Genomic DNA, 1,153,433 nt, shown 5'->3' with positions numbered 1-1,153,433 from the left:
TTGTACCGTGAAAAGTTCTGCAAAGTACCTTTTAAACTAGTGAATTTTCAAGCTGAGTGCCTTAATATATTTTTTATAGAGACGAACACGACCCATTTATCGTGAAAAATCTGTAAGAAAATATTTAGTTGCATCGAAGAGGCCACAAGTCTGATTTGAAAATCTTCGAGACGTCTCCACCTCTGTAGCGAATATATTATTTTATTACAACATAGCGTCTTCTATCCCTTCAGAGTTATAGCCTGACTCAATTGCGTGAAACTGTATAATTGCGTTTCACCATATCAATAATCGGATATCGTGTTACTTGTTTTTCAGCGAGAGATTCGACGCGTGTAATGAAATTACCCGACAGTTAGGAGAAAGTTTACGGGCATCGAGTTATAGGAATCGCAACATAAAGTAGCTGAAACCGCGAAATTAAATTATCAGTCGCAGGCAAATAACACGCGTTTAATTCCGATACAAAATACCCATTGATTTCGATAAGGTCTGGTGGCGATGAGGCCAGGCGAATGGGGGATGGTCACTGATTTATACGTCCGATTGAAAATTATGTTAACGAGCAGGTTTTTGCGTATCCTGTTTTGTCGCTCGTCGCTCAGCCACGAAATTGTAATCTACCGATTATTTGAGATACGAGCGGGAAAAACGCGATACGAGTCACCTGTATAATTCTCGGAACGTTAACAGCCGAAGTGATCTCGTTATGAAAGAGCCGTAATTGCAGCATGCATTAAAGCAAAACGTGTCTGTTCTTCCATTTAGGAAATTATAATGCGTTTCTTTTAGAAACGGGCAAATATAATTATCTACTCGTGTTTTTGCAAAAAAGAAGAAGAATATAGAAACTCGTATCATATAGTATCTCTGGAGGGATGAAAAGATATGGATATTAAACAGTATCAGTGTATTGACAATGTATCGACAAATTTCGATTATAGATTTTACACTTTTTGTTACAGTTATATGTTAAATATTATGTCGTCCGGGAAGTTTCTTTCGTTTTATAAAGAAATAATGAATGCACGATATTTTCCGTTTTATATTATTTTATCGAATTACGTATGATCCATTTTCTTCTATCAAGATAAAGATCACAACATTAGAGAGATTTTATGTTTGTATAAAGATGCATCGTTGTAAAAGACGTGTCTGTAAAAGAAGGACACTTTTCCGACAATCTAACGATATAATCGGATGGTTTGTCATTTGCAAACATTTCATTTCTTCTATTATCGAATTTATTTCAATCCTATGAGAAAATCAATAATTAATTTATAATTTGTAAATTGTAATATTTCGTTAATATCAGTTTCATAGGAGCTGAATAAAAGACTGCTTAAGAATCTACCGTACATATGGTTCAAATGCAAATCAGAAAAATTCTATATAGTTGCGAACGTTTCTGAATCGGAGCACACGGAAGGATAGAGAAACGACGATCGGGACTTAATTCACGGCGGCCTTTTCATTTCTCCGCGCAGCTGCAAACGTCCGGCGTTCTCATCCATCGTGGCTCGTTATTAAGTAATATCGGGAGATTTCGTCTGCTGGTTCGATGCGCCGATAAAATTTTCATTTCGCGGTTCGCTGGCGTCGTTGGGGCGAAAGGTCGAATGCCTTGCCGCTTAGATACGGAGGTCGCCACCTGGTCGCCTTTTGCCCCCAGAGCCGGCCAACTTTCTGTGCCACTGAACCCCCTCTGTCGATTCGGTGAACCTGAATGTGCTCGCTTTTACCCGTGAATGCGCCAATTAATTGGTAAATCTTTCGAATACTCTGTCGTTTCAAACTTGAAATGCAAACTGTGAGACTTTTCTTTAGGAGAGACTAGAACGAAGGGTTAGAGAGAAATTATCGATCCTTAGAAAATTTGTGTAATCTATTATTTCGTAAATAGAAGCATAAGGAAGGATATTAATAATGTATTATGCGATTATTCATTAATATGTTACTTAATACAAATTTAATCAGACATTTTTGCATATAACCGAAAAATTAATTAATGCATGGAAAAGTATAATAATAATATACGATAAGATTTTACATAAATTGTAGAAAATTATTAGCAAAAAGCTTTAACATGCTGTTAATTTTATTTATACTTATTGAAACCTGTTTTGCATTTTTATAGAAATGATTTCAATAGCTCGCTTCGAGTACCTTTGGACAGGTTAATTAAACGCATTTGAAAATCAATTACCAGCGCTCGAAGTTATTTCAGCTGTCCATTGTGCTGCCTTTGCCACATTTAATTTATAATTCTAAGAATACAATTACGATATGTCTACCATTTAAACAGAAAACGTCGAACGTTTAAACGATAACGTTGAGTGTTTTCTCACTAGTCAAAGTAATAAATCCGAAGTAAATTAAATGTTCAATCCCTCAACAAAAAAAAAAAAAAAAAAAAGAAGAAAAAGAAAAAAAGAAGAAAGAAAACGAGACGCTCTAAAGTTTGAAGAGTCGTAAGAGTAGTTAGAGCAAAATTGTTATCAAGTTTAAAAGTAATCACTGATCAGAGAATAACTGTAGAGATTAGATATTCTAATAATTTGAACTAGAAATGTAGGAAAGTTGGAAGTAATAGTTGTTAGATATTTGTATTTTAATTTCATAGTTGATAGGAAGTCTCATATTGGTACTTTAAACATTTTAATCTAAAGATGATTGGATCAAAGATAACTCGAACTTCTCCACTATTGGTAATCAAAGTTCGCGAAGTTCAAGAGAATCTTTGACCTCGATAAAGGCGTCTTGCCTCTTATACAAAGGTAGCGGATGCAAGATAACACTCTCAAAGCGTTCGATCAGTGTTGGCCAAACATTCAACTGCAACTTTCAGCCGCGAGTCATGTTTATCGGATAGCAAAGTCGAAGTTCTCGCTCGATTTTTAACGATTTGTATACTCTGCACGAAGAACGCATTAGTTGCTGCGTTTTCCACGATATTGCTGTCTACCAAGCACTACGCGCGAATTACTGGTGGGGCGAACTCAATTAGGATCGTTAACGAGGGTATTACTCCGGAAACGAAGCGAATGAACTCGCGAATGCGTCACCAAATTCGTCGTTATAACGATCGTACACAATTTACTACGACCTGTAACGTCGATTCGATTCTTACGTTCCTGGAATAATTCTACATTTATATTGCGTTCTATTAATTTGCTGATTGGATCGTCCCTTATCCTTATAGTCATGATTTTTCTAGATACATGTAGTAAAACGCTTTGAAATTGTAAATCTATACGTGACAAAATCTTAGGAAAATGATTTGAGATGTATCTCGCGTTTTTGTATCTCATTTAGTCGAGTAAAAGAAGCTATAACATTCGTAGAATGTACTGAAACTAAATGTATATTCGTTACATATTTTACACTACAATTTCTAAAGTAGTTTAATGTAATAGTAAATACTACAAATATAAAAGAACATAACACAGGACAATAATATATGGAGAAAATAAATTGAAAATGTTCACGTTATAAAGTAATAGAATAGTAATCGTAGCGCGTCGACCAATAACGCTCGTGGCTGACCCAGTATAGGATGTCTGACTCGTAAAGGAGCGATTCTACTCGTTACTCTACTGGCGTTCCTTAATACTTTACAGACCGATAGCCGATTAATCGGTTTTTTATCACCGACGCTTACCGACTGAAAGCCTATTAATCGGCTTTTTGTTGCCGACGATCTTTCTCATTATTCGAGCAGTAATTTGTTATTTAGCACTAAGGTACCTTGCTCAGTTGCGTTGCTTTGTAAGCTCCCACAGTTTTATACAAATTTGAAAAACTTACCGTTCGCGATGAACGAAAAGAATGGTATTGGAGAGTCTAAACCGAAAGAGAGCCGACGCCAGGGAGAATCTGCGTCTGAGCTGCCGATCGGACGTGCGTATGCTGTTGAACCGCTAGCGGTCGGTAAAGTGTTAACTCTCCCTGAGCGTATTTGTTTCACCATACTTTTCAGTCTGTATATCATCGGTTGTTTCCTGAAATTATAGCAGGTGTACAGAAGTAGAAAATGTTGATAAACATTTGATAAATAAATAACCGCCTTTGTATATTTGTATATATGATTATCGTTATATATATGTTTGATCGAGTAAACAAGTCACTAAAAAAAGGGAGAGCGTCTCAACCAAAAATTCTATGTGAGGTCATGAAATATCAGGAATCATTTTGGTACATTACGCGTTTATTTATTCCAGTTATTCACATTAAAGATTCCACTTTCGCTCGCTTAAAGCATACATATTATTATACAAATTAATAAATATTAATAATACCTATTCTCATCAAACAAATATTATTAATTATTATTAATTATTATTAAGAAATAAATACGTAAATCATACCATATAAATCAATCAGCTTGTTTACCAATCAATGTTTTAAAAAATTTGCTAATTTTATTCCAGATTATGAATTTCATTACATATAAAACGGACTTAAAATCCAAATGAAATCCCTCGTGTTCGATGGCATTTAATTTAGTAGGAGATAATATTAAATTGATCCTACCATAGACTTATTCGAATCATTTTCTACTCCTTTGTCATACTTTTTCTTCTTGGTATGCGATTTGATTGTTCCAAATAACAAGAAACTTGACAATTCTGTGCGCAATCCAAGATTGAAATTTTAAACTGCTGAATCTTAGGTGACTCAAATAATTCTACTGTAAAAAACTATAAACCATTTCATTTATCTTTCTTCATTTATGTCTATCAAAGACGATTAGCATCGATGAATTAAAGTTAGGTTGGACTATATAAAAATACGCCCATCTATCTATTATGTCAGAATGAAGTATAACAGAAACTGAATTTAATCGAAATTCTTTGCGAATATTACGAAAACAAATTTCCTATAAATCTCTGTATAGGAAAAAGTTGTTCAGAATGTTGACTTCGACAACATATTTCAAAATTATCAAAGTCGATGAGGTGTGCACTTTTCTATATAATTATCGAAAAAACGATAAGGTCTGTGGAAACGAGTGTAATCAGGTTAAGTCTGTTCCTGATTCGTTGGTTGCGCGAGTAGAAATTCGAAGAGGAGTAATCCTTATCAATCAAATTGGCGCAGGGAAAACGCGGACGAGTGCCGATGGGATTTGGTCGGAAAAGCGTGTTGGCTCGCTGGGAATAGATCGTGGCTTAGCGGGAAAGTTGTCGGGGGAGAGGCGAGCTTTATAAGCTTTCGATGCGCCGGGAGTGGCGCGTAACGCGGAAAGTTGCCGCGCGTCTACGCGATCGCGAAATTCTCGGCTGTAACTTTCTCTGCATCCTTATTTCGCCGAAACCGGCGTAATGGGCTTTCGTTAACGACCAAAGAATGCTTCAACTACGCGCCCTCTCCGGAAAGGAACTTTATCAGCGAGAAACCGTGAGATTCTCGTACCATTCGCGAAAAGGAAAATTGGAATTTCTTCGATCTTCTGACACGTTCTCTTTGGTATCGAGCTACATATACCTGAGATATTTGCTTTTTACGTCTGTATGAATTTTTGTTACGTCGTGTGTACATCCAAAAAGCATCATTTCGATTCGTGAAGCATTGCTTTGTAACAGAAACTCGTCCTGTCTTTATATTTGTTACAGTATATGTAATGTCTGTACAGAAGCAGCATGAATTTAGGCGACAATCTAATCAAATTTACGTGGCACTTTTAGTATTTTTCGTAGGACATTAATATTTGTATTACAATTCTACTTCCTCGTTGTTTGCAGAAAATGGGAACAAAAATTGACTGCTTTCTTCGAGTTTCTGTATCTTTTAAGAGAATTGGAATACTGCTGCGAAATAGGCTGGCTTTCGCTATTGTTTGTTGTATAATTTATGTTTTACGGTTACATATTTCTTATTTGAAACACATATCTCTGAGAAAAATCATTTAATTAATAATTTATTCTATTCAATTCTCGCGCGCTGTTGAACAGAAGTAATCAATCTGTAAAGAAACATTACGCTCTTTGTATATTGAATGCTTTTTTCTTTATGAGATAAGCAAACACATATTTTCTGATCCATTTTTTGTAGTTGATATTTTTATTACGTTATGTTGCTCGAAATCCGCCAAGAGTTTTCATAGAGACGAAATTATCGATGCGAATGATGCAATTTACTTTTCGTTATGCATTGTATACCGTTATTAAAATTTATATTTAAATGTCCAATATTTCCACTAGAAAGTAACCTACATATTTTGTCGCGAAACAATCGCTTTAACTTCCGATTGCCACAATTTTCATCAAATATTTCATACAGCCACAATAATTTATGAATAACAATTATTAAATACGTTGCCATTGAAATTTCTGCTCTTTTATACAAGAGTCGAGTCGCTATTAATGTCTGCACATCGCAGTATGAATATTTCCCATAGGAAATAATACGTCGATAGGCGTGCACCGTCGATAAAGTGTTATTACCATGGTACATGATTATCAGAGTGCTGATATTTATGTTAATTCATGTTTCTATGAACACTAACGACTGTTCGACCAAAGAAACAGAACCTAAGCAGAGATTTATTCTACCAGTTAAATATCATAATGCATCCTACACTTTGAATATTTTATATATTTTTGCATATTACGTGCATTATGTATATTTTCGTATCTTGCAATTTTCCATAAATGCATAAACATCCGCAGTCTAATGATTGTTGCTCGACTCTCTAGAAACTAAACGATTTATCTTGACAGAGTTATTCGGTTCAGCCCTATTTTTATTAAGTTGCTGGATATGAAATATCGTTTCTTCGAAGTTTAATAATTCAAAGGTAAATTGGATTGTTGAAAACTCAAGCAATATTTTAGTCCTGAATTTCTCTGCTCGTAATTTTTATCGTTATTAAGCAAAATTTCCAACGTGTTTTATTTAACAAAAGGGTGTATGATGTAACGTAGACACAGATGAATATCCTCGGATTTCTTTCAGATTCTCTTAAACTCTAATACGATAGAAAAGTTAGGTTCGAACGTAAATTACCCAGTTTGCGTATCGATTGTTCAAAAAATACGTTTCCTTCGAGAGGTTAAATTTAACAGTTTGTCCAATATTAGAGAAATTAAGATTTTATCGTTGCTCATTATCTTTTGATACACAAATTGATTTAAAAGAAACTGTGACAGCTTCGTTTCAAGAATTTTTGTATTTTAAAACCGATAATTTTTATCATCTTAGAATAGCGAAACTGGGATTAGTCGTAGAAGAAATTGATGCATTGAATCTTATACATAGGAATTACTTTGATTAAATATATGACTTTCCGAAACAACCATATAGGATTGAGGTTTTATATCGACATTTCCTATGTCGTATGAACCTAATGCGTGACACAATTTCGGAAAGATCCATTAAGAAGATAAAAGAAAGAGAAGGAAAAAGCCGATTAATACGTGGTCCGATTATGTCGAAGAAGTCAGGCTGAACGACAAACAGCTGACCAAACAAGTCCGTTGTCGGTGACACGGGTGTTATGGTAATTTTATAGAAAATCGATATAGCCGACGTGGTATATCCAACGTGCGAATCAAATATTCGAAAACATTCGTGGTTGTTCTGTCGGAAAACAGTGTGACCAGCGTTCCTCTGGCCAACCAAAAAATATTCTGGCTCTGTTGTTTTCGTTCCCTGAACAAACCACACGGTGGATACGCTTGGCGAAAAATCTGTTTTCTAAATCATTCGTTGCTGTGCTGCATGTCACACCGACTCGAATTTTCAATGCAGATCATCTTGAATTTCGGTTTTACGTATCCTTTTTTTATTTTCTATGCGTAAACATTCGAATATCAGATATCACGTCAAAAGGAGATTATTCGAATCTTTCGCGAGATCGAATGGCTCTTTCCTTGTTAACTTCTCACGAAATTCCCACTTTCTTCTCCGTAGCATGATGCGCGTGTTACTATGTTATCGTTAAACCGAACTGATTCTCGAAAGCAAGTTAAAAGTATCGAAAGTTACGGTCGTGGGATTAAAGAAAGCCTGGTTCGAGCTTGAAGTTAGATTAAAACTTAAGAGTAAAGTTAAAGTACACTTCGAAGTTACTTGCACTAGACAGATACTGTACGTAACATTCTTCTTCTCATATGCTCCTTAATGGAGGATGCATTAACTCCTCTCAACTAACGTCAAGCTAAAACGTAGCCAGAGGATCGTTGTAATCGAAATTGTGATTGAAATGTTTAAATGATGAACGACGAAACAGCAAGAAACCGAAAGAAAGCGTTCTTTTAGCTGCAACAACGTGAAGCATAAGCTTCTTAAATTTCCATAATTATCCAATGTTTCCAGGCGTTTTCATAATTATCAGGGAACGCATTTTCGTTCCATCAAATATCTTCGCGATGTAATAACGTAAATATTAATCGGCCAAGTTAACACGATTACCGAGAAACAGGCGCGCAGAACGAAATTCCAAGTTGAGTGATTATTAATCGTTTAGATTTGGAAGCTGAAACGACGCGACGGTTCGATCGCGATTTCCCTATCAGCGACTTAATTGCGTCTGACTGGATGTTTTGAAGCGGACGTTCGCACACGGCTGATCGATGCCAGTGGCAACGCGTGTCCGATCTAATGGGAGCCTAATAACCCAATTAAATGGGGATTGGCTGCGTCCGTGGAAGCCGTTGGAAAGCCAGCGAGAAACGGGCTGTAACCTAGCATCCTGCGATCTAGCTAGATCGTTCGTGTTCGCGCGAACCGTCAACGTAATAACATTGCATGGTTCAGCTATCGACTCGATTTTCTTTTCGAATCTCGTCCGATTTTTCGTAATTCTCTCGGCATGACGTTTATCCGTTCGTTTTCGAGAAACGCGACGTTTCTATTTGCGAAGGAGAGCACGAAAACGGAAATAAATGGGAACCAGGCGCCCAGGACGAGGAAATAAAATTTTCAGCCCCGATATCGCCGATAACATGCGACGTCGGCGCGTATTAAATTATGAGCCTAGTAAATATTAGTTCTATCGCGAACTTGGCGCGAAAACCTTTTCCTGTTCGACCCTCTCCCTGTTCGCCGTTTTTTCTCTTCTTTTTCTTCTTTTTTTTTTTCGTTTGCACGAAACGCACGATGGTAACGATAGTTTTTCATCGAAATAAAATCAAGCAACGCGTAACGGTTCGGTTAACGGCACGTGGTCGCGTGCCTACATTTTGCTCCCTTTTGTTTCCACGCTGGTGAAAACCCGTGCAGTTTCCTCGTGTTCGCCGGGGAAATTACTCGAAAACGGAAATAGTCGCGAGAGGGGAAAACGGTTGGAAGTCGGACGCGAAAACATTCCACGGGCCGTTCACGGCAGACCAATTACACCGCGGAAACTGCCATCCATTAAAGTCCCCTCATACTGACCCTATTAGTTTTCCCCGTTTTTTCCCTGTACTTTCTTCCGCTACCCCTTCCCGCGCGAAATCGTGCACGTTGTCCTACCCCGACCATCGTTTCACTCAATCGAACGGATTAATTGTCGATCGATAGCTGCCGAACGATATGGGGCAAACCTACGAAGGTGGACGCGTAAATGACATGAGCATTTTGCGTGACAGGCTTACTTCTAAATACTTAAAGTCGTTATCGCAACTTTTTCTTGATTATCTTCCCTTAATTGCTGAACGATATAAATTATATTAGTCTCTTATCGAGAATGTCATCGAGAATAAGGTAGGACAGATCGGGAAAATAATCGACTCGTAAATTCATAAAATAATAATTGTGACGCGTCGATAGATATCGTTCGTGGCTGATCAAGTACGGAACATCTGGGTGGTTACGGGATGATTCTACTTGTTACGAGTAAACGAAGTACGCGATTTCATGTTTAATTTGAAGATCGATTTTAAGGTCGATTTTAAGGTCCATTTTAAAGACCATTTTAAGGTTCATTTTAAGATCGATTCGAGGGCGATTCGTAAAGTTTCACGTCGAAAAATACTCATAAGAAAAAAAAAGAAGCAGATGCAGGTTGACCGAATTGAAAGTATTCGAAACAAACCGATTTCGAGTGAGCTGTTCGGAACTCGAGTGGAAACTCGATCAGCCAGTTGAAGAAGAATCGTAACTCGTAAAGGATTGTACGTAATTACGATATCCCCGGGGGTTAGAAAGGGGGTGGGGTTAAATCGCGTCAAATCGGTTACAGCTAAAAGTTTTTCGAAATAACCACCCCTTTCCCTCATATTCCAAAATTGACTTTCACGTTCTGCCGAAAAATTCCATTTGCAAAATATCTTCCATAATTTTCTATTCTCGAACTGTATACTATACATGTTATAGGAAACAGAACAAAAATAACAAGCGTCAAACAGCATTTTTTTAAGCAACTCAGCTTTCAAACCAAAACTTTTGCTTCCACCTATCGCCATTATGAGCGAAAATACAAAATATTCGAATCGAGAATATTCTTATACTGTGACCTACGAAGGTTTGCTGTCTTCGTTGCACTTTTCCATTCACAAAAAGGGAAACCAAAATTTGTCGGTGAACGAGAAGGTTGAATCGTCCGATGAGGGGAAATTCACGCGGTTTTCCGGTTGCGGTTGGCATCGCGTGTCGCACTCGAGAACTCCTCGATTCGAGTGGAAATCCAATGAACGAGTGGCAGGCATCGGTAAATGAACGAGGTCTAGCGAAATGACCGCGACTTTTTACACCGACTGCTCGCTTCGTAGCCGTTCTACATTAATTAACCTGCGGTGTATCATTGTGCTTGAATTACGGAATTCCGCTATCGTGGTAGGATAATGCGTGTAAATTAGTGTCAAAACGTAATCATATCGCATGGCAATGTTTCAGCATCTTATTTCATCGTAACACGTGAAATGTTCGATTTTTAATCACTCGTACTTGACTAGTTCCTAAAAGAAAAGCACTTTTATATATAAAAATAACAAATCAAAGATCATGTACTAATATGGAAGAGAAAATTCCCAGTTCTCAAATGACATATGTAAAATAATCGACAGGAGTAAAAGTATTTGTGGAAAAATAAAATGAAAGCCTAATTATAAAACCCTGAAAAACTACATCTTTTTGTTACAACTACCATTTACAATTAGGTGTACTTATATATATATATCTTCTGTACTTTATTTTCTTTTCATAATTCTATTACAGAAAGAAGAAAGGAAGAAATAAAACAATACAAACTTCCATGTACAGATTCGTTTCTTTGCTAATGCGCGGTAGGATGGTTAAATAAAGTTAACGCGCAGTTTTCCTTCCTACGTTAATTAAAGTGAACAGAATCGGTTTTACGGCACCGTTTCAGCGCAACGTTACCAATTGTCCATTGCCATAATTCTTCGGCCTGCCTTGCGCGCGCCGCGACAAACGCTGTGACGGCACGGGCACCGTGTAAACCGTTTACGACGGTAAGAGGTTTACGAAGCAGTATGTCGCTACACGAAACTACGCTTTACAGCAGTAAAACGGGATCCGATTTCTATATTCATGACTAGTATGGGGCGTATACCTTGGAACCGTAATGTTGCTTCTGCGGTATGCTTCGCGGTATCTTTGTCATTTAATCGAACGTCGCTCGTTTTAACTACTATCCTTGTAATTGTTATAATTATATGGCAAATGCTTGTCATCCGTTATATTAGTTGCAGAGAAGGCTAGTTAAAGGTAATAAAATTATTAGAGCGAGTAAGATTGCCGAGTTTTCTCCTCTTTTACGAGGTTCGTGCATATGAAATGTAATTTCTTCGATGTGCAAACATCTATAGGAAAACTAGATGCTGTAAAATCCAAGCGAAACGATCTTGAATTTCTTTACTCGTAATTCCTATTTTTATTAAAAAGAATGTTCAACATCTCGGTTGTTATTTATACGATGTAATAGTTACATATATATACATATACATACAAATAATTTAATATCATATTAAAGTAATTTCTACAATGTATTTTTGAATTTTATCAAGATCTTTCAGAGGCTAAAATAATAGGAAAGAATGTAAATACCTATTCTAGAGAAAATGAAAAACATTCCTTCTTTCATTTACACAACTTCGTGATGTGCAAACTACGTAGAAAAAAAGCAACGAACAAAGGAATGTATATGTAAAACTGTAACGTTATGGCAAGTATTTGTAATAGGAACAATAAAAGTACGACAAGTAATGAAATTACTGAGTTATTAAGAAAGCGCATTAAAATCATGTAAAAGTTACATATCATTTTTCAAGCAAACTACATACGGTTGACGATTCCTTTGAGGAAACACTTCACATGCATCGACCTAGTAGAAATCAGAGTGTTTCTCTACAATTTCTACGTCCGCAACATTTTAATCAAATTATCCAGGCCATTTTCTTTCAAAAAATTACAACAAAATAGCTTGAACGCAAAGACACCAAAATATCAATATCCCAAATATTAGTCCAACAACTAAACGCAAATCCAAGAATTTGTGAAATTCGATACGCCTTCCCCGTTTTTCCATGAAAATATCGAGGCTCTAGCGCAGGTGCTCTTTATCGTAAATATTCTCGGAGCGTAGAAAGACGTCGAAATCTGCAAGCATAATTCGCGAGGTAGCAAACAGCGAGGTTCATGCACCACCGCTACCCATGCGGATGGGACGATGGTGTTTATCTAAGCTGAGTTTAAGCTGCTGGTCGGTCTCCACCTGCTCGTAATTGTCCTGATATTTGGCCTAGTTGCTGCTGTTCCTTCCTCCATCTGGAGCTTATTTATTAATTGACCCTAAACTACGGCGCAACCGGCTTGGTCGTTTTTGGCCCAGCGAGCACGGATGCTCATCGGTACGTGAACAACCCTGCCGCGGGTGTTAGAACTTGAATGGGGAGATAATGAGCGTGATAAAAGGGAGTACTCTCTAGGCATTAAAGTGTTAGAACGCTCTGATTCCACGATGGAACACAGATTTACGCCTTCGAATCCTTCTCCTTGTGATTTTTATTAGGTTAGCTGGCATTCGGAGATTTTTCTTCGCTGTCATAAATCATTGCTTTTCCGACAAGCCGAACATTAACGGCTTTACAATTCTATTTGGAATTTACTACTGTTACGTTATTTTCTATGATAAATAAACTGATAGATACCCAACACTGACAACCTATGTGGATAATAACATAGACAAATTATGAAACAAATGGAGTCGATCAGGCCCTTGATTTATTGCTCAACAATTTCTGTGTATAAGATATATGCCCTATAGCTCTCAATTTATTTAAATAACAGAGGTGAAAAAATGAGTGTGATCCCAAGTTGGTAGTCAGCATCTCTGTATCCATTCGTAATTGGGGTGTTTTTGCAGAGAACAGAGGATTCTCGACGGATTTTTGACTTTTCAATAATCGGGACCCGTGTGGCTATGCAAATTCGCCAATTACGCCGAAACGGCAAGATGAAGCACGCTGTGTAAAGGTAAATCACGTGGGTCAGCTTCGATTGGATTTCTCTTGGTAAATTCCGTTGCCCGCGAACGTTGGCAATGAACATTGGAAAAAGGATCGACAACTTGTATCCCTCTGAAACGCGATTCGTCTCAAATGATTAGAAAAAAAAAGAAAAATTAGCCTTTCAATCTTACACATCTTCTGTATTGCATTAATAATATGATATACATGAAGATGTTACTAATTAAATTTTTCATTTAACCGATTAATTAAATTTTCCATCGAACCACGGAAATTTAATTTATACAACATCAATTTAGAATTCAAAGAACATGGTAGATTCGGCGGAATTTTCCACACTTTACATAGCCGCGAGTACGTGACAGCGAGTCTCAGAATAAAAATGTCCTGTAAGTTTCGATTTTATGAGTTTCCTTTCCTTTTCCCGTGAAAGATGTTAACACCGACTCGGTAAAGAGGACAACGGAAACAGTTACCGGGCTCGTGAAATACGCCAACCGCGGTCTCTACAATTATTCACCGGTTGTCTCGCTATCGATTTTTGTCCCTTATTTGTATATTTTCAAGCAGTCTGTTATTCGTGAAATTTCTGCCACATTGCGCGTGATCGATGTTAATTAAATTCATTATTTCGCGGATCGTCCAAAAGTTCGACTGTTCGAAAACCTTGGACGTTGGAATACTCTTGGAAAAACGATCTTTCTTTCTTCGATGTGAATTTTTAAAGATTTCGAAGATTTGTATTACTCCGAGAAACTCGTTTCTTTCGTTTATAGCGTGTGACACGCAATTCCGTAACCGACGTAAGCAAATGCGGTAAACGAAACTGCAGTTGGCACTCTCGCCAGAAATTCAACGTCCGATCCATGTGTGCCAATAGCGAAATCCCCGGAGAAGCTTTGTGACATATGTAAACAGGCCACACAGCCAATGTGCTTTCCTCCTCTTAGTGGAATTCATTTACCTTTTAAAGTAAATTTCGTCACCTTCTTCGCAGATCCTCTCGACGTACACAGCTGCAATCGAATATCCTGCGCATCTTTGACGGATTAAAGACTTTATGCGATATTGCTTGATTCGTGTTCATGATGCGTTGAGCGTATTCACTGCTACTAAAATATACACTGACTCACGAAAGTATTTAAACACATACTTTAGAAAACTTTTATGTATAGTATAATTCTGTGTCGTATGTGAAACATTTAGAAATCGTGTTCTTACTATTGGGTTGGCAACTAAGTGATTTATCACCTAACGACAAAATTCGCAATCACTTAGGTACCAACCCAATAGCACTATAATTAGATATGAGTGTTATGATCATGTTGATAAGATTTGGGATCGATCGAAAAATCTATATAAAAGTTATAAAATATTTCCTGCGAGTATCTATTTAATCAAAATGTAATATACAGCGTAAATAATCATCTTGAAAATATAATCAATTTTAAAGATGGTTCCATTGAATATCGAGGTTTATTAATCTAATAGGTAACTGAATATTTAAATGCTTTTGCGATTTCTGTGAGTTATATATCCGCGCTAATTATTGCACTCTACAAATACATATATATATATTCTTTTATTGGATATTTGAATGGATTCACATCTACTATCAAAGATAAAAGATATCTACGTGAAGGAACAAATCTGAACACCAGTCGTAGTTTCTATCTCTCGTATCTTAAATCTAAAGTATTACTCTGTAATATTATTATCTTTAGAAGTTGTACCGTACGATTTACAATTCATTGTTGTAAAGAAACATTGTATACAGAAAGTAGAATAAAGAGATCGTTTTATTCATATAATTACGCATGCAGTAGAACATAAAAATGTAACTATTAAATTAAAATGAAAAGTCCACTTAAGAGTAAAAGTACGAAATGTACTTTGGGATAAAAATGAAAATTCCATTTAACGCATGGAATGGAAAATCCTCTTAAAAACAAAAATACAAAATCCACTTGAGGGTTAAGATTGAAAATCCACTTACGAGCGAAAAAATAGAACGTTCACCTAAGGGTTAAACACCCTTTACATTATTCCCCTGTCTCTTTGTATTTACTATATAAATCGTCCCGTTTTAAAACCAACAGAAAACCTCTGCGTTGAAATTATCACAATAAACCGCTCTCCTACGTTATCGTTTCCACTATACCCACGCTTAGCGATATTTATAACCAGCCGTTCCTTTATCTTATCACGAGTATTTTATCCTATGCGAGCCAAAAATTACTTGACCCTATTAGATTTTCATGCAGGTACAGTTTGATGAGTGGATCGATGTATCGAGACGGTCTCCACGTCGATAGGTCAACCTTTTCCGTGAACCATTCATTGTCTCGCGGTTTAGAGTAGTGGTTCAAAGGATTCCTCTAATGGAATTTGTCTTACGTTGAAATCGGCTGCGCGTCACACGTCACCGTGATCGTCGCGCGTTATCCTACACGCATAGTCGATATCGATAATCGTATCGTCAGGCCAGACACGTACGTGCTGGACGAACAGAGAAACAGAATGAAAGAGAGTTAGCGGGGATGGGATTCCCTGTTTAATCGATTTTCGAGGGGGAGGGGCGCCGATTTCGGGGCGGAATCGTCCAACCGAAAGACGAACCGAGCGTCGGCCAATTTCCACCAAGCGGATGCTACGTGTCGACGTATCGAGCCCGTACGCTGTGAAATTTCCCAGCTAACTGTAAGTGGGCTTAACGTTCCGCGAGGATTGCGCGGATCGTGAATCAACACCTCGTGAAAATTGCGTTTGCGAACGAGAAAAAAAAAAGAACAGGAAAAACAAAAGAGAGAATGACGAAACAACGATGATATAACACCGTCGGCGCAGGCAGGTTCGATCACTTAACGAGTTCCGAGGAGCTATGAATTTTATTTGAAAATTTCGTATGTATCTTATAGGCGGAGTAATTGGTATTAAATATTAACCTTTGGACAGTTATGCGGTCCTTTTGCACCGAATATCGTTGTAACGATTAACTGGGTATCTTAAATTTCGGTTTTATTAATTTGTATCCTTTGACTAAGGTTTTATAATTTTTGTTCCACTTCTAAGTTACGATCGAAGGATTTGTAGTAACAGAAAACAGCTGCAATATTTAAATTGTATTTATTGGGAAAACACAAGTTTCATATTCCAAGGAGCAAAGGTTTATTATTACGAGTAATTTGTGGTACTTTGTTAGTTGGTTTGTGTTGAGTTACTCAAATTGCACTAGAAGATAGACTGTACCGAAAATGGAATAAATGTACATGGCAGATATTTTCTATTTGAATGCAAACAACCCTAAATGTCCGGAATGCTAATCTATGTTTTTTAATCGTTGAAAAATATAAAATACAAGGTTTAAAGAAAATGACTTTGGATTTAAAAGGATTAGCGCAAACAATCGCACTACGCAGACTGGCGCTTAAAAATATTTTCCGAAAAAATAATGAAATAAATATAGAACAATATTTACCTATATGTACTATATTTGAGATCCTTTTAATCCGCCTTCCACGCCGTTGAATGTTCCTTATGGGATGATCGATCTTGAAGGGTTAAGGATCGTTTTTAGGAACAAAGTTGAGTCAGATAAAAAGCACATAAAAAATGATAGGAATATCTTTTGGCACGATCGAGAGAGTATATGGATGAAATAGCGCTGGTAGGAGGGTGTGACATGATTCATTCTCGGTATCAATCAAGGCTGACGCGCATACAAACACGCATAACTCCTCCGACTATGTCGTTTCTTCTCAGACCTCATTGCAAAAGAGTGCAATCCTTCAAGAATGCACGACACGTTGGTCCCTTAGGATTACTATTACCGTCCTGAAAACAAGAATTTTCTCAAGAACCTTTTCGATAATATTTCCACCTACACGTATCAATAATATATTCGTATCGTTGAACATAGAATGTTCATTCTTTTTTTCTTTTTCACCGAGTAGGTAGTTCCTCAAATAGATATTACTTTTTATTGAAATTTCCTTCGACTGCAATTCTTGTTTTCCTCCTTTCTTACAAGGGGCTATTCCACAAATTTCCATGAATCGATGTTCCCATAATTGATCGTTCCGTCAATCAACGACAATCGAATTTCTATTGCGTCTTGTCAAGTATTATATTTTATAGGAATTCCTTGCAATCCCTGTTCTTATTGTACAATATTTCCTATAAGAGACTACCCTCGAAATTTCCATTAATCGATACTTCGATAATTGATCGTTCCAGCAGTTAATAGTCTAGAAATCGAGATTCTACTGTATTTTCTCAAGTATGTATTAAGCGTAATTAACAAGAGGACAGGTTAGAGGATCGTGTTGGTGGAATTTTTCGATAGTGGCGCGCGGTGAGCGAAGTAATGAGCCGAAGTGCAGAAAAATATTTATCCTGCATACGTAGCGATAACAAAGAGTAACAGGCTACGATGAATAATGCATATTCGATGGAACATCGCGCGTCATAACCGTTGCCGGGACTAGCTAGCTCGTTTCGTCTTTTAACGCTGCATTATCCAGCGTACGCGAGCCCTTTTGTGTTGCGGTCCGAACGGTTGCTCGGTACCAAGAGCGTATTTTATGAGGCTACGTTTGTGGATGGCCTCGTAAAATATCTACTCGTCTTTAAACCGATCGAATATCTCGGTTCGATTAGATTGCATCGAACGCAACGTCGTACACCCCCGCCTTCTGCAGATATTAACATTTTACTATCGTTTCGCCCCTCTAGCGCTGACGACGGTTTTGCGAAACGTTCACCTACGTCCGATACATTTCTACCGATGACATACTCGTTTATCGATTGTTTCTCGTTTCGAAGTTTTCGATCGTGCGACACAACACATGGAATCGGAAGGAAATCACGTTGTTGCGACAGGGGAGAGGGGAGAGGATAAGTGTGGAAAATTCGCTTCTCTGACGCAACGATAAATCGTTTATTGGTCGAAGAACAGGAGATCGACGAGATTGGCATGGACGAATCGATATCGAGGCACGTGTCGATCGTGTGTGATAAAACTCGAAACTCAGACTCGTTCGATGGCTGATTAACCCCTTCGGATCTTGTGACCTCGTTTCGCTTCACACGTTTACGACGTACAATGTTTGAGAGCAGCTGTCTGGCTGAGTAAAGACCGTAATTTTTAGTATTTTCTATTCGATTACTTGATTCTCAATCCCCATAAGTTTCTATATTTTGACGAATCTTTAATTTATAATATTACTATATATACCTAGAATACTACATTATATAATACTATTTATCTATGAAAATTATACAAACACAGAAATGGACACACAGAAGTACAGAAGACACTCTCTACTGTCTTAAAGAATATACTGTTTAACGATCAATGTATCTTCTTCTAGTAAAAGGCGATACTTGCAGTGAATTTTGTTGTATGTACCACGGATCTTGTAGAGGAAGAAACGCATTTAAGTTTCCCAGACGATATCGGTCTGCATAATGTACGACGATTGTTTCGTAATTAAACGGTCGTTTTACGATACCGCGAAACGTTTAGAACGAGAAACGTAGCAGAGATGAGAGCGATGTTGCGAGTAATTAATATATTTCAGACGCTAACTGGTCTACGTGCCGACAAATTCCTTTACGCGTGTAAAACTATACGCGCTAAAGCTAATCTGATTATAGACGCTAGCGATGTCACTATCGATAATGCGATAACACTTGACAAAAGTTAATTCAAGATGCATAAAATTTTCTTTTCTAATGCTTTTAATCGATCCAAGAATGCACTTACTCGAATGCAATCGATCGTGTCCACGTGTATGTCGTTTGAAACGTTCTCACACGAGGACCATCCGGTCCGTTATCGATAGTTCGCCGATCATAAATTCCGGACGACGAGAATGCAGTGGGAACAGGCACTCGAAGCTGTCCACAGCTTTCCCTTTCCCTCTGCCGTTATAGCAAAAACGGATCGTATAGGCGGAAAAAATGTGTCCAAAGGCACTCGATGGCGGATATGGATGGTTCGGGCTTCTTTCGTCCCTGTTTCTTCGACGTTCTTTGACAGTTTCCGCAAAAATGATAGGGAAAATAATATGAGATCCTTTCTTCCAACAGGCGTTTGATTTCACGTGGCAAAGATCGTGGAAACTTGAAGATTATATCATCTTACACATTGTACGCGCTCTGACGAAAATTAGTAACTTTGAAGCTAGAAATTTTTAATACAGACGTATTATATTATATCGTTCCTTTTATGTAATATACATTATACTTAAGAGTATACCCACAAGGTGATACGATTAAAATAAATGGATAAGCATAGCTACGTTTCAATCTTGGTAAAAGTCAAGATTGATTTTGTTAAAAGCATCCGCACGTTTTCAGTCACTGTGAAAGTACTATATCTGAAACCTGTCATTTTGACAGATTTGCTAGTTTTGCTGTTCACTGAATAACGAGCTGTTCTTGCAATGGCAATGTTATTTACGACAGGAATAATCTATCTAGGAATAATCTGTTTAATAAATAATTTAGCTAAATATGTACGCTCGAGTCCGATACCAGAAACGTTCGTCATTCAGCATTGAAACATCTCCTCTGAACATCCGAATTCGTAATCTGATCGTGTTCCTTGAAACACGGTACATACCTATTACATCGAGGACATTCTAAGCAATTTTAACTACACTTAATAATTTTCACCAACCAGGTCCTTCCAAGTTCAATATTGGAAACGTTCACTATCGATCGATAATAATTCGTCGAAGACAACTGGCCACCGCGAAACGGCCAACTTCCGAAAAGAAGCCAGAAGTTTCCCTCGGATGTTGGACGTTTCATTATTTCATATGACACAAGGACGACACAGGATGAACTCTAGCGCGCAGTTTGCCATGCCGGAAGTAAGGGGAGGGTTGAAATTGCGCTGCACTTCGGACCGTTCTTCTTAATGCCTCGATAGAGAGAAAGTTTAGCGTCTCTCGGGCTCTTTTTCTCGCAGGCTTAGTACCAGGCTGATGACGGAAGAAATCAGATGGAAGAAAGACGACCAGGAAACATCGGTGGCACTGGTAACAAAGAGTAATAATTATAAAAGGGAACAGCAGAAGCAGTCAAGTAAACGTGAATACGAGAAACAAGGACCAAGCTGCTTCAACTGTGGAAAAGATGGCTATCTAAAGAAGGATTGCTTTAGATGCTTTATATGCAAAAGGAAAGGCCACACCAGTAAAAATTGTTTTAAAAATAATAAAAGAAGCAACAGTAGAGACAACCAGGAACCCAGAAATCAAAATCGAGATCACAGCGGAATTGGTCTATTAGGAAGTACCTCAGCGATACAAGCGACAAACCCTGATGTTTGGATAATCGACTCAGGAGCTACGGATTACATGACAGGACGACGGGAATGGTTCAGCGTTTTCGAAGAATTCGACAACACGGTGAAGATAAAGATAGGCGATGGTACTTTCATGGATGCGTGCGGCAAAGGAAAAATCAAAGTAGAGACTTTTGTGGACGGCAAATGGGTAACATGTACGCCCGTATTATGCGAACGGGCATAGCCCGTATTAGGTGAACGGGCATAGCCCGTATTATGTGAACGGGCATAGCCCGTATTAGGTGAACGGGCATAGCCCGTATTAGATGAACGGGCATAGCCCGTATTAGGTTAGCTACTTGGAAATAATAGAAGAGACAAGAAAGGGAGTGAGAGAGAGAGGATCTTGAAGTTTCCCGATATCGTTCCCGAGGACAGAAAGCCGCTGGGCGTTACCCATTGCCTGTAACTTTTCCTTGTCTTTATCGGTAAACAATGTTTACCGATAACTCAACTCTTTTGCTCTCCTATTCCATCGGATTTCTTTTCCGGTTTCTTGCGTCCCTCTTTCCTCTTTCTCCTCGTTTTTTTCGTTTTTCGTTCGGTTTTCACAGCGCTTGTCTTTACGCTACGCTTTAATCACCAGGATTCGATTAAACGTTGTGTTAGTTCGATGAAACGTTCCACGGACTTTTTAATTAATAGTTTTGCAATTTATGTGATATCCGATACCTGTCTCTCTAACCTGTATCCCTTTTTTACAAGTCACTGAATGGCTTTGGTAATATCTAAGTATAGATGGGATTAACGACGTGTGTTTGTTCTGCGAGCTGCGCTCTTTATACCGTACTGGCGTCGCTTTCCAACCAGGTTGTTCTCTCGCTTTTGTTCGCCGTTTGCATTCGATGCAGATACGAGCTATTGATTTTAAACATTAACGTGCAGGATTATCTTGGCGTTTCGTTTGATGCTTAATACATTTTCGACGTATAATTATTTTTCAATACTGTGAAAGAGGTCTCTTGCTATACGGAACATTTTATTTAATTTTATCATTTGAAATATCATCGATATAATTAAAATTTTATAACAATATTCTGTACGAAAGTTAAGAGAAAATTTTGTTTATACAATTTTTGGAGATTTCGAAGAATTTACTTGTTATTGTATATCATCGACGTGACTATTGTGTTAAATAAAATACGATGTTCATTCTATTTAAGAAAGCAAAGCTGATCTTTCTATCTGGTTGACATTTTCTAACAAAATATTATTACCCTACACTATTCCCCACAACACTATATGGTTCGTTATATGAAAACATAGATAACTTTCAAACGAAAACATGATTCTTGTTAATTTGCTTTTTTATTTAAATATAAAGATCAGTTTCACCTTTGCTCTGTGTAATCTTTAAGGGGACATTTTTAGAAAATTTGAATTATAACGAAAGACATTCTCAGGCGATAAAGTTAAGTAAAACACCCTGTATGAACGGGTAGAAATATAATTTGAAAGACCGTGTAGTTTAATGTTCTTTTCTTCTGGAACAAGTGAATCGATTTAAAAGAATATTGGTTACGGTGCATTCGATGAAACTCCCAGGAAGCAGTTAAGAGGCCAAAAGAAAGTCTTGGTTCGTTCGAGCAGCAATTTTACAAACTTCGTATTTCCTCTTCTTCTGTGGATGATTACGATCGCGGCCGTTAAGGAAACAATAACGAAATAGCTGAATCGAAGAAAGAAGAATTGGTTGAAAAGATGTCACGATGTCGGTGCTAATTATTAGCTTAATCGACTATTTCCAGCGGTCCAATTTACGTAGCGTTGTATCCATCGCATCGATGCAATCACTACATCACTATCAAATCCGGTATCGCGGGAAAAACGAAATTGGCAGAGGCGAATTTTCGCGGTAATTGGCTATGACCGAACTCACCCCTTTCATCCTTTCCTATCCTGGCCATTCCGCTCACTTTGTTCTCTCTCTCTCTCTCTTTCTCTCTGTTCTATATTATTTAAACGTAATTTATAGAGTGCGTCGCTGCAAACGTTTTCACGAAACGCCGACTAATTATGGGTTTCAAGCAATTCAAGTTTCAAGTAAACAATTTCCTGCTTCGAACTTTGTGTATAGCAATTCCTTTTTAGTATTATACAGATAGAATCTATGAATAAATCAAGAGGTGTATCAATCTACGAATAAATTTGAAAAAATTCGTGTGGAAAGAAAATTGCGCCACTGAACGATCTTGAAACGGTTAACAGAGTTGTTTAAGAAAACAACTTTAAAGGATATGTTAATTGTACATTGATAAATTGTTAAATAATAAAACGATAAATGTATTTGTCTGCGGTAAATAAAAAAAATATCTTCTTATTATTAATAATTAGTAAGAAACAATTACTCATTCTTACAAATTAAAAGAAGCCTAAGCTGATTATTGCCAAACTGATTAAAAAATTCCAAAGGAAATAACCTACCCTGTTGTTCAAACAAAAGACAACGTCCTAATCTCCAACTAAACTATTTCTCTATTTTTCGTGTTAAAGTAACAACAACAGCAGCTGCATTGTACGCGATCTAATCGCTTTCAATTGTTGACTCACACGTCAGTGGAGCGCAGTGATACGATTGAAGAAGAAGAAAGCGGACAGAGACGTTGAATTTTCATGATAGTAGTCCGTTATGCAGTAAGCGGAAGAAAAAGAACAGTTTTCTCTTTTGCTGGGAAAGTTTCTCCGTGGCAAGTGACAGAGAAGATTCGCGAGATTCCACATGGGACCGTGTGGAATTCGCATTTTAATCGAACGGCGAGGTTTGAAACCCGAAAAGCCGATGCTCCCGTTGGTCGGTTAATCGCAACCGTTTTAAACTTTGCCAGTCTTCTTCCGCAGATTAATCTGACCACGAGGGATGGTGGATGAGAAATGCGAAAAGCTCGAGCCGGTAGTTTGATCAGTTGAGGAGAAAAATCCTCGGAAATTAAAGAGCTATGGTATTAGAGATTCTATTGATATTTCTCGAGATCTACAACGACATTCGTAGTTTCCTTTTGCTACTTGGATATGAGTGAACTGGTTAATCGAAACCATAATACTTGGCAAGTTGATTGGTGTTTTTGATCGTTTGAGAATAAACACGAGCTAATCATTATTTAATCGGTTGGGAAGAAAAATAGTCTAAAGCGAAGGGATTTATTGTATGATATTTTTGTTTACAGATGTGTGCTATTTAGAATTCTCTAAACACAACGAATCTTCGTTCTTTTGACAAATTTTCATAAATCTATTTGTGAGAAAGATTTTTGTAATTTTTGATGATTATACGAAACGCTAAATTGATGATCAACGAAAGTCTTAACTGTCAACTTTGTTCGTTACTTAATTTGTTAATCAAAGCGGAAGCACTTGTGTTTTAGAATGTTCGATAATAAACGAGAGAGATTAATTGTTATTGCGATTTAACCACCGTCACATGGTTACAATCGAAGCCCTGAAGGGTTTTATTTGTTCTGCATATAATAGCCGAAATGGAAAATACAATTTCGATGGACGATCGCGTATACTATCTGCACGTAGCGTTTGTAAATTATCATATGTGATAATTTATTTTAAGAGCTGTCTGTATATGTATATATACGTATAGTCGCTTTCCAATATGAATCTGTTGTTGCTCTTTTAATTCCTATGAAAAATTTGAAAATCACGATCGAAAGAAAAACTTGCAACAAAATTCCATTTATCCGAATTTCATCTATTGGCGCGAAATTCGAATTAGTGTTCTATCGGTTTTTGTCGATTAGTGGCTCTTAGAATACCTGTGCTTGTTTATGGCATAAAATAGTGTAAAAATGGCATATAATTGGTACATTAGGAATACTTGAAATAAATCGATTTACACGAATTTTGTGACAGATTTAAAGTGACAGAAATTAAATTAGAAAACGTATTTGATGTTTTCCTCTTCTCCGAAGGGGAGATGTAACACAAATAGCGAACGAAGTGCGTACTACGTACGAGGAAAGTGGTTTTCATGAAAGAACCAAAGAATTCCCTTACAAAATCCTCTAACTGGAAAAAATTTCATTCTTTCGACAACTTTTAAAGATATCTCGAAAACTTTTCAAGATATCTCGACAACTGTATCCGTGAGGAAGCAAAAAAGGTTTCGAAAGAATGTTCTTTGTAGAACGATAAGAAAGTAATAGAACAAAACGACAAATATTGTATTAAAATGTACTTTTCATAATACAAGATTGAAAACTATTTAAAAATTGATACAAACTTATCAAACAATCCGATAAATCAAAAAAAATCTAATCAAAAATTCTAAACCATTATCTATCGTTGAAACTTGAAGTTTCAACACTTCGCGAACCATCGTACCATAAAGTTTCGCAACCAATTAAAAATCTACGCGATCCTGGTGATGCGAATTCGCGCGGCATCACCATCGGCGAATGTACGCAACTAATTACAAACAGAGACGGTACGAGAAATAGAGGACGAGATGGATCGCGGATAAAACTGAAAAGTAACTGAAGGAGGGTGACGCGAGTGGGAAACTGGAGCGCGAGGTCCTCGAAAACACAGTTGATACGGGGTAGAGTCTCGGTTGGTCGCATAGGAGGGAGACAGCATCGTGGTTGGCGTTTCGTGGTTGACTCGATGCAAATGCCGATCGGGTTTACATACGTGTAAACTTGCCAGCAACGTGCGTAGATCTCCGGCCAACACGGTCCCGGCCCTCGGTAATTTTGATTACAAGTTGCAACGTGAACGAGGTCGTGGCACGGCACGAGCGGAATTTGTAAAGGGCACTGGCGTGTAATAGCCACTCGAAATCCACGCCGGTGTTAACGTTTGCGCCGTAGCTGAACACGAAACGCTCGAAGGACACAGCAACGGACAATAATCCATTTGATATCGCGATTCCGTTATTCGCGACACGATCTTGCGGCCCAAGTTCTCGTCATCTATCTGACCTGCGAATCTTTAGTTTCGTAGTTGTTGCATCATCTTTTGTTAGTTTGATTGGATGGAGCGTACGTGGTGGTTCGTGTAATTGTTCTTAGGAAATTTTAGGATGGCGATACCGTTGTTTGCGGCACGATCTTCCGGACCTCGTTCTCGTCATCTATCGGACCTGCGAATCTTTAGTTTCACAGTCGTTGATCTTTCGGAATTATATTTAAGACCGCGGTATATGATGCGAATGATTTTGTTGCAAGCGCTTTGGGAGATTTCGGTGGTTAAATTAATCTTTTTATAAATGGAATATTATTTTTTTATTTAAAATATGTTAGTATCTGTTAAGATAAATTGCAGGAGATGTTACACTATATTGTGTCGTTTCACAGTTAACAATATACGTTTCGCAGTTAAGATGGTTAAGGCTCGTATCTGGACCAAACATCTGAGACCATTCGTTGTAGCTGCATCTCTCTTAACTCTAGACGAGTACAAAAGCAAAACCTTTACCGAGAGGCTCTTCTTCCATTTCCATGTTCCTTACGCCCATTTCCTTGACGCATACACATGCAATATGTAAACTATATTTGCACTATGTAAACTATATTGTAAAGAATATTCAATATTCAAGCAAGAATATATTGTTCCAAACGAAGTCTTAATTAAATACATTAGGAAATGTAAATGAACGTCATTATTTTATAGTTTCCGAAAATCTTGCTGGTCTCTTAGTAACTTCCATTTCAAGGTAACTTCTTCACGAAAGTGGAATTGTTCCAGTAGGGACATACTTACGTAGCGATGTCTCACTGTATTAAATTAGACCAAACTTATGAGTCGGCCGTTAATGTCGGAGCATTGTTCGCGAACGTTTAGTTGTTTTCGTGCAGACGCTAGTATTCTGTATTAATCTCTTTCCCCTTCATCCATAATTCTCCATTATCCATGGAATTTTCTTCCTTATCATATTATCAAAGTGAGTTTCTTCAAAATTGTTCATCCTCGATCAAGCCAAATCGTACATATACATAAACATAATTAGTGCTAACAGAGACTCGTAGTTCGTGAGGCTATGCATCGATGCTTCGGTTTCGTTGCACAGACGATGGTAATTGTACATTCGGTTGAAGCGTTGTTGAGACGTTTGCGGGCAAGCGATGAGCGTTGTACAATACAGCGAGACGGTTTACAACGTCGCGAAACGTCGTCAGAGCGGCCAAAATTTGCTCCAAGAAATTCAGAATGGTCGGACTAGGTTTGCGCTGGGTTCAACATTGTCGCAAGGACAGAGTTTCTCTATAAATCTTGAACGAGGATCGCGGTTATCTTGCAACGCTGTTGCAAAGCTCGTAATTGGTCCATGAGGTAATATTCCTAAGATCGTCGTATACTTCTCTATCGCGATTTTCATCGCCGCCGGTTCGTTGTTAATCTTAGCCGAAAATTCGCAGCTCGTATTGGCCGATAGCGATTGCTCGTTCACGGTTATTAAAACGATCGTCCGAGCGATAGAAGCGTTTAAATGATCGCAGCGTATAACGTCTACGGTGTTTGAGCATAAAGCGACCTCGTTTATCGACGTTTATTCACTCGTCACATGGGTGGCTTCAGATTGCAGATAGAAACGCTCGCTACTCCGCGTGATCGTTGCTTTGAACCAAAAGCATTTACAGTCTGACGGAGAAGGCGAGAAGTTGAGAGAAAAGAAAGAGAAATATTTTTTGGTTCTTGCTTTCACTGTGCTAGTTGACGTATACTCGAGATTCGGAATGAATCCTATTGATCGATCAAATATCTCGGATATTCAAGTCGATAAGAAGATACAACAACGACTTTTTCTTTTATACTCTTGTGCCTTGGTAGCTCTTAATTCTCATTAGCAGAATGCAGTGAAACGGACCAAGCATTATTCAAACAGCATAAGAGTAAAGTTGGATTTAATCGATGACGCGAGTTCTTAATTGAGAAGCTATATTGACCCATTTCAAAATTGTAAAGCAGAGGAAAGCGATGAGGTTATAAACATTGGGATCTGTACCAACTTTTTGAAAGAAAGGAGCTGATGGAAGTAAATCATTCGTTTCTTTAGAACTGAACGTTGATCTTGAACTTGAATAACGAAGTTGCGAAACTTATGAGAAGAATAAGTTCCGTATTCTAATAGAAAATATATTATTTAGATAATATTGCAAAACGTTCAGAACGTTCGAGTTCTACTGTATTGAGGTGGTAGGACATGTTGGCTGTTATTAAAGTACTAATTTCAACAATGTTTATTTTGATGTCGTTTTATATCGTAACGTAACGTACGTCGAGCTCAAGCGATGACCACACAGAATTAATACAAACTCGATGCGGATTTGACACAGACTTGATACAGAATCGATGCAGACTCGATACGAACTAACAGTGACTATCTGTTCGACTGACTAACCATGCGACTACCAGCGACTACCGTGAACCACTATCATCGACTATCAAACGACTATAAACGACTATGAACGACTATGAACGACTATGAACGACTATGAACGACTATGAACGACTATGAACGACTATGAACGACTATGAACGACTATGAACGACTATGAACGACTATGAACGATTATAAACGACTATGAATGACTATGAACGACTATGAACGATTATAAACGACTATGAATGACTATGAATGACTATGAACGACTATGAACGACTATGAACGACTATGAACGACTATGAACGACTATAAAACGATTATAAAACAACATAAAACAACATAAAACGACTATAAAGACTATAAAAACAACTATGAACGACTTTCAAACGATTATCAAATGACTATCAAACGACTATGAACGACTATGAACGACTATAAAACGATTATGAACGATTATGAACGACTATGAACGACTTTAAACGACTATCTCGAGGTTCTCCTCGTTTTCCCTTTTTATAGGGTGTCGAGGTCCTCGGAAGTGACAGTTGTCTTCCGAGGCGGGGATGGAAAAACCCGTAGGCAATAAAACAATAAATTTTCTCCTCGAAAGCTCATGAGTTTTTTAGTAAGTCACAGGATTTATTCTTTTACGACGTCCTGTGCTCGGACGTCGTTTAGCGGGCCATGTGGCCAACACATGTGCTTCAAACCTGAAACTTTCTCTGCCGCCATGGGCTGCTATAGTATTATAACGACGATCACATCGGACAAATGTTCAATTTCGCGAATCTCTGTGCCTACAAACGATGCTTTTCTCAGTTCGATTGCCAATTTCCTGCATCCTCGTTCTTTGTTCGTTTCGAAGCTCAAGTGTTTTCCGAATTGCGATTCGCACGTCGGATGTGATTCGAAGTAGCGTTTCCCTATAAATTCCGACACGAACTCGGCGCGAATTTACAAGCGTTTGTAATTATCAAGCGCAACGTTCCGATTTCCAATATCAGCTCGCCGTGTAGCCATTCATTGCGAGGTGAATTAGTGGCTCGAATAAGAGTCGAGTTGGCGATTACGCAGGCAAAGTTGGGACGAGTTTGCAGATCGCGTTATCGATGAGAACGTTTCGATTCCCCGTGCTAATTAATTTCGAAGCGGAATTAACGGACAAGAAATTCATCCATTGTTATTGGATTCCACAAAACCACCATCTTTTCTTCTTATTCTTCTTTTAATTAACGAGGAAGTCGTGCGATTCTGGGGAAAGAAACTACAACCGGATGCTAATTAATTATACGTGAAAACAATCGTGAATCTTCATCATTTTGCCATAAAAATTGTTATACTCTATTCCATATTACCAGGAAACAATTTTCCTAATGCTAAAACATCAGAATTCCAAATCTTCGAATGCTATTTACCAAATCAGAAGTTGTTTAATATATTATACTTATAGACAGTTTGGTAATAGAATCCAAACAATCGCTGATATCCGGCGAGTCTACAACAAACATTGGACGGTCGATGATTTATTAAAGATTCATCGCAAGGAACTGGTGGACGAAGATCCACCAGGGGCAAGGTTGCTGATGCATTAATTAGAAGCAATTTAACCATTACACCAGCGATTAAGCAAACTATCGAGCGGCGTCAAAAGCAGCTGTTATGGTGACCGACATCACTCGAGGCTAGGTGGGCCGGATGCAAATTCCTTAATCGTTTTCGGTAAGTTTGCAGACACGAAGGGACGCTCAAACCTCTCTCGACACGCTTCTACAACCGTGAAATCGCGTTCCTACTACTTTTCCTATTCTCTTCCTCAATTTATCCAGCGAGCCGATTTCGTGGGGCGGCCTCGTTACATCGAGCCTGTCGGCGTTGAGTGATTAATTCTCGGCCAGTTAACAAACTTCGTTCGAAGTTGATGACGCAATTACCGGAAGTTAGGTATTCTCTTAGATAAACCGTCGGATGTGCAACAATTCATTTTCACTCTTCGTTTCTCATGTACGTAGTGTCGCAGACGAAACGACGAAGAAAGTCCGTTTTACTTTGACACAGGGTATCGATAAGATTTCGCCTTTGTATCAGAGTGAGAAGTATGAAATGTCGAGTGAGATACAGAGAAAGGTTGGTCGTCTGACTGATGCCAGTACGTCTCTAGCGTAAAATGAAATTATTTGTAACTTGAAAAATACGCCTCGAACGATATCTTCGTGTTTGTCTCGTCGTTTCGATGTCTACAAACAACCTTCTAAATTAATATTCTCTGATATAATCCGTATATTTTGTGGTATACTATCGAGAAATAAAATCACCAAGCGTTTGAAAATCCGCGAAAAAGATCGACGTTGCTTTCTCTGTTCTTCAGATGAGAGGAAGAAACTTTTTTTTATCAAAAAAACATCGTCCCGACATAGAGGTCTTCAAGTTGGAGATGCCATCTAGATGAATTCGACAGCTGGAAGACACAAGTTGTGCAAGTTCTTCAAGCAATCTGGAAACTCGATCTTTAATTCAACGTTCTTTCTCGAAGAAGCAAACAACGCGTAAATAATTGATACGCCGTCCGGTTAGTCCCGTTCTTCAGGAACGACGATGGAGTTTGCACGAGACCACGTTGGGACGACGAGTTATACGACGCGACGCGCGCGCAATGATTAATGCAAATGGCCAGAAGTACTCAGTGTCGTCGTTCGAGAACGACACGTCCTTGGAATCGATTCTTGCGTTCAACGAGCCTCGGATAACGACCCCCGTCAAGTTTCTCGGTGTCTTCAACGCGAACCTTCCTCTTAGAAATCGCTAGTGGCGTGAAACTTGCGTGATTAAATCGCCTTTAACGCGCAGGCAACTCGGTCATCTTCGAGGATATGACACGGTTTGAATTTCGAGTACGTTGACCAAGAGCAAGTTAGAGCAAGTTACAAGTCCACGAGCGACGACAACCGCCTGGTCAAGAGCGTTCAATAGCTTTTTGCATTGAACGGGAAAATTCGAATATCGCGATGCATCGGTTGGCACTTGGTTCAAAGCAGAGCTTAAACTTGGTCTCTACCAGGCTGTAACAGGTCTTTCACCGGGGATTTTGTGGCACGACGAGCATACAATGGGAACCTTTTGAATCACGTATTCGACGCGATCATCGCGAAACGGTAATTTTCGATGGTTTGATCTCTCCTTCTCTTCGCGATATCTCCACACGCGTTGATTGAGATCGTTCTCTCTTTCCCTTTCTTTTCTCTCTTTTCCATCGTTCTTTTGAATAGCAAACGTTTTCGATTCCACGTTGCTATCAAAGATCGTATGTCGCTCGAACACGACCCCGTCCCTCCTCTCTTCCCTTTTTTCTCTTCTTTTTTTTTTTCTTTTCATCGAACTTCAAAGCGAGTCCCCCCGTTCACGCGTCGTTGTAACTTTGTTTCCTGCCAGCGAGATTTTTGCGACGCTTGCTCCGCGCCACTGGAAATCTGGATAACCCAATACGCGTGAAATGGAGCCGGTAGAACCGGTGTTCAACCGTGTTCACGATATCCGAATCGGTGTGAGCGTCGCGACAAATCCATCAATGCTGAAATAGTGCGGTTACGCTGAAAAAAAGATGCTTCCTTTGGACAAGGCATATGCATGACTTTTTATTCTGTTTTGGATGATATGAAAACATGGGTTCGCTTCTAGTCGATAGTAAGGCTTGATTAATAAACGATGTATCGTTTTCCAAACAATTTATCGTGTGATATGCGAATTCACAACGTGGAAAACCGTTAAAACATTGTGAAGCATCCTACAATTTCGTTTCTCGTTTATTTTCGCTTTGTAGAATGAATATTCCAGTCCGTTATTGGCTTCTCTGTGGATTTCAAAAACGTATTTTCTGTCGCCCGTTATGCTTGGAAATACAGAATGATTTATTATTGAGTAAAGAATTCCAGCTTTTTATAATTTGTTCAACCACTTTTCATCAACGAAAAGTAATAGAACTCGTTAAATCAGAGCTTCATATTTATTTAATAACACCAACGTACGAATTTATATGATGCAATTAATGGGCCGCGACAGATGGGGAAGAAGTTACTCGTTAAGTGAAAACAGACACCGGCGCAGTAGTAAGACATCGCGCGAAAGCAAAAACAGACGCCAGAAATTATATCGAGATTCTGCTTAAGTCCCACTTCCTTAGCTGAGTTTATAAAATAATAATATAATTATAAATAATTATATTCGCGTTAATGGTTATTCGTGTATTCGTTACATTTTTCAGCTGGAGATTTTATCTCGATCGAAACGTGTAACGCTGAGAGAGAAGGTTAAATTTCGCTAGAAAAGTCAAAATTAAAATGCAAACTATATTCGAGAATTCAGTTGCGAAGGGATCGTAATTGTACTTCTTACGCGAATGCATGAAAATAACGATACAAGCGGAAGCTTTTACTCGCCGAGCTTTGTTCTTCGTTCCTTCAATTATCGCCCTTCTTAGTTCTCCTTTGTTCCTTGTACATTCGAGTAGGGCCACTCAGACTCGAGATATTTAATTTCCGTTTCTCACAGATGGAAACATTGACGGATAATAATCTCGCGAAAATGGATATAACCTGTACAAGCCGGTATTTACCTCTCAAACGTGAAATCGGTAACAAGCGGAAAGAAACGAAAGCTCGCCGGAGCTTAGCCACGGATTACGAACATCTGCTACGCGTTTACTCAACCTTTTCCACGCGACAGACACCCATTTTTCTAGCTACCGTATTTTCCCTTCTCCCTGAACACTTTGCCCTAATTAATTAATTCGAGGAAGGCAACGCTGCTTATTTACGCGTTGTAATTAACGCAAGCGTCGTAACAACCTAAAACCCACAGCCGTCCTCGTAAAAAGCTCGACGCACAGTCTCGCTTATTTAATTAATATCTTTTCATTAAACGCGTCACGTTGAAACGGAATTTGTTACACGAGGGTTAAAGCAAAATTGAAAGACTCCCTTCTCCAAGTACATTGTTCCGCAATAACGCACGATAATGTCGACTTAAAATTCTTAATTCCTTCAAAAAGAAGCCGGTTAATTTTACGGAATTAGAGCCGCGAAGAAATAACGCTTGATTGTTGGATAATTGTTTATTGAAACTTGATTGTAACTCAAATTTATTCCCTTGAAACTCTGAGAATTTTCATTCGGGAAAATGTTTAATGTACTATTCAAATATTGCAAATTATTTAATTCAACGTTTAATTAGAAATTCCGTTTTCTTCCTTTGCGTGTCGCAAGAAAAAATTGCGAAGATATTTCTTTGACGCACTGTATAGTACGTTATTTAGTACCGAGACACGAAAATGCGAAAATTAGGAAAGCATAGTGTTTAAATCCGTTAGAATTTCTGTGAGTCGCGTATCATCTGAACGTTGACGCCTAAGATGGTAAAAGAAGAAAGATTTACTCCTCAAACATAGCAATCTTTTCTGACCGTATCGTAAATTTGCGCGACCTAACGTCCAACACTAACAAACCCCTTTCCATGCTTCGTGTTAGTTGATTTATCGTCTTCCACCCGTAATTCCTAAAGAGCTCGGCGCCTTTTAGTAAAACAGACTCTTGGCAGCGTGGTTCCGCCTCGTTACTTCACTCGTGTTGGTAACGTCGAAGATTAGGTTTCCCTCGTAGGATTTTGTTTCAGCTGTCTGGTTTCATTAGCCGTTGAAAGCGACCACCGAAGAGTCGCTCGAGGGCTAAACGCGCTCACGCGTTTCGGAACGGGATTACTATCGTGTTGTGTTTTAATAGAAGTCAGTTTACGTCGAAGCTGGTCGGGCATTTCGGCTTCGTTCGCAGAATTTCAGACACTTTAAACTCTAATGGAAGGATCATGCACGGTCGCGATACGGAAACACACATTGCAACGGTGGTAAAATTGATTTAGTTACACGCGTCGCCCTGAGACGTTCGATGTTTAATAAAATCCGAGTCTCGAAGCAATTTTCGACACCGGGTCTCGTAGATTGCTCTTGACGTCTTCTATATTACAAGCCTTAAAGATAAACGAAACTGGGAATAATCGTCTCTACGGTATAACATTAAAATTGAATCTGTATATTAGCCATTTTCATATTAATCAATCGTTGCGTTCCATCGTAAACAAAATTTTATCTTTCTAGAATAAAAAGATTATTATTGAATATTCATAATTTTTTATCCATTCATAAAAATAATTAATAATTTGTGACTTGTAAATAAATAATTCATAATTTATAATTATATTAATTAATTACTAACATTATAATAAATGTTTAAAAATTCGTCATATCGATTATCCATTTCGTTTATTAAAATCCATCGGCCGCTATTAAATTAGAAGCTCTGTCTATAATACGAAAAGCACCGAGATCTGAACTTGAAGGAGAGAACTACGTTACCTTCTAATTTATAAATCAAAAGGAGCTTTCTATTTTAAGTCGTTCTAATCGTCGTGGGAAGTAAATGGAAGCAACAGCCTCCCGAAGTTCTAGCAGAAAAATTTTCAAATACATCGAACAGCTCCGCCGTTTTGTAATATTTTACTTTTAAGATGATTAGATCGTAAAGCTAAAAGCTACATTAATGTAATCTGGAAAAGTTTCAACTTGAGATTTCGCGATTATTCATTTAAAAAGTGTCTAAACTTTAGCTGTTTCAACACGCCCGAGAATGACGAGCTTCTCTTTAAAATTTCACCTGAAACTTCGAGAAGCTGAACTTCACACGATATCGATCTTAAAAATGTTGCCATTAAAACAGGATTAAAACTCGAGTTTTAAATCTTCGACCGTCAAAGGCTCAAGCGCTATACACCACTTCGTACCTTCGTCTATGTAACTCGCAACGATTACGCGTCGAAATTCAATTTCATTTACGTTTTACGTATAAAATCGGAGATTTCAACAAAATGGAGTCGCAAGCAGAGCACAAGCAGGCGTCTGTCCGTGATTATTTTCAAAGCACGAACGAACGAACGAAAACTCTGAAACAGTTCCGATTCTATCGGTCGTTCTATCGTGCTCCGTCTTTCTCTACACGAGCATCTTCTTCGGTGATGTTCCCTGTTCCCGATGTTAGCAACGCAGCCAGGTTCGTCCAAGCTCGTTCTTGTTTCATCAGCTATGGCCCGACACGAGTTTCCGCCCACACCGACACGGTGCCATATATCTCGCGGAACAGAGGTACGAACGCGGCACAAGCAAACCGGCTGTCCGGGGAATCGATTTCTCGTTACCTTTGATTTTCCACTTAGCTAACACTGGTTTGCGGCGCGCCATCGACCGGAGATTGCTGTTTCTTCGCCATCACGAGCTCGAATTAAAGGCGAATCGACGAAACCAAGGGGTTACAGTTCATTTTCTTTGTACAATGCTCCGGGAGAAAGTTGGGGGCGATGGAATGAAGAGGGCTCAAGGAAGGACAAGGTAATCGGGTTTCAATGGTGGAGAAGAAATTCGTGACTATTAGAGCAGCAATTTTGAAGCGAGTAATTATAGAATTGCCCTGGAAATAAAAGAGATTGTAGGGTTCATAGGTTGTAGGATTCGAACGAAAGGTTCGTGGGGTTGATACATTCGAGTAATTGAAATATACGTAAACAGAGAAATAATCGTATGTTATAAAGCTTTGTACTAATCCTATCCACGCTATAAAGTTATGGTAACGCTGCTACGATTCACGTGTGGAAAGTAGAAAATCATAACGCGAGCCAATTCATGGTTGTTAATTTTCGTCGAATAGTGTTGTTATCATAGAAAGATTCATTATGTCTTTTCAGTCGTTGAAACGTAGTATTGGGTTGGCAACTAAGTGATTGCGGATTTTATTATTAGGCGGTATTGACAAAATCCCGCAATCGCGGATTGCCAAACCAGCAAGAAACTAAAAGATGATACTGTGGTATCGTGAAGACAAAAAGGCCAGAATATCAGGTAAACCATAAGCAATGTCGTGAAAAAAGAAACCGAAAGTGCCAGGCAGGCCATCAATGACAATCGTCGGTCGCTTCAATTAAATAGTTTTCGTAGAAAGACCTACGTGACCCTGACCACGAAATTGATTTGCCGGAATTTTACGTGCGTGTTGAGTCTAAAGAAACACAAAAGGGATGCTAAGAACAGTCAATGTCAGTGGAAAGCCAGAAGTGTGAATCGAGAAGTCAGAAAGTGTGAATCGAGAGAAGTCAAGAAGTGAATCGAGAGAAGTCAGAAAGTTACGGAAGATACGTTGTCGTGAGGGTAATGAGTCCGCGCGTGAAAAGAGAGAAATGCCGTTGGATCCGTTGTGACGAAAGGGTTACAAGAATTAACAGGTTAATCAGTCTCAGTACGTTATTGTTATTAGTTCACGTTAAACAACCATCGTTCTTCCGTTTAATCAACATTTGTACAATCCATTTATTGTAAATAAATCATAATATTATATTTACGATACTACAATACTACTAAGTTGTAAGTTAACTGAAAACTACACTTTCTTCAAAACACGAATCTGTTAATAGAAAAATATAAAATGCAGGAAATTTTAAGGAACGAAACGCTATTTTTCGATTGTTTGTATAGTACTACGAAAACAAAATTGGAACATTTTCAGAAAGAGTTATGGGGTTGGGATCTGGCTGCTGAAAGGTAATTGGCATTGTTCTGTTGTTTCGTTCCCTCCATACAGTTTGCTTTTTCAGAAATCGTAAAACCGGTGTTCCTCGATTCGATAACTATAGCGAATATCATTCCTCCTCTTACGTGACTTTTATTGTTTGATTTTGCTAGTTTGCAAACGGCTCGCAAAGCGGTAAGTGGTTGGATCTGCTGTCGGATCAAGTCCGGTTACAAGTAGCAACGGACATGCTTGATCAGACACGGACTACTAAAAGCGTACGATCTACTGGATTTGTAATTCGAGAGTTACAGTTAGCAAAGAAGTTTGCAACAAGTTTACTAGACTAGACTTGAGTTTAGAATGGAGGTTGTAACTTACTCCAACAAGTTTACACGATGTATCAATAAATGATCTCACGAATACGTTTAGTGAAACTATTCGAAAATCTTCAGATTCGTTCCTCCATCTCTATTCTTACGAAATTTTGGAAATCTTCAACCAATCCAATTTTCGATCATCGCCCCTGCTACAAAACAGTGATGATGAAAATTTCAACGATCAGAAAATCTGGATACAGCGAGAGATGTTTCGCATCGATTTCAGGAAACAATGGAACTTCAATCGGAAAACAATGTATTAACGTAAACTATATAACAGAGCCCTGTCGTACGAGTAATTTTGTTAATTCGGATGCACGAACTCGTTTCTCTCGATATAGCCTTGAAAAAAAATCCTATTTTCTTACAACTGATTTTTACTTGGTTCGTTAACCGTTTTCTTTTTTTTCGCGTTTCTTATGCAAATAGCAACCGCGCTAGCTAGCCGAAGGACGATCCGCTGCGATTGTTTTATTGTTGTTCTCTTTATTAAATTTTTAGCTGCGCACGGTTCCTTCGAAGTACGTGAGGTTCAAACTTCATTCGTTCGTGCTGCGAATAAAAGGATACAGTCTGATAGTACCTAGGGTAGAATCCGTGCAAGTTAAATATTTAATTCGGCCGTTATTTTACCAAAGGAACGGCGTTCCTTTCCTTTAAATTCTTCTCTGATTCCTTTCAACGTGTTTGATACGTTCTTGGGAAACGTACTACCTGAAATTTTTTTTTTTTTTAAGACATAAAAATTTCAATGCACCCTGGATATTACAAGATGGTTTCCCTCTGAATTTCTCTTGGAAAATTCGTAGGGTCATTCAAGCGTAAACGGAGTTAGATTTCCGTGGAAATGATTAACACAGTGAACGGTTTCTGACGGTTAAATTGCGAATATTTACGTAAATTCATATTTTTATGAATACAATTAAAGAAATGGAACGTACAGATATAGAGTGAATTTTTAAACGCTATATGAATGAATTATAGTCATCGTTTTTTAACAGACTCAAAGTGACGTGTCCTCTCCGCTCATTTGCAGCTCGTTATTAAGCTCGATGGAAGAAAGGAGCGTCTCGCGAGACGCGAAGCATTCGCGCGATTCTATTTTACAGCTCGTAGTCGCGTTTTCGCCGCGAACAATCGCCTCGCGAGTATTTCAGTAACGAACAGAGCGCATAATAAAAGCCTCTGTTTCACCATCAACGAAATGTAAGAGGAAGACAGAGCGAAGCGAAAAAGCATCCAGCCGTTTCACGGTACGTTGGAACGCGCGTTACACACAGATTCATGGTGTTTTACATTGACTCGCTGCAAGAAGGATTCCTTCTGGAAGCAACCTCGCTCGTGAATTTACACAGCACAGGATCAAACTTAACCATTAAGAGCTATCGTGGATGAAATTTCACTTCGTACGAGTGTTGTCTTAATATCGTCGCTCTGTTATACGTAATTATACAATGTTATTATTTAAAGACCATACCGGAGCAATATGATTAATCGTTCATTTTTCTGGTTCTTTTTACTTTTATATCACTCGGTGGCTGAAAGGAAATTTTTATGTCACACGAAGTTGTTGCGGAATGGAGTAAACTCGACGAAGATGTAAGCTTTTTAATAATAAATGATAAATTCACGATTGTGTTGCAACGACGAATATTAATAAAAATAATCCAAAATCAAACGTAAACGTAGTTTTAATGCAGGATCGGTTGACAGTATATTGAGTTTTGAAATTGTTCTCCTATAAAGCATGGGAAGTGTGAGTTATCTGGTTTCTTGCTTTCGGCTTTGAAAAATTATTCAAACGTTTAAGAGCTCCAGATTGGACAAGAAATTCTGTTTCGCCTAAGATCTGGCCAAGTTCGATGTACTTTCGCATAACGGGCATTGCATAGGAAAAATAAAGTGAAACATGAAAGAGACTGGTGAAAGGGAATAGAGGAAGGTAGAGGAAGAACATACCCGTGGAACGCTAGGTTCAATTTAGCCCCGGTGTATGATAGCACGGTAATATGGCGTAATATGGGGTAACACGGGCAGGCATGTGAAGCGCAACGAATGGAATTGCTACGCGGGATGCGCAACCTCGAAGACGATGCGGCTGGTGCATGGCGGCTGAAACGGAAACGCTCGAAGAAGCTCGACCGGATAAAGTGTTCCCATTGTCGGATATATTCGGCTGGTAAACACCGTGCACGCATTGTTCAGGTATTAAGGGAAGGAGGGATTCTCTCCCTCCCGAATTGCCAGCGGTCCTTTCTTCTGTGTGTATACCACGTCGAGGGATACTTGAATACTCGATCGTCCTTCCTTTTCGTCGTTCCGTGGCTTCCTTGTTGCTATTTGACTATAGAGAGCTCGTAGAACTTTATAGCCGCGCAATCTTCCGGATATGACGCGTCCTTCTTTCCACGGACACGGTAATTCTTCGTACTCGAAGAATTTGAACCTTTTTTTAGCGCGAAGAGCAGGTCGAAATGAATTTTCTTCTCTGAAGATTTTTCCCGAGAAGAAAGAAGGGAAGCTTCGTTCGGACTAATCGAGCAACTTGAAACATGTTTACCAAGATCGCTCGCTTTGAAATGTCCTTGCTTCTTGTTCTTAGCCTCGTTAATCGAATCGCTTAATTTCCATATTTAATTCCAGGCACTCGACTAACGCTGACGCGTTGTTTTACTTAACTCGAGATGCTGGGAAATTTCGAGGAAAGTTAAAGCGTTTTGAACTATCCGACTCGAATAGGAACAAGTTGATCTCTTCAGAACTTTGCACTCGTGGACGTACATGGTATTTTTATTATGCGGTGTTTTATGGAGCGAAATGATCGTCTGTTTTTGAACGGTTCCGTTACGCGGTCAAATAGAAAATTTTGGTGAAAATTGGAACGCAATATTTTTGCAAAGTAAATGTCGATGGCGATGATGGGAACACGTCCGATACAGTTTCGAGTAGAAGGAACGATGGGTGAAGCGCAGGCCCAATGATGAGGACAGAACTAGGATATTTCCGACGTTCCGTTGGGACGCGAGGCGTCACTCGTCGCCAGATTTCCCGTGGCGGCCGTACTTCATCCAAAATTACCGGTGAAGCACGTCCAGCTGATTCATCGCGAGCTCTGTCCGTTGCTCTGTTGACAGGGCTAACACGGTAACATTTGGAATTAGACGGGGACATACGGCAAATATCTCAACGAGAGTCGAACGCGCCAGTGCCTACAAACTGTTACTGACTTCTGTGACTGATTGAAAAATCTTGGGATCTTTTCAACAACCACTTGCCGTGATCTAATTGCGACTTTTTATGTAATTCACACGGATGGAACGATATTAAAACAATTCGAAGTTATAACGAAGTTGATGTTCTTTCAATTATTCTTCGACTCGAAAGGACCGATAGTTGCAACGCAAAGTAATGCTCTTCTTAATCTGTTGGTTAACGATACTCGTCCTCTGAATGAAATTTCTCCGAGCTTTATCGGATTTCTTCCTTTTCATTTATTGCGATGAACTTACTCAGTCGTACTGTATATCTATTCAGTCATTCATTGGATGGTTATGCCCTCTTCCTTCGCACCCTATTCTCAAACACTTGCTTCATCGACGCTTCTCTGTCGCACGGAGACACGCTTACAATAAAAAATCGCTCAAAATTCCTAATACGAGGCAATAAGGAACAATAAATTCGAAACTTGGACAAAATAATACACTTAAGAAGGAATTTCAGCGAAAAGAAGATAAAGAATAAAAAACCTTCCAGCCAGACAGCGGTGTCACCACCAATAGCTACAGTCTATATCGTTCAAGAAAATACTAATTCGTAAGGTTTTATCGGTTGGCGGAGTCGTTGGAAGAGGGAAGGAATTGCTACGCAGACTTGTTTCGTGGTTTTCCGCGGGGAAAATAGAATGAACGGACGAAAAGAAAGAGCGCTCGTAAAAAGATTTCGCAAACGGGGGCGTCGTCGTTTTGCCGACGAGCGCAAGAAACATGGGCGAGAGACGTTGGCAAAATCGTGACGCGGTTCGGTTCGTCATTTTATCGGACGTTCCGCGAGGAAGGAATAGAACAGAACGACAAGGACGACACCGATGGCAAAAAGAGCCGAGAAAGGTGAGTGGGCGAGTATTTTCGACGTTTCATTCCTTCAAATGTCGCCTGAGACATTTTGGGACACGGAGATGGAAAAAAGACTGCTCTTTCGAAGAATCGTCGCGGAAATTGTAAAGGATGGAGAGTGGATAGAAAGGGCGTGATTGTAAAAAACGCGCGCAAACTTCTGCTACAATGAAAATGAATGCACCGAACAGTGAGAGCGTTTCGTCTCTATTCGAAGGCCCGTTCTCCTTGATCCTGCCGCTTTTGCTTCTCTCCAATAGCAGCAGCAGCTTCCAAGCAAAATATTAATCCCGGCACGAAACAACAACACACTGGATCCCTCTTGTCTCTTCTTCTACGCCAATCGATCGGTGAAAACTGTCAAACTCTAACGAAAGGCTCGCAGCGGAGGGAGGAAAGATATAAGCAAATGAGATTTTGTCTCTCAGACTACAAAATCGGGCGCCATCAGCGGATTACAAATTCTATATCTCTTTTTGGCGAATTTTTCCCGCGGAAATATTAATTCCTACGTCCCAATTCGAGATCCATCGTCTTGCCAGCGAAATCGTAATTCACGAGCGCCAGTTTGATTCAGTTAGCATGTAATCCAATCGCGATCCAGGCGCCTATAGAAGGCGACTACGGAGAGTAGAGGGAAGCAAAGATTTCTTCCGGGACGTTTATGCGTCCTCGTTTCCCTCCGGGAGCGACAAAGAGATGGAATAGGAGGAAAAGTTTGCGGAAGAGGGCCAGAAGTGGAAGCTTGCCTTCCGACGAAATGAAGAGGAAAAAGAGGACGCGACCGAGGACTAGAACACCGTTGAATCAATGAATCATTTTGTCGATCCCATCCACCCATCCTCCCTTTCTTCTTCCATCAGAAACTGTAGAGTTTTGCATTAGGCGAAAACGAAAGAGATGGGAATTTGTGAAATGCTCGATGACTTTGACGCGGCTTAACTAGGATCGAAGAAGTAGTCGCCGCTCGGTACGGCGCCGAATAGTTTCAGGAATTACGAATTATTCGTGATCGAAGAAAATTTGATGTAATCGCAAAATGTTTACAATTTTTCCTTGGAAATAAAATTTCATGAAAATGCCTTTTCTTTATACGTATTTATCGATAGAATTCATAATAAGTAATTTTTTCGTACTGTTGCTGTTGGCATCATCTTTTATAACCTTAAAGGATAGAAAATTGTTAGCAACTCTACCATCTGTCTCTTTGTTCGCAAGTATATTTCACGAAAATAAAATAAGCAAGTGTTAGATAGAAAAACAGGACTTGATCAATAGACTCGGTGTAATCGAAAAATGTTTTCAGCGAATGTTGAAACAAAGGAGGAACGATGTTGGTTTGGCTGATTCATGATGGAGATATTTCCTTATAAACAACGAGATCTTTTCTCCAGTTTTTTGTTCAGTAGTAGAATGTTTTCTTTATATTTTCACGCTTGAATTTGCAATCGATAATTCTTTCACATTGCTACGCTTGATATCATTTTTTACAATATTAAACGAAAACAAACTATGCCTAATCCTACCATCGTTTGTTTATTCTACAAGCACATTTTCCACACAAGCAAAATCAGCAACTGCGAAATAGGGGAAGAAATGGTGGTCATAAACATGGAATATTTACGAGTTCTTTTCTCACGAGGATATACTAGAATTGTTGAGTGGCGACATAAAACTTCACCTCGGAGAATTACAAGTTGAAGAAAAGATTAGGAAAAGGAAATGTCGTCAAGATGGCTTCATTAAGCAGAAACAGTAGCATCTCTCCTTCTTTCTGTATTTTCTGGTTGCATCTCCCTTCGCAAAGTTCTTTTCTAGAATTACGAAATAATGAATGATTAGAGGTGAGGTCCTGATGAAAGGCTGCGGTTCAGAACGAAAGAAAGAGCGGGTTAAAGGCTTCAGGTCCGAGATCCAGAGGCGTTGAATTAATGTAACGAAGACGAACGACGTCGCCGGAAATCCTGTCTGTCCATCCATGATCCCTTTTCGCCTTCGAAGAGTTTTTGAAATGAAACTTCATTTACTTAATTCTCTTAACTATAAACAGTCATATTTGGTTACGTGGTTTACATTCTTCTTAACATTAAACTGTTTCAATAATACGATAATTATTATTTATTCGTCTACGAAAATGAAAAATTTGTGAAGTTATTTTAAATTGATCATAAAACACAATAGATGAAATTCTATTTTTTCTCTTAAATTACGCACTTTTACACAGACATTTAGCGCCTTGAAAAATTAATAAGAATAAATAGATGTATATTAGACGATTTTCTTCGTGTGTACGATTAAACTATTTTAAATGGAGATTTTTTTTCCTAAGGAATTTGATTTCCTTTTTACCCGAAACAACTTGACAGTGCCCCATGGTGGCGGAAAATGTCACAAATTGAAGACCACGATAAGTTTTTATTGCCGCGAGGGAAAAAACCAAGAGGCGCAAAGAGGATAATTCTTCACCTAAACCCTCACGGCTTTTTTTTTCTCTTCTGGCTCGCCGATCAGAGAAGAGGGAGGGGGTAAAAGGGGAATATCAGAGTCTCTCTGCCGCACCAGTGTCGCCGCAGCTGTCATAAATACGGACGAACAAGTTTTCCGAGGCGCTGAGTTTCTCTAGAAGGAAAGTTCGGGAGTAACTGCCCGTAATGTCGAATCTCTCTGCCAGAGCTCGATTGAATGGTAAAGATTAAAGTACTCGGGGCCATCTACGTGCCTTCCTCTTCGATCAGGTCTAAGATAATATCGAACGTCATCGTTCGTCGTTTCTATTAGGGATCCGCATGAAACCGCGAATGAATTCGCTGGTATTTTCGCTCTGGTCGAGATTCTCGTAATAATATCGCGTGATATCACAACGCGTAGTTCTTCGAAACTACATATTTAACTTTCTACTTTACTGATTATTTCTATCCGTTTCATTGGTCGTTCCAACTTTGAAATAATCAAGAAGTTTGCTTTCTCGTTCATATCTGTAACTATATCTTCTGTTATTAGGAATCTCTCAGAAGCTACCAATATTCGTAATTGCTATTATACGAACATATAACAGGGAAGAAAGGAAATTTCGAGAAGAACGCTACAATTTTATGGAACGGAATTACAGTAGACAAGAGTAACGAATGAATATAACAGTTATTTCCTCGACTGTAATAAAATATTTTCAGTACAACGGTTATTAATATTCGTATAATTGGTACTCAAATACCAAGCAAACTTCTTTCCCTTGTTTACCTGTATTTGCGCAAGCTATCGTGATACCTCGCGTTTAATAGAATTGCAATGTAATCGACGATTGATCGAATCACTTTATTTAATTTTCCAATACTTAATAAATTCATAAACGTGTGTTGTTTTTTTCACATTAATAAATATGGAAATATAAGTTGTTCGGTATAAATAAAAAGAGAGTTGTACGTGGTATAAAACAAGACATAAATGTGGCAAAAATATTCATTCCGCTGTTATCAGAGCGTGACTAAATACAGTATTAATCAAGTGTATTATTATGTAACACATACAGTGGCTCGAAAATCAACCGGAAGTTACTTGTTTATTCCTGATTCGGCAAATAACTATCAAACAGATGAATCGTGTTTGTCAATCACTAAAATTTCACTGCAAACGTGATTGTTTCTTGTGCTCGATCAGGTAGGTGGGTATTTGTGCCATCGACTCTTGAACTTTGCGGAGAATTTTTCTTTAAGGGAAAACAAGCACGAGACGAAACGTTTTTGAATGAAGGGCGTGGATGTTTGCGGAGAAAAGTCAGACAGCATATCCGGGTGTATTCGGGACTAATGACGCGGCTACGGACATTTGTACGTGTCACGTGCAGCTTCCGCGGCAGAGAACTATCGGGCCCGCGCATTAATAATGCACCGCTGGCTTCCGGTCGACGGACATAAATGGGGCGACGATCGTCCCAGGTAGCCGCGGCAAGCGATCCGCCTGCATATTTCATTTCGACTCGAACTGGAATCGAGAGGTCCATAAGCCGACTGTTCGGCGATTCGTCAGCTCTCGAGGATCCAAGATCGACCACCTAGCCGCTGAAACGAAACTTTTTCTTTCCAGAAGGAGGACGAGAAAAGGATCATCTTGAGATTCAAACTTAAAGATACTCCGAGGGAAGGTTTCGTTGGATTTTAATTGTAAATCGTCGATATCGATTTTCAAAAGAAATCGGCTCCTTGACCTTCGAACCTGACGTTCTTTCCTTATTTCGGTTTTATTCCATTCGCTTGTAGAAATCGATCATACTCGACTGAACTCATATCACGACTTGTGCGAAGGTGCATACAGATTACGGTTTGTTGTTATTTTTTCGTGTAGGGACTTGAGGAAGGAAGAATTGAATTAGGGATATACGTACTAACAGCGACAAGTAGAAAAGGATAATTATATTCGATATTAAAAATCGTATCTTTGTGTCTAACGACGTTAAATCTCTTCTGGTTCGCATCAACCATGTTCCTCCAACGTTGCGTTAACCAATTCTGGCACTCGTGTTATTAATATTGTAGTATCGTGGACGAAAGGCCTAAGAGATATCGGGTGAACCATAAACAATGTCGCGAGAAAGCCGAAGTGCCGACAGGCCCATCAATGTGTCGTCGGTCCTTCAATCGAATAGCTTCGTGCAAAAGTCCTACGTGATCCTGGCCACGAGCGGTTGCGGGACACGTGCGTGGTGGGGCTAAGACAAAAGACAAAGGGATGCTAAGGGAGAAAGACGAATTAACAGTCAGTGTCAGTGGAGAAGCCGGAGAGTGCAAACTGCGTCGTTGAGAGAGTGTGGTTCGTGTGAGAGAGAGCGTTGGATCAGTGGTGACGAGAGTTGCAAATTAACTATCTAGTCGTTTTAATTATAGCACGTTATTGTGATTAGTTCACGTTAAACAACCATCGTTTCCTGTTTAATCAACATCTGTTTAATCCATTTATTCTAAATAAATTAATTGTAGTATAAGATCCTACAATATGTTTCTATATAATTTCAAACTTCAATTTCGATTTTAGATTAGCTTCTCTAAGTTGTGCATTTAATTTATACAGTACATGTGTTCTTCGGCTTCTACAAATAGTTTGAACAAACTCGTACATCGTTATCTTGCGCGAATATAAAAATCACGGTCGGTTAATCAATCGAACCAATCGTCATACGCCACGTGAAAGTGAGAAGTATCCTTACGAGCACAAATATACGCATACAATTAAATGCAAGAAGCTGAATATAGTTGACAGAGAGTTCCACGGAATTGTTGTCAAAACAGCGGAACAGTCAGCGATAACGTAGTACCTAGCGCGTAGTACGTAGTACGTAGTACATAGGCGCGTACGTAGACGATTCACGAGAGTTCGATAACTCAACAACAATAATCAGTCTACAGCCATCGTGACCAGACTTCATTGTGCGTCTCAGAGCTTCAGCCTGCCGGATAAATTTCTAAATGGATGCGTAGGATCGGTTTGTCGACTGGTGGGAGTAACGTGACTTATTCCCAAAGGTCGTACCAGTCATCGACATTGTTTAGGTTGGGAGGAGGGAAGCATGTGTAGGTAAATATTTAACCTTCAGCCAGTAAACTGGTAGTCCTACTGCTCGTATGTACGTACGTACGATTCGTTCCCCGGGGATATCAGGAATCGAAAGCGCCACGGGGACGGGATTTCCCGAGATTCGAGAGACCAAGCTGGATCCATAGACAATGCCAAGGACCCGAACAAAAGGATGAATGCAGGATCTCGGCTTGGAACAGCCTGGGAACGTCGGTGCTGCTGGATGCGTCACGAAGCATCCTCGACTTGAAGGGTGGCAGTGGTTCGGTGAATACCACGTAGACGCACGGTTCCTATAGAAGCTGTGGAATCCTCTAGTCCACCGCTAGAAACGATATTACGCGTGTAATTTGTCGGAAAGGAAAACAGAAATGCCAGGTAATTCCATGAATGCGGGTGATGTTGTTCGACGACTAACAGAAATTAATTCGTTATAATGTAATTACTAGGTATCTCTAATTCGAGCTGCCGCTGCTTGGCCACCGTCTACCCCCGTGAACGTGAGTATAATCGGAATTGCGTACAGCCTCGTATAACGCGATATCGGTTTAACGTTAATTGATAGGAACGTAGATTGCACGAATGTTGAACGTTAATGAATCCTAGCGAGTTTTGCTAATACCCCGAAACGAGCACGTTTAATTGATTCCCTGGTCCGAACACCAGCAGAATTATCTCTCTACCCTCACCTGATACTTAGAATTTCATTTTGTTTCGATCAATCTGTCTGTCTGTATGGATCCGATCGTTATTTCACTCGCTAATGGGGAATATGGGACAGATGTAACGATGGAAAACAGAGCTCGCTAATGGAACGGTTAAATTTTACAATACGTTGCACAGAGCACGTTTACTTAATGTTAATTAATCACTGAATCACCGCTACGTACTCGGACGAGGATGCAATGAAGTTTTCAAAGCGTCGAATTATCGTATTGTTCATTGTAGATTTCCTTTGATTATAAGGCACCGTGGCAGAGTCTATATTTTTATTTTACACTCTGTTCATGTAAGACAGACTTTAAGAGTTTATTTTGGAATATTTGTTTTCGTTACGAATTACAAATATTTTTACCATCTTTCGTTTTACCGAATAACAAGCCTAGTTCTACGATGGAAAAATGGACAAGGCAATACAAATAACGATAGGTATGCTAAATTACAATATCAATATCGTATCAGTATTGCATCAGTGTGCCTAAAGGTATCTCTGCCGGTGCCACTGCATTTCAAATATCAAATATGGAGATTCCATACGGATCTGTTATCTGTGTATTTCTCGTAAATGTAACAGTAAAATCAATTTATTCGTGTATAGAATAAATAATAGCACCTGTAAATGCCAATGGGAGTTGAAGAGTTAAAAGCCGATTACCTTTGTAAATTTAGCCGGCCACGTTTAAACAAAATCGCGGTTAATTATTTCTGTATCGTAGAAGAAATAAAATATTTTACAGATCCTGCGTGCTTTGATGTTCGCTAGCAGCTGTTCTGCAAATATATGCGTTTTCCTTCCTTTCCAGTATTACGACAATATTTGCTCGTACGCTTATATTTTTCCATTTTCCCGTAGCAGGAATGCTATATTACTTGTGAATTAAAGTAACCTCTGTTCGCCGCGCTTTGTCACATCAATTCCAGCCATCGCCACTCGCGTAAATGTGCTTGATTAATTTTCATGCCCAACGCTTCAAAGGTTCTAGCAACGTTTCTCTTTCCTCGTTTAACCAACGAGTCTAACGAACACCGGTCGAACGAAGTGCTAAACAATTTTAACAATTCTCATATTCCAGCGTTCCGCACAATAGATCATCGTCGACCATAATTTCAACGCGTAATGTAAATAATCTTTTTCTCACCTCGTTCGATTTTTAACAAATTCTTAATCGTTCTAATTATTAACGTTTCTTAAGTTTTACATATAATTTTACATAAATTATTAACGTTTCTTCGAACGTGAAGAAAACACGAAAGCAACGTCGTCGACACGCGTGAATTACTGTGTACTGTCAATCTTGCGCCAGAGTTTATCGTCAAATGTGTCGAGTTTATCATCGATAATCGCGCTATAAAAATTCAAGAACCGCGATAGGATGAACCTTGCTGAAAATTAAAGCTTCCACGTAGAAATAAAAATTGCCGTAATACCAATCGACCGTTATAACGTCCCTGACAGTAACAACCCCGCTCACACACCCTTGTCCGTCGTAACCGCCACGATAGTATCTTGTCGATCAAAGGGTTAGATTAATTGCGTTGCAGGAACGGAAAATAAAAATTCGCGGGTTAACTGTCCTCGAAAGATGCGTAAAATACGAAGAGGCCGCAGTAAATCCGGCAAACGACCGGCAATAACAATGTCTCTAGGAAATTTCCCTATCCCTTAACCTTTTCCTTTTGTCGCACGATTTAATGGCCGGTCGTCAGTGGACGAGATTCAGAAGCTGACGAAATTGTTGTAGCTCGTAAACTCGCGACTGTCAGAATTTTACGAGCCGCGACGTCGAGTCGACAACGCCAGAAACAAACATCGATCGACGACTGAATCTTTTTTAAGGGATAAAAGTTCACGGAGGATGGAAGCGGAATCGATCCGTGGAATCCGGTGGAATTATGCTCGGGCTGCGATAAAGCGCGAGTAAACGCGAGAGGGGCGTGCGCGAGATTGCATGCTGCGCTGCTTTCAACGCTGCAATCAGCCTCTTGCTCGACTTGTAAAGCGCGCGCGGGTCTATCGGTTGCTTGCCGATCTTAACGCGGCGTACACGGTCTTCCGAGTATTGGAGGAATCGTCTTGAGGGACGTTCCGTGAACGATGTACTGTATACTATGTGTATACATACTCGCGTATACGTAGATCGTAACACGAGGTATGGGTGGCGTATGGTATAAAATCCGAGAGGAGTTACGTCGACGTGGATTATCTGGGATTTATATTTTTTGGTTACGAGAAGCGAAATGTGTTTGTTAAAGGGTCTCAATTTAATCCGCTGTTCGCATGTTGTACGTACTCTCATGTCTGTGAATTGTGAGATACGCTGTATACAGGTACATAGATCTAACCCTTTGGTGACGCGTATTGGTGTGAGCGAAATTAAACTTGTGGTTGATTATTGGGACGAAAAGTTGTTGCTAGAACTTTTTTTTTATTTATAACAAATTATCCACGAATGTTATAGCACGATTTGTTATGGTCAATTCGTTCGAGTTTAACCCCTCGGCGACTTGTGTCGCGAGAAATGAAATTCGATGGATGTATTTTTGATCGATTTGATGAAACGCGAATCCTTAATCAATACCGTTACACATTCGTATAGCGATGATATATTGTATAATGTATACCGTGTAAGACACGCGTAATGTCCGCGATTGAATTAAAAATTCACATACATTATTCATGTACATCGATTAATCATAATAAAAGTGATCGTTAAAATTAAAACGTCCATTTATATGAATAATACGATAACGTAAAATTCTTGTTACGCTATCTAAGAATTAAGCGACGCGTTTACATTATAAATAACTTTGTTATTGAATCTTTGAAAGGTTTTCCTTTATTCTGAATGGACAAGGTTCAGAGGATTTAAGGAAAGACGCATGTGCAAAACTAGTTTCTTTTTTCTGACAAAGATATACGATTTCAGCGTTACACATGTTACTTTCCCCTCGAAACAAACAGTGAGAACATACGAATCGAACGGCTCGTAAATTCCTGCTAATCGTAAGTTAGATATCGTACGAACAAGGGGGGCGCGAAAAAAAGGCAAAAAAATGTAGAAAGAAAGAGTGGAAGGAATCAGTTGGACCCAGCTTTGTCCGTAGTTATTTATCGCCCGTAGGACTCTTGAAAGCCACAATAAGCCCTACTGGACTTGTCGGGTGTCCTTATAAGGTTCTCGAAAGCAGCTTCTCCAGGGAATCCGAAAACAGAAATCCTCTCCGGTGTAGTGCATTTTATTTTCGCTAGCTGTCGTATAGACGGTTCGTTAGTTCTCTCACGTTTGATATTCTCGTCTTTGTACGTTATTTTCACCACATTTGAATGGACCAGACTTTGTATTCTTGAAAAGATTACCCAGGAAACTTGATAATTTTCTGTTTTGCTTCGTGTATCTGGTTTACTCGACGTATCAAAAGAGCGAGAGAGAAACGAACCGTTGAAACAGCGAGGAAATTGTAGAAGTTGTACAAAAAGTTAGAGATGCTGAGAAACGCAGAAGGGAGAAGCGCAAACAGAGAGAACGATGAAAGAAGAAGTGGAGGAAGAGTAGATAACCAGCGAGAAGATAAAAACAGAGAAAGCGAAGGAAAGTGAATCGTCAAAAGTGAGAAATGGAAGAGAATATGAACGAAGCAGAAAAAGGAGAAAAAAAGAAGAAAAAGAAAAATACACGTTGTGCAGGATTTCTACCATAAAATACTCGATAAAATTGGTTAATTAAATCGACGAGGTATGCTCTTTTCTGTACAAAGTAAGCAGATTAGAAAAGATGAAGAAAAAAGTGGTACGAAGAAGATAACATGAGTTACGAACGAAGATGACGAAGAAACCAAAAGAGAAATCGAAGAGAAGGAAATAGCAACAGACAGTGTAGAGACATGATTATAATGAAGACATCTTTTTTCATGTACGTTGGGGTGAATCAGCAAAGGGAGAGACGACATGCGTGCTCGTAGGCGTGCGAGGTTTTTGTGGGATTGACCTTTCAATGTAAAAGGAAGGAATGACTAGAGGGAGATCGATTGAATGAAAGAAGAAACACAGAGGGAGGGATTGTTGATCGTGTCAGAACGACGACTAATTTCATTTGCTGCTTTCCAGAAACAGCTGGAGAAACGAGATGGAGAAATTCTGAATGGATCAGATGCCCTGGAACGTTTTGCTCGGGACACTTGCAAATACCTTTCGTAACCGCGATGTAAATAATTTAGCGAGTTCGATGCAATTGGAATAGTTTTGAATTCGATCAGCGAGTGCCAGTCATTTGGTTTAGACGAAGTTGGGGAAAATTGGGGGAATATTTTCGAAACATTTTGTTCGATGACGTTATAAATTCAATTAGCGATATTTAAGACCCTGAAGAGGACAAAATATTGTTAGATAATGTTGCAATAGATAGCTATGAATTGGAAATAAATTACGATAGCTTCAACCCTTGATTCTGCGATTTATGATGTTTTGAATGGACCAAGTAACAGGAGAAAATTCACAAGATGCAAAAAGTACTGAGGTATACTCTTGTGTTACAATGAATTGATCTTTTTTATCAGGTTTTATACTTTTCAAGAGTTATTTGTGTTTTTGAACGTTTAAACTACAAACAATCATGAAGGTTTACTCCCAATATTTCCTTTGAAGTCACTTTTCCACGAAAATTATGTACTACAAAGCAGTACTGCACAGTAAGTTAAATGAAAGGTCTCTTGTTCAATATGAAAACAAACAAATTAATTACCTAGTAAATTAATTATAAATCGTCAATGAATTTAGTATCTTTTACGTTAAATATTATATATATTGAAATTTTTTTGACAAAAGCAAGCAGTATTATTTATGTTTATTCAAATAATTATTAATATTACTTCAAATTTATTAATAAATGCGATCGTTCTTTCTCCCAGAATTGGAACAGATTTAAAGCTGTCGTGTCATATAAATTTTAATACGGGGAAGAACGTAGAACTGCAAACTAAAAATATTTTTAGCGACGTTATTCCTTCCATAATTCCATCCATACTCTGCTATCAGTGAAAGAATTACTGAATTATCAATGTGACTTTTATAATTCAGTATTCTATAATTCCTAATTCTATAATTCATTACCGACATTAACAACGCTAGATAGTATTATTATTAATCTTTCTTTTCCAAGTAAATTTTATTTGAGCTAGACTTAAGCATAAATTGCTTTCGTTTCATTCTAACTACATAACAGTAAATATTTGTTGAACTAAAGGAGTATGATATAACAGGGGGATATTGAAGATTAGCAACATCATGCATTTAGTAGAAAAGTAATTGGAGCTTTTCACGTTTGAATCTCCATTATTCAAATACCTTAATACCCGAATGTCTGTTATCCGAAGAGAATGTTTGCTGATAACAAAAATTTTTATTCCTGTACAAAAACTGTTTTTCAAATTTACCTATGTTAACAAATTTAGATAATTCAGTAACCAAAAATATAATAAGTATACAGTATATGCGATAAAGATACAGTATAAATATAGAGGACTAAGTACGCTTCTTAAATATCGAAACAAACTGCAAAATTTCTTCATCTCTGTTTAAATAAATTTATTTACTCTATTAGCGAAAAATTCTATTATTCGGATATTTTTGTCAAAAGTTCTACCATGTTATACTTAATCGTTTCTTATCGGATTAAAATTCTGCGCTTTTCCTCAACATTCAAGCAACCAAATTTTTATGCGCAGTAACCTCTCCATCTCACCCGAGAACTTCTGAATTATTTACCTTTTGCAGCTAGGATCTCTAAAAAATACAACAGCCAGAAGTAACCGGTAAATGTTTTACCTCTTCGACTCCGGTATAGCAGCCAGCGTGGTATCAACATCCAACTTCTCAATCATCCATCATCGTTTTTCCTGCCTTTTCCCGACATCTTCTTCTCGTGTTCGTGGCGTTTCTTGCGGTCAGAATTCCGTGGACGTGGTGGAAGTGGTCGTCGACGAAGGGTGTACCAATTTTCGTAAAACTCTCGAAATCGACGATGGAAGAGAATCTCGTAGTTTCCTTGTCGATACTGTCGCTAATTCTACTTTGAGGAACGTTCGTTGAAGATGCAAAAAGAAGTATACAGCTATGGTGCATACACTTGCGTATACTTCCATAGTGTATATCCATATGGTGTATATACTTCCAAAGTACACGGTGCGTCTACAAAGTTTTAAGACTTCATAAAACATGAAACTCCGAAGGAAGCAACTTTATTTCTCTTTCCAGCATAATCTCCTTATAAATCTACGCACCCGAGGGTTAGGCAAAATTTTATTCGTATAATAAATAATAATCTGATTATTAGCCATTAATCGATAATATTCTGTGAAGAAAGTTATTCCTAAACTTCGTAAATGCACCGCGTTAAATGATTAACTGGTTGATGGTGTCTCGTTTGCCAAGTAGATTTTTAGTCAGAGAACTTTGAACTTCTGGCAAGTAACCAGCCCACTGAACGAATCGTTTAGGTCGCTTAAGTCATTAACATATATCTCACCGTTTTGTTTCTCTCTCTCCTTTTTGCATTCCTTCTGTCGAAACACTGCTCGAACCGCGAGACATTTCGGTGGAGCATTAAGCGGACGGTGGTGTCGTTTGAAATTCAAACGCGAGTCAATTCAGAAAGCGCGCAGATCTTCGAAATAAAAATCCCGATGAAAACAACGCGAACAACCTTCGTGAGTATTAGGTTGCACGGTAGGAAAACGACTCCGTGGAAGATATTCTGTGGACTTGAACCTTTAATGTAGAGGTAGTCGGTCCTTTAGAGAAAGCTACTGTAGCGAACTATCGAAAATTTATCTAGCTGCTGGCCAACATGAATTTCGTCGCTGCGAGAGTTTCCCCGTTTTGTCGCCGTTAGCATGGTGCAGAAATGCTGACTGATACTGCTGCCTATGTCAAGGGAAATATGCATTAGCATGCACGGGTTTTCTTATAACGAAGATGTGCTGAATCTTGTGTTTCTAACGATAGCCTCTGTTCTTAACGATGAAGCGTGGAATAATATGTTTGATAGAGTTATCGATTTAATTCTCGATCAAACCGGTCTTAATCGTGAGAATGTAGGGATGTCGTTTGTTCGGTTATGGTAAAACCATGAATTTCATAAAAAAAATTTTTCCATTGGTATTCATATCGATTTCTATAAATTCTCTCGTAAAGTAATATGAACATAAAACTATGGCTATGAAAGAGAATTCTAAAAATTCGTTTAATATTTGTCTCTTCGCTACTTTTTCCATAAATACTGATACTCTAGTCGATATTCGCCTCGCGTATACTTCGAATTACGATATCGACTGGTACATTCTTTTTTCGACGATGCGCACGAAAATATATCCGATAACAATCGATATCAGCCGTAGCTTGCTGTCATTATCGTCGTTGTTATTCTGTTCATTATTCAAGCGATCAAATAATCATTTTAAAACAATGTTCATTAAAGACCGTAGTTATCGTACATTGAAACAAATAAACAGCCCCGTAACGAGGAACAGTTTCACGCGTTTATTTCCAACGAACGTTCCCACCACCGTTTGCACAGGTGGAACGTTTGTCGTTGAATATTTCAAAGATCGTTTTAAGCTCGGTAAAATAATTCGACCGGCTGGGAAAGATTCCAAGGACGATTTCCACGCCCATGTCCCACCTGGGCTACGGAATTGTTTCCGCAGAATTCTTCCTTCGAACGAATTGATGCTAATCGAATAATAGAAACGACTTGGGAAAGTTTAGATCCGTCCCTAAACGGAAATCGTTTTCGTTAACAAGACTTCGTTATTTCCAGGAAAAAAAAAACCGTACGAAAAGTGCGGATGATTACTGGAAACTCGGGAAATTCCCTGCTCCTGTTGTCGCGATTTATACGTGTCCAATATTTTTGGCAGCGACGTTTTGTTTCATCGTCGATGATTAAAGCGGTTCGACGAACCGTGAATTACATTTTTGTCAAACGCATCTGGAATAACTCACGGGTACGTAATTGTCGGATAAAATTTGACGAAAATTCTAATTGACGTTCTTTTAACTGTGGAAAACTGTTGCTCGTCCGGTATCGCTCGCACATCCAGATGATTATACGTTTATTAAAATATTTCCAGATATTATTTTCTGATAATCGGTAAAGGGATGGAAATTGAAACTGTTGTTCAAATAATTAGGAATAATTAGTTGAATATGTAAAATAGGAGGAGAAAAAATAATCTTGTAGCGGATAACGTTCGAATCGGCACATTCGACGAGGAAATTGTCGGAACAAGAATCGAGAAAAAGAATTTCAAGACGTTCGTCGCGTTCTTGTAAACGTTTCTTGTAAATCGTTTCACGAGTGCGGCGCGAAGCCCATTAGCAGCGTCGACATTTTATTTCGCGTTTCTCGTTTTTCTCTCAGACTCTTCTCTCGGATATTCTCCCTCCTTCTCTTCGTCAATAGGATAGAGTTTCTTAGGCGAGGTATTAAATTCTCTGGCTGCCCGGATGCAGAATCGAACGGTCGATTTACATGTCGGTTAACGACCAGATATTCTTCTCGAACACTATTCTCCTTTGTACAGAATTTCGTTGGAAATATGATCAACTTTCATGGTGAAATATTCCAACGTAATATCTGTAATAATAATGTATATTAATAACTGTATCGTCTTTGTTTGAAGGAAAGGAATCAATCAAATTCCTTGTTTTAAATAAATGATCTATTGTCGAATAGGTAGGATCGGTGGAAAATTATTTATCATGAATCTTTATCGAATATTGAAATATTAATCAAATGCTAATAAAATCTGAACAAACATTGCTCCTGATTGGAAAGAGAAAAATTCGCCTCTCAACAAGAAGATATTGAATCTATTCGTTGAATATAACACAGTATCAAAATGACTTATTTCTATGTTTGTAAAATTTTTTCAGTCAAAGTTGCTTCAAATGTTTCTTAATTTCGTTACAAACTTCCCAAACAACACAGTATGATACAATTCGTCACAGTTAATCCTCTGTAGCCGGAACGTTAGTTAACATTTCATCTCGACTGATTTATACTTAATAAGCTGTTTTGAATTTTCATAATACGATGATACAACGATACATCAATGTTTGTATGTTTCTATTAAACTCACGAAACATGCAATATATTTTATATATTAAAGCTTGGAAGAATCGAGAATGAAATAGAATGTCAAGACCGGTTCGATATATCGCCGGAAAAGAGTTAAATGAAACACAAAACTCACCAACAATGATCATTCGATCTGAACGAATGATTTCGCGTAACACAATCGCTTCGACCAAACGAATGATTTCGCGTAACACAATCGATTCGACCAAACGCTCGTTTCCTCTCTCTTTGTGTCTATCCCTTGTTTACGCGACAAAGAAACGACGGGTAGCCAGATTAAATTTCGGATTAATCGAAATAATAGCGTAGAAAAGTTGCTCGACAGTACAGGCTGACCAACGAGAACGTGTGTGCGTTCTGAGAGATTACATTAGCGAGCCGTACCCTCCACGTATGATATATTTTCCGCTCGCGTGACGAATACGTTCGTGTATCCTCTACCCCCAACCTACTGTCTCAACTCTTTCTCTTCGTGCACTTTTTTTTATTCCCCTTTTTCGCATTTTCTAACAGCGTCTCCGGTCGGCACGGCCGCGCCATTACGCTCCCATCACATCACGTTCAATCTCGAAACATTCTTTCGATAATGGCAGTATTCAATAACCAAATACGAGAGAATGGAAATTTTTGTACGAGAAATTGTTTGTCGAGCACGTTTGCCTGTGTTTGATGTCGCATCGACCGTTTCTACTGCGGGCTCAAGCGGTTCTTTTTATTGCATTTGCAACTAATTTGGCACTCCACAATGCTTATACGCAGACATAAGCTGTCGCTCATAAACACGCGGACATTTTGATCAATATATAACAAGAGTATTTGAGTTTAACGAAAATGTACAAATTAATGATGAATTACTAATTAGAAGCAGTATTTACTACCTTATTATGGAATCAACACGCTATAAATTTAAATTACCCACTGAAATACGTATCAATGATGTATGTTGATCTACAATATGTACAATAGTGCTAGTATATACGTGTACACTTACTGTTTAAATACGAACCTTTGCGTTCACATCTTCTTAATCTGATTTACACGCTTAAACGCTTAATCTGATTTACAATTCAACGATTAAAGGTTCTAGAGATAAAGAAATCGTCGAGTAGGAAGATTTTTACGAAGCTGGACAATCATAAACGTCAATTATATCGTTACACGTTACTTTAAAAAATCTACTTAACAGTTTCATAATTTTTAGTTTTTGTATGTTATAAACATTTCTACGCCCTTAAATTTCGCGTATTTTGCGTAAATGTAAATGCATAAGAACTCACAGTCGAATACCAGCTGACTAATCGGTCGCTGCGCGATCCTTCGTACACTTATTTTTGTACACTCGTTTTTTATCCTCTCTTTCGCGTCTTCCGACAGCGTCTCCGCTCGGCACGGCCAACCTATTATGCTCTCGGCTATAGATTCACGAATATCGTGCTATTTACAATCGACCCAGAGAAACGAAGGCGGAAGGGACGGAGAAGAAAACTCGTACGGAATATCCAAGCAGCATCGACCGATCCTACCCGCGATTTAGAAGGTTCGGGGATAAACGCGCGGCGATCCGTATCGCCGTTGCATCGTTTTCAGTCACGAAACGCGATACGATCGTACGAACGTTCAGTTGTTCGTTTTCGTTGGGACGCTATACGGTAGAAAGACAGAGGAAGACGCGCGATATTTCATGCGACAACGGTTCCCGCTGGTACATTAAAGTCCGCCGCATGGTAACTTGGTTTTTCTTGGGCCGGCCTTTCGTTGTTTCTTCCACTGCCACGACTTACCGCGTTAAACGAACGTCAAAGCCCGCGGCGTACCAATAAGCAGGCGAATCAATAAGTCACACGATCTCGTTGGAAAAGAATGGATAAAGTGAATTATGTTTCTTAGAAAATTTGATCGCGAAGCATTTCTTAGGTTACAACGATGTTGCGATTTTGCGTTGTGATAGCGCGACTCTGTTATGGAGATGGTGTCAATCAAGCTGTAGATAGAACGTCGAGTGTTCAAGCGAATACGATTGTTATTCACTGAATTTTGTTACGATAATGTTTTGAAGTACGGATATTCAACATGATCTAAGACACGATAGTTTATTGTTGACGATAGAAGAGGAGGATTTATCGTAAGCCAAATATTACAACACTGTGCATTTTTGAAGCTTTATATTATTTATATGTATGTATGTGAATCAACTTGGACAGGCTTATATAAACGGAGTTCTACCGAGCATAAATATCGATATTTATCTTCTATGTTTCTCTCTTACAGGGAGTTATTTGCAAATTTAATGTATCCCTACGAATAACAAAAATATTTGTGTTAAACATCACCAAACTACCACCCTAGATATACTACACGTTTGAACAAGACACTAGCTAAACCCAAGAGGATCTCGTTCTTGTTATCCCTTGACAGAACTACACTCCGTTATTTCAGCCATATATTTTTCACGCCACAAAAAGGTAAATATTTCCTCTGTTTACGCTGATTCACTAGTCTGTGTGAACGTCTTGCAAACCAGAGAGTAGCGTGTAGCTGCAGCTACGTAACAATGAACATCGGAGAATGGGTGGTGCGCTCATTATCGACATTTTCATCGTGGTATCTCGAAGGTAGCTGGACGAATTCCTTCGTGTCAGATCTTCATCGCCACATGGAAGTCGTGACGACGAACTGTACGTGAATGCGGTGGCCAGCCAGGTGAAAATACGGTTCTGTGACTGAGATATAAGAGGAACGGAAACCGTAATTGAACAGAGTAAGTTTTCGTGGACAGAGAACTGTTACGAGAGTCGAAACTGCCATACATCAAAGCTGGCTTTTACCGAGCTTGGTTTAATTAGTTGCTTTCTTTGGCGAACCACGACGAACAACGTTCGTTGGTTTTTATCGCGAGTAAAATCGCTGATTAGCGAACAACGCCGGTGGATGTTTCGACGAGGAATAAGAAACGAAACGAGTCCTCGTGGAGTTGTGGAAGTTTCGCGAATGTAGTATCGTGATTCGTGTATCTGTTCTTACGTATACGTTCGTTTATGGTTGTAGCAGGAGTGTTACTAGCACGGATGTTCAATAGATTTGTAATTTGAAATCCACATGGGGGAAAACATAATAAGTATATGTTGGTTTTTTTATTTACGTATCGCTCGATAGCTAATCGATTTATTTGAAGAGAAAATACACTGTTATAAGAGATTATTTTAAGTGACCTTTTAAATTTAATGATACCATCATAAAGTTCTATATAAACTTAAGAAAATGATCAAATATATATTTTTTGAATATTCGGGAGGCAAAAGTATCAAGTAAAAATCAATCAAAATTAAATGAAATCAAGTAAAAAACAATTTAGGTAATACAGAATTAATTGGAAACGTATGGAATTTTAAAATGGCTTTCCGATAAAAGAGAAAATATGATTTATCATGTTTCTCCCGTGTAATCATCGTTCCTAACAGTTTAATTATTCATGGTACGCGTATATTTCGTTACAGAGACTCTGTTGTGATTTTATTTCAGTTGTTTTCATGTTTAATCCTGGAAAATTCTTCTCATAATAACACTAGTAAAAAACCAAATATGAGAACCGTACGTTTGCATCAGAAGAATACACCGCGTTTCGAATCGATCGCGTTTGACCGTGTCTGACAGCGCGTCGACCGTTTCTACTGTAAGGCCGCCGCGCCATTCTACATAATAAATATATCCTTTTACTATGCAGGTACTTTCCATTGTACTATATAGACGTACACTATCTACACGGACATTTCGATCGATATATAATAATAGTATTGTAATATCGCGTGTACAAATTAACGATGAATTAGCAATTAAAAAGCATTTATATTACCTTGTTATGGAATCAGTACACTATAAATTTAAATTACCAATTAAAACACGTATCAATAATATAATTTACTATTTACGGTATATACTATTATATCCATTTGCTATTTAGATATCACCGCCTGCATTTACATCGAGAATCTTTCTACCAGTTTAGAAGAATCCTTTTAATCCGATTCATAATTTAAAATTTAAAAAATCTGGAAATGGAGTGTTTGTCAAGTAACAAACAAATTTTTCAATACGAGTGTCGATTTTACTATTGCACATTGATTCCTAAAAGTCAACTCACTATTCTATTATACCCTGTGTATAATTATAATTCATAATTTTAGGATAAAAATATTTCTCGTTGCAAATAAGCAACTATCCAAATACTTTTGACCAATAACGTGGGTACAGTGTTACAGCAGTCCATTAACAATCTCCAATTATTTGTAACAAAGGGAACATGTATCCTTCGATTTCCATTCAGTATCATAGATTGCCAAGTAACTAATGTTCGGAAACAATTGCCAATACCTCACCGCACAACCAATTTACCGCGAACGTCTTAGATTTATGCTTGAAGCTAGCCAGCCACGTTAGAGGAAACGCGCGTGCCTCGAAACTGTAGTAAGTCAATTACGCCGACGATAATTATAACCTGACAGTTACAATCATCGTTACCGTGAAATTGCCAGACTAATGTAGTCGGTCAACGGGAGTCTCATGGCGTAGCGCCTTCGGTTGTGCCGTCACTAATTAGCAACGAGATAGCTGCCTCTAACGAGTGACCCAAGGCAGAGACCGCTAATGCGCCAACCTGCAAATGAAACCGTTCATTTCTGTCGCCACTTACACCCGCTTATTGCATTCTGTACCGTGCAAAAGATGCGCTTCCATTGCGATAGACCGAAGAAACTCGAGTTTTCTCGTCTGGAGAATACGCTGACGCAGTTGAGGTTCTTTTTATGAGAAATCAGAAGAATATTTAGAAATATTGTACTCTTCTTCACTATGTATGTTTATTCACTATGTATCTCGATCATTATAAAAACGTACGTTTACATGAAAACTAAATTCGTCATTAACGTAAGAACGTTAAATCTGTTTTAAGATTGACCTACGTAGGTCATTGACACGATCTGTGATCTGCAAATTCAATGGAAATGTGTCAATTGAATTATGCCCATCGTGTTTACTCGTACGATGTATTTCATTTATTTTTATATTCTTCTCGCTTGTGCACAAAGGTGCTTTAATTTTTGATCGTTTACAATAGGGGTGTTTCATATTACGTATTAAGTATTTTTACGCATATTTCCTTCAATTACCTCGCCTTTACCGTGACGAAATACAATTGTCAATGGACAGGTAAATTCAACAGGTGGTACACTTTGAATAAAATAAACAATTTTCGCAATCATGATCGCTATTTCAACGAATATAATAACAATCCCTTTACCGTTCAGACAGACTATATTTTCTCTGTTTCCAGTGAAAAGTTCTTTAGTAATGGCGTCACATTCTCTCTTCCTTCCCGTTTTTCCTCTTTTTTTCAACCGACAGAAAGACGAGTATAGAGCAATCGCTCTGTCGTTCCGAGCCATTGCGTCGTTGCAATAACAAATCATCGATGCTTCTCGTAGATACGTTTTTCCCGCAGAAATGTCAGAGATGGATCGCGATGACGGTTATTAGACAGGATGTTGTTAATCGCGGTCACGCTCGAGCGGTTTATAATTTTGTAAGACCAGCGACCGAGTTTTTGCTCGATCTGGGTCACTCGAATTTTAATTAAAGCAGCAGCTACGTTGACTGCTTCGTTTTTCACTCGGATTTTCTGCGACTCGGAAATAAATTGTTGCAGACCGTCTACGAGATCGAATCTCGGCCAGACGGCTCCTTCCATGGATTTCATCGTTCCTCGTAAGCTTTTTACCCGCGTCTCTCTTTGAAATGCTTCGAGTCGAGGTGATTGCTGAATCGTTGCTACTCTGGGGACTGCTCTTGGACAAGTTTTTTGTTTCCTTTCGATCGGCGCTGTTGATGTTTCCGGAGCCGATGAAACGCTTCGCCGTTTCGGTGAACGCTCCGACGCTTCCGTGACGTTCCTCGCGGGACACGCCGAATACTTCGATTTGGCCGAATTGGTCGCTGAACAATTCCCTGCTTCCGCCTCGCGAAATTGCGAATCGGATAGTTTGTCAGGTTTAACTACGATTTTAATCCTTTTACGGTACGATATTTCCAGGATAAATTTTTTATTTGAACGTTTAATTTCATTGATCAAACTTTAATATTACAAGATTATTGTGTGTTTTTAAGGCCAGTAAAGAAATGACGAGAATTCGCGATCTGGTTAAAAATCGAGTTGGCCATGTGTATGGTATTTATATCTTTGCTGCTTGTAAAATGTAAACATTTGTAAGAAATATTTACATAATGAATGATAACGCAACGTAGAAGACAGCAACGCAAGGAAAAAGAAACGCCGAAAGGGCGAGTGAAACGAGACGGAACTCGATGGAACAACAGAGGAAAACACGATCGATGGAGGATCGCTGGAGAAAAATTACGACGACGTAAACAGCGAGTGAAGACAATCCATTGTTAGCTATAAATCAGACGACAACCGATCTCTTACGTAACCTCCGTTTACACCCTCGAATCCTTTCCATTCCTTCTGCCTTTTCGCTACTTCCAAACAAGTTGCCTCAATCTGCATTGATCTCCATCTGTGCCTATTTCTGATCTACAATAATTCCATTTCTTTTAAGAAAAAGATTGTCTGGTAGAGAGAACCGACAATAAAATTCACGAGTTATGGTTTTTCCTTTTCTGTATCTTTTATGGGTTAGATAATATACCGTGTGTCACAACTATACAACTACGCGAGTACTTTCAATTTTAATAAATACATTGTTATATATTCTTATAAATATAATTTAAAAAATCGAACCTACGTGGAAAATTGTTCGATCTAATAGACATTATGTATTGTGTATTTTACGTGCACATTTCTGCGTCTTTAAATTTTCCAAAAATACAGAGAAAACGGCGGTCTAGTGACAAGGAACAATATACCATATATGAAATGTACCGTATACCATATATGAAATCGTATTGAAAAGCAATTTATTCTATTCTTCAGAAAAGATAGATTATATTCACTGGAAAAAATGGAAGACGATAGAAAACAAATTTATTCATGCTTTATAGCTATAAAATCATCTGAACCGGATATTTTAATGTTGAAGTAATTACTTCAAGAAAAACTCTACATCTTTATTTATGTATATTCGTAACCTGGAGATTACTATTACGCAGAAATATTCTAAATAAGGAGCGGTGCATATTATTGTATCCTTGAGTACACATTATGTTTTGAGCTGCAAGGTCTAGGAACAAAGAAACTAATAAACAAATTTCTATTTATGTTCCCTGTAGCCTCTAGCCAAAGCTACAAGCTCAACTTTTTTGGTAATATCCTTTTGCTATAAATATATAAACGTGCTCCCTATTATTCCATTGTTTAGTAACACTAAGAAAGTAAAGATCTGAATCAACATAAACTTATACTTGTACATTATACTTATACTTATATCTTTAATTATTTCAATATACTTTTCTATTACAAATTCATTCACTCGTTCTTCAATCAATCAACCTGATCCTCAACATTTAATATACAAAAATTCATCAGATTTTGTTGTATTAAATTCTGTGTATACGTCGTGTATAAAAATAGAAAATCCTTAGGATGGTTTCTAGTTACGAAACGTAGTCATCCCAGTTTGATAGAAATAGCAACCCTAAACTCGAACACCTTAGCAAAATGCCAATTTACCTCTAACTTTCTCGACTTTGGTTAATCAACAGGCAACTGTCGCTCTTTATCCTATTTCGGCCTTAATCCCTTACTCTGGTCGAGTTAACCTTGAGCCGACCGCCCCGTTGACTGGAATTAATACCAGGAACGCAAGTTTCGTAACTGTCGCCACCACTCAGAACACCATTTCCAAAGATCTCAACTTGCCTTCAACTCGATCTATGTAGTAACGAACGTTAGAGACATGGTCAGTAGAGCAAACGGAGTGACAATGTTATGGATCAGCTGAACGAAGGTAAACTACGATAAAACGATGGAAACTCGTAGCCTATAACAAAAAGTTGATATACATAATCTACAACATGATTTCAATAATTTAGAAGCATTTGTCGCAAGTCAAGTATTTACAACTTTTTCTTACGATCTATGCTTTATCCATTAACAAAGACTGTAGAAAGTTACTTCCATAGCACAGTGTTTTCTCCGAATTATACAGGGTGGTTGGTAACTGGTGGTACAAGCGAAAGAAGAAGTCGAAAATATAGAATAAAAATTTAAAAATTTAAAAATTAAAAAATTTGAAAATTTGAAAATTTGAAAATTTGAAAATTTGAAAATTTGAAAATTTGAAAATTTGAAAATTTGAAAATTTGAAAATTTGAAAATTTGAAAATTTGAAACTTTGAAAATTTGAAAATTTGAAAATTTGAAACTTTGAAAATTTGAAAATTTGAAAATTTGAAAATTTGAAAATTTGAAAATTTGAAAATTTGAAAATTTGAAAATTTGAAAATTTGAAAATTTGAAAATTTGAAAATTTGAAAATTTGAAAATTTGAAAATTTGAAAATTTGAAAATTTGAAAATTTGAAAATTTGAAAATTTGAAAATTTGAAAATTTGAAAATTTTAAAAATAACGTCAATCGAGACAACGATCTACAGTGAGATCCGTTATAACGAAACGTGATAAAGTGCACGCCTACCGAGCGAAAATTCAAAGTCTAGTGTAGTGGCACATGAGTCAGAGAACGATGCGAATCGAGAGCGACTCATGTTGTTATTTTGCCTCGGGACATTGACACCGCCTTGACGCACGAAACGTAAAAACGATAAATAAACTCCGGGCAAAACAACCGGGCCGAACAAAGGCGAATTTGAATTTTCCGACTCTCCCCAGACCGGTATAAATAAGCGGACGAGATCGTAAGGAAAACAGTTACAGTTACAGTCAGTTGTCGATCAGTTATTAACAGTTATTAGCGGAGTTATACGAGTTATACGGATTATCGAGTTATCTGCGAGCGATCGCACTGTCTCTCGACAGTATTTATATTCATTAATTTATTTAATTTATTTCAAATATATTTGACGGGTTGCAACAGCAATCTCTCGTTCCCGTTTTATTAATCCTCTACACAATCCACCACATAATAAAGCTAAATTAATCAATAAAAGCAAGCTACTTAATAAAAAAAAAAAATTAGATCTTCGAGGGACGAAAGTTCCCTTCGAGAAACGTGTTTCTTCGATTCTGTGCGAAAGAACAGGTTCTACGATAATAAAGAGCGTTCGATTATGGCTGCAGGAGAGATGGCTACCTACGGAAGAATCGAGTGAGCAAGGTCGATCGGAAAAATGTTAGCATCGAGAAGTTGGATCGGAAACGTCGCGGAAAGTTTGCCGCGTCTGGAACGCGGGAAGAACGACTGGTCCGCGCGAGTGGATAGCAAAGAGGGAAAACGATCCGCGGAAGAGAATCGAGATATTCAGAGAAGACGGAAACTTTTCGAACGGTTTGCGGTTCCCGGCTTCACGAACGACCGTTTCCTGTCGTCCGGCTAAATGAAATCGCGCGGAAAACTACGTTTTAAATTGGCTGCGGTGGACTACGGGAGAGAAAAAGGGTCGGTGGAACGTATCGAGCGACTGTTGCTCTGTTTCCATCGCTAACGGCGCTCCTTCTGATCGGGACGGAAGTAATTAAGTCGTCGCTCGGAAGTTCCAAATGTATCGGGCGAACTTTTGTCAATGGGAATCTTCGACCGCTTGAAATATCGAGCCCAGACCCAGTTTCGTTAGCGACTCTCCGTGGAACACGCGAATTTTCCAGAAATTTGTCACCGTTGTACTCGTTAGAATTGTATCGATCGTTGGAGAATGAAAACTCGTATGGAAGACGAGTCACTGAGAATTGAGTGAATAGTTTTATTAGAGTACTTGGTAGTAATTACTGGAGTACTTGCTTGGAGTACAGTTGGAATATGGGAGCAGAGAACGATAACGCCGATACATTGTATCAATAATTATGAATTATAGTTTAAATATAATATTAATGTAATGTAATTATAACGTGATGTATTATGTCAACGTAATTTAGTATAACACAGGCTTGCACAGATTTTCGCTGCTGGAAGGTTCCGTGGCACATGCCGTCACACAGACATCTACACAGGCATTTGAACAGGGCACTTACACAGGTCATACTCATTACTGTATAGAGAGTGGGGTTCAAAATTTTTTCAGGGGTCATGGGTCACCAAGTCAGTCAATCTGAGAATAACTAGCCAACTGTCAACATTCCACAACACTCACTTGTATTTTCTGCAATTTTGTTTAATAAATATCACATAATATTATTTCAGCATAAACATTGTGTCTTCCACAGATCATTAATCTTAATTTCGAGATTAAATTCAAACAAGAAATATACGACGACCAAAGAAAAAAGGATGGAATTTCGAGAATTATCGTATGTATTGTCATTGCCAAATATAATTTTCACTTTATAATTCGCTTTAAATATAATTTAAAGTTCTGCCTACAAACAAACATTCCTAGATTAGGAATTATACTGTGCTGAACGATTCCATTTTCTTGGTAAAGTAACAAAGGATTGAGATTTACGGGAAGCCGCGAGGGATCGAAGAAATCAACCAGAGTGTATATTCCCGTTTCCTAAATCCGTGCGCATCGCTCAGGCGACCTTACTCTTGTTTCTGTTCACCGATAAATACTTTATCGTACGACGTAACCTTGGAAAATATATGCTTGCAAGGACGAAACTGTGTTAGTCGAAGAGTAACGGAAGTTTGATTTTTCCACGACAAACGTAAAAAAGCACGTTGATCCGAAGAGAAGGAAAAGGTACTTGGTGACTATCGATCTGACGTACCGCAACTACGTTCACGGTTTAGTTGCCTTTAATTTCGACGTTCAATGCGAACCACTATAATCTAGCGAGCTTTATCGCGTAATTAATTCATTACGGTGATTTAGGAGGCAATTGTCGTAACGCTCAAAGGTTGCACGAACATTTATTTGCCCTCCGTTTACTTCCGTTCCATAAACCCGAATAGTTTTAAACACGCCCCTATCCGATTTCAAACTGCTTCTCGTAAAACATCGTAATTTCCCCTATCTGGAAATCAATCCTGAAACCAGCTCTTTTCTTCCGCCTTTGTGGTAATTATCACGATCGTTCGTGATAAGTAACGACAACGACAAATTTCTTTAATACTTTTAGATTGTTAGTGTTTTTTAATTCGATGAATGTGCGATGAAAAAAACGTAATTTTATGCGCGTAACTTGCGTCGATAAAAGCATGGAATTGTCTAAATATCAAGCAGTTTATTTATTACAAATTTTTCCAGGGACCTCTTAACTTGATAATTCCATAATATTTCATCAAATAGAATAATCGAGTTACTTGTACGTTTTTTAATTTTCTTGTGACTTGTGACTTGGTCAAATTTCACTGAGGTAATCTCAGAAGAGATGGCCAACTAAATTATTTTGTATGTAAAATCGATTGATGGTATCGGTGATCGGCCAGATCGCGATTCACGTTGGAACACGCTAGTATTCATGGAAAACAAAGGAGAAGATAATGAATTAGCTTGCTCTTATATCAGCAGTATCGGAATTAATTTGACTTCTTTAACTGTGTGTATGACAAACACGTTATTTTAAAACTGCAACAAGTTTTTCCAGCATTCACGATGAATTTGATAATTTCTTCCCTGTTCTAATCGAAAAATCGACAATCACCGTTAATTTTCACAAAAATAACTAATGTGTTCATCTGTCTGGAACAATTGCGAGAAACGACCATATTTTCGAGGAATAGATGGCCGTACTTCTTTTCGTTTGTTGATATTAACGGGTTTTTTTTATTATTATTTAATTTGTACTTTACAATATGTCCAGCTGGACATTTGGTAAATTTTTCTAACTTAATTGCTAAGTAACACGTGGATGGCTACGCCCAGCGGGATACCATCTTCGAGTTTGACTATTTTATTTCTTTAGTGATGTCAGTGGGGTGTTTTCTTTTTAGTCTTCTGGTGTTAGCAGCGGCGCAAATATTTTTCAAGACGAAAATGCGATCCACAGTACATTCAAAGGTAGGCAAACTCATTCTCCAAAAGACGAAGGGGCGCCATTAAAAGTTTGAAGTTCGATATCTGCGTGTCCTGAAAGGAAAGTTGAAGCCTCTAAACGCACGAAGCAAGTTGGTATTTCTCTTACATCAGAAGAATATATATACAAGATCGAAGAAAAAGAAAAAGACCATCTCTCCCGAAATTATCCTAATAACGTTAGATCTGTTGTGCGAGAAGATCCAGCAATTCTGTAAACTCCGAAGCTCTCTTGTTTTCCCTTGGAAATTCGAAAAAGAACGAAAGCCATCTCACGAAGATTCGAAGATCAGCGTTGTTGAAAAACACGTGCCCCTCTTAACGCCAGCAGATGCGCTTTCAAGACCGTGGGGGCCATTGGAAAAGGTGACTCTCGAACGATCGATCGTAAAGGAGTGCGGGAAGCAGTGGAGTGCTCCGATCCCCGAGAACTCATTGAAAAAATATCCGCGCTTTTGCGCGTCAAGTGGGCGCGCATCGCGGTCAACGAGGATAATTAGGTCTCGATGGAAATGCTCGATCGCGATAGAAACAGGCGAACATTTTAATTGAATCCACCCACCCTTCGACGTTGTAGCGCGTGACCTTTCGCGTATTTCAATTCGCATTATACAGCGAACGAGAGGGGTTACGATCAAAGAGCCCGACGTCTAAAGTTACAGTCGAAGTTGCGTTAACTCTCCGCTGAGTACGAAGCATGAACGAAGCGTACCAGTGGGAATTTGCCGACGCCGAGCCGAGAAGGTCGAGTACGCGGCGTATGCGTTTGAAGGGCTGGTCGAATTTCTGTGAATGAACGAACGCCTGGAAATTTCCAACGCCGTGGTAACTTTCCACCGAGTTAACCGATAACTGATACGATGATCGTTTCATCACGGAACAGAAATTTTCTGAAGTTTATGAAAGGTGATATCACAGATTATACTTGCACTGACGGACGTTAAATTATACGTTATCCAATGAAACAACACCTCATGACGCGTACTTCCCAAATTACTATGAAACTACAAATTTCTGGAGTTTCATATATCTCGTCTTACCAGAGCTGTGAATTTTAATAAATATCGACTTTGTTCTACGATCATAGTTACTTTTGTTCATCCGGAATATACTAATTGTAAGACTGGTGATTTCTGAAGGATAGTAAAAGCGACGTTTCGCGTATGTAACTCGTGAACTTTGATCACAGATTGGAGTTCAGTCATTGTGATGGAATTCTTGGAACCTCTTAAAATTCGTCAACGAATGGCCGATCAGGGAAAAGGCGAAGAACGTGAAAGATAAGGCAAGTTTAAATTTGACAAACGAATTGTGAATATCGCGAGGGGATTTTTGGAACCGTGACGACTTTAGTCCCTGGACGCAGTTTCCAATCTGTCGACCGAGATAGCGTTGTTGCTGTTTCCATTCTTCTACGAGAATTTTGATTCGATGGATTGGAGGGCAGGTTCCTCGGAACGTATCAATCGTATCAAGTTTGGGAATTTTCGTCGGAGATATCGCTGAGGACAGGCACTCGAATCAGTCAGCAAGAATAAAACGTACTCGCAGATCGTGATAAGATTTCTCTCTGCCGGGCGATTCTAGAAACCAGGAAATATTCGTTCGAATAAATTTGATCGAATATTTATGTGGTGGCGAAGCAACGAGTCGCCTGACAGCCGTATAACCGATACGACAGGTCGATATCAAGATTCCTTTTCGACTGGATTGGAAATTTTCCATGCTACCGATCGATGACTCGATACGGATTCGATTTGACTTTTGGATCTTTCGGTGACTCTAAAAGAAGAGCAGCCATGCTTCTTGCTATCGTGGCAAATATATGTTTCGGTTTGAGTACGAAGAACGAGCAGTTGAACACGTTTGACGTCGCAAAAACAATCCGAGGAAATAACGAACAACGAGTATCTGAATGGATCGCCTTGAAGTCGTGCCAGATAGCCACTGTCAGCGATCAAATTTCCTCCGCTAAAACTAAAAGCAACCGCGGAAGAAAAGAAAGCAGAGAAGGAGCTGTAATCTCTTTTCTACCCGGGGACGTCACGCTTAAATGTTGAATGATCTCTTGCAATATTTTTGAAATTCACGTACGACTTTTACGCTACTTAAATTGTGATCGTGAAATTCAATTGCATATTCGAGTTTGCAAATTGGAATTTTTACATTGAAATTCAAATTAAAATTAATATCGAAATGAAAATTTTCATCTTCGAACACAAATGTCCAACATCGACCAACACATTCGACGAATTTAAACGGGAAATTTAAATTCGCAGTTAGAATGTTCAAAGTTTCCTATTCGGATCTACATTATCAAACTCAGATTCGGATGTTGGAATTCAAATTCAAATGGTCGAGTTGAAACTTGAATTTAAACTGAGAATAAACTATCGTCTGATTCGAATTCGAGTAACAAACTTACCACTACTTAGCGTTAGATAGTGGTCTTCGAACTCTCTGATCGACGGTGAAACGGCAGAGGAAACAGTCCTGAGGAATCCGTGGCACAAGTTTGATCCTTCTGCGAGCTTCGACGATGCGGCTGCGTTCTATTTCCTAACAATACCCTACTCTCGACCGTTTCTCCATCATCAGAGCCGCTTAGCTCGAGTGGCGCGTGCATTTACGTGAACATGAAATTCCACGAGCCACTTCCTCCCTGATTGTTTGCGTTAAAAGCGGAAACTCCACGGCACTCGCCTACCTTCGGCCCCCTTTCTGTTCCTAATACCGTAGTGCCCTCTTTATCGTTGATTATCCCCTATCTTCCCTTCGACAGTTTGCGCATCTTACGTTCCTCCTACTCGTCGAACGATTGTTTGCCTTAAAACAGCTCGCTAACAGGATCAATTTCATGGCACGCGCTAGTTGTTTGCTGATTTAGATTTTCTTATGAACCATGATCGACGAAAAGACAACTATAATTTTATAGTTATATCTTGCTGGGAGGGTGAAGACTGACGAACGACGGAGGCTGAAACAAGTCTGATACGTGCAGAAATTTTACGTTCATTATTTCATAAATTCTGTTTTATCTGGAATATAGTGAAACTATATAACGATGTTATCTTACGAATGAAATAAAACTGAATAAAATAAATTTATCGTTTTAATAATATATTTTTGTAACATATTAGGTTGTCCGAAAAGTTTCTTTCGTTTCATAAGGTGATAATAGATGAACAACAACACTTAGAATTCATATTAAAATAGTTTTAGATTTATTTAATAAATGATTTCCAGGATCTTCGTCGATATACATTTGCACGCGTCTCAGCACTCTCTTTGTCTCACCATCTTCCATATCACACTGCCAACGAAACAGTTACATTCATCTGTTTTTCGAGACACCGCGCACAGACATACTTCCACACACTCATATCCACATACGTGTGTCACTACTACGCGGCTAGTCTAGTGTAGTACACAAAATTATACATATCTCAATATTGTTTTACATTATTTTATTGAATAGGTACACTATGCGTCTATTATTTCCTTATAAAACGAAAGAAACTTTTCGAACAACCCGATATAATGAAACTATCAACTGTTAATTTACTTATTTTATAGAATACGTGAGAGGTGATTGGGCAGGAAAATTAAAAATTCTTCATGGCGGTGCACAAATTTCTGGAAATGTGTAGAGGAACGAGAACGATAATCGTACGAAAGGATATAGGTCAAGAAACGCAGGTAGGTCCGTTACGATCTTGCAAGGGACGTTAAAAAGAAATTGTTTACGTCTTAAGCCAGTTAGCGAGAAACTACTTTGCGAAAATGCTGCTCGCACAGCGATTCCGGGAAATTAGAAAGCCACTTTCAATTTGCTCGATGCGCTTCGGACAATCGACCTCCTGTGGACCTTAACGTTTCACGACTTTGTTTACCCCATATCGTCGGCAAACTCTACGTAAGATCGCAGAAATGGATCACGGAGCAACGTGATATCACGCCTATATATGTCTGATAATATATCATCTGAATAACATTAAATAAATCGTGTTAAAGATAGAAAACGGAAGCTCTCCAATGTATAGGTATGTGGAAATGTTCGTATCAGCTTGTTGATTAATTTAAAAAATACAATCTGAAGAAAGAATACTATCCTTAGTAAAAGAGTCCTGTGAACAAAGTATTAAAACATCGTAAAACCAGATCCCCGTTCTTTGCATATTTTTACGATTGAATGTATTTATTACGACAAAAGCTTCAAACTAACTTATCCACTCATAAAATAATCGTAGCATTTTGTTTGCCCACATAAAAGTTAAACGAGCGATGAGTGACGAGACGAGACTGAAATTCACCGAGCCATCGCAATTTTCCTCCTTTTAGAGCCTAACAATGATAAAGATGATGAAAATAGGGCCAGAGAGAAAGAGAGAGAGAGAGAGAGAGGCGGTGAAAGAGTATGAAAAATTATCCAACGCTTTTACGATGATTCACGAGCGTCGAACAGAAAGCAGGTTGGAACCAAAAGACTGGCTACGGCACGCATGACTAACGCCTAGCGCGCCTGTTCAACTGAGAGAGCAACTTCATTCGAAGGTGTTGGCAGGTAGATCGCCACCTTTAAAAGCCCTCACGAAGCTTTTAAAAGCGTTATTATTACGTTAGCCTGTGTTATTTTTATCTAAGCGCATATGGCGGAGAAAAAGCGACGGCCATGAATTCCTTTCCCCTTTGCGTTTCCGGGAGAACGCTATCGTCTGTGATCTCGATACGGTTCGTACCGTGCAGTCCAATTACCGGTACCGGAAGATAGCGCGCGAACAAATGGCGGTTTAAAATACGCTGCTGCTTTAGCAAATCAGAACGAGCCAGAGGAAAAATCAATCGCGTTATAGAGATAAAATTGAGCGAGGCGCTTAATGACTTTCAAATGACTGTTGCGTTTAAACGTTTTGTTATCGCATAGTTAAAAGCGAGTGTTACGGGCTTCACGGTTTATGATACGGTTTGAACAATTGCTATTTTTCTACCTTGCCGTTCCTAAGTATCTGCACGCTTTGGTCGATTTCTATTAGCGATAGTAATTTTAGCGAATCGTTTATGTTAACGATGAACTGGTAATTGGAAGCAACACGCCCTACCTTTTCATGGAATTGCGTTTTTATTATTTAGAATTACAGACAAGGTCTGGCCGGAAAACGTAATCAGAACGAAGTAACTACGCTCCCTTGGGCGTAACTGTTAGGATAGCCGCTCAAGGTCACCTATTTGGGATCTCAAACATACGAAAGAACCTTTGTTAGTTGTGTTCTGTTCTTCGTCGAATCCATACGAGTGTTTTTGCGTGCAAAAAGCTCGAGAATGCACCGAGTCATTCATCCATAGCTGTGAGAGTTGTAGGTCAAAAAATGTATCGCAGTTCTTCTCACCTAACCCCAATCTAACGTCCACCCCATACAGTCCAGATCTTGGTAGATTAGGGCTACTTTTTTGTTGCTCAAATTAAAAACTAAATTAAAGGGTCAGCATCTCGGCACCGTGAGAAACGTTTCAAAAGCTGTGACGAAAGGTCTGAACACGGATATAACACGTAAAGGCTACAAGCATAGTACGAGGAATGGCAGGGGCATTGAGAGCATTGTGTGCGTTCTAAAGAAACACGCTTTAAAGAGGATAACATAGCTTCGTGAAATTTTTCAATAAAAATGTTTCATAAAATAATAATTCTCGTTACTTTGCCGGCAAACCTCCGTACATTTACTACGCTCCAAGCTTTTACCGTGACGTATATTCAACCTAAATCTAATCCTTCTCTTTTGTTTATAGTTTACAGCTTATATAGATAGTAAATTAGTTTATACGTTATTTTCTATTTTCGGTTAGGTAATATACGTTTACCGAGTTTTTTTTTTTATTTTTGTACAGCAAGAATACTTTAAAAAACTTTCAGCGATTAAGGACAAAGTAGGTGTCGATAATCGTGGTGAAAGGAAGTTAAGGATGGAAGGAAGTTACGACCATAACAATTTGCAGGATCATTTTTTACCTTCGAAATCAGAGACTTTATGAACTGTGGAGTTACCGCAGACACTGTGTATTTTCCAAGTATCATGAAATATGGGTGAAACGTCACGAGTTATTGAGCATAGTTCTCCGGTGATTTATTATCCTTCTCGACGAACCAATTAATCCGTACGATCGAAATTATTCCTTCTCTGCAATAGGTAAAAAGTGCACATGTCGAAGGACTATCGGAAACGGTTAAAAACGAGAAGCGAGGGAGCTTCGTGAAATAATTTGCACGGCAGCTGCGATGATGTTGTCTGATATTTTCGCGCTCGGGCTCAGAATACGTTCGGCCGCATAATTAACAAGTTCATCATGCAGATGGACACGCGGAACTCGATTCGATTAAAATGTTTTCATCGAATATATTTAATGCCCTGGTCGAATAATAATCAACGTCGAACAGGATCTATTATATCGCAATTATCGACATCATTAACGCATCGACTCACCTATCGGGTTAACTATCGATGGACTGTGGAAGAGCATCTACAGTCATTAACGAAATTTACTCCAGTAACCCGTTGTTTTTTCGCCATTGTTACCAAGCAGCAATTTCATCTTTGGCTCTGCACGCAGGTTTATTAGGATTCTAAACGTTACGGTACCACGTGCATCGCCAACAAACTCTCGTGTTCGTCGTAGGCTAAGCGAAAATAAAATCGTTGCTCCGTGTGACGCGAGAATAAATTCTATCAAAGACTTTGATCCATCGTGTTTCTCTTTTCCTGGACTAAGTAGAAACCAGTCCCATCGTTAGTTGTCAACGAGAACTTCGCTGTTACAAACATTCGTTGCAATAAAGAGGAATGGTAGAAAATAGTAAAATTTTGAACAGTTAGGTTTCGTTAAAGAAAGTGACGCTTATCTAATCTATCTCCTTCGGAATCTAATTCCTTCGTGTGTAAAGATCTCGGTTGGTTTTCGATTGTTAATTTCCAGCCGAGTCTCTCGAGAATCCGACGTGCAACTTTAACCATGCCTCGTTCTCTAAACCCCAAAATCTTGCCTTGCTGTAAGCGGTACACGTACGTGTACGATTAAAATTTCATTCGAAACCTCTCCTGGTCAGTATTATTTTACGAAGTCGTACATTTAGGGATCACAGCGAGATCTACAGGAACTGCTTCGATTGTGTTACTACCTACCGTAACTTTGGTTCATTTTTAATGACATCGGTATCATGGCAAGAAGCAAAATCGCAACGAAATCAACTATGAAACTAAAGGGACGATACCTTTACGAATTAAAATACAAGATTAAATTGAAGGACCTTGACTTACACCACTATGACTGTCAGTTCGACAAATAGCTATCTACCATAGACCTTAGGTCCATTCTTCAGGATGTTGCTGGATTATTTCTCAAGCTATTCGTTCCGAGCTTTTCATCCTGTATTTACATCGTAAGAAAGGTCATCTCCTTTGTAAACGACCGAACGATGAAAAACAAGAATATTTGATTAATAACTGCTTCTATAAAAGCTGTATATAAAGTTCTTTTGAAAATGAAACTCTATCCTGTCGATAACCTGCAAAATGAAATTTCTCGAAACTTTTCCTTCCAACCTTCATCGATCAACACGAGCGTTCAAAGGGACAGTAAAAGGGGTGCAAGAACTAACTCTCCATCTTTCTCGAAATAGCGGAGGTTCGTGCAACGAGCGAAACCACTCTCGGAGTAAGGGCTTGTGGAAAATAGCAACGGCGCTAAGGTAGACGTCCAGCGAACGGAAGCCGCAGTGTGCTTTCGCGGTCGTGGGCTGGCTGCATCGCGGCCAGAGTATGCAATTGCAGCTGTAAGGGACCACTCTCTCTCTGGAATTTACATCGTTCGCATATTCGTAGGCGAGCTAACGTAGTCGCGACCTCGTGTCGTTGCCAGAACGACTGACTCGCTGGCCCTCGCCCGTATTCGCTATTCGATGTACAACATCCGGGGAGGATCGTGTACAGCCGAGTTGGATAGCCGCAGTTGTCACGACAGGACTGTCCAACGCAAAAGCTTGAATTATTCTCGAATGATAATTGTTTTTGTCGCGAACAAAGGAACATCGTGCGACTTTTAACGGTTGAAGGTTACACGTGAAATAGGAGATGAAATGACGAAGAATGGTCACCGATCGTTGAAAAAGACCATCGAGAGTAAAGATGGATCGATTTCAAGCGACTGGAAAATTTCATGATTTCAGGAATTGAAGATAGTTTGCGAAATAAGGGGCGAAATAAGGATCGTTGTGAGAAGACTGGTGAGCATAGGGAATGCATTTGGTTCTTGAATAATTACTTTCCTACCTAACCAAGGAAACTCGTGTGATTTTAATAATTGAAAACGATTTGCGAAACAAACGACGAAGAGATAGACGGTGGTTGTCATTGTCGTTGCAAGAGTACAATCTATAGAACATGCAGGTTGTTCTCGAACGATAACTTCTATGTCAGAAGGAAGTTTGTACGATTTTAGCAATTGAAAGAGATTTAGGACATTCCGAAGAGATAAGGGACGATACGATAAAGGAATTAAATGGTAACAGATACGGCAAACTGATTGTAAATGCGACTAAATTGTTTCCGTTCTTGATTCCGTTCCTACTATCTGAAGTAGCAACAACGAAATCCTCTGGTAATAGGTAAAAGCCAAAGGAAGAAGTGGTCCACTTTTAAAAGCCGCGATATAACAGGAACTGAGAGAACAAGTATAAATCTAGCAAACAGTTGCACGAGCGCGCGATCGTTCGAGGGAACCAAGTAAGCCTTGATACTTCCAGTATCGACTGCAATTGCTCAGCTCCTGTGTACCGTTTTAGAGAGTGCTACTTTTGCTCCTGACACCTGCACTATTTATGTTCACCATTCTTACCGCAGAGTAACCACACAGCTCTGTGGAAAATCAGTTCGGCCAATCTTCTACGTTCTCTCAAATACCGCTACTCTCGACGTTTGTCTAAGACTCCAATGTCGCTGGCCACCGCGACGATCCTCTCTCTTAGCGGATCTGCTATCGCGATACAGTCGAACTCGTCGAAATGGCACTTTAACGGCGACGTCGTTCCCTAAGACGAACAAGCTACTCGAGACGTCTCGCGCGTACCATTCGCGTCGATTCCACCGTGTTCCCGCGTCTCGCGACCGGAAACCTATTAGATACGACACCTATTTCCGGTACCCGCGTTTGGCGTTGGTCACGCAGAGACTTTCCAGGTCGGCGGAGAGAAACCATTTTCGCAGCACTGTCATAATTTACGTAAATGCATAATTCTTCTTCTTTCCACTTATGCAATAGGAACAACGGGCTGCGCTTGGCTGGCTCGTAAAGATAAAAAATTGTCACCAGCCAGCCTGAGATTGCTCGCTGGTCGTGCTAGTATTTCACTTTTACGGAGTCTCGCCGCTCGACTAACCGGCTCACTTCCGTTACTTTTACGCTCCCTCTCCCCTTCCCAGTCCTCTATCCCTCTTGTTTCCTTTTCCTCTTTCACCAGTGCTCTTCACCGAACTGCTTCCTGTTTTCCGGTTAACCACCGATCGCGCTTCGAACATCTTATCCTCGACCTCTTCTTCTCGTAAATACTTTTTATACCTTTCTCTCGAAGTATGTTTTTTTTATGGACTCTTCAATCCCTAGACCCCGTTTCTCAGAATATTTATGGTTATCCGACTGACGTATAAATTCGGAGCTTGGATATTTAAGACTCGTTTTGACGATGTTGTTAACCGGGATGCAAAACCGAATGGAAATATACGGAACATCAGGTTGATAATGACGATACAACAAAAAAGGGAGTATCTCTGCAAGACGAAATAAATCATATTTAAAATAGATAGAAGAGATAAAATAGATTTTGTTTATACCTGACATTCTTCTTCTTGACAATCGCCTTCAACTCCTTATTTCATTCATCTATATATCACCATGTATCGATTCAACAAATCTTGCTGTCAATACATGTTCCTACTCATAGTTTCGCATGAATTTTATATTCAGTGCAGAATGAGAAATAACTTCAACGATTTATAAAGTAACAAAATTTTAACTAGTATAAATTTAATTTCCTGTTCCGTTATATGCTGCCCCAATGCGATAAACATCTCTTCATTCGAGACATAGTTAAGCGCACGCTAATGAAGCGAATATTTAAACCAATTCCTTAAAAAAATGTGAGCAAATTTTGCTCTATATTTTTGACTTATTTTCTCGTATGGAATCGATGTTTTCCCAGTTGTGCCACCAGTTACAAAAAAAAAACTCTGCAGAACTACCCACACATTACCCATACGAGGGCTAAATTTTAACCAAAAATTTTCAGCCAGTGAATAAATTAGCAAAGGATGAAAAAAAAGTCGCGTGCAAAATCGACGCGACAACGACGACAACGGGAACTGTATTGGACTGCGTCGATTTCGAGATTAAGCCCGGCACGGTGAGCTTCATCGACGTGGATAAGTGGGGGCTCGACATTGTTTCGGGTGACGCGAATTGATTGCTTTGAGTGTTGGGCCGAGTGAGGCTCTGTTCCACGGCGTGGAGTCCTGCTTGATACAACCGAGTTTCCCGGTTAACGGCCGAACCCTGTTTCCGCTACACGAAACTTTCACTCGAACGGTAAATAACGTCGATTCGATAAAGCTTTGTAAACCGACGCCGATCCCGTCGTAGGCGCAACCGGGTTAATTCAAGCGTTCGCTCACGGAAAGGATATTCGTCGTTTCTTATTCGTCTCGGTGCGAGAGAAATCGGCGGTAGCTCGAACAGACCCTGTGACGCGTTGCGATTGGCAGTTCCTCAAGCTCGAACATCGTCTCCAACGGAATCAGAAATTCTATCCGAGCGATTGATCGACGTTTCGGCAAGCAAATATGATGTGTACATATAGAGAGAGTGTTGCAACTATTTTTGGTTCGTGTAACAAGATTTTACAAGCGACGAAGCTATCGACGATTAAAATATGATTAAAAAATCGAAAGGTCGTGTATTAAGTTCGTTTACGTATTAACTTGAAGAACGTCAAAGATCCGTTAGTTTTACAATTGCTCGCGAAAGTATTCGAACACTTACAGATACCATTTATGAATATACGGGACGTTTAAAATTTAGTTAACTCTGTAAAAAAACCTACTATCTTGTTTACATTGGTAAAGTTTGAAATAAATCTGAAAATGTGCATAGAAGCTACGAGATACTTGGTGCGAGTTTAATCCATTAATTTTAATGCATTGGATTAGTAAGAAGCCTCGATGTTCAATGGAACCATTTTCACGATTTATCGTACATAGAAGATTATACAGAATCATGGAATTATAAGCAATATTTGTTCATTATATTTGTCACCAGTTCGATCACTGTAACTAACATAATAAGAAGTGGCGTTTTTCTAATATTCTTCAAAATGTAACATCGAAGGAACTGAATGCTTTACAAAAGTTCATGCTTACAAATGTTTAAAAATACAGAGCAATAAATTTAGAAAAATTTCCATCATGTAGAAATTTATATAACTTTGAGGAACATAGAAAAATTGCTAATAGACGAGCGATATTCCAGAAAATAGTTAAGAGAGAGTATTGTGAGATACAAAAATTCCCGACATTTGACGAACCACCGTCGTTTTACGGGTATACAAATGAGAAAAAAATTAGTGCATTGTGCCCCATATATTTAACTACCTCGGGTTGCGTAAATTTTGCAGCTTACGCAACATTTTTTAAATCAACTTGTTTCTGGTTTTTCGGTGAAAATACATCATTGTGCGTCGTATTTTTTCTTCTCTTAATAATAATAGCGTCAGCTTGCTGGAACAGAGGCGTATTTTGAAAAATTGTCAATTTTGAGATATTTCCAAAAATTACAATTAAAAGCGAACTATTTTCTCTATAAAAGTGTTACTATCTTATATAATTCAGTCACGTTATTTAACAAGAAAAATATCACAGTTCAAGAACTGTTTTACTCCTGCTTTTCAGTCGTAAACAATATATTATGAGAACTTCAGATTCAAAGTTTTAACGAGTACAATGAAAATATCATTATACGTGTAGAATAAAATTCTAGTTTGAACCTTAAATACAGTATATAGTACAAATTGTTCCAAAAGTTACGTATACTAAATCGCGAAACGAACGAAACTTTTCACCAGTAAACGATCGAGTTATTGATAATTTCTTAAAAAATACACTTCTCCCGTTATAGCACTTTCCTACGAAGCCCAACGACGGTATCATCGTAATTAAATAGTTTCAGTGTCCAAGTTCGGAGAATTCGAAACAGAGAACCAAATCCCCAACCAGGGTATTTCCTCCATAGAGTTCAATTGTATTCGCGTTTGATTTATCGCACCGCAGAAAGCAGTAATACTGATCCCACATGCGATCTCAATTCCCTCGAGACCCGAAGGAGAAAAAAAGGAAGCGACAACTTCGCGGGGCCATTAAAGTTCCTCCTTGATCATCGTCGTGGATGGTTGCCGCGTATACGAAAACCACTTCTACCACCATCCTTCACCCTCATAATACCATCACGAGCAATTCCGATCGACTAACCAGGCTGCAGCGAAATTGCGACTTCAAAAATAACGGAACTCCCCGGCTATCGTCGTTATCGAATTCCAGTTTACCAGCACGTAAATCGGGTTACTTTATTTCCTGTTTCTTGCACCAGCCAACCCCTCAACCCGTCATGTCGAAGCGGCATTCTAAGGTCTTGAGCGTATCGCGTCGCGTCGATGCAATTAAACTTGATGCCAGGAAATAGTGTTTCCCGAACGTTTCCTCGTTCGCGCCCCATGTTTCAGATTTATCCGCCGTCGACTTACTTATTCTCGCGATAATGGAAATCTTTCCATTCGGCGAAAAAAAAAAAATATTTACGCAAAAATGATTCTCATAAGTAGGTTTGTTTCTAACGAGATAATAGTTGCAATAGTTGAGTTGTAACGAGGTTTGAGCGTATTTGTTAACGATGACGTATGTTTGAAAGACGCATTGGGTTGTCCGAAAAGTTTCTTTCGTTCCATTAAGTGATATAACAGATGAACAACAATTTCTGTTTTATTTTATTTTATTGAATTAGATATGATGTATTTCGTTCTATTTTTATTATTATATTCGTGTATAATTCAATAAACTAATATAAAACAAAAAACATTGTGCGTCTATTATTTCCTTATAAAACGAAAGAAACTTTTCGGACAACTTGATACTTTAACGACATAGTTAAGTTAGCCTAGCGCTAATCATTTGATAGTTTACGGCAAATATTTGAGCTGTGTACGGTTAGTGGCAAAGCGAATGAGGATAAGGCTCGGAGGATGGAACATTAAGTAGCTTTCGAAAGGGTGACTGTTCAAAATGAACGTGTTTAGCGATGACAAGCGTAACAGCCAGGAAAATTCTATTTCTACTTTGACTCGTCACCACCAATATTTCACCAGATTGTTTGATGGAACATTCTCTTGTTTAATAGAAATTCCTGACGTGCTCCAGTCTGTAGTTAAGGATAGCGACTCGTAGAAAACTAGCGACGAGCTAGCGGACGGTTTCAACGAAGAATCGGAAAGAAAAGACAGCCTAAGGCAACGCGACGACGAGACAGTCTGAGGGCGGACGATGACGATGACGCTGTGAAACGAGACGCCAAGAACACGACGAACTGCGAGAATTACAGCAATCGCGACGCTTTTATGATTCTTGTGCATGCAAACGACGCTGATTGGGGTGTTACCTAGCACGCAAACTACTCGAATTTCTTTAAAGGGGACATTAGCATTCCGAACTTTGTTGATTGAAACGAACGAAAGTCAAGAAGACAATCAACCCGCGACAGAATTAATAAGGCGTTCTGATTTTATCTTCGCAGACGATAGGAAAAGTTTCGCCGAAACTTTTTTGAATCTCGACCGGATTTTCGAGGAGAAATTTCTAATAGAAAAATTTGCTTGTAACTTTCAATGTTGCAAAATTAACTTGCCAGTGTAGAAAGTTTTATTGGAATTCATTGAACCTTCCCACATTGACATTTAAAAAGAGAACTAGCTCGTTCTCACGAAAGAGGGTTAAAATTGCAGAATTCGAATCTTTATGCTTTTCAAACAAATCCGAAACCAATGAAATGTCGACTTAAACTATGGTGATTCGCATGCACTACATCGTATTTCACTTCGAGAAACATTCCCGACGTCGGTATCAAAAAATGATCGATTAAAATATTTCCTTTTAGCCATCGAGTAACTTCAAGGTCGAAAAATCAGTAAAAAACGAGCTTGTCCTATCTTTTCCGAATCTTAACGATCTTCAGCTACAAATAACCGTAATAATTCCTTTAAAAAATTATTGAGATACGTATAATTTTATGTGCTAGACTAGGTTAGCTGCGTAGTAGTAATACTTGTATGTGAATATCAGTGTGTGGAAGTATGTGTGTGCGCGGCGTCTCGAAAACAAATGAATGTGAACTGTTCGGTCGGTTAACGCGGTCAGACGCGTGCAAGTGAGTATCGATGAATATCTTTGAAATCGCTTATCAAATAAATATATAACTATTCTAATATGAATTCTAAGTGTAAATTTAGCGTTCCTATACTATTATTTCGGCTATTAAGATCCAAAATTCTCAACAAAAATACTACGTAAACCTTTGGACAATGACGATTCGCAGATTAGCAATCCAGTCTCTATATCGTAGCACCACTTCCAAGAAATCCCAAGATACAGGAAAATTGTAGCATGTATATACAACAGATACGGCGGATACCTTGCGGATCAAGGTCCTTTTCCAAAATCGTGCTTTCGCTAGAAACGCAACGGGGGCTCGCTGCTTATTGTGTGTAGCCTGAAAGTGCTCACGCTGACGCGGCGCATTCTGTCGTTTTCTTTATCACACCGCGTACGTGCCGGGCACCGCGATTACCGTATTACAGAATACCAGCTTCGCGTTCCCTTTTACTCGGCAAATAGCCGCGAGTCGCTCCCAGCGCGATGAAACATTGATGAGGCACCGGGACCTGTCCCTTCTGTCGCGAGATTCCACAATCCCTTAGTGGCAAGACACATTGCATTCGACAGAGAATTCAAGATTTGGATTTAAATATCAACTAGAATTGCAAAACTTATCAAAACGATGAGATGCAGAGGTACTTTTTCCTTTTGTGATCATTAAAAATAGAGTAAAGGCAGGGTTTATGTGGATTGGAAAGGATGTTCGAATCGAGGTCAGTAATTTTCCTAAAAATTTGTCAACGTTGATTATGAACGATTTTTGAACGATCTACAATTGAAAATAGATTTTAGATAGTACAGCCTGTACTTATAGTGACAATTCAAAGGCTATAATTTTCTGTATAGAAAGTCTTATGTAGAGGATATAACTTTTGTACTTGTGGAAGCTTGTTCGATGTTAATATTTTCAGTTGTAATTATCATAATTCAATAGCGCGTATATTATTTTATTTGTCGGAGACATTTTGTCGTTTATTTTATCAACTCTCTGATATCGACTCGCTGACCCAAATAATCCTATAATCGGTTTGTTCGGAGCATTTTTATTGCTGGGCCAAAAGTACAAGATATTTTATCATTCTTCCGTTAGTACGTTAAAAACTAATGGTGTCTCGTAATATAGAAAAAGTTGGAAGAAGTTTCTCATTGCATGGAAGACGAAGAACAGAAGTAGTAAATTCGTATATTAATTCTGGTCGTCCGAACTTCAGTCTGCTGGCTTAAAACTTCTATGGAATAAGCTATTGTATAAAGTTTTCACGTTACACGAATCTCTGCTTGCATATTCGTATTCCTCCCTATTTAGTTGGATCTCTATTCTTCTGTTATCGATCGTTAACAAGTCAGTCCCGATATCGAACTTCAGATTCGCACGATAATTGGCGAAGTTTGACATCTGTCTTTTCCCTAGAAGAAATATCCGAAATTTATTTTACCCGAAGAAAAATTATCTCGATTATAACGGAAATTTGTGTACCTTAAACACGACCAGAAATCTTCGGCCATCTTTCGATTGGACGTTAATAAGGGCGATTATCTGCGGATCAGAGGCGGCGAAACGCGTTCAATTAACGAAAACGACATCCGGAATAGAGTGACGGTGGCACAAAATCGCCGACGAGATAATCGCGTTTCCATCGAGATCTCGTTGGTTGACCGACGGCTTTAGCGACAAAAATAACATCGTTATCGACGCGAGAATTAATCGTGCTCGAAGTGGATCGCTGATGAGCTCGAGCTCGCCCCGACAGGATATTAAACGTTCCCGGAGCTATGCCCTCAGCGTTTCATTATCCTCCATCCACTGTAAAATCATACGCAGAATCGTCGCCGAAAACCCATTGATATCCGCGTTTCCACCGGCGAATCTTGCTTCTTGCCGTTGGCCAATAATTGAAAACGGAGCCAGATTCGGACGAGACCGGCTCTAAAATTGTTGTTTTCGTTCGTTGCGTAGAAACCCTGTCCCGTTACTATCGCTCGATCTCAGCAATTCAGCATGGAATTACTAGATCGAAAGTTTGCCAGTTTCCTGAACGTTGTATACGTGGATGGGAAGAAATTTGGACACGAATTTGGATCTTGCATTTCTTACGTAAAACCTGCAGATTTTCTACGAATCTTCACGACTCAACTTCAAGACTCAACTGCTATCGTCTTCGGAGAACGTTCGTAAACTGATACGCGTAAAGCGTAAAGGATAGTCAGAATTGTCCAACTATTTCTCGTTGCATCCCTTTTTTAAGGAGTCAGAGCGAATGAGAAAGATAATACTTAATTTTGAGATTTATACTTGGCGTAGCGTACCAATCGGTGTCTTAGATAAAACTTACGTTGATAACGTAAAGCGAATCGATTCGATCGAGTTGCCAACGTACGGTCCACTGATCGGAGAGGCTAGTGATTTAGTAACTGGTCCAGGTACTCCTAGCGAGCTACCTTTAAGCCACGCGATAACCAGCCGTGGGATCAGCGAGGATTTCTCGGAGGCAAACGGTTCGTCAACACCGTTGTAGTTTCACGGTGACCTGATCTTGCCCACGCCGTAAATTTTTCGTTGTTCCCGCTAGCTGGCTTTATTCGACGTGATAACAAGGAACAAGTAGAAAAAAAGAACGAACTGTCTCGTTAGCGATCTCAGTATCTCTAGACCGTGTGATTAACCTTGTCATTCTTCCACGTATATATAAGAAAATTATATTTAGATTGATATTAGTTATTTAAACATTTGATACTTTAATATTCAATCTATATGTACTGTTGGCTATTTCATATTTTTATCAGGAACAAATTATTTCAAAAAATTTGAAAAAGCTCAGCATGCACAATGACATACCATAAAACGTATATTTTAACATCGGAGTTTTCAACATTATTTTATTCAGAGCTAAAAATTTTTTAATGTAAACAAACGTTTTGCTATTGGTGCCATTACAAAGAGAATTTCTGCCTTACTGCTATCCCATCGATTTTTCGCTTCATTTGTACTGACATTTTAAGGGTTCACTAGCTTTTTTAATTATATTTTTACAGTTTCGTGTCAAACAAATAACACGTACCGGTTTCTTGTTGTTCTACTCGTATAAGTGACATGTATAACTAAAATATATTCGTACTGCAACTTGAAGAAATACGAATATGGAGAATAAGAGAAGACAACAATAGAGGTACATGGTATCGTAGTACGCGAGCATCGTAAGACTTGCTCGATGTATATTTCTTGCAGTCACCTGAGTTAACGCCCAATTACGATAACTCCCAATTACCCTAGTATTGGTAGCTCAAACAATACATAAGTAGCATGCATTTACCAGGAGTCGGAGATTTACCAGGAGAACTGAAAAGCCGACAAGTGCACATGGGTATTGCGAAAGTCTGCATTTGGATAAACTGCTCTGTCTACAGTGTCTGCGAAAACGAATACAAAGCTGCTTTCCTCCAATTTCAAAACTACACGTTTAGTCGTGCTATTTCGTAATTAAAGAAGCTTTACTTATTTACTTCATCGTTCTATCAAAATTGTTTCGAAGTAAATATCCTATAAACGAGACACCAAAATATTCCAACATTTAGCATAGACAATATTTACGAACGTATTGTGCGTATCGTACGAAGCTTTTCAAGATTCCATCGACGCTGTGATGAAAGACGATCGTCGTGTTTACATACTGAGAATATTTGAAAGGAATCTAAAAAATACAGAGGATAAGAGATATTTACTGGATCGAAATATTTGGATAGTCAATTATCTACGCGAGTGAAATTTCAGAGTATATTGTATACGCACGATACATGTTGCGAATTATCAACTAAAGAGCAACCGGCCAGGTCAAACCGATAGGTCGATATCCCGTACCTCGAATGACTTAACGCTCAAGGTGGAGGGGGTTTAATAGATCGAGTGTTAGTGTAATTTAACACTTTATTCGCACTTGTTGTATAAAATTAACGTTTGATGTTATGAATACGGCTGTGGTAAGATCTTGTTGAGAGTGAAGTGTTCACGGTAAGATGTTCCGATGACGACTTAAGTATTTCACCCGCACAGTACGATGTCTGTTGATGAACTGACCTCCTATGTTACTGATTCTCTCCAACAGCCGTCGTGTCTTCCCGGCCGAGGTTTTTCCCTGACCTTTGAGTCATTACCGCTCGGGGAGGACAGGTAATTCGGAATTTCGTAAAGAAGGGAATGGGCCGAACAAGGTATTTATAAACAATTACTGTTAACATTCGAGTACTTACGAGTACTTAAGTAAATGTTTTGTCTTTCCAACATGTTTTTCCCAGTATTCGAAATAAGTCTACGAGCATAGAATCTCATTAGAATATGACGACGAGTTATTGCTCCTAATAAAGTTCCTTGATAATCAAGTGTTTTCAAAGTTGCCACCAGACACCGGGGTCGTCGAATTCGCGATAAACCTCGTTGGATCGTGTATCATTTCCACGAAGCAAGAGCTCCACTGTGACTGGAGAATTCTGCTGCAAGGAATGCTTCGTATCATTAATTGTTCCATTTCTGAACTCCAACGCCTGTCAGAGAATGGAATAGGATACCAGATACTGGAATATGGAACCGAACAATTCAAGAAATCTAAGTTTGAGGAATATATTATGTATCATATGCATAGTAGCAGAGCGAAAACTGTTAATGAACGTCAAATTAGAACCACAAGTAAGGAGCTCACTTTCCTAATTATAATACCACGTTATAATTAACACAAGGTAGCTACTGTTAATGAAATGAGTAGTCTACGCTCTAACTGTCGAATCAGAGTTACATTTGAAAATGTAATTTTTGTAATTGTAAATACTACGTTATAAATAGCGAATGTTACTTGATGGTCAAAGTTAGACTGTTCAAAATAATTGGAGAACCGCCAACAGGAACACCGATATTACACCAACTGAACAAATAACAATGGTTCGATAGGGCAGATGTTAGACTGACGTGTTATTTACATGATATCGTGATAAAAATTGGTTTATGATACGATGATGAAAAAGACGTGTATAAAAATCAAGACAACACAGAAAACAATTACATAGTTGTTTTAGTTTTTTACATTAAACACGTAGACGATCGCGTGTCCAGAGAAACTATTTTATCAAAACAAGACTATCGACTATATCAAAACAAGGTCCTATCGACCTATCGATCAGGTAATTTACTCACCTTGAATGCCTCTGAAAATGTCCAGAGCCTGTTCAAATTACTTAGATACTCATCTCTCGTATCCATATTTGTAGACAAAAATTCGAAATCTATGACATGGGACACGTAAGATAACATTGTACATTTTTTATTAGCTTTCTGATAATTTCAAGTTATTTATCTTATCTTGCATGAAAGCAAAAGCTATCTTAACACTTACGAACTGCGCGATGGAAGTGTAATTGCTAATTTGTCGAAGGTGTTTCGCACGACGCATAATGCAATAGGAGAAAAATAACAAGAGCAACGACGCGATCTTTTGCGCCGATCTTTCGTTCTTGGCTGACGCGTTTAATTTTAGCGGTAAAACACGCAAAAAGGGACGACCGAGATGAGCAGAAGAGTTTACGCCCGCGCGGAACGCATTAGTGCAAATTGCCTTCGCTCGCCGGCATATTTAATATCAGTCGCCGCCTCTGGTCGTCTAAATGAAACGTGCGATAACATCTTTGTCGGAATTACGCGACGATCGCACAAGGTATGCACGCCTCTCTTTCTCTCAACGAAAATTACATTTCATTCGTATTCTATTCGTCTAGTTTACATCTCTACATCAGTTTAAAAAGAATGCCACAGACGAACGCGCGTCGACCATACAGTTCTACCATGCAGTTTATACGGTGGCCATTTGCCTTTGTGATGAGAGGAAACATACCCTTTGAGGCAGCACGATCGAATCTAAAATCGAGTTAATCCGAGCAAACTCGACCCGGTCCAGTCCGTCCGCGTGTGTTCGCATTCTTCGTGACACGGCCCGCCCGAAAATTGAATAAACATTCGAACTGGCTGCCGCGACAAATTTCACAGCCTGGCCCACCGAGAATTTCGGATTACGTGACCGGGATACCTGTGTTCGTCTCTGGATTCTCCTTCGAAGACGATCAGACGAAGTGCCGCGAGCGTTTCCGCGCAGTCGATCGAAAATTCGCCTCTACAAGTTCGTGAAAAAGCTTCGTGTCTTCGATGATAAAGGTGTACCGTTCGAGATCGTGAAAAAAACGGCACGCCTTGTATCAGTTTCTCGAAATCAATTTCCATCACCGTTGGAAGTTGAACGTAAGTGAAAATTGAAGCTTATAGAATATTTTGCTCGTATTTTTGGAAGAATATGAGGCAGCAGTCGTAACTTATTTCCAACTAAGCTTAACTTTTTCCAAGCTGAAAGTAAGTCATAACTGCTCCCTTCCACAAGAGAACAATTTTTTTTCAGATTTAGAATTGACGTTTTATCCTGCTGAACGAGGCTCTAAACATCATCGAAAGTTGTAAATTTCATCGATTTTATTATTGTCTCGCCATGTCACTTTCATCTGGTATGAATATGTACTAGAAAAAATTAAATTTATAAAAATAACTTCTAAAAATAAGGATGGTTTCGACAGTGTCGCAAAATTTTTACAGACCTGTTTACCTGAGATTTGTTCGAAAATCGAGCGCGAGGATTTTGCGAACGAGCATCGTTTGGACGTGGATGCGACCACGAGAGAATACCAACCGCCGGAATATTCATACATTCGCCGGAAATTGCGGATAACTCGGCTTCGTTTAAGCGACGGAAAACTGCATAGCTCCGGATGGTATGTTCGCGTGTAGCGTGTTGAAATTAATATTCCAAGTACAGGATCCTGGTAAGCCTGGTTCAATGGAGGGGGAGGGGGCGGCAAGAAGATCGACGGTGGCTCAGTTTCGCTAAGAGACCGCGTGAACACGGAGCATCGTGGATCCAGAGCTTTAGAAGAACGCCGGGGTTGCGATGGCGTTTACCTCGGGTAAACAGCCCCGTTGCTGTTTAATCATTCCAGGCCTCGCAGCCCTGACAATTGCCGCGCACAATGCAACAGCGACCCGTTAACGTTTAAACGAAAGGCGACCGGACTATTCCTTCGGCACTTTGTTCAAGGAAAATATATGTTCGTTGTCTTGTCTGGAAGCGAATTGCAAGAGAGTTTAAGGAGGAGGTTGAAAAACGATTTTCTGAGAAAACTGGTTCCTGGATTTCGTTGATAGAACTCTGCAACAGTTAGAAATCTCGGGAAAACGTTTGTCCTAAGTCGACTCTACACGTTGCGAGGTTAACAGTGGAAATTTTTCTTTCTTGTTTCAAAGTTGGTACACAGCAAAGTAGAAAATTGTTTGCAGAAGATTTTCGTAAATCGATAGAAGGATATCCAGTTAACGCAAATACCAATATCTAAGTAGGTAGACGTATAAATAGTGGTAAACATAGTAGCGTACGTACTAAATAGTAATTTATGTCATTGGTATATGTATTTTATCGATTAATTAAAATTTATACCGCTTTCGTAATAAACTAGTTAATGTTGGTTTTAATTACTAATTCGTCATAAATTTGAACACTTCACAGTCAAATTCAAATACCGTTATTACATGTTAACCAAAATGACCGCGTATTTATGAGTGATTACGTCTACGTATACGTAACGCGCAGGACCAAGTTAATTTCACGTATAATAGAAAGAAGGACGGTTTGAGCGCACGGTAGAAACGGTCAACACGCTGTCAGACACAGGACAGACGCGGTGGACTCGGAACGCGTTATATTCTTCCGTTACGAAATTTCAATTGTAATACTCGGCCAATGTATGTATGCAAGTAAGTAACGACAGGAGCAACGTATTACAACAAAGCACGAGTACTATACCAGGAGTAGAGTACACGAGCAGAAATGCTAATGTAAGCATCGCTTGTAACAGAATCTATAATATATACTTAGCTGAATGAGCATGAAGGATATGAAATATGTAGAGCGACGAGTGATACCCAACAACACGAAAGCAGGAAGCTTTTGTAAACGCTATTTTTCGATGTAGGTAATATGTACTACACCGAAAGAAAACTACACAAACAAGTAAATTCTCGACCAGAGTGTTCAGATACTTATACAAACAGTAGTGTATATCGTGCGAAGAGAAAATGTAGAAAGATCACAAAGAGAAAGTGGCTAAACATTGGAAAAAAAATGAGGAAGTTCAAGTGAGAGAAAAAAGAAACAGTGGAAAAAACAAAATGGGAATCGATGGAAGTCTGTAGGCCGGAGAAGAATCTGGATTATGCAAATCAACGTCCGCGATAAGCTGGGAAGAGACGAGTTAGCGTCGAAAGTAATTTTGTCGAAAGGGAAAGGAAATATGGGTCGCTTAGGGGATTTAATGAGATCCCGACGAGTCCACTTGATCTGTGCTATTAACACAGCTGTGTTAAAAATGCCAACACGGTAACGCGAGATCCCGCTCGAGTTATAATACAACTGGGAGAGATAAACGTTCTCCGCTGCCAGAGGAATCGCGAATCCCTGTTTATCTCTTTGCTAGCAAAACTGAAACTTGAAATGCAACTACTACCAAAAGGTGTTTAATTGTATATCCGAATATATTATATATTTACTTGGTGGATTAATTTTTGGATTAAGTATCTCGTTTCTCGTTATTATACCGAAAAGAATCTTGAACGATCAATAACGATCAAATTACCAAACTAAGTGCCACCATCCGTCCAAAAGTGCATGATAAATAATTTCCTCGCGTTTTCCTTTCCAGCCTTCCATTATCGCCGTATCTCCCGCTTCCGCAACTTCTTCTCTCTCGGCGAACTTAATAACCCTCTGTTCTTTAATAAGAGGCTGAGAAATAAATTATGTTCCCGAGACCGGTCTGGGTGTTCCCGTTCTTCCACAAACTTTTCAAAGTTGCGGATGCACGTCTGTCATTATCCAAACGTTGGCGAACAAACTCGAGGATGATTAAACTCGTACTATCAAAAGAAACTCGCCGTTCCTTCTTATCTGCTACAATGACGTTATTGGGAGCTATAAATCGCAAAGCGATGAATCGAACAGAACCTTCGTTACAAAATATAAAACATAGTTAAGTACATATGTACAATAGGTACTCGTATTTCATGTGGTTCTCATAGTTACACCTTTGTAAACTCGTCGATACATCGATTAGTCAAAGACTACTCAACCAAACACATTTACCTGTGAAACGATCGGATTTTTGACAGATCTCAAATTTCTATAGCACCTCAGATTCATCAACAAATCGTCAAAATTGTCGAACAGGGTTTTGCAAGAGACAAGCTTAACTTCAAAACTCACATTGTACAAACGTGTAAGTAAAGGAAAGCGCTAAGCAACGCGAAACATCTACTGTTGAGTGAAAGTGTGACAGTAGTAAAGCATCGATAGAGCACGATACGACGCGATTTTCAGTGATATAAAATCAGTTTCGTGATCCTGCGTGCATCAGACGTGATTCTCGGAATTGACATTGATTAGAAGAGTCAACGATGATTACTATCATAATGTAGCTCGCGGAATACAGCAACATAAACAGTCAGTTCCAGTAGCAGTCGCTGGTTAAACAAGACGGCAGACGAAGAGAGGTTACGACAGGAAACGAAGAATCGGGAGAACGGAAAGTGCATGGAGAAGCAAGGACGACAGGATGGAATACGTAATCATTCCCTTCAGAACGTACTTGTCTACCGTCGAGCGATTTTCTTCCTTCGCAAATCCGTGACCGGTTTCTGCGCGTGATCAACGACGTGAGGAGGATATCAAACACGAAGCGTCTTATTCTCCTTCGAAACCACGTAAACAATGTCGAAAGTGTCGATAGATTGCATCCGACGTTACAAACGCCTGCAAAGGTTTAAACGAGCAAGATCTTTAAGAAGCAAACTACCCTTGTCTTCTCTATATTCATGGTTTTCCAAGTAAAATGTTACGAGGTTGTCTGAGATGGTTGAAGGTTGAGAGAAGGGAACGATCAGAGCGAACTAGCGCGTATTCATCGTCATGTGCTTTATTTGTCGACGATGTTCCGCGAATTCTGCGGGCCAACGAGCCGAATGTTCCATGATTACGCTCGCGAGACAGTCGCGAAGACGTTACGATTGCAGCCGAGGTAAATTCGGCCTAGGCAGGAATCCGACGAAACGAATGTCGCTAAATTGAATACTACGAGGCTGCGACCTCGTTCCCACTTAACTATGATCTTGCATGATATTGCAACATCCGAGCGTAGAAAGACAAATAACGCCGGATGTACCGAGCGACGTTATTTCACGAAAGCCAGAGCGGATTGCAGACAGGCGAGCGTTTTCTTGAGACGACCGAGCTTGAAACACGAAACGTTATTGACCGAGCATGGAAAAAAGAAAGCTAACAGAAGTAAGATCGTACCGTCGACGAGGATGACACAGTCGGCGAAGAAATGGGGATTCCATGATCTAGATATAGTTTCAAATCTCGATAAATTTCCTTCCACTATTCCGAGGTATTGGAATTTTCTTTTTCATACTATTGATCATTGTAACGGTTTTAGTTCAAAGAAACGAATCCTTTATTCCGGCAAGCGACTGGTCGAAATCATTCTTGAAATTTAGACCTCACCTTCGATTCATTTCTCTTACGAAAAACGTCACATTCTTTTCGTCTATAAATATATCATAAATTAATGAGCGTCGAGTATCGATTCACCGTGGCGAAGTTGGAGATCGAAAATCTTTTAATCCAACCGCGCCGTTCCATTAATCGTACTCGCTCCGTTCTACCTCATAAAGGATCCTTCCATTCTGCGGATGTATATTTCATTCGAAAATTACGAACTTAATATTGCTAAAATGACGAGGTTTCAATCGGGTTCTCACGGTGTGCATTCACGCGACGTATCAATCCACGCGACATCCAATCGACGTATGTATGAAGACGCGGTATGAATGAACGAAACATTGGTAAGGCTCGTCTCATATATAATAAGCGGCTGAGCGACGCTTAGTTTTCAAAGCTCTCTTGGGATCTCTGTGGCTAAACTAGTTTCACCTGTAGTTTTACTTGGCCAACTCCCGCCTCGGATTAATCTAAATTAATGTTCGAGCTGGGCCGATCCACCAATCGCCGGACCGCGAGATATTAGGTCCACGTCCCGCAAATGGAAAGTTCCTCCGAAAGTTCGTTAATTTTTTAACCGACTGAAACTGTGTGCTTTCCAATCATCCGCGTGTGGCCACAGACGCAGTTATACGGTAGAAAATTGGAATGTTTTGTAAAAAATAGTTTGGTCAAAAATTCGGGTGTATGGTAGAACAGTGAAATTCAAACTGCGCTGATATTATGATATTAAAATATTGTTTGTCCTAACGGTTATACCCTTAGCTTCTACAAAATTTCGCGAAATATATTTTTATACATTTTATTCCACTTTTACCTATTTTATACTAATATTCCTTCTTCGTTGTAAAGTTAAAATCGAAAATTCAGCGAAAAACGCGCTTATTATTCCTCTTATGGTTTTCCATTCGATAACAAGAATTTGTCTGTTTCCATTAATTTCGATCTCCGTCTATAAATTATCGCAATAGCCAAGACTTACAAGCGTTTAAAAAATTCGATAGTCACAATAGCAATAGACATACACAACTATTGAAAATTCAGAAGCGAGCCGCAATTGAGAAGCGGAACAAGGGACCTTCCTTTGAAATTAGCCCCTACAGATTATCTCTGTGATCTGTCATTCAAGATCAGAGACATTCCACTCGGAAGGATCCGCACTCGATTCGCGAAGCAATTCCCGCGAAATTCCAGTCGCCTAATCGGATCCATTCACCGATACGGTGCCAGGATCCAATTAATTGTTTAGAGATATCGAATCGTACGCGTCGAAAGGGGAAGTCGAGCAACGCCGTTTCGATTAAGATTGCAACGCGGTATTATCGCGCCGTCTAAACTGCTTGTCGGATAGCTTCCTCCGCTAATCTGTCCGGGATTAAGCAAATTAATCGCCATCGACGAATCGAATCGGTTCAATATCGGGACACGTGTAATCCGTCCGTTTCTCGATTCTAATTTTAACAGGGCAGACTGCTCGTAGAGATGGCGCGGGACGGTAATTAGAGCCGATCGAGTTTCCAGCGCAAACGCTTTGATGGAAATCCATATTTGTGCTTGGCAAATAAATGTTTCGATATTCATAGACCTGACCGATGAAATCTCCAGCCTCTGAAACGTCCATCCTTGTCCATTCGACGATCGGAATAATTATCGCCTTTAACGAACGTCATCGAACCACGAAAAACAATTTGAACCGAACGAATTGCATTTCGTAAGAACCATTTTCACTTTTATTATAGCAGATCAACAAAATTTGTAATTTATATTTCTGTCAATATTAATCCATGCACGTGTTATACTTTTTATCTCCTTTAAACTCATCTTCTTCAAACTTCGATATGCTTAGTCGGGATTACCAATTTTCCTTGGTCCCGTCTGGTGGAATTTGTAGTAGAAATAAAAGCGTTTCGGGCTTCTTCTCGACACCCAACGAGAAAGAACCGTGAGGGTCATTGTTGAGCGGGCCACAATGCTCTTATTCCGTCCTTACCCTGCTTCATTAGCAGCGGTACGCGAGGGCGACGCGCGAGGGAAGCAAAAAACCAGGAGGTTCATTAATATTCAATGTTATTAGCTCTCAGTTAGAAAGTTTCCCGCAGAGTCTCTGCCTACTTCTCTTCTTTATCCTTATCTCTTTTAAATAAAAACAAGTCCCTAATGGTGATTGTGGCTGGTGCCACGAGAATACGTAGAAGTGGAAAATCGAAAATCTTTAGCGAATAGAATTACAATGTAGGTTCGATTAACCTATTATCCCGTTATTCGAAAATTAGCGACGAATTATAAATTTCAGTCGATGTTTCGCGATACGTGTCTCAGTGCCGGAAAACTTGCTTAATCGAAGCCCTACCGTACTTGGTTGCACGTGGTATAGTAGAAACATGGCACGTTGTGTTCCAAGCAACTGCCACCACGCCTTCCATATTCGTCTGAGAACGTAATTACCGATTTAATTAATTGGACTTACCGGGTGCTGGCTGCGTGCACTACCTCCGGAGTCACGTTAATTCGGCGTTGCCCCAGTCGGTGGACATGGTTCATCGACGATAACAATAGGCGCGCAATTACGTGACGTCTTCGCGAGACTAACGCCATTGTCTGGCCGATCAACGATGGCTTCCAATCCAGCTAGGTTTGATCGTCGCCTGGAACAGAGATTCCATTGATTTCCTCTCTTTATTCGTCGATTCGCGCCCAGTCGACGTCGCTCTGCACGGAAATATCGATTGAGGTATCGATAAATTGTCTGGTTCCGCGTGCGGATGTCCCGCCTAACGCGGTTAAACGCGTAACACGCAGCTAATTCGCAGTATGGAAAACATGCACGGCAAATGGGATTAGAACGACTCGACGATAACGACTACGCTGGATTTTCTGATTAATTATTACGCACGTTACCGTATCGGTCTGGTACTCTATGAACTGTCGATATTTCTGTCGATATTATTTCATAGACGATAATAATTTTGCAACGGACCAAGCTTAGGGAAGCGGAATGCAGTTAGCGGCTCTCGTATATTTCAACTTTAACTTATGGGGTATGTTGCTTCTTTTTGCCTTTGCGTGGTATTAACTTATCGCTTATTACACGAGTTATTTCTTATTACTACCGTTGAGTTACGCGAGATCCACTGTTTATATAAATACTATTTTACAGAAAGAAACAATAGAGATGGGCTTAAATTGAGAAGATTTGTTTCACTCTCCATAAAATAACAACGATTACTTTACTTTGGATATTTTTTAGTAGTTGGTTCAATCTTGACTTAGTTTTGTGTATTTTTTCTCGTAAATGCATAAACATTGCAGTCCATTACATTGAAAAGTTCACTCTCAAAATCCATCATAGTGTCACGAAGAAATTGTGTCACCATGATGCACAGAGTTCACAAATAGCTCCATTGTGCAGAGTCTGCCTCACCTTGTTGTACAGCCATTGATTGTTTAAAAAATGCTGTATAGTCTGCGGAAATCGCGTTTCGACAAATTCTTTCAGAAACTTGATCCCAGACGATAGGATCAAACGTGACAACGTACCTAAGCAACCATTTCTTTTAACTTTTAAACGAGGATTGTCTTGGTAGATTCCATTTCATTTAGTTAGAATCTTACGCTATATTATATCTCTCATGAAAGACAGATAAAAAATGTTGAACTTTCGCTGGAATAATCGATACCATTCTTCGCTGGATATAACACAGTCACATTAACATTTCCTCTGGCTCTTCTAACATTCCCCACAGACTCGAATGACTACGGGCAAAATTCATTCAGAAATTCATTCAAGGAATTCGTTTAAAAATTCACTGGAAACGAGCGAAGAAAGAAGAAACGTTCGAGAGAAAAATTTCGCGAAGCTATTCAGGTAATTAACAAAAGGTCCCTAAAAGATGCTAAACTGTTACCTTTTCCTTAAATTGCCCTACGAATTTTACGAGCAACCTGACTTCTATAATTTTATCGATCATCGCTGACAACCAAGTTTGATTAATACGTCGATGAAGGGCGAGATTTTATTGCGCGAATGCCCGGTTGCCAGTGAAATTTTCGCCAACCCCTGGGATTATTTTCAACGGCAACTGCAACTCTTTCAGCCCGGCGTCAACATCAATATTAATTCATATCGTTGACAGGGCGCCGATACGACGATCTAGGCCCGATGTAAATACGCCAGCGCGGAATAAACGCGCGAAACGTATTTGCCGCCCCTCTATGCCACTCTTGCGTCAATATTGCGTGAAAGCCTCGACCGCCGCCGCCAGCTATCCCCGGTTTTCGTGCGGAACACCCACCAGAAAATGAACTCTTATTTACCCAACCGTTTCTTTTCACCCCGCGAATACTTTTGACGGCCGACAATGTTTGCAGTTGGCCAGAAATTGAAAAATTCTATTGTCAGACGGAATGTCTTTGAAAGATCGTGGCAGCTCATTAAGAAGATGCATAATCGTGCGGATTAAATGTGATTAAATCGATATTTATTTGGTATGTTCATTCGGTAACCAGATTCATGAACATTTACGCTAGGAAATTGTTAATACGTACTATCCAGATATGTATAATTTTGTGTATTAGATTAAATTGGCCGCGTAGTAGTGACACACGTATGTGAATATGAGTGTGTGGAAGTATGTATGTGCGCGTTTCTAAAAACAGATGAATGTAACTGTTTCGTTGGTAATGTGGTATGGAAGATGGTGAGACAAAGATAGTGCTGAGACGCGTGCAAATGTATATCGACGAAGATCCTGGAAATCGTTTATTAAATAAATCTAAAACTATTTCGATATGAATTCTAAGTGTAACTTTAGTGTTCCTTTACTTTTATTTCGGCAATTAAGATCCACAATTCTCAACACGTACGAAGAATTGAAATAACGTCCTGAATTTTATGTATGCGAGCATACCAAACCTTCTGATAACTTGTTGTTGTTAATTCAAATTTAACGTGTCAATAGCAATTTCCTTTAATTGAATAGATTTTTAAGAAAACTGTTTCCTATGATAACATAGAATTTATAATCAAATTTCTTCTAAATTCTTGAAGTTTATGTGGCAAGTAATGATTCGCGGTTTTTACTCGATTTCTTAGTCCATTCGTTCAACCTGAATCCGGTTCTTGTTCCAGCAATTGTAGCTTAAACCAGCTCGACTGTCGTTGTATTTAATTATGCGCCATGTTGTCATCGCAGCCTCCATATCTATTGTTCCAGTTCATAGATCGCGATTCGGGGTGTACGTTTGTCACGACAAATTAACGGTTCTCATTCCTACCGAGGTAGTAGGCGATATGACACTGTTACGGGCATAATTGCGGACGCGTTGCATGGTGACTTTAATATGACAAGCAAGGAGTAATGAACGTGCCGCTCATAAAACGGCCGACTGTTTCCGGTAATCGCTTCCAATGGCCGAGAGATCGGCGTGAACGTAACAGTTTCAAAACTGACGCTGGTCGAACAAACTACTCGATCGGCTTCATCAATTTTTTAAAATTCTCAGTGGAAATCGTTGTTGCTCTTACAAATACAATTTGACAAGACAATAAACGGTATTTCTTCTCCAAATTAACCGCATAAGCAATATAAGATTTACTTGTTACACGTTATGGGAACTATATAACTATATAACCATATAACTAATATCATAAATGTCTTACAATTCTATCGCGAAGCTAAGGTATCATAATCGTAATAGCAGCGTATCGTGTTGCAACCAGACAGTATCTAACTCTTCGATTAACAACGATACCAAAATACGTATCCGTTCCGCGAGAAACGCTAATGGAGTATAAGCGGAAACTCACGAAAGGATACAAGGAAGGGTCAGTTTCTCCTGGTTTCATCCATCCTTCCGTACGAAACTGTCCCTAAGGACGTCTCGCCGTCTTCGCACGATGACAGACGCGTCTGGCCATCGATAAAAATCGAGAACACATTTCTCTCTGTTATTATCGAGAAGGGAACGTAATCCGGTGGAACGAGGATCGAGAACGAGAAGCGGAGGTTATTTTTCGTAGCGTTCCCATGAGGAATACATCCGAGACGGTTTTAAAACAATATTGACACTGGCCTGGCCGAGACGACGGAAGAGTGGCAAGCATATAATTCACGAGAGGGGTTGCTGTTTACGGCACGGGCCGGTCGTCGACGCTAACGATGTTCACACCGGCTCTAGCAAGCTGACGAATAATTCAGTGCTTTAATTACGACGTAGACTCGGAGGGTAGCTCAATATTGCATCCGGCTCAGCGTATCTGTCAGTAATGCTTCTTCCTTGTTGGCTAGACGCGCTTTTGTATTTGTTATGATCCCGTCAAGAAAATGGAGAAACATCACGCCTAGAAACCCTCGTGCTGCCCTATCCCTTAGTTCGCAATATTACGACCACGATTTGTTTCATGAGAGACGTTTCTCATATCGGTGGGAATTAACGTCGTCCCTTCGATTTCGAGTGCTCGCGAAATCCCATTGTGAAATTGTATGGCAGCTACCGATCGAATCGAGACGTTGCAATTATACGATCTCGAGAGGCGCTATGCTCCATTGGAAACATAATTATATTACCCGGAACGAGTGACAGGATTATTATCGGAATCGATAACAGAATTTTCCTAGTAAAATTGTATATGAGACGTGTTTTCTTTAGGAAAGCTACACGGAGCGCAATAGAAAGTTTCTGGCGAAGTTTCTCGGCAGAAAACCGGGTCGAAGTGGCAACAAGCTCGCTAAGATCTTTGAATAATTCGCGGTCTCCTCGCGCTCACACAGCCGCCCATAAAACTTCCTAATTTTTCAGGCATCGTCACTGGCTGCGTGCTACCGCCGCCATTCGTTCATGCATAATCAACACGAGGCTTACCTCGCGTGTGTCGCTGTGGGAGCATTAAAAAATAATCCACAGAACGTTCGCCTGGTAGCTTGAATAAGTAGGTGCGAACGAATAACATATTGCCGCCCGGGTGTCGGTAAAGGGACTGAGAAACGAGCCTGGCGAAATTAAAAGTGCCATACAAACGTTCTAGAGTTCTCGTTATAACGAAGAAACTTCGAGAAGCTGGACGGAAGACGAACGACCGGGTCGAAACGAAAAGGGGTAAACGGGACAAACTGATGAAGAAGGATGGGGTAGAAATGAATTTAAAAGACGCGGAAAATTGTTTCTGCCGATGACATTTTGAAAGAGAATTCGCAGCAAAGTGAAACACACCGTCACGCCATAATTCTGGAGGCCGATAAAGCAAAATTCCTACGACACGCCGTAATTCTACCGGCTCCCCGGAAACCCTTCTAAATTCGGCGTTTCGCTGGCCAACCTACTCCCGACGTAGCCGTTATTTACAAACCGAGCCTTAATAAGCACACAGGGCCTGGCAACCGGTGCAATCACGGAGAACCGTTATTCAAAGTCTACGGTGCATCCGGTACAGATTTAACATCGATCTGACTGCTCGCAAGGTGTGTTTCTTCCGGATCGTAATAAAAAAATTGCATTTTTTTCATTTCAAACGTAGGTTTTTAATTCCTGTTAAATAATTCCAGTTGGATCGTCGTCCGAACGTTTACAGCGGAAAATTTAACGTCATCAAGTATGATCAAACGATTTGTAATTCGTAACTTTTTCATTTGTTTCGTTACTAATCTTGTTGCAATTCATTAATATTTACTAAGAACTTGTAACGCGTATCTTGTGAAATCTCGCCAACAATATTACTCCAGTCGTGCAAAACAAACCTGACAGATCGAGGAAACCGGAGTATCAATAACATCGGAAACTCTAGACGAACGTTTGAAAATTGGGGAGAAGTTCGTGCCATACGCGCAGAGTTCGAAGCCGATCTCTTTGATCTTCCAGTTACACGCTGTATAATTGTCACCGGCAACGTACACACCGTTGTTCCATAGTTACCCTTCTTTCTGTGTCCAGTGTGTCTAGTTACAGCACAGTACGGTGGAACCAACGTAAATACAGTATGCAGAGAAAAGAAAAAATCAGTGACACTGGCGGCGTTGATCCTCGATCAACGTTACACTAGGTGATCGAATAATATATAAGACGAGACCACGAAGAACGCCTGATTTGAATCTACACGGGCTGTAAAGTTCATTAGATTTAAATATTTATGAGATCGGGGTAGAGAGGCAGGTCCCAGGTCAATTTGAAGCTGGAGGAAAACGACTTTGGTTCTTTATTCCCGCGGGATCGGCGCACGAAGACGGCAGAGCGGGCTCTGCTCTTCTCTCTGAGGCTCCTAAGCATTCGGGAGTCTGAGAACGATGCAAAAGTTTCCCGACCACGGATTACCAAAGAAGACAACTCCCAAAGACAAATGCTCGATTTAATTGACCGAAGCATCGCTTCGATTCGAACGAGCGCCCATTCTCCAACGTTTCGTAAACGCGAATCCGTAAACGTTTAACGTCTTCGACCGTCGCATTCCGCATTGCGGATCGCCTGACTGCGATCAAACCGAACCTCGGCAATTTCCTAAGCTCTACGATTGACTTAATTAACTAGGGCGGAGAAAAAAGGTCGATATTGTCGCGACTGATCCTACAGGATTTCTGTAAGCGCGATCGGTCTCTTCGAAAATCGTACTAAGAATTTTCTAACCAGCCCTCCCTGATAACAATTAAAATTTACTACGAATATGAGGTAAATTTAAGCTAATGATAAATGCGCCACCACATCCAACTCCGCGCGCAAATTTATGGTCGTCCCTTTATACGGACTAACGCCGGATGAGGACTTCGTATGATTTAGAATACGAACTCACTTGGGTTTCTCACTCGAAAATCGTATTGTTCGGTAACCAGCTGTTTAGTATCTATAAGCTACTTTAATGTGTACTATTTACTCGCATCATTAACAAAAATCTTCTAATTTACGTTCTCCCTCAGTTAACTAACCATCAAGCATTAACTGTAAGTTTATCTTTTGTCTTAACAATTTTGTTTCTGCATATACATACACATTGCTAATTATAATCATAAAAATATATTAAGACACCTGTTGGCATCTAGCGTTTAAATCATAGCTCGTGGCTTTTTCCTCGCTTTTGCCGATACGTATTCGTGCGCTTGAATTATGAATATTTTCATTCAACCGTCTACCTGATCGTAAGTCTGATAGTGCTCGCCTCTTGATAACATCGTTCGCATTCTTTCAAGGAAGAACAAGATGGTCACAAGGAGACCATAAATACACTACAATAGATTCAGACGGGGCACACTTCATGCCAAACGCCTCCACACCTCTTGTCTCGGCGTCACGATTTATAGCCAATTTGAAAATGAAGCCACGAGTGGATCACGGTAGACAAAGGTCCAGCGTTAGGACCTTTCTACCCTTATACACACATTCACGTGCTCATATGTACGTGTATACACGTATCTAGTGATCGAATCGAACATAAATTTGTTTCGGTGACAGGATTAAGCCTGACCCGGTTTCTCGAAGGCGTGGCCTTCTCGCGGATTCGTAGGAAATCAGGGATGCTGGACGGTCGATTCCTGGGGGATTCCAAGGTCGGTTTGATAGACGGGCCGATAAAACTTTAGCAACCGCGTAAATCAACGGGTAGGGCGGCCAGAGAATTCCGGCGCGAAGGGTAACGATAGCCTGACACGGGCCGCGGGTGAATTAAGACGACGCCTCGACCGGATGTCCTGGCCTCTCGTTCAATCCGCAATCGGGACTATAGATCTCTTAGGCCGGTCACCCGTGGGATTTCGGCTGTTTTACGAGCTCGCCGCGATGCTATCGCGAACGACAACGTTCCTTTCTTTCTTTCCTTCTTTCTTAAATAAAACGACTCTCGCGGTGCTATTGGTCAATGAACATTGGTTCGTTGATATTAGCGTACGAGTGAGATAGTTGGCTAGCGAAACAGTACAAAGTCAAACGAATGAACCATGTAACTAGCGGGTTTGTGTATGCTACGCGTGTTGGCATATGCGATGATTCTGAGAGAAGTTAAGATAGAAAAAAGGGAAATACTGAGATTCGTAAAGAGACCTATACACATTGAAACGACCCATGTTGGGACGTACCAACTCTGAGGTTTTGTGAAATGGTATCAGTCAGTATCGAGCTTTGTTCATCAACTAGAACGCTGTACTGAATGGTATACTGCATCCGTACAAACCGCAACCGACACCGATATGCTGATACTAGTCGATGCACTAGTAACTGCATCGTGAAACCTCGAAGTCGATCACTCAATGAAGGGAAGTAAAGCAGAGTGTTCTAACCGATAATTCTACATGGAATTATGGAATAATACGTATATCAGAGATTTTATTTTTACACTCCGATCTATGTACGTAGGTGGTCGGTTTGTAAATGATCGGTAAACCATATCGACTAATAATGCAAAAACGCGTGCCCTGTTTCTAAAATTATGTCAGAGAATGTGACGCTACTAGAGCCTTTATTTTACTTTCATAAACCAACTTTTTAACGACCAACAAAATACATCGAACGTCTTTCAAGTGCTTCGGCGCAGGTATTCAAACAGAAAGATCAGCGTCAAAAGAAGAAAAGAAGGCTGTTGAAGGCTGAGATTTTACGGCTAGTCGTTCCACGAACACAATCACGGAGCTCGATTTTCCATTTAGTCAAACGAAGGTAATTGCTTTAACGTAAGAGCGATTCTGTTGTGGTCGAGCTGTTTTTTAATCGTCTACGACGGTTTGGGTGCCGGAGGCACAGAGAAAAAGGCACTGGCTTCGTCCCATGGAGGACAAAAAGATCGTGAACGGGACGGCAAACGAACAAGCAAGTCAGAGAGGACAAAGAATGTGAACGACTTGGAGAGGGGGCGTCGCCAGAATTAGCCGTAATTTCCGGAAGGGTTCACCGCGTTATTCGAGTCAATGAAAACAGCAGGAGGACTTCTGTCAGCCTCTCGGGAAGAAAGGAGAGCAACCAGTACCGAGATAACGATCACGTGCCTTTGCGGACGTGTACCGACTATCCCCTTTTGTCAATAAGCTTGCAAGGATTCGAGTGCTCAACTGGAATCCACCACTTCGTAGAAAACGTTTGAAATCTTGGGCTTCCGAAGTTTCCTTTCTCGGTTTATCGCTCGACCTCGAATACAGACCTCGCACGCATGGCTGATTTTCTAGGAAGAAAGCCTAACGAAGAGATTCCTTTCTTCGCGAGTGGCTAATGGCTTCAAGAGGATCGTACTTGGTACAATGTCATTGAACGTCGGTTACTATCACCTCCTTACAGTCTGCCTGATGCGAATAACTGCACTGTTCATAGGGAAGGAAGACGCAAGAAATGGGTCGAGGGAGAACATTCCGAAATGAAGTTTCGGCCAACACGAAGACGAGACGCGTTGGTCAAGAGAGGAAATGTGGTTTCTCATTGACAAGGGTTGGAAACGTCTGGAAATTTCTTACATACTTTATCCGATGGTTTCTCGAAGCTCCGCGGACTGACCAGCCACGCAACCTCGATTCCGAAATACTTGGCGAGTTCGTAAGAACTCGGTAGAACGACGAGCATTACGGAAATTCGAAACGCCGTGAACGTACGAAGCAAGGAGCGCAAGGCGAGAGCATTCCACGGGAGCAGGGCAATTTCCGAAACTCCCGACAAATTTCCCGACCTGCTCCCGCTTTACATAGCTGAAGCCACCTCTCTCTGTCTCTCTGTCTCTCTCCTTCTCTCCTTATTCGAGCCCAACCAGAGATCGTGATACCCTTCAAAGAGTGGCGAACGAATTGTTCGCAGTTTAACCGTCAGTCTTCCCCTTTGGAATGCAAATCTCTCTCCCGCAGTTCGAACTTGATGTAAAAGACTCGCACGATGTTCGACTTGGCCACTTAATTCGCGCCAAGACATCGAACACTGCGGACTTTTATCTTCCGACCGGAAAGCAAAGCATAGTTTCTCTCTCCCTCTTCCTTTCCCTTTGCTCTTTGACAAGTTAATTCTAAGGAGCTCAATCTCTGCGACGACTTGGTAATGTTCATGGAAGACTAAGCGATTACGTTCTTTTGCATATCACAGCCAAGGAATGAGAACACCGTCGTTTACAAACAGAGATATCAAGGAATGTTATACGTTGTCGTAGTTCGATGCTTTCTGGAAAAAGATAAACTCGTAATGCAACGTTGGTGTGCGGAAATCGTATTTATCGATGTAATCAACGCGAAACCATTCGAGAGCAGCTAATAGCAAGGTTCTCGTCGCTTTCTTATCTCAACGATGCTTTCAGACAGCCGACTGCAAAAAGGAACAACCGAAACAAAGCGGTTTGCCGTGTCTTAATGTCATTATTCCGTGATGGAAAAATTACGAACCAAACGATCTTCGATAAACACCGAACATCCTTTACGATCAGACGCGTTTCATCCCTTCGACGAGACGAACGTTGAGACAAACCTATGACCGGAGGAACGTTGCATCCGTGCCGGTTATTTTACCGAGAAGTATCTGGAAGTCGTCCATTTATCGCGTCCCCTCTTCGTCAGTTATCCTTTTACGTTCTTATCGCGAACACGAAACAAACGATGCACCGCGCAAAACGCTACGCTGAGGACATCATTTTTCATACGGTACGTTTACTTTGGCGTAAATTTCCAGCGCACCTCACTTTCGTAATTGCGCAAGACTTCTGTGATGGCTCGTACAAGAATTGTAGTGACTGAGATGATTGTAGAAACAGAAGGAACATCGTAGAACATGGCCAACGTCTATTTCTTCTTATTACGAACACACTGATCGTGTCATCCATCTACTGCACCTACGACGAATCGCGAAGATATTTGAACGTTTAATGTGGAAACTTATTAATATATTGCTTATGTTATATAAAATATTTTCAAATTTCATTAACAGTATAATAAGACGCGAGTATTACGATTATACGAGGAAGATTTAACCCTGTGAGCGCTGCGTTGTCCGACGTTAAGCGTGCGCCATGGGCTGCGTACTTTTTACGAAAGGCATTGTAGTCTGCTACACACTTTGAGTTTCGCTTTGCTTTGCCAGTTTGATAATTAATTTTCTTTGTTTCTACGAAATCGTCAGAATATGAGGTGGATAACATCCATACTAAATCGAATGGTTGTGTGAGAACGCATATATACGTTCATAGCGTAAACGAGTCGGAAGATGTACAAGTTGCAAGGATCTTATGGCAAACAGTATTTGAACGATCGGTTATTCGCTGTATTAATAAACTTGAATATATTGGGACGTTTAAACGAGACCATCTTTAATACTGGGTATATATGTTTAAGAAGTTGTATCCGATACTTCTGTGAGTTCCCTGAAACGTATATCTGCACTAAATGTCTCGTAATTCCTACATACAGTTTCAGATTTACTTGAAACTTTACTCAGACGATGATAATAGCGTTTCATCGCAGTGTTAATAGAATTGCAAGAGGTTTTGTATAGCGCATATAATATATGTATGAAAATTTTCTGCAACAGCAGTTCAAATATTTTCATGAGTTTTGTACGCGTACACCGGTTGTAATAAGAACAACTGCTAATCCAAGTCAGCAAAAGTCAGAATTAGAAGCGTGAAGTTAATAAGTGCGCGCATGGATATGGAGGAAAATAACCGTTTTGTTTCTACAAGATATTATTATGCTAAGTTCATTCGCTAACACCGAATTCTGAGAATTATTCTTTACGAAACAGCACGCGACGAACTCGTCTGCGAAAAGTACTCGCGTGTCTTCCTCGCGAGCAGTTAGTCAGCTCCGGTGTAGATAGTAATGCTACTTTTGCTCGCGGACAAACCACGAACGACTCGCAAATTGCTCGTGAAAAGTTCGCGAACAGCTCTGACCAGCGTAGTTCCGGCGCTGGAGATTACGCGAAAATAGAATTGATTTATCCAAGCGAAAAAATTACAGGTAGAATTAAAATCTACTACTTCTCGTAGAATCGATGTAAATTATTCGCTATGAACTATTGGTATTCTCTGATCTGGCGATTGCGAATCGACGAGCAGTAACATAAAAATTCACTAAACGCGCTCACGTCGGCTCTCGCCAACGGCAATAATTATTATCACACCTGCATTTGCTTTTATTATCCGGATCTAGCTGACTAATGACCTCTTTTTTCCCTACCGTGATCGTCGAAGGAACCCCATCTAACTCCGGTTCGGATAAATCGTCGGCGAAAGGGATGACGAATTATAGGGAATTAATTCACCGGGGTCAGTGATGCGTCACGAGGCTGGAACGCGCGCGCGCGCGCGAGCGCTTTAACCGAACTCGACACAGGTTCGGACATCGAGAGAGGAAAAATATGGCGAAAGCCGGTTTAATGGTTCGCGTACCACAGCCATGATCTAGATAACTCGTGTACACATAAACGGTCGCAATGAAAAAATGGTAATTCATAGGGGCCGAAAAAGAATTCCCAGCTGGAAAGAAAAATAGCGCGCTATTTATCTTTTCTTCGAATAATTTTATAGAGATGTGAACGTGGATAAATATTTACTTTGGAAAAGGAATGATATCTATGGTAATTTATGATACACGGTCTGTTCATTGAATTAGGATCATACGCGCAGATTTCATTCTTTTATCTCTTACGCCATATCTATCATAACTGACAGATTCTTTTTACCAAGTAAATTTTAAATACGTAGATTTATTTCCTATGTACAGAAATTCATCTTTTACTAGACAATATCTCCGCATAGCTTACTCGAATCATTTACATATTACTCATCGTTCGGCTGTTATATTCGATGTAATATAAATTGCAAAATTCTAAAGGCTGCTTTTACAGGAGTTTGTAATCTATAAACTGTCGCTTTTCGGTGCTTTGTTATGCTACAAAGTTAATAAGTTAATAAATTATGGCGCAAGGAAGCCCATGATAAAATATACGAATGAAATTTGTCGACTTGCATTTGATCGAAGGCCTGGAGATCGAAGGCTATAAAACCAGCGCCAACATCCCCTCGTTACCATTTCTCTTCGGGCAGATGGCCGATAAAGATCCCTATAAATGATTCGTCAATAAAATTTATTTTACTGGATATCTATGTAAGAATCTGTCATCCTTCGTAAGCTACTGCTTGATAGTGAGCGCTTCTTTATCATCTCCTGCCCCTTTATTATTTCTAATTACGTCCGCGAGGCGCGTTCAAATAAAAGCAAGCGTCGTTCGCTGCGAAGAGCCGAAGCCCTTAAGGTGAACATAAATTACCATTCTCCGTAAAGAACAATTCCCAGAAAATTAATTTAACCGCAATATATTTGCGGCTTAAATTCACCCCGCGGAGTAACAGGAACGAAGAGGAAGGCGGAAACAAGGTTACGTAATATCTTCCGTGGTTTGTTTAACTTCGCCTCGATCGATTCGGGCTTTCTTATTGTCCACGCGGAATTACACGAAGAAAATCGCGCGGAAATAATTACCGACTCCGACCGCCATTAATGCGAAAGCCTGGAAGGCGGAACGAGCAGTCGAGAGTGCCAGCCGAGAGAAAGCAGGAAAACAGTGTAGGCTTTCTCTCCTCGCCTGTACCATCCTGCTTCTTCCCTTCGCTCACACCCCTGTTATCCCAACCCCCGTTGTCTATGTTCGTCTCATCCCCCTCCGCATCGAACCCGCTATCTGGCTACACATTGAACAAATATTACGACCACTAATCGCGAGGCTTCGCTACTAAAAGTTCCGCTAAGTTTCTCGTAACTTGCAGCGGGTAAGTGGTTGGAGATACGTGTACGCGAAGGACACGCGACGCAATTCAAGCATTAACGAACATAACGATATTGAAAATTTAGTTAGTGCGTTAATGCGTTACATGCGATGCGTTAATTCGGATCGTGTGGAAGTTAGTTTTGGGAATTGAATTGAACCATAGAAATTAGAAGTGGGAAGTTAAACAATATACAAGTGATATATGTACGTTGTGATGTACACGGTACAATAACATCGAAAACTTCGTTAACTCGATGACGCGTTATTTCGAATCGCGTGGGATTAACTTGCGGAAATTTCCATTCCGAATAATCGACAGGTATACGATAAAATTTGTTTTCACAAATAAGTAGGTTCGCTGTGTGTTTTTAAAAAAATCAACCGATACACGAAGGACTCGCGTCATATGGAGAACTTCGTTAACGCATTGATGCGTTGATTTAAATTATGTACGTGAAATTCAGTTTTACAAATTACTATGCCGTGTTCGCAAGTTTATTTTAAAGATAAGTAGATTCGCCTGATCTCTTTACGAAATCCAAATGTTACGCAAAGAGCATACGTTGCGGTATTACTCGTTAATACGTCGACTGAAATTTTAGTTAATGCATCCAGCGTATTTAATTCTGCAACTGCATGGAATTCAATTTCGCGAATTTTCATTTCACGCAATCGATACACAACGAAGCTGGTTTTAGAGATGAGCAAATTCGATCTTTTCCTTTGAACGTTCAATACGGACAAATATAGCGATCGATGATTGATTCAAATATTCATTAAGCCATAGAGCGATACCAGGGACCGTCCTCTGGATGTCGGCAATAGTGAAACGGCACGTGTCGCGCGCGCGTTAGCGACAGCAGGATTTTATCGTCGCCGCGTGTACGTACACAATACGATTATTCTGTCACTTCATTGAGCGTGCTTTATCGGACATGACGTAGAGATGGAAAGGCTATTTCATCCTCGGCCGGCGATTTCATAAATCATCGTTCATTTTTCTCCTCTATCACGAGTCGATGTTTTCCGCGCTAAACTTTCCCAGTTTGACTAAATTCTTTCCATCTCTTTTCATTATTTCACCTTCGGCCGGCAATTTTTTCGAATAAAAAACGATCGGAAAATCTACACGTGGGTAACACGCGATTTAAAATAATGACGATCGTCGTTCGTTATTCACGCGAGCGTACACATAGGAGGAACGAAATTCTGTTGCGATTCATAAACATCCACCCTTAATCCGGATGAACTGTTCTCAACTAACACGCTTGGAATATCCGAGAGAGGACTTTGCCTTGACATTTTCGCAAACTCGTTCGCACCACGTGGTCTCGTAACCGCGTAATGTCCCAGCCAGAAATATATACATATATATACCTATTAACCAAGATACGTGAGAACATAAATTCGTTGAGAAATCGCGTAAACGTACGATAAAGGGCGAAGTTCGAACGGCTGGAGTGTCGCCTTTAATCGCAGGAGAATCGAGGAACATCGTGATTCGCGGATAAATTGAGGGAAGATAACGAAATCGACTGACTTCCCTACATTTCACGTTATCAGCGAAAATGAAAAAATTATCAAAATAATCGCCACTCGAGCTTCGTTTTAGAGATACGCGTAAAAGTATTCTCAGTGTTACGCTTTTAGAATTGTAACTTTAAGATTTGCTGTATAAGCTACCACTCGTATTTGTTGGAATAACGTCGATATACGAAATACATTGTTCGAATAATTGGAATCTAAGATACATTCAGCTTCTAACTAACTAAAGATCATTTACTTATCAAAAAGGAAATCTTCGATCCGAAGCTTGAAACAAAGGCAGAATAATATATCGATAAAATTACTCGGAAATTCGAGCTTATTGAAGTCAGTGAGATGTACCCTATTCTACGTAGTTAGCAAAAATTCTCTTGCCAACAACGACATTTACGATTCGCTTCAACAACGTCACCTTTGAAACGAACTGCAGATTTTTCTTCCATATACTCGACACGTTACTCTTCGCACAGAGACCTTTTATGAAATCGAATTATCCTAAACGGAAAGATTTCCACGTTCGAATATCGATGAGTTTACTCTCTTTCGCATCTTGGATGCGATTCTCGACAATTCGTCGATTATCTTTTCAGCTCGTCTTTCGTCATGTTCCCGAGGTTTTTTTTTCGCAACTAACAGGCGATTTCAGGGATTTCCCGAGAAAATGTCGCGCAACAACCAAGAAATAAGGGTCCCAGCGAAACGAGAGGTAACCTGGGGTAATGGCCTCGAGATAACTAGATTTCAGGCAATTGAGTGACGAAATTACAGCAAGGACAGAAAAGCACGAACACGTAAGACGTTGTTACGGCGATTGGGATAAGTATTTTACTAGCGAGCGTAGTATCGCAACGAGCCACTAAAAGCGGCGACATCGACGCCGTTTATCTTTAACCGCGTTTCATCAATACGACTTACCAACCATGTTCCGCAATCGTAGCAACGTAGAAAGCACAAATTTCGGCAGAGCACCGCGATAATATTAAATACGATATTAAAGTTTACAACGTTTAATTAGTCCATAACTTGGCTCACGAGCCGTATCTTTTACACGGATCTACAAATATTTGCAAAGGCACACGGAAATTAATCGCGTAATTTCGTCTATCTACGAACAAGCAACGGTTCGATCGACAGGCCGACGAACGAAAAGGAATTGAGCAAGCGAAACGGCCCGTTAAATATTCATGGAACGGGGGAAGCAACAAGGAAGAGAAATCAGCCCATTTATCCTATTAAATAATGAGATATATAAATTAAATTCGGTACACGCGTCGTTTGCTTCGTTTCTGGTCGAATGCACGGCCACGCATTAAACGCTGGTGAACGCCTGTGTTTACGAGGTAGCAGCGATGGCGGACAGGAAAATAGGTGTGAAAGCGAAAATTCGGCTCTTTCTCTCTCTCTCTCTCTCTCTCTCGATCGTTTTTTTTTTCAAGCACGCGTTGAGCTTTTACTTTTGAAACCACGATTTTTTTACGCGTATTGGCATAAACGCGTACAACGATGCTCGATTAAACCGAGCATGAAAAGAAATCAATCGAACGAATCGTAACTCCCATCGCGCGATTATTTGAAAACCGATAAATCTGAATTTAAAAGAGGAAATTACGATGATACGCATAGCAGCGTTACGATCGAGTTCCCTACGCAATTTCGATTGCTCGTAAAATGGTCGACGATTATACAGCGGCGCGGAATATCGATCGATATTTCTATCCATCAATTTTGATTCATCGGGACGGCCGGCATCGCCGCTTCCTCGATTTTTACTGTACCGGAAACGGCGTCTATAAGGAACGTCGAACGGTTATGAATGAAATTCGATGATTGCCAATAGTCCGCCGCGAGTGATCGGACCCGGTCGCGGTTCGGCGCGTATTATGACGACAATTAAAATATTAGATTCCGTCGTAAACGACACTGGTGCTTAGCACGGAAGAAAGTATCGATTGCCAATTGCTCTGTATAAAAGTACAGCGTCACAGAACTTCGGTATCCAGTTGTTCTCTGGCTGTACAGCCAAAATAACGGAGACATGGCAACGTTGGTAAGTTCATCCCTTATCATTATCATGTTAATCTCTTACTAGACTTAACATAAGTATTTTCCGTGATTTATTAGCTCCTATGCCAGAAATTTTGTTTATCAACTGCGCTATCGAGGTACCTTAAATATCTTCGTAGATTTCACACAGCGGTCATTTCATTCGGATAATTCTTGAAATTCCGAGTTTTACATATTTAGAACTCGTCAAATATTACTTTAGATACGCTTTTACAGTAATAACCGCGTAATTTCACTTTTGAAATCCAAATGAATTTAAAAATGTCCAAAGCATATCGAAATATCTGAATTCTTTAACATTTCATGTATATTAACATTGACATTATTAAAGCAAGTTTCCAACACTAAAATCAACACGACATACAACATGAGCTATTCAAGCTAAGGATGCGCCATTTCTTATTCATTCCCTACGAGGAGATCCACTAATCCTATCGTTTATATGCTGTTGTCGCTGATTAAATTCCGAGTTAATCAGCAAGCAGGCGTTTGCATTTCAAGAAGAATATACCAAGATGTCGCGAACATCGTGTTACACTGCTCCGTGTCTGCGAGCATAACGAGAGATTAAAACAGACGGAACACGCTGATATCTAAGTCGCGTCGCTGCAACGACGGCAGCATCTCTGAATAAGACTTATTGCTGTCGCTGATAAGCCGACTCTCAACGAGATGTTCAAAACTTTAGTCATCGTTCACGCGTACTTTAAAAATATCGTATCTTTTTGAAACATTAACTCTGTAGGTTGACTTGGACTAGTTTTCAAATCGCGCCAGAACATATATAGATGAATCTTTTAACGAATGTATCGTTCGTGTTTGGAATTTGTTGGCAGGCCGGAAATAAAATTCCTGATTGTACTCGCGTCGTTTCGCTGTATTCATTCTCATCGCGTCCAGGTCACGCATCGCGAAATAAAGCTGAACGTAGGACGGAACGCTAATTTAAAATTCCTGTCCGCGTAACGTGAGGTGGCTTCAATTTTTTCGCGGACGTACCACGGATCGCATAAATCATCGCTAAAGAGAGAGCGAGAGAGAAATAGGGAGACAGACAGAATGAGCGACGCTGAAGATCCATTCGTTTCGCGCTAAAAACCTACCATTTCCTGATCGTTCGAAGATAGCTGACCTCGCTAATTCGGTGGCGCAAAACCGAGATTCGATTTCCTGCCCGTGTACCATCTTGGTCACCGAGTTCAACCGTGCTTTCTTCGGCGTTTACCCGTCTCTATCTTCACCGTTTAGCTCCTCTGCTACCTTTCGGACCGTGCGAAAGGAAGAAATTTACACGACAAGAAATAGCAAAGCGCGATAAAACGAGCCAGCGACGATTTACTGGATATTATCTCCGGTTTTTCCACTCGGACGTGTCCGTTTCGCATGTGCGCGGCGAGCCAGCATGTAGCAGACCAAAATGGCCCGCGCCAGACCCGACGATGTTTTATTGTTTCGGTTAGCCAGGGTAATGTCAGCTGCGCGAAAATATCGTAGCCTGCGCATCATAATGAACTCGCTTGTGGCTAGACGATTTTCAAAAAATTAGCAATCAACCCATTCATCATCATTATCCATACCAGTATTTAATAATAATTTGGACATCCGAGGACAATTTATAAAGTTTGTTGGTTATAATATAATACTGTAGGATCTTTATTTATTAGTTTATTTAAAATGTATTAGACAGGTATTGGTTAAACAGGAAACGATGGTTATTTAACGTGAACTAAATACAATAACGTACTATAATTAAGACAACTAAATATTTAATTTGCAACTCTCGTCACCACTCTCTCACGTGGTCCACACTCTCTCGACAATGCTAGCAACACTCTGTCGACAACGCAATTCGCACTCTCTGGCTTCTCAATTCACACTGACTGTTAATTCGCCTCTCTCCCTTAGCATCACTTTGTCTTTTCTCATGGTCCCATCACGCACGTGTACTGCAATCGTTCAAGGCCACGTAGGCCTTTTTCCCCCGGAACTATTCGATTGAAGGACCGACGATACATTGATGGGCCTGTCGGCACTTAGGCTTTCTCACGACATTGTTTATGGTCCACCCGATATCTCTTAGACCTTTCGTCCACGATACCACAATACAATACGTGCATACGTATATACGACACACTCTACTTAGAGAAATGAAATTTCCGCGTGTGATTCTACTTTCATAACTACAGACAAAAGTCAGGTCGCATATTTGACTTCGATCTCGCTAAAATTTTTCTATAATTGTCATTTAAACCAAGTTCTGTAATGGTTTTCTTTCTCAATTTGTATTCTATCCTTAGGCGTGGCTTCTAGCCATCGCTCTGTCACTGACAGCGGCGACTGGCCAAAATTTGAAAGCATCGCAAAGAGATCAACTATCAACAGTCAGAGCAGAATTGCCCAATTCTGTCAGGCTCCCGCGGCAAGTACAGCCATCTCGTCCGTTACTGCTGTACAACGCTCTAACAACCCCACAGTCACCTGCCGTTGAGAGACATCCACGAAAACGGCAATTAGGCGATCTGGGAGCCAATTTCCAACCGCTAACGTTGCCCCTAAGCGGCCAGCCTCATTCGCCGCTACATCGAGCCACTTTCGACCCCAACACCAAGACCAGCATCGTTTCCCGGATCAACGAACCAGCAAAACATGTGATCGAACCACGAATTTCGGCTGAAGCGTCGCATATCACTTTTCTGACGCCACAGGTCGTTTCTACGCGTCGAGCTCACGGATTCGATGGTCATTCTTTTTACCATAGTCACAACCATCACGGTGGACATCATCATTCTCATCATCATGGACACCACGCACATCACGATCATCATGCCAAACATAAGCACGAACATGGTCACAAGCATCATAGTGAACACGAACACAAACACGGACATGAACATCACGTTGAGCATAAACATCAGGAAGACCACAAACATCACCATGGTCACCATCATCATCATGGACACGATCACCATCATGGTCACAAGCATCATTCTGATCATAAACATCATCATGGACACGAACATAAACACGAACATGGTCATAAGCATGAACACAAGCATGGTCACGATCATAAACATCATGGAGAACACCATCATCACCATGGGCACCAACATCATTCGAAACATGAACATCACGAGGAACACAAACATCATGCCGAGCACCACCATCATCATAAGCATCATCATCATAACGAACATCATCACCACCACGATCATCATCACGTTAATGAGCATCACCATCATCATACTCACAAGGAGACCGAGAACCATCATCATCACCATGGGCACGACCATCACGAACACCATAAACACGGCCACAAGGAGGAACACAAGCATCATCATGGACACGAGCATAAACATGGACATCACGAAGATCATCATCATGGCCACCATGAGGATCATCATCATAAACACGGACACGAACATAAACATGGTCATCATTCGGACCATCATCACAAACACGGACACGAACACAAGCAGAGCCATCACGAGGAACATCATCATGGGCATCACGAGGATCACAAGCATAGTCATCATGAGGACCATCACCATAAACACGGCCATGAGCATAAACATGGTCACAAGGAAGAACATCACCATGGACATCACGAAGATCATCATCATTCCCACCATCAGGACCACAAGCATAATCATCACGAAGAACACAAACACGGTCACGAACACAAAGAAGAACATAAACATGGACACGAGCATAAGCATCACCATGATCATCACGAAGGACATCACCATCACGAACATCACAAACACCATGCATCCCATGAACACAAGCATGGACATTCACACGAGGAACATCACAAGCATTTCGACGATCATCATCATAAACATCTTCACGATAGCCATCACAAACATCACGAAGGCCATCATCACTCTGCTTTCGAGCAACATGGACACTACAAAGGATTGGGACATTACGCTTTTGATGCTTCTCAGAATCACGAAGAATATATATTTCCGGAAGAGAGTGAGACGGTCGTAGTAACACCGCAAGTGGAGGATATTCTGAAGATTAAAAAGGAAGCGGAAATAGAGAAAACTACCGAGCAAACGACAACCGAGGATCAAACATAAAAGAATGGCGGTACAGTGGAACTTCGTTTGTTCGAATGAAATTTTTGCTAGTGATTGATCAGCCTTTAAATTAACGATTTATGTGTGTGTGTGTGTGATTTTTTTTAAATCACACGTGTTAAATCGAGAGAGAACAACTTCGATAAACATTTGTTAACATTAATCCGCATTGCCGCTCTTGTGCGTCGTTTCTATTTATGAACAGTTTCTCTCTTAATGGGTTCAAACGTAATCGAAGTTCTACTGTACTCGATATTTAAATAGTATTCCCGAAAGATTACGCATGATTCGTACACGATATCGTTAGTTAAGAATCTTTCATAGATACTTTTTCTTCTTCTGTGTTTGAGCGTTAAAAGCGACTTTGCTACGTTCGCTATGTTTCTTGTTAGCCTCAGTTATATCTTTGTTGACACCTTTGAAATACAAAGTTTCCACGAGTTTACGATTGCCTTGTCCCTTTTATTAAGCTCTTTTCCGGTTTAAAGGCGAAAGTTCGATAGGAACAACAGTCCGTTTCTCGTTCTCGAACTGCAATAACGTTTAAACTTCGGTCTCAAGATGCTCGAACGTTCGCCTACAAGCAGATATCTTTCTCGCCGAGAAATCACGGGGGAAATAAAGCGAGAAATCGACGTAGAAGCTTCGACTTAATGAAATGTCCGAAATTCTAGCGACCGACTAGAGCGCAGTTAACTTCCTACTATAGAATAAATAATTACAAAAACGAGATATCGCCCAAGAAACTTGGCTATGGGAACAACGAACGCTTTTCAACGAGTTCGAAACAAATTCGTAATCCGATGTAATACGCTGAAACAATCCGCCGTCGTCTTTTCAATGATTCACCGATTTAAACAACTTACGCAGCCAGTATAATCCCGACACCTAAGTTTGGAACATCGATAAAACTCTTCGCTGGCGAGCGAAAACAGATAGAAGACCGTCAAGAATAGAAACAGGATTTTGATGAAGATGAACTTAAATTATTAGACAACGTAGATTTTATTTTTATTTTACTTTTACAAACTTTCTATGAGGCTTCATCCGGACTGCTTTATAATCGATAAGTTATTTTCGAGATCTGTACGTAACTCGGATGAATTTTTATATTTTTAAAATTACCGGAAGAAATCTATAATCAATTCTTGAAGAAAAGAAAATTATTTTCTATCGTCCAAGGAATTCTCGATCCTGAAATAATGAACTGATATTCCACGAACACCGGTGGGGTCCCTTTAGACGATCGGGAGAATCTTCCTATATGTAGAATATAGAAACTATTCCTTTGTGAGTTTTCTGAAACCCTCACTCTCGAACACATGTCACATACTCATATCGTCAGTCACGAAAGTCCCTCGTGCATCTTATAACAAAACTATTTTTATTAAAATAAAACTTTGGAAAACTTCATCGTAAAGCTAGCGTCTTCTTTGAGAAGAAAATCTAATTAAGAGCCAAATTAAACGTAAACTAAAGTTCTTAGAAAATATTAACACAGTTGGTACAAACCAATTTTTCTTTCTCTTATCTGTTCGCGTATTTTTGTAGGATCATGTGTTTTACTACAAAACAGCTATTATCGTTTAATCCATCGCGTATTAAATATATATCCAAGCGAAGAATAAAAATAAATCTTTTACAAGTGTACGAAAACTTTTACGATTACGCATTCCTACATACTTGTGATAATTCTACTTATGGATTTTCATTCATTCTCGCGTTCCGCGATGATTCTGAAGCATCATATCTGATTTATTCTGGCGTATTTGCAAGCTTTTCTCTCGCACGTTTCATATAGTTCGTCGTTATAGAATGAATGGCAGTCTGGAACACAAATAACTTCGAGAAGCGAAGAAAAATACAGAGGAGATCATTGGAAGCAATCTCCGACAAATTATCCAACTGAAGTTATATAAAAAAGGGATAAATGAAACGTAAGGATTTACTAACGAGACGATAAGAACGAAGACGTCGAGATCGTTTCCTAAGAAAACCTTGCCATGCTTCACTCGACTTTCATTCGCAAACCTCTACTTTGTGACGACATGATTAATCTGCGGGGATAACAAGTAATATTATGCTCCGTTAAACTTTCAGATCCGTTAAACACACATAAGATGACAGGAGAAAGTCGTACTCGGTTGATTATCATAGTAATTCTTTCAAGCATAATATTATCAATTAATTTCCATTGATTAAAGCAAAATATTACGGGTCAGTGGAGAAGAAAACTATTTAAATTTAAAATAGATTATATAACTTTAACACTATCTGCAAGTTACTAAAAGAATACAAAAATTCTCACGCTATAATAGAACATTAATTACTATCACACATATTGTTCGACCAACGGCATTTCTCGACATTTGCTTTCATGTGAAAGATCATTTATCCTGATCTATTTTATAAATATCAATATCAGTTAGAAGTAGAAAATTTTCAAATAAATATGCGAATATTTTTCTTTCAACTTTTTATTCCTATTTCCCAAACTTTCTTACGAACCACGTTTCGATGATAATCGATCGTTCTCGTACTCGAGATTCTGATAATTCAAGAGCTACAGAATAACAAAGATGACTCTTGTTGTGTGAATACTATTTACATTACATAAAAAGACTGAAATATTTGACAAGAGTAACTATTGTTACGAACCAGTTAATTGAAGTTCTACCATGTTCCGAGTATATTAGATCTTGATCAACTATTCGCTAACGAGGCTCTAAAGTTTCGTTCAAATAATAACAAAAAGTAATTCGGCGATTGGTCGTCCCTCTCGGTTCTTGTTTTATCTTCCGCCGGTTAAATAATTCCACAACTTTGTTGTAGACCGTATTATTATTTCAACTAAATGGTTGATGTAGGCAAAGGGCACGATAAACGCAAACACGCCAGTTGGAAACGCGGAAAACTTTTCCACGGAACTAGTGGCGGTATCGGGAACGAGTTCGCCGCGCAAAACGCTAATATTTCGAGGCCGAGTTTGATCTTGTTTCGCGACCTCCATCGAGACAAAAGGGAACTTTCCGTATAGAATCAAAAAGCCTGGCTCCAAGTAATTTCGACGCGTAGATTATTTTCCATATCCATGCTCTTTCTTTCCGCGATCGCACGGCGCTCCGTCACGTCGTCTCATTGCGACACCGCGTAATTTTCCAGCCAATATTCGATATCCTTCACGAATCAATTTCTACCATCGAAACGTCCATTTTCATTGGGAAAATTTCAATGCGTTTTGTCGCAGTGCGTGTTCGTTTCTCTTGGCATCGCTACTGTGTACCTTATTTGATATTACGTCGACCAAAAAGTTTCTTTCGTTTTATAAGAAAACAATGGATGCACAATATTTTCAATTTTATATTATTTTATCGAATTACGTATGATCCATTTTGTTTCATCAAAATAAAGATCACAAAATACGACAGATTAGGTTTCATGTTTGTCTAAAGATGCGTTGTTGTAAAAGACGTGTCTGTAAAAGAAAGACACTTTTCGGACAACCTAATACAACGTAATTTCGTAAGAGTGAATTTATGAAAGAATAATAATCATGGCGATGTATTTATGCAGAAATACTTTACAAGCATAATTAAAGAAATGGAATTTCGTGCACTATATATTACGATATATATAACATGATATATTTTCGCGTATCATGCGCATTTCTTTGTTTTTAAATTTCCCACACGAATGATAGAAATATCGGGTAAAAAGTACAAATATTTGCAGTCTAATAGTTAATTATACATCGGAATTGTAAATAAAAGACCATGAGGAAAAATGAACGTCAAATTCGCCACGTTGATGTCAGAAGTGGAATTCAGATTCGGAACTACGTGTGTAATTTGAATAACGTTAAACAAATAGTGTAGAAAAATAAGCAAAGCCTCTGTAGTAAATTCGGAAATATTCTTATATAACTATTATTAATCTCAAAGAACCATTTTCAATAATATTATCGCTGGAAATAAATGCGCAGCATAGATAGAGTTAATCTATCGCCCTAAAGAACACCTAACGATCCGTCGGCAAACTATGAAATTCGCGAAGAGAGAGAAGCACTCTTTTGAAATTAGAAATTCAAATATCTGACATTTCGCACTTATTTGCACGAGCGGCGAAGAGAAATTCAACGAACACGTACGAATTCGTGTCTGCTCGATCTTTGAGAAAATTATAAGAACGTTCCTTTCGGCATCCAAGAGAGCAAGCGAGGGGGAGGGGGGGGGGGGCGGAGGAAGCTATGTGGAGGATCGAAGCGAAGCAGAGGAGGGCATCGATTTTCCAAGGAAATTCGCAAAACTAGAGATGTCTGCCGGCGAAATGGGTTAATAAATCGTTCGTCGCGATAGATCCCTGGGAACCAGGCGGAAAGAAACGAGGAAAAGAGAGGAGGTTAACAAAAAGGAAGAATAGAAAGAAAAGAAAAAGGCTGATGGCCGCAGACGCCATCTTGGGATTTAAATTGGTCCGGCAGGTTTATCAGCATGCATTGGCCGGCGCTAGAAAAGCATTCTAGCAAGCAACGTTCCTTCTCTGGTTTGAGCTTCCTTACAGTATAGAAACACGGAAGATAAGCCGGATCCGTCCGATTTTGTGGCACCGAGAGAGAGTTGAGTAAATCGTGGCTCGAATGAAGACTCGAGAATCGTTCGAGTGTCGCGTTATGTTCGACCAATTTACCAAGTCGAATCCCTTTCCTGAATTTTTATCCTTTCTTCTTCTCTTCTCACCGTTAGTCGCAGATTATACCGTCCCTTTCTATACGAATCTTCGTTCGAAACGACTCTTACCTGACGATACCTCGATTACTTTTGGTCGAATGTTTATCGAGTATTTGCTCATCACCGTCGCAATTTCTGTTCCCGCAGGGCGCCTCGTTAAAATCTGATGGACGATTTGCACGCGATGCGATCCCCGTTGCGCCTGCAGCCGCATAACCGAAACATTTAACAACCCGTGTCGTCGTAAAACGATGAAAAATGCGTCGCTGTGCGTGCGCCGGATACACACGCCTTTATCCAGGAATCGCTAGCACGCTCCAACGATCGTTGCGAAACAAGCGACAAGACGCGAATCCATTTTAGTTTATGTCGATCCGATTCTCTACAAAAATTGTTTACCCTACGAATAGAAATATTGGACACTTTGGACACGAGAAAGATTTACAGAACGAATTAATCTGAATCGTTGTTACGAGTTTTCTGTAAGTCAGCCAAGATATCGTACAAACGGTCGTTCACGAAAATACATTACATCTATAATTCAACAAGCTATCAACGGTTTAAGAGCTTCTACCTGAAAGGAGCATTCTTCTTCCCATAGGGCCCATGTTTTAGGATGGTTAACAAAGAGACAAGACGGAGGTGAAAAAGAAAACAGGACATGGGGCGGCAACGAAGAGAAATGAAGGCACGAAACTAACGAACGTCTGCAAGTACCGTTCCATGCAAATGTTCGACAACTGTTAATCGCGAGGAACCCTGTTAATCACCCTGGAATACACTATGAGTCTTGGTCCTTTGCGAAATACATATACATATACGTGTATAGCTTCAAAGCTTACCGAGTATCTTGTAGTCCATTCCATGCTAGTACACTGCCTCACGAATGTATTTCGACTTATCATAGAAACGTTCTATGGTCCTCATTGAAACTACAAGATATTTGATTACAGTCATATGCTTAGTAGAAAGTTAGTTCACGTTAGCTGTTTCTATCAGGTTGGCAACTAAGGTGGTCATTAGTCATTAGGTGGTATTGACAAAATCCACAATCATTTAGTTGTCAACCCAATATATCGCTGTTTCTTCTTCGACGTACAGAGATTATAGGAGAAGTATACGATAGGTCAGATCTTTCACTTTTCAGCTTCAATACATTGTCGATTGATCTTACGTTATCAAAATCCGTCTTTTATTCGAGATCGGAACCAAACACGTGCTTCTTCATTTTTTTGAGACGTCACTGCTAGCGTTCCTGCTAACCGCACGTCTGATGAAATCACAAGAGAAAATGTGGAAGCGAGCGAAGACGCGTGAAATTGAAGAAAGAGGAGAAAAGAGGAAAAAAAAAAGTGGCGAAAGGAAGGGTGGAAGATAGGGGTGACTGGTGATACCATCCGATCTAATTCCAAAGGGTTACGTTCGACGTGGCAGCCTGCTCCGCTGTAGAATTTTTACCCGCGACCAACGGAGACGAGGAAGAAAGAAAAAAGAAAAGGAAAGGGATGTGGAAAAAGTGCAGTCAGGAAATCGGATCTGTGCCACGAAAAGGAACTTACCGGAAGTTCCTCTCGCGCTGTCTTCTCTCTGTTCCCTTTTATCCCTTCTCCGCCGGCCGCCGCTATCTTTCTACGAGCAGTGTTTCCGCGAGAGTAAATTCATTTTCAGGCACGAAGCGGCCCGGTTTGAAAAAATCTGTCGCGAGGTGATTTGAATTTAAGAGTTCGCTCGTGAAATCGTATTACGTCGTGGCATCGCGGCGCTGGCCACTCGAGGAAATCGGAAATAAACGCCGGTGCACATTTCTCTGTAAGAAAGAGAGATAAAGGGGATCGGTGAAAGAAGCGAGATAGGCTCTAGCCGGCAAGAGAATCGGAAATGAAAAGAAACGACGCTTGCCACAAGAGCTCGCGTGATAAAGTGCACTACCATTTACGAGTATTACTGGTCACATCCAAAACACGATACGTGTCTGAAATTATTACGGAAGTGATTAATCGATTAGAACAATGTAGAATATGAACGAAATGAGAATCTGGGATACGCGACAAAAATTACGGAGAGTATTATATGTTCGTCAATATGTATAATACACGATCCTTTGTTTCATCAAAACCTCGTTATGGATTCATTTATGAGTTGCGTAAGACCAAAGAACGACAAATACAATGGGAAATGTAGCAATATCGTACGAATATATAAAACTCATCGGTGATGGAAAAGAATATATATATAGTTATACAATGGTTTAATTGCGTTATTGATAATTGATACGAGATAAAAGTGAAAAAAGATAAATACTTCACATGCGCTTTAAAGCTGTCGAGACTCGTAGTATCGCAACGAGACGGACATAAATTAATGAAATTTCCCTTATTGCATCGCAATCTAATCTATTAGAATTAAAATTTCAAACGACACGGAATGAACAAGGTGTATCTCGTGTTCGCTTCTCGCTATTCTATTACAGTTCCTGATGATACTTTAGCGAATACGAAAGGGCTTCTTGTTACACGACACAGGCCGTGCGATAGCTGGAGCACTCGACGGAAATGGTCGATGGATGACGCCGATCGAGTCGAGAGAGCGCGTACTATCCGAGAGTCGGCAGAAGTTAGAGTTGCAAAATTAATTTGAGGCGAAGTTTGCTAGAAAGTGAAGGAAAGCCGGAAGAAAGTTGAACCGAAGGGATGAGACCGCTGAAGAAGGCGCGCTTGGTTCCTATAGTTGCATAAGGAGAGTGCAAACCAGCGGTGATGGTCAAGTTTCAAGCACTCCCGCTCGCTTTTTTCTCATCTTGGCGAGTTGACAAGCGATTCAGTCGGCAAATACTTTAATTGCATAAACCACGGTGAAACGATCTCGCCAGGTAATGGCAAACTATGGCACGCTTAAGTCGTCGGTCTTCTTCCGGTGCTCTTCGCGGCGCGCATATATTTGCAATTTCCCACCCGCCACACCGTTTTATTATTCTCTTTTCTCTCCCTTTATCCAACTTTTTCTACGACAGAGCGTCCTTGAACGAACGACAGACAGCCAGTTTCCAACTTGAACCCGATGTCAAGGGTGGCTTTTCAGAGAAAAACTGGAAATTAGAGAGATGCAGTGCCAGCGGCGGTCATTCGCTCGTAGCGGAATTACACAAGTTTTTCGGCGGATTATAGCCGTGTCTAACGGGACTTTCTCCCGTACTTTGCTCACGACGAATTTCACTGCGCGTTTTTCCACGACACGGGGAAAAAACAGCTTTGTTACTAACGTCTAAGCCGGATTCTCAACCTCTGTCCCAACCCCCCCCCCCCCTCCCCGCTCGCTTCTCGCGATCATATCTACGGTGGCTCGGCTTATTCTTGATACGATACGGTACTCGATAAATCACGTCAATCTGCATGCATTTGCAAATACCGTGAGCAAGGCTCTTTTTTATCGTCGACATTATTGAACTAACGACCGGCGCAACCATTAAAGGAGAGGAGAGCCACCAAGACGCCATTTGAGCCTGTCGTTGACCTAGCCAGCAGCGAGCCACTTATAATAATGATGTTCATGAAAAAACCACAGAACGAGAAGCACTCGGGCACTTTTAATAGCCGTACGATTTAATATATTCCGTGTGTTTTAAATTCCAAGCTTAAAAACTTCCCGCCGGGTCCTGTGCGCCGTGCCGGCACGAACCAGAAAAAACAGGCCAAGCTAAACCTGTACTCCTCGATGAATGAGAAACAAAAACCGAAATGCGGCCATAATATCTAACAATTAAGAACCCTTTTATCGTGCCTGAGGGACTGTTATTCAGTCGTCGAGCGGTCGCTAGAGCGGACGAACAAAAAGAAACGTCGCCGCGAGAAAGGCAAAAGCGTTGATAGAAAGAAAGACCTAGACGAGGAGAAAGGTTACTTTCTTTCGGACCGCAGTTTGATAAATACCTCGCCGGCAAACGATCTCTACCGGTTACACAAATCTTTTTTCCATCGTTCTTTCGGGGAATGCAGTTCCGGCAAAAGGAAAATTACCCTCTTGGTGCAATCGTAAACAAATTACTCTCGGTATCTAGCGGATTCTTTACGCGTTACGAAGGGGCAGAAATATAACTCGATGGTAACTACGAGTCCCTTGGTACTCGTGCTTCCTTGTATGCGTTTTGTTCGTGCGCGTCTGTGCCTCCTCTTTCTTTTCGATAAATCACGCTTCCTTTCTAAGCACGTTAATCCCGTGCCAAGAAATTCGGCCAATAGGCGCGTTCAGCTCGCGCGTTCGACTGACGCACGCGTGCACGAGCCGACCCTGAAAATCTTCCCCTGGCTTTTTTACGCTTGTAACAACGGACCATCGGCAGGAATCCAGCAAGTATTTATCGATAATCGATCGCCGGCAGTTTCATTCTCTTCCGGCTCGTCTCGCTCCTGATATATATGTCTACTTTCTCTTTCTTACGCTTTCTACGCCAATTCTCCGTCTTTGTCGATGTCGCCAGGTCGCTCGGCCAGTCTGGCTCCCCTTTTGAAGGCTAAAGGTCCACTCGCAAGCGTAGCCAACCACTTCAAGGAAAATACCAAGGATCCTGTTTCAAGGTTTGCATAGCTTGCACGAGGCTCGTAGCGCAGCTATTCCACGTCTTGTACACAAGGTTACGTGTATAGGAGCTTAGACAGGTACTTGAGGAACAGGCTGCGTGCTTTGGGGTAATTTCTCACAGGTGCGGCGCGTCGACCCTGCCACAGACGCAATCTGGCACCTGCAACGACACACACGCGTGTGCATTGTACTGTCGCGTGTTTGTAGACGCGCCACGCCTCCTGTCTTCTCGTTTCGCGATCCGAGACCGGATAAATAATCGTATCACCACGCGTCCTGCCCTACGATCTCCCTTCATGTCCCGACCAGCCTACAGAGAACGTAAGATAGAGTCAAAGATACAGACGAACGTAGAGAGAAAGAGAGAGAGAGAGATCTGCGTTCGATTTTCCATCCAGCGGATTTGCCTCTAGAGATTCGAATAACGTCAGTCAACGGCTCGTTCACTTGCCTGTTAAAGGTTCGCGTGTCAAGAAAAACATACACATTGTTATCGGTGAGCCGTTTCGATATCACGCATTGTTGGTAAGAAGAAAATTCAGCGACAACAGCAAGCTACTGGCTAACGAAAGAATAATTATTGCACGAGCGTACGGCGTTCGCCAGAAGCGGACGAATAATTTAACGAAAGAGAAAGGGCACGGAGAACGAGCCGTCGGAAGGCTGAAAAATCGTTCAAGCCAAGAATTTTCGATTACGATCATGCTATCGTTCAGAAGCATCGCCCGAAGGGAATCCGCCAAATATTCTCTAACTGCCACGGATAGGTCGATAAAATCGATATTGAATCGATGAAGCTAATGGTTGGTATCGCGTAACGTCGCTGATATCGTTATTACGCTGAGATCGCCACTTTGGGCGTGGACGCAGTTTAAACGATACGTCGCGTCGTTCAATCGCCCCCGCCGAATTCGCCAACTCCCGGAACACCTCTGCAGCACGATGCTGGTAACAGTTTCCCACCTGGATATTCGCGCCACTACTTTGTTTCGGATACAATGGCGTCGGTGCTGCTGCTCCCGACGTTGTCACACTTTTCGAAACGTGCTCGAAAAATTGATCGAAAAATAAGAATGCTCCGGCAGCGGTGGATTCTTCTGACGGAAATATTTGATCCGACCGAACGTAACCCAAATCCAGACGCAGACCCAAGCTTAAACCAGCGGATATGAATTTCAATTTATCCAGCGAAGATTAGAGAGTAGCGTCACGCGAACCAGCGTTTCCTCAAAACTGTAAACCATCGTCTACCTGGTAATTTCCGCCGGATAAAATTGCATGCCTAAAGCGAGCAATCCGCACCGGCGCGGCGAGTTTTTTTATCACGTTAACGTGGCCTGATGTTGTCGTTATTACGCTGCCCTCGCTATTCTCCCTCGTGGACGCAATCTTGAAGGTGGAACGCCGTTACGTCCGTTCTGAGAACATCTAAATCTCGTCGCGACGCCACGCTCTGCAACACCAAAGGGCGTGTCAGTCACGCGACGACCGATCATCGTTACCACCGGATAAATTAACTTCACTCTGCACCCTATAATTTTATTGCCAAGTCGTACGTATTTTTATCGGACGTTTGCGGATATCGTAATCAGCTATGTTAATCGATAAACACGATCGAGAACGTCAATTGTACATCTCTTGCCTCTTTTTAAACGGGAATTTCAGAAGAAAAGTTTAAAAGCAAAAATAATTTACGAGATCGCTATATGTATACATATAACGGAGAAAATTTAGAGCCAGATCATTTCAGGGAAAAATCGGTTTGGTGAGAGATACGCATCGACGACTTACTCCGATTTCGTAAATTCTAATTACGCTCACGTACGCTCTGACACGTGACAGTAGATTTATCTCGAGTAGAATCGGTCATGAGATGGTTCTATGGATTTGCGAATGCTGGGCTTTGTTCCTCTTCCTAGCGTTTTTCTTCTTGATAACTGCACGTTGTTTAATATAACACGATGCAATATCGTTTAGGACGAATTTGCTGGCGCAGATGTTTCAATCTCCCGTTCAGGCGAATGTTTCGCGTAGAAAAATATCAATTCAGCATTTACGTTTCGCTGATGTTTCCTACAAACTTGACCAGGATAACTAGCTTCAACTTTCGGCTAACAGCGGTCCGATGACTAGAAACGTTCTCAGAACGATCTCACCAGGCTAATGTAATTATTATTAGAAGAGTACCGTGTACATAGTCGCACATAGTTTGCAACTGTTTCTACTTCGAACGACCTGTAATTCGCTGTACGCGAATATAACTACGATCGGGACGTGCAGTCGAACAGGATCGGTATTTGCATGGAACTTTTTTTATATCGTTTTTACATCCCTGATCCGTCGCGCGAAACGAAGTCCGAATCGATACTACGATAACATTCCCAACACACACACCAAAAAAATGCCGAAATTCCCTGCAACGAATCCGGTAACTACGTTTCGATCATTTAGCCAGCAACATTGTGTCAAAATCGAAGATACGAAAATACGCGCCATTCGGGTCGTATCGGAATTGCGTGAACGATACCAGCTGCTCGATTATTCTATCGTTCGTCCTTTTTTACTCGATGAATTCTGGTTATTCCATACGATATCTCATGAAAGTATTCGAACAATATATTTTACGTGCCTTCGAATAGACGAAATCTTACGAATATATTCTACGTGCTGTACGAAGTTTTTTGAAACACCAGTACTGTAAGAAGGCGGAACTCTTACGATTAGACTGTGAAATTTTATGAAAATTCATATTTTTGGGGACATGAGTGAGAAAGTAGGAACATCGGTAGAAAATTAATTTTACCTACCAAGTATTGTAGAAAACGCTATACTTATTTTTGTATATCGTGTGCATCTTGTGCAATTCCCTTTCAAATTCCCTGTAAATGCACAAAAACCTGCACTCTAGTTATTATTATGTCGACGCTTTCTTTCCTTCCAGATATTTTACATCAATCTCACGATATTTATCAAGATTATCAATGAATTTCGAGATATTTTATATAATAAAATTAAACAACAAAATTTTATTACAATCATATATAATAAAAGTACAAATTTTCTACGATGAAACGTTAAAATACCTTCGCCAACTACTGTACGCTACCAACTCAGGATCGAAAATTACGATACACCGTGTATCAGGCTAACCTATTCGTGTTACAATGTTGCGTTTCCTATTCAGACGCGCGCCATTTATACTTCTCACGCCACGTCCAGCGATAATCGAGTGTCGTCGCGTCAGGGTGAGTCGTTTCGTTGGATCATCGCCAGTCTCGACGAGACTGTGCTGCGCAAATTGCATCTGCTCGAGCACGCCAAATTGACCATGAGCCGAGGAAAAAACCGACGATTCGGGAAACGTAAAGTACCAGCCGTTTCCGGTGCGCGTGATCTCGTATGCAGCCTCGTTTCATCATCGAGTCACCGTCGTCGTTGGGACAAACAGACGATCATCGCGGCGGACGCGATTTTACACGTGCATTTATACGACGAGTATTTCCGACTAGACCAGCGTTTTCCACGCGCGGACTAGCGCCGTTTCTCCTCGTTAACACCACGCGATAATAATTATTCCACGTCGTACCGGTAATTACACTCGGAATCGCGACCAAGCAGCCAGATAGCCGGACAACGGGAAAAAAAGGGAAAATCTGCAGCGTGAATTTTTCTGTTCGGCCCCTCGACACGGCGTTCTACTTTCGGCTTTTTAATGATTTTCGATAAATTCGTGGGGCCGGCTTCGAAATAACGATCGAATCCCGGTAACCAGGCCTCTATAACCCATTTGAAATTCATATTCCCCGGGGACGATGGTATTTCACAGCTAGTGGAACCGACCTTGTGACATTGATGGGATTAATTATGAATTTTCGAAAGGAGCTTCCGATCGGCGAGGAATTGACCCACGAAACCGGAACGAACATGTACAAGGGGTGATTGATCGACGCGTATTATTGCGCGTGTTACGCGATAATCGAAGCTCTTAGCCGAAACATCGTAATTTTGTTAATTAAGTCGTGATCGTGAAGCGAATCGAGTTTTCCAGTTTCCTGAGTGTCGTGTAATAGCGGAAGGCAGACGACGACAACGCGGAATACACGAGCCTTCACAGCCAGGCAAATGCGGATACATACACGTTAAACTGATTTATGGTCGCGACACCTTTTCAAAATTTGCATTGGACCGGCCGTGAGACGAATGAACGTCCTGCTGACTGGCAGCGTGTGAAAGGAGCAGAGAGGAGGAAACAGAGAGGAATAGACCAGGGAACGGTTAAACCAGGCTAACGGAATAAGCAGTAACTTGATAGAAGCGACGCGATGACTGAAAAAGTGTATTCGCCAGGTGGATCCGTACACTTCTGAAGAAATTAGATTCATCCCGTGTAACCACCATGGCTATTGATTTTCAGGGTTTCCTATATGTCAACAATGTCTCTAATCTCAGATTAAAAGAGAGACAAGAATAATCAGAAAGCGAGATTATCCCTTAGCTTCAAAGGTTAATTCTTGAACATCTAATCTTGACTTGGTTTTTCACAGTTAATTTAAATCTGATATCTGGTATTTATTTCCCATTATTCCAAATATAAATAATTGTATCGTGTAGAAATAAGAAATAATTTCAGTATATTCGCAGTGCGTCAAATACTTGTGTAACTTTTACAAAATGCATATTTTGCAGTAAATATTCTGCAACCCTTATGTAGTTCGTTATACCTTTGCCAGTTTGTTTCAAACTATACCGAGATAACCGAAACAGTCCTGTCGCGTTACAATGCTAACGAAGTTACACAAACTTTTATGTAGCACCCATCCATAAAAGTTTTCCACGTTAAGTGATCAAATACTTTCGTGTCTCGTTCTATATACATATATTCTACGTCATTATAACCCACCTACAATACTAATAAAGCATCCTGTGTTCAAGTTCAATCGATAAAAGGGGGTGACAAAAATGAAGTTTTTTATTACACCAACAAAAGTCTAGCATTAATGAATATTCTCTCCAACAGAATCATCGACAAGCATCAACTTCCATGGATCAGCCTGCCATAAAACCAAAAATAAAGCAGCGGAGAAGATCGACCACGAAACCCTTCGCCTGTGAAACAATTCGTCGAAAAGTCGGTCGCATATCGTGGGCTAAGCCGTAAAAAAGGAATCAAGGCGACACGATCCTCTTTACGGGGCTGTAAAGCAGCGACTGGCTGTTGGTTGGTGGCGAGATCGCACAAAGAATATCTAAATCGGCGTAACCGTGACGCCGTCTGCTTTCCTCCCGAATTCTTGTTGCCAAAATACACACACGTGCATTTGCAGTATTAGGATTAGGACACTTGTGAAAACTTGAATACATAATTCGCATAATCTCGTGTTGTACTCGCTTCGTCACGAAACAAACTTCTTTAGTAATCACACAGTCCACTCTTTCCTTTCTGCTACATCAAAAGCTGCGAATAACGAGCTGCTCGTGCGAGGATTTGTACAACAAGTCGCGTTCCGTATGAAATCAGCAGCTGTCCTAACGCTCGTAAGCGAAAGCGTACGTAAAAGGACGAACGAAGGCTGAAATCTACTCAAAAAAGCATGCCAGATCGCGCGTTATAATTACACAACAAAGTTCTTTAGCAATCGTACAGTTCGCTCTTACTTTTCTGCTATATCAAAAGCTGCGAATAACGAGCTGCTCGTGCGAGGATTCACGACGCAACAGTCGCGTTTCGTACGAGATCGGCAGGTGTCTTAATACTTACGAACGAGAGTATACTTAAAAGAATGCTCCGATTAGAAACGATTCGAAAAAGCTTGGCAGATCGCGCGTTCGTCGACCGATGTGCCTATATGCAGACGGCCGGCAAACAGAGGAATACGTGGGATCGGAATACGAAGTGTCGAAGGGGATAGCGGGTTCCGGAAGAGAAGGCAGAGAGATAGGGGAGCGGATCTCAATGGAAGAGAGGACGATCGTAGAGAGGTACGGGAGCGCCTGCGCCCTCGGCTATACCGAGTTTCTGCGTACGTTTCCATCAGTCGGGTCTTCAACTCCGGACCGCGAACAACCAGTGATCGGGGCCGCGTGACTTGGACGCCGTGCTAACACCCTCTCACAGACCCCTTGCAAGAGGATCAACGACGCGACGCGCACCGGAAACAAAAGGTTCTCCAGTGAAAGTTTCGATCTTATACCGGTACTGTCCGTGCTTCCGTTTTCCCAACGATTTACGCGGCGAAACTTCCGTTCCCGATTGCGGTCCAAAGTTTCGCGAACAAGTTTTCCGCAGAACTTTCACACGCGCTTTCGCCGCAACCAGAATTTTTGTACTTCTCTTTATCTCTCTTTCTCTCTCTCTCTCTTTCTCTGCTACTAGTAATTTTACACGGTACGCAATAGCGAGCATTGTTTTTTACGAGCCACGCTTGTTCTCCGCTCGAACAACGATGCTCCATTGCAAGTGGTTCACGCGCGACGAAGAACTAATCGGAAATTAACGAGAAAATGCTTCCGATTAGCAATTGAAGTAGAACGATTGTTAATTGAAATTGTGATCGGGGAAGCTTCGTAGTTTCATCGGCTGGATTTCGGTCGTTTGTAAATCGTAAAGCAGAGTGATCTCGCGTTATTTAAAAATTATTTAAAAATTCACGGCGAAGGATGAATGTTGGGAAGCTAGACGAGCCACGAGATCATTGGTCACCTTGTGAAGGAGGATCAAAGGGCGTGATCGTTAACGCCGTTAGCGCTAATTAATCACCTGTCATACAGATAAATATCGTGTATCACGCTGATAACCGGTTACGAAACTATACGACCATGTATGCCGATAATTATGAACAGGCTAACTCATTAGTCGCAGTCGACGTTAACGGCCTCGTTGCAAACGGCGTCGCCTGTTTCCATCGCGTTCCTCTAAGCCGTTCAATTGTTAATCGGATTCGTACTCTGTGATACCGTACGAAAAAACGCGGCTACGCGGTAATTGCCTTTGAGAACGATTAGATTCCTTCAGAATCAACGAATCGAAATAGAGCGAGCGACAGAGAGAGGGTGAAAGAGAGAGAGAGAGAGAGAGAGAAAGAGAGAGAGAGTGACAAAATTTCAAAAGCGTCAAACGATAAAATCCTCGCGTGTTTCGACCCTCAACTCTTTTTTTCCATCCTCGGATTGCAGTAATGCATCGTTCGACTGGAAGCCTCTGCGGAACGATCGTTCGTTCGGTCGCGTGGAAAACCTCATGAGAGAGAAGATCGTGCACGCGGACGCAATCAAAGAGACTGGAAAAAAGGTATCCGCGTCGGATTGGACGATCCATCATTCGCTACTGGTGTTGGCTGAACCAGAAAGATAGGCGGCCTGATCGAGATAGAGGGAGAAGGAGAGACAGAGAGAGAGGGAGAGAAAGAGAGAGAGAGAGAGAGATAGTGCAACACGCAAACAGGAGGAAACCATCCTCCCCTAACTCGGAGATTGCGTAATTAATCGCGAGACTTAATCGAGTACCGAATTAATTGGGACAGATTTACGATCGAGGTCTGTGACAGTGGACCGCGATACCGTCGACGATCATGAAGTATCACCAGTGCGTGCAGATGACCGCGCGGCGGTCGCAAATGAAAAAGACCGCACGGGAGCGTGGTTCGATCCGACAACGTTAAAGGGACACGGATCGTACATCACCGTACCGTCCGGGAACACCGGTTCCACCCAATTCCCAAAAAGAAGACGATCGAGCAAAACGAGTTTTTCACGCTCGACCTGTTCGACCAGCCGGCTGTACGTTTCGCCTCTGCCTTGCCTGCCCATCTTTTCACGCTGCTAATTAATTTTCATCCTTTAGCGCACTCGTGGTAATCACGCGGTGTTCGACGACAACGGCCAATGACTGGCAGTGTTTTAAAAAATAAAATCACGAAGATCATCGCGAGTCGCGTGGTTCGTGGTAACGAGCTGGAGATACTCATCGTGAATTCGCGAGACCAAATAATTTGGACAGAGTCAAGACCCTCGAGTCCCCAACGTGCTTCAACGTAATTAGCAAACAGTCGCCGCCAAGTGTTTCCGCGGGAACAGTTCAATTTCCTCGCAACATTCTCGCCCTAGGCCGAGATTCTGACCAAAAGCCGAGATCTGGTCGTCGAAGCAGGCACTGTGCAAATTGTAGCCTCCGAAAGGGCGGTTACCTGATTCCATCAAGCTCTTTATAACCTCTCGAGGACCATGAAGAACTGAGCCGATCGATGGGGACGAGCTTCGAAAGGTGATTCGGTGTGGCGATTATAGGAAGGAAAATTGGTGGTTGAATGTCTGTGAAAGGAAGGAATTGGCTACGATTTTCGAGATCTTTATATAAAGATTCGAGATGCCGATGGAACGAGGTGGCCAGTTAAGTAAGAAAAATTCGATAAACGCGCATCATCGTTGAACCACGGGTTGAAACTTTTCGTTAAAAAGTGCATTCCTATCGGGGCCGCGCCACTGCGGGGAAATTAAAAGCAGTCGACGCGCATCCTGTGGCGAGCGGACGTAAAGATAAGAAGAGGACAGTACGCTGGTGGTTGTATAAAAAAAAAGACAATGCTAAAACGCCGCCAGAAATGCGAGCAGAGAAAGAAGCAGAATAAACGATTCGTGGAACTTTTTTAACTGAAGTATCGAGTACCGAGAACAAAGTTAAATAACGGTGACATAAAAAGTTTATCAACAACGACCGCGTAGTTGAACCAACAAAAGACTCGCTAAGAAAGTTTGTTAACCGAACGATAACCCACAAGAATCTACAAAGATGTACGAACGTAAATGCCCAGAGGACAAACAGAAATTTAAGAAGAAAAAGACCTTATGATCTGCAACTGTCAAGAACGCTGTAGTAAAAGGTTAGTGCGACGATAATAGAACGGAATTCAGACGACGTTCTCGGATCTGTAACTGGACGATTGGAAATTTCGTGTTCGCTGAGAGTTACGTTCTACTGCCGACGAGTTCCGCGAGAATGAATCGTGACGAGTAAGAAGGGTGAGAAAACGGTAACGTCCGAGTGAAAAGGGGCCGAACACGACAAACGGGAAATTGTAGAATCGTTGTTAGGAGGGATATCCTGCGGGTGAGCCGGTCAGCCGACGGTGATGGCATGAGGACATTAGTAAGGAAGAGCTGCGGGTCCAGCGAGGAGGAGGATGAGGATGGTGGTGGGCGTGATGGTCCTTGGTCAGCTACTGACGAGGATTTTGCTCGCTGCCCACGCAGGAGATCGTCTCGCGGCAGCTCGCAGAATTCTCAGAGACGTGCCATTGATAGACGGGTGAGTAAAAGGAAATTGCTCTAAGATTACAATTTTATGATCTATAAATTTTTTACTATAAAAAAGAGAGAGAGAAACACGCAATTTAAAATCGACAGCTCTGTACCATACGCAGGTAGCTTTTCTTGCGAAACAATGCTAGTTTCTGTAAATAAAGATTGGAGGATTTTGAGGTTCGATCTTGGGATTTGCCAATTTAACGGAGAAAGGCAGAACGACGAAGCTTGGGATCTGTAGGTTTTTAGGAGTTTACACAAAGTTTCGCTAGAAAGTAGTACTAAATAGAAAGACGAGAAGAAAATCACATAAATGTAGGTCAGTATAGATTTTATAGATAGAAATACGACATATGGAATTAAGCTGACTTTCTTTTTAATATAGCGAATAGTGAACGTTATGTAGTACGTGATCATTAATTATTTTATCATTATTTTATATGTGAACGAAGACCGAGTATGCTAGTAATGTATGTCTAAATGGTGGATTATTTTAAATAGAACGATTGTTTAATCATTCGGAAGAAAATTTATTACGAGGCAAAAATTGGTACGCGTCAAGGATTAATGTAATGAATTTGTAATGCATTCGGTGAAATTAAAGGAAATCGATAAGAAGTTCGTGATGTAATAAATTAAATTTGTCACAGACGTCAACCATTTATAAGAATGGGCGACAATTTAAAACGGGAATAACTTGAACATCGCCAATCTGTTTTTATGCTTTATCGAATAAAATGTCAGTTCGTTCTCATTTCATATTTTTGTTACAATTAAATTGCGAATATTTATGGCTTTATAGAAAATATAAAAATTCGAGAAATATATAGAATGCATAGAACATGGAAAAATACCTAAAAAAAATATCTAAAGTATAGCGAAACAAACATCTACCTACATTTCATTTCCTTAATTAAATTAATAAGTAGAAATGTGAATCTACACAAGCATCTGCGTTCTAATTATGAGTTTTTAACAAAGGACTTACGAGTCTACGATTTATGTAACATCCTCTAACTATTATTTGTATAATATTCTAACACCGTTCTGTGTGAACACCTGAGTTATCCTGTATGTCATGAAACAGCGTGATTCGATCGTAGTGAAACGATTGCAAGTGGAATTTAAAACGAGGTATACATAAGCGAGTTCGCGTTTAGGGATGCTAACGTTGCCTGTAGAATCTACAGAGACCCGTTCCACCTCTCCAGCCCTTGGTACTTGAATTTTTGGCGTGCGTCTCATAAAATTGTTGAAATTTTAATGAATAACTGAAAACTCTAGTGTAATCGTTAACTCGAGTGCTCTATTGAAGCATCGCAAGGTACGAATTTATAGCCAGCGGAGAACAATGTCGTCGTAACGACGCGCATGGACGACATTCTATAGCCGAAGCATGCCTCTAATTACACCGGAATTAAGCTTGAAAGGAACGTCGTCCGTGTGTCCTGTCCAATTTGCGATCGAGCGTCGAATCGTCCGAAAACGCTTGCTTTTCCATCTCTCTACGGAGGGCCAAACTTTCCTTGGATTCCACAAACGAATCGTTTCTCAATTTCGTAGCCATACATCGTTGCCATCCACGAAATCGAATCAGTCGACGAAAGTTTATTTTCCACGTCACATATTTCTATCGTTCGGTTTTTTTGATCAACTCGTCTCTACTTTTTCTTGTTTCTCCAAATTGATGAATTTTGCCGAACAATGAAAAGGAAAAACGCGCGAGCAACCGCAGTAACTTCCTCGCGGGAAAATAGAGGAGCAAATTGTTTTTCGTTGGCGCGATGTAAAATTCGTTACGCTAAAATTTCAGCAACAAACGTGCGCCAGAGTTTCGCAGAAACTCGCCGATGACAAAAGAAACGATGACACGACGCGGTTTTTGATACGATCGACCGCGAAAACATAACACGCTGCAACAACTCGCGCTCAATGCGCAACGTCCGTTCACCGCGTACGAACAAACACGCGGACAAGAACGTACAAGCGATGAAAGGATGGAATATGAAAATAGTATTGGCGAAGAGATTTGATGGCGATGCGACTTAAAATCGTTCCTTTATCTCCTCTGAAGGGAAGAAGAGCCGCGATTCGATTCGAAGAAACTCGAGAGTCGCGTGTTTTCTCAGAGGTAATGAGAAAGTTTTACGAGTGCGAAAGAAAATACGTTAATGAAGGAAGAAAGAGAAAAGGGAAGTGGCGAAGCGATTGAAGAGAGGCGGTGAAGAAGGAGAACGCAAGGTGTGAAAGGAATAAAAGCAGGATGAAATTTATCTCGAGGATGGCCAGTGGCTATTGGTCTTCCACTTTCTCAAGTTACTTCGAAGTAGATACGAATTTCCACTTCTCGTGGCTGTGAAACAATGCCTCGCGTCTCCTTTCGCTACTTCCATCCGTACACGTCCCAACGCCTGCCTTTGCGTATTTCGTTGGCACGCGACTCTATCGATGTCTCTCACCACTCGATAGCCTCTCGAATCGAAAAGCAACAACGATCCCTCGTCGTCGTAAAATTTCACTCGTACGATCCATCGAAACCAGGCAAAGATCCCCTCTGCTTCGAACAACCAACGGGAGTTTTCGTTCTTTCCACGGTGTGGTGCATTTGTAAACGTAGAAACAATTACAAAGCAATAAAAATTCTTTCGAGTTGCTTTGCACTTAGAGTCGAGACATAGTCGGGCCGACTATCGAACCCTCTATCGATGTATGCTTTTTTTCCTCAAAGTATAGATCTGTCACTATCGTGCAACGACGTTTCTAGCGACCTGTCAAAAATAAGCCAACGAATCGTGGTAAAGACGAGAGAAAGAATGATTCTTTTGTTGGTGCAAATTACGGTCTTCTCTCCGTCAGCCCTGTCGACCATGGGCAAGGAGAGAGTCTTTCATCCCCTGGGTCGCGATAGAAATTCGAGAAGTCCTCGGACGTATCGTCTCTATAAAAGGATACCACCACGGGAGGAAATGGAACACGAACGATTTCGCCGATTGTCGACGACCCGAAGGCGATTCGTTACCGATAACGAGTGAAAGCCTCGTCGAGCCTATTGTGCCCTGTATAATAGTTTGCATTTTTCCTCGGCAAAGGCCACGAAAAGAGTTCACAAGGGCTTACGTAACAATCGCGCGATGAGCATCGCCCTGTTGTTCGCGAAACCGTAAAAATGGATGAAACCGTTCGTCGGAATTTTCGCGACTGGCCAATTCGTGTATCGTGGCCGAGCTTTTTCGTTCGTATGCGAGAAACGTACGCGGAAACAAAGAGTCGACGGTTGTGTTTCGCTTCATTAAAAAAAAAAAATATATATGCGGCAAATCTCCGGTGACTGTTCTCTACGTTTTCATCTCGCTCTTCGATAAAAAGGACAAAATATTTTTTTTCATCAGGGTTATTATTACCGTGTTTCCGCATCAGATATTCAATTAAAACGTACACAAACGAGCGTTCGAGTGGCGACAATTCGCGTACGAGCCAAGGAGCCAGAACAGGCCGGACAAAAATTCACGAACGTTGCTTTCTTCTGCGAGATGTTTAAGCTCCGTAATTATCGCTGGTTGCTTGTACGCCTATTAAACCTTGGTCCGACAACTGTTTGGTGAACGAAAGCGGGCTCGTTTTTTCACCGGAAACGCGGAAAATATTCCTCTGCGAACCTGATAACTCGCTTGGACAGCAGCTTGTAATTACGTCGTTCAACGACTCTGTTTATAACGTTCATTGCCGTGCGGAAATATTTAATTACCTAGGCCATTCCGTGCCGCTAGACCGCAAAAGGTGGGCCACTGGTCTTCCACTGGGAAAGGAAAGGGTGCAAAGCGGTTTCCACGTCACAACCCTTTTCAAATGTTCTTTTCGAGAGAAAGAACGTATGCACTAAGAGACTACGGACCATAGACGTTTCGGTCGTTTCAGATATTCGACTTGAGCGAAAGGCTCGCGAGGTTCTCACAAAAATTCCAATAATTTTCCAAATTTGCACCGACGCTATTAACCAAAATTGAACTCTTTCGCTGCGCTGTTAACATTTGTAACCGTTGTATCGAATTACTTGTTTCAAAATCTACGGCACGATGGATCAAGAGATAAATATTAATAATTTATAGGTCGGTGTGTTTTATCACTTGTTTTGTGATGTTACTGGATAGTTGACATTGAAATATTCAACACTTTAGACACTTTCCTAGCCAACAGAACTTTTTTTAATCCAACAGATCCTGTCTTCATCTATTAAAAAGGAAATACGAGACGTAGCTGATTTCTCAGATCAAAATTTCCTTCCCAAGTATATTTCAAAAACCTGAAATTTATGCATAATTGACGTAAATGTTGTTCGTAGCAACTGTTTCTATATTTCCTTTATAAAACGAAACATGATACTTATAATATAGAAAATCTGCGTGTAAGGCAACTTCTTCTCAAGTTTCGTCGTTTTAATGAACAGTGAGCAGATTAAGATCTTTCTGAAGAGTTTTAACAGAAGACAAAGTGACAGAGATCTTTTATACCGCGGAGCAACAAGTCTTTACCTTTAGTCATGAAGTAAGTTCGACCTAATCGGTGACTTTGATCGTGAAGATTGAAATCGTAGAGGTTCGCGCACGAAGAATCCCACGACAAAGAGTAATATAGTCCGAACGAGTGAAAGCTAGTCGTTGAACATTATCATTCTTCTAGAGCACGTGATACTAACAGAGTTCAAAGTTGCGAGTTTATCGCGTCGACGTACGGTCGTATCCGCTCAACGGCGCATAAATATATAAGCACACGGATAACGTACATGCAGAACAGGGTGCAAGTAGCGTCCAGGATGATGCTTGAAGCTTAAAAGCAGAAAAGGAGATTTAGGTCGTCGCGGAGTTGGCCAAGTTCGCGCAGAATCGACGAAAGTGGATGGAGGAACGCCTATATGCCTGTCGAAGCCCGGATATAGGTCCGAGTTTACCTTGTTTATCTTTTTTTTTTTTTTTTTTTTTTAATGGAAGAGAATATAAATTAATCCCTTAAATATGTATACGTGGATTGATCTAGCCGTAAGTAGTACGAGCTTAAAAATGCAAATTGGATTTCAAGTTGTAAATATAGTTTATCAAGTTACATATAAGCGAAGTCGATCAACTCTACTTCTCACAGATTTTTCAATTTTGGTATCCGATATATAATTAATGCTCGATTACTTAAAGACGAATTATTTGCTTCTATATAAATTAAGAAAATATTTAAACAAAGGAAATATTTAAAAGTAATATTGCGACGTTATTGAAGCTGATCGATACGGCTTCTGACGTTTGCTTTCAATTTTTCACTAAAATTACGCGGTAAAATCCCCTGTCTTCTTTTCTGCTTCGTAGTAATCACTATATGACAAGTATTACGGCTGAAATATTAATCTTAATTAACCAAACTACAGAGGAAAAATTAATTCTGATAATAACGAATTAACAACGTTCGCTCCTGACAAGTACTCGAACACCTTATTATCTCCTATTGCGTGTGTATGTCTAATCAAATTCCTGTTTCCACGTTCGAACTGCGCTTTTACTTTACGAGCCGTGTACTTTCCAACTGGATAAATTTTATGACCTCGTTATTTCTCTTATACCGCTAATGCGCGAATGATTTAAACTTCTACAACCTGAGGTTCATCGATTCCTACTAAAATTTGCGTTCAGAAGATAAATCAACGATAGAGCGCGGCAATGTCTCGAAAGAGATACAGACCTCATTATGCAGTCTTTGCCCGGTAAGGATCGGAAGAGGGCACATACGCGATTTGATATTCTCGACTGCACTCGGCGTGATCGTAACCGTATTCGGAAAGAATGCGGTCCGCGACGCAATGATAACGATCGCAATAGCCATAGAGAAAGATTATCGAGACCGCGACACGTGAGACTACTCGACGTACGATAATATCGGCTCGCTATGGAAGAGAAATTTTCCCGGTTTCCGGAAGCTACGTGGAAAGTGCCATCGTAATGCAATCGAAGGTTTCTTCTAGCATGTGGCTCGCGCGTGCCAACGTTCCACTCGAAGAAGAAGAAAGAGAAAAAGAAGAAAGAAAGACGAAGAATATGCATACGCTATAAATCCTCTCATTCGGTTGGTGCATCGTAGCGAGGCTTTGCAAAGCGCTGTATTTCAAGTGTGGTTACCTATCGTGTACGTGGAGATCAGAGTGCAAGCCGAATATTCGCAGACTCACGCGAGCTTTTTTTCCCCGAAGTAGAAATTTATTCGTTAAAAGCGGTCGTTCTAGTTTAAGGAGCCGATACTCATACGTGACCCGTGCAGAAACCTCTTTTCCCTTTTCCTTTCTCTCCTTCCTGTCTCTTTCTTTCTACCATCCTCTCGTCCTTACCGGAGAAACGTTCGAAGCTCGATTTACTTTCGGTGCACTTTCAATCCACTTCAAATCATTCGTGTGTCGATTTGAAACGATTTTCTGCCAGTGTATTCGCGATGCTTCGCCGCTCCAGTTTCCAGACGAAAGGAAATTAGGAAATTGACGAGGAGCTCTCGCTCCCTCTTTCTTTATTCCTCTCTTTTTCATTTCTCTCGTTCGAGTAACAAAACAAAAAAAGAAATTCAAATGGATACTACCATCGGTGGTACCTATAGAAGAGCAACACCTTTCGTTACCTTCAGGCGGTAAGGAGCGCTACCTTGAGAACAATAAGACAGTTTTCGAATTGTTTTTCCGACTGAAGGAAGTCTGCCAAGTCTATCGACGAAGGTATCTCGCTTTCGATTCGAAACAATGGCTTCTTTTTCACGCGAGATCTCCTCGTTTTGTCCATAGAAGACACCTCGAGAAGAATTTACGACCGACTCTTATACCCTTAAGATTTTGATTGACTAATCGCAGAGTGGTAAAAACAATGATTCGTCCATTGTATACCTGTCACAACGACAAATCCTCGAACACGAAGTTAGGACTTACAGTCAGAAATTTCACGAAGTGTCACACATCGACATCGATATAATCAATGCAGTAAAAAGTGCATGTCTAGATGTCGACTTACACGTGTCCATAGGTAGCAAGTTTTTCTTTTATTCTGCACACATCGGCAGATATTAGGTCGTCCGAAAAGTGTCTTTCTTTCGCAAACGTGTTTTTTACAACAGTGCACCTTCATACAAAGGTGAAACCAAGTCTGTGAAATGTCACGGTGTTTATCTCGACAGAACAAAATGGATCGTACGTAATTCGACAAAATAATATAAGACAAAAAACGTTGTGCGTCTATTATTTCCTCATAAAACGAAAGAAACTTTCCGGACGTTCTAATAGAAAGAAAAACTCCAATACGATATTAAACGTTCTAAGCAAACGATTAATAAGATCAGCGACAGCGATTGTAAGAATCTGAGCGATCTTACGTGTGCAAAGAAGTTGCTCCATCAACTGCAAGAGTTGCGAACAGCAAATAGTTAAATTAGTCAACGCAAACAGCAAAGGTAGAACTATGTATTGTCTTGGTTTGTATTGGCTTGCACAACATTGTATCATATTAATCGATTAAGTCTAAGCATGTACGAATATTCGCACAAACGTTAGACACCATCAAAATGAAATATAAAATCTGATGTAAGTAGAAAACAATTGAAATATAGAAAAAGATGCAAAGAAACGTTTCATTGAAAAATACGAACAATACTTTTGCAATCGCTGTATGTATCATGTATCTTGTAGATATTGCGAATATTATTTTCATGATATTCTATATCTTTCATAGAGAAATTGAATAATTGAATAGTATTTGCGTGAAATTAAACAAAACTATCCCGGTGTAGGTGCAATGAATTTTTTACGAGTTTAATTTAAAAAATCTGCTCACTCTGTGATAAACCCGATTCCTCCAGAAGGAAACAACCGCCGCGCTGCACCGGTTGTTCCGTATCGACACACGAGTTCTCTCCGTTCAATTTCATTCGGATAGCTGGCGGGCGTGTCCACTGGTTCGCCAAGGCGTCTGCTTCGGTTCCATTTAAAGATCGTGTGCAAACGCCAGTCGTTTCCACGATAACGACCAATGTGAAATATAAGCGTGCGCCTTTTGCCACTAGCCCTTTCCACCCGTCCGTTAATTCAGCCGACGTAATAATGTCGAGGGAAGTTTAAATTTTCACACGTGACTTCGTTCCACGTCGTATCGACCTAAAAATTTCGTGTAAAATCTACGTGTAAAATCTGGCGATAATCGTTCCATTCTCATTACCGAATTATCAACAAAAGGATACCAAAATATATTAAACTATTTAAGGTTCTTCCAGTCAAAATGTATCGATTCGTTTCATGGATATAAATAAGAAAAGAACGTAACACGATTCATTCGAAGATTTATTGAAGAGATATAATAGAAATTCGAAGTAGGGAACAATAAAGGATTTGCGGTTACTATGCTATAATGCAAGAACGGGTTTACGATCGATGCAATTACGATAGCCGGTTTAAAAACGTTCGCCGTTTCTATCGATAAAATACCGACGAAGAGTGATAAAAAATTCAGTGTATTATCCTAGGAAGTTCATTTTGATTTTATTTCATCTCATAAATCAATTGACTCGTCATATCAGTTCAACGCGCGTATTCAAATTTGTGTAATATACCTCTTTTCCAGGATTATCACATATAAAAGTTTAACGATATAAAAGGTTTATATTCTTTTTCGCGTTATAACTTTTTCATTTGATTTGTTCCACGCCATTTACATATTTTTATATAGCATCCTTTTTTATTTATACCTATAAAACATTCTAATATAAAATCTGTTTAGAAAAGCCTGAAACGCTTTGCAACATTAGCTCAGAGCTGCTTTTGCGTTAGAAAATACGTCCTCTGATCAATCTTTCGTTATCACGACGTCTAAGGCCAATTGCAAAACCCCCGACCCTTCCTTTTCTTTTTTTTTTTTCTCCCCCTTTTGTCCCTTCCTCTTCCTTCGCTGCGTCATCATCACGAAAAGAAAATAAATCTCTCGTTAGTTATAATTTTCAACGTGAAAAAAGAAACAAGATTATCGCGTGAAGCCGCTATGCCTAACGCAAGTTCGGCGCGGCAGCTCTTTCGACGAGCGCAAAGTCGCTACAAAAGTTGCTGTCACGCGGCTTTGTTACTCGTTCCACGTCGTTCTAATTAATTTTATTAACGAGCGGTGCAAAACCATCGACTACGTGGAACTTTAACCGAGAATCAACGAACGTTCGTTAACGGTTCCGCGGGGCGAGCGAATGGAAAAGAAGAGCCGCGGTAACGATCGAAGTTCCCTGCAGAAAGAATCTATGGCTTTAAGCTTGGGCATTGTACGCCAGCGGCGATGAATAGCAGGCAAAGAACAGGGACAGAGAGGCGAATTATTAGCACCGTCCAGCGAATCCAATTTGTAAGAAAAGCGAAGATTCTAAGGAATCGGTTACCGTAAGATCGCGTTATATCCGCTGCTCTTCGTTATTATCGAATCTACTGGAACGACGTCGCGTCGTGACGCCTCGGTTGGCGCGGTCTGCCCGCGAAACTTCACCGAGGCGATATTATCTTCCGATGCGACTGTCTCGTCGAATGAATACCCGTTGTGGATGGAGTTTCCGTGGCGTTCATTTTTTTTATGAATAATGCAGATTCTCAACGCGAGTAGCACGTTTCACGTCGAGACGTTACGGAAATCGTTCACGGTGGTCCTCCGACTCGTTCCTTTACGACTTACGACGCGATAACGCGATTGAAACGCAACCAGACAGAAATCGTTTCGCGAGAATTGTCGTTAAATCACGAGCCAGAGGATTAACCGCCTAATCTATCGAAGTTGAAGAGTAAAGTGGGATGGTTACTAGATGAACAACAGGAAACAGAGTTACTTTGGCAACCTGACGACGAGGTCGCTAGAGGCAAATAGCAAGCTACGTACAGAGGTTAATTTTCGGTATAACCGGCCCACGATACGCGGCCACGAACCCTGCACGTCTGTTTACCACCAATATATATGTAATACGTACACCGGTAAAACCGACCACATGAACAGACACCAACTTCTGACAGAGTTAATGTAGCTGTAACGTGTAACTCGATTTCGCGGAGTTAGTCGAAGGCGTCGATGCTGTCTTACCGAGTCCACGCTACCGAGGCTTCGTACTCGTAAATCGGATCATGGATCTCGGATTCCGAAACGTGACTTAAAACTTCACGTCGTGTCACGATCCTACTGTCTCCCTAGGTACGCGTGTCTACTATGAGACAGATAAACAAGGATAGACAAAATAAAGTTAGGAACGTGTTCAGAAATGTTACGATAGTTGAGCATCGTATAGATCTAAAATAGCATTCTCAAAAATAGCATTCATGGTCCGTGTCGTCGTTAGCGCGTGTCGTAAATCTTAAGTGTTGAACCAGGATCTATATAACTATTGAGATACGTACATGTGTGATAGACTAGATTGGCTGCGTAGTAGTGACACGCGTATGTGAATATGAATGTGTGGAAGTATATGTGTGCGTGGTAATGTTTCGTTGGTAATGTGGTATGGAAGATGGTGAGACAAAGATAGTGCTGAGACGCGTGCAAATGTATATCGACGAAGATCCTGGAAATCGTTCATTAAATAAATCCAAAACTATTTTAATATGAATTCTAAGTGTAACCTTAGTGTTCCTTTACTTTTATTTCCGCAATTAAGATCCACAATTCTCAACAATAACAAATGTCGTTCTTCCGACTGAACGTTCCGAGGAGACCGAAAGTTTTACGAATTGCGGAAAAAAATGACGCGAAGAGAAGTCATCCCATTTAACGTGCCGCTAAACAAAACGATGTAATTACCGAATATTTATGTTACACGCGTGACATCACCACCATTAAAACCGTGTGTAATTCATTTAGCGAGCTTTGCCAGGTATGATAACCACTATAATGTCACGCAGATGTAACGGTAACGACGGCGATACACGATTCCGGCACTCGCGCGAACTGTAATAGCTTCGTTAAATCGCTATACGTAGATGCACTACCGTCCTTTAGTATTTGCTCACCTCGTGCACGAACGATCGACAGGTTAATATTTTTATTACAATTTCAAAGTTACGATACGTTTAGCCTATCGTTAACTCTTTACCTCTTCCTGCAACTAAAATCAAACACGTGTACTCTGCTTGATCGTACAAGGAATGTACCTGCATCGTTCTATTTTCACGTCTATCTTCGATGAATGGCCAACAGTTCGTATAGTTTAATCTTATAGAATACGATCGCAAACATACATTTCAATTATTCAAAGATCTCAACGTTAAAAGGACACGTTTAAGGATCGTACAAGTTCGGAGACCAAAATTGGATTTAAAAGCTTCGTTTGAGGTATCATTTACGTATGTGCGATGATTTGGAAGCGTCCAATTACTTATGGTCGATAACGCAGCTGTTAGGAGGTGTGTAAGAGGAAGTGAACGACGAGAAAAAGGATTACAAAAATACATTTTTACGATGTTACGGGTATTACCCGTGGAGGAAGATGCGGAAAAACGCCAGTTGTCTGCTGAGGATCCGAGAGGAGGCAACTTTAAAAAGGCAGTAACTAACTTTACCGTATAGCCGGTGGATTTTACGCTGGATTAAATTTTATGATTCCGGGCGTGCCGCACGGCGACGACCACCGAAATAGTACGGGTCTGCGGCTAATCGCCGAACAAATTAAAGCATAGAAGAAAACCAGCGGCTAATGCGCTGCCAGCTAGACGCTGGTTTACGCGAAATCGGGAGCCTGGAAAAAATCGCCGACTGATTCCCTTCCCACCTGGTACTATGAAATTTTCTCCCTCGTAACTTGTCTGTTATTGAACGATTTAATTTCTTTGCAAGAATGAAGTTGGAGCAGGCAATGTCGAATGTTTCATATTGCAATACATTTGACGTGGTAACGAATAAGATCAAAATAAAATTAATTCGTTAGTTCTCGAAATATACAAAAAGGAGTTAAGTGTAGCAGAACGTCGGACTAAGTAGATTCGGTATTAATTCGATGCTTTTACCCCTCGGATGTATTCGTACAATTGTACGGCTAGATATATACAGAACACATGGAATATAAATAGCTGTACTTGAGCAGAAAATAACATTTGACAAAAATGTATCTATCGCGTATCTGTGTACTGAATACCATACGAATCGAAGAATATTATAGGGAACGTGGATTATGAACCGATACCTGCTAATCAGTTAATTTTTGTGAAACGTCGAACAGCAGAAACAGCTAATTAAATTCTGGGAATAATCAAAGCGACGAAGGAGGTCGTGTGCGTTTCGAACAGGCGATAGGCTCGAGCCGGTCTACCAGACCCGGAAGTCGTATTTGCATGCCTAGTGACTGCCACTGCCACCAGCAAACGGAATATTCGCCATTCGTATGCATATCGAGCCCAGCAACCTTATCGCGCTTTGCCAATTAACTCTCTCCGATGAAAACGTATCCTCCCCCACCTCTTTGCGTTCACATGTGTACGTACCCACACATAAAGCTTCGCACCACCCTTTCGCCTTCTCTCCGACGAAAACGACGAAAACTCGGCAGCGCTTTCGTGAAATCAGCTTCGTGGATATCATTCTCCTCTTAGACACGTGTTGTATTCGTTGAATATGTATGAAGGGCTAATGTGAAAATGCTTCAAAAGTACAAGCAGGTGACGTTGACTAGAAAATCACGACTGATCTCCGGTCGGAAGTCTTTGGTCTCCGTTGGGAAAGAGAAAATACTAAAGGGAATGGAAGATGCCGCGGCGGTGTTATGTCTTTAGGTGAATTTTCTTCGTGGACGGCGTAATTAGGGCAATTATGTTGGAAAAGACGTTCGTCGAAATCGTCGGCCGTCGTATCCAATTTTCGTTCGGGCGACATTGACGAAGATCGACGAAAGAATTCGGCTCGGGTGTAATTTTGGCCACTCTTTGTACAGGCGGGACGTAATTAGGGCAATCATGCTGGGAAAGCAGCTTTAATGGAGAACGATAAAACGAAGAAGCAAGATATCGGCCCGAATTTTTTTCCACCCTTCTCTCGCCGTGCGCCGGGCGATCGATGAAATTTACCGCGGTAGGGAAAAAGAAGGAAGAGAAAGGATGGGAAAAAGGAAAAGGGAAAAAGAATAATTCGGTCGGCTATGACCAATAAGCGGCGGAATTTTTACGACACCCTGTTATCGATGAGCGCAAACACGAGCCTGGCTGTCAGCCAACCTACCCCAAACACTTGCCTGGATCATCCATCCTCGGCTACCGATGCTTATCGCTCATTTTAAAAGACAATTTTTACAGACAGGATCGTCCGAATATCGTCCCGATTCGAGATTCGCTTAGACACGATGGAAAAAAGGATCGAACCAGTCAGAGCCGATTTTACTTTCCGTCTCTTCGGTTTTCGTCGCCGATAAGAATGTGGCGGCACTCGACAGCTCAAGTACCACCACTCGACACTGACTAACACCGGACAACGGTAGCGCAGTGGTTAGCGCCTTAGGTTACGAACGTTCGGGACCCGGGTTCAAAATCCTGGCGATCGTAGTCCGATTTTTCTTCCACGATTCTTAAATAGGAAGAAAATACAGCAAGTACCCCAGCAGCGCGACATCTACATCCGCAACAGAATCTATCTCGGCCTCTCCAGTCTCTACAAGCCAGCAGTTGCGCACTATCACCACAAACAAATATACGTATACACCTCAGGAAGATCATATGACTCGAGCAAAACCCGCTCGATTAAAAATTCAAGTACGTCCATCGTTCATCGACCGGTGAATATATCGCGCCAATAACAAATGACAACCGCGGGAATGGCCAAAGCTGTCCGACCAGAAATTTTCAACATTGTGTCTGCTGGTGGAAATGGTTACGCAAACAATCTCGACGCGTCGTTTCGCTGTTTAATTAATTGACATTGCGTAAAAATGCAGAACAAATTTGAAACGCGCTGGCAAACTTTGCTATTTACCGATCGATTTGCCGGCTGATTCGCTCGTACGATTTTTCGCCGCCAATAGCGACCTATCCAATTTACCTTCACGTACACTTTAATTTCCAGTATAACTATTTTAATCGTCTTTCGAAACATCCATTAGATCAGTTTCCGTCAGCTTGTAGTTCCGTTCAGTCGAACACTTTTTAGTCCACAGTCGCATTCAAATGGAAACTCCGCACCGTTTAGCGCTTTTGATTACGTATTTATAGGCGTATCCTGCGTAATAAGCGTACGTACTTCGTCTCATCCAATTCACTTCACTGTACGTATGCGGTCGCACGTAGCGACAGTATCAAACGATCCGGCTCTAATGCTTATTGGTTTTCCTAATTATTACCAAGCCGCGTTCCGGCTATTGGTCGGATCGTTCGTATGTCGCTTCATGCACAGACCCGAGGCTAACCGCATCCGGCGAATATAGTCGCGGAGACCTAAAGGTTCAAAAACAGAATACGAAGACGCTGTTTGAAATAAGATACTCTGAACTTTATAAACTTAATGATAAGACGTCGAAAACTTATTTGCTGTTTGAATTGTTTTCTCTATAGCGATAAAGGGCGCATAATTTTATCTTTAGAATTAACTGGCCGTGACTAGGACGACGCAATGAACGTCTTCTGACACGTGGAGTATCTATAATAATATAATAAACCAAAGTATCTATGCGCGTATTTGTGTGCAACGTGGACGAGTATGCGTGCATTGAGGGAATAAAAGAGACAGTTCTGACTGTGAGAGTCAGTCTTGAGCAGTCCCGAAACCGAGCGCGTTATTTAATTCACCTAGAACTTCCAAGACACCCTCTACGTACGTTGGACTAACGAACCCTTAATTACACGTGCACGTGACACACACGACCACGTAGTGACACTCAGGCGTGAATAGAGATAGAATGAGACGACATATTTTCCTGAATCCTCTCTTCTCATTTTCGAAGAACTTGATAAAAATAAGACATTTGATCAGACTATTATATCGTTCGAGGAAAGTTTATTTCAGGAGGCATACAATTTTTGAAGGGAATACAATGTTTGCAAGGAATAGAAACGCAAGGACTTTGAACAACTCTCGAACTTCCACTGAATACCTACATGAACTTTAGACTTTGTACCCTTGGACCGTCGGACTTTTGAACTCTGACAACTTTGCATGTTAGAACTCTACAACTTCGTACTTACGCTTAAGTTATGTTCATTAAATATTTAGTGTTAGCAAATAAGTTTTTATTTATTTGTTATATAACCTGTTTTACCGATTGTACGGGGGTCTTAACAGACGCTATAGCGTAGAATCCATTCGATACGACGCAATCCAACCTGAAAATCCAATCACCATTCGGAATAGCTGAGGGTTGGAAAGGAAGCTGCTAGGGATAGAGCGGTAAACAGTCCAAAGGAGCAACGAAAGTATTTCGAGCAAACAATCCGTGTCGATTACGGGTCCGACCGCGCAGAATACAAAGAACGCGTCGCGACAAATAGAGAATACGAAAACGAATACGAGCTGGTAGCTAGCGTTCTAACGAATTAGAGGGAACGATTTTGTACGTTTTTAGGATCTGCTGGTGTCACGAGCCAAATGCTTGTAATTGTTAATATTAACATTTGAAAGCCTGCTCGATGGTGACCTGTTATTATTGTTATAGTTAGACATAGAAATATTAAATAAAACGATGAAAATTAAAGAACTGCTGAGAAAATCCAGTTAGAGTCTGTAAACGATTCTAATCAGGCGGATAAGTCATTCGGTTGATTGTCTTCGTTATCGGTGGCTGGTTCAGTGTTGCGAGCGGGCTAACGCTAGAACCATTGGAAGCTTCAAAATGAGCGGTTCGTACGTTTTCGTAGAAATTTTATGGGTTTAAGTGGGTTTTCGAGAATGTTAATCGTTCGACGAAGTGTGTACGTGTAATTCGATGGCTAAGGGCCGTAGTGTCGACTTTTCAAACATTCTGCTAATCTTCTTTTCTAGAATAGCAAACGAGAAAAACAGATGGCTCAGGGATTAGAAAGTTAACGTATACAATAGCTTAGTAAACGTTAATTGATAGGAATGTTTAGAGAGCGAGTTCCCTAGCGAGTCCTTATAAACTTTTAGAATTATCGGACGACAAGTGGCAAAAGAGAAAGAGAGAGAAGAGAGAGAAACAGAGTAAGCAGGAGTTTGAGGAGATGGGTACACAGGCTGCTCGTTTGGTTACCTAATTCGTTCGAAGTTAAATTCCCCTCGCACCATGTTCAAAGTGCATTCAGCCACCATGCGATGCGGTTGATGGCAAACGGTTAGAGAGATCCATCTCTGATTTAGGTCAGATTTGTTGAGGTAACAATACGCACGTTCCTTCTCCGTCCGCTGCGTGTACACGGTTCTATCCTCTCATTTAGTCATGTAACAAAATTCCTTTATGTCACGACCCTTCTGTTTCCCAGCATCTCATTGAGAATTTGTGGAGTATTTTCATACCAAAATTGACTATTAGGTACAGTGAAACAAGAGAGCGCGATGATCGAGGGAAGAATTGGAAGAGACGAAATGTCGACATGTACATCACACGCAGACAACCCTGTAAAACAATTTCAAACAGCCGCATTTTCACGAAACTCATTGCACAAAAGTTGGCAAATATTTAAATACACTTGACAAACACGTAGTCGATGAAGAATCAACACGGCAAAACACAACGTAAATATTGCACAATCTGTCCTTTCGTTCTTTTAATTCCATTGCATCTGATGGAATAATTTTTCAAGTTCCGTGTTAATCAAGTTTACCTTCAAACCACGGAACGTTCGGTTTCACCACGCAACGTCACCGCCCCTTTCGCACAATGAACGCCATTAAAGCTCCAACAAGACGATAAAACCGCGTCGCCTTGCCAATTAAACCATCGCGGAATCGATTATTCGCGCGTCTACGTATTACGCGTAACTATGGAGGAACATGGGTTAGGAAAAGGTGGTAGAAACTGGAAACAAAGTTGGAAGGTGCATCGCGGAAGGCACACATCGAGCCGTTTAAAGTTAGCGGCATTGTCATACGCTGCGAAACTTTTGCAGCAAGCCGGTGAAACGCAGTTACGAGTTTCCGCGAGTAATTACACTAGGCGTGTAATCGCGATGCTATCAAGAAATACAACTTGGCGCCATCGCGTCCTGCTCAATTAGCTGTTCGCCAACGACAGCCAACAAGACGCGGATTCTCTCTGCCGTTATCCGCGCTTCATCCTACATCCGCGCGATTATTCAAATTGTTTCGCCACGTAGATGAGGCGACGTAGGCTGCGTCTTCTGCGTCGCGTCGATTATGCCGGGTTAATTGGCGTGTCAGCCGAATGAAACAGGCTAGGAATGCGACGCGTGCTTAGAATTATCCCGGTTCGTAATACAGTTTTAATGGGTATATGGCTTTCGAACAAGAACTCGTGCGCCTCGAGTCGCTGTCTCGGCCTCGTAATTACACTCGTTTCATGGATTAACCTTGTATGTTAGCAGAAGGAGAGCTTCTCCGGTCTTCTTCGTTTTTACCTCCTTTCTTTTTTCCTTTCGTCGTTCGAAAAGTTTCCAGTTTACCCCGACGTAATTAGTTTAATTAAAGCTTCACGCGCTCGAGTACCGTGCCTGTCAGAGTCTAAATGAACACGTCCCCTGAATACGTTTGCCTCGGTGTTAAATTGCCAGATATAACGTACGGAATATACCTTAAGCAGGATCTTAAGGCGACAGGAAGCTAGTGTAACATTGATTGTAACTCGAGATCGGATATCCAGGTTACACACCGTACATATATCCAACAGGAATTAACACGGAACAAGAATACCATGAGAGAAACAGGGGAACTAGGGGCAAGTTAGACGTTGGCTAATGCTATTCCAAGATGCGAAGTTCCCTAGCTTGCCTAGTTCCTCTCTCATTCGCTTGTATTTCGTCGCTCTGTATTGCCTCGGTAACGTGGCTCACAATCTCGAATACTCCTTTCACGCTGACTCTATATCGCCTGTGCGTATCTTTCGTCGATAGAAACTCGATCGTGTGTATATTCAAATGAATTCCATTAGTTTCGATATGGTGCAAATATACCAACATATTGTAGATGATATTTATATAGTGAAAATTTTCGATGGAATTTTGCGTACACAGCAAACATCGGGATTTACACACGGTCTGGACAGACCGTTTTCTTTCGCGAATTTCTACTAGTGCTTCGCTAACAATGTTGACGACCCGAGTCTCCAGTATGCCAATATTTGACCAACAACCGTCTATAAAAATCTTCGCAAAAGGAATCAAGGATTTTGTATGAAATAAGTTAGACGAAGCGCGGGCATAGTAACCGAACCTGCGGAGAAACTTGTACGTCGCCTAATGCTATTGTAAGAGGCAAAGTTTACTCGCTTTACCGTCCCTTCTCGTCGTATATCTCCTGTTCCATTCTACTTCCCCCCAGAGTACGGCTTCCCCTGTCCGCAGGACACATGCGGTGTGTTGCTACTTGAAACAGGGGCCATTTCACGGTATCGCGTCACACTCGATAAAACGGATCGCCGCCTGTGTATAAAATACACGGTGAAATGATACGAGCAGATATAAAGCGTCGAAACAAGTTAACTTTGAATCGCTGTGGTGTGGTTGAAATTGCTGATAAACGAGCCACAGGTCAAACTGCTCGACTCTACTTTCTGTCAGTTTCTCAATTTCATTACATAAGTACACGATTAACGTTCGAAATCATGAAAGAAAGAAGCAAATTACTTAGTTCCACGTGTTCATTTATTACAGCAGGACGACGTTAAATAACGGCGAGTTGCAAAATAAATTTAGAAAATAGCGTTTACAGCATCATCACTTTCCCCTGCTTTTCAATTTATGAAGTTGATCAAGCAAGTGGGAACTGAAAATGGCTAGATGATAAATGAGGCGAAATACGGGGATGGTCGCGAGACCGATAACTAAATTTAATTAAAAGATAGTTTCAACAATAAATCACATAAAAAAATTACACCTCGTGTATTTCCTCTGTGGTCTTCGTTTATGATCTTTCGAGTATGTTGAACAAAATAAAATCGCACGATCATTTCACGAGAAAGAAAGAAGTACAGGCCATGACGGATACAAAGGTAACCCAGAAGTATATATAGCCAACCATATTTCTTTAACTCTTCTAATTCGCAAACAGATGCAAGAAAAACCGCGGGAGATTTCAGAACCAAGTAATATATTACGTTGAACGATAAATTCTAGAAAGACATTAATTTTCTCCTTTTGTTCGTTTGCTGCAGGCACAACGATCTACCATGGAACATACGCAAGTTCCTGAAGAATCAGTTGAGGGAATTCAGGTTTGATGACCTGAGGGATACCCACCCTTGGTCGCGGAGCGCCTGGAGCCACACGGATCTCAGAAGATTGAAGGAGGGTATGGTTGCAGCGCAGGTGAGCACAATAATAACCGCAATAACGTGAGCTCCCGTGAAAAGGCATTAATCCAGAGGTACGTGGCAGAGATGTTTCACGAATCGTGAAAGCGGACGATATATATTTCGACGGTGTCCGTAGACAATGTCCAATTACTCGCAGTACACCATATCGCTACATCTGTCTGGTTCTGGCGCGCGAGACACGTTTAGCTGGAAATATTCTCGAGAAAAGGGCACCCTCGTGAGAGATTCGATGCGCCAGCCATTTGAAACATTTTTCCTAAAAGTGACCTTCCCCTCTTTCTGCCGCCAGGCTACGATTTATAGTTCGATAAAAATTATGGCCAACCTTTTCGTTTTTTCTCAGATCGGTAGAATCGTACGGGTGTGAATTAATCGAGCAACAACGTACATTCGAATTGACAGGCGATAAAATCTCTCGTACCGTTTTAAAGGCTGATAATTGAAAATGTTTCACAACTTCGACACCAGAGACTGTCGCGTGTTATTAAGACTTTGTTGCTTGTATCGACCAGTGCTACGTATATTTTTACATTTAAACGTAACTTTTCAAATACCCTGTATAAACCGACTTCGTAATTAGCCGAATCGAGCACGCGATTTGTCAGTTGAGAAAATTAGAGTGGCGCGTGAACGACGAAAGGGGAAGGATATCGCGTGTCGTCTTGACTCGTTCGTCTCCACGGATCGCAGTTCGAAAAATCGCATTCCCTTCGATGTTTAAAATCCCTGCAATTACGATGGAACGAAACGAACCGCAAACGCGCGAATCGCGTGTCTTGGTCGGAAGCTCTTTGCTTTACAGTGTTTCAATTACAGCACCTTCTTTCCGTTCCACGTAGCCCGATACAGACCGACCAGGATTAATTAAGAGAGACGTAAAACCCTTATCTGTACTGATGGCGCCATTACTCGACGCTATCGCGATTATCCCGCGCAACGAGACACAGGATCGCGGGAAAAATTTCGTTCGCGGAATTCGTTCTATTAGTGCGACGAACCGGCATGTAACGAGCCGACCAGACCGCCAACAACTTTGATAATTAATTTCTCGCAATTCCGCGAGATTACGCGCTGTCGAAAATTTAGCGTAGTCTATGAAGTCGAGCTGTGCTCGTTCGTCCCGATATCCTTTCGATTAATCTCCAACCACCGTTCCGTGTTACCACCTTACCGTGGTATCCTGTCTCTTTCTTATGGCTTACTCGCGTCCAGGGAGTAAGAATGGTCGAATGGATCGACCAACTTGTGCAACAATTGCACACAGGATCTCTCGATGTTTCTAATCGATCGACATTCACAGCTCGTTAAATAGAACGGTCGCGTGGATAAGAAACTACGTCGTAAGCATAATCGATCGGATAAATGAAAAAAGCCGCGTAAAAGCTCTGAGTGTTTCTCAACAAGATTCGTGACTAGTGTAAAAGAACTTGTCGATGATTAAAAATCCAGAGTATAAGAACGATGAATGGAATGGATTCAGTTCTGAAAAAATTACTTAGGAACTAAATCGATGTGTTTGATCGGCCAACATTGACGGCTAACATGACGGAATCGGTGATTCAATAAAAAAAGCTTGAGCCAAAAAGTTCACGTAGAAAGTAAACGAGAGAAAGGTATATTCTGAAACTAACAAAGAAAAACCTCCAACACGGCTTAGCAATCGAATAAATCTATTCTTGTTGGGTCAGCTCTTGGTCCATTTCGAGATGGACGATCGAAACTCTTGGTGTTTCAGGAAAATGTGAGAATAACGGAGGGATCGAACGAGGAAACTCGGGCTGAGACTCGACCCGGGATACGAAGGGATAAGATTATTTCGTGAAAATAGAAAATCGCCTTCGCTGAAACTCTTTTGTGCCTTTTACTCTCGATGATGACATTACGTTAAACGATGGTGGAAGAAGATTGCGGTGGTAACAGAAAATTGTGATTGTTACAGCTTTCTCGCGAGACGAAAGAGGATCGAAACGAACAACGTTCCAACTATAAGATCGCGTAAATCCAGCGATAAGCGATTCCTTATTCGGCCAGGAGCCATCTAAAGTATAGAGAACTTTAATCCGACAATTTTGCACCGAAACTCGACCAAACTCATTATCTGGATTAACATTTCCCGTGATCACAATTTATCTTATCCTGTTCCTTCTCGAACACAGAGAACACCTACTTTAAGCCCACTTTGGACTTGATATCGATTTTCGATTTCGAATCTTCGGCTACAACCGCGAGAAAGAAAAGTTAGTTAATAGCAACGAATCGTTTAAACTATTTATAACTTATTTTATAAATGTATGGCGCACGTCTCTACATTGAGTCGAGACACCGTAACGATTATTGGTTGTTACAATTTCTGGATTCGCTGTAGTTAGAATTAGCGACTGCAGGAGAGGATTTCTCAAATGAAATTTTTATTATCTGTGTCGTCGATAGCTCGATTCGTCGCTCCGTCTAACGATTATTGAGAGTTATATATAAAGTTTCGAAGAACCAGACATTTAAAAGAAATTCAGCTACCCGAAGAAGGGATATCAAATGAAGGAATAAACGAAGAACCTAAATAATATTAATTTCCACGTAGCAAATATTTCAATGAAAGAATAAATGAGACGTCTAAAAATTTGTGAATATTCTTACGCGCTGAACGAGTATAATCAAGAACGAGACAGCTCTTAACGAGAGAATTTTAGTCATGTCGTTTTCCAACAACATGAAAGGCGCGTTCGCCGCGAAAGGACTTTACGCGTAAGGCACAGAAATAATTTTTACTTCATAAACCTTCGGAAAACAACTGTGACGGTTTAAAGAGCTGTACCAACATCTTTCCTTCGGCTATGCACGGCGTTTCTGTCCATTCAAAGGAACAGACTCGAAATAAGCACGCGCCTAAGTAACATTACGCGAACAAAAGTAGATTATAATTTCCAGTTGACGTGCATAAAAGCAGACGACGAGCAGTTGCCTCCGCGACACGCCCTTTCTTCACCAACGAATCGCACGGACGTTGCGTAATGAAACCTGCTACCTGTGAAATTACTTTCGCGATGAAACTCGCGGACTATCGCCTGGGTACGTGTAGCCTTTCGTCGTGTATTCTCGTTCTCTCTCATTCATAAATATTAGGATATCTACGCAACGAAACATAACAGTTTAAATTATCGATCGATCGAAATTTTGTATTCGTTGTATATAATACAAATTATAATATATTATGAACGTTATACGAAACATTTTGAGATTTCATTAGCGCTGTTATAAAATTCGATGATTATACACACCGGAAAAGCTTGAAACCAATCTGAAAATCTATGTGGAAATTATAGGATATTTAATACGCGTATATATTTCGCAGAAATCACAAACATTTTTAAACAGACAATTGTCCATTACATTGCTAATATAGTTTAAGATTTAATATCGCTAATATTGCTTAAGATGGTCAAAATTGATTAATTACCATATAGATGAGAAAATGTTGAATTCTATTATAAAATTAATAAAGTTATTACTAGAATATTGAACGTATGAATTTTTTCTAGGCAGTCTGAAAAAGGGGATAATAATTCTTAAACGTTTTATAATGTTAAAATAATAATTTCACAATGATTTTACTTAAGCTTTCGTAGGTATCTTAGTACTTATGAATGGAAGTGTACGTATCAGCCGCAACACGATCCGATCTCTACCAGTCTAGACGGAAATATATACATATATATTTTTAACACGGTCTCGACGCCTCCGGGCCGAGGCTGTTTCACGGGTGGCGCATGAATGCCGAATTTGATGGTGCTCGCCCTATACAGAGCCGCTGTTTCATTCAGACGTAAGTCCTGGTTCGCCGTTGAATAACCGATATGACCCGACGAAACCGCTGTTGGCCGCGCCAACTATAAATGTGCCTGAAAATACGAATCTGTCCTGAATAGAAAATATTTCAAGTTGCGAATATTTTAACCCATTGGCTGTATGCAACGCGTAAAAGCGCGCAACGTGAGATGCCTATTCATTTCCCCGCGTGATTGACACGTTTCGTTACTGATCGTTCTTTCGTCAAAGGATTAAACTTTCGTTGCGAACGAAACCATTTCGATTACAATGACGAGCGATGAAGGGCTGGTGACTGTTTCGAATATTGAAAAGAAAATGGAAACCGGCATTGAATAAATGTTACGAAACGCGAAGTATTATTTACAAAGCATGGACGTCTGTGTGAATTTTTTTACGTGCTTTCTATTATGTCCCTCGATCTGTTCTACCTGCCGAATATCGTTATCGCGAATACGCTGCAGCGAATACAGTGTCGTGAGAATATTTTCTTAAACAACTGTGCACCTTGCCTGCAAACCGAAATTACCAAGCATAAATATCCGCGGCCTACCGATATGCATACGATATAGAAGTTGGATAGAAGCGTTCTTGGGAAAAGTTGGGTCATAAAGGTGAGAAACATAGGTTTGGTGGCAGCGCTTTCCTTGCATCGCCAGCGAACTCGGTAGTTCCGCTTTATCCAACGGGGTTTAACTTTAAGACGTCAGAAATGGAATTCCATTCGAGGGAACATCTGTGCTTTCCGTCTGCGCGCAAGTGGTAGCGAATACGTATAGGTGTAGCTCGCGGTCCAAGCGGCGGGAAAAGAAACGAGAGAACTAGCGACTGTCCCTAAGAATATTCGCCCGTAGGATACCTTTGAAAATACCTTGGCTCTGGTTACTCGTTAGTAAAATACCGTCTGCCGTTGATCCCATCTGTTAGAAGCTCATCTAGACGCGATTACGGTAAGCGTGGCGTAAGAGTCACGGCCTGTGATAAAGAGGAACAGCAGGGGTGGCGGAGTCCGAAAAGTCGTGCTTGTGAAAGCGGATGTTGAACTAAGCCTACGCCCGAATAGACCACTTCGTTACTTTCCCCTATACCTAATGCCAACGTGTTGCATAACACGGTAAGGGGGAAAATTTAAATAAGCTTCTTAGGCACATGCGCGAACACACGTAGCAACGTGGCGTGCGCGGTTCAATTTAATTAATACCGTAATTAAAAGGGCATATTAATTGCGCGAATAGCATGGAAACGAGTTAGTTATGAATTGCTACAGCACGAACACCGACGGCGAGCGAGTTGAGACAGTAATGTTCAAAGGGACAAGAAACGTAAAGACTTTGCAACAATTATTCATCGCGAAAGAGAGAGAGAGAGAGATAACTTGAACGATAAACAGGTTAACATCGATAAATTACGAGAAAACGCATTATCGAATTCGTAGTATACTGTTAAGATAGGAATACGCGACAAAACGGTCGCCTAATTTTATGCGTCGTTTCTCAATGTCAACATGTTCCTCAAGGTATTCAGTTTGCTTACGTCGAGACGAAAGGGGTGACTAGCCGGTTATGCTCAGTGAAACGAACGCGTGTGTATGCACGTATGCATAATATACATAGTAGTGGTATATATATATATATATAGAGGATCTGGCAGGCCAGTCGCGACTCAATCCATCACTGTCTTGGTTAATTCAGACGAAGAGAGAAGGCATCCGCCACGGTAAGGTTACGAACCATTGATCGCCTTACCGTCCCTTAGTGGACTCCGAACATCGTACTTCCTCTTCCATGACAACTCACGTTTAACTGGAAATACCGTAACGATGTGTTATTTATAAACGAAACGAGATCGTTGTGTTCTCATTACGGTTGCTGCTTCATTATGAGAAGTATTCGACGAGTTTGTCAAATTTTATACGCGATGATTAAAACTATCCTCGAAGCAGGATGCAAGTTACAGGACTCGGAACTATAAACGAATGGTCAAATGCAAGCGGTTGTTACGCGTTGTATTCAATCGTCTAGGAATTTTAATAGCGCGAGTCGATTCGCTGCCGTTTTTCATAAAATGTAAACTTCTACGTTCGTAAGAAATTCATTGTACTTTTCCAAGCGATGAAACTGTATTACGGCACAGAGTAAAGTTAAGACCTAATTAACCATGAAATTTAATAATACGCGTAACAACTGAAAATCTGCGTTTACAACGCTATGATTGTGGACAAGCTATAAAATTATTTGTTAGACTGAACATTATTTGAAGATTAAACATTGAAGGCGAATAACCGTGTTAATAATAATAGGCGAATATCGAATTAAGCGTGTTGGGGATTTTTAATACTTCGCGTTCTTCTTTCTATTACACACACACACACTCTCTCTTTCGAGTCGAGAGAGAGAGAGAAAGAGACAGAAGTTCTCTGTTATAGGGGTGGACAGGAGTTTGGTCGATCCTATGGAAAATTCCACAGAATTCAAACTGAATATGAAAACCGTTAGCTGCACGGCTATTGTCACAAAACCCCTGAGAAACTTGATGATTTATAACACGTATTTGCTATTACGCGTGAAAAAATGCAAAAAGCTAAAGTACATTTGCAAATCGCACGAATAACAGTTGAAACGCGCAACGCCTGACTGCCGATACCGAAAAGAAGGAAAAACCTAAAATGTCTCTCTGGAAAATGGCAATTTTCCAAACAGTGTCCTAAACCAGTGTAGTCAAAGTGTTCACCTCTGAAAGCCAATTTACATACGAAATTCGCAAAAGTCCGAACACAGTGTGTCCCGTGTAACGAGCCCCGGAAGCTTTCTGACAAAAAACCATACGAGGCCAAGGGAAGTCAATGAAAATGCAGCCGCTTAATGCATCGAATATCTAGAACACGGTACAAGCATTTTCGATTGCACCCGAGAGACAGCTATCCCCGAGCAATCGCGATTCCTAACGGCTGCATTCCAAAAGTGAATTTCGGTCGATTCGAAATAACTCGAGTGTGTTCCATTCAAAACGTTCTACCTTCGGGGAATTGAATAACCCGACCGATAGGAACGGTAGCAAGAAGAATGCGTGTATCGAACGGAAAAATCGAGATACCGACGTCTACCGCTGCGTTCTATTCCGGTATAATTCGTTCGCGATAGAGCGAACAAAAATGTGAATCACGCGAGAACATTGGAAAAGAAAGAACACATAGCCGACGCACGAGAGAGAGTCGCGTGGGCCGTTTGAAGGCCGCTGTTAACCCTCGCGAGGGAGTGCCTCGTCGACGAGGTACACCAACACCGCATCAAATTTCATAAAACGGCCACGTCAACGGTCGTGTGTAAGCACGTCTTTAAAGTAGGACAACACGGCGCGATTACATCGTCGACGGGGGTGAATATTTTTACAAACGTCTGACCTAAAACCCGACCGTGACTACTGCTCGATTTTGCGCGAAGGGGTAACAGCTGGAAGAAAGAAAGAGATGGAGAATAGAGAGGACAGGAGAAAAAAGATGAAAACATCTTACCCGTACACGGACACGGTTTTATAAAACGTCTGACCTAAAATTCGAGGCGAACTGGATGCTAACGAGACGCGCCAACTCTAGAAAAATGTTTCTGCAAACAGTTGGTGCGTTTAATCGTCGCTCGATCGAGTAAAAAAATTTAATTTATCATCGCACAATGCGATCAACAGACGACGATCGTCGAAAACGTTGTTATGAAAGTGTCGCGTTGCAAGATGCAATTTCATGGTTTCTATCTTTCTCTCTCTCTCTCTCTCTCTCTGTCTCTTTCTCTTTAAGATTTTCTCGAACACGCCTAGATAACGAACGACCGTTAATTAAGAATAAATTCTTGCCACGGGTGAAGTTGTCGGGTAACAGGTCTGGTCAGGAAAATAGTAGAAGGAAATGATTGCATTAACTGGAAATCAAAAGTTCCGGAGGCACGGTCGTTTACGGGGCGACTTTCGAGCACGATCCACGACTGAAGGTACTTCGCCAGAGATTAAATCATTGCCGTGTCGCAATTAGCTCCCGCGAGTAAATGCATTCAGGCGGTTTAAGTCGTGGCGACGCGACGCAAAGCAAACGGTAACCGTAAAAATCCTGGAAAGGTAATGAAGTCGCAGAAACGAAAGAGGGGAAAAGACGTGTCGGGAGTCACACGTTGATACCGCCGCTGCTTGATGAGGAAGAGAAAGAGACGGTAGTGTTGAATAAAAGGAGGAGGAAAAACAAGGGGTGAAGCCATTTCGCGCCACCCGCTGATTTATGACAGCTCCACGACAACGTCACGCTCGGAACGTACATTTCATCTGGTGCTGTTAAAAACAAAACTTTTCTACCATCCACTGTACGGAATATTTTAAATACGAATACAACAATGCCATGGAATCGGATACGCAAAGAATTCTATCGTGTTGTTTGATATGTTCGTGCTGATTTTTGTGGTACGCTAGGTTCCACTAACCAACCTATGATCTATAGCGAAATATACTGCATGGGAATAACTATATTTAAAATGGAATAACCAAAATAAAATAAGTTTGCATAACGATACTCGGATCTCAACGAAAGTCTAGATTGGTCCAGAGTCAGATCAAGAGTCTAGATTGATTTTACCAAAACCATCTACGTGTTTTGAATATATTAGGATATTTTAAATAAATTGATCTGTGCGAATTTCGTAGCCAAGATATTCGAGATAACAGATACATACAAGATTACTCGACTTTGTACCATTTCGAGATTTCGAGATTTTAAACTTATTGAGATACGTGTAATTTTGTGTGCTACACTAGATTAGCCGCGTAGTAGTGACACACATATATGAGTATGAGTGTGTGGGAGTATGTGCGTGCACAGCGTCTCGTAAAAGAGAGAAGAATGCAACTGTTCCGTTGGTAGTATGGAAAGAAAGATGGTGAGACAAAGAGAGTACAAATGCGTATCGACGAATATCTTGTAAATCACACATCAAATAAGTCTGAAACTATTTTGATATCAATTCTAAGTGTAATTTAAGTGTTCCTATACATTTATTTCGGCGATAAAGATCCACAATTCTCAACAAAACTAGCACGTGAATCCTTGTAAGAGAGTCTTAAATTTGGAATATCTCGAGGAATTGAAAGACCTTATTCCAAAAAATCGTCGTTCTCACGACGGTAATGATATGGAACAGTATGATTCCGTTTGACGCATAGCAACCTCGGAACGATGTATAAAAGGAGTTTTTATGCGAGCTCACGTTCACCCCCATAACCCCTTATCAGACCGAATGAAATATCACGGGTCGTGTTTAATCCTCGGGATCTGATACATCGGTTTAATTTACTCCAAGTAGAATATATTCTTAACCGGTGTATACATTGCGAGCAAGGAGGATAAATACTCTCTTTATTTATGGCCCCCGATATCCCAGTATTTAAAATTCAAAGCGGCATCCTGCCGGGGTCATGGTTTCGTAATACCCTTTTAATTATTTCCAAAGTTCTATCTGATAGCGAATTGAAATGAGAAATTACCATTCACGCCGATTTATTATCACTACACGCACCGAATCGTGCTATCGTCGAGATTCCGTGTTAGAAGTGCTATATAGCGTTTGAAACTATCGTTAATTGAATATTTATGGCCAGATGAACGATATAAGTATCTTTTGGGCCAGAATTTATTTAAAATTCCAATTTATTACAATCAAAAACTTTGACTTTTATTTTACCTGGCTTATAGCAAGATAGAGTTGTTTGGGTCATCTAAGCTCCAACATCTTAAAATTCAGTCTTAACCAATGGCACGAACAAGAAAATGATTTTTTCAAGAAAAACGTGTACGGTTTCCATTTATTTTCAAACAAATACTCACGGAGATACTCTGTTGTTCTTGTTACAGTTTTGGTCAGCTTACGTGCCATGTTCCTCTCAGCACCTCGACTCGGTCCAACTGGCACTCGAGCAGATCGACCTGATTCGTCGGCTGGTCAACAAGCATCCTGAAAGCATGGTCCTCGTTACCACGGCGGAAGGTGAGGCATTTCGCTTGCAATTCTATGCCTTTGTAACTCCAACCATGGTCATGCATCAACGTAGAATGTCGATTCGACCGGCATGTTTACGCGGCAATCGTTTTAATGCGAGGAAAAAGGGAGAGGTAGATCAAGAGAGAAGTTGATCGACGAACTAAAATCGTGGCCGTGTCGTGTTTCGACGTGGCTGATGACGATCGCGTAGTCAAAGGATCGCTGACAAAATGAGAAACGCGCAAAGTATCGAGTTAAACATTACGCGATCCGCGAAGATAAATTTTCAATCGCGCTGCCGTTCGTTTGGCGACAAGCCAAACCTATTCGACTTTTTTCCCCCCGGACGAATCGTTATCGATTCGCGTATCGTTCGTCAAAGAATTTTCACGACGAACACGCGACCTATTTTCTATTTCTTCTTTTTGTTCGACTTGCTGCAACAAAAGAAACGAGCCACCACCGTGACGATTATCGCTACATCGCGGGTAAACCAACATCGACAAACGACCGTGTATCGATCGCACAACGTATTTGTTTGTTCCTAAACAAGTTTTGTATGCGTACAACCACTCATTAAGCTCTCTTCAGGCTATTAGATAACTGGTTCAAGCTACCATTAAAGCGTCAACCAAAGTAGATGGTGCAGCTGTGGGTCGAACAATACGCGAAACGTTCCGCTGCTGTTACTGCGAGAATTCGCGGTATCACTCTTTAATACAATCGCCGAACTACTTCGTAAGTTAAACACGAAATTATTAATTGCCAATCAGCTCTAATATAATGTAAACACGGGGCACCGCGTACTTACATCTTTCAACGTATCTCTAGCTCCTACTCAAGCAAGCTTAAGTCTTCCGTGAACTTCTCGCGAAACTGGTCGAATTATACGATATACATAATATATTATGTAGTTAGTCAGCCATGAAGTCAACGTTCTCGAGAAGGAAAGCCCATCGTATTCGAAAATCGTCGATCTCTAGAACCCTGCTGGAAAGACCTCTAAAGCTTCACGAGCGAGGAATATGAAATCGAGCTTCGAGGTCGACGAACGTCGAGAATTACCATCCTCTATTTGTTCCGAGAATGGGCCGCTCGACGTTACACACCGCTAGAATTTCTGGCGTGCCGCCAATGTCAGAGGGTGGCTGGCAGAAAAGAATTTACCCGACTTCTCCCTTAAGAAAATCGTCGCGGAATGAATCTTCCGTGGCAGTCGTGTCTCCTCTCCCATTTTAATTAATTCCTCGTCGCGTCCTACGATCAAGCAGTTCGCGAAATGCCGTCCGTGTAACAAATGGACTCGCTTCAAAGAGGAGTTACTTCTCTCGTTCGAACGTGCCCCGGAAAACAATCTATTCGTACCTCTGTCGGTCGTTGGCGAGAATTTACGCACGTACGATATGAAATGTTCGATCGAGGTCGACGAACGTCCGAAGTCGGCCGTCTTATGTTTGCTTCCGGTTGGCCATTCAACGTCGCGCGCTCTCAGATTCCCTGGAAGAGAGCCAACCGTCCAAGAGGAAACACGGAAGAATCCCTGCTCGTCTACCGACGTAGTGGAAAAGTCGGGCCAGCACTCCCCATTATTATCGTCACCGTGAATACACTTTCGAGAATTTAGGATGCATCTTAAGTTGCGAAAGATGAGGCGTTCCTTCAAGAACGGACCATCGTTGCTCTCGGTGTAACGATCAACTTCCGAGCTACGAGCCACGAGTAACCTATTTCGCGGTGATTTGTCCGTGACGGCGAGGTACAGCGAAATTCCATTGATCTTCTTCCATGGAGAAATTGTTGAGACGAACGAGGAGAAGTTCGGTGGGCGTCAATCGGGATTCAAGCTGCGCGCCTTTGATACGAGCCTCAATTTCAAGCTCGTTCTCTGCCTCGAACGACGCAAGTAGCTGGTAAATCGAACAGAAACGAGAAAAATGGAACAAGCACGACTGCTAGGCGACACGACGAGGCAGTGACATTGACGAAAGTGAGAAGAAGAGAGTAAATAGTGACACACGAAAGGGGACACATTGTGTGCTCAACGTTTGATCATCTAAACTCGATACTTGCTTTATTCGCGGAGGGTAGAACAAGGTCGGAAAAGGGAGCGCGAAGAAGGGAGAGGAAACTCGTTACGCAACGGATGCGGGGAATAATTTTCAAAGAGAAGGAAAGAGGATTTTGATCGATCGATGCATATCAATATCTTTGACGATACGATCTCCGCTCTATAAGATTACGATTACCCTATAACACGCAGGATTATCTTCGTCCTCGATTTTACGCGTTCCCATATAATAATTTGCTCCTGCGTGGTGATACGCGCGTGAGAACATAACGCGGATTTGATGAAAACGTCGGACAGCGGAAGAAGATTCAGCCAGTAGTAAATTTCAGTTGGAATGGAAAAATGTCAAGCCACACCGACCGTTCTACCACGTTCGATAAGCCGAACCACGGCGACTGCATGTCGGCATGCACATGCATATGTAAATAGACATGCGATACGTAGCTGTCTATATATACATAAATATATATACTTCACTCGGACGTATAAAGGAACGATTGTTCAAAATTTGCAAGCTGCTTTTTGTTTCTGCAAAAACACGTCCCGTGTTTCCTGACTGATTTATACGACGTACAACATCGACAGAATTTCAACTACCGTCAATACCGATCGTTAAACATGAAACACGAGATAGACCTTTCTCTTTAAATTACGATAAATAAAAGGTCGAAATTGCATAATAATATATTTGCGGTATGCTTATATGAATAAAAATACACATAATGTATTTATAAAAGACGCCCACTGTTTAATCGACCAGTCGCGGAGAGACGCGATCGCGAGGTTCACGTCAACGAGAGTCGTAAATTCCCGTTACGATTAGAATAATCGATCGAACAGATCGATCCCCTATTTCGGTTAGGATAATAGAGGTGGTTGAATGAGTATAACACTGAGTGTAACAGGTTATAATATTATATATTTCCAACAACTTTATATAAAAGCTAGTTACACTGGTGCGTATGTGTAAGTTAAGTAGGTGACTGATCTAAAGGTGGAAACCAGGTGAAGAAACGTTAACTGTTCAAAAGATGGAGAATCAGTGAAGCTCAGTGAGGATGCTGTGGCAGAAGAAAGCTAGGGATGGGTGTGTCTAGCGCACGGGACCATCGGATTTGTTGATGACAATTTTGGCTAGAAGAGTAAGGGCAACAGACATTGCTTTTTATTAGATAATAAGAAGGTTGGTGGGCTAGGAAGACTCTTAGCCGCCCCCGAGAGAAAGAGCTAGCGGGATATACCGAACGTGAGAAAACCCAACTTTCCCGTATCTTCCCTTAGTAGACAATAAATATAAGGAACACTTGAAATAAAAGATACTTGTTTGGTCTGAAGGACCTTAACTATGAAAATGCCAAGATTTGTGGTGAGTCCTGAAGGCCATTGAGGGTACGCAGCAAGGATGTGTAGACATCTGACTGCCACCTTGCACGTGGCGTGAGGCCTGGTTTTTGCACAGAGTCACCGGACGTAACACTCGCGTCTGAATGCTTTTTTCAACTTCTCTGTATGCAGACTTCAACGTGAAATCGACGCGACTGCAAAAAACGATTGTACGCAGCGAATCTTAAACAAGACAATGTGTCGCTGTATCTACGACTTATTGGATACGATTGGATGGAACGATATCTGGAAGATCGTATAATTCTAAGAAACAATGGACGACGAGGCAAGTGTGTGTTTATCTGAACCGGTCATTGCCACGGAAACTTTCGACGTAAAGCGTACTATCACGCTCGGGACAATAGTTCAAAATGTGCCGGCAGTTCGACGTGGAGAATTTACGAGCGACGAAGACGAACTTGCCGTTCCCGTTTATAATTCTCGCGCGATCGAATCGAATAACCCGTTTCGAAGCCCTTTAAGAGATCGTAAAGCTCTCGAACGCGGAAACGTTTACACCTACGAAGGCGAACTAAGGAATTTATAAACCGATTAGTTGAACGAGATATAAAGTAAAACCACTTTGGCGGCGTGATATACCGCGAGGAGGGAAAATACGTCAAAAATGCGGGAAATGCGAGAATTCGAAGAAAATTGAAAGAATTTCTGACTTCTACGTATACGTTAGACCAAGACGAAGTGTAAACTGGAACGCGTGGTAGTCGGAACGCGAGTTATAAATCAGCGGACGCAGTAAATCGAAGTTCATCGACAGCTTGCAGCTCGCTGCTGGCCATGCCTTTCCTTTCCAGTTATTTTTCCATTAAAAGCTTAATATAGCGTAAGCGCCAGCCACACACCACGAAGGAATTAAAGTTACTCGAGACAAATGGTACGAAACGCTATTAATTTGCCACTAACATTTCCGGGCCAACGGCTGCGGAGAACCGTTCAAAAATAAAATACGACACACGTGCGAACAACATGTTACAAGGTTTGAATAGATTACGCGAAATAGCGAGAAGGGGTTGCTTTATTCCAACAACGAAGATTATGGATTATCGAGTAAATTCGTTTAACCACAGGATCGATCTTCCATTAGCGGGAACCAAGAGCTCTATCGCGTGCGGTCGAAAGCGGAAAAGTTCGAATTCCCCGCGATAAATGACGCTTCGGGGGTGAACATCGCCGGGGGTTGATCCGCCAGCGCCACGAAACGACACACGCTGTACGCGTATATATCGGTATCCCGGAACCGACGACCTAACGCAATTTGTTCGCGGTGTTTTAATCGAATCCGAACGACACCGAGCCCGCGAATCCGATTTCACGGAGCTCGATAGCCCCACCTTTACACGACCGTACTCGATTAAAACGATTAAACCGGCCGGGAATCGAATTCGCGGCGCGCTGACTAAATACTGACAAAATACCGGCCGCAAGGAGGATTTCCCGAGTTGTCCGGCCGTTCTTTGAAAACCGAACGTTCCATTATTCTCCGGTTGGGATTAATCAAGCCCCGTTTACGGCTCGTAATTAATGATCCGACCGATAACGCTCGCCATCCATGATTTAAATGATTCTATTAAGCCAGGATCGAAGGCGACTCGTGACATTAATTAACTTTTAAATGCATCGCTTTCTTCGAATGAAACAGTTTGGTCATACGTATGTGTGGCATGCAAATATAGAAAAATATTTTGAACAATTCGTCCAGTATAATTAAAAACGAATTACTAATTAACACCAAATGTGTAAAAAAAATGACATTTACATATATGCTACTCCGGTATAAAATACAATGTAGCGCTTAGTATGTAATGTAGCTCATTGAATTACAATACTTTCATCCGTGTCTCACTTTCCTAACTGAAACACTGTATCATAATGGAAAATTGCTCTTGGCTAGACAAATTATTGCTAAATATATAAACCATATGATAATAATAATAATGAACGATAAATGATCGTGTATCCGTAACAACTGCGAATAATAACACCGTGCAAATTCAGGATTTGGTCGAACTGGTCAAAATTCTCAGTCCTTTCAATCGATCTAATTTATCGAAAATTTGCTCAATGGAATTTAAACCAGATGCTTGTCAAAAGCAATACAAATTCCTGTTATGTATTTTCAATCGTTCGCTTATATATATACAGAACACAAATTCAATACTTGATAAATTCCTTTTTTAGATATTACGCATTCTGCTCGCGTTTCCTAATTTTTCCGAAGATATCAATAATCTTCAAAAATTGTAATCCTCCAAATTCAAATACATAACGCGATAAGTGTAACGTATCGTCTACGTCGGAAGATACAGATATCTCGCTAAATGGCAACGCTATCCACTTAAAGGTTAATCGTACAAATGCATCTGCCACGACTTTATCATCATCAGACTAACATTTATATACATACATTACCGTGAGAGATCCTAAACGTATCTAAGGGGAGACGCGAAAACGAGTTCGTAATAATTAGCGAAATGATGGTAGTTGGGAAGATTGGCGATAAAGGTGGAAGTTGGAGAATGCCTGGTATCTACATAAGGATAATTGCAACAATAATAATAATGACAATCGAGGACATTCAAGGGAGATTTAACGTGTGCTTTCAGGTATAGAGAGAGCGCACAAGGAGGGTAGATTAGCAAGCCTGATAGGGGTCGAAGGGGGTCACGCGGTTGGAGCGAGCCTGGCAGTTCTCAGGATGTTGTACGAGTTGGGCGCCAGATACCTCACACTCACTCATACTTGTAACACGCCTTGGTGAGTTTACCAATTGAGACAATGTACGATTATATTAGATATAATATTTCGTTGAATTCTAATACAGGAGCTTCGAACGAAAATAGCTTAAAATTAGATAATCATTCATGGTCGGGCTAACCGATGTTCGTGATTGTCGCGTGCCGTTCAATGCGTAATCGTATATAAAGAGCTTTGCCGAGGATAATTCATCATAATGCATTATCGTTCGCACATCAATCATCGTGTTTCTCCGTAACAATTTATCGAGGGAGATATTGGTAGATCGTGACGCGTTTCGCATATGAGAACTTATGGGAAAACAAGTAACGCGTTACCAAAATGAAAATAGAGACACCACCAAATAGATATTAGATGGTAACGTATGAAATGTAGCTTATCTTTGATTAAAATAAATATGCTTCTGTTTTTCGTTAAGCTCAATTTATCGATTAAAGCTCGGTTAAAGCAAAACTGTTACTATTTTATACGACGTGAAATAAAATTTTCGAAATTAGTATCGCTGCAAGAATATTTAGAAAATCGACGACGAGTAGTATTTAGTTAGCTGGTAGCTGTTTTCTAAAAAAAATATATTAACATCACGTACGAACTTTCCGGTAGAATATCCGAGTTTAAATTCATAACGAGAAATGATTCAGATTTTGTGCGTATTCATTGTACCATTGGAAAGAGAATACGGAAAAACTACCAACAGTGTTTTATGTAAAAATTAGAATACGAAAGCAAAGAACATGGATAAACGCTCAATTTTATATAATCTACACTACAGACAAACAATATGCTACTTATTAAGATTCTAATTAAAGCGTTCAGCACATTTCATATGTTACAATCAATGTGTATAATAATACGTTCGCTTCTAAAATATAGACTCACAGTCGTATAGCTACGTGTTACAAACGTTCAATAAATAACAGAATAAAAGCGAGACACAAAATACAAGCGCGAGACATTTGCAACGAACGTTTCCCACGCGCTATAAATTTTAAATTTCTAAATTTCAAACGACTATCAAATCGTTCCACAAACAATCTCCTATTTTGCACCTTGAATTTGTATACTTATTATATATTTTTCTCCCATAATCGTCATATATTACACGACGTTACCTATGGAGCGGTCTAATACGTTTAAATTTCAAAAAATTCAAACTTCAAAAAATATATCGAACAACATACAGCTACTGTGGAGAATTGCAGAATCTTGGAAATCTTCAATGGATCGGAAGTTGCATTTGGGGCATGTCTCGAGCACAATACGTTCTACGTTCGGAAGCGTATCGATATTTTCCGCGGGTGGAACTGTTTCGACGACACCGTCGAACATCGAGGCAACTGTTTTAGTTTCAAGTTCGCGATGCGGCGAGGAGATTCGGAATTACGTAAGGTTTGCGAATAGCGCGACCCAGCTGCCGGCATTGTCGGGCGTGTATAGAAATATTATTCTAGAACAAACAATGGACGAATTCCCTTTTACGAGGCGACACCCATCGCACCGACTATGTCGTCCGCCGAGAAAAACGAACGACAACGCGGAAAACTGGGCGGGAAACAATAAAAAGTCTCGAACGAACCGACGGCTTTTGCGAGAGACACGTCGCCCTGGTTACCCCGGAATAAAGTACGAATTTTATGTTATACCTGAGTATACGGGGTGTAAAATTAAAATTGCTATCTGATAGCATGAAAAATGCAGCGGAGAACATAATTGAACCAATAGCTACACTGGATCGTAAAAATATTCCTACGCTTATAAATATCTACGAATATATTATGTGAAATTTTACGTGAAATTGAATTGAAATTTTATTGCCACTGTTATGGGACTCGACTGTTACGATTATATTGGTGAAACTCGGAACAAATCTACAAATATTTATATACGTGTAGAAATTACAAGATGTACTCGTGTTTGTTATAATTCAAAAATTTATTTCTTTGGTATAGTTCCTATAAAGCTTAACATTGGTGGCAAGAAAAGATGACTTACGAAAAATCTATTTTATTATGTTCTTCACCGTAAAGTTTACAACATATAAATCGTCCATTTTCTACGGTTCAAATAATTGTACTTTTGCTTTATCGTTACAATCGACACATATTGGCTTTCCAGATACGATATTTTGAATATCGTATTCATCAGTATCCTGGATTTTACAAAATTTTCTCACATTCGTATCGTTCTATATTAATATCGTGTATATTAATATGTGCAATTTCGGTGAGAGAATAACTACACGAACTTACACTCATAGGCGAAAATGACTCGAGTTTTGTGTGCGTTGATTGTGGCATTGCAGACAGAATACCGACGGATTTCCACCACTATTTCAAACAAAAGATACACGAGGAAAACGAACATAAATCAACATTCAATCGTGTAAAAACAATACCACAGACCAGCGACACATTTCTTGATGAAATCTACCAGGAAAATCCAACATTTCAAACGGACATTTCATATGTTGAAACATCATATTTTATTTTAAAAAATTCCAGTAGTTGAATTTAACACGTTCATTCCTATCGTCTATTAATAATTTTGACAATTCTGCTAACACAATGCTTGCGTTTCTTCTGTAATAACAGTTGTTCTTTCTTCCTCCTGCTTAAGAAAAAAATACTACTCTTCGGTGATACGATAAATTCTGACGATTTGACTTTTCACAACCGTTTGACCAAATAGCGTAATTAATAGACAAACCAAATGCAAAAGGGTTCCTACTAAAAGATACATGTACATCGATCCTGAGAAAAGAAACAAAACTGCAATTGCAGCAAAAGTGTTAGTACGGAATATCAAATTATTACATTTAATCCTCTCTTAGTACATTTATTATACGTTCTTTATTCTCAAATACGACATCGTAGAACAAACGACGGTTAATACGAAACTTTCAGACGTCTATTATGTCGGTTAATAAACAGCGCGGGGTATGGCAAGTATACAGAACTTTTACCGCTTTTAATAGGGAACGGGTTTAATAGTGGAACAAACTTTGCAACAAACTCGTGACACATAACAGGACATTGTAATTCGACGGGCTTAAAAGGGAAACACCAGAACGCAATACAACAACACACAATCACGCCACAGTTAAAAATCTGAGGAACGCGGGCTTGATGATCGACGATCCTCTCTTTCGACCGTGAAATTTATAACATTGGCAAAGCCGATCCAATCTTTATTTATACGCTGCATTACGTAACTGGCGGGACGATGAATCATGCGCGGATTAATGGAACCGTAACAATATTATCTGCGTTTCGGAATTTCCGGTATCGACCGGGCGCGTTTTACAACTCCAATAGATTCCACCGACACCAGATAAATATCTATACGAGGAGACGTTTCGGCTAATGGCGAGCTGAAGTAGGAATGACCAGTATATTGGTACGTGAACTTACCATCTCTCTATTTGACGGCTCTAATGGTGGAAATTGGTTCATAGCCTCAGCTTCTCTCGTACAATCACGAGGATAGGGTACACGAATTTTCGTTATTAGTTGGAGCTATTAAATCTACGTAATGTAGCATTTTATTATAACGCAACGAAGAAATTAAACGCGGAATATCGAAACCACTTGTACGATCCTAGCAGACACTCTCCACTCTAAAAGTCAGATCTATACAATGCCTCTTTTGTTATATACGTAAATAACTCAAAGACATTGACATTGATCATACACTCTCGTTTTCACATTACTATTTCGCTTCGTATTGCTATTTCGCTGTAATTATATAGATATAGGTATCATCAGACACAAGGTCAATACTGTGTTAATAATAGATCACGTATAGGTATCAGTTACAGCTGCGTGATTAGCAGCAATGCTTTTGAATTAATTACAGAGAGGGTCATGCTCTACCAAAGGGTAATTGGTTCATTTAGTCCGAATACACACCGGTTGTCCGTAAAATATAAACGGTCTTCATTCGCGTGATCACATGGAAAATTTTTATTTCGAGCTTCGCTCTTATTCTTGCCTTTCGTTTCGCTCAAATTCTGTACTCGGTGCTATACTGTATAATATGCTACATAGAAGGAGAACATTGAGTACGTATCAGATTTTAATCTATCTGGAACAAGTAGAAAATTCCGTTCTGTCCAGCCATATGTCGATGTCGAGCGACCGAGACCATATATCCCCACTTATGCATATATTTGGTCACAGCAAGTAGAAGATCCCATCCTAGTCAGCCGCGCCTCGAGGCCAAGTGCCCACCACTCGCGCATCTATCCGAAGCAAGTAGAAAATCCCATCATAGCTAGCTACGCATCGAGACCAATTCCCTGTCACTCGCATATCTATGTATTCGAAGCAAGTAGAAAATCCCATTTTAGTTAACAAACATCGAGACCAAATTAGTGGACCACAAGTAGTGGACAACTATCCGTTGCTCGTATCTGTCTGAAACAAATAGAAAATACCATCCTAATCAGTTACATGGAGAGCAAATGATTGAAATTTCAACCACTCACGTATCAATTCTGGTTATTCCGAACATGCATACCCCAGTTAAATGACCAAGTACCGGCCATCGTCTTTCCATTAACTAATTATCAAAGGAAAATGCAAAGTATCCGACCTCGGATTCAGAACTCTATGCGTTCGAAATCGATCGCATTCGTCGTTTACTCGTCGTTTACTCGTCGTTCCTCCGGCGATCGATTATCGTGTCAGTTAGCATCGCGAATATCGTATCATCGTTCCGTTTGCCAGCTTAGAGAACATGGCGCTAATACAGACGATTATCGTCCCGAAATTACTCAGACTCCTCGAAACCCGTTCCTGGTAGTCCGCGCCTACCACGACTCCCTGTAATCCTATCAACGTGAGAGATGTTTACGAATCCGTCCACAGACGTTATCGTTCCCCGCTAAATTCGTCTAGATAATAGTAATTAATCCTCTGTGGACAGAGATTTATCGTTCGTACGGTATTTCACGGCTTCGAATTATTTTCCGGCTTAAGGCACGTTTCAATCACAGGGTAGCCGGACATTCGCGAGGTATTCGTGCTTCAAATCAAGACGTTTGTATACGGGACTGGCACAATCTCCGTAGTCATTAGTTCGACGAACAATTCTAGTCGCGTTGCTTGGTATTACGAACGTGAAACTCTATGATTAGAGGGCATTGTACGACAATAATGCTGAGGATTGTTGCCATTGAGTTACTGACCTATTGGTTCGTTAGGGCAGAATGCAGCACAGCGGATGAACCCGGTCAAGTGGCACGCATCGGTGGTCTCTCCAATTTTGGCAAGGTGAGTAGAAAGAAACTTTTGTTCCTTCTGTGATCGAAAACCATTGCTCCGATGTCCCTTTGATAGCCGTATAACGAGCATCCACAAACGCGTTGAACGTGTATCGTAACGTGTGTACGCGTGTAGTACGTCAATCGTGGAACGTCAAGACCGACGTGTTGTACGGCAGAAAATTCAAAAGACGATCGATCTTATCCGATATCTGGAATATCGATTAAACAAAAAGAACAGTCAGTCGTTTTAGGAACTTTGAATCGAACGGTGGATCTGTCCGAAACGAATATCCCAACTCCATTTATTTGAATGAAATTTTCATCACTGTGTGATTAAATGATAAAGCGTGCAACTAAACTCACGTGTGATTCTGAGCAAGATAAGTGGCTGAGTTTTTGCTGGAGGCACAGCGTTCGTCCTAACTGGCAGGATTTTCTACCGTGACGAGGGAACTCGCGCTGTTTTGCTCACCGGATTAAAACATCCGGCAAATGTCTATCTCTCTAGCTACGCGTTACTTCGCCAAATGACACTTTCTTCAGCAGCAAAATAGTTGTGCGGCAAGTTCGATCGTAAATCCATGTCAATCGGATCGATGAACCATAAACATGGAGAAATTCAATGGAAATTTAACCGATAAATCGATTCACGAAGAAAACCTTCGAAATATTGGAAGTCCTTAAAAATGATGAAAAAGAGGTAGAGTTACGTAAGATAGCTGATCTTTGAAATTCGCAAGGAAGTTTGAAACGCGAGTTATTTATGAAAATTACCCGTTGGCATTCGTGGTATTCGCGTCGAAGTATTCATGAATTCCCGAGTGAACGTTACCCTTATACGAAAGAAAATTATGGGCAGCATCGATCAGGCGTAGGGAACAATCGGTCGCGTTTTAAGCGCGCATACTTCGAATCGTAAAGCTCTATTTTCATAGTTCACACATTCCATGCAAAGATTATAGAAGAAAAACATGATAAGTATATTTTTGCCGATTTCTGCTGATTTTCTGATTTTAACGTCGTTTTATGATTAAACAAGAAGATTTTCGCCATGCTCAAAGATGCGAATTCCTTCAAAATAGCTGATACGCTGACAAAATTTTATGGAAATCGAATAACTATCAAACCAAACAACATCCTGAAAATTTTGAATGGATGAAAAAACGCATACTTTATTCCACGGTCAAATAAAAGGACGATGTGACATTGATTGACAATGTACTAAATTTGAAAACTGCTTCTCTGTAAAAAAAAAAAAAAAAAGAAAAAATAGGAAATACGATTTACCCTCCAAGTTCGTAAAATTTCCCTCGATTCTTCGACCAAACAAAAAAAATATAATGAAAATAGACGTCGAGTCCTTTCGTGCGACAAGAAGATAGAAAGCAAATTTCTTTCGGCACAAGATAAAAGTCACGCGAATTTTCTAAAAGTGCGTGCGTTTGAAACTTTAAGACAGATAACCGTGTACTTTCGTAGGCGTCCTGCGTATTTAAGGCGCATGAAAGATAATTTCGAGTGGTATCGCTTCGTGACATCGTTCTTTAGAGTCAGACCTGCGAGAAGGACTACTTTAGCGTTCGAGAGGTGTAATTCCGCTGTCGTGAAGCGTCGTCTAAGCTTCGCGCAGCCGTCGTTCCGTTTGACAACATTAATTTCGAAACGATTAAAGCGATACACTCAAGTTTAACTCGACTGTGTTTTTTCTTTGGCAAAGTCAGGTATACCCCGGCCACGTTACGAGAGCTCGCCACCGTGTTCTATTTGGCGAATGTTAGAAAAACGGCAGACAGCCTCGAGAGATGTTTTCCAACGGCAAGGGAGATATATGAGAAACGACTTTAGGATTCTGACCGCGATATAAACCAGAAGCATGAGCCGCGGGCAAGAACCGAAAGATCGGGATAAAATATTATCCCCGTGTTAAGCGGCGTATTCGTGGTGCTTAGTCGATTGTCATTCTGATCTAATTATTTTCGCCGGACTTTACGTTTTTCACCGAGCGAGACGCCATTCCGCGAGATGAAACCACGCGAATTGCGTTCGTGTTATATGGGGAAAATTCGGTGTGTCAAGCTGTTATTGCAATTTCTTTCTGCGTAACCACTGAGACAAAAACTAACGTTCCTCCGGAGCATTTCTTGAAAGAAAAGGATAAAAAACAGAGAGTAAAATAGCGAAAGAGGATGGTGTACAGAGGGAAAAAGAGAAATGTATGACAAACGACTTGGAAACTGTGGTCGTGACTTAAGTCAACGAAAAGTTCTATGGTCGAGATGAACAGAAAGAAGAAGATAAAAGAGGAAAAATGGTCGTTTAAATATTCAATGAAGACCGCTTACGTTTTCCCGCGATCGTTTTAGCCTCGTTAAGCTTCAGTATCCAGTCGAAATGTTTGTTTCGGTCGCGTAACAGCTATTCGTTTGACTCGATCATCCTTTCATGCTGGTCGCCCTTTCTTCTCCTTTCGAAAATTTCTCGCGATCCAGCCAGACTTCGTTCTACGCTCTTATTCAGAGGGAAGAAAAACGAGTCAACACACGAATATCCGACAAACACTGTTCAGAGATTTGTTCCGCGCTTCTCTCGTTTCTCCCATCCACGGAAAATCGTGGTACAGAGTCCATTTTAAGTTTCCACCGCGAAATTTTGGGTACTCCGCCCCGTGATTGTCCTCGGCTGTTTTTGTTCTTTTCTTCTCCGCCATCTCGTTCGGTAAGTTTTGCCGCACTATCCATGAAACTTCCTGTCTATTTGCGCGGAGAAAAGAACAAGTCAGCCGACTAACATCGAGTTCTCGTTTTAGCCCGAGACACAGGAGTTTAGCCTATACTTTTTAGAATACGAACGTTTCCCTTCTTTGCTTTTTCAAATTACTCGGCAGATTGAAGATGGACAAATATTCTGAAAAAGTATCCTAAGAAAGTATCGTAATTTTAGACAAACGTGGAAGGATGAATAATTCCCTTGAGAGACTCGCGTTGCATGTAATGGCGAGCTATATAGATTTTTACTACGGTGTATTTTTCGAAACATTTTATTATTCGATAGCTCGTATTAAAAGCATTACGAATTTCTCGAATAATCCAATAGTTGATCGCGTTGAATCGTTCGTATAATGGAATAGCCGAAATTTGTAAAAACTTGTATTACAAAAATCTTTCATTGATCATATAACCATATCCAATCAATAAATTACCTGTTATTTGCCCCATTTAATTATTTTTCTATATAAAAGAATAACACGTTTAAAGAACTTAGTTTCATCAAAATGTACGAAGTAACACTTGGGAGCGCTATACCTGTTATCTCGCGAAATAAATGAAATCCTTACGAACGTATTAAACACGGTTTGCATGAATTCTCTAGAATATGCGTATGCATATCACGTATATATAAATATATAAATAAATATATATATATACCATATGTATATGTTTAACCCTTAAAAGAATCAGCTTTTTTTCCACTCAGCCTCATCTGTGCACCGAGACGTTTTATATACGATCCTCCACTTTTCTTTTATACCTCATTCAGCGGCTACACCATTTCTCACCCACACCTGCGTAATAAACAGCTCCCTCAAGCACTCAATAAAAATTCCACACGGTCACGCCAGAAAAAGAAGAGATATAGTCTGACGGGTACTTTTTTCCAGTTACTTCTTTCCCGTTCGCCGTTTTCATTCCACGATACGTGCTCTGTCTCTTTAATATCGAGCCCCCTTCTGGAATTGTAGCACCGCTTCCCACCAACCCTCTGTCAATATCGCAATTTTGAAACTGTACCTTTCTACGATCACTTGGCAGAAGACACCACTCGGCTCTCACGGGAGGAATCCGAAAACTCGACGCGTGTTTCTACCATTTTATCCCCCTCTATTTTCATTCGCCGTGTCTGCCGCGAACGAGACCACGAAATACCTGGAATACTCGGGCAAAAACGATACGGTTGAAAGATGGGGGCAAGGAGATTGAAATAAAGGAGAACGTACGACGCCGGAAAGTGAAGAAATATAGCCCTGTTGAAAGGGTGCTCGACGTGCCCAGCGAAACCCATTCCATCCGTGAAAGCAGCTCCTCGATAATTCTGAAAAATTTCTGCTTTTGTTCATCGCCCCTTCGCGCTTATCGCGTTATCGCCCCTATAAACGGTGCCGCTATATTCGATCCTAATATCCGTACATTTCGATCAACGTGAATAATTACTAATCGAATAATAAAAATCATTATTCGAATACATAGAAATATGGTAATCGGCTTCAACTGCACGGAAATAGTTCACAGAAATTTTTAAACATAGGCTACTGTACGTTTATTAAATTGCGATAGAGTAATAATAAAGTCAGAAGATAGATTCAGACACAGCGATACGTTTATGTCATTTGATCAGTTAGCTGCGTTCGACGTGTATACGCGTCAATCGAAAAATCTACTTCGCTGCGGTTGACGTGTACGCTCCTCGTGTGAAATAAAAGATTATCGTTTACTATAAAAATTCAAAATTTTAGTAAAATGTAATAATTAAAAATAACGAATGACATTTACTATTATGCTTCCTTTATACTTTCAGTAAACCTACTACGTATTTTATAAAAAAAACAGTTTGGTATTTAGTATTATAGATGTATAGTATTTGATTATTCTCTTTGGTATATCGGTTATGCTCCATATAACGTATGGCTTTTTATAAATTAAGTTGATTATTTTCCCCAGTGCAACCCCGTTTGTGTACTTTACTGCGTATATCGGCCGAATTGTTTTGTGCACTTTACTTTATTATTTTTTGGAACTTTTTAGGTTTCCAATAACAATACCCTTTTCAACGATGAATTTTTAATTTTTCATCGAGTAAAAATGTAATACCTTCCCGTTTTGCTTTACTTTGTTCGTAAAATGTATAATACGCTTCTCCGCAGTTAACAGGTTAATCGCATCAAAATTTGTTCTAATGTAATAACTAACAGCAGTTGTCTTCTTTTTGGGTTCGTTGTAGTTTTATTTCTACGAACTTTTCTTCTATTAGCTTTGTTTAAGACGCCATTAAAGTACTTGAAACAAACGAAGGCACGTATTTCAAATAAAAGCACGTAAAACATTGTTGTTTATTAGTATGCATAGAATACGTTACGGAATTTTGTTCCTATATATATAGGCAAAGTCACATGAGACAGGAGAACTGCATAGACAGTTCATCGTCTCTGTGTCATAGTAACGAAGATACGATAAAGGCCGCAGAGTTTGAGGCTAACCCCGCATTAACTGAATTTTGGTTCGCGTTAATCCTTCCACTGTTGTTTAAAGTGACGATACGCAACGATAACTGTGTTGCGAAACTTAAAAAATTTGATTAATAATAAATTCTGTTACAATAAATTCTAAAATATGGAATGTATAGTTTGTACAGTTGCCCATGTACCTTTGCAACAGTTACAAATTTTAACAGGAAAACACGAACTGATCCCTTTTCAGTAATTAAACTAATAATAATTCTACAAATTACAAGCTACCAATGGTAATGAATACCTTGTCGCATAACGGTAACAAATAAAAGCAAATAACGTGCTGCGAATTAATTTTATAAATTACGATATAAAATTTATTATTAATATTAATTATTCCGATAATTTCGACGTAAAACTGTACAATAGAAATCTATAACTTATAACTTGTTTCTTGTCAATTCATTAATAATAATTCCGTGAATTATTATACCAGAGATATCGTTATTATAATAATGGTACGTATACACATTATACATATATTACAAATTATTACGCTGCGGTATCTTCGTACAATACGCATCAATTTGCATATCAAACTACTCGAACGTCCATTAATCCAAACCTACACTATCAGATCTCAACAATTTAAAGAAAATGCCAGCTCGCAAGGAAATCGTTACTGATATCTATAGCATTAATTTCGATTTAATACAACAAGTAGCAGCAACAAGGAGATTTATCATAGACACAGCCAATAAAATTCCAAAATTTTATCCGAATGTATCTGTACCTGTTACAAGAGGCTATCACGTTGTTACAAATTGAACGGAGAACTTCGCTTTGTACTTGGTTACTGTACGTAGAACAAACACACAGATAGGAGCACACGAAACGCCCAAACGACCAACCGAGAACAGTCTGATCGACCATCCGTGGTCGCAAACTCGAACTCAAGTACAAGCATGAATTTCCCCGAAGAGGACATTTGGTGTATCCTGCCTGACCCCGATGAAGCTGGAAACAATTCTGGCGAGGCGTCAGTGTCCAAACAATGGGGATGCCTCGTAACCGGAAGTGGTGGCAAATTCAAGAAAACATAACTCGAGCGGAGCAATTAGCGCGGGACCGCTTTGCAGGAAATATCTGCTGGTCTCGCGGCCTGCAAGACGATCTCGCCAAGTTTCTGCCTCTGCCTCTGTTAAAACGAGCGAGCGCCACTTTCTCGCCGTGAATTTCAGGCAACTACATTTCTCAACCCGATACGTGACCGTGCGTATCGACACGTGCGACCGGAGAAAACGATACGAGAGTGCGGCGAATGGAAAAAATGCCTGAACATCTACGGATCGCTGATCCAGCCAGCGCTAAAAGCACACTCAGTCACAGTTCGATGCTTTCGGCTAATTGCCACGTCGGCTCTCGGTAACCGGGCAATCGAAACAAAGGGAAAAAGAAAAGGATATGGTTGGCCGCATTTTAAGAAGAACGAAACACTAGGCTCGTTCAATTTCTACTTAACACATTCGCTGTTATTTGGTAAAATATGGCCACTAGAGTACAATAGAATCTTGATTATCCGAACTAATCGCTACACACGCTGTTTGGATAATCGGATAACTTTATTTCTATATGGTAGAACTGTTTTACGAATATTAGTATTAAACAGAAGCAACAATCTTCGTATAAAAATGACAATTTCTTTTGGCCTCTAATTTTGTTCTTTTGCCAATCTTTCTTATACTAGAAATATTTTACTAATCCTCGATGTTCCGGCGATCGATCGTTCTATTAATTATTCTAATAATCGAGATTTTAGCGGCAATGATTGCAGTATCAATATAATAATATTACGAGGTTACAATAATGATCGTACTATAAATAACTGTATCGGTAATGGTTATTGAAAATCTGGCAAATAAGTTGCAGATAATTAAGGCTATGATACAATCGACAACAACGAACGTGTCAACATCGTTCCTATAACTAGCCAGTTTTTACGTTCGTAACACGAACGTGGATAGCAAATTGGATGATGTGTTTGATTTGAAGGATAGATACGATCGCATTCGGTATATTTGGAAATGGATTGATTGATTATTTACTTTGGTAATTAATTATCCGTTAGATGTCCAACTGAATTGAGCGACGCTATCATAAGCGGGACAAAAGAGAGGCAGAACAGAAGAAGCATGATTTATTATGCTCTATGGTATAAACTTTGTAGGACAATAGAGCAATAGCATTGTAGTAAGAAGGGAAAAGCGAAATGGAGTACACGTGTAAAGAATGTTTGATAGTTTTTTAATGAGAACTTCTTCCCAAAGAGTTGTACGACGAAACATTAATTGCGATGACGCCGTGCTTATCCGGTATAGAAGTCAGGAATGTACATCGAGAATATCTTACCGACGGCTACGCTCGTTATTAATATCTCAACTTTCCGGCGTTAAAGATTTGCCGGTTACTTCACCACGTGAAGAGTCTTTAAAACTGCATTATCATTTCTCCTCGGCCTCGATCTTAATTTCAAGAATCTATAGACCATCTCATCAACGCCCGCTAAACTTTCAAACACCGGCCCTTTATTAACTTCTTCGCTGTTCGCCTGCCTTTCGCTCGTGGTCCCTTGTGCTCGACAAACATAACTCGCAAATCGATTTTCATTTCGACGCGCACGATGCACCGAAGAGGACTCCGGCTTTCGCCTGATCCTTCATCGAGCTAGAGCCACTTAAGCTTCTGCTTCCCTCAACTAGGAACACACTTGGAAACTACAGCGTGTCGTAACGCGATTAAAAAGTTGCCGGATATCGAGATCCAACGAAACGAAATTGCTCCGCGACGGATAAAGCGACATCGTCTGTCGCGAGACATTTGCATGCTAAGCAGATTTTCTTTAATCCAGGTGAACGAAAGAAAAATCCGGTTAAAACTCCCGGTAGACCAGCGAAAATATAAACTTAGCTACGTTCTGGAACAAATGGCAAAAATTTTGAAAGACAGCTACCAAGACTGGATCGAATGGTTGGCGGTTGAACGTTCGAAATAACCACGTCTGCTCGACGTCGTGAACGCTTATCGATTCCGTCGTCGGACCACGACGCCGAAAATTCGAAGGGTGATCGCGTTCGTCGTGAAGCGACGTACACTTGCAAGTTCGCGACACTCGGTTGTATCTGACCGATAAGTTTTGGGAAAGCGTTCCTTCCGTAGAATGACCAGCCGCCCTTTTGAGGCCAGCTGCCAGCTTGTTTCTGAAAGTTCTCGTCTAAATAGGCGGCCGAAGCATCGACAGTTTCGTAACTGAAGTTGCTGGCCGACGATAACGGCGGCAGCCGGTAACAAACAGAAGTATCAAGAGGCGAAGTTTGACCGGCTGGAAAGAACGGGATGACCGAGCAACTGGCCGTGTCCTGGTGACTCTGCCACGATCAAAAGTACGAATCTTCGCAGTTTCGTGCTGTCCGGATAAAAACCGAGCGCCAACTAACTTTTTCCACATTCCTCTCCTCGACATTGTTTTATATATCGTTCGATCATCTGTTAGCGAAGCGGTGGATAACTTTTAACCAAAGAAACCCATTCTTGAAACGAACGACCCTCGATCGATTCAAACAAATGAGATTTTTTCTCATTTCCTTTTTATCTCTTTCTTTTATTCTTCTTTACAGCAAAACTAGGTTGCTAGAAGACTCAACATGGACGCTATCGCGCACATTCGAATATCTTTGAACGTATATTCGATGGAAATGATACCGTGTCAATTTTATAGAATAAAATCGAAGAAGAATCACCCATTGACTCGATACGAATAGTGGTACCCAGAAATCAGTTCTGTAAATCAGATTTAGATCTTCCTTATGAATTACTATTCTGCTCACGATCCTTTTACGATCCATCGTCACGACCCTACTCTGTCGTTTTCACCTACGGTACGAAACAACAGCTCGGAAAAGTGGGAGAGTATCTAAGACAGCGACAGTGAGTAGCTTGGAAAAAAAGAGTAACGAAGAAATGAAGCCGATTCGTCATCCTGTCAGACTACACGGTGTTACGCCACCTTAACCTCGAGATTCACGAGGGTGGATTCTTTCAATGGTCAGGAAAAAAATATAACTGCCATCTGACTTATGCTCCGTAAGAAATGAATCGCCGGCGAGTGTATCACGAAAGGAGAAATCAGCGAGACCTTCGCCTAACTTTCCCCACGAGGGAAGCTCCACCATTTTTCATCCAGTTAAATATCTTTTTATGCAATGCCACCCCTCCATTTGACAATGGTAGGAACTTCCCCCGTGAAAAATTAACAGGAGAATCCGTGCTCAGTCGTAACAGAGGTTTAAGGTCAGCGGAAGCTAAATTTTAAAACAATACAGAGAAATGAATGGCAATGACGAGCAAATTTGAATTAAAACGAAGAAAAGCGCGAGCTGATAAATCGTTCTAACAATCGAAGAAAACCAAGCGAACAGCGCTTAAGGCTTTTATGAAGCAGTCGCTTTCGAAGGCGAATATCATCCTGTCGAGCGTCACTTGCACGTGTTCCCTTTTACGTTTCTGCGCCGCGAAACGTTTAACATTCTTCCAGCTCCTCTCGTTCAATCCTCCACAGGAACAACGGATCTCTCGAATTTTTAATGGAATATTTTCATCTAGAAATTTGATGTTCCATGTTAAAACATCTTCTTCTTATCGCGATCAAACGGAACATACGATTCAGGAGTTCGTACATTAGAAATTCGCGTTCCTCGGCTTTCAATACGAAGCCGTTCCCTATTTCGTTGGTTTTGTGTTCTTTGTGGATTTCGATACACGAGTCCCGTTTCATCTTCCATGATGGAACGCCTTTTCGTTGCTTTTAGCAAGCGGATGCAACGTTGCTGCAGGATGTTTCCGTCGAAGGCTGACGCTAAAATCTCCACGACGAGAAAACCGGAAGAAAGTCGCAAAGCGAGATTTCGCGTCGCGTCCCGGCTAAGAAAACAAAACGATCCGAAGAGAGGGAATGTGTGTGCCAAGTCAGTGAAATCATGCTTAAGGAAAAGAGTGGAGGTGGAAGACGAGGGGTGGCGAAGCAATCCCGAAGAGTGAAGTTTATCGCGTTGTTACTTTAATGAAGCATCCTCGTTTAACGGGTGCAGGCATTCCGCCCCGAAGATGGTGCGCAGAAATCCTCCGGATTCATGAGATAACTGTGCGAGTCTAACGACGACTACTTCGTCCCGAAAGATACTGCAACTTCGCTAATTTCGTGATAATGGCCGCTGCAGTTAACGATAAATTCGTCTCCCGGCTAATTTCCCTCGAATACGTTGAAAACGATGACGTTACGCCGAACAAAAGATACAGAGACGCAAATGAAGGGGAACCAGCAATATGAGAACCAGTCTTCGTTATGAAAACGGCGTATTCCACATCGAGACGAGAAAGCAACGGAAACGAGAGACGAGCTATGTAGTTTCAGACGAAAAACGAGATAAACAGGGATCTTGAGAGATTCAACCCATGACGGCGCTGATTTAACAAAGCATCTACGTTTAATGGATGAGACGTTGCCCGGAACGGCGCAAGAGTTCTTAGAACGCGAACGATAACTCTATTTCTGGCAGACCTTCGTATACCCACGGACGAGAATGAATTGTTCTCCCAATTGTAGTCGGACGATTGTCAATAAGAACAAACCACGAGACTTTCGTAACCCTTCGGTATTTATCGATCGTGCGCCAATTTCGTTGTATTTTATTTGTACGTGCAAACACGAAATGCCCCGTCTTCGAATGAAAAGAACAATTGTTCGCGGCAACGAACGCCAAGTATACGTACGAGAAAGAAGTCACACAGTGCCCGTTTCCTTTTGTTCCGCCGGAACTGACAAGTGTCAACTGGTGAAATCGAATTTTCTATTAGTAACCGTATCTCGGAAGTCTGACGTCAGATATCAAGAACGATATCTCCCCCGCCGTGACAGCAGATTTCTTGATAGAACATATTGGAAATCTCTTATCTGCGAGAAAAATACGGTTTTCTAAACCCGACTTCCTACAAACTTTTTGCAAAACCAGCTTGTTACCGTGTGTAAACGGTTATTAGAACGAATCCCTAACGATGATTGGCGAAGCAACTGGAACAAATAACGTAACCGAGACGCGGTTAAAATACCAATACAGAATAAAGTAACATATCTGAAACCCGGCAAGTATGAAACTATGAATTTCGTGTTCCACGTTTCCAGATTGGAATTCCTCGGAAACAAAGTGTCCAAGGAACTGTCGTTCAATCTGACTGATCGACCGTTGCAATAAGTGTCACGGATCACACGTGAACATGCTACAAAGGAGTAGCGAGCATTCGCATCTGAAGGCAACTTTTCATTTGTCAGGCGATCGATGTTTAACTTTCCAAGTTTAATCTTTTTGTATCGAACGCTGAAAGGATATAACTGTCGGAAAAAGAGAAGATCTTCCCAGTGAGGAAGGATGCAAATTTTATGTGGAATTCTTTTCGACGAGATAGTTACGTATACCAGAATTATTTATTTTAGCTTATACGGCTGTAGAATCATCAGATCGGCACCAGGTAGGCTATAGTTGAAGATATAGGGATATAAGTATAGCGTACAAATATTTCATCTTCCACCACTTACTCTCCCAGTAAATCTATAAACATGACAAGTACTAAAAATTCCTAGCGTTCGTCAGATGAACGATATACAGTCATCTACGAGAGTCGCCTTACGAAAGAGACATATTTATTTAAATAAAACTTATAAACGCGTAAGTTCGTACAATAAAGTATTCATTTCTTAACATAGAAAACGATAGCGATATTTTAATCTCCTAACTAACTAACTCTCTACTGAAATTCTTTTATCATCCTACTTTAATAAAGATGTCCTGTATATTGCGTGTAGAAAAACTTAGGTGCCTATGATCGTCAAAATTAGCGGAAATGCATTGTCTGTTTCAACTGAAAATCTTCGCTTCTGGCGCTGATATCGTTTACCATTTCAACTCCGTCAATTATTCCGCAGGACTCTGTGCGCGTTCTTCCATTCACCTGACCATTTCCTTTCGAATAATCGACTCGTTTCGACCAGTTAAGCGGCGTTAATCCGGACTTTTCGATTCTGAAAGCAGTCGGTAAATCCGAGAAACGAACTGATCGATTTTAATACGGCATCCTCGGGATATCTTTGAAACTACTTAAGAGCGAAACTACGCTTCGCGAACTCGAGTACCATTATCGCGGTAAAAGAAGGAAAAAGAAAAAAAAAAACGGAGAGAAAAATCTCCGTCCTCGCGATACTCGAAACTTATCCCAATTATATCCCACCGACCGAACGTTTCCAGAGTATCGTCCTCGAGATGAATCGACTCGGAATGATGGTGGATCTGTCGCACGTTTCCGTGCCCACGATGCTGGTCGCCATGAAGACGTCGAAGGCGCCTGTTATTTTCAGCCATAGCAGCGCTCACGCCCTTTGCAATTCCTCGCGAAATGTGCCTGACCATGCGCTGAAACGTTTGGTAAGTTACAACTATTCTCTGCATCGTTCTCGCGATATTAAACCTGTTAATCGAAGAAGAAAAGCTAATTCCTCGTTTACAATTAAATTACCAGTCTCTTGGATACGTGGAGTCGTTCGGAAAATTCGTAGAGAAAATCGAGAAAGACAAGAAAAGGTCAAAGGCAACCTACTTCCATGGAATTAAAATATTGATCAACGTGTGCAAACATAATATGTGGAGTAGAGTTCGTTCTTTGAAAATCCTTCCGCTTTTTTTTCAATTTCATCAAATATGCGATAAAAATTCATATGAATTATTAAAAATTCTACGAATTAATAATGTGTATATTATTAGAAATCTCTTTCTTTTTTATATATTTTATTTCCGTTAAAAATCAATTACAACAATATATATATATATCGTAAAGAGATATACATTTGCAAGAATTCACCTCGCTGAAATTAATTTGTCTTTATTAAGCTTCAATTCCGTAATTATGAAATGTTACGAAAAGTAACGAACGAACTTCTCCATTCTTCTCTGTTTCAGGCGCAGACTGACGGTATAGTTATGGTATCCTTCTATCCCCATTTTATCAGCTGTGGCGAGAAATCGACTCTGCAAGACGTAGCCGGTAAGAGAAACGCGAATTCTTTAACTCCCGCCAAATATAATATCCACGTAGTACATATTTAGACATACGTACGCAAGTTCTAGCCATGTTCCAAGCATATTTGCTTCGTAACAATATTTCAATGTGAACGATATTACAAAGTAACGTCAGGTCGTAAAGAGTTAAATAGCAGGTTGACGCTAGATATCGTCCACCACACACCATCATCAGTCTCTCATATTACAACCTCTGACCAAGCTAACTGCAATGCTGACGAAACGTAGAAACGTATCTGTCATAAGGACCCAGCTTACAGCACCGGAGATATCAATTTTGAAAATGGCGTAATTCCTTTGCCAAGTATTCACACGTTAACACGTTAACAGTACACGCGATTTCAGTCGCTACCAGATAACTTATCGATGCTTAGGTACCGAATAGCATACTTGAACGTTGTGCCTTTTTTTTATCATATCGAGTATCACTTTTGCAAACGATTACAGACGCTGTTGAATAATTGTTAGGCAGCCACTAGCTCGTTTGAACGTTATGTTTCTACGTTCACATCCAGTATAATATCGCCTTTGTTTGAACTGATAACGTTACTCGACTAATTCTTTCCCTTTTTCCGCTCCAATCAAGATTACCTTCGGCCTTTATTCCGCGTAACTGCGAACCAGCAGCACGATCACCGTTCCATATTCTAGGATAAAAGCTAATTGAAAGGGACGCTGGAATCGCGTTGAAATTGTTCTTTTTCTCTTTCCCTCGCGCGTTAATATGGTTTCCTCCAGCTAATCCGCGCCTTTCGTCGTTCTACCATCTTCGAATCTTACAAATGCCACATAGAGAATCGTTTTGTAAAAGCTTGATGATGAACGAAATGGCGAAAGTTATTGAAGTCTCTTACTGTTAGTGGAAGATATATTAGGTTGTCCGAAAAGTGTCCTTCTTTCGTAAACGTGTTTTTTACAACAGTGCACCTTCGTACAAACGTGAAACCAAGTTTGTGAAATATCGCGGTGTTTATCTCAACAGAATAAAGTGGATCGTACGTAATTCGACGAAATAGTATAAAATAAAAAACGTTATACGTCTGTTATTTCCTCATAAAACTAAAGAAACTTTTCGGTCAACCTGATATGACGAAGTCGTAAAATCGAACGGGTATTAAAGTTTGCGCATGTTTGGAGAAAGGAAACAGTAACTCAGAACATGTACGAGGATCAAGAAACTCATGATATCCTTCGGAATCATATAGCGTTAATTCAGAGTCCTTTTTTCCTTATACTCTACATGTACGCATAAAAAAGTAATCGATTTGACGTCTAATTGATCGTAATTAAATTCCTAAATGACTTTTAAAATTCAGATTGCTTCTATAAGACATATAAGTTTCTAGGCGTGTCTATATCAATTGATGTCACACCGATCGATATTTTAATTTACAACTTTAGTACACCTCTCCTACCAAGTATATGCCAATAAAAATACAAGTATGAAATACTTCAAAATTACATATTCTTAATCCACGACATTTCCTCCATATAGAAGAGTTGATTTCACAAGTACACGTACGTACTCAAACGATACTCAATTTCATAATATTCTATGGTAGTAGGTGCGAGAGAAACTGTGAAAAATGTGAAAATATGTAAACAGATTGAATTGTTTCGCGCGAGCCGTCAATTACTTTTCCGAGAAATATCTCCGAAACCTCTTCGATGGAGACCGGTCAATTTTCAAATATGTCGCCTATCACAAAGGGATATAGACGATCGAATTTGTACAGGTTGATACTATCGAACACGGTCGCAGTCGAGGAGAACAACGTCGAAGCATATTGCCGTACGAGTTTCGGGTAGCTGGCGCAAACGGCCGACGCTTTGAATAAACTTCGCCTTTATACGTAGAAATGAAATATACCGGGGCGAGAGCGAATTTATGCAGCAGCCTGTTCCACCTCGACATAGTTACGAGCGCTCTACGAAAAAAAAAATCTTCATCGAACGCCACCGTGCCGAGTAAGCAACGGGCAATTGCACTTTCATATCTGCGAACCCTTTGTGATTCATGGGACACGCGAACGTGGGAAACTTTAGAATTTCAACGCGAACAGCATGGAACTTGGCATTTCCTTGGCTCCCCACCACCTTGGCTTCTGTTCCCCGTGTGGCCCAAACGATACAGTTTTCCGCGCTCATCGCATTTCCATTGCTAACGCTAAGACGTACGCACGGGACAGAATGGAACGCGTTCCATTCCTTTAAACGATGTTGCAATTCCGCGGCCTTCCTGGCCAATTATCGCCACGCTCTCCAGCTCGTTATTATGTTAAACGAATCCACGATGCTCGACCTCAGCCCACACCTCGACGTTTCGTCCGCTGCATAATTTCGTGTACTGTGCCACGCTCGATGAAAATTTGGAGACCGTCGCGCGATTCGAAATACGCGCACCGCGATGTCCCTTTCTTGCTTTTGAGCTGCTTTGCTTTTATACGCGATTTCCCGCACGCCACAAAATGCCGACTATTGCCAGTTTTACGCAGAGACTTGTTAACCTTCGCACTTCGGCATTGAGAATACCAAATGCATTCAGCAGGAGGCGAATATCGGCGAACCAACCCGATGCTGGTAAAAAGAGCTTAAAACGGAATAGCATCACGATTGCGGCGAGCTTTCCCTTCAGGAGTTACGAATTTCATTCGCTCGTTCTCGTCACAGATTTCTTTTTGTTCGTTCCACCGCCTGTGATTCGTCGAGGACATGGACAAAGGCATCGACGAGGATCGGACGATAAAAGGAATTCGTGACTTCGATGAGTTTCGATAAAATTTAACGGAATGAGAAATGACGGTAACGAACAGGGAAACGGAACCGTTCAATTAAATTGCAACGATTTAAATAAAAATTGTTGTGTAATGTCGCGAATTTTAAAAGTAAAACTCAAAGTACAGATTTATGGAATAATCGTGTAGAAATGTTAATACTTGATTCTTCAAAACACTCATAAAGAAAAGTGTATAGATACAAAATGATGCTCTAGTTATTTTAAGCAGTATGTTAATGTAACATTACCCTAAAACTTAGTCTCTTTTCTTTTACAATCGTTAACAACTGGACTACAGACGTGCGCAATTACGGAAAATTATAATACGTAAAAATGTAAATATGCGCATAGTATGCAAAAACATACAAAATATCCAGAATGAAGCACTCGTTAAATTATTTAGACGGTGAAACAAATCCCTATTTAGCTTCCATTTCTCTAGTTGTACTCATAAAAAGAAAATGAATTTACAGGTGTATATACTAAGAAAACGTGGGTATCCTTGGCGAAATTAACGTCGACTTTTACTGATGAAAAATTATTACGCGCGTGTACTTATTCCATTTTTCTACTTTCGTTTTTGATTAAAGTTAGAAAAAAAATGCTACAGAAAAAAGATAAATGGCAGGAAAATTCAATTCGTTTACGTTCTAAAAGACGCAAATTCCTTTTTCCTAAATAACGTCATATAGTTATTTTCCAAATAATTTTTCTAAATGAATATTCTGAACGAGTACCAGAACGCTAAAAACAATTAGCCTGAACGATACATAAATTTTACGAAGTTCGATGCACGATAATTTATACTTTCCCATCTCCATGTAGCTTTTATTTCGTCGACGATCTACCCTGTCGCGTGAAAATTCATACGTGTTCAAATAACAGGTTCACGGAAGCGAATCGATAACAATATCTATAAGGATCATGCAGTCGAACAACGATTCATTTCCGTACGATGTATCGGTTCACGTAGAAACAGCGAGAAAATTATGCTTCGAAACGGGAAGCACCGCGTTGAACAGACTCGCAGCAATAATTTGGCTAGTTGGCGCGGTTGCACGCCGGATCGTGCTGGCCCATTGACAACATTACTCTCATGATTGATTTCTCGTTGCGCGCTGCTCGCAGCACGCTAGACTACAGCGCAACAATTACGGCCACTTAATAATAACACGCCGGTGATCGCCCACGCGTTCCTCGAATAATGCGTTGCCCGTCAAGTACAACCCGAAGCTACGTTTAACTCCAAGTGTAACTGACGTTTGCACTTAGAACGCGAGCAAGACAGCTCGCGCGATGTTTGCTCAACCAATCTTCTCAGGATTGCGAATGGATTCGGAGTATGTGAGCATCGAGGTTAAGTTCGCTGAAGATAGAAATACGAGAAGCTATTTTGGGGTACAATACGCGTTGGTTTACTATCAGAGGCGTATAACACGATTGATAATATTTTAGAGTTTATGGTCGTAACATATGTTGTCCCACGTCGATGCAGGAGAAGCCCTAGGGCAACGGAGATTCGCGGTATTAGACTGAAAAGAAGAAATCAAATCTTATTGTTCTTCCTTCCTTGTATAATTAAATCCAATATCAATCCAATATCAAGCCACGATGTACTATCACTCTGTTTATACAAGCGAAATTTTAATTAATGCCCGATTAAATGTATTGCTATCGGTTCGATTCGCTCAATTAAACGTAAGCTTCTGTTACATGCACGAACGAAACATCGTAGATAGCGGAGAGGATCAGTGGATTTCTACTATACGAAATGCAATTATTAATAAATTATCGGTATTTTATTAATCCTTATCGATATATGTTCCCCGACAAATTCGTATAAACAAAATCGTGCTTCATTTGAGGCGTAAATCGGTCGTATCGATTAAATTTCTAATTAGCGTTAGCCGATTTTCGGGAAAACGACCGTGCTCTTCCAAGAGAATATCTTGTACAACGAATAAACACAGATAATGAAATAACGCAGATTGCCGTTTTCCTCCTTGGATATCTGAATTAAATCAAACGTATTATACGTATGAACGAAACTATATACCATTGATTCAATAATATTACTCGTTATTTTCATCTGTTGCAGCTCACATTGATCACGTGCGAAAGGTGGCTGGTGTGGATCACGTAGGAATAGGCGCCGGCTACGATGGTATCAATCTGTAAGTCTCTCGTGTAATTTTTATTTACAGTTCAATTGCCATTACATTTTTGTTACCCATAAAAATACACTTGGACTGTAGTCGAGACTGTAGAGTCTGTCGTTTGCGATAAATCGTGATAAGGTCACATGGAAAAATACGTACAAGGAACGTGCGAGCTTTAACGAACACATAGCAAATTAGGGTCAGAAAAAAGAAACGAAAGGTGGTAATTTTTTGCCACGTTGTGCCGTTCCCCTTATACCGGTTGCGATTTACGAGATCCAACATGTAGCTACCACAAAGCACGTGCTGTTCTTTTTTTTTTATGTCCGCCCGGGGTGTTGACCACTGCCTCATAAAAGCGTAATACCAAGAGGGTAAGCCGTACAAGTCGCTTTCCGTATGCCAGTTCTTAACCGTGCGCAACGTCTTAGGGAGATTCTGTGTGTTTTGTTGGAAATAGTTTTAACACGTGCAATGCTCCATGCATCGTATATGATAAACAACGTTTGGTTCAGCATTTGGTGCATCACGTGTGATGCGGAAGATATTCTTTTGCGTTACATCCGTGTATTGCTATTTTATGCATGGGTACAGTCGATGTTGAATGAAAACTACATAAAACACGCGTCGAATAAAACTGATACGATAGAACAAAACCGTGTTCATTTGTTGCGAAAAGAATGCATTAAAATTAAGACAAATTATATTTAATACGTCCTTTCCCAAACCATTCTAAGCCACGTATGATTTCTTAGAAAGTTTCTTTACTCGAATCTCCTAGAAAATTGTTGAACTACTTTCTCTTGAACGAAACTATAACACTACGTATGCGCTATACGCTAACGTTATATTGAGAATGGTGGGGAATAATAGAAAAAATATGACGCGATCGATTATACCATAAAACGTATGAATGAAGACTAAAACGATTTAAACAGTGAACGTGTTAATACCATTCTGCGAGAAATTGTTTCACGCAACCCCTGTTTCATTAAAACGAGCGCGCGCCAACGTGCGAGGGGATGGAAGAAGCGATGATATCGAGCGATATGGATATTCGATATTCCATTGATCGAGCGGTACATTGACGCGTCAGTCAATTGTCGTCGCAGCTAATTTCTGCTTACCCGGTTTTAACTCGTGGCGACGTTAATTGTAACAGAAACAGCCGAGCGGCTAGGAATATTCCAGACGGACTAAAAGTAGATTCGCCGGGGATACGGCGCGGCGCTCTATTATCGCGTCGTCTCGTTTTGTTTGCGTTATAACTCGCCGGTAGAAGGTATTTAACAGAGTTTCATCGTCGCTGGAGAAACAAAGGCGCGAAAGGATCGGATGAAACGCGCGACTATCGGCCGACCCTGTTTGCGAGACTGTGACGCATTATACCTGCCCGAGGCTGGAATCAGAGAGCTTGCCATTAAGCTGCGCGAAAAAAAAACCAGAGAGGAAGAGAGAGAGAGAGAGAAAGGGAAAGGGAAAGACGTAACAAACGAAAAAGAGAAAGAAGCACGAAGCAGGGAAATGGGGCAGAAAGAAAGAGCAAGGATGGCAGATGCTAAAAAGTTGTCAGGTTTCGCAAATCCGTTGCGAAAAACACGCGTGGGTGTGGAGTCGCGCAGCTGGAGGGGACTGAAAAACAACGCGAAGCAAGCGGAGCGTGATTTGCACGTCGAACTATAAAAAAAAGATAGAGGGAAGAACAAAAAAATAACAAACGGGAAGAAAAAGGTATCGATCGAACCCGTTTAACCACAACGTTTTCGTACTTTTGTCAGGGAGAACCGAACGCTTCTGGCATACGGATAACACGCTCGAGTTGTCTGCGAACGATCGAACGATTATTAATTGGACAACGAAATTCTTTTGTTCGTGTGTTTGAATTTAAGTTGGGCAATAAAAGGTTAATACGAAATACCTTGGTGTACCTACAGTATGCATAAATATAAATAAAATAACATAATTATAATTAACAAATGTTTGTCGAGTGAGCAATTAAGTTTTAATTATATAACTTCAAAGTAGCGTTTATCCGGTGAAAAATCTTTGGTAGCTGAACCATAAAATTGAACTCGCGTATGCGCTCCATTTGTCTAGGAAAGAGATAGAGGATAACGCTTCTCGCGGATTTCTGTTGGCGAGAGGAATCTCAAGAAGAACTTTGCGTTGAAATGAACGAAAATAATGTACGATTTCTCCTTTTCACGGCGGCGCAAAAAATTCTTAATATTACGCGGGCCAGCGACAATATTAAATTAAAAATTTCATCGGGCTACGTAACAAGAATTCGAGCAACCCGTAGCTACGATTATTCCCCGGATGAAGAACGTAGGTTGAGAATAAAATTTGTTTCATTCGCGCAGCCGTAAGACAGCTAAATGTAATGAATTAATAATTGGAACGTATGTTTAATAGTGTGGAAAATACGAAATCGATTAAAACAATTAGTCCCTCGCGTCTCTATACTCCTTCATCGATTACAACGTTTAAGAGGAAAAAGGGTACTATTAACTGGACCAGAAAATTGGACTATTGAATAATAATGAACTGTAGAAATTTAACGAAGTATCGAAAGTATTATATTTTGTTGAAAAGTTCGGATTCGTTAGTCTGTGGAATTGGAATAAACAACAAAAGAAGCCGTTCCCTTGGTACATTCGATAACCTTATCAAACATTCTTAACTAAGCTAACGAAATAACGATCGATAGCCAGTTAAATAAACTCAAATAAGTGCGACCAATTAATCGCGAGACTTTTATCGATTGTCAGAAAAATAATACCAATGAAAAAATGATCGAGTATATTTTTGAAAAGTTTACCACGGAATAAAGCCAGTATGTAATTCAGGTTTTAGTCGAATAATCGATACGTTAAAAGACATCGCCGTGTAGATCAAAACGCGCGTATTTATTTATTCATTTGAACGAGGAAGAGCAGCTGAATCTGTAATAGATGGACGTGAAACGGAAATACGAAATTGACAGAATTCAATACTTCTCTGTTAATTACGCTAACAGGCAGGCTTTTAAAGAATGTTAAAATTCATATCGCCGTAACGTTCAAACAGAGTTCCCACATACCCTTGTTATTAATTGCGATATCTACGCAAATATAGATATATATACTCAATCATCCAGCGTATAACGGTCTATAAGAGATATTTATTAACACTGTAACAACACGATTAAAAAGTAATTACATGGCTGATGTTCAAACATATAATCTCGTTCGCCTCTTTTGAAGATTATCGTGCTCTGTAGAGAAACGTAAACAAAAAATAGATGTTCTATTTGGATTTCCCACGAACTTTCAACAAAAAGGGAACATTCAAACAGTTCCCTTTTTCCCTTTTATTACCATTCATAAATAACCGGACGCTTTGGTCGATTTGCAACAACAAAATATAAATTGTACCAAATTACCCTTTAACGAACCCAATATAAATTTCAAACGCCTATTAAATAGCGTAGCGCTAATATATTTAACTGTTAATTATAATTTACCGCTTATATAAAGTATTGCTTGCGTTAATACAAGTATCAAAGACAGTCACTTTCTATCAGTTTATCGCCTCGAAGAAACTCTTATACTTCAACGATATAATTCGCTACAATTGCGGACGGTTCGTGGTTTCTAAGAATAGCTGAATGGAAGATAATTAAAAAAAAAAAAATGGAAAACGTCGAAATTACGTCGGTTTCCGTGATTTTACGAACATTCATGTCGTGAATTTTTCGATACGAACCTCTTTGAAGATGATTTGTCATTCGCGTATAAAACGTTTTATTTCTGACGCCGGACTTTAATTTATCGACAATAAAAAAGAGCTTCGGTAATATTGATGGACGATCCCGTACAGTTCGGTGATAACAAATAACAGACTAGTTAGCGAATAATGAATGGTATAAAAGGGATTTGGTAATATTGATCGACGATTTGGTAGTTTGATGACAACAAACAACGGACGAGTTACAGAATAACGTCAAACTTCCATTTTGAAAACACGTTTTATAGCGTGCATCGAGATAACCGCGAATTTTTATTCGCTGACGAATTGATACCGATGAGAGATAAACAGCAAGCGAGCAAATGGAATCCAGCATAATTGTGCTAAATCTGATAATTACCATCAATTATACTGTCCAATAATCCTGCAATCGGCGTAATTAGCATCGATATCGGGAAAGGAAAACGGAAAACAGGGGGGAGAAACGGATCGGTGCCGAATGTATTTTTCTTCTTTCGCGACCGCTCGTTTTGGCGGAGTATCGATCGATCTCTTCGACGTTTCTTCCATTGCAGCCGCTGCTTTTTCCTCTTTCCGCCTTTCATTCTCTCCTATAAATCACTGTCAGATCGGCTGGACGAAATGTATCTTCTGGGTCGAATAGGATTTTTGGTTTCGACGTCAGTCGTCGTCCATAGAACACGGAAGAATGAAAAAAGATGGCCGTGATACAGTTCTGGCGTCCACCGTGAACGCTGGCTTTGTCGAATTTCCTTCTTTTCGTAACGTTCTGCTTGCCTGTATTTTGCGTCATGATATCGGCTCGTCCCGTATCCCGGAAATCGTGCGAATCAGTTCCAATCTCGCTTATAGCCGCCGTTTCCTCTTCTCCAACACGATCACAATCCTTTGTGGCGGAAAGGCGCGCAGAATTGGAAATTTCGCGAATCGTAGCGATACTCGCGTTCACGGTTAGTCGTCGGTAGTGCGACGAAGTGGACGCAACGCGTCCCATACGACTCCGATAAATCTCTGTGACTCAATTTTCTACGGGTAATATTTCATCACCCGTAGTACTTCCCTTTCTTTATCGGCGTGGTCGATTGCCAATCACCAGCGGCGTGCGTAATTGTTATTCGTTGCTTGATTAGAAAAATGAAAAAAGAAACGGTAGAACAAGAAAGGAATGTATGAGGAGAATGAGAAGTAGGAACTGGTAAAATGATTATGGTCTATCGTGGATCGAGCCGATGAAAAATTTCATATCGTAATCGAGCACCGGTACCTGTTCTACTGACGGCTAATATCGATAATACTCGTGCGCCAGAGGCATTGATAACGGTGGCTGATACCGGGCAACGAGGGAAACGTATTTCCCTGGGAAACGATCGCGCCACGTCCACGACGTCGGCCCCGCGTGCTCGTTCACGGTCGTCTCGTAATGACGGACGCACTCGATTTGGAAATTTCCGAGATTGAAACAACGCTCGTGACCGCAGACAGTCGATGTCTGTACACAGTATACAGCTACATAACTGCCAGTTTCAGCCGCGATATGACGCGCTATGAATAAGTCTCTAACCGCTCTTGTTGTACCGACATTGTCAGCAGGTAGCTTTCAACGGTTCTGCAACGCTCGTTGTCGGCCGGTCCTTCTCTGCCGCTCGTTATGACGCGCGTAATGAGAACGTCGAAATTCAGACTGATCCCTTTTAACGCTCTACTCGCTCGTCATTCCTCTAATTCGCCGTGAATATCTGCTGCGTGCGTCACGTCGCGTCGACGCTGTGCCATCGACCATATCGAAATTAGTTAGCCAGCCTTCTGTCACGTCTCTGCCATTTCGAACCACGCGCATCAATTTATTTATTTTCGGCTACCAACATAGCCGAAGGGACAGTCAACAAAGGCAATCGTCGATATGCGTTCGATCGTAACGAGGATATCGACAGGGAAATGTAAAAGAAGCAGTGGAAGACGTAACGCTGTTCCAATTCCGCTTCACGACGACCCAGATAACGCGGTTTAATTGCTAAGTTACCGTAGCGCTGTAATATTGCGAACGAAAAACGAGCCAACCGTCGCGTTTTAACGATTTCGTCGTTAAACATACATTTAATTAAAACGTAAAAAAAAAGAAGGCCACCGTCACAAAACGTTTTTACGCCGAATTGAAAAGATAAAACGTATGAATAGCTCGGGCATGAAACCTGCAAAAAATTGTGTGCACGTGGTAGAGGGTATTAAAATAGGGGAATCGATCGATTTCGGGAGATTCAGGAACTTACTTTTACCGACCTTAATTACGTAGTAATAATCGGAAACGAAAATACGTGTAATCGTTAATTTTTATTATCTGCCCGGCGGCTCATCTGCGCTCATCATCCCAAGTCGTTATAAAAAGAAACGAGTTAGGAGAGCTCGACCTCGTAGCACATTTTCACGTTCGGATCGCTAGGCGGACGAGACTCCTAAAGAGCGAAATCGCCCCCTGACGTTTCTCGCTCTGCGCCAGCCAACGAGCCGCGCTATCATCCGGCCCTGGCTCTATAGTAATTAAAGTAATGAGGAATAAACCGCCCGAGGAGAATTGTAATTTGGAGGAGGGCAGCTCCTTCTCCCGACAAGCTCGTTACCGTTCTTCGGATTTCCGTCGTAACAGCTTTGTTTCGAATGAAAAACTAGCACCGGTGACGTTCGGAATTTCTTCGCTTTTATCTTAACGTTATTAATGTTGCCGCGCCGCGTGTAATTGAATACGAGCGAAAAGTGTGTACAAGCGGAGCCAGAAATCGAATAACCTTACTGAAAGAAAGTATTTGTGTGCGTGTGCAAGTGTGTGTATATATATATGTGTTTATATATATGTGTGTACACATACTTATTGCGGAAAATCGTAGAAAGAAGTTGCTAATTCTTTCGCAAGTGAATTTTTATACGCGTTAAGGGACCTGCCCCGTACTCATGCATTATGAACAAAGGTTATCGCGAGTTTTCTCGGCGTGTACGCTCGCTCGCGCATTAAACGTGAAAAGGATTATTCGTCCAGGACCGGCGTAATAGATTAAACTTCCTCCTAAGAATTACGCGGCGGTAAAATTACTGTAGTAATATGGAGAACGTGAAGTATGCCGGCCTCTTATAAAAGTTTCAAGCAGTTTTCTAATTTAAACTCTCGCCGCGCTTCCCTCGGTTCATTAAAACCCTATTTTATCGCGTGGAAATATTTATGTAAATAGTGATCTCCGGGCTTGTACGAACTTTCCGTCTACCGCCGATGAGGAAAAGCCTTTTATCGAATGTTGATTTAACGCGAGCCGTAAAAAGGAAAAGCCGATATTGAATTCCGTCACAAGAATGCAGTGTATTAATCGAGAGACGATTGAACGTCGACGAAGATATTAACATTAAAATTATCGACCGGTTTATATTGTACATGTAAGCATGATTATGATTCAAATATATAGTGTACGGTACAATATATCGTCGTTTATTTACACTTTGTGTACGAACAAGCGAATGCATAGTTTTGAATATACAAATTCACAATTCAATTTCTGCGGTCTCAACTAACGATGGGAAATAAATTCTTGTAACGTATGCAGTCGTTTCCTTTGTATATTCAGAATAAATTTCACGAGCCAAAGAAGGAACAATTGAATGCAATATAGAAATAACATAGACAAAACGCACACGCGTGTCCGATTTTAATTCTTCAGCCATCAATTTCTATTATTTAAAACCGATAGAAACAGTTAAAGGGGATAACTAAGGTACTTGCATTAATTATCAGAACTACTCGATTATCCGAATTATCTTCTTCCATAATCTACTCGAATAAACGAGATCCTATTGCATAAAGTAAAATAATACCTACATATGTATAATGATAATTTTATCGCAATAGAAGTTAATATTAATTTTGCCATAACCTTTTACATATTTTTAATGTGAATTATAGAAACAAGCGAACCTAAGTTTGGTAATCCTAGTGTTATCAATCGATGAAGATTTTCACGAAACTGCGTTATGATCTATCCTTTTCAGGACACCGGCAGGCTTGGAAGACGTTAGCAAGTATCCGGAGTTATTCGCAGAACTATTGGCGCGTGGATGGTTGGAAAAGGACATTCAGAAGTTAGCAGGCCTGAATCTCATTCGTGTGTTCAAAGCGGTAGAGAAGGTAAACGTCCTACGATAAAATCATCTTATATATATCCATAAGTATGAGCACGATACAACGACAATTGATCTAAATTTCGAAGAACTATACGCATATATGCGATTCTTCGATCTGAACCTCATTGGAACCCTTTGACATGAAGCACCTATTGAGTTGGCAACCAAGTGATTGCGGATTTTGTCGTTAGGTGGTATTGACAAAATCCGCAATCATTTAGTTGCCAACCCAATAGATAAGCTAAAATCTAATTCCGGAATCATTTTTAGTATGCGACCGAATAAAGACACGAAACATTCCAAACTAGCTGACAATTTCTAAAGATTTTAATAATGCTCCAACGATCTGTCACATTTATCTCGATTCTCTGTCAGTGTCCTAATACTTACGAACGAAGACTTACTCCTATCGCATGACTCGTACCGCCAAATACGAAGGAATCAGAAGTGAAAAATCAGTAGGACGATAGCCGACTGGTAGCCTGGTCTCTGGCGCGAAATAACCGTTGGTCCTGAACCAGGTTAGCCGAGTCGACCAATATCGGATTTAATAAAGCACACAAATCATGCATTCGCCGGTGCATCGTCGAGAGAGACGGCTGGACCGCGCGTACACTCACCGACGATTTTTGTTCTCTTGGAGTCCTGCCAATCCCAGAACCAGCTGGCTCGATTCTCCACCTACCAAAACCACCATCCCTCTTCCATGATTTGTACCGATTTACCGTGTGCACGCACACGTGTACGTATCGCGTATACCGGAGATCATATGTTCTTTACCTGCGTTTTCTAACACGCTACCCTGCCACGCGATAACGTTTATCCGAGTTTCAGAGATAAAGAAACGACCGACGGAGGAAAGTAAGGCAGAAAACCGACAAATTTGCGATCAGGGATATTTGCAGAGAAATTGAGACCGAGAGAAAATGACGACTTCTCCGAAGCTTATTTAGGAACTTCGATCGTGTCGTTCGTGAAAGCTGTCAAATTTGTCACATGTAGCTACGAGATTTATTTCTGTTCCATAATTCAGTGATATTCTCGGTGTTTGTACATTTCCAGTTGAAACTTGTACGCAGGTACACCACTTCCTTAATTGCATTTATAAAAATATGAATCTACATAAACATCGAGACACTATCTATCGTTTGTAATTTATAATATCGAGTAACGAGTCACATACAGTTTTCTATGTGCGACAAGCAAACGAGTAGAAGATAAATAATTCGTATAACGTCCCGACGTGACAGGTAAAATCGCTTTTCCATGGCGTATCTCTCCCGTTCTTTTGACGTCGTATCGCGTTCTCTACGTTTCGCTACTGCATCGTAGAGTCCTCGCATAACGGAAAAGCCCAAAGTAAACTAATTCGCTGTATGAACAACGTGTACCGGAGTATGTTTTAACAGAACATTAGTGGAATTACACAAAAGCGTGTAATGCGGGAAATTACGCGTACAAATAGTGTCGGTTATTTGACAACCCTCGACGTGGCCGTCACTGAAATTATAACGATAATTTAATCGCGATCCTCTCACCGTCCACACAACGAAACACTGGCCAAAGCGGATTTCGTTAATACGCAAAAGTAACGTGGAACACGGTGGTAGAGTCAGGGCGATACGTTGAAAACTGACAAACGATTTTACCTCGGCGAACGAAGCGAAACGAATCGCTTGCTTTTCGACGAGATTCATGAAGGGGAAAGATGAGAGTTTCCATCGATCCAATTAAACGTTTCGCTCGCGGAAATTTGTACTAGACTCCGGGAAAAGCAAATTATCCGCACAATGAAGCACGGTTTCCAGCAGAACGATCACTCGTGTTTCGTTAGAACACGGTTACCTACGAATGCAACTCCTTGGACCTGACAGGTGACGTTAATTCATACATCGACGTACAAAACGAAACAAGCTTCATCTGTAAGTACGTGTTCCTTTAAGCACGTACCTATATCTATCTCTCGCTGTGTTACCAAACATGTCACAAACGACAATGGCTTGAACGATTTTAATTCTCTGCTCCTTGTTGCGAATAGATGTTTCTCCACGTAGAATCCACCGGATTTCGGACTGTTCGTTACCGAAAGCGAGAATTGTCGTAATTGTTAAAACAATAGACGGGTCTACCGTACATCTGGGGACTCGACCGACGCACGAAACACCGTTGGTTGGAATTGAATCTCAACGTTGTTCCTCTGGGGCGAGCACAAAATTCGGGATTACGTCGATCTTCTGTATCTGTTGTACCTTAGAATTCTTAGAAAGACGAAGAAACGCAGCTGCAGACGTATCGTCTACGATATGAACACCGCGCGAAGAAGGTGGTCGGGAAATTGAGACTGGTCCTGAGACGCGATTGCTTTACGAGCGGCATTGTCTCTCGTTAATTGCATCCCGAGAATCGAGGTGTGAAACACAGTTGTTTCCCGAAACAAGAAGCTTCGAGACATCGGCGAGATAAAGTCTGAAGGAGAATTAAGAGCAAACTAGCTGGCAGCGACGCGACGTAACGAATTCTGACAGAGGACGATCAAATAAGAAGAAGTTAAGTGCGGTTGGATAATTACGAGAAAGCCTTCGCGCCGCTTAATACATTTTCATGTAACCACCGGGCAACGTTTCTCCTTCTAAATCGATAAAATCGTCCAACACGTTAAAAATATACGACGTTTGGTGCGTTATCTCGCGCACGGCTTATGATCTCGAAGGTCGTAAGTCAGCGGACGACCGACGATACGTTTCAGCCTGTTCAGAAATATAATAAGAGAGCCTATTATCATCGGTCGAAGGTAAAGAAATACGGGAACGAGGCGCGTTTGATTAAAAACATTGTGAATTTATGAACGATAACTTCGACGAAACGGGTCTTGGCCCCTACCTACGAATCATCTCGTCGTCCATTAACATTTTAATTTCCCCGACAATTCTACGGAGTGGTCTACGACGGCGAACGTTTCGTGGTCGTGCACCGACGAGGGAGAGAATTCAATTTAAAGATAAAACGTACGCGGACCATGAAAAAACGACCGTGTATTACGACCGAAGCGCGTTCGTAACGTGGACGAACGATGCTTTATGACGGTGCAGCGCAAGATACGAACCACGAGACCGACGACAAAACTAGATTTGATTAGGGCAGTTGAAATGGTCGAGTGTACGCTGGAAAGTCATTTTCTTTCCGACTTTTTGAATTCTCCGCGAGCAACAGATATCGCTTCATTTTTTGTCCCGTTTATTCGAAATTTATTCGACCAAAATATTCGAGGACAAATACAAAAGACACAGAACGGTGGTTGGCACGAAATAAATGAGAATCTCGGTATTTTACAGCCTCGGTGACGTTGCCGCTTCTAGTATCTTTATTTTTATCCTTCACGTTCTCGTAGATTCCGTTCACGGGCAGATCGGTTAAAGGATAGTATCACGTTGACCTACAAAATGAAACAGCGATCGCGATGTTGGAAAGGGCCTCCTCCCGATGGAAACGCGCAGACCTCGTTCGAACGAACGATTGCCGTTAAACGATTAAAAGGCAAAAACACGAGCACGCTGAATGGAGAAAATAAATTTTTAAAAAAGACAGGGAAAGGGACAGGGGGTGTAGGTGAAAAAAAAGTTGTGAACATCGGTAACGCGTTCGCCGAACGTTACCACGGCCGAAAGCTTCGGCTGGACTGTAATGGCCGTGGAAGGTTAATGGGCTTACCGAAAATTGATGGTGGCTGTACAGAGTCGCACGGAATACGTGCACCGCGAACTTTTTCCCTCGGCATCCTCGGCTTTCACTATACACCTTCTTCCGCATTCCCTTTTTCTTCTCGACCGACGATCGTGCCCCGACCGTGATTTTTCCTCAGAATATTTGCAACGCCATGCGCACCCTACGACCACGATTACATTTTCCTTCCCTGCCTTCCTTCTTTAACGTTCGCCTCCTTTCGGCTGCTCCGCCTTTCACCGACTCGAAGCACCGTGAAAATTGATTGACTGTTTCTCCGGGATCGACGATATCGAGTTTACGCGAGCAGCAAAAAACTTCCATTTACTCGAGAAAATTTGCTTTCACGTTGCTTAAAACCGTGTAATATTTAATTTCTTACGTTATGCCGCTACATGGACAACAACGTAACAATCAATCATTTCATCCTTCGTTCCTTTTCCTTTCTTTTTTCTTTTTCTATGTTCTTTCAGTTCTCGCTGACGAAATCGAAATCGAAATGGAAACAGAGTGTCTGTGTTTGCAGGTTCGAGACGACATGGCTGCGGATGGCATCGAACCCTTGGAAGAGGAAATTCCGTACGAGGATATAATCGGTCGAGATTACTGCCGTTACAACATGAAACGACTGATGGGTCCTTAGCCACTGCGAATCAGCTCCGAGGATGGTCGATGGTTGGAAAAAGGAAGAAAGGGGGCAATAGCGTAAGCAGCGAAACAATCGTCGCAGCAGCAAAGAGGGAAACACTCTGTCGAAGTGTTCCAGCTCGTGAAACCTCGCGCCAGCTTACGACGACTCGAGCTCCTCGACTCTTCGCTCTTTTGATCTTTTTCCCCGTGCCATCCGCGACTCTCGGACGCGAACGTAAGTAAATAGGCAAACTCGATTTCCTTGGAAGATTCCCGAGTCGCGAGACACGAGTATTCGCAGACAATGTCGAGTGAAGCGACTGGTGAAAGGGTAGAAGAGCTCGATCGCGCGATTGTATTTCGTCACGGTGGAACGACGTTTCTTCCTTTATAGCAGAACGAATGGCTTGTTGCGAGATAACGATGTACGCGTCTGTATAAAAGGACGAGCGTCTCTACGACTTTTGAAGACCAAGACACGTATTCTCGTGTGTCGAACGTTTAAAGATTTAAGATCAGCCATAATCGATGTGTTTAATTTGCACTCAACGATATTTTCGTCGATGCTGGAACCAAAACCGCGCGTTCTAGTCAATATAATAATTATATTATGTATAAATATGTACACATAACGATCGATCTCGCGAACGACTGACACCGATCGTCACACGACGGTGACTATTACTAATCGAGTGAATGACTGCTTCAATGTGTTCTATTGTGCGTGCGTGTACGTATGCGTGTACGAGAGAAAGAGAACTAACGATGTTTGTACATATGGTACCTGAAGTCGATGAACATATTGACCCTCCTATAGAGCAAACCGACCAGACGTAATTTCATCGAGAAAAGATTGAATCGTGACGAGATCAAAAAATCAAAGAGAACGAATTAGATAAAATTTCGGTTAAGAAAGAATGGAGAACTTACGTTTCATCGAGTAGCGTTCGCCTCGATTTGAAAGATTTTAATGGCCGGTTTGATCAGACTGTCACAGAGGGAACTAGATACGAAGTTATGCTCGAGGGAGCCTAAAAAAAAAAAAAAAAGAAAAACGTTGACAAAGTCAACGAGTGCGCTTCGTGGCGCACGCCACGAGAGAGAGAACTTTCCTACGATTTTGCACGATCGAAGTTGACGTCGACGTGCGCGTCGATGCGTTATCATCACAATTGACTTTTTTCGAACGCGTCTCAATTCATTGTAATCGACACATTAAGGCTCGTATATTCTAACTAACGCACCGAGTAAATATCCTTTCTTAACGATGTTTTTACACTAAACTTTTAATATAGCCAGATTTTAAAAAACGAACGAGCATGGAGCAAAAAAGATAGAAAGAAACGCGAAGAGCGATAAAAACAAGTCGAAGACGTACTATCAACTTCCCTCGTGCCACCGCAATCCATCTGATCGTTAATTTTATGTAAATCTGCGCGTCGTTTCAAACTTATGCCATTTATGTTCTGATCTAAAAAGAAACGCAAGAAAAAGAAGAAAAAACAATCGTAAGACTTGTTTCGTATCGATCGATTTAACGATCATTCGTGTGCAAGTAGTCAAGATCAACGAAGCGCCAGCCTCGTGAGTATATCCTAACATTTCAAACGTTACCGATACCAGAAATAAATCGACGGCAAATCGAAATACGGTCGTTGTTTAACTGATCAAGCTCACCTGTTTTTCTTCACTCAGCAATACCATCCTTTTTTTCCCCTCCTATGAAAATAAAACATTTTACTGCTACGATCGTTCTAATTCCGCCCGATCTTTATTCACGCATTCTGAAAAAAATTGCAAGTATCGGGCAATATTGAAAATATTAAATTCAATATAAAAGACTGCGATATATTGAAAATATTAAAGAGACGATTGTTTTCACAACGCGTTAGGAAGGATTCGCACGAATTTTTGTCAGCACAAAGAGCGGTATTCCATTCCACGGAATATTATTTTCAACAATTTCAACAATCAAATTTATCGTACGTGAATATTCTGTTTCACCGTGTGTTTCATTTTATTCAACGCGATAAATATAAACATAAACGGAGATATGAACCCATAGGGAGATTCTGTAAGCCGAGAAACAGGTTCGATGCATACGTACGAGGTGAATACGTTTAAGTATTTCAATCATAGAATCAATTTTCTCGAGAACAAATCTTCGTATGTAAAAGTTGTATTCCATATTTTCAACTTATACGTTCGTATAGGATTATCCTTTTCTGCAGTTGTACCAGCAGTTACGAGACTGTGTACGTATTAACAATTACGAGGCTCGTGGTAACAAGGGTAGCGGCGATAGAGCGAGACCGTGGCTGAAAGTCAATGCGATACAAGCAGATCGTTCAAGTAAACGTGCTGCTGTAAATCGAGTGCATCGATTCGCCAATTTACAAGTAACAAAGGGCAGCGCTCGTTGGTGATTCACACAGCGCGTAGAAGGCAATCAAGTGCAAAGCACACGTTGAAATCGTAAACGCGACTTGGTTTATTGGCATTTCAGGGTGGTACGTGCAGTAAATTCCGGCCGGAGCTTGATTAGATTGTCGTTCCGCAGATTTGATAATGGCTGATTACCTATCAATCGAATAAATCAATCGTTCTCCTCCGGGATACAAAATTTGACGCAGCGCGGTATCGTTGCGAAAGTCGTTGGATCGTAGTTTATTTTCCACCGTTTGTTTGCGAGATCCTGTGTGTTTCCTTGTCTGCCTTGTATGCGTTATTATCTCATAACCGAAACGTCGGCATTCCCATATCTTTATACGGTTATTTCCCGTTGTATCCTGTTTTACGTCGTGCAGTAAAAAACGTGGCCTTAATTCGTCAACGTTTTAAGATAAAGGTGGAAAATACAGGAATAAAAAATGTCAGTCCGGGCCCGGTGTTCCACGAAGATAACGAGTTTTCGTCGTCCGATCGTCTAGAAGTATCCGATGGAAACTGTCGCGCGAAAGTTCGCGGAGAAAGAGAAGAACGAGAGTCCGCGAAGAACGAGAAAGGTGCGAGGCTGAAAGAACATCGTCCTTTCAGTGATAATTAATTTTTCGCCATTGGTAGGTCCCTAACGAGCTCGTTAAAAAGTTTTGACACGCTTAAACCTGGATTCGGCCATGCAAAAACCACTTAAGCTTCCTATCTCGACGGGGCGGCAGTGAATGAACAATCGATTTCTTCGTCCAACCTTCCGTTGCAAACGAAACATCTCCCTCTGTGCTCTATTGTTTCCTTCCTTCTTTCATACCTCTCTTACTGTCATTTTCCCGTGGATTTTCTCTATTCTCCGACTCCGATCTCTGCCCGGCAGTGTCGATTCTTTACAACGACTTTTGTAAGAAACAGGCGGAAGGAGAACCATAGAAGCTTGAAACAACAGGAAGGAAAATATCTTGAATACGAAAGGAGATACAAAAAGACGAGGAGAAATATCGAGGAACGACAAGAACGTGGAAAGGCAAAGCCAAAGCCACTCTGCCGTTGTATCGCTCTTGATTAAATATCCAAGTTTATGGAAGAAAGTCGAATTATAAATTTGATCCTTTAATACTACTCGCTGCGTATTATATGGAAACTAGGATTATATTTCTTGCACGGTTTAACATATCCCGCGAACGATACTTTTTCAGCTACGCTGTTCTATTCTCTGTTCGAGGATTTTTACTGCGATCGCGTACGAAACTCCGAACAAACGTAGAACCGTGTATCGCTAAATCATAAAGAACGGGGGGGGGGGAATCACCCTGGAACGTTACGATCGCCCTACGAGTAACCAAGAAACGTTAAAAAGTTCCCCATCGAGGAAAGCTTGGTCGAAGAAAGAGGATTAACCAGGTCGGTCAGGTGTATCGAACAGAACGAAATGAAATATCGGTGGCCTGAATTTTGGCCCTCGAGCCAGCAGGAAGATGAGGTATCAAGTGGAAGACGGTGTAATGACCACAGCTAGGAGGAAATGACGCTGAAGGGGTTACGCAGGCAAACGGGCAGAGAATTAACGGCACATTTGCTCAGAATTTGCTGCACCGGCGACCTTGCTCTCGGCTTATACGATCAAGAATCAAATATCGGTTGGTAGGTTGATCGTATCCCGCTTCAGGAAGGACGGCTTTACGATTCGGTCAATCGTAAAGCCTGATAGCTAACCCTATCTAGGTCCGGACAGTGGATCGACCGACCTCCATAGAAAACCATTTCCAGGTGCTACACCGCAAGACCCAGAGACATTTGACGGAATCTGCCCGTTCGTGAATATTATATCGCGGCCGTGATTGAATCGATACAGAAAACGGAGAAATTCGATTTGATGTGTCCGGTCAAATGGAAGTCGATTTACTTTGTTCCCCGGCTTTACTTTTGACCAACCTTCGTTCTAGCACCGTACAGTCGTTTGAAAAATTTCCACGACTTTTTCTTTTATGTATACTTTTATATGCGATTCGCTTTACCCTACAATCTGCCACTCGGCGCTACAGCCCTCGAATTTCTTCGATCTTCAAATCGCCACGTGGCTTGAATTGTCGAACGCGTGCGTTCATTTCGCGTGATCTTTGCATGTCTGCTGTGTTCCCTGAGACATTCGAACGGGACATTGTTCAAAAATTTATTTGTACCCTTGACAGATCGGAACTTTTCGGTGATCACGCGGCGAAATACGAAACGAGCAACCATATAAAATATGTATCGAGCTGGGACCTTCGAGATTAAGATCCTCAACCTGCTGCTACCTCAAATTTACTTTGGATTTTGTTTGATCTACACCTTGGAGAAGCGCAGACTGAGCTTCCTTTTTGTAATTAAAGTTATGTTTTGAATTTGATGGAAACTTATATACAGTGGCACGCGAAAGTATTTGAAATTGAAATTTCATTAGCACTGCAGTGAAATACGAATGTCACGAGCATAATCACGTAGATTTTAAGGTAAATTTGAATAAATGATATTTCTGACGTTATTACTCGTCTTCTCTTTTAATATATGGAATTGATCCATTTGACTTGTAAAACTATAACGAGTATTAGGACGGTTCCATAAAATATCGAGGCTCGTTGCTACAACGAATAACTGATTTTAATTCAATAGTTTGAACACTTTTGTGATTTCTGCGAGATATACGTTCGTATTAAATCTTTTGCAATTTTTACGTACATTTTCAGGTTTGTTTCAAACTTTACAAATACACCCGTAGTGGTCAAGTGAAATTTCGAAATGTATCATATAACACACATATATTCACAAAAGGTTTCTCCAAATGTTCGAATACTTTCAGAAGCTACTGCAGACCGGAACAACGGAATAACAAATTTTGAGCTGCTGCGAAAAAATATCTTTCGTTTTGCAAACGTCGACCGTAAAACGTGATAAGAGCAAAAATTGTATTTCAAAATAGAAGACTGGCGCGACGGTTCGGAATTAACACGCCAAGTTTCAAGCAGCGTGTTCTCGCGTTGCTGTTGCGCGACGTTGAAGCGAACTAGCTCGCGCAGATTCGAGAAACAAAAGTGTCGGTCATTGAATAAATTACGAAGTAAATGAAACGCAAATCCGGTCACGCCGCTCGTAACGGTAACGGCATTAGCACACAGATTAAACGGAAGAACCTATCTGACCCCGTAATATAGCCCGCAATATCTGTCAAGATTGCAACGTAAACAGCCGTTGCGGCGTAAAGAATGGTTTTTATGAATTTCGAATCAGAAACGATACTCACCGGACTTCAATCTTCCGACACTCGGACAGGTGATACGTTTGCACATCGTTCTTGTGTGTTGCCGCGTTTTCCATATTTCCTTGCACACAGGTGGAATATGTGCGCGTGCGATATAATCGACGCTACCGCCCGTCGCAATCCCTGAAAATAGAATGTAAACTTTATGGGGAAACACGAGTGAAACGAAACGCGTTAGCCGTGAATAAGAGAGGATAAAAGAGGAAATAATGAAACGGCGCTTTACTCGCGACTCTTTAGCAGCGTTTCCAGGGCCACGGTTGCCACCGCTTAACGATATTAAACCGTCTTAATTCACTGAAAATAGGTAGAAATTTTTCCATCCAACCTAATGCGGCTGAAATTCAGAACGCGGACGGAGTATACACTCGCATGAGCGTGGTAAATCAGGCCGGAGACTCGTGACCATTGTCTAGCATTATCGAATTACCATATTACTTTTTCTTCCCGCTTCCACATTCTCTCGACGACAACCCTTTATTTCCATCGTTTCTCTTTTTACCGTTTCTTTTTTTCTTCCCTCGCCCCGTGTCGCGCCTTTTGAACTGGCTGCGTCGTCCAGCGCGCGCGTCAGGTGGAAACGCGTTTTTTCGTGGAAACGAAATTGAATGGGCCATAGTTTACGACTGCGAGGAACTGTGCGTCGTTATACGATGCAGAAGACAGCGTGCACATGCGCCCCTGCTTTTACGATCATCGCAAGTGCGACTGATAGGCAGCTGCGGTAAAACTAGATTCATGAGAAACTCTGGAAACCTATTAAGAAACGTTCCGTCTTTTTTCAAAAGCGTGTCATTTTACACGTTCGTATAATTACACACGTTTGTACACGCATTCGGACGTATGTCCGCGTTTTTACGACTGAATTTTGTTTATACTTGAAATACCGCGTTCCATACGGCGGAATGGATGTAAGCTGTTTAAATTAAACTGCTTTGCGGAAGGATAATTAGATTTAGGGAAAATTACGTGTGGGACGTTGTCCATTAAAGTTTCAGCGATTAAACGACGAAAAAAGAATTACAGCGTAAGAGCAGCAGAAAGTTACGAAGCGTAGTATTCGTTTTTCCTGGCTTTTTTTCGCGCCGTGATATTAAATACTTTGGCCGATACCAGGATCTCCTTCCAAGGTGGCGTTTAAATAACAAACGGCACACTGTTCAAAGACTGAAATAATATCTTATTCTTAGTATATAGGTCAGCTGGTTTCTTTCAATTATTATTATCGGCACTATTACCGTTTGACCTGACAGTCTGATTCGTCCGAAAGGACTTCGATACTTACATTTTCCATATGCTCGTAAATATTTTACGTGGCCGGGCACACCGACACGTATCGTTCTTTTCGCTCTCTCTTTCTCTCTCTCTCTCTCCCTCTCTCTTCTTTTTTTTAAATCTCTTCTTTTATCGAACAGCAGTAACGTCGTTTCGACGCGTTGGATAATATGGATGGGAGATTGCGTTGCAATCTACGCAAATCGAAACAGAGATTTCGTTGTCGAACGTATTTCACAACGAAATATGCAAATTCGTGTACAGCTGTGCGGAGTCATGGCGTGAGAAATATTATTCCAAAATGACGTCGATAAAACTGCGTTCTCCGTGGTCCGACCATAAGAACTGTAAATGAATAATAAAATATGATTTCGTGATGGAAAAATCTTGACGAAAGAATGAAAAAGGCAAAGAAACAAATAACGAGGCGGATTTGTTTAAAAATATTCGATTTATTCAATCCTTAGACTTCTTTTCCCAGATATATGTATATGAACAAGTTTCTCGCAATATCAATAATCTGCACAAAATAATAGCGTTTTATACGACAGTACAAAAATACCATTTCCATACAGATAATCTTTGTCGGTCGTGTACACACGGCTGTGTTATCAGAATAGAAGAAAACGCACCTGGAGATAATTTGAAAGAAACGAGATCTAGATTGCTCAACAAGTACACCTACTATAATATAATATATGACAGAGTCTCGGAACAAGCAAATATGTACTTCATCACTTTCTTTTCGTTATGATACAGAACGGCCGTTCTTCATCGACGCGTAACAAAGATATATAATTTTCATCTCTTTCTCTCTTCTTAACAATCGTTAGAGAAGGTACTTCTTTTAGGTACTTTTCGGTACAACGAGTACCTGGTCACCGTTGACCGGGTCTGTTTTTATATCGTCGAGTCGCAACGATAATAAAACAAGGACAATAAGTTTGTTAACTTAATCGATCACAAGTAACAAAAGGCACGAATGAATTTTCTGTGTAAAGTATCAAAAACAAAACGCAATAATAATAACTAGAGAAACAACGACGCCGAATCGATTTCTCCTCCAAAGAAGAGCATGATAAGAGGAGAACGTACAAAGACTAGGTAAAAGTGGGACAGAATCGTAAGTCTGGACGAGATAGAATTTCTTCTCTCTCTTTTCTTTCTTTTTTCTTTTTCTTCTTTTTTTTTTCAACGACTTCTTCCGTACAAAAACGCAAGACAGAACTCGAACGAGTCGTTGAAAAGAATCTGAATTCTTCCGTGCGGACTTTTTCGGTCGAAAGAATAACCGGGAATACGGGAGGAAGTTCGACTATCGCGATAAAATGAATAAAAGCAAAAAAAGATGGCAGAGCTCGATGTTTCTGACTCGTGTTTCTCTTTCTGTCTTTCTTGTTCGGTTAGTTGACCGCTTTCTCCCGCTTCAGAGAGCCGAGCTCCTCTAGCATCGCTTGTAGCCCTTCGGGAACTCGTCCGGCGTCCAATTCCTGTCCCCACTGCCGATACTGAAAGGAAAATAACGGGATAGCGGTTACACGTGCTTCCAGCTGACATGCGATCGAACGTCGTTTCTTATACTCAAACAGTTCTCGGGAACTTTAAGGAAGCTGGAAAAGTTGGAGGGTGGTGATGTGGATAGACAATGCGGGAAAGGCTCTTTCCTCTTCTATTCGCTCGACAAGTCGTTCTTCTGCGGTAGATTTGAACGTGCAGGATAAACGTGTGGAAAGATTCTTTTCGATACAACTGCAAGAAAAAGCTTAAAACGTGAAAAGCTCGTGGGGTTCGCATCGTTCTACTTAATCCATGATCATACAATTTAAATGTACGTACCTTTAAAACTCTTATCGGATTTGATTCTTTTACGACAATGAAAATCTAAAGCAAACAGACGCGAGATTTAGCAACCGTCCGATAGTCACGGTTCTAAATGCGTTATTCTCGATTTACTAGTAATAATATATATATATATATATATATCGAACAGCATTAGATAATCACACAGGGTAATTAACTAAGATACGCTCGGCCCGTGAACAACCAGGAAACATCGCTGGGGATGAATGTTAGGAGATTTTGCAATGCCTGCATCGCGCGCTCTATCGTTGTCTAGGTAGCAGAACTAATTCTGGAAACTTCAGGACGCCCATTAATCCGTTCAAAAGAGGAAAAAGACAAAAAAGGAGGTAGGAACCTCGACATGTTTATGGTTCTTCGGAAAAACTTTGTGTCCTCCGGTATTCTCGTTCCTCTTGCCTTGCCCCGGGAATTTACGATATTAACGCACGCAGAAAATACAAACGCAACGCTCCGCAACGATTCTAGGACAGCTGTAACTCTTTGCCGAACGAGCTGGATAAAATGGCCCGCGATTGCATAATCGAGAACACGTACGACTTTAAAAACATCCACCGTGAAGGGGCGCACCGGAATAATAGGTGTATAACTCACTTTGCAAGCCGCGAGAACTTCTTCCGAGCGAAAGGATTTATTATCGTCTCGTTGCATAGGAAACGGCCAGGGGGATATTACAGGATATACGAGCAAAATATGATGGAGAAACGAATCGTCGGAAATAAGATGATAAAGGATAAGAAGCAGACATTCCCATGAAGAAGGACTTACCATCTCCAGCTCTCTTCGAAGTGCGAGCACAGCCTTTTCGCGGTCGGCTACCAGCTCTTCAAGATACTGATATCTTAGCTTCTTCCGAGCACGACACTCCCTCGCGCTCTGTCGACTTCGTTCTGGAAAAATAAACCCAAAAGAGTGTAAACCTGAGAAACTCACGACGATGTAACTAGGGAAGGTCTTGTAAAGTGTCGTATACGTTCAGTAACGTTTTACTGCTTAACACGTTCGCTGCCGTATGTCACATACGGGATACATCGAGCAGTGAATTTTTCTTACAGATAAAACTACTTTTTACCATTTCTATCTAATATTTCCAAATGGAAGAAAAGCTATCGGTTTATTGCGGCGATTTTATATTTCTCTACGTTCAATTAACGCTAGAACTACCGATAGTTAACACGGAGCTATTTCTACCAAAACCAGTCAAAATAACTGATCTTAAAAAAGTACGAAATAATAGAATATTTTTATATTTATTGATTACAGATGGAATTCCATGTTATGTAGTACATTTTTCGTATTATTAATCCATCTGAGGCCATGACTCCTAAACGAGGGTTGACACATTTATAAAATTGTAGAACCAGTCGTTTTGACTGATGTGGTATTTCTAGTGTTAGTGTTAGCTTTCCTGATAACTGATATCATCATGTTGAATGAAACGCAGTAAAAAGTATTAAAACGTGTGAGAAGTTGTACAAAACGAGGAAACTGGTCAATCGAGGTTCGATAAACAGATTACAGGAGCTTTTTACGCTTTGACAAGTACCAGTCATTTTGACTGCTATTGGTATAAGTAGCAATTATCATTGCGAAAGTCATTGCATCATTGCGGAAAAAATATATAACATGAAGTAGGAATTTTAAAATACAATTGTAAAACCAGTCAATTTAGCTGGTGTGATAGTTCTAGTGTTAAAAATATGTATTAGTTATTTCCTCATAACCAGTACAATACAATTTCGCTTAGAATATATCTTGAAACATGGAAACACACTAAATAGAATATCTTGGCTTAGAAAGGAGAAGACGAGAGTATGATATAAACAAGTATTATAGCTTTGTCCTCACGTCCAGCCCACTCAATTTTCTGAACAATTTTATACCCAACTCGTTTCGTACCTTTGCATCTCGAAATTCAAACTCCGACAAGTACGAAGCGTTCTTAAGAAGTAATGGAAAAGGAGATCACGAGAAGGAAAGCGAAACAAACGACCCGGTGTAACGCCACCGATGTTCCTTTGGTAAATTTTTCACGCGAAATCGAATCCAACGACGAATGGAATACGATGTTAATAATTCAAAATAGATCTGTCGTTCGAGGTCTGCCACTCGCGAGATAAGTAAAACAGAATTCTAACCACGGTTGACAGAATATTTTTGAAATGCTGCTTTCTTACGCGACTTTGCGACAAGTTTTGGATGGAAAATATCGCATCGTACTCCGAACCTCGTCTCGCGTAAAACACGAGCAACATAATGAGACGTGTAAAAGGAAAAAAAAATTGCAGCTTAATGAGACCCAGAAACGTGTTAAGCTTAGTACGAGCATTAGTGTCTGCTCGATACCACGGTAACTGGTAACGCGATACTATTTTTCCGGCTATGTCGTCTATGACGATGTGACAGGAATCGCGCACGTGCGAAAAAATTATGGCATCGAACAAAAATACGAAACAAGTAAGATTTCGAATCACGTTGAACTCTTCAACACTCGCAACACCTGCAAGTACATCTGTTTATTATATAACATTCCCAAATTGAAATTTTATTAGCTTCTAAAACACTTTAGCAACTTCTTTTCGTACGTACTTCGATACGCTAATTGGTAAGTTTGTAATTTTGAATAAGAATAAGAAAAGAAATATATTCTAAAACAAAGTTTCGTGACTCGTTGGTTTACATCAATGAAGGCAGGAATTAACTGAATTTCCCATATTGCGTCGCGATCTGAGCTCTATAAAATTGGAATGTTAAAATCCAGCTCGGGTATGGAAATCGTTTAAGAAGGAAAAGATCTTTCGTTCTGAAGATAAGAAACGAAAGGAAGAAAGGACGAACCCAAGAATACCGCGAAACGTCAGCTGTTTGAATCGAAAACAGGAAAGTTTTCCACTCGTATCTGACTTCGCATACAAATACCGTTACGCCCTATATGTATGTGCAGCGCTGGATTCAAATAGCTTTCTTGCTTAACCTGCCAGCAACTGCACGAAATGGCACTACCACGTAACAACTGCCATAAAATCGAAACTAAATAGACCTAGTGCTACGTAAAACAAATACGAAACTTAGACAAGGTATACAAACGGACTGTTGTACGCGGCGAGGAACGAGCATCGATAAATGTTGCCTGCTCCATCCGCTGGATTTGCCATAAATTGTCGTGGTAAAAATTACAAACGAAGGTGAAGGACGTGGGCATCCGCAGTGTACGCAACCATTGCGCGATAAATTCGCGTAACTCAAATGTGACGCGCTATTTTTCACGTGTACTGGCGTACCCGCGATACGTACTACACAGACACAGGGTACTGATGAAACTCTGATACGATATATAGACCCCGGTATATAAGTATTAGGGCACCTACTTCGCTTGTATAGAGCATCATAGTTGGTTCAGATTGTTACGGAAACGATTAATCGGCCAGAAGTTTACGTTCGTGCGAAATAACGAACTATACTTTTTAAAAATTATTTACAAGAGTTAAGGAAAAATAAGGAATTAACGACACGATTCGCCGATGTAAATCTTATTGCGAGAATTTAAAATGATTTAAACAGCTTTAATATTTAAGTAACTTTGCTATTTTAATTAATGGCCTCGATCTCTGTATTAATTAACAATATTGCATTGTCTACTGAAAAAGGATAAAGGAAACGAACCGTGAACGACGTCACTGGTTTGATAGCGCGGCGCGTAACATTTCCGCTACGCCACGAACACTCGCGAAGAAGACGAAGCGCCGGATAAAATCGATCTTAATAGCCCGTTGCAGGATATTGCAAATTTCTCCGGTGGTCTGGGACCGCGGTGTGATAAAGCTCTTTACGATCAAGGGTCGCGGCTATTATCGCGTCTACGGCTCACTAAGCCCGCCTTTTACGCGGCAATAAACGTCTCTTGCCCGGCACTCGTGTCGCAGCCTTTCTTTTTTAAAAGGAAGCTGTCCGGGGAACAGGCGGGAAGAGACTCTCGACGACGGTGAGACGTTCGAAGCAGTCGGATCAAGGAGAATTTTATCGAAAATGAATTCGCGCGGTAGACGCGTCGGTGACGCAACTAGCCACCGCGATCGATTCGATCTCGACACGGAAATTAAACGTTCTCGCGCAGTCAATTTGCGGCTCCATTTACGATGTAGCTCGGAGCTGACATCTGGACGAAATCGAACGAGTCTGTCGAATAAGATCTGACCGGGAAATCCGTGTGAAAACAACCGATCGGAAGCCCGGAGAGATCGCGCGCGTGAATGAAATTAGGGAAAATTGGATTTACGGCGCTGACCGAGCGAAACCGGAAGCGGTCGTGGCAACGTCACGAATTACGGCTGTCGAAAGACTCGACGAAACCAGCGTATTCGTCGTGCGGCGTCGATTCGAAGCAAAGATCAGGGAAGCTGGATGGATAGGAAATCACAAAAGAAAGAGAAATACGGGCAAGAGGAAAAGCGCGGTTCAACCACGGAGCTGCGAGGATTGCAAACGCGAAAGTTGGTCGTAAAACGAGCTTAGATCCTGTCCGTGTTGCTTCCGCCCAACCTTTAGAAACTAGTTCGAATGCACGTAGAAGCAAAAGCTGCGGGAATGAAGGCATAGAAAGAAGGGAGACGTTGGATCCATGGGGAAAATTGTTTCTCTCGCGTGATTACCCCGCGAGTTTATACGTGAACGCGTATGTACAAAGATAGAAGCTGCGCGAAAAAGCAAAGCGGAACGATGGAAAGCTCGGAAAATTAAAAAAGGAAGACGCGAGAAAAGAAAACGAAAAGGAGCAACGTGGCTGCGGCGGATATTCCGCAACATCGCTTCGAGCTTTTCTCGCCAATGTCTTCGCTCGTCTTGACTGCCAAGACGACGGAATTGCAAAGCACACCTTGCCATCGCGTCGTGGCACAGAATCATCGGGAACATCGGTTCCAGCCACCGAGTTGACCCAGCATAAATATTCATTCGTTCGGGAAGGATAAATATTCCTACGGTGTCATGGGTCTGAGACTCGAGAACGGTTATTCGACGCCTCGTAATCAAGCAGCGTGCATTTCTCACGTGGCTTGTGCAACGCATGCGGTTACATCTTGTTTTCCTACTTAATACACCATCGGTGAAGATGCAAATCGGGGCTAACTCGGCTTCTTAAGGCTGACGCGCAAATATCGTTAGCCATCGGCAACGAAAAAAGAACGATTCACGATGAGACGAGCTTTTGGGAATACGCGGAGAAGGGGTGACAGCCGGAATTACCATCCTTGATTTACATGATCGTCGTATCGGCGGAAAATTTCGCGTTGGATAGCCGAAGGCGTAAAGGAAGCAATCTTCTTATCTTATACAATCTTCCGAGCGTTTTTTTAACCTATCCGGCAATTTTTGCCTGATACATTTTTTCTTGGTAACGCGAAGGTATACATCGATATACAGCGACTCACGAAAGTACATATTTGTATTATAGAATACTATAATAATTTTTTACCGAGTGAATAAATGTCTCGTAACTTCTAGCCCTGCAAATTCGCACTGGCCGTAAATTTGACCAATATAGTCGCGATAGACGTGTTTCGTTTCAATGCTAATGAAGGTTCGATAAATTTCCCATAACGCGTATAATATATTCATAATAATTTTCCATAATAAGCGTTCGATTCTTTCGCGATCTACCGTAAATACTAAGAGTTTCTAATGTCCACGCTTGAATAATATAGAGAGTAGTAAAATTGAAGCAGACGTGACAAATACATAGAGAAGCTTCTTACCGAGCTTGGCTTTCATGTCCGTCTTGTCGGACGCCTTCCTTCCAGGCTTGCGTCCCCTCTTACCCCCCTCTTTCCGATCACCGCGAGATCCCTCCTGAAATTAAAAAAGAAAACAGACTTAGTAAACTGGAGAAATACAATGGAGAAACGTAAACTGGAGAATTTATCTTTTGCAGTTAGAAATACAGCGGCGAACAGAAAGCGAACAACAAACTCTGAGATTCTGCGAATATTCAAAAACTTTGAAATTGTATAGTAAAAAAAAAAAATGGTCAAAACGCGTCCTAACTTGCTACGAAGGACATTTACAATCGGATTCGTTCTACCGGTCACAAAAAATGACAAAATTCAGCGAGAACTAAAATAAACAGACAAGAATCGCGACGCGTTCGGGATATAACGCGATGGTAAAAAAACACTTTTGTGCACCGTTGCCGGTTATCGAGAAAAATCGGGAATCGTAACGTCAGAACATCACAGCGACGAAACGGCTAGTGGGAAGATCTGAAAGCGAATGATACGAGTCTCTACGGCGACGTAATACCCGCTTGATCCGTTGTTTCTTCCTTCCACTGATTAATATCTCAAACGAGTTGGTTCGAGCTCGCGGAGAACAACGTCCACCGATTTCAATGGGAACAAAAGCTTATCCAGGAGCGAGAGAGGAAGTGAGAGAGAGAGAGAGAGAGAGAAAGAGAACAGCTTGACTAGAATTGTTAGAAGCTCGACAGAAAGTCCCCATCGACGCTAACCTAAGCGCATCACGGCTATTTACAGAAGACCATATTGACGAGTTCTCGCGTTAGGATAACCGCGGCAAATAACGTAATTTGTCGTTGCGGAAAGGCCAGACGGCGCCTCTTTCTTCCCGGTCGTTATCCGCTTAACTTTCCAACGCGCCATTGACGCGTATGGAACGTTTCGTAAATGCAAAGGAACGCGGTCGCCGCCCATTTTACCGCCACTCGATAGTCAAAGTTGCTTAAAAAGAACCATCGTTCGTTGCTTGGGTTGTTTAACGCGCCAAGCAAAAAGAATACGATCGTAGTACCGGAGGGGTGAATCGAAAAGACGATCTTCTGCCCCCTCGAGAGATAAAGAAGGCAAACAAGCGAATATAACGCACGCGGAGATACAGGCGTGTCCGAACGACAGCAACCCCATACGACCCGTTAAAATTTAGACGTCCCCTGGGCACGGTTGTTGCGACGAGTAGAGGAGGCCGCAGGCTTAGCTATGCATGTGCTCACGGGTGACAAAATACAAATTCAGCCCTCTTTTAAGGAAGATGTTTACCTTCGGCCCTATCCTTGCCTCTCAATCCTATCTGGTATTAAATCTCCTCGAATCCTCTTTCTTTCCCTCGACCGCTTCCGACTTCTTTCGCCCGCCTCCCACCCTCCTAGTTCGTCTCTTCTCTGTCTACCTCACGCTGTGAGGCTCTCCCCGATTCCCTGTCCTTCTTTCATCCTCCCTCGGTCTCGTGACTCTTCTCACGCGCCAGTCTTTGTAGATAGAAAATGGAATTGATGTTGCACGATGAGTAGCGAGATACAGGAAACGTGCAAAAAGAGAGGGAAAGAGTGTGTGTGTGTGTGTAAGAGAGAGAGACAAGCAGCAGCACGCTCGAATAAGGATTCCGACTTGCGTCTGTTCACGAAGACCCTGTCGTGTGCCTTATGCCATTCTGACCAGTTTCAGAATCAAGATTATAATTAAGTCACGCGCTGCATGTTGTCAGCGAGCAGACAGACGCAAGAACAACGTGGCTGAATCGAGAGAAATTAGATTTCCATCGTTTTGCCGCTATATTACGCTATTTGAGACACACGTCGGTCGACGGCGTGAGTACACCCTATAGGGGAAGGGCAGGAAAACTCGTTAAATCCCTACACTGTCACTGACACTTCCGTCGATTCCTGCACGCCCCTATCGCCGATGCCGTGCTACCTGCACCATCATTCCTGCGCTTGACAATCCCACTCGCATTTCTGACGTGTATCCGATCGCAGAGGGGAACGATTCGCTCGTTTCCGCGCTTCGACCATCAACCTCTCGAATCTGCCGTCGATTTCAACTGTCTCCGCGTACATATTTGACGCTTTTACCGTCCGATCTCCAGCGGAATAAAAGCTAGACACTTCTCCCAAGGATCAATAGTAAAAACAACGGTAAAGTTGCGTTCGGCTTTCTGTCCGACGACGTGGACGACAAATTTCGAAACGTGACCATCTCGGCCAATAACGAAGATACACGCGAGTACGTACCTTGTTACTAAAAATGATCTCAAAGGAAAGTGGTGCAATATCGTTAGAAACCGATCGAACCTACGTCGCTTAGGCTCATCTCCATTCTCACTAACAGCGCACGTATCGAGAGGAAAATATTGAAATTCGTAAGTAACGACAGGTAGCTCTCTATTCTCTATACTTTGAGGATTACGCTTCGGAGATTCGCGCAGGTTATAGACAAGAGAGATTGCGTGGACGGAATAGCCGGATGCTCGATGGTAAACTGCTGCACGCCAGAGACCGGAAGCTAGTAGACCACACTGTACACAATCGAGCACAGGGGCTTTGTAGTTTCGCAGTTCGTCGGCCGATTCCCTCTTACGCGTGTTTCTCGAGCGCAAAGGCCGGGTTACGCGGCTCGCTTCGTGCCGCAGCTCTTCGTTCCGCGTAAAGCGTGATTTAATCTAGCGATACGAACGCACGATTCGTTGCGGCATGGCATATACGGTTTAGTTTATAGGTATAGTATACACGGACGACCGATGCGTGGTCACTGATCGTGTCAAAGGCGATGTTGCACGTGCTATTAGGGCGTGTTGCAGAAGCGACGCAACACCTGTCGACTGATACTTTCGTTTTTGATCGCTACGTTTATTTATAAATTATTTATTCCCGATAAAAATCAACTGGATATAGTTGATCATCGTATCAGGTTGTCCGAAGAGCTTCTTTCGTTTTATAATAGTTTTTTGTTTTATATTAGTTTATTGAATTATGCACGAACGTAATAATAGAAATAGAACGAAATACGTATATCAATAAATACGTAATTCAATAAAATGATATAAAACAGAAATTCTTGTTCATCTGTTATCACCTTATGAAACGAAAGAAACTTTCACGACAATCTAATATTTTATTCAAAATCCTATTTATAATAAGACAGAATCGCGCAAACGACGATATAACCGGCAGCCGTTCAAAGTAGAAAAGCATGGATAAAGTAAATATAAACGAAATAAAATAGAATCGACGTGACGTGTTAGTTTTCTGTTCGGCTTTGTACATAAATTTACACGTTCTACGCGTTTATTATACGGTGCAGTCTTGATTATCCGAATTGATCGTGACACAGGCTGGATAATCGAGCAACTTTCTTTGAATTATAAATATTAATATTAAATATTATAATCTGCTGTGTTTATTTCTAATCTATTATATTTCCCAATCTTACTCGCGATCATCGAATTTTTCGTTAATCGTTGTTCCGATAATTGATCGTTCTATTAATAGTTCGCGTAATCGGTATTCTATTATGCTTTAATAAGACCGCCTAACTGGTATACCAGAAATTTTATTCATCTTCCTGCTTCCGTGAATAGATTTCATCAAGGGAGAATAAAAACCAGAGACGAGCAACTGCGTCTCCTCTCGAATAGGAGGTTCACGAACGAAAGCTGGACTAGCGCGAGGATAAAGTTGAAATATAAATAACTCTCACTTGAAGCCGATCGACGAACATTGTCCTGTCGTTTAAAATATACGATAAAAATCCCTTCGGGTTATTCGGTGAATTTTTATGCGCGCTAATGAAGTATTTGTACATCGCGTCCGACACTCTCGTTCCATTCGATTCGTTTTACACGAACCTTCCCCTCTTCTGCTCAAATTTCTTCTCGTTACCGTACAGATTTTTCCAGGTGATTGGAATAGAAGAAAATAAACGATAGATGGAGATAGAAACGAGACCGATAAGGTCTCTTTGTTTCTGGTGCATCTGCGATTAATTCGAGACCACGAACGTGGTAAATATCGTTCGTTAACGTACGCTCTGTTTCTTCTACTTGATGGCACAACTTCCGGGACGATTACCTCTCGAGTCGAAAGTCTTTAATTACAAAGGATTCGGGAAACGTCCTTAGCTCGTCCTACCCTTTTAACTCGGCCACGAACTCCGTTCCTTTCGTACGAGTCAGACCACTCGCGGAATTCCACGGAAAGAACTCGTCGTTCAATTAATTTTCGTTATTAATGGAATTACTTCCAGGCTCCCTTAGCGAGACTCTCTTAAACGCGTTAGCCATCTTTCCAACCCTTGATACCTCCTATTAACCCCAAAAATCTCTCTACCGTCTCTGTCGCTCCGTTTCTTACTCTGACGTTCTTTCTCCCTCTTCGAGATGGTTCTCGTCTCGTTCTCGTCAATTTTTACTTCGATACGAACCCCTTCCTCCTCGTCCATTTTCCACGAAGCACATCGACCTCGATGACGCGGTGCCGCTAACGCGTCCAACTTTATACCGTATCGAAATTTGCCAAAGCGTCTCTACCATTCGTCGCCAAGCGATGGTCCTCGTGGTCGGAAGAGAGCGAGTCACGCGGGCGAAGAGTAAATAGTCGGTGGGGTTTTTGTACGATTACAAAACCATTGGAAACCGTACAATTGCGATCGTGAAAATGGCCATGCAAATTCGTGCCTCGCGGCCAGCCAAGCAATTTGCCTAGCTTCGGCCGTAATATCGAGCCGAAGCGAAGGTTTGTCGGTCTCATTCTTGGCGGAACAGGGCGGCAGAGATTGCCGCGAGGTTCAATTATTCAGTAGACGGACGGAGTTAGGCGAAATCCTCTTACGCCGGTCCGTGATTCCTCTGGAAATTCATAACAACGTTTACACGGCACGAAATAAAGACGAGACTGAAAATCACCGCGGAAGACGTCCCTTTTTGTCTTCGGCAAGCTACACGCGTTAAACCCGCCGCTTCTTTTACCTCTTCGTTTCTCAATCTACGCTTTACTGCAGGCTCGAGCAAGCGAATCGGAGAAATCCGGCCGAGCATGAATTCAATCAATGCTTCTGCATGAAGACGTTCCTGCCGTTCGAGGAAACGATGATCAACGTTGTCCCAGCATAGAATAGAACCAACTAAACACGATCGTCGTCGGTATTCGCTACCGTTAATAAAATCAGTGTCGACCTACGATTGGATTACTGCGATTGTCCGTTCTTATCGTATTTCCGTAATGTCACAGAAAAACGCTACTTACGCTTCATGTAACTGCGATTCACGCTTATAAAACGCTAGGCATCGAGTGAACGTGAAACACAGTTGCCGGATACACAAGCTGCGCAACCTTATGATTACCTTTGTTCGTCGAAGGTTGCACGATTCTCCACGCGCTCTTTCATCCGTGGCCTACAAAGTGAATCTCGCAAGAGGAAGCGACGACTTGGTGCAGAGCTTAACGAACGAGACAAAGTCTATTTACGCTAGTCGACCTAAGACGTAGAATGATAAAACTCTGAAAGTGACAAACCACTTTCCCAGCAACGTGTACTCTCTTTGTTATAATTTTTCTCTTTTCTAATCGAACGTCACATGGAAAAAAATACGATAGGTCAATTCTTGTTCATTTTCTGTCTGATTTTATTCCACTCGATGGCTGAGAAGAAGTACTCCGATAGATAATACAGTCGAGAAAGATAGTAATCTGATAGGAAATACGTGATAAATGCACGATTTGTAAGAAACGAATAAGACTCGTTCGGTTATCATGTTAATTCAACTTCATCGATATTAGTTTAAACGCGTAATTTAATTCCAAGATTTATCTTCGAAGTTAAACGCACTGAATTAAAAATTTCACCTATCGAATTAAAAAATTACTATATCCAGGTTCTTTCTCAAAGGATCCCTCAATGCGCCTCTCCGCTGAGTTCTCAACTACTGGCCAATTAATGACTCGCTGAAACCCTTAAATACTCGTGTTCGATACAACGCAATCGTTTGTATTTCCATTTATGTCAGAATTTATCGTAATTGACGATTAATGACAATTACACCGTAATTAATATTTACAACTATGTATTCAAGCGCCAATTTTTTCATATTGAAAACGTTGCCAGTTCCAAGGGTAAAGCAGCAAAAGGGTTAACAAAGCGAATCTACGTATCGTTATGACGAAAGATACAATCGCGTTACCGGACGTCACGGACAGGTGCAAATAGGAAGGAAAAAACGTAGGTAAAAACGAGGCGACAACAAGGACGCGCGTGAAAGCCTTCTTCGGCTTTTCCACGTCATTGTACACAGGAGAAATAACGCGACCGGACGAGAGACGAAGAAAGAGGAAGTGGAGGAGGGAGCCTCGTAATTTTCCAACCGCGCCACCAACGCCGCTATGTAACAATGAACGAGAGAAATTCCGCGAATACAATGGCAAAGCGCCACGGTGAAATCGCGCCCGCCGACGAAAATCCCGTAAATTCAGGGACGCTCCACGCCCGTCCACGTTTCGCGCCCTAAATTCGCAACCGCCGAACAAACTTTTTTGTTCTCGCTACCGAGTATCTCTAACGTCTGCCACGCTGGATTTTTCCTACCCTGATTACTCCTATTTTTCTATTCGATCAATTTCTCAGGGGTTTAAACGATTATTTTAACCTGTTAAACGAGTAGTTGATTCGTGGATTACCAATCTTTCGAACATAAGAATCGAACGTTCAAGTGGCTCAGATATCGTATCGATCGATCGCATAAATTGAAAAATACAAGAATGCGACCGATGAAATGCTATTTTAAAAATATTCCGTCGAATTTATTGTTATTTGTATCATCTTCTTTTAAATTATAATTTCATATCATTCGTTTCATCGCTAACGATGTATACGTTCGTTACCACGTTTTAATTATTCGAGTAATGCGGCTGGCACGACTACTGCGTTTTTTCAGTTTATACGCATTTCGACAATATGGCTTAAAAAAATAGAGAAAGCGTTAGACATAATACGTTGCAATGAAGATGAAGACATTTATAACGAAAGAAATGTGCAATTTCAACGCAGCTACGCTTTCTAACAACGAATACGTTAACCTATGTTGCTTTCAAATTTAAATAATACCAGTTAGCCACTATACGTGTATTGTTCTGTTTTTAACAGAAAAAATTTACCTCGCAGGAATTAAATTCGTTGCTTATAATTTCGCAGATTAAAAAATGCAAAAGAGCAGAAATGAATTCGTAGTAGTGAAGTCAACGCGCTTAAAATGATTCAATTAGGCAATGGCTGTATCGACTGCGTTTCTCTACACGACCATTTACAAGTTAGTATAAAGGTGGGATTTCTTATAAATCGATAACCGAATGCGACAGCTGAAAATCGTGCAGAAGCGTGCATCTTCGATGCATTAGTACACAAACGTCTGACATTGATGGGAAATATCTACTAACGCTACGTCTGCCTGGTCGGAACCACATCCAGCGTCAGACGTCTGACGATTACGGTTAGTTTCTCCTTAATCCTCCAATTTCAAGATAAATAAACTTCTCGATAGTTGCTCTTGGGTATTGCGCGAACCTTCGGTACGCTAATAAAATATTGATATTCTGATTCCGATGTTATTACCTAATCCAACTTTTTCTTACCAGAAACGTAAGCTTTTCTCTCCTTCGCTGAAACAATGTAATACGATAGAAAAAATTGTGTAATTTCTAATAAAAATAAGAAAGAAGATGCTCGTACGTTTACCTCGAAAAGGACGCTTGAAACGTTCCATAAAAATTAGAAAAATGTGCCGTACGGCTATGGAAATTGAAGGATGGAACATCCATCGAATCATCGCCGCCGAAAGATAGAATTCGTGAAATCGACAAGGAGGTCCTATCGAGTGAACGCGACCTCGTATCGATAAGGAACCGTCGTAAGAGATTTACGAACCGCGGAGCATCCGTCGTGACGATGTCGCCGTTCACCACGCTTCGATTGCATCGCAAACGTATCGAGATCACGATGGAAGGGCGACTGCCTGATGGGAGTTGCGAGATTGCCTACAAAATACCTTCCACCTTCTGCGATTCATCTTCTAACGATCGTGTTAGATGCGTCCAAGGATATTTTCCTCAAATCCTATCGACATCGACCTATTTTAAACGAACGTATGTTAGAGCGTAGTAGATACTTTACTTTTTTTAGCAGTCGAAGGCTTTCTAACACATTCACCGTATCGTGTATGTCCCACTGGGTTGCTGTTGCTTATTTCAACACGATATATTACAGCTGTGACTGATTTCTGTAACGATAGATTAGAATGATAACTCGAACAGCAGTATAATTTCATTTACCTAAACTCATACAAACGGTTCATGCAATAAAGGTACAACATTTTTCTTCGCTATCTATTCATTTTCGTTTACATAATAAAAGCTCGCCTTAAGATAAGTAAGTTCGATCAAATAAGTATTAACTAACATTTCAATGAATGAAGTTTGAATAAACAGAGTCCTAACACGTACAGACAACGTTCGAAAAATCTCGTTATTCGTTGTGTGCCTTTAACGCGTCTTAGAAATACGAAAACGTGTTGACAAATATTTCGTTTCCAGAGTACCCCAATAACGCTGCGAAATGTTTTTGCTACGAATTCGCGATACTCGTTGATTTCGTAAACGCGATTCATCGAATGGTTATCAGAGGCACGAGTAAACACAAAGGCTCCTCCTATCGGGTTTCTCGCAGCCAAATGAGCACGTTCGAACACGAAAAGTGTTTATAAACATGCTGGGTATCGATACGTAAGTTTCGAGAATGACTACATGTAACGAAGTAACGCCATGCCGATGCAAAACGTGAGCTACTTTCTACTTGTTCGTAATCGCGAGAAACGTAAGCATTGAGATTTCCCAGTGCGTAACAGACGATGGTAACCGAAAGAAATTTCAGAAAAGAATCGAAACGGAATTCTTTCGATCAAAGTAAATTATTTTGGAATAACATTCCATTTCGACTAAACGCGAATGTGAAACGATAAATTACGATGCGTCGAAATTTTATTTCGATCGAAGCATATCGTAAGAAAGTAAAAAAAAAAACTGATAATTACAAATTGCGTCTTAAAATGTAAAAATAACATTCTACCCTAATTGGACGCATGAATTAAACAACGCGAATAAATTATACGCGTTAAATTGCATTCGACACATCGGTTGGGTTTGATTAAATTTTACGCGATTTATGGAGAAGGAACATACGCGGGTAAGACCGCGCAAAACCGTTAAAACGCGAACACATTTATCGTAGGTACGATATATGTACATCGCAAAGAAGAAACGGGTCTTCCCTTAAATTCCTACATGTATACCAAAGTTTCTCCAATTAATAGGACAGTTTTTTCTCTCGCGATAGATATGCACCGCTAAATTGCGCAGTAGCGTCGCGTGTGGGCGACCAGGTCTAACGGTAGAGCCAGAGAACGATCGACCGGCATTTTAAACTACGTAACAATGTCGAAATGGATCTCGCGAGACTCATAGAGTTTAAAACATTCCGCGCGACTGTGCATCACCGACTTAAACGTATGCCGGCGGAAAAGCGTGCGTACGTACTATCGACTGAACGAAGACAGAATCAACAGGGTATGGTTCGGAAATGGTATGTATGTATATCAGGCGTTCGAGAAGCGTAGCTAAATTCACGGCTAATTCAAAAGAAACAAACATCGAGCTACAATGGTAGCGAGAACACTCTTAAAGACTAGGAAATTACGGGAACGCGTATTAAATTTGTATGTAAAAAAACTCACCGGTGCTACGCGACTTGCGAGCTGTGTCAACTGCGCAGTTGATGAGCTAAAACGCTGTGGTCAGGGACGTGGTGCTCGGTACCGGTGCCCGAACAACCGGTAATATTAAACAACTGACGCGACGCGTATCGGCGATTTAGTGAAACACACGGCACTGACTTTAAAATTACGCTTGCACGTAACCAAGTTACGCGGTCCATTTTCCGAACGCATCGATTGGTTCGTTACGATCGGAATGGACGACTTCCGATTCCAGAGTTGTCTATGGATAGAGTGTGAGAACTTTTCATGTCATAAATACTTGACATTTGTAACGTATTCAATTATGCGTAGTATTTTGTAAATTTCTATTGGTTAATGAAACGTTCTTATTACACGAGAATTGAATACTCAGTAGCAACTGAGTACTGCTTGCATCTATTGTAGTAAATACGATTGATTAATCAAATACATATAACTATTCTTCGATTACTTTCATCTTCTTCCTTCTTGTTTTAATATACGATATACGTAGATAGTAACCGTAACCTATGATGACATGTCAAATACGTTATAATATGACGCTCGAATGAAAGCCAATAATAAGTTCCTTCGATATGATATGTCACTATCTCTTGAGTAGATAAATCATGCTAAACTTGACACAACAAATGTTTATCAAAGTACCGCGAATTTCATAATAGTAATTGCATGATAAATCTAGACACGAACGTTGACGATCGAACGATTTCTAGTCGCAACATGAACTCCAGTATATTCCGCGCCTGAAAATCATGTGACCATCTAAAGACGGCAGAGACATCTCTTAACAAACGAAAGAACGAAAACCAGCGACACGTGGCGCGATCAGTCGACAAGAATGCGAAAAACGAAACAGCGACATCGAACGTCAACTTTGTTATACGAACACTAAGAATCGCACACAAGCAAACAGCCACCCTTCGGAACTGCTTGCCCCCTACCCCACGACCCCTTGACAAACCCTCAATCTCAGAGATCCTGACGTCAAGCGAAAGAAACAACGCCCTTTGTCTTTGGTTCGAAAATAACAACTACTACAAAAAAGCTGACATTTTGTACGTGCGCCCTCTTTGCATAACATGGTGTAATCTTTGTAACGCGCGTAATGTTGTTGCCTGCTTTTCATGGCAGTTTGCATCACACGAGCACGTTGTCAATTTATCGTTTCCACAAATTGTCGACTCACCGTCTCATTTTCTACGATACACATAGGCTCCACTTCCATGATCCCCGTGGATTTGCTCCTTCTCGTTGTTTCTCAAGCAAATTTTTCGTGACACGCTTTGTTAAATCTTGATTCTATCGTATTCTCAACACTTTGCAATAGCAACGTGTATCTGTTTACAAACACTGCAAGGTCATACAGCAGACCCCCAGACCTCTGACTGTCGGGTATTTCATATTACGTCACGATCACGGATGATAGCGCCACTTGCGGCGAAACCATGAAATGTTATGAAGGGATCCTATTCAAAGCTAACTGTCGGTAAGTAATCAAACTGCGAACAAATTTCAACACTTTTCAGCGTAGAAAGCATATATACATACCTACAATAAAATCATTCATTTATAATGTTTCTTATTTCCTTTAAAACTTATTTCCTATTAAACTATATGATACAGAAATGCATTGTATATTAAATCTATCTATTGTATCTCATCTATGACGAAACGCACTTCAATTTTTTGAAAATTCAGACATTTGATGTTTTTAATCAATTTCAAATCCGAGATAATTCCATGAATATAACCACGAAAATAATGTGATTAACATCACTTTTAATGCAAAACATTTTTTTGTATAATCCGTTATTTAGTTCCGAAATTTTTAATGAAAATCAACGCTATCGTCACAGAAGATTTAGAAACATGTAATATGAGTGAGAATTCTCAATTGGACTCTGAATATAACTGGATCGTTCGAACTTGTACGAATGCTTTTAATGTATATTTAACTATGCTGCATTTTACTCTCTACGATAACACCGTAAATATGCAACCAAACATCACACGTAAGTAGCAGACGACTTCACAGAAAGGACATGTTCATACAAAAATTAAAATGACTATAAAATTATCAAAGTCAAAGTACCGTTTTTATAATGAATTTAATAAAGTTGCAGAAGCCTTGTCGTATCCTTTATTCATGATGGTGGTAGACCTTCTGGTGTACTCTATATTGCAATGAATATTAAAAATTAAATCAGTTCAAAATAAGTATGGACATATAAAAGATAGTTTTATTACTAAAAGTACAAACTTGCATCTTTACAACTTTACATCTAGTATTGCAAACTTTACATCTATACTTTACGTTGCAAAATCAAGTTCTAAATTCCGTGATATGCATTATTAAAATCATTCCTATATTTCTTTAAGTATCCGTTATCATCAAAATCGCCTCGATTGTTTTTAGTGTAAACACTTGTATAAGGGTGATATATTTCTTGTTCGTAATCTCTTTGTCGATGTGGAAAATATCTAAGAATAAACAAATTATTAATAACTAATAGCCTGTTTCATATCAATGAATATCTTAGAAATTATATGAAATTACTTATAATCTTTTGAATAAGGTATAATGTACGGATCTTCTCTGTAATATCCTCCAGGTAATGTATCCACGTAATGATGCGAATATCCGAGCGAGGGCACACGATCGTTATTACGATAAGTAATTGGACAATACCTTTCTTTATGATTGTATATATCTTCCTTATTTTTATCAAAATAATGTCGTGCTTCGTTTCTCAGATAATTCCTTCTATCATCTATATATCGATCGTTGTTATATCCTCGGATATGACCATGATAATCGTTAATACTAACGTGAAACAAAATCATATTCATACTTTAGTTTTATGTAGATAAATAACAAATATATAAAGTATTATTTTATATACTCGATTTACATGCATATTATCTTTGCTAAAAATTGTTAATGAAATAAAAATAACTTGCTAGTACACTTACTTTTTCCTATTGTCATATATTCCCTGTTGTGCCCTATCTTTTTCAAGGTAAGATACATCGCGCGAACCGTCCCTAAACGAGTTCTGCGATTTTTGCCCATAATATCCACCGGTATTCCCGGACGACCTATGCCCCCCTTCGTCATCGCTGTCCTCGTAAAAGCTTGAATTATTTCCTGACTCGTCCTTATGGTAGTTGTTGCTGAAACCGGTCCTGTGATGCCCTTTTTTGTAATATCCACTACCATGCCGTTCAAAAGAATTCTTCTCGTGATCGACGACTTCGAATTCTCCTAAACTATGCCTTCCTTTGTCATGCCCTTTCCGTGCTGTATCTTGGTTGCCGTATCTCTTTTCATCTCGCTTACGTTCATTAAATCCTAGTTGCCCTCTATTATAAATGGAACTACTTCCCTTACTTGTCTTCTCCTCGTCGAAAATTGCATACTCTTCATCGATCTTTTTTTGCACAGAGTCTGACAAAGAAGATCTTGATTGTTCGTTATTCTGCGGAGCAATCAAGTCAGATGCACAAAGCCTGCGTTGAATAAAGAAAAAGAGCACGATATAAGAAATGAAAGACATGTTAAAAAGCAAGCGTCAGTAGACTGTTTGTTCCAGTCAGTTTAATCAATTATATAGAGGCAAATGTCCTTGTTTAAGAGTGACAGAACTAAACGCATCCTGTATGCACGGATTAAAAGATCCGTAGGTCCGATAAATCGGTATGACCTTCGAGTTTTTTGTTCGGTTCTACGCATTAGGAAGTTAACCCATTGATCAATGAAGCGGAACAAATATTTTACGAAATCACTGTATAACAAATAATTAATGCTTTTTATTGAAAATTTGTAAGAATAGAAACAATATGTTTTATCTTCTTATATATTTTTTTTTGTTTTCTATTTATTCTGTTTGAAACACTCATTACTTTAAAATCTTTTACTGTTTTAATATATTAAAACTTACAAATAATACAAAAAAAGCTTGAAATAAATTACTGATACGTTTATCATATAATATTTACAACTTTCAAACGTTGTTGGAGGCACATCTACAATATACTTGTCGGACAAAGGTAAAGGTAAGAAATATATCGGTATTGTAAAAAATATTCAAAACTTATATTTTAAGTCGTCTTCGTGAAAATTCTCGATGAAGAATTGTACAAGACGCTTAATCATACTCTAAGTATCGCAAAGGTAAGATGCGAGGGGAAAGAAGGTGTGGTATATAATACAATCACTAATCATCTTCGTGTTTCAAAAATATCGTAGCTCTTTCTAAACAGTACTTTCACGCACATTCGCTCTTACACTCTGATTATTAAAATCAACAAGATTAATTAAATCTCATACCAATTATACAGGTTTATAATTTTGAACACAATTTAATAATTGTTCTAGCTAAAGCTTCTAAAAGTGTTCAGTATTAAATACATTAAACACATTTGATTCCATTTCTTCTTCTTGCGTTTATAAATTGCGCATCGATGTTAATGTAGTTTGTCGTTCTACCATAACATCTTTTATTTTATATTTAACAAGCAAATTATATGATCTGCTTGTACGTCCAAATTAAATTGGAAGTCAATGATTTTAATTTCGAACATGTATATATCGAAAAATATACATACACATCTCCATCATCCTTTTCATTAACTCACAAAATGATAACCGTTCGTGCGCAAAAGGAACACCGTTTTCAAATATATTTTTATCGCTTTGTGATTTAGGGTGGTTATGTATTTATTATATATTTATTAGGTATTATGAAAAAATAAATTTATTATCCCACATTTTTTATATTCTGGCAATAAGCAAAATTAATCGAAACGCTTCGTAATTCGGTTTTTAGATAAAACAACGTTGTAATGGTTTATCGCTTAATCGGTTAATTATTGGCAAGTAATTAAAATTGTTAAGCAATTACGCCGTCAAATAAAAAATGTATCTATATAGACCACCCCATCCACGGCGATGAATGGACGTCAACTTATATACAAAGGTTTATAGGATTAATATACTTCCATAATTTATGCTTACTCTGTACACGCGCTTTTTCAAATTCCTACGAATGAATATATTTACAGAATTTGGCGGTTTGTTAAAATATTTAAAAATTGGTGCGATCAATGCGATCGCGGCACGCTATTTATCTGTTGAATATGATTTTGGTCGTCGATAATAACGCGACTTGTAATAATGGAAGAAGTTCTGATTAGTTTCACACTAATTTGTTTTTCATCAAAAATAATACAGATCTACTCAAAAATCCGCCTATAGATCGTTATGAAATTATTATCTGTTCACTGGCATTTTCATTCTGTTCAACATAATTTATGTCTATAGTGCACATGTGTGTTAGATAATATTACCATTGTGTGTCTTCTTTAGACTTTAGTTTAATGTCCTTTTTTAAATATAAGCGTGAATATTCATCTTGGTAATTAGCACATTGCGTGTTCGACTTGTTAGATTTTTGTATATTACTACTAATTGGTGAATTACTTGGTGAATACTTCATTTCTTGTAATTCTTGCAGTTCTTTTAACGACCTCATCACCATTTGAACATCTTTTTCTTGCTCCGTTGGTTGCACCGCGCTGCCTATTGGATCATCCAAAATAAGTCCAATATCTTTTCGTTTATCTGATATTCCTCTTGATGATACATCATCATTAAAAATTTGACTTAAATAATTAGTAGCAGCAATTGTTTCTTCATTTTGTCTCTGTTCCTGTTCTTCTTTCGTAAGTGGTGGCTGTTGCTGCTGTTGTTGTATAGGCACTACATCCGAATTAACATATCCTACCTGTTTATCTAATACCTTTTGATCCTTTTTCCTTTTTTTAACATCATGTGATTTATGTTTACTTTCTGCACATCGCTCCCGCCTTTTGTCCTTCCTCTCAGTCTTATTGACCAAATCAATATCTTTATCTTCTAATCTTTTATTATTTTTTACGTCAGTGTTCTCATGTAGCAGTCTGTGTTTTAAAGATACCGCTTTCGAAAGTGAAGATGCTTGATTCGATGCGGAATAATTAGAATGCTGTGACTGTGCACATGAATATGAAGCTTCCTGTCTGTGTACGGAATGATGTCCACTTTGAGGCACTTCATTTGTATTTGGAAGAACATTCGAAGTTTCAGGATAAGCAGTAATAGAAACTACATCCTTCTTATTTTCACTTATCTTCGTAGATGGCTTGTGAAAATCATTAACCGGCGTAATAGAAAGAGAACTATTAACTAGGTCCATCAAATTAATCTTTTCTACGTGACTTTTAACCGGCTTTTGAGCCATTAGCTGAGCTGTAGGCACAACAGAAATTTTACCTACACTGGAATTATTAGCTGCCGCCGTTGAGTTCTCGTGATACTGCCCCGAACTACCAGTATCTTTATTCTTATCTTTATTTTTTATACTATGTTGTTTTTTTTCTATACTATCACTTGATTTTGTAGTTAACTGTTTTACATAACTAGTAGAATTTTCTGTTACGTTTTGAATTTTAGATGCATTCGCTGAGACCTTTTCTTGTGAAGAAGCAGCACTTATACTTGATGATTCAACTCTTGTAGAGCTGTACATCACATTTTCTGAAGAATTAGTGGCATTACCATTGCCAACTTCTTTCAGTTTTTTTGTTTTCTTTTTCGTGCTAGAAACAAATCATTTTGTTATAGCATGTAGATTTTCTAAAAGAAACACATTTCAACTTTTTATAATGCTACTCACGTAGGTTCAGCTTCATCGACAAACTTCAGCAATGCCTGTGCTGTCATGTATCCAGGTGGCCATAATGGTAACACTTGGCGAACCATGAAAGATCCAACATAAGTATACATACTTAATTTTCTTGGTCTTAAAACATTGTAACAATGACTTTTTATACTTGCAATCTCAGATACAAGTTTTCTATAAAAAGAAAAAAAGCAGGAATTTGGTATATAACTTTTTATAATATTAGGCTATGCGCGCACTAGTGACAATCTGTCATGCGACAGTTTTATCGTTTACGAAAAGGTTATTCGTTTATATGGACGTGCACGCATTTGACGACGCAACTGCATGACGACATTTTTGTTATAAGAGGAAGAAGAAATTGAACTTTTAATCGATGCGAGTGAGGACGACAATTAGTCGATAGTGCGCGCGAAGCTTAACGCAAATAAAATTCTCTGAAAATTTACTTTGCTTCTTCAGTCCAAGGAAATTGTTTCTTAGGAATTTTCGGTTTATCTATATCCTCACAAATATCCTCATCGTCGGAACTTTCAACATCTTCAGGTGACCCTTCTACTTCCCTGAAATAGAAATATCAGTTATCGATAAATAAAAATGGAAGAATTGTAAAGAAATTGATAATACGGCAATGATGAAAGAATGATGATCAGCATTTATTGTGATAAAATACCGTGATCTGAAAATTTTCTGTGTAAGAACATATTATGTGAAATCCTAGATAAAAAAATGTACAAGGCAGTGTACATGTGACCACTAAATCAAATTTCAGTAAACTTAAAATTTGATTGCGTTATAAAAAGAATAATGCTTATGATAAATTAAACACTGATACTGATGATAAGCCCCGCCTTTTCGCTATCTCAATAAGAACAATAAACAAATTTTTTCAATTTTTGTAATATAGAGATTATTTTCAAAAATATGAGATATTGAGATAGCATATATAAATATATATATATATATATACATATGTAAGCATGAGTAAAGTATAGGGGCAACTAGAAAGATCAAAGAAAAAGAAGATAATTGGAAGGTGAAAATAGAAAAGGTTTCCTCTTACGAGGGACACCTTACCAACAGTACCGATATATATCCCAGTATAAATGAGGACTAAGAAATAAAAAATTATTGTAAGTTCCCATCCAAAATTACGTTGGCGCTTAATTTATACTTTAAAATTACAAATATGGTATAATTTCTAATTTTTTCTTTATGGATTTATTTCTTTATTAATTATAAAAAATGTTTAAAAGGAATACTTACTTTCCTTCAGCAACTTTTTTACACTCATCTACATATTTGCATCCCACAGATGGCATTATTTCGTCGATTACTGTTTTTAACCTATACCAATATTAATGAAAATCATTATTAAATAAAATACAATAACTGTTAAACAAATTATAAAAACTACATAAGTTATGCTTCTAATAATGTATAATGCTACCTTTGTATAAGATCTCTAGCTTTGTAATCGAGATCCTGCACAAATAATTTCTTTGCTCTATTTTGAAGTGCTGCTTTACTACATGGTAAAAATCGTGCAAGATGCCCATACGTTTGTGGCCTCAAGCTTGGAGGCGAAAGCGCCCTCAATCTTTTCTCTAAACTGAAATAAAAATTCTGAGGTTTACTTTTCCAAAATATAAAATATTATATTGCAATTACCTACCTTAACAATAATGTATTCACTGTTGTATTGAAAAATTTAGTTTTTCCTTCTTTACTGTTTTCGGCACATGCCTTCAACTTATTAACTATTTCTACAACATTTTCTGGAAGAGAATCAGGCAATGGTGCTTCTTCTTTATCAATATCATCACATTCAGATTCAGTACCTATACAACGAGATTTGCCAGAATCTGTTGTGTCTCTACTTGATTCATCTTCCACTCTTGCAGCATTCACTACACTCTCTATTGCGTCATCAATGTTACTATCCTTACCACCTAATTTTTTTAATTCTACCTTTTTGCCATCGAAACCATTAGTATTTGAGGTCTTTTTTTCACATTTTTTTATATCAAACTTTTTATCCGAAGTATTTTTAGTTTTTTGTGTATCTACTTTATCAGATTTCTTTTTGTCTTCTTGATCTTCTGAAACTAAAATTTTTGTTACTGTAATTTTTATATTACAATAATATTGTAATTATTTTACAAATATCGTATAAGTACATTACCTTCAGCATCTGTAGTTTCTCCTTTCTCTTTCCGTCTGTTTAAGGTGTCTCCATCTTGTTGAAAATTTTGCTGATCTTGAGAATTCTGTTGCTTTTTCCTTTTTTTAATAATGTTTTCATGAATTTGTTTTTTCTCCCCATTTTCGTCTATCTTCTGTTTCTAAAAGAATAACAAAAATACTTTAATATAGAATAATAGTGAAATAAATAATATTATATCATAACTCCAATTACTTTTCTTGGTTGATCACCAGTAATATCTTCAGTATCATCCTCATCCGATGAACTAATATTTCGTTTATCTGATCTTTTAGGGCTATCCACATCTTCTGTATCTTCTTCGCTACTTTCACTGCTTTCTTCATCATTGCTCTGATTATTGTTATTATTATTATGAACTAATACATGTCTATCAGCTGATTTAAATTCAAGAGGTCCACAATTGATGTAAAAGCCTCCATGTGCTGTAGTCATCTCTTCTGGTACAATTTCATCATACTAAAATGATTAAATGATGTACAAATACTATAAAATATACATTAAACAACATGATAATATTTAATATATTACATACTGCATCAGTATTGTCAATGAAAGAATCATTTTCATCATATCCAGCTCCCAAATCCACATAATCCTCATATTTATGTCTTTTTTTGCCCATGGTGGAAGTTCCCTGTAAGGATCAAAGGATATTCATTATTCTTTCAATAATGAATAAATTCTCATACATTCTATGTCATAAATTTTTTAAAAATTACGTTTCACATACATATTTCGCTTCAAATCGTCTTGCCATATCTCGTAATTTATCATCATCATCGTCGTCATCAAAAGACAGTCCATTGGTTGCATTTTCATCTCCTCGTTTTAATTCCTTCCTACGTTTTTTCTGTAAAATAACATTATTTATTTATTTATTTAATGCGAATAAGATGAACTATTCGTGGATGTTATTCGTGCGCTAACTCTTAACGCATGGATAAATCGCGGCTCATTTCAATTTCGTCGCGCGCTTTCACTATTTTAATAAACATTAAAGAATGGTTTACTTTACACACGCGTTGTTCATCAATGACATTCATAACAAGCAGATTTCGATGCATAAAATTCAAATATTGAAATAGATCATGTAGATAAATTAACATGTTCTGCAATTTATTTATTAATAAATAGTTAAACAAAGAACCGTCGATAAAATATTAATAAAATATAGTAGATTTAGAATGAACATTAAGAAACGTAAGTACGAAAAAGAAGGATAAATTATTTCAAAAGAGGGCATAAACTGTCCATTCATACTAGGAGCACATACTACGTGTAGAATGTCACTGCTGCTCTTTCTTTTGAAACGCGCAACTCCCTGTTATCTTCTGCTCTCCTAGTACTAGAGACGCTACAACCAGTGATTGCTCCCAACAAAAAAATACATTTATCGGTAAATTCTAACTAAATGCATTAAATTATAAACAATATTTCAAATAAATTGTATCGAACAAATATAATTATGTAAGTTTCAAAAAAATTTAGCATTAAAAGATTTGAAACATAGCACATAAATATATGTTAATAACGCAATATAAATTTGTGTAATTTTATTATTAATATTTATGTATTATTTCATTTCTATACAATAATGGTTCTATCTTATATGTAATATTACGTTACATTGTTAAATAAATAACAATGATCTTCTGAAAAAATCTTTTTTCAATGCATACAAGATTTAATTAATTTTTATAATATTTGTACCAACAAAAATGAAAATTTTAAAACAATTTTTTTATCATTTTGAGTTTAAAGCTATATAAAAATGAGTCACTAATTTTCGGCTTCAGCACAAATCTGATCAAATAGGTTATAACTATAAATCGTTGAAAGTTAACACAAAGTAATAGATATTTTAAAATAACGTACATTTTGTGAATTTAAAACAGGATAGTGTTTTACTTCTCTCGAATAATGCAAGTGCTTTATACTCTATTGAATATAAGAAGAATAAAATATTAAAATATGTAAGATATATAATATAAATAACATTATAATTGATATAATATAAAATAAAATAACGAAAGAAACGAAAAGACGATCGAATAACACTATTGCACAATATTCATATAATGCGAATCAATGTGTTCTAACTGTTTTAAGCCGACAGTCACGAGTTGTCTACGGTACATCGATCATAAAACTAATAATGATATACTCTACGTACATGCATAAGATCACTGAGATAAGATACAGACTAAACTATTACGTACACACATAAGAAAAAAGCTATTAATGAAAGTATCATGCTTAGTAAAACAAAATAAACACGTCCTGAAGTAATGTGAACGACTGTTTCAATGAACTCACGATACTGGATAGTATTCGATTGTACCCTAATATTTCTTTAATTTCTTACATATACATATGAAAAAATGATTACCATGAAAACAAGTATTAAACGATTATTCATAACATTAAAATGAAACATTGAACAGACATTGTTTCCATGTTAGCATACGTTAACGCGGACATCCACCGGCAATACGTTCTGACGTTTCTATTCGATGGCTTCGAATTGATCACATCTTTTTCTATCAGTTTAGACATAATATTCGTATATCCTCTCTAGCAGAAGATGTATGCGAATAAGAATAGCGCACATATTGTGGGACTGTCGGAGCTCACGCGGTAGCCGCGACATGACAATTCACTTGAGTAACGGATACAAGTACTCTGCGTTTCATGCAGCCTGAAAATGGGCGATTCCATTGGCATTTTTGCAGTTTCTTGACAAACTAAGTACGTGAAACAAAATCATAACCGGTGTCTGAGGTAAAGCTAAATGTGTTGGTAAACTTGACCGTATGGATAGGCATAATGGGCTTTATTTTCCCTTGGACAGGTAAACGGAGTGAAAGGAAGAACTGACCTCGGCTGCTTTGAGGAGTTGTGCATAGTTGAACTCAGGACATGCCTTCTCGTTCGACTCTGGCAGGGTAAGTGTAAAGCGGAAGGAGGGCGCGAGCTGTTTGCCCTTTTCCCCTTTTTTCTCCTTTTTCGCGACGTAGCCCAAGGACTCCGGTAACTCCAAGGTCTGCAAAGGTACCCTTTTAGCTTCTGACATTCCTACATTTGCACCGAACTTAACGCGGATTACGGAAACACTGCGAACACTGCGGCAACAACATGGTCCTTTCTCTCAAACACCGCATCGACACCGCCACTCGCACGTCGCCATCTTCGGCTCGACTGTTTTTAGAGTGCGCTGTTGATGCCGCCGCCACACCGTAAATTTCACGCATGCGCCTCACAATGCAAATAATCTTAAACAGCGTTTCCATTCAACAATCGTGATACTTTACATGGAAACAAGTCCGATTATTTCGATAAATTATTGGAGATTATCAAATTAATTAATTGCTTTAACATCACATTATACATTAATATTGTATATGTATGTGACTTTTATTGAAATAAAAGATATTTCAATTCATTCCCTGATTATAAATAATATCCTACTAATTGAAATAAAGTTACAGCGATTTAATTTGTATACGTCATTTATTAAGAACTTTCGCTAACAGCTTTTACAAGTTGTCACCACGTCTATACAATTCATCGATCTACAGATCATGTTTACTATAATATAATAACCCTATCTTGTGTATAATAAACATTTCGTTCTACTATTTATACTCCAATGCCTGCAATGGTAAAACATGTCAGTTGTGCCAATCATAAAATGTCCACATAAAATAAGAATGATTAAGTTCTATAAAATACGCAGTCTGTATAAAATATAAGAAGCATTTTACGTAAATGCTAAATATGTTTTCGGTCACTTATTTAACTAGAAATATTTGGATTATTTCCAAAATTTTCTTGTTTCTTTGCAATCTTAATTTCCGAAAATTGCTGACCTAAAATTTTCATCACTTCAGCATGTTTTATGTTACGTTCTTTTTTTACAGAACTATAGTTTTCTTTAACATAAAGCGCAAACGCCGAAAGTTCTCTTTTCGGAGTTTGCATTTGTACAGTCCCAGATTTTGTTGTTTTGTTTAATAATAATTCGAATTTTCCATAGCAATGACCACATCGTTTTTTTTCGATATCCAAAGATTTGGAATGTCTACCAATACTGTAATAAAATTCAAAATAATTCAAACATATATATATATATATATCTTCGAAACTTATAATTAGATAAGTTATGTATGTATATGTTATTAATCTTATACAATGCATTTTACCTGTATCCACAGCCTACACATTTATATGTAAATTTTGTTTTAATTTCGTAATCATGACACCTTCTTATCGGAGGTAGTTCAGGAAATACTTTCATAGCTTTATTGGCCCTATAAAGTAATTAATTAAATTAATATTTTAGTGAATGTGTGAATAATTAATTATTATAATATACCATTTTGTCCAAAATGGACCATGTCCATCAGAAACCCCATTTATCAACCATGCAGCTGCATGACACATTTCATGAATTAAGGTATCTCTAAGTCTGTCTGGAGTATCTAAAATCTATGTATGAAAATTTATTTAATTAATACATATCTCAGAAATTTCTTAAAAACCATATAATCATACCTTTGTTGCCAAAACTATTCGTGAAGATCTTACAATACCACCAAGTGTTCTCACTGATTTTTTGTTATAACAAAAACCAGCAGTTCCTCTCATACGAACATTCCACTCCATTGACATGTCCTTTGGTAACTCATTATCAAATACTTTTTCATTATATAATTTATACAAATAATTGCACAAATCTTCTTTGTTATTTTTATAATCTAATCTGTATTTCTTAGCATCTGGATGTACATTAGCAAGAGAAACACTTTGAGCCAAAGATGCCAGGAAGCTGGTACATCTTTCATACTTTGAATTATCAGAAGTTAATTTACTTTGAATGTTTAATTTAAATAATTGCTGTCTAGCTTTAGTAGAAGCTATAAAAGTATTTTCCATATTAGATACATCAGACATAACATATTATGTAAATAACGTGAATATACGTTACTTTTCTTAATTGTAGATTTTGGTGGTACATCGTCACCAGGATCAAATTCACTAGTGCTCGAGCCTTCACTTTCATCATTACTAAATGACAATTTTCTTCTTCTTATGTTAAATATTTGATTATCATTGTGTATATTACCTTCATCTTCAGTATCTGAATCACATATTGCAAGAACTCTAAAAATAAAATGTTACAGTTATAAAAATTTCATTTTTTATAGATATTTACTCTAAAAATATAATTGTTTATTACCGCCGTGCAATTGCTGGAGCTGTCAGTTTTGATTGTGTACTATTTTTTGATACCCTTGGATTCGTCAATGCAGTATAGTACAAACTTTCACATCCACTTTCTGATGATGTTTCATCTTTAATAAAGTTATCTCTCCTCTTCGTATTTTTTCGCACATCCTTTTTTGTTGATGAATTTCGTAATTTCAAATCGTTTAGAGCTATTGAATTAAAATTAATTAGAACTGCCTTTTTATCCATCTTTTTAAAATAAACATAAAATTTAGTTTCATAAAAAGTATAGTATAATTACTTACATGCGTTAAAATCGTCATCTGAATCTGGTATGTAAAATCTTTCCCTCTTTGTAATCTTTCTGTAACAGTTGATATTTATAAATATTAATTAGTAGATTATTATTAATTAATTATATATTATGATACTATATTTTTTACTATAACACTTGCAAAGTACCTATCAGTTTGAACTGCTCTATTTTTTGTTTTAATTATTTGTTTACGTGGTTCAGAGTTCGGAAACAATACATCAGCTTTATTGCGCCAAGATTTACCATATAATTTATCTAATATATCTGCACAATCCATGATATCTATGTTTTGTGGTACATTCATTGTAGAATTCGTTGGAGTTGACACATTATTATCAATATGACTTTTTTTTAATGTAGGTAGCTCAAGATCATTATGTTTTGTTCTTTGGACAAATTCATTTATTGTATTCTGATGTGGTACTGTATGGTAAGATGCTTTATTATAATCTGGATTTGTAGTTTTACTTTCTCTTACAGGAATCTGATGTATCCTTCCTCTATTATTTGGAGTTTCATAATTCATCTCTAATCTTTCCAGACTACTATTACCAGAACTTATATCATTTGTATTAGTAAGAGGCACAATACCAGGTGAACTATCACTTTGGGAATCACTTTGTGAATTAGCCATGAGCCATTGTGAAATCTGTTTTTTTTTCCTCTCTGATAGTTCAGTATATGTTGGCCCTTGATTTTCTTTTGCACATGTTTTACTCAAAAATTTACTAACATGGGTTTTATAAGGATTTGTTAAATTCACCTGGGAGCCTTGAATAACATCAGTCTCAGAATCTATTGTATCTTCATCGATAACTATATTGTTTGCTTTTAACTTATTTTTTGGTGAAATAGCTGGATGTATGACATTGTCATCTATCTCCTCATCCAGCGAAACATTTTTCTCTTTTCTAATTTTTGGTGATTCATATATTAATCGTGAAGATTTTATATTTTTTAGAATATTTTTAGCATCTTCTCGTGAAAGTTTCTTCTTAAAATCAATGCAGTTCTTATTCGTAACAGATGTAGTTTTAAATGATCGATCAATACTACCAATATTCTTAGAATTATTAACATCATTATTAATAGTATCCCTATGAGATTTGACATTTGTATCTGCCATGCTTTTAACAATGTTTTCTGTAGTAGAACTAACATAAGTGCTACTAGTTTTATTAGAAGATATAGAAGGTATATCTTCTTTGATATACTCAATACTGGAAGATTCATCAGATGTATATAATATCTCATTGTCTTTTGCAATATCTTTTCTTTCTTTGTAATTACTAACAAACTGCAATTTTTCATTTATCTTACATGTTTTGAAATACTTTTTATCTGTAGTCTCTGAAGACTCAGAATCTGAAGAATCTAGAATATAAATCTTATTGTCTGTTGGAATATGTTTATTTGATGCAACTTTTGATGTAGAAGCATACTTAGAAACAGAACAAGTTGAATTAGAGCTAGAATCACTTATTACTATTATATCTTCATCATCATTTACTTCTTGAGAATGAGATATAGTAGAATCTTGTGACAACTTCAAATAAAAGTTTTGTGAGCTACAAAGAGATTCTTCCATTTCTTTATCAGATTGTAGTTTCATATTATCATATCTAATATATTTTTTATTCTGTTTTTTTCAAATTTTACGTCATAAGATATTCCATCCCCTATTAAAATTAATACATGGGCTTATAAGAAGTATCACATTAAGAAATATATTTAACGTTTAAATATTACAAAATATGTTTACTCACCATAATTAGTTATGCTTTGTTAACAAATAATCTTAAAATAATATTCCAGACTCCAGTAGATATTTTACTATCGTTTCATATTTCATTTAAAATACACCCATATATAAATGAAGGGCACGTGTGTAAACAAAAACAAGTACAATACAAAACAATAAAATCATCACACGCACATGACGAAAGTAAGAAAATGTTACATTAAAACAGTTACATTAAAACTTGTATTACACCATAATGTAAGGAATCACGTTGCATTTTTGTATAAATTATGTTATAATAACTTTGAAAATCAAACTTAGAAGTCCAGTGACCAGTACTATTCGAACAAGACCGTTAAAATTTGGAATCAGTATATGCAGCTAGTTACATTAAAAAAGAACTAGAAAGTTACTGGGATCTATATTGATAACATTACACTGTCGATAAATTATTATGTGAGATAATTTGTATATAATATAATCACTTTTTACTCTATATTATGATTTATTTACTTGTCTATTTTTCTAAAGAAAATGTTATATTTTTATAATGTCACTTTCTTCCAAATTTAACAGATCGAAAATTGCAAAAATTTTTACATGATTATTACAATTATCAATCAATAGAAAATCTATCTTCCGTGATATATGAAATTACTTTTTCGAACGTTCCAACAAAAATAAAGAAATACACGTTTTTCTCCTTAATGATTCATGAACCTTACACGAAGAAAAGCGACGTTTCTCAAACCGTTAACCAAAACGAAAGAAAAATACAATGTTACGACCGTTCGCGGAGAGACGCGGTCGCGAGGAAAACGCGTCAGCGAGAGGCGTAAATTCTCGCTACGATTCGGTTAATCGACGCCGCGAAGTAGTCGTTCCCCTGTTTCGGTTAAGATAACAGAGGTGGTTAAATGAATATGACACAGTCTAGTAAGTTATATTTCACCGTTTATTCCAACAACTTATAACGAAGACAGTTACGCTGGTGCGTATGTACGAGATGAATGAGTGGCTGATCTACGGGTGTGTATACCCGGTCAAAGGATGTTGACTGTTCGAAGAATGTAAAATCAGTACTGTTCGGAGACGATGCTGTGGCAAAGGAAAGCTAAGGATGGGTGTGTCTAGCGCACGGGACCATCGGATTTGTTGGTGCCGATTTTAGTTAAGAGAGTGAGGGAAATAGGCTTCGTTGTTAATTGGTTAAACGAAGGGTCTTAACCGTCCTCGAGAGAAAGTGGTTAGTGGGAGGAAAGTTGCATCATACGTGAGAAAAACTAACTTTCCCTTGTCAAGCTGTAGTAGACAATAGTTTTTAGAAATGCAGACATCTGGTTGCCATCCTGCCCGCGGTGTGTGGCCTGGGCTAGGTAAAGTGTTACGCGACGTAACACAATACCAAGGAAAATCTTTGGAATAGAAATGGAAATGTATTAAGCACCTATAACAAACAACTAATACGAACATAAAATAATGAAAATTAAACTTTTCCTATTGAGCACGGAGCACCCGCACCCTAGCCGATGTCACCTGGCAGCCAGCGGCCGACCTACCTTCTTCCCGACCCTCAATAAACTCAAGGACCCATCATAAAAGCTCAACTTCTAGCTTAATTGCTTCCACATGTTGCCAAGCAATCTAAATGTCTAGAAGTATTTCCGGTTTATGTCCGGATTTAGGAAAAGTCTTTGATTTTATTAAGTTCTTAGAAATCATGGAAAAAACTGGTAGACTGGGAAAATCCAACACATGTCCATCGAAAACGACTGGGTTTCCCAGGAATGAAATCACCCCGACCCACGTTGGTGAGAGACCTCCTCATCTCCTTCTGCATTCGCATGAGTCATACCCAATCGGCATCGCGGACGTTTACCCTCACTTCATTGACGAAAGGTGTGAATAACGAATCCGCGTTCTTCGTTCAAGGGACACACTCATCCTTAGCTTTCATCGTGACACAGCATCGTCACCGAACAGCACTGAGTTCCCATCCTTCGTACAGTCAAGTCAACTACTTCTCCTGCGACAACGTTCAAGTCAACTACTTCTACTACGACATCAGGAGAGCCAGTCTGGATCCAAGATCAGTTCAAGTCAGTCTTCACAAAACATCAGCTTAAGTCAGTCGTCACCAAGGATCCACTCAAGTCAGTCGAATACAGTCAGTCGACACAACACATTATACGCGACAACACGAACAGAGTCTCAGATCGTACTCATTCGTAGTCAGTTTATATCAACCATTCACTTGTATTACACCGAAGTTGTTGGATTGTGCAAATATATAATACCTGTTAACAGCAGCGTTATATTCAAGTTAACTATCCTTATTATCCCACAAGAAATAAGGGATCGAACGATCCGTGGCGTCGATTAGTCAATCGTAACGGGAATTTACGACTCCCGTTGGCGCGCTTCCTCGAGATCGCGTCTCCCCACGAACGTGCGAATTTACAGTTAGTAAGTAGACTTATTTACAAAATTGTAGCTAAATAGCGATTGATTTCTATACAGTGTATGACGTTTATCGATTCAAAAACCATACTAATGGTGTACTTGTTACAATCAGAGGTACAATCAAATAGTATAGAGGTCTTGTTGAAAATGGAGTGATCCATAATCATAATTTATCATAGCCGTTTGAAATTCCTCTTTGAGTACTTTAACAATTTTACGTTTGTTTCTCCTCATTATGGCGTGTTATATTCGAAACTTATTGACAATCGTTCATTATATCAAAGATAGGAATCGAATACAGTGACTAAAATTAAACTTGATTAGATTTTAATCGAAGTTGGAAAGTGTTGCTTCTAACTTTTGTAAATGGATATCGCGAAATTCACTACAAGTTTTAAGTTTCAACAATTTCAAAAGAAATAATTAATTTGACTGCCCGGTATCGAAGAAAATTTGTTAAAGGAAAGGGGATCAATACCTTCGATAAGTATTAATAACTACTAAGGAAAGTTGATTGAATTGACTCTCATTAACATGTAATAATATGGTTGCATTAATTGAAGGTGAACAGTGAAAACAATCTTTTGTAGGAACAAAAGATTAAAATTCATCAATAAATACAGTCATATATACATGTTTTGTACTTCAGATTTTACACAAATTCGTTTCTTTATTTTTGGTATTCGATTATACAAAATTTCAATGTCGCCAAACGTATCGTTAAATATTTTTCCAAGATTTTCATCAAGATAAAATTTCTTCTTGATGTTCGACTGTAAACCTCTCTGATCCTGGAAATGTTAACAATGAAGTTGCGAAAACTTTTAAGCTTGGCGATCCGTTCAACCGTATATTTTCCATCCTTGTGACGAAAAGATACCGATGAAGATCTTTTTCGTTAGTTCGCTCGAAAAGACTTTCCATGTTTTGCATGGTAAAAAGCTCTTGGGATTTTTGAAGTAAGGATAAGGGAAGCAAGTTCCAGTTTAGACGATAGATAAGTGAATACAATCGATTTTTTTTCTAAGTGCCGGCTACAATCTAATGGGATGTTTACACGTGTAACAGATTCACAGTGAATGCATTGATAATGTTGCGTTCCATGGTTTGGAAAAAAGCTGCTATCGATCTTGTATATTTGTATGTACGTGACAGCACAAAAGTCTAACAAAATATCGAGGGTCACCAAAAGCCATATCAATATCATGTTAGAAATGGAATACAATCCGCAGCATTTTTCGACATAGTATTTTTAGATAACGTAATTGTATTCTACGTGTGTACAATTTAATAACTTGTCTATAGTTTTGTCCTCTTGAAGCCCTCTTTTTATCGTTTGGAAATTATCTCCCGCCTATAAATTTCAGCTGTTCGTATCAACGATTCTTAAGCTGGAATATCAATTTTTATTCCAGTCTCGCTATGGTAAATATTTGAAAGCTACATTTGGTCGACCACACTTACCTTACACTCGATCAATCTTCCTTAAACGTTCCCACACGAATTTCAAAGTACTTTTCAATATCTTCAATCGATCCTAGCAAATACGTAAATTCCGATTTTCCGTTACTTGCTAATGTACAAAGACGCGGGAAATTCGTAACACGTGAGCCATTTTCCTTGACAAGATAAGCCAGGGATTAATACTTTGGAAGGATGATCTTAAAGGGTTACAACGAACGAAGCTTGCGCGATAATATCACAAAGTTCTTAACTTTTTTTGTTTGAAATTATCATTGACTTTTTTGTGCGCTATTCCTTAAATATATACCGTTCTGCCAAAATACGATGATCAGATGTGCGTTTCATTCGAGGGAGTCTCATCTTCGTCAGACACTTGATATTTGAGACGTCTATTTTTCGCGTGTATTAGGATCGATGATCTTTTTGTCTGTTGCAAATATCGCGAAGCACCGATTTCGTTAGTGTTTTTGTCTGCTGTCAAAAAATAGTTCGCAGGTACGTTATTCGTTCGCTTTTCATCCTCTCCATCGTCTGCCTGTAATTGAGCTGCCTCGTGCGACTTGTTTTTCACAGGATCCGAAGCGCTGTACCTACACATATGCCGGGAACAACAATTTCTGGGAGCGTGAATTGGTTTACGAAGTTTTACGGTGTAAAGCGTAATCGTAGTTCGTACGACAAACAATTCACCAAGCACAAAAATGGGTGCAAAATTAACGACGAGCAAGGGAGATGCTTTTAACAAACATTAATCAAATTTGACTTACATCCCATGTCGTTGGCTATTTACGCTTCTTTCTCGAAACACCTGAGATGCTTGACTAGGCCTGACACCACAAATTGTACTGGAATCTCTCATGCTACTCAGGCCAACTCTGCTAATGGATGGATTGCTAGGGGAGCATCGACATGTTTCCTTAAAAGCATTCCGATATTTCGCGCTCATCACATTATACAGGATGGGATTGATGGTGGTGCTGAAGTAGTAAAGGCAACCAGTGAGCGGGTACACCCACTGGTTTATGTCATCATACGTCGAATCTTCGTACACGTATAATAATCGTTGAATGTGAAATGGCGCCCAACAGATGAAAAATGTGATCACTACGGCACCTGTAGAACCAAGTCGAAGCACGATTTCTATCCACCTTGATGTTTACTGATACTACCTGATACCTCTTTCTCCTTCTCTTTTCCTCTTCCCAATATAATAACTATAAATAAATATTAATACCTTACAACGAACCGTGAAAGATGCAGCAATGTTTATAAATGAAGATCACCGGCCAAAAATCTAAGTGCATTCTTGTTGGTTTCCTAATTTTAATGTCGCTTTATGAACGAGCGAAAGGATTGTAATATAATGGAATCGAGAGTGAAAACAACCTGTTAGGTTTAAAGATTAAAACTATTAAAATCTATTAAACAAAGATTAAACTCTATTAAAACTAGCTCATAAGTTAACGAAAGCTCGTGGAAGTTAAAGGCATATATTTTAGTATCTTCAACGTTTTAATATGATGACGAGAAATATTTTGAAAGTTTTTAAGTGAATAGAAAAACACACGTTTAACTGTAAAGCCAATTAAAAAGCAATTTTGATAACATGGGATTCATCGAAAGTCTATAAAACTGTTCCTCTATAAAAAAAGAAAAAAGAAATGAGAAATATGTTTTATCGTGTTCTTCTCCGTGTATTCTTCAAATGAATTAAATAGAAAGATCAGGAAGGGAGTAAATAAACGAGGTAATGAAATTTTCAACTACGTTACAACTCGCAAGAATGTTAGTACTTTCAACCTTTGTAACGTGTTATCGACAAGGTGAAAATTGTCTCGTGGTATGATGATCTCGCGTTGTCGAGAAACTTTGACATCCACGTCGGCTTCCTCATCAATCTCTGAACACGTTCCTTGATAGGATATCATCTATACGGAATAATGGCTGTCTTCATAGGTAAATCAGTTCGTTCTATATATTTACACGTGCGACAAAGGTATACGAAGTTGATTAACGTATTTACGAGGGGCGTATTAACATTTCGTAGGAACAAAGGACGGGATGATGTTTATTTAAAATAGAACATTTACTCAGCATCCGTGTGATGGTTTTCCGTGACTGGGCTTGTTTGGTTTCACCATGAACGTATCCCTCGACGTTTTGCGCGAGGGTATCACTTTGTATTCGCAACCCTATCCTCACATAAAGCACCGCGATAAACACCATGGGTATGAGAAAGAAGAAGATACAACTAAGCTGGTAAAGAGGGAAATTTGGCATGTTTTCCTTCAGCATCGCGCAAATCGCGGATTCTTCCGAGTTTCGTTTCGAGTCTGGAAATCAAAACCAAGCGATATTTTCAACGAGAGAAAGTGACCATTTAAAAGAAGAATAAAAAGAAAGAACAACATTTCGCTTATTTAATTACTCGTATCAGCAAATTCGTATGGAAAATGAACGATACGAAAATTAATGAAACGCGCACAAAATACATATATACGTCGAAAAGTGCTTTTGACTCGAATTTCTTGCTCTCATTTGCTCGATTGACATTTCCGATTTTCCAAACCGTTCATCAGTTTATTGATTACATTTTCGGTTCATGAACGCATGAATACAGTTTACAGAGTGTACGTTGAGCAAATATCTATCCTGACATCGTATCTATAATATATGGTAAAATTGCGTTAATACGATTTGTAATTCAAATGTAAAATCGATACCTTTTCAAATATCTACTTGTTTAAATCTTTAAAGCACTCCTAGAAAATGCTGAAACTTCTGCTAGCAACTTTACGAGCGGTATAGTAAAGCTTGCGAAAGCCACAAAGAATACAGAATAACAAATAGCTTTGCAAGAACTCACTTTGTGGGTACTCAACGTAATCTATATCAATGTAAGCAGCGAATGGTATAGCAAAAATCAAAGCTATCAACCATGCACCAAATATAGATCGTATAGAACGCTTCAGACCACTTCCATAATGACGAAGAGGATGATAAATTGCCAAATATCTTTCTACTGAGAATGCCATTATAGTTAGTACCGACACGTAAGAGGACCTTTAAAAAGAAAATTCTTGTAGTTGCTTTAAAACAAGATTTTTTTGCGTCATCTCGTATAACGTTCAAAGTATGCTATTCTTTGACTGGTGCTACGTCGACTCACGTTTCGGAGACGTACGCTCTCAGTTTACATATGCCTAGTCCCCATTGCCATGGATATTGTTGCCAAAATACGCTCAATTCGAAGGGTAAACCTGAAAATCAATTGGAAAATTCGTGTTTACCCTCGTACTGTAATTGTTTTCATAGGGATTCGTGCTTTTCTTTGATTACACGCTCCGTTTCCGAAATTGCCATGTTGCAAAACGAAGATAAAATCGTGCTCGTGAAGTAAATATCCTTTATATCGAGTTTATTCGTTCAATTTCCTTTCATGATCGACCTATTTACGAATAATTGAATGTTTCACAACTTAAGAACACGGGATGCTACGAACTGCTGATTCAATAATGCAAGAGTAAAAGCAAGAGAGAATGCGATAATTTAAATGAAAAACATTTTCCAATAAAGTCTATTCCTTTTTCCTTCACGATTTCATCCATGAAATTCCTTTCCGAAATACGTTAGTTTGTACAATTGCAATGATTCGAATTCAATTACCGCTTTAGTTCGGTGAATAAAAAAAAAGAGAGAGAAGAAAATACAAAATTATAAAACAATGACATCGGACGAAAATCAAAGATCAGTGAACATAAATTAATTGTAAGGTTACTTGCGATGCAAACTAATTTATTCAGGGGAATCGCGATTCAGCACCAGATACAAATGAAATCGTAACGAATAACGAATGGAATCGTAAGTGGAACCTTTAATCACAGCAAGGAACATCGAACAACCCATTAACCGACAATTAACGTCTAATACGTGACCATTTTGCAAATATCGTCTCGCAACCGGCAATACTACATAAAACTCTTGTTAAATAGACTTTCTAATTTATACTGTGCACTGGCAAAGACATTGTAGATCAGAGATTCCGACGAATAAAGAATTTTTAACTACATAATTTTCTCGAAGTACTAATTATTTCTATTTTCTTATTTTTAATACAATTCTAGTAAATAACAAATGTGATGAAATGTCAATAAAATGTAACTGCAAGTATAGGGATTGAATAGTATGTCAAGTATAAATGTATATTACATAGATACATATACTTCTTATCTTACGTTAGATATATCAGTTTCCATTTCCACCGGAAATATAATTCTTCATCAATGAATCACATATGTCTCGACTAGTTATGAATTAATCACAACTAATGGATTCGATAAGTTATCTACACGTGGGTCGAACTGCAACGGCACGACTATCGTAAAACAATTAAAAGCAGACAATTTCTAATCTTTTTAATACCATGTTAAAATACTTCTCAATCGTAAAATTATACGCAATTTGTATGTCCAATTAAGTTTCTAATTAAAGTATCATTTCGTCCGAATATTTCTTTAAACTAATTCGCTTTGATTCGATTTGCAGTTATCGCAAATTATATTCGATTATATTTACAAATCAGCATTAACTGCGACGAATAAAGTATACAAAAAATATAGAAAAAACAACGAGTAACGAACATTTCTTAAACTTACCCAATATCAAAAACAGCAGATCGGATACCGCCAAATTGAACAAGTAATAATTCGTCGGTGTCTGCATGGTCGGATTCCTCCATATAACGATGCAAGTGATCACATTGCCAACAAATCCGGTTACGAAGATGATAACGTACGTAAGGGTAACAGGCACGACCAACGTTAAAGATAAATACTTGGGACCGCGTATTTTTTCCAAGTATTCCAATTCGTCGCTAATGTTCTCGTAAAACGAATATTTATCCGACACATCCATCGTTCACGAATCTTAATCACCGTTTGCGACAGAAATAAATCACTTTGCCCTCTGTTCCCTTTTAAGTCACGCAACAATAATCGTTCTCCCTCACTTCGAAAACAATTAATAGTCTTCCCATAAATGTCAGATATTTGCTTCATAGAAATCCCTTCGGTATTCGTCGGCAAAGAACAAATTCATCTGTTGCTCGAATCTCGACAGTTCCAGCCGAAATCAATGACGTGTGGAAAACAGTAATAACGCTGGCGCCTCCCTCCCCCCATGCGAGGGATGATCTTAAAAGCGCACCGTTCGCCAGATCGTGAACAAGTGACGTCTCTCGAGTTGCTCACCTTTGCACCACGCGCCCATCTACTACGCACCCAACCCTCCACTTTAACCCCCGCAAACCAGTCCGCATCGTAACTCGACCAATAAAATCACGCGCATCTCGCCAAATCAACGATTCAAAATATTTAACGACAATTTTATCGTTCTGATTACCGAGAGAAATTTCTGCTCGCGCATACGCATATTTCACGAGTTGTAACACCTGCGAAAACTTACTTCTCCCATAGACGCGTCTTGATATTTTCGCAAATAGGACCAGGAGGGTATAGCATAAAACGAGATTTAATGCCGTGATAAATTGAACTACGCGACAACACGATAAACGGTTGCGCGATTTAACGCGAGAAATGAAGTTCTTCCGAATGTTTCGCTCTATCCGCTTCGTCTGTTCGGTATAATTCGATATACTCTCAACATTTAGCCGCTCAATCGTTCCACGTCAGAAGTTAGAGCAAATAAAAACGATATAACGCTGTCGTTCAAAGACATTGTATAGTTCCGATGTTGTTTGATATTATTAGAGGAAAATTCCCAGTTGTACGTAACCTCGTTAGGGGCTTTAATGTCATCGTTATTAAAATCCTGTACTTGGATAGTTAGGGATGATATTAAATCGCGTTAAAACGTATAATTACTGTCGACTTGTACGAGTACGAAAACAATACGAGTACCGGAGGATGCGTATTTTTGGCATCCGCTAAAATTATTGCTTATCTAGTTCAACGGTGGGAAACACTACTACTCTACGGCATCAAAGAGTGGCTATATTTATTTCGATTCTTATTGTATGAAGTACAAATATTTTTCATACAATTTAATTTCGACAAATTATTGATGTTCCCGCGTGTGTGAGTGACAATTTTTGTTTCCAAGAATTTGCTTTCTCATTCTACTAATCTTGCTTCGCGCCTTTAGAATTTTCATTTTACCTCGCAATCGTTCACGAATCTTTTCCCGTCTTATTGTCCTCAAGTATTCGTCTCTGACTGTGATTTACATACATTTGCACATTCTTCCGGGAAGTATGACGGAATGCCGCAATTAGTGTTTTTTTATATCTTCTGGGTTCGATAGCTGGATTTATCGGTATCGCGAAACAAAAAATGAATCACGTATTTCTTTGATTTATAAGTTAAGGATTCTCGAAATAAATATCGCTTGTTGTTATCGCTATCAAGACGAGCAATCTCAATTGCTTGTTTCGGAAGATGTATCTGACGGAAATGGCAGAGTAAGAAAGCTTCTTCATATCCGAAACGTACTTCTTGTATTTGCGGAGTGCACGAGTCGAGGATTAATATCAACGTGCCAAGAATAAAAATGTAGAAGGAGAACTGAAAAATATACGATATCAGTATGATATATAGATGGATTGCTAGATGATTACACGATCTGAAAAAAATTTTTTTAATGCGCCAATTTCACTTTTAATAAAAATATAAGAAATCAAAAATATAGTATCGTTAAATACAGTGGATGAACGTGGACAAAAACGGAAACTTAGTACACGTAGCGAGTTCCTATTTTCTTTACATCACGTACATATATTTCACATTTTACCTTTAACGTCTTCTTACCGTGTACCGAGATAATAGCGTTACGTTTCCACGTTTTTGTCCTTATTCAGTTTTTAGATGATAAACAGTGGATTAGAAAACGTTGCGTCTGAAAAGAAAAGAGGAAAATCAATAAAATCGCGTGCACTGCAGAATATGAATGAAATCTAACGGTATTACCATCGCTTAAGAAAACAATGTTACCCATTGCAATGATTTCTGGCCCATTAGTTGTGTGAAAACTGTCCAAAACACGCACTGATACACCGAATACAAGCATTCAACTATCACGAAACTGATCAATTCTGTCACACAATACAAATATTCTAACAAGACGCGCGTTGCCATTTTTACGTTTTTAAAATATTCTTTCTAACATTATCTGGCAATAGTGGAATATAATAAACAAATACGGAAGCTTTTATTCAGGTTACACCATTCATATTGACAACTTGAACAGAGAAATTGCTGACGCATTCTTTTGTTCAGCTACAAAATTCTATACTTGAGAAATATCTTAACTCAAACCGTAATGTTTTTTTAGCTTTCTTTCTATCATGTATCTAACTATTATTCCTTTATTTTATCAGAATAATAGGGATCTCCTTACGCTATATCATAAACGAGACAGACTTAATGATGTAAACTATTTTAATTAGAATGTCACCTTAAAATCAGATACACCTGAATTTTTCTGTCCTCCAACAATTTTGTTTTAAACAAGCTGTTTTATATTTCAAATGTCTTCTGAATAGAAGTTTAAAAAGATAGTTTCAAGAAATTGCTTTTGTAAAATTTATTTGGTGAGGAGACTTTTCTATTCTACTTTCCAGTTCTCCAATTCTTCCTTCTCTTTTCCTTCATAACAGAAGAATGGAATGTATATTACATAACGCAGCAAACTGACAGCAGTCCACTATAACAATAACTTTTCGTTACTTCAGCACGCTACAATTTTTTATACAACAAAAATTAATATATTTTTTACACGAAAAATATGTTATTTTCCTGCTTTGTTGAGAATTGGACTGATTTGGCTATCAGGTACAGAATTATTTTCCAGATCAATTTAATCGAGAATATTATTGGATATATTACTTTTCGAATCACCTCGTGGATATAGAATTTTATTACCAGAGTCAATAACAAGCTCGAATCAAGTTAATTCAATTACGTAACGAGATGACCAAAAGTTTTGTTACTACAACAACTATTTTCTGTTCCTGCAAATACGGAATTTTATTTAATAAAACACGAACGCTAGTTTTTTGTGATCATAAGTAAACTCGAAGAGCAGATATCTTACAATTACGAAACTTTGATTTTCGACTACCGACAAACTTTACACAGTTACAGATGTAAGCTTATCACATTTCCTTCGTCCATGTTCATTAAAAGTTCGAACTTGGTGTCAATCAATTCGAAACTTTAGGAAGTAATTACAACTCGTTCCTTGATGAAACAATTCTTGGACAAGTTTTATCAGAAACTTATTATTTTTAAATATTTATATACTGTGATATACTAATACATTATTTCATAATATATTTTCCATATATTTTATTTATTCAATTATTCTCCACATTCAGCTTCTTCTCTATTTTTAATTCCGTGTTGAATAATTTTGTGGCGCATCAAAATATTTGTTGGATGTATAAATACGATCTCCAGAAATCATATTTAATTGTATTTATTTTATTCATTTCCTTTTGACGCGCGAATTCTGATTTGCATTAAATTATAAATAGTAATGAGATAAAAGGAAATAAACTGAAATAAGATAAAGTAAATTGTCCTGCATTGTTAGTGCGAGATTTTAAGAGGAATTTTCCTTCGTTGTTAAGAAAAAGATTTTCAAGATGCAAAATGTATCTAATAAAAAAATTGGATACCCAATGAAGTAATAAAGTACCCAATAGAAAGGTTTAAAAGATTCTAAACAGTTTCTTATATCAACCGTATTTAAAATAGTTTCATTAAAAGGATTCGAACCTTTGATAAAGAGAATTAATAGCGTCCTGACATTCCTTGTCACAAGATACCGTTCTTTGCCGGAGTTTTCTAGACTGACAAAAGTATGTACTCGCCTTTCTCGCATGATTTTTACTCTTTTGTACGTGCTATTATAAAATAAATGTCACTCGGTAAACAGTGCTTATTTATATTTGACTTACGTACATTACAATTTTCGCAATTAACCGCTAGAACTTTTAAGTACATAATCCTTAAGTACAATTGAGTAAAAATGAATTTAAAAACGCAACTACACAATACAGTCAGAAAATAAATAAGATAAGCAATAACGATACAACAAGCTTAAAACTATTATGTACAATAATTTTAACGGCTAACAATGTACAACTTAAATTACAAAACGCTACTGGTTGTAGACCCAGACTTATTCTCTTCTGTGTTACGAGCAGGATCTCTTTCATTTCTTTCTTCCTGCTGTCCGGAGTGCATTCGATTGAGAAGGGGCTTCGACGTGAAATCTTCCTTTGTGAGCATGTGTGATTTACGAGCGATATTATCGTTTATATTTCCATCTCTATTCACGCCTTCTCGACTTGTAGTAAATCGAAACATCTCCTTCGCTTGACTAATAGTATATCTAAACAAAAATTACAATGATATCGGACGTGGCGTTAAAGTAAAAAAGCATTGCCACTTTGAAATTCCCACTTTTTATAAAACTATGTTAAACATGCTACCTCACTGAACACTTGAAACTTGAGCTTCGCGCTTTTCCGCTCGAATTACTATTGCATATTTGAGACTCTCTGGTAGTCCAACTTCTCCTGCCTGTCATTCTCGTTTTGCAGCAGATGGTTTCTTTGAACGCTTTCCTATACCTCATACTCATCAAATTGTATAAAATTGGATTCACGGTTGTGCTGAAGTAATAGAGGCATCCGCTTAAGATATACAGACACTCGTTCAAGTCTGGATAGTAGTCAGATTCTTGCGCGTAGATATAAAGCAATCGTTGAGCATGAAACGGTGCCCAACAAATGAAAAATAAAATAACCACCGCAGCTAAAACAGCGATTACAGGTTACAAATCTGACGAAAATAAAAGTATTATGTAAAAAATTGAAGATAAAAGACGTCTTACTTAACATTCTGATCACGGATTTTCGAGACTGAGTTTGCCTCGAGTCTCCATGAATAGCGCCCTGCATCACAGAGTTTAAAGTATGATTTGTACTGTTTCTGATTTTTAAACCCATTCTGGTATACACCACCAAAATAACTAGCATTGGTATCAAGAAAAATATAATACTGCTCAACTCATAGAGAGGGAAATTAGGCATATATGGCAGCAACATTCCGCAAACCGCGGAATTAGCCGAGTAATTCCCGGAATCTAAATAATTATACATTTTCGTTACTTCCTTTATATACATGTATATATAGCGGTTCGGAGAAACGCGATGAAATCTTTTAATTAACCTCGTGGATATTCGACTAAGTTGACTTTCGTGTAGATTGCAAACGGTATAGCAGAAACCAACGCAATCGACCACGCGGCTAAAATGAAACGTATTGGTCTTTTGAGGCCACTTATTGTATAAACGCGGAGCGGGTGACAAATCGCCAAATATCTTTCCATGGAAAAGGCTACTATCGTAAGAACCGATACGTAGGAAGATCTATTAAGCAGAAAATAAATTTTAGAGAGAAATTTATATAATATAATTGTTTGTAATTGACTAAAAAATAGATTGCTTACACTTCCGATACGTATGCCCTGATTTTGCAAAGACTAACTCCTAGAACCCATGGATATTGTTGCCAAAAGAGGCTCAGCTCATTAGGTAATCCTGAAAATGATCGAACACAGCACGATAACGATCGAAGAACAAGTAAATAATAATCGATCGATCGAGATATTTTATTTCACCGTAACAATTGAAAGACACAAGAGCCTCTGTGATGCATAAACTCATTTTCTCGAAAGTAGATTTACGACTGCCTTAAACCCAGATGGCAATGTTTCATGACGATGTTAATGAGATGCGAAATTGTATCTCTCGTGTTAAACCAACTTCAATATTTATTACACCGTCTGAGAAACTATTTCTATTTGCTTCAACCTTTTAGACGTCGAATTGCGTATTAATGCAGAGATACAATTATCTAGTGACGACTTATTTCCTAATAAACGCTCACAATGGAGAACAAAGAGGACCGAAACGTTGAAAATGAATCATTTAATAAAATATGATTACTCTGAGTTCAAACGAACGTCATCTAGAAAACGCTAATTAGAAGCAATATCTATGCAGTCACACTTGGTATTTCACAAAATCAATATCAGATACCGATCATGCTGAATGTGCGTAAGCATTGAACGTCTTATCATAATTTTTTTAATCACTGATTTTCATCGCTATTGCGAACAGCATACCTATCGATAAGAATTCGACATTTTTCTATCTTTCCAACGATACATACAGAAAACAGTTCTTTTTCGCAGCGTAGGAGATACAACAAAAGTATGGTTGTATATTTTGACGTCATTATCAAGTTTAGCAGAATACACGGAACTTAAAAAGGTAAGATTTTTATCAGAAGTTAATCGGTATATTGACGTCTACGATTTCCAGCGTAGAGACCTCTTCATTTCTGCCATTGTATCCTTATTTCGGAAAAAAAAGGATTCTTACGGAAAGTTTCTCATACGATGAGATTGAAAACTCAACGTGTCTACAGTCAACAGCTACACCTCGACAGTCAAATTTCATTCTAATTATGTATATGATATTGTTATCGTCGTCTCGTTATCTTGATCTTAAATTTCAGTTATTCGAGTGACGAACATCCAGGTTAATTTCGTAAACGCGATGCAAAATATAAATGATCGTATAAAGCGTTATGATTGTTCCTATCATCTTAAATCTGTTAATTCTACGATGACTTTGACACCGGTGCACGCACGTCCACAACTTTTATCCTGAAAAATTCGCGCTATGACGCAAATATAAACGACGTTACGATCAACAAACAACCAACCGAGCAGATAACAATCTCTCGTGTACACATTAGAGGAAGATTAATTTAAAACCTTTATCATCGACTTAAGAAACAATGGTAAAACAGTCTGAATTTAAACGCGTCGTTCGTAGATAAATTTCTCGATACAGTCCTTTTTGCCTTCCTTTTTTCCGTTAATCGCTCATATATCGGCAATACGCTCGAACATAAATTCGCTAAATCAAACAATCATATATTATATCTATATAACTATCATACATATAAACTAAATTAAATATCGTTTCTGTCCACACGTTTCTCTGTATATTGACATCGACCTATTTTTATCAAGCATCGATATATAAAAATATTAGCAATTCCAATAGAAATGCTATTTCCACTTAATAACTTAATCGAGTATACGTTATTTCAGAGATCAGACATAAATCTAATACGGTTATAGATTCTCTTCGTGTCGATTAAAAGCAAATCGATATACCTATACAGGGGGTTGCGTGTATTCGTCCACGCTTATCTTTATTAAACGTCTATCGAACTTCATTATCTTCATGTTCCTTCATAAATTGTTTTTACGAACGGGGAGAATGAGAATTGACGTGACCCGGACGAAGCAACAAAACGTATCGATACGGGCAAACGTAAACGCCACTCACCCAACACAAGTAGAATAAGGTCAGATATGGCCAGACTGAATAAGTAGTAGTTGGTGGCCGTATGCATCGAAGGATTTCTTATAATTACGATACACGTCGTGACGTTCCCAAAAATACCAGTCACAAAAATTGTCACGTACGCTATCGTTAATGGTATCACCATCTTCAGAGGCAGATACTTAGGTCCAAGTACCGTGGCCAAATATTCGTCTTCCGTTAAGTTCTTCAAATCCAAATCCTTCCAAAAGTCGTGAATATCGTTTGTATCGTTCTTCGACGTTTCCATGATGATTTTTAAGGTGGGCAAGTAAATTTTCTTCCTCTGTTCCCGAAGAATATCTTTCGCGAAAGAAGTCGTACTTCGATCGCTGAATATTTCAAACGAAACCTGCGTGTTCTTGAAGAAACACGTTTAGAATTTGACACGTTTCATTTAGTTTGATTTAGTTTAAAAATGTATTACGCGTGATCGTAGAAATGATCACCGGTAAACAAAACATTCTGCTACGAGGCTCGATAATTCGATGTCGAGTCAACAAACCACTATCATTATCAGGTCATTAGTAGGTCATCAGCTTAAGACAAGTTGAAGACAGTTCAATAATTTTATCGAAATTGTTGTCCCACGAAATTGTTTCACTTCGAATAATAAAATATCGTAGACTTGTTTCAAATATTCACTCCGTCTAAACTTAATCGTAGACATTCAACTTGTCATTTCAATGAAAATTTGATTCGGTGTAAGTTTGGTCGACCGTTTCTCGTTAATGAACCACCACATATTTCCATTCTTTTTCATCCACATACAAATCTTCTCACAAACAAACATACACGATTCACGTACCGAACAACGAAGAAACACGTTATTATTTATCGTTACTAATTATCATCGCTAGAATAATTCCACAAAATATTATAATTTCTCCTGATAATACAGGTTATATTTATATTTTGTTTATATTTATGTCTATAATTTGTCGGTAATGCTCGTAAAATATATAGCTACAAAAAAGATGAAGAAAGAAATGCAAGAAAGAAATTGGAAACCATGTGCACGGTGAGGAGCAAGAAAGAGATATGTGTTTTGAGCGCGTAACTTGCTATCATTAACACAAATGATCAAAATAAATGGTCGAAATGAAGCGGAGGACGGTAAATCAACCAATCGTCGCTGTCGACAGCAGACTACTGTACAGCGTGACTGAACTCAACATTCTTAACGATACCGTTGAACACCTTTCGTCCCAACAATCTCATCTCTCCTGATTTTGCGATAAGAGAGTCGTTCTAACGTTCCATTCTATTCTATTAAGATTTTCAGTGCATTCAATCGCGCTTGTAGCTGTACCTTATTGATATATTTTGTGTCTAATCACACAGTGTAAATGTAACTTTTATTAAATCGAAAAAAATTTCTTTTTCCTTTTATTTGGCAAAATGATCTAACAATTGTTTGCAAATGTTTTACTGAGATTGATGACAGATTCGAATAACGTATAATAGATCCGATTTTTTAACAGATAAGTTTACTCTTAACATTGTAGCGTGTCATATGAAACAAAGAATAAGGAGGATTAAGCTTGAAAGATGTTGATGTATAAGCATGTTCCTGTATGTACAAAAATTCATAAGAAATGCATATTTATTGTATCATATGCATATATGTATCGTATTATCTCGAATATGTATGATCATGAGTCATTAGTAGGAAAAGAATCTCCAATTTACGGAGAAGTAGTCAGATACGACGCATTTTGCGATCTATAAAATTTACAAGAGCAGTAAAAAAAGATAATCATTTTCGTGGTATGTATTTGCGTTTAAAACTTCCTTTATTTGAGATTCCAGGAGCAATAAAACATTCGTTCCGGTAGCAAACATGTTTTTTGGAGAGCTTCCCTAAATTAATTAGAGGTAAGAACACTAAATATAAATAGGACTCTTCATTTTGTGACAGGAGGTAGAACACGCATCAAATTGCAAAAATCACACTACTCGATAAGATTAATCAGACAATGCAACGATAATTTTTGCGATAACACTCGTCTCCGTCAAACGGAGACATATTTTTTTTATTATGGTGAAACAAAATTCGTTTAGCAACAAATATCACAATAACATGTCAAATATCTTTAGAAAATATTTATTAGCCCTTCAATAAACAAATTCTCATTTTCTTACATATAAATAATTTTATTATTTACAATGACATAATAAAAATATTAACAAGAGTCAGATTCGTCGGAACTCGTATCACTAATCTTATCTATCCTATTACTATTATGCAATAATCTATTTGTATTTACAAAAAGATCGTCTTCTTCGTTATCATTCTCTCCATCGGTTATTTCTTGATTCGAATTGGAGACTTCATCGAATTCTTTGGGCCAGCAGTTTAGTTGTCGATACCATTTTTTATGTTCCTAGTAAATAAATTTGTTTCTCAAAAAGTTACGTAATTAATGTACAAATGCATTTACAGTTAACCATACTCGTGTTAATATCTTAACGATCTCAGCCTTCACTTTATTCCCTTCTGATATTGGTTCTACCAAGACAAAATCTCCCCGTTTTATCCAGATGTTTCTCCTAAACTTCACCGGCATCGATACAAGATATTGAGATCCAGCTGGATCAGCAACTTCGTGAAGATTATTACCGCGCGACTGTATTATTCGAACAATTGACTGCGTCTTGGTAGGGACGGTCAAATCCTGAATTTCATTGGTAACGTGTTTACGTTTAGTTGCTTTCGACATTTTAACCTGTAAAATCAAACCCAATAGGAATTTTATATCTATATTCATTCATTCATTTTAAAATGAAAAATATAATCGTTTTAATTCTGAGTTTTATCATTTATCGTTACAATTGGTAATGTTTTACTTCATTCGATTATTAATTTTATACTTCATTAGTCTTTGGTTTAATTTCTTTTGATTTATATTTTTTATTCGGTGTAATTATTCACTGTTTTACATTGTGCCACGATCCTAAAGAACCTTTAGATTTGTCTATAGCAGACCATACGTCCAAGCTCTCTCCCGAAGGAACCTCGTAACCATTTTTTAAGCCATAAGGATTCGATGGCGTAATACAATCATTCTCAGGTTCTTTACGCAGAACAGTATCTACTTCTACGGAAGAAAAGAATGCTACTGACATCGGCAGATCGTTCATTCCAAGTCTTGAAGCGCAAAAAGATCGAGTTAAGAGATTCGTAATGTGCATAGCAAGTGCTGCATTGTACTTATACCGAGAGGGTACCAAGTACCGCACTTCATCATGAAATGACAAACAGAATCTTATATTGTCTTTCATGAGCCATTTCATCGAGACTAACATTAAATGTAAAAAATCGACTGCTCCACTCTGAACTACCCAATTTACTTTAGTGGGTAAATATTTTTCGTCGTTTGTTGAACTTTCTAAAGCTGTAGTTAGCCTAGAGTTCAAGAAAGGTGTAGCAGGATGAGGATTCTGAGCAATTTCTTCCAAACTATTAAACATTGCAGATTCCGAACCACCGACCCATCTACTTTTCTCAAATACCTCCAACAATGATTTACCGTATAATTTTGATATTCTGTATGCCTCGTACAACGAATAATCTTTGTCTTCATGTTCGGCAATATATTTAGGCTTTAATCTATAAATCTTTTTGCCTTTGGTCATGGTAAACATTTTTCGTGACTTTGAAGTAGCTTCGCTATCCGTCATACAAGGATTGAATTGTTTCAAGAGTGTTTCAGCAAACTTTTGACCCGCACCATAAATTCTAGCATAATTAATGATTTTGGCTTGGTTCCTGGAAATTCCAACTGCTTTAGCAGTAACGCTATGCATGTCAGTTTCGTTAGATTTGGTACCAATTAACGTCATCCAACCAAACGGCGTGGCTCCATGAATTTTTTTATAATAAGCATCTCCTATTATTGATGAAATCCACAGTTCCTGACTGTCAACATCGGCGCCAACAATATAATATCCTGGGGGCGCTTGAACCATTGCTCGTAATTCAGAACCGATACGTTCAGGATGGGCATTAGATGCAGTCATCCAGGTAGGTTCTACTGCACGCCTAGTCAATGTCCCGCACACAACTACTATGGGTAAAATTGCCCCATAATGCATGGACTTTCTGGAATTTCTAACACTACTTGGTAAATATGAATTTTCAAACCATACTGCAAACTGTGACATAATTCTATCCCTATTATTTCTCCAATATGAAATCATCCTCGCAATTTTCAAAATTTCTGCAGCACTGGCATCTGAACTAGCCAATACATTCTCTGAAAATTTATTTAGGAAATCTTTGCTCAAAGGATTACCAACATTATTACTTTCTCCATTTTTGTGAGGCAATTTAAGAAAATAACAGCAGTTATCTATTTCCACATTGCACCAAAATGCACTGCCTTTATAAATGTTATGTAACTCAGCTACAGGTTTCTTCTTTTTGTTATGCCAAAATTCAGTTTTATGTAGATCGTTTTGCACCTCTTTGTTAATGGTTGACATCGTATAAATTGTTTCATCAACTAAATCCTTCATTTTAGAAAAGGAACAGTGTGCCAAGAGCTGTCTTAATGGTATTTTAGTTTTGATATCTAAATTATTAGTATGAGGTACTAATATACCCCAACCTTTATCTTTTACATAATGCAAAGGATAACATTCCCATGTTAAATTTAAGAGCTTTGGAACAATATGTTTAGAAGTGCTTATGTTTTGAGGGCCTGGAGACCAGTTTTCATCATTTACCTTAGGACAAAGTTTCCTATACCAAGCAGGATATCCTGGCATATGTCGTAACTTTGAAGGTAAAAACTTTCTTGTTTCCATCAAATAACCAAATTCTTTCTCTAAAGGGTCTTCTTCTTCATCTTCGTCATCTGTTAAATAGCTCTGAGTTTCTGTCTTTTTCTTCTCTTCTGTCTTTCGTGCTTTACATATTTGCTTAATCTTTGTTTTTGAATACTGTGCTTTTACTTTAAGTGTTTGCGTACTCCAATCTTCATCCCACATCCATAAGTCTTCTTTATATTTTTCATTATGCATAAGTTCACAAACAGCATTAGCTCTTTTAGCAAGAATAACTTTAGTTTCATAATTTAGATCTTCAAATGTAGTCTCTGATTCATTTAAATATTTTTGCCAATTAGAATTTATTGGCAGATATGCTGTACCAATCTCTAACATCCCTGCCAAAGTAACAGGATGAGGAAATCTTTCCTTAAAGATAGGAAATAATTGGCGTAAAACATTATGAGTTGCAACTACATCATTTGCACAGTAACTCATCAAAGAATTGAAGTCTTCTTTGACATTTATCAAAGTCCCATTTACAAATGTATCTCTAAATTCTTTTTTTATTTCAGAACCACAGTAAAATTTATGAATTTCTGCTAAACTATTCAATGAGGTTTGTATTTGTAAATTCTGCTTCTCATCTATATCCTTCTTAGAATTTAAAATTGTCCTTTGATAACTATTAATTCCACCAACACATATATGAAGAGACATTGTATCAATAAATCTTAATCCTGTATGTTTTAACCAGTATTGTTCTTTAATTTTACTTCTGTCATATGATACATTATGACCAACTATAAGTTTTGGCTTTTTATGGAAAGAAGTTAATTTTTCACCATTTTCGATAGATGTACTTTCCATTGGTATTAGTTCATCTATAATAAACCGTTTACCTTCAAAATTTCTACTTGAACCATCTATTAAAGATTTTGATACCCAGCCATACCATGCTTCATTAGTTACTGCAGTTGCAAGTGTTGGTAGAGGTCCTTCTTTCATACAAACTTCCACATCAAAAATAATAGCATCTTCTAGTGGATGATCTACTTTTTGTACTCCATCGACGCTATATCTTGTCCAACCTTCATTTAATAACCATTGATTTGGCATTGGAGGAATATCTTTCATAATATTTTTTATAAGTTTTATGTAAGGTTTAATCTGTTTATTTGCAATATTATAAAAATGTTCTTCAATATTATCTCCTTCTAAAGGAGGTATTTTAATATTAACATCAGGAAGTCTACTTGCATCTTCAGTGTTTATCCCATACGAACGCAAATTGTTTTTTATAGCTTCTATTTCTTCCTCTGGTATTTTTTCTTGTTTAGAACAATTTTTAAATATTTGTTCATATAATGATTTTGGAAGCATTTGCATATTGATTTCGTTAGTTCTTACATCATTGTCATTAGTCCTTTTGTTATAAGTTTGTTTCTGATTATTTTCATTTTCTAATGTTTGTATATCTTTATGTTTTATTAAAGAATTGTTATAATTACTTTTTGCATTACCTATTAATGGATACAAACTCTGTTCAAAATTTTTAGGTATAACGGATAAATCTTCGTATTCCACACGTACTTGAGATTTATTTGGTAAAGCAACTGAATTTTTAGCTATATAATCTTTATTCACATCATTTTCATGTTTTTGATTACACGTAGAAATATTCTCTGGTAAGGTTAGAAGCTGCCCACATTTCTTGATACTAATAATTCTTTTTTTAAATTGCTTGCTTTCACTAACACTAATGTTATGACTTATCATATTAGATTTGTGTCTACTACAAATATTAATTATGCAACGTTTCATTATTAATTTACTTCGTACAATCTTTTGTAATTTCATAGCAATGTTAACACGTGACTTCATTATTATGCCATAAAAAAGCTTAATTAATTAATTGTATTAAATAAAACCTTACCTATTGTTAACAATTATGTTTTAGAAGATAATTCAAATTTTAAGCAAGTTAGTGTTAAACGATAAATTTAACAACATTAACGAAGTAACTTCAGAAGTATTCTGAACTCTTAGATCGCCATATTTGATTCTCGTACGCGCAATTTCAAAATAGTTCGTATAAGCATCGTGATTGAAAAATCTATAATTTATAAACGTAATATTATTAAATGTTAACTACAATGTCTTCTTTTAATCAAGTAAGAATTGATTCTACAATATTAATATTAAATCTGTGTTATACGAAAATATTATTAATGGAAATAAATACGATTAGAAAAAATATTAGTGTGGTATTATTTCCTCCGTTATCTGTATAAAATTATATATACAAACTAAAATTAATATTGCTATGCTTTATAAATATCTGTTCTTATTAAATACTATAGTGATTACGACGACATCTTCATAGCGTCTACCAGTTTTTTGTGTTCATCATGGCTTCGACGGGTTAGTGCAAATTTAATACTTGTATTATACAATTTTTATACAAACTATTTTCTTACAAATATCCTAAACATTCTTAACACGTATCGATTTTTTACAAGTTTTGTAAATTTAATTGGTATATGCGTAAAAACAGTACAATTTCATTGTGGTCTTGCACTTTTGCACAGTTTTGACATTTTATGTTATTTAAAATTTAAATATTTATTTAATTAAATTAACAACAATGAAATTTATTTAGAATCCTTAGTATGCGATACACTCGATCTAAGCGGTCAAGGTTTGAAGAAACTTCCTCGTTGTCCGTCAGATGCAGATATCAGCACATTGATCATTGACGATAATGAGCTCCAGCGTCTCGATAATCTTGATTCTTATCACAGAATTACTAAGGTAATATGTTTATGATAATATGTTATGTAAAATTAAATTTATGTATTTGTATTATATATATATATATATATATCCTTATACTTTTCTTCTTTCATTCTACCCTATACATTTTAATCATATTTCTTAAGGTAGTAAACAAACGATTATTTAAAAAATTTATAATTAATTTATTTCAGCTATCAATAGTAAGGAATCAATTACTTCGTATGTATGGGGTATCAAAGTTACATAATCTTGTAACTCTTAATTTAGCAAATAATGGTATCTTGACCATAGAAGGCATAAAGGATATGATAAATTTACAAACACTTTGCTTAGCTGGCAATAATATAAAGGTATGATAAATATAAGTGTGGTATATATATCTTCTAATAGCTGAATTGGTGGATCTTTATAATATTCTATTAATCTGCAGTCTATTGAACACTTGCACACAAATACTAAGCTGGAACATTTAGATTTATCTGAAAATAGCATCAGTCACATTTCAGACATATCTTATCTACGAAATTTAAAGGTAATATTGATAAGAAACTATGTAATCTTTAACTCTAATATTATTAAAACTAACGGTATTTTAGGAACTGTTTTTACATAACAATCGCATAATAACATTAAGGCAATGTGAACGCTATTTACCTACTTCTCTAGAAACATTTACATTGTCAAACAATAACATTACAGATTTGAATGAAATGTCACATTTAGCTAATTTGAAAAATGTAGTCAATTTTTCAATTGCTAATAATCCATGTGTCAGTATGACAGGTAACAGTATGTATCCTTTTTATAATTGTATAATTCAAGTTAATATTTTCACTTAGATCTTAGAAGTCAATTAGTGATCTATAGCAAAAACTTCTTTACGAAATATTTTCTTATTATTCTGAATGTCATCACATAGAATTGTTCTTTATCAATAAAATATTATGCTTGTAGAATGCTAGGTACACATAAAACAAAATCATTCGTACTAACTGTAGACCTACAGCTATAGCTTCTTAACAAATAGCTTATAGTGGTTTTGACTATCGACCTTTTGTTATCAATTGGTGTATGAGCTTGAAATCAATTGATGGCTATCATGTTGATCCTATTGAAAGGTGGGTGTCTTTCTAGACATATTGGTCATTTCATCTATAATTTTATATAGAGACATGTATAATTTTATTCAGTTTTTGAAGAATTAAAATTTACTTGAAATGATGGCCACTCAGTTTAAAAGCAGAGTGGCTATATTCTCAGGGACGCGGTAGACAATTCCGTGTTGGCGAACATGCATTACTTGCACAGTATTTAGCATCTGTTTGCCCACTTTCTGGTGAATCCCTAGAAAATGAAACTGACAGGAAGCTAAGGCTAATTTTGAGTAAAGCACAACATCATCAACAGCAATTAAATCAACAAAGTGATACTGGAAGCGTGCACAGCTTAAGTAGCGTCGGAATGAGTCCTTCTCCAGCTACTAGGCGTAGACTTAGTCATAACAGGACAGGTTCTCCTAGACGTACCAGTGAGTTAATTAATCTTCCATTTCGTTCATTATTATTGCAAGTATAATATAAACTTTTGTACAGTTTTTCTTGTTACATTGATAAAACGTGGACTAGTAGTGATGTACACTTTCCAGTCGTCATGCACCTATATGTTCTAGTTATAATGTATTTTCTCTAGTTGCGCCAATGTTGACATACTATGAAGATAAATGCTTACAGTCACCAAAATTTTATGAAGCAAAGTACTGTGTGTGCCATTCGCCTTGTAAAGGTATCCAAAGTCAAAATCGAAATTAATCATACATGGCTATAACTGCATTATAGACATGTGTAAAAATCTGAGACAAATATCATCTGTACTTTAGAAAGCTAATCAAAAATAAAAGTTAAATAATAATGTAATACATTATGTACAAATGTACATTATGGACAAATTTTGTCTTGGATTAATGCACATGTTTATGTCTTCTGTGCCTAGTATATAGTACGTTATTAAGTGATTACGTTTTTAAGCTTATAGCGCAAATGACTTTGGAGAATGAAAAAAGAGCAATGTTGTGATAACGATGCTAATTAGAAAATTTGTTTAGCAAATTAATATTTGACGATTTGGAAATATATTTCACATAGTTCACACTTTTTATATTGTTTGTCCTTAGTCAGATATTATTTGCATGCTTCTGCTATTGAAGTTAGTCATAAAGAACCCAAATACAATAAAATATGTAACAATACATGAAATTAATTGTAAATACAAATGAATGGTATGGTATTAGGTTCATCAAGAAATTCATTGAGAATGAGGTCACCTGATAGAATGGTATCTAGTTGTCACACCGATGCTATAGTTTCTTCATGCCATACTTTATTAAGTGAAGATCAGGAATCATTGATGACTCAGAGTTTAGATCCAAATATGCTTTGTGGTACTTTAGCTAACAAGACTCCAAATATGGTTGTTTTGCAAGATACAGAAGGTAAATAATGAATATTACTGAGTTTTCATTTCTTAAATAAAAACGTATTAACTAAAAATTTGCTTTTCAGAAACATCTAGTCCTCTGCAAGCTGCAACAAAATTAGTGCCAGTTCCTGAGTCTTTAATGAGTCCAGATTTTCGTCCACCATCTGGTCTTTCTCGAGTGTTAGCAAAAACTCCACCAAGCAAATTAACATCACCTTGTCAAATTACAATGCCAAGCAAGCTCATTTCTGATGGAGATGGCAAGGCTATTCCTATAATAAATACAGTAAATCCAATGGCTAAAACAAATCTTACTTCTATAAAAGCGAATGCACTTGTAAAAAGTAGTTCAGCAACAAATTGTGCTGTTGGAAAACCAAATATTGCTAAGCCTATTATTACAAATACTAGTACTAAATGTCCCCATAGTGTGAAAATCAATAATTACGTTCAAAGCAAAACATTGCCTGCAAAACGAAATACAAAAAATTCACCAAACTTAGGCAGAAATATACCAAGGCCAAAGAGTGCTAATGATAAAATTAAAACTGGTGTCATTAAAAGCAATGGAGATGGCGATGCAGATAATGCTACTCAAAGTAGTGATGAAGATAGTGAAGTATGTCAAGCGAAATTAGATAGCATTCGACATAGAGCTATTCAAAGAAGACAGGAAGATAATAAAGGTGATCCTCCTTTTCTTTATAAATATAAAAATAGGTCTTCCTAATAAATTAAGAAGCTTAATAATTTTTTACTTTTAAAATAGACCAAGATGAAGCTGAGAAAGCAGCAATATGTATTCAAAGGATGTGGAGAGGATATCATACTAGGAATCTTAATAAAAAAGCAACCACTATATTGAAGACTATTGAAATGATAAGGACGAATAAATATATCCAGTATGGTTTTCATTTTCTCGTTAAATAAATGTAATACCGTTTTCAAAATATTGTATAATTTATGAATCTTCTCTTTTTAAGGAAACTCTCTACTGATATGGAAGCTACTCGAACTGCGTTAGAAAGTGAACATAAATTACAGTTATTACAAATGCAAGCAATTAATGCATTGTGGAAGAAAGTTGTTAGTCTTCAACCTACTGCTAATCGAGATTCTACGAACACTGATAACGAAAATATTGCACAAAATGTAGACGTTGTAACTAATCTAGCACAAACATGTAATTTGTTGCATACTCAGGTAACACCAATTATATCTTTGTAATCCGTTTTAGAATATTAGTAACATTCCTGTTATTTAAAAATCTCATATATGATTAGGTTCAACAATTACAAGATTCTATGTCAGAAATAAAACGATGCATGTCGAATATGCAAACAAAAGCCAATCTTATTGATAACGGTGTTGCAACACAAACGGAAATATCGGCAGTTCATACCCCAGCGGGTGAAGAAAATATGTTTCCTTATGCACGACCACATAGACCACAAACTTTGCCAATTCATCAAACGATTCATGAAGGGAATGAGAATAAAAGTTTTGCATCTAATTTAATTGATAATGTGTTAAAAAAAGTATCTCAGTCTACTGATACGACAGATGATGAAGTTAATACTGACATCTTAAACTCTAATGAAAATCCCGAATTATTAAATTCAACTGAACATCCTGACATGTTTAAAAGTTGTGAGGAGATTATAGAACCTGATTTCAAGGACGTAGTGGAACATGATGTAAAACATGAATATGACGTAATTGATAATGCTGTTATAAACGGTGAAGTTTGTGAAGAAACACTATGTAAAGAGTTACACAATTTTATTGAAACAGAAATTACAACAGGAAATTGTGCAAATTTGGAAACGGAAAACAATTCAGAAGAAATTGAAAAGGAATAACTTTAATCTGAGGAGACATAGAATAAGCAAAAATAAAATGAAGGTGCAAAGTTGAAAGACTTGAACAAAAATAGGAAGAAACAAATGTGAATTCCAATAGATAGTCTAACTCATGAATGGAATTAATACATTTTTAACTAAAAATACTCACTGTACATAGGTTCAGAGACTAGTCTTAATTATATTCAGGTAACAAAATTGAATACTTTTAATTTCATTATGTCTCTAACATTTTAAAATTAAATCCATCACAATTCAAAGAATTATCACGAAATACATTTAAAAAAAAGAAAGTATCAAAAACAATTTTAAATAATCATGTCATTAAGTTGATTCATTATATGATGTGCATCGTGATCATTGAAGCAATTTTGAAATTTTTCCGTCCACATATCTGGCTTTTAAAAAGTTCACCGATGTACAAAGTGTGTATTAAGAATGTTAAATGTCTCACAAAAAGCTTTGCTCCTTCTTTAAAAGATCATCATAGAAATATTACTGTACAGGAAAAACAATGCATTCAATGTCACGAAGTCCAAAGTTATTTGTCAATTCTCAGATTGAAGTATTTATAAGAATACAAGAGAGAATTTTGATATATAAGTGCATTCCTTATTAACTGCAGAACATTTTTTAAGTTTTGTTAAAAAATTTCTTGGATAATGTTACCTAGATAGCTATTATTTTTATGCATTTATTTTTTTATTTATTTATCTATTTATTAAAAATTATGAACCCTAGAAAAAATTAATATTACTGCAAAATGTAGGTAATAATAAAAACATTTTTAATCTAGTCATTGCAAAAGCTCCTGCATATAATTACTGTAGATATTAACTAAAACTTGTTACATAGGTATACAGTGTTATTAAAACAAATAAGATCTTTCAACGAAAACAAGTACTTGTTAAAAGGCGTGAGTTTTTGTTTATGACAAAGAGCGCTGTAATAATTCTTTTAAATGTGTGTATATTGCTTGAGTTTTATTATTAAAAACATTTAAATACAATAAATCGCTGCTACTATAAGAATATTATTACAATGAAAGAAACTATATGTGAGCTCCTATTAAAACTATATCTTATATTTATTTTGTGTGACATACGTCCGCTAGGTGTCACGTACATAAGACACTTTAATGCTCAGAATTGTTAAGAACTTAATATCAATGTTAAATAAATAAGTCATATACATTGAATACATGTTTATAACAATATTTACTTTTATATCATTAACTTCTGTATATAATCTATACATGCATTATTTCTTTTTTATAATGTCATAAAAGTTTGCATCTGATACATTATTTTAAGTTATGAAAAAAATAATTAAATGTGATCGAATTTATGTAAAGAAAGTTTGCTATACAAAATGGATATTTGATGTGATATAAGTATGCTTCATATGTTCCTTTCATACTTAGTAACGTTCAACAAGGCATATAGAAAATAATATATTTTTAACAGAACAATGTTCACAATAATATTCCCAACATATGTGATTACAGTATACTATGGTTTTGTTTCTTTTGTACACATTACACAAAGATTGTTATTGGATAATAAAAATGCTTAAATCAGAAAGCTAAAAATAAATACAAGTATTTATTTAAACAATTATGTTCAAATTTAGTACTATTTTTATGTAAAAAATATTTAAATAATTTTAGCTAACACGCATACAATTACTTTACAACGTTTCTTAGACAACATTAGTATTGTATATAAAAATGTGTGTATGTATGATTTTAAATATATAAAAAATTTTATATTTACATTTCTTTATAAAATACTTTTTTTCATTTAAACATTTTTTGACAAGAAGCTCTCTCAATAACTAAATAGGAATTCATAACTCTTTTAACTTTATCAATTTCTAACAAAATATCTTTATTATTAGGAGATTCTAATAATGCTTGCTGTAAATCTGCTAAACCTAAATCATATTCATTTAATCCCATGTATGCTTGACTTCTACGAAATAATGCTTTACTGTTATTCTGATTTATTTGTAAAACCTAAATTTAAAATTGTTATTAAACAATAGTTTAAAGTACTTATACTGAATTCAATTAAATCTTACCTCTGAACAAAGCTTTAAAGCTTCGCGATGACTCTTTTGCTTTAATTTAACAGCTGCAAGATTAAGTAATAGAGTTACTTTAGTATTCACTATTGATTCATTGGAAGAATCTGGTACATCTACTGTCTTCATCATCCATTTGTAATAGCGTAATGCTTTCTTATACTTCCTGCCTGCATCTACATAATTTTTTCGTAAAAAATAATAATTTCCCGAATCTTTTATCTTCTGAACAACATCCATTATATACTTGTACTATAAATATGCATGAATGTTCATTAGAAAAGCAATTCTTTTCTAAACATATATGCCTATAATAAGATCCTTACATCTTGTCTTTTAATATTTTTAGAATAATCCCAATCTTCTGGCCATGGGGTAAATACATCTTCTGTACCATCATTCTCCTCTAATTCCCAATTTTGATTATGTTTCAACTCTCCGCAGTCAAATATATGTATTTTCTATAACAAAAAATATTCATATAATTGTTAATAATTTAAACCAGGTACAAAAAATGTCTACATAAAACATATATGCTAACCTGAACTGGTACATCTTGAATTGTTTTAGCTCTGGATACTTCTAATACAACACCCATTCCTTTCAAAACTTTACCAAATACGACATTAGTATTATCTAGATGTGTCGTAGCTGAAACAGTAATTATAAACTGAGAACTGTTGCTATTTGGATAACCTTCATTAACCATGCTCAATAATCCTCCTGATGAATGAGAGAGCACAAAGTTTTCATCCTCAAATTGCGTTCCATATATACTTTCTCCACTTGTACCATTAAAATTTATTATATCTCCACCTTGGACCATAAACTGTGATAACACTGAACGATACAAAACTTTTTTGATTAAATATATTATTTTATATTACCTTTAGAAAACGTTAATCCTTTTTGTTATACCTTTATGAAATATTGATCCTTTATAATGTAACTTTTTGCCATTGATTCCAATACCTTTTTCTCCAGTACATAGTGCACGAAAATTTTCAGCTGTTCGAGGTACAACATCTTTAAAAAGCTCTATCACAATTCTTCCAGCTGTATCATAGTATCATATAAATTATTTTTAAAATTCTAATGAAATGAAATGTAAAACAGAACAATAATACAAACACTGAAAGTTAGAAATTGACTAATATCCTCTTATAATTCTAATCTTCATACATTACCTTTTTCAGATTCAATTGCTATATCTAAAAACACGATTGGATTTCTTTTACAGTTATTGTTCTGATTCCTTAGCGAATCTCCCATATTTTAATTAATATATATCCATATATAAAATAGGTTTTCAAAATTTTGTTTGCTAGCTAATTCTAATTCTACAAATGAATTATAGCATAGAGTTAACATCGTATGAAATTTTATGTTATACGAACTGAAATACCGACCTTAGTAAAATCATTAATTTCGTTTGCGCTCCCTACAACTCAAGACGGTGAATTTAGAAATTATATTCTGCATTATCAACAAAATTGACGAATCCAATAAATCTGAAACGAAATATTAAAGTGAAGATTAAGAGAATATATAGATTTTTATTCATATTACACAAAGATACAGAATAAGCGTGACATTTTTTTGTGCCCCACGATTTAGGGGAGTCACTTGAGCTCCTTATCATTTTCATGTCACATGCATCTTTATCAACACATATTAAAACTTTAACTGTGGTATTGCATCTACATCAGATCTTATATATGACTATTTTATATTCTGTCGATAACAATTCTTGTACCACTTATCGTTATCTCATTTGTAGACTTCTAATATTCACTTTTTTATTTTAGATAACAGAATTTAGAAAAATATTATGAAGAATTATTGTAACATTTTACAAGATTTCATAAAAAATCTATCGGATTCTTTTCCCATTATAATAGCAAAAACAAACTTAGGTCCCACCGAGATTTGAACTCGGATCGCTGGATTCAGAGTCCAGAGTGCTAACCATTACACCATGGGACCTCTGAAGCAATTGTTTCACTTATATAATATAATAGGTAAATATTTTTATTCGAAAAAATTAGTTATATCTCGACACTGATTGCTTTGTATATTTTATCATTGTAACATATTTTATAATAATTTAAAGCTGAGTTAAAATTAATATAGAAAAATATATTTATATAACAATGGATAAAAAAGTATAAGACATATTAGCTTTTTATATTGTTGTAATAAGTATATAACAATGAAGTTTCTGACAATATAACATATAATGTATATAGATTCGCAGCAATTCTTTTATACATTTATGTGTGTACATATACACACATATATACATAACCACACATATGTATATTTTATGAGTAACTTATATTTTTAAATTCAATAAGGATCCTCTCTATAAATTATAGTAATATACAAACAAGCAATGCAGATTATCAATATATAGATCATATTCAAAATTCTAGAAGCTTACCTAGTACTAGAAGGTATTACACAATATCACTATTAGAACTTTTATACTTCAATACCTGTCTACGGACAATGGTTATATGTTTCTTCTTACAAAATAAATTCTTTTACTCATAATTCCAATTTTATATGTAATAAACTTACATATATCTCAGATGTCACGAAATAATTCTTATGTGTATCTATTCGTACAAATGAACAACATGTAAATAATGTTTCACATTAAAGCATTGTCCATACTATTTGAGCAATAAAAATTTACAGTTTATTTTATCTATGTGGTACTAATACATAAAATAGTGTGCAGAAGTTATCTTATTTCTGTTTTTACCTTGCTCTGTTTATCTCATACATAAGCAAATTTGGCAAATAGTCTTAATAACTTTAATTTTTCTTTTTTCTAATAATAGAATAGTACATAGCCAATATTAAGTAATATATATTTTTAGAGGGTGTAGATTATATATTATATAAATACAACCCCAGATAGAAATGCTGTTTGTTCTAAAGCCAAGTTAGATAAAAGTGCAAGTTTAATGGCTTAATAAAAAAAGAGTAAGCGTTCCTGAGCACTTCCAGGTAGTAGTCTCCAACCACGTTTGATGTTCAAATATTGAATAATAGCACGTGCACAAATCAAAACTCCTAAAAATTAAATGTAGCACATATATTAATGTAAATATTTAGAAGTAGTGTCAATAACAAAATACTAACCAAATCCCATTATCAACCACCATAGCCATGAATTTTCACGTGATGCAAGATCAGTGGAATGTTTAACAATAAATGTCCATTTTGACAAAGATAAACCAAAACCAGACAGTGCTCCATATCGAGATGCAATTGTATGACAGAAGCACATCATGAGTAAAAATCCGATCCAATTAAAGCAAAATGCAACTGTCATTGGAATATATATTATTTAGATATAAGTGTAATAGAAATATGTATAATATGCAGGTATATATTATTCAATTTACCCAAAAATGCTGTAAAGAACATAAAATCAGTGCCAAGTAAAGTACTCTCTGGATCTCCTTCTACAACTTCAGTATCTATAGCCAATATTGTTAAAGGCCTTGCTGGTGTTCTAATATTTTCAGGCTATAAGAATGTTATTCAATTGATTAATATATATTTGGTTTTAAAAGGATATTGTAATTAATTAGTAACAGTACTATGTGATTAAATCAATTACCATGTGGATTTGAGGGTAAGGTTCCCCTTGTAATGTTTTCTCACGTTGTACTTCCTCATAACTAGGTAATTTTGTGGCAACTTCATAAGGTGGTGGAGCTGAAAAATCTGCTTTTGGAGGTGGAATGTCTTCTCCTCCAGTCTATAATCATAATCTCCTTAATAATAATAATTTTCCATAATGTAACAAAACATTTGTATCTTACCATACGGTCTTCAATTGAAGTTTGTGCTGCAGCAATGTTTCCCGAATTAATTGTATCATTTTGTATAACTGATACAGACACAGCTAGTGTAGGTATTTCATTTTGAGATGATGGTTCCTCATTTAAGTTACTATTTGTTTGTGGAGGCTAAAATTAAATTACTCATCTTTAATATTCTTTATCAATAAAAGATTTCAAATAATTAAAGATATGAAATATTGTTTATATTTTGGTTAAAAATGTTATTTTTTATATATCTCCAGTGTTGAGGTAATTAAAACAATATAACAAAGTATAAGGTTTTTTTTATTTTATTGTTTTTATTTTATTTAATCTCTTATTCTAAATCACTCTCAAGAAACAAACGAGGATCATTGTGGACAATGTTTTTATCGACATTTTCATGTCAGTATTTGTGCATAACGTGTATTATAATACATAGAAATATTATTTTACGCATGTGAAATATGTTTACCAAATAAAAGGTATTCTGGCAATCAGAGATAAATTGTAAATTGTTCATTAGAGCCTTTGAAATATTTATTACGATCAGCATCATTTATGAAACATACCATATTGTAATGAATATTACTATCCATTCCTGGTGAAATTTATTCGAAGCGCGGTATATTATTTTGATTACGTAGAAGAAATAAAAGATACTGTTTTCGTACGTACTGCTGCTTTCTAAGACAGCAAAAGTTCTTACAATCGATGGCTGACAGCTGGCAAGGCTGTATCGCCGTGAACTTAGATTTCCTTACACTTTCACGCCTATCATTTTCATATCTTTATCAGATACTGAATATTTTCCTGTTACTTGTTAATAAATATTTCTTTTATTGATAGAATTTTTATTTTTAATTTGAGGTATCATTTTATTCATTTATTTCAAATTTTGTATAAAATAATTATAAGTTTGAAGTCAATTTCTGATTGGTTATTCATAAGACGATGTTGAGAATTAGGTTGTAGGACGGGAATCTAACAAATCTGAATTTTTCCTGTTAGCGGAAGTAAGCAATTACAAGTTAATACTATTTAAATGTTATTATTTTGAAAAAGCTATTAAATTTGGTGAAAATAATAGATAAATATATATTGGTATAGTTTATTTGGTTAACTAAAACCAAAAATGGTAATAAGATATTCATTTGAGTCATGTATGTTGGTGGGGGTATTTGGATCACGTCGTCATGCACAAACGACGCTCTACTCCTCAGTCAGTCGCTTGCCGATTGTGAGAGCAATAGGGAAGCTTTATTATGTCGGAGGTATTCAAGCTGGGTGATCTTGTATGGTGTGTACTTATTATGTGTTAATCAATGGATGTTTACAATAAAAATAGTGCAATCCAAATGGCGGTGATTAATAATTGATATCTTTATGGATTTCAGGGCCAAGATGAAAGGATTTTCGCCTTGGCCTGGTCGGGTAAGTTGGAGTTAACTACTAACGGTTCTATATTAACTATACTTTGCTTGGTTGTACGCGCCACGAAGTCAAACGCGGCCATCATTTTGGCGGGAACATTTCGTGCTCCGCTTAACTGTATACCATACTATTATAAATTGATATATTTTATGCTCCTGTTACTTCTTATTACATATCTCCCACTATATCCGTCCTTTAAATTCAAATTGGCGCGCAGACTATGAAAATATAACCTAAATTATGTTATTTACCCATGATGTTCTTAGATAAGCTAAATTTCATGTTTACATTATGTATATCCAAGCAGTTATTGTTTAAATTATTTCTTTTCTCATTAGAAACAGATAATTTGGTTTTATTGCAAGATCAGTCCCTCTAAAATATTCGCGCGCTAATTATGATTTTCTTCAGTTGCAAATTGAGCAAATCATATAATTGATTATAAATTATACGTCTATTCGTAATAATCTATTTATTATTTGCTTCTATTTTATACGTAGTTTATGAATAAAATTTGATATGATTGAATAATTTTATTCTTTATTTGTATATATCATCGTTTAAATTATATTCAACATATAGTATTTATCCAGTATTTATATTTAAATTATTTAAATGAAAAATACTGACATATTTAAAATTTACGTATTTGCAAATATTTAATTTGATTAAATAAGTACATTATTATGATGAATAAAACAATATATATTTTATTTACATTTGCATTTTTACGTTTATAACATTTAATTGTTTATTATAAAACATGAAATATAATGCACATGAGATACAGATTTATGAGTATTATTAATATTGTTATTTACAAATATGATGTTATACTTTTATTTTGTTATGGAGAATATGGAGAATACGTTTATTGTCATTTCTATTTTAAATACTAATTTCTCCATGACATCTTAAGGTGTCTAATCCTTCAAAGGATTTGAAGAAACCGACAAATACTAAGAAGGGGCCGGTTCAATGCATTTTCTTCTTCGGAACAAATAATTAGTAAGTTTGGATGAAGTTATTTATTTTTCATGTTTTGTAATATATTAACTTTTGAAACTTACATAAATATTTATTGTAGCGCATGGATAGAGGAATCTAATATAAAACCATATCTAGAATACAAAGATACTTTGGTAAAGTCTAGTAAATCTGGTGCATTTAAAGATGCAGTAGAAGCAATAGAGGAATTTATTGCTAATGGAGAGGTAAGCTATATGAATAAAATGAAAACTGTTTAATGTACATGTTTCTGTGATATATATGATATAGTGAAATTTATAAAAATATGATATGTTTTATAAATATCTTATAACTATTATTGCTTACTACAGTATACTAAAAAAAATTTTTATAAAAAATTATTAGTTATATACCATTTATTATAGTATTATTTGCTCTAGGTGTTTGAAGATGGCTTAGACCCAGATTCTTTGTTCGACAGACTTAAAGAAGAAAGCATATCTGAGAAGAAAAATATAGTAAAAACATCTAAACCTCGTAAGGTTAGATTTATATTACATATTATAACAAACAATCGAATTAAAATTTATGCATTTTGATACATTGAAATTACAAAACAAATTTAACAAATCATGCTACTAATATGAATATAAAGCGTCATATCCTAGAATTAATATGCAGTACAAAATATGACACGATACCATTGGTTTAGGAAACGCCAAAAACTAAAAGATTAGACTCTGGTGCAAGTGATGCCCGTCGTCCAGCCAAAAAGCAACGGAGAGAATCAAGTACAAGTAATAGTAATAGAGTTGGCAGCATTAGTCCTGCGTTAAACCATTCTACTCCTCTCAGAAAATCAGGATCAACTCTCCTTAACAGGCCAGCGAATATTGCTAGACCTGTAAGTATACTTTATTTTATTATTCCACGATTGACATATACAAAAGTATATTTTTTTCAAGAAGTTTTCTCTTATGATATTGTTTAACTATTCTTAATTCGAAAAAGATTAAATTATAATAGTAAATATTTTAATTGAATATTCACTAGGAACAGGAACTTGCGTCTTTTAGAGCACTAAATTCCAACAACTTTTACCCATTCATGTAAATAAATAAACAACAACAATATTACGCCTTCTTTAATTCCTTTCCATCGATATAAAACTAGTATCATTTAACACAAATTCCAAATTTTCAATCAACAAAAATCTTATTTTTATGAAGTAATGTAATTTTTTAATCATACATGAATCATTTTCATCATTATCTTTGTATTTGTAAAGCTATATTATATTATGAAAACTGTAAAAAATGTATTACAGTCAAGTTCTAAGTTGTATTTCAAAGTAATTTGTTTTGCGTTTAAATTTTGTTAATGTCTTAAAGGAGTTTTAATGTTCTTTCAATTTAAAGAAGATGTCTATGTTTACTTATTCTTATTTTTTAACCTCGAAATGTAGTTTACTGTTACATAGGTACTTGAAATTATATTAATTGTTAATATGTTATTACTTAATACAATAGGTGACACCTCCTTTGGACGTGGAAACATTGTCGCAAACACTTAAAGAAAAAAACATCCTTCCTTCAAACTTGAAATTTGGGTTCCTTGGTTTGGGAATCATGGGAAGTGGTATTGTAAAAAACCTAATCAACAGTGGACACAGCGTGATTGTATGGAATCGGACGCAGGAAAAGGTATGTGCAATTCATTTACTTATGTTGTAATGCAATTACAATTGCAATATGGTTGTTTTATTGTCGTAAGTGATATCTTCATAATTATAAAAAAAGAGGTCACATTTCATATAAATTATTAACGCTAATTTATAAGAATAATTTTATTTTAACACGATAAATTGAATACGAACAATAGGCAATAAAAATAATAAAAAATATTAATTAATTTTTACCAATTGAAAAATAGATATATTTGATATATTTTTTTTTATTTTGAAATACATTAAATTTCAAACAGTCATATAATTACATAAAATTTGAATTTGCATTAAGAAAAAATTGAAATTTCATTTTTCGGCAGGATATATGTATTATCTGAATGTATCTAATTTTATACAAATTCTGAACACGGTCTTCGCTATCAATTTTATTGTTGCATTGTCAGCAAAAATGACATGGCCGTGTTTCGTTTTTCCTACTTCGTATCCTACCTTCAATTAACAAGATGTTATTGCTCTGACAATTTGAATTCTGCCATGAAAAATTTCGCGAATGATGTTTATTCCTTCAATAATATGTTTAAATGATTTTGTGGAAGTTAGGGAAAAAAGAAAAAGAAGATATTTTGATAAACAATCTCGTTTATTGATCATGCTGCATGTTCAGCTTATGGTTAAAACTACTTAAGTTGTTATTGAAAACAAACATTAAGATGGTAACGAAAAACTAAATTATTTATCAGGCGAAAAATGAAAAATTCTGCAGGGGCACAGGTACCTACTTATTTGAATTGTAAAGTACTTCAATAACTCTGACTATCGCGTGATATACGATGGAAGAAGTGGGATATGTATCAGTTGAAATATTTTTGGGACTTCTTCCTTTCCATTTTATCGTTACGAAATCTATAATATTGAAAAAATATATATATTCCCGGTGATTTGTAATTTCTTTGATTTAAGTGTAAAAAAGGAAGGAATATATATAAATATACAGGAACAAGAAAGTGGAAATATTTTTTTTTTTTTTTTTCAAGAAAATGTTCTAATTTTTTTCTACAAGTATTATTTTTCCAAAAATAAATATTTCACAAATTCATATTGGTATTCGTAACGCGTGTTTTTAGTAGCAGGCATAAAAAATGCAAAAGAATACAAACTACCAAAAGCACTCAAAAGACCGCGAAATCGTATTTTCATAGCAGGAACTTTTGTTCATTGAAAAACTACGCGCAATTTGAATATTTAATATAACAAAATATAGTGCACACGCGCGATTTACATTATCTTTCATTTTGCTACACATAATACGTATCGTGGAACGAATCATCTCGTGGTATTCCACAGCCTATTTTTGACGAGTGATTGTTCTGATGAAGTACATCTGTAGCCACCTAATTTGTATATCTAAGAACGTTAATGAGTGTTTAACGATTAATGGATAGTCCTATAATCAGTTCCTTGGATCGATAGATATGACGTATAAATTCCGATTCCATCATCGAAAATAAACGTTTAAGGAACAACTTTTAGCGATACCTAACGTAATTTCGTTTAGGCAAATCTTAAAAGCACGTAATTAAGTCTTTTCTTTATTTCGTATTACGACATTTTGCTTGAAAGAGAAACATCTAGACTTTGATCGCATAGAAGTAACTTTTCCGTCGATTTCCCGATCTTACAGATATATATTGGACGTACGTTCGTACAGGTTTTGATCGCGTGCCCTTCGAAGATAACAAGTGAAATTTTAACATATATATACAATATCTAAGTTCGATGAAATTTTCTATGGGAAAAGCCTTTTGAAAAATTAACATTATACGTCAATGTGTAATGTAAACTATATTTCGCTGAAACCGGTTTTTTGATAACGAAAATGTCTAGATAACGAAGGTGACAAACTGTCGAAACGTTACGATGACAAGTTTATTACAACGTTGCCACTAGATTCGAGTGACGCGATACTTTTCGTATGAAACGTAATGTAATTATAATATGACGGCGCACGCGCGCATCGGCATACGGAAAGGGCAATTAAAAACCGACTCGCGTGTGGCACGCTACTATACCACCGCTAAGATTCACGTCGGCCACACCAATCACCTAATCGGTTTGCTTTCCTTCGTTCTGTCATGAGACGCGACTCGAATCTGTTTTCCCGCAGCGTCATTCACGGTAGCAGCAGTTTCTTGCTTGAGCACGATGCCTTGTATTCCGTGATGTATACTTTCTGCCGCGTTCTGTCGCGTCCCCGTTTTCGAGGGATGATAAAATTTTATCTCCTTCAAGTCGCTGAAGCGTTCCAAAAATAACGGCGGAGCACCGTTACATGCGTTAGCTAGTTGTCTTATTCGTTTCGCCGGCATGCAACGTGTGTGGTGGGGGCCGCGAGGGGCGATTCAACGCACAGAAGAGAGGGAAAAGATTTGAAAAGAAAGAAAATCCGGATCTCTTGCGTTTCAACGTACATATATTACCACGAACTGCAAGTTCTACTGCTTAAGAAACGGGATTGCATGCGCGCAGCATTTTCTACGCATTAAACTTACAATATATACATCAAGTTTGATTACGTATACGCGTCCGATCATCTTTTCAGTTATCGAACGTGATTCGTTACAGGAAAGTCGTTTTGTCTTGAAAGGAGTAACCTGGATTATTTTGCACAATTGAACTGGTATTATCAGTGAAATTTGACAAGTTACGAGTTACTAATATTAATAAATACCTTCGTACGACAGTGACATATGTTTATAGTAACGAAATGAAATGAAATTTTACAAGTGAACTTGAAAAACCTATCTGATAGATTATCCGATTATCGTTTGTAAACAAAAATTTATAATCCACAATTTGTAACTTGTCGATATACTAATGTTATTAGTTGATAAATCATTGTACAAGAAAACTCTGATAATAGAATGAAATTCTTTTTTGCGGCATCGTATAGTTTTATCGTCACAGTTTTGTTAGAAATTCTAAAGTGAAATTCAGTAAATTGAATAGCACGCGTGATACTAATTTCTTCGGTTGAATTAACGGTACAGCGTCAAACTGTAACGTTTGAGAACCACTTCTCGGCGCGGAAAACGGTGGCAAATTTATGACTACCGTGCCTTTGGAAGGGTTGATTTGCGATCATATACAGTCAATTGAATCCACTTTAGAATACAACGCAAGATAAATTTAGTGTGAATTTAAAAAATAATTGGGGTGACCTTTAGACACTTTTTGTATCTAATGGCAGGGAAAAAATTCAATTCTACTTTCCCGTTTCAAACTAAGCGTATTTTATTCTAAAAAAAAAAAAATTTGCATATTTCTAACGTCTCAAGAAGTAATAATTCGATGTACATATACGTTCGAACCACTTTGTGGCATGCGTACGAAAAAGGAGATAATCGTTTATACGATTGAGAAAATAATTTTTTATAACTTTCAAATACATCGATAGATTTTATAATTGTATTATTCTTTTCTTTGTTTCTTTAATCACACAGATAAAGTAGAGACTCGGAATAGATAATATAATGTCAACGAACGGTTCTCTGGATATACAAAAGGTTACAGATCTATCTCTCCAAGTTTCTCCAATTAGAGTAAAACATTGTCAGGGAAATACAACAGCTCATAGAACATGCATTATCTAATAAGCTTATTTAAAACATCGTACCAATGATGAGAATCTAACTATGCTCGGTTCTTTTTTTCCGCGATCGATATCGTTTGGATTGTGCACATAGAAAAGCAGACGAAGAAAAAGGAGTGGTCTGATGTTCGAAGCCTATAATAGGGCCGTTCTCGAGCTGATTATTATTATCATGATTAGAATAGATCTCTCTCGTCGTAACTACTTCAGTTAGTGTACCCGAATAATCAAATATCTCAAATGTGGATCCTCAAATTTTTGATAGTCTTTTTATAATTAAAATCGGGATAAAATTGTTAACTCGGTATAGTTTAATCGGATATTTAAAATTCAGTTCACGTTTCATATTAAAGAGGAAAGACGCGGATAATATAAAAATATAGAGTATGATATTTAAGAAAAGGCTATTTTCGTTATAGATCTACTAGAATTTTTTGTACGTGTTTGTATCAGTTGGATTGTGGTAACAAAAGCTTGATTGGATAAAAGAATTTAGAAATATCACTTATTATCTTCTTTGATACTTCTCGAAAGTTTTTCTTTTCGGAACGATTGGTATAACTGTGTTATTGATGATATTTAATTAAGTACATGTATTTGTGTTGTTCTTGACAAAGATAGTTCTTTTTCTGTTAAATAATTATATATTTCTATATTTCGAATAATTTGTATTTTAACGAACAAAGGATAGGTTTAAAGAGCGAAAACATTCGCGGACATTGGAAAAGTAAGAAAAAGATAACATGCGTTCCAATGTCTGGACACTCGAATTTTTCGAAATAGAAAGCGAAAAGAAAAAAGGAAAGAAGAGTAGTATGTAATCTAGACGGAATAACAAACAGTGTATCGGTTTCATCGGACTTCGATCAGTGAATAATCTTCAGCGATCGTGTATACCGGTACTGAGTTCAATCTTTCATAAAAATTGAAGTCACACGTCTCCGCAAACTGATAAAGTCACACGCACATTTATTTACAGAAGAATAAAAGCGAATCGATCGATTTCTTCAAAATCGTTGACCTTCGGGTGAAATTGACAATTAGGCGAAAATTAGTACGGACCCGTTTATACACGCGTCAGTTTTGTCTCTTCCTTCTTTTATCTTCTTTTTTGCTTTCTCAATTTGTTTTGTGAGCTTTAGCTTTTTATTTTGAAATTGGCTTACGGCAGGGTTGGCAGTAACACTATGACATCTTGCGTTTCTTTCCAGCGTTTTCTTTGTCTAACGGTCGTCGATTGTTATCGTTTGTGCTGAGCGATGATAACAACAATGATAAAAAGCACAAAGTGTAAGGGCGGACAGAGTACAAGGTCATCGATCGAATCACAGAAAAATCCTTGGCAACTGTCCGCGATTTTTTTTTTTTGTTTCTTGTCTTTTCTTTAGTTCTCCTTAAACAACACTCACGCACACACAATCATTGGCTTGATCGATGTTGGCAAAAGGACACTCGCAGCCTTTGATACTCGTAGGCGTTCTTCTCTTATCGTTCATCGAGGTATATCTTTGTTTTGAAGCATTTTTAAGGGAGCAAAAAAGACATTTTAAAAGACGAATAAAGAACAATCGGATTTCAAGAAATCCCACGATAGAGAAAGATACCACCGTTCGTTCTTGCGAATACAGTCTCACTTACCGATGTAGAGGCACTTCTTTATATTTTTCTCACATAATGATCCAGTGGCAGTACATTCTCGTCTTAATTGTAATCTTGCTATATAAAGAAAGGTTAGTACCCTTTTGTATTAACACTTGTCATCAAATTCGTCTAAAGTTTGGTTTCACGCGGTAGGTCAGGCAAACTGGAGCTAGGTGCAAGAAGACCAAAACTTTCTGGCGTTTCTTTAGGCTCTTTGGCTAAGACTTCGCTGCTCAAGCCTTTGAAAACTGACTTGACATTGTCTGCATCTTTGTACACCGACAGTGAGCTTCCGTCCTCGTCGATACTGTGCAGAATTATCGAATGCGGTGATACGTTGTACAACGGATCAAATCGAATCGGTGGGCCCATCTCCTCGATGTAGTTTATATGGATCCCCTCCATTATATTTCCATGAGGACTGGTCGACGAAAGTTCCGTTGGCGTGTAATATTCGCTGTTGACATCCTCCAAACTAGCGCCGTTCGCCAGATCGTCGATCTTTGCCTTGAAGTAAGTATCCATACGGATCGGTCCATCGTCTTTTGTATCAAATACCATCGAATCGCTCTTTCCGCAAGAGCCGCTCCGGCAATTATCGAAATACAAGTTCGGTAGATTCTCTAGTACCTTGTTCAGTGTTTGCTGTTGATACTTGTAACTCTCGCGTAGTCTTAGCACCTGATGGGCGCTGAACTTTCTTATCTTGTTACGCTGGAAGACATAGTTTTCTCGCACCCAATTGAGCTGACTCGTCGAGTAATCCCGTACTTTCCTCACCTGTTTCGAGATCAGAAAAACAACATTGTGAAACGTTCGCACGCCATGACGTCTGATCTTTCCTTTGACATATTTCTCGTTCTTTGTGGAAATTATTTAAAATTTGACGAACTCGTACAACTTTGTTTCAAAGTAATCTCTAATGGTGTTACGCGAATGCGAGCAGGACGATATTTAATAATTCTACGTTGAATAACGAACTTTCCGGTAAATGTTTCATTACCTGATCGTAATACTGGTCTCTGAGAGCCGTAAGGTGGCTCGTTCCGTAGTCCCGTATGTCTCTGATGTGTCTCATTTGACCTTCGTAGCTGTCTCGAATCCATTCTACTTGTTGAGCACAGTTCTCTTTTATTCTGTGCACTTGTTGAGTGTAATTCTCGCGTAGTCTCTCGAGTTGCTGACTCTTGTATTGCTCGATATTATCCAACATTTGGTAAATTTGCTTTGCTCTAGGTGTGGAACCCACCCGTCCACAGCACATACACCAGTTTAGACAGCCGCATCTGAAACGAGAGGAAACGAACGATTTTATATACAGCGATAGAAATTGCATAATTCGCGAACGATATCAGTTTCACACGAATTCACAGTTACAATTGAATATATCGAATACAATGCATTTATGTATTTTCCAAGGCAGAAGAGAAAAAAAGTATTGACTTGGTACGCGAGGTAACGAAGGTAGCACAGGTGATGCACACCTGCGCATTATCATTTTCGAACGCAGTGGCACTTATGCATCAAGCGATAATAATAATCGGTGTTGAATTGCATTGAAACGGGAGAAAATACTTACTTCAGCAAAAGATAACGAAGCAGTTGCAAGAGAAGCGTTAGGAGAAGAAAGGCCGTCGCACTGGCAGCGCCTACCAATATGCTCATGATCCTGATTCTGTTTAATGTTATTGGATTCATCTGCAAACTAATATAGGTGGTGGCATTGGCAATCGGATTCACCGCGTAACACTTGTATTGTCCAACATCCTGCCTGAGCAACGTCGCTATGTACAAAGATCCATTCTCGAGGATGCGTATGCGACCATCATCAACAAACGGTACACTTTGTTCCCATCCGTGTACGGAAGGATGTTCGACAAAAGCGTCGGGAAATGCTGGATCAGGATTCCAATGCAGTACCTGAAGCCTCGGCGTAACCCATGTTAATGACGGTGTGGGATTGCCATTGAATTCACATTCGAGTAGCACGGGGTTTAATAAAAGATGTTGCTGCGTGGGCGTAGCATATATCAAATTTGGCGGTGCGCATTTCAAGTAACGAAGGGTTTGAAGGATATCGGCAGTACCGTCGATTTCGTCGCCGCAGCGAAATCCACTCTGAAAAACGGTTCGCAGGTGCTCCTTGCTTTCGGCCCACTTTACGAACCAGAACATACGGCAATCGCAGGCCCATGGATTCCCTTGCAGCTGCAGCTCACTCAGAAACGATAGCTGCGCCACGTTTGCCGGTAGGAAGGTCAAATTGCTATCGCGTAGATCGATTTTACGTAGTGCCGGTGTACGATCCAGGGTACATCGAGAGATCTCGCGTAACGGGCTGTTATTCACTTCCAATGTCTCTAATTTATCTAATCCTTTCAAGTCCTCGTTACGAAGGGCCTCTAGTCTTGTTCCGGAAAGCAATAGAGTGCGTAGTTTCCTCACTGGTCGCCATACATCGTATGGAAGCACCGTGACCGGTAGATTCTTCAAGCTGAGCCATCTTAAATTCGACAGGCTGTGGAACGTGATGCTTGTCAAACGCGTGATAGGATTCCCAGAAAGATCGAGGTGCTGCAACGATACGAGATCGGCGAACAGGCCGCGCGGAACTGTATCGATCTCGTTATCGGCCAGCTCCAAGATCTTCAATTGATTCAAGCCGGAAAATAAACGGGGTGGAAGTTTGGTGAGTCTGTTGGCGGACAGGACGAGTTCCTGGAGATTTTTGTTGGGCCTGAAACTGTGATCCGGCAAGGATACCAACAAATTACCGGAAAGATCCAACCGTGCCAAAGACTTGCATAAAGCGAACACTTGATAGGGAAGTACTGAGAGACGATTGCGTGACAAGTCGATTTCTTCGAGCCAATCCAAACCCTGGAATGATGCTCGTGGGAGTGTGGTCAACCGGTTTCCGGTGAGATTCAGGTACTGTAGTTGTTGCAGCGGATGGAAGACGTCTGACGGTAATTCCGTCAGCCTATTGTCACCTAAGTTGAGATGTGCGAGGAACGTTGTCGCGAGGAATGCGCCAGGTTCTATCCTCTCGATTCCACTCGAAGTCCAGGCGAGACTCTTGAGACGAATCGCTGGCTCGAGGGCGGAAACGGGTATGGTAGCGGCTCCGACGTTTCTCAACACAACATTGGTGACTTGCCTGGACAGACCGAGTCCAAGGAAGTTTCGTTCCCGGCACAGTATGCTTTTTCCATTGTCCAAGCACTCGCAACCCGTGGCACATTCTACACGCGAGGACGGCGACGTTTTTTCCGTAATGAACGTTGCGTCCTGCGTATCCGTAACGTGCACCGCAATGAGAAGGACTATTAACCACCACCACGAGTCCCACGTGAAAACTCGCTCCCTCATTCCTATGACCTGTAATATGACGATTTCCACGCATACAACCAAGAATTCCCATGTCCTGATGTATGTTCGCGAAATCCAAAATTTACCAATCGATCGACTTTAATGCTCTTCTGTTAAATTCGTTTAAAATTCTGCGTTATTTTCGAATCAGCAAGTAATAGCGGATATACACGTTCAATGATTATTATTTATAGTTTCTCAAGAAGAGGAGGAGGTCTGCTAACGTAAAAGCGTACATTGTCATTTCTTTACGAGATTTCCGTACGCATTACACATGCTTTTGCAAAAATATATGAAACGTGTTTATTACATACATGATATTAGTTTTTCTTTTCTTTTTAGATTGTTTTCTCTGCTCTCTTCTCTTTTCTTTTCTTATTTGTATTTTCTCTATTGTGTTACGTACCTAAGCGAGGATCATGGACAAGCCACGAAGCACCGATTGTCTCGGCTCTGAGATAGCGACGAGATAACTGGTAGTATATCCTTAACCGTTCGCAAAAAATCCGGCCCAGTGTCTTATGGAGGTACTGAAATTACTGGATTTGTTGATGGTGACGGCAGTGGTGTTGCTGCTATTGCCGTGTCGAGCCGGTAACATAATTGTGCGCGCTCTAATGGAACGACTTGCAGAGTTCCGAAATTGGACGGGAAGGTAATCCGCCAGCATACAATAACCGTTGCACACAGCTAACTATACAGCTATGGAAACACTCGCGCGCGCCCAGCTACGCATATAAATGGATAACACATTCAAACGAGCCACACATACACGCACTCACGCACACACACGCACACACACATATAACACGCTGTTTTCCGTTGCGTTTTCTTTTTTTTTTTTTTTCTTTCTCTCTATTTCTTCGTGTGTAGTTACTCTATCTGTTTCTACGTGCCGGCCCTGTCAAACTTTGTAGCAGCAACGCAAAGGTTCTACTGTTGTTTCGTATGTCACATGACACACTCGTGCATCGCGACACGTTTAGCGTCGTCCGCCGCCTATCAAAGGCAAAAACTGACTGTGAAAGATTCGTTCGACTCTGGCTGCTCCTCGTGGTAACCATCGTCTCGGAAAACCGGCAACGTTGCGAGCTCCAAGAACCGCGCCGACGCGAAACCTACCTCGCCGCTCTGCACCGCGCTCAACGAACCGCCCCATCAGGGGAGCCCGATCACAACCAGACACAGCCCTTTAGCCCGATTCCTGCCCATTGTCCCCACATCCTCGCTAGCCTTACCAGGATTATTTCTTTCTATCTATTCTCAACTACGTACTCAGATACGTGCTTTTATAGTCTTATTATTTATCACGTGTTTTCTATTACATATGTTCTTCTATGGTTTCGTTAAGTATTCTTCTTACGCTCATTAATTAGCACATTTTTATCTGCCATCTTTCCACTCTGATGAACAGCGTCACTACTACTTTTGCTCGAACGAAAAAATTTCAAATTCTTTATCAAGAAATTTTTATTTCGTAACGTATGATACGATTCCCTTCGTCTCTTCGCGTATTGTCTGTAGTTTAGTTTGGTATTCAGTTTCAGTATTCAGAAAATATTTGATATTCTAATTGGAAATTTCAATGAAATCACAATGAAGTATGATTCTCACGTTCGTTTCCGGGTAACATAGAAATTAACGTATACAAGTAGACCGTGGAACGAAACGCTTCTGTTTCTTGATTAAAGACCATCGTTTTTATATAGTATTATAAGATTCGTGGTATTAGTTTCACCTGCAATCTTACAAGCATCGTTTCGGTTATCGTGTGACACCGATCTAGTATACATCTGTAGTCCCAGTTTTTACTCGATGCAAAAACATCGTTATGTATTTGCAGTATAATTGTTATTTTCACGATTACAAAGATCATTCGAAAGCGTGTCTGTTTGTGTACCAATTGCGTTCAGTTAAAATGATACGCAAATATGAAACGAAAGTGCTCCAACTGAGAGAATGCTTGAAGAAAAATATTTGACTGAACGTTTATTGAAAGCTGCCTACTCTATACCATAGGAAAAATATAGCACTTTATTTATAAAACAGAGGTGACTTTCAGATTTCTACAACACCGATATTTTTGTTAAAAATCGGACTTTTTCTTCTAGGAACTACTCATCATTTACGTAACCTGAAATTACATATTGTAGAAATCTGTTCTTTCCTTTTCTAAGCATATACTTATTATTTTTAATTACCTTGACAAAACGATTTGTCATTACTTTAACTATTTGCTGCAAATTGTCGTACGTACTGACAATGCAAATTTCAATTGATATCGAGCAAAGTATCATTAAGTTTGTGGTTCCATTTTATCGAGAAAACTAATCACTTTAGAGCAAGGAGCAAAAGTATGCTAAAATCGTTATCGTAATAAAACCACCGCACACCTGTAAATCACTTGTTTAAACTGTTCATGTGTACAATTGCCAGATTGACCTTGGTATGATAGCTCGGCCAGCGGTAGCTAACGTTCAATTTTGAATAGGGCTCAATAAGAGCGAGTTTTCTACGTCATGTAAAGAAGAAAAGCATAGCGTAGAGAGAGAGGAGTATGATGTAATTTAGCCATTAGAGAACGGTCTTCGGGTAGATTGAACAATCGCATGCTAATCCTATATCTGTAACAAATTCTTTTTCGCGTTTATGAATATCAAAGGTATTCAAATTAACCATAGTGTAGTACGCAAGAAATGTCACTAATAACAACATCACAACTTAGATGCACAGTGTTCTAAAATTAGCAGAAAATATAAATTTAAATGTACATATGTAATACGCTATTGATGCGCATGAAAAAAAAAAACTTTGAACAAACAAACTCGCTCGCATAAACGATATTAATGACGCATTTAGAAGTTGAGTGTCATATATGCTTATGTATGTATTCGACACGATAATAAATGCTTGAAACTACAGTTCTATCATATTCTCCAATTACAGATATGTTAGATAAGCCTCAATTTATGTATATTATATTTGATTACCTTGGCTTCCCTCTCCTTCTCTTTCTTCGTTTTTTATTTTTTTGCTTCAACTTCAAATTTCACCTCGTTGTGTCTCGTAAGCAGAATTCAGCAAGGTCACGAATCACGGAATGCTTTATCACAATGAAATATAGCAAAGCGAGTGAGTTTGGCAAATGTTTGATTGAATTATGTCCTAAGCTTGAATCAGAATTAATAGGGATTGCGTAATTCGTGCGACACCTTGTAGATCGTTTTCGTAATTTGTTTCGAAACTTGATTTGTGTGCATAGTCGTAACGAGATTGAATTTGACCTTGATTGCTAAACTTCTATAGCTTGCGCGAAGACTTCTCTCTCTCTCACACACACACACACACACACACTCTATCTCTCTCTCTCCCTCTGTCTCGTCGGTCATGGCCAAGGGAGGCAAATGTAGGGGTAGGGCCATTTGGTTTCTTATCCTACTCTCTTAAGTCTCTGGTTAGTTTCCATTATATAATTTCTTCAGCTGGAAGAAACGTAAAATTCTTTTATTATTTCCAAGTGCTATTATCAGAAAACGATTCATGCGATATTGCGATAGTAAATTAATTAGAAAAAATATGAGAGAAGATTTCCCATCAGCGAAACGTGACACTTGATCTTTGTATTGCACAATATTAATAATTCTTCAATATTATTGGAAGATAACATAAATGGAAAATAAATATGGATTTATCGACTAAAAATATGTTACGTAATGACACCGATAAATAGAATGGAGGAAGGAATCCTTCCAAAGGAAATGCCTTAAGTCGATTGATGGCATTTACAGAGCTTTTATAAATCGTGTTTATCACGAAACGAGAAACACGAATATCGCACGAGATAAACAGAGTTGCTTTATATCAAGCGGAACATTATTTTATTCGTAAAAACATCGAATTCAAAACATTTCATCGATTCCAACATATTTACGAATTTATGTGAATCGGTTTCTCAATCCCTAAATAACTAAAGATTACATTAGTATCAAATTGGGTACTGTTGTTACGTAACACTGTTGGCACATGGTGTTTAGGAGGGTCGAAAGGTATCGGACGGATAGTAACGATGAAGAAAAGAGAAGTAGCTATTTTAAAGGACAGCACGTTATTTCGACTTCGATGGTAGCGACTCAGGTATAAAATTGGCATAAAATCGTCTGCTGCGATGAAAGCAGAATGGAGTAGAGGAGAATCGAAGATATACGTTAGAGGTTCTCCTATGTTTTATTCTTGCGAACAAACACGACGTGTACTTGTCCGTTTGGCGCGTAACGCTTTTCTTTATTGCATAATATCGCTCGCAACTGTGTATAGTTAACAAGTGGAAGGAAGTATTCGCTTCATATTCGAGTTAAAGTGGAATGGTTGAGTGCAGCGATGTAAGAAAGGAAAGGCTTGTGATTTGAGGCAAGGCGATAAGTGGCCGGTTGCTAGTTATGAGAGAAAGAGGGAGGGCTCGTGCGGAAGCGAGAGAACTCCAAGGAACGGAGAGACACGGTCGACCGTCGAGCAGACGTGAGTAGAGCTCGATCAGCTGGGAACAGGCCGATGTTGCCACGTGTCTCTGTATGACCCCCGGCTGACGGCTGTGTCGGGTTCGTGGATCAATATTACTGAGATCTGGCAACCTCGCAGGTATCCAACTCTTTATTTATACGTGTCGGTTAGACGGCGCAGGCTCGCTTCGAAGCTTCCTTTAGTCGCTTCTGTCCTTCGTTGCTTTCCTTCCCTTGGCCTTTACCAGTCTACCGCGATTTTGATATTTTTAAAAGGTGAATTATTTATCTGACTGCAAGTATATGCATAATTGGAAAGCCAAATAAATGTACTAAAATGGACAGTCGTTCGGCACTCGATAACAGTACCTTATTGCTCGTATTATATTTTACCGTTTATAAATATTTTTAGGATCGGTAGATATAGATCGGAACGATCAGGGACGTACGAATACCAAGTACAATGTATCCCAAGATACATATAGTCTGAACGAACGGCTGTGTCGTTAAGTTCTTCTCATTCGCCCGTTTTGTCCGTACTATGGCTCACGAGCTATCGGGATGCGTATCGTTTCTATCTGAAAAAGATACTATTGTTTGTGATATGATCGCGACATTTTGAATGTTATCTTATCTTCATAATGTTTATCTTAATAATATAGAATTTTGTAAAAGCTAAGTAACTTTCTCCTCAAAATTGTCTCTTAATCTATAACAACTGGGATCCTTGAATGATAACCAGGAGAATTTTTAAAAGTTTCTAAATTAACAATAATAGATCATATCATGTTTCTACAAGTTTTTTGTTACTCTTAAAATATTCACAAAAATATCTTGGACCCTGTCTACTACATCATTTAACAAGCCGTAGAATTTCCACACTAAGTTGCACGTGAACCTACCTAGAGAGTCGCTAATTACTCCCTTACTAAACGTACTCTTCTTTCACTTCGCTTTTCTGGTCCTCTAGTCTCGACATGCTCGTTCTTGCTAGTGTCGTATCAGCAGTTCGGTGAAATTAATTGCTAGTCGAGTTTCCGGTTTGATTGTGCTGATAATAATAATCGGTGTAGGAGACATCTGAGATTCTAAAAATAATTCTAAAATAATTAAAAAAATAATAAAATAACAAATAGACCTATAAAACACTCGTCATTCTTTGTTATTAAGCAAACATGCATGCAACTATGCAACTTATCCGAGATATGTAATTGCTGAAACGTTGTGGGAGTTCTTTCCACCTACAAATCGTTTCTCTCTACGTGAGTTCTCACGCTCCTCCTGTTGCCATTTTATTTCCTGATCGTGCGTCGCGTACCGACTAACAATAGCGCGAACTTTGCGATTAGAAATTTTATACAAATGATTTCCGCACGTTCACTGTGAGCCGCAAAGGTCGTTATACCTCTCTACCACTGCTTGTATGCGTCTACATCCGCCACCTTTGCAACTTATATTCTAGCACGTTGCTTTCGTGCTTGTTCACTCGTCCGATTCTCTTCGTCGATGGACACGTGTATACGCACACTTCGCTGCCATCGTGTGACCCAGTTTATTTCTTGAAAAAAAAAAAAAGCGCGCCACTTGGATACACGAGGGAAAAAACTAGATTGCTAAATTGGAATCATCCCAAGCACATCTGGAATCGAGTGATAGAAGTTTTAGCGAAATATGAATGGAGCAGGAATAATACTTAAACGAATTCTAGGAATGTACCGTAGTTAGCGTACCATCGTATTTCGTTAGACACCGTCGTTTAAATAAACCGGCAATCTGTTTAGCGTATATAACCATCCACCCACGAATTTCCGTAGATTTGAAATGATCGCTCATGGCGCAGAGCAGTGAATGTTTTCCTATCTATATACGGTTACGCGTCATATACATCGTTATTACCTAAAATACACGATCCATATGTATTCATGGTGCGAGCTTTGAATATTATCTAAATTATGGTATCACGTTGTCAAAGCTTGAGGATTTTTAATCGATGGTATTCGTTTTTGAAAATCATTGAATTTCTTGCTTTGTAGAAGTAAGCAAGTTGATTGAAGCTCCAAGGTTATTCATTGGCATATATGTATAGCTGCATAAACTTGAGCCTGTTATATGATTCCTCGCTACGTTTAAGCGTAAACAGTGATATCTCTACCTGTAACAACTCTTCAGGTTTAAAATAAAAATTATAAAATAGAATCATTTACATTTTTTCCAACTTACTCAACTATACTAATAGCATATTTTAATTCACATAGATTAAATGCATTTAAAATAGTAAAATTGATAACAACAAATATTTTAGATACATATCTAGTTTTTAGTTTTGCAATTTAGGCTCATATTGTAATGTGGACGTGGCAACGATGCAAGCAATTGAGAACGCGTGGACATATCCTTCGCTTCACAATACATATGTCACAGAAATGAAAGAAAAAGTAAAAGTTCTTTGACCAGCAATATTTTTTACACCTATTCTTTTCTATTTCTTCTTCAACACTTATTCAGTGTCTGTTCTCTATCGTTTACGGTTTAAGTACATCGCCTATAGGCCGAGACGTACTGAATCATATGTACGATATAACGTCCATAAGTATAGAAAAGAAATAATACTTTCATGATATTTTAACTGTATGAATATATATATATATATATATATATATATATATATATATATATATATATTCATCAATTGAATGATAAGTTATCTTCTTATTATATATGTTTTTACATAACAACTACATGAATAATTTCATGTAGTTGCCGAAATAAATTGGATTTGTAAGATAATACAGGTCAAGAATACGATCGATGTACACTTCCTACTCGATTACTCTTGCGCACGTGCAACAAAACAATAGAGGACGCAAATCAGTTTTCATATTCGTTTCACATAGTCGATGCTACTTCTGTGCCGTCTGACAAATTTGTTCGGAATTATTTGTTTCATTGGTATAAGAGTAAACGAACCTTCATTGCGGCCACTCTCGAAAATTTTAACTTCCACAAATCAAAGATTGTTTATTGACCGAAACGGAAGAATAAACTACTTGTGCTCCTTGTTTCTTTGTTGACAACACAACTGACTCATGACTGGTCACATCTAGAAACGCCGAGATACATAATCGTTAATGCCAGGAATATTCTTTCAGCAACTGGACTTTATGTTCATTAATGATTATACGAAGTTCGATAAGAAACATTAATTAAGACAAAAATTACATATACTCCGCTAATGTAATATTAATACGATTAAATATGATTTTATAGTCAATATAAATATATTTGATAGAAAAATACGGATCGCGTGTAAAGAGTAATGACGCCATTACATATTGTAAAAGCATGGCGTCGACTTATGCTTGAAAATCTAAAAGAGAATTTTATTTCGTATATAAAATGTAGTATTATATATGACAGTTTTTGGTCAAATTTAACAAAATAAAGGTACAGATATTACCACATTTGTCATCAGTAAACAGTAATGTATATACATCTACATGTGATGAATGTTTTCATGGTTGCTACGATAATATGGTGTTAACGGTTTCTATTGATTTATCACACATTCTCGACATATTGGAATGTTTCGAAACTTCTAGAAATTCATCAGAGCATAATTCCTTCTAGGTTACGAGAATAACTAAACGAATTTATAATCCTTTAAATCTCAATAAATATGTAGATACACCTTTTGGCCGTATGCGGGAAATATCTTTAGATGATGCAATGGCGTCGTTTGCTGATGTGGCAAGCAAGCTTGGAAACGTTTAGCTTCGAAGCCGTTCAGACAACCTACGTGACCAGAATAACGGCGCAAATGGCGAGTGGCTCGTTGTGGCGACATCTACCGGAGCCGCTATCGTTAGACTTTGTTCGTAGTACCATGTCGCACCGAGCGATGTCGCTAAGATGCTAAATCAAAATTTATCAAGGTCGTAACAATAGGGCCTCAATTTTTGAATAAAAAAAAAAAGTACAAGAACGTTTTTCGCTCAAATACATCACTTTATTTCGTTATACAAAAAAATGTTCTACATAAAATTATGTTTACATGCTTTGACATCGATCGGTTGGTCCCATCAGTTTTCAAAATTTCAAGTTCAAGTTAAAAAATTTGAAAATTTACATTAAACGATCTTTTTTCTGTTAGTGTGCAGATTTTGTAAAAGCTGGAGCAGAACAAGGTTTAACACCATCCGATGTGGTGCTCGCTGCAGATATTACATTTTCCTGTGTGGCTGATCCTCAAGCTGCCAAAGACGTAAGTAAAAAACGTGGCTTATCTTTCAGATCCTGTTATATATAAGATTTCTTAACGTTATTACAAATATAAAAAATGTGGATAATCTTTTTTAGATGGTGTTTGGGAATTGTGGAGTCCTCACAGAAATATCTCCAGAAAAAGGATATGTGGAGATGACTGGTATAGATGCAGAAACATCTCAAGATATCGCCGAGGCAATAACAGCAAAGGGTGGCCGTTACTTAGAGGCCCAAGTACAGGGTAGCAAAACACAAGCGCAAGAGGGTACTTTAGTGATCCTTGCGGCTGGCGATCGACCTCTATTCGACGAATGTCAATCTTGTTTCGAAGCAATGGGGAAAAACAGTTTTTACCTTGGAGAGGTGGGAAATGCTTCTAAAATGAATCTCGTGCTACAGCTGATGGCTGGTGTAACTCTTGCTGGTTTAGCCGAGAGTATGGCTCTAGCAGACCGTGCCGGTCTACAGCAAAAGGATGTCCTCGAAGTATTGGAATTAACATCATTGGCATGTCCTGCCATTCTTGACAAAGGGAAAGGTATTACGGTCTTTCTTTTCTTTATTGATCGAGCGTAATTGAAATTTAGATCTGGTTGAACGATATCTACAATGTGGTTTAATTTTTCAGCTATCATCGAGGGTGGTTTCCCAACGCAGTTACCACTTCAGCACATGCAAAAAGACTTAAGACTCTCTTTAGGTATGAGCGATCAATTAGAACAGCCATTGCCTCTAGCTGCAGCAGCGAATGAAGTCTACAAACACGCTAAACGCCTTGGTTACGGAGAACACGATGCCTCCGCTGTTTACATCAGAGCTAGGTTCTAACGGAGCGTGCATCGTCAAAATACCATATTTATTGCAATATCTAACGTTGTTTCCTGTCGCTACCCGAGAAGAGTAGTGCGCTATTTGTCGAGGATGTACTAAAAAGTCACTATGGGTCGTGATATTTCTTAGAATGTTGAAGCAGAATAAGTTTCTGTTGTTTCTTAACTGAATGCAATCGAATCCAATGGATTTGAACATATACTAATAACAGTAAAGTTGATGTATGCAAGTTTCGTCGTACATTTAATGCTACAAACATGTAAAATAAATATACATGTACTTTTTTTACACGTTTTTTCAAGGATACTTTTTGAGTACACATAGGCGAATGACTTTATCTTTTGTTTCGTTTTATTTTAATGCATGGCGACTACTTTTCTCGATAACAGCGTGGGTCTTTAATAGTCAATCTATCGAGTCGCTTCCCGGCTTCGTCCCCGTAAATTGCATCCCTCGCTTGAAAACTTGAGAGACTTGGGACGTGTCGAAAATGTGCCTTACGATACTATTGGAAGCAAGGCTTTTAATTTTTTTGTCTCTTGATTAGGCTGCACGATAAATTTAAACTCTTTTTAAGTAATACAGTATAATTGAATTAAGTTTTTTATGCTGCTAATTAACGGGATGTATTGTTAAAAATAAAAAGGATGATTAAGGTAGATCATATGCTTTATTGGTGCAATTTAATCAAAATAAGGTCTTCGCTTTTGTAGAGAAATTTTGGCAGTATTTTAGAAGCGTCCGTCGAATGAAGCGAGCAGATGGCAGAAAAGAATGGCCAGCATTTTTTATCTTTCTGATTTCAAATTTTTATTTTACTTTTGCGTTGAAGGACAAATTGTACATTTTAATTGTACGTGTTTATAAAACGACATATTGTAGAAATTATTATATATATATATATATATATAAATATCTATATATTATTTTTATATATATATATATATAAATATCTATATATTATTTATATATATATATTATATATTTACTCTTACGAAATATAATTTCGTTGGAAAATGAAGAGAAACTTGTTGGCCAATTTCTGTCATTGAATTATTCGTCCTGGGAAACTTCTGATATATCGCCATGGAAATTTCAGTCTCGTCTAGAAATTACAGATGTTTCGACGCTTAACAGGACCGTAGCTTTTGGTTCTTTATCGACGTGGCTCTTCAGAGATTAAGCCGAAGACAACGCAAGACAATTTTATCTTAGCATCATTGCAAATATAAAAACAAAAAAAAATGATATCATGTTGAATAATATATATATTATGATATATAGAAGAGGCTTTTCGGACATAACGAGTGTCCCTTTAATCATTAACTTTTAAGACTAAATCAATTACTTATGCGACGTAGATTTGCATTAAATGCTAGCAATGGTATAGAGCATGATGTATGTGTTTACAATTCGATCGAAGTATAATTATGCGCTATATTTTTTATTTACTACTACTTCGAAAAATTATATTAATCAATCACGAATATATATTTTATATTGTTGCAACTTTCACGGTATGTTTTTGTTTCACGCGATAGAAAAAGAAATTAACCGCTTCTAATACGTAAATCTTTCTACTATTCATTATTTTTTACTGACTTTCATAGTTTATGGTTATTATACGTGTTTAACGAAGTTGGATGTGTCGGAATGATTTTTGGAACAATTTCCACAACAACGTAGTCTGGTTCTCTCTCATCTGCACATACTTTGCACATACTTAAGATCCTTTTACGAGAAAGAAATAAATCGTTTGGATGAGGAAGGAAGTGAGTGGCGCTTCCGTTTCCCAGGACGGTCGTGCGAGTCTCACAAGTGACACGCGACGAAGTCGAGGGCGATCGAAAGGTTGCCAATTTGTTTTGGAGCCAATCATACGAGTTTGACTTTGCTAGCAATGAGAAATCGATAAGTTTCTCCTTCTCTTCGTAAGAACTAAGAAAATAGTTCTACTTACAAACTTTCTCTCGTTAAAGATCGGTAAATATTTTTATAAAAATAGTACAAAGAAACGTTAAAACAATTATACAACAGATTGTTAATTTTAATTCAATAAATCGATACGAGTGATTTTTTGTGCGATTTCTTTTACGAATTAAAAAGGAAAACTCGTATTATTAGCTCGTTTATAAAAACAAACATTTGGGTGCGTGGGAAATTACGTACCGCATAGCTGAAACAGTGGCTAAGCACCCATATCACGTACTGTATATGTAATTAGACTATCGATAATTCTAACATTACAATGATATATTGTACGCATAGCGTCATTGCATTCATTCTTGTTGATACAAATGCGTATAATCATGCTACGCGCGATGTGCAAGAAACGTATAAGTCGTTCAATTATATAATTATTACCAATAATTACATGTACTGTTTAAAATATGTATGGGTACATACAATTTTACACCAAGGAATGGTAATACGTGTAGATAAAACCCCATTGTGTTTATTTTGGTACGTCAACTGTAAATTACCGATATTAGATAAATGTTACTATTTTGGTACTAAGATCGCTTGGTGTCGGATGACTAGTCTCAAATTGATTTCATGCATATGTTTATGTATGTAATACAGTTCTTCAAGTTGTGTTAGGGATAAATACAGTGATACTATGCGTACAGATACGAATTGAAACAGAAATGATGAATAAATAGAGAGAAAAATATTAAATATTCTATAAGCAAACATAAAGAAAAATATATATACATATAAGTAGTAAAGAGTATAAATCACAGAGAGGGAGGAATTCGTATGAGTGCGACTGGATGAGTGAGAATACGTCATGAGCATTGCGTCAATAACTGACGTTATACATTTTGCCACGAAATACACTGGTTTTTGAATAAATATCTATTTGAATTACGAACATTTATATTCAGTAATACTTAACATCCTTCATTTTCCTGTCTAAATTCTTCATCTACTTTTGTCATAATTTTGTGTGTATTTTCGAGGTAATTCAAGTATCCACCTTTTCTGAAGTGTACGGTACAGTGTACGATAAGTAATGCTCGATCCACAATAACTTGGTTATCTGCTGATTTTCACCTTATGTAATATTTCAAGCTACTGACGAATTACCGATGCTTAAACAGATTTCTAAACGCATGGTGAATAATTAACGGTAAGTTCTTAATGGTTCCTATCAATTCTAATAGCGATGTAGATCAATTTGAAAAACTTGTCCATATCATTTGTAAGATAGAATGCAAAGCACGTGCCGCGGTTCGGTCAGTTCATAGGCGCCATGGGTAGAGCAAATGATATTGCATGATTATAGAGGATAGAGGAAGCCGGTTGATGTGCGCACGCGTCTCCTCCGGCACGAGTAGACGTGTGCGTGAAAGTAACGACGAGAGTGGGGATTGAAGGCGGGTGAGGAAGCCGGGTGGGGGCAGAGGGGTGGAGCAGCCGCCGTCTGATGACACCTGTGGCTCGACCCCCACGATCAGTCCAGACGCGACCGTCCACGCGCCGTGTTGTTGCAGTGTTTTTGCACACCTACCGCTCTACGTACACATATACGTTTACATATATTCAACAACGTGATACATTCACACGTCTATGAATGTACACTTGCACGCGCGATTCACGTGTATAAGCATGCATACAAACGTTAGTAGGCGCACACGTGCAAACGGGTAATTTTTACCCTTTACCACGTGACAGGCTGTCGTGCGCATCTGCCATTATCGTGAGTGAACTGTCATTGTGCTTCTTTTTCGTTCAAGATAGAAAAGAAGAGGAACACAAGGAGTAATCGTTCTTCCCGGTACGTACCATGAATATTGTGTTACTCGGTAATCGTCACTTTCAGTATTCTTTTTTCCCCATATCGACCAGCCTTCTGTTCACGTACGCCGTTGACAACTGCAGCCAGCTCCCTCTATCCATTTTAAGCAAAGCTTTTGCGTTTGATTCTGGTGTTGATAGATGCTTGTTACGATTGACGCCTATGTAGATCCTAGGAACAAGGTCGTCGATGTAGAACGTTACTTTCTAGACGATCAAGTACTTTGATCATTGAAATCATGTACATACGAGTTGCTGTATGTATCTTTAAGAAATCGCAAACTGTCGCGTGCGGTGCGTTTACGAATAATTGATGGCGCGTTTATGTTTTCACCGTATGTGATATTCGTATTCGTATTTTTCGTAACATCTGAACAATTATCAACGCTGGTAATATCGATACGTTACAAACGAACGTGAACAAAGTATCGGTTTAAGCATGATCGAAGTGAATGTTCACAAATAACGATCGGTTTCTTGGTAGTGTTTCTTGGCACGATCTTGTGAACGACTTTATTCCTAGGGAATGATCCGTGGTGTTGCGACTGTGCACAAGAAAACAGAACGTGGCCTGTATGCTCGACAATGCGAAACGGTGGTGGAGGGGTATGTTTCTCGCGCGTGTATTCACAACGTATGTCGCACTGTTCACGGAAGCAAAAGATTTCAGAATTTCTGTTTGTGATCGCGCTTAATCTCGTGTACTGTAATAGTGAAGTGAAGCACAGAGGCAATCTCTAATGAAATTCATCTTTCTTTTATATAGTTTCGACGTCAAAATTCACTCGTTTTCACTTGAGAAATCGAGGGGATAAACTGATACGTTTGTAAGTACTCGGTATCGTTGGATTCGTGTTTTTATTTTTAGCGATTGAAATTAATTGTCGCTGATGTTTTGGGATTTTTACCGTTTGCTTCGAAAAAAGAGAAGAAAGCAGAATAGCGATAGCTTTAAAAGAATTCGTGATAGATTATATCCAACTTTTTTCGATCTCTTCATAGATACATTTTTTTCCACCAAATGCTCGTTTCGTCGCTAAAACGGATCATCGTGTAGATGTGCATTGAGTTGAAAAATAGCTCGTGTCGCGGCGCTATCTCTTTTTCTCTGGATCGGTTTTTCTCTCTTTATCGCTCGGTAAATAAGACGCATGCTGTATCTACACATATCAAGTGCACATGTGTAGGGTAAATAAGCAAAATCGTGTTGTATGTACTTACAATAGCCGGTAAAGTATTAGTATCCACACACCTTAGACGGGGATCCGGCAAATATAGATACAGGCGTCGTTGGTGTACGAGCACTTATACCAGGTAGAAGAACGTAGAAAAGGAGGTGAAGGGGAAACGGATAGGAGAGATGATAGAGGAAATAGCGTGGACAGATTCCATTTGTGCTCGGCAGAACCTTCGTATTTTAAGTAGGAACTTTACATCGTTTCTTGTCAAAATGTTGCCTACATTCGGTGTCCTCGATCGATCCTAAGTTTTTTTAACATTTATCATGCTTTGAAAACGAAAATTCTTATTCAGAGTCCCGTATATGAATTCAAAAAAAAAAAGAGAAAAAAATTGTTGAAATAAATGCAATTAAAAATATTTTGTATTATTCCATGGAAAAACAACATATGAATATCGTTTTCTTGTGTATAGATAATCAGCGAAATAATTTCTACTCCTGGTAAATTCATACGCGTCGTATATATACGTAAATGAACAAGAACCCGAGACGCGCTGGCAAACGACGCATCTATTCGGTCATACGAAGTAGCAAATAAATGGCATATTCATTGGTGTGAGTGCAATCATGTTTGCATCGCTCAGACTTTGGGGTGGGGATGGGCATGTCGAGCTAGGAGGATCAGCAGGTCCGCAGTGGGGGAAATAGCGTGGACAGGTTGCGTTCGTGCTAAGAAGCCAAGTCTCGTCGCCTCGCATTCCAAGACGCGGATTCCGGAGCGGTTTTCTTTTAAGAAGGAGTAAGAGGAAGAGAGAACGAGCGAGCGAGAGAAGAAAGGAGACAAAAGGAGAAAGAGAATGAAAGAGAAGTGGAACGCTTACGGTACCGATTTTCCAGTAAGCATTCGAGTCTGTCGTTCTTTTTTCGTGAGTAGACCAGGATAGTTGGTGAGGGCGCTTTTTCTACTTCGATCAGCGCCGCGTACAAGTACACGAACTGTAAGGGTACAACGTTCGTTGCACCTACAGCTGCTTATCGACTGGATCACGATCCCACTTAGCGTACGTCCTTGAATCATGTAACGCTTTTACTCCTCGACTTTTCGCCTCGTTACCCATCCTTCAAAAACGTCTTTTAGTTTACAGTTGAAAAAATCGTGCAACCATATTTTTTCAATTCATCCGGTTAACATGGACTCTGATTTACTAGACTACGAAAAAGGTTTTTATACTTTTTTGTTTTAAAGTTTTTAAAAAGTTAGTGTAAATGATGTGAATAATTTGTTTAAAAATGACAATGAACTGACGAGTAGATAACTTGCTTTTGTTGTATCAAATACTTTTCATTTGAGTTGTTGGCGAAAACAGTACATCGGTTCGCAAAAGGATTGTGGTTTGTGCGTTCCTACTAGAACCATTGTTATATATCTATATACAATTCAATATAGTACAATATACTAGAACTTTTGATAAAAATTTAATAATCGGAAATGTTCTATATAGTCTTTCTATTGATACTTTGAATGTATGAATTATTTCTTAAGAGATAATCCTCAGAAAGAATAATGATTCAGAGATAAGAAAAAATATGTCTTATTTGCTATTGTGCCGACAATTTTAACGCGCATTTGATTCGAGAGTCGTAGAAGATACAGTGAAAGTGCATAGACGAGTCAGAACCTGTGAGAGAAAGGAATAATTATAGCTTATGACATACTGTTGCAATGGATGATCCTTCATGTACTGAATAACGTATTTTACATATACGTATCTGTTCATTTTTATTCTATACTAATAATTACATATTAAATACTCACGCAAATACGATATATTTACAAAATATTGTGTATATTTAACTTCTAATATTATCTTAACGTTTCATATTTTCTCGTCCGTTGTAGTAAAATGAGAAAAAAGAACGGTTCAACTAATTTTACTTGTTATTAACGAATAATGAAAATTTTTGGGAGCGATGTTATTTAAAATTTCCAAAAAAAGAAATGCATACAGGATCATGAATTTGCATTGACAGGTCAACAGTCGCGCCATCTTGAAATCGCACGGCCAATCGAAAGATCGGATAAGTAACACGTGGTCCTCGAAGTACGCGCCGACTGTAGTTTACGAACGGTAAACGAAACGCGAGGGACACTCCGTTGGTCTCCCTCGCTCCTGCGTTCTCTCTCGGGTTCCCTTAGTTTATAAATAAACGACGTGCTCGATGGACTCACCTGGCACGTTCCGCTTTCAACCGTGACACTTATCTTAACGTTTCTTCGCTGGAAGACACGTGTGGATCGTTATTCTTCGACCATTTACGGAGCATCATCGCGAAACGTATCCCTAACGATATACTCTACTGGATCGGTGAAGTAAGAACGATGAATCGTTTGGTCTAGTTTGTTAAGTTTGGTGTATTCGTCGAGAAGCGTGAAAATTCACAGCGACCTACTACAATGTTTCCTCGAATACCTGCTGCAAGGACTTTCACCCGAGCGGATTGAACGTAGCAGGATTTTGGCGCCAACTGTTTGTAATAATGGTGACCTCGACTGTCCGAATGGAAAATAACCGTCGAATGCGACAAACAGACGATCCAAAAATAATAACCTGACGACTATTTGTTTTGAACCATTAACGTTTTCGACACAGTTTCGTGAAAATTTTAGCGATAATTTGGAATAGAAGTGAATCATACATTGTGAAAGGGATGGGGGTTACTTCGTAGGTAGCCATGTTTCCGCTACAATGTTCGCATTTTGTACGTGTGTATATAAAACTAAGAACATGCGTAGTTTGAAAGTAGCATAGAAAGAGCCTGAAAATAGCAACTGGTTAAACGAAAATTTCTGTGTTTAGGTAATCGCAAGTTGAGGGAAGTCCGCCGGAAAGTGTCATCTGACGATCGATGTCGAACATCGAATCGACCTACCGAGGAAAAATAAGAAAGCAATCTAGATAATTGGTGAGATTCAGATCGCAAGAAGTACTAGCAACTTGTTGACAGTATCGGGTGGTTGTTATCTCACCGGATAGTTGTGAAGTATGTCGTTATACGTAACACACAAAACATGGTTACCCAACCCGCTATATAACGCGTTTCCGTGATATGCGTTTACGCGAGTGTCAATTATTTTCTAGTTATTGGTGAATTTTACTTCTTTCTTTCTTCTTTTTTCTCTTTTTTTTTTTTTTTTTTTTGAAAATGATGCGTCGTACACCTAGTTAATCGAGTATAATGTCGATAAGGTGAATGGAAAGTTAACAGATCACGCGACAGTGATGCAGTGCCGTAGTGTCAGTGCAAAGTGCCACGTGCCCATTGCTTGGATTACTTGAAGATGCCGACGTCCGGTGGATACTATGACGACAGGAATCCTCTGCTCAAGGGCACCTTATCGAGGTGAGTCTATGTGTTTCTCTTTCGAACCTTATCCTACTTTTATCTGATTTTCGTAATTTACGTAGTCGCGTTAAAGATCAGTTTACCCAACTATATACGTATTTGGATCGCGTTGTTTCGTAGAACAAGTACACAACGACTATAAACAATTCGTGTCTCGCTTGAACGTTGATAATGACCGGAGAAAAGTGTGACATGAAAGATTCATTTTATTCGATTACTCGACCAGAGGCTGATCTCCTTGGTGTCTAACCGGTCTGCTGGTTCGCTTCTGTTTTTAAATACGTTGGCCTCTGTTCGACCGACTGTCTCCGATCGTGTAGCCTGCGTTGCTACAGTTGAATCATATACATATAATTCGTTCCTCTAAAATCAAAAATATCAGCAATTTAACAATATTTTTAATCTTTCAACTATTAAACATTTCACATATTTTTCAAAATTCATAAATAACGATCAAACGATAATATTATTGACTGAAAAAGCAGTCTATGTTCTATATGATACAAAGTTCGTTGAACACGAAACTAGAAAGGGTACTATGTCGACCGAGGCGTATTGCTTACGAACTCATCGCGCGAAATGCAGTGTCAGCGTTTAGCTTACTCTTACCAACATCAATTTAACATTCAACAGCAATTTGCTCGATTAATTCATCGTAATTCGTAATGTCTCCTCGGATACAATCGACGGTACAGTGTGAGAAATATCGTGTGAGGACGATCGTCAGAATCGACTTCCCTTTGTTTCTCTCGCGAATTCACTTTTACGTTAAAGACCGATCGAACGATTTTCCCAAGGCGTGTGCGTGCAAGTGTACCGTTTAACACATTCAATGCATGTTGATCGCGCTAATTTGTTTTTTGTTGTGGCATGCATGCGGTTAGACGGTCGCGATACTGGCAGCGTCGCGAAGTGTCGCGTTTGTGGACGCAAATTACACTTGGTTAATTGCGAGGTTTGTGCTATCACCGTACGAAATATATACGTTGTTCGGCCACGTTCGTTTTCCGCTTTGAATAATTTTACTTTCATATCAGAGAACATTATTTATTTTTAACTATTTTATAAATATTAATATTTTTATAATTATTAACATTAGAACTATCCAACCAATCAAAATGACTGGTATCAGATGTTTCGTTTGTTGAAAGAAAGATGCAACCGTTTTTGGTAACATTAATGTTTATCTTTGCCGAGACAGAAATCTGATTATATCGTGTCTTTATTTATTTATTTGATATTTTATTAATTAACTGAGATCTTACTGTATATATACATCCATTGTTGACTTAAGGCTCCAGTGGGCACTGGGTTAATTCATTTGCATCAAGGATCTACTTCAGAGGACTGGTCCCTATTACCGTATGCGGTCGGTCGTAGGTGTAGTAAATGACATCCGAATTCTTCATGGAGTTTATCGAAAATTTATTGTTCAAAACGATTGGTAGACAATGTTACTTCGCAAACATCGCATCTTACATTCTTTATAACAGAGGAAAAAAGAAAAAATTATTTATTTAAAAAAAAAATAAGAAATAAGAAATCAAATCATATTATTTCTCGTGGAATTCTTTAAAATGGCCAATACAATAAACTGATATAGACGAGATGCCGACAAACGGGTCAAACGTGAACTCTCGCATTTGAAAAATACTTAGCAACTGAAATACGACTGTGATAGGAGACCGTCACGACTAATCCGCTCTTGAATGCAAATAGGTTTAGAGACCCATTACCAGGTATGAAGTCTTCTTTTTCCGGTAATCGTTAAAAATGGAAACAGATGTCCTCTACAATAAACGAGACAATGAAATTCTTAGAAATTTCAGGGTACTTTCCTCAAAGTTAGGTTGCCATAAACGCAATGTGGGAAAGCAATAGCAATAAAGATTTGACGATTCCTAAATGTATAGGCTTCGACTACGGATTATCCTGCATTAGGGAACCCGACGGTTCTAAGCATAACAATGAGAGAGAGAGAGAGAGAGAGAGAAGCGGAATCGAATAAACGCGCAACAAGTACGGCGTGATTAGAATAGCGTTCTTGACCCCACTTGCAACAACGAATTTCGACGGAATTGCGAATCGATTAAAGAGCACAAAATTTTGATCGGAATATATTTCGTAATTGGGACTGCGCGAATGTAGGGCAAGGTCATCCATGCAAAAATGATCGTGCTTCTCTGTGCCGCCGTGTTTCCGCCTTTTCGAGCACCAGACGAGGTTGCACGAAATGGACGAACAAATCGTATACTTTCTTGTTCGTATATTCTCGATGCTTATTGTACGTTACAGAGTATGAAACGATCACGACAATTTCGTGGCATTTACATAGATTCGAGAATAGGAAATCTCGTGACACCCGACAGAAAGTCGGTGAAGGTGACTGACGTCATCGATAGCATCGAATGACACTGATCGTATCGTAACGATCGTCGAATTCATCTTAGGAGACTGATCGAAAAAAGCAAAACAACAGAAGAGTTGAAAAAATACGTCGTTGACGAATTTACTGAAATTTCTGGTGAACTTGCGACACACGGTGATAACGAGCGCGTTAACGCGACAATTTCCTCGGGACAAAAATATCCGGCGGCCTCGTTAAATCGTGTCGATTCATTAGAGAAGTTCCTTTCCGCGTCTTCCTCTCGTAGACGTGTGTTCTACGGCTCGTAAGTAAATTTCAATGCGCGGAGAATGCTGCCACTGCCTAGGTATACACGCTGCTACGGTTAGTTGGATACTCGTGCCTCGTGCTATCGTATTATCGATGATACTAGGTTGGCCCGGGGCGCGTAACTCGGTAATGGTCCTCGGTGGTGAAATTAAAGCCGGCTCGAGTATACTCTCTCCAACACAACTAACGAGCTTTCGCGGCCGCGTTTGTTTCGATGATTTGGCGCGCGCGTGGCACGCGAAGGGTTGCGCGGACGCGCGTCTATATGCGTGACTAACGGAGCGAGAGAGAAGGCTTCCGGTCGAAAAGGACAGCGTAGAGCGAGAGACAGGGTAGCGAAAGAGGGACGCGTGACACTGCGCTCCTGGATGGCACCGCCCTTTTGTGTTCTCGCTATCTCGCTCACAGCAGCCATAGAGTTCCGGGAAGAAGGATACGGCTTTTCGCGACGCTCGTTCGACGTCGTTTAATTTTTCTGGCCGATGAAAATAAATTGGTTTAGCGTGATCGAATTAATTGCCACGACGCGTTTAGTCACGTGCCTCTCGGCAACTACTCACCGCGTATGACGCTGCGAACGGTTTCAACCGCGATGGCCGTTGTGTTGACGGTGTCGGTGTTGATGTCAAACGCGTGGAACGACCGGGTCGAGTACAAATAATATAAGAAGAGAGCACAGGGGAGGGGTAAAGAGGAAAGGTGGTATTAGGGAAGGAAAGGACGGAACTCAACGGAGCCTTTTTATTTTTGTTATTGGGGTTAGAGGACGTTAGAGGACGTCGGAAAGTCGCGCAAACGGCCCTCCCGGGCTTTCGTTCCCGCGAATGCCGATAGAGTCGAAGTAATCGCGTTGATAGGTGTAATTAATTAGCACGCTGATAACCCGATACTTTAATCCAGAGAAAAGAAGATCGCACGATACCATGCGTATTCTAACAATTTTCGTTCGACCATTCATATTTTGATGACTCTCCGTTGCTATTTTGAAGCGCAGGCTGAATCATTTCTCTCTAAAAATAGTCGAACGCTTCGAGCGGTACAAAAATGTCTGTCACTCGAACATCGAGCCTTGTTACCCTGAAACGTAAAACAAAAGCTACTATTCTATATGTGGAATCTATGATACTACGCGGAGGCTCGAACAATTACTCGTCCTTTAGCAAAAGTTATTACGTTACCAATTTGTGTCGCGTTGCAAACACGTGTCGTATATTAGACGCGTGATGTTCGCGAAGTACATAACAAGGTGAAAGGGAAGGGAGAGACCGATGGGGTAGGAAGACGACCTATGGCGCCGTATTTCTTTTCTCATTATCTTAACCACAGGGTACCTATGGTATGCAACGTTCTTGATACAGTAACCTGTTTTTCCCCTTACCTCTTATTCTTCGTTTAATAAATTCCATTTACAAAAAACTGCGGCGATATGATTCGTTCTGACGTACTTGTGTCTCGAAAATTATCGTAAAAATTATCGTTGATTTCGAAAATTGCAAACCTTTTAAAAATATCAATCGCTTCGCTAAATCTAAAAAGTACCACTCGATGAGAAACGTCCCGCGCATAATCTTATCTCGAAAATCACACTCTCGAGGTAATACTTTACTCGGTCGAATATCTATTAATTCCGATTGTTGTAAATATTTAATATGTACAAAGTCGATAGAACTGTACATACGTAAACTGTACGTGCGAAAAAAAAGAAATTTTTGTAGTTCTCGTAGACAGGCACGACGACGACCGGAGGAAACGAGAGCTTGGCCATCCTTGATAATTCGTCGAAGAGAAAGGCCGTAGAAGCGCTTTCGCCAACTGTTTAGTCGAAGTTGGCTCCACGTTGTAATGGGCCAAAGAACACGGCGATACTCTCTTTTAAAAATAGAGAGTCTCGTCTCCGGATAGAACTCGTCTCGATCCTTCGACTTTGGTCGCACGATAACGGTTGATAATGAAAGCACGATAACAACATTGTTGATAATCCAGCGAGTAAAAGTCGGTAGGGAAAATCTATAACGATTTGCCGGCCTGTTTTCCTTTTGCTCGTTTCCAAGCGATTCACGAATGTAACGAATGCGCGACACGCGTTACATTTGCTTCGAATATACGATCCAATCAATGCTAATATCTTTGTATAATTAATGGAAATGGTTATGTGTATCATCGTTATGAGTAGTTAATGTGCCAGTTCGTGTCGTATAATTGAATTTTAAATACGCGACGCGCGCAGTTCCGTCACGAGAAACGCACGCAATACGAGAACAAATGTTTCAACGTTTAAATCGCCGGAGAGCAGTCGCGTTATAAAAAGAAAGAAAAAAGAAAAGAAAAAAACGGAAGCAACTCTATCTTCGTGAACTTTCGGTAAATTCAGAGAAGATCGCGGCGCGTTTATTTTCACTTTTGCTGACGCAACGAGCGCCGCTGGCTTAATCGTATTTATACCAACTTTAGTTACAATGTAAGGCTCGAAAAGATAGAAGTATAGATATCCGTACAAACGATTTTGTTCGTACGAAATTTGTTCATCCTTTCGACGAAAAGAAGAATTGCTCGGTACGCCAACGTCCACGCAACTATCGCGATTGTCAGGGAATTTCCTCACCGATCTGTTCTTGTCCTTTTTGCTTCGCGTGTATACGAGGGCAGCCTTGGTGTTTACCCACGGTACCGTGAACAGCGCCGCTTTCGAGGCAAAATCATTCGTACGCCAGAAAGCAACCGTTGCTGGATACAAGCGATATTCCTATCAACATTTTCGACAAAATTAACGGAACGTTTATTAAGCAACCGAACCAACGACGTGTATACGCGTTACTCTGTAATCGTCGGCAGAACAAATTTTGCGACTATGTTCGAGCAATTGAACAAGTCCGTTGACTATGCTCGATTCTTCTGCGGCGTCTGTCTTTATCCCTATTCCATCTAGCGGGCCAGAAGCGAGACACGGTCGTGAAAAGTCAGGCAACTTCAAAAGTTGTTTATATTACCTCTCTCTGCTCGTTAACCATCGGCCGACCGCTCGACCGATTTACTACGCAGAAAGCATTGCTGCTTATTCTCGGACATTCTAACGGCCGCTGGCTTTCAGGTAGAAGAAGCTATGCACTCTAACACTTTCACCGACAGATTTCTAACGCGACGGTTGAGCCTTAGCCACGTTCATATCGGCCACCATATGTGCAAAATAACGCTGAAAATTCGCTTAACGAGAAAAAGGAAAGAGAACCGCCTCCATACGATAAAGAATATCGTCGTTCTAGATGTTAAATCATCCTGCGCGTTACGCCGGATATTAGATCATAAATTTCAATAAAAGATCAGGCATCAGTTCCAATATGTCCAATATGTCCACTTCGATAGAATCGATGCCGCTGTTGTAATTCTTTCGCGAGCTTCGGTATCGTTTAACCGTTCGATAAAACGGAGGGTTGACAAAGAAATTATTCTCGCGTTTGGTGAGCATCGAACGAGCGCCAGTTGGCTCGGTTTCGTTCGCGGTGAAAGTTTGAGTGTCGAGGTGCATGGCCTCGTTCTCTGGTCTGTTATCGACGCGATGTGAACGCCCCCTAATACAAGACAGTAGCATTGCGCTTCGCCACGACCGCACTGGAGCACCGCTCTATGTCTGGCAGATACAACGAAGGCGAAGGAAGGGAACACAGGAAGGGGGAAAATACGAGCTAGTCTTACCTCGATAGACACGCGCAGATATACCTCCTAGCCTGTCAGGATTTGCGGTAACAATTCCCTGGTGTTTTAATACTCCGCCAACTATCGTTCAACATCTTTATCATCGAAGAAAATTTTTCTCCCCTTTTCCCTGGCCATTTTTTCTCTTCACTGGCAAACAGATTTCGAAGTTTGAATATCGTTTCAATCAGAACGATACCATAGAATGGTTGAAAAGGCGAAACGTCGATTATTTTGCGTTTAACATCTCCTTTCACGGTATATATACGGGGAGACAAAGTTATTATGCCTGAATGAATTCTTAAGGGAAGTTTGAAAAATAAACGATATACCCTGAATGGACCGTTGACGAGAAGGCTGGCGTCTGAGGAGGGGGGGAGTTGAAAAAGCTCTCGAGTTAGATCTCATCAGTATGTTTCTTCTGCCGTGAGAAAATCCTCCAAGAGTTGTTCTATAATGGCGTTCTCGCCAGTGAAAATATCAGGCCCTATCAGCTGTACGTCGTGTATGATTGATCCACCGACGAACGACGCGAAAGGACGTTCGTAAAGGTTACCCGGGATTGACGGCCGTTCAACGGTGTATTCACAATTTTCTGCTATTCGCGAGCCGAATATGTTACGATTCGCTGCTTTTATAGATATCAGCCTGTGCGAAACGAGACGCGTGTTACTACAAACGAATTTTTAAACGCTAGCTTCGCTGAAGCGTGTCAATTCCCGTGGACCTTTTTTCATTTTTCTTCGAGCTTTGCCTTTAGGGCCACTTTTAAGGTGTAACTGTTTCTTCCCTCTTTGCAAGTTTAAGCAGTGCAAGTACTTTCCGCGCGCCGTTAGAACGAGCCATCTGTTCTTACAGCTTTTAAGTTGATAATAAATGCAGCGTTATGTCGGTCGTTGTACATACAGAGGTTCATGTACGAGATAACGACGCATACAAATTTTAAATCTAGTTGCATGCATGGATAGTCATTGTTTACGAAAGAACGAAGAAAACGCGATGATTTTTAACGGAGAACGCTTTAGAATCTTACTGTTACCTTTAGTCGACGTGAATGGGTCTCTCGCATGTCGAGAGGTAATCGAGGATGGCGGAATGAAATCTTTACAGCTTTTCGGCTGAGAAAAAGAATCGATTATCCATCGATCGGCGGAACGATCGACTCGCTGTAATCGAATGGAGAACGGACGAATGAAACCGGGCATTAGTGATAAGTTGGTAAAAAAAGTGGACGGTTATTAGAGCACGTTATCTGGATCTGGTCTTCGTAATATTATTATTTCTCCCTTCTGCGTAATTCTTTGTGCACTCAGCCGGCCGCATTATAGTTTCTTACCCAATGGCTTCGTCGTGATTACGCCATTATAATCGTGCCTCTCCGACAACTACTTCTTCACCGTGCAATTAGCGGCCGAATCTCTAAATGTAATCGCGTAGCTGCATGAAATCCGCGCAATTTCACGATTCACCGATAGACGACACGTTTAGATTGCTACCCAACGATTCTACCTGCCGGTAATTTGTTTCTCTTAAATAACGGTAGGACGCAATTACCGAGGTTTGGTTGAACGCCCTTCGAGAACGTCGTTTGGGGAAGCGAAGAATAGAAAAGATAGAAATCAAGGAGGAAGAATGACTAGGAAAATGTAAGGGGACGGAAATATGGAAGAATCGAGAATTCTTCTCGGGAGAAAGAGCGCGTTAGAGAAGTTTTGGTTCTAGTTTGTTATTAATTTTGAAATTGATGATTAAAGAAATTTTTGGTTACGGGACGACCTGGTTCAAAGTCGAAGAACGTCTTTTCTTTTATACAGATTTTCCTATATTTCTAAAATAAAGAGAAATTTCAGCTAGAACGTCCTATCGAGCTGTTTCAGATCGAAGAGAGCTAAAGTTTATAATTATTTTCCTTTGCGTCATCCTTATTTATTTTCGAATAGCTTCTCAATTCTATCGGAAATGTCCGGTGCACAGAAGCATGTGAAACAGAGTCACCGCGTTAGGCGTTACAGTTTCGCGCGGTAAAAATGTCGAGGCTCTCGTGTTCTTCGCGTTTCAGTGACGTCAGGATCGCGTAGAAAAGTTCCGTTAGGTCTCTCCCGCCTCTGAAGAGTTGCGGGAATCATCCGGTTTGAGCAACGTGGCTCTGACTTCTCGTCCACGGTTTCCAGTCTCTCCTGCGCTAGTCGGTTCACCTGCTTTTCAACAACCTACCAACACCCGTCTTTCGTTTATTTGTCTCTCGTTATCGGTCTCGTTACCCAAGATACGTTTCACATAGACACGTATACAGGCGGTCACGAGCAAAAAGTCCTTGGATTGGCGGTCGAAGATCCGGGTCAAGTACGGGAAACGTTACTTTTGTTGCTCCTGTCGGCACGTTTCGCGCATTCCATTGCATAATGTCGTTGGAATTCATTGCCGATCAAAACGAAGAATAAAATTATCTCTGACGCGTTGTGATTTAGGAATCACGATGGAATCGTACGCTCCACATCGACCCGATAGCGACAAATTTTTGTTTACCAGTTCGATGTTATCGCGTCGATTGACCAGCTTTTTATCGGCGCGACGTTATTTTCAACTAGAGATCGACGATTTTCATCGACTCGTTTTTAACAATCCTCTCATGCTACTTGCTCACGGATCGATATAACAAACTAGACTCGACCGTCTCACGACTCGTGAATATTTTCATTTCCTGTCCGTTCACCGACCGTCTAAACGCGTTGTAGTTATTACACCTTGGTCGCAAAGAGGCGCGGCATTACCCTCATTTACATCTGTCGAGCGGTACCTACCTTTGGGGGACCCTGGCCGAATTTCGTTTGCATACAGGACGGGTTCCTTGTCAAAGAAAATACGACTGTTAACTCGCGACATATTCCACTCTATTTCGGGTTCTTTCAACGAGTTTGCCGAAGACGCTTATTTCGAGAAGTTTACAACAGGGACGAGGAAATACAAAAACGTGGTAGCATAAATCAGCTTCGTGTAGACGTTCGGTTGGGAAAGGCCGAGGCGAGGGCGAACGAGGGGACGAACAAGAGGGGGAAGGATGAGTAGGAGATGAAACAATCGAGAACGAGAGAAAGAAGGGTGGCGAGCAAAGGAGACGGAAAGCGAAGGACGTGATTTGATAACACGGCATCGATCCAAGTTCTCAGGATGCTTCCACCCTTCTCTTTATTCTCTCCGTCTCGATTCTCCTCGCACCCTTTCCGTTTCACGCCTTCTCCCTTTGCCTTTGGTCCCCTCGGTCCGTTTCGTCGTTTCTGCGAGTCTCGCACTGCAACCAGCTGAAGTGCGAATACCGTCGACGTTGTCCGTTCCGCTCGATCTACAGGATCATCGGTAGGCTGTTCTTACCTTGGAACGAGAATGCCCAATAAATTCCTGGTCGTTGGGCTATTTCAGACGCGTCGCCTGCACGAAAATATTTGAAGCCTGTAATGGGCTACCATAGTCGTTTCGTACCCGTTACGACTTTTACCGTCCCTCTCCGGGTCGAGAACTTCTTTGTCCGGAAGTAACGCAAAATCCCTTTAACTCCGAGTATAGAACGCTTTATGGTATACCATACCATTGAAGAGACTTTTCGCTGCAAGTTTATTGTTTCTTTCTTTCCGCGTCTCCCGTCTGTCGTGACATGGAAACGTTAATCCTATAAGTATCCAATTTTCATTAAATATTACTTAAGCCTACGTCGTACTTTACGTATTTTTCGGAATTTTAGTTGTTTTTTGTTGTCCGAATTATTGTTCGGACAGGCCCGCTTCCTTCGTTAGGTAATTCCGAATTACCGGTCCTCCCAGGGCAGTAAACGTAATGACTCGAGGCCAGGAAAAATCCAGGCAAGGACCAGCCGGAAAGGCACGGAATTCGGGCATCGGACAGTACACACAGGACGACAAAGTCCCAACTTCGTTCAACTACAAGCAACGAAGACTACATACACAAGACGACAGAGTCCCAACTTAGTTCAACTACAGGCAACGAAGACTACATACACAAGACGACAGAGTCCCAACTTAGTTCAACTACAGGCAACGAAGACTACAGACAGATAAAGTTCCGTCTAAATCTAACACTCGAGTTATTCCATCTCCTCCACCTTAAACGTTAAGTCATTCGAGGTACGCGATATCGACCGATCGGTTTGACCTGACCGGTTGCTCTTTAGTCGATAATACGCAACACGTATTTAATAATATTCTGTTCCTCTTTCGCGATTCGGTTTTCGATTACAAATCTAATCTCGATTCCTCGTACGCGCTTTCCTCGGTATTAAACTATCAGACTTTTGATAATTTTAGCGACCAGTCGACAGATTGAAGTAATGGAACGAAGACTATTCGGACGAAGCAATTGCAGGTATCTAATCTGCGCGGTCATTTGCGAGCGTGCTTTGTTTACGTTGCTTAGGCGAGTGAAAGTTTCCGTCAGGTAACGGGTAAGGCGGTTTTGCGCGTGCAAGTACGCTCTAACGTGTACGTTTCGAAGCAGTCTCTGCGCTCTAAAACTCCTCGCGGATGTTCTTCTCTCTCTCCTTTCCGAGGTTTCCTACTTTGGGTCGGCTGAGAGTCTCTCTCCGCTCCAAAAGACCGAGCGAGCGATCGCAGACGGTGACGCAGTAACGCGAATGATAAAGCAATTAAGAGAAAATCGGTTTATCGTAAATTACGGCCGTGTTATTAAATTATCAGCATTCGGGGCAAGTCGCGTTACGAGCGGAATACGAATGTAACACCAGGCGAGACTGCCTTCAAGGCGACAAGTGGTCTGGCCAATGAACCAACCGCTCAACCAACTCCTCTGCGTTAAACTATCCGACGATTGTTTCGATTCACCTGGACTCCACGATCAAACATACCGTCGATTCGACCAACGATGTCCCACGAGATAAAATAAGGTTATTCGTTTTTCAAAAGAATATTTCATTTGAGTTGAGTAATATGCCGTTGTTTATGAACAATTTTTAAGTAATTTACGCTAGAAGATAAACTAACTCATCATCGTTAATTGTGATAGACAGTAATATACAGGGTGGTTGGTAACTGGTGGTACAAGCGGAAAGGGGGTGATTCTACGCGAAAAAAGAAGTCGAAAATATAGAATACAAATTTTTCGTTTGAGGCTTTGTTTTCGTGAAAATCGACTTTGAATTTTGGCTCGGTACGCGTGCACTTTATCACGTCTCGTTATAACGGATTTCACCGTAGATCGTTGTCTCGATGGAAAAATTAAAAAAAAAATTTTTTTTATTCTATATTTTCGACTTCTTTTTTCGCGTAGAATCACCCCCTTTCCGCTTGCACCACCAGTTACCAACCACCCTGTATATGCTATACACTGACAGCTTGACGGCTATAATTTTCTAAAAGCATGTAACTTTTGCTTATCAAAACGGTAAGAAGTTTGTTTGTTATTAGTTAATGTTAATATTCTCAATTGTAATTATCGTAAGTACGTGTGTATAGCGTATGTAGATATTATTTGTTCTTATACGTGCAATACCTTCTCGTTGACTGAAGTAATCGTAAAGTTATTCGAATCGTTTGCCCGATTTTCATATCTTTTCTCCCTAAAGTATACAAGTTATATAAAAATTAACGATGTTACATAACATACAATGCTCTGTGCACAGTTCAAGATTGAATTTTAAGATGTTGAAACACAGGTGATTCAAATAACGCTACCTTGCTACGTCTGATCGTGTCGAACTCGTGTTTGACCTTTGATACCATTCTTCTATCCCGAGTAGTATACCAGCACTGTTTGTTGAGAATATTTCAAATTGCAATTGGGAGGGAAGGGAATGTTTTGTTGTTTTCGATTTCGATGACTGCTGTATCGTAAATGTTTTTATTGAAGTATTTCTTGTAAGTTTCCAAGCCTCGTAACTGTAACAATTTTATCGTTGAAAACGTTTGATAAAAAACAAGAACAAAACGATTACGATACCATGTTATATTTACTGGATAAAACGAATTGAATGGATGAAACCTTATCAATTAATCCGGTTTCTTAATAACTCCGGTTTCTTTTTCGAATCAGAAACGATATTTGTCCTAAACTTGGTATTCGAGTATTTGACAAAGTATTTGGCTAATAGTAGATCTCGCAGAATATATTCATCGTCCGTCTAATTGAGATTTCTGTTCGTATTTGCCAGACTTTTGCGATCGATAGAATTCGATATCAGAGATTCGATAAAAAAAAAGCACCAATTTATATTTGAACAAGGATTTTGCAAGTGTGCGTTTTCGCGCGTGAAAGCACTATAATTTGTTTTCCCAGTAATACCGACCTTCGGCTGTTTATAATTCCGCCGTAAACCTTCACCCTCGTTGCAGGCTATCGCAGAGGAGAGCTACTTGTATTTCGTCTCTCTTAACTCTTCTTTTTCGAATCTGCTTATAGCCGTCCATTTTCCCGAGAACCGAGCCTGCGTTCGCCAAACGATCCGTGGCACGAACGTTCCTGTCTATCGTCGTTCGCTTAATTTATCGTTTCAATTTCCAATGCAGATGCGACGAAAAGAAAGAAAAGTAGTAAAAATCGAAGCCGATGTTTCCAGTCGGATAGAACGTAAATTTTTTTCCTACAGAGTTTCCACGTCTCGCTGTTGTAGTCCGCTGTTTGCTCGAGATTGCATCATCAGTATCAATTTTGCGTGGTTTCCTCGTGCGGAACAACGTGATTCGTGTTTTGCACGAGGTCAGTTACCAGCTGTCGGTAAATTCTCGGGTAAACAAACGAGAAAGGACCGTCGAACGTTAAAAGTAGCTGCGCGAGTTTTCGTTTCGTTCGGTCGGTCGTTCGAGGCATCGTTTCGCGCTCAACCTTGGCTCCCTCATTTAGGTTCAGAGCCAACGATCGCTGCTCGCTTCTATACTGTTTTCTTTGCTCGTTCTGCTTGATTATGACCTTCTCGTCCTATTCCACGCTTCTCTTTCTTCTCTTTCTCCTCTTTTCCTCCATTAACTTGCTAATTAACTGTCGGGGGTTGTATAATTAAACGTTGACGCCGCACGCACTACATAATCGCGCTATCTATCTCGAAAAGGACCACCGTGCTAGACAGAGTGCAACGCGAAAGAGAAAAGCAGAGAAAGAGAAACCGTAAAGAAGCTCGTGCGATGCTCTTATTATTAAAAGCTCGTAACCATGGTTGGAGGGCGAATACATTTCGTTCGGTACGTTTTCGTTCGAACGAGCGTTTCGTTTCGAACTCCTCGATTGCTTCGTGGAAGCGGTGCACGTGGTGGCTGGAAAATGACTGGAACGAGATTTTCGGAAGGCACGTAAATAACATGCATACCGGCACCGGATGCAAAGGTCCCGGCCATGACAGATTGACGAATCGATTTCTCCGCGGCAGAGTCGCTTTACCCAGCGTTCGGTCGTCTCCTCCTTCGACTCCTTTCTCTTTCGCGCGAACGCCAAGAAAGAGGAAAAAATCTGACATAGAGCACGATCTTGTTTTTTCTCTTCTCATCGCGTGCTCGAAAGAAAGAAAGAAACGATCCTTTCTTGTTGCCTCTGATGACCCTCTTTCTTCTGACTTCTTGGACGCCTTGATACGCAAAAGTTGCGTGCGTGTATGCGCCCGATATATATTTAGCGCGTACGGCATTTCTCGACCCACATACTCGTCGCAAGGCAGAATGTCTCGTATACGTGGGGTCATCCCACTGTCTTTTCCCACGACAAAGACATTGCTTCTTTTTTTCTCTTCGTCCTCGTCATTCTCTATCTGTCATCTTCGACGTATCGATGTCTCGGTGCACGATCACGTCGCAACTTCTCGTTACTTGATTTTTAACAGCCTATCCTCGATCTCTTCTTTTCCCTTTTTCTCTTGGAATTTCTTTATTTAACGTCTAAACGTTGCGGCTACCTTCGTTGCTTCAATGGCTACGCTACGCGAGGGAAAGCATACGCGCTATATAGGTTTTTTCTTTTTCAAATCGAGAACGATTCGAATGAAAGCGAACTCGTCAGATGTCAAAGATAGCGCTCTTATCAGAATCAACGTTGAATGTTTTCGAGCGTCGACCGATTGGTTCGCGCAGTTGCTCGAATAACGGGGCAGCGAATAAAAGCAGCGCGTAGACGCGCAGAATGGCTATCGTTTAAATTTCTAAGAGCATCTCTTCGCGTGGATGCATTCGCGGCCGAAGAATCGTGTTTAACGACACAGACGAGCAACTATGAGTCATTGTCGGTGTGCTAGGGGAGCTCGGATAACCACTACTAAATCAATGGTGCAGTATCGTGGACGACGGTGCATTATCGTTTCGTCCCTTTCTTCTTGATTCATTTTGCGCATCTGTGCGTGACCGTGTTCCCACTGGAAATCGATAAGATCGTTCGAAAGTTCAGCCCTTGCGGTAGATACTCGCCGTTCGTTTCCTTAGCTGCCCTTATCGAAATTCTTGTTGCATCTTTGACGCATCGTGCTGTCGCTATTGTTCATTGCTAAACGAGAAACGTGAGAGAAAAGAGAAAATAATAATAAGGTAAAAATAGAAGCGTCAGAGAATGCGGATGACGTGAAACGAGCGTGCAAACCGTAAGTGCAACATGCTTCGTAAATTCATGGCCGCGGTTCCGGCCTACGTCCCTCGATGTATGGTAGTTGCTTTAATTGGTTTCCTTCGCGTCTAAAGGGTTATGACGCTGGCGATAAACCAATGTCCACGATCTATCGGCGAATCAAAACGCGCGATGTCAAAGCGATGTAGCGATGAAACTACTGCCAGATCGGACTAGTAGAATTGTAGCCAAGGCAAAGTTTCTCGTTTGGTGAATTCGTGTTTGAGTTCGCTGCGCGTCTACTACGGAGCAACGCCCTACGCTCTATAGAAATCGCGGATTCTTACGTATTTCTACCGAGTACTCTTGTTTCTTGAACGTATTGGCAGACCAGTATAAGAGACGTTAGATATACGAATTGAAATAGCGAATCTAATCCTCGTATTAATTTCTTGAACGTGCGATAAAACGATAGAGAATTCAGAATGAACGTACTAGAAAATAATTGTCCGCGTGTTCTCAAGATTTCCTATAGTTTTGCTATCGCATTACAAAAATGCGAACAAAAATATTTTGAACTTTCTGTGAGAAATTAACATTTATAACTGCGTTACGTGCGATGACTTTTTGGACGCACTATATTTAGTCGTTTATCGGACCAAAATGTTAAAGAGTTATATATATATATAGGTAAATTGAAATTTGGTGCCATTTTCATGGCTCGCGGGAAACGGGCAAGCCTCGCCAATTTCATTATGACGATCTCACAGTTTTGAGCGGAAGGCTACCTATAGCAATTTTATTTTTCGTATTCGATCGAGTCAGAGATCACGGGTCAATGATAACGGCGACTCTCGCTCCAATTTCAACCGTGAAACTAATTTCAAGAGTCGGAGGGAATAATTTTACGTTAAACGAGGTGAGAATATACCCATTAAACACAGATGAATTGTAGAGTGTTTTAATCGTTCGTTTAATTTACTAAAAGAATTCGTCCTTCGTCGCGTATTGGCTGAATAATTCGAGGTATCGTCGATAAATCGTATTAAATGGAGCGACGGAATCGCGTTAGATCCTGTGGCATTGTTCGGCCGCGTGTTATTGAATCGATAACGTCTGGTTGGCACGCGTGACTGTGGGGTGTGCGCGCGCCAGCCACGCAAATAAATACACCCTATTAATTGTAAATGAAATGTAATATTCGTTGAAACGTCATCGTAATCCCACGTGCCAACGTTTACGCCGCGATCTGTTCGCGTTCCTCGCCATTGTGGTCGGAACTTGATCGACGCTGATCCGATAAAACAGTTCCCGTTAATTGACTCTTCGTGTAGCGTAAGTTACGTCAACGATATATACCGGGTGCTGGGAAAAATACAGTTCGATGCATCTAGATTCGAAGGTATTTCGATACCTTCACGATCCGGACGATCGTCCCTGTCAAATTACAAACTCGATAGCGCCAGATTTTTATTAGAGACGCCTGTGCGTTAGCGACTAATTCGCTGTACACGGGAATGACGATAGCAGCGGATAGGAATATCGAGGTAACCACGGTGCAAACTAATCGCTGTAATCTCTGATACCTTGTAACTCAGCGTCAACTGGTTTGCCACGGTCGGTCCATTAATATCGGCGATATCTAGGTTGGCGGAAGGCGGTAGGTGATAGAACGGAAAGTAGACGACGGTGAATTATGGTTTAAATCACTTTGCCGCCTATGAAATTCATTGCAAGCTGTCGCGAGATATATCTAACGATCTTTCGCGAAACCCGATCGCCGATACCGATCGTGAAAGGATGGATGGAAGGGAGAGGGGAAGGGAAAGGGAGAAAGGGATAAAATTACGCGGATTCGAGAATTAATATCCGTGACGTAATGTACCGACTGATTTAATCGACCGAAATGATCTGGATAATCTTTGCGGAGTGGCTGGCGTGTGATCCGAACGTGTAAATACGGAAGAGATAGTCGCGAGGCAGATCCTGTAAATCCCGAAGAAATCACGGTTTAGCAGGCGCCACGCGCCCGCCCCTTTGACGAGCTTGCTCCATTAATTTGTCTACGTTACGCGTAGTGGAGTAATATCGATAGTATCTGGATGCACGAGGGAGGTTAGCGGTTAGGGTGGCCCAGAGTAGTGGGAGGGAGTGGACGAGGTGCGGATTCATGGGTTACGCTGCTCGGGTTCTGACGTCACGTCGCTTGTACGCAAGTTTACTACCACCAGCACCTATCCCGTTGGTGTTACTACTCCTACTATGGTACTCGCTACACTACTACTACTACTACTACTACTACTACTACTATTACTACTACTACTAATACTACTATTACTACTACTGCTACTACTATTACTACTACTACTACTACTACTACTACTACTCTACTACTACTACTACTTTCGCTGCCGCTACTATCGAACGTAGACAGCGTCAGGCGGGGGCTGTACTTGTGACACCAATACTTATATCCTTCGGCGCACCATCTATCTGCGTATGTACTCTGTGTATGTCTATGTGTATTCGATGTCGCTGTCTCTCAACGTACCTACCGCAGTCGCTATCGTTATGACTGTCAGTGTGTTTGCCTTACTCTCACCATTCTATTGCGAGCACGCTGACTGCACTCTCCACCATCGGATAGTCGCCACTGCCAGCGCTACGGGAACCCACCGCGTTCGCGCTCCAGCGTGTACCATGTTGCATTACGGCGGCTGTGTTTACCACCACAAAGTCGTCGACATTCGGTACACGCGTGTACAACGTGGAAAGGACAGAGAAAAACGAATGGACATGGTGGCATCGAAGAGAGAAGGGACGAGGGTGTAAGAAGGAGTGGGAGGGAAAATGAGGGGGGGAGAGAGAGAGAGAGAGAGAGAGGGAGAAGGTGGAAGTCGTAGCCAAGAGGAATACGCACAGTTGTTCCTTTTTCCGTCTCGTTCTTTCGTTTCTTTCCTCTTCCTCCTTTCGGCTTGATCGTTGCTCTTTCTTCTCGTGCCTCTTTGTCCGTCTCGGGCAAGTGCTGGTCGAATTGCTGCAGAGCCGGCAAAGGAGCGAAAAAGGGGAAAGGGGAGAACGAGAGACAGAGAGGGAAAAGCAGCAACGAGAGAGCCGATACTTAATCCTCCCTTCGTTGGCCCACCCTCGGCAGGAAATCAATAGAGAGGGACTCGCTCCATCCCTCCTCCTTCCCCTTGTTCTCTTTCTCTCCTTCTTTCTAGCTCTGTTTCCACCTCGCTGTCCTTTCTTCTTTGCGCTCCCCTTTCTTTTTTTCTAGCGTAGCCGCGGCACCGTTCGAAGTTTAGAAACAGCTCCTTGTTTGTCCCTGTCGCGTCTCTTTCTCCCTTTCTTTTTCCTCTCTTTGTCTCCCTTTCTTCTTATCACGATCGGCACTAATCGTGAAACGTTCAAACGATTCTTCTGTTCGATCGCTGTTTGTCTTTCTCTCCTGTCAGGAACGACATAGATCAATGTCTCGAACAGCCTCCATCTACTCGTTCGTTCGACAGAGATAATCGTTAGCCGGCTCGAACGTTTGTGTTCTTCGCGCGAGAGTCAAGGTAATTCGATCAAAGGTTATCGATATCGCCGGATTAAACAAGATACTGGAAGGGTTCTTGTCGAAACCGATTTTCCTCTTTGCCGAAAAAAAACCTGGCCAGGCTGGTTCGTGGCAGTCTTTTAAAACGATTCAGGTAGCTTTCTTCAATGAGGTCGAGTTACACTGGCTCGCCTCTTTTCTGTAGCCCTTTAAACGGAAACGACGCCGTATACCGGCCAACAATGGATCGATGTCTGACCGGTGAACGAGCCGCCGCTCTTGTTTATCGGTTTTGAACGTGTCTCGATAAAAAGACGATCGGTAACTTTCGCGTTCGTCAAAATACGGTCTGCTCGAGTCGCTCGGTGAACCGAAAGCAAAACAAAAGTATCGCCGCGTAAACGGCCGATCGTTGCAAGAAGCAACTGCACGAGAATGTCGCTCGGCTCTCGAGGATGAAAGAAGTAGAAGGAGCGACGCCTAGGAATCTCTCTTCGTGGGCGGTGAAAATCGGAATTTCGTTTTTATCTGGTCGGCGTGTGTGCCGAGGTGAACACGGGGACTGAAAGGAGAGATAGTACACGGTGATGGGCGGCGCGTACGCGTGACGTAGCGGAAGTCGTGCGTCACCAGTGACGTAGGCAACATCGAAAGAGGAGGAACGTCCGAAAGAGGCCATTGACGGGAGGACTTGTTGCATGTCCTTTTCTACATGATCTCTGACGTCTCTCGATCCTGTTCCAGGAACAACCATAGCATAGTAAACGTAATTCCGAGTTCGATTAGGAAAACCAAGCTGTTTTCACCTTTTCGTCTTTCCTCCAGAAATTATTCTCTATCGTAGAACCGTGTTGTCGACGTTCCATGACCAAAGTTCGAACGATCTTGGCTCGTTAGATTCCCTCGCGTAAAGACGGAACTAAGTAGCGTAGACTTGTTGCGCGTACCTTTTTTTTCCCGCCTGGCTCACGATATTTTTTCCATTCTACCGTCAGTCCTTGGATAAACGTAACGAGCGTAATTCTAAATTTGGTTTGACTTAGGTTTGCGCGTGGCGAAGGTTTTACGCGAAAGAGCCTTTCTTCGTCGACGTTTCTCGAGCAGTCGAGAGTAGAGAGCACGTAAGATGTAACAAAGTAGCGTAGACTTGTTGCATACCCATTCGCGCATGTGTGTCTCGGATCTTCGTGTCGCGATAGGCCGGGGAAATGGGGAAAGTTGGTCGTCGTGTTTTACGACAACCGAGGGCGTAAATCCTACTTGATCGATTTGATGGCTGGTCGGATGGCGCGTCCCTCAAACGCGATTTGCCTACGAGCTGACACGAATTTCAAGCTGTACTCGTTGTTCCATGCGACTCGGCGAAGCGTCTGCTTTCGAATCGACAAAATCGAAGACTTGGCGCCACGGCGTTTCCCTGGCAACTCCACCGTTCCGCGTCTACGAAATTTAAAAGTAGCTTTTAATTCCGCTTTAATCAAGCGCCTGTATCTTTTAAATCGAACCACCTCTCTATAGCCTGGTTTCGTGTCGCGTAAGACGAACGAGATATCGCGATTAACCTGATTCCATCGGCCTCTAAATGAGTAATTTGTCGCCTGATGGGAACGTATATTGTGATCTTGGTTCATTTCGTTTGCATAATCCTCCCTGTTTCTCCCTTTTTTATTTCTCAGATAAGAACTAGGGGAGAAAAGACGATCTATTGCCGCGTGAAATCTTCCTAAGCGGCTTCGAACGTAGTTTTCCTCGATACCGTTGCAAAGCGATTCCGCGACACGATTTGAATATTTGTACACAAACGAAAGCACGAAAATAAACGCAGAGACATATCAGATAACGGGAATTTTATACGTACGAATAATCTTACGAGTTATCGATTCGGCAGATAGTACACTACCGCACAAAAGTATCCGGACTCTCGTTTGTCTTTGACGAGATACGTTTTAAGTACAGAATTATGGATAAATCGAACTGTAATGATCTCATCTCTTGTAATCGTCTTAACTACGTATAGCAGAATATAATTCTAATCCCAGTAATAGATTAAGTTTTTAAATTCTCTTAATCTTAAGACAGATTAAGGAGGAGGGTCTTCTAAATAGAAACATTTCCGATATTAATATTATCAATGATACTTAAATACCAATATATGTACTAAACGGTAAAATATATTATTGTCGTTTCGTTTAATAGATAATTTAGATTTATAGTCTGATAATCGTACAAGGAGGTAGTATATTTTATCTACTTTTGTTATTTTGTTATTAATTCGTACATTTTAGTGAAATTTATACATTGTTGCTACACATCGACCAAACTATCCGGATATTTATAAACACGTACATAGCGCGTGTAAAGTGTGAAATATCTTTGTCGTTAGGTACATCGGAGTTACGAATATCCGGGAAGATATCTTAAATTTGCTAAAATTTGGCTGCGGTTTTTCCACTTCATTTGCATAATATCCACTTGCTATCGAAAGCATGATCATTTTTCAAACGACGCTCGATACGATGTACGTTCGCTTCTCGTCGTGAAACAGGATTCAACCGCAATGCCGATGTTTCCTGGTGTTCTGCTTCTGTACGGTTTTAACGCGTTTCCTGTATAACAAGGAAAATAAAAATTTCGTTGCTCCGAACAGAACGTACGTTACGTAGCACGTACATTATTAGTCGATAGACCGGCTTTTTGCACACGTATTTACTAGAAATTAATGAACGTAATCTTATCATTAAGTGTCATTTCCAACAACGATAAAGTTCATTCTGCCTCGTATAGATTATATAAACGATGGCACGACACGAGGCCTCGTAAGCTAAACTGTTATATCAATGCAAATTGTGAAATTTATGACGAACCGCGAATATTTAGCGTTCTTTAATAAATAATAGTTTGATTTTGTTTGTTGAGAACGTTCAACGTGATTAATTGGTTTAAACGAAAAATAACATGCATCGGCTGTCGCGACTCTGTTACCGTACGATACGATACAAAGTATACAAAGTATATTCGATTATTTGCATAATCGAGTAACGGTTCGAAGTGAATACGATTAATATTTATCATCACGCGTGTAATGCATTTATGCTCGATTCGTGTCGTTGGGTAAGGTCGTGTACGAGTGGGAATTTAAATCGTATTGCTAGCAGTCAAACAAAACGTGTCGATAGAAGCTTTCGATCCTAAAATCACGCGATGTATTAAGTTTAATATACACGATTGAAGATACGTATATGCATAGGAAAATCAAGTTCGATATTTGTCAAAATGTTTCTTTATCGTCTATATTGAAAACAATTATTAATTACAAAAATCACCTAATGCCTTATCATTGTTCATCTACTACTCGAATAATACCTTGTTTGATAAAACAAGATGTCTAATGAAATTACGATATCTACTTTAAGTAGTTGATGCACTTTGTTTGATTCGTAAGAACCGATATGTTTATCATGTTAGTCTGTGTCTCTATGTAAATTCGTAAAATTAATCACAGTAAATGCGTCGGTGAAATTCGTCTGATATCCAATCCGTCGATAAGTAAGGTGCACGGTTCGGTGTCGAGAAATGCCGGCAGATGGCGACTACGGAACAGGTGCACTCGACCAATCGGCGTGCGCGCAGTCCCCCTTGTCCATCTACCGATTGGCGCTCTGGCGGTGTCACGAACAGCGATCTCAATATGGCTTCCGCCACCGCCAGCAAGCGACAGTACCTCCAAAGGTGACATCGAAACATGGTGGAATATTTAAGGGTGCGCGAATCGTCGCGCGTGTGAAAATCGCTGGTGTGTCCTTGTCGTAACTCGCATCATCGGAGTTAATTCGTGTGTTGAGGAAATATCGTGTATGCTCGAAAAACAAAACATTACTGGAGGAGTGAGAGAGAAGGAGAGACACTGTGTTCTGTCTCGATGGAGTGAGACAAACTGCACGCACGGGCCTCTGGTTGGAGAAAGATAGAGTGACAGTGTGATACATCGGTTCGTTACGGTGGAGGTTTCTGACACGAATGTGTATCGGTTGAAAAAGCACGGAATTCCGTGAGCTCGGTCGTGCTCGAGACGCGGTTTGACGCGGTGACGCGAATGTTGTAATCGGGGAAAAAAAGGGAGTATCAAATCTTTCAGAGCGCGGTGCGCTCGACACATACGTCGAAAGCGTGGCTCTGCCGGTGTATGTTACGTCCCGTACACGCCGTATCGTCCCGACTCCGTGTGTACGTGCGATCTTTCGGTGTTGGACGTTGAAAGAAGATAGACAGACGGGTGGACGAGCGTGGAAGAATGAGAAAAAGAGTGGAGAGGCACAGGGTGTACATCGACGGGCAGCACGACGACGTAACAGAGAGAAGAAGAGGCAAAAGAGCGAGCGAGTGAGCCAGGCGACGTTGCCAGAGTTTTCCTTCTCGCGTTCCCTACCGTACAGCACGTCCCTTCGTGTGCTACGAGGAAGACCGAAACGGCGAATAATGTGACAAGGAGCGAGAGAAAAGTAGTGCGAGGAGCCAGCGCAGAGACACGAGTGCGACAGAGACAGGGGGGAGGGTATTACACCGAGTAGCGTGAGTCGCGCGAAAACGATCTAGGGAATTTTTACGTTCGATCGTCGGATTTGTCGATTTCGCACCCAAGTTTCGTTCGTCGCCTCTGGACGCGATTCGTGAATACCACGAGACGACTCCCAATGACGTACACACGAAACACGTGACACGCCGAGTTAGGCCGATCGACAAGCCATGAAGAAGCCACGGTAAGTTTATATAGTACAATCTTAGTTCGCTACTTTGTATTTTGCGTTTTACTGCTCTTATTGCTCGCGATTTCGATCTCAAAATGAAAGAAGTATTTCATTTCGACGACGATACGTATATACATTTTCCAAACGAAGCAACGGTCGAAGGAAAACACGAAAAAGATTGGCTCGATAATATCCTATTATCCCAATAAGATATTCTATACGTTACGGAAAGTGGCGCGTTTAACGTAGCAGCTCGCTGTAAATAGGGGTTAGCTTGGCGCTGTGCTGGGTGTCAGCGAATTTTCCGGCTGTCGGGGGATTTAGATTCGTGACTACGTCATTGTATGCAGGAGCAGGTATATTCACATCGTGGTGGTAAAATGACGCGATTATGGGGGATGAGTCAGAAGATTGACGTCTTGTTTATCGATCTTGACACGGTTAGATGCTCGTTGATCGCATCAATATTACTACGGTAACGCGTTTGGAAACGAACGCCGATCTTTTTGTCGAAATGTGTGCCCCACATAATTATATTTCTCTGTGCGCATCTTTGTCTTCGTGCTTCTCGCTGTGAAACGAGAGGGCCTGTTCGTTGCCGATTAATTCATGGACGATTTCATCTTCCGACGACGGCCTCTATTTTTAGCGGAGCATCTACGAGTCCTACTTAATTATCTCTCGGCTATTGCTGAGAGTCGCGTGGGGGTCGCTAGATACGCATTTCCCTGCAATCCATGTTCTTTCACCGATCTCTTCCTCCATTTTGTTTACGCAAACCTTCCCAAATACTTTTTTCCGATCTTTACCGATCTTTACCGATCTTTGACGATTGATCGACGTTTGACAAAAACCGAATCGATGATTAAACGATTAAACGACAGTATCGAAGTAAAGTTTTACGAACGTTATTTTATTAGTAATTAACAGACACACTACAGATGTTCATGCATTTGTAGAAAATATAGCAGCTCGACAAAGTGCAACAGAATACACAAAGATATATGAATTATTCAAAGTATATGGTACTCGTTACGATATTTAGCGAACGAAGCGAATCTCTACTTAGATCGTATTTATAAATCTACATAAATTTCCACGAACATTCGCAATCTAACGATTGATTCTAGTTGATTCGGTTCAGACGACGATCACAATTACGCTATAAACATCTCGAGTAGTATCGGGAATTGTATCGACGCGGCAAGTAACGAAAGAAGGAAGACGAGAGGAAAGACATGCGTGCTTCTCTCTGAGTGTATGTGTGGTGCTTTGTGGCGCGAAGCATCGACCATCGGAGAGGAGTATCGCGTGTGGAATTCGAGCGACGAAGTGGAGAAACGACGAGAACGTTCCAAGTCTCGCCGCATCTTCGTCGCCGACAATCCGACTGATTGTGAGTTGCGCATGTGGATAGATTATGTAGGATACGAGGGAATATTTAATCGAAAAGGAAAAATCGTTGCATCGTTTTGGCGACTCTCCGATTTGGAAACGATTCTTGTGATTTTGAACCTAGACCCTTGTGTTGTGATTTTACAACCGTCGTTATTGTAATCAACAATGTAGTTAGTCACCTCTGTTTGTTCGTGGTAGGCACAACTGCTTAGCATGTAGGAAATTATTTTTTTGTGTTATAGACGTATCTTAGCTTGGGAAAATTTCTAACGCGGGTCAAGAAAGGCTTTGCCCTTCGTAATTTTAGGCGTGTCTTCCCGAAAAACTTTTCTTCTTGTAAAACGATTTGAGGGACCGAGCATAAACCTTAGTCACATAACTATACACATGATGCAGTCCGGGGACTCTGAAAAACAGCGATAATCCCCTGTTTTATAGTTTGTAATAAACTGGTGAGTTTATCGACGATAATCGGCGATTTGTTCTTGTTTACATACGATAGGATTCTTACCTGTTGAGCCGAGAAAAACAATTCGCAATGTTACTATCTACGGTGCGCGCAATTAGGTGATTCAAGCCACAATTTCCGTATAATCTGACAATTTAAACAATGACGTTTACCAGACGATCGTTGGTTACTTGACTGATATTGGATATCTATACAAAATCATATCTTTGTGAACATACAAAAAGAAATAGAGCTTAACATGTGTAAATATGTCTGGGATTAATTTGAATTGAAAGTCGAAAATCGCATGTGCTCCCGAGGTATTTTGCAATTTTACATTCTACAAATTTGATCAAAAGAATTTATACTTATTTAATTGAGAGTATTTGAGAGTTACATAAATTTTAGCTTTTAGATTTAAATATTGTTGTTATTTCTGTACTCAGAGGCAGGATCATATTAGCTATTATTTTATTCTTTCGATAAATCTATCACACCGTTCTGAACCGAAAAACTTTTATTGCGCTTTCTTACATGGACTTGGGATAAAAACAAAAGAACTCTATCGATTGTATCTAGAACTATCTTATTGCAACTAGCGCATTCGCATATGGGTGGCGAGCACGAACTCACGTTGTCATTTTCAATAAATATCGCAATGATAGCGAACGTGTCGATGGAAAATTTCTTTTATTAACGGAATACTATAACGAGTGTTTCGAATATTTTCTACCTGTCTACGTACCGTGTACATTTTGTACATTTTTACATTCATTACATTACATTTTTACAATTTCTCATAACTACATAAATATCCGCAAGTAATCAATGTACATTAATTAGAATCGTTAAACGTCAAAACCGTATGTCGCGTCAATCTCGTTGGATTTCGCGTTTTCACCGATCGCACGACGATTCGAAATCAATTATTGCTTATTAGCTTCGACTAGGTGGTACGCGAGTCGCTTTGCCAGTGGCAGGTTTTTGCAGCACAGCAACAGATTCTGACGCGTTCCCGTTTTCCCAGCTGACACTTGTCTCGACACCGGATCCCAGTGCAAGTTACTTTGTTTGGACGCGAGTTTGTGCGATGAGAAATTTCAATCGCCATGCACCACCGAGTGTGTGTTCGTTTCTTTTGATATTGGATCTCGTAACCTGTCCAATCTGTTTCGTTCATTTTTATTCCTCCCCTATAACCAAATTTATATCTAGTCGATCCAATGGCTGCGCGACAAAAACTAGAAATATGAGAATTACTTGACGTCGACGCTTTTAATTTCAATGGAGAGAAACGCTTTCGTGTCCTTTTAAAACTCGAGCAAATTTTCTAACGATACGTCGAACGATATGACGAATCGTGTGTTAACAAAGAAATGTGATTAACGCGACACTAGCTCCATGGGAATGTTAATTGTTAGCACGTAGTATACATGTTTACTCTTCAAATATTCCAAGCTATCGTGACTTTCCCTACGAACGTAACAAAACTCGTAATTTAAGAGCTTGCAGTAATGAGGAGGCAGCTCGAATATTTAAATCGTGTTTAACGGAGGAGAGAAAAGGATACGAGTTTCGTGTACAAAAGTGTTAAAGTTTATTATTAGCTGACTATAAATTTATAACACGTTTCAAAAACTGATCGGAGTTTGGTCGATTCTCTGTTGATTTTTGGATGATTTATCTAAATTATTGAAAAACGTAGCTACTTCTTCGTTACAGTATATCCTTCGTACGAAAGTCACGCTCGATATCGGCCAGTTTGTCGGAACGTGGAACAAAAAGTTGATCACGAATCGGAACGATACGACGCGCGAGTAATTTCAAAAAGCGCGCGTCACGGTTTCGCGCGCACGCGCGTTCGCTAGCTCGTACCTACAGCAGAGCGTGTTCAGGATCCGATCTAAAACTTGCACATACCTTTAGAACACTTGAAGTATGCCAGCGAATGCCTAGCGAGCCGACGTAGGGGACATAAAGTATGCAGAAAACGAGCACCGTTCTACGCTTGATTTTATTGCTTATTCACCCCGTATAGCCACGATGCCTGCCCTCTCGTACGTGTTTGGAGTCGATCTTCTCCTATTGGTCTACAGAAGTACGAGGGTGAGAGAGGAAAAACGCTCGATGGCCATAAAGTGCCGCGAACCATTATCGCAAATTTAGCCGCTATCGACTCGCGGAGATCTAATTCAATCTCGCGGAATCATCTCGTACTTCTTCCAGTTTCTGTTTCGCGTCTAATTTCACGGCTCGTCGTCTTCGTGGTCGCGCCTGCTCGTACCGCGCGATTAAATCGCGATCGCTCGATCCACGGTATCGTTAACGTCACAAAGATCCGCAGGGTGTAAACTATTACCGCGAGGGATGGCGTCCGACGTGTGATTTCGCGCGTATGGCATCCATTTTCATGGGTTGCCAACTCGATAATGTCACCAGTTTCCGATTAATCCCTTCACGCATACATTTTTCCACGATGTATTAATCCCTTTTTAAAAATAATTTCCTTTATACTTCACTCTTTTATAATGAAAAATAGCTACCAGTGTAAATGGATGTGCAATATCAGATTGTTCAAGAAATTTGTAACGAAAGTTAAGAAAGATTTATCTGCAGTTAGACCTTGTACCATCTACGATCTCACGAGTTCCTTCTTGAAAAGTTAATCCTCATTTTCGCCAATGAATTCCCTTCGAGTGGTAAACGAGATGCTGTGTCAGCGCAACGATACTCCTTAATGGATTGATCTCCTTATTGATCGTATTCTACCTATCTCATCGTCTCTAATCCACCCTAAATAACGGTAAATACCGTGTCTATTTTCCTTTTCATTGCGCGTTTCGTAGTTTTTCGAGTCCGTGAAACCGTTCGTGGCCTCGAACGTTCATAAAAATCACGATCCCCGTTACCAGCAATAACAGCGCGCTGGCGAACAACAATTATCGGGATATACTTGTTTCGCTCGTTTGTCGTTACGTTCGCGGAAGCTCTGGGCGATGGGGACAAACGTGGTCCCGAGAGAATCGTTCTTTATGCGATCCTGCGGTGTCGCGTACGGGTTTATATAGTTAGAAAAGAAGCCAGGTGATGCATGGGAGGTAAAGGAAAGCGTGCAATCAAAGAGAGAGGGAGAGAGAGAGGGGGAGAGAGAGAGAGTAAGAGGAAGAATCAGTTCGGAGGGCACGCATTCGCAGCGTTGCCAACCGATCGCGTTCGTATGCGTGCGTGTACACGCGCGTGCAAGCGCAGCCGTGTTTCCGCGCGATTTGTAATGCAGTGTAACGTGTTCAGTCGCTCAGCACGGCCGCATTACCTGCCTTTGTATTTGCAAACACGGTGTCGGACATAAACGTCGTTGGTCGATGTGCATAGGGATCGAAACGCACGATGATCGCGTAAAATCGATCGAGAATACGTTCATCGACCTGCGTTACACGCGATTTTATTTCTTACCTTTTCTCCGTTTTCGTCGAGGAGCGAAAGAATGGATGGGGCACCGGTTGAGCAGATCAACCAGCTGATATCGTCCATATATCTCAACTAATAATTATTACAGTCGGCAGACTGTCGTGACGTTTTATAGAATTCCGGAGGAACAAGCGATACCAGCGACTTTATCGCGTTGCCCGAGGATCGTAAACAGGAGCGTAAACGGCGGCGAAATTGTCAGAGCGTGATTATACGTAGCTCGGCCACGATCGAATAGAAAGTTATATCTATAGCGCGAGGGTAATGTTGGGAATCGGCAGGTCGCGATGAAATCGACGTTTATCGCGTTTATTAAATTAGCTGTTTAACAGGGTTAATCGAGCTGGGTAATTAACATACAACAATATCGATAATAAACCTGTTAGAAGAGAAGCTGGGGATTCTGAGTCGATGGCCGCGACACAGGCAACGCATATACCGTATTTTCCTTGTAGAACAAATTTACGGTGTAAAAGCCTGGTCTGGCGCGCTCGCGTCGCCTGTACCTTCCAACGAAAAGACTCGCGGGGAATTCGTAAACGCTTCGATCGAATGAATGCCACTCGATTTCGAAGGGAATTGCAGATTCTTGGAACAGGCGTTTGCAAGTTTCTGATCTGTGTAATATCCACGTAATTAGGGCTACTCGAACATTGTGGATGTCAGCGTTATTATCAGCGAGTATAATGGGAGGAAACGCTTAGAGTACCGTTAATAATTGATCATTTTCAAGTAGAACGGAGCCTTTTGTTTGTCGATCCGAAGCATTCTACCCGAGACACTGATTCACTGGGATAAAATCCGTCTTATTCGACGCGGTTGTACGCACGTTGCTCGCTGCACTCGTTCCTCTGTCCGCTTCGGTATATCTTCACGCGTGACACACGCGCACAATGCTCGTGTAACAACGATAGAGCTCTCTCGTACGGTCGTCAGACGATCTCCTTCCACCTCGATTTCCTATGTTCTACGACCTTCTCGATCTCCTCCTCCCCATAGTCGACGATAAAGGCTGTGGCTGACAAGACATTCTGATAAACGGAACCTCGTTCATCCGCCTCGTCGTTGCCCTCGTCGTTGCCCTCGTCGTTTGCAATTTCGGAAACTGAAAGCTACCGGTTGCCTATTCTGCTTAGATACACCTCGAGGGGTATTACCATCACTCGAATGACAATCGGATTACGCATCGACGAGAACGAATCGATCCGACGAACCTTGCTTCGTTGTCCTTTGCTCGACGATTTGTCCATTGTAGTTTTTCGGTCGATCAACCTTTGATTAGTTTTACACGACTATTGTCTGCTCGGACCAAACTAGGAACACAAAGCAACGATATGTACGCGTTTTCAGAATAAAATTTCCCATTTAGTATTGCTACGGTACGAAAAGAAAAATACGGTAATTTCCATTGCAGAGTTACTGTGCAACTATAGAAAACTAGCTGTACAAGTTTGCCAATGCATTCGAACGCTTGTAGACACCTTTTATGGGTGTATCGCGTGTATTATACGAAACATATCGAAATTTCATTAGCGCCGTTACGAGACTCGACAATTACGATTATACCGGTAAACTTTGAAATTGGAAAATGTACGTAGAAATTGTTACTAGAATTAATATATTAGATTAATAGATTTCGATTTCATTTAGATTGCACGGATACGCGATATTCCTATCGGTGAATTACGTTGACTATTATGTTTCATACGAAATCAACGGATGTCTTCATACTTACGAATATGATCGTACGTATCTAAAAACTAACCAAATAGTACACCTGCTTGTACACTGTTAAAAAACAAAACAAAACAAAGTAAAAGAAACAAGACCAGTTTGAGAGTCAGAGAGTAGAGCATTGGTGTTTCTCTTAGTTTCCACGTTTAAGGATGAAATGCTGCAGGAATCGCGTGAAAAATTGCTAAAAATCTTCGAGAACGTGATCGAGTAATCCACGATGTGATTCGCGAGGAAGATACTAGGTATGGTGGTGGGTAAGATACGAGGTGGCTGGTATTATTCATGGATATTTCCCGAGGAAACGGAGCAATTCCGTTACCATTCCAGTAAACAAAGACCGTGAAAGGTTTACGATGCTTGTACGCGTGCACGATGAATCTATAATGGAACGGCGGCCAAAGTGGACGATTTTTCCCTCTTTCGCGCGTGGGAGAGAGTAAACGTAAGGGGAAGAGCAGCGATGGAAAGAGCAACGGGAGGAAGATAGACGTTGAAGATGAAAGGTTGAAGACGCGCCGGTTGTACCCTATATCGATTTCACCGAGTATTACACACCATACCGATTATATTTTATTTAGTCGAACCAGTCGCCGAACGACTATAGTCTCTCCATACCGTCCAAGGGAATACTTTTTATTTTCTCTCGTGTTTTTACTTCTCGAGTGTCCCTTTGTTCCTCGGACTACTCGATACTGCAAGACACTTTCCACTTTATTATTATTGTACATCGATGCGTAGGATCGTTCCTCGGATGTTCGACGAGAACCCTGTTAAACGCGTTTCTCCATCTCTGTAATGAATGTATCAACGAGCTCCCCATTGAGAAGGATCCAAGAGTCCGCAGAAGGTGTCGTGATTTCAGCTTTTCCTTTACGATCGCGAGAACGGTGTTACACGTAGGTCGTGTTTCGCGTGGGTAGAAATGGGGTGAAAAACGCCTCTTAAATCTGACCGTGATAAACGGAAACATAGGGTTTCGCGGCGTAAGCTGGTCGTTTTGCACGGTGAAGTTGCGAACATCGTGGCCCGTACCCTTTTCCCCGTCTTCTTATTTCCATTCTTCTCGATCCAGACGAACATACTGAGAAACAGGTAGCCGCTATCAAGCGTAGGTGGCTCGTTACACGTGGGTAGATCTTGGATCAGAGTCGATTCCAGTAGTCGCCGATACATTTGATCCTAGTAGAACGAAGCGTTGTGAATGAGGAGAAGAACAAGCGTAACCTTTAAGTCAAACGTAGTTGAAACGGTTCCAAGGCTGATAGAATAGGTTGCAGCAGGGTGGTCTATCGTTGGTTGGACGTTTTCGAGAGCGCCACCGAAATCATCCTGCTCTCTATGGCCACGGCTTGCGTGAAATCGATATTACTCCATTTCATCGGCGAAACCCCTTGTTCTCTGATAGAGCCTGCTTCTCTCTCTCTCTCTCTCTCTCCCTCTCCCTCTCTACTGGCTTTTTGCGAGCTACACTTCAGCGCCTGATCGTAATTATCGTCCCTTGTCATTATCGATCGAGCTACTAATTAATGTGGTTTAAATTTGTCGACGCCTATCGCGAGAAATAACGATGCTCCGCCCGATTGACGGCTTCGAAACGCGTTTGTCACTGGGATTTTGATCCGACCGATACGGATACCGGTAATTATTTCGTCGAATGGATTGGTTGGTCGGTAGTGTCGTAAGCGATAGAAATGGGACGTTTATCCATTGAAAATACAAAGTGGACGACGCGTGCGTCTGAACTACTCCAAACGACGTACGTGTGACTTAGCCGATAACGACAGTGGATCGTCGTTCGTTTCGCGATATCGTCGAGGATCATATCCTTGTCGGTCGATCGTTAGCCAAGTTTAAGCTGGCGGGGTGTTTCGCGATTTCTAAGATCTCTCTTCGGAGACATCTTATCCCAGTTCATTTACCTTCTGACCAGAAGTACCGTTGGCCGAGGCTGGGGAGCGGCTGGAGGAAGGGTATAATCGAGAATCGCGAAGGACGCCTCGGGAAGCGGGATTAGAATCTCGCCACCCTATTCCAGAGCGACGAAGTTGGATAGGAAAGGGGAAAGCCAGTAGAGAAACTCGACGTCCGTTCGAGAACGTCGTCGACGAGGGAGACCGACCGTGCCCGCTGCACGCCTGAAATATTTTCATAGCAATCTTCTCCGTCGATTAACCTCCGTCTGTGGCGTTGCTAGCCCGGAATCGTTTATTTATTAAACCTAACTGCCGGTTTACCATATTTCCAAGTAGTTACCATCTAACATGGTTTCGGTTTTTACGTTTTCTTGTCTCTCCCCTCTTTTTTTAAATTATTCGTAATTAAAAATGTACGAAGAAGAAGTAGTTACCGCAAGATAGGGTTATTTAAGTCGATAAGATGTTCGAGACAAGCTAAGTAATTTGCCTTGTAATTCGATTATTATCGATTTTTAAGCGACTACGTTTGAAGACAGAAGGCCGACTCGTTGCTGGCGCAGTGATAAGCAACGAGATACACGGTGTACAGTTCGATGGCCATAGTTTTATCCGGGGATATAACTTCTACGTACTTATCAAAAGCAAAGAAATTCAAGTAAGAAAGAAGTTCTCTGTCGTAGTTGTCATAAGTAATTCAGTTAGCGTATCTATATCGTTTCATGCCTGAACGACGTTTGTTCTTCGTTTTATCAACACTTACGTACATAATACGTGCTCGTTGTCTCAAATCGTACACAGGGTTGATCGAATCGCTGTCTCGTTAATGCGTTTTCTTCCAAAGTACACGATACCTTCTCGTTCTTTCGTTGCTATAATAAGTATAAAGGACCAACGACTGATCGTAATACACGGCAAGTTTGATTATTCCGTGCAAAGTTCAAGATCGAATTTTAAAATGTTCGAACGATTTAAATAACTGCATCTTAGTTCGCCGAATAGGTTTAAACTTACAAATAAAAGTTAGATCAATGTTCAATCGAGCGCCTTTGAAACTAAAAACTCGGATAATTGTTTGACATGATCGCCTGTCGATTCCTTTGACCGGCTCGACGAGGTTCTAGGGACTATGGTTCGTGATAAAGCTAGGAGAGACGCTCTTCAACGAGATTTTCCTTTTTCCCTATCCCGTTGGATTTTTCTCTCCGACTTTGGAAAGAGGCCTGCGATGTGACAAGTCTCGTTATCCTTTTGTACCGTAGCCGTTTCGTGCGACGCGATGCATAATGTTTTAATTGGATCGGCTGTTTAATTCGAACTACGATTGATACTTAGGGGATGGTTCAGCTGACGCGACGTGTTCGCCGCGTTCTATCAGCGTGTGTCTCGTTCGAAGGATACGAAAAAGAGGCGATGGAAAAAGAGAAATGATAAAAAAAGAAGGGAAAACGTGCTCGTATCGCTTTTCCATTCGCGGATGCTTATTTTTCGCGTGTCACGCGCGTGTCCCTGTGCCAGGACAGATGGACGCGAAAAAGGGAGACGAGGAAATGTTTATCGAATCATGTTTTCCCTTTGTCTCGATAACAGCGTCGTTCATGCGACGATCAAGCGTATTTGCTTTGCCGCGAACGATCGTTCCAGCGTACTAAAAAAGAGTATAGATTTCCGTGAAAGTTGAATTTTCATTGTTGAAAATTTGCTCGTCCGACGTCTTGTTTTGTAATTGTAAATTGGTTTGCTTCGTTTCCTTCGACGATATCGTTATGTTAACGGAGATCGCGAGAAAATTCCGATCGAAAACGATGTATCGTATCACGACTGAATCTGTTTTCCCGATTGTCGCTGACTGGATTTACACGAGAAACAGCTCGGAGAATCCTGACAGTGTCGATCGTTCGCACACCGTTAGTACGACTCCTCCGATACATCGTATTAACCCTACTGGGTCTTTTCAGTCATCTCCGATTCGATTGTATTTTTTTAACGTTGAAAAACATCAGAGTGTGGAAAGAAATACGAAGAAATTCCGATCGTTACGAGTGATCTCCCTCTTTAATGTTACGATAAACATCTCCTTTAAACGTTACAAACTCTTCTTATTTGCTAAAATAAGAGCATCGTCGAGATATTAAATAGAATTGAAATACAAAGCATGAAACGCAGAGACTCGTATTTTATCTTTTGTAGCTTTCTTTTTTATTCGCGTATCGTGTTGTACCTACGTACCTATTATTTATTACGTTTATCAAAATCGAACTACAATTACTCTCATTAAACCGTTCGACGTATCAATGGATGAAATTGTTGAATGGTCGCTGGAACTGCCGTTCGTATTTACGATACGTTTATTCTATTTAATCACCCCATTCAGATATCGAAGCGAATACCATCAATTGTCCAACGGATGCGCTCGATGGGAGTGAGAAAATTTTTGCTGCTTCCGCGATCGAGCAAAATCCTCGATGATCTCGTTCGACTCTTCTTGCTTTTGCCTTGTTAATCGGCATCGATTATCGTGATCGTCGGGTAAAGGCTTACGATTTTCATTTTTATACTTACACCGCGTTTTTGTGCTCGTCGGGCATCTTCTACGAGGTAAACGTCGACCGTGCTTCAACAAGGACTGATTTCCGATTATCCGTGGAACATTGTTGCTCTCCGTGGCGAGCAAAGTCATCGACTTAATCGCTCGTTTCGATCCTGCAATCTTTGCGCGGTAGCTGCAGAACAGCAGCGGTACTTTTCCCAGGAAATTGATCGCGAGTCGTTCCGCAGCTGCCGTCGATGCTCGTAAACGAGCGGTTTGCTTTGCTCGCCGGGCTAATTCGATCGTTGGCAATTTACATGGTGTTGGAGGTTGGAGACGCGCTGGCATCTTCCACGGAGATGGCGCCGCTCGATTCCCTCGTAAGTGAAAATTAACCGCAAGAGCGTCGAATTTTAAGCATCCCGAGGTTGTAATTCCCTCTGTCACGCGATCCGTGCAGACCTATGTGTATCATAGTGGTAGAAGTTGAAGGTCACCGTGTTTCGGTTCCGCGTGTCTTACGTTTTCGTATACGTCGAACGATCGTAATTATCCTTTACCTGTACTTACCGGCTGTACGTAATTGCCGTTCGCCCGCGTACAGAACAATTATTTTATGATGTCGTAATTAAATTCTTATCCGTGCAACAGAATCCGGTCGCGTGTGCGCGTTCGATGGATGGGATAAGTCGTGGCCTGCTGCAGGCGCCCGTCGACTCTCGTACACTAGCGTTCGAACGTGTTCGAGCACTTGTTTATCCTTCGCCAGAACGTTAATGGAAGATCGTACGAGAAAAATACAAGTTCATTTTCCACCATTCTACGTCTCTTCTGTCACTCGGTGGCTAAAATGCAGCGTATTAACGCGTAATAACTGATAAACGTTATAGTCTTATAGCCTTGGTTTAATTTAATTAACAAGAGCCTACGTAACTAACATTTTGTTATCGACATTTTGTAAACGCGCAAGAGGATGATAAACGTACATGGTCAATGGCAAATACATCTCGGCAGATATCTTAGATTTACGATAATTGTATAGAAAATGTAGCAAGTCATGCGTATAATTACTAATTTGTCATTTATTTCTACGCTTTGCTAAACTTCTCATATGTGTTGCTGTCTGTACGTTACTGATCAAAGTGTTCTCTCTTACTTGCGAACGGTAGTGTACGTAGAAACGTAGAACGTAACGACATGTCGGAGAATATAATTAGTAGATTAACGGGTATAATTACGGTTGTGCCACGGCTCGCTTGAAACCAAGATCCGACTTTTTCCCTCCTCGATGTAAGACAGAAGAGACGCGCGTTCGCTGGAAACTTGGCAGCTCGTACGCGCTACGAGATAGTCGAAAACGTGTAACTGGCAGTATAGTATAATAGTTACATGTCGGAGTAGCGTCGGGATAGGGTTGTGGGCGTTTGATAAATCTTCATTGGACTTAGCCATCGTTATGGTATAACCAAGGTATGGTTTATTAACACGAGTATGGATACTACAGACTTGACAATCAACCGCGGCGATTAGGCACTCGCGACACTAGTGATAATGGTCTTAGGTTCGATAACGAATCCGCGGTCAACGGGATGATAGATGTACATGCTCACAAAATCTAAGTCAGACTCTGTGTTAAAACGTGGAATATCCACCGAGCGTACAGACACTAAGTGCTAATACGCTAATACGACCTCACGAGAGAATGACTTTCCGTCTCGATGATACCACAGAGGAACACTATGATGGGGTGTGTCTAAGGACACGAGATCATCGTAAGGGAAATTGACGTTGCTGTTAATGAGACAAAAACTGCTTATCCGTTTAAAGAACCTTAATTAACAAAATCGTACGATTTACAGCGGGTCCTCAGGCTAGCTGAACTTGTGCTGTGTAGGTGCATCCACATCTGGTAATCATTTTGTCCGCAGGAACCGTTGAAACCTTTACTGTCGAGTATCTCTACGGGTATTTCTTTTAACGAGGGCCATACTACCATTCCACGCCTTTGTTAGACGAAGCGCCCGTCCCGTTGACCGCGGCTACGTTCGGCGACTGATGGTCGCCTCGAGCCCAAGCTCATTGTCACAAATCTCAAATAAATACAAATTGGGTAGAATGACGGCAAATTGTTTAATTACAGCTGCAAACTTTAATTACAATTTTATTTTCCCGAAGTTCCAGAGGGAAGGTCTCCGGTGTCCTTTCATCTCCGATATACATATAGGAGACAGAGAGTGAGTATGAGAGAGAAAGAGGGAGAACGAGAGGAAAAAAGCGCGGCAAAGATCGGCGCAAAATCACGGTGTACGCATGCGTCTCTACATAATTTCGCATCGGCGGGGAAGAACGCCAAAAGGCAATTGTATGAACTCGTTCTGCTTGCACTTGGCGATATTACGCTACAAGACAGGCGGACAGGAGGCCAAAAGGACGGGATAGAGAGCGAGGAGGTGGGACGAATGGACGTGGAAAGTAAGGAGCAACCCAAAATGAAGGGGAGGTTAACGTCCGGCCGTTGCGTTGGTCCATTGAAAGCAGCGAGATCGTATCGTGGCGAAATTTTTCGGAAGGGGGCCGGTACACTGGCCCCCGATGCTGTTCGTTTTAGCTTTCGCGATGATTCACGGAGACTGACCGGCTTGTTGGTTGTTGGCCGGCCGCATCGGGACCAGGTAGAAAAGCTGTCGTCTAGTTGAACGATGTCTTTCATAGCCGGCTCAGTTGGTCGAAATTGGGTGGTCCCTTTTCAAGATCGTAACTCTCGATCCTCTACGTTTCGTCGTCGCGCATGGCGTACTCGAGATCCGTTAATTGGTTCGCGCGCCCTCGTGTCGAAAAGAATTTTCCAGCTCCAGCGACGGCCCGCTTAAACGCCTCGTTATTCAGAGATTGTTTTTGCCGAGATTTATCTCTTTCGATCTTTTCACTTAGCGCTCAGGTAACGCTCGTGGCCATTGAACGTCCAGAAAGGGTAGCGACTCGAGCGACCTTCGTTTTTTATAATGTTAGCAAACACCTGGTATAATCGTCGGTAGCACGCGGTCGAATATTTGCCCGGGAATCGATACACTACGCTCGACCTTTCCGTTCGTTTCCACACGAGCGTAGCCGAGAGGTTGTGGCTAAAACGAGGGAAGAAAAAAGCCAGGCCTACGCTGTGGGACCTCGAGTTCGATCGCGATAGAATCGTCGTTTCTGTTCCACGAATTTTTCCTTCCATCTTTTCGTTCTGGTCGCGTTGTTCGCCACCGTTTATTCGATATTTCCCGCCGTTAGGGAATTTTGCCAACGATCCCCGTTCCACGTCCGTAACTATTCGATTCGTGGTCGTCAACGGCGAACGATATAGCCTCGTAGAGGCAGTCTAATGGGAATATGGAAACGCCTAGGATGGCGGAATAGCAATAGAAAGGGAAACAGAAGGGAAGACGTAGGCGGAAATGGAGCGTTTCACAGGCGCAACAGTTTGGCCGTACGAAACTTATCGCGGCTACTTGAGTTCTCTCGATCGGCTCGAAGTAGGAGAAGATACGGGTTGAGTAAAAACGAGTAGTAAAACGGTTTAGGACCTATCCTAGCGTTGGTTGACCGTATAGGGAACGCACGCCGCGAAAAATACACGAGATGCTCGCGCCGACCGATCGCCCACATGGAAACCTGTTTCCTCCTCGGTATTAACGATACTTTCAACGAGACACTCAATCCGAACGGTTAATAGCGGTTGCCTTAATTGCCTTCGACCGAGCAATTAGATAATTCTTTATCTCTGTTTAATAGGAGTCGCGATCTCCTCGTTCCAAACATCGTAAAATTTTCTCTTTTCCTCTTTCCTTCCTCGTGTTGCTAAATTTTAGCAGTTTACGGACGCCTAAATTTTCACCATCGTTTTCGTCCAACGCTTGTTATACGCGTTCCTGTCGAACCCTCAAGCCGAAGTTACACGAACGTTCTCGATCGACGTTGCGTTGCGTGGCTTGCGTTGTAGAAATACACTCACACACGGGTGCATTTAGGCGTTGTGTAGGTGTGTTTCTACAATGCGGACCACGCAACGTAGCGTCGGTCCAACGCTGGTATTACCCGGCCCTGACTCAACTTTGGACTTGTAAACCCCCTTAACACCCTGTTGTTCTCTTTAACTGCGAAGTACTAGGGTCGTTTGTCGACGATCAGAAAGGGACTGCCTCGGCCGGTCAGGCTATATTTCTTTGTTGAAAACGTTCGTTCCGTCTCGTAAATTAAGTTTTCGAGAAGCTAATCGCGGCGAATGGTCATGGTTATCCGGATTTTTCTACCGAGATTAGTCATGACTTGGACGGATTATCTTTGTGAGCAGAGCGATGTCAGGCATTGTAACCGCACGTACTCCACTTGGCAAACCGTCGACTCGACAAACAGATCGCAATACGATCACCCAGCCGTTAAGCCAGCTCCACGACGCTTTCTTCCACTAATTTCATCCTCGGCTCGCGTCTCACTGTCTAGGCATACAGTTCGGTTGCACTTCTCGTCACGCGGTTCTATAGTGGTCGTTGCCGAATTCCTGACGTCGAACGTGCTTAAATCGTCTCGAACCGATGGCACACTGGCTGAAAATTGGCCCGGTGCCCGGCTGCTTGGACGATAATCCGCGTGAAAAATCACCAAGAGGTAACAGCGTCGATTTCTCGAGTGCCGATCGCTCGTTAAGTAGCCAGAGTACAGGGGCAACTGCGTGGAACGGTGTTCGCGTGGCACGTGTAAGCGCAACGAGTACACTTAAGTATAAAACGAAGCTCCTTGCAACAACTCGTGCCTCGGAAATGATATCCAGTCGATAGCACGTTACGCGCCGTTATAAATATGCGAGCGAAGCGTCGTTACGCGCGTGCGTGTGCCGATAACGCGCGCGATAATACCGAGTGTTCGTAAATAACCAAACAGAGAAATCTCTAATGCTAACGATATACCTAACTATGTAAGTACGTAATGTTTGAAAGTTGCGGCTACTGCGGAGTGACTCGTACGTCGAGGGTGCGTATAATTGCTAATGTTTTCGTGGCGTTTGTTAGAAACGGACGAGTGTTTGGCTCGCGTGTTCTCGCGCGGTAATTCTTAGCTTCGTTTGTAGAACTAATAACTTTGCTCTGTATGGTGTAGTCGAGCCTCGGTAATTCCGATCTCGAGGGACCAGCTTCTTCGAATTACGGAGATTTTTTCTCGACTCTCTCGAGTTATTCGAGTAGCGAAGGTTTAACATACGAGAATGACCGAAACAGACGTTTTACGAAGACTAATGCTTTTATAATTGTAACAGCTCGGGGAAAATTAAATTTCGTTTTTACAGATCGATCATTTATTTGTAATAATGAATGAGAGTTTACGTATAACTCTGGTGTGAAGGACACGCGTGTAGTGTAAAGGTTAGAAACATATAGTGGGTGTAGGTTGAGATACGACCTTTCGTTATAAAGTATAGATACGCATACATACACATTACTTGTTGAAGCAACGGTAATCAAACTACGACTTATAGAGGTTAGGCTTCTTTGGATTCGAGTTATCGAGGTAACGTAATACACGTAGACACGTGGCAAATAATTCAAGATAAAGTAAGTTTATGCCCCGATTTATAGAGATTTTCACTGCGAAACGGAAGTGAATGAATAAAATCGCGCTCTTATAGATATTTTCGAGTTATACAGGTTCGAGTCGTCGAGGTTCGACCGTATCGTGTTTTCGCTGGACGACGAATTTGTCACGTAAACTTAAGGATAGCTTGATGAAATAAAATAGCTGAGTCGTAACACAAGTACTGTCTTTATTTTCTGGCACAGCACAGGTTTACACTGATCGGAGAGATGTTCACTGTTCCAGGGTTTTGTCTATTTCTCTCTAGGTGTTCTCGTCTCATCCGGCCTCTAATATGAATCGACGTTACAAATTCAACGTGACGTTTCTTCGTGAATTATCATCGATCCTCGACTAGTCGAGAACACGAAGACGGTCGCGCGTGGACGAACACACGGAATGTTCGCGCGTGTTGCGTAATCGCGATGTAAAAACGACGAGTCAGATGATCCCGTTGTCTGGGACGCTGTGACACTAGCTGCAACGCTAATTCGCTTGAAAGAAAGTTCAAGGAAACGAGTCTCGATTGTCTCTTTGTTCCGTGCTGGAGAATGTCAAGAATTTGTTAATGAATGCTCGACGTCTAAAATAGCTCGCGTCCCGCGGAAAGATGGTGATCGGTGCGCACGATGCACCTGTGCAAATACGGCTGAACATTGTCTAGATGTAATCGAGGAAACAGAGAGTCTCTCTTCGCGCATGGAATCGTCGATTCATCGCCACCGATAAACCATCTCATCTCTGTACAGGATGTTCCGCGTAACGCGATACAGTCGTCTAGATGCCAAACGTGCGAGAATACGTCGAAGATTTTTTCATGCGACGTTACGTTTTCGAATAAGACGAAAATATAGAAGAAATCTTTTTCGTACAACGTTTTGTTTTCGAGGAAATTAAAAAAGGTTTATCAAAAGTACGCGTATATCGATGCACAATCCTCGATTAAAGGACATTTAAACTTTGTTTTTTCGACCAATCGCGGGGAGACGCAATCGCGAAGAGAGACGTCAACGGGAGTCGTAAATTTCCGTTACGATTATAATAATCGACACCACGAGTTGATCGATCCCCTGATTTCCGTTAAAATAATAGGGGTGATTCAGTTAGTATAACACTGTGATTCACAGGGTGAATGTAAGGTTTTTATTTCCAACACTTACGAGGTACACTGTTGAGTAAGTATAAATCGTAGATGACAATTTGTCGCACGAAGATAAGATAGATATGCACAATAGAGCAAGGCTCTTATAGTTGAATTTAGTATGTTAGTGGACTAGAGGATACTTAATAGAGGAAGTGAATGTTCGGTAATCCCGAGAACCGACTTAGATAGATGATGTGAGTTAGACTTTTCGTGCGTTGCAGAATAAGTAAAGTTGACTTTTCTAGCGGTGTAAGAGAAGTAAAGTACAGTGACGATGCTGTGTCGAAGGAAAGTTAGCGATGGGTGTGTCTAGCGCGCGGGACCATCGGATTTGTTCATGATATTTTTGGTTAGAAAAGTGAGGGTAGTATACATTGCTTCTGATTGGATGAACGAAGGTTGGTGGACCAGGAAGGGTCTTAGCCGCCCTCGATAGAAAGTTGCTAGTGGGAAGCATCGTACGTGAGAAAAACTGACTTTCCCGTGTCAAGCCCTAATAGACGATAATCTTTAGAAAATGATTTAGAAACAAAGATAGTTGTTCGATCTGAAGGACCTTAGCTAGCAAATTAATGAGATTAAGATGGGTCCTTAAGACGATTGAAGAGGTACGCAGTAAGGATGAGCGGACATCTGGTTCCCGTCTGGCCCTCGGTGTATGGCGTGGTCTAGGTACAGGGTCGCCCGACGTAACAAACTTTATCTTCTCGAAATCGAGGTATTAAATGGAGAAATTCTACTACGAGGTATTCTACGAGGTATTAAATGGAAAATTTTCCACTTTATCTTCGTACGTAGGAGCAATCTCTAGTGGTACTGCTGGTGGTAGGTGGTATTGCGTTTAACGCGCACCTTGTATAATTTTGTGATTCGTGTTCGTCACCAGACAGACGATTCTTCCTTTTTTCGTCGCCGATACGAGTTTACCGTTAACAGAGTGAAAGTTGTTTACTGTTCAACATCGACTCGGTAAGTCAGATGTGGATAATATAGTACGTTGTTATTCGTTCCGCTATTATCGGGGGAAAATCGAAGAGAGTTTCACGGGAGTGACACGATCGACGATTTCTTGGTCTTGGAAAAAAAGAATCAGAGCGGTGAACGGTAGTCAGTCGCCTTTCGGTTTCGACCGGTCGAGTACATCGTGAGTCAGCGTGGAGTAATCGGTGACCGTTCATTCGATAACGCACGTTTCGTTCCGTTGCACGGGATTTCATGCCCCTTCCTCGCTGAATATCGACTTCGCACGCGAACACCGAGATCTCTTCCGTTCGCGTTACCTTCGGCCATCCTTTTCTGCTTCTCGGCTGAAAAAGGTAGAAGAAGGACGGACAAGCGCGCCCGCTATGGAGTAGTAGGTCATCGAGAGATTCTATATCCTCGCCGAAAATGATGGCGGCGGACAGGAAATGGGCTGACGTGAAAAAGGAAAAGAAGAGAGGAGAACCTGCTGGTGGTTCCCTTTGCCGTGTGCCACCTCCGCCCCCGGTTCTCACGGGCTACCTTGGTTCGCGTTAGTTATTACCTGACATTACCCTACGGTTTTCCTTTGAACCGTGAACGCTGTTCCCTGAATTTCATCAAAGCGGTGTCTCCCTCCTTTGAGAGTTGCCAATGCGGTATCGTCGAAAGCCACTCATCGTCTGCAGTCCTCCCGTCTCCGGGGTCGATAGCGCGCGTATTTCGCGTGCCGCGAAATCTTCCGTCCGTATCGCTCGCTGATGTACTTAAGCATAATCGCAGATTATACCGCCCCTCTTTCTTTTTCTCTTCTTTGCTTTCGGTTTAACGCCATTGACGCAAGAGTTCGTTGGAGCGAGCAGAGCGACCAGAAGTGATTTTCAGCTAGATTCTAGCCGTTAGAGAGGAAGACGCGCGCGAAGTCTCATCGCGGGTCCGTAGAAATGAGAACTGGCGGAGTTTTATGAAGCAAGAGGCCGAGAAGAGGAGACTCGCGGTGTTATCTGGGCCAATGGAACGCAACCTCGTGCGGTTCTCCTGTTCCCTCGTCGACATCGGATCGGTAAAATGCTGCTGTGCATTTGAGCTGCGCGAAAATCTCCTCGGTTATCTCGTGTAAAATAATTGGACAAGTTTAAGGCAATTACACCGCTGCTGCCTTCTATTTCTCGTCTTATTATCGGCGTTCTTTCGCGCGAATCGCGCTCCTCTGAGTCTCTCGTTCGACCCTTTCGTGGTATTGGGCCGGCTTACGAGGTAACGTCGAGCGAACTACACCCTCGAGGTCTAATTATAAAACGCGGGCGGAGAGGCGCCAGCCTCAAAGTATCAACGTTCGTGTCATCTATGCCGGATTAAAATATCCTCCAGTTGTTTTCGAAAAGTTTTCGAGAGTGTTTGTTTCTCGCGTGGCTGTTCGTAAAGGCTGGAAGAGGTGAACGGAACGTGGATAAATGGCGTATCGAACAGATTGGCGCGACGAATGGTTCTTCCAGCGCATCGAACACGCTTCGTCGAATTAACTGGCTGAATTCAAGGTCGGTCGGTGCGCCGCGATCGTCCAAGAAACATCGAGGCTCGCAAGCCGGAGAAAGAAAACGCGAATCGTCCCGTCAGCGAGCCGACGATAAAAATAATTCACTGACTAACATCTAGGCTTCGACGACTATTATTATCACGTATCTCTTAGCCGAACGTAGAACGCCGAAAAGAAATACTACGACGACAGGAGAAATGTCGAACGACACCGGTTAGATCGTAGCGAAAGCGAGGAGAAAAAGAGAAGCGATTTCTTAAAAAGCGCGACGACCGCCTGTCGGTATTTCTATTTTCGACACGGTCCAACCTCTTCTCTATCGAACGTCGCGTTCTCGGTATTCCATTTATTCCATCTATTCCAATGAAACGTCCTCGCTCAGTCAAAACGATTGAGACGCGTGTATACGCTATATACGCACGGTAAATCGCACGTATACATGCATAGAGACATTATCTTTCGTTTTCCACGCAGTTGCTACGTTTATTCCGGGAGCTTGATTTCCGCGAAATCGTCAACGACGAGCACGATCGTCTCGCGTGGTTGCGTATTCTGGAGAACCATGATTTCGCTGACATCCGCGACGACCGCCCGCCGCGTTGCATTCGCTCGAATTTCACGGACTTCCGAGACGCGGCGGCCTCGTGCAATCCGAAGAGACGCGTTCCACGATCGCGCCAAGTCTCTCCGTTTTCGGATACTCTGTCCGCTGACTGACCGAATTTTTTTTTTTTTTATCTACTGCTCTCTCTTTCTTTCCCTCTCTGTCTCTTGATTACCAGTTGTTTCATCGTCTTCGAAATTGTAACGTCGTCTTATTCGCCCGGTGATGGAGCAGACGTGTATAAAAAAAGAAAGGTCGAAAGTATAAACCGAGTAGATCCGTCGAGTAGTCGGAAGACGAAAGAAAGAAGAGAAAGGGGGTAGTATATAGAGAGTCGATGAGTCGGGGAAAAACAAACACGTCTGCTCGTATTCTTTTTCTTTTTCGTCTTTTTCTGGTTGAAGCGTGGTGGTGTAGTATCCCCGTCCGTTTGAAAAACAACGTGGTCGGTCGTGTCGTAGGTCAGTGTAGCCAACCAGTCGATCGAGTGGAGCGTTCGATTGTCAGCGACGCTTGTCGAAGCTGAGTCGCGGAACCATTGGGATTACGCCCCGATACGGCAATTTAGCGGCGTGATTGACAGACGCCAGTTTCTGATGGCTATAGTCTGACCTGGTAGTCGGAACTTGAGGAACGCCGACAACGAGTTAATTCGGCCGATGCGTTTCCACGATAACCCAGATTCCTCGACTGTCCCAACTGGCTCGCAGACTTCTCTCGTTAATTACTCCGTACGGAGGCGACCGCGGTTATTGCACTATTTACACGCAATCGAGGGTGTCGCGGGGGCGGAGGCGGTCATCGAGGCTGATTAAATTAAATTTAAAATCCCACCGATTCGCGATATTATTTTAAACGACGGAAGCCAGATGGGCGTGTGCTGTGGGGAACGTGTGTGGCATACGGGCGTGTAAAAGGGATTTCGAAACGAGCCGATAAAAATTCTCATAAAGGTTCCGTTCGCTGCTTTCCATACGCGTGGCTTTTGTGCCGTAAAACCTATCGGAAATTAATATGCCAATTTCCTCCGAAAACCGGCTTGGCACGAGTTCACCCCCGTAGCCGGGGTCGCCCGTTGTAACGCCCTTTGTTCGAAAATTAGTCAAATGTGTGGGAACGCCTGTTTCGAATGTCAAAGAGATTTAAACGCGATACGTACATACCTTGACCAGTCTCGTGAATCGTTGCTCGGTCGCAGGTAAACTTTAAATTATGATCGCATCCGCACGAGTTAATACCACTGAAAAGATTTGCAGGCCCGGGCGTAGGATTTTTTTTTTTTTTTGAGAATGTCAAACGTGACGCGTGTACGATGTACTAGTCGCGCTTGTAACGTATCAACTCCGCGTAACGATCTCTCGTTTTAGAGGTAGAACTTTTTGACGTACGACGACTCGACGCGTAATCGTCGCGGCAGTGAATCAGAAACGATAGAAGACGGTACAAACGACGGGTATCGCGATCTCGTTTCCATTCGGTGGGCTTTAAAAAAAAAAAAAGAGAAACGAAGAAATAAATCGTTGCACGCGTTCGTCGCCAAGTTCCCGCCAGCGCTTTGTGCGTATTGTCAACGACGTTCGCAAACAGTAAGAAGCTTCAGTAGCGTTGCGAGTGTCACGGTAATCCATTGCTATTATATCGTGCGGTGGAGCGCCTGGCGGTTTCCGCGCGAGGCGGCGCGGCGTGTCGGTCGACCGAAGAGGAGGAATAGAAGCGTAGGAATAGGCGGCGGTGGCGGAGGAGTAGAGGAGGTGGAGTAAGTTGCGCGCGCGGCCATTTTGATAATCTCCCACTCCAGTGTTTCGCTCTGCGCTCCTTGCTTCTCTGTTTCCCTCTCTGTCTCGCACACGCGCGTCAACCCTTCCTCGTCTCTGTTCGGCTCGTTCTCTTTCCGTCTCTCGCGTGTACACGCACACCGAGTATTAAACACGTAACGGGTATAGACGTGCATATACGTGCATATACGTGCAACGTACACACATAGATGATCACACGGACACACACGCGTACATAGATCGCGCAGGAGAGGAAGAGCGAGGAAGAACGGGTCGAAAAAAAGAGAAAGAATCGTTGGAGCGAGAAGATGACGACGGCTTGCCGTGGGTGCAGAGGAGGCAGACGGGAGGGGAGGTTCGTACACAGTAGATCTGTGCGTACTTTTTTTTTTTCTCTCGTGCTCGTAGTGCGCGAGCTTTTGCGGCAAAAGAGCGTGTGCAGGAGAATCGCCCCCATGGTCGCTAGTGTCGCGATTTCCCTTCTTCCTCTCTCGCTCTTCCTCGTTCTCTCTCGTTCCCGCTCTCTCGGTACAACCGCGCGCGCACACACGCACACGTACGTCACGGTGTACGTGTGTATCTCTGGCTATCTCTCTCCTTCTGCTTTCCCTCTCCTCGTCTCGACCGGAAGGTGCCAGTTTCTCGTCGACGATCGTCTCGTGCACACTCGCGCTACGTCGTCGCCGTTTCGTGTATTGTCGTGTACCTCTCGGACGTAGTCGTCGCCGTCGTCGTCGTCGTCTCGTCGTAGTCGTCTTCGTAATCGTCTTCGTCATCGCCGTCATCGTCGTCACGTTGCCGTCTAACCTCTAATCGCGTCATGTAAACAAATTACGAGTGTCGCGACCCTTGTTCGAATTTCGAAGAAATCGAACCGCGTGTGTCCGGCCGACGAGTGCAAGTAAATAAAGAATGTTAACGCGCGAAGGGGACTCGTCTTCGTAATCAGTGCACTGCGTTCTCGCGTTGTTCTCCGTCTCTTCGATTCGTTCTCGCGATTGACATCGTTCGCGATTCGGTTTCTCTTCACGTCGGTCGAATGGAAAAAGGTGTTGACCTAGGAGAGTGTTGGTGCGTTTATCTTGGTGGGTTGTTGCACAGTGTGTTGTACGAGCGGGAGCGCGCGCTTCTGGATTAGCCGCTCCTCTCTCGTGCTTCTGGAAATGCCGATCGACGCTCTGCTCGAGGAATCGTTTGAGCGTTCGGCGAAAGAATGAGAGTGTTTTTTCGCGCAAGCATCTCGTCGTCACTGGCGGGCTATCGAGCCGTTTCCTCGCGCACGATTCTCGGTATTTCTAGTGATTCCGGTGATCGCAGTTCTAGCGACGAGTCAATTTTGTTAGGATTATTTTTGGATACCGCGATTAGCCGGCAGTTGGTCCTTTCTTGAACTCACGGTGAGTAAATAAAACATCCCCCGGTAAATGCGACGCGATCGTGTTTCGTTCCGTTTGCCCTCGTGCGAACGATAAATTAAATTGTACCTACTGTGGCCGCGGTGCTGCGATAGATTGCGCGTGGGACGGACGTTTTTCACGGTGAAGCGGAAAAGAAAAAGAAAACGAATGATTAACCCGTCACGATATCCGCGCTATGGAACGCGACGTTCGATCGCGTGTTATCCCAAGTTTTTTCTCCTCACCGTACATCCTAGTTTTCCGATAGCACTTTTGGAGAAAGTATGACACGACTTTCGTGACCAGCTGCTGTATTTCGTGACAGAAGCGCGCGCGGCACACGTGGGGAAAATTTAGACGGGTTAGACGCGTGTATCGATTGAATAGCGGGCAAACTGTTATCAACAGGACTCGAAACGTCTCTCCGGATTAACAGGAAATTTGGTTGAGAACGTTGGAGGTGGTGGTCTGTTTACTTTCGACCGGCGACACCGGACGAAACTAGATTCCGCGCGATATAAATACCAGAGGCACGAGCACGTCGTTAACGTACCATGCACGGTCATCGAGGCAGTCGATCCTTCGTGCCAGTATTCGTGTAGATTCCAGAAAATTATCGACGGACGGTCGCGCGTGAAAACGTTTGTTGGCAGCCATGTTTCAAGAGCGCTCGGACGCGGAGATATCGCGATTTCATCATACCACGTGCCGCCATATTTTTGTTCTTTCGCATTCAAACGGCACGTTACCTTCTTAGTTCTTCGTTACTGACATCGCGTGCTGGTCGGGTCGCCTCGTTGTTTACGTTGATACGCAACGGTCTTCGGTATTTATTCGACGTATTTACCCTGGGTCCACGCAGGATAACAACGGTAACGCGTCATTTCAGTTTTAGAACGTGCCCGTGCCAAGGTATGATTCATGTTCTCTCTTACTTATAAGACCTACTTACCAAGCTACCGGAATAACGCCAAGTATCGCACCGTACGAAACCTCCGTTTCGTTGAATCCTACCTTCGATTCCAAAGTTGTGCGCGATTGATCGTTCGTAGCCTCGAGGACGCGTCGTCGGGTTCGCATACTTCGAACGATCGAACTGGCTGATCGCGTTACCAAGCTCGATTCATTTACGTTTAATTTAATCAGAGAAGAAGACGAAGAGAAGGAAGAATAAGAAGAGAAAATTGCCACGTTTTCTGTACAGAACGCGTGTATAAAGTGCGGAAATAATATAAATCCTCGGCTCTGTGACGATGAATCGGCGTTATCGTTTTTTATTTCACTAGCGGTTATATGCGTCATGGATTTCCCTATCGTGACTTCCTTATCTGTATCGGACTACACGGTAGATTCCTCTATTCCTGCATTTTTGCCGTTGATCGGTGACGTCGCCAACTAAGCCAGGTTATAGGGAATGACTAGAAGTAGCGGGGAGTAGAGTGGCAAAATTTTACGGTTCATCGTTGAGAAACTTTGTCACGATTCGACGTCCTTCTTCAACGGGATGGTCTCTCGTTCTATTCCACCGTTCCACTCTCGTGCTTCTCTTCCCTCGCTCTTTCGACTCGGCGCGCGCTAACTTGGTATTACGTAAGTGACAGAGAACGCTGCTACCAAAGAGCCTTGGTTTCCTTTTAAAAATGGCCGTCCACTGGTCCGAGAAACATCATCTCGTGTCGAAAACATCGGTCGTTCTGCGTCGCAGTGGTGGAGTACACGCGTGCTCTGTTTGCGGATCAAGCGTCTCGACCGCGATCTCGATTTCCGCGAAATTATCGCCGGTCCACTGGACCGGGGATCGTCCATGCGATTGCTGATAAACGTTTGGTACGTTAAAGATTTCGGTCGGTGTTGGATTTCAATCGTTTACAAATTGATAATCACGCGACGGAGTAAAGAGCGCGCTAACGAACCGAAAGAGAACGCAATGCGTAGAAAATGGTGTACGAGACGCTTAAAATTTTGCGAGGCGTATATACACGAAAGTAACTTTAAAGATCGAATAAACTTTTTGGTACGAATTGACGGAAATGTACTTGAAAACTTACAATATTTGGGGAAAGATGTCATTGGAAATCGGTTTATCGTACTATCTATAGCAGAGCTTATCTTGCGCGACAACTACATGTCGAGAAATCACGATCGAATATATTTTTTGACATATTGTATATTCGTTTAAAAATATTCGAATAGACAAAGTCGTAAAATTTCCTATTCGTATTCGATGGCAATTTTTCGCAGAGATAAAACTGTATTTTTCTAAAATATTTTTCTTTCTTGTCGTATATTCTTTTAATTCGTGCAAGAAAAATCTATTTGATTCTCTCATCGATCGAATAGTATTTCTTATCAGCGATTAGCACTACTTTCCGTAGATAAATGGCTCTATCTACCATTCCGAGATTGAAGTTTATCATTTTGTTTAGTTTTTTTGTTTCATTCAAAAACCTCCATTCGTAGTATAAAATATCGGCACGTAATTTAAAAGGTGAAAGATCTCGGGAAGTCAGAAACGTGTATTGAACAACGAACAAATGCTACATTTCAGCCAGCGATAAAGAGAAAATGTATCTGTTGCTCTTTCGTCACGCCACTTTCATCAGTTTGGTTAAAAAAGTATTTCTCCTCGTAATGCTTCGCGCTTTCATTCTTACCGCGTATCTTCGTATTTCGACGATCAGCGACGATGATTTGTACGGTGATTAATCAGCCGTTAATAATCGTCTATCGTTGCATAAATACCGAATATATTGCGAAGGTTTCCCCATTATATTCTTTATCAACGCCCATTGCGTACACAATGCGACGATAGAGGTATTATCGGTAGATATGTATATTGGATTCGTACATTCAGGACAACTCGGCGTAGTTGTCAGACGAATGAATAGATAATATTTCGTGTCCCGAAATCACACACACAGAAAGAGAAACTTTGATACGACGCTACGGTAGAACGTCGTTATCGAATAGCAATGTTCTAGAATTTCATAGAAACTGGGTTTTCAAGACCGCAGCGTTTGTTGCCCGATTCCTCCTCGGCTGTTCAAAATGATCGCGAAGCGAAAAAACACATGAAGGAAATCGGAATGTAGCGACATATTTCGCGACGAGATTAGAGGCGCGATAATTTCTGATAGCAGACTTAATCAACGATAACGACGATAAAATATTGGAATATCGACGTTTCGAGATGGTAATTTCTTATTCCGGGAAATACGAATGGTGAGCGCGTAATATCAAATATTTTCGTTGTTCCGTTACCTCTCCGACACCTAATTTTTTGTATTAATCGATTAAGCTACACCGTAAAGTATAGTATACAAATTATCAGGTTCACACGTGTTAACCAACGCGGCTATATCCGATCGGCACTCTAGAACCATAATCTACATTTCGAATGCTTATATATGTATCGTTCGTTTTGAAGGTCGACCCAAGATTGGTAATCTTTTATCGTACCTACTTAACCGTTTAGAATTGCGTTAATTATTAAGCTATTTACATCGACGTTTAACGTAAGTACTGTACACGTGTAACGAGCTTGTTTCTTTTTGTCATCGAAGTTGGTAAAAATTCCATGAAACTGCGAAACAACGAAGAAGAAAAGAGCACGCTAAACATTCTTTTGAGAGATCGATACAGGCGTTCCACGAAATAACTATATTTAAAATATTTCCAATTGCAATGGACATTCTTTGCTGTCAATTATTATTTTATTATCGCTCGAGAATGACAATTTCTATCTCAACGATACAGAGTGGATATTTTCTCGTATCTTTGTTTAACGGACGATGCTATTGAGCGACCATTATGTAATGGTTATCGACAATGGTTAAGACGTAGCTTCTCTGTCCGGCGACTTCAGCTTTCCGAGCGCCTGGACTTGACATTACCGTCAGCTCTGTTCAATGCCAGGAACGAAAGAAAATTCGAGGCGAAGATGAGCCCCGACCGTTCTTGAACTTTGACCGAGTTACGTGCTATTAATCGGCCGACTGTCCGCTCGTCGGGACTAATTTTCAAACTTTTTTTTACTCGTCGACCACCGTTTTGCCAGAATTTTCGCAATACCAGACTTGTCTCGCGATTGAATAACGAAGGGTAAAACAATGGATGACTCTTTCAGAAAGCAGCGTAAGTACTGCGTCTGTATTTAAATTTATTCATGGCTGAGTCGATATACTGTATTCTGTAATCATTGTCGGTTTGCTGGAATAACGACACGTTTAGAAGGTCTTCAATTTTATACAATGTCTAAAAATTGGGTCTAAAAGCGAATTCGAACAACGCGCCTCTTGTGATTTATTTCGTTTCAACGATGAAAGCTAAGCAAGCGTTTCTTGTTATTGTTAACGCACGTGATAGCTACTTTATTGGAACAATGGACAGTGTTTTGAAACTACACGCGGCTTAAATTTCAATTATTCATGCAATATCCATCGACTTTTCAAGTCGTTCGAATAGTTATGAGCGGTAGTGCATTTACTAGGATATATACGTACTAGGAGCATCGTAATTTTCCCATAAAAGTGTTCAGTCACAAAGTCATGGGAATTTAATAGCAAAGGGTACGAATATACGCGAACATTTTATTAGAGGCGCTAAAAATCCGTAAAACATTAGCCAAATCGTGCAAGAAAATAATTTACGCGACGTTAAATGCTCGAGTATTTTAAACTTCCTATCCGAGACCGATTTCCTGGAAAATATATTTTTCTCTATCTGTTCCATCGGTTTTCCAGCAAACCGACGATGTTGGAACGCGCGAACGCGTGGATATCTAAATTTGAATGCGCAGACTGTCTTATCGCGCCTCGTTATTAACATACAACTGCCATTCCATAAATCGAAAGGTTGTTGTTTAGTCGATATCCTCGAGATTCCAGGTAATATAATTCGCGAGCGTTTCGACGTTAATGTTCGATCGGGCGCCATGTGACATTCGCAAGATGCATGTTTTCTAGAAGATTGACGTAACCGCGATCGATCGATCTTATCTATCGCGCAATTAATAATTCAAGCCAGGCGATTCGCGGAACTGGTGTTTCCTCCGAGTGTTTGCATATGCGAACGTTTGGCGGAACAATAGTCGAAAGTATTATATTCGTTTGCGTGTGAGCTTGCAGCGGGTAAACGAGAAACGAGAAATAACGCGTTCGAGATGTTTGAAAATTGATCGGAATAGCGGCCGAGAGTACATGGCGTTGAGAAGGCGTGTTGCGGTTCAAGAGGCGCCGTTCAATTCGTTCAAGGAGATTAGCGCACGAGCGTAGAACGAAACGCGGCTTTCGAAGGTTGTCGTACCGTGAAACGATGTCAGTGTGTCAGTGTCAATGGAACCGAGTCATTGGGTTTGCCGATTGCAATTCAACGGGAAGAAATGATTTTGCGACGGCGTGACAGTCGAGGAAAGACGAAAAACGTCTCTTCACGACGTCCCCTCATTTTATTGTCAGACGTGTTTTCAATTCGGCGACAAATATACACAGGTTCGCGAAAATATTCGAACAACATTTACCAATATATCGTGCGCTAAACATTTTGAAATTTCATTAGCACCGTTACGAGACTGGACCATTGCGACTGTAAAGTCTGGAAATGTACATAAAAATTGCGAGATATTCAGTAGAAGTACATATTTCGCAGAGATTATAAATGTATTTAAACAGTCGTTCGTTCGTTATGTTAACAAGCCCTGCTATTTTGGAATCGGCTTCGACGCCTGTTCAATATGCTCAAGACGCTACGTTGTACATTAATTTTCTATTAATTTACCTATTGCGATAAATAACTTCGTAAACAACCAACACCTATGATATATACGTAGCTGAAAGATTCCTACGACGAACACACGTCGTTCGTTACATGCATATTCAAATACTTTTGCCAGCCGGTACAACAAGTTTTCATCATTTGTCTCGAACGATTCAATCTTTCCAGACGAAATCGTAAACACGACGGAGTTGATCGCGGATTGATTTCTGCCGCTGATTCGAGGTATATTTCCTTGTACGGAAGTGGAATTTTCCCGGTCGATGTTTGCGAATCGATTTCTGTCGCGTATTCGGCTATGGTTAAGCTGGCAAAATTAGTAATTAACGTCGCGTGGCTTCGTGCGAAGAAAAAATGAAGGTAGCGAGGGTGATTACGAGATACACGGAAAAAAGAGAAGACGGAGGACAAGAGAGAGGGAGAAAGAGAGTGAGAGAGAGAGAGAGAGAGAAAAAGCAGTCGAATCGTTGGGAATTTGCGGCCGCGCAATCCGGCATTTAGCCTTCGTCGGCTCAAAATAAACGCGACAACTCAGGGATTCCCCTTGCCACTCCTCTGCGGTTCGCGCTTTCGATTCGTCTCGCTCTTATACGCGTTCATCGGTCTTTATCTCTTGTCGATCCTCTCGGTACTCTCGTGCATCTATTTCCCTCGCGAGCGTACGCTCTTCGTCGCTGGTTGTTCGTCGTTCCCATCCTATCCCCGGTGCGGATACTTTCGCTGTCTCGGTCGTTTATCGCCGGTGTAGCTAACTAAGCTCGAATCTAATTCGCCACACGTACGGCCACGTGCGTGCAACGGCGGTAGCCGACTCGGTGTGTGCGTGCACGCGCAACCGGACGAACGCGAACGCGAGCGCGAGCGCGTGTGCGTTACTCTTTCGCGTGCTAGTTTGCACTTCGCGTTGCGGGCGCGCGCGTACACCGACGGACTTCTAAAGAGCACGACGTGCGTTCACCACCCAACAGAGTAGCGGTGGGCAGCGTTACGTTTCGCGCCAAAAAAGAAGGTGGAACCAAGCGATGAAATCTCGCCGCCCGTATCCACCAGAAAGTTCTACATCGTCACGTGCAGATGCTTTCTGTTCTTAGGAAGTTGCCACGGATGAGATTTCACCTCGCGCGAATGTTGTTTTAACGGTAACCTTTTCGTTGGGATGTCGTCGCAAGTACATGTTAACCCTTTCGCTATCACGGTCTAAGGAAGACGTCGCCGTTGTCAGGCCGAGTTTCAAATTCTCAACGCGTTACGTAATACGATACCATATATTTTTGCACATATAGTAATAGAAAAGTTAAAGTAGACGATCCGAGTAGGTTTTAGAATGCGTCACGTATGTGTGACGCTCGGGCTGTAGAAAGCAACCGAAGTGCGTCACGTAGGTGTAACCGACGTTACCGAGAGGGCTAATTAAACACTGCGTCAAAGACCAACTTTTTTACTCTCCGTTCAATATCGGATAATAATGAAACGTTTAATCGCGTTTGTTCGACTCTTCATTAATTTCAAAAACGAGGACAAGCGTATCGACGCGATGTTCCATTCGCGATAGCGATAATTTCTCTCCACGGTCTTTGCGAGTCAACCCTTTCTGTCTTGAATGATTTCTCGGTTATCGACAAGTGAGAAAATCCTTGTTGAATTGAAACTGTAACATATAGTAGCAGAAATGTGACTCGATATTACGGGCGAAAGGTTAACGAGTTTCTTATGAGAGATAGCTTTTTAAGAATTTTAAATCATCGAAACTTAGGAAGCTTCGAACGTGTTTCCTAGAGTATCATTTAGGCTACGAAACCTTTAGCAAACCGATAGAACGATCGCTGCAGCAACGCGGTCAGGTAATCGAAAACCAGTTCATTCAGCCAATTTTGGTGAATCAATAGGGAAGATATCGTACGCTTAATACAATTTATAAGACGTTGATATCCGAAATAACGCGGAACGTAGACGCGCAGGTACGAATTTAAACATCGACGTGCTCGGTTTCCGAGATATTTGCGCGAGAATAGAGCACTATGTACGATGGTGCATGTTAGCACGTCACCGGTTGCTCGAGTACCGCTGCGCTGACGTAGATCGATCGCTACCTGACGCGACGGTCTCCGTGTTCGTGCCTTGCGGAACGCGGGAAATCGGATGACGCCTCGTTATCGTGCAGACTCGCAAATATACGCCACGAAATGTTTATTCCGGGACTGGCCGTTGGAATTTCCAGTTGATTAACGAGAGAGGAAGTGAGAGATGGGAGAGAGAGAGAGAGAGAGAGAGAGAAAGAGAGACATCCCAGCCGCGCTCTCTCGCGAAACGAACTGGGAAACGTTTTCCATTTACAGTTCATATTCGTCATCGTTACCGACGTGAATGTACGATTTTTTAATTAAAAATACACACTTGCGCGGCCATTCGATATCCGATTGCGTTCTCTGTGGGTCGATTTCTGACCCTGTGCTTTTCGATAAATATTCTCGACCGATTTCCCATTTTCGTGATTGCGTTTTGCAAATCCATCGATAAAGAGTTAATGGTTTGAAGAATTTTTAAAAGATTCGTTAGAAATTTATTTACATCTTTATGAGACAACTAAGCCATTCAGAAACCGACGTCGCTCAACTTGGCAAATTGAAACGTACGGACAAATGACGATGTTCTACGATCGTTGTCTTCTAAGTTTATCTTAGTATTTACCGTTATTTACCGTCATCTTCTCGCGATAAACGAACTTACGGTCGAACTTATCATTTTATTCCCTGAGAATCGAACATCAAGCGAATACTTGCGAAATCAACGAGAAAAGTAATGAAACTAGGAAATTAATAAAAAGTGAAGTTGATCGATTTGGCTTCTGCGAGGCTCCACTATCGATTTTTGCTTAACAGGAACCAACAATCGAGATCCAATGAATATTTCTAACAATATTTCCTGTTAGATATCAGACATCTGTTACGTGTTTGAAGTAAGGCTATTTTTACTTGGAGAATATAATTATCGTCGATGAAATGTATCAACAACGAATCGATTAATTGCTTCGATCGGTCCACGAGTAATTACGATACGCGACGGAGATAGCGGAACGATCGAGAAAAAAAAAGATTGGATTTATTGACTTTACTCTCTGTCGATTAACCGACTTCCTTCTTCCCGTTTGTTCATCGCGAATCGCAGAAAATGCGAGAGCTCTCTTAAATCGTCTCTTCTTCGTTACCATTTCTAGCGGACCGCGATTAACGCGAGTTAATTATCTCCGGAGGTGATATTCCGCCCCGGGACGGATCGATCCGCCGCTAAGTGATTCGTTTGGAAAACTCGTTGGCAGATATTTGATCGTGCCGTTGGAAAAAGGATGTTGCTGCTCCATTTTTAAAAAATTCACGATCGTATCGTATCGACCTCGCATCTTTCGATTTCTTCTTTTCTGAATTTTTTATCCGTCTAAAGCGGTTCGTTTGGAAAAAGGAAAAATTCACGTAGAATTACGGTAATATAATTGTATTACAGGTGGCAGTTCATTTACACAGCATTGAATTTTTATAGTCGTGCGAAGATACTATACCATCTAATGATACGAGATTTAATATAATTGGATCTGATTAATTATTCATGTAAACGTTATAACAAATACGCTGCGATATGTAAATACATTTTGCAGTCATTACATATGAATAAAGATGCGGACAGAGTGTATGCACTTAACCCAGTACGATTCGATATTGATCAGAGTCGTTTTCTTTCAGTCGTTAACTCATTAGGTCGTTATTTTCTTTCCTGCACGCAACGTTATTTAATTCGTAAAACGGTCGGACACCATCGAGTCGGCGATCAATCTGGCGGGACCGAAATGATTTGTCGTGACACTCGATGACGTCGATGGACGTCCCCGGTCGACGAGAACGATCGTGCCGAATTGCCGATGGAAAATTTGGAAAATTGTCCGACCGGCGGAAATTTAGCCGAGCGAACATGAATCCTGGAGGGCGGCGTATCCCATTTCCATTTACCCAGGCGTTAATCATGAAAGCGCGCAGGCTTCGTTTGCACGATGAACATTGTCGGCTTTGTGACCTGTCGAACACTCGATAAAATGGCTGGCTTCCCGTGCTTCTCGTTGCAATCGTCTTCAAAAATCTCTTAACGATAGAGTCGTGTAAATGGTTGCCGGATGCGTGGGCGTGAAAAAGAAGAGATCGTCGAGGGTTTGAACACTTGCAGCCTGGCGGAACTGCCCCAATTTTACTTGAACGCAAACTATAGCGCGCAAGATGAGCGAATGCTCGTCGAAACTGTACTAACGGTTCTCGACACTTGAAAATCGCTACACCTTTGAACGTTTCATACAGATACGAAACCTTTCGGCCAAAGCTATATTGGCAAAGGAGAAGATAGAAACGCGAGATAAGGTAGAATCGTTAGAAAGATTACAACTACGATTAGGAAATTTATTATTATTATTATTATTATTTCCTTACACCGTTAGGTTACAGTTTCCAAGAAACGAATAAGTAAAATTATACGCGTACTGATACAGAAGGTTCGTAGAACAGGGTACTAAATTACGACGGAAAAGAGAAACTCAGTTTTCATTAATTAACCTGGATCTCTGTCCTGACTTATTTTTTCGACTTTGATTTATACTGATATCTTGAATGGTCGGAAATTGAGTATCATGAAGATTATAATATCCTTTCGCAGCAGCTGTTATCGTTTATCGCTGCTCGATCGTTTAATCGAAATTTTTTATTTCAGCAACGATTGGAAGATTTTGCACGTGTAAATCGAAGTGAAATTTACCTTGAATGATTTCGTGATTTTGCAACAAATCAGATGCCGATACGTTGTTCCATAATAATCGTCCTGTTCAAATACACAGTTCCCGATAGTAGCAACAAGACTCTTGATTGCTAACAATATATGTCTTCTTGCTGAACACGAAGCACAGAATATTTTCGCATTCCTTCTCATATCGAAGATTAATGATGCCTCGTATACGTACAGCATACATTAATATACAATAAGCCTGATTACTCTGTGCAAAGTTCAACATTGAATTTGAAGATGTTGACTTTCAACCGATTCCGATGACTCTACTTCGTCGCTATGTCTCACATTTCTATCGTCTTCTGTATATGTTAAACGCTACAGCAATACGCGTGCGATACGCGCACGGATATTCGTATCGGATTTTGGTGGTCGGTTATAGCGGCGTGTATGGTCGTTTTATCAGAGAATTTTAGCAATCGCGAGAGCAACGCGTCCTCAGCCTGGCAAAGATATCGGCAGAGGGGAAAAGGAAGGGAATGAATTTTAGTAACCAGGGAATCAGTCGTATCTGGACTCGTAATGGGAGAGAGATACAGGCGCGTGGAGGAACGAGGCGAGATGCTACGCCGCCGGTAATATCTGTCCCGTCGCCGACTCGTCGGCCAATGGCCCCAGACTCCATTGACTGAATCCTGAACCGTGAATTCGACGTCGCGACTCGTCCCAGGTCCTGCGAATTTTGCACCGATCTCGCGCTATCGACCCGAAGCGATCTTCCTGCAACGTTTTGTCCCGTCCCCTCGATATTTCCGGTGGCCGCAAAAAATCGACAACAATCACCGCACCGACGAGCCGCACCGTGTTCGTTAATGAACGCGGCGACGAGGATTAGCGGCGCGGATCGATATCCGCTGGACGGAAATTAGTAATTCTTTGCGAGCGTGCCGGTTTCCATCGTATGGAAATACGTTAGTTGGTTGGCCGGTGGATCGAATCGGGATTGAAAAGCGATTCGTTGACCCAGTTTTCATTGTTAGATCGTCGATTCTCAACGATGGGTTTCTTTAATGTAACGCGTAATTCGATTTCGCGGTGGAAGATAAGAAGCAACAGGAAAGAGCTTTCCATCGGTTGGCAGTTGGTGGCGATCCTGACAGAATCGATAATTCGCGAGCCATGTTGAAGCCTGGTTCGTTCGTACGCAATTGCCGACGTCGTCGTCGCCGGAAACGCGACTAAACAGGTGTTTGCGCCAGCTGCAGCTGCTCCCTCTATGGCTCGTCACGAATCTCTCCTGTCTCTGTTTGCCTAGTTTCTTTCATCGTTGTCGGTATTCTTTTAAAACGTGGGAGTTACTCTCGACAGCGTGTCACACGTGCGATGAAACACCGGCTCTCTGCCGATTTCCGGTCGAAGGTCGGACGATTCTCGCCGCGATGATCACTCGCGCGACGAATCGATCGATCGCTCCGCCGATAATATTCTGCGGTCGACAGTGGCAAGAAGCGCGATAGAATTTTCTTTAAAAAGACGCACTTAAAATAGAACGTTTGCTCAGCCAATGTCACGGATATCGAACATCGACACGCAACGCGACCCACGCCAGTTCTAGCGCGTCTTGTATCTGCATTAGTTCGCTGAAGAAGTCCATTTGTGTCTCCTGTATCGATCTTCTCATTTTCTAGTTAAATACACTCGATCTGTCTTTTCGTTGGTATAAAAACAACCTGTGAATACGCACGCGCCCGGTCGTAAATCATCTTCAAACGCGAGCTTTAAAATCAGTTTGTTATACAGTTTTCGGAACAGCATAATTTTTCACTTTTCTTATAACATATGCAATTATCAAATAAATATGTGTCAATATCATTTACATTATGTATAATTACAACACATATTCGTGTCTGTTTTGGATGAGTTAAATATCCCGTAAACCCGTGGTACTGTACATTGACGCGGATATACATTGTTAACCATAGGTATAATTTATTAGTCGTTACATTTAATGGAGAATTCTAACTAATCTGAGCTTTACTCTGTGTAATATTTTACGTTATATTTGACAAGTAACGTTTATAGTAAAAAAATTGGAAAATAAAAATACTCGGAAGCGTTCGATTTATATCGAATATCGTTAGATATTCCAATGAATACATTAAAGTACCTCAACATTGTGCAAATAACCCTACAATCAGCGCACGTATCAATTGGAAATAACATATCAGCGATGTCGATGGATGATTCGTAAGCGACAGTAAAGTCGAATCGAAAACGATAATCCGTCGATTATCCTGAAAAGTCAACGGAGAACTAATCGAAAGGAATATTTTACTTGCAGCGTGGACCGGGACCGGCTTCGGGAGCGGGAACGACAAGCCCGCGCGGCGATGTCGGTCCAGGCCGAACAAGCGGCTGCAGGAGGTGGTCCTGACACCAGACACCATCACCATGGCCACCACAACCACGCTCACCATCATTCTAATCCACACGCTGTCACCGCCCCGCTCTTCCGTGCTCCTGTCAGGGTAAGTCTTCAGTCTTATTTTTCTTCTTTGCCTTCCTTGTGTCATCGACTATGATACCTACTTATTTGCGCCAAGAGAAAGTCCCCGCGAAAGCGTTTCTGGTCGCAGGATCTAAGGATAGACTAGTTGATTTCGCTACTTTTATTTCGCAGTACGAAAACAAAGATAAAGATTTCTATCGTTTAGACTTTAGACGTAGATTTTTATGGTAATGTGTTTTATACAAGGAATGGGAACAAAGATCGACGATCGTAATGTAAATATACTGATCAAAACAGATGGAAGATCGTTCCTTGTGTTACTCTCGCTCTGTAAATATTATCGGCTACTAGGATTTCCATTTCCATATTTGTTTTTAACTTTGGTTTTATGAACTCTAATTAACTTACTTTTACACTTGGATTTTGATCGCTTACGTAAAAAATTATAGCTTTCGTTATAGCGTCATACACATAACATGTTTATTTATCAAGCCTATAAAATGACGCTTTTGTTTGTTTGGTGGATGCGATAAAATTCTTCGTAACGATCGTTTCCAGCGGTGTATTACCGCAAAATGTTATCACATCCAATACATTTCCATAGCCTTTGTCCATCGTGTATGATTTATAGAAATAAATATAATTGGAAAGATAGAAACGAACAGGTATACATATTTCAGACAATTTATACAGCGTGTCACGCGTCGCGTGACAGATTACACGTTAGTTTATCGAATGATTCGATCTGACTCCCTTTCGTTTGTCGAACAATTTAATATAATCTGATAAATTTTACATCTACGAAATGTACGTACGACATAGTAGCTTGTAAAATCCATTTCAAGTTTCTAATTACAACGCCTGGTATCGATAGCATCTCTTTGAAACCGATACGATATTTACCCAGTCACGATTCAGTCAGCTCGTGCCGAGGATTATATCGTCACTCACTTACCTCCAGTCTTCCAGATTTAGCATTATGGTTCGTTAGAGTATTAGCGCTTCGATACCACATTTAGGCGCCATATGGCGTCGCCCTCCTTTTTCTTGCTGGCCCACGCAAGTCAAGAGGAAACATTTGGCCGCTTCTTGAACGGATCCTCAGGGTGTTCCGATTTCATCCCCGAAAGATGAATACCGAAGCGGTAGCAGCTGCCTAAAGGGTCTACAGAGAAATCCCATACGATCGTTACGATGCCAAAAAGCTCGTCCAGCTTCTCCCATGGCTCGTAAACATCGGCAGCCGCTTCTTCCATTTCGCTCGAGCCCCACCTGAATTTCTATTCACGTCTTTTCTCCGCTTTTATTTCCAACCCTTTGGTACATCAAAGATCGGACAAATCGAGTCGATGCAGGAAAAACGATAGAAAGGTTCTACGAACGTGCCGTTCGATAGCCAAATTCGTCCCAATTCCATAAATCGAAGAAAATGGGAAGTTGCGATGGTGTCTTAGAAACGAGAGTATCGTTTGAAGTGTTTTCTGTGATATCGATCGGCAATCATCGATGCGATTTCTTGCACAGCATGTGGATGACCTTTCGTACGTCTCTCGTCTCTGAACCTCTCTTCGCTGCTCAACAGGTGTTCCGCGACTTTTAAACTTCTCTAATAACCGCTTTACGAGCCTTATGCGACGCACCTTGCTCTCCCGACCAAATTTTCTAACTCCCTTTACATTCATTTTAAGGAGTCGAGTCTTCGTACTACGTCAAGAATAAACTCCTTGGTTCTTTCTGTTAATCCTGTTAAGTTGCGATTACTACAGTGGTTATACGTTTAAGTCGAAATGCATGCAACGCGACCACTCTCATAAGAATCTATATAGTAGTAGTAGTAGTAGTAGTAGTAGTAGTAGTAGTAGTAGTATGTATTTGTAACTTGTTTACGTTCGGTACAATCTTGGTGTATATACGTGTAAGTGTGCACATGCGCGAAGATATGAATCTTGTTCTAAATTTCTGCAATGAATTAACTGTTTCGTTAAAGTCGTGGTCTCTTGCTGTTAGCTAGTTCGACAGATTAGTTTACCTCGGTTTGTTCCTATTATAGTGCCCGACTCGTTTCCCTATTTATTCTCCTAAGTAGAAGGATTTTAATCTCATGCGTGATTTATATGTCGGGTTCACATTATGGTTAGGGTTAGGGGCGTGAAACGAATCCTCGTTTAGACTACACATTGTTGCTATGCAATGGAGAAGACATTGACTAGTGCAAATACGACTATTACAGAATTTGACAAGTAACCGCGGTAATCAGACACTCGAGAAGCTAATGACGATGATCCTAGGTCCAACAACGAATCCGCGGTCAACGGGGTAACAGAATGCGCTTTTCTTCCAAAGCCCAAATCGTAACCGACTTGCTTGGCTACGGTGAAAGTATTACTAAACTAACTCTTTGTTAAAACGTGGAATATCCACCGAGCGTAAAGACGACAAGTCACTCGCTAATACAACCTCACGAGAGAGGATGACTTTCCGTCGCGATGATGCTCCAGAGGAAAACTATGATGGGTTTGTCTAAGGACACGAGATCATCGGATTAGTCGGGGATAGCCTTCGTTCAGAAAGTGAGGAAAATTGACGTTGCTGTTAATTGGTCAATTTCCATGTTGGTGGCTAGAAAAGGATGCTAGCCGCCCTTGAGGGAAAGCTGCTAGCGGAAGCGTTGTTCGTGAGAAAAATAGATTCCTCCGATCTTCCCGTAGTTGAGACTGCTTGTCCGTTTGAAGAAGCTTAATTAACAAAATCCTAAGATTTACAGCGGATCCTCAGGCTAGCTGAACTTGTGCTGTGTAGGTGCATCGACATCTGGCAATCGTTTTGCCCGAAGGAACCGTTGGAACGTATACTGTAGAGTATCTCTACAAATATTTTTTTTAATGAGGGTTATATTATTACTCCATACCTTCGGTAGACAAAGCGTTCGTCCCGTGACCACGGCTACGTTCGGCGACTGATTGTCGCCTTGAGCCCAAGCTCATTGTCACAAATCTCAAATAAATACAATTGAGTAGAATGGCGGCAATTGTTTAATTATGAAAGTTCCAAAAGGAAGGCTCCGGTGTCCTTTTATCTCCGACATATATATGTAGTAACTGATGGATTCTTAGAGTAAGGACAAGTAATGATGGTAGGTTCAAAGTTTAATGTATTTTAAGAAGTGATATTCAAATACAAGAGGAATATAAATAGAGTTTAGTGTAGTTTAAATCAGCGATATTCAAGAACAAAAGGACCGATTATAATATCGTCGCACGTCGATGCACACTCTGTGTCCGCTCAACGCGCACTCTGCTTTTCAACTGACTCTCTGGCCGTTGTAGCATTCTTTTGTCTTTTGCTAGGCCCACCGCACACGTGTTCCGCGGACGCTCGTAGCCAGGGTCACGCAGGCCTTTTCGGCGAAGCTATTTATTTGAAAGACCCGATAACGCATTGATGAAGCCGACAGCGCCTCGGCTCTCGCGACATTGTCTATAGTTGACTCGACGTTTCTTAGGCCCTTCTCCCCGATACTACATATATATATCTTTTAATAGCTTTTCTTCTCGAAGAGAAAGCCTACTTATAATATTCATACTTTTTAAGGATGCTGATCTACGTTGCCTGTATCGAGGACACTCGACTACGATACGTTCCAGTGTATCCATTTCGCTCCTATTGCACAGTTTGCAATTTAGGTTCTTGCTAAGAAGATATAGAATACCTTACACGTTTACCATCCATTCAATTTTGCTGATAGTCCTAATCGGACCAGGATTCTTTCGTAGATAAGAGTTATATTTAAACCTGTACATTTTGCTTTTTCTTTTTAGTCTAATTCTTCGAGGTGTTGTACAAGACGTTTATACAAGACACCGCACGTGGAGGCATTTGTTCTCGCTGTATCTTGGCTGAAGGAGTTTTCGTTAATCCTGTTTAGGATCCTGTTTCACAAGGATCCGTGTACTTGATCATCGCGACGCGTTAGGCCGTCAGAAGCACGCGTCCTCCGTGTAATCATAACCTTAATCGTCGTTTGCACGACGCCAAGTACACGGATAATTCATAGATTAATCGAAGAAGAAACTCCAAGTAAACTTTCAGCCCGCGTACGTCGCTGCGACCTTGTTTTCGCGCGATATAAAACGGGATCGTTAAAAGGTGCGCGCAAGAACTCTAGAAAGGCAACGTTAGAAGGCGAGAGAGGGAAAAAACGGGAAGATACACGGTAAGGAGAAGTTTCTAGCTTTCTATCGGTTCGATCGGCCTTCGTGTTCCTCCTCGCGAATCTGAAAGTCTAGCGTCACGTAACTCGTCAGCCAGATCGCGCACTCGCGACCACGAACGTGACTGCGCCTCTTATTTCGCTACCGGAACCGATTCACGAAAGCTTGCATTTGTCTCGACAGTGAAACAAAGCCTCGAAGAACGTGGTAAAACGACCCGTATAATCAAACATACAACGCACATATAACGTTTAAGTCCCTGAAAATTTCATTCTAACGATCTAACGCCGATTGACAGTCTTACTTTTATTTCATTATTATTGTCGTATTTCTATAATTATATCATTTTAGATGCACTCATAGCGTGCAACAACGAAACGCAGAAAGGTCGTGCATGCGTAACGCGATTCGCAATACGAACTGCTGGCGGAAAAACATAGTTTTTCCGACATTCCGCCAGCGAATTTTGTAGTAGCTGTTGCAGCGAGGGTGACATCCTACTCTGTATCCTTTTCGAGACATTAATACGATTTGGGATAAGTACGCAGCCGATTCAAAATTTGTCAAGATTGGAGTGGTCGAAGGGTGAACTGTATATTTCGATTACATTGATTCGTCCAATATAAAAATACAAGTCTGATATTAGCTGGTCTTAAATCGTAATCTGCTGATGTAATTTTTAACAATCGAAACTTAAACTTCCTGTTTGTATCCTTTCACTGAAATTACAGTGAACCAATCCTACTGCATCGTTTCCTATTCCACATGTTGCAATTACTATATCGGTAGAAACGAATCTGCAGTTACGTGTAAAACAAGCGACATTTTACGCTGCCGAGGAAACTCGATCTCCTTGTCTTTCATTAAAAATCTAAAATTTTCGTTCCGTCGTTCACAACTCGTATATTTTCAAGCCTGCCTTTTACTTTGTGATTTTTCTACATTCTCTTCGCCAAAGTCACATTCGCTACCCTAGTTGCGGCTAGATCGGTCGATGTCACTACTTCGCGCCTTATTTTACAGTCTACCTATATCACTCGCACCGACCTTACATCAAAGCGCCTGTGCCCGACGAGCCTGTTTATCTTCTGCTTGTAAGCTGCTTGTGAGCTTCAACGTACATAGACACGATGCTACTTTTGACAATCAGTGTGCAACGTCGGAGTGCTCGACGCAACGAGTACGACGAAGTTTAGTTCGATAGTAGAATTCAGGACGATCTCGGCGAAAAAGAAAAGGGGACGAGCGTCGAGGGAACGTACTGACTTGGATATCGTAAATCGAAGTTCGAGAAAAGATCGTAAAGTCGCGAACGCTCTTTATCGGTTTATCGTGTGCGGTTTCGGCGACGCACGATCTCTCGGAATAGTTACGCGATCGGGGAAAAGTCGTAATTTTGACCATCTTTTATTACATAATTTTGTGTCTCTCTTTAAGTTTTCAAATCCTCGGAGATCTTTCGTTACGATGTTTATTGATATTTAATAGAATTCGATAAATCCAATAAATATAAATCACTCAGAATGTTAGAAATAAAACGTCGCGTTAACGGGATATCAGTATTTGCTGACTTTTTCACTGCCAGTCAGCCGTTTCAACGTACTCTGCGTTATATCGGAAGTGGGAAGAGCGTTTCGCGATCGGAAATAAAGACACGATGTAAGCCGGACAGTGGAAGCGAAAGAATAAAAAAAAAAAAAAGGGAAAAGGACGCAATGGCGAGGACGAAGAGGCAGAGCAAAAGGAGACGCGTGCACGCCTGTGGCGAGACTATGTCGCGACATCGTACGCGAACTTAAGCAGCAGGCGCGTATTTATTGCCGAGATTAACGGCGTGCATTTGCATTTCCATGTAGCCTGGCTCGCACGGCGAAAAGTTGTGATTTAGAGCGAGCAATGGTCGCAACGCGCCGCGAGGGAACGAGATGGTTTCGAGCGGAGGGACGAAGAGAACGAAAGGGTAAATGGTAAAGAGGGAATGGAGTCTCGCTTTTTCACCGATATGTCCCGCAGTAATGCACTCGGCTGTGCACGAACGCGAAACGACGACAACCGGACGAAGGGCGCACGAGCTGTTCCAGCTAGATGGAGACCTTGCTCGGAGCCGCCACACCGCCGATTATACGCCACTCGTTCTCCGTTAAATCGCTCGTAGTCCGACCGACTCGCGATAGAGGAAGGAACTGCGCGCACCTTCGTGTCGCTTCACCGGCTTGGCAAATTAATGGAACGCTCCTTGCGACCGAAGGTCGTGGGTTTCTAGATTTCGTGCCGCGCCTTTTACGATTTTCTCTGGCGTCGCTTAACGTTACGACGATCCACCAGTTTCCAACGTAACACGAATAAAATCCTTCCAAAGGAACTCGAATAAAACGTAAGAATTTGAGCTAGAATAATGTAAGAAAGTGGAAGAAGTCATTGAATTCGAGTAACATTCGGCAACTTTGAATATTTCCAAAGGAAGAGAATAGGTAAATAAGTAAATTACGCTTTAATAGTCGATGCTGAACACGGCGCCAGTGTCGCGACTTCGTCGTAAGATAAAAGAATAGCGATAGGTTGACGCGTCAAAGGACAGTGTATCGTAGGAGCGGATGCATTGCTAATTATGCAGAATGTATTTTCAACCAATCGCGGGCAGACGCAATCGCGAGGAAACACATCAACGGGAGTCGTAAATTCCCGTTACGATTATAATAATCGACACCACGAGTTGATCGATCCCCTGATTTCCGTTAAGATAATAGGGGTGGTTAAGATAGTATAACCCTGCGATTAACAGGGTTATAAAGTTTATTTCCAACTCTTATGTGGTACACTGTTGAGTATTCATACGTTAAGTAAATGATTGATTTAAGGAGAGTAACCCGTTAATGACTTGTTGACTATTCTAACGTTGTAGAATAAGTAAGGTACTTGGAGGATGTTGCGTCCAACGAAGGTTGATGGGCCAGGAAGGGTCTTAGCCGCCCTCGATAGAAAGTTGCTAGTGAGAAGCATCGTACGCGAGAAAAACTGACTTTCCCGTGTCAAGCCGCAATAGACAATAATCTTTAGAAAATGATTTAGAAACAAAGATATTTGTTCGATCTGAAGGATCTTAGCTAGCAAATTACTGGTATTTATGATGGGTCCTTAAGACGATTGAGGGTACGCAGTAAGGATGAGCGGATATCTAGTTCCCGTCTGGTCCTCTGTGTATGGCCTGGTCTAGATAGAGTGTCGCCCGACGTAACACAGAATGTATTGGTAATTCGTAATTTAAGACTTGCAGAGGATTGTTCCAGTTCTATCAATCTGGTCGAAGTCGGTTGATGAAATCAGTTTCAAAAACCGATGGGTCCGGTGATGGCAAATTACCGTGCTTACCAGATTACGAACAAGAACTTCGGTCGTGTTTTTCTATTCTTCGCTGGCTGAAATTTAATCAAGTAAAAAATGGTCCGCCCTTTCCGCAACTAGACGTTTGAACTCGATTGTAGGATGTCGGAAAAGCTTGGTTGCGTCACGGTCCTAGGGCGAACAGCATTCTTTCTGACAACTGTCTGGGTGCATTTTATTTCCGCGCAGCAGATAAGAGGTTGCTCGTTGCTTTTCTTCTTTTTCCTGGCATACACGGACGTGTTTACAGAAGCGAGCAGGTGGAAATGTCTCCTTCGCCGCCTTGAAAGCTGCCGCAATAACCCAGAGAATACTACCGCCTTGTACAGGTGTCGAGTTGCGAGAAGTTGCCAGTCCTTATCTCTGTCTCGTTTCATTCTTTTTCCTTTTTTCATCCTCTCATTTTTTCGCGATCCGTAACGCGCGTATTTTCGAACACTGAAACGAACCGCGACGCTAATGAGCCAACTTTGCCATCAAACGGTCGTCGCCTGGGTACTGCGAATTCAATTTGGTGGTAATTCGATTCGTTTGGCATTTGCGAATACGACGATCACGTTAAACGTGTCACGTTAGAAGCTTCGACGTACGCGAAATACGAAATCGACATCTTAAGGAAATCGTAAGGAAATGGTTCGTTAACGCAAAAGATACCGTAAGAAGTCGTGGAGATGTTAAGACCGCAAAAAATTATCGAAGACTGAAATACGGAAACTTTGTTCAAGTTAATTCGTATAGACATGTATAGACATATTTTAGAAGATCTATAAAGTTTATCGTTCGTGATATACCACGATATTGCTGCTATTTCAAGTAGAGCTTTATTCCGTTGTATAATATCTTCGGCTTAAATCTTTTACTTTTATGTTAATGAATGGAAAAAAATGTAAAAGTCTCTGATAAAAGATGCAGCAAATCCGTGGTATCAAAGCGGGGTACTGTTTCGAAGTAAACAAACTTTGTCCCAGTTCGAAAGAAGCGATTAGTCGCAACGTGAATCTTTTAGCCGCAGTAGGTCAACGTTATCGAGTCGGTTACGACGACCGTTCGTTGGATATATTTCCGATATGTCGTAAACAAGGGTTGTAACGAACAAGTTTTCGAGATCGTAGAAATCTCGTTCCAGCAACTTTCCTTGGTGCGACACGCGGAAGAGGAGGCGGCGTTCGCTAGATGTAACCGCAAGTCGTTTCTATTGCAAATCTGGACATACTTCTGCCCTTTTCGTTCGGAAAACTTGGCTCCGTAGGCGTTTGACGCGGCTAGAAAGCTTTCGATTCCGATGTTTCCGCCGCTTATCTCCGTTGGATTAAACGCCGTTTACGTAACGCCGCGTCTACCGCGTTTCGACTGTTTAAATATTCCGACGAATCCGTTTTGAACATCGTGGATTGCCAGCGGAACGTTCCTTCGCCTACGAAAGCTGTCTGAAACATGCCTGTGGCTGTTTTCTCGAGCTAAAGGGCAAAGAAGCATCGAATCGCCGAGAATGTGTCGAAAGATATATCGAAAATATTCAGCACTTTCTGAAACTGGTATGAGAAGGCTGAAGTTAAAACGGTCAAAGTTGAGTGCTATGTAGTTGTTTACGGTAGGATCCCCTGATTTACTTCAAATCTAATCATTTGCTATTATTTCGTTATTACTTCCTTGTTTTCTCACATATGTAGGATAATATTTCATCTTCTTTTTTAATGTATACAGGGTGATTGATAACTGGTGGTACAAGCGGAAAGGGGGTGATTCTACGCGAAAAAAGAAGTCGAAAATATAGAATAAAAATTTTTTTTTAATTTTTTTTTTAATTTTTCCATCGAGACAACGATCTACAATGAGATCCTTTATAACGTACCGCACGCGTACCCAGCGAAAATTCAAAGTCGATTTTCTCGAAAACAAAGACTCAAACGACAAATTTTTATTCTATATTTTCGACTTCTTTTTTCGCGTAGAATCACCCCCTTTCCGCTTGTACCACCGGTTACCAACCACCCTGTATATACGTGTATATAAATTATTTTGGCTACCTGTAACGGTACGGTAGATCGGTTTCAGAATTATCGATGCTAATGGTGAAAATTAGCTCGTTCTACTTTTTCGAATGACGTAACGTAATTAGATAAATAGGACACACGAATTTCTCATGAATCCTCTTTAACGAACACGAAGAACGAATAGAAGACTCGCTGTTAATTTGAACACATCGATAGAAATTCGTATACTCTTACCGCAAGTTGAACAAAATATCCAGGATTGTATAAATGGTATGTGAAATGGATCGAAACTTGGATAACGATGCTGTTTCTTCTCGACTAGGAGAGTATTTTCTCGTCAATGAAGGGATTTTGATTCGACAGATCTTGTCGAACAATCGCGTGGTCGTCGAAGTTCGAAACGGAACTTTATTCGCCTCGTTGACCTTGCGTTCCGATAAAGTTCGTCGTAGCATTGCGGATTACATGGAAGAAAAGCCATAGGAAGGCAAGGAATGGTATTTTCAGTGACGGGGAAGAAATCTGACAGGCTCGCGTGTAGGAACGTGAAACGACGATTTTGAATTACACGCGAGATGGATGTTTCGCGGAATACACCCCATCGCGTGCCCGGGACTCGCGCATTTTCACGTTATACCACTTTTTATCGGGAAATATTTGGATCGTGTTGGACCGTTTTCTTCAGCGATCGATAGTCGAACGATAAATAGCGGCAACGTAATGGGGTTGCTAAACGATCTAAATTTCAAAAATAGTAACACGTTGTAATAATATATATATTTGCGAAGATCGTAGATCGTGAAAGGTAATGATTGGAAAATATATGCGAGGAACTAGCGAGAAGGAAAATAATCTGAAAAAACAGCGGGCTGCTTTGATATTAAAATCAAAAAACAGACACTCGATCGACGTCATTTGTTTTAGTATTTAACGATGCTTTATATAGTAGCCGTGGATTCTATAGAAACTAGAATACCTAGAGCTTAGAAATCGTGTTAAGTGCCATTCACTGATTTTGACAAACTTTGTCTTTCACTCCATACATAGATAGCAGCAAGTAGTCTTCTAAAAGATTGACGCCACACGGTCTACGTGTAACATGTGCTTACAGTGTTAACTTGGCGCTACTATAAGTCACCTAATGAATTCGATGGAATTCTTCTTTTCCCGCCCAGCCTATATATTCTTTGTGAATACGAAGTAAGTACGATTCAACGATAAATCGTAGTTACAATTTTTTTAATTCTTCTCGTTAATATCCCAATTACGCTTGTTTGCTAACGTGAGCTATCGGGCCTGGTATGAATCTAATATTTGAAACGCTTACGTATCCAGATATGATACACAAATGTAGATCAAGTTGCGTTTCGTGCGGCACTGGACGAGGCCGGTCCCTTGATTAAACAAATAATTAAAGGATTGTAGAGATCAGAATCGGCGAGAAGCAGGTCGGAGAGCGTTCCATGATCGTTTACGAGGAAGATACGAGAGACAACGTCGACAGTATGTCGGTGCCTCACGCCTTCAATTAACCTAATTAGCTACCGTCACGTACTCATTAGGGACCGAGCACTGGTTGCCCGCCCACCGGCAATTCGTCGATTTTACCGGAAATTGTTGCACGGAATTTGCCCTGGTCCTTCTTTAATATCTCCGCAAAAATAATCACCGTGTATATCGAACGACCGTACGATATTCTCTCTCTTTATTTTCTTTCTTTTCCTTCTTTTTCCTGCCCTGTTAACGTATACTGCTGCTACAATATCTACCGATACTTGGCTCAAATTGAACGCTTTTCGTCCTTTTTATCGTTTCGTCGATTTATTATGAATCTTTTAGTTTACTCGCATCATGTTTTATTCGCTTTATAATCATAATCATAATTGGACCGTGCGGATCTCTGTACAAATTCACATTCTTATATTCAGATTTATTACTCGGACTTTCTAAATATCCTAACGAATTCTTTATCGTAGATATTCTTCCACTCGCGTATGTTACGTGCGTTCTGTACATATTTGCACATTTAAATTTCCCATAAATGTACAACCATTCGTACGATATAAGATACTAAATAAAATAAAATTTGCTAGTTTCTCGCGTTATATGTAAAGGGTAGATGTCCTGATACTTACGGCCGATAGAGTACAGATCGTATTAAGAATCTAGCACTTATCCGAGCAGAATCTGGCGATACGTAATTGGCAAAGAATGAAGCGACTCGTATGGGTTCGTTGCTTATCGTGAATGGTTCGTTTTTTGTCGGACGACCGATGGCAATGAACAACGCCTGGCGTATAATAATAGCAAGGTAACAAGACAGAAGACACGGACGAGAGCAACATGCTGCACGCGGCTCTCGTCGTTCAACTCCTCCTCGTTACGTAACGAACAAAAGAGTAAATCGCGAACGTGCCGGACAATTAAAAAATTACGATCTGCTTTTTATACGAGTCATATAACCGACGGCTCTTTCTTTGTTTGCCAACAGGAACGAGCGCAATCCATTTTTCTCCGGTGCCGGTGCACCGCGAACAATTTGTCCTCCGACGTTCGTAACTCGAATGGACGGTAGAATCTTCGCGAAAGCGGTAACTCGATTATTTAATCGCTAATGGTCAGAGGATGCTCCGTTTCTCTATCTTTTAACGCGATAACTTTCGCCTCCCGTATCTCGACTTCTTCGAAGAAACGTTCCAATTATTCCGTTTTGATATAAGCGTCGACATTCGTAACAGAATGCTCGCTTATCTTGGCTTTCTTATTTCGCTGAGGAATCTTTTAGTCTTCCCGTTGTTTGAAACAGATCAATTAGTTGAACGTTAACGTTTGTGCCTAAATCTGTTACGTTGTTCGGATCGCTTCTGACGTAATTGTATTATTCTACTGTTAAAACGGACCTCAACTTTGAGAAACTTGAAGAGAAACTGTTATCGATACGTGTGCTTTATCGTTTCGCTCTCGAGTATAAATATCTTCTTAAAATATTAAAAGTCTTGTTGTTTATTCAAATGGAAATTAAAGTTTGAGGGCTCTGGCAAGATCAACGACGGAATATTGTTTTTATTAGATTGGTGTATAGAAAATGGCACGGCTACAAATAAATTTCACTTATGTGCAATTAGTTTGGAACGTCGGGCATTTAATCAAAATAATTTTGTGAGTAATTTAATACGTTTCTGCAGTCGCCAAGTACTTACTTTCAATTAGTTCCATTATTCCAAATTGCCAGGAGGCCAATAACGAGGATTTTATATTTTCTGTATAAATCTTAATGCTAAATATATGTATATAACAAATTGTTTCTTCCTTAATGTGATCGATAAGAGACAATAGGAACAAACGTAATAATTCCAATTTTGAAGAAACGAAATTTCATACGCATCGACGTAACAGCTGGATACATTTTCGCGATGGAAACTCGCGTCGCGTGCAATATATCGATTCGCCGGAATAAATCGGAATATATCGGAAAAACGTGGAATATATCGGGTTACGTAATTCGCCACGAGGTTTTAATGATTGCGCGTGGCCGCGTGTCGATGACGACGAGGATCGTGATACGATACTCACGACGACGAGGCGCCGTTCGAACGACGACAAATAGCGATCATTTGCCCGTGGTTCGTGTCGTGTTTTGGCAGCTGGGAATTCATTACGCCGCTCTGTCCGTGTTCAATCATCGAAAACCGATCGATGGTATACCGAAGAAACTAGTTACATGAATTTGTTGCGACGATAAACATCAATGAAATCTCAGGTATCGTAATTTGTCGTTAATATATATCTGTTGCGAAAGATGGGAAAATCAGACAGCTATATCAACTTGAACGCGTATCTCAGTTTTCTATTTCGACGTCTAACTAGAAGTATCTGTTAGCCAAATCGATCTCTTTACAATTAACTTCTCAATCCATTTTTTACATCAAAATCGATGGTATTCCGAAGAAACGAGTTACATGAATTTCTTGCGACGATAAACTTCAATGAAATCTCAGATATCGTAATTTGTCAATATTTGTCTGTTGAAAAAGATGGAAAAATCAGACAGCTATATCAACTTGAACGCGTATCTCAGTTTTATATTTCGACGTCTAATTACAAGCATCTGTTAGCCGAATCGATCTCTTTGCAACTAACTTCTCAATCCACTTTTTAAATAAAAATCCATCGATTCTTCGATTTACCACCTAATCGTCACTCGCAATACATATTTCATCGATCTGGCAAATTGGTAATTCTGCAGCTATTTCGTCTGCAATCCGACAGATTTAGATAGAAGCTACTGGACACGTCAGTTCAAAGACGACGATGGTATGGTCTAACACAGAGAGACAGAAGGGCGATCACGAATCGATCGTAAATACGCGATAGGTGCTATCAATGGGCAGGAAAGATTGTCAAACACATCAAAGACAAGTTAACTTGTCGTCAGATTTGAGTAAAGGATAATTCACCTTTCGCGATCATCCGATCGTCTACCAATCGTCTATAGGATTAAGTCGTGCTCTCGCGTTAAGCGGAAAGCGAAGCCCGTGATTTGTAGGTCGTTTGATCGCATTATGCCTGCCTCGTGGTTTACGTAATCCCAATGTTCGTTCGTGTGTAGTTGCATTGGTGCATGCCATGTCTCTCTCTGTCCTGTCTCCTCTCTCTCTTCTCTATCTGTTTTGCGTACGTATATTGTAATGCACGTTTCACATATGTACGTAGGTATATGTATGTATCGTAGTGGCGCGCCAATGTTAGGTATACGTGAGATTATAGATTAGGCTAGATTCACAACGATCGCGCTTTCCTCGTGTCTCTCTCACTTTTCAATCTCCCTCAGACTTCCTTCGGCTTTTCGTCTGACTGACTCGCGCTCTTCGATTCGGTATTGTACTTCAAGGTTCTCGCAAGATTCACTAGAATTCTCCTCTTCTCTTCTATTCACGAATTTCTTTACTAATTTTTTATTATTGTGGAAAATAGATATGTTTGGATGATAAATATCCGGAGAAAAATGCAATAGTTAATTCTTAATGCAGAAATTTTTCATTGATCGCGTTACATCGTAGTTGAAGGACGAACTTGTAGAAGGAACTCTATGAAAGGGTAATTTTTATTTTTGCGATGATTTGGAAAATACGCGTTGCAAAGCGTTATCGCGTTAACAAATATAGGCTAATAGTGTGACCTTTGGTCGCACTTGACATTCGCGACATTTATATGGCACGGACACTCTGCAGAGAAGCTTGTGTATCTAGAGCAACGTTTCACCTTGTGTGGTCTAATAAATTCGAGTATTTTAATCGTCGCATTTGCCCGAAGAAATGTTAATAGGCGTTTAATTCATTTCTTTCCCGATTAACATAATTTCCCAATAGTCTAATAACTTTGAAATCTGGAAAACGCTACGAACTTCCCACTCAGCGCTTTAACGTTTCATAAAGCGTGCTTTTGCATAATCGAGGTAACATCATTAACAAAACTTGCAAAGTCGAAAATTACCAGCGTTAATAAATACCTTTGGCCGATATTAACGAGTTTGGCAACGAGACGAATGAAATTTTACTAGTAAATCGTGTAAATTGTAAATTATCTGATTATAACGTTCGACGAAAACTTAACGTAAACAAAATCGTAAAGGAGAGGTCTGCAGCTTGCAATTTGTAATTTGTCGATTCACTGATGTTATTAGTTGGTAAATTTTCGTGCAACAGAACACTGATAACACGTACAGAAACGGTCAATATTTACAAGCTTACGGGAACAAACAAACGCCGTTTCGTTTAAACAAGAAACAACAAGGAAACTGCACCAAAATCGCGCAGAAAAGCCGACGCGAGCGGACGTAACCGCGAGGAATTTAACTTGCTGAGTTCCGACGTCTGCCATCCGATTAGTCGAGCCGACAGCTACGGTGAAAACGAGGTCAGAGACGAGAACGAGCGGCAAAGACGGCCACTGCGGTATGCATGCATGCACGCACGTATGCACGCACGCACGTACGCACGCACGCACGCACGTAAGCCAGGCAAGCAAGCACCTACTACACGCACCGACACGCGCGCGCTTCGACGGAAATGCGGCTCAACCGTGGCGACTTTCCGCCCAGAGACCGCCGCAATCGCTTGTTTTTCGTAACAAAGATATCGCCGTACGAACCACCGTGGCTGTAACGAATAACGTGAAAATTACGCCACCACCACTGCCTTCGATATCACGTTGATTATTCGCCAATGAGGGTCTAGTCGATTCTCGTCGGAAAGCGGAGCACCCGAGTTAGATTGTCCTTGTTCTTATTCGTAGCATTATGCTCGTACGATGAGGCGGACGAAACAGTACGATACGATACTGCGCGTTAGAGGAGAAATTAATTAAATGCCTATTGGCAACGAAGGAATATGAGGAAGGATTACGATAAGAGTCACATTTCCTCTTGCTACGGGAAAACAATAGAAAAATTGTCTTATATCGTTGATCAGTTCTCGAATTGTCTCTTTATTTGCCTGTTTCAGGATTAAGTACGAAGTTTTCGTTAAATTCTTGAATACTTCAAAGATATCGAATGTCGTAAAATTAGACTTACGATGGTAAACCCAACGTTATGGGATTTTTACGTGAACTCGTGCAAGATGGGTGTAATTATCCCCGTCTTGACTGTTTCCTATTAAAGTATTATACCGTGCAGAGATGGAAAAAGGTCTGCAAGGAATCATGATGGATGTTGTTTTTTAGAAACTCAACGCAATCGTTGCAGTTAAGCACGCGTATTGCTGGAAAGTGTCACATATTCGAACAAAACAATGTAGCATCGCGTGACGGTGAGCATCACCTAGCTTGCCCCTGTGTCGTTCCACGACACTTCTCTCCATCTCCGTGTTATAGATATATCTCTTTGATCGCAAGTGACATCGATATCGAAAAACCGATACGAGCAAACCTATCGTATTTTCTCCTTATGATCCTCGCACGGGAAGGATGTTCTCGTTCCATAAAAATACATTATCTTTTTCGCAATCTCGTCAGATTTTGTTACAAACTTTTCGAACAACTCGATCGAATGTCACGAACGAAAGCTCGAATCGGATATCCATTAGATCGGTTAGCAACAGGGGCCGGTTATTTGCCGATGGTGTAAATTAATTAGCCGACAAAATCGCTGGCGATGTTTTCGTGGCACGCGTTAGAACGAAAGTACGAGTTAACAGCTTCGTCGGTAGCGGTCTAATCGGGGAAAAACGTCCGGGCTTTTCCTGGGAATTAATTAGTCCTCCCGAAGGCTTGTTATCAGCCGGCTCCGAGGCAAAAACGATAACGGGCTGTCACATGGCGGGGAAATGCTCGGCGAAGCCAGTTTGTGGAATTCGTCGAGTCGTATCGGGCACACAGAAACGCGTGTTATCCTTTCCGCATGGCGAATTAAAAAATAGAAAAACAAAAACAACGAGGGAAGGGGGATATTGACCGTGTTGTGTAGAAAGACGGAGTTGCGTAGAATGGCCGCTGAAGCAAAATAATCTCGCGCGCTTTTCGCTCTTACCAGAGGAGATATTCCCACGAAAGGCAGGAAAACTACGTCTGGAGCTCGCGCTGTCTCTCACGATATTATCGACGGTATACAACTAGCGTTCGCACCTTCCCATACTGGTCGTTTGTCATTTTCCGTAAAATCGGTTGGAATCTCGTAGCCGGGCAGACACCGGAATCAATGCTGTTAACCCAAGGTAATTCTCTCGATTTACGTGTCAAGGTATCGCGCGTGAATAACGTTAACAGGTCCGTCATTCTGCGGGAAATCGATTCAGGCTGTAACGAATACGCGTTCCGACGAATCGATGTTTTGACAAACGAATCATCTGGGTTTCCTCGCACGATTCAATTGCTATTGATGAAGTTTCACAAGTTTCAGTCCATACGAGTTACCCTCGTCGATAAATGTTCGCGAACGACGGTAACCGGTTTGAAAAAGAAAATATTTTTTTTACAAATATCAAACTATCATTAGCTTGGTTATATTGTTCGACAATAAATTATGAAAAATGAAAATTTGAAAATGTTTCATCCGGCGCTCGTAAGATATTCGTAACAGATTTCTGCGAGTGAGCTACCGTATCGCCATAAGAATCTTACGATCGTTTAGACGCGTCCATCGCAATGACAGTTTATCGTAACCATAGCCTTATTTGCGTTTACGAAACGACCAAGGTTTGCTACTAGGCCAGACGTTGTTGTTCGCTTCTCTAAAATTAGAAGATCGCAGAAGAAACGGCAGTCGAGTCGAAGCGAGGGGTCTGCTCTGAATCTTTTTACGTCTTCCCTCTGGGTACGGGAGAGAGAGAGAGAGAGAGAAAAAAAAAGAAAAGACTGGTGGGCGTTAAAACGTTATTAAACACTGCTCGCGTTCCACACGCGTAATCGTAGCAGTAAATCGCGGCTCCGAGTTAAATCGAGTATCCTCGAGATAACGGGGAGTCGATGGACCGAGAACAGCTTCGTAAGACCGGTGTTGGGCTTTCCAGATCGCTCTTAATGACTTTAATGTCCCGTGGGGGAACGACCAGGAATCCCGGAAACGCGTTTCCGCTCTCTTACCCTCTTCCACCACTTCTAGTCGCTTTCTCTCACGCGGCTTCCAACTTTTGGATTTCCAAGACTCTCTAGACGAGAGGGAGGCAAAGAGTTGGTAGCATGATTCTTTCCTCACCCCTTTCCCTTCGCCTACTACATTATTCAAATCTGTCGCGAGAAGAATGCCTGGGTGAATTTTAAGGGGGCGAAGCAAGTCGAAGACCGGCCAACATTCCCCGTTTCGTTTTCTCGTCTTTTCTGATTTCGCAAGGATTGCCCGTCGTCGACTCGTTCGTTTCGCGATCTTCCACCCGATCCTCGTCGATCGTAAATTTGTTTTCGCGTGGCCGCACCATTTGCCGACAGCCACATCCTGTAATCCATAACCGATACCTTTGTCACGTTCCTATCAACGCAGCTGCAAGGTATTCGCAGTACGCGAGTTATCGCCACGCTATCTGTGGCGCCGTATCGCTAATTAAATTACTAATTAAGCGTCTCTACGAGCAATTAAGCCGTGGCGATCGTTGCTTCCGAATGGGCGGCGCGGCGTCTAGTTTCGCTCGCTCTTTCTAGACTCTTACGCCTTATCCTTTCTCATCTGCGAACCTTGCTTGCATAATTTCGTTTATAAACCGAGCAGCTGTTTGAACGAATTTTCTAGTCCGTTGAACTATTACGAAACTCTTATTTTCGAGCGCCGTTTACAATTATCTGTTCGAACGTTGCCAATACTACACAGGCTACAACTTCTAACGTAGTTTACTCGATTTACCATGTTGTCACGAGAGAATTTACGTTCATCTATCAGCGTAATTCAAAGATATCCTGGATGAAAGAACGATAAGGCAATAAAGTGTTTCAATGTGACGATTGGCACACGATCGATTTTCCGCTGGTTACTGTAATAGCTTAAGATGGATAGCTATATACACGTAACAACGTTATCTGCCGGTCGATCGGCCCGCACGCAACTTCCCGGCAGACGCTCGAAATTAAAATTTATTTCACGCTGTTCGCGATAATTCAACGGGAAGCCCTGGTTAACTGGTCGCTGGAAGTTACCGCGTAGAGTACGTCAGGCGGAACCCTCGTGCATTTTTTCCTTAGGATACGCTGGCGCCCATGAGAGCGCCATCGACGTCGTTAATTACTCGATCGCTTAGAGTATTCGACTAGTTGCGGCCTGTTCCACAGTCATCGACTAGGAAACTACTTTGTCGGGGTAGAGGGGGTGGTAACAAGGGCTGCGTGCGTGACCGCGATACACGCGCGCGGTCACACGCGGGTATCGTCGCGTAACCCGCTGGTATTTAGCGTAATTTATGAAACCGCCTCCGACGGGTTCTCCGGTTCGTTCCGACCGGTGGCGGGACGGCGGGGCTGGTGGGCCGTTTGCGAGGGTGGAGCGACGCTGGCTAAAATACACACGAACACAACGGTAGACTACGGGTCACACACGGCCACACACAAAGAGAGCAACTCTGGCTTTCACGGCAGGGGTGGTATGACGGAATCAATACCGCCGGTGTGTGAGAGGGTGGGATAATGCGGTGGCTTGACGAGAGTTGTAGCTACTAAGGGAGAAAGGAAAGAGACAGAGGGGATGGAAAGGCGAGAGGGACGCAGAGGTGGAAGTAGAGGAGGTGGAGGAGCAGGCGGAGAAGCCGATGAGAAGGACGGGTGGCGGGGGTGGGCCAGAAGGAAGAAACGGCGGAACGAAGGAGGCAAAGGGTGGCAAAGAGGGCGAGCTAGAAAGAGAGGAGCGAAGTCGAGAACTAGCCGAGGATATAAACAATGGGCTGGTAACCCACGTTCGGTGGTACACGTTGCTGGAAAATTACCTACGATACCGGATAATGCAGAGAAAGAAGAGTGGTAGAGCTGCCGCGCGGTGGTAACCACCTTCTGCGATCGGTGCAGCCATTCTTCTCGGCTTTTACCTCTCTTTTCCTTGCTATTTCTCTCTTCCTCGCTCTTTTATCTTTATTGGCAAGTAATAATCACGAGCATTATGGCGGCGCACGGTCCATTTTTGCGCGACCTCTCCGGCTCGTTGGCTATCGCTCGCGACCGCGGAGGGAATACGCGACAACCAATGGTGGAACATCGGAAAGGGACGAACGAACGTTGTTCGTAATTCGAGCGTTAAACGGCAGGCTATTCGAGGCATTAATTTCGGCGGCGGGGAAAGAAATTACGCGGAAGACCGCGAGATTACAGCGAGCGAATAGATTTTCGCCATCGGCTCTCGTCGATCGATCTTTTTATAATTTCCTCGTTCCTTCCCCTTCTTCCCTCTATACGCGACGCGCGAGATTTCTCCCTTGGTTGGTGTCCAGCTATTTTTCTTCCTTGTGGGAGGCAACGATAATAATCGCATTACGCCGGTCGTACTCCGTTTTATGTACAGCCCTCGTGGCCGCATATTAAAGGGGAGTCCGTCCTAAATACGTTAATTTCGCGGCGAAATTATTTGGCTCGTGGTATACACATCCCGTTTCTCTTTTCTCGTCGAGAGTAAAAAAAAGAAAAAAAAAAAATAGAAAAAAGAGCGACCGGCGGGACTATAATTGCAACGGCAATACCATTGTACTAATGCATGCTTGCACACCGTATACAAATAATTCCCCGTTCCCGAGGGGGAAAACTCTTTCCGCGCTTTTCCATCTCTTTATTTCCTGCGGCGGTTCATCGGCGTGCAATCTCGTTTCTTTTTCCTCCGGTTCGTTATAAAGCTTGGTAATCCAACGATATCTTAGTTTCTTCGTTCTCTCGTTCCTTTTTTTTTTCACCCCTTCTTTTCTCTATCCGCCAAGTTACAGGGGATGGTTACAGAGGCTGCGCTTAGTAATAGCTCGTCCTTTCTCTCCTTCTTTCGTCCTCTTTTTCGTTCCCTCTCTATTCATCGGTTTGTTCTTCCGGATCGGTGGATCGATTCGCGCTGCATTCGCCTCGTCTTCGACCCAAATAGTTTGGTACATCGGTGGTGGCCGTTGCTCGAACCCCTTTCCTCGGTATGCGCGTCCCGTTCGATGGGAACCCGATGGGAGGTCGAGGGCTAGAATGCTAGGGGGTTAATTAATTGCACCCTTGGCACGAGACCACCGTTCGAATTTAGTCGTAGTACCCGCTTAACCTCCCTAATGTCCACCGTGAATTTCGGTAATTTCCCGGATACACGCACCCCTTTCGTTTAACTACCCTGTTTCTTCTCGCGCTTCGTCCCACGCGTTCTTCTTTTCCGTCCCTTTTTTGTCTATCCTCTCGATTATTTCCCCTCGTTTTATCGTATTACGCCGATTAATCTATGGCCAGAGAGACTCGTTGGTGTAAAAAGATTCTCAGAGATCCGAAGTATTACACATACACGAGGTATAAAAACAACGTATAAAGTAAGAGAGTGAGGCGGGTACAAAGATCAAGGCGAGGCACAAGCCTGTAAACGTGCAAGCGTGACAACTGATAAGAAAAGATTAGAAGATGCACGAGCATAACGACGATTTTTCGTATTGGATGTTTGCCGTTGATTCGATCGCGCTTCCACTGTTTCAACATCGACGAACTCGGCACCATCGTTTCCTTCGTGGTTTTAGCTTCCCGACGTTTCAACGATGTTCCCTCTGTCCGAGAGCCAATCGATTCCACGCCAATCTCGCCGTCCAATACCATTGCCCCGGTGTTGGTGGTCGAGGAAGGTTAGCTACTAGTCGCTAGAATCGGTGCAGCTCGCTTACTCGTTGGTAAAGGCGTGCAAGACGTCGCGAGTCAATGCACTCGTACCGCGCGCGCGGAGGGACAAAGATCGAACGAGAAAGCGACTCTCGCGATAGACCGTTCGCGTGAATGTACGACGATTTCAGACAGTTACACGAAGAGCAGGTAAACGGGAGGGGTTGAAGAAGCTGCTGTCAATGTTGCTTTAACAACCCGATGCCCGACACAAAAGCCACGAGAGGTCCGTTAACGAAGCAAGAGACCGCGACCTACGGCGATGCCGTGACTTACTCGCAAAGGCAAACGCGATGTATGTTCAAATTCAAACACGACGGCAGAATCTCTCTTTCTCTCTCTCTCTCTCTCTCTCTCTCTCTCCCTCTCTGTTATGGCCCTCTACATATATAAACTGCCTCGATCGAAATTGTAATTTCACCGAGCTGGCGCCGGCGCCGCCGCCATCAGTCAATACCGAGTACCAAATCGATCACTGCCGTTGGTCAATTCCGATGACTACGTTCCACAACAGGGTGTATTCCGTGTTTGGTATCCATCAAACGCGATACATAATGATTTCGATTGTTGGTTCGTCCACGTGACCGACGAAATGGCTAAGTGTGTCAAGTTTGCTCGCGTCCTACGGTATCGATCGACCTACTGACACGCGATCATCGCGAGAAGAAAAGAATATGTTTCGCGGCCATCTCTACAAGGAGACGCCAGGACCTCGAATGGGACTTGTGGTCGAAAGGGGAAACAGGAGGCGCGAAAGAGAAACGCAGAAAAAAGAAAAGAATAGAGGAGAAAGAACAGAACGCCGTATGAAACCGCGTTACAAATAATTAGCAAGCGAGCGTAGCGCGTCGCGGAAGTGCACGTTAGCCCATTAGTTCCGGAGACTGATTCCTATTACTTAACGTTCTCGTTAGGGCAGGGCTTCCTTGGTTACCATCGGGGCCCGATGTTAGGTAACTAGATTCGTTCGTACGTCCATCATCCTAGCGGGTTGGTCGTTTATCAGCGACAGATAGACAGGAAATTGTCCGTGCAATCGTCGAAATGTCGATCCAGAGACGAAAGGGGAGAGACGTGCGAGGTATCGTATCGTATCGTATCGTATAGTTGTCGCTGGAGCGTAAAAATAAACGTGGTCGCGCGTCGAGCGAACGAAGGAGAACGCCTGTGTTCGAGCGCGGCTGTTTGCGGGCCGCAGAGAGTCGATTCGCTTTATTGGCCGGGTATCGGGGCGAATTATAAAGTATGTCATTGTACGTTGCTATGGTGGAAGCCGGTGCAAAGGATGTGAATGACTCTATTTCGGTCGTACACGAGACCCGAAGAGAGCGTTGCGCCGCTATAAATACGAAGGCAAGTGTGCGCGTGATCGGTCCCGGTGTAATTTCGCCATCCCTCGTCCTCTTCGGGTTTAGTTATGGATGTCTGGCGTCTAGGGGTTACGCAAGGATACCGGGGCAGAAAGATTTCGAGAGGACCGAAGGAGGGCGGCGCGCGAGGTTAACGGAGAATAGAAACGAACTCCGGCGAGGGTCGGGACGAAAGAGGAGACGTAACAGGAGAGACGAGAATGGTGAAGGAGAGAGGAAGGATAAGAAGTGCGATAGACTGGATGAAAAACGAGGAGAAAAGCGAGAAGAGGAAGGGAAAGAGCGAGGAATCGTGTCTGTGCGCGGTTGGAAAAGGGGGGACGGTTGGAAGTGGCGAAGAGGTCTGGCGACGCTCGCAGCGGGAGAGGATGGAACGAGTTAACAGGGATGGGGGAAAAAAAGGACGAAGGACGTCGTGAGAGAGGAGAGAACGTCGGCCGGTCATGGACCGACGCGAGGGGCGGATGGAAGCGCGCACCAACGAAGCTGCCGCTGCTGTAGGTGGAGGAGCGAGCGAGCGAGTGAGCGAGCGAGCGAGCGAGCTGGTGTCGTTGACGAGACCGGCGTAGGAAAGAGGGATGAAAAATAATCGTGGATGAGCGGAGCGTCGCCGATGGATGGAGACGCTTACTTTTCATCCTGGCATTACCGTGATTAGTAAACTCCGCTACTCGGTTGCGTTCTGTCGTTCGTAATTTTTTTTCGGGAATTAAGCTGGCTACAGCTGCGATGAAAACGAGATGTCGGCTGGCAAATATTTAATCTTTTAATGCTAGCGCGAACGTGCGAACCGAACCGAAGCAAAGAAACGGCTCGTTTCGAACTTTCCGTTCGTCTGTGCGTTAACCGAGAAGCGTGGATCAACGAAGAATCAGCGAGAACGGCGTTACAAGTTGGTAAACTTAACTAGAGGCTAATTAATTTCAAGATTCGATCGAACACGATCCCGTTGATTTCAAGCCCGTTGGTCGACCGTTCGCTTCTCCCTGGCTCGTTGGATTCCCGAGACTCGTCGTTATCGTCCCGATCGGCGATAAGAGTGCGTGATTTGCGATTACTCGGCTACGATCGTACCACGCGAGCGCCTTGCGCCTCTGGTTCGAACGCTGACGATGAAAGGCCGCAGTTAAAGTCACGGACGCTGCCGGTGGCAAGAGTTTGCACCACTTTAGCAGCAACCGTACGGTGGCATAATGATGAGTGGCCCGTTTGTTTCTCTTGGTCCATGATTACCGACCTTGTAGGATCCCTCGTATGTTTTACGTTCGACGCAACCGAGTGATTTATCTGTCCGCCTATAGGCGGTTTCGTAGTTGGGATCGCGAGCACCGATCCCATGTCCTATTCATAATCTTTTCGTAGTTTTCATCGACCGGCTTGTACCAGTGCTGCTCGTGTCTCTACGATTGGACTTCGAACAGGTCCGACTACGAAAAAATCCGATATCCTCGACAATAGCGTCGCGTCACGTTTCCTGCCTCGTTCGTTTAATTAGTCGTTACGATGTTTCCCCCGGGAGGATAGCGAGACAGACCTTTCGAAAGTTAGAGAGGGAGCGCGAAAAAGTTAATCAAAACGTACGTCGTCGTCGTCGTTGTCGTCGTGACTTTTCTTCTGGTCGATGACACTTGGGGCAGGAAAAAATATAGTTCGTCTCGTTTGAAAGATTGAATCGTATTACGTAACTTATCTATCATCGGTTCATGGTGTTTATGAACAGGAATTAAATCGATCCTGTGATCGAAACCCTATCGACTTTTTCCGACGGCGCCTCTCCCGAGAGCGTAGGAGTCGCTCGTACGTAGGTGTGCATAGTAACAGGTGGTACTAGTAGCCCTACACGAACGTAATGCAGTTTGATGACGTGCATCGAGCTCTCGCTCTCTATGGAAGTGTTTGAGAAGCTTGTCCCGCGTATCGAGATGTCTCCGAGTGCTATCACGACGGAGGGTCATTGCGAGAAGATCCTCTCCCAAGGTGATCCCGTCCAAACACCGGATTTCAGACGGGTCCTTATTGGATCCTGCTGGTGCCGGCGTCGTGAAACAGACGTAAATTGCTCGCGGAATATCCTCGCCACTCGATAACGAACTTACTATCGTAACGCGCATCTGTGTTTATCGACGGCTCTATTTATTCGTTCAACGATGAAATATTTGTTCAGCGAGGGGAGAAAAGAGCTGGAACGATACGAGCATAGCTAAAATTCCATCAGAGGAAAAAATCATGTTCGTTTAAACTGGACGCATCGGCAGTGATATCGGGAGAAACGAAGGTTTTAAAGCGTGGAAATTTATTCGCCGCAGAACACTGTGGCCGATGGTCGGCGGTGAGCAGGATTTCAACGGAACGCGTTCATTTCATTTCGGGGAAACAAATGGAAACGTCTGGACGATGTTGGCCAGACGTTCCGCTATCGGGAATAGCGTGTCGGGCGTCAGCAAATAGCCCCAAAGCGTTCGTCGCGCTTTCTCCTCTCCGATCGCGTTTTTACATTTCGTCCTTCTCCTCTCGCCACCGGTCGAATTTGATTACTTCTGGACGCGTGACAGGTAATACCTTCATGGCCCGTTCCCATGAAATCCCAGCCAGGTCTAAATATCTGTCGGTTATTTTTCTAAGCGTTTTTCAATGTTACAACAACCGAGAACGGATAAAAAGAATGCGAAAAGCTTTCGAACAAGGCAGTGCCGCGTTCCGCTCGTTCAAACCGCGCGTTACATATTTCGCATCGTCGTCGATTTAAACATTTTTCCGCCAACGTTACGTGTACGTGCAGTCGTGTTTGTACGATTTTCAGCAGTTTGCAATCGTGGCACGGACCTTTCGATACGTCTACGCGTTTTCCGTTTTCGTTTCCGCCAGCGAATTGCGAAACCGAGGTGAAGAGCGCGCGCCACTTGCAATTGAATTTGCACCTCGTTACGAGAGAGAAAGATATTTGTGGTGGATGCGCGATTAACTCGACGAGCTTCGAAGGATGGATGTATGGATGGAGGTTGATCGAAGTGAGAGAAATGGAGAGGAAAAGCGAGTGGAAAGAGAAAAGGTGGACGAATAGTGGTTGCTTACGTTCGCGAGTCGGTCCTCGACGAGCTTAGAGAGACACAGTCGTCGGTCGCTTAATGCGAATTTCACATGCATAGAAGAAAAGGGTGACCCGTAAAGGTTGGGGAAAGGGGGTGAGCGAAGCGGACGGGAACCGCAGGAAGCGATGCCAGGCACGTAGCATTTTAAAATGGAAAAGAGGCGAGGAGAGCCGTATTGCGCGGACGACGGTGTTTCGTCCTTGGCGCGCGTAAAAGCTCTATTCGTGTACCCTTTTTTCCATAGCCTCTCTTGTTCTCTTTTCTTCCCGCCGTTTTTCTTTCCCTCGTTCTCCACCCTTGCCCGGTTGGCTCGTAGTCGTCGCTCGTTCTCTCCACCCACTCTTTCGATTGTACCGCGTTTTCGTTCTTTCGGGATGCGCGAAAGAGAAGAGCAAACAACGCGTACAAACCGTAGCGTTTTTAATATCGCGCAGCAACGGGACCGATCGAGCGTCATAAGCTTGCAGATAAATTTGCGCTCGCGGAATATCGAGTCGAATCCGGCGAGCGATCGTCGTCGCGAGCCTCTTCGATCTTCTCGTCGCTGGGCTGATCGTGTCGCGTGTGGAACGCGATCCTCGTTTCGAGGGAAGGTGGGAACGAGACTCGACAAGGAGAAGAAGAGAGGGTCCGCCGAGGCAGTAAATTTCTTCGCCAAAGTATATCGCCCGCGACGCCTATCCCCCGCCGTATAAATTTCCCCGTCTAATCCCGCAAAAACCAAGGCGAAATGGCGTCGACCGCGAAACAAGCAGCCAACTTCTAAAGGGTTAAAAGGGAGAGAATCGAAGCTCGACCGGTCGTGTTTTCCTGCCACTTCTTACCTACGTTCTCGCGCACACATACACCTGCGCCTTCTTCGTGTTCCTCACCCGGTGTATACGAAGCCGAGCGTTGCTTCGCGACTTCGATCCGAAACTCGCCGCTAATAAAACGCTAATTAACGCTTCGCTTCGACGAACGCGCGCCACCGCCACCGGATCGAACGGTTTGCGAGCTTCGCCTCGGGACCTTGGACTCTCAAGGGCCGCTGATTAATTACCGGTATATAACTCGGTTCGGCCTTCTACCGCGAGTTTCAAAGATGATCGCGATCGATCGGCTGCGTTCAACGACGTAAAAATCCAACTGGTTTTTATCTACAACAACCGTTAGCAACGTGATACGACGTACGGTTTCTCTCTCGCGATCGTACGTTGATTCAAATTCATATAGCGAACGTTTGTCGACGAAATTTTTACGCTCTCGACTGTTACTCGTAATTGGAACGCGAACTTTCCACGAACGAGGTCGTCGAATCGTTCGACGCTTCCTTTCGAGCTAATTTCGATGCGACTTTCTCGAAACGATCCGCTCTATTGGTTCTTCATTCCGTTGCTCTCTGTTCCCTCGTTCCCCGATATTAGCGACGATGATCGAGCACTGAAATTTATCCGCGCGTGATTGTCAATGCGCGCTGAATACACAGATACGACGTTCAAGCTTCGACGAGATCCCTCTATTCGAGACGTCGAGCTCGACGATTCACGCGGAGACGAGCAGATCGAACGACGCGTCGGAATACGCGGAAGCGTCAGAGCGGAAATCCGAAAGAAGGGTGGTTCGACGATGAAACGAAACGTGGCTCGTCGATGGAAACGGGACGAGACGATTTGCGTTCGAACCTCTGTGCTCGAGCCGATCGTAACGATTCCTATACATACACCGTGGTCTTAAATTCGCGATACGAGCGAAACGAGAAAGATTCTGTGTTTGGAAATAAAAGAAAAATCGGTCCATGATGATCCTACGAGCAACGTACGTACGATACGTGAAAATCGTTTCGCGGTTACGTTGAAACGAAACGGGTACCACGGACGATGTAGGAAAAGTGACGTAATCTTTGCTTCGGATTAGATCCGACGAAACGAAGATTCCGCCGCCTACAATCTACGTACTACTATCATGGCGTGTATATTATTTCGCGCTGGAACGGAGTTTTCGACCGAGGAGAGCAGCTGTCAGATGGAAGCAGCCGACTGGAAAGAGAATTTCTGAGAGAGGCGAACGGAGCCAGTAGTCGGTTTGAACCGTCGGCAAACTGCATCTATGCGAGCCCCGGGAGTATCTTTGTTGCTCGTTGAAAGCGGCCGTGCTCGAGTAGCACACCGGCAGGAAGAAGGGGCGTACGTGGCTCGCGTAACCTCAAACGAGACATCCACCTGCCTCGTTGAAATCTTTGCGGTTTTTTCCTTGCCCCTCGGTGTGCTTGGGACAGGGAGCCGTCCCAGGCTCTTTCAAACCCTTGGAAGTTGGTAACTTTTCCAGTTTATATCGGCTCTCCGGTTGGTTAATTACAAATGGAAGAGATTAATTAGATAGCCAGGTACTTTCTGTTATTTTGTTTGTTGATTATGCTGCCGCTTCAGGGTTACACGATATAGCTGTCAGCCACAGAGAGATTGTACGATATTAAAGGGGTATTTTGCTTGGTTCGCAATTTCGTTACCACTTCACTGGTTGGTTACGTTCACCCAACTTCCATTTCGACCGCGAAACTATTCTCGCGTTACGACGCTTCTAGAGATACTTAACGGTACTCGACTAATCCGACGTTTCTATTTAAACTCACCGGCAATCGACTCGATTGCCGTTTTCGATTGGAGTTTATTCGATCCTCCGGTTGAAAACAGAAACCAGCGTCCCGTTTCGAATATAAACCCGATGAAGAGACTCGCGACTCGATTTACCGTATATCATTTCCCTCGTCATTTTATTACTTGCGTCGATCCCATCGCGAGCATTGTCCGCCCGGTAATGACACGCGATTCTCATCGCTATTTATTTCCCGTGGCGTGGCCACCGATCGGCGGATCCATTAGCCGGTTCTCGCTCCTCCGCCGCGATTCCAGACAGAAATTTCCATCGTTTGACCGCAACGGTGGCGTTTGTTCCATCGTAAACGTCCTTCGACGCGTGTTTCTCCTGCGGTTTCAGCGAGCACCGCGAAGGATGACATTTTACTCGTTACGTACGCTTTTCTTCCTTCCCCTCGTCCGGTTTCGTCGACTCGGCCGTGTCCGCTTACGCTTGCATGTATGCGTACGCAGCGGCTGGCACGAAGGGAAAGGATACAGAAGCAGGTCGTTTAAAATCCCTCTTCATCCGTCGTGGTATCGCAACTCCGACGATATTTCATCCCTAGCGGTATCGAGGCAGCCGTTGCAAGCATAATATCAAAGGGAAGCTCGAAAGCTCGAAAGAACGAAACGACTCCGGTCGAAAATCTTCCCGAGCAAGAAACTCCACTTCTCGCGCATCGGTCGTCTGGATTTTCCGGCCAACTATCTATCCGCTCTTTGACCTTTCGTATCCCTGCCTGCTATTTCCGATGCGGCATTTCGTCGGTTGCTGCTCGATGATCTTCTTCGGGACTACAAGCAACAGCTTGCTTTTCTTTGTACGTACACCGGGTGTTTTTCCGTAATTATGATAGAAATTATAGCGTTGTAGGAAGAAGAAGGTGCTTGCACGAAGGAAAACGACCCGATAACGTGGAATAAATTCTCTTACGCGAGATTTCGTATTCGAGAAAATTGCTTTCGAATATCATCATTCGAGCGCTCCTGTGTGGTAAAGGACTTGATAATATGGGATAAATATTCTTCTGCGAGGTTTCGTTTGCGAGGAAATTCGTTTTGGATATTATTCGATTAATTAATTATGTCAATTACAAACGCGCATTTAATTATGTCAATTACGAACAACGTTAACATTATGGATAATTATTCTCGTTACGTAATCGGTCTTATTCAATTTTTAGGATTCGTGTTAGTGACAACAGAAATTATTTGAAATGTTATTCGTAACGTCGAATGCAAAACTGTAAATTTAATTGCTGCGCATATTTGAGTATTCACGACCAGTTTCCTCGAAAACAGAGCGTTATCCGAACAAATTCTTTTCCGATTCTATCGCACTATAATTACCAGGACGTTACATGTAATTGATTTTCGACGTGGAAAGTCACGCGCAAAACGATCAACCGTCTTAACGTTTTCATCGTTCGTTCGTCGTTCCCTTTGGAAAGTAGACGTTCGCGATGTAGATTCTGTTGGCACAGACAAATACGTCAGTGAATAGACCGACAAGCAGTAATTAAGAATCGACTTTACGGTATCAACACTGTAAATTCCTTCATGGACAATCGCGCGACGACGACGAAGCGGATTGGACAGTTTCGTCTGAATTTCCTGCGACGTAAGGAGCTTAACTCGGACGACCCGGTTTTTCCGGCCTTCGATGAAGGAACACCTACTCCGTCGTTCCTTTGTGCCACTCGGAAATTCTTTGTCGCTGTAATAGAGGTAGTTGGTTCAAGAAGAGACCACGACGTCGAAAAGCTATTTGCAAACGTCCAGCAACGACGTTTCATCGTCTTCGTGCCTCTGTCGTGCTTCTACAATCTCTCGTAAATAAGCTCGACGAAGTTCGATGAAAATTTGTGGAGAGAAAGTCGACTCTGTTCGGAGTTCCCGCGCGTAATTTATAGAGACATCGTGGCGCGCGATACGGTTGCCAGTCGCGAAGGCAATATAGATGCCTCCGGGGTAATTTCTGTCGCGTTGAACTCCGGCCATGCCGAGCCACCGGCAAGATTGATAACTCTCCGGTAGATTCGCTGGCCTGGTCGGAACCATAGCCGACAAGAAACCGTACTTGGACGACGTTGTGGCGTGCTTTCTTTTCTTGGCGCGTCGGTAGATTCTTTCGTTTCTTACCGAATCTTAAAACAGTGGTGTAAATATCGCGACAAAAGATGCAGTCGAATATTTTTCCTATCTTTTCCTGCTTCCTCGTTTCCTCTTCTTTTCCAAGTAGGTAAGGACAATATCGCTGAAATATGGACGGAGATAGCAAGCCGTTGCAGGAAAGTTCCATTTGCCAGTAGTTTGAGCGAGGCAACAAAAACCAGCTGAAAATAAATCAAACAAATAAGTTTTTCAAACCTGTTAAATTTCATTGTCAACTGGCATCTCTAACAATAAATTCCTGCACTTTTGAACTGCGTCTATCTTTCTCTTGCCTAATGAACACGGTTTCGATATTGCAGCTACCTTCGAGCGACAGCCTATTGCCGATACTGCAATTTCTTTAAACGTCAGGCTATCATAAAATATAGATGGGCAAAAGATAATGACGGATATTCTTGGAACTCCCTTCTCAAGTGGCAGCGTTAAAAAATCTCGATTCGATAATATAAATTGATTGGAAAGAAATCGCAGATAAAATATTTCAACGCAACGTTGTTCCTTAATGAAGTAAGAGAGAGTACCGTTGTACTCTATAGTTTAGCAGATTAGTCGAATATGACAATACGATTCGATTATCGTAGCTATTATCTTGTAGGGCGCTCGTACATAATCGATGGAAAGCTAAAGCCACGCTAATAGTACACGGGGACCGGTTGCTAATTTCGTAGCGTAGGCAAGAAAGCAAATTTTCTCGTCAGAACGCGAGGTAAGCGATCTTTGGCTATGCTTTACACACGTAGGAGCGCGTTATTCGTCGCACGCCGCTTGCCAACTGCCGAGGCTCCATTCTCTCCTCTTTTCTCTGTCCCTCTTTCGATGTTGCTCGCTTTGCTCCTATTTTGCTGCCGCATAAGGCGGCCGTTAAATAAAGTTTCACCCTTGCAGAGGCAGCCCTCGTCTTTCCTCCTCACCGAGCTACGTCTTTCTCTCTTGAACAAGAGATAAAACTACCATATTTTTTATCCTCTTTTGCTCCCAGAAGAAATCTATGCCGTGGCCTTGATTAAAACTCATCGGATATTTTCTTCTTAATCTTCTTGCATCGCTACACATAACTTTTTACGCGTCGATAACGAGTTTCAGGTAACGTTAACTCTTATCCCGGAGGCAAGAATTGCCGGCATCGTCACCGATGTATCGTGAAAATTTAAGTACGATTTATCGAGAGTACAGATATTATTTCGTGGTATAGACGATATGGCAAAAGAGACTGTCGATCATCGAGAGTCATCGTTGAAGTTATTTTTACACGTTCGCTTTGTAAAGTCAAATTTCACTATGTAAGCGCGAGCCTTTCGGATTCCGGTTAGTTATCGAACACGATATTATACACGGCGCGTTGTATTTCATACTATTTATTATTTAACGTACTTGGAAAAGTTTATGATAGAAGATTATGAATAATTAATGAATTAGAAGATTATGATCTGCATTTGAGATGTTTGAACACGTGTGAATCTTTTATTTCTCTATACGCTATGTCCTATTGAAAAACGTATCGGATCCACGCGTTATTTTTGCTTCACTAGTTTGGTTGCGAAATTGTTAATTTACGGTCAATTAAAAGCCAACGAGAAGAATTTGCCGTAAAGCGAGAATTTTCGTTGAATTCGGAGATGGCGAACAGTTTTCGAATACCCAACGACAGATGTCCTTGCTTATTCGCAGTTCACGCTCGTTCACTCGCCGAACAAATCTCGAAAATGGATCAGCCAAGGGATATACACGGTGGCATGGCCGTAAGTGGATCAAAGCGGTATAGTTCGTCCCGTGAATCGCTTTTATCCATTCACAGGAGGAATTTGCACGAACCGAGAACGCGTGCGTGCGCCCGTGTGCGTCCTCGTACGTGTTCGTTGGATTTGTTCTCATGCGAGATCGTGCCTCTGCTTGCTCTGTCGCAAGGTATTTAAACGGTTCCATGCGTGCAAAAGGAAGCCGTCGCCTGCGCGTTAAATCACCTCAAAGCTCATCGTCCATCCCAGAACTTGTTCCCTGGAAATCAAGTCGTTTCAAGATCTTGAAACATGCCTCGGATATTCTTGCCAATTGCATTGGCGCCTCATCGAGATTAGATTTGCGTGTACATAGTAGCAAGGAACGATAAAAGTATCGATTCTTATGTGTTCTGATTAATATATTTGTATAAAACGTAAAAGTTGTTTTGCAAAAGACGATACTACGACGTCGATATCGTGCGCTGACATCATAGTCAGAAAAATACGGATATTAATTTTCAAAAGTTCCTTTTCTTTTTTGTCGACAGCGATTGTCTGTCGTTAGATGGTAGCACGATAGCGATAAAAAACTAAACTAACGATCTTTTAATAGAAACGAGCCAATATTTTTTTGTCATAATTAACAAAGAACCTAGTAATTTAGCCTACAACGAAGTAATAACATCAAAGTCTTCTTTCAAACCGTTCGACTTTGACTTGCAACATTTTTCATTAGAAATAATAATATAAATCAAGACTACGATATTAAGTGCCTGATGCTGTATATAGAGATCGGTATTTTCCGAAATCATAAATTGCCGAGAGGATTTCATATTTCAAGTTCACCATCTCACCCCGTGATACTTTACCAAGCTTCTTCTCGATTGATCACCGGTTCGCGAAAGAACAGATTTCAAGTCACGTTGCTGATTAATAGATTTCTCTCTCCCACGGTCCGATCGAATATGAAAAATACTGAAGTAAAAGTGGCAAAGTAGATCGTGTAGGGTCTGGTTAGGTAGGGGCTGGTTAGCCAGAAGCAGTGGTTGCGGGAATATTTGCGTCATGGCGCGTCGTTTCTTGTTAACGACACGGGGCCCGGTCGCGTTACGACCGCGTATATTTCACCGTTTTACGACGTTTTCGGCGATGGTTTTACGGCGCTTCGCGTGTACGATGATCGCGTCGCGATGAACACGAGAACGAGCACGATTAGAGAGAGCTCCTTGCTAAGAGACGAGTTCTTGAGCGAGCTGACAGAGAGAGGATTGAAAAAGGGAGAGAAAGAGAGAGAGAGATAGGGAGAGAGCAGAGGAAAGACAAAGAGACTAGCGAGGGAAAGAGGTGGCGCGATTGAGCGAGGTCTGGGTGGAAGGGAAGTCCCTGACCTGGTCACCTAAGCGTTCCTCTCTTTCATTCCTCGGCGAGTTTACCTCGCAGTTTCTTGTGGTATTACGTTTATGTCATCTCTGCGCTTGGATCCCTTTTCTGACGCGTAATTAGCCAGACATTAAGACTACCCTAACCTCAGAGATCCTTTTGAAATATCATCTGAAAAAAATTCCAGCCTGTCATTTAACAGTCCTATCTATTCGAGATATTGCCTCGAAAGCTGGTAATTTCTTGGTATTCGTATTTAGGAATTGTAGAGATCTCAACACTTATGTTACGTATGTACGTGATAACTTCGTTTTTGTTGATTTTCTAATTTTTATGCCACTCGAAGGTTAGAAGAAGTACTTCGATGTAATACAATTTGAAATGGAAACGATTTGTCAGGTTCAATGGTACGAAGAAACATAAGATTGTAAGAGTACCGTGATACACAAAGCGTTGTACAAAGCCAGTGACACGGTTAACGTGTGTGATTGTCGATGTTTTTGAAGTATTCAGATAACAGAAACCTACGTCTAATCTCTGATTAATAATTAATAATTAATTAACGGTGCAGTGAATTTTAACATTGTCACCCTATAAAGCTCAGAAAATATAATTTGTCGTGTCTCTTTTCTATGATATTCGATCGCGATCTAATTACACAAATATACTGTAATCGAAGTCTGTCGTTTATGTAATATTTTTGCACGTAACAGATTTCGATCCGTAAATGAATAAAAATTAAAACTTACCAAATTCGACTACCGCGTCGTGTCCAATTGGACCTTAAAAGACTTTGAAAATATAAATAAATAAATAGGTCGCGTAGACGCTTCCTTCTCGTAAGTTGTCTCAGTTTGCAATTATTTTCTTGGTTGCCTTGTCTGTTCATCGGTCGCTTCTTATCGATCCATTCTTCTTCGTTGGTCGCCTGTACGAGATTCGTTGTCGGTTAAAATCCGGTTGGTGGAAAGGGGGAAGGAAGTAGTGGTAGACTCGCGGCGCGCGTTAGCTCGAATTAATGATTTTCTTCGAAAATTGCACTCTCCGCGAGGTGCACGATGCATCGGAAGCTCGTTAAAGAACCGGCTGGTAGCACACTCGATGCTCGCGCGGCGCTCGGTCAGAAAAAGGGTCCCGGTGTGAACAAGTGTACGTGATTTATAGCGCGCTCATTAATCACGTTAGGTTTCCTCGGCCCACTCCGCCTCCTTATTAAACCACGATTTCATCTCATTGTCCGTAAAGACAAAGGCAGAGACGCGGCGGATCATAAACGCGTACAGAAGCTGCCTGTCTGTTATATTGTATACGTCTATGCAGTACAATGTAACCGGTGCGCGCACCGGTCGAACACGAATTTCTCCTCTCTCCGGTACCGTCGTAAACTTGCCAGCCACTGTTACGCCGCATTAATTATTATTGCTTGTATATAGCATATACATGCCGAGTTTCCGTATACACGCGGTTCGCACAGTTTTGCCGGGAGACACGGAGGATCGTTCAAACGGATTAATCTTGTGGATGTCGTACGATCATCTGGTCCTTTCTCGCTCGATACTTTTTCCTTTCTATTCGCAACGACCGCGTGACGAGAAGATATAATTACGACCCGTATGATCGAACGCGGTAGCATCGTCGATCAACTTTCGTAATTTAACGTACAGACAAAACATTTGAACAAACAGAAACTTTATGGTGATATCATGTACTATTCTTATTCCTTTCTTCCGAAGCAGAGTTTTACTCTGCATACAATCAAATGTAAATTAGTTTCGTAGCACTTAACTTCTTAACCCCTTCCAGGGATTAACAGGCAATTGACATTTCTTCCTAACTGATTCATACTCGATGAACTACTTTCGGAATCCTCGCGTATTCGCATAGAAGTCATATGATAATAGTAATAATAACAATAATAATAATAATAATAATAAGATGGTATTAAGCGCCTCGTATATGTATACGTGCCATTTTTCTTTTTGTTCGTCGGCGCGTCTCGTTTCGTCCCCGATCGTTTAACCTTTTAAACAATTATTACCAGAAAATATTCGATGCTAATAATTGGAATGTTTGTGATTTCAGGTGAGTCCAGACGCCCGAGACAGCACGACGCAGCAAATTCAATCGAAACTAGGCAACTATTCTCTGGTGAAGCATCTTCTGGACGAGCCGAAACGGCTGATCGGCATCGAGGGTGTACCGCCGAGCCCTGCTCCGCCCCCGGCTGGGTGCATTCGACTGAGTTCCAATTCGGTTGGCGCAAATTCCAGGAGTTCGCCCTCCTCCCAGGAATTCAAGAAACCCGGAGGACCGAGGACCGATGTTGGCGGCTCGTCCTCGTCGACTTCGTTGTCGTCCTCGTCGTCGAGTCATCAACGCGGCGGTTTCGTGAAACCGGCCGATGGAAAGCCGCCGTATGGAGGCCGGGGTAGTTACCCCGGTCAGCCGGTGAAGCACGGGGGCAACAGCAACGATCATCGGAGCCACGGTTTATTACCCGCCAAAGGGCCGCCCACGAATTCACCCGGGAACGGTACGCTCTTTGGCAATTCGAATATCGGGAATTCCAGCGGCAGCAGGCTTCACTCTGTCGGCAGCAGACTGTCCAGGTTACCTCTCGATAACGTGAGTATCGATTTCCATTGTTTCGTGGCCATCGCCGCCTCCTCCGCTTCTTCCTCCGCTTCCATAGCTTCCCTGTTCACTTTCTCTCTCTCTCTCTCTCTCTCTTTCCTCTGTACCACGCTCTCGTCCTTCCGCTCGGTCTTGTTTACACGAGTGAAACGTCGCCGTTGCACAAGGATACGTCTACCTATTGCGTTATGCGTGTTTTCTTCGGCGTTTTCTTCTCTAATCGCTTTATCAACGCTCGTTGATCAGCTATTTTATCTCTCGCTTCCCTTTCCATTTATCACTGAACGAATCCGGAATGCGAATCGGCGGGTAGGTAACTGAATCGGGGTGGTTGCGGTTGCACTTGTTGCGCGATTAGTATTCATCGAATACCGGAGCTGCTCGTTAAAACGTTTATGATCGCGGATAACAGCAGGGATTTATTCGTGGTAGTATAGCAGCGGCCGTTTAGTCTACAAGATTTTTCTCTCCTCTGTCGCGAGTCTGTGTTTCCGGTAACTGTAGTTTTGAGTTCACGTTCCAGTTGCATATTCATTGACGACAGTTCATATCATTTTACGTGTTGGAAGAGCGAGTCGAGAATCTTCGCGTGCAATCATAGTGCAACAAAGTTGTTTCCATTATCGATCTTTGAACGAGAGATCAAACATTCTGGGACGTTAATCGGCGCGAAGCAATAATAAAGAGGTTATTATCGATTCTTGCTTTCCACCCGCCTTCCTGTCGAAACGTTCTCAATCTCGGTATTCGATGAAAGCTTCGCGGCGACAGGTTCGTTGACGGGAAACGAATTGCTTTTCAATAGAAATCTCGCTGGAGGAATACACGCGATAGGGAGAAGGGTACAACCCGGAGAAATGGGAAGAAGGGGGCGAGTTTGGTCGAGCCCTATTACGCGTGACTCCTCGAGGTGCAAATTTCATTCAGATTGACTATCGATCGAGTCTTCTCCGATCCGGTCTGCACCGTGTTTCTATCGTTTTCTCTGTTCGAGCACGCCGGAAGTACCACTCCTCCCTTCCCTGCTCTACTTATACAATTAGAGTTAGCCGGAGAAGCACCGGCGTTCTCTCTTCGCTCTGCCATAGTCGAGATAATTGATTCCCCTATTGGTCCTTCGTTTTTCCCCCATTCTTTCCTTTTATCCGGTCGTTCTCGTTTTCATCCGCGAAATTAGCTTGGAATTACACGTGACATTCGAGAGAAGTGGGAAGCGAAGACAGAAATAAACTACCGGTCATTAGTAATTAAGACACTAGTTACATCTCTTGGAAAATCACCAAGAAATTTACTTTATTTAACGTTTTGTATTATAAGACGTACGAGCGTCTTAAAAGTCAAGCTAACCAACTTCGATTATTCTCAATTTCTTAGTTTCGTTACATAAGTATACCTACTATTAATGTTCGATTCTTATGCAACGAATGACTTGCTTCCGTAAACTCATTTATCGCGAGAAGATCAATTTGTACTGGATATCAGCGAGTGTCACACAATAATTTGTCGTCGATCGTTGATATCAATGAACTTGACAATTTACAGGCTAAAAATTTCTCTGTTACAATTTCATAGGTTTTACGTCAGACACCTCGCAATTTGCAAGATTTTCTGGTAAAACCTCGTTTGTTTTAGCGCCGATCGTCTTGTTACGCAGGACAATTTGTCGATAATACCATCGGTGACTTATCATTCGTAACTTGTAAAATTTCGCTAACGATATTAATCCAAGTACGCAACAGGAACATTTATGGCCGGCAATCTATGTATCTTACCACTGTTGCCAAGGTAAACGATATCCAATCGTGTTACGAATTTTTCTTCGTTTTTTTTTTTCGATTCGTCAGCACCCTTTTCCGCAATTTTTCGCATTTCATCCCCTATTTGCGACTATCCCGTTTCCTTGGATTCACCGTCGCCGTGTCCTCCGGCTAACAGTCAGCAGGCTCTATCCCTTCTCGCTCCGTTTCCCCGCCATCATTTTTAGCCTTCCAGGTCCACGGATTTTCCCCATTGTCTCCGCGTTTTCCTCTCAGCAATGACTACTCGACGGCTCGTTCTCCGCTCGTAATGGGTCCTGGCCGCTCTTCCCAACGTCTTTTTTCCGCGAGTGTTGATTAATGATCGCTCGAGAGCTCGTGATAAATCGCGGGAAGAACTCCATGAGAGTTTCACGGTGCGGCAACGGGAGAGCGGCCACCGTGTCGTCGAATTGGAATCGTTTTAATTAACAGTCGCGCGGAATGTGCCGCGTCCGACTTGCTTATCGTCGTTTAATTCCATAGACATCGCCCCAGAAAGGCAAACGTAGCAAGCTTGCAGGAAGAATGGAAAATACATTTACTCGATCTTCCGATTGATTCCATTTTAATTCTACCGTTAGTTTAACTTTGTTATTTCAGAGTTTAAAGGTACAAGAACGTATTAAAGACATTAAACGATATACAAGACGCGGAAATCGTAATACTTGCTATAATATTTAACTATCAAGATAAATATTTGTCTGGTTCTGCTTGTTTAATCTTAAAAGGAATTGAATCTTAATTAAAAAATGAATTCATCAAGAATATGAATTTGCATAAACGCTTGGTGACCGGTTAACGAGACGAAAGTTAATCGAACCTTTCTTTTCTGTTTCAGGGAACAAGTTCGAGGCCTGGTCCAGCCGAGAGTTCCGCGGATGTAGAGAATATTTTAAAGGTAAGAGGTCGATAAATTAACCTTATCCCACTGGTGATATCTGTAATAGTTTCTGAACATCGAAACGACAGCACGGTTTTACGAAACAACGCGACTGCCGGTGTACGCGTTCCTCGCGAAAAACGTGGAACTTTGCCTTTAGCCTGACCATCGTTGCAAGTTCGGCTTGGTCGATAAGCCAATTTTCTCGCCGATACAACGCTATCTCATTCGCGGTCATATCGTGGCTGTCGTTCAACCGAATCGACCCACCGGTTTGGTTCGGCCGTATCGGCTTTCGTCACCGCTGCCCGGGCATACACTTTCGCACCCTACAGGCAACGGGAACTTTGTCGCCGGTCGTTAATAGAATCGGCCAACCTTCCAGTCTTTTTCTTTTCCACCGCGAGAACCCACGATCGATCGATCGAGGCTATGAGGTATGCGTTTCTGAGGAAAAGAAAAAGAAGCCGAACCGCGCCGCTTCGTACAACGTCGAAACGACGTGTCTATTTATAGGAACGTGTCCTTGAGGCATAAGTTCGATTCGAGCTATTTCTGGCTCGTAAATCCGCGAACATGGCCGTGAAAACGATCGAAAATTTAGCCAAGTGTTGGTTGATTGGTCGAGACGGTAACTAGACGTCGTTCGTTTTCATCGCTCGACGCTTAAGCTCGAAAACGACGCATCGTGATTTCAGGGAACGAGAGAGAGTCAAAGGATTCCTCGGTGAGTCGCTCGAGGCACTTTTACTAGCTGGCGAACGACGTTTCAGCGACATGGAATGTACGAGGTTCTCGGGAATAGCAAAGCCCTGAATTCTGTTCGTCCTTTCGAGAGGTCCTCGAGTCACGTGCCGCCGTGATTACCGGCAGTCTCCATCGGCGCGCAATCGCGTTCCCGTTTAAATCAACACCGCAAAGCGAGACTAGGTTTCCGGTGATCCTCTGGATCGAGTTTTCCGCAATCGACGATGCTTCGTTGCGCGTGTACGAGGTCTGGTTCCGTTCTCCGGTGACTTTCGATCGACGACACGGATGTGATATTCGAGATTTCAATTTTTCGTCGAAACGATATATACGCGACAGTATCGAGAGAAAGACAGAAGCCCCGGAGTATTGGCCCGAAACGATTTGGCCCGCGTGTTTCGCGAACCCGATTCCATCGGTGCAGACAGCTGGACTCGATACACGGTTGCAATCGGGCTGATAAACTGCCGGCTGACCCAGTTCTATTCGTGAATAGAGAATAATGATGGCGCGGGAATAGCTGGCTCGCTCGTGGGAGTCTAGGAATTCGATCTTCCCGACTGCCTTCGACGAGACACGGACAAAATATCTGGTCCGGTTCGGAACGCCCATCGTTTTAACTCGTCCATCGTCCCTATAACGAGATTTTCGGTTATAATGTTCTGGTTTCGGGACCGATAAAAGCTCGCCCCAACTCCAATGTTAATTTATGGACACGGCTTAACAGCGATTATCAGCGAATTGATATCATTATGGAGCTACAATACTGTGACACGCTTGATCGAGTATCGAAATATGGTAGCAGCGATGGGATGTCCTTGTCCGTGTGCCATCCATGGGGATCGATTAATACCTGGTCGCTGTGGGCGGTAACCGTTTTCCCTTTCGATCAAGATGTCGTTTAATTTCCTCTTCGTACGCCTCTCTCGTGTATCTTGCATGTGTTTCTTGAATGTACAGAGTGGTTACAAGAGGTATGCGCACACCGTTGCATTTATTACAGTATTTACATACCAATTAACTAGGTTCAAGCAAGTTACGTTTCTTATCACGTAGTGCAACTTTCGTACGATTACGAAGATTTGTAATGAAATGTAATCTGATGTAAAAACACGTCGTGGGAAAATATGGGTGTATGCAAATACCTTTTGTAACCACTGTACATTACGGTATGTTTCTTGATCGAAATCGTTGTAGGATATGATTGGGGAAATGTTGGTTCGCGTAGATCGTTAGGCAAGCGTTTATCAGGCCGTCATACAATAGATCGTTTTCCGATTGCAGAAACATTCGTGACTACGTTCTCTTAATTCGCTCTTGAACGTCGTGTCGTCGGCAATGAGACTCTTACCGTGTTTCCTGTTAATAACTAAGTAAATTAACCAAGTCGCTAAGTAAATGCACGCTCGTATTGTAATTTTCTGCGATGTGTCGCTTTAAACATTCATCAGAAACAGTAACGTCAAAGAGAATCTCGATCCGTACGAGTGTCGTTATCCATTCCGATAGAGAAAAGCAAAAAGAATAAAAAAAAGAAAGAAGTGTATTTCGACAAAATGTCGTTTTTACAACCGCGAAGTGCAGAATAAATCTGTAAAAAAAAAAAGAGCGATATATCTGTAGTACGGAGGAAGAAAGGTCATGTATTTTACATGTGTGTCAAATTCGGAAAACATTATTCATTCGACATGGAGCAATCGTGACAACCACTCTGTACATTTCCAACAATACATCTTCGAGTATTGCGTCGTTTCCTTGAAACCGCAATGAAACGAGACGAACTTTTTAATCTCTTCGAACAAGAATATCCTCTCGAATGTAGAACGTTTAAGGCTTTCCGTTTCAGCCTTCTCTTGACCAGCGTTTCTTTCATTCATCATCGAATCGATATACGTCTGCATAATTCAACAGCGTCAGAGGAGCAGGGACTCGAAAGTCTCGCAGATTCGTCGACGAAACGGGACATCCGCTCGCGCCGTGTTTCCAACGAGTGCGCGAGAGAGGGGGAGAGAGAGAGAGAGAGAGAGAGAGAAAATCGAGTCGACGTTACCGTTCTCCGAGCTTTTCCACTTTCAGCGCGAATTTATGACGATACTACCGGGCAGTCGTCGACGTTGTAGCTCCGCTGGGTTCAACTGTGCCCCCTTTTCCCGCCGTATCCTCCTTCCTGCAGACCGGCCTAGCCGTTTGGTATAGAAGCACCGTCGAGGCCCATGAATTATTCTCACGGCTCTGCCCGTGGGAAAATACGAGAGTTGCGCCAGTAGGCATCGTAAATGCGGCTGCTAATTGCGCTGGCCGACGACGACCGTTAGCGTGGATCCTGAATATCGCGTTCTTTCGCCACCGTTATCGTCCCTTTCCCTCGCCCAACCCTCAACCCCTATATCGGACATTGTCCGCCTCCGTCTCCGACTCCACGAGCCGCCTCCATCCTGCGGTGTTCCTCTTTCTACTCTGTTCGTCGATTAATCGAGAGATTTTCAGCTTCCATTACGGTTGACTAGACGGCCTCGTGCCCACGGCGATATTTAGGGAGCAAACTCTTGCCGGACGATCGCCATTGCCGCAGGATCTCGCGTTCGAGCTTTTTCCAGCTTAAATTCGATTCCCGTGTAGCCCCTATAAATCGCGGCTAATCCAGTTTTCGGCCCACGCGCACGGTTCGTCGGGCTCTCTCCGCGCATTCGATCGCCGATTCCCAGCTTCCAGTCTCGATGCGTTTTTTTCCCTTTTGCGTTAGTTGGTGAACCGTTAGCTTCTCTCCGGTTTCGCTTTTCCATCCCCCTCCGGAACACGATCGGTTGGTTAACCGTACACGCAGGGAGAAGACAATTAGACCGAGTTAATAAGGTCAATTCGAGGTTGATCGAGTTAACTCGCAGCCAAATGCTTTGCAGTCGAGACTCGATACTCAACGGCCCGACCCTCCAGATCATCTCGCGACGAAGTACCGTTTAGTTTCATTTTGGTTTCACGATGGAAATGTTACCCTTCTAACGACGCCATACACTCGTTCGGATTAGTCAAGTTAGTTGAATTCAAGCAACTCGAAGTACTCGTATTACCAACATTGTCCGTTTTCGAATTTAAATGTACTTAGTCCCTCCCTTCACACTTTTTCGTAATATCGTCCGTTATAACAATATCAAAAGTATTAAAATATCGCTTGTCCGAATAATTTTTCACTTCTATACGAGTTCGTCGATTTATCAGTTATTTTTAAAATACACGTCTTCTTTCGATATCGTGGGACTATAGAATTTTCATAAAACACGAAACTGTTAAATTCGACGATCGTAAGCTAAAATCGTAAACAGAAAGAAGACTAGAAACCCGAAAGGATATTTCAAGTAGACGACAGGTTCGCACCGATGAATTGGTTTCGGTGGATGGCTGAATTCCAGTCGCTCGACTAATCTGAACGAGGTTTCCATCTGACCTGTGCATGAAACTGATCGTCGCATCGGTCGTCAGGGTGCACCTTCGAGGGGAAACAGCAAGTGTTCACCTACGATCTCACGGGACCTTTCGAAGAGACGTTTCACGGAACGCCGTTACGACTGCGTCGCGTGACGAGATAAAAATACGCGGCCGTATTCCTCTTTTCCCTGGAAAAATCCGTCGCGTTCGTCGAATGGAATATTCGACAAGGATAATATTTATCCGAGAAACAGAGCCGGGCTGTCCGACGTTTGGAAAAACCATGGCTGAAATAAAGGATTGCATCGAGAATGGTGATGGCGCGCCGTAAATTCACAGGGGGGTTGATCGCGGGGGATAAATAAAAGTTGCAGCGCGATATATCCTCTGTGTGAAAATGGAATACGCGTTGAACGTGACGATCGATCTGCAACGGCGAATCGGCATTTTCGATTCCATGGTCTTCCCGTTGGTCCATTAGGCGAGCACAGGGAAACTGCTCGTAGCTCAAGGTCCCGCAAATGCGATCTTGCGAGTTTCCTTCGACAGCCACTGCATCGAGCGTCGACCACTCGGTAACGGGTTTTCAATCCTCCTCGCGTGTCCAGCATAATTATCGAACTGCATTACGGTGCTCGTGCGACGCACCAATGATACACCCTCGTTCATTAGGATCAGGGGCCGAAAACAACAGTTATTTTTACCATTTGCACGCAAGTAGTTTTAGCAAATGTTTGCCTGCCATTTGCGTAACGATGAATGCAAAAGTCTAATCTTTTAATCCTTCCCCGCTTATCTGGATCAAGTATTACGTTCTATAGATGTGTCCTGGTACTTATGAACAGGAACGTGTACGTATCCCTATTCTACGATCATGATTTCGAAAAGACTGGATGGTCAATAATAAAACAAACGATATTCGTTATCGTTTGACAAATTACTGGCGGAGGGTCGCCTTCGTCCTCTTCGTTCAAGTTCCTTCACCCCTTGTCGAGGCGCAGCTTTTGTAAATAGCCCTAGCTGTGACGATACATGCGATTTTGTTGGCCGGCTCGTAGTCACGCTACGGATCATCGAACCCCTTTGTTCTCTCGCCTGTTAGGAATAAATAATTCAGCGACTGTCGCGTAGGGCGGATTATCTTATCGTAGCCGTAACTGTTCTCGAAGTTTTCGGAGGTTTCTTCGGCTCAACCGGCTTTATTCGTTCGATCATTCGGCGATCCTAATCTAAACGTCATCAGTAAACCGGCAATATCGTTTTGAACTGTATAAGTTGGAATATCTGTATAAGGACGGCGTGTAGATGTTTCACGCGAGGGTAAAAGGAAAGGAAATTCAATTTGGAACGGTCGATTTTCTTCTGGGAAGTAACGCGTTCGACTTGGGTTCAACGTTTCGATCCCATCGATCGTGGTCCCACGGATCCATTAGATGGCTCGTGGAATCCCCATAACTCGCGGTGGCGTTTCGTGTTCACGAGGAATAAAGCGGCTGGCCGCGAATGTAACTGGTTCGCACGAAATGGTACGTCGCGCGGAGAGGGTGACTCAGCCCCCGGAGAATTCTCTCCTCTTGGCAAACGTGTCGAGTCCTTTTTCGTTCGGCCCTGTGTGTCGTTCGTCGGCGTCGTGCCCGTGGTCGTCGAGCGGCGGGATGCAAATGGACGATTTCGTACGCGAGTCACGCGTGTCTCGGAGCTGCACACGGCCAAGCGAGAATAATAAGTCGCGATTAACGACACCAGTTCGTTCGCTTCGTTTCGTCTCTTTTATATTTTTTCTTCTTTTCTCTCCATTCTTCCTTTTTTCTTTTCTTTCTTCGTTTGTTCGCATCCCTGAATCGACAGCCGCGAACGATTCTGCATGCGAATCGCATCTTCGGCTCGACCGCGTTTTTCTCTCTGTTAACTCACCAAGTTTTCTCTGCTGTTTTCTCTTCTGTAGATCGTGAGCATTCGCGTACCGGCCTTTCATTGTACAAATCGATTAATTAACGCTTTCCGGTACACTATGATAATATCGGTAGCTACTTAGTTACACGTATCCTGTTATTATTATTTTTAATGGCGATACAAAATGATACGAGAATCGTATAGCGTGTGAATACTAAATCTATTCGTTGCAAATGTTCAATTATCGTTAAAAATCGTAATTGTTTCTTTGTTTTACACGGAATAAAGAAAACGATCCTGTGGCGATGGCTGCTTTCTTTCTTCACTCGATAGATCGTTGACGATCGTAATACATCTCGTCTACCATATTATCAAAGGTTTAATGGCACCTGTTCTCTCTAAAAATTCGATACAATCAGAAACGTGCAAATATACGCATATCAGAGAGAATACAGTCGTCTTATAGATTTGGTCTTCCATTGTCCTTCCCGCGAATGTCGGTCGATGATACGCATGATCGAAATGCAACAGCGCCAATTAACGCAACACTCGTGTGGACGGTCGATGACGCGATTTTCGTTGGTGGGAAAATGTGGAGCGGAAAAATATCGGAACGTTAACTGGTAACGATGTTCTGCCGTGCGTTTCCGCTCGAAGGATAACGCTGCCATTGCCGTTCACCGTTATATTCACGACGCGCCGCGATACATTATGCATGATCGTGGAGCGATCCCGCCGCGGTTGCATTATTCTTTTTCGCAGGACAATCTATATATCTCTGTGTATATGCGATATACAATATTTCGCGTATCGTTGCGCCGTGTTTTTCCGCGGACGCTGCATATTTCCCAACTCGATTGCTAAACGATGAAAACCCTATTCAACGTTACTGGAATACGCTGATACATATGTACACGCATTACCATTCATATTCGGACAATGTAGCCGATTTGTAACAACAATGCATGAACGTTAACAAAATGCGTAAACGAATGAAAGATCGATGATCAGAAGCAACATTTATCCGAACAATCAACAGATATTAAACGTATTTAATTGGAATTTCAAATGAGAACAAGATCCAAGTATAAAGATTCAAGGATCGCAGTAGGGATGAGCGTCCGATAATCTGTAATTTAGCATTCTGCGTAATAATAATAATAATTCGTTGTAACTGTCGATAAAATTGATCGATAAAATAACATTGTCGATAAAACTGTCGATAAAAACAAACCGGAGATCATCGTTCGATCGAAAGCAACTTGGAACGATAAGAAACTAACCGTTGGTTTTTACAATGAATTTCTTCGATCGAATCGCTTTGCCGCCTTGGAAGGGGAAACCTCGTTTATGGAAGCGCGTGGATCATCAGGTCGAAGATCTGTTTCGATTCATACGCGTGGGTGCCAAGCAGCTGGGCCAGATCCCCAATTTATCGCGCGTCAAATCGGTAGAGATGTTCAAGAACCTGTGACGACACACACGACCCTCTGGAACATCCACTTCAAACCGGAGATCTTTCGTCGAAACGAACGCCCTCGGCTAATGCGACTCTTTAAAAAACCTCACGTTACTTTACACAGTTTCTCCGTCTCTGCACTCAGAGTTCTCGTCACATCGCACGCGTCGCGCATTTGGTTGGTTGCGACGAACGTCGCACGAGGACGCACATTCGTGTCGACATCGTCGACGATGCAGCCCGTTTTCCCACGTTGAATAAAACGAGGAAGACATCCACGTCCACGTTTCTCGACGCACGTGCGTTACATAGCGCGTGATTCTCACGTGGGCAGTGTTTAAAAGCGACGTTGATTGCGACGTCGACTAAGCCGTGTCACGGTTACAACGTGCACGTGCACGTAGACGCCGACGAACCGTGGATAGCTCGATATTCACGTTTCTGTCATCGAAGCAGGAACAAACAGGCGCGAACTTTCGCGAGCTTGTCTTCCAAAGTTGTATCGAGCACAGTAGAACTTTGTCCTATCGTATATTGGTTATACGAACAAGTTAATGCTCGGCTTCGAGTATGGAGATTCATAGCCGAGCCTCTATTAACGGAATTATTATCGGACGTAATTACAATTGCAGCAATAGGCGTTCTTATAATGGATCAATGCGTCATAATCGATATATGCGATCGTTTATTTGTATCATGAATAAATTCCACGTTTAAGGAAGGAGTAGTTGAACGCGATACAGGAATAGCTTAAACAAAGCGACAAACGAGCATACTCGATTTCAATTTTCCTGAGAATTAACTTCTATTAGTCGGACTAATAATACGAGATGAAGAGATTCACTCGGTTATTCGGGAATCTTATAATAATGTTGTTACGCCACGAGGCTTACCACAGGCTGTATTTTCTAACCGTCGCTCGCGGTCCTACAATGTCGCAGGCAGACCGTCTTATCTGCCCGCCGGATCATATACAATGTATCGACGAGAGCATAGTTGTCGCCAAGTAGCGAGCTCTAGAAACGTCGATTTTTGACCGTTACGTTTTTCACACAAGAAGAGGCATACGTGATCATAGGCACGAGCGATGGCGTGACCCGAGCATAGTGGGGGTCGTCTTCCAAATGAGACAAAGGAATAATCGAAGGGCGTTCAGTTCCTTCTGACGAGTCAAACGTGACACTTCGACAAATCTGACGAGCAAACGAATTTATCTAGAGATATCGCAAAGTCGAGTCAAATTTCTGTAACATCTTCATCATATTATTGTAAAATATATTGTTCTATGTTAACCTGTTAATACAATGTTACATTCATTAAACCACCTCTGTTATCCTAACCGAAACAGGGGAACGACTATTTCGCAGCGTCGATTAACATAATCGTAGAGAGAATTTACGCCTCTCGCTGACGCGTTCTCCTAGCGACCGCGTCTCTCCGCGAACGTTCGTAATAAATGTTATTTACCATGTAAATGCGAAGATAGATATCTACACGTACATCTCGTAAGAACACTTACAGAAGTAACGCAGAAACAATAGTTTTGTATTTCCCAATTTTACAATGTTTAGTTGTCTTCAATATCCTTCTGACGCAAAACTGATGCAATTGTAAATATGCCGCTTTACGCGACAAAAATAGAAACACAACGTAGACTTTCCGTTCGATAGGAGGAAATTTGCAATTTTTTCGATTGTTCCACTATCGATGTCAAACAGCGATATCTGTCCAAGATTCAGATATCGAGATTCGAAGCAAGTTGTAAGCGTAAGATTTGCTGATATAGAAATCGTCAGAATTGATGATATACGTTATCATGTCCAAGTTCGAGTCGTAGAGAAGATGGACATTCTTCTTCGGCTATTTTTCATTAGCATATTATGAGAATAACACGGAAATCCGACTTCCGGGTACCGCGTTGAAATCGTCTCGCGATCCGATCGAACCTCGTACGAAGAAACAGCACTCGAACCGGTCGAATTTTCACGGCTGCATAATTCGCCGTGTAACGCCGGTAAACAAGCTCTGTCGTTGATCGTAGGAAGAATATAAGCACACCGACGAGAGGCTTTTGTCTCGTCGGTCTTTGTTCGCGTCGACGGATGTCTCGACGGGTCAATGAATCGGTCCCGACGATTCGCCGGTGGAAATGCGTTTCGTTCAGGCCGCGCCATGCCGATGTACCAGACTGCATTGTTCGCGTGTTTGCGACTTCCACTTCATCCTCGTGATGCACGGCGTGCGTATGGACGTTCGTTCGTTCGCTCGCGCGCGCGCACGTGTTCACGAACTCGAAACCACGGCCCACTACGTTAATAGACACGAGTTCCGAGTACCTGGTCGCCGCGGCTGATCATACGCGGAATTCGTGGACCTCGGTCCGGTGCCCATTGACGTAATCGTGGCCCAGATGCGCTCGGTCTTACGCAAAAGTACTCGTTTTCGAGACGTACCACTTGCACAAGCCCACGACCACTGACGCGATGCCGCGATGAAAGGAAAAGGGTCACCTTTTTCGCGGCTCCGACAATGGACGAAAGAAAAGGTGACGTGTATTCTCTGCATTCGAGTCGGTTTACGTATCTCCCCTCTGCTCTTTCCTCTTTCGTTTCTTCCGAGTATGTACGTGTCGATGTTGAGAATTGTGTTTTGCGGACGAGAGTGGAGGATGAATTACACTCGTGTGTCGGCTTAAATGTTAATCGACGTTCGATCGCTTCTGTTTCAGGAAATGTCCATGCCGCCCACGCCTCTGTCGGCTATCGCCCAGACACCGAGAAAGGAGCCGGAGTCGAAGTTCATGTTCAATCCTGTGCTAGCAAAGGTGAGCATTAGATTCTGTCTGTTCGTGTAACAAATTTTGGTACGGTATAGATAAACGTTATTTTTTCCGTTGTTGCGCATCATTAAAGACTATATATACGCGTGCGTAGGTATTGTCGAGACACGTGCTAGTTTCGTACGAAGCATGATAATGAGCGTAAAATATCAAGCAAACGACTAATCGATCAGAGCTTTATATTCATACAGAGTCGCGATCCAATGTGCACACGCGAAAGGCATACGTTTCTGACAACTATTTCGAAGAATCGCAACGATATAATAAATCATTTTTCAATTTAAATCCTAAGATTAAAGAACGAATGAAATGAGAAGCTCCAAGAAGCGTACACGAAATTACTAAATTCAAGATAAACTCGTCTACAGTATGTACAGAGCCAAATAACAAAAAACAGCTCGGTAATGTTATGAATATCAAAATTATATAGACAGATATACATAAACAAGAAGAGAATTAATTCTATTATATGAAATTGCGAACATTCTTATTACAGTATTGAATAACGTGCATCTTTAAACTATAATCTAACGTTTCAAGCGTAATAATAATTCTCAAGGATTTCGATAATTTCCCAATGATTTTTCGAGTTTACTTAGATTCTTATGACTTAGGAGCCATGCTGTGTGTACATAGCATGGTATAAAGAGTCGCGTGAAATTGAGCGATCGTGTTCCCGTTGATTACAGAGAAGCCGTGGCAAATCTTAGGACGCGTATCGATCGTGGAAACGTTTCGAATTGTATCGAGCGACCGAGAAGTGTTTCGTGCCACTTGGCACTGTGTCAAGAAGCTCGCGTTCGACCGAGACGGACGCCTTTCGTTGCGGATAAATCGGCTTTCGCGCAACGCCCGTGTGTCCGTTCTAGAAAACGACCGGTGCGGCCTGTTAAACGCGGAATTTCGGATTCCTCGTCGTCCACAGGCCACGCTCGCGGTCGCTGAAAACGCTCGGCGAAGAACGCGCGTCCGATCGATCGATGCCGGCGTTTTCGAGTCGAACAAGCTGTAGCTTTCGTGCCACTTGGCTTCGTGTCAAGAGTTTCGTGCGCTGCCGAATGTCGTTTCGTTTCGTTTCGTCGTTGTCGGCGAGAAGAGAAAAAGAAGAAACGGAGAAAGGAAGGGCGAAAGAGAAGCGCGCGAGAGTCAGCGTGGATAAAGGGGAAAACGAGCCGCGAGATATCAGTAGCTTCTCTGGTGAAAACCGGATTAATTTCTCGAGGCTCGTGTTTTCCTTTTTCCGATGCCGAATAGCGTGGGCGCTCGCGGTTTTCCACGCTGCTGACATTCGTCCGACAGCTATGAGGCGACACGATTAATTGAAATTCGCAAGACCGAAACGGTCAGCCAGCTTTTGCGCGACGAAATTTCCTGACGTATGCCGCGACCAGTTTGCTTCTTGAATTTTATCTCCCACGGAATAGTCGTAAAACATGGCGACGTGCTAAAACCACGTTTACGTTAGGCAACTACAGTTGAGATGACCAGGTCGTTCAACCAAAAATAGAAGAATGGGCTATTTCTGGTTGAACGGCTACAAGCCGTTTCAATTTGGTTGACACTGTGTTTACGCGGTCTGTTACGAACAAGTTAAGATAGATCGAATCGATCGATCGATCAACAGTAGCCCAGTATAAACGAAGTCTTGGCGAAAACATTAAAGCGGTACGTTTTCACGTGGAATATCTTTCACGACGCAAAAATGGAGCGACACGTTAGTCTGTGGTTATACCGGTCAGATTTATCAGCGTTCCGACGAATTCTTCAGATAAAACGAATATACAAATTGTTAGGAGTACAGTAGCAGTTTATGAAAGCAATAATAACGAAACACCCGTAATTTTTTTCTCCAATTATAGTAATAATCTCAACAATCTCGACATTAATATTGTTATCGTATTTTGTTATTTCCATGCTATGATTCGATATATACTTGCTGCAGTTTCCTATCAAGTTCACAAAATCTTGGACGAGTTAGTCTCATTTCGATCTTCGAATCCTTCAAATAGTTTCATTCGTCCGAAAATGTATGCCATAAATATATAATCATCTAATCACGATGTATCCACTGTTGTAACCAAATTCGTTCTAATAGAGTAGAAAATAGTTAAATTCGAATTGTTATTTGACGTGGCAAGTTCGATCGTGAAGTTACGTTTGTAGGTCGCCTTTGCTGTTTGATATTATCAATTTTGAATAATCGTTGTTTTTCGTTGCAGTTGACCGAGGTGACGCCGCAGGAAGCCACGAAGCCTCGTAAGTAAAGTTTCCAGTGTGTGTTGCATGCCTCGTGTTTCGAGCTAATCCCCCGTCGAGTGGAAATGCTCGATGGCGCGATCGAAGACGGCAATCCTGTTACCTGTTCCATTCGAACGCGACTCTAGTTTATCCGATGCGCCGAAAAGCTATCCCATTATGAGACTGACGATAACAAGCCTCTCGGTATTACCAGCTATCCCCTCGTTTGAAATGCTTGAACGGACTACGACGTTTTCTACGCGATTTCGCGTTAGTCAAACACTCTCGATCGTTCCATACGAGATTTTACGTAAAGTAGATTCCGTTTTAAAAGAGCAGCGGTCTGTAAACGAGTTGGTTGGTCGAGTCTTGCAGAAAAAGTGGCCTTATTTCGGCAACGGCTGTTTAACATTTATGGCCTATTACGTAATTAACTTTGGCGAAACAAGAGATTTTTATTACCGTACGAAACGAGTCTGATTATCCGCGGTGCAGTGCGTGACAACGATGAATGCTCGGAAACGGATATTTCGGAACAGTTTAACTTCGTTTCCCCTGTTCTTCTTTTCCGCTCTTCTTTTCCTTCTTTCTCCTCTTTTTTCTTCTTTGTTAAGTTTATTTACTGTTTTTGCTTTTATACTTTACACGCGATAATGGTCATGACGAAACAGCCGCGGGCTAATTTAATCGTTGCGCGCGGCGTTGTTCGCGAGTCGGTCCTTTTCAACCGGCGAATCTCGTATTATTCTTTGCAACGTGAAATATTTTCATAAAACCGCAGGAATTATTTGCGTGACGGCCCCCGTTGGAAACAAAGTAGCGCGGCCTATGAAAAACCTGTGGATTCATTGCGATCCGCAAAAAGCCCGAACGTCAATTTGCAGCCGCGTTTCGCAGTCACTGACCTTTTCCATTAACTCACCGTCCGGGGAAATTTATATTTGACTCCGACGGTTTCGTGTACACGGTTATACGCGTTTATATGCGCACGGACGGACAGACGGTGGGAAAATATATATTTTAGCGACGCGCGGAAAATTTACGTTACACCAGCTGATTCGATAAGTGTTTACCTTAAACACCTAGAACTTTTTTAGAGGAACGTAACACAGGTGCTGTGGCTGACTGTCGTGTGATTTATGCTTCATCGTGTATCAGATATAAAATGAAACTGCGTAACATTTTTTTAAATTGGTTCAGTTTTTTCTTCGTTCGTCCATAAATTTTCCCTCGTGGTTGTCGATAGCTGATCGAGTATGAGGCGGAACGAAATTAAATACCGATTGAACCTCATTTAATTTTAAAATATTAAGCTTGATATAATAATTACTATGCGCATAGATGTATACATTACAGACTAAAAATTTTAAACCACGTTTCCGACTACGTTTATTCCAAATCTTTTGTTAACCTTCAATTAATCTGTAATGTTAATCGAAAATCGATATTACGGGTATGGCAAACGCACAATTGGGTTTTGACAATTACTTTCAGTTCGACACATCGTTTACATACAACGATTTCAAAATTTTCTCTCGCGGTATATACGCCATTCGGTCATAACAAACGCATTTTCATGAATGAATAAATCCACCGATAGGCGACGATGACAGTGTGATGGAATATTTCCATGACTCATTGTGTGTTCGGCTATAGCGTTTCGACGAGCGAACAAATTTAGATTTTATTTCAACAATTACAAAATAAAAATCAACTGAAAAAGAGTCGATAGATAGTTGACACACCGCGACAGAAGATCAGCCGAGATGCAAAAAAATATTTGTGAATGGTCACGTTTTACAAATTTACGTTTTACAAATTTCCGGTTTACGTAACCGTCGGTCCGTGAAATGCGAGGCGCGCGCCACAAAATTTTTACCAGATCCCATGTTTGTTCACGAAAATCCAAATATTTAGTTAGCTTTCGGCCTGACTACTCGCACGCTGGCCGACGTCACGGCTTGCCACGCGTATAACGGGGACCATTGTCAAAAATGGAGAATCACGTCGCGCCAGATTGTCCGAGGTCCAGGGCAAAAACCTGTGGATTCATTGATATTCGAATGTTTCTAAACGATGCGCACGCGGACTGGTGGGGGCGTTCAAACTCGAGAGAGGGCGAGGGAGCAGCAAGGGATACTGTTTCATGAATTAACCATTCGATGTGGCGGCTCTCCCTTCCGTTTGACGTCGATGCTCGAATATACACTGGCCACTTTGCGACGCCTATTATCGTCGCCGTTACGAACGTGTACGCGCGTGTGTAACACCCCATGTCCCTCGCGGGCCGCGGGCTGAGAATTTGCTTTTCGCTTCGTATATTTGAGTTTGCCTCATCGCGCGCGGCAAACCGATCTCGCGACTTTCACGCATCCCGCGTGTCAAATCTTCGAAAATCAACGCCTCTCGATTCTTCCGCTTTATTCCGCGCGGCTTTGAACTAATTAGCGGCTCGATTCTTTCATTGCTAAATTTCGCATTCGTGAAAAATCGCAAATTATTAATATTAATATCTCTCTCTCTCTCTCTCTCTCTCTCTCTCGTATAACACCAATGAACTTTTCTTGCATCATTAAGCTAACTAAATTTACCGACTTATTAGTAAATTTTACAAGTCGTTAATTAGAAGTTAATGGTATTAATAAATTCTCTTTCATTAGAGTAACGAGTACGATAAGGAAACAAATGATATTTTACAAGCACATTCTACAAATCACGAGTCTCTTAATAATCTTATATCATGTAATACTATGAAATAGTAAACGAGAAACGTAACCAACGACTCGTAAATCGTTTCTTTAATACCACTATTTGGCGAATTAATGTGCAAAAGGATTCTGCAAGCCACCTGCTCGGATATCTGCATTTCTGCAGAAATATCATTCCAAATCCGCCACTGCTAAGCGACCGCACCGCTGTACCTCGAATGGACGAGAATCGTTTGGATTATCCGGCGGAACGTTAGACTTTTACGGGACGACTGGCAGAATCTAATCTCGGAATCTGCCGCTTCCGGTTTCCCTTTAGCTTCCTAATTTACCTTGGTGGCCGGTATATTTCTCCGCGGCCACTTCCTGCCCTGTCGGCGCAAGCGGCGAAACGCCCACCGACACGGCAGAGAGGTCGGGCCACGTTTAACCTCTTGCCCCGAACGTGCCAGTGGCTTCCTCTTTATCAGGGAGAACGGACTCGAGGACGTCTCGAGCTGATTAAGAGGAGGGAACGCGTTAACCGCGTCGGAATTGTAATGCGCGTGCCTCCAACCGCCTACCAGCGGCACGCTTCCGCGCCGAATTCATCCACCTGTACTCTTCCCCCGCCTATGCCTCTCTCTTCTCTGTATAGGTGTTAACGAGCGAGGGTGTGATCGCGTGACCGACGACCTTTTAGGCAGCGCGCCGCTACGGCTAAAAGGCCCCGGGTTCCTACGTTCATTTTCCACCGTAACGTTTGGCTTTCGATGCAACCCCATGATTCGAGCAAACGCTCGAATTACTCTCGACCACCATCCTCGACCTTTTCGTTTGAATCTCCGTTTTTAAATGTATAGAGATTTGGAGATACGACGGTGTTTTGCTAACTGGCCAGATGTTAGGTCGAGTAACATAGGGAATCAAATAATGAAACGAAGAGATTAACGGAAAGTGCGAGTCGATCAATTTGGATTTTGAGAGCAGCGAATTAATGTTGGAAATTATCAATGTGGTGGATCGCGAATTCGTAATTTCTAATAGAAATTGTATAAGATTGGAAGGCTGTATTTTTTAAAGATTTGGTCGGTTGTAAAGAATACGGACAAACATTTTTTCTCGTGTATTAGGTTGTTCGAAAAGTTTCTTTCGTTTTACGAGGAAATAATAGACGCACAACGTTTTTTGTTTTATTTCATTTTTTTCAAATTACGTACGATCCATTTTGTTCCGTTGAGATAAACATCGCGACATTTCACAGACTTGGTTTCACGTTTGTACGAAGATGCACTGTTGTAAAAAACACGTTTGCAAAAGAAAAACACTTTTCGAACAACCCAATATTATGTATTTTCTTTTCTATATACAGTTCATTTTGATTTCTTTGCTACGAGATTTATATCTTGATCGTCGGTAGGTCTGGTGCTAAATAGACGCAACCATCGTATTTTCTGTATGTTGCGTCACGAACTCTTCACCATTTAGACGCGAAAGTACGCGAGTGACAGCTCGTAGAACGAAGGTGAACGTACAACGACAGCTTCTCCTAACAAATAGCCACGCAGCAGCGCCTCGGCTTTTCCTTCTTCAACTACACCTTCAGTCGTGGTCTGGTTGTGCCACGGTGGTTGCTGTCTTCTTCCCTCTTTGTGTAAACCCTCTTTTTCACCCCCTCCCCCGCCTTCCGACGATATTTTTCCTTTTTCGCGCGTCTCCCTCGTTTCCTGGTCCTTCTGCAGGCGTTCTCTCTGGCGTTCCTCTTTTCGTCTGCCGCGATACGTCGAGAAGAATAAGCGAGAGAACGACGAGACGAAGTGGTTTCCATGGGAACGAACCGTTCCATGGTTCTATCGTCGGATCGAGACAGGACACTCGCCGATCGACGCCTTTCTTCTGTCTATCGACGTGTCCTAGGTCAAGTAATATCTCGCTGCACTATTGTCAACGCTCGAGAAACGTCGGAACGCTTGGTCCTTCTGTTGCCGTTTCTTCTGCTCGAATAGACCGGTGAATTGTAATCGATGGTATCGATGTCTTGGAAATTTCGTTCAGTCGCGCTCAAACGACGATGTGTATGGTGTGTTATTAAAAGAAGAGAAGGTTGCAGACTTTAAAAGTTTGTTATATTCACAGAAACGAGGAAAAAACGATTAACCGATGATAGGTGGTACAAGTAATCCTTCTGACGTAAAATACAGTTGATTTCGTATGGAAACGAGTGCTTCTTCGGAGAGAATCCTTTAAAGTCAACGCGGCTATTTTTTATCGCCGTGTATATAAATCAAGGAAAAAAGCAAAGAGGTTTGGCGCGAAAACTGCCAATTGCTGGAAAGAAATTTATTAGCGGGGCGGAGCGGTTGAAAGGCGGCGTGCGCGGGACTCTCGAGTACTTCGCGAAGTTTTCATTAGTAAGAGCCGATAAACTCGCGAAGACTTTGCCGGCTTGTCCGTGGGATAATCGCAGTAATTATCCATGGACCGATCTGCCTCGAATACCGCGACAGGGAATTTCAAGTTTGCGGTAGTAACTCCGCCACTACTATCGCCGGTGTACGGCAATTCCCGTGACATTAATTATTGAAATCGCCCCCGGCACTCTTCTCCATTCCGTATTTCTCCGTCTTTCTTTCTCTTCCTCCATTCCTCGTATATATTCTGTCCCTCGATCTCGTCGTCTCTTTCTGCCTGCTTTTCCCTTCTCTGCTCTGTCTCATCTTCGTTGCTCGTTTCGTCCTCGTTTCATCCTCGTTTCATCCTCGTTCTACCCTGGCGACTAGTCTGGTACCCGGTGCGCACCTCTCGCGGCTGTCGTAGCTCTCGGTCTCGTTTTCTAGTTCGAAGGAAGTCCCTTGGGCGAAGTTCGCCGAGAAGCAGACAGAAGCTCCGTCACTTAATATTCAATCGCTCAGCCGTCTTGTCGCCGGTGGATCGCGACGAGAACAAACGAGACCAATAAATTAATATCGCTGATCGAGGTTTTCTTCTCTCTTTCGTTTATCCGTCTCGTTGCTTTCGTCACTCGCGATACGCTGTCCTCGAATGTACGTAACATCTATTATACATCACCGTGCCAACGTAGAATTTCATTCTTCCGTCGATGAAACTTTAAATCGAAACTCCGGTGCGACGTAAACGGAGGCGAGCTGGGATTCGTCGAATTGGAAAAAATATCGCGTATCTGGCGATTCGATCTCGATCGAGGATAAAGTCGACTTACTCCATTCTGTGTTTTATTACGGTGTTATTTCGAGTTGAGAGTGCGCGCCCTTAGTTGCGCCAAGTGCATGCGATTATTTTATTTCGCGTGCGGTCGCGTGCTCCTGGACTATCTGCCCGTTGCCAGAACGATCGCAATCTAGCCATGTGAAGGCTGCTTAATATTGTGCGTGGAAACTTGCTTTAACGGCATTAAAGCTGTACGATAATGGCCAGCCGCCAGAATCGGCCAGCTCCAACAAATTGAAACGCGTCACGCCAACTGGCCACGTCTTTGGAATCCGATAAACCCTTCGCCGTTTCTTTTCTCCTAATTAAACGCACGATCTCTCTCTGTCTCCTCAGTCTTCTATTCGACCATTCCTATGCTCGTCGTTTCTCTATCGATGCTCGAGCTGTAAATAGCTCAAATTGCAAATTACGATGCTCGTAAGGGAGCGGAAGTAGCGAGAAAATTGTGAAGCAAGTGGACGAAATACCAAGCTCACCGAACGACTTTATCTCGACTCGAGCACGCGATTACGCGGATCGCGTTGATGACAGCTTCTTCGAGTTTGTCTACCGTGGTATCGCGATAATTCTCATCTTGATATAATATATCTTGCACGATCCGACATAATTCTTAACCATTACATCAACGAAGACGCGCCCCTAACAATACCAAGCCGACGACGAAACTCTAACAAGCAACGTAATCCGTTCCGCCGATTCTACGTCCCTCGAAGGAAGTATCGTTGACAGTCACGAGCACGCATCGACGTAATTACGACGGGAGCAAAACAGCTTTCGAGGAAGTTGCACACGCAATCGAGAACTATGAACGGAACTTCGCTCGGTTCTTAATAAAGTCAGGGGTAGAGGAGACATCTCGAGAATCTTGGACGATCGCTAGGGAATCATTAACCGATGACGTTGTTGCTTTGTAGCAGAGAATAGCCGTTAGATGTCCAGCTGCATCGTCCATGTTCCCTGCTTTTTACACGCTCCTTTTTATCGTCATAGCTCGTCACGACACCGGTCTATCCGTTCTTCATGATCGTAAACGCGTAGTTGCTCGCGACAAGATGGCCTCGTAAAGTAAGTATTTATCGATACGCGAGTTTCTGGTAGTTGTGGAAAAAGGTCAGCGTTCTTTTTCTTCCTTTCAGCAGCCTGCTAAGTGCACACGTGCTTCTAAACATTACCTTCGAGTTATATTTTAGAAAAATATCGAAAGAATCGTAAATCCTAGATATTTAAGCAGGATTTTAGAGGATTTATGCCAATAATTTTCATCGTTATTGTCTATAATATTTATGCAGGATTATGAAACAGTTGGCAATGAACCTTGTTATATCGCTACGTGAACATTGCTCCCTGTTAGATGGCACTGTGTGTCCTGTCGAGAAATAATCGCGCGTGTATTCTTGCAATTAGTACGAACTTGTCGGAATGAAAAAGATGGGAATCTCTTTCTATTACTTTCTTAGCGTTTTTATCAGTCTCATCTTATAGCGTATCGCGATGAAAAATACGAGATTTTGCGCGTATGCTTCGATAAAAACGATCATAACGTGTCGCGTTGTGTTCGATCAGTGAAAGTAGATTAGATCCTGCGTTCTTTAGTGTCTTATTACCTTCGATACGAATTCATCGCGATAAAAAAATTCCAACTTGGCTCGATTATTCGTTAATAACTAAGTAGAATACCTTGGTGGATCGATGAAAAGGGAACAGATCGGTATAAAGCCACGCGGATACCATGCATCGCGTGTAAACGACGCGATTCGTTGGCGGTTAAATTCGAAAAGTCTATAGAACGAAGGATGACCAGTTGGCGGGCTAATTTATTGGGAAAATGCAGTTTCAGCCAGTGGCACACCTTTGACATTTGCCTGAATCGATACCTGTTGAGCCATTCGTCGGGCGTCGTACGGCCCGCTGGTGCAGCTGGTATTATTACAAGCGGTGTACACGTGTCCACGGGCCCGGTGCGTGTATCATTATGTCAGTTCATGAATATATGCACGCTGTATCTATCTCATGGTCCCGCGAGCGATCGATACCGCGCGTTTTTGCCCCGATTGTCGCTCGATTACTCGTCTCGCCGACGGCTAATCGGGATCGCAATTACGTTTGCCTGCTGCTACCGATAAAGTATCCCCGTGAAATACGGGAGCATAATCGAGCGAATTATTAACCAGCGATTGTAACGAGGAACAATGCGCCAGGTTCGTTTCGCTTTCCATTAATCGAGAGTCGGTTTTATTCGGCTGACCTCGAATAAGAAATGGCAAACGTTCGTAATGTCAATATTCGATTGATGCGGTCAGATCGCTGATTAACGGGTAGTAAATAGATCGCGGACATTTATGCACATTCATATTTCTATGGATACAATCGAAGAACGTCGAGGAAAGATAGCGGATAAATAACGTTTTCTGTCTTTTACCAGGTAGCAATTTGGGGATATAAAATACGTAGTAGAAGCTATGGCGAGAAAAGTAAAAAACAGGAAACAACGACAATTTGACATACACAGCATCGATCGAACAGAGGTATTCGGTCTCTGGTTTATTCAGAACATTCGTCGAATAGTTTTACGAGACGTTGATTGCTGCGAGGTTTATAAAAGACCCGTAATTACAGCAATCAACCATGAGTTTGTTTACTCGTAATTTCCAAATCGGTCTAATTTTTGTCTCGATAATATACATGGTCTACGACGTCGATTCGTCCAAGAATTTAACGACGTGTGTTACTTACACGGTGGAAGCAGGCGCCACTCCGACTAGGCTGGATCGAAAATTGATACACCGTGTGCGCGCTCGTCGAGTCGATTACGAGCGTGTAACAGCCATTACGGTTTAATGCGGGATATTCGATCGACCCGATAAATCTGGCCAGGTGCCACGCAGCTAACACGCGCGTCCACGATAAAAGTGTCGTCGTCGAGGTAATCAGAGACAGATCCTAGAGTGTTATATGAGATTTCTATTTCTAGCAGCGAGAAGAAGTACTCTCCAGTGTCGACGATTTCGTTTACCTCTGCTCCTTGGAGGATCGTCGATCCTACGAGCGATGGAAGGAAATTCTTTGGGAAACGGCCGCGTGTACTGCAGTTAAGACAGGAGTGAAAGTTGCGATTACGCGTCGATAAACGCGTCCATTCTCGAGAATTCTCCGGTTGGGTCGATTCACGAGGGAACGAGCCGCGAATAAAGTTCGTGACTCGGTCTTGGAATTACTTTCCAAGTCCTCGCTCGCTTCCGAGCGTAAGCGGCGTTAACCAGCGTCGGGACAAACCCTCGTGAAGGGTAGCTTTACGTCGGAGGGGTTGTACACGTGCTGAGCCAAATTAAATATTGAATATCGAGCCCTCTTCCCCACGGCGCTGTCAGTTACCTCTGTATACTATCGAGCGGCTTGACCTACTTGTCCAATTATGCTATACAGTGCGACATGAAGTCGTTAAATCACGAGTTTCGGGCCAGCCGAAAGATACGTCCTCTTGTTATCTCCACTATCGATCGACTTCCGGATTAAGACTAATTCAATGCATCCTTTTCCACGTTTATTCTGTTTTACATTTTTTTCATTTCGTTTGACTTCATCTTCGAGTGAAAAATATGTCGCTTTTCGTTTCGCTTATCTTCTCGTTTGATTTCAGGATTACATATGTACGTGGTTTTGCCGTCTTTTCGAACATTTAAGAGATATCACGAATATTAATTACGTTAAGTTGACGTAACGATTAAGCTAAGTCTATTCGTTTCTTAGACGAAGAGAAACGAATGGGATGTGCATTTCAAAAGGATTATTATCTGCAAATATATCAAATTATTTTCTTCTTTGATTATTTCATATTAAAGGACTTCCTGTTATTCCAATTAACGAATGACGTAAAACTCAGGAAACGAACAGAAATGGGCTTATCGTATCTTTTTCGTGTCTCAATTTATTTTATGGACGGGAAGAAAGCTGTTGAAATAAAAATTAGCGAGAATTTGAATACGCGGTATTTTGAATTCGTAATACTCGAGTCTAAAATGTAACGGAACTCTAGTTTGAAAATTATTGTTCCGCAATCTCGACACGATTCTCCTTAGGATCGTTAAACGACTAAAAGTCGTGGTGAAATCTAGACATATAACCTATCCCGTTTTATACATATTTCATCTATTTTTTTTTAATAAAAATCACAACGAACGAATCGCGTGTTTTGTTTTCATTCCTCGATTCTCGTGCTTTCTGCGTTCCTTTTTCGGTCCCGTTAGTTAGTCGTTTCTCGTGAAACTATTCGAACGGAATATTGGATTCGCGAGATTAATTCGTCGACGCGAACAAAGGTGGTAGATCGCGTTACGACCGTCGTCGCAGCCTGCAGCGATGGTTATGTCATTGGAACGTTGGCGTATCTCGATCACGGTTAGATCGTGTTTCTGTCACGCTGATGACGTTTGCTAGCGATGCCTGCTAATTTGTAGTGTTTGATCGCGTAACTGCGGGATGACGCGCCTCCAGCGTTACTTCTGCTCATCCGTGTGGACGGATTCTCGGCAAATGATGTCGTCATCTCCTTTGACATTCGCGTATGCCAGTATCACCGTGCTTCTCTTATTAACCGGCGGCTTTTCCGCTTAACCATATTCGACTAACACGGCCGTACGATCTACGTATACGGTGTTGCGGATTACTTCGATCGAGTGGAAAAGTTGTTCCTTTGCCTGATTTCTTCGACGAGAGCAAATTGCCAGCGGCGAGCCGAGCCAGACGTTAAAAACTCGAACGTAGACACGCTAGCAAGGAAAAGAGAGTTTATTGTCGACTGGGTTTAAGGGATAAAGAGAGAGAGAGAGAGAGAGAATGAAAGAAGGAGAGAAGGTCCATTTTCCTAATAACGTCGGATTCGGCCTCGACCAAAAGGTTAGGTTCGTCGACTCTCGTTTTCTCCTTTTCTCCGGCGTTCCCGTCTCTTGTTAAGCGCGCCCTTTCGCTAGCCCCGTGACACGAACGCCGCCTTTTCAGCCCCTTCGACCCGTTTCCCGCTGTTCCATCGTCATCCTCTTCAAATTTTCTAAGGTCTTGCGAGAAAAGACTGCGGAGATTCTCGCGACCGCTTTGCTCCCGATAAATTATAAGACTGCGAGCGGTGCGCATAATGCGACCGCGAAAGACGAGACAGAAGCGTTTATACGATATCGATCACGCGGGCTTCGTAGGGTGGCACGCGACGCCTCTCTGAAAGGGGGCCGTTCATTCAGAATGGTAGAAGAAAGGATCGTTAACGATCGCGTGGAGAGGAATACGGAGTCGAAACGAGAAAGAGTTTCGAGGATTTCTTTCTCCTTTTCACAGACCGGTCGGAGAGTGTTGACGATGGCGATGATGGTAAGAGTGCGGGTGGAGGCGAGTGGGAGAGTGGGTGGTGGAATTTATACGCGAAATCCGCGCGGAATTTCATTTCGTCTTTTATCGAGCGCGAGCCACAAGCGGCATCGGCGGCAAAGGAAAAAAGGGAGAACGATTTTGTGCGCGGCAACAGAGAAGAAAGGGTGCGAACAGTGGCGGCAGAAGAGCGTGGAAAAAAGGGTGGCCATAGTCGAAGGGACACGAGAAGAAGAGAGGCGAAGCGAAAGGGGTCGATAACACATATCCATCCTCTACCCTAGCGGCTCTCCTCTGCCTCCTATCTATTCTGCCCGCCAACACCCTCGAATCAGTCTCCGCGCAAGCAAGCAACCAGGCAAGCAAGAGCAGCTCCGAGTTACTTAACGTGATTAAATCCACCTCCACGGCCCTCTATCTCCCCGCACCCTCTATGGCCGAACCACGTCGATTCGTCTCCTCCGGTCTTTTCTTCGCCCTATTTATCCTCGTGCTGATCTATTCCTGCGGATTCGATCACGAGCCGTTTACTTGTTCGCGTTTTATTGCTTAAAACGGCCTTCGCGCTCACCTCGAACGTCCCTTTTTCGCTTCTGAATGCACGCGCTCGATCGTTGGCTACTCTTAACCCTGCTAACCTATTCACTGATATTCGAGTGTTCGCCAGGGAGAGAGAGAGAGTCGTCGCATCCATCGCTATTTCAAAAGGATGCACTCGTTCTCTCGCGGCCACCGCCAAAGGAATACCGGCGTCACGGTTCTCCACCGATCGACCGCCACGCTTTTCCTTCTTTCACCGTAATACATCGATTCCTGCATCCTTTTTTATTCTACCTGAATCGATCGTTCTCTGAAAAGAGTCCTTCAGACAAAAGTCGAGGTATTGTACGATCGTTTCAATTGAAAAGTTCAACGACACTTTTCGCGCCCGAATCGTATCCTTCTAAAACTTAATCGCTGTCTCGATGATTCGAGCACCTATTCGAACGACGTAAGAAATGGCGTGAAAGGGAGCCACTTCCGTCAAGAAAAGACTTCTTCTCGAGATCTATATATAGTTTGGTGAGCCAACGAAAATGGTGAATCACGTTTTTCGTATGAAACACAGTCGCGTTCGGGTCGCACCTTCGACGCATAATCATCGGCGGTACGTCACGATTCAATAATAGCTTTGGAAACGAATAATGCAGCGGTGTTTTCCATTCGATCGAGTATATATATTCTTCTGACCAGTTGGTTTATTTACAATTGTGATTTAGTGGGCTCCGTAGGATTTTAATTCGCTGTGCAATGTATCTGGAGCGTTCGCGCGCTCCTTTTCTCCGTGGAGAAACGAACGTGCGAACACGGGAGGGGCCACTTCCGGAAGGAAGAGGTTACCAGGCCGATACGCTTGGCCGAAGCGTCTCGACGCATGGTGTATGTTGCGTCACGTCGACGAAGTCGATGACCCACCTCCGTCTCTTCCTCTTCTACCTTCTCTTTCTCCCTTCTCCTTTCCTTTCCTGTACGAATCCATCGGAGAAGACTGCACACGAGACCAGAACACATGCATCGCGCCACGGAAACGGACGTCTGCGACTTTCTCGTGCGTAATCGTGGGTCATACGGATCTGCCCTCTCGCCGCTAATTCGATATTTGTCGCGCGATACTCTCGAAAGCCAAGCCGATTAATCCCGTGCCTCTTAAATTTTTCGATCTTCTTATCTGAATATGTGATTGGTGTTTAACTGAAAAGAATAAATCAAAGAACAGAGGAAAAAGATGAATCATTTTCTTGTACAATTCCATAAACAATCGTAAATACCAAAGTAAATGATACAAAATATATAAAGCAACGTCGTTCTTTTCGACTTTTCAACGATTGATGAGTATAATTCCTGGATTCGTATATTCGAATATTTCGTCTACCAATTTCTAGCATTCGAAGCACAGTGGCAAAAATTGTCGGTGACAGAAATCGTCTCCTACATCCGATAAAGTTTCGACAACGAATGGCACGCTTGGAACGAAGGTAGCTAACTAACTGTCTGTGGATCGTCTTCTTTGTCGCTTTGGGCCGGCTCGATTCAAGCGTCTTCAGTTTATCGAATGAATTTTTTTTTGCTCAGGAAGAATTGTCATGCGTCGAGAAGTTAATTAAGAGCGAGCGAGACTGAGAGAAGGAAACGAGAGAGGGCGAGCGCTCCTCTCCTTTTCTTTCGTCTTAATTGGAGGGCTCTTTTAGCAATTAGAACGAAGGGAATTCTTTTCTCTTAATAATTCGCCGTTACGAAGATATAAACGAACCTTTCAAGAACATCCCGCGGAACCCTTCCTCACCCGTGGCTGTTGGCCTCTTGCTTTCTGTATTTTCGCCGCGGTTCTTGGCATTCAGGCAAGGTTTGCCGGCAACCGGCTGCCTAAGCCCACAAAATTTATTTTATATCCCCAGTTTTAGGTGAATAGGGACGAGCCATTGAGATCCTTTCTGCTTCTTCGAGCCGTTGCGCTCGTTTCTCGTTCGCCGCGGTATGCTGTCTACGGGAAGGATTTTCCTTGGGAAATCTTATATGAAAAGATGCGCGCGGAGAGTTTGGGAAGGGGGAAAGGGAGGGCAGGACGAGCAAGAGATGTTCACCCTTTGCCGGCGATCTGACCCGAGCCGGGCTGGTTATTCATAAGGCAGATATCGAGCCAGCTCTCGAATGCAAATCGAGCGGAAGTCAACGATGAGTCGAAACGACGAGCATCTTCGTTTTTCTCATCGTCGACCGTCGTCGATGGAGATTTATAGAAAAAAAGAAAAGGGGAAGGAAAAAAAACGAGGGAGAAAGAGAAAAAGAAAAATAGGAAAGGGGAACGAAACGAAGTAGAGAATAGGAAGGAAATGCAAAACGGCTCGATTAAAACTCTTCAGGCTCGTTTAATCTTTCCCCCTTCGCTTAGCTTATGATTCCTCCTGATGGTCGTTCGGTTTGCCTTTCAGCCAATCGGCCAATTCTATGGTGAGACGCGAATATATGCGCAAAAGTTACGATGGAATTTCAATGGCGAGTTACGGATCATTGGTACGCGTTTCCCATGACGAAGGCTCCAGGACTTGGAAATAACTTCATTCAGACCTCAAGTTCACATTCGCTTTTATTGGAATATATCGGGTTCATTGAAAAGTTTATAGCAAAATCGAAAAAGAATTTACAGTTTATCTTTGCAGAAATAGTATTTCGTCGAATAGAACGAGTTTCGATAAATTTGTTGTCCCGTTTGGTCAATTCCTTCGTGCAGCTTTTACAGTTTTCTAGAATATTTGATATCTTGCCATTAAACAAATTTTATAACAGTTGCGATAGATTCCATCAGAACTAGGAGAATTTAAATGTAACGTTCGGTAATTAATTAAAAAAAACTTTCTCGTCCTTGCTATCAAATCGATGATCTACGGGCGCTTAATTCGAACACGGGTCACGGATCGGCTTTTGACGCCAATCTCGTATCGCGATATCAAAGAAGCGGACACGCGACGGGTTCGCGTGTGCCCGTTGAATCGCGGCACGAGGATAGAACACAGGAGAGAAAAAGGTAGAAAGCGGAGACGCCACGGAAGCGTACGACCTTCGGCGTGGTATCGATTAAGCGCGGGTTAAGCTCAATGCCAAACCAAAAGCAATCCGGCGATCCGGCCGCAACTTGGCGTGCCATCAATCCGTGTGCGAACACTCGCGTCGACGTGCTTCTTTAATTTATTCGACTTGGAGCTCTACGGCTCTCGAACCAGGGGACTCCGAGCAAACTTCTACAAACTCTTTGTACAGAACTTTTCACTCCGTCGAGGCTCTTCTTCCCCGTCTTTTCTCAGATTTCGAACGAGGGAAATCCCGCTCTCTGATTTACACGAGGTGTCTTAATTTACGTAAGTGCAGTCCTTCGAATATCTGTTCGTCCGAAATTTAATTAAATCCGTCGAGATCCTTAGATTTGCAACTACATTTCCAAGAACAATTTACACTACATTCTGAATGGTTACGTTAACCCCATTATGTGGATTATAATCTAATATCGCCGGCTGTATTACCCCTTCGATTGGATTTGCTCGGATGATTAGCAATTGCTGGTCAATCGAGCGCGCACGCGGTCGAAATCAATATATTATTAGGTCAACGATCCATTCAGTCCCAAGCAAATAAATAAACGAACTCGAAGGTGGACGCGAGCGTTAAGATCGATCGAATTGGTTCCGTAGGCGTGTATGTATATGATTGAGGAAGAGGGGGGATGCATTATTTTTTTACCTGGCTGCCCCGTGGAACGCACGGCTTGATGGAACGGCGTATTCGATAATACATCATTCGGTTGACCCAGTTCCGTGATATCGAGTCTCGAAGTGGCGGAGCGTGGCGGTCACCGAGACCCGTTGGTTAGTGGTTGGCGCGGTAAACGGGGGTAAAATAGTGGCCGAACAGCCGGCAAACGGAGGCATTGACGTGTGTCGAATACGAGTTTATTAACCGAACAGGACGCCGAGTCAACTTTCGTGGAGTCCTTTGGCATGAGTCGACTTTTCTCCTAGTATCCTGTAATGGATATATGTAAGTATGCGTGATCTTGGTAATAGTATGGCGCGTAGTCACGGTTGTATCTAGGTGCACGTGTTCGTGTAAATTTGTATTTTTATGAAGACAATCGCAGAAATAAAATCTGAATAGAGATTCGTTTTATGCTCTGAATATCACGAGTATATCCACGTTGCATATTTTATAGCAGAAGTCCATTTATACGAACCTGTCGAAAAAACAAGCTGTTCCATATCTGTGCCAGTGAAGCATTTCTTTGTTTTTATCAGATTCCATACATTTCATTTTCGTATCGAACTTTTGCCATTATATAAAGACACGAGTAAATTAGATGAAAAATGTACTCCTACCTAATTAGTTAGTGGATACTGTAATAAAACAATAGTGCGCAAATACTTTCTGTAGCCAACGTATGTCCCATTAAAATCACTAATACATCAGCATAAATCCCATCTTTCATTTTCCCATATTTTCTAATTTTGGAACAGATGTAATAATTGTTTCGAGACATTTGAACAGCAATGCACATACGTCAGTTATTAAACTCGATAAGTTGCACGTTAGCGAGTTATTTTTCCAGCGTGTTGTAATTAACGTTAAATTAATTTTAGAATTGTAAAGAAAAGATATACCGGAACGAATCCTAGAGGAAGTCTTATTAAACGGCGTGATTTCTTTCACGATATCAGAGGATTTCGCGGTTGCAAGCGCCAGTTAAATGTTTGCTCTTCATTCGCGATGCGCAGCCAGGGACTCGTCTCGGAACTCCCTTTGGTTGAGAAACTGGAAAGTTAGCCGCAAGTGCGAGCGGTTCTCCTTCGCGGCAAGTTCCTCTCGGAGTTCGAGCAACTTCCGGTTTTGACTGAAAGGAGCTTCCGTCCTTCGAGATCCTCCGACGCCCGGGGGTCGACCTCCTTAATAAATACGTCGATGCGTGCTTTCGAAGGAAGTCGCGTTTATATACTGTGACTGACATTTTGTAGAAGCGTACGGAACGATGAATCTAACGATCCTGTCGTTTTTCGTTGCTCATTGTCCAACAATTTGTTTCGTTATGCGGGACTTTCGGACGTAACCGTATCGCAATAATGCTCCATTATTCACGGTTCTCTTTTGAACTGCATTTTTCCCCGAATTTTAACCTGCGGTTTAGCTGTTACGATTTTTCGTTCTACTAGAAATTCTAATGGACATACGTCCTATTTGCGCGTGCTGTTTTCGTCGTTTTTCTTATTTTTATTTTAATGACAACCTTGTTGAACGAGTTTGTCATAGATAAAGAGGTTATCGGGTCTACTAATTATGTAAACGTCGAGTAAATAGAGGAACATAGCGACACACAGTCGTAGATGGTTTCGAATAGACTTCGATCAGATACTTTGTCGTAGTGTTCATTTAAGACAATTTCGCATTAGGACAATCCTACAGAGACCCTAAACTGGGTCGAGGTTGTCTCTGGCACCTGTCGGTTTCGTTTCTCCTGCGATTTTCTTCTTTCCTCCAGAGAGAATTTCGAAACCTTATGTGTCCTTTCCTCCCCTTCTTTTTTCCTTTCTCTCGTAAATTTTCGATAACATCGCTATTTATTCGATATCGTGCCGTCACAACATGTTTATTTAAAGTTTCTTTCTGCGTTTGCTTACGAAGTGTTCTCGAGGGATCGATCGAGACTCGCCTTCGATTTTTCGATTCCCTTTGTCTTCCCAACATCCTTCGACGGATGCAAATTAACCGTCATAACCGAGCGAAGCCCGGCTGTCATCGATCGGTTGTGCAACCGAACGATTGCCTCACGCTGACTTTTCAACGAGGCGGTGTTTCCAGGTAACGTGGCAAGCGAGCCAGAACATTGTTGCGTTTCAGGGAATCTGGGTCGCCTTAACGATCAATCTCATCGTTTCCCTATTCGGCGTCTTTTGTCCTATCGGACACATCACGTTCATGCCCACGAGAATTTCTATTCGCGGCCGACTCGTTCGTCTACGTTCGTTAAAACACATCATTTTACTTCGATAATCTCGTTATCGTCCGAACCAAAGACACGTAGCTGCCGGAAGTGTCATCACCGATTCATTCTTCCCAACGAAACCTTTTCAATTCCTTGCGTTCTAAATCGGAGGTTCATTGACGCCAGTAACAACTTTATCTCCATTGTCGCCGAAATAGATTTGTGGAAAATGATCGAATAGCTTGCGATGGTTGTATTACCCTATTTAGTTCAAAATGTCATGTCTACCAGTTTGCAAGCGAAGGAAACTGAAGCTTCGTATTTATCACTTCCTACGTGCTATCTTTGTTTCTCGTCAGTTGATTTAAGACGTTAAATCGCTTTTCCCTAATAGCCTGTATGATGTAATTTAATTAAAACACAGAAAACATGGTAGTTTCGAATACTTCAACGTATTGTGAAAGATGAGAAAATATTAGATAGAAGATTTTGTAGCAAGGGGTGCAAGCGTAGTCGAAAGTAGCGATGGTTGTTCGAATCTTAGTTCTGGCGCGATTCGAAGTTTACGATAGTGTGAAACGTCGAATCATTTCGAACATAATTCGATATTTATACTTCTTGGAAGTTTAAATAAGCCTTGAATCTCGAGTCTTTGGAGTTTCGATAAGACTTGAGAATCTTGGAACTCTTGAATGCCATTAAACTTTCAAAACTTAGACCAATCAAGACTTTCCAGACTAGCTGTAACTTTAAAAACTCAAAATTTTAGATTTATCAAATTTTTCGAAGGTTTTGCGTATAATCATCCTTTCGAGTCATGTTCAAAGATCATGATCGGTAGTGATAGGTAGCCATTGGTATAATCATTTATTGGTATAATATTTTTTTCCAGTAGAATATCTGTTTCCCAACGCGCGAGGTAACGTTAACTAGTTTATAGCAAAAGCTATTATTTTTCAGAAACATTTGCACAAATAGGAAGAAGACGAATTATGTTTGTGCAATCTCGTGTGTAATCTCACTTTTCCAAATTATACCCACATTATGTTAATGTTTCGTGGGAACCTAGATTTACTTATAAGACGGCCATTAATTGGCCTTCTTAGCATATAACAAATTAATTTTGCTGTGAAATTCGATGAAATTTGACTAACAATAATCTGACAGAATTACACAAAGACTTGCACGAGCGATCGCGCATGTTCGAAGCGACTCAAAGCGTTCGAGAGCACATCGCTAATTGTAAGTCGCTTCGATCACGCTGTTCCTCGATCCCGACGCTTAATCAATTGAACGAAAGTCGAAGGATTAGAGCAGCGGAGAATTATATCCGTCCGCGGTGCAGAACAATCGTCCATTGTTGCACAAGCGTTTGCAAATACAATCGGACTCTCATTAGAAGCTACGAAGGAATATAATCGCCGCAGTTAGCTGGTGCCGTGGATTCTTCTTCGGCGACGCGATATTCGAATCACGACAGAAACTCATTATAAAACCCTATGATATATTTCTCTCATGTGTAAAGTCATCCTTTTATATATTCTACAAGGACGTACACCGTCCGAATAATACATATACTGTAGCAAGATCGAACGAATACGAAGGCACTCGTTACACATTCTTCGCGAGCGACTAAATCACGATGGATCGAGAAACGGATGCTTGGAGCAACTCGATTCGAATCACGAAACGAACGATACGTTGGAGACAGCGCGGGGAACACGACCGTTGCGTTGTCGTGTTGAGAATCGACTTTTTGCTGGAAAAAAATGACCCGGCTCGTCTATCCAGAACCCAAGACGGTGCACAGAGAAACCTAATTTCTCGATTAAGCGCTCTCTGGCCTCGGCCAATACGATCGACCGTGATCGTCTCATTGAATTTTGATCGAGATAGATCGGAGGAGCAGCGGACGAAACAACGGGGTAGAAAGCGTTCTCTGGTGAATGAGAGAGAGAGAGAGAGAGAGAGAGAGAATCGAAGGGTAAGGTGGTCCAACCAGATCCTTTTGCTGAAACAGGTGCACCAGCCTACCATACGTCGAGGCGTGTGCCGGCTAACTGAACACCTTAATAACACACGCTCCGATCCTTTACGGATGGTGCGCACGCACACATTTCCATAAACACAGACCGTACGCTATATCCTGATCGATAGTTGCTTTTATGGCAATCTGATGGAACGTCGAACTCACGGTGCTTGGTAAAAGCACATAAAATGAAAAAATGATTTCGTTACGATGTACGAGATTAGAAGCCGAGAAAGCTGCCGATCGTTCTCCATTCAAAGTTTCAATCGATTTCGTATCATGCGATCGTTTAAACATATTGGACATTAGCGTCTTGTTCAGAAGCCGCATAGATCATCTCCATGGATTAAAAAGTGCAGAGAATTGATGATTATGGTTGTGAACTGTTTGTCTCTGGAGAATCGAACAACATCGTCTATTTGTGTAATGAAATTGAAAAATTAAGAAGAAATGTGATTGATCGCTTTGACTGAACCAATATATAAGCGAACGAGTGTGTTAAATCAGCGATAAAGGACATAAAGGTAGCTGTGGTAGGCAAGTAGAATCATCCTCGATCATTCGAACTTTCGATCGATTTCTTATCGTAGGATCGTTTTAACTCTTCGAGTATATAGTAAGAAAATATAATAGAAGCGCAGTAAGAAACAAGAAGGAGACACGTGAAACGAGGGTAGTGGACGAAAACGACTGGTAGTTAAGAAAGAACGCGAAAGATCGCGAGCAAAGAGGGGCGTTCGAAAGGGAGAGGGATGAGTTGAACAAAAGGCGTCGCTACGCAGGTGAAGCGACCGTCTGCTCAGCAAGCTGCGGGGCTGAGAGGTCCTGGGCTGGCGCGTGTACGACTACCAGCAGGCAGAAAAGCAAGCAGCAGTTAATTCAACTGGCAGCGATGGGCCCAGGCCCTAGCGGGCCCCGAGCCGAGCCTCAGTCAACCGATGCGCGTCACTGCGAGTGTACGCGGTCGACCAAACGCTTCCGCTATCACGATATTCGTAGTGCAACATCCCCTCGAGTTATACCGATTCGCGTTACATACTTTTGTGCGAAAACACGGTCGAATACAAGTCTAAAACAAACGATAATAAATAAATCCTGAAAAAGATCGATTTCATTTTGGATATCACTTTATCGTTAGAAATAAAAATACAACAGAGGTTAAAGGTTAAAAAAAAAAAAAAGGAAATAAGAGAAGATTCAACGTGTAGTATCAACGCGATTACAAAGCTATATTATTAAGATCGATGTCGAATAGCGATGTATGGATCGAATAAGCGTTTATAGACGCGACGACCTTGGAACAGTGCGGTAGAGTCGAAAGTGACGTGATTTGCATACGCGCCAATCAATGAACGCGGTCGGTTCGATTTCACGCAGCGCTGCCATCATTTCCGATCGGGCGGCGGACAAAAGCAGGGGGAAAAGCGAGCGAAGGGAAGATTGATCGCGAGCTGTGGAAAAGCGGTGCGTGAAACGCGCGTGCACGCACGATCGCGAGCAATATGAACCATCATCAACGTTATCAACGTTAGCAACCTGGGCGATAAGTCATGCTCGTTGGATTCCAGCTGCAGCTACTTCAAGACGCTGTCAACTATCTTCTGTTATCAGGTGTGAATCGCATCATTGACTTGCGTTTTCGAGCACTTTGTCGTACCATGAGAAACGCTTGTCTTTTCAACGTGTATGATACGAAGGAAATAATTGATGTAATTTACGTGATACGCTATGACGTCAATTTCTGCATTCTTCTATGCATAGTTTTCCAACAGAAACATTTTTTGAATATATTATATCTCTATTACTACTGCTATCGCCATAGTCAGTATCGGTTTAGAAGAATTTTCTTAGTACATAGTTCGTATTTCAAGTATTCAAGAATCCGAATGCAAAGAGTTTGCCGAGTAACAAAATAGTTGCATGAAATTTGACAATGGCCATGACTTTCAAAAACGCTCGATCAAGTCACGATACGTTACTATTATACGCAGCTATGGCGATCGTAAAGAATAAGATCATCGCAATTCGATCTCTCCCTAATCGCATAATTAAAATACATTATATCAAAAGTAAGCAAGTCTTTGAGCACTTTTGATTAATAGCGTATATCATCGAAGGTAAAGTAGAAATTGCATCGTCGATAAACGTTAAATTAAAGTTTGTATAACGACTAAAGATAGGAAGATCGTCGAGTAGGTAATTGATGCATAACACGTACAAGAAGAACGACTTTTCATCGCACGTGACGCTATCGCTGGAATTATGCAACATCCTCGCGATACTTGGACGTTAATTATTCGCGAGCGAGTATCGAGCACGATATGCGCGTGTCATTGATTAATCGTGGCGATCCGTTCGAATAGTTCACGGGGGGTTCGCGACCACGGCGAACAGTGATAATTAGCCGGTGGAACATTGCCAGGGAATTTCCTAGCTTTTGTTCGAAACGAGAGAGAGTTATGACGATCGGCGGTGTTGTAAGGCTCGCGCGAGCGCGTCCCTCGTTCGACCAGTGATCGTGTGATAAATCATACCTCTAATTGGACATCGCGATGCGTCTAACTTGGTAATCGTATATTAATCGCGTTACATATGGAATTCATTAACGCAACATACATGCGCGCGTCTATGAAACGTCATACGGTCGAAGGATTTGGTCCGTCAAGAATATTTCTACGTGCGGATAAGGCGACGTTTATTTTCCTCGTTAATCTGCCAGCCGAATTTTCTTTTAACTAGAATCTTCTATAATTAGAAATAAATTATTAGGTTGTAGCGTTTGGGATGGCAGATCGAACGTTTCAGAGTCTTTGTCTGGATTCTATCAGTACTGGTGCATTTATAAATTGCTTCTGCAGCAATTTAACTGAAATTATTTTTTTCTTCGTATCTCACGTATGCTCGGACGTATCTTAGATCTATTTTTGCAGACGATGCAATGTAGTCTTTGAATATCGATTACGATTTAGCAAATATTTTATGCCACCACGCAGTGGTATTAATTTAGAAAGGAATAGTACAATGCATATTGCGTACGAGTTATGTAAACGAAGTGTTCTTCTTTATACGTATATTATGTTCGTCACTATAAATGTCAATCGCGCATAAAATTACATCCCAATTTCTATGAAATACTTCTTTTCGTACAATTACTCGAATGAAAAGTAAAACTAATTTTTATTTATCTGAAATGAAGAAAACGGCTATTTTATATGTTGCAACCTAATTTTCAAAGTTTTGCAAACATATTCTTAACAAAAATTATTACGTCGAATAGATTGGTAATCCAAATGGAAGCGATGAAATGAATAATTAAACGGGTTAAATTCTTCACTTTCTCGATTACATCTTGAAATAAAATTTTATTCGATAGAAGTAGAAAGCAGCTTGTTACGATCGAATTTGGTGGCAATACTGTTGTTAAGACGCGCAACCCTCTCTGTCGAGGTCGAGCTTCCCCTTTTCCTGGTGGCACCCTCCCTCTCTTTGACCCAGTCCCAGCAGCCTGTCCTCTGCTCGTAGCCCCTTTCCCATGCTGTGCTTGCTTGCCTTCGTGCGTGCGTGCATGCGTGCGTGCGTGCGTGCATGCCGCTTTCCATTGTTTACGCAATGCCTCCTCGACCGGGTTTGCGTTTGCCTCTCTATTTCTCTCTTCGCTCGTCACAGCTCCTTTCTTCTTTTCTTTCTCCATTGGCTCGTTGCGTTTCTAAGAGGGGAAAGAGAGCTAGCTGGTCGTGCAACGACATCAAGTAAGGTTACGTCGAACGAATTGATCCTCGCTCGGGGATCTCTCGAAAAATTTTACGTTCCCTCGCGCGCACCATTGCTTTCACAGTTCCACAATTCATGTTCGCTAGTTCCAGCCAGATGAAAGAAGCCGTCTATCACGAGCGTCGTCAAGGACGATCGTCGTATGAAAATAATTTTCCCCTCGGCAGATGTGAAAATGATGCCGAGGTATAGTTAGAAACGATCGTTGCAGTTATAATTCAACGATTCGAGCGCGATTATGCATGCTGTTCGCGCGCGTTTGCGTAATAAGTAATTGATTTAAGATGCATCGCTGGCAAAGAGCAAGGTAGCACCGGATTCCAGTAAACTTGTGCACCTATAATGTATATATGCATACTTATTTTCGATTCAACGTCAGAAAATTCGCGTCAGAGCCGCGCTTATCGGAAATCAAGGACAAGGTAAACGATTGACCGATCGCGTAAGCGATCGCATTTTTTTCTATTTTCCCGCATCCGTTATCGACAAATGGAGCCGTTATCGCTTCCTTGTCAGCTGTACTGTGAACGTATTTTCACATAACGATATCATTATGTTAGACAAAACGATAGGATCGGGTTTGGTTGCCTCCGTCTCGTTGCTTGTCCTTGGTCGTCGATAATCAGACGTTAATTAACTTAGCCGATGCTAATTACCATCCCTTTTTCTTTCTGTTTCAGAGCGCGAGAGACACACCGCCAACAGGCTATCGGCGTAAGTATTCCACTGATTTCTCGAACGTTTATACTTGAATACTTGATCGATCATCCGTTCGGCAGTCGGAATGTCGTGGCATTAAAATCGCCGCGTTGCATTTTATTATTCTCTATGGAATCTATCGATTCCTGCCAGCTAATCATCTACGAGAAAATCACGAATGCCGCCCGTAGAACGTTGATGGATGGTGCAGATTTTTCGCGAATCTCGTTCCACTCGAGGACGTGTTTAACGAGACCAGCAACGAACGAATCCACTCGACGCGCTACGCCGCTATATCGCGCAGCATAGATGGCGCCAGATATTAGAGACGCTCACTCTGGAACCGGTTTAACGAGAATTAATCCGTCAAAGACGAGATTAATTATGCGCGCGCCCGTACTGTGCCATCTTATCGGCGCGTTTCAATTAAATCCATCCTTCGATCGCGTCGTTTTTCCATTCAAATATTTATACCTTCTCGTTGCTTTTGCATTGCGTTGATTAGCATCCAACTTCAGTTTCCGCTATTTTCCTACGGTTCCCGGGGGATCTCGCGTGCAAAGGCAAACACGGCCGGACTATTTACGTCGAGGTAAACGATAACAGTGTTGCAACGCGAAACTCTGGGAAAAAGAAGAACATAGACGCGTCGTAATCGTGTACGTTGGAGTTAACTGGGCGACGAAGATGCTCGAAAGTTTCCCACGTGTCGACAGGAAGCTGTGTCGCCGTTTTCTCGTCCCACCTGGAAACTTCCGCTCCGCAGTCTCGCGTATCTTTCACCATCAACACGATTTTCGACCGGGAATTTCCATAAGCGTTTCTTTAGTATAGTTTACAGTGCACCATCGATGTTTGACGACGATTGCATAGCTAACGCTGTCTAATGCATTTTCTTCGTGCAATCGGCTGTTCTTTCCTTTCTGTTCTCTCCTTCGTGAACTATGTTATTTCGAATGATACGCACGATCAGCTATTTATGACATATTCTATCGTAAACAGTAAATATTGTTAGCAAACTCGTGACAAAGACCGTAGAAGATAGAGTCGGTTCTTAACTACAATCCGAGATGAAATCGCCGACTACGTAATATTTACTGGCAGCATGCAGTCGCGGTAATCTCGTGAATGATTAATCAGAATTGTGTATTGCTGTATATATTTGTTGTATTTGCATACCAAAGTGCACCATATTTTGTAGCTTCCTACGTCGGCGCCTGACTGAGACTTTAACTTTCAATTTTTTCGATAGTTTTTTGCGATCCTTCGTCTTATTCGCAAGAATAGAATATTTGAAAATACATTTCACAACGTAGCCGAAGCTAGGAACAAGTTTTGTAGAACATTACTTTGGCAAATGTGAATTGGAATCGGAGGAAAACGCGCGATGACACCCACACGCGTTTATGCTCGATGCAGATGTTTTCATAGTGCGCACACAACATTATTGAATAACGAGCATAATGCATATGTAGCGGCAAAATTGTGCTCGTCGCCAGATTTGTGACAATCGTGTACAATTATACACATGCTGCCTAAGTATACATATACAGAATAACGAATAGAAGATTAGATTTGTCAAGGTTTTGCTTACATTTATAAAATTCACAATTTTTCGTTCAATTCTTTCGCAAAATATAACTTTCGGTGAAGTACAATGATACGATAATTTGATGTCACTGAACACCCACACAATATACTATATATATTGTATGTAGTTTATGCAAATACAATTCGATATACCGTTGAGTACACGCGTGAAACGCTGAAAACTCTCGCTGCATTAGGCATTGGCGTACTCGGGGCAATATCGCGGAAGATTAGTAGGATGGTATCTTTATAGATCAGGCGGGACAATTTCCTGAAATCGGCGCATTCATCCTCCTATCGGGGTAGAAAGAAAATTAACGAGCCTCGGAACGGTAGGCAGGACACGTTCCCACTTTCATCCCTCTTTCTCCGCTCCGTCACAGTTCGTCGTGAGTTTTCGACCACCGTAACTGCCCTTAATAGCACTACCAGGCTTCCTCGATGGAGAACTGGGTCGTATCGTTGTCGATAGACGTGACTTTCTCCCACAATGGAAACTCGATGATGTATAAACAAAATTCGATTCGTTATTTACGCGATTCTCTATTTTTCGCGAACTCGTCAGCTGGTCCTAATATAATTTAATTATAAATCAAAGCGTATCTAAAGCCTTTTAGATACGTGTAACACATGCCAGGTGTGCAATTTGATACTGTGCGGTAGTATATCCATGTATTTATATTCCTACATATGTGGAGAGATTTACATACGCTGCATCTTTTTAACGGTTAAACTTTGCGCCATGCAAAGTTCATCGTTTACAACGTTAAAACGTATGTAAATGTGATGCCAACGTCGTTAAAATAATAGATTCGTTTTCCCCCTAATCGACGAAGGAAATAATTTTCTCCTTGGTGGAAATCGTCGAAGAACTTGGTGTAACGAAAGGAGTTATTAATTGCAATCGTTTCAAGCAATGGTACGATTAATTTCATCGTAGTGTTTTCTACCGTCGTTAATCCTTGTGTATGATTCATTAAACGATTTGATATTCGGCACGAAAATAATTGAAAAATTAAACTCGATATTTCCTTCGCCACTCGGTATATGATAGAGAGTAGAAGGTATAGAAACACAAATAATATTTTTTTTTTCGTTCTGCATGTATCAACGCCTTTACGATACGTCCACGTATCGACTCTTCAATTATGAATGAATGCTTGTAGCTTTTGTAATATGCAAAACTAATCGAAAACCACAACTAACTGCAAAAATAATGTGTACTGCCCGTTTTCAACGGATCCTAGGACCTGTGAACCTCCGTTCTTTGTCATTTTATAAATGTGTTTCGTTTTAGTGTCTCGTGATTTAAATATCAGACGGAACATAAATTCGTGGTAGAAAACTAAACTTCGTTAGTGAATTTTGCGACGATCGGTGCGCTAAAGTTCGTCAAAGAGTGTCAGAATCGTAAAGAGTAATGAAGATTGGCGGGTTGAATTCGATGAAGCGTTTCGCAAAGGTTCGATGGCAATCAGGAAGAGGTGAATCGTCGAACGCGTCGGCTCGTTCGAATTAACACGCCGCTTCGACGCCTCGTTTTAAGAGGGCTCCGATCGGTTGTGTGCACGCGATATAGTAGTCGGACGTGTATCATCGGCCCTAATTGTTTCCTGGGCCATAATCGCCATCGTGTCTCTACGAAGAGCCTCTAAGACCGAATTATTATATAAACAGGTGCTTCGCCGTCTTTTTTTTTTACTTTGTTTCTTTGTCAATTATTCAGCGAGTGTACGGTGAATTTTAAACGTTAGATTGCAAGTTTATTCAATGCATATAACGATATATTTAATCGTCTGTGAATATAAATATTAATAATACGGTCGAATGTAATGGCATTTAAGACGTGAAATGTACATTTGATAGCTACGCTGGTCAAGTAATTAAAAATTCGCTAGAAATAGAAAGTTACTTCCAACGCGAACCGAGTCTCCGAACTATCGACGATTCACTGACATTTTCAATCGTACCACACTTCTAAAGATTTCACGCGTACAACGTGTATTCTTGCCACGTGCAGTTAAATCTCCACGTGACACAGTGTATTATAAATCTTGACGTGTATTTTCAATCTAGTTCCTCGACGTGTTTGTTTAATTAAATTTCAAAGTTGCGAAACCACGATAAAAGTTGTTTTTATGGAATAACTTTACAGAGCCAAACAACATTGCGTAACATTTATTCAATCACTTTGCGAGTTCCCGATTAGCGAAGTTCGTCTCTGTCCAAATAGTCGTGAAGCTCGACGAGAACTTTTTCTGTTACGAATCTCACGATAAAATTTTGTTACCCGATAGAAATTCGGTAACGTCTCAGATTCCCGTTACGCGGTGAGACGAAACAAGGAATGAGAAGATATTTGTAGAACGACGATATGCAATATGGTTCGTGCATTATCAGCCAACCGGCCCACGGCCTTGTCCAATTCCGATAACGTTGGGCTCCTGACTCTGTGCAAAACGATAAGGGATTTCGTTGCCTGCCTCGAATCGTGATAAAACGACAATTTTTTATTCCCCATCTTTGTCTTTTCCTCCGTTGATCTCTCTTAATTTTCTAGTCAGACGGTTATCGCATTTACGTGCGGATGATTTATTGGTTTAGCTACTCGTATACTAACTTAGACTTCGCCTTGATAAACATGTTTCGCATACTTATGGTTCTAGAAAATGATAATTTGCGGCTATCCGCTCGATCTTTCGGAGAATCACAGCTGATGTCATAGAACTTCAATACTTATCGATATCATCGTTTTATTTTTTAAACTCGATCACTACCGCGATTCGAGTGGGTATACGTTGTAAGATTACTTGTTAACACTTTTAGCGATATGGTCGTACAAATAGAGATACATAGTTATTTGCTGCTGATATTTCCGTTTTCTCGAAACAGTGAATTTTAGAAGTATTCGTCAGTTTTAGAAACTAAATGACATTTTGATATATAGAAAGTGTCGAAGTCCATTCGTCGGAGTTTACGTTCTACCTATAAGTGGCATATTATATCGTAATAATTACGCTTATTCGTGTTTTGTAGTACGTATATCGACGTAGAAAGAAAATTAAAAATGAAATTTTGCATCTTACTGGCGGTAAATTTAAAATGTAAATTCTGTCTTAACCTAGCACCTTATATTCTACTACTGTCATTAACATATAATCTCAACAATTTTCAAATTCCATTTCCGTCCATAGTTTGACAAATGTTACACTACATTCAACGTTATACAGGGTGGTTGGTAACTGGTGGTACAAGCGGAAAGGGGGCGATTTTACGCGAAAAAAGAAGTCGAAAATATAGAATAAAAATTTCTTTTTAATTCTTTTTTTTTTTAATTTTTCCATCAAGACAACGATCTACAGCGAGATCCGTTATAACGTACCGCACGCGTACCGGGCGAAAATTCAAAGTCGATTTTCTCGAAAACAAAGCCTCAAACGAAAAATTTTTATTCTATATTTTCGACTTCTTTTTTCGCGTAGAATCACCCGCTCTCCGCTTGTACTACCAGTTACCAACCACCTTGTATTATATTCTAGACTATACCATCTAATCGAGAAGTTCTTACCTTGCGAAACAAACTTCATTTTTCACACACCTACATTTTCAATACTTACCGCTTAAAATGTTAATAAATTACCAAAGTCAAGGAAGAAGATCTACGACGTTCAATCGTGACGACTAGTTTGGAGCCGGTTAATTAGAAGTATCGTTTACAGGAAGGGCTAATGGGATTCATGGAAACTCTGTCGTTCGATGGAAACGACGCCGCGTAATTCCTTAAATTCAATTTTCATGTCGGGGAAACGCGAGCAAAGGCGTTGAGTGGGGATAGACGATCATTACCCTGGGGATAAGCTTCTTCTCGTAAAATTAATCGAAATTATCAAATTAACTTCTGACCTTTCGGGCCGGGATCTTGGCTCGATTAAAGTATACTTGTGTCGCGCGAGTTTCCAAAGAATCTCCGTTGCTCGTCGATCTTAGTTATCAGGCAAAATAATAAACTCCGTGATACTTACTTAACCATGGGATAAAGCTCTAGACACCCTCTATTAATTGTCTTTGTTACCTCTCGTAAGAATGACTTTTAGCCAAACTAATATTCGTTTCGTTTCGTATTTGTCCCTCGCAAAGATTTGTTCCGAGGATAGAGTCAATTAATCTTTTTACTTTAACCTACGCTTTTCGATTTAAATTCCAATTGTAGTTCTTCTCTACGAACGTCACTCGTACCTCTACCGGAAAGGAAACTTATTGATCGTAAGTATCCGGATACTGTTAGATCTTGTAGTAACTTGAATTTAATCCAAGTATAAGTACTTATTTACCCATCGATATAGAATAATACGAGTACACGTAGTTTACAACTGCGAATAGTTACCGTAGAGTAAGAAGCAACAGAGAATCAATACGGTGAAATTTAAGTCAGTAGAAGCTTTAAATATCGATTCACAAATGACATTTCTAATCGGAAATTCAATACGTTTGCTCTTCGGAGCACTGATTCACACCTGATAAACATATCTCTATAGTATCTACCTACGCGCATACACGTGTACAAACGTCTAACTATCGTTATACCAATCGATATCTGTGTCTCCTTAACGCTTCAATTCGTAACCTCTCTATATTCTTCCCACCACTTGTACTCTTGAGAAAAGTCGTACGAAATCCCTAGGGGTTGTAATGTATGCGTGGAAGGTTGTGACTTGAAGCGGGCAGTCGGAGAAAGAGCGCAAATGGAACGTGGGAGAAGAAGCTTTAACCGTCTGTCTCTAAGGACGTGCCACGGCTTTTCCATGGTGTTAACTAAGACGCGGATTAAACCGGATTAGCCTGATCGTTGATAGAGTAGCAGCGGCTCCCAGCGGCCCGTAACTCCGTTTGTTCGCTCTTAACTGGTTTTCCGGCTCCGTTTAAAACAGTCGAGCCGTCATCGATGGTCGGAGGAATCTCGTTATCCCTTTCTGTCACGCTATTCTTCGCGACCGAGAGAACATCCCGAAATTCTTACTCTTTTCGTTGTCTCTTTTCACCGTGAAGGGGTAGAGAGGGCGATGGAAAAGGAAAAGTTCTCGGTCGTCGGGCATCGAGGACAAAGGAAGGACAAAGTGGAACGACGATGGGTCGCGTTGCTGGATATCGTTTTATTGGCGTTAAATCGAGCCGTGCGGAACGCTGCGCCTAAGCAATTTCACTGGAACAAGCGTGTCGTTATTCAATTTATCTCGAACCTCGTTCTCACGGAATCCAGCCGTTTAAGCAGACGATACACAGACGATGCGCATCGTTGATTATGCGATTCGCGTGGAAACGCGAAATACGCTCGCGTTTCATGCACGCCATTTTCCCGACCCTCCGTACGTCGATTCGTTTGCTCTTAGTGTTTACGTTGTAACTTTTCGCGATTCGAATTCCGATAAACGTGGAATCGATCTACCCGATCCCCTAAGAACCAAGTGACGATAAAGATATTAATTGGATCGATCTTTGGAATTCCCTTTCACACTGCTGGAAAAACTGAATCCGATAATGTAAATTGATGAATTGAAACATATTGCAATTGAACTGTTGCATTGACGCAACGATGGTCCTTAACGGGTTAACCATTTTGCACTGGATACTTCAAATCACTGTACTTTATGTATTTTACTTGGTAATACATTTAAATAAATTGTCGTTAAAAAATTTTACGACAATCTTATCTAATTATCTAGAACGTTTGACGATTTCACATACCGACGTTTATAACTGACGTTTTCAGACTATTCTAAGGCTCGTATTAACACTTTTCCCGTAAATACGCTTGACAACGTCAATAATTAACAAGAGCTAATTTTTGTTAAATTATAGTTGCTTTCCTAAAACGTTTGACTCGTACTTTTGATAATAGGAAATTATTCACAGAGAAAGAATTCTCACAAATTACTTGCAAATAATAGCAATTAATCATCTTTGTCAGAAACGAGTTTCCCTTACTAGAACGAATTACCATGAAACTTTCATTTATTTTCACGCTAGATCTATCTGGCGATCGAGAATGTCATCGTTTTTAACAGATTTCGCTAAAAATTCCTTGGAAAGGGGATGAAAGAGGGATAAGTTAGAATTGCACGATGCAACGATCCCCGTTGAAATAAACGAGTCGCGGTTTCCCGTAAAACCGACCGAGTTTTATTAATAGAAGGGCGGAGGGACAGGTGGGCGGTCGGTTTCGCGCTGATATTGCGAGGACGCAACTTTTTCACCGTCGCGACGTCGCGTCGATCGACGGCGCAGCGTTTGGGGCGTTGGGTACCGTTTGATTTGCAGCGCGCGCGTCTATTTTCGCGGCCGGCACGAAATTAACTCGGTCGTCGACGGACCAGCGACACGCGTGTCACAAACAACGAGAGAATTAAATCCTATCGACTGCTAATTGCAAAAGCAAAGAAGCTCCGCTGCAATTCTCGCTACCGGATTACTTTTAACCGCCGTTTGCCTCGTTGAAACTTCCCAGTAATATAAATTTAGTTTGCTTTCTTGACCATCGATAATTTTAAATTTGATTTTTTCCTCCAACGAATGACGTATTTCCTCCAATTTTTCGCTTTTAACGCGTTAGGTAAATTTCGTGTCTTGTCTCCTATTTCGGCACAGTACGTTGTCATATGCAACTAATAAGTGAATGAAATTGTTCAGGTGCTTTATGAAACATTTAGTATCTAATTTATAGCGCTTTTCTGACGTTGAAAGTATACTGCAAATTTGATGAACGTGACTGTTCTTTTATCTAAATACTTCAGCTATCGTCTATCTCTCGCGTTCGATAGATCCTCCGATTCAACGTAATAAAATTTAAATTTGCGAATATTCTTTGTAATCCTCCTTAGATTAAATAAAAGACGAGTACCGGAAGTACGGTTTCGATTGATAGCGTATAGACTTTTAAGATTACTTTAATATAGAACACAAAAGTTTATCATGTTTTTTCCTGTGCTCTTCGAATGTACATACGATATGATTTATTTTGAAAAGAATCGAAAAAGCATGTAGAAAGATAGGAGATCTCTAAAGAAAAGATTATTACATCCAAAAGATCTGTAATTGTATTCACTTAATTCTTGAACATTTATCTTTTTTTTATCAAATAAACAACGTGAACATTTGGACTTGACTTAGATACTGGTATCTTTCTTGACAATTGATTCAGCAGTTGCTGTAATTCAACAACAGTCTCTGAAAATATCGACGATAAATAAGTATTAAAAGTATTGGTGAAACTAAGAAATGTCATATCGTCGTTTAGATAGCACAGCAGCTACGATATGTAGCTTCCACGGCTTCATATCCACTGATATTAGCGAAACGTTTGGGATAAAATTCCTTGCAAACACATCTTACACCTCGAAAACTTTGAACAGTCACGACATTCAAGAATTTCATAACAAAAAGCGGTGGGTGTTTTGTGGCCTGCGTTTGACGCTGATGGTGAATTCTGAGAAGGTTATCCTACGCGAAAAATTCAATTTCCCCCGGTGTATTGTACGCGGTCGGTCCCGCGATTCTTTTTCATAGGACATAGTCGACGAGATTCGTAGCTTCCTCTGACAATTCTATGGTTCGACGATTAAAGGCTAATCGTTTAATCCTATGTACCTTGGATTCGTCGCGTTCATTGACTCTCTCTATCGCATCGCCTCGAATCTGTCGACTGCATTGATACTCATCCCTTTTCGTGTTGCTTCTAACGATTTAGGCTCGATTTAAACGATTTCTTCTCGCGCGATATCGAGTACAGGATATTAACTTACAAACTAGATCGTCTTGCACAATAATTTCCCAATTAATAATATTGGTAAATGTTTATCGTTATTGAAATCGTATTTATTGGGAGAGAAAGAATAGGTTTTGTGTTCAAAAGTTCAAAAGTTTATTATTGGAAATATTAACTATGAATTTATAACATGTTTGAGAAGCAGCGTCTATGTACTTGATTTTTAATTGATTTTTGTTGATTCACTTAAATTGTTGGAAAGGCCTGTGGAAGCTGTTTCCTATTGCAACGGACCCTTTGATTGACAATATGACTATCGTGCATGGATACATACTGTATATTTAATATATCCAATTTAACTGGAAAAATGTACAAGATATAAAAATGTTTGAGATGGTAGTTGAGAAAGGGCACAGATCATGCTGACATTTATTCGACCCAGCGCAGGCTCTGAAAAAACCCTGTGAAGGTCACGTTCTAGAGATCTGACCGTGCGTCAATTTTTATCGTTCGTCAGCCTGTTCGTGTGTATTTCCCCATGTAATCCATCGTCCTCTTATGACACGAGTAAAATAATTTCCCCGCAAAAATCGCTACTCTTTACCAACACATAACTACTTCTCAAAGCACCTATCGTGAAATCAATTGCTTAAACAACTGCTCGCACCAAAATTATCGTCGACGCGGCTCCTCGTTCGACGTGGTCGGTGTACGCGTGCTTTCCCCCATCGAAAAACGGTCGACAGATGCGTGGTGGCTTCTCGCAGACGGCGTGCTCGCACATGCGGCGTATCCGGAAACTACGTGGTAGGAGGGAATGAAATCGAAGGGTTGGTAGCAAGGACAGAGACGCAGGACGAAGACGCTGAGATAGACGTTCGTGACGCGCAAAGTGAGAAAGGGCGGTCCTGGTTGAGGTGGGAGTAAGGTAGCGTGTGTAGCGACTGCAGCTCGTGGAGGTAACTCGGATGCAGATAGCGTGTAACCAGAAAAGGTAAAGCGGACGAGGGAAAAAGCGAGCAAGGGGTTGAAGGCGAGCCGAAACGAGACACCGATAACCGGTGAAACCGTGTGGAGGATGCGGTGAAGAAGGGGGCTGTGTGGGGGAGGGAGCGGAGAAAAGAGAGACGGAATCGAATCGCGGGTGGAGCAAGGGGAAGTAATAAGGGGTTAAAAAGGGAGCCCAGAGGGGGTTGAGACGCGAGGGGAGGTTTTGGTGACGGAGACGCAACGAGTATATATCTGTGGCGAGGCTTGGATAACGCGTACAGAGGGGGTTAAAAACGAACGAGGAGAGATACGAGAGGAGGAACTGAGCTAGTGGTGCGGGCAGAGAGGCAGGCAGGGAGGTAGTATGCAACGAAAGAGAGACAGAATGAGGCGTCGAAGGACGAAAAGAGACGGGTCGAGTTAAGAGGAGACAGAAGGCTTCGCCGCGACAAGAACGAGAGAGGAAATAGCAGACCGAGAGAGAAATACGTTGGTATACATGCTGGAACTTCCGAAGTTATTCGCAACAGGCAGCTTGCTAGTCTGCCTGGTGAAATTCTACGTGCCACTACCGCTGACTTCGTTCCTTTCTCTCTTCTATCCACTCTGGTCTCTCCCCTCTGTACTTCATCGCCACCTCCAACGATTCCACCTCTCTCACCCTCCATCGTCCTCCATCGGCCTTCTACATCACCGACGACCTCCTTCCATATTTCCTGCGTCTCATCGTCCCTGTTTTAATAGCTAGCAGAACTTACTGTCGCAGTCTGCGACCGCCACCGTCTATAAATGCGCATGGAACGAGGAATGCGATTCCCGTTTTACGAATTGCCTACCAGGCGCATCGCGATCCACGGCTTCGTCCGAGGCGCACTCCTAGTTTTAATTATTACGCAACACGGAAAAGCGCCGCGTGAGCCTCATCGTTTACCTGAAAATCGCTTTCATTGCGATAGTCTACTGTTTCTACGAACTGTTTGTAGTTCTCTCTTGAATTCGCTAAGTCGTCGATTTCGATGATCTCTCTCCCTTGTAACGTAATCTTGAGATTACGGATGATCATTATCGAATCTCTTCCGTAAGACGTATGCAGCTTGAAATCTTGTTTAACGTTATTAGAAATCAAAATGATACTTTGTACGCATACTTCATTAAATGTCATTCGTATCAAAGTATAATGTACAAATCTAAATAGACCCGCAGTCCAAAGTATCGTTCAATAATCTAATTGATAATCTTGCTATATCGTGGCTCAAGTTATATTAGCCTCGGTGATTAAATTTATCCTTAGGTGCCAATAATAATTTTCGTCGAATTTATGTGTCGGAGATGAAAGGACATCGGGGCGTCTTCCTTTTGGAATATTGGGAAAACCCCCAATACCCTAATCCACACCTTTACTTAAGTACACTTAGCTACATTTAAGTAATAAAACTAAAAAATAGTTGTGCTCAAGGTTTAGGACAATATGTTTGGGCTCGAAGTGGCATAACGAGCCACTGAATGTAGCGCGGGTTAAGGGAGGGACGTGTACCCAACAGAAGTATGGAACAATTGTATAGCTCTCCATAGGAACAACGATTGACCCGAGAATCAGAGAGAGGGCTATATAAGGGCAGTTCCACTTGGACATAGATAGTCTATTCCGAGCAGTCCTACTTGCACTTTGAGTGACATCAGGATCGTGTATCATATCGTATTCGTCGTCCCGTTGGCCGTGGTTTCGTTATCGAATCTGAGGCCACCGTGATTCGTGTCTAATCGCCGCGATTACTCGATAACGTTGTAATACTTACGATTGTGATAGTAAACATTACTCCTATTGTGACAACCATGGCTAACCCTAGCGAAAGTTCGTTAAACGCCCCTAACCCTATTGACGTCAACCTGACACATATCAGGTAGGTAAATATAAAACTAGAATTTTTGTATAGAAAATACACATTTATGATTAAACGAAAAATGTATGAAAATGATTAAAAATATTTTATTCGAAGTATTGCCCATCGCTAGCTATACATTTTTCCTACCTGTCTGGCAATTGGTGGATGCCACGCCTAAAAAAACTGTCGGTCTTTTGAGGCAGACCAGTCATCGAGCCATTTTCGTACATTTTCGTAAGAAGTGAAGTGCCTATCAGAAAGTGCGTGTCCTATCGATGCAAATAAATAGTAATCGGACGGAGCCAAGCCGCGTGTGAAAGTATTTTCCAACTGAACGCTTCAATCGTTTCCTTGACCGGGATTGCTGTATGTGATGGTGCATTATCATGAAGCAAAATTACTTTGTGTTGCCTTTTTTGATATTCTGGTCGTTTTTCACGCAAAGCTTGATTCAAATCGATCATTTGTTGTCGGTGGCGCTCAGTATTAACGGTTTCGTCAGGTTTTAACAGCTCATAATAGATCACACCCTTCTGGTCCCACCAAACACAGAGCATTGTCTTCCGTCCATAGCGATTTGGTCTTGTAGTCGATGTCGGTGGTTCGCCTGGAGCTACCCATGTTCTTTTACGTTTAGGATTCTCAAAATATATCCACTTTTCGTCGCCAGTCACAATTCGGTAGAGAAATGACTTTCTTTTGTATCTGGCGAGCAGCATTTCGCAAGCGGTTTTTCGGTTTTCCTGCTGTCTTTCATTCGGTTCATGTGGAACCGATTTTCCCACTTTCTGGATCTTTCCCATGGCTTTCAAACGTATGGAGACGGCTTGTCGTGTCACGTTTAATTGATCAGCGAGTTGTTGTTGCGTTTGAGCGTCATCCTCATCCAACGATGCTTGCAATTCGCTGTCTTGAAACGTTTTCGGTGGTCTTCAACGTTCTTCGTTCCTCGCGTCAAAATTGCCACTTCTGAATTTTTTAAACCACTCAAAACACTGTGATTTACCAAGAGCATGCTCACCGTAAGCTTCGACAAGCATTCGATGCGATTCTACAGCAGTTTTCTTCAAATGGTAACAGAAAATCAATGCTGTCCGCAAATTAGTAGTTTTCCAGGCACAAAATTTGACATGTTCAACGCTATTACAAACTATGCTGTTGTGTGAAACTTGTATTGTTCCGAGTCGAAAATATTTGTGAGAGGTCAACAAAGATTTTTGGCATCAATGACGCAGTTTAGTGATAACTACATTATCAGCTAGGGCCATCTATAGGCAAATTCCTTACTTCTTACTTACAGACGTGATATATCCACCCTGAACACTCTAAAGATTAAACGGCTCGAACTAATCATTCTTAAAAACTACAATAAAAAGTTTCTGTAAATCCGCGAAATCACCGTTTTCCTGAGTCGGTGACACGATGCTAGTCCGCTCTCCAACCTGTTTCCGACTCGGTTCCCAACCGTTCGGATTCAGTAATTAGGTAAACTGCGCTCTAAGCGGTTCGTTTGCTTACGTGCTCCTCGCCGTTTACCCGGCTTAATTAATTCTCGCAATGGTGGCACTCTTTGCGGCCGAGATTCATCGAGCGTGTTCCAGGCAGGCAGGAGCACGTGCCGTCGCCAGAGCGGACTGATAGAGACTGGCAGATGAGCTAATGGATAATAGGCGAACACCGGCGAACGATTGTTCGCTGGAGCGATCCGAATGGGCGCCTCGTGCCTCTCTTCACGTATACTCGTGCACTTGAATCGCGTTCTACCTCTTTTTAAAATCCTCTCGTCTCGTTCCCGGTAAATGTCTAGCGACGCTTCAATTATCGAGACAATGGACACGCGTGACTCTCTCTTTCTCTCTCTATCTGCCTATCTTCGGAGCTTCGTCCTCCGAACAATGTGGCGTGTCCATTCTGCGTGAATTCCGAGAGAGAATCGATCGGAGGCCCGAGACGAATCTGGTTCGAACGGCCCTGCGATAGAAAATAGATCGTATCCCAGCGATTCGTCGAGAAGACCAAACGTTTAAATCCCAACGAAACCGGATAACCGGATTTCCCGTACGAATAAAATATTCCATTGAACGGCAGCCAGCAAGAGAGAAGGGATCCGAAGAGATTCGCGAGAAATTCCGGTCTCTTTTTCGTTGCCAATTACACGGGGCCGTCGTCAAAGCGTTTAATTCGATGAAAGGACGACCTCGTAATAATGTCATGGACTTTTCTTTTTCATTTTCCCCCGGAAATGATTCGCGCCGGTTCCCAAAGGAGCCGGATATGTCGCTCCCTTTTCGTAACGCGACTACGTCGCCACTGTGTTGTTGGTTCGCTGTTCTCGCGCGTACACGCGGCTGGCCTGTTCCTCGTTGCAAACTCGCGGCGGATCACGCGAGGTTAAAGAAGGTCTGCCTCCCCGGGTTCAGGCAAACAGGTTCTGCTCCTTTTCCGCAATGACGGGGCCGCGTTAACGCGCTGACAAATGGAAATGGATTCCAACCGCGAGTACCGTTTTCCTTCTCGCCTTGCCATCAGCTTCCGACACAATGACTGCTGTTCAAGAACTAGCTCGGCAATGTATCTATGTCCTTGTATTCTCTGTTTTACAATCTCTTTCACTCACTTCAAACGAACTACGTAGACATTCTTAGCACGCATTCTGTCACGTTCGCTCTAAACCTTGAATGGTCATGAACTCTTCTTCCCGATCCATAAACTCGGTCCAACCATGTATCTCTTACTCGAAGTTCAGTTTCTCGTAATAAATAGCCGTCAAAAATTCCTCTTTGTACAATATCGTACAGCAATTTTAGATGAATTTTAAACGAACTCCCGCAGGTTGAATAGAATTGTCTAAACGCGAACGTATCTATATGATATTACATTGTCCAAGATAAATTTTGATTTGCGATATCTAGAAAACTCGATTACGTTTCTTGCACCGATGTATTCAGGAAACTCTCCTCTGTCTGCTAGAATTAAATTGGACTTTGTAGCGTGTTTGATTTTCATCGAAACATCTCGTTTTTGATCGAAGCTAGAAACTAGCTATACGAATAGCTTGTACCCACCAAAGTTCCTATAAACAAAGTTTTAAATTTATATTGTCACAAAATGTTCAATTTAATTTCTACAGGCATATATAGTACATGTATATATGCCTTGGCTCGCTACCTGGAGCAATTTAAAGCAGCTCGTCCCGATCCTCAGACTATCATATCGTCCCGACACGCGGAACGTTCCCAAGAAGAAGTAAAAGAAGGAGAAGAAGAAGAAGAAGAGAAGAAATCTGCGGAGAATAAGATCGTTGAACTTTGCTAAACGCCAGTTTGTACCTCCCTGGTTCTTTCGCGCTCCGATAGAAGATAAAGCGGCTGTCGTTTCCCGAGGGGGGAGGCGAAGAATCCGTCGAAGGTAACGAACGGCATGGCGTCGAAATTGAAAGGGTTCCCACGAGGTCGCAATCCACGATCGTTAAACCGTGTGTTCGTTCGCCGATTTTGCCACTTTATTCTCCTTTGCTATTCCACCATTTCCAACCCGTAGCTTTCGAAGCTCGTTGTAGTTTCAAAGTCAATCAAAACTTCTAACTGAATCTCGTTTAATAAATCAATAAAATCCAAGGGTGAATGGAATTCCGGTTTGATCTCTCGATTCGACAATTTTCTACTATTCCGTGTGTTGCCTGTTGAGCGAAGGAAGAGAGAATGTGGCACGATAAAACGAAAAGGGTTTTTTTCCCCTTTTTTTTTCCTTTTTGCTTTTTTTTTCGCTAGACGAAAAATTCACGAGAGCAGAGAGAAGACTAAACCCGAGGTTAGGCACGGCTAGTCGGCCATATCCATAGGCATCGACGAGGACGCGCAGGACAGCGTGTTTAGGGTCGATGAACCTTCGTACATCCGCGTTCGGTGCTTCGCGTATACTTTCCCTCTTTATCTCGCAGACCGTGTCTTCTCTCTTTTCTCGTTGCCTCCCCATAGCTACTCTTCTCGCTGCTTTCCATTCCCCCCCTGTTCGCTGCACTTTACCCGTTCTTAGAGTGGCGTCGCCGCCTCTCGCGTGCCTCGCCGATCGAGGGTGAAAGGACCCTCTTCTTTATTTTTCTCCTTCTTTACGCTCGCTGATGCGCGTTTACGATGCTTGACGACGCACTGCTATTGTCGTTCACCGATTCACCGGTTAAATTAGAATGTTGCTACCTTTGGTTACGTACATTGGTATGCAAGTGTCAAACTTCTCGTTCCACGTACATCATGTACGCTGCAATCTACAAGTACGATTCTAAAGTTACTACAGTAATTTTGGGATTTTGCTGCGCATTGTATAAAGCGAGGTATTGTGATCTCACGTCTTTTGTTGTTTCAATACTTTCAATGCATCTGTAGAAATGCATCAAACTTTTATCCATTCTATTTTTTAATGTATAGCATTTCATGTTTTTTACTTTCTCAATTATATTTATAGTTATATTATATTAATTATCTTATACGGGTAACAGTATTTCCATCGCTATGAAACGAAATATTCGTCGTTTATAACAAGAATAATCCAGCGTGCACTAAAACGAAAGTTATAGAAAGTACACGGATATCGGGCTATAAAAATCTACGAATTTTACCTCGTCTTTCGAATATTGCTGCAATTTGTAACATCGTGTAATAGAATATTCTCCGCTTCATACAATGATATGATGTCGTACATTGCATTAGATCGTATAATGGTATGTGTACCACATAATCGAATACTGTACCGATCGGATGTTAATGGAAGTCAAAAGCGAAAGTGTGAGCAGGGAAAGCAAGAAACACGCGGGCTGCTGAGTGACAAAGAAGCCAACGGTGGAGAGGCGAAGTGAAACAGCGGTTTCAGAGATCAATGAACGATTGTTTCCTACCTAAGCCTCTCGCGTCGTTCGTGTTCTACAGGTTGCACCGCGCGTCGGTGAACTCGGCACGCGTTTCTTCTCCGCGTCCGCGTTCTTTTTCTTGTCGATTCTAATCGAAAGTGCTTCGTTCGAAGAGAACCGGCTCGATTCGTTTTTTTTTCGCCTCTGTTTCCACTCTCGACGATTTCGTATAATACGCTGTCGCGATTAACGAGCCTTACTCGGCGAATGAACGATTAACAATCGATTCTATTTAACGTCAGAAATACTAAAATTTCTTTTTCCTTAATTAAAACAGTGGTTAAAATGATTAAACAGTCCGTCAATCTACGTACACAATATTTTATAGATCTGCAACGGTGTATTTCTGGGGATTTGAATAATTTCTTTGGGAAATGCGTGTGAAAGCTTGTTCTTCTTTTAAACAGCGATAACTGCAGTATAATCTGCCGCTATTCTAAATAAAACACTGAGATATATTTATTTTCTTTAAAAGTCAAAAACTTGGATAATTATATATGTTTATAAAAATAATGATCTTTGCACATTCGCTAATGGATGAAAATGACCCTATTGGATTTCTTTTCTGTATGATGCTTTTGATAAAGTCGTTAATTTCTTTGTTCTTTTATTTTGTGGAATTTTACTGAAAATCTTTGTTCATTCTTGTTACAGTGATTTGGAGCGGGACTTGAGTTTATCCGAGGACAGCGATGATGAGACAAGCAAGGTAATAATATCGTTAAATTATTGAATATCATAATATTCTATTTTGCGGGGTTATTATTGAATTTGTAGTATTTATATTAATTAATTCGTACTTGTAACAATTATTGGATTAAAGATTCGGTTAGAGAGAAACATGGGTGAAGATCGCGATTACAGCGATGTTATACAATTAATTGGTAATCGTTCCGTTTTTCTTCCACAGGAAACGTCATCGCGAACGACAAGGGGAAACAGAAGCCCAGACCTCACGGTCGAGTAAGTATCCCGTTTATCAATACGATCGCTAATTAATACTCCTGTTATACGGTCCCATTATCTCCATCCAAAATTAATGCGCCCACCTATTTATAGCTAATTATCAACTTATTTTATCATCCTACCATGGCGATATACAGGGGCTATATTATTTCTCATCTTGAATTTATTGCTCTCGCTATTTTTACCATATTATTATGTTCAACAACTCAGTCTATTAACGAACAGAACTTCGAATCTAAGTTATATTAAAGATAGAAAAAAAGCAATTTGAAACAACAAGTAATTTCAACTACTTTATTATTTTTTAGTCTAGAAATAACAATAATAAGTTTTAAGTTTAGAACTGACAGTAAATTTTATTTAGTCAGACACAAAGTTGAACGTTTCACGAATTTGTATTTATTAGAAAATTATTACTAATGTTCACAGTTTATCAACACCCCTAATACCAGCGATGACACCAGCCCCGCCACCCCTGGCACCCATGTCACCCATGGGTCCGTCACCGGTGGGTCCTCTCTCACCCACGAGGCAACTGAGTCCAATCAGACCTCCGTCACCGCCGAAGCAGTTGACTCCTGAGCAAGTGCTCTCACCTCCACCGGTGAGCCCGTTGCAATCGAAAGGTACTCCAAGCCCAACGACTCATCAAAGGCCACCCAGTCCTTCCGTTCAGGCTCCACAGAGTTCCGGTAGCGCCAGTTCAAGCTCTGATTCCGGCTCTGATTCCGGATCTGACAGCAGCGACGATTCTGAGGATGAAGCCAGCACGCAACCCACCAAAGGCCCTTCCACTCCTCCATCGGTATCACCAAAGAATGAAAATTTGATCGAAGAACCGCCGCCTGCGATCGAGGAATCGAAACCGAGATGGAACCTCAGTTCGTTCTTCAATAAGACCAACATGTCTCACGGGGAACAGAATTCGGAAAACAAGCAAGCTCAGGTATAGTTTTCATCTGTAGTTGACATTTATGTTGGTGTTCTTTGGCCTCTTAACACACATGATGGTTTCGTATTGTGAAAGTGAGAATTCGTTGGAATGACGAACGAACGAGGATCGAGCGGATGACGAATGTTCAACTTAGAGCAGAATTTCTCAATCTTTGTTCAATTCGATCTTTTTTTTCTTAATGAAATATTTTTGTCTTATTAACCGGGTATAATCACAGAGTTAAGAGTCAACAAAGATAAGTCAATCTCAATTAGGTTGGTCTTAGTCCTTGCGCTTGTATCTGCAACGATATCTTTAGCAGACTTTATCTTTGGTAGACACCAGACACTTACAAAACAGGGGATTTTTCAATAAAGAAAGTATATTTCTAGTTGATTAGCTACCAAGTGATGAGATAACTCGTTTTTGCATGTTGATATAAAGGCAATACATTTATTTGTGGTTGTTCGGCCGTTCGCGGAGAGACGCGACCGCGAGGAAGCGCGTCAACGAGAGTCGTAAATTTCCGATTATGCAATCGACGCTACGAAATGATCGATCCCCTATTTCGGTTAGGATAATAGAGGTGGTTGAATTGAGTATACACTAAGTTAACAGGTTACAATTTGCAATTTATTCCAACAATTTGTAGACACAGATAGTTACGCTCGATGCGTATAGATATAAGTTAACTGGCGATTGAACTAAGGATAGAATCCGATCAAGAGATATGACTGAACTAAAGATAGAAAATCAGTCTGGAGGTGTTGACTGATCTAAAGATGTAAAACCAGTGGAGTTCGGCGGAGGAAAGCTAGTGACGGGTGTATCCAGCGCCATCAGATTTGTTCATGACAATTTTGGCTAGGAAAGTGAGGGAAATGGTCATTACTTCTGATTGGATAAGAAGAAGGTTGATGGACAAGGAAGGGTCTTAGCCACCCCCGAGATAAAGTTGCTACCGAACGTGAGGAAACCCAACTTTCTCGTATCTTCCCCAAATAGACAATAAATTTAAGGAACACTTGAAATAAAAGATACTTGTTTGGTTTGAACTATGACAATGCCAAGATTTATGGCGAGTTTTTAAGATTATTGAGGGTAACGATCCTCCAAAAGTACTTCACAACCTCCAGAGTAAGAAACCCAAAATCTGTAGACTGTAGAGTTTAGAGCATCGATTGAGAGGAGCGTGTTAGGTGGAAATTTGGCTGCACGTGGCAGAAATGTGTGTTGTATATGTTATTTTCCTAAAAGTTCGGTATTATTGAGAACTCGAAGAGTTCTGTAAAAATTGTTGAAGAGGTGAGAGAGTTGTACGAGTTCAGTGAGAGTTCTTGGAAATTGGAGAGTTATCCTGAGAGTTATAGGTATTGCTGCTTGATTTTTATTTCATTGTGAAATCTAGTCTCATCCGTTACAATATTTTTACTATAGTTGGGCTATTTTTAACTTAGTTGATTTCTTTAATTAATGATCTTTACATCGATTCGAGCTACGACATCCTATACCAAAATATGGAAATATGTAAAATATGCATCTAACGACAGCTATGTATCCTCATTTTCATCCTCATTTCCATTATAAAAACGTTTAATCATTTCCACTAGTAAAGCGAAAAAGATGTGCCTGTTAAGAGGTTAAGTGTTTCATGTTTAATTGATATAATTCACAGTGGTTGGTGTTTGGGTGTGTGCGTTAAAACATAATCATAAACTTATATGATACTTGCAAGTTCATAATACATGGAAATACGAAGCATAATCATCTTCTGAAACTTTAACCGAGTTCAGCGTAGTACCTCATCAAACTTTGTCCAACTTCGAGTCCCGCTGTGGTCTTCAATGGACATTCGTAACAGACTGGCTCGTTTTTTGAGTCAGGGCATTCCATCTAAATATATTTTTGCCCACTGGTATCAGGACAGTTACATTAGAGAATTACATTTTACAGGATTGCAATAGGCGAGAAGGTTCTCCGGCGGCAACGACGGACGCTAGAACGCACAGGGAAAAGGCAGCTCATGATTGGCAGCTCGACGAGGCCCTGAAAAGCACTCGTAACGCCACAATGATCAGTGTGCTGGACAGTGACAGTGATCGTCCCTCGGATCAAGAGAAAAGTCAGCCAGCGGAGGAAAATCAGCCAGAAAAACCAAAAGTGGCGGACACCAGGAAACCAGGTCGACCTCCGGGTCGTCCCAGAAAGCTTACCAACAAGAATACGAAAGGTGGTCATCGGACGCCAGAAGAAAATCTGAAAAATGGTAAACCTCGTAACAGAACGAGAGGAGTGGGTAGCCCCAAGAAGAAGGCGCCTCTTTCGAAACCCACCATAACGACCAGCGATGATGGAAGCGATGACAGGTCACAGGGAGCTTCTAGCGACTCGGATAGCGATCGACCGACCAGGGTGTCACCCGTAGTAGTCCCAATAAACGAAAAGAGATCCAAGTTGAGTGCATCTTCCAGCGAAGATGAACGCCCGCCAAATAGAAAAAACAACAGTGCCTCCGATGATGATAATACACGCTGGAGAAGAATGCCTATCAAAAGGAGTAAACTGGCAGATTCGCCGAAGAAGCAAGAGAAGAGAAAGAGTCCCGCGAAGGCGAAACCTAGAAGGTCCAACTCACGGGTGACCAATGTTGGCGGGTCTGATTCTGATAGCGAGTCTGAGTTGTCCGTGAGAAATCGTATTCAGGTTGCCAGGTAAGTGTCTTATATATTAAGGAACAGGATCTTCTTGCACAATTGAAGGGGTGGTAAATTATTGTGCAAGAGGGCTTGTACGATAAAATTGAATTAAGTAAAAAGATTTAATGAATTTGATTTATTGTGAATATAGAGTACCTCCAAGGCCAAGGGCACCACCGACTAGAGCTACTTCTCCAGAAAATTCAGACAGCGATAACAGCCCAGGTCCGAAGTTACAGGAAGAGGACGCGGGTAACGTACAGGACAAGAAGAAGAGCGACACTCTTCGGAAAGTATTTTCATCTTCTATGGGAGGAGGAAAGGTCGGAGGTAAAGGAGGGAAAGGCGGTAAAGGCGGAGGAAAATGTGGCATCTATGTGGAGGAATACACCTCTGCGAATACACCGACAGGAGGAGACAGTCCGTACAAGAGACCGTCGTCACGGGCATCCAGTTTGATTCAGTCTTTCCCACCGCTCACCTACGTGAATGGTGTGCCAAGTTTGCCCTGCAGGATCGACCTGAGCAAACTTCCGCATATATCCCAGTTGTCGAGGGGTCAAGAGTTGAGACAACGCACGGAACTTCCGGACACGAGGCCGTCGTCGAGACAAGCCTCGACGCTGACTTTACAAGCCCCTCGACCGCCTACGCCGGAGGAAGGGGAGATTGTCGATACGCCACCGCCTCAACAACTAGCCTCCGATACGAGGATTCACGGTGACGTATTGTTGGTCGACGGTGACCTTAAGAATCGCGCTGTGATCAAGGGCGAACTCATATCGGACACGAAGAGTAATTGCGGCATCGGTTTCGGGGCTGGTGTCGTCTGTGCAGGTGCTAGTGGATGTGGTAGTGGTGCAGGTAGCCTGCCCAAGAGGAAACGTAGCCCGAGTTGTAGTTCAGTGTCCAGTTTCGGTACTGTGTGTTCCGCGGAGACTAAAACGAAAGAGTCGGGAGAACACAAAGAGCGGAGGAAGAGAAAGAGGAAACATTCTGATGCCGGATCAGTTACACCTAGGCCATCTTCAAGTCAGGTACTAAATAAATGACATTTTTCATTTCCCATTTCGTTTAATAACGTTCAAGTTTGTTGAACGATGACATTTTTGTTGAACAGCAAAGTGAAATACAACCAACCAACCACGAACGGGAAGAAAAACTTGACACCAGTTTATTACCGCCACCACCTCCGCCTCAACGAGTGTATTATTCCTACTTTAATCCTCAGAATGAAGTTTTGGAGGATCAGGATAGGTGGTAAGTGAATGTTACATTGCCTCGGTTGAAACCACGTGCGCTGAACTTGTGCCGATAGTATGGAACCTGGACATGGTATAGTATGGGATAGTATGGACACCTGAATTGACTTCGTATGTTCACATGCTAGTAGGGACCAGAATCAGTACCTGATGGAAGCAAAGCGGCTAAAGCATAGCGCTGACAAGGAATGCGAACTCACGGCGCAGGGTATGCTTTATCTAGAAGCCGTTCTCTGTTTCCTGCTCACTGGAAATGCCATGGAGGCGGATTCTCTCACGGAGAGGGCATCGTTCACCATGTACAAGGATACACTTAGTCTCATCAAGTGAGTACATCCCAAAATTACCCTTGAACTAGAACGAAGAGTATCACCTAATTAAAGTTATTTCCGATTTCCACTTGCTCTACTTAGATACATCTCGTCTAAGTTCAAGAGCCAGCAGAGCAACTCGACAGAGAGTAATATACATAACAAGTTGGTCATTCTAAGGTGAGCACGCACTTTGAGCTTTTTCCGTCTATCGTGATTGTACGAGCGTGTTTCAAAACATTGTTGTGTCTCGTTTGTTTTAGTCTCTTTTGTCAATCCCTCATATATTTGAAGCTATACAGGATGCGCAAATACGAAATCAAAGAGACCCAAAGAATTCTCAATGAGTACCATCAAAAGGTATGTGTGCCGGACTCGAACGCTTCATCATAAAATAACAAGTTATTCGACTATGTAATAAAACTTATATTTACTATCTTATCTTTAGGCTGCTCAGGCAACACCGGTACAAGCAGAAGGACAAGGAACGCCATCTTTATCCCCAACACCATCACCAGCTGGTTCTGTGGGCTCTGTTGGTAGTCAGAGTTCCGGATATAGCAGCGGTGAACTAGCAAATCGGGGAGCTGCTTCGGGTCAACCGCAGGCAGCTCCGTCGTACGTTAGTGTTCCATATATTATTTATAACGCTATGAATAAGCAAAATTACCAATTTAACCTGCTACTGAACTGTCTCGAACTGTGGGACCAGGCAAACGCTTTGGTGACAGATATGAATAGAGGTGAGTTTCGAGCATTCGATCATGCATATACATATTTCCGTATTTGAGGGATATATAGCTAAAGTGTCTGTATTGTCGTTTTGTACTTGCAGATTTCTTCATCGAGCTGGATGAAAGATTGGGACCCCTCACATTGAAAAGTTCATTGCGTGATCTGGTGCGCTACGTTCAAGCCGGTATAAAGAAGCTTCGAGATCTCTGACCACAGTGGCATAGCCCCAGACCGCCCACCCCTAATTATATTACTTCTCTCCCACAAAACATGGCCACGTACCCAACGATGTACACGTAAAGATATATAAAACGATCTTTGTGGACTTGGAAGACGTACGGAAGATCGACAATCTTGTGATTATAGTAACGTAACGCGCGTTGAGAAAATTGTCGAGCAAGAAAAAAAGCAAAACAGCGGGAGACGTCGAGTATATTCTCAATGATTAAGGACTATTCTGGTGGGGAGCAAGAATTGAAGGTGGTCTGGGGAGCAACGAAGAGACCGTTGTATTCGATATAATTATATTCGAAAGCTCTAATCACTATGTTTCTTCGTTCGGGGGTTCGTGAATGGGCGCCCTGGCATTTTTTAAAACTCCTAGCACCAATTTTATAGTCAATTCAGAGTTATTCGTCTAACAGTGAAAGAAGTTAAAAGAAGAAGGATCAATATGGATCCGTGATCGGTCATAGAGGGAGCCCTTGTATCCTGTGTATAGCACGCGTTACTTATTTTCGAGATGAGAATGGACTGGCAATGTAAACTCGGAGGAGAAAGCGATCGAAACGAAGCAATAGAGGAAACATACGTTCGAAAAAAACGAAGAAAGAAACGAGGGCGAAATACTGGTCCTTATTTTTTTCGGAATAAATCATTTTTGTAAGTTAACAAATGGGGGCGACAAACACAAGGAAAAGAAGCAAATGAACTGCGAAGGAAGGAAATGACGGAGAAGGAATAAGAAGTGCCACAGAAGCGCCCGTGTGTTCTCGCTTTACGGTGCGCCGCAGCCGACGTTACCTGAAGCATGAGTTTCGTCCTGGCGATTCGAATGCGACGAATACACAAGTATATATATATATATATATAAGTATATACATATATATATATATATATATGTATATACTTATATATATATATATATATAAGTATATATATATATATATATATATATATATATATATATATATATATATATAATATATATGCATATAGTTTATTACCTATATAAATATATAAATAATTATAAATATATAGATACGAATATATTTAATGAAAAGAGAACCAGTGCGTTATGCACGCCGTCGCTCCCTTTTTAGTAAATAAAAAGGAAACAAAAACAAAAGAATATGGCGGTCGTGAGATTCGTGACGGTTAGGTGAGATAGAAGAAAAGAAAAGAAAATGGAGGAGAGACAGAGACAGGACAATTTAGTGTAATGATGCATTTCTCTTCGGTGGAAATGCACCGCGAGCAACAAGATCAACAGATTGATCCAAAACCGATACAACACTACTACTATTATGATGTCTAACGTCTTTGAACGAGAGACATGACTCTTTTTTGTAGATAGGTTACGAAGGAGAAAAAGTAATCTAGATTAGATAATTAATACGCAACAAGGAAAAACAAAGTTAAACGGTAACAGAAAAAAAACAAAACAACCAATACATATTATTTACATTACTTAGAATTAACCGGGGAATAAGTAGAGGTTCTAGTGATGAGATGAAAAAAAAAAAAGAATATTCAGATAATGATATATAGTGCATACACTACATTATAAATAGTGTGATTATAAAGGAAGAAAAAAATGAAATGACAGAAACAAAGAAAGCGAGAACAGACACCAAACGAAAAAATAGCGCGTAACTCTCATTACACGAGTCGTAAGAAGAAGAAAACAACAAAAGATAAAAAATATACCAAGCGTAATGGATAAGTAAGTTGCTCATGTGTATATTTTTGTAAATAGGTATTTGCGAGTGCCGCCGCCTTGAGGGTGACCTGTCGACGTTTAAAACGGACGCGACAGGCCGGCCCGCCCCAATTTTTGCTACCACAAATGTTATCGAAAATCAAGAAATTTCTGGTAAAAAGAAAAGATAAAAATATTAAAATACACATACACAAGATATTACATGTCCACCGAATTTGTCCTAGAAGTTTTTTCCGAAGTCCAATTCTTCAGAAATGATTGTATTATGTTAAATTTTTTTTTGTACATATATACATTTTATTATCGCTCGTATTATTATTACTATTCTTTTATTGTTGTATCTTTTACGTTCGATTCAATTGACCACCCTTCATCCGCCTCTCGCGAATCGGTTATCGTATTTGTTCGATACGCTTCCTTTTCTTTTCGTTGTTCCGTCACCGACAAAATTAAACAAAAGAACGAAAAAAAAAAAAAAAAGAAAAACCGTTATGTCGCAAGATACGCACGCAATTTAGTGTTTTTCCTATGTTTTCGCAGCTATGAGAATGTAGGCTTAAAAGTATACGAGGATCGAGTGTAAAAGGAAGAGAGAAGTGAAGAGATAAACGTTTTACCTTTCTCGATAAAACGGCGAATTCGATTTGATCAGACTATTGTAACGAGACGAGAGCAGGAAGAAAATAGCAAGTGGAAACGTGTTAGCAGTGAATTGCCTAGCGAGCGAGCATTCAACTGGGAGTTAATAAATCGTTCTTCGGACCAGGATCGTAACGAGCAATTTATCTCGACAATTAGTTAAAACATATCGAAATTGAATCGAATTAAATTCCAAAACTCCCGGGAGCCTTTCCGTTAGAGTTTCTAATAATAATACGGAACGTGAGAGATGTTGGACCAATCTATAATCCGTAGAGACGTTTGATCATAATGCGCTGTCGGTCAATTAATTGCTAACGCTTTCCTACGAAAATAAAAAGTGCAAGTAAAAAGGAAAAATAAATGAACGGACGAATGAAAAGAAAGAAAAGAGGAACGAAAGAAGCAAACACGGCGGAAAAAATGCTGGAACCGTGACAAAGGGATCGAACACGAGTTGACGAGACTTAGGGGGGCCCATATAGAGTTACTAAGCGCGGTCCAATGGTTCACGGGATACAATTTTATACCTCGTGTGCGCGTGCACACGGACTGAAGGATAAAAGAAACTAAAAAAAGAGGTCTATTAAAAAAAAAAAGTTTTGATATTTTCGAGACACATATTTATAGTGGATACGTATAATATCAGGCCTTTCGCTCTCGTCAGCTCGTGCTGTGAAAACGTAAAGACGAATACGCGATACAATGCACACGTATATTAATATATACAGATGTGTAGGTCGAGAATTTTGAACGAAATTTGCAACACGTATAATTCGGCTGTTGTAATGAAATCGAACGTGTCCGCGCTTTTATCGAGAAATTAGTCGTATGCGAGGATGGATGTTCTGCAGGGTGCAACGTCTGTCGATCGGCGTAACGCGTCATTATTAATTAAAAATTCTGTTTTTTTTTTTTAATTCCTTTTTAAGCGATTTTCTTTTAAAACTTTCTTGAAACACTAAGTTTTATTTCGTCGATCTGTTTTCGTGGTTTTCTCTTCTCTTATCGCAATATCGCGTTTTTTACGATTAGTTTTCTTCTGTATAAATCTTTCATATTCTTTGATTTGAAATATCTTTCTTTTTTTTATTATTTTATATTAAGATATGTTTAACGGTCGTCGCGCAGAGAAATGTTCGTTTTGGACAAGTTCTACGTTCCTACCGACCTCCAAAGATAAAAAGAAACCTAGCGAATGGTGCTGCTGTTTCGATATCGCCACGCTTAGGTATTCCTTTGACGGGTGGCTGAGATTATGCATCCGGAGTCTACGCGCGCTTCCGTGGTTCCGCTTTTTCTCCATCCATTCTCTTGTTTTGTTTCTTTTTTCTTCTTTTAGTTTCTTCTTTTTGAAACGATCAGTAACGATCGATTTATATATGGGGCTACGTGAACTTTGTCGCTACGGTTTATCGTCGGGTTATCGTCGCCTATATATATTATATTATATTATATTATATTATAGTATATTATATTATATTATATATTATATTATATATTATTATATATTATCATTATTATCTATATCTTTATTATTATATTATATTATATTATATTATATTATATTATTATTGATTTATATTGGTACTATTACCGTTATTAATTTTCGAGGTATTTATAGGAATGAATGGGGTATGAGAGTACGAGAGAAGGAGAGAAAGAGGTGCGTGTCTTTGTGTGCGTGCGTGCGTGCGCGTACGAGAGAAGGTGGTTTTTGGGGGAGAAGAATGGAGAAAGAAAAAGAAAAGAGGAAACCGATTGAAACAACGTATGTCGCAATGACAACTGTATATTATACATACTACAGCAGCAGAAACGATTATTCGATAATTGAAAGATGATATGTCGAGCGTATAATAATATACATATGTATGATATACACATAATAATGTCGAAAATATTTCAGTTAATTAAAACTGTTTGATTCCTGTCTTCTTTACCCGCTACGCCGTAAAACTGTAATATATTTATATACATGTATACATACGAAACATACACACGGACATGGAAACGCGCGCGCGCACACACAGAACATACACGCACGCACGCACACAAATATACAACATTTACATACTCGTACAGGAGAAAATCCACTTACCACCATATATGTAAACATAGAGACATGCAATCATAATTATATTATTATATTAATAGTAATATACGATCATTATTTTACTATACTCTCGTATACGGTCGTATCGCGTGTAGTACCTAATTCCGATTCCGTAAACGCGTTGCTCCAATTTCACAGGAGAACTCTCTGGTCCTCCAGAAACGTTCGTGTTTGAGAAAATTCGCCCTCGTCCTCGAAATACCAGAGCGTAGAGGAAGATGCGGCTGTACAAGAGAAAACGAGAGAACATTTCAAATGTCGTTCGGATCCTCGTCTTTCGCGAGCCGTATTCCTATATTTGTACGATATACATTGACACGACACGGAGGATAGAGAGACGCGATGAGGGCGGGAGAGTTCGCGTTCACGGTGACGAGCAGCCGAACACTACTAAGTAGCAACGAGCAATGCACAAGCAATTTATTAATTAGTTAACATACCGCGTAGTACGATCGACGCGTGACAGGATGGACTCTTTACACGATTCGAAGGGTAGTCTTTCAAAGTGAGCCAACGTTGCAATAATTCTTTCGAAAAAATAAAGAAAGAAAGGAAGTAACCTCCACTAACGTTCGCCTCTACTTTTCGAACGACGCTCTAGTGACTCTAGCGAACTCTAGTCTGTCTCGTTCTCCGAAGTAGACTCTACCCTTCACTCGTGAGGGTCCCGCTCGGCTGCCAGAGAAATTGAAATCGCGCGTCGATCGGTCACGTTTGATAGAGATCATCTCAAAGAGACGGCCAGACAGACGAGCAAACGAAACGAGCAAACAAGCAAGCAAGCGAATAGACAGAGAGAGATAGAGAGAGAGAGAGAGAAAGAGAGAGAGACTCGTAGGATCGAAAGGGAGAAGTGACGAACGAGAGCGTGAATGGGCACAGAAAAGAGAGGCCGTGAGAAAGAGAGAGTGTGTCTATGAGAGTGTATTATGCGAGAAAGGGATACAGAAAAGTGGAGAACGAAGCAATAAAGAGAGAAAGAGTGAGTGAGAGAGAGAGAGAGACATAGAATGGCAACCGCACCAAGGAGAGACCAAATTCGCTTAACGAAAGCTAATTACTTACTTGCTTTTTATTTATTTTAATTATTAAATATTGATTGATTGATCGATTAATTAATTATTGTATTTATTGGCGCGGAAGGCTGAGAGACGGTGGGATTCGCGGAGAGAGAGAGAGAAAGAGAGAGAAAGAGAGAGAGAGAGAGAGAAAGTTGATCGATCTAGCATAAGTACTCGATCCAAAACCACCCTGCCCAACCACGAAATACAAGAATGGACTGATCGACAGGCTTAATACGAGCAATGAAAGAAAAAAAAGAGCATTAACCATTGAAGAATCCTTTAGTTGTTACTTAAGCTAACTTAACCACTTAACCTTTACCGCTTTGATAGGAATGGAAATGAATTTGAAGAACAGGATCGGGGAGCAGTGAGACCGTGTTACGTGGGTGTGCGAATGCGTCGATCCGATCGTTCGATCTTTTGACCCGTACGGTTCGTGAACGTACGCAACATCGTTTTTCCGGTCTCGACGAACGACGTTCACGATTGTCAGGCGATCTGTGGGAAACTGCCACGCACAATTCCGCGATCGACCAGATTGGATTCTAACTTTCTCGTTTCCCGATCGTAACATCTTTGTTAACATTTTGCACATAGCGAAAATTATAAGGTAGCGACGCAGTTGCAACGAAGCTCTCCAATTGCTTCGACCGCAAAGGTTCAATCGACAGAATCTTTCCGGGAACGAGAGAAAACGGCGGAGAAAATGCGACGTTGAGAAAGCATCGGAGGACAAGAAACAGAGAACAAGTTTGCTAGTAAATTTTGACAGAAAAATTGTACAGGTCGTCGTGTTCGCAGCATTCGGTCGGAGTTCGGGGAACGAATGCCGAGATCCTATGGTCGATCGCGCGACTCGAGGGCAGAGGTCTTCTCTTTCTTTCCGCTTTGTTGGATCTTGTTCGAACGAAAACGCGAAGATCGCGATTGCGAAGCGAAATAATATCGGTTTATGTCGGACAGATTCGCCTCGAGACCGATCTGATACGCGCTAACGAGCTACGGTTAGGGACGGGGGAGAAAGGAAAGGAATGAAAGGAAACGAGAATGAAACAGAACGGGGAAGAAGAAAGACCGTGACAATATATACATATATACATATATATACATATATATATCGATATATTTGCGAGATATTTTGCGAGCAGGGCTTTTTTATCTATTTTATAGTAATCTCAGCTTAAGCGGATTGAGAGGGAGGGAGAGAGTGAGATTGTTTTGCTAAACGAGAGAAACAAAAGAAAACGCAAACACGGCGATTCAAACGAGAGAATAAAGAATGGAGAGAAAAATAGGAGTGCAGAGACAATGAGAGGAGGAAAAATATAATTGCAACAAAATGGATAGGAGAGGAGGGGAGAGAGATATAATGCGCAGCTGACAAACGGTTTGTAAATTGCGTACATAAAAGATAGATAAATAACCGTTGACTAAAAGAAAGGTGATGACGGTTTTACTATGTCGTATACTCTACGTTTTGTTTGTTTTGCGCCTTTGGCTTGCATTACAATTAATTTGATTATTATAATAATAATGATAATTATTATTATTATGATTGACTATTGATTATTATTATTAGTTAATATCATCATCGCCGTCATTATCATTATATTCTTATTATCATTATTATTAATTTTATTACTAATTTTATTATAATTATAATTATTATTATTATTATTATTATTATTGCTATCATTGTGTATATGATATAAATTGTAAAAAGAAACATATAACATATTCATTTTACGAGGGATTTACGAGGTCCTTCGAATGAACAAATTGTTTAAAATAAACTGAAGAAATAAATACAATATTGACCAATTAATATCCATTCTTTGATATCCCTTCAAAGCCCTGAGTTATTATTATCGTTTGTTGTCGAAAACGAATTCGAGATTCTGCCATTCGAATATCTTGTTCGTCTTTGAAATTTTATGATAAACAGCGATCATTTTCGTTCTCACGAAAAAGAGTACCTGTTTGTTATCCTGAAAGTGCCGTCGCGTGAGTAAGATTATACTCAGAGGAGCTTTAAAAGTTGGCCTCGAATAATCCGCAACAGAGAAGGACGTTACAAACTACATTTAGCCATAAAAAATAGCTTTTCCATTGCGATTGAAAGCGCCGAAGATATTCAAGGTGATCAACACCCAGTCAAAGCACTCGTTTAACTTATTTAAGAATACCTCAAGCAGTGAATGGAGAAATGGGAATTTCTTTTCTCCTTTTCTTCTTCTATGTCATTGTCAGCCGCCACGTTGTAAGGAGATCTTCGTGAAAAATGCCGGTGTCGAAGCACACCGTCCGAAAGCCACGATATAAAACGCAGAGTTTCCACTTGCTTCAGTTTCATCGTATCCTAACTTTTCTTCTCATCCTCTTTAGTCTTCTTGCACTCGCGCAAGTATCTGGTCATCACCTTGTCCCCCACCGACGATCCTATTAATCCACTCCGCGACAAGTGCATCAGCACCGAGTTGAACGCGTCTCTCGATCAGATCGCACCGCGTACCTCGAGTACGAAGCATTTGTCCCGTGTTTCGAAAGGTGAAACTTCCAAGCCGAAAGCTATCCTCGATAACCTCGAAGACCTATCCGCAGCAGAAGTCACGTTCCTTTGCTTTTTCACATGATACGAATCCCAATGATCAATGATGAGAGTACACACAGTACATTGTGAAAAATGGCGTTTTCATATTCACACATATGCGTAGATGTTGACTGCGGCTGCCCTTAAAGTGTCCACGAATCTACAGAATCTACGGATATAACGCAAGAATCGGCGAAATCAACAAAGAAGATAAATTACTTTGAAACGTAATCGAAGATAACGTAAATAAAAGGAACGCCGCGATCGGACGAACCTTCCACGGAATGTGACATAAAATTATTTAACGCCGCTCGTACGACTTTTAAACGGGCGCGTGCTTTTCCTCGATTTGTAAAACATTTAAAAATAAACACGGTAATTATAATAAATAACTCGCAGTACGACATAGAATTCATAAAGTTCAAGATCCTCGCGTAGACTGTCTCGTTATCTGGATACCTGGTCAGAATACTGATTGTTGGGTTGACGTGTAGATAGGTGGTGGTCATGTTCGGTTTGTTGGAGGCGTACTGAATATTCAGTAACACGTCGTATTCACCGTTCGCCACCAGGGGCAGCAACTTGTAGCAATGAGTGTTGTTCGCGTAGCCGGTTAACTTCGGGCTGGCGTACAATTTGGGCAAGTGTAATTCGGTCACTATGCCGTTTAGGTCGCTTAACACGCTTGTGTCTTCTTTGTTCAAGATCGATTGTCAGAAGGGTTGTGCACATTTACTGCCTTCGATTGTAATCCCTCGGTGTTCTGGTTTTTGCCAAGTCGAAATCGTCGTAGGTTGTTCAACTTAGAAATTCGCTAGAACTGCGCTAGTTTCAAGTTACCAGGAATAGGATCATTTTGAAAGTTTCAATATTTTTGCGTTTCATGGTAAAATTAGGGAACACGAGAGAACTTTAAAAGCAAAGTTTATCAATTAATATTTTGTTTTATTATCCTTGATAAATTGACGAAAAGTTACCCATATTTCTTAGTAGTTCGAAAGATCTTGTTCTCTTGCGAAGAAATTCCTTTGTGTTCTTTCCAATTTGTTAAATTATTTACTGGTTATTCGCGAAAGAAAGTTTCGTAGGTATTGCAATAATTAATAATATCAATATTAGTAGTACAGTAAATATTCAAATAATATCAATCTTCTCTTTTGTTGCGAAAGGAATTTACAATCGCATGTGTAATAGTGAAATTAATAAATAATTCTTTTATTAAGCAGTGCTATTACATGATACAATTATAAAATTAGTATTTATATAAGTTATCGTCTACATATTTAGTAATAACTTATACCAATAAAGATAATTCGCCATTTATGTGATAGAACATGTCAGGGCACTGCAAGCAATGAGAAGCAACTAACAGCAGCCAACAGCTGGTTAGCAACGACGATCTTCTTGGAAATGAGTATACAATGAAAAATGAGATTATTTACTGTAAATAAAATTATACAAAATGTATTTAGAAAGAGTTTCGATAGATCAGAGTAGTTTAACAACATTTCACAGTCTCGTTACTTATCCGCTTTACTATCAAATCTCACAAAAACTCATCAAAAAACAAAAATATAAAAATGAGAAATATGTGACGTCATTTCTAAGAATCGATGAAATTGTACCACTCTCTGTGAGATCATGTTCTCCCGATACAAAATTGCAAAATCGGACCAAATTTTCACGATTTCGGCTCCGAGAAATTCCTGGAAAATATCGTCATTTCCAGGAATCGCCTCGATTGTTCCTGAAAAGTGACGTCATTTCCAAGAATTGCCAGAATTGTGCCACTTCGCAAAATCGGCCCAAAATTTTGAACCAAATCTAAAAAATTCTGGTTTCGAAAAATTTCTGAAATATGACGTCATTCCCAAGAATCGTCGAAACTGTGCCACCTCCTGTGATATCATGTTCTCCGGATACAAAATCGTTTCAAAACCACTGCGTCCAACAATTTTAACATCGAAAATCTACTTTTCGTTCAATGCTTCCGATTTCTTAAGGATTTGTCAATTCGTCGCCTTCCCATAAAGATCTCCACAAGAAAAGCCACAGTCCCTAAAACGTATCCACCCGCCAGTATATAGAAGCTGAACAAGACATGACGCATCTTCAAAGTCTTGAAGCTTTTATTTTTGTCCAGTTGCCTTTTCTTCCACGCCCAGCGCGTTTTTCTTGTACTCTCCTCCTTCCATTTTTCTATAATTCCACCTTCGACCGTTCTTCGAATCATTTGCGTTACAGAAGCAAGCAGTGGCCAATCCTCTCTGGTCTTGAACACTAGCGAGTTTTGCTGTATTTTCCTAGATCGATAAAGGCGCATTTCATTGCGGATCCTCATGTAATGATGAAGACAGTCACCTAAGCAGGCGGCGCATCGCGATCGAAGTACGTGCTCCTTGCAAGCATAGTAGGTGTCCTTGTGGAAACGCGATTGTAGTTCGGGATCCTGAAGCTCTTGACCGTGAAACATCGATCCGTAGATTTGGCAGCCAGACTTCTGTGAACGATGAAACTTCGTTAATATTAAAATTAGAAAACCGGCTCTTCACAGGCTAAAGTACTTCACTCCTTAATGCAATGCAAAAACCACTTTGCCAGATTTTTTCAAGTTTAATGCCAAAGCACCGGTTATATGATTTCATCGATATCGTTTATATTCTGTCTCGTGCGGTCAGCCGTTGTTGCAAATAAGCGGCTCAATTATAAATACAGTGACTCGCATTAACATTCGCATTAATAATACTACTTTTAGTCATTTAGTAAAGTACGTGATTGATTCTCTAACCGCGAGGTTTTTCCTATTGCATTAAGAGTCTCTCTGTGATAAACTTATACAAAATATAAATTTCGTGTGCTATTTCTTTTTCTTTTTTTTTTTTTTTTGCAGGAAAATATATGAATCATCCGTGGCTGTGGTGTTACATGAATAAAGTATGTGTTTCGGTCAGCTACGATATTTCTTTTAAAATGCTGGGAAACTGTGGTGTTCAAGTATCGATACAAGGTACACCGTAAGTATTCGTAATTTGCTTAAGATCGTACAACTACCTTAAGATCCTCCGATGTTCTAATATTTGGTAGAGAAACAGGAATAGTAAGAAACGAAGCCCAATGACTTTGGTGCAGCGCGTTCATTATCAAGTACAATATGAACGTACTACTGAAGAAGATCCTGGTGGAATTGGTTCCCGGTAATCTATGTACGGCGCCAAAAGTCATCAAACGTATTATATTCACGCTAGCTTTTACGAACCCCTGGTATTTTGTAAGAACCAGAAGGGCGATCACGAACACGACAGCATTGGCCGCGTGTATAACTGGCGATAGGAAGGACATGATCTTGGTAAACTCTGATATTTCTCCTGCTCGTTGCGTGAACACGCAAAGGCCGTCGTCTCCGTGAGGATACGTGTGTCTGCAATAAAACACATGGCAATCTTGTTATCGATATAAAAGAGAATTCCTTGCGTTTCGTTTTCAAGTAGATTCTTCCGACATGGTCAGACATTCGATGCATCTCTTTCATTCGAACGTCCCTCTCGGTACAACGTTCACGTGTTTTAGATCATAAATAGAATTTCGCTAATTTATAGAAGAGAAGAATCATGATCGTTCACGGTTCTTTGAGTTAATTTAACATTTAATGTACGACGAGGAAATTAAAAACGAAGTGAAAAAGGATCTCGAAGAATATTTTTTAAGTAAGCCAAGAGAATTTTGGACAAATGGTATTATGAGGCTCCCGAAGAGATGGCAAAAGGTGGTAGAAGAGAAAGGATCATGCATTATTTAAGAAAGGAAATATATTTTATACTTACCTTCTATTTTAAAAACGAAAAATACTTTCCAGACAACCTAATATAAGTTTTGTTATTTAAAGTTCATTTAGAGTTGGCGATTTCAGGAGTCTTCGTCGTCTTTGGTTTGCTCGATTGTTACGCCATAAATATGATATACATATAGAATAACGCAATATATTTGCGTTATCAATAACAGATAAAAAACTAATTTTTTCTCACAGACTAAAAGGAGACACGACCCTGAAAGGGCTAATACAAATTCATCGAAGCTTCTACGTACTTATGAGCAGCAGCGTATGCGTGCCTATCATTCCAAGTCACATAGCATTATGGAGGGTTAAAACTGGAGGAACACGTACTCGACCTTCCATGTATTATACAGGCTCCTCGCGTTCATTCCTATATCCACCTCACCAGTAGCCAAGTCAGCCATCATTCCCACCATGGTTCCGTGACTGCCAATTCCTCCTAAAGTATACGGAGATCCAGTGTACACACGCACGCGAAGGCTCGCGTTCAACTTCTTGAACACTATTTTCAGGATTTCGCTATTGTCACCGGAGAACTGTTCCAAGCCTCGTTTAGTTGGGTCTATTTGAAGATGCGGCTCGAAGGATATGGCGTTCGTTCGGACCTCGTACCCGGTTAGATCTTTCGTCTTGTCGAACATCAAGTCCTCGCATGTTCTCCAATCTTTCACATTCAATTTATCATCATTTTAGAATATACTCGCACTATTTTCTAAACGTTGTTACTTTCTTAATGAATTTTATTATCGCGCAGTGATAAAAATTTTCGTTTGGCTAGTTTATCGCCAAGTCATTCGCTAGTTTGTTGCTTTATCGCCATAAGGGGAATGCACACAGTATGTATTAGGTTTTCCGAAAGTGTCTTTCTTCTATAGACACGTCTTTTACAACGATGCATCTTTATACAAACACGAGACTTAATCTGTAAAATGTTGTGATATTTATTTTGATAGAACAAAATGAATCATAGGTAACTCGATAAAATAATATAAAATGGAAAATGTTGTGCATCCATTATTTCCTTCTAAAACGAAAGAAACTTTTCGGACGACCTAATAAATATGTGTGAAAATATTCAAAATGGAGAACGAGGCAAATGTCTAATTAACAACAAATGCTACTTCTTCGGTAGCGTCGATAGCGTCGAATTTATACACGGAGTTCGCGGTCTAGCTACAAGTTAAGCGACTCACCATTATACTTCTTTTTCAATAATATCCAAGGATGTTCACTGCGCCCATGGAAATGTCCAACGTTCCTCCAAACTTCAGGCGCGATGCTCGAATAAGGATTAAAAGTATAAAGGACGATTCCTTCGATCGGATCGATGCATAGAAATATGGTGGAAAGTCTGTCGTATTCCCAAGCTGTCCACAGGAAATTGTAAGCGTTCACACAGCCGCGTTGCTCGGTTTTCCTGTCTATCAGAATATGGAAACCCTGGAAGTTCGACCAACCAGAGTCCTTTGTCCTTTGCAGAAGCAATTGAAGCATTGGCTGCGAGGATGCAACCACGATGAATTGGTTCAATTTCCAAAGCAAATATATCACAGAGAACTGTGTGTATATCGTGTACGAATATTTGCCCAGAGTGAACATCTCGAACGCCGTTGATTTCGATTCGGAGATTAGTGCAACCGGTAGATCGTTGAGTAGAGATCGTTGAAAGAATTCATGGTACTCCCCAGCTAATAGAAGAGCGTCGTCTGCATGGAACATCGTACATGATCGAACGATTGTCATCTGAAAGTGCGTTTTTCGTATGATCGTGTATTTTTGATAGATAAAAAAAAGTACACGTAATATACGATAATACGTATATTAATTTACTATACATATATATACATTGACTATACATCGGTAGTATACTAATTTCGTTATGCATAATCGTCTTTGAAGAGAAATTCCTTTTACCTTTCGAGCCTGTGTATCATATAATGACATTGAAAAATATAAACTATCAAGTAATTATTATCACTTGTAATTATTATCATGATATACAGGGTGTTACAAAATTTATCACGTATAGGACAAAGAAAATATAAATATAGGAGTTCTGTATAATATTCTACAAAATTAAAGTTGTGACTGTATTTTAAATCGATCAGTTTTCAACTATGTCACTTTAATACTTTTTTTACGCAGAACGATGAGAAGATTCGATTCTTACGATGCGAAGAGAAGGAAGGTTTCCATTTAAAAAAATAATGCAACTATAAAATGAAAAAAAATATCGCAAATACGTAGTTCATTTTCAACCGTTCGTCGCTCTCCTCGCGCTTTTTACGAGACAAACGTTGGCTAATAAATCCGTGAACGCTCGGTATAGGCAATTAGTTCATATTTCTTTTCAAGTTCTGCTGAGCAATTATTGCGGCATTTTAGTCGCCAACATTGTCATTTTAATCGATATTGAAACATACAAAATGTCCATTTTTTCAATTAACGGCAAAGCCATCGATCTATAATAACATGAACATTTCATAAGCTTCAATTTATTTTTTTATTGCAGTTATAACTTGAGTACCGTTTTATCAATCAGCTCGTTGTAAGTGACTTTATTTCCAATGGTCGCATTGGCAGTCACCGTAGAGATTGATAAGACAATGTTCCAAGACTTCCAAGTAAGCAAAGCCATAGTTCGCGAGACGCGGTTAATAACACACAGTTGGTCGTTGCGGAAGCTTCTTTACTTTTTCTGCAAAATCATGCGCGAACTGCACGAGGCAAACAAAGTCGGAGTTGCACTTTGCAACGTTAGGTCAAGTGACGTTAATCGGACTTAATTGTTGCCGCTAAGAATGAAACTGCACTGTTCATTCAATAACTTTGTATAATTCCCATCGGACGAAATCACGAGTCAACTTAATAGATTCGGTTTTACAACATCGTGTTACGTGCTTATTTAATACGTCCCAATGTCCCACGGGATTAATCGTTACGGTATAACGACAAACAATGTACTGATTCACGTCACCGAATAGCATTCCCTTTCCTGTTAGGCACCTACCATTTTCCTAACAATTGTTCCATCTGATAGTCATCTAAATTGACCTGTGTCCATTTTCACAAATAATAATGGATCGATAACGATCACTCGCAATTTTCGACCGTGGCATTTTTACTTTTCATCCGTGTTTCCATTATTTACCAAAAATGCTCGTGTCACGTTGTAATTACACAATACTTCCATTGATAGTAAAATGTAACGTTTTCTTCTTAGAGACATTTTCTATTCCTGCTTTTCATTATTTCTTTTCTCTTTTATTTACCAAAAAAAAAAAACAAAAAAATCGCATAATACTTTGTCTATTAGCAAAATTGTATTTATTCTCCTCCCGTATGATTTTCTAACTGTTCAAACATTGCATTTCCCGTTCCAGGAACTTTCTTGTCAGAAATATCTTGACACTTAGTCATGTCGAGAAACGAGAATGGTTTCCACGATATTTCCGTTCTCCAAGCTTCGCATATAATTACAACGCAACACGACCGTTCTTCACAAATAAAGAAAACTCTGCTAAAGGGTAGAAACCCAACGCAATGGCAAGTTATGACCGAGCTCTGCTTAGAAACTTCTATGTAGTTTCAACCTGAGCGTGTCAATGACCTAACCCACGAAATCGTCGTGCAACCGCGGACGTTTTAAAGACGAAGAACACGGTTCTCCAAAGTGGGAGGCCAACCCCACCATCGCCGCTAAGAAGAGGACGAGCCGAGGACAGTTTTGCATCGGTCGTCGGCCCGAGTGCTCGCTTCTTCAGCTGATTTCCGGATAAAGAGGAGAGGGAGTCGTTTGTTTTTCATTTACGCGCGCGAGTTTATCATTCTGTTATCACAGGCTCGCCACGGCTGTCGTTTATCATCGTCTTCGCGCTTTCTTTCTCCGTCATACACTCGTAGCTGGCGCCGTGTCGTGCGAAGCTTTGAAACTCTCCGTACGTGTAGACAGCAGTCGTTGGACACGAGGATTAAACTTCCGAGTCAATTATTGCAAGACAGATACATCGATCGCGAGGCAATTCTTTAGCGAACTGGATCGTCGAGAACGAAAATAGTATCTTCAAGGAAACCGGTTTACAGTTCCACGAAAGACTGAGAGTGGACGACCGGCATCGTGACAGGATGATAGCGATTCGAGGAACAGCGTCGTGGTTCTACCTGACAGTTTTCGTTGTTTGTCACGTGGCTGCTGCAGTGCAGCCCCACATCGTTTTCATTTTGGCCGACGACCTGGTGAGCTGTCAGTCATTTCGTTCATTTGCTATTATAAGCTTCGTGTACAGAGTGGTTCAGGTTTCTATCAACGAGACTTTCTCACGTTGTTCTATGGGTATAAAATGGGAAAAGAATGAAATAAAGAAGCCACATCGACGGATCGCATAACTTGAAAAGTAGAGAAAAGTGGCAACGATTCGCCTAAAGACTATTTCTTCAAATCACCTTAACGATTATTATCCCGTCATCTTGCAATAAATGAACTTGCAGAAATAAGTTATTAATCTCTTGATAATTGAATATTAATCGTGTTTTTACGTAATGAAACAATCATCTAGATATCGAAGGTCGATGTAGTTCCAATGCTAATAAGTATACTCGTTTACTCGTTTATTTATTTATACCTATAAATTATCCCGAGGAGATGTAGCTAGAAAAACTTGCGTCACTTTGTACATTTTTTGTATTATCGAAATTTATAGAAGTCAACATACAAGTTACAAACACTTCGATATATCAAGGATATCGATTGCCGTTGAAAGAGTTCGATGAATATTTTAATTGTTGCGCCTAATTAAATCCGCCGAACAGGGATGGAACGACGTCGGATTTCACGGATCGGGACAAATCCCAACGCCAAATATCGACGCTCTGGCATACTCAGGCTTGCTGTTGGACCGCTATTACGTCACTCCAATTTGCACACCGTCCAGGAGCGCTTTGATGACCGGCAAGCATCCCATTCACACAGGAATGCAACATGGGGTACGCGGCTCCGTCATTAACTATTCAAGCGCGTAATCGGCTTGTAAATAAAACGATGTTGCGCTAAGGAGGATTTAACAACCGCAAGCATTAATTCCATTGTGGTTCGTTGCACTCCGACAATACTAGTTTCGTTCTATGGAGAGAGGAAAACACCGTGTCGCTGTGTTTCGTAACAATCTTTGAACCGGAATTATTTTTTAATAACGAAATTGAGTCAGTTGTTGTATTGCCTGATTTACGTTAAAAATCGAATATTTGACAGACGAGTGAAACGAAAGATAATATAATTAACTTTATCGACAGCAATTGTTTGACTTTAGACAAATTAGATATTAATTACCGGATTGTAGAATTTTTATGAAAATTACGCTGCTATATTTTCGCCATTATATTTACAAATTATTTACACCAACTATTCGATCTCGCTTACTTCTCACTTTGTTTCCATTGACTTCATACATACGGCGAAAGTATAGCTGACCTTTAACTGTTGGTATTACGGGACCTTACAAAATTGGTATTTCGGTGAGACAAGGTTCGCGTTTTTAATTATGAAAGTCCGAGAAATCGGAGTTTAATTAACGTTACATGGCGTGGAATTAGGTTCTGAAATGCGCCGAGCCGAGAGGACTCCCTCTTCACGAGAAGCTTTTACCGCAATATCTTCGAGAACTTGGCTATAGCACGCACATCGTTGGTAAATGGCATTTGGGATTTTACACGAAAGAATACACGCCTATGTATAGAGGATTCGATTCGCACATTGGCTTTTGGAGCGGTCATCATGATTACTTTGATCATAGTGCCGTGGAAAGTGTAAGTAATTTAATTTGCATCTTTTAACAGCGAACCGTCAAATATACTATACACACGTTAATGTATTACGTATACAGAAAAATGGCAGTAAAAGTATCTTTACATATCCTAACTCTCTAAGGAAGGATTTTTTAGGACATTTTTTTTTTGACATTAGGTTCTACGTTTCTTTCGTACAAAATTCTTGCAATCGTACGAAATCATTATTTTATTAAACGATACGAAATTTATTACTGTTGGATCTAATTAACTATCATACGAATGCGATAATAAATAAATTCAGTGGCTTCCAAATACTTTCCGTAGTAACTGTGTATTTTAAACGTCATTAAAAGTAACGCATTTGTTTCTTGTAAAAGATCGAGCTACGTACTTTGTATCTGACAGTAGAAACGCGGAAAATCTTGAGGAGAAAGAGATTTAAATTGTTTTCTAAACCGTCCATTCTAAATTTTTCGTTTAATTTAATTACGCCGCCAAAGGGTTAAATTAAATCGTTGAAGGAGGAGAATACTGTACAATTTAATTTAAATGCAGCCATATTGGGGATTAGACATGAGGAGGGGATTAAATTCAGCCTGGGATCTCCACGGCCAATATTCCACGGATATTTTCACGAAGGAGGCAGTGAAACTAATCAATGATCATAACGCCAGTCGTCCAATGTTCCTCTATTTACCTCACGCGGCTGTACATTCCGGAAATTCTTACAATCCTCTGCCAGTACCCGACCAAGATGTCGCCAAGTTCACCAATATCTTCAATTACGAGCGTAGGCGCTTTGCTGGTAACTAGAGTACGCTTGTTTACCAATCTACGTATAATTTTAACACTACGATTATCGATGACTAAGGCATGAAACTTGTACTAATAAAAATTATCGTCCTAAAGTGTGTTGACACTTACTTATTTCTGATAGAAATAAAATTTACTTATTTATTTCTGTAATTAGAAAATTACTAGAAAGAAAACTCGGAATCGTTTTATTCTTCGCTAGAGCTTTCGTATAACATCGTGATATGGAAAGTAAAAAAAGAAAAAAAGAAAAAAAAAGAGTAGGAATCTAAATTTTCTCTGTAACTAGTCTCCCAGTTGAGACGAATGCGTTGAAGCTTGGTGTAAGATGTTTTATTTTGCTATACAAATCGACGAAAGCGTTCACGAATGCTTGCACTTATGCTTAGTTTTGAAAATACATTGTTTCAAATTATAAGTCGTTGTCTCGATTACTCTGACAATTGCAGCGTTAATAGCGTCAACGTTGTTTTTCAGAAAACGATACGATGACTTTATTGCAGGTATGCTGAGCAAGCTAGACGAGTCGGTTGGCCAGGTGGTCGAAGCTCTTCGCAAGAAGGGGATGCTAAAAAACAGCGTGATCGTGTTCTCCACGGATAATGGCGGGCCACCGGCCGGTTTCAATTTAAACGCCGCTTCGAATTGGCCTCTGAGAGGCACAAAAAACACTCTCTGGGAAGGTATTACTGAAAGAACACTCACCTGTATATGATTTTCCAATGCGAGAAAATAAAGCAAATATAGAATTGAACGACCAATTTATCCTTATTAGGAGGCGTTAGGGGAGCCGGTTTATTATGGTCACCAAGATTAGTTCGTCCTGGGAGAGTTAGTAGACAATTGTTTCACATCAGTGACTGGTTGCCAACGCTTATAACAGCTGCTGGAGGAAATCCATCTAATTTGAGCATCGACGGGATGGACTTATGGTATGCGCTGAGTGAAGACACAGAATCGCCACGAAAAATGGTTCTTCATAATATAGACGATATCTTTGGAGTGGCAGGAATCACGTATGGAGACTGGAAGTACATTCAGGGTAAAAAGTAATTGTAGCTTTATCATCAGGAAATTAGGAGCTGCAATGGCGTGGTAAAGTTTCCGGTCGATTAATCCTTTCTCTTTATATCCCAGAACGATACCTGAAGAAATTTCGAAATAATATAATATGAGCGTTACAAGTTAAAAAAAAAGAAACAGTTCAATAAATAAGCACTGTTATATGGTTTTATAATATCAGTTAAAATTCTTTATTAGAATAGAAAATATTGGAATATAAATATTATACATATATTTATAGTATTGGAGTAGATTATATCACAATACCTCGATTTAGAAAATATTGGAAGATTATATTTTGGAATACAAAAAATTCATGTGGCCGGAAAATTTGGTAAACTACCGTGTATTATGGTTTCTACTTCTCAATTTCATTCGAATTCGTTTTATTTAATTATTATATTTTCTGGGTTCTAAGGGTCTACCTATAATGGTCAATGGGACGGTTGGTATGGCCCATCCGGAAGGGAATGGGTTTATGATATCGGAGGCGTGATCGGAAGTACAGCTGGTCGAGCAGTGGCCAGCGTCGGCTTGACTTTGTCTGCAGACGCTATTCGCAGGCTTCGGGAGGATGCTATGATTAAGTGTCCTCCGAAAAATGATAGTTTGCCACTATGCAAACCGCTGGAGGCGCCTTGTCTGTTCAATGTCCAACAGGACCCTTGCGAGGATAATAATCTTATAAACAAGTGAGTGAGACAATTTCTATAATATCAACGTTTTCAACGTCTTTCTTTTACCGATGACACGAGCTTGATGATGCGATTTGCTTATTTTTTTGGGGGTTCAAGGTATCCTTCCCTCGTGACCGAGCTGCGAGACAGGCTACGTAAATTAAACGCCACTGCGATATTACCTGGCAACCTGCCATGGGATAACAGAGCGAATCCAGATTATTGGGATCACACGTGGACTAATTTCGGTGACTATCTGAACGTATTCGCGAATAATGTCAGCTGAAGCTACAGGAGAAAGAAAACGGATAAAGGAATAAAGTTTAGCAAAGTACGTTGGTATCTTCTTATATCTTTAGACACGCAGGACTATGAGGTAAATGCATCTCGAAGGGAATCTTTATTAAACGTGTTGATTTTTCCTCGGTCGCCTTTGTCAGCCCTAGACCATCATCCTGTCCATATGGAGATAATAAAATAATAGGCGCGGGATTATAAATAGTATCTCGTTTATTCCTTAATCTATACACTTCGATCTTGTCGGGCCACAGTTCTATCCAAGTGTGTATAAAGTGGGGAGCGAAATGGGAAAAGGAAATTTGTTCGAAATGAAAATGGGACGTCCTTGTGTTGGCTAGAACGTCAGAATAGGTCCTTCTCGATGATCAAGAATATCTGTAAATACACGATAACACGCGTTATTTATTGCGCGGCACTGAAAGCATGTTCCCTGTGAAGGAATGTACTTACTTCCCTCTCTAGTTCACTGATACGCATTGCTAATACTATCTTATTTACATGTGTGAATTATTTGGCCAATGCTATTTTTATGACTGTCTTGGATTTATCAGAAACAAACAATCAAATCCATATTCCTTCCAGGGAATTTCTTTCCTTTATGAGTCTGTCGTATCTTTAATGGCGTACCTTTGGCAATGCTCCACCATGGCAGGGTAATATAAGTAAGAAACGCGTTCAAGGGAACGGATTGGGCCCGTCTGGTCTCTTTCCAGAAATGGAAGGTCTGTGTGAATCCTCGCATCGTCCACAGAGGGTTGTAAGCGCCGTCGTCCAACTCTGTTAACACACAGAGAACGAACCGATTATTGCTAATAACTCTGAATATCGAACTAAGTCAGAGGCTTGACCAACGATTAAGATCCTGGAATGATTCGTGTCGATAAATTATATGAAAGCAATCGCAGGAAATAAATCTGGTTAGACGATCGACAAAAGTGAATTAAGATTAAAGGATCGGATGTGGGTTCGAGGATCGGCTAGCTAATTCAAATTCGTGACGTTGAATGGCTAAAATAATTGTTCGCAAAGGTGAACAGGTGTAGCACGAAAATATGTAGAGGTGTTACAATGATGCACATTAGCTACAGGTGCGCAGAATAAGTAAACACGAAACAGGGATGCACTAGCTTCTTCTTTCTGCGCACAACGTTCGATATTTCATTTTTTTTCTCTTTTCGCATTAATTGCTAATTTGTTAATTTTATTTCTTTGTATTATTCGTTCTTTTCATTTTTGTTTATTTATTTGGTAGATCCTTTTTTGATATTTTGTTCGCGCATTGTTGAAGATGATCGGACGCTGTGAAGCAGAAAGAAAGGGTGAATCGTTGTTGCTACCACACGGACAGTTCGCATTCTACGATTTCTATCTCGACTCTATCGGTGTCAGTGAATGCTTGTCCCTCATCGTGGATGACTATGTTTATACCGGTGGTGAAACTCGCGTAACGAAAACGGCCGCTATTTTTTCACGTTGGTTCGTATTCGTTACCACCCCGATATCTTTAGAGCCGCGAGGTATAAAATTAATCACCCTATAAATTACTGTTAGAAACCACCACCAGCACTAGTGAACACCGTCACGACTGTTCCAACAATAATGGCCGACAATAATAGTCGATTGATCGCACCCCCGTTGCCATTGTTATTTCACCATCCTCATAAACACAGTCATTTGTTGAGCATGGCTGTACAAGTTTACCTTCCTAACTAGGAATGTATGAATGTACAAGAATACGAGTTGAGTACAATGGACAACATGACTGCTTTTTGGTGTCGCACGAGCTGCTCGATGAACGACCGTTATCCTCTGCATATAAAAATTAAATTTCTCTCCAGTGTAAATTGTTAATTCTAGCTTTACAGTTTTCGTCGCGTATCGCTAATCTTCCTGTATAATTGTTTCTAATAACGAGGCTACTCGTATTATTAATTTTTACTGTTAAATCTTTCTCTCCGAGCTTCTTAGTTAACTTCTTAGTTTGCCAATCTTCAACCCAAATCTAATTTCCTACTTAGAAGTAAGAATTTCTGAACAAAGCTACTCCTATTAACTTCTATGCAACTCTCCAGTTCCCCTTCAATCAGTCTTTCAATTCTCAACACAAATCTAATTTTCTTGTCTAGGAATAACTATTTCTAAACAAACAAACTGTTATACTAACTTTCTTGTTTTATTACATTTATTAAACGTTATGCAACGTTTTCTTCTAAGGCTTGAAACAGACCTTTGCGTTAGACAAACTTATCAAACGGAACTTAGAGACCTCCAGGGAAACCAAAAAATCATTCCCGCCTATCTATGATATCCACGTATTTCCATAATAATTCGGCTTAATTCGTAAATTGCGCAAAAGAAAGCGGTCGTTCACAGAGCAGACCCGTGTCCTGTACGCGTGGGCGCGTGATCGGGTGTAGAGATGTGTCAGGCAGGGGGAAGAAGAATTTACCCTGTGAGCCGGGGCGGCGCGGGAGCTCGCACCAATAGTAGATAGCTGTGCCGTCTGGTGTGACTCGATGCGGCGGAAGAGGGTTGCCTGCGAAGCTGCCGGACAATGCTCGTCTTCGCCTCCTTCTAGGCAGAGTGGCGCTCTGTCTGTGCGTGGTCAGGTTGCCTCTTGTAATACGGGCGTTCGCGTTTTTATCTCTCATCTGCTCGTCGTTTTTGTTCTTGTTCCGGCCGGTGTAGTATTCTTCGTGATCCGAGCCAGCCGAACGAAGACGCCGGCGACCATCGGTCCGACGTACCCTGACCACTTCGTCGTCGCTGAGTCGTCGATGCTCCTCGTCGTTCTCCAAGTTGTTGATCCGCTCGTGATTAATCTGACCGGTGCTGTATGGCCTTCGTTTGCGGTTATTGTCCTCCTCGTACGGTAGTTCCTCCTTGCCATGCACCAGAATCGCGCCCGCGTCCAGCTTCTGTCTCACGTTGTCGTCAGTCAAACAAGCTGCCGCTGGCACGAGTATCTCGCTACCCACTTCGATATGGTTGTGTTGGTGGTTGCGGAGGCCTGCCACCAGATAATTCGTTTCGACATTGTGTGCGCGCTCGTGTCGCGTTTTCACGATTCTTTCGTCCCTTCGTCTCTATCGTTTTGATTGGTTCTTATATAATGCAGTACACGATATCGAGATTGCTCTGGGATTCGTTGGCTCTATTCGATCGGTTATTGTACGATAAATTGGACGACGTCCAGATTGCTTTGAGATTTGCCGGCTTTATCGTTTTAATTGGTTTTCGTAGATTGGTTGACATCGAGATTGTTTTCAGGTTTATTGGCGTTCGAGTTAGTTCTTTTGGAAGACGAGAAACGCGAGAGACGAAGAACAATCGTTTTGAACACGCAGGAGCACGCTCACCGTGTGTTTCGTGATAGGCCTCCTTGTGATTCGACGAGTTCTCATTTTCGGTACGTTCCCACGAGTTACGTTGCTTTTGCTTGGGACGTTGTTGCCTGCCAGAAAGGAAAGGGGATCTTCGTCGCCTGACTTGAGGACTCTTGTGATTTCCTGGTGAGCCCCGGCCGCCCCAGCTGCTATCCTGTAGGTCGGCTACAAAGGAAAGAGCCGGAAAGGCACGTGACACAGATTAGAGACAATGTATTTCTATATCTTTTCAGTTTGGCTTCTTTTTCGATTCGTTTTTGTTTTCTTTTTTTATCTTTGAATTTTCATTGGCTCTATTTTGTCTGATTTTTTAGCTCAATCGTCCATTTCGCGACAAGCGTACGAAATTCGCGTGTGGTGGTGTTGGTGGTGGTGCTCTACAGCCGTTTCTTCTCGACGAACTCTCACGTATTTTATCTCTGTTCGTTTCTCGGAGATTTTCGAACGATCTTATCTGCGAAATGTACCGAACCACTGCGTCTCGTGGCACTTGGTGGTCTGAAGGAATACAAGAGCATGGATCAACTAGGTTCTTTCGAACCGATCTCGAGCTTCACGTTCTCGACAGCAAGAAAAAGTAATCACGAAGATGAAAGTGCCTCTGATCATCACGTACGCGATCTTAAACGAACACCTTTCGTATTAATAATCCAAGAATATTCAGAAAAGCGTTCTTGCGTCTCGATCGTAATCATCTAAACTAAAAAAACTAAAAAAAAAAAAAAAGAAAAAATCTAAAAAAGGAAAAAAGATCAAATAAAAATTCTTCGAATAATAATCATAGATCGGTGTATCATCGAGACCGACTCCTAAGAGGATCAACTAACTATCGAAAGAAAAATATGTGCAGAATACACAGATACGTAACACAACAGCATGCACAGTCGACTCTGAAAGGTGCAGGCACTAGAAAGAACAGGGAGAAGGTAAATATATAAGATTATTATCTTCATCCGCGACTTTCGTCCCGTCTTCGTCGAACTTGGACTAAACACCATGAAAGGATAACAGTTTGTAGTTACCGTCTCGAACGTCTCCAGCTTCGATTTCGTTCAGTCCATTGGCCATCGAGTCCAGACCCTCGTTCTCTGACCTGGCTTTCGTTGCAGCTGTGTCTGGTTTCGTTCTCCAACCACCCCGGACGAAATTATTCAAATTGGCGCTTGGGTCGGATAGCCTTCGTTGATGTCGATACATAAATAATTCCTCGGCGTCGTCCCAATCAGCGTCCCAGAGGGAATCTGTGGCACAGTAGCCAGGTTCCGAAGTTGGTGTTTCCGCTCCTGAACCCTTTGGCTTCGTCACAGCCATTTCCGCGTGCCCCTTGCCTGAAAACAAGCAACGAAGGTTTTCAGGTTTCCATAGAAAACTAGAAGCGATCGATCGATTTGTTGAAGGGTTTCCTATTGATAATCGTACCACGAGGTCCCTTCATTCGAACGAATTCTATTCGTTGGGAAGCCGCGCCAGAAAACAAGCCAAAGGTCATACGCTGCGCCATTTTGGTACTGAGACTGGACTGAAAGTTAAAATACGATGTTTGTTAAAAATAGCTGATGTAACGAGTTGGTTAACATGACTTTGTTAATGAAACGTACTCTTGCGTCATATACTTTCTTCAAAGCGTCGTATCTGATAGACCCGAGAAAAATGACACCTTGAATGGCGCCCTCCCTGTCGGACGCAACCAATTCCACGCACACCATCTCCCCATCCCTGACTAGAATATCACAGAAAACTTCGTCGAAATTGTCCACCATGAAACATATATGCGGGTACGTCATCTCTTCGAGATCTCCTTTCGCGTCCATTCGCCGCCGACTCGGGCTTGCGTAAACCTTTTGCGAGTGTCTTCGTAATACCTGAAATATTTATTCGTTAAAAAATCGCAAGAAAGTGGAATTAACTCTGCTGATTTTCTATGAGTCAATTTCGTCCTGCTTTCGATACGCAATATCGTTTTAAGAAAAGCTTTGGCATAAAATTGCAATGTGAAATCAAGTAAATTAACAAAGGTTACAGGTAAAATAACAAAGAGAGCACAAATTAGACTAAATACTACTCTGCTCAAGAATCTCGTCAGAATTTCATCAGCAAACCACGGGACAATCTTAGCACCAAGCTTTCGCATTTCTAGATCATTTTTTACAATTCAATGCACGTTTTCTAAACTGACATCAAATCCTTCAGCGATTACCCGGAAGGTGATTCGATAGCACAAGTTTATGAACACGTTCGACGTTCTCATCGGTATACCAGGTAGAAGGTCAACCCTGGCGAGTATCATCTATCATGTCTTCCCTTTTTTCCTGAGATTTTTCACCCATTTGTAAATGGTTCGTTTAAGACGCGTGACGGTCGAAAGAAACATAGCTATATCAAAGACATTGCCATATAAGCAAACAGTATTCATAGATAGTCGCTACCAGATAGTGGTAACATTTTCTGAGATAACAGTAAAGACATTGTTCTACGAACTCTTTAAGCAGAAGAGTGCATAATTCCTGTATGAATTCTTCTGATATATAATATTCTATGTTGCTTTTAAATTATGATAGAGTTCTATCAATCTGGGCGCAGCGGAGAAGAAACGGTTCTTATGTAATAACAATTCTACGTAAAGGTTAATGGGGCAGCAAATAAAATATCGTTGCAACGAATAAAGTTCTGCTATATTGTAGTATCCATTTCCTTTTCTAACGCAAGGAACGAAAGAACGACTCACTTGCAATTCCTTGGGACTCGTCCTTGTGCAAATCGCTAACGTTAGCGTGTAGTCGAACTGGTGCACGACTAGGTTCAGGTACACGGTTTCTTCCCAATCGATATCGGGATCGCCGATTGGTAACTTTTTGCTGTCTTTCCGGAACACGTCCACCTCCGTTTCGAACTTTGGTAAGTATCTCGACGATGTTTTCACGTGTTTTTTGCGCACGAAGAAAAGGAGATCGTCGCCGTCGATCGTATGCTCCGCCTGGAAGAGGAAGTGCCTGACAAACAGGTCCGTCCAGTAGGTTGTACCTTGAAGTATCACGAAACCCGAGTCTGCAGGAATATAAACAGGAAATTATTAAGTCGTCCTAAAAATCTGCACGAAAAATGCAAAGATACAGCAGACTTTACGATTATATCAGTGCAATATATTCCTCTAATTTATTTGCCAATTAATTTCTACTTTTTTTCTTTCACTTAATAAGTTGTTTATAGAAAAACGATTCAGGAAATAACAGGGATATCGAAAATATCATTGTAGTTCGAAAACACGTTCGAATATTTTGAAAATATCTTTCCTTTAGAGATTTGGATTGTTACGTATAATATATGCAATTATCTGTTCGCGGTCGCGGGATCCCATTTGGAATCGTTAACCTACTTGTCGTCTGTAACTCATACTACGCGCCTCAGATTCCACACGCTGCAATATCGTATATTCTGGAATTTAAAGCTTCTTAGCTCAAGGTATTTCCTTCGAACAATTTCAAAATTTTCTCGCTTCTCAAAATCTAAGTAATAACTTGTGTATGAAAAAAAAGGTTTTTTAAATTTCCTACAGACCACTCAGGAAAGGATCAATGTTTTTGTAATACGTTACGAAAATCGTACATCCGATATTATGAAAATTGTTTTAAATAGAACTGTTCAATTTGATATGAATTATATCCTTCAAAAATAAAAGGTTTAAAATTGTAGAATGATTTAATACTAGCTAAAATAACTAAAATAAAATTAATAGAAATAAATAAAATAACTGTTTAGAATGATTCAACTAGTTAAAGCAGCATTAAAATGAATAAGTTGATTAATTATAAGAATGAAATATATTTAAAAAATATAATGTACCTCTGGAAACAGAAAGGCGAAAGTTCGTATAAACAAGGGTAGAACTTTAGATTAGCAGCGATAAAACGAGCGATTCGAAGTTATCTATGAAGGTGCAGCGAGATAAAATAATCCTCGATTAAGCAGGAACTAAGAGCGAATGAATCTCGCTAAAGGCAATCGATAATCGATAAGAATGTTCCGCGAGGACTTAATCGCAGCCTCTATTGGCAGCTTGACATCTCACCGATTCCCTATCTGCTTTATTAAAGCTGTACGAGCTTTTATTAAAAACATGGATGAAAGTTGGCCTTTTCCGATCGTCGGCTAAAGCGGAAATAGCTCATGATCCTATATAAATATGTTCATTAACAACATCCTCGTCGATATCGAGTGCCTAGCTATGTACGTTTACATGCCACTTCAAACATCTTTCCTATTCGTAAAATAGAAAATCTAATCATGTTTTGCGACAGGATGTTTGTTATTTTGTGAATCGAGTTATATACGCAGCGTGCATCTAATTGCTCATTGATACCGCGTCACGTCATCTTACATTTATAGAATGAACGTGTATGCAATAATTACTCGTCGTTCCTAGCGTATATCATTCGCACGACTAAATCGTAGCTTGAGATCGTCAACTTCCGATAAACAATAGGCGACGAAAACAAAGGAAGTGTACAAGTGCGAGGATACAAAAGAAACGAATGAAAAGGAAATCGTCGGTCCAAAAATAAATGATTTCAAATGGAAAACAAAGAGAAACTAACAATACTAGACTCTAAAAAGCATTACGTGCATGAACTAAAACGTTGCGAGAATGCTTTGAAGCGCGTCTCGCTGAAAATGCCTTCGACCTCGCAACGTCGTAATTAAGAATGCAAACTTATTTAAATTTATTCCTCCGCCCCGCTATAACAACTTAAACGCACCTATATTATCTATTAGACCTAGCAAACTACTCATACGTGCTAAGCGAAAAACGAAATAAAGAATCGAGTCTCCGAAAATAGATTGGAAAAATCGCCGATTAGCAACGAAACAGGCAAGCCGTACGCAAAACAGTTTCGCTCGTTTTCCCCTCACACACACTCATCGATCGTGGAATCACCCTCGTCTGGCAGCGTCTGTCAAACAAAGGCACCGATCCCTTCAGGAACACACCCTCGTCGCGTGCATTCACCCGCTTCCCCAACCTTATCGCCCTAAACCTCCCTAAACGTCCCTTGAACCGAACGAGTAGTGCTTCGACTTAAATACGAACTCGTACGAACCATCTTTGAGCATCTGCCTGAGCTCCTTGGTCCTCTGGAAGTTGATCTCCTCGAGAAGCTGCTCCAGCATTGTCGGTGGCCTGGTGAGGCCCGACGACGAGCTGCCCGCCAGAGTAGCCATGGTTAGCCCTCGTGGTTCAAGCCGCGATTCCTGTTCGGTCCCAGCTGTCGCCACGATCACACTCGGAAAAGCACCGCGTCGCGACGCGCGCGTTTCGTCGAATCACGGCTGATCGAGGGACTCAGTCACGTACGAGTCGAACGGAAATGTAGAGGTCATCGCGAACCGGCTACGATCGGCATCGCGTCTTTCTTCGTTGTTAGATCCGCGCTTCCTCCGTGTATGTTCTCCAGGATGCCATACTGCCACGCTTTTATCTTTCCTCGAGGAACGAGCGCTAGTAGAGACGATGTTGATTCGCGAGGCGAGCTGCTGCTGTTGCTGCTGCTGCTGCACTACACCTCTAGCACACGCTCGAGTTCACGCTTCCACGACAGATGAATAGCCAGCAAACCCGATGACGCGCTCTCGGTTCGTCAGCCGCTCGATAATTCCGCGCATGCGAGCCGCGGTGACGCCTTGCTCGCGCTAGCGACGCGCTGTTTTCAAATAGAGTTTCCTTTTAACTCGACGTGCAGGTGATTCGAAGAGAGAAACGGAGAGGTTTCTATGGTAGAGTGGAAGCTTGGTTATCGAAATGGCCATTGAATTAGACCGTGTATGTTTATGCAAAATTGATGGAACTATCGCAATAAGGAGACAACTCGATCTTGCAGTAATTTGGGTAAGCTTACGTAAATTAATTTATAATCAAGCAAAATCAAATCACTTTTTAAAACGTGCTAAATCGAATACATGTACGTATAAATTCGTAGTCAACTAACGATCGTAATAATGAACTTTTACACCTTCGAATGTGAAACTTTTCAATGTTCTTTTCCAAACCTATATCTTTTATCTCTTCCGATAAATGTAATCTAAATATTCGAACTGCTATTTCTATCGCTGCAAACGCTCCAATTCTTATTTTTACGTAGCCTGTTACAAAAATGGAACTTACGTAGAAAATTATTTAACGCATTGAATATTATGATTAGCATCCTATTTTGAATATTTTACGTATATTTTTATATCACCCGCATTCTGTGCATTTTTGCAATGTTGAATTTCCCTTAAATGCATGAAAATCACGGCACATGCTTGCGTGTATAATCAAATTTTTCGGACAATTGGATAACTTTGGTTTCATATGACCGATCATTTGTTTAATATATTTCATAAATAGTAATATCGAAGAAAAACTTTCGAGTAAAAGTGCAATGACTTGTTTCAATTTTTCCTTGTTGCTTGCCAATCTTTTCTACGAGATATCATCTCCAAATCTTTCACTTTCATTAATCAGTGTACTGATAATCGATCGTTCTATTAATCAGTGCTCTGATAATCAAGATTCTGGAATTTCTTTTTCTTGATTTATTTCACACGAGGGATGAAACGTTTTGAAGATGTTGAATGAGTGGTTAAAGATTAATTTTAGTTAACTAGAAGAACAAAATATTGATAAATGCAGATGTGGGTGGCTATCTAGTATACGTTATCAGGAAGCTGTTTTTAATAAGATACGAGGACCCAAAACTGACCTCATGACTTGAGATAATGCCTGCCGATTAGAGTCCTTCGGTTTAATGCGTCGCGTACGTGATCGTTCGCTGGAGAATAAGATTCGTGCTTTTTGACTTTTCACTCTCGATATATTTAGGTTCTAGAAATGAAAGTGGAGTTTGCAGAAAAGCGATATACGTCTATTTATCTATCGTAGAAAAGACATAAACACGTACCTTATCGATCAAGCAACTAATTGACATAATTATATGTAACAAACAATATTTACGGAAAACATACTCTTTACGTTCTTTGGAGCTTGTCTGAAAAATAACAAATAAATGGAGAAAGATTCATGATCATTTCATAAAAAATTGTCCATAAAAAGCATACCTACAATATGATTTTTGGAGACGCGCCTTACCCATAAATGGGTCAATCAATGTTTGAATAGGAATTACCCTGATCCATATGGAAGATCCTGAACATCTCAAACATCTCTTAATGTCTGTATTATCGAAATTTATTTAGTAATTTATTTTCATTTTGTCCTTTTTCATTTACCCAATTAAAAAATATTCAAACCGAAAGTTACGAAATTATTTTAATGAATAAAAAGTTAAGAAAAGTTACGAAAACAAATAAAAGCGATGGTTGATTTACACAGAATTCACATGAGAAAAGTCGAACGCGCGGGCGAGCTTCCGCAGTTGATATTTTTCGAATCGTCGCTGCTAACTTTCCTGGCCCGCGATACCGGCTGTCCGGTTCGTCATCTCGTTTAGTCGTGTCCGATCGTTCTCCCGTTTTACTTAACATCTCGGCTGCTCTGCTGTACGCGTTACAGTTTCGGCTTCTTTCTGTCTGTCCGCTGAAAAAATATTGCGTGATCGTGTCAGAAAATCACCAACATGTGCAGTGGTATAGCAGGTATGTTGCTTCACGCTTTCTTTTTATTTTCATCAGCGATATTCGTCGTAAAGTGATATTTTTTTATTCCAACGATTTCTATTAACTCCAAGCATCTCTTTTTCACTCGTTCTCATTTATAATTATTAATTTTCATAGTTTTGCTAATTATTAGAAAATCCGTTGATCGCAAAAGAGCGAGGAAGCTACGAGCAACTTCGTTACGAAACGTCCGCTACATATACGTCGATTTTTATCCGAACATCGTTAAGTAATCGTCTCTCGGTGAAATGTAAACCACTTCGAATTTTGCCGTAAGCGAAACACCCCGAAGCGGAATCGCGAGCGCGCGTGAAAGGGCGAGCCTCATAAAAGAAGTTGCGTCTCGTTCTGTTCCGACATTTCGATCGTTCTAATTTCATTCGACGTACTGAGTTCATCGGTCCTAACCTTACGCGGTGTTCCGTATTTTCGTGAAGCTGTGTAATCAAGTTTCAGAAGGACTAGTTTCATTGTGCTCGCAATTTCTCTGGAGTCTCGGGTAAATTGGCTAAGAGAAATCCTTGGGTCTAGTCCCATAATTCAATCGTTCGACGTGATTGTTGATCGATATAGAAGTTCATCTCAATGATAACTAGACTGTATTTGTGAGATAGTTAAATGTGCAACGTAAGATACAAGGATTTGATAATATTCCATAAACAATTTCAAGAAACGTTTCTTATTTTTCAAGTAAAATATTCTAATCAGACTGCAGATATTTGCTCAAAGTTATACTTTTATGAATATAATTGAAAATATTAAATCCAAGTAGACAATTGTTTCGTTTATTAAATATTATAACGAGTACTATATTTTCCTCGATATTCTGTGCGTTTTGCACCATTAAATTTCCCATAAATGCATGAAATTATTAAACATACGTAAAATTCGGTCGACCGATTTTAATGGATTTCGAGATCACTTAAATAGATGGAACAAATCTGCGCTTGTGTTTCGTTTGTTTAGTTATGTCCATGCAAATTTTATATACAATTCACTTTCTAAAATCTTGTCTTGTATGGATTTTACTGTTCTCTTCTTTTCATATTTACGTAAAATAATTGTATTATTCTACAGGACTCTTGATTAACATAACTCCGTCACTTCCTGTTCCAATGATAATTTGATAATTTACATTTGGATATCTAACATCTCGTATAGTTCTTTCATTTTTCATTTACTGCATACAATTTTTTAATATTCGCATAAGACGACAACTGTTACATAATCAGCTACTTATCTTTCTTCGGTTGCTATATTTGCCGTATGAAGACAGTCAAGTAATTTACAAATACGAGCTGCTTGCGTAATCGTCAATTTCGTTTTCGATAACTAAGTAGTTCCAAGTATATTAAATAGTTCAAGATCATTTTACTAATTTTCAGAAGTTCCAAAAATCGTCGTTTCACGTACATTACGTGACTTCACCACGATTATTATTTTTAATTGCACATGGACGTCGTGAGTCACGACGAAATTAGTCAGGGGCGTTGAGCTCGCGGTGGTGAACTACAGTTCGTCGCCGTTAGACGCGGATCATTTTCTTTTCACGACTCGTACGACAGTGTGTAACGTGTGATATACAGCGGTCCTGGAATCTATTATTAATTTTTATCGTGCTTTTGGAGGTGTGCAAAAATTTGCGATATAAAAAGGATTAAAAAGATCGAACGATAAGGTATGGATCGATTAAACGTAAATTTTTATCATTTATCAACTCTATATCATTGATATCATCCATAGTATTGTACATTTTGGTTTTCATAATTTCAAAAAATGCTATTTACTTTTTAAGTGAAGAATATTAACATAGATGTTGACAAGGACAGAACGAGGCATAAATTGTTCTAACTCGTTCTAACTGCCAATTACCTCAGCTTAAAGACTGACTATCGCTGCATTCTTTTTCTTCTCTGTAATATCAATTACTTATTACGATTTAATAGTATACACTGCACTGTTCATCATTATTTCGTCGCTTTTGGTTGATTTACGATGACGATATTTGAATTTGAGCAAATGTCGCACTACGCAATTTTAATCGAATTTTACGAGTAATTTTAGGACTTGCGTTGCACCTATATTTATCGTTACATTTTATATGTTAACCGCTGTAGACATAATTATATAGAATAAAATAATTCCACCCCAATCCATACGTATATCCATAATGAAGATAAATCTTGTCAGAAATCAATAAGTATGTAAATAATTTTGAACTGTAGTGTACATTGAAAGTTTCTTCGTTGCCCAGCACTTGCATTAAAATTTTTACGTTTAGTTCTTCATCAACTTTTACTTTCCACACTTGATCTCTTCCTCCATTCTGTAACTCGTTTGGCAACCTCTCTGTGAATGAAAGTATTTGAAGATCGATGTTCTAAAATCTACAAGGTGGAACTCGCCCCGAAACGGAGACACGCGACGGTTTTCGCGCGTCCAACGCGTGTCCCTGTTTCTGCGATCCACAGCAAGTCCAGCGTTCTAGAAACCTACACCTACATGTTGAGAGTGGTGATCTCGAGAGCCGGTTCGAACTCCCGACCCACTTCCCGGACACGCTGGCGCGTAATCCGATGCATCTTTAGATTCTCTAGTCCTCTGCTCGATCATTAACCGCCCGCTCATTGTGTTCGCTTCGATCTCTCCAGCATACGCGTGTCATTTCTCTTTTTAAACCGTTTATCGTTTGAACTTCTTTTACGCTAATTACACCAGAACGATACCGTTACCGTAAACGCTACGGTTCATCTGTAATATCTTGAAACTAATTGCTCGGGGGCGCTCACAGATATTTGCATATTTACTTACATTTTAGCGGCGGTACTTATCGTTAGTTTATTATAATTGGTATTGAGTTTACCATCGCATAATCGTATGATGCGGGCACTGTAATTAAAATTCTTATTTTAAACACGCGCGTATCTTCCATGCGGGATTCCTTTATCTCTATCTCTCTGTCGTTTAGAATCTGCACAGGTGATTACCCGAGCGTGCGTTCGTTTTCTAACGACTGCTGCGTTTTCAATGGAAGGTTTCTGTAACCTGTCGATACAAAAGAGAGGCACCAACCTGTTTGTGATTGTGTTATGACACGTGTTCTGGAGAATGCACCTACACTGTGCTATTGTGATAAACAGTTTGTGCATGTTTATGTAAATCGATTTTCTTTTATCAGTGTGGTTACAAAAATAAAACGCAGATTTCTTTCATACTTTTAATATTCTAAAGAACGCTTTACTTTGAATATTTTGGGTATTTTTCATCGCGTGTATTTGGTATATCCTTAGACATCTAACTCGTTACTATCTTCAAATTTTGTATATTTCATATTAGACAAGGTTTGATATAGTTGTAAACGATACGAGTTTCAATGACCTATCTATTTTATTTACACATTTTATTAATATATCTCATCAGTCTCTATGTGAACAACAATTACCAGATGACCGATACCGGAAGTTATCGAGTCAGCATGACTACTTGGCCAGCGTGAGAATTTGTATTTGACACAATCGATCTGAAACGCATCCATCATTTCAGACTGCACGATGTTGTTCCTGACCGTGACAACGTGTCTGGCGATGGCGGTACAGGCCGGATGTCCTATGCGACCGACCGCGGAACAAACTTCCGCTCCGAGGACTACGGGCGACGGTGGCTATAGGATACTCGTTAGCGGGAAGGCCGACAAATATATTCCCAACGCTGTTTACACGATCAGTTTGCAAGGTAACGACGTTTACCCCATGTTTATTGGCTTCCCTTTCGAAGATATTTACAACGTGCAACCATATAATTTAACCTGCTCGACCACCAAGGTTCTTGTTTAACCATCTACACATTCCAGAAAGTAAATAATCTTCTAGAGTTGGGTCCACACTAACCAGAAATGTTTATGAACTGTTCTATCAGTCGTACACGAGCTGCCTGGAGATTGAACAGAAGCATGTAGCCTCGTATTATAGTAGTAACTGCATAGTAATGCGTAGATCGTCGATCTCCATGAATCGAGTTCGTTGTGTCATCCACGATCATATCTAACTCTGTCTTTTACCAATCTCGAAATATCCAGCACCACTCATCCATCCTACAGTGTTTACACCGAAAGGTGTGAACAGCTGAGCTGTGGATCTGCCATGAATGAACGCTTGGAAGGCGCGTGCTCAGCAACAAAGATATTCACGAGATATTCACAAACGCTTTATGATCAAACGATCGTTCCCTGCTTGTAATAAACTCATGAACAGTTCTTGAAGTCTATAAGAATATTTGAGTAAAGTTTCCGGTCAAATAGATATTCCGTCTGGCCGGAATAGCGTTTATCGTTCTCCAACGAATTCGCCGCACGTTTAACGTTTCTCTCTAAAAATTCGAATCGTTTTCAGGATCACAAACGCACGAGAGGCTGCAACAGTTCACGCGTTTCACGCTCTCGGTGAATTCTCAACACGCTCCAAATAATCTTAACGCTCGAGTAGGATACTTTCAACTGTTTTCCGATTCTTTGACCACGTTCAATGAAGACTGCGTCAACACCATCTCGGAAGCTTCCGATTATCCGAAAACGGAGGTGAATTAGCCTTTATACAGCCTTTATACCTATGCGTACATATGAATTAGCTTCCTTTTTTTAAACGTCTGGTATCTAGCCTTATGTTGGTGAAAATGTACAGAGATAGATAACAAATAAATTTCTGGTTGGCTACTAGCCAACGATCGGTGATGTTTGATTCCACCGCGTTATCGTGGCCAGAGTCCGCGAGCTTCCGCAACGAGACAGTTTAAACGTTGTTACCTTGGCACAGATCCAAGTGATGTGGAAGGCACCGCCGTCAGGATCAGGATGCGTTATCTTTACAGCTATGGTGCTGGAGAATAGCGTGCGATGGTACGCCGAGGACGTTGGCTTAACCAAGACCTTCTGCGAAATGGAAGCAGCCGAGAGCGCGACCTTCAATGTGGAGAAGTGCTGCGCCTGCGACGAGGCAAAATACTCGGTGAGTGAGCTGGGCGAATATCTGGCAAAGGCGGTTCGAAACTGAAATTTTGTTTTGATTTGAATAATTGCGAGAATTTAACCCTGTTATGTCCTTTGGATAATTTTTTATCCTTTTTTAAATTTTGCAATCAGTGTCAGTTATAAATTCTAAAGTAACACATTATGTTGACGACTGCCAAGATTCCTTTGTTCAAATTTGGAGCTAATATTCAAAAACTTAAATTTGACATTCAAAGACATCGAAAGTTTGCTTATTTTTTAATTGAAAAAGTGAGAAAATTTAGGACCGTAACAGAGCTTAATTAAAGATTAAATTCGACCGATGCAAGAAAAGTTTCATAAGATGTCAAGCATCGAATTTCATAAAATTGTATTCAGTATACTGTATGATAGTTAACAATGTGTGATATAGTCAGCACGTATCTCGTCATAAAGATAAATTTCGCTTTCTGTAAACACGTTTAAACGCGATAAGAAAAGAAAGAAACTTAATGGTACGTTAAACTGTCATCGTGAGAAATTGTGCTGTAAATCACTTGGCGCCGATCTCACGGAGGTCGGTCGATATTTATAGCATAGACAATTTCGTAAAAATCGATGCAGAATACTTCGTAAAGGCTTGAAAGCTAGATAGCTTCTCAGCAATTTCTACCTTCGCGTTTCAGTTGACAATGGAAGGACTCTGGTCAAACGTGACTCATCCAAAAGACTTTCCATTTTCTATTTGGTTGACCCACTTCAGTGACCTAATCGGCGCTTCTCACGTGCCGACATTTTCCTTCTGGGGTAAGGACCACATCGCAACTGATGGCTTCCGGCAGTTAGCTGAGTGGGGATCCGCGTCAGGAGTAGAATCTGAGCTCAGGGCTCAGACCGGAAATAAATTAAAAACGCTCATCAAAGCTGCTGGATTGTGGTACCCAAACGTAAACAGCAATACTACCAGCAGTTTCAAGTAATTATTTATATTTTTTGGCTGTTATTGTTGGCACGGTATCGTCGTGTTCTGTAACAATTTCTGTGAAAAGAAAGGTGAAAAAAAATGGAAAAACTTTTCTTCAACAGTTATTACTATACTACCTGGATTAATTGGATAATTGAGCAGCTCGTAACGAAAATGATCCATGCCAGATTTTTCACTTCTTGACCTACGATATGTTGAAATCAGTATTATTAATGTTCTACAACTGTATGTTTTTACTAAACATAATTACTCTACGACATAATTATAAATACATTTACAGCAATTGTGTGACATAATGAATATTTTCTGAAGATATAATGAATATAAAGATGCTATATAGTATTCGTTTGCCTAGTTGTAGAAAGAGAAACGTCAACAAAGGTTGTTTTAAATATAGGTCAAGGAATTAAAAGATGATCTTGATAAGCACTCATTAAATATAAACAAGGAACATCAGGATAAAAATGCTAACAAAAATACGCTTATTATTTTCCTTCCGTGTGCTCTTCATATAGAATATCCAACTATGTAAATACTAAAATATGACAATTTCAGAATTGACACGAAGAAGGTGGTTGCAATACTAGCAAAACGTTGAAATAATATTTTTATTGGACACGGTCATGTTGAATACAAATAGTAATAACTGCAGAAAGCTGGGCCGTGAAGACCTTGATGTTCAAAAACTTTTTCTAATTAATCTTATTTCTATTTCTCATTATTCTAGAGTGGATAGGCTACATCCCATGATATCTGCAGCTTCCATGTTTGGCCCTTCTCCAGATTGGGTCGTCGGTGTTAGTAAACTAAATCTCTGCAGAAAGGACTGTACCTGGACCAAAAGCGAGATAATCGATTTATACCCGTGGGACGCTGGCACTGACAATGGAATCTCCTACATGTCGCCCAATTCTGAAACAAAGCCGCGCGAGAAGATGAAACCAATCACCACTCTGTACCCTGAAGATCCCAGATCACCGTTTTACGACCCAACTGGAAGGCCCATGCAGCCATTAGCCAGGTTGTATTTGAACAGAGAGAAAATTATTCCGCGGGGTTGCGACGAGGAAATTCTTCAGCAACAAGTCACGCAGCTCGAAGTAGCTGAGAACAACGAGGATACTTCTAGACGTAGGCGACATTCGATGTCCTCTTATTTAATTCTAGTGTAATCGTTTTGCTAGAAGAGTGATATATTTAAGAAAAATTGTTAATTTAGAAATATTGACAATTAACGCTAAATGTGAATTATTTTTTAGAATATAGAGAATGTTACTATGTCAACTAACGAAATTATGCTATTTAATAAAAAAATGCTAGAATTCGGAGACTGTCTTAATCCTTCGTTTGAGAATAAGCAATATACATAAACGATGCTATATTAGGAATAAAGTGCCTCAAAGCGTAAAGATTATTGTTTAAATTGTAAAAGCAATAAAATTTGTTCGTCGCTAAATGATCGAGTTATTAATAATTTTCTTTCTAACTCAAATTAATTTCGTGAGAAATTTACTCTTCCTAATTAAGTCACTCTTCTAACAAACCATACTTACTTACGCCTTTTAACGTTTAACGTAATTTTCTTATTATTTTCAGCCGAATGTCAGACTACAGAGTACACAGCTTGGTCAAGCTGTTCGGTGACTTGCGGCAAAGGACTGAGAATGCGTACCAGGTCGTATCTAATGCCTGAAAAAGCAGCAATGTTCAAGTGCAACAGGCAATTAGTTTCAAAGGAAATGTGTGTCTCATCGATCCCGGAATGCCCGTAAGTATATGGAAAACATATTGGAAACTCTATATGCTTTAAACAAACAATGAAATTACTGCTAGTAAACATTCCCTCGATCGTTTTGCGCAATGATATTAGTCAATTAAATTATAAATTGTACGCGTCTCTTTTATAAATTTATTATTTCACTGACTTCAGTGGAGAGGAGGAGACAGACGATACTGATTTGCTGCCGGTTCTTAATAATCCTTTTTGCGAGACAACTGATTGGGGTTCCTGGTCCGAGTGCTCCTCTACGTGTGGTCCGGGGCTAAGGATGAGAACAAGACGATTCCAGAATAGCATGGGTCGTAAACGATGTCCTCACGTTTCCATTGTCGAGAGAGAAAAATGTATGGAAGCGGCGTGCGTGCCTGGCTTAGAGGAACAGATCGATCCTACGTGCAAGGTATGCTATCTGCGCCCTGGTTGTAAAGATTTAGTCCCTTTAGCGCTTCCTGTAGCGTGTCTTGAGCGCTGAATTCAAACGTTGAATCATGGTTAGTTCGCGTGTAAGATGTAACATTTGTTTCAGGTGACTGAGTGGTCCGATTGGTCTCCGTGTAGCGCTTCTTGCGGAAAGGGGGTAAAATTGAGAACCAGACTGTTGATGGTAGACCCGTCACAGCAGCAACATTGCTCCTCTAAATTGGAATTGCTGCAGCAACGTCCGTGTTTGGAGCAGGCTGACTGTACTTTCGACATGGCGACTGCAAAAGGTAAAATTTTAGAAGAATTCGAAAGCGGCGTGTAAATCGGATGCAGTATTTTACTCTCCTTAATTCAAGTGTCCTATCTATCATTTTGATGTATCCGAGCAAACTGAAAGTTTATTGTTCTTTGCGTCTTCGTTTTTCATTGCCTAATTTAGAATATTTTAATAATTATTTCGCAGTTTGTATAATACAACTTCATCTAAAAAGTAAACAAAAGTACAGGGAACTTAAAATATTTCAGTACATATCGACAAACGAAAAATATATTAAATAGGATATTTTAACTAGAGATTGTAGTTCGAATAATTTCGCAAGATTCGTTTTCCAAATATTTTTGAATGGAATTTATATATTAAGAGTTAGCTGCGTTCTATCTAAAATTTCATTTCGATAGGAGCAGTTTGGACGAATGGAATTTTACATTGGTTTACTATTGTGCTTCAGTGGTCTGTATGGAACAAGCTGATCCTGGACCCTGCAGGGGTTACTTCCAGAGGTGGGCGTTCGTTCCTCAGAAACTGATGTGCGTACCCTTTGGCTATGGAGGTTGTCGTGGTAACAGGAACAACTTCTTGACTGCTGAAGAGTGCAACAATACCTGTCGCATTGTGAGTATTTTTATTAGTTTGTTGTGAACGATTCTTAACAAAGTGAAATCTTCATTTAATTCCAGGTACGAGACATTCTTAGCGGGCAGCCTGTAAGCGAAGCTGACGCTAGAAATGGTCTGATACCTCGCGCAGAACCTGTCGATTGTCGTGTGAGCAAGTGGTCACCTTGGTCACCTTGTAGCGTCACGTGTGGTACAGGTCGCGTTACCAGTTATCGTACAATCCTGGTGAGTCGGATAAACTTTGAATAAAATGATAATATTTACTTCTATTATTACTAACTATTATCATCGTATTGTAATTAGTAATTACTAATTGATATTTGGAATGTCCAGCAAGAGCCACAAAACGGAGGAAATCCTTGTCCCAAGAAGCTTCAGCGGCGATTCAAATGCCAGCTAGCACCATGCGAGTAACACTTTGAAGAAATTCGATCTTTAATCAACTGGCACGACGAATAAAAGGTGAAATATACATCTGGGATTTCATACAAAAAAAGTTGTTGGTTTTATATAAAAAATTTTGTAAAGAAGTATTGCTTCTCTGAAATTATGAATTCTGGTGACAGATCATAACATTGGTTTGTATATGATATGACAGGTATGAAAGAAACCGATGTATCAGAATAAATGGTATTTTATTAATGGTTACTCGTGATCTCTCTATTCTCAGTTTGAGTTACTCAAATACGCTGGGCTATGATCGCAAACGAACGTAATCGAAAAATGGACCTCCCGCATTGCGTTCAAATATGTTTGTCTCTTCGTTTAACAAACAGCGCCAAACGAAACATTCGCAACCGAAAGAGTTTTATACGTTCGATGGGAAACTCATGCGCGTCCAGAGTAGGCCATGTCGCAAAAACGAGCACATAAGCTTTTTTCAATATTAATTTCAATTAGTTTCGATAATAATCGTTTATCCGTTAAACATATCTTTCTTTTTCTTCAACATCGATATACAATAATTCGAATCGTACCCTGACAGTTATAGAAACTCGTATATCTTTACGAAACTCTTATAATTTTTGTAAATATTTTTAATCAAGCCTCAACAAATATTTACGAAACGATAACGCTGCAAAATGGCTAATCTCGAGGTCTCCTATACTTCTGCACTCTTGCCCCCGATCTAACAGATCGCGTATTCTCTATAAAATATCTGACTTCTGATGATGAATGCTGTGCTATCGGAAACGATATTAATTTCGATCGTTAAAAAATTCCGCTAAATTCTATGATTCGTCTTCGAGTTACGATCTATTGTTTCAACCGGCTTAGGTCGTTAATAAAACGTTGGTTCCGTTTTGCGTGTACTCTCGTTCCACTGTATGCTTCTTTCTCACCTTGCTTCGCGTTTCTATCTTTCTCCTTCTTTCTTTTCTTTTCTTTTTTTTTTGTTTGTTTCTTTACAATGATAACCGCTTCACAAGATAACACTCACTACGACGTTTGCCAAGTGGACATCTAACTTTACATTTACAATAATAATCTCATAAATAATACACGTAGGCGGTATAGTAATTACGTACGGTCTGTCAGGCTCGCGAACTCAAATAGGATACGAAGACGATGGAAATTCGAATGGATCCTTTGGATAACGAGATTCTCTTCCGCGTTCCTGACACCGGGTTCACATTAATTACAGTTATTATCATACGTACACGTAATATCTAGGAAGTAGTACGGATCTTAATCTGTTTTAGGCCTCTACTCGACTACGCTACGGCTCGTTCTGTTTTGGTCGTGACACATTTATCTCGTCCTCCCTGCTTCGTAAACCGCTAATAAAGGAAAAAGGATTACCGCGGACGCAGCAAATCGTCTTTGCTAGGATACGCTTCCCTTTTGTCAATGGGAAGAAAAGAAATCGTCGTGTTCGAAGTTTTTCGATTCGTACAATTCGGCCGTCCGTTTTATCGCTGTCAGCAGATTCTACAATAGTTGTTAGAAATTCCGGAAACGAATATCGACCGGGAGAAACGTATCCTAAATTTCGATCACTTCCTTCCTTTCCCCTATGATAATCGCTTCTTCGTCAGAATAAAAGAGTAAGATAAAAAGAAAAAAATATACTATACGTTTGAGTACGGATCATTGACTAGAGTTCGTTGAATGATAAAATAAAGCAGTAATAGATGACTAGTTGAATTAAAAAATGGGAGAAGATTGTAAAAAAGCACCGATCTTCAGCAGACCAGCTTCCTGAAGCGGCATGCATAAATTCGACATGTTCGCCAGTCCATTAACGTGAACGACGATAACGATTCTTCCAGTTTTTCCGAGTTAATTATAATCGTCCGTAAAATGTTAACGCAACTACCGATCGTCGCAATCCTCTTCTTTCGTATGAGATCGTCCGACTAGTGCTGACTAGGTTAGTTATCGTCGACCCACTTGCCCCTTCCGTTCTGGCAGTAGTAGCAATAGTAATAACAGTATAGTAATAGTAGGTCGTTAGACGATACGGAACGGATCGAAATCGTCTCCGTGAAAGTATCATCTGTTCCGATCGTCGTTCTCACGGTATAAAATCATCGCTGATAATGTTTACGCACGGACGACAATGAGATTAACTCCGATGGCGTGAGCACGTGAAAATGATAAGTTACGTCGGTATGATCATTAGGAACGCGATATAGATCGACGCGACCGACGCGAGGAAACTTGGACAATTTTAATGAAAATCTTCGCGATGTTTTTTCGGGGAAACATTTTTTCTCTGAAGGATAAACGCTGCGCGTTTTCGGTCTGTAACGTGTTCAGAAACTTTGTTTCTCAGAGCGACATAAAGCGCCGCGAAAGTTAATCTTCCCCGGAAACGAGAAAGTTGGCGCGTTAGGTGAAAGACGCTCGTATTAAAGTTATAGTTAGGCTCTCTCCCATTCTCTTCTTCTCCCACGAAACATCGAAGTAAAGGGGGCCGTTATGGGTCGACGAGTTGGCGTTGCTCGAGATTCACGGGCGACGTCGCTTATTAAATAATACATGTACATATATATCTATATAGTTTCTTTTGTCTCGGCGAAATGCGTCGTCGCCAAAAAGGCATCATTGTGCGTGTGCCGACGACCACGCGATCTTACGCGATCCTCTTTCGCGATCGATGTCGTCGTTCCAGCCTTTGCTGGTCAGTAGAAATGCAACTCGTCTACGCGCAAATATCGATTGCAGTACGTGATACGTTGCTGCGGAGAGATCGTTGAATCTTCTCAGAGCCATCCTCCGGATACATCGTGACCGGATATCGGCTCGATACCCGGAAGCCGCTGTAGCTGCGTCGCTGATCCGTTCCTTTTCATGGTCGCTGGGAGAGAACTGCTCGCGACCACGCTCTCCTCCGTCGTTGATGGTGTCAGCGGAGCAGCCGGAACCACTTCGCAACACAAACAAACAATATCTTCTAGCTGTTGCTAGAATTCACTTATGCTCGTGTCTGTGCAAATATACTCTAGCATCGTCTTATCGTTTTAATAGCTTACCAGATATACGTAAAAATCTGAATTGTTTCGACTTTGTTCCATTTGAAGATTATTGGAAGTCAAAGTATCAAAGTAAAAAGAGTTACTTAACCTTCGTCGATTGTACTGGTCCTCAGTCGATCGTAATATATAGATATTTCATGTTTGCTACCGTTTAAGATAAAGAATTGCATGTAAATTTAAATGTAGAGGTAAAAATTTTCTTTCCTCGATTAGGATCTTTTAAAAATATTTCGTAGATTTACTTTTTCATAAAATAATATACGATAATGTTGCAGCGTTGAATAAAAGTGAAAAGACATTCAATGCCAATTTTCGATACTTTTCGAAGTGACAGATTTCTGAAAAAAGACTACAGCGATCCAGCCACCACCAGACGAGGGTTAAACGATGTTAAAACTACGATAGAGACTCACCAGGTTGCTCGTTAGCGTTGACACCCTCAGGTGTGTCGATACTAGGCTGCTGACTTTGCGTGCCTTCGTGTCTCCTCGGTGGAATCGGCTGTTGGCCCAATTCCGGTCCTCTAGCAGGTACGCTGCTGGCTCTCTGTAGTTGTTGTTTCTTCGATACTTTCGAAACGAGAACCGAGGTGATCGGGTACATCGGATTCGTACCGCTGCTGCTTCTCATTCCCGAACTCGCCCTGGAGTCTGAGAAGTTCTTTCGTTTCTTTCGGAGTGCTACCAGCGCGCCTAGGCCATGAGCGAACATGTGATGTCCCTCGTGATGATGCGAATGATGCGCGTGATGAGAATGATGCGTGGCCTGGACTTCGGGTCCAGGGGTCTCCAATGATGATTTTGAGTCCGTCGATCCTTCCGATCTTGAACCGCCATCTTCGGAAGCAGGCGAGTACACGGAATCCTCTGAACGAGATCTACCTGAGGAATCAAAAAGAGTCGCAAACTATGGAAACATACTCTGAATCGAGATTCGTTCTACTCCCTAAATACAACAAGAAGTACTAAATTTCTCGTAAATATATAGACATTGGTAGAATGACAGTTTAATTAAAAAATTTAACCGTGTACAATCAAGTGTACCAAGTGAAATTTTGTCATAATTATTTTTACGGTTAAAAATATACAGTTTATCGCGTAACTTACCAATTAGCCTCGAGACTCTTCCTCGAACTTTAGCTGCCTCGATAAGGTTTTCCCACCTCTTCTTCTTCGAACTTCCCCTAATTCTGCGACTCTGTCTGCTCGTACCGAGTCCCGGAACGCTGTTAGTACTGGTGTGATGTGGACTCTTCTTTGGTGTGGCGCCTGGTCCAAATATCCCGCTCAAGGTCGAACCAAATATCTCGTGGGAGTTTTCCTGTTGCACTTGTTGCAGCGACGCTGTAAATTCGTCAACCGGCGGTAGACTGCCACTTCCACTGGGTTGAGGGGCGATATTGAATCCCTTCATTAGACGTCGCTCCTTCTGACGATTCTTCTTACCCCCCGCACCTATGGACAGCTCTTTAAGGCTACCGTCTATGGGGCAGAGAGAAAAACCAAAGACTACTACTCTGAAGCGGCTACCAACAAACTGAAAGGGTCTTGGCAAATGCCTGTGCGTGTCTGTGTTACCGATTAATTACGTTCGTTCGTCAACAACATTAACGCGATAAGTGTCTGTTCGTAACTTGGATTTTGGCAAATATTCGCGTTACACATTAAATCGGACCAACCAACTACGAAACAATATTCGCGCCAGACGATCCTTGATTGCATTAATTATACCGCCGGGGTTCACCGAATGATTAATAGCGTTCCAGTAACGAACTTCGAAACTTTCATTTACGAAGGATGAAGCTAGCAAACCCCTTCTTAATGTCGTAGTCATGTCACGATATAAGGCTTCCACCAACTTGATACGCTTTACGAACATAACTCCAAGGGATCGTGCATAGGGAACATAAGGTAGAAACGGAAAATTCTATGAAAACATAGGATACTATACAGAGTGTCACAAAATATGTGGAGAATATTTATTCGAGGGTCGATTCTAGACAGTAAAACGGTGAGAAAGATTCGTGTACAAAATTGTTATTTGAGGCATATCCTTTAAGATATAAATAATTTTATTTTGCGCTAAAAATATGTGTAGAGATACGTATGATACAAACAGTATTCCTTTATCACTCTTACACTTCATAACTCTAGGATGCAATAAATCAAAGTAGAATTACGCATGTTATATTTAATTTCGTTCGTTTGCTTCAAAGTGAGAAACTCGTGTTTCGCTTGATGGTGTAACTGAGACAGAAAGAAAGATGCGTCAGCTGATTCATCGATGCCAGTCCTATTTCTGGCGTAAAACGAAATTGTTTATAACATAAAGAATAAACCTCGAACAACAGTTTAACTATTAGTTTAGCGTCTAAAATCGACTTTATAAGTATCCTTCATCATAGATATATATTGTAACACTCTGTAGGATATTACAGAATATCGTAGGATACCATGAAATATTACAAATTCTACAAAACTATCACACGAAACCGAAATACACAATTAGTGTCTATAAAGTTATCATATCGTTTCAATCGTGCAACTGAGCTCACCAGTTCCAGCGCCACTGGCTGTGGACGTGTTCATGCCGGAATTCTTTAAAATCTCGATCAATTCGCATCTCAGAGCGCTGATATCTTGTTTAATCTCGTTCACGTCGTCTTCTGTTACACCCTCGCTCTCCGCTTTCCTTTGCTCCACCGTCACATACCTTCTCACCAAATTCCTCATAATACTTTGATACCTAAAGTCTCTTTCCGATGCTTGCTTAACTTTTCTCTATTAGACAAACAAGATTACCAAATTACCAAATGTTCGTGGTCGTCCTACGTTCCATCGAAAATCCGATGATGAAATTAGCAACGCTTTGATTTAGAGTTAATTCGAATTAATCTCACTCTGATCGTTCTCATGTGCTCCTTCTTGGCAGCTCTGCTATGGCCACACAGCTTGCGATACAACCACTGGCCCATGTACCAAACGCTCTTCGGAGTCGGGATGATGTTAAACGGTGGTGGAGCCGTGCCACCCTCCTCGAAATAGCTGATCCAGAGTTTGCTCCTGGCGAACTTCCATTCGATATCGGCACGTTCCTGATTCCAATGACAAAGGAAATGTCCTCTATTTATGTCACGACGACGATCAAACAGATAAAGATTAACTCACAGAGATCAACTGATAGGAATGGTTCATCATGGCGATTAATAGATTCAATAGTACGACGATGTTGATCACCGAGTACGTGCCGAACATCAGCATGCCCCAGAACCTGGTGAACGCTTTAATGCCATCCAGTTCGAAGCTCTCGAGGTCGACTAGTCCGAACACGGCCCAGAATAGCGTTTGAGCGGTTTCGAACAAACTGACGAAAGAATACCGATCATGTCCCAATGATTTTTCAGCTTTGATTAATTTAATTTTTCTTAAATCACATTTAATTTATAATTTTCCACGTTTTTTTACTTTATCATCTAGTTAAGAAATTCGTAGATTGTAGAGAAAGACACGATAAGTCGCATTCTTTATTTTCTGTACAATATATTATCTTGCCAATCGATCTTATATCACCGAGATTGATTTTTCATTAAATTTGCCTACGCGGCCCTCTTGAAAAATATTTACATCAAAAATATCGATTTCGAAAGTATTGCTCATTGCTATTTAGAAGATATTGCGGTTAGTGTCTTTTTCTTTTACAAAATTGCATTTATTACTGAAGACTTTATATTTTTGAATCGGACAGATTGTTCCCCCTCTCGATTATGTTATATAAAGCTAGAAGCCAACAAACGTTAAATAACATGAAAATCGGAAGATCAATTAGATTATACTCAACATATTTCCTTAATACATTTATACTTAACAAGGTTTATAATCTTCATTTAGAAGTTACTATATCAAAAAGTAGCACGCACTTTGCAAATCTACGCCAAACGATGCAAGCGTTCGAATCGGTCGTGACGTTGGTGTTACCAGAATAAGCCATCGCGGTCGGGCACCGTTTCTTCTCCATATCCGCGTAGTACCATAGCAGCTGGTTTAGACCTAAGTTAACGAATAACGTCGTTTCGTGAGAGTTATTTCAGTCATGGTTTTTATACGGACCGACCCGTGGAATTGACATGGAGATTTACCGCAGGAGAAGGCGAATAGCACCAGCACATAGAGGAAGAAGAACTTCATGATGTCCATTACCATCCTAGACAGGGAGACTTGCAGTGGACCGAGGTGAGGATTTACGGAGAAAATGTAGACGAGTTTCAGAGAGCTGCAAGTAGATCGATAGACCAGTCGCGTTGCGTTTGATCGTATGTGCGGCTGAAGAGCGTGAAATTGAAATTTATGCTGAAAGAGTGCTGCCTAATTACATTTCTCGGGATTTCACGAGATATCGTGCAAAGAACTATCCAAAGCGTACTACAGTACTTCTCAATTACCTTTTTCACGCGTAACCGTGAAATTTTATGCGTTAGAAAGTTATAGTAATTAAAAGTTTATCAAAAGAAATGATATATTCTATAACGTACAATCTTCAAATTGTGTCCAAATTTCGCTACGAATTTTCCAAACAATTCATCATCAAACAATTATTCGTTAAATATCTGGCTCTGCGAACTACGTGCAAATTTGAACAATAATTCAAATAAATGTTTTTAGTAAGAAAGAATAGGACGAAGAAAATAAATTCAATGAAGACCTGAATATATTGGCGGCGGAGAAAAGGCCCTCGGATATGAGCATTGGATCCCACGTATCCCATTGTTCGCGTTGCAGCTCGATCATGGATCCGGACTTCTGGGTTTCTTTTTGCACCCTGTAGTAAGCGACCACCCTGAGCGCGGCCGTAGCTACGTATAAGGAGTTGGTAACGAAGTCGATCACGTTCCACATGTCGTTCACGTACTCCTCGAGGCCGACGTCCCACAGCTGCTTCACTTCGGACCAAATCAGGCCGGATACCCAGGCCAGGATGAACCTACGATACGTCGTACACGTTTGCCGATATTTTCCCCATTTTCTCGAAATCGGCTTTCTCCTGGGAGTATCGCTGGCCTGACTTAAAAGCGTTTCGAGAAATGCGTCGCCCAACTTCACGTATATTATTTCCTTTACAGGGAATAATATACTGTCAGTTTGGGAGAAGAAGTCGTTTCAAGAGGTGCCACGAGGGACGGGTGGCTACCAAGAGTGTTTATTTTTGGGAAGTCAGTTTTATTTGGGTTGCGCCACTAGAATTTAGTAGAAGCTAGAGCTGTAGTGGAAGGATGATGCAAGGTATCGTCGAGTGGATTGAGTTTCCAGCGCACTGAGGAAATATTCTTAGGAAAAATAACAATCGATATCTGCCGCGTTTTTATTTAGCATCGTTTTGTCCGGTTCCACGTGAACGAAGAGAAACATTGATTAAGAATATTGTCTTACCATTCGACTATCGTTGGAGCAGCGCCTCTTTTCGTCGGTGCTGGTTCGTGCTCTATGACATCGTGACCCATCCAGTTCCCGATCACGCTTTCTATCCTTTGACTAGCCAAAATCAACATGACTGCAAACAGACGTGAATCCATATCATTTGTAATCACTTTTTATTTCATTTCGGTCATATAAGAATATGGCTATTTAACGTTGTCGTTTTATTTTTCGTTACACAAAATCACGTCCTTTTTTTTTTATTGATACGACGAGTATCTTTTTGGTTATACCAATTTTTGTAAAAACTCATTAAACGGTACAAGTCGGAAATGTTTAATCTTTTGTATAATAAGTTAGTGAAGTGTATCACAAGACAAGGATCAATGAAGAAATTTGTTTTCGAAGAATTATCTTATTTCTTACACTTCCTTTCAACAAAAATGGGTTAAGTTAAAAAAACAGTACAAATTCGAGTTTTATTTTATTCTATGAAAAATATATGTAATACCATAATTCAACATATGCGAACGTTTATCTGGATGAACATATCCGTATCTAAATTGGGAATCGGTGATACCATACCATGAAAATTATAGCTATTTCTTCAAATATCTCAAAGTGTGGTTTTCCAACTTATACCTACCGTTTCTCAACTCACGTGTATAATTATCTCGCATAATCGAGCATATAAAAGGTGCATATTCGGTCAAATGGCATAACCAATCATGTTCGCGCGTGTGATACGTGATTACAGAAGATAGATCGATTGATCGATTGACTGTGATTTTCGAACGTATTTACGTACAATTCATGTATGCATCATGCTTATATATATATAGGTATATATGAGATAGTGATGCTATCATGATACGTAAAAGGTTTCGCGACGTGCGAAGCGATTTACAGAGAAATAGCGATTTAACTTGTCTTTTCTGAGATACGATTGGGATTTTCCGAGGTATGACTGAAATTTTACCGAAGATGCGCGCTGTTTCAGTATTCTTTATACCTCGTATCCGTCTTCCATCGTACGTTGTACTCTTGCAAAGGGGACATTGACCAAGTGTTACGTGGGGATGTTCGTGGAGTTAGTATGAACGTACACCTCTGTGGAATATTCGAGAGGGTACGAGTTATGTGGCGGAAACCATTAGGTTGGTCGTCGCATGACCATTTGGAAACTGCGAAGTTTATGACAGGATCTCGGCTACTGAACTATGGGACAGTGTCGCGGAGAAGCTAAAAATGCATGGCATCGAAAATCCGTTAAATTACTCACGTACCGTCTGAGTGCTGGCTCGTAGATGGTCGTAGTGCTACAGTTAAATTGAAAAATGGAAATACAGGAAAGACGCGTTTTTACGTAATTGCAGCGAAATGTGTTAACAGCGTAACGTAATTCTAAACTGGTCTATTAGAATTCTACGAGACATTGCTGCAATTGTGAGGCTTACAACTATAATGGGTTCAAGTTACATCTTTGCGTAACATTGTTTCAGGGAAACTCGATAATAGGGACGATGCGGTGTATCGAAGTTGTAAGTCGCCTTAAAGCACTTGACAACTTCGTACGATAGTGTTCGAAACTCCAAATCACTCTGAACAGATGTGCATCATTGTAGATTGGTCTTCTTCGAAGATCATTTACCGATCGAAAAACGATAGAAACAGCTATTGGATTCGGCAATTTACATACAGGCTCGCCTCCACGATCACATCGGGTCAAATATTATCCTCGTATGTGTGCGGGACTAACCACGTACTACGACCGACGAGATTAACTTGGCTTATCCCTGAATAATCTCTCGAAATTCCTTACGCCCTGGTCGCGTCCTCGAGGAGTACATTATCTCGCCGTGCTCCCCGTGACTCAAAATATCGTTAGTTTAACTTCGAGGTCAATTATGCTTTTCGCGAATGCCTGGAACCTGGCCTGGAACTTGCTGCCTTTGCTTCAGCTGTCTGAATGCCGCTCTCTAGACCGTTCTCTAACTGAATCTCCTCGGCCGAGTTTCTAACTGCTGTTGTATTCAAACCTGTGACCATTTTCGTCACGAAACATCTTGATAAAAATTCCGAGTATTTACTCGAAGGTTAGAATAATGGGGGAGAAAAACGCGAGGCAAAGTAACAGTACAGATACGCTCTCGCATTTAATAAAATTTACCATTATGGAATACACTCGTGCCGTTTAATTATCATATTAAGGAAATAAAGAATGTCGGAGGTCCCGAGTGTTGCCGATTCAGTGCTGTATACTATAATTTTGCGATGGAATTCGGTAGCTTTAATTCGATTAAGGGTGTTCCCGTTTTCAAATGTTTATCGTTTCCCCGTAATGATGGTTAATGTCTCAAATTTAGAGCATTACCGCACTCTGCTATTATTGGTAGTGAGAGGTATTCGCGAATCGCGGTTGCCATGAGAGGTATTTGTAAACTGTTTAGAAGCGGGTCTCTGCGTTTGATTCGCTGACGTGAGGAAAGGTAAAATACGTTGCCGAGAGGAACGAGGTTGAACGCATTCCCGTACGCCTGAAGGAAACGAGCGAGCCAGCTGTTTGGAAAAAAGAGAAAGTCATGAACCAACTTTGATCGAGGTTAATTTTAGAACGTGCTGGAAACAGCTTGCAGCAGTGATGAAGCAAGATGTAGTCGATCGACGCGACGCACAGTGCGGCATTTGAATGAGGATTCGGCGCAAGAATCAAAAGTCGTTGGCCACGTTCGTCACGTTCGCACGTTCGCAGAACAGGTTCGCACGTTTGCAAGCCATGTCCTCGCGTTCCGACGAGGCAAAACTTAGTAGAAAGGAGAAAGATACTTACAAAGAAAAGTGAAATACGAGGCCGAGTGACAGATGAACTTGATGAACGGTTTCCTCATGGTCTGGCCGACCACGCTGTGGGGCGCGATGATGTACGCAACGCTGAAGAAAGGAAAGAGGACGCCGATCCTGACGATCTCCAGCGCCTGGAGGACCATGTTTTTCCTTCGGAAGCCTGGAAGACCTTCGTACCAAATCGATGCGAGTAACTGCTGCACGTTGGGATGCGCCACGAACTGGAAATTCCAAGATAATCTAATATCGGTCGACAGTTTCCGGTCATGTAACTAGCAAATTGTACATATTAAGGTCTAATTTAGGAATTAGGACTCATCGCGAATGATCCATCTAGGATCTAACGACGTTATATCTACACTTTGCTCGTGTGCAATCTTCTTAATCTTCTGTACCTTACTGGCGTTGAGAGACATTGATATTTTGGAAATTTTTTCTTGGTTAATAATAAAAAATAATAACGAATAATTATGGATTGTATAATATCTTCTTTTCCATCGGTGAACTTATAAAGATTTTCTTAAAACATCGAAAGATTTTTCGCTGATCGAGACGACAGTCTAGTTGAGACATTAAAATTCGAGGATCGCGGTAACATTAAAAACAATTCGATCGTATGCATTATTCGCATTAGATCTTATTCAAGCAATCTGTTTCTTTTATAGCGTACAATTTTTCTTTTACGATTCGTTTGAGAAATATAAAAGTTCGAACGGTTACCTTCTTCTGCCGAAGTTTAATAGCGAGTTTCAGCCGGTTCAGATGCATCCTTTCGCCGTGCTCGAACGCTGGCCCGGTGGGATCGTGATTTAGGAGCACCTCCAGCTCGTAGGAACTTCTAGTGTGATCCAGTAAAGCAGTAGCAAAGTCTTGGCATTGTCTTCTAAGCTCCTAGAATCGCAACATTGCCGTTTCGAGAAGCGAGCACGCGAGGCGCGAAACAAGTTCTGTCAACAACGCGGAAGGACGGAATTATTCGCCGGTGTTTCTCTGCAGAAGCGTTGCTACTTTCGTTGACGGAAGTTTCGTCGACGGTGCTTCTGCATGTAAGCTGCGACGTCGTTAGCGAAACTTTTTTCTCAAACGTATACGGGTGGCACCGTTTTTCTCGAAAACGATGGCTCTTGAAAACGGCTCTTAAAAGAAGCTGTATCGAATTTTAAGGACACTTGGAGGCCCGTATCGTTCGTTTCGAGGGAAATTCCGAAGAGAAGCATGAATAAGAGCGATAAAAAGATTCAGATCGAAGACAGGTCGTTTGTCAATCGAGTTGTCGGGGGACAATCGGCCATTCGGCGCGATTCGAGACCTTCGAAAAAACGCGGAGTAATCTCGTGGAAACTTTATCCCCGCGAACGAAGGATAGGGAGAAATCGGTCGGTAATTTATTTCTCTTTAGTGCTCGTCGATCGCTTGGAAGATTTAAACGATCATCTGCAGCAATTTGTTCGGACGTTATTGCATTTAAATTGATAGGTACAAAGTGACGGGTGTGTTTAATCGGCTGGGCAATCAAAAAAGAAGAAAATATGTTGAACATTGAAAGAAACGAGCGGCTCAGCTATATCACACAAAGTAAGAATAAAAGAATTGTGATTTCAGAGACATTCCGTACAATGTTCCACAGAATATTCTCGTGAAATAATAGTTTCACAAAAGGAGATCCAAGATGGCCGGCAAACGATAGACCGTCGCTCGATACGACAAAAAAGGGCCGAAAAGAGAAGCGAGGAGTTTTTATCGCGCCACGAGAAAGGAAAGTTGGACGAGGGTTGGTCGTCTATAATTCATCCTCGTTAATCGATTGCCAATCTCCTTATAGGCTTAATCAATCCGCCAACGACGGTGAATTATTTTCGTTCGATCGTTGTTGGAAATTCGAAGCGCAATCTTTCGGGATCGATAAAAGAAAGATTGAAAGTATTCCAAAGTAACGTTCCTTGTGCTTTCGTTATCCGACGAAATATTCATTGTCTGTTAACTAGAAAATACAGCGCGTTTTTCGGAAAAGATAGAAACGAGCGAACGAGCAGGAATCCGGTGCAGCCCTGTTCCGCCTGGAGTTACGCGCCAAAGCAAACATTTATGACATCAAAGCGCCATACCAAACTGTTCAAACGTTCGCTAATATCTGCGAGTGGCCATGTACTTCGAGATCAAGCTAACGAGACATTAATATCCGTCGTCGCGTTGCTTCGACCATGAAACTTTCATCGAGACGTTTTGCCTAGTGTTATTTCGTTTTCTCTAGAGTAGTTTAGAGGAAGGACACTCGCGAGTATTTCGAGACTTTCGTGAATCGAAAACGACCACGTGCGCTCGAGCTGTTTACAAGAATTAACAACGATCGCGTTTACAACGCGAGAAAGACGACGCTTTGCGTCAACAAAGATGGCCGACAGAAATAAGCAGACCGCGTCGTACTGGAAAATGCACGAGCCGTTTCTTCGTATTAATTTCCTTTCATGCGTGCCCCGACTCGTGTCGACATCGATATTTGCCAGCTTAAATGTCAGATTCGCCGGAAGGATCCCGAATAAACAATTCGTACAAGACCCGTATAGATATCTTTGCGAAGCATCGATTTGCATTATATTGATTTATTTTGTTCCTTTCTACATTCATGAATTCCGGTGATCTGCGAATTTTCCATTTGAGAGTCTGGAACATCTCTACGGGGTAAAAGCATCCTTCCCGCGCGAACAAACGAAATAAATGACGGCAATAATATACGACCTATACGACCTTATAAAGAAACCTATACGTTTCAATCTACGTCGGAGGAATACATATACGTGGCGCCACATTCTTTCGCAAGCTTATGTCAACCCTAACTTTCTCAACTTCGTGCACCATTCTCGTTGTATCTTTAGAAGATCCTACTCATAATATCTGGGAAAATATTTTTGTACTCTTTCTTTCTAGCTATATAGTACCATGTAGTATGTATACTACTCACATTCATAAGTATCTGGATACTGGTTGATTTATGGTATCAGTATGAGATTCTTATTGAAGCGTACAAATTAACAACGAATCAGCAATACTATTTTAGAATCGAATTACAAAACGTGTATATATTAGATATATATTTATTAAATGTCGACCTCTCGGTCGCCAGACTATAAAATGTTAAATTGTTCGTTGAAAAACATTACGACAACATACGTATTTTACTGTTTATATGTAGCCACCAATTTTATTAATTAAATTATTTAACCACAAATGGTATTTACTTTAGGTTTGGAAGACCCGCCTTAATTTACCTTTGAATTCAGAAATCAAAAAATTGTAACACAAGTAGTTGCATAATAAACAATTAGTTCAACCAACCGATCTAATAGCATGTAACCACAAATTTTATTAATTAAATTATTTAACCACAAATGGTATTTACTTTTGGTTTGGAAGGCCCGCCTTAATTTACCTTTGAATTCAGAAATCAAAAAATTGTAACACAAGTAGTTGCATAATAAACAATTAGTTCAACCAACCGATTTAATAGCGTCATAATATTTTATTATACGAAGCTGTGATGATTTTAAAGGATAATATCGTATTTAAAGCTCTATTTATCCATAATTGTACAATTGAAATATATAACTTGTTAAAAATAAGCAGGTTTTTTAAATATTTTCGATCATTAGCAGCGCGAAGAACGTAGGGCAGATACGCTACCGTAAATTTCGTTTCGTAGATGGGTTTGCAGAAGAAGTAATTGAACGACGAGGAAAGTGGGCCAAAAGGGTTGAGAAGCGAGCAAACTCCGAAGTTCAACGGTTGTTTTATGTAATCTTCCCCTTGTGGCTTCACGGATACGTTCTCCAAGCGGGAGCGTCGCGTTTCCATGGTTAAATTGAACGTTAGATTCTATTTTCCGGCGTAATCGAGTACTTTAAACGAACATCAAATAAAATTGAAAGTATGGTAACTAGACTATGGACAAAATAACATCGCCTTCTGCTTATCGAAGACGAAATCCTTTGAAAGGAGAGGCAAGTTATCTTATCGTGGCACTCTCCCATTAGACTTCCACTCTTACATCAAGTTAAAGTTACGCTGTTCCATGATTCAATTCACCCTTACTATTAGAAGAAAAATTTCAGTATATCGATTTTAATCTCTTTCTCTAAAGTATAAAAATACACATCGATAATATCGTTTTAACATTGTTTTATTAAACGTTGAATTCCTTTCCTTTCCTATATCGACTTTCTATCGCCTATCGTCTTTATCGAGGCAATACACACCGTTACTTAATTGTCTCACCTGGTATTCGCACTTAAACTCGTGCTCGAGGAACGAGAGTCGCCGAAGTTCCCAAGAGAGCTCGAACGCAGTTAGGATGGGATCCTTTGAGGAAAGAGCGATCAAGGACGGCGATGCTAGAGCTCTGTATGCGTTTATTCGGCTCCTGGAATGCCTCAGAGAATCCTCTCTCCTCGATGTTACACACTCGTCGCACCTGCTCACGAATAAATGCCATCATCGTAATCAATATTATTATGACTCTAGTTAGGGATTTTCCGCTCTGTTTGTAAACTTTCGGATGTTACGTTTCGTGTAAGAGGATAGACGTAGTATTTACGATAGATATTATTGAGGGAAGTGAAATTTCACCCTATGCTTGGGAATTAGGGATTAAGTTTGGGCTGCGTAAAGGTTGCATTGTAGATACCCTAACTGATTGGTATACGCGGGCTTCGCTCGAACATCGCATGTCGTACTAAACCAGTACGGGAAACTAATCAACGTGAAACGTATACTTAACAAGGGATTGCAGTTTCTCACGTCTACAGCTTCTCGCGTCAGATTTATTTACGAAGAAAATTTCGTAACTATGAGAAGGATGAAAGAAGCTTTGTTTGAAGACCGCTCACCCGCAACGAACATCGTGTGGCATAGGTAACGTGGATCCGCGGTCCAGCAGGATCTTAATGATCTCGTAGTTATCCCTATGAGCGGCTAAGATTAGGGGTGTAATGTCTGGTGTGAAGGTTGCGGTGTCCGATGGCAGCGCTTCCCAGCTCTGGAACACAAACGTATAAACTTATATTATATATATTGCAATATGGAGTAATTGTTCTTTAGATAGAGCGTAGAAGAAATTCCTAGGTCGCGAATTTACGTTAATCTTACGACGAATACGCGAGCAAATGTATAATAAACAATTTGCAGGGTAAGCACAAGACAGATGTTACGTGGATTGAAAAAGTTGATTTGAATCCTTTCAAATATATGTAACATACTTTATTTCTTTTTTCTCTTTTTTGTAGAAATGAAACAACTCGTTAAAAATTAATAGCAGGGACATAAAGAAGAAGATTATGTTCAAGAAATTAGGATTAATAGATTAATTGAAACAAATAAACGAAATGGGTCTTATGTTGCTACACGCAACGATAATGAAACTGTTATTTCGTTCTTCCATTCTGAAATAGCTACGATAGATCATCTTTCCCGTACTTGCCCTGTTTCTTTAATAATCGACGCACTTGGCAAACTAATAAAACATCGCGATCGTTAGAGGTAAGGGGGACCATGATAATTATTTCCGATGGTAACGTAAGCCGATTCCTCCCTCGGAAAAGAGGAATAAAAGCTGATTAAGCTTCCTCTCGTCAACAATTCCACGACCCTCTCGCCTTTATTTTCCCGTTTTCCCCGATGTCCAGTTGGCGTGAATTTGACCGGTATACGGGTGCAGCGTTTTTTCAAGCTCTGACGGAAATGAGATTCGGTCAGCTGGCTTTCATCGAGAAACGCTTTTATCGAGACACGCTTTGTTGCGAGCGACGGTCAACGACGGAAAACTTTTCGGATTACCTGATTAAAATGTGGGTCGACTTATTTCTCGAATGGAATCTACTTAACCGTAGCGCTGAGTCGTCTGGTCGCCGTAGTTGGTCGCCTAAGCGCGGAACGAAATCAACCAACGGTGAAAATTACGAAGCAGGGGGGAGTTTCGATAACTGAAACGAAATTGCCTAGCCGGAAAAATGCAATCACCGCTTAATTGCGAGGCGAAGCTTGTTGCTACGAAATCAAAGTGTCTCCGATAGAGTAAAGGAAAGTTCGAGCGGAAGGGATGAGGAAAAATTGTTCAAAGAACGTCTTATACGCGACCGTAAAAATATTCAAAGAAACGTTTTATACGCGCGCGACTAGTTTCTACAGATTGATAAAGAGAAAAGCATAAAAAATTCTTGGATCGATACAGTTACATATACTAGACGATGAAAGCGACTAACGTGTGGCTCCCCGTTTCGATGAAGACTTTCCTCGTGTTCCAGAAGTACCTCGACCGCTTCGACGAATTCCTCGGAGATGGCATGAAGCAACGCGTCCTTCGTGTCGACTTTATGCTCGATCAGCAGCTCCACCATTTCCAGATTTTCATTATCGATCGCCATTAGAAGCGCCGAACGTCCCAATGGATCCACGCAGTTGATGTTCATTTCGGTTTCGTGAGCACTCTGCAACATCCTGAAACAGCACCCACCATGTTTCTACCTACTAACTTCCCTATTTATTTTTTTTTTTCCTTTCGTTTTACCATTTCTATTTCTCTCTCTCTTTTTTATTTTCTTTTATTTCAACCACGAAGCTCGCGATTTTCCCATTACGTTCACCGGAACGGATCGACTTGGCAATCGTATTTAGCTGTCCTGTTTCCCGAGACCGAGCCAAATGAGAATTCCACGGCCGCTGAAACTTTCTCGTACATCGCAATCGGTATTAATTGCGTCGAAACGAGCAACGCCGTGAAGAATTCCGAGAAGTTTCAGCATCACGGGACGATTATTCGTAGGATAATTAGATCCTTTGTTGGCACACTGACGCGATATACATATGTGTATACGCTGCGCGTTTGACCTTCCCCCGCGAGATCTCTTGTCCTGTTTAACGCTTAAACTCTAGATCCAACGGATTTCAACCAGCTCGCGTGTATGTTCATTTGCACAAAAGCCACGATTGCGATACTCTTACGCGCCGTTTCTTCCCGCCTTTCAAATTAGCCATTGTAGTCGCGTTGAAAGTGATCGAAACAATACCTTGCTTCTTGCCGATTCTAGCCCGCTGAACATTCATATTTCGCGTATATATTTGGGAATGAAAATTTTTCTATACAAAAATATGCATCTATGCGAGTGTCTCGTCGAGTTATCTGTATCTGTCGTTTCATATGTTCATATTATGAACATGTACGTCTTGCAACTTCGAAAATAACGATATATCGACTTGTGTTTATTAAGACATTTTTGCTCGTTTATATTGATACTCTCAAAGTTTGACCCTAACTTTTTGAAACTTTCCATGGAGAAAAGATCAGTTACATCCAGACTTGGATATAATTGGTATAAGACGTGTCTTGTTTGCGAATGATTAACAACGAGATACGAACGTTCGATGACGTAACTAGGATTTCGAGGGGCTTTGAAAATTCTCTTCTACATATGTGTATATATATGTGTATATATATATATATATATATATATATATATATATATATATATATATATATATATATCCAGAGGAGAAAAAATTGGCACGTGTACGAGAGTGAATTTTTCCAGTGTGTCTTGCGACATTAAGGATTCTCCCCTTCGTTATTCTTGTTACATAATCCACGCTCGCTACGTGCCCCCAAAATTTCCACTCCCCAAATATAATCCCATTAACACGTAAATATACGTTGCCAGCTCACGTACGATTTTGATTTCCCAAAGTCTCACCTTCTGACAGAAGCAACATCTCCACGTTCCACCGCGAGAAGGTACTTCTTCTCTTGATAGGACAGACTAGCCATTTCCTGGTGCGGTCTCACCACGTTCTCTTCCTCTATCATGCCGTGGATACTGTGCCTCTGCAAACCGTCGTAACTTTTTATTATAGTCTCGTCGCTGCGTCCACGTTTCGGAAAATGAAGCTTCTCGTAGCTTTATTTCATCCGCCGTGCTATTCATCCTCGCGACAGGATTAATCAAAACACGTCGCTACCCGCCAATGTTTTCCTTTCGTTCAGTCCCGCGATACATCCTTTTTTTCGGAATTATATTTACAATTTTTCTTTATTTTTTTATGAACATTTACGATACGCATCATGTATGGAAAAAGTAACGAAACCGATCTTATTTCTCATAAATTGGTAACGTTATCATCAGTAGGTGGATTTTTGTGCAAATTCATATTTTTGAGAACGTAATTTAACAAAGTATACTTTACATGTTTTACGTATTTTTTCATATTACGTGCACTTTCAAATTTCCCAGAAATGCATAAAAATCCGCCGTCCACTGTTTTTCTTACACACCTTCCACAAGCGATATTGTACTGAATACACCGACGTACCATATTTTCCAATATAGTACTAATACACGTCTACTCATAATATATTATTCAGTGGAATTTGCTGGACTATGCCCCAATCCCACTTTTCATAACAAAAAACCATCGATTCCTCAAGAAACTCAAGGGGTAACGGGTTATTGATCGACGGACGAAACTCTGATGAAAGATGGATGAAATTAGGATGATAAATGTACCGCAACGTTGGATATAGTCACCCACGTGAACGACGTGCGCGCGAATGGATCTGCATCGTGGATCGAGAGAAGCGGTGTGATTTAAACCGATACGACGTCATCGAACTTCTGGATGTAGAACTAGGCGAATATAATGAAATAACTAGCGGTGTACGAGCAGAGTTGAGTGTGTTACCTGGGGATCGGACACTTCGGAAATTTCGTGGAACTTTGAAGTTTTAACCCTAAACTCGATACTCTCGAGAGATAACAGCTAACTGGATTCTGAAAGTTTTTCTCCTAAGAGGCAGTGAAAGGATTATGGTTAGTTTTTCTTCCAATTTTCTACTTCTTCGTGTCCCCTATCCTTCCTGGTATAAACTTAATTTCAAGAATTCTTATCTATTTTTAAAGTATATTTTCTGTATATATTTGCAGTGTATCGATATAAAAATACCGATTCGCTTCGTATATTAAGTCATAGCGTACGTAATGTCGTCTCTTACTTCTAAAAAATTTAGTTTATACGTGACAACGATTTAAAAGAAAAAGCTGTAATTGGCATTAACAAAATCGTTATTAATCGTAAAAATGTGTGCAGATGTAAAGTTCTAACTTAGTTAAGTGTGAAACTAATGGGGTAATAGTTTTATGAATAAATAAAAGTTCGGCCACGTGTAAATCTGACGTTATGAAACAATTTAATATTTTTCTCAAATTTAAGAAATTTTCTAACCATAGAGAAATACGATTCGCTTGAAAATGACCGAAAGGGAACAGTAGCGTCGATCGAGGGATATACAGGAGCGTGGATGAGTATGGAAAGGCTGATCGAAGATTCAGCTGAAATTGGGACGATCGTAGGAAGAACAAGGGGAGTAATTAACGACTCGGATAGCCGTTCATTGTTCGATCGTGAAAACCTCTCGTTAGGAGGCAAGTTCTCTTTATGCCTGTCATTAGATTGCAGACGAGGAAAGAATACCAGATACAACACGTAAAGATCAAACATGAGCGGAAACAATGCCTTCTTCCTACACCGGCTTATTCAAAGGAAGAGTTAACTTCTATGCTTGTATACTTTCTTGCAAACCGGGTATTCTCGGAACTTTTCTTAATGAAATCCTAATATATAAGATAAGATAGTATAAGACATGTAAGATAGAGCCTATTATTGTTTCTTCAATTATACTGCTCAGAACAAGAGGTACTGTGTGACTGCAAACGGTATGTTTGTGGGTAAATTCAATCGACAGAACTTCCACTCTTCTACAAAATCCTTTGATCGGCGTGATATTAATTAAATACATGAGTAGCTTTTTATCTTGCGTTTTGAATTCCTAAGGTAATGCCAAGAGTGTGGGAACTGGTGAAATTTAATTTAATCTAACAGCATCGACGATATTAGGTTCAATAAATGAAAGAGTTGGAATAAAAAATGAAAGGTATAATTGAAAATTATTATACCATTCTCTGTACTTAGCATAACAAGCTTTTTATTTCATTGGAATCGCTTAACCTAATTAATAATAATTAGATACTAATGAGAAATTTCATAGGGATAACTGAATATTTCGGTCGAGATCGTAACAATTTTTCAAGGAGAGAATTAAAAAGTTAGCAGAAAGTTGGAATATAGTTGCAGAAAACAAGACGCTACTTATGGGATAACCTAATATTTTCTTCCACAGGTTTCTCATTACGCTTGACAAAGTATTGTATTTCTCATTAGAGATTGACCGAGTAAAAAAGTTATGTCTCTGGCGAGCATGACTAGGCACATAGACAGCATTTCACCGACACATCAGTCTTTTCGCTATTCTATGAACCCAACACAGAATTTTTAACTAAGCCACTTTTCTTCGCGCCTTCTCATTGACTTAACCCTGTTGCGGTCCTCGAGTTTTCATATCTCAATCTCACTCTGATTTTCTAGCGTTTTGGAACATTTGTACCCAGAAAATCAAAAGGAGAAGCGTCTCTCGCGTTTCTCTCAAGCTTAAGAAATTTCATGACGACAGAGAAATACGACTATATCGTACATGACCCAAGAGATGCTGCAGGACTAATCGATCGTAACCATAAAGTACATTACAATGAACCGATCTACGATTGAAGACATCTTACAAATCCTCCAATCCCACTTTTGGATCCTAATGAAGTCTCCTTCCAGAGATTTCCCTATTACTCGAAAATACAACTCTTTGACGTCCTTATAAACAATCGTTAGCCGAGCTCTTACCAACGGTTTCTTTATTTTTTATTTATTTATCAACTGACCAATACGACATCGACCGTTTGTTAAGGAGCCAAGGCAACAGGCAGGAAGTTTATCAATGACGTTAAACGTAGAACTCTGATATTTGCGGACGATCCGCAAACACATGTACGATGGAGGCGGAAATGAAATAGTGTGGGGGGTAACGCGAGACGAGATCCTTCGATTAATGCCGGCATCTCCAACAATTAAGCAACCCTCCATTTCTAATCATACAGCTATCCACGTCCTTTCGCACCAAGGACACCGCGTATACGTGCGATGTGCGTATATATGTACATATATCTGGTCCCGATGGAAAAGGGTCGAGTGGTAGGGGCCGATAGAGAGATGGTTGTTAGGAGGAGGGTTGATGGACAATGTTTGCCGAGGGTGTGGCGGCTCGACAATTAGGGTGCGCCCCGGCAAACACTCGTTCGCTGTCAGTGTCGGCCCTTGGCACAGTATGTCATCTTCTTGAAGCCGAGAGGGGTAATCGCGAGCTCACGCGTATTCCGCCGAGTACCTCCATCCCTCCGTTACCTGGTAGCCTCATTATTTTCCAACCTCCGCCCTTTTTCAGCCAACTTTTATCAAGAATTTTCTTCCGTAATTCTATTAAGATTGTAATTGCGGTTCTGACGAATAAAACATCTGAAGATCGAAATACATACATTCGTAAGAGTCTATATATTTGATTGCTCCGGTGTACTCGTCAGAAGATGCATTTATTACATCATCCTCATTTTTAGCATTACTTTTAATTTCAAAATTAAAGTTAAATGAGGCAAGAATGAATTTTATACGTTAAATACACATGCGCTGTATTTTTAAATAAATGAAGACCTTTATTCTTAGCGATCACTGACTAGGACATCGTAGTCGTTAGGAGCTTCTGCTGACTTGTATTCAAAGCAGCTCCATTCCCGCGTCGACCGGTCATGTTCAAGTATTCGTCGTATGATTTAGTTGCGGCTTCCCGGTAGTTTTTTTGCGAGAGGCAGGAGATTCTAATGCATTGCGTCCACGCCGTGAATCAAACGCTGTCCCGTGAAACAAAGGTGAATATGATAGATCGTTGGTGTGCGGAATAGCACGAAGATGAGATGAAAGTGTGGAAGATTGGTTTCGATCGGGTAAAACCACGGGATTTTGGTGGAGCAGCTTGACGAGCAGAGATTCATCGAAGACGTTTACGAACCAATAAAAGATAGAAACCAATTTCGAGGTCTCGTTTGCTATCGATGGAAGAATTAGAAATAGAACGTACGTGTCCTAATGCTTTTGAACGGCGATTTCGTTTGAAAGGCTGAACTATCTAACTGTTATTAGAAAAGGCGTATTGGAACTACCAGACTGGAATTGTTAGGAGGATGTTTGATTTCACGAAATACGAGTTGTCCAGTACATTTACCATACCGCTTGCCGCCATGAAATCAACTCGATAGAGATTTTACGGCGCAATAAAAACAAAAGCTTCACGGACCACTCGTAAAAGCGCGCGTATAAGCGTACGCGTTATCTTCAGCTGCTTGTAGCGTCGATAAAATAATTTTTTGCTGCTTGCTCATCTTCCTCTCTGATCTCCGATCTACAGTGTTGGAATGGGTGATTTGAGTGGTACAGAGGTCGCAGACGAAATAGAATGGAGGAACGCATTAAGAATGAAAGTTTTGGCGCCGATCTCTTTCTGTTCTGTTCTTACAGCGTAATTACATCTGTCGACCGGTCGAATCCGATTATCTACGATCATCGAAATAGCGTAGGAGTTTCTTTCGAGGAACTAGTCAGAACGTTCCGGTGACAGCTTGATTCGTTCGCAGGGATTCGGAACAGGGAGAGGACTTTCGAGAAGGCAATAAAAAGGTAGACTACGACGGGAAGAGAACTTCTGATTCGTAATAGCGACTTCCGCAAATTGGGTCGACGTCGTAACGCAGTTATCGTCCGACTGCTTCCTTTTATTCGCCTGTTCACCTCCTTTCCTCTGTCAAACGCTCGTTCTACTTTGAACGTTTCGCAACTCCATTAACCCCCATACTGACAGCCAAAATATTCAGCCTTGTTTGGGTGTAGTCTTTCTGTAGACTAGACAGATCGATGGTATCATTTTCATAGTTCCTCGAAACTGACAGTTTCCTATCTGTGTGACGCAACCAAGTGTTATTTTATAGAATTTGTACGAAAAATTACTTGAAACTATAATATAATCCTATGTATGTTAATATGAATTATGTTCGCTCTTCTCGAAGGCTCGAAAATTCTTCGATTTTCTGTATGGTGATATGTTTTTAGGGAAGTTACCAAAGGGAAGGGAACCTACCAAATTGAAATATTAGAATAGTATTAAGGTAGTTATAAACTAAAGGTATAAATATGTTTAGGCTTCAGTATTTAAAACATTGTTCAATGTTTAATAGAGAAAGGGGGTGCATAAAAGCTCTGCGACATCTTTGCACGAACGTAAAAAATTTGTCCAAGATCGATGATAGGCCGTGGTTCCTTCAATAACGTAGATTTTTATTAATATTAATTCAATACGAAGGTCATCGACATGGTCACCTAGTTTACATGTAACTAATTAAAAAATTGATTGTCTCTACTAATCTACCATGACCGTAAATAATTTCCAATTAACTTTGATCGATTTCTAATTAGTTTACATACTCGTGAATAATTGTATCGCGAATTATAAACGTTTGAAATTTACTTTGACAAACCATACATCAATTTCATTATGTCGGTTTAATTAAAAAAATTGCTAAAGGAGAAATAGTGATGGAGACTTGGTTACCATCACGAGCGTTAATTTATTCGTTGGTTGAACAAAATACTTTGTTACTGTTCGTGATAAACAGTAGCTTCTTGTGTAACGTTAGAAATACCTACCTTGACCTTTTCATCGACCTTTCTTGCAGGTTGCGGCGGCAGCGGCGGTGCCTCGGGGTCGAAGCTCACGCGCTGCCCGATGCCCCGTAGGAAACCGCTCCTCGCGCCCGAGTTCCAACCCCCCCTGATCGTGTTAATATCCATCCTCAAAGGTAGATCTGCGCAATCATCGTCAGGAGCACCGATTTCTTCGCCGAGACCACTTTCACCAGGGGATCTCGCGCCCCTGGCGCCATGCTCCTCATCTTCGTACGCGCTTTCTGAAACAGACAAATCGACTCATTCGTTTCTCTGTAATTTGGAATATTTAATTCGTTTAAATTCGTCTCTCAAATTTCACCAAAATTCGTTTTTACATTTTGCAAAGGAAAGTAACGTCAAATATCCTTGCTTTAACTTTGAAGTCTATGAAAACAGAAATTTATCAGTGGCAGATTGCCTGTTCTCCCTTTATCTCTATCGTTCCAAAGGCTCATGGATAACAATAATAAATTCTCCACCCTCCATCCCTAACACTTTAATGTACATATCTTTTCCGTTGAGAGGAACAATAATATCAATATTGACTTTGTATCTGTTGAGAATTGTGGATCTTAATCGGCGAAATAAAAGTAAAGGAACACTAAAATTACACTTAGAATTTATATTAAAATAGTTTTAGATTCATTTAATAAATGATTTGCAGGATCTTCGTCGATATACATTTGCACGCGTCTCAGCATTCTCTTTGTATCGCCATCTTCTATACCACACTGCTAACGGAACAGTTGCATTCATCTGTTTTTCGAGACGCTGTGTATACACGTATTTCCATACACTCATACTCACATACGTGTGTCACTACTACACAGCTAATCTAGTCTAGCACACAAAATTATACATATCTCAATAGTATCATTCCTATTAAAAATCACTATCTCAACTATCTCAACTATTTCATGTAGAACACATATAAAATGTACACAGTATGCAAAAATATACAAAACAAATGCAAAATAAAGTACTCGTTATGGTATGTATTTAGTAGATGATACAGGCTCCTATTTGTTTGGATTTCCTTTCTTCAGTCGAAGTGCTCCTTGTGGGATATGATAATTAAAACAAGCTTCTGTTTAGTATTTATTAAATGAAACACGTCTTTAGTTATGTTTGCAAAAATACGAATTTCTACGTATGAATAAAACATCATCAGTGTTCGGATTACTGTTATGTCCAATAATTGGAAACAGTCGATCCCAGAATGTATTTACGTATTCGACATTAAGCAGAATAGTACGTGGAACCTTTCTACTAATTTTACTATGTCAGACATAATCGCTATATCGGTGGGAATACAAATAAAGCGTGCACGGAAGAATGGCGGAGATCCAACAGGCCTGAAAATCCGCCTTTTGTTAAAATTCAATTTTTCAAGTGCAACATTCCCAAAAAATGTCGTTTCCTTTGAAATGACAATCCTTCGAAACTTCAGGATCCGCAACATTACTTTAAATAATTGCGCAATCGAGGGCTACGTTCTCGAGACAAAATCCTGAAATTCAAAATGAAACTGATTGTTCCATGTAGTCGTTATAGGACTTCAAACAATAGATTTGAATTATAGTTTTACGCATGTCGAAATATGTCCATCGTTTAATTGCATTGTGAGCATCTTTTAATCCTTATAAATCCTATATCCTATTAAACAGCGCAAAGTTTATAACTATTTAAGCTTCGACAAAGATTTCACAAAAATATTTAAGGGTGACAGATGTAGGATTTTTTTTATAGGAAACTTCATTTTTTATTACTAAAGAGACTATATAAACTTAAGCCGCCACTTACTGCCACTTTTAACTCTACACTGATTTTGAAAAATGGTCGCATGAAGTATTCTAGTGTTCCGAACGTATTCGTTGCAGCCACTTGACAGGCATTCCCGATATGGGAAAAACGAGAATTCGGATAGCCAACTACGTGCAGGAAAATTAAACTACTAAAAGTATCTATATGATCACCGATGTTTAAATGGACGAAAAACGTTGTGGAAAATGTATGTTTAAAATTTTTTTAATGCAATTGGATCGATCGGCATAATAAGAGTCATGTAAATGTTTAAATAGCTATAAAAATTTACGCAATGGAATTTTTGTTCTAGAAAAAATGAAGGTAAAATTCTACTGCCGGCATTAACATATATTCGGACACTCTTTAAAAACAGAATAACTTTTTAAAAATTGGACCAAACTGTTCGTTTTTTTTTTTTTTTTTGGAAGTTAGAAGGATTAGCTTACTAGATGACGTGCAAAAATGTTTTGGAAAAATTGCAATTGGTCGGAATCGCGAAGAAAAAAAGGTCAGTTTTTGTAACTTTTTAATCCAGATCTTAATCGAAATTTAAATTAAACAATACGGTTTGAAGATTTATGACGGTTATGTACATGTTGAAAATTTTATCGAAATCGCTTAGTATTATTGTAATCATAAATAATTTATGATTTTTAGGAAATCGTATCGGATAGTCGCATGCGTCGTTTAAAGAACACAACGATTCCATCAGTCAACCTCCCAAGCTCTTCAATTAATACAAAGCCTAGTATATAAGCATATCAACAGCTATACAAACCTTTGAACGAAGGAAAATAGAATATTTGTCAAAGAAAATTTTTTCAATTAAAAAGATTTTAAAACTTAAAAGTTACTGAGTATTTGGAATGCAAATAAATCAACTGACTGGAATAAATGAACAGAAAAGCCAAAGGACCTACTTTCAGTAGTTTGTCATTTTATCACCAGAGAATTAAAATCTAACTCACGCTAAGTTCAATAAGTTATCCAAATGTTCTCGTTTTATAAACCTTATTCATTATCTAAGTTGTCAGCCTTGGAGCATTAGTCTTTTACTGAACGAAACTATTGTAACAAGCATTCCAAATTTTTCATATTTCTATATATCTATTTGTACAATACACATTTAAAGTTTAATACATAAATTAAAATTTAGTTTTCCCTGTAAGAGAGAAATTAGTTACATCAGATTATGTGCTTCACGAAACCAATCAAATTTGATCCGATGTATTTATTTCTATCATCGAAAGAAAGCGAGATATTCAGGTGACTTGTTTCAAATGCTTCATCCTATATATCGTCCAATATTATAATTGCTATAGCAATTACATTTCTATATTTTTTAATTATATCGTAGATATATGTTTTAGTAGTAATGTTTTCAGCCTAATCACAACGATGACATTCAAATTCTACCTCTTCGTCCTTTTTTCTATAGAACAACATTTGTTACTATAAATAAAACTACATGGTACTATAGAGAAATATAATCGAATTTTATGCTGAAAAATACAGTTTTATATCAAATAGTCGATATATAAATTTCCATCATTTCAGCGATAGAAACTATTTCTCTCCGTAAAATAACAATACCTTCTTGGAATAAAGTAAAAATCTATACGTTTTGAAAAGTTTGTTACTGTGCATACAATAAATTTGTGTTTAAAAATATCGATAAAACGCTGTTCTTAATTTTGAGCACGAAATACCGCTCTCCAGACAATTGCGTGGAGGCGAGCAAAGCGACGAACCAACCGACGCAACGGAACTAGATACGCCCTGTTGGTAATCCGAACGGATGATGGATCGCGAAATACACTCACCCTTATTGGTTATACGCAAACATACACGCGTACTAGCTGCGCGTCGACAGCATTGCGACGTAATTTTCTGGATTTTCGTGCTCTCTGCTGAGAGACATCGATTACGACGCAATAATGCTATCCTGAACGGTGTGTGACGTTTTCATGAATGAAAAATGCCGATTCGCTCGATGAATCGACGTTGCTCGACTGCGACGTGTAGCGTTTCTTCTCAATGGAACGATGTTTTACGAAAATAACGTCGGCTGTTCAAACATGGAACAGAATCCATTGTGGAGAAACAATCGAGGATCGTCACATGGTGTTTCGGTTGCGTTTAACAAACGCATTGTTCGACAAAATAGCGCTATTTCGCTTTATGTCGGTGGTGTGTGGTAACGAAACGGCTTTCTTGCTTTCAATACCGCGTTATCGTTACCAAACGATTTTCTAATTCTTCCAGTCCATTTACGCGTGATTGCTCGACAGTATGTGCTCCTTGAGAAAGCGGAAGCTACCGTTTCCTTGCCTGTTTCCCACCGAACTTCCGTCCCATTTGTTTTTAAGATATCATTCGACTATCGTTATAAACGATATTTTCATCGAGCATGAAATTTGTACGAAAGAAATTAGATCGAAATGTGTATGAAGAATTATATTAGGTTGTCCGAAAAGTTTCTTTCGTTTCATAAGGTGATAACGGATGAACAACAATTTCTGTTTTATATTAATTTATTGAATTAGGTATGATCCATTTCGTTCTATTTCTATTATTACGTTTGTGCATAGTTAAATAAACTAATATAAAACAAAAAACATTATGTGTTTATTATTTCCTTATAAAACGAAAGAAACTTTTCGGACAACCTAGTATAACGGAAGAAACCAAAATTTTTACTTTTATATCTAAACTATTTACATCTGTTACGTATGTCTGTGATATCCATTGAATGTAAATCAATTACGATGGAATATCGAACGTGGTTTGTCAAAGGATCGATTCATTTTAATCTTCAATTTTGTTTGAAGGATAACTAAAATCTTTGAACCGAGAAAGGATATACAGTCGAGAGTGATCGAAATAGTAATTCCTTTTGCGGCTATTAATCTCAAGGGTAAATATGTATCACATGAGAGCGGCGAGGTTTCATCGTGAGTTTATCGAGCGTCGCGCCATTGCGGCGGGGTTGCGCAACGAGATCGTTAGAAACCGATGATTTACATAAGGCACGATATGTGTGTTTGCGTATGTATGTGTGTACTGTATTTCATGCGAATGAATCTCAGGACGATGGCCGTGCGTGTATTGCGAAACAAATCGAAATCGAGAAGCAACGACCCCCCAAAAATTGCCCATCCATTTCATATCTCGAGAGTTGCTCCGCTATATAATTCCAAATTTATCTTGACATATACTGTATCATTAATCTCAAAAGGGTTAGAATATCCTGTTATAAAGATTTATTATTATTTATGCGTAGCTTCTTTCGATTCGATTAAAAATGTTTCTTTATTCAAGTAAAATAATCACAAAAATAAAAGATACCTGATAGGGTATTTTAACTAAATAAGTTAAAATAGTAGAAACTCGATTCGAATTGAAATAATAGTAAAAGATCTCTAGTTATTTAGTCGTGAAATTTTACGTCCATATGTTTATTTTACATAATTTAACATTTTTCATACGTTCGACGTAATTACGAAAATAATAGTGAAAAGTCTGACGAGCTACAAGGGCGGACTAAATATCTTCTCGCGTTGCGCGTCGTTACGAAATGTAAATATCATTTACATTCGTCGAAATCCTCCCTAATTCGCTAACGACCCAAACAGAAATAAAACACGTCGTTATTTTAAACTGAAGATTTACTTGATCGCTGGCTCATCCGTTCATGTTCGATCCTGTTCGATCGACTAGACCACCAGAGGAAAATTGTTTTTCCACCGACTGTTAGAGTCATTAGTTGAGAACGAATCCCTTCCTCGACGATAATTCCCACTGCTCCCATTTTTCACTGATTCAAGATCGCTGACCACAGTCGAGTGAATTTTATCACCGGCATTATGCATGGATAACTTACACCAGAGGTTCTTAATGATCATTGTGCTCCTCTGCCCGTAGCTTATTTTAATTGCTGGCTCAGGGAAACGTCGCATTCATACTGTGAATATTAATTTGCGAAAATAATTTCATCCAAATAGAAGAACATGAAACAAATATATCGTCGGTTTGTTAAAGAATAAATTCTTCAAAAAACCAATCTGACATAGGCAGTTTGAAGTAAATGATCATTGATAATTTAACGATAAAATTATCTTCCTTCTCTCGATATTTAAACGATAGCCTTGGGGTTTTCAGAGTTTCCGATAAAATGTATTATTTATGTATAATAGCGACTATACATAGACGAACGCTTATTCCTAAATTCAACTAATTGTATCATGAAAAGTTTTATTTCTATTTCTCCTTCTACAATATTAGTTTTTAACGTGAATTTCTTATAATTTGAACCACCATATACATAGAATATTTCCTCCAAATTTTCCTCCAAAAATTAGGTTGAGTTTGATACAAAAAGATTTCCCCTATTTACATTTAAAAGAACATGTTAAAGCAAATTTTTAATTACGACATTCTTCTTGGTAAATAGTATTTAATACTAGTATTTTAATAATAATATAAACGATATAATTTATTTTTATCAAAACAATGATACTCCCACCCTAGAAGATAGTTCACCGCTAAAAGGTTTTATTTAGGTTTTAACGTCTGAATGATAATGAGAAGTATGGAGGTCAGGTAGCTGTAATTTCGTAAATACCTGATGCCGAATATGAGTTTGCGTAGCTATCGAAAATGGAACATCTACAGCACAGCTAAACAGGTAAACAGCTCTTGGAAATCCAAGCCTATGAGATTGCATAGTCTCGGTTTTCCAGCGAAAAGAGAGACAGGCTATGCTTTCCAAACCTTTAATCGTCCAACACGTTTGTGTACTTCTCTCTGTGGAAAGACAGGCTGCTTAAATAGCTGAGAGAAGTTTCAGGTAGTTTTTTAATACTCCGAACAAAACGTACCTCGAGCAACAGTTCTCGTACCGTGCGGATCGAGCGAGCGGAAACTTCGAGGAAATAGCAACTTTTTAAATACATTTGGAAGCGTTCAACCCGTTGGAAAGAAGCCCGGAAGAACGTAGATCGGATTTATATGCAACGAGGACGCTGTTTGTAGAAGAGGAGATGCTTGGTCCATGATTACAGACAATGATGAACTTTCTGAATAAGATACTGTTTATTTTTATGGTTACAATTACTTTCAAATTGTCGTTCTTTCCGCTCAAGAAAAGAAAAAAAGGAAAAGAAAGAGAGAAGACGATATGATATAGCATTTAAAGAGTATGGTTAGGCAAAAGTTCACCGCAGCGTATCGCGTGCAATTAAAAATTTAATAAGTGGAATTAAACGTTTTACTACGATAATGTTACAACAGAATTCGCATGTTGTGAAATTTCAGCCGTAATATGCTGAGGATAAAGTCGTAAGAAGATAAATCCAAAATCAACCACAGGATAAGGCTTTAAAAAAAATACCGAAGTCAAAATTGTGAAAAGTCACTAAACTACGTAATTATGGGGGGGAAAAAGAGGAGGAAAGAAGAAAGATATCATTTAAAAGCGGGGTAACAGGGAGGCACATGATTCAGAGGGTGGTTATCTCGCGCGCGGTTCCCTCGACGTTGGAACTTCGAACTCGTACGGGTCGTTGAGCTTACCGTGAATCGCGTGTTTCCACTGAGACCTAGATCGATAAACCTGTGTGTACGAACATGCACAGGACCGTAATGGATAGGTGACTTTCGTGAACACGTTGAATGAGAGACGACGTGTGTATGTCGGATTAAAAATAATTGGACTTCGTCGTGTTAATAAGAATAAGACGAATTTTCGGCGGACAAATTGGTACATCATTTTTGAGAACGATGATCGATAAGTTCTTCTCGAGATTTCCACATTACGCGAAATGTATGCATACGTGTTCGCGTGTGTGTGCAGGTATTTTTCATAGCTACCCCTCGAGGTTGTAGTACTATTATCCTGTATGTTTCATATACGAGAATTTTGCGGCAGTAAATTCTCCGCACACGAAATGAGCCACGAAGACGCGATATTACGTATGGGGTCGTTTTTTACTCGGTTCGCAACATTTCGCGGTCAGAGCACCCTCGGTGCCTCTAGAAAGTCTTCCGGTCACTAATTTTTCCTGTGACTCGGCGAGCCATCGCCGGCAACAATTTAAACAAGTTAATCCCATACTTTTTTGACATCTTAATTAGTAAATAGTACCTGTTCATTCATAGTCACATAGGAGCTCTTAAATGTAAACGAACCACAGAAAGACGACGTACACGGTTTTTTCTAATTTCAACCGACCTCTAGTTCAAACTATTTTACGATATTACACTATTGAAGTAACTACTTCAAGAAAAACTCTACATCTTTGTTTATGTATATCCGTGACCTGGAGACTGCTATTACGCAGAGATATTCTAAATAAGGAGCGGTGCATATTATTGTATCCTTGAGTAAACATTATGTTTTGGGTTGCAAGGTCTGGGAACGAAAGAACTGATAAACAGATTTCTATTTATGTTCCCTATAGTCTCTAGGCAAAGTTATAAGCTTAACTTTTGTGGTAATGTCCTTTTGCTATAAGTAAGAGTAAGGATGTGAATTTGCGTAAACTTATACATTATACTTATACTTATACGTTTAATTATTTCAATATACTTTTCTATTACAAATTCATCCACTCGTTCTTCAATCAATCAACCTCAACCTCAACAATGACTATTACTGTTAATATTTTTTAAATAATAAATTCAAATACATGTAGCTAGATGACAAGCGCGCGTATCTAGCTTCTAAATTAAAAAATAATCTTTTCCAGTAATATGAAATTAGTCGCCAGGGTATTGAGTTTTGAAATTGTTCTCCTACAGAAGATAGAGGAAGTATCATATTCTTCCCCTGTGTGTCTTCAAGTTTAACAAGTTTCGTTACTGAAACATTTACTGATTGGAACATCTCAACACGAATTTGAGAAAATTGTGGTCGATACGATATTAAAGCGCGAACGTGTAGTACGAGCATCGAGAATGCATGGTTAATTGATTAATGGCAACGCGTCGTCGAAGTTGCGAAATCTGCCACTTAATCGACGATCAGAAGTAGGACGGAACTGCAGATTGGCGTATGCAGTAACTGAGCCTACGTGTTTTGCACCTGTTGCACATCCTGTACTTGGGCAAGGTACCGTTTCACGGAAACTGTGCTCGCGTGTACGTTGACGTTGCTTCTGGGAAACGTCACAGGGTTGAAAAGTCTTTATCTCGTATCAAGCACGAGTGTTCAACCGACCGTCTCGAGTCTTCCTCTTTATCAGAAAATCTACTTTTGTACAACACCACTGGTTTCCAGTTAAATCTTTTATCGCTATCAACCTATGTATGAATCGCTCAGAAGCCACATTGATGGTTTTAACAACACCAGGAATCGAGAAACGAATGGAGAAACGTAACGATTAAAAACATCATTTTTTAAAATTTACTTTGAGATCTGTCATTGTTTACGCTCTCCTTTTACAATTATTAAGTTTATACGTTACTAATGGAACATTGTAAATTCATGGGACTCTATAATATGTCAACATAGAACTATCTACCAGTGAATGTTGCAAATCCACTTTGTGTCTAATATTATTTTCGCTTTTACACTTGAGAAAATAAAAGAAGTTGCAACAAACTGTTTGTGTATTCTACGCGCAACAAATATTTGGCCTCCCTGGAATCTACGATTCGCTGCGTGCAACTTTGTATATTCAGAAAATTTATTAAATAGAAAATATAGTGCTATTTTTGTTTCACATTTTGATTTTAAGATAAAATTATAAAAATAAAACATTACTTGGTCAACTTATTATCAAATGTATATTATCACATTCTAGCGTTGAAGAGATTAAGCGAATCTCTGGAATTTTACCTAGAATCTTAGGAAATTTTCGATCTGATCGATACAAAGGAATCTTCTTTTTAGAAAAACGAAAACTCAATAATGATTCCACTTTATTAATAATTTTCTCACTACCAAGAAACCGCACTTTCTCGTTGGTTTCTTATATTAGGTTGTCCGAAAAGTGTCTTTCTTTCATGGACACGTCTTTCACAACGATGCATCTTTATACAAACATGAAACCTAATCTGTCGAACGTTGTGATCTTTATCTTGATAGAAGAAAATGGATCATACGTAATTCGATAATAAATTCGTAATAAAAAAAACGAAAAATGCTGTGCATCCATTATTTGCTTATAAAACGAAAGAAACTTTTCGGACGACCTAATATTATAATACGATAGATCGTAATGGGTGAAAATTGAGAGACTCAGCCGTCTGCGATATTAGTCTTAGAATTCGACGAATTATGCGATAATTCTTGGTAGATGCGCTCGCACGCGAGTTCGTAAACGATAAAATTGGCGTTACAAGGGTCTTTTGCTAGCCGCTGAACGATCGAGCATATCCATTCGTGTGTGATTCCACGGGCGAATTCGTTTGTAATTAGCCGATCGTGTGCGTGTCTGGCTGCATAGAGAAAATGAAGCAGCGTGAGTGCACGCGAACGAATACTCTGCACGAAAGCGATGGAGTAATCGGGCGAACCGTAAGGGTGTTGCTAATTATGCCTCGCTAATAGCTGCCAATTTCGTGCATCGCGTTGCTTCGTGTCATAATCGCTAGTTACCGCTGCGAAGTGCACAAAATTGAACCGCGTTTGAATCTTTTTCGGTGTTACGCTTCGAAATTCACGCGCGCTAAATTGGAACGATTAAAATTGTTATCATATTATTAGTACAGAAATACGAGGAGAGAATTTTAGCTTCGTTATATATATATATATATATATATATATATATATATATACGATCTAGGAGTTACAAGTAACGATAGTATGTACATCGTATTAGAGGAAAGAAAATTGTAGAGCAAAGCAAAATGGTTCGGAGTTCTCACAGAAGAGAATAATGGAAATGCAGAAAGTTTAGGAGAGCGATGAGTTTGAAACTTTGAAGCGAAGTCAAAGAACAACTATGTGCTTAGTTGTATCTGCCTTACGTTCAGTAACATACGGAAGCATTTGAATATTTATTATACAATCTTTCTTTAGCTATGTGTGACACATACCTGTGTGCGAGATATACCGAAATTTCGACTATAATATTCTCTCTATATCGATATCGAAAATTTTGATAAAAGTAACGTACTTAACTAGCTTGCTTGTCTTAGCATCCTCTCTCTCTCTCTCTCTCTCTCTCTCTCTCTCCATTTATCATTTCTATATCGATCTCACTGAGTTTACTGTGTCAAAGCGTCGGAAACAGGTTCTGAAAGTTCATAAACTCATCTTGGTTTCAAACAATGCTGAAGCTCGGACGGGAAAAAATAATTCGGAATTTCTTTCTTTGGATCTTCTGCAGTCTCTGATCTTTAAGCAGTCGTAAACATCTGGTGTATCCAGCGGATCGCTCGCATCACGGAACCGACAACAGAATAATGGTTTTACCCCCAAAGGCAGTCTACGGAACGACGAGTTGTGTAGTTAACATCGACTGTTCCGTTTTACGGTCCCCTTGAAGCGAAATCCGACGTTCGCGCCGTAAACCAAAGTTATTCGCGTAAATCAGCATCCGTCAGTTAAGCGAGACACGTTTCCACAGTCAAAGTCATCGCATGAGCCATCGTAATGAGGCAGTGCAGCGATTCAAAGAACGTCGGAATATAAATGAAGCTGCGAGATTTATCGAGCTATCGTTTTTGTGTTTACCAAAAGACTTCCGACGGTATGTTTCAGTGGAATGTCGGCCGAAGAAAAAGCTGAAAGATGAGGAACTTGGTAAAAGAAGCGTCTACGAGGTACAGTTATTACTTTGCTAAAGGAAATTACGTGAGAAGGGGCGTAAACCGAGTGCACGGTCTTCTCGAGTCGAGCTAACTATAGTTACGACGTTTATACAACTTCTTTCGAAACGTCATTCCGACTGAATAAAATACGCTTAATAAATTCTCCTGAGTTATGTTCCAACTTTTCTTTCTTCCTTTAAATCTGGTTAATCGGTAAATCGTCGCAAGAATTAACACAGAATTTCAGTATTACACAGACTGGACAATTTACTATTTATCAACAAAACTTTGTCAATTTGTCAGCTATTTCTAAAAGATTTAAATCTATATCAAAGCCCTACAGATTTTCAATTATGTCATCTCCAGTTTAATCAAATATGCAAATAAAAGACCATAGATTCAGAAAGATATATTCATCGTATTTTTATCCTATAGCTTTCATAATGTTATAATTTGCAATTAGTTTAGTAATTCTCAGATAACGATTTAAAGTGTTGGACGTTAAAGTGTCAGAGTGGCGGGTTAAAAACAAGTTGATCGATGAATAGTTGGTTTGTGTATGAAACTACGTTCTACCCATTGAATTATACAGGCAATCGATGGTTTCGCGCTGTTAATTCCATAGAATTTCCAGAATTGAGATTAGTTCGTGATAACGAGCATCGATAAAATAAACGCAATGCATTTGGACAGAACCGACGTTAGCTCGTAGCCAAAGAAATAGACGCGACGCTTTATTATCACTGTGATAAAGGAGAATATTTAATTCCCGTGAAATCTGCATGGAAATGAAATTCCCGGAAAACGGAAGACTGCACGCGCGTTCAAATGTCCGGAATTTTTTTGTCGTTCCGTGGGAAAATAAAATGGTCGCGCGTCATGCAAAAAATCATTAATGCGAATTATCCTCTGGCTCTCGACGATTTTTGCGAAGCGCTCGCGTGTACCAAGGTGCACGCACGCGTACGTGCGCTGTGTTATTTGAATACGAATTGCTGTTGACGGATTACGGTCCGCGAACGTCAACTGGACGCTCTTCTCCGACGTGTATAAGCCGATGATATATCGTAATGAAATCCTGATCCTGCGGAGACGCTCGAAATTATACATAAATAATACGCGGAAAATCCTCGGTCTACGTTGGACGATTCGGAAATCCAGGCTTTTCGCGGCCTTTTCGTTTCATTCTTTTTCCGGCTTAACTCCTACATTGGCAATCAAAATATTCACGCTCGTCTGGTAACCGAAATACCTAAACGCTTTTGATGTCCTTTTTTCATAGATTACACGTAGAACGATTGTTCCAATTTTATCATTTTTTTTTCTTTTACAGACACGTCTTTTACAACGATGCATCTGTATACAAACGTGAAATCTAACGTGTCAAACGTTTTGATCTTTATCTTGATAGAAGAAAATGGATCATACGTAATTCGATAAAATAATATGAAACGAAAAATGTTGTGCATCCATTATTTCCTTATAAAGCGAAAGAAACTTTACGGACGACCTAATAGATAGTAATAGCGTTGTTATACAGAATTATAAGGGAAATTTTAGTACTCTTCGTATCAATTTCTTCGCTCTTTTGATTGTTTTTTATCTCGTAGGTACACTTGTTGGAAAGGTACAGAAGTGAAAAGTTTTAAGTACCTTGGTCTCTAATTATCTAGTAATTATTGATCCCACAAATCATCGAAAAATGCTCGTTCGAGCGAAGATGCTCCTTTAAAAAACGAAAATGATCGGTTTTTTGAAACGTGACACGTTGAAGAATCCGTATTGAATCTCTATGAAGTCTTTTTCAATAAAAGGAAATTTTTTGGAACTCCAACAGTAAGTAAATCGTTTGATTTCAAAATTTCCTAGCAGCACGATATAATATAATCGTGACTTACGTGTGACAAATATTATACAGTTTTCCGCATGGAGATGGCACGAACACGATATATATTTCATCGTTTCTCCCATTGTCACGAGCGTGGGATCGCCAAATTTGAGGCGCGCGTTCGCGCTCGTCACTAGTCAATAAATGTCCGCCCAGAATTGAAATTCTGCCAGCTTCGAACCTTTGGGACGATGTACTTTTCTTTTCTCTTTTTATTCACTGCTGCGCCCTCGTTTCGTCCGTTCGTCCCGAACGAGCTAAGCATATTAGCCAAAATCTCTTTTTTTTTCCTAAAATCCCTCGCGTGAATCCTTTTTACAGCTGGCATTACAGTCGAGAAATTTTATCGGTTTAACGAGCTCCAATTTATTTTCTATTTCCTTTGTCTCTCATCCGTAAGGAGTGCAGAGGAGAGAACGAAACTCGTGTAAATCCACAGATGTAATAAGAAACGTTGAGGAGGAAAAATGCGAAGCAGCAAAATGGCTCATTTGAGAGGCAAATGTAGAATCGATGGCTCGCGGATAAATCATATTTGGGAAGCGGCGCGTGTGTCGATGAACGAGTAAATTGATTTTACTTGACATAAAAACGGAGAAATGTCGATATCGTATGTTTCAAAAGCGACACAGTGCATTAGGCCGGTTCTCTGATCGCATAAAAATTATGGTTTTGATAATTGTCTGTCGTCTAAAAAAATTTTTATTTTTCTTAACTCTAAATTCTTAAGGAAAATTAATTGGAATGTTATTTACCTACATAAAAATTGTTTATGTATAAGTGGCGCGTATGATATGTTTCTTTTTTATTTAATATTTCACATTCACAATTTGTCCAATTTGGACATTTGGTAGAATTTTTTAGCTGTTTGATTATCATGTGGGTGGCTACCCCCAGCGGGGTACCATCTTCGTGTTTGTTAGGTTATATCCTTTATGAGTATGATATGTTTAAATACTACACAGACATTTTAATGCACGCGTGTATCGCCAGAAAAGAAAGAGAACGAGACATTGAAAACCATCTCCTGGTGAGAGAGAAATTCTACAAGCAGTTAGCTAAAGATACGCTAAGCGGATTAGCAGGAATAAAAGACACAGGAAACCTAATTGTACCGATAGGAAAGCTGTGAATAATCCAATCTTTTCCAAACGTTGAGTTGGCCAATCGTGCGATTAACTTATCGATATCAAATATACTTTTTACTTTCATGGATCAATTAACCGGAACAAATACTTTCGAGCTCGTTCACCGGTATTTATCTTGCGTATCGTGTTCGCTACAGTGCTGAAACGTATTCGATTTACATCGCAGCGCCGTTGCGACTTTGTGTATCCGCGGTATTGTAGAAAATCACCGTTTCGAAATTCCGCGCGTTGAAAAGCACGCGACCGTGAAAGTTCAGAAACTGTTCGTCAACCGGAATGTCGTCGACCCATTGTGTGTCACCGCTAAAACGGCCAAGTTATCGCGGGAGAAGCTCCATTTCGCGGAACTTCCGGTACATGGAACGGCTTGTGATTCATGTGACTTTTATCTTAAACAATTTTTTTTCTCCGGCGGACCACGATGTTCCACCTAGTTTGCCCAAATGTAACTAGAACCTCGTCGAAAGATAAATCTCGCTTCTTTACAGCGTAGATTATTGCACAGCGTATCGATGGAAACTCGACGTGTCCGCGTATTGATACCACGCATTCATTTCTTGTCAGTTTCTTCGTTTCCCATTTTGTGTCCTCCGAAAAAATGTCCTTTCCCACGCAACAAGATATAACCACCGAATTTTGTCTTTTTCCTTCTTCATTTTTTTTGCAACCTTTTAGCCGTAAATTGCATTTTAATCGGACGCCCGTTGTAGGATATCAAAGGGAACAGCGTAATTGCTTTGTGTTTTTACCGAGCACTGCTAGAACACACTATCGTCAGGTTTGGAAGTTAATTTAATTTCGTTACAGATTCAGCGTAGTTTTTGCTTCACTTTTTGCTGTTGGTTGGTCACCTACCTTGTTCCCATTGATGTCGAAAAATGGGTCACAATTCGACGGAAACATGATGGGTACGTAATCGACGAAAAGCTGACCGATTATCCCCGTGTGAACGAATTTCAAATCATCGCCGCATGTCAAATATCGATGTCCCGCTAAACGTCAGGAGCACGAGCATCTAATTTTTAAAAGACCTCCGCGGAAGCTCCGATTGGCTTTCGTTTTAATTCTTTTTTACCCTCGTTTCTTTTCTTTTTTACAGCTGGTTGCGCTCCAATCAGGATACAATTTCTATTGGCTTGTACCGCAGATAAATTTCACTTAGTCTCTAATAATTCTCGCGAGACAGAGAACCACTACGCGTCTCTCTTTCTCTCCGTATCGGTTCATTGGTCCTTCGACCGCAAACCCATTACGCTACGTATCACGTTATTGTCACGGTGAATTTCGATTTACGGGAAGGAACAGCTTCGCGAGACAGTTCTTCGACTATTTCCTTCCACCGATTCTTCGCATCTTCCAATATCCAGTCTCATTGGCGAGAAAGAACGCGAACAAAAACGATCGCTTCGATAAAAAATCCCGAAGCTCTATATATTCGATTCGACAGCTTCATCCATCTGTTTGCTTTTTTAACCCGCTTAAGCGTCAGGGGAAATACAAGGTGTTCTCGTGTACGTATATTACGCGAACATACGCATGTCGTGTATGTGTAGACTATTAAATTGTAACATAGGAGGCGTTCGTTTTCTTTGGTTATAATAAATATATCATGCTCTTCATTAGGGCGAGTTTATTATTATATTGTTGGAATCCATACACTCTTGACATCGAGATACGCTCTTTCTCAATACTATTTTTACTATTTTACTTCTCTCTTTTTTTCGTTACTATCTCGATATCTAGTATTTTTTCAGGAAATATCGTTGCTCTGGATTTTACATAATCTTCCGAAGGCCTGCTCTCTTCTTCTTCTTTAAAGCTGGTATTGTTGGGAGAAAATTAAAAAAATCAACGACGAACGAGACGCTCATTAGTAGACTGCTGATGTTTATGTACATGTAATATCAAAAAAAAGGGGCTATACGCTTGGTCTATCATATATTTAAGTTCGAGTTGTCTCGGGATAGTATAAGTTATAAATTTAAGGTATAAACTAAAAATCACTAAGAATAAACTAAGTGAAAGAGTCATTATTATATATAGAAGGTGAAACGAAACAGTACATTCAATCCTTTTATAACACGATATTCCGAAAACACGGTTTCGAAAATTGCAGCACGGTACTATAAAAACACGGTGGAAAAATTGTTACACGTTTCCATATACCACGACATTCATAGACTCGGATAACCCTCATACAGCATGAACGTTTGCATCACGCTGTTTCGCTTTCGCTTGATACGATGTCGATACAACGCGGAACGAATTAACTGTGTCATAGAAGGATTCACTGTGCCTATACGCGTCATACTTAAACATTAAAAAAATTAAATTTAAGCATATCATTGTCGATTTTTCTGGTCAAATTATTCTGCGACGTACATACGTTGTCGCTTGAAATTCGATCGATCTATATCGTTCGTGAATCTTCGTTATTCTTCGTTATCAATTATTAAGCTTATTATCGATGTTTCATTTTCCGCGCCATGCATTCGACGAGTAATTCGTGAAATTAAAACGTACACAGGTCAGCTCGACGAAAGAAAGAACAGATCATACGCTTCTTCTGTTCCATCGCTGAAAATTAATTTCACGTCTGAAGCTGGAATTCCCCAGCTGCAAAGCCTCGAAAGGATTAGTGTGAACCACCGGACGGTTCTTTATCTCGCAAAACTCCAAGAGCACGGTGTCCTCGACCAAGGAAAATGAGAAACGAGGAGAAAAGGGATGGAACTATGACAAAATTTCCTGGCTATTAATCCACGCGTGCAATTGTGTTTTTGCATGCTATCGAATCTTTGCCAGACAACCGTCTGGAAAAGTCTACGAAAGAGTGTTCGTTTCGCGTAATACAAATGCACCGTTTCGAATATTTTGCACTCACATACCATAAATTACAGCGGTTACAGAAATTATTTTCATTATCGTACTTATTATGAAATTTACATATCAATTGATTAAGTTCAAGTATATTAAAATTCACGCTATTTTACGGCGGTATTTCCTATGACTGCAAAAATTTCCGTAGAAATGAAACATAGAATCTGATGAAACGACTAAATTATGTTTGTACTCACCGTATATATTGCTTACTATGTAATTGCATAAGAATTTGCTTCAATAGCCATGGAAATTGTAATACAACACATAATATCGCTCTTTGGATTTGACAAGATGTAAATAGCCCCTGATACTTTGAAAATCTTGGCCGAGTATAGAAGAAAAATTGTAATTGTTCCGATATTTGAAAAATAGAGAGTTCACTGTATAAATTCAATACGTGTCCAATTATTACTGAAGTAGTGAAGACAAAGGGCGGCAAGAAAATAGATGATCAGAAGAGACGTTAATGTTTTTGCGTTGCGTTTGCATTATTTCTTTGACAGTAAGCCTGCGTATGTATATCGGAGCACAGCTCGTAGTAGATGAAATAAAATGTTCATTCGTAAATAAAGAACATAAAGAACGCGTCGTCAAAAGAACGATCTCTTCCGCCGTATGGATTTACTAGAAAATCTGGAACGTTAAAAGCTGTCGTTCTCGAGATAGTATACGTAACATTAACCGTGGTTCCGTGTTCGGGAACGTTTCAAGAGCGTCTCAATATTTGGCTCGAGCAATAGTGGTCTTTTCACTTTCTGAAAGCTTTCGCCACTCGTAAGATGATCTTATCCGGTGGGAAATGGATCGATCATCCGCGATCCTATTCTTTTTCCCTTGAGAATCGTAGCGTTGATCGCCACGTGGAAAACGCTAGTTGTTTGGAAAACACGGCTCATTCTCGTGAACGTTGTACAATTGCGCATGTAATTAGGCATTTCTTTGAGAAGCATGCAGCCGTGTTATTTATAAGTTATGTGATGTGTTCTGCGCTTTGAGGCGTTTCGGTTCTTTGTGAAACGTTAAGAAGTAGAAACGACTAGTTGGGTGTACACGTCCTGGAATTGGAAACGAATTCTTTGCATCTGACAATTGGTACATCAAGACCGGTTAGTTAATGATCGTTTAAGTAAAGTAAGATGTTACAGTTCGAGACAGATATAGCTAAAGCGCGAGTTTAATTTGATTAACCTGTTAACTGGAGAAGATGAGCCATCTCGTTATGCAGATCGCCAACTTCTTGAGAGCAATACATTTTTTATTCATAGATATTCTATTCCTTTGCGAGTCTTTTCACTACCGTTAAATTCCATCTGTCATATCTATTTAATTTGAAATAATTAATCGCTTGAACTACTTTAAGATGAAATTAATTTAATTAAATTAGATGGAAATATCAAAAGCATCAAGTATTAAAACCAGTATTAAATTATCAAGAAATATCAAAATATAATGAATTTTCAAATCGAGCAACAAATAATTTAGATTTTAATATTAACCACAACTTTAACTACCGTATTTTCCGTACGTTTCAATCGTAATCAATGTAGCCAAATTAATTTTGCATTCTAACGGTATTTCCTCTCAAAAGTATTTTAACTTCGGTTATTCTCGAATGAAGCATGTGCGAGCTGTGCTGTGAGGAAATTTGTATGCCTGACGCATTTGATAAAGTTGACATAATAGAATTATTTCAGGAAACATTTATTCAAATGCGGAATGTCAAATAAAATAAGGAATTATCTGATTTCACAGCCAAATAGAATAAATCAAAGAAATTTATTTACTCGAATTAATTAACCTGTAATAAGAGAGAATAATTAGAAGTAACGATTGTAAATATCATTTAGATGATTATTTTCCAGATATTTTACTCGAATATTGCCAAGATCTGAATCTAACTGAAATATAGTCGTCTTTATAAACTTTTAATTCCATGATTATAGAAACTCTCGATTAAGAATCGATCCGATTAACAGGCTAAGAACATCTTGATAAGAACGAACAAAGTTAGGACGAACACTTTTACGCAACTGATTAATTTCATCAGACTCTATCGTTCTTAAGCGAAGTAAACTTACGAAAGTTGCAAATTAATCTGACGGATATTTATAAAATTTTCCTAAAAAACGTTTCTAAGTAGAAATATTACAAAATCTGTCGTCAAAGAACTGTACGTTTAATCGCATCGATCCAGAGGGTATTGTTATTGCGAAAAGGCCTCGTTATTACTTTCGAGGAGCATTTCACCTCGTACTTCTTGAAACAAGGCGCTGATTGCGAGATTCTTTTACGTGCTCGTGGAAAATTCATTCAGGCGTTCGCGTTCGCCCGTTTCGATTCCACGTGGTCAAGTTAATTAATTAGAGGGAACGTCCTCTGGAAGCGGAGTCGTTTTCAGTTAGTCAACGACCAATTAATATTTCGAAACGCGTGGCAAGCTTCTCGAAATTCGTTGACTTGTTACCAGAAGAATCATTCTGAAACACGGAACGTATGGATGACTGGGCGCTGATAGAGGCCTGAAATACGAGCTGCACCAGCTGCCTCCATTATCTTCGAGAAACTTCGCCAATTCCTACGCCAGCCTGCTAGAGAGATGCCAGCTTAATCCTCTTTCATCTGGAAATTGATATAAACTCGCGGAACCCACGAAACCAGATTCTGAACCCATCAATTTCTCTAAGTATCTAGAGGTATCATCCTTTTTTAATTTCATAAAAATAACAATCAAATCCATACTTCCAAAATACGCCAAAAGATTCCAATCAAGGTGCGATATTGTTACATCGTTGAAATAAACAGTTTTCGAAAGTAAAAGTTTGCGAAGCGCGATATCGTAAAAGTAGTTAAGAGGAGAATTTTAGCAACATTATATTGCAATCTGTGTAATATGTTATATTCGTAGTTCGCCAGGACTTTTGTTTTCGTTTATTCTTCAGGTATTTTCATCCATTTTTTAATTATTTTTAGCAACTTTCGACAGAAAATGTGTTTCATGTTGTTTAGCCCTTCTGCTATCTAAACGACGATGTACCGTAATAGTTGTGTTATAAAACTTAAAAAATTTCGTTTTATATGGATTTTGCGTATTCTTCATTTACCTTTTGCACAATATATATTCTCCGTGTGATTTCGAAACGAAGAATAGATAACAGCTGTAACGATTACAAGTCTTAACAATTTATACTTGTCGACGACGAAACAGTTAATTAGGTTTCCTGTTGATAAGACGATAAGAGAAACGTAGATATAACTCGCATTACGAGTTTATGTCATTATATAAGATCTACGTAAAATCGATCGTATAATTTAATAATAATTGTTTGGTACTGAAATTTTTATACGTATGAAAACCTGGTGGCAAAGATGGCACCTACTGATATTATAATCCTATCGCGTTACTATTTCACCTCGTTTAATTTTTTATCCTATTCAGAGCTATACTTTTGGATAATGAGATATGGCAAAAAGCTTTTTGTTTTTAACGAAACTAGAAACAAAGTTGTACGCGTATTCGAAGATAAACTGTCTGAAGCTAGGTATTGTTTCATGGCAATAAAGACAGGAATCAACAAAACTTTCACCGTAATGCGAGGTACGTGGAAATTACAAATTTAATCCAGCCTGCGTTTCCGCGAAGCAATTGTCATAAAGTGTCGTTACACGGAACATAACAACCGAATTTACTACTGCCTAGCAACGTAAAACAAAATCTCATTTTGGATTCTTCTTTAACGAACATTATTGTCGTCAGATTAATTGGATTCCTTTTAACGGCGTTTAATCTCTCACGTTGCGTCGTTTGCGCCGAGATAAGCAGAAAATTCATTGACTCTGGAGGTTGATATTCCGCGACTTATCATGTTACCGTAGATTATAGTGTCCAATAGTTCCACAGGGCATCGGCCGTTTATATCCGTGGATACAGAGATCTGATTTAAAATGGTAAACAGTGGTCGATAACAGATGACGGAGGATACCAGCCGGAAAAGTAATTTTTTCGGTTTTACCCGGCTGCCACTTGCAGAAACCGAGATCAACGGGATTGCGGCAGAGTCGAAGCGATGTTTGATTCCAGGTAGTTGAGAGCGACGAGCGAAATACGACCAGTTGCTAAAGTTACGCATGCCAATGTAGAACCGCGTTTCTCAGTCGATGATGATTCACGTCCGGAGCTATAAATTTCGCTCGAATCGAGTCGACGAGAAAATTTGTTCTATCCTGAATGAGATGCAGCCACCGAGATTAGGAAATCGAATGTTCGGCTCTTCTCGTACAATGAAAATCAGCTACGAAGTATACATAATATCATCGTTTCGTTTCATTCGCTGTGTCTTGAAACGAGTGTAAATATTGGGGAAGGAATAAGGGAAGAATTGGGATTGAAAATCCCAACGCGTACAAATCCCTCGTTTCCACGCGGTTCGTTAACGGATCGTCTGGAACGCTTGAAATTTTTATATCGTCGTAGAGGGAAGAAAGCTTCTCCTCTTTTGTCTGGTTCTTACTTCCAGTGAAGAGGTGATCGTTCACGCGTTTTCAACAACGCCAAACAATTAAATCAACAAACTGAAAGAGTTTGAACTGAAAGAGTTCTGTATCCTCTTTCTTTGCTTTCCTTCTTTCATTTTCTTTGTTTTCGAGTACAAACAAAGCGAAATACAGCGCTATACTTCGCTCGTAGCAAATTAACTTCTCCCTGCTGCCGGCAGCGGAGTGCCACGAAAATCTTGTCGGCCGACGTGATTCGACATCCGCGTGACGTAAGCCTAATTGCAAGGGAGGTAAGCCTAATTGCACTATTTCGTATCCCCTTAACTAAAGACGATCAACTGATTGACCCAGATTCACCGGGCATTACCATAGCCAGCCTCGTCTTACCAAGTGTTACCGTTTCTCCCTCTAATGATCGGATCCTGTGTTCGAATTAATGTCTATCCATTCACGAACCATTCTGCTTCGTTCTTAGTTAGCTTAGTACGTGACCTATCCAGCATCAGATCCCAGCCAAGGATCTTCACTCGATTCCTGTAGCCAGCTTCATTTTGAAAATTAGCAACCTGAGCAGAGGACAGATTTAAAGGGGAACTCTGTTCTGCGTCCCACTGCGTGTTACGCTTGTAAACATACATACATACATATACTCACACAGAAACCACTATAATTTTCCAGACCGGACACGAATAAGACGTGACTTGGGGAAACCGCTTATCATACGGGCTGACGCTCCAAGCCGTGTACACCTTTCGGATAAACGCGGATAGACGCGATAAAAGACTCGGAATGTACACTAATTGGATTAGAACACGGTGGTTTGCGTACATAGTCAAGGCTTGTGAAAAGAGGGGCAATTTTTCGACCGAGTTAATATACGTTTGTCCATGAGTTCTGGGTTACCGTGAAAATAAATTTCCTCGCCAAATTTAAAGTTGGACCATGTTTAAGCTTGCTGCGTAGCTTCTATATACATTTGCAGATAGCCGTTAAATTTTATCGATACAACCATAACAGCCGTGTTTCACTACAGTACCTATGAAAATTTAAATTGTTTTACATGTTGATAAGTTTCCTACGATCAGATAATGTACACGATTTCTTGTCTCGATAGCATATTGTTTTTTGTTGAAACAGCGACGAAATTTGGACATACAAATTCGGAAACCGTGGCGGTGTTAAACTCCGAAACTCTATTTCGATCGGCAACGCTTTCGTAACTTCGTACGATGACAAAGGACAGACAGACGTTTTCCTGATTCAGGGAAATCCTTCATTTGATGTTTCACGGGCAATATCAGTCTCAAAGGTAATCGATGAATCGTATATTAAGCTTGAATAGCGTATAGTGGCGGAAATTTCGGGGCTACTTATCATCGAGACGATTGATGCGGAGACACGTTTGAAACGCGCGTAGGTTTGGCCTGTACGAGCACGTTATCACAACCGGTGACCTAGGAAATGCCCTCGCATCGATTAGTCCCCTGCATCCTGTCGCATCGCAATTCCCTTCCTTCCTAGTGTCCAGTTGTACTGATTCAGTAGCTCAGCAGAGTTTACGCTTTCCCCCGTTCTATTTTTAATATATGCACTCAACGAATATCGGAGAAAAAGTATATACACGTCATCGAAGCACTTTGCTTGGTAGCATTGGTGGCATGTTGGTGGCCGTAGATGCACGATTATGCCCTGGCAAAGAGCCAATGCCGTGAAACGCCCTTTGTAACCTGCTCCGTCGACACGCAAAAGGTATTCATCAAGTTTAACACAGTAGGGCGTTATTTCGTCTGACCCCGGTTATCCCCGGAGACACAGTCTTCGCTGTTTAATCTCTGGCTCTCATTCTCGCAAAAGGAAAGATTATAAGCAGCTTCCGTACTTTCGAGAAAAAGGACAAAGATCGTTGCAGGAAAATCTGATCGATTCGAATAGGAAAGCTTATTCCGAGAAAAGCGAGAGGAATGTAGCGATTGAATCTTTATGCCTTTGAATACGCTTTTTCGCCGTGCGTTTCGATATTTTGCGTTAATGCTTGGAAGCTCGTCTGACTACAAGCTATTCGTTTCTACTGCGCGCTGTTATTCTTCAACGAAGCTGCTTTCACACGGTTTCTCTTCCCCACGAACAGTTTGTTTAACGTTCATTTACAAGCAGCCCCGGTGCGCCAGCAACGAAACAACCGTTCACGTAGAGAAGAAACAAACTTTTAGGAATTCGATAACTTCCCTTCTGTTTGTCTCGTTCGGTTTCCACGTCTGACGCGTCACCGTCCGTTTCCACTTGACCGCGTCTCGTCGCCAACCTTTGTGTTACACGGTCCTTCCATTAATCGTCGTCTGCGTTACGAAATTATTCGTTCAATTAGCGGTTCGGTGCACGATTCCCATCGACGGAGTATGTGGAATCGTTCGTTCATCTCGTATATTCAGTCCTCGAATGGAAAATGCATTACGTGGGCCACGTACATTCACGAAGTAACATCTCGTGTAATGGACGAATCGTGCTTACCTAATTCTACCGAACATTAATTCCAAGCTATCAAAACTATCGCGTTACCGTCATATATTATCCGGCGAAGATAACGCAACTGATGAATTACCTTCTGGTAAATATCTTTACTTAAATATCTATCTAAATATTTAGGATTGTTAGTTTCACCGGTGCTAAATGGAATTCGATCGATTATTTGGATGACTGTGGGGAGCAGGTTAAACGAGACAATCCACCGTCAAAAGGCGTAATGAGTTTGAAAATTAATGACCACGCGAAAATCGCTCTATTCGGTTGCAAAAGCACGCAGTCCGGTTTACGTTATAATTATAACGTCATAAATGCCAGCATTGCTAAAGAGAATAGCGTGATCTGGTAACTGTTTGGCCACCAGTCCGCTCCTGTCACGTTTCTACAATTAAAACCCGATTGACCACATGCCGAATTTCTAACAAGCGGCGATCATTTGTCCATCGTAAAATTCCGTTAAACCAGCAATTCGCAACGAACAATCAGAATTTTCGAAAATTAAGCGAATATTTGGAAATTCCGTGTGAGAGTGTACAGAATAAAACCCTAATCATACGCATCTGCATAATTAATTTAAAAATACCAACAACTATCCGACGACTATTTTCTGTTATAAAACACGCGCAAGTGTTCCGACCTTATTTTCGACGGTTCTCAAAAGTGAAGTTTCCAATTCTATTTCAATTACTTTCTGTTCATTACGAAGGTACTTAACAAATACAATTTTGATTACACAGTTTGTTTCGTAAACTAAACAGTTATAGACCTACAAGCTCAAGTTTCTCACGGGTTTCCTATAGCAATTACCTCGAGAAAGAAATTTTCCAACTAATCGAATCAACGATCGTCTAACAAGTTGATGGCATCGTCGAAAATTTAATAGAACGCCGACTGTTCTTATCGATCTCTAAAGTCGATCGTGTTTTACAATTCTCGCCAACCTGGATTTTTAATCGCTTTTATGATCCTCTCTGGTTGGTCTCTCGCAACCAGGCTAAACTTTTCTAATTAAACGTGCGAGAGCGCGACCCTGGCAATAGAACGGTCAATTATCATCGCGTTTGCTTCGATTCGCCTGGTTCCTCTCCCGTTTTGCGTTTAATTTACGGTTCAATCTATCAGGTGGCTTATCGATTCGAAGCGAAAAGCGAACGGAGGAAAAACGTTTTTACCCATATCTTTGATCTGTATGTATCTGTTTTTCCACTTCGGTGTGGTTGTCACGTCCGAAGGATAGAGAAAATAAAACGAACGTGGCTCGTGTCCCGACTGTCTTCCCACTTGTTCTCTGTGTTCGTATATAAAAATAACAGAATTTCTCAACGCTCCTTTCTTCGATTATCGTGATTTTAAGATTCACAGATTTTTAACTACTGTTGCTACTATGTTGATCATGTAACAAGTAAATCAATATATAAGAAATATTGTTGTTAGAATTTTTACTAGAATTTAAAAAGATACCAAGATTAAAGATATTACAAATTTCCTATGGACACAAGGAATGCTATAAGATTACTATAAAGATTATCGAAAATTAAATCTCGGTGCTCAATTAAAAGATGAACGATCAACTGTTGACACGATGTTACGTAAATTTAAGCTGCAACTGTAATCTTGCGGTCGTGTTCACACTTTGTTCAATCAATATTTTTACAAAATGCCATATGTTGTTCCAATAATAAATATGTCGTATTGCGCGTGTAATACGTTTAAGGAAACATCACAGATTATTTTAAACGAGTTATATCTGGAGGAAAACCAATACTCGTAAAGAGCTTCAAACGCAAAATCATATTTTTCAATGGTGGATCATTTTTTACCAACAGCAAAATTAATTTTATGCAATCAGTCTATCCTACGTTAATAACGAAGTTTCTTTAGTATTGATTTTATGGATTATATCTGTCGTATCGTTATTAGAGATATTACACTGTATCGATACTATCGATTTACGTGAAAGTGAACAGCAAAGCCATTCAAGAATACAAGACTAAAAAATTCGCGTATCCATCAACATCACGAAAATAAAGATTTAATCCAATCCCTCCTGTCGATTTTAAAAAGCGTCGTTCGATGTTTGATAAAAATTTATAGAGTAGCGCGGCAGATTTTTCCGTTGTGAACATTTCCCAGAACTCAATTTAATGTAACGGAATTTCAGCTACTTCTTTCGCTGTTAAAGCGACGAGTTAAACCGAATTTCAACTCAAACCGCATCACGAATTTTCCGCTGTCGGTCGTTCTCAGTTGCTGCGATGTTTCGCACGGCGTAATAATTGCAGACGTTCCCGAAGCATAATTCCCTCGGGATATATATTCCACGTCAACGAAGCGGAGACCTTCGTGCTCGCATATTTCACCTGCCTGGAGAACGACCCCGATTAATCGTTATTATTTCCGATTTGGCACGAGCAAGCGCGACGAAATCGTTCGACGTCGCGTCAAGATGTCCACCACGTTGTATGTTATTACTCCAAATTCAAAGTCACTCGACATTAATTCAATAATTTGCATATTACATTACAGTACATTATATTACAATATATCATATCACACGAAATGGATATACTACCGCTCGAAAGTACCGGGGTATTTGATTATTTCTGACAAAATCGACTTCGATTGCATAATCACGAATAAATCGAAATGCAACGATTTATTTAGAATGATGAAAATTATTTAGAATGATTTCTGTTATATCGTTATAAAATATTATTGTTATGTATATATTATAATATCGATGTTCATTTATAGTGTCAGTTTGCTATTGTTACGCTAAGGAATAAGTTAAATTATATATCGGTTTATTATTATTATATTAGGTGGTAATGAAAGAACGAAAGGATAAAAGGCGAGAAGCAAAAGTTTTGTAACTCATCGGGGAATCAACAACGGACTAACTAACTCACTGTTACGAGAAATGGTTATGCGTACATTGTATTATTAGAAATTACAGGCACTTGCTTCAATTACGGAAATTCCTAAGAGCTTTGGTTGTAGATCGCGTGTAGCTCGGTGCTGTTTGCTCAGAAACTACAGAGAAACAAGAACTTTTACGTATCTCTTCATCTTCCAACGCGGCCAAAAATGGACTAGAGAAAAATAAAGTAAACGATATATCGCGATGGCGACCGCAGAGATCCCTTTTTGAAATTCGAGCTACCTTTGTGTGAAAGAAAAATCGCGACGACAACGATGTTATAAACCGATTGTGTTTGCGAAACGTTTTCCACCATTAGTAACCATCATTAGCGTATTTGTCTTTTGCGTGGATTATATACGTTCATAAATCATACACAATCGTTCATAGCGATAACAAGAATTGATGATTTCTAGTCACAATCATATCGGTATTCACTGTTGTAACGAAGAATCGTATGTGCCAACAATAAGGAAAATTCCTTATTTAATTTGTAAATCGTCAAATTTAGTTATAAATTATTTTTATCTGGAAAAACAAAAGACATAAAGCTCGGAAAGGCTATTTGTCTTGTTACTGCAGTGCTAAGCAATAAAATACATTGTGTACATTGACAGGTCAACAAGCACAGTTTTGTATGAGAATATGATTTATACTCATGAAGTTAATTTGCAGCTACTATCGGTATTTTTTGAAATTATCGGAATTCGATATCGTACGTATATGTATTTGCGAAAGTCATTTTGGTATTTACTTTATTTATTTTTTATCATTTATTTTTATATCATAATTCTCTTCTCGCTGTGCATTTTTTTGTTTCTGATATCTTTTCCTCTTGGATCTAAAGTACACGATCTTTCTTCATTTCTTCGTTATTTTATTGTAGGTTAATGGTGTTTTATCATCTACACCTTCAATAAATAAAAAGTGTATCTTTCGAATAATTATGAATAGAATACTATATACAGATAAAACTATACAACTCGTCATTGCCCAACTAAATTGATGTTTGCCATTTAAAAATCTTAAACTGTTTCTTAATCACGCGCAAACAGTCGCACAGTTTGCAATTTAATTTCACGAAAAACCGATCTTTTCGTGGAAAAAGTTACCGCTTGGACGATGTCCGGGTATTTAAAGAGGTCATAGGACAAAACGATTTAAAAACTGACTACGAAAACTTCGAATTAAAATACGAACTTCGAAGTTTTCCGGGTGCGACGTCACGTTTCCGGATGCTCCAACACGATCGTGTTCTAGTACACGAGGATGGATAAAAGAAACAGTGATTTTTTACGCGACATCTTGCTAACGAAGGTCCGTAAAGTGGTTTTAATTACATTTACATAGCCGCGTCTCTTTCTCGCTTTGACGATAGAACCGGTGATTTTCCTCGGTAGATATTAAGCTTCTGCTTGTTGTGATTGATCACAATTTGATGATTGAGTAACACGCGCCACACAATGTTGGCTATAGGATTGAAATAATTAACGCGTCTCGTTCTCGCTTTGGCGTAAACCTATGACTTTCGTCGACAAGTATTAAGCTTTCATTTCCCAATATTGATCGAATCGCTTTGCGAATTCGAAACTCACTGACAATTCACGCATACGCGTCTCGCAACGTTGCTAGAAGTAAAGTAACTGGCAGGATTCCAACCACTTAAGTTGAAAGTTTAATTAGATGCTGCGGTGAATTTGGTTAACCGAGTCGTCACGTTTCGCGACGCATCGCTAAAAATCTGCACACTCTCCGCGTAGATGCGACGGTAGACGAGAATACCAGGACCAGCAATGTGGCGGGTAGAAAAAAAGGAACTCTCTGTCTCTCTCTCTTTCTTTCTCTCTCTCTCTCTTTTAGTCGAAGATGTATAATTCGTTGGAACAGTGTTTTCACCGAACGCGCGACTAGCTTCGCGTGCAATTAAAACCTTGGGATTATTTCACGAGAAGGCAAGAGAAATGTGGTCAGACTATCCCACGCAAGCTGTTACCGTTAATTAGGATTAATCGAGCGGCAACGCCATTACGTGGCTCGCGAAGTGATAATCATTCGGCAATTAACTAATAAGCCTATGGGTAGGTTTGCAGCTGTTGTGCGACTTACGATTACCAATTTCATTATCTGTGTATTGTACCAGACTACTCAGATGATCTATCACGGTGATCAGTCATGTCATCGCGTTTTTTATCCAATTTCGTTCGTTTCAATATTTTCCAACGAGATAATGAAGTAATCGACAGCAGTACATTTAGATACGTTAGCAATTACGGTTTATTTCCCTCGAAACGGTAGTTTAACAAAATCGATGGCGTCCGTTAGCAGCAAATTAGGCTGCACGCTAGCCCACTGTTCCGTTTCACTGATATTCTCGTATATATATGTATTTCGCGAGCCATTAATTTACCAAATCAACCGCCGAGTATACAATGGTTCGCCAAGATATTATATTTGCACGCGCATCATAGAAAAATTTCATTTTTTCATATAAATATAATTGCGCGTGTCGTGTCTATATTATAAAAGGTTTCTACAAGTGTTCGAGATATTTTTGCGAGCATCGGAAACATATAGCGACGATTTATGGAAAGTTCCAACTAAATATACAGGAATTCTTATCCGCTTTAACTCTCAATTTATTTATCCAAAGAATGCTTCGCGATCTTATCGTATTTCGAAAGGCAGCTGCGTTGGGAATTTCGAATTCCGTTTGTTGAGATCGATCCGTCGTGCTACAGCGTTCGTCCGCGCGTTACGTTTGCCTGATATATTCTTCGGTACGTCTACACAATTTCGTTTATCGTAAGGCTGTTCGCGAAAGTTTGTCCAAGCGAACTGCTGGAACTGCGAGCATGGAATTCGAAATACAACCATGAGCTAAAAATCGATTATCGAGTAATCGACTGACTAAAACCCTCTACTACGTTTTCTAATTGATCGCAGCCGTTAAATTCTGGGATACGTGTTTTCTGATTTCAAAGTTGCGACTTGCGAAACCGTGCCGGGTTTCGCACGTATTTTTATAGCTCACAGCGATTTGGTCTTCGAATTAGAACGATTACTACGAATATTCGAAATTTTATCCCGACTTGTTTCTTCTGAATAAAATATTTCCAGAATCCATTCGTACACTTAATTTGTCCTCCGAAAAAGTCGCGGAATAATTTTGTTTAAACGATATCCTACATTATTAGATATATTATCATTTGCTCCCATTTTTTCTGCAATTAATTCTTGATGCAAAAAGAATTTAATTGTGTTCGTAAAAAAGATATTCGAATAACATCCTGTTCACGATTGTTACTGAATTTTCATCCTTGGTAATCAAACGCTTGTTCCTTGATAATGTTACGTATTTTTTCTGCGATGACCCTCGCGCTATTAGCATTCCGAATTGTTTACGACACTATATGCTAAGTATACTGTTTCCATTTCAGTTACACAAAAACCCCATCTATAATCACTGATTGTTCTCGTCAGACTGTGAAACGCTGCAAAAAAATAAGGTAAGCACACGGTGACAGGCAGAGTCGTAAGTTATTCTAAATCGCCAAAAAACGTATGACTTACTCAACAAAGTATCTGTCAATATAACACCTATTTTTATATATTCGCAAACTTTCACACGTCTACGTTGACATACTTCTATTGAGTTAAGTAGCAATATGAAAGAACATGTTTTGTACTTTAGACTGGAACAGAATCCTACAAAGCAAAAAGCCGAAATTCTTTGAAAACAACCGTCGACTGTCTACCAAACGATTATTCCTATCGAGCGGCAAGCTCGCAAGAGACGAATGCATAAATAAACAAGTTACGCAATGCTTTTCCATGAATCTGTATCCTCTGCGCTGTAGGTGACCCAACCGTGTCTTCGAGCAACACTGTTTTCAAACCCAGCGCCCCAATGTTCTTCGTTTTTGTATATTTTCTAGAGTTCAACACCCTTAAACGTCTTCCGCCGTTCGTAACGCTAACCAGCCCTCGGTGATCGAAGTCTCCGAGGTAGTAGCTCGGTATTGGCTACTAACAGGCCAACGAAATTCCCCGGAAACCAACTAGATTATATTCTTCTTTTTTTCCCGTTGCATTTCAGTTTCCGACGTTCTGCTGCGACCAAATTAAATCACCGACGAAACTTCGCGTTCAGGATGCTCTTCTTCGTGCTTTGTCATCGTTGAACCTTCTTCCTTTGTCCCCGTTTCTTTTTTCAGTTACCGTCCCTGGTAAAGTTTCGGACTGCCCGAAGTAACATCGAACGTTCCAACTATAGATACACCAACTCACGAAAGCATTTGGACACTTATTATAGAATACGTTTCTGTGTACATAGTTCGTGCTATTGTGGCATTTTGTTAACATTGTAACGAGGCTGTCGTGATTATGTTGATAAAAATCTGAAACGATCCGACGATGTATTAGGTTGTCCGAAAAGTTCCTTTCGTTTTATCAGGAAATAAAAAACATTTTTCGGACAACCTAATATATGAAGATTAAAGGGAGAGAAGATAATGAGTCGTATTTACAGGTTTCGGTATATCGAATAATATTACATTACTGAAATTGTTTTTATATTTGGTTTAAAAGCTTGACATGAGTTTCATTGAAACAAAATTTTCCAAATACTGCTTTTAATGATATTACGTTCGTGATGTTAAATTCGTGAAAATATCGTTTGTCTCGACGAGCATATCTCTGTTTTTCACAAAACTTGCATAAGAATTCGTTTGAAACCTTACCAATACGATCGTGACAATCGAGTCTCCTATAGCACAGATAATATATTCGTAAAAGGCGTCTACAACCGAGTCACTGTATATCCCTCACGTTCTGCTTTTTCTTTTATATGGCGACGTTGGGAAAATCATATCGACGCTCGGAGCTACGCGCAGATAGAAAACAAATGACGCGAGAATAGCAAGGGCGTGGCGAGGGATAAAGCGATTGTCGTTAAATTCTGCGGCAAACAATTAAAACGTTGTTTCGTTGACGTAAAATGGTTTGCATCCTCTAATAAATAACGTTTAATAATAGATGAAAACCGCGGTCGGTTCGTTTAAAAAGAATATGCACGATTATTTTCACAGACAGAAGAATCATCATGTCGAAATATTTCCTGGGCAAGCATTCTTTAAACCGGGCGCAAGATCGACCATTCCATATGTTGTATGCTGTGCCGTAAATATTATCGTAAGACGTTGCGACCATTTCTCTTGTCGAAACGATCGTTCATTCTGATCAACGGCGTGTATCAAATACACACGGCGTGACTGTGCCGGCCGCGCCGTGCCAACCTATCGATCTACCCCGTCTCTAATCGAATATGCAATGTTTTTCACTGTTGAAAATTCATACGATGCCGTGCTCCGCGAATTCTCGCACAAACTTCCAAATATTCATGTCTCTTCCGACGTGGTTCCAGCCTCGATATTCTCCTCGAGTCTCTCTAATCTTTGCCCCCGATACATAGTCACACACTACGTTCAGAGTCTTCAGAGGTGCGTTGAAATTGTATTTAAACGCAACGCTGATAGAGAGAGAGAAAGAGAGAAAGAGAGAGAAGGACGAAACGGCAGGTTAGGTAAATAGTAGAGGGATATTCCAAACATTTAAGCGATTCTCATCAGCTTCGCTTGTACTGCATAAGTAAGAGAATTCAAAATGGAATATAGTGGAAGATTCTATTGTTAATTTCTATGACTGTTTTACGAGAGAACTAGATTTCGGTTAAAAAGTGTTGGTTGCTCCACGCTCGCTCGAAGATTTACCTCGAGCGTCCTGAGTAAATGAATAGGTTCGTACGATAACAGGACGAAATTGCCAGAGTACGCGATTCGTCGGTCGAAAATTCGAAAGCTGCGTGACCTCAGGCAATGACCTGGCTTCCGGAGATAAGGGCTAGTTCGTGGAAGGCTTTCGAATCGTTGCAACGTTGCATCTGAAAGGCTGGTTTTCATTAATCATTTTTCCCGCTCTTCGCCACGTCGGCGTCCAAGTCGATCGAGATTACCCGTCGGAGGAAACTGAATCGGCGAAACAGCACCGGTCGAAATATTCTGATAATATTTTCAGACGATCGTTCGTGCCGACAGGTAATTCGCGTCGACTTCTTAGCGCCCTCGTTCCCCTACCCAATTTCCAACGATAATTTGGCCAAATGGTGGGAACCGTACAATGGGTCTCAGATGCAAATGTAAATGCAACACGAGAGGATGAACGTGCCACGATTTTTTACCTCGGTCTTCCGTCGATCGTTGTAATTTATGGACACACGAATACAATCGAGCCAACGCTCCAGGAGACTCGTCTATGTATATACGCGCGTGTTCGAACTCCTTCGGACGATAAAACGTTTGCACGGTCGACATCACAGTGCAGCCTCGCGCTAGTGGGCGTTCCCCGAGTGCATCGTGCGAATTTACTAGGGATCGCTGAGGGTGTACGAACTAAGGGAAAAATCAATGCAACGCGGCCACCAAACACGCAACGTGAAACAAAGTCCACGAGAAAACCACCGTGCCCGGTGCTGTCGAGAGGTCGAGAAGTGTTGCAGTAAGGGTACGTATGCGAAAGACCCAGATAAGCGTAATATGGCGTCGTATAAGACGATGGAAAAATTCATACTCCGATCGGCGTATAATGCGATTTAAGAATTACCTAAACGGCCTCTATACAGAAGCATATTGTTGCGAGATAAACAAACAACAGCGGTATTGTAGATTTTACATCTTGATGATAATTAGGCGACGCGTTTGTCATTTCTCGGATGTGAATCGTGTTACTAGTGCGTTACGTTTCGTTAAGAATGGGCCATTTCGAGCCTACTCTGAAGAGGTGAACGTCGAAACGAAACGCGGTGTACTAATAACACGACTGAAAGCCGAAGAATGCCAAATATGTCAAGAGCGGTATTTGTCACTTTTTACTGCGTTTGCCTCCAGCACTTTGTCTCGGGCCTCACTCACATTTAACATGCAAACGTATATCCTTCTCAATTGTTTGGGAAATCATAATTTCTAGAGAATACCTGAATTCGGTGTACTTCGTCTTAAGCGTATATTTCCAAACTGAGTGTCGTGTTACATTATAATCGTTTTCTATCGTGGCGTACTCGTGTTACTCGTTTACGACGGTAACTTACTGTAATTTATGTATTAATCTTTATACGATATGGAAGACTTCGCATATTCCATGATACTTATTTTCATATGGAATTAATCGTATTACTTCAACAAATAATCCAGTTTATTTTTTCCGTTTTGGGAACCGTATAACGCGAAACGTATATAGAACGTTATAGGGAGGTCCGGTAAACAACAACTAATGCGAGCAACGTATGAAAAGGATCTGATGTACTGTGCGTACTCACCGATCGTCGGTATGTTCCTGTCATGATTTCCCTCGGTGGAAAACTGAAACAGAAAGAACAACGGGGGTTAAACATCGACGATCGTATCAAACGATTCGTGTGAATCGCCACGAGCAAAAACACCTTCCCCATCTCGTTTCTCCGCGATAGAAATCACATCAACGCGTGATTGGCTGCGCAGAAACCTTTTTTTTTTTTTTATATTTCCCTGTTAATGGACTACGTTCGATGGAATATCCTCTCGATGAGAAGGCAAATGGATGGAATAGGGGAAATGCTTTTACCATGCGATAGAATTCTACGAGGAGAAGAAAATTTATCGGTTTCCTAATGGCGGCACCGATTTTCGCCGATAGTCAAATATTTTTCATCATGCTCGATCGTTTTTCTCCTCGTTTTATTACCCCGATCCGACCCGACCTTGTGGGCAAGCCCCGCGGATGTTTATTTTTTACTCAAACTGTTTATCCGATACAATTGTAAACAGATTTATTGTAATCATCGGATTCGCGAACAGAGAAACTAGCAGCGATAAATACGCGTGTAAACGTTTGAAATGTTTGTGACCGTTTCGAGGGCGTAAAATACATCGTTACTTGCTGCAATTGAATCACGCTGCATCTCGTATCTCGTTAACACCGGCAAGAACGTAAAGAGAAGAAAGAAAATTTTCCATCGGGCGGTTCTTGTTCGGCAAACGTTTCTTTCAAACAAAACATATCCCTCGGGTTCTGAAGGTAAACTGAGTTTATTCAGAGCCAGCACCGGTAGGAAATAGAAGCCGGCAGAAAGGAATTTCGAAGTCGTGCACCGCCGTGCGAAATTCCTGACTGGCTCGTGCACAGTGAAGGAGCGCTGTCTCTTGGAAAAAGAAGCTTCCTGTTCTGTGGCCGAAAGAAGCCACCGCCAATCGATACACGGTTTTATCCCTCGCTTTAAAGCTCCGAGTATCGTATCCGGAGCATCGATCAGCTTTGGCTTTCGGCTAAATCGAGCGTGTCAAAGTTCCGAAGGTTCCTAGGAATCCTGATCGACTCGTTAGTTTCGTTTCTTCGTAGAATGAATAAAATGGATATTTTTTTTAAATTAGTACCGTCGTACAAACCATGAAGGTATAACGTGATATATTTGCTTGGTCGTGTGGTTACGACTTTTCAAAGAATCGCAATTTCAAAATTAAAAACACTGTGTAAAAAATGTCTGTGTGCTCTCTATACAAATATTGCACTCTATTCTAATTAAGTCAAATATTGTTCTTTCTCTGGCTTTGGGTTTTGCGTTTGTATAAATATCCTACATGTCTATAGAGACATCTTTCAGTCATCTTTTAGTTATCGAGCGATGCAGAAAATAGAAAATCGACAAACATAAATTTATCGCGTCTTGTTTTTATTTGTATTTCTTTACCCGTTTTTATGAAAAATAATACGATCCACGGCGAGCGTGTTAATTTGTAAAATAATTTCGTTATCTCGATAGACATTAGTAAATCGTAGATTTAACTATCTTCGAAATTATCTTTGAGGAGAGGATTTCATCGTAGACGACAGAACGCGAATTTATGGAAAACGGAGCAGAATTCTTGCAAATACGTATCTTTCGTAAATAAAATGGGAAACGAAGATGTAAAGCAAAGGAATATCGACACGGCACGTTCCTACGTTGATTCGACGAAATATTTACCTCGCGATCGCGTCTTTGAAATTCCTTTTCCACCTGCAGCTAACTTTTTTATACACGACGGACACATCTTGAAAAATTCGACGCGTTTCTTTTCACGAATCGACAATGGGGAAGAGACAGCGATAAAATGTATACAACAAAATTGGCCGCGATAAGGTGACTGACATGTGCCGGTTGTACTGTCTGACACGGACTCGAGGATCGCGAACGACGAATGTCACAGAGGCTACGAATTGTTGTCATTTAGATGCAAAATATATTATGTTGTTTCGTGGAATCTTAACGCTATGAATTGTGAACGTTTTTGTCTCTTTTTCAAGTACAACAAATAGCCGATAAACTAAGACAAGAAAGATCAATATCGTTCTTTCAATATTCTAGTTTGCAATATTCTAAACACGTTTCCAAAAACTGCTTGCTGCTCAAACGATTAAAAAATTCATTGATAGTACTCTGTCTATAATTTTTCTGTTATTCCTGAAATAATGGTAATCGAGTATTTTTCGGTGGAAAGTCAACGATTACGTTGAATAGTGCTCCGCCCTGACAGGGTATTATGTGAGAATAATTCCGTAAGGATTTTCCACCGGTTTCGGCAATAAGAAATCGTTTCCATGCCCGTTAACCAAGAGAGTCTCGTCGTTTCCTTGGATTAGGACCGTATCTTCTCGTCTGGTCCTGTACAGCCCTTCGCGAAAATACCGAACAAGCTAATCCACCCAGTAAGCCCGATTTCCACATCGTTTGTCACTTTGCTAGATTTCTCTCGAATCATCGAGACATCGATCTAATTGTTCTGTGTGTGTAATTATATCGTATAAGAACGAGTTAACTCATTAAGGATCAGTCAGTCAAGTAATGTATAAACGTTATACGTAGATTCTAGATACATGGTTTACATATTATCTTATTAAGCTACAGAAAATACATTAAAATAAAAGATATTCCATAAAAATCCACGAATGGGAAAAAACAGTTTCCCCAAATAAAGGGAAAATATATCATATTGCTGTAAGATGCTTCAGTTCCTTCAAACATCATAAAATCGTATCGTTCAGGTGGAAGAAGAAATAGTGACAGAAGAAAAAAGAGAAAAATGTTAAGCACACCTTTGAGATTCTCATTTATAACTACGATGGTGGAAAGCGTAATTCCGCAACGTAAATTAACCGAAAAAGAAATGATAGATGATATGTCGCATCAACGCCAACGTTGGATGAAAGTATGCGTCTCATTTTCGTTTTCTGTCTTCCAGCGAGTTGAAGTAGCAACGGATGAGATGGTTTGTATCGGAAGTGAGGGCTATTATGTCGTTTAAAAATTAATCACCGACGACCCTCATTACCGTGATCGTAGATACAGCAGCTGGCTATTATCTGTCTCGGCTGTCTCCGTGATAACTGTGAAAAATTACCCGCGGAACGTCGGTGAAAGCAGCGCTGAGACGATTAAATGAAATATTAAACGCGCGCCAATTATGGATTTAGCGGTGCTTGAACTAATAATTTCTCAGCTAAATCCTCTTGACGAGTATCAGTTATTAAATCTCATTGGATCGATGATTAATTAAACATCAGCATTACACGATGTGTATAACGAAGCTTCTACTTCCAGCCTCCTCTTCACTTGGGCTGTGTTCGAACGCGATATACTCGCTAGCGAACAAACTGCAAGCCAGTTCGACGATCGATTATCCTTAATTGCGAGTTACCGATCGTGAAAAGCGGAGAGTAAAGAAGGTCGAATCGTAATGGAGCATCCAGCGCGAAATTGACGATAGCATACGTTGGAGTTTAACGATCGATCGAGCGACAATAACGATTCTTTGTCAGTTTTATCTGCTAAATGTTGTACGTTCGATGGATAACAAGGGGACGAACATTATCTTACTCCGAGGACGACTGTTGACGATTGACAGGATGTGAACTTTTCTCATTAATCATGCACGGTCCGACAACATTTTCAAGAAAATGAACATGCCGATAACGGTGACAGAAAATCGGTACAAAAGCAAGGAACTGATAGGTGAAACATTTAAGGGATTTATTACCTCCGATCTTTCCACTGTTTGAGAACTTACCGAATGTCGGAACATCGAGATTTATAGCGCTACCGAAATCGAATAAATTCCCCTCGAGATTTGTTTCTTGCGATTTCTTACACAGTGACATCCACTAGTTTACATTTAACGGTGAAAATGTCGAACAAGTTAAAGCGACTACTAGCAGAACTTTTCGTTTTCGCAAAATTTGGTAGAAACCTGCAATGCGTGTTTAAATATCTTATACACGATTAGGATAAAAACGACACGACTATTAAATACATCGACTGCTATAAATGTTACGAAGTTTAGAACGATCCAATATTACATTATCGCGTCTATTGTTCCAAAAAAAAAATAAATAAATAGATAAATAAACTAAAGATCTCACGAAAGAAATAAATAGAAACGATCGAATGTCTCGGAAGATACGAAAGGTATGGGGGAATATTTCAGACGAAAATTGTAGGATATCAGAGGCAACTGATAGTGCTGATATTTATTTCACATCGCGATGGTCATGAGAAACTCGATATACTGGTATATCATTCGCTGCCATACTATTGCCTCTGACTGCAATTTTTTCGCCATTAATTGGGTCATACCGTATATCAAGGTACAATTATTGCTACAGGAAGAGTATGGTCGTCACGTCCTACGCTTCGTTCGATCTTTTGTTCTTCCCAGTAACGTTTGTTATCGGACAGCTTTTCGAACGAGCGTGTCGATAGATCGAATGATAGTGCCGACGAGAACTCGCAGAAATGCGGTTTACTGCGTGTAAAGCTTTTCACCACGGTCCCGAGTGCCGTGAAATCCTGTAGTCGTTATTCGATCGCAATTAAAATATCCTTCGAATTTCGATCGTCTTAAAATCGAAGAGGGAAGCGTTTACGCTTGAACCACCGCCAGGTTCATTTGCTTCGTCATTACGGTTTCTACCTTTGTTCCATTATATTGTCCTACCCGAGGTACTTGCAAAAGTTTTCGCAAAAGAAAGATTTTATCATAGATAATATTCGACATGGTATTGTTCGACTTATAATTTGTATATCGAACATGTTGCTGACGTCGTTTGCATATTTTTTATGCGTATTTGTCACTTTTCGTGCATAAATACCTGTTGCATATTTAACGCGCGTAAACGTCCACAGTTTAATAATTAGTGAAAATTTACAACTCGCAAATTGTAAGTTATCGGTATAATACAATAACAAGCTCGGTAATCAAACAAATAAAATTTCACGCGTGCAATGCGTTTTACAAATTGCGAGCCAACTGATTCTCCCGTTCAACGTAAAATTATAAAACGTATAAATACAATTTCGAACATTGTAAAATAAAAGATTATAGCCTAGAATTTTCGTTTTATCAATTCACCGATATTATCGATCGGCAAGTTATTGTGTAAGAGAGCTTGTGTGTTACAGCTGAATATTTGGCGCTACCGCAACAATTCATCCACTCAAACAGAAATCTACGCGGCTATTATTCTATCGATGATATAAACGATATAACACGTTTACGACATTTTTTCGCAGGACGATTCACGATAAAGACCATTTCGGCATATTACGATGCCAGACGATTTACAAGCGCCCAGAATATATTCAATAAACGAACGTTTATTGAATATCCCAAGATTCTATCCTTCCAAGCTGAGATTTTCTGTGGCTGCAGTTGACAAAGAACATTTCTCTTTCTTTTCGCGTTGACACATGAAATACGTCCTACCCGAAGAAAATAGTAGCCGAAAATGGACACCGTGAAAGGTATTTCTGAAAGAGACACGAAAACGAAGAGAAACGAGCCAAACCTACCGAACGTCTCTTTACCGGGTCCTCTGGATAAGATCAACCGAATAACAAACGTAACCGGAACGTTAATAATCTCGAATCTTGATTTATCATGTCGCTGCATCTTTGGAATTTTCTTTGTGCCATACTTTGCATCGTATAATCTTTTCCTTCGTTTTATCAAAGTAATGTGCATTCTCTTGAACTTAGTTTAACAGACATTCGCCAAGATCTGATTTCAGCATCCGCTAACAACCCACAAATCGTCTCAACATCAACTCCCAACTGTTATCGTTGTTAGATCGTAGGTGACTCGTAAAGTTGGAATTAATCGTATTATTTTTAACACTCGCCGTATGTTTAAGACGATCGCCCCTGCTGTATGTTAATTTTTTATAAATACAAGCATATATATACGCAGTGAATATGTTGCAGCTTGTATATACATTTTCAGATTTATTTTGAAATTCTATCGACATAATTATGATAGTCGTGCTTCGTTACATAGTGCAACGCAGAGATTTCAAGATTTATATAACACACACGCGCGCAATACATAAATAAAAGTGTTAGTAAATGTCGTCAACGTATTACAATTATAACTAATCGTAATTTCAAAAATAAACTGCATGCCACGTTATTGCGCTCTGTTTATTCTCACCGGGAGCACCAAAGGTTTAAATTAAATGGTTAGACAAATAAATAAGAGTAAACGAAGTTTCCCTTCAATCAGTGTTCTCAGAAAATAAAATCTTTTGTCAGTGAAGAAAAAACGAGGGATAAAAGTAAACGATAGTGGCACGATGAAGAATGGACAGAGACGTAATATAAACTATACAATGGAATCGCAACAATAGGGAAACGCAGCTTCGTGCCGAGATACCGCGCGTACAGCTGGATTCTTTGCCATAAATCAAACATTACCGAGACGATCGTCCGGTTCGTTCGATAAGTGTTGCAGCCAGTGGAACGTACACCTTGGAAAATCGCAGCGATATTTATCGCTTGGAAACGAATTTTTCGCCTATGAACAATTCGATGAATCGACGTATTCGGTGGCTCGAGCGGTCGAGAATTTCCCCGAGGTATAGTTTCCATCTGGACCATCCATCGTCCATCGACTATGTTTATTACTATTCGGACAAATAGACTTCGAATGCGCTTCGAATCATCGATACCAAGTCTATAAGATTGAATTTTCAAGAAACGGTGAGAGTCGTCGAATCGACCATCACGTTTAGCAAATGGAATATTCAGCGTATCGGTGGAAGAGATTGAAAGTTCTTGAGATCGCTTCGAAGGAGGCCACCAACTATATGAACTGTTCTAGTATTTTTAGGTCAAGTTTTGTCAGGATATTTTATGAATAGGAGGAAAGAAATGTTATACGGAATGTTAAACAAAAGCGGGGAAAATTTATAAGATACGATCCTATAGATCGAGATAATAAAGAAGATTTATATACAAATGTGTCACACGAGAGTTATTCTTCGAGTTATAAATAATTTTATTTTACGCTGAATGTACACTAGCAAGTGTCCCGGGTCAATAAATCATGAAGTTCCCTCATTTGTTTTTATGTTTAGAATCGATCATATAGATATTTTCCAGATATTTCAGGGTATTCTGTATAAATATAGATTGTTTGTGGTTCTATCAAAAAATTGCAAGAGACGTACCAAGTATAAAGGAAATGGTAACGCACTTACGATTATTAACACTATCGGACAAAAATAGATTCGAAATTCAAAACTAAGAGAAGTTAGATTAACATTGAAATAGTCGATGGAATATCATTTTAACTTAGTAGCTTATACGAAAGAGAAGGTAGAATGTGCTGGTACGTCAAGAATTTTATTCGGAAATGCATGAAATTTCAAATTTATGATATACGTACATTAAATACTAAAGTTTTGTTACAAACAAAAAATATTTTCAAACTTCCCAGCGGGTGTGTAATCATCAGATGTTAATAACCAAATTTGTAATTCTTTTAATTCCAAAATGTTCACCTTCCTCTTTTATTTTGATTTTCGCTCATCTTTAAAGTAGAAAATATTTTCTCGTGATATTTTATCTCCCCTGGTCCATATTCTGGTTACATATTAAGGGTCGTAACAAGAGCATTATAGACGATGGGTAAACGATAAGGTCGCAAGCCAGTGGCTTAACAAGGAGGTCGTAATTCTTCAGGATGCAGTGACAGGCTTATTTAGCCGAAGGTCTCGTGAACTCCATCTTAAGCATTCAACATCTTCATCTCGAGTTGCTGGCCGTATTCGCCAGCAGCGGAGTAACCTTTATCGTATGGGATGGAAATTGCACGAACTCGCACGTACAACTATCTATTCGCACGTGTGCGTGGTAGAAACGAAGGAAATTCGAGATGTCAGCAACGCAGGAAGTACTTTTTGCAATTTATTTGTCTACATTTATATGCGAACGCTGAGTTATTCGTATCGGTTAGTCATTTTTTCATCGAAAACACATTTATCTAAAAACTGGAACTGCCGATGCGTGTAATTGTTTTATTGTCGCGTTTACGATCGAAATTTTTATTTTCAAGATAACAAATATATATATGGAAAATGGGCATGGAAAATATCGTTCATTTGAAGTAGGGACTCGTCTATCAATTACGTTATCTAGGTCAAATTCTTTTTTTACACCGCTCTCGAAATGGATTCTACCGTCGCTACTAGGACAATTACAGTTCCAGTGTAATCATCATCAGACACGGCGGCGGAATCGAAACGCGAGAATTAATAACTCCGCAGAGAATTCGGCCGCACCTTTTGCATTCCAGTGGATTTCAGATGGTAGCTAGACGCGGTTAAGCTAAAACCCCGCTCGAATCTAAGGATGGCTAGACCTCGATCTGAATATTAATTTCATGCGAACCGTTTTGGATATTCATATCGAACGACGTGTCTAAGCTTTATGAAAAAACGATAGAACGTAAAACGATCCAGAAGTGGACGTAAGTTAACATTACGAGACTGGACCTGGCAGCAGGTCGATATTAGAGGTGCTCAGGTATAGAACAACAACGATGATATTAGAGTCGCCAATGATAAATTTTGAAAGACTATCCGTGTCGTCGTACGGAACGGTGAAACGAAAGAAATATTTTATTATCGATTTTTGTTGTTACTGAAGTGACACCTATACTTGATCATTTTAGTGGTATACACGTATAGCCGTATATACATGTACAATCACAGCCGTGTACATAGGCGAAATACAGCACAAATTGTCTATTATATGATACAGGAAAAATACGGTTACATTTTTCCATTTGCATTAAAATCTCTTCATTCAAGTCAATTCTATTTGAATTATTCTACTGGATAATAATTTTACTGTAGATTGTCAATTTGGAACGGTCTATCTTCAAATGCAATTTTCCAAAACTTGCTTGCTATTGAAAATGTTAACAAAATAATCCTAAAATAGTAGATATTATAAAAATATTGTCGCCAGAGGCGAAGAGCAAGATAAACTAATATTTCGTTCCTTCGAAATTTTCACGAAACATGGAGGGGTTGTTTGCTCGGTTTTAAAAACGAAAAGTAAAGAACCTGCTGATGCATCCTCCTTGAGAAATCTCTCGAGGAAAATCGTAAAAAACACGAAACTTTGAATACGAGAAACGTTCAACGTTGTTATCCGTAAATTCCATATCCGGTTCGTACCGCCATCAACGAATCCCCAATGCGCTAAACTTGTTTGCGTGCAACAATGTTATCTTTACGTTTTCCTCGTAGACAATGCATGCTCGATATCTTTAAAGAAAGAAACGTCGATTCCCTGGGAAACTCTTGTGAATACGAATTCTATTCATAATATGGATACTACGGCTGATTTGTATTAACGATACGTATGAATGTTACTGAAACATATGAATTAATAGTACGATCTAAAGCAACATTTATTGTTTTCTTGTGGAATCAACAGATACATGAAATATATCTTAAATTAAAAATCCAAAGAAATCTTCGATTATAAAAAATTAAATACGCGAACGCTTCGTTCAGAAGAAACGTCCGAATGATACCAATGCATCGAGTATCTGATCACGCGAGAAGAATCTACTCCTATGACGATACTATTAACCGTTTGCACTCCGAATTTTATTTCAATTTCGTTACCAGCAGCTCTCAACGCCTTTAAGTGTTTTGTTTGAAATTTACTTGAACTAAAAAATAAGCCAATTTAAATAAATAAAGGAAGAAACAAATTTACTTAAATACCAGTTTTATTCACACTATTGTTGTATTTTGTAATTTTTAAGTGTATGATACACCTTGAAACAATTTCCAGGATGCAATCCTGGATTTCTTTCACACGTTTTATAAAAAAAGGTGGGATTGAAAGAAGGTCGAGTGGGACTCGACAAAGGAACTCCTGAGATATAAACTGATGTCGAGTCACGCTTGACAAAGGATTATTAAAGAATAAAATCGTCCTCGGTTTTTCTATTTGTAATTGTGTAAATAAATGGCGTTTTATTTGAAAATACGAGCAGACGTCCACATAGTTTTGAGCAGTAGTTATACACACAAATACAGTTACAAGAGAAGTAAAAATATTCAACCGTGTAAATCGAACGAATGAAATGATTTGCTTTCTTGCTGCTCGTAAATCATCCTCTACGATTGATCGTGTCAACCGTGTTAAATTCACGCTACCGAGTATTAATCGAGTGGAACATAAAACCGAGGCGTTTTACGATCTCGTAAGCTTTGTCGAGCAATCGAAAACGCGTTAAATTTCCACGATCTAACGCGTCTTCCTGTTTACTATTATCGTCAGACTTTACGCGTAGTTCATCACGGAACAAATTACTCGCTGCTAATGAGCTTTTCTCAGACGGATTCTGTAAAAGACAAACACGACCGAACCAAATACATAGATGTGAAATACATAAATGTACTTACGTCACGTCACGTTTTCACGTGTACCTCTACAGGGACAATAAATCCATCGTCAAATAAAAGCGGCGCACTGACCTATCGACGATGCAATCATTTTCAAAAGCAAAATGCGATAACGTTGCAATAATGTTATCTACAGTGGCTAACGAAAGTGTTTGGATTTCTGTCAGAGAAAACTTTTATTCGCATTATGAATTATCCATATTTTATACATGTTGTGTGTTACTATGGGGAACAACGAGTAACTTCAACATAGAAATTCTTCAACGATTCCAATTAAAAACTCCAAGATCCTTAATAGATACACCTTGGTATGAAACCAACGAAACAATCGTGACCTTAAGATACCTACGGTTAAAGAAGAAATATCCAAATTCAGTAATAGATATAACATAAGAATTAACAACTAGAAAAATCCACTAGTTGCTCAATTACTTAACACAACGGATCAGATCCGCAGGCTAAAAAGACATTACTCTCCAGATTTAAACATTAGATTCAGCTAAAATCAAACATACGATAATCATTTATTACTCGCGTTATAGTACCACGCCAGAATAATTTACTTATAATTCTCAATGAGAATTGATTGTAAACTACCTCCAAATAAAAAAAAATGTTGTGTGTCGTATATAAAATTTATTTTATTTTAAAATCTCGTAACACGTATAATATATGCAACATTTCTACAGGTGCATGGATATCTTTAAATTTCTTGTCGATCTTAATGATTCCAGTTTCAAGGATGCTTCATTTCATAAAACCTTTTCCATCTTCTACGGGGCAACGCACCTAAACTGAAAAGTTACGAGCCAGACTGGCGAGACATTCAGACTACGTTAACGAAACGTCGTAAAGCACAAGACGATGACTCTGGAGGGCGTATCGTCGGTCGATTTTCTACGAACAGGCCGATCGTAAAACGCGACGCGGCTGAAATATAATTAAATTCGATGGTCGCGGTATGATTTCCATATAATTGGTATTAAACCGACTCTCGGTGTAAAAGAAATAGGTTTGGAGTGAGCTTGGCACGTCGCCAATGATTTATCGTTCATCTTTTCGTATTTTCTTATGTATCGTGATCTTGTTATGGAAACGTTCTACGTGAAAGAATCGAAGTAAAGAATTAACAAATATTACGTTTTATCTTTCTCTTTCTCGATATAGATAGATGGAATTGCTTCGAAATTTCCGAAAATCTTCGAGTCACGTTTAAACGATTCTTTCAACGACAAAGTAAAAGTACAACGACGCAGATTGCATCGGATTGCGCGGTTCATGCAATGTCACAGTCATCCTATAATTATTCCAGCCTGGCGACGCCTACTTTATAAATTACAGCCAGAACTGTCACCCACAAACTATCGATTCATCGTTAGACGTTTAGGTAACTACGAACGAGGTGCAGCATAGATAACCAACACTTTATGGAACTTCCTCTTAAACAAACTGGAATACTAGATTTGGATGAAAAAATGGCAGGTTTCACGATGCCCTTCGCAGTTTCGTTTGACAAAGAAATTACATTTACAACGAGCTTGACAAAGTTATCGGATAAAAAAAAAAAGATTTCTTCGTACAACGAAATAAATATATCGTCAGATGAATTAAAGGCAATGATAAGTAACAACGAACATCGTATTCAATATTAAAGTATTATCATATTCGTAATACATATTTCAGATAAAGTTACTTTCTTCTTTTCCACAGAACAGAATCAGAGATCGATCTAATAAACGGGAATAGAAATATCAAAGTTATTGATACTTTGTGGAATTTCTTGTTATTACACGTCGTTAAATTTATCGTCGGTAGTATGCAGAATTTCAGCAAATTTTATCTCATATCGATCCAACATAACACGATCTTTACGAGAAATACTCTAAACCGTGTCACGCATGAATATCTTTATTAAGTAATAAAGTTTATTATCTACTACAATATATAAAGGCAGTGGAACGGTGCCAATAACCGTTTTCGTAGTTCGCGATTCACCGCGAACACGAAGAACGTGAAACAAAATCGCGTCTACGATCATCGCTGGATGAGCAGAAATCGCGCGTGATCTTTCACAAAAGTCGCCACCGTATTCGCGGCTGGTAAATACGCGCAACTTTCTCGTCCAAGTTTCGAGAAACTATCAGGCGAACCATGCTGTTTCCGTATAGCATAAACGAAGAAACTCGGCAAGTTAACATCGCGGAAATCTTCCCAGCGACTTTAATAAATCGTGCGCGAGTTCACCCTCTATCCTTCGGCGACAACTTCGAGTTTAACCGCAATACTTTACGAAGCCACACACTCTTGTCCCAATTGGTTTTCCCCTTTTATTTTCAACTTTCACGAAAGGAAATACGTGTTTTTCGACGTACACCGAAAGAAATATGCGGATGGATGAGGAATATCGTTACCAGTGTGACAGGAACAAGGGGCGATAACGGAGTTTGCGTTTCTCTCACAATCTCGTTCCCTCGAACCTTCTTTCTGCGAATCTTTTCAAAGTGCGTTCTTCTTAGTTACAAGATTATTATTTTACTGGCAGAACATTGGCAGATATAAATTCATACGTTTTTAGCAAAATTTTGAAACTTTCTGCAAGCTATTAACGGCTGGTAAATCGCGGTTAATTATACGTTCGTGAGAAATTTGATATTTATAGACAAATGTGTATACAAAATATGCGAAGTAAAGCTTGTGCTCGTTGTAAAATTTAGAGGGTAAAACAGACATCTATTTAACTGGAATGTCTGTAGTTAAAATAAATAGAAAGTAGAGGGGCAAACGAATCGAGAATCAAGAAAGAAACGAATTTAAATGCTAAATTAACATTAAATTAATAAAGTTCTAATTACATTGCGCGACGCAGTTAACATACTTCGAAAACAGTGAAGCTTGGAAAATGAAAGTTTTACGCATTTTGTACTGGTATTGGAGCAAGAAGAGATGAAATGTTACGAGAATGCACACAAAATAAATATAAATATGTGAATTTTTATATTACATCGTAAAATATTATGCTATGAAAACCTGCCAGTGTTTATACAGTTTACGCTACATTTCTACGACAAGAAATACGCGAATACCGTATTTTTTTCTGTTTTATCGAGACCAAACAGAAAGAGAGTTATATAAGTCTGGCTCTCAGCTACAGGATTGCATAAATAGGCGTTTTAAGCAAGATCCGGACAGATTTAGGCTTATGAAATATTTCCGGTGAAAAGAGATGGCTGTTTTTTGCTCGAGTTTGTTCAAGTTTCACCGGCGTTTCCTGCCAAACGAATGGTTACAATAAAACGAGAAGAAAGATTCCGCTGCAGAGCTTCGCTTCACAGTTGCTCGCTCGTCTACGCCGGAAGGCACGCGCTCGTAGCATTTGCCGAAAAATAAACATCAAAACGAAACAAACCTGTCAGTTTCCGATTTGATTTCCTATCGAGCCACGGCAATAACTACCTTTCAGTTAAATAGCGTTCAACAAGATAGAAGGACACGATTCAGGAATACACAATGCCTGCAATCAACAGTGGATTTGTGTTGGTGGCTAGCAGTTGTTTATTCGAGAATCGACTTCGATTTCTCACGGAAACCGTTCGACGAGTGAACTTTGCCCTCTCTCAGCTATTCTTCTCGAACTCTCCGTCAGTTTGACGGGACTATGAGGAGAGACCGCCTGCGACCGAATAATTGAAACCATCAAGAAAATCAGTCCGCGTTATACTTCGCTAATTAATCTTCCCTTCGCGATCGTTTCAAACGACAAGTCTGCAATTTCTGTTCTTATTCGTCCTTATTGCCGCTTGTCTGTTCCTGACTCTGCGCCCTACGTTTAAACATGGTCCTTGCGTAATTAATCGGCTTGTCACGCTTATCACGCTTATTGTTGAGAAAAGGAGGCCTTCTTCCCTTCGAAGATATCGACAACGCTTATGTAAGAAATGTTTCAATCCGTAATTACGAGAGGCTGAGAATTCGTGCGAGATGACTAACGATGGAACGATTTATGCTAGTGTATGGTGAGTTATGCTAAAATAAGAAGCGATTGAGAGGATGCACGTGGGGATTTAGTTGCACGTGGGCATTTGGTTGCACGTGGCAAGAATGTGTGTTGTGCGTGTGAAATCTTTGAGATTGCTATACGATTGAGAGACTTCTGGGGATCGTTGAAGAGTCGAGAGTATCACTGAAAGCTCGAGATCCATCATTATCATATTACCGTTAAAGAAAGATTTTACTACTTTATTTTATATCCAACTCCCTCGATGTCAGCGACTGCGAGACTCTTACAAAGTGGCAAACTTTCGGGTAACAATTTTCAGATAATAGAACAATGACGAGCTCTTTCTCTGTGAATATATTACGCGCCAATCACTTGAAAATACATCTTCTTCGTGATATCGCTTTACCATGCATCGGTCACGTAAAAGTACACTTTACTTTTATCGATATTGATATCGAGTACTGTCTCGGTTGTAGCGATTCTCTTAATAAACGATCTTAAATTGAAATACAAGAACGTCGTGTAAAATGAATGGCCCATTTTTATAAAATTGCCGGTGAAGTGATAATATAGAAAAGATTATATTTTTAATATAATCATATAATTTTTAATATAATATAACCAACACGAAATGCATTAGTATAAGTGAAATGATATTCGAAATACTTCAATAATATTTGAATTCTACACTGTTGAATTAAAAAACGTATCATACGATGCACATAAACGCATAAATCAGACGAGATAGGAAGTTCGTATCGGTACCAAGGGATTAATACGAATGAAAAACTAACGGCAATCCAATATTTTTATCATTGTAGTACTCTTCCTCCTCCACGCTATTGATGGATCGATCACGCGTATCCTTGCATACGAAGAACCCGATTTTCCATTGACGCACGATCATATAGTGCGTTTCGTACGTATCGATCAATGCGGCAGTTCATCGAGGAAGAACGCTCGTTACGCATGCCACTAGAAGACGGGATCACGGACGAGGCTTTCAATTCCAATTAGGTTCGTATTCAGCGGTGAGTTTGAATCGTCGCGTCTTCCGAAAGGTTGGAAGGAAACGCAGGAAGGGAGAAAGCCCATAGCACGTACTACGTTACTGCCACTCAACTTTGTCTAGCGGCGCAGTAAAAGCAGCAGAAACGCTTTCAGCGTGTCGAGTTCAAGATAAGCCACGTACCCCCGTCCTTTCCAGCTTTTTTCGCTTCGTGCTTCTCTTTCTGTTTCATCCAGACCCTTTTCTCCCTGTAACTCCTTCGAGTATCGCGCGTTATACGCCTTTGCTTTTCGCGACGAAAGAAGAAAGAGCCGAGGCAAAAGAATGAAAACAACAAGGAGAACGGAAAACGTGAGACGGAGGGAACACAGGAAGCTGAAGGAAGAAAGGGAGCGTCATAGGTAAAAAGCTTTCTCCGCTACTCTTTTATTTTCTAAGACAATCGAGAAGGTGCGATGGGGAAAGACTCTTTTTTCGACGGCGTTGTAAATGCGACGAAGTGCTCGAGATATGCCAGAAGCTCGAGTCCGTTTAATGTAAACGACAATACGATACGAAAGTTACGGCAACGACCGCAAACTTTCGGTCTTTTAATTTTTCAAAGTACACGCTTGGTCACGGCACCCCGCTACAAGAGCGTGTTTTAGAGATGCCAACCCGAGATATTTCCAACCTGAGGCTGGTGTATTTAAAGAGAGTTTAGAAACGCCTCGGGTCTGAGGCTGCTTCCGCATTAATAAAAAAACAGCCCAAGTGCACTTCTTACGACGTCGTTCGGAAAAAGAGGCATCGAGCCACGCTTTTTACAGAGATTCTCGTCGCCATCCTTATACATATATCGCAAATTAGATTTAAATCCCGCCACCCTCACCCCCATCCCTCTATTTGGTGTTTTACGCTAGAACCGTTCGCAGTGATTTGGGCCAAACGTACCTAGCCTTCTTTCCTTTCGGCTCGCATCTCGTTTTCCCGAAATAATGCAGATAGAACGTTTTTGTTACAGTCTATTTGTTTTTCACCCCGATCGGATTAAAGAAATTGGAAATTCCAACCGATCAAAGAGAACGTGTAGTAACGCATCGTCAAAGGGTTATGAATAAGCCGCATTAAAAACGTTATATTACGGAAATCGATTGAATTTACAAACATTTCGAAAAGCTGCGACGCGATGGAATTAAGGTGAAATATGATTACGATTTGGATCACTTCAAACGACCGCGTTGCTTGATACATATGTATGCACATACATATGTATTTGATCGATTCGATGAACCTGACTTTCGTTCCACTTGGCAAGAGCTACGTGTCATCCGTAATTTGATATTTCTTCCCACTGTCCAATACGTTTCTCACCCCTGTTGTGCAGACCATTGTATTCAAGTAGGAGAGAATAATACTGGCTAGTGCCACTAGTTCGTAAACCAAAACTCGATACGTATGCCTCTGTCGCAATCTCCAATGGAATCTCTTTGAATTCCGCGTCTACCGTTTCTAACTGTTTCACGATCCGTGAATCTTCGAGGAAATTCCATCAAGATTGACTTGATCTGTCGTGGCCGCGGCAACTCCGACGAATACGATGAATTATGATGCACGGCATCGTAATTGTTTACAAAAACGTTCGGTTCCACGAAGCGAATTCACGTAAAATCTGTTCAACAGGATTTCGATAGAATCGAAAAACTATGAGATCGACGCATAATTGTTAAATGGTTACTACGTTGCTACAATGCTTGGGAATAGCTTTGACAAATTCTTGCTATCGTATTAAATCATAACTTTGCATGGAAATAAAATTTTGATCGATCAATTGGTTTCTTGATAATTTAGATCAGAATATGAAATCAGCACGTGTCCCGACACTTATTAACTGGTGTGTACGTGGCTATGTAAATGTAACGTTGTTGTTAATGTATAATTCGCGTAGCGATCGGCTAACGTGCAATAGTAGTACACCCTAATAGTAAGACACTCCGAATAAAAATTTTGAGTCCTCGCGCATGATTATTTTTTACACAGCAACCTACACGCAACATACGGCAGAAGTTTCAGGAAATTTTGTGCCAGTTAAATGGTAAGAGCATTATTATATTATATTATAAAGAATATAAATTTAAAAATCAAGTGTCTCTCGCGTGATAATATATCACCATCAAGGGAGACGAAACGAATGGAAAAGTGACATGTGTTTCGAGAGTGATGCGACCTATATTGCTAGCGTAATTGCATCGACTCTCCAAACTACGACGAAATAGATGCACGAAAGGATATCGATGTAAGAATCTAATATCCAGGAACTGAGTTTAAGCTGTAATCACGATATACAAATTGGCTCGCTACCTCTCCACGAGGAAAGCTGCCTTTCGAAATTATTTCTAGACAATACCTGTGCCAGAGCTGAGCCCCATTCATCGGATCAGCCCTCACGTCCTCGTCTCACCTAGAACAGAGAACGGCGTTTCTGTTAATTAGTACACCGTCCGCGCGAGTAATTAAGGGTATGCAGTCGAGGCGATAGGATACGCAGCGTGCCGCGTGCTGCAGCATATCCAATTTCGAAGTCGACATTATTTCTAGACTCTTTATTTTGAAACTTTTATCCACCGACGGAATTAAAGTAACCGACACAATAACAGCTTCGCGATTCCGTATTGTACACTCGTTTCGTTCTTTTCTGTTTGCTTTACGTTCCTTTCAAGGATTCGTTATGGCAAAGACAAACGATAAGTAACAGGACGCGAGAAGGAGCACAAAAGTTCCTCTTCGTTCGACCGTTCTTTCAACCACCAGACCCATCTTCGTTGTTCCTTAGCGAATAGAACCTAAATGAAATTTTTACGTTTACCGATACAACGAAGATAAAGTAGCGAATCAAGGAGCGAAGTGCAGGAAAATGGATGCAGCTGCATTTCATTTCTTCTGGTCGATTCTTCGTGATTATATCTTATGCTTTGCTTGGCACTTGGTATAAGCCGAAGGCTTTGAAACTGCTAGCGGGATACCAAAGGAACTTTACGAGCGGCTTGTATTCCCGGATCACGAACTACAGAACTCGGAGGTTCAACCCAACTATTGCCCTATGACCGACCGGATAACCCAAACTATCGAGAACACCATTGAGTTTCCATCTAGCCATACACGAATTCCCTGATCATCGCTTTAACGAGGAATAATAATCGGCAAAACATCGCACTTAAGCGAAACAATTCCGCTGGAGTTTCCTCCCTAATTGTTTAAAAGATTAAACGGTGAGAACAAGTGCACCAATGTATAAAGAGAAACGGGATACTTCGTGTTCCTTAAGTAAACTATTTAATTTTTTCAGCGTATTTATTAGCTTAATTTTAGGAAGTGAAAACTAAACTTCTTGTGGCTAAGCTGACTCACTTTCTACGGTGTGTTTTCAATAATTTTTCAGACTAAACTATTCTTTCGCGCATCACTCGCAATGGATCCGCAGATCAAAATACGTCCGTGTCTTTTATGACGATATATCGGCGTATTCCAATAAACCTTCCTAATTTCTTGAGAAAATAAAAGCAATGAGAAGAAAAGAAGGAACAATGATAATCGATAAAACATCGTAATATAATTAAGGAAAATACTTTGTCTAATTTCTTAACGACGTAAACGGAAGAAAGATACGAAAGAAACGACTGTATATTTTTTTCGAAGAGTCAAATTTGTCCTGCTTTCGAACGTGCTAATCTACGATGACGATAGAAATCGGATCGTGACAAGCTTCACGCGACTTTTCTAGACCAAATTTTTCTACGCCAAACAAAACTCGGTGGAAATAGCGGCATTACACCGCAACAGGAAGTTCCAACGACGAAACGGAGCTCGGTAATTTCGTGCTGAACAATTTCAGCCACCGAGGGCTGAACCAATGTACACGCTGCTGGATGGTCCGCAGCTGTTGTTGAACTCACGAGCGCCCACGTGAAGCTCTCGTGTTTCATTCAACGGTTCTCCTCAACGCCTTCACCAGCTCCCTCAAATCAGCCATTATGTTTCTGCAACGTCTACGAAATTAGCGATGTCGATTCACCAACGTGTCGTGATTTCTTTCTGTTACCGTAAGCTACGAACAAAAATTCTAATTTACAACTACGACTAAGATATTAGATTATTCGTAAGGTCCGTAGTAAAATTGAAGAAAATTTCAGAGATAATGTAGGTATTTTTTAAAATTAAAATTTTATATGAAATAATGCATATACCATTGTTAGAGCGAAAAATATTCTAATTTTCAACGATGAACATTAAAAATATCGGCGATTAAGAAACATTCAGAAACCAAGTATTTTTGTAAAATTACTAGCGTATGACGGAAACAAGCTTCCGTTCGTATATTTTACAAGAAATGATTCAAGCCCCAGGCACTATAGCAACCATCGTAAATTCATAAAAGTGAAAGATTACGATTTATAATTTTAGCTTGGAACAGCACGTTGATATACAACGTACATATAACACTTCGAATAATCTATATTTCACTTTAGTGAAATTCACTGACGAAATCCAAAATTTTGCAAGGTGCACCTATTCACATAAAACAACTTTGTTGGAATAACCAACCCGTTTCTTCGTTTCCAAGAAAATTCAGGTTATAGAGATATATTAATATGAGCACTTAAACGTAAAGCAGAACAAAGGAAAGGTAGAAAGGAAACCGAGCTTAACGCTTGTATATACGTTGCTGCAGGCATTCGAGGCGGAGAAACACTCGAAGAACTGTGCGTCGCTATGAGCTCGTAAGATTCATTATTGAGAGCGTGACGAACTTGAAGAAAAGCTACTCGTCTTAAAAACAGTGTTTCATTGAAGCGTTTGTAATCCGAGATCGTTTAAACAAAGTATCGTCTGAGAGCTAGAACGTTTCAAATATTAACAGAATGGCTACGATAAATAAAGAATTTCTGGATTTCCTTCCAGCCTATTATTTATAGAGATTTCAATGTCGATGTAATTTGTTAAAGCAGAATTATATTGCAGTGGAATGTCAATTATTAGAATATCGAGTACGGAGCGATCGCCTATCCCTAAATCTCGATCAATTAAAAATTTTCCGACGATCTCTTTGAAAAGCAGAATAGAAATTATTACATTTTTATTCTAAGGTGTTCCTTCTCGTTCAATATCAGCATTTCTGAGATAGTTCACGATCAAAGATGTTCAGGATCTCTCACACAAAATACAGTTATTTGATTATACGACTATGTATTGACTATGATTGATTATGTGCCGTGATTAATTTAGATAATCAAGATTCCATTATATTATTACTGCATTATGTATTTCGACGTGTGCTTAACAAAGCAAAGGAAATGTATAATCGAGCAATAATTTATCGGATAAAAAATATGTATCGAGTTCAGGCGCATTGCGTAGACGAAAAAGATACTCCACTTACTTTGCCTGACTTTACTCGTCGATGAACATCTTTGCACAAAGATAATATTATTAGAAGATAAATTATTATGTCATGTATCTCATTCTACACGTTATAGAATATGTAAGAAAGAAGTCGATATTGAAATTCCCATAATTAATCCTTTCTTAAACAACCTTCTTTCATTAAACTCTTCATTAAATGAAACAACGTTTATGAAAAACTTTGTCGCATTTTTATCATCTAGAGAAATAATAACGTGTATGTATACATAGAAACTAGATACATGCCGTGTGTATCAAAAGATTCTTATCGTGCATCTGACTCTTGTGTATCCAACAGAGATGAACGAGACTGTTTTGTTAGCGGAGATGGCGCTATGTTGCGATGCCATTCCATTAGAGGATTTTTCCCATAAGTTACCCTTAAGGTCTCGTCGATTTTGTGAAGAAAATTGGCCGACTGTGTCCGAGAGAAGTTCCACTTCAAGACAAACATTTGTGCTAGCCAATAAAACGCACTGTTGTAGCGAGTGTTATTGGAATGTTACAAGCTTTGTTGATACGTACACAGAAACGCGTGATCCTCGACAATATCTTCAAGTAGATGCTCGAATGAATTTCAGATCGTATAGGATATAAAATCTACTTGAGATTCGACATAGTTCGGAATAATAAAAGAAGCTATTCTGTATTATCTTGATAATCGATATTTCATAAGATATCGAAAATTTTAGATGAATCTTCGCGGTATCGAAATACCATGAAACAGAATGAACAAGCATAAGCTTAATTTTCCTCGGTAACCAAGAATTCGAGAAACCGTAATTACTGCGCAAGATCGCGTACAATTGCCATAGAAATAAAGGAGAATCGAGAAAAAAGAGGTAGGTACGTGTGACACGTGGATTTAACGAGTTCTGTGTACCAAGACTCCAATCGTCCTGTATACCCAGGCGACTTGTTTCAAGAAACGTTTAAGTGTATTACTGTTTGCGAAGTATCCAGATAGAAATAGCCGATACAACCGAGTGAAACGTTGTTCTAATCCCCTGGCTCTCTAGTGCAAAAGGTGACAATCGTAAAAAGCAGACCGCTCGATGTCTTACTGTTAGCCGGCGCCATAGTTTGCCCGAGAAACAGTCAAGTTCTTGCGATTCTCGCGAAGAATAAGAACATCGAGAACCAATCGATCGAGCTCGTTGTTTTTTGCTCGGTGCTAAGAATACGATTGCAATGAAGGAAACGAGCGCGACTAATAAGGCGACGAAAGTTTACAAAATAACGAAGAAAAAGGAACAAGTATCCAATTTCTACGTAGCTTGACATTTAGATGAAACACGCGCACGATTTATCGGAATTATTGCTTTTACAAATGTTTACGAATTCGCGAGGGACGATCTCATTGAAAAATCGATCCGTCCGGCGCCACGAAATGAATCAAATGGACACGGATGCGACGTATATTCCCGTCTTTCGACGCTGACGACTCATTTCCCTGATCGATTCCAGCTCTGCCGATAATTGCGCAATTGCAAGTAGCTGTTTAATTAATTCGTGCAAACGTGACGATACAATGCAACGTCCTATAGTCAACATTTATTCTTACAGTATATCACCGTGGAAAATAGAGATGGGAAAAGGGAGAGAGAGAAAGAGTGACTTATCCGAAGAAAGAACTCGTGTGATTCAACGTTAAATATAATATTACACGCGAACGTCCGTTTTATTTATATTGAGTCGAATTTACTGCTTTTCAAACGTCAACGTTAAATCTTCTCGGCAGATATAATAACGTGTAATTAGAACGTCTATCAACGCGATTCTTCTAATAACATTTTAACGATTCTCTCTATTCGACCTCTGTCAATCAAGTGGAACGTTTTGAAACACGAGGAATACTCCGAATTTCTCGATCAAATTTCCGCCGCTGGTTTTATTGCTCATATAAAATTGGTAGGAGGTAAGAGAACAACGAGGAAATTCTCTTTTAATCCGATAGAATCGAGAAAGGCTCCCTATCAATCGACAACACCGTGCCGCAAGATCTTTCATCACGACTCCCAGAAATTAGGTTCTCCCTGGTGGATATTAAATGACTGATTACAATGTCGTCGTAGACAAGAAGGACGCGACAGGAGGTCCCGTACAAGGATTATTACCAGCATGTTTCATAGAGTGTCAGCGGGACTTGAAACTGTGTTTACACGAGCACCGATATTAAATTTTATTTTCATAAAACCAGCAGAGATACAGCGAGAGTGCCTAGATTAAGACGTACACTTGGCTGCTTGATAAAAGAGATGTTTCTAGCAAAAGAGCCGCAGGAAACGTTGTTAAAGGAATTCTTCATTCTGTTCGTCCAAACTTCGTTTAATTAATGGTCGAGATCAGGGCGATCGATAACGAGATAGAAGAATAAATTTGGACAAGACATGCACGAGGTATTAGTATCCTCACCTTGCGAATAAAAAGCGTTCACAATATCACGTATTTCGCTATCCATTTATATGTGATTCTACGCACAAAAATAATCAAAAAATGTAGAATAGCCTTTTCTCACTTAATTAAGGATTACCTTGGTACATGCGTGACTGATAAATTCTCAAATTTAATTTTCTCGGAAACGAAACACCACTACGGAAAACAAAATGTTACTCTATACTTTCAACTTATTTCTGTATGTAGAATCACCATCTATAGTACTACGGGTTAGGTATACGGGACACCCTGTAGACAAACTTTCCACCTAGAACGATTCCAGACGTGATTAAAATCGTACGGTTTGCATTGATTAAACTTCGACTCTTGATCTTCTCATTATCGGAGCCGAAGGTCGGAGGAAAAAGCCGGAATGCGTACTCATTTTCAAACATTCCACGAATAGTTTTCGATACTCTGGGCCGTCCCTGCACGCTCGTTGAATTTTCTATTCACATTACTGATGAGACATGGCAACGGATATTTTCTGGAATTCCGAACAAACAAGATTCCATGTTTCACGAGTATGTTTCACGAGTATATTTCACGAAGACGTATTCCGCTTCTTCGAGTCCTTGGTTCCCTTGTTCTACGCTCGTGGGACCCCCTGGTGCTATCCTGGCACATCCATAAATACACGCACGCAATACGTGTGCACATTTATCCGATTCTTCGAGTATACCAGAGACAGAAACTAATGCAGGATTTTCATTTCCTATATCTGTTTGCACGTAGAGATTTTCAAACGAACAATGTAACAAAACTTTGACGAACGCTGAACGAACAATTGAGTATCGTTTTTGTCGGTGTCAAACGGAAACGAAGAAGCGTGTGCGTTTGAGTAAGTTGAAAAATAAAATGGGAAAAGACTTGCTGAAAATCTTCGCATCGCTACAGTCCACTTGGTAACAAACGAGCGACGCATGCAACCGGAAATGGTGCTTTCTGCACTGCTGGCACGAGAATAAGGATAAATCGTGGTTCATATTGGCGCGTGTGAATTTCAGGGAACTTCACAATGGAAGATCAATAAGATATTTAAATATCTCCAGCTGACTTGAAATTGAAAAATATTTGGCAACAAATTACGATATATCGTGTCACGTACATTTATATGCATTCTATCGAACTGATGCGAATTTAGGAGAAAAATTGTGAATACAGTAGAATCTTCTTTACCGAAGCAGCCGTTATCTGGACGTTTTATTATCTCAACGGCATACTTCCTATTAGAACACGGTATGCAAATGCAGGAAAGCATTCGAACGTACGTAGAAGGCTTTTATGAATACATTACGTGTACTGTAGGAAACATTTTGAAATTTCCCCAACACTGTTACGAGACTCGACTATTAAAATCATACTTAGTAGTAAAGCAAAACAAATTTAAAAATGAATATTATAAGCTATGAGATACCTATTTATTTCATTTCATTTTGCCATAAATATTAGATTAATCCAAGTGCTAAATGCTTGTTGTTATATCATATTATTATGAAAAATTCTCTTATCCAAACAGTATTGTCGCCCAATTATCATTATACAATTCGTATCACGGTGGTTCTACCATGTACGAATTTCTCATTTTAATATGGTACAACCGATGGGAAAATCGATCGCTGCGTAAACCTTGACCCCGAGAAATTCGAGAAGCGATTTATTTTTCGTTCGTCAGTGACAGCTTCACCTTTTCCGAAGATCGGTGGACCGTGTTTCCGGGACGGTTGCGCGGTCGTTTAAATTCCGAGAGCTCGTGGATCGCGTTGAAATCATCGATCGTCGCGTTCAAAGCGTATTCTGTTCGGCCTGTCCGCGGCGGAACGCGTGATCGATTGAAAGAGTAATTGCGGTTGTCTGGCTGGACTGATTCCAGAGCAACAAGTTTTGTTGCGTGCCACTGAATTGCAGTCGATGGCGATGTCTCGAAAAAACGTGGGGAAAAGATATTCATGAATCAGCTAGGAATCAACACGGTGCGTCGTCGTCGATTTCACGGAAATTTCAAACGCTCGTCACCTGTCGGATTAAATACTTTAAGCTCTAAATCGCTTTGAATTCGGTTGTCCGGAATTCCGACCGAGATTATCCCGGTTCACGCGACCGAACATTGGTCGATCCCACGCTGAATCGGTAATTCAGTGACGAAGTTCGAGATGAAGCTCGCAGAATGAATAACTGCTACTAGGAAGTCGAGCTTCATAGTCAGCGTGAGAAACCGACTGCTTTAATGTTCGCTGCTGATTCTCGTTTACAGAATCGATATCGCTGCTGATTCTCGTTTACAGAATCGATATCGCTGCTAATGCGTCGCGATGGCCATTTATCTTTGGGCATTTATCTTTAATTATTAGATAAGTGTGATACGCGTCGCATACACTTCACACTCAGCGACAACGGTGCGAAAAACGAAGACCGATAATTGCAACGAACGTTATATTATTTGCGTCTCTGGTAACAACCGATAGATAGGATTAATCCTTTAACGAGAGAAAACTATTTAATTACAGCATTCTATTTCGAGTGGTCGACGTACCGCTCTTTAACGAAATGTTTCGTAAGAGCTTGTATTGTCTTCCTCGTAAAGTTCACTCGTTTGTTTCAATGTATTTATATAACTATAATTAATATAACTATACTTAGTTCTATACGAAGATCACAAGAGAAAAAAATAAGTTAGACTTTTCGTATTTTATCGAGGCACGACTTATTATTTAACGAAGTCTCGTTCTTATATATATGAAACTCGAATTAAATTTCTCGAAATGAAACGGGAACTCTTTTCGTCTTTGCCGATACTACATTTCCAGTTCAGGTTTGCATACAATTTCCCTTTGCCAATGCAATGCAATTATGCCTGCATCGCTGTCTGTAACAGACCTCGTTATTTGGTAGAGTCAAAGGTAATTACAGTCACCCGAATATCGCCAGCCTTTTATTTTACAAATATCCCGCTCGTAATTCCGCCCGTTCGTTTATTATTCATCGTCTTGACAATTCTCGAAGTCTTCCTTCTGACAGAAGACCGCGATGTCAATGAAAATGTTCCTTTCGAAATTTCGTCAGCACGCGGTAACGCGTGACCAGAATCGGAGAACGAACCTCGATACAACGACAAATGCAAATTGGATGATTCACCAGAGACTGATTTTAAAGTAACGCGACCAATAGAACGAGGGATGATAATAGTCTTTTATTTTCTTTCTTCTTTTTTCGATTCGATCCTACGATTCATCCACGACAAAATTCGAATCGTTCGGTCTGCTCGGCTTTAATTCAGAATCATCTCTCTGCCTCATCTCTCTCATCCATGCGTACGCGGTTTGATCGTCGACTTTAAATTTCCACGGGGGAACGCGGACTTAAACGGAGGACAGAATTTCATGAAAATTGAGAAAGTTCGGCCAAACAGCCGGAAAAGTTCCCCGACCCATCGATCCAATTCAAAACGCATTACAGCGATGTTAAGGGATTCCCGCGGCTGACGAAGGAGCAGGTCGCGGGCAACGAAGCCAGTTAAGGACACGAGCTGAAGGAAGAGCGGCGAGAGGGCTGTGAAATGGTTGGAGTGGAATCAATGAGGATGGCGTCGCTCTGGGGCGTCGACGTTTAGCTACTCGCCGGCGCTGCCGACTCCTCGCGAGATTCCTCCGCATCCTCAAACATTCGACACGGAGAAGGTAAACAGAAAGGGAATTCGTTCGATTACAGCGATTACCTTATTACCCTTTCGTTGAATGGGTCGTTGATCGAGTTGGATATCGAACCGTCGTAATTCAGCCTCGACTAAAATCGAGACATTTCAAAGAAACTTTCTATTCGAGCGAATTTCATTATTTCGAGTAAAAATAACTTGGGTTCTTTTCCGAAACTCGTCCTACGGTTCGCTAACTGATAAAGTTTAGGGTACGATGGCAAACGATAGGACAGAAAGGATTCGCGATGTTGTTTAGATCGTTGCAACATTTAACTTGGTCCAAGTTCTTCCTTCAAACTCGTGCATATCCAAAGTGAAGTTGAGGAAGTTTGTTTGTAACGTGGGACAATTCTGCGTTACTAACTCGTTAAATTCATTGAAACTGTCGTTGCTGCACTGTTATTGTGTAACTAATTAGGAGAATACGAACTGTTTCTGGTAATTGGTGCTAAACATCAGGAGCACCGAGTATTCATCGAAACAAGCAAGAAGGTCTCAACGAACGTGGGTTAAATATCGTTAGTTTTGGAGTTACAAGACGCTCGAGTATGAATACAGATACCTAAGTTTATTAAAGCTTTTTGTTTGCTTATTTATCATTTCTTGCAACTTTCTGCAACACTCTGTAGATACCGGAACAGGCGGCACGGTTCTTTGAACTTGCAAATGACTAATATCGCAGTTAAATATGAATCAAGAGTTCGAGGGGGGACGAACACGCGCGACAACCTTAATAAAATGAAATAGACGAGATCGCGGTTACTCTTAGGGTTGCTCCGCGCGCAAACGTAATTGCATCTTTCGCCGCGTTAATGGATTCCATAGAAAGTTTCGCATTACTTGTGACAAGATCGGAAGGCGTCACGTTACATCGTACAGATCATTCTTAACGACGCATACGATTTTATCCAGAATCGTTCTTATTAAGATATGTTTAATTTTGTATGCTAGACTAGATTGGCCGCGTAGTAGTGACACACGTATGTGAATATGAATGCGTGGAAGTATGTGTGTGCGCGGCGTCTCAAAAAACAGATGAATGTAATTGTTCCGTTGGTAGTTTGGTATGGAAGATGGTGAGACAAAGTGCTGAGACGCGTGCAAATGTATATCGGCGAAGATCCTGGGAATCGTTTATTAAATAAATCTAAAACTATTCTAATATGAATTCTAAGTGTAACCTTAGTGTTCCTTTACTTTTATTTCGGCAATTAAGATGCACAATTCTCAACAGTTCTATAATACAATAGAATGTCCAGTACGCAAACCTTCCCCCAACCGAACGTTCTATCAACTAAACGATATTTCTTACTCGTGTCGTCCTACGATCTCGTATCTTGCCTGTTCCGTTATGATATTATGTTAAATTGAAAAATAAGTATATCTGGGCTCTGTATAGCTATGGTTTATGTTGATAAATTAAAAGTAAAAGAATATCAATATTTAGCCACGTATAGCTCAGAAAGATTGGAAAGAAATTATATAATAATGCGCAATAAATTATCACTTTTTATAAAAAAAGATAGTGTCATAATTTCAGCCGTTCAATTATCCGAGAAATACGACTGTCCAATTTTAATTCGGTTAATCGAGACTCTGTAATTAGGACATTGGAAATTTTACTTCTATTGTGTACAGTCGTCAACACCGAAACAGCGGATGAATAATTTTTGTTGTCGCAAAATCGTCGATTCCAGTCTGACTGCATTCAGAAATTTATGTAACGACATAATGTAATTTGCGATCGCATGGTTTCAGAGGTCTCGACCATCTCGCTGCACGAGCGACGAATAAAATAAAATTTATAACGACGACGTGCGACGCTCGATACGATTTCCGACTGATGATCACGCGAAATTGCTACCACAAAATTAATTCATACGTGACAGCTTGTTATCGAAACATATCGTTGACCGATTATCGAGTACACGTGTATTTTCCAACACCGTGTAAAACATCGCGAAAGCGGCAGAAGTTCGCTTCAGCGGTTGAATTACCCCGTGGTTCACCGTTCACTTGCGATTTTACGCCACGCAATGATGATATTTCCCAGACCTTCCACCCAGAAAATTTAAATTTCCGTTGTAACAAACTACCCTGGCTGCTAATTTGCATACGCATCGACTGCTACCTGTAAATTGCACGCATGCAAATACATAGCTATGCGATAGATGCACGTGCGAGCACCATGACATTGAACGTACAAGTGTATCGAAGCTTCGTGTCGATATAACAGATACCACACGCGTAAGTACGTGTACCTATCCGTGTTTTACATTGTGTACACACTACTACGTACATGCGTGCGTGCTTATACGATCCGTGAGCATCTATTACGGGCATGTTGAAGGAAGCGCCGGAATTATTTCGCACTAATCGTCATCTCTGGATCATGTGACTCGTAATTTCGTAGGGCTGCAAATAAGCGGTATATGCCGCACCGTGTCAAGGACGAAGCAATCATCTTCCTGTAACCTGTATGTGGCATTTAATTTCCGGGTGCAATGGTAGACGGCGTTTTGCCATTCTGAAACGACCCCGCTGGTAGCCAGCTGTGCTCGAGAGATCGGTCAAGTGAGTTCGATCGAACTGTAACTTTCTTAAATTTCGCTTGGAAGAAAGAACGAGTAGGTACGATGGGGAAAAGTCGAGCGCGACAAAAATGTGTGCTTCGAAAACGGGAATATCGCCGTGTGCACATGCAATATACACGAGACGATTCACCGGAAGCTTTTATAGGATACGAGCACGAGAAAAATGAAAGGAAAATTGTGCCTCGTGAATACGTGTTGCTGCAATTCTAAGCAACAAATCATTTTGCTCGTTAAATTTCTTTGGGGCGACGCGTGTCACGGTAATTTTAGAAAAGTTTGAAGGGTACCATTTCTTTATCTATCGGCGCAAGGTCTTTCGACGTTAGAGAGCGAAGCGTACCGTCGCGCGGTTAAATTATATCCCGCAGGTTTTAACCTACACGTAATAAACGATACGGTGTTCCATGGCTCAATCCTCTATCCTACGCGAAATATAGTTATTTTCGGCAACTAATCAATTATATTGCGTTTCTTCCTCTTGTGAAATCAGCCATAATATATCGCACGATAATCATTCGGTCGTATTAAACATCTACTTCCATACATCTCTACGATATTTATTACTAACGAGTTCAAGACACGTTCTCGTTAATTATATCTTCCCTGCAAATAGATAGAAAAAAATTTTAAGGATCGTTCGAAAAATTCGTAACACTGTTTAATATTAAATAACTAATTCGGAAATTCTTCCTAGGTAAATATGCTCCGGCATCGTTTTATCACAGAAACGTTACCTATTTCTATCGAAATATTCGGCGCACGACGGTATATGCTCGATGCTAGTGGAAAACGGTAGTCTAGAATGACCCAAATAATTGAGCGCTCCGATAACCTCGATTCAACCGATGAAGAAGAATGAGAATAGGATAGTAAGAGTCCGGCCGAGAAATAAGGTAAGAAGATAGCAGACGAAGAAAAGGTGCTACGGTTAAAGTTCCTCTGAGTGTCCTCCCTCTTTTCTCTTTCCTCGTCTCGTCATTTCATGGTATTTTAACGAGCACTTTTGTGCACGACGTTGAAAGGGAAGTCCGAAGTTGTGCCTGCTCGTTCTGTAGTCTAAAAAATTATAGTATAGCCAAATTACAGCAAATAATCGGGTATCAAAAGACAAGACGTAGGTAGGGCAATATTCTACACTCCTTTATATCGTTCACGAGCCGAAACTGACGAAAGAAGAGATTTTATTTCAATTCGAGTACTACGTTTCAACTTTTGAATTTTACTTCAATTATTTCACAAGTATGTTCACCATGGAGGCATTTAAAAAATACAATTTTACACAATTTGTTTCACGAATTAAAGTGTTATAGATTTAGGAGCTTAAGTATACAGTTCTATATGGGTTTCTCATAATCGGCAATGTCACGAACCAAGCGATATATTGTTTTAAACTGCTACTATTTTATGCAAATGCTCTTTCCATATGGAGAATAATGTCAAAGAGAGAGACAGAGAGAGAGAGAGAGAGAGAGAAACAACGAGCCGTTCGTTTCACGATTAACTAAGCTTACATAGAATTAAACGTTGTGGATGTTGAGTTGAAAGGAAACGAGTTTCGCAAACGTAACAGCTCGACGGAGATACAGAAGAACGTAACGTGGTCAGACGACCTGGGGATATGTCGGATAAATTCGTGTAAACATGTCGTAGTCGATCAGAGCGAACGCATATCTCGAGATTGAAGTTTGTATATAAATGGACAGGCGTGTGGTCAAATAAAATACCAAAAGTTCAACTTACGCCGTAATGCTTCAAACAAACTAAAACCGGGAAAACCGAGATAAAATACATTGGGAACGTAGGGTTTCGATAAACTGGTTCGTCGTTATCGACACGATGACGGTGAAATTATCGACGAGTGCGGCTAAGGGAACGTCTTACGATTTTCTTCGCAGAAATTACTTCGCAAACTTACGTCTATCGAAACCTTAAATTCCCCTCTGATGGAATTAGGCCATTGAAAACTCTATAATACGTACTTTCATAAAATTTGACTCTGGCTAGAGAAAAGTATTTGCTGGAGAAAAGTATCGGAACGATGGTACCGCAACGCGAGACAGTTCGGCCTGTTTCGTACGGTACAAATGCAAATGGCCACTTTTCCGTAAGATGGATTTGAAGTGCATCTGATTTCGATTCAAGAGTATGTCAGTTTGGGTGCGTCATTCTCTGCGACATTTTCCATTTTCAAAATTCCATTATCGCATTCAACGTGCCTCTCGACTTCTCTTGTGAAAATTTTCAGTGGCAACTTCTCCTTTCATCGATGCTTCGAATTTTAACGAGCTCGAGCTGGTTAAAAATCTACGATAATACCTGACGTCTAAAGAATGAAGAGAGAACTGTCGAAATTAACGTGATTAATTATACCATTTAAGTCTGCCGGGAAACAGAGATATGTAGGTGTACTCGATCTGTTTGTACCGAGCACAGCGAAACAATGACGGTGATTACCAAGATGAATTTATTCATGGCGTGCCGTCTTTGAGGTAGTTCATCAGACAATGGAGAGATCCTTCGGGTTAAACTCGAGATCGTGCAGGTCGATTAAGAAATGCACGCGAAGACCAGCGTAACTAGGTTTCAGGTGTTCGAACCTGTGTACTAAAACGAGAACCTTGTACTTCTTAACAAAACGAATATAATCCACGCTTTTTAAAGCATTACCGTCTTCTGCTTTGTCGATTGAGAGTTATTTACATTTACGTTCAAATTACTCTCGGTACGGAAATGTTTTTAGGAAAAAAGGAAGAAAATATCTAAAGCTACTTTATAATTGAATTTGGATGAGATGCTTCTTGTGTTTCGTAGGATTACGAACGGATGAATCCGCGTGGATTACGTAACAATTTGCCACATGGCGCAATACCGGTGCTCGCATTTCTTCCTCTCAACAAAAAATAACTCACAACCGAATGATCTATGAAAGTTGAATACACATAATTCATGTCCGCCCTGTCATACTATGTAAACAAACATTTTTGTAATCAGTACGATGTTGATCGTAATATCGTTTGGAGGCAGTAAAAATCTGCGAGTAAGCGTTACACCGACCAAGTTCTCGCTGTGGTATTAGAATATTAAAATATTAATCCTTTTACAGTGTAAAAATATTTTTACAGTGAAAAATATTTGGGAAACTTTCACTCCAAACTTGTTTGCTGTTTTGTACAATAACTTAACAATATCTGGGTATTCGCTTTCTCTCCAACCGTTCGATGATATTAAATGTTAATTTTATTTGAAATACAAGTTTCGAAGAAAAAAACATCGAAGGATCTTTGTTGCCTCGTGCTTAAGATCGAGAGCCACTTCACGTGAACTATCCACAACGTTTCTCCAGTTTAATGCCGGGATTCTCCAGATGGCTGGAGAATTATCGGCAGCCTATACAAAAATTAGTTGCCATTACGACCGATTATTCATGAAATGATCGAACGATCCGCTTAGAGCATTGAATGAAGATTCGAGTGTCTCTATCGAACGCGTTCCTTCTGCTTGCTTTTCTCGATGACAACGTTTACAATGGCCACTTTCAAGTTGGAACTTTTTAACTAAAGAACCACTCCACATCCCACAATTCATCTGAAAGACTTTCCTGCGAGTGACATTTCTTCTTACGATATATCGCTTAATAAATTTCCTCGTTCACGTAAAAAATTCGTATAGTCGTCGAAGAAGTTACAAGAATTAATTAATTTTTTCGCACGATAGTAAATCAGCAAGTTTTTTGATAAAATAAATGAAATTTTGCAAGTAAATTTTCTAAATCCGATTGTCTTATTTGACTTAGTATGATAAGATTGTAACAGACTAGGATACAAACTATGATTTGTGACATGTTTGTAACTTTTATACTCTGTAACGTTACCGATTGATGCATCACTGTGCAACACAGGCCAAGTTCAGTAAGAAACGCGGTATAACGTGCCCCAATATAAATTCCATTTTGTTCGTTCGATAAATACCAATTCAAATAAACAGTTCGATAAATCCACGTATGTACGACGGAAAAACGCAATCGCGAAAAAAAAGAGAAGGACGGAAATACATCTCGCGAAATGAGTCTCAAACAGAGCGGATAATTTATCGTTTAAAAAATGACCTCATATATTTATTCGAAATAGAGTGAAAGATTTGCGATTTATCGCAATCAGTTTACGAAATGATCACCTAATTCTGCATAATTTGCATTAATTAGTACCTTGATATTCTACAACGTTTGAAATTTGGGCGCCTGTGTAAATGTCGACGTCGAATTAAATTATTATATAATCACGGAGAGCAAGGATTTTCGATTATACCATAACGCGAATAATATTTTTAATCGATCGAGGATAACACGATACCGAATGGAACTTGGGACGGTATTTCATCGGAAACTACGATTTATTTTCGCATGCACGCGGCATAACACGATTCCCTTTCGCTCGTATTTCGATACACTTTCATATAAACAATGATGTATACAGTTGAAGTACAGTTTGAGTAACGAAACTTTCGTCGAATCGTTTTTCGATGCATGGACCGTATTCTTTCGATATCCGTGATTAATCGTTCCACGCTCTATAAACTTCCACGCAGTTACTACGATCCGGACAGCCTTGGCAAGACTTCATTGCTAACCGGTCAAAATTAATTAAAGTTATTCGATCACTTTAGCCCGTCATCCCCCTTACCGTAACAGTTCAATCAACACGATAGACCTTTTTTGTATCTTCCTCGTGTCAAACTTTCGTTCGTAAAATGAACAGGTTTAAAATGAAGAAAAACCGAAGAATGTAGGACGAAAGTATCGATATATTCTGCAGTCATTCTTATCGTTCATTCGATATTTTGTAAATTATTCGAGCGAAATAGAATTCACGGTATCACTTGTCTAAAAATTTTGTTTGTGATCGATGATTTATCGATAACGAGCAGACGCGAGTTCTCGAGGTGAAATGATTCGAAATTACAAAGTGCGTTGTGAAAACCCGCGCAGCTTTTCACTGCAACGTTGCAACAACGATGGATTTTAAACTTTCTCTTCTTTCGGAAAACTTCGTTCTCGTTATAAATCTTGCTTACGAATTTTATACTTTAAAACTTTTGAAACCCGCGTCAATTTGTTGCGTATTCTAAATGAAGGGTATCCGCGTTTTCGAAACTTGACATCGGCATGATCCGAAAATGACAAGCAATACCGAGGTTGAGAGGAACGTTCTCACTACCGAATCGCTACGTCTTTCATGCTCTGAATGATAATTTTGTTAAAATTTCCGTACCATGTCGAGTTCCGTCGTATCGTGGAATTCAATTCATTATGGTCTCAACGTTACCATTCAGAGTTGCCTCGTCGTTCCTCGAGTTTCGAGAAAAAAGAAAAAAGGAAAAAAAAAAAGAATACAACAACGATAATCTGTCGCTGCGACGGCCAATACACTAAACGTATCATAGACTTTCGATCCAACTACTTTAAAAGTTTCTCAATGTACAATAGGAAGGGCGCGTAAACAAGCGTACAATAACACGATCGAAAATAACGAATGATTCACGAGGCGACTTCCGTTTGGCTCGCGCGAAACCGACTGTTAACGACGAATCGGTAGTATAACGGTGTAAATAAAGCGACCTTGACTTTCTGGCATTTCCGGGCAGCGATGGATCTTGATTGCTTTCTGAGTGCCTCCAGAGGAAACCGCTTTCCGCAGGATGCGTTCCAGCCGACTCCACCACGGCACCACTTCTAACTTACACTGCAGTTCACGTGATCGATGCGAGGGAATCACTGTTCGACGCGGGTAGATCACACGGTCACGCGACGCCTGGATCAACGCGGTTCTAACCGGGGCCACCGGTAGCCGCAATCTTTGAATGAAAATCGACGATAAAGCGCCAACACGTGGCTAAGACGTACAATATCGGAGTACCGAGAGTTAAGATTCATTCGCGAGACAGAGACGGTGATTAAGTGACAATCAAAAGACAACGAAAGTCACTGACACGAGATCCGGCGTGAACACGCGAAAGTCACGACGGATGAATCGTTCGCGGCGCGGTCTGGGCGGTGACTGAGCGGACCGAGGCGTCTCGACGCACGGCGTCTCTCCCACCCCTCTCTCCACATCCTGCAAGCCTGACGGATACCACTTTTCGGTTGCTCCGTCGTTCGCCCTTGCCTTTGCCGCGTGACATTCGACGGTGTTGTGTTGTTATTTATTGGTACCGAAGTACATTCGACGCACTCGTCGCGAGACTCGTTCGTGTCTCGATGCGTGTTTCATGGTAGTTTTAAAGCAGACTATCCCTTCGTCTCTTGATGTCCATTTTCAACGAACGTAATAGAAAATGGATAAAAATGATGCGCGTGAGAACCGAACGACCGACGATAAAGACTATGACTAGCGCTTCACCGCGTTTTTTACGAGGGTACGTACATATATCGATGTTTCTCGCTAGCTATTAACCCCTGAGAAGGTATCTTGTTATCACGTAATATTGTTAAATATTTGATTAATAATTTGCATCGAAGTTGTGACGATACGAAGGTGAAATTACGAATCTGAAGTTTTCCGATCTCGTTTCAATAATATGTAACTACGTCAATGATATTGCGAATAAGGTTGATTTTTTAACCGGTTCCCGTTCACGCGTTCAAGCACTTCATTACAACGGTTAATTTGTAAAAATTTAATCTCATTCTTATTCGGACACTTACTGACGGTTTCTCTCGGGTTTTCGCTTCGACTTCTATATCTATCCACGGCCTTCTTTTATTTCATTGTATCTTTATTGTATAATTTCTGTTTTATTTCATTCTTTATTACATTATTGTATTTTATTTTATTCTATTCTATTATTTTTCTATCTTTACTTTGAATGTGTATTTTTGGTAAACCTATGGCCGTTTATTATTACAATATATAAAAATATATAAAACGAAAATTGCAGTAGAAAGTGGAGAATCAAGGGAAAAAGCTTCAGTTCGCTGCACCGCCACGGCGCCGTACGAATCGTGAACAAGTTTCAACTGGAACTTGATAACTATCGAATCTGACGGTAGATAATCCAATCTTCGCTTATCCTGCCGCTCCTTTCTTGGCTCTTTCCTCCTAAAAAAAGGTCGACAGTCGTCGTCGTATTTTCTGAATAAGCTTGTCCTCGTTCGTTCACTCGTTAATTCCACCTGCACTGCTTTTAAGAACGTGCTGTTTCCCGTGTTGGGAATAGAATTTCGCAAAATATTCAGAAGAATCCATGTTACAGAAGTCAGGATATTCGCATGCAAGTATTGACTGGAAATAATGTACTGTCTAACGAATATAAAATGTTCGACGAGGAATCGATTCGACGTGAGTGTTGGCTTCTCGACGTCGAAGCGCCTTCCAATTACTCTCCACTTGATCGAGCCATAATCCAAGAAGCAAACGTTTCTAGAAACAATTACGACTAAAGGAGCAAGCTGTTAATTTCGCCGAGCTGCCTGTTCGTCTTCCTGGTGACTTACGAACGAATTGCTTGTATTTTGACGTCGGAAACGTTTCCTATTTCGCTCATTCGATTTATCACCGTGAACGTCGTCTCGAAACGTAAGCGACTCGAAACGAAGGATAAGCTATTTACTTTGATAAAGTATACAACTAATTTAGAGTGTTTTAACAGTTTGTACAATATACGGTAGATATTCGATAAAAATACTATCTTTTTGAATAAAATTGTAATAAAAATTAAGTATACTATTCTTTAATATCTTCAAGTAAAAGAAGCTGTTATTAATCACATAGATACGTTTAGAACTGAAGTTTAAATGTTAATTCATCTGAAGAACTTTTGACAAGGTATATAAGTACATTTGTTGAAAAAGTCCAACTTCTTTTGAGAAGATCATCTACTTTTATCGTGATCTGTTTTTAAAATATCCACTTTCCCATTTTTTAATCAAACGATGCAAATTTTTCGACGCTTCCCCAGTGACGTGTTTTTGTTTAATATTTTCCCCAGACAAATCATCTTTGTGCGCGGGACGTCGGTTGAAAAACATTCCACCCCCTGGCGGCGACTTTAATTTAATCATTCCAATACCAGTGGCGCCCTGTAAATTATGCGCATACATATTAAGCGGACCGATTTTTAAGACCGCTATCCCGATTCTTTCCGCGGCTATTAATTGTTCTTGGGAAAAATGGAAATTCGTCTTCGCAATTTGTTTCTAAGGGGCGCTCGCCGAGCGTCGAGCGCCGCTGAGATGCGGTCGGTAAGTTTCCTCGTTGAAACTTAACTCTGGTGCTCGACGCTGCATCGGTTAAGGACGCGGTGTTACGCGTCGAGACGTTGTTAATCGTCCCCCGTCTACTACGTCTTTCGTTCTCCTTCACCACTTGCTTTCCTTCGATCGTTTTATTGAGACTCGCTTTCTAACATTTCGTATCGCATTTAAGATGCTATTTCTCAATGTCGCGTTTGAGACGTATTAATTGCATCGATGTAAATCGCTTTCCAACAACGATTCATTTTGTTGTACTTTATATCGATGTTATTAATATCTTAACTTTATATTGATACTAAATGAGTTTATTAAATTACCTTTCTCGTTCCTTATCCCTTTGTTCGATGATGTTTGGAAATATCTTACAGCAGATTACAGATCGATCGTATGAAATATTGTCAATCAGCGATTGTGTTGAATATTGTACATCGTGTTGTATGTCTTCCATCTTGATTAATGAAATTGGCGCCCATTGAAGTTCATATGGCATATCATTATTTAACAATGAGGATTAATTAAATAATACTAAATATTCGTGTCGTCTCATCCTGGTATAAACTAGTGAATGTAATTTAAGTGAGTAATGTTGACAATTTATATGGTTTTACGTTGACTTTCACATGTTTTTAAAACCACGTTTTTAAGACGCGCCGACGTGAAGAAGTTTAGATCGAAACTAATTTCAATTCGAACTACACTTACGCCATGTCGATTACAGTGCCATCTGCTCGTTCTCGTCAATAATTTGAAATAGAAGTTGGTCGGATACGGAACAAATTGTGATAGTATTACGCGTTATTGTTTTATATAACATTTAAAGGATAACTTCTTCGTACTATCATCTTTGCAAACTAAATAATATCACGAAATGGCTACAAGTTTTATGAACAATGGTAAGCATACATCAACTGGTTTTAAGGTTAAGATTTAATTTCGTGCAATTTAAAAAGTTGCACTGTTTTGTGCAAGTTTCAGTCAAGAAGCAATGCCCTTACATGGAAAAATGCTATCGCAAGAATCCAATTCATTTCAACGAGATGTCACATCCACACTGTAAGTTTCATATGTTTCTTGTCAGTCTTATCTTAAGTATTCAACCGTGATCGAAGAAAAACATATGATCTGTTTCAGTGGAAAAAATTGTAGTAAATCAGTTAGAAGGCGAAATACGAATTCCCGAGGAACTTAATTTTGAGTGTTCTGATCGTTGTCTTTTGAAAGACCAATTAAAGATCTTGCAGATTGTATTAAGAAAAAACAGAAATAGTGATGGAAGCAGTTCTTCAAACATAGCATCAAACTCCAAAATAAATGCTGAGAGTCCAAAAGTCACTAACGGAAAAACAGTTTCTGAAACTTTAAAGGATAAAGTGGAAAAACATAAACAACTAACGATTCAGAGAAGAGAAAATAAGTTGAAAAATATGGATGAAGAAGCAGAGGCACTTTTTATGTCTTCTAATGAAAAAGATAATCAGAGAAAAGTTTCCAAAATGAAGGAAGAATTGGATAATCTGAAGATAACCGAAAAATCTATGCATAAATCTAGCTCGCAAGATAAAAAGAGAGATAGTAGTATCTTTGGTGACAATGATAAGGAAAGGAAGAAATCAAAGTTAAATCATACTAGACAGGTACAAGAGTGTGGTCAAGATACAAATAATAGTTCAGAAAATATGGAAAGTTCTAGTGTTTCGAAAGGCACATCTTTGATAGAAAGATTTGAATTATGCAATTCTATAAAATCTAGGAGCGAAGTCAGAGAGAGAGCAATTAAAATGATGAAACAACAAGGATTTGAAGTATCCGTGGTAGAACCAGGAAATTTTGGTATGAAATATGCCTTATCAGCTCCATATCACTTATTTCTTACAAGAATCCAAAAATCAAAAGAAACATATAATCAACAATTTTCTATAACATTTCCTGAGATCTTAGACATTAGTTTAGGGGAAATTGTAAAAAGTTTGCATATTAATTTTATGGTTGATGTTGGGTGGTTATGTTTGCAATATTTATTGGCTGGACAACGCACAGATATGTCTATTTTATTTGGAACAAGAGTGGATGAAGAAAAATTAAGCTTGAATATCACTATGATACCTGTGTGGATGCCAACAAAGTTTGGTTGTCATCATACTAAAGTCATGATCCTGAAATACAAAGATGATGGAATACGGGTTGTGGTTTCCACCGCAAATCTATATTCGGATGATTGGGAGAATAGAACACAAGGGTTGGTTAAATAATTTTAGAAGTCATTTTGTGCTTGTTTTAAGAAGAAGAGTTGTTTTAATCGATAAACAGTTGCTTCAATGTTGTTGATCAGAGTTTGGATATCGCCACATCTTCCACTGCTGGCGGAATCTGCAAACCCCAGTGATGGAGAATCACCAACAGGATTCAAGAGGGATTTAGAACGTTACTTGCACAAATATGAACAACCAGCTTTAACAGAATGGATTTCTGCTGTGAAAAGAGCAAATTTTTCTTCAGTAAATGTATTCTTTGTGGCATCTGTTCCTGGGAGACACACAGGTGTGGAATATGATTATTGGGGTTATAGAAAATTAGGTCACGTTCTTTCTAAACATGCGAAACTACCTCCTGATGCACCACAGTGGACATTAGTTGCTCAGAGTTCAAGTATTGGTAGCTTAGGTCCTAATTATGAAAGTTGGATTCAGAAGGAGATAATATCTTCGATGTCAAAGGAAAATCCACCAGGTTTGAAGAGCTGCCCGAACTTTCGGTTCATTTATCCATCTTTAAACAATTACAAACAAAGTTTTGATTGTCAAGTTGGATCTTGTTGTTTGCCATACAGTATTCAAACACATTCTAAACAAGAATGGGTAGAATCCTATATGTAGTAAGTTCTTAATTTTTATTTATATATTTCTATTTATATATGTACATACTGTACATATAAAATATTTCAGCCAGTGGAAAGCTACACGAACCGCTAGAGATAAAGCAATACCTCATATAAAAACATACACAAGAATTTCGCCTAATTTAGAAAAGATTCCTTGGTTCGTTCTTACTAGTGCTAATTTAAGTAAAGCCGCATGGGGAATGGTCAGAAAGGACTCCCATCATATTTTGAATTACGAAGCAGGCGTTATATTTATTCCGCACTTCGTTGTACGTAAACGTATTCTTATTTATATATCCTTTATACACGTTTCAAGTATACATCATCTTTTTACAGACTGGATCAACTACGTTTCCTATCAAAAAAGAAGAAGCTGGTGTTCCAGTTTTCCCTATTCCATACGATCTACCTCTAACTCGGTACGGGAGTGGGGATAAACCATTTGTTACTGAATTTTTTTCTAGCTAGTAATATCTGAAAATCGAAGAATACTATAGCATGAAAATTACATGTATTTATTCTTTTCTATATTTTTCGTTAAGCAGAATATCAAACAGAACATTATTGTACAAATGATTTTTTTTAGAATAAACATGATAATAATTGCTTTGATACACATATATGTTAACTTGACATTACAAAAGAAGAAGAGAACTACACTTTATTTTCTTCGCGAGTTGCTTTTCGTCGTCCCATTGCGAACATAGTTTAGAATGTAATGTAATGGTTCTATGAAGCTTCTGGTAGGCTAATAGAAATTTTACGACGTCTGAAATTCCCACGTCGTACGTGAGATATTTATTGATTAGCTCATGATTCGTGCCGATTTCGTGATTGTTCGTTCGTGGATCACGCGTTTTCCATAAAACATCAGCAGGAAAGCGTTTCCTGACCACCACCTTTTCGACGTAACATCATATTGCTTGTGCATGCCCCGCCTTCAAACAACGTTTGACGAAGCTTTGCTTGTTCTTTTTCCCGTATCAATTACATATAGTTGGCATACGTTGATTTCGTAAGACGAGGTCACACAAGGTAGAGAAACGAACTCTTTATATTCCTTAAGAAATTTACTAAAAAAAAAAAGAATAGCAGAAAAAGATTTACATATGAAAGATTAAAAATTCTATTTAGGAGTGATCTTTTGACGAAGAAAGTAAATAAAACATAAAATGCTACAAAAGGAAGATTCATGGTGGAAGTCATCGTTTGAATTATCCGTGATTTTAATATGTCATAAATTATAGTATATTCATAATTACATTCGACGGTGACGTCGATACATACTTATATTGTATACACTTTTGTGCCATATTAATAAACAAATTTTAGGTGAGTTTTTAATTCATAGAAACGAGAAAAAAAGGAGGAAGATTCATTATTCTAGATAGATCGTGATGATTTAGCATTATATTTGTCCCTTAGTGTCCTATAATTATTATACTTTATTAATATAGATATTGGGAAAATTGCGTCGATACGCTTCGTTCTTTTTTTACATAGATATAATCAATATGATTTAGCAATAAATATATCAGAAAACCTCGCTTATCTCCTTAATCAGCGAGTTGTAAGACTGTCAAAGTTCAAGGATATTGTATATTTCAGACAATTTCCTTGTTACTTTGTACCTGTTTTCTTCAAAATCCACTATATAGAACCTTATAATTTCTTTTCGCTTTCAAAACTGAAGATTTCAATCTATTTGAATTAATTGTGAAGAAGAACCGTTTCAAAGAAACCAGTTTACGCTATGATTTTCAAATTTATATTTTACTCCCTGTAAAAGCAGAGGCGTTCAAAATGGCAAGATTAGCGTCATCCTGGCATAACACACACTTGTACTTCGGTTTGCCATTAAGAAAAGCGCCAAGGATTTTGACGTCAACGCGCAACGAGGTGTCGCCTCCCACTAGGAACCAGCATCATGGTTGGAAGTCCTCGGCGCAGATGCGACTTCTGGAAAGGGACGTTCCGGCGCCTGTGACGCCGACGACGACATCGAACCCGGGAACGCGTTGATCAGCAGTTTGTGAGATGTCGTCGACTCGAACGCATACTCCTTAGCTCTGTACTTGTGTACGTGTGTTCCTTGTGTGCGTGCGTGTATAAGTAGACAAGCATGTGCAGATTCGTGTTGCCGTGAATAGTCAGGCACAGGACAGTCATCGGGCGTCCGCGGCGATTCCACCTGACAGACTGCCGCTAGGTAGGTCGAAGCGAGCATCGATACGAAAGCTAGTGAGCGCTTAAACGTCGGAAGCTTAAACACCGATCTGAATAATAAGAATCTTGTGATATAGAAGAACCATCATCAATTGAGAAAACACCTTCGATTTCGGAAGAAGCAATACCGCAATGACGCATTGCGAACCTCGACGGAGAAGACCGACGTTTCGGGACAATATTTTGGAAGAACGCGGCCAATGAAAACGTGCTTCGCGTGACAATCGTACAACCTCTCGAAGGGGAAAGTATCGAAAGTAGCTTTCGCTGGGAATTTTGAATTGTCTCCACGGTATATTCGTACTACCAGAAATTCTACGTTTAAACGTTACATCGACATGGTGTCGTTGTTGCACGGTTGCGATTCGTCACCGTTCCGTTTATTCATCGGCGTACAACGATCAGCAACGTTGCAAGACGCGCGCGGTTCATCGGATGCCTATTTTTGATGTGCTGCTTATTCGTCAACGATCCCCTGCCACTTGGCAGGAAAGCATCGCGTGATCATACCAAACGCGTATTCCCAATATTTACACTATTAATTAGTGAGTGCACATTTCGGACATTTTATTACTTTGTTAGTTTACAAAGTGCTTCGCCTGCCGAGTTCTTCCGCAGAGTGATCGTTGTCAAGAAGGAGATAAACAAATCACTGTCTTGTTTTTGTCTCTTATTATTGAACATTTGCATCCTAGCACGACTCGAGTGGAATATTCCATGTGCACGATTACAATGAGAAACGCACTCCATGGAAATGTGACACTCGATACTTTTTGTCTGAGTATTTAAATGGTAATGTTTCTGGCATTTCAGGTCCGAGTGCTTCGTATATAAAAGAACGCCGGACACGGGCTGCATTATCTCTTGATGCGTTCAATGGTCGTCCGGCATGTACCGATATATTTGGAACTAAGGTTGATCGTCATGGTGCGTCGATTCACCTACGATCCTTTGACATGCTAATCGAGCAACTTGGCTTTTCATCGGCGAGAAGCGAGCCAGGAAACGCAGTCAGAATCGACGACGAATCGATAAAGTGGAGTGTGGCTTCCCGACGGTGGAGGAATTCCAAAGCCTGACCACGCGGGGATCATACTCCTGTTCGAATTTGAGGACGTGCGAATCGCAAACTTAATCATGATGATAACCTGCTGGGTGTTGGCTGGTGTATTTGGAGCTATCGTGCTGCTCTATAACCTAGTAGAAGTTCACTATTTCTTGCGTATGTGCTTGACCGTGTTCCTTGCACGTTTCTGCAAGAAGAAGGTTCATATCCTCGATGAGACCACCGTTTACGGTACGTTGGCTGCTTAACCCTGAATGAGATTAGAAATAACGATGATTAACGATTTGATGTTAAATCGTGTATAATGCTGCCTCGTTCAAGCTAGTATTATCGATAGGACGTAACCGAAACGTTATTTAAGAATATAGAGATTCCATGAAAATGCATTTCATGGATCTTTGTGGCTACGTAAGTCCAGAATCCTTACAATTTACTGACTTATCTTGGGCTCATTCGCGTAAACCTTGACCTACCATGCGCGATCAGTTGGCCGGTCGGTTGCTCGTGTCGCAAATCCGTACGAGTATTGATTGTGCAGTACTGTGCTGCGAAATTCTACAAAGCTGGACCAACAGATCGAAATGTAAACGACGTAAATTTTGCAACGTGTTTTATCAGTATGCGTCTTTTCTGTCAGTGGCGTTCTCATCCTATACACGGTGGTCTGAATTCCAGAAATTACCTACGAAAGAACATACACTTTTATCAAGACTTACATGACACGTGGGACAAACAAAGAATATTAAACTCTCGGGATACTTAATATGCTTATTATATTCCAGCAAATACTGATCTTTTATTTATCTGTCCTTGCAGCAACTCGACTCAAACAACTTTTTCATCATTCTCTGTTCCATATCTTTCATCTTATCTTCTTAAACCTCTAAGTATTTGTTTTTAATCGTATTAGTTAAATCAGAAAAGTTTTCTCGAGTATTCTTTTAATCGGAGGCACGATATGCGATTGCGGTTAGTTATTATTCGGCTGAAATCACGCATCTTTAATTCTCTTGACCGTCATGGAAAATCGCAACGTACGTTTCGCAATTGTGTGTCAAATACAATTCATGACACCAACCTTCGAAAATTGCTATTTAACTTCAACTTTAACCTTTTGGTCTTTGAAACATACATAATAAAAGAATAATCATCGTTTATCTCATTCTATTTACTCTCGCGGCTGTACTAATTTACTTTTCTAGTTGTATTAGTTTACTTTTCGCAGGTATTTGCACGACAACGGACGTGGACACATTACTTTATCACATGAACAATGCGAGATATCTTCGCGAGATCGATTTCGCCAGGGCGGATTTTTACGAAAGGACCAGCCTCTATCGCGAGATCTGTTCGCAAGGATCGGGTGTCGTACAAGGAGCGTCGACCATTCGTTATCGCCGCTTCCTGAAACCTCTGTCCATCTACAAAATAACTTCTAAGGTATGTGAGTTTGATCACGTAAAATCGTATTACACAGTCACGTTCGTTGTTCTCTGTCTGATCGACTTGAGAAACCATAGAAAACTTTTACGATTCTTCGACACAGAGATCTCGGTATCCGGTCGATTATCAACATTTGTTCTCGGTAACTTCTAGGAAAACCGATAAGACCGAGAAGGAAACGAACTTGTTGACACTTAGTGTGCAAATCGTTGCTGGTACTATTTTAGAGAGTCGAAGCTGTCCAAGTGTTCGCCACTATAGTTTTGTATGCACTCCGATGATCATATGACGCATTGTATCCAAAATGTATTCTCGCTATCACTTTTATCATGGTGCAAGTGGAATATCAAATCAAAACCGGTTACACTTTTCCATTATAAAGGAGAAGAGTTAATTGCGCCCATAAGGTTGTTACAAGTAACTTTGCCTATTTAACTATTCGATGTTTTCGTGGCATGTATCCTTGCAGATAATATATTGGGATGAGAAGTCCGTATTCATGGAACATCGGTTCATCACTCCTAGCGACGGATTCGTCAGGGCCATCGCGATGTGCAGACAAAGGCTTTTGGATTGTAGCGCCGAGGCTGTGATCGGTTCCCTTATGGAACGAGGCGTCAAGCAGAACGGTAACGTGGAGGCGGGTGTAACTCAGGTAAAATTTTCTACACTTTTTAACGAATTTTCAGTTTCTCCTTCATTATAAATAAGAAAACCTAAAATCTCTGAAAGAGTAATTACAATTGATTACATTAATCTAAATAATTTGTCTGGAGTGCAAATATATATATTAATTAACATGCATGTTATAGATACCTCATGTCCGACCGCAGATGCCACCGGAAGTCGCCAGGTGGTTGGAAAGTAACGAAATTTCTTCGGCGATGCTTCGTCAGAGCTCAGCAGCAACGACGAATTGCTGACAAAAGGAGGATACGGCGTCCTCCGCAAATGGCGCCGTGTCCACTTCCGTCTATTCGACTACGACCGTGTAAGGTCGAAGATTCGATCGATGCCAGCTTTCGTTGGTCGTGAACGCATTCATGGAATCTTCCAGTAGTTACTTTCTTGTTCGAACGACGCGCGTGATAACGTCGAATCAATTTTTTTGGTGAACAAATTACGAGTTAAGTTTGAAGCTTTTATCGATTGCATTCCCGATGGTTCGGTTGAGAATTGAGGTGAATGATCGGGCAGCTTAAAAGTTGATGCTTGTCTACCTAAAAATTGGCTCAGCGTTATTTGCAACGTAATTCGGATGCGTAATCGTATATATGTATCCAATGCCAAAGAAAAAAGAAACTCTTTCGGATCGATGAGAAACAGAAATCTACAGTACAAAGGCCAAACAGAGACGCGGAAATTATTTTACTAGGCAATGGTATATACGTGACTATCGGACAAGATGTGTTTAAATTCCTCATGCGTGCGGGGAGGAACTTGCTAACAAACCGTTTGATATGCCAATGAATTCAATGACTTTGAGAATAATTTACCAAAAGTCTTACTAGCAACCGTGGAACGGATTGCTAGAAGGATAAGGTCACAGATTGTAGATCGATTACATCCACTTCAAAGGAGCTTCCGAAATTAAAGAGAGCACCGTTTGTTAAATATTCTCCGTTGAAAGTAATCGCGAGACGCGTGGTGTTATTTACATTTTTTATTATAATATATATTATACATGTATATATATATACGTATGTATATAAATATATATGTATGTATATATAAATATATATGTATGTATATAAAAAAATATATATATATATATAAATTAGCGACTGGCGCCGGTAATGATTTCCACGATAAAACAATGTAGAATTCTCCCGAGGAGCTGCTTTGCTGCAGGATGGTAGAGATAGAACAACAATATATTTACAAGCGCGTTAAGCGGCGAATGTTTATACCTCTATAACGTATTACAGGTGCCTTCACATAAATCATGGTGGATATTCGCGCGCCTGCGATTGTCGAGCACTCAGACTGTGACATTCGCTTATCGATATGGTTACCGTGTTTGCCATATATCAGTTCGTTGTGATTCTATTATAAATTTCACTTGCTTGTTATTATTATGTTTTTAGTAATATATAGAATGCCCGCGAAATTGCGAGTTAGTTGTAAGCGGCTCGCATATGATCGATTTGTTGAAATCCTTATATACAATCCTTATTACCGACGCCATTTGCATGGGTGAATCCATAAAGTATATCCCATTTGAATTTCGAAATAAATTGGTATCCGTAGTATGGTTATTAAGTAGCCGATGACGTAGCGAGTCTCTAACAGCTAAATAGCATTGTGCACGTACTATGCGTGAAAACGTTATTATAATTCTAGATGATAATAATGTCATTTTTGTCACATAATACTATGTTGGATCATGTCGTTGAAAATACCATTACCCAGGAGTAAGAATAAATATTCCTTAGATGGCCAATGTTTCTTCGTTGGAAAGCACATATTATTTTCTTCTTTATTGTTCAGAACGATTTCGATCGAAACGATATAGTAATTGTTGACGATACAAGAATTTGGCAACGGAAGTTGAATCGAAAATTTTGTAATTTAAAAAAGAGGTCACGCAATGCATGCATGTCGCGTTGAATATTTCACGTAAAGTTCACGACTTTGTGTACTTAATTTTCATATCATAAATAGTTAAGGCATTCACACGTTCACGGCTAATGCGTCCGAGCAATGATATAATGATATATAAAAAGAATAGCATATATATTTTTAGAAATCGTATCTACTCGGTTTTCTGAATTAAACGCGGCATCATTTTTATGAAGATTATGCTGACTAGTGCAGCCAAAGAATATTCATTTCCATCCACACCAGTTAATTCAGTTTGTATATAGTTTATATAAGAATTGTTGATATATATGCATAGTCTCTTAAATCATATTAATCGTTGATTCATTGACTCACCTATTTATTCATTTGCTACGATCATCAACAATTGATCGATCAAATTCTCACAACGAGCCATCGAGTTGTCATCTGTTCACAATTATAAAATCACTATAATAAAAGAGGACAGAATATCATAATCTTCGAAATATTGGGCGTTCGTTATCGTCTTTGACCGCGTGGAATGCTTCTGTACATGCGACGAACAAGCACCGTCCCGATTACAACGAAACGTCATAGAATGAGGAACCGGTTACAGTGTAAGAAGCGACCTCGCAGTTTGGAATTTCATGGTAACCGCACGCAGTCTTGCTTGGACTGTGGCTTTGTGAACGTCAAGAGCTGTTTGTTCTCCTTTCACGTCTCGTCTTCCGGAAGCATTATAGAAAAATGGTGTGCGCCTGCCTCGTCACGATCTTACTTGTTCTCTACATGCTCTTTGACGTAAATTATTTCCTCAGGATCTTGTTTACGTTAGGTTCGAGCAGGCTGTTACAGAAGAAAAAGAAGATTTTCGATACTACTACTATCTATGGTAATAATCATAACATCTTTTCCATCGGTTATATATCCTAGTTTCAACAGTTTTATGATGCTACTACGGATTATGATAAATAAGTTATAGGTTATGATAGTATTTTCGCGACTATTTTGTTCTTTATATTTAATTTTTGTATTCGATCTATTTAGAAGTACATCCTTTAGTAATGAATATTTTTCTTTGGATTATTATTGGTATCGATTTGTGGTGAAATCGATGATATAACAATAAGTGTTTCATTGGCCATTACAATATACAAGATAAGATACGGGATAATATTCATTTGATGAAATACTTGTATTTTATATGAAATGCAATGTATCAATAAGCATGGATACACGCGCGTTTGATCACGTGTTCAGTAGGTACAATCATGACGTGTAATAAAAACAATGGAAATTGCGTCAATGACTGATCTTTGGTGAATGTAAAGCGGGACCCCCACCATTTTAAAAGAATTTAAAGGCAAGCATTTTTCAAGTATGACTGATCATACATTTTTCATACTCGAAAATTCAGATATTCTTTATTTCATGCCTATGCAGAATACGTATAAATTATATATATATATATACATATATAATTATGTATATATTATATAATATATATATTATATATAATATATAATTATATATATAATCTATATTTATATATATATTATTACATATATATACCATATATATACCTATTATCACATATATATATATATATATATATGTATATATATATATATATATATATATATATAATTATACTTACACGAAACGCCAAATCCGATTAAATAAACACTGATACGAGTAATTCGTAAAGATTATAATAAAATAATGATATAATAAATAATGATGTGTAACAAGCATATACATTGTAGTTAGGTAATATGTAAAAATATAAAATTGCATACATATATTCAAATGAATAGATTGACAAGTATGTAAATGGTTTTTTTATCGATAAAAATTAAAAGAGAACAGATTGAATTTTTTCTTCATTTCTCTAGGTATATGTACAACACAAGATGTGGATTTGTTTTTGAAGCACATGAATAATGCCAGATACCTTCGTGAACTGGACTTCGCACGTTTCCACTATTACGATCGCAGTGGAATTTACGCAACCATTGCAAAAAGAGGCGGAGGTGCAGTGCAAGGAGCTTCGTCGACTCGGTATCGTCGAGCCATTCCCATTTTTACGCCTTATAAAGTTACCACGAAGGTTAGAAAAATATAATACAATATAACATAATATAATTAGCCTTAATTTGTATATTAATATACATATAATTATATGTCATGAAATGAAAAACCTGTTTTAATTTCGCAGCTAATATATTGGGAAGATAAGCACTTCTATCTGGAACACGAGTTCATTAGTTTGACGGACAACTTCGTACGTGCAGTTGTTCTTAGCAGACAAACTGTCACAGGTTTGAAGATTCCAGTTACAGAAATAATCGCTGAAATTGAACCAAACGCGCAACGGCCCGCGTTGACCAAGGATTTAGAATTATGGCTCAGTTCTATGGAAGAGTCTTCTCAGAGATATAAGAAGGATAATTGAAGACGATCTTCTTCGTTTTACACCCTTGTTGCTCAATGTGTACTTTATACGTTTTTGATGTTATTTTGAATTAAGGTGTTTTGAATAAACAAATTTCTCTGTTAACGACATGATAATCGCTAATTCTCATATGCAATTAGACTTTAATCGATCGTTTCATGTCTGTGCAATAGTATTGCCAAGTATCGCTTAGTTGCCAACCCAACATTATTTACAAGCTTATTTTTCTGTTTCTCTCGATTATGCGTAATCGAAGCGTTGTAAATAAGCAACAAATTAAGAAGTAATACGCAAACTGTTTTTGTCATTAGTGGAATGACAGGAATAATTATCAGAACGAAACATAATAATATCACAAAAGTACATTTCTTTATCCACAGGTCATAACCGTGACACGGCTCTTTCTACCCGGGTAAACTGTTCCCTCACATTGTTCAATTCCTTCGGCTCCCGTCAGATGGCGACTTTCGTTTCGCGATGCCCGATGGAGAACGGATATGCGAGAGTTGTGCGCGTTCCTGACGTGCAGTCGATCCGAGTACTCGAAACCTGTCGCGAACACAAGCCGACCTTTGACTCCACTTTCCATGAACTTTCGTGATTCATTCAGTGTCGAAGAGCTCGTGACAGGTCCTGTCAACAACGCAGTACTGGACCGTTCCCACTTTCATCCCACCTGTAAGTGGTATTCTTCGTGTTTCGTATCGCTTTCCGGCCCTCGACACTTCCGTTTTTTTGAACTTCACGCGCAACCCTCTTGAACTTGTTACCGTAATATTTATTCCATTCCGTGCATGAAAATAAATAATAAAACGGGCATTTTTTTCAGGTTTACTGTTATATCGTGGTAAACGTAGTAGTTAACATGTTATCTGTAAGAATCGCGCCGTTTCGCGGGCCCGAATGAATGTATCGTTTTACAGAATTTCGCACGACAGGCATAAATTAAAGAAGACGCTGACCGCTGAATAATCGCGACGATCGTAAAGTGTTATTGCCCTGATTCACTTTTTTATTCTACGTTTAACGAGTTCCATTGACTCGTTCAGTCAGAGGTACGCACTTTAAAAAAAAGTCTGCGTCTCCGCATAGAAGGCGCATTTCATTTACGATATCTTTTGCGAGAGACATCATACTCCACACGGATAACATTATGCAATCCAGTCAGGAAAATTCCTACGCTAATACGCTCTCTATTGTTTCTTCTCGTTTAATAAGATATTTTTCATGGAAAATAAAATTTATGACTTCCTTCCCTCCTGTTTCTAGAACGCTGATTCTCAAACTCTCGAGACAACCGGTTCTATATGAAATTCTTCTTGCCTCATTTCGTGCAGAAAATTAGCAGTCCCGTCAAGGCTCTTAGAAATTTTGTCGCGAACTCTACGTTAGGTAAGGAATGCTTCTACACCATCTACAAGCATGGTAGAATTCATTCGTTGGACTTTGATATCTCAATGATGTAAATCGTAGAATCAACTTGTGCAATTTCTATAAAATTTTTATAAAAAAAAATTTTTTTTAAGAAACAGTTTGTTACGGAACAAGCGTTTTTGTGAAAAGGCAAAACACGCAGTTTCGTGCGTGAAGCTTGTTACGTAAGGCAATCGAGATCATGCATTACATAATAATGATTATAAACGATTCTTATAATCATGCTAATGCGAATTGTCCAATGACACTATTCTCGTCGCACCTCCCCACGTCTCTCCTCCTAAGCGGCTATATGAGAAACAATTTTCTCTAACCGAGTAGCGAACTGACACTGCCCCACGGTTATGCAGAAATTGCCACCTGATGTTCATGGCACGCTATCTCAATTTGTTTATAGCCTAATTGCTTGATAATCGTGAGATTATCGCGTTTAAACATAATCTTCTTCGGTAATTGCTGTCTGACATCATTACACTTCTGAAATTTAGTTTCGCAACCATTCTCATGAGATTTGTAAACTACTGTTCTTATTATAGAATGAAAATCATTATGTGAAGCCAATTTAACGATGGTTGTCCCGATGATACACGCGCGTCAGCGTTGTTAACTACACGTTCAAAAGCCTTCGTTGTTATTAATGATCCCCGATTAGAACAAGTTTCTAGATCAAGGACCGTAATCCTCTCCGCACTCGGGGATTAGAAACGTTAATTAAATGTCGCAGCAGACCGTTTCGATAATCCGCGCGATGTAATCGCGCCACCAAGGAAATCGATCGTGCGAACCGGCTGAACGTCGATTTCTCTTCCCATGTTCCTCTTCCCGAAACAATCGTCACTGGATACTTTTCGCTCCTCCGCTGTTATCTTCCGCTTTCTTTCGCGCTCGTGGGAAATCTCTTCTCACTTTAATCGCCAATTAGAAGCTTTCCACTTGTCATTTACCGCGGAAAACAATGGAGAAGGATCACTTCCGATTTCGATCGATTCGTTCGTTCGTTTTCTCATTACATATACGCGAGACATCTTATAAGTGATGTAAATGAAGATTTATATCTCTTAACAAGTTTAAAAATCTAAATACGGAACCCTCGTGGGAACACAAATCTCTTCTCTACTTTACGAGGGAGAAAAGTTTTAATCCTCCCCGTTCATATATATAAACCTACATTCGAGGAGCCGATCACGTATTAGGTTGCGGAGGATTAGGGGATGTGAAACGACGATGGCGCTTATACGCGGTCCTTTGTTCGGTCCTCCGCCGTATCACGTGGGAGGACAAGCGTGTACGCGGACGCATATCGTTTCGCGATTAACAAGCACATCGTAATAAATTAGGAATTACGACGCTGGTCTCTCAGTTTCTCCTTTCGCCTCCCGTAATTGATGCGCCGCCTTTTTCTTTAACGATCCCCTCGTTTCAAATAATTCGACAACTGCGCTACACCTACTATCTTAATAGCGATTATACACAACGTAAAGTTTCGGTGAAACCATTACACGTTCTCATTGCGGCTTAAACATCTAACAATATATCATAACAGTAGGAAACCTGCGAAATAAACTCATCTGCGAATAAGAAAGCGTGGCGTATAGCGAATTGAAACGCCTCGATTTGGAAAAGCACGAATTGCCGTGGTTCGTAGCACGGAAAAACGCGAACCTCGATGCAACGAGCATAGTGATCGCGATCGGCACTAACCTCGTTGCAGAAATTGCACGCACGAACAGAGATAGAGCTGGTGATAGAGCGATGTGTTGGAAACGCAACGCGCTCGTCGTTCCTTTCCTCGGTTACGTCACGTGGGAAGTGAGCCGCGTAGGACGCGTTAATGCGCGGCCGTCGTCGATGGCACGTATCATGTAAAGCGAGAAAGAGCGGCGCACCATGCGAAAAAGGGAACGACAGATAAAGAGTCGTGCCGCGTTAACTTTTACGGTTTAAGCACCGTCCACACCGTTCACGTCGACGGGGCGACGAACGGGGAGGGTCATAGATGATCGCAAATTGTCCGCAATTGACAGGAAGTCGTGGTAAGGGGGACCGTTCCTACGCCCCCTCGCACTCTCTTCGTTGTTCATTAGCCGCGGCGTTTGCGGGTCCATTTCGCTCGTACGAATTGATTTCAAGTACGAGATCAACCCTTCTCTTCGAGAATTATCGTCGAATCTCAACCGAACGCGTTATCTTTGGCAAATTTTCACGCTGTGATCTCGAAAGGATGACTTAACGGAACGATTTGTCAGGTTCGTACCTTTAATGACGCGATGCGTATAAACGTGGGATTTTAATATCGAAAATGTCTGTCGAATCTCATGACTATGTTACTGTAACATCGTAATGATGTCTATAGTATTTTCGAACGATTATCCGACAGTCAGAAATTTATAATTTGATCATCTTTCATCGTTTAATCCTTGGTTCCTTTAGATTTTTAAATCTTAAACGACCTTCCAGTAGGATGCTATTTATTTATGAAAATTCTTCAAATATACAAAAGTCACTCTATCGTCACAGATGTGCTTTCTTCTCGTAAACTGATACCTACAGCGAATTCTTTTACGACGTTCGTCGTGAATTTCGTAGAGGAAGATTTCAGATTTACCAACTGTACCTATAATATCGGAAATTTGTAATTCTTCCTGCTTCGAAAAACGAGTTTCGCAACAGTTATTTCGAATACAGGTTACGAAGAATATTAGGATTTATCGCTGCAAACCTCGAACCAGCCCTGAACTCGTTTTTAATTCTCGTTTATTTAACGAGCGCCATTCGCAACAAGCGGGACCGTGTATTGCACGACGAGTTCGGTTACGCGATAAGATGAATCAATATTATCCCATGCTGATAACGACATTCAAATCGAGGAGGGAGGAGTGGGGATTTTTCCGTTTTATCGAAACTATGCGAATAACGAAAGGTGGCAGTCGTCCAAGTCGAAACCATTGTAAACGCACAGTCAGGAGACTAAGATGCACATCGCCGGTGACAAGAAGACAAATCGAATCGACGATCGTGAAATTCATTCTCGCTGTGAACATAAATTACGCGTTCCTTCTTCTACGCGCGTGGAACGCTCGGTAAACAATGCATCACAATTCTACACGCGCGAGAATTCCATTTTGCCGCGTCATTTGCGCGATTTGACGCGCAGAAACCCGTGAACCGAGGGAAATTAATGTCACACTCGACCATTTGAGATAAGCTGTGTCACGGTCCCCCTTTTTTTCGCGGTTCTTCGACTAACGCCTCACCTGTGCAAAGGAACGCAGTCGAACGCGTGCAGATGAAAAATTCGCGTCGCAATGTTCGTACAGTTAAATCGTTTACCGTCACGCGTAGATAAATGCAACGTTTCTTGTGCTAGATTAGAGAGTTCGATAAATCGTCTGTACTATTCTCAACGGTATTAGCGTGTCGCACAATCGCATGAAAATGGCCGGTGAAACTCCGGTAAATCAGTGAAATCGGTCACTGCTAATTAGCAGGGAAAAAATCAGTTTCTCGTTGTCATTAATTAAAACAAAGTGTCGAGAGGAAAATCGCGGCGAGGGTCTTTTGTTTAGTGATCGAGGACGTGCGCTATTCGATCCATTACTTACACGTGCGCACGACGAGCTATGTTTAATGGATGAAAAAAAATGCGTCAAACATGCTGCCACTATGGTTCCGAGATCACAAGTTCTGATACCGTGACCCTGTTCAGTGGAATCTTTTATGTGCTTTTACAATTCTAACTTGCCTTTCCAGGGTATCTTTCCAGGGTATGTCGCCATAGAGATTTTTATTTCCATAGTTTTGCAAACGTAATAATCGAACGGCAAGCACCAGGTTTATGGCTTCTAATCGATTTTTAACGACGGTTAATACGTTGAATATTGCGAGAATCGATGGTAATCAACACTGGACACCACGTGGACTATCGACGATCCATAGAAATCCGTCGAATTTGAAATTTGATTTTTTGTCTCCCAGGAACAATATATTCTTTCTATCAGAAATTTTGTCGCGCTTTGTTACGAGTTATTATCTGAATTGAATAACTGGCAAGAATCAATGAGTAACAATGTCGAATATGCAATTACAATTGCGATGTAGTTCCTTTTCCTATTGACAGTGATGAATATTCAGTGAAAATGTAAACACAATTAAAAAGACAACATCATTATCGACGTAATTTGTGAATTGTCACAACGTATACGTCAATGACAGCGAGAGTGTTAAATAATCTGTTTTCAAATTTCGAATTTTAAATTAGATTACCAGTGATTTCGATTTGATCTGCTTAAAATCTTATGCCAATCAGATTTTGTAAAAACGTTTCGGTATCATTGGTGTGAAAATATATCGTTCTGTAAAACACAATTCGCCTAACAGCTAACGTATTAATTTGCGAAAGTAGAAATATCGTTTGATCATTTGCAAGCATTGGTTACGTATATCAATCACGCGACAGGCATCGAAAGGAAAACACGATCGCAGATTTCCGACGACCTTGAGCGTCTCGGTTGCTACTCAGTGGACGTTTGTAGGAAAGTGACGTCTTCGCGTGAGCATACCTTTCCATAGATGTTACCTCCACCACAAAGTGGACCCGCGCGATCGTGATCGGGATTGTGTATAGGTAAGAGGCCTGGCTGTCGGCAGGGTGTCCCGTTAGGGGACCTAGAAGGCCCAGAAGGGGCCACAGCCAATCGTATCAACCTGGTTCCGAACACACCGGAACGGATCCTCGTCCGATGAGGATCGCCTGACAACCGGTCAGGCTGGTCAGTCAACCGGTACGATCTATTAATTGATTCACGTGTGTTTTTCGTGTTGATAATTCATGTAAAATACTCGGGACTAGTATGCCGAAAAGTTGAAATCGTTGTGTGATAAGGATGAGAACTTTGACGGCGAAAGTTGATTGTAAGTTGATATATCCGATAGCGAAGATCTATTTCTCTTTTCATTTCCTCATATTTAAACCTTTCAAGCTGAAACTGCACGTTATACGAGCGTATCAAAAGGTATAAGGTGTTTAAATTTATAGCTAAACTGCCGATATTTATGCAATTTCATATTTTAATAAACAGAATTAAAGAAGGCCGTAAATAAGAATCTTTCGCGTTGGTGAAATATTATAAAGAATAACTAATTTTGGATGTGAAATTTAAATGATAGTTACATTCGCATTCCTTATTGACTAAGTATCATTCGATATTTTGAACACTTTGCATATTTTTTTATATTAAACTTCTTACGAGCGTATAAACATCCGCAGTCTATTTATATCTGTTACGATGATACATGGACAATTAACGTATTCTCTGTTTTAAAATCTATCTCATATATTAAACCCGTACGTAAAAATACTACACGTAAAATCCACACCATTCATTCACCGATGATTCACCAATGAAAAAATCCTCGTTTTAATCAACATTGAAAGAATCGATTCATCATACATCGAGTATCAAGTCAGCAATAAACTAACATAAGTAGAACATGGGCATTAACCGTCAGACTTCGCAAGGAATATGTAATCGTCGCCCGTGCTCGTAAAGCTTTATCTTCGCCTGCCATTCCTCTTCTTTTTCTCTTTCTTGTTGCTCGTCTCTGTCTCGTTGGTGGTAAACGCGTTTCCCGGTAATCCAAAACGATGCTCAGTTCCTGGCCGGACTCGAACCTCGTCGTTCGATCTTCCCGCGTCTTTCGTTCGAAACGTTTACCCGGTCACGATCGAGCGTGGTTTGCGAATCGAGATCCCGATCGATCGTGACTCACGCGAGAGTAAGCAGCGAAAGTTTTCTGAGCGCTGTTAACGACCAACAAATACGAATGCTAACGACCCGATCGATGCTAATACGTGCGTAGCCCAATCAAAATTCGCGGCGCGCTAACCAAACGCTCGCATGTTCGATTTCGCGATTGTCTTTGCTGGTTCGTGTCTTTGAATCCTTGAAACAGGTATCAGCGTCGTAAAAGTTGCTTCGGGACAGTTCTCAGGTGAGAATCATCGCATTCCTCGTGTTTCTAGGAAACACTGCCAATCCCTTCGTCGCGAGGACTTTGCGAGGGATCGAAGCATGGGCCGCACAGGATACACGTGCATCAGGCACGTTTTCTGCTCCCTCAACGTTCTCATTTGGGTACGTAACACTTGCTGTCTTTGTTAATCCATCAAGTAGAAATTACTTACATAAGTTGGTGCTTGTAACGTGTTTTCTCAAATAAAACCTGAACATAGTTTCATCAATCCTTCGTGCGTCTAATCAAAGTAATTCACATACGACTCGTTGTATATTTCCACCAAGTAACTAGTGATTATTTGAATTATTACTTTAACTTCGTGTGGATCGTCGGTTCTACGAGTCTAAATATTCTTGGAATGGAATTGTTATAATTTTCTTTGAAATAACTTATATTACGAAGGATAAAGAAGTAGTTTGTACTAATAAATCTCGATAATCGATGAGATGTTTCCATTAAAAAACTTGGAAATTTATATGCACCAACCTGATACAAAGTAATAAATACGTAATATTCCATTCATAGCCTGATCGTCATCATCGGGATTTATTCAGATTTCATGGAACTATAATTACCGCATGCAACATCCGATTCTATTCTATCGTCATCGTTCGTCACGTTCATAAAAGCGTTCTCTCTTTTCGTTACATAGTTAAAAATAAATATTGTTCGCGATTCCGCTGACGAGACGGCGCACGAAGCGAAAACAACGCCGTTCAAACACGTCCGTAAGCGTGTCACGTTCGCGAACCCAGAAACACGATCGACCAAGTTAATTTCCATCGCTATTCGTGCCGATGCTGCGCAGCGTAGAGCAGAAGACTGCGAACAGAAGCAGGAGGAACAGCCCACGCATGCGATTAAATCGATGCGCATTGTCATTCTCGGTGCATTCCAACGAACTCTGTCTCTGCTCTCGAATTTATTGTGCCACTTGAAATCGCTCGTCCCCGCCGTACGCTACTCTTAAATAGGACGTTGAACCGTGCTCTATGAGCTATGAACTTACTTACGGTACCCGAGAAGACGCTCGCAGACGCTCGTCCGACGAGGCTTTTCCTTGTAAATCTTTCAACTTGTGCACACCGGTCGCTGTACGTTTCTTCATTATTGTCGAGATACATTTGGATTTACACTGACGTACATCAGATATTTCTACGATAAAGAACGTCGTAAAAATCGTATTACCTTCCCGAAGCCTAATGAACGAGATACTATTAATAAATTGGAGATTTCAATTCGAAAACTTGCGCTCGAAATGAACAGGGAAACTTCGAATAAGGTGGAATGTTTATACTTCTTAAAGTCGATAGATATCTACTGTATGATCTCACTTATCGGACACTAATTTTTGTTAGTTCTTTTAGCATGCTCGTGTTAGTTTGTGAAAAGTTAGGACAATAAAAGATAGACGTACGTATCAATATTTCCGACTGTCGCTTGCAATATTTTGACGTATAGTATTTTATGTATCGTTCTTGATACACATTAATAATTTTATAAAAAAGTTCATAATCTAAGTCAGATAGTGAAATATCATATATATCAGATATCCTAAGACAATTGACAACTGGTTGAAATTAAAGATTAAAGTATTGTTTCTAGTACGCAACATCGAGGCACGTCCCAATTGGCCTATATATCAGGCACACGCTATTTTCCTTAACGTCGTCGTCTCATCTTAAATTCCTGTACCGTCGTGTAGTCGAGAAGTACTAGGTTTCAATGCTCCGCGGGTCTCATTACGTATGTCGTGTCCTTAATTGCACACTCGAACGATTCCAGGCGTCTGCGCTGAAATTGCGTCTGTAATTTCGCGCGGGCACGCAGTCGGTTTGCTAATCAGCAGTCGACGATCGAGACTCTGCACGGTCATTTCATCCACGAGAGATACTTAACGGTACTCGTTTCGTGGACGACGTAAATCGAGGGGAGTTTAATCGTTCGATCGACTGGTCCGTTCGTCCATTGATTCCACGCGGCCACGATCTGTTGGCCGCGATGCTGTTCGCCGACGAACCGTGGCTGGGATATTGGGTCGGTCGAGCATCGGTCGATTTCGTCTCGATCCTGAGCAACGACGCGTAAGTTACATCGTTCGAACTAATTTAACTATATTGGATAATGCGGCACGTTGTTACCACGCTGATGTTAATTTACGCCGGTTCCATATATCGCAGCGAGGACGAGTATTCTGCCGACAACGTTTCTGTTTAACCAGTTTACCTATCTGGACTCTGGACTTGGCTCGATCTTAGTACACCCCCGTTCATAAGCGCAATAGAGTCTTCCACTTGCGAACTATTGAAGATAAAAATGATCACTTTTGCGATGCCAGGTTTTATTTATTCAAATAGAGATTCAAAAGATCGTTGGTTTGTTTTGGTGCCTGAGGATGACATAAAGAATTCTATGGAGCTCCGTTCTTCTTATATTTGAAACTATCGGCGTCAATTTTGAAATGCCTCGAGTGCTACTTTGTGAGAAGCCACATCTTTGTCATTTTCATTGGCTGTTTAGATCACGATAATATTACTTCTAACAGGAACAGATATCTGCTACTAGCAGACATTCTATTATTGCGTGATACACGTATAGTAGACTGCTCTGTTCGTATATTGGAACGTTTACAATTTGCACTTAAATATAATGCTCTACATGACAAAATACTGTATAGAATGAAAGCTGAACACAGCATTTGAGGGAATACAATTTCGATATCTCTAATCGTTCGAAATAACAATGTCAATCTCAACAAAGACGCAGACTGTGAAAGCGCGAAAACACGTCTGATTCAGGATGATATTAGCTTTGAACCGCGTAGTAATAAAGTTGCCGCACCATTCATTCGAGCGATACAGGCAGGTATAATGGGGTAGAGGTTTACAGATAGATATAATGGGATGGAGATTTACAGACGACGAGCTAAAATTGAGGCAGTTGAACAAAGGAACGGTAGAAATCGTAAATGACGGGTGGCCTCACTTGGTACAACGACGGCTTTAATCTCGCCTGGAGGGCAGCATAGGGAGGGTGAATTACTAAACCGTAACAATTTCCGAGGAAAGGTCAATATACCTTCTAATCTCGCTGTCACCGAATACGTCAGCTAGACGTACACTATATGTGTATATAGAAACTATGTTTTACCTGACCAGGATGGCAATTTCCCCTTTGAGACAGTAACCACGAGACGGCCACCGGCACAAGGAAGGAAATACGCGTGTAAATCGAGCTGCGGCGTTTCAATTGCTGTCCACGATACACACCGATGTCTCGTCAGTGAAAAGAAACGTTGTTGGGTCGTCTGGTTGCATTAGAGTTTCATTAACGTTATAATACAAGACGAGCGTGCTTTCTCGTTGCCGACCCACTTTTTACTTGCGATTATGTATACCCGCTGAATAATCGAGATTCTCACCAAGCATGAAAACCACTAACGTCGACATTCCTCCGTCGATCTTCCTTCTCTTCTACATAATTCATCGATTGCCGATTTCGAGAGCGACTACCAAGGTGTCAGAAACGACAGGATCGAAAGTTACACACAGCGGTTTGAGGTCGAACGAGCACGCATAGCTGGAACTTACATTCGACCTCGTGATTTAAGAGGTTTCGCAACAGCGTACAACGTTCATACGGAAGCACACGCGATCATATCGCCTGCATAATTGCGCGTCGAACCGTCAGGAAGAAGCCGCTCTGTCAACGATATTTTCTTCTTGATTCTCGCTTTGAGACATTTTTTTCTGAATTCAGAATGTATGCAGAATAATCGTCTAGAAAATAATTATCTGCATATTCGTAAGATTCGCTGCATTTTTTCTATTGCATATAAAATCAATATAATTGCATAAAAGATCAATCTCGATACTCGTTAATGAAGATAACGACTAGCGATTTTGTAATCTTTGATCTGGTTCAAGATGACCTTTACGGTCATATCTTGGTATTTCTAGAGTCATATGTTAATTTTAAATTTATGTAAAAATGTAAAGTCGACGAGGATGATCGACGTAGAAAGATGCGTGTCATGGTCGAGAGCATCCAGGTCAGAATGTCGTTCTGACTCGTTTAACATTTTTTACAGTTATGCGCTTGTGGAATTTTGGGTGCAGGCCTGTGGCTACGATTGGCTTACTCCGGATACACGACCTTGGTGCCGCACTACAGTTTCGCGTCAGCTGACTCGTTGCTGTTAGCCGCTGGATGTGTGACCTTCGTCATCGCCTTCTTCGGATGCTGTGGTGCATGGTTTCAATCGAGATGCATGTTAATCACGGTTCGTAGACTCTCGTTCCTCGTCCACTTTCCTACGGGTATCACCTTTGCTTTGATATTCATTTTCTAATTTTTCTCTCTTCGTAGTACTTTTTTTTGGTAATACTGATGTTCCTCGGTGAATCCATGTTGGGCACTCTGGCCTTCATCTTTAGAGAACATTTATCGAAGAGCTTGAAGGACGAGCTTCTTTTCGGTATTGAAAAACATTATAATCTGACCAGGGAACCTGGTACTCTTCCTGCTATATGGGACCACATACACACAGAGGTGAGAACAGCCAAGTATGTCTACGTTAACGCTAAAACCATCCACGATTAACGACTCGAGACTGGAACTATTCTAAATATGTATTATTCTCAAAACCACATTTGCAGTGGTTGCAAAAAGTATTGACACATACCAACGAAGCATTTTTTATCAGGTTCTATGCTTCACTTTCGCAGTATCAAATTTTTGTAGTCGCATGAAAGTACTGTTAAATGATATGACATTTGAATGATATTTGAGCTTAATTAATTAATATGTAATATGTATGTACGACAGATATAACAGCGTACCAATATTTATTACGACCGGTGTACGTACCATTATTCAATTTCTCTTTACTGCATCGAATCTCACCAATTTTTCATTGATCTTCTGCCACAATTTTAGTTCCATTGCTGCGGTGTACGAGACTATACCGACTGGTTCCGGATCGACGCATGGCCGACGGAAGACCGCGTACCCGATTCCTGTTGCGTACAGAGGGAACGATATTGCGGTCGTCTTGGCCCTGGGGAACGAAACAAGGAACATTGGTACCAAGAAGGTTGCGCAACAGCTATTCAAATGTGGCTAGTTACTAGGCTTCACGTGGTCGGAACCGTTGGTCTTGTTGTGGCTTTCCTTCAGCTATTCGGACAGGTGGCCAGCATGATCTTGTTCTGCACTGTCAGGCACAAGAGATCATCCCACACGTACAAGAGCTACGATACTGCGAACACCTAGAATTTCAGATGGATCTTAGACGAAACCAGTGTCTAAGATCCATCGAATCCAACCAATTATATAATACACGTTACATTCGCGATGATCACGATCTTCTTCGTGAAATGTCTGAAGAAGATTTCGATTGTCGCATGCGCTACTCCTCGAGCGAGATATGGATCCCTGTAAATTTCATTCGTTGCCTTCGATGTTATTCCGTAATGCCAAGAGGCGAAAAAGACTCCTTTTCTAGCGTAGAATTTGAGTAGGACCAGTGATCACTGCGAATCATCACGACTCTGAGTAAGCGTTAAAGATCGTTACGAAGGTCGTGAAATTTCTGCTAATCCGCGACAGAGATAATAGGATCAGTTAATAAACGAGCGCGACTTCAAAGATGCACAAGATACGCCGTTACTTGGCTCGTTACTTTCGATGAATGATTGCTTTCCCTAAAGGATCAGCTTGACGAGTTTCTAACAAAATACCTTCGATTTATAGGAATAACGACGACATACTGTCGAGGACGGTCCGACAAGTGACTACTATCACATCATTTTAATCGACTTTCGATCATTAGAACGTTAGATCGTTAGTATGTGAGAGAATTTTATATCGTAGAATGCGACTGTTTTATGTTACCTTGCATGCGAACCTGTTTATTCACTAGAGATAACACGTTGATCGCACGCAGAAATTACCAAAATTACGTTTCGTACAGCGAGGCTATGTTCGATGATTTTTTTGTCAATATTTTATTACTTTCTATTTGTTAAAAAGCTGCCTGGCTGTGCGAACGTGAGCATTATTTTTACTCGTTATCGTTTAAGATCGAATCGATACACCCGTGGAACCTGCAATTTCTAAGATTTTCCTTTCGCTTAGCTTTAAATCCTCGGGTGTGTTGGTTTCACGTTTTTACCGTATTTGATCGTATACAACATCATCGCGTAGTTGATAATTTAACAGCACTTGAGGTCTAATATTTGTTTTGAAGAAGCGTGGTTTCGAGTGCAGCTTGTTACGATATTACAAAAGTCGTTCACATTGCATCACGCTACAAGATGTTCGACACGAAGTTCGTTACGTTGTACGTACCTATATCGTTCGAATAATAAATAATATATTTATGCGACAATATGCTTTAGATATCTTTAGTAACCATCTTGCAAATATGTATAGATTTTATGCGAAATTCACAACTGTAAACACGCGCAGAATTCATGAAATAGCTAGAAATATTTGCTAACGTATTTAGTAGGTGAATCATTTTCAAGTCATTACGCGGATTCATAAAAATATGAATTTACATAAATATCTACAGTCTATAAATATACATATCGCACGTTAACGTTGTCTAACGTGTTTTTCTAATCAACCGGCGAGAAAATCACTTTGTGTTTCATAAAACGACACAGTAAAAAAACAAACAAGTTTATTCGAATAACAAAAGAACAATTAGAACACCGAATAAGACGATCTTATAAATTATGATATTTACATTACTCTAATCCGACCAGACGAGCTCCTATTTTATTTAAAAAGTCTGTGATTTCCTGGGTACTCGTTTTGACAGTCTTGCGTGGAAACTAAAAATAATTATCGATATATTATTATTCAGAAGAAGTTAACGTTTTCTCTAATTATTACGTTACGTGTTCAATCAAACCGTCAAACTTAATACTTTTTATTTCTCATATATCGTTACCCGCAATTATTAATATTTATTCCCCGTAGAAAGTTAAACGTTTTTCTAATTCCACATAAAAAAACGCGAGAAATCTTAATTATTTTCTAAATATATTTCTCCGTCAAAGGGTTAATGTTCTACATTTAAATATACGTACGTCAACGACACCGTTCAGAAAATTGCTAAACTTCTCGAATCCATCGACCAGAGTCCGACCAATGCCGATAAACTTGTCTCCAGAGTTTCCATATTTTTCCTCCTCCTTGATACCATCGACCAATGGTGTAGGATTCAGAAAAGATTCCAAAACGTTCGGGATAGGTTTCGGAATTGGCTTCTCTAGGAAACCTTGCGCAGTTTCGTTCTCCAGTCTCACAGTTTCGCGCGCGTTTGGTCGAGTGTTCGTAACTGGCGGATACTGGGTCGTTACCGAGGATATTGGTTCGTAGTTCAAGGCCACCGATTTCTGCACTACCGCTGTCGCCATGGTCTGAGTCTCGCTGGCCAAAGCCTGTTCCATAAAGGATATGACGCGTGTTTATCGTTTGAATATTTTATACTTGCTAGAATACTGTTACGATTTCTCAATCCTTGAGTTTAATGATAGCATGAATGTTAGGCGAACGTTCCAGTGATATTTTCCTATATACTAAGACATATTTCACTGATTACCGCGGTTCTCGCGCTAATTAGACGAGTTCTACGCGCGATTCAACCTCGATTTTCCTTCCAGTCAGGTTGATTTGCTATTCGTTATTGCCACATGCGATTAGAAAAAAGATAGCCTTACGATAAATGGTGAACCTCTGTTGAGAGATGAATCGATTTATTCGATGTATATGTCTTATGCTTTTTCCCTCTTTTCCGAGACACAGTGATAGTTTTATCGATATTTAAACGAATTATTTACTGGCCCAAGTTTTATAAAGATCTAGACGAACCTTTCGTCAGGAGAAATGATCAGAGTACTGAAAATTAGATTGCAACTGAATCGAGGGTGTGTTTCAATAACAATAATTAGAGAGATGAGATAGGCGAAGAGACGATCATAAATGACGATTATAATATCAAATTCAGGGTTACTAATTAAATTTCATGTTGATTGTTTAAGACAAATGAGTTTTTTCTTTTTCGGGTGCCCTCGAACAATCAATAATATCGTCGATATTTATTGACAAATCGCACTTTTAATGAGGACTATTGACAGAAATATCGACAATATTATCGATCGCCTGGGGGCGCAGTTAGAGAACAAACCGATAGAATTTTTATGCCGATGTAGTATTAAAAAAGCCTATTAGAATGGGAGACAAATCGATGATATGCGGTATCGAAGTCAGTGCGCCAATTACCTGCGCCCGACTGGCTATGATGTTTCGGGCCAATGTGACGGAATTCACAAATCTGCCTGTGCCGATTCTTATCGCGTCCGCGACACGGCCTAAAATCTCCTACAAAAACCGAAACACAATTTTGACCTAACCGCTATTCTATACCAAATTTTGTAATCTTAATCGAATCTTTGAATATCGCCAGTGTTCTTACTACTATCGCATACTATTTTCATAGCATTAAAATTATGGTGGATAAATAAATATAGGACAATCTGTGCAATCTGCTACTAATCTGTGCAAGTAGAAATAAGAACAAACAGTAAACGATATAAAATATAGCTTTAAACGCTTCATTATAAAGCTGTAATTGAATTAAACAATACGAAAAATGAATCTTATGCGATATAGATGATATCATACTCATTGGCATGATGCCAACATGCGGCATAATATAATTCGTAGTGATTGATAGATAATATCAATAACAGTGATTGCTTAGAATACTAAAACTTCTGTTTGAAAATATAGCATGAATTATTATAATAAATCTGTATTTCAGTTTGTGTTCAATATTTGCATATAATTTTATAATAAAACGTTTACAGCAAAACTCTATACAACATATCTATTTTAGACTATAGTTGAGTAATTTATTCAAAGAATGTGAAACTCTCTCTATGTTAACAATGGTCAGTGCCCTTTCTTTGTGAAATTCCTTTAAAAAACTATAAACGCACTTACATTGCCTGGCGCGTAATTAGACACTAGCCTTGTAGCAACATTTCTCGAATTCGTATCTCCCGTATTTAAGGTGAATCTGGTTGGTTGTTCCACGGGTAATCCCATCGATAAATCGAGCCGACAGACAAGGATCAAAATACAAAATCTCAAGGTTCTTCGTTTTTCAAGAGTTCCCCACATCGTTGTCCTGCAAAGAAAATTTCTTCGCCACTAGCAACTCCACTTTCTTAAATGAAAGTGACGATACTTTGTTGCGGAAGTATACTCACGACGCGGTTTTTCTTCTACTTCTTGCCAGAAAATCGTTTTACCGTGTACGAAACGAAGATAATTAGAACAGAACTGAAGATTTATCGCATAGGACGTTCCTTGTATCGCAGTCATCCAGCGACTAACACATTACGTTGTAGTCAGTTATAAAGTTGGTTTACGCTCTTACGACAGACACTTACTTTCTCTTTCGATTTGCTTCACGATCTAGGAACAAGGCACACAAACAGCCGTCGACCGTGTACGTACGTGTTTCTTCGAAAGCTCATTTGCAATCGAATAATTCGATATCAAAAGAAAAATCATTCAACGATCGAAAGCTATCATCGACGAAAATTATATTAATGACGTTATAAGTGAAATTTCTTCGCAATACGTATAGTAGATCACGAAAACACCTATACAGTTATCACTATTTTTACCAAGATTTTTCTGAACACGTTATGTGTATTATAGAAAACTTTGGGAAATTTCATTACTATTGATAAAATTTGATATAGAAGTTACAACTTACTTACTATTTCCGGAATTTTGAGTGCGGAATTTGAGTTCGGGCAGGCCCATTCGCTTCTTTAGGAAATTCCGAATTACATGTCCTCCCCGAGCTGCAAACCTAATGACTCCGAGGTCAGGTAAAAAACTCTGGCAAAAACCCAGCCGAAAAGGCACGATGGACAGACGAAACACAACGGCTGGTAGGGAGAAGCAGCAACGTAGGAGGACAGTTCATCATCAGACATCGTACCGTGTGGGTGAAATACTTCACTCCCAACAAGATCTTACCACCGCCGTGTTCATAACATCACACTTTATTTTTATACAACAAGTGCAAATACAGTGCTAGATTACTCTAACATTCGATCTATTAAACCTCCTCCACCTTGAGCTTAATATCGACCGATCGGTTTGACCTGACCGGTTGCTCTTTAGTCGAGGGTTCGTAACACTTATTGCAAATGTACACTTAGTAAAAAATTAATATACATACTCATACGTAGTAGTTTTAAATACTAGTGCTGAACGTGGCTTTGCCAAAAGCATTGTGACTTATTAGTATTGTACAATAAATAATTATTTGTTCCGAATACTTTGGTGACTTGTGCGAAATGACGTGTGCTTGTCATAAATATCTGGAAGTTTCTGTATATGTATTATTGTCAAATTTTTTTAGAATTTCATTAATATAATCATGATAGATGTTATTAAAGTACCAATGAAATTACAAAAAATATATTTATATATATTTTATATATTTATTTATTTATATATTTTATATATTTATATATATTTATAGAAGGTTTCTATGCCTAAGTGTTCGGACACTTTCGCGTACTACTGTATCGTTTATTATTGAAATTCATGAAACCAAAGCACTTTATACATATTTTAATATAAAGCCCTTTGTGTTAAAATACGGATAGAAGTAGAAGAAGGTGAAGTTTATATCGCAATCACGATCTGAGCTATAGGAATTAAAGGGTCGATGTTGGAAGACTTGTCCTCAAGAAGATATTAGAACGGAAAATGGGTGAGAAAATGTTCATTTTTCATTTTTGAGATAGAATTTTATTTCACAAAATGCACATTTTATTGCAACACGTATAATATATGAATATGCATATCCAAATTAAATTGTACGAATGCTAATGTATAAGACAATTATCAACCACTCGTGCTTCTCGTTATGTTCAAGAGAACCAACAAGAGCTCGAGTAATAAAGCGACTATACTTGCGACAAGAGTTAGTGGAATCTGAAACATGCAAAAACAAAAATTACGGTTAAGGTGCCTGCTCACTGATGTTTATGAATAATTCGACATCTCATCGTCGTTCGTTTTGCATATTTTTCGTGAACATATTCGTAAGACACATACAGTCATTCGTAAAACTCTTCTTGCATTTGATAAAAAGGCCATTTTTAATGAAATAGAACGCTACAAGATTTCATTGCGAAGTATTTTTTCACCATTTTCTTATTGTTTTATATATGATAATATGCAAATATGTATATGCCTACATCTTATATATTTTATTTCAATAAAAATGACCATTTTTGTAAGATGTAAATTGCGAAGACGATCTCATCGACGATTGTAATTGTTCGAAGTTACGAAATACACTGAAGTACATACAGAAAATATTTTGGCAGATTTAATAACAGTTTGTGAACAGTTTGTGTTAATGTGCAATAAACCCACAAAAGGTTGGCAAACATATTGCAAACACTTGGTGGACAATGTCGTATTTGTTAACGAATACACGTGTTTAAAGAAAATACGTCATTTTCGCTTATTAAAATAAGAATTATCAAAGTGAATAACATATTAAAAACGACTATTTAATAAGATTATAAGAAAATTACGAAATATAATATGAAACTTACACGCAATACTTGAGATAGGAGTATTATGAGTGGGCCAACTATAGGTAAGCTTTCTAAGAGTTCGATTACAGGACCAAGTAGTATCTGAAGTTGTGAAAGATTTCCATTCAAAATACCTTGAAGTAGGTCACCGATCGACACATTTTGAAGACCCGTCAAGAGCTTACTCAGGCTACCGGTGAGGCTGTTTCCTCCTAGATGCAATCATGAAACATTACATTAACATTATATGAACGTATTAGTTGAGAAAACCTTTCCAAGTCTATTATATAACTTCTTTAAAGTTGATTATGAAGAGAAATTGAATTTTATTTTAATATTATCACCCCTTAATAATATTATCGTAAATAGCGTTATTCATATCTACTGCAAATAATAACTTATTTATCTTGTATTTAATATTAAATAATAGTAAAATCCTTAATAGCATTTGTTTGATTTTATTCATATTTAAGGTAAAATAATGTATTCGAGCGAAATTTCATTTATAATAGCATAAACGTATATATAGCTCTTGACGATTAATTATAGTTAGATCATGAATGGCGGATAGCGACGCTTCGATTTACACGCGATAGAAGATAACTTATTATGTTAGAATTTGATTTCATTAGTTTTCCGAAATATTTTGATAATCGTACTAAAATGTATGAAACAATTTATTGTGTACAGTGGACTAAAATTATTAAGGGGCGAAGATTACGAATTTCATCGATGCACGAAAAGCTCGGAATTTCTTTTTAATTTTTATTAGAATTCGATAGTTTATTAGAAGGCTCTATTTAAAGGGCCAGAGATAAAGCTATTACCTCCGGTAGAGTTACCACTCAAAAGAGGTCCAAGGATACTAGTGAGCGCATCGTTGAGAGTCGGGGCTTGGGGTATTAAGTTACCAGTGGTTCCTGCAAAATCGTTTAAAACATTCCTCTTGCTTAATTTATTGCCTATTAATTAAAATGGTAAAATCCAACTATGTCTCTGTTCGAATATCATTGTTCATAACTATTCGGATGCTTTCGCAGTTTGTAATCCGCAAAAGCGTATAAATTGGCTGGATGTTTACTTAAATTTACATTTTTACGAATATCATTAAAGGAGTAGTATCTAAATAGTAGCACGTCTCATAACTATTGTGACAGTTTATCTGGATATTCAGTACATTCCTGTATACTATATGCTTCTGTATATTTCTGTACATTTAAATTTTAATATTTAGAAGCATCCGTAATCTTATGATAAATTAATAATCATTCGATTCGATTAACATTTATTGTAAAATACCATAGGTTGTTAGATAGTATCGATCCGTAAAATGCGAACATTTTTGAAAAAACTAAGTTTCAGATGCGTCAAGCTAATAAACGTTACATCCAACAATATCAATAAGATACATATATTGCTTTACCTATTGCCTATTGCCTATTTATTAAATAGAGTGGTACCATTACCTTGTGCAGTAGAAAGGACGCCCTGTCCAATCTGAAATATTAATATATCGCAATGACAGTGTTCTTAAGCAGCATTAAATAGAAATAATACACAAATCTCGAAATACAATTTGTAATTGTGTTCGTTATAGTAACTATTTCAAAGAAACCTTACCAGCTGACCATTGCCTATACTGGCCAGGAATCCAAGCAGGAAGCAAGTGAGGAATAAAGACAGTATAACTCTCATATTGACCAGCTGTGTTCTTTCGTATGGCTTTGCGACGAAAATACAGGAAGCGGCTCCTCGAAAGTACTTGTTTTCTGGTTGACTCGTTCATATTTATATAATAGTTATCAGTCGGTCTATATCACATTGTTTGACCATTAATAGTAAATACCTCGTAATAGCTGTCATTGTTCGGAAATTAGCATTGATATCCAAAAACTCGACCTTGGCTTTGTCAAATATCATTATTACTACTATTCGTACGTTTCATGAAATTTCTGAACACTCGCATATCTTGTCTTTTACATAACATAATTGCGATTTTTATCGAATATGAGCGCCTAAAAGTAAGATAACGACAATATTCGCAATTGATAACATTTCACTCGGGAACACATCTAGGAAAGAAGCAACAATGTAACAGTATAGGAATTTTATTTCGTATATTTACTTAGAAATGATAGAGCAGAAAATTATAATTATCTAACTAAAACCATTTCCAAAATATGGTCACGTTCGCCTTTCCAAGTACTCGATTTTCCAAAAGGATCACGGACGCGTCGATGGGCCCGATGGCCCATGGGGATTTCTCATCCCTTTAGCACTTTTACTTTTATTACCTCCACTGCAGTTCGTACTCTTTGTCTTATCAAATTCATCGAATTTTACACGATTATTTCACGATACTATAATACAATAGGTTTCATGTTTACAGAATAAAATAGATTATTTTCGATTGATTTATTAATGCAGTGTGAATCTGGAGTGATGGGAATAAACAGTGAAAGAGAGTTCAGTTTAGAATAATTTATTAAGAAAATTCTAACAAATTAAACACAACGCATCTATATCTATTTTTAATGGATAGCTATTTCCATTACCACTAAGTCTTACAATGTAAAAAGTGCGTATGGAGATTAGGAAATCGACGCAACACGATGTCGTTACTTATCCGGCATTATTATTCAACAGTTGATTAACAGCGTTCAGCGTTGATATCGGTATCTGTGAAAAGGAAACACTTAAGTGAATGAAGAAAACTTTCGTTATATCATATACTACCCTTCTTTGTAAGTATCCGAACATACTGATGTTGATGAATTAATAATTGGAATTAACAAATTATAAATTCAAATTACATATTAAACAATACAAAAGCAATACTATTTACCCTATAAATTGATTATTTATATATCATTTTTCGAATCAACATCCTATCCGTTTGAAAGATATCTTCATAATGTAATTTATAATTTAAAAATGATAGAATCCAAAGATAAAATGTTTACCAAACTAACAGAATAACGTTATAAGACCCGACAGTTATAAATGCCAGTCTTAGTATTACGTATTGGTTCTTAAAAATCAATTTAATCGCGTTATAATATTTTATTATACGGCTATGCTGGTTATATATATAATATCATCGAAGTAATTAAAATTTATCTTGTGTAAGAAACAAACAAGCGTCCGAATACTTTTGGATAGAAAAATAAGGATAATCATATTTTTTACCTGAAATATGTCATCGTAAAAACCAGGACTTTTGGTCCTCATGACAGCTACTTTTTGTGTAGGAGTAGGGTCTGAATAATAAATCGCTTGACGCTTTTGGATGTTTTGAACATTTGAATCGGCATTACCCTGCGGCTCTATTGGAACTGTATGCTCTTGATCAGCCTGTCTCTTCGACTCCCATAACTTTCTTCTACGGTGACGTGGAAGGACTTTCGTTAGTCGAACTAAAAAATAAATCTCAAATGTATAAAAAGTGTCGTATTATGTTGTATTGTGTCGTGTTAATCCATTAAGGGGCAACGTTACGTTGACGCGATATTTTATCAGCGTTCTTTTTTCCATCAACTTTCATTATGGAATTCTATTTTCGTACAACGTGACTGTGAACGAGAATTCTGAAGGTTTTTATCCTAGTTATTTTTTTCACGTAGACTTTACGACCTTATGAAACGTAAAGAAATTGATATAATTATAACATTATGATAAACCATTGGTTGATCCTTAATGAGTTAAGATTATTAATTAACTGAAATTTTTCTCACCAACGCGTATATCATTCGTCTCGCTGGACAAAACAGGATTAACCTCGGCGATAGATAGCGGATTAACGTTTAATGCTTCTTGTATCTGACGCAATCGTATTCACAGATTATTAATTCGATCTAAGAGCAACGACCTTCAAATTGATGCCATTAATTCAATTGTGTTTACCTCTTTTTTCGACGAAGAGTCAATTTGCTTAAAAGCCTCTGGAGATTCCGCCGGCACAGCCACTGTCTACAAATTAATGATAATTTTACCCTTCATATCTCAACACTTCATAATTTGCTAATCGTACATCACAAACCATATTCTTTTTCTTCTACTTTCGTATCATATATTTACTGTCTGAGATTTATTCCTCTTTTTCTTTTTTCTTTCTTTTTAACGAAGCACGTCATTTATATACTGTGGTGTGCAAGACTTCCCGGTCACGTCAATCTCTCATTTTATATTCCTAATGTAAGGTAATGATATTTATCTAATGTATTTGATCATCTAATGATCTCACCTAATGTAATGATATTTGAAAAGTTGTTAACTAATATTAGGTACAGGACTATGACGAATAAAAGAAAGCAATATAATAAATAAATACGACTACACAGTTATATTATGTACACTACGAATTAATTATTCCTTTATACGAATATAAAGTAGATTTATTTGCCCAGAAACTTTTGCACACATTTTGCATATATTTCTTTATTTCACACTTTACAATTAAATTTGAATTATTTTTAAAACGTCGCAAATTTGTAACTCTGATAACGAACATCTTAATTACGACTCAATGAACAATTAATACTAATTTAACGCACCTCCAATACTTTTTCTTTCTTATTTCCAGAACGTGCGATTACTTGAATGTTCGAACGTCCCCTGGTTGATTGGCCCCTATCGCCTTCATCTTCACCTGGTTTATTATTTCCATCATCTCGTCTGTCGCTTGGTCCTCTGTTAGAAATTCCAGCTGATGTTCCAACCGCGTGAGCTCCCGTATTGGCGAAGATTCCTCCTCTGAGTCCAGGACCCGACCTTCCACTTCCGTCTATCACTCCGCCTAATCCTGCTGCAGCTTCGTGTCTTCCGTTTCCAAGGCCTGCTCTCGCGAACAGACCTCCTCCTGTTGATCGATTCACCGCATGAACTTTTCATTTCGCCTTCTCATAGGGAAAAAAAAAGAAAAAAAACTGGAAGTCCAGAAGTCAACTTCCAGTATATTTATGATACGATAAATATCTATTTCTGAGAATCTATCAAGACATAAAAAAATCATATCAGTATATAATTGGAGATGATATAATAGGAGCTGATCTATGGATTTATGATTTTTTTGCTGATATTATAGTTCACGTTTACATAAGGAAGAATTGAATTCGCAATGTAAATATCCCTTTTCCATCGTCTGAGAAGAATTGTCTTTTTAGATGGTCGAAGAGAAGACGAGACACGCCAGAATAATGGATCAGTTTTATCGAAAACAAATGGATTTATCGTTTAGTTAATTTAACGTTTATCATTTGGTAACATATTAAAATAAGATGTTACGTGTAAGCAACATCGGGCATAAAGATGTTAGTTATGAAACTGGAAAAATTATAAATCGTAATACAAAGTACTTTTAGTAGAAAGTAACGGAACGTAAGAAAATAGGGAATCTGTAAATAAAGGAATTATTATATTCGAGAGATTGGCAATCCGAATGACAATTTGACTCGTTTGCCACTTGACGGATTAATCGAGCGCCAACTAAAGTTTCGTTCAAGTAGATAAAATTCGTATAAACGTCTATGGCGACAGATTTCCAAGTTCTACTGGAAAAGAAGAAAGACGTTTCGATGGAATTGTACTAGCCAAGATTTGCATTGTTGCCATCGATTGCGCCACCCAAACCAGCGGACGCATGGCCACCCCAGGGTGTTCCGACGCTAGCGTGAAGTCCATTACTTCCGCCTAGTAAACCACCCAGTCCAGCTTGGGCATGGTAGCCGCCCAAATTGAATCGGATTCCACCATTTGTAAGTTGAACGAATGGAAGCTGCGAAGAAACAATGGCACGTTTTTTTATTGTTTTGTTATTAGATCGCGAATATTTATGTTACTGTCTATAGTTAAATTATCCTATATCGATCATTTCGAAAGTAATGAAAACTAAAGTGTTTTTTATTTCTCTTCATATTATTTAAGGCATTTAGTTGTTGTTTGAATGAACAACCTGTATAATATACTTCAACATAACTTTACTTAATAGATGAAATTTGTACGTCTAAACGTATCTCGAAGTATGGCAAAGTACTAAATAGGATAATTTAACTAAAGGGTGCAATATGTAAATTCATATTTTTATCAACACAACTAGAGGACCTATGCAGAGATTTGATTTCTTTATTAAATATTATGGCGAATACTATACTATGGAAATTGTATACATAGTTTTGCATATTATGTACAGTGCATTGTATGCATTTTTACTAACTCGCTTAGTTACTAGGGTGCATCAAAATTCGCAATTTACCTAACATTTTTGTATAATTACAGCGATAAGTTTCTCCAGATATTAACATTTTAATAGTTGCTACCTAACTATCTACGTTATATCTATAGTGCCTCATTGTAAAGTTTATAAACGTTGTTACACTACAATTAGACCGATAAACCTTAATGAAGGTTTTCAGGTACGTTATGTATGTATTTAACAAATAGGTGGTAGTTAATATGAAACAATTCTATACCATCTGTATATCTTCTAAGTTTTTCAGGATTATTTGATATTTATGCAAATATACTAAATTGTCGGCCTGATAACAAAATTCAACTCAGTCCTTGGTTCACTACAATTATTTGCAAATTTAAACAATATCTTCCAACAATCATATAACCATCGCAAACTTATAACTCGGTTTTATATTTCCGCAATCTTTTCCCTGATCGTGGTTGCGTTTGCTGATTACCTAATATTGTTCCGCCATCAGTGACCCGTACTCTCCCCTTTTCGCTAAATTTTTTTATACATTCTATTCACTGTCATTCATTCGTCCTCATTTATGACCGTCCGAACAAAAAGATTCAATGGATGTCGTGGCACGTTATCTAATTATTGTTACGTTATACTTGGAAATATTAGAAAGTTACTCGCTTAGAGCTATTTGCTCATACTCAGTTTGGAAAACAATTCATTAGGTATACAATTAAGCATTTACAAAGGCTGCAAATATCGCACAGTTTTGATTATCATCTCTAATTATACTCGCTTGTTGAACAACTGAATAATTTTGTTTTCGTATGAGGGGAAATTCTTCATTTTTAATCGTTTTGTAAATATCGATATCGAATATGAACGGAAACTTTTCAATCAAAATGTGACAATTTTTTTCAATTTCTATTCCTATTTTCTTTTTTTTTTTTTTTCGAAGCTTCGTTTTCTTACAAATTTCCAAACGCGAATTACCAATTACGCGAATCGCCAATTAGAATTCCACTTGTTCGTTCAAAATTCCAAGCAAAGTTACAATGCAAAATTCGATAAATCGCTGTCTCACAATCGGCCGCATCGCAAACGTAAGCGTGAATTGTTCTCAGGCAAATACAATGAAAGTTTGTATTATTAATTCAATAAAGTTGAAAACTCACCGAGAATGGACTTTGGGCGCTATTTTCGCTATCTTGAGGCATCCCGGTGATCAATGCAATTAGACTAACTACGAACACTAAAACAACCTTGCCGCACAGCATCTTTCTTTCAACTGAGTCGCACAACTGGCTACCTGACGCGCTTACTACGGACTTCTAAAAAGACCTCGAAGACATCTCTGGCTCACCTTCTCGTCGGGAAGGGATAAAGTCTGACGTAGACTTAAGAAGTAGCCGAGCAACTCGTTTTGCGAATGTGGTTTTATAGCTGATTTATACGACGATTGTCTACCGAATGAACTATGATTACGCCGGGGTCAAGGGCAATATGAATACAATCACCACGCATTCATTTCCTTCTTCAGTCTTGCTGGCATTTGTATAAGTTTCGGTGTGCTGCCTTAATTAACAAGTACATCCTCGAAAAGGCAGAGAAGACATTGTACGTTGTTTATTTTTACAAATGGGAGAAGTTCCAATAGGCTTTTAACGTCTTAATGCCCAAATTCTTCCTCGATTTATTAATGAAAATAATTGAATATCTTTTTATAATAAAAGATAGCTAGTTGGTGCGGTACAAAATGTATTGTACCTTTTTAGAAAATAAGTCAAATATTTTCGGAAGGTTTTTCGATTTATTGTTTTCACTTTTAGTTTAGCGTTGGAAATTTTCATTGTTTTACGTCGAAAATAAATTACCAATTGACGTGTTCATGGTTAAGGAATTCGTAATTTCTTCACAATTTAATGAAAGGGAATGCTGCAATCGTGAAATAACTATGCACTTGTGTGATGGAGAAATTTCCGCTAAAATGACTCAACACATAAATGAAGAAGAAGCAAAGGTTTTTATAAATGATTATTTTTTTGACCAGATAGATGGATGACGCTAAAAAGATCTTAATTAAAAATATAACAAGATGCAGGAAAACTAGACATTAATATCGCAGATCAAAGTTGAATCAAACGTAAACATAATTCCTCGAATAAATATCTAAGAACATAAAATTACATGACTAATAGTATTCTAATGTCAGAAGATATTTTAGAATTCTCCTTATTTGTTTGAATAATAAGGTGGTTTATAAAAATCCAAAGTTACGGTTCAAACTTCAAGATTCAATCTTGTAATTCGACGAACTTCCGTTTTCGAAACCAGCATAATCGTTGTCAACGCCAACTTGTAATACTTTTTAGAATGTCAATGATTGGTATTTAATTCACAGTTTAGTACAAAAGGCTTAAAAATCTTTCCTATGCTATTTAGAAATACTTTTTCAATTTCTGATACTGATTCCTTCGAATAGATGTGATAAATTACAAACGAAACCGATCAAGTGAATCATTCAACCTTGCCAACGCTGCATTTATACATATGCTAATACATCGATAACTGGAAAACGATTTAACGTTAACGCGTGGACTGATTATTATTTTACATGCATTTATATGCTTATGACGCCCGAGCCATATAAATAAAAAACCAGACTACCGGTCACGCGATTATTCATTAAATCCGACTATTATCAGATACTGAGATTCATTTTCCTTCGTTTAATATTTATCTTATAACGAGGATCCATGCAGTGGAATATCAATTATGTACAAAATGAAGTTGAATTTTATTCGAATACACAATGGATACACGGGTTGTTTGCTTATCCTCGCATCTTTTCGTTATTCATAGGACGTGTTACATTCGAAATGTTTTCCGTATCGCAGGATTGACTCGTTTAACATTCCATGTAGTAGCCATGGAGTCTTTCGTGGTACATACGTGACTTCGAAATTCGTGGGTGAAACAGCGCAGCTGCCGTGAAAATCTAACGAGTCATTGTCGTTCGTTCGCCAATTATCGACATAAACAGCGACATTTTGTCATTCGTTATCTACATAAACGATGCAATGTGACTCACATACTTATCGGCCAACTGTTATCGAGCGTGTGATATATAAAAGTATATATATGTTATACAATACGTCATGAAAATTTAGAAAATCAAATTCATTTCGCCTTGCATTTCTTTTACGAGTCAAACGATACTCTGCTGTTCTTCGATGTCACTTCTCTTTACAATGGTAGAACATTTAAAGTAACGTGCACTGCTAAACATACATACGAACGTATGTAGGTATTAGGACATTTGGTAATCGAATGCATTTCATTGTTGTTATTCTATATTCTACTTATCTTATTATAAATCTGTCATTTCAATTGCGTTACAGGAGCCTTGTAATATAAAATATCAGACAAAGTAAAATTTGATTTTTCCAATAAATACTACAAGTAGATGTCCTAATTCCTAATACTTATGTACGAGTATAACTGGCAGCGTATGTTACGCGTGATAGAAAATTAAAAGATTGAATTCATTTCACTGTTTGATGAATTTGTTCTATGATTGAAACGATATTCTGCTGCTTTTGGGTGCAATCTTGTTCTGCAGTGGAGGATCATCTTCATAGTCTAGTCCATTTTCTTTATTCGGAGCAATTTTGTTCTGTATTCGAAAATCGTCGTAATACTTGTTTGGTCTTTTATCTTTAGGGGCGACTTTATTTTGTATGGAAATATGCGCGCTAGTTGGTCGAGAGCCAGAAATCGTACCAAACCCAGCGGTGATCCCATGCCAGGAATAATTTGTGTCTTCTTCTACGTTTTCGTGGACTTCATAACTACCTGTACTGCCCTGTCCTCCATGGGTACCTATAAAGATTTCTATATGAACCATCTGTAGTTTTATAGTTGTACTGTTTGATTCAGAAAAAAACGAAGTTTTCAAAACCTATAAACAAATATATAAACGGTAAAAAAAGCGGCACACCATTCTCTGGTTCTATATAATGATTCTCGTTAGAAGCTGCAATAAAATTCCTTTGCAGAATTTTCCACAATATATTCTCTATCAATTCCGTAAAATTTGTACCTTAAGATATTTTAGAAAAGTTTTGGCATACGATTAAAACGAGAAATCCCACATATCAACGTACAATTCACTATTCTTTCTTATTATCTCGATTTTAAGAAATTCGTTAACGACAGAAAAATACGCCTTTTGTAAAAATCTCCTATTACAATTGTTCGATTAATAGTTGAAGATATCGCACATATACCTTTGTCTTTCCCTTTTTCATTAATTTTTTTCAGGGATTTCGCTTTTGCCTAGTCAAGCAATACAGATATATACTCGATACCAGTAAATGTGTACCTTGATTTCCATGACCACCATGACCACCATGAACACCATGACCACCATGACCACCATGTCCACCACCATTTCCACTGTACCCGCCAAACGGACCTTGAATACTACCTAAGATACCATGATTACTAACCAGGAAGGAGAGGGTGTTTAAACCAAAGGAATTTTTGTTATTGTTCTTAACGTTTCTCTTCATTTGTTGCTGTTTGAAACGTTGTTGCTGAAGTTGCTCTCTTTGGAATCTCTGTCGTTCCCTTTGAGCTAATATTCTCTCTCTTCTTTCTTGGCGTATTCGTTGTAACTCTTCGGCATTCTGGAGTCTCTGCCCAGACGTTTGTTTTACTAGAGTCCCAACAGCTTCTAAGGTTGAAACAGGGATCTATGAAAAAGAAAGAAAGATTTATATTTCAAAGAAATTGCTAGGATAATATATAGATAACATGATAAAACACAAAAATTCGAACTGTGTCATATCGAGAGCGTGTTACGCGAGAGCAGAATATTATTGTTTGATGAATATCCAAAAGTATGTATGCACACCGAAAGTTTGTTTTGTTTAAAGAAAGTAAAAAAGAAAAAAAGAAAAGAAAAGAACTACATTTTAGGGATTTTTACGAAAACTGTATTTACGAAGAGTACGTGTTATATAAGTCACCGGAATATAAATATACCTTTAAAATACTATCGATGGCCTTAGAATTTTCTGGGCTAAAAGTTTGCACCGCGGCTCCTGTTTCCTTGATCGCCGTAATTGGAATCTGAAGCGTTAAAATCAATTTTTATTGGATCACCGAGAAACTTAAGAGATATTAAATAATACTCACGTTAAAAATACTGTCTATCACACGATCACTTTCACTCGGATCATTTTGACGCTTCATTCGTTGAAGGATCGCCTGAAATAACAGATTTAAATTCAATTATCAGGTCTCCATATCATGTTTAGACCATTTTTATTTAAGAAAATAATATATAATGACTATAGAATGACATTTTTATTTGTCAACATATAAAGCGACAATAAAACAACTTTTAATCATCTCAGTATAGGGGGAATTAACTTTCGATGAAATTTTGTAGCATTTTAATTCACTAAAGCTGTTCTTATAATAGTATGTTTTGACACTTGAACTGTGCTGTAAACGGAAGATACGATAAAGTTAATCCCACACGTTATAACGTCGCAAATGCGGGTAGAATTATCCGTACGGGAATGTGCATTGAATTACTTTTAAACAGCTATTATGCCTACATAGTAACTTTCTCTTTTCTACATATAGAGCGTCAAACGATTTTCTGCTCGATAAGTGTTAATGCAAATGCCAACGTGCCTTCTGAACAGGCGTTATTGTTCTTTTGTTGCATTTCTATTTGCGTTAATATCGCATACCGGAAAATTGAAAATTTTACAGATCAATGTTCCTTTCTCATTTGAAAATATCAACGAGTCTAGGTTCAAATTATAGTAGTTATACAGTATGGAAAGTTAAATTCTTTTATTATTACTTTATCTATTAATACGTGAATTCAAATATAAAAAACCATGTGAATGAGAATTCGCGTAGATGACAAATGATTAAGAGCCGACGAATGTTTTGTATTGGTCTTTAAATAATTGGTTTTGTATTAAGAGCGATTCAGAGAATGCGTGTGAAGATGTGACTGTACGTGTGAAAAATGTGTATTGTGTGTGTGAGGCCTTTACCAGAAGAATTTTGTAAAATTCGCTGAAGAATCGAGCGTCAAGATCCAATGAGAAAGAGTCTCAAGAGAATTGTTACTTCTTTTTAGTATTATCGAGTAAAACTCTACTTGCGATTCAATGTTCCTTGAATGATCTGAATTTTATTATCGAAGATCCAAAATATTTGAGATACCAACATTTTTTGTATATATACTCGGATAATGATTAAGCTTCACCACATTCATTGCAATTACGCTATAATGTCATGACAACAGAGATAAGTCTAAGGAAAGCCGATATTGATTTGTGTGAAAAGAATCAGTACGTTTATAATACTAAACACAACGATGTAAAATCCATCATTTGAACAGATCTGAAAGTTTTAACGTGTTAAAATAATAAGATACAAATTGTTGCAAATAAGCATAGAACTTACTGTCTCCGAAGCTGTCACGTACAAGATAGCGTTGAAAACGCAGATTATCCCAAGCATTGTTCTAACACCTTGATGCGACCGTCAAAGAATCTTCGTGATCTGCAAACTGCAGAACAGGTCGACGATCCTCCAATCTATAAGGATGATTGCAAGATCCCACGCGAGGTATCAACCAATCACGATGTAGGATTCCACGGATCCAATACCTTTTGACCAGTGGTCCTTTCTATTCCACGTAATCTTCTTACACACGATTTAGCCCCTCCTTTTTGTCTTCTTTCACCGAGCTATCGTGTTACGCGCATGCAACAACGTAAGCGGAATTAGTTATTTACATGAAAGTAACAGTAACAGTAACAGTAAACCCATGTATGAACACGAACAGACAGATGCAACAGCTAAATACTCACAGAAGTTCGACGATCAAACGAAAATTACGACCAAAACGCATTAAGGACAGCTGATGAATTATTATTTCTTTTTACGCTGAAAGATAGAATTATGCGAAGCAATTGTAAATGATTCTGAAGAAAGTTAATGAAAGTCTGATGAAAGATCATCATCTTACAATGGTGAATAAAAATTTCTCGTTACGTACATCATATTTTACTTTATACAATTTAAGAAAATGTTATTGTAATGTGTATGAATTTCTAATGTGTGTAATGTATTCACTTTATATTATTTAAACAAATTTTAACCAATATTGTAAAAAAAAGAGAAGCAAGAAGTAAATACTGTTATGTATTTACATAATATTATTTAAAATCTTTAAAGCTGAGTAAAAAGAACTTGTTTGAGTGGGAACTTTTATATACCTCTGTATATTATTTCCAATAAAAGATAATGAGCGATATAAAGTCAATATACATATGTATGTATGAAAGCAGACTTTGAATTCTTCCTGTTTTAATTAACCTTTAATGAACCTCGTAACACGTTGTTTTAGTATGCCAACGAAATTATCAGTCGTGAATATGTAAAAATACGTTCAGAGAAACTACGTTCAAAGAAACGTTTCAAGAATATTACTTACAATTAGTGTAAACAGATTTACTGTTCGTGATCCATGGAACAGCACTGATCGTGTAGTTCTTGATCCGTCTGGTTGATTCACATATAAGGGCGAATCCAGTGGTCCCACGCCGCGTGTCAACCAATCGAATTCAGGCAAACGTGCTTTCTACTTACCTCTTCTCGAATTTTCGTCTGATTTTTATACAAGAGAACTGTTAAACCCTGTTTCACTGATTACCTGCGTACAAATACGAGAGCGCGTAGGTCGTGTAGGACCGCGTTACATAAATATCGGACGATGATCTTTGAAAGTGACGTAACTTGAGCCAGCATAAACACCTATGATCTTTTGTGCGTTTTGAAACAGCCTCGTTTGTCCTTGGCTCTTTTACGAGACGCACTATTGGAAATAGTATTGGAGTTGATTTTATGGCAATTTGAAATATCTTCGCTTTCGCTTTCAACTTTTTAATTCGAATTATAAAAAGAAACGGTCTTTTACACGTACTACTAGTCGGTTAAACTTATGTTCGATCTTTGGCTACATGCTTGGAGGATGTACACTATCGAAGAAATTTTATCAAATAAGAAATGTCCTAATGCAATCAGTCGTTTTAAGTGTCCCTTCTGTCACGAAAGAAACTGCCTATTTGGTTTCCTAGATCCCTCTGGAACTCTTTCACGTTTGTTTCCGATTGCTGGAAAATGTACAGACAAAATATGAATAGGTCAAATGGCCGGATAAATCGATCATTAGAATCAGAATCAAATTGGAAGGACTTGAAAGAATCGTCTTACGTTTAATGCGTCTTTCCATTCGATATTAAAGAGTTTAACGAGCCCCAAGACGTTTCGCCTGATTAAACTCTGTAGCGCTTGTCTAGTTAAGACAAAGGGCGTGGTCGTGGGTATTGATGTCGTTGTTTCTGTTCCATTGACGTTGGTCATGTTCGATGAATCTGCATCCTTTAGGGATTCTTTCATCAGGGTACTAGCAGTAGCCGAATCAGGAGCGATGCTGTTATTGATGATGGTGGCGATCTCCTTGATCGCTGATGTCGTGTCGCTGATTGCCTGCAAGCATTCGGAATTTGTTTTACAATTCAGCTTTTGTTACTAGTAAATATAAAACCTAACTCATTATTTAGCGAATTATCTTTCAGCTTGTTGTTTCGCTGCTTAATGATCCAGATTAGAATTTTTCCGTGCAACGAAACAAACATATATACTTGAGAAGAAAGACAATTCTCCCTTCTAGTAAAAAAATACTGTCAGAATCGGAATATATGGTTTAAAATAACGCATAAACGAATAACGTATAAATGGTAGCGCTGTGAATACAATTCATGGTTTTACAGGTTCAATCCATTGTGCATTGGACTGCTTGCCACCTCTAAACTCTCTCACGCCCAACGACCAAACCTTCGACACTCGACAGTTACGTGACTTCGAGTCACTAGCTATCGTGGTCATCTGCACAATCTCACCCGCACTTTCACTGACCATACGCAGTTAAGTGTACATTATCCTTTTTTCTTCCTTGTAACAGAGGGAGGGGAAAATGCACATCCGCATACCAGGCAACTTGAATGGTCCGGTTATGTGGATTTACCATGATGTCATCGCCGATCTATTAAAATCTCCTTGCGTACGATTTTATCCTGAAGGGAAACTGGGAACTTGTCGTGACCATTGGATGAAGAATACACTCTTACACAAGTATACTTTGTCTATCATAAATCGATCGATATCGATCAACTTCGTAAATTGAGAAACGAAAGAAAGCAACGATGTGTGACATAAATTATCGTTTTTAATTTTCTTTCAGATTTACGATCATTTGTTTTCATTCTCCTGATAAATATAAATTTATTCTATTTCTGGACCGTCTACTTTTGAAGAAGTTAAATACTAATCATACATTTGGATAATACTGTGAAATTAACAAAAAGTGGCGTCGATAAATTTGTCTTCTGAAAAATTCAAATATCCATAGTCTAACCACTATACACTGTACATATGTAGACAGAAAATGCCTTACCTCGAACGTGATTTTTGCCAAGGACCAAAACAATCCCGGCTTCTTATTCTTCACTTCTCTGACAACCCTCTTCGATTCTTCCGAGATGATCTTGTCTCCAATTACATTCGTATCAAAATCTTTTTCACCTGAATCCTCAGACAACAGTCGATCTAGAATCCTCATCTTTTCTATAATTGCCTCCTCATCCAAGTCACTCTTTTTATCTTCATCTTCAACGTTTATTCTATCTTCTTTCGCTTTCTCTTCACGATCATCCGATCCAAAATCACTATACCTGTTATATACTCCTGGCTGCACCGTTTCTGTCATTCCTTTAGAGTAACTCAGCAGGAGCAAAGGTTTTTCAAACTGATCTTTTTCTGGAGTGGCCTCGGATGTTTCTCTATACTGTGCCACGCGTGGTAAAAATTTCCCAGTGCTCGAAGAATCGTATCGTTCAGGAAATTGTGCAACACGGTGCACCGGGTCTGATATGTGAAATGCAGGATTGTAGGGCTCATAATTCGTCGAATAGAATCCTTGAGGATCGCCATGGAGGGGATGCACGAAGCAAAATAGCGATAAGCCGGCTGCCAATAAATTCATCGACGACGCCTGCATCTGCAATTAAACGCTGTTAATCGGTCACAGAATTTACACGTGGAAGATATCTAAAGGTAAATCTAGATTGCACGCTTCAAATACGTATCGTGGATGATTCGTTCACAGCGAAAGAAGTAAAGATCGTTTTCATCTGTATTTCATCCAAAATCGATATCCAAAGCGATCAATGAATGAAGTAGAATCGATCTTTACTTTTGATGAATCGAATGAACGATATCGATACGATTCGTGCTGAAGCGACACTGACGCTACTAATGTCATTCAGTAACAAATACACAGCCGTTCAGGTAACATTGTTTTGCCATGTAATTAACTGTAAGGGGAATGTTAATTCTAACACTTCGAAAACCAGTGAAACGAGTTCAATCAATGAATTAATAAATACTCCATTCACCTTTCATATTCACTGTGAATGATTCATCCGCAACACGTATCCAGGCTATCAAAAATGTAAATTTCGTTTTAAGGTACACTCTGTAGACAGACTCGGAACAACTTCTCCGCGAAATTACGCCACGTACTTTCTTCGCGAAGAACTCGTTGGGTGTCACGCGAGGAGAATCGATTCGACGTTTCACTTAAGCCACGAAACTTTCGTGAAGAAGAAAAAGAATCGGAAAAGCGATGAAACCGCGACTGCCAGAACAGGTTGGCTATTTACACGAGCCGTTAAAAACTCGAATCTCCATCGGTCGCGTGATTCTCATCACGTAAGCGTGGCACGAATGGTCGCCAGGAAAATAGCAATAATACGACTAACCAAGCAATTCGTATTCGTGATACGATTGGATTCAATTTAAAAAGTACTATCGATTAACAAACGGGGGATACGTCTTTAAGAAACGCGGGAAATCGTACGCGATGTTTTTACTGAAACGTACGATTATGAGTCACGCATGAACCTCGTTGAGAATTAACGCGTGAAAACGGAATGCGAAGCTTTGTGTCTGAAGTCGGTGGAAAATTTCAGAAATACCGAATGCCCGTGAACCTTCCTCGCACTTTCACTTCTTGCACTTTCCAGTCTTTCTTGCACTCCCGAAGATACCGGTAAATGCGATCGAACAACGGTTATGTGTTTTATTTGATCGATTAAACGAGTGAGATTCGATTCGACGATGAAACGGTTGTAACCTTCGTGCCAGATCGGGTGTGACTGTCCAACGACGATCGGAATTTGGCTTTTCGTGACTCCTTGGTTAGATACTTCCCCTTGTGCTCCATTTCGACGCAACTTCGAGTTGACGCGTGCAGGGAATTCACTAGCAGCGATATTTCGACAGTTTCGAAATCAATTGACCAACGAATTTCGAATATGATGCAACAAACATCGTTCTTTGTTGTTCCGCGCCAATGAAAGGACCGTTTAACCAATAGGTATTTCTTGTTTGTTCTTATCATTCCGGTTTATTTCTTCGTTAACATTAGCTCGAGATAGTTGGAGAATGTCTATTTTTGTTGAAATTGAACGCGAGGCCGTCAAGTTTTTTAACGTTTCTCGAACATTCGTTGCTCTCGATCGTTTCTAATCGTTTACACTCTGGACTCTATATTTTGTAACGGGTCGATGCATGGAATGATTAAGGAAGTCTAAAATCAGTTATATAACCATAACATACACCTGGGCTAAGTGAAATCGGAACACTGTTCGTTGATCGAGCGAGTAATTGGTTCGAGATCGTAGTACCTTATGATCGTCGTAATGGTTATGAAGCAACGTCGGTGCATCTAAATTACGCGAGTGATTATACTTATATATGTCGTTCAATTGTAAGTAATAACCTTCCAGTAAGATGGTTGTAATTATCATAACGAAGTGGACAACTTCCTTTCACGGAAATTATGTTCCAACAGGAAGAATATTTTTTGAGTAATTTTTTTGTTTGACTGATTTGCAGACATGTAAATGGCAGCCGAGGACAAATATAGATGGCGAGCATACAAATAGAGACATTCTAATGTAATTTGTATAATTCGTTTCCAAATTAATATCATTATACTGCACTTATATAGAATATATTTAATTATATAGCTGTTTCAACAATGTAACTAAAAAGTATAAACAAACATTAATTTCAATTTCATCGAATTGTCAGAAATGTTTGTACTTGCATCGTCGATCAAAAGTATTAGCACACATAATCGTTACATTTATTCGAGCTTATTGACCGTAACATGACGCGAATGACATAACAGATTTTCAATAAAGTAACTGGAAAATAAAAGCACTTGAAAATACTGAATTTATACTAAATATCAACAGATGTCCTAATACGTATAGTCAACAATATATTTCTACACACAACGCTATGGATGGTTGACTGGGTCTCTGACAGTTTCTGAAATTTCTGAAGGTTGCTCCTCGATCTTTTTTCCTTTTTGCCGTGATCACGATTAAACCGGACAGTCGACTTTCTACAGAAGTTGCACGAGTTATCGCGTTGTCGATTATGCGATCGCGCGAAAGGACTCGGTCGATAAACCGAATCGTTGAAATCAACTTTAGTCGATGTAATCAACTTTAAGGGATTACTCCTCAAATTCTGCCAATATTGACCGAATCCTTTCTTCCTCTAAAATCTTCAATTCCGATTTCAAATTTCCCATATATCGAGGAAATAATGGAACAAAGCAAACACAAAGAATCTCGATGGTGGTTCTATTAGAGTCCACTGTCTCGCGTCCACTTCGATCCTTCGAGTTGGCATTCGTTCAATGATGCTTGATGCCCCTCAATCACACACGTCGAATTATCCGCCACTTTTCGTTCGCGATTACGAAATTTCTTTCACTGAAACGATTGACACGCTGGAGCAGAAACGTGCTGTCCGAGGTTCAGTCGATACGGTACTTGTAGGTTAGCCCCGCTCGAGCATCAGAAGCACGTGGATCACAGATCATGTTTCACTTTCACTCTTGGCCGTCGCGCGACCACGTGTTTCCTTGAACATAAATCGATGGTAAATGCCTCGCTCGACGTGTTACTTCATTTTTATTATGCCCGCGATGCACTTTCTTACCGTCGATAATGGAATCCACGCGGACGTAATTATTTTCGAACATTACCACTGATGAAGTTTCGCGTTTTTACCATTATAGTTGGTTGCACTTTTCAGTGTTTTTTTTTGAATTATGAGATTCTGACGAGTGGTCTATATTTGATTCGGGTCGTGAATTATTTACCGTAAGTTAAGAGTTCGAGTTTTAAAAAAAGAACGCCAGAGTTAACAGACTAGCGGAAGAAAATGTTGGAGGAGGGCGGATACGATGCAATTTCCAGTCAAATTATTCCTTCCACGGTCTAGTTGTCACGCGTCTTTCTTTCACCGTACTAGGAAACGAAACGTTTAGAATGGGAAATAAACTGCGAAATAGTATCGAAATTGCCAAAATTTTGTATATTTCCATGCTGGCGGTTATAAATTTTCGGGATATTACAACTTTTCTGCACAATAATTGATAACTAATGATGAAAGTAAGTCAACAAGTTACAAGGTGTATACCATAAAGTTCTCTTTCGTAACTCTATCATTTTACGTCAAATAGTTCCTTGCGCAAAAGTAAATCGAAATTTTTTCGTATAAAGCTTTGTTTTCAAGATAGATTATCGTTCCAAATTTTATGTAAGCAAGCGTTTTAACGTTTGCTTTAAATCTCTCTTATGTATCCAAGGATCTATATATGTACATGCGTTACGCAACGCGGTTTCCACCTGTTATGAGTCAGCGGTTCTCAGCATGCGTGGAATTGACAAAAATTTGGAGTAAATTAGACTCGGAGTTTGAGGTTATATGGAAATTAGTTTTACGATCGCCCGCCATTTTTCGAGCTCGGACGTTTACGATTCGCGGACTAGCAAAGGTACAAATATCGTAACGTATCGGAGAAAAGCGATATTGTTTCGATAATCGAGGAAATAGTGTCAATGAATTATGGAATCACGGAACGTAATTGTGCTTTGTATCTTAATCGATTCGTATAATTATTCAATTATGTTTATTCAAAATTCAAAGATAAAGCATTCGAGGTATAGTACTCGTTATATTATTTATCGATTGTTTTCTAATCTTTATTTTGTAATTATAATACATTTACTAGTCGAAACAAATGTGTACTTAGCTTCTAATTCTTTAATCGTGTTTCTAAAAATATCAATTTGCATAAACATCTGTAGTCTAATTACGCCAAAATTCATTCCTATTTTTACTGTATGTAACAAACATTTTTTTAGATTGTCTAACCTAATTTTTTAGGAGATTAAGTCGAACGAATTAAATGACAGACAGTCACTGAATTACGCTAGACATCTTTCGCTGCAATCATAGAAAGTAACCCTGAATTCTTAAACTTCATTTTTCAAGAGCGTCGATTCGAAACAACAAGATCAACAAAACTCTCCCTTTCCAAAAGTACAGGAAATACCCCTGTAACTTTTCTTCACTGGTCCAAGTTAACATACCATTGCAGATAAACTATCTACTTACTTTTATTTGCTGCGTACAAATATTTATTGCGCAATCCTGACCGTCTTCGTTCACGAACCCTTATGCAATTCCTTGTTATCCTGTTACGTACCTGGAAGTGTACAGGAAATGGCTAATATAATTTTCTAATCACAATAGGAAAAAACCACGAAACTCGAAGTGAATTACAAGTGTTGCACGTGGTGTTGAAGTTACGGGAATCGAGTTCGATATAGAGAACATTGGGACGCTGGTCACGAACTGAAGTCTGGTGTCTTTTGCAACAGCCGAATATAGTAACACGAAGGTGCAACGTGAAAAAATAAGTATGCAATTTATCGTGTCACTCATATGTCGGTATATTTGAGTCTCTCAGAAAATTTAATTATATGCGATCAGTTCCTTACTTTCGTAAATTTCTCAGTTTCGTGACACAGGTACACGAAGCAAGTGGATTCTGAATGTTTAGAAATCTATGAGAAATTTGAAACGAAACGGTGTATAAAACGCACCAAACATATAATCGAAGAGATAAGAATCCAAAGGATAATGTTCGTAATAATATCTAACGTGTAACTCGTAATAGTATCTCCTATTCTTTAATTACGAGTTTCAATATGAATTTGCATATACGTATGCAGTCCACAATTGACTTACATCTGTAGGTTTATTTATAATTAACATAAATAATACTACAGTGAATTCTGAAACAAATAATACTACTAAATTCTACTAAATATGTAAATAGTGCCTATGAATAATAGATAAGCATTCAAAGCGTTAAGTAATATGTTCATAACAACATTGCTTTTCTCCTATTTTTCAATCTATAGGATCGATCAGTGTGGTAAATAAGAGTAATAAATTCTAAGATAAATTTTAAAAACTACTATTTTTTAGATATTTTAGATATTTTTAGATATTTTTAAAAATCACAATTTTTTTACTTTTTCGATTATTATATAATTTTTGACTAACGTAGCTTCTGAGTCGTTTATTGATGCATCTTTTCTTACTAATTGAAGAAACATCGACTGGTTATCAAAACGATTCTTGATTTATAGATATGGGCCAACAACATTATGAAACAACGTGTTTGCTACGAAAAAAGATTTCAGTTCTTCGCATAAATTTTACCCATATGGTATTTCGGCTATCGAGTTGTATAATAAAGCGTGGTCAAATCTATTCTTACATAACGTTCTCGTAATCGCTCACGAAACAGTGATCACAGGTGTTTTGACCTCGATACCTGTCTAGGAATTCGGTATAACTATTTTCTATAATGAATGAAAATGCGAAGGAAACAGGAAAATTAAAAAATATCACTTTCATTTACATATTAATACTGTATGTCGATAACAGTGATAGTTCGTTTTAAAAATTAAATGGAAGCGATTTGATAAATAGAAAATCACCAATTATGGCATTGAAAAATACGCTAATATTTGATAAGCAAATACAAAGCGATTACTGAGTGAATAATTTGACAAATTCTGCATTCAATTGCACTAATTATAAGCTCACAGCACTATGACTTTTAGTGAAAATCTGTTAATCCCTTGCACTTCATTAGCACTGCAAAAGCGACATCGTGTGAAAATCGTATCTTATTATAATCGACGAAAAGCAACAAACGGAAGCAAGCTATTGTATAAAAAAATCTACACTCATTTATAACCCTTTTCTTCTCAAATCAAAATCCTTCGTTTCGAAAGATTTCATTATACAGGTGTATCAAAGTCGCTAGTTGAATCGTATTAAAAATTTTTCGAATTAGAAAGAGTTAAATATAACAAGCTGTCAATCTTATCAGGACGAGAATTTTCAAAATTCCGTAATTGTTTCAAGAATAGTAAAATTTAAGAAAATCCTTTATATCGAAACAATTTTCAGTCATTCCTTGACAGTAGTTCTCAAAAGTGGAATGATATTTTACGGTAAGATCAAAAACTAAGAATGGATGAAAGCGTTTAGACATTTATCAACTATACCTTGACAATAGTTCCTCAAACTTGTTCAATCAAGCAGAAAGACCGTATCAGCTTCTGCAATGTAAACCGATGTTCGTGGCACAGCGAAGATATATAACGTGGCGATCGAACGCGTAAGAACAAGTGCATCTTGTCGGACGGCAGACCCGTCACTAACGAGATGAGTCTCTCCTCCTTTCAATATCTCGAATCAGTACCGAAGGTCGTTCACGTTTTTACGAAAGACCTCGCGTGTATCATCGCAACGGAACAGATTTACGAAATTTTAGCGTCCCTCATTCCGTCACCCATTTCTCCAGCAATCTCGCGTTGCGCACGAAGGAAAATTTCTCATGATGACGCACCTAAATACCCCCAGATGACTATGTGCTCTATGGCAAATCCGTTAGACGCGTTTCTCAGAAAATTAGGCAATAAACGATTCTTACGTAAACGCGGGCTAAACTATTAGCAATAATTTTAGTTTTATAAATTTTAATATTAGTACCAGATCTACCGACAGGTGAAATATGAGACTTGTATCAAAGAAACCAAATTCGAGAGGTATACGAAAGAATATACTTTGTCTACGCATATGCCAAGTTGTTACATAAGTTTTGTCCGTCAAAGTAAGTCTTTCATAAACTTGGTTTACAACATCCATCCATGTGCTGGCACGATGTGCCTCTTTTGTAAATATCTTCAGATTTATCATTAAAAAGACATTTATTATATTTATTGCAACGTTGATAGTTTACTCGGATGAACCAAGAAGCGGACGGAATATACACATCAACTTAATATTTTACAAAAAAAGTACTCAAATCTTCAAAAATCCGACGTTGCAAATTTATCAAATTTCTATGAAAAATTATGAATTGATCATTTTCACCATTCTGACAGTTCTAATTTTAATGAGATAACAAAATTGTTATGAAGGTGGAAAAAGAAGTAAAAAATATTTTAATTACTTTAAAATTAGCTTTTTAAGTGACATAAATGGCGTTTAAAGTATCATAATTGGCGCCAGCGTATCTGTAGCTGGCGCCTCGCGCACTGCAAACCGCTTTACTCTCACCATAACGGGAAACCTATCTACAGGCGATCTTAAGTAGTCAACTATCGTAAAATTGTCATCTTCCTATAGCTCTTGAGAAATTTTATTACACCGCAGGTTGACAAAGCGATCATAAATTAACGATTATATTGCGAATTTTTATTTTTCTCATAAATCATCCGCTGCATAAGACGTGATCACAAATAAAAGAAACGCATGATCGGTGACAACCAGGAAAGTACATAACATACACACGAGTGATAATTACTCGCTCATCGATGTCTTAGAATATCTAGAACTAGGACATGTAGGCTGCATCTCTCCATGTCGGAGTCGACGTCTGGTTGCATAATTACACGCATTTCTATTGAATCTTCAGCTAAACGATACAAAGTCCGTCCAATTTTTTAACCTACATTCACGAGAGGATGCAATATACATATGTTGGTCCTTGAATCATTTACTTTTTATTATTTATAACTACCGACGAGGAATTCTTAGAATAGTATTGTGTACATAGAATTCTATTGATCTTATACCTCTGTAACTGCAGACCTTAATTACGTCTATTCAAAAAAGAATAAAAACATTCCAAGAAACCAAGCGTTTTCTAGTCTATAGGTCACATATCAATATTTTATATAATTGTACCGAGTATAGTTGCATAATTTTGACAGTTTATCATTAGGAAACTGTGTGTGTGGTAGGAACATGCATGCGTTGTTAGTTGCAATCGCATTCCTAGCCTATTTTTTCGTTTCTCATTCGATAGAGTGTCTGAATAATGCTTTCACCGGACACGGAAGTTTAGACGAATAATTAATAGCTGTTTCCTCGAGTAGCACTTTTTGGTGTCGCGAGATTATTATCTCGGCTGTACGATGTGTGAATTGATTTCATTACGTACAGACACCGATCAAAGATACTCGAGATAAACCTCACCTTTCTCTGCTATTTAATTACACAATTGCAACTTAAGTTACAAGATAACTATTTAAAGATAGTATTATATATTAAAATATATACATGGAGTTATACTTTTACTTATGGTTTCGATTTTCAATTATTCGTCTGAGGGACAAAGATCCCATTTCTCAGCGTTTCGTATTAATCAGCAGACCATTAGTGGTAATTACAGGCATCGCAAAACCTTCTGCATCGAATTTAGTATGGTATATAATATATAATAGTATGAAGTATTTAAAATACAATCTAATTTGATATGTAACAGTGTAATTTTCGTCTAATGACCTGTTAAGAATTATTCACCTCTCAACGTTTATTAATTAATTAAACTCTAAGTATATTTTTCTTAGGAAACTCGTCTTAAATTTTAGTACCATGAGTATCGTGTATTCTTTATAGGAATATAAAAAGATGCCTTTTTATTTACATAGTGATTAGACTGCGGATATTTATATAAAATCATATTTTTATTCGATACAACTTATTATGATTAGCTTTGAATGTTTTATACACCTTTATATGTTACACGCATTTTTGCAGTTTCAATTTTCCATAACTGCATACAAACCCGCAGTGTATTAATATTTATTAATAATTTATAAGAAAGCAAATCTTTCTATAACCCAAAGAAAAGTTCTGAAAAGATTAACGAAACAATTCTGCCCGTGGCATGGCAACTGTACTTACGTCGTTCTCGTATCTAGAAAGTATCCCGGAAATCTTCAATTGAAAACTATTTTCCGATGATAGGTATTTACAAGGAAATGGGAAGTAACGTAACGAATTTTGTTTACAAAAACGTACACACGTTTATTGGATCGGAAATACAGTTAACAAGTTTGTATTTGTAATAAGTGCTCGCAACACTTCTCCACGATTCTGATATCGCACATTGTTATTTAATTTGTTAAAGCAACAACCGTGTAATATGTAAATTATTGCAGCGTTGTACTTCCTTGACATCGGCACGCGACCATTGAACTATCGGCTTGGCGAACAATAATTTATGGCAACGAATTCGATAGGAACGAAGCGACGAACGATTAACCGCGATCGCAGCCATCGTCGAAATTCCATAAAATCAGCCTTCGTTGATGTTAGCTATAAATTGCGAGTTTAATCTCTGCAGATTCCATGTTTCGTCTACACAACCTTGTTCTTTCATAAGTTACTACATAGTTGAACAACAAATGTATTTGTTCTTGACAAAAATTATCTGGCATTTTAATGGGCTACGTCTTCTCTTCAAAATTATCCGAGGTGACATTTTCATTATTCATATTTAATTAGGAACAATTTTTCCTCAAAGGATGGAAAAGAATTTAGTTTCGATTGAGTTAATCAACGTACAAAAAGGTCGATAAATATAGTTCTTCCCGTAGAAAATAAATTTCTTTGGTAAAATATCTAACAGGCACCTCCAATTTCACCTAAGGTCCTTCTGATCAGGATTCTCGTAAAAAAAAAAAAAAAAAGAAAAAAAAGAAAGAAACGACGAATATTCCATAATTTGGATTCTATCTTGATAATTCAGACTATTTGCAAGGATCACTGGAGCCCGCCTCTCGATGGCGTGTGTCAAACAGGACCCCGTGAAGATGCTTGAAGTAATAATTGAGCTATTTGATTGCCGCCTCCGAAGAGTTCCTTCTAGTGAGTCTTTTCACCAGAGAAAAGGACAGTATTGAATATTGGTTTAAGCAGTTCTACGGTTGATTGTGTTCGACGTGCTGAATTCTACAAATCACAGAAAAAGTCATCTTTCAGTATGGTATTAACGAACATGCATGTTAAAATTTGTTCCGTTCTTTTCCGTATCGTTCTGAACGTTAATTATTAAATAATATAAACGAAGATTGATGATAATGATTTCGGAAAATTTGAAACGAGAATGATAAATAATTGATTTGTTCTTCGAATGCATTTATCGCGTTATCAATTTACCATTAGTTCGTACACTCTGGTAAAATTGATCAAAATATCCGGATACCTACTGTAGATAATTCTAAGCCAACAACTAGCAAATTAATTTAGCATGCAATGGATTAGTTATTCACTTTAATTTGCACATATGTAACCGAGAAATGTTCCACTTTAATCTCGCGAATGATACGCATGAAGAACCGCAACGATTTTGTAATAAATCGAGTGAAGGGTGATATGTCTACGTTAATTAGTCAATCCGACGTAAAAGCTATGAAAAAAATCGTTGCATCGCAAATAAACTGGAGTAAAGTGTCGCAAGATAATCCTGACAACGCCCAATAATCGTTTCCATCAGAAAATATCTATTCCTGTCACTTTTGTTCGGTCAGTCTATAAAACATTAAACGTCCAGTCGAAAAAGAAATGATCCGATTAAGTAATTATAGGTTTTGCTACTTACCATTATCATCCTGCTCAGGATTTTGCTGACATTGGTAAGTAAGGTGAAACCAGAACCGAATACAGATGGTGGTACGTCCAAGGACACCCTCATCCTATCGAAAGTGGGGATATCTTCTGTGGTGACCGAAATCGGTTTCTAAACACACGTAAAACCAGTCAATGATAGTTCGCCTTTCACAGTGTATAGGCTACACCGTGCGATCAATATCGTAAATAAATGTACCGATATGATAAAAAAGGAAAACGGGGATAATCGATTTATTTCTTTATATCCTTCTTTTTTTATTTGTCTTTTTTCTGTCTATAGCATATCCATGGCGTCGTGTTTTCATGCAATAGCAACAACGTGTAGGTAAATTATTCCTCTGTGCATCGAGAAAAAAGAAATTAAAATAGGCGTGTCCGATACGTTGGTATTCCAATATAATTATCTAACCTTCCGTTAAACTTCTTGGTGCCTGCTATCGCGTTCAATATGTTCGCAAATATTTGACAAATATCGATAATTAACTATCTCTTCACGATGCTACGATAACATCGTGCAATCCTTCTAATACCGACTTTAAAGATTCTTAGAGATCCTCTTAAAGATCTTCAGAGAAGGATAGGAAAGGATGCAGGACGTCGATGGCGTTCGTAAAAGACTGAAGTACTCGATTCAAAGACAAAGAAAACCTGATCGTGATTTTATTGAAAAAAACAATTATCATCATTATCAACATCTACCATTCATAAACGTACACCGTTAGAGTGTATATTTAAAGAGCGGTTAAATACTCTATTTACAATTGATTTGCACAGCGTTGAGGTACATGGGACGAGACAGTCCCACGGCAACATACACCTAAGGAATTATTTACAGATCGCACAATGGTGAATCAATTTCATGGGTAACTTCTCGGTAACATTAGCCCGGAAGTGGCGAGACAGGCGAGATAGGGGAGATCTCTTGCGTGTCATTCTTAATATTAGAACATTACTTGTGTCGCCTGTGTGATCCTGGCATTTTATCGGCCGTGCTAAAAAGAAAAATCCATTGTCGTAGATATATCGTCGTACAGTTACGAAAATTAAAGACGCTCGTTTATATGACGTTCGTACAATCCTCTCGTTATTTTCTCTTTCTTTTTATTGCTTTTATTTATTTGTTCGCGCATTAAGATGAATGTTTAGTTGCGTCATGGATCTTCTCTCAAGCGTGGCTGATCGATGATCCCTTTGGACGTGTCCAAAGGCCAAGGTCCAATGTCCTCGTTTGCACCGCATCCGCTTTTTAAGCCGTATAATACGCCCCTTGCGGTGGATCGTATTCGTACTGTTTATGCACAACAGTTATTTTAATTGGCGATTTTGACCGTAGCCGCTTTGTGAAGCGAATCTTCCAAACGTGCTCCGTAGCGGGTTAATTCAGCGCGCGATACTCGACAACTAGCAACGTAGTTATACGTTTTTAATCGTGTGTTTTTGAGCAAGCAAGTTATTTGAAAAACTAAAACTGCCATGAAAAATTCCCTCACGGTATAATAATAAGTAAAGTAAGCACATGCGTAGTTGGACGGGTGCAATGAAATAACGAAAGTTCGACGGATCGTTTTAGTATGCGAGGCTAAACGAAGTCATGCCTCTAATTGTTATCTTTGGCGCGAATGAAACTTAACCGACATGCAAGTTTAACAAACGAGAGAGAAATGAAACTGAAGCTCTCTATTACTCCTAATCCCTTGTTAAATGTCTGCTTTCATGGCGGACGACTCTCCACAGCAAAGAGAGAACAAGCAAACAGAGGATAAAAGAACAGAGACTCGTTACCGAGTGTTGTTACTAATTACGAGAGACGACGAGCATAGAACTCACTTCCATCGGCAACATTCATCAGTTGCGGTATAACAGCCGTGTTGTATAGATAGAAAATATAGAGAAGATAGAGAATAGAGAGAAAAGAGAAAAGGAGAAGAGAAAAAGAAAAACTGTTATGGTATTCCTACCCCGTCGCTAACATGCCCGTACGATCCGTAGCCGGTGCTTCCTTCGCTAAGACCAGAATGTCCGATGTCTTTGTTCTGACTCAACTGACTCAAGCTGCTGATCTTCTTAGACAAAAGGTTCCCAATAAGCGCGAGCGCGTTTGACGAGTCTCCGTTTCCTTCGTCTGAAAATCCCAAATTATATTAAACAAGTTATCGATTAAACAAGATTCCGATGCAAAAAGTGCTTATTTCTTATCTTACCTCCGTTGTGTCCATGCGAATCGGGCGTCGAATGAGAGGACAAGCCACCGGCGAGGGCAGCAAGCGGCTGCAACTTCGAAGCGGTAGCACCAGCCAATCCGTGCTTGAAGCTAGAGACGAAAGTTTGCGCGCTGTTTAGTACCGGGCCGATGCTCCCGCTCGCTGCTTTCAGTTTCGAAGCGACCAGATCACTGATGAACTTGCTGGTTGCCGAATATTTGTTATCAATGCCATACGCAGCGTTCTTCACTTTATTTGCCTCGTCCAACGTACCCAGCGCTTTAGTTTTCGCATCGATGAAGGAATCCAGCTTCTACAAAGAGGTTTCGATGTGAATAAAATCTCTTACGGTTTAAATTACAGCGTTTTACTTTTCCAAGCAGAGAATGTCGAACACTTACGCCGAAAACGAAATTGATTATTCCATTGGACACGCCCAGCTTGATGACGCCGACTTTCCTCTTATCCCTGTCGGTCCTGTCTCCATCCGCAGCCTGATCATCGTCGGCCTCCACGATGTATATCTAACCGAAACGAATCGCATTAATTTCTTCTGCAGACAGGAAATTCGTCGTGGAAACCATTTCATCGGGGAAACCACTTTCCCTCTGTGATCGTATTAAACGACGAGTCGAACGATCAAATTAAGCAACCGGGGAAAGGAGAGAAAGGATCAAACGTTTAACGTTTCATCGAAGTATATAACGTCGAGTCAGTGAAACTTCAAAGTGTCTTTAGCCGATCGTTCCAGAAGATTCCACGAGACGGCACCGTTAACGATCAGACTTTGCGTCTATCATCGTCGACCAAGTTCGATTATTATAAAGACAAATAGCGCGAGTTTTACGCACAAGTTTTCCATCAACGAAGAGTGAAAGAGTCAAGAGAGGCTATGTACACTGTGTACGGCCACGTGCGCGCATCAGAAATTCAGTTACGCGCGCGTATCCGGCTTCGCGTGTCTGCGTTCGTCGAGTTAGTCAACCACTTTCACTCTTCGCTCGTTTCTTCGGCCCGCCGTGCTTCTCTCTTTTTCTATTCGACTTATCGATCCGTCTCTCCGTTCCTCTTTCTTCTGTTTTCCTAATACGTTCTGCGTGATCATAGACACGATACGTGCGTACAACGGAAGAAAGTAAGGGGATCGCAAATGAACTCGGTTCACTCGAGCATCTACTTTGAATTCGTGCAAGAGGCGGCAATATAATAAAACCTCGAAATAGGCGCTTTCACTTTCGCGATTCACAGCGGGTCCCCTCTTGCGAGTCACATTTTGATTCCATTTGATATCCGTGGTTTTCGCGTGATTTCATACGCGTGCTGCGTAACGACTGCCTCCCTCCCCTGCCTTCCCATTCTGCTCGTTCGTCGAAAAGAATTGTAATTGGCCTTACCTCGTTCAATGGATTGAGATCCTCGGATTCCGCTTCCCTTTTGACGATAGGGCTCGAGTGTACGTAGGCAACGAGCAACGCGAGGCCAAAGAGCACGTAAGTTATCCTCATTTTGCTTCCTCCTCTTTCGATACTCAGCTTCGTTTGTTCTAGGGAAAATCGTGTGTAGTGAGTAAAGTAAAACCGCTACCGGGTTTTCCTTAAAATAAAACGACACGTCTAACTAGAAATGTCAAGTGAAAGGATGACGGAGAACAAATAACACGGATTAAAAATCTATGAAAATTATATTCGTACGTTTATCGAGCGTATCGTCATACGAAAACTCGTGTTTGTAAAGATTGTAATCATCCGAAACGAATCTATTGTACAGGAATAGGAGCTGACAATCGATCGATTATGTATCAAAGAAAATTACGTCCTATAGATTTGCGAATAAACGCGAACGATTCTAATTAAAGGCAGGAAAGAATAACAATATAACACAGAGACAGGAACTGCCAACGATCGATGGATCAATCGATAATTACAAATTTACGAATCATTAAGGACAATCGTAACTGCAGGCAAAATATATAATAATAGAGATAAAATGAAGTTTTCACAGAACACTCTCCGAATCGCGAAGGCGAAAACGAAAAATTACAATTAAAATTTGTAACGAGTTTGAACGACCTTTGATAGCTCTAACCGTTCTGTCAACGAAAGATACGAGTAGCAGATCTGTGTACGGAGCGGCAAAGAGGCCACGTGGCGAGCTGTCAGAAATACGAAGATACGCGTCGAGAATGAGTCGAATGTGTGATCAACTTACAGATAGCGTGCGAGCGTGGACGCGAGTGCGTGAGGCGAGATGTGTACCTGGCGGAGCGCGAGGCCCGTTTGAGGACCACGGTGAAGGAGATCCCGATGTCTTAGCAGGCCGAATGGGAACGAAGGCGAGCATGTGTGCCCCTTCGAGAATCGAGAATCGAGCTTCGAGAATCGCAAGCCTCGCCTCCCAGGTGGGGCAGGTTCGATTTGCTCCGCGAATCCCACGCAGCCTCGTTCTCTCGGCTCTCGAAATCACCGGATCTGTCCTGCGAGCTCGTGATGGGGATTCGCGACAACCTATTCGCGACTTCATACAACCATCTGCATAGGGGAAGATGCCACTAACTAGTACGCGTCTAGACGATCGTCCGGGGAAGTGATTTCAAAATCGTGGAATAAGTGGCGTTTAATGGGACCAGGAATGGTGGGGTGATCATAGAGGTGGGAAACTGGAAAGGTCAGAGCTATTCGGGTGTGAAAGTGGAAAAAAACAAGTGGAACGATGTCATCGAACGACAGAGTGCCTGCGGCGACAATGACAGTGATACAACTAAAGATAATCGCATTATGTAATGTTTCAGGTGGTAGTAAGAAACTCGTAATTGTGTTAGGTTGGTGGGAGAGCCAGTCGGTCTTTTAACGTTGTTTAACGTTTCTTCGACTGAGATGAATACTTTCAAACGATTCACGCCGTTTAGGTACCGTATTTATAAAACAGATAGCTTTCGCTCGAGCTTGTTATTGAAAGATAATCTAAGACCCAGCAATATCCATAAACATGGAGCAGGACAAAATCTGTTTCTGGCCATTAATGTTACATTACACAATTATAAATTTGAAAAATATGTAAACGCGACTACTTGAAATTCTTCCTCGCTCTGCCTATTCTTCGGATACCTTTAGATTTTCACCTTCGTTAACAGAAATCGGTCTCTTCTGATTTTCGAAACGATAGAATATAACTGAATAAATAGAAGGATTATATGGTCTTGTTACGCAAGTTGATTTACTTTTATACGTATTCATAAAACCTGCATTACTCTCGTGGTTTCCTATAGGTAAGTTGCATCCCGCGCGTCCCTCCGTTGGAATTTTTACATAACGATGCAACTAATAAGGAAAGTAAAATTGGTTATACGTCTTTACATAATTAGACGTTTTACACGCGAGACGTTGCGTTTCTAGCGTACCGTTTGCTATACGAAAATGGTTGCAGTTGAAAATTATTCGTAGAGCGATCGTGACCAACTGTTGCTTTGATTATCATCCAAGACATTAAGAGCCGAATAGATACATTGCAATTTCTTTTTCAACGGTCTAGGAAGGTACAGTTTGACGTCGCTTTCTCGCAGTATTATCTCATATGATGTCGAAGCGTCGTAATATCGATTACATAACGGCTAGTTTCTCCAAATTGGATCGTTTTCCTTCCTCGTTTTACATATTGTGCTATGACCTGTCAGTCGTGACAAAACGACGTCGTGATCTTGTCCTAATTAACACTAGGCTTTTAATTTTCTGTATTGTTTTCGTAATTCGGCTCACAATAAAGTACCGGTTTTTAAGTTTCTTCTCTCTGACTTCGAATTGACTTCTTATCGACTTTTTTCCGAATCTTTTGTTAAACCAAATCTCATAACTTGGATATTTTTAACAACGGATTTTTAATCGATGATTAAAGAAATGAAAATGACGTGTATACTGAGTTTTACAAATATAAGTAAGTATATCATGATGGATTTATTAATATACGAGTATTAATAAAATATATGGATTAATGGTAAATTAATGATTAATGATAGATGTCGTATGAAATTTAAGTCTTATCAATGATGTATTAAAATTAAATACACGATTTTTAATAATTAGTGATATTAATATGTGAATAATCAAGTATTTTTTCCTTTATCAGCTCTTTAGATAGTAGAACTGCTAATAAAAAAGATCATAATTATCGGATTGGAAATGCATAACATGTTTTATTCATTTATTTTACAAAGAATCGTTAAAATTTAGAAAAATGCACGGTTATAAATTTGTAAAATTTCTTTCCGAAAATTACAAACTGATAATTTTAACCATTGCAGACGATTCTAGTTGCTGTTGTTGCATCGGTTGTTTACAATTATCCGTGGAAACTGGATTGATTTCACTCACGATTACCACCGACTGACTTGTTCGGGGAATTTAATCGGGACGAACTTCACTTTCACCTTGACCATAGACTTGAAGTTATTCGAGATTTTCAGACTCCTCTCAGGTACAAAAAAAAAAGTTGTTTCAAGAGAGACTCCCATAAAACCGCATTATCTTTATCGAACAATCTCATAAATCGCTCTCGTTAATTGCTCTATTCTTCGTAGCTAGAAAGAAATTAGAAAGGCTCTTATCGTGCCTCGTCAAGGACTCTATCGTCCTCTAAATCGAGCTTCGAAAATCCAATTAATTCGTGGCTGCATCGATGTGACGTTATCGTGAAATTCGAAAGCGCAATTTGAAATGCAGTCCGCGAACGCGTGGATAGAAAGGATCAAGGACGTACTTCCCGACTTGGTGCTCGAGTGCACTTGCTATCGATAGACGACCCTACGTGCACGCGTTATTTTATGCGACATCTTTTTTCTCTTTTTATTCCCATCATTCGAGCGCGTTACAAAATCCTATACTGTTCGTTGGTGAGCTCGGTTCACGGCTAAAGATGTTACGAAAACCTAAACGCGGGCTATTGCCAACGAGAGTACGATCCATTTTAATGTCCAAGGTGATCACTCGAGTTTCGTGGAACGCACGGCCGTCGAAGAAAATACGAGGGAATTATGCAAATAAAAAGGAGGTTGTTTTTTTTTGACCAAGATTGTGCAACCATAAGTCCTCACTGGCGATCTTCTTAGTTTTTATTAATACTTATCACGTATAGTGGAATACCTTGATTCGCGAACGTATTACGAAAACACCTGTTTGCGGTCGAAAAATGCCGCTTTGCTTTCATTCCCTTGGATCAAGATAAATCTCACAGTCGCTGCACGAGAACAGGATGGAATTGTCGGTCATAAGTGTAATCGAAACAACTTTGACACCTCCGTCATTCACTGTTGCATCAGAATTTAAAAAGCTAAAAATTAATCGTCCTTTCACGATGGAGAAGGTTCCCATTTAAAGACACGTCTTCTGCCTATTCAACGTTTTATGCTATATAATAATTGCGTTTTGATCGGTAACGCTTGGAGATAAGCATCGGCATCCCGATAAGGAGAACGATGTCTAGAAAGGAAACAGCGTTTCATCATTGGCAGACCTCGTTCCGCGAATGAAACGTGAAAGATAAAACGGGAATACGTTATCCTAGCGATTCGTCACGAGATGCAAGTCGTCCTCGGATGAGAAAGAGGCTACGATCTAAAGTCGTTTTGACAACGGCGGGTAAAGGTTTTAGTTAGTTAAGTAGTACGAGCCGTTATGTGGTCAGACGGTCGTTCATCTTCGTTTCTCGTCGCGTGGTGCCACACAGCGCCTGGATGCGTAAACGCATGAGGTATTTTAAACGCGGCTAGACTTGGTAACTTTCCAAACAGCTAGCGAGAGAGGGAGAACAGAGCGGAGAAAGGATTAAAGAGAAACAAAGTGTCAATGAGTGCTAGAAAAGAGGCCCTTGGTGTGGTCGAGCGTGAAAACCGGTCAAATGTTAGAGTTGACAGGTTCGGATGATCGAAGTATGTAATTTGCGATTTTCTTGGAACGAGAGGATTTGGAATTTCGTTCACAGGCGTAAGATGTATTATTTACGTAAACTGTAACTCAGAGCAATTTCCTTTGCGGTGTAATTTAAAAAAAGTAAATCGTTAAGTAATTCACCGGCGAGTTATAAAACTAGAGCTTTTAGGATAAATAAGTTAGAAATGAATCGCAACTAGACTGTGAACGTTTATGCATTTACGAGGAATTTAACGATGCAGGGATACACGAAACGTAGATCACGCAAAAATATATAAGTACAGTGAAAGAGAATCGTTATCGTATTCACTCGGTTGTATTGTAAACTATTTTTTTTAAAATTCATTGTCGAATTACTAACGACGATGGACATCGATTTCTAAAAAACTGACCAATGTGTATTCATAATATGGCCGTAATTACGACTAGGTTAACGAATAGATTCTAATTAACATTTTACTTTACAATTTTGCTATATCACTTTCATCTACGATATAAAAAAAAATTTCCGAAAGGGGAAGGAAGACAACGAGAATAAAACCCATTGAAAAAATCGGAAGGTATGCACTTGGGTGAAGCATTTGGGACGTATCGTTTGACCAATAACGAAAGTCGATAGTCTTGACGAAAGTAACGGATCGCGCACCTTCCGAGAACAAGCAAGACGTTTTTTTAGCCGGTTCCGAAGAAAAGTAACCCGAGACAGGGCGAAGTGCTCATCTGGTCCCGGAGATAGCGGTTCTTGCGCAACGACTGGACTTCGAAAAGAAAGCGGATGCTCCGGCACCTCTCATTCCACGTCAGTTACTTGACCACGACAGATTCGTGTTTGCATTCGATGGCTCTTCTTGTGCAACATACTTTAAGAGACAGGAACAATAAACTCCTTTGAAACGCTAAATTTGTTTCGTTCTCTAGTATCGTATAAATTCATCTACAACACGCACTTACTTAAGTGATTTTCGTGACGAGAAAAGTGGTAAGCAACTTTCTAGTTGAAGAGCTGCAAACGCTAGAACTTTTTCCATCTAATGTAACGCATTCATCTAACGTTCGTTATAAAACCACTCGATCGATTACTTACGTATCTGGATCACCTCGAACGCGGGTTTAACGATCGTCAGAGTTCACTGAGTATATCGTAACGGTTCAACCAGGCGATTTCGATGATTTTCACATTATATGATGGATATATCGTTCGATCGATCAATTATCAGGATCCGGAGTAACTGGTTTCGCGAATGGCGACAAAGTTGCACTCACTGTCGAGTAAACGGTCTCTAGAAAACCCACAAAAAATCGAAAAGTGTAAATATCATTTGGCGACTAGATCGGTCGAAACTTTCGATAACTGGCTGGTAGTTTCAGACGAAGAAAAACGATTTTTAACAACAACTATGGTATAACTAGGTTTCGTCGCACGTGCCTTCTTCGGTGATGTTCTGTAATGGTTCTCAACTTTCTCTGTCAATATTCACCACAAAATTCACTACGATGGCATACACTATTTCTTCTCTATCTTCGCTCTTTTCTCATAATCAGTATTTCAAACGGTAGCCGCGGGAAAACTCGATGTTTCCGAATACCTGCGTATCGCGAGACGTTTCATTCGCGGCGCCACAGAGCGGGCCCAGTATCGATACGTCGAAGCTCGATACGCGACGCCTCCGATGCCGGGATAGAGGCGAAGAGCCAGCCGCCACGAAGGAAAGTTGTAACGGGGAAATTGGTCGAATGAAACGCCCGCTACTCTATCGCTGGCGACGAAGGTGGGCGAAATTTATGGCGTAATTCTAGCACCGCGTGACTTAATTCGTTCGAATCGTTTTTTCATCCGCTACCGGCATTTCTCCATAACGATTGACGTACTTTGCTATTAAAGAAACCTACGTCATATCATGGGTTGTCATGATACATTTAAGAATGCAAAAGTCCAGAGAGTAAATAATATACAAAAATAGATATATGAAATGTTCAAAGTGGAGTACTCGTCCTAAGTTTTAATAGGCGAAACAAATTGCCATGTAAATTCCATTTGTTTATTTCTTTCTCCCCCACCCAAAAAAAAAAAAATATATATAAAATTACATACAAATCCACAGTCTGCCCAGTGTATTTCATCGATGATCTCATTTACAGAAGAGACATAATTGACAGTATCATTGATTAGCTCGTCACTGGTCTGTGAAAATTATACCGCGGATGTTTATGCATTTATACGAAATTCAAGAATGCGTAAACATATAGAAAATATCCAAAGCAAATTACCTCTTATAAAATATCTATTTGAAGCCCTATTTCATTAGTGTCGACAAAAATGTAAATTTGCATAAACGTCCGCAGTCTAGTGATGATACAGGGGAAAGAGAAGAATTCTGATCGCATTATGAGTCATGAGGATTTTCTATTGTTCGAGAACACACGGACGAATATTCGTAGGAAATCATCAGCCTCTTAATGGGCTATCTTACAATGCAAGGTAACGAATCGACCATGTAATGATTTGATTAATTGCATGATGTACTCTAACCCACTTTCTCGTATTTCGGACGAAAATTGCTGTTTTCCCGCATTATCGAAACTCTACCGCAAATATTTTCGAACGTGTTGAACAAGACCTAGGTCGGATGATTTACTATCAATCAGGATCTTCCGGCAGGATGATCGAGCTGCCGATCGGGTCGAAAGTGTGCGATGCTTTCGCTGTCGAGAATTCGCACGGTCACGACAGAGACCGCGACGTGGTCCATCCTAGAAAAGCGAGTTTCTTCCTCGCTAACCAGGCTGAATTGCATTTATGTAACGTTACCTGTGTCTGCGTATGTTACATGTATTACCTTTTACCAACCTCAGTTCGTCTATAATGGTTTTACGTGACCATGTGCGTGTTTGTATTTGCAGCGATGGGTCATAGGAACGTTCGAAGTTCCTATAGAAAATCTCGGGTCATTGTGTTTCACCGTATAGAGTTATGTCAGGTATATTTTACCTTCTGCGCTCTAGTGGCGCAATTAGAAATGCATCGATGACATGACAATTTTTATTTGCTTTTATTCTTATAGATAAAAAATGAGAAAAGGAAGAAGGTCGCTATATAAATAAATTCGTATGTTTTCATTCGCACGGGATTGGGTGATTTTGAGAGAAGCTGCGAAGCTATCTAATTTCATAAAATTTCCAAACACAGTGGAATTTCATTTATTTGAATGGAATTTTAACGTGTGCTTGATTTATACTTAGCGATGGAATCTAGTCTCTAATATATTTTTATTAGTGATTTATTTATTCATATTAACAACGAAATAAGTAAATCTGCAGCTCCTAAATAGACTTTATACGCTTCTATACGCATATATACGCATTTATAGATAGCTAATGAACAGCGAGAAATTCAAATACAAGCCTGCTATATATTGCTAAACATATTGCATAAGGTTGTGCTTAGATCTGTTCTATATTTTTAAATTTAATACACAAAACTAAGCTTCTAACACTTTCTACCAATTAAGGACTATGTTTTCCGTGTTAGAAAAAGAATTACTTTCTTTTGCTTCTTGCGCTCCGTTTTCACTTGGTTATGTTAACGACGCAGAATTGTATATCATTACAATTACAAAACACATATTACATATCCGACAAATAGTTGTGCGGTTAGATTGAAAACAATATGAGGATCAGAAGGTTAGACGAATCCATTTATTTCAGCGTGAACTCCTTTTATTACGTGAATGAAAAATTATAGTCAAAGGATCAACAAATCCTCGTTATGCAATCCAACATTTTTTCATTTTCATCGTCAATATCCACTGGATGATTCTAGTAAGGCGCGTATAATTTACAACCATTTGAAATTACAAAATTTAATATTTTATATTGATAAACTCAAGAAGATCTTCTTTATTTTTCAAAAATAAATTAAATTTTCCAGCCTTTTTTAATCTTCACGTAACAGCTGATTTTTTAAAACCATAGTTGAACAGCAGTTCTGTTTCCACATTCGTGTTTGAGATAAAACACTACAAAGATTATCTAACGGATGTTGCAGATCAGAAGAAAAGGATTAATTTGTCGGACAGGGCTGCACGAACTGTGTGATTCTCTGATGTTCCTTTCGCACAAACGAACTTTTGCTGTATTCAAAAATGTGGATCAAGAAATTTATAGCGCCTTGTAGCGATCGTTAAGCATATGCGTATCAGTCCGCAACATGAATAAATACATATACCGTCTCTACTTTCTCCGCTCGGCCACGGAACTTCCTACATCGGTGCTATATTCAACAAGTCAACCATACGTTCATAAACACCACTCCAGCCATAATATCGGTTTACGCGAATTACATCGATTCCATAATTTACTTTTGCAAAACAATAAAGCGTTACGATATTGGTACGAGTTCCTTCCCGACCAGAGAAAGTTCTTAATTTTCTTCGTCCCTCTGACAACTCAATCCTATCGAACGGTAAGAAGGAACCAGCGTTACCTGTTGAAAGTATATTTATATCGCGGCTTTCATAATGATAAAACGCGTGGCATAAGTGCGAATTATTCACGAGAAAAGCGTAACGTTGATCGAGATCGTGTTATGCAGGTGTCTTTTCTAACAAACAAAATATCACAACACTGCAATGCAGTCATAGAAATGTACGTCTGTATGTATGTACATATTTATATATTCGCGTATTAAGTTCGTCAGAACGTGAATTCGTCCGAGTACGCATCCACGTAACCATGGTCTAAAACGTCGTATCATTTTACTTCCAAAGAGAGCCTAGAAGAAAAACCGATCTTTTTGCGTCGATTGCCAAAGAATTTCTCCATCAATAAAATTCCACGTGTCGAGATTGCGTGCGATTACACGATGCAATTCTCTATGCTGCTACACGAGCCATGTAACAAAGTGGATACACTTGTTCTGAGTCGCGTTTCGCAACGTGCACTTGCAGTTAGTATCCTCTGAAGGCTTTTCTATCGAGTACAATTTCCAACGGCAGAGATTACTGCAACGCAGCTTCGATGTTAATTAGAAAGTTCAGAAACGATCGAATAATCCGAAGAATCAACGACGATGCGGTAATATTACTTTACAGGATATTTGTATTTGTTATCATCGGATAAATTGTAAGTGCCACTTTAATTGTACTTTTCGTGATGAATTCGATTAGTTTGTCCCTGTCACGAGAGATTTTTTGTAGTGGTATTTAGTAACGTATAATTTCTTACAATTACGAAGTGTAGGATACTAACAGAGTTGTGATAACTGGGGATGATTTATTAGTTAAACTTGATGGCTACCTTTAAACTATAATATTATTATTATTATTATTAAAAAAACATATATATAAAAATACATGTATTATTAAAACAAAGATTATTTTTAGATTCTTTGAGTTATAAAACTGGTTACGAAGGTCTTTTATATTGATACAAAAAAAATCTCTGATGTAATGCAGCCAGTGATATTTGAATAACAAATGTACGTAGAAGTATACCTTTGTATATACCAAATAGGAAAGTATCTTATTACCATGTTTTTTAATAGGTAATTTATACTTATGAGCGATAGTATATCTTATAGCTTGAAATATAAAAGGTGTACAGTAAATAATTCCCATTTCCTAACGATTTCAAATAACACACGTTACCTTCTCTCGAAGTACAATGGAAGAGCACTACGAGAACGATTCGATAAGCTTTCCGCAATGAAAATACTGGGGATAAAAATCTCGATTTCAGGTCTCCCCATAAGTTCTTTACGATCTATGATCATGTGTCGTCGTAACAATTCTATTGCTCAGTTACGCAGCTCTTTTATAACTCGTTTGTGTAATTGTTATGTACACAGGAACTAAGAAGTGGATCGCTTTAGTCTCTTCCACGAAACGAAAACATCAGTCCTAGAAGAAAGTAAAAGTACCAAAGAACAGGATCGCACTTTATTTATCGCCAGATTCAATTCGTTCGATTTAGAAGATCTTTCGATGGCATATTCACTCATCAACAGTTCAAACTTCGTATCGTTCGACCGCGAATTAGTCGACACGTAATAATGCGCGAAATAGGAAGCTCGAGCGCGACGAGAGAGCAGACTCGAGAGTAAAAGTATCTCCAATCATGTTGTTACGTAACGCGAAAACTTGTGAAATTTCCGCATGAAAGAGTACACAGTCCAAGACCTTAAACTTTGCGGCTGCTGATTAGGTTTCACCTTCTCGAGAAGAAATCGCCGAACAAACGTGATTAGGGGAGGTGTTTTAATTGTTTTCTTTTTGTTTTTAATTTCTTTATTTTTTCTTAATATATAATGGCTACGCAAGTATTCGAACAGTGAGCTCTCGACAAAAGATTAATCGATTGTCGTAAGTGCAAACAATTTTATTAACAACTTTATATACGTGATTATCGATCATCGCAACGAATAGAGTTTATGCTTTCATCTCGTTCTGTGTTGAAATCATTGTCATTGAGAAACTCATGGACTATTGTATTAGAATGTCATTAATTACAGATGCATATTATATGAATCGATGTTGAGAAAACCGTCATTAACTTTAAATTGATGCAGTGAATCATAATTATATTGCATTACGCATTCTATTACAATCTATTCTTAATGCAATAAAACGTCTATAAATTAATCGCATATCTGCGTTCAAATTAATATCAATGAAAAATATTTAAAAATTTATCCTACTTACTATAGGTATATAAAAATATATCTTGAAAAATTGTACTCATGACAAAGATTCGTCATTCGACAAGGACGCAACGAAGGCCGCGAACTTTGTTTTTGTGTCCTAGTTATTGAGCAGGATTGAGGTCGAAGATCCATATGTTTATGAGTTGATCATTCATAATGTTTATTTAATTAGAGATGAAATTGATGTGGTGAAAGACGTTGTGAAGAAATCATTGTGAAAGAACTCTTTAGCATCTTCCACCATAGCCAGGTTGGCAATTAGCCTGGAAAAGAAAATCGTTTCAGCGTCAGATAATATTGTATTTAGTTGCCATTTTATACAGAAGGAGAGTTAGAAAGATCGAAGATAATTTACTCTATATTAGATACACTATGCTATAAATATTAATTATATTATATCATAGTAATTAATTTATTATTACACAAACTTATAGGTCACAAACTTACGTCATATGTCATATAGCTCTTTTCGTCGTAAAACATTCAAATCGGGTAATGGTCGTGCAATTTGAATTCCATCGAATTGAATTTCACTGACAAATTGTAGAGAAAAAGTTTCAAAATATTCGCCAGAATGGCGAGATGAAGCATATGATGCAACAAAATATTACTTATACGTTAACTTTGATATTAAAATTTATCCACACCTCTCAATGCTATTTTACATCTTATTAAAAGTGGTTAATGTTGTAAGACCAAAGTGATTCGAATTCGATTACGAATTATACGAGAATATTTCGTATATTTTTGCATATTATATATATCTTTTAGATTTTTAATCATTTTAATTTCTCATAAATGCATAAAAATTCGCCTAATTATGGTAAATCCAGTATAGCTAATAATTATTTCGTACCATATTATTTAACATAAAAATTCTAATAAATTGCGCCAGGTTCAAAGTTCTAATTCTTAGATATGTTTTACACAACTAATACTTATATCTACGTATAATACCCGTGATAAGGTTTACATCATCGAAAAAAAGGACAGGACGTGTTTTCTCTTATTACCATAAAAACTATGATTTACCAGAATCACGTCAATACAAGCTTGATTATATCGATACAGGTATTTTGTCGCAGAATCCGGTTACGATGTTTCGAAATATTCAAGCAGACTGTATCAACCGGATCAATCTCTGTTCCGGTAGTCGATCTTGCAATTTCACCTAATAGCTTGCGCAAACATAATAGATCCCAATAGAGAAAAATACTTAGTTCTGGTGTAGGCCGCCTCGTTTTGGAACATAGTAAATCGAATTAATAGTAACGGATGCAAAGAGGTACAGTGTTTGTTGTATGAGTTCTTGAACAAAATATTTCAAAACGCAGTCAGAACACGATGAATTTATTTCTTTTTGTAGAAAGTCAGATACTTTTTTTATTTATTACAGCGTGTAACTTCTGCTTCTCTTCGACTTTACTTCTCAAGAACTATGACTTTGACTTCAATGAAGATCTACAATTTTTTTTTCTTATTATTTAATTTGTACTTTACAATTTGTCCAGCTGGACATTTGGTAAATTTGTCTAACTTGACTGCTAAATAACATGTGGATACCATCGGGATACCATGGTTATACCATAACCAGCGGGATACCATCTGCGAGTTTGATTATTGTATTTGTTTAGTGAGATCAGTGGGGTGTTTTCTTTTTAGTTTTCTTAGAGATCTACAATGACTACGAAAAATGTTTCATCAGGTTCTTCTATGTTTCATCATCATGATACCAACTTTTGCAGTAAAATTTTTAATTTTTTAAGAATGTATTATTAAATGCCACGAAATGTAATATACTCGAGCCTGATTAATTATATGAGTTGTTCAAAGGCCGTATTAAGCAACTCTATACACTAAAAAGTGCAGAAATGCAATGATCTTTTTACAATTTACCATTGGCATCATCTGCCGATTAATACGTCTGCATTTATTTCTTGAGAATTGAATAATCGCGTAATTATACGCGATATTCAAGTTCTCTGCTGCCAAATGTTATCAGTATATCCTATAAGTCAAGACCAGGTAAAAATGTCATACGAACGTAAAGGCTTCGTAAGGGGAGAAGGAGAAATGTCAAATTTTAACATTTCCCAAAAAATAAAAATTTATGTTTCAATATATAAACTTCAGAAGTCACAATTTCATATCTTCTCACAGATATTTTATCGAAATAAAACATTTTATTCTTGGGCATTCTCAACTTTTACTACTAATTTTAAATAATATAAAACAAATTTAACAGCAAAAAAATGAATTTAAAAAAAGTTCAGAAAATTTTAATTCGAATTAATGCGACGTAATCGGTGGTGAAGCACGCGCAGAAGCATATGGAAGACTGACAAACTGAAAATTTATTAAAATTGACATCCCATCCATCGTTTTCTCGTGGATTGTAGTTAGGGTCGTACAAGTATTATGAACGAACCTTCCGACAATACTAGATGTGAATATTCTTAATCTATTCATTCATTCTAATATTTCATTGCATAGTAACGCATCTCTGTTACTGTTCATGTCATATATTGTCTTTTTTGTTATAATTGCTTAATAATGTTTCCAATCATATATATTTATATGATATTTTCTATTTATTTTGACCTATAGTTTCTAGCCTAACCTTTGCCCGCAAAAAATTGGCTTCTGAGCAATTAATATGTAAATGCTAAAACAGATACAATGGTGTGCAAATACTGTTTATAGTCACCGTACTTATTTTCTATAGTTCTACTTGCAAGAAGCGGTCAAGGATCAAATGTTTCTAGCATTATTACGACACAACGCAATATACATATATTGTCGCATTGAAAAATCTCCATTGTACGCCGTACGTATTCATCGGCACGACCCAAACACGAAGAAACCGAAAGTCGAAAAACGGCTGACAGGTGCAAAGGTTCTTCTTGCAACTAATCTGATTCGTTCATCTCTTCCCTCGTTCTTCGAATGCATGTGAATAGGAAAAAATAGAAAGGAATTGCGGTAAATGCTGCGGTAAAACTGGCGAAAAGAAATTTCGCAAATTCGCGAACGGTTCGAGGGTCGACCGGTGTCCCATCGATGACGAAAAGTACAACTTTCTTTTGAGAATCGAGAGTGAACGGCCTTCCCTGTTAGCGACCATATTACATTATTATGCAAAAAACCAGGAGAACCATTCAACCAGTCGTCTATTTTATATACAGAATGTTTGATAAACTTTATTTTTCTAATACTGCAATGCCTGTTCCTTAGTAACTTATGAATAATGAAATTTTAATATTCAGAAAAGACGTGTGTTACATACAGTAGAATTCCATTTATCTAATTCCACCGTGAGAAAAGTTCATGAAACTGGAGTTCATATGTATATCTAATAGTTGTAACAAATGTAATACGATGAGCACACGGGAAAAAAGGTGAATGTCAAGTTTTAACGTTTCTCGGAAAACGAAAATGTATTTTTTCTATATATAATATCATAACGTCATATTTTCTCATATATGAAAATAAAACACCATTTTATTCTTCACATTATTTTGCATTATTCTCAACTTTCGAAGCATTTACTTCTTTCTTTCACTGTTTTTATTTGACATTCCTCATTTTTTCGTCGTGGGTTCAATATCTTGTAACTACTGTGAAACACAGAAAATTTTAATTCGCGGTGTGACATAGCCAATAACAAAGAACACACGCAGGAGCATACGGAAAAAGTTTTAAAATTCGATATTTTCCCTTTGTATATTCGCTATGTGACTTTCAGTTTATACATAGTTGAATTGTATCATTAAAAAATAAGTATACATGAGCGAGTTCAGTAATTTTTTCCACTAACAACTAAGTAATAAGATAATATGAAAAAACAGTGTCACTCACGTAAAATGTTATAACATTCTGTTTCGTGAAGGTACAAAAAATCTATTAAAGACATATTACGGAACACATGCAAAAACAGATGTTATATTTTATAAATAAAAGAAGTAGATTATCTCATAAATCCTTTAATCTCTTTGGCAAGAAGAAATACTAACGAGAACCCGTATCATACAAATACTATCCTTCGTTATTTTTTATGAAGGTAGATTTAATAATCGAGATTGAAAAAAATTCAGTAGAATTATTTCTGTAAAAGGATCTACAAATCTGTGATAAATATGTATATCGATAAGAATGTATTTTCTAGTCAAACTACGTATTATACAATTTTTATTTATTTTGTGAGTATAAAAAGGACAGGTCATTACAAATAATAAAACGATATTATAATCAACATTTCAACAAAATTTCCAATTTACCTGTACACAATTCACTATTTTATCTCATAAACACGTTTTCCAAAAACCTCCTCGATTGCAAGTGAAATGTTGCATTGACATAACGTTGATTCTCAATGATTTAATTGAGCTAAGATTTTATTACGGTAAAAGAAGTTCTAGCGTATCAAGTTGCGTGTCGAGTAAATTTTCCAATATTCCTATAATCAATGGATACGTTATTGCCCATCGAATATCCCAGTTCATACAGCGTATAATGTACGACGACTATCGTCAGGTCTTCCGTGATCGTTTAGCATGGTTGGTAAACCAGGCGGACGAGAAAAGGAAAAATGAAATCGGGAAAAACGTTTCGATCTATATTAAAGTTCCTCTATATCATACAGTGTCCATTGAACGGTGCTACCGGAAATTCGACAGTTCCAGCGTGACTTTCACGGTCCGATAACGATATTGCCAAGTACACGAAACGGGTAATGCAACTTGATCGTGGGTGGTGACACGAATGAACGGAAGAACGCGATCTTCCGCGTTCATTCATAGGTCAAACGGTGAAATGTACTTTCACCTTCCAACTTCGGAGTCAGCCTCGACCGTGAACGCGATTTCAAAGCATGCAACGAATTTTGAAACGACCATCTCTTTCCCTCTCATTGAGATCTGGTCGAAAGATCTCGCGAAGTGCAACGTGTTCGAGCAAACAGCTAGCGTGTAAGTTGATAATAATCTCTTATTTAACGATTGTTGAAACCATAGAAGATCATTAAACTGCGGATGCTTATGTAAATTTGTGTTTCTAAACGCGATTAAAAGGACGAGATATAAATAGAAAGATACGTGCTTCATCCTTCAGATACTGTAACAAGTATGGGAAAGTTCTGTAGTATCAACGAAAATTAGTTTTAATTTAGTTCCATCGGTAAATATTAATATTGTACTTATATAAGCAAATTAGTAATACAGTTATGTGTAATATATTTCACAGTCATGTTGTCTGCTTAATTTCTTATTATAATAATATAATAAGAATAACCAAGTAATCGAATAATTTTCTCTGAATATGTCCATTATCTTCGATTTATAACAATAAATTTTGAATAGAAACCATATTACACTCTATGCAATCTACACAATTTTGCAATACTAACATTTTACATATGCATAGAAATACATCATCTAACCATCGTTCAATAGTTTACATACTCGTAAAACGCACTGCAGTCGGTTTAGTAACGCGCGAGGTCAAAGTTTACCTAATAGATAGTTTTTTACGAGTACATCGAGTACATCTCGTAATCGACGAGTCGCGTTAGACCATTGATAATTTATAGCATAGATACTATCAGTGATAGGTACGTTTTCTGTACCTAAGAGTTATGAGACAGTTTCGAAATTTCACGAACTCATTTACATACATGTCACGCTCGATAACAAAAAGTTCGATTTTTCAACTTATTTTCCACACACGTAACACCGTGTACGGATCGATGAATGATCGTTAGAGAATTGGCGCCAGAACGTTCACTTTTAACGCGATCAACGCCATTAATAGTCAACGATTTATTGAACGCGCTATTAATTCATCGCATCTCATTGATTTTATATGATCCGAGTGAAATCGAGGCGTTCAACCAATGATACATCTATTTACCGATTACTCCATGACGCTGTGTAATCGTATACGAACGATAGTATTACGGAATAAACTTCTTTTTCTTCCTCTTTCTTTCTTTTCTCATTTGTCTCTTCTTATTTTCCCCGTTTTTTCTCTCATCGTTTTATTATCGTCATTTTTCTTATTGAGATACGTATAATTTTGTGCGCTAGACTAGATTGGCCGCGTAGTAGTGACACACGTATGTGAATATGAGTGTGCGGAAGTATGTGTGTGCGTGGCGTCTCAAAAAACATGAATGTAACTGTTCCGTTGGTAGTTTGGTATGGAATATGGTGAGACAAAGAGAGTGCTGAGTCGCGTGTAAATGTATATCGACCAAGATCCTAGAAATCGTTTATTAAATAAATCTAAAACTATTTTAATATAAATTCTAAGTGTAATCTTAGTGTTTCTTTACTTTTATTTCGGCAATTAAGATTCACAATTCTCAACGCTTCTTTCATCTTCTGTCATTTTTTTTTTGTAAGTGACTCGTTTAATGATTATTTCTATTATTCTCAAAATAAAATAGAACCCTGATTTTTTAATATACCAAAACAAAACGATCGATTATCGGAACGTCGATTGATGGAAACTTCGTAAATAGTTACGTTTGACAACAAAATGTTTTATAATACTCGGATGTCTCTTTTTACAGCGACATAAGGCAATGAAAAGAACGATTGCCGCATTTCACGTACATACAGCTTTTAAAAAACCGCGAAACCTTTCATTAAAATTGAGAATGAAACGATGAAATGCGACCGTCTCGTGAATCATTTAATTAAACGGGTACCGTAGGTGGTGAGAGCAAATTTATAGGTTACCCTGTCCTTTTCAGGAGAAACAACAACCGTTACGTCATGTGTGTGAAACCACATTTGTCTTGTTCGAGAATGCAACGCCCAAATACGCTCAATCCCCTTTCCGAGTCACGTAATCCGCTATCTCATTACACGTCATGCACTTCCACGTGTTCGTGGAATAAATTGGTCACATATTTATCGACTTTTGTGGCAAAAGTATATATTTTATATATAAAAGAGATTATCGAATAAAGCTTTCTTGTTAGAAATATTAAGAAATATATTTCCAAATATCTATGACCCTGAATAAATATATTTTATATATATATTGTTTGTATACATAGAAATATATTAAGAAACAAATACACATCATCGATGCATGTTATTAATGAACGTCAGTTTAATGACTTGTATTCGGATATTATAGAATTCCTTTGTGCCACTTTCATACGACGCAGGTGACGAAACTATCATTTTGCAATGTTTTAATAAACCTGCTAATTATCGAGCTGCTGTCTTATCACGATAACCCAATTTTTTTTCATAACAAGGTGGCAAATATAGATCGTGCAACAACTACGTACAAGCACAGGAATAGTTAAAAAAAATCGCTTACAAATAAGCGAGTAAGACGTTTTATCGACATTATCGTATTTAATTTACCAACTAATATCAATACTAGTAAGATTCGCATGTTAGAAGTTATAATTATAATTAATAGTAAAATAAATAAATGAAAAAAATAGTGAAATTTTATTCGTTTTGTTTCTAAACTTGTTATTGCTATGCAGAGGTATTTATTAATCATTACTATTAATTACTATTAACAGTGTAATAGAATGACAAATGAAGTTCAGTGTAGAAGATAATTTATATCTCTTTATCCTCAGTTTCCTGCATTTCTGAGTTACAAATGCTTTCAACATTTTATTGAAAATATATACAAATGCGTTACGTATGATAACATTTAAGATGTGAAATTTATGGTTAATATATTTTACTATTTTCTACTTTCCCTCAAGTCACTCGCTGTTATACCATGATTAGCTTCTCAAAACTTTAAACATTTTGATTCTTTCTATATGTGCAATGATTTCGTGGAAAAGTTTGCAAAATATCGTCGTTATTGAAATATGCAAATGCATAATATGAAGGTTCTAGTACCGACAGTAGAGTTTAACATAGACAGGAAAACAAAGTTTAAAATATAATAATTATGTATGTTCGATTGAAATAGAATGGCCTCAAATTAGGTCGAATCGAAAGTATCAGATCGATGACGTATTTTGCATCCTTGGATTATCACGAGCTCGAAATTAGTAATTAGCTTGTATCTATATACAATATCAATTGCACGATCATTACCGCAATTATGCTAAATTCTTTAATAGTGAAGTAATTCACGATCTTTTGTTGCTCGATTCTGCGACTTCCTGCGACTCTGTATGTGAATGACGGTTAATCAATTTCACGCTTAAGTTTCGCGATATTAGATAAAATCAAAAGGCAGACGGAGCGCGAAAGAACTCACTTTTATTTCTCACATATTGCACAAAAAATGATAATACGTAATATTTTACCCAGTGAAGGAACAAACTGTAGGAAACAGCTTGCTGACGGATAAATCAGCATTTCTAAACTAATTACGTATATCTTGAAGATACGTGTAACTTGTTTGAACGTTCCCAAGGCAATTTCTATCGACGTTCGGCTTTCTCTTTCATTCAACCCTTCCAAAGGGACAAATTAAATTTGAAAAGATAAGAATCTCAATATATATATAAGACATTGAGTAATAAAATATAACAAAATATAAAATATAGATATATTAATAATAAAGTACAAGATACAAAACATATAAAATAAAATCTAATTTATCATTTTCTACATACTATAGCAACGTATACTATATCGTTTCACGTTGTTCATGTACATAACTTTAATTAATATGAAAGGTAATTGCCATCATCTATGGATGTCTTAAACTTCTCGTAAAACTACATCAACTTAGAATTCTATTCATTCATCCACGAGTACTTCTACTTACAGACATTTCGGTAACCTGTTATTCCTTCGGCATAATCGCGATAGAAAATTACTACTTTGACAAGTAAGAGCGCTATAAAGATAATATGTATTATCATCTATAGTCTTATTAATCGTTGTGGTTTACTAGTAGTTATGCTAATAGTCTCGCTAAGAGGAACCGATGTACTGGATGGCGTGCCATATTTAGGGGGTGGGGCCGGACCGTAAGGTGCCGATACCGGTTCATTCGAGCTGTTCGACGAGGCGCCTAAAATAGTCGTAATAGCGTTCACTAACGAAGCAACCACTTTTAATATCGCGTTAAAGATGTCTTTGATCGATGAGCCGAGCGGATCAAGTGAGTTTGATGATGGTTTAGGCTGAAAAGTTCAGAAGCTCAGTCACAGAAAGCTAATAAGTATATTGCGGATGTTTATGCATTTATGGAAAATTTAACCCATTAATCGACTGTCGTCGTAAGATGAAACGCCATTGGAATTAAGTTTGAGATATGGTAATCGCTTATTTACGACTTCATTTAACATCGTATTTAGCTTTGTGACTTTTGGAGGCAAGTGTTTATAAAAATGTGCTTAGAGGGTTAAACGTCGTAAGATGCACATGATGTACGTAATATAGAAAAATATACAAGGTGGTTGGTAACTGGTGGTACAAGCGGAAAGGGGATGATTCTACGCGAAAAAAGAAGTAGAAAATATAGAATAAAAATTTTTTTAAATTTTTTTTTTTAATTTCTCCATCGAGACAACGATCTACAGTGAGATCCATTATAACATACCGCAGGCTTTTTTCGCGTAGAATCACCCCCTTTCTGCTTGTACCACTAGTTATCAACCACCCTGTATAAAACATTAAAACGTAAATGTACATGTTCACATATTTCCTAAAATATTAGAACACATAAAATCGAGTTCTCGTTATAATAAATAAAAGATCAAATGAGGTTATTTGTCTTTGGAAAAATGTGAGTCTTCATAAACATCCACAGACTACTAATAGAATCTTATGTTTTTGACTCTGGATTACAGGAGACAAGCGTAATGTACTGGCGAATAAGAAAAAAAAATGAGAGGACAAAGGAAAACTTACATAACCGTATGGACGGGGAGGACCATGATCAGCACCGTAGCTAGTGGGAGCTCCATAAGTGTCCTTGACACCTTTGGAACCACTGGAACCTGCACTGGTGCCTGCTATAGCTCCAGCGACCACCGCTTTCACGAGACTCATTAAATCTGATTTACCACCAGCTCCTGAATTCTGTAAAAAATCCAACAACCAAAGGACAGTTAACGGGTGTTCGTTAATTATTGTCAATTATTTTTAAATTAAAATTTTAAATTAAAATTGTATAATGGTCTATTACATCCATAAGATGCGAAAGCTTTTCGTTTAATATCGTTAGGTTGGCCGTTTTAGTGTTAAAAGGTTTGCAATTATTTCCAAAAACAATCGAGAGGCAGTACACGATGGTATACATGAGACTGGTTTAGTAGTGAAACGGTCGATTTATTAGAGAAGAACAAATTGTTGTTAACAGAAAAGTCAATGCGTACTTTGCTAAGACTAGAGACAACTCCGGCGATTAGGTTTGAGAGCACCGTCATCTTTCCAGGTCCAACCGGCTAGAAATAAATGGATATTTTATAAAATCAATATATCATTACTAAGAAACATAATATGACAGTAATAATAATGAAAAATATCGTAAATAAATAATATATATGTACTTCGAGCAAGGGACCCAATGAAGCCTTAATCAGATCACCAAAACTCGATCCACCTTGACCTGGAGCCTAAAATTCACTTCAATTTACCTTCTAATACGAAGAAACAAACATTTCCAAAAATTATTATATTTACGTTACTGATTTGACGACTCAATGGTACAGCCAATGGACCAATAATGGGCCCGATTAGCGGTGCAACTAATTGAAGAAGCGGTGTCAAAATCGCAGCCGAATCTCTTTCGCCATTCTTACCCTGAAACAAACTTTATTTTTTACCTGATCTTACCTGCGCTCTCGGTATTCCTTCTTATCCATTCCGTGTCTCTGCGAAAAATTCTACAGAAACTTGATAACTCACTCTACTAAGTTGCAACAATATTGGAAGCAACAGTGCTGGGATATCGCTTCCTCCTGCTTCGCCATCTCCCTAAAAGCGCAAGATGATGTTTTGTTTTTTTAAATAAACGAAGCATTTCGAGATGATTCATTAGAGTTCTTACGTCCGACAGGTCTTGAAGTATTGGAATTCCTACTTCGAGTAAATCGGCAATATCAGCGTCGGAGTCAGGCTGAAAAAATGAACAAATGTAGGATCCATGATAAATCCGATAATATTCATACAATTAGATCATCTAATAAGTTTGTATTGTTTATTTCCTTGTTATATATAGAAGCTTTATACTAATCTATCCAGCTTTTATATTATTCCCTCTTCCTTTAGATATCTTGGCTGTAATTTCTCATTAGATACAAATCAAAATGTATATTATTCATTCATCTTTCCTTCCAAATGCCTTCTGTAGATCAAATTCGGTCGTATAAAATTATTCATTTCGATCATTTACTATTTTGTGTTCTTTAAAGACATGGCGAAAAATATGAACATGGTACGAACTTATTAAACAACCTAATATGTTTAACGTTTTGTATTAATAATTTCGAAATCTTCGTCGAAGTTCTTACGTCGCTAAGATCTTCCAAGGCTGGTGCGACAAGCATAAGTAAGTCGATGATAGTTTGTATGGGACCACCTTCGTCGTCGTCGTCATAGTCTTCATCTGACTCGCTTTGGTTAGAACTCTCTTTAGAGCCATTCTTGTTATCATTTTCTTCGTCGGATTCGATGCCATCGTTATCTTCGCCGCTGTTTTCTTTACTTTTGTTACCTTCTTTCCCATCATCGTCCTCTTTGTTATCATCGTCCTCGTTGCTGCCATTATCCTCTTTGCTTCCACTGTCGTCGTCATCGTCCTATCGATTAAAAGTTCTCGTAATAATAATATTTCGCGATATGCTACACCATAGAAAATGAAATCGAACGTACCTCAACTTGTTGCGCCAAAGACGTCTGATTACGTCTTCCTTTCTGTTTGAGCGCAGACTGAAATAAACGAATCGACTTCAATAATGTTCCGTTGATGAGTGTTCGTTGTTGTTTTCGGATAACACCGGTAACGTTGAGAACGCAAGCGAATTCGAAGAAATTCTGTGATGTCACACGCGAGTTTGCACAACGATCTCTTGTTCGATAAATCCGAAGAAAATTAGACCAAAGAGAAATAAATATTTCTGCTGATTAGATATATAAATAAATCGTTAATTAATTCATGATTTAAAGACAGATGATGAGGCGTGATGAATGGAAAACAATTATTTTGCAGAAAATCAAAAACGCACATATACCTCGTCGACTGTATGAAATCTATAAGTCGATTTCTCGTTAAATATGATACATTCATTTTCGCAATTCTTTTTCAAGTCATAAGTTGTATATACGTGTTACATAATTATTTGTGTTATGTAACACCAACTTTCGATTTTATTTGCTTACCCATGAAGCCTCAAAAAAATCCACATTATTTCGTTGATGCTCGTAATAAACAAGGCACATTGAGTAATTAACGCGTCCAATTAAATTATCTACGCCACACTTGTCAAACCTCTCACATTGTCTCTAACGAATGCAACCTTATTAATTCACACTTTTCTTTTATACAGTGTCAATTTATGCACACCTTTCACCCGCCTACTTCTAATAACTTTGAAGTTATACGGTTCTTGCTTTCTCATTTCTTCGCAAAGATAAAAATATATCTTTACCGTTTGTTCTCCTTTTACATCTACAAAGCTAGTGAACGCTGAAAGCCCACAACGTTAAAGCGTAAACAATTCAAACAATCGAACTAACAGAAACGCACATTCTGTTTCTATTGGGAATTTTCACTTGTGACGTTTACATTATGTGCCACATCAATTGGTCAAATATGTACTATACTTATACTCATCACTGAACTTACCGGTGGCTTCTGAGTAGAATAAAGTTGAGTTCTCTGAGACTGTGGAACCCTTTGACGCACTGGAACCCTCTGCGTAGTCGATGACGTCTGTTGATTCAACGGAGGCGGCGTAAGATTCGTCGACGGAGTATTATTTCTTCTGATCGCGACTATCGTCTTCAACAACTGACTAATCGGTGATGATTGACGCTTTCCTTCAGATTTTTGTTTCTTCGACTTGTCCTTCTTCGCGCCGTCCTTCTTCTTCTCTTGCTTCTTCCGTTCCTCCTTTTTAGAATTGTTCGTTGTTTCGTTTACTTGAATGCTATCATCGAATACAACGTTGATTTGTCCAGATTCGTTGGTCACGGTGTAATTGGTATCAAAATACGGTGGAAATTGATCAAGAGGATCTCTAGTTGGTATCGTGAAGTATTTGCCACCCTCGTTCTTCAACGTGGTCGTTTGTACAGGTTCTTCGTGGGTAAACGTAATCACCGCTTCGAAAGGAACTTTGAACAGCGGTTTTACGGAACTTATGTTCCTCTGTTGAGATAGAAAATCAACGCCTTTCAATGGTATTTCATCGTTGAAAACCAGAGGACTCCGCGTGGTGAACGTGATCTCATCCGCGATACCCTGGTTATTGGAAACATTCCTCTCGACTCCGTCGAAAAAATATCTAGTAACAAAAGGATCGTTTGGGAACTTGATGTTGTCACTAGTCATGGTCACAGGTAGATAAGTCCTCGCGGGAGGCGAAACTACGTTCGTATTTCGAACGACATCAGTAGGTCTCACGTCGATGCCAATAGCTGGTCCAAAGTCAGGAAATTGAGGAACAAACAGCTGTCGATCCGCGGATTTCAATAAGTTCGTCGTGTCGAAGGCATCTTTGATGGTTGGCTCTTTGAATCTCGATCTTGGAATATTTATATTCGCTGTGATCTCTAGTGGACTTGGAACAGTGGTATCGGTGATCGCGAAACTGTTAAATGTTGGTTGAAGTTGTCGATTGTTGTTAAATAAACCCTTCGTAGTCGCTCCGTTGATCGTAAACGATGGCAACTGTGCAGTAGCGTACACCTTATCGTTCGATAACTGAAGGTTTCCATTTCTTTGAAGGCCTCTGACGTTCTCGGGTTGTCTACGATTCTCTGAAACTCTAACATTTTCAGGTTGTCTACCGTTTTCCAGAAGTCGAACGTTTCCAGGATGTCTATCATTCTCTACAATTCTTATATTTTCCGTGTGTCTACCGTTCTCCAGAATTCTAACAGCTGCTGGAATTTTCGTTTTCTCAAAGTTCTCGGCGTATCTCGTATTCTCGAAGCTCTTTGTGTTCGCATAATGTCGGATAGCATTGACAGGTTTGATGTTATCAAAATTTTGCAATTCCAAATTTCTACCGCTGTTCTGCGCTCTTACGCTCTCGAAACCTTTGCTGTTGTCGAAACCTCTGTTGCTCTCTGCCGCTTTGACATTTCCAGTAGGTTTCGACTGTGACTCTTTCACAGTAGTCAGAGTGATATTTATTCGAGACGCCATTAGACCCATAACGTATCTGGCCCATGCTACCAAGTCGTCCTTGGTCGCAATTTTCAGCGGTAATTGAATCTCCAGAATTTTTGGCACAGCGGAGAACCCGTTTCTCGCGTCGTTCGAAGCGTCTTCTGGCAAACGTTTCGACAACGGTGCGGCCATTGAAATCACCAGGTTTGTCGCTATAAGCGCGAGCATCGTATAGGACCCTGGTATTCTTCTCGACAACAGGAAAAACATCGTTATTGATCTTCTTTACGAGACAATTTATCAAACGATAAGGTATTAAATATATTTAACAACACTGATACTCAATCGTTATTCAACGTCCACGCGAATTCATAGAACAAAAATCGACACCTGGACGTCATTTCTGCGCAACAGGCGCACCTTCCATTTGACACAGAATCTGTCGTTGCTTGATAAAATCGACAACGTATTCCCACTAGGTATTGCACATGTCGATCGTAACCGTTATCGGGCAAAGGGAAATTCGACGTAGAATCGCGACGTGAAAACTGATCGGAGACATGGAAAAATGGATGTTTTATAGCGGGATGAGTAATTGGTCGCCCCTTTCCTTGCTGATCGTGGAAGCGTGCACTTTTTCCGTGCGCCGATCGGCATATTGGCATTTCTAATGACAGTGTACAACGCCGCGGCGAGTGCACTCACTTCCGTCGTTGCATTCGCAATTACGGGGGTGCAATTCCTCGTAGGAGGCGCGGTGCACGCAAAGTGCGGCCGACGACAGGCTTTCGCAACGCACGGCAACCGCCTAATCCAAAAAAACGTGTGTAATGGATTCGAAGTGTACAATTGGGACGTCGATTTACTAATATAGCATCTTTATCTCTTAATGGGTGCTTCATGAAATCTCCAAGTCTGTACTTTATGGATGGTCTGTCCTTTGTTTCTTTTGTCTTCGAAGTGATTGCGAAAAGAAGCGGAGAATCTTGAAAAAATTCGTTTTTACGGTACTCCATTTTACATGTTGACTTCGGACAGGTGAAATGTTATGGAAGAATGGATTAGGAGAAGTGTTAGAATTTAATTAAGATTAGAATTAAGATTAATAATGTGTGGAAGACACAATGTTTGTGTTGAAATAATATAATGTGATATTTATTAAACAATTATTACAGGAATATAAGTAAGTATTGTGGAATGTAGACAGTTGGCTAGTTATTCACAGACTGACTGGCTTAGTGACCCATGGCCCTTGAAAAGGTTTACAACCCCACTCTCTATGCAGTAATGAGTGTGACCTATGTGTGGCGTCACACGTGCCACAGAACCTTCTAGTAGCTTCTCGACGTGCCCATCGAGAATGTTTCATCCATATCCTCACGCTTCTTCCGGCGAATCCTCGAAAGAGCATGCACGTGTTAGCCGCCGTGGTGCAACTCACGAACGCACGCTAGTGGGGATGACGTTGGGCAACGAAGGGAAGAATCCGTACGATCAATCACCTCATCTGCATGCGATTGATATCGTTGTATTCCAACAAGAAGACGTAAGGATTATGAGAGATCGTGCATGGAAGTAGTCTAACAGTTTATGATGGTCATTAAGTTCAGATGCTCGCTTATCTTCAATGGTAGAATTATATCGATATTTATAATCATTTTTCTCTTATCGCCTGTAAAAGTTGGAATTATCACGATGAAATCTGTTATTTTTGTTCCTATCATCTTGTCGACATACGCTTCTTTCTTCTTTCTTTTGCAGTAACCATAGTAACCATATTTACGTAGATCGAAACTGTTCTCGACTTTTGTCGACAAATACAACAAAGCGAATTGCAAAAGTTAAACAAATTGACAATGAAACCTTACAATTAGCAACTTGTAGTTGGCCGTGAACGTGATGTTGAAGTATTAGAAGGTGGTAACAATGACCTTAGCATTAGGCGAATAAACTGCCACTGCGTTCATTAACAGTTTTCAGTACAAACAAAACAAGGACAAGTTTAACTCTATCCCACGTTGATGAAAGTTACCACGCTGGTTCGTGCATATTAAGTTAATCGCACTCCCGCGCCGCCGTCTGAAGTTAATCTAAGATTTTGCTCGAGTCACATTGACCTATACTTTCAGTTTCTTTCCAAAGTGATTCTATCGTCGTAACTTTGATAAATTCGCGATAAAACGTTATCTACGTCGATCTTAAATGCCTAATGAACTATATCCTTATATAAGCGTAGAATGGTTCATTGGGTGTTCGATATATGAACTTCTCGAAAGAGAAATTCACCGTCTCGATTTAAAGGAGTATACTTCTTAATCTTATTACCATTCACGGATACGTGATTAGCAAATTAAATTTAATTATTAAACGACTGAAAACGTGAATAGGATTAAAGAAGTGAAGCATAACAAAGATTAGTTTCATTTATTCGATACTATAACGAATTCATCACATTTCCGCACCTTAAAATATTCCATAATCCATAAACATTCGCAACGTAATGATCTAGCTTCATAAAAATCTTCATAAAAATTGTTTTCGTAAGCTTATCTATTCCAAGACGATGGCATAAATAACCGCGAATGCCAAGATAAATATTAAAAAAAAATAATGTCTGTAACATCTTCAGCTTCCTCTATTTTTCTATTTATAGAGTTGATCAACATGAGTTCCGAGCATATCGCATAAAAATACAGTACAAATATCATGAAGTATTCAGCAAGCTGCCTCCTGAAACACGTAAAAAAGAGACGAAAAGAAAAAAAGGACGATGTACGTGACATGAGAAAGTCAACGATGATTCTACAATCGATAAAATTGTGAATGATTAAAACCAGTCAACGAACTGTAAACTCCGCTACGTTATCACGCTGATTATCAGCGATCGAACAGATATAGCGACGTATCGTGGAGCCTGGGCTCTGTCTTACAACTAGCACCGTTAGATCGGTTTACTGACCAGCCTCAAGAGACTGTATATCGTGCCACGACGATCGTACCAAACGACGGCTGGACGCCTTTTATAATCCTTTGAAGGTCGATTTCGTTGTTCGATAGAATTTCAATACCCTCGACGATTTGCGATTTCATCGTCAATCTTTATCTTTCATCCGCGTGTTAGGAAAAGATAGAGTCGGGATCATTCTTGTTTATGCAACGATCGCCTTACATCACCTTTCAATTATTCGCGTCACTTGTTCAGCTTCCGCTGGCAATCGGTGAACGTTCATAAATTAATGTCAAAATTTTGTTCAAGCTCGAGTTCAATTTTAAAAGCACGTCTAGATGTTTAAATGCGAAACTGTGAATTGACTATAAGTTTGTTAAAGATCATCTACAAAAGTGAATATGTTACGACGTTACTGAAACTAAAAATATAAGCTGTGAATCGATTATAAGTTTCTTAATGATCGTCTATAAAAATTAGAAAGTTCTTAATACGATACAACTGTCCTCAACGACTTATCGATTCAGTTACGTTTGTTCGTAAAATTCCACGTGTCGATCGGAACGCGTGGCTTTACAGATATATGCAGATGTAGGAGGACAGATGGAGTTTGTTGTCTCTCATGAATGTATGTATAAAGAATATTTATTTGACATCGGCGATTTGTAATCCTTCTTCTTCCTTTGCGAAATCTACTACAAATATTGCTTAGTTTCTTAATTTAAAAGTTTAAGGTTACATTTTCGAACAGATTTACGCGAAAGCCGTTTTTTTCATCTCACATTTCTATATATCGTAATTAAGTATTAAGTTGTTCGGAAAGTGTCTTTCTTTCGCACACGTGTTTTTTACAACAGTGCACCTTCGTACAAACGTGAAAGCAAGTCTGTGAAATGTCACGGTGTAATTCGACAAAATAGTATAAAACAAAACACGTTGTGCGTCTATTATTTCCTCATAAAACGAATGAAACTTTTCGGACAAGATAATATAAAGCATCACGACACGCCACAAATGAAACTATCCTTTTTATGCCGAACCAATTTCACACATATTAATACGAATTATTGTTTTTATACTTTCTATTCTATGAGCACATTCAACGTTCTTTATTGATTGCTTTTTACGTGCAAGATTCTACTCCGCGAGATCTTGTAATTTTCTACCTTCTAATCGATTTCAGGTAAACTTAATAACATCTCTGACGTAACCAGAGAAACTTACAAGGGATAAAAAGGAAGTAGAAGGGTCAGTTAACACTTTGACTGCGACCTTTCTTACAATTGTAAAAATTGTAATTGACAGTTAGGGCATTTCGAATATAACCGATAAACTGAAGATACTTTGAAATAAAAAGTGCCCCACTAAACAATTAAACATTTTTATTAGCATCAATAAAAAAAAATGAGATTAAATCTTGATGACGATGATGATGATGACGATGACGATGATGACGATGACGATGATGACGATGATGACGACGATGACGATGACGACGATGACGACGATGACGATGACGATGACGATGACGATGACGATGACGACGATGACGATGACGATGACGATGACGATGACGATGACGATGACGATGACGATGACGATGACGATGACGATGACGATGACGATGACGGCGATGACGATGATGACGATGATGACGATGACGATGACGATGACGATGGCGATGATGATGATGATGATGATGATGATTCTGACGATGGTGATGATGATGATTCTGACGATGATGATGATGATGATGATGATGATGATGATGATGATATAATAATAATAGTAATAATATATAGATATAATAGTAATAATAATAATAATAATACAAACATGAATACGTTAAACACGATGTTTACAGGCGTCCTTATAAAATCTGATAGAGACATCGATTCGAGCAGTAGAAACTATAGAAAGTAGTCGCGCGTTTCAATTTTTTTTTTTTGCTCCGTGTGTATGTGCGTGCGTGTGTGCTTGTTGGAGCGCGTCCACGTTTAAAAATATATTTATTAAATGTTAACAGGATGATTCGCCGATCGTGAAAGCTACATCTAATTATTGTCGTGGTTACATGGTTGCGATGTCGTTTGCTCCTGTGCAATTAGTACCAGGAAAGAAAAGACATTGTTACTCGGTGATCGTTCGTTCAATTGTTAGCTTGCATATTGAATTTCATTTCGCTTTTTCTCTTTGTCCCTGACAAATGATTTCGTTTAGGTGGACGATACGGCGCGCAATTTTCAAGAATAGTATCGTCGATCAGTTTTTAAAAGGGAAACCTAATTAATTTCGTTTTTCTGCGAGATTTCGCAGGATTTCATAACGTTGCAGAAGGGAAAAAGTGAAAGGCATTCGGTTTCCTGCTACTTTGACCGAATGACACGGGAGAAACACGTGAAGTTCGAGATTGAAAGCACGAAACTTGGACGATCTTCTTCGAATATCTAAAGAATCGTATTATAACTATGATGACACTTTGACTGCCACGCCGAAATCACATGTTTCGCTGAGGACGCCACGGGAGTATTTTTGTTATTGAAAGCGTATAATGGCAAAATAATGATAAATTGATGATGTAAGACAACATTCTTCCCCAATGGACCGTTTATCTTATTGGTGGCGATGGGTAAACACCGTGGCACCTTGGTAACAGTTGATAGCGACATATTATAACGAGGCTTCGTGTATTTCAACAAACCATTCGCATTCGTTATTTCGTCGTAAGCAAAACGTGCAGAATATATTGTTGAAACGTGTAGAAGATATTAGTAAAGAATATTTGCTCATTGTAAATATAATAGTAAGGCATGTGCACACTTCTAACTTCAATTATATGATTATAAAGCAGCATTTACGATTATTTTCTAAGCTGTGTTTATAATAATATTCGTATATTCGTATATTACGATACTAAATTGATTCGCGATACGAAAAGAGAGCAAGCGTCTGTTTACAATAATATCTGCAATTGTAAGTCAAAAAATTGATTAAAACGTACTTGTCATATCTTTTCCTCGAGTGATTTTCACGTAACAATAAAGTTACAAAAACGCGGGAGAAGACGATTCGTTGTTTGGATACTGGCAAAGATAAAGAACGTCGGTATTTTACGCAAGAAAGTGCAATAATCTATAGTACGAATATTCTGGAACGCGTCGCGCCCAAACCAAATAAAAAGCAGTAAGATCGTAGCAAAAACTGGTTGCTTTAGAATTCATGGAAACTTATCAGTTGCTAGGCTGACAATTATATATACCACATACTGGCTACTTTTCATTCGACCGATATTCAGATTAATAACCTATGGATCAGTCGAATTAAATATACTGCGCAGTTGTCGTTAAATAATTATCGTTGTTGTTAATTCTAAAATACATTGCGAAATCGTTTTGTCGCCGTGGAACTGCGCCACGACTCGGTTCATCCGTTTGCGTCATACAACGCGTTGAAATCTTCACGAGGTCAAATTCGGTCAAAAACGGATTCGTCGAAACACGATTTTGTCAAGGGTTGTTATCAGTGAAAGGGTAGCAAAGGTGTCTCCGTCTAGCGATCGTGCATGGAAACAATAATAATCGAGAACTCTAACGATCGATTCACCGTCTTCCTCTTACTGTCGGTAAAATCGCAATTGATCATCGAGGATCGGGAGATGTGTTTTATCCAATGTATATAAACTTGGTTCACCAACGAATAGGTTCCTCTTTAAAAATGAGAAAGTTTGTGAAGCGTTATTTTGTTAGCAAAAGAAAACTTCAGCGTCAAGCTATAAGCACGTACGGTGACAGACATAATTAGTTTCACTTGGTAATAAATAAAACGCTACATAATTTACATAAAGGCAGAGCGAGTGACGGTCTTGTAATAGGAAATTCCGGTTATAGCCACGATGGAAAACGATTCCGAGTTTATCGGTCCGGTTTCATGCAATTCGCGCGACAACGAAGGTTAGCAACATTCACGGTGCGACCAGTTTCTGTCGTCTATTGATCTGCTCTGCAGTCTGTCGGTGCTGAATGTTTCGCCTAACGCTCGTTGCAAAACCGATAATTGTCATAGAGCTACGAGGCGACTAGCGGTTTTCTTATCGTCATATGTTCTCTCCACTTTTCGAGTTTTTGCCACTGAATAATTACACGCGATTAGCAAAATTTTCTACCACGCACCAGCAAAAAGATGTCTGGCGCTTTCGTTTCGTGCGCAGAAAAATTGTCATACTTCACGAATGAAAAACTTAGTTTTTTGTTCGATATTCTGCAGTTCTTGAAAGTCAATGGCCAACTTGTATGGTCATTTATCGCGTACTTGCAAAACTCTTATTGATAGCGATGTAACTCTTATTATTATTATTCTAGAGAACTTACGATAGAACCTACGAACCAAATTACGAAAAATATAGGTTATGTTTGTGCTACCTGTTATGGGGTGTTTACACCTGGCGAATATTCATGCATTCCCCGCTCTGATGAAACGAACGGATATACGTTCGCACTTTCGTTTTTTAATTTTACTAAAATGACGAGCGAACAAGCATTTGTTCGCTTAGCGTAAACGTATCATTACAAGACAAAATTAATGAACGTAAATTGGACGAGTGAGCCAGTTAGGATCAACATAGATGAATAAGCTTTCTAGCGCAATGTTTCACACGCGTCATAACAATGAATTAGATCATATGGGTTATATTTTCTTTTTACATGAATTTGGATATAACACGGTTTACAAAAAAACTGCAATTCTCTTTTCGTATGGTTTCATTCGATCTGTCATATTTTCACTCTAATTTTTCTTTATGTTTTCCTTAGAATTTAATTGCAACCTATCGCCTATTTTGTTTATCTTCTGTATTCTCTATTTTATGGAAAAATGATAGAAAGTCTACTTTATTTGGAATAAAATGTCAACATTCAGTTCCGTGAACCAGCTTCAGGATGTTAAGTTACGTGGGAATTCCCCTTAATTGTTTCTTGAATATTGTATACGGTAATTGTTCGTGTTTGAAGCTACTATTTGACCGAACAAAAATGAAATCTTTAACGCGCGTAATTATGCATGTACATATAATTATCTTCAGGAACGTACAGAATAAAAAGTATATGTAAGCGAATACACATGAAATAGAGATCTAATGCCGAGGATTTTATATAATTTATTTAAACATATGTTACTGTTTGTATAATGAATAGTCGTGTCTATAACCAGTTCTCACATTTTCATGTGCGTTTTACGCTCTTTCAATATGGTTTTTAGTACTGTTTTATTCTGAATCTATCTTTTGTGTAAAACAGAAGCAGACGTGTTTTGTGTCCGGTGACGCTGCACGTCTATTGCAACATACACGAGAAAACAGCGCTCGTCTGCGTTGAATATCGCATTATAGATTCAATGCATAGACTCAATGATCTTTTTACTAGCCAACAATAATTTTTCTGTTATAATATACTTAGACACAAAGCAGTGTAAAAAATCACGTAGAATAAAAAGCAAGAAATGTCAACTGGTCGTCAAAGAATTTTGTTTAAATAAACTTTGAACGTGATGAAATCACGATTAGAGAAGAATCCAAGCTCTCTGATCCTTCTAACAAAATCGACCTCGCATTCTTCCAAATATTAAAATGTTCGATAATCGTAAAGCATCGTTGACTATCGAGGTCGATTTTCGACTAATGTTCGAACGAAAAATATAAAGAATGTGCAAGACTAAAAGTAACGAGCGGAGCAATATTATTTATTTTTAACCAGAAAGGCGTGTGACCAGAGCGCGACGCTGTAGTTGCAAATTTTACGTTGCAAGAAAGACTTCGCGGAAATCTCTTTGCCGAAGTACGCGTAATCGGGACCTCATGATTTTCTTTGAGGCGGTGCAACTGCAAATCAACCGTGTCTAACATCGCCTTTGTCTTTTGTTTTGCATTCTGCTTCTATGTAAATCCCGACATTCTTATTTACGTAACGCTCCAACGTTCTGATAATCGAGTTACCAGGAAATTACGCGAGAATTCGTCCTGTTCGAAAGTGGAAAAAAAAGAAAAAAGCGCGTGTCATAAGATGAACGCCCTGTAGCAAAACCTTTCTTCCGTTTCTTTTTTCGACAGGGGACGGTTTAGTGAGATAAAAACCGTGTCACGTGATACTTTCACCGACCAGATCCGTCTTCCGGCCCGTGACATTTAAGAAGATCCCATGACGAATAGCAAAAAAAAAAAAAAAAAATTGATCTACTGACAGTATCATTGGAATTCATATTAATAGAAATTTCCTTGAAATCTAAATTCCTTTGGAAGAAGCGTTTTGATATTGAATTTCTTTTTCTGACAAGTATTTGTTTCGATTTTAATATTCGATAGTAATAATTATTAAAGGTTTTGATAGATAATCTTCTAGTGATATTCAGATTTCTGTAATTTTGTATAATTGTTCTGTTACTTACAAGATGTATTCTGTACATGTATATTTTGATCAGTCACCTGGTCGAATACTTTGATATGCGAAAAAACTGCTACAGTATTTTCCACATAACAAGGAGAAGCGTTAAATAATTTTCCGTATTGATACATGCTGGATCCATAACAAAACTACAGCGTGAAACGTTCAACTTGTAAACATTAGTTTTATATAACGCGCTTGGATATTATAGAGTTCCTAGAACGTTGCAATCGCGCGTGCTTTCCATGTTAGCAGCGAATTAATAACAGCTATAAAAATATTCTTAAATTTTCTAACAATTACTGGGACGCAAAATAATAGACATCGTTAGCGCCGATAATAGTCTAACAACCGGTGTGTGTCATATTTTATTGCTTTAACGATAGTACAATCTTCGTAAGCGATCGTTCCAACCATAAATGAGTCATTCGGAAGCAACTTTCATTAATTCCGTAATTTAAAAAGAACATCGGTATATGTCTATTGTAATTAATGTCTCTAAATAAATGAATTAAAGGAAGTAGAAAAAAGTGATACAAACATTATTTTGTAAAATTCATCATAGAGTTTATGCTTATTTATATCATCCTCGTGCGATAAATACACACGTGCAAGTAATTTATTCGGTTTTTGAGGAATTGAACATTAATTATACGCCTTTTGAGAAATGTACAAAAAATAGAGCGGTGTGGTTTACCTTTTGAAATGTTCATTTGTCTACATTAGAACTTGCATCGTGAAACCTTTAGTTTCTCACCTACTTCCACCAGGTGCTAACAATTCCCAACTTTCCATTATTGGTCACAAATTTCTAAGATATCATCCTCCAGCCAACTCGTGCTAACTAGCAAATTTCAATTTTCTTCATTAACATACGAGTATGTCTATGAATGATTAACTTGTATCTGAAGAAATCTAATTATGCATCTGACACTGCATCTATACATATCAGCTCTAAATTATCAATTTTCAAATGACATTCATTCGGTGCAATATCCTTCAACATCGTAAATGTTTTGTCGAGTCATCGAAAACGAGTCTAAAATTATCATACAATCGCAAATATAAGAAGTTTAGCAATGACGAATTGTGCTAAATCTAACCCTATAATCTGCGACGCATAAAAGTATGGGCAAAAAAGTGATTCAATCCAGTTTTGTAAGAACATATCGTAAGTAGTCCTTGGCCTGTTCGCGAGCATCTGAAGTAGAAACGAGGAATTTCTTACATTTCCCCGTTGCTCCATCTTCAAATCCTACATGCAATTACATGGAAAATACTCGCGACCCTTATTTTCAACATAAATGATTTATTAAGTGTTTGTGCTTTTGTTACGCGTTTCCTATCGTATGGAAAACGCATGAAAAATTCATTAGAAACGAAACTATTGCCGCTTGGCAAGGTTGCGACGTTTCAGCCCATCTCAAATCGACGAGACTCCTAGAATATTCGTGACAGGAATAACGAATGTTAAAGACTGTGTAATAAAACGAATGGACTTGGAAGCTATGTGGAATACTGCAGCAGTCGTCTAAAATTTTTTTAGGAAAACTACGTGTCGTAAATGAACATCTAGAGCGAAGTTCCTTTTATAACTGAAACGTGGTATAGGTAATTACCATGTATTTTAATAAAAGATTGAGAACGATCGAAGATACCCTAAGAGATATCTCTCTATCGATAATATTTCCGAACAAGATATTATTTCAACTTATTACTTCATTTATTATTTTAATTTATTATTCTAGATCAAAATTGCTTAATCCCAGATGAATGAGAATGAATTCTTACGCTGTAGCATTCTTTAAATTTTGCTTGTAACATTTACTATGGTTCCTAGTTGTAATTTATTTTACTTAACATATGTTATGGTGATATCAGAGAAGAAAAAAACCTGTTGTTTCTTACGGAATTACACGTGGAGCACGAACTAGAATTTCGTTTATTTTCAACGCTGGCTTCCTTAGCTAACCGGTAGCGGAATTAGTCAGGAACACGAGTCAAGTGCTATTCCAGGCCGGATCCTGGAAATCGTTACGTGACCAACCGTTGCCCGCGTTATAATATACGATTAAAAGTGGACAACCAAACCTGAGTTTCCGTGTCACCGAATTACATAAATCTATTAATTGCTCAAGGCACTATTAGGAATAAAGGAATCGACGCATCCTTGAGTTACTTGTTTTTGTCTTGTTCTTATTAGTTTCAAGGAGGATTTCTAGTGGCTCTTGAATCCTCGTTCTTATTAATGGATAATTATTGAATTAATAACGAATCGATGGTAAAATCAATTATAGTTGATCAACTATCTAAAAAAAAAAAGAAAAAAAAGAAAAAAAAAGAAAAATTACAATAAAACGGTAATGTCCTTTATTTGTAGGTTTTGTAAGAACAAAAACGATCACGAGAATGTGGTTTAGCGCGCAAAGATCATAGTCAGATGAAAAGAATGATTATTCTGGCAAGAGATGAATGAAAGCGATATCAAATTGTGCATGAAAGTAGAAGTTGCATAACGTCGAAAGTTCCACCGGTGTTACGTTTGATAAAAGTCGAATGGACTATCAACGACGCGCCATTGAAGAAACATTTTGTTAGAACGTGAGTAATTCATTATGCACCGACTTGAGTTAAAATACGAGTTGTAATTCTCGAAGTCTCTACTATTCTATCACTTTGCTACTCGAACTCGATTGTGAAAAGGTAGTAAACGAAACACAGTGAAGCACAGTGATTTTTACAGAGAAAGGAGAGTCACGACCCATTTTTAAATCGATTTCTCGTAATTGATAAGCGACTCGATTGGAACATGCCCAGTTTCGTCATCGAATAATGATCGTTCTTCCTCTCATTTCTGTCGTTTCGATCGCTGGCAAAATAATAAGCGGAAACGTCGTAACAGGACAAACTTCAACGGCGACGTATACAATTCTCAGGAGCATAAGCCGTTTGCAATGTTTACAATGACAATGAACGCGAATTACGTTGAATTTCTATACGTGGTTCTATTCTATAAAATACAAACCCAAGACACATGCTACTTGTTCAACATGTGTTTGCGTACAATCGTTGGCCACATTATATTTATAACAAAGAGTTACTCCATTTAATATGAAGCGGAATTAATTTGATTAATTAAACACGAGGTCGTGAGGGATACGGAAATGTTGAAGAGCTTTTATACGATCGAGTTCAAGATGGATGTTTTTAATTTCCTTTTTGACCTCGTGTTTAATGAGTTTTTTATTCCCTGATTCACTGAAACGCGTCTTCTCTCTCTCTCTCTCTCTCTTTATCTCTCTCTCTTTCTCTTTCTCTCGCTATACAATATTATACCGGTATAGGAAACATTACTAAAAAGTTTCGAAAAGTTTGATAATGATCGTCGAGAAGAAAACGAAGTCACCCTTATCTTGATCAGTAGAAGCTGGTAGAATATAACACCGTGGTTTTTTTTTTTTTTTTGTTAATATCGAAATACATATACTACAAACACGGTATAACATGGAATTAAATTGTCTTTAATATTGGGAAACATCTAAGGAATACAACTGGCGCAAGAGCAACTTTCGACATCGATTTCCAAATTTTTGACAGCTAACGACAAACACACGACGAGAGATTCCATTCCCTGAGCTCGATCGATCATGACCATTTTTTCGTTAAGGATTAGCGATGCGTATCTCGAGTTCCTTTTCTATTTGGCCCATTCCCAACGAAACAGAGATCAACGAATCGAGAAGCAATTTGCACAATTCTTTAATGTGTACAAATAATAAAACAGAACAAATAAATGTACAATACTGTGATAGTACGCAACGATAGGTGGAAAATTTAACACTAAAACTATCGAAATCACAGGTTTCAGATTGTCTCATTTTTTCGATTACTAAAAGATCAGTGCAAATGCTTTTGGCAAAATCAATGCTGACTTTCGTTAAAATACAAATATAATTTTATATACTTATACATTTTAGTTGTTTGACTTTGATTAGGATTCTTCGTGTATACTACTCTATGTTTAGTACTGTATGTATATATCACAAATTGTTAGTTCTAGGTTTAATCGTTAAAGTGATTTCATTCCAATTCTGTGAAATCGGAGGTGACTCTAGTCGACCAAACAATCGGCCAACAATCTGGAACGACAATTTCGCAGTTGCGTACTGCGACACAGATCAACCAAATCTATCTGAAATCTTAATAGGATTTTCACTGGATGCGACGTGCAACAAGGTCGGTGAAACAAGAGAATGAAACTGGAAACGGAGAACTTCCATAGAAAAAGGCATGAATACCAGGTACCGTGATAAATCCGATTTACCTGCGATAATTTCAGTTATACATTCGTTGCCGAATAATTGCTGGAAAGTTTCATTTGGCCGCGTAATTAAGCGCCACGGAACAATTGCATCGGTGTGCGATTCACACGGGTACAGCGATAATATAATAGGACGTGTCTGACCACGCACGGGCCGAATCTACTGAGAATCCTTGAACTAAATTACGGCTGCATTCTTCAATTAAAGCACAGCAATCGCATTTAATGTTTTCCTCTATTTTACGTATGCGGATTTAGAAAGTAAACTGTATAAACATGAAATTAATATTTCGATGTAGAACGAATTTGAAACTCTTGCCATTTGCGGAATGAATAATAAATAACTATGACAAAAGTTTCTATGATTCAGATATACTCTCGTGTCGAGTCTTTATATAAGTTTTCGTAAAAGCAGTGCCTAACGCAGAGGGGATGGGAAAAAGAAGAACCAGTTTTATAATCAAAGATAAAAATGCACACAAAAACGGGTCTTTCGATTTTATACATTTATATTTATTTGGGAATAAAAACGAATCTTGTGTTTCTCGTGATATAATTGACGAATGCTTCGTGTAAAAAGATTCGGAGCCTTTGTTAACCGTAATCGAACCTGAACAATCAATTTCATCGTGAAAATATTTTAAACACCGATTGTTATAACACTTGCTTCTTAACAAAGAGAGATTTAATTGAAGAAAGGCTTAGCAAAAATGTAACGTGATCGAGACATAATCGATCTTTCGCAAGTTCGTTTATAGTTGAAAATTATAATTAACTTCCAGGAATATTCCACTTCCATAACTGGAATTCGCTGAAAAGTTTAGAAATTCGAAGATTCATGAATTCAAAGACTCAAGAGTTCAAAGGTCTAAAGAATTCAAATTAAGCCTAGAAATTTCGAAATATTCCTAGAGGTAAACGAACGTATATTTTACTAATCACGGACATAAATTCCTATGGTAACGCGTTTATTCGTTATCTTCGATGTTATCAATCGCCCTTAAGGATACATTGACGCACAACAACAATCGATTTGATACTTCCGCTCCTCACATCTTCACGGTCGCATCGAGGATCTTTCATCGGCCGTAGCTACTTACATCTTACATTCTACGGTGATCCCTTCTTCAGAATCGCGCGAGGCGACCAGAAAAGAAAGAGAAACAGAGAAGACGGAGACTGAAGTGTAGCGTGGAGGTGGCGATAGGCCCCTCCTTCTAATAAAAGCCGCTCACTAACCTCCGTTACACAGACAGTTACAGAAAAGCCGAAGAGAGCAGGAGCCACGGAGAGCTCCTTTTGGGTCTCTTTTACAAGCGGACAGTTTAAAAGTTCTACCGTGTCATAACGAATCGGTGTGTGGTGAGTTCCTTCATATGGAACACGTATTCGATCGCGATATCGTGCATTTTATTTCAGCGTTCGATAATTACGTTAGTCCACGTGACACGAGCTCTGTGTTCAGGAAACTATCGAGTATTTTGGAAATACATAATTTGTAACAAAAATTGTATAGTTGAATTTTTCTTATTCAGTTTGGTTGTACGTCTCGACGCTTTTTCAACGTTTGCAAACGAGTTTGCAAGATAGTAGTTTTCATAGAGTCTCGATAGGTTCCCAGGTGCATAGGATTTCCAATTTCGGGCTTCTTCCTCGAGTTCGAAAGAGGCTCGTGTATACGAAACGGGCACAAAGAATTGTCAGAGTGAAGATATTCGTGAAGTGGTTCTCACCGGACACAACGAGCTCGAGGGAAAAATCGAAATTCGTAAGACCAACTATTGGTCCAACTGAAGGAAAATCCGGTTTTTATCGAACTGTGACGCTTGATCATTTCGCGGAACGCACGTGACTCTACACACGACGGTTCAACCTATTGACTTTGTCAAATCGACGATATATTTGGTAGCTAGCTAAATTACTTCATTGCAATTTTTATCATTTTAGAAGAAAGTTGTACTACTCTCTATTCCAAACATAGTTGAAGCCTGCTTTCGATTATGCTCGCGAATTATTAATGAAATTTGCCAATATTTGGCCTCGAATGCGCACTGTTGCTCCATCACCATCGGTTGGGACGACATGTGTACTGAATCTATATTAACTCGATGTGTGGTCAGCATTATATTCCGACAGTTTCGCTATCGTAATTATAGACTCGTTTGAAGGCAAGTCGAGCAACATGTGCATTTGAACGTACAATTAAATTTTATGGAATAGAATCAAAACGTGAAAGGTAAATGATGTCACAAAAAGAAAGTCAAATATTCCGATAAGCATTTATTTTTCGATATTTCTCGATAATTACGTCGAAAAGAAATGCATATTATCAGTTCGCGTTGAAATATTCAAAATTCTTCTATTTCGTTACGATTTGCAACGATTCCACATGGTAAAAACGAACAACAAGCAATAGCAATAGCGATGAGTCATTTTTATAAAAATGAACGAAACGCTTTAGACCATCTTTCCTCAAGAATCTCGGCGTCGTTTTTGCCAGCGGCATTCTCCACTTTCATTCGGTCGAAAGTGATAGTTTCGAACGTATCCACACTCGAGAAAGGAGAGCCATTGCTCCCCACTCCTGAAACATCGTCGAGACTCCTTCACCTTCTCATCTTTTTCTCCAGGATCCTTTCAAAACGTTTCCGGTCCATCATGCTGGTCGATTATCCAGGAAACAGGCGCAGATATAAGATAATATTTTAGATTCCAGATAAAACAATATTATATTCTTAAACACAAACTGATACGTATTTCACAATGCTCACGTTTCGATAAACAATCAAAGTTGGCAAACATTTCCGCGGTGAAATATTTTATAAGAACCAACAAGGAATATTTTATTGAAAATTATATCATACCCTTTTCCTTTGCAGGTTTCAAATTCCCAATCAAACAAAATGAAACTCATCGTTATTTTGGCAACAGCACTGTGCGTGACTTTGGTGGGTTCGAGTCCACTTTCTGATAAAGGTCGTCTCCAATCCGAGGTAAGCCGGTTGAAAAACGTACGTGTGTTCACCAAATGTCGACGGAGGCTTGGTTTTCATTTAGCAATGTACGATAATTTCACAAACATGTCCGCAATCCGGTTCCATCGAAGCCATCGAACGACCTTAGTATTTAGTTCTTGAACTTTTCAATGCCAATCGTGTATTCCACCAAAAAGAAGGAAACTTCCAAATAATATATAGATAGCTTCCTCTTTGCCATAGGAAAACGTATTAAATTCTGTTCTCTGATATTCATCTAATTCACCTCAAGCTCGTACATCGTATTTTGTATATATCGTATTTTTATATTTCGTATATTTAACGCAGAAAAGTATTTTAGAAAATTCTGTCTGATGTTCGAAAGGATTCGCAGCTAGTTGTATTCGATTCAGAGATTGCGTAACTAGCGTTACGATCGATTTCTCTGTGTCACTGGGCCGGCTGGACGCCAACCATCTATCCTTGAGACGATCTTCGTTATCTCGGAAGAACGTTGGAATCGGAGAAAACGTTGTTTCTGTGCGCGAAATTCGCGACAGGCAACGGCCGTTTAATCGTCGAGATAACCAACGAAGGAAACGTGCAGTGTCGTTCGTTGCGAAAGTTTTCGCCAGGATTTCGACGTCCGGCTAAATCGCCGGTTGATCGTTGGACCGAGTCGATCGATTCGGTGATCGCAGATGATGTTTCACTTTCGACGGAACCTCTTTCACTCCGATCGAGTGCTACGACCTCGCGCGAATGAAGGCTCGCAAAGAAAACGCGCAACACTCGTGTTTCTAATGTCTCATCCACGTCACGTGGAATCCTCGGACTTAAGACGATGTGTTTGATTTCCATTTAACAACGTTGAATCACATTTGCTTGTAACATTAACATGTCTAATGGAGGCACGATTGATTGTTAGGATTTTAATTTACCGCCATTGCATTTTAACGACTGCCGAATCGTTAACGTAGTAGTTTATGCAAATAAATGTCGTCTTTGTTTTCTGCAACGAAGTCTTTTATTGTAGCCATTTTTCCAATGAAAATAGGCGTAGACATCATTAAGAAACACGTTTTGTTGAAAACAGAAAATCATAGAGAAAACTCGCGCGTCATAGTCGGAAGAGATTAAATGATTTTCGTGGAATTGTTTTTTTTTTTTTTAGCGTGACGATTAGTCATGTGGGCAAGTATCGTTACACGAGCGATGAAATATACGGTCCAACGAAAAGTCAGAACGTCTGGTCGACTCTCTTCTTCGGTTCGACACTTTCACTGGCCGCGAACACTTCCAGAGTTACACCGGACACTTTCTTCGCTTGATCGCTGCCCAATGGAAAGCGCGCGCGTAAACGTACACGCGCTCACGTGCACGTGTTCTCTCTCTCTCTCTCTCTCCATTTTTCGTTATATCGTGCTTGACAGTGGTTTCCAAATCTCTTTATTTTCGTATTAGTTATTTTTTTTTGGCTTGAAATATTTTTATTGCCAGGTATCGTTATTGTTTGTGGGATTTGTCAATTGTAGGTAGTTGAATTACAAAAGCTCCAAATTAAAAAGTGCAGAGAAAAGACGCGATAAGTCATATTTCCTGTTTTCTATATGGCAGCAATTTTAAAATGCTATAGCATAACAACTAATTACATATTACCAGAATTTGTTTATGAGATCTTCTTGAAAAATATTTGCATAAAATATATCGACTTCTCAAAAGTATCAGTTATCATATTTTAGGTATTAGCTCTTTCTAATTTGTATATTATATTAGACTACACTGTTAACATATTAATAATTAATAACTACTAAATAGCATGAAAATCAGATAATCATCAAAATTGCTCCTGTTATCTGTATTTTCTTCGTAATCTTCAGTGAAATGTTGTACGAAGTACAAGAGAAATTGTAACGGATATCTTAAGTCGACTACCGCTAGTTTTGGAGACTTCAACGCGAGAATAAGCGCGATCTCCTATTACGGTACTCGTTCTAATTTCGCTCAGTTGTTTGCTTCCAACCAAACGGCTATTCAACTTTAGAAAAATTTGCGATTTATTCGGATATCTACAGGAAATTGTAAAATGAATTCGTTATTGGTGAGACTATGTCGGAAGCAAAGACTAGTTGCGAATGTGGACAACACGCAGGGACAAATATCGTAACAGCGAGTCGAACGTGAGCGCGGTATAGGGGAAAGTGAACCATGGTAATCAGGTTGAGCAACTTTTGAGACCGTCTAAGTGTCAGAACGGTTCGATTAATCCGTCGATGACTTTGTCCGGGTTGTTACAAAACCCAACGACATTATTTATAAACGAGTTTACTTTTTCGTTTCATTGCCGATCTATTTAAGTCGTCTTGTGCGAACAAGAAGCGTCGTTTACAACTAGGCAGGTCATAAATCATAAAAAGCTTCGTATATCGTAACAGAAAATTGTAGCGACACTAATGCAGTAATACGTAATAATGCGCAATCATGTCGTTAAACGCTGCAATTCTCTTCGAGCGATTGTCGTGCGCAACGTTACAGTTCCATTATTTTCTCTCGCCTAAAATTTACTCAATTCTCCATTCGTACAACGATCCGCACGCGTTCTCGTTCAATTTTGTAGTTTGTAAATTATCGTTCCGGAGCAAACCTTGAACGCATCGAACGAAATCCTTGTTTAGAGTTTACGTCTCTCTTATACTATTCGTCGTGGATATTGCGCAACGATATTATCTCAACGCTCTTCGACGTTCTCGACTATCTTCCAGATATATTTCGTCGGTACTTCCTTATCTCTGTGGATAATACTTTACACGATTACAGAAGAAACAATTACGCATACAGGAACAATAATTAAAAGGTGGTAATGAAAATCCCGGAGGCAGATGCATGAGAGGAAGAGTAATATATGAAACGAGAATTTCCAGACATTGAAAATACTTTGTAGGGACAACAGGGAAACTTTTTTCAGGCACTGAATCGGCTGATGATGGCCGAAGCCGACAACGAGGCCGCTCTAAGGAACAAACGGACGATCGGTATCCTGCGAGAACTGTTTCCCGATGCCTCTCAGGTGAGCAGCTGCTGAATACAGCGCAGTCAAATCCTGCAGACGGCCAGGACCGATTTATGTACCAAGTTCCCTCTTCCCTCGTAGACGCTCGGTATTTTTTGTATCGGATTTAGTCAATCGAAATAGGACCTTGGACGTTCTACGTTGTTCAAATCGCCGCTTTCTCGTATTAACGGATAATTGAGAAATTATATCGTCAACGAAAACGTTTCATTAGTAATACCGTGTCGGTTTAAAGTCGAGGAGAAATTGTTCGCAGTGAATCGACATTCCTCCTAAGAAAGTTGTACGTTCGATTCATGATTCACGGAGAGTTTCCTCGTTTCCTGTGCATTCTGTCTATAGATTGCGCAACTACGTGTTCGTTTATTCGATTAACTTCATGAATTAAGATAAGATATCGAATGAAAATTGAAAGTTTCTATCGGAACGAATTCGATCCGCGTACGTCCTTCTCGAGCCAAATTTCACCGTGGAAAACACGATCGTTGCAACCGTTTGCTATTTCCATTTTACCACCTTCATCGAACCAGCTACTAGTTCGGCAATATCATTTATCGCCATTTGACACGTTCACTTCCTACCCGTTGTAACGTTCTCGACTGCACCGAAGGCTGACGACGAATCCTAATATCGAGCTCCGTCAACGAATACTGGAACATTAATTCAACAATAACGTTGCTCAAAAAGCAATTCCATGGACGTACATTTCGACGACGCAAATACGACAATAATAACAGTTGGCCGAACGATTAAAAAGAATCAATGCTCGACGTAACCATTTGTAACGAACACGAATTTCAACGAAACGAATTCGATTATATCGCGCGATAATATTAACATCAGGAGCTACGTTACGACTCTTGTATCACGGACACGAAAAGACAGAAAATTTCCTCGTGAATGGGAATGAGCGATATTCGAAAACAGGATTGATAAAAAAAAGGTCAGCTAAGAGCTGTTATTTTCTAGATGATCGAAAAAAAGGTGAACTCGATTGTCGCGGAAATCATCCGAATACTCGGCCCGACCGTTCTTCGCAGTTTAATTCAGAATAACGGTGACTCGAACTCTGGAAGCTCGTCGAGCGGTGGCTCGACGGCGACCGCTGAGTCGCCCTTCTTCGACGACGAGGAGGACGACGCAGGCAATTCCAAGGTATCGGTATCCTTGCCGACGTTCCCGCCAGACGAGGACACAGACACGGGAGCGCCAGCCAATATGTCGAGCACTAAAGCCAGCCAGACGACCGCTATCAATCAGGACGACAGGATGAACGAGGTCGCCTCTACGGTCGCGTGACTGTACAATGGTGGCGAGATCGGTAACACGTTGGAGGTCAATGAACCTGAACGAAGAGTAATCGATTGATCCGGCAAGGACGATCACCGCGCAATTGGGACTGCTGCGGGAAACAATAATTTGTCTACCAAGTTTTTCTACTGTCCGCTAACTATAACTCTTTCTCTGTGTGCGTTTGCGTGTGTATACCATTCGTATCGTTTTCTATTATTCGCTTGTCTATCTGTTTGCGTTGTGTTTCTCTTCATTCTGTCTTCTATTTATTTTTCTTGACATCGTTATCCTTTGATTCTTCATATTCGTCTCGAGGCAAGATACTTTCTTATAAAGAGGGCACTTTTTCTGGTGTTTTCGTTGAACAGTAATTGCTACTTTCTGCCTTCATCTTTTTTGTCGATCATTGGAAAAAATCAATCTGCATTCGCGTTAATTTACAATTCATTTCCCGACCGTCGCATAACAGCCATGCTAAATAGAATTAGCTGGAAGAAAACAACGTTCGAGTTAACAATTTATATTCCGCAATGACAGATGATGGTAAATGATTATTAGATTCCCGTTTGTTTTATCATATTATGTTTAGCTTCTTTGTAGTGTTATGTTGTTATAAATATCATGCAGCGATGTTTTATTATTGGATATTTATGCGTTTCTGCTGCATCGTTGACTGAAATCAGCATAAGAGAATTCAGAGCCGGAGAGAACCTGCAATTCATAAGTTAGATAGGCTCTGTTCGGTGATTTTCAATAAATTCAAACTTCTCGTTAAAAGCCGTTGTTCTAATACAATAATCAGAAGTTTGGACTCGATTGCGCTGTTATATGATTGCTCTACACACATATACTATATTACGCAATTGCTCACGAAAGAAAATTCTAAAGTAAATCGAAGAAACAGTGGTTGCAAGTACATCACTTCTCGTTACTTCTCCATTCATCCGACTATTTCTATTCATGCAGTACACATTTACTAAATGTTTGCATAAATGTCTTATAACCTCTGTACGTAATACACATTTTCACATTGATTTCAAATATTTCCAATATAGTCATGACAATCGTGTCTCATTACGGTGTTAATGAAATCATAAAATGTTCTATGTAATGTATACAATACAGCTTTCTATGTTCAATGACCAAGAAAAGCAGTTCTTTCGAAGAGTTTTTTCGTGATCCATTGCATATCTCTCTACGTTGCTTGCAGAGTATAGCCGTCATTCAGCCATCGATCGCTGAACTGATGCGCATCCCGATCACGAGACATCGCGAGATCGCGCGTCACACGCTTCGTTTCCTTCGATCTGAACAAGCCGTGTTTTTTTCTCCCTAAACGCCGGTCGATCGTTAACGAACTTGATTTTACAATACACCAGTGTTCATAAATAATTCACGTTGATTATCCAACGACTTAAACGCACTCTTGCAGTCCTTGACTGTATAATCATTCACGATCAATGTCCATTCGAGTTTCCTTAGCAATCGATCGGTGGCGACTCGTCTTCAAACATACTCGAAATGGTAGACCGTAAACCTTCTATTTCACAGAATATAAATCCGGAAGCGGAGTACAAGGTAAACGAGGTAGCAGCCGAGTCGCAAAACAACGAGGTCAAAGTACAATTCGCGGATGAACAGGGCAGCAACGATGCAGCACCACCATTGACGCCTCTCGAAGAAGTAGAGACTGAAGATGACGAGAACAGAAACAAAAGGTTCCTCTCTGGTCTGGGCGGCTCCAGTAGCAGCTCTGGCAACTTCGTCTTTGATATAATCAGGGTGAGTTTTCCGTAATAAAGAAAGCGTTTCCTGTTCCACTGCGTCTCTTCAGTATCGAGTGAAAAGTGGAAGTTTACATTCTGTGGATCTTAATTATTGTCATGGATTTTTGTAATCTATTTCTGTAATTCATAGGCGATGTTTAATCGATAAACGTAGCCAAGGATTTTGTCCATTTGATGACACTAAGATTCGAATAGACTAATCTTCTAAAACGATTAAACCATTCGCAGTGTAGCATGTGAGAAACTCCGGCAAACTGTCGTATCTTAGATGTGGTAATAAGTAACGTAATTATTATAGTATTAGATCGAGGGCTTTTATGCAAATTTATATTTGTATGGGTACGAGTAAAGCAACGGAATCTAAGAAGACTCGCAACATCTATTAAAAAAAAAAAAAAAAAAAAAGAAAAAGATCCGACACACCACTTTCATTATCTTATACATATCATTTGCGTTTATTAAGTATCGTTTTCCTGTGAATTTCTGTATAAATGCATACAAATCTGCAGCCTAGGAATTATTAATACTTATTTTCCAGAAGAAGTAGAAGTACGTATTTCTTGTACCACGTATCAGAAACCTTGAAGATCAAATAATTATTTTCCAAGTCATATTACACTACCTAGATCACTGCAACAATAATTAAGTCGAATAATTATTGAAACATTCGATGGATAGTACTCTGTCGATTGATCTCGATATTTCCAATTATCGTACAATTTACTGCTCTAAATACGTATTAGACGTCGAACAACTCGATGCACGATATTTGAATTGAATGTATAATTGGATAAAAAAAGAGGACTTGTATAAGAAAAGGTATAGATTTGCGTCAAAAACATAAAGGTCGAAAATAATATGGCAGAAATTGATAGATTTAATATTCAAATAAGCAGCGAACAGGCGGACACAGGCAAGGGCGCCTACTTTGATACCGGTGAAAGTCCACGACCGAATTGCCCAGCTGTGTCGCTTGGTTACTATTCCAAGGTTCTCGACCTAGGCGCGACCTAACCTCGTGGATGATTAGACACGAGACGAAAACATCCTCGAGGTTCGTGCTTCATAAACGAGAAAAAGAAAATAGAAGATTTAGCACGTTACAAGAAACGCGCTAGAACAAGAAATCCGTGACCCTATCTTTTGCGCCGCGTTCGTGAGACCAGAATGTTTAATTATGAAATTATTTGGAAATCACGATTGCGCAAAGAGCTAATAATTTCGATTTTCAAATCAAATTCTTCATTTTTCGTTCCTTCGAAATTCAAATTGAACACGCTTGGAAAACTTACGTTGTGATATTTAAAACAAATTTCTGTTTAGTTTCCATTCTTTTAATCGCGTTTGTAAAGATACAAGTAACTGCGTGGAGTCAGCGACTTCAAGTAGCGTTAAAGCTTTCCTTCACCGTCTTTGGCTACTTATCTTATCTCACGTGCGTGATTCTTTGTTACCAAAGGCCACCAATGTTCGCAATCGCTAATGGAGAACTTACGCGATCCTGAGTAATACACGCGGCTGTTTGGAACTAGTCGATAGATCGACCTCCTTTTACGGTATCGAAAAACTGCCGTTCGTTTCCTTGAAAGTACGGTACGAAATATCGGATTGAAACATTTCACATTTTCTTACAACGTTCTGCGAAATATGTTCCATTATAGTATTCTATTCTGACCCTCCACTCTTCACGCGATAAACGATCTGGAGAAAAGCAATCCCCAAGAAACCAATGGACCCGAAACAAAATGACTGAAACGAACTAGAATAAACGCAGAATCGTCGCATTGACCCAAGACAAATACCAAGAAAAATACTCGTCTCGTCAGTCGTTAAAAACAATTTCAGCCGCTTTGCAGGACATCCACTTCATCGACGACGAATACTATTCCACTATCGTGAAGCGGAAGGAGAAAAATCGCTTGTTGTCGATACGACACGCGACAATCATGACCGAAACAAAGAAAAGAACAGAAAAGAATGACTAAATAGACAGGCGTTCTCCCGAGGAGCGGATCAGTAAACGAAAGTTCTCGTCTCTGTTCTCGTTTAGCAAGCGGCCGACGGGGCGGCAAGAGCGGCGGGCACGGTGTACCGCGTGGTGGCAGGTACGCAGAGCCTAGGGCTCGGTTTAAGCGCCTCTCGGGACTTGGGCCCGATTCCCCAAGGTGCCGCCCCTGCTGCCGCTCCAGCTGGTTCCTCGACCACGGCGGGATCCTCGACCAGCGCACCGGCCGCGTCAGGAGCCGGCAACCTACCACCGGTACGCTAATCCTTCCGAGCAGAGCCGAACGGACACTGCCTACTGCACTTCTCTCTGTCTGTCTGTCTGTCTGTTATCTCTCTCGCTCTCTCTCTCTCACTTTCTTTATCTCTCTTCTGAATTTCACTTGTCCACTCGGTGAACGGATACCACAGGTTTCTTAATGACGATTTTCAGTGGTTTCGCTGAATGTTGGCCTATGGGAACCTGGTCGGCTTTCTGTTTGCTCTGGGTTTAACTCTGTTTCTCTTTGCTAATGGCGCTTGGTGGATGACACTTTCCTTTCTCTAACACGTTAATTCTCGAGCAAGGTCTTTTATGGTAACTCGCCTCTTCAAGATGTATTTCTTTCGAAAAGATGGCTTTCCGTTTGTTATAGAAATATGAATGTTACGTTGTAAGGAGTTTCAACTCGAGATAATATTAGTTTGCAGTAACAATATTGTTCTCTGGTGCATCAAATATCTAATATTTGCATCCATCTCGCAAGAAGTACTTTGCACGTTTACAAGCAACGAACCGCATATTTAACAGCACCCAATCCTCTGTACATCGAAGCAAAGCATGCAACTATGTTTGATCAGCATGTACTCCTCGCACGTGACTAACGATCACCTGTTACTCGTACCGCGTGTTCTTTTGTTTATCCTTCGTCTTCCGTTTACTTAATTATTCGAACATCGTTCGTGTGGTCTGTCTGTCCTTTCTTCGCTCTTCATTAGCTTGCCTTCCCCGTGTTTCGTCGTGCCTTCTTCGTCGAATTCCTTTAGCCACCATCGTACGTGAATTGTGCACCAGGATATTTAATTCGATCGTCCACCCTGTTGAGCAAGATCCATCGCGCGAATAATTTCAGAAACCTGGAGCACAATTCGCGAAACGTTCATCGATTTTCTCATAGTCCTAGCGTAGAGTCTTAGATGTAATGCATCATCGTTGTCACTAACCAACCCCTGTTTACATTCGTCCTGTATTCCCATCTCGAACGACTGAAAGAATATTTTTGATATTCTTTAAAGATATTTTCAACAATGACATGGAGGATCTGTAATTTAGTTTCCATATACAATGGCTTATGAATGTATTTTTATGTGTATGTATATTACGCGTTTTATATAAAACATTTTGAAATTTCACCAACATTTTAACGAGACGCGACTGACGTTATCACATTGGTAAAATCCTAAACAAATCTGAAAATGTATATAGAAGTTACAAAACATTTAGCGCAGATATATAAGTTTAGTTAAAGAAAATTGGTAATACGGTATAATAAAATCAAATTTCAAGATGTTACACATGTACGTACAAAGATTTCGAAATGTTTAAATACTTTCGTAAGCCATCGCATGTATTCGTCCGAAGAATTGTTTCAACGTGACAACTTTCAGTCCTTCGAACGCCACGTAACACCGATTATCGTCATATCTTCCTACTAATTGTAACCTCCACGTTTATCGATCCTATTCTCCGATTCTGGACAAGTATTCAGTGACCCTGTAAATCCTTCGTTCCGTCACGTCCAACTCATCTTTTATCCAATTGTTCCACCCGACCAACGGTCCCGACGCGACACCGACAACCAGCGATTAAAGACTTTCGGCGAAGCAACTGGCTGATGGACATCCCGGCCGATTTCCTCGGAATCTCAGGGCAGCCATTGATTCTCTCGTTGTGATCTCGTACTCGTTCATTGCACATTCATACGTTGTATATTGTTAGCGTCGTAGCCGTAGCTCGTTCGTTGCTACTGGGACGCACCAAAAACAACGCGTAGCCAGACGATTCCGCTTCGCGTTGTCCAATAATTTCACTTCTTTTCGTTTCGAATCTCTGACCGAATGCGTACGGAGAAAATGAGATTCTTATACAGAGCCGAGTCGTCTGGCCTCGTACACGAATTCTTCTAAATAGTAGTATTGTAAATTGATAGCACGATGCGTGACGTACGTTTTTTTAACGACCGAGCAGCAAAGTAAGTATGTGCGTCATGCTGTCTGTAATTATCACTGTAACGTCGTATTGTCTTTTTGGGTCCTTGTAAATATGTTTCTAGTTTTGATGCACCTTTAGGTTGTCCATAATGCGACAGTGTCACGAAACTTTGAAATCTCGAGATTTCCGAGTTATCTCGCGAAAGTATGTTGTCATTTGTAAAAATATGAATAAAAAGATATTCTAAGCGTATGGACACCCTATAACGATATCCGAAACAATGTCACGAGCCGAAGAAGCGCACGTAAGGATCGTAGCAGCAAGATCGATGGATCGTAGCCGCAAGTAGGATTCAGGATGTAAAAGCACCGTAGTATCGGGAGCGCTGAAGCTGGACGTGGACCTGCTACACACCGCAACTATCTCTCTATTCAAAAAATAATAAATGAATGACAACGATTTACGCGATGATCGATGACAATGAACGATCTACGCAACTTGTCTCTATCATTCACCTTCTCTCGTGCTCTTTCTGAGAAAACCTCTGTTGCGATGGAAATTAGGCTAATACGTGGCTCGATTATTTGCAGCTGGTAGCCGGAAGCGGAGGGGACGGTTCGGCTGGAAAGGCCGGAGAGGAGCCTCAAGAAGCAATTCCAGGACCAGTTACCAGGTTCTTCGTCATAGTGAACAGAGGAATTTCGAATCTCGTACAGGATCTCATTCTTGTGAGTAATTTTCAGTGGTATATGATAAAAATGGGTTAAGCGGAAAATGGCAAATAGTAAGAAGAAACGTAAAAGATGCAGAAATCGATTCATTCCCTTCTTTGGATAAATTTATTATTTATTTATCGATTATGCTTTTGGACTAGCGTTACTTTTCTTGCTTCCAGTTGAAAGGCGAAAATGACGCGATCATATTTGTTAAACGTTTTAGAAATATTAGAATTGATAGATTCATTAAAATCTCAAAATGTTTCTTCAATTTATTGTTTCGTTCATCGTCTTATTTATTATATATTATTTGAAATGTAAAGTGGATTTGTAATCGGTTCAATGTAAAGGCACTGAAATAATTTCTATGCCTTATCAATGCAATTATTTTGGAATTCTAAAATCTCCAACAATATCAAAACGTCGAATTAACATCTTGATAATTATATTAAATTATATATATTATTACTACTATATTAAAAGAAAGTGACCAAAGAAACTAAAACATAAAAGCAATAGAAAAAGAAACGATGAAGAAATATGAAATTCTATATCATATAACTTACAATACAATCGGCGATCAAAGGAATGAGAACACTTCAATTTGCAAATTGCTTCAATATCTTCTTCTGATCGTAAAGAAGCGTTTCAAAAAGACAGTTTCTCTATAGGCAATTTACCGACATGAATGGAAACTCAGCGACCTGATCGCATTGTGGCAACTGCCGGTCGATCTTTACGACTAGAAATTGATTATGTTTAACGAAGCAGACACGAAGCGAAATGTGCATGTAGAAAGGGGTTGACCGACCGAGGTTAGGACACGTTGGCGAACCAAACGCGTTATAACTTTGCTCGGGATTTTCCATGTAGTCACCGTGACGGGTGTCCAACAAATTGCCATTAACCTGTTCCGATTATTCGTAGTCTTTTTTTAAAACCATTTCGAATTCTACCTTGTAAATTAACTATCCTTTTGCATCGTTTTACATAACCGATTTGTTCGAAAGTGAAACTACAATATCTTCGTCGATTTGTTAATGTCAACGTACGAATTTCTTCTTTTTTCAAATAAATATAACGGTTTAATCGCGGTCATAATAGCAGCATTTAGCTGATACAGATATATTAATAACCATGAGCGATTCTAAATTCAAGAACGACGCACGATTAAAGTTCGCCTAATCTCATTCTCGTTTAATGTTCAACCAGCTTTTTTCGCTATTTATTATTTCTAATAAAGCTATGATATTTTATGCGTTAAATTAATTATTAATATATATCAATCTAAAAAGAATCTAAAAAGAACCGCGAGAAAGTCTAGAATTTTATACATTCGCAATTTTTTAGAAGAGAAATTCTAAATTCGACGTGGACCGATCTTTCGCGCCCAAGATTTTGCCGAAACTCGCGCAAGCGTGACGCGTTGTCGTTCCAGATACAAAACCGGGCGATTACGTAAGCATCCCCCGTCCGGATCGATGGAAAGCAAAAATGTAAGCGACTTTCTCTATGAAATAGCTCGTCCATTTGCCGGCTGACTTATGCAAGCAACTGCTACGTAGCCCCTGGCACGCGATATTGCCAGGAGTGCGACTGAACGGCTCCTGCGATCGAGATCTTGGTAGATCCTTCGGCCTCTAACGATCTATCAATGACGCGATTCCTCTATCGATGTGCTCAATTCTCGCGTGCAATTCGTTCCTTAACTTAATTCAGAATATTCGCGATCGTACAATTGTAAGAATACCATTTTAATTAGTAGAAAATAATTAAATAGCTGTTTAATAATACTGTAATAATACCTAGGTAGCTATTTACGTTCATATAATTGTATAAGCAATATCGTGGTTGAGCAATTTTGTCGAAATCATAAATCAAACAAATCACGATGTTTGTTCAGAGATCAGGCAATGACATACCTAATATCATACGTTACATCATCGAGAATTGACATGGACTGATAGCTTGAAGCTTTGGACCCTCTTAAGGCTCTACATTAGCAGCGATAGAACTAAGAATATTAATTACTATTTGGATAAATTGAGAAACGAGGAGACTGATGCAAATATACATTTTTATTTTAATATACAGTATAAAACATCGTTGATATCCCGTTTATGTTTAACACTGTATTAAAAATTTCTTCGCACGGTCCTCATCAACTACTCAGGTTCTTATTTCCTCGAATCGCTAATAGTTCGTTTATCCTGACACCTGAAATCGTGTCTACTTTAACTCCGATATCATGTCCTTTATGATATGTTGCAATTGCAATTTGTAACGCCGTACTGAGATAAATACACCGATAACCGCGGTCACTCGTCGATGTTCACGTGTTTCGCTCTCGCGCGTCGTGAATTCTCAAGGAAAGCGAAACCGATCGACGAAAGAACCATGGGGAAGTAGTTCGTTAGGGGCAGATGATCTCACTTGGAGATCTCTACAGTTTATGTACGTTTCGTTGGTTCTCTCGCGATATAGTTCCGCAAAAACTATTCCAATTTCGAAAGATCGTTGTCTCCGTGCAATGCTCGAGATGCTCGGCTAATTGATCGGTCTTACTATTACCAAGCGTGAAGAGGAAACGCAACGGACAGTGACTAGATTTTTCTACGCGTTTCGTTTGGAATTCGAGCGGGAAGAAAGCGGCCGAAAAAGAACACGCGTAGGAATTCCTGTGAGAACAAAACCACCGGCCAGTCGCAGCTATATTTCGCGTTTTTCTCGAGTCGTTTCGCGTGTAATTGACAGGCCAGGTCTTTATTATGTCGTAGCGGCGATATAGCGTTTACAATGCGACAAACCAGAGAAAGCAACAGCACGAACAGACGGAAATACAGTGGTATGGTATCGCCAGCTCGAACGTTATTAAACTTAATCGCGCTTATTATGCTCAACCTTCGTCGCGCGTGCAAGCGGGCATCGGCTTGAAAGCGTTCACGGTTCGTACATCGCTCGGAATTTATCTGCTTGCACCGCAACTTGTTAAATCGGAAATTCCGTTGCAGGCTCCAGTCACGTGGCGGAACAACGAGCGAGCACATGTTGCATCGTCCGTGTGAATGATCTTCGATCGATGATCGTTTCTTTACTACGTTACGGTGAAACCGTGGTCGCGTGAATAAGAAATGTCGAAAGTACAGTTTAAACGCGCCTGCTCGAAAGCGTTGCGAACATTTGTAAGCGGAAAATCGTAGGATTGTCTTCTATACAAAGAGTATTGGAGAAAAAGGATTCACGTAAATGATTTAGAAACTCGTATCTTATAGTCTGGATGATTTCTTCTTCTTCTTTCTAATTTATCATGTAAAGAATGTCTATGTATATGCGTGTGTATATGTGTATAGCTGATTACTAAGCAATAAAATCTAACCGAAACTATTTATGTTTTCAGCGCCTGGCAGCGACGAGCGAACGCATCGTCAACTTCAAGGCGAGACTGATCACTTCCGTCATCTAAAGTTGGACGAAACGCGACAGCGAAAGGGTGTCCAAGTATAAGAGAAAAATTCCGATGGTCCTGAAACGCTCGGGAGCCACGTGAGAGCCATTCTCGAGCCGTGATTGTCAAGCTGGAACACGGGTACGACGTTGGCAACGTAACCAGCGTTGCCCCCTTGTCCCCGAGATCCGAAGTCTCTCGTTGATACTACTGAATTGTTCTCGTCAAATTAAATAGCGTAATCGCGCGACTTCGAGTTCATACATCGAACTGTCTCTGTCCTCCGTCTATCTTGCTTCGCTTCTATCGTCTCCTACTTTTCGTTTTCTGTCTCACATCCTCCAACGCTCTCTTTTTCTCTTTGATACTTTCTCTGTTTATATTATACGCGGTATATTATTCTTCTTACTAGCGATTAGGAAGTTCACGTTACCGAGATTCGCTGCGCTCGAACTTTCGTCGATATGATGTATAATTTATACGAATGGAATTCAACATTTTTTTGAGTCGATCATTTTTCTATGTAGCTCTATTTAAAATCTAAAATATTTTATTACTCATAAATATATTTTCTTGTGTAATTTTATAAGAAAAAAATAACGTAAGTCCGAGTAGAATCTCATGTGAGCTGTGTATATAGCTATTTCCGAAATACAACTGTGCCAAGCATTGTTTCTTTCTGATTTGATCGATTTACACGTAAAGAAAGTTTCTCCCCGTTCAGCGGCCCGCGTTTCCTTGTCCGTTGCTTCTCCGAGGCCTGCCAACCCGCTGCGGCGATTCCGGTGACCATCCGGTAAACTAAAGGAATTCCATGGCCCCTGTACAAAACTGAGCATAGTTTGAGATTCACTCTACCATTGCCGCATACGAGATAAAACGACGAGCCAATCTTCTCTTAGATTGGCCTAGAGTAGGCGGGATAAGAAAATGGTCATTGTCGAATAATACTCGTAAAAATGTATTTCGATCTTCGAATTGGACGAGTTATCCCTTTTACTGTAAATCGTCCCTGTTGTTTTGTAGTGTAAATAAATAAATATTATTATCATAAAGCTAGGACATTCTTGAAAATGTAGCAACCCTCTCCTGGAAATTTTAAGTTCACATTCCTCTGCAACTCGTTTATTCCTCGCAAAAATATACTCGATACAAATATGAACAAATAACAAACGCATCTCCCAGCACGTTTATTATATTGTCCTCATTGATTCATGATCAACATCTAGCAAAAATACGATATTTGAGAATCATCGATTCTCTTCGCAAATTATCTCAGACGATGAACGCTTCAACTTTAAAGCGAGAAATACACTTGGCAAAAAGGTTTAAATTATTGTTATCACGCGACTATCGCGTCATTTACATCATTCTCTAATCGAGAGAATAGCAATTTGTCTGAAGAAATAATGTCCGTTGTAACTTTTTAGGCCCTGTTCAACGATCAGAGACGCGATTTTAGGCTCGATGCTATGCGTTTTCTCTATTTGTTAAATTCTTTAACGAAGTGTTCTCCTTCAGAGATCTCGTGGCTTCCTCGTAGACAAAAATTTCGTCTTCGCACGAAGCCCATCGGTGTAGCTAGGGAGGCGATATCAATATCGGTTGCTCCTTAGGCACACTGACGTAAACTGGGTCCCCTATTCGGATGGTGCCATTGGGACTTCTTAATCCCAGGTGAATTCCCATCACTGGACTCTCGCCAACTAGTGGGCGAACATCTGGATCCATTATTTGTCTGTAACTGTGACAAATATATACGTCTTGTTAATTTTTATCCGAATGAAAGAGAGTATGACCCTTAACGCGTTGGCTGTCATGATAGTTATCGATGAACCACGTTACTAGATTCTATAGAATGATTAGAACATGATAAATTTCATGGACGAAAAAATATTCAACAGTGTTAGATAAGATTCAGAAGAAAGTGCGCAAATACAATATGATATTTTGTAAAAATTAAATGTAATATATTTCAATCTGTTGCTACGCTCAGAAGAAAACATATAAAATTCGCTGCGGCAGCCAACGTGTTATGTGATATCAGGAATATGAATACAACATAAGTAATTATGAATATAGGTGTCCACTGCAACCCCTCAATTTTTTGGTCTGAATCATGCTATTGTATTAACAAATTAAACAGCTTTTAATGTCTTAATAAAATCTCTAGCCAAAAAGATTAAAGAAAAGAAATCACGCATAGAAATAACAATTACTTTTCTTCAAACTTTAGAGATTTGTTGATGATTAATGATGATGGAAAAATAGAAAAATGATTCGGAAAATGCATATTTTTCAAGTTCAGGAAAACTATCTCAGAAAGTGGTTCACTTTCGCATTGATTTGTTGCAAATATCTCAAAACTTACAAATTTTTAGATGTGTTACTCGTCTAGTAAATCGACTAAATTTAGTGTATTTTGTTTATTAGTTAAATTACTTGATTATTAGTAAATTTAAGATAAATAAATGTTACTTATGAAGGCAAACCTCTTCAGAGTCTTCAAAGGCTCAGCCTTCGGATGTTTTGTCCCAGTTTCGGAATCGACGGTAGTTAGGATACATCTCGTACAAGGCATAACAGACTTGAAAATGTTATCACCTATCTTTATCCAACCCCAAGTGTCCTCTTCGTATGGGTTGGCGCCCTTAACCACGAAATTTGGTCGAAATCGATCTGGGGTGACTGGATCTTCTAGTCGACTATTCAAGTCAGTCACTGAACTTTCGTTTATTAAACAATAGCTAGTGGCATCTGGATAGGCTCCCTATTTAATAAATAAATCATTTACTAATGCGATGAATAAACTATTTGATTGTAAAACCTTAGTAATTCTCAGCGATGACTGTGCCTGAATCAAAACTTACAGTATCGTCACTTGTCACTGAAAAAATCTTGCCTCTCGTTCTGATCTCTCTTGTTGGATAATCTAAAGGATAGTAAACCAATCTGAACCCAGTGTCCTCTTGAAGAAGAAAGCGAGATAACCATCTGGCAGATTCTTCGCCACAATCGCAGGCAGATACAGGTTGACCCCAGACTGCGACGCGAAATCCTTTGCCTTGGAGTTGGGACAAATCGATAGACGTAGACATCATTCCCGGAGCGGACAATGTGAGAATCGATCCAGAGATGCTAGGTATCACCTGAAACCCACAGATTCAGTTCATCATTTCATTGATAATTATCTCCTTAACAATAATTATAAATTTCACATTCTAAATGTAACGATCAAATTGTGAGTGTCTATAATAGAAATAATATAAAATAAAGATATTTTTCATTCTCTGAATATCATAACGAATAATTTACTTTGGATATTTTGGTACCAAGAAGTTTCAGCAACTACGCAATTATTAATATTTATTTCTTGTAAAAAGTTGAAAATATGTGTTTTCTGATAACTGTATGTTGTATCTGATAACTGAGATAAGCGAAATCTTGAAACCGAAGAGATAATTAATTTTTAAATCATTCATTCTGAATTTTTTGTTATTTTGTTACACTGACAAAGATTTAAGGAAGCGATACGAAACTTTTTTAAACAGAAATATCGAAATTCCGAGATGAAAGACATCTCCATCGAATCGAAGGTACAAGACGCTGTTCGATCACAGCGGAAGTGACATTAAACGAGGCAACGTACGATAGGAAAATACCGCCGTATGGTGAATTAATTACTCGCGTCGGACTCCAACAGTTAATTTCGCGAATCTTCGCGACAATAAAACGGATCGTTAATCCTGATTATAAAAGTATCCCGTTTCCTTACAAAGTCGTGTTAAAGAAATGGCGGTTTGCTTCTTCGAGCTCAGGGAGGAAACCCAACCGAATCAGTGCCAGGACTGTGCAAACTAAGCTTAACGACTAGTGAAGAATACACATATCGAGAGATGAGAAAGATCAGAAGAAATTGCCTTGATTATCGCGCATCGATCCATTTCTAATTATCACCCACCTAGCTTCCACAACGATCCCACATTGCATTTCTTCCTGTTTCGTTATCAGCTATGAGTTGAATACGCGTCTCGTTATAAAGATAAAACATTGCTCCTTGTAAGTTGATACGTTGATATACACTAATCAAATTAGGTAATCTACCAAGTAGCGGATCTAATATCATCTTCTAGTATAATTAAATGGTCGGAGGTGTTATCGAGGTGTTATCATCGCCTAAGAGTAGTTTTTATGGAGTGTCTCTGATTTCCATGGGCTTCATTCTCTCAAAATACCTAATACTCGATCTTGAAGCAAATATTGAAATAAATATAAATGATAAATATCAATAAAAATCAATATACAAAGTTAGGACAATTGCTGAAGTAAATATAATTAAGGGTAAGGTGTTTCCTTGCATCCTGATCGTTGGAACTAAATTTAATCAAAATGCAAGACAGAGACTATGCCAGGAAATCTCGTCTCTGCGTAAAATGGATATATAAACAGAATAAAACAGTCTTTTTAATTGATGTGATGCGAGTCAAATAGCTAACAGACAATATATCTTCTTCCATATATTTACATACAACCGTCGATCCAGATGCAAGATACTATATTATTGGTTAATTTTGAATCTCTTACCTGAACCATCTTTGGCCACTGTCTGGCAGTAACGAAGTGTCCATTCAAGTCGATGACCATCAAAGTTCGGTCCCTAAGCCAGCCAGATTTCAGGCCCAATTTCGTGCACTCCATTGAGTTCACTCGAACAAGGCCGAGCGACTTAACCGGATACACGAACAGGTCGCTCAATTCGCCAACCTTCCGCCATTCTGAGGGTGGTCTATCCTTTTGCCTTTTTGTCCACCACCACCAAAAGAAGACGACTACAGTGCCGGCGCCAACAACGGCTGCAGATACGTACGTCAGACGTGTCCTGTCTGCTCTCAAAACATTCAGCAACATTAATTCTCTACGGTTATGTGACCATGCAAAACGGTCCGTTGCAGAATCGTCGACTCGCAGCCGCGATCAAACGTCCAGATAACAGAACATAGATAAACATTGCATGGTGGTTAAATTTGACTTATAGTAGAACTCCACTTGTCTGAACTAGTCGGGGGCGAACATTTTGTATAGTTAGAGTTCACATAATAGGAGCTCACGTTCAGATAAATAAATGCAACCAGCAGAAGTTCGATTAACCGGGTACTAACTAAAATTTCGTTCGGATAAATGCAGCTCTACTGTAGAGATACTGAGCATTTACATTGTCTCGATTATTCGCTGAAAGAGCTAATTTTCGTTTTCTCTTCTTTTGTAAATTTTTAGAACACTTTGAATTTTGTGTTTCAGAGAGGACATCGAGGGAACATCCGTGCGAATGAGAAGTCAAGTTATTTGCAATGCAAAACGCCGACGAAGTAATGGTTTCAGAGAGAAACAAAGGAAGATCGCAAAGGAGAGACTGTCGTTGCTGAATAGTATACGACCCTGAAATGTATATGAGTCCCGATAATATGTGAATCCCTTGTCACCATCTAAACTTATGCTAAACAGAGGGTGAAATTTTGTATGTGTACCTTTCTCGAGTCCTTCGCCGATCAAGTAAACATCGAACCGGCTTGTATAATTTATTTTAATGGCGTGAAATCTGAAATCATACTGGAGATCATCGAGAATACCGGTGAAATAAATTAGACGCACTACTGTGATCAACGGACCTGAAGATCTTCCAACGGAACGTTCACGACAAGCTTCCGTTTTATTTGCATTCTACAGAATTTTATAAGAAGTAATCTCGAACGATGCAAATTGAACGTTAATGTTTAGTTTATGGCGCGCTTAACGGTACATATTCGAACGAACAGTAGCCGGCATTCTTGTCAGCCGACCGGAAACAGATAAAATTGTATTATAATATAGACCGTTTCTTGATCGCAATTCGAAATGACATCCTCTAAATAGCGAGAAATCGGAACAACGTAACGGAATATTGTGACAGCAGGTGTATACTCGCATTAGACAACTTGCACAATTTGTCCATGCTAAAATGTCCCGTATCGTTGATACGCGGGAAAGTAGGCTACGGAAACCGAAGAACTGTGCGCTTTCGAAGATGTGCATAGATTATCGCATTTGCTTTTTCAGTCATTCTTATAGGTGTTCCTAATGACCAGATAGTGAATTTTTATACAAATTTGTATTTTTATGAACGCAATCGGATAGGTAGAGACCTGTTTCACTCGCTGAATATTACAACGAATACTCTGCTTTGGATATAATTTATATTTTTACATATAATGTGTATTTTACGAATGTTTGCATGTTTAAATTTTCCATAAATGCATAAACATTCGCAATCTCTTTCGAACTTTGATATTTTCTGACGAATGTTTATCGAACGCTAAGAGAGACGGTATGCCTTACATCACTTACTGTAATTATCAGTGCTATCGGTGAATTCAACGTACTAGATATTCCAGTGCTATTATGTAACAACATAATGAAACGAATAAATAGATTTATTTTAGCTTAAAGTGAGATATTTGTGCTTAGATAACGATAAATCTTCTAATTTCGCCGATTATTTAATTTGTATTTTATACGTGTATATTTGCTATATCCACCATAGACGTAGGTATACATAGACTGGTATTACCATAATTTGATATTTCTTTCAATGTTATTGATTTACTGTTTTTGTAGAGGGGAAATCGCATGGGGAGACTATGGACCCTTTTGCTGAAATCAATATCACGGGCGTTGCTCTCCGACACACGACCAATCGCGAAAATAACTATAATAAGTTTAAATTGCGAATATTGTGTACTAGTCATATCTTCTGGTAGAATCATGCAGCGACGAACATGTAAAAAATAACATATCTTTGAGATAAGCTAATGTGTTGGATACCAGGTCAGTAAAAAAAATATTTCGATGACCTGCTCCAAATATACACATGAAACAGTGCAAACAACGTAACAAACAACGTTGTATAACAAATGTAAAAAGACAACATAACTGCGACACCCAAGAAAATTATGAAGAAACATGATCTAAGAAGTTTTCCCTGGAATTGGCACCCGTCCCCTCGCACCTTGCGATTCTATCGCTTTTCCCATGAAACCAGTTCAGAATTAAAGTCGAGGAAGAAAACTAGCTACTATCAGTAATCTACTATCTGTAAACATCAGTTAATTAGGGTTCACTGAACTTCATATGGACAACTTTATGAATAATGAACAGCACGTGACTAAAGAATCTGATGATAAAAACTTGCAAAAGGTTCTGAAGTCTAATACTATGGAAAAGCGTTAATATGAAGTTCATTAATGCACGATAAGGTTACTGATAACGTGATATATTTACCTAGAATCATGGCTAATGTCGCAGAGGCCGTAGAACGAGCAACTATCGAAGGGACAGCGGCAATCGTAGATAATGATCACCAGAGCTCTGAAGGTAGTTGCGTGTCTGCCGAATCACACAGAACTGCAGTAGACTCCGCGTGCACGCGTCTCTTCCTCTCGACGAATATACCGTTATCTATCCACTCTTACGTTCTGTTAACTCCCTTCTCCATTGTAGTAAGCAGCGTCGGTATACTGGTCGGCATGCGGCCACATGTGAGGAGCTATCGATCTGTACGCAGCTAGGAAATCCAGAAAACTGGCACACCACGTAATTTCGTATCGCTACTGACATGCGTTTCCCGAACTAACCAGCACCCTTCGAGGCCGAACACGCATGTTCCGTGTCGCCTCTAGTTTTTGGAGCGAAGTTCAAGCATGATGCAAGAGAAAAGATCATATATTTAAAGAATTGGCAAAACCCTGTGATTAATTTTGTAGGCGATATTGTTGATGAGTAAATTCTTCAGTGATTTCTTTTTCTAGATAATGAGTGATTTTGATTCCTGATAGCGATAAAGATAATGTAATTAGGTTATAAACCAGAGTGCGAATTGTGAATTTCGAGTAAGGAATGCTTGGACTTTTAACGTATTCGAGAATTTTTCTTCCTTTCCTATCTTTCACGGCCTAAAGATACGAGCTTTAGGAAAGTATTTTAAAATATATTTCAGATTCAGACGTTTTAAATATTTTTAATTGTAATACGGAATTGTTTGAGATTATCTTTACAGATGAAAATATTACTTTCTCTTCGCGAAGAAAACAGAGCAGAAAAATAAGCTATTTTAAATTTCGCGCCACAAGGAGTGCGCGTGTCAACGGAATACACACTGACAATGATCAACTGTCATGTGTTACTGATAATCTCGGACGTTGCTGTTGACGTGTGCTGATGGATCATAGGACAATTCTCATGAAGTTACAATTCGTTGATCAATTAAGTTACTCATAAAAACGATCTCAGGAGGGAGAACAGTAGAAATTTTCAGGTTAACATCGAACAAAGTGCACAATCACTTCTCGATTCGCGCCATCCTAATAATTGAGGTAGGTCATGAAAATAATAGCTGATCTTGATAAATTCACATGTTGGTTACTACGACGTCATTTTATTTCTTATTCGTTCTGACAGCATCTTTTAAATTTTGGACGTGAACAGTGAATTTGTAAGACATTTCATTGTCCTTGGAGGTTAGAAATTATGGCGTCTTCGTGTTTTATTAATCTTTTCCATTGTTGTTCCGTAAATCTTGCAATTATCTTGCTTTCTTGAGAATATTAGAATGTTCTTCTTACTTTACATGCTGTTATGGCAACACCTTCTGTAAACTTTGTTATTTTCAGTATTAATCAGCTTGATAACAGATAAGGAAATTCAGTTACAAACAGAATTTTATTGTTTACTTAATAGATCCATGTAGGTTAAAGATTCTTTGCTTATAAAAGCTTAAACAAGAGTGACTATAATGAAATATTAATCTTTATTTTATTTCAGCATTCATCATGCCAATTTTATATACCGTGGTGGCTCGAGGGTCAACGGTATTGGCAAAATATGCTTCCTGTACTGGAAACTTTGATGAAGTAACAGAGAGCATTCTGGCAAAAAAAGCTGAAAATGACAAGGTTACATATTCACAAGGACAATATCTTTTTCACTACATCTGTGAAGATAACATTATTTATATGTGCATTACAGATGATGTAAGTAATCTAAAAGTAATTAAGCATTGTTTGAAGTAATTCATTAGTGTCAAACATTTTCATGTTATAGGATTACCAAAAATCCAAAGCATTTTTATACCTGGCAGAAATTAAAGGAAGATTCTTGGCTGCATATGGTCAAGATGCGCAAACTGCAATTCCCTATGCGATGAATACAGATTTTGCAAGAACTTTAGCTAGTACAATGGTAAGAAATATAAATATATCTGAAATGTATTTTCTAACATTTTCACATTTACATTTTTTGTTTAGAAACATTACAATGAGTCTAGTCACAAAGTCGATGTGCTTGATAGCGTTCTCGGTGATCTGGATGAATTGAAAGATATAATGAGTAAAAATATTGATAATGTTGCAATGCGTGGAGAACGGCTAGAACTTCTTGTAAACAAGACTGAAAATTTATCTACGAATGTAAGTAGAATTAAAAGATACCATAAAGGATGTGCAAAAAAATAATGTTTTCGTATATTTTTAGTCGGTTACATTCAGAAAAACCAGTAGAAATTTAGCACGCTCTTTGTTTTGGAAGAACGTAAAAATTTACGTTATTGTTGGAGTTATTCTAATCGTAAGTAATCGATACTATGTACGATTTGATTTAATGCAAAATATTCCATTTAATTTTGTGTGAATCTCGTAGGTTGTCATATACGTTATTGTGTCGATATCTTGTGGAGGTTTGGCATGGCCGAAATGCGTCGGCAATTAATTCACCTTTGTACTATCCAGATACAATGTGTTCTGTCTCAAAAATGTGATAAGAATGTAATCGCGGTTGGTTCGCGGAGATATACTGTAAGCAAACGAGAAAAACATTCACGGTACATGTTTCATTCCCAGATTTATTACGTATGAAGAACTGAGAAAAAATCTCGTCTCATTCCGTGTCTGTACCGAAGCGAAATGTAGGAGTAAAGAAAATGCAATTAGGAAATGTATAGATATATAAATATATATAACGCTTATGATATTTTTATTATCTTATTAAAAAAATACAAACATCACTGGTATTTGTCAAGAGACGAATATAATTTTAACATCATTCATATATCCTGTAATATATCTACACAATATATAAAAAAAGCATACAAAAAGGAATAAATGAAATGACTCCATCATTAAAATTGGTGATTCATTTATGCATTTCTGTGCTTGTACTCTTGGGTGCAACAAGTGAAAGTCACGCGCGTAGCTCGTGTTTCTATCCATCCTTGCCAAAGCTATATCGTTATATTGGATGTTCTATCATCGAAAATGGCGGTATCTCATTTGTACTCTGGATGAAATTACGGCAAAATTTATCGAGCATTCAGTCTGTTCCACACCATTAAATACATTACATTTTTTCCACACGCGGGAGTCTCCGAACGACGCATTCGGACTACTCTTTCCATTACCGGCTTCGAGCGCATGTTCCAACGCGTACTTATTCCTCCAATAGACTGTGACTAGTCCCAACGACACCCTACCCAAATCTAATTCAAATACTTACGCTATCAATGAAATCATATTTCCCTTATCGGTTACCTGCTTAATTAAGACTCTTTAAATTATAGTCTAATCGATTAAAAATTCATTGAATTACCTATCACAAATAAGAAGAGCGTTCCAAGTCCTCATAATCATTACCAATCGGTCATCTAAGCCTCAATCTTAGAAAAAAATCACCAAAGGAATCTGTCATTCTAAATAAAATTCTGCGATGTTACTAAAGGAAACGATGTATCGGATTTGAAAAATATTGTATAGGATAGATACGGTCCTGGAATAGCTGCAACGACATCACCGGCGTGGGACGGGTGGCGGCGTCGCAGGCGCTGTGATCGCGACGCCCGGGCCATCGCAGCAGCCCGGCAGCTCTGGCAGCAGGATGTCGATGGCTCGCGTGGCGCGCCCTTCGGGGGGTGCCAAAGAGTGTCGTCTCGGTGGCTGGTCTCGACGCCACGATTGATCGTACGTCGTCCCTGAACCCGCGCTTCGAAAACACTTTCAGGTCGTATCAACAAGTTCCGGCCGTGTTTGCGGTCGTGGCGATCGTAGCGGCCGGTCAAGTCCGTTTACAGATTAATATCCATAGGAAAACAATCCCCGTGGTGCGTGTTTGCACGCGCGACAACGATCAAAAGCGGACGCGTGGTGAATCGCGTGCGATTTCCGATCGCAGTCACGGTGCAACGCCGGTCTCGCGACTCGTATCGGTGACTGTGTTTCTGAATCAGTCGCGCGAATCCTCTTCCCGCGGTTGTTATAGTCAATTGGTTCCGTGTTCTGTTGCGTGTGTCAGTGGTGTGGGTGGTTTCGTGTGATCCGACACACCGTTTCGCGGCCGGCCATGGAACCGCGGAGGTTCCGGATACCGGAGGCTAGCTGACGGGTCCGCTGCCGCGATCGGATGTCCGCGCGGGAGGGTAGGAGGTACCACGAGCCGCTGGATGAAAGTGAAAACGAATCGGACCGCGATACGGGGGGATGAACGAATGAGGATACATTGCGTGGAGAACGTCCGATCGTGTGAGACACAGACCCCGTAAGTGGATTTCCTGTACACTTCCCTTCTGTTCTTTTTTCCTTCTTTTTTTTTTTTGTTTTTGTTTGAACGAGAAATAACAATGATTTGTCTCTCGTATATTTGTTTTTCAAGTAGAGAATGTTCGTGTTAAGAGAAACGAACGAGGTAGAAGTAGAAAATTCTTAAACAGAGCAGACAATGCTTAATTTTGCTCCTGTTTCATGCTTTGATTTACATGTCAGAGATTTGAGATAGTAGTTAGGAAAAAGTCAGAAACGTTTACTTCCGTGTTCATGCGTAGTTGCGTCAATAGGTTCGAACCGGACTCGACCTAATTAATTTTGTTTCCTGCCGCTATCGTCAGCTCTTAGAACGTTTTGTGTCTGATAGCGTATAAAGGTCGGCGGAAAGTGGCAAATAGGTTGCGTGCAGCCACCGTAGGCTTGTTTTCATGCCACGCGTTAGATAAAGCAACGAAACGAGCTATGGACGCAAAAAGCCAATGAACTACCGTTGAGCATGAACGCGGATGGAAATACCTGCCTTTCCCGGCACGCGATATAAGTGACGGAAAATCGTTGCTGCGGATCGCTGGCAAACGTATGCTTCAACAATTGTACAACTTTGCCCACGGAATCTCTGTATCGATTGCCATATTTATAGCTTATTTAAAATTGTTTCACGTAATGCTACGTTGTAATTCAATACTGAAACGATAAGACTTTTCCAACCTGCTAAACAGCGGACTCCTTTCTTTCAAGCTCTTACAATTCCCGCGCAATTTACAAAGAGAAATAAAGTCTGTTGAAAAGAATGTAAGAAATGGAATTTGTAAAATCGTTTCATCAAAGGTAACCGAGAGGAAGAAATCGTACAAACGCGCGGTAGATCCGCACGGCAATTCTCCCAGTTATTTCCGGCTTTTCCCAACAGAGAAAAAAAAAAATACAGCCAGCATCTTACCCCACGTTATCTCTCCCCTGGTCCGTAGCAATATCGTGACGTGTACGGGGAGTCATTTGATGGAGAAATATTCGACGCCACGCACGCTGGCCATAAAACGTTCGAGGAACGAGAGGGTCCGACGCGGCATGGCGTTCTGAGTCTGATCCCGAACAGGAAGAATGTTCATTGACGTTCAGGCTTACAAGATCCTGGCGAAGTGGCGTCTTACTGGCCCGCGACTGGATCGCGCACAGAAAGACAAATGTTCCCTGAAGGTACGACCAACTGAACGTTTTCGATTCCCCTCTTTGAATTTTACTTGCAAAGTACTTCCATTTTCACAGCAGACGTCTGCCTCCGAGTGATATATTAGCGAGAGAAGCTTGCGGTGAAAATTCGTTATTCTTAGCTATCGAAACTACGATAATAATGTCGAAATTCGTACTTTGGTCGAATAACCGAGCAGTAATTGCACCGAATACGATAGCTAAGTGTAAGGGAAGCTCGAGTCTCTCCTGGCAGTCGAGTTCAGACGAAAAGGGAGTAAGGTTTCGTGCACTTGGAAGGTCTATCGAGAACAGAACTTCGCAAGGCTAGACGTAGGTCCAGGCTAACGTGCATAACATGGTGCAAGAAAGTTGCACGTAGAATATCTTGTTACCGTTTTAACTAGAAGCTTCGCGTTAAGCTCTCTTTTAACATTTTGAAATAACAAGATTAAACGATTAAATATACAAGTTCCATGTTCGAGTCGCGCCATGTCATCTCAATCAGGCCGATCAAGTCGAAGTTAATTAAACGAGGCGACGGAGGAAAAAATGCTCGTTCGCGTGAACGAGATTTTTCCACGCGTTCGATCCCGTGGGGAGCCGCGAGACCGACATTTTCTAGTTTTAATTAAAGTCAGCCAGTCGGAGTCGCAGCTAAGGCAATTAAGTCGAAGACAAACCGGAGGCTCCATTGAATTTCCTAGCTTTCGTAATTAGTTTCGACGTAACTGAATCCAGTTACCAGACGCCCGATAATCACGCCTATCCACGACACCTTCTTCTATTCGTCTGACGATCGAGACTTCGAAGGCTACCCTTCGAAATCCTCGAAAATTAATGTAAGAAGTGGGAAGTTCGATCGACGGACGATCGTTTATTGCTTTCAGGCAACGGAGAACTTTTCAAACCCTTCGAATGGAACAAGCAAAGTACTCCAAGTACATTCCCGATCACAATTCACAGGATACTTGTTAATTTTAAACACACGTTTCGATGAATATGTCTATAATAATATTCCCAAAACATAGTGTAATTAGACTGGAAATTTTTACGCATTCGTATAAATTCGAAAATGGAAAAATGAAATAAAAACACATAGTATGCAAAAATATCTATATAAAGTACGCAAGGTATTCGTTGGCAATAGCGTTTATGAGGTCAAATCTGGAGGAGAAGGAAAGAGGGTAGAATAAAGGTGGAGACCCGGAGAAGTAGGAATTATATTCATAAAAATACGAATTTGCATAAATATTCGCGGAATACTTACGGTATCTGCGCGTAATTACTATGCCTCGATTTCATATTTTAATTCCAACGTCCGTTTATGCCTATTCTAAATGCACCAGTCGTTCCGTGATTTATTGACTTACGGTAGGGTATTTTTATTCGTTCGCTCTCGAAGAACGGGGCTATTTTCTGTTCAACGGCGTTTCGTTGTCCCCGTGGCCGTTTCCAGCGAAAGTAGCACGGACGACAGCGGGGGAAATAGGGGTGAAATTTTAATTCGCGCGGACGTTTGATATTCAGAGATCCGGACTCGGTATTCACGGACTCACGTACGACCACTCGGCAGCCCTTCTTTCATCAGGGCATTTTTGTTTCGCGCCAATGACGAACGACGACGTACTCTTGTTCTTTCGCATGCTCGTTCCGCGGAAACGAGCGACAGACAAAGACGGACATAGGGACGATGACAGCGAGGATAGAGCGAGCGTAAAGAAAAAAAAGCGCGGAAAGGGCGGAAGATGATAGAACGAGACGACGATCTGTCATTCAAGGACGATTCTTTCAGGCTGCAAACTCGCTGGATTGTGTGTGCAGGGCCACCCTCTTTAGAATTCCCCGTCTGTGGAGCAAGAAGCTCGTAAAAGACAAAGGGGGTTGGTAGCACAGGGGTGGAGAGAAGGCGCTGCGCAAGGGAGACACAGGGGAGGGACGGAGCGGAGACAGGAAGAGGCGAGGAGGAACGAGAAAGGAAATAAGAAAGATGGGAGAGAGCTCGCCGGATCTCAGCCTCCGGCTCCGCCGAGGCAGTTCCGACTCTAGGGATTCCTTCTACATGGACTTTGCCCAGGTACCAATTCCAACACGATACATTGATAATCCTTGATAGATATTTTCTATCCTTGGATAGGACAAATTTATATTAATATCTAATCGCGGTCTCTTTGTCGGTAGAAAGTCTTTCCGTTACCTTAATCCACAGCGAACTTGCTGATATCTTTAAGGAAAAGAAAGGGGATAGGATAAATGAAAGCAGAGTGGAGAAGCAAACTCTAACGAGTTAGATATCAGTTCGATAACAGCGTGACTCTGAAAGAAAATTGCGAAACGCATTGACTACTCGTTACATGAAACATACTTTCAAAGTTACTCTGCATCTATAGTTGAATAAAGGGTTTCATAAACGCGAAAGAAAGTCAGTCTTATACGAGAACGATACGTAAAAGAAATAATAAGAATAAGAAGTATCGGGACATATCTTTATCTTGTAGCGATACTCGACAGCAAACTTTCCAACGGTTTGTGTCCCGTGGCTTGCTACACAAAGACCCTATCGTTGACTGGACGACGCCAAAACGATGGTTAGCGCAGTTGGTTATGAACGTTCCAGACCAAGTTCGAATCCCGACACTCACAGTCCGATTATTTTTCCACAATTTCTAACTGAAAGAAGGCAACGCAAATGAAGACGAAAGTCTTTTACACCAGCAGTGCCGGTCAGGATCTATCCACCTCAATCTTTTTAAGAACGCGTCTCAAACCTGAAAGCTTTAATTCTAACAATTTTTCTAAAGGGGTATTAATTCGTGTGGACAGGGCATCGACTCAGACATCGAGGAGGTAACGCGTCCAGGAGAAAACTCGGACCCGATGATGGACAACCATTTGGAAGAAACTGGGAACGAACTGCCGCTGCTAGAGGACGTGATGATCACGATCCCGGAGGAAGCTTCGGAGGAGCTGCGCGAAGAGGAGGAAGCCGCGGCGATGGAGGCTGCGTTGCGAACACCCGAGGGCCGCCCAATAATTAACACGGAAGCCGAGAAACCAACGCAGCAGCAACTCCCGTCCCAGCACTCCACGCTCGCCCCGCAAGAGTAAGTACGCGTCGGAAATTCTGAGCAATAAAACAGCGTACATTTCATTGCGCGATATTTTAACATTAAACCTATCGACACTTGGTGTATACCTATTTCTACCATGTGCGGTCAAAATGACCGGTGATTAAAGAAGTAATAGTTTTATAGCAATGAGCAATAACCCTAAGAAACTTCTCGACTTTTAGAATGTTTGTAACAATGGACTATAAAAAATGCTAAATTTTGTGGCGGCTTCTTAGGATTATTATGGGCCTGAGTTGATATGTCTTGACAGCTGATGGGTATCTTCGATCGAGGGATGGATTGTTTTATGACAAGATTACGGCTGTAACAGTTGTTGTTATTTGTTATTACTGATTTTGTTTGTCATCTGACCTTGAAATAGCCTTCTTTTTGTACTGATTGCATTTATTTTAAGAATAACCAATATATTTTGTCGGGCGGTCAAAATGACCGCTCACGGTAGGCAAAGCGGAGTACAAATTTTTCTCAGAAAATAAAAGAGCAAACTAAAATTAAATAGCGAAAAATATATTGTATGCATGTTTTAGGAAAAGTGAGAAATTATGAAGCGATATGATAAAGTTTAAATATGGTTAAATTTGTGTAGAAGTCGCAAGAGCGGTCAATTTGACAGCGCCGGTAGGTTTAGTGTTAATCCGAGTCGAAGAGATCTCGGTTTTAATTGGAATCCCCCGTTTTCTTTTTTCCTCCACCCTCAGCGAGATCCTTCGTTTTACTTGGGAGACGCGATTTTGATTTGTCCAGTAACGCGATTCCGTTCGTCGCTCGAGGATATTTGCGGTTACGGATTGAAGGATGTTCGGTTAGTAACTGAAGAAGAGAAAGGCAAGTAGATGGTCTGGGTAAATATTAGCGTTCAGGGCGTAAAGAGGTGTTTTATCTACAGAGACTAACAATTTCAAGATGGCAGTGAAAATATCATATTATGCTCACCTTTCGCTTCTTTTTTCTAATTAGACATCGGGATTTTTTTATTAATACGCTTTGTGAAACTGAGAGGATGGTAAATGCAGTAGCTCAGGGACAAATTCATTTACGATTGTCGGCAACAGGTATTAGGACACTTGATTGTACTAGTGACAATAACAAAACTTCTGGACTAATAATAATAATAATATTAGTATAATTGCGTGAAACAGGTGTCGTGATGCTTTTGGCTGAATGTGCCCATTTTTATAACTGTATGGGGTCTATCAGAAATAAGCAATTAGATCTGCATTCTTTTACCTAGCCATTTCCCTATCTATGTATGCAGAATAGATATCAGATACAACTTGGAAATTAAATTCGTTTTTTTCGTTACATAAACGACGTTGGTCATTCTTATACATCTTGCGAAACGTTCAGACGAAGAAGAAGAACATCGTTGGAACGAGCTGCTATAAAGACATCTTCGCTCGAAAGAAAGGCGATTGAAATAAACCGGCAACGATTAATTTCCGTCTTCGGCGTTAAGCGTCTTTCACCCCCTACATTTTTTGTCAGCAACGTTCTCATCCATTAAAGATGCCTCATACGTCTCTCGCTTGAGTTTCCTCTAGATTTGGCGAGAAACTCGAACCGGGGAAAAAGTGGTTGGTTAAGTAGGTAAACAAAATCTCGGCGTCGGGGTGAACAAAATGCGAGATGAGATAGAAGAAAGTATTTTCAACGCGTCTGGAATACCACGAGGAATACAGCATAATTGCAGGAACGCGTAAGGAAACGACTACGAGCGTGGCAACCGATGGAAATATTAGGCCCGTGACGCGATTACCTCGTGGCAGGAAGTCTGAATTACGATCCGTCTTTGACGGTTTCATTGATCGGACACAAGGGAAGCCACCAATTTCATGAATGGCTTCTAAATATTAATAATCTCATCTAAATCTGTAGATGCTTCCTTTACAATTTCGTATTTTTGCTACTGAATATTCTAGACGTGCACGCTTAAAAAGCTTTTAATTTCTACACGTTTCGATATATATTTTTATACGTTAAACGCGATAAGGAACGAAATATGCCGTGCTCGAGATCATATTGAAAAATAATTTATCCTTTTCGTATTGTTCGTACAATTAATAAGAATCGATATGACAAGAATAAAAAATTGTAGGATGATCTTATAGCAACGATACGCAGCGTATTAATAAAAAACATATCTGGCCGTGGATAATACGCGTCGATTAGATTCACGCATTAGTCGGTGCTACATCATATTTTTCAGAGAGTTGATAATGTCACTGATGGAAATCTCTGTAGATTCTTGTAGGTTATCGTCCATTATTTCTCGCTTTGTAGGTCCATACGTAACGTCACTATGTGAATTACCGTCCCCTCTAAGCGGCCACGTTACTCCTCGCCTCTTCATTCGAACGACCACCGCCACTATTCACAGGCATGGAACATTAGTCACTGTCCACGATTAACGCGCATCCCTCGGCTCCCGTGTATCCAGCAGGGAAGCGACCGGCGGTAGTTTGTCCACCATCGACGATTGAACTTGATCGTGAAAAATCGTATTGCGAGCGTCTCCATTTTGCTCCATTAATTTTTACTCGCATGACCGGAAGCACAATTGTGAACACGTTCGCAACCGAGAGAGAACGCTGATCATGTTGAAACCGGGGTAACCTCTATCGGTGACCAAAGTCGTTTACGAGTGGTCGACGGCCCGAAAAGGGGCGAGTTCGAGACGAAACGGAGCGAGCTTTTGATCAAAGCGAAACACTGACCCCAATTTGCAAAATTGCCGCTTCTACCGGATTTAATCTCCGAGTCACCAAGAAACGAGACGTCAAAGGCGTATCGCGGCAAGCAACGATAATCAAACGCGTACGACAGTGCTTTTTCTTCTTCCGAATATTGATCACGGTTAGGCAAATAATTTTCTCGTAATTTCCGTTATGTATTATCTGAAACGCGATCACCGTTGTTGTCTCGCGTGAATCGATTATTTATTCGTTTGGCGACGCGACGAATCGACCGATTAATTGCCGCTCGAACGGCAATTTCCATCCGATCTGCGGCAGCCGATCCGTGGATAGCCGGCCGCCTCCATTTCGTACCGAACTCGATTACTTCCGGCGGATATCGAACGTGAATTCGTGAACGCACGAGTGGCCAACGGCACCGAAGTTAATATTGACCTGTCACTTCGTTATGGCCAACGAACGACCTTCGTGTCGCTTCCATCTCGCTTCCGTCGTTGCATTCTCTTCTCTATCGTTTCTCTCCTCTCCTATCCTCTCCACGTACACCCTCCTGCCTCTACGCATCGTCCAACGTTCGTCCCTTTTTCTCTCTCCCTCTGCCGCTACCAGCTCTCTCTTCCTTTCCCGTTTCACCGGAACCTCCGGTGAACCGTCCTCTCCTTCGGTCCGGACGAGAACAGGAAGACTGGCCTATTCCGTCGATTTACATGCAGATTTGATCAGGGTGCACGCGCACTCGGCACCCAACTCCTTTCAAGCAAACTCAGCCAGGGCAAAGGAGGAGCGAGTCGCTTCCCCCTTTCCTTTTCTTCCTTCTCCTACGAAGATCAAAGTTGCGGAAGTTCGTGATTCGAGGATCCTCGTTGCACGGTCAAGGTACGAACGAGAAGATGCCGGGGATAGAGAGAACCGAATAGGGTGCTAAAGCAATTCGACGCACTCGATCCGATTCGAGAATTTCCAAATTCAAGCCGCTTCGCTGCCGCTGTCTCTCCTTTGTTTCCATTCGACCTTCGTCTCGCAGCTTCCGCCTACTTGTCGGTGCCGTTGCTTTCGTCGTGATTTCTCGAGGCAACTCTTCGACACGCAGAACGAAACTTCGTGGCATAGAACGTGGGCGAGTTCGAGCGGTCCTTCCGCGAACGTTACGCCACTGCGAATCTCATTCGGGTAACGAGCTCGCTATCAAACGGCCGCGTATCCAGAGACGATGGATACAGGCGACGAGTGGGATGGGGAGAGAAAAAGAGGGACAGCGAAAGAGAAGGAGCAAGATTAGCGGAGAGAGAGCCGCGGACTCGCGAGAGTGCAGGGCATCAGTTTGTGATGCGGGGTCCGAGAGTGTCGTGACACGAGCCGCAGGGCCGTGACTGTGCGAACCCGTTGGCGAGTTCAGCAGCTAACATTCCGCCGAGACGGTCGAGGAAACTACCAGCCAAGGTCACGGATATGCTCATCAAGGAGACCTCCCTCAGGTACTACGATTCCACCCTGTCGAGACCACGAATCGATCCGGTTGCTCCTTCCTTCCTCTCTCTCTCTCTCTCTCTCTCTCTCTCTCTCTCTCTGTACTTCTCACTCCGGACGACTTGTCGGGAATCCTGAAATCGCGCACGCACACTGCCACACGGTCGTCTACGATTTCCGATGGCACGACGACGACAAGGACGTAGTCCTCGTATGTTTCGCATGCTTTCCCGAGGGGGATTTCGATCGATCGTTGAAACGCGTCGAAATGCTCGAGTTGGAAGTTGTTTTGCGGGTAGACCAGGAATTTTGGGTTTCAATTAACGCAGCAGGGAACAACGCATTCGGTGAGAATTACGAGCGACAAATTAATCTTATTAGTTTGGTAGTGACACTTCGTCGTATCGATCTCGAAAAGATTACAGTCGATCTATGTACGTTATCATTGCCTATCGCGAGTACGAAAACGATTTAACGTGAAAGAAACTAGATAACGAAAGTGAGAAGAAACTCGATGGCAAAAAAGCTCTCGACCACGAAACGTTCACTGTATCGAGTCGGGCCAACCACGACCCTCCTCGAACGTCAAAAGCATAATCCCCAGCCGGTCGGAGAGTTCGCAATAATCGTAGAGATAAAAATGCGTGGCGCTTGGCGTTCGCGAAAACAGCTCGGGAAAAGTAGGGAAGAAGGGGTGAAAAGCGTTTAGCGAGTATTTACGTGGCGAAAGTTTGGTAGCGAAACGATTAAAAGGAGGTCTTTTCTCGTGGCTCGAGTCCGAGCACGTAAAGAGAGCGAACGAACGAACGAACGAACGAAGACGAGGAATAGATTCCTGAGGGATATCCTAAAGGGGCGGCGGAGTGGCGGAGCCACCGAAACAAGGGTGAGCCAGTCCCTGAGTCCTTGAGCCACGGATACACTCGTGCCACAATGAGGGAACGGTACTCAGCCACTGAATCAACCCCTCGGTGCCCTCTTGCTCCCTTCCACGGGTTCCCTCTCGTCCGGCAACACCCTCTCGCTCTCCTCTGCTTCTTCAACACTACGTGATTATTTCAAAAAGCTGCAAGCCAAGAGACGAGTCATCCTCTCTTTCTCTTTCGCGCGTATTCCATCCTTGGTCGACTACCTTTCCTCTCACGTTTCTCTTTCACGGTGCGTGGAAACGCGCTCGCGCGCACGCCCAAGCAACCCTGCATCTACCCCTGCAATCTCTCGAGTGAAAAGGACGAAACTCCTCCACGTCCCTCTCACTGCCTACTATCGGCCTCGTAGGGGTAGGTCGCTTTACGCGGTACCTCGTTTACCTTCTTAAACGCGCGGAACAACGATCTCCCGGTTTTGGATATATTTAAAGAGGGGTTAGCGAAAACCTCGCGGATGGATGGCTTTCATGAAATTCGCTTCGTCAACGTGTTCGTTTCAGACGCGTAATTCGCGTTCGGATATGTGGAACGACAGCTACTAGAATATTAAATAACGCTCGGATATCGGGGATCTTTCGGAGGATGTCGCGAACCGGAATACACCATCTGCGGTGAATTTCGAATACGAAAATAGACGTTGACCTGTTTCCAAAACCGAACTCTTTCGTTAATAGTTGAGCACTCAAATTACTCCATTTCTGTCGATCACTTTGATCAAACTTAAATCTATTTATTTTACTCGAATATTTTCGCCGTTTCTCGTATATTCTAAAATTGGTTTTCCAGCGAGCAACTCCGTTTACGACGTCTCGAAAATTCTTTCTCGCGGAACGCTTGCAGAGTGGTTGGGGGGGGTAAATCAAGCTTGCGGTAAATTGAAATTTCGCCCCGATACGTCGACGCAATATCGCGACGACGCTGGCAACGGTGAAAGTGCATTTACATTCCGTTTCGACCGCCAAGCGTATATCTATAAGTTGTCGTGGTGGATTCCATAGAAACGGGTAACGTGTTTCTCCGTTTCTTCGTAGAAGACAATTGCAGCGAATCTTGAGGCCGGCACGTGTGTGAGAAACGGCCGCCGTATCGGAGGAGGGATTATCATTAGATAAACGGCCACTGGTTCGAAAGTCGTCGCATTAATAACGCTCGCGAGACCGTCCGCGCTCTATAGTAGGTCTCTTCCTGCAGCCAGTGTCAATGTGACGTGTATCAAACGTTACGACACCGTGTTGACCTTAAATTAGACGCGCGAAACCGTTTGCGGCCGGAGCTCCCCTTTCAATTCCTCGAAACTTTTAGTTAGCAGCCGTTGTTACGTTGCGGCCAGACTCATCGGATATTCAACATTGATTCTATCAAAGTAGCAACGCGTTAATTATCCGCTTGTTCTTTTCCCTCCTTTTCTTCTTTTAAACGGATAACGAGAGAAAACGAATTTCTTGTTTATAGCCGTGTAGTATAGGTAGAATAGCGCGAGGAGAGCGCAATCGAGCAAATGGGAAAACCCACGCCCACTTTAATTACTGGCGTTCGCAGCGCGTAAGAAAAAAAAAAAAAAGAAAAGAAAAGAATAAACTAGAGAAACTAGATTGGAGCAACGCGTCCAGAGTTTCATTAAGCGTGTTGCGTGGTGAAAACAGGTCGAAAAAATATTTTTCCCCGGCAACGCGCTTAATTACTCCTCCCCGTGTTAGCGCGACCGCCTTTAAGCCCGAGAACGTACTCTTTAACGTCGTGTCGCCTTTCTTACAATGGCTGGAGTGGAAATTCTCCGGAGAAACTGACGACGTCGCGATACCGCCCAGTGAAAAGTTTCCCGGCCATTTGTCGGCGCAGTTTAACGAGTTCGAATTGGCGGCGAGTAACGACAGCCAGTTTCACGGTGACGAAGTTCGGGCCGCGTGCACGTTTCAGACGACCCGCTAGCACTCAGGAAACTCGCTTAAACGTATTACGGGGGCAGGGCGCGAGTCCGCTCGAAAGCGATAAGCACTGGCGTCGAATGCTTTCGGGATAAATTGCTTTCGACCGAGCAAATTCGTGTGGAACGAATGAAAATTGGTAACTGGGGACCGGGACTAGAATGAAAACGGAAAGAACGATCGATTCTGATTCCCGCGCGCCAACCAGCGTAGGTATGGGCCGATTAGAAAAAATTGATCCGTTCGTTTTACGAGTTCGTTGGATGGAAGAATTTCTTTTCGACGATGGATAAGCGTAAAGCTCGATTAGTACACGTTAGTATCGATAAGTACGCAATCACGACGAGTCGAAGTATCTTTGATGATGAAAAGAACATTGAAATCACAGGTAATTACAGGAACGACAAAAAGAACGAATCGTTTTACCGATGTAGTTCAGGTACCTCGAGCAGCGTACCTTGTAATTATCTACTACCGTAATTGAGCCGTCGATACCAATGAATCGATCGGCCAAGGACAGGATAGAAATAATGAGGAAACACGGTCTGTTCAGCTGGCCAGGATTGCCGGCTGCACTACCGTCGCCGGCTTCACCGTCCGCGGTAATCGTTTCGCCGGAAACGCTGTCTAGACACAGCAGCAGCTCACCCTCCCGCGCTCACCGGCCACCCCAGTTCGCCCTGGCTCTACCATGCTCCTCGCAGCCGATTTCCGCGGTCTGCTATCCGGCACCGACCTTCCTCGATGTCGCCGAGGACCGGAAGTGGAAGAAGCTTGGATGGTAAGTTCTCTATTTACGTTCCTTTCTTTCTCGCTCTCCACCGAATCGAATTGGATTGTTTGTTCTCTTACGTAGTGAGCTTCGATATATTCAAACCGATATAGATACTGACTATCGAATCATATAGTTCTATAGGATTATACGGCTCCATGGTCCGATTATAGGGAAAGACAGCGTATATGTATCAGCCATCAATTTATAGCTCTAATCTTTTAATCGATAGTATTTTTGATACGATGCAGTTATTGCTCTTTTTGGTTGTATTTTGGTATATTTTGTCTAAGGGCTGAAAACGCAATACCGGCTTTATGTTTTATCGCGATGTTGCACTGAATCGATTTCCATACTTTCATAGCTATCAATTTAAAAATAAAAATTCAGGATGTTCAGCGAAATAACGAAGCAACGAAAGGAACGTAAATCATCAACATTTATGTATGGATATAACACCGTAGTAATTGATAAACTTTTCTACTATGATTCTCCTGCGAATTTTATTTCTACCAAAAGAAGAAAAAAGTAAAAGATATTAAAATTGCGAATAATTCGATAACGAAGAGCAGTAGAACGAATAGAATAGAATATGGAATATAGGATATAGAATACAGAATGAGAAAGGCGTTACAATTTCTTTGCTGAGAGGTATTGCAAATTTATAACCATCAACGAGTCGTTCTATATCGAGAACTCTCAGGTGCCTATATCGAAAATCAGTGGAATGTAATGTCATGGCGTGGAAAAGTTGAACGTGCACGATTAAATCGGGTCATATTCGCAGTTGAACGTTTCAAGCGTCCCATTAGCGCTTGTGCACCGATCGACCAAAAGATTTCATCTTGACTGATTCCAATTCCAAACGAATTAACACGAAGGGGGAGAATATATGCCGGTCACCACGGAAATTTCACGTGATCCTCGGGGTTATCCTGACCGACGTCTGCACCGCAATTACCGGTACTTTATGAATCAAACACACATACGCACGGTCGAGCACACGATTACTCGTAATTGAGCCAATTCTTACGGGGGTGGATGTATTTGCGGCCGATGGTATCTCCACTGACGCTTCCCGACGTTACATTCCGGGGCCTCGACGTTTCCTTTTCGTCTGGCTAACGTTCATTTCGCTTGCGTTTTTTCAGTCGATCGAGCTACAAGCCTAAACCGAAGGAAAAAGAATTTTCTCGTATTCGATTTTCTGTACACGCGCGATAGGTACGCATTTCGAAAGATGAACGACGATATCCGTAATCTTGGTGGAACGCTCGAAGTCGAAGAAAGTAATCGCGACAACAGGTAGGGCCGGAAATAATCCAATTTCCCCGGTGGAGAGAAATCCAATGCGTGGGCACACTCGTTCAAGCACAATTTCCGTTTGTTGCACAGTGACGCCCTGGCAACGACTTTTAGCGCTCTTTACGGAAAGCTGCTGGTCGTCATGGGAATCGCTTTTCCCATGGCTGAAGTAATATCCACCTACATACCGCCATCGTTCTACGAAGGATTCTACCTTTACCTCTACTTCGGCAGTATGATATTTCTCGTCTACATGTACGCCACGTTGCTTCGCGACGGCAAATCCAAGTCAAGTAAGTCGATCGCTGTGATCGCACGAAATTCTTTCTTCTCCGTCTTTTCTTTCTTTTTCTTTTTTTTTTTTCGTTGTTTTTTTTCTTTATATCGACGACCAGGGATATAAACGAGGTCGAATGAACACGATCCACTTGACGTTTCAGGAAGGTCCGCTACGAGTTGTTTTACGAGTAGGTAATTTCTTTCTACACAAGACTGTTATGACATGAACATAGGTCACATTACGCTAACTTAGGCGCTTGCCTATCGATTTGTCAAAAACAGCCTGCTTCTTACAAAATTAATCCTTTGCTCGTTGTGTGCATTGCGAATCCCTTCACACGAACCCTCGCAGAACTTTAATTACGCCATCAGCTACGACCTCGTAACTTCATACTAGACAACTAAACGATACAATTGCTAAAAACAGTATCGGCATATCGTTGTATCGATTACAGCATTTATATACCAATTGATTAAATCCAAGTATATTAAATTTATTTCCTACCATTTAGTAGTATTTTCATACGATTACACAAATTTGACGCTATGAAAATAAAATATATAGAACTTGATAAAGAAACGCTTCATTGGAAAATAATTAAGCATGCGCCAATGATTTCTGTAGTCACTCGACATTTCTATCCAAACGGAAAATGAAAAATAAGCGAATCGGAAGAATGTCAGAGTGCAGCGTTAAAGGGTCAAAGTATCATTGCGTGGCAATGGCGAGTCGGGCATCTCGCGCGCTAGCTTTCAACCCGCTTCCGACGACGGGAAGCAGCGAGCTGAGCCCCGTTAAAATCGCATTAATCTTAACCGACCGATTACCATAAATTTGCATGAGAAGAGAAACGAAAGGACGTGTGCGACCTGGACTCGTCGCGATCGTCGAGCGGCGCCGGTGGCGATAGCGATGTTGCGGACACCACGTGTCCGCACGTGACTGCTATCAAACCAGCTCAACACTACGGAAGCTTTTATCTACGAATGGGTGCGGTGGCGTTCGGTATCGGCTCGATGATCTACTCGGGACTGGAATTTGGTCAGTACTTCGAGCTGGAGCAGAACACCAAGTGCCACAACATCATGCTCGCCCTCACGCCGGCCACTAGGATGGCGTTCATCTTCATACAAATGTACTTTATATTTCTGAACAACGAGGTGAGTATATTTTTACAGATATCGAAATTATATTCAAGATTAACCCTCGTTTCACTGATCATCATGCTATCTATTCTATTATGCTATGCTATCTATCTGTTCTATTTTTCACCGTTTCGCTTATCTTCAAGGAATCGCAAAAAAAGATGCCTTTACGTCCATAACAGTTAGAAAATTAAAATCATTTACGATGACAAATTGTCAATTTTACAATGCCATATAGAGGAAAGCTGCTGGTCGTCATTTACAATGTCTATACAAAGGTTGTACTACGTATATCGTGTTAGAAAAAGGAGACGAATTGGAAAATTGAACGTTTCGTATGTTGGCATCTAGCGTGTTGTTATGGAGAAACGTAAATGTACGGTGGCTGGATCGATGGCAAACAAAATCGTGGCCCATCTTTCAAGCGTTAAGAGGGGATAAGGGAATCGCAGCGGTTCGGTTCGTCGTTTTTCACGCAAAGATATTGCGTAAAAGGGGATGGTTAACTGAAAATCAGCAGGGGGATCACTGAGTAGGTGATGGGACTAAAAATAGCAGCGGCATCGATGATGCAGAGATCGGTGCGCGGCACGTAATGAAAGAGCAAAAGCGTCGATGCAAAACGAGAAGCTTGTCTAGAAAGGCTAATGAAACGGAAGGGTGAACAACCCTGAAACTAATACTGAAACACGAGTTGTCCTACCCTGGCCGGCTTTGCTCTTTCCTTTGCCTCGCGACAGATGAATATTTCTCGCCACACTCGACCGCTTTTCATCGAAACTTTCCGTGGAGGTTTCTCGATCGAGAGAATTCCCATCGTTCAATTATCGCCGATCGTTTAACATCCCCTAAATACGGTTTGAGTCTTTTACAACGAGAGAAATCTGATTAATAATTATCGAATTATCCTTATCGAACGTCTGATCGATACGTTTGCGATTCCCCAGTCCTGCTTCAAAGATTATTTCTCTTTCCTTAATTAGATGTACAAAGGAAACTCTCGTTCCTTTCTACGAATCGCTGATGATGTTAATCCGTGTTCTCTTTGACAGCAAATGAAAGTTTATCGTCATCGGGTGGTTGCGCGTTTCGGGCTGATGCACATGATTGGAACGAATCTGTCGGTCTGGCTGAGCGTCCTTGTACAGGAAACGAAACACGAGATATTGACGTTCTACAATCCGGAGAACAACTCGTTAAAGATCTCCCACAGATTAGGTACGATCCATAGCTGCGTACGGGCAGTAGCTCGCAAACCCTAGTGATAACCTTTTACGCGTATTGTACGAAACATTTTGAAATTTCACTAGCACTGTAATGAGAGTCGATACAGTTTAAAATTAAGATTACGCTATACTTAGAAGCTATAAGATATTTAATGCGAATGTATTTTATTGCATAGAGATGACAAAATTATTTAAACGACCAATCGTTATTCAGCGGGGCCGTCTGTGACGCTTATTATACGCTGAGGATGATTAATCATGCTGTAGATATACGTTTGAGCTAACTATTTTGTAATTTCTACATTTCCAGACCGATATCTGATAACAACTTGGCAGATGAAATTTTAATGCGTTTTACATAACGCATACGATACATACATAAAAGATTCCTATTAAAAAATATTCGAGTATCTTCGTTCGTCACTGTATATGTACATGTGTCTGGATAATTATGTCGTCTCTCGAGTACAACGAAACCCCTAATGATATCGAGCGGAGAATCAAGTTGAAATTAAATTAGGTTCGAAGGCCAATCTTAATCTTGGGGGACATAATCACTACCACCATGGCGAGCACCTGAGGCTACCGAGAGGTCTGAAAGGGCCGCATCACATGTTCGAGTGTCGTCGAACCAACATAATGGGATCGTTAGTCCAGGACGCCAGTCCGTTTCTATTTCCTTGCACGATCGAGTACAGCTTAATCTGTGCTGCGATTCTATACGTAATGTGGAAGAATATATCGAAGGCGGCGTTTTCTCAGCCTAAAACACCTCCTGGGTCCCGGCATCATGCTCATGCTTACAGGTAAATCGTTGAACACAATTGAAGACCATAATAATTATAAATATACTTCAATGCGTTAGTCACGCGTACAAGCCCTGACTTCACTTTCAATTTCACAGGAGATCGCCGCATCACTACAGCGTGGATTGTGCCCGGGCGCACAAAGGTCTGTTCGTGGGCATCTTGATCCTGGTGCTAACGATCATCTCGCTAATTTTATTCTTCGTGTTAATATCGCGTCCAGAATTGGTCAGCTTCGCCGTCACCGAAGTGAACGTCTGCGAGTTAACGTTATACGGAATGTCGACGTTGGCCACGCTGATAGGGATGTTCCAGATGCGAAAGCTCCGTTACGACGGCACCCGAAACCTAGAACTGGACAACATTCTTCTAGTAGCCGCGCAGACGGGCATGTTCATTTATTCAACGTTCACGATCATCGGCGCCCAATTTACTCTGGCCAAGCACACGATCTTGGTGCTTATTACGGCGTTGGCGAGCGTTGTGCAGACTACGTTTCAAACCATCTTCATTTTAGACGCGTCAAGGAGATCTGTCGTCACTGCGAAACAAATAAGGAGGAAACCGGGTAGAGAGATCGTGACGTTTCTACTGGTGACGAATCTGGCGATGTGGGCGATTAACACGTTGGAAAAATCGCGAGCGGAATCGCACCCGGTGCAATTGCATTTCTACGGCCTGTGGGCGTGGACGATCATCACGCACGTCTCGATGCCTCTGGCGATCTTCTATAGGTTCCACAGCACCGTTTGTCTGTGCGAGGTTTGGAAAAGGGCGTACAAGGTGAAACCAACCTACATGTGACGTAAGGGGTCTCGTGAGGTCGTGTACAAGACCACGGCTCCTCAACGACCGAAAACCTTGCCGGGCAGGCTGGATGCCATCGCGGAGAACGATCCAATTTACTTCATGTAATCGCGGAGAAAAGTCTCTTTGTGAGCTACGTGGTCCAAGGTCGACGTCCTTTTACCTCTTCTTCGTCAAATCCTCGTCCTACGTCCCTGAGGTGTTGCAAAAAGCTGTCGATACAATTTACCAAGTTCACTATGTTAGTCGAGTATGCGTTTCGAGGCGTTATGCGTTGTTTTAGGTTGATTTAGACACGTTATACGTTAACGATTTCACGTTAGTAACGCGTTAAAACGAAGCTCGACGAACCGTAGAGGAGAAAGTGGTTGGCAGCCGCGTTTGTTTTCGATCGTCGAGAAGTTGTGTTATTTATTATCGTTTAGATAATTGTAAGAAGCTTTTATCTCGGATCGTCGTCGCGTTAAAACGAATCACGATGTATATACGCAGTTCGTACGTGACGAGATTCAGGAACGAACTGCGAACGAACGCGCAGACATTTTGAAATCTTTTAATGGTAATCGATTTAAGGGAAACAAGTAAAAGAGTAGGAAAGAATGGAGGCACGATTAACGACGCACAATTTTTACCGAGGTTAGATGTTAGACGATTAGTCGCTTAGAATCGTCGAAGCAACGACTGTTCCTTCGATTTTCTCGGGAACAATGAGATTTCTGTTCGATAAGTAAGCGTTAAGACGATTTTCTACCGATCAAAATAGCGAATGAGAGGAAAGAGAGAAAGGCAGCGAGTGTGTGTATACGAAAGAATGAGAAAAGAAAGAAAGGTCTTTTTTCTTTGATCGTAAACGTTCGTAAGACTGAATTCTAAGCAACCTTAGGACGATGGTTAAGGTGATAGAAGAACGATTACGTTTCTGATGCAAGTCGACCAAAATCCGCGTTAATCCAGAGAACCCCTGATCGATCTGTCCTTCGATGTTACTCGAATACTCTCACGGATATCCGTCTTCCACGTAGTACAAAGCTGCAACTTAACATAATGTCCCTGGTTATTCGAATGAATAATTCAAAGAGAGAGAGAGAGAGAGAGAGAAAGAGAGAGAGAGAAAGAGAGAGACAGAGAGAGAGAGAGAGAGAGAGAGAAAGAAACAAAAAGAATAATCCAACCATCGAGAGAAACAGATTACCTATAGCGAAGTCCTGACTGAACAACTCGAATAGTTTTTTATATTGTTACTACGTAGATGCTCTCGTCGTAATTTTTTTACTCGAAGGGAAAGTGGGTTTGAAGTAATAAGTATAAAAGTCCAACGCGTCTGTCACGATAGTTGTACAAAGTAAATGTATAGTCTGTTTCTCACGATTTTATGCGGCAACGTCTCGCGATCGATCGATCGTGCGCATTTCGAGGAAACGGAAGCCTCGAGAGTCGAGCGTGCGAGCACACAACGTTTATCCTATACAAGTCCACTTGAATCACATCGAAATTGCAAGCCTTCAACGGTTCCTCGCATGGCGTTGCACGTTAGTCACGAATCTAAATTCGAAATATCGGTTTGTAGAGAGAAACGCGGTGAGAACGAGCGAGAGGAAGAGGGAGGTCTCAGTTTTAAACATAGCACCGAATCGATGCTTCGTGCGTTACTTCCAACCGTTTCAAAAAAAGAAAACGAAAAAAAAAAGACAAAAGAAAAAAGAAAGAAAGATAGGTACGTTTATAAAAAAGAAATTCACGAGATTGTTGAACGGTGGCAATAATGCAAAAGCATCGTCCCGTAGATTCCCATAGATTTATCACGCGAAGTGATAGAAAGAAAATGTTAAGATAAAAAAAGAAAAAGAGGAGATAAGATGAAGATAACGTTCGAAGGAGGAACAGAGTACAATGGCGAATCATATCATTAAGCCTTAATCCGTCGAGTGTGCTGTCCAATCTCTGAATAATTAAAAAAGGAAAAAGGGGTATCGAAGAATCGCGATCGACCGCAACCTTGAAAGAATTAGCCGAGACGACCTGCTCGAGTGTGTTTCATACATTTTCTGCTCAACGGATGGTTCCACGAGGAGAGACCGAATGAGAGAGTCGTACCGATCTAATCGATCGGTGTACGATACTATTGTTCCGCGAGAATGCCCGTATGCGTTTGTTTTACCGCGTGTTGTGTGAGACGACTGCGTGACGATATGTGCGTGTGTCCCTTGGGAACAACTCGACGAGAAAAAGAATGGTCAGGAGAGAGATAAAGAGGAAACGGGAAAGCGTCGAAAGCGTAAAACGTTCGGTAGAGACATTTTTAGTAGTTAAACGCGTGTTTGTCGTGCGATAGGCGCTTTTTTTTTTATTCTTCGTCGATAAACGATCACACTTTCAGCGATACTGGAAATCTAAGCTGCATAGTTGAACCGGTTGATTCTTTTGTAAGATGTAAAAATTCGACTGTGAGGCGGCTGTAAATACGGGGTTTCAAGGAGAAAGAAAAGAAGAGAACGTAAGAAGGATAAGCGAAGAGAAAAGATAAGAAAATGGATCCTCTCGGTGTTTAGAGCTAGTTGTGTCGACATGTTTCTTCCTATATTATATATAATATATACACATATATATACAAATATAAATATATTTATTATTGCGTTGTTCTATTATAATATTTATTGTATTATCAGATATAGGATTTACGCGCGACACGTTACGTTTATTGATCGGGGCTCGTGTCGAGATTCATCTCCCATCGCTTTCTCACTTTGTCCTTTCTTTTCTTCCCCCCTTTCTATTTACTCTTCTTCTTCTCCTCTTTCTTCGTCTTTCGCATCGTTGTCATTCGCAAAGATTGAAAAAAGCTTGTCAATTTCTATTCCATTTAAGTCAATCCACGTGCGTAACGCTCTTGATATCGTGTTGAAAACGGCACAAGCGATCTCGGCACGAGTCTTAACCGAAAATCGAGATGAATTACGAAACGAAAATCGGAGGTAAGTCACGATGTGCGCAATTCGAAATTCGAGCAAGGGTGAACGAGGGAAAACGATACCCTTCTATGTCACGTCTCTAAACTGTACTTTTTCTATGTCCGCATATTCTAGTTCCTACGCAATGTTTGTACTCTTATACCCTTTGTACTATTTGTACCTTACGAATTGCAATACACTCGTCCGCAATAATAATTTACTTTCGTTCTTTGCCACCAAGCGTCTATCGTCCTGTCGCTATTAAAATATTTCTCGAATATGCACGTACTTCGTATAATGAATCCAAGATCCGTATCCATCTACTCTGCATTTGCAACAATCAGCAAAATTACTAAGACGTCACGAACGTAATATTCAGATGAATATTTTTTCTTCGATGCTTCTTTCGCTGATGCAGGCGGTTCTATCTGCAAGTCGTTCCACGCACATTGAACAGCACAGTGTCGCGAGTCTAGGAGGCCGAGCGTCGACCTAAATACCTACGACTATGCTCTCGATTTCAGAGTCCGTGATCTCTCGACGTTGAGATAGTCCTGTCACGAAGCCGCCACGGTCATTCCACTAGAACAGGCTAAACTAAATCAAAAAAGAGGAAAATCGAATCATGACGCGACTTTCACCGAGCAAAATGCATCTAAATCGAGCATTCTCGGCCATGATTTCTCGTCTATGCTATCCTCGAGTGCACAAATGTTCGTATAGTATTTACGCAGTTATGTTCGCGTGCGGAACTGTTATAAAACAATCTTTTGCATAGGAAATCGAAATTTTCTAAATACGAGAATGTATTCGCGTGTAAAGAAGTATGATAGCGCGAAGCCTCGCGTCATAGACGCGAAGCTTTTTAATTAATTCCTCTTTAATCACGCTCGTTTGTCGCGGCTATGTAAAATGGACAAGGTCAGTCGGCGAAACGGCTTCAGTTAACGTGCGTATATCGATGCATCCTTCGTGTACACTGGATGCAACTGGTTTCCGTGTTACGTGCGTGGTCTTTTAATAAGGAAGTCGCCTTAATTGTTCATAAGGTGAGTATAACTTTGTCTCCGTCATCTAGACTTCTAATCTGTTCTCATCTACTTGTAACTCCGTCATCTTCGCAGTTGCCCAAAATCTTGTGTAAGATCGTTGAAGTTTCGAGACGAAGCACTTAGTACACCTTTGCGTCCCCATTTGCTTAATTATGCAATTAATGGAAAGTTTCAGCGAAGCTAGTACGATATAGCAGGACCATATGCATAGTTGCATCGAAGTCTCATAATGCAAACCACCGCGGCCTTGTCGCGTAACGTAATGAGCAATCGTATTATGTCAATTTGTACGAATCGAATGAGATTGCGTGGAAAATATTACATAATCGCGTAATTCTACGTGTACAAATGAATTTCTTCTTTTTCTTCTTTGTTTTTTTCTTATTATACATGAGATTAGAATTAGAAGAATATTAAGTATGTGAGATCAGAGTAGAAGGAAAAGATTTCGAAGAACAGAAGAACAAATATACCGAAATACTATATAGTATTTTCAATCCCTTACAAACAATATAAATCTATTTATAGTAGATTTAAATACCATTTTATATTTCTCAGATACAATACAGTGCTTTAAACTCTATGTATACTGTCATTTATTGGAGTTTATTGGAAAACTGACAAATTTTAGTTTTATCTTTAATGTTACAGTTTATATTCTAAGATATACATGATGCTGGCGAAATAAAATTTTATGATAAAATGATAAAAAAATAAAATCACTGAAAAGCATTTGAATTCGTATGAAACGTCGATGGATACCTTGATAGTTATAACGCTGTGAATTAAAAGTGAAGAACGGTGTTCGATTAATAATTCTCCGCTTTTAAGTACTATCTTTTATACATACGTATGTAGCAAGTAGTCATTCAGAAGCCTGGCGCCATAAGGTTTATAGCACGATCGTTCATGGCGGTAATCTATCGCACCTGCAGAACCATCCAGTAACCTCATTAAACATCTTGCATCCTCGCTGTCCGCGATAGATTGCAAATTGCGTGCAGCGTGCATACTATTCGCGAGCACGTTCATGAAACACAGTTCTTATCAGCATTCGTACCAGACAGAAAATTCTTGCGAATAATCGAACGTTTTTATAGGTCTCGAGAACTGATCGTGAGTTTGTTACAAGAAAATCGTGCAGTGATCATAAAATGTTTGCGAAGAGCCGGTGATCACTGTTCGTCATCATGTCCGATGGTAAGTATGCGTCTTTACACACTCGCTGTATTTTTTTTCCTTCGTTTTCTTTCTTGCAACAAAGATACAACAATTAAGCAATATATATTCTTTATTACAAATATCTCCTAAACCATTGAACATTCGGTGAATCAACTGAACGAAAATAATATATTTTTCATCTTCTTGATTTAACAAATGACACTCGTCCTGCCGGGATTAAGTTAAATGATCAGGTGAATTCGCAAATTGATCTGCACACGCAGGAGAATTAACACGGACGATAGAGTGGGATCGGAGGGAAGGCGGCTGGGCGTTGAATAAAATCGGAGACACATCTTAAAACACAGCACGCATGCAGCTCATTTTTATCGCGGCACGCGTGTGAGAAGGGTAAGAGAGCGTTGCACAAGAGAGCATGCGAACACAACGACCCTTTACACGCCTGCAATAATGTTCACTCGCAAGTGGATCGTTGGTGTGTACCTTGCTCTCTTTGCTCGTTGTTCGCTCCTTCGCCCTTCTAGATATTTTTGATTTTCGATAGCAAACAGCAAATAATAAATAACGGTATTAATAGCGTTCACGATAGTAGCTACGTTTGTTTCGATGGACTTAACCTACATCGACAAGTATCCATACATCGGCATTATATTTTAAACGAATCAAATTTTAAATGCTCGAACGAAGGAACGAAATTATACAGGAAACGAATAGTGGGATTCCTCTTAATGATACAGGTTGTGTAAAAAAAAAAAAATCAGGACGATCGTCTCTCATGGTAAGCACGAAGCATCTGGTGAAGCGCGATAGAGGAAACCCTCGACGAGCCAAACATTCTGGTGGCTGATCGTTCGTGAGCCGGTCCCCGTAATTAAGGGCTAAATTCAACCCTCCTGGGCGTTGTCGGGCTCCCGTCGCTTCGACGAGGGTGTACTTTAGCCGCCAAACTCTTCGTAATACGCTCTCGTATCCATCGTTACTGGAGCCCGTTTAAATCGTAATGGAAAAAATCAATACCCAGGAAAGAATATCCGAGTCCTTTGAAACCTGTACCTACAGTCGAAAACCGAAGCTAGTCGGTTTACATCTATGAACGGAAAAAGCGATTTTTCCATCACTCTTGTACAGTGTCCGGTAATTTACGACCGTGCAGCATCGAAATGCCACTAGAACACGTAGAAATTCGATCGCCAACTATACGCACCCTTTCAACTGTTTTTCCAATTTACAATTCGACATCGACAAAGGTAGAACGCTTTAACCAAGTGTTATTCAGGAATTTCAAAATTGTTGTTAATCGTGAGAGCCAAACCAGCTGAAATAAAATTCGATAAAATCGAGCAGACCAGGGGTTAAAAATTCGATACGGGGAGCCGAAGTGGTAAACGACGTCCAAATAATCGCACCCTATAGCGCGAGAAACGAATTTCCGACACACGGCAGAGACGAGAGACTCGGGGAGCGTCCTCGAAGTTCTCTGGCTCCGATTAATCCGTTGCTCTGGCCACTCGAGGCCGCCCTCCGACGCAATTGCATCGCTGGAAGATAAAGAGCCACCGGTCGCATTCATTCTGCCGCTAGACTCCAACTGCTTGCGAGGAGGAGGTTCCAGGTCGGTCGCGATGCTCCACGCGATACAGAAAGTTTCGCTGTGCGCGACAAAGAATAGCGACGGATGGTCGACGATAAAAGCGGGAGGTAGAGTCTCGTCGACAACCGGTGCGATTCGATACAGAGAACCGAGTGTACAGAGTAGAGGGAAAGTAAGAGAGAAAGCGAGAGAGAGAGAGAGAGAGAAATAGAGAGTTGCAGGGTGAGCGGGCTAGGTACATCGTCGGGGGACAGGCAAGCGTCACGGAGTGGAAAAGCGTATCGCGGGGGTTAAGGTATTGATCGTGCTTCCCCATCGTGCATGGGGGTGGCTTCGCGCACGGCGACCCCCATAACCGTTGCGTCGCCATTACAGCGCCATGGATCGTACGGGGACGAAGCGGCAGCGACAGTAAAAGCGACCGAACTTCTCCAACTACGAACCGTAACACGCAGAAAGGCTCCGAAGGGGGAGCGTTTCCCGTTGATGGGAAAAAGACGGGTTACGAGAGGGTGTGACGAGGACGGTGACCAACCGTAAGCTTGCTTGGACAGGGACGCGAGAGGTGAATGAAAGAGGAAAAAGGAGAGAAAAGACGGACGTGGAAGAGAGAAAAACAGAGAGAGTGAGAGAGTGCGAAAGAGAAAGAGAAAGAGAGAGAGAGAGAAGCAGCGTAGAAGTCGCGTGCATGGACAGAAAGGTCTGTGTGGTTCGCGGCGAAGCTTCCGGGCACAGCGCAAGCTCCGAACACCTTGTTTACATTCGACGAATGCCGCAGAGGAAGCACGTTGCTCGAGGAAAATAACCGAACAGTTGGTGAGATCGTGGCAGCGTGTCGCTGGACATAGTACTACCGTTCCATTCGGCCGACGACGAGAAGGGAGAACGTGATTACAAGATAGAATTCGCGGGAAGATAGAATACGGGGGTGAAAACTGAATCGGGCCATCTCCGCGACTCATGGCGTTCTACGAGCGCATCGTTGTTGCTTAATGGACGGGTGAGTACGCTTCGCGTAAGTGCACGTTGAGTGGCTTTTTTGATTACGCTGTTTTCCCCCTTGCTTACCTCGTCCGCGCGCGTGCCTGTTTTCTATTTGCCTGGATATCTAGTTTCGTCCTGAATGACGGTCTATTTAACACGGTTTACTTGTCAGCCGAAAATCATGTAAATGAGAGAAGACAATGGTAGATACAATCGCCTTTTCTATTTTTGTATCAAAACGTTCGTCGATGAAAGACACGGAAAAGGAATCTTGGTTCATTGAGCAAACGCCGATGAACGAAACGCGACCGTAAATTTTTCCCGCGCTCCTCTATCTAATGACGCACTCTATAAGTTGTTCAGCGAAACGCTCAGCATGTTGCAGCAACGCTCGTTTGTTTGACGTCTCTGCACGAAGATTCCAACAAACTGGATTTTGAAGAAATTAATGAACTGCATATATAATTGTCGTTCCTAACCTTAATTACGGGCAGAAACTCGAATCGCATTACAATTGCTTTATGGCGGACGCGATCATGGCCAATTAGAGAATTTATGGCTTGGCCATATCGGTTGCGGAAAGCGCGAATACAACGCGATAAAAAAAGAAAAAAGAACTAAACGACGTGAATTTCGATTCCGCGACGCTTTCGCGGTCAACGACTTTTTACAGCAAAACAATTTCCACGCGAGCTTTATCGATCTCCAAGCTAGTCGCGTGTAACGAACGCATCAGGTACCGGCGTAAGTACATAACAGGCGGGATAATAGCATCGGAAGTCGAGCTATTTACTTGCGTAACACTGTTCGATTAGGTTCTGCTAATCGATAAACGAACGTGACAGACAGATCGGCGTTAATTAGCGATTGATCGTTTCTGCTTTGCCGCACGCCTATCGTCTCCACTTTTTCATCGATTCCTAGTGCACATTTCTATCATACAGAAAATTGTAAAATACTTTAAGAAAGCTTCAGTCGCGCTTAATTTCGATTTTTTCAAAGTGTATATTTTTCGGATTAAATGTTCTGTGGGATGCGTGCAATCTTCGTGAAAAAAGCCCGTAATCGATAGCGACCAATTAACGCGTTCCCGCCATTAAGGCTCTCGTTGTGGCGAAAAGCCGCGAACTCGAAATCTGTTGACCTTTCGGTACCGACAACGATTCAGGAGCCAAAAATCGAGTCAAGGTCCGGCAAATAAAAACCACGGTCTCGTTCGAATACGTACGCGAAATTGGGTGTGTGTATGTGTGCACGCGTATATACCGGGTGTCTAGGTTCATCGGGCCGTGGCATTGAACCGTTGTGCTGAGGTCGGTGGAGAAGTTGGACGAGGGGGCTGAAAATGTAATGTGGGAAGGGATGGCCGACCTGCCGCGAACACACACTCTTCTTTCTTTCGAACGATCGTGAAATATCCTCGTATGAAATTCGAAAGAATTCTTACAAATTGTCAAAAACGAATTATTTAGTTCGCGAAAGATTAATAAAGAACCAGAGATTTTAGAAATTCAGAGCTTCCAAAATTTAAGAATTTATGAATGCGTCTTTTGAAATTATACATCTTAGCGAAATTTCTCTCTGAATGACTCGTGTTTGCATAAATCGTTAGGTCTCAATTGTGACAGCTTTGATACGATCTAGAGCTAGATACAGATGCGTCTAATCCGACACAACGTTCTTTTCGCTTCGAGTCGAAGACTTGGATGACAAAGGCACCTACTCGGTGACGACCGACACACATCAAAGAATCTTGTCGTACAGAAGGACGCTTTGCAGCGTTCAAGATTAAAGTCGCGAAAGGAAAAAAAAGTTCTGGAGTTTCTCCTGGGAACTTCGTCCCCCGAGAACAACGACAACGCGAATTTTCAGACTGGAAATTCCCCTTAACAATTCGTACCTCGATTCGACACGAGCTAATAGATAGAACGCTTGTGTCTCGTGTTACAACACGAATCGCAAGAATTCAACGTGACAACGAGAACACGAATCTCGACGATAGCAGAAGCGATTCGTTTCGCTTTCTAAAATTTGTCAGATGTATTCGTAATATTTTACTAGCGTAACGCGGAAATATTCGATAGAAGTGCATGTACCGATCGATGGTGCAAAATTTCGTGGACGCGGGAAGCGTGAAGCGACAAGAGCCGAGGGGAAGCCACGATTCGCGAAGAGAAAGGAGAGAAGTATCGGGCGCCCATCATAAAACCACGATTATTCGCGTTCGAGCCGCCAATCGCGACGCGAGTGCCTCGCGACGCGGCTCACAATTACGAGATTCGCGTTTCGAGAGGGCTGACGTCGGGGAAGTCGGATGAAAAGTTGCTCGTACTTCGACACGCAGTATCCAGGCGATAATTTCAAGGAAAATCGAAAAAAGCGTTTCTCAGTGAAAATTCTTAGACCGTCAGTGAGCGAAAGTTTAATCGCGTGGCTTCATCAAGGAGCAAGTTTTCACAGTGAATATCTTTTCATTGATCTTTTTTTGTGAAACGAGATCGAAATTCGTTATGGAGGTAAGAAACTAATAAAAATAGTAGAGTCACGGAATATTGTAACATCCTTAAGGACGTACAGATCTTCAATTTAACATTATTTTCTGAAGGCTACGATTAAACAGGAGATCTCAGTGATTTATTATACGAAAATCTGAAGTTTTAATCTCAGAATATTTCGTCGAAAATACACGTTCTTCGTTTCTCGTTCTTCGGTCGCGACGCTTTCCGCGATCTGGTGAAAACTCGCATTAGTTGCGTTCGTCGTCGCGCGAGAACCACTCGGATAAACCCACGGTAATAGATCCGTCGTAATAGAATTTTTTCCCAAGACGAACGTGGGATCTGATCGAATGTCATCTCCTATTTCACAACCTCGTCGGTTCTCCGCGACGATCTCGCAACTGGTCTAAACATTCGTTTGTTGGAATATCGAGCGAACTAGCAAACGCACGGAAAACTCGACGACTGTTGTTCCCGATTGCCGCGCACCATCCATCCCAACGACCCAGTTTTTTCCCTTCAAACTTCTCTCTCTTCGACACATTTTTTTCCTTCCCATTCTTCCCCTTCCTATATCTTTTTTTTTTCTTCCGAGCACCGCGTCATATTCGCCGTTTCGTCGAACCGACAGAAAATAGCGAGAAGCGCGGAAAGCGGATAATATCGGACGGGAAGAACAATGGCGGTTGTAATCATCGTAACTACTGCGATTATTATCTTGGGAGCGCGATACCGCTCTGCCACAATATCGGCGTCCCAAAGCCGCTCAACATCGGTGCCTGAATTTACGACTGTTAATGCTATAGTCAAAAGAGCGAAAATAGCGAAGAATGGCATTCCGAATCGTCAAACGGCAACGCGAACCGAATAGTCCGACGATCCTCTGTTTCCTTAGAAAGGAGCACCGATGAAAGAAAACCGAACGTTTTTGATTCGATTAAAGGTAAATTGGATCGAATGAACTCGTAACCCGAATAAAAGTAGAATGTTTTGCTTCCATCGGAATCGCGAAACAATAGGCGTGCGCGATTCTCTGACTCGTAACAGTGTATAGACGCGCTATTGCTTACTCCATTTTCCCGGAAGCAACCGTGCTGTCGCAAGTATAATTTTATTACATCTTATCTTGAATCATCAAACTTTATACTCAACAAAGGAAAACATTCTGTTACTTTCTTCGAATTCTACCGAAATCCTGGAATTTTTATATTTCAATCTCCATCTTATTTCAAGGAACAAGAAAACTTTTAACGCGTCAAGAAAATTTTCAACAGAATACCGAAACGAGAAATCGCGCGTGCCGATAGCAATTGTTTTATATTTGAGCGATGCTTAATATTTCTCAACCGTAACTGTAGATTGAACAACCTTTCTTTGTTCAAAGTAAAAATATCCAAAAATTTCATTTGTCTCAAAATCGCCTATTTTTATTTTAAAAGTTCGATTCCAAAGATGCCACGGTTCATCCAGGTTCATCTGTTTCATAAATTATATTCCATCGTACGTCTTCGCATCCTTTTGTCATTGCGTATGGTACTGATATTTCCTTTCCGTAATCTGTTTTTTTCGCATGTGTAATACGATGCGGAAGAGCGAACCACTTTGCTCATCCCTCAACGACGACGATAACAATATCCAGAATTCAAATCCGGACAGACCACGGTTTACGCAGTTTCATGCGCGAATCTCGAATTGGTCCCGGGTGCGGAGGTTCGGTCGAGCGAGGTCGCGGTATCTCGTCGGTGGCGCGGTTGGGTCGATGGACGGTACATGGGCGTCGCGACGCCGGCGCCGGCACGAAGCTCACAGGTGGTCGCCATGCAGTCTGGCCGTGTTTCGTGTCGGATACCGCGGCAGCAGCTCGGCGTGACGGTTTTTCGAGGTTCACGACCGGCCGACCGAATCGATCCACCGCCTCCGCTGCCGCCGTCACTGCCGCTTCCGGCGTCCGATTGTTGTGACGCCGCGTATCGCGCCGGGAACCACGCCGCTGCCGGCTTCCAGGCCTCCTTATCCTCGACGACCTCCACCAACAGGACCACCGTAAGCCTCCCTCTTCGTGTTCGACCTTAGACAAGGCTTGTGATCCCTGCCCTTCCCCTAACCCTACTATGGTACCGACCTGCGTAAAAGCCGCCGCGAGAACGTGTGCTCGAAAAGCGGACAAGCTCGATAAGGCAGAGGAAAGCTGGATAGGAAATTATCTGCAGATTAAATCCGATAGAATCGCGTTCGAGAAAGACGAGGATGGAGTATGAGATATCGATAATGGCATGTCGAGGGTGGTATACAGCAACATCGTAGTTGACCGGCTGGTTTACGTGCTACTTCTCACGAGTGGATGTTTCTCTTACGACGATATAAACGAAAATAGGAGAGTGGTAAAATTCGGGGGATGCTGCGAAGGGTGGTGCGTCCTAACCTATTTCGAGTCTCTTAACCTATACTTCGCTCGTTCGAACTGTCGTAAATAAGGAAATGTTTTTTCCAGAGACTCGGGTAGCTAGAAAATTATACTAAAAAGGGAGAACTATACTAAAAAAAAAAAAAAAAAAAAATAGGCAAGTTCGGAGTGACTGGTAATTTCCTCTGGATAAAGAAACGAGTGAATCGAGCGCAAACAGTTCTATCAAGATATTGCTATTGGCGGTTTCTACCGATGAGGTAGAGATATAGAAAGAGAATATTAGAGGGGTAAATCAAGAGGAGGGAAAAGGTAGAATATACTAAAAGCAGCAGCTTATGGAGCCGAAATACTCAGGACTCGGTCGATATTTTCCGAGAACGTCGAAGGGGCGGGCATATCGATCAGGTTCGAGGACGCGAGTACGGGCGGAGCCGGCGCGATAACCTCGCGATGTTTTTGTTTCTCCGAGACTACCGTACTACATATCTGTGACCGTGCATTCTCGTATGGACTGCTCATTGAGATTTCTCGCTGCCTTCCAACCCGATACGTGTTGCTCGGCTGACATCAAGCCAATTCCTATATACACACACACACACACGGACTTCCTGCGCGAGTCAATTTCCTTCCCGAAGATTGTCGATTCTCTTCCACGCGTCATTCATTATTCGTCGAACTATTGTTTCTCAAAACACTCTACTTTATGCATTCCCTTTTTCATTAGATAACACCGTAAGCAGAATTTTCGAAAAAATTTGTGCGTTTTCCGGACACAGAATCGCGTTGTCAGCGAAACGTGGAGGAATTTAAGAGGCTGGAATTCGATGAACGCGAGAACGAATGTCGGAAGCCGAGAAACGACAGGATCTCCACGCGCGGCGCGATTCCATAGGAGAGCGTGCTTCATTTTTAATTACATGCCCACTTTGTTCTCCTCAACGTCGCAACTTCTCGCCGCTTGGCAATTGCTGGCTTCCGTAGCCGCCAACATCCGACCGAGCTCGAACAACGAACTTTCACTCGCGATTCGTTGCCACGTTCAAGCACGACAGATTAAAAAGACACGGATTCGTAAAAACGTGCGAAGGATGCACACAGCTGGCGCGCTTCGGTGATCTCGCAGTTTAAATTAAATGCGCCAGTAAGAAACTGGGTTAGCCGCTCGCTGGAGTCGAGTTCCATTTCTCTGTTCAACGACGCGCATTTCTATGCTCGGTCTTTTTGTCGCGCGCAGGCTATCGCGGACGGTCGCGAAAGAAAACAAAGTTTGCGTGAAAACTTGAGCGGACGAACGTCTTACATCGGTGGCAAGGAAATAATTGTTGACAGCGAAGAAAGGTTGGCTCGTAATTGCATCCTTACAATATCGCTGCCGCTTGTTTTCAAGGGGAGATATACTTCCGCGATTAGCCTCTACGACCCCTTTCAGTTCTGACGTTAATTCTCCACTTCGTGTCGTTACCTCGTATCTCGATGCGTTAAGAATCGAGTAATCAGTGCACGGTGAAACAACCAGGAATAATTAAAATTACTCGCGATAGAGCGTGTCACTGTGGCAGCTCGATTAGAGAGAAAGAGCGTTCGAGCTCGTCGGTTCGTTTCAAATCCGCCATTTCCAGGAAGTTGTTCGAGAAGAAATCTCGTTTATCGCGCGCTTTCAAATATGGAGGAGAGCTTATTCCGGGTCGACGATTTTCGATGTGTCCTCGGCGCTTTATCCTCGCGAGACGTTTGTACACGAAGGGGGAAACAGGCGAGGACAGAGTCAGGGGATGAGGGTTCCAGTCGATACGCGAAATTGAATCGAAAAGCTATGGAAGCGAAAGGTTCTCTCTCGAGCTCGAAACAAAACATTCAAACAAATCGCGACGAAACGAGAGCACGAAGGGAATATTAATAAACGAGAACAAGACGGAGGAAAAAGGAATATCGAGACTCGTTCAGAGAAGAGCTCCATGGGCTATCGATATTTCAAATGCGAGAGCTCGGGCACAGAAAGTAAGCGGCACAGTTAGCTTTGAGTATCGTGGAAAGAAGAAATTAATTAGGCATCAACCGACGATATTAACGATTTACACGGAATTCTTTAGTCGTTCGACAATATGGTAATTGGCGATCACGTTTCTAGAATTCCATCGAGAGTACGACGACGGTCTCATAATAGAGAATATATTAGCCGGCTCTATCGATCGATCGATATCGGCCTAGCGGTTTATTCCGGTCTCAGAGGTTCTAAACGAGCATCGAATTCGATCCATTACAGTATTCGGATCGACAATGGGGTAACTCCAAAGAAAGAGCACGATCACTGATACGCTTGGACCGAAAGGAACGCTATTCCGGGACGCATTCGGGATCTTTGATCTGTGTGCACACGCTTAAAGGATTTACGTGACCTGCAGGGACTCGAGGAGTCTGTGATTACACGTACGTTCACGGTGCACCGGGCGGATTGAACGCGTCGCCCTCGAGCAATTCCAGAGGGTGTTCGTTAATCTGGCTACGATTGAAAGCGCGGATAGGATTCGATATTCGAAAGAACGTGAGGCGAAAATATGGAGCGTAGTCACGGAAGGAAAAAAATAGGATGAAAAAAAGAAGAGAGAGAGAGCAAGAGAGACAAAGTGGATGACCCGGAAGGAACGAAGCGTCATCGATCCCTTGACTCTAATAAAATACGCGTCATTTTGTCGATTCTGAACGTTAACGCGAACCAGGGGGCACCCGTCGGGATGAGAAACAAAAGGGAGCCGTGGAAAAAACTGATATCCATCGCGCACGCGAATTGTTCTCAGATCTGAAAAGCGACAAGAGAGTAAATTAAGTCTCCTATCCCGGTGTTCCATTAGCGGTGCTAACGTGGATCGATGACGAAGAGGGGGATACTAACGGGGGTGGGGTTGGTGAACGCGTTCGCTGACAAGAGAAGATCTGTAATAGCGATCGGTGAATCGCGTAGAATGGCGGAATGGCCGTCGAGCGTTCTGGCGGCCGGTATCGGCGTCGACGCCGTCGTCGGGCTCACGAGCGAGCAAGCGTCGTTCGAAGGCAGGTACGAAGGAAGGGGGAAACAAGGTAGCGTGGGAAGAGGCAGGTAGGGGGTATGTGGCAAAAGGCAGAAATAATTCCACATTTGCCGAGCTGGCTCGCACGTGTCACACGCCTAAGACCCGCACACGTACGCACACGTGTCCTTTTCCGTTTCGTTCGCCACACGTGAATAGACAGAGAGACACATACCACGCCGACTGCCGAAACGGGAACGAAGGCGAACAATCAGAGCGAACTGGAGGTGGAAAAGGAACGACGGAGGAGTCAGCACGTACGGAGAGGATAGGGGGAAAAAGAGGGATAAGGATAGTGCGCGGCAAATAAAAGGGGGAGGAAAAATATATAGGAAGGAGAAGGAACAGTGATAGCCGACCCCCGAGGATCGTGATTAAAGCTTGTGACGCCGACGAACCGCGGATTTCTAAATATATAGCCGGCGATGTGCAAGAATAGGAGGCAAGCAGCACGACTCGCGATCGCGTCTCGAGAGAGAACGAATGGAACGTGAGCTTGCAGTGGGCACCGCGACGCCGCGGCGTCACCCGGACGCGCGTTCGGATAGGTCAGTTATCGGGGAACAAACTAGCTGCCGGCGGGTTCGCGTTAGAATCCTGTATCAGCCTTACTCGCACACAGGTAACCAAGGATTTTCCGATTACTTTACTTCTCTGTATTCCTTTTTAACTCCTCCTCGTCTTCTTTGTTTATATCGGACCGCCATCGATTCTCCGTCAAAGCTCGATCACCTTTTCTCCGCTGATTTACCAACGACCGGCCTAAAATTGATCGCGAGTGTTCTCAGTGCCGACTAGCACCGCGTTTTCTCGCGCTCGTTCCACCCCATCCGTGCTTGCTCTAACCGGACCGATTATTCCATTTAGCCGTTGCTGCACTTGTTGAATTCCCCCTTGTACGATTCAACACCACGTTCAAAGCGGGAGCTCGTACTCGCGATACGCGTCACGCCACCCCTTTAACTTTTCTTCCAACAAATTGATCGATTAGACCGACGATTCCGCTATCTACGTGTCATCCACTTCGCCCCTCACTTCTTCCCTGTATCATACGTTTAATCACGCTAACTAAACAAAAGACAGAAAATGGAAAAGACGAAGTATCTCTTGATGACTCGAGTCTTTTTCTCGGCAGCTTCATCGTCCCCTTAGACCCTCCTTTGTTCCTTTCTCGAGATGCTGCCGTGTATTTACGTTGCGGTCGGTCGTTGCCACCCTTCCGCCAGTAGTATTTTCTTCTTCTTGCCCGCCTCTTCGTAGAGATAGCTTGCAATCGTGACTCGAGGTAGGTCAGTAACTGCAGCCTCGCTTTCACCACCCTTCCTCCCCCCTCTACCCTCCTATCCACGTTTCTAGTTTCATTCAAGCGTTTGCCGTTTTCCTGCTTTGCGAATCACCTTGAAATTTCATCGTCGCTGCCCATACACCGAACGTAGTTTCCATTCCATGTCGATCGAAATCACAGTCGAATCTCGATACAAATATAAACTTCTGCTAAACGTACGAAAATACCGGTGACAAGATCGCGATTCTACGAAAGGACGTTAGATTCGTAGCTGAAACGACGGATGCAAATCATGTCGAGAAAATGGTTTAGTATGCGCTCGACGGTTGCAATTGCACGCTCGTAGCCGTAATTTATTCCTAGCTTGCGACAGCAAGCAAACATTTACACGTGGCGTTGTCAATGAACTAACAACCTCGATGAGTGTTCGTTCCTTACGACACTTCACTTCGTCTAATTTCTTCCACGCTGTATACCTGCAAATGAGCGATCTGAATCGTAACAATTGGTAATAATATCCGTTAGACTAAAAATAAGAGTGTCGTCAGGTTTCGTTTTAAGCGATATTTCTAGAAGAAAAGCTACTTTAGAAAATCACGTAACGTCGAAACACTGGAGCGATCCGTGTCTTACGTTTCCTGGTGAATATCTACTATTTTTTATTTTTTCTCTTTTTGTATATTAAATGATATATTTAATATACAAAATACAATATACAATGTATATTGTATTCCAAGCACTACGAGAGACGAGCTTTGTTCGACGAGCTCATTTATTATTCACGTTGGTGTCATCGGTTCCCTTAGCTGATATAAATAACTGCTTCCGTTAACTTCACGCACAACAACGTTCGATAATCGATAATTTTTCCCTATGAAAATCTGTGCTGGCAACATCGTAGGGTAAATATAGACGAATGAGAATTCGTAGGCGAGAATTCGTTGACTTTAATATGTAATTTTAGTCCGTTTCTTTTTAAAAATAATTGGAGACATCTGAATACAGATACAGGAAGAGTTCACACATACATACATATATATAATGTAAATAGCTGAATCGCAAGAGTAAAACAGTACAGAAACAAATGACCCAGTTAATCGCGCGATACCCGAAGCAATCGACACCTATTCGCGAAAACGAGATAACTGAGAAATCTGACTCGTCGAGTTCACGAAACGCTGCTACCTGCAAAACGCACAGCAACCCGTTCTTACGTAAACTCGCTACTCCCGCTAATTACCTGCGCTGCGTCGAGTGACCTATTTAGCGGCGCGTTCAAGAATCGATAGCTTTTCGCCGGAAAACCGTGCCATTTCGATGCGAGCCGTAATTCGAACACCGAGCAAACATTAAAAATTCATCCTCGACCGATATCTACTTTCTTCTGTTTGCCCCATCTGTTTGTCGTGTACCGCTCACCTGTAAATTCCGATTTCGCTTCTAATTAAGAGAACCGTCGATTTGATTTCGATTAAATATTCGTTTTGAGAAAGAACTCTCTTAATAGATGTGGTTTCGAGTAATAAGCGAAACAATGGCTTGGAAATTATCGATATTAATCCTCGATTGGTATGGCACGGGTTTGATGATTAACAGATAATTACTAATTAAAGAATTAATTGAAATATGGCTGATAGACTTTCAGTATAAAGTCTGCAAAGTAATTAAACTTCTCAGTGTAAAGTGTCAAAAGAGTAAGCGAACATTTCATGTTAACATCTTAATAATTTTTCAAAAGCAGAACCCAAGAGTAACATAGTTCCAGAAGGCGGCAGATAATTATTAATCGACAAATACGATGAAATTTGTACGTTTCATAATTAGGTTAATACGTACAATATATTATGAGATGACGGAATATTATCTTATCAATCTATTTAGAACCTTTAAGCTAATGACAAATTTCTCTTATTCGCGATAAATTACTGTCAGATAAATATTAAGTTGTCCGAAAAATGTCTCTCTTTCGCAAACGTGTTTTTTGCAGTAATGCACCTTCATACAAACGTGAAACCAAGTGTGTGAAATGTCGCGGTGTTTATCTCAACAGAACAAAATCGATCCTATGTAATTCGACAAAATAATATAAAACAAGAAACGTTGTGCGTCTATTATTTCTTCATAAAACGAAAGAAACTTTCCGGATAACCTAATACGACTAAACCCTTCAGAATCCGAAATGAAATTTTTCAACAGATAGTCACTGAGACCTGAGTACACCTTATTCCTCGAAAGCATCAATTATACATTTTTTAGAACCCTTCAAAGTTAAAGCTGACTCGCACTCAGCACTTTAAATAAAGTTCCTCGTACCTCGTATCATACTTTACTTATATAATATTATGGATACTATCGATTCTTAAACCAATTTGCAATGCTTGCGTCTGTCAGCCATACAACCAGCATCACGCCAATTGAAATTTAACGCAATTATATTCCAAACGAGGAAAAGTAAATAGAAAAACTCTCTACGCTGAAATTCCAAAAAATGTAACGGACGATTGAGATCACCGTAACGTAATTAATGGAAAGTCCCGCTGGATACGGCTACACCGTGCAGCGCCACTCGATGATAACGTAAAAAGAACTCGAGCAGGCTTCGATGCGTGTTCGATGGCTCTCATTCGTTTTCCCGTCTCGTGCTCATCAAGTTCCTCGAAGCGTGGCCGCGCGGAAAGATGAACGCACGTGACTAGCGGACCGCTCGATGGCCGATCGGCAGTGCCATGTTTGGCGATCTCTGCTATGGGGAGAGAGCATGTCGCGTACTCGGCGAGGATCAGACTTCCCCTTGAACCAGTGCCGATCCGATCGCGTTTACGCTATCGTCCCACGGCTCGATTGTCCCGGCCGATCGATCACGGCCTACTCTCGATTTCGCGCGATCGAGATCGTTCGAGTTCTTGTTTTTCGTCGATCGGGTCCTTTTGCTCGACTGGCACGCGATGGACACCGTAATGTCGAGTAAGTTCAACGTTGAAGGTTAACGCAGGGGCGATTTCGTGAACCCTGAACTTCCAGTTCTCCTATCGATTCCTCCTGTATTAACGAGGAAGAATATGTGCTCGATATTCGCCGTCAGACGACTAGTTGTCGATGGAATGGAGAGAAGAGGGAGAAAAGGTAGATGATGTGTTAAGATGATCCTCGCGCAGAGTGTCCCTCACAAAGAGTGCCACTGTTCGAGTAAATAAGCGAATCGTGTGGAAGAGGCGCGGTGCACGAGGTCGGGACAAATACGCGTTCGATGAAACTTAACGAGGTGAGAAGGTTCTAATTCCAGAGGGATTGGCGGAGGCTGAGTGCGCGGGTGTCATCTCTTCGTCGCTTGATTCCATTGTACCGGACATAACGGCCGAGTAGCCGTCGTTATACGACGATCTCGGGAATATCGATCGAATCGTAACTACCGGCCGTGAAGGACCGGAAACGAGGACGAACGGTCGATTAATAGTTTTGATGCATTATTCACGAGGCGTATAATTAATGATATCCCTTGCGAAAGACACGATGGCCACGACACGGCCGGCCTATCGATGTCAACGTTATCGTTTACGATCGAGTTTAAAGCAAGCAACGAGCTTCCTTCTTGCTTCGTCTCTTAACCGGTCGATACCTGATTACTTTGCAGATCGACCGAAAAGTAACTCTGAAGAGATGCAGCGGTGTCCGTATCTGCACGAGATGAAGGAGCGCCTGCTCTCGCAGCCGACACCGACCGACAGCCTGGACATGGAGCGGGTCGACGGCACTCCTGTCAAGGAGCCCAATCTTCACAACGATTATCCTGCCCACGCCAACCCCGGAGTGATACCGGATCCTCCGGAAATGCCGCCTGATTCGCTCATCGGCACGGTCGTCAAGGTACGTGAACTTCACGGGCTTCCATCAAATTACCGGTCCACGTCCAGTTTCACCTTACTTTAGAGATTACTTTCACTTTCTCGTTGATCGGGTTTCCTCAGAAGCAAACAAAACCGTGTCAAGATTTCTGAAACTTGACATTACAAGTAGCTGTAATAAGTAAGTTTCGACCTTGGTCCATTGAATTAGCTGCTTAACGTTTTACGTTTCATCACTTGTGCTCCAACTTTCTTTGGGACGATCTTTCAAAATGGGATAGAGCTTTGTCGTTTGTCGAGAAAAGAGATTTCATCCAGTGAACCAGTTCTCTAATCGATCGTCCTATCTGGAGCATGTGCATATATAATACATCGCGAAACTGTGCTTCCTGTCCAAGTCGAATATACCCAACGTTCGCTAGTAATCAGCAGATTGTTTCATAGCAAATTATCGATCTTAGTTCTTTAACTCTTTAAATACGGCTGATCCTCGTTAAATATAGTTGCTAGCTAATGTATGTAATTAATAGTAGACTGTTCAAATACATTAACCAATACGGGATATGTATCGACTTGAACTGAATATCTTACAGCTTCTGTATATGTTTTCAGATTGGTTTCAAATCCCATTAACATAATCCCGATAGTCGTGTCTATCGATAAAGTATCAACGAAGTGTAAAGATATTTCGTACGACACGCATAATATATTCATAGAAAAATACTTCTTTAAATACATTCGTGAGCCGCTGTATAAAAATGCACCCGGGATTAATTCATTGGTTTTAGCTGAATTCAGACGGTTACGGTTCGCACACGTCACCGGCTCACGCGAGGCAACCCCTGGTGCCTCAGAACGCGAACAATCCACCCCTCTGCCTCACCCCCACGCATTCTGGCCCAGCGACTGGCACACTGCCAAAGAACGCAAAGTGAGTACATTCTTACGAGTACATTCTTGCGAGTGCATTCTTAAGATCGTCGAGGTGACGAAAGGCCTTCGCGAGGGCCTCGTTCCGCGCGACGTCTCGCCGAGACGCGACGGTTTTACAACGCGTTCGCGACTGTCGTCTAATTGCCTTTACATGCCTGCGGTACCATCCATGATTTCCTATAAACGCGTGCCTGCTCGTCCTCTTTGCGTTCTTCTCTCTTTTTCTTTTTTCTTTTTTCTTTTCTTTTCATTTTGCACGCGGACGTCCACGCACCGATAAAAATAGGACATTACGGAAACGTGCGTTGGTGGAAAAAAATATCGATAGCCGCGCGAAGGAAGGTTAAATATAATCCACACGTGGCTCGAATGGTAATGGAACTAGCACGCTACCGATCATAAGTATCCGGACACTTTGGTCGTTTTGTAATAACAGTAGGTGAATTTTACAAATTATTTTACAAATTGCCTGTTTTTTTGAACATCAACAGATACTCTATCTTCGAACTGTGCAAATTAAACAAACCAATCTCCTCAACGTATTTATATTATCGTTCTGTATTTAATTATAACTTGGACAATTTTTCGATTTAAATTTTTCGATTCCACACATAGAGATTAGACGCGTTGCTTACTATCTTTTCGTTGCCAAACTAGCAAATTAATAATCTATTAAGAATATAAGCATAATATTGTTTACTGTATGTATTACGTACATGTCATTATTTAAATAACATTGATTGTATTAAACATCGGTTTAGAGGACTCTTCTTAATCCGACTTGTAACCCGAAAATTAAACAAAATGACAAAGAGTTTCTCAAGTAACCTTTATAAGGTTTGACAGATACAAACACCAATTTCATTACGTATAAGGTTTCAAAAGTCGATCAAATCCTTTTATAATACGCTAGTACGCGCAGCTAAGCTGATTATAAAGGATAAAATCATTGTTGTTTAATTTGTCTAGAATTGTACGTACAATTAAATACACCTAATCGAAAATAAGAAAGAGTCCGAATACTTTTGAACAGTACCGTAGGTGATTACAGACACGTGGAGGCATGTTAAGTTTCCAGTGCTTTCGCTAGCGCTAAACTGCTGATCATGATACCGACCATTTGACTGGCCGAAAATAACATTAGCCAACGTGGTTTAACGTTTTACGACTTCGGTAACCGAAGTTTCATGGGGATACGGGCGTCTGCATGCTTAACCGAGTGATATAGCAATCGTTTATTTCGGGAAAGATCGTATCGGCGTTTACAAAGGGAAATGGTTCACAGACCCGAGAAGCCATTGTAAACAAGCAATCTTTTGACTATAATAGAAGTAACGAGGATCTATAGAGTTTCGCGTGAATCTGAATCGAAACCATGTTCGTTATTCGAATTTGTCAAGCGACCGTATAATTTGCGTAAAGACACGATCGAAATTTGTGATCGACTGTTGTTGGTTCGACTGTTTCTCGAAATGGGAGCGATCGACGTGGCAAACTTGCATCGACTTTGAAAACTACGTGTTTCGATAGAAAACAGATGGGAGGAGGAAATTCCGTAGTTTCGTTATCTGGCTCGTTGAACGCTTCGTTGTACGAGAAAACCACCTCCGCACGACTGATTGACCCTCGTTAATATGCATCGGTTAAAGAAGAACGCCATCTTGAAGCAGCCCTCGGGCGATGCAACGTGCATCCGAAGAAGGTAAGCTGCGTCGACGACCTCGAGGTGCACCGATCGGGGCAAAAAACCGAGCGAACTTGCTCGAATTTCTTCGGAAGGATCGGATACTTCGGAGAAGAAAAAGGATACATGGATAATTGAAAAATTTCAAATAACCAGCAATTGTCCGACTGCATCGTACAAATTTAAATAATATCGCTGAAATCCAAAAACCACGGGATCGTTGTCGTGACAATGAATTTCTGAAAGAAACGAAATTTGTAAAGGTTGGAAATTTTGAAAACCATAGGAGACAGCGGAGAAAGAGATTTTTAACATTTTTTGTAAATGTCTCGTAAACGGAGATGAAACACGATCGATTTGAATAAAAGCTTACTTACGCGTTGCGAATAAATGAAAATTTTCGAAATTTGAAAGGGACGCGATTTCGGTGACCTTCTCCCTAGCTCTCATCCAGGGTTTAGTTCTAGAGACGCGGAATCGTGGCAGCACTGCCAGCGAGACTCGAAATCAATACTCGCTGTGCGTGAGTCTGGTCTGTCGCAATCCTTGCAACGCGATATTACAGCACGCAGAAAAATACTAGGGACACAGGTATTGCGTCGTATCGATGACCTGATTCCGATCATCGCTGGGAACGCGATCGCCGCGCGTTACTCCACGTCCGGCGATCTTCTGCGGTCTTCCACCCTTAACGTCAGCTTCGAGTCGATCGAGGCAAGGGGGATTGGGAAGAAAGAAAAGGGATAAAAACGAAAATAAAAAAAAAGGGCACCATGGTCCCCTCTATCGCGTGACACGCCGCATCGCGATAATTCTCACGCGACCATTTGTACAGATTACCGCAATAGTCGAGGTTGATTGCGCGCTCGAGATTCTTCGCCAACGTACCTACGAGCAATACATTGCCGGACGGCTGAAAAACCTGTCCGACGAACGAGAGAAAAAGCAGGAAAACTATAATCGAGCTTGGCATTCGTGGATTCGATGGATGGTTGCCAAGTATTTCGATCATCGAGCCGGTCATCGACCCTTCGGGACCGGAAAAACACATCTACGAACCATAACTCCATGTAACAGAGGAACGAATCCCTTGCCACGAAGTTGCCATGATCTCTTGTTACCATGGAACGATGCACTTCAACCATTTACCAGAAATTTTCCATTCTAACGTGAGATGAAAAAGAGAAGCAAGAAGACTACTTCTTGGTAGGTACCTTGTATAAAAGACAAGTGGAACGATCAATAGACACAAAGCTGGTGGCAATCATCGACGAGGCAAGAGATTATCTCCGATCGCAATCGTAATCAACGGTTGGTTCTAGTCAAGTCGGTACGAAAAGGGTCGTACGATGGAGAATTTTATGGTAGAGTAAGGTTACTGACCTCGGTGGTAGCGTTATCGAGCGGGTCAGTGGGTCGCAGAACCACAGAGCATATCACTCCCCTTCCCTCACCCCCGGCACCTCGCCAGCCCTCATCCAGATCTCCTACCTCTGACAATTCCGGATCCTCCCGTGGGAACGCAGCCGAATGTGCGCGCCGGACTTTTTCAACTTACAGGGAACGCTTTCGCGAAACACGCCGCTTCTCCCCTCGCCTCTGTTTCATGGAATTAAAAACTTATCGGAACAGAGACACGATCTTGCGGTCTCGTCAAAGAAGAGTGGGAGAATCTACGAGTCAATGGAGAAGGTATCGTGATACAGGGGAAGGGAGACGCGTTGAAAGTGATCGTAAAATATCGACGAAACAAACCGTGAGACTTTGCTACTCGAGGGGGAAACTTAAATGGTAATGAATTACACACGACCACCAGATCTATAGGAAAAAAAAGAAGGATCAGTACGAGATATTATTACCCTGGCGATCACGAAATTATTTTTCGAATTTACGATTGTGGAGAATCCGGGTGTATGGTACGAATGGCGCATGTATAGTACGATATCTTGCCGAATGATATCTTATGCTGAATGACAGAGTATGATAGCGTACTCGAGTTTTCGGGAGAATTGATCGCGAAAAGAGCCGCGAGGGGAATTCGCGATAGCGCACGCGTTTCCCATACAGAAATTCACGTAGACAAAAGACACGGCTCCCTCCTGACGACGACGATGCAGGACGAGTTACCGGCAAAGGGTGCTTCACCGATTCTTGTTAACCATAGACAGCGACTGTGCTGGAGCGGGAGGAGGAGCTCGTACAAAGGCTGCTCGTAAATGCATCGATGCCAGGTCTTTAGCATCCACCACGTCCGGGAGGCTGCAAATAGATGCGAAAGGATATTTAAATAACGCAAGATGGGGATAAAAATGGAAAAAAGAGGACGTTGCCTGAATGTTTATTCAGCGTTTATCATTGGCGGGTGTGAATGAACACGGTCGCCAGAGACAAGACGGTGAAAAAGGCTACCGGGAAAGAGGGATTTTCGTTGGCGCTGCAACTTCCGCTGTCGTGATTCCGCGAAACGCGTGGATTAAAAAGAGGTCGGCGAGAAAGGCTTGGAAGAAGATCGAAGAATCAGCTCCGACGTTGCTTTTCGTCGCGTAAAAACGACTTGCAACGACTGTTGCGAGGATACAGATTTGCCATTGGCGAAGCACGCGGGCTCGCGACGCTACTCCGAAAACCCAGTGACCGCGATTACGAGCAACGTCGGTGAGAGTCGGGAGACGAAACGCGTGGAAAAGCTGAAAAGGAAAGCGCGGATCGAATCAAGGAGTGAGCCTTTGGCCCGTAATTGACGTTGAATCGAGAAAACAACACGAAGTCATCCGGAGTTCCGCGTGATTGTACGAGGAAATGGAAGAAAAAAGGGGATAAAGAGGAAGAAGAGTAGAAGAAAGAGAGACGAGGTTGGAAAGAAAACAGAACGGAGCAGGAACGAAAATGGGGACATGGCATGCACGAGGAGAAAAAATTCATGACCCGACCGAAGATTCCAAGGGAACAAAAGGAGTCCCAGCTTCGAGGTAGCTTGGTAGCCGAGAGGAATCGTGGTGGAGGATTCTCGTTGGATCGCCGCGTACGAGACCACAGCCAGGGGTGGAGGGAATGGAATGCATGGAAAAAGGAGCGGAGGAGCGAAAAGGGTGAAAAAGACAAGAGACACCGTAGGGAAAGATCGCGAGAAGGAGATGAAATATATTGGGGAGAAAGAGGCCAGGGTTGCGAGAAGGAGATAGGCGAAAAGAGCGATATAGAGTGAAAGCCGCGGTTCGTAGTGCGCTTGTGCAAGAAGCTGCCGCTGCCCGGGAAGAGACCTCCCGGCCAGCCTCAGTCTCCGGGATGCTGGGGGCGGCGATCGTGATTCTACCCCCATTTCATCGTGCTCCGATAACATAGTCCATCTCGCTCGGTTCCTGTCCATCCGTCCATCTCTCGCTCTGCTCCCGTTCCTCTCGGATTAACCCTCGACGCTTGTGTTTACATCGGCTATCGTAAGGTAGACTCCCTTTCGGTGTCTACCTTACCATCTTTATCATCCGCTCTTCCATTCCTCTTTCTCCCTTTTTCCCGATTCCACGTTCTACGCGACTTACGAATCCTACACGCTTGTCTTCGTCCTACTCTCCTTCCCTCTTTCTCTATCCCCATCCTCCGTGTCTGGCCCTTGCCCCCTCTCCTCTCCCGTCAGCATCAACTTCCTCTTTCTCTCACCGATCTTCCATCCTCCATCCCTTCTCCGTCTCTCCGCTTCACACCCTTTTCCGCCGAACCCTGGGTGCAGTCACCGCGAGAACCTTCAGCCAACCACCTCTCTAGCAGGTGAGCTTTCTTGGTCGCGTACTCGGTGACTGGATAGTTCGTTGGTTCGTTCGTTGGTCCGTCGTCGGTTGGTACGTCGGCGTTCGTCGAGGTGTGTGCATTGCACTCGGTTGGTAATCGTAGCCGCGCGTCGCCCGTCGCCTGTCGCCCATCGGCCGTCGCCTGTCGTCGTGCTCGTCATCAGTCATCGGAGCGAGAGTGCTCGATCCTCCCAGCCTCAGGTTCGGTCGTGTGCACGGGATTTTCCATTAGCTCGTTCAACTAAGTGCGCGGGATCAGAGAGAGAGAAAACCTTTGGGGTGGCCCACAGCTTCGTTCCTCCCGACGTTCTTCTTTCCCAACTCTGATCGCGGTCCTTTCTCTCGCCCTTTGGCCACGCTCCTTCCTCTCCCTTCGCCCTCTGTCGCGCCTTTCCCTTCTCTTTGTTTCCTCGCGTTCGATCGCGACTACGCGGTCGCCGAGCCGAACCGCCCTTTCAATTCCAGCTCCAAAATCTCGCCCGACCCTTCCTCTTTTCTCTCACCAGATCCGACCAGTCGACCGTTGGTCGATAAATTTCTTCGGGAGTAGGGGAATAAAAGGAGCGGGACGCGTTCTTTGTTGATAAATCTTTTGCTGAAAAAAAAAGAAAAAAAAACATCGACAACCCCTGAAAAAAATCTGTCAATCTTACTACACGCGCTCGTCATCCGTTCCATCGATGTTCATTTATACGTATCTCATTAAAGTTCGTACACTATCATTCATCTGATCCGAGGACCGAGGTGAGGCGCAGCAAAAAGTCCAAGGGGCGAACGCGCAGGCGTGATCCGCGGAATCGAATAAACAGAGAGCAACAATTTGGGGAGAGAGTTTTTGACTCGCGCTCGCTGCCCTCATTTTCGGAAATGGTGTCTCGAAACCTTCCATCCGTGTCGATTCTCTGGCGTTTCGCGCCCCGATCAGCTTCCGTTCGCTCTGTTCGATCCGATATCTCTCTTTATTCGCTACTATCGAGGCAGTAGACGAGCGTGTCGAAGCTTCAACGACGAGGGGAGGATTTTTCAGTCAAAATATCGTGGACACTTCGAACGGTGCTCTAGTTGTTCGCCAAAATGGCGGCTGTGTCGTAATCGAGCTTCTGTCGGAGTGGGAATCTCGCGTTTGGATCTCAGAATAGGAAAATCGTGGTATATTCCCGGTGAGATCCAGCCGTGTCTTTTGCCGATCGTTAGGGTCCATTGTGAGGGGAGAAGAAATCCGCGATGGTGGGTGGTGGTGATTGCAAGGTCGCCACTGTGGAGGTGGAGGCTGCCGCTGCAGACAACACGGCGACGCTCCCGGTGACCAGGCCTCTGAATCCGCAAAACTCGTCGCCAAACGCGCAGGACAACGCCGAGAAGAACAACGCGGCGAACAAAGAGATGGAGCTGAAGAACGTGCGCTCGACCCCAGCGAAAAAGTAAGACCGGCTGCTGTAGACGTAGAGAAACATCATCTGAGAAAGCAGAGCCGTCATTTTCCATTTACGTTTCTTTTTCATTTCTTCTTTTCTTTTTCATCGTTTCCTCGACACATCGCTTGTCCCAGTAGTAAATGCAACGTGACGACTGTCGCGTCCTTTCAGTCGACTCAATTTCCTTTTATTTAACCGTCGTGTCAATTTGACCTATTAAAAACGTGTCGGAGCATGAACATCGGTCGTTTGCGCATTTTAACGAGGGATTAGCCGAACGTTACCGTTTTTTTTTCCACGGCGCAATTACGAGGAGAAACGGGACTAGGTCAAGAATCCACTTGACCAAAGCTCTCGTAATCTGCACGCTAACGAATGGTAATTATCTAGGAGCACCAGTTGAACCTCTCTGGAAATTCTCGCTTTTCGATTCTTTGTTACGCCGTCGACGTTTGCTTTGAATTACCCTCGATAAGAGGATAGTTAAAAATTCGTAGGGTCGGGGAAAAACAATTTGTTATTTAAATGGAATTAATAAACATCGTACTATAGGATAATTAGGTCGACCTAATTAAAAATTCCACGAGCGAACTCGCGAACATTTTCTCGATACTTCGTGTTTATGGCTCATCGAATGAACCTGAGAAAGTATCGTCATTCCAGTGGAATGTTCGATCAGCTACCCGTTCTGGAATTTCGATAACGCATCGATGAATACTGGGCCGAACGTCGCCCGACGTCGGGATGTCCACGTTGGAAAGCAACTTCCGGAAACACGAGCATGCAACATATGCAGTGGAGCGATTCTCTGTTAGACGGCTTCCGCTCGAGAACGTCTAAGCAGACGCGCGTGTAACGATTTCCACTCTTAAACCGATTCAACGCCTCGCTTTCTACACAATGGGTTGCGTTTTTCCCACGATGTGACGCTTTTCAAAGCACACCCACGATTAGCGAGCAAAGACAAGAGACGAGGACTGATCGAATGAATGTATGGCTGCTTCAATAGGCGCAACGAGAAAAGAATACAGAGCCCCGTAATGCGTGATATAATCGAGAGAGAACCCGCATGTTAAATAAATTTCACAATACAAATATCTGTATATCTATGCAACCTTAGTCCAATCGTTATTATTCATAAAAGAATACTATAAAAAGATATTCGTAATCAGTGACGATACATATACATCATACATATACAGACAGTGTTTTTTTTTTTCAAAAGAAAGAAGCAGATAGGATAGCAAAATCGTTTTACCATTGAGAAAGAAACTTTATAGTTGGAAATAATTCCAAGTCTGCAGACATACAAATATCTAATATATAAGCCTCAGTCAGTGTAATTTTCCAAGTGAAAGAAGATTTAGACAAAGTAACAAAATTTGTCTCGTACTATTGGTAAAAGGAGACGATAAGATAAAAATATTGCAAGTCTACGGTAGTATATTTTGTGCGTAAAACGTCGTTCTCCATAGGCATACCATTCATTACAGGATACTCTGTGTATTCGACTCGAAATGGCGGCTTTCGTCTGCGTGTCTATTTACGACGCACTTCGTTAGCTGTCGCGCTGCTGCCTATGAAGCGTCTTGCGTCTAGTGTGCATTATACGCGGCCCCGAGTTATGCACTCGCGCACGTACACCACCTACTACCCCAGGCTGAAAGAAGTAACTAACCGACCGAGGTTGCGGCCACGAACGAATGGAAATCATTCTCGAGAAAGAATCGAGGAAGTGGAGCGCGAACGTATTTCGAGGAGGGACGGTATACGTGTGTTTTATCTTCGATATATCGAGCTAGCCCAAGGGAATAGAGGTGAGACAGGCCGACGAGCATTAACCCTGGGACGCGACGACACCTTTTTTTCATGGAAATTGATGAACGCGTGTGAAGCGTAAAACGGGAGGCAAGGGAGCGCTCGCGTGTTCTCCTCGTAATAGTGGGATTAGAGAATAGTGAAAAAAGAGAACGGGAGGACAACTGTCTATAGGACGGTGAATGAAACCTCTTTAACGCCTACGATACGCTTGGAGATATAATAAAACAGAAAATCTTGCGTCCAATCGATGAATTAATTTCCCTTCCTTACATCGAGAGGACAAAGAGCGGGAAAGAAACAAAGAAGAAAATGATGCGGACAGCGAACATCGATCGGTTGATAATGGCGCGAACTAGTTTCGCTGCGATTTATAATTTATTACTATCGATCGAGCGGTAAAGTATGACAGTGATACGACGATATATAGATGCAACACGGCCGAGCAATACCTTCTCGAATTACACAGTCGCAGTCGCAATTGCATTAACACGGGTTGAAAGCGACGCTTCGTTCGTCTAGAGTCTAGACGCTGAGACAAGACAGTATTACGGGTCTCGTGAACGTGACTGTACATACCTCCGTGCCGCCAACACGACCAGCACGACACGCTCGTAAAACAATCTGTGTAACACACCACCGAAAATAACGCTAAAACGTTCTCGTGAATCAACTACAGTACGAAACAGCGAGCTAAAATTGCCTGTGGTTAAAATAGAACCGAAATTAACGCACATTTTTTTAAACGATCAACAAAATGAACGTCGAGTATCTCATTGAACGAAACGACGGAACGACGTTAAATTAAATGCTTGGGCGATGGGCTTGACCGAGAAACGTGAAAACGATCCGACGTGAATATACGTAAACGACTGCTGATGAAGAATACAGTCGTGATTGAACGCGAAGGGGAGAGCGAAATTCGTCGTCAGGACACAGATGAGGCGGGAGCGAGTCGAGAGAGCGAGGTATAGAGCGAAAGACCAGCGGCTGAAAGTCGGTACTTCGAAATATCGACCGTGTGACAGCCTGGTTCGCTCGGAGTCTGTACTATCCGCCACTGTTTCCACTTCTCGCCGCTTTTCTTCTTCAGAAGTGGAAAAAAAGGCCATACCGCGGGGGGACACGCGCCCTGCCTTCGCTTCTCTCTATTTTTGTCTTCCATCGCTACGAAAACTTTGGAAATTTTCATCCCTCCGGGCACCTTCACTCATCGTCCTTGACTCGCCTCGCTATCTTGCTCCTGGCAAGGACGTTCCGCGTGAAAAATCTGCGAAATTTTAACGATAATTCGGAGCGACATTAAAAACGGAAAGAACATTCACATTTCACATTTTACGAGTATAAAAAACACGAGTTTCTAGTGTTTTTCTTTTCCTTCTTGCAAAAATTATTTTAACATGGTAAGTGTAAAAAGTATATTTATTATGTAACACAGAGACTTCGAAGTTAAACGAAGAAGAAAATTACGTAGGTAGATGGTAGGTAGATGGTAGGTAGATCGCGGAAATATCAACGGGTTATGGTTGGAGAAAGATACAAAAGCTGGATGGAAAAATCTGATCTCGCTAAATATTACGATTCTTTATCCGGCCCGCGATGTAATCATCGAAGAGTAGAAAAAAATGCCTGACACGAGTGTACAGACTCGTGCGGAACACAATAAAGTCTGCGCTCCAACCCCTGAAATGCCAGCGTGACAAAGGGTGGTTAAGCCCTTCTCGACGAAGATGCACCATACGTCGCCGAGCCCCTGATATTCCCGTGTAGACGTCGCGACGCGGTGCAATTGCACCGCAGACGCTCCGCGGATTTCGAAATATCTCTTTGCTTTTTCTTTCGCTCGTATTCTTGTTATTATCGTTTTGATTGCGTGCGCGTCTGCGTCATCTTCTTGTCAGGTAGGTCGCAGGAAGAAACCGGTTTCTCGTGCGATTAATTTTCAACGTGATCGACCAGCAACGCACTCTCCCCTTCGCGTACGCAAATTATCGATTTCGCGACCTAACCTTTAATGAGAAAAGAACGCCGTGGCGGACGAACGGTGCAGAAGCGCGAGAGTTCGAGGTGCAGCGTCGCTAAACCTTGCATCGTCGGACGAAAATTTTTGAACCAGTTTGCGTCAAGAGTTTCGTGGACTGGCGTATGCGAACGATCACGATCGAAGAGTCGAATGAAGATGGAGGAGTACGCGAGTGGGTAAATGCGAATGATCGAATAAACAATTTACGGGAATAGAGGAAGAAGAAGAGAGAAGGAGGCTGTGAAAAATCAACCAGAGTTCGATGCTCGGTGGTCCAACGTACGTTCGACATCGAAAATAGCATGCCAGTGAATCGAGTATCCAGTACAGCAGCCGGCGCTAGCAAATAATTTACTCGGATGCAGGAGTGTAAATACAGCTCGACGTTGACTCGTCTGTGATATTCGTAGCTGCGAAGTAGAAAACGCTTGTTAGAAAGAAAAGTGTCGCGTACGTGAAGTCGGCTTCGATCAATTCGCCATGGAAGTGGAAACAGTGCCGTGTATGGAGAACAATAACGTAAACAGAGCCGGGGGTGTTCCAAGACATGGTAGTAGGGTACAAATAGTTCGAAAGACACGGTGAGACTCGAGGAATAACGAAATTCTGATCGTTGAAGAGATACAACGATCGCGAGGATCGCGTTTGATTCGCGTTGCTCGACATATACGCACGAGTTCTCGTTCTTTTTTTCTTGCAGGACGTCGCTGTTCATTATCATGAGTTTCATCTACGCGAAACTACTGGTGGTGGTATGCATCGCTTATGTGATAAGCGAGGTGGTCACGCACAAACTGCCCCTGTATTACTACGAGGGATTCTTCACGTATCTGTACGGTGTTAGCATCTTATTCCTGTTGTACGTGTTCTGTTTCCTACTTCAAGAAAGCGCCTGCTGCTCGAGAGGCAGCGACACACCACCGCCACCTCCGAGGCCACCGAAACCACCTAAGGAACCGAAGGAGAAAAACAAGAAAAAGGACAAAAAGGACAAAGAGCAGAAGTCGTCGAAAAACAAGAAAGAGTACCAGGTCGGATTTCAGAGATCTTCAACTTCCTTGTATCGTACTGTCTTAAGTATTTTAAGCTTCAGATATATCGATAAGATAGATTTAACTTGTTAACGTACAAGCAAGAATTCGTAATTCATTTGTAATAGCAACTAGAAATACTGGGTCACGTAACGTTAATAATTTCGTTGTAACGTGTCCTGTAGAACGAGTATCGAACCGATACGACGACGCAATTTTAAAAGAGACGCTGACGTAAGTGGGTTATCTGTCGTCGACGACTATCTATCAAAAGGCGCATGCTACAGTTCCCTTATTCATTGTCACGCGAATCTTCTTCCAAACTGAAACTCGACAGTCCCATTCTCGTTAAAGCTGTCCTTTCGGTATCGAGACAGTATTTAAAAAATTAATTCCAGCCGCGAAATTAAACGTAGTTCGATGGTGTAGTTGGCTGGTTCAGCTACCCGTTGAATTTCACGACGATTTCCTGAGAGAGAAAAAATTGATTTAGGACGCCGCTGATGTCGAGGCTGGCGTGGCCACACGGGCTCTGCGGAAGCGGAAGACTTCGCAAAACGACCAGAGTCATGGAAGCTTTTTCCTCAGAATCGGAGCAATTGGTGAGAAAATTGAATTTCACATTTGAAATTCAAACGTGAGTTAGATTCGGACTTAAGTTTAACTCGAATTTCCGTTCAAATTTAAATTCAAATCCAAATAGAACGATTTATTTCGAAAAACGAATTTTACTTCGTTTGTTCGTAGCTTTCGGCTTGGGTACGATGGTCTACAATGGTTTAGAATTCGGCACATTTTTCGAGGTACCACCTACGTCACCGTGTTACCAGATTCTCCAAGGTGTGAATCCGGTTCTGCAAATGATTTTCACGTTCATGCAGATGTATTTCATCTTCATGAACTCGAGGGTAGGTAGACGAGCGTATCGGCAAATAACCGTCATCCTCTCACGTAATCTCCGAATATGAGATTGACTATCCGTTTTCCCAGCTCAACATTCATCGGTTCAAAGTGATCGCGCGTTTCGGGCTGATGCACGTGGTGGCTACCAATCTTTGCGTCTGGATTCGTACTTTGGTATTGGAAAGTATCAAGGAGATCACGAAGCATCATCAGAAAATGGGTCAAGTCGAGGCGGGCATTCTTGGTAAATTCTCATTATAAAGGAAGATCAACATTTGAGAAGTATTGGGAGCAAAACAGGACTAATCTTACGTGACTACGATATTTAGAAGATCGTAATTTATTATAAAAATAAGAAAATAATATTTTACATGTATTTGCAAATAAACGTTTGAGATCTATCGTTTTGTACAAAGAGAGATAGAAATGGACAAGGTTTGCTATACATTCGCCACAATCTCAGCTACGAGAATTGACTGGTTAACACAGTTTATTGGAATAGATTGATACTGTAAACTCGCGTTAAAAAATATTGCTTGATTCGCTGTTACTCCCAATACTCCAAGCGACGTAGAAATAAGCGTCCCAAGAAATTTCGCTAATATCGTGATCGAATATATTTAGAGAGCATCAAACAGCACTCGATGAGAAACGCGGGAGCCATATTGGGAACTGCACCTCGGGATGTGGCTCTTTTGCGCGAGGCGCCATTAACCGCCACGAGGTCATCGACCGTTTCAACGTCGGTCGCAAGCACGATAGCTGCCTCGTTGGGTCGAGTGATGAGAACGACGGCAAGGGCGATCGCGAGAGCTGTCACGACCCCAACGTCGACCACTACTACCGGCTGGAACCCTCCGATTTCAACGACTACTTCCACCTCAACTCCCCAGCCGAGTTTGACTACAACCACTGCCAACACTTTGTCCACTTTCCTAACTACGTTCACGTCGAAAACCACCACCGAGGAAAGGACAACCCCGACTACTCCCAGTACAACCACCACGACCACCACTACTACCACCACCACACCGTCCACCACTTTCTCGTCTTTCTTCATAGAACTTTTTGACGCTCCTCAAGCCGAAAACAAGGAAGAGGTAAAGATATTTCGAGTGCATTTTACGTACGCTGAAACTCCATTTACCGCGACGAAATTTTAATTACGATCTGATTAAATAATCAGCTTTCGTCCCTTGACTACGCTTACTTGTACACGAATTTCTATTAAAATGGTAATCGCTTAAAATGATCTCACTTAAATTCAAACGAGCCAGCTCTGTTACTTTCTGCTAATCTGGAATGTCTCGAACTGGGTGTAACTTAAATTCATTAACAGAGAAAGCAAATAATTATGGCAAAGCTAGATCTATTCTTTCTCTTCGTCGAGGAGTTCGAGAGTAGCTGTTGGAACAAAATCCGGTCTTTCTAATTTACCATAATTTAAGCGGATTCTAGTACGTACGAACGAACAGTAGCAGCAAGCGAAGGGAATCAGTGTACTCTTATTATATGAATTGTTTGTACTGATCTATATACGATCCTATGTATCTATATATGATCTATAGGATCATTTGTAAGTAAAGACATTGGTAAATAAATCTTGTGACGAAATATTATAGATACACCAAATCTTCGATGTGAATAACCAGACAAATAGCAGCGAATATTGGAGCCCAAATTTTGGAGCCTACGCGGAGGCATTAACGGACGAGGAAATCGCATCCAATTCGTGCGGCCGAGTCAATATCATGGGGACTATCGTGCAAGACGCAGAACCGTATCTGTTTCCATTCATTATCGAGTACAGTTTGATTGGCGCCGCTGTGATTTACGTCATGTGGAAACACATTGGACGACATCCTCGTTGGCCGCATCAAGTGGAAGCAGACCTTGAGCGCCGCCTCGAGGCTATGCTGTCTCGAAGAGCCGTCGCTTTGGCTCATGCAGGTAATTTCATTTATTTTTTCGCGATTAATGCAACCCCAAACGGTTAAAATCACTTAGCATTTTCTTTCAAGAAAAGAAGCATTCATATTATAATTTACATAATAGTAGCTCGTCCAAGGTTTCATCTCCAAATGACTATGATTAAATCTTTGGCTTAAAATAACCATTCGCAAGACTGCTTAAAATAACGTTGGGCTAAAGCAGGGCAAGACTAAACTCATCTCTCAACGCAAAAATAGGTCACACAAGGGTGGACTGTGTAGGAGCGAGCAAAGGACTATTCTTCGGCCTGTTGCTGCTGGTTGGCTCCCTCATCTGCTTGATCCTCTTCTTCGTGCTGATCCATCATCCGGACTTCGGTCTCGTCGCCATTTACCTAGCAGACGTCTCCCATTGCGTGTTAATGGTCCTGTCAATCGTCGCCATAATCGTCGGTTTTATACGGGTGCAAAGCTTGAAATTCAAAGCCGAAGAGCAAAGCGACCTGAACGACATCCTTCTTCGCGTTTCTGGCTTCGGCCTGTTCGTCTACGCGGTGTTCAGCGTGATTGCCGGTTCCTTAGCAGCGTTCACACACGAACCCAATCTTCTGGTGATGGTGACCGGTCTTCTGTCGGTCGCACAGGTGATCCTTCAGATGCTGTTCATCGCGGACGTTTCTCGTAGAAGGGTTCACCTGCCCGAGCACGATCGCAGCAAGCCTGGCCGACAGGTAGTCACCTTCCTGTTGATCTGCAACCTGACCATGTGGGTCATCTACACGTTCGAGTCGCAGAAAGTGATGGCGAACCCGGTGCAGCTCGATTTCTACGGGTTCCTCGCCTGGGCCATCGTGCAGAGGGTCACTCTGCCGCTCTGCATCTTCCACAGGTTCCACAGCGCGGTCACGTTCGCGGAGATCTGGAAGACCAGCTATAAAGCGCGTCTCGACTAGACGAACAGGCCGTTCATTGGGATCAATGGCCCGGAGTGATCGTCGTTCGTAGACAGAATCGAGAAAGATTTGGAGAATGGAGAACGACACGAGGCCGAAGTTGCCTCTCGACGACAAACAACATTCTTGGCTGCACGATCGATCTCGAGGTTTCGGTCGATCTTTTCGTCACTCGAGTCTATCGCGAGTCAAACACTTGGACAAAGGGATGGATTACCAGCAGGTAAGAGAGGCTTCGAGGTTTCAACGAGTCACTCTGATCAAAGCCGATAATTGGACATATCTTGGGGCGTTCGTGGATCGCCGGAGAAATCGGGGCAGCTTCCGGTCTCTTCTTTAAAATCTTGGCGAAAACAGCCGAGTAAGCACGGAACGACGAGCGGAATAGGAGCGACGACGAAGACGTTGCTTTTACGGTGCTCGTCGAGGAAAGAACGGAAAACTCGATCGACGATTTAAAAGTCGGGGGTCAAAGTAAAAGGCGCAGGTGTCGATGCTGCGTGTTCGAGGTCGGGGCTTCGCGAAGAAACCGCAAAGGATCGCGAAGCGTCGTTTTATTTTTTTACGCGCATTATGTATTTTATCCTCGGTTCTCTTAGCTTAAAAAACAGCTTGGACGTTGCTTCCTTGATCGGTAAAGTGAGTCGAGAGAGCACGGATCAGGAGGAACAGGTCGATCAATGACCGCCGAGAAAAAAAGAAAACGAAAATTTCGCATAGGTACAAAACGTATAATTAAACCGATTGTATTCGCCATAAAGCACAAAAAGTTCTAGAGAAAACTATACGAACACAGTGTACGTGCAATACCATTTCACGAAATAGGGCCCATTTCCTTTCACCGTGTTTCACATCTTTTACGATCTCTATATACTGCCGTCAAATTTTCTACTTTTATATATTATATATGTACCTTCGCCCCATCGTGCATCGAGAGCATTTAAGAGATCGCTTCGCTCTTCGACACCTCGGCATCGATCAAAAACATTTTCAATCGCAAACTCGAACTTGCTCAAACGATATCGCTTCCATCGTTCGACCGAGGTGTGCCAACGATCCAATTAGAAAATTTTTCAGTAAAAAGTGGACATTAGCAATCACGGTACCTAGAAGAGAACGAGGAGCGAACGAACGATCTTCTTAACGAGTCACCTCATATTAGCGATCGAGTATATTCTTCGTTAGCATGGCACACGATAGTTCTAGATAAATAGCCACGTGATCCCTTTCTCGTGACAAAAAAAAAAAAAAAACGCGGGAAACGTTGAACAGTCGAAGAAATGAGAAAAGACGCAAGACTCGATGCAGGAACAGGGTAATTCCTTTTCGCCGCGTTCAAGCAAGACGCTTGACGTTTTGACACGACGCTTTTTGGTCTCGCGAACGATATCTTTTTGTTCTGACGAGTACAAGGACGAAATTTGGCCGCTCGTTTGCCGATCGATCGACAAAAGGAAATCAAAGAACCGGAAGGAGAAGGCGCGCCAAAACAATTTCGACGTTCTTTCTCGTTGCGTGCTGCAAAGTACAAAAACTGTTTCTAACTTTTAGAATCTTTTATCGACACACCATTTCGACATTCATGCTCCGCAGAGTGTTCCGACGACATCGAAGCATGTATTCGAATCGAATGACGTGCATGTATAAAAGAAAACGGGACAGAAGAATGGACGAGAAAGACGACGACGACGACGACGTTAGCGAGAAAACAGGATGAAAAATTGTGTATAAAGAGTAGAGTGTATTCTTCTTTCTTCGTTTTTTTTTCTTCCTTTTTTGTTCGAAATAAATCCGGGCGCTCGAAACAGGCTCGAGAATGTTCGCACTACGGCGAAGAGGTGAGAAACCACGAATGTAGATTTTATCGCGAGACTAAGAGATTAAGAGTAAAGAAATACTGTAGACAATGTTTTAAGATGGACGTGCAAGAGAAGATTATACGACGATGAAATTATAGTCGGTACACTAGTAGTGAATCTTACATACACACACATATACATACACACAATCACACATACCATTCACGGAAAGTTATTGTTAATTAACGTCGTCGATTAGCTTCCAAAGTTATCTCGAGAATCGAGAGAAATGAAAAGAGATAGATCGACCTTTCACACTTAATTCGCTATGGATATCGTACATTGTAGATGGTTGAGCAAGCAAACCAAGAGAGAACACACGTGTTTACATAGTCGTTATACATTGAAAATCCCTCCACGGATTCCGTGAAACTCAGAAAGGAAATACTCCAACCCCGCCCTAACAGAAAGCCTCCCCGGTCGAAGTACGTACCTAGCTACTCGAGTCTAAATATTTTAATTCTTAGACATATGTATAGGTGAAAGAGATATAAAGAGCGAAAGGGGGGAATGGGATGATGGAAACGAGGGGGACGAAGTTGTGACACTAGTTATACATAAAGATTAATTATACATAATTGTAATCCGAGACGACATTATTAAAAGGTAATACGATATAAATATAAAAAAAATTAAAAAATATATTATATATATAGATAGATAGATATATTATATATATATAAATATATATATATAAATATATATAAATATAAATACAATTATATGGAGATCTTTTATTGACTTCGATGTGCGCGACTGCGATTGGAATGCTGCGTGCGAATATGTAAATAACGATGCACAGTAAGTTATTGTTCAGCAGAATGTCTGTGAAACGAAGAGCAATTTTGTTGCGAGTTCTGTTCTCGAGGTGTTTTCGATAGAAAGGGGGTGCCGCGTCTCTTTCCCTTAAATTGTGATGCAAAAACCTCATCAAACCCCTCCTTGAAAGTTCAAATAAAAGCAGGTTAGTTTCGTCGTCGACTATTTTACGACCGATCGATCGATTTTAGTCAGAGCGTGTGTCAATTGAAATCGATTGAAATCAATTGAAAACGTGGTTCGCACCCCCTTGCCCTCGACTGCCTCGTTTCAACAACCGTGAATCCGCGAAAAAAGCCATAAACCGTACACATCCGCGTCCACTGATTTCGACAACAATCGAACAAAGCAAAGAGAAACGAACGTTCGTTTGGTCTTTCCTCCGCTCGAATCTTTTTCACCATCGCTCTGCGCGAGGATCAGCGTGTACCACAGATCGAAAGGAAGAAGGGGATGCGAGTCCACGGGGATGGGAAAAAGAAATCACTGTGACGTTCTAACAAAAATCTTAGTTAACAAGGCACTGCCACACACAGGACCAACAAAAGTCGAGAAAAGTGATAATAAAGAAGAAAGGCGAAAAGGGAGACGTAAAGGAAGCGAAGGAAGCCGAGGCACGCGCAAATACGAAGAGGGAACAAAGAGTAAAGCCAGCGATTTTCGAGCAGAAACGGAAAACGAGCGAAATATATACGAAACCAGTACCCTTCCAGCGTTTATCGAGAGTGAGTGTACGAGTGAGTCCGGAACGCGTTTGCGCGAGTGATTGAGGAACGGTGCGCGTGCAACACGTTTTTATTCGGCAAACAACGTCTTTGTATACTCTACCCGTGTTCTAGAGAACAGGAGAATCATGGTTCTTGTGTATGTACATCAGTATCTCGATAGTAGCCGTAAGCCTAATCAATGAGTCGCGGATTTGCTTCGAAACTCGTGGAGAACACGCGAATCTTCGATTCAAGAGCTGCAATTAGCTTCTTGGATCAGGTACGGTGGAAAATTACGACTAGAATTACGAGCCATTTTACGAGGAATTTTACGAGAGAAAGATAATTAGAATGACAAAAGGAGTTTGCGCGATCATGCAAACGCACGCTCCTGTGTAATTATTTCCAGTGACGATAAAGAATAAAAAAGAAAAATCCGCGAGGGCGCGAACCAACAGCAAATCCGCGACACGTCGTCATTTAACATTACGTAGTGAGTTTTCGATGTCTTCGAGCATAATTACAGTTTGTACACATATACAATACGCGCGCACAACCGACATATTCACCACTCTATCAGATAGATACGATAATACGAGCAGGTGGCAAACCGAAGAATTCACGCAAACAATGGGATTAGAGTAACGTTTCAATACGCAAGACACAAGGATAAAAGTTCTACAAATTACATGTTGTCGTGTATGCAGTTTCTTCAAGTCGAGTAGCGACGATACGACCGTAAACATTCGTAAAATTCGCTCATTCATCGATTCCCATTTTAATTGTATAACGTTAACACGCCGTTTCATTGTAATCCGTTGAGGTGGTACGATATTGTACCACCGTCATTTGTAACAATATACGATTATATTGGTTAATAAAAGTTATCTAGATGTAATATAGCATTTGGCTTCTGTTTTGCAGTATTTATTACTTTGTTTATAATGCATGCAGAATACAGAGACTACTTTCTCAACGGTACAATATGTTTGTTGACATTAATTTTTATATATATTGCATAAAAAAAATTGATATGCTTAAATTTTAGAAAATATTATGATACACTAGACATTATTACCGTATTGGAATATCACAGTTATATGTATTACAGCTATAAATTATACATATAGCAAAGATATGTAGAGATATAGAACTCTGATTAATATAGAAATATAGAACTCCGCATTTTATTCGGGACAACAACATATACTGTTTTAGACTTTATCTGAAATAATAAGCGAAAGTTCTATTTCCAATCACTATAAACGTCGTAATCTTATTCTCAGTATATTAATCTTATACCGAGTCGGTAATGCTGAAAATGACACTCAAATGATAAGAGAAACAGAGGGTAACTACTATACGAGTAAGTCTAATGTCTAAAGGCAGATGGCAAAGCAGGCCCATGGTGCTGGCAATGCAGTTCTCCACATTGGTCCATTAGAATATATGTAATTCAATTATATATCACATACATAATTCAACGATATCAAACAACATTATTTGAAACCAACAACATAAATACATACCACATAACAGATATTTAAAAAGAAAATATTAATAAATGTATAGAGAAAAGCAACGACAGATTAAAAGAAAGAAAAAATAAAAGTTCATTGAGGCTTTGGACACCTAAGTTAATTTAATCTAATTCGAACGTTACAATTCACAATCTATAGCGTAAAGAATCGGCGCAGGAAATAGCAGACACCATGGATAGTTGGAAAACAAACGCGATACAGGAAACCAGGGAATTGAGCCGAACAAGAAAACGAGCCGTAAAATAGCGGGTCGAACAGAATAAAAAAAACAAAAGAGAAAGCCACGTGAGAATACATATGCATGCGTGGCATGCGTATCGACGACAGAAGAAACGTTCACGGTGAAGAAGCTGCTTGTGAACGACCGGTAAACAATTAGTCGCGCCGTATGGCGATGAATCATTATTAAAGACGATGACGAGCCAACTGTCCTTAGGCACTTCGTTGTCCCGGTCATTGGAACCGGGGTCCTGTTAACATGCGACATTAATTTGCGTAAGGTGTGTTTTGGGGTGCTACTTGAAAGGCAGCGGATGTGGGTGCGCGACAGAAAGGAGATGAACTAAAAGGCGAGGAAGAGCAGCGCTGCCTCTCATTTGCCTTTCAATACCGGTTCCCTTCTTGTCATTGTGACAACGACGCGACTATTGTCGTGCCACCGTACACCATGTATTACCTACCTGTTCGTTCGTGTTCCTGCCAGCGTGGGTGGCGGCCGTGCACACTAGCCGCCGTTTCAACTTATCCTCTCCATAAACCGTATTTTCGTCTGGCACAATTTTCATCAATTTTTAAAAACATAACCACCATAATCGCGTCACTTCGTCTTTCCAATACACTCGTTTTGTCACGGAACAAGGCATCGCTTGCGAAAAATCGGTTCATTATTCAAAATTATATGCACCGAAGTGGCCAAGAATTACGAAACTATAAAAAACATACAAAGGCTACAGGGCAATAATAGAATAACTGGCATTCTTCGTATTCTACGGCGTTCTTGTTCAATGCGCTTTCCATCAATTTCGCATCACCAAAATCTGTATTTTATAATCTGTATTAGATGTAGATTCAAATGTGAAAAAATCAAAATCGTCACAACATTAGTCATACGCTTGATTTTTTTACAAAAATTCGTAGACTTATCGTTCATTTTCTTAGAAGACTCGTATCCTTGAGTCTCGCGTACTATCTTCCTGTGCAACTATGTCATACGGAAACATTCCTTTCCAATTGCCAAACCGAATGAAAGTCAGGAAATCAAAGAACATGAATTTATCGCGCTTTTGCTCCGTGATGTCCATATATATCGAGCATTTCCAGTTATAGTTGTGTTCAGAGATATGACAGTTAAAAAGTATTAGAATCGTTTTGAAAAAGTATCCCAAGTATGCTCGAACAATCGTAGTCACAACAAGTAATTTAAACGCTTGTCACCATGCTGCCTCTTGGTCTTAAGCAAGCATGGTAATGAAACGTTTCCGTGAAAACCGTTGCCGTGTTTGTGTAACCTTCCAACATTTCCTTTTGCGTTCCACACCAGCGAAATGCAGGAGGTTCGCGGAATTCTCCAGGGATCATTCGAATATTAATCTGACTCGCATGGACGAGTCCATGAAACCGGTGTTCACGCGTCACAGCATTCCGAGGCCGATTAAAATGCGCGCGTAACGCTAATAAAATTCGCGGAATGACGGATCTCGCACACGTACGTATTACGAGTCGTATCAAGTTATTAAGTCGTCAGAATTTTTGTCATAGCACGCGCGTATAACTCGTGGTCGTCATTTGCGTCAGAGTCTTGTTATCTGCTTCTAATCCGCCTGACGAATACCAACGAGACTTAAAACTCAGATGCTCGTGCAAGTGATCGGGAGCATGGTAACTAAATATAACCTCGCTCGATTTGCGGATGACATCCTAACGCTTGTTAAGCTATGGTTACATTAGGTACGTTTTCTGACGGATACGATTATTAGAGCAATCAAATACACAGATTCTTACGAGAGTAGTGACAATAGTTCATGGAAGTATTCAAAATTCCAACACTTGTAGAAACTTTTTATCGATGTATTATGTGTATTATACTATGCAACATTTCGAAATATCTCCGGCACTCTAATGAGACACGACGAGGTACGATTACATTGATAGACTTTAAAACAAATTTATATAGAATATTAATGAAGAAAATAGTACATGGAATATATTTAGTGCAAGTGCATATATTGTATATTCGTCGAGATCACAGAAGTATTTAAACGGTTAATCGATCATTGTATTAATAACCCTGAATATTCAATGGGGTAATCTTTAACATTTATTATGTGTTTATGTTTATGTTATGTTTAGTAATTTATTACTAGGCACGTAGTATGATAATTTAGAAACTTTTTACTACATGTGTGCAGCAGATATCTTATAGTTTCTGTATAGATTATCAGATTCGTTAAAAATTTGATCAATATAATCTGAATAGTCGTGAATCGCTGTAGTGGCAACGAAATTTCAAAGTATCTGATATAACGCAAAGAATGCATTATACAAAGTAAAATACTTCGAGCCATTCTACGTTATTTTTCGTACGTTTCATTCGTCAGAACGAAGATTCTTCGGGACGCGTATCCGCTATAACCGTAGTCTAACGGTAGCCGCTGTTAATGAGCAACGAATTTAAAGGAGAATCTTGAAAAAATGTACCCGTCATTCGTGGACAGAACGTGAAATTGATTAACTGTCTAGATAGACGCCGCATCTAATTGAATATCGTTTCCACGCGTGATAAAGATTAACGAGAAACGGCGGAACGATTCGCCAAGGGGCATGGATGGCCCGACAGAGTCGCCTTAACTACGGCACACTGACCAGTAGAAGGCGGTACTCGACTAGAAGCCGAAACGCTGTAAAAAAAAAAAGTTGCTTCCTCGTTCGTTTTGGGATTCAAGACGGCGTCAGTTGGCAGTTTTCCACTCGAGAAGCAAGGTAATAATCCGTATAATGGCCGTTAAGCGGTCGGTGATAGGCGAGGCGAGGCTAGCGTGGAGTCGAGCGGAGTCGAGCGAACTCGCGAGTGCCCGAGTGGTAACGCGCAACGAAGCGAAGCGAGAGACCGCGCTACTCAGTTTGTACCGCTTAAGCTAATGAGCCACAGATGGCGATATATCGTCGTTGAGCCCCGCGTTCGCATGCACTGTGTATACAATATAAAGTGGGCCGAAATGCGAGGGAGAGGTAGATCAGTCGCGATATCCGAATCGTTGCAAGGTGGCTGAAAAGTCAGGCAAAAGGGGTTGGCCAGGTTCGTTTGGTTCGATGGTTATCTCGACCAGCCGGTCGTACGCGGCTACCGCGTCCGATCCTATCTCGCGATATGCTCCCTCCTCTTAACCCGGTGCACGACCAACCTGCACACCGCTAAATACAAGCGCCCGTCTTTTCGCTGCCGCAGATGTACCGCCCTTTTGCACTGCTTGCCTCGCATTCCTCGACGTACTCGGTCCCCGCTCGTCCTCGCCAAGATTGCCACGATCGCACGCAAAAAGGACGCGATTCCCCGTTTGATGCGTAGCGCGTCGTCGTTTACAGGCACGTGTGTATCGTGAATAAATCTTGTTCGATCCATTGTCTTCTACCGTTACCCTTTTTCAACTTTATCGATTTGCAGTAAGTACACGATAGAAATACGATTTTCTACGATAAAAGGGAAGAACTTTTTCTTCGCTCGCACGACAGTTCGTGGAAACGATACGCCAATATATAAACGCATTAACCCTTTCATTCTCAGCAGCAGCTATAGGCGGCAGTCAGATAATGGTTTAATCGGTAATAACGGCGCGACGTTTGTCGATACTTTTGTGAAAAAATATATGGTTCCACGCAGAAAAAATTGAAAGAAATCATGCATTTATTTAAAAGTTTAGAGCGAAATGTACATAAGGAAATGAATAGATATATTCATGGCGCGTTCTTTCCTATAGGGGAATCATACTCACGACCTCGTACGCCGCAAAGGAAGTTTCAGTAGAATAGCGTAATTAGACGATTTGTAGGGAGTTCAAGTAACGATAAGTAGCGATACATTTTTGATATGAAAAATTGCAGCGAGCACCGATGATATAGATAGGCAGAGATGAAAGAGCCACTAGGGAAATTTATTCACGGAGGAATAGTTAGAGAACAATAGGTAACAAATAATTCATAGAGAATATAAACGGTAGCTGAACAGAAGCATGCCAAAAACGAAATACGCTCCATAAATCGTATGGAAGCTCGCTAACGAAGAAATCAATTCGATCGTTTTAAATACTCGTGTATATAGATTTTTTTTCATTCAGAATCAGGTGCCTTCTGCGTACTAAAGACGAAAGAGGCGACGCGAGAGAAGAAATTGGCACGCGCGTAAAAAGTTGGCACGTGTATCGCGGATCGAATGGCCGGACGGCTGAAATCTGTCCGAAACGAGAGCAGGTTGAAGGGGACAGCCGCGATTTCACACCGCGGCGCCGCGTCGTGATCCGCGATTTCACGGCAGCTGCACTAGACAGGAACCGAGACATAGCAGGCTCGCGCACGCCGGACAAACTTTCCTGTATATAACGTGAAATCGAGGACAGTCGCGGCGGTTCGGCGCGTTTGTCTTCGCGAGACAACGATCGCCGATAAAAACCTCCACCTTCTCCACCTCCATCTCCTTCTCTTCCTCACTCCACCCTTAAACGTCCTCTCTGAAGACACGGAAGGCAACGGAACAATGAGACAGCCGCGGTGGCAATCGAATAAAACGATATGGAGCGTGGAGCATACGATCGAAACGCGATAACCAAACATCTACTTTTGTTTGCACTCCTTTGGAAAGTGGGAAGAGCTTCCGCCAAGGTGGAATAAGTGCATCCTTAATTAGCCCGCGGATCTGCCGATAAAAGGATAATAGGTAGAACGGAGTGCATCTATTTCCTTCGCTCAGTAGCTCACGGTGTTTGTCTACGGTCAGACTTTTCTTTCGTTGGCAGTCGTTAGCGTTGGATTTCATCGACGCGTGAAGATATACCGTCTCCGACCATCTACACACGCTCGAACCGAATCGCACGTCGCGTCGCTGCGATGCTAGAACACGGCTATAATTTCACCGTTTCTTCAGCTCCCACGGAATAGCAATTACCCTCTATCGAGACATCTCTAAATTGCTCTCGCATTGCGCACTTACTCGAAGAAACGGTAACTCCTCCAAAGGAAAAAATACGAGCACTATTTTGCGAGGATAAAGCCGGAGCTCGAGCTACCTCTTGTACCCGGTAAACGTTCGATCGTCAAAAGTCGAAGAGCGGTCGCGGAGTATTTTATACGGAGCATGTTTAAAATTCACCGCGGTCAACTCTATCCCATAAACGCGGAACGTAACGGCGGCTATATTATCGGGGAAATTACGTGCGATGCATGTACGCGGCCAGAACCAAATGAAATTGTGCGAACAACAACGACTAAGAATTTCCACCGCGTTTCCGCGTCCTTGCCACAGAGGGGGGGGGGGGCGCTCGCGACGTCCACACCGTGACGCTCCTAAATCCTCCAGGCATTTTTTTTTGCCCGCGGCACGAAACGACGTGGGCGGTTGCATAAAGTAGGTAGCCTGTACTTATCTACACAGCGCGCACAAACGGCCACGGTTACAACGACCTACGGGCTCGTACTTATGTTAAATTACAGGTGGACACACGCGCCACGGCCATTAGTTTTCTCTCCTATGCACGCTTAGTTTCTGTCGGTCTTGCAAGTTGCTTCGTCTACCGTTTACGCGAATATTTCATCGATTTATAGGTAATTCTTGCGTGTAAAAGATAAAGAGGGACAGAGAGAGAAAGACAAGGCAAAAAGAGAAAAAGACGAGACTGACTATAACCAACTGGCTATTGAAACAAATAGCCGACGATTTAGCTGTCGAGGATCGAGCGACTATTAGATTCTTTAAAAGACAAATGATGACGAATCGAACGATAGTCGAACGATAATCGTGCATTCTCTGTTCGATTGATAATAGCGTACGAAAGAAAAGATCGGAAGCAGTTTCGGCAGGAAAACTGCGTTCAAGTAAAATATCGACGATGGACCGGTAAATAAGTAATACACGTTCTGGCCTGAACATCTCTCGTGACTGTATCCTCTCTCTCAAAGACCTTCGGACGGACGCGTAGGTACACATGCGTGCGAATGCACCACAGTCCGATTACCTGTCTTGTAACACCTGATCGTCTCTTGCCGCCCTCGTCCGCCAAGATATGCTCGCCTCCCTTTCAGTCCGGTGAAATTCTTCGGTTTCGCGCGCCACCACGAACAATTCATCGTCAATGAGTTCGCGGTCTGTCCTCGAGTTGCTTCCATCATCGATCTCCTTCTCACGGTTTCTCCTCGCAGACGGAGACCGCATTTTCGAACGGAAAGAACGGCGAGGAAAGAAAACGAATGGGAGCACCGATCAGACAAAGAACGAGACAACGGGTAAGGAGAAAGCAAGAAGAAAGACGAACGATCGAGGAACAAGAGCGAGAGAAACGATGGGAGGCAGCGCGAAGAATTGAAAGAAGTTATGAAAATAAGGAGAAGCCGGAAGGGGGCGTATGATAAGCGCATGCGACGATCGACACGCAACACAACCACTCTAATTTTAGATCTTGTCACTCTGACGCCAGCTGCTGTGCCCCTCCCCGCCTATTACGCGCGTTTACGCACACTTACGCGCCGTACCGTCGCTTCAACTCGCCTCGACTCGCCCCGACTCGCCTCCGATCGCTTTGTTTCCCGCTCGCTGGCCAATACTCGCCTGCATATGTCGCACTCCTCGTTGCCTTGGGAATTGTTTCGATCGTCTCTTCTCTTCGTGTTCCAGCAATGTACGCGAGAATTATGCACGATTCCTTCGAAAGTGATAGACAATGGATAGCATGGATTTCGTTTTTGAAAAGAAACGGTTAGTTGATAATACAATACTCTTTCTCCTTCAAAATTATCGATAATTGAAATGTAGGATGCAGTTGGCTATTCTATGATGCTGTATAAATTACTTACTAGAAAAATGTAGGTTTTTCTGTTGCAGCCGCAAAGCGGTTAGTTCCGCGGTAGCTGGATTGACACCCTTGGACGCGAGCACCACGCACGCAGTCAGTCGCGCACGCATAGGCCGCGCAGCATGCGTGAGCTGGACACTTACCAGGCTATTACCAACAGAACGATCCTACAGGATGCACGGTGTATACACGGTCGTGCCGCGGGTCCGCGTAGGTACTAATTGCCCGTCCATATGTTTTCCGCGAACCTTCGACTCGCTTGATTTCACGCGAGCCTATTGTGAGCGGAACACCCGACCGAGGGAAAGCCGAGTCTTCTTCAAAAAATTGATTATACCCTTTGCCTGGATAAACGTCCGAGTTGTTCGCGCAAGAAGTTGCAAGCGCGGATACCGATTCATCCTGCCGAACCGGATGCACCTCGCAATTCGTGACTATCGTCTCGTGAAACGATCCTCGGAGAATGACTTTTCTAGAAAAATACGCCTTGTCATAATTGACAGTCCCCTGGTGCATTCCGGTTTCGTGATTCAGACATCGGCGGACATGCAATGCCATCGACTTTCGCGATCCAAGCGCCAGGTGTTTATCAATGGACAATTGAATCGGCGGTTCTCAAAGTTATCCTGCTAAAGTGCGAGACAGAATCGATACAAATGGCACAACCAACGAAGCTCGTTCTAACAGTATCTGTATAAATAGCTACCACGCTATGAAACAGCACGAACGAAGTACACATATGTCTTTTACGAAATTATACGAATTACCAGCGTCTAGCTTATCAACGAGATAACTACCGTGGTGAGCAATTTCATCAGTGAACTACCATCCAACGACCACTTTTTCTTTTAATCTTATCAGGCTCACGCGTACGATGTGCGTACCTAATAGGATGATGCCTCTCATCGGTTCTTAGGGATAGTAGAAAATATTAAATACGATAGTCACTCTGTAAAGTGTCACCAAAGTTATCTTGGGACATGAAAGTACAGTCTAGTTAGTCTTAAAAGAGTTAACTTTCCATTTACGTTTTATGGAATCAAACGCATGTATTAATATTCGCAGTAATAATGCAGTTAACGTTTTAACGATTTTCGACATCCGCGGAGATTGATAGAAGATTCGACAAAAACGCAGTTGATATTAGAACGATCTACCTATCCGCGAAAAGAGCTCATCGTGCAAATCCATCTCTTTAGTCTGTCAATTCGAGAGAAAGAAGAGAAGAAAGAAATGGAGAAATCAAGGAACACAAGCAACGGGGAAGGTCTTCGTGAAAAGAAGAGCGTAATTTAGAATAGCATCGCGATGCATAGGCTAGGTCAAGCCGATCGAGATAATGACTGATGCGAGGGGCATCGTACACCAGATATATCTCGGTTGGATGTACACCTAACGGGCACGTTGATGAGAGAATGGAGGGACGGATGATATCTTCGGTTAAGTTCCATGGCAATCGGGAATGGAAAGAAGCCGCACTCGTTGGACCTTCACTTCCTCTCATTGTTTCACCCTACTTCGGTCGTTTCTCCTTCTCACCCTTTCTTTTCAAACAGCTCCGATCCTTCTTTCCATCCGTTCTGCTGGTTTCTGCTCCATTCTCCCTCTCCTTCTTTCTTTCTCGCTTTCTTTCTCTTTGATCGGAGCTTTCTCGACTCCACTTAATTCGCCGAGCTCTCCCGAGTTGGCCGTGTACTTTAAGGAACGAAGGAGCTGCCGGTAACAATATAACATCCGATTAGCTCATTATACGGAGATCGACAGATCGATAAATTCGACGCGCCGGATCTGGGCCGAGTACGCGCGATTATTTTACGCGATTTTTGCCGGTACGATGACTCGACCCGCCGTGATATCCGCTGCCAGCGTTGCGTGTAGGCAAAGATTAGAGATACCATTTAGCAGGACGGAAAGCGTCATCGTTAATAGATAGTTAACCGTTCGACGAAACGCTTCCTCGCTCGACCGGCTACCTTCGGAAGAATTCCACCCGAGTAAAAACTTTTCGATGGTTCGTCAAAAAGTAGTCGCTAACGAACAGGATATCGCCTAATCGACCGCTACCAATTCCTACACGCTAATCCGTTCCACGGAATCGATTTAACAAGAAATCGATTTAAAGACAGGGTGAAAAAAGAGCGTCGTGTGGTTTCCTTTTAATCTAAGTTCCCGAAATCGTGCGGCGTGACGCCCGTTACGAGAGAGATCGTGGCGAAAAAAGTTGGCAACAACGATACAACGTCCGATTAGGTTATTATACGGAGATCGGAGCGATAAATTCGGAGTGGCGGGTCGACGAGAGCCGAGGATACGCAGCTGGTCGTCCATGGTCCCAGAGAAAACGATAAGGGGACTCGTAATGTACGATCGCGATCTTCGCCACCTTCTTCGTTGCTCGTGGTAACATCTGGCCGCGGTTTCGACGCTTACCGACCGACAACCGCAAGTATTTGATGCCGCGTGCGCCCGGTAGGCACCCAATTCGGCAGGTGATATCGGCTCCCTGCCCGCGGACCGGAAGCGAAGGTGGAGAGATTCTGGACACGCCGATACATCGTCGATGTTATGATTTATCGGGAGCACCGGTTCCCCTTTGAGCACGCTAAAAACGGCCTTCAATCTGTTCGCTTCGAGCCACCTTTTCGATGGGCTGATTCCCCATGTTCGCCTTTCCCTTTTCATAAACGGTTCTTCGATCGTGTCGGTCTTTTTTCGAACGACTTGCGGTATCATTTGTAAAAAGGTTTAATTGATGAAACGAATGGTACGAAGCAACCTCCGTCCAGTGGATCTTATATGTTTCAACGTTTCGTGAACTGGATACTTAACCTTTGGTAGTCCACTGTTGAATTGGAATCGACGTTCTATTTCACTCGAGACTTTTTATCCTTTTATTTTAACGTAATATTGTAGTAGGTAGCAATGGAACGAATTTATCCAACGATATACCCAGGTAAATTAACAAATTTTTATAGAGACCCAAGATACAACTGTTAAGGCGATATTTTAACGTTGTAACGAGCAATTTTGGAGGTTACGAAGAGATTAAGAGAATACGTGTTCCGCCGTCCGCCTCGGAAACAAATCGACAACGTGCTGATCTTGAAACTGCTTCTCCGTAAAAAAAAAAAAAAAAAGGAAAATATGATTGTTTTTTTCTCTTGCAGTCTTCGTACGTTAATTTAATCAAGATACGTCAATTCACATATGCGCTGTTGGTTGAAAAAATATAAAGATGCGTTCGAATTCTAACCAGCTTTCGAAAATACCGTATTGACTATGAATTAATTAGGATTAAACGTCAAATGTTGTTTGGACCGCAAAGGGTTAGCGCGACCGATAAGAAGGAAGTCATGCAGCTTAGGATTAACAGAAGGGAAGAATACGGCGGCTACCGTTTCCTGGGATTATCTCGGGAATCTCATAATCCGTACGATCGAGTCACGTAAATTTACGAAAGTTCCTTCTGGTTTTAACACGCGAGGAATTCTCGCATCAAGAGGCCACGATACGAATAAGCGGGCTATCGATCATACAAATTAACGCAACACACGTGTCTACGAGTAACTGCGCTCTAACCAAGAACGTTTTTCCTCCTCCTCAGTTTTTTCTATGTCTTATTTTCTTGCATAGCTGCATTACGTGGCGCACGCGCTCGCTTAGACACGCATTAGCCATAGTTGCAATTCACCCGATTAAATTTTTATCCGCGTCCACCGCGCCTGCGGCTTTTTAACTCGCCCCGCGCTGCGCCAACTGATTACCCTGTTTACCACTCACTGCATGCGAGCTACACAATTGCATAAATAACGACGATCGTGCACGCTAATTAAAATTCGTTCGGAAAAGTCAGGGACGATGTCGGGAACGTAAAACTGCCAACCACGATCGATTCTTTTAACAGTCCATCGTTTTTGCCAGTTTTCACGAGTACGCGAGTACCTGTTTCTAAATTGATATGATCGAGGGCATGTACAGTGGCTCACGAGAGTATTCCAACGTTCATAGAAAATTCTTACGAATATATTACGCGTAAACTTTTTTAAACTTCGTTAGCATATCACAGAGGTACTTAAACAGCCGATTATTCATCGTATCGATAGGTCTCGATATTCAGGAGTTACCATTCATTAGCGCTAATTACGTGTTTTATGACAGCTATTCGCGCTATATATCGTACTAATTTTTCTACTAAATATATGTTTTCGGTAAATACCTTGTAACTTCTACATATATTTTTAAATTGGTTTTTTAAGCCACAGCAATCGGGATACAACTTACGTAACAAATATGCGAAACTTTTCTCTACGATAAATGTTCAAACACTCTCGTAATCCGTTGTATATTCAGCGGGGGTCACAGAAGAGGATCAACAAGCTGCTGGGATCAGACACAAGACAATCGGTTAATTATACACGAGTCATCTTCGTCGCATCCGATATCCTATTACATTATTAAATTGTTTATCGATGTTTTAATCCGCAGTAGGAGGCATTTGCATACGGAATAAGTGGAAACGACTCCTAATTACACCGTCGACGCTTCAACGGCACGATTTTACCTTACCTCTAAAATGTACAAACAATCTACAAAACGACGGGATTCGTTTCTTTTTTTTTTTTTTTTAAGTTGCATGTAATACATAACATCCGATCAGAGTAACGCGAAATCGTTAAAAAATTATCTTCAAGAAGTGGCTGGCAATTTTTCATGAAGCATGAAAGACGATCAAATCGCGCGCTCGCGCATAGTAGCAAAGAGAAACTGTGGCGTGGCATCGAGAAGCGATGAATTAAAGTCTCGCAGGGCCAAAGCTGAGGCCCACGGGAGAACGAGTGAAGAATCCCGGCGTGACGGCCCACCTGTTTTGTCCACCCGTTCGCTCGTCCATCCGTCTGTGGCCCGGTTGCGCCCCAGTTGGCACAGGTGTTCCTTTAACTCGGCTCCGTTCTCCTTGTCCATCTCGTTTCATCGTAGCCGTCCCTCTTTTTATTTCAAGGTGGTCTCTGTCGCTCTCGTCCGTGATCCCCTCGTGTCCTCTGTTCATTACGGAGCGCCACCGGGACCGAGAGTAAGCGCATTGAATTCAAGAGAGAAGAGGATAAACGTCGGTGAAAATGACGGATCGGCAAGGAGTTACGAAGTGACAGCCTCGGACGGATGGACGGATAAGCTGGGCTCGGTGAGGCAACGTGTGAGCACCGTTCGTGTAGATAGAGCTCGTGTACTGGAACGAGGATCGATAGAAAGATCGATGTATGCATAAGCATGCCGTAATGAAAGGGTGGAAATATTTGTTGAGCGCGGCTCACGGCAAACGGTGTTCGTTATCGGGCCCTAACTATTAGAGGAAATTAATTCATAAGTAGATCCGCGCGTTGCTCCGCTTACGGCGTTGTATTGTTTATCTACAAATCGCGCGTTAAACGTGGGACGCGGCACGCATAGGTATGCAAAACGAACGGCGGAATTCATTAGATCGCGGACCCGGTTTTTCATCGACGAGCGTCTTTGAGACCGACCACGAGAAACAGATGGACACGAGCGAAGCGGATCGCGTACGTACGCACGACCCGCGAATAAAGAGACCGCCTGCGTGCAAGCATCTGTCCGGACGTGTCGAGCCTACGCGTCGAGACGATATATCGTCGAGGACGCAGACGTTATTCTGGAAAGCGGAGAGAAGCGATGCACGGTTTATTAATTAATAGGTTTCGTCCGACCGGATATACCAACACACAATTCTTCAAGTAATTTCTTCATGTACGTGTGTATCTTTTTTTCGTTCAGGGGACGATAAAAAAGTATACGATTATTTAGCGTAAGAAGTCGCAGAACGTATCACAGGATACGACTGTGTTTCAAGAGAAAAATGCTTACGAGGTTGAGCTGCTCGTTGCCTTACCATCCTTTCGATCGAACCGATTTCAAAGAAACCACTGATCGAACAACAACGCCGAGGGCCAACCTTGCAGCCCCGCTGATCAAAAGAAGAATCGACTGCAGGAATTTATCGCCGCGTCTGCCACGCGAACGCATCTGTCCCCCTTCAGCCAGTCTTTATTACATCGTAAGAACATAAGAAATCTCTCCACGGATATTAGCTTGGCCATATCTCTTCTTCATGGTACGCATCCGTGCACCAAAAGAACATCAGGCCTGTATCCTTTGTGCACGCGTTACACGCGTCTATCTTCTCTTTGTACACAGAGAATCTCGTTATGGAATCAGGCGAAAGAATTGAAAAAATTCCTGCCACTTATTGTGCTATGATTCATACTTTATTACAGATCCGAAGATCGCATTCTGAACAGACTTAAATATACCGTTACTCTACTGTGCTTATGTGTCAGACCATAAACGACCGAATCTACTTTGCGTACGCTAGCCCTTTTAGCCATGCAATTCCTAACATTTTCGCTGTGATTGACGTATACGTCGTATCGCTTCAATTATCTAATGCAACTGTTACATTTTTGTCTCCATACTTTTCGATAAAATGATTTGAAATGGCAAGGGAGTACAAAGAATAATAATGTACTGGAACAAACATTATTACTTAAAATAAACGTAAACAATAATTTTCTATTTGTATTTTCTAATAAATGTATCTACCCTTTAACCAAACGATCCCTTAACCAGGAACTTGTATAACTCTGACATTAATGAGCTATAGGATAAATCAATTTCAAATATGCAGTTCGATAAATTTCAAACATAAATATGATATAATTTATCTTCATTTATTTTTAGCATTGCTACGTTGCATTTAAAATACAGAAGATTCATAAATAAAGAAATTATTATATCTAGTGGATCAAATATCCGGGCATCCAATCAGTTGAGTATTCATTACCCTTGATTAACAGATTATTCAGTCTAACATAGAAACTTTAGGAAATCCCCGGAGAACTTACAATTACCATATCGCTTGCGTTACTGCAATTATTACGCATAGATATCCATAATATCATAGAATACAGTCATTAGCTTATGACCGCAGAGCTGCTTTTTCTTCGCCCTTCCAGGAAAACTACGATCACTGCCATTTTGTTCACCAAAATGTTAACCGTACAATCTCCTTAATCGCACCTTGCAGTTCCACCAACTACAAGCCGCAAACAGCCATAATCTTCGCAAATACACCCACAGCGACGAATTAATTAAAATGTCTTCATTCTCTTTTCCATCGCGTCGGATATGCTCCGAAACCGTTTACGTAGGTGCGCGTCTGGATGAAAAAAGAAAAAAAAAAAAAAGAAAAGAAGGAAACGGACGACACGCACGATGGGGCCAGTGAAAGACATTATCGCGATGTTCCGCATAGATGTATCGAAAAAAAGGGTTGCGCGGTCGCGGCGCTGAGGCCCGATAGATTTCTACGCGATAAGCGCCTCTGGGCTGGCCCACGAAATTCATATGCATGAGCCCTTATTATATGGTATTAGCTATGCGCACAGGTGGTTGCTTCGGCTAGCTAGAATACGGCCTTCTCGTTTAATATGTAACACCTAAGTATACGAAGCTGCGGCTGCTGATGCTACTTCTTCTGCTTCTGGAGTCCAGCTCGGCTGAGCCGCTCGTGCGTCATTATTAGCCGACGCTGTTGCCTTCGAATTATTTAGGCGCGCGTCAGACTGACAATAGCCGCGTGTTCGGTAAGATTACGAACAGCCGTCGCAGCTTGTTGATCGAACTACATACTAAACGCAGACGTCTGGAGGAAGTTAGGAAAGAGACAAGAAACGTTTAGAAAACGTTTCGGTTATTTAACTCTCAATTGGTATCAGTCGTTCACGTAATATATTTTCTTCCATGCGTCTTTTAATTTCCTCCGCCAGTGACAGTTCGCTTCTCAACGGTTGCTTCTAATGCTCTTAAAACCCATAGCTGGTTTTTAGTCCGGTTAGTTGCTGATTGATCGTTCAAAAAATTGCTGACCACCAAGAGTTGTATAGAATTTCAACTTGAAGCTTCGCTGTCTTAGAACATTCGTTGACAAAAAGATGCTATCGAAGTAATAAACGTTATCATTGATATTCGCAATCTGTAGCATTAGTTTTGAATTAATCGAAGGCTGGAGTTTGGTTAAGTTTTAGCAACGTTCACGATGTGTACATAAATTACTCGTCGATTTTGTTTTCTTTTGTAAAACGTGGAGGAAAAAGAAAGACTATTCTGCCGAAATAAAAATTCGTAGATTTGTATAACCTGTGATACAATTTCAAAAACTTTCACCGCGAAAGAAACCTGGTCAAACTTAACAAAGAACCAAATTTCAAACCTCAACCGCGCGACAGAGATCCGTCTCCGACTCTCTATAATCAAATACGAAAAGTTCTCGGAGAGCATCGGGACTGTTACGCGGGACACGACAGGAAGAAACACGAAGAAGAGAAACTCGCGATTACTAGCAGCAATACGGTCGGTTGCGTTTCACATTTGGCCGTTTCCCGGGTTGAGAAATCGGCATCGACCACGTTTCCATCCGGTCGCAGCCGCGTTGAATCGACTCGCGCGAAACGACTTTCGAGGCAAGTCCGTTTCCATGCTCGCGGGCGCACGAGGGAAAGCGGCTCGTAACGGAAGGGCGGGTCTCGGTCTTTTTGTGCGCCCTGACATTCTTGCAAGTCGAAATGAATGTAACCACGGTGTCCCCTTTGTCCATGTGGTCCGCGAAGCCTTCAATCTTTGCGTGTACTGCTCAGGGTCGGGCACGTCGATCCCTGGGAAGACTCTGGCCTCCGAAAACGGGAGATTAAACAGACGTGCAAAGTCATTCCATCGTCTTCTGTCTTTTGTTAACGCTCACGCGGCCAGATGGTCTTGCGTGGAACTAGATTAGCGGGCTGATGCGAAACTGCGAGCAAAATTTTGTTCCGCCATTTACAGATAAAACTTTTATACGAAATTCCGAAGAGCGATTATTTCTCAATGTCGTGAAAGTTGGAAAAAATCGAAAGATGTTCGTAGCTTTGCTTAACCGGGAAAGTTTGAACGAGTTAGTTTGAATAGAAATTTCTTTACTCGCAGATCATTTTATAGCTATTAGTTTATCTTTTTATATCAAAGCATATAGTTTTATTTTTGTTACATATAGAGCATGCATTTATATAATGCATGCATTTGCAAGTACCGGGAAGAATCTAACTGAAATTGAATTATCTTTTCTACAATTTATCTCGAACTGTATCATTACAAAAGTCTCTATCAAATCTCTTAGCTAACAGGTTAATATCTACGTTTGCTGCTATTGATGTACCTTGTACCCTTTCGATTACCTAAGTATCTATATCATGCTACTGACGCAAGTTGTTTCTGTGCGTATTAGCAAACTAACTTGGAAAGATGAGAAAGGTTATGAACAGTTCGTTCGAACAAAGATTATTTCTTAAAACAAGATACGATTCTGACGAAGGAACGTATAAATACCGAAACTGGAGTTGTTCGCAACGAACGTGTTAACTCGTTGTTCGAATCGTCTCTTAATCAAGAATTTCTCCGATTCTTTTTCACGATGAAAAACAAATCAATTTCAAATGAATCGATTCTTCCAAACGTAGATCGCCTAATACCGTAGATAATCGTGTATTCTAGTAAGGAATCTAGGTAGATTAATTACCACAAGAAAAATGATGAAACAGTGCGTTGCGATCATAGTGAACTATAGATAAATTACAAACGATACACGTCTGGCAGTGACCCAACAAATTAGAAACTAGTACTGTTCGAAACATTAGAATTTTCTCTCGAAAGGAACGAAAAGGAAGTAAGGGGAGAATAGATTCTTGCCCAGAGAAAGTTCGTGAAGGCGATAAAAGTTTCGCGCACTTCCTGGGAAAGGCGTAAATGAGCTAGCGCACCGGTTACACGCTCCTTGCTCCGATGATAATATTTTTCACAGGACGAGTAGGAACAAAGGACGAGGAATGGCCGCGACAGAACAATTAAGCGCCGAATATCGTGCGTTCCATGCAAATACGCGCGGTTCACGCTCTCGTAGCTGCGACCAAGACGTATGTATTTACAACGCGTCGCACAGCTAACTTATGCGAGGGCCGCAATTAGCTTAACCCCCTCGACCGTCGCAAAATTACTTACAATATAGCCGCTGTCTAGAACTATCGGTCCGGTGATCGCATAATTTTACTTAGAATGCCAACGATCCTATCCTTCCATGGTCTAAGAACGCTCGTTTTTATTCCCCGACATACAGCCACCATCTAGGGAGGAGAATTATCGTAATGACCGTTTGAAAAACCTTCTACTATTTAGTATCTTATAGATAAGTTGACGATGAAGTAATTAATACCTAATTGCATACCGCAGAGGATTGGTGGATCTCTAGAAAATAGTACGAAATAGTACACAATGGCGCATTCGATTAGCTAACTCGGTATTGTGCAGGACATACTGGCGCAAGAATAACTATATATATATATGTAAAATAGCAATCGCTAATACCGAAGCATCTAACTGGTGTATCACGCATGATACCAAGTAACATTCAAACAGACTTAGAATCGAACGTTCGACGAAACATACCCGTGAAACGATAATACGAGCAAAAGCAACTCGAGAGGGCGTTCTTCCAATGGCGGCGATGCAATGCTCGAGCAGTCCGCTACCAAAGACCAAGTAACGTCGCGTTCAAACGATAGATCGGGAAACGAGACGAACCTGAAGAGATGACAAACACTGTCAAAAGCGTTAGCGTGTACGAAATCGACATTACCTTCGTGGTGAGCTCGAAAGAAAAAAAATAACGGGCCTCGAGAGACGAACGAAGAGGCTGGGAAGCATAGCTGCGAGAGTCGGTTCCCTGGCCGATAGCGCGGTGGTCGCGGCTGGCTACCGCGTCCCGGTCACGGGGACCAATCGTTGGTAGGTCTGCCCCACTGTGGCGACCGGGTCGATCTCCGCCTCTCGGTGACACGCCTTTCCCTGGAAGCGGGCCGACACCGTAAAGGCAACCGGCGAGAGGTAACACAATCCGCCGAGAAGCAGCCCCCAGGAGATCCAGTAAAATCAATAGACCAATGGCTACTTGGACGCGTGCGTACTTAACGCGGATGACGGACATTGCCTCTTTCTACGGGCGGCGGTTCCTGGCGGCGGTTCCTCCCGCTGGAGGCAGGGCACGAAAGGTTTGCGTGGAACTCACCCCTCGTACCCCGCCGCCTTCCGGTGTGGCCTAGGCGAGCAATCGACAGCGCACGAGGAGAACGAGCGAGGGGCAGTTTCGAGCGCGGATACGTGCGAGCAGCAATTTAGCCGAATCATTCCTGTCGCATGATTTATCACCGTCGCCCTTACCACCATGTATAACGTAATAGTGGTAATAGTGGTGGCTCGTGGACACGAAGTTTCTGCCAGCGTAGGCGAGCCGCGCTCCGACGACCATGCAAAGTGTTCACGATAAATCTTCGTTCATGCTATGTGTAGCGCTGCACGACTCCCCGTGGTCGGAGTAATCGTCGCGATATACGTATATATTTTTCCTTTATTCTCGGCCTCTTCTTTCTCGCTTTCTCTTCGATTTCTTGCCTTCTCTTTCTTTCTTGCGGTCTCAAGCCCCGGTTCGTGCGGTTCCCGCGTCGTGCAGGAAGGACACGCCGCGCAGGTCGCGTGGCGCATTGCGTGAAAAACGAACGCGTCCTTAATTAAATTAGTCACGAGCTCCTCGTGCTTGATTGGGTCACCATGATTTTTTACACACGATAGTTTATCTGGGGTGATTTAGTTTGTGTCACGATAAGGAAAGAAGCAAAAATTAACCTACCGATGTTGGAGATAGGTATACTTGGAAAAATATATTATGTGCTTATAATGTGGTTCGTGGCTGGAAAGAAGGTCATCGGAAGGAATATTTTCGTGGTTAACCAAGTTGGTCATATGTACAAATTTATCATTTACAGTTACAAGTCAAAGGAAGAGCAAGTAGAACATGTCGCTCGCTTCTCTTGCTACCCATCATTCCAGCCACGAACAGTATTTTCGATGGTGCGAAGTAAAACATCGAAATTTCTGTTATGTCGCGCTTCCACTTCACAGCCTATCACAACAATACGAGTTATTTTTTTAAATAATCGTTTCGGTATATCCATTTTTACGTCAATAATTTCCAATGTTAAAACTCGATCGTCGTTTTTGTGCTGCATACCGCGGCTGCTAAACGCTCGAAAAAATATCAATATAAAAATATAATAAACACTTCATCAAATATAATAATCATCGATCTTCTCTAAATATGCTGTCGTGTTCTCTGGAAATATGAACTCGTTCAGTAAGTTTGACAATGCTGCGGGCGAAGTAAAGTGCCCTGGAGATCTCGTTTTCAGACTGCTAATAAAATTTGAAAACGTTTCATTTCGCTTGACGCGATAGAAACGCGTTTCTAAGACGAAAGGGTGTTCGTCAGGCTTTTGAATAGTTGTTGTTCCAGAGACTTCCAGAGGGATCATTCGTCTTGGAGCCCCTCGAGGCAAGCAAAGAGGCAGTTTAGTGGTCAATAACTAAATTACTGTGACCACATCGTTTAGCAGATTTGGCGAGGTACGAGCGAGGGGACCAAAAACAGGCGAACCACAACAACCGAATCCTAACAGGATTTTTCTGTGGCAGTAAGAGTCACGCAGCTATCGATTCGCACATTCCTTCGCCGTTCTACCGAAGAACGGGAACTTTTCCACCGAAAATCGAATTTTATTTCACTCGCTAATAAAAGGTAATATATTGGGTTGGCAACTAAGTGATTGCGGATTTTGCCGTTAACACCTAATGACTTAGTTGGCAATCACTTAGTTGCTAACCCAATAGGTCGTTTTCAATTAGACAATTACTTTATTTGCCAATCTTCGTGAATCCAAGCCTCGATATCGTACGCTAAAGTATCTTAATACATATCCTGTAAATATATACATTGTATATTCATTTTTGTGTTCGCTTTTTATGATAGAAAAATCTAGCCATTTTGACTGGCAAAAACGCACTAAGGGATTAAATTCGCTGCTCCTTTGAAACATAGTTGTAGCAACTGTCAATCTTTAGTCCACAATGTAAAGACAACAGTTCAAGTACAATAGACTACGATTCATTTTTTCAATGCAATTGAATATTTGAACGGCCCCGTAAGAAATGTCAACCATAACTTGATCACGATCGATCGAGGGCGTTAAGCAACCTTTCGCTTCGCTTTCACGATCTACGCTTAACCGGGATGCGAGTTCGCACTGTAGGCGAAGCTATCGGTTAAACGTTGAATAAAAAATGAGCTGCCGTAAACTATGAAAAAGCTGAAGTTTGTAGCGACTGATGTATCCATATCTTTGTAATTCGTACCGTGAAACACACTGCGTTTATAGCAATCTTTAAACTCTGATATCACACGGCGAGGAAACGTTTAAATTTCTTGGCTCGTTTAAATATTAATTGGTTAACTTATTAATTTATTGTCTGAACTATGTGATATGCTACTTATATTGTCTGGACGTTCATATCTATAAACGTAACTATTATTTAGAAGACGACAGGACCGAGGTAGAAAAGTACAACGTTTTAAGATCGATACTCCAGAACTTGTTCCTGAGGGGTAGCTAGGCATCGATCTGTTGTTATGTACCTTGCTCTGTCGAGAGAACCGCACGCGAGGAGTCTCCGTTGCAAGAAAGAATTTGCATCGGGCTCGTTGCCTTCTTTCTTCCTTTCCGCCAGTTCGATTTGCACGCGTGACTCACGCTCGTGAACATACTTTGAAGGTAAATCTCTTTTGTGGCCTTTATCGTCCTAAAAATACAACCGAATACCAAAATTGTTCGCGATCAGATGCCAATTTACTCTTAAACACCAGTTCGACTCGCGTTTCTTCGTTCGAAAGCTTCTTGACTCTCCTGAGCGTTCATTCAGGCCATTTTCGACCGAATAACATGTTTCCGTTGTTGGAGAATTTCTCGAGTTTGAGGAAAATACGCAGGAATCTTCGATGACGTGCATGATTTCCTTTCAATTTTATACGATAAATTGAATACCGATGAACGAGTAGCTCCGCTTTCAGCTAATTCCAGCCAATTAAAAACCAAGCAAAAATTAAATTTCAAACGTGCCATAAATTCGTAGCCAACTAATTCGTAGATACTAAGCTTTCTTTCTCTTTCGACAAATACGATTTAATTTACTGTCAGTATAACGAACTTTTACCAAAATGATCGCGTCGACAGCAGCGAAATCAGCATAATTTTGCAAGAAAAGCTCGTATACGTCACAAGATGATCGATTGTTTTCGTTTCCTTGACGTAGCTACTCGGAAAGAATTTAAGTGGCAGCGGAGTGCGTGCACGCAACCAAATGAAATTGATGATCCGCACTTAGCAGAGACACTGGCCCGAGAAACCTTCGCGTGAGTCCTCGATAGTAACCGAGGAATTACATACCTAGCAAATTGTTTTTTCTTCGGTTTATACGGATCTTCGCGTCCAGCACCACCTTCAGCGTGCAAAACATACTTCCAACGATCTTCGAAATGATCCTCCATTTTTTTCGTTCTCCATGTTATTGAACTATTACGGTGTCTTTCGATTACCGACACCTCACGTAAGAGGAAAAACTAGCTAAACAGTACCTGCGTTTCGCTAAATCGAGCTAGAGTCGAACTAAATGTACGAAGAACAGGAAACGCTCGCATTCGCCACGCAAACGTCCCGCGTTTCCAGCGTATCCGCTCCACCGCTGTGCAGCAGATTTTCCCATGAACGACACCGTTTTGAACGTACGCCTTCCAATTGCTAATTATCTGGCAACGACAGAAAATAAAGAGCATCTGACACGGGTCGACGCACTGTGCGTAAGACTTGCGCTATGATTTTGGAGTGAAAATGGGAAATTATGGCAGATCGATCGAGGAAACAACGGTATATTGCTAGTGAAAAGAGAACGCACGAGATAGTAAGAAACGTTGATTCGAATGTCTCGCTCCGACGGAAGTTAAATCGTAGCAGGAAATGTTTGAAAACTAATCAAGACGTTTGTGCAAAAGGAGCGTCGAACTGGAGATATCAGGACTAAGTATAACACGCGGACGGAAAAGATTTTTACAAGCGCGCTTTCGATTGCGCCGAATATGTGAAAGACGATCAAACGAGTGCCGCGTTCCTCCGTAGCCTCCAAGTGGATTTATAACTTGTTTCGAGGGAACTACACAAACATTCCCGTTTCCCGGCACAAACCCGCGTCAAAATCTGTCTGTAGCATCGTACTAATCGTCTGTAGAGGACTAGTATATATTTAAAATAATAAATAAATATACAGACTGTATTCGCCGAGTCGCTTGTACAGTATATAAATCGCAAAGTAAAATTGCTAATTAATACTCAAAAAATACTCGCTAGATACTCGTCGATAACTCGATAGCTCGATAACTCGTGATAACACCTAGATAGCTCGTTGATACTGAACTCTTTTCGGTTATGTCCGTTTATTTTTACTGATCGAGGGGAAGTCGGAAAATGCAAATTCGTCTTTGTTCGACGGTTGCGCGTAGCTGCGACATTGTTTTACCCCGAGTTTATTTATTCTTACATTAAATGTCCTAACGATCTTGATACTCCGAGATAAAACAACAAATTGATTTGAATTATCCTCTACTCATGTGCCGCTATACGTCTAGAGAAACATCGCGGGATTAAAAAAAATTCTATGTACGATATCGCCCGTCGTTCGTAGACACGCAAAACAATAGGACCAACGGTGATCCTCCCTAAAAAATACCTATTGTCCTATATCACACCGAAGCCAGGTGTTGGAAAAACATAGTGCATGTAAGAGCACGATGACGATTGCAAGTATCGAGGCAAGGTAATCGTTGGAATCAGCGATTCCGGAGCGTAGTCGGCATCCGACATCGACATCCGATTCGGGAATTAATCGATCCCGTCTGCGAAAAGGACAAAGGGGAGAGCCTGTGGAAGGTGGAAGGCGAAAAGCGGAAGGCGAAAGGGCGCTTTCTCGGCGTGGGCGACGACGAACGCTAGGTCGAACAGATCGGTGGGCGTCCACCGGTTCGCCCAATTGGTCGATCGAGCCGGTAATGGTCGGTGGGCGTCGGGTAAGCTCAGATGCGCGGCATGGAGTGCGCACTTGGCTACCTTTAGCCGACGACGACTTGTTCCATGCATCCTCGCGCTTCTCTCCCGGCTTCCCCCTTCGGCTTACCAGCGCTTCGACTAAGCCGCACACTGTCCACCTCTCCCTGTTTCTCGTCACCTCCTCTCTTCCTCCTCGTCGTTCGACGATCCGGGGCCTGTGTGCGCGCGATCGTAATCGTGCAAGCCCCGTGTGCTGGTGCTGCTGCTGCTGTTGCCTCGTCTTCGCGCTCGCCTCTCCTCGTTGCTCCGTGAACTCGTATTTCTCGTCCTCTTCCTTCCCGTCGACGTCCACCGCGTCGTCGTTCCTTCGTCTTCGTCCTCGGCCTCCTGTTCGTCTTCGTCAGAATTACCGCCGCCGCCGCCGCTGCTACCGCGGCCACCGCCGCTGCGCCGCGGCGCCTTAAATCTTGATCTCACCTCGACTCAACAGTGTGGAGGGTGGGGGTAAGGCTAGTCTGGGCGCGCTTCGAGCCACCGAACGGAAGGCAATCTGCTCGAATCCGGCGGACCGCGAGCAGGTTACCCCGTGTACTCGTGTTACATCGTTCTCCTTTTTTTTTTTCTACGTTCTCCCACACTGGCTTCTTGGTACGTAGCTTTCCTTCTCGCGCTCGAGTCGAAGGTTACGAAAAAGAGGTGGACCGGTCATCGTGCAAGACGACCGAAATCAAGAGGAATCGCGTGTCCGAAATTACTGTCAAGTGAATGGTCCGAGAGGTGTTCGAGCCTCGATCCATGGCGTTACCAGAGAGAAGCAACCGGAACCGACTACTATATCTCAGACAGACATCGATCGCACCCGGAAGATGCTACCAATGAAGAGAAAAGTCTAACGAATGTATGTACTTACATAGAGGCTCGTTTTAAGGACAGAGGCGGAAGACCGAAGCGATACAGCGAACGAGGTCGAAATCGAAGGACAAGTAGAAAGACTGTCGTTACCTGAAATCTGGATGTCAGCTGGATGCGAGTAGACGCCGCTGTTCCCGCGAGGCTCTAGAGGGTGGGGGTGAAGCTAGTCGTTGGCGCGCTTCGACAGCCCGAACGGAAGGCAATCTGCTCGAATCCGGCGGAGCGCGAGCAGGTTATCCCGTGGTAGCGCGTAGCTCGTCGGTCGTTATTGGAGAAGGGAGCACGGGTCGGACAGAAGGAGAAACAGAGAAGCGTGGAACCCGAGAGAAAGAAGAGCGAGAATCGGAGCGAAAGACAGCGGTAGAGCGAGAGAGAAAGGGGAGAGAAAGAGCGAGCGAAGAGAGGCGGAGGGTGGGAAGGTAGAGAAGGGCACACGTCTATAGGTAGTCACGAGCTTCGACGAAGCGCCTGCGCTCGCGAGCACTTCTCGCCGTTACCTCCTCGCATCGACTACGCTCGTCCACGTAGACGCGACAGCCGACGTGAAAGCTCGCGTTGCGATGAATCGCGTTCGCCGACGGACCGTCAGACAGGATGTCATTCAGCTTCGTTAATCGAACGCAGGAAACCACGCCGGACCCTGGCGTCGATTGCGCTCGCGCGCTTCTGCGCCAGCGCGATACACACGCCGACCGCCGCATCTTGTGACACCGTGAGTGGCTAAGCGTGCACGAGGACCGACCTCGTTGCCGTCGTTGAACGTCCGGGGCCGTACGTGCCGGAAGACTGTTGTCCTTCGTTCCGCGGTTCGCTTTTCATCCACCTATACGTAGGATCCGTTGTCGGTGTGCTATCTGCTCTGACTCGAGAACGTCGCGATGACACTCGTGCCTCGGTAAGACACTGGAACTGGTGATTCGAAACTCGTCCAAATTCAACGTAAAATCGCTACGATCTTTACGGACGTCGACCTGCGACATCTCGAGTATATCGGCCAACTTCTTTCCCCGAGAGAAGAAGACACGGGAAGACAGGGGTGCGAGAAGAGAGATCAGGAAACGTCGGGTGCAGGAAACGGCGAGCATCCGTCGGATACGAAGGCAGGAAGAGAAACGACTCTACCATAGGGACGGTGTAGCTACAGAAGTGGAGGCAGAAGGGGAGGAAGAGGAGGAGGAGCTGGTGCCCGGTGTGGAGGGGGTGGAGGTGATCGTCTGGTGATGATGATCGGTGGCGGCGTCGCGACCCCTCCTGGTACTGCCAAGTCGGCGGCTGCGATCGACAGCGAAATGGTGCAGGTCGACGGCATTGGCAGTGGTAGTGTCAGTGGCAGTGCTAGTGGTAGTGGTAGTCCTGCGACAGGCGCGACTACTACACGTATAACCAACAGCAACAACGCTGGCGGCAATAATAACAATAACAACAACAACGGGGACGTTGCAAACAACAATAATAACAACAACAACAATAACAACGAAGGTCACGCGGTGGTGAACTGCGCCAGCGGCCCCGCAGCGGCGACCGACAAATTTTGCTGTCACGACGACGATGCACCCGTCAGCACCGGCGTCACGCGTCCTTGGGAACCACCCTCGCCGACCTTCTCGCAGACGAGGTCGCATCTGTTTCAGGTCCATCCACCGCACCATCATCAGCATCCAGCTGCGCATCACCATCAACAGATGACCGTGCCTCCAGTGTCTTTGATCGACGGTCAGTTTGCCTCCACATCCATCCCCTTTGTTTTTTGCCTTCTCCAATACGGTTCACTCTTTTTCTTTTTGCATGAAATCCTTCGAACCACGTTACTATATACCGTTGGCAAGCACGTTACACAGTTGACGCACGATATTCGCCATTTGAATATCGTTTCGTCAATACTAACAAAGTCGAAGATATTTGCGTGTGACTCGATGTCGTCACAATTGCGAAAACAATGCGCGTTTAATGAAATCGTGCGATTCTAATAGGATCGGGGCTGGCTCGAGATAAAACTCGAACGCGGGAACAAAGTAATTAATTTTGTCAGAGTGATAACGAGCAATTAATCGTGCATCACGTAGCTCGATCGAGCGTCTCTTCGTTAAATTGCGCGACTCGAACACTTGAATACACCGCGTCTCGCGATATAATCGAGACACACCGGGATAATCGATGAAACGTTCGCGTTACGCTTCGGTTCGTCTCGCTCTGAAAATTTCCATGGAACGCAAACAAACCGAGACACCGCTGGGTTCGCGCGGATAGTTTTCAGCCGGACAAAACCGCGATGATTGAATTTAATTGGACAACCGTTTCTCTTTGCGACGTACCGCGTTACAATCGAACAACGCTAGCAGTGTCCATATTTTTTGCTCTCCTCTTCCACTAGCACCTTCTTATGGTATTTTGTAAACTGTATCCTCGCCGCCTTTGACACGAATTCGCAAAAACCGGAGGAACCGATTGCACGTTATCGATTGAATTTTTCTTCTCTTCTATCGATGATCGTCGTGCTTCGACTCTATTCATTTAAGCCGAAATTTATTATTTAAGTCGAAACGATGTTTCTTCGCGCAATTGTTCCACAACGGAGAATTATCATTTTCCCATGGACGCGACGCGCGTGTCCTTTGCTCTTCTACATCGCAAAGGGAAAAAAGGTGGCAATCTAAATCGCGTTAAACGAGCGTAAAAACGTCGTTTCATGGTGCTCCAGGTGTCGAAATCCGGGCTCTATGGTAGGTAGGCCAACGATTCTTAAGGGATGATACGATCTTTCCCCTGTCCATGATCGTATCTTCCTCCGAGGCCGCTCGAGCCCCTCTCGGTATTTTAAACGAGCGTTTAAACGCTCGAAAAATCGCGCATCCAAAATTACCACCAATTTTCGTGATCCAGGTTCCGCTTTACACGATTACTCGTTACACGTCAATCAGATATCTATCGGTTTACATCGACTTTGTCGAAAGGAAACAGAATCGTGAATCTGTACAGAGATATTTTCTCGCGAATAAACATCGCACAGGAAATGTCATGCGACGTTTATCGGCGCGACAGCTAAATGATCGAATCGAAAATCGTCGAGAGTTGACACAAATTATCCGAGATAGGCGTATTTTCTATTACCATAGCGCGAAATGCGGAGAACGACGGCCGATCGGAGCGACGAGGTATCAGAAATAGCATTTTCGTGGAATAAGTTAGAGCGCAATGCGTTCTATATGATACACACCGAACGAGGATGTTTACGACGAGTTGTCGCGGACGTACGACGAGCTTATTCTTACCCGGCGAATGTTAATTGACCGATCAAAGGCAAAGAACAGGTCGGAACGTTCGACACCAATCATAACGCGTTCGCTAACGCCTACGGAATCGTTGTCGCGGCGATTCGCCAACCGCGAAATCGTGTTGCCGGTTCGTCGAGGATGCAAAGCACGAAACGAGAAGCATCGCAGAAGAATTTAAACGGACCGTCGACCTTTCCACGGAGCCCTAGAATCCGATGATAAGGTGGTGTGCGATCAACGAGCAACGAATGACCATCGAATAGGTGTCCGAGTTGCAGCCAACTACTGGTATATTCAGAAATCCTTTCCGTGGTTTACACTTGCCAGACGGAACGACGGTCAGCTACCAGCCATACTCGTTCAGAACCGGTTTCAATATGTTGCCAACAGTACGTCTTTTAGCGAAGAGCTGCTGTGCTCTCGTTGAACCTTCAATATCCGTCCGTGGTGATCGGTACGCTCTCGACTTCTGTGCCCTGACCGATACCGTGGCCGCTCCGGATATTCGCCGGGACTATCCGCTACATTTAACTGCCACACCCAGCAGGTATTTCGAGACGTTAGCAGGTATATCTCGCGTCGCGGGGCCCCGGTAGTTGGCAGGTATCTTCATCTGTTCGGGTGTCGGCCACTTTGTTTCCACCGATCGTGGGTTAAGTGTCTCCTCGCCGGTCACTCTCGCTCCTATCTGTCCTTTATTGTAGCGTAACGAACGATGTCCGTGGTCGTTGTCGGTTCGTGGTCGTCGAGCGTCGGACGCTAATTAGAATCTTCTAGCAGCTAAGCTAGAAGGCCGATGCGTCAGTCCCTGTTAACAGGGGGGACGCGTGGATATACGAGCGCGTAAATATTGCGCGACACCGCCGCGAAACGTTTAGACTAATTAAACGAGGACAATATTTAATCGAAGTATGCGCAGCTAATTGGATTTCGTGTCCGTTCGTCGTCCGGGAACAGGCAGCGCACGATTTATTTTCCGTTACTCGTGGATAACCTAAGTATCTCGTTCCTATCCGGCTGAATTTATAGCCACACCCTGCGAGTTTCGAGACAGGTACCGGTCAGGTTCGTCCGTTGCCCGCTTTCTGCTTTCGTGGATTTTCGTGAACACCGAGCTGCGCCGCGCCAGCTCGTTGCCTTCGTGTCGTCGAAACGAAATCGTTTCACGCGTGATTCGTTCCGAAGATCGATCCAACTACTTCGAAGGGAGATATCGACGCGTCGCGTCGATTACGCGTGAACCAAGATATCCGCTGCGTTTATCGTCGCAATGATCTGCACGAGACGGTCGAGTCGGTCGATTCGTTCAAGGATCGGACGATTTTCATTCATCGATCTCGTTTCCTCCTCCAGGCACTTACCAGAAGGAATCGCGCTCCTTGATTTTTATAACGATTATCTATTGCCTCGCGCGAACGATCGGTCTTTTCCACGGGGCAATTTCGTATATACGAAAGAATATAGAGGACTCGATGGCAGAACTCGTTCAGAACCGGTTCTAGCCTCGCGTCGATGCAACGACACGACGCATTTCTTTCTGTGCATCGGCTACTTTCGTTTTCACGGCATCTTCGATAGCTTTGACACGAAACGAGCGCAGAATGCGCGTCCGTGCGATTTCCAGAACGGGCAGAACGCGTAGGTTTCGCACCGCTCGCGCTTGCCAAACGATCCCAACGGATGCATCTCATCGTCCGCAAACTGCCTCGTCCTCGCGTCTCCTTCTCTGTTGCCAGGACCAAATTACTCGCGACACGTGTACATTCCCTGACCGCGTACATATCTTCCGAAACGAACTCGCCTCGTTATTCCCCGATTCGACTTCCGACCGGCTTTCTTATGTTCAATTCAACGCCATCGAAACATCTCCGAATACTTTAAACTTGGTACGCTCGATCGACTTCGAGTTGCTCAATAATATATTCCGCGTGTATTTTTATATCTCGGATGTATAAACCGGATGAATAACCTCTCTGGAATCACCCATGTATCAACGCCGAGCGCGAAGAAGTTACAATTTAATTCGTTAATCGACCGACATGGCGATAAATACAAAGAAACCGGTGTTATAACGGCGCTAGTTGCTTTGTTGAATATCGGGACGACGCAAGATGTCGAGCCGCGAAACGAGCGTAAAACGGGATAAGAAACCACGAGAATTCGCGTAAAATTCATCTGGATCGTCGATTGGCAATTCGGTCGACGCTTAAAAGACTAATTAATTAAACGGGTGCTGTGTAAACGCATACGCGCGTTCCGTCCGCTCGTAACCAGTCGAAACAAGGCGTTACAAATGAGCTGAGGAACCGGGTCGTTTTCTATCTACCTGCGGAATTTAATTTCTCGTTTGACGATCGTCTTCGCGTCCGGCTTGTCTTCGCGCGCGCACCATCATGAGCCCTTCTCGCATCTTCCTGAGCCCCGGTAGGCGCGGAAAACGGTTCTTTAATATCGTCGTTCGATCGTAAATTATCGTGGTCACCGGATCGTACGAAACGTCGTTAAGATTATCCGCCAGTAAAATCACGGTGCCTGTCCGCGCGAACTCGGCGCTAATTACAATTATTCTTCTGGCCGTGATTCCTCTTCGGAATTAATTCGAAGGGGAAAAGGATATGTACGCAGAGACGAGCACAGACGGCTGCACAAACTCGTACGAGCCGCTCGCGTGATTATTTCTCGCAATTACCGATTCACGAAGCCGTTATGAAAAGCCAGCCGGCCATCGTCGCAAAAAACCAATCGTTTCGTAAACGCGAGCTGTCGGCCGACACCCTTTCCGATCGCCTTCTCTTCTCTTCGCTCTTCTCTCCTCGTTTCCTCCTCTCAACCGCCCCCTGTTCTTCCTTCTTTCATCTTTCTGTGTCTCCTCCCTCTCTCTCTCCCTCTCTCTTTTTCCCTCTTTCCTACCCTATCCTATAAGTACTCAACCTCATCCCCTCGTCGTCAACCCTACCCCTCCCTCTCTCTTCTTCGGAAAGATACGATCAGTGTTGGAAGTTTAAAGTAAGGTTCGCCCGGCGAAAAATGGATCGCTCTCAATACCGTGGCCGGTTCGATCGTAAATCGTCGCCTGTTTCTCCGGTGAGCGCGCGAGAGTGGCACGAAACGGAACGTCGCGTCGCGTCGCCGAGATTAGCCGCCTATAAAATCACCGAGGAAGTCGCGAACCACCGGTCCGGCCGTGTCCTTCGTGGAATTACGAGGGTATTCGCACCTTCGGTGATTAATCGACGTGATTTCAAACGGCAGATGCTTCTCACTCGGCCATCTCTTTCTTTCCCTTGTCCGTGGTGCCGGCGAGAGGGCCCCCGAGAGACGAGAAGAAGATCGCATCGATGAGATCGCGTTCCGCGTCGAGTAATTTAAATTAATTCGCTCGATTACGCTGGCACGTCCTCGCGATCGCCGTTCCACGCGCTCGTTACACCTTTACTGTTAATGAAATCGTATTTATCATCGGTTTTTGCCGATCCTTCGCGAGTAAAGTAGCAGATCGACCATAAACATTCGAGCGATGCATGGAATCGATCTACTATTTTTCGATCTGTTCTCGATAGCGAGAAACTCGTTGAATGTTCGTCCATGAATTATAGAACGAAGCACGTCGAACGTTCACCGAAAGCGCGTACTCACAAGCGTACGGTTTGTGAATAGATATACTGCTTGCAAATAGTTGTCGCAAGATAGTTGCAAAAGTTTTATATCCGCTCTGCACGATACCTACTATTGTGTCTCACGAACGGGTTTACGTGCAGTACGACAACCAGACGACGAAATGTTCCTGAACATAGTATGAAATACGGTTTCTCAAGTAGCTGACGATTTTTTGTCTTCGCTATTGGTCTCTGTATCGTATTCGCGTTATTGTCGCGATTCAATCTTGTTAAGCGGCGAAGACGAAGGCGTGTTATACCAGCGAGATTGGTAATCGGTTACGTTGCTACGTTTCCAGGCGTGAGCCTACAAAACTGTACCGCGGGACCATTCGCCAGCGGCAACGGTGGTGGAACCAGCCGTCAACGATTGCTCGAACTATCGCACGGATTAGGAGCTTTGAGGCACTACAACGATCTTGCCAATCATGTGCTGTCGCTGAATCAACAAGGGGCGGTCGTCACCAAACTTCTGGGTAAGTTTTCCATTTTGGTATCTAAACTACATACGTATTAATAAACTAGTCAAATTTCGTATAAATTATCTCATGCGTGAGAAAGACACGAGAGTCTGTCGTCGACACTTCGCGTAGCTTGCAGGTTAGGATTCCTATCGACCGAGAGCGTCTGTTTATAAGTTCAGTATAATTTAATAATTCGCCATTTGACGCACGAGGAAAGCTAAATGTATAGGAAATAGCTAAAAAAAGAAAAGAAGAAGCGACTATACATAAGCGTATCCCTTTAACGAGAAATTACCTTTATGCAAGGTATCTACAACTTGTTCTTTTCCGTTCTGAGAAGCCTTCTGGTCAGACGATGGAACATAATAGAACAGTTTGCTTTCGCGTAACAGAATTCCATAGATCGCGAACTGATCCAAACAACGGCATTCCTCTCAGCCAGGTATCATCGCGAGATAAATGCCGGCGAGCGGTAACGTGCACGCGTTTACCGATCCGTGACGCGGCTCCTCGCGATGAAATCCAAGAAAATGCCGAGTCAGGAGGCGACACGCGCTGAAAATCCCTGTTCGGCATAGTGTTCGCTCAGTCGAGCGAAACTGCACCAGTAACTCGCTCAAAATTACCTAGCCGCGCGTGCTCTCCGCTCAAGGCGACAGAAAAATCAGCAGAGATCGCGAGCGGCGAAGCAGCCATCGTGATCCGCGGAACGACCGGTGAAACTCGCGGCAATCTTTCGCTATTATTCCCATAGACGTGGCACCATTATTCCCTGGTAATTGCATCCGCGACTGTTCGTTAGCCTATCCGACGAATCTTGAGATACCGATGTAATCGTGGCTAATGCCCTGTAACACGGAAGAGATCGAATCGCTGGAAATTTCTCTAATCTCTGCAAATGTTTGTAAACGTCCATCGATGAAAAAGATTAACACGTTCCGCGAAGTTGGGGATAATTGCCGCTTCCGGCGTCCGAGAAATTGGTAGCACGAGTTTGAAAGCACTTTGATCAACGCGAGCATACGAATGGTATAGTAGGTAGAAGCGATATACCTTGTAAGGTCGTAAAATAAAACATTAACCAAAGTCACCAATTGATTTAGCTATAGCTATTCGCATTCCATGCGCATGCTGGTACCTGCGTTGCTTTTTTGAAAACATTTTCTGTCATCGTTAACAGCTCAACGATAACTTATACGTTGAACATAAGTTAGACACTAGTTATAGGTAGATTGCGGATACTTGTACAAATTCGTGTTTTTATAAACGCAGCTGAAACGTGGAAGCTAAACAGGATATCTCGCTTATGTACAAATTATTCTAACGAATATTAGATATTCTCTATATTTTCGTATTGTATATATATTCTCTGCATTTTTACATCTCCAAATTTCCCAAAATGTAACCTTTGATTGTAACTATTCTCGGGAACGAACGAAGAACCGATTTCAAATTGCGTATATTATATGATCCTGAACAAGGTCCTTATGATCCCCGATCCTACGTCCTTATGATCCCCGATACAAATTAATTATTCGTTTATTATAAATACGTTTATTATAAGTTCATTTATACGTTTCAAATTAATAGTAATTCATCATCGAAAGTCGTACACTTCAAACATTGACCAGTTTGACAATCTCGCTTTATCGCCTCCATACACCGTAAGTGGTTTGATTTTATCAGATCATTCGTTAGAAAGATACTAGAGATAAACGAGTCCGAAGCTTAGACACGCTGAAGTAAAGAGATCTCTTAAGCGTTTGCCAGATTCAAAATATTAATTCGCCAGCGTCGTTAATCACGACAAGCTGACGACAGTCCCGCGAGCTACTCGTTCACGGCTAGTTTTTTACGAGGATGTTCCGTACTGTTTGCGCAGCAAATTCGAGCAGATTGACGTTGATGACCGCTCGTTCGCGTCCGAGGCGATAAAACGGCGTAAACTAAATTGATCGGCATCCCGAGCATTTTCCAACCACTGTCGGGGAAATAAGAAGGAGCATCGCGTATCAGTATGGGCAAATAAGGCATAACGAGCGTTACGAAGAAGCGGCGGTCTTTCGAGCTCGTTAGCCGGCCAAGATTAACTCGTAACAGCTGTTTCTTTTTCCCGTAAAACATTCGCATGACCAGTGCTCGACCGTTCTCGAATAATTTGTCAATAATTGCTCTGATCTTTACCCGTGCCGATCTTCCACGTCCCCGATTCGAGGAATCTACTCGAGGAATTTAGGAGATATCGAACGACGTTCTTTTTACTGTACCAAGAATTTATGCATTGTTTGATAAGCTCTGTTAATTTTAATGTCTCTTTAAGTATGGAAATGCTTATAACAAATATCTGTTAATTTTGTGACAGATTTAAGACGAAAAAGTTAAGATATATTTGCACATTTGACATATTTCTTATATCAGAAGAATGACAAGAATACAGTAAAAATAGCAGACGAAGCTTTTTATTGCTTATGGAGAAAGCATTTTCACGAAAGAACTGTCTAAAGATGGCTTCTTAGATTTAAAGCCTGGGATTTCAAGACTGGGATTGAAGACTAATAAAGTACACTCGGTGAGTGATGGTTGTCAATTAAAGGCATTAGTCATTGATTAAGAATAGATAAACGAAAGTCATTGAACGATACGATACATGCGTATTGTGTTGAAGTGCTGCGAGTTACGTGAAAACACCATCAACTTATCAAACGATCTAATACAAATAACCATTAGAAAACTTTGATTCGTTAACTCAATCGGGTACATCGAACTTTGAAAAGAAGAACTCGTTATATCATTGACGAAATTGAATCATCGAACAACCGATGGATAGGTATTCTAACGATCGAAGGGAGGTCGAATCCGATAAACAGGTGTGAATCGATGGTCGAAAATCGTGATTCAAAGTCGAGCAACAGTGGCGACGACCATCGACTTCTACGTTCGGAGAAGAGGAAGAGGAACGCTGAACATTGCCGAGGGGAGCAATAAAAAAATGGAGGTGAGCCACCGAGCATCGGTGGAACGCTGGTTTCTCTCTTTCTCGACTGACTGCTACCTTGGTCCTCGTTAACTTTACGAGCGGCTCGTAAAAATACCGTTCGGCCTGCTCTCTCGGCTCGCCGGTAATGTCTTCATCTCCACTGGATACGGACTCCTTAGGCCTCTCGAGGTGAATATAATGTACCATAATCGACCCGCAATTACTTAACAGCGGCAAACAATTAATCCCCTGACTGCGCCGTAGTCGTCTGGCTGCGCAAGAACCGCCGATTCCTCTTCCAGTTTCGCAATCTTTTTCTTCGATCGAGAGCAACCGCGGTGTATTCTGCGTGCGGACACGAAACGCGTGTTGCGAACGTTCGAGACCATCGACTGGGCGTTCCAACGATGTTCACCGTTGTACCTGGTGAACGTTACGGTTTCGTTAACTCCCGTCTGACAACCGCGGACGCGAGTTCATCCATCTTGCGAACCTCGCATCCACGGCTTCGTATGGAATCAAGAATCAACGATTTCGCCGAGATACATATCCGCCATCCGAGAACATGTATTCGTATTATAGAGCTTATCACGCGCGTTGATATCTTTGTGCAGCAGCGTTTCGAGAGCACGATAAATTTCTCGAGAGCAACGAGAAAAACGTTCTTAGCTAGACGGCCGATATCGTCTAATTTCTCCGATACATCCCGGACGATTAATTCAGCCGCAACATCCTATCGGTCTTCTTATCCACGCGTACCAAGATCGATCGTCGCCGATGGAGAAATGGTCCCGGAATGCGCGAAAGGAACGTCGAGGAGATGGCTGGAACGCTCCATAGCGATCGGCTGCATAGACGTTCGTTGGGATAACGACCGCGTGCCTCGCAAGAGAAACCTATCCCTGCATTCTGTTCCGCGATTACGCCTATTTTCCATTCGTAAATCCATAATGGCCGGCTCGATCTCATCGTGGATGGATGCCGGTAGCCATCGCAAAGCTCGAGACGAATAAGCATACGGATGGTGATCCGCTTGCGTCCGCTGTCCGTTGATTCGATCCATGAAGGAACGAGTAACCACTAGGTACGATGGAACCGCGGCTTCGTGCGGTTTCTTTCATTAACCGAACCCCGCTCTCGAAAATTTCATATACACGCGCGAGCGCGCGGACCAGCGGCCGTGCACACGGAACAAAATGAAACGGAAAGAGAGGAGGAAAAGCGAGTAACCAGATGGAAGAGAGAGACATTGGATCGGGGCAAAGAATTTGCTCGAGGCATGGATGCCTATTAGGTGGGTACATCGTTTATACCAGGCACGCAGTTCATCCGTGGGAGCGCACGCGATATCCTACAGACTTTAGCCGTCATTATTGTTATTAATAATAAGACGTAACTACCGATAATTGCTCAACTCTGACTGCGCCTCCGTTTTCCATTATCCTTGCCAACATCGTGCGTTTCGACAACTCCGGCAGCGGTACGAGACGCGAGACAAGCTTTCCGATACGTCTAACATCGCGTATTCTGCGTGTAAGCAGCCTGTTCTCCGGCTCGTGTACTTTTTTCAACAATTATTTCTGCGATAAGAAGCGGTTTCGAAGCGGTTTTTCCTGTAATAGCGCGCGAGTACACGTAAGACGCGAGTTCCTTGTACATGCGAATCTTCTAGTTTTATCAAGAAGTAGAAGTTTTAGGACCGAGCGCTAAATAAAGGGTGGAGGAGTTGAAATGATAAGTCATGTCAGAAGCGAAGAGTTTCGATAGAAAGAAAAACACGGTTCTGTTAATTTTGACGGTTACGTCGTTTATTATTCGACTGTTACGAATTTTTAGCGTTTACTACCTTTACGGTTCTAGAAATTTCTTCCTTTGTACACTATACTTTCTTCTTTTTTAATCACAATCTACCGAACTCTGACGATCATAATACTGTTAGATTCTGCAATAACTTTAAAAGCTTTTTTCCATTTCTTTTAGAACTCTCGTCGTTTATCATTCCAGCTTCTCAACTTCGAATACCCATAGAACCTCCATCGTTTGTACAACAAACATTCGTCCATCTATATTCTTCGAAACAGCTGCATAATAAAAACTTCAATTACGCTGTTCAACTTTATAGCTACAAGCGTATCTCCATTGATAGACAATTTTTCCAGTGCATCAGGTCGTTCAATAGAGTTCGCGGATTTTATCGACGGTCGAGTTTAACGAGCATCGTACGACACTCCATCTTTGTAGTTATGTATTCGCGTAACACCTGTCTGCCTTCGGCGTACAACTTGTCAGCTGTACCGTAGCCATTGTCGCTAATGATAACGCGAAACGTTCTATAATTACTCGAGTGTGACTGCGCTTTCTCTGCCAGCATTATAGAGCTGGGTTCGTCCACTTCGGACGTCCAACTTTTCCTGAGGAGTTGTGATACGCTAGGAAAATGAAGCAGTTAAATCGATGATAATCACTACGAATCTGTCAACGAGACAATCATGCGAACTCTGCTTACGATTCTCGATGATACACGATCTTATAATTACAATCGATAATTCGACAAAAACTGAGAGACCGGAAAGAGCAAGGTCCCTAAATTGTGAAATACATTTAGCGGAACGTTCAACATGATAAGCAAATTATTGTTTCGGCGAAAATATTTAACACGCAATATCGCGTTAAACTGCGAAAATCCTTCAACTGGAATAAAACAGCGAAGGGAAGTTGAAATTTACTAATCGCAATTTACTAGCAATCTCATTCTCTATGTTGTGATGATTGTAAAACCTCGAATAAAATTTCCTCTCGCTTGTAATTTTTCTTACCACATCTCGCTCGTACAGCTTTCATCCTCTCCCATAAAAAAATTGTACTTATTTGCTACAAAACTTGCCACTTCAGCTGCTCAATTTGAAGCATCAAACACATCGGAAAACGAATGCGATTGCAACGATTCCAACTTTCAGTTTTCATTAATTATGCCTAATACGAGCGAGTTGGAAGCATTGCTCTTTCATGACGATCGATCAGAGCGGAGAAGAGAGCGGAAAGAAACGCAGAGGAGCGGCATGGCAGCAGGTTGAACACGTCTCGGCTCATATTAGATATCTCTGATTATATATTATCGCAGGCTATCGCATACCAGTATCGTTTCACGCGCTAAGCTCCTAATGACTACCTCGTGTGGATCCGCCCAGACGATACGATTGGTATCCGATGTCGAGAGCCCGTGCGAGCCAGGACTTATACACGGGATGCGCTCCAACCTTCTAAGCCTCCATCTTGTCAACTGCTACAACGTATTCCATCCAATGCGTCGAACAAACTACGAGCAATAATTCTTTTCCTTTCTCCATATATGTACTTTTGTAACCAATCTACTCGTAGCTTACTACGTATGTTTAAATAGAAATTCATACAATGTAGAAGCTCGTGTGCTTGAGGAACACTTATAAAGGTCGGCTGACAGTTTGCACTCGAGCGTTATTACGTGGAGAATGTCCGGTGTTTGCGTGATTTTCCGAAATTATGCGGGCTCAATGCTGGACACTCGCCGATACGACCGGCACGGGCATATAAACCGGCATCGCCGTTTACGACCAATTTTATCGCGAAGCACGAGTATTAGCGAAGACAACGCGTCCTTGAAGTTCGTTCTAACGTGTTCCAGGTACGTTGCGCCCGCCGGGTTTAATCGGTGGCAGCAAGCCAAAAGTTGCGACGCCAGCCGTCGTCGCTAAAATCGAACAATACAAGAGGGAAAATCCGACGATCTTCGCATGGGAAATTCGAGAGAGGCTCATCTCCGAAGGTAAGCGCATTTTGTCGATGCTACTTCACGTGGATAACAATACGATGAATGAAAGAATGGCATCTGTTAAAGTACGTTTAGCCTAACCGAGCTAATGCTAATGCTCGTTCACTTTGGTAAAATTAAAGTGTAAAAAACGCATAGGAATGCTTCAAAAATGCTTGTTTGAGTTATTGAAAACGAATTTATGGACAGATTGCTCGGATATAATAAAGTAAACGAGTATAACCGAATGCTGTTGCTGTCGCTCTACATTCTTGCTAATGGACCTGTTTGATTCATGTTTGTTACACAGAAATCAAACTAATCGACTCTGTATGAAGAATTCTTAATTTTAGTACCAGAATATATGATTATGACGGTAATCATTTGCATTCCAAGAAACTAAGCACTGATCGTATACATATAGCCATCGTATTCCGCAATGAAATCGACGAACTTCACCAACGCATTCAGCATGTTATTCCAGATAAAATATGTCATATACACCGTTCATTAATTCTTTATTTTAGAAATATGAGAGGTATATTGATATAAACGACAAATAGTCAAACGCCTTCCAGCTATTTGATTTTTGCTTAATTATAGATTTGGAATTTTCTGACATTTTATTTATTGATTTAGTCTAATGATATCTACATGCTTAAAATAATCATGCCGTGTCTCTATACATACAACTAAGTGAACTTCTGTTGATCAAAATATTGAACAGACCATTTCTAATGCGAACGTACCAGGTTCGCGTGTATATATATGTATATATTATCTCGTATCCAGCCTTCCATTTAACTACTTTTGATTTCATACAATTTTATAAAAAGATTTAACGGAAATAGGTTAGATAGTTGTAGAGAGCAAATTAATTAATTAAGTAATTAACTAGATACATCAGTAGATTGTAGAAATTTATGCATCTATAAGAAATTTAAACACGCAAAATATCTAAAGTACATAAAGTGTTCGTTAGAACATTTAGGATTAGACGAAGCAAATTTTTATTTGAATTTCGTTTCTTATAGTAGTGTTCATAAAAATATACATTTCCGAAGACATCAGTTCGATAGTTCCACTAATATCTCGACAACAGAGCTAAATTCACTCGTACAGAACTATTCGATTTACTCCTTACACCATTACGTGACGTGTAACATATTTTATTGTCAAAGTGATCTGTCGAACGTCGACGATAGTAAAGATTTTCGATTTCGTCGGAAAATACCTTGTAGTGAAATTAAGAATTTTTCAAAAAACAGAGTTGATCGGTTTAACTTCCGAGTTGCTAATATACAATACGATAAAGTGAACGACGAATTCTGTTCATATGTAATTGCCAACAACTAGATATGTAGTTAGTTAACTTCTTATTTAACAATGCGTGAGCCGCACGTTTCGTGCACAGTTGCAAATCGCTCGCAATAATAGTAGTACGTGTGTCGTAGTACGAGCGCACGTGCAATTGCGACTAGAATCAAGAAACTTTTCCACGTCCTTCTTCATCGGCATACTTTATTCTTTTGAAAACGAGCTTCGACGTAGTCTCACCTTGTATTCTCTTCATCGCGCACGAATGTCTCATTCCTTCTTCGACTATCAATTAACTGAATTTGCGTCTCTCGTTCTTAATGCGTTGGGAACTTTCTCCTTTGAGGCGTATCGTGCGTCATCCACGAGCAATTTACATGAAAATCAAGAGCATTTCGAAACGCAGAAAGAACCGGATGCAAGGTGTTCATTATTGATTTCAAAAGAACGGAATCTTGGGAGGAAGGTGTCGAGGATGGAAACTATAATTCACATTACCTGCTACGAAATCTATTTGTAAACCTACAATTGAAGTTCATCGTAGAAGAAATTCGAACACGCCTCTAGCATGTTACGATTCTAGCCTAACATCAAAGTTAAAACTGTTTATTGTACTTTACAATAATCGTATAATATAAAACTAGTAGGTCATAAATCGATTGTTTGTTTTATAGTCTCGAGTACGTGAGACGATCTATTATTATTAGCGTGGACACCTATTATTATTGTCAAAAAGGTCACTCGCTTATCAATAACGCACGACACACGTGTTTCATTACGCGTCAATGCCGTATATGTTATGTATATTATAGGAAGGTGTACTTTACGCTTTCGAACAAGCGCAATCAACGACGATCTAGGAAAATTCTCACAAGATACGAGACAAATTCGACAAGAGAGCGCAATTTAACTTACTTTACCTTCAGAACAATTTCAAACTACCATCAACTACCATCGTTTTCCATCTACTAAATCTTTCCACTATCTTCCAAAGAATCGCAAACAAGGAGCGAGACGAATCCTATAAGAATACATGATTCAACTTTTATTTTATCTTTCAAACCAGCTCAGATCGTCATCGTCCGTCATCTACCAAAATTCTTCAAAATCTCACACAGAATTGCGAACAAGAAACGAAAGAAATGCGAATAAGACTAGACGATTTATCTTACTTTTTCTTCTGGACAACGTTAAACAACCACCAAAGTTCTCTACTCTCTCGTAAAGAATCACAAGAATCGCAAAGTAGACAGTTCCAGAAGAAGCATGCTCGTTTCTTTCCAGGCGTTTGCAGCAACGCGACAGCTCCATCCGTCAGTAGTATCAACCGAATTCTACGAAATCGCGCGGCAGAACGAGCTGCCGCGGAATTCGCGAGAGCGGCAGGCTATGGTTTATACGCCGCGGGTCCACATCCGTATTTCAACAGCGCCCATCAGCACCCAACGACCAGCCACCATTTACCCGCTGGCTGGCCAGCGCCGGGGGCAGCGGGTCATCCTTGGATGCTGCCGCCATTAGCTACTGGAATCACGGGCGCAGCTTCCGCTCTGCTTCTTCCGCCGTCCTTGAGCCCAGGAGCGGCGGCAGCGGCAGCCGCAGCCGCCTCTGCGTCGGCTGCTGGAACGGCGGATCACTCTCTTCACGCGGACGCCATCGCACGAGGCTACTTGCAAGGTGATGATTGTTTAATCTTCCATTAACCGTGTGAAGAACGATTGGGATGAAAATCAGAAAGAGAGAAAGGAAATAGAATCGTGAAACGTGTTGTCGAATGGAGGAAGATAACGCGAGACAGGGGATGGTAGTAGAGGAAGATGGTCGTTTTTCTGTGCAGACGGTGACGGAGATGAAGGAAGCCTGGATGGGTCGGAGCAACCGAAATTCCGACGAAATCGTACCACCTTCAGCCCGGAACAGCTCGAGGAGCTCGAGAAAGAATTCGAGCGATCTCACTATCCTTGCGTGTCTACGCGCGAACGGCTAGCCTCTAAGACCTCTCTCTCGGAAGCTCGTGTACAGGTGAGGATCAATTCCATCTCAAAGATATCTTTGTCGGGGGGCTAGTGCGTTCGTCTCGCAGGGCTTGTTCTTGATCGTAGTTTTCTTGCCTCTCTCGTCTTTCGTTTCGATCGTAGTCCTTATTTCTCTTTCTACTCTTCGTCGAGAGCTTTCAGATCCATAGAGAAGCGAAGTAACGCGATACACAGAGAATTGCGTCGGTGTCGCCCGTGGAATAGGCCCTGCGACTGTCGCGTGCATAGCCTCCTGGTTTCTTCGAAGCTTAGAAATTTGATCACAAGCCATCTAACGACCTAACTCGTGACTCTTAGGTTTGGTTTTCCAACAGACGGGCAAAGTGGCGTCGTCATCAGCGAATGAACCTCTTAAAACGTTCGCCACCACCACCACCTCCACCGCCTCCGCCGCCACCGCCGCTGCCGCAGCAGCAGCCGCCGCCGCAACCGCATTCCGCATCCGGTATGGAAGTAAACCGTGCGTCAAGCTGCTCAATCGCCGGAATGGGAGGAGAAAGTAGCGCGTTCCGGGCCGTCGTGACCAACTCCTCGTCATCCAGAGAGGCCGCGGAACGGAACGAGAGAATCGACAGGGTCGATTCCATCACCAAACAGCCGGAAAGAAAGCCGAGCGCCTTTAGGATGATCAGTCAACTCGTCGGTGACGATTCGCCGAGTATAATCAAGTCCTCGAGTCCGACCTACGAACAGCAGAGGCACGAGACTAACGTTAGATCGGTGATTGAATCCGAGTCTGCGAACAACAAGGAATTTGAGCGGATCGAGGTTGAAGAGGAAGACGAGGAGATCGACGTGCAAGATTCGGACCAAGACGTTGCTTCTTCGCCGACCGTTGCATGGCGGGATCATTGGACGGAACAGCAACCCTTGGAATTGACGAAACACGATCGTTGAAATCGTTCCAACTCGAAACTAGGTGGAACGATCGAAGAAATTGTGCTCGTATTAGAAACGTTTAAAGTAACAATGAGTTTTGCGTGAAATCTTTTGCCACCGAATATCGTGATTTAGAACATGCCTAGTGTCCACGATCGATTGTGAATCAGTGATATATGAAAAAAACGTTGCTGCGAGAGAGAACGTTCAAGTGTATCGATCTAATATGTGCGTGAACAAGAAATCTCGAGATCCGTTTATATCGATCGATCGTGATCGTAGTAGAATTCGCGTCGAATTCGAACAGTGACTGTAACTATTGCTTAATCTCATAGAATTTCATTACACAAGAACAGAAGACTGACGAGATCGTTTCGTTAAACTTCAATTCGTGTGTCTCGCTTCGACATGTCCTCGACTCTTCATCGTTCATGTCGAGTGATACGTCCCTAGTACCTATCCAACTACTTACTACGATTACGATCCATTTATTACAATTAAGATTACGATAATAAGCTACGAGGATGGTTGTGTAACGTTAAATTCCAATTACCGGCAGTGCCGTCGTGGCGTTATTGTCAGCTAGAAGTACCGAGGATTTAGATAGGTAATTAATTGCTTACCCGATATGTATCGGGCTGTCGGCCGGCTGCGCTATAATTGCAGCGCTGCGCTATAATTTACACCGCGGTGCAGTGGACGCTTCCCCTATCCAGATACGAGGACAGGAAAGATCCAGATACGAGGACAGGAAAGATGCAGATACGAGAACAGGAAAGATCCAGATACGAAGTCAGGAAAGATCCAAACGCCGAGGAAACAAACGCCGAAACTTATCCGGAACTAGTCCTAGCGAAATCATTATAACGCAGATAATGCATTACCTAGGCACTATGTAGAAAAAATAGATGAATCGATGGTAACCCTGTAACGAACTCTGTTAAAAACGACTTTTATTTAAATGAATTCGTTTGTAAATATCTACACAAGTCTTTGACTACGAAACAATTCGAAACATCGCAACCTTGTCCACGTTTTCAAATCCACCTTTATTCCTATTCTGGTCACACGTTCTTAGAATCCATTGGGTGATAAAAAATCAATTTTGGGTGATTTTGGTGAAAATTAGCATCCCCTTAGAGGGAAGCAAGTATGAGACACGTATAAGGGACAGAAAGGAGAGAAAGAAGGGGATGGGCGGGGGCCAGGAGAAAGGCTCATCGACGATTAACTCGAATCTACGGTTTCGTCGGGTTCGCAAATAAGGAATCTGCGTGTGAAACTGGTTTCTCGGGCGACACTTTTCGGCCACGGGTGGAATCGGTTGTTGGCGGAGAGCACGAAAACACCGGATCCGCCAACATTTCGGATATCGTGGCCCCCGTCAGCTGTTAACGCGACTACCAAATTTATAACCACGCCCGTGGTCGGGGATGTGCGCGCACGGTAGAGCGAACGATCCGAAGAACGAAAGAGAGGCGAAACGTCGAACATACCCGTCGCGTCGCGACGAAAAAAAGGGACACGGTCGGCCGGATAATTGAAACAAACTTGCCAAATATTCCTGAATCATCCCGTATGTCCTTAGTAACATCTTTGCGTGTTCGTGACATCTTCTGCTGCTATCTTTCGCCTTGTTACGATTACTACTCCCTACTATCCTTATCTGCTTCGGGTCGAAAGAATTTCGTAGCGAGGTGGAGGCCATTGAAATTACCCCGTGGAACGCTCATATCCCGGACGGTGAAATCGGTGTATCGTACAATAGGGCGAAAAAGAGAAAAGGAAAGTCAGAGGCGAACGATGTACAAAAGGCAGGAGCGATAGGGCCGAAGCTTAAGATAGAATAAGGGATCGACGTTATTGTAATGCGAACAAAGTTGCCAAAGGCATTAACACCGGTGGTGGGTGAGGGTCGTTCGACACTCTCGGCGTAAAAGAAAGAACAAGGGACAAACGAGCAGTCGAACACATGCGGGAAACAGGGTGGATAAGGGAGAAGTCGAGGAAAGAAGGAGGTAAGAGCGTCTGGTGAAGAGAGGTAAAGAGCGGTAAAGAGAGGAGAAGAGAGGAGAGGAGAGGAGGGCACGAGCAGAACAGAACAGAACAGAACAGAAGGAAGGATCGCCGGATACATTCAGGCAGTCAGCCAGGAGAAACGAGAACGTAACAATTACTATCTGAGACCGATCGGTGCGGTAAGATTAACGATCTTACTCGCAGCGGCCACGTCGGAGCCCGTCTCAGCCGCGATTGCTCATGGGAAGAACGAGGGGCCAACGTTAAAGTCACCTCCTCCTTTGCTCAATGAGATATTGCCTGCCGCGGAGAGCGTAGCGCACCTTTTCGTGCCCGGTAAATCGCGCGCGCTTTCTTTCCTCTTTGTCGTTTTCGCCTTCCACGCTACGCGCGCCACCCAAACCCTTCCCCTCGCGCGTTACACCCTCCTTTCATGAAAGAAGAGAAATATCCCTGATACAGTCCGTGTATCTCGAGCTTCTCCTTGCTAACGCGGCCCCAACATTCGCGGTTTAAGGACAAGTTAATCGAACCGACCGACACGACGAGGTGTTCGTACCTATCTATCGTTCTTCGGATTCTTCTCAGGCTCGAAGAGTCTGGTTCGATAACGAACACCTTCGGCCCTCGATAACGCGTCGCTCGCAGAAAATCGTCAAAGCGACTCGTTCCTCGCGAAACATTGTTGCCACGGCGAGAAGCCGACACGAGCCACGGAAACGAATAGCATCGAAACTGTGAAACTGTTGCAAGACGGAAAGATGGAGTGAGAAAGAGAGAGAGAGAGAGAGAGAGAGAGAGGGTAGAAAGGGGAAGAAGGGTGGCATGGCCCGGCAATAATACGCGAGAAATCGTGAATTAGTGAGCGTCTTTTTGAGCGAGCGGACAGAGGAAAGGAGTGCCCGATGATTTCTCGCCCAATTAGAGTCGACCGGGCTATAAACTTCTTCCCGGATAAGATAGGACCTCGGTTTTCTGTGTTCCGTCTGAGGTAGAAGAGGGGCCCGTAATGTCCCGCTTCAGCCCGGAAGCCTTCCAGGTCGCATATAGACCGGGAATCCGTGCTCTGGTAAGAAAAAGAGAGACGCGTTCGTTCGAACGAGAAAAAGGACGCCACGAGGGTGTCAGGGGGAAGAAGAGCGAGGGAGAAGAGTGTACCTGAGCATTGGGACGGAGCTAATTGGCTCGTCCAGTGACCATTGAAACCGCCGTCCCAGTATCGTCTTCGATCCACGGAGCACATATACGTGCCAACGTTTCAGGACGATCAATTAAACGGAAATGGCCGGGAGATATCCCACGAGAAACAGACGTTCTCGCACGTCTCGGGACCCGCCGGATTCGCCCCGAGACCGCGCGACTGCCTGCCGATCTTTCCAACCTAGGACGATGCTTTTCGTTTTGCATCTCCGGCCATTGAACTTTTCGACAGATTCTCCGAATCGAAAATTTCATTCTCTAAAATCGAATAGCGAAACTAGATGCGTCTAGTTCGTAACGAAACTCGCGTCTCAAGAAAATATTCCATCGATCGGTGACCGTTCTTAGCGTGGTGTAACGAGTGCAATTATCCGTTCGTAAAGCGAGTAAATTCCCTAGGTACATTCTGTTCGCATTAGTAGCGACCGTAAGATTCTTATTTTACGTAATCAGTTGGTCCGCGAGGGAATATGCTCCCAAGACATAGCACACATTCTACCGAAGGTTTCTCCCTCTTTTTCTTTCGTTGGCCGGCCTCGCGTGCAACCTGCGTGTACGTGGCTCGATCGCGCAGACCTCTTTGCTCGTGTTTGCGTGTGCACGTAGGACCCGGCCAGCGAAGTAATGGCGCAGAAGCCAACTCCTACTACTCTTGCGGTCTGAAATGAGTCGACTAGGATGGTGTCGACGTGATGTACAGCGACAGGGTTGATAGCGTTACAAGAGCTACTAACCCTTCTCCCTTGTCCTCCCCTCTTTCTCCGCTTCCCCTGCCCTTCGCCTGTCGCCCTTTACTTCGCCACCTTTCCTTTCGTCGCAACCACCACTGCCACCATTGACGCCACCACCTCCTCCCTTCTCTTCCTTCTTCTTCCTTCGCCTTTTTCTTCACCATTTTCGCTTCTTTCCGCTTCTTCGCCTCGACGCGTTCGGACGCATCAGCGTGTAAAGCACGCTCTCGCGGTCAGACCGGAGTTCTTCTTTCTCTTCTTCTCCCTCTGTATACTTTGTCTCGTCCTCTCGATCTCTCCTCCGTTCACGTCACCTTTCATTCTCTCCCTTTCTTTCCCTATTCGTCTCACAACTATCTTTCTCAATTCTTCGATCCGTCGTATTCTCCCTTACCGTGATATCCTCTCTATCTCTCCGTCTTCGCCATCCTTTCGTCCGTCACACTTTCGCGTTCTCTTTTTCGCTCGATTCGCGCGCGCGTCCGTCTCACCGCCTCGCTGCATCTCCCGCCGCCGTGTCGTCGTTTACGTAGGTATACGGAGATTTGTATAGGAGCAGAGAGTCGCGCGCAGAAAGAGCGAGACTATCGGGGGCCACTAACTTATTATCGGGAACCGCCATTAGCATGTTTATAGAAGCGACCGGTCGACACGCATGAGGCTGTGTCGTGCCGTGCCGCTGCCCCGAGCCGATTCTTTTGTATTTGTGATCAATTAGACGCCGTCCCCGTGTCCCAAGCTACGGAACACCTTCTGGGGATACGCCTAGCCCTGGAATGTCTCTCGATCGTTTCTTCGCTTTCTCGTTCTTTTTTCTCGCCCAGTCTCGTAAGATCACCGCGATCGCTATCGAAACGATTTCAACGGCTAGCCCATACAAATGATTGCGTTATCGCGTGGAACGACCGAACCGACTGCCTAGCCACGAAACATCACCACGAAGATATTCAGAGCCACGCGCGATTCAATGGGACAGCCTATTTCTGAGCGAAAGCTCGCGCACAATGGAATCGGTTGATTTCGCCCGCCAATCGATTCCGATCGATCGATACGTAACGTTCGATTATTTCGTCAAAGCATTAAGGATCAAGCGGTGAAATAGTTCGTAAAAGTTGCATAAACTTATTATTATTGACAGACGTGGATAAAGTCACTTATTGTTTCATTAAAGCAAAAATCTGTATCGTAATAATAGACACTATATGGAAAACCACTACGCAAATTACAGATATAAGGAAAAGATTCTATTTTTTTCCTAGTACGATATATAGTTTTCCGATACAAATATCCTAGTACGATACTATAAATATTACTTTTCATTTCTTTCAGCTTCATTAAATCCTAGATGAATGGAAAAAGAAACGACGTCTTGAAACAATATTAACTGTTTTCATACTAATAAGAAACTCCTTTAAGTCTTCCTTACTTCTGCCATGCACTTTCTCATTGAAATACTACGGTCGATATATATAATTGAAGAAATACTCGTGTATGAATTTATTCGATAGATTCATTGAACATCTACCGACACTCTGGCTACCTTACGAGATCGATCGAACTGATAACGGTATAACAGGAGTGTATCGACGAATACACGCGAGAATCGCTGCTATGTGTCGTCTTACGCTTTCGAAGAAAACGAAGTCGATCGTAAGGATGATAGTGTCAAATACCTAATGGCCACGATAAACACCGATAAATTGAACAAATTGCCGGCAGGATGCCCCGTTTAGCTGTCGAACAGTTTCACATACGAAAACATAATTCTAATCATACATTTTTTGCCTTTTCGCATTAGCTGTAATAGTCTCGAAGAAACAAGAATATTTCTACATGAAGGCGTATCGTGATATTAAGGTGGATTTGTGTTGACGATATTAATGTAAATTTTAGATTGGTACGTAGACATCATGTACTTGCTATCCAAAGGGAATCGACCCTCGAGTTCCTAGAATGCGGTCGTTTCGAACCGAATCATTTGCATCATGACGGAACGATTTTCGCGATGAACCATGACTTTGGAGGCATCCAACGCCGTTCACAACAAAAGAGGAAAAACGCATTGTGCCGAAGTTAATTGCCGCACCTTTTCACCTGGCCGCGACTCGCACAATGCCGATCCCGGCTCTGGAATGAATAAAAAATTAGCTCGGCCGTTTCGGAACACAAGCCCCCCGCTCGCTGCGTTTCCTTTTTTTTTTTTTTTTTTTTTTTGGACAAAATACGCGTGTTCAACATGTTACGAACAAATAACGCATATTAAGCTACCAAAACGAGCCTTAAAATGTTTTTATATAGTTTATATTCCCTTTTCCTGTTAACTTCTCTTCTTTTTCTGACGTTATGGTTAGATTTACCCATAGTCCGACGTTCTTTCGAGAATATTGGGGTCGAAAGCAACAAATCGAATATTCCAAAATGTAGATATTATAGAGATTAACATAAAGATTATAAGATGAAAGATTACGACTGAAATTATAGTAATTTAGACGTATCTATACAGATGTATAATGAAAAAAATAGTTTTTGGATATAACAAATGATCACAAACAAATATTTGATCTCCCCTTCGCTTATTATAATTTAACTGTAAGAACACTTTTTGTTTGCTCTAGAATTGCTTCACGCGGTTTTACATTTCACCCGATTAGAGTAACATTTTCTCTCGTCTCAGTTTTACCGCTGATAATCTTAATGTTATTTGCCACAAACGATGATTGTAATAAGGTCCAATAGATATATAATATCTGAAGCTATGAAATATTCCTTCGTAGCTCTAGTAATCTTTGCGAAACCGTTTTCAAAAGTGGAATTGTTACTTTCGACCTCGGTCTACCCTACTCAAACAACTGAAAGGCTCACGATGGAAAAGAAAGAAATCAGAAAGTTACGAGTTGGAGGATTCATAAACATTAGACTCGCCCCCAGGAGAGCGAGTCCGGTGAATCGATTCACGAGCGTGCTGGTAATTAGTTCGACAGCGTCGCTTCGATCCGAACGGATCCGAGCGAGCTCGTATGCATTATTCGGCGCACGGCTGATGCAAATCGCGGCGATCCCTCACACAGGGTGTCGCGATCGCGCCACGATGCGATCTATGGCACACCCTGTGCTGCTTGACTGATTGCTGTCATATGTACGCGCGCTCGATGGATTAGACCGCGATCGCGTTCGTGACACGAAATCGAAAACCTCTTCGGGCTCCATAGAAATTCATGCAGCGACGTGGAGAATATCATTCCACGATTTCCTCCTTTTTTAATCTAATTTTTTCTGAATATGACTTTAAGAATATAGCAGAGTTTCGTTCATCCGAACTTCATTTATCGAGACGAGATTTTAGTCAGTGCCGCTTTTCTAATCAGGTCATATAAATTATCTTAAGCCTCTAGCGTTCTGTCATTGATTTTCGACCTATTCGTATTTTTCTAACATTAAGCAATATGTCGACTTTCAGTGTGAAAATATCATACAGATATTGTTATTGCTACGTATCATTTCTTTTTGCTTCAATTTTATATTAAATATTCTCTAAGAATGGTGAAAAAGATCTTTAAGATATAATTTCTAACAAAGTGCTTTAAAGACTTTCCGTATGGAAGACCGAGTTACGTTTAACGATATCGCATTACAACCGACAGGACTACTTGGTAAGCTGGAACCGACATCGTCTCTTTTCAGATAGCTCGGCTAGATTCATCACGCAATCGTTGTCGAAGATCGCTATCGATAGAGGCAACGATCTCCAACTACCGTTAACCTCGAGCAATGGGCGCAGCGAGAGAGGCGCGAGAAACCAAGAGGTCCCGGTTACGGAGGATATTAAAGCTTTCGTGAAGCAAAGACGGAAGAAAGGCCCAATTATAGTGGGCTACGAAGTAAAGTGGCTATTAGGGATTGAGACGCGCGTCCAACTTACAAATTTGTCGAGTCATCTAAATTGGATCGAACCGATCTACCCGGCAGCAAAGATCGTTTCGTGATTATGAACGAAAATCGAACCTCCGAGTCGCTCTGTTCGATATCTGTTCGAATTCCTTTTCGACTAACACACAATTACGACTCGCGAATCGTTCAATTATCGACGAAATTTAATCTCAACTCCTACGGCACTAACGATACAACAAGGTAAAGCAGAGTAGTAGTTATTTGAATCAAGCCGAGCGAAATAATACAAAACGAGTTTGATTATTTTGCGCGAAATTCAAGATGGAATTTTAAGATGTAAGAAACTTAAGTGACTTAACTGAATAATCTTATGAATTCGATGTAACCTCTGAATAGTTGAATTAATCGTCAGTATCTGTCTACCGAATTCAAATTTCGTAGAAACGATATTCGATATGATCGAAGGAACAACCTAATCACCGACCTTATCTCGTTAATTTGATCGTTAAAAGGAAAAGTAGTCGCAAAGGAGGGTTGTTTTTATTTCAAAGAGAAAGGAAAAGCGTGACAAAGATCGTCTCTCATTGATACTCGAAGCAAAGTCAAAGTCTTGGAACTTTTTGCTCGTAACGTTATACTGTCGGTAGTCGGCATTGCGACGTCGAAGGTGCCCCTGCATCGCGTTCTTCTCCATCGTCGATCTCTCTCCTCTCTCAAGGAGAGTTGTGTAGTCACCGTGGAGCCATTATCTCACCAGCAAGTGGGTTTATTAGGAACGCAGCGGGGGTGGCCTCCGGATAGCACCGACACCACCATTACCATCATCACCGGCACAACCACCAGCACCGCGAGAACCGGCATCAGCAACAGGAACAACAACAACCGGCACTACATCGTGAATCGGTCAGCCTCGTTACCGGTCTCCTGGTTGTTTTTTCTATCCAACCTCCCCTGTCGATGAGCCGGCCAACCCCTCGCCCCTGTACCGCGGCTGGTCCATTATTACGAACAATTATTAATGGCCGACGGGCTTTCGCCTCGCCTCGTCAGTCGAACGAAAACGATCGAGGGCCAGAAGTGAGAAGCTGTCGGCTGCTACCGGTCAGCTTAGACGCCTCGGTCAATTTGTTCGCCGGCCTACTCGCTGAGACGTGGCAGCCTTTAAAGTTTCGCGATTCACTGCCGGCTATTTCACCCGGGATCCTTCAACCTTCCGATGGACATCGATGGGACACTTAGATCCGAACCGAACCGAACTCGAACATCAAAGCCTTCCTTTCCCTCACGCGAACCAGATTCCAACACATCGGAGATTTATTCGATACACGTGTCATCGCTTCGATGATTTTGTTCTACCTAGAGTTTCTTTGAAAAACATATTCGCGATAATACAATGGAACACACACGTTGAAGTAGAAATATTTTCTGAATATTAGGATTATTTTCAAATTTTGCTGATATAGCGACGATACTCGTATCTTGTTTCGATGCTAATGAAATTTCATTAAATCGATCAAATGCGATCTATACGTTGAATATTACAACAATACGAAACTCGAAGAAGGAATATTACATAAAGTACTCCATATTCCCTTAGAGCGAGTTAACGCACGATCGACACTCGATTTGTCCGATCTCGTGCACGATGCTCGATCCCGGACAGGATTCCGTTGTCCCCTTAGAAAGGCATGCTGAGCCACGGCGCATAGCAGACCGCCAAATGCATATACGATCGATCACGAAGAAAGAGGAAAGGAGTGTCCGGTGCTGGTTACATTTGTTCTTGTATTCTCGCCAATCTTAACCACCGCGTATTCCGAGTAAACTTGGCGAGATCGATCACGACGTACCCGATGGTAGGCCGATTCGTAAGAATCGTGTCGTCGTCGACGAGAGGCGCGCCCATAGTTAAGAGGCGTTGAAACGAAACGAAACGAATCGTATCGAATGGAAGGCGGAGTGGATTATCGCGTGCGTTTTAAAACCAGCCCTTCCACTCGCAAACAATCGAACGGCGCAACAAAAATCTGTCAGTGGCTACCGGTAAGCCTGGTCTTTAAACTTTTGTGTTACGCCAGCTGGAATCTCGGACACGGAGTTATCGACAGACCGATACGTGTCGACACGCCGCGCCGGCCCGTGGCGAACGAGAAGAAACGGTAGCGGAGCACACACCTCTTGGACCAAGAGAGGCCAGAACGAAGCAGGCCAAGCTCCGATCCGTGAACGGACAACGATAGTCATGGACGCATGGCTGTGTGCGAGATGTCCGACTCTGTTTGCGATTACTTGATCGTTATTAGTCGAGTAATACATGGACGAGGAAAGACCGACCAAAGATGGGGACCACTGAGAGGATAAGAAAGCGGAGAAAGATTGTAAAGGCTGCAAAGAGATGGGGAAGGAGAGAAGGAAAAATGAATAAAAAAGAATAGGGAAAACGGAGACGCGAGCGAGCAAGTTTGGGGGGAGTAAAGGGACAAGAGGGAGAAAGAGAAGGAGGTGGAGAACGAGAAGGAGCCGTGGAGAAGGAGAAGAAGGCATTGTTCGCTGGGTTGGACCCGGTGGAACCCTCCCGCTGCGCAAGTTATTTGCCACGATTCTCCTTCATGATTTTTACTCTAATTTGTAACGACAGGAACGGAGCACGCGAGCTGCATTCCTACTCTGTCGATCTTGCTCTTTCCTCCGACCAGCCCTCCTCTTCTCTCGCCTTTTCTCCGTGCTCTGTTGGCCGGATCGGGAGCATCGGTTCGAGAACAATCTCCTACCCACTACATATTCCGAACGGCATCCATCGGCTGTGCCTGTTCGCGTCGCGTCCATCGGGGGCCGAAAGAGCATGATGGAGGGAGAAAAAGGGACAGAAAGTAGAAGACAGAAGAAGAGAAGAGCGAAACGGGCCACAATGGACTCCCTATGATTTCGGTAGCGGTGTTTTTTGTCAGCGGCACACAAGAGCCTGCCATGGTTAGCCTTGATCGATGGCTGAACTTAGCTGAGTAAGCCTCCGTTTAATTAATTCTTTAATTACTTTTCCCGGAGCGAACGCGGCTACGGCCAGGGATCCGCGACCGATTTCCGATCTCTGATACGGATACCATCGTACGGTAGCGCACGCTGACTAGCTCGCTCTTTTAACACCATCCGTCTATGCGTGTCGGATCGACCACGATACCCCGTTCCTCTCGAACCATCCGCCCATCTCGTCATCGATTTCGCTAACCTTGCCCGAGCCTTACGAACTATCTAACCAATTACGAAGGTCGTATAATTTTCATGTACTTAAACGAAACAGGGGTGAAATGAGGTACAATAAAACCTTGTCTATCCGTGTTTAATTTAGGTACCTATACGGGCACAAATTAAACGCTTAGCCGTAGATGTACGAACTCGTAGCCAAATTTCTGTTATCCGAATTAGGATCGAACGTAACTTCAGTTATACGAACTCATATTCTTGTAATAAATCATTCTCTCATATAAACGTGTAATCGTTTGTTTATATTGCGAATAACTTTCATATATCAAAGAAGAAACAGTTGAACGTAGCAGAGAAATAGCTGTTCTATTTCAATTTTCCGAACATCACCTGCTTCTAGTCGGACTAATCGGAAGACCTATTCGAGTAAACGAGGTTCTACTCTGAAACGCGATTTATCATGATTTTCTCTTGTCATTTTCAATGAAATGTTTCATTGGGTAACTGAAAATGCATATGAGATCGAGATAAGCCTAATCCATTACGATGAATATGAACCTGCGTTTCTTACACTCATTTTGTTTGCAGTTTTGCACAGTACGTTATAACCTCGATTTATCGAGGGACAAATGGTTTGTATAATTGTAGTTCGTCAATTTTCTCCATTGACAATTATTTTTCGTTCGCATAAGAAGAATTTATTTGATCGGACTGAAACTTTGTTTAAATAAATGTAAATAAACGTAGTGCACATAAACGGAGTTCTACTGTATCTTACGATTTCCCAGACAGTTTACCAAATATCCTTGGAAAACCGTATGATGCATACGTGTTCGCGTATTCGGGTAGCCAGACTGTACAATATTTACAACACGAGGATACCCGTAACATTCGTTATACATGGTGTGTTCATCAGTCAAGGTGGTTAGCACGCAAGGAACCCGTGCGGCGCGAAAAAAAAGACCACGTCGTAAAATTCGGCAGGGTAGTCGATCATTGTTCTTGGAGTCTGGCCCATTGCACCTCTCTCCTCGTTCTCTCTACACCTATTCTAACTACTTTTCTCTCTTTTTCACGCCTCGTCTCGATGATTTTCTTGTTGTACGTTTTAGAGCCGTACGTATACTCGTTCGTATAATAACTGAAATTACTTATTCGATGAAACACAACCGGATCCAAGTGTAGCGCGAACTGCACCGCAGTAATGACGATGTTAGCGAGTGATAACGGCATTAAAGTCACCAACCAGATTAAGGTACATTAAAAGTCGCAACTTGGAGCGCATACGAAATAATAAAACACGAAGTACGTTCGAACCGATCTCTCTGACAAACGGTTCGCGTACTTCTCCTTTACGTGATTATCTCTGTATCTTCGAAACGTTCCGATTTTTTCCAATTAATTTTCGAAATTAATTAATGATGCCCTGCTCGATATCTTTATTGATACGATTAAAACGTCAAATCGATGTGCTATCGTGCATAAATATTTGAATATTTGAGCCCTCTTGCACGAGTAATACTAGTGAACTGACAAGCTACAAGTTCAGATAAATGGAATTCTGCTGCTATATCGGTATTTCAAAAAATGAGTATGGTACCGGAACGTAAAAGCTTCTAAATGTGTATCGACCATCTAATAGGGTTTAACTCGGTAACCAACCAGGGAAATAGGCAAAACAAACATTACCTGAACGTTACCTGAGAAGGTGCTTGCCGCGCAGACACAAAGGTATCCAGGTTCGCGTAGAAACTGGAGGAGAAAAGTGGCGTGGGTTCGCAGGGTGCGCGCAATAACATAACGGCGGGGTTGGTCTCCGTTAATCATGGGGCGGCGTTTGGACGCGGGGGCAACAGGGGAAAATCATCGAGGACGAAGCGTGTCGGAGTCGACTGGAAATTCAGCACGGAACGTATGCGAGCCGTTTACGTTTACGGGCGCGTGTTGGCCGATCTCCGGGGCTAAGGAGGCGTTAAGAGGGGCAGCGTCGTAAAATAAGGCGGCGACGTGCTAGATACGAGCTCAACGGCGCATCGTAAAATCAGTCGGTGTCGGTGCAACGGCATAATTCTTCGGGCTACCTCGGCCCCGTGAATTTTCGCGACCGCTTAACTACGGGGAGGAACACAACCAGCCCCAGCCAATGTTATGCGGATGTAATTGTTGAGAGCAGATGTTCGCATTCACCAGTGTGTTTGTTACTGCGGTTTCGATTCCGTACCACCGCGATATTGCGTAAACGTAACGACCGCCTTTCTTTCGCTTTCTTCCTCCTCGCTTTCACGTTTCTTCGCTGCTTCCTTTACCGTTTTAATCTCTTTTCGATCCTTTTTTCTTCTTTTCCGCTTCATCTTGGTGGGCACAATGAAAACGTCAATTCCAAAGGACGCGAACGGCTTCAATTTTCAAATTAGCCCGAGGTCGCCGGTGCCTTGATCTCAAACCGAAAGAGGATCGTTGCACGAATATCTGTGGCCAGATAAAAGGCACGCAAGCCTCTACGCTATGATCTCGTTGAAAAGGAGAAGACGTTAAAAGGGACAGCCTCGTAAAATTAGGCGACGTTGCGGGCCGACGATCGTGAAGACGTTGCACGAAGCCTCGTAAAATTATCCCGTACCCCCGCTCGACAGATAATTTCTTGCGTACGACAAATTTTATGCGGTGCGATCGGCTAACCGCGACTTCTCTCCGTGCTTCTCTCGCTTTGGAAAACACGAACACGTATCTACTGTCCGTTCACAGTCGCTTCGCACGAATATGCTCGACTCAGCGAAAACATCGGTTGAATATAAATTCCGACCTAAAAAAGAAACCCTCAAAAAGAATGAAGAAAGAAAGAGGGAAAGGAAGAAACGTTAATCGAGTCCCTGGCCGTGAGCAAATCGTTTGGCGAGCTTAAAGGGCTCTCGGTTTGAAATGAACGGAATGACATTTAAACGCGGTCGAATTCCATGGAATCTGGCATCATAGAGACCTGCCAGAAAACGAATCATATTTCACGGTTCCAACGGAGAGAACTCGACGGGTCCATCGGACCGCGGAAGGGGGAGACGCAGATGTCCGTAAAAAGGTAACGAAGGAAGCGACAGTTTTGATAATCGGTGTGCGCGTTCCGTATAATGCCGACAAGAGACGTAGTCCGGCACCGGCTACGGAAGATACGATACGACGTTTCTGCTTTTACTCGGGCTCGTCGTTTCGATAGCATTTTATCCGAGTCGGATCTAACTTCTATCAGTGCTCGTGTGTACACAGTCGGACGCTGGACCGTGTATTTTCGAGTAAACGTTCTTCTCCAACCTTCGTTACATACTCCGTCACAACTACCTTCCAAGTACATGCAATGGCGATAAAAAATATTTGCACATAGTCCTATATTACAACGAAGCATTTTTTAATAGATTCCACGTTTAGTAGTAGTAGTCGTATAAAAATACTACCGAGTGATATACATGTAGCATGTAAGTGTTATAATAAATACAATGGTGTTCCTTTTGAAGCGTAACCCGAGAATTCTCTTCAGAGCGTTTGAACTTTAACTATAAAATCTCACTTTTACAAGGAAGTTAATGCTCAACTTCGGATGTGCCAACTTACAGCTGAGCCTGTATTCTTCGAACTAAAGGATATATAATTTCAGTTAATGATCGTTTAATTCGTCGCGTTACGTGGTTGACAACGTGTGTGCTTGTCAACGATAATGCCACAACTCAAAAAGTTCCAAGTTTGCTTTCATCGAGTTCATTATGTTTCAATTTTTATATTTATAAATCCACTAGTTTTGCGTCAAGAGGCAAAATTTTTACTTGTGTCGCTATCAACCTGACCTTAGTTTTACAACAACACTGACTCATCTTTGATTGCCAATAGTAGAACATTTCTTTTGTTAACTAAGCCGTATGATATCGTTCGAACGACACACAAACGTTTTTTCGCCAATTTTAAGAAACCTTTGCCCTAGAATTTACATTTTTTTGAGTTGTACCACTGCCGATGCCAAATAGCGATGTATCGCATATTTATTTATAATATGTTTATAGCGTATGAAAAGAGAAACAGTTGGACGTGAAACAACTGCTCGATTTCAATTCTGCGAACGTATTAGCGACTTGACAAGTTACAGGTTACAGATTCCCCTATATAATTTCACAATCGTGCATCGAATGGGTTAATCACGTGACATATAATTTAATATAAACCTTGATTGTAAAATTTCATTAAATTTGTTAGGAAAACCAATTAAACAAAAAAAATTTATTAGTACTGTTAAATTTGCGACTCGTGACTTGTAAAATCTGTCTGATAATATTAGTTTAATTATGCAAGAAGGCCCAGGTCGTATTATCCGACATAATAGTAAGAAACGATGGTTATAGCTCGTAAACCTCAATTATAGAAACTACTCGGTTATCCCGAACTGCTTTGTTTCCCGACCTGTTCTAACAAACGAGGTTTCACTCTGCTTCGAGAATTTTATGAAAATTTTCATCGATTTATCCTTCTCCGCGTGGAATCGGAACAGCGTAATGATTAAAACGAAAAAGAAAGCAAGAACTCGCAACCACTGATGGCAAACGGAGGAAAAGAAGGTCACGCGATCGCGAAGATGAAGCGCGCGAGTTTACGAGGCAGATCGGCGATGGGTTTTAGACGAAATTTCGCCGCTGGTAGGAGATGAATCGTCCGGGTGATTCGCGCCACGGATGCTCGCATGCACGATGACGGGATCGTCGATGCTTGAAAGAAGAAGAGAAGGCCCCGACGAAGCCGCTTCAAGTCCACCTCCGGATCCTCTCTCTCCTCCGCGCCGCGTTGCCCCATCAACCTTCGCCGTTCGCGTTCGCTTCGAGCTTGCGTGCCAGTCAGCATTGGCAAGTAATTTCTTGCACGCAATTGCCCGCTACTGGAATTGCCTGGTAGGCGACCTCAGTCCGTCAGTCATTTACTTTTTAAATCGAGCCTACCTACCTACCTCTACCTGCCCGGCTGACTGGCTGCCTGACTGGCTGGCTGCCTGGCTGACGGACTACTCGACTGACTCGCGATACACGTTTGTGTTCCACGCGGTACACATATAAGCACGAATAAATACGTATATAGTCGATTTTGTATCACGCAGAATTTCCCAACGTTCAGCATCGATCCGCGATAAGCATCTTCTCTTTCACGACGTTTCGCGTCTTCTCGGCCGAAAATTATTCGGACGGGCCCGAGTAATACCGGTTCGAACGACCGGATCAAACTGTCTCTGACGCCTTTTCGCTTCAACATCATCTCCGGACGCGTCTACCGGTGTCCAACTTTTACATTTCTTACCACGATCAATTAGGTACGCGTTTGATTCTGTATTCGTGACACACGCGTCACTCGTAGAAACGTTTCGTGCGAATTCTCTAAGGAAACGGAGGTATATGAGTTTTATTTGTTCTATGCTTTACTTACGTCGATAGAAGATTGCAAGCGGAGGAAGAATTATCCTCTGAATCGAATGTATCGAGGAATAATTGTACGTTTAGAGGCCGTTACGTTTGCTATTCGTGCACGACAGGCCGAGTGTCCAGGAACAGGGAAGCGACGAGCAACATGACTATATCTTAATCGTCTCTTGTTATTGCCTTTCTAGACTAAGCGTACCGCGTTCGTGGGAACCTAGCCAGTTCTCGCATAAAGGAGGATACGGTCGTTCCAGTGGAAATTTTCGAACACCTTCCTTCTGTTACCTAACCGATCCCATATCACAGATATAAAATCCAAGTTACATCGTAGTAGCGAGTGACTAACAACAAGTTACCGATTCGTCCATCAAGATAAACACGAGCGAATTATCGTGGTCAGCCAAGTTATTAATTTATTTGGGAACTACTTGTCGTTCCAATAAACTATAACTGATTCAGAAGCAAAGGTAACAAATGGTAAATTTACTCGAAAAACATACTAAATTAATTTCCATATATCTGGTATGTTGCCTACTTCTATAGTAAAATCCATCTCAACCTTTCTTACCTGAATTCCGACGACAATTGTAATTTCGCTAAATTTCTCTTTAATCACGTACAAGATAACGATCATTGACTCCACCCTAGGAGAAATCGTGTCGGAGGTTTAAACGCGATTTGTCGTCTGTAAAATCGATCATCGACGCCCCAGATATTCCACTCGTGCACAGCGAATCGCGGATAAAATCTCACTGTAATATGCGTACGTTTGAGAAATCGACGCGACACGTTACGCACGTAAACGATCGTCGACGCTACGTACAACTATGTACCCTCTGGGGAAAAATCAACCCTTCACTGGATACTGGAAGAGGCGTAACAAACGCTCGAGATCCATTCCCGCGATAATCGAAATCGTTTTTTTCACGCACGCCACTTCGACTCGTTCCAATTTCCCCGCCACTGAATTTCCCCCCCCCCCCCACCCTCCCCCCTGGTTGTTCGTTTAAACGTTTTCGAATAAAGCGAAGCGGCTCGTAAATACGATTATGGGAACGTGCAATTACCCTGTTAACTATCTTTTCGATGCATTAAACGTTTAAAATGATCGTACGTCGCCGTAGGATGCGAAAGATGAACGAGAAAAAAGAAATTTATGTACATCGCGACTCTAATGAGACGATGATTTACTTATTTATTCATTAAAGTAAAACAGAATCTCTCAGTATCCATAGCAAAGTGAAAATAATAGTGACGTATAGGAATCAAGATTTTCAATAATTGAATTCATCTTAACTTTCAAATGTATTAATATGGCGATAGAAAAATACGATTCGGTTTAAGTGGCGTTAATAAGTAAATTAATTGATAGTCAAGAATTTGATTAAAAATTTACGTAAAAGATACGTAAAAAATAGCTGAATGAAGACTCCTCGAAACGTCTGAGCGTTATCCGAAATGCGATAAACGGAAAAATTTCTCACACGATTCATTGACCGTAGGATCTTTTTTACGATTTAACGTTTCTATGAGTAAAGCACTTATCGCGCGATCATTTCATTGCTTATGTAGTAACGCGCGATGGCGCCACTAACCGATCCGATTATTTAACGGAATCACTCGCAGAGGAAGCTAAACAATCGAATTATTTATAAACAAACAGCGCACGTCACAATGCTAAATACGTAGTACAGAAAGCGATCGTGTTAACTATTTCTAAAGACGCAAGCAAAAACTGCTCCAAAAAATGACACTATCAAAGTCGTCATCGAAGGTTATCGCCACGGTCGAATACTAAATTGGTTATTTCTCAATCATTTAATATAACTTCGACTATGTATTGCATCGTACTTTAAGTAACTACGTAGATAGGAAATTTAATCGATCTTGTCAATGAAAAATGTCGATGCACTAACATCGATAGAATTAAATTCGTCGGGATTCGATTGTTCCGAACATTGAACGGCAACACGCGTGCCAAATACTTGAAAATAAAAAAAAAACCTTGATCGTTCGCCGAAAATATCACTAAAGGTTATCGCGCCCCGATGAAAATGAAATGCTGCCGTCGAGCGAGTTAAAGTTTAGTAGAAAACCAAGAATCGTTAACGAAACGAATGACAGTCGCGATCCTCCGTGTTAATCGTTCATTCATGACACAGACAATTGTGTTTCGATTACTTATATCTATTACCTATCAGTGAGTTTCGTTGGATATAGAACGCGAACGTTACAACTAATTTGGTTGTGGTTGCAGCCGTAGAACGATGCGATTATGGAACGCGATACTCCTATTGCTCCTGATTCGCGTAGTTCTCGCCAGCAGTTGGTCCTTCGCAAATATCATTTCGTCCATTTGGACTGTAACGAATTCCAGTAAAAGATTACCTTCCGCTACAAGCTATACGGAAAGGAAAAATGTAAATTTCACAGCCGGTGACGTAACGATTCTAGGTACGATAATAGAAGCTCCTCCTCGAAAGAAGATTTGCCCGGCGCAAGAAAGATTGGATCGACGTGGAATATGCAGGAAGGTTTGGTAAAGCATGTTTAAAGGGAACAACGCGTTAACGATGAAACTTATTGTATGGAATTACCAAATTATCTTTTCTCGATGATCGACAAGTTGGTACATCGATCGAGAAACTTTGGAACGAGGCCTGTCTTGATTCCAGAAACTAATACGTTGGGTATCACGCGATAACAGTTTGTTGTTACCATCGATACTCACAGTACTGATAAGACAGTGTTTTACACAAGACCCGGAGAGACACAGTTTCTTTGCTATCGACGAGTTTTCCAACTTCGTATTTATATTCGAACGCGAAGGCCGAGTCAGCGAGATCTGGAAATCCAACCAGTGTAAATGAGTAATGCGAATAGTGTCACGCAGTGGAAATGCAACGACGATAAAGCTCGTGTCACCACGTCACCGAAAAGTTGTAAAAATTTTTGCTAATATTATTATCGCGGTATTATCGTGATTCAGTCTTCAAAACTTCGTCGTCAATACACTTCGCGACTTTGCTCGCAATAAATTACGTTGCATGAGCAACTTTTGTCTCGAATCTACTGTTGTTACCGTGTCAATTGCAGTATTAACATTTTAGTAGATTCAGCAAAACGTTAGAAACGAAGTCGAGTCTTTCATCGTTTTCAAGATGAGACTCCTGTGGATTGTACTGACGACAGCATTCGTCTTGTTTTTATCCTTGCACGTCGCAGATACAGTAACACCGAATATATCGAACGTAGAAAAGAAGTTCGTGCCATTCCAGAGCAACAACAAAAGCGTTCAAACTGGATCCTTCATCAACGTCCCGATTAATTGTCCACCGGACAGAGTGAAAATTGGGAATCGTTGTAGGGCTATCTTTTAAGTGAGTAGAAATTCTACCTGACAAGGATGCTTTGAAAAACAAAAATGGGGAAATCATCTGTTTAAGCAATCTTGTATAAAAAATATATATAGAATTGTAGAACTATGGAACTGCAGAATTGTAGAACTATGAAACTGCAGAATTGTAGAACTATGAAACTGCAGAATTATAAAATTATGGAATTGTAGAATTGTTGAATTGTAGAATTCATTGTCAGTTATAGAATTATCAAACATAAATTTATGAAATTATGTGAGGAAATATTGATAGCTCCGATAGTTTCATAGAAGCGTAGTTTCTGTTCAAAATTCGAATTAATTCTAGATGCCACATTCGTAATAAAAAATCATTTCCATTAATCTATATCGAGATTTCTAGTCATTTCTTCGTAATGAACACTTCGTGACAAAGAATTCCCAAGTCGTCTAAATCCTTACTAAAATCCTACAGGATTCTTCTTTCCTGAACGCAACGTCGGTAAGGAAGTGCATGCAACACAAGTGGATTATCTAACGAGCAAAGCGGCAATTCGAACGAAAAAGTCAAAAAATTTCTAAATTAAAATAGAAATATAAGAAGAACCAAGTAAAAAACATTGATACGATGCAGATATAGACTCGGCCTCGAAAGATTGGAATTATCAATTTCTGCGAGATTAAGAGGAAGGAAACCGCTTTATCGCTTGTTCGTAATTCGATTAGAATTTCCATGAATAAATCGAAAGGTTAAAGACTATGCAGAACGACATTTTTATATTATTTTATATCAAGCGTATATCTCAATTATGTTAAATCAATCATTTATAAATATATAAATTTATAATATATAAATCATTCGCGTCAGCAGGACATTGGAATCTGACTTAACATATAGAGATAAATAATCTGCGCAAGGTAAAATACCTTTCACGTGAATTCCAATTTCCTGTATGCTACAATTTGTGAAATATGTATTTACATACAAATTACGAACTAGAATACGTTTTGTAATTTACTTATAAAATTTCATCTAATTGTTATAGATATATACTTAAACATCAATAGAGAACAACCTATTCGAAATAATTTTAGGCTCGAAATGCCAGAATTCATTCCTTTGTTAAATTACCAAACGCGAATAAACTCATTAATATACATATGAGTAACACAACTACGACGTCTAAAAAATTTGCCTACTACGTACCTACTAATTATTAATTTATGGTATCGTTAAACTATCATGCGTAATTATCAAGTGGAAACCGCAATGTGCGTAATCAGGATATGAATTGTAACCGCAAATTAGTATGAATAAAACGAAAAAGAGAAGGGGAATTACACAGAAAGCGATATATTACACATATTTTCATTGCCTCGTATTTCAGTATCCGATTTCTGTCTCGACAATAGCTTGGTGAATAAACTAGGATCTAAAGAATCTAACGAATTCTTAAAAACAGTCCTATCGAAATTGTTTGTATTTTCTGCATACGTGATGGCTCCATTACGTTTCATTATCTTTGTTCTTCTTCTGTGTGCTTTCGTCGTTGCAAACGAATCCAGGCCCCTTACTTTCCCAGAAAGAAGACGATGTCCACCAGGATACAGATACATTCGTAACGTGGGATGCAGAAAAATGTTAGACATTTTTAGAAGGTAAGTTATTAAAGATCAATCTCGAAAATTATAAAATTTCTTTCGATACCTGGTGCAATTGTATATTATTTTTTCCATTTGTTCCAGTCGAGTCTAGATAAGAAGTTCTTCCACAGTTCTTAAACGACTAATTGGACTCGTTCGAACCATCAAGGATTAATGGCATATCTATATTCTTTATCAAATATTGCAAAATGTATAGCCAGTTACTCTTTTGCGACTGTACACGTTTATGATTCACAAATATAAAGTAAATAACAATTTACTGACGCATAGTTTATGTCATGGTTTTTTTTTTTCAATCATTATTTGTCAACGTAAGATAGATAACTCGATCAAATTGAATTTATGTACTTTTAAACAGACCGCGATCTTGATATGCACGCGATAATCGATCTATCGCAAAATTTGTTGCTGGGAAAATGGCTGCTCCCTTTGGCTTGCATTCTCAATAATAAAATCGGTCTTTAGTTTTTTCTTAACAGTAACATTAACTCTAAACAAGATAAAACCCGCATAAAATTCTACATAACGTGTTTAGGATAACAGAATTACAATTTATTTATAGTTCTATCGTTAAACTATAGCGTGACTAAAATACGATATATCGCGTTTTCAAATTAAGCTGCAATTATTAATAAACAAAAAACAATTGCTAGCATATAACTATACTGTGATTACACTTACACATTCAACGTCAGCACGTTGTACTTCTACTTAAATAAATTAGCACCTTGAATAATCGCGTTATCAAGGGCAATCTCGGAATAGTTTCATCTCGCATGCAAATTCATCACCTACGTCGCATATTAGCCCCGTAATCGTGAAAATTTGACTGAGTAACACATAGACTTAACAATGTCTACGTTGAGCATATCAGAACAGTTAACAACGTTGCACAAGTTTGTTATTAACGACACTATGAATCGATGATCGTAACAATATTATGACTTAATGACTCAATAAGACAAAAGATTAAGCAGATATTTAAAAAAAAGATTTAGCTGCCCGACCAGATAACTCCGTGTTCATAAACAGTATCATCCTGATAACGATCGGTAATTACCGCAAACAAAAATGATACTATTGCTACGGTGTTATAGCGAAATCGTGTGATCCGTGCTCCGTATGTGTGAGAATACGCGCGTATGCATTAGCGTGTGTGTAGCCAGAAATACGCGCCGAGCGTACTCGCTTCGGCAGTCGATCGCGGCGCGAGCATACGAACCTGTTCAGGTGTAACTTCCTCGCGTTTTCCTCGTGCATCGCAAACAGCGATTTGAGTGCAATGCAAACAGCGAGACCGAGCGTCACGTAAACACGTGCAACTATTATTTCTCGTAATTAAAATCTGTCGTCGCCGATACATCTGAACGCGTCAAGTTCGCGTCAACAAAGAACGAATTTTATGGTTCAAAGACAATTATCCTCGCATTTTTTTTTTCTGGTGAACACGCGGAGTAAAACGACTGAAAATAGCAAAAATGTCGCAGTTAATCAGATACAGAACGCTCGTTCTTGTGATTTTTTGTGGATTGGTGATGCCCCATAAGGCTGACATATTATTTCCTGACCAGATAAGTCCAAGACAGTCAAAGCCTCCGGTCGAACCAAGAACAGCAGAAAACATCGCATTGTTATTGGTAAAATCAATCACATATTTTATCGAAGAGATTCGAAAGCGTTACATGTATTTCGTATTTCACGAGTGGAACGCAAAGAGACTGTTCACGAGCCGCGTTGCAACACTCCCACGTTTTCACTTCGATAAATAGCGCAATTATGTTATCCCGCGGAGCATTGTGAAGAACGTACGTAGCGAACGTTTAAAAATTAATTTGATCGTTTCGTGTGCAAAAGGCACTGGGTCGTAAACTGGCACAGGTCGTATTTTTTATCGTCGTATTTTTACGCGAATATATATATTGGTCGTTCGAACCGTTAACATTTAGCAACGCCATTAATCTTTATGAATAATGATCTTATATTTATGAGTATATATACTTCTGAAATTGATCGATCAACGGAATGTTTTTACTACGAATTTAACATGAAAATCGTAATACACGATGATTATCGAAAAAATATACACGTAATATACATAATACACGTAATATACATAACACGTGCTATCAATTGTAGTGAATTGTGCGGAAGTCAGTCATCCGTTTCGGTTTTGCTACCGTATCGTTTCCTATTTTTCCATTATCTTCGCCGTACACTCGTTAACTTAAGTAACAGTATGAAAAACGGTTGACAGTTCCTTCTGTCGACGATAGGCATTGATATTACGACATCCTTGCGAACGAGAGCACGATTGCTTTTCCCGCAAAGATCTGAATGACGTCGAAGGCCGTATAACACTAATGTCAAGGATGTACGTGGTATAGAAGCAGGTATGAAGGTGGAAGATCGAGATTGAAAAGTAAAAAACCTCGCGGTGCACGCTTAGGATTCCTGTCACGTTGTCGGTGAATCGATATATAGATAATTGATTACACGTCATTCGACGTTCGAGCGAATACCTAGCCGATTACTTTGCGAAACACGGTTAATTTTATCAGGGAGAGTTGATAAAATTCGTCCTTTGAAAAACGAAACAAAATTAAAAAGTAAAACAAACAAACACAAAATTAAAAAGTTTCCAAACGATCTGTATTTATGTACAGTTTTACTGACTAATGTGACCCTCATTCCTCTGAAACCAAAGAGAAATTTAGGTTACGATTTGAAAAACATATACACAGCGATGCTATGGTTGCAAGGTGAAATCTATTCCCCCAAAAGGTCGTCATAAATATCATTTCGCGAAGATAATATTTGTTTGGTCACGGCGCCATCACCGTATGTGTACAACGCATATTTCACTGCTACAATAGGGTTATACGACCGAGTTTAACGCCAGGTGTAATAGTCGATCTTTAAAAGTCGCGGTAAAATTCCTGTAAAGCGCCAAGAGACAGAGCTTCTTGGAAAGTACAATGTCTTGGATTTCTCAGCTATGCAAATCGCGAAATACGTAATCTGTTTATTAAAATGCTGGTCGTACCGTTACCAATTCCCTCCGCACCTGTGGAAATATTCAAGTTAACGTGTCAGATCGGTGACAATTCATCGATATACGTGAAATAACTATAGTACGAAATACATATACACGGTAAATTGTTGACTGGTCATGTCACCTCTGAAAAATTCGAAAAGAAACGAATGAACCGCATCTATCGAGGCAGAACGTTAACGCCAAAGATGCTTCTGAGAAATCGGTTCAACGTTTTGCGGAGTTTTTAGTGTGCACACGATAGCTTGTTCAAAACCAGTTTTAGGTGGAAAGGCGAACGTGTGGTTGAAAAACGACTCGACATGCCAAAGTTGGGAGTCTCATACCAGTGACCAAGACGTAAAAAATGCTTTTTAACAACATTCTAAATATAGCCGCGGCGAAGGACTAATCTTTTTTATAGTTTCCCGGATGATTGACCTAAAATCATTTTGTACCTCTCATGATTACCTTAGTTGCACGAGTATACACAATCGAATTCGATGATTCATCGATTAGCCATTAGCAGGAATATCCCGATTACTACATCGAGATTCCACCGTTCGTACATTTTCTTCGAGACTAGGGTATTTCCAAACAAATATCGTGTCCCTTTAGATTATTTTAATAGCACGAACGGTAGCATAGCAACTCCTATTTTTCGATATCATATGACCCATATTAGAGATCTTAACGCATTGTTCAGAACATGATACGTCAGTACATGATACGCGCATAACTGTTATCTAACCAATGTTCCTTTCAATTCTTCATTGCTTAATATGCATGACAAAACATTGGAATTCCTGATTAGAATCAGGTGGCTGATTAACATGCCTTTTCTTCTTAAAATTGGTTGCGTGTAACGAACGTGTATCTAATAAAATGGAAGAATGACTAAGGATTTTCCAGGAAAACAGCTACCTGGTTTTTGGTTCATCTTGCACAATTCAACTAATAGTATTAATGATATTTTGCAAATCTCAGGTTACGAATTATTAGTACTAATCAATTTTCTTACTTTATAATAACAAATATGGCTATGTAACAAACGAAATTTTACAAATAAAATTGTGAAAGAAACATTTACGATTTACAACTTGTTAGTTCATTAATATTATTAATTAATACATTATTGCGCAACAGCTGTTTCTTAATCAGGGCTTTATTGGCAATAGCATTGTATCATTTTACCATTATCAGTTGTGGTATTGACTAATCGAGATAACGAAAAAAAGATAATCCCGAAACAAATAGAGAACGTAAAAATTTCTCCACAAATTATGTTTTTTCTTTCGTAAAGAAAATGTTCTATTCCTTTCAGCGGTCGCAGTCATCGGAAACAGTCAGGAAAATCAATTCGCCAGAAGAGTTCCTTCGAATGATCGGTGTATCGCCGTCACAAGTCTTCCTTACTAGTAAGTGTTTACGTTCTTAAATAGATTAATATCGTTCATTATGAATGTTACTTTACAGGAAAATTTTTACTCGGTAATATTGAAAGGAAAAAATATCCGTAACGTAGACACGATACTACTATAACGATGCAATATAGTAGGAAATTACAGCAGGTAAATTGGCTATAACTGCAACAAATATCGTCTGTTTAGATAAACGCGTTCACCTGAGTGTTATCTTCTAGTGATTACATTGTATAAACAACCTCGACTATCAGTGAACATGAGAGCATTCAATTGACCGCAGTACAAAAAACGTACTTAACATAAAAGTCTTATAAGCGTATACTCTGCAAGTAAAATTACGTATACTTGCAGATATTCGACTTGAAATTTCATTCTTCTATCTAAATTCGTGCAATACTGTATCGTCTTACGTGTTCACTATTCTGATATAAATATTATTAGATAAATCTTAAAACAAACTTCTTCTTATTCCTGTGGTTACGATCGTCTACACCAATGACGGTCTGTTAAAGACAAGGAGAGTGGCAATAATGGCATACAAGGATCTTTCGTTGCCATTTCCATTTCCAAGTTTTCCAGGAAGCCTTCATGGTCCTCAAAGAAATCAAAATCATTCAAAAAGCAATCGAAATCGTTCATGTTAGGTACCTATCTACTAGTAATTTCATTGATTTCTTGTAAACTGGGTGGTAGTTTTCACTTTAGACTGTTCGAATCGTATTCGTAACATTTTTAGTTTTATACGGTTGTTCCAAGGTTGAGTTATCGAGCGGAATGATATACGCAATCTGCAATTTACATGGTCGCCTTTTAAATGCGAAAATTAGACGTGACCAAGATCTACGCGTAAGATTAAACCGCTTAAATGTAACGAAATAAAAACTTGAGTCGTGCAAAAAGGTATGATTATATGAAGATGGTCTTAAAATGAAACGATAATCTTCATTACTGTTTGTCCATTATTTTATGTGAACACGATCATAAAAATCGAACAATAATTCTCGTTATTGCACAAGAAAAAATAAACGAAGAGTATTAATCCTTATCTTATTTCGAAAAAATTTCGCGAAAATTCTATTTCGTCGTTTGCTTGTACGTACTTAACTTCAACGACATCGTGTCCATCTTCTCGACTACACTCTCTCTTGATGGTTGGTGCAATTTCCTCTTCCAATTTTATCCTATTAATGCTTTACTCGATCTCTTCTATGTCGACGACGACATCTCGAGCTTGAAAAGATTACAAAGATCACCCTCGCTTAAGTCGTAAGATGTGTCGTCCATTACGCTAATTTCCTTCGCATGGATTTCATTCTGATTACAGTCTCTTATGACGTTACACGTTGATGACATTTCCGTCTCTTGAAAGAACTTAGGCTTATAGATTGCCTCATTATGACTACTGGTGAAATTACCATCATCTTTTGCCCATTTTTGGTACTTCCCATGGTGATACAAGCAAAATATGTTTCCACGTAAAGATCTTAATTTTAATCTGCTTTAATGTTGTAAAATCCTTTTCCAACATTAACATTCTTCCTCCTCCTTCTTTTTGTAACTGCAGTTGACATATCAGCGATCGATATCGTATTCGAAAAAATACATATTTCTAGAATTCGTATTATAAGCTTCCATAAAGGCAGACACGTTTATCCTGCCTTGCGAATCAACCTGCCGAACCAATCGGAGACCACATCCTTCAACAAGTGACTTTCTAAATCGCAAGAAAGATCATCGACCAAAACGAGATAACTATTGAAATAGATAGTTCGAATGAAAAATAGTTAAAGCGAGTGAAATAGTTTGCGCGTGTTCCTCCATTTTTAAATTGTGTAATAAGGTGTGACGAGTTCTACGTTAGAAAATGTCCAAGTAGCTACTTTTTACGTCAAACCACAGAAACCACACTGAACTGGATATAACAGGAATTTAGAGGAAACGAAGGAAAATCCTCTGATTAACTCAGGATCATAATCGCGATCCGACCTTTTGCTTAACAGTCTAATACCTTCTATTCTAGGCAGAATGGGTGAACCTGAAGAACGCTCGAATAGTGAAATGGCAAAGCAAGCTAACTGTGAGCCTTCACCAACCGTAGTTCCTACATATCAACGTAACGATCCATCTATCATCTATTTTCCCCGGTGTACACGAGTGAAAAGATGCACAGGTTGTTGCGGAAACGAGTTACTCTCTTGTCAGCCAAAGGAAATAGAAACCCGAAATTTTGAAGTAAGACAGCTCGATAAATATATAATTACAGATAAACAATAATGTTCGAAATAATTACATATTACGAATGTTTGAAGATCATGCTGGCAAAATTGACAGCGCAAGGTAGATTCGAGTACCAAGGCAAACAAGTCATACCAATAGATGAGCACATCAGATGCGGATGTGACTGCGTAATAAAACCATCGGTAATTTGAGAATAGCCAATAATTGAGATCTTCCTCCTTAAATTAGTACAATCCGCTCAACACCTCAACAATCCATGATAACTTTAACGTTATAATTTTCATTACACTTTCATCATACACGCCGAATGCATTTATACGTTAGAGAGCTAAAGAATATTAAATTCAAAATTTAAGAAAGATAGAATCTAGATTATTTTATTTGATAAACTTTTTTCAGGATTGTACGCCCAAACAGGTTTATAAGGAGAACTTATGTAGATGCGTGTGCAGCAACACGGACGATCGAGCGAAATGTATTGAACACCCAGATAAAATCTGGGATCCGATATATTGTAACTGTTCTTGTAGAAACGCACATGAATGTTCGACCGGCTTCTTTTACAACCAGAATACGTGCAGGTGTGAACGTTCTCCAGTAGAACAACGGAAATAAGAGCACACAATCCTCACTGTTCTCTACTGTTCTATATATCTTGTAAGCTGCGCGCGTTACATTAAATGTTTTTTGAAATTTCTTTCTTTTTTTTTTTTTTTTTTTTTAATAACTTTATTTTTCTGCTTCATTCGCAAGAACTAATGCTTACCCTCATAACTTATCTTCTTTAATACTTCTATGCGACCACTACACATTTGACTGCTACTTTATGTTAAATCAATCATTGCATTGACGAGAATCTACTGTATCCTGTTGTGTATGTATGTGTTGTGTATGTGTTTCCACCCTGCGCTTGCTTTTATACGTTACAAGAGAGATAATTAAACTATTACTTCAGCTGAATCAAATGAAATAAAATATTATTTTCTTCTAATGAATGAATTCATCAATGCACATTGTGTGTTTATTAACAGCATGCAAATAATTTTTTTTATAAAGAAGCAAGTTGAAGGCTCAAACATAATGTCAAACTTTTAATACTCAAAAATATTTCAGATGTGAGCAATTACCGATATCTAGATCCTGGTTTACATCTACGAAAGGGACTGATTATAGATTTGGGCAAACACAAAAACCAGATGAACCACCAGTAATAATTCCTCTAGATGCAAATGATCCTAGGAGGAAACCTAAACCAGATCCAGAATAGAAGTCTTCCATTTATAAACTAAATGTGAATCATAAGACTTTTATAAGACAGCTATTTTAATAGCACTTATTTAAGTTAATTTTTCACCTTTGTGCCATTTTGCTACACACACACACACATACACGCACACACAATATATAATTACAGTATTTACATAATATGTATTATTAATCCATTCTTGTATAAATGAATGTACTCTTAAAATTAAAACGCACTGTGATATAAACAAATATAATTATTTAATGCATAAATGTACTAGCTACACTGTTTAGCATCAATTAGCAAAAGGTATTTTATTTATACATCTTTTATATATTGTCATTTTAAAAAGTTATACAATTATTGCGACCTATCCTATCTTGATCTTATTCGAATACTGCCACTTTCGATCGTTTTGTAGATATATAAAATCGCTGTTTTATTAACTTTTAAAGGAGTTCTGCATCTTTCAAATTGAATTGTTCATCAACGTCCTAATGTTCGCCGGGCAGGATGAGAATCGAAAATCGTTGCAAAATTTATTTATATATAGGACTTATGTACAGTTTTGTATATTATAAGCTAAACTTCAAGAAATATAAATTGAATTTTTCAGCTATAAATGTTTCGCATAGTACAATCACAATCGCTGTCAATCAATCAAGATTATATTATTGTCATGTAATTACTGTATTATTGTCACTTTATTATCATGTAATTAATAATTCTATATATGAAATAATACTGATTGCCTACGTCTCAACGCGTGTAGGTTTACTGCAAATGGAAGCCCTTCCCATCCACGATCCTTTTATGCAAAAATATATTAATTCTGCATTTAAAAAGTAGAACACCTCTTTTTATTGGTCCTAAAGCAATTCCTGAAACAATCTTCAAAATAATTTAAACGAAGACGAAGATTATTTGCAAACCCTACCTATAGAAATCTAAAGGCTTTTCTGTAAGTCCTGTCTACATAAAAATTTAAGGATCTATTGTGGAAACCATATACAAAAGCCTAAACGTTACAAAGAGGAAGAATGGAAAACTACATAGGACATTATATGGGATACGAGTCTTCTTTTGCCAATCTTACAATGAATCCTGAAACAAACTCAAACAGAAAAAATTTGGTAAAATTCTATGAGGCTATCTATGTGTATGTAATTAATTACCAAATGAAGAGAAAAATTATTTGAGATGCTATTAAAAGATACTCATAGTAAAACAATATTCATTACTGACGAACGAACATATTTTAGCAGTATTTTCATTAACAAACACTATGATAATTCGGGGTGTGTTGAAGAAGAGAACGAATCAGTGACCAACATGGCCATCAGAATACGATCAACAGACACTCGATACAATCCCAAGCAACAGGCTATGAGTGGATTACCTTTTCTTTCTCGCGACTCTAATTCAGTAAAGCTAAATGTAAAATCGAAAATTCTCAATATAAATTACGAAGAGTGCTCCATATAATATTTGCAAGTATTAATTAATATAATTAACTACTAAAAGTAAAAAAATAAACAAAAAAAATTAAAAAACTCTCAAAAGCAAAAGTAGGATGTCTTAGTTATACATATTGATGTATGCACTCGTATTTAAATATTCATAACGTTAATAACGAGTGTAATGCTGCATCAGATGATTCAGGAGAAACTGTTCTTTCACAGTCTAGTGAAAGAAAATTGGGCTTGATATAGGCGCAACATTACTTCAAAAACCGCGATCATTCGTCAACGCAACTCTAACTAAAGAACTAATTAAAACAATCGCGATGAAAGACCGCAACACTAATTCTTAAAACAAATTTAATAAAAATTATTACATATTATTATATATGAAAAGAAAGCTACTTCAAATACATATTACGATAGAAATTGTAATACTATAAAAGTAATGAAATTTGAACATTTCTAAATGTAATTTTAAACAAGGGGGAACAAAATTAACTCTAATACGTATATTATTCTTTAGAAAATTCTATGAATTCATAATCAAAATTGCAAAAGACAATCGCGATGTCATAATTCGCAACACTAAAGCAAACACGAATATCATTTTTTCGCAATTCTAATTCAAACCGTAATGAATCTCTCGCAACGTTAATAAAAAAACCGCAAAACTTTTATGATTTATCTCTCGTAACACTTATAAAAAAAACGCGACTTGCTCAATATGGTGATGGGTCGACATATACATCGGCTTAAAAAATGGAAAAGAAATACTACGAAAATACTACAAACGAGCATAGTGACAAAGTAGTAACGAGAATGATTTTCCATGTCCTGGATGATCCAGAGGATGGAAAAACATTAGTAGTTGCCCTCTTCCATGGCAAATTTGCCGGGCCTCTTCGGCTCGTAGCCTCTTCTTTCTTCGGGTGTTTATACTTATAAAAGTGAAATAAAAAAATATATCGCGGAAGCTGGACGACTAAGGATCGTAATGATCGTTGATCGCTCGCATGTGCGTGCTCGAGCAATAGATAAACGTTCGTTTCGAAACCTACTCCCTACTCGCGTCCACGTCCGCGAAATTCGAAAAATCGATAGACAAAGCCAGAGACAAATGGAATGCGCCATTCGTGGTAGCTTCACTATCGTTTTTTCAAATCAAATTTCCTGAAACAGGTTGGACACGCGAAAACGCGCCTACCCGATCACAGACTGTGCCAACCTGCCCGGCCCTACCTACTTATAATTAATACACACACATACCAGACAGTATGCTACCTATCCTACCTAGCCCTATATTTAAAAAATTGCAAAACAAGCACACCAACACATTCGCTCCACGGTTCTCACACATAACTCGAGCGCAAAAGCCTACACTAGAGAGACGTCCCGGGACGCCTCCGACACTCGAGTTCCACACAACTTTCACACTCTAATTTACATACCATTTTCCTGAAATCGACTGACGATGGCTAGCGACCATTGCGTAAAATATGGTAAAGATACGTGTAGGATATTATATATCGAATATTGTTAATGTTAATTAGTATTCATGATCATGTTATATAAGCATTCTTAATCTTTGACATGTTATGTCATTTGGAGAAATTGAGAGATATGGTTGAAATAAGTGGTAATTTGATACCGTTGTAATTGAATATTACTGTTTATTATATGTTATATTTAATAGCATATCTAAATATTTTCATTGTATATTGTAAAATTAAAGTTACAATGGTTGGAATCATAAGACGACGCAATTCCACAGCCTAACCACACACACAATGTAGAAAATACGTCGGGCACGATACGCTAACGCAATGTCAGTCGCTGAGAAATTGTTCAGCTTATAAAGTATCCTCATCATGCCCATTGCCTTTCTCCCACCCAAGTAGCACCTGGGCACGTGAGTGAGGTTTTGGCAATGAACATGGAATGGGTTAAACCTGAAAATCCTGAGCTAAAATTATGATCAGAGTATCTATTTGGTATAGTTTGTATCTAACGGGCTAATATTCTTTGATTTTTCATTTCCATTTTATTTCCAATTTTAATAACTCTATACTTTACTTTGTTAATTTAACAAATTACTAAAATGCTAAACTTGAATGAAAGAAATTAATAAAGAACGTATCTATTAAAAAACAAGTTAGGATTGAATGCAAATACATACTATTAAATTCAATGAATAATAGTGAACTCTAAGTGAAATGTCTGTGAAGTTTCAGTCGCGAAATGTTTTCTTGCACATGAAAACTGATGCATTCTTAGACAGACTGAACTTTTATATCTTCATATTTCAATTTCAAATTCTATTGAAATTATACTGAATATGGAACTCGAATAATAAAGTTGTTCAATACTATTATAAAATGGAAGATAAGTATTGTCACTAACATTATTATAATAATTATTATAATGATTTCTATCATTATCGTAATTTTCACAGTGACGAAATCGGAGGGTATCCGATTTCTTTGCTTTGAAATACTCAGAGTCATTTTAATATCCGTTGTCTATTTATTTATTCATACAAATACATGCTCATATAAATATTTAATATTTTCAATCACATATACATATATCAATTGTCAACATTACGTTATCCATACTAGTTCTTTGTTATTCACAATGTATTGTTATCAAAATTCAAAAACGCGAGGTGCAAGAAAACCTATCCTGAACTAATAAATAGATATAGACAAGAAAATGTTACTACTCACGGATATAATAAATATCCGCGGTCACTATGCTCGCAAAAAATTCTACGTAATACAACTAGTCACCCGTGTCGATTCGGACCATTCATTCTACGACATGATTGAGTGACTGGAGGAACAAAAGTGCATGCGACTCACCATTAAACGGGGAGAACGTTGCACTGGGTCAGCGGAAGTCAAGTCTATCATCAAGCAATCTAGTCTAGCGTCAAACACATGGCAAAAATGGAGGCTGTGAACAATCTGTTACAAAGCATAAAATATTATAATTTGCTCTTAAAGGCACAGAGTTAATTGTTTGAAAAATTTGAGCTAATAAAAGATTGCTATTCATTAAACTTGAAATATTAATATAAAAATTGGATCTCTAATAATTTTTTAATCATATCAGACATATATTTTCATCTTATAATTATTATTTATTATTATAATTATTATTGAAACTTTAGGTTATTCTACATCTTACTTCATTGGAAAGAAAATTATAGAAAATAAAATTAATTCAAGCACAGTGTGTAAAATTACTTACATTCTTAGCTTTTGTAGCACAGTGAGATCCTCCTTAAAGAATAGAAGGAAATGAGAGTTGTAAAAAATCTGTAAAACATAACATGAAACATTACAATTTGTTCTTAAAAACAGAGTGCTGATTATTTAAACAATTTGGAAAGAATGAAAGATGAAAGTTTACTTATAATAAAGTTTGAAATTCTAATAAACTTTAACAAATATAAAATTTGAAACTAATGTAAAATTTTAGAACCTAGAAATTAAAAATCTAATGATTTCTGAAGCATGTCAGACATTTGTATCTTATAATTCAATATTAGGACTTTGACATCTTTTTTATTTCAATAGAAGAATAGGAATCCTAATCTCCCAAATTTTCTTAATTAGTAGTATTTGAAGCAAAATATACAAACTAGAGTTAATTTAACTATAAAGTAAAGATATATACTTACATTCTTGGCTACTGAGCCATCGTCAGACCTTCCTCAAAGAACAGGAAGAAGTTGAGGCTTTGAGATATCTGTAACAGTAAATAAAATATTAAGATTTGTTTTTGGAGGCATATTTTGTTGATTATTTAAAATATCTGAGATAATAAAAGATGAAAGTTCTTAAATTTGAGACTTTAGCAATAATGAAACTGATAATTCAATAAATTCTAGTATAAGTATGGGAATTGGAACTGAAATATAAAAGTTTAAAATCTGAAAATTTAGAATTCAATGATTTCTGATGAACGTCAGACATTTCTATTTTATAATTGACTGTTAACGCTTTTAAACTTCTCATTTCAGTAGAAAAGAATTTATAATTTTTCACATTATCAAACATTTTCACTTCTTAACCAACAATAGTTCAAATAAAATACAACAAAATTGAATAAATTGAAATGCAATATACAAATACATATACTAACATTCTTGAGCTTTTGGAGAGGCTTTATCCTCTTGAAAGATGCACTGACTCATCATATATTTAAACATATATTTAAAAAACATATATAAAAAAGAAAAAAATAAAAGACTGCGTTAACGCGAACGTGTTGCAAATTTACTTAATAATATCTTACTGTGTGACTTCACATGCGATTGTTTAATTGAATTTAATCAAAGCTATCACGATTTGAAAATATTGAAATAAATTATTGCACAACAAACACTGACTCTATCAACCGCATTGCGCGCGGTCACAAATATTCTCTGAAAAGAAAATTAATTAGTTGGCGGAGAGATTTTCTATCGAGAGTTTGTTTAAAAAATACTGCTATCTTTCTACAGTTAAGAAATGATTATTTAGAAATTGGAATATATGTTACAGTTATTAGTTGCAAATTACAAAATATTTCTCAACATTGAAGAATGTCTGTGAATACCGTGAACGTGATACAATAATAATTTATAAAAATTATCATGTAATTGTCCGTTAATAGAGCATAAAACTCACTCCACTAATATTCTATGTGGTTTGTTACAAATATCCCAAAATGTTTGCAAGAAATCAAAATTTCAGAACTAAATATGAGTGAAGAACAACACTACGCAAAAACGCGCGCGAAACCTTAGTTTGAAGCGACTGAGCGTCTAATTGCGCGCCACCTCTGAGAAAAAACTAGAAGTTGCAAACATAAATGACATTGACTGTAGCATATTCATCGTAATATAGCAAAATGTGAAAGATTTGAATTGAATGGTCGAATGTTATAATATTTATCGAAATAATTGAAGCTATTGTGAAACTATTAAGATTTCTACGTTGCAAGATCTGTCTACATGAGGCTATTGTTAAACTATCAAGAATTTTACATTTCAGAATACAGAATAAATTGAAACAATAAAATGATTCATTTAATCCGTTTGAAATAAGAAAATGATTACATATATTCCAATTAAAATGATTTATTTAACCTTTCTTATATTCATCTTAGTATTTCAAATAATTAGGACATTATGTATGGTAAATTTATTATATATCGAATATACATATTCGATATATGTATATTGTATGATAAATATGAATTGTATATCAAATATAATTTAAGTATGAAACTTATATGTACCAAATGTTACCTATGCCTCAACGAAAAGACGATATAATCATTTATATATGTCTATCTTTGTTAAAATAAATTAATTGTTATGACATTTTTATGAAGATTTATCGGATTTACCATTAATCATCGTGGCGTCCATACGTTAATTATTCATGTTACTTCGATGTAATTCGGCTCATTTCTGCAATCAACTAATTACCTACACAAAACAGAACCAAAAGTTAAACCTAAAACAAATGTATAGAGTGATGACAAATATATATTCAAATAAAACAATAATCAAATTCCATTACAAAAAGCTTACAATACATGACACCGATAATGTCAGCAATCAAACAGTGATCGAAGAAAAATCAACACAGAAAATTTCAAAAAAGCTACTTAATTCCGTTATCTTGATGTTCAATGAATTGTTAAATAAACGCGTGTATTAATTGAACAATGTTAATAACGAGATATAAGTGATAGTAAAAGAATAATGAAAAAGCAAAAGAACGCCACCAAAAGGTTAGAATACGTTATAGACATAATACAGCGCGATATGTGTTACCGCACTGAAATTAGACAGCTAAATGATCTGCTCTCCAGTTTCGCCACGCAATTCCTAATGTGATGGGGAGGGGGGTCTACATTCGTAAACATTGTATGTATTGTGTTGTTTTGGAACATGAGTTGGCATGTTTATACGCATTACTTCTCACAGAGTAACAGAAACTTTTATATATACATACATACGTATTATAAGACCATTATTTACACGATTAGATACGTACATTCTTAATAAACTTTTGAGATTATTTATTATTAGAATTATATAGTATATAAGAATTGTATAGTATGAGTGAATCTAAGGAATCAATAAATGGAAAGAAAATATTATAATAAAACAAAAATATGATGAAATAGTTGAATTTTTATATAAAGATCAAAGTTCTTTAAGAGCCATTGTAATGATCAATCCAAATATAGATAATATTTAAAAGCTAAAACTAAAACTTTCGACGCGATATATGTACTCAATTCACAATTTTGTTTCGTAATCTCACTTGCCAGAAAAGTCCTCGATTTCGAATTAATAATAAAATTAACAATTTAATATACGTATAAACAAAAAAATGGTATTTCAAATTTTGGTTGATAATATATAATACTAAACACTAGTTAACCCGTGACAATTCGAAAAAAAGACTGACAAAGTTGGTATAATCTTCAAAATTGGATTTTATTCGAGTTAAAAGAAAACAAAAATTGCATACTTAATGCTAAATAAAAAAACATATTTTAACTCAGATTTGATACTGTACGAGACAAAAACAGTTGTCTTCGTAAGTCTCTGAGTATTTAAAGAATAAGTTATAATAGGTTAATCACCAGTAACCGTGGCAAATATTGCTGACTTAGATAACATGTTAACTTAAGCAGTATTTTCTAGCGATTGGTTCATTTAAGCTTGATTACTGGTGAACACAAAATCATTCAGTTTATCACAACAGAAAAAACAGACATAATATGTGTACTTAAGTACATTGTAAGCGTAAAATTCGCAACTACGTAAACTTACGTATGGACTTATGTAGAAATAAAGAAAAATTATGAAAAATATTTATTAATTATAAAAGTAAAAAAGAAACAGTTTCTTAATCTTTTTCCAAAGATATCATCTGCCTGAAAAAGATTTTTCTAATACTATTTAAGCAGAAAAAGGGATTATTTTTTGCACATCAAGCGCTATACTTCTGCCTCTCTTCAAATTTCATTCTTTTAAAATTGTGCAACACTCGTTCATGTTTCATATATCAATATCCTGATATATTATCAGATGAATCTGATAATTAAAAGCGAACTTTTTTTTGCCTTTACCATTGCGATCATCCATATTGATGGACGGTTTATTAAAGACAAGTTTATTTTTAACATACTGAGCAGTGGACAATGGCATACAAGGATCATTAATTGCCATTTCCATTTTCACATTTCCTAGAAAGCCTTTATAATCCTCAAAGAAATCCGCATCCTTCAAAAATCCACCGAACTCATTCGTATTGGGCACTAGTCTACTAGTAATTTCATTAATCTCCTGTAGACTGGGTAGTCTGACTTTAGGCTGTACGAATGATACCGTGACATTTTTAGTTTCACACGATTGTTCCAAGGTTTGACATTGAGACGAGATGGTATATGCAATTTGCAATTTACATGGCCGCTTCCAAGTGTAAAGAGTAGCTGTAGAGAGACGTGAGATATACGTTTTCCAAGAACCTATGATTCAATGAAACAAGATTAATCCGATTAATTCTAATGAAATGAAAATTCGGATCATGAAAAAAAAATCTGAATATTATGTGAAGATAATTATAAAAGTCAAACAATGATTCTCATTACTGTTTGTTGATCATTATTGTAAACCATTATTATAGAACGAGAAAAAAAATTCTTGCCTAGTTTCCAAAATTTTCGGGAGAATTCTACTTCACCGTTTGCCTCCACATACTTAACTTGAACGATATCGTGTTTATCTCTTCGACTACATTTTCTCTTGATGGTTGGTACCACTTCCTCTTTCAATTTTATCCTATTAATGCTATGCTCGATTTCTTCTATGTCGGTCGATAAGATGTCGAGCTTGAAAAGATTGGAGAGATCACCCTCGCTTAGATTGTAAAACGTGTCGTCCACTGCGCCAATTTCCTTCGTATGGATTTCGTTGTGATTAATGTCTGTTATGACGTCACACATCGACAATGACCTTTCCATTTTTTGGAGGAACGGCTCGCATATTGTACTATTATCATTGACGAAATTATTATGTCTTGTTTGACATTCTTGATGTTTTCGATAATGACACGAACAAAGCTTGTTCCTACATAAAAACCTAATGTTAATTAAAGTTTTATTTCTAAAATTAAAATTGTTTCTTCTCATTCCATGAAATCTGTAATTTTCATTTTCACGTATTCTTACCGAGTTAAACTTTCCTTTTCGTAATTGATATCAGTGGTCGATATAATATGTGAGAATATATGCCTTGAATTCAGTTTACGACTTCGCAAGAAGGTAGACACATGTTTCCTGCCTTTGATCAAACTGCCAAACCAATACAGGACCACATCCTCCGAGAGCTGATTTTCTAAACCAGAAACAAGACCATCGACCAAAGCGAAATAACTATTCGCGAATGAAATAGCTTCCGTATGGTTTTCCATTGATAAACTACCTAAAAAAGGGCAACAAGCCTTAGGGTGGAATGGTCCCAACTATTTTTTTAGATCAAACCACAAAAAATACATTAAACGTTCGAACATTCGAATAGGAATTCAGGGGAAACAAGAGGGAAATATTCAGGATGGCAAACTTTCTGTTTAACGCGTTTTCTTCCGAAGAAAATGGAAAAATGCAGATTACTCTTGGATAGTAAGGAGGCAATTCCAGCTAAATTAGATAGTTCCAAAAACATCTTGATTACATTATCACTTTATTTAATACAATTAAAATAAAATGCTATCTTCCTTTTCCAAATGTACACTGGGTGTTTATTAATGGCACATATATGTTTCATTGTAAAAAAGGAAGCGAAAGGCTAAGATATTGTTTGAAACATGGAATACTTAAAAATGATATCAGCAATTACTATTGCCTGAAACTTAATCTCTATCTACAGAAGGGATTGGTTATAAATTCAGACAAACATAAAAAAAGGTCAGGTAATATTTGACAAGAAAACATAAACCAGATTCTAAATACAAGTAAGAATAACGATTTGTAGACTGAATCATAATTTTATAAAACAGGTATTTAATTGCACAGACCTAATTTAATCTCTTACCTTTATGTCATTTCGTTATACACATAGATACACAACATATAATTATAGTATTTATATAATAGTACCTATACACTATTATAAGTTATGAATGAATGTACTTTTACATATAATAAAAACATTGTAATATGAGGAAGTATATTTATTTAATGCATAGAACTTACATATGTTATTTTAACATCAATTAATAAATGGTATTTTACTAACTATTGTGTTTGTACATTATCGTATAAATAAGTTATAATTATTAATCTTGTTCCAATCTTGTTTGCTCCAAATCAGATTGTATGTCATCTAGAGTTTGAATCTGTTGCCTTTTTTTATTCTTTTGTATATATAACACTAATGCTTTATTAACTTTCAAAAGAGCTCTGTGTTTCTCACTTACGGACGAAACTGATTCAGATATTTCCCCTGAAATATTATGTAACAAATTGATGATTTATAGTAGCAAAAGTGTTTACAATTTGAAAGGAACTACACACATAACCTCACTTTTATTTAAAGTGTAAGTAATTTGAAAACATGATGCTAAGATTGAAAATTTGAAAAACTTATACACAAAAAATATTTAACGATATATGTAACATGTTTTACCACATAATTAACTTCATTTATAAAAATTTTCACTTACTTATAGAAGATGCAATATCACAAATAGTCGATTCTTTTGTAACTCTTGAACGTTTCAATAACTGTTCCATTGTAATAAAGTTAGGACTCAATCGTTTACACCATTTTTTTTATAAAATTAAACTAAAATAATGGAGCAATACAAAAAGTGAAAAGATCCTTCACAAATGCTTAGCTGCAGCCCCAAATGGCGCGAAAAATATCCAAATCAGTCGATCACATTTGTCACAATTATGTATGGACAAGACAATGTACAGAATATTTAAATATCATGTAAATACCTTTGCACTAAATCCCTTTTCACTCAAAATCACAATAAAAGACAAAATACAATTGTAAGATATTTTGTGATAAAATTTACCATGAAGCGATATATATTACTTGTTCGATTATCTTTATACAATAAATTGCGAATATGAAAGCTTTCTTTAGTGTTTTAGATCTGAAAGATCACGAAGCAATTCGTGTACTTAATGTGACATTTAAGTGATTTCTTAAAAAACTTTCGTTAAATGTTTATTTTAAGTCCATTTATGTTTTTTGTATGTATGCAAAAAATGTTACCAGCAATTGGATATTGTTTACTTTATTTTACTGCCATCTTCTTGCTGACAATGAAACATTATACCTTTCACTCGTGGATAATAGGTGTCGCCACATATACGATATGAGCTTAAATCATTTTTTCAGAAAAATAAATTATTAATAAGTTAAATATTAATAACAACTAATGACATATCACGTACATCTATCTGCAATCATATCAAAATATATTTAACTGCCGATTTCTCGAATTATTTTGTTTTAATCTTAAATCTTAAGAATACAATTACGAAGAATTATATGTAATTCTCAATAGCAATTTTGAGTTATTATTTTGCATTAAAAGACTATTTATTGTTGTCCGTAATTCGCGAGTTTCCAAAGAATATGAACCGAGTTGACCGATCCGGCTAAGTAAATGATAATATAATTTTGCAATTAGAGGTTCTACAACCATATTGTATGCACAAATCGGAGGTTTGCATTTCATTTATTTTTATTACGTAATTGATTTACCGTTGGTGATCGACGACGGTGAGGATGAAAATTCAATATTCAGCGTTCATTGGATAGCGTTCATTGATTTTATTGAAGCTCCGCGTAATTCAATAATTCCAGCGAATCCAACGTACGATTTCCGTCGCGCGATAGAGACGACTGGTTCGATCGACGAACTCTGCGTGGATTATATTTTATCAAGATCGTGGAGATCACGCGAACAATCTACGAAAAGGAGAGTACCACGGAGAAGGACTCTGCGGGTAATGTTGCTTATCGAGTTGCATGTCCGAGTGCATACTGGACGAAACGAGAGATCTGCGGCGAGTAGACGAGAAGCGTCGTTTTTTTTTGCGCCACCCGTTATAATTACCGGGGCCTTGTCACTTTTGCCGAGGCACGGACCGCAGTGAGGTATCTCGTTGGTGCGTCGCCCGGTACGTCGTTTCGTGCGTCGCGGTCGCGTCGCCTCGACCGATCTGAAACGCGGCGGCTACCTCAAAGCGTTCGCTTCGCTTACTCAACGAACAAGCAAAGGAAGTGCAGAAGAAGTAGACGAAGAAAAACACGTGAGACTAAAGACAGAGAAAACAAAGGCAAGCTACGAACCGGTGTGTTCGAGTGTCTCGCGTCACAAAATTGTCTCAGCCGGCGCACGTGAACGGCTGAATTTGCAAAGAGCAAACACGTGCGAATAACCCGTTTTCCATTACATTTCAAGCTGCTTGAAAGAGAGAAACGCTCGTCGGATATTATAGTTTCGCAATGTGAAGGATAATGTCGAGCAACGAAGAAGAACGAGGTGAAGGAAGGTTCGAAGCAAAGCTTTAGATCGATGAAAATTATGTACAAAGGCACGCACGAGACAAGTTTACTCATAGATAAAACTATACAGCTAAATGTTGAAGAGAACCGACGCGCTTTCCTTGCAATTTAATCGTATAGGATGTTGTACGAATTCAATTTTTTGTCTGGCGGTGAATGCGGCTTAATTACATTCGGTAGCGAGAAAGATTTAAAATTCAAAGAGGAACGGTAGTGGGTCCGGAAAAAACCGGTACCTCGCCTACGTATTTTACGCCACTTTCTTGCGTGTACGCACGCGTGTATCACTGTCTCGCTTCATCGCGCTCTCTCGAGTTCTCCTCAAGGACTCTCTGGAAGGCCCATGTAGCCAGTAAGAGCTTCACGATCGTAACACGGTAGCCAACACGGTGGTAGGTTTAAATCATATTAAAGCGCATCCAAGCACCGGGAACCGTAAGCCTGGATTACTGCTACAAATCGTCCCGTACAGGGAATTCCGCGTACCCAACTAATTCGATCGCCTTTCAAAGGTCCACGCTAATCACCGTCTGCATCCTTCGCTAATTCTACATTTTGCTTCTGATTTTTTACACCTACGTGGACGATGTTCGTCTAATGTTCCATTAAGCCTTCAACAGTGTGGTTACCACATACATATACATACTACCTTCTTTAGTTACAACGTATTATCTATCATTTTAAAATACTCGAGAAAACTGAAGTTTTATTATTTTCTCCACCCAATTTAAAGTACTTGCAAAATATAACGAGAAAAATAAATTAATCTTATACAGATATTACATCTTTACGGTTGTATTTGTCATTTTAGTTCGTAATATTTCTCTAAATCGTAGACTTGGGATAAATTATTCTTAATTATAGATGTGTACGTATTTCAATCACTTTAGCACGAGATGATGCTGCAACGACTAAAGTTAACCAATCGCAATTCATTCTTCGACATATTCCGATGTAATTATTAATATTCATTTCTTCTAAAATTGCAACAAATTTTCGAGATAAAAAGATAATAAACTTCTAACTTATTCATTCTGAATTCTTCGTTATTGTAGTACAATATCTAAGGGTTGACGTACGCGTCTGTCCTATCAGCATATCGAAATACGCATTTTTAGAGTTTATTTTTTTTTTAACGACATTGTTCTTGCCATTCTTTACTTTCCGAACTACGATCATTAACACCGTTAGCGAGAAGCTATTAGAAGAAATATGCGTATAATCAATACTGCGATCTTTCTACCGCTATCAACAGAGCAGAACAATACGAGAGACGAACGGTGCGTGATAAAGTGTTCTCGTGGAAAGTTACGAAACAACGTGGGCAGCGACAGTAGAAAATGGCGTGGGTCGTGACGGCCTGAGACCAGGTGGAACGTGTTTATACAAGATACGACCTGATAAGACATTTCCGAAGCTCGGCAGGAAGGTACTTGCCGCAGACACGAAATGACCAATGTCCAAAACCGATCAACAGCATCAACAGCCGTAACTTAATTCTCTAACATCTTGAATAAAGAGTAGAATTTCTCTCGAAATTTCAGACATTGCATATTAAACACGTAACTAGAACGTTAATCGTCACACCAGCCTCTTAAAAGTCAAACTGATCAATGTCACCTTTTATAAATTTCCCAATTTCGTTACCCAAATACACGATTAATGTTCGATACTCGAGATAAAGCATTTCCACAAGCTCGTATATCGTAAGCAAATAACATAAATAACAGTAAATTCTAAGGACAATAAATAAAGAAAGAGACATTTGTAAAATATCATCACTTTTCCTTACGTTTAAATTTATGAAGTTAGTCAATGTGATTTCTGAACTGTTGGTATAACGTAAACAGGGACCACTGATGATGAATTCAGAAAATTTGAAATATAGATAATAAATAATGATTTCGTGATATGTTTCCCTTTATTCAAATGCGTGCCATGACAATTTTATTGCTTTTTAAATAAATAATTCTGGACGAAATCAATTTAGCATAAATTATGGCAAAGATACTAAGGATGATCCCCTTGAAATTATCAGCTGGATTGTAAGACCCGCGTGTAGTACATCGGTCACGATTTTATTGAGTCCATAAGTGTGAATAGATCTATTGAAAACTTAGGCATTCGTAGGTGACACGAAATTGGGTTAATATTCGTAGCGAGCCATTATGATTACATAGTTCTATTTGAAATTCAATCCGTGAATCGTGACGGAAAAAATAATATTTAGGAAATAATAGTAATAATTCTTTACATGTCTCGAATTGTAATGCAAATTATACCGCATCTAATTTACACATGATCTTTGGAATCGTGATTTTTTAACCATAAGTAACTTCAAAAGCCTAGAGTAGTAAAAAAGAATGCGAAAGTATGCTTGTTCGTGGCGCGATGCGGCTTGTTACGATCGAACGATTTGGAACAGATACCGATAAATCTAGATATACAAAAACGTGTTTTATTAAAAATGGTAGTCATAATTTTGTGACCCGTAGTTCAGAAAGAAATTCGGGCTAGCTTTTATTTGATAACAGCAGCAGGACCATTCGTAACCGTGCCATCAATTTTTCCCCTTACACCGCACCGTACAGATACTTCCAGCCCACTTTGCCTCCGCGTTCTCTATCTCTCCTCTACTCTCTTTTTCTCTCGCTTGTCAGAGCACCAGTAGCACTATTGTATCGCCTCTCTTTCTCCCTGCTTTTTATATCTCTTTTGTGTTCTCTGATGCACGTTCAGCTCCCGTTGTACCGATTGAGTGTTGACCCCGCTGCGTCACGCTCGCATGCTGCAGTTTGTTCGAAACGATATGCAATCAGCGGCAGAAACGAGAACGAATTTCGAGCGCGTCTAAACTCGTGGCTATGGTCACATTACAACATATCAATGGTAATTCGCGAAATCGTAACTTTTAACCTGTTAATCGAGAGAGACGAGTTAATTGGCCATTCGAAATTCCCAAACGATTGGATATAATAATTTATGCGCATTTATGAATTATTAATTCCTAGACTTTTATTTCCTGATTTTACATCTTTTAACGACCTGTTTCGTTTCTACTGGAAATAAGTTGTATCGTGTTTATATCTGGAAGAATTAAGATCGATATCCGAAATTGGTTTTTCTGTGTTAACTTTTAATTTCACAATTATGCTGGTCATAGAATGACTCGTCAACAGATTAATATCCCTTACGAAGGATAAAAGAAAAAAGAGGGAGTAAGGGAAAGAAATAAAGGAGAACGAGACAAGTAGAAGATTCGTATCGTAAGGCAAGAAAGAAATCATACGTCTATACGGGTCGAGGCTCGAGATAGATGATTGTCCATGAAACAATGCCGGCGATAGATAACCGTTTCTACGTACAGGATTGTATTTTTAGTCACGCGACTGCACACTTCTCTAACATGAGTCGTATACATAATATGTGCGTGCAAGGATGACCACGCGTGATGGCTTCTAAATTACACGAACCACTTTTCTCTGATCTACGGAGAACAGCCAGAATGCTGCGTCTCCTATCCAACGAGAACAACACCGTGATATTTCACGAATTTTATTAGAAACTTCATTCATCATAGTACAGCCGTGTGTTATTTACGTAGGCAATCAGTGGCAAGTATCAGTTTCGGAGCGTAAATTGACTACAAAATTGGGAACGTAATTTATGCTGCGAACGTATCACGAGAGATTTTTGATCCGCACGCGATATAGAAGCGCCTATACGGAATCGAGAACAACGTAAAAAGACGAAGAACGAAGGAGACCTTGATCGAGATCGACGTCGTATTTGCCATTATTGCACGAATCTTTTTCTGTTCGCGAAATGAATGCGCTCGAGAAATCAGGCAAAAGCAGATGTACACTGCTTGCTATAAATATCAGAATATTTAGCCTACGCGTTACATTTGCTGGACAGCTCGAACAAGTTCTACTTTATTTAATATTTTACGTTGCGGAGCGCACATGATGCGAATTACTATTACTAATTCTACTATTACTAATAATAATACTATTACTAATTCGCGTCGTACTAAGTATCAGCGCTGTCCTTCGTAACTTAAAGTAGCCTAATATTTGTTCGTTTATCGGGACACGTTGAAATATTTGCCCGTGTTTTTTATGTTTCATTCAAAGTTATACCGTAAAGGTTGTTACAAAGTAATGACTAAATATTTCAAGCTGAATGGAGAAAAAAGAAACAAAGATGGCATAAGGAACGATGGAACTTCAGTCTTTTCAAATGTTTTGAAATGGTAAATAGGAGACTTTAACTATAGAGAACAGAGTAGACGTCCCAAAATACTTATAGCCGATAGTGTACATACCTTCGATTGAAAATAAACTATAAACTACGATACGGTCAAGGTATACGCGATAAACAACGAGAAGAAAAACGTAGCCGCAATCATATTTTCAATTCAGACTTCAATAGAGGAAAATGCGATCATTGGAACAAGTTATTCGCATATCTTCGTTCTTTTTTTTCTTCTCATGTACAGATGGAATTATAATAACCGACATTACCTCCAAGAACCGAGTACGTACTTATTTACTCTACAACACGGTAAGACGTCGACACTAATATTTCATTTATGTTCCCTTTTTTCAAGCACGGAATCCTCATGAAGGTTAACGCTTGTAAAAAGGGGCAAGAAGTAGCCTCCTTGGTTGCGCAAAAATTCACAAAAACGGGACAGAATAAAGGAAGTTTCTCGTTCGTGGAACTGTAATAACCCAAAAGACATAATCACTTACTTATTTGAATTCCGAATATCCGGAATTATATTCGATCATTCTCAGAAAGATATTTTATAAATGCTGTATTATATCCATATATGTGCATAGTGTTTCGTGAAAGTCTACCAACATTTCTAGGAACATTTCTAGAAACGTATGTATCACGCGTGTAACTGTAACGGTATAAAAATATAATCACTCGTGTCCCAATACAGCGTTAACGAAATTTCGAAAACTTTCGTACAACGCACGCAACGTATTCGTAAAAATGTCCTCTCATAAATATTCCAACATTTTCATGAGCTACTGCTGTCGCAGTATAGCTACCTATATTATGCTATAATACAGCGATTCTGCTGATCCCAGTAATGAATGGTTCCGCTCGAGAAGCCTCGAGCCGGAAGGTTATCGTTTATTGAAAGTTTCGTTGGCAATAGCGGAAGATGGGTCGCTTCTGTGTTACGTGCCGGCACCAACGACGTTTCATACAGTTTGATAGAATTACGAATACGTTCTCCTTAAAGCGCATTCGCGTAGAATCTAGCCGACAGAAACCACAGTGAGTTGGCGACACGTTCGATAAATGGCCCCTCGCCAACATTCCGACTGTTCCTTTTTCCGTCGGTGCTCTTTCACGACGCTATCTACGAGTCTATCCAGCACCTTAAGTATATACAACTTCATCGAGGCAGGTTCGCACGAGGCGAGTTCGCACGAGCCGACATTGATATTAAAAGGGCGGTTTCGCGGTAAGTGGCTACGGCGAAGCGTAACGGCTCGTCGATTAAGTTCTTCCTCGTATCTGCCCGCTTTACACGACGCTTTATGCTGATAGAGTTGCGTGAAAAAGGCGATTAAGGGGACCCGAATCACCGTGCGAATTTACGAGATCGTCACACGAGAACAGGGTAATATAGCGATAACAATTTTCTGTAATTTCTACCGATTAGTAATTAGCAAGTAGAGAGATTCGTTACTTTATCTGGCTCTTTGTCGCAAGATAATCGACACGGGATCTAGGCGTTATTTTCTCCCCTGTTTTAGATTTCACTGAACATCGTGAGCGAAGATCGCGGCAGAAAAACACCGCAAGTACATCTTCGTTGGTCTTTTTTATTTCAATGGCACTTTACCATTGTATACGAAGGAATTTTAACACAACTTCGCTGAAAATGAAAATAACCTATTAGCTTCAAGGATGTATCTCTTCTAAGAATGGCTAATAAGCGGATGAAGTTTCATGAAAGTCAGAGGTATAATCGCGAAGGCGAGCGATATTTTGAAAATTTTTAAGAGGATGACAAACTCACATCTGCCTGTAAAAATAGAAAGACAATTTTGGTAATATGAAATGTACGATAACGCATGGACTTTTTCAATTGTCCCAAATTTATGAAACGTGTGAACAATTTTCTGACTGATCGTAGCTACTCTCGTAAGAATTCATATATTCGATCGCATCAAAGTATTCCTCGGAACATTAATTCACCAGAAGGTGTATTCACTGTAACCTATAGTCTTAGCCGGTGTAAAGACAATCTCCTTGCGCCCGGTTGATATATACTGAAATCGCTCCATTAAATATTTATACACGGGCGAGGAACAGGGCGAGAAGAGATGCAAATTACAGCATACGAATGCATTGCCTCCGTACACTTGGCCCCATCGAAACGAGAAAGAACACAAGTGGCGTTGCTCGGCAAACCGTGTCGAAATCAATTCATCCGTCCCATTTAGATCGCGATTCTTATTAAAACCACTTAATTTCGTGCCGATCTTCGAAGCGTTTACAAGTCTAAGTGACGCATATACTACATAATAGGCTGGCCGAATAATTTCCATATGAGAGACGCGTCTCGAAACGGATGACTACGGTCCCAGAAATCTTTCTCCAATGTCAAATCTATCGACAAAAGGAGGAGAAGGAACGTTCTCTCGAGAATGATCCAAGACCCAAGAGATCGAGAGTTTTGTGGATCCGCATCCGAGGGTCGAATTCGATCCTCGCATCTCGCGTGTCCAGACACGCTTCGCTGTCTCTCCTCTCTCGCATCTCTAGATCTCTTCCTCCCTCTCGCACCGATCATCCTCTCTCTCTTTTTTTCGCCTGTTGCCTCTTCTTCTTGCCCGCGCACACTGACTCACTTACTCGGTGAAAACAAAAGGAGCAACTAGTGTGGGCAGAAAACGAGAGAGAAAAAGAGAAAGAAAGGGTTTGGAGGAAGGCGAGCGATAGCAGAAACGAAAGGATGGAAGGACCGGAGGAAAAAAGAAAGAAAGGTCCCTTCTCCTTCCCCTATGTTTCTGTCCTCCTCTCTTCCGCGGTTCCAAAGGAATCGTTCGTCAGCGGTGCGTTCAAGGAAGGGACGAAGACGCCGAATATCCGTAGATAGCGGGATAGAGGGTGGAACGGAGAAGGAGAGAACGAGGGAAAAAGAAGAAGGAAAGAGAAGCGCAACAAAAGTAGCCGTGATGCCGTGCAAAGCGAGCAAACCAAACGGACAGCCGCGGAGGAAAAAGATGAAAAGAGCGGCCCTTCGCGGCAACGCGGAACGAAGAGGGGAGGAAGAAGAAGAAGAAGAAGAAGACGACGACGAAGAAGAAGAAGAAGAAGAAGAGACCGGCTAAACGAACGAGGGGACCTCAGGGATGTAAGGTGGAAACTTTCGTGCCTCGTACGATTAGATGGATCGCTTGATCGAAACTACGAGAACATCCTGTAATTGTTACCAAATTTCGAATATCAACAGAGATCTAATAAATATTGGAGTTATAAGATTTGTGTGTAGATAGGATATCTATAAGATTGAGGGATAATTTATGTGTGAAAAAATTGTTCATGCTGACAGAGAAAAAAAATAGGAAGATCGTCGAATTAACTTTATCTGTAAAATTCTATGTATATTTGTTTTTGCACCTGATGCGAACGAGCGTCAAGCTGGCCAGAAAAAGGCAAGGGTTACGCAACGCGGTGAACCATTTGTATTCTTAGATAGAAAAATAGATAAACCGCGTGCCTCGTTTTGTATCTACAACCAGTCGCACAACCGCAATACCTCGAGCGCCTTCCTAGTAACACGTTCAATCAGCTGGCCGATGTTGTTCAAGGCTGACCTTTCTCCCGAGGAAAACTCAGTTACTCCGACCAATTAACCCACTCTTAAGTCGTAAACCTAACCCACGATGGTGGCCGAAGGCGGACACGAGATCGCTGAAAAATTCAATTCACCGGACGCTGCTGATAGAGCAGAACAAGAGAACGCAACGAAGCGAAAAAGCGCAAGTATCTCGATCGGTGAAGCGAAGTTCGAAGCGCGAGGAGTCGATGAACCGAAACAAACGAAAACGCGTCTCTTCGCGGCCGATACTCGGTCGCTACGTCCCTGGGCCATGGTAGAGGAGATAAAGGAGGTGAAAGTGGAAAGAAGAGAGGAAGAAAAAAGGCAGAGCTGGCAAAAGGGGCAAAACCACGCGCACTCTCGGCCTCTCTTCTTTCCTCCTCCGCTTCGTTCTCCTCCTTCTTCATCCTCCTCTCTACCATATAGAGTGTGTGTAGTAAGGTACAGTACGGCAAGATATAGTGCCACGGCGTGCGCATTCGACTTTTCAGCGTATAGCCGCACGTGTGTCGAGAAGCATAACGTGCACCGGTTCTTCCTGTGTGCGGCTATGTACCTGCGTGTGTACCACTTTGGCATCATCCTGTTCGGTTCAGCCACGGCCAGGTACACACTGGCGAGCCAGCCCGATAATCGCCCGATGTCAAGGTCCTTCTCTTCGTTCCCCGGTAGCCGAAACTTCTTCTTCGACCAACACAAAAACGATTCCCGTATTCGTCGATCCGCGCCAATTACAAACGCGCGACCTATGTTCGTTTCGTCGAACGTTCGTGTTAATCGAACATCGCTCGCCACTACCCGCGGTTACTCTTTTACTCTGTACGCGGCGTTACTCTTTCTAACCGGCACGATCTGCGGCTTAATTGCTTCGCTAATTATATTATCAGCGTCCGGCTACCACTAAACGACTGACAAATTTCCATTGGAAACGAATACGATCGAATATATCGACGGATTAACACGAAAAACGAAGACGAAAGAGACAAAATCAGAAAGAAATAAGAAACGAACTTTCGCGAAGCAAAATCAATTTCTTACGCTATTCGCGATATTAATACGAAGCACGTCGATCGCCAGCATCATTCGCCTATCAAAACTGGTTGATTTAAATTGCCTAATTGTAAGTTCCTCCAGTTCGTCGTCCCGTTCATCTGGGTGGAGTCGATGGCGGTTGTATTCCCCGCGGTAGCCGGTGCGCGTAATAGCATTCGGAAGGAAGACAGGAGCAAAACGAACGGTGAAACGAGAAAAAGGAGAATACCGAGGATACAAGAAAGAGAGAGAGAAAGAGAAAGAAGCGGATCAAGGGGGAAGAAAAAAAGAGATCAAAGAGGTGTATCGAAGAGGACGAGAGGCTTACAAGAGGTATACATCAGAACAGATTAAAATCGTCGAATCTTCCTCCATTTATGGCCTCGCCCATTGGAACTGCAACCACCTTTACAACTACGTTGATCGCCATACGATTTCCTTCCAACTTTCTTTTTTTTTTTTTTTTTTCTTAACACCAACAAAAGTACATTCTGCTCTCGAAGTGTAATTCGTCTAATTTCAAATTACAAGTTTTAACAATTTTTGGAATTTATACGCAAACGAATATACGTTTTGAACGAAAGTTCGAAAATCGAAAACTTAAACTATAGTCTTTTAAATTACAGACCAATAATTGTTGGGGTTCGTACGAGAACGAATATGCATACGTATCAAGGTTGGAGGATCGAGGGCTTAAATTCAATCGGCAACTTTCTGTCAAAGAATTTGCATTGTAACGTGTTGCATCTCTTATCGATCCTCGGTCTCGTTGCATTTAGATGTTCGCATTCGCTCGCGGTATATCGAGATTCTGGCCCATGGTCATCGCCATTCTTTGTTTGGCGCCATACACACCAACTTGCACGACTCTCTAACGATCGCGATTTCGACCGTTAAGTAAGTTCGCATTGTTCGATCGGCTTTACCGAAGGACGATGGCGCTTAGCTTCTTCCAGTTCCGAATTCGACGGGAAAATTTCGTGAACTGTAAATTGGCTCGCGAAATCACTGAACCACGGCCTGCTCGTTTCGATGTACCGAGCCCCGAAAGAATTCTTTAGCCATCGTAAAACCTTCGGAGACACTTTAATAGCGCGGCCGTGTATGCGAGGGGGGATCCTTGGCGTCTCACATTTGTGATTTACACGTCGTAAAGGCTACGAGCAAGATGCGGTTTGTTCGTGCGTATACGCTGTGTCCCTTCGCGACCAGATTTAGCGCGACTGATTGTGTGCTTACACTACACACCCGTATCTCGTCGATGCTGTTCGACCTGTTTGCGTTCTACGTAGCGTGCAAGGGCGCGATGACGTCATTGGTGCATGCCCTTGTGGAAAGGTCATCGGGATCGAGAGAAATTGTTGGAGAAGTGCACGAACTCTTCTCTTCTTTTATCATTTGGATTATTGAATTTTATTAATTCGATGAAATTCTTTCTTCTTTCCGTCTTGTATTATTATTTTGCGAAAAAAGAAGGTTAATGAGATTTTTTTTTTTAATTTGAATAGGAAATGAAATCACTCGCTTTATCCACGCGATAGAGCCGTTTCGGGACATTGGCAATGATCGCAAAGAAATCCTTGATTCAAAGGCGAACTTGCGCCTATTTTTATGGAAGGTTCGAACGGGTTTTTATCACGGACTAGTAATCTCGCCGACAGCTGACAGGCAGTTAAGATTCATTAATGCTGTTGGCAGCGATTCAACATCCGAGAAAAAAATAAATTTCTCGTGCGACAAGAGAAGTATACGGCGACTCAAAGAGAACAGATGTCTCGTCGGCGGAACCAGAGATGCTTCGGACTGCTAGGAACGATTGTACGAAATAAATAATAGCATGTTTTTAATAAGAAAGGGAGAGAGAGAGAGAGGCGAAATGAAAAATATATGCAACGGGCAAGAGAAGTAAATAAAAAAATGAAATCTCGTAAAGAAGGTGACAGATGAAACAGTAGTTGTGGAATAAGGACGGAACAAATTGAAACGAAGCAGACGAATTGAGGAGCGGGCGATACATAAAAATATGGCGTTACAGAAGTCCAAGCCCGGAGAATTTGCTCCGATATTTTAATGGCGCGGCACCCGGTGCCTCCTTTTTCTCCCTGTCCTTATTTCGTTCCGTGATATTTTCTTCCACTCTTTCCGTTTTTCTCTGTCGAATCCTCTTCGTCTCGGCTGCTTTTTCTTGGCTTTATCAAGACGCAATTTCGAGCGAAAACACGGCACGAATTTCAGGTTTTTAACGGGCCAATGGAAAATCGATTCGACTCGCACGCCATCGCTGCCAATTCATTCCGCGCCGTATTACGACTGTTCGTATTCCGCAGTTGTAGCAGAACGGTAGAAAACGGTATCCCCGTCGATTACGCGGTTTTTTGCCGCAATCCATTCCACAGAGTACGGTTCGATTGTATTCATGCTACATTTGCCAGAAACCACGCGTTCCGCGCGTTTAACTGTAATCCCTCTTTCTACAAGCAAAACGCGTGGACGAAAGAAGAAACCTACGATGCATCGTGTAGGTACGCATGTACGTAAATGTACAAGTATATATATACACGGGAAGATACAGAAATAACAAGATATCGACGCCGTGACGCGCAGGTTGAGTCAGGCTATTGCACTGATTACGATTATGTGAAAAATGTAATCGGATTCCCCTTAGCAACAACAGTGTCGCCGAAGGTAAAGCTAGAAGTCGTTGCCTGGCGCACAGAGGGTGTTGAATGATATCACAAGGACGATAACCATCTCTAGTCGTGGCACGATGCAATTTGAACTTTATCTCGATTCTATTGTTATCGTTCCATTCAATATCTCGATTAAATACTTCTCGTACTTTCTTCTCGCTCGCTCGATTTTCTCATTCGTTCTCTGTGTTTTTTGTTTCACACGTATTTTATATCTCACGCTTCGACATTCTTCTAAATTTGTCCCGTTTGGTAAAAAAAGCTTGGCCGTGCATGCCGCCACATTAGTCGAGTGGTTAATGATCGGTGTTATTAGACCGGTACCATCTTGTCTCTTGATCCTACTAAAGGAAACGGCATGGCCTCGGAGTGAGGTGACTGGTCGTACAGGAAGATCTACGATTAAACTCTTTGCGACAGGCGAACGCGTGTTTTTGCAGTGATCAAACGCGACAAGGAATAACAGACCTACAAGCCAGTTGTAAATTTTAGCATTATAAATAAAGAACACAAGGCAACAGAGCAATCTCCGTGGACAATTATTCACGACCAACTATGTTTCCTGTAATATTGAATTTTTGTTCAATCCATCGTTTTCCCGTATCTTTGCACGAGATAAAAGAACGCCTTCAGACTTTGACCGTAAATGCATTCTCTAAATTTGTTTTTCTAACAATGAATACCACTAGAGATAACGGGGATATTGCAAACGGGTCTTTATCACCGTAATCGTTCGATGCAATCGTCCTTATCTCTGGATTCGATATTCAATGTTGCTTTGTTTCCTACGATAAATGTTTCCGGTATTAAAGTGACCTTGCTTAGAGTAGAAGCGTCCCGTGCGACAAGGGGACGAGGGTGAGCTGCAGATCGTGACTAAAAATGGCGATGCAGGTCGAGCTTTTAGCCGAAGGCAGATCGAGATCGAAACGCGCAGGATGATCAGCTTCCCTCTTTTTCACGGTCATCCAGATAAATCTGACCTTAATGCGACCAAATCTAACATTACGCGCATAGATTACTCTTTCAATGGAACGATACGCTAACGTTCCAGTGTATCGTTAGAAAAATTGATGCGGCGCTTCCTGCGATTGTTCTGCGGATGCTAGTAATAACAAATGTTAATCTACCGGTACTTTTGATACGAACGACAAATACCATATATACGAATTTGAAGGGTAAGGGAGAAAAACGAGGAATATCCATTTTTCGTGATATTCCAAATTTTAACACATTCTGTTTATGCGAATTGCCACTGCGAAATTATCAAATCAAGATTATAATGTTCAAAATGTCTCTGTTAGATAACATTAAAGATTTGGTGCACTGGTTAAAAACATGGAATATCCACTTTGTACTGAAACAAAACACGGATAAGTAGCGTACAAATTTCGTTGTATGAGCAATACGGTTGAATTCATCGAATGTTGTTCCTTTCCGAATGGACTGAAATATTAAAACTTGATTTTCTCAATAAAGCTGTTTTGCGACACTGCTTGCTTTACCGCTTATTCCTCGTTCACATTCCATATGTGCTCCACGTACGCATGTTTTTTTTACCATTTTTTAGTCATTTATGCAGAATAACGTGATAGACACGTGGCACGTGACTAAAGCTAAATCACGCATCTATGAGTCAGATTCGTGCACGAGTCGCGCAATTCTTTTGCTTATCGATATCGGTTTGCTGTTGTTCGTGCTGTGTATATTGCGGAAATTTAAAGAAATATAAATGCGTAGCATACACGCGATATGTAAAATATCAAAAGTAAAATACTCGCTATAATATTTAGTAGGTGAGCTAATATTACGTAAGTAGACTTATTTTAGTTTTATTCGTAAATACCTATATGAAATCGCATAAATATCCGAAGTTTACTAATACTAAGAACACGAGATCCAGGGTACATTTTTTGACATTAATTTAAGTACGATAAAGGTCGTGATGATCATGATTGTTGGTGATAATGGAGAGAACAGAGAAGAGGCTGCCGGAGGCTGATATACGCGTACGTTTAATGCACACTGTAAACTCGACAGCATCTACATGCGCCACAGGTGCACCGAGGTCCGATACGTTATTAACTTTACCATGAGAAACATTTTTCACTTTACGCTGAAATAACAAGAGCGGAGATGAACTTGCTATATACGCGTATCCGTTCCATGCGAAGGTCAGAACGGTTTTTGTAAACAGGTTTGCCTGTTTCACAGCTTAACGAGCGGTGCAAAAATACAATGCAATCTCTTCTCGAAATTATGGACGTTTTGTAGAACATTATAAGCGACCAGAATCTGATACCAAATTCATATACCTTCAAAGACCTATCTATGACGTAAATCTTTATATTATGGCGAAGTTTTACTCTCGAATCGTGTAAAAAAACACAACAACGAGACCTTCGACTGATTTTTCTGGATATTTTAATTATCTACGGCATGGATATAATGTCATCCTGTAAGAAACTTGCTACGAACCGTCCCATTTCCTTGATTACGCGTAACTATTACCGCTTACGTTAACTACGAGTCTCGTAATGAGTAATCAACGTAATAGCTATAAACAAATACTTCACAAATAAGGAGCTCATAACAAAACCACCTCCTTCGAGTTTTTTCACTTTCTAAGTAATAATGCATTCTAGCCAAAAGAATTTAACGTACAAAACTAGCTTAGATTCAAATCGATTACTAAGCCGTGTTCAAGCAATCGAGGAATGTGGCCATCGCACGGAAGAATTATTATATTTCCATTGTCGCATGCGGACAATTCAAGGGTCAGTTCCATAATTTCTTGTTCGAATGCCAACCTCTTGTACGCCAATCGCCGCTTCTTGAATCCCTTGAATCACTTCGCGAATTGCTACGTGCTTTTCAAAGTTAGCTTTCCACATCGCGGACGAGCAATTTCTGCTACAAAAGTCACTGCCTGGCAATTACGGTTTCTTACCCGAGGCCTCGGTACCGCTCTTGGCTCTCCTTTCTTTCCCGTATCTCTGATGATCCCATGTGAACGACGAAGAAGTTTCTACCTCCGGAAGCTCGACCGTGAATCGCGGTTTCTTCCGTTGCTATCCGTAAACATTGCGAAGAAACCACACTATCTCTTGCATATTACGTCGTTACAGTTTCACGATATGCTTCCGTTTTTGCAGTAATTCTTACAAAAACATCTTTTGTATCTTCTTCAAAGTACATATTTCATCGACTACGTATACCGTTCTAGGTAGCAGATGAAATCCCAGAGAACATGATAACATTTGTAGATGTACAAACTTCACTTCCTTAGGTACCCACGATCGCCAAGTCGATGCAGGTCATTTTTCGGCCACTGACCCAGCTCGAAGGGTTGCAGGCAACAAAGTTTTTTCGTGCTGGGTGTTACCGCGTGCCACAGAGTGACTCTACATTCTACAACCCAACAGCCGGATAAAATTTAGTCCGCTGCATAGTTTAAAAGAGCCGTGAAACAGCGGGAACGTGACAAAAATAAACTTTTGTTCAAACTTTACGAATACAATTCTGAAATACAGAAAGTTCCCTTGGAAGGCGAAATAAGGAAAACGACGATATTGTTTGTTGCGCGAAATTTATCAATGTCCGCAAAATGTACTGACCAAAATGGTATCTGACGTGTCGTACCGTATCCCTTGGTTAAAACGTCTTATTTTTCCAAACTGCAGAAAACTGAAGTTTTATTACTCTCTTGGAGACATGTTTCTTTTATCCAATCATTATTTCGCAATAGTCTAAATAATACGAGGAACTTGAAATGTTTCAACGTATCTTGAAAAATGATAAAATTCTAGATAGGATCTCGTGACTAAGGAGGACAGTACGTGTTCAATAAACGCGTTGTCTGGGTTAAATTAAGCGACACAAGCAAAGTTAATAAATCAGAAGGTGAAAGAAAAAAGTAGGAAAAAAGTGAACGTTTTAGTAGGTTGAATCGCTGGTGTCGGATAGTTATAGGATCCTGCGGAGGTATGCTTCATTGGAAATTCTTATATCCAAGAATTTCCGTATTGTTGTCTTTCCAATCCGGTTTTGAAACTAAACGGTGTTGCTAAGGATGAGGGGAAAAAGAACAGTTTTAAACCGTTGACGAAAACGAAGTTGGACGGGTTGCATGGAACCCAACATAGTAGAACATAAGGGTATCCATCCTTCGACTTGATTTAAATCGACAAGGTTGTGTGGCGTTGGTCGGCCGAAGAACCCAATGTTTTAAGATACTCTTCTACTCGGTAGAAACTGTCGCGTATCAAAGAAGAGTTCTAAGAATAAGCAAAGTGAAATTGTTTGAACGTAATTTCTGTAACGTGTCCTATGATCTTCTTCCCAACTTGGTTTTACAATTGACGTTTAAAAGAAAACCAAAAAAAAAGGCTCCAACGTCCGGGAGTAAATCGAATTGAACAAGAAAACTGTCCGACTTCGGGCCGAAATTACTTCTTGGAATGCGATCTACAATCCAGTAAGTAACGCTTGAAAAAAATTACAATTGCTCGAGCACAACCACTGCAACCAACCGAGATGCTTGCTTTCTGCATTAATAAAACTCCAAGTAAACGCTTCGGAGAAAGCAAAACCATTCCTTTTCTCAACACCACTTTGCACTTCCTGCGTTCAGAACCGATAATCTTCCTCTTTTTCCATCTTCTTACGGCCGACCAATTTTAGGTAGGCATTGAGAGAGACCTCCAACGCTTTCAACGAATCTGGTATAATATTTTTCTGTTCGAACCGGAATTGTTTGATCAAGAAAGTAATCGAAGAATGTAAAAACTACCGTGATGAATCTATCGATCGCAGAAGCTATAAATTTTAGGTAGATACCAAACGAGATTTTCTACTCTCAATGAATCTAATAATAGTCGTGTTTCCAAGTTTCAATCAGACTCATAAAGAAAATAATTAAAGAATGTAAAAAGTGCCATGATAAATCTATCGACCGAAAAGATAATAAAGGGAGACGAACGAGGAAAAACGATGCATGTATAATTGCTATACCACGCAATATCGTTTAAGTTCTTCTCCCCTTCGACTAACTCCGTAATAGGTGTGAGCACTAAAGGGGTCGACGTCCCTTTCGTAAACAGATCGCTTACGCTCAAGGACGTTAGTATGTATAGTACGCATTGTACGCGCATATGATTACCCTTTGCAGTCAACTGTTCTAATATTCCTATAAACACCATTGCAGATTATCAATTGATTTTAGAGCAACTCGAATGAAACGATGCGATCATCGCAACGAATTATGAATGATAACTTATGAAAAGTAGCAGGTAACGTACTAATTATTTTTTTAATATTCTGTAAAAATTTTATTTCGCGAAACGAGGGAAGAAGGGAAGAGACATTTTACGATGCGCTTCCTCGAGTAATATCCAATTACATCAAATATTGCGGCAAAATAATAATTCATTAAAATCTATATCGATTTTGCACTTTATACACCTTATGAACGGCAAAGATTGTTACGACAAACTCGTCTTGTAAAAAGTGTTAATGACCGATATTGTTCCATTATTCAATAGTCGTCCGAACAGCGAGGTCTTACCTCTCGATGTAACGGTTGTCTGTATCTAAAGAATAAGTTTCATCGCCACGTACCAATTACTCTAGTGTGCGATGATCACGACTGATTAATATCCTGAATTGTTTACACGGTGGCAATAAGTTCTTTTGCCATTTCTACTCGCCGGTTGAACGCCAAACGTCAGTGCGAATACTGCTAGCAATAATTTTGCTTCAGTCAAATAGAACATTCTGGAACAGTCAAATTACATCAGCATCTCCATCGGTCTCTTCGTAGAGATGACAGTGTACGTTACGAACATTTTTCGTACTTCATATTCATCCCGAAACGAAGACGTAGTATCATTAAGGGTGCTTTACACAAGCAAAATAATACGAGGTTTGTCAATGGCTACGTAATTTTGGCACAGGGAACCATGATCTCTTAATGAATGTTTGTGTAACCGGTTCCCTGGTCAGTTTCGTACATAAAACCCACGTGAATATGCTGCACCGTTGGTGCAGCATATTTTTAAATTATCCGTTCAAATACTAAGTATGTTTATTGTATTTGCTCCCCGAAAGAACTGCTACTCTCTTAAAAGCCTTTACGATGGAAGAAACTACGCTCACATAAATCTGATTTGTAACCTTCCTTCGCTTCGTATTCGCTGACATTCTCGTGTACATTCTAAACTATATTATATATATTTGAAGCTTATAGAAACAAAGTAAGAGTATCCCGTGTAAAGTTGCAAAGTATCGCACGTGGAACTTAACTAGTCGGAATCTATATATCGATTCGTAAACTGACAGCAAATTTCTTCGATAGTGTTGTTCCCTCGTGAAAACAAAGTTCTCAACAATGTTACTTCTCTCTATCTACCCTGGACAGGATGATCGTAAACTGCCGAGAAACGGGATGAACAGGAGCCAGAAACCGATTCGCGATTTTTCATCTTCGTTACCTGATACCACCTTTTCCTGCGGCAAGTGGAGCACGTATACGCTTATTCGCCGGTGCTGCCCTCTACAGTTTCCTTTCATTGGCCCCTTATCTCCGACCGATGGTGAATCACCGCGGCCAACACCGATGCCCAGAGAAAGAGACAGTCGGAAGAAGGAGAGAGGTCCATGGTGATGCTTAGCACGTGTGTGTGGTGGACATGAAATAACCGAGGTAGAACGCGAGAGACAGAGTAGGGAGAAACTGGAGTCGGAGGGGAAGCGTTATGCAGAGAAAGAGAAGGGGAGTAGGAGAAAGAACCATGGGCATGGTGTTGACCGGGCTTTGAACCCTGATCCCACTGGAGTACTACGCCGTAGTACGGCCTCCCTCCAGATTGTTTCGTCCACTCTTCTCGGTTTACCACACTATCAACCCTGCTTCGTCTCCACCCTTTCTTTCATACTCCGCCAACAACAATCTTACCATTTTTCGATACTTTCTGTCCCTGGACAGTTTCGTACTCGACGAAAATCTAACCTAAAGGACATAAAGAAGCTACGAAAAGGTTCTAGGTGACCTTGATGTGCCTTTCGCGGATCACTGAAAATGTTTACAAACAGTATACCAACCAGTCTTAGATGTCTATCGTCGGAATTAACGGTAAACGTGTACGAACGTTTCATTGAGGAAATATACACGATGCGAAGCACGATGCAATTAACCTTCATTCGTGTTAATAATTAGGACGTCTAGAAGGATTGGAAGAGCGATTATAGGGGATAAAAAGTTGGATAAAAAAAAATGGTCTGTTAGGAAGAGACCGAACACAGAAGCAGAAGGCACGAAGCACAGACGCCGCGTGTACCTTACAAAGAGGCACAAGCGAGCTCCTCGTCTTGCGCATCCTCGAAGACTTCGAATCACAGGCAACTACCGCTTTGTCCTTACTTGAAGAGGCGGACGGTAGGGGATGGGATGATGTTCACCGATGGTGGGGCAAGAAAGATGAGCAGGGTAGGAAGGCAGGGAAGGTGGAGGACCGTTGCACTGACCGGGCTTTGAACCCACTATGTGGTAAACAACAGGTACGTTGCACTCGTGGCGCAATTTGTAAGAGGCGAATTCAAAGAAGATTCTTCTTCAGGAAGTAGCCGTCCGAAAATAATGCCAAAGACTACTTCGAGTAACGGCCACCGCTTCTAATACTGCGTTCTATTTTTTTTCTTCTCTGCTAAATCATAGAAATTTTCATTGCTTTCGAAATGAGTAGTAATGCGAGATCGTGAAAGAGGAATACGGGTCATCACAGGAAGCAAAGTCAACGGTAACGTTCGTTAAGATACGAAGGAACCTCGTTGACGTTGAAGCAATCTACATATAGCTTCATAGAAGAACTTTGATATCGTTTCCCGTTTTTGAACGCGCTTCTAAAATCCTCTAACAAGGAAGTGGACTATCGTTTCTAATCGGAGGCAAATGATATCAGGATGGCGCAGCGTTGTCGGCTTCCGGTTTGTGAGGCAGCTGGAGCTTCACGATCGAATCTAGACGCCTCTTTCGTAAAAAGGCGTAACATTTTTCCGTATTCGTGTAACGGTTACGACCATCTTAGTTTATATTAATCTTACAACATATTTTTCTGCAATATAAGTCTCACTTATGTTTATGTTACGTTATATACTTGTTTGGAAATTAACACGAATTTAATTGATACTGCAAAGTCTAGAGGATTAAAAAATTTGAGTTCCAAAATGTCCATATGCATATCTTCAGAGAGTAGTAACAATAAATATCGATGTAGATCTACATTATATCGGTATAACTTATACGATTTTCTCTTATATCTCAAATAATATCTAAATGCACCACTTTGAATCTTCGGTCAAGAAGAAATCAACGCCAGTTTGGATAATTTTATGTAAATTTATATCAGTATTTGTTGTGAATCGATATCTCTGTCAATAGGCCTAGTTACCGACATTTTCAGTTCCTACTTCGACCACTATCTGTCGCTACTGTCGCAAAATTCCAAAAGAATATCTCTATTTATTACAATATCCTTTAAAATTTTAAACGCATGATGCTCATACCTTTGTTACATTTTCCAAATTATTCAATTGTTACTCGACAAAATTACATTTATGTTATTATTCTAACAATAACAATTAATAAAATATTTATGTATATTATGTGCAAAGATAATTAAAAATATTCAAATTGTCTTTCGTCGAGTGTGTGATAAAGACAAAGTTATCACTATTTGCAGGAACGTTGTCTGCCATTGCGTACATAAATTCTCACGGTAGTGAGTCGATAACAAAATCGAGGTCACTTCCGGCTTTCATCCCCAAGACCTCCTTAAGTACGAAACGTAATTGTGTAAAAATTAAACGATCAATAGTCTTCATGCAGTTAACTATCTTTTTAGTTACATATAGGTATAATGACTGTCTACATATTAACAAAAAATAAACATAAGTATTAATATACGTATGTATATCTGAAATACTTTATCACAGTTTTATAATGTGCTACTTTTTTTGCAATTCTTGCATCAAATGATAATGTATGCAACGCAAGCAACGTTATAATATCAAAAAGTAACAGGAACGTTTAAAAAACGTATAAACGCCAATGTATTCTACTATGTATGTTTTGTAGAAAATATTCTACCAATTAATTATTATTCTAATAACACGTGTTCGTGCTCGTTTTTTTTACAGAAACCCATATTGGAATTTGGGGAATTCTTTAGACAGTAGTGGACGGGTCTACGAACAGGGCACTCTCATTCAAGAATGAACGTCGAAATGTGAGCGTATCGTCTAAAAATACTGTTGGTGGGCCGAGGTGCGCCTAGCAACAGAGATTGCATAGAAGCATAACTATAGTGAACGTGCGTGTTTATACGCCGAGGCACAACGAGGACATGAGTTACGGAAAAAGGAGCCTGACAAATAAAACTTCTTCGTTTCTATAAAACAATTTTTAAAATGTTAACAAATAACCAGTTCGTATCGAATTGAACTTCCTATTCGTTGTATATTTAACAATTATTCCATTATACTTAAAACTACATATGTAGTAGGTTCATGTAGAAAAAGTTTTCGTATCGATGTTTAGTATTTAAATCGAATTGAAAATGTAGAAAATAAATAACATATCATGTTTAACTAGTGTGAAAAAAAACTTGTACAGTATGATGTATAAAAAGATGTGTGATAAAAGACAGGACATATTTTTATGCGTCTTCTCGAGACACGAGACGAATGTATATACAGATAAACATTCAAAAGAGCAGATTACAGAAAAATACACGCACTGTATTTTAAAGAATAGTCGTCTTAGTCCAAAATAATCATATAGTTCTTTATATGTATAAAAAAAACAGTAAAAAATATTTTTTAAAAATTTGCCTTTCCACGTTGTTTACAGAAATTGAAGACATACGTCGATTTGGATCTATTATTGAAATTTTCAATGTTTCATTGATTGCTTGTATCTACCCAAGGAAAAAGTGTGATTCACTAAAGAAATTCTTGCATAATCCTCTGACCTCGATTTTGTATTCGCGCGACGATCCAATAACTCAAATTGATATTAAACGCGTTGCTCCGGCCAACGTTCGATGCATTATTTTCATCTGACATATAATGAGAAACGTGATTATGAAATCGCGTCAACAACCATAGATTCGTATGACAATTGAACAATTATGAAAATACATATCGTGTATGCATTTTGTATTTAAAATGAGCCAACTTTGTATCAACATCCTCCGTTCGATGTTAATTTACTTGCAAATTTGACCATACGAGGCGATCGTTGTTTGTATTTCGTGTTCATAACCATCAATTTAAAATTAATATAGCAAATTATTTTTCTTTTTTAATTCGATGTAAATCAACTTTCTTTCGATCAGGATTTATACATTTTGTAGTATTTAAGAACAAATGATTGCGATAATTATGTAAACATTTAATATACTTGTTATTATATATTTTTAATTAATACATTCTATTCGTCCTTCAAAATGTTTCGCTTTAAAACGAAAAAAAAAGAAAAATCAAATTGTCACTTACCAATGCCAAATACATGCAGGTCCAGCAGCACCTGTTTCTTAGTCAGCTTCGACTATTCTGTTGCATACAACTTCCGCCGTTGCACCTGCACCTGTCTCAATTTTTTCACTACGAATAAATTTTCAATGCTCCTGATTCAGCGTAGGGAGATTGTACAGAAGATTCTGATTGTGGATTCAGGAGATTCTAGGAAGCGTATTCTGCTGTAACAAGGAAATGATACATGTGAAAAAGGATGCCAAGGAGTCAAACTAATTACTATGAAGGGTATGAAAAGGTGTTTGATTGGTGTGGGTAAGGGAGAGACAAAGCATTATTATATCGAAAACTGAACTTCAATTTTCCTTCTACCACCACGTGTAAGTCAGATAAAGTACAATTTAACCCAACAATTTACAAATGACGTACATGTAACACAGGTTTGGATGCCAGGCGTGTAAAGAAAAGATACCAAGCATTTTTAGATAAATCTTTTTTTAATAAACATAGGCATTCACTTATGAAGGTTAGTTTTTTAGACTCTCTTACGATTATGGTTTATATAATATGTTGTCGTTACAGATAGAATTCTTACGCGAATACCAACTGGATATGAGGCACTGGGTATTTCTGCTCACCCTTTTTATTTTGACATTCACCCACACAAACAAACATCGTGCACACGTGCTCAAACATATGCAACCTTTCATACTCTTTCTATTGGGACTTTTACGTCACGTTTGAAACGCACATATACATCTATGCTTATTACAAATAAGAAGTACACGCTAAGTTATGTTTACTGAGATCATACTAATACATCACAGGGTTACATAGGCATAAGATTCTCTTTTACTATTTTTTTTCGTTTCTTTCCCGACGGCAGACTACCTTCTTCCTTATGTCGCGATCCTTTTAGATCTAACGAGATTCTATAGTCGTTTCACGCGTCTTTTTCACGCTAGGTAGGAAAAAAAAAAAAAAAAAAAGAAAAGAAAAGCTAAGATCAAATTTGTCCCTTATGCACAGTCTGCCGTCGAACATCGTTTTGTTTCGATAATTCGTCATAATTTCACCTGCTTATCCGTATGAGTAGTCAACGAATTGGAAGTTTTGTCGAGGAGGAATAAAATTTAAACGTGCTCCGTACAAAACTGTTACTTCAATTTAATTTCTTATCGCGATGCTCTCATAGTACGAGTATCGTAGCCATGAAAGCGCTATTGAAACATCGAATACACAGTAACCGGTATGAAAAACGACCATTAGAATTCCACAACGAATCAGTTCTACCACTCATAGCGCACTTCGCGAGTGAACTACGAAAAAAATAGCTTGTAACCACCAGTCGTATTTTTGAATTATAATCTCAAAGTGGGAAAAGAGTGAACGGAAAAAGTGTGCACCGGGAATAGGAGGATACGATTCAAGGGGCATACTTCACAGGATGGCGTTAACAAAATTATCATAAACAAAAAGAAAAAAAAAAGAACTTGTAATAAACAGCTACCATTATAAAATCAATGTACCATTTAAGATATACAATTACATTTACATTAATATTATGTTTTGTGTAAATCCATTCACGACGAAGAAAGTAACGAAGGAAAGTTTTGGTTTGTTCCAAAATCTGTAAACAGTATGTACGTCAAACACCTCGTACTTTCGTTAACACGGTAAAAAACGATTCGAATACAAGTTGCATCCTTGCATAATTTCAAGAACCGTTTAAAGACCTCCAGAAGCTACGATTTGTATTTGTACTCGTGAAATATTTCCAAATAAACCTACGCATTCTCTTAGGTGTAAGCTGCGCAAAATTTCAGACTACTACTACCATCTCGAAGAAACAAAAAATGGTGTACGATTTCTATATAGGCTACGGAGAACTTTCAACGGCTTTGATCACGCTACACCACCAATACCTAAAATCTGATCGTAAAACATTAAAAATGCGAGTAAATTCTTCGTGATGATTTGTACAAAAAGATGAACGAAGATAGTAAAGATAATAAATTCATTTAAAAAGCCAAACGAAGATTGCGTCTTATATTTATAGAACAGCTATAAATTTGATTGTTATAGTCCATGAAATACGTAAGTAACACAATTTGATCAATGGTTTCTTTCTCATTTATAGAAAATATATTGAAAAAGATTACAATCTTCACGAAGCTTTAGATTTTTAAATATACTCTAACACTTAACGGGATTCATGGTGATGAAGTGAATAGGAAAAATGAGAATGGGGAAGCCAAATGTGATAAGAGTTCCTTCTTCGAAGGTATAAGGTAAGAAAAAAGTCGCGGGGGTGATTTGGCATCGGCTGTACTTTCTTAAAATTGTACAGGAGATCAATGCTTAAACATGGGTAACCAACTACAATCTAAATCATATCTTTCTCCCCGTTAATTGTCCTCCAGATTGGTCTCTTTTCGGCTACAAAAATATGATTGCGTTCCTTTTGTATTCTCAAATGTGTAAAAATCATGATCGAAATTTCGTCTCTTATATTTTTGTACGTTATACGTAAAAAAAAAAATCTAATGTCGTATGATTTCGCGACCGTTTCAAGGACATAGTCAAAACTGTCGCGAAATTCGTCCGATAGAACCAGCTTCGTTATTATTTATACGTAGATATGTATGTTCAAACATCTGTGGGTCCTCATTGAATGAAACAGTCGATGAAAACTCACAGAGTGTTGATCGAAACAGTCTCCGATTTCCAAAAATTAGCAGATCAGGATCAAGTAGTCTTTCTTGCGTAAATTTTAATAGAAACGCAATTCACTTTTACTTAATACCTATTTTTAACATGTACATATCAAGGTATTTATATATTTTTTGTCTGCTTACACTTACATCAAAATGTACCTATGTGTGCGACGACCTCGTCACTAACTTACTCTCGCTTCATATCAGAATTAAACGAACAATATATTACATTAATTAATTTCATGAAAAATTAACGTACTCACACACACTTTCTCTCTCTTCCTCTCTCTCTCTCTCTCTCTCTCGCTCTCTCTCTCTCTTTCTATCGTTGTATATATCCTAATCTGTGTAGCCTAATGCAAAAGAACAAAACGACACGAATGAGATATAAAAAAAGAAGAAAAAAGGAAAAAAAGGAGAGATAGCAACAACCATGGAATATCGTCCTTCTTGTATTCGTACTTCTAATTAATGTCGTTGTTGCTACTATTTTGTAAATTTCCGTGGCATGTCTACGAAAGTATACGCAATGAAACAAACGGCACTACTCCATTTCTTTTTCTCCCACCGTTTTCGCCTATATTCATGGCGGATAAATCTACGTGAATGGCACAGCCAACGGACCTCGCGCCTCCTGCCAGAGCTTCTGCCTTTCTCGTTCCTCCTGGCAGTGATGCTTCGTGTTTCCGGTCCCACTCGCGCTCCAAGGAGATGGAAGAAGACAGCGAGGCTGAAGGAGGAAGCTGGAAGGCTTTTAGCTGCGTATCTGACCCGCGTTGCGAGCGATCTTCTCCGGCGGCTCTATCATGCTCTTCGCGCTACCGTTTAGGCTACGTTTACGACTCTTCATGAAGTCTGGAAACACACAACAAACGAAACATGTATACATACGTATACCACATGTATTACACGATTTATTTTCAGTTTCGTTAATATTGTACATCAACGATACCGATAACAGGTGTTCCTGATATGTGATCAATGATGAAAACAATAACAAGTGTACGCACCAGCACATACACACACGCGTACTTCTGAATCGATGTGTACAGCTGAGAAAGAAATGAATTAACCAAAAAGCATTTAAATCCGAATGCTTATAATCGCATGCAATATAAAATTTGATCTCGTGCACGATCTAGCTAGACCAATGCACGTACGTCAAATCGCATTCCCGATAACCTTACGAATACAGTACCGACTCACATGCTTATTAATTATATCGGCGACTGATAAGATACGAGCAAATCATCGTAATATTCGTTAAAGTGTTAAAGCATGCCGATACGGCTCAACACAGCGGGACAAAGAGAGATAAAAGCGAGCAAAGAATTTCGAATAAGATACATGCAATTTCATTTCTTCCATGTACGCTTTGTTTGCGAACTTCTCGTGAGTCATGATATAGGAAGCTTGCAGAAAAACACAGTCTGCGCTAGGTTGATACTCGTAATCGTGAGTCATATCACATTGCTTTCAGCACGTACCAAACACAAAACCTCTGCCTGGCCCTTTCTCCAACCAACATTTGGCGAATTTCCACGAGAAAATTCGACACATCTGTTCGATTTCCCTGACTAACCCTCTGCATCTAAATCCAAACACATTGCCACGCGACACAAATTAAGGACATTTCAGGGACATCTGTGATGCAGTCTACCTACTCCCCTTCCAATCGTTACGTTATGAATCGAGCACATAAAAATTAATAACTTCGAATGTGGCACGTTACACGTTATTATTACGAAACGTTATTATGCCTTAAATATCCCTGAAACTTCCATATTTTCTTATCCAATATTTCTCTCTCCCTTTTTCTACATACATCTAAAAATCTCAAATTTATTTTACGTACATTATACGTGTTATTGAACGTTGCAAAAGTAGCTTCGTTCGATATCTACGAGCAAAATCGTTGCGTGCAATTTAAATAGCTCGAACTGCACTCCACACATGCGGGTTGCAATCGTCGTGCCGACTAATCCTGATTTTAAATACCGTTCGACCCTCGTAGCGTAGTACCATCCAGAGGGTTGTTTGTCAGAGATGCACGATTGTGAGCACAGCTGATACCCCCATGCGCGTAACACGCAGGAGGTATCGCTCGCAGAACGGAACGCGCGTGCGAACAAAAGCTGATGACGGAGGGGTGTGCGGAAGAGAATGGAACGGGGGTGCGCGTTTCTATCAACCCCATATGGACTGCACAGCTGACCGCGTGCGGCTCATTAATAATGTCCGTTAGGAAAATCATTTTTGCGCCCCCATCGTACTCACGATCCCAGAACGAACTCGCGTACGTTACGAACACACACGCTCCGTCTCTGCCGTATATTTGAAAAACAGACAGGGAGTTTGCTCATCGCAAAAAGGATCCTATCGGGAGATCAAAACGCGTCCGGTGTATCGATCCTGTTAATCGAATGGCGTGCGTATCGTACGATATTATCGTCAACTAATAACGGTCACGCGCAGCACGCGACCATATTCAGTCTAGTCTCCGAATCAGTACGATGCAGGTAAATCCAATTACACGCAACTCAGTGCTGCAATTACTATTTGTCTGTCTCGAGTATATGAGATTATACTTTGGACTTTGAAAAAAAAAAAAGAAAAAAGAGAGGAAAAAAGAAGAGTCGTCACGAGCAAAATATGGACACAATTTCACGAAGATTCCAGCGATTTCACTATGTCTCGAGATAATGTTTTTGGGGATAATACCATCGGATGGGCAATTCCAAGATTCGCGAAAGGAACTCTCGGGGTATAAACAAAAGTGCGTGCGATGCTGCGGCGCAAAATGTGTTTACACGCGCGTAGATGCATGCGTGCGGGACATATGACGAGTCACGTCCAGAAATAGTCGCGTCGCGTGGGTGGTGTGCACGCCTGAATAATAAATAGGCGAAAAAAGGGGAACTAGACCGTGAGGTACGGGTCCAAACAAGATGGCCGTATGCAACATACAAACGCAACGCGGAAAATCATGTGCGACGGGAGATGTCGAACCAGACGGCGCAGCGTCCATTTAATTTTTTTTTTCCCCAATGAAGAAAACAGACGATGTCTCGAGTAACCAGATGGCATCACTTCTGTCTCGTTGTCTAGACGATCGGTAGAGAAATTACGAATAATATTTATCGTTATGTCATCCTTGTTTACGTGCGCGTACGACGAATTATCAAGCGATAACTATCCGGGGAAAAAAATGTGGTGAATTTTATTCCGTAGATCTTATCAATAACTATGAAAGTCCAATTCTTTTATCTATCTTTCAATCCGTAGGTATAATTTCACTGTTCACTAGTCAAATAAGCAATCACGTTGAACTTTATCATCGACACGACTATAAACTGACACGATGCAGTATCTTTTGCAACGATCGGAGAAAATCATTAGGAACAATTTCTTTCTAAGAAAAAAGCGCGTACTCGTTCGATCAGTGACTGGATATAATTCATTTCCTAGATCAAGTGTTTTCGTAATTACGTAAATTACGATGACCTTTCGGCCGACGAATTAGATTGACCTAGGATAAGCTACTTCCCGCATAAATAATGCCAGCAAATTAACTTCGATAACATGCGTCGATTAAATAGAATAATTCAGGAAACCTCATGTCCCCGAGTATGTAATTACGTAACTTCTCGCGAACAGATTGGCGCGTGGTAAAACGGTGCGGAGAACACTGTTTTTTAACGAGTGCAACGATAATCTTAAAAAGTATTTTACTTTTTGTTCGCTCGTGTTGAGTATGTAATTTATGACACAAAAATTTAGAGAAGCATAAAGAACAAAAAAGAATGAAGTAAAAAGTGAACAATTAGTATTTTGCACGACAATGCAACGTTTAATTTATCTTAGACTTCTAGCCTATGTATGCAAATAATTAAGAGTTATCGATATCATTGCAAGTAACTATTCGACTCCAAAACATGCTATTCATTCACTGAAGAAAGAGTTAATCTCTCCCAATAGGGTTGCATTAAAAAATAAGCGAAAGAGTTCTTATAATACAGAACATAGTAACCGGCATGACGCTCTATCTCTAATGGTATCGTAAGAGTGGTAAGCGCACAGCGCACGTGCTTGTGCACGTTGCCATCCTACTCCACATCGTACACAATACAAGTGATGAGATTAAAAAAATGTATGTTATCACTTACCGGTTATGGAGGACTGTTTTCTCGTTGTGGAGGTTGATAAAACAGGGGTAGTGGGTTCAGCGATGTATATTTTCTTGTCCGAATCGAAGTCGAACAAATCGTTGGTGGTTATTTCGCCGATCTGTGGTACTCTTGGCTCCTGTGGTGGCGTCCTCTCCGATTTCGATAAAATCGGAGTTACCGGAGACGAAGAATCTTTACGGAGGAATCTTGTGGTAGGCGAGGAATCTCGTAGTTTCCGAGGCGTACTAGGTGCGTGTTTCCTTAAGTAGGGCATACCTCGTAGGGCATAGGGTTCAGGCACGACATCCTGTGGTGTAACTAGCTCCCACTCGTACCTCGAATTAGCTTTTGGTATCTCCAAGTGAAAGTCAAAGCCCCATCTTTCGGCATCGAGTATGGATTGAGCGCGAAGCTCCCTTTCCGCCAATGCACGAGCTGCGGCGTGATCTACGGGTCCGAATAAATCCCTTCGAACACGGGCAAGGGCTGCTCTGTTCGGCACCGTTCGTCCTCCACCCAAATTCCTGCTCATTTCCGTCATCATCACCGGATTCAACACTCGAGCGCTCATATTTCGTTAGTCTTTCACGCCGGCAACGTTGCCGTTCTCCCTCGCAGTTACCAATAACCAAGCGTTTTCACGAATAAACAGCTTCCGTTTCTCTTCACGCAGTCACTACTTTTCTCACTCCCCGTCTCCTTCCGTCCTTCTCTCTTTCAGCGTCACTGTTTTCGATTCGCAATTCGCCACTACTGAATCTACACAACACGATCGATTTTAATAGACGCGCGGCGCTGCTTTAGAAGCCGACCTTTTTTGCATTGATTTTTACGCGTTACATACATACGTCCCATTTACGGAGATGATTCTTCTTCCAGGAATTGTTCACAGTACGTTGAAATACTCGCGGCTCACGAAGATGTGGCAACGTTGTCGTGGCGCGACACACCGAATTTCGAATAATGGCCGTGCTCAGCGTCGCCTGGCGACTACTGTGATCGTTGAGTGGCTCGTGGGTGCACCCAACACTTTCTGACGTTGATTTTTTCACGGGGCACATCCGCGAATTCGAAGTTAGATTTAAAAACTGAGTGTATCATCGACAAGGCGAAGGGTGTACGACGAAACTAGAAAGTTTGGCAACACGGTAAACACAGTATTGCGTATCACGATGAAAGAGCGAGAGGCAAGACAGGAAAACAGTAACAACTATCTCATATTTCATCAGAGATGGGTATACAACTCCACAGTCGGAACAACCGAAATAGATGTCAGCAATCGAACACGTTTCCAAGTTTTTTTTCTTCTCTTCTCACAGATCTGTCGCTATAGCCCGCGGGAAGAACAAACCGGCAACGTTGCTCGCACTTGCGCGTGAGCATCCAAGAGACGGCGAACGTGTTTCGACGTATTCCCGCGAAGGTTATTACCACGTTACTGTTGAAATTAAAAACTGGTCGTGCATGGGCCGTCTGAGTTCACAATTATCACGTCTGTGTAATGTGAAGCACATAAATATATTACACAATATTTCTCGCTCGGCAAAAGAATATTTAGCGTAAAACGTTATTGCACACGGCCCGAAAGCACCAATATGCTGTTCGCTGACGCGGTGGGGAGCCACTGAATCGACTCTGATACTGCATAAACTCTAAATGAAAACAGTACCGCGCTTCCCGCCAAATACACGACTGTCAAGGCACGCGCGTGGTTCCAAGTTCGGCGGAAGGTCGTATACGATTGCGCAGTTATGTTGACGCTGACGAGGTACGTGCGTGTTCTGTAATGCACGGAGTTACGCGAAGACACGTTCCACACGTGTAAAGCGCTCTCTAGCGACTGAAGCATGCGCCTCTCAATGCAAGTAACCAAGCCTCTAAATACATCGGCTGTTTTCGGCTACCTTCGGTTCATTCGGTGTCACCCCTTTTTCCTCTCCGCGCGTCAGGGAGAAACGAAATAACCGCCATTTGCAGAATATAGTTCCTTCAACCTGAGCGCACAATTTCAAGCCTTTGAAAATACGTACGAGAAGGCTGTACAGTTATCGGCCCCTTCCACGGCAACATAAACGAGTAGAATGCTGATTGTAACCATCGGATGCGTCCCAGTATGCCAACCTCCATGGTAAATACCACCCAACTTTACTTTTCTGCATTCAGGGGGACTGTACTGCCGAGAAGGTTGGGATAAGTAATAGGTCACTGTTGTCTCCTTTACCACTCCCATTTTCACCACGCGCGACTGCGTTCAATGCACGATCGAATCTGTGTTTGATTCAAAGTAAAATACGATAACTTAAAAATTTGGAATTATAAAAAGCAATCTTTGAATTTCGGGTATAATGACTTCTTGCAAAGAATAGTTGCCTCGTTTAATCAACTGTAAGATAAAATTTTTTGATATATGTTTGATAAATTTATGATATACGTGTGTATGAGAAATGTACAAGTGATTGGAAGAAAAAAATGAAGCGCATTGTATGTTGACAAAGAAACGAAAAATAAACAAGTCCAGCTTTCAAAACAACGGCTGTAATCTTATCACGGACACTCGTGCGTACGTTTATTCGGCGGATTTCCATGTTTGCATGGCAGTACGTTACACACGGTGAATTTATTTGCATACTCTTCAGATTATCATCGTCATTTTATTTCAACTGATATAAGGCTACTGTCTCTAGGCACTATGGTGAGAACCAGAATATGTTTTGCAAGATGTAAAAATAAAATCTCGTCCGGTATTAATGTTCTCGACAAAGCAAAGATGAGTTTGGTAAGCAGTATTCGTATCTACTAATTATAAGTCTGACTTCTTACATATTTGAATTTATTGATTCAGCGAATTGTTTGCATTTAAATAATACTATGCTTTTAAATATTTCAATGATTGATGTAAATATTTATATCTTTATACAGGAATGAACATAAGTATTGATTCATTAACATTATGTAAATATAAAAAGTGAATTCGTATTTACTCGTTAAGCTTTATGTATGTGACAGTTGATGATTCTTAAGCAACAGATGTTTATTGCGGCGCTGCTAGGAGAAGATACGAAATAAACGAGATGAATCGACACTTTTCAATGATAATTGTCAATTTACCTCGTTGTTGTTCTCGTGGCCTAAATCGTGTCTCGTATGGAAGGCAATGGGGAAATAGTTTTCTGTCGCGTACGAAGCAACTCGCGTTGAACGAACCGTACATAGACGATCGCCGCAACCAATCAGGGAACCCGTGTGCCAAGTAACGTTGAATAGTGTTAGTGTATATCCGTCTGGTAGAATATGGCTGACCAACTGGCGCTACTGTACATTCGCGGGAAGTTTTAAATGTTCGAACCTAATAAAATTCGAAGAATAACTTCGTACATATTATCTTTATGTTATATCGATCACGTCTTCTTTATAAACGTTTAAAGGGACTCAAAGAAAAATGTCTCTTTGCTCATCTTGAGAATATTTTTTCATCTGTAATATTTTACCGTTACTATCCAATTATTATTTTGTCCTTAAGAGATATTCTTTATATTGTATATTACGGATAACTACTTTATCGAAAATGAACAAAGATGGAAAACATAAAAATGTGTGAGAGATGTATTCGGAGCGGAGCAGATTCTCATGAGAGGACTGCAAAGCTTGTTGTCGAAAATGAAAATCCCACGCAACATCCAGGAAGTGGTGAGGGTGGCACCGGATGCATCTCAATGAGGGGAGAACGAGCGAATGAGTCGCGTAAAACAATCCTTTTTGCGTTTCGCAAAGACTACCGTCTCTCTTTCATCTGCGGTTAGGTGGGGTACCCGTTTAGCAAGGTATTCCGTTGCACAGGTGTTTTCTCATGGTTTGTCGTAAACGAAGGATAGAAAATAAATATGCACCGTTTCCTCTTATAACGTCTTCTACGTCCATCTCTCAAACGATGAGCTTAGGTCTATTCTAGATTACTTCTCAAGGAAGCCTTGTGTTATACATCCTGAATAGACGACCGGAAGACGCGTGGCTGCGTCTGTATCACTGTGTTTACTACCAAAAGACTCACCTGTTCCATCAGTAAAAGTATTTCACTATCAAATCCAAGTTTATCGTTGGTATATGTATGTTATCTCGTCGCGTGCACGCCGCCATAGAGTGAAAATGTAGCCGTGATAAATCATCTGATTCGAGACCAAGGTGGTGGATTGAAACTGAGGATGAGGACGAGAATGAACGAAAATTTTTTTTAATAGAATGACTGTTCATTTTGTCCAATAGAAAGTTCTTTGTAAGGATCATTCATTGATACTTCATTAGCGATAGCCGTTAGTACATACACATATAGTTGTTCAGCATAGAAGTATTGAATGGTTGAGGGGGCGAACAATGAAGATGGTGCACGTTATACGCAAATATCTTTTGTCGTACTCGCGATTGTACCCACTTCCGTGGGAATTCGCGGAACGGAAGTGCAATTTCTGGCAATGGGTACACCGCCATCATCGTGGCCAGCTTCCATAGCGCGAGTAAAGTGAAAAAAAAAGAACGATTCTTAAGAAACGATGCCAGGTGCACACGCTGCCTTCTCACGAGAACTTGAGATTAAGTTTAAGGAATCGTGATACTCGTGGAATCAAGTGTAACTAGCACCGGCATTAGTAATCGTTACATTTTAACGACGTCATTCTATAGCAGAGGGATGCTTCATTCGTCGGTATCATTTCTTCGGTAGATACATACAACAGATGTGTCATCTTATTCTCGTGCCTAAGATTCAGGTCACACATAAGTCATGCACCATGTGCTTCCAACCATCCGTCTGTATGAATCTCGTGTCGCAGTTGCTTTGTTTTATTAAAACGTAGGAGAAATGAAAAGCATTTGGAAATCACACACAGGATTATAAAGTTATAGATAAATATAATATATTATTTCATCTATCTATAAAAAGTACAAGGTCATTTGTATAATTTATCCACATTATAATATCATTCGTTTACTAATCACATATATAACAATATTAAATAATCATGTAAAATGGAATAAAATCAAGATAAATAATACAATAACAAATATCACGACAAATGATCTCGAACATTCGATTGTCGAATTGTCGTTACGAGTGAGAATTTTTAATAATTTAAATAAAAAAATTAACTTTGGTTTACTAGCTCCTCAGACACTAAATCGTGTCTATTCTGACTAGAAGTCGAATCAGTGTTTTTTGCGATCAATAACTTCGCAATTTCTATCCGAACTTTACTTATTCCAATTTAGTCAACTTCATAGTACAAAACTTGTTTTCTGGTTCCATTGACAAAAAGGAACTTTTTGCATCAGCAAAAAAGTCAGCATGAGCAAAGTATTTTGTAATTACGTACGTTCACGTACTATCAGTCATTTTTTCGTCATCTTTGCCTTCCACGTGGTCCTGCATCGTAATGTCATCGTCTTGCACGTCTTCTTCTTGCATCGTTTGTAAATTTTCTATTCGATTTTTTGCCTCTAACGGATTACAGATTTCATTTCCGTGCTGGTCAAGTTTCACCCATACATAACGACCAGGTAGAGGTTCTTCTTTCTCGAAGTCGAAATTCCACCTTTCCTTAGCCTGTTTTCAAAAAGAAAATACAATCCAAAGAAAATTCAATCAATAAATCACTCCCGATCAAGATGAATTATGTCTGATTTATTACGCACGTTTTCTCGATTTTTTCGTGTCTCTTCAAAAAAACAGTTGTCCTCGACACCAGAATTTCGTACCGATTCCGTTTCGTTATCATCGTCTTCGTCTTGAAAAAGTCTTCTTCGCACGCTACGGAGTCTTCTTCCCTCTTGTATATCGATGTTTGGATATTGCATCATGAGTCGAGCCCTTCACACATTCAGATTAAGTTTACGTTAAAAAGAAAGAATCGGAGAAAGAGAAACGATTCGTTCGAGTCAAGTTACTGGTAATAAATTAAAGAAAGCTATGACAAATATATGATAGAAGACTAAAATGTTATGCAGAGAAACGAAAGTGACATGCTATGCATAAACAGGGATAAGGGAATTCTCAAGAGTATATGACAACTTTAGTTACTAATGCTACGCACGATTTAGCATAGATAATAGTTCTTTGTAGTGTGTAAACAATGTGATTGTATCGTGACTTGCCGCGTTGCAGAGTATGCAAGCCTGCGCACGTGTGTTGGCAAACGAGAAAGAAAGAACAGAAGAGAAATCTATAGCACTCTCGGTCAATGTGCCGTTGAACGGATGTATTGGAATGCATATCACTTCCTGTACGAACGTAAGATTGCATACGGGATAATGGATGTTATTCAACTTATAAACGAGATAAACTTTTACGTATGACATCAAATCTTTGATGAATTACAGTTTCTCAGGCGAATATTGCTACTGTAATTTCTTTTCTAAAAACGACTGTTTCTTCGAGTCTTCTCTACAAAAACCATACGAATAGTTGCTATCAACGTTAATCCTCTACATTGCTATCACGCGAAACCAGGCATTACTATCTTAACGTTTTGTTTCTATGCTCGATCATAAACTGGTTTTATATCGGAACTTTCGCTAATATCTAATGAACCTCTTGCTTCCCAATCAACTTGAAATACTTACGAGACAGGCAACCACTAATGTTAGACATCTAGTTGAATTTGGTATCCCAGAATGAAAGTTGAATACGAGCAAAGGATGCAACATTGTATCAAGGCAATTGGTTTTCTTTTTTTGTAAGGTTATACACACAAAAAGAGAAACAAACGTGTGTAACAAATTACAGTCAATTCAATTTGACTTTACTGCGTTAGTTAATTCTTTTAAGATTAATTGTTCGTATACGTCGTTAATCACAAACTGCAAAAGTTGTCGAGCTACAAAAAAACATTCATTTTATTCCTATTCATTATCGGACTGGCCATTGTAAATAATGAATACTTGCAAGTTTAAAGTATGCAAATCAATATTTTTTCACGATTATTCAACGTTAATCAATAACGCGCAAAACTTACTATGGAATAAATCTAAGAATAAACATGTAGCATAAATCATGCAATGAATGACTCAACGAAAACACCCTCGGTAAATCAGAGAATCCGTGCTGACAAGCATGCACCTGTTCGACCTTTAAATTTGTTGTTTTCGGTAACGATATTTTATATTACAAATCAATTTATTCATAACGAGGATCTCTATAAACAAATGTCGCTAATTATATTACTTGCATTGTTAAAATTTTATCAATAAAAATTGATGTCGTGCATGATCTGTTCACCGGCTGTAAAACCGGCTGATAAGGAAAAGGTTAAAGTTCACATTGAAAATATCAATTCATGCAGAATGTTTCCAAGGTCTTGTGCACTAATCAAAGTATTAGTATTCATTCTTGCCGTGATTTTCATTTACTCACTGTCCGTGAAAGAAAATTGTCGTAGATTCAACGCGCGAATTTTTTTTATCACAGATCACAAATCACAGGTCACAGACACGTTAACACGTAATACAGTTCAGTCTGGTCTCATCCTGTAATCGAAACGACGCGTGTTTTCCTTCCTCGAAAATCCGTCTCTACGGTGAACTGTCAGCTAGCGAAAAGTTCTTAGGTTGAATAGCAACGCGATCGATAATTCCATCGTTTTCGTCGGGGGTGTGGACTGGTACTAAAGTACGAGGGGGTATTTTAGTGCGCGCGCACATTGCAACGAGAAATACTGTCAGTGCGCATTCGCACGGATATCGATATGTGACACTCAATATACATACATCTATGTGCAATAATATCTCTCTATCGTTGTACTGGATCGCTCAATGGTTACCGTTCGATCGTTATATATGTATATCGATCTTCTTTTTTCTTCCTTTCATTGAAAATACGTTGCACATATGGCCAAGTTAGAATATGCGATTTTTAGTGATATTAGCAAATAACGGGATTATTTTACACGACCTTGAAAACTAACCTGGATCGTTCGCTCGTTACTTCTCGATTTCCGGAGATATTCTGGTTTGTATCCGAATTCGAATCCGTATTGCATTTTGACTTCATATCCATCGACTTTGAGAGACACTACTGACATTAAACTGACTACGCTGAGAGCTCGATAAGTGCACAAAGAGGAGCGATTAGAATTGCACGCGAGGAACAGAGACGATGCAGCTGGTGCAAAGCTTAAACTGCGACTGACGGAAAGTCGGAATAGTTACTTGTATCCCAGGTGCAGCTGAGTAGCCTAGATTCTTCTTGCAGACTATTACTTATGTAGTGCAACAGACGCCTGCGCTAATACCCATTAACTGAATGATTGTCCGCATGGTGCGCAATAATACTAAATGGTGCAATTGATGAAAAAGATGATACATAATAATCTATAATATACGAAGTGACTCACGCAACTACGAACTAAGCCATGGTCCTGGAACTTTTTCTAAAACAAAATTTCCAATGATGCATGGTCTGATGAAGATTTTCTTTTGACGATTTTAAGGTCGCCATTATCTTTGTAAGTGGAACTTTCAACTTTTTTTTAACACATTAATCGACGTATCTTTTTATGCTCTATAAAAAGGTATTATGGCGCTCAGGCCGAGAAATGGTTACTTTGCAAGGTATTTTAATTTTAATTTTATACTTATCGTACGAAAGACAAGGAAAACGTAAGCGCAAAAGTACAATGCGTTACGTTTTTCTTTTCTATCTTCTATTTCAGAGCTACAGTTTGTTGGTCATACAAAATATTCTATAGATAAATATGTAATATATATACACAAAAGTAATACGAAGTAATCCATTTATTCGCGGATCGATGTCATCCATTAGGAAGAAACTCTAGCACCTTCCTGATGACGAAAATTATCGATTTTCCAACGAATAATATCTATCTTCGAGGAATCGATGAACATGACAACGTAAAAGGGGGTGATCGTTCGACGAATAGTTTTTCTCGATGGATCGTATGCCCGATCGGAAGTTATATCGATGTCACCGGGATAGAGTATCGAATTGTTATTCTCAAGCGGTAAACTGATCGTTCGAAAGCAATCGATCAATATTTGCGAGCTGGAATAAAATCGAACGAACCACGAGGGCGAGTTGTTTGGAGCAAGGAAAGAGGTTTGCTGTTCGCGTTGCCAAGGAGAAAAACTGAAACGTTTCCGTGAGAGTATAGTTGGTAGAATGGCGGGAAGTAGAACGGTAGGAAATTCTCACATATAGATACTCGTATTCTCCGGAGAATTCTTCGAAGGTTGTAAAAAAGCGGCAACTGAGAGAGCAACCTCCTAGCAGCTCGATCGTCGAACATCTTCTTTTCTCGTTTTCCTTTGCCTTTTACACTTCCTTCGATGATTCGACCTCTCTTAACGGCTCCAGAACAACCGTCGCTTACCATACCGTTCCGGGCCGGTGTTCCGCGTCGTAACTTCCGAGGAAATTGCTTCAACTAGATCGCGCATAAATTTTTCCTCTTGCCTTTTTTCTGTTCTTTCTCGTGACTCTGTAGCAACCAGTCAGATACGTGAAAAAAAATGTTTTAATACGTTTCGTCAAAATCTTCGCGAAGCGCGTATATCAATTTTTTCCACCGTTCTGGTATATAGAATCGATCTTATAAATATCTCCCACGTATCTTGACCATTGGCGAGAAGACTGACTGACAAGACCTTACAGGTGATCAGTTCCTATAAAGAGTGTTTAGTAAAAAGACTTTTCACGTATCTCTTGTATCTATATCACGTATCATGATTCTCGTTTAAACCGTGTTCTCGCGGTTTGTCGACTCGTTTCTTCCCTAGCAACCCACGCAGCTGTCGATCATCGACGACGAGCACGCCTTTCGAAACGCTTCGACCAGCAGGAGCGCTTTTAAACGGTGCCATCAATATTTTGCGTACCCAGCGACAGCTGATATTTCAAATTTTTCGCTCGACCCCACCTCTCGAATTTCAACGAACCCTATCGACGATGAAAAAAGATGTATCGATGTTAAAAGATAGCCAGATGCAGACTCGTGTTATTCTTTCATATCGTTCTAATCGTTGTTAGTTTAACTTTAACTTGTATTTGATACACTTCTGCAACGAGTAATCATAATAAAAATAAAATCGTTAATAAGAATAAAATCACCGCTGAATAAGACATAAGATTAATGGCTCGTATCGCTATAATCGAAAGCCATAAAAGAGAACCATTAAGATAAAAGCAAATGTAACACGTTCTTCGCGGAATTTGCTTAATTTCATCTAAACGAATACGAAATAGCAAAGAACGAATCGAGTGTGTTGCTATCTATGTTTGCTAGCTATGTTGTTAATTATTCCGCTTGAATTATACTGACAAATGATTTCTTACTGGATGGCTCAAAGAAATCTTTCATCGAGGAAACGTTCTGTGGTCGCTCCGATGTTCGATACGGTGCAGTTCATTTGCATTCTTAACGTTCGTGGATCGCATCAGTCGTACAGATAATTATCCAGTCAAGGTGATCGCTAAAGTATAGTTGGTTGGATTGGGAATAGAAAAATTCTTGATCCAGCGGTACGGGAAATTGATTATTGGAAAGCGTCCAGGTTAAAGTTTGCAGTGTTCACAATCAGCTTGAACGTTTCACGCGTGTGACCAGCATGAACATGTCCAGTTGATGAGCGTGTCTGATTAATATTAACGCTAGAGAAGCGAACCGTTACAGACCAAAAAAGAAGTACAACTGTAAACGCATTTTTTTACGGAACATCCAAACTCCCGTTCGAATTAATTCCAAGTGAATAGTATATTTTGACGTAAACGATCTCTCACCTCTCGTAATTGGAATTTCGCCAAACAATTGCAAAGCGAAAGTTAACGAACGATATCGAAACAACTCTTTAAGTTTGATCGTGTCCTTGCCTTGGTTTGTTATCAACATCATGAAAATCGTATAGTTTTTCTTGATACCATTCGCTCGTATCGAACGTTCGATCGTCGAAACGATCGAAAGTTGTCGACATCGAATGAAGAATCGTGTTTTATAGTCGCACAAACGACTGTCATTGTCATAACGGTGTTGGTCATCGGACGAGACACGTCGCACTTTCTTTTCCGTTTTTTTCATTCGCACGAAATTGTCGCAGACCTTTTTCATCCTTGAAATCACTTGATCAAACATCGCACTGGAAGCCGTTCGACTTTAATTCCCTTATCGATAATTGTACGAGCACGGTAAATTTGTTTTACATAATTCGCGAACACGAGATAGGTTCGACGATAAAAAAGAATTTAACATCGGTAACCTGTAATTTCTCCGCAAACACGCGCGAGTCTCGTTCTGGCTAAAATATCACTTGTTTCTCGTTTGCTCACGAATCACGCAGTTTTTACAGTCTTCCGGCAACGCGGCATTTTAATCGAAACGATCGTTGAGATCGCATACGGTTCACGGTAAATCGCGCCCTCCTCAAACGATCGCATACAACAAATACCAAGCCGTTCTTATGAATGGAATGCATATTCATTCATTCCTTCGCAATATCGATGCACGTGTTGTTCGCCACGGATTTCAACATATGCTAAAATCTTTTTCGCCAACTGTCGCTTCCTGCATGTATCCACGGACCTTGAAATGTATTCCCGCCAAAAGGAATCACCTCGGTCACGCTCCGTTCGACGATGAAACGTGCAAAAAGAAAGCGGTGCTGCTATATAGAAAGGAAGCCGGACCTGTCTTTCCGATTCCGTCCCATTTCGACTACGGACGGTTCAGATCCCGAACTTCCTGCGAATAATATCCTAACCTTCTCGCTCGACAACCTTACGATCGATCAAAACACGTTTGCTCATTTTCTTGTCCTTTGTACGCGTTCGAGAATCGCGTTAAATGACTCCGATGCCAAAAGTGCTTCGATATCTCGAGACCTTTATGAAAAGAGGCAAAATAAATAGAACGAACCCTACCCATTAGGGACCAGACTGCACGACTTGGCGACACCCTTAAAAATTATTCCGTTCTTCCGACGTATGTGCTTTATCCTCTTTAAACGTTGCTTGGATCGTTACGGAGGGTCTCGTACAATTCGGAACGCCCTCGGGAATGTTTCCTGTCGGACGTTTTCATCCAGAGACGGACGTGTTTCCAGGGGCGAAAAGTTACGGTAGGAAAGCGAACGACGACTCACGTGTGACCAATCTGTCTCTGCGTCGCGTCGTCAAGAGACATTTATAGAAACAGGGAGACGGTGATGTCGGACAGCATGAGATACAAGAAACACACGCAAAAAGAGATATGTCGGTGCGATTCAAGCGAATTGAAAATAGTTGAGATTAATTAGAGCGATGAGATTGAGATCACGTATCCTATGCAAAGCGGCTAATCGTGTTCGCTTTTGTTATGTCAGACGATTCGATAGCTTGAGCGTAATCGCTTTAAAATATGTACCCATTATCGGACCTGCTGATGGAATAACATTAACCACAGCACAATTAACGACTGAGTTATGCTTGTAAATGAACGGCACAAGATTATCAGTTACCTGTAATTCAAGTATACATATAATTACTTATGCTCGTTAGTGGAAGAGTTTTCATAATGGCTTGGAAACGCGCATAGGAAAGTTATACGCAGCGTGTTCCGTAAACAAGAATTATTAAAAGTTCATTAACCGGGCATTCCAGGCACGATATAACAACAAAAAACCATTCTACGAATCGTATGGTATATGTAAATACCATTCCTGGCAATAAGATTCACTCTATCGGTATAACTCTAATGATCTTTATGGACTCGCTGTCACCTTGTTAATCGATTTAAAACTCTACTCCAAGAATCGTCTTTCGCGACACGTATTTGCGTCCGTTACAAACATTTAACGATTAACACGGTGATCGATGAATCATTATTCGGAAGTTGACACAGTTTCTCTTCCTCTTTCGAGTCCTATTCGACAGGAAGTTTTACAATTGCGATTGTAAATTCAAGACAATGAATGGTTCTGAAAATAGGTTAAACCACCCACTGCTGGTCGCGAATCTAGACGCCTCTTCGGCTTTTCCGTCGATTCTATGGACGAAAATAGATTCACGTAGGTCGCGGACGCAGCTGCGGATTTCTATCTAACATTTATTTCGTGTTCGCGTACCGTTCGCCCATTTGCGGCAGGTCAGTGACGTTACTCAGCCCACGTATCGCCTAACAAATGACACTCTTCCCCGACTTTCCATTGCAGAAATACAAGCATTCGAAAGTGACGCGTCGCGTGGACTCGATGAATTTTACGACCACCCTTTGCCGCGAGACGGCCTCTTACAGCTTTTTACCACTACGCCCACAAATTTCCAAACGTGTGTTTCATTTCATCAATAAATCGAATCAAAACATTCGACTCTATTCTACCTATCCTAGCTGGCCGTACCACTCGACTTGGTATCATCCGTTTGTTTCTCATTGATAGAGCAAAACTTGCGTTTCTCGTTCGTCGAATCCAATTTCCTTTTACTTCTTCCGCTACGGGGTTCATAAATGGGAGATAAGAAAGTGAAAAGGCCGCGTACATATACTCGCCGTCTCCTGACCTACTAGGCTTCTGAACGATTTTTATGAAATTTCGAATCTTCTATCACTATATTATCCATCGCCTTGGAATTTAACGACATGACTCATTATCTGCGCTGTTCCGTTAAGCAATTCTATACTTCAATGTATAGATTCTCTTCCTATTATTCTACCAACAATGACATACTCCGATGGATACTGTTTTCGCCGAGATAGTTAAAGTAAAGAGAAAGGTGTCTCCTGGTTACTGTGGGTGCATTCAACCTGTTCGGAATTTAAAACCCTCGCACAATAACCTCTCCTTTCGTACGCAGAGAAATCCAAGACTCGTCTTGTGAACTCGAGGAGCACAGGAAAGACCAAACCAACGATGTAACGTTACACTGTTAAATCCCGTATGAAACGTTAGTCACCAGTACTCTCTTCTCGTGAGTTACCGGATGCAGGAACGACCGCAATATGACAGGATCTCTGGTCGCCGGAGGGATGTGTCTTATCGCTAGGAAAAACCGTCATGCGACGTTCGAGTTCCATCTATGAACGTGAAAACTGGGTACCTATGCGTACCGCGATACTAGATTCAATCGAAACGAGTCTACGTCGATTTATCGTTAAACGTCAAATTTGCAATTTTTCTCCTTAAGATCGCGCGTTTACTCGTGGTTAATAAGGGAAAGATGATAAAATCGAAAGTCAAAGCGAGATAGTCGTTCTAAACACAATCGTGCGCCGTCCCAGTTTTCACTAGGGCACGGGAGTTAGCAAAGCGTTACAAGCATTCGCGATATCGCGTACCGCTATGGCCTCACCTGTGTCTCGCAGCCAGCATGTTGACAAAAGATTCGGATCCTGGAGGCGTTTCGCGATAGAACCGTTCTGCGCAACGTTTCACGCAGTAACTGAAGCTTTGGCTCCTTTATGAGGTGCAGAACGCGCTTGCAGCGCTTCCACGTTTTAAAACCCCTCGTGCATCGAACTGCATTCCATACGCTTAATCCATCTACGTATGTCTATTTATAAGTGAAAGAGCGTGTGGCCCTCTGCTCTTCGATACACCACCACCATATGTACACACGGGCTATACGTGACGTATACGCAGAACCTTGTACACGTGCTACGTTGATGCGGTGTATGCGCTTTTAACTCAGAGAAAGGAAGTCTATTTCCGGAAAAAAGGCAGTACCACGAAATGTGAAGAAGCACCCGGTCTGCAGTACCATCGAGGACGAAAAAGTCGTTTGGTTTGTGGATTAGACTTCGGTTAAAAATAATTCAGTTGCAGACGCGAGGTAATCGGAAGGGTTCGGTGCTTGGAGGATTATTTTTGGCTTGGTTTCTCTCGATAAAACAGAAAGGCGATCATTTCGTGGCTTTTAATTGAAATTGTCCGTGTACACCGTGATCTCTTTAGCGCGCTGGACGTAAAACGTGTATCTCGTACTAAGAGTTTGCGAGGTACATTAGCGGGACTGGCGGAAGGACGTCTCGCCGTTTCGCGATAAATTTAAAACGCCTGGATCTCGTAGTCATCGCGCCGCGCCGTTCCGCTACCACTTATCTGAGAGTGGATGCACTTTCGAGCGAGCGATCGAAAACTGTCCGAAGCCTGTCTTGCCTTTCGCATGATAATGCGGACCTCACAGTGGTCGAACTGCTGGGACATGGAATTTTAAGTGTAAGTCATTACAATGTATCGTAAGTTCGTTCTGCTCTCGGCTTCCTAGGCATTCGTATCTAATAATGCACTGTCGAATACCACAGTAACAGTACGTATATCCGGTATTCTCAAAATGCGAGAACACTCCGTATGACTTATTGTTAGCGAGATCCCGGGTGCCAAGCAGCGGTTACTTGATTTGCTTAAGGAGGAATCACTTTCGTGAGCCTTGAACGATGCGCGATCCGTGGCTTCCGCGCACGAAAGGAAGAAGGCTAGTAGGCGCTTAACGATTTTCAAGGCAGTTCCGAAGGCGGTGGAACGGAACGACCGAAACACAAACGGACACTCGTTTTTTCGCTCTTTATATTCAGACTGGAAGTGATTTCACGCTTCGAAGGACCTCCCTTCGGCCTCCAGACAGGATCTAGGCGAGGCATCCTGTCTCGGAAACCTCACCTCCTAGCAAGGCGTTAACCACAGTGATATCTATTTCTTTCTACTACTCGCCGCATTTTCTTTCCTACCATTTCTTGGAAATGCATTTTGCATCTGTCGTTAAACAGATGGATTCCTTGCTACTAGTAATCGCGAGGCTGTAGAATGGTATGGACGTGCCATGAGAAAACGAGGATTTCGAAGATTCTATGGTCGCTGCTCTGATCGAATTCGCAACAGCTATTCTCCCAGAAAGACTACCGTGAGAGATAGGACGAAGGACGATGATTCGATCGTTCGTCGGTAGACATAACCTCGCTCGGTTCAATACGGTTGGTCAGTTTTTGCGGTGAGTCTTGGTCCGTCGAACAGAGAACTCGGTACCGAGGTGCCCGTGGGACATCTGCCGTCGAACAAGACGCTACAAACGTACTTGCATCTCGTAACTATAACTTACCGGGCGAATCGATCCATCGAAACTTGGTGGGTGGGGGAAAAGTGGCCCGGTTGAAATTTCATCGGGACCAGAAGTGGTTGTCTCTCCTGGTGGATTTTTCTGCTTCCCTCTCGTTCACCCTTCTCTCTTGCACCATTGTGATTCACCACCATAAGTTCCACATTTATTCGTTAACTTCATATCGTGTTTACCTTTTCGTTAAAAATTATCAAACATCTACAAAAAACTTCAGACTATACCAGATCATTCTTTAATATATAAGTTCTAAGTTTCTTCATTATCTATTTTTAATAAGGTGTCGTTCCTAGTTTATCAAAATCAGATTTTGTTTCTTACTTGTCTCCTTAATTAGTATTTAATTACGACGGGTGCTAGTTTGAAGAAGGTTAGCAGAATGCTGAAAGAATAGCAATCGAGTTCCCAAATTAAAAGCTTTTTCTGTAGGTACTGTATATTTTACTAAGTTTGTAAAGGTAATAAAACGACAGTATCGTGAAAGGGAAATTTGGTCAAATTCTAAATGACAGAGATAAAACTTATAAAACGATCTAATAAATAAATACCGTATATGCGGCCATCTGCATCCATTTAAAGATGCGATTTTTCGCATCGTACTTGTTTAATTCTCGAGTACCATTTGAACTCTCATGCAATCGAGGGATTTATGCGGCGTCCAACGTGCTCGTTGCGTGGAGCGTCGACAGAATTACTATCAATCGTTAAGACGTACTTTGAGTGCAGTTCGCTTGGTGCAGCATGTGGACGTCACGGTACAGACATTCAGTATCGACACATACAAGAAACAGCTTAGTTTTTTCCTCCTTTTTTCTTATAATTCCCACTTCCTTTCCAAGCATCGACACGTGCACTTTCTTGCGAGCGTTCCCGACTCGGTTTAACTTTTGTTTTGTCTCCACTGAAGCATACCTTCCCTTGTATACGTTAAATATCCTCTAGCCTTTGATTTATTAAAAAAAAAAAAAAAAAAGAAGAAGAAGAAGACCAATCTCGCCAGGAAGAGTAAAAAAGATAACCGACGAAAAGATTGAAAATACATAACGAACTCGTTCACATAACTATTTAAAATACTCGAATATATTTTTACCCATAAATTATGCAGTGAACTTGCAAAGTTACATATTTGCATGCCAGACTATTACGATTCAAAACCTTGACGTTTCAGAATGATTAATGGAATAACGTAAAAACCTAGAGTGAAACGAAATGGCAAATGGTCCTCACATGTTGGAGCAAACGGTCATCCCGACCAGTTTCCGCGAACACGAATGGAAAGGGTTCGATGGTTGGTCCACTCGATATGAATGTCGTTTAATTAGAGCAGTTGGTTACTCCCCTCGTAACACGCGTGTTTACAGGGTATTAGTTAATGGAGGGAGCAGCGAGCTCTGTGGAGAAAGGAAAACACGAGGCGCGTGCTACCGTTAGAAAGTGAAATGCCACTCTGCAAGTTCGTTACGCTATTGTGGTCATCATTTGGAGGATTTTGATCGGACATTACCCTTCTCACTTACTATTCTTCGTTTCGTTGGAATGATCGTAATATATCACCTTTTTATTTATGTTCCTTTTTTCCTGATCGTCCAGCTGTTACATATTTGTCCTTTGTATGTATTTTGGTCAGTCAAGACAAGTACGATAACAGTTTTTCAAGAAACTCGTCGTCTTCAGACGTTTAATATAATTTATTACTGCATAAATTTAAAATCAACTTTTAATTTGAACGCAATAGGCGTTCGTTTGAAATTTCGTTGAAATCGTTGGAATCTTTAATTCATTGCCCGTTAAATTTTTGTTAGATAGACACATAGGTAAAGGTTTCGAAATGTCCCGCGAGACTAGTTTTTTTCTTGACTGCGTGATTTATCACCGCATAAATTCAAAATTGCCATCCAATTTGCATTCCATTTGTTACAAATCGTTTGAATCTTTAACTAATTTTTAATTTTCTACGCCGAAAAAACGTTAAGACTTTGACAGTCTCACATTTCGGCGTAGATCTTACCGCCAATCACCGCGGCTCTTTCCGCTCAGTCTATTATTGTATAATTGTTAGATTTTTTGAGAAATCACATTGATCATCATTATCATCATTATTGAATCTTTATCATATTATCTTAATTTATTTTGTACATCTGTACATTATATAAATTACATTTCAATAAATTACAAATTTATTTCCTGATTGCCCCGTACAGTTGCAGAAATCGGGATTCACTTTCGTTGGGTCGTTAAACTCGCAATAGAACGCTATCAACTACAGGAATCGTTTGTCTCGCGAGTAAGTGTCGATTAAATTAAAAAGAAAAAAGAAACTGAAGTCACGTAAACATGATGGCGGCAGACAACAGATTGTAGAGTGAAATCACGTTTACGTGACAGCGGTCGTCAATTTGTTAAGAAATATTTTTAACATGCCAGAAACGAAAACGCTCGATTATGTAGCGCACAGAAGTAGACAAAAAAAAAAGAGAAGAGGGACCCTACATCAAATGACAGTTAATGAACCCGGTGGCATGTAAAAGGTGATCGATTAACCTTAGTTTCGATTAAAAAAAAAAGAGGACCTTGATCGATCGAGCACGAACCAATGATCCATCAAAATCGATCCTTCGTAACTTTGTCGGGGTCAGGTGTAACTTCGATATAAGCTGATTCCACGACTAATTCAGTCAATTAAGCCTGCGGTGGAGCGTGTATTGACGATAAACGCTCGGTAAGCATACATACAGTGGTGCACACCTGGATTTTCATAAGCATCGATAAGAATTCTGTAAAGTGAAAATATGATCTACGATGGCGCGGTCGTCCTCTCCCTTGCCTTCTCTTTTTTCCTATAATTTACCCCTACCATAACGCGTCTTTGTTCTTTTCCTCTCCTCTTTCTCTTCTTTTTTTCTTTTACTTTACACTCAGAACTTCTTCTCTCTTTTCTCGAGTAATTGGATATCGCAACGACCGGGTCCTTAACGATCTTGGATACAATAACCCGATGAGGTCACGTCCTGTTTTAGGTTTCCAATTATACTCGAAAGTTGCGATGCAAGATTCTAGCGCTTCGTCTCCCTTAATATCAAGCATATTTAACGCTAACCATAAACAATATCGCGTATACGTGAAAATATACTAAACATTGAAAATAGGAAATTGTTAGACGTTGGCAGTGTTCGTTGGATGTCGTTACGGTTCGGAAATCGTTAGATCGACCCGAGCTTTCGGCCGATATTCGATTTAACAGGATTGTAAGTACAGACCTCAGAAACCAGCCGTATTAGTTACCATTATCGAAATGACCAGCTAGGATGACAGCCATTAAAAGCACGAACCAGCTGCTTCCCTTCGTAAGGTTCCCCCATGGTAGAAGACCCTATGGTGCATCACGCATTATAATTAACCATATATATGTATACCGTGTTCTGCCACCCCCCATGTTCATAGCACGTCAAAGATAAGTAAATGCCCCGACACGCACCTACACAGGGTCTACCAAAAAAATCGTGCGGTAATCGTCATTCTTCTTCTGTTTGATCGTCTTTTGCCTTATTCTTTCATGATGTACAATACGATTAATAATAATGTAGACGAGGTTATTCATATTTTACGCGTAGGAATTATAGCTTATTTTTATTAAAATTTTTAATTCTACTTGGTAACGTTTGTGATCATTATTTTGTGCCACCCTATAATTTACCCTGTATGCGTGCATCGCGGCGAGCCGTCATGGTTAGAATCCAGGTGAATGTTACAAAATGTTCGTTACAAAATAGCATTCGTATTCCTCAGCTGCCTAATTTTCGATGATTCCATTTGACTCTCGTGCGTTGAATACCCAATAATTACATACGATCAACGGACGTTTCATTTAGAATTCTAATTTAATTACGAGGAAGGGGATAAATGAATACACACAGCGGAAATCTACGAAAGCACGATCGTTTATTATTTAATTTTACTTAAATGACTAAATGACTAGAGTTTTTTATATTTTTAATTATTCAAATATAGATAGGACTTCAGTATCTCGGAAGACGAGATCAAACAGCGTGGAGTTTTCACTCTTTCATATTCAGTTATTCTTTGGAGGCGCTGCATTGTTGATTCACCGAAGAATCAACCGAATCAGGCTTTCGATGGCTCACTCTGCGATTGATATAAAGAACGTTTGTCATTACAGACCTCATTATATCTCCATTAATAATAATCTCGTGTTTTGACTACGACGAAAGAATTTTTCTATCTCGTCTAAGTCAAAACATCTACCATAGCGAGCTCATCCAAACCTCCATATATATCACCCGACAAATTATTTACAGAAATAACATGCTTAACAATTCGCAATTAATGCTAACGAGGACAACATCGATGATCAGTTAATTTACAATGACGACGGTATCAGGGAAGAGCGATGACAAATAAATATACAGGATCCGCGACGCTCTTGCCACGATGAAGTAGCTGCAATTAAATACAAGCTCCCTTTCTCAGTTTTGTGCCGCCTTTTTCGATGATTTCATCGTCTTCGACGTCTTCGACGTTTCGTTTTGTTGCTTCGAAGCATCTACCGATGAAGCAAGAGGCTTCTTATTCACCTCGCATACCTTCCGAGCTCGCCAATAATCTGCAATAAGCAAAATGGGGTCAAGTTATAGATTAGTATGCACATTTTGCGATTAATTGAAATTTAAAGTACGATACACGCGTTGCTCGATGCATAATAAATTTAGGGATTAACTCGTTTGTAGTTCCTCTAGTCTAGTCTGTAGTTTACCGTAAAAAGAAAAAAGAATGAGAAATTTGAAATAAAAACCGTTGCCATATCTTTGTTCGAAGATAAGTCGTAAGGTTTCGTCGAAGAGTAGTAGAACGACACACTTGTAAAGCTGGAGGGTTCAGTTTATTGCGACGCAGTTTAACGTAGTATGGGGAACACACCACGCGAGAAGCACAAAAATTTCCACAACAAAAGCCATGGACGAACAAAACGTCTTGTGGACACCCTATTTTTGATCAGGTAGTCAACTGAGCACCCTTGCTGTTTCCTTTTTTTACTCAATCTCTTGTCTTTTCTTTGCCCAGCAGGTACGATTTCGCGTTAATGGTGTCACGCTGACTATTTCTTCTTTGTATTCTTCCTTTGTAATCTTTCTCTTTTTTAACAAAATTAAGAAACAATCAGGATTAAGGAAACGAAAATCGATCGAACTTAGGAACATACTTAGCGAACTTGATTTTATTCGATAGTTGAAATTGAAAATAGTAAAGTGAACTAACAGTTGAGTAAACTAAAAACGAGTCAATTATCAAAGATATCGATTGATACTTAAAATGAAGGCACTTAATTCTGTTTGAGAATTTGAGAATCGATCGAAAGTAGCAATTGCAATCAGAGAATTGAAAGATAAAATAGGTTAGACTTGAAACTATTATCAACGATATCGACAATCTCAAAATTAAGAAACGTAATTTTACTCGATAATTGAAAAAGATAGTAATCGGGGAAACGAGTATCAAGTAACACGATAGCGGGACGATTATTATCAACGATATTAACGGTGTACAAACTAAGAGACTCGATTCTTTGCGATAATGACAAGTGCAAGAGATGCAGTAAATCGAAGGAGCGGCCGTGTGTCGAGGACATCATGATCCTTTCTCTCGTCCTCCCTTTTCGCACTGGTTTGCCATATGGCGTGCGAAACCAAGCTTCCTTAACTAACGTCCTCTAGTTTCTCTCCTCTGGCTTGAATTCCGTCGAGAATTTCGTCTGTCAACATCTGTTTCCTTGCCTAGCCAATCTACAAAATATCCTACAACTGCGTATTTTCGCGGAGGGCAACGTCTATCTGTCCATATGTTCCGAGCAAGATTTGGGAACAAAGATCGGGATTACCTTTGTGCGTGGATCCTCGATGTACACCCTCCTTCCTTCTCTAGAGTTTCTCAATCGAACGGAGAATTTCCACCCGAGGATTTCAAAAGGAGGTCAGTTCCCTTTGGATTCTCTAAAGAACATACCTAAATCTCCCTTCTCTTTATTCGAAACGCGTCACAATTCTCGAAGATCATGGACGATGCTTAAAGTTTTTGATTGGTTGATCCGCACGTATATCAGGAGAAAGAAGGGAAGAAGTAAGGGAGTATCTTAACCTGCATTGCTGCTCTTTATAGTCGTAACGAGAAACGAATGGATAAAGGAAATGCAAATGCGATCGTAAGGAGCCGGGTATTGCGACAGGTGGTATACGACCTTCGAAAGGTCCCGTTGGTATCGCGTGTTCGCGGGTCTGATTTAATCGTGGGAAAAGACGCCGAAGTCGTCGCAGCGGTGTAGCGGAGGTTAACAGGTGTTAGTGGGAAAGGGTTTGTTGTAGTGTTTCGCTCCGTTGACTTTTCACGGTTCTTCTCGTATACTTTGGGTCAAAGAATAATACAGCGACTTGTTATCACGCACGATGGTACTTCTGTAAAATAGCCAACATGTAAATACTTCGTGTAGAACGCCCTGTATATCTCGTTTATAAAAGCTACAGTGAATAGAGAATTAATCGAGCAAATAAAGTTAACCAAGTAATTACGGTAAAAGTATTAGTGACGAATGGTCGCACGCGAAATATGCACTTGGCCGACATTGCATGATATCCATTGTGCAGCGAGCGACCGTTGACGTACATGATAAAACTACTCCAAGGTGCGCTTAGGTCCAAAGAATCCAAGGAATGCGATCGTAAGTTCGTCTTACTCCTTGAAAACTGGAGCCCTTCGATGAGTCAGAGGACCCTTCAGGTATTTCGTCCGCCTTCAAACATGCGTGACTCATCGGCGTGATTCATTCGACAACCTATGAGAACACTTTCTAGACCTTCTATCCGCTTGCACATCGCTTTCTTATTTATAACGATTCGTCATTCCAACTTTTGCGTCAGTTGTTAGCAATGCAGTCGGGAAACGTGTTCCATCGACCAATTGAACCGCAACACGAATTAACCGAACAAAGATTGTGGTGAACGAGACGGTACACGTCTCTGGTGTACGAAAAGATGCACGAGCTATATGTTAATAGGGAGGCGGTATCGTGCAGGCGCGCGCGCACGTGTATGTGTGTGTGTATGTATGTGTGTAAGAGAGAAAGAAAAGATCCGGAGGGCCAACTACGCTGGTGGGTTCGTAATTTTGGAAAGCGATAGTGGTTAGCCGACAGGGTCGAAAGTTTCTGGATAGTCGCGTAAAACCAGAAGCTTGGGAGGATCAGAAGATGGAGGGAGAGAGAAGGCGGAAGAGACGCGGAGCGAGGCTAGACTAAGAAAACAGGTCGGAGCCACGCGACCGGCCTGCGCTTGCGCTTCTACCTTCCCTTTCCTCGCCAAACGCTGTCGCTTTCCCGCCAAAAATCTACGATGCTCTTACCACCGTACTAACAAGCTTATCAAATTCATATTCATTTCGTGGATATCCCACCAGATATATCACGTTACACACGTTTCTCATACAAAATGTTATTTCAGATTCGTTATTCTACTCCACTTCAAAACTTATAATTACTGAATTACTTGGTAAACTAATTGATATTAAAAACAACGAAATTCTCTCTATATGATCAGTTCTAAACGAACTTTTTGTCGGTTTCTGTCAGAAATATTGAAAAAAAGGATACTTTCAGTTAGAACTTGTTACCATTTATGGAAAACTTATAAAACTCCATGAAATTTTCAGGTAATGCTGAGTCACGCTCGATGCATCACATACTACCAAGAAACCATTTACTTCGTTATTTGAGCGAAGAAAATTGTCGAAAAATCTGTACTCACCGTGCATGCTGGTTTGTCTGGAGTACGGATTGCTCCGTTTTTTCGGCGATTGTTCGTACTTGTCGTTGTGTTTCCTCTGGTAGTTGTTCTCCTTGTCTTCGGATCGCGGATCGACGCCCCATCGTTTCGCGAATTTGCTTCTCTCCGCATCGAGCGCCTCGTGCAGCATTTCCACGGTTTCCCTTGAATTCGGCTTACCGAACAGGCAACGTGGTACGCGCGAGGCCATCGTAGTACTGGACAACACTGTGAAGTGAACTTCGCGACAAATCGAAGCTACCAGCATCTCGAAGACGTCTTCTGTTTTTATAAATCGGATTATCAACTTGCAAGGAAACACTTTTGTTCTGATCCTCCGCTCTCCGCTTCAGAAGTGCGAACGTCTTGACGTATTTCTTATTTTGCAGATAAATTCGAAGGTGTGCAGGTCCGTTTTCTTCGTTTTCATACGTTCAGCGTTCCTCGAAGAATTATTCTTTTTATATGTCGATCAGTTTTCCTCCACTTTTCTGTCAAGTTTTCTCGAAAATTCGTCGCTATCTTTCTTGCAGAGTCACGAGAACCGAACTAAATAAATAACTTCTAGTCTTCACCGTTCGGCGGTCAGACTCGTTCTGGTTGGATCTTCAAGGCAAGGAAGCTTCTTTCGAGCCCACCGTTTGCCGAAGCCACGAGGTCCGGTGCCCTTCCACCGACTTCCAGGATTCAAATCTGATTGGTGCGCCAACGTGGATGCGCAGTAAAAATGGCGCGCATTCACTATCGTTCCATCTTTCTCTTATCAATATGTCCTCGTCTTTTCCAACTTACCAATCACGCTTTTCTTCTCGTTCCTCCGTCTCCCTCGCACCTTCGTCCCTCGAACCGTCCAACGGATTATGCTAAGCGATTTTGGTCAGAGAAGGGACGAGGCTCGCGCCATGAAGCCTACCTTTTATTTTTTTCTAAGTAGCACGACGTATAGAGCGATCACGATCGCGCGGAATACTCTCCTATACGAGTGTGTGCCGCGGTTCCTCCTCTCTAAATCATTCTCAGCTTTTTATCATCTCGATTCTTCGCGCGTGGAAATAAAAGATATCACATTTATTTAGTCAATTTCTTAGCTTATGCTTTTGGCAATGCCAAAAATATAGTTATTTGAACCGGTAAGATCGAGAGTTGATAGTTGATCGAATCAATGTCTAAACTACTCTAAATGATATTTATCTTCGTAGATTAATCGTGCGTTTCGATAATTTACAGTTTGACGAAAAGAAATAGGTTTTGTGATACAAATAAAAAATTGCGTCCGAGCTTGCCAATTATTTGATAATTTATGAATTCGAAGGGTGATTCGACCGATTGTTAAAAATACGTACTATGTATTTTCGCGGGAAGCCGAGCGTTCTGCGATGAAAGGAAAAAAAGACGATCGTTCGAAAGCAGGTGGACCAGGCAGAAAAAGAGGGAGAGCCGATGTAGGAACAAGTTTCGTGTTGAAAATTGACCATCGCGTCATTGCGATTATTTTTTCTTTTTCACAGCAATGATTACGATACAACCTGATGTCGATCAAATGCAAATCCTCGATGATCGTCCAATTTTAATTACACCGTTCGCAATTTTTTCCTTGAACAGAATATCTTGTTTTTATACCCGATTCGTAGAATTTTCAAAACTAACATTGTGTCACTGCACGCAACGCGATAGGGGTTCGAGTTTTGTATAGCGCATTGTGAATGTGAGCAAATTCGTTCAAGGTCGTAATTTCATTTCGGTACAAGGTGTTATCCTTGATACCGCACTGGATCGGTCGCCTCGAAACACCCTTTCTATTTCGTTTCAACCGTGTATGCAATTAATGCGAATCGTAGGTGAACTAACGAACGTAATGTCGTAATTATGAACAGTGTGTACGAATGTGCTTCGTTGTACATATATCACGGTTTCCATGCGATGAGGGTAAATTCGACCGTTACAGAAAACGAGTTGAAAAACACCATACACCGTAGATCATGCGGGCACACAAGCTTACGTGTGTTCGCATACGTGTAAAGCGGCTTTGAGTGTGACCAAAGTATGGACAGGTGAACACCGTGACCACGATGGTCAGCCGCCGTAACGATTATTACCGAGGTTTGTGATTGCTTTGAAAGATGTTTTGCGATATTCCCACATTATAACCGAGCAACATCATTAGTGGCTCATGATTGTTCAGTTTTTAGGAAGCTCGTGATAGACGTTATTTATCGCGGACATTATATATGTCATATTTTATAACGAAAACCATTTTGCCTTTTTTATCGTTTACTTCTTTCTCATAGAAAAGCCATAAATCGCATAATACAAACATCATAGGCTTCGAATGCTTTTCAGACTTTACTTCAGTCCCGTTTCTAAGGGCAACCGTCGAGTCCTCGAGGGAATATCAACTTCCTCCTTGCTTAAACGCGAGAACATCGATATCCGTGGGGGATTTTCAGTTTGAACGCTCCGCGCTCCCCAACGAGTTCGTTGTTTCCGGTCCCGAGCATACAGACCGGAACACACGGGGAATACCGTGACGTCAGTGCATCGTCGAAAATTAGAGAGAAACCGATCCGCAGGGGTTCTGTGTCAGGATGTAGTTAATACCGGCAACTTTAACTCGAACCCAAGACGATTACAGGGTCGATCATTTTCCATACGCCTGCACACCCTAATAGATAATACGTTTAAGCGGTAAGCAATTTGCCGGATTTTTTTCGAAACGTTCGGTTCCTAACGAACGAATTTTACGAAAGATTCTTAATTCTCTTTATAATATTAGACATTCAAATTTCGAGGTTATAACGTTGGGATTCGAATTTGAAGAAATAAAGATCAACCAATACGTTTGATAGAACAAGCAATTTGCTGGATTCTTCTGGAACGATCGTTTCTCTAACGAAAGGATCTTACGTACGATCCTCGATTTCGTTCACGATTTTGAACACTCAAATTTCAAGATAGCAACAACGTTGGTGCCCGAGTTTAAAAAATAACGATCAACAGCTGACTCGCGAACGGTCAGAATCGGACAAAGACGTAGGAAGTGCGTGGAAAGAAATCGCGAAGAATGGAATTTGAAAATTCGAGACTCAACCCTTTGGCCGGCGCGGCGCAGTCCGAGCAGCTGGCAGCATATGCTCCGAACGAAAGAAAGGAACAGAACGTCACTTTAGAGGACAGCCCGATCAGCGTTGCTCTTCTTTTTTTCGTAAATTCTCCTTGGTCAAGGCACGTCACCCAACATCATCGGAGTAACGTACATCGGTCGGTATCTTTACAAACATCAAAGGGAACAGCCGCCTAGCATCGTCTAACGTTCGACCAACGATAAGAATCCGACTATTACCAAGCAATCGTTTTGATATTCCAGAAACGTGATCTCTTCCGGAGAGCGAAACTTCTTTTTAAAAAGATCTGTTTCGTGTGTCAATGAAGATTCTTATCTCCGGAAGCTGCTGGAAAATTTTATCAAGCGTCAGAACAACTTGAGGAAGTACGTAGAAGAGTAGAAAGGAGCGGCTGAAGAAGTACGAGGAGGGAAAGAGAGATTGAACAAAGGAGAACGTGTTCGCAATCACCTGTACACTCAGGTACCCTGGAGCGCGCGTAAGAAAACAAAGCTGGCTTTCCACGTGCACGTTTACCACAAGGAAGCCGAAAACAAACAGAATCCTTCGTGTGGCCCTAGTATATAAATGCACCATTACAAAGAAACTCGATATATTTCAACATGTTTGGTCATCTGCTCGTAACGCCACGAGGCGCGTGATCCTTCCTGTTACTCCTTGCATCGCGCGTGAAGTTAACACTTTGATTCTTTCCGATTTCTACTGTTGATACTTCAGCTGTAATCCTTTCTTGCTACACGTGGTACTGACGGGACATTTTTGAGAAATATATTCGTTTATTTCGTAGTCCTGTTGCTGACGATTCCGTTAAAATCTGCTCTTTCCAGTTGCCAGATGGAAACGTCCCGTTTATGTATCGCGTTTGTCATAGACCGAAAGAATAAATAGAGAAGGGGGTGATGTAGCCAACTGCCGGCATTCAGATGCTCTTAAAATTCTAGAACCTCTACGGTAAGCGTAAACGGCACACGTGAATAAAAGATATTCAACCGTGGATGGTGAGCAGTGACTTATGACGTTGTGATTTATAACCAAACGTAGAAAGAAGAGATTCTTTCTATTAAATACCATTTCTCTAATTACATCGAGGAAAATATAAAAATTACATAAAAATTCTTTAGTTAAGATATCCTATCTTCCATTAAAAAAAAAATCCGGAACAAGCTGAATTCTTTTCATTTTTTTGTGCCACTTTTGCGTTTCTTACAACGTAACATTACTTAAAGGGTAAAAGAGTCAAATATCTTGAAAAATTATAAAATACTAGATAGGAAATTTTAACCAAGAGGGACGAAATTCGTCGCAGACGGCAATCGTTAAACAGGTAGATGCGTTCTACGAGGACGATTACGAGTAATTGAGCTAGTTTATCCGTGACAGAAAAATCGTGCATGCAACCGAACCACAGAGGAGGAAGAGGAGGGAGCGTTTAACACAGGATGTTCCTCTCCACCTTGTACCCGTGCGTGCAACGTTGTATTTCGTTCATTTCCCGGCATTAACCTTTCGTGCGATCAAGTAAAAGGATAGAGAAAAGAGAAACTGCACGATCGCTGTGGCCTCTGTCCACTGGGAATGTTCCGTGACATTTTGTTCAACATACATCCGTGCATACTTCGCAAACCATAAACGGTTGATTGAGAGAGGAATTTCAGAGAAAAGGCGTAATTTCAGTTATTTTTTCACTCATACTCCATACTCAAGGTGAACAAGAACGTTTTCTCTCTGACGGAAACAGAAGACCATCGCGAAACCTGAAGGATTTACCTGGACGAAAAGTAACGTAGCTCCGGTCGTATGCAATTAAAAATTAAGGACCAGGTAATATGTTATGGCGAAACGAAACATTCCGCCGTGGAGATCTTTTTTCACGAGCGAACGAGAACAGCATTAGATACGAACAATAAGGGGAGAAGGCGTGACCGAGAGTTTTTCGAGTCTTTACCGATCCAGCTGCTCGTATATACCTACCTTCACCGTTGCTCTCTCGAAACCACCTCCGCACGATAGTTTCTTCAGATAGAACGAATACCGGCAGATCTCTCGAACAGACGCCCAGGAGGGGGTGGAACAGCTGTTCCGCTTAGAAACAGAACCTTCGCGGTCGAACGAATCGCGTGATACTTTCACCCCGCTCTCCACATTACTTCTTAATAATCCTCGTTTTTACACCCACGATTCCTCGAACGATTCGTCATTTTTTCATGTACGCACTGCATACGCGTTTCATCGGCCTATTTAAAACGTCCTACGCAAATGCAGCTGCCTTTAGCCGACGCCTCGTCACGATTTAAGTATGTGAAATTGAAGGAGGCGCGAGTTAACATTTGTTGGGTGTTTCGTTCCAAAAGTCATCGTGTCTGGTGGACTAGTTTTTAAACGGTTGTGGTTACGTTAGCGGTTAGAGCTCGTGGGTGGATGAAAAAAGGGGAGGAAAAAAAGGAAAGAAGTTGGGCCAGGAAACGCAGGATTGCCAGATGCCGAGGGTAATTAAATCGCCGTAAACAGGAGCAGAACCTTTCACGTTGCTTGACGGATGGCAGCCCTCGAGGCAGCTACCATCTTCGAAAACCAGGTCCTGCACGTCATCCAGCGTGCGAATAAGGGAAGTAAGTCGTGCCCGTTAACTGTACACTGAATGCGAATTTTGTCCCTCGCATTTTTGCTGATATCATTTAAAAACTCGTTTTTCCGTAAATAAGTCTTTAAAGGGCATTCATAAATTTTTTACGTATGGGAGATATAACGGATTTGGTGGTCTTTAAATATTACGTTATAGCCAGATGTTGGTGGCAATTAATCGTTGACCGAATATCCGTCGATCTGGGTATTAGATGGGTTCTCGTGTTTCTTCGGTCCAACAGGAAGCAGGAAGGACACGTCCGTTCAACGGAAGAAAAGACGATTACGATACATCAAGGACCGCTCATCGATACAAAGAAATCGAATCCTCGGAAGTTTGACTAGATTCTCCTTTTTTGGTCAAATAATCTATTTCCTTTCACTGTAACGGACAGTAATTTATTTCATTATCGCGCGATTGTACGAATATAAGTCGTTGAATGTTAAACGACGGCGATGATTGAGTATCTTTAACTCTTTCACCGCTCATTGTTACATAAGATGTAAAGAGAAGATGCCTTATCTGAAATATTTGGATAGATATTTAGCTCTTGGTTAATATGCACTTTTCCTATTGCAGATTTAAGGCAGGAAATACATATATAACTCTATTCGTGTGTTATCGCAACGATTACGCTGCTCAACGTAGCAATTGCACAAATGTGTAAAACACTTACCTTTAAATAATAGTAAACATTTTGCGTTTCCATTTAGTGGAAAATTGCGGTAAAGTATTTATTTGATGGTTTCTCGGGTTACGGTGCTGAAAGGCTAGTACGAACGACGAGGAAAAGGATTTAAAAGTGAAAAACACATAATTGGAAACAGTAAGCGCGATCGAATCTCCGAGAGACCTGGGAACAAAGTTCCCGCCAATTTCTTAAAGTGTGCTCGAGGCAGTGTAACGGCCGCCGGTCCGAGATGCTTCGAAAGTGGCAGGTGCAACTCGAGCCAAACTTCATTAAACACAATCGCATCTGCGCCCTCATACTTCCAAAACGTCTTGTGGCCGATGCTGCTCTTCGAGACGAAGAAAGAAGAGGAAGAACAGGAAGCCTGTAGAAGCTTCAAAACAGTCGGTTGAAGCGTTTCACCTTCCTTTCCTTGCGTCGAACTGCACGCATTATGTCATATAAGACCTTTGCACACGTAACATCGATGAACTTACGAAACGGTACGAAAGACAAGGCGATCAATGATAGATCGATTCGATGTATCTGACCTTTCGAAGCATTTGAATTCGAATGGTTTTTTGTCAATGAAAACACCCGTTCTGGATGCGAGCGTGGAAAAACTAGACGTTCGAGATGTTAGGTTGTGGTTCGTGCCGAAAGGGACCATAGACGAAGAGTAGTTACGGTTAAAACACAAATCGTTTCTTGGAAGGAAGCTGTAGCCACGTGGCTGATCCTTCAGGCACGCGTGCCTGGTCCTTTTGGCCTTTAAGATTTATTGATATTGGGATGTAGTCTACCGGCAGGCATCGAAACGGGATAAGAATTCAAATTAGACCATTATCGGCACGGACAAGCTGACTTTTCTTTTCCGCTAGTTACGCAATATATTTAAATATACTTTTAACAAATGCATTTCGAAAAAATATGTTAATGTCTAATTAGCGTTAACACGTGCTTCTTCGATACGTTTCTGTAAATTGTTCGGTACGAAACATTTACCGATTGTTTAAAATTTTCGTTCCAATAAAATTCAACGGATATTTTCTATTTAATTAGAGATTACGATAGATTTGTTCATAATAATTGACGCATGCATTATACTTGTGCACTATACGCACCGTAATATATCGATACGGTACAATGAAAGGAACATTTGCTAGATTACAAAAGACCTTGGACGAAAAATCATCTCTCCCCAATTTCTCATGAACTTACCTTCTTAGGAAAAGTACATGTTTTCCACAACTTGCCCAAGATATCGTAAAAGAGATCCCAGCTCGAGGAACGAGGCGCATAATAGGGTTTCCAGGTCCTTTAAACTTTAAAGGGAAGATCCTTGAACAGCTGACGCGTTCTAAGGTAACCATGTACACTCATTTGATAAATTTTGTACACCTTAAAAAAGCGTGTTGTTGGATTTCTCGGAAAATTTTAGGAAAGAAGTGAAAAGAATCGCTACGATTTTGCAAATATTTGATTGCAATCGGTGATTCATTCCTAGCGTTTCATTTTAAATTTAAAATCGCCTACCTTCGATCTTTTCTGTTGTATCGTACGAGTCCATAAGTAGCATTACTTTTCACATATAGTAATACGGTTAAGCTGCTTGATTTCGCGATATGTACCCGAAGAAGTTTCAGGCAATTTTAACGTTGAAAGTTTTAATTTTACTATACGGATGCCGTTTGACTTTTATTAACTACGATTAGATTGGATATGTTTAGAACGTTTTACGAAAGTACTTGAACGCTTGTAATAGAAAACTTTTATGGATATATCGTGTCTGTTTAAAAAAATGTTTTGTTAGTTTACTAGTACTATAATGAAACACGATTATCACGATTATACTTATAAAATTTGAAGTCGATTCGAAAATGTATATATATAAGATACAAGATATTTGTTGAAAACATACGGTTTATAAAAAATTGGTATATACGGTATGATCGTTTTGAACACATAATTAAGGAATTGATTGTTCACTGTAGGGATCTGCGCAAAGTGTATATTTGTATTCTCTGTGTACGTTTTCAATTTTGTTTCAATCTTTATTAATATTGTACATATCATACATATAAGTGTTCAAATATTTTTATCAACCAAATCTGTCCTAAAGGACTCTCCTGATTTATTGGTTCACTGAACAAACGACAGAAAGAGCATAATCGAAGCGAAAAACGAAACAATTATTTCCGAGATTACAGGGAGCCAATAGCCCAAAACCAATTGCTTGGCGTGGGAAAACGGAAATGGTGATCGATATTTCTGCGAGGGTGAAAACTGCTTGAATTGAGTAGGATATCTTTAACGACCTAGACCAACTTTTTTCTAATAGTTGCTTAATTCCCACGGAAGTAAAAAATTTCGATCGATGCATACGTAGTTAAAAAGATCGTAAATATTCTCGACAAGCAATTAACGCCGATTATCATGGATTTTATTACAACATCTGTTATATACGATATGATATCCAGGTAGTAAAAGGAGGGTGTGTCCAGAATTTGATATTATTTTACCCAAAATCGCTATGAAATACGATCTTTTTCCGGTCTTATATTTACCAGGGTTTACATTAAACGACGTATTCTATCACTTATTCATAGATACCATTTATTTTTTTTTTTTTTTTTTTTTTAGTATATCAAGAAGCATACGCAAGATGAAAAACTCATATTACTGCAAATAATTTTGTTTTCGAAAGTATAAAATTGTCGTGCAATTTTACTATTTTGCATTCAAATCGATTTTTGGTTCACACGACCGTTCACATGACGTAACGCATATTGAAGTTTGGCAAGTAAACGAGATAATTGGGGTGGGCGTAACCGTGACGGAACGTGAAGGGTGGTCGAAACATCGAATTGTTTCCTAAAGCAGGATAATTAACGAAAGTAGTATGCAGTTTCCCAGCGCCATATGTAAGCGTGTTGGTACATCATATGGGTCTATTCGTCAATATGTACATTGTGCATACTGCATTTGATCCCATCACTAATGAAAACCTATTGTTTATCGATATTTTGCAATGTCTTGGTAAATTTAAAATCTATTTACTTCTATAATAGATAATAATTGCACAAATTTTACTGGTGTTTATTATCAAACACCGTATCCTCTGTTTCTCTTGTACGTCACGCCTAGGTATCCAATTATACCGACGAGAATAATACCTCCGACAATACCACCTACTATGGCTCCAACATTGCTATCAGTTGACTCATTATTGGCACAGTTCACTGAAAAAATATCTCTAGTACCTTCCTGACGTTATACAGATATTTAAGAGTAATGATAAATTTCAATTATAGAACCGATAAAATTGACGTTCGTTTTACCTGATCTTGAAGTAATATTTTTCGCCTTATTGAACGCGATCAAAGAAACTTTGCTGATAGTTATGACGACATTTTGAGCATTCACCGAAGTTTCTTCGGAGCATTTGTACACATTGTTTAGAGGAGTGGAGAATATGTCGATGTTTTCCGTTATGACATTTATATATGAACCGGTAGCTACGAACAAACTAGCATTAACATAATATACTATAATAATATAAAACTTCTTACAGCACATTTCGAAACCTTACCGTTAGCTCCAGGAAAATTATAATCATCTAAGTAAATAGACAGGTTCATAGACCGAATGAAATAATTTGAACTGTCGTTCACAAAATTAAACGTAACCTTATTTTCTTTGTTTTCGTACTGGGAATTAGCTTTTGGATTCTCAGTCCAAATTAAATTCATTATAGATTTTTCATTCTCGCACGTGCCATTTACATTTACTTGCTTTCCAATCGATACTATCAAAGTCGTTTGATTCGTCTACAGAGTATACAAGATTAATTTCATACCAAGCATGAATATTATTAGAACGAAGCGTGTATCGTGATGAAAATAGTTTAGATTCGAAAGATACGTACTGTAGATGTATTTTTTATTGTGTAAGGTACTTTTATAGAAATCGACATATTAGCTGCGATGCAAGACACATTTTCCTTATTTGTCACTACGTAAGAATAGCCTGTTACAGAAGGTATAGGTGTATCTCCGCCTAAGTTGGTAGAACACTCTGTCACTAAAAAAACGAAAGCATTTTTATTGTATTTGGAAGAATTTGCAATCTTTTAAGTACAATTTGACGCGATTAATATTAATTTACCTGTTTTCGAGCTAAGGTATCTTTCGGTGTTGAATGCGATAAATGTAACATTGGTTATTTTTAAGTAGATATCATCGACCTTTATTTCGTGAATAAGACTTGTGCAATTATAAAGTCCGTTATTCCCAGATGCCGAAAACAGACCCTGCATATTATATGACTCCCCCTGTATAGCTGTTGTTTTATCTAAAATTATTATTACGATGCGTTAATCGTGAAATAGGATTACAAAATATAAGAGCGCATGGATTTTGTGATATATAGACTGCGAATTCTTATGTAAATTCATATTTATAAGAATGTAATTAAGAAATTAGAACCTCGGTAAAAAATTGTTTTATCTACCAAATATCACAGAAAGCACTATATTTTGGATATCTTATATATTTTTTCGTACTATGCGCGTTCTATGCAATTTTGCATTTTCAATTCTCCTATAGATACATAAAAATCCGCAGTTTAGTGATACGCGAATGATTCCTAAACACAGTGGCACAACATACCATCTTTATTATAATACACGGTGGCCGCTACTTGATAAACGAAGAAGTTAGTCTCATTTTTACCAATATGAAATGTAATTGTATTCATCGTATTATTTTTGTTTGATTCTGACCAGCTTAGTGTCATTTCAGAAGATTTATTACCGCAATTACCGCTAACAACAGCTGTAGATGGGACGTTTAGTGTTCTATTATTCTGTAAAATGTAGCATATGAGTCGATGTTGCTGTAACAGTAGCAGACCAAAAGCATATCACATGTTTTAGAAATTTACTTTTTGGTACAGTACTGTTGCGTCAATTGACATTCTCGCCAAGGTGCAAGCTATACCAGTATCATTTCGCCGTACAACATACGTGAAGTCACGTTCAAAATATGTACTTCTACAGTCGGTTACTGAAATATTCAGATTTAGTTTCATTTTTGTAACCAATTGCATGTTACATGTGCGTGTAACCAATTTTTTCATCAATCGCTTGAAGCATCATGCTAGATTTGTCTCGGCTGATGGTGAAAATATTTTACCTTGTTTCGATGCGAAATCTTGTTGGGCATCGAAGGCGACTAAGAGAACATTGCGCATGGTTACGGTAATTCCTCCTATCGTCGTAAATACTTTTTCAGGGCAGCTATGGATTCCATTTTTGGCGGGTGCGGAAAAGAGATTCTTAAATGGCGCAACCATCTGAATGACTTCACCTGCGTCTAACGGATTTATCATGTTTTAGCATAAATAATAAAAAAAAAAACAGATATTTTTAATGGTGCGATAATTTATACGCATACTCTGAGCATCATTAAAATGCGTCTTATCTATAAAAATATTAGCAGTAATCACAGAAACGTGGCTGTCTATATCGTCTCTCTGTGAATGAAGTACAATTGTATTTGTTTTCTCATTTGCAAATGTCGATTCAGTTTTCGACACTTCTGGGTTCCAGTTTAATATCATAATAGAAGTTCCCCTTGAAGAGTCACACGTTCCGGAAACATTAAGTGTGGTTGGAACTTCTATAATCGCAGTATCGTACTAAAGAAACGTAATTAATTTATATAAAAGTATTCTAACTTAAGAGATGTTTCATATCTCAATTCTTACTTGCGTATCGTTCTTTCTGTATGGTATCTTCAAAGAAATTGACATTTTTGCTAATGTACATATGATGCTGTTTTTATCCCTTAAAACGTAAGGAAACGTTGGAGTTTGTTTTTTGCCGGAGCATTGCTCTCCTACAAAACGATAAATGTTTATTAGATTTCCCATTCTTCCATATTCCGATTATTATTATTCTATTATTACTTAATTATCCTATTATTAGGTCCTAATAGAATAACACGTAGTATCTACTACAAATCGTACAAAGATAACATAGATATAATTTACCTTTGGGCGCAGAAATATCGCTGTTATTATAAAATTCGATTAAAAAAACGTCTTTTATTTTTATTGTTGCGTTACCAACTTTCACTTCCTCTTCTTTTCCGCACTTATAAATTCCATTCGTAACGGATGTAACGAATAAACGAAGATCGGTATCTGATGTTGCGTTAAACGGATCGCCTAAAGTATACGTTTCTAAAAAAATTTTACCCTTTGAATTAGTAGAATTATCTTCTTTTGGGTATATATTGAGACCGATAGAAAAAAGCGAGAAATTTTCCTGGTCGTTGATAAATGTAAATTTAATTGTGTTTTCTTTGTCAGTGTTAGTTTCTTTCCAAATTAGTTTCATTTCTGATATTACAGATGAACAATGACCACCGACTATAGCGTTAACTGGAACACTTAAGCTTTTATTGGATTTCTGTAATGACAATTTTAATGCATCATATTGATTTACTCATAACCATTATACGCAATATAAAAAATATATCATATTTAGATCATACATTATTATACGGGATCGTAACGATAATTGACATATTTGCCAAAATACACGGCACTGTTGTTATCGTGTTACGTACGACGTACAAAAAATCCCTTTCTGTTAGTAGTTTCCTTTCTTCGATGTTCATCACATTTTTGTTTTCTAATCTCGATGCCAATTCTTGTCCATTAATGTTCTGAGAGAACGCTGAAACTTTTTATAACGTGATACACATTAAACCACTTTTATATACATTTATATACACGTCGTTAGCTTTAAATTTAATAATAAAAATTATTTTTGTATTCAACACTTAACAAATTATAAGCAATTGCGACATTAAATACATCATATGATCTTACTGATAACGATTAAGGTAGATAAAAATAGCAATCCCAATTGTCGTCGATTCATATTTCTTTTACAATTATATACTGTCTTATTCGATTCTGATAATTTTAATTACTCGCGACTTTAAATATTCCACAAGATAATTTGATTTTATGGTAAACAGGTTGAAAGTGAAAGAAAACGTATATGCTAGTGAATATAAAGGAATCAGCTTATCCCTACTCTTAAACATACATGTATCAACGTTATCGCTTATTTTCTGATAGACCGAGATAATACACGTTTCATTCGATATTTTCATTCGCCAATATATTTTTATAATTCACTACAGCGATGTATTATTACCTCAAGGACAATATCTAGAACGCATGCTTCTCCCTAGTTTTGTCTAGAACTTTCATAATGTTTATATTTCAATTAATTTGACTAATTTCCTCACGCTGTACCTTATCATATGTAACATTAGTCGATCGATAACTACGATAAAAATTATCTAATTACATAGTTCTCATACCGCTGCTACGAAGAAGCAAATCAATAATGGTAGATAACAACGAACTCGACAAAACTAAACTAGGAACTGATCGAAAAACTAAAATAAATAACAGGAAACAATTAACGGTAAAGTGATCGATATATGTGCATTTTTGGAATGTCGGTTGCAACCGATACCTCTTATCACGGTTTTCCGTTTCTGTATCACGATAAAGCCGTCGCTATCGATTCATACGTACAGTGGTTAATCGTAAGCATCAGCGAACAATATAATGCCTCGAACTCTCCCCTGATTTTTGTAGTTCGTGGGTGGTTGCGATTTTGACGAACGCCCTTCATGTGTTCGACGTGGGCGTAAGAACCGAGTGAAATTGAAAAAGAACGTGGCAAGCGTGACAAAAATTGGACAGGATGTGGTTGCACGCGCCCACGACAATCCACATTGACCGTGTATTAAGCAAAGGCAACCCTTCGCTCTCTTTTACCCGTTATTGTTCCTGGCAGCTGCCTAATTCACGGTTTCGCCTGATTTTTTCCTCCCTCTTTCTCCCTCGTTCTTTTCCTCTCTTCTCTCCAGACCACCGTTTCGCCAGTAAACTACCAACTTGTACCAAGTTGATCGCGTTATTACATAGTTATGAACTCCGATAATCATACAAACGAATAATAAAAATGAATCCTCCGTTCATTTTCTGCAGCGATCGCGTTATTCGCAGTATAATCAAAAAATCGCTAGATCGATGTTATTTACAGATAAGTCTTCTTTTCCGATATTCAACGCAGTCTGCTTTTCTCTATATACGTCCACGTCTGTGTAACGATACAGCCAGTGGAAATATCTGGAAAATTCTTCTGTTGAAATATCATTTAAAACAGCGATGGATCCGATGAGTCAGGTAATGTGGTGTTTTACACTTCGATAATCGTCATTTCATCTTTGCCGCGAAAATTGCTCATTGGTTCCGGTCAACTTCTTCCTCCTCTCGTAATTGAGGCTACGTAGTCATGAAAGATATTCGTTTCGAAAGCGGAACCAATTAAAAGCAGAATAAAAATTTTAAATGGTATTTCAAAAAGAAGAATGTTTCTGATGTTTCCAGCGGCTTTACAAACGTTGTCGTAAGCGTGCAGAGAGAAGGAAGGACGCTGTTAAACAGCGAATAGTAGAATTTTCTCTTGTAAATAACATTAGTCTGGAAGCTTTCTGAGCGTATTTTTCACATAAATAAGTGTTTTATATATACGCAATTATACACAGGACGCAATCGACTCTGTATCTTGAAAAATGTCGGCTCAAATTAAATCAAATTAATATGTATCCAACGATACTAGATATACGTCGTTTTTTGATATTTTCTTACCAGGCACTAAAAAACCGGTAACTCTCTGTTTCGCGCAAAATAAAGTTATCCTTTGATCTTCCGCAAGCATTTACGACAGTATGCGCAATGGTCAATTTGGTACGACCAGATGTTAGTCGTTCCTCTGTTTGCCTCTTTTAGAATCCTAAGCGATCTCGTTTTCATGCCACGAAGAAAGGAAAACCGGCAAGCCCTTTCTACAACGATGTTTGTCCATCGGTAAACGACGTGGCCCGTTTCGTTCGTTAATAATAGCGGCAAAGAACGATCTTGTAACCGATCGTTGGCCGCGACCATTGGGCATTGTGCGCTGACTGTAATTTTCGTCACAAGGATTTTCCAAATTCGCCAAGTAACCACCGCTTTGCGGGGGAGCCGGTTACTCAGGCAACCTTCAGACCCAACCATTTTCAAGTCATTCAACCAGAGATGCACGCCACGTGTTTTCTGCAAGCTGCAAAGCGTTACGTCCACGGATTACTAATCGTCTCTGTGCGTCGAAATCAGAGTTAAAATACACGACACATGTCAACGTTGCGTATAATCGCTATGCTATGCTATGCTGCATTCTTTCTTTATTTTCAATGTGTGTGTACCAGCATGCTTTCTTTTATGCGCGTAAAAGGATTAAGAATCACGCCAAACAGAGGGAGAGAGAGAGAGAGAGAGGAAGTATAAACACAGAACGGAACGCAGATCGAACCGATAGAAATGTGCACGATGGCACGGCTAACCGTTCGAAGTTTATCCTGTAGTACTTTGGCGACATTTTCTGCGATAGTCGTTTCCTGTGGAGTTGTATCCACTAAATTTCAACAGATCGATCTTATCGATCGGTATTGCTCGATCGACCATCTGTCAAAGACACTCTTCAAGGGTTGCTAACCCTTTTCTGGACCTCTACTGGACTTTTACGGACGAGCGGTTACCCACAATGCGCTGTGAAAGGTGGACGAACAAAGGAAATGAACGGATACGTCGATTGCTCGATGCGTGACACGAATTTCCTCTATCGACGTGTCTGCACTTACCGTATGTTTTTGAGAGGCACCGCAAACATCAATTTCGCATCGATTATGTAATGTGCGAACAACAGCGTTATTTCTCAAGTGTTCGCTGGAAATTAGTCTATCGTTCTCCGTGCGTCTTTTAAACTCGATCAAATGATAAAACCTACATAAGATAAGAAAGAAACCGTGAAAAGAATGTCTACTTTCAATTTTTGAAACGTAATCTATATTGAAACTTTAATTTATTTCAACGACGAATTTATTCAACGAGTAGTGTAGAATATTCTATCAACGATATCTGCCTATTCTGGGAAAATCTTTCCGTTAGAGGATTTAGACATAACGTCAGTTTCCAATTACTTTACGTGTTAATGCTTTTCCTATAGTCCGAGTACGAACCGAAAAATATAAATCAAATCTGAAACATCGAACGGAAACCTCGTACAATTTCTCGATTAAGTCAGTCGTTTCTGTAACTTCGATTCGGTCGACGACGCGATACCACGTAACGGAAACGTAGAGAACACGTGCAGACGCGCGACTCCTCCTTTAGGAAGAACAGAATCATAGAAGGTATCGTTTAATCGCGACGATTGCTCCAGGTCGCGATACGTTTAACTCGCAGCATGCACAAGCGCGCCTCTATGTACGTGCACGCGCGATCGTCCACGCACGGTAACACGAGAGGAAGTTAAATTAACGAGTGGAGCTCCGCACGGAGCGGAGTTTGTTGCAGGAGGGAAGCAGCCCGCGTATCTCGGATATGCAAATTCGTAATAACGCTGTACGCCCGCGTATTACCGCGCGCGGATCCTCGACGCGGCATGCTCGTTGAAATTTACCGGAACGAAAGCCGCATCGGATAACGCTATTACGTTATACCCCACATTTTTCTTCCCCGCTACGATATCGGTTTCTGTACTTACGCCCTGTGCGTTCTCCAGCGATTATCCGACATTTTCTTTGCCAAATTCGAGCAACCCTAGCAAGAGTTCTGACCCGTACAGCTACTTCTCGTTTACTACGTTACAACGTTTCGACGCCTGTGAAAAATATTCGCATGTCAATTTATTAGTTTTATTATTATTATAACATTGACGTGCTAAATTTGATACGGCGAACATGAAACGTAAAACGCGACGAAACAACGCTTCATTGGGGAACGGGAGTATGCGATGCGACAAAAAAATGTAATCCTCGAACAACCCTTGTGTCGATAGCGGAATAGACATTTTTATTTGTCCTTTAATAATTGTTTACGCTCTTACGGATATATCGCAAAATCGCTCTGGATCTTACTTCTTTAAACACCTTTACATCGACGTGAGTTGTTATTTCGGTTGCTCGTATAAGGGTTGAACTGTCAATGAGACGCATCCCGATTAACCGCGCAGTTTTTAGCGAAACTGGAGGAAACGCGTAAATTCGATTTGAAGTTTGGCGCGTAACGCGCAAAGTGTATATTCTCCTTTGACCGCTCGCAATTACGCGGATATTAACTTGTGCGTTAACTAAATTTCCTCGAGTTACGAGCGTAACGCGTGAGATTAGCATACGAATGTAAAAAAACGCCGCAGTCCGGGGAAATCGAGCGAAACTTTTCGTTGGTTCACACGCGACAGGTGCGAACGCGCGAAACGAACGACGTCGTCGACGACGCGACGGTGCGACTTTACGCGCGAATTTTATGTTCCGTAAACAAGCTACTCTTGCAGAACCTTCCCCTTTGACGCTCGCGTGTGAAAATGACCAACGATTCCCAGTTCATCTTCGTTCTTCTTCTCCCTTTTTGTTCGTGCTACCGAACACAGTGGTTCAAACGCTTAACGCATTCGCTATTAGTACAATACGAATATTTACTTCTAGAGTTGTATCTTTTTTTTTTTTTTTTTTTTTTTTTAGGAAAAATATTTCGCGTTAAGCAATTTCGAGCGCGAATTTTGAGATACGGTACGTCCGGTAGGAAATGACCGAGGGAATCCCTTGAAGACATTTCCGTTGGTATTTGCTTCCGGATTAAGGGACGACCGATGGGCACGTGTCTTTCCTGTCAGCGAAAAGGTTTCGCACGGCGAACGTTTCTTCTTCGCGTTTTCGATCCGTCCGATTCGAAGAAATTTGAAAATTATTCACGCTCGAATTAATAAAATTTATATCGGACATTTGAAGGTAATCGCACCTTTGTCGCAAACTCCTGCGAATAAGATACTTTTCTAGATTTTCAGAACATGTTTCTGTTGGACGTGTGTTCCATGTAATGTCATTAATCCATCAAAGCTCACCGTTGTATCTTCTATACAATATTTCATTTGCAGGATTTTTCGATCAATTTTCGTTATCGAATTCCCCGTCCTCAACATTGTAGTTACGAAAAAGAGTTGCAACAAGTCCTTCTCCAATATCTTCCTCGTTATCATCCAGATTCTAGAATTTTATGAAATGTAAAAAATATTTATAAGATCAAACTGTATGGTTTGACTCTTAATAGGTTAACGAGCCACGCGTCGTGTAACGCAGGTCTGCGACACGAATATCCTTCGACAGGGTGTTCTTTGTGTAATCGTGGCCCATTATTTCCATGCTGGGGGCACGTGAACCATATGGCTCACGTGACCGTCGATGCACGCGTTCTCCAACTTCGATCGAGCTATCGAATTCACGAAATTTAAACTTTGCACGCGCGATCAGTTCCCCGTCCGCGCTTCGTTGGCTTCATGGGAAATAACATTAGCCGTCCAGTGTCCCTGAGTGGGAACTTTTTTCCTTTTTCCCTGCAACCCCTCAAAGTATTCGTGTTCGTGTTCGCATCGGATACTCGGCTATTTTATATTCGTTTCCGATCGAATCTACGATTAAGTATTCAAATATTCCGTGATTGTTTCATACGATTTAACGTGCACCACGTTCGAATCGTCAACGCACCGCAATTAGCAATGGGTTCACCAAGCCGTGGCGCTAAATATGCATCGATCTGCACCGATCCGAGACTCGTTTTTTGTCGATCGTGTATCCTGTGCGACGTTGATGACACCGTGTCGACGTTATGCTAAGTTAAGATGGAAACGCGTTCGAACGAATTATCGCTCCAGCGAACGAGACGTCTGAAAATCGGAAATGTACACGACGGATCATGAAAATATTCGAACGTGTATCGTAGAAATTTTGTACGAATGTATCAAGTTTGTTATACGAAACGTTTCGATATTTTATTAGCGCTGTAACTGAAACCCGATTATCATGATCATGTTCGTAAAATTCGAAACCAATCCGGAAATGTAGTATATGGAAGTTACAAACCATTCATTGTGAACATACATTCGGTAAATTAATCAGTATACAGCACGACTGGTGGTCTTAAATGTATAAGATAATATAATCAGTGCTAAAGACGATCTCACTAAATAGTATGGATTACTAATGTAGCGAACAATAGAGTGTTCAAATATTTTGGCGATCTACGTGAAATGCGTGGTTGCATTAAACAATCTTGTAATTTCTCTATACGTCTTCAATTTTCGTTCCGAGATTTATAAATACGATTATGATAATCAATTGTTCGAGTATTTTCAAGATTCACTGTGTACATACATACATTTCGTTGTTCTGACATGTTTGTCGAAACAACAATTCAAGAAAACACGCATACATTGTAACTACAATCCTGCTTTCATTTTTATGCGTTTTTCGTTGACAAAAAGCCGTGTTCGACCGTTACAAGAACGGTATTCGTTCCAGAGAGCATTGTTCATTGTACAACCGCGTACACCTGCGCTTTACGATTGCTAAAAGCGGAAGAACTCCCCTGTGCATATGCTTCACCTGTGCTTTTCTATACTTTCACATGTGCACCATATCGGAGAAAGAGTGTTGATGCGTTTCTTAAATGACATTCTTTAGGAATACTTTCCTTCGAATTATCGTATATTACTCTTATTTTCGGGTGGACTACGTTGCATTGTTTATAATTGTTTGCTTGAAATTGTACAATGGATTTCTCTATCCATAGCTACGTTTTAAGTATCGAAATTATTTATTCGCAATAAGCAAACTTAGTTTCGTTTATGAATATGCTTCGGCTGTAATTTTATGTTGCCGACAGTAGATGAGAATTGTATTCGTTCGATGGTAAAGTAGATTCCCCTTTTATGAACATCGAAAATGTCTAATACGATTTTATCGATTCAGGATAAACTGTTGTAGTATCTTCGAAGGTTTCAAGATTTTAGCTAGATGGCGTTCGAGTTGACCTTTCGCAATAACAACGCAGTAAAGGACCACCGCCATTAAACGATACTTTCAGTGGCACGACGTTACATGGATGATTCTTTCTCTCGTAATTCGAAGGTAAACGCTTACGTTTATACATTTTGTTTAAACCACGTAAGAACACTTTATGTAAGAATGATTATATCGTGAAGACGCGCCATAATCGACGAACATAATTCATCTCTTTGAACTTGAAAACGCAACAAGTATATTTGGTGGAATGTGTCACGAAAATCTTATTCGATACGACCGTACTTTATTTTCGTCTAAGTAATAATTCCTTAAATAATCCCTTTCAAGGACCTTAGTTTAGTTAGCGATACATTCGAGGCGATTCAACGTGATATCGATTACTTTATAAAAAGATTCAAGGCACACAATAAAGAAACAGTCGCACGAAACAGATAACAATATATATTCGTTTATCGCATTCAAGGGAATTTTAACGCTTATCTATCGTGTTTGATCAATCGTACGTCTAAACGACGATTTTGTACAAAACTTTGTTAATCGTCGTCGATAGTTTCGTTCGAGGAAATGATAGAGTAATTTTGCGGAAATTAGGAAAACGGAATGCCGGGTAAAAGCAAGCCGGCATGGCTCATAGTCTTTGCCGCCGATAAATTTATCATTTGCGTCTATTTACATCCGAATCGATAATCGACGCCGCGGGCGCGCCTCTTGCGGAGTATATGTGTATATATGTATAATGTATGTACATGTTTGATAGTGAACAGTGAGTATACATGTAACCAACGTATCCGTGTATTCGTACTGTGTCTGATTATTATTCGATACAGCTACGCAGTGTGCTATTCTCGCGAAAATTCGGGTCCAAACGCTTCCTCTCGTGAGTACAATTTAACCCTTTCGGGGCGTGTTTCTCTTTTAACAATGAACGTAATACATAATGTAACAACAGAAACTATAATTGTTTAAAAAATACAGATTCTATTTTACAAAAAAATTTTATTTTAATACAGTTAATTTATTTTTGCTTGCATCAGCTCTTAGGTATAAGGATAGCGAATAATATGGTTTTTATCAATTATATTGGATATATTTATTAAGTTAACATACACAATTAAAAGAATAAAAGGCATGCATGTATGACGATATGCTTTAGAAACGGAAATAACATTGTGACTTTAATTAAGAAGGAAAATGATTCTTACCGACGATGGAAGAATTACTACTGTTAATACATAAGTTATATGTATACGTATAGATCTATACTATATACATACTCTAATATTTTTCCATTGAATATCGTAGTCGAAATTTTTATATACAAATGAATGAAATTCCTAGAAAAAGAAACTATAAGTAAGGACCAAATTTTTCACAAAGAAGAAGATAAATTACATATAAGTCTGTAGAAAATTGTCTTCCCCGAGCATGCAAATTTTCGCAGTTTCCAGATATGTAGCTACACATATACTAAGCTTCTTGACAATTTTCAAACGAATGTACTGCAATATATTTCATTTTCAATTTTAAATTTTAAAAGACACATCCGATCGTAAGAATACTAGAATAGGTTCGTTCAAATAATATTTTTACCGTTCTCGCTTCCGAGAACGACGCTTTTCGTCACGAGGCCGCCAGGTGTCGTCATCTACGCAGTTATCATTCTACACGCGCACGTTATACGACCTCACGAAAAATCCTCTCGCCCTTTGACATCTGTTTCCTTTCGCCCCTTTGTGACAGACCAGTTACTTAGTTTCCCAGTTCTATTCGACGATTGCATTCAATCCACTTTCTTTTTGCCTGTCTCAACAAGATCGACAACTTCTTAGTACATCTTCTCGTACGTCAGAGGCTTTAGATGACGACTTTTGTCCACGAGAGAGAGGTTAAAGCAACTGAAAATCGATTACAGAAAATTCCAAGATTCTGAAAATCGTATAAGTCTCTGTCGATACGATCTTCGCTTATCTTCATCCGAAATAACCGGTAATAAAACCTAAAGTTATTTACATTTTTATCCTCGTAGTAAAATTCTCAGCCTTCCACATAGACTTTCATTTAGTACTCGAACAACCGAACGAAAAACATGGTTTAGTAGTAAGATAACGAGCTAGAATCGACGGTATAGTTATTCGTGACTCAACTGTGTCGATGACTAGTATAGTTCGAACGTGTTTCGTGAGAGTTCTTTCTACTCAACTCGTATAGACTATGGACGGACGGTTTGTAAATCCGAGGCGTGAATCGTGAAGCGACTTTGAAACGGTAAGATATACCGTGTTTGGAGGAATTAAGCTAGCTCTATCTAGGAACGGTATCGGGCCACGCTTGTAAGCAAAGCTAGCTTATCGTGACCGGTTATAAAAGAACACAGATAAATGGTACGTGGAGAGAACACGGCCGACTTGGAGATCGCGGTCGACTCGGTCAAGCAGGGTCACCGCTTCCGCGACTGTCCTACACCAGCGACCGTGTGCGTAGGCTCCTGCATATGTATCGTTTCTTGTAGTCGGCTCAGGTACGCAATATTAGGTCCGTTTTGCTGCTTATCATTCGGCGGACCGTTCTGTCGGTTCGTTCTTGCCGAACACAGTGGCTTATGGAAATATTCGAACATTTCTGTCAACCTTTAGCGAGTATACTTTGGCTGTTACACGAAATATATTGTCACGACGATAGCGCTCGAGTTTGAAATAAATCTGAAAATGTATTAGGTTATCCCGAAAGCTTCTTTCGTTTTATAAGAAAATAATAGATGCACGATATTTATTGTTTTATATGTGCATCTAATAATGAAAATCTAATACATAGAAGGTGCAAGATATTTAGTGCAATATACTGTATTGAAAATTATGAAAGTAACTAAACAGCCAATTATCTGTTATATTAATATCTCGATATCAAGTGGAACCATTTTGAACCATATGTGTAAAATATTTTTATATTTCTCTCGTATACTAATTTTCGAACGAATATGTATTTGCTATAAATATCTTGTAACTTCTGCGTACGTTTTCAGTTTGGTCTTAAATTTTACCAATATAATTACGGCAGTCAGCGTGTTTCATTGTAGTACCAATGGAATTTCCAAATATTTCATGCAATACACGCAACGTATGCATACAAGCTTCTTGCGATAAGTTTCTACTTTTCTGCGATAAATGTCCAAAAACGTGAATCACTGTATGTTTAATATAAAAGCGTAAAGAACGATGTGTACATGTGTTACACATTATACATATACGATACCACGAATGTATTAGACAATTTGTCCTCTCTCCAACTGTCCCTACTTCCGGTTCATACATAACAACGACCAACGAAGGCAGTTCGATTAGAAGAAATTCTCAATGCAACGTTTTATATTATAAAACGTGGAACGTCTTTATTGCTAAAAGTTTCGAAGTCATTTTACGCGCATCTAACAAAATAACAAAATTAACGCGTGCGAGTATCAATGGCTCGAGGAAACCGATAAGGCTCGTTTCCGTTGCAATCCCGCGTCCTATGGTTACGCAAATCCGATGGCCGACCCGGAAGAATCCAGCCAGCGAATTCGCGTTAGTTTTATCCGTAATAAAATTATATGCCGCTTAGGTAATGTGATTAACTGGATATCGATCGTGTAGTAGCGTCCGATGCTGTTCTCCTTGCAGTAGCTAAAATGTCTTGTCTGGCATCTTTTTATTTTTCAAGATATGTTGAACTATTTGAAGTCGTCTATGGTTTTTATGTTCTTTAAGTAAAATATTATTATACAAGATATTACGAAATAATCGATAAATATTTTGAATCGTACGAAGAGGAACGAAGGCGACACAACGACAATGATAAAACTTCGACTATTTTTCTTTTTCTACGTGGAGTTTAACTTTGCATTAATCGCGCGTATGTGTCTATTAAAATAATAAAAGAAAATTCTGTGCGGATTAGATTTTATTATACAACATCGCGTCCTTCGTAATTTGGCAATTGCAAATATCACACGTTAGTGAGTCGGATTCAGAAATTATACGAGAATAAGTAAATTTAGTACGGCCAATCTTAAGTCTGCTTAATATTATTTATTATTTACGGTCGAGATCCGCAACGATCAAATCGTCGTTAAATAGAATCATTGTTAACTACGAATGCATTAATTAACGATAATACAGAAATTTTCCATTCTCTGTAACCAAAAAAAAAAAAAAAAAAGTAATAAAAAAAGAAGAATAGAAATTTTTACGAGGATGTGCGTTCAATCTCGACTTCGAAGTAAAAATCGATCCTACCATGAATACGATTTCTCTCGTCGTGATATTCTTTGCTCCGTTCGTTTTGTACGGCTCGAGAAAGAAAATTTGGTCGATCGAGAAAACTGGCCAGCTTGGTCGTTAGTTCAACGTCATCGTGTGCAGTTGGTTCACTGGCCTCGTCCCTGTGCCATATGGAGAACACGGGGAAACAAATTGTTATCAATTGTGGCGATAATTCGCCGTTGCAGCGCGTTCGCCACCAAATCGTCGCCCTGTCATCCTGGTAGGACCCATTAAAACGCAATACACCGGAAGCATCCGAGCCATCGTGCAATCAGAAATTCTTGCTCGATTGAAAACCAACTATTCTATGCGCGAACGAATCTGGTAATCCAACAATTCTTTTATTCGCGCGGGTAGCTTCGACGATATTGTTCATTAAAATGTTCATCACGTTCGATTAAGTTTCACTATTTTATTCGTTCCGGTTTGGACTAGCATACGTACAGATTTTTGTGTAGACCATGTTTAATCCAACTACGATCCTTGAATATTTGTTATTCGTCTCGTTTCGACGAACAAAAGAATGGTTAATTAAAAAAAAATAAGAGACTAAGATCGACGCGAGACGATATTATATAACAATGATTCTTTATACGTTTAAAAAATCCGTGTCACTTTGATCGTTACTTGCGTTTTGTATATCTTCTTTAATAATTGCCGTTATTTTTGCGTCAGCTCTACTGTCGCGCTACTATACGTATAATTATTGCGTGCGATTGTATATAAAATAATTAAATAGATATCTAAAGTCCGCAATGCGTCCTGTATCGATAGTACAAGCACGTCATTTCGTACAGATACATAGAGAACAAATAATGTACTAAAACTTAAGATCGTGTTCACCTAAAAACAAATACATTTATCGTTCAGTTAATTAACCACTTAACAGAATATGTACGACATTGTATATATGCAACGTGCATGAGAGGGTTTCTAATGGTAAAATCGATTGGACAGAAAATGATGCACAGGATGTAGCGGGGTTAATATTCGTTTGAGCATTCGAGACCATGTTGCTGCTGATAGGACGCTTTTCGTCCGCTAGATTGTAGATTGATCGAGTCTTTCCTAATTGAATCTTCCGTGGTGGAGGACGACGAGCAACGTCCTGAAGGTCTTTTCGACGAAACGTCGCGACACAACATCTCCGCAACGACGTTAATCTTGATACGAACGAAATTTTGATATTCGTTATACGCTGCATGTCTGCTCTCCTTCTCTCTTTCTTTTTTATGGCTGGGCAGAAAAATGTATCTCGAGTACCTTCCTCCTCTCGATATTTTCCGACCACGACTTACGGGCTCCGCGTTTTGCCTCCGATATTTCCTGTGCGCTCGAGTATTTTTCCGTGTGCACGGTGACGCACTGTGGCGTCATAAAGATTCGCAGAGATCGACGCGAAGTTAAATCGCATCCACTACTCGTCCCTCTCCGTCGTCATTTTGGTTTCTTTGTCTGTTTCACGGTAGGCTCATCGATACCAACTTTGATAACGCATCTTGACTTTTGACTTCGCTTTATAATTTTTCTTCAAAAACCACATTATTGTCGAGGTTTCGAATATTTTGTCGTTTTTCGACAAAAATTCACGATCTCAAAAGATACATACGTTTGAAATGGAAAAACGTAGTGCGTTATCCACTGGCAAAATGATTGCCTATTTTAGAAGGATGTAAAACTAGTCATTGAAGAGTGCAATCGATTCTGAATCTAAATGGGACGTTCCTCGGCTAGTAAATCATCGTTCCTTTTAATTCTCTCCAGTGTACCTTTAAAAACTACAAAGTTCCATAATATAAGATTCTAATTGTCCTTACCCAGGTCATTACAAAGTTGTTAAAAAGGGTACGGCTAATTCTCAGCAAAAGCAGCATTGTCAAACGGAAAATGTAAAATTGACAAAGAGATAAATTTTCCAACCAAATGTCCTACGCGTCCTAAGTGCCTAAGTGTTTTTGCTTAAATTTCATAAACTTCTCTCCGAGTCCAATGAATTGTACTTGCTACCTGACAAAGCTATTAAAAGGGAAAGATGGGTTTTATGAAGGAAAGAAAAAGGTACGGTCACGAGGGATTAGCCTGTCGATGACTAATTGTAGCAAAGCAAAGATCTTTCGTGCTGTGTACACAATAGAACCGCCATACAGCCCTGCTTTCATTTGGATCGCAGACACAATTTCCTCGACTATTTATTATTATCCGTTACGTCAACGTTAGAGGGATTTTGTTATAAATTTCTCGGTGATTTTTCGCCTGGCGTAAGCTTCGTCCTCACTAGCCGATTCTTTTCTCGGTGAACGGTCCAGGGCCGCTCGAGAGGTAAACCTTCGAGCAAAACGACTTTCAGAGCTGACAGTAATGTACTTTCACATTTGCAGACCGAGGCATTGAATCGTGTTGGAAACTCGTTTCGTATTGCGCGACAGGGAAGCGATAGGAAGCGGACAGAGACGCAGACAGAAACCACCTTCAACGGGAATGATTTTTCGCAACGACGCACCGACGCGACGGTGCCGCGAGGCTTCTCGCGAAAATGTTAGCTGCCTGGCTCGTTTCGAGTGGAACGGTAACCCGCCGTTGACGTTCATCGGTTTCGCGATCGTCCACCGTGTCCGCGTGTTTCCATTCGTCCAAACTACGCTCGGCCCGATCTGTACAATTCGCTACAATTCAGGTGACACTCGAGGTGTATAAGATTATGACTACAGTGGATGCGTATTCCGACGAATACGTCGAAACAATGAAATGTACGAGTACATACAGTGACTGAAAGAAGGAAATATTTTTACGAATATGTTACGTGTGTTGGACAAAATTTTTTGAAATTTCATTGCTACTCGTATACGATCGAAGTTGATTATGTATCGTGATGATAGCAGCAGAATTTGAAACCAATCTGGAAACGTATATGCAAGTTATAAAACATTTATGTACTGTAAACATACACATTGTGAAAACTTAGTACTTAATACACCGTATAAATGTTACATAATATAACATTTTGCATTAATACTGTAATGAGATACGATCGTCACGATTGTATTGGTGCATCTTTAAAACAAACACTGAAAATGTATAGAGAAGTTGCAAGATATTTATCGCAAGTATATCCATACTTCGCAGACATTCCGAGAGTATTTACACAGTCAATTATACATTATGTCATTAAGCCACGATACTCGCTGGTTAAATCGTATTTGTATATTTCGTTCGCCGGAACGACAGTTCGTCGGAAAACGGATTCATTGTAATTGTAACCAATAGTCTAAATTATTTAGATCGTTCGATTGAAAACTATCGACCTTTTTCTTCAAAATGCTTTCAACGATCTTCACCGAGTATTTTCGTTAAGACGTACGTTCCTGGATGAACTTTAAAGACCGCGGGCGAATACGGAGGTTCGCGGTACTCTGATATTTAGAGAGCGATCTGTATTCACGTTCCCGCGCAGGACAGCAAGTGCACTGACCCAGTGACACGTGGAAAATCTCTTCGGCGCGTGTACGGTGTGGGTCGCATCGAAAACTCGCGAGGTGACTTTGCCGGCTAATATCGACGATGACAGTCGCCACGGAGGCATGTAACTTAACTTTTTGGCAAGAAAAAAGCCACGTGACTTGGCTGACTCGAGATACCTCGATAACTACGCAAATAGCGTCGATTTTAATTTTTCACCTATTCGGCCGATCGAACACGGATCTCTTTCTCGTATAATCTCCATCGACTTTCCAATCCGCGAGTCGCAATTCGAGTCCTCGACGTTGCTTTTCTCCACGATCGTATTACACATACCTCGCGCGTTCTACGAGGAAAAGCAGTTTACCGTCATTGAAAACGGTAACGTTGGAATAGGCCGATGTGATGTAAAAATTCAAGTGCAGCCCATTAAAAGGAACATTTTTTCTAATCTGTGAAGCCAAGGAGAATGACGAGAAGAAAAGGGACAGTTTAGTTACTGAGAGACAATCGTCGAAATCACATCGTAAAGTAAAGCTGATAAGCAAAGGGTCGTTTAATTTGTAACTTAAAAATCTGACAAATAATTTTCTCTACTGGATAATACGGCGTGTCGTATAACTTTCTCTGTACAATAATGGAAGAACGGTGCAACTTTTCTCGGAAAGCGGATGGACGTTGTCGGTATATATACTGCCGGAGCCGGCCGAGAAAGGAGAATAACGGGACGAACGCTATTTATTGCGTTTTCAGGTCAGACAGGAGCGCGTGAATTTTCGTACGAAAGACGGGTGCCTGCAGGCTTCCAAACCTCTCTTTCTCTTTGTCCATTTTCGAAGGCACTTGCTGTGAAACCGTTGAGGGATTTTCAAAGTAGGGTGCAGAAGCACGATGGTTAGAGTGGGGTGCGATACGATGTGGCGAAGTGGGATCGAGGGAGGGGCGTAAACCGTCGTACGTACGGCCTGGCTCTCTTTATTGCACCCTCCTCTGGGTCGGTGCCGTGGACCCAATTCGCTCCGAGACCTCGACGACGTTGCGCCTCTAGCGCAGTATACCGGGAACGTATTATAGACGAGTTGGATTTTCACGTTCCGATTGGAAAATTCAGAGTCCCGCCCGAGAGAACTGCTATCCTTTAATGGCCAATGACGTCATGCGTCGCCAGGTACGCGATTAGAACAAGCCAGACTCTAATAGGATCGTAAACGTTTCGCTTAGCCACGCTCGAATCAGCGAATCTTCCGTTCCGTTTGAAAAAATTTTCTCACGAATTTCCCGTGGAAACAACCCTCCGCTCGGTCGATTCGATCGTGCGATTCTTCTAAGCGCGATGCGAGATCGCGTTTCGTACTATACGAGAAAAAGAGCGACTGTATCTTTAGACTGGCCGGGTCTGACGTAGAAAGATCCGGTTTCAGTTGGCTCGGGCGCAAACGGATTATCTTCTAATCTAGAGGCCGAAATTTCAAACTACTTTTCGCCTACTTTTGCGAACCTATCGACTAGACTGACTATCGCCCCATAGATCAGGGACGACTGTTTCATTTCTCTAAAAAGTACTCGAGACGAGTTTCAAGGAATGGGCGTAGCTTCCGGACATGATCGGATCGGCAATTCGTAAAGCGGGTAGCTATTTTTGTAATTTACGAAAAGACCACCGCCGCGTTATTAATACTCCGTCATTCGAACGAAGTAGTCATAAAGATATCATCCTTTCCGGCACACGCTTGGTTCTTCGAGTCCCGTGTCCTTCGATCAAATAAACGCTAAATCGTTTCGACGGCATAAACGAGTAAAACGTCCGTTTCAGAAACTACAAAGTTCAAGTCCGATAAAGCGTCCTCGATGGAGTATTGTTTTACTCATCGCATGCGTTCTTGTTCGACATTTTCATGGAAAAACGATTTGCATGAATTTGATGTAAAAACAGGAGACTTTCGACCTTTCGCGCATTGCCGTTCGATTAGATTAACGATTAATCGCGAGGTACGAGCGCGTTCATTTTGTTCGATGGTAGTACGACCGTGAAAGTCCTTAGATCGCTTGGTATTTTACTTGTTTCCGTTTGTTTCACTACGATGATTACAAATAGCTGGTTCGACCACCCGTATACCGTTGTCTTGTCCTTTTTTTTCGTCAGAGACCGGCGTACCGTGGCGCACGGCAAAACAAGAAATCGATGGTGAAAATAATTGCACGAGACGTTTATTTCCATGTAACCCAGCGTTGCAAAATTAACAAACAAAACGAACGTTTCGCGCACGCGTTGCGTACACGCTGATCCTCGATAAGAACGCTCGTTAACGAAAACAAAATTACACAGATCGATCTACATATGTTGAAAGACCATTAGCGACTAGCGTCATTCGCCGACGTCATTGCGATTTCCCTTGAACGCGAACGCTGCGGCGAAGATCGGAACAGCGAAACACGAAACGCGGGGTACGCTTTCAAAAATCAACATGCAAACTGATCGGTTCCAGAAGATTTAATTGAACGAAGGAATTATACACGTCCCTTTTTGATCGAATAAAATTGCAACATTTTCACGTAGCAACGTATCCATATGTCCTGCAGATTCACGCGATAAAGAGGCCTCGATGGTTTCTTAAAGCGACGGTGGCGGTTGGAGTTGGAGCGCGTATACGTCAGAGCGTGGCACATGAGTCATCGAAGAGGAAACGGGGACGGGGCGCTTGATGCGCCCACGATATCGCCGCCCCTGCGCAGAAAGTGAGCGCAAATCGCCGAGGCGTACCGAAGATGGCCGAAGTGTTTCAGTCGTGCGGCAGCCGAGCCCGAGCGATCCCCCGATCGCAGTCGTGCGCGTTGGAACGACAGGTACTACGAGTACGAGTACGGGTACGGGCAGTCAGTAGTGGACTAGCGGCAACGGGAGCAGCAGCAGTAGCGTCTACGACGGCCGTAGCAGTGGTGCAACGCTAACAACAGAACAAAACAGAGAAGAGAGTATGGTAGGTCAAATTGACAGAAGACATCGGTAAACGGGTAAATAACGGGTTCGTCGCGTTTACCCTGTTCTGTCTGGGTGAAAATCCGTCGTGTTGAAAACGAAGGTGCGCGCAAACGCTGGCTGCTCCACGGAATATGTATGTGACGGAGGTGGGCGAGGGCCGTGCGAAAAAGTGGCGAAAACTGTGAGAGAGGTGCAGTGCCTCCACGTCGGTGGCAGTGGCGGTATTGGTAGTAGTGGTGTGGTGGTCGTGGCGGTGGTGGTGGCGGCGGCGGTGTGGTATTGCTGGTGCTACTTCGGTGTATAACGCGTGTATATTGGTGAGACACGCACTTCGGCGGGGCCGTGGTTCTCGCTCTCTCTTCTGTTACGTTTCATTCCCTCCTTCTCTCGAATCCCCCTATTCACCGCGACTATCCTCTCTGTCGCGCTCACGGAGGCCATCGTACCGAAAGCGACCGAGCCAGGCCAGGCACTACGCAAGATGGCTGTGTGTCGCTAACGAGAGCCCGACAAACCAGACGGGGAAAAGATAACCCGGGAATAAACAGAACATGCTGCTACGTGATCGTCGGGCCCGTCCCTGAACAGAGAGACACTGGCCAAGAACCGAGAGGTATGTTTCTCTTTTTCTTCTTTTCTCTCCTACTTCAATTTTGCCGACGATCCGTAACATGTTCTTTCCTTCGCTCTTTCTTTCCGACACGCCGTTAATCTCGTGTGTTTCTATCCCTTGCGTACGAATCAATGAAATGATGCTTTTCTATATTTCTACCGACGATATTTGCGGTTGACAGGTTACCGGAAGATACCGTGACTCGCGTGTCTTACCCGTTCCACTCTCGGTCGAGCGATTCACGTATAGCTTATCATATTGCGAACGCGTATATTCTCACGAACATACGTACGTTCGATAAACTGAAAACGTAAACAAATTAAAGTTTTCCCCCTCGTGAACTTCGGTCAATTGCCGTTCGTTCGTTTCACGAAACTTTTCTGCGAAAACCAGTAGGCTGATCGCGCGATCATATGGTGTAAATTGATCAGGTTAGCGGCGTGACAGTTTAAATTTTTTCTCCGCACCAGGTTTCGTGCGACGTCGACACGACAGCCACCTAGGAGATCGCGAAACGGGAAGCTGAATCGGAAACATCTGTTGCCGAAAGCTTGGAAAGGCGAACATAACCTCAGAATGTCGGTTTGCATGCGTCGTCGTTAGGTAGAAGATATATGTTCGGATCCGTGTTTTTCATTTCCGTCGATTTATGCTTTTATCAATGAAAGCAATCGTCGGTAGGTGTGTGCGTGCGCGTTTCGAGCTTGATAAATAACTTTTTGACGTGGTAACGTTTTGCCTAACTTTTTTAATCGTAACGATCGTCTCGAGCGTGGATCTCGATAATATGTTGCGCAGTGGGATGCAATTTCACGAAACGCGTAGTATTCCTGAAATTGGACGAAATGCCAGCGCAAACGGAGTCGTGCCGACCGAGTGGAAAAGTTTGTGAATTGTAACACGCGAGCGAAGAACATCTGTCGACCAAGCAACTGCGTGCACGTAGGCTGGAAGTCGCGTCGCAGAAGCGTTTACTGGATCGCGATTTCTACGTGTCACCGAGTTGTACGTCGATAGCGTACGTATATATGTATATATATATACATATACGATGTTTCATTACGAACGAAATCCTAGCACTTTTCGTTGCTTCGTTCAACACGCGCGTAAGCTCGCCTGGAAATTCCCCATCCACATAACACACCGTCGGTTGCTTCGTGCCAAAGTTTATAAAGTATCTGGATCATTTACCAACGCGCGACCGTCCTCGTTCCTTTCTCTTTTTTTGTCTTTTTTACGTTAAAACCTACTGTCACAGGCAGTAGCGATATTTTTTATTTCCGCTTAGCTGGGAGACTCTCGTATCGATACCACGTTTCGTTTTGTGAATCGTGCTACGTTGCCGTCGAATGGTTCTTCCCCCGGCTGAAATTATATTTTAGCGACGGATCGAAAACTGCTCGCGATGTCGATCAATATCAACTCTTGCCTCATGAGTTTTCCGTTTTTCTTTTTTTGTAGTATATACGTTAGGATTAATTAATACTTTAACAAGGTATCTACACACGATTTTGTCCATGTTAGTCAAAACGTCTTATGTAGCGTCTTTTCATTTTTTAAGATATGCTGAAATATTTAAACTATATCGGTGTTTTTTATTTTTTAAGTGAGGTTATATAGGATGTTCCGAAATAATGACCAAACACTTTAAACTGAACGAGGCAAAATAAAGATAGCACAATGAATATGATAAAAATTCGAATTTATTCGGTTTCGATATAGTAGATAGAATACTATAACTGAGAAGGGTAGAATTTGTATTCGGTAATCTATGATTTTATAATTTTAAAACAAATTCAGGGTTAAAATTGAACTTTGATACGATTATGAGACTCCTCTTGTTTCACTTCAGAAATGAGTGATTTAGAAGCCACATTGGTCAACTACATAAATCAAGTACGGGAAAATGATGATGTTACGAATGCTGTTCTTCAAATTTGCTATTATTCATGTTACCTTCTCCTGATAGATGACTTTATGGAACTAAATGATTTGTTTCTTGAGAACTGAACATTAATTGTTCACTCGAGTAATGAAATTGAGGAATTAACAGAAAGTGGAGAACACGATCGGTTTAGTTTCTGAGATAGTCGAAAATGTAGCTCGATATTATAAAGAAAGACGTTAATCTTTCGAAATAAGACGAGCCACTAACTACATTTCTCTTTCCATTTCGAAAACGAAATAGCAAGCGAAAGCAATTTCAAGATAGAAAGAAAAATAATCATCGAATCGTTTTCCCGTGGAACTCCGACTGAAAATCCAATTAGTTTCATCCGTATCCCTGTTCCTCGGAGTTCTGCGCGTTCATCCGCAGATCGATTGGTGCTCTATATTGTCGCGTTTGATTATCGTTTTCTAATTATCGACCGCCGTCTGGCAGTCCGTGAGGCAAACGAAGTAATCGGAAGTGGCAACCGGCGGCATAGTGTGCTCGCCCAGCATTTTTTATCTCGTTTCTACGAGATTTCCTCAAACGTGGCCTTCCGAAAGGCCTTTCGGCATTTCGAGGTCCACCTCTCGACACGTACGAGCACCTCCCAGAAGGACATTACCACACTTTACGATTACTACTTCTCTTCGTCGTGCGTGCGTGTATATATCAACGTACGTCGTTCCATTTACTTTTTCCTGTTCCTCTTACAAACCACGTTTCGTTTTTAACACCGCGATAGGCGAATGACAAAGCACGAAACAACGTTTTATGGTAATATATCGTGATACAAGCGGAAAGGACGTGATTCCTCATGTAAAAATAACTTGGAAATGTCGAATTTTTCATACGATGCTTTGTTTTCGAGAAAATGCAGTTTGATAATTTGCTTGATATACATACAAGGTGTATTTCATTGTAATTCATGATAAAAATGGGGTCAGGGAGATTCTGTGACTGAAAACGAAACTAAAATGAAGGATAAAGAATTTGCTTTTAAGGAAATCAAGTTTGAAAACTTGTCAGGTTAGATATGTGAATCTGCCTGATTCACCCAGCTAGACAGGAGTGAACAATAGACTGGACACTACTGTAGACGCAAAAACAAGTTGAGAACCTGAAGCAAGGATTTTGCATTCGGAGTTTTTTTACGAGAGAATCGAAATTTTGTCCAAACTGCGTTTATCAGATTAATTCCCGACTAAACGTGAACAGTTTTTTGAAGAAAAACTTATTTTAGCTTATTTTCATATACAAAATAATTTTGTTGTGATTGTTTTTCCATATTCGGTCGAGAATTAGTTAAACTCACATCTACCAAAATATCCAGGGTTCATAACAAAAATGACCTTTGTCCATGTTTGACTCATTCCTCATTTTTCCTCAATACATTTAAATCACGATTTCGCAATCACCTTGTATATTAGGAACGGTAAGGCACATACATCAACTATGCTCAACGATAGTTATTGTTTCTAAAGACATTATAATGAAATATTGTATAATTACACGAAATTGTACGGCGATGAGGAAGTTTGATCGAAAATGGTTGTTTCGTGATTTCAAGGCGATCACGAGCAAGTTTGTGGAGTAAACCGAATATCGATCGATACATTAAACGAACTTGCTATAGCGCTCTGGGACATTTGTTGATCTTTGGGTAACCTTAAATGAGGAATACGTTCGATATCGCGCGATAAAAGCAAGATAGGTGGCCAAGCTCACCCTTAAAATCTTCGAATACTCATTTCTTATACAGTGGTGTGTGAGAGTTTTCGGATAGATTTCCCACTTTATACTTCAAAAACGATACTTTAAAGAATTTGAAATCGTGATTGGCAAGACGGAGTTTATGAAATTCCAACGATTTTTATTTTTATTTTTAAATACAGTGACCAATATAATACTTATAAAAAATTTGTTTAATTATCCTTCATTTAAACACGAGAGTGCTACGTTAAATTTCTGCCTGTCTTTCAAATAATAAATTCTACAAAATTGAAGTTAAAATATCTTTTAAAATACTAAATTTTCGACCTTGTTATTGTTATTTGTTATTGTTGTTGTTGTCTTAATACCTTTCTATGTAGAATGAGTAAACGATTTGGTTTACGATAAGAAATGTTCTCGTTTCAAGAAATAATATAACTGCGAAATGCATATACATCATTACACTTGCGAAGAAAAATCATCGGGAAATATTCGTAGTTTTCCTTGCAACTATTCATCTTTTTTCTGTAACATTTTCTTTTAACTTTATCCGAGAAAGAGATAAGACGCTCCAGTTTCGTAAATCATCTTGCATAATTGTGTAACGATATTTATTTGTTGCATTGCTTTCTTTCACTCGCCATATCCTTATATCAAATACCTCTTAAAAGATTCTTTTAGATATCGCTATGTTAGAATATACTTAAAGCGAAAAATTCATTTGACAGTGAACTTTTGCAAAATAATCGCAAGATAATCTTCGTCGAAATTCCTACTCTAAATGATATACAAACTTTTAATTTTACAATTATATTCTTAATCGTAAGAGATGTTTCAATGCCTTTTTTTTTTTTTTTTAAGAAAATGGATCTTTCTTTCGTATCATATTTGTATTCTACAAAGAAATTTCGTATTTTTTTTTTTTTTTTTTTTTTTGATGAAATAAAACCCTCTCTATTCGCTTATATCGTTCAACGGAATTTTCCATGCTTCATGGCCTTCCGTTTAAGGACTAAGCTTGGTCTGAATACCCCTATCTTCTGGTGAAAGCTCGGGTATCCTTTTGCTCGTACCGCTCGAACGCGAGACTCGTCGCTTACTTGGTAGATCTGGTTATTTCGTCGGTCGTAAACCACGATTCCACTCGAAACCATCTCTGACACGCTTCCAATTCGATTTAATTTAGCGTAGGTTTTTGCAAACACAAATAGAACGCGACACACAAGACTCATCAAACGTCTGTTACACTGTTTGATCGATAGAAACACTGTGGAATCTTGTTACAGTGTTCCTTGGAACGAATGGGATAAAGATGCTCCTCCAATCGACGATACTGTTCTTCGACTTTTATTCTCATGCGTTTCGTGCTGAAAAATCGTTCGTTTCTCCGATATGAAATAGGATCAACATTTTTAAGGAAGTTATAGTAAAGGAATGTTAAGATTCAAAATTCGTTATAAATTAATTCTGTATCGGAACTATCTCTTCATCTGATTTGAGGATTAAATATTTTGTATCATCCTGTTGGACATTTGGAAAACATTAGTATCATTATTTACACAGACTAATAGTAACGATAGTAGTTAATATTCTCTTCGTGTTTTACAAAACATTGCGGATCTATGGCTTATTTTCAAAGTATCTTCAAATTTATCAGACTATTCCCTTCGTCAATTCTTTCATACTTGAAATACATACTCTTTTTATTCGAGAGCGACGTAAAAATCAGAAAAACAAGAATAGACTTATCTATTTCTTCCGCATCGGTCTGCAAATGAAATCCGAGCAAAATTCCTAAGAAATTTTGTTATCCGATTATCTTGGACATAGAATTAAAATAATATTTCTAAGGGATTTCCCCTTAAGATAAATCCCTTAATGTTTATTATCTTCCCCTTCCGAACTTTCTTCGGCACGAAACCAAACTGGAATTTCTAATGAATCATCGTTTTGAATTTCCACATTGTATTCGGGATACTTGGTTGTAGTTTGTTGATGAAACAAATGCTCCTTTAGAAGGTTGTTGGGTAGTTCAATAGAAATTCGTAAATACTTCTAAATTGCGTTTAAGAGCCGATGTTGGTCGTAAAATTTTGCCACTCACATCGCTAGCAGAAAATTCGAATATGAACGAGTTGGTCTTCGATGTGACGCATAGCAAGGAATGTTGCAGACAAATAGCGTCTCGATTTACACACGTAAATATCATAGGACACGTGTTGCGGAAGGATACACGTTTCGGACGAGAGATATAAGTCTAAAAGGGTGTAAACGTGACATAGAACAGTTTAATCGGGAAATTCCATTGTCGAAGGAACCGTTATCTTGCGTACGGCTGGTCGGCGTGGAAAGCGTGGAATTTTACAAGGGAAGAAGAGGCGTATAATGTGTTTATTGTGTAGTAATCTTAACAATCGACTGACGAAGTTTCTACGATATGGTGAAAAACGGTACCCGCTTAATCGGCTCAAATGGCTTCTTACATAATATTGAGCAGCGATTTGTTGTTTTCCCGACGTGCGTCGTTGATTCACGTAAGAATTTTTAAATTCCAAATAGCTAATTTTATTTTATTACTTAATTCCTTACCAAGGTTATCCCTTTATTTGCTTGCGGTGTTAAATATGTATTTTTGTATTCTACTGAACATTTCAAACACGATCATTCCATATTGCCTACAAAATTTTATAGTTTTACTACTAATTTTTATGAGACAATGTTATGTGTTCGGACAAATCGTTTTCTTTTCAATTGAGGACTATAATACCAATTTTAAAGCTCAATTGATTTTCAAAAAATGTCGTGTCACCAAAATCGTTCTTTTATTTTCTTCACTCTCTTCAAAATATCGAAGGTACTAAAATATTCCTTGTCTTAATAGCTTGTTTTTCAATCGTCGTATTAAAATGTTTCTGCTTGATCAAAACTGACGTTAATATTAGATAATCAACAGATATGTAGTTATCATGTTTTCTTCCTGTGATGTTCAGTTGTATATATTAGCCACCAAGTGACATTGAAATAAAAATTCAACGACGATACAGCATCTCACATTTTTCCTGTGTGCTCTTCAATTATATAATTGCATGCTTCGTTATGATAATACCCACTTACCATTATTGATTTATATCCGAATCAGAGTGTTTGGAAAACGCGAATATCTCTCATCTAAGATACAAGAAAATGAGGAGACAGATTCAAGACTTTCGTTGGAAATTGCTTTCGAGCGAAGGATAACGAGTTACGAAACGTTGTCGAGGACGAAATTGCATAGAGGAATAAATTGTGATGATTCTTCTCGAGGAAACAGATCGAAAACGTAAAAAAGAAAATGAAGAGTTTGCAGCAGTAAGGAAGCAGCTCCCATATATAAATTGAACTGACTGCGAGAGAAAGAAAGATGTAAGTTCCATATCCAAAAATACTTTACTTTATTATTGCAAACATTAATCGTCTATGAATTTGTAACACGTTTGGAAAAGTGATTTGATGTTGAGTTGGTTTTCGTTGGTTTGTTCGCAACATTGGAGAAAGCACTTACTGCAACAACCTCTTCAAATATGTTCTCTTCGAAACATTCGTTTCAGTGAAAATTGAAGCTTGCTTTAATAACAATTTGGTAATAATTGCAGCAATCCTTTCGAAACGACTCGTACTCCATGTACACGACCATGTACATACTCGTGGATTACTTGCAAACATGACCTTACCACTATCCTATTCCAACGATTGTTAGCAGCGGCGTGAAAACTTGCTAGAGTAGAAACGAAGAGTCTAACGCATGATCATCCAATTTGTCGGCGAACTTTTGTGCGCGCGATTGCAGGTTATAAATACAAGACGTAACAGCAGACGTTTATGATCGCGATACTAGACGGTTAATTTACGACAACGGACGGGCTCGAACTGTTCGCTGTCTCTTTCGAGGAGAAGCAACGCGAGTTTGCGAGCGCGTACTTCTTAATCGGACAGTGTTTCAACTCGATACAATTTGGTATACGGCCCAGTAAGATTCGATTTATTGTCGCGTGTCTGTATCTCGAAGTACGACTCTGCAGCGAAAAGTAGAAACTTGTGTTATCCAAGTTGTTTCGAGTCATTTTCCTTGCGTTATCAATCGTCTAAGCGACGAATACCGCGATTCATCGACGACAACAATCCGTTATCTAAAGCAAGAAAGTAGTGAAACGACGTACGTACGTCTGGTGTATGGCGTTTTCGATCGTTTCCTTGCATTCGTCGCAGCTTCGAAAATATCCTCTGGAACGGTCGTTATTCTCGCGTCAGATACAAAGAATTGGTCAATTGATAGCCGATGGAATCGATGCCTCGACGCGTTTCTAACTTGCTCGCGTCAAACGTGTCTCGCATTCTCCTTGCATTCTCCTTGCATCCGCGCTGAAAATGAGTTGACTTTTATCTTTCCCGTTCGGGAAGTTACAATATCTTCGTGATTCATCTGGACGGTTCATTGTTCGATCGGTGGTGACTCCATGCCGCGGCAAAAGTTTCTACGAAAGCTAGGTCAGTTTCGGGTCTTTTCGGGTTTCCCGTTTATCTAGCGATCAGCTTGAGTCACCACGATGACTGTATACCGTAGTCTAGACGTTGCGCGCGATTATTCGTAGCCTTTTGCAAGGGTAGCGTCGTAGACTGCGGCTTGGAACGCGCGAGTACCATCGCAAGCAAGCGCAAACTCGGCAAAGTCGGACTTTCGTTTCGTTGGTTCGCGCAACTTGCACGGATAGACAAGAGAGCGAGCGAGAGAGAGAGAGAGAGAGAGAAAGTGACTCATCGCCAGTCGCCAGTCTATATCGCGATAGAAACAATAGCTGTCCACGTTTGGAGAGTCACGGCTGTGCCATGAGAGTGAATTGTTTCACAAATCTGAACCACTCGTCGGTCACGAAAAATCGCGATAGATTAGGTACGCTAATCGCGTTGTTTGCTGGTCGGCGCCTACTCGCTTTTTTCCGTTATTGTGTGCCGTCGCTTCGAAACGATTATACGCGAGTCGTTCGTAGATAAGTCGGGAGAGATCAACGACGACGCTCGACAACGCGACTTTGCAATGCAAAGATCGTCCGTTGTGTTCGATGTATCATGTTTATCACGATGTCACGAGCCAACACTATTGCTTTTTATTTATTCTTTCTTCGTTCTTTTTAATTGATGGCTACGTAATTGTCTGAAAAGTTGGATCCGTTGCTGAACTTTGCAATAACCAATCGACATGATAATATATAAAAGTCGACTGATCACGAATAGTAAGCTGAAACTCCTTCGATCCGCTATCTGCTACGTTCAGCTATTACGTAAAGTTGCTACTCTTATTACGACGTACTTCGGATAGCGCTTCGTTCTTCAAACACCACTAGTCAAGGAGGACGTCTATTCACATTTTTCTTCGTTTTCACCAGCCCTGTTTTTCGTCTGATCCAAGGCATGCTACCGAAATTCGTCGTCGAGCCAACAACCGGCTTTTTTCACCTTCTCGCCAACCGGCCATCCGCTGGAATTATACTACGACCCACATTTACGATCGTTCTTTTCTTCCTTCTCTTACCTGGCGTGACGAGGTACCGTGAGACGAAACTTTCTAGCCCTGCTACTTACTCTTCTCCACTGATTTCATCTTATAAACTTGACGATCGTCGAGAAGAGCGTGCAGGGAGAGAATAGTTTGGCACAAAGACGACGCGACGGTGACGAGGCGATTCGCGTTCAAACTTAGCTCACGACCAACGAGTCGCGAATTCGTAGTAGCTTTCGAGTAGTTTTGTACATAGCTTCTAATTAATTTTTAGCCAAGCGCCGCGAGAGACGCGATATATTGAGAAGATTTCAACGAAGAATAGATTCGTGATCTATTGATACCACACGTAATCTGTTGACGCGCTAGCCTTTCAATATCCAAAATTATCAATCCTATTCTTTATCAGTTTCTCGATTTCATTATCCAGCCACACTATTAACGTTCAATTCTCAGAAATCAAGTGATCTACTCTCATAAATTCATTAGTCGTAAAAATGACATAAACGATAGAAGCGATTCTGCGGAGATATCTGAATGAAAACTTTAAACGTCTCTATTCAATGTTAAGATCTTAGAACAGCTGGAACATGTGTTTGGCCATATTCTAAATGTTTATGTAGATTCTACGAAGTGTCAGATATTTATTAGAGACGGTAATGGATTTTTTAAGTCACGCCGGTATATTGTTTATTTCAGTTTAATTTTAGCAGAACATTTGGTCCTGGTTATTAGACACAATTATGAAGAGTTAATAGTAGATAAACTTTAGTAGAGAAAACTCACCCACAACTTTGACAATACAACGAAAATCACAACTTTTTGATCGAATTACACCAGGGTCTCCCTGCAAAATAATTTACCAGCTAATAATATTAGTAATTTGACAAGTTACAAGTTGTAGACTTCTCTTTTGCAACTCTACTTTACGTATCTCAATCGGATAACTAATCATTTGTATAATTCAGTTGCAAAATCTAATTCCTTTTAGTAATTTGTTATTGTTGCATAAGCGAATTTATTGTAACTTACGATTTGTAAAATTTCGCTAATATTAATCGGCTGGAGTAGAAAATCCCAGGTGCCCAAGTACTTCTGGACTACAGTGCACAATATACAATACGATTCGCGATATCGCGTTGTCTTTGGTGCACCAATTAAACAGAACTCTCTCTCTCACCGAGTAACGAGACAGTTAACATAAACGTAACTGTACTTGGTGGTACCGTAGATCGTTCATAATACGGAGCAACACTATTTCTGACAAGTAGCACTATAATTAGAGCACGTCGTGCACGCGGATGAAGAGGGATAGCCGGAAGAGGGAAAGAGAAAGAAAAGATCGTGGACATGTGTTAACGCGTGTGGAGGTGCCGCGGGGGCGAGAACCGAATCGGAGCTAACGAAAGTTTCCAAAACATTCGTCACGTGCCGATCGATCCGGGACGCGGTCGACCGAGCCACGGTATTTCTTTGTCATGTTTCGTTTTCCTTTTCCACACCGGGATACACCTACGTATTATGCTACTGTCGAGTTTTACTTTGCGACGTGTAACGTCGATTCTCGCTCGTGCACTCGCGAAGCTTTCTTTCGCGATCGATAAGAGGAAAGAAAGGCACAAGCGTTATCTTATCTAAAGCTTAATTTCATAAGTGCTAGTTTACCGGCGCTAGAAACGAGCGCTCCAGAAATCGATCGCATTATATTCTGTATTTCCTGGAAGTATACCCGGGATTTTCTGGAAATTATGGGAAACTTGATTTCTATAGCTGGATCTGGTGAAACAGATGCGATTTTCGCGTAGGGAAATTTCACGATTAATAACGGAGTATGTAGAAGCGTTAGCTCGAGAGAGACCAACCCAATATGTTTGCCCTGTTGCAGCTACTCGGAGTGTCAACGCGCAGAAACCTGATATTCGGTAGATGCCTTTTGAGAGCCGCTGGCCCGAATCAGCGTGGAACCATACAAAGGCACATGTACGTGAAGGAGATTCTAAAATATTCATAGTCGTCGTGGTCGGCTGTTAGTTGCGTACGTTTTTATATATCGCGCGTCGCCTCGTCGCAATGGCGAGCTGTGGGCTCCTCTCTCGGTTCGCCTAAATCAGAACGACGCACGATGGGTCCCCTCTTTTCTCTGGCTCGATCTCCCACTGCTCGCAACAACATGCCTCGGAATAAAATCCATCCACGAATATACGGAAACTCTTGCCGTTCTGTATCCTCTTCTATTCTCTATCCTCCATTTGCCGTAGTTTTGTTCACTTAACTTTGTTCATTTTCGTTTTATTTTTAGTTTTGCTGACGCTTTTCCGTTATTTATCATTTGCTGTCGAATCGGAAACAGCGGTATATCGCTTGTTAGCTGACTTATTGTACGATTAGAGAGACACAATTGTAGATCGTAGAAACGAGTCATCTCGCTCGATCAAACTGGCGATCAGAACCGCTCTCTGTCAGCATTTTTCCGATTCGAGAAACGTTCCAACATTCGAACGCCCGATAACGTCTTTACCTCGCGAAGAACGATCGTGTGAAATAGTAACGATCGTGTTTCCCTTTATAATTACAGGGAATGTGTGACATGTTCATCCAAACACAGCAGACGAGTAGCGTCAACGGCAGCAGCAGCAGCAGCAGCAGCAGCAGTAACAACACCGTTCACCACCACAGCAAGAAACGCAAGTTGGAGTACAACGTGAGTCAGCCGGTGATCCAACACGCATTGGTTCAATCGACCGGCGACTACCAATTAGACAATACCGGTCTGCAACAACGGTACTCCGTGAACGGTGCTAATACCGCATTTAGCTCGCTGCACAACAATAATGCGCTGCAGAAGAGTAGCCCGAACCAACAGACCCTGGTACGAGCCTCGACGATCAAGCTCTTAGACACGTACCAACGCTGTGGCCAGAAGGTTGGTGCCACTTCCTCCGATTTTCTCTTACCGATAATTCTCTTCTGACCCGCGTGATCGCGTCGAGGAAAGTCGACTTATCCTCGTCTCGATCCTTCTTTCTCTTGGTCTCGTTTCCATTATCGTAGAAGACGAACGTTGGTCGTACGTTCGTAAACGCTTAGATCACAAATTTACAATCGAGAATAATGTATCTTTAAGCGAATTCTTGCTGTTTAAACTCTATATCTATCGAATCCGTCGCTTCTTTTCCTATATTTTATTCTTCCTTGCTATTGATACGCTCGATGAGACGCCGCTTACCGCTTGAAATCGCTATAAATAAGTATTAACGGTGAAGCCATTCTCCTCACCTAAAAACAAGCCCGAAGAAGACTTTCTTCCACGGTTTTGTAACGCGCAATCGTGCGATGGGACGTGTCCCGATAGGAAACAGAGTCCTTATGCGTGTTATTTATGAATGTTATCGTGAAATAAAATAGCCTCGGTTTTATTTCAAGCGTTTGTTACATCGTTCAAGGGGCATGCGACATCCTGAATTCCTAGGGACGTATCCTTCCAGGTGTTTCTCGTTCTCTTCACATCGTGTCCTGTGTCGTTCAGCTTGGTTCGAAGCAGCGATTTCTACTACCAGCTAGCGACAGAGTTGATCCGTTCTTTATCCGTGTATATACTTTATTTCGTCATCCAGTTGGTTTTGTCTGATAAGAAAACTTGCGTCTACCAGCGGTATTTTTCTCTGCTTATTTTTCACCATGCTGGTTTCCGCAATCGTTCATGATACAACTCGTTACGATCGCTAAAAATAGTGGCGCGTTCTTTCCTTTCGCGAGCGAACGGTCATCGTGCTCGCCATTTTTTCTCCATGACCGTTCGAAAATCGACTTTGTCATCTGGCCACGTTGGCTGTTTCGCAGAAGTAAGTAGTGGTTTTCGACGACAGCGATTCGTCAAGTCGTTTGGCAAAAGAATAAAAAAGGAACCAAGAGTTTTACTGAAAGAGAGAGAAAGAAAGAAAGAAAGAGAGAGAGAGAGAGAGAGAACGTAGTATCCACAGAATGATAATCGTCGGCGTTCGACAGCTACGGATTAATATCGTCTAATACCTGTCATGAGCCAACTTTCACAAAGGTAGCTTCGTTCCGCACGGACATACAGAGCCGTAAACAATTTTTGTCTTTGCGTATCTATCGTATTAAATGCTTCGTAAATCGATACGATGTTATTCTGACGGATAATTAGGGGTATAATTGATTTTCGTTGATCCTTTGATCGCGAAAATATTGTAAGCAAGTACAGATGTACGAGCGTTTCTCAGAAATTTTTCCATGTGGCGTAGTTAGATATCGATTGCCGTCAAGGCTTTCATTTCATATTTCATGACCGGCCATCGTGATGTATTTCCGCTATAGTGTTCGAAGTTTCTTAATGCTTGCTAAATCTCAATGTCGAAGATCATCATCGAAACGACGTAAATCGATGTGTATGCAAAAAACCATTACGTAGAACATTAACAACTAAATTTTTCTTCATATTCTACTGACTACACATCCCGTACGCGTTTGAAACTAATTTTTAACAACGTGCGAATGTCTGTGTGTATGTGTGTATTTATTTAACAGACAAGAGTCATGTTATTCATGTTACATCAATTCTTACGGATTGTGTTTTGGATTTGTGTTGCCTCGGCTTGGATTCATCAAAGTTTCGTCTTGCGTGTGTTCGTCGTTATCGTCCCTACCCAATTAAAGCTATCAAAAACTATCTACGATCTCTTAATACCCAAAAATTTTTGTATAAGGTATATTCCTCCTACAGAGAAAAACCTGGTCGAGGGAGGGTAATGGTGACGGCCTGGCAGTCCACTCCGCCAACGCGACGAACGCAGTGGGTAGTACTGTAGTGTCGCAACATCATAATCAACAGCAACAGCAGCTGCAACAACAACAGCAGCAGCAACAACAACAACAACACAAGCAGACAGGAATGACGGCACATAGCAAACAAGTAACCAACGCTGCCAATGGAGGCGGTGGCAGCAACCCCCAAGGGGATGGAGATTACCAGTTGGTACAGCACGAGGTTCTCTATTCTATGACTAATCAATATGAAGTCCTCGAGTTTTTGGGCAGAGGTACTTTTGGACAGGTAAAAGTATCTTTTTACTCTTCTGTATAAACTGTGCTATTTCTATCTGCTCATAGAAACTAAACGACATTTCGTGTTTGTTTTGTCCCTAGGTCGTAAAATGCTGGAAAAAGGGAACCAATGAAATAGTTGCCATCAAAATTTTGAAGAACCATCCATCTTATGCGCGCCAAGGGCAGATTGAGGTGAGTTAGGATATGAATGATTGGTCAGTTTTATTCTTAAGTCATGACTAAATGCAATTTTTATCCTGAATAGGTCTCCATCCTGTCTCGACTCAGTCAGGAAAATGCGGATGAGTTCAACTTTGTGCGCGCTTATGAGTGCTTTCAGCACAAATCCCATACCTGCTTGGTCTTTGAGATGTTAGAACAGAATCTGTATGATTTCCTGAAACAGAATAAATTTTCACCCCTACCCCTCAAATATATCAGACCGATTCTTCAACAAGTACTCACCGCTCTTTTGAAACTTAAGGTAAACTGCGTTTATGTAATTACATGCTGGAACAATTTCGTGTTAATTTTTTTATGGATTACCGAATAACCTTATGAATATATCTTTTTAGCAATTGGGGTTAATTCACGCAGACCTTAAGCCTGAAAACATTATGTTGGTGGATCCAGTTCGTCAGCCTTATCGTGTAAAAGTTATTGATTTTGGGTCAGCTTCCCATGTATCTAAAGCTGTCTGCAACACGTATTTACAATCGCGATACTACCGTGCACCTGAAATTATACTTGGACTTCCATATTGTGAAGCAATAGATATGTGGTCGCTCGGCTGTGTGGTTGCCGAATTGTTTTTAGGATGGCCTCTATACCCTGGTAGTTCAGAATACGATCAGATTCGATACATAAGTCAGACGCAAGGCCTACCAACGGAACACATGTTAAACAATGCCAGCAAAACAACAAAATTCTTTTACAGAGACATGGACAGTAAGTATCGTACTTCATAACCATCACGAAATTGATATTCTTGTCGAACAGGTACAGATAACGTTAATTGAATTGCAGGTACATATCCATTTTGGCGATTAAAAACACCGGAAGAGCATGAGGCTGAAACTGGTATTAAATCAAAGGAAGCGAGGAAGTATATTTTTAACTGTCTAGATGATATTGGTCAAGTTAATGTCCCGACTGATTTGGAGGGTGGTCAACTTTTGGCAGAAAAAGCAGATAGAAGAGAGTTCATTGACCTCTTGAAGAGGATGCTCACAATGGACCAGGTAGTAATATCTAGTTCATGCTTTGATTCCATGCAGCGATCGGAAGACAATGGCTAATTTCTAGAATAGGCGAGAGTCATTCCTTATCTATCGTGTATCCTTATTATTTGTAGGAGCGCCGCATAACACCTGGGGAGGCTCTGAACCATGCCTTTGTTACGCTGGCCCATTTAGTCGATTATGCACATTGTAACAATGTTAAGGCTTCCGTCCAAATGATGGAGGTTTGCCGACGAGCTGGCGACTTCACTGCAAGTCCAGCACATCATCAAGCTCCTCCAGCACCTCAACCACCACCACCAACATCATTGGTAGCTAATTTCGTGCCGACGACAAATGGTAGTGCCGTAACTTTCACCTTCAACAACCAGTTGACCAATCAAGTACAGCGATTGGTTAGGGAACATCGGACTGCGCAAACAGGATATGATAATCTGGTTTGTTCATAATTTTTCTCGGTACCCTTAATCGACGCAATGTTTAATATCGTGTTATTTGAAAATTCAGTTTTGATCTTTCGCTTTCGCATTTTAGTTTTATTGTTTGTTGTTTATGTTCCTTCATATTATATATTTTGTATATGGAGTTTATTTTCTATCACGGTGTATTCTTTCTTTTAGTATCAAATATACAGTAACAGTAGTCGCCGTGCGACTCAGTACAGTAGCTCGTCAAGTGGATCAAATAGCGGACGAAGTGGAGTGCACGACTTTCCACATCAATTGGTGCCTGGTCTACTTTGTCATCCACCCAGTTATCAGACGATGCCAAGTCCTGCAAAACACGTAGTTGTTGCTCAAGTAAATAAGACACTTTTTATTTTAACTTAGTTACATATAATCATATTGTATATAATCAAATGTTTCAAAAAAAATTCATGATCGTTTAATTGTGCTTTACACGTTTTACAGCCTCCACAAGCGCAACAAGGTCCGTTACAAATCCAACCATCGATTATATCGCAGCAGGCTGTTGCTGCTGCAGCTGCAGCTGCCCAACAACAGTATGCAGCAGTTCCCGTATCTATGGTGGAAACTGGACGACAAATGTTACTAACCGTAAGTATTCTTGAAACGAACAAATGTCAAAACGTTTATGAATTATAAATGGCCAATTATATTTTATCCTTGGATCACAGAACGCTGTACAAACCTCTTGGCCTGGTGGAAGTCGTCAAATGGCCGCTATCGTACCATCTTGGCAGCAGTTACCACCGCAACATGCAGCCATACAGCAGCCATTACTGAGTGATGCCGGAGATTGGGGAAGGCCTCTTATTGTCGATAGCTCTGCTATTCTACAGGTAAACCTTATTGCCTTACTTAACAGTTACTTTTATAAGCCGGTCGGATAGGTTTGTAACCAATCTCCCGTGTTTTGGGGAAGGATCAGAGGCCAGTATTTCCTGTCACGGAAGTATACAATACCAGTGCCCTTGTCGAGCATCCTCCTCAAGGTTGGGGCAAGCGTAGTGTTACGAAACATCATCAACATCATGTAACTGTACCTCAGCAGTCTCAACATAGGCACGAGCATAAAAAGGAAACGCAGCAGTTAAGTCCAGTGAAAAAGAGGGTAAAAGAAAGTACTCCACCGAGCAACACGAGACGGCATTCACCTTCCAGCGGTCATTGGCAACAGCAACCCATGCAGCAACACCATCACAGCAGCAAACACAGCAGTAGTCATAATGTAGAACACCATCAAGTTACATCTGGTCGGCAGCAAACTATTACAATTCACGATACACCATCACCAGCAGTTTCTGTTATCACGATAAGTGATAGCGACGACGAAACACCGGGCAAGTGGTAAGTTAATTTAATTATTTTCGTAGAATATTAGAAAGTAGTTAGCAATTATTGTCCGCAATTATAAGATTAGAAGAGAACTGCTGTTTTGTGGATACCGTATCGAAAATATTACAGCCATCTTGAATTTTTATTATTTTTATTACTTTGTTATTATCTTGCTTCGTTAAAAGTTTTTTTCTGTAGCTCTTTGAATTTAAAAATATGATTATCCAGTGTCTCGTTTACAAGTGTCTATGATTTTGTAATGTTGTTTTGTATTGTGTTTATTGAATTTTGTCGATACGTTCCAATTATAAGTTCCAATCACGATGTTTCCACTGTGAAACATATTTATTAGTAATTTATTAGAATAGAAAGTAGTGGAATCATGCATGAATATCATTGACAGCTGTGGAGATCAGCAATGTGGAGCCTGTCAAAATTTGGCAACTCGCCTGTCTGGCGATGGACATCCAGTCCGCGAGGAAGTCATTCGAAGGTATATAAATGTAACATAGTATCACACAATCACACACCATAGCATCGATTAATGGTTAATAATCGCTAAGAACATGGTATAACACGAAGCTTCATAACACATTGAGAAATTAATTTTGTAAAACAATTAACGTCGTGTTACTACACCTGTACAAATACATAAATTATAGGACTAAAAATTGTATATAATAAAGACAATTTAGAAACACGATTGTAGCGCTTGAAGTGTCAATTGTCTCGACGGACTAACAATACTCTGATTTACAGCTCTAGCGTTTAATGCCATTTTTTCATGCTGAGTGTTGACGTATTTTGTATTATATGGGGATATCTGTTCTCCCTAACTGTTTCATGTGTAACTTACCGCGTATGTTTTCTACTTCTAGTACGCAGTCAACACCACGCGCGGTTCAACCAATACAGCAAACCCATTCAAGTAGTCAGTCGCATACTAACGGCCACTCAACAACGCATAGTACATCTCAAAGATCGCAACGAAAAAATATTATCAGTTGTGTAACTGTCGGTGACAGCGATGGCGAAGCTAGTCCAGGTCGAGCGCATAATCATCTATACCAACATTTACCGCAACATGCTCAGCATCAACAAACTACGCAGTTAATTAAACACGAACCCCAACAGCAACATCACGTCAGCAGGTAATTACATCAACGATCAAAGTTTATAATATGATTCGAGACAGTTGTGTATGAAGATAATGTGTTGTTGATTGCAGTAGCAGTTCTGGATATTCGTCTCAATCGCAAAAGAAACGTTTATTGGCCAAAGTACAGTCCGAATGCAATATGGTGAATGTTGCGACAAAACCGGAGCCCGGCGTTGAGTACCTTGCACCACATCCGTGTCACGCGCCAGCCTGTAAAGAGCCACCGACCTATCAGGTTAAATTTTAATTCAAATTACAATCCTTTCTTTCGTTTCTCGATCTTTCCTCTCCGTTTTCTATGTTATTCTATTTTATATAATTTTTATTTCTTTTTTCTTCTTCGTTGTCCTTTTTCTTTTATAATTGATTTAAATTTCCAACCGAAAGTTTCTGGGAGTATCGAGGAACAAGCACGACGATCCTGATCTATATTCATTGGGATACCCCCCTCCCCTATCTTAGTAATCTTTCTTTTGGAAATGTTTTTCTAGGATGATGCCTATGACATGCATGACTACTTCTTGCAGTATGTGACCACAAGTAGCGCGCATCCTCACCTTCAAGAGCAACACATTGTGTATACGACCGGCACGGACAAGCGGGTATCATGGCCTGGAAAGAGAGCTGAATACAAACATGAGTACGTTCAACCACCGGCTGCTCATTCCAGAGACCACCAGAAATGGGCGGTAGCGAATACTGTGCATCAGTATAGGTAAGCATCGCATCGCATGTTACAACGTTTGATTTACACGACACTCGAAGCATGCAATATATCATACACAGATAGATTTAGAAAAATCTGGCAGATAAATACATAGAATAGCATAGTTAAGCGAGATTTATATGCACGTAGTTATTGAACGCATGTAGGTTTTCTCTTTGAATGAGAAATGACCAAACCGATGACAGGCAGCTCGTGTATACGTTGTCGAGACAACAGACGGGCTGAATATCATAATCGGGCAAGTAAACAGCATGAATTTCTATGTTATTTCCGGAAAGTAAAAGACCGAGAGTAAAAGTGAATCTGAAAGGATCTCGGAATGAATCGATCTCCTGATTCTCTGTCGGTTTGGTCTCTGTCCTCTTAGAGAGACTTCTTACAGTAAGTAAAGAGCGCATGGGAATTGCATAACGAAGGGATGGACTTTGTTTTGGGTTTTGTAGGCAGAGTCAGGTGGTGGGTTCGGCAGCCCATCCGGGACATACCCACAGTCACCATGGGCATCCGGCCCACCTCAGTCCTGGGGGCGGTGGCGGGGGCAGAAGTCCTGCAGGGGGGCCTGTAATAGGAAGTGCCCAGCATCTGGGACAGCCCCTGTACCAGGAGTACGCTCATGTGCGTTCAAGAGCCCATGCCGTGCCACCCCCGGTATACGTAACGGCCGCGCCTTCTCAGGCTCCCACTGCTATCCAGCAGCAACAAGTGCCCACCTATCAGGGATTCACACCCGGGTGGGTACCTAGACACCTAGTTGATGCATGCATGTGTGTACCATTTATTATATTTTCGTTCTAGTGATAGTTCATCGTATGTTGTTATATTTGTGATCGTACTGTAGTAGTTATTGTTGGAATATAATGCGTTCCCGTGCAACCGTTTTATCTCGTTCTCAATGGCATGTAACGTTGTGAAAAATCGTGTGATGTATTTATATAATTCGGTCGGATAATCGATATTCTTCTCTAAAAATGACCTGAACGTTGTTTCCGTTTTATTTTTTATTTTTTATTAGTATTGTTCTTTTTCCTTATCAAAATGTAATAGATATACAATACATATTTTTCGTACACTTATTTTGTACAAAGTAGACCATTGATTGCCTGCTTAGACAATTGCACAAAGATAAAGAAACGTTTCGTAAGCATTAACGAACGATGTATTATATGTAAAGAAAAAAAAAGAAAGAGAAAAAAAAGAAATTTGTCGATTACTCGATTATCTTAAATGTATGATATATACGTATATATAATGTTATCTATTTATAAAACCGTATGCGTGTGGAACGAAGAAATGATCTTTATAAAACAAATGTTTCATTTCCCTTTTTAGAGCATTACGGAGACTTTCTAACGTTCATTATCCCGTTTTTTACAGCTCGTCTCCATTAACGTTGTATGATTCTAGTCGAGCGTTGCCACCACCAGCTCATCACAGCTCGGCCAGACCGTTGCTGGCAAGTCATGCAGCGCATCCACTGCCTGCACATATGCAGCCAACAGCCGTTTATGGATTGGCCCCACTTTCACCGGCAAAACATCAATATCAACCTTCTGGTTTGTGGTTCACCGAGTAAATTATTCCTCTGTCTGGTTTCAGAAGAAAAAATCAAACGGCGTGCGAGTACTAGTTTTCGCCGCTTCTTTTTTTTAACGAAATTTTACAAGGTCGAGAAATAACCGATCGCATCAAAGATAACCGTACGAAAGGAAAAAGAGAACCCATCATCTTTATCGAATTCATTCCTCGCGAAAGTGTTTTTTTTACTAGCGAACGAAGGGGTCTCTTCGCGATACTATTATCAGCTATTGAAAACACAGAGTAAAAAACTAGGCTTGTATTGTTACGAAAGGAATAAAGAAATCACGACTGGAAAGAGTCGACGGAGTCTCAAGACAAGACCGAAGTCGTTCTTCAACTCAACTTTTTGACAATCCGTCCTTAAAAAGCGATCGCCCCCTTCGAACTGCCAGTCTGTGCTATTACGAAAAAGATTATCAAAGCTCTACGCATGATTTTGATTGACAAGGAAGTAAATAATATGGCTTCGAACGTCGATAGACTGATCGCGTTTGCGTCGTGTCCTAATGATTTCATTAGCGTATTTATCACATTCTCATCGTGAAACATGTTATCTTTTTCCTTTCGTTCGACGATATGAACATCGTATTCGAAACGAAAAAGCAAGTGAAAGTAACGAATGGAGAAGAAAAAAGAGCAGAACGATAGAGAAAAGAAGCTTTTTGATGCTTCTCGTTGCGCAATCGTTTCCTCAGTGAACCATTGCTTTGATGATTTGTATTTGTATTATTTTTCCAAATATTATTTGACGATCGATGTACAATTTTGTCCGACTTAGATGGCGCTTATGTTATATACGTGGTAGTATATAATATAATTGACATGTTTTGTATGATTCTGAAGAAATAGCGTTGGCGCGTTAAAAAGAATTTTTACGAGGTCATACGAACGAAAAAATTAGAGGAGACCAGACGATTTTATCGTAAAGTTTGAATCTGCATTATTTGAAATTAAGCGCAGTTTAAGCAGATAAAGAGAAACATGTTGGGTGTCGCTGATTTGTCAAAACTGTTCTACGGTGTAACAGTTCAGAAGTTATCTTTTATTGAAGTTCAACGTTAACGGGAATAAATTTGCATTTCCTTATGGTATGATATATATCATATACATTACGTTTTTAGTACTCGTTAACAAAGTTAATCTTAGCGCGGTATAACCCACGGTTATTAGCCGATGGAATTTTCGTCAGACTTGAGATTTTTGTTATCGAGCGTGACAACGCTTTAATGTATTCTAAGCGTTCTCTTTTAAACGGGTCATCGACGTTGATGAAGATTCCCGTTCTTGTATCTAATAATTGAAAGCGAGTTGATCAATTACACGCATACACACAATCATAACATGACACATTGATTTGTTGTAAAATGTGTTCCGGATTTTATCGCTAGATTTATTTCAAGCTGTCTCATAGGTATGCTGGTGTAATACCAAACACTTCTTTCCAATGACGTTACTATACGAACATAAAGCGTGTCTGAGTTTAGAATGGAATTCTTCTGTTTTGATTCGAATACATTATGGGTATATTTAATTGCATGGTTAAATTTGTATTTGACAAAAGCTGTGTTTTCTCGCAGCAGCCTCATTATTTATTTTTACTACGTAATCAATCCTATTCTTCTCATCATAATTATTACTATTACTATTACCATTACTACTATTATTATTAATTGCAAATAGGCATCACCGACTTTAAGATAATTGCAGTAGCAGTTTGTAGTCATTTTTTTTTTTGTAGATACCACGTTCGCGATAGATTTGCGTTAGATTCGTTTGAAATGAGATTTTTTCCCTCTGCAACATTTTTCAGCGTTGAACGATCGTCGTACAGCATATTAACATTAACTTTTTCATCCATCTGTTGCGTTTCAATGTTTTGCATTTCACCGAGGATTGTAGTTTTAAAATGTATGTATTGAGTATATATTGCACAAATCTGCGGTACACAACGATTAACATGAGCAACAACAAAAAGATCTGTGTACAGTAATGACGCAAATTCGCGTTTGAAGAAAAAGGAACAAAACGAAATATACATATATTCAATTTTCGCGAGATTCTTAGTTCAATCGCTTTTGTCGAAAAAGAAGCCTTCGTTGCAAATATCTGTTATAATGTCGGATTGCACACATGTTTTCTTCAACGTACATTTGATTCTTTCTATTCCGATGAGAGCGTCAATGGTGCAAGTTTTTAACAATCCCCATTCGTTTTTTCTCCCTCATCGAATCATGTTCTTCCTTCTCACATTTTTCCACGTCAGTATAAAGAAAGCAATTTCTAATATCTCACAAAATGAGAAAAACTATATATCATATATACATGTATAATGTATATTATTGCAATTCCTTGAGTAAACTGCATTCGATGTATATGTGCATGCCCATATGTCGATTTCTACGTATAATTATCATGAGTGGTTCTCCTCCTACATTTTAACGTTCGAACAGGTGTAAGAATGGATTTGCACACATTTTACGACTTGTGAAACAGTTTCAAAAACGTTTTTCTGCGTGCTGACGTGTATATCGTGGTTTTTAATGGAATGACGCTTAGGCATTGTTTTGCTAATTATTTTATATACATAGCTGTATGATAACGTACGGGATATTAGCTGTGGTATGTTGATTAGAGTGAAACCATGTCCAGAGTTTAATTAGAAGTATTTTACACTTAGAGCGAGAATGTGAGTGAGCAAGTCGAAATGAGTAAACGAATGTGATTAGCGTGATTAGTGTGATTGATAAGGAGATGAAGAGAGCGAGAGAACAGTGTTAGAGAGAATAATAAAATGACAGTTTAAATATGTTACCGATATCCTAAAACAACATTTTTCAATGTCTTAAAAGATGAATATAACGTGAAGCTGCTAATCCATTAATTTCGATCGGATAAATAGTCGTAAAATTGTTAATATTTTTAGAAATTAATTAATACTATTTATATCAAAGGGCACCTATGATAAAAACCTGGCTAATTTCCTGTTTTATTCGCGAAATACTAAACAGTCTACTGAAACATTTGTTTGTCTTTTTTTTTTCTTTTTATTAATTTTCCAAATTTTCCAAGCATCACGTTTATCAATTGCGCGAATTGGCTTCGTCGATATATTTCTTTACGCGTATTATATGATGTAAAAATTAAAGAGAAAAAGAATTGTGTAACCAAGTCGATGTGCCTGTTTAACAATTAATCATATTTACATTTATATTTACTGCAAACGAGTAAACTCATAAAGAAAAACCGTGTATAGCGAAAGTTGCAGTAAAACAGAAAACAAAGAAAAGTTACAATCAGCTTGTAAGTGTTACGTATTTTATCGACCACACACGGTACGAATATACAATTATAATTATACAAACACGTTTGCGCGCCTACATGTATATATGTATGCTTCCATATAAACCGTAGAAATTATATCGCGTAGGAGAAAACATACCGTTTCTTCTCTTAAGTCGTGAAAAAACAAAAGTCATATCCTTAGATCTTTCGCATTTTACGTAGAAAAGAAAAATGGGAGAACTGTTGTTGCGCGTGTGTATGTATAGGAACATGCCTTTTTTTTTGTCGCAGGAATCGATACATGCACAAACACACACGTAGGAGATGTACATGCGACAGTTCTACGCATCATAGTCATACCATCATCATGCTTCATTTTTTTAACCTCTGTACATTCGAACGTATTTAGATACCTGTGTCACTAGATAAGCAAAGGGAACTTCAGTCAAGTTTCTGTTTCTTGTTTTTTCTTTTTTTTTTTTTTTTTTTGCATCCAAAGAGCAAGTTTTGACTGACGATGTAATATTTGTAATGTTTAGCATAAGACTGTAATTGTCGATCGTGGATTCGATCGTTCGAATTAATCACTGATAATATCCTACGTATAAGTATGTTATTTTATTATGTTCACGTTGTTATTAGCGTCGAATATGCAAAAGTATTTGGGTAGTAGATTTTAGGTGGTCAGCTTTGTGGAGTCGGATGTCGGTTATTGTCTAACAGATAGAATTATCGTTGTCGATGTTTATTACTAATTAACAGCTTTGGGTTTAGAACGTATACGCAAACTACACAATGGTCCTACGTTAGTTTCCCACTTTTTAGGTGTAGATCGTCAGTCAGTACGAGCTCAGAGTCACGTTAGCGCAGTCATTGCTACTTTAAGTAGCACGTTTTTAAGCAGTGTACGAGTAGATAAATAAGCACGTCATTGAACGAGTATCTAATTAATCTTAGGCTACCATGGAAACTGTACGAGAGGGCAAAAAGAAGAACGATTGTTTTCTTCTTTTGGGAACGTACCGTAACAGTGACGATGGTTCTAGTTGTGATATTTTATTAATATAGGGTTTGTGTACGCGATGTTATTTTGGTCAGGCTTTTCAGAAGGCCAACACGTGCATGACGCGATATATGTGTAACGCATAGAGAAGATACTATAGTGTTTTTTGTCGTTAACAATCCAGGAAGATTATTGTCATATGGTTGTTACTTCCGATAGGGTGATATGACACGTTACCTTAGCTGCTCATCGTCTAACTTGTTCCAATTCTTTCACGTCATTCTTCTTCATGGGCTTTCCTTGTTTTTCACGGATTTCGCTTCGAGTGATAACGACACATCAAATCATGTTTGTGATAGTTTTTTACTTCCATACTTCTTTGCCATTTTAAAGGGGAGAATTGTGTTAATAGAACACGATCTTTTTAACGTCGATCGTGATGTTTCACAACATTGTTGAGCGCGAGCGTAACAGTTACCTCTTCCTTTCGGGTGACACGATGATACATAAACATAATAAAAAGAAAAAGGAACACATGTACAAAATACACCTACATAACACACGGATCATATATAACGTGCGCGTTCGAGCGCACACTTATACATATACACTCGAAGCTATAGAGATATAATTATTTTAATCATTTTTAAATTTGTACATACATTTCTTATCGCATCAGGGCAGAGGGGAGCGGAGAGATTTCTTAGTGTCTAGGTGTAGTGCCTAAAATGTTAATGAGATTGTGTCCAATAGAAAATTTATTTAGTGTGGAATTTCTAACGTTCGATTCCGAGTGCTTGTAAGTGGGACGCAAATTTCCTTCGAGCATGTTTGACCATAAAATTAGAAAATAGGATGATTTGACGAAAGCGAAAGCATTTTCCAAGGCTGATAGAATTTTCCCGTACAAGCGCCCGGAGTCGTGGAACGAATAACGTTCGACGAGCGAGTCTAGCACTGTTAATAAACAGATACTCGCGTTGAAATGGCCAGAAATGAATAAAAAAGGAGCGAAAGAATGAATGAAAGAGAAAAAATGGAATCAAAGGACATCCGCGGATAAAAATTACGTTTCTTTGTGGACTTAGAATTTAATGTTCATCGCGTTGTATGGATAGTTCGTATAAAATTATATATATATATATATATTATATATATTATCATTATAAAACAAAGCAACTGACTTTTTGCGAGGAATAGATAGCGTAGCTACTATAAGTATAGGAGAGAATAACATATTTTTGGAGTTATACTACTAGAGGATTGATATTGTATTGTGCTCTGTGAGTTCTTAAACGTTTGTCTTCTTACGTTCTTGGTCTTTAATCGTCGAATTGCTCATCACGATCGGACCACATTTACATGTAGAAACGAGAATTATTAAAAGCAAACGAAGAAAAAAATACAACTCAAGAGGCGTATGCTATCGACATGTATATCTTATGTATGTACGATACTTGTTCTAAATTTCGGTTCGTCGCGACATGTCACTAGAATTTTGCTCACGATCCATGTGTACGTACTCTTCGGTACGTGCGCGCGCGATCTCGTAGATTATATACGTGCAAGATAAATCACAATAGTCTGTAGTATTTAATTCGTACCTCGACTTTTCTGAACGATTCGATATTGAGAGACGAACCATCAAGACACACGTGATAAAGGTATTTCACCGTTTTTTTTTTTTTTTTTTTAAAGCCAAACTGTATATCGTAATAGCGAGTAAATGAAGTCCGATTAGGGAAGCAAGAAGTAAACGATAGATCATGCGGGTAAATTAGGCTAGAATCGATGATTCACATCTGACTGTTCTTCGATGTTCTTAATGTTCACTATTATACTATGGTAATATTGCAAATAATTATGAACGGTAGTACTTGTATTATACGTTTGTCAGACTTATGCATAATATTATACGAGTAAGGATTAATCATAGTTTTTAAAAGAAAAAAAAAATATGGGGGATAACACTCGTGTAAACACATCACTGCTGCTAAAACGTTGTTATCGTTAACGATTTTTCTCATCTTTAATAGGGTGATGGATTCAGATCGATAATTAGGGGCATACCGTGGCATAGCTGGATAGTCTTCGCTGTGGAAGAAAGTAGAAAATTTGGTGTTTCGATGTTCGTACGGTTTAGAATATTTTTCGTTTTCGTAGTTCTCTTCTACTACTTTTTGTCTTTTCTTGTTCGTATACAATGCGCAGCCGTTCTCGTCGTTTTCGTTCGTGCCACGGGACATTCTACTTTAGACCGGTTATTTACCAGATCGGTTTTTTGGTAATAAGATAGCTTTCGAACGAGCTTTCGAGTTTTTCTATGTACAGATAGTTTCAAAGATGCTGGTTGCTTATTATTCGTCGTTTTCCAAAGGTTCTCCTTTATTTTTCAAGGTTTGGGAATCTTTCCGAAGAGTTTGCAGTTGTACGGAAATGTAATTTTAATTAACTCTATATAACCTTTTTGTAACTTTGAAGTAGTTAAAATGGTATAAGTGCTTGATAAAAATAATTACGAATTGTAACGAAGCTAAAACAGGTCTATGTAAACTCCTTATAATTTAGAAACTTTATACAATCGTACGAATAAGCCGAATTCGGAATGTTACGAATAATCCTATTCGCTATATGGCTATACTATATATTTGTACCGCCTATAAATGTGCGCCTTTTGTGTATTTTAACTGTACTATGATAGTAGTAGCACTATTTGTACTATTATTATTGATAGGCAGATTTAATATCGTTATGATTATAAATAATTGTGTTATCTGATTCACGTCGCACGGGCTGATACACACCTGTTCTATTTTCTAATATTAATGGTTTTCGATCTAAATTGATAGTAAGCTTTGGATCTAAATATCTCGATGAAAAATAGATAGAGCGTAAATTTCTTCATCTTCCACGACGATAGCGATTTAGTGTCTTTTCGTTCTGTGGTCGTAATTTTCTCTTCTACCATAAAAAATACCTTCAGAATTCTCGAGGCTAAGTCGATTTCAGCTGTTCTTTTCCTTTCTTCTTGATGCCTTGCCTTATCGCGGTACCATTACCATCGATATGTATAATAATTACACTGACATCAGAGCATATACACACGTACAGGTACATACGTACATACATATACACATACACCACAGTAAAGTAGATACAAACGTAACACACGTTAAGAGGATAAGTCCTTCGTGCCGTCGATTAACATTACTGTTTGCCAAACTTCTTTATCCTATACGTAACGGATACAGCTGTATAAATGTATAAATTATCGTTACCAGGTGTGCTCGAATTTATCGACGTTTAACGTGATCGTTTCTAACAATCTTCTCGAATCGAATATCAATTAGATCCGATACGCGGTATTACATAAAATTTTGAACAAACACAGAGAGAAAGATAAACGTTAAAGTTTGTGAATTCGAGTACGCGTGGATCCTTCATACGACCATGCATCCAGCAACATAGTAACCCCAATCGATCGCCTTCGTGGCGTAATGTAAAGTGAAGTTTCTAAATGGCGGTATTTAGCTTAGGTGAATATAAACGAACAAAAAGTAAAAAAAGAAAAGGAACACACACATACACACAAAGAAAGAAAAGGAAAACAAAAGTTTTTTTAAGCTTTCGCAAGAAGTCTGTCTTAAAGTATTAAAACTCTCAGGCTGCGCCGATTGTCTTTGCCGCGTGCGTATGGAATAGCGGCCGCACGGTCGCGGAGTCGTCGAACGAGAATGGTGTTCAACCGATATACCAGAGCATAGGAACCTCGAGACAATTCGAGTCTAACAGTTCTCGCTGTGCGCGACCCGTAGAGTTTGTAAAACAGATGAACATACGATATATTCGCCATTTGGCATTACAAAGGACACGTAGAAATCGGTGGTTCTGCACACCGTAATATAAATAATGATAATAATTTCGAACGATCGTAGCTCAACGCGTGGCCTGTAAAACGACGAAAAGTAACCAAGATGTGTCGAAACTCGAGTGGAAGCATTCGTCGACAGTGAAATTTATTTACTAGTAGAGCGTGCCTTATATATCGACGATCCATGCAGGATCTTTTCTAGATTTCGTTTTTCGACCGGACTAATTGTTTTTCGTAGCTAGATTCGATCGTCTCGCGTCTTATACTCCAGTATCACGCTGAACACCATTTCACTCTTATATATATGGATGGATGAATATACATTTATCTATTAGATATATACATATGTGCATATGCATATTATATATATACATGTACGTATATATTACGTATAAATTGTATAATAGAAAGCAGAGAAAAAAATTGGGATATCCATTGCTTGCGCGTGTGATGAATTATTTCAGAGGTCGACCAGAGTACAAAGCGTAGGTTTAGTTTGGTCTCGGAAATAGTTTGTGCACGAATACGGACTATAGGAGTCGAGTCGAACGTCGTCGCCGAATGTTAGAAAATTGGTTGATGAATAATAAGTTGAAACGAGAAATGTTTTGTACGCACTGGCGAACGAACAAAAAGAAAGAAAAATCCTAGAGACGAAAAGGCAAGATAAATATGAAAGAAAAAAAAAAGCGGAAGAGTAAAACAGAGTTTAGCATAGAGCGAAAGAACCGCTGCGTTACGGTTTTACAGCGTTGCGTCGACCGACCGCGACGAGTCCCGTTCTTTGGCTTCTCTTTCGTATGTCCGACAATAAACGCTTCATTGGAGAGGGCGACGGAAACGAACGACAACCATGAATCAATCAGCAGACAAATCAAAAGTACTTAGGCTTTAAATTGCACCGTGTCAAACGATTCTCGAAACCTTCTTCGTCACTGTCGACCGACACGACGTTTCGATATTGTAATGGAGCGCATGGAACATTATATCATCTAGGTAACCAAAAAAAAAAATTCTAATCTCATCGCGTCGTAGCTCGCGACTACTAACTGTTATACACACATCGTCGTGAACATTTTGCTTACGATCGAGAAAGAAAAGAAAAAAAGAGGAAAAAAATGAATCGACTGATATTTTTTTGTTTATTTGGATTTTTATCGAGGTTTTGGTAGTGGCGAGCTCCACGTTCTTCCGTCAACAGGGGTCTTAACTAATCGGTGACGACTTACTTAACGAATGTTTCTCAATTTTTTAAGTCGCGCATCGGCATTTAGGTGCATACATCCTGGGGGCAAGAAGTCTATTTGATATTTATATTTTAATATACACGGGCCGATTATATTTAGTGTATTGTAATTATTGAATATTGATTGAAAGCCCCGGGGGCTGCTCGTCCAGCGATACGATAGAGTCATTAATTTACTTTTGGAGCAGCAGTATAACATTAAAAGAAGGAACGAACATGGAAAAACGAAATACATAATTCGACGGACGAGCAGGCCGCCGGGGCAAGAACCACGATTTTCTGTATATTACTGTAGTATAATAATCAAACACTAAAGACTAATGCTTAAGGTGATCGATAAGAGCCTCCGACGCTCTTCGAAGCCGCGTAAGTGTAATCGAGAAATTATGCAAACTAAACGATTAGAAAAGCAAACAAAAAAGAAAAGAGTGCAAGAGAAATAAAAAGAAAGAAACGAATAAACGAAAAGAAACACACATATACATAAAAAAGAAGATAATAATAAAACGTTTCGATTAAACGACAGAGAAAGAAAGAGAAAAATACACACATCGGTACCAGGCATCACTATGTTTTAAATGGTTAATAAATGCAGATGTCCGTGTATTCGCTCGGACACTTTTTCAACTGAATTTTCGCTATCCTTTTACGGCTGTATTATTTTGTCAAACGCTCTTTGTCTCAAACCCTTGTTTCTTCGTTTTACTTTGCTTTTCGCGCGCTACGGCCGCGACTCAAACCTGATTCCATTGCAACGTCGACGTTCTATCGACGATCAATGGACCATCACTATGATATTCCTTCGTATCTGTTCTACCCTTTCGTCGGCGAACGGTATACGAAAATAGAAACAACATCGTGTCCTGTGTTCTTGCCGTACGCGTAAGAGCGAGCACGTCGCAGAGTCGGTCTGTACGCCGTACGCGGACATCGGAGTTACCGGTTCTCAACTTCCTGCATTCTTTAGTTTCTGGCGCAACCTACGCGTGTCTGGCGTTACAGCAGGAAGAAACTGCGATTCCGTCGTGTCGATTTTACAAAAGAAATTTAACCAGGAGATCGTTAAGGTATAATAACAGCATAACAAGATCGATCAATGAGCTCGTGAACGAAAGAATCGAGGAAGAGAAAGAGAATGGACGATATACAGTGGCTCTCGGAAGTATTTGAACACTTTTAAAAACCTTTTACAAATATATTAAGCATGTTATAGGAAACATTTTGAAATGTCATTAACACCGTGGCAGAACACGATTTTCACGATTATATTGATTCGAGTTGGGACGAATCTGTGAATGTATATAGCGTTAATCAAACAGTTTCGTACAACACGATATATATTCAGAAAAATTGCGGTTGGCGTTCAAATTGGTAAAGTACTGTACTCTACCGCTCAAAAGTATTCAGATACTTGATTATTTTTAATATACAGTATCTATATGCTTTAATTATAAATTTATAGAATCGAGCTACGATGATTTTATTTGTTATAATTACCACGGCTAACGTGCAATAGCGTATCATAAACCGACCAAATTGATTTCTGCAAGTGAATACGCAGTAATATGATTGACGCTTGTGATCGTCGAATCTTTCTATTACGATATTGAATGTATGAGTTCCTAGAATCCAATGTTTCCAGCGAAGTCTATAATAATTTACCGCCCGGTGACTCCATAAGCGAGCAACGAGTGTTGCTTCTAATTACTCTAATTCAGTATTAACCGGTTGCATTCGGCATATTTTTCATTTCCTTATTTCTTTTTTCGCACAACGCGAAGACGAAACTTCAAGGAGATGATCTTTGAAAACTTCAAGGAAATGATCGTATCTTTAAAAAGCTCGGACCTGGTGTAATTTTCTGCTATATAACCATCGGTAATGTCTTTTTGTCCCCCTAGAGGAAACATGCGAGTTCGCTAGATTTACGATGTCCGGACAGCAGAGTGTAAAGGGTTAATTTGTATACTTCAATAAAATTAGTAAGTAGATAGAGTAAAAAGTGTCCTGATACTTATGAGCGATATTGTGTACGCACCGACTCATTTGTAATATCGCGCAGCTTCGAAGAAAAGCTTTTGAAAAGAGAAAAATAGAGTCCATTACATGTGTAATTACACTTGGTGGGAGAGATACAACGAGGTTGTAAATTAAAATAACAATTAGCGACATAGATTGATGTATCTAGTGTCTATGTTCAATGTCAATATGCACCTCGTAGATGGATTTTGAATCTCAAACCGTCGAAGTCATTGGCGAATCGATTCGTATTCAATTTTTCTATAATATCCGGATCGCGTGAAAAATAGCGAACTGTGCGTGTCTAGAAATTGCTTCTCAGATTACACTACGCATTATTTGTTACTTTCATCGCAATCTTCCCGACATTCTTGACCAAATTATATCCTTCTAACGTTAAAAATATCTCGAGTTTGAACAATGATACGCGCGATGTCTTCTGTAATGTTATGTCAAATATGCTTTTTATCATCTTGCTGTATCTCTTTCATCAACAATACGTACCTGTTATCACTTAAGCACGCAATCAAAGCAACCGTTCGATCGAACCACAAATAAAATATGAAAAGAATGAAGAAAAAAGAAAAAGAAAAAAATAAAGACCGCAACGGTCAACGGGAAACATTCGATCAAAAGAGCCTCGCGTTCGTGTAAGCCAAGCCATAGATGAAAACTCGTTAGGGGAAGTAGAGGAATAGCAAACAGAACGTCTCTTTTTATATCTTTGCATCAAATTCAGCGAAACACGAATTCTTTCTGGGGACTCGGAATAAGTAACTTAGCGCGTGTCTTATTCGCGACGTGTTTCTTCTCTGCTCTATATCTAACTGTGCTTTTAGCATAATACATTTGTACATGGTCTACGTGGTATAAACAGATACACACAGCATACACACACGATGAAAATATGTAGCGTCGATTTTTACTCGGAGCACGTAGAAACGCGTGTTATAAAGCGTCTAATTGTAATATATACGATAAAATATAGAACGCAAAATGAATTCTGTAGAGCAAAAATACTGATACACGTCTTATACACGTACATACACTCGATACGATAACTGCGTATTATTCGACGTAAGTTTTTCTCGTAGTTTCTCGATCGTGTTAGTCACTAAAGTTAATTATCTGTCCTAAGTAACCGACCAAAACGGACTAACGTTATCTTCCGGAAAGCTATGGTAAGGCGATTGCGCGGTTCAACTATATTTCGTTGAAAATATATTCGAAACGAGACGAGAAAATGGTTCAAATATCTGTAGCTCCTCTAAAGTCAGACTAAATTCTTTACACTTTAACAATGGTAAAAAGATTTGCCACTCCCAAAAAGAAAAAAGAGTAAGGATCAAACTTTGCGTTAGCAGTTCTTAAAACGGGAACGTAGGGTTAGTTGCTTATCGGGTTGAACTACGTAGCTTCTTCCTTAAAAAAAAGGAAATAAGGGAAAGAACATATCAGTATCACGGTCGTCGATACGAAAAATCTGATATTCTCTTTTTAAAAGTTTCTAAAAATAGACGGTTGAACAGAACATATTTTTCTCCTGTTTTCTATCTGTTCTTAGTTTTTCGGAAAAACGTACCATTCACCTAGATAGTACAATAAAAAGTAGAAGTTCCTTGCAAACGTGCTGAGAGGCGGGACTGTTTTTAATTAGAAAGCGCGCATTCTAATTAACCGAAATAGCCAGGTTACGAATCTAACAGTAGGTGTTAGTTTAACGAATCGAGTAAATTGAATTGATTGGACCGACAGGCGGTATTTATCAGATTTTTCAAATACGCGTTTCTGTCACGATAAATAGTGGTAATTGTTCGATCGACGATAAGATTGGTTCGACACGAAAATGATATCTTAGACACGAAAAGAACGTACGCAGAAATGTAAGAAGTGCAGGAAGCTTTAAAAATACAGTAACTACGAGATAAAGAATGAAAGAAAAAGGTAAAGAAAGAGGAAGAATGTATATGCGAATACTAACGTGTTTTCCCGTGTCGTAAAAAAGATCGTTCGTTTTCAGCCTGATATAATATCTCTCGTCGAAGTAGACTATATGCAGTTTTTCTTTTTTTTTTTTTTTCTTTTTTAAGAAGAATAAAAATAAGCTTTCGAAGATACGTAGCCATGATCTCGAATTAAACTCAATCGACGTACAGTATCGTGTAATATTCGTTTATCGCGAGCAAAAGTTTCGAAGATGCCGATGAGTTCAATATAAAGGAAGAACGAAGGAAAAGAAATGGATTACGTACTATCTAAGCATGCGACTGAATAATCAACCTGAAATTATTGCAATATTGCGTAACATTGTAGAAGATAATAGTCAACGATTGTATAAAGAGTACGACATTTATGAGCAATGTTATATGAGTATGTGTATATATATACATATATATATATATATATAAAAGTACCTACTACATATATATGCGTATACTTGTAATAATTGATAAAACCAGGGTAAACATTAACTATTATCTATGTGTAATATTTAAAGAGCGCCTGGTGCGCAATCCGCGCACAGCTGCTCCGTATGTCTCTGTAATAATTATGCGTGTTTGCATTTATGAAATAGAAGAGGAAAAAAATGTATATTATATGATACTAATACTAATATTAATATTAATGACGATAGATATGCCCGACGACACATCTTATTGTAAATAACGGTAATAAGAACTAATCGCACGGTTCTCAATTCGTTTAACACGTTGCCCCTGTTCGTGTAAACGCGTTGAGAATCCGCGGTACTTTAAATTTTGAGAGAACGACGAACAAAATAAACGAGACGAAGCAGCGCTGCGTGTACACGTGGAAGGAAAAGTCAAGAGAAGAAAAGAAAAAAACAAGTAACTAAGTAGACTGTCGTAGGTTTATTACTCGTTATTATTGCTCCTGCCTATTCGCAAACTTTGACTGTAATTATCTCGTAAACACGTTGGACCAAGTCGTTGTGAGCACTAGCTGTAAATTGTAGAACGTCGTTCCGACGGTTTTGTGATCGTCGAAAGGCTTTGAGTTTAAACGCTCGAACAGAAATTCTAGTAGCTTGTATCGCGTATACCAATTGTCCAAGCGAAGAAAACCGATTTGATAAAAAGTGTCTATCGTTTTACAGTATTAAAACAAGTCATTAAGTGCACGGCATATATCGTAATTATTGCGCCTATATCACCGTAATCCAATAAACGTTCCTTGCACAGATTTTCTATACAAAAGTATGCTGAGATTTGGATCTCCTTTAAAAAATCTACATGTTACATAAGTCAACTCGTGCGACGATATTTGCGCTTAGATATTGAATTAATTTATACCAAACAGTTAGCGATCGCGTCAACAGCCATCGAGTATCGTATATCGATTTTATTTTTTAATAATTGAACAGATCCAAAGAGAATTGGACGAGAGTAGACGAGAGTACAAGCTACGAGAGATGCTTCACTTCTGTCTAAAGAGGAGTCAAGCTCTGCTCGAACTTTTTTGTATTTTGTACACGCGACGCTCACATCGACAAGGCTTGCAAAACGGAAGACTTCGTAGACCTCGAAATATTTGCTAAATTTTACTATCGTGTTATGTCTTGCGAATCGCTTGATGGACTTTTACAAGATTATCGTGTTGGTATCTTTCGAAAAAGTTGAGGAAAAGATAAAGAGGAACACTTTTAACTTGCAATTAGATTGAAACGCGAAATTACGACCTATTGTTCGTAGAAAGAATGAACATTCTTAGCGAAAGTAGCTTTTCAACACACTCTTCGTTTCTTTTCGATAATGGCACCAGCGAAGATCACGTAAACCGTCTTCGTGTGGTGAAGAAAAAAAGTCGAAATCTATCAAAGTCCCGATAAACAATTGGAAAGTTATTCGTCAATACATCAATGTTGCATTATTTGTGTAATAACGTTAAACGGCAAGCAAATTACTACTATCACGAAATATATTGATAGACCGATGATAATAATGTAACGATACTACTACAAAGTGAATGTTGCCTTTTATCACATTGGTTAATCGTAAACAAAGGAGAAAAAACTTAATTAATTACATACAATTATATTAACGACGACTAATAACTATAAATACTATCTATTGTATTATGAGTACTAATAACAATTGCTATGTACACATGGAGGTTCGTATGATTGTAAATGATATGTGTTGCGTTGATATGTAACGCGTCCCTATGTTAAAATGGGGACTGTGAAAATAAATCAACCAGACACTTTGTTGGCCTTCTATATTGCCCTGACACACAGGAATATTATATATACTTGATATGAGTCGACTGAAATGTTTTTAATAAACACTAGTGCCTCAAATGTGACAAATTTTAGTTATTTTCATTTATTTTTCGTTCATAGGTATAGTATAAATACTACATCTACTTGCACGAAGACGGAATTAACGTCCAACAAACATATACGAACTGTACCGCTCCATTTTATCAGTCAGTATTTACTGGAACAAATAAGTATACCGACAACGTCGACAGTTCATTTTAAAATACAGATGCGTCCAAATCCATTATAATCGAATAAATGGCAACATTATTAGCCAGAATTATTACGCGAATCATTCCCGGTTGCTATCGTGTGTATGGTCGCTTCCATGTGTTCTATGGGAAATGGCTTTGATGGTGCATGAAAAAAATATCGCATAAATCCTGTTGCCAGTAGAAGGTGCATTCCAAGAATTATCACAATATACATTATCCTATATCTTCCTGAAAGTTAATTTACTTTATCTACGTATTTTTATGGTTTTAAAAATGTGTATGTTTTTATATGTAATACCTGATATTAGGGGGAGTAAAGATCTCAATAATACTCCTCCAGATAAAAAGGTCGCTAGTGCAACTAAACTCCATTGTAACCATTCAAATTGAATTGTCCATAGAAAAGCTACTGGAATATAAATGGCTAAAGAGTACCCATAAAGACATAAAAGTTCCAAAAGGCCAGGTGTTGCATAAGACTAAAACAAAGATGTCCCTTGAATGTTATTATTATGTAGTGTCTCTTAGGAAAGATAAATGGGCAAAGTCAAACCTCGATTAATTCCTCCTCTGTATTTCTTGAACTGGTGGTCCACTTCATTGCACCCCATAACGTAAGTGGTAATAGCCATGCGTACAAAAATATACAAGTGGCAGCATAAGACACAATATGAAATTCATACCTCCAGTGATATTTGCCTGAATTAGCTGTATGTAAATAATCAGCCAGATTACCACTAATGGCTATAGAAAATATTAGTGTAACGCATATCCAAAATGGACCATAAAGATCTGGATTTGGTCTAATATGAGATATCAAATAATTATCACTGCCATGTGGAAACATAGACCTTTTGATTCTTTCTACCACGTCATCTGTCTTTACGTTAAAGAATTTCTGGTAATATTCTATTGTCCAAAAGCTATGCGATGCTGCTAAAATGGAAGCGATACAGTGTTCTAAAGAAGTGCATAGACTGAAATTAATGTAACAGATGTAACATAATATCTTAAATTATAATATTCGCGTTTACCACAGGAATAACAACAATCGTTATAAAGTTATTTGAAACTAAATAAAAGATCGCATAAATATAAACCTTCACTTTTATCGGGCATTCCTTGAAGATCTTCGATAATACCAATTCCCGTAGGATCGTTTGAGAGGTTATTAAAACCTTGATGACTGGAAGTATTGACATCCAGTTGTGCTTGACCAATATTTCCTTCATGATTTATTGAAGGAAAATCTTGAAACGAAATGAACTGTGAATCGCTTGTTTTAGATTGACTTCCATCCATAGCTGTTTATTTTGTAATTTTGTCCATCCGTTTGACAGAAGTGACGCATAGACATTGCCAGAGATGAGTACGTGGGAAGATCGCCGATGCAATGTTAAATAAATCAACCAAAAAATGCGCACAAAGAATAACGGTCTTTAACGGCTAACAGACGAACTACACGCACATTTCTTCTCCAGTACTCTTGGTGGGAGAAGAGAGGGGAAATGTGTATTTGTATCGGCGCGGTAACAGCGTGTTTTCTATAACGGTAGACAAAATCATTTTCTATCGAGACTCTACCTCTTTAATTATACATTCTCGAAAATATAAATTAGCATCAAAATCCGCAGTCTAATCGTGATTATTTATCTCTACATTTAATAATTTACACTGTAATGAAATTCATATTGTAATATTTTAATAAAAAAATAATATTATTTCTCTAATAATATTAAAAGAATATAATAAATTAAAGAGATATTTCAACGCATACATATAGCTACTTTTACAGAAATGCTTTTGTAGTATTATATTATCCGGTTAATATACCTTTAACAAATGAATCAGATAAAGACAATGTCAATCTATTTCAACTATTAATGAAGGTTTTCCTAAATATAGTATTTTACTCACTATATTTTTTTGTTTTTATTATTTCAATATTGTTTCAAAGTTTAGTTAAATATTAGAAATAATTTGTTTTTTTTATATTGATTGCAGAAAAACCACTCTGACGGCAGAAACAACAAACATGACGCTACAAGCAACCAGCAGCAACAATCTTCTTGGAAATGATTATATCACAGAATAAAAAATAAAGTCATTTATTGCAATTTATCTCTTGTGCTATTTTATGTTCCTAATAAACTTAATCCAATACCAATACTTACCTATACTTACCAGTTTTGTCGGAGTCTCTCGTCATTTTTTATAACTTAACCGTATGGGAACTGTAAAGGATTTGGGGATCGTGGATGTTGGAAGGATTTTAAATGACTAAACGTTTTGTTGATTTACAAAATAAAATTGTTTTTTTCAATTCAATTTGCCATTTTACAATAATTGTACAATTGTACGAGTTCATCAATCTCTGTATAACTATTCGTGTAATTGTGTAATTTTATAATAATTTGACTTCGTGGCTCGACCAATGAAAGTACGACAAATCTTCTGATGCAAAAATAAGGGTTAAAATCTTATAAGTGCTTGCGATACGGAGTTTTGTCGGAGTTTTCAAAATGCCACTAATTGTGAAGGGCTGCTTTCGGCTAACTGAGTACTGTCCGGCCTGAAGATGCCTTTCCCCTCTTTTCATGCATATTCGTTCGTTTTTCCCACCAAAAGCATCTGAGGAAGAAATGTGTGGATAGTTCAGCTGTTTGATCACTAGAGGCGGTAATTCGTGGAGCGAACTTTTTCCTGAATTTTTCTCATGCTTATTGGCGATCTCTCAACACATCTCTGATATTGTAAAGAGGAATATGTATGCACATACATATATGTATACATCTCTTTATTTGATTCTTCTCGTCATTTGACGTTATCAATGATTATTTATTAGTATATTTTTGAATAGTTTCATTTTACATGATACACGTCATTAGATAAAAGATAGTTAGATAGATGTGCAGGTATTAATAAAAACGCATATAAGTTATATGTATGAATTTATATAATTGTAAATCCCATACAATTTTTATTAATATAACATATATAAGATAACATCTATACAGAATCGTATAAAAATCATACTTTTTATAATTAAACAAAATAACAAAAATTTAATTTTGTAGTTAAAGCAATGGTGAATGAATTAATAAAATGATTAATACTCTCGTGATGTATTAGCCTTAAAATAGTTACATATAGGGATATATTTGCACTAGATCCAATTTTTAATTTTAATGTAATTAATGTTATTATTATGCAAGAGTTTATATATTGAAATAGATTTAAAAAGTTTGTCATCTATAAACATGTATTACTACATAAAAATACGATCTTTCTTGTAATAATCATCGGTTATATAGGTATTCTATTATCCTTGCCGAATTAGACAGTAACTGATTATCGTTTTGACAGTTTGAATAGAACTTACTATAACGTTCTGCTAAGGTCAATTTGGTACCAAACAATATCTTTTCGTATAATATTACTAACAATGTATTCCATTGTATAAAATAAGTGAATGTGAAAGAAGGTAAAGAAAAATATACTGAAATATGTTTTGTTTTTTAAAATGTATTCAAATTGTAATATTTCTATTTTAACGTTTTATAAAAGAAAATCATTTTTCAAAATAAAATGTTTACGAAAAGAATTGCTATTCATCAAAATACTTAAGTGTTATTTATTTTTGTACAGGTTAGACGGCTCAGCTTGTTTTACGATACTTATTACCGGTCCAATATTAAAAACATGTTACAACGTGTGCCTAATCTTTTGAAAGTTCTTCATAATATTAGTCATTACAATAAAGAATGTTTATACATGTTTCACATAGGATATGCAAGGAGGCATATTAATACTTTGATAACATATAATTACAATACCAGATACAAGGTGCAAGTTGTTGCGAATCCTCAAAAGATTTTTACTGCAAATAATGTAAAACATCTGCAAGAATGGAGATGGATTCTTATTACAATTTCCAAGCCAATATCTGTTATAGCAAAAGTACAAAAAGAAGAAACAGTAGACTCCAGTAAAAGTACACAAAACAATGTACAAAGAATCATAGAATTAAAAGAAGAAAATTTAGGGCAATTAAAAGAAAGGAACTTAGATGTTAAACCTGATGATAACCAGACTAAAGAAGAGCAACAAAATTTGAAGACAGAAGGTACAAAAGGAAACATAGTCAGAAAAGTATAGTAAAAAGCTTTCTTATTGATTTTTAATTCTATTTTTTATTTTCATTAATTTTCATCATTGTTATTATTTCTTATATTCACATGTTTTTTATTTACAGTTAAAAAGAAGAAAACGGATAAAAGAGTATCATCATTAGAACGTAATTTTATTACACCAGTTAGAGCTATGTCAGATTTTTTATTGAAACCGTCCGATCTTGAAAACTTACCAAAGACAAAAAGAAGATCACCTTATGAGTTTGAACCTCCAATTACTGTTTTTTGGAGAAAAGATGTAGAAGCAAAGTAATACTACACATTTTAACGATGAAATCTGATGAGATGATTATTGTAATAAAAAATAGATGATTATGTTTAACATACTGTGTTTATTTGTAGAGCGATAGAAGTCTGGGGATCACGGGAAATCTTAGCAAAAGAACTTCTTAAGAAGGAACTTCAACAGAAAGCCTATCAGCAAAGTAAGTCTCCGCTTTATCTACACATAATTTAAAATGAATTTCCCTAAATGTATTTAGAATAGAGTTAGAAAACATTTTATTTGATAAGTTGATTAGTTTCATTTTCTTCCGGACATTTTTCCATTTTACAGGATCATTGTCACTACTTTTATTAACATATTCTTTTTGGAGGACTGATATAAATCTTTTAATTTAAATGTTTTATGATTTCATAGATATATTTACTGTTAAACGAAGATTAAGAGATTATAGACGAGAAATTGGTAGTAAAACACAAACAATAGATCAAGAAGGTCTTTTTGGAAGATCTGGCAAAGTAGTTTTAACTGCCATTGTAATGTAAGTCCTATCTTTTTATTTTTATTTAAAAATACTTCATTATTAGTATACTACATTTATCTTTCTTTCTTTTAGCAATGGTTGCAATTTTTTATGTAAGCTGTGTGCGTGGTTGTATACTGGTTCGCATAGTATGTTTTCAGAATGTATTCACTCTGCTGCAGATACTTTTAATCAATTGATATTAGCATATGGTATACATAAATCAGTACAAGTATGCATAAAATTATGTCATGTGAAATTAAGATAAATCTTGTTTTATATCTCTATATACATTTTTAATATTTTAGACTCCTAATCCTGATCATCCATATGGCTATACAAATATGAGATATGTATCTTCTTTAATATCTGGAGTTGGTATCTTTTGTGTTGGAACTGGTCTATCTATATATCACGGAATCCACGGCCTTCTGAATCCTTCGACAATAGAATCGTTTTATTGGGCATATTTTATCCTGGTTGGCTCTATGGTATCCGAAGGAGCAACTTTGTTAGTAGCAATACAATCAATAAAAAAAGGTGCAGCAGAAAAACGACAAACATTTAAGGACTATGTATTAGGAGGACAAGATCCTTCCGTAAACGTTGTACTTATGGAAGATTGTGCAGCTGTAAGTATTTATTAGACAAAAAAAAAAAAAAGGATAGGAACAATCGCAGTTATTAAACATGAGATGTTCTTTTGAATATGATAGGTGCTTGGTCTTGTATGTGCAGCTACATGTATGGGTTTAACATCCTATTTGGAAAACCCCATGTTTGATGCCATTGGATCTCTTTTAGTTGGCGGTCTACTTGGCAGTATAGCTGGGTTTATAATACATACAAATGCCACTGCTTTAATTGGAAGAAGTATATCTCAAGAAGATCTAGATAAAATCAATGCGGAATTAGAAGCAGATATAATGGTAATATTTTTATGATTGTATCGTAAATAAATAAATAAATAAATAAATAAAATAAATAAATAAATATATATATATATATACATACATACATACATTTATTTAAGTTAATTGAATTCGAAATAATCAGGTTCGAGCAATCTATGATGTCAAGGGTATCGATATGGGTAACGACTTAGTTCGGTACAAGGCTGAATTAGACTTCGACGGCAGGGAATTAACAAGGTCTTATTTGGAGAAGCACGATCTTGTTCAAATGCTAAAGGTACTAGCTTAATGTCCACAAAGTATTACATTAATTTTCAAATTATTCTATTCCTTAGGAAGTAACAGGAATGACAGACATAAAAGAATTGGAAGCTTTTATGCTAAAGCATGGCGAAGCTATTGTTGATACGCTTGGTGGAGAGATAGACAGAATGGAACTAAATCTAAAGGTATACCAAGAACATTTTACATATGAATTTCTAACTATTTGACACTATGATTTAACTGTTTTCTTTAATACTTGCAGAAAAAGCATCCCGAGATTCGACATTGTGACCTGGAGATCTTATAAGTATTTGTGTACAATACGGCTACTAATAAGCAATATACATTGTGATGTAAATAATGTTTCATACCAATGCTTGCGCTATCCTATTTGCTGTATTCTATTTACATACTATTTATATACATACAGTGCTCATGTTATTCTTTATATTAGAAGAGGAATAAGCTAAATAAATTTGAATTTCTTATTTATAATTGTGCCGTACTTTTAATTTATTTTTTAATCTTTTCACATTTAACGTGCACGTTATGGGCGTCGCATATTGTCCTGAATTATCGATTTTTTCCAAGTATCTCTCACAGTGTACAACAAACGGTTACTATGGATACTTTCCTCTATGAAGTTCCGGGTATGAAACTGTTCTCGTTTCCAGTGAGATAGGTACGTTTAAATATGATGTATTCTAACCGCGATATTAGAAAGATTGAACATTTTTACGCCATTGGAGAATCGGTAAAATGAACCGGACGAACGAAAGAGTTTTGAAACGACGGAGCAATCCGGAAGTTTCACGTAGAAACGACTCGAGTAGCAGCGAGGAATCTTCGTCGGTTACCGAGAGCACCGAGTATTCACCATATGTGCAAAACACCAGCACGCCTCTTAGACCTAGATGGACAAATTCCGAAGAGACCAATAGGTTTCGACGAGGACAAGGAGATATCGACGATGCAGAAGAGGTGTCATCTGATAAAAAGGGATCGAAAAAGTTTCAGAGACGCAAAGAGCATGTTGATCGAAAAAGGTATCAGGACAATCGTGAAAGAATCGTTGAAAAGCAGAGAGGAGGACACGACCGACGTAATAAACGAAGACACGATAGACGTTCTGAAGACGCTGCTAATAAAAGACGAAAGGAAACATTCAGTTCAGAGTCATCGGACAAAAGTTACAATGAAAGCGACTTGGAACAGTCGAAACGAAAAAAACGAGATTTAGTAGGTAAAATTGCTTATGTTGAGAATGCTTTAACTCTTTGACTGCGTGATAAAATGATACAGTATGAAAATAATTAAATCTTTAACTTCTTATAGAAAAAAATATTAATAATCGTGTTATGTATAACGACATTTAAGATGTTTCACGTCCAAGTTAAACGGTTAATAACTTTAAATACGAAAATATTCAATTAGACAGATGACTTTGATTTGCTTTGCAGGGGATAATGAATTGCCTATTACGGAAATCTTAAGGAGGTCGCAAGAAAATGCGCGAACCAAATATGAGCATCAGGTGCCACTCCCTGTGTTAACCACGGATAAAGTTTACGTACAGCACAGGGGTGGTTTTAGTACAATGAAAATTAATCAAACAAAAGGTTTTTCTAGTGACAAGAAAACTGAAAGGGCAAATAGCGTTGATATTCATGACAAAGACAATTCTCCGCCTATAAAGGTGGCCATTATGCTTCAACAATTTTGGAAAAATACAGGTCTTTTGTATCAAGGCCTTCTAGGCGGTATGGCGCTTACTCATTTCATCATGGTATGTTTCCATTACTTTATAAAAGAAAATCTTTCCATCATTGTGTTTTATCTTCTATCTAACCTCTTCTTTTTTCAGTTGCACGTATTTTTTAATAATTCTATAGAATTCATCGCAAAATACTCACCATTTTGTGAGATTTATACAAACATCTTTTCGTTTCTTATTGCCATGTGCATCGTTTCAACGTTCGATAAGTATGTTTACTTTGTATTAAAAAATTAGAAATCGTGGAATATCGTCTCCCAGAATTTTTTAATCTTCATAATCGTTAGGTTTGATTTGGCACGATTCGACGTGGAACATCTGCGTGAGCTTTATTTCGACCATAACAAAGCAATTATCGCAGTTCCTTTGTATCTCGTCGTTTTCTGTCTTCATCAAATCGGCGCAGAAACCGATGATCAATTAAATTTGATACATTATTACAATTCCAATCATACCGTATGGCAAAACGTAAGCAGAAGATTACACATTTACCTACAAAGCACACAAAAAATATATTTTTATATTAAAGAAATTTTATTTTAGGTCACCAATGTTCAGTCCCTTCTGGACGATTTAAATAGTTGGCAGAGGATATCCATGTCGAAAGATTTACTTGCAGTGTTTGCCTGGTTGTTTGTTTCCCTTGGTACTAAAGATGATTCGTTCTTGACTTACCTACAGTCGATGGAGAAGTACGCGGACGATATCGAGTCCTCCAGACGGTAAATGAATCAAAGTTTCTTCGGAAAAGAAGAAACTTCTCTTAATTTGGAATATCATATTTGGCTGAGGAACTGTGGCGTGTACGATTTCAATATTTATTCGTAACAGAATAGGGTCTGATATGTACAATATTTATAAAGTTCTAAATTCTAACAGACAGTACACGTACATGTAATACCAATGAAGACAATAACATTGAGAATAAAATAACATATGGCGCGATCGTGTTGTAATAATAAAATATGTCCTTAGATTTTGTCTTGAGCGCGGCATTAAGTTGAATCAACGATTGCGCAAATAAATTTTACAAGTTTTTAAATAAATACAAATAAGGGGGAAATAGGAAGAAGTATTAAAGAAAGATAAATTATGCACGCAAAGTGCATTGCAATTTGTTTAGAAAGAGAGAGAGAGAGAGAGAATATTCTCACATACAATCGTCGATACAACGCGTGCTCTCGTTGCATGACAAACTTTGCTATAAATAATGTGCGAAGGCTCGTATTGATTTGCGAAGCAACAGATAGATAGATATATATACATATATATATTATATTATATTACAATATAATACATATATATATATACGCATCATATATGAATAAATACTGTACGTACATTTACAAATCGCTAGCGGTTTTCTCTGCACGAATTTACATCGGCGATAATTTAAAATATCTCTGAACTTAAACGCTAACTCATCAAGGCACTGTTTACAGTTCTGTCCGAACGTCTTATGAATTCGTCGAATTTCACGTCGTTCCCTCGTTCGAAATGGTCGATACTTACACGTCCTCCATCTTTCCGCCGAGGTAAACGATCTTTAAGGTCCTTCGTCGAATAAATTAAGGGACAAAATCGTTTTTACGTTATAAGAAAACTCGAGGAACGCAGTCGACTTTCATAGAATAGGAGGAGAACGATCGTTTCGCGATCGCTCGAACAATCGGTTCTCTCGTTTCTCGGTACCCTTTTTTTCTGTTTTTATTTTTGGTGAAAAAGCAGGACGATCGAATGGTCCGGTTAATCGACAAATGGGGACTTGCTTTGGCCCCGAGGAATAGCGCCGTGTTTCGATCGCTACCACTGGAACACGTCGTTGTGACTTTTTACTAGCTAAAGAACGCTAAACTCCCTTCTCGTACGTGTAACTTGTGTATATACCTTTAGAAACATTTGTGCGGATTCGTTACGGCAGTATTCGAAGAGACAGCGTGATTTGTACGAGCGGAAGAACGTTCGCCGACAGTGAAACCAAGTACGTTCGACGTAGCCAGAGATCACTTGTCGCGAGTGAACGGGGCATCGTGATCGATGCTGTCCCGTTACAAAAAGAAGAACGCCTCCCCGTTCTTCCTTGAGAAAGAGAAACGGCGTACAAAAAGTTTCGGATTCGAGCGCACGAGTTGCTCACGACGAAGAACAAACACGCTTTGAAATAGGCATTCGTTAAAACATCTTTTTCTAAAATTGTCATGGTTCTTTTATATGGATAATGCACGTGGTATGACCCCGGCCAGTAGTCGAGAATTAATTGAGATTCGTTTAGGCGAGGAGGAAGTCGGTGAACTCTAAAGACAGAGTTTTTCTTTTCACCCGCTTCCTCTCGTCCGATTAATTCGATCGAAATAGGATTCCTCGTGGAGGTGAATCGGTCAACGAATGGAAGCGAGGATTTCGCGACCGTTTCGTTATCGAATATCGGTAACTCAGTGTTGCTCCTCTTTTTATTCCTCTTCTTTCCATTGAATTCCGCGTTGCACGGGACGTATAAAAGAAAGAGAAAGAGTTTCGTCTTTGAAGATTTCCGTGGCGAGGGAGATCGTCACGGTGACCCAAACGCCACGCACCGTTTACTCCATTTTTCCTCGTTTCTCTCCTTTTCGAGTCTCTTTGTACGTAATCTCCCCTTGGGAGAGGGATAGAATAGGACAGAAATTCCAAGAGTCCGTCTCTTCGAGAGGCTGGGAGGATTTCAGCGTCAGAAACGGAGGAAATCCTGAATGGCGAACGTCGGAAGAAGGATCTCCTCTTTTCAACGACCGCTCCTCTTCTTTCTTTTCCGGTACGATGATCAAACGGTTCCATCACCGTTCTGCATGTATCTGCACCAGGAACGGCCGTTGTTGTTGCTCTCGCGGATTTGCAGCAATTCTCAGTCGTCGAAATCGTGTCTGAGCTTTATATACAGGCACGAGCCAAGAACGATGCCGAAAAGCTCTAGGACCGACAGTCCTAGGCCTACTGCTCCTAAGATGATCAAGTGGTCCTTCGTCGTCTCCAGAAATTTGTAGATACAACCCTGTACAAAATTTTCAGATTCAATGATTTGATCGTTGCATTGTTTTGATACAGATCGATTTTTATATTATCGTGCAATGAAATTGTATTAAAGAAATTACGATAACGATGTATTGTCTTTACACGTTGAACGTTCTGCATATCACCCATTTATGAGTGATGAGTTTCTCCATTTACGAAAGTAAAATTTTGCAAATAATTCGCAAGAATTGATTTTCCAACTACAATTAAAAACAACTAATGCTTCCAACTTTGTCGTTTAATCTTTTACACTGGGAAAATGTTGGAAGATTTCTTTCTACGAACACGACACATATTCGATTTATAGTAGGCGTTCAACATGTTACAGCTCATATCTTTGTAGCTCTTGAAGACCGAAGCTGGACTGAAAAAGCGTGTGCTTCAACAAGGAAGGAACAATTGAATTCGACTGAAAATCGATTGGTACCGTGTAATGGATGTTCGACGGATGATCCCTCCTTCCACAAAGGTGGGTCGGTGTCTTGCAACAGCTATCTGGGACGAGGCTTCCGTCCTTGAGAACATCCTCGCCTTTGTGCCATTCGCTCACCAGCCAATCCTCGAATCTCACGGCTCCGCAGCATTTGAACTGAAACAATGATTTACAAATAAAGTAACTGTAAATATAAATACCACTTAGTATTTATCGTGAAAAGTACATTAAACTTATTCCCATTTACGTGTATTTTCAAGTTTAATCCTCAGTTAAACCCAGACGACGAAGATTAGATCGATTCTGACTCGTATAGACGTTTCACGTTTGCTTTTACACTTCGTAATTTCTATTTACTTATTATTATCCTATTTTTTAAATTAATTAAGTCATCCTACACACCGAAAAGAAAAAGATATTATTTTTGATAAAGTTTCAGCGTGATACATTATCAACTGTGAATTACGCGCACTTTTTAGCACCTTCGTGTCGCTTAATAATTAACTCTTTCAAGTTTTGTGGCAAACATGCTGGGGCGTGGATTATAACGATATAAATCACACCGCTGCTATTTTCCATAAAATAGCGTCTTTTACCTATTTTATAACAAGTTTATTATATCTTTTCAAGCTACGAGGACCTATCACCCGAAGCATGAACTTAACTTAACTAATTATAAAATTAAAGAGACGATACCTTTAAGAGTTGTAATGTTAAAAACGAATTCTCGAAACAAAAAGTCGCGTATAATAATTATCTGGAAATCTTTGAACATGTAAGAAGCCCCCATCGCGTGACTGTTAAACGAAAGAGCATTCCTTCGAAAGAGTATTTCTCTTCCACTGTCGAAAGTAAAAACCATGAACATCAACAACAACGGTTCGGTCGATCTTAAGACGAACGTCGAGTTTTCTCTCGCGGGGCAGCTACGATGGGAGAGAAGAAAATCGGATCGATGCAAGGAGCCGCGGCTGCATTAATAGATTCGCAGAGGACGAACTCGAGGCCATTTCGCCACGCGATAACGATGATTTGCAGTCGTAAACGTAGCGAAGTAACAGTGGCACCGGTAGTCAGGGTATAGAGAAAAATGGCTAGGCGATATCGCGGCCACGTAAGGCAGCCCTTAGCCATTTCGCGTATTACAAAACTTAACGACATCCTACGTTGCGTTAAGAGATAGTGACGAAGAAAGATGAAAAGAAAGGCAAAGGGAGGAGAAAAATCGCTTTAGCAAACTAACCGTACCATAAACAGATATCCTTGTCAAGTACTTAATACATTCGGAATGTCGGTGATCTAAACGTTAAGTATAGCGGCATCTCTTCACAGTGAGTGAAGATTCAGCGTCTGGATCATCTGTAGAGATTTGCAGTAGCGTGCAAAAAGCTTAGGTCATTTACGACTGCGATCTCATAATGGCAACTAATCATATATTCAGGAGATATCATTCCATGTGCATGATGCTACAAAGAAACAAATCTTTATATAAATTTTGTTCTTCTTATGGGAAAAAGTTTTACGTAACGGTTCTTCTTTATAAATATTCCTGGGATCTCTTCATGTTTTGTGTTTCTTAAAATTGTTAAATTTCTATAAACGAACGTGAATACAAGGTGGAAACGTCATGTTAACGCCAAATTTCCGAACGATCTATGCTTCTTCCGATCGCTTTGGACAGCCACTATGTCATCGGTAACTTACCTCTATCTGCATTTGGTCGATCGCCGAAGTTTCCCTGCTCCTCATAGAGTAGTTCTCGAGGAACGTACGATTAAGGTTCATCTTCAATTCAGGGCCAACTTGTTCCTCGTAGAGCCGCGCTAGAGCACCGACTCCCGCTTCCAGCACGAACACCAGCATCACCACGAACACGTACTGTAGGGAAAAGGAATACAAAATTAAGGGAATTGGAGAAATAGTTCAATTTATATAACAACGATACCTATCTATCTTCGTTCTCCGTAACGGCAACATGATTTTGATTGCAATCATAAAATAATTACGACAGATCGTACAATTTATTTATCGTTACAAGCCAGACTGATCGGTTATGATAGTATTTAGGAATTTCTATGACAGTATTTGGTATCAGAGTAGCCGATCGATGTTCCATTAAAAAAAAAAAAATTAAACAATTAGTTTGCACAGATAGCATCGATTAGTTGAACTTCTATCTACAATTCATACTAAATAATTATCTATTTTATCGATGGACAAGTGCTTGTAACATTATGACAAATTATTCCTTAATCGATAGATTAAAGATGAGAAATTTCATACGTTCGCGATTTAACCCATTGAAAATTAATTATTTTTAGAGAGCAAACGCTCTTAAGCATTGTCAACTCGTAGGCTTTCTAACGTAACGAACGAGAACCAGGATTAAACGCTTCCGTCAAAGATTTGCGTCCCTGAAACCAGCCCCCGTACCTCCCACGATGTCGACGATCTCGATTGCGATTATCCGCCGCTAACGACTTCCGCATCTTCAAACGCGGAAAATCGTGGTTAATACTCGCGAGAGGACGCGTAAATCTTCCATGGAAGTTTCTAGTTTTATCCAGCGAGTTGTTAACACGCGCGAACACGGTCCATCGAGCGAAACGTGAATCACGCCAATGATTCTCTCGTAGTTGGAAACGATCGAGTCTTCAACGTGGACTTTTCAGAACGGTCGATTAATAACCACACGCAACAGCGACTCGTCGAGTCCAATGATGAAAACGTGTTCGGAACCTGTTTCCTTTCTGTCGCGATAAATTATGCCACGCTTGTCAACAGCCGACTGGCACGCGACGAATAAATCGAGTTCCTCTAATTTTCAAGCAAATAAACCCAAGTCTGAGTAATTTGCCTTGCTTGTCGTCGCTTCGTTTCGTCAATCTGTTCTATTTTATGTTTCCGAACTTTTTGAGATTCGAATGGGCCTGTCATATATTCAAATTAAACAAAATTAATTCCTTTTACCGAGCTTCGTCGATCAAAACGGAAGAACCAACAGTTTGCAATTAATTTTTTTAACCGAACGTCACGTGAATTTGTTTCGTTCTGCCATCTTGCCCTATTTCAAGATTTCGGTTTTTCAAAAATTTCAAAATTTCATTTATTCGAATTGAAAGAGGAGGAAAAGATAAATAAGGAGAATCAGCGGCGCGTAATTAATTTGTTAGAGCGACTCTTGTGTTCGCAAATTCAACTCGCGTTAATCTTCTCAAGCTCGTTTCAAGCTTACGAATTGTTTAAAAGTCGAAAGCGTGTATTGTTCGTACGAACTAAGAGAAAAAGACGCAGGATAAGAACTTTTCAATTATATTTTTTATTTAAATTTCTACAAGCTAAGACCGCGAAGGAGAATATTGTGCTGGAACATAGCGTTTCGGAAGATGGTATCGGCAAGCTTTCATCGACAAGCTGACGAAGATCGTCGGAATTAACCGAAACTTTCTTTGTGATGAAATTCGGTCTGTTACGTGTTAGAGCCGCAAAACGCTGTGCGAAGCGTTTTAGGATTTTCATGAATATAAATCTCCGACGCGTCGACGAGCTGTCCGCATGAATATTCAAGCTGCGAGGAACTGGCCACGGTCGATCGTTTCGCAAAGTTTCCAGGCGAATCGCTGAGGAAGGAAGAATTCGTTCGTGATTCGCAAAACGCGTTACCCTTTGAATCTTGAACGTTTCCAAGCTGTAACGTCTCTTCTAATCCTCTACCTTTTGAACTTTGAAAACTTCTTCAGAAAGGAACGCAACAACCTTTTTTGAAGAAGGAATACCGCGTCTACTATTTTCTATGGCTATCCCATCACTTTGGAAACATTTCTCTATCATCTTCGTAGGAAGAAACTGCTCGAAAAATGTTAACTGAACTGATTGAAAAAAGTTAACACTTTGACTGCCACGCCAAAATCACGTGTTTCGCTGAGGACACCCCTGGAGTATTTTATTATTCAAAGCATATAATGGCAAAATAATAATAAATTTATGATGTAAGACAACATTCTTCCCCAATGGACTGTTTATCTTATTGGTGGTCACGGATGACCACCGTGGCGCCTCGCTAACAGTCGATAGCGACATATTATAACAAGGCTTCGTTTATTTCAACAAACCATTCGCATTCGTTATTTCGTCGTAAGCAAAACGTGCAGAATATATTGTTGAAGCGTGTAGAAGATATTAATAAACAGTATTTGCTCATTCTATATATAGTAGTAAGGTATGTTCACACTTCTAACTTCAATTATATGATCATAAAGCAGCATTTACGATTATTTTCTAAGCTGTGCTTATAACAATATTCGTAGATTACCCCTCAAAGATATGGACACAAACACAGTGCACCGTTAGATGCAAGATTTGTTCTCATTTTTTTTTACTGATGTTCTAATAAAAATGTTTAATCGTTCAATGGGGCACTTTTTATTTCAAAGTATCTTCTATTTATCGGTTATATTCAAAATGCCCTAACTGTCAATTTTCATTCAATTTTTTCAATTGTAAGGAGTTCAAGTGCTTCGGTCACCAATGACCAGCGTGGCAGTCAAAGTGTACATCAATCTATTTAGATTTTTATTATCCAAATAAAAACTATAAGAAGGGACACGACGAGTCACATATTTCTGTCTGTCTTCGACGGCAGAGTAATTTAAAAATTCAGTACATTGTTAACTAGTTCCACGTTATTTCAACTCTTTTGTTAATCGATTATCGCGCTATTGATTATGCTCCTGCGATGCAATTTTGAATAGTCTCCTCGGGCGATCCTGAAATATATCACAAAGTGTGATAGAAGAAAATTTCTTTCCTGAATCCGGCAATCCAATAGAAAACGACACAATGTGTATACGCGCGCTTCAATTTAAATTCAATGTACACGCGCGTGATATGTAAGTACACTACATTGGCCGCAGCATCCGAGCAGGAACGGCAATTGACAGTTTAGAATTGGACAGAACCGCTGACAGCGAATAGACGGTCGATCATGAACACTGACCGCGGTCACGGCAATCACCGCCGATATCCGTGGACAATGCAAATAAATCGATTCTACGAGCAGAAACGGCTTCGTGCTTGGCACATGGTTCGATTCTATTCGAAAGTGACGTCGTGTAACGACGCGAGATGAAAGCGGAATAAAAGCGGAATAAGATCGATCGAAATATCTCTTTTTTAAATTGTTAAAGAAAAAAAAAATACACGATTCGAGGAATCTTCGTTAAAATATCAATTATTATATTGGGTCGTTGGAAAAACTTGTACAGTATTACGTAATTATTGATATTAAGTGCCGTTTTCTATTTGATTAGAATAGAGTATAATTAATTACGATGTGATGCAAGATTCAAATAAATATTGCCCCTAGTTGGTCATTAAATGCAGTCATTAAAGAGAAATATTCGGAAGTAATCAATAAAATGGGAATTATTTTTAAATCAATTAACGTCAATCTAACGTTAAATTAGGAAATTGAATCATTTGAATATTTTATTCTAGTTTATTTCAGTTTCTACAAAAAGTTTTTAATGTCGAAACAGAATACGTTAAAAGCTCGTAAAAGCTTGAAAGTATTCATAAAGTACTAAAAGAGATGACAAGTTTATCGAGAAAGCAATCATGAGACGATTAAATAGATGGTACAATGTCATCAATTTCGTCACAAATTCCTCAAACAGTATACGTATAGTATTTGATTAAGAACCGGAAAAAGTGACGTAATAATTCTTTTGCCAAAAAATTTCTCGACCGTTTGTCTCCAAGTTTCCTCATTAAAAATCGACAGAATTTTCAAAAGGAAATCTCTGTCTCTCGCGATAAATTAAACTGTCGATTGATCGCTAGCAAACTGACACTCTACTCGATTCACCTTTTACTTTTCCCGCGTAAACGTGTAAAATCGCCGCACTTTCCTTAAAAATACCACGGTGGTCGTTATCGGGATTTACCTACCCGATGGTTGCGGCGGCGGCAAAAATTTTAATTGAACGCCGTATATGGGCTCGGCTAATGAGACGATTCGCTCGTGCCATAGCGTGCACAGGTGGTGAAAGGGAGCTAAAGACCTATGAGTGGCTATGAGAACGGAGAAGCAAAAGGTTGACCGAGACAACGCAACGTAGAAAACATTTCGCGGCGCGTAATCGGTCTTTCATTAGTCTCATTACTCGTTTCACGTAACGGTGTTCGTATACGATGGCCGAAAATTCGTGGTACTGCATTATGTAGGTGAAAATAAGGTAAAAATAAAAAGTAGCGAGATTGCGTCGAATGTTTCATCGAGTTTGAATATTTCAGCAATCTGAAAAATATGACGAATTCTTGATTACACTGAAAAATAATTTGGAAACGTAGAATAAAATTTTGTCGCTTAAGGCCTCAGTTTAGAGAAAATGGAATTTGAATACGTCACTAATGTTTACTGGGCAAATTTTTAAACTTGATTTTCTCGGAAACGTGGATCCAGACGGAAAAATTTTATTCCACGTTTTCGACTTAGTTTCACACGTACATAAATCTCCTATCGATTATCTATTCCTATCCTATCTGGGAGTTAAGCAAATTCACGTGTATTTGACGAGTTTTCAAACTCGATTTTCCCAAGAACGAAGACTTCGACGTAATTTTATTACTCTTCATTTCCTACTTATTTGGAACCATATAACCTACTTGATTTATACCACGAATTTAGGACCACGATGTAGAATTCTCGACCGAAAATGAGTGAAAATCTGCGGAGAATGGAAGTTTTTCCAAGCTGGTCGAGCTGTCGTTCTACTTTTCATATAGACCGATTGGAAAAGTAATTTTCCTGAACGCGGCGTTCGTTCGAAGGACGAAAGAATAAAAAGATAATCGACAGTTCGCGAGGCCTCATCGATCCAAAATGTTCCAATTACTGGTGATATAATGGGCAAAAATTGCATCCATGCTCGTCTAGTTGATTGGCAACTGCAACGATAGTTTAAAGCTGCCTGAAGCCGAAAGTGCTGGAGAAACGAAAGAAGGGGGGACAGTGGAATCAATCGGAAATCAAGATTCTCCGATCGAGTGGAATCAACAATCTGATTTCAGTCGCATGATGGATGTAATGGTTTTTTCCTTTTTGCTTCCGAAATATCGTGGACGAAATAAAATGCAGAAATTCCAGATAATCATGGAACGAGCAACGGATTCGAGAGAAACGAGCAGCGATATTATCACTTCGCCACTGTCCGATAACCGACCAACAGAAAAATTCATCATGCTCGCTGAAACGACAAATTAGAGAACGTTCAACTCGATACAAACGGTCCTGTCTTTGTTTCTTTGTACGTTTACTCAACCGATTGTGATATTGCCGTTGAATCCATATCGATGCTGGTCTTCGCTTCTTTAAATTTGTTGCCGGTTGTTTCGTTCAGTATGTGAATTTCGTTGGTGGTTATAAACCATGTTGCGTTTCGTACTGTTCGCAGATGTTCTTATCGAAATCTTTCCAGTTCGTAAGTATACGAACATTTTTAATCCATTTGCATCAACGATACGTCAATGTTATTCAGATATAATATCACTAGAAATTAAGATCAAAGGACCTTCCTATTTTATCTTGTTTTATTTATCGACAAGTAAACGAACCGGGAGTAATAAACTCTTTAAATAATAAAATTTGAAGTTTGGAAGTTTTCCTCGTAACAGATGTAAAATAGATATGAAAAGCCATCTTTTGCATACTATAAGAATAATTTTGAACGAGCAAAGCATAGATTACGCGCCCCTGTTTGTTCTAAAAACACCTAGTTCAGCGGACCCTAATGGTGACGACGCGTGCTAGCGAGAGGATTTGCAACCCCTTGAGAACATCGCGCACAGAAATCCAACGTGTCCAAGTCTCCTAAGAGAGGTACGAAATAATCCGGCGCAAGAAGATCTCGACGATGCTAAACTGGCTCGTTCAGCTACCGGTGTGTAATTAAAAGAACATTAAATCTAAAATGGTCGAATCGTCGAGAACAAGAGAATTCGCAAAAAGATGTGAGATCTTCAGACAAATATCAGAGACGGGAGATACCTTCCTGGATCCTAAAACACACCAGCTGACGATGTCGTGGCTGAAAATAATAATTAATAATTCGAATTAACTCGTCTTTTCTGATTAGCAGATTAAAGCGATATATATGGCATAACAATACTGATTATAACGTAATTTTGATTTATCATCTTCGATTATCGTACGTTCGAGTTACATCCAAACGATATTATTTCAAAGGAAATTAGAAGACAAGGAAGAAAATTCTTGAAAATATTCCCTCTAACCATAGTACTGCAAAGTATTCAAAGATTGGCCTAATTTCCTTTAATGTTAGAACTATCGACTAAAATATAAAGCTCGCAAATATAAAGGAAATGCAAAACATATAAAGTATTACATAGGAATTTTCAATGACACGGTCGTAAGGCCGTACGTAAAGTATCGGACACGCGATGTGGTCTGCAAAATGGTTGCATAATGCGCTGATTCTTATCCGAGCAGCATATGACTATCCAGATGTTGTAGCACGAAGAAGAAGCTTTTATCTATCTATCTATATATGTAAGTATTTTACAAAGAATCATCTGCAAAAATACACCGTTACAAATGTATAAAATAGCCCTGAAAAATCTTGAATTAATCGTTTTTTAACCATCCTCGTACTTGTAACGTTAAATTGTCAAATGAAAATTTAAAACTACTTAAAATTCCCTCTGTTTAAGCAAACTCTCGAATCACCGATCTTCTACGATCAGAGGAAAATCACGGGTTGTTCACTTCGGATTAAAATGTTCTAATTAAAATCACTTAAAATTCCTTTTGTTTGCGCAACGCTCCAGATTCAACGCCAACGCAATGTTCGAATCACTGATCTTCTACAATAAGCTTCGCCCAACTCTCAAACCGTTTACCATTACGGACGAACAGAGGCCAGAAGAGACGGTTATTCGTACGTATCTCGGTAATGAGGTCCCGATTCTGCGAAAGGATATCCTCCGCTTTTGTCTCTTAACGCTGCTACCGCGTGGTTTTCTCCGGCCAACTGGATTAACCAGCGCGCACTTATCTCCTCGCCGAGAGTATTTCATGCAAGTAAATATAAAAGAGCCGGATAAGGCAGTCGCGATATATTTTCTATCCGTATAGGGTTAACCCTAATCACGGATATCGTAGTTTCATGCGTGTCGAAGGTAAACGGAGCGACCAACGATCCCTAGATTCGCTATCGAGAGACGGGCTCGTTACACCGCGACATGGACACGTTTTAACAAGGAGATATCGTCTATGATCCTTCGAGAATCTCCTTTTACGTCTTTCCTGCGTAAAACGGCATCTTTAACGAGCCTCGCCTCGCATCCTATCGACCTATCGTCCAACTTTTACCGTCATTTGAATACCGATTGTAGAGAGAGAGACAGAGAGAGAAAGAGAGACAGAGAGAGAGAGAGAGAGGGAGAGAGAGAGAGAGAGAGAGTCATCGTGAATTACGTAAAAAGTGATACAAGTTATGGAATATATCCTGATGAAGAATTTTTGAGGATTCTTCGAGGACCTTTATCTTTCTGATTCACACAGTACATATTTTTATATCAGAACACGCAACGTATAAACTCTTCATATCTCAAGAAATGAAACAAAACTGCAAAGATCTCAAGAAGTTTCTAATAACTTTTTACGTCCATCTCATTTGCCATGAATACCCTAATATGTCTGATATTCTCATTTCTCGGGCGGGCAATTGAGTATTAGTCAAATTTTGGCTAACGGGATAGACAAGTTAATATCCTCTACACTGCTGTCTTTTGCTCACGATCGTAGAGGTACAAGTCAATTTCGCTTCTTTCCCACTCTTTTACCTGACATTCGAACGATACATCTCAAATTGAGTACCCGATCTTACATCGTATTCTAGATATTGTAGGTGCTTCTTTGCAAAACTAGTAATTCTCACTAGTAATTCTGTTGCGTATTCGCTAGGGATTTATCAACGAGCATGTACGTCGCGAGAAGAAGACAATTTCAACAAAAAGAGTCTATCGACTAGCGAGGGAACGATTCGAAGAAACGGTCGCAATGATAAACCAGAAAGTGCTCAGGGAGGAACGTGCAGAGGTGGCTGGAAATCGGCAAATCGACGGGTAATCGATGAACTTCGAGTTCGTACCTCGATTTTCTTACTTGTACGCGTTCGTTCGAGCATAAATTGGTCGTAAGTGGCGCGATCGGCCGTTGGATACTTAGGAAGTAATGTGGTCTCGCCCGAAGCGTTCGGATCGGTGCTCGGAACGACGAGTGGAACTGGTTCGAAACCAGTCCGAGGCGTCGAGACTTGTCCGCCGATGCCAGTGCCGCGATACGTCATTTACTGGCATAAAAAAAAATCGACCGCTACTATGGTCATGGATACTAATTGAAACGTGCCGCGTCTCGTTAATACGCGAGCTTGCTAATTATTGCTTAATGATCTCGAAGCGCGCGGTATCTGTGACACACGCAAACATCGATATCCTTTGGGACATAGCGATCGTGAATTAGGCGTATCGTTCGATCGAATGTGACCTTCGCCGTGATTATGATCACTGTTCGACGGGTAATTGCTGGTAGCTTTGATAAGAGCATTGGATTATACATAGTAAATTACACAGCCGATTATATGATTATACAATGGAGTTTGAAGGTTGAATCGATTTGACGGATTCCTGATGAGATTTGTGACGTGATCGCTTAGGAGGAATGGAAGCTTAGGAGGCAGATAGGTATTTATCAGAGAAGTCAGTGAGGAGGGAAATTACAGAGCTTGAGATTTTGTTAGAAATTGTATTTAATTAACTGTATGGGTTTGTACTACTCGCACGTGATGAATATATCAAAAGAATACGGTGGCTAGAAAAAGTATTGGCGTATATCTTTATTTTACAATGATATGTTTTTTTACTGGATTCTGTGCGTTACATTTTCACATTGTGGAATTTTTATAGTTATGTAAAAGCAACACTAAATGATACGAAATTTAGTCGTAAGTTAGGCTTGTGTTGATAAGCGAAATTGTAGGAAATAAAATTTTATTAGAAACTTTATACGTATAGTCAACCATATGTATGACAGTATTGAGAAGATGACTGAAAATATATTGATAGTTGGATATAAATCGCGGTTACGTTAGTAAAAATAGCAGAATCGCGAAGATGTATTTATCATAGAAGCGTATAGCAGCTGTTATTACTCAGCGGAAATGTTAGCCTCGTAAATGTTACTTTAGGTTACAGTAGATACAACGCGTACACGCTAAGAGCATCGAACGAACAGCGATAAATTTCTACGTTGTCGTGTAACACCGGCTAACGATGACAATTTGTCGTTTAGCGCCATGAGAATGGGGTATCATCGAAGGAGCGCGACGAACGAAATAGTATCGGAAACTATTCCTGCATCGTACCCAACAAAATCAAAGACTCCATCGAGGAAGACTAAGTGACTTTTCATCAAATAATCGTAATCTTCGCTAATCGATTTGAACAAGTGGAGAGCCAAATTAAGAAGAATCTGTTCTCACAGATCTCTGTGCGGTTTGCAAGGGTTGTTAGTGGAATTTAACTATCATTTATGTGGAATTAAGCGTGAGCCAGTCCACGAAGGTTGCAGGCTCAATGGTAGCGCGAGATACCAGAGCGGTGCTACGCTAATTCTCGCTTAAGCACAATTTATAGCTTAGCAGGGAACGCTAGTTTTCAGATAGAGAAACAACGGACAGGTTCGAAGGACGAAACTTTGCATTGAAACATATGGTTATTTCAAACTACGGAACTTTGTATAGAGTTTAATTATTTATTCAATAATGTAATATCGTAACAGGAAAAGCGTATTAGATAAAAGAGAATACGCGATATGAAAACACGCGACGTAGACCACTGGAAATGTAATGAATTGCGAATACATCGATACACAATGTTGGAGAATGGCATTTCGACTGGGAAAATTCTGACAGGGGCAAGCGAATGATTTTGGTCATTTCCTGCTACTTAATTCTTCATTTCTACGAATTTCTGTATTCATAATAATAATAAATTACGAATGTTTGCGTAAATCCATATTTTTATTAACATAATTAAGAGAGTATTACTAGCTAGGTATCTAAATATTCGAAATACTCTTTGGCTTTTTTACTTTCGTCTGGTTTAAAGAAAGTGTAAAGAAACATAAGGCAAAACTATTTTCTTCGAACTATTCTGAAAATTTATTAAACGAAAATCTCAAACCGAAAAATCTTTGGCACCGAAAGTGCTCAAATACTTACAAAATGAAGAAAATATAAATTTTTGCAAACATGGATGAGATATTGTGAATACGTATTAAAGTCCATTAAGCTGCCAGACTGCGTGTGACGGCATATCCTCTCTCGGTGAATTATGTCGTTGGAGCGCAAGAAAACAAGGAAGCTTTTAAAGTGATTCTTTTTTTTCGTTCCTTTTTCTATTTTTTCGTTTCTTTCTCTGTTTTTCCTTTGCTCATAAGAGAAAATCGCCTTCGATTCCGTTGATCGAACTTCAATGCAATCTGAGCTTTCGAAGCAATTCCATAGAAAATATCCTTGGTACCGTATCAACCGTAACGAATGATCTTCTCCGCGGAAAAATCTGGATATTTTTAACAGCATTCTCTCTATCTATTTGTTTTACTTTAGCACATTTAGCTTTGACGATAGAACCGCCATTGGATCGCGAACGTCGCGATCAACAAGGGGAGACTTTGCCGAGGAGTTCAAGCGATAATGTCGGAGGCAATCGACTATGCGTTCAAGGCGAAATCGACCTTGTGATTAAGTATTTTATTACGTGTTACTACGTGGATGGGATTTCTTTATAGTGGAAGGTGTATTTTATGCAGAGTACAAAAAGTAGCGCGATCTAGATATAGCTAAGATTTATTTCACTGGTAGATAAGCAGCTGATTTAGAATCTTCGAACTATGTAACGACGATAAGCTCCGTTTACTCGTAACTTTAATTACTATCTTTTCAAATTAAAAAGATTAAAGAAGTAAACTTGAAAAAGTGCTATGCAGTATATACTGTGCAAAATTTTTAGACCATCCACGGATAACGATCTCGTAACGATGCAACTCAAATCACAATCTTAATCCTAAGTCCTAAATTAATGTCATAAGATACGGATAGACCGATTTAGAATGATGCATGAGATGAAAGCAGATCAAAGACGTAAATGATTTATTCAAAATACTATAAACTTCCTGTTTGATAAATGGTACAGGACTATTGCATGGTACTGTGTATCCCTTCGTAAGTCCCTTTAAAGTCAGATCTGAAATGAATGGTATTATGAATTCTTCCTTGTGTGGTATTACCATATGATAATCGAATTAAATTAACGAAAAATGATATTACAATATATTATTATTAAAACATATCATTGCTGTTAATTTTTTAACCGATTTCATACGTTATAGGAAACACATAGAATAAAACAACAGGCTTCACAGGATCGGTCAAAATCTGCAATTGGAAAGAGCTATCGATGGTATAATGTAAACGAGCAGCCTTTCAAGCACTCTCTTCTTCTACGCCATTCCTTCATTTTCATCGAGGAAGCGAGCTTTAACAGCGGACAAAGTCTCCGTGCCTGGAGCAATAATGTCGGAGGCAGCGATGCAAGTCAAAGGGAAGTTCAGCCCCACAGCCGAGAAAGAAACGGAGCTCGTAGATGGGCATTGAAGCTGCCCCGGAAACGGAACTTCGAGAAATCTTTTTTTAAATGCTTCGGCGAGAACGTCCCTCTCAATGGTGGCGAACCATTTTAATTACCATCGTGAATATCCTTTTCTTCCGTCTTCCATTCGAACGCTTACATCATAAATGGAATTTTTCCTCGAAAAGTTTTAGAACGAGAAGGAGAGGAAACACGGAGAAACGAAAAGGTAATGGAATGGAGGACAAAACGACAGCGAGATGAATTCACGATAGAATCGAGATCGCGTAATATTCGACTTACAATGTGGTTTCTTTTCCAATCTCCAATGCTAAATCGTGACGTTTTAACTCGTGCCGGATCTTTGACACGGTGACTGAAATTCAAAGGGAAAGACGATCCTCTTCGTTTTATCGATATGAAAGCGGTAACACTTAATTCGAGCATCAGTATAAAAATAATCCCCAAGAATTATTAAGCCATCTTAGTGTCGTGTCAAATAATATCAAAGAATAATATGTCATTTAACACTATAACATAATTTACGAATTTAATAGAAACATTTACAATTTTACAATTGAAAATAATAAGTATATACATATGTACACCCTAAAATAAAAAATTGTATTTCTATGTACACTCACTGTGCTCTTGACCCTTTTGCGTATAACGTAAAGTGTTATTCATTTTTGAAAATAAATGATTTACATTTAAAATTTGAAATTGCCTTTCTCCTTTATTTCCACACCATTCGAAGATTTTCAGCTCTTTCCTAGGGATTCGAATTCCTGTGATTCGATTGTAAACCGCCACCTTGGTCTTAAGCTCACCGTTACAGCTAATCTCTTTCATCTATATTTTACTTTAATCTTTTTCTACATCTCTGTATCTGGTAACTATCTATCATTGTAAATGCATGCATTCCAATGGACTCATCCCGTATAGAAATAAAAAATTCAGTAAGTTGTATCTTACATAGCTGCAATTTGGTCTATACAGCAGCGTTAAAAAGAAAAGATCGTTTCCTAGACGAAACTACGTGAAGCTCTACGATACTTAGTTATGTATGAAACTAGTAAGCTTTTCCTAGCTTCGAATAGAGTATTCGAGAAAGTTTCGTGAACGATTGTCCTATTAACCAAAGAGCATCTGCTACCAAGGTTATAGGCAATTCCGTAAACGATAGCTAGAGTGGCTGGTTTCTCTAACATTCCAACCTTCTATATCATCCTCTGCTTTATCTTTGCTTCTATCTCTCTTGGCTAGGCGCGTTTACCCAGACCGGAGAATTAATTAATCAGACAATAGTGGCACCCTGATAAATGGCCGGCACGGAAGCGCATGATCGATAAGAGACACCGTACTACCCATCAACGGTGTTACATGTTCTCGACAAAGCGATGAATCTTACGGAGACGCACGAGGACCGTTTCCGATTCGATCGACTCTGTCAAGATTATTGGCTAAAATGGATTCAGAGGCCGTAAAGCGGTTTTCTTACGGTGAATTAAATAATACGAGTCAATTCTGCTAGACAGGAATTGATGTTGCCTGGTTGAGGTTGAACTTCGTTATCCGACCTTTCATTTTTCACGACAGTTTTTGGTACCGACTTTGTGGAGTGAGTTTTTGATATTACTTACAGTGGACATAGAAAGCACTCGTACAAAGATTAATTACTAAAACCTTGTAAAATCGCGTACATCGAATGAAGAAATGAATATAAACGTACGAATATAACATACGTGCAATGGAATGTCCGTACACTTGTCACGTTGCGATCAAACCTACGAGTTTAAAATATTTATTGCAAAAATAAGAAATAATTATACAATTAGTATTTAATAAGATTTCTTTTTGATTCTATATCTTCGCAGTGCTTCGTGGAAAAATAAAGATATCCGTCCAGTACATACTACAAGCGTACCAATAAATGATCACTTACAACGTATTCAACCATATGATATATGCCGAAAGAGATAACGATTGATTCAAGCCAGCAGAGGTCGATCGAGTCGAAAGAGCATTCATCAGTGTTTCGCGGAAAAATAGAAATATCCTTTGATTACTTACTATAAGAAGAACGCATCTATTTTCAGAGGTTACACCGCCGCATCCGAGCCAGCTACCGACTACAGCCAGGACACCTGCGACGATCAAAGCGTAAGCTAGCGCCGGATACGTCGAGGTCGTCATCAGGGACACGTAGTTGTGCTTCGAAATCACCGTCCAGATACCGATTCCGCCCACTACCAATCCAGATAACTGAAACAAAAATAAACCAGTAGACGCTCAAGTTCTGCACGTTCTGTTAATCTTTAATTAATCACCGCAATGCTGGGTGCATGAGGGATAAAACGCGGTTGAATACGCGTTTTATCCTTTCTCTCGCGCGTTTACGCGCTCAGAGCCAACAGAATTTGCCTATTCGTTTTTCTGTCAAATAAACCTGCACGGAGTAAGTGATTCGCAATTGGCTTTTCGGCTAATCGTATTTCACCCTATGCTAAACTCGTTAAGCCATCTCCGTGTACATACTAAACCTGTATACGCCATTGTGAAAGTTACCATTTGCCCACGAGATACAATCAACGTGTCTAAGTTCAATTAATTCGTTCGATTAAAAGTGTAGTAAATGGAAACAGTATAATGAGGCCGTAAAATCGGTTAGTGGTCGAAGTTTAGGATTTTCGGCAAGAATTCAATTCACATGTATTACGAATCATAAGGATTTAGAACAGAGTTCAGGGGCATGCAATATCTAGTCAGAAATAGTTCTTCCTTTTGTAATATGTACATTCCCGCTTCTAAGGATTGTAATAACGTATTATACTTATACCGAAAATTCACAGAGTGCGTGATATATAACAACATATGAAATACCCAAATTATAATCTTCGTCGTTAATTTTAACAGTCAAAACGAATATCTATTTCAATTCTGTTTCTTTAATTGAACCCATGAAAATATACATATGCACTCTGAATATTGTATATATTTTTTAATATTATGTGTATTCTGTGCAATTTATTTACGATGTAGCTATATGATGGATAGGACGACGATATCGTAATGGCGTATATAACCATGACGTCTTTGATACGTCAGTACGTTTTATTCCGCCGATATCGAAGTTCGAATTCCATCGAATTCGGTCATAGTGCAGATACGGTCACCGCCCACGAACAGTCGGTACACAACGTCGAACGTCGTCGATAACCGTCCGTGCCCTTCCGTATCTTTTCTCCACGACGATTTATCTATTTTTTCGTTTCTCCTTTTCTGTATTTCGTTTCCATTTTTCTCCTCTTATTTTTTCGCTGCCTTGATTCCAGGGAATTTTTGTTCGTCCGGCCAGTGACAACGCGGTAGCGACGCCAATCGCCTCTCCCGCGGGAGCAGCGGTGGAAAGCACTAGGAGATATACGGACAACGTCCACGTAAATATCGGTGGACGCGCGATATTTACGGTATCCAGGAATGTGCAGTGTACGCGGTCAGTGTGGTCTGTGTTCGTGCAATGACCAAGCTTCTAGACACGTGTGTTCGACGAACCAAACGTTCCTGGCCATTATCCGTGCTACGAAAGATGCACACGTGAGATCGTACTTTATCGTTACCGGCGATAATCGTGCTAGAATTTTTTCGTTTGTAACTATTCTCTTGAAATAATGTAAATTCGTGAAGAATTAGCAGATTTTCGTAATATCTTTTCGTAGAATAGTTTTTTATACTTGCTGCAAATGTCTTATTGTATTATTAAATCGTTGTATAAACATTGTACAAATATGCCGTGGAAGAATATTATTCTTATACAGGCTTAATAGAGTCTTGTTGTAGCATTGTATCTCTTTTTACTCCACTATACGTGAACGTACTGTTTTCTTTTAGAAGTACAATGTTTTTATTCTTCCCTTTCTTCGAATCTATGCTAGGAACTAAAACAACTAAGTTTTGGAACGTGTTGGAATAACAGTCTAAGTGTAGTTCGTTGTTCTTCGAACTATACAGAAACATTTGTGTTGAATATACATGGATAACATTTCATTAATTTATTTTATCCGAAATTGAAATAAAATCTTGTACGAGGCTGATACCTCAGCTGAAATTAATGTGTCATATTTGTGTGACACATAGTAACGAATGCGTTAATTATATAGTTAATTATCTGCCAATCGTATCCAGGTTAATTATACTGGTATAATGTTGCATCGGTATCTAAATTTGTTTCTCATTAGCACATTGCTTTTCCATTTTTTTATTTATTTTAACGATTAAGAAATTAAAGATTATTCGTAGCTACCAATGTTATCCTATAATGTTAAAATTTCCCTAGTGTATGGTACAGTGTGCGACGGTATACATGGATTCAGGGAAAAGGAATCTCCAGGGAGCTCGATGAATCAAAGCAGTAGTCCAAATTTAGGGTCATAATCTCATCCTACTCGTGTAAGTCTCTCTAGAAAGTATCAAGTCCAACATATGAAATATCTGTTTTCTTTGGACGAAATAGGTATGCTTTTGCTTTTCACCGGGATAAATATTGACATACTTCTGTTATCGAGATATAATATTTCCAATACTACTTCTGAAAAAATATTATTGTTCTAGATTTTATAAAATCTTCATGGATTCATCTCGTTCTTTATCTTCAGAGCTGCTGGTATCTCTAGAAGAAAATTACAAAATCCAACGACGAATAATATGTTCCTTAGCAATGTTTTATACACTACAATAAAACAATTTATGTGTTCAAGAACTATGTTAGTATCATCTATGCAGAATTACTTTTAAAATAGATATGTAACTAAAATTTTATAGGTATATATTCATTCGAAGTAGAATATTCAGGAAGAATATGTAATTCTCGTTGCAGATAGAATATCGAAGACTTTGCAGCGCTATAATATATAAACGATACAGGGAATGGAAAAACATAAATCAACCTTTACTTCTACATAAACCATACTGCAGGCAATCTACGCAAAGGATATGAAGCGTTCAAACGGGCATTTCATACGTTACAGCCTAATATAACCGGGATTTGTTTTTGACCGGAAAGAAATAGTTGCCTGTCATATATCCTAATGTTCTACGCGAGCACATATTGCAAAAATTATAAAACTTTTCTATCTCATCGCATGGAGCCGTAAATTTTCGAAATGGCTACGATCGAAAAAGGGTTTGCATCAACGGTTAATCGATATTCTTTTATCTACGACGTTCATCGGGCCGGTTCTTTTCGGGGCTGACAGAACGAAACCGCACCTACGCATTACACCATATATCTTCGTAGAAAAATCCGGCCAGGAATGCTTCGAATCCAAGTTGATATTGGTACATACTGTATACCATGTATCTGAATACTTAGAGGAACTCTGTACACATGAACATATTATGTGTGTTTTACGAAACGTTTTGAAATTTCATTAGCACCGTAATGCGACCCGAGTAACATGATTATATTGGTAAAGTTTGAAACCAATTTGAAAGTATATATGTGTATAAAGTGTACAGAGTAGGTATACGTACTATAAGTTACACGATATTTAGTGTAAGTGTACGTATATTTGGCGGAGATCAGACAATTATTTAAACTACATATATACAGCGTGTACCAATTCTTTTTATCAAATATGTGCTTGCAATACATATTTTGTAATTGTTATATACATTTTCAGATTGGTTTAAAGTTTTACCAATATAATCGCTACAGCCGTGTCTCGTTAAGATGTTGATAAAATTTTATAATGTTTTATATAACACGCACAAGATATATAATATGTATATGAACATTTTCTACGGTAAGTAGTCTCCAAATACTTTCTTGAGTCAGTATATTTCTCCGCGATGCGCTTGAATCCCGGTGGCTCTAGCATCGAACAACTCTGAAATATCTCACTGCGTGGAAGCTGCTCGAGGGGGCAGCGATTTATTATTTTATCATAGTCCCGGTGCCGAAGGCGGCCACGTATCTCGGCCACGGAGTCGTAAATCCCGTATTATATCGTAGATACCATAGGTGGATTATACTTTGTATCTTTGTACGATACGGTGCATAAGTATAGAGTAATCTAATTACGGATGAACTTGAACGACACAGGTATATTCTCTGTTCCAGTTTGAACAAGAGCAATCGATCTTGCAATTAGTCGCGACAGGAGGTTAAAAAGTTAACAGAAAAAAAATATTTCTCAAATCAAAAGCTTGAAAATATAAGAAAAATATCATCGTAAGATCATTTTCTGATGGATCTTTAGTATCAGAGAAGAGAGTTCGCGCGACAAGAAAGAGGAACAAAAGTAGATGATTCTCAGGCTGCGACCTCTCGAGAGGAGCGTAAACGTAATTTACGATTAGTATTCGCGATGGAATATTTATGACATGTTCGGTTGAATATTATTTACATACATATAAGTTTCGAATAGCGGAGATATTTACAATCGGTGAAGTCAAGTGCGTAAGAGCGGAGACTTTCTCCGCGAGTAGACGAGATTATGCGCCATCGTATTTTTCCAACATGTCGATGGTTACGCGCGATGAATAGCTCGAGTCGAGGCGATCGGCATTCTGTCGCGTGGTTCCCGTCGAACGTGAATCCTGGGTGGTCTGCCAGAACGGCAGGACCACGTACAACGCGATCAAAAAGTTGTTACTGCTTCCTATAAAGCGATTTGGAAAAGAGAAAATAATGCGTACAGAAACATGTACGAGTAAAGAATCTATAGCGGCTGCAAAAAGTATTGACACATCAGCGTATTTATTTTATTATAGCACTCACCTATTAACTAAATTAAATGCAAGCATATTAAAACTTGATGGCATAGAAACGAAACGTAGAGTCTGATAAAACACTGATAAAAAATACCGATAAAATGGTTCAAAGTGTATAACACACCTCACATATGAAAGGTATTTACAAATGCTCGAATACATTTCATGCTCCACTGCTGTATTAAAAGAACTCTTCATTTAATTGTAACTTTTTGCGCTCTGGCTCCAATACGACGTAAAATGCGAATAATAAATTCAAACAATGCTATTTGAATAACGCGGAACATACTTCTTGCGTTATCCTACTGTACAAAGCCAGCAGTCCGCCTTGGCCCGCTTAGAACAATGGATCGAACGTCGTCGAGTTATGGGACTGGGTTCCAACCATAAGCGGGCCATTTTCGGTTCGATCAAGCCGAGCCGAAAATAAAAGGACCAGCCGCGTCGTTTTTATCTAGCTTGCTCAATTAGAGGAGCGCTGGATTTCGTCTGTTCCTCGAGGCCGACCGTTAACTATGCACGCGCGACATTCGTCCCAGTCAACCTAAAAGCCTCGTTTGGACAGGTTTTCTGGAATTCTTCGAGGGACACCGATGTCTCCCACAAACGCCCCCGCAACTCCCTTTTGCTCGTCTCCCGGAGGGCTTTAAGACCTTTGTGCGTTCGTTTTCCTGAGACGCGATGGTGACTTATCTTCTTCGAGGGATTATGAATTCGGAGAGCAAATAAAGAGACGAGTGTCTAACGGCGCTCCACGGTCATTCTTTTACCACGTTGCGCTCCCCATCTGACGGTCGATGGGGCAGAAAATTCATTTCCTTCTCGCTATTATTTGACGGGTAAATTGAATTGTATTGGCAAGAATTATTATTGCGATGTTGGAGGGTAACAGAGATTACGTAGTTTTGGAAGAAGGTATTACGAAGAGCAGTGTTTCTGAATCTACATCGAAGGATAATTAAGTCTCTCGGAAGATTAATTCTTCTTATATTCTCAATATTATTGTTCACAATCTTCTTACACGATTGAGCCAATACTATTGGTGAAATTTTATAAGCCACCAGTTACAAGTTGTAAGAATGAATTCTCCTGCATAATAACAACGTGTTTGGTAATAATGCGAATGAAAGTTCAGAAGCAATTTTCATAAATTACACATCATCTGATTTCCTATCTACATACTTCTGTATTTTCTCAGTATATCTTCGCTTGTCGTACTTAATAATATTTAATAATTACATTGTACGTGATACAATTTAAGATGTAAAAATTGTTATATTATTCTTGGCAGTTTTTTTAAATCTTCTTCGCCCTATAACATACGATAAATAAGAATTTGTAGCAATTAGAAAGTGTATTCCTTTTGACGAAGTTACGTTGTAATAGTAACGTCATAGCTTCGCTCATCCCCAAGATCGAGCGACGTTTGTTCGAGTCTAACAATCTTTTCGTCCGACGGTTATAAAATATTACACTGCTAATTCCATAAATCGTGGTACACCCTCTCTTGAATTTTTGCCAAGATTTATGAGGACGGTAACTAGGTACGAGTTGTATAACTTGCACGATACGATTACGACCGCCGAGCAAGCTATCCTACACCGGCAACGACGTTGTTTTCCTTTTTTATTATTTTGCCAACATTTTCTTTACGTTGCGTCGTTACGAAGACCTCAGGCGTCGCTCCTTAGTTTCCGCGCTCAGTTTCGAGTCTTTATACTTGCCTTTAACTTTTTCCGTTTCAATTTTGCTTTTGTTATGATACTTACAGTGCAGTTTAAATAGTAAACGATGTAAATGGTAGAAATTAAAAAGTAATTATTCTACCTGGAAAGAATGCGAATTCTATGAAAAATATGGCCACGAAAGTTACAAGCGGTTAGATGTTTATGCAAATGGATATTTTTACAAGAATCACATACGAAGAATTGAATTTTGAATATAAAAGAGAGAATGTTCTATTTTCGAAATATAATTAAATTTGAATTAAATGTTTATAATATAACTGTATAGATAAATAAATTTAACTAATCCAACGTATTTTCCACCATTTATTCTCACTTTAAACTTGTAAAGTAAAGTAAGCGTTAAAAGTCCACGGGTTGAAACTACGGAGGTTAAAATTGTGTTAATAAAAGGAAACGTCCGCAGCTAAAATCCGCAGTTGAAATAACAAATAATATAAGTGCCCAGGTTAACAAAGCAGCGCTTTTGTTCATATTGGAAATCTACGTTGCTCGCTACTTCAATTTCTCGATTATATCTGCAAAATTTTCGAAACGAGACATTTAATAATAACAATTGGTCTACGTTAATGATTTTCAGGATCCATATTAATTTCATCTGTACAATCCCGACGTTAAATAAACAGACATCCGCCTGTTATACTTTTGCGTTGTATTTGTAACAAAGCTTCCTCTCCGCCCGGGCCAGTGGATTTTAACTGACACGGAATATCCGCTGTTACGCAATGCACTGGCTTTTCACGTCGGATCACGTAGCGGCGCAAAGTATGTCGGGGATGCGTCTAATTTTAAGTCCTGCCCGTTGTATCCGCGAGTTACGTGCAAATAAGAATTCGCCTGTTTGCATGTCAACCTATATATACATGCTTGCATCAAATGTCGGCCAAATTGAAGCCAGAAACGATGAAATTTTCGTGCTTTGATCTTTGATCACGCAATGATCTTCGTTCCCGTTATTACACGATTATGAATAGATCGCAAATATTTATACATTTTTATATTTTTGTGAACGTAACTAAACAAATGGGATTTAAATAGAAATTTGTGTCATGTACTAAATATTGTAACAGATACTTTACTTCGAGTGTCTCAAAATATTCAGGCTATGAACCTCTTATTTATTATTACGAATCGTGAATGATTCAATTACTACTATTATCAAAGTTGTTACTTCATATTGGTAATTTGTAACTCGAAAAATGTTGCTGATGGTATTAATTCAATTGTAACAACACGGTCCTGAACGCAGTCAATAAAAATTGAATCAACGAATAAGAATTTTAGTTAATGTGGTATTTCATCAATCCGTGAGCTACGTAACAACGTTAATTGTTCGGAAATTTCCTGGTTCGCATTAGAGTAAATAGAAAAAAAAGGTAGGGCCAAAGGAAAAACAGACAAGCGGCCTGATGGTTCGATGATTTCTCGCGTTTAGTCTCGGTGCATTCTTCGGTACAGCTGCAGCTGCCACGAGATATCATCGCTATAGCAGCCTGTTGTTCCACTCCCTTGGCATGATACTTGCGTATACGTATACTATACTATATATGTAGAACGCAGGGTACACGCACGATTTATGACGGCCGTTTTAAGGCCACCGGCACCGCTTCGTAATGCCATTAATGATAAACAATTTCGACGCTGCGTGCCCACCGCCAGAGACTCAACCGCGAAACACGAGAAACTTAGACGATGTCGGTTAATTTAATGGAATCATTTGCAGCGAGAGCTTTACGATAATCGGTCGAACCCTCGGGCACGACTCCCAGACTTCGTGCTATGAAACGCCAGTTCCCTCTTCCAGACTTCCTGTTCTACGTCTCTGTTATATAAGACACGGTAGAGCAATCAAACAGGAAATTAACTAAAGCAAAATGTTAATGGAGAATAGAATTTGCTTGTTCGAAGGTTCATTTTCGAGAAGATCGAGTTTGAAAATGAGTGAGGTACATGCGAACTTGGATAATTTCTGATTGAATACGAGAGGAAAAATTCTGCATACAAAAGTGAAGATTAAAAATATTCCATTTGAAGCTTCATTTCCGAGAAGATCAAATCTGTAAACTGGTCAGTCGTGCTACTGTGAATTTGGCTCATTTCCAATTCGATACGCTTGTAGGATAAGGGACCCTGTCTATACGTGAAAATGAATCGAAAACGTAGAATAATCTTTTCTTCGTTTGGAGCCTCGTTTTCGAGAAAATCGGGTCTGAGAAGCGTTCAAGTACGTACGTGAACTTGGCTAATTCTCAATTCAATACGAACAGACAATTTGTTAAGAACCTTTTTTTTCGTACATGCGAAAATAAATTGAAAATCCAGAATAACCATTTTTTTTTTTTTCATTTGGAGCCTCTTTTCCAATTATATCTATATAATAGTTTGAAGAGTGATAAAAAATACGTGACTAATACGCAATGAAATACGAGTGGACAATTGATAAGAGATTCTGCACGCGAGTTTCATTCAAATTGACAGCGATATACATATGTTTAACGCTAAATTGAAAAAAAAAAGAGAGAAATTGGTAATACAAAATTGATTGGCAACACAGTGAGTTTTTAAATTTGATTCTCTGTGAAACACGAAAAATGTCATTTTTATTTTTCCCTTGTACCATTCGTTATGCACTTTTTAATGACGGTTGAATCTCGTTAGAATACAAGCTGTTCGAAATATTAATAAATCGCGAAATTCGAATGTCTCTAAACGCGCAGAAATGCCAGAAATCTTAAAAGACAATGGGAGCTATTAATAGCCTCTGTCCAATAAATTCAAATAATCGGTCGCTGTAGCAGCGATACACCGAATTCCGGCCCAATTTCTCGCTAGATCGATAAGAGAGTCGGAGAATGCAGCGTTGGAAATGCTCGCAGAAATTGGCGGGCGCGCGTGACATTCCGTCCAAGTTTATCGACTCGGGGATCCATCGATCTCCAGCCGCTGGTCGCAATCGATCGAGAAGCATTGCATGTATTCGCGTGTTGCACGGTAGATCTCAGTTTGGTAGAACGTCGTTCTAAGAGCAGTTTTACATTAATCGGTCTAAGTATGTTGGACGAGAGATTCGTCTTGTGCTCGAGCGTTTGAAATCGAAGGTGAGCATCCTATTAGCATAAGAACCGAGAAGATCTCTTCGCGAGAATAGCTGCTGTCTTATTTACAATGTGTCAGAGATGATCATTCACACATCCGCGATTTTATTCTATGCGCACTGGTAAAACGAAGATGTACGATAAGACAGGTTTATTTGGGTCATTTAAGCTTCAAGATCTTCAGATTCAATCTTCAACTTCGTACAGAATAATTCAACTTTGTTATGTATCATGAAACGTTGTTAGTCTTTGATGTAATAACGAAAACGTGAGAAAATATCATGTATCTCGGGTGCAGCGAGGGAAAATATAAAAAATGAGAGGATGCTCGAAGGTCTTGGAAGTTTTTAATGTTTTGCAGGTCTCGGTAGATGTTCAATATCTGACAAACATTTTCAATATGTACTTTTGTCAAAGCGAGTGCATCGGCATAAGATATTTAATCAAAATCTAAAATGTCCGAGTCTATAATCATATTCGAATGTTCATTGTTCATAGTTTTGAGGAACTTCAAATTACTTTGAAGTTGAAATTCAAACATCCATCGCTGGTCACGAGCAGATCGTGTCGTTTCAGCATCAAACACGAGTGGATGAACGTGAAAACGCAAAACTCGCGGCTACTTTGCGTAATGCACGATCACCGAGCGATGAAGCTATTGAATAACCTTTCAGAGCGCGACAAAGGTTCGCTGTTGAGGCTCGTCCTCGCTTTTCACTACCGAGAACGAGATTCCATCACGGGACTGCGTCCCTGTTCGTTGCACAAAGATTCTAGTTCCGTGACTTCGAGCGTGAAACCGGCCGGAGCCCGGTCCCGGAATATTCCCAGATTCAATCTGCAGGAGGCACGTAAACCCTGTATAGCCAGAGAGCTATTCTATTCCCTAGCGAAATTAGAATAATTACGTGTTACATCGTGTCTCGACGACTCTCGTCTCTCTCCTGACTTGCTCGAGTGTGCATAGAGAAACTACGTTTCGTTTGAGAGGACTTCCCACATTACTTTTATATTTAAACATCTCTTTCCTTCGTTTCTTCGAGGTTTGGAAGATTTCATGGAACATCTTACTTCTGTGAGAGAGTGGAGAAAAAAAACCTTCGTAGACGGCTCGAGGAAATTACGTTTGACACGCGATGCGTGAATGAGAATCCACCTGACTGCTGCAAATTAGCGACAGTTTATCAAAGGTGAACTCAGGTTACCACACGTGGCGTTAGTGAGTTTCGCACATTCTATTTCGCTAGCAAACATGTAGCGATAATCTTACTCTCGTACGTAACTCAAACTGTCTGTAATTTTCTCTTTCTACTGTGTATCAAATACAGTTTTAATTACGCGAAGCTACAGTGTAATTCCAAGTGACAGAAGTGTAAGATAAATTCAAGAAATCGTTCGTAGGTCGACTTAAATCGTGTTCTTATAGAAGACAGCAATAAGATATCTTCATCAAGCCCCTGAATAATCAATCTTTAATAATCCTTTCTAACGATCGATTCTTAATAATTAGACACGCAGAAACGGTTTTATATTGACAAATCTTTTTCGAGAAAAAGATTTTACTCCTTAGGGATAAATCTGACAATTTTTACAAAAGAGAAAGCACAGCGCGGCCTAATAAATGTGAAGCTTTAATAGCACAATACGTAAAATTTAGTGTATAAATTTTCATTTCGAAGAAGTGCATTAACATTGCGCGAGATTATTCAGAGAATAGAAACCCAAAGTAATTTTACCATATTTTCGCGAGATACAAATTAACTAGATTTCCGACAAAATATATATACGAGTTTTCGGTTGCGCACAAGAGTTAAGCAGCGTATCGAGTCGACTAACGAACCTAAGTTAACTAACTCGAGACGTGACAAATTTCAATTATCCATCCTCTTCGAGATAAGTCAGAGACGTTTCCGATACTCGTGAAAAATTCTTCACTCCCTGTTTGACGTGTCGAGGATAATTAAACGGTAAACAGCGAAGCAGAATAATTCGAGCTACGTTCAGGATGGCGGGTGAAAAAGATTTTAGCGATGCACAGAGGATGGTATTGAGAAGTGAGCGATGCGAGCGCGTGGACATTGCTTCACGCTTGATATTTCACGATCGACAAACGTGTCAAGTGCGATCTGTCGTTGGACGACGCACCGGTATGCACGCGCGCCTACGTGCGTTCCTGCGTTGCCTTGTGCGTATACGCGTCCTGCCAGCACGGAAATGCAAGTACCCTAGGGCATGCACTAGGTGTCCCGTGGTATACGTTCGAGCGAACAGCCATTACCTCCGGACGGTCACCGGACTCGTTCTCGTCCGAGAAATAAGCCGGATGACGGTCGTTTCGTTCGTTTAGAGTGACTCGTTTCAATCCTCCGGTTGGCCATGCAATTGCAGTCGACTCTTCTATTTGTATTTTTTTTTCTTCTTCTTTTTACTTATGCTAATTGAGTCGAGGAAGACCTATCGCTACGAATGACTACAATTTCGTTTTACTTATGCAAATCGAACCGACTTAGTCAGAAGACTTAGTTAAATAGTTACGTTTGTAATTTTTATAGACGTAGATATGATATAAAGTTTACGATATAAATTAAAATGTAATTACTTTGGTAATTACATAGAGTGGAAAAGTTTGAAAGAAATAGCGTTATACGCGTAATATTTAGAAGCAAGTTAAACATCGAATACAAAAATAGTGACAAGAATCTTTCCGATAAGAAATTCATGGAATATTTCATTTTAAAGTAACGATTTTAACGAGTTTACGGTATAATCCGATGGGAAAATTTCTTTTCGTAATTAAATCAAACTTTCAAACAATCTTTATTTATTCACTATACCGTATAAAATATATATATATATATAAATATACATTAATGAATTGGTATATAGATGATAAAACAAATGCCTCTTAATTATACCAGAGGACTGGTTATAAACTTTCCCTTAATTACTTCCGTGCTTAATTATCGAATTGGTAGAGAGAAACGCATCAAGATTTCCCGAGTTCAAAGGTTAATCCAATTTCATCAATTACATAATTGAAATTTTCAGTTGATGAATGCGCAAGCACGTATCCTATGAATAATACCCATATAAATGTACACCTACATCAATAATATTAATAATTGTTAGCATGTGCGTACTTTTCACGTTCATTTAGTGTCGGGTAGTAGAGAAGTAGCGTATAAAATCTTTACGTTAAGCAGACATTAGGTCAGTCTTACTTAAAGCTTGGAATTAGTAGAAGTAATGGTAGGTGCTACGTAGACAAGATTCCACTTCTTTTTATTTCTTCTCGTCCGTTCTTCCCTTCCTTCCTCTTCTTCCCTTCCCTTCTTTTCTTCTTTTTTTCTTTTTCTCCACTTGTGGTTCCTCGAACAACTTTGCCGAATGTTGTTTCGCTGTTTTGGCGCTATTAAACGCGCAGTATTTAACACGGAACTCGCAACGATGCGGCTCAAACGAGCCGCGTGGAATGCGGGAATTACAAATATAATGAGGGGCTGTACCTAATGCGATTGGACCACGCGGCGAGATAATCGTATTTTATTGCGCGAACCATTCTGCGCTCCAACGTTCTATGAAGGAAGTGCCCTGATATTCGTTATTAGCGATCGTTAAAATTAATTCGACTTAAGGGACTGCTAAGAGGATCGGAACAGCGGTAATTTTCTTCCGCGAATCGTCCCTGTCACGTTCTCCGCATACCTTCCGTGACGAATAAATTTTTCAATGGATATAATGGAAAAACATTTTCAATTACCAAATGAATTATTACATACGAATATTACGAATTGTTAATTCATTACGTTTCTGCGATTTCTATAGGCAGTTTCAAATTCCCTTAAACTGTTATCCCGTACAAAACCAAAATTTTGACGAATTCGACTTTCTTTGATCCGGATTAGTTGCTACCGTTCGGACAGTCAGAGCACGAAAATAGTAATTTTAAATACACAATTTACGCCAAAGATCGTCTCACTAATTATTGGAATTCTGGCTAACTGGATAAAAAATACAAAAGGGAATAGGAAATAGTTTCGTTGATTTACGATCGTTGATACCCTAACAAAAATGTTTCAACCGTTTTAAAACAAACACGCGTGACGCTTCGTCCGCGTGAATTAATCCGGATCGAAATAAAAACGGTGCTACGTCAAACAAGCTAATCCTCTTTTTTTCCCTTCAAAAAATTACACTGGTAGCAGTAACGGTTGCGGTGAAAAGTTTGCCATGAAACGCCACGCGAGTGCCCTTGATGAATAAACTTTTCACTAGACTTTTCCGAGGTGTACGCATGCTTGGGCACGCACAACGTCGGAACAATAGGAAACAAAATACCCTTTCATTTCGCATCCCTTTTCACTTTGTTTCGTGAAATACGATCCATATATTATTAGGTGCATTATTATGTAGAACAGAAGGAAGACATTCAAGTGTGATGTCAAGTCTACAATGAAAATCTTCAGCGTTCTCGAATAGCCAAGTTTGAATGCGTCGGTCCATTATTATTAATCGGTAATTAGTAGTTCAGCCAACGATCTCTACTAGCTATATAATTAAGGCTTCCTACGTAGATGGCCGGTAACCTCCCTCTCTCCCCCTCTCCTTCTCTCTCTCTCTCTCTCTCTCACTGTGAAGTTTCAGAACGGTATTCGAGTTGTCCAAATTGCAGCAATCTTGCACCATGTGGTATGCTACATATAGATACACTTGCTCAGAAACACCGAGGCAATCGATTAGAAGTTGTATAGTAACGATGCAACGATGACAAACTTGCCATCAACTTGGTCGATCGTAGGGCAAAGATACAAGTCTGACGATCAACGTTAAGACCCGAATACTCTTTGATCGGCGCGAGATTCATCGTGCGCTTGATGGCTAATTAAACGTTGAATAACTAAAGCATCGATCAAACGATCGATCAACTGATCCGATAAGGGGAATTTCATTTCTGCGTTTAATTTCCTTCTTATATATATTAATGGTGTTAGATGTTATAGTTTCATGACTATTGAACGTAAACTTGTATTAAATATGCTCGTAATACTTTACTAATAGCTTTAATATCGACGATGGTCGAAAGTAATCAACCAAATTTTCGCTATCGATAATGGTTATTAGAGAGCAAAAATATTTTCAGCCACTATGGCTGTGTTATCTGTAAACTACGAATATTTATGTAAATTCATGTTTTTGTGAAAATAATTTAAAGAACAGAACCTAGGAAAAATGGAACTTAATGGAAAACGGATACTGTAACTTTGTATATTTTGTATATTTTTGCATATCATATGCGTTTGTACGCCTTTAAATTTCTCGCAAATGCGTGAAAATCCGCACTCGACTTAACAGCAACTAAACGAATTTCTATCATCGAATGGTTGTATTATAATATTCATGAAAAACAAAATTCATCGTCGACAATGATAATGATTATTAGTAGCCAAAATCAATTTCCATCATCAGTACTGGTTACCAGCAACCACAAAATACTTTTATCGCCGATAATGGTTATTCGTAATAAAAATTAACTCCTGTCATCGACAATGATTACCGTTAACCAACGCAATTTTAATTATCTATGATGGTTACTCTTAACACTAAAAGAATCGATATTCTTTTTATCAACTAATTTCTAGAGAAATCTTTTCAGAATTTAGTGACCACTATTCTCCATTTATGCAAAACTTAATCATTTCTTAAGCACTTTTTAATTAAATCTAGTAGGAACAAATTTTCCCTGGCTTTACCCTAACCGGAGAGAAGTCAGGGAGAAGGCAACCGGATCGCCTGTCCCACTCTTTAATTATCCCTTGTTAATAAATCGTGTAATAACTAACTTCGCTCTATCTATTAATCGCTCGATTATCTACAGCTTTAACTCTCCTTTTTGCCAACCTAGCCAGCTATTCTACGCTCGTTGATCTAACAAGCGGCAAAGGTATCAGGCTAGTACCACTCTTCCCTCGAGCGTAGTTCGATTCAACTTTGACCGCGAATAGTTTACAATTGGTTCGGTTGAACTTTCCTTTAACCGGGAATCCGTTAGCGATCCGGCAACTGATCGAGAAATCAACGTTTATGCTTCATTCTCTATTCGCTTAACGTCCTACGCGAACACACCTAACAATGAGAAACTATGCATCGAAGGAGGAGGCAGGCAAATTTCTGCCAGCGAAGAAGATTGTCGCCAAGGAATTCAAACGGTTACGTGCCCGAGCGACGGGGAACAGCCTGACGGCGACGACTAACACCGCAGTCATTGGAATAATCCAGTGACTTCGGTCTGGCAGGGTGACTGCACTTGCAAACGCAATCAATGCGAGTAAACGTACGCGTTAAGCGGCCGGCATTGTTGCGCGGCCATTGTTCCCGCGAGGTTATTGTTGCATTATCCCTGCATTATCGAGCCTTATTACCAAGCGAGTTTAAAGTCAGCCATTCAGCTCGATCGAATCTTGCGGCTGCTCTGACCAGCGCGACGATCATCGCGGCGATTTTCCAATTTCGACGAGTATACCAATAGACGTGATCGCTCGGGAATAATCAGACGTAGGATAGACTGGGGTTGGAAGTAGGAGTGGAAGTTAAATATTTCGAAATGTATTTGTTGTCTGTACGTATGGAGTTTCTTAGATGGAGCTTAGACGAATGTTTCTTATGATAGATTATTAGATTAGGAAACTAATCTGATCAACTTTTTGCTTTACAGCTGTATTAGGTTATATGATCGATGTTGGTCTTCTTTAAAAGCTAGTAATTAATTTCCGTGAATTTATTAGAATCGACAGAAGAGAAGAATAGAAGATAAAGAATTGTAAAGTCTGGTGTAAATGGTTGAAAAAAAATATGTTTGTAACGTTATTATCATTTTACGCTTTTTAATTTATTAAAATGATCACTGTGAGAGCTGATGTAATGAAAAATTGGAATTAAATTACACACATCCACGTTTCGAGAATAATTTCTCGACATTATAAAGTTATTGTTTCTCAACGTGTTACAATGTAACACAACGTATTTCTCTGTTACTATGAATTTTTCATTTGTTTCAATTGCTTTTTCTGTTTTTCTGTAATCTAGTTTTTGTTTGATGTAATTTGCATTGTATTTTACTCACTTTAGAGCATGTCATCAGTGAAAATTTGTAATCGAAGTACAGAAACATGACAAGAAAACGTTAACGCATAACGTTACGACCAATCTCGGTCGACGCGGTTCATCCTATAAGTGCGTCTTTGAATTTTTTTCATTATCACGATCTAGTAGAGCGTAGAGAATTTCATAAGCTTCAGCATGCCCATTCGTCTCTAAAAAGGAGGCTGAATTTTCATTTCATTATCATAATCTAACGGAGAACTTTAGTAGCTCTGGCATTTGAGTAGCTTTCATCGCAAAAAATTTTAATATACAAATTTACTGCATTGAGCAAAATAATTTTATGTATTAGATTAATTTCGAATAAATTCAGAAAAATGTGAAATAATTCATCGATTTGACATCCTATCGTATTCAAAGAATTTTACATATTTCATCTCCTTTTTTATTTATTTTTTATTTTCTTTTAGTTTCTAAACACAAATATTTTATTTCTCTTATAGATTAGTCGAATAAATATACGAATTTTTTAAAAATCACAATTATTTTACTATCGACTCCATCCACCGTTCTGCCCCACGGAATTTACGATAGAATTTCATTCGTAATCATAGAAATTTCATTGTTCTTTTCTATGACTGTTGGAATGGTGAATGCGACGATCATTTTCGATAAAATAACAAGAATAGAACATCTGTCATACATAAGGGAAACGATGCACGTGCAGGCAAAATTATGAAAAATGAGACTGCGCGAGAAGGCGGCGGCAATAACAGGGTACAAGGCTCCAGCAAGTTCCTCGCTTAATTTTAATCTCACGGACGTCCTCGGTGGGACCTGCTTCTCAACGAGGCGTCGACATTTTATGCATTAAACTGCGATGCTCCGTGGTAAGGGCTACCGATCGATTCAGAGATCTTTCTGCTCTTTTTTCGATTCCTCTCCTTCTTTCGCCTTTCGACGCTTTCATTCCCGGCCCGCGGCTGCACCTTACCACGCGGACTTCATTAGCATTTTATGGGATGTATCACGATGGGTCACGATGTTTCACCGGCTGTTTACAACGCTCGTACATCCATGGGACGAAACGCGAAACCTTGTTTCCGTTAAGGAAATGTCCCTGTGGGTTTGCGCGTGAATTGCCTCGTTAATTTTTGCGGTATACCTCTCTTTCGACGTACTTTTGGACGAAGAAATTTACCAAGTTTGAAAATATACGCCCTTATATCACCGCCAAACAGAAATTTCAGAGAGTTTAAGCAGAAAGGAGGGACTTTAATTTTGTCTGGAGCGTAAAATGTTAATTCGAAGCCAGTTATTTTCTTGTTAATTTTTACTAATACGCTAAATACATATAAAATAGAAAGCGATAACGGGCTAATACGATGAAATTTCAATGGAAGCTCGAAAGAAGTTTCAAGTACAGCGTGGTCGTAGCATTAAGTCGTTTGATAAAATCGTGCCGATTTTGCGACGATTTACAAGATATTTCGGAAAATGATATTTCTTTGATTTCTCACGAATAAATTTATCGAGATGTCTTTTAAGCTTGCTCAAAGAATCGGATTTCTTTTCGTTTAAGGAATTCTTCGATGCTTTCTTTTCCGAAGAGCAGCCTCTCCGCGAAGAATACACATTCGTTTGCTGTTTGTACTGCATTTTCCCATAAAAGGAAAACCAAATGTACCACAAGTTTACTTCAGACTGACAAAGGTAGTCGGTACGCACGTCCAAGCGTACGAACCTACTTTCGACCAGATCAATCGCTGTGTCAACTCGACATCCTAACACCCGGAACGTTCCGCGAATTTTTTTGGAATACGGAGAACCGGCTCACGGTTCGTTGATCGAGCCGAGGATCTAGTTGCGGTTGGTTTCATCGATGTCGGCGGGTGGTTGAAGCCATAACAATTAAAAGGGGGCGTTTACGAGGCCAGAAACGACATCGTTGCAGAGGACGTAGCCGATTGTAAACGCCAGTCGAGCTGGACGAGAACGTAAATGGTTTGCCCCGTCGGTCGCTGACAATGCACTGTCCATTTTGCATTTCGCTCGATATAACGCACAGAATATATCGAAGATATATCAAAGCACATGACTTTACATTACTTACGAATAACACCACGTTGTAGATGTGTAGAACGTATTTCAGGAAATTCACGGAACAGCAGCCGTCGTCTCGGGTCCTCAACCTGGTGGACGTACCAGGAAGTCTCTCGGCGCTTTTAGCCATGATTGGTTGATTCGTTTCTTCTTCGTGTGTCTCCGTCGTGCCCGTGGTCGTCGTCGTCACCTCGTCACTAACTCTGAAAGCACACGGAATTCCATCGGATTAGTGATTTTTATAGGCGAAGAAGGATAGTCGTTTCTCGAATGAAAACCGAGGTAGAACGGATGGAACTGGATCTTGTCGCCGACACGAAATTGTATTTCTTCCGGCGGCGGCTATCGAGATAGCGACTCTTCGCGTTCAGAATACGGTTTTAGGAGTAGCCGTGCACCGCTCGAATCGCGAGTAAATCTATCTTCGAGCGTCCCTTCCGGTCCCTGGCGGCAGGCCAGCGGACACCACGCGCCGCTAGCATTTCCGACCAAACGGCCACAGACACGAGAATCCGATAGATTTCACCCCTTATATTTGACTGGTACGTCGCTTACGATATCCGGTCCGTTTTTCAAGGTACCTCGTATCGATCCAGTAGATATCTGACTGACTTTGGAGAACAAATTGGATACATTCAATAAAGAACATGGAGCATATTCGAACAAATATTAGAGGAAATGAAGCGGAGGAGATTTTTTTGAAAAACGTATATAAATCATGGGACAGTTGTATTTGTAGTCAAATTTGAAGAAAGTGGTTTAATTATGGAAATAATTGTGGTTCGTTTATATAGGAAAGTAAAGGGTACTATATTTATGTATTAAAAATGTTATTAAAAAGTAAAAAATATATAATTACTCATCTATCTGTCGCACTCGACTTTTCCGACGTTTTATTATACATGGTATTTTCGTTAAACGTTTCGTTCTCCCAGTATGATTCGAAATGAATTTTTAGGAACGAGTATATTTTAATTAAAAATATTTTTAATAAAGAGTAATTTTAGTGTTTTCACGGTTTCGTCCTGTCCTATAATTTTCCACGAGTTTCTTCTATTAAATAGAAACGACGAATAAGAGACAGTGAAACAGTGACAAAGTGGAATGAAATGAAAAGAAAATATGGCGTGTAGTGGCAAAGGATCTACGTCAAGGAACTGTAAGTAACTCTTCAGCACTTCGAAAGAAAAGCGGCATAGGTTGGCACGAACCGATTCTTTCACTACGCCAAGGAATGCAGCTTTCGATCGATCGTTTCTCTCCCTTCGCTCCATCCCTTTTCTGCTCCTGTAACCCCTTTTCCTCACTTTGGTCGCGTGCACGAAATCGGTCGGTGCTATCTTCGTGACAGTGAGACCCGAACTCGATTCCAGCCATCGCGTCGTCGACTTCTCTTGTGCGATTTCTTTTCTGTGCATTCGAGTAGCTCGCCACGTATCGTGGTCGAAGCGATATCAAAAGGTATCGATTCCAGCTCTCTCGGTGATGATTAAATTCATTAACCCTTCCACCCTCGCATTTCTTTCGATCTGACGAGCAATTGTTAATATTTCCTCTTTAAGTATAATTGTTTGATCGCTGTATAACAACGTAGTTGGTATTCTGGTAAAGAACAGAACCTAAATAGAAATTTGTTTTTAATACTTTTGCATGTTACGCGCATTCCGCGTATTCTGTCACCTTTAAGTTTCCTATCAACGAATAAAACTGCGCACTCTAGTAATTATTATTATCCCTACGCTATACTAAATTATTATATATATATTTTATGAACTGTTATCAAATTTGTAGATTCCTTATACATTTGACAAACTATTTTCCAATCTATCACCTTTCAAGTATTCAAATTAATTGTACTCTTCTACAAACGTAATCTAATCGAAGCAAGCCCATTATTTACGGTATTGAAGATCTCAATTGAACGACACGACAGATAAAACGCGGCGACGATTCGTTCACTGGCCGATAACAACCTGCGGAGAATTAATTAGAAACCGCACCTGGCTGGCTGGCTGGTTGGTTGGTTATTTATTCGCGCTAATTGTGTTTCCGCAATTAGAACGTAGCCGATCGAGAAACAATTGGGCCGGGCGCCAACGAAGACGCAATTGGCCAGGCTATTCTTCGTGGGGATTTCGGCGAACCGCGAGGTTGAATGAGACGAAGGATAAATGGCGGACTAATGAGAACAAACGAAGGGAGGCGAAATGCGACGCGACGGAGGTGGAGATGGTCGAATGCGGAGGAAGACCGTGGAAGAACTGATTGCAGGCGATGCTCGAGCAACCTGAAGGGGGGAGATGAAAGAAGAGAAACCGCGAAATTAAATGGGTGTGACCCGTCATACTCGTGTGGGCGAAGTAGTTTCGACCGCGAGCAGAGAATAAAGAGAAGTTCCCGCCGCCTGAATGCAAGTGCATTACCGTTCACAAATACATATTAGGGTTAGAACAATTAGAGAAATACAATGTATATAAATAACCTGACAAACCGTTAGAAGATTATTAAACCTCGCTTGGAATAATGGGCTGTGAAGAAGCGATATGTTCGATGTAGTGATAAAAATCTCATCGATTATACACGAAGATCTCAGGAAAAAAGTACATTTTTGTCGGATTATATTACTTCAATGTTACTTTACGAATAATAGATAGTATCTTCGTGTGATCGTTAAAAACGAAAAGAGTTGATTGGGGCCAAGGATTATGCTTCTCGTAAATGGCTGATAGATCGTGAGATTTTTGTAAAAAAAAAAAAAATTATTAAGAACCAATATTTTAATAATGTTTTTGAAATTATAAAGAGGTTGCAACAGTCGAATATGCAGACAATTTTAACAGCCAATTGAAATGTCCAATTGATCCCGATTTTTAAAAAATAAATGTTAGAACAAAGAATTACATAGGAGTCAACGTATAATTAACTGTAAATCCTTTCCGAATAATCTTTAATTTCGATTGTTACAATGTGTAACAATCTGGATCAACCATGACATTTTGTACACGACCAGCAGGTATCCCTAATACTTATGAACGGGAATTTATATATTTTTCTCTCCTTTTCTTCGGTTTCGTCTACTTTTTAACGCGCAATGGGCTGAATAACCCATCGCGGTTGTTGGCCTTTGCATACTTTTTGTTTATGTTATTTTGTTTGTTTATCGATCGAATATTTTCCACGTCCGTTGTTACTTTTTTCGGACAGGTAGCAATATAGCCCTTAATGTCAACCGGCGTTTTTTCGATTCATCGAAAAAGCTATCGTGTTTTATTTTACCACAGAGGATTGTCGTGCGGTTGACGTTATTCCAGCGAATACGTTATTCACTTCCAGTCCGGGGGACAGCTGTAATTCGTTGAAATACGCTAGAAATTTCAGGATGATAGTTTTCGCGCTGTTACATCGAGGACGGGAAATGCAAAGAGGTAAGAGAACCGGCAAAGTTTCCTGCAAGTATCGTTCATTATGCCAACGTCCCGCGGAACAAAGCAGCGGAACAAAGCAACGGAACAAAGATATAGATCGCGGAACAACGTGGTAAACAACAGTTTTCCCGAACGAAAAACTCAAACAGATCGGAAGAGTAAAGGCCGCAGGAGGAGGAAATCCCAAGATGAGGAAACTTACTGTTTCCGCTCGATATCTCGCGGTAATGGGGATAGAATGCTTTATTTTAACGAATCGTCACTGGAAAATATTCAAATGTGCTGTTAAGAGATAAGTAACGAAGTTTTGGCATAAATATTCTGATCTGTTAGAGGGTAAAAGTAGCAAAATTTATTATATAATATTAAGTAGATTATTATGGTTGCTGTAGCCCTGTACTACTTCAACTTTGTCGCGTTAAATTAACTCAAATGAAATATTTATAATTAGTTTCTTGCGTCCTAGTTGTGGCACGACTATATAGCACAGGTTTAATGGTAATGTAACTGATGCAACTAGGTATTAGGTTGTCCGAAAAGTTTCTTTCGTTTTATAAGGAAATAATAGAACAATAATAAAACAGAAATTGTTCATCTATTATCACCTTATGAAACGAAAAAAGCTTTTCGAACAACCGAATAAAATACGACGAATATAATAACGATCCACCTAACTACTATCCCTTTTAAGTTCTCGAATATATTAGTATAATTGTATTAGTATAATTATTATTTTATAACACTAATGCCTAATAGTATATTCAATTATACACCCCTACTCAGAAATACAGCTATCAAATTAAAATGAAGAATACATTTATGGATTTATAAGGCAACGAACGTTCAATATGAGACGATGCTTTTAACAGAACCATCGAAATGGCTTGCTTAACGAGATACAAATGTATGTATCTTCGGGATAACGAATAGTGAAAATAATCGATGGCGGTGACATGAAAAAATTCATCTGCCACGCGCCGTTCACCCGATACGGCTCTTCTGTTAACCCACGTGTTACGCTCCTCAGCTTTCAGCTACACCTCCGTCGCCCACGCTGAAAGTCACGGCCCACGTTCGCGATGACGCATCTATATGCATCTGGTATTTATTTTACAGACAATCTAGGAGAAATAAATGAAGAAACATCGATGCATTTTGAATGGTTATCTTCTATCGAGAAACTACGCGAGAATTACATAAATCCTTCTCGCGATTTACTTCTATCGTTGGATTTTTGGTGATGTTTTACTGTTATAATTAATTTTCCAAGACGAACAAATTGTATTGCGCGTATGTCGTACACTGGCACGGGAAAGTGTTTGTATATTTACCACAGAAAACTTTTATGTCTATGCTTCATGCGTTACACGTATTTTGAAATTTTATCGACACTGTAACGAGACACTGTAACATGTCTGTAAATTTTGAGACCAATTTGAAAATGTATATACACGTTACAAGATATTTACCGCAGATGTGTTACTAGCATACGACGTTCAAATACTTTTCTGATCTCTGTGAGATACAAGTAAACGAACAATTTTAATAACATTTTAACTATTGATCAACAACCTGCTGAATTTTAAAACTGCTCGTCTGTAAAAAATAGAAAACGTGACTTATCGTGTTATTGCTCTTCTATCATGAAGTCTTCAATCGCATTATTCCTACTTCATGAAATACACGTTATTTTCAAGAAACTGATACATAGCTCGATCGATCGTATTAAACGATAAATACATAAAAATTACAGGTACTTTCGTATCGTGGGATGCGCGAGACGCGTCATGGGACGCGAGCAATTCGCGAAATTTTATCGTTGAGCGATTCACCTGGAAAGAGCGGGGGTGAATAATAGAAAAAAAGGGTATTCGATCGCGTTGCTTGAATTCCATTTTTTAGGGCCCCCATCTACTACCCTTTGGCCCTTTGGTGCAACTCTACAAGGGTCGCGTTAATTGTCGAGCTGACACGCGCACGTAAGCCCACCTATCGAAAACCATGTCTCATAATATATCAGCGATGACATCGAGGCTGTCGTTCGATCCCTTCCCATCAATTTGCGGCAGTGCCATGTTCCCAGCATAGACATATCCTCATTTATCCCAATGTCCTACACGTCGCCAGCCAATTTGCTAATCGAGCCAATCATCCAATCGTATTAACCTTGCCGGCCATTCAGAGACCCCGGTCTTCTTTTTATTGGTTGGTTCCTGCGACAGGTTTCACATTTGCAAACACACCAGCCTCCAAGGTGTTAAACGGTCTGGTCGTATCGGGACACGTCGTTTACCTTTATCGATCGATCTACAAGAGCCATTAACGCCTCAAAAGGATACTCGTTGCCGTATAAAGGCGAATTTAGACTTTACACTTTGGACATGCATCGTGAACGATTTATTCGCGCGTGAAAGCTATAAAGATTGTTCCTATCTGTGGTTCATCCGGAATGGCCAGCCAAAGATAGAGTCAATCTCTGCTTTCGAGTTGGATTATGGTGAGAGAAGCAATAACCGACCTGTCGAATGAAACTAAGCTATCGTATCAAGATCTTCTTAAATCAATCCATAGTATCGGAAAAGAAGAATGGAACAGGTTATGGAGTTCGACCAGGAGAATCCAACTTCACGTCACAGTTCAAAACTTTTATCATCCAATACCTTTCATCGATTCTGTATTTCATCGAAAAACTCGCTTAATTATAGATTCTATAATTTTACGATTTAATGATAATTCTATGGTTTTACAATGTTTTTACTATTTTGTTTGCAATATTACGATAAACTACGATTTGCTTGGTCCTCGTGTGGATTAAACAGAACGACGAAGGAGACTTTATCGAAAGGAATTTCGAACGAGCTCGCAGACTACAAGATAAATGGTTCGCTTTAATAACGAGAACGATGGACGACGTACGAAGATCGCACGATGTGGGATCACGTATCGACGAAAACATAAAGCATCACAGGGGATTCCTGGCACGCTCGGTTTAAGTTAGAACCGTAATCCGAACGCCCCTTTCTTCCTTTATTCCATGAACTCCGCCCCGTGAAATTTCGTCGATAAAGACGAAACACACGGCAGAAGCAGCGTGGCAGACAGATTGGCTGACTTTACGCGATCGCTCGTTAACTCGAAGTAATCGAAAATTCTTTCATCCGGAATGGGAGAAAAAAGAATGCGCCTCGACGTATGGAAGTATTCTTTAGAGTCAGGTATTTTGCCCTTTCTCCTGTATCGAACCATCGTAAATCATCCGTCGATGTTTCCAAACCGCAGCTCGTTCTTTGACTAAGCAACTTTGAAGAGAGCCTGTATGTACCGATATATCGATCTTCGTCTTTTTCATCTTTATGAATGACACCAGTGTGCTCGTTGCTATTTGCCAGACTATCCACGCTATTGCCTAGGTTTCGTATTTTCCCGTAATACTTTCCTCCTTTTACGTGTAATTCTTCGTAACTCGTTACTACTCGCTATGACATCTACGTTCTGGACCTCGTCTTTCAAGGAAAATTACTTAATTAATGTATCCTGTACCTGCGTACTTCTATCGAAAGCTTCGCAGGTACAACTTTACGACTTAATTAGACATAATTCTTCTACGATATAATTACAGATGCACTGGGACGAATCGTGTAACTTGACGAATATTTTGTTTACAGGAACCGGAACGTATTGAACAAAAGTTAAAGATGCTGGAACCTTTCCTTTTGGAATTTTCTTTCTACAGGAAGATAGTAAGTACCGCTTGTAATTACCAATTCGTCATAAATCAGTGCACTTTGTTCAAATTCAAATAAAACTATTATAACAAATCGTAGTGGTCAGAAATATCTTCCACATCTCTCTATTAGCCTTCGCTCGATTGCATACGCAGTTTCCATTTCAATTACGCGAGGCTATCGTTCGCAAGTAATGTGGTATCATTTACAGTGACCGAAAGCTTCGCGGGGACAAAAAATCGTTGGATCTACGCGGTATCGATTTTATCGCAGCTCTCGATTTACTAGCGGCCGATTCGACCGCAGGTTCCATTGCGCACCAGCTGGAGACAGCCGCCACACGGGCAAACGTACAACGCGGGAACCAGCCGACGAACGAGTACACCGGCCCACGCCATCCGCCTCTGCGTGCAATTGCACCTCGTAGCACCGTGGAAAATTGGATAATGCGACTCGCACAGGCCGGGAACAAGCGGAATCTGACCGACGTTATACTGACAAACCGTGGCGATCTTCTTCGATCCTCGGGGGCATTTCGAATTTTCCTCCGCTTCCGGGAAGAACAATCGCCCTCGATCTCACGCAATTCCGCGAATCGCTTTCCCCTTTTACAACTTGACGTTGTGTGGGTGCGACGATCTAACCTCGACGAAGGAAAGGTAAATCAAGAAGGTTTGCTTAATCGCGTTTCGCGTGGTCGTAAAGTTACGATCGTCTTATCCCGTAGAAATTGGTGATCGCACGCAACGGGCTGCGTCTAGCTAACTTGTTGGCGAAGCCTCGTTCAAATTGGTCAAATAATTTGAACATAGGTTTGGATTAATAGCGCGTGTTAAGTTATTCGAATTAAACGGCTGTTCTGAATGAAATTTCTTCGGAAAGCGGATGTTAAATAATGTGAGCAGCGAGGATAATCTGTGAAAGTCGCATAGCGCAAGTCAAGTTACTTTAATTAAGCGGCTTAATTTTTCGCTTGGGTCTTTGACAACATTTATACGTCCTTACTGTTATTTCATATCGCTTTCTTATTACTTTAGTACGAAGCTGATATCGTACACGTTAATATTTTGTATATAATGACATCAAAGAGGAAATGTCTTGTATCAAGCGCCGAGAGGAAAGAAAATACTTCAGAAGTTGGAGAAGGTAGATAATTAATGACGTCAAGAACAGGAACATGTAATTGGAAATTACTCGGCTGTTTCAAGAAGTAGAAAAACTTTAATGGTATTGAAAAATAAATACCCGCGCTCTGTTTTGCAATAATGGTAATGAATCAGCGATAAAAAAAATGCCACTATCTAAATATATATATATTATAACGCTAATATCTTGAAACATTTGAAGATTTCCATACATATTATCAACATTTTAATTCCCCATGTTGAAAGCAAGAAGATTACATTGAAAATGACGATGAACGACCATCTTATTTTCAAATGTTTCGAAAAGACGCGGATTCTACTAACCGAAAATTCCCTCGTCCCAACGGTTATGTCTCTCCATTAGTCCGGATACTAGAAATTCCACTGTAATGGTTTGTGAAATGATTAGTTCAATTTTCTAAAACTTCCTACGCTTAGACACATTTCGACCGGAGAAACCGGTTGTCCATAGACGATTCTGAGCTAGGAAGATCGATTCCGTCAAGTGTAGCTTCTTTTTTCATCGTGTCACAGAACGAGGCACTCGTTCTTTTTTTGCAATAACAAGTTATTCCTTTTTGCCGCGACCAGCGACTGAAGAACTGCGAGAAAGCGGCGCTGGCAACTGGTGTTTCGCGTCGCTTCCTGCAAAGCTAAGCAAGCGGTTGCAGTGCTACGGGGGGACACGTAATTAACGTTTATAAACCAACGTGCTCCGGAATAAAGAGCCCTGGCCGAATAGTACGCGGCAACTACCTACGTATACGGAAGTTACGACCCGTTATTTATCGCGTTATTACGCTGAATATCGTCCGCCTGTTGGAAATAACACGAGGCATTTAAGGGATCGTAAAGGACACTCGTTTCGTCTTTACGTCGTTTTCCCCTCGAAATACGAGAATTATGTTCGCCAGGTTGTTACGTGCACACGCTAGCCGCTCGTAAAAATTCTTCGCGGCTCACCACCTCCAATCTTTCCTGGATACGGTCACCGTAGATCTGATCTAGACATTTTTTATCCTTTCGCTAGCCTCGGTTTACTTCGCGCGGTGTTTCCAACGGGTTAATTAGTCGAAGAAAATTCGTATTCTAATATTTAGTCTGCGGATATATATGCAAGTTCGTATTTGTCTGAATAGGTACAATTAAACAGGTAGAATGTAGATATAGAAAATTGTTTGATACATTAAATATCGTATTAATTGATATAGAGAGTACTATATGTTGGATATCTTATACAGGGTGGTTGGTAACTGGTGGTACAAGCGGAAAGGTGGTTCTACGCGGAAAAAGAAGTCGAAAATATAGAATAAAAATTTTTCGTTTGAGGCTTTGTTTTCGAGAAAATCGACTTTGAATTTTCGCTCGGTACGCGTGCACCTTATCACGTCTCGTTATAACGGATCTCACTGTAGATCGTTGTCTCGATGGAAAAATTAAAAAAAAAAATTAAAAAAAAAATTTTTATTCTATATTTTCGACTTCTTTTTTCGCGTAGAATCACCCCCTTTCCGCTTGTACCACCAGTTACCAACCACCCTGTATATCTTTGCGTCTTTAAATTTTCCATGAAAGTCCGCGATATTCATATCGCGATATGAAATTGAGCCATTGGTGACAGAAAAATCTTTTTATATCAAAAGCATCAGGAACGGATTGATGATACCAGGTAACATACAATTTTTTATTTACGATATGAAATCACTTATTAAAACAAATAAAAATATTTACAAAGTATGGAAACAATAAAAGAATATGTGTATTCAATCTTCCAGATGATATTTAATTTTAGTAAAATATACTCGTGTTAATTGTTTAAAAATGCAATACAATTTTATTTGTATCAAATACGTATATTCAATTTTCTAAATCATATTTTATACGAATAAACATAAAAAGAATATTTTATCTGGGTGTAACCGAAATCTGTAACGCGTAACTTCAAACGACGTAAATTTAATCTACGAAATCGTCACAATGGCCATTCAAAGGAATTCAAACGAAAATATGATGGACGTTGGATCAAAGTTGCAATTAATATCGCCGATGAATACTGAAAACGCTTTTCTTTATCATTTCTCTGCCTTTATACTATAACACGTGATAACTAGCGGCGATATTTTTCCGAACGGCAGTGATTTCCGCGCGCTAATTGCTCCGGCCAGTCTACAAAGTAAACCATTGGAAACACGTAATGATTTTGATCGAACGAACGTTGATAAAGCTCGCGGGCTACGTATCCGATGGAACATGCAACCGGTATTCGTTCCTATTTCCCTTATCGCGTTATAAAATTATATTATACATCTACCAGCTGAATCGATTTTACGGTACAAACCATAAAACGTTCCCACCCTACGCCTTTGAAAATCAAATATATTCGCGCCCTATAGACGTACAATCGTGAAAATCCGTATTCCATACGAAACTAATTTTCCAAACGATAAAAGAGAGAGAGATATACTGATACATTAGCACTCTAAAATATCTGGCTATTTGGTTATTTTCAACAACGTGTTATTTAATTACAGGATCACAAGTAAAAAGTTATGCACGAACGGAAATTATTTGAAGGATAGGTACATCGATAAACCGTATCTACAATTTTAATACAGCTGCTATTTACTTTTTAAATTTATTTAAAAATTATTATTTCTTTCAATGAAATAAATTGCTTAATACTTTTGGACGTTCTCGTTGATTTCCAGTTTTCTAAATTCGTTTTTATCTCTAATTTCATTTTGCTAACATTCATGCATCATTGCTAAAAATATAAATCGGCTAGAATGTTTGGATATTTCGTAGTATTAGCGTAGAAGATCGTTTACGAGACCTTTTTCTAGTTTCTCGAATAACGGGACAATTACAGACGGCTAGGAACACAGTTTTGCAAACTAGGCGTGGATTTAACGAGCCGAGACTTCTTGAAGGGTTAATACGTTCTCGAATCGGTGACCGTGACATCGAATTAGCCGCAATTTGCTGATCGGCTTCCTTTTTTTTCTATCGAACCGCGCTATTAAGGAATAAACTTCCGTTTAGACCAGGCACATGTGCACACCTTTTTTTCGATCTCATTCACGTTCCTATTGACGCAAACGAATATCGTTGATAGTGTGCAGAGTGACAGTCGTGGTTGGACTATTGGATTGCACAGCTCGTTGCAAACGGATTCTCAATCCTGATCGAATACTTTATCGAAAAACGGAATCTATTTCGACAGGATCGTCTAGTCAAAACGGAGGAAACCCGACTGAATTTTTAAATCTCCGATAGAGGATTGTACACAGCGATTGTTGGCTCGATTCTGCCCGATACCTTTCCCAGATTACATACGTATATTATTGTTATTACGATTATTATTTATTATAGATGGGAAAAAACTCCGATTGGCGTGGGAAGATAGAAATCTGCAGGCGAGTAATTGAGAAAAATTATACATAATACTACAGTTAATATTATTATCTTATAAAATAATTAAATAATTTCTTATTTTGTTACGCAAGGATAGTAAATCGAGACTTATAAAAAGATCCACTACAAAGCTAGAATTGTAAAACCGTGGAAATTATACCGTGTGAAACGCGTAAGCTCCAGGAATTATAAAAGCACGAAGTAAATTATTATAACCATATTGTACAGCAAAAGTTATGAAAACTACGTACATTCGCTACATCGTTTCACTGGAACTTTAAAAGACACAATCATAGCAAATCGAAAGATAACAAAAGATTATACCGTTTAAAATCTGCTGCAGTCTACTTTCTCTTGAAATTGACCATTCGTGATAATGGAGAACAGTACGTAGGACGCATGTACCATACTATGCAGTATAAAGTTATATACACCTGTGTGGGCGGAGAAGAAAAATACCGTGGACGCGGGAAAGACTTGCCCTCGGCGATCAGCCGGCAGCGACGTCTTGATTACAGTAGAACCGGATCGAGTGAGAGTTATGCGACCATTCCCTCTGCTCTACACATGTTTAACTACAGACGAATCGATCACGAGTATATTTTCTCTAATTAAAACCGATACACACGACAATGACGCTTATTAATCGATCATCCATCGACGAAGGCTGAACATCGTGTTAAGTGCTCTTTATCTTATTAAGTACAAACAATTGTTGGCTCAACATGGATGCATTAACCGACTAATGGATACTGTTGAAGCGTATGAGAATTTAATGCAGCTTAAATTCAGCGCAGTTGTAATTATTTAATACCGCTCCACTTACAATATCCACGTACTCTCGTAAATTTCAATATGGACATATTTACAGTGGCTGAGGAAAATACTCGAACATTTATCACGGACAATTTCTATGAATACATCACGTGCGTAATACGAAAGTTTTCGAAGTTTCATTAAAACTATAACGAGACATGATTTTCATGACGATATTGGTAGAGTTTGCAACAAAGTCCAAAATGTATATACAGTGGTTCGCAAAACTTTCAAGTCCGCGCTGTATGCGTTGCAGAAAACATTTTCAGATATCATTAACACTGCAATGAGACACGACTGTCGGGATTGCATTGACAAAATTTGGTCCAATCTGAAAATGTATAAAAATATTTATTGTGAAAGTTTATTTAACCAAAGACTGATTAATTATCACACAATTGTTAAGTGCTAAAGACACCGAATAGAACATTTTATATTACATTATTATAATGGACAATTAATTGCTCAAATATTTGTATCATTTCCGTGAGATATATGTTTGCACCAAATACTTTGTAGGTAATTTTTGTATAGATTTTCACATTTGTTTCTTCGCCAATATATTAGATCGTCTGAAAAGTTTCTTTCGTTTTACGAGGAAATAATAGACGCACAACGTCTTTTGTTTTATATTATTTTGTCGAATTACGTACGATCCATTTTGTTACGTTGAGATAAACACCGCGACATTTCACAGACTTGGTTTCACGTTTATATGAACGTGCACTGTTGTAAAAAACACGTTGGCGAAAAAAAGACACTTTCCGGACAACCTAATGCATACTCATGATGCTTCAGTCTCATTGCGGTGTTAATGAAATTTCAAAATGATTCGTGTAAGACGTGTAAATAATGTACGTATCGATAAAGATTGCTGCAAGTGTCTGAATTTTTTCGTGAGCAATTATATACGCGTAAATAAAACGGTACAATAAACTCAGGTTCGTTTCCGCAACGACACGACGTCGATAATTATGTGCTCAGGAAACGATCGAAGGAAGCTTGTTCCTTCGGCAGGAATTACTTCCGCGATTCGACGCCAAGATTCGACTAATTATGTGCTCGTCTAAGTGCAAACAGAAATCGACAAGCGACGTCCTTCGAGGAGACTGAGAAACGGAACGACGGTCTGCGAACAATATCCGACGACGAGAATTTCCAGCTTGTTAATATGTATATCGGAACTGAAAGCTGTAGGATCACAGCACAGGATACGACGAATATTAATTTAATTAAAATATCCCTAGCACTGCTTATACTTGTTAAATAATCGCCATTTCGTAATTACGACGAGGATAATAACCGCGGAAAGCTTGCAATCTCACTTGCGTATTAATGTAGCAGCGTGTGTCCCCAGTGGCAACCGGTTCAATTAGAAAAATGAACTAGCCTTCTCGTGTAGTGCAACAAGGCCTCGTTTCCAACCATGCTTCCTGAATGTTGTACTTATTAATTAAAATTGATTTAAGTACATTAATACAAGAGATCTTCGCTTGAAAGTTTCAAGTTCATGGAAGGATAACAGTTACGTTAAAAAGTTTTCCCACTTTTTCAAACGGAGGATGATCGAAAACAATAAAAAGGGAAAGTCTGTCGTCGATAATTGTTATTAGTGAACGAAAAAAAATTCCGTCATTGACATCCTGTCTAACGATAATCAGAAAGAAACTCCATCGTCTATAACGATTATAAAAAAAAAAAAAAAATCGTCGACACGATTTCGAATTTCATAATCCCATTTCCATAAGAAAAACGTAGCTAAGAAAATCGTAGGTCTTCGTTTAAATTCCCTATGAAATAACAGACAATTCACTATCGATGACTCGGGGTACTTGGCATATTTATAAACGAGGGTATACGTCAACGTGGCTTATCGATATAACGGAGTGGTTCTCGATGTGACCAGTTGGCGAAGGGAGTAACCGCAAAAATGGTGGTTAACGTAGCGGGAAAAAGGCGAGATGAATGTCGCAGAAATCTGAGCCATAGGAGAGGGGTAAAAGTTAAAGCGACTGGAGAGCATGCAAAGGGTAATCTCGTCGGGGTAAATCGTAGGGAACAACGAGACGCGGGCAGAGCAATCTCTGCCTCGAGATAGCGTCCTCTTCCTTTCTATTCCTCCCCCTAGTCCGGTGCAAGTTAAAGCGGGGAAAGTTAGGGGTGGAGATTATGGTGGACGAACACGAAACGCTGCATCGTTTCCCTTCGTGCGGACGAAGCTGCCGCTGCTTCGCTATAATCTGCTGCTCCCTTGCTGTCTCTGGTAACGACTTCCAGGCGAATTGAGAGACAGCGTGTTCAAGGATTGTTCGCGTACGGTTACGCGAAAGCGGTGTTTACCATCTACCTGTGTATTTCGCTTCCAGAGGCGGTCGTTGGTCGAGACTGGACAAACGTTTGAAATATTCGCCTATTTGCATAAGGGGCGCAACGGATGCGCTCATGCTCGCGTCGATGGAAATGTTGCAAAAACAGTAACGATACCGCGTTCAGAGATCGCTTTATTTGTTCCACGTCGAGTCACGTTCGCGTGATACGTCGACAATGAGATAGATTTGCTCGAATTTCGCAGGATAAACTAATAGGTTTTCTATGATAACTAAATGTCAGTATTATTGTTTTCACCCGTGTGTGAACGCGAATGATGCGTCAAATTAGATTCACCTGTGTCGCCAGATATCGATTGAACTGGCGCGCGTATGATGGCAAAAATATACGTTTGCTCTCTTTTCGTAAAACATTTTCGATCGGATGATTTTCCAACGTATTTTTTCCTCTCTTTGCTTTTTCTTTTAAAAGTACGTATACACAGATTTAGGGAATATGTTTGGAAATGGACTGTTTATCGTCACGGAGTCAATAAGCCGATGACACGTTGCGCAAACATTTGATTTAAACGACGAATACGTCCCATCGATGGATCGTCTACGATGAGTCACGATAGGATTTGACCATCGATTTACTTTGTTCCCGAGGATTTATCGTGGAATATAAAATCCACCATTCTTTTTGCATTTATTGTGGTAAAGGGGTCAATAGCTTCGTTCGATACGATCGCAACCGTTCAATTCAAGATCGAAACTTCTTTATGGGATCTGTTCACTGGCAGAGAGAGAGAGAGAGAGAGAGAGAGAGAAAGATACAACGCGAAGGCAAACAAAACGGCATCCAGACGGCTGGTTGAAAGCAGCCTTCGAGTTCGCCGAATCCATTAAGTTCCGTACTTTGAATACCACTAGCATCGAAGTCGAGTCGCCTCGGTATGCGAACCTTCGCACGGATCCTTCCGGAAGCCGAGGAAGTTTACCGTTTGCGTAGGACACGAACAACATTCGTTGGCCGAATTGATTCTTCGATAGAATAAAGAATTTAACTTTGACTAGATTTCCAACGACATTATGAAATGCGATTTGTTTTAACGAGACGTATTCTCCGACCGAAAGGAAAACACATGCTGGTCGTTCTTCCGTGAAAGAAGAAACGCGCTTTGGTGAACGTCAATTGCTGTCGTGACAAATTTCGTTCGAACGCGAAGCAATTGCTTCCTGTATGCTAACGAATTCCGTGCACGTATCTTAAAAAAGTTCCTTCCGTCGCTTGGGTGGTGGTTAAAAATTTGTGAAAGGGGGGACAAAGAGAGAACGAACGTCGATAGCCGAAGCTTGCAATCAAGAACGGCCCGGAATTCCAAATACGTAGTAAGGAGCTATTCAATTGTACAAATGTAATTGTTTAATTGTAGATTCGTTAAAAGGATTACTAAACATACGAATACGATATATGAAATGAAATGAACGAAGAAACGGGGAAGAAAATAATGTTTCGTCCTTTTGAACGAGATTAGCATGTACGAGTCTCGAACGATATTTAACCAGATGCAAGCCAACTATAACGAGTTCCTATCGAATATATTGTCAATTTGTTAATATCACCTAATGACAAAATCCGCGATTACTTAGTTGCCAACCCAATAGGAAAAGAAAAATTTTCTACAGAGAAGAGACGGCAAAGGAAGAAACATTTTCGTAGCTAGCGCGCCCTAGTGGTATGAAAATTTTCATACTCGAAATGTCATACGTGGCATTTTATCATCCGAAACGCGCTTTCTCTATTTCATCTCCTGTCACCGATATGAAATTCGCTACGGTACTTCGATATTACACATAGAAGTAAATCGAATTCGGTTTCCTCGGTGTTATTCTCGAGAAGGATCCACTGGTTGGGAGGATTAAAATCTTTACGATCACTTTTCTCGGTCCGTAAGAGGATCAGTCTCGCTTCGTCGCACTGAAAATACCTATTGGAAGGGTAGCATCGGAGCATAGTTCTCAGCTTTGCATACAATTCCCTTTCTCCTTCGAAAATGGAACTCGATCGAACGAATTGTCACGAAACTTGACAGTTTAAGGGCACAAAATGTGCAACTCGAGTAGAACGAACTTCGTAACGACGCGTGAAAACGTTCTATGTCTATGTTTCCGTGAATCGAAATTTCTCTATTATCCAACTTAATGTACGGAAATTCGTGTTTGTTTTAATATCGTTATCGGGTTGTTCGGAAAGTTTGGAGTTCTCTATGTTATATGCTTCGTCGTATTATGTACTTTGGCAAAATATTGCGGTGCTGCGATTGCAGAAGAATATTTGACATTAGTCGATAGAAAGAGCATCGTATTTCGATAAGGAAAAAATATTCCCATTCTTTGATGAGATGTAACTAAAAAATATTTGATATTCATCAAGAGCGTAATTCATCTTATCCATATTTTAATCCTTTTAAGACTTTTATAAAACAGTGTTTTCACGGTGGAAAGCGAGATATTACAGAGACTTGTAAAAATTGTTTTTCGCAATTCATCGATAAGAGACTCAACGTTAAGTTTTGCCATGAGCTTCTCGTATAAATACAATATGCGCTACACCCGCGATTTAATCCTCTTCGTCAAGGAATTCTTCCTTCTTTGATGTAAGGTAGAGTCAAGATGTCTGCTCGAAAGATCTGGCGAAAGATCGTAACGTCGAAGAAGATAAAGTCTAGCTTGACGCTTATTGACACGACGCGAATACAAGCCTGATTTAACGAGGGAAACTTTAATTGCGAGTTAATGCTTGTACAATTAGCAATCTCGGGAACTGAAAACTTGTTAACCATCGACTTCCTCCGCAGAAAACCCCGACAGGCAAGACGGCGGATTACACGTGGTGTGCCCCAAAAGAATGAAAATCCAATTGGCGACGTAATGGAGGATCGTGCCTTGGGTTCCCTCCCGCCTACTTAGTATCCCTCTGATCCCTACAAACTCTCAACTCCCTCGGGGACTCGCTTTTGGTTACGTCGATGCTCGTTATTTTTCCATTTTAAAATCTACGAGAAATTACTCGCATAGAAGATACAGATTTCATTTGATTATTTATACTTGATGTGATTTTTATTATATAACACGAAATACATAAACTTTTCTATCGCGACCATATAGATAGTATCATGTAGAAGCTTTAACAACAATCCCTAACAATCCTTTGATTTTACCTTTACGAGCGAGGAGGTACATTAAAAATTACAAAACCTTCAAAAATAATTTGGCTTGCTCGGTTAATACGAACAAACGAACGATATTAAATGTATGAAAGCAATGAAACTGTTCTAACTTGTTTCCATGATCCCCAAACTACCAACAAAGCCTCATCTCTCCAAAAAAAAAAAAAAAAAAAAAAAAGAGGAAGGTAGGAGGAGTCAGTTGACGAATTTCCTGGTAACACTGTGTTTCCAATTGTGTTATTCAAATCGCGTAGTGTTTGTACGCTGCCACCTACGTCCATTCGACGAGATCGTATAGAACGAAAGCAGCAGGGATGACATTTCATTCTGTCGTGACACATTGCCGGTACACGGTGAAGCCACCACGGGCTCTAATCAAAACAGTGTCCGCGTGCTTCAGCCCCATCATTCTTGAATTCACCGGTTCCGGCTATTAGGAAGGGAAAATAAATAACCGTGGCCCTGTCCTTTTATTCAAATAGTGATATTTCCATTTGCCTCTCGCTGCTCGTACACAATGGCCAAAGAGAATGAAACACGGCGCGCGTATTCATCGAAAAGGCGTGCCGGCGCAGCCGATGGTAGAGAAACATAAGAGCGATCTTGCGCTGACTTTCGACGTGCGACAAGGGGTGCGAGCCTCCCCTCTGTTAGCCCATTACTCAGCGGACGTGTCCCGCTGCCAGGTACAATTTGTTCGACTCGCGGAAGCGAGAAGAAACGACGAACCTCACGTTGTTCCGTGACAGATGAGCTTCGCTGAGTCGCCGGTGGAAAAGAAAAAAAAATGAACGACTAAACGTCCGACTGTCGTAGGAAAGAAGAGAAAAGAAGGTTGGAATTCTTTTCTTTGAGCCGTCGAACGATGTTCCATCATCGTACGCGTAACAACAATTTTAAGAGACACGACGTTGCGTGGAAATCGTATTTTCATTCGCGGCCCTTTTTCATCGAGCAGGTGGCAGAGCCGAGTGTAATCAGGCGAACGCGAGCAAGTTATTTCCACGGCTCGAGAGAGGTAACGTTAATCGAGCTAGAAGAAGAAAACCTTCGGCTCGACGCCGCGTACTAACACCTTTTCTTGATCGACAACAAGGAAATTACGCTTTAACGCCGTGGCGTAAGAAAACGCGGTCGCAAAAGGGGCGGCTTACGTTCGCTCGGCGCGAGGAAATATTCCAAAGAAAATAACCTTCCAAGTAAGTTGCAAGTACGTCAACTTTCAACATGTAGAGTACTTTCCGGGACTATGGAGAACAATGTTAAAACCTTGAAAATAAGCATTCGAATAAATTCTTCTTGACACGTTGCTAAGAATTGTATACAGTCCACTTAGTCGTAACAACGAAAGAAAATAATCGTTGGAAGAGTATATCGAACGATAATTAAGAGAAACCGCGTGTAATTAAAGTTCCATCGTACAAAACGACATTTGACGTGGGTCAGGCTAGTCTATCTTATGAAAAATAAAAAAGTATCCGGATAATTTTGAGCAAGATAGTGTGTGAGAATTCTAGGAGTAAAATACATTCGTGATTCTCCGCAAAATTACCAACGCTTGTAGTCGTCTCTGGTCGATAGAATGACACTGCCGTGTACCGTGAGGTCGTGAATAGGATCTACAGCTTTCAGTTTGAAAGGGAACAGTTTCGGGTTTGACCCACTCGGAGGAACGAAGGGATAAGGATTCGAATATCTCCTGGCAAGTTGGAATAAACGGTAAGAAAATAATCCCCACGGTTCTAAACGAGATGCCTTCCTGCTTTAGAGTCCTCATCCTCTGCATTCACCGGCGAAGAGGAGGTTCGTCGGTGCACGCGGTTATCCATTCAGTGTGAAACGGTCCTCTATCCCTCAGACTCTTTCGTTCGTCTATCTCGTTTTTTATTTCAATATTATTCGATGCTTCTTAGACGGCGATATCGCCAACTACCTTTAGGTATAATACGAGTACGCTTATAAAAGAAGAATCCTGAACTCGAACAAGGTAGCTTTCGAACGAAACGACATCGTTCAGCTTAATTTTCCCGAACGGAAATTCTCGTTCATTAAAAAGTTGCTTGGTAGAAGAACCAATGGATGAAGAGCGTCGTGTCGCGTTAAACTATCGGATCGAGGCAGAGTTTCACAAGCAATCGCACAACCTGTTCGACGTGTTGATCCACCGAACTCAAAGCTCATCAATGAACGAACAGAGCGTCGGCAAAGCTTTGACACCAACACCGACGACCAACGTAGCGGAATCGAAGTACGCGTAATCCCGATAAACCGTCTACGATCGATTTTCTTCCTAGAAAAACATTTTCTCCTTTATAGAGATAAAATTGTCCCGACGAATGTTTCTGATTAGAAGTCGCTAGAACACGTTAGGCAAACATCGTTGGCAACGTTTCGCCGAAATTCACGGCGCATTCTGTCCGCTTGGCGTTGATTCGAAGAGCAATCAACAGCAGCAGACGCGTGTCGGCTGCGTTTGCGATCACGCTGGGAAATTAATTCGCGACGAGAGCATATCCTGCAATCCTGTGTTCCTGGTTCTCTCAAATAGACCGAAAGAGAGGCTTTGGAGCGAGGATGGAAAGTCGGCAAGATTTAATCGCGTAGCGAAAGTACGTAGAAACGGGAAAATTAATATCGTAGGAGGAGGAAGAGCACGGTGAAAGGGCGTTTAAAGTTTACAGGCGAGCAATGTGACTTTAGACGGCGTAAAACAAAAACGTCGTCTGGCGAGGACAAAGGTGGAAAAGTTCCTTATATTTTCTCGCCGGTATTTCTCGCCGCTAAAATGGATATAACAAAACGAAACGACCGAGATGAAGGAGGAAAAGAAACGTCAAGAAAGATCGGATGGTGTCGGTATTTCGAGGAACACCTCGATATTCTACAGAGATCGTTTCTTTCTCTTTCCAACCTGTTTCGTTCCTTCCTTTCGACATCGTCGACTGTTGGCGGCCAATAAGGAAGCTCGGATGCTTGCTCTCGAGATCCCTTTCCTCTGGGAAACATCCGAAGAAAGCCAGAGAGAAAGAGAGAGAGGGAGGAAGAAAGATCGAATCGTCTCTCTGTTTGCCAAGCGAAAACAGGTGCCGCGAAAGACTCATGCCAGCCGCTTAATTACTTGGGGAATTCCATCGAACGTTTAGGAAACTGGAATCGTGCGAAGAAGTTCCGAGATTGCGAGATAACGTGGCTCCTAGCGCCGCCAACTTGACGACTAATTCTATTTGTTTCGTTACTTTCAATTACGGTGCACGTGTCAAGGAAGGAGAAAGGAGAACTCGTTGTTCCTTTGGAAATTATACAATTTCAGTTTTCACGAAGTTTTCAGTGCACGGTGGTACTTTTCGAAAACTTTTCAGCCTTTCATCCGGAACGACACCTTGGTGGAATTCCTCCTATTGTACCTTAAGAGAAAGAAGCGAAGTTTCCAAGTTCCTATCGCGTAGAAATATCTTCTCGAATACATGCTTAGGGCTAGACACATTGCACGCGACTGATACGCGTCATTTTTGCATTCGTGTCGATTTAATGGCACGTTCGGCCGATACGTTTATTTATACGGAGCGACAAAAATAATCAAAGACGAAGACGTCGCGTCAAATTGACACGATCACGTGCGGGAATAGACGGAGGCGAAGAAAAAGTAATTGAACGTAAAAGTATCGAACGAAGTATGACACGTTAGATTGACGCGGTAAAATTCAGAATTAATCGAAGGCGAATACGAGGCAAAGTGACGCGATAACGTCCAAAAATAACTTTCATCTTCGTTTATGATTCAAGAATGCGATGTCAAATCGACGCGATAAGCTACGAAAATAATTTTCACTTTCGTTACTCGAACGTGAAGCTACGATGCCGACCAGACGCGTCAAGATGCAAAAATAATTCAAGACGAAGACACGACGTCGGATCGGCGTTATCGCGAGAATGACGAGTGGCACTCGCGTTCAACGGACCTCGGACAATTCATGGCAAAAAATACTGATTCGAATTCCGTTATTTCCAATACGATTCTAGCGATATAGTGACACGAGATCGTTCTTCGGGCTTCGATGTAAACCTCCACAAGCGCGATTGTTGGAATTCGTGCTTTAGTTCGCGCCAAACACATTCTAACACTCTCGCACACCTTCTCTGTGGCTTGACGCACGGTACAACGAGGTTCGACGCGGTTTCACAAAGAGACAACCCGGCGTGCGGCATTGTACGGGCTCGCGAACAGCTCTCCTGCCGGGTCTTCCACGCGACCACGCGAGTTATTGAATTCGCGTTTCAACGCCGGCTTATTACCGAGCGGCTTGTGATAGCACGGCATTCACCGCACACCGGGGCGTCGCCGCTGGAAACATCGCGTTCGAAACGTCTGACGCGCGATTTCGCCGCCACAAGAGAAACTCTCGAGACCTCGCAAAACTGAAAAAGTTAAATCCGCGAACAAGTGTATCGAAATCGTGGAACGGAACCGCTGATTGGAAGCTTTAAAGCGGAACGATTTCTTGCAGGGAAGCAACGCTGAGGGATTCGCTACTTCGAAGCTGGCAGTCGATTCAATTCGGTTTATCACGCCGCAATCTCCCGTTGTTTCTAGCTCCAGCAGAATTGTCGTTGCGACGCTTTTTATTTTCTCCACTTTCAGACTTTCACGGTACGGTTCTGTGCTTTATGTCGGGTTCAGACTATTCGAAATTTCTTAGTGTAGACCGTGTCCAGAATTATATCTCGATGGTGAAATTTTGAAAAAAATTGCAACTAGATGCTTCGAACGAATTAAGCGACATACTTAAACTGTGACGTGTTCGATATCGTGAAGCTATACACTCGTACTTGTTCAGAACTACTAGTACTATTAGTATGCTCATCGATCTGATATAAAGTGCGACAACCGATTCACATCGTTAAAGACACGAGTAATATTCGTTTGAGATAACAATACATAATGCGTTAGGAAGAAAATTTTTATTATAAAAGGCATTGGCGACAGCTAGGAATTAACGATAGAAATGTTGTAAATTGAAATGTAGAGAAAAATGACAATCACAAGAATTATTTTCCAAAATTTGATATTTACGATTCGTGTAATAAACGAATAAAGTTGTGAAAATCGTTCTTTGCTTTCTTGAGGTTTTAATCGGAGTTGGCCAGTTTGGCTTTCGGAACACTCGTATACATTGATCGCGTTCGTGTCACGAATCATTGGTCAAAGATCAAGCCTTATTTAGTTAGTCAGCTGATATCTTTACAACACCAGACGACGTCTCAATGGGCCACTTGACCTTCTGATCCAGCTAACTGCAATACTGGCGAACCATCGAAACACGCAGTTTACACTCGAAAGTTTCGAATAGCCTTTTATTTTCTTAACTTTTTGGCGCTGAAACGAAGTTAGTATCGTTTTTAGATAACTTTTCGGTGCTTTCGATCTGTCTTTCTTTTTCACTGTACTTTTTCTCTTTGTCTCTGACTGAACGTACGGAATAAATCCAACGAGTGGCATGTGTTCTGCTTACATCGAGGTTCCGTGTAAATTCACGTGGGTGCAAAATGATGTACTGAATCGTAAAACACTTGCATTGGGTAGGGGAAACTGCGTCGTTGGCACCCCTCCGTTAAAGACAGTCTGGAATTTCGAGGGAGGAATTTCACGGTGGAACGCCTTTGCACGTCGAAAGAACGCGAACGCGGCCGAAAAACGAACTGGTGGAATTGAAGTTCGAATTACCGAGGCAGGATACGCGTAGTTTCGCGCTACCGCGAATAAATGGAATTTTAAAAGAGCCTGGAAAAAAAATCACCGACTCGAAATTGGCGGAGAACTCTCTGCTCATGAATGAAACCAGCTACTGAAACCTCTTCCGCCTCGGTCTCGCGTTAATTTCATCAATTTTGTGGCCAAACGCGAAATAGTTCTCGAATAGACAATTATCGAGGAGAATCGATCCAGCTGTTTGCTTAACGTATTTTACTTCCATTGCTTTCAGTATGGAATTAAGTGGGAGAATAATTCTTTTCCAAAACGATACAATTCCGTGTAAACAAAATAAATTACGACGAGAAATCGGGTACCGTTCGTTCTCTGGCGAATCTCTGCGTTGGGAATTCACTTTGTTTATTTTACAAGCGTACTTTACATGGAAACAAGCAACATTTTTTCTCTGACGTTAAACAATAAACCCGTTCAACGTTGCGAGAGGGAATTTCCCGTCTTTCAAAAGTGTTTAAACGAACCAAGAGGCAAGAGCTCGCGAACTAATCGAGACACAGAGCTCCGAAAGTTCCGTCTGTTACATCGTTTTATTCATTGCAGGACTTCGGAAAGCAGACAAATGAGCGAAGAATTTTTCTCCAGGAATGCTGGATTACCGTGGATCTTCTTTCATAATTACATTCACAAATGCCAGAGAACTCCGCTTTCTGATAGTTCTACGATTCTTTTTTGTCAGTTTCTCTGCTCTTCTCGTATGTGAATTCACTCGATGAATCTTTTAGCAGGCCGAGTATAGTCGCTCTCGAGGCAACGAGTTTTAATTATTTACGTGTGATCGTGTGTCCTGTAACTAACGTGCGCAAAAAAAAAAAAATCCCTCCATGGGAGACGTTATTTGTCAAAAAAAATTATTCCAGCGAATTTCCACATTCCATTAACGACTAACTTCGTTATACGTTCGGAAAAAGCTGACCGTTTCATAGCGATGATGCGTAGTTCATTTAAATATCCGAACACGAAGGAGAGACGTTATTTTTCAGACTGGCTCCTATTTCAAGAATTGCAAAAACGAGGAACGAGCTCGACCGGCTGCGACGAAACTCCCGCCCGCTTCCGATATTACCGTGAACGCGGATCATCGATTGCGCTTCCGAAACGATTTCAGATAGAATTTCGCAGATGCGTGTGCACCAACACGAAAAACCGAAGGCAATATTGCCTCGTTCGTTCTCCTGGTACATCACTACTGGTTCAACAGCCGAGAGGATAAATATTATAACAGGCTAAAAATCGATGCTCTGTCGATCAATTTGCAGCGGGCTGTCGGATTTAATCGTTTAGTAAGGAATAATTCTATTTCCGGCGATAAAAGCGAGATGGTATCGGAGAATAAAAGTACGTAATACGCGGTAGTGAAATACGGATTGTAAAACACTCGAAGTCAAAGTAACTTTAACAATGGAATTAAAAATATACGTGTAAAATATAAGCGAAACGAACGTCGTGATGAAAATGATGTGTGCGCGCGTACGAAAATATATATTTGAATATGAAACGTAGAAAACTTGTATGGGCATATTACGTGCGTGGAAGACTTTGTTGAAATTTAATTGGCACTGCAAAGAAATACCAATTAGCATGATTGCAATGACCTGGCTCTTGTATCTTTGTTTTTACACGTCTCAACGAAAGTTTTAGAAAGACACAGAAGGCAATGAAATATCGTGCTGGGACAAACCTTATTACTTCATCCTTTTGAGATCAAATATAGTACAATAGGTCTCAAAGTAAGCCTCAAAAAGATTGCTAAATTTTTGCAGTTTTTCTTGTATCAATAAGATCCTTCATGCTATAAGATTCCGTGAAAAATAGAACTGTATATTCTATTTGAAAAATTATGCTTACCCTAGCTTTTGAAATATGTTTGAATTATATCCCATATAGTCCATATTGTTATATTAGTGTGGTCACTGTTGAAAGAAAAACGAAAGGATTAAAACAAAACATTCCAACGAAAAACATATCTTACTTCAAAGATAGAATTATAGCCGTAATTATTTTATTTTAGATCGAATGTATTAACGACTGACGCGCGTTACAATAATCGGGACCTTTTTTCAGATAGAATGATATAACGCGTGTAAAGTGTTCCCAGATTACAAATATAGTCTTAGTTGATCAACTTGTTCTTCGAATGGACCGTGAAGCGCATTAAAATTTCCAATGACGGTCGATACCGAAGTCGCGGTAGCAATTAACGGCCCCAGTAATCGTGCGGTTTGCAGGGGAAAAATTAATTGGGCCATTTTTCATGCGGCATACAGTGTAGAGGACGCGCACGAAGCAGGAAGTACACCACGCGTGGTTTGTTACCACGAGAGGTATCGAGCAATCAAGTTAATGAGGAAAGAGGAACGGAGTCGATGGGAGGAGAGCGAAAAAGAGACACAATGAGGAGGGCCTTTCACCTAATGGTTTGAGAAACGTGCTCGTTGGCCCGCGCCACGCCATTTATGGCAACACGGCCGAGCTCCGCGACGATTTTCATCCGACGACCCTCCGAATTGCGTTTCCTCCTTTTGTCCCCGATCGAGTAACGACCGTGTTACACTTACCCTGCGTCATCGATGTGCAGCTTCAGGCCAATCTTCGATACGCATGTCCACTTTAGAATTTTCGAAAATTTCCTCTCGTTACGACTCGGTTACGTATCCTGAAACGCACATAGACAATTGGCAAGTTAGAGTCGTTTATAACATGAATTATTATATCATTTATAGCGAATTAAAATGGAAATAACAAAAAAACGCAACCAGTGTGTTTGTATAGGAAATTGGAAAGAGATCATCCAGGGTTGAAGGGTTGACACGTTCACGACGTATGATATACTTTTATGTTAAGTTGAAAGCTGCATCATGCTACAAATAGCGCAACTCCGTGTCGCCTACCAAAATTGTTTCGGTAAACTATGATAGATTATTTAGAAACTATGAGCGGTAATCAGAATATTAATTGCAGCTTGAAATTACAATTAGAGTAGACGGTTCAAGGAACAATATACTAAACTGAAATTAATCTCTGTTATACAATTGTATTATAGTTGTTGCTTAAAATTATGCCAACAGATATGTACATATAGGTACATATAAATACACATAAATATAAATATGTAAAACACATGCAACGACAATATTTAATATATATCGTTACCTTTTAATATTTTATAATGCATTAGTTGCCCGCTCACAACTTTGCCCCTACAGCATATTGATTGATTATTATATATTTATTACCCTCTTTTTGGAACATCCTTTAGGAGTGGAATGTAAAAAAAAACACTCACACACGTGTTTGTTTATTTTTGATGGGAAGTTCATATGCCGAATTTCAAGTTTACAGACATGGTTATCCTCTGAGAAAAAAAACTTATCCCTTTTTCGCTCCCATAAGGGTTGCATTTTTTGCTCAAATACGTGTTTGTTTATTTTTAACGAGGGGTTCATATGCCAAATTTTACGCCTCTGACTTTAGTGTAACTAAACCCGTAAAAAAATTTGTATCATCCTGTTATCTCTTTAGGCTCCGTATTTACAAATATCTTTTTTCATCCCATGCATACATCATAGAAAAAAGTATAATACATCTCCAAATTTCACGTTTCTGAGTACAATGATTTAGTCTGGGCTTTGATAAGTAGTCTGTCAGACTTTACGTATTGGTATATAGATAATACGTAAATAAATGTATTCAAATTTGTACCTAGAATAATATATAGTCTACTCATTATCCGCGATTACAGAAACGTTTTTATTTTGTTCAATAATTTCGTTTTATCTGTTTTATAAAAAACGATCGACATCTCGAAGCAGAAGAAGGAGCAGAGGCTCGAATTGTTCTTTTTCGATTCCACAGCTTCCTTCGTCCACCTCATATTTTCTATCCTGTCCACTATTTTTCGCCGTGCACACAGAGAGGTTCGTCCGGCAATTACGTGCGGTTCGGTCCATTCGACAAATGTACTTGAGACATGCAGTCACTTTCCAACGAAACACGAACGCAATTCTTCCCCGCAATCGAACGATTCAATGTAATAGAATCTTTCTTTTTCGTCGAATTTTCGTGAAATATCTGCTAGTTCAGTGAACGAGATATCTGATATATTGTACGAAATATTCCTCAATGAAATCTCAACTTGCGATAAAACTTACTGCTACGAGTATTATGAATTTCCTAATACCTACGGATATTGAATTCTTTCTTATGAAACTAATGCTACTTTCTCTTATATTTTTATACTAGTCTTCTATAGATACAGTAAATGCGTTAACTCAGCAATTAGCAAATGATACGAAGCCGAGAATTTACGTTCAATGTACTCGTGTATAGCACGTTCTTCTTTCTTTCCAGATTATTAAACTTAACGTGGGTGTCTGATATCAAATACTCCTACGAATTATTGTTCACGCCCCTAAATCTTCTTACGACAAACGAACATATTTCTCAAGTAGATAATCTTCGTGTAAGAGATGATACAAGAGATGATCTCTATATAATACCTTTAGTATTATCCATTTAGGTAACCATGTTCAACGCTACAATCGTCAGAGTAATAAAAAAAAATCAATTCGTAATTTTTCATTAAAATTTTATAAATCTGTAACATTACGTGGTTAAGAAGATTGAAAAATATAAGAATTCATAGAATACACGTAGTATGCAAAAACATATAAAATACTCAAAGTCCTTGTTTTTCTTCATCTGTAACTAAAGTCTATTTCATCGATTTCTTTAATTACATAGTCTAATTCCATTAATCTCATAAAAATATATATAAAGATCCACAATCATAGATCTCCTTAAAATTAAAATAAATTTTTCATAAAACGTCTTAGATTATCTTTTCTACAATATGTAACAGCCCTATGGTCTTACACATTTTCTCATACCTTTGATACAGATTTTACGCTTATGGCGTTGATCATTCCCCTGTTAAGGGCCAACCGAACGATACGATTATATTCACCTCGTTGTAAAGAAGAATCGCGATTCACGATGGTTCATGGAGCGAGGAAGGAATTTGCCTTGGAATTAACGCGCGCCATCCTTTCGAGTCGGTAATACGCCTGATGAGCCACCCTTAAGCGCGAATCGTCAGCCGATTTCGTGACCAAGAGCGACGCGACACGGGCTACAAATGACGCCTGGAATAGCGTAAACACCGTAAGCTGGGTGCGGCGTGTAAACGCGATCAGATTTACGACCGCGGTATTTACCGCGATAAGCCACGACCCACTAATGCGAACCGTCTGTAGCAACGCGAGGATTGAGCGTTGAACACGCTACTCTCGTGGACAGAAACTTTTCTATGGGGGAAGAGAAATGCTCTTTGGATGGCGCAGACGTCTCTGATGGAGACCTATAAACCGGCTGAGAGAACTTGAACCGTTCAATTTCTGCGATAGTCGTCGAAAGTGCAACAGAGGAAAAATCTGTATTTCTTTCGCGACATAAAAACTCTCCGAGGAAAGAGTTGTAAAATACAGTGCAGCTTGAGGATAACGATGAGAAATAATAGTTCTAAAGCAATATCGAGAAATAATTACTCGATCGGCGATGTTTCTCAGCAGAGATTCATAGAATTTAATTTGTACGGAGATCAGTCAAGTAAATTACCTCTTCCCTTTAATTTCTATCGTATTAATTTCTATCTTAGTTATTACGGTATTTATCGGAATTTATTCGAAAGACATAGACAAGAAATGAAATACTCTGGAGCTTGCAAAAACTATTCAATGGAACTGGTTACTTAAAAAGACGAGCATTTAAAAAAAAAAGAAAAAACGAGGAAAAGACTCGAATTCTAGCTGAATCTTTCTTAATTTCCCCTATAGCCTAATACGTTGGAAAATAGCAAATGAATGTACATAAGTTTACGTTAGCAATAAAGAATATTTTTGTTAATCGTTCATAGGTTCTTAAGCGAGAGGAAGTAATTCAGCGTTGATAACTAATGTACGTAAATATAAAATATTCAAACGACCGAAACGAATTATCGTTTATCTATATAGCGAGTAAACAGATGCATATTCATACCGCGAGTGCAGGAACTCAAAGCCTCGTCCGTTTCTGTATTATCCGCGACGCAGAAGAAACGAGAAACAGAAGGCGAATCTCACGGGTCGCATCTCCTCACACAGCACGTACGCAGACTCGTTTCACGATATTATGCACATCCAGGGATTCCTGTCCGTGTCGAAAATCGCCACGAAACACTGATAAAATTCGATTCCATCGGGAACGAATAAAACTTGACTCCCGAAACTTTTCAACTAATAAAAGAAAGAACAGCGTCTAGACGGTGCAAACAGTCTCCGACTGGTCCACAGGGATTCCAAGAAATATTGTATTTAAAACATAGATAAAGAGATGATTAAAGTATACATCGTCGATCAATTCTTCGATTATTTCACATTTTTACAAGGAAATACTTCTTTCTGTCAAAACACCAAGTGTCATAAAAATCGAACAATTAATAAAAATGGACTCACCATATTTCAAATGTATACTAAAAATAAATAGAAAATAAGAACAACGAAGAACGTTCAATTTTCACGTATTGGATATCATTAAACATCCTAATACCCATAAGTAATAGCCAGCAGTACTTGCTATTGGCCGAAAGCTCGAATCAAAAAAGGCGATTCGCCAAACAAAGATGCGAGCAGAGAACACGAAAACAGGTAAATAAGATGAAAGGGTAGCTGAAGTTTTTTTCTCCCTCTTGCGACCTTCTAAAGCACATCGATCCACCTCTTATTCGTCAGTCGTCAACAATATCCGAGTTTTCGATCAAAGGATCCTGGATGCTCGAATGCCGCTTGGCCGAATAAAAGAACGCTCGCTGCTGAACTATTTGCCGATGATCGTCCAAACTCCTTTTTGCGTCGCTTCGATACCTCCTTTATTGTTTTATGACCCTTTCAGTGGATCGCTTCCTTCTTAAACGGTTGAACCTTATCCTACGTTATTTTCCTGTCTGAAGCTCCGTATGGTTAAATTACGTTATTTGAGTCAGCTAAACTTCAATATCTTACAATTTAACCTTAAACAGTCAAATCATTTTCTTGTTTTTAACATTTTCTTTTGCTCGACCTAAAATGCACGATGATTTCTCATTCCCTCGTTATTATATTAGAGACTAATGCCGTCTCAGAGTATACGACCAGTTTCATCGTTCTGTGTAACGTTCAAGACTGAATTTTATAACGTTGAAGCACAAGTGAGTCGAATAACTCTATCTTGTTATTATTATATCTTACTATTGGGTCGGCAACTAAGCGATTGCAGATTTTATCATTAGGTGGTATTGGCAAAATCCGCAATCACTTAGTTGCCAAGCCAATAGTTTCTCCTACTTCAGGTACTCTATATCAAATTTCACGACGAGGTTCGATATCGATTCGTACGAATCTTCGAACGATCAGCTCGTCTCGCGTCGCTAAATCGTCCTCCATGAGCGAGTCAGCTGCATAATTCGTTCGTCTCGTAGCGCGGAGATCGAAATCGTTCTTTTTACCGCGACGATCTCTCGCGTTTGTTGAAAACCGCGCGAAAGAAATTAGCCGAATTCCGAAACAAAGGGAACCTTTATCTCGCGAATTTTTAGCTTCGTATATTCTTGCCGCTGTTTCGGGTTTTGCATCGCGAGCAAATTTGCATGGAAATGTTAGGCTTTTAATTCCAACTCCGAATCGCTGTATAAAGCGATCTCTCCGTTCTATTGATTTTCGGTAGCTGATTTTACTGGCAGTTGCCGCGGGTAATCAAATATTTAGGGTTTTAGTCGAAAGATAGATTCATCACGTTGGATCATACACACCTTTCTTTGCGAAAATAATATTTGGTTGACAAAATGTGGAATTTAATACTACAATTATTAATTTTCAACCGTTTATTGTATAATGCGTTAAACGCGAATACCGTAGATGGGGCGTTGAATGAATATGTACTTTGAAATAAACATTAATTAGCCGCTCTCTGTTGAATATGTATATGTAAAATTTCGTCGCGAACGGTATTTCGCGCTAAATTCTCGGCAATATTAATTAATTAAATACGATGTACGTCGACCGGACCAATTATTCAAATAACGTTTTATCGAGTCTTTTTTTGCCAAGGGAAACGTGTTTCGCGAAACACGTTCGGTCTCATTGGAGGATGTATCTCCCGGCAAGACTTCGTAGTAGTTTTCCTCTTTTTCAGAAACTCGCTAATAAAATAGAGCGCTGTAAGAGAGAATGTGTAACTATACGCCAAGCGAATGGACGAAACACGGTTAACGGTGTCGCGTCCTCGCAGTTACGGGCAAAGAAAAGGAAATTAAACTCCTTTACAACTCAATCTCCATATATTTTGGAGGGAGAAACGCGATCCACTGACTCCATTCGCTTAAACGCGACCATCTTTTCGTATCTGTTTTTTTCCATTTTCAGAGCCAATCGATATTTCGAAAAGCTACAGCTACAGATAGTTTTCAATTGTTTCGAGTGGTTCAACTAATGATGAAAACGAAAACGCGGGTGGAAAAAAAGAAAAAATAGGTGGAGATCGACCCTTTCAGCATTCATCAATCAAATTGAAACGCGTTTCGTGTAACCCTGCCCGTGACAACTATCGATATTTCGATGGAAAAGTTTCCTTCGAACGACGACGTTCTATTGTAGGTACGGATAATCGCTCATCGCTTTAAACCGCGCCACGAGCAGATACCGCGTCTTATCGACGTTCGTAGTTCGCACAGAAAACAGCAAACGTATAAACGATCCAACATTCCCTCGAAAAAGCCTTGCCATCGGCGGAAAATACCATTTCGAATCAAGATCTTACAACGCCCTCGTATGTACAATCGCTCGACTCGGGAACTTTGAAAGCTCTTCGTCTCGATTCAAACTCCTCAAAGAAAGCGTACTTTTTCAAAATTTTCAGACAACGCTCGCACACGAATCTCCGTGACCCGGTACCGAAAGAAACTTTCGTGGAACGTTTCCAATTTTTCTACTACGTTGCTTCCTCCTGATGATACGTACGTATCGCCGCGTTTCCACGGCTTTTAACCAATGGCTTTCCGACTGCCTGCCTCGACAACGAGAAGACTACGTAATATTGACCGACTTCGTCGTTCCGAGTATTTCCAGCGCCGATACCCTCAGTCCGCCGAATGTGTGCAGGTTTCAACGTAATAGAATTTTTCCTCTACGACATACAATTTTTAGAAGCAGCAGAATCGATCGATATTTCTCGACACGACGTGCGCTAAATCAATTTTGAAAACTGATGCTACGTAGCCAGCGTCATCAAACAATATAGTGGACACTCGAGCGTAATTTTGCCGGCCAACGGCGGCAGCCAAGTAACTACGTTACAAGGGATTTCTAGGTGTCCCTAGCCTCGGTTTCAGGGAAATTTCAACGCGAGCAGTCTCCAGAGTGCAATTCACTTACATAGCTAATACCTGGTGCCGTCAGCCGAACATCAGCTGCGAGGGCAGATTCTATTAAGGAACGCTAGACCATCTTATCAGTTACAACTCCCGTAGGATTTTAGTTTCAAAAGTCTTGGTTAACTCCGCATTCAGGCACACAACGACGCGATTGTAGAACCTACCCGATGAAGATACCCGCTGCTTCGATTCATTAACAAACCGCCGAGCCCCTTTCAATTTTACGCTCGTAACATTTTGCACCGTTTGAGAATGATATTTCGAACTGGCGATTAATCATACACTACTATACCTCGAATTTTTATCTTTGAAACGTATTCTCGTTTTAACAAATAAAAGGATGTTTCGATAAAGTCCGCTGGAAAAAATTAAAACGAAAAATAATGCATTTCCCCCTTTTCTTTTTTATTTAAAAAATTTATTAAAAGACAAAAAGATACGATTGAGTATCCGTGGAGTGAGGTAGCCTTTTTTTATTTTAAATCGTTCTTTGATAGCATGCAGAAAAATAAATGAGAAAGCTATTGCAATGAACCGACTAAAAGCTTAAGAGACAAACCTCGGATATTAGAAGAAATTCGCTAACAATAAAGTGGCATAATACAGTGGAAAGCATAATTGAATTATAATTTGTATAAATTATTTCTTATCGCTGTTAACATCTACCCTCATACACCAGCCCCTGTGGCCTAATGGATAAGGCATCGGTCTCCTAAACCGGGGATTGTGGGTTCGAGTCCCACCAGGGGTATAATCACAATTTCAAAATTAGCATTTTTATTAACCTTTACATTCCCTAAAATAATTTTTTCCAATTATGTACCTTTGGGTAATTTCAATTTTAAAAGAAAACACGTTCTTTAATTTTCAACTCGGTTTACGCGCGTTAAATCTAAAATGCAATTAAGACAATCCTTAAAGCTAAAAAACTTATCGCTACGAATATTCTGCGATAGATGCTTAGTATCACAGACGAATAACAAATATTTACAACGTCAAGAAAGATACTTAGGTTACTTTTATTACGTTCACTTTATGGATTCGTTGATATAAATGATAATAAAATAAAAAAAAAAAGAAAATAATTTACATAAATCGTGGCTAATGCTTCAGTTATTCGCTTCATTGCACGTTATCATTTCAATACAGGCACGTCCTATGATATTATCTCGCTTCTCTTGTGTAACATCTAGCTAACTTTGCGATTTCATAATAACAGCTCATCAACATATTCCGTATACCATACGCCATTGTAATATCAATTTCTAATAATTCCATTCCCCATACGTATGAGCAAAGCTGAATATATAAATAAATAAACAAATTACACATGCAAACAACCGTATCGGATATACTTCCGTAATTTCAATAATACCTCTTACTGTATTGTCAACGCGTATTATAAACAAATCAACGTGTTACTTTAACATCGATACAATATACAGCGAATGTAATGCTACACAAAAACGGTGACAGGATTTCCCTACTTTTCAATCCGCTGTGCACGTGGACATTTTCTCCTTTGCGGATTTTTGTCGACGAGCGGAATCAGTGTGGGGCCAATTATCGCAGATTGTATGACGGGTTCGCGAGCGAGATGGTTAACGGCGCTTCAATTGGTCTAATCGCAGTCACTTTGCCGGGCAAGTCCCCGCCGGGCACCGACGTTCACGACCCGTTTATTAAATAAGAGCAAAGGCCACGAACCATTTGCAAAGTGGGACGAATGGATTAGATTTCCTGTTGCAATTCTACGCTTGCATACGTCCGCCTTCAACAACGACTAATGAATGCACCGATGAAAATCGCTCCATTTGGGCGTGAGATCGCGTTACGTTCCTCCGCGGAGAAAAATATCGTTAACGATGATAATGATAACAATGACCATTTGAGAATATCAGAATCAATAAGCTACGGCCGATTCTTTCCGAGCAATTTTATATGGGAAACTATTGTTCGAATATTGCGCGTGGTATTATTATACGTTAATTAATTCGCGTCGAAAGTTTCTAGTTTATAAATTTCTAATTATATTTAGTAGAAACATATCCTTGTTTCTATCGAATTTATGACTGGCTGCTACACGCTTGTGATGTGTTAATGTGAGAATAGGTTTGGATATCTCTCGTTTGAAATGAAAATTATGGTTTAATATGATTGAAAACGAAAATGCTCGATGCAAATAAATTCCGAAATATTACGAATTATATGGAACAAAGTGTTTCCTTTTGTTTGATTATTTCGGATAATAATGGACAATGAAAGATAACGAATAATAAGCTTTTGTGTAAGAAATGGCGGGAAATATTCGCCCGGAAGGTAACTTGATAACGAAATGCTGTATCAGATCAGCAAGTAAAGTAAAAGTTCATAAATGTTATCCGCAGTATGGAGTAATTATTCAAACGAAAAGATTTCTTCAACAAAAGCCAACTGAACATTAGATCAAACCCCACACGACGTGTGTCGTTCGCGACGTCACTTACAAATTGACGTGTGTCGATTTTCTGTTTTTGCTATTACTAAAACCATCTAATAAAGCAAGTGCATACTCTCAACAAAATTAATACCGACCGAAGTAATGTGTTATTCGTTATATGTGTTATTACAATAACCTAGATATAGTACATCAAAGTACACATTACAGGACCATTTTCACGAATGAACACACACACACGACAATCAATTTTCCCTCTATCAACAGAGCGACGAACCCTAAGCAAACTATGGCCGATGAAACGCGAGACGAGTTCCCTCGTGAGAGACTCGACAAATTTTTCAGCAGAAAGATCTTGTATCTTTGCGAGGACAACGAAGTCCTCCGGAGAACCTAGGGCCAATTGGAAGCCGTTTTCTACTCGTCCTGGAAGTCACGAGAACGAACGGTGACTAATAATACATCGTGAGTCACGACATGAACCGTGACATAACCTCGAATATCCTAGTCCTCTCGGCTTCTCTTTTCTCTTACTCTGTCTCTCTCTCTCTCTCTCTATATATATATATATATATATTTTTTTTTTCTATCCTGCGTTGATAGCGGAACCCTTTGCCTTTCCCTTTCTTATGCTCACCTACGCGAATCCTCGCCGACTGGCGGAACAGCTTGTAAAATATTAGAACCCGGTGAGCAGCCTCAACAACAAATAATCAGTCGCTGTTTCTCCTATATCGCCGTGTAGGCGGAAGCACTATTATCTTCCTTTCGAATCGAAAGGACCGATGAATCGAACGTCGATCGTTTCGTAGACTCAGCTATACAAACGACCTAAGGCATCGTTGTTGCTGTCTCATTTTTCTCGTTGATCGTTAGCTGAAGGGAAATCGTAAACTTTAGAAACGAAGATATGTACATAGAGTAACAACGTCCATAAGTCACGAAACACTTATTAGTACATTTAGAATAAGCATACACAGTGGCTGACGGAAGTATTTAGAAACCTTTTCCGAGTATAAGTCACACAGAATTGATCAGAGAAGTCATATCATAATGAACTTCAGAATTGAAAACTAAACAGAACCGGTAACATTCGAAAGCGTTATTTCTGAAAATTTATCTACGATTTTACTACTATTCGTTTTGCTATGAAATTTCTCGTTGTTATACAAGAACATTCATTAACTTGTAATTTATGTAACGAATAAGTTTCATTAACGATATTAGCTCAATTGTGTAAGAGAGGCTAGTATTATAGCGAACCTCGATTATCAGGTATATTATCAGGTTACTGTATGTTATACGTGACGAGGCAATTCGACAAGAATTATATTATACGTTAATAAACGAATAAAAAGTAAATGATCTTCTCTCACGTAGAATTAAAAAACAAAAAAAGAACACGGGTCACGAGCAGTTCGTATGATCGATGTAGCATGATAATTTTGTTCGAACGGTAGCGAGTGTAAACAGGGAAAAAATTACCGGCTAAATTAATTCCTCAACATCGGTGCTCTTAATAGCGTCGCTAATAGGTATCATTCTGATGCGAGCGTTACGAGAGCAACGAAAGATTCTTGTCGGCGCAGTTAGTCGACATTTTAACCTGGTATGTTAGCTCGTTACACTAATTAGAGAGCGGAAAGCCTCTCGAGTATCGGGCGTTGTATCAAGGATGAGTATCGCAGGAAAATTTATCTCCGAGAGTACATCGCGTATTGGTCGATCGACGGTATCTGAATCGATTCCTCCTTGTGGCTTCTAGAGCGGAACTCTGCGTTCGTTCCACGAACGGGAAGATGAACGAGAAAAATCATTGAATAGCCCGACACCGTGTGTTGCTAATACTAACCGAGCGAAAACGAGAAACAAAGTTGTTCCTAGCGAAGCTACTTCACGTGGCGAGTTTACCGTTGTATACTATGTATCTGGATCGATGCAAACATTCCACCAGCGACCTCGAGATGTTATTAAAATAATTATCGATCCTCGAGGCTCCGATTCTCTCCTGCTTCGTCGGACTAGAAGCTTTCGGACGCGATACGAACACGTATAGTATATACGTACCGAGGGATTTTAGTCGTTCGGGTCTAAAGTAAATGAGTTTAATTAAGATTTTAACTTATGAAACGAAACTAAGGAAGCTAACGAACACTAATGCGCGTCTATAGTCTGCAAAAGGGACAACTGATGGTTTTCTATTTCCTCGGAAGACGAGAAACGATCGACTGTCGTGTTTTAACGCGTGTTGCTCAACGACGAGACAACTCGTCACGCGACGTCGGTGTTCCGTTGAATGGAAGACACGATGTGATAAAAATCAGTCGTACGTGATTCGGTCTTTAACGAGCTACTTTCACGGCATTTCTCTGCTCTCACGACCGCTTATTTGGTTCATTGTACAACTTGAATCGTCCTTCGGGACCTGCCACTATTTACACCTCGGCTCTTCGTGTTCGCGCATTTAAATCGTACGCTCTGCTTTGTCTATGTTAGCAGCGGAAACGCGAGGAGGCAAGCCTAGTCGATGCAATACACGAATCAAGAAGTACTTTAAAGGAAACTTTTTCTTAAGGTTACACATTGACAGTCGGCCTTCCGTAACTTCTTGATTAAAAGTGCTTCTGCGAAATCGTTTCGCCTACTACGCTAACGCCGCTGTACTTAGCCGGTAACTTTGTAAATCGTCGTTCACACGAAACTCAAGAAACGGAGGAGGAAGAGATCGTTCGGTGCCTGGAACGAGTTCCAGCAAGCTGGAGGGGATTTCCCTAAGGACTTGTAGCGCGTAACGAGTAATTCTTTCTCGTGACACACATCTCCGAGAGGGATCGAAACTTTCCTCAAACGAGATTTCTCTCGTCTACCGTTGGATAAAAGGGGAGCCAGGCGCAGCCCCCCTCCCCCATGAAAACTGCATGATGATTAAAAACGTGGTTTAATCGTCTAGAGGCTTTTCGCCAGTGCCGCTCCTTTCGTTCCCGTTTACTTGAATTTTCAGACCCCTCTGCTGAGACTGCGCCGCTCAAATTATACTCCCACGGCTATATTTCAGGACGGTGGCGTTCCCCTATGCTACCTTCGAGTACCTGCAGATTATGGGATCCGGTCGTGGGTCGGCCTGAGCACGTAATTCTCTGTCCTTTCAGAGAAATCTCAACAGGCTTTATTTGCAGAGCAGGTAGGAATGCCCTGGCGGTACATAGTTCCTAGAGTAAAAGATTGCATCGGCCCCCCAACCCACTGACAATGGCCTCCAAAATTATTGCGTCAAGCTTGTAATCGTTATAAATAACACGATATTCGCACAAACGAAAACCTCCTACCTTTGTCTCCTTCCTTTGAGCTATGAATTTTCAAGATACACTTGCACGAAACACCGATAATACCGTGAGGCGATATTACGCCGGCTATTCTGATGCAATTTGCTCGATAAATTCAACGGCGTTAATACGACGGTCCTCGATTCTCAAGGAGAGAAACGGAAAGTACTTATTTCCATTATACGAGGAAGAATTATTGAGACAGGTCAAAAGACACGACGGCAGAGCTCCTTAGAGAGTCGTTTAATTTTACAATGCGGCATATTTCTTTGGGATTCATAGCACCTGCCCTGGTAATAACAAGCAGCCGTTAACGCGGCGAAGAGGGACACGGAAGCCGATATTTCATTCGCGAAAATTGATGGGATGTTCGCGTTGAAGAGTTCCTCTTCGAATTAAATGAAATTTCAAGTCCAGTTTTATTCCGCTCGCACGGTGCTTGTCTCATCGACCGTTCTCCCCGGATGAAACCGGCTTCCTCGTTTCCTGAATTTTCCATTTTGCATTTTCCACGGAGAAAAACGTGGCGCGCTCTTACAAGGCAGACTCCAACGACGTAAACGTTTCGAAACGATCGTGGACAGCTGACGTTTCGACGTGATCCATACAGGGTACTCCCGGACGAAACGTTGCGATTAATACATCGCAGACGGGTGCAGGATACTGCCGAAACGACGAGGTGGAAGACACAGAGAGGACCGCACGTGACCAACACGCGTGTTCCTACATTCATACGTGGCCGGATTTGGCTACGTGTACCCATTTATGATGCAACCTAGTTGCATCTCTGACCAGAATACGATCAGGCGAGCGTAAAGTGCAGTCGAACGCAAAATCGCCATTTTCCCCGGACAATAACCCGGGCAATTGCACGGCTTTCGTCCGGTCTGTTAAAAAATTTCAGGTAGAAACAATGGCCAGTCACAGGATGTCAAAAAGGTACACGTTTAAAGGGACAACCATGAAATCACTCCTCCCACTGGATAGACAAATGACGGTTATTTTCGGTGGTCATTGGTTTCGATAAAAGAATTTTCACCGTGAAGAATTTTACGTAAGAAAAGAACCGTCTGAGGCAATCTCAGTTTCCCGAATGGTACGCTTTTAACGGTTCCAGCTTCTATGAGCGCCTTAAAAGGTGCACGGGCACGCGCCCACGCACGTGCTTGTCTTACCTGCTATGAGATCTTTCGTTGGAGTCGAACAAATTTTTTCGTCTCGTTCGCTCGTAACGATACACCTTAGGAATACACCAAAGAATGTTGGGTCTCTCTCGAACGTGACGACCGTTTGGAAGGTTACTCGAAATTGATAAGTTCGAGTAGTAAACGGTTACGTAATAGAAAAATAGGGAAGGAATTTTTTAGAGGGGAAAAAATGTAAATTACATTCGGACTATAGCAATAAAAAAAAACGGGGAATAAAGTTACAACTACTAGGACAATTTATGTTGGTTTTTATAGACCTGGCATAGTTACCACTGTAAAATACGAACTGTTTGTTTTCTTCGATTGAAATAAATATATTTTTACTTTTCCACAGACAAATTTAATAATTTATTATCTTTGGATTCAACCTATTAATCTACTGATAAATAACGTAAGTGGCCATATTAACAGAAATAAACATCTTATTACTTATTATCAAAAACATGCAGATTTACATCGTTTATCGTTTCGACTCCTCGATCGTATCCCATATATCTAACAAAAAAGAACTCTTTGTTTTGTCTAGGCTGAAAACGCATGCAACACGTATCAGCAATTAATCATGGGATATTTCTATTATCTCGCGCCCGGTATCAGTCGTGTATTATTGTTTGGCGTCATTAATCCGACGTTAATCCTATCACAATGGACTTGGTGACGTACTCTGTACCTAAAATTCTTCCACGCATTACCCTAACAAATTACAAGTGTTATCTGCTGTGCTGAATCATTATCTATACAAACGCAGACAAACAATCGGTAAATTATCATTTCGTGGTACATTGTAAGCGTTGAACGAGCAACCGAGTTTCTTGGGGCAATTCGAATGGCGCGTAGAAACAAGAACGAAAGAGCTGCTCGTTAAGTAATTATTTTTAGAAGAACGATAAGCGTAGACTGGTTGCTGGCGATCCGGATCACGGTGCGGTACGTTCGTTGATGTCACATCTATCAAGCGAATCAATTACAACGGCGTTCCTTGTTTCCTCGCGAATGAGAGCGTGGCCTTTGCTTTCGTTTAACGGACACCCACGCACGTCCCAGCATTCTCCGGCCCCCGTACCCTTTCAATTATCCCACAGAATTATTTATGAGCTCTCCGAGACGCCCGTTGAAAATATTACATACATATTATCGATCGTGATCTATGGAAACACCGACTTATAATGGTTTTCCGCAAATTAGTAACTCCGATACGTAATCGTTCGATTGCGGACAATTATGCATTTATGGGAAATTTCTATATGCAAATATATGCAGAATGCATGAACGATGAAACCACGGTAAGAGGTCTCACTATGCCCGGTTTCATTTGGTTGCAGTCGTTCTCAGTGACCGAAATAATTAAATAGATTACACTTAAATTTCGTCATTGATGGTCCATGATTCTCAATATTGTCATTGCTCGATGAAATTCTGATAATATATCGTTTATGTCGATAACTGTAATATTCTCTATTCTTGCTTCATTTCGTCTCATCGTATCGCATTTTTGTTATATTTTTATCATCTTATTATGTCATTAACTATTTTTACTAATTGCGAATGATCAGTAAATTACATTTTACTATTGGTATATACCGTGACCCTAAATCCACGAATGCCTCGAGTAAAATAAAAAAGAACTTAAAAAAGAAATAAAAAAGTTGGAATTTACGTCCGCAATCGTCATGAAATTTCTCTCTTGAATAATTAAAAAATGCCTAGAAAAGTGAAGAATTGTCTATCATTTCGAAGTTTGTAGAATTTTAACGAGCAAACTGACGTAAAATTTACCATCCAGAAATGTTTCCCTTCTGTCAATGACGAATAGCCAAAATGTTTGCATAAATCCGATGTAACGGGAAACGTGCCACGCTATTGACATTCTCTACTTCCCTAACCATTTCCAAAAGTTGGTCAGACTTTCGACGATCGATTAAACCTTTCTTTAACGGCGAACATTTTTCAGAAATTTCCACAGCTTTGCAACTATAAAATTTATCTTTTTATAAAATTGAACAAACGTCTAAAACACCTTTTGCTTTCCGGACGAGGCAAACTTCTTCGTACATTTTTCTGTGAAGTAAGAATACCGTAATTATAATTTAAAAAACGCGATTGATTATGCTATTAACGTCATAAAAGAATATTATTACGAATAAAGAATACTTATTAATTTAAGCAGATTATCATTCCTTTCGAAAACTATACCACTGAACGCGTTAATGCATCCAAATGAGGTACGCGATAAGCTTCTAATTCTCACAAAATCGTACACGCTTGTTAAAACATATGTACTTCACATTTCGGCGAATAGTTTAGCGGTCCGTTAAAAGGCAACATTCTGTCCGAGTATTTTCGTCTCTTTTCTTTTTCCGGTGAGAGCCGGCGGTTTCTGCGTGCACACTGAATCCCAAGTTCTGCGGTTGCTCCGGCTCAAAAAGGAGTGTTTTAATTGGCGGCATAGGTAGAAGGGAACTGGTTCGCTCGTTCGTGCGGCAAATTTGCATTCAGCGAAAAGGCGAGAGTGGCGGGTAAAGGGTGGAGAAAGAGGCAGGGTGGAATAGAGGGGAGGAGAAGGGGTATGTGGCACGACTACAGCTTTTTAAGGCAATGCTCGGTGAATCGACGAGATTTAAGCCGAAACTGTTTCGCGGCTCCGCTCGATATAGAAACTTATTAGCGTAATTAACGGACAACCCGAACATTCGTTCGGCTGGTCACACGCTTCATCTGATATTCAAGAAACGAGTGAGTTAATGACGCGCGAGCCGATAACGCGATCAAATTAATCGACACGCGCCACACGAAAGAATCATAGATATAATTAAAAATTAATATCGATTCATTTGGACACGACCGAATGATAATCTGCTCCTATTCTCGCCTCTGGTTAATACGGAATCGTTCGTTTAACTCGTACGATCCGATTGCTACCACGTTTCACGCTCAGATAGTCTTACAATTGGTACGATTAAAAGAAAGTTTAATCCATTAAGGATCAAGCGATAGCTTATTGTAGCCATAAGAGTCCAATTACTTCAAATTTTATAAGACTGTATAATCTACGTGGATGAAATAGCGACGAAAATAGATCAAACGAATTTTTGAAATCCTCTTTCACAGCCGCAATGTTAAAAAATTGTACTTTATAACGTGAAATATTTTTGGTTGCAAAATATTGCAAATTAAATATTTCCTTCTATATTGCGTAAACATGTAATATTTCGTAAAAGGATGGATATTTATTTGTACTTTCCAAATTTATTACCCGATTTTTCATTACCTCTGTATCTAGTAATTACGAGAGAAAATTAGGTGAGCTTGGATTCACTCATACGAGCCACTCACGATCCAACCCTGCCATTTCGCGGTTCGTACTCCGAGGATTAATTAATTTCTCGGTCAATTCAAAATCGCGGGCAAACTTGATTCCATTGTTAGCCTCTCGTCTATAAACTGCTTGGCCAAATTCGGAATTTTGAAAACTAGAGCATTTATCAGCCAAACCACGGGACAACTTGCATTCATCGATGGACGCGTCGAGAGCGAAACGTAGCTTTCAACTTCAACCGACCAGATGCATTCGCGATCTATCGATCATCGTCAGTCCGCTTTGTCGACTATGTACACATTAGACTTACCAGTGCGTTTATTACACGCGATAATTTTTTAATATCTACCGCATGACTTCACAAGCCTGTAACTCGAGCTCGTGCACTTAATGACTCGACGTTGCCTAAGACAACCTAAGTGGCCATTGCAATTAATAACCATCGTACGTATATGCCGATTAATTCAGTCATTAAAAGAATAAAAATCAAATTATAATTTTTTTGACATTTCTAGAATTGTATCGGAGAAATGTCGAATATAACAAGCAACGGGGAAGTTGTTACTAACGTTCGCGAAAGTGCTGGCTATGACAATAATGCATTCGATTTTGCTTACCTTCTCCGATAACACCGGAGCGAGATCACGTACAGCATAATGGAATACGGCAAAGTCCACTGCTCGCTTATAAATATTCTCACATAGCTTTTGCTACGCTGAACTCACGCCAATCGAAGATTACATCACAGCTCGACATTTATCGCGTACAAACCATTAAATATATATATGTATGTATGTACATCGAAGCTCGTTGATTTCCTATGATGTTACGCGTTCCAAGTTCGAAGACGTACGTTTCACATTAGATAGCGCGATCAAGTTCAATATGCGAGTAATGTATTCGCGAATCCAATTCAATTTCAACAGACAAGTTCCACTTTGTGACATTCGAGTATCAGTAGAAAGCAATGTTTCATTTTCATTCATTCGCTAATTACAAATATGTATTCAGATTATATGAACTGGTCTGGAACTAAGAAATCAGTACCTTGAGTGGTCGCAACACTCGAGTACGTATTTATAAATACTTCGACATTTGAAGATCTCTACGTTGATTTTCTGATTTTTATTTCGCTTGGTAGGTAAAAGGGAATATTTTAACATGACTTGCAGTCATATACGTACAACTTTATTATTCATATACAGGTATTTAAAATCGTCTTTAAAATTTTAAAAATATCGTCGTAACATTAGAATATTGTTTGTTTTAATATTTATGTCGTTGATTTCTATATCTTTGAATTGAACAGATTCTTTCCACTTTTAGATATTGACCGATTGAAAAACGAGTGGATGAATTTGTAATAGAAAATATATTGAAATAAATAAAGGTATAAGTATAATGTACAAGTTTGTGCTGATCCAGATCCTCACTCTCATAGTGTCACAATACCAATGAAATCGATAGGGAGCACGTTCATATATTTATAGCAAAGGATATTACCAAAAAACTTAATCTTTTAGCTTTAGCTAAAGGCTATAGGAAACATAAATAGAAATCTATTTATTAGCTCCTTTGTTCCTAGATCTTGTAACCCAAAACATAATTTATATTCAAGAGCACAATAATATGGACCTCTCCTTATTTAGAATATTTTTTTATTTCACTAAATTTTATTTTCTACGTCACAGCGATCTCCGCGTCAAGGATATACAAAAATAAAGATGTAGAGTTTTTCTTGAAGTAATTACTTCAACATTTCATATTAAAATATTCCTTTTGAGTCACAAAGCGACGTTAAGATCAAAAACTGTGTTTTTCATGCGATCTTTGATAATATCTTTGATCACGTTGCTGGTTCAATTAATACGTATATCGATCTGAATACAGTTGAACGGACAATTTAATAATTAAAAAAAATTCCTCAAATCGGACGGTGAAAGAAAAATTCCAGCAGTTTCACGGCAACCATGTCCTGGACTATGCAATTCTGACTGTGTAAACGACCCGACGTAAAAATTGAAACGTGCTTCATTCCCGGCTCTAGACGTGGCACGTTTAATTTTAATGCTTTCATTAAGGAACCCCCCGTGGATGGTTCGCTTCTTTCGCGATAGTACAGTGTATTCTTCGTGAACTTTGCTTCTTCAAAACTCGTTTTTAACGAATCCTTTGAACCTTCTGTACGAGGATAATATACATTCGCTAAAATATCCTAACTATTTAAGTATTGTAGCAATAGATACTATTGTAGCTTTGATCGAAACGATAACAGCATCAACATGCTTATCCGGCACGTTACGTATTGTAGTATTATCTATCTTAGGATTATTCTTGCAAATTTTCTCGTTCGCAACAGGTATGAACATGCTTCGTACAAAGTCGATATCTCTGGTGATTTCGTTTAGCGCCTTCGCAGGATAGGGTCGACGTGTTCATTGACCCTTGAATTTTGATGACGAACCTCGGCTAAAGGGCACTTTTCGCTTCGTCATTTTCTGCTATGAGAACAATGCTACATTCATAATCAGATATGAACAGCTCAAAAGTTATATCAATGAACTTCATAAATAGGAAAGCATAATAGAAAAAGATGTTTCATTTTCTAAAATTTATCTTGGAATTCGCTACTGTTCACGTTCTTGCAATAAATAAGTTGTTTGCTTCTTAAAATATTACTGGGAAGAACAATGAAATTGAGGAATTAGGGAAAAGCGGAGTTTAAGTAAATTTTGTTACATTCGCTTTGGAGTTCGTCATTGTCATTTATTTAATTCTTCTCCCGTGTCATTCTTCCGTGATAAATAAATTTATGAAACTAAATCAATTGTCTTCTGGTAAGATCCACGCTAATATTACGTTTAGAAAATAAAATTGTAGAGTTTTAACCGCTAGAGTGACGAAAGTAAAGCGTATTCTTCAATGCAAAAGTAGAAACGCCAATGTCGCATAGGTATACGAGGCTTACGCACATAGTAAGCGATAACGGTGATAACGAAACACTCGACACTTAGAATGGAAGCGTTTTGTATGTGCTCGCAGAAATCGTTACCATATATACATACGTAACGTCCGATCTGCCCGTTCACAACGCGACGCTTGGGAATGCACCGCTGCCTTAACTTCGTTCTCATATTCAAACAGCAACGAAAGTTAGCTATCGTCTTTGCAAACGTCGAATATCAACATTCGTCTATGTCTATGTTTCACGAGAAAGTTATTCCCTTGGTTGCAAGATTCATATTTAGCTTGTAAATTAGATGGATATAGAACAGAGAGGCAATTTTAAATGACGCGTGTTCAGAGAAAAAAATTGTACGAGTGAGAAAATGTTGAAATTTATTGCGATCCTCGAGTGTTGTACGTCTCAATGTCGCTTTAATTTCAGCTAAGAGAAAAACTTTCAATATTTTAATCCTTAAAGGTTATCGCCTATGAAATTTCGATAAACAGTATATAGAAATAATATAGGAAAGTGTGTTTAATATATCTATATCATTGAACTTTCGTATCGATATTTCGATCAATTTAAAAAATGCAATATAAACAAAGTCATCGTTCAGAGCAGAAGCACCGTATCGGTAAAGCTTTAATGAATGAAATATTGATTAATTAATTTGATGAGATCCAAAATAAAAGCTTCTAGATATGTACACGTATATCGCTGTTATCCTTTCTTGCGTTTATTTCGTTTTTATAAAATCCCTCGATCAAAATCAAATTGAAAAGCGAGATGACCGTTTCCAATTTTACACATATATGTATATAGATTAAAATTCTATAATAAATTGGAATTTTATTAAAAACTACTTATCACACATAACCACGAAGACCTGGAAATTCAAAATATAATCCTCTCTAGATACGTAGCCCTACTCTTTTCTCGCTTTTGTAAAAACAGAAAGAAAAAAAAAAAGAAAGAAGAAGAGGAGAACTCCATTTATACAACCATCCAACAAAAACTCTCAATTAATATCCAATCGAAGAACAGGAATCTCTGATTCTCTGTGTATAGCTCGATACCGTTCTTTCCATTGTATCCGTGATACATATTCAGCGCGAGAGACGATCGTGTGCCTCAGGTATAATTGGAAAACTATCGATGTGCTGTAACCTGAAAACGGCGAGACAGTCTCATGCCAAGCCGCCAATAACGACGAGAGCTCTTAATCCCAAATTGAAACTGGTACCATGAATACGTGACTTGGAGGGCTTTCTAATTTCTTTCGGTACCAGTTGAGGAAAAAACGTGATGTTTAGTTGGCGGTAGCACGGTGATAAGATTTACGATATAGCGACGAATGAGATGGGACGCGCAAAATAGCGATATTTCAGCGAGGGAAGATAAACTTGTGTTTACTTTGCTCTAAATGTCCGTGCATGTGGCGAGATATTAACATAGTTTTGTATAATCAAAACGGTCGATAACGTACGTTTACGTTACGCACGTAAAAATGCGATAAGGGGACCGGTTGCTTCGGCTCGTTTTCTGAACAGATTTTTGCTGCTTCCTCTTCGAATAATATTACCCGCATTACTCTCCTTATTTATACGTGTATTAAATTTAAGCTTGCGACATTGCGCCTATATGCGATCCCGTTAACGCTATAACTGGGAAACTGTACAACCTAACCATGAAAAATAAGTGAAAATGGAGTTGAAATTATTGGAAAATATAATTTCGTTTGTGTAGCAACCGAATAAGGTCAGACTTGCGTCTAAAGGGATCTACCGTAGAGCGACGAATAAATTAGTTTTTTTTTTTTCGATGTAATTTCTATGGACTTCTATAATATTTTAGGATTTATTTCGCCAATTTGATCCAAATTTTGAATAATATATAAGAATTTTCGATAGTTGCAAGTCGTACTAAAATCAAGCCAGAACGAATATCACTTTTAATTTTGTTAAGCTACTCCGTGAAAATTGATGAGAGAAACCTAGAAAAATCGATAGTCCAGCTTCAAAGTACGTTTTTTAATTATCGACTTCTCTCCTTCATTCTACTACGCGCTATAGCCAAGCTTATCCTGATTAAGAATCTTTTTGGTTTTCTTATTTCAAACTAGCAGAATGGTTGGAATCTCGGACGCTATGAAAAGACACCTTTTTCCAGCGCGAATGTCCAAGCCTTTAGATTATCCGCGCCAATTTTTATTATATTTCTTTAAAAATACTTTTATAATAGCAATATATATATATACATGTGCAGAATGGCGATGAAAAAATTATACAGTTCCCTTGTACAAAAATAGTAAAAAACGTAAAACTGCCATTCTACAACAGAGTATCCTCTTAAATAGTTTTGACGATTTCATACCTATGGGAAATCTATGCAGAAATCTAAAAAACAGCCAACATTATCTACTCTTATGTCCGCTTTAAACAAAATCTATTTTGCATTTTTCCTTCTTACAACTGCCATTCTATGATTATAACCGTCAATAAATAAATAACAAAGAAGTAGCTTTTCTTAAAAACGCGGTATCTCACAACAGTATTCCAGAGTAAAAAAAAAAGTAAACGGTGGACAAATTCACAGAACGCACATAATATTCAAAAATATGTAAAAAATCCAAAGAAAATAGATAAACAACCAAAAGCAAACTTATCTCTAGATTTTATTTCTTTCTTTGCATTCATAAAGATATTCGAAAGTCAGGAGATGTTTCCACACTCATCCGTAGTCGACTTATTATCAAAGATCCGGAGCTGGTTTATTAACCACGATGCTCTCAAATAGCAAAGCTGCTCCGGATTACGTCAAACATAAAATACATTACCGTTATTATTATACGGCCATTAAAACAACCAGAAATCGCGCACGGGTCTGCAGTCGAGTCCGCGATGAAAATCTGGAGGAAAATCGCGAGGCAACGAACCACGGCGGCGCTAGTCAAAGCGGAAATATTCATGCAGTCGATTCTATCCAATCCTGGCCGACTTGAATACGAAAGAAGGTAAAAGAGCGGCTGGCGTTAAATCTCTCGACGGCGGACATCGGCTTGTACTTTCAGTAACGAGAAAACTACTTCAACCTTGACTAAACCGTTCCACGCGCGATTCACTTAGCGAACGCGTCGCGGAAACCGCAACTATCCGCGTGGAATTCAAACTACCTTGGACGTTTCGCTGGATAGATACTGTAGTTGCCTAAGAATCCACAACGAGTTGTTTTTTTTTTTAGTCGGTTCTAGGGTCTTTTTTATTTGACGAACGCGAGAAAGTTAGGCCACTTGTGAACCACCGCGCCGCTCCGAAAGAAACTTCAAGGAAGTACCTTTTAAGTTAATTTACCGTAACAAAACGACTTTTCGAGTGTTTTTGAAATTCACGTCGCGCGGTTGTTTTACCAGGATCGTGAAACTTTGTACAGTTCCTGTCAGGTTTTTCAGCTTTTGACCGAGAGATTTATGGTACTGTCGGCTAAAACGATCGAGAGACAACCGCAGTACAAAGGTGCAATAGGAACCATTTTTTGATATATCCTACGAATTCATGATTCAATCAATGTTCGTAGTAATAAACTTTTGCACATTCGAATACATTATTGTGTCTTTGATCTTTTATTTTTTTCTCTTTCAGTAAATACAATTTAAATATTGTAGCTGCCTTTTCAATTAGCTGATATGAATAATTATCTTGCGATCAAAAGGACATAAACGAGGAAATTCTAGAAGTTAGATTCTAATTAATAGTTTGTAATATTACAGATTACATTATAATTCTATAGATTCGCGTGTTATTCGTAGAATACTATGGTAATTATCGACTTTAACTTGAAAGTTGGAACAGTTGAGAATTACGGGAGAACTTCTGGAAAACACGTTTAGAGCTGGTTTGCCATAATAACACGATTTTTCCAGCGGTTTTGAAATTTACGTCGCGCGTTTCTTTTCCTTGGACCGCAGCACTTTGGACGGATTTCGTGCCAGGTTCGTACCTTTTGACCGTATAAGATTTATAGTACCATCGGTTTATCTACATTGCTACGAACAGTTAGTGGATTACTACCTACTACATATAAAATAATTCTGTTGTAATCAAGCGAACAAAAGTGGACCAATTCTATAAGTTTGATAGTTTTATACGTATAGCACTGTGATAACGAATGCGTTGCGTAATTAATTTTTCTAATTTTTAAAGATATTAATATTTTAATATTTGTAATATTTAATATTTTTTAACTGCTCCGATTTTGCATTAAAAATTTCTTTGTCGATCTGGAAACCAATAGAAAAAATCAATTATGCTAATAAATGAATCAAAGCCGTAGCCTGTAACGAAATCCACAATAACGGTCAAGTATAATAAATATAACGTCAAATATTACAAAGTAAAGCATGAAATAACTATTGAAACAAAACAAAAAAATAAAATGCAGAAACTCACGGAATAAATATAAAAATCAAAGTGACACAGGAAACGAACCTCTAATTGTTTCGAATAGCCTATTTTTTTTATCTTTTTACCCTATTTTTCATTTTAACGAGAACGTCGCGTGCAAGTATACGTGTATATTACGTTTCAGAACAGTTCGTGACTATGTCATATAGCGTAATTAGACAAACTACGAGACACATTCGAACGCCTCCACTCGGTCAATAAAAAACCTGATACGTATTAACCTCAAAATGAACCGGCACGGTGGCCAATATAACACGATCATCTCGGGGGACGCGACGAGAAAAGCCTATGGTGTCGCACGACGGATTTCTTGTCGTCGGCTGACCGTTCTCTCGGATCCTGTATCGCTCTCTTTTTCAGCGAACCGACCATCCTTCTCTCTCCCGTTGTCCTATCCTACGCCTCCTTCATAGGCTTTACACGATGGGAACCGGTATGACCGGAACGAACAGGCAGAATTCTTTCTATGACTGTCAAAACAAGTCTGTCCGCTGATTTAACGAACTCGCATCATCCGCTCTAATCGATCATACGCGATCTTTACGTACCTGCATTTCGTCGAACATTCGAATGCTGTGTCAGTTTCGACCGAAGATCTACCGAAAATTCACGAACATCTACGAATCAACTGTACGAGAAGTTACTAGACATTCATATTCCTATTCGTATCCTAGATGTAATCTAGGATATTTCGTGACACGGTCACGTTTCTCTAAAATGGTTCGTAATTTTTGGACTGTAGATGTTTACGTATTTATAGAAAATTTAAACATGCAAAAGTGCAGAGAACGTGTCTGTAATGTAAAGTTATATTTAAAATATAGAATTATATTTAAGATAGAGTAATTGTCATGGTATTTAGTAAGTAAAGCAAATCTCTGCTGAAGTTTAATTTCTCGAATTATATAAAGATACGAATTTGCATAAATATCTAGTAATTTTAGTAAGAATAGTTGTAGCTGCTTCTCCATAACCTAATCGGATGAAAGTTTCCACGTTTGACATGTATACGTGACCACGACCGCGACCGCGACCACGGTCACCCTCATAAAGCACAAAAATACCAGAAGTTCGTGGAACACTACGCGCAAATCCAAACAATATTCGCAATTACGCGAGATTATTACATCCCAAAGACATAACCAAAGACAGTTACATCGAATTAATATTTTCTATAACGTAAAAGTGATATTACAAAGAATCGAATAAACGCGCCATTCGGATATAAACACGTGTCAAAACATGTCGCCATTTTTTACACTTTTTGCGTAGTAAATCCCGCGTCCTTCGCTAGTAATCCGAAACTGCGTTGCGTATGAACAATCTGTTTTGAATAGAATAATAAACGTGGACTTACCGAGTGCGTCCTCGAGACGACCGCGTGCCAGCAAAAAATAAACACGAAGCGAAGATGCACTGCAAGTTTGTACAGCTTCCCGCGTGCTATGATCAAACGAAGTTGCGTAACGCGACAACTTGTTCGCACAATGCGTTGAGATACGAAAGAACACTTGATTTATCGCGTGGACACGCCAGGTAACACTGATACGTTGGCACAAAATGACGCGCGGTACGAGCAAAGACAATCCATTTGTTTTGATGAGAAGATGCGAAACGAAGTGAACTCGCACGAAGGTTAGAAAAGAGAAGCGCAACAATCACCTTCCACTACGACGGCTGGAGCGCGACTGACTGGCCGTGCCGGCTAGCTTACCGCTACGCTACGCACACGGCCTCGAGTTTCGAATTACGCGCGGCTTAACGACTCTACATTCTGCATCTGTCAGTCTTACCGCTCCGAGATGAATACATGGTTATTACGTGGTCATTTTGGAACTGACGTTTTACGCATGAAATACTGTAGCTCACAAAAGTATTCAAACACTTAATTTTTATATACATTATAATCTTGTCCTAGCTCTCTCTAGGTATTAAAACGCATTCTGACTTTGTACAATATACGATAGATCGCGGGTTTTTACGCATTTATGACAAATTTGAGGATGCAAAAACGCACAGAATGTATATGATATGCAAAAACATATAAATAAATCCAGAATTTAGTATTCATTGTATTATTTAGTGAAGCAATTATCTACCTAGGTTTCATTTTTTATCTGAATTTAAAAGCTGGTTGAAGCAACGATCGGCAAACGCAATGAACAAACGAGAAATATTTGATAACCTTTTAGCGATCTTCAACATACATGTATAATTTATACCAAAAACCTTATTAAATATTGTGGTCAATATAACAAATAATTGACTGTTGAAATACTGTAGTGACCTCTGCGAAATGTATGTTTCCGATAATAAGTAATATCTTATAAGGATTTTATCAACGTATCTAACCGCGGTTGTCGTCGTGTTTCATTATAAGGCTAATGAAATTTTTAAATATTTTACATAACACATACAGTGTATACATGAAAGCTTTCTATGATAGATGTTCAAACACTTTTTTCGAATGAAAAATTACCAGTTTTATTTTCCTTTCCCTCGAGCGAGATGAGATTTTTCCCGTTAAGCGACCAGAGGCATATTTACAGTAAAATGACCGTCTACTTAGTTACGCTTAGAATTATCGTGATTTTATCCATGATTAATCGCGTTGTTTGCAAATATAAACTGGAAATAATTATGATTTGCTTGTCAAGTATATTAAACGTTTCAGTTGCTATGCTGCCATTAAATTGCGATACAGTTGGCGATAGTAATTTACGTTGATAGCCTGAAGAACGATTGCGCTGACAATAGAGATGGCAGAGACGGTGAAAACCGTTCAAAGTAAGACTAACCCACGTAAATTCCATTACGTAGAAAGGTCTATTGTTTCCGTGTTAACTGCGCACGCGTAGAGAAACAAAGCGACAAAGGGATTAACAGAACACATGGAATTACACCGAGGCAACATAAACAAATGATGCCTATCAACCATGTGGCGCGGTAGTAAACTAACTCCTAAATAAGGTACGCGAACGTGAAAATCAGAGCTTGCAGTCTTTGAGTATTAATTAAAGATGACGTGGCTGGAATCGTACGGCTTAATGAAATTACTGGAAGTAATGAAAACTCAAATTAATCGGAGAAGGGTATTTATATAGTGATAAGATTTCAGATGCTGGTCGCAGAAAAAAAAAACTTTTTATTACGAAATCCAATCATTTCGTGCAAGGAAGCGTTGATAACGTCTGCATCGATATACGATAGAACGCGTCGTAAATTATTTACATAAAAATTGTTGTGGTAGCGTATAACTACGTGTTTATTTCGTGTTACGTCTCGTTCGATTTCAGTCGATAGAAAAATCCGTATGACGGCTGACGAACGTTTATGATCATACGAATACAACAGAGCCTTCTTTAGAACAACAACACGGCTTATAATTTCCTCCTATGATTAGGTAAAACAAGCGGAAAAATTGCCCAGGCACCCCGTCATGATTCTCGATTTACTTTGAACAACAAGGTGTCGCGAAATCCACGAAGGAACGAAGGAAAACGCGTCAACGACAAACGTCTCTTTTTCTATCTCGCCCCATCCCCCCATTTATATGTATGTATCTTCTTTCGCTTCGTTTCGCTCGCATTTCTCGAGATACGCAATAACGTATGCCATGACGTTGAAGCTGACGCGTGTACGGGACGAAAACAATGGTTACGATAACGATGATGATGACGGTGATGACAACGATGACAAGCAACGCATGAACCATAACGACGAGTATGATACGACTCGACGTATCTGTATATCCGTACTCTATGCTTATCCGTGTACGTTTTATGCAAATTCTGACGATGTGACGAGTGGAAATCATATAGCGAGGTGACCCTTCGTCCGTTTCAACTTCGACGAAGTTACGATGCCGGTGCTGTAAATAAAATAAAAATAAGATTATTTTTGTAGGAAAGGGAAATTACATTCACCTGCGTTAGCTCCTCCCGCGAATTCGGGAGGGTTCGATTACAAAGAAATTATATTAATCTATTTTTTTAGTCTTTTTAGCTAATCGTTATTTTTTGTAAGAGGAGCTTGCTCGTCCCTTCTCATTTTCGTCGAAGTTTCGACGATTCGTAGCAAAAGTTCTATTCGTTATTATTATTTTATTATAATCTACCGATGCTAATGAATCGATTATTGTTACTATTGTTTTATCACTTTCCATTGAACAAAAGTTACAGAAACTTCGAGAGCAGAAGTATAATTAAACGGTAGAAGTTAATGCTCTCCTCGAAGTGCGGTCGTCGTGAAACGTACAGTAAAGATGCGAAAGCTTGGTCGTTAGAAAGTTAACGAGTGTCGGTTCTAGTTCTCGTCGATGAATGTCACCGTGAGCAACGGTGGTACACCTGGTACGCGATCGATGGTACTATTAGTTGACTATCTCTGTAAACGTTACTTGTGACTGATGACTAGATTTTTAGTCCTCTACTAGAACCACAAATTTTTACAGCTTAACATACCGTACGTGATGAACTTCGAACCAGTTATCGGGCGATTGGGAGTGACGTTCATTGTAACTTTCAAAAGTAAAACTACCTTAGCTAGAAAATTAAGTTGAAAAGAAAACAACGTTAAGAAAATTAACGATAACGGGAGAAAAGAAAAAAAAAAGAGAAAGAAGAAGAAGAATAATGAACGGTCGAAATGAGCACGTTGCCTTTCCATTTCTTTTGAGAACGACGTGGAATACGTTTCGTGAGTGAAAAGAGCAAAGATTAATTAAAAAATGGAAAGCGGAAATAGCCCAGTTTCTCTATGATAAATGGCGAGAACAGATGATTAATCCTGCAATGAACAATACGTAATCGTATCAGCTAGAGTAATAAAAGAAGTAGATTACCTTCAGCGGGCGCGGGTGCCGGCGCAGCCTCTGCTGGGGGTGCAGCTGGAGCTGGCGCTCCCTCCGCAGGTGCAGCACCTTCGGCTGGTGGGGCTGCTGGTGCTGGTGCTGCTGGGGTTCCTTCCGCTGGCGCAGGTGCACCTTTAAAAATTCACGTTAGTTTCTTACCAAGTTTTTGTCACAGACACTTAGGGTTAATAAAATTAACTCTTCGACAAGATGTAAATCCAGGTTGCCAGATTTATAAAATAATTAAGTACATATCTTTGTGATATGTACTTAAGATTCCCTAGATTTCTGGTATTGGATAGAAAAAAGTATATAATTACGACTTTTTCTACGAAATAAACATTAATAATTCCGTTATGTATGATAACTTTTAAGGTATGAAACGTATTGCACAGTAAAACTAATACTAGTTAACTAATTAATCACACGGTCGATTACGAGCATCGATTAACAAAAAAGATTTGGGGTTGGTTCTTTGTAAGATTGGGAAACAAGGACACAAACTCAAAACAATCGTTACCTCTGTGTTGAAAGATTTCTATTTAATATTAACGTTTATAAAATGCTTCAAATAACGAAGAGTATAAGGAAAAGGGATGGAAACGTGCACAAAACAAAGACCATATGCAAAAATAGGACAATCAAAATATACCAATTGGTACAAGTGCATTCTAACAGTAAAACCGCCAGAATATCCAGGGAAAGAGGAAAAAGGGCAAAAGTTAATAGCACGAGCGAGATGCGAAAATTTGGAAAATTGCAATAGGTACTAGGAAGAGGAGAAAGGAAGAAGTTATGATCTATGAGGGAATAGATTCCTCAACCTCGAATATTTAACAATGAACTGCAGTGGGAACTGAAAAAGATGTCAGGTTGGAAGACGTAATGAGCGGACAAGATAGGAGGATTGTGGAACGTCCCGAGAAACTGCAAAAAAAAAAAAAAAAGAAAAGAAAAAGACAAGGTACAAGCAGACCAGAGAGAGTTTTAATAACTGGGAAAGATGCAATAGGTAGGACAATTATTAGTCAGAATAAGTCGGAGTGTGAATGGAAGAGAGAGAGAGAGAGAGAGAGAGTGAGTGAATGGACAAGTAGATTTATAAGTATAGGTATTCGTGAACCAATTCCAATTCCTGGTTGTGGTACATATATGAAATGGTTCAAAGTCGTCATAAATGGTATGACAAGATCACCTTCTGCCGGTGGTGCCGCAGGCGCGCCTTCCGCTGGTGGCGCACCTTCCGCTGGCGGTGCTCCTTCCGCTGGTGGTGCTCCTTCCGCTGGTGGTGCAGGAGCTGCACCCTCAGCAGGAGGTGCACCCTCGGCAGGAGGTGCACCCTCGGCAGGAGGTGCACCTTCAGCAGGAGGTGCGGCCGGCGCGCCTTCCGCTGGTGGCGGCGCTGTTCCATCCGCAGGAGCAGCTGGTGGTGCTTCACCTTCCGCTGGTGGTGCCGCGCCTTCTGCAGGTGCAGCCGCCGGTGCACCTTCTGAACAAGTACATGCACCTCACGTTACTAACACTACTCTATTCTAAGATGGAATGGACAGACTGTGACAAAGTGCGACTTGTCCTCTGGAATTTCTTTTGCCGTTGATGGAGCACCTTGCTCGTATCGTTATCATGAAAGACGAAAACACATGGAGATTATAAAAGATAATAAATGATATTGATAAAAGACTTTTAGACTTTCAGATCCTTCAGAGATGTTGCGGAAGACCGCAAGGGAGAAGTTTGATAAATCACATTTTTCTGGTTTTACAGGAGAGCAATTGAAAAAGTCAGTACATTATCGATTGATCTCGTTTTGACAGGAAAACTAAGCGCTACGTGTCTTCGATACAGTAAAAATCTAATTAAAATAATTCAAGCGGTATGGTACAAATGAAAAATAGATTCTCTTAACAGAAATCGATTGGTTTTTTTACAAAACTTCGTAGATTTATCATGTTGTAATCGCTTTATCTATAATTAATCTTTAATCGCTATATCTTTAATTTTACTATCTAAAGAACCCTGTCAATATAAAGAATTATTTCCTTTTTAATCATGTTCCATCTGCTAAAATAGTCCTTTTTAGTTATAAAGCGACATCAAACTCAGCGATTCATGAAAAATAGATTTGCCATACTTTTCCCATTTAGTCTAAAAATTATTATACTGATATGTTATACTGCCAGATACAATAATTACTGTAGATAATGTGATACGCAGTTCACTGACCTGCTGGAGGTGCTGGCGCTCCTTCTGCAGGTGGAGCACCTTCCGCTGGCGGAGCTCCCTCAGCAGGAGGTGCTGGTGATGGCGCTGGCGGTTCTGGCGACGGTGTTGGAGCTGCTTCTGGCGGTGGAGGTGCAGGTGTCGGTGATGGTGTTGGCTCCGGCTGTGGTGATGGTGTTGGCTCCGGCTGTGGTGATGGTTCTGGAGCTGGAGCTTCCCCCTACGCAAGAACACCCTATAGAACTATTTGACTACTAAAATTTGTACCACATACGTATACTAATAGCATACAAAATAATTACTGTACTTGGTATGCGAACCATCTCTTCAATGGAACATTGCTTACGTTTTGCAGTTGTTTATAACTTCGTTTCAAATGCATATGATCCAAACGTTAAATAATACCGTAGAAAAATCATAAAAACCGTAACAACATTTAACTTGCACAAGTAGTAGAAGGCAGTGCAATTTAATTCAGCAAGATCTGTAGCACGCGGTCAGGATAAAATTACATTTCCATCCTCGTAGCACGTCGACGACACACACGCATTAAATTACGCGATTTACGGTCACCGTGCACATTTCGCAAATGTAGTCGCATTAAAGCGTCGTTTATAGATACATCATTTGTCCGAGCGAACGATAATAATGCTTTATGTAACGCTCAAGAGCTTGCGACGTGGAGCCGTCCTCTCCTGTGGCTATTCGATAGCGTAAATCAATGATCATTTGCGATAACGAATATTGTCAAGATAATTAAACAATGGCGCCGTAACGATAAACGTTGCTAGGTAATTTCAATGCGCGTCCGTCGAATGAGTTTCGAGTGCACATCGTGACTGCTCGCGTCCCTTGCATATATAATTCTGGTCGCGTGTTCGTCTGAAAACCTGCATGTAGAATTTAAGCGAGAAATTGGCTGACGAACTATGGTAACGATCGAGGTACTGTAAACAGCGTTATTTTTCGAAACGCGACGAATCGCAAAGTAATAACGAACATGCTGTTCGCGAATGCTATGTTTAAACGTAAACAATGTACAGATATAGCGAACATTATATCGAAGCTTTACAAATGCAATAGCGAATCGTATTTAAGCGTGAATCTACGTGTTGAACCTACCGTGCATTGAAAATTAAATTCTGTTAACTTTCTTTTTCATTTTCTTTCTTTTTTTTTTTTGTGAAACATATAAACAAAGATTGGTTAGAAAAATTAATTAAAAGGTGTCAACAAATTTTTTAAATGACACAGGAGCTGAACGTGAAGGTTTCTTAAAGCATCGTCGATATTTATAAGACGTGGCGTAAAATTTCCCGGTAGAATGTGTACGCCTCACTGTGCGCTCTGCCATTCTATACGCCTCGTTGATTCTTTGACAGGTTTACAGTCTTGCCAAAGAGCGAACGCTGGAACGCGGCAAAAATTTGATTTCTCGCGCAAAAGCTAATGATCGCTTTCTAATTGAGCCATTGACGGAATTAACAGCATTATTCAAATGCTCGATCTTAATATTCACTTCGATGCGACACGAATGCAATTAAGATTCTTCTAACGTTGAATTTAATCAAAGGCCGACAGTTTTAAATACACTCGACACGGTACTCATCTATATGTAAATTTGTTGTCCTAGTTTAAAACCGGCGTCTTCGATCTTACAACATAAAACATAAATGATTATACAGGAAGAACAAAGGGATCGTGGTGTGTAGGAGAATGAACACACAGGCGCAATGTATTTCATTGTCGTTAAATATTTTGCTTTACAATTAAAATCTTAATTAACGATTCCCTTTCTTTCTTGCTATTCCATTACGTTTCATTTCTCCCTTTATCCGGTTCACAGAGAATTGCATCAACATGTACAGTAGGATTAGCGTGTAAAAAAAAGAACATTGACAGACGGAAACGTGAACGGTACAGGGTTTCTGTTTCTTTTAAAAAAATATACATATACATATCTTGTAGACGAAGAGAATGATAAAAACTGGTCAGTCACAAAATTCTGTACTATGGATTAGAACTCGGACACGAAAGATATTCGATAGATTCTCGATAATACGTCGAGGAATCATCGTAGACGAAACATATAGACAACGTGTTTTCTCTTTTGCGTGCATTTCGGGAGTTTTCTTTCTTAGACGTTAAGTTAATCGAGACGATGACGAAAACAGAAAAAGAAAAATAAAGACAGAATAATAGAAGCAATAACGAGGAGGTTTGTTGCGACGAGTTATGTTATCGGATGGATGGATGGACGATCCCTTCTCGAAAACGTCGAGAGCGCGTGTCAATAGCCTCATGCCTCCACCTCTTCTTCCTTTACCTTCTTTTCGTCGCCTTTCTTCGACCAGTCGGGTTTCTTCTGCAAAAGTTCAGAAAACACATGTGAGATGGTTGCAGTTTACGAGCATAACTCGGTCAAATTTGCACACGCTAGTTCCGGGGTTAGCGCCATGGGAAACTTTCGCAAAGCAGGGTAACAACACGTAGGTGATACTTTTGCACGGAAAATTTCCTCTGGCGAAAAATTCCTTTCCTTCCGAAAAATTCGTCGCGATAAATTATTAACAACCGCTCGTGTATTTTCGTTACGACGTTTCTCGTGCATACGTATGCGCTTACATCGTACAATCGTGGCTCAAAACTTGTTGAATTGAAAGTTTCGGCTGTTTAAAACAAGCATCGCCAATTGAATAATCTCCGATGGAAGTTGCGACGACGTGTGACCTTCTCTCTTTATCGTCATCCAAAAAGCCGTGCAGTATGTTAGTGAAAAGGAGGCGAGAGAAGAGTCCGGCGTGAAAAAGATTAAAAAGAAAAAAAAAGATTCATCGAGGTTTCCTAGAAAACACCGAAATACTTTCGCCGAGCTGGTCGTTTCCAACGATAAAAACTCGTAGCGAAAAATACGGAAAAAACTTGACTAAAAGGAAAAACGAAAAGAACGAAACGTCGAAGAAAAAAATATAGAAATTCGATGAAACCAATTATCGCGTTTTTGTATCGTTAAGGGGACCCAAGCTTTCTCAATCTAATCCTAGAGTTTCTTCTGCTTCGTTCCTTCACACCATCCCTGTAATCTATATCATATCTAATACACGCACTAACTGTATTCTCATACTAGAAGCATGCCGATCTACGAGTTGATCGTTTAAAGCTTTACCTTATCTTTTGACGCATTCTGCGAACATAATGCAAGAGCAACATCATTAGTCAACAGATAAGACATGGACAATTATTAGAGCGTACATACTAATTAATAACTTAACGATTAACGGGTCGCTCGTGATTCATTCGATCGATCCAAGTCCTTGTTTCATTTCCAAGTCGCTCCTTTCGATCGTAGAGAATGAATCACGTTCGATAAGAATGGCGTGATCGAACCGTGCGTCGAACATCGCAAATGCTATTTTATCGCCAGTCTACATGTCCGGATATTTTTAATACGAATCGTGACTTATTTTAGAATTGTATTGTTTGTATCGGGCCGTAAAGAATAGACGATCGATGCACGGATCGAAAGAAAAATTCAGACGGGACAACAATCCTACACATGTACAGCCTGGAAGCATGGCAGCCGAATAATGGCGGTAAAGGCAAGCTGCAAAAGAGCTTATTGCATGTTGGAAAGAATTTTAATTGAAAGTGATGCGCGCGACGCTTTCGCGGCTGACCATCGTTTTACTTTGTTTTCTGTAGGTTTTGCGTAGCACGCGGATAATTGTTTCCTAAACGAAGGTACTTTTGCATGAAGGAGCCTGGCGCGAATAACGAGATCAAACAGAAGATAAACGAAATGGATGCAAACAGAGTCAATGAATGAATAATTAAAGAAGGTAATAGAGAAAGGAAGGAAGAAAGAAAGAACAGGCACTTGTGAGTAAAGCGCTTCTGCGATTACGTACGAAACGAAGAAGAAAGTCTGTAAGTCTTAAATATTAACTTTGTAAGCCATTCTCACCTTTTTCTTTTTTTTTTTTTTTTTATTTTTACATCGCTTCTTTTTATTCTTTATTACAATTCTTTTCTTTTTTTTTATATCGCGTATTGGCTCTTTATTACGCAATTACCGACATTCTTTGTGAAATGGCATAAAAAGGATAGAAGAAAGGAGAAAATAAAAAGTAGACGCGTTAAAAGCAAATTAGGTACGATCTCGCGAATAACCGACGGTATTGTCGTCGAACACACAAGACGGATAAAAGAAGAAAGATCAGTGGAGCTTAAAGAAAAAATTAGTGGAGCAGAACGAAACGATTCTCGATAACACTCGACCCATTCTTATCGGATATTCCGTAAAATCGTCGGGATCGCATTCATTCACTGCGTTTTATAGAAGAGGCGAACACATTTTCATATCCGCGCAAGATCGAGTCTCGTCGAGTATGGTTCCTTGTGCAAAAGAAGTGAATGAAAAAAATGTATCAGAAAATATGTGGCTGAATGAAACGAAAGAAAATATCGAGGAAAGAACGAGCTACGGTCGAACAGGGTGGAAAGATATAAGAAATGATCTTCGAGGAAAAATTATTTGCCTATTTTTGACATGCACTTTCTTCGATCGTTTATTAACACAGCATTCTTTGGCGTTCTATTATGTTTCTTTTTTTTTTCTCTCTCTCGTTTTTGCTCTCGTTTGATAGCGCGCGCGAAAATTCGATTTCAAAAATAATAACTTCGGCTTACGACCTAATGCAATTCATACAACGAGGAACGGTTTATAGAGGTACAATAAAATCAAGAAAACAAAAAACGACCGACAAAATGGAAGAGCGTTTACAAACGGTTCGATGGAAAATGGTAAACAGGTCACGTTAATCAACGCGAAATAATATAATCGCGCAAGACGACGAAAACGTTTCCTCCAGCTATTTTTTTTTTTTCGCGGCTTTCCATTTCTGTTCGCGTCGTATTCACGCGGTTCGGTGTGTACGTGTTGAAGCTCTTTTTCGATAATGTATTATTATTACTTGATTGCCTGTATACGCGTGTGATTGTTCTTTTTTTTTCATGTTTTCTTTATGTTTTTTTTAAATCTACTTCTTCGTCTGCCACTCTGCCTTCTCGGACTTCTTGGGCTGTGGAGAACAACACAATTGCCTAGTCAACTATCGCTACTACTGGGGGGATTTTACGTATACGAAAAAAAGGATCAAAAAGATGGCGTGCCTTTCAGGAGATCAACTGGTTTCATACCTGATACGTTAAATTCCACGAATTCGAATAATATAACCTGTTTGCGGTGTATTTACCACGAGAAAGACTCAGGCTCAAATCAAATATAGCTATCAGATATAGTAAACATTAATTATTATTATACGCATTCACTGTGGAAATGTCGAACGCATGTATTTTTGTATTTATTTTATATATTTAGTTCTTTACATTGCCGAAAGATTAAAAAAAAAATCGCCATAGATACTGTAAACACGAATCACGGTGATTAAATCGTTTGATCTCTTTGAAAGGACGTCCGAACAAATAATCAAAATTCTACTGATACAAGGAAAAAACCTGTCGATTGAGTTTTATGCACGAAAAGAAAACCAGAGCCACAAAAACTGTCTTTCTCATTGGCTGGAAAAAAATATGTATACAGACCTACCCGTCGTATGGGAAAAAAATTCAAAACATCCGCGTTAAAAAAGATGAAAAAATCATGACTTTCATATCATGAGTGGTTCGTAGAAATATAAGACTAGCTTTTAAGTTTGATCTCGGATGAAAGGAATGTACAAAAGTTAATCACATCTTCGTCGCGAAGTCTTATAGTTCCGCGTACCTCAGCCAACAAACGAAGCACAGAAATTGATGAAACGGAAGAATTCAAAATAGACCACCGACGGGCAGGGGAAAAATGTCTACTTAAAAGTACACAGAATTTTACGACAATTTTCGTTGTCGAAAACGATCGTCCTTACCTCCTTGTCCTCTTCCTCGAGGGTGAATTCCTTCTTCTTAACCTGTTTAAGCTGGTTACGGAAGTTAAACTCGGCCGCCTTCTTCTGCAGTTTGGCGAACTTGTTTTCGTACTTGGAGACTTTCTTCAGCGTAGGTTTCATGCTAACGACATCAATGGAATATTATTAGCAAGTAAAACGTGGAATAAGTATTTATCGAACGATAAGAATAGCCCTATAAATTGGCAAAGAAAATGGTCGATCGAAGATGGAAATGGTTACTTACAATTTACCTCGGAGGTCGTTCACCTGGCTGTTCAAGTCCGCGATCTGCAGCGAGCAAACATCGTATTAGATTCACGTTTCATCCAAATCGGATAAAGATTATAATCATGCGTGCTTCTCGTCGAAATTATACCGCGGAACACTAGGAAATCGAAGAAACGATCCTCTTAGGCAACTTCCATTAGACCGAGAGAACATTTGTAAAAAGCTTCGAAAGTCGAATCGAGTAGACTCAAAGTGGATTATGCTCGAATCAATGGTCATGTTCCCAAAGGGAGATCGTTTCTCCACGTTACTATAGAACGGGGCAGTTCGTGCTCACGGAAGGGACATTCATCCCCGTGGATGGTAATTACATAAAAAAAAAAGAAAGAAAAAGAAAAAAGAGAAGCATCGAGTGTTTCTTTTTAATCACAGTGAACACGATTTCAGTCGCAAAAAAAAACACACACACACACACAACACTGCATAGAAACCATGGAAAGCTTCCACGAAACATTGGAGAAATAATCGAAATCGAGCAGCAACCAGTTAAGCGGACGAAAGAACGAGAACATAGTACTCGAGCAGAAATTAGCATGCGACCTGCGTGCCAGAAGCAGGCGGGATGGGGTTTGCATACACGGAGAGGTTTCGCAGCGGATACCGAGATATTCGGTTAGCGAGTCACTCGACGAATCGAGATTGACAGTAGATTGGTTTGCTGATTAACTGCAATGCCAGGTAACTGTGATAGGGTTGGAACGATGGGTGAAGAAAAGGCTCATATAGTCGGAGAGCGGAGGAAAGATTGCATTGGAAAAGTGTAGACGAGGTTGTCGATGTACAAAGAGATGTAAAAATAAAAAGAAAAAAAAAATAGAGACACAGTGAAAATAAACCACCAGCGAGTAGATTAAAGTTGTACACGTGTAGCCTCCTCGATATACCCCGACATACGGTGCAGAGAGTAACAGGCAAAGTCAAGCTATCGTTGGATGAAATTGAACGATTAAATTAAACGCTAGTCAGTCGTTGTTAACACGTTGCTTCGACAATGCCACGATCAAAAGCCACGTTCTTCCGTTTACATTGAGCCGAAAACAAATACGGCTTTGCTGGCTGTTGTTTAGGGGAAAACCGGTAAATTTATGTAGCTCAAAGCTTTATGTCGTGACACATTGACCGTGTACGGGATAGACATGGCAAACGATAAAAGATTGAACTGTACTGTAACAAATTTCATTCACTGCGATTTTGATTAAACGTCAACGGCATGTTCGCTACGGTGAAACGAAATGCATAACGCAAATTAAATAATGTATTATATATATGTATGCATATATATATATATATATATATATATATATAATACGACTGTATGTATATCAAATAGTTGTTCTGCTCCTAGTAAATCGTTTCAACCAATATTATCTTACCATGAAGGTTTTCCCATCCGAAAAGCGGCCACTTTTTTTCTAAGGATCTTTCAAACAAATTGATTTTCTAGTGTCTTTGAATAGCTTCTGGTAAAACTTCCTCCGGAAGCCACTTGTCGGATTCTCCGCTCTCTCCCTAAGAGACGTTCGAGTCTTTCCTTTCTCGTTCCCTTTCACCTTTACGGTCGTCGATGAGAAGAAGAAGACGAAGCGAGTCGGTCAAAGGGAGAGAGAGAGAGAGAGAGAGAGAAAGACAGAAAGAGAAAGAAAAAGAGAGAGAGAGATGGAGGAAAGGACCGACGAATCACAGACAAAGTGAAACAAAGAGGAACGTAACATAAGGATCAAGAGTAGAAAGGATCAGCAATGATAGGATGTGAATTTCATTCTGGCCAATCAGGGGAGAACTGGTCACGATCAGCTCTTTATCCACAGAGGGTGAAGAGAAAAAAAGAAGTAAAAAGTCCACTACAATCTCTTTTCTGGACCGTAAGAATTCTGTTCCTCTCGCTGTTCGACAACCCTCTAATTCTTTAGATTCGACACGATTCTTATCTCATCGTAAACGCGTTTCACATCTTACAAAATTAAACGATTATCAAGTACATAGTTTATTAATCGATGCAACGAAAGTATATCTATCGACTGTTATTTAATAATAGCTAGAAGGAAATATTTATATTTGAATAAATATTTTTATAGGAGGAACAGAGTTCCGCCAGAAAGGATCCGCTATTTACAGGCCCAATTGAACACCATGACAAGAGGACACTGACAGTCGGTGGTGCGTGCGAATCGGTGCAAAATCACTTTCGCTCGTTCCCATTTCGACATCGTAGACGCGTGTACGTGTTCGCTTTCACGTCTCTTCCACGGGACAATAGAGGGAGAACAAGAAGAAAAGAAAAGATCCGTATCGTTTCTTTTTATTGACATTCACAGACGAGAGGATTTAGAGGTGGCGGACTAATTTACACGGGACTGTTCAGACGAAAAGACAAGGGTAACAAATAAAAAAGAGAAAGAGGCTGGGCCGGAGAATTTTCACAGCATGGCACTTCGGTCTCGTGATCTTTCCACTCGGTCTCGAGACAGTCCACCTTCGTGAGAGTTAACAGTGGAATCAAGATAAAAAAAAAAAGCGTGGTAAAAGGAGGTAACATACAACCAGCGTTCGATTATCTACACTTTTTGGGGGAAAGAGAAATACGATATAATACACGAGTATTTCGTTCAAACACGTAATCAAAAAGTTCAAGGGGCAGAGTTGAAAATGAGGGTCAGCAAAAATTTCAAAAGGCAGGTTTCCTTTTACATACCTACTCTTCTTTGCTTCAAATACGACATCGTGTTTCTTTTAAATATCTTCCATGATTTTCCTTATACATATGTCAGCAGCGTCTTATACGTATGTACGGAATAATATCGATCATCGTCGATATATGACCATATTTCGTTGGTATTTTCTAGCCAGACGAGAAACAATTGATCGAATAATATTGCAGAACGTGTTAATTTTCTTTTTCTCCGCTCGCGGGGAATATGAAGTGCCATACTTCCTTTACGCGATGCAAAGACACGAGTATAATACAAGTGTCCTCGCTTTTATTTATCGACAAAATACAACTGCAGTTTTATTATAGAAATTGATCGATTTGTTCGCGATTGAATATCGCGATCGACCGGAACGAAGTTAATAGAAAATCTACGATGCGTATTGGCGTTGGTGCAGCGTGAAAAATTGATCCATGCTGTTAATTTAGATATCAGCCGAGCCATAAAGAATTTATGCGCACGTGTATTGAAAGAACGTTTGGAACTTTATGAAAAAAAAAAAAAGAACAAAACGATTGAATAACGTGTGCCGGTTATTTCGGTTGCCGGCATCTATTGAGCTCTATTCTATTTCGTTTCCGAGTTATTGTTTAAAAATATTACACGCAGACATTGATAGACACCGATATGATTTGATATACGGTGGAAAAATTTCTACGTTCCAATAATCGATTACTTTATTTATATACACATATCATAAATAATTACAGAATGTCGTTAGTGGATATCGAAAGCCATGCGTGTTCAGAGTTAGGCAGACTTAAGAGAAAAGCAGAGCCACTTTAATAGACATCCGGAAAATCAAGCTTGCAAATTCACCAGAGGAGAAAAGTAATGGATAGCAACAAGAAGAGAGAAAAAGATGGGAGACGTGAAAGGCGCGGAGAGATCAACAGAGAAAGACAGAGAGCGAGATATAGAAAACACAATGGTAAAGCGAGCAGAGAGAAAACACGAAGAAGACGTGAAATGTACAGTAGTAGCCGATTAGCGGCGATAACGGTACGATACGATTCTGTTTCGAACTTCCTCTATTCTTCCGCCTATTTACAATGCTTTGTCCGTTTCGTCTGACTTTTCCGATTTTGCACCGTGCACCCACGCACGCACACGCGCACACACACGCGCGTAGTCTCACGCACACGTTTGAATCTCGCGTGACATTAAAAGGGACCACTTTGGCCCCTTCGAATTGTGTTCTTTTCCCTTGACTGTATATATGTACAATTTTTACAAAAAAAATATATATATAAAGAGAGAGAGAGAGAGAGAGAGAGAGTGAAAGAGAAAAGAGGAAAAAAGAATTGGAATTGAAAAGAGAAATGAAGAAGAGTCGAGGATGATTGTTCTATCGTCGGGACATCGCGAACATCTCATTTCACGATTCTTTTTCTCAGCGAGAACGCGTTATGCGGTCGATACAAAACGCTTGCTGCGGTCACGATCGCGACGAAACGATCGTTTGGCAAAATCGTCAGACCAGTCAGAAACGTGAGCCCGAGAACGAAATAAAGGGACGCAAGAGACGTTACACTCTCGCATCTACACATTGGGATCGACTTGACCCGACAAGCGTCTCCTCCATAAGCTTGCCCAGCCCTGATTCGATTCTCGCGAGAAGCTTTTATTTTATTTCCTTTGGCGAGTTAGTAGAAAGCTTAGAAAGCCTATGTCTGCGTTATACTTGTTAGAGAAACAGAAAGATAGAGAAACAGCGAGTGTAAATCAGACGGACGTATCTATACAGGTATAGATAATGTTTGTAAGAGAGATAAAATAGAGAGAAATAGAGAGAGAGAGAGAAGAGAAAGAAAGGCGGTGAAAAGAAGAGAGGAGGCGGGCGAATAAATCGACGAAGTATTATCAAGAAAGAAAAAAAAAGAGTAAAATGAGGATAAAAAAAGAAAAAGAGCGATCGAGGAGTAAAGGGCAAAAAATGTTTGAATTGCGGCACTTCATATCCACGCGAAAAAAGAAAACAATTCGGTAGATTGTTTCATTCTACCCAGGAAACGACAGACGGATCGAAGAAAAGGGTAGGTAAATTACCGAGACAGGACTGACCAAGATTATACAGTACAGAATAAAATGGCCGTACGAGGCGTCATCGAAATTACAAAAGTAGAGCAAAATGCCGGAAGCGAAATCGTATTTCTTTGTTTTTACGTTCGTTTTTGTACTCGCGTTGACAAAAAAAAAAAAAAAAAAAAAGATGGGAAAAAAGAAGAGAGCGAGAGAACGCAGTCGTTCCTTTTCATTGTTCGATTTCTGGTTGTTGAAAAGCCACTCAACGTGTTCTCCAAGAGAAACATCGTGAAAGAGAGAGAAAAAAGAACTCAAATAGAGACGTATGTATATGTACAGAAAGAGGGTGGAACAACGAGAGACAACGCGAAGAGAGACATTCAGAGAGGGGTTGCACAAAAGAAACGTGCGGCTGGCGGTTGCTCTCTTTCTCCTCGCATTGTTCACCGTTTGTTTTTTTTTCTTTTTTTTTGCTGCTTTCTTTTATTTATCTCCTGTACCTCATAGTCCCTTTTCCGAACTTCACGCTCCAAATCCCACTTCTGACCCTCACAAAGGTAGACGCGGTCGTAATACATTTGGCAAATCTCCCTCAAATCGTCTACAAAGAACATGGAGTGTCTCTCAGATATCTTTCACTCACGTGATACGTTATTTTCACTAAATAGCCAGGAGGCAAGACGAGAGAAAAACAGACAGCTTCACATTTACGTTTCCAATTGTACATAGATATATATGTTGAATTCAATTATCGCTTCTTTACAATTTTTTTCTTTCTTTTTTTTTTTTTTTTAATTCCCGCTTACATCCAGACGACTAATCCTTTCGATTTTCGATTTTCAACTTTATTAGTTTCCAACTATTACTGAAAATGGTAAATACCGAGTTCGGAAACTGTCTCTCGTTCTACTCGTGCGATAATAAAAGTCGCGCGAAAACTGAATGCCTAATCGTGTTGGGTATTCGAACCCGGCGATGTTCTTGAGAAACTGACACGAACGTGACCTGCTCTGAAATCTCTCCTTCTTTCGTTCAAATGGAAATTGTCCGATCGACCTCCATCTGTATCGAAACATAGACGAGGTTACACTCCGGTTACGTACCCTCGAAATTTCAATTCAGAACGATCGAAGAATCCGATAAGAACTAACCGCATCGCGGCGAATACGCGCAATCGAATAAGAGCGTTCGATCGAGAATCTAAAAAGAGAACTGTTGGAATTTCTTTCGCAAAGAGAAAAGGGGGTGAAGGTATCAAGAGTGAAATTTCGAGGGTGCGTTGACCCGGAGAAATAAGTACGTGGGACGATCGACCAATCGCATTATACGGTCGCAGACGTGGCAAAGTTAAATTAAATCAAAAAAGAATCACGTGGGAGGCCAGATAAAAATAATCTGTGCAGGAGACTCGTTAGGTTTTCTTCAGGCGAGCCGATCGTATTTACCTCGAATTCTTTCAACCTAATTTGCCTCTCGAGGTCAAACTTATCGCCCTCGAGCGCGTATAGTCTGTTCCAATATGTCGAACAGATCGTCTGGAGCTCGGCTAAAAGAACAAAAGTTTCAGGATGGAGAGAAAAATGCAAAAAAAGATAACAAAAAATGGGAGGATGATTTCGACCATTCTTAGTGACGTGATTAAAATTTCTCGTGTTAGCGATATGTAAATTTTCGATTATAAAATGATGAAAGAAAAACAGAAAAGACAAGAAAGACAAGAATACGAGAAGATTGCATCTTCTACGAGAGAAAATATAATATAGCGAAATGTCTTCTTTGATACTGTTTTCGTTGAATTACACGACCGATAATATCTTACCATTGACGTTGTTTTCCTCGTCGTTTCTATCGAAATTTCACTATCGTTATACCACTGTACCATGGGTTTAAATCGCGGAGGGGATAAAGAATCAAGGGATATAAAAGTGAATGAGATTCTCGCGTTTTGAAAGCAAGAAGCACGAAGCTGACAACTGCGTGAACGTTAACCTGATACGAAAGAGAAGGAGTCGAAGGGAAAATGAAGGAAACATATTTTCGGAGTAGTACTGGCGCCACAAGGTGGTCTAGTTGCCTACGCGCAAATAAACGAAAGAAAAAAGAAAGAAAATCGTTGTTCTACGTGAAATCGCTCAAGATAGGAGGACTAGGTATTCAGCATTATGATATTATTTGACATCTACTGGCTGCGATTCTACGAATCACGCGTGCCTGCTGCTTTTGTTCTTTTTCTAATCATTACGTACGCTCTAGGAAGACGTTCTAAAACTAGTCAAAAGAAATGTTGCGAGTGCTACGTTAGAATTGGTGCAATTAGATGATTCAGCCTCGATGCCTAAGTTCAATTCGTCGTTAAAGGTAACAACAGCCGAAACTTCAATTTCGTTTAAGACAACAAAAACTGATTATTATGTTCAGCGGTTGTGCTAGCAAAAATGTCCTTGCGTACTAATGAGAAAAAAAGATTCAGAACAAAAGGATAAGAGAAAAAAGAAAAAAAAACACGATAGAAAAGAAGAACGAAAAGAAAAATATTCTGTTCTCTGCTTTGTTAATTGCAGCGTCATCTGTTTTGTTTTTTTATCTTTCTTTTTCTTTTTTGTATATCGAAAACTTTTCGACCTCGAAATCCTTCTTGGCGACTTCGTACTCAAGGTCGTACTTTTCCCCCTCGAGAGCGATGATCCTCTTATGATACTGGATCAGAATGGACTTCACGTTAGCTGTCAAAATTCCAAGTCACCTTGAAACATACTCCTCTGTTTTCTTCCAAGCAGTATGATCGATTTTAACCAGTAATGTATCTTTTGTTTTCTCTGTTAGCGTTCGTTAATAGCTTTCTCTAAGCGTTTCATTGCTCGACGATAGTTGTATTATCGATCGACTTAAAACAAACGAGCGCCCGATACATAACATTAAAACATAAAGTAGTTTATCGTGTCACGTTTGTCGCTTTGTTAACCGCTAAGGACAATGTGTCAAAGCAGGGACAAGTGTGGCGGTGAGTCTGGTATCAAAGCTGAAATTTGTCAACGACGTTACGAAGTGTCAGCGTTGCTTTCGAGTATGTCGACCAAATCGAGTGTCTCTTCGATTACAATCACGAGTGGAAAACACGATATAACTAGAAAATTGAAGAGGGAGTAGTGGCGTGAACATAGAAAGCAATGTGAAAACGATTAAATACGTCGGACGTAGAAATACACGCGGGAAAAATGTGTCGAACAGAAGCACGCGTCTCTCGAAACCAAACGAGTTACCATTATTATATACCGTGAGTATAACTCCATCATACACGAATATAGCGTTTTCTGGCGACAACTTGTGAGAGCACAATAAGTTAATACGTGAATAATCCACGATTGCTCAGCTTACTATGTATAAAATACGTCGAGGTAGCATTAAACGAAGAGCAAAGACGATAAAACGGTAGATAGATCGCGCGCACAAATAAATGCGAACAGAAAAAGTTTTGCGAGAAAGAGTAACAAAGATAAAGAAGTATAGAGACAGAGAAAATAGCCGTGTTATGAAAGTGAGAAAGATCAGAGATATAAATAAAACAATAAATATTATAGAAACACGGAGAGACGAAATGCGAAGCTCGCGACACTTGCTCGGATTACGCGAAACCGATCGCGATCAGAACGAATTACGTTTAGCAAAGAGTTCGACATATATTTGAAAAGTTAAAACAAAGAAGAAAAAAACGAAGAATAATTTTTACACTTCTTAAAAAAAAAAAAAAAAAAAAAAAAGAGGAAAAAGAAATAATTGAAATTAAAAAGATAAAAATAAAAGGGAGAAAAGTGCATCGTCATCTAGACGATAAAAATATACTTTGGTTACTTATAAATAATCACAATGTTACGGTTGCGTAACACGACCGATCCACCAAGAGTTTTCGAGCACTTTGCCAAACGTATCCGAGGCTGTTCGTCATCGCAAGTGAACGCAACCGAGCAAGCACGGCACATTACTCAAGTGCAACAACATTGAGCATCGTTACGGTGTCGTGAATGCCTCGTTATTTGCACGTCTCGTAATGTTCTCGCAACTGATTCTCTTTCTCGTAAGTACCTCGTAGTCCTTCTTCTTCACAACATATTCGAGGTCGAATTTTTGATCCTCCAATGCTGTGATCCTATTGTGGTATTCACGCAGCACGCGCTTCACGGTTTCTGTGTGGATCAAGGTGAAAAAAGATCGGACAGAATTCATCATATTGAATTTGAAACAACACGAGGGGATATTCGAGATTCTCGCTGTTAAAGCGAACGTTTAAACAAATTAGCAGCGTCGCGACGTCGAAGTGTCCGGCTATAATTTATGCACGAACGTGGAAGAATCTTCGGGATGTAATTCGTGAGATTCGGACAACTTCAAAATATCCTGTGTGCTCGAAAAACGAGGAGATGGCCTGCGAACAAGTGTGAGCAGGACGAACGAAAAAATTTCGGGCACGACAATCTGTCACAGCGAATCGAAATTGCTTCACCCGCGTGTATCTGTCGATGTCAGACAAAAATGAAATTTCTATAGACCTGCGGTAAGGTGTTGTTCGATCTTCGACCCTGACCGAATTGTTAGCAGTCTAACCACGCGCCGATGAACCGAGAAAAACGCGGTTATAGTGTTATCGAGTAATACATTTTTGGAAAATTCTGAAAGTACCTTCGCTAGCGTCGTCCACGTTCTTCGGCTTTCCACAACGTTCCTCGATAATGCGCCTTCTCTCGGCTGCCTTTCTCTCTTGCTCCTTTTTCAATTCTTCCGCGGCTTTCTTTCGCAGCAACAGCTAAGGGCGCACAGACGAAAATACTTGTCAGAACATGGTTCGATAAAAAGAATGGAATTTCGTTTGGAGAAAACTTCGAAAATTCTACAGATAAAAATTGATAGACGAGTCGTTATTAACTATAGGACAAAACCGTTGAAAATGCTTTCGAAAGAAAACTACGTAAAAAGTGCAATTTCTTCAAATGGATTAGAAGCTTCCGAAAAAAAGAATTTTTCGATAAAATAAATACGAAAATACATACGAAATTTAACTCTTGTTTTCAGCAAACAAAAAGGATTTGCGATTATTTTAAACAATTATCTTCAATTTTTGAGGAATTTTTTAACGATAGAAAAAGCACGATTGAGTCACAAAATAACGGAAACAACGCAACAGAGTTAAATATAGGAAATAGAGTTAAAAATATAAGTTTAAAGCTAAATTGCATAAAAATACAATGGTCGTGAAATATTATCCGAGCATCGATTAAACGTTTATAATATAGTAGGATATTACCAAAGAATAGAAAGCTTACCCTAAGCTTCTTCTTCCTGTCAGGGGTCATGAAACCCTTCTTCGCCTTCTTGGCTTTGGAAGCCTCTTCAAGGCGGGCGCGGACCTCCGCCCTCTTTCGATCCGTCTCCGCCTGTTTCCTCTTCTTTTCCTACATTTTTTGTATTGTATGGACTCCCTTAAAATATCTTATCTGACAATAGCCCGAAGCAACGTTTAACGAAGCATCTCGAAAAAGTCTCTCATAAAGAAAAGATATTTAAAAATAATATAAACGAGTAAGATAATAAAAACCGTCGGTCTTTAGGAAGGAGAAAAAGAAAAAAGAAAAAAAAAAAAAAGAAAAGAGATGTAAATGATTTCGCAATTTTCAACGAGGTCTGCAACGAGCCCTTAATACGAAAATTATTAGAAAAATCATTCGATTATCTCGACAAGTTATTGAAAAAGTTTCGCGGACAGGGCCGTCCTTCTTTTCTTGACTTTAAGTTTCACCGATAGTTTCCCCTATAGTTTCCCCTTTTCTTACGTACATCCTCGAGACGTTTCCTCTGTAAAGGGAAATAAAAAAGCCATCGTGAGAAAAATCGTTCCCGTGGATTCCGTATGAGCGGAACACGAAGCATTCGAACGGATACAATAAAATCATAAAAGAATTTTCAAAGAGCAACGTGTTTCGAATTCCGCATTTTGAAAGAGCGCCAAGCGTTGAGAAAGCGATATCGTTCGCGTGATTTGCGATATAAAGTGCGCGATATCGTTATACGTCAGTCGACGATAGATCTCGATTAATTTATGCGTTTGATTCGTACAGATTGGCATCAAGTACCATGCAATAGTTCGCGTATATTTTATCCGGTAAATATTGTCAAATTGAACGAAATGAGACATAACATTATGACATAACATTTAGTACATAATACACGAAGGATAGGCGCGATTAGCATGCAGCTGTCACACAAGGACGCTATACGTCACAAGACACAGAAATATTCTGTGTTTCATGCGATTATATTATCTACGTTACCTCAGCTTTCGGATTACTAGATGGCTCGTGCTTGGAGTTCTAGTCTACCGCTACGTAGTCATACTAACGACTATTCTTAATCGAATTAATAGAATAGTAACGAATGTTAGACATTTCTACAACGTGGAAAAGAACATTAAATGGCACGGAAGAATTACAGAGGCTGTATTTCTATTCCCTCCCCCCTTACCTAATATATTACATTGATTTACATTTAGAACGAACTTCTGCCAAGATTTATGTCGCCGAAACTCTGACAGAATTCCAGTATTTTCTTATCTTAGTAGCAATACCTTCCGTGCCAATTCGAATGCAAAATCGGGACGAGGACAGGAAAAGACAAGTTGTAAGGAAAAGTTGAAAAATATAAGTTACAGGGATATCGATGGTATATTTTTACAATCAACAACAAGTCGCGATAGGGAAGAAAAGTTAGGAGGTGCTGTGAAATAACAGGAAAGGGATAGTTGATAGAACAAATAAGGTACACAAGGGAAGCACGACGCACGGTGGTAAATAAGGTTGAAATAGGGGCGAGAACCTGACGATAAATCAGAAGAAAAGTCCACCCCGCGTCGTTCGTAATATTTCCGGAGCTATCCTTTATTCTTCGGGTCCCGATGAGATTTCACGTTCCAAGGATACTACACGTACTTTTGGACAAGTGAAATAACCTATCAATTATTGATCGAAACTTTCGAATATTTTCCTTCTCGATTTCGCGGGAATATCGATAACGTTGGCTGAGAAAGAGGATTCAATCTGTTATATCCTCGAGAAGCTAAAATCGCGTTAAATTGATCGAAGACAATTTCTTCCACGGGGATAGACCGTGATATTACGAGAAATCCAACCCTTTTTCGCAAGAAGGAGCGGATAAGAAGGATATAGAAGAAACAGGGATAGAATGGAACGTCTGAGAAAGTTTCTAACGAAAGGAAAGATTAAACTTGTGCGGTCTCCTCGTTATTCCGTGAGACAGTGTGAACTAATGCCAAACTGTGTGGTTCGTTGTCGACCACTGTTCACATAGTTACGTCAATTTTCTACTGTCGAGAAAAAGTATTTACATATAACAGGACTCGGTCGGTCGAATCCCCGGTTCTACCAAGACTACGTCGCTAACAAAAATCTCTGCTATCAATTATCGATAATAATTGATATTTAACTTTCAAGCAAACAAGTTACTCAAAAAACAAAAAAATTAATCCACGAAAAAAAGATGCGAGATGTTAAAAATTCTATTCTAAGGTAAAAAATCGTTCGTTCTTCGACGTTTTTTTGTAAAATGTAACACAGACGGAGATGTGGTTTTTTGGATATCAAAAAATGGACGTTAATTACGTTTTCGTTCGAACTAATGATCGTTTCGATGAGAAACAACTACAGTATTTTTACAGGGATCTCACAAGCACAAAGCTCACAAGCAATGCGTACCTTTCAATGCCATTAACTTTACTGCACGGTCCCAAGTAGACAGAAGATCCATCGTTCGCCATTTTCGCGTAAAGTCAAGAAACAGATGCAACCGGTAGTCGTAAGAAGAGAAACATAAAATAAAGAGAACATTTTAGAGATATTAAAGCCTGTATATCTTCGTGAAAACGTCTTAGAACAAATAACGATACGAAGAAAATTTCGAATATTCGAAACTCGAAGCTTCGTGTTATTTTTCTGATTCGAAACTCAGGAAAGTAATACTTTGTGTAAATAGTGTACCAGAATATTCCGAATTTACGAACATACTTTTATTTAATTAATAATATTCCATAATATTCCAATTATGTTTGTACTTAAACTCATATTATAATGTGATTTTCCGAAGAGAGATTTGCTAAGCTTTTAATTCCTGACAACATCGATGCTTCTTTAAACGAAAAGTGAAAAGATAAGCGTTCCAAGTTTCGAAAGTTTCGACACTTCGCAAAGTTCCCAGATTCCAGTTTCGCGAGTCTAAAAATCAAGTTTCCATCCGTCTCTGGTATAAATTAAATTTTCCAAGATACCCACCTAACCTCATCGTCCGCCATCGTGGTACCTGGCTGCTACACCCGTCTACCTAAAAATAAAGCGTGCAAGGTGTTGTTTCACGAATTTGTGGCAAAATAACAATAACGTCGCGTTACGTCAACGGCGTAAATACGATCGTTTCGACGACACGGATAACCGAATGAAATGCAAACATTACACGGGTTTAAATATAAACTGCGTGTAGAGAGCGGAGAAGAAGTGGGTTGAGGAGAAAATTTGCGAGCACGGAAAAGTGGGGGGAGGAGAGGAATCGAAGATTTCCGATTGCGTCAGTGGATAAATTTTTCTTTCGTTGGCCGGTGATAGCCGTTCCTACAGATCGACGCGATAAATCCTACATTCTGAACGTAAATTTTGCCTCTCGCTGCACGATCAGCAACGGTATAGAATATCCGGGGCTCGAAAATAGACGCGGACCGTCCCCACTTTTCGAGCCGTGCGTCGCCGAGACGTCGCTACGTCGACGATCCAAATTTGGATGCAACGACCCGGTAGATCGCACGTCTCCTCGAGACTCCAACTCGATCCGATGGCGAAAACGGGAAGGCAAATCGAACTGGAGAAAACGAGAAACGCCGCGGGATCGTTCTCGTAGAAACGTTATCTCCTCCGCTATGGAAATTGTTTCGTTAAAACTGAAATTGAATGTAAAACAAAATGTAATCCTTGTAAACGAAATCCGTATAGATGAAATAAAAAAAAAAAAAAAAAAAAAAAAGAGGAAGCGAAAATATTGAATTAGAGATTGTCGATATTAAAGGAGATATTATAAAATCCAAGTATGTTCAAATACGAATATTCATTTTCATCTAATCATTTTTCTTCCTTGTAATATTGAACCAAGAAAATGTAAACGTGAAAAATAATACTATGAGAATGATGAAACGTTAGAGAAGACTTCGTTGATAAATGAGAATACGAAAGCTCAAAGTAATTCATTTCCTTGGCAAACATCTTACGTGCCGACGTGGTCGCGAAGGTAGTGAATCAGAAATAATGTTTGAAAATAGATATCAAATTTATTGCACGCTTCAATTGTATAACCTGGTCGTGTGCAACAGTAACCGTACTTAAAATGTCATTTGTCCTCATGTAGCAACGGTATCTTACTCCTTGAATGTAGAATGTACTCTTTGTCAAATATTTCTTCCTTTCTTCAGCTAGAAAATCTAGGTTTTAATAATTAAATTGTCCTTCGATAATCGATGTTATCTCTTTTCGGGCGGTATATATATCAAAAACTATGAAAAATAACGAAAAATCATCAATTCACAGAAATTTCATTCTATCACTGGCAATTGCTTTATATGTATAATGGACGATCGCCCTCGCTAAGTATAGATTCACTCTCGTTCGAACCATTCCAAGACACGTCCCACCGAGACTTCAATGTGTGTCTCGTCTCCGATGTCAAAGAAGATCCCGGCACCGTAAAAATAGAAAACACGCAGAAGTCTACCTCGGATGATCCACGATAGCGAGACCATCCTCTATCAACGAGAATCGCGTGCTCGTTTTTTTTCCCCCTCTCGAAAAATCCAGCATCCTAGCGAGACATCGTGAAGAAGACACGCCATCGCCGTTCTTTTCCTCGCATGAAATTGAAAAACGCGGAGGAAAATTCACGAGAGACAGAAACGAAGTCGGAAGATTCGCAAGCTTTTTTTCTTGCAAGAGACGAATGATAAATGGCGATGACATGGACGCGTCTAAAGTTATATTGGTCAAGAGGATATTGGTAACCGCGACGAATACTGGTACAAGGCTGTTTACGTAGATCCGCGCGGATTCACGTAGCAACCGAAACGATAATGGAACGATCACCAGCGACTTCTACTTCGAGCATATTCATCAAAGAATTATGAAATATACAGGAAGCTGAGTAATTTAATCATTTGAAACGTCGTATGGGAAGTTTAATTGTTTTTCCTATCCTGAGGAGGCTTAAAGGCGATTCGAATATAAATCCGAAGATATAAATTCGAAGAAATTAATAGACACTAGTACGGATCTGCAAGATTTCCAATAAAAAGAAATTGTTCAACTTCTCGAAATTATGGAATATATAAGAAATTAAATAATTTGATTACTTGAAATACAAAATACGAAAGGTTTAATTATTTTTCCGATGCCGAGGAAATTTAAAACGATTCAACTATAAATTCAAAGATATAGAGATCGAGACTAAGAGACACTGGTATAGATCTCCAAGATTCACAATTTCGTCGAAAGTAAAAAGGAAACGTTCACCTCCTCGCGAAAAGGAGAGATTAGACGAATCGAGAGTACAAAGTCTCGGTTCCTGTCACTGGAAGATCACAGACGTAGGATCTCACTCGAGGCCGGTTTCCGCGGGGAACGTCACAATCGCTGGAGGCGAGTTGAAATGTCGGGCAACACTCGTGACCTTGAAAATAGTCTCTCTGTTAAGCACACCTCTCACTGGCACTCGATACTCGACGAAACGAGAAGCGACCTCGCAGAGGTGGTCGGTTCGAAGAAGGAAAATCCTTCGCGTAGTCAGCCACGAATCCTGAAGTGAATCACGAGGATCGTGCGACGACGCGTTCCAGGCGGCTCCCGGCCGAACATGACGATTGAGCTTACCTTGAGAAGAACTTTAGCTGGCTACGACTGGCCAACCGGACCTTAGGCAGCTGACTGTGCGATCGTGAATCCCTAGTCGACGTCGTGGACCTCCATCGTAGGCTGTTCACGTGGTAGTAGCCGACCAATGGCGACTCGCCATTGGTCGCACAAGCATTTTTAGGCGAGAGCTATGCCCGCTGTGCTTGCTGCCAAAAATAATCGGAAACTGAAAACGGAGCCGAGCCTGCTTCGTCGTTCGTTCAGCTGCAGTTCGATCTACCGCTTGTCTTCCAATACGCTTGATTAATTATGTTAATCTAATTGTTATGAGTGTCGAGAAGAAGGCGGGTTTCCTTCGTTCCTTTTCATATCGTTAATGAAGGTCGATCGATCAGACAGACCATTTCTAGTTAATCGACACAGTTCTCATACTTAAAATAACAGCGCTTAAGCCTGTTGTCTCGCGCGGAGACACCAGCTACTTAATTAAAAGCACGAAAATTTCCGTAGGTGTAGTTATTCGAAGACTTCTGTATTGCAATAGAGTATCGCATTAGGAAGAGATTATATATGTAAATGCAAAGAAAGCTTCGTATCCGAAATTTATTTATAGGGAATAAAACTGAGAGATGGTTGCGTAGCGAAGCTTGGTTTCTGTAAAGAATGATCAATCGACCAGTCGAATGATCGAAAGATGGAATAAAGATCGTAGTGGGAATTTAACAGCTGCGGCTGATCGTTCGAGTAGCTCGACACACGTCGAGACGGAACGAAGATATTATTAACGGATTGTTCTGGATTTTGGGTGTGCCAGCTGTTTGGCACTAAACGCGGCAACGCTGACGGAAACATCGTCGCATAAACGTAACACTTATGACTGTAACTAATATTATTTCTTCTCCGACTTTTAATGGGGGCCATGGTACGTGAAGCGATGATCTAACCACTTCCAGAGATTCTATTTCAAAGCTTGTTGATACATATAGAATTTTCTCGGAAATACATACTAATCGCACATCATTTGCTATTTTGTAAATTTATATGAAAAAGTCTATTGATTTATCTGTGATTTTGAATAAAATAAAATGATTAAAATACACAACTGTTGTATAAAATATTTGAGAAAACCAGCTAATTCAACGTATCTATCGTCGAGACTACGTTTGGTGATTATGGTACTTCACTTTCGGTATTTCACGGCTGCCGATAACAAAGCATTGCCGATTTCAATTATTTTGTGTCGTGTGTCTTGTTATGTTTGTGAAACGAGAGCTGTTTTCCTTATTATTTTGAAAGATCTCGCTATTTTTCGATGTAAGTACATCGTACTTTATCTCAATAATTATTTTGCGAGTTCATATTCGCTATCACAGTAGTTAAAAATTCGTCCTTTTCCAAAATCTAACTTTGATAGTACGTTAAGGGAAATCTATGGAACGTTTCTTTATCGAAATAAGTTATTTTCTATGTAGCACGCGAAATGGGAAAATGAGACTTCTCTCTCGAGCATTTAGGATGGATGCCGCACTTTTAGCCAGCAGAGACGCTGCGCTGTATCAGTGGAAGCTAAACTTAAACGACTTAAATGATGTTTTTGATATTCGGAATGGTAAGAAGTATTTTAAAATAGACACTGTGCCATCTCAAGAAAAAGCGTGTATTTTTTTAATGAGAAATCTAATAGTGCTCTCATAATACTATAATACCAGCAGTTTTATCTTATCGGTGTTTACTTCTAACTTGTTTTCTACAGTAGTTACGTAGCACGTTTATCTTCTCTAGCATATCTATTCAATTATTACCATGTCGTTTGCGAATAAGAGTAGTTCCATTTCTTCTCCCATTTTTGCATGTCCCTTATTTTCCAAATATTTTATGGTATCGAAGGTCGTTCACGAAAAGGGAATTGGTCAAACTGTCTCTACTGATATCCTTTTTATTATTTTTATGTTCTCTGCGTATTCGTTACTATTAGCTTTTATTCGAATATTTGCGTTTTGATACAGTTCGATTGCTACTCTGATAATTTGCGTGCTTATCCTTGCCATGTACAGTTTCCTCCAGAGAATGGAATGCGAAATTGAAATTAAAGTCGACCAAGACTATATATATCTTTCCCTTTGTACTCAATCTGTTTACTGTTATCGATATGAATATTTTTGTAGTAGCGTTAGCCAGAGTTATTCTTCTGTAGTTGCTTGCCTCTTTTGTATAGCATCATCGTATTAATTCCCACCAGCCTGACGGGGTTCTGCCTTTTCGCATTGTAAGGTTCGTGAGGTTTAACAGGTGTTTCTTCATTTTGTGGGGCAAAAATCTGAAGAACTCGTTGGTAATGCCGTCTGGTCCAGCACTTTTATTTGTTTTTCTTTTCTCAGAGTATCGTTCAGTTCGTCGTACTGGATTCCTCGGTCGAAAGGTGTTTTGCAAGGGTATTTTGCATCCACCAAGTGGTGAGGTTGACTCGTATTTACCTTATATATTCCTTTGTAGCGTCTTTTCCATTCTCTTATGTCTATCTCACATTTTGCGTATGTTTCTGGGTTTATTTTCTTTGCTAGCTTCCGGAAGTTTCTACAGTCCTTATGGTGTTCGTTTTTTGTCTGCTTCACGGTGGTTCGGTAATAGTTTCTTGCTTCTAATTAATTTTTCCTTTCTCGGGTTTCTTTCTTTTTCCTCAATGCTTTTGCTGCTTCTTTCAAGCTTGTTCCAACTTTGCAGTATTCTTCGTTGTACCATGGCTTGCTCTTTGGGAGTTTCGGTCTGCTTGCTTTCCATAGTGTCATCGTTCCTAATATATTTGCTGCTCTTGTTAATCTTGTTATCAGTTGTGTATGTAGGTAAATAGTTGATGATTAGTGTTCTGTTCCTACTTCCGTTCCCATATCTTTATCTTGTAGGATTTCGGCGTATCCGTCGAATTAATTTGTTTAATTAAGATTAATTTGTTTTCTATTCTACCCTCCTTTACCTCTTCAGCTTTCAGTTTGCTTGTGTTTCTTAGGCTTATTTTTAACGATAGGTGGTCTGGTGTCCCTGTTTCTATGATTTTTCAGGTCCTCAAGCTCTCGTAGGTTATTTATATCCATCCATATCATATCAATTGCACTGCATTCTTTTGCCTACCTCCTTCTGCGTCCGGTTTGCTTCTACCATTTAATACCAACATTCCTGATTTTTCCATGGCTTCGCATAGTATTTTCTCTGTCCTGTTTATTTTTATATCCCTTGTTTGTCTGTAGTGAGTAAATTCTGCTGCTTCTGTAATGGCTTCCTTTAATTGGTTACTGTCCCCTATTCTTGAGGTATAGACCCCTCCTATTATCGTTAATGGCATTTTTTTCCTCGATATCGATAATCATTTCAACCAGAGTTCTTATTATCTGTTCGTTTCCCCAACTATATAGGTATAACATACTATGTACTCTTCTTTATTTAACTTGACTTTGATACATAGCCATAAATCAGTTATTGATATCATTTCTAGTAATTCTATTAAACCTTTTCTGTACAGAGCGCACACAACGTCGCTGGCTCTTCCTATCGACTTCATTCTGTTTATCTTGCTTAGCATGTAACTGTAGTCTTTCAGAAATGCTAACTTATTGTATCTCTCGCTCTAAATATTTCACAAATCTCATTCGAACTATTTACATTCCCCATACCATGTATGTTCCAAAAGATTATACCGCCTTGTGTTCTTTCTTTGTTTCTGTTTTTATCGTCGATCTTCCTTTCTGCGAAACAACTGCTCATTCACCGATCCTTCGTTTACTTTCCATATCAGTAACTCGTTGTCGACGTAAATTTTCCGATAGCCTATTCTTACAATCTTTCCTAGCTCTTTTTATGTCTCGATACACATATTTTCCTATTTCTCTTTGCACTTCCCTCTATGAGTTTGTCGTGTTGTCACCAATGTAAATATTCTCGCCTTTCAACGTTTTCCTGTTCTCTTTCATTCTTTGCTTGGATTCCCAGTCTGCCAATTTGATTTTTATCATTTTATCGTTGTTGTCTGTTCTTATTTCTTGCGTATATTCTATTTTTGCGTCAACTTCTAGTTTTTCCCTTAGAAAGTGTCTCGCTTGTTCTGTTATTGCCTTATATTATCCTTTTTTCTTTTCTTCTTTCGCCTTTCTCCACATCTTCCAGCAGCTTGATTCTTTTTTCCAGACTTTTCTTCCCATCAGGTCACTTTAGCTCTTTCTCTTTCACTGCTTCTTTAATTTTTGCCATTTCTTTAAGTGAACTAATTACCCCTGTGTATTCTTTTCTTGTTTCGGTCATCGAGTCCATTTTATCTAGAAATTTATTGTGTCCCATGTTTTGCTCTGTCGCTTGTTCTATACTCACTGTTGTTTCGTCAGTGAAGTTAGAGTCGTCTGTTTATCGTTTATCGATGCCAATTTGCTCACTGCGATAATTTTCGTTCGTCTTCGTCGAGTGGGGGTCCTCTCATCTCGCATCTCTGATGTTTTTCTATATTTTTCAGTCTTTTGTCTATTTACTTCGGAAAAAGATTTCTATTCCAAAATTTAAACACGGTTACAATTTTCCATGAAGTGCGGCATCTCTTCCATAGCTTTGAAATTCGTTGGAGTTAAAACTGCGCGGCTAAAGTAGGAAACGGTGGGTTAAGTAGAATGGTCCTCTTTCCACAGACAGGTAGTACGTATCGACGCTTAGTCAGACCGCAAAGTCGGTCAGTGGTCAGACATGCGAGCGACGCGACGTTGATAACACAGAGCTCTGTGCTCGTTTTGCTGGTTCGAGCCGAATAGATGCAGAAAGAATTTAACATCTTATGGAACATCGTGTTACATAAAAAATCAAAGTTCTTTATAAAACAAAGTGATTAAAATAAACGAATATCCCGTTATACAATTTATTCTTATATCTAGTACCAACTGTTAATAAACAATCAATATTTCAATAATAATTAAGTTACTGTTCTACTTCGACAAAATTATCCGAATACGAAGCTCCTACCTTTATATAAAGCATCTATCTTTGTTCACTACCCAACTCCGAATCAATTTTGCAAAATATACATGGCCTGAGCTCTCCATAAATATCTAGGTATCAAAATACCATAAAATTTGATTACTTAGATCAGCAGTGACTAATAACTGCTACAATATTAAATAATCTTCTAGTGAACCAGGTTGTTCATTACATTACATATGAAATCGTTTTATAAATACATATCTTTAAACGTAGTAAAACAAAAAATAATAAGGCAAAAAGTCGCTGTATCGTATAACATATCAAGCCTGTAAATACGTTCGCTACATGGACACATTATACATTAGGTTGTCTCAAAAGCTTCTGTCGTTTTATAAAGAAATAACAGATGCACAACATTTTCTGTTTTACATTATTTAATTGAATTATATATAATCCATTTTGTTCTATTACTACAAATATTTTGCATCTATTATTTCCTTATAAAACGAAAGAAACCTTTGGGACAACCTAATATTTCTCACGAATGTAACAAATTCCTGTATCTTCGACACACTATCATTTATCTATGATCTATATAATTGATTTATCAATTGTAAAATAAATACAAGCAACCTATTCAAAATGAATACGCGTATTCACCGAACTACCCTAAGAAAATGCTTTCATGCGATGCACGATTTCTTCGTCCAGAAAATATTATACATTAATTAATGCATCGATGCGTTTGCTGTTTCATCCAATCGGAACAGCACAGGTAAACTTGTCGTGGGGTGGATCGACTGGTCGTGAGGTGGTGGAATAGGTGCGAGAGGGAAGTAGAGGTAGCTCTGAACCAAGGGTGATTAACCCGGCGTCCCTGTTGCCACGGCGACGATCCCGTGACGTCACGGGACAAGCCGGGGTTTATGGGTGACCCACATTCCAAAAATAGCCATCGCCGACCTACCCCCTACCATCCTTCGCGCTGCTTTTACTGCCTCTTCCTCCTTCCCTAACCAGTGTCGCCTGCTGAACCACCGACCCCGTCTCTCTGTCCTCCACCCCACCAGTCCAGTCTCACCGACTCAGCTCACCCTTTTCCTTCCGCTATTCCTGCCCGTATCCTGCCATTCTGCTCTCTTCCTTGTTTTTCTATTTACAGCAGAATTGCGATACTATACGTGTCGGCGAGAAAGAGGATTTAAAACACGGTTTTAATGGAGAGGATGTCGATAACGAAACCGTTCTTTTCAAATTATTAACATAATTTTTTGTATAAAATCAAATTAGAATATACACGTTTTTCATGTAAAATATTACCTATAATTTAAATATAAATAAGAAATATTCTGATCACTTTGTATTCGATTTTTATTTATTTATTTGATTCGTTTATTTCGTGGACGAACCAAAAGCCTCTCAAACAAAAAGCCATAACATGTACAATGAAAACGAGCTGCAATCGTGTTCGATCACGAACCTGCTTCCGTATATCGTAATAATAATAATAACGATACAATGACAACAATATAATTTCACGAATAATATACACGATATGTTGGAACTTCGTATTACATTAATCCTGTTCAGAGTATTGTACAGAGTCCTGTTCATAAGTATACACTTCTGAATTACATTTAAATACGTCGATATCACGTGCGTAAGCTCTATTTTAACGCTATAACTCTTTTTGTTACTTATAGCGTTAGAAGGATACTGTGATTAATCGAGTTTTAAAACCGCGATTCCGTATCTCTCGGAACGCTCGTAGCTTTCTATTATCGATAATCCTTCGGGATTCAAAACGAACGGCTGTAAAGGAAAATTTCGAACGCTTTCCAATCCGCGATACGGCCGCAATGCGGTTAACCAATAAATTTCGATGAGTAAACATCTATACAAATATAATGATATGTAAGATGTAATGATGTAGAATGAATGAATAGATCGCGTAAGTCAAATGACATCGTACGTGAATACAAATGCTCGACTATTTCTGACAAACGCATCAACCGATTTCCAAGTAGACAGAAAGGACGCTCGAAACGAAACGAATTGCGTTATCTTTATCGCTTCGTTTCTTTTACCGAAGATTATACATACGATCTTTCCACTCTCGTACATCTTCGTTGCGAGTCGTTCTTACTTAGATATATCTTCCTCGAAATAGTAAATTCTATTCCTCGCTATAATCCTAGAAAATACGCGAACTCCGTTTTCTCGTCGCGTATTCGTAAAACCATTCTTCCTTGCAATTTCCATGAAATATTCGTGAAATAATAGATAGAATCTGCTACCCTTTACGATCTCTGAACGAGCGTGTTCGTATTTCTCTGTTTCCAATCTAAGCTCGCGCGTTAATTTCTAAGAAGTTGTCGCGATTTCTTTTCAATCAGTGTGATTAAAAATTACTTCGTTAATCTTTGTTACGACGATGATGAAATTAGAATCAACGGCCATGCGAATGTCTTGGATTCACTTTCAAGCAACAAGTCGAATAAAGAGAGATCAAAAAAGGAAAGACATCGCTATTTCTCAGAATCTTAACGCGATACATTTCCAGCCATCGTCATTATAAATTATTTCGTTAATCTTCATTATCCGGTAGTGATGAAATGGAAATTGGCGTCAACTCGAACTCTCTTTAACACGTTCGAAGGACGAATCAGAAAGAAATCAAAGAGAAAAAGACGTGTCACTGTTTCTCAAAATCTCACGCGATTCGTATTCAACCAACGGCATTACAAATTGTTTCGCCGATATTTGTTAAGGTGATAGTGAAATTAAAATCGCCAACAACTCAGATTTTTTCAACGAATTGAAATGACGAGTCGGGTAAAGAGGAATCGAAAGAGGAAAGATAGAAAGTGACCAGCAATAGCTCCATTCGATGGGGATAACAATATCATATCCCATTCCTTTTTTTCAATGAATCCAGCCATCGAGCAAGGGGCAAGTATCCACGGGAAACGGACGAGGTGCTTTCGACCTCGCGACCCAGTTTTCGCTCCCGTGACGTCATACTCAACGTCATTGCCCGGGCAAAAGTAGGTCGGACGGACCCAGCCGGACCGCTTGAAGACGCTTCCGAAAGTTTATTGAGAAATTCCCTGGTCAAGCTCGAACCTATTCACGCGTCCCTCGCCGCAGTGGTAACTTTCTTGCCGATATAATGACAAGATCCGATCTTGACGAGCAATCGAACGATAAGCAAATTAATTGCTAACCCCGACCCGACATTGCCCTACCTCGACAATTCTGGCATTCGTACGAAAAACACACAACGCGACAATTTTCCAGTTAGGATTTTTTCTAAGTCAGGATACCATTAGAATTTCATGATCGTAAATGAGGAACAATCAGATTCGTCGTTCTCCCTTTTTGCTTGGAAACTTCTGCAGCAATCGCAAACAGACATCGTGAAACGTAGTTATACGAGTTTCTAGACAAACTGATTACGAAAGAATGAAACGTTGTTGCAAAGAAGATTAAGAATACTTGAAGCGATACGGGTTCGTCGCAATTAATTTGATACGTTCGATGGGAAAGGACGAAAAAAATAGCGCGACGTTCAACAGCTCACCGAATTGTCTGGGTGCATTCGTTTAGCCTAGAAAATAACAGGCGTGTCGAGGAGACAGTTGACGACGAAGATGAGCATGAATCGAGCAAACGGTTTCTACCGTTCGCGGGGAACAAGGGAGAAAAGGTTTTCGAAAAAGACAAGAAATGCGTCGAAAGCATGAAAGCCGAACGGTTAGCAAATCTCATGAATGGCCGCGTAATGTGAATGAAGCTCCAGTGACCCAGTTTTGTTGACCGCCCCCTGGCGCCCTCGCTGCTACCATCCCTTCGGGCAACCCTCCCCGCGTCGATCCCCACCATTGCATCGCGTGGGCGTTACGTCAGGGACAGGTTATCGACTGCACCAGCGAGAATATTAATTCCCGACATCGATTGAAAATTCGGACGATAACAAGCACACCAATCGCGACGTTCCCTGAAATAACCGGTTAACAGAGGACCACTCGAGATACTGCAAGAAACTGCTGTATATTTCAATCGGATCGTATACATATTTGATACGTATCGCGTAGATAAGCCATATAGTTCGGTTGCTTGCATTTTCCAGAATTTTCAGAGGTAGACAGCAGAGTATCAACGATGACGGAAATATATTTTTAACTCCGCTTTGGGTCATATTCCACTGAATCGTATTTTTCTGCGGTTAGAAAATTTCTTCGGTTTAAGGAGAATACGAAAGAATCATCGACGATACACTACGCCCCCCACTCATAAATCCTAGGTCAGTTGTTGCATTTGTATCCAATGAAGGGAAAAATGAAATGAACTGTCGAAATTTTGCTTTTCTCTTTTTCTTTGTTCTATTCTTTTGTATTAATAAAATTGATAGTGTGTGCAATAATTTTATTAAAAATCGCGATATTCCTAAGATCAAGAAGATGAAATTGTAGCGAAACGTTAAAAAATCGCAGCACAGTTAATAATTAAGGAAATTATAGAATCGTTAAAGGAAATCGTTCAACTGAAAATTATAAGAGTCAATCAAGACGGATTTATTTAGCGGATAATATACATACGTATTATGAGTTGACGCGTAAATAGCAATTTTAACGTGTTAGCCAAGCTTCGAATCGCAATCAAGAGAAACATCGCGATAACTCATTCGGTGTTCGAGGCCGTGCTAATCATCAAAATTCATCGTCTTACGATATATTGCATGTTTATTCCGACACGCATTCGAGGAACATTCATAGACTACGTTTTAAAATTCAGCCTCGAATTCAACCTAATTATAAAAGAAAACATACATTAAAATTTATAACAACGGGAAATAAGATTTTACAACCGCCCATACGATCGACGAAGAGCGAAAAGAAAACACAAATAAAAATGAGCTTCGCTTTGTGTAGAAAAGAATCAACGATGACTAACGAAAGCACAACACGAGACAAGGGACCAATTAAAAATCGCATCGAGCCAATTCGCGAGTTAGAATCTGACCTAAAAAACAATCGTGAGTGGAAGCTGCGAAAGGAAGGAGCCACAGAATCCAGTTTTCGAAGGACGAAAACTTAGTCTACCGAGCTCTCGACATTTCGTCGGTGCCGGCGAAGCAGAAGGCGCGGGGAGGTGGGGTCAGGGCGAACGAATGACGTCAGGGGGCGACGCAGGGCGTCGAACCCTCGTTGGCAAGCGAGCGAAGGGGTGCATCGACCTGACACCCCCAGTGCCTGGCTGGCCATCTATCCGTCCTTTTCTTTCATACATTTAACTCTCAGCATCTCTGTTACAGCCGGAACAAGAGGAAAGGACAGAGCCTGCTGTAACGCAGGACATCAATTTCAGGATGAAATTATGGCATCTCTCAATGACGCATACTGCACATGTATATTTTTTCAAATCAATCCGACATTACACGTTTGAAAAAATATTTGCCAAGAATTCATCGTTTTCACGGTTGATATAATGTAATATATAATACAAAATTGAATTGATTTGAGAAGGACGAAATGTATGATGTTAAGAAGAAGGATAATATTTCTGTAGTAAGATAGACGAAAGAATCTCACAGCACGAAAAGCAAGCGTACAGTGCAGCAGGGGAGAAAAGTAGGTGAATGAGGTTGCCGGAGAAGAGTATCCACGGTGGTGGTGGTGGTGGTGGTGGTGGTGATGGTTCTGTCGCCGGCACCACCACCGTCATCGCCGCCGCCGCCGTGGCTGCTTCTTCAACGAGATATTTTTGGAATTGTCGCATTAGGCATTCAGAACAAACATCAACTACGTACGAACTGTACAGGTTTCTGTACGCGTCCGCGAAAAAGAAATCTGCGCGATCGAACGGTGACACCGGTCGATATGACCTTAATATTTATCCCGCGACGAGTCAGGAGGAGATAGTTACAAGGTAAGCGTATCGATTGGAAAATATTTAGGAAGGTCGGCGACGTCACTGACCTTCGACTCGAAGGACCTTTGTACGAAAATGGACATGCCTACGATAGTCATCGCTCTATTTTCTGCGAATCGAATCGATATCGAGCGAAAATATATCGTTCGTTTCGTCCGTCCTAAAGGAAATTTGCCGCAATAACCTTGATCAATTCTTTAAAGCTAGAGAATTAAAGGGAAAGCGTATTATGTATTTAATGAATTTATCGAACAACGCCGAGGCAAGCAAAGGCAATCGGTTTGAAAAAAAGAAATGAAAGTGAAGAAAACTTTGGTATAGGTTCGCGGATTTCTTGAGTGTACCTCAAAGATAGACGCGTACTTGAAGCAAATAACTCGAAGGAAAATAAGAAGACTTCAGGCAGACCTTAAGTGGTTGGTGTTTGGGGGCCAGACGTAAGACAGATTCCAGCAAGAATCTCGTCCATCCCCTTGGCAAAGCAACCCTCTTCTAAGCAGTTTTCTAGCGAGCGAAAAGAAGACGGAGAGGGACGAAAAAAAGAACGAGACGAGAGAAAAAAAGATGAGAGAGAGAGAGAGAGAGAGAGAGAAAGAGAAAGAGAAAGAGAAAGAGAGAGAAGAGGAAGAGAAAGAGGGAGAGAGAAATCTTCGATGGGCCACGTGGTGCGGCGTGCGCGGGACAATCAATGCAGTGACGTCACTGACTGTCCGACCAATCGCAAGATAGCTCCATTCAAACCTGGCAGCCTCGGCCTCCGAGTGGAAAGTCGTCGAGATCCGTCGGACTTTAGCCCGACTGCAGTTCGGCCTCGATCACTGAGACGCGCGAATTCGAGGATAGATCCGCTCTCTCGAATACTTTGCTCTCGTTTCTCGTTAGATAGATTTCGTCAGAGAAAATAGTCGAGTTTCGTCGAGATGTTCGTAGAGTCAGATTTTCGCGTGTCTCTAAAAATCGATCATAGAATGGCACCATAAAAATATGCGAGCTTTTATTGAAAAATTTAAGAAGAACGTGGTTCGTCTCGGAAGAAATTAAATTCGTTAGAAATTGTAAGAAAACGGGCTTTAACGAAAGACTTAACGCAAGATAATTTGACAATCTGAAGTGTACGTCGGGAGAAAATGTTGTCGCTAAAGAGGATATCAGAAAGTGTCGTCTGGGTGTTTCGTTTGTTGCGGAATGTCGTAAGTAGTCAGTAGTACGTTTTGTTGGCGGGGAAATTTATGTACTTGACTATCGGACAAGTAAATAGCGATAGATGGTACTTGTTTCTAACAACGAGGTTTCCTGTTAAATCTCTTTGAAATGTAGTTCTTTGAATCGTCGATTGGTATTAGATTAAATACAAGAGGACAATTCATTAAATCGAAAATCATTTTTAGATACGATAAATAGTTACTATTTAAGAAATCGAAGATCATTTCGATGCAACTATACTGACAAACGAACACGTGGTCCGAGTAAAACCCAAACACACACCCACGCAAAATTCCCGACAGACAAGACTATAGCTGGAAAATCACGCACACCTTTCGCTTTCGCTTGAAAACGAAATATTGTAATTCTTTTTTATTTATTATATTTTTTTTTATTTATATGGATAAAATTTCAAACGTTGTAGCCAAAGTATAAAAATTGAAAATATCACATTCTAAATTTTGCAACAAATTTCCGTACTTAATTTGTCCATGACACTTTAGCTTTGAAGCATTTTCTCCAACAGCTTTTAACGCAAACACGCTCTCCTGCCGAGAATTTAAAGGTCATTTTCATCCGTAAACATGTCCTTTGCAGTTTTTCAATAAAACCTACAGCATCAAATATAGTCCGTGCAATGTTTTCTGCGACGATCGATTAATCAATTAATTTTTAAATTATTCATAAAAAATTCAACGGACCCGCAAGTATGACGCAGCTCTAGCAGGTAGCGTCATTGTCCTACTTTTCACCCGGTGCATTCGATTCAGCGAACTGGTCGCCGTTTTTCTAACGTAAACCTACATTTCGAAATTTCAATATTTACTACAAAAAGTTATAATTCAATTCTTAGTATTTTGAATTTTTAACGGAATTGAATATTGTAAGAATAACTATTAATTCTTTCCAAAAGAAAAAAAAACAATTTCAGACACAAACAATAAAATGCCTCTAACATTTTTAACGAAAAGCTTTAAATTAGAATTTCGGGAACTGTAACGAACGGTATTGAAACGAAGGTAATCGATTACTGAAAAATGAAGATCGATCGTGAAACAAAGAAAAAGACTATCTAAAATGTTTTCTTTTTTTTCCACACCGTTAATTGGATCAAAATATGCTGCACTACTTATCCTCGCCATCCTGCACCTTCCTGCGACCCCCTTTGCCCTCGACAATCCTGTACATCGACACTCTGTTCCCCTCTTTTCCTTGGAATGCACGTCACCTCGGGGGAGGTGGTGACGTCAGTAGAATGCGGACACAGGATTGGCCGTTACCTCACTGACGTCATAGAGACAGACTACATGCGCTTGTACCCCCTACCCCTAACTCTTCTCATGCTGGCTGCAATAGGCATCGGGAAATGGTGCATGACAGTTCAAAGCCCCAGTTTTCCAAGGCTGTGCGGACCGAGAGGTCGCCGTACGTTACACCTTCTTCAACCTGACGTACCTTCCTTCTCTTCCCGCGTTTATTTCTCCTTTTTCTTCCTCCTCCCCTATTTGTACAACTTTTTCTCCATCTATTTATTCTAGTCGTTTATCTTTTCCTTTTATCGTAAAAATAAATTTTCCTATAGTTAGAAAATCGATCGATGTCGAAACTTTCAAATCATCGAATCATGAAACTATACATATTTAAATGAAATCGTTCTTTTATTTCTAAATAAACCAATAGTTTCTCGTGGCTAGTCCTATTTCCTACATATTTATTTATGTAGCGTTTCTTTTTCTTCTTTCGAAGACAAATTTTGTTCTAATATACGTTAAACGATTCATTTCGAAACACCTATCACCATGTACCTAGTGTCTTGTGGTTGTTCCTATCTCTCACAAAATCTCCAGTGTTTGCTCTTCTTTAGAAAATTTTACTCTGCTACGTTATCGTAGCAGGACGGATCCATCGATCTTCGAATGAGAAATCTTATTCGCATTCAATCCCAACTGTTTGGTCCCGTAAACACGATTCGCGAGTGAAAATACATCGCATGTGACGAAAGATTTGCTTGGTGGAGATCTACGTAAACTTACCTTCGTTCCTCATTCACGTTAATCGCATAACGAACCTGTTCACCAGGTACATCTTTGATCGTGTGACATCGAGTTTCATAAATAAAGCCCCATTGAAGAGGAGCTCACAAGGGATGGAGTAGCATGACCCGGTGACCCAGATTTCCTATGACTTGCGTCATTCACAATCTCTCCCCACCAAGTAGTACGACAACGACACGCACCTGAAATAGAGAGAGAAAGAGGATGAGTGAAAAGAGATGAGATCAGATTGATTGTGAGTGAGTGAGAGTGCATATCCTACTAAGCAACCTCCGATTTCGGTAACTACTCTCGCTATTCTTTCAAGGACGTGCAGCTACATCCGGTGATGGAAAACGGCAATCAGACTCATTGATAAATATTGCGAGTGTTGAATCGCTGATTCGCGGAAAATAGTGATCGAGTGTCAATTTGTTCGGACGATAAAACTATTTAGAAAGTAGTATATATACGTATATCGTTGGTAGTTTCGTTAACAGTGATCGTGGAGAAGAAAATTTAGATGTTTCATGCTCTCTTCTATTTTCGTTCTCTGCATTCCTGCAAAGTTCTTCGTACGATACGACATGCCAAGCCAACGTATCGAAATAAAAACCTTCTTGAGGATTGAAGTCGTTGCACTTCTGCCAAAATATCCAAGGCCCATGGTGTGCTGTTGCCTGGCAACCATCTTAGGTCAATGGAATACACGTTCATGGGAGAAACTAGGTCAACCCACGAGACGTTCTAGGTGTCTCCTTAAGTTGTTCCGCTGGAAAGGTACGCGGTACTTCACAAATCTTGTACGGTAATTAAGCTTGAAATCCTTCGAATCATAGTTCATACGAAGAATAGAGCTACACAGATCGAGCCAAATATTTCTGCACCTCCGATAGAGATCATCCATCCACTTAACAGATGCGTCATACTTTCAATAATTATTTTCGCAGGTAAGTTTTCAGAATTATCGTATTTCTATTTATTTCGTCGAAGTCCGCTTTTAACTCAGAAGCACAAGATAAGTTAATTGCCGCTATAAAATTCCCGCCATGAAAGTTAAATCGAAAGAAAAAGTGCGAGTAATAAATGTCATTGGCTAAAACGAGGTAGCTGTAGAAAAATCACGCATCGTTGAAAATCTTGAACAAGCCGCCCTTGGCTTACCTTCTGCTGACCTGAATACCTATATATTAGGTGGCGCGCTATTTATAGAACCACCCCCGATGAACGACCCCAACAAGCGCGACGTAAAGAAGCTCAGTTCTCAACGCGAACAAGGAAATAATCGCGCTTTGCTTTATCGTGTTTTGTTATCGATATGCGATATCGAGATAATTCTTGAACGCAAAGACGAATTAATTTCAATTAACCGAATCTAATTTCACTAAAAACGATCGCTTGTCCTTAACGAAACCTAATGTCAAGTATATCATCGCTTCGTCTTTAAAAGCCTGACGGATCTATTGCTATATATTTCACTACGTGTTAACTGACCTTTAAAACATTGCTTGCACGGTCGAATTATTTATACACAACTTGAAAATTTCACGTCTGAACTATAGTACACCGCTATTAATATTAGTCCTAGTTTTCATTACGTTCAATTTCGCACCAGAGTATTCTCAATCAATTTTTACCATCAAAGTACGAAAATTGCACTTCAACCATACTCTCTTATACCTGTTTTTGCCCCAGTTTCGCTGTACCTCTAGCTTTTCCCTTTGTAGCTGTTGAAACGAGTTCAGTGTCCTGATATAGTCAACTTTTCTTTGACGTCATCAAATGACCCACGTCATGGATGCGACATTATCGTTGACATTAATTCAGATTTAAATACGCTTTAGTGTAACTGTATAATCACTGGCTGTTAATAATTGAATGTCATATTCTATGTAAAAAAAGAGAATTGCTTGTTCAACCTTGAACAACCCCCCTAAAATGTTCGAGCGTTATAACTTCAAAATCAACGCAGGGTGAAAATTGTAAAAAATATGTATTGTAAAAAAAAAAGAGAAGAGAAGAATAAAAAGGATAAACAAGTAGCAAGGCTGCAAACTGCAATACCAAGGTAGGTCGATAAATGCATGACACATCGGTAACCCTAGTGCAAGGGTTGGTAAAGAAAACAAGTGGTTTGATGACTATTGGTAAATGTGGCAAGAACCGGTTACGAACATACTAGGATGGTTTAGTGTCCGGACTACGAAAAGTTGCGTTACTCGAAAGAAAATCGTGGTCAGCGCGCAGTGAGAGATGTCTGACCGAGCACGGGACACTTCTACTTACGAACCATTGCCCTACTAACGCTGAGGCTTTGAATGAATACTATTATCATTTTATTAGATAATTATGCTATTGATTGCTGTATTACTTTTATTATTAAAACATTAAAGGATTCATTTTTTAATATTTAAGGAAAATATTGTTAACGCTAAAATTAACGTCGATATGTATAATATTTTTTTAATGAAAATTCGTTATGTAATATCGACTTTCCATCACGTGGCTTGATTCAAACATTTATGAAATGTCTGATAAATTTCGTTTCCTAAACCTGTAATAGTTATCTTTCATTATAGATATTAATCTCGTGAATATTTAAGAACATTTACTATCGCGCTACCAGCCACGTTTAAATACACAATATAGTTTTAGCATGAAACATGTTCCTTCTGGCAACAAAAATTTGTTAATTATTCAAAGATTAGAAAATAAAACAGCTGTATAAAATTTGCGAACATCAAACAACCCGATTAGTATTTCTGGAGCATACCAGATGGCGGGTTAAACTTTGAGAAACCGACAAGTTGTTTTGGCAAACGCGTCGTACACGATCGGTGTTCAACAAACGTTTGTTTATAAACTCGGAAAAGTAAATTTCTAACATACGAGTGTTGTGACGAAACGGAATAATTAGAAATTATGTGAATACGTGAGATCGTGTAATCTGGGACGTCACGATGCCGGCCGCCGTCGCACAAATGCTACCGTTGAAGATCGAGGCTATCTACCGGTATAAACAACATTTCAAAAAATCGAATTTAATATATATACACTCTGTCTCCTCGTTCTGTTATTGCACAAATTATCCAAACGACAAAAAACGATTCGTTGAATATGCAGAAAAAATCTTCTGTTTGTACTGATTTTATTATCTAATAAATATAAATCTAGTGATTGAAATAAAATGTAATATGGAGATTATAGTGTAGCGATTAACCTTTGGAAAATAGATTTAAATAGCATGTCTAGTTAGACACTATTGCCTGCTACTCACATAAAATCTAGCATGATCAGTTTTTAAACTATTGTCTTTTTTACAATCTCTCGAAATTTATAACGCAGAGGAGAAAATTTATATAATTAATTACATGTTTAGAAATCTATATAAT

The 1,153,433-nt window shown here is 40.0% G+C and overlaps 50 protein-coding genes, 5 long non-coding RNA genes, 2 other non-coding genes and 1 pseudogene across 165 annotated transcripts; 22 read left to right on the top strand and 36 right to left on the bottom strand.

Moving 5' to 3' along the window:
• The first annotated feature begins 113,118 nt into the window (after window positions 1–113,118).
• Window positions 113,119–117,303, top strand: LOC117236920 (histidine-rich glycoprotein-like). Its single transcript, XM_033500334.1, has 2 exons — window positions 113,119–113,130; window positions 115,445–117,303. Exons 1-2 carry the CDS (start codon window positions 113,119–113,121, stop codon window positions 117,230–117,232), a joined length of 1,800 nt encoding a protein of 599 aa, XP_033356225.1. The 3' UTR covers window positions 117,233–117,303.
• A 15,039-nt stretch (window positions 117,304–132,342) lies between these two features.
• LOC117236798 (dipeptidase 1) lies at window positions 132,343–208,848 on the top strand. Of its 4 annotated transcripts, none has more exons than XM_033500069.1 (11): window positions 132,343–132,696; window positions 134,055–135,835; window positions 155,104–155,257; window positions 164,972–165,104; window positions 171,171–171,321; window positions 176,525–176,594; window positions 189,161–189,337; window positions 189,869–189,953; window positions 194,863–194,938; window positions 202,700–202,835; window positions 207,078–208,848. In XM_033500069.1, the coding sequence occupies exons 2-11, from the start codon at window positions 135,711–135,713 to the stop codon at window positions 207,192–207,194; spliced, it is 1,224 nt and encodes a 407-aa protein (XP_033355960.1). In that variant the 5' UTR covers window positions 132,343–132,696; window positions 134,055–135,710; the 3' UTR covers window positions 207,195–208,848. The 4 variants fall into 4 exon arrangements, with proteins under 4 accessions (XP_033355960.1, XP_033355958.1, XP_033355959.1 ...); XM_033500067.1 differs by having other exon boundaries at window positions 133,708–135,835; XM_033500068.1 differs by having other exon boundaries at window positions 132,343–132,727; window positions 133,708–135,835.
• Window positions 208,849–214,616: 5,768 nt separating this feature from the next.
• LOC117236751 (REPTOR-binding partner) lies at window positions 214,617–233,017 on the bottom strand. Of its 2 annotated transcripts, none has more exons than XM_033499954.1 (4): window positions 232,810–233,017; window positions 221,795–221,888; window positions 216,813–216,934; window positions 214,617–215,692 (listed from the first exon to the last, which is right to left on the bottom strand). In XM_033499954.1, exons 1-4 carry the CDS (start codon window positions 232,846–232,848, stop codon window positions 215,588–215,590), a joined length of 360 nt encoding a protein of 119 aa, XP_033355845.1. In that variant the 5' UTR covers window positions 232,849–233,017; the 3' UTR covers window positions 214,617–215,587. The 2 variants fall into 2 exon arrangements, with proteins under 2 accessions (XP_033355845.1, XP_033355844.1); XM_033499953.1 differs by lacking the exon at window positions 232,810–233,017 and adding an exon at window positions 229,742–229,807.
• A 907-nt stretch (window positions 233,018–233,924) lies between these two features.
• Window positions 233,925–235,443, bottom strand: LOC117236750 (probable ATP-dependent RNA helicase ddx42). The gene is made up of 3 exons (XM_033499952.1): window positions 234,597–235,443; window positions 234,181–234,447; window positions 233,925–234,104 (listed from the first exon to the last, which is right to left on the bottom strand). Exons 1-3 carry the CDS (start codon window positions 235,178–235,180, stop codon window positions 233,954–233,956), a joined length of 1,002 nt encoding a protein of 333 aa, XP_033355843.1. The 5' UTR covers window positions 235,181–235,443; the 3' UTR covers window positions 233,925–233,953.
• A 252-nt stretch (window positions 235,444–235,695) lies between these two features.
• LOC117236748 (ubinuclein-1) lies at window positions 235,696–243,791 on the bottom strand. Of its 2 annotated transcripts, XM_033499950.1 has the most exons (12): window positions 243,451–243,791; window positions 241,303–241,422; window positions 241,105–241,206; window positions 240,765–241,028; window positions 240,531–240,690; window positions 240,021–240,453; window positions 239,796–239,957; window positions 239,612–239,692; window positions 239,423–239,458; window positions 238,795–238,908; window positions 238,340–238,519; window positions 235,696–238,262 (listed from the first exon to the last, which is right to left on the bottom strand). In XM_033499950.1, the coding sequence occupies exons 1-12, from the start codon at window positions 243,643–243,645 to the stop codon at window positions 236,969–236,971; spliced, it is 3,141 nt and encodes a 1,046-aa protein (XP_033355841.1). In that variant the 5' UTR covers window positions 243,646–243,791; the 3' UTR covers window positions 235,696–236,968. The 2 variants fall into 2 exon arrangements, with proteins under 2 accessions (XP_033355841.1, XP_033355842.1); XM_033499951.1 differs by lacking the exon at window positions 239,423–239,458.
• Window positions 243,792–244,063: 272 nt separating this feature from the next.
• On the bottom strand, window positions 244,064–248,301 carry LOC117236885 (dentin sialophosphoprotein-like). The gene is made up of 9 exons (XM_033500259.1): window positions 247,884–248,301; window positions 246,264–247,796; window positions 246,107–246,165; window positions 245,812–246,010; window positions 245,560–245,735; window positions 245,127–245,488; window positions 244,948–245,060; window positions 244,775–244,882; window positions 244,064–244,662 (listed from the first exon to the last, which is right to left on the bottom strand). Exons 2-9 carry the CDS (start codon window positions 247,727–247,729, stop codon window positions 244,368–244,370), a joined length of 2,778 nt encoding a protein of 925 aa, XP_033356150.1. The 5' UTR covers window positions 247,730–247,796; window positions 247,884–248,301; the 3' UTR covers window positions 244,064–244,367.
• A 3,719-nt stretch (window positions 248,302–252,020) lies between these two features.
• On the bottom strand, window positions 252,021–265,560 carry LOC117236990 (neuropeptides capa receptor-like). Of its 3 annotated transcripts, none has more exons than XM_033500491.1 (8): window positions 264,240–265,560; window positions 258,593–258,697; window positions 256,441–258,366; window positions 254,955–255,045; window positions 254,652–254,848; window positions 253,876–254,118; window positions 252,553–252,898; window positions 252,021–252,375 (listed from the first exon to the last, which is right to left on the bottom strand). In XM_033500491.1, exons 3-8 carry the CDS (start codon window positions 256,697–256,699, stop codon window positions 252,114–252,116), a joined length of 1,398 nt encoding a protein of 465 aa, XP_033356382.1. In that variant the 5' UTR covers window positions 256,700–258,366; window positions 258,593–258,697; window positions 264,240–265,560; the 3' UTR covers window positions 252,021–252,113. The 3 variants fall into 3 exon arrangements, with proteins under 3 accessions (XP_033356382.1, XP_033356381.1, XP_033356380.1); XM_033500490.1 differs by having other exon boundaries at window positions 258,610–258,697; XM_033500489.1 differs by lacking the exon at window positions 264,240–265,560 and adding an exon at window positions 258,793–258,943 and having other exon boundaries at window positions 256,441–258,697.
• LOC117236992 (neuropeptides capa receptor-like) lies at window positions 259,556–263,291 on the bottom strand. The gene is made up of 6 exons (XM_033500494.1): window positions 263,259–263,291; window positions 262,322–262,412; window positions 262,042–262,241; window positions 261,704–261,955; window positions 261,300–261,624; window positions 259,556–261,199 (listed from the first exon to the last, which is right to left on the bottom strand). Exons 3-6 carry the CDS (start codon window positions 262,199–262,201, stop codon window positions 260,956–260,958), a joined length of 981 nt encoding a protein of 326 aa, XP_033356385.1. The 5' UTR covers window positions 262,202–262,241; window positions 262,322–262,412; window positions 263,259–263,291; the 3' UTR covers window positions 259,556–260,955.
• Window positions 265,561–266,263: 703 nt separating the features above from the next.
• Window positions 266,264–271,141, bottom strand: LOC117236993 (probable RNA-binding protein EIF1AD). 2 transcript variants are annotated; one of them, XM_033500496.1, is made up of 3 exons: window positions 270,985–271,141; window positions 266,732–267,004; window positions 266,264–266,662 (listed from the first exon to the last, which is right to left on the bottom strand). In XM_033500496.1, the coding sequence occupies exons 2-3, from the start codon at window positions 266,996–266,998 to the stop codon at window positions 266,462–266,464; spliced, it is 468 nt and encodes a 155-aa protein (XP_033356387.1). In that variant the 5' UTR covers window positions 266,999–267,004; window positions 270,985–271,141; the 3' UTR covers window positions 266,264–266,461. The 2 variants fall into 2 exon arrangements, with proteins under 2 accessions (XP_033356387.1, XP_033356386.1); XM_033500495.1 differs by lacking the exon at window positions 270,985–271,141 and having other exon boundaries at window positions 266,732–267,192.
• On the bottom strand, window positions 267,169–270,958 carry LOC117236988 (DNA polymerase subunit gamma-1, mitochondrial). The gene has a single exon (XM_033500484.1). The coding sequence runs from the start codon at window positions 270,930–270,932 to the stop codon at window positions 267,207–267,209; it is 3,726 nt and encodes a 1,241-aa protein (XP_033356375.1). The 5' UTR covers window positions 270,933–270,958; the 3' UTR covers window positions 267,169–267,206.
• Window positions 271,142–271,364: 223 nt separating the features above from the next.
• On the top strand, window positions 271,365–277,382 carry LOC117236989 (centrosomal protein of 97 kDa). Of its 3 annotated transcripts, XM_033500485.1 has the most exons (13): window positions 271,365–271,472; window positions 271,711–271,862; window positions 272,039–272,197; window positions 272,278–272,379; window positions 272,444–272,640; window positions 272,882–272,965; window positions 273,080–273,375; window positions 273,537–273,629; window positions 274,135–274,335; window positions 274,406–275,008; window positions 275,092–275,224; window positions 275,306–275,525; window positions 275,606–277,382. In XM_033500485.1, exons 1-13 carry the CDS (start codon window positions 271,460–271,462, stop codon window positions 276,182–276,184), a joined length of 2,832 nt encoding a protein of 943 aa, XP_033356376.1. In that variant the 5' UTR covers window positions 271,365–271,459; the 3' UTR covers window positions 276,185–277,382. The 3 variants fall into 3 exon arrangements, with proteins under 3 accessions (XP_033356376.1, XP_033356377.1, XP_033356378.1); XM_033500486.1 differs by lacking the exon at window positions 273,537–273,629; XM_033500487.1 differs by lacking the exons at window positions 272,882–272,965; window positions 273,080–273,375; window positions 273,537–273,629 and having other exon boundaries at window positions 272,444–272,636.
• An 83-nt stretch (window positions 277,383–277,465) lies between these two features.
• LOC117236991 (peptidyl-prolyl cis-trans isomerase D) lies at window positions 277,466–279,696 on the bottom strand. 2 transcript variants are annotated; one of them, XM_033500492.1, is made up of 7 exons: window positions 279,679–279,696; window positions 279,457–279,609; window positions 279,188–279,325; window positions 278,811–279,109; window positions 278,596–278,730; window positions 278,267–278,521; window positions 277,900–278,201 (listed from the first exon to the last, which is right to left on the bottom strand). In XM_033500492.1, the coding sequence occupies exons 2-7, from the start codon at window positions 279,539–279,541 to the stop codon at window positions 277,983–277,985; spliced, it is 1,131 nt and encodes a 376-aa protein (XP_033356383.1). In that variant the 5' UTR covers window positions 279,542–279,609; window positions 279,679–279,696; the 3' UTR covers window positions 277,900–277,982. The 2 variants fall into 2 exon arrangements, with proteins under 2 accessions (XP_033356384.1, XP_033356383.1); XM_033500493.1 differs by lacking the exon at window positions 279,679–279,696 and having other exon boundaries at window positions 277,466–278,201; window positions 279,457–279,666.
• Window positions 279,697–280,183: 487 nt separating this feature from the next.
• Window positions 280,184–280,255, bottom strand: Trnaq-cug. The gene has a single exon. It is a non-coding gene; the product is annotated as a tRNA-Gln (tRNA).
• A 232-nt stretch (window positions 280,256–280,487) lies between these two features.
• LOC117236948 (NEDD4 family-interacting protein 1-like) lies at window positions 280,488–282,876 on the bottom strand. The gene is made up of 6 exons (XM_033500408.1): window positions 282,684–282,876; window positions 282,112–282,258; window positions 281,907–282,047; window positions 281,689–281,812; window positions 281,423–281,608; window positions 280,488–281,353 (listed from the first exon to the last, which is right to left on the bottom strand). Exons 1-6 carry the CDS (start codon window positions 282,708–282,710, stop codon window positions 281,250–281,252), a joined length of 729 nt encoding a protein of 242 aa, XP_033356299.1. The 5' UTR covers window positions 282,711–282,876; the 3' UTR covers window positions 280,488–281,249.
• A 402-nt stretch (window positions 282,877–283,278) lies between these two features.
• LOC117236947 (putative oxidoreductase GLYR1 homolog) lies at window positions 283,279–305,114 on the top strand. Its single transcript, XM_033500407.1, has 10 exons — window positions 283,279–283,411; window positions 283,509–283,545; window positions 284,465–284,553; window positions 284,633–284,759; window positions 284,955–285,056; window positions 285,227–285,418; window positions 286,044–286,217; window positions 303,510–303,620; window positions 303,716–304,160; window positions 304,251–305,114. The coding sequence occupies exons 1-10, from the start codon at window positions 283,377–283,379 to the stop codon at window positions 304,448–304,450; spliced, it is 1,512 nt and encodes a 503-aa protein (XP_033356298.1). The 5' UTR covers window positions 283,279–283,376; the 3' UTR covers window positions 304,451–305,114.
• Window positions 288,074–295,903, bottom strand: LOC117236946 (leucine-rich repeat and immunoglobulin-like domain-containing nogo receptor-interacting protein 2). Of its 2 annotated transcripts, XM_033500405.1 has the most exons (4): window positions 295,270–295,903; window positions 293,071–294,872; window positions 292,495–292,777; window positions 288,074–292,271 (listed from the first exon to the last, which is right to left on the bottom strand). In XM_033500405.1, exons 2-4 carry the CDS (start codon window positions 294,861–294,863, stop codon window positions 291,621–291,623), a joined length of 2,727 nt encoding a protein of 908 aa, XP_033356296.1. In that variant the 5' UTR covers window positions 294,864–294,872; window positions 295,270–295,903; the 3' UTR covers window positions 288,074–291,620. The 2 variants fall into 2 exon arrangements, with proteins under 2 accessions (XP_033356296.1, XP_033356297.1); XM_033500406.1 differs by lacking the exon at window positions 295,270–295,903 and having other exon boundaries at window positions 293,071–295,254.
• An 839-nt stretch (window positions 305,115–305,953) lies between the features above and the next one.
• LOC117236986 lies at window positions 305,954–308,633 on the bottom strand. The gene is made up of 2 exons (XR_004493926.1): window positions 308,504–308,633; window positions 305,954–308,426 (listed from the first exon to the last, which is right to left on the bottom strand). It is a non-coding gene; the product is annotated as an uncharacterized LOC117236986 (long non-coding RNA).
• LOC117236985 (AF4/FMR2 family member 4) lies at window positions 307,941–474,694 on the top strand. 8 transcript variants are annotated; one of them, XM_033500480.1, is made up of 19 exons: window positions 307,941–308,234; window positions 312,293–312,836; window positions 373,426–373,612; window positions 409,900–410,442; window positions 413,089–413,148; window positions 423,381–423,476; window positions 425,711–425,747; window positions 449,985–450,018; window positions 467,783–467,837; window positions 468,039–468,091; window positions 468,524–469,040; window positions 470,982–471,739; window positions 471,876–472,761; window positions 472,845–472,984; window positions 473,118–473,312; window positions 473,400–473,477; window positions 473,561–473,657; window positions 473,746–474,040; window positions 474,133–474,694. In XM_033500480.1, the coding sequence occupies exons 2-19, from the start codon at window positions 312,775–312,777 to the stop codon at window positions 474,240–474,242; spliced, it is 4,203 nt and encodes a 1,400-aa protein (XP_033356371.1). In that variant the 5' UTR covers window positions 307,941–308,234; window positions 312,293–312,774; the 3' UTR covers window positions 474,243–474,694. The 8 variants fall into 8 exon arrangements, with proteins under 8 accessions (XP_033356371.1, XP_033356368.1, XP_033356367.1 ...); XM_033500477.1 differs by having other exon boundaries at window positions 473,370–473,477; XM_033500476.1 differs by having other exon boundaries at window positions 473,115–473,312; window positions 473,370–473,477.
• Window positions 474,695–482,039: 7,345 nt separating this feature from the next.
• On the bottom strand, window positions 482,040–483,364 carry LOC117236919 (annotated as a pseudogene).
• Window positions 483,365–484,179: 815 nt separating this feature from the next.
• On the bottom strand, window positions 484,180–489,423 carry LOC117236808. The gene is made up of 5 exons (XM_033500097.1): window positions 488,743–489,423; window positions 487,409–487,958; window positions 486,546–486,879; window positions 485,435–485,801; window positions 484,180–484,883 (listed from the first exon to the last, which is right to left on the bottom strand). The coding sequence occupies exons 1-5, from the start codon at window positions 488,851–488,853 to the stop codon at window positions 484,365–484,367; spliced, it is 1,881 nt and encodes a 626-aa protein (XP_033355988.1). The 5' UTR covers window positions 488,854–489,423; the 3' UTR covers window positions 484,180–484,364.
• Window positions 489,424–489,926: 503 nt separating this feature from the next.
• LOC117236804 (arylsulfatase B-like) lies at window positions 489,927–494,973 on the top strand. Of its 2 annotated transcripts, XM_033500089.1 has the most exons (9): window positions 489,927–490,228; window positions 490,299–490,451; window positions 491,025–491,198; window positions 491,805–492,017; window positions 492,555–492,804; window positions 493,316–493,495; window positions 493,588–493,854; window positions 494,293–494,566; window positions 494,669–494,973. In XM_033500089.1, exons 2-9 carry the CDS (start codon window positions 490,341–490,343, stop codon window positions 494,835–494,837), a joined length of 1,638 nt encoding a protein of 545 aa, XP_033355980.1. In that variant the 5' UTR covers window positions 489,927–490,228; window positions 490,299–490,340; the 3' UTR covers window positions 494,838–494,973. The 2 variants fall into 2 exon arrangements, with proteins under 2 accessions (XP_033355980.1, XP_033355979.1); XM_033500088.1 differs by having other exon boundaries at window positions 489,928–490,451.
• Window positions 494,974–495,043: 70 nt separating this feature from the next.
• LOC117236803 (uncharacterized protein KIAA0930 homolog) lies at window positions 495,044–503,858 on the bottom strand. Of its 2 annotated transcripts, XM_033500085.1 has the most exons (9): window positions 503,334–503,858; window positions 500,963–501,282; window positions 499,836–500,099; window positions 499,657–499,756; window positions 499,260–499,565; window positions 498,211–498,402; window positions 497,301–497,861; window positions 495,479–495,628; window positions 495,044–495,226 (listed from the first exon to the last, which is right to left on the bottom strand). In XM_033500085.1, the coding sequence occupies exons 1-9, from the start codon at window positions 503,452–503,454 to the stop codon at window positions 495,186–495,188; spliced, it is 2,055 nt and encodes a 684-aa protein (XP_033355976.1). In that variant the 5' UTR covers window positions 503,455–503,858; the 3' UTR covers window positions 495,044–495,185. The 2 variants fall into 2 exon arrangements, with proteins under 2 accessions (XP_033355976.1, XP_033355977.1); XM_033500086.1 differs by lacking the exons at window positions 497,301–497,861; window positions 498,211–498,402 and having other exon boundaries at window positions 503,334–503,856.
• A 236-nt stretch (window positions 503,859–504,094) lies between these two features.
• Window positions 504,095–515,599, top strand: LOC117236801 (spondin-1). 5 transcript variants are annotated; one of them, XM_033500082.1, is made up of 12 exons: window positions 504,095–504,118; window positions 509,431–509,619; window positions 510,276–510,460; window positions 510,696–510,887; window positions 511,555–511,844; window positions 512,581–512,984; window positions 513,450–513,621; window positions 513,784–514,033; window positions 514,160–514,343; window positions 514,785–514,948; window positions 515,014–515,178; window positions 515,287–515,367. In XM_033500082.1, exons 2-12 carry the CDS (start codon window positions 509,439–509,441, stop codon window positions 515,365–515,367), a joined length of 2,268 nt encoding a protein of 755 aa, XP_033355973.1. In that variant the 5' UTR covers window positions 504,095–504,118; window positions 509,431–509,438. The 5 variants fall into 5 exon arrangements, with proteins under 5 accessions (XP_033355973.1, XP_033355970.1, XP_033355971.1 ...); XM_033500079.1 differs by lacking the exon at window positions 504,095–504,118 and adding an exon at window positions 505,848–505,866 and having other exon boundaries at window positions 515,287–515,599; XM_033500080.1 differs by lacking the exon at window positions 504,095–504,118 and adding an exon at window positions 506,181–506,386.
• Window positions 515,572–613,379, bottom strand: LOC117236799 (transient receptor potential-gamma protein). 8 transcript variants are annotated; one of them, XM_033500074.1, is made up of 20 exons: window positions 610,410–611,088; window positions 593,019–593,072; window positions 575,167–575,209; window positions 540,359–540,618; window positions 534,424–534,554; window positions 532,912–533,173; window positions 531,568–531,716; window positions 530,957–531,152; window positions 527,408–527,578; window positions 526,674–526,908; window positions 523,859–523,979; window positions 523,134–523,412; window positions 522,571–522,704; window positions 522,352–522,481; window positions 521,603–521,798; window positions 521,335–521,529; window positions 520,990–521,215; window positions 519,542–519,916; window positions 518,849–519,316; window positions 515,572–518,326 (listed from the first exon to the last, which is right to left on the bottom strand). In XM_033500074.1, exons 4-20 carry the CDS (start codon window positions 540,500–540,502, stop codon window positions 518,163–518,165), a joined length of 3,576 nt encoding a protein of 1,191 aa, XP_033355965.1. In that variant the 5' UTR covers window positions 540,503–540,618; window positions 575,167–575,209; window positions 593,019–593,072; window positions 610,410–611,088; the 3' UTR covers window positions 515,572–518,162. The 8 variants fall into 8 exon arrangements, with proteins under 8 accessions (XP_033355965.1, XP_033355967.1, XP_033355968.1 ...); XM_033500076.1 differs by lacking the exon at window positions 610,410–611,088 and adding an exon at window positions 610,063–610,379; XM_033500077.1 differs by lacking the exons at window positions 593,019–593,072; window positions 610,410–611,088 and adding an exon at window positions 613,361–613,379.
• Window positions 613,380–613,761: 382 nt separating this feature from the next.
• Window positions 613,762–616,535, top strand: LOC117236802 (probable tyrosyl-DNA phosphodiesterase). The gene is made up of 6 exons (XM_033500084.1): window positions 613,762–613,936; window positions 614,013–614,096; window positions 614,175–615,279; window positions 615,373–615,915; window positions 615,986–616,190; window positions 616,258–616,535. The coding sequence occupies exons 1-6, from the start codon at window positions 613,912–613,914 to the stop codon at window positions 616,387–616,389; spliced, it is 2,094 nt and encodes a 697-aa protein (XP_033355975.1). The 5' UTR covers window positions 613,762–613,911; the 3' UTR covers window positions 616,390–616,535.
• A 1,284-nt stretch (window positions 616,536–617,819) lies between these two features.
• LOC117236806 (protein THEM6) lies at window positions 617,820–621,850 on the top strand. Of its 3 annotated transcripts, none has more exons than XM_033500094.1 (5): window positions 617,820–618,130; window positions 618,961–619,444; window positions 620,439–620,653; window positions 621,126–621,311; window positions 621,469–621,850. In XM_033500094.1, the coding sequence occupies exons 2-5, from the start codon at window positions 619,285–619,287 to the stop codon at window positions 621,577–621,579; spliced, it is 672 nt and encodes a 223-aa protein (XP_033355985.1). In that variant the 5' UTR covers window positions 617,820–618,130; window positions 618,961–619,284; the 3' UTR covers window positions 621,580–621,850. The 3 variants fall into 3 exon arrangements, with proteins under 3 accessions (XP_033355985.1, XP_033355984.1, XP_033355983.1); XM_033500093.1 differs by having other exon boundaries at window positions 617,820–618,439; XM_033500092.1 differs by having other exon boundaries at window positions 617,820–618,692.
• LOC117236810 lies at window positions 619,322–623,679 on the bottom strand. The gene is made up of 5 exons (XR_004493908.1): window positions 623,594–623,679; window positions 621,473–621,876; window positions 620,292–621,381; window positions 619,687–620,198; window positions 619,322–619,463 (listed from the first exon to the last, which is right to left on the bottom strand). It is a non-coding gene; the product is annotated as an uncharacterized LOC117236810 (long non-coding RNA).
• Window positions 623,680–623,798: 119 nt separating this feature from the next.
• On the top strand, window positions 623,799–625,781 carry LOC117236807 (protein THEM6). Its single transcript, XM_033500095.1, has 3 exons — window positions 623,799–624,110; window positions 625,114–625,328; window positions 625,437–625,781. Exons 1-3 carry the CDS (start codon window positions 623,966–623,968, stop codon window positions 625,671–625,673), a joined length of 597 nt encoding a protein of 198 aa, XP_033355986.1. The 5' UTR covers window positions 623,799–623,965; the 3' UTR covers window positions 625,674–625,781.
• Window positions 625,782–626,182: 401 nt separating this feature from the next.
• LOC117236805 (tetraspanin-9) lies at window positions 626,183–639,513 on the top strand. Of its 2 annotated transcripts, none has more exons than XM_033500090.1 (5): window positions 626,183–626,351; window positions 633,130–633,241; window positions 637,213–637,404; window positions 637,491–637,673; window positions 638,061–639,513. In XM_033500090.1, the coding sequence occupies exons 2-5, from the start codon at window positions 633,179–633,181 to the stop codon at window positions 638,394–638,396; spliced, it is 774 nt and encodes a 257-aa protein (XP_033355981.1). In that variant the 5' UTR covers window positions 626,183–626,351; window positions 633,130–633,178; the 3' UTR covers window positions 638,397–639,513. The 2 variants fall into 2 exon arrangements, with proteins under 2 accessions (XP_033355981.1, XP_033355982.1); XM_033500091.1 differs by lacking the exon at window positions 626,183–626,351 and adding an exon at window positions 631,505–632,018.
• Window positions 639,514–639,823: 310 nt separating this feature from the next.
• Window positions 639,824–642,655, bottom strand: LOC117236809. Its single transcript, XM_033500098.1, has 4 exons — window positions 642,410–642,655; window positions 642,141–642,327; window positions 640,223–640,576; window positions 639,824–639,964 (listed from the first exon to the last, which is right to left on the bottom strand). Exons 2-4 carry the CDS (start codon window positions 642,318–642,320, stop codon window positions 639,878–639,880), a joined length of 621 nt encoding a protein of 206 aa, XP_033355989.1. The 5' UTR covers window positions 642,321–642,327; window positions 642,410–642,655; the 3' UTR covers window positions 639,824–639,877.
• Window positions 642,656–643,984: 1,329 nt separating this feature from the next.
• Window positions 643,985–646,547, bottom strand: LOC117236831. The gene is made up of 5 exons (XM_033500142.1): window positions 646,397–646,547; window positions 646,243–646,273; window positions 645,604–645,696; window positions 644,795–644,988; window positions 643,985–644,162 (listed from the first exon to the last, which is right to left on the bottom strand). The coding sequence occupies exons 1-5, from the start codon at window positions 646,469–646,471 to the stop codon at window positions 644,073–644,075; spliced, it is 483 nt and encodes a 160-aa protein (XP_033356033.1). The 5' UTR covers window positions 646,472–646,547; the 3' UTR covers window positions 643,985–644,072.
• A 695-nt stretch (window positions 646,548–647,242) lies between these two features.
• On the bottom strand, window positions 647,243–652,359 carry LOC117236830. The gene is made up of 7 exons (XM_033500141.1): window positions 652,142–652,359; window positions 650,366–650,549; window positions 649,330–649,634; window positions 648,680–648,745; window positions 648,511–648,595; window positions 647,966–648,192; window positions 647,243–647,455 (listed from the first exon to the last, which is right to left on the bottom strand). Exons 1-7 carry the CDS (start codon window positions 652,241–652,243, stop codon window positions 647,399–647,401), a joined length of 1,026 nt encoding a protein of 341 aa, XP_033356032.1. The 5' UTR covers window positions 652,244–652,359; the 3' UTR covers window positions 647,243–647,398.
• Window positions 652,360–654,008: 1,649 nt separating this feature from the next.
• On the bottom strand, window positions 654,009–658,208 carry LOC117236829 (keratin, type II cytoskeletal 2 oral-like). Its single transcript, XM_033500140.1, has 6 exons — window positions 657,875–658,208; window positions 657,465–657,751; window positions 656,169–656,240; window positions 656,016–656,102; window positions 655,351–655,723; window positions 654,009–654,848 (listed from the first exon to the last, which is right to left on the bottom strand). Exons 2-6 carry the CDS (start codon window positions 657,519–657,521, stop codon window positions 654,538–654,540), a joined length of 900 nt encoding a protein of 299 aa, XP_033356031.1. The 5' UTR covers window positions 657,522–657,751; window positions 657,875–658,208; the 3' UTR covers window positions 654,009–654,537.
• A 718-nt stretch (window positions 658,209–658,926) lies between these two features.
• On the bottom strand, window positions 658,927–667,755 carry LOC117236828. Of its 10 annotated transcripts, XM_033500132.1 has the most exons (5): window positions 667,586–667,755; window positions 665,613–665,703; window positions 660,523–661,125; window positions 659,280–659,555; window positions 658,927–659,179 (listed from the first exon to the last, which is right to left on the bottom strand). In XM_033500132.1, exons 3-5 carry the CDS (start codon window positions 661,123–661,125, stop codon window positions 659,096–659,098), a joined length of 963 nt encoding a protein of 320 aa, XP_033356023.1. In that variant the 5' UTR covers window positions 665,613–665,703; window positions 667,586–667,755; the 3' UTR covers window positions 658,927–659,095. The 10 variants fall into 10 exon arrangements, with proteins under 10 accessions (XP_033356023.1, XP_033356030.1, XP_033356025.1 ...); XM_033500139.1 differs by lacking the exon at window positions 665,613–665,703; XM_033500134.1 differs by lacking the exons at window positions 665,613–665,703; window positions 667,586–667,755 and adding an exon at window positions 663,241–664,120.
• A 3,330-nt stretch (window positions 667,756–671,085) lies between these two features.
• On the bottom strand, window positions 671,086–676,809 carry LOC117236945. Its single transcript, XM_033500404.1, has 7 exons — window positions 676,459–676,809; window positions 675,598–675,746; window positions 674,605–674,727; window positions 674,204–674,516; window positions 673,961–674,124; window positions 671,974–672,111; window positions 671,086–671,324 (listed from the first exon to the last, which is right to left on the bottom strand). The coding sequence occupies exons 1-7, from the start codon at window positions 676,721–676,723 to the stop codon at window positions 671,238–671,240; spliced, it is 1,239 nt and encodes a 412-aa protein (XP_033356295.1). The 5' UTR covers window positions 676,724–676,809; the 3' UTR covers window positions 671,086–671,237.
• Window positions 676,810–695,684: 18,875 nt separating this feature from the next.
• On the bottom strand, window positions 695,685–702,108 carry LOC117236918. The gene is given in 10 exon segments (XM_033500333.1): window positions 695,685–695,968; window positions 696,705–696,849; window positions 697,146–697,214; window positions 697,320–697,385; window positions 697,453–697,572; window positions 697,678–697,746; window positions 697,820–697,888; window positions 698,283–698,570; window positions 698,644–698,700; window positions 699,617–702,108. Coding segments are annotated over 10 exon segments (2,928 nt in total). The 5' UTR covers window positions 701,378–702,108.
• Window positions 702,109–716,026: 13,918 nt separating this feature from the next.
• LOC117236943 lies at window positions 716,027–733,337 on the top strand. 5 transcript variants are annotated; one of them, XM_033500397.1, is made up of 7 exons: window positions 716,027–716,161; window positions 717,686–717,799; window positions 720,747–720,848; window positions 723,696–723,926; window positions 725,982–726,191; window positions 728,717–728,854; window positions 732,240–733,337. In XM_033500397.1, the coding sequence occupies exons 2-7, from the start codon at window positions 717,710–717,712 to the stop codon at window positions 732,303–732,305; spliced, it is 837 nt and encodes a 278-aa protein (XP_033356288.1). In that variant the 5' UTR covers window positions 716,027–716,161; window positions 717,686–717,709; the 3' UTR covers window positions 732,306–733,337. The 5 variants fall into 5 exon arrangements, with proteins under 5 accessions (XP_033356288.1, XP_033356290.1, XP_033356287.1 ...); XM_033500396.1 differs by having other exon boundaries at window positions 716,031–716,168; XM_033500399.1 differs by lacking the exon at window positions 720,747–720,848.
• Window positions 733,338–733,396: 59 nt separating this feature from the next.
• Window positions 733,397–739,955, bottom strand: LOC117236942 (mitochondrial amidoxime-reducing component 1). Its single transcript, XM_033500395.1, has 5 exons — window positions 739,602–739,955; window positions 736,872–737,170; window positions 735,158–735,436; window positions 734,780–735,057; window positions 733,397–734,031 (listed from the first exon to the last, which is right to left on the bottom strand). Exons 1-5 carry the CDS (start codon window positions 739,609–739,611, stop codon window positions 733,869–733,871), a joined length of 1,029 nt encoding a protein of 342 aa, XP_033356286.1. The 5' UTR covers window positions 739,612–739,955; the 3' UTR covers window positions 733,397–733,868.
• A 505-nt stretch (window positions 739,956–740,460) lies between these two features.
• Window positions 740,461–742,451, top strand: LOC117236944 (vesicle-associated membrane protein 7). 3 transcript variants are annotated; one of them, XM_033500401.1, is made up of 6 exons: window positions 740,461–740,692; window positions 741,141–741,349; window positions 741,420–741,557; window positions 741,623–741,784; window positions 741,849–741,941; window positions 742,014–742,451. In XM_033500401.1, the coding sequence occupies exons 2-6, from the start codon at window positions 741,149–741,151 to the stop codon at window positions 742,080–742,082; spliced, it is 663 nt and encodes a 220-aa protein (XP_033356292.1). In that variant the 5' UTR covers window positions 740,461–740,692; window positions 741,141–741,148; the 3' UTR covers window positions 742,083–742,451. The 3 variants fall into 3 exon arrangements, with proteins under 3 accessions (XP_033356292.1, XP_033356293.1, XP_033356294.1); XM_033500402.1 differs by lacking the exon at window positions 740,461–740,692 and adding an exon at window positions 740,745–740,836; XM_033500403.1 differs by lacking the exon at window positions 740,461–740,692 and adding an exon at window positions 741,040–741,062.
• A 927-nt stretch (window positions 742,452–743,378) lies between these two features.
• Window positions 743,379–764,740, top strand: LOC117236941 (proton channel OtopLc-like). 5 transcript variants are annotated; one of them, XM_033500389.1, is made up of 11 exons: window positions 743,379–743,900; window positions 744,874–745,102; window positions 746,918–747,170; window positions 747,917–748,197; window positions 755,792–756,019; window positions 757,406–757,608; window positions 757,756–757,782; window positions 758,442–758,755; window positions 759,793–759,958; window positions 760,487–760,772; window positions 760,871–761,576. In XM_033500389.1, exons 3-11 carry the CDS (start codon window positions 747,084–747,086, stop codon window positions 761,574–761,576), a joined length of 2,298 nt encoding a protein of 765 aa, XP_033356280.1. In that variant the 5' UTR covers window positions 743,379–743,900; window positions 744,874–745,102; window positions 746,918–747,083. The 5 variants fall into 5 exon arrangements, with proteins under 5 accessions (XP_033356280.1, XP_033356282.1, XP_033356281.1 ...); XM_033500391.1 differs by lacking the exon at window positions 757,756–757,782 and having other exon boundaries at window positions 743,380–743,900; XM_033500390.1 differs by lacking the exons at window positions 743,379–743,900; window positions 744,874–745,102 and having other exon boundaries at window positions 747,084–747,170; window positions 760,871–764,740.
• Window positions 764,741–769,111: 4,371 nt separating this feature from the next.
• LOC117236752 (proton channel OtopLc) lies at window positions 769,112–803,192 on the top strand. 10 transcript variants are annotated; one of them, XM_033499959.1, is made up of 10 exons: window positions 769,112–769,352; window positions 782,223–782,455; window positions 783,222–783,364; window positions 794,792–795,122; window positions 795,616–795,724; window positions 795,870–796,030; window positions 796,113–796,269; window positions 796,650–797,125; window positions 797,648–797,975; window positions 798,215–803,192. In XM_033499959.1, the coding sequence occupies exons 2-10, from the start codon at window positions 782,249–782,251 to the stop codon at window positions 798,907–798,909; spliced, it is 2,607 nt and encodes an 868-aa protein (XP_033355850.1). In that variant the 5' UTR covers window positions 769,112–769,352; window positions 782,223–782,248; the 3' UTR covers window positions 798,910–803,192. The 10 variants fall into 10 exon arrangements, with proteins under 10 accessions (XP_033355850.1, XP_033355847.1, XP_033355849.1 ...); XM_033499956.1 differs by lacking the exon at window positions 769,112–769,352 and adding an exon at window positions 777,362–777,928; XM_033499958.1 differs by lacking the exon at window positions 769,112–769,352 and adding an exon at window positions 781,534–781,555.
• A 24,196-nt stretch (window positions 803,193–827,388) lies between these two features.
• LOC117236866 (paired box protein Pax-6-like) lies at window positions 827,389–847,457 on the top strand. Of its 2 annotated transcripts, none has more exons than XM_033500230.1 (6): window positions 827,389–829,594; window positions 835,109–835,285; window positions 841,912–842,052; window positions 844,639–845,031; window positions 845,192–845,376; window positions 845,705–846,036. In XM_033500230.1, exons 1-6 carry the CDS (start codon window positions 829,102–829,104, stop codon window positions 845,891–845,893), a joined length of 1,578 nt encoding a protein of 525 aa, XP_033356121.1. In that variant the 5' UTR covers window positions 827,389–829,101; the 3' UTR covers window positions 845,894–846,036. The 2 variants fall into 2 exon arrangements, with proteins under 2 accessions (XP_033356121.1, XP_033356120.1); XM_033500229.1 differs by having other exon boundaries at window positions 827,392–829,594; window positions 845,688–847,457.
• Window positions 847,458–866,576: 19,119 nt separating this feature from the next.
• On the top strand, window positions 866,577–868,040 carry LOC117236868. The gene is made up of 2 exons (XR_004493911.1): window positions 866,577–867,760; window positions 867,848–868,040. It is a non-coding gene; the product is annotated as an uncharacterized LOC117236868 (long non-coding RNA).
• Window positions 868,041–869,167: 1,127 nt separating this feature from the next.
• On the top strand, window positions 869,168–875,879 carry LOC117236816 (vascular endothelial growth factor A). Of its 2 annotated transcripts, none has more exons than XM_033500115.1 (6): window positions 869,168–869,403; window positions 872,122–872,215; window positions 874,242–874,453; window positions 874,531–874,641; window positions 874,859–875,116; window positions 875,573–875,712. In XM_033500115.1, the coding sequence occupies exons 1-5, from the start codon at window positions 869,245–869,247 to the stop codon at window positions 875,072–875,074; spliced, it is 792 nt and encodes a 263-aa protein (XP_033356006.1). In that variant the 5' UTR covers window positions 869,168–869,244; the 3' UTR covers window positions 875,075–875,116; window positions 875,573–875,712. The 2 variants fall into 2 exon arrangements, with proteins under 2 accessions (XP_033356006.1, XP_033356005.1); XM_033500114.1 differs by having other exon boundaries at window positions 869,169–869,403; window positions 874,859–875,040; window positions 875,573–875,879.
• A 3,815-nt stretch (window positions 875,880–879,694) lies between these two features.
• LOC117236886 lies at window positions 879,695–881,387 on the bottom strand. The gene is made up of 4 exons (XR_004493915.1): window positions 881,318–881,387; window positions 880,854–880,921; window positions 880,421–880,488; window positions 879,695–880,134 (listed from the first exon to the last, which is right to left on the bottom strand). It is a non-coding gene; the product is annotated as an uncharacterized LOC117236886 (long non-coding RNA).
• A 2,261-nt stretch (window positions 881,388–883,648) lies between these two features.
• Window positions 883,649–887,684, bottom strand: LOC117236869. Of its 2 annotated transcripts, XM_033500234.1 has the most exons (5): window positions 886,906–887,186; window positions 886,479–886,685; window positions 885,413–885,665; window positions 884,890–885,311; window positions 883,649–884,710 (listed from the first exon to the last, which is right to left on the bottom strand). In XM_033500234.1, the coding sequence occupies exons 2-5, from the start codon at window positions 886,492–886,494 to the stop codon at window positions 884,241–884,243; spliced, it is 1,161 nt and encodes a 386-aa protein (XP_033356125.1). In that variant the 5' UTR covers window positions 886,495–886,685; window positions 886,906–887,186; the 3' UTR covers window positions 883,649–884,240. The 2 variants fall into 2 exon arrangements, with proteins under 2 accessions (XP_033356125.1, XP_033356126.1); XM_033500235.1 differs by lacking the exons at window positions 886,479–886,685; window positions 886,906–887,186 and adding an exon at window positions 887,266–887,684.
• Window positions 887,685–912,250: 24,566 nt separating this feature from the next.
• Window positions 912,251–919,605, bottom strand: LOC117236730 (cyclin-dependent kinase inhibitor 1). The gene is made up of 2 exons (XM_033499923.1): window positions 917,767–919,605; window positions 912,251–914,455 (listed from the first exon to the last, which is right to left on the bottom strand). Exons 1-2 carry the CDS (start codon window positions 918,338–918,340, stop codon window positions 914,355–914,357), a joined length of 675 nt encoding a protein of 224 aa, XP_033355814.1. The 5' UTR covers window positions 918,341–919,605; the 3' UTR covers window positions 912,251–914,354.
• Window positions 919,606–922,709: 3,104 nt separating this feature from the next.
• LOC117236731 (cyclin-dependent kinase inhibitor 2-like) lies at window positions 922,710–932,185 on the bottom strand. Of its 2 annotated transcripts, none has more exons than XM_033499924.1 (3): window positions 925,719–925,956; window positions 923,452–923,626; window positions 922,710–923,362 (listed from the first exon to the last, which is right to left on the bottom strand). In XM_033499924.1, the coding sequence occupies exons 1-3, from the start codon at window positions 925,808–925,810 to the stop codon at window positions 923,135–923,137; spliced, it is 495 nt and encodes a 164-aa protein (XP_033355815.1). In that variant the 5' UTR covers window positions 925,811–925,956; the 3' UTR covers window positions 922,710–923,134. The 2 variants fall into 2 exon arrangements, with proteins under 2 accessions (XP_033355815.1, XP_033355816.1); XM_033499925.1 differs by lacking the exon at window positions 925,719–925,956 and adding an exon at window positions 932,087–932,185 and having other exon boundaries at window positions 923,105–923,362.
• Window positions 932,186–937,766: 5,581 nt separating this feature from the next.
• On the bottom strand, window positions 937,767–942,265 carry LOC117236872. The gene is made up of 2 exons (XM_033500238.1): window positions 941,653–942,265; window positions 937,767–938,465 (listed from the first exon to the last, which is right to left on the bottom strand). Exons 1-2 carry the CDS (start codon window positions 941,936–941,938, stop codon window positions 938,329–938,331), a joined length of 423 nt encoding a protein of 140 aa, XP_033356129.1. The 5' UTR covers window positions 941,939–942,265; the 3' UTR covers window positions 937,767–938,328.
• An 8,468-nt stretch (window positions 942,266–950,733) lies between these two features.
• On the bottom strand, window positions 950,734–955,149 carry LOC117236917. The gene is made up of 13 exons (XM_033500332.1): window positions 954,986–955,149; window positions 954,651–954,836; window positions 954,140–954,562; window positions 953,855–953,985; window positions 953,542–953,785; window positions 953,281–953,460; window positions 953,030–953,151; window positions 952,756–952,993; window positions 952,253–952,438; window positions 952,014–952,168; window positions 951,678–951,915; window positions 951,427–951,603; window positions 950,734–951,327 (listed from the first exon to the last, which is right to left on the bottom strand). Exons 1-13 carry the CDS (start codon window positions 955,035–955,037, stop codon window positions 951,191–951,193), a joined length of 2,469 nt encoding a protein of 822 aa, XP_033356223.1. The 5' UTR covers window positions 955,038–955,149; the 3' UTR covers window positions 950,734–951,190.
• Window positions 955,150–972,309: 17,160 nt separating this feature from the next.
• On the bottom strand, window positions 972,310–973,013 carry LOC117236927. The gene is made up of 2 exons (XR_004493922.1): window positions 972,872–973,013; window positions 972,310–972,778 (listed from the first exon to the last, which is right to left on the bottom strand). It is a non-coding gene; the product is annotated as an uncharacterized LOC117236927 (long non-coding RNA).
• Window positions 973,014–973,150: 137 nt separating this feature from the next.
• Window positions 973,151–1,007,674, top strand: LOC117236924 (homeodomain-interacting protein kinase 2). 19 transcript variants are annotated; one of them, XM_033500349.1, is made up of 19 exons: window positions 973,151–973,426; window positions 980,209–980,471; window positions 985,178–985,525; window positions 987,344–987,673; window positions 987,766–987,858; window positions 987,932–988,150; window positions 988,242–988,614; window positions 988,693–988,910; window positions 989,021–989,344; window positions 989,528–989,707; window positions 989,819–989,965; window positions 990,046–990,210; window positions 990,294–990,718; window positions 991,110–991,199; window positions 991,585–991,857; window positions 991,935–992,100; window positions 992,357–992,580; window positions 993,036–993,356; window positions 993,967–994,165. In XM_033500349.1, exons 3-19 carry the CDS (start codon window positions 985,181–985,183, stop codon window positions 994,163–994,165), a joined length of 4,092 nt encoding a protein of 1,363 aa, XP_033356240.1. In that variant the 5' UTR covers window positions 973,151–973,426; window positions 980,209–980,471; window positions 985,178–985,180. The 19 variants fall into 19 exon arrangements, with proteins under 19 accessions (XP_033356240.1, XP_033356238.1, XP_033356248.1 ...); XM_033500357.1 differs by lacking the exon at window positions 980,209–980,471 and adding an exon at window positions 984,488–984,582 and having other exon boundaries at window positions 973,292–973,426; window positions 988,693–988,907; window positions 993,036–993,323; window positions 993,967–1,007,674; XM_033500340.1 differs by lacking the exon at window positions 980,209–980,471 and adding an exon at window positions 984,488–984,582 and having other exon boundaries at window positions 973,292–973,426; window positions 988,693–988,907; window positions 993,967–1,007,674.
• A 771-nt stretch (window positions 1,007,675–1,008,445) lies between these two features.
• Window positions 1,008,446–1,011,514, bottom strand: LOC117236926 (protein YIPF1). Of its 2 annotated transcripts, none has more exons than XM_033500358.1 (4): window positions 1,011,189–1,011,514; window positions 1,010,642–1,011,024; window positions 1,010,387–1,010,567; window positions 1,008,446–1,010,316 (listed from the first exon to the last, which is right to left on the bottom strand). In XM_033500358.1, the coding sequence occupies exons 1-4, from the start codon at window positions 1,011,388–1,011,390 to the stop codon at window positions 1,010,144–1,010,146; spliced, it is 939 nt and encodes a 312-aa protein (XP_033356249.1). In that variant the 5' UTR covers window positions 1,011,391–1,011,514; the 3' UTR covers window positions 1,008,446–1,010,143. The 2 variants fall into 2 exon arrangements, with proteins under 2 accessions (XP_033356249.1, XP_033356251.1); XM_033500360.1 differs by having other exon boundaries at window positions 1,010,642–1,011,021; window positions 1,011,189–1,011,504.
• Window positions 1,011,515–1,013,252: 1,738 nt separating this feature from the next.
• LOC117236762 (zinc transporter 9) lies at window positions 1,013,253–1,016,932 on the top strand. Of its 2 annotated transcripts, none has more exons than XM_033499981.1 (11): window positions 1,013,253–1,013,402; window positions 1,013,737–1,014,214; window positions 1,014,344–1,014,530; window positions 1,014,624–1,014,706; window positions 1,014,922–1,015,045; window positions 1,015,121–1,015,259; window positions 1,015,336–1,015,659; window positions 1,015,744–1,015,956; window positions 1,016,084–1,016,218; window positions 1,016,277–1,016,390; window positions 1,016,468–1,016,932. In XM_033499981.1, exons 2-11 carry the CDS (start codon window positions 1,013,791–1,013,793, stop codon window positions 1,016,510–1,016,512), a joined length of 1,788 nt encoding a protein of 595 aa, XP_033355872.1. In that variant the 5' UTR covers window positions 1,013,253–1,013,402; window positions 1,013,737–1,013,790; the 3' UTR covers window positions 1,016,513–1,016,932. The 2 variants fall into 2 exon arrangements, with proteins under 2 accessions (XP_033355872.1, XP_033355871.1); XM_033499980.1 differs by having other exon boundaries at window positions 1,013,271–1,013,572.
• LOC117236765 lies at window positions 1,016,927–1,019,027 on the top strand. The gene is made up of 5 exons (XM_033500005.1): window positions 1,016,927–1,017,448; window positions 1,017,666–1,017,991; window positions 1,018,070–1,018,188; window positions 1,018,267–1,018,447; window positions 1,018,523–1,019,027. Exons 1-5 carry the CDS (start codon window positions 1,016,965–1,016,967, stop codon window positions 1,018,703–1,018,705), a joined length of 1,293 nt encoding a protein of 430 aa, XP_033355896.1. The 5' UTR covers window positions 1,016,927–1,016,964; the 3' UTR covers window positions 1,018,706–1,019,027.
• On the bottom strand, window positions 1,018,786–1,108,722 carry LOC117236768 (CD151 antigen-like). Of its 2 annotated transcripts, XM_033500009.1 has the most exons (8): window positions 1,108,301–1,108,722; window positions 1,082,369–1,082,466; window positions 1,081,659–1,081,723; window positions 1,055,993–1,056,185; window positions 1,037,241–1,037,432; window positions 1,023,162–1,023,335; window positions 1,021,452–1,021,613; window positions 1,018,786–1,021,004 (listed from the first exon to the last, which is right to left on the bottom strand). In XM_033500009.1, exons 3-8 carry the CDS (start codon window positions 1,081,700–1,081,702, stop codon window positions 1,020,858–1,020,860), a joined length of 912 nt encoding a protein of 303 aa, XP_033355900.1. In that variant the 5' UTR covers window positions 1,081,703–1,081,723; window positions 1,082,369–1,082,466; window positions 1,108,301–1,108,722; the 3' UTR covers window positions 1,018,786–1,020,857. The 2 variants fall into 2 exon arrangements, with proteins under 2 accessions (XP_033355900.1, XP_033355901.1); XM_033500010.1 differs by lacking the exon at window positions 1,081,659–1,081,723 and having other exon boundaries at window positions 1,108,301–1,108,708.
• Trnar-ccu lies at window positions 1,089,931–1,090,003 on the top strand. The gene has a single exon. It is a non-coding gene; the product is annotated as a tRNA-Arg (tRNA).
• A 679-nt stretch (window positions 1,108,723–1,109,401) lies between the features above and the next one.
• LOC117236763 (troponin I-like) lies at window positions 1,109,402–1,136,093 on the bottom strand. Of its 21 annotated transcripts, XM_033499997.1 has the most exons (14): window positions 1,135,940–1,136,090; window positions 1,133,317–1,133,360; window positions 1,130,808–1,130,825; window positions 1,130,297–1,130,425; window positions 1,129,656–1,129,779; window positions 1,129,062–1,129,162; window positions 1,120,205–1,120,248; window positions 1,119,940–1,120,081; window positions 1,117,182–1,117,199; window positions 1,116,342–1,116,380; window positions 1,114,019–1,114,235; window positions 1,111,787–1,111,927; window positions 1,111,407–1,111,487; window positions 1,109,402–1,110,814 (listed from the first exon to the last, which is right to left on the bottom strand). In XM_033499997.1, exons 2-14 carry the CDS (start codon window positions 1,133,329–1,133,331, stop codon window positions 1,110,801–1,110,803), a joined length of 1,083 nt encoding a protein of 360 aa, XP_033355888.1. In that variant the 5' UTR covers window positions 1,133,332–1,133,360; window positions 1,135,940–1,136,090; the 3' UTR covers window positions 1,109,402–1,110,800. The 21 variants fall into 21 exon arrangements, with proteins under 21 accessions (XP_033355888.1, XP_033355878.1, XP_033355877.1 ...); XM_033499987.1 differs by lacking the exons at window positions 1,109,402–1,110,814; window positions 1,111,407–1,111,487; window positions 1,111,787–1,111,927; window positions 1,129,062–1,129,162 and adding exons at window positions 1,112,809–1,113,284; window positions 1,127,604–1,127,704 and having other exon boundaries at window positions 1,135,940–1,136,092; XM_033499986.1 differs by lacking the exons at window positions 1,109,402–1,110,814; window positions 1,111,407–1,111,487; window positions 1,111,787–1,111,927; window positions 1,129,062–1,129,162 and adding exons at window positions 1,112,809–1,113,284; window positions 1,126,427–1,126,527 and having other exon boundaries at window positions 1,135,940–1,136,092.
• Window positions 1,136,094–1,153,433: the final 17,340 nt, after the last annotated feature.

The sequence above is a fragment of the Bombus vosnesenskii genome, unplaced genomic scaffold (genome assembly GCF_011952255.1).
Source record: "Bombus vosnesenskii isolate JDL3184/JDL3185 unplaced genomic scaffold, Bvos_JDL3184-5_v1.1 scf7180000013352, whole genome shotgun sequence".
Classification (NCBI taxonomy): Eukaryota; Metazoa; Arthropoda; class Insecta; order Hymenoptera; family Apidae; genus Bombus; species Bombus vosnesenskii.
Note: the sequence above shows the minus strand (reverse complement) of the source record. Positions and strands in the feature narration are given on the sequence as shown.

Coding starts and splice junctions, on each gene's coding strand:
- LOC117236808 (XM_033500097.1), bottom strand. CDS start 488,853: ATGGCTTTGCTTACTTGGAAGTCTTGGAACATTGTCTTATCAATCTCT. Junction 485,802..486,545: donor TATAATACATGGAAGGTCGA/GTACGTGTTCCT, acceptor GTTTTATTGCAG/ACACACGTATCCTCACGGAG. Junction 484,884..485,434: donor GAACATCGGAGGATCTTAAG/GTAGTTGTACGA, acceptor CATCGTTCACAG/AAGTCTGGCTGCCAAATCTA.
- LOC117236828 (XM_033500129.1), bottom strand. CDS start 662,529: ATGATAAGAACAAACAAGAAATACCTATTGGTTAAACGGTCCTTTCAT. Junction 659,556..660,522: donor TGGCAAAAATCACGTTCGAG/GTAAGGCATTTT, acceptor GAATGCTTGCAG/GCAATCAGCGACACGACATC. Junction 659,180..659,279: donor AATGGAAAGACGCATTAAAC/GTAAGACGATTC, acceptor TACATTTTCCAG/CAATCGGAAACAAACGTGAA.
- LOC117236830 (XM_033500141.1), bottom strand. CDS start 652,243: ATGCTGTGCGGCAAGGTTGTTTTAGTGTTCGTAGTTAGTCTAATTGCA. Junction 650,550..652,141: donor GCGCCCAAAGTCCATTCTCG/GTGAGTTTTCAA, acceptor GTTTCTTCGCAG/CTTCCATTCGTTCAACTTAC. Junction 648,746..649,329: donor AGAAAGAAAAAGTATTGGAG/GTGCGTTAAATT, acceptor ATTAATTTGTAG/ACAGTGGCTGTGCCGGCGGA.
- LOC117236926 (XM_033500358.1), bottom strand. CDS start 1,011,390: ATGGATGGAAGTCAATCTAAAACAAGCGATTCACAGTTCATTTCGTTT. Junction 1,011,025..1,011,188: donor AATGCCCGATAAAAGTGAAG/GTTTATATTTAT, acceptor CTTCCATTTTAG/CAGCATCGCATAGCTTTTGG. Junction 1,010,568..1,010,641: donor CAGAGGAGGAATTAATCGAG/GTTTGACTTTGC, acceptor TCTTTGTTTTAG/TCTTATGCAACACCTGGCCT.
- LOC117236765 (XM_033500005.1), top strand. CDS start 1,016,965: ATGAACCGGACGAACGAAAGAGTTTTGAAACGACGGAGCAATCCGGAA. Junction 1,018,189..1,018,266: donor ATCGTTTCAACGTTCGATAA/GTATGTTTACTT, acceptor CATAATCGTTAG/GTTTGATTTGGCACGATTCG. Junction 1,018,448..1,018,522: donor ATCATACCGTATGGCAAAAC/GTAAGCAGAAGA, acceptor ATTTTATTTTAG/GTCACCAATGTTCAGTCCCT.
- LOC117236829 (XM_033500140.1), bottom strand. CDS start 657,521: ATGCTTGGGATAATCTGCGTTTTCAACGCTATCTTGTACGTGACAGCT. Junction 656,103..656,168: donor TGATAGACAGTATTTTTAAC/GTGAGTATTATT, acceptor TTAACGCTTCAG/ATTCCAATTACGGCGATCAA. Junction 655,724..656,015: donor CCATCGATAGTATTTTAAAG/GTATATTTATAT, acceptor TCTTTTTCATAG/ATCCCTGTTTCAACCTTAGA.
- LOC117236944 (XM_033500401.1), top strand. CDS start 741,149: ATGCCAATTTTATATACCGTGGTGGCTCGAGGGTCAACGGTATTGGCA. Junction 741,350..741,419: donor ATATGTGCATTACAGATGAT/GTAAGTAATCTA, acceptor TTCATGTTATAG/GATTACCAAAAATCCAAAGC. Junction 741,785..741,848: donor CTGAAAATTTATCTACGAAT/GTAAGTAGAATT, acceptor GTATATTTTTAG/TCGGTTACATTCAGAAAAAC.
- LOC117236942 (XM_033500395.1), bottom strand. Junction 735,437..736,871: donor AGTGGCCAAAGATGGTTCAG/GTAAGAGATTCA, acceptor TGTGGGTTTCAG/GTGATACCTAGCATCTCTGG. Junction 735,058..735,157: donor CAGTGACAAGTGACGATACT/GTAAGTTTTGAT, acceptor TTTATTAAATAG/GGAGCCTATCCAGATGCCAC.
- LOC117236989 (XM_033500485.1), top strand. Junction 271,863..272,038: donor CTTATCACAGAATTACTAAG/GTAATATGTTTA, acceptor AATTTATTTCAG/CTATCAATAGTAAGGAATCA. Junction 273,630..274,134: donor GTGCCATTCGCCTTGTAAAG/GTATCCAAAGTC, acceptor GTATGGTATTAG/GTTCATCAAGAAATTCATTG.
- LOC117236763 (XM_033499987.1), bottom strand. Junction 1,129,780..1,130,296: donor ACAGGAAGAAGAAGCTTAGG/GTAAGCTTTCTA, acceptor GTGCGCCCTTAG/CTGTTGCTGCGAAAGAAAGC. Junction 1,113,285..1,114,018: donor AGCGCCAGCACCTCCAGCAG/GTCAGTGAACTG, acceptor GTACTTGTTCAG/AAGGTGCACCGGCGGCTGCA.
- LOC117236730 (XM_033499923.1), bottom strand. CDS start 918,340: ATGAGCGCTCGAGTGTTGAATCCGGTGATGATGACGGAAATGAGCAGG. Junction 914,456..917,766: donor AAAACAGTCCTCCATAACCG/GTAAGTGATAAC, acceptor GTGTGTTTCCAG/ACTTCATGAAGAGTCGTAAA.
- LOC117236945 (XM_033500404.1), bottom strand. CDS start 676,723: ATGAAGTCGCGAATAGGTTGTCGCGAATCCCCATCACGAGCTCGCAGG. Junction 674,517..674,604: donor TAATCAATTTCGTTTTCGGC/GTAAGTGTTCGA, acceptor ACCTCTTTGTAG/AAGCTGGATTCCTTCATCGA. Junction 671,325..671,973: donor TCCTGAGCAGGATGATAATG/GTAAGTAGCAAA, acceptor TGTGATTTGTAG/AATTCAGCACGTCGAACACA.
- LOC117236750 (XM_033499952.1), bottom strand. CDS start 235,180: ATGTCTTTCATTTCTTATATCGTGCTCTTTTTCTTTATTCAACGCAGG. Junction 234,448..234,596: donor ATATATGACAATAGGAAAAA/GTAAGTGTACTA, acceptor GTTTCACGTTAG/TATTAACGATTATCATGGTC. Junction 234,105..234,180: donor CCTTATTCAAAAGATTATAA/GTAATTTCATAT, acceptor GTTTATTCTTAG/ATATTTTCCACATCGACAAA.
- LOC117236804 (XM_033500089.1), top strand. CDS start 490,341: ATGATAGCGATTCGAGGAACAGCGTCGTGGTTCTACCTGACAGTTTTC. Junction 491,199..491,804: donor ACACAGGAATGCAACATGGG/GTACGCGGCTCC, acceptor GCGTGGAATTAG/GTTCTGAAATGCGCCGAGCC. Junction 492,018..492,554: donor ATCATAGTGCCGTGGAAAGT/GTAAGTAATTTA, acceptor ATTTAAATGCAG/CCATATTGGGGATTAGACAT.
- LOC117236948 (XM_033500408.1), bottom strand. CDS start 282,710: ATGGATAGTAATATTCATTACAATATG. Junction 282,048..282,111: donor CTTCAATTGAAGACCGTATG/GTAAGATACAAA, acceptor TTATGATTATAG/ACTGGAGGAGAAGACATTCC. Junction 281,609..281,688: donor GTTCTTTACAGCATTTTTGG/GTAAATTGAATA, acceptor TTCCAATGACAG/TTGCATTTTGCTTTAATTGG.
- LOC117236993 (XM_033500495.1), bottom strand. CDS start 267,046: ATGAATATAGATATAAAATTCCTATTGGGTTTGATTTTACAGGTTAAA. Junction 266,663..266,731: donor TCGTTAAGATATTAACACGA/GTATGGTTAACT, acceptor TTTATTTACTAG/GAACATAAAAAATGGTATCG.
- LOC117236751 (XM_033499953.1), bottom strand. CDS start 229,792: ATGCAATCGAAGCGTGGTGAACGGCGACATCGTCACGACGGATGCTCC. Junction 216,935..221,794: donor GGACATGAAAGCCAAGCTCG/GTAAGAAGCTTC, acceptor TTATTTTTCCAG/AACGAAGTCGACAGAGCGCG. Junction 215,693..216,812: donor TTCGAAGAGAGCTGGAGATG/GTAAGTCCTTCT, acceptor TTTTCCTTTCAG/TATCGGCAGTGGGGACAGGA.
- LOC117236816 (XM_033500114.1), top strand. CDS start 869,245: ATGTCGCAGTTAATCAGATACAGAACGCTCGTTCTTGTGATTTTTTGT. Junction 869,404..872,121: donor AAAACATCGCATTGTTATTG/GTAAAATCAATC, acceptor TATTCCTTTCAG/CGGTCGCAGTCATCGGAAAC. Junction 875,041..875,572: donor TACAACCAGAATACGTGCAG/GTGTGAACGTTC, acceptor AAAATATTTCAG/ATGTGAGCAATTACCGATAT.
- LOC117236831 (XM_033500142.1), bottom strand. CDS start 646,471: ATGAGAGTTATACTGTCTTTATTCCTCACTTGCTTCCTGCTTGGATTC. Junction 646,274..646,396: donor GTATAGGCAATGGTCAGCTG/GTAAGGTTTCTT, acceptor TTAATATTTCAG/ATTGGACAGGGCGTCCTTTC. Junction 644,163..644,794: donor TCCTATCTCAAGTATTGCGT/GTAAGTTTCATA, acceptor TGCATGTTTCAG/ATTCCACTAACTCTTGTCGC.
- LOC117236943 (XM_033500397.1), top strand. CDS start 717,710: ATGAAACTCATCGTTATTTTGGCAACAGCACTGTGCGTGACTTTGGTG. Junction 723,927..725,981: donor TCGTCTTTGATATAATCAGG/GTGAGTTTTCCG, acceptor GTTCTCGTTTAG/CAAGCGGCCGACGGGGCGGC. Junction 726,192..728,716: donor GAGCCGGCAACCTACCACCG/GTACGCTAATCC, acceptor GATTATTTGCAG/CTGGTAGCCGGAAGCGGAGG.
- LOC117236885 (XM_033500259.1), bottom strand. CDS start 247,729: ATGAAACTACAATCTGATAAAGAAATGGAAGAATCTCTTTGTAGCTCA. Junction 245,489..245,559: donor AAAATCTACAATTAAGAAAA/GTAACGTATATT, acceptor ATACTTTTATAG/CTTCTACTAAAGCTAGACAG. Junction 244,663..244,774: donor TGTGTAGGCTGTGGATACAG/GTAAAATGCATT, acceptor ATTTTATTACAG/TATTGGTAGACATTCCAAAT.
- LOC117236762 (XM_033499981.1), top strand. CDS start 1,013,791: ATGTTACAACGTGTGCCTAATCTTTTGAAAGTTCTTCATAATATTAGT. Junction 1,014,531..1,014,623: donor AGAAAAGATGTAGAAGCAAA/GTAATACTACAC, acceptor GTTTATTTGTAG/AGCGATAGAAGTCTGGGGAT. Junction 1,016,219..1,016,276: donor ATCTTGTTCAAATGCTAAAG/GTACTAGCTTAA, acceptor TCTATTCCTTAG/GAAGTAACAGGAATGACAGA.
- LOC117236806 (XM_033500094.1), top strand. CDS start 619,285: ATGATGATAACCTGCTGGGTGTTGGCTGGTGTATTTGGAGCTATCGTG. Junction 619,445..620,438: donor CGATGAGACCACCGTTTACG/GTACGTTGGCTG, acceptor TACTTTTCGCAG/GTATTTGCACGACAACGGAC. Junction 620,654..621,125: donor TCTACAAAATAACTTCTAAG/GTATGTGAGTTT, acceptor GTATCCTTGCAG/ATAATATATTGGGATGAGAA.
- LOC117236924 (XM_033500339.1), top strand. CDS start 984,529: ATGCCTTTTGAGAGCCGCTGGCCCGAATCAGCGTGGAACCATACAAAG. Junction 987,859..987,931: donor CGCGCCAAGGGCAGATTGAG/GTGAGTTAGGAT, acceptor TATCCTGAATAG/GTCTCCATCCTGTCTCGACT. Junction 992,101..992,356: donor AAGAGCCACCGACCTATCAG/GTTAAATTTTAA, acceptor ATGTTTTTCTAG/GATGATGCCTATGACATGCA.
- LOC117236917 (XM_033500332.1), bottom strand. CDS start 955,037: ATGAATCGACGACAATTGGGATTGCTATTTTTATCTACCTTAATCGTT. Junction 953,786..953,854: donor ACAGAAAGAACGATACGCAA/GTAAGAATTGAG, acceptor ACGTTTCTTTAG/TACGATACTGCGATTATAGA. Junction 953,461..953,541: donor GCATTTTAATGATGCTCAGA/GTATGCGTATAA, acceptor TAAATCCGTTAG/ACGCAGGTGAAGTCATTCAG.
- LOC117236869 (XM_033500234.1), bottom strand. Junction 885,312..885,412: donor GAAAAGGAAAGTTTAACTCG/GTAAGAATACGT, acceptor GTTTTTATGTAG/GAACAAGCTTTGTTCGTGTC. Junction 884,711..884,889: donor CCGAAAATTTTGGAAACTAG/GCAAGAATTTTT, acceptor ATTGAATCATAG/GTTCTTGGAAAACGTATATC.
- LOC117236801 (XM_033500079.1), top strand. Junction 510,461..510,695: donor CCGATTATCCGAAAACGGAG/GTGAATTAGCCT, acceptor ACCTTGGCACAG/ATCCAAGTGATGTGGAAGGC. Junction 514,344..514,784: donor CGACATGGCGACTGCAAAAG/GTAAAATTTTAG, acceptor ATTGTGCTTCAG/TGGTCTGTATGGAACAAGCT.
- LOC117236748 (XM_033499950.1), bottom strand. CDS start 243,645: ATGTCAGAAGCTAAAAGGGTACCTTTGCAGACCTTGGAGTTACCGGAG. Junction 241,423..243,450: donor AACTCCTCAAAGCAGCCGAG/GTCAGTTCTTCC, acceptor GTTATTTTACAG/AAAAAACGTAGGAAGGAATT. Junction 239,693..239,795: donor GCTAGAGATCTTATACAAAG/GTAGCATTATAC, acceptor ATATTGGTATAG/GTTAAAAACAGTAATCGACG.
- LOC117236947 (XM_033500407.1), top strand. CDS start 283,377: ATGTCGGAGGTATTCAAGCTGGGTGATCTTGTATG. Junction 285,057..285,226: donor AAACATCTAAACCTCGTAAG/GTTAGATTTATA, acceptor CCATTGGTTTAG/GAAACGCCAAAAACTAAAAG. Junction 285,419..286,043: donor CAGCGAATATTGCTAGACCT/GTAAGTATACTT, acceptor TTAATACAATAG/GTGACACCTCCTTTGGACGT.
- LOC117236991 (XM_033500492.1), bottom strand. CDS start 279,541: ATGGGAGATTCGCTAAGGAATCAGAACAATAACTGTAAAAGAAATCCA. Junction 279,326..279,456: donor AGCAATTGAATCTGAAAAAG/GTAATGTATGAA, acceptor ACTATGATACAG/CTGGAAGAATTGTGATAGAG. Junction 278,731..278,810: donor TTCAAGATGTACCAGTTCAG/GTTAGCATATAT, acceptor TTTTTGTTATAG/AAAATACATATATTTGACTG.
- LOC117236990 (XM_033500491.1), bottom strand. CDS start 256,699: ATGGATGTGTCGGATAAATATTCGTTTTACGAGAACATTAGCGACGAA. Junction 254,849..254,954: donor AGAGCGTACGTCTCCGAAAC/GTGAGTCGACGT, acceptor TTCTTTTTAAAG/GTCCTCTTACGTGTCGGTAC. Junction 252,899..253,875: donor AACCATCACACGGATGCTGA/GTAAATGTTCTA, acceptor TTGGTTCTACAG/GTGCCGTAGTGATCACATTT.
- LOC117236803 (XM_033500085.1), bottom strand. CDS start 503,454: ATGGCTACTCTGGCGGGCAGCTCGTCGTCGGGCCTCACCAGGCCACCG. Junction 497,862..498,210: donor GGCCTATCACGAAACACACG/GTGAGCGTGCTC, acceptor ATCTGGTGGCAG/GCCTCCGCAACCACCAACAC. Junction 495,227..495,478: donor ATGGTGGAGCATTGCCAAAG/GTACGCCATTAA, acceptor GTGTATTTACAG/ATATTCTTGATCATCGAGAA.
- LOC117236988 (XM_033500484.1), bottom strand. CDS start 270,932: ATGAAGTCACGTGTTAACATTGCTATGAAATTACAAAAGATTGTACGA.
- LOC117236807 (XM_033500095.1), top strand. CDS start 623,966: ATGGTGTGCGCCTGCCTCGTCACGATCTTACTTGTTCTCTACATGCTC. Junction 624,111..625,113: donor CGATACTACTACTATCTATG/GTAATAATCATA, acceptor TCATTTCTCTAG/GTATATGTACAACACAAGAT. Junction 625,329..625,436: donor CTTATAAAGTTACCACGAAG/GTTAGAAAAATA, acceptor TTAATTTCGCAG/CTAATATATTGGGAAGATAA.
- LOC117236985 (XM_033500476.1), top strand. CDS start 312,775: ATGCCGACGTCCGGTGGATACTATGACGACAGGAATCCTCTGCTCAAG. Junction 373,613..409,899: donor TCTTCCGTGCTCCTGTCAGG/GTAAGTCTTCAG, acceptor TTGTGATTTCAG/GTGAGTCCAGACGCCCGAGA. Junction 425,748..449,984: donor GCAGGAAGCCACGAAGCCTC/GTAAGTAAAGTT, acceptor TTTCTGTTTCAG/AGCGCGAGAGACACACCGCC.
- LOC117236802 (XM_033500084.1), top strand. CDS start 613,912: ATGGCTACAAGTTTTATGAACAATG. Junction 614,097..614,174: donor CGAGATGTCACATCCACACT/GTAAGTTTCATA, acceptor GATCTGTTTCAG/TGGAAAAAATTGTAGTAAAT. Junction 615,916..615,985: donor TGGGTAGAATCCTATATGTA/GTAAGTTCTTAA, acceptor AAAATATTTCAG/CCAGTGGAAAGCTACACGAA.
- LOC117236768 (XM_033500009.1), bottom strand. CDS start 1,081,702: ATGGACTATATGGGATATAATTCAAACATATTTCAAAAGCTAGG. Junction 1,056,186..1,081,658: donor AACATATTTCAAAAGCTAGG/GTAAGCATAATT, acceptor GTGTGCTTTCAG/AGTTAGTGACGAGGTGACGA. Junction 1,037,433..1,055,992: donor TCTACAACGTGGTGTTATTC/GTAAGTAATGTA, acceptor TTTTTGTTTCAG/TTATCTGGATTGGTAGTGGG.
- LOC117236992 (XM_033500494.1), bottom strand. CDS start 262,201: ATGGAAAGATATTTGGCGATTTGTCACCCGCTCCGCGTTTATACAATA. Junction 261,625..261,703: donor ATCCGTGATCAGAATGTTAA/GTAAGACGTCTT, acceptor TCGCTGTTTTAG/CTGCGGTGGTTATTTTATTT. Junction 261,200..261,299: donor AGTTTCAAGTGTTCAGTGAG/GTAGCATGTTTA, acceptor ATTTTTGTTTAG/ATATACTATTAGTCAAGCGA.
- LOC117236946 (XM_033500405.1), bottom strand. CDS start 294,863: ATGAGGGAGCGAGTTTTCACGTGGGACTCGTGGTGGTGGTTAATAGTC. Junction 292,778..293,070: donor CTTCGTTATCTTTTGCTGAA/GTAAGTATTTTC, acceptor CTCTCGTTTCAG/ATGCGGCTGTCTAAACTGGT. Junction 292,272..292,494: donor GAGACCAGTATTACGATCAG/GTAATGAAACAT, acceptor ATCTCGAAACAG/GTGAGGAAAGTACGGGATTA.
- LOC117236809 (XM_033500098.1), bottom strand. CDS start 642,320: ATGTGGGGAACTCTTGAAAAACGAAGAACCTTGAGATTTTGTATTTTG. Junction 640,577..642,140: donor CTAATTACGCGCCAGGCAAT/GTAAGTGCGTTT, acceptor TTTATGGAACAG/GCTTTGGCCAGCGAGACTCA. Junction 639,965..640,222: donor TTCTGAACGGTGTCGTTGAC/GTACGTATATTT, acceptor AATTATTTTTAG/TTTCCACGCAAGACTGTCAA.
- LOC117236752 (XM_033499956.1), top strand. CDS start 777,790: ATGGAACGTGAGCTTGCAGTGGGCACCGCGACGCCGCGGCGTCACCCG. Junction 777,929..782,222: donor TCAGCCTTACTCGCACACAG/GTAACCAAGGAT, acceptor ATTACTTTGCAG/ATCGACCGAAAAGTAACTCT. Junction 797,126..797,647: donor AAGCCGAAAACAAGGAAGAG/GTAAAGATATTT, acceptor GAAATATTATAG/ATACACCAAATCTTCGATGT.
- LOC117236731 (XM_033499924.1), bottom strand. CDS start 925,810: ATGGATATGAAGTCAAAATGCAATACGGATTCGAATTCGGATACAAAC. Junction 923,627..925,718: donor GTAACGAGCGAACGATCCAG/GTTAGTTTTCAA, acceptor GAATGTGTGAAG/GGCTCGACTCATGATGCAAT. Junction 923,363..923,451: donor CACGAAAAAATCGAGAAAAC/GTGCGTAATAAA, acceptor TTTTGAAAACAG/GCTAAGGAAAGGTGGAATTT.
- LOC117236941 (XM_033500390.1), top strand. CDS start 747,084: ATGGGAGAGAGCTCGCCGGATCTCAGCCTCCGGCTCCGCCGAGGCAGT. Junction 747,171..747,916: donor TCTACATGGACTTTGCCCAG/GTACCAATTCCA, acceptor TCGTGTGGACAG/GGCATCGACTCAGACATCGA. Junction 757,609..757,755: donor CGACGGCAAATCCAAGTCAA/GTAAGTCGATCG, acceptor TTGACGTTTCAG/GAAGGTCCGCTACGAGTTGT.
- LOC117236866 (XM_033500229.1), top strand. CDS start 829,102: ATGATGATCGGTGGCGGCGTCGCGACCCCTCCTGGTACTGCCAAGTCG. Junction 829,595..835,108: donor TCCAGTGTCTTTGATCGACG/GTCAGTTTGCCT, acceptor CTACGTTTCCAG/GCGTGAGCCTACAAAACTGT. Junction 845,377..845,687: donor TCTCGGAAGCTCGTGTACAG/GTGAGGATCAAT, acceptor CGTGACTCTTAG/GTTTGGTTTTCCAACAGACG.
- LOC117236798 (XM_033500069.1), top strand. CDS start 135,711: ATGAGGATGGTGGTGGGCGTGATGGTCCTTGGTCAGCTACTGACGAGG. Junction 176,595..189,160: donor GTCTCTCCAATTTTGGCAAG/GTGAGTAGAAAG, acceptor GAACGTTTCCAG/AGTATCGTCCTCGAGATGAA. Junction 202,836..207,077: donor TGTTCAAAGCGGTAGAGAAG/GTAAACGTCCTA, acceptor CTGTGTTTGCAG/GTTCGAGACGACATGGCTGC.
- LOC117236805 (XM_033500090.1), top strand. CDS start 633,179: ATGGGCCGCACAGGATACACGTGCATCAGGCACGTTTTCTGCTCCCTC. Junction 633,242..637,212: donor CCCTCAACGTTCTCATTTGG/GTACGTAACACT, acceptor CATTTTTTACAG/TTATGCGCTTGTGGAATTTT. Junction 637,674..638,060: donor GGGACCACATACACACAGAG/GTGAGAACAGCC, acceptor CCACAATTTTAG/TTCCATTGCTGCGGTGTACG.
- LOC117236799 (XM_033500070.1), bottom strand. Junction 519,317..519,541: donor AAGAGTCTCGAGGCTAATTG/GTAAGTTACGCG, acceptor TTGATTCCTCAG/GTAGATCTCGTTCAGAGGAT. Junction 518,327..518,848: donor CAACGCTAACGAGCAACCTG/GTGAGTCTCTAT, acceptor TGTGTTGCGAAG/TGGTTCCGGCTGCTCCGCTG.
- LOC117236872 (XM_033500238.1), bottom strand. CDS start 941,938: ATGCTGGTAGCTTCGATTTGTCGCGAAGTTCACTTCACAGTGTTGTCC. Junction 938,466..941,652: donor CAGACAAACCAGCATGCACG/GTGAGTACAGAT, acceptor TGCTTATTGCAG/ATTATTGGCGAGCTCGGAAG.